Raw genomic sequence first — 1,153,433 nt, 5'->3', positions numbered from 1 at the left:
GTCACAGTAATTCCCAAGTTGTGGGTTGTAGTTTAAACATCTCCACTACCCATGGAGAGGCACACGCTAATACTTAGTTTTAGATCCCAAATCCCACTTTCAACCACACACTGGCCTAGGCAAACCATCAGGGAAGACAAGCAAAGGGATTCTATTCAAACCAAGACGCTGATGTCAGTTAGAGGAACTACCCCACCCTCAGGATACTGGAACACAACCTTGTGTGGTGGGGAGGTTTGAAGCCCCACTCCACGCAGATGAATGGGTGCTCAGGTGTTTCCCTTTATGGAGAATTCATCTAAATACTTCCTCAGGTCATCGGGGGGCACTCGCTACTATTTGGCCTCAAAGCCCAACCCCCAGGTTTCTCTCAGAGTCAGTCCTAGGGAAACACTCAGGGATTACAAGCTAAGGGATTCTATTAGAACCCAGCCGCTTCTGTCACCTGAAATTGCCAGCCCACACTCAGGATAGCAGAAAACTTCTTCATGTGTGTTCTGGTGGTGGGGATACAGAGTCCACGCTTTTTTCAAGGAGCACAGGTATTCCCATGTTGTGGGCTTTTGTTTAATAACCTCCAAATCCCATGGAGAAGCACTCGCTAATACTTGGCTTTAGAGCCCATCCCCCACCATCGCTTACTGCTAGGCCTAGGAAAACACTTAGGGAAGTCAAGCGAAGGGATTCTCTTACAACCCAGGTGCTGCAGTCTGTTGGAGGAACCTCCCACACTCAGAACCCCAGAACACTTCTTCCTGTGTGTGCTGGACGTGGGGAAACATAGCACACGCATTTTTCCGGGGTCACAGTAATTCCCAAGTTGTGGGTTGTAGTTTAAACATCTCCACTACCCATGGAGAGGCACACGCTAATACTTAGTTTTAGATCCCAAATCCCACTTTCAACCACACACTGGCCTAGGCAAACCATCCGGGAAGACAAGCAAAGGGATTCTATTCAAACCAAGACGTTGATGTCAGTTGGAGGAACTACCCCACCCTCAGGATACTGGAACCCAACCTTGTGTGGTGGGGAGATTTGAAGCCCCACTCCACGCAGATGAATGGGTGCTCAGGTGTTTCCCTTTATGGAGAATTCATCTAAATACTTCCTCAGTCCATCGGGGACACTCACTACTATTTGGCCTCAAAGCCCAACCCCAGGTTTCTCTCAGAGTCAGTCCTAGGGAAACACTCAGGAATTACAAGCTAAGGGATTCTATTAGAACCCAGCCGCTTCTGTCACCTGAAATTGCCAGCCCACACTCAGGATAGCAGAAAACTTCTTCATGTGTGTTCTGGTGGTGGGGATACAGAGTCCACGCTTTTTTCAAGGAGCACAGGTATTCCCATGTTGTGGGCTTTTGGTTAATAACCTCCAAATCCCATGGAGAAACACTCGCTAATACTTGGACTTAGAGCCCAACCCACCCTTTCCCCAGCACTCCGTATCAGGCAACCAAACAGGGTAGACAAGTTAAGCGATTATATAAGAACCAAGGCCCTGCTCTCAGTTGGAGGAGGCTGCCCACTCTCAGGATAACTGTGCAAGTGTTCGTGTGTGTGCTGGAGGTGTGGAAACAGACTCCACGGATCTTTATGGGGGCACAGGTGTTCCCAGGTTAGGGATGTAGTTTAAACACCTCCACAAACCATAGAGAGGTCATCGCCAATACTTGGTTTTGGAGCCCAAACCACACTTTCCCCCGCACTCCCGCCTAGGCTTTCCATCAGGGAAGACAAGCAAAGGGATTCAATTAGAACCCAGGCGCTGCTGTCAGTTGGAGGAACTTCCCTGCACTCAGAATTCCAGAACACATTCTTAGGTGTGGGAGAGATGTGCAGCCCCACTGCACCCAGATGAATGCAGGAAAAGGTGTTCCCTTTAGGGAGAAGTCCTCTAAGTACTTCCTCAATGGATCAGGGGGCACTCACTGCTACGTGGCCTCCAAGCCCAACCCCCAGCTTTCCCTCATGGCCTGGCCTAAAAGAACACTCAGGGAACCGAAGCTAAGGGATACTAATAGAATCCAGGTGCTGCTGTCAGTTTGAGGAACTTCCCCACACTCAGAATACAATAACACATCTTCGTGTGTGTGCTGGATGTAGGCAAACAGTCAAAGCATCTTTCAGGGGGCACATTTATTCCATGGTTGTGGGTTGTAGGTTAAAAACCCACATCCCATGGATAGGCTCTCGCTTATCCTTGGTTTAGAGCCCAACCCCCACTTTCCCCCACTCTCCAGCCTAGGCATGCCATCAGGGAAACAACCTAAGGGATTCTTTTAGAACCCAGGCGCTGCTGTCATTTGGAGGAGCCTCCCCACAATCAGGATACCTGAGCACGTCTCCGTGTGTGTGCTGGAGGTGGGGAAACAGATTCCACGCATTTTTATGGGGCACAGGTGTTCCAAGGTTGGGGAAGTAGTTTAAAACCCTCCACTACCCACAGAGATGCACTCGCTAATACTTGGCTTTAGAGCCCATCCCCCACCATCGCTAAGTGCTAGGCCTAGGAAAACACTTAGGGAAGTCAAGCGAAGGGATTCTATTACAACCCAGGTGCTGCTGTCTGTTGGAGGAACCTCCCCACACTCAGAACCCCAGAACACTTCTTCCTGTGTGTGCTGGACGTGGGGAAACATAGCACACGCATTTTTCCGGGGTCACAGTAATTCCCAAGTTGTGGGTTGTAGTTTAAACATCTCCACTACCCATGGAGAGGCACACGCTAATACTTAGTTTTAGATCCCAAATCCCACTTTCAACCACACACTGGCCTAGGCAAACCATCCGGGAAGACAAGCAAAGGGATTCTATTCAAACCAAGACGCTGATGTCAGTTAGAGGAACTACCCCACCCTCAGGATACTGGAACACAACCTTGTGTGGTGGGGAGGTTTGAAGCCCCACTCCACGCAGATGAATGGGTGCTCAGGTGTTTCCCTTTATGGAGAATTCATCTAAATACTTCCTCAGGTCATCGGGGGGCACTCGCTACTATTTGGCCTCAAAGCCCAACCCCCAGGTTTCTCTCAGAGTCAGTCCTAGGGAAACACTCAGGGATTACAAGCTAAGGGATTCTATTAGAACCCAGCCGCTTCTGTCACCTGAAATTGCCAGCCCACACTCAGGATAGCAGAAAACTTCTTCATGTGTGTTCTGGTGGTGGGGATACAGAGTCCACGCTTTTTTCAAGGAGCACAGGTATTCCCATGTTGTGGGCTTTTGTTTAATAACCTCCAAATCCCATGGAGAAGCACTCGCTAATACTTGGATTTAGAGCCCAACCCACCCTTTCCCCAGCACTCCGTATCAGGCAACCAAACAGGGTAGACAAGTTAAGAGATTTTATATGAACCAAGGCCCTGCTCTCAGTTGGAGGAGGCTGCCCACTCTCAGGATAACTGTGCAAGTGTTCGTGTGTGTGCTGGAGGTTTGGAAACAGACTCCACGGATCTTTATGGGGGCACAGGTGTTCCCAGGTTAGGGATGTAGTTTAAACACCTCCACAAACCATAGAGAGGTCATCGCAAATACTTGGTTTTGGAGCCCAAACCACACTTTCCCCCGCACTCCCGCCTAGGCTTTCCATCAGGGAAGACAAGCAAAGGGATTCAATTAGAACCTAGGCGCTGCTCTCAGTTGGAGGAACTTCCCTGCACTCAGAATTCCAGAAAACATTCTTAGGTGTGGGAGAGTTGTGCAGCCCCACTGCACCCAGATGAATGCAGGAAAAGGTGTTCCCTTTAGGGAGAAGTCCTCTAAGTACTTCCTCAATGGATCAGGGGGCACTCACTGCTACGTGGCCTCCAAGCCCAACCCCCAGCTTTCCCTCATGGCCTGGCCTAAAAGAACACTCAGGGAACAGAAGCTAAGGGATACTAATAGAATCCAGGTTCTGCTGTCAGTTTGAGGAACTTCCCCACACTCAGAATACAAGAACACATCTTCGTGTGTGTGCTGGATGTAGGGAAACAGTCAAAGCATCTTTCAGGGGGCACATTTATTCCATGGTTGTGGGTTGTAGGTTAAAAACCCACATCCCATGGATAGGCTCTCGCTTATACTTGGTTTAGAGCCCAACCCCCACTTTCCCCCACTCTCCAGCCTAGGCATGCCATCAGGGAAGACAAGCTAAGGGATTCTTTTAGAACCCAGGCGCTGCTGTCATTTGGAGGAGCCTCCCCACAATCAGGATACCTGAGCACGTCTCCGTGTGTGTGCTGGAGGTGGGGAAACAGATTCCACGCATTTTTATGGGGCACAGGTGTTCCAAGGTTGGGGAAGTAGTTTAAAACCCTCCACTACCCACAGAGATGCACTCGCTAATACTTGGCTTTAGAGCCCATCCCCCACCATCGCTTACTGCTAGGCCTAGGAAAACACTTAGGGAAGTCAAGCGAAGGGATTCTATTACAACCCAGGTGCTGCTGTCTGTTGGAGGAACCTCCCCACACTCACAACCCCAGAAGACTTCTTCCTGTGTGTGCTGGACGTGGGGAAACATAGCACACGCATTTTTCATGGGTCACAGTAATTCCCAAGTTTGGGTTGTAGTTTAAACATCTCCACTACCTAAGGAGAGGCACACGCTAATACTTAGTTTTAGATCCCAAATCCCACTTTCAACCACACACTGGCCTAGGCAAACCATCAGGGAAGACACGCAAAGGGATTCTATTCAAACCAAGACGCTGATGTCAGTTGGAGGAACTACCCCACCCTCAGGATACTGGAACCCAACATTGTGTGGTGGGGAGATTTGAAGCCCCACTCCACGCAGATGAATGGGTGCTCAGGTGTTTCCCTTTATGGAGAATTCATCTAAATAGTTCCTCACTCCATCGGGGACACTCGCTACTATTTGGCCTCAAAGCCCAACCCCCAGGTTTCTCTCAGAGTCAGTCCTAGGGAAACACTCAGGGATTACAAGCTAAGGGATTCTATTAGAACCCAGCCGCTTCTGTCACCTGAAATTGCCAGCCCACACTCAGGATAGCAGAAAACTTCTTCATGTGTGTTCTGGTGGTGGGGATACAGAGTCCACGCTTTTTTCAAGGAGCACAGGTATTCCCATGTTGTGGGCTTTTGGTTAATAACCTCCAAATCCCATGGAGAAGCACTCGCTAATACTTGGATTTAGAGCCCAACCCACCCTTTCCCCAGCACTCCGTATCAGGCAACCAAACAGGGTAGACAAGTTTAGAGATTTTATATGAACCAAGGCCCTGCTCTCAGTTGGAGGAGGCTGCCCACTCTCAGGAGAACTGTGCAAGTGTTCGTGTGTGTGCTGGAGGAGTGGAAACAGACTCCACGGATATTTATGGGGGCACAGGTGTTCCCAGGTTAGGGATGTAGTTTAAACACCTCCACAAACCATAGAGAGGTCATCGCAAATACTTGGTTTTGGAGCCCAAACCACACTTTCCCCCTCACTCCCGCCTAGGCTTTCCATCAGGGAAGACAAACAAAGGGATTCAATTAGAACCTAGGCGCTGCTGTCAGTTGGAGGAACTTCCCTGCACTCAGAATTCCAGAACACATTCTTAGGTGTGGGAGAGTTGTGCAGCCCCACTGCACCCAGATGAATGCAGGAAAAGGTGTTCCCTTTAGGGAGAAGTCCTCTAAGTACTTCCTCAATGGATCAGGGGGCACTCACTGCTACGTGGCCTCCAAGCCCAACCCCCAGCTTTCCCTCATGGCCTGGCCTAAAAGAACACTCAGGGAACAGAAGCTAAGGGATACTAATAGAATCCAGGTTCTGCTGTCAGTTTGAGGAACTTCCCCACACTCAGAATACAAGAACACATCTTCGTGTGTGTGCTGGATGTAGGGAAACAGTCAAAGCATCTTTCAGGGGGCACATTTATTCCATGGTTGTGGGTTGTAGGTTAAAAACCCACATCCCATGGATAGGCTCTCGCTTATACTTGGTTTAGAGCCCAACCCCCACTTTCCCCCACTCTCCAGCCTAGGCATGCCATCAGGGAAGACAAGCTAAGGGATTCTTTTAGAACCCAGGCGCTGCTGTCATTTGGAGGAGCCTCCCCACAATCAGGATACCTGAGCACGTCTCCGTGTGTGTGCTGGAGTTGGGGAAACAGATTCCACGCATCTTTATGGGGCACAGGTGTTCCAAGGTTGGGGAAGTAGTTTAAAACCCTCCACTACCCACAGAGATGCACTCGCTAATACTTGGCTTTAGAGCCCATCCCCCACCATCGCTTACTGCTAGGCCTAGGAAAACACTTAGGGAAGTCAAGCGAAGGGATTCTATTACAACCCAGGTGCTGCAGTCTGTTGGAGGAACCTCCCACACTCAGAACCCCAGAACACTTCTTCCTGTGTGTGCTGGACGTGGGGAAACATAGCACACGCATTTTTCCGGGGTCACAGTAATTCCCAAGTTGTGGGTTGTAGTTTAAACATCTCCACTACCCATGGAGAGGCACACGCTAATACTTAGTTTTAGATCCCAAATCCCACTTTCAACCACACACTGGCCTAGGCAAACCATCCGGGAAGACAAGCAAAGGGATTCTATTAAAACCAAGACGCTGATGTCAGTTGGAGGAACTACCCCACCCTCAGGATACTGGAACCCAACCTTGTGTGGTGGGGAGATTTGAAGCCCCACTCCACGCAGATGAATGGGTGCTCAGGTGTTTCCCTTTATGGAGAATTCATCTAAATACTTCCTCAGTCCATCGGGGACACTCGCTACTATTTGGCCTCAAAGCCCAACCCCAGGTTTCTCTCAGAGTCAGTCCTAGGGAAACACTCAGGAATTACAAGCTAAGGGATTCTATTAGAACCCAGCCGCTTCTGTCACCTGAAATTGCCAGCCCACACTCAGGATAGCAGAAAACTTCTTCATGTGTGTTCTGGTGGTGGGGATACAGAGTCCACGCTTTTTTCAAGGAGCACAGGTATTCCCATGTTGTGGGCTTTTGGTTAATAACCTCCAAATCCCATGGAGAAACACTCGCTAATACTTGGACTTAGAGCCCAACCCACCCTTTCCCCAGCACTCCGTATCAGGCAACCAAACAGGGTAGACAAGTTAAGCGATTATATAAGAACCAAGGCCCTGCTCTCAGTTGGAGGAGGCTGCCCACTCTCAGGATAACTGTGCAAGTGTTCGTGTGTGTGCTGGAGGTGTGGAAACAGACTCCACGGATCTTTATGGGGGCACAGGTGTTCCCAGGTTAGGGATGTAGTTTAAACACCTCCACAAACCATAGAGAGGTCATCGCCAATACTTGGTTTTGGAGCCCAAACCACACTTTCCCCCGCACTCCCGCCTAGGCTTTCCATCAGGGAAGACAAGCAAAGGGATTCAATTAGAACCCAGGCGCTGCTGTCAGTTGGAGGAACTTCCCTGCACTCAGAATTCCAGAACACATTCTTAGGTGTGGGAGAGATGTGCAGCCCCACTGCACCCAGATGAATGCAGGAAAAGGTGTTCCCTTTAGGGAGAAGTCCTCTAAGTACTTCCTCAATGGATCAGGGGGCACTCACTGCTACGTGGCCTCCAAGCCCAACCCCCAGCTTTCCCTCATGGCCTGGCCTAAAAGAACACTCAGGGAACAGAAGCTAAGGGATACTAATAGAATCCAGGTGCTGCTGTCAGTTTGAGGAACTTCCCCACACTCAGAATACAAGAACACATCTTCGTGTGTGTGCTGGATGTAGGGAAACAGTCAAAGCATCTTTCAGGGGGCACATTTATTCCATGGTTGTGGGTTGTAGGTTAAAAACCCACATCCCATGGATAGGCTCTCGCTTATCCTTGGTTTAGAGCCCAACCCCCACTTTCCCCCACTCTCCAGCCTAGGCATGCCATCAGGGAAACAACCTAAGGGATTCTTTTAGAACCCAGGCGCTGCTGTCATTTGGAGGAGCCTCCCCACAATCAGGATACCTGAGCACGTCTCCGTGTGTGTGCTGGAGGTGGGGAAACAGATTCCACGCATTTTTATGGGGCACAGGTGTTCCAAGGTTGGGGAAGTAGTTTAAAACCCTCCACTACCCACAGAGATGCACTCGCTAATACTTGGCTTTAGAGCCCATCCCCCACCATCGCTTACTGCTAGGCCTAGGAAAACACTTAGGGAAGTCAAGCGAAGGGATTCTATTACAACCCAGGTGCTGCTGTCTGTTGGAGGAACCTCCCCACACTCAGAACCCCAGAACACTTCTTCCTGTGTGTGCTGGACGTGGGGAAACATAGCACACGCATTTTTCAGGGGTCACAGTAATTCCCAAGTTGTGGGTTGTAGTTTAAACATCTCCACTACCCATGGAGAGGCACACGCTAATACTTAGTTTTAGATCCCAAATCCCACTTTCAACCACACACTGGCCTAGGCAAACCATCAGGGAAGACAAGCAAAGGGATTCTATTCAAACCAAGACGCTGATGTCAGTTGGAGGAACTACCCCACCCTCAGGATACTGGAACCCAACCTTGTGTGGTGGGGAGATTTGAAGCCCCACTCCACGCAGATGAATGGGTGCTCAGGTGTTTCCCTTTATGGAGAATTCATCTAAATACTTCCTCAGTCCATCGGGGACACTCGCTACTATTTGGCCTCAAAGCCCAACCCCAGGTTTCTCTCAGAGTCAGTCCTAGGGAAACACTCAGGAATTACAAGCTAAGGGATTCTATTAGAACCCAGCTGCTTCTGTCACCTGAAATTGCCAGCCCACACTCAGGATAGCAGAAAACTACTTCATGTGTGTTCTGGTGGTGGGGATACAGAGTCCACGCTTTTTTCAAGGAGCACAGGTATTCCCATGTTGTGGGCTTTTGGTTAATAACCTCCAAATCCCATGGAGAAGCACTCGCTAATACTTGGATTTAGAGCCCAACCCACCCTTTCCCCAGCACTCCGTATCAGGCAACCAAACAGGGTAGACAAGTTAAGCGATTTTATAAGAACCAAGGCCCTGCTCTCAGTTGCAGGAGGCTGCCCACTCTCAGGATAACTGTGCAAGTGTTCGTGTGTGTGCTGGAGGTGTGGAAACAGACTCCACGGATCTTTATGGGGGCACAGGTGTTCCCAGGTTAGGGATGTAGTTTAAACACCTCCACAAACCATAGAGAGGTCATCGCAAATACTTGGTTTTGGAGCCCAAACCACACTTTCCCCCGCACTCCCGCCTAGGCTTTCCATCAGGGAAGACAAGCAAAGGGATTCAATTAGAACCTAGGCGCTGCTGTCAGTTGGAGGAACTTCCCTGCACTCAGAATTCCAGAAAACATTCTTAGGTGTGGGAGAGTTGTGCAGCCCCACTGCACCCAGATGAATGCAGGAAAAGGTGTTCCCTTTAGGGAGAAGTCCTCTAAGTACTTCCTCAATGGATCAGGGGGCACTCACTGCTACGTGGCCTCCAAGCCCAACCCCCAGCTTTCCCTCATGGCCTGGCCTAAAAGAACACTCAGGGAACAGAAGCTAAGGGATACTAATAGAATCCAGGTTCTGCTGTCAGTTTGAGGAACTTCCCCACACTCAGAATACAAGAACACATCTTCGTGTGTGTGCTGGATGTAGGGAAACAGTCAAAGCATCTTTCAGGGGGCACATTTATTCCATGGTTGTGGGTTGTAGGTTAAAAACCCACATCCCATGGATAGGCTCTCGCTTATACTTGGTTTAGAGCCCAACCCCCACTTTCCCCCACTCTCCAGCCTAGGCATGCCATCAGGGAAGACAAGCTAAGGGATTCTTTTAGAACCCAGGCGCTGCTGTCATTTGGAGGAGCCTCCCCACAATCAGGATACCTGAGCACGTCTCCGTGTGTGTGCTGGAGTTGGGGAAACAGATTCCACGCATCTTTATGGGGCACAGGTGTTCCAAGGTTGGGGAAGTAGTTTAAAACCCTCCACTACCCACAGAGATGCACTCGCTAATACTTGGCTTTAGAGCCCATCCCCCACCATCGCTTACTGCTAGGCCTAGGAAAACACTTAGGGAAGTCAAGCGAAGGGATTCTATTACAACCCAGGTGCTGCAGTCTGTTGGAGGAACCTCCCACACTCAGAACCCCAGAACACTTCTTCCTGTGTGTGCTGGACGTGGGGAAACATAGCACACGCATTTTTCCGGGGTCACAGTAATTCCCAAGTTGTGGGTTGTAGTTTAAACATCTCCACTACCCATGGAGAGGCACACGCTAATACTTAGTTTTAGATCCCAAATCCCACTTTCAACCACACACTGGCCTAGGCAAACCATCCGGGAAGACAAGCAAAGGGATTCTATTAAAACCAAGACGCTGATGTCAGTTGGAGGAACTACCCCACCCTCAGGATACTGGAACCCAACCTTGTGTGGTGGGGAGATTTGAAGCCCCACTCCACGCAGATGAATGGGTGCTCAGGTGTTTCCCTTTATGGAGAATTCATCTAAATACTTCCTCAGTCCATCGGGGACACTCGCTACTATTTGGCCTCAAAGCCCAACCCCAGGTTTCTCTCAGAGTCAGTCCTAGGGAAACACTCAGGAATTACAAGCTAAGGGATTCTATTAGAACCCAGCCGCTTCTGTCACCTGAAATTGCCAGCCCACACTCAGGATAGCAGAAAACTTCTTCATGTGTGTTCTGGTGGTGGGGATACAGAGTCCACGCTTTTTTCAAGGAGCACAGGTATTCCCATGTTGTGGGCTTTTGGTTAATAACCTCCAAATCCCATGGAGAAACACTCGCTAATACTTGGACTTAGAGCCCAACCCACCCTTTCCCCAGCACTCCGTATCAGGCAACCAAACAGGGTAGACAAGTTAAGCGATTATATAAGAACCAAGGCCCTGCTCTCAGTTGGAGGAGGCTGCCCACTCTCAGGATAACTGTGCAAGTGTTCGTGTGTGTGCTGGAGGTGTGGAAACAGACTCCACGGATCTTTATGGGGGCACAGGTGTTCCCAGGTTAGGGATGTAGTTTAAACACCTCCACAAACCATAGAGAGGTCATCGCCAATACTTGGTTTTGGAGCCCAAACCACACTTTCCCCCGCACTCCCGCCTAGGCTTTCCATCAGGGAAGACAAGCAAAGGGATTCAATTAGAACCCAGGCGCTGCTGTCAGTTGGAGGAACTTCCCTGCACTCAGAATTCCAGAACACATTCTTAGGTGTGGGAGAGATGTGCAGCCCCACTGCACCCAGATGAATGCAGGAAAAGGTGTTCCCTTTAGGGAGAAGTCCTCTAAGTACTTCCTCAATGGATCAGGGGGCACTCACTGCTACGTGGCCTCCAAGCCCAACCCCCAGCTTTCCCTCATGGCCTGGCCTAAAAGAACACTCAGGGAACAGAAGCTAAGGGATACTAATAGAATCCAGGTGCTGCTGTCAGTTTGAGGAACTTCCCCACACTCAGAATACAAGAACACATCTTCGTGTGTGTGCTGGATGTAGGGAAACAGTCAAAGCATCTTTCAGGGGGCACATTTATTCCATGGTTGTGGGTTGTAGGTTAAAAACCCACATCCCATGGATAGGCTCTCGCTTATCCTTGGTTTAGAGCCCAACCCCCACTTTCCCCCACTCTCCAGCCTAGGCATGCCATCAGGGAAACAACCTAAGGGATTCTTTTAGAACCCAGGCGCTGCTGTCATTTGGAGGAGCCTCCCCACAATCAGGATACCTGAGCACGTCTCCGTGTGTGTGCTGGAGGTGGGGAAACAGATTCCACGCATTTTTATGGGGCACAGGTGTTCCAAGGTTGGGGAAGTAGTTTAAAACCCTCCACTACCCACAGAGATGCACTCGCTAATACTTGGCTTTAGAGCCCATCCCCCACCATCGCTTACTGCTAGGCCTAGGAAAACACTTAGGGAAGTCAAGCGAAGGGATTCTATTACAACCCAGGTGCTGCTGTCTGTTGGAGGAACCTCCCCACACTCAGAACCCCAGAACACTTCTTCCTGTGTGTGCTGGACGTGGGGAAACATAGCACACGCATTTTTCAGGGGTCACAGTAATTCCCAAGTTGTGGGTTGTAGTTTAAACATCTCCACTACCCATGGAGAGGCACACGCTAATACTTAGTTTTAGATCCCAAATCCCACTTTCAACCACACACTGGCCTAGGCAAACCATCAGGGAAGACAAGCAAAGGGATTCTATTCAAACCAAGACGCTGATGTCAGTTGGAGGAACTACCCCACCCTCAGGATACTGGAACCCAACCTTGTGTGGTGGGGAGATTTGAAGCCCCACTCCACGCAGATGAATGGGTGCTCAGGTGTTTCCCTTTATGGAGAATTCATCTAAATACTTCCTCAGTCCATCGGGGACACTCGCTACTATTTGGCCTCAAAGCCCAACCCCAGGTTTCTCTCAGAGTCAGTCCTAGGGAAACACTCAGGAATTACAAGCTAAGGGATTCTATTAGAACCCAGCTGCTTCTGTCACCTGAAATTGCCAGCCCACACTCAGGATAGCAGAAAACTACTTCATGTGTGTTCTGGTGGTGGGGATACAGAGTCCACGCTTTTTTCAAGGAGCACAGGTATTCCCATGTTGTGGGCTTTTGGTTAATAACCTCCAAATCCCATGGAGAAGCACTCGCTAATACTTGGATTTAGAGCCCAACCCACCCTTTCCCCAGCACTCCGTATCAGGCAACCAAACAGGGTAGACAAGTTAAGCGATTTTATAAGAACCAAGGCCCTGCTCTCAGTTGCAGGAGGCTGCCCACTCTCAGGATAACTGTGCAAGTGTTCGTGTGTGTGCTGGAGGTGTGGAAACAGACTCCACGGATCTTTATGGGGGCACAGGTGTTCCCAGGTTAGGGATGTAGTTTAAACACCTCCACAAACCATAGAGAGGTCATCGCAAATACTTGGTTTTGGAGCCCAAACCACACTTTCCCCCGCACTCCCGCCTAGGCTTTCCATCAGGGAAGACAAGCAAAGGGATTCAATTAGAACCTAGGCGCTGCTGTCAGTTGGAGGAACTTCCCTGCACTCAGAATTCCAGAAAACATTCTTAGGTGTGGGAGAGTTGTGCAGCCCCACTGCACCCAGATGAATGCAGGAAAAGGTGTTCCCTTTAGGGAGAAGTCCTCTAAGTACTTCCTCAATGGATCAGGGGGCACTCACTGCTACGTGGCCTCCAAGCCCAACCCCCAGCTTTCCCTCATGGCCTGGCCTAAAAGAACACTCAGGGAACAGAAGCTAAGGGATACTAATAGAATCCAGGTTCTGCTGTCAGTTTGAGGAACTTCCCCACACTCAGAATACAAGAACACATCTTCGTGTGTGTGCTGGATGTAGGGAAACAGTCAAAGCATCTTTCAGGGGGCACATTTATTCCATGGTTGTGGGTTGTAGGTTAAAAACCCACATCCCATGGATAGGCTCTCGCTTATACTTGGTTTAGAGCCCAACCCCCACTTTCCCCCACTCTCCAGCCTAGGCATGCCATCAGGGAAGACAAGCTAAGGGATTCTTTTAGAACCCAGGCGCTGCTGTCATTTGGAGGAGCCTCCCCACAATCAGGATACCTGAGCACGTCTCCGTGTGTGTGCTGGAGGTGGGGAAACAGATTCCACGCATCTTTATGGGGCACAGGTGTTCCAAGGTTGGGGAAGTAGTTTAAAACCCTCCACTACCCACAGAGATGCACTCGCTAATACTTGGCTTTAGAGCCCATCCCCCACCATCGCTTACTGCTAGGCCTAGGAAAACACTTAGGGAAGTCAAGCGAAGGGATTCTATTACAACCCAGGTGCTGCAGTCTGTTGGAGGAACCTCCCACACTCAGAACCCCAGAACACTTCTTCCTGTGTGTGCTGGATGTGGGGAAACATAGCACACGCATTTTTCAGTGGTCACAGTAATTCCCAAGTTGTGGGTTGTAGTTTAAACATCTCCACTACCCATGGAGAGGCACACGCTAATACTTAGTTTTAGATCCCAAATCCCACTTTCAACCACACACTGGCCTAGGCAAACCATCCGGGAAGACAAGCAAAGGGATTCTATTAAAACCAAGACGCTGATGTCAGTTGGAGGAACTACCCCACCCTCAGGATACTGGAACCCAACCTTGTGTGGTGGGGAGATTTGAAGCCCCACTCCACGCAGATGAATGGGTGCTCAGGTGTTTCCCTTTATGGAGAATTCATCTAAATACTTCCTCAGTCCATCGGGGACACTCGCTACTATTTGGCCTCAAAGCCCAACCCCAGGTTTCTCTCAGAGTCAGTCCTAGGGAAACACTCAGGAATTACAAGCTAAGGGATTCTATTAGAACCCAGCCGCTTCTGTCACCTGAAATTGCCAGCCCACACTCAGGATAGCAGAAACTTCTTCATGTGTGTTCTGGTGGTGGGGATACAGAGTCCACGCTTTTTTCAAGGAGCACAGGTATTCCCATGTTGTGGGCTTTTGGTTAATAACCTCCAAATCCCATGGAGAAACACTCGCTAATACTTGGACTTAGAGCCCAACCCACCCTTTCCCCAGCACTCCGTATCAGGCAACCAAACAGGGTAGACAAGTTAAGCGATTATATAAGAACCAAGGCCCTGCTCTCAGTTGGAGGAGGCTGCCCACTCTCTGGATAACTGTGCAAGTGTTCGTGTGTGTGCTGGAGGTGTGGAAACAGACTCCACGGATCTTTATGGGGGCACAGGTGTTCCCAGGTTAGGGATGTAGTTTAAACACCTCCACAAACCATAGAGAGGTCATCGCCAATACTTGGTTTTGGAGCCCAAACCACACTTTCCCCCGCACTCCCGCCTAGGCTTTCCATCAGGGAAGACAAGCAAAGGGATTCAATTAGAACCCAGGCGCTGCTGTCAGTTGGAGGAACTTCCCTGCACTCAGAATTCCAGAACACATTCTTAGGTGTGGGAGAGATGTGCAGCCCCACTGCACCCAGATGAATGCAGGAAAAGGTGTTCCCTTTAGGGACAAGTCCTCTAAGTACTTCCTCAATGGATCAGGGGGCACTCACTGCTACGTGGCCTCCAAGCCCAACCCCCAGCTTTCCCTCATGGCCTGGCCTAAAAGAACACTCAGGGAACGGAAGCTAAGGGATACTAATAGAATCCAGGTGCTGCTGTCAGTTTGAGGAACTTCCCCACACTCAGAATACAAGAACACATCTTCGTGTGTGTGCTGGATGTAGGGAAACAGTCAAAGCATCTTTCAGGGGGCACATTTATTCCATGGTTGTGGGTTGTAGGTTAAAAACCCACATCCCATGGATAGGCTCTCGCTTATACTTGGTTTAGAGCCCAACCCCCACTTTCCCCCACTCTCCAGCCTAGGCATGCCATCAGGGAAGACAAGCTAAGGGATTCTTTTAGAACCCAGGCGCTGCTGTCATTTGGAGGAGCCTCCCCACAATCAGGATACCTGAGCACGTCTCCGTGTGTGTGCTGGAGGTGGGGAAACAGATTCCACGCATCTTTATGGGGCACAGGTGTTCCAAGGTTGGGGAAGTAGTTTAAAACCCTCCACTACCCACAGAGATGCACTCGCTAATACTTGGCTTTAGAGCCCATCCCCCACCATCGCTTACTCCTAGGCCTAGGAAAACACTTAGGGAAGTCAAGCGAAGGGATTCTATTACAACCCAGGTGCTGCAGTCTGTTGGAGGAACCTCCCACACTTAGAACCCCAGAACACTTCTTCCTGTGTGTGCTGGACGTGGGGAAACATAGCACACGCATTTTTCAGGGGTCACAGTAATTCCCAAGTTGTGGGTTGTAGTTTAAACATCTCCACTACCCATGGAGAGGCACACGCTAATACTTAGTTTTAGATCCCAAATCCCACTTTCAACCACACACTGGCCTAGGCAAACCATCCGGGAAGACAAGCAAAGGGATTCTATTAAAACCAAGACGCTGATGTCAGTTGGAGGAACTACCCCACCCTCAGGATACTGGAACCCAACCTTGTGTGGTGGGGAGATTTGAAGCCCCACTCCACGCAGATGAATGGGTGCTCAGGTGTTTCCCTTTATGGAGAATTCATCTAAATACTTCCTCAGTCCATCGGGGACACTCGCTACTATTTGGCCTCAAAGCCCAACCCCAGGTTTCTCTCAGAGTCAGTCCTAGGGAAACACTCAGCAATTACAAGCTAAGGGATTCTATTAGAACCCAGCCGCTTCTGTCACCTGAAATTGCCAGCCCACACTCAGGATAGCAGAAACTTCTTCATGTGTGTTCTGGTGTTGGGGATACAGAGTCCACGCTTTTTTCAAGGAGCACAGGTATTCCCATGTTGTGGGCTTTTGGTTAATAACCTCCAAATCCCATGGAGAAACACTCGCTAATACTTGGACTTAGAGCCCAACCCACCCTTTCCCCAGCACTCCGTATCAGGCAACCAAACAGGGTAGACAAGTTAAGCGATTATATAAGAACCAAGGCCCTGCTCTCAGTTGGAGGAGGCTGCCCACTCTCAGGATAACTGTGCAAGTGTTCGTGTGTGTGCTGGAGGTGTGGAAACAGACTCCACGGATCTTTATGGGGGCACAGGTGTTCCCAGGTTAGGGATGTAGTTTAAACACCTCCACAAACCATAGAGAGGTCATCGCCAATACTTGGTTTTGGAGCCCAAACCACACTTTCCCCCGCACTCCCGCCTAGGCTTTCCATCAGGGAAGACAAGCAAAGGGATTCAATTAGAACCCAGGCGCTGCTGTCAGTTGGAGGAACTTCCCTGCACTCAGAATTCCAGAACACATTCTTAGGTGTGGGAGAGATGTGCAGCCCCACTGCACCCAGATGAATGCAGGAAAAGGTGTTCCCTTTAGGGACAAGTCCTCTAAGTACTTCCTCAATGGATCAGGGGGCACTCACTGCTACGTGGCCTCCAAGCCCAACCCCCAGCTTTCCCTCATGGCCTGGCCTAAAAGAACACTCAGGGAACGGAAGCTAAGGGATACTAATAGAATCCAGGTGCTGCTGTCAGTTTGAGGAACTTCCCCACACTCAGAATACAAGAACACATCTTCGTGTGTGTGCTGGATGTAGGGAAACAGTCAAAGCATCTTTCAGGGGGCACATTTATTCCATGGTTGTGGGTTGTAGGTTAAAAACCCACATCCCATGGATAGGCTCTCGCTTATACTTGGTTTAGAGCCCAACCCCCACTTTCCCCCACTCTCCAGCCTAGGCATGCCATCAGGGAAGACAAGCTAAGGGATTCTTTTAGAACCCAGGCGCTGCTGTCATTTGGAGGAGCCTCCCCACAATCAGGATACCTGAGCACGTCTCCGTGTGTGTGCTGGAGGTGGGGAAACAGATTCCACGCATCTTTATGGGGCACAGGTGTTCCAAGGTTGGGGAAGTAGTTTAAAACCCTCCACTACCCACAGAGATGCACTCGCTAATACTTGGCTTTAGAGCCCATCCCCCACCATCGCTTACTGCTAGGCCTAGGAAAACACTTAGGGAAGTCAAGCGAAGGGATTCTATTACAACCCAGGTGCTGCAGTCTGTTGGAGGAACCTCCCACACTCAGAACCCCAGAACACTTCTTCCTGTGTGTGCTGGACGTGGGGAAACATAGCACACGCATTTTTCAGGGGTCACAGTAATTCCCAAGTTGTAGGTTGTAGTTTAAACATCTCCACTACCCATGGAGAGGCACACGCTAATACTTAGTTTTAGATCCCAAATCCCACTTTCAACCACACACTGGCCTAGGCAAACCATCCGGGAAGACAAGCAAAGGGATTCTATTAAAACCAAGACGCTGATGTCAGTTGGAGGAACTACCCCACCCTCAGGATACTGGAACCCAACCTTGTGTGGTGGGGAGATTTGAAGCCCCACTCCACGCAGATGAATGGGTGCTCAGGTGTTTCCCTTTATGGAGAATTCATCTAAATACTTCCTCAGTCCATCGGGGACACTCGCTACTATTTGGCCTCAAAGCCCAACCCCCAGGTTTCTCTCAGAGTCAGTCCTAGGGAAACACTCAGGGATTACAAGCTAAGGGATTCTTTTAGAACCCAGCCGCTTCTGTCACCTGAAATTGCCAGCCCACACTCAGGATAGCAGAAAACTTCTTCATGTGTGTTCTGGTGGTGGGGATACAGAGTCCACGCTTTTTTCAAGGAGCACAGGTATTCCCATGTTGTGGGCTTTTGGTTAATAACCTCCAAATCCCATGGAGAAGCACTCGCTAATACTTGGATTTAGAGCCCAACCCACCCTTTCCCCAGCACTCCGTATCAGGCAACCAAACAGGGTAGACAAGTTAAGCGATTTTATAAGAACCAAGGCCCTGCTCTCAGTTGGAGGAGGCTGCCCACTCTCAGGATAACTGTGCAAGTGTTCGTGTGTGTGCTGGAGGTGTGGAAACAGACTCCACGGATCTTTATGGGGGCACAGGTGTTCCCAGGTTAGGGATGTAGTTTAAACACCTCCACAAACCATAGAGAGGTCATCGCCAATACTTGGTTTTGGAGCCCAAACCACACTTTCCCCCGCACTCCCGCCTAGGCTTTCCATCAGGGAAGACAAGCAAAGGGATTCAATTAGAACCCAGGCGCTGCTGTCAGTTGGAGGAACTTCCCTGCACTCAGAATTCCAGAACACATTCTTAGGTGTGGGAGAGATGTGCAGCCCCACTGCACCCAGATGAATGCAGGAAAAGGTGTTCCCTTTAGGGACAAGTCCTCTAAGTACTTCCTCAATGGATCAGGGGGCACTCACTGCTACGTGGCTTCCAAGCCCAACCCCCAGCTTTCCCTCATGGCCTGGCCTAAAAGAACACTCAGGGAACAGAAGCTAAGGGATACTAATAGAATCCAGGTGCTGCTGTCAGTTTGAGGAACTTCCCCACACTCAGAATACCAGAACACTTCTTCGTGTGTGTGCTGGATGTAGGGAAACAGTCAAAGCATCTTTCAGGGGGCACATTTATTCCATGGTTGTGGGTTGTAGGTTAAAAACCCACATCCCATGGATAGGCTCTCGCTTATACTTGGTTTAGAGCCCAACCCCCACTTTCCCCCACTCTCCAGCCTAGGCATGCCATCAGGGAAGACAAGCTAAGGGATTCTTTTAGAACCCAGGCGCTGCTGTCATTTGGAGGAGCCTCCCCACAATCAGGATACCTGAGCATGTCTCCGTGTGTGTGCTGGAGGTGGAGAAACAGATTCCACGCATCTTTATGGGGCACAGGTGTTCCAAAGTTGGGGAAGTAGTTTAAAACCCTCCACTACCCACAGAGATGCACTCGATAATACTTGGCTTTAGAGCCCATCCCCCACCATCGCTTACTGCTAGGCCTAGGAAAACACTTAGGGAAGTCAAGCGAAGGGATTCTATTACAACCCAGGTGCTGCAGTCTGTTGGAGGAAGCTCCCCACACTCAGAACCCCAGAACACTTCTTCCTGTGTGTGCTGGACGTGGGGAAACATAGCACACGCATTTTTCAGGGGTCACAGTAATTCCCAAGTTGTGGGTTGTAGTTTAAACATCTCCACTACCCATGGAGAGGCACACGCTAATACTTAGTTTTAGATCCCAAATCCCACTTTCAACCACACACTGGCCCAGGCAAACCATCAGGGAAGACAATCAAAGGGATTCTATTAAAACCAAGACGCTGATGTCAGTTGGAGGAACTACCCCACCCTCAGGATACTGGAACCCAACCTTGTGTGGTGGGGAGATTTGAAGCCCCACTCCACGCAGATGAATGGGTGCTCAGGTGTTTCCCTTTATGGAGAATTCATCTAAATACTTCCTCAGTCCATCGGGGACACTCGCTACTATTTGGCCTCAAAGCCCAACCCCCAGGTTTCTCTCAGAGTCAGTCCTAGGGAAACACTCAGGGATTACAAGCTAAGGGATTCTATTAGAACCCAGCCGCTTCTGTCACCTGAAATTGCCAGCCCACACTCAGGATAGCAGAAAACTTCTTCATGTGTGTTCTGGTGGTGGGGATACAGAGTCCACGCTTTTTTCAAGGAGCACAGGTATTCCCATGTTGTGGGCTTTTGGTTAATAACCTCCAAATCCCATGGAGAAGCACTCGCTAATACTTGGATTTAGAGCCCAACCCACCCTTTCCCCAGCACTCCGTATCAGGCAACCAAACAGGGTAGACAAGTTAAGCGATTTTATAAGAACCAAGGCCCTGCTCTCAGTTGGAGGAGGCTGCCCACTCTCAGGATAACTGTGCAAGTGTTCGTGTGTGTGCTGGAGGTGTGGAAACAGACTCCACGGATCTTTATGGGGGCACAGGTGTTCCCAGGTTAGGGATGTAGTTTAAACACCTCCACAAACCATAGAGAGGTCATCGCCAATACTTGGTTTTGGAGCCCAAACCACACTTTCCCCCGCACTCCCGCCTAGGCTTTCCATCAGGGAAGACAAGCAAAGGGATTCAATTAGAACCCAGGCGCTGCTGTCAGTTGGAGGAACTTCCCTGCACTCAGAATTCCAGAACACATTCTTAGGTGTGGGAGAGATGTGCAGCCCCACTGCACCCAGATGAATGCAGGAAAAGGTGTTCCCTTTAGGGACAAGTCCTCTAAGTACTTCCTCAATGGATCAGGGGGCACTCACTGCTACGTGGCTTCCAAGCCCAACCCCCAGCTTTCCCTCATGGCCTGGCCTAAAAGAACACTCAGGGAACAGAAGCTAAGGGATACTAATAGAATCCAGGTGCTGCTGTCAGTTTGAGGAACTTCCCCACACTCAGAATACCAGAACACTTCTTCGTGTGTGTGCTGGATGTAGGGAAACAGTCAAAGCATCTTTCAGGGGGCACATTTATTCCATGGTTGTGGGTTGTAGGTTAAAAACCCACATCCCATGGATAGGCTCTCGCTTATACTTGGTTTAGAGCCCAACCCCCACTTTCCCCCACTCTCCAGCCTAGGCATGCCATCAGGGAAGACAAGCTAAGGGATTCTTTTAGAACCCAGGCGCTGCTGTCATTTGGAGGAGCCTCCCCACAATCAGGATACCTGAGCATGTCTCCGTGTGTGTGCTGGAGGTGGGGAAACAGATTCCACGCATCTTTATGGGGCACAGGTGTTCCAAAGTTGGGGAAGTAGTTTAAAACCCTCCACTACCCACAGAGATGCACTCGATAATACTTGGCTTTAGAGCCCATCCCCCACCATCGCTTACTGCTAGGCCTAGGAAAACACTTAGGGAAGTCAAGCGAAGGGATTCTATTACAACCCAGGTGCTGCAGTCTGTTGGAGGAAGCTCCCCACACTCAGAACCCCAGAACACTTCTTCCTGTGTGTGCTGGACGTGGGGAAACATAGCACACGCATTTTTCAGGGGTCACAGTAATTCCCAAGTTGTGGGTTGTAGTTTAAACATCTCCACTACCCATGGAGAGGCACACGCTAATACTTAGTTTTAGATCCCAAATCCCACTTTCAACCACACACTGGCCCAGGCAAACCATCAGGGAAGACAAGCAAAGGGATTCTATTCAAACCAAGACGCTGATGTCAGTTGGAGGAACTACCCCACCCTCAGGATACTGGAACCCAACCTTGTGTGGTGGGGAGATTTGAAGCCCCACTCCACGCAGATGAATGGGTGCTCAGGTGTTTCCCTTTATGGAGAATTCATCTAAATACTTCCTCAGTCCATCGGGGACACTCGCTACTATTTGGCCTCAAAGCCCAACCCCCAGGTTTCTCTCAGAGTCAGTCCTAGGGAAACACTCAGGGATTACAAGCTAAGGGATTCTATTAGAACCCAGCCGCTTCTGTCACCTGAAATTGCCAGCCCACACTCAGGATAGCAGAAAACTTCTTCATGTGTGTTCTGGTGGTGGGGATACAGAGTCCACGCTTTTTTCAAGGAGCACAGGTATTCCCATGTTGTGGGCTTTTGGTTAATAACCTCCAAATCCCATGGAGAAGCACTCGCTAATACTTGGATTTAGAGCCCAACCCACCCTTTCCCCAGCACTCCGTATCAGGCAACCAAACAGGGTAGACAAGTTAAGCGATTTTATAAGAACCAAGGCCCTGCTCTCAGTTGGAGGAGGCTGCCCACTCTCAGGATAACTGTGCAAGTGTTCGTGTGTGTGCTGGAGGTGTGGAAACAGACTCCACGGATCTTTATGGGGGCACAGGTGTTCCCAGGTTAGGGATGTAGTTTAAACACCTCCACAAACCATAGAGAGGTCATCGCCAATACTTGGTTTTGGAGCCCAAACCACACATTCCCCCGCACTCCCGCCTAGGCTTTCCATCAGGGAAGACAAGCAAAGGGATTCAATTAGAACCCAGGCGCTGCTGTCAGTTGGAGGAACTTCCCTGCACTCAGAATTCCAGAACACATTCTTAGGTGTGGGAGAGATGTGCAGCCCCACTGCACCCAGATGAATGCAGGAAAAGGTGTTCCATTTAGGGACAAGTCCTCAAAGTACTTCCTCAATGGATCAGGGGGAACTCACTGCTACGTGGCCTCCAAGCCCAACCCCCAGCTTTCCCTCATGGCCTGGCCTAAAAGAACACTCAGGGAACAGAAGCTAAGGGATACTAATAGAATCCAGGTGCTGCTGTCAGTTTGAGGAACTTCCCCACACTCAGAATACCAGAACACTTCTTCGTGTGTGTGCTGGATGTAGGGAAACAGTCAAAGCATCTTTCAGGGGGCACATTTATTCCATGGTTGTGGGTTGTAGGTTAAAAACCCACATCCCATGGATAGGCTCTCGCTTATACTTGGTTTAGAGCCCAACCCCCACTTTCCCCCACTCTCCAGCCTAGGCATGCCATCAGGGAAGACAAGCTAAGGGATTCTTTTAGAACCCAGGCGCTGCTGTCATTTGGAGGAGCCTCCCCACAATCAGGATACCTGAGCACGTCTCCGTGTGTGTGCTGGAGGTGGGGAAACACATTCCACACATCTTTATGGGGCACAGGTGTTCCAAGGTTGGGGAAGTAGTTTAAAACCCTCCACTACCCACAGAGATGCACTCGCTAATACTTGGCTTTAGAGCCCATCCCCCACCATCGCTTACTGCTAGGCCTAGGAAAACACTTAGGGAAGTCAAGCGAAGGGATTCTATTACAACCCAGGTGCTGCTGTCTTTTGGAGGATCCTCCCCACACTCACAACCCCAGAACACTTCTTCCTGTGTGTGCTGGACGTGGGGAAACATAGCACACGCATTTTTCAGGGGTCACAGTAATTCCCAAGTTGTGGGTTGTAGTTTAAACATCTCCACTACCCATGGAGAGGCACACGCTAATACTTAGTTTTAGATCCCAAATCCCACTTTCAACCACACACTGGCCTAGGCAAACCATCAGGGAAGACAAGCAAAGGGATTCTATTCAAACCAAGACGCTGATGTCAGTTGGAGGAACTACCCCACCCTCAGGATACTGGAACCCAACCTTGTGTGGTGGGGAGATTTGAAGCCCCACTCCACGCAGATGAATGGGTGCTCAGGTGTTTCCCTTTATGGAGAATTCATCTAAATACTTCCTCAGTCCATCGGGGACACTCGCTACTATTTGGCCTCAAAGCCCAACCCCCAGGTTTCTCTCAGAGTCAGTCCTAGGGAAACACTCAGGGATTACAAGCTAAGGGATTCTATTAGAACCCAGCCGCTTCTGTCACCTGAAATTGCCAGCCCACACTCAGGATAGCAGAAAACTTCTTCATGTGTGTTCTGGTGGTGGGGATACAGAGTCCACGCTTTTTTCAAGTAGCACAGGTATTCCCATGTTGTGGGATTTGGTTAATAACCTCCAAATCCCATGGAGAAGCACTCGCTAATACTTGGATTTAGAGCCCAACCCACCCTTTCCCCAGCACTCCGTATCAGGCAACCAAACAGGGTAGACAAGTTAAGCGATTTTATAAGAACCAAGGCCCTGCTCTCAGTTGGAGGAGGCTGCCCACTCTCAGGATAACTGTGCAAGTGTTCGTGTGTGTGCTGGAGGTGTGGAAACAGACTCCACGGATCTTTATGGGGGCACAGGTGTTCCCAGGTTAGGGATGTAGTTTAAACTCCTCTACAAACCATAGAGAGGTCATCGCCAATACTTGGTTTTGGAGCCCAAACCACACTTTCCCCCGCACTCCCGCCTAGGCTTTCCATCAGGGAAGACAAGCAAAGGGATTCAATTAGAACCCAGGCGCTGCTGTCAGTTGGAGGAACTTCCCTGCACTCAGAATTCCAGAACACATTCTTAGGTGTGGGAGAGATGTGCAGCCCCAATGCACCCAGATGAATGCAGGAAAAGGTGTTCCCTTTAGGGACAAGTCCTCTAAGTACTTCCTCAATGGATCAGTGGGCACTCACTGCTACGTGGCCTCCAAGCCCAACCCCCAGCTTTCCCTCATGGCCTGGCCTAAAAGAACACTCAGGGAACAGAAGCTAAGGGATACTAATAGAATCCAGGTGCTGCTGTCAGTTTGAGGAACATCCCCACACTCAGAATACCAGAACACATCTTCGTGTGTGTGCTGGATGTAGGGAAACAGTCAAAGCATCTTTCAGGGGGCACATTTATTCCATGGTTGTGGGTTGTAGGTTAAAAACCCACATCCCATGGATAGGCTCTCGCTTATACTTGGTTTAGAGCCCAACCCCCACTTTCCCCCACTCTCCAGCCTAGGCATGCCATCAGGGAAGACAAGCTAAGGGATTCTTTTAGAACCCAGGCGCTGCTGTCATTTGGAGGAGCCTCCCCACAATCAGGATACCTGAGCACGTCTCCGTGTGTGTGCTGGAGGTGGGGAAACACATTCCACACATCTTTATGGGGCACAGGTGTTCCAAGGTTGCGGAAGTAGTTTAAAACCCTCCACTACCCACAGAGATGCACTCGCTAATACTTGGCTTTAGAGCCCATCCCCCACCATCGCTTACTGCTAGGCCTAGGAAAACACTTAGGGAAGTCAAGCGAAGGGATTCTATTACAACCCAGGTGCTGCTGTCTTTTGGAGGATCCTCCCCACACTCACAACCCCAGAACAATTCTTCCTGTGTGTGCTGGACGTGGGGAAACATAGCACACGCATTTTTCAGGGGTCACAGTAATTCCCAAGTTGTGGGTTGTAGTTTAAACATCTCCACTACCCATGGAGAGGCACACGCTAATACTTAGTTTTAGATCCCAAATCCCACTTTCAACCACACACTGGCCTAGGCAAACCATCAGGGAAGACAAGCAAAGGGATTCTATTCAAACCAAGACGCTGATGTCAGTTGGAGGAACTACCCCACCCTCAGGATACTGGAACCCAACCTTGTGTGGTGGGGAGATTTGAAGCCCCACTCCACGCAGATGAATGGGTGCTCAGGTGTTTCCCTTTATGGAGAATTCATCTAAATACTTCCTCAGTCCATCGGGGACACTCGCTACTATTTGGCCTCAAAGCCCAACCCCCAGGTTTCTCTCAGAGTCAGTCCTAGGGAAACACTCAGGGATTACAAGCTAAGGGATTCTATTAGAACCCAGCCGCTTCTGTCACCTGAAATTGCCAGCCCACACTCAGGATAGCAGAAAACTTCTTCATGTGTGTTCTGGTGGTGGGGATACAGAGTCCACGCTTTTTTCAAGGAGCACAGGTATTCCCATGTTGTGGGCTTTTGGTTAATAACCTCCAAATCCCATGGAGAAGCACTCGCTAATACTTGGATTTAGAGCCCAACCCACCCTTTCCCCAGCACTCCGTATCAGGCAACCAAACAGGGTAGACAAGTTAAGCGATTTTATAAGAACCAAGGCCCTGCTCTCAGTTGGAGGAGGCTGCCCACTCTCAGGAGAACTGTGCAAGTGTTCGTGTGTGTGCTGGAGGTGTGGAAACAGACTCCACGGATCTTTATGGGGGCACAGGTGTTCCCAGGTTAGGGATGTAGTTTAAACTCCTCTACAAACCATAGAGAGGTCATCGCAAATACTTGGTTTTGGAGCCCAAACCACACTTTCCCCCGCACTCCCGCCTAGGCTTTCCATCATGGAAGACAAGCAAAGGGATTCAATTAGAACCCAGGCGCTGCTGTCAGTTGGAGGAACTTCCCTGCACTCAGAATTCCAGAACACATTCTTAGGTGTGGGAGAGATGTGCAGCCCCACTGCACCCAGATGAATGCAGGAAAAGGTGTTCCCTTTAGGGACAAGTCCTCAAAGTACTTCCTCAATGGATCAGGGGGAACTCACTGCTACGTGGCCTCCAAGCCCAACCCCCAGCTTTCCCTCATGGCCTGGCCTAAAAGAACAATCAGGGAACAGAAGCTAAGGGATACTAATAGAATCCAGGTGCTGCTGTCAGTTTGAGGAACTTCCCCACACTCAGAATACCAGAAAACTTCTTCGTGTGTGTGCTGGATGTAGGGAAACAGTCAAAGCATCTTTCAGGGGGCACATTTATTCCATGGTTGTGGGTTGTAGGTTAAAAACCCACATCCCATGGATAGGCTCTCGCTTATACTTGGTTTAGAGCCCAACCCCCACTTTCCCCCACTCTCCAGCCTAGGCATGCCATCAGGGAAGACAAGCTAAGGGATTCTTTTAGAACCCAGGCGCTGCTGTCATTTGGAGGAGCCTCCCCACAATCAGGATACCTGAGCACGTCTCCGTGTGTGTGCTGGAGGTGGGGAAACACATTCCACACATCTTTATGGGGCACAGGTGTTCCAAGGTTGGGGAAGTAGTTTAAAACCCTCCACTACCCACAGAGATGCACTCGCTAATACTTGGCTTTAGAGCCCATCCCCCACCATCGCTTACTGCTAGGCCTAGGAACACACTTAGGGAAGTCAAGCGAAGGGATTCTATTACAACCCAGGTGCTGCTGTCTTTTGGAGGAACCTCCCCACACTCACAACCCCAGAACACTTCTTCCTGTGTGTGCTGGACGTGGGGAAACATAGCACACGCATTTTTCAGGGGTCACAGTAATTCCCAAGTTGTGGGTTGTAGTTTAAACATCTCCACTACCCATGGAGAGGCACACGCTAATACTTAGTTTTAGATCCCAAATCCCACTTTCAACCACACACTGGCCTAGGCAAACCATCAGGGAAGACAAGCAAAGGGATTCTATTCAAACCAAGACGCTGATGTCAGTTGGAGGAACTACCCCACCCTCAGGATACTGGAACCCAACCTTGTGTGGTGGGGAGATTTGAAGCCCCACTCCACGCAGATGAATGGGTGCTCAGGTGTTTCCCTTTATGGAGAATTCATCTAAATACTTCCTCAGTCCATCGGGGACACTCGCTACTATTTGGCCTCAAAGCCCAACCCCCAGGTTTCTCTCAGAGTCAGTCCTAGGGAAACACTCAGGGATTACAAGCTAAGGGATTCTATTAGAACCCAGCCGCTTCTGTCACCTGAAATTGCCAGCCCACACTCAGGATAGCAGAAAACTTCTTCATGTGTGTTCTGGTGGTGGGGATACAGAGTCCACGCTTTTTTCAAGGAGCACAGGTATTCCCATGTTGTGGGCTTTTGGTTAATAACCTCCAAATCCCATGGAGAAGCACTCGCTAATACTTGGATTTAGAGCCCAACCCACCCTTTCCCCAGCACTCCGTATCAGGCAACCAAACAGGGTAGACAAGTTAAGCGATTTTATAAGAACCAAGGCCCTGCTCTCAGTTGGAGGAGGCTGCCCACTCTCAGGATAACTGTGCAAGTGTTCGTGTGTGTGCTGGAGGTGTGGAAACAGACTCCACGGTTCTTTATGGGGGCACAGGTGTTCCCAGGTTAGGGATGTAGTTTAAACTCCTCTTCAAACCATAGAGAGGTCATCGCAAATACTTGGTTTTGGAGCCCAAACCACACTTTCCCCCGCACTCCCGCCTAGGCTTTCCATCAGGGAAGACAAGCAAAGGGATTCAATTAGAACCCAGGCGCTGCTGTCAGTTGGAGGAACTTCCCTGCACTCAGAATTCCAGAACACATTCTTAGGTGTGGGAGAGTTGTGCAGCCCCACTGCACCCAGATGAATGCAGGAAAAGGTGTTCCCTTTAGGGACAAGTCCTCTAAGTACTTCCTCAATGGATCAGGGGGCACTCACTGCTACGTGGCCTCCAAGCCCAACCCCCAGCTTTCCCTCATGGCCTGGCCTAAAAGAACACTCAGGGAACAGAAGCTAAGGGATACTAATAGAATCCAGGTGCTGCTGTCAGTTTGAGGAACATCCCCACACTCAGAATACCAGAACACATCTTCGTGTGTGTGCTGGATGTAGGGAAACAGTCAAAGCATCTTTCAGGGGGCACATTTATTCCATGGTTGTGGGTTGTAGGTTAAAAACCCACATCCCATGGATAGGCTCTCGCTTATCCTTGGTTTAGAGCCCAACCCCCACTTTCCCCCACTCTCCAGCCTAGGCATGCCATCAGGGAAGACAAGCTAAGGGATTCTTTTAGAACCCAGGCGCTGCTGTCATTTGGAGGAGCCTCCCCACAATCAGGATACCTGAGCACGTCTCCGTGTGTGTGCTGGAGGTGGGGAAACAGATTCCACGCATCTTTATGGGGCACAGGTGTTCCAAGGTTGGGGAAGTAGTTTAAAACCCTCCACTACCCACAGAGATGCACTCGCTAATACTTGGCTTTAGAGCCCATCCCCCACCATCGCTTACTGCTAGGCCTAGGAAAACACTTAGGGAAGTCAAGCGAAGGGATTCTATTACAACCCAGGTGCTGCTGTCTGTTGGAGGAACCTCCCCACACTCAGAACCCCAGAACACTTCTTCCTGTGTGTGCTGGACGTGGGGAAACATAGCACACGCATTTTTCAGGGGTCACAGTAATTCCCAAGTTGTGGGTTGTAGTTTAAACATCTCCACTACCCATGGAGAGGCACACGCTAATACTTAGTTTTAGATCCCAAATCCCACTTTCAACCACACACTGGCCTAGGCAAACCATCAGGGAAGACAAGCAAAGGGATTCTATTCAAACCAAGACGCTGATGTCAGTTGGAGGAACTACCCCACCCTCAGGATACTGGAACCCAACCTTGTGTGGTGGGGAGATTTGAAGCCCCACTCCACGCAGATGAATGGGTGCTCAGGTGTTTCCCTTTATGGAGAATTCATCTAAATACTTCCTCAGTCCATCGGGGACACTCGCTACTATTTGGCCTCAAAGCCCAACCCCCAGGTTTCTCTCAGAGTCAGTCCTAGGGAAACACTCAGGGATTACAAGCTAAGGGATTCTATTAGAACCCAGCCGCTTCTGTCACCTGAAATTGCCAGCCCACACTCAGGATAGCAGAAAACTTCTTCATGTGTGTTCTGGTGGTGGGGATACAGAGTCCACGCTTTTTTCAAGGAGCACAGGTATTCCCATGTTGTGGGCTTTTGGTTAATAACCTCCAAATCCCATGGAGAAGCACTCGCTAATACTTGGATTTAGAGCCCAACCCACTCTTTCCCCAGCACTCCGTATCAGGCAACCAAACAGGGTAGACAAGTTAAGCGATTTTATAAGAACCAAGGCCCTGCTCTCAGTTGGAGGAGGCTGCCCACTCTCAGGATAACTGTGCAAGTGTTCGTGTGTGTGCTGGAGGTGTGGAAACAGACTCCACGGATCTTTATGGGGGCACAGGTGTTCCCAGGTTAGGGATGTAGTTTAAAATCCTCTACAAACCATAGAGAGGTCATCGCAAATACTTGGTTTTGGGGCCCAAACCACACTTTCCCCCGCACTCCCGCCTAGGCTTTCCATTAGGGAAGACAAGCAAAGGGATTCAATTAGAACCCAGGCGCTGCTGTCAGTTGGAGGAACTTCCCTGCACTCAGAATTCCAGAACACATTCTTAGGTGTGGGAGAGTTGTGCAGCCCCACTGCACCCAGATGAATGCAGGAAAAGGTGTTCCCTTTAGGGACAAGTCCTCTAAGTACTTCCTCAATGGATCAGGGGGCACTCACTGCTACGTGGCCTCCAAGCCCAACCCCCAGCTTTCCCTCATGGCCTGGCCTAAAAGAACACTCAGGGAACAGAAGCTAAGGGATACTAATAGAATCCAGGTGCTGCTGTCAGTTTGAGGAACATCCCCACACTCAGAATACCAGAACACATCTTCGTGTGTGTGCTGGATGTAGGGAAACAGTCAAAGCATCTTTCAGGGGGCACATTTATTCCATGGTTGTGGGTTGTAGGTTAAAAACCCACATCCCATGGATAGGCTCTCGCTTATCCTTGGTTTAGAGCCCAACCCCCACTTTCCCCCACTCTCCAGCCTAGGCATGCCATCAGGGAAGACAAGCTAAGGGATTCTTTTAGAACCCAGGCGCTGCTGTCATTTGGAGGAGCCTCCCCACAATCAGGATACCTGAGCACGTCTCCGTGTGTGTGCTGGAGGTGGGGAAACAGATTCCACGCATCTTTATGGGGCACAGGTGTTCCAAGGTTGGGGAAGTAGTTTAAAACCCTCCACTACCCACAGAGATGCACTCGCTAATACTTGGCTTTAGAGCCCATCCCCCACCATCGCTTACTGCTAGGCCTAGGAAAACACTTAGGGAAGTCAAGCGAAGGGATTCTATTACAACCCAGGTGCTGCTGTCTGTTGGAGGAACCTCCCCACACTCAGAACCCCAGAACACTTCTTCCTGTGTGTGCTGGACGTGGGGAAACATAGCACACGCATTTTTCAGGGGTCACAGTAATTCCCAAGTTGTGGGTTGTAGTTTAAACATCTCCACTACCCATGGAGAGGCACACGCTAATACTTAGTTTTAGATCCCAAATCCCACTTTCAACCACACACTGGCCTAGGCAAACCATCAGGGAAGACAAGCAAAGGGATTCTATTCAAACCAAGACGCTGATGTCAGTTGGAGGAACTACCCCACCCTCAGGATACTGGAACCCAACCTTGTGTGGTGGGGAGATTTGAAGCCCCACTCCACGCAGATGAATGGGTGCTCAGGTGTTTCCCTTTATGGAGAATTCATCTAAATACTTCCTCAGTCCATCGGGGACACTCGCTACTATTTGGCCTCAAAGCCCAACCCCCAGGTTTCTCTCAGAGTCAGTCCTAGGGAAACACTCAGGGATTACAAGCTAAGGGATTCTATTAGAACCCAGCCGCTTCTGTCACCTGAAATTGCCAGCCCACACTCAGGATAGCAGAAAACTTCTTCATGTGTGTTCTGGTGGTGGGGATACAGAGTCCACGCTTTTTTCAAGGAGCACAGGTATTCCCATGTTGTGGGCTTTTGGTTAATAACCTCCAAATCCCATGGAGAAGCACTCGCTAATACTTGGATTTAGAGCCCAACCCACCCTTTCCCCAGCACTCCGTATCAGGCAACCAAACAGGGTAGACAAGTTAAGCGATTTTATAAGAACCAAGGCCCTGCTCTCAGTTGGAGGAGGCTGCCCACTCTCAGGATAACTGTGCAAGTGTTCGTGTGTGTGCTGGAGGTGTGGAAACAGACTCCACGGTTCTTTATGGGGGCACAGGTGTTCCCAGGTTAGGGATGTAGTTTAAACTCCTCTTCAAACCATAGAGAGGTCATCGCAAATACTTGGTTTTGGAGCCCAAACCACACTTTCCCCCGCACTCCCGCCTAGGCTTTCCATCAGGGAAGACAAGCAAAGGGATTCAATTAGAACCCAGGCGCTGCTGTCAGTTGGAGGAACTTCCCTGCACTCAGAATTCCAGAACACATTCTTAGGTGTGGGAGAGTTGTGCAGCCCCACTGCACCCAGATGAATGCAGGAAAAGGTGTTCCCTTTAGGGACAAGTCCTCTAAGTACTTCCTCAATGGATCAGGGGGCACTCACTGCTACGTGGCCTCCAAGCCCAACCCCCAGCTTTCCCTCATGGCCTGGCCTAAAAGAACACTCAGGGAACAGAAGCTAAGGGATACTAATAGAATCCAGGTGCTGCTGTCAGTTTGAGGAACATCCCCACACTCAGAATACCAGAACACATCTTCGTGTGTGTGCTGGATGTAGGGAAACAGTCAAAGCATCTTTCAGGGGGCACATTTATTCCATGGTTGTGGGTTGTAGGTTAAAAACCCACATCCCATGGATAGGCTCTCGCTTATCCTTGGTTTAGAGCCCAACCCCCACTTTCCCCCACTCTCCAGCCTAGGCATGCCATCAGGGAAGACAAGCTAAGGGATTCTTTTAGAACCCAGGCGCTGCTGTCATTTGGAGGAGCCTCCCCACAATCAGGATACCTGAGCACGTCTCCGTGTGTGTGCTGGAGGTGGGGAAACAGATTCCACGCATCTTTATGGGGCACAGGTGTTCCAAGGTTGGGGAAGTAGTTTAAAACCCTCCACTACCCACAGAGATGCACTCGCTAATACTTGGCTTTAGAGCCCATCCCCCACCATCGCTTACTGCTAGGCCTAGGAAAACACTTAGGGAAGTCAAGCGAAGGGATTCTATTACAACCCAGGTGCTGCTGTCTGTTGGAGGAACCTCCCCACACTCAGAACCCCAGAACACTTCTTCCTGTGTGTGCTGGACGTGGGGAAACATAGCACACGCATTTTTCAGGGGTCACAGTAATTCCCAAGTTGTGGGTTGTAGTTTAAACATCTCCACTACCCATGGAGAGGCACACGCTAATACTTAGTTTTAGATCCCAAATCCCACTTTCAACCACACACTGGCCTAGGCAAACCATCAGGGAAGACAAGCAAAGGGATTCTATTCAAACCAAGACGCTGATGTCAGTTGGAGGAACTACCCCACCCTCAGGATACTGGAACCCAACCTTGTGTGGTGGGGAGATTTGAAGCCCCACTCCACGCAGATGAATGGGTGCTCAGGTGTTTCCCTTTATGGAGAATTCATCTAAATACTTCCTCAGTCCATCGGGGACACTCGCTACTATTTGGCCTCAAAGCCCAACCCCCAGGTTTCTCTCAGAGTCAGTCCTAGGGAAACACTCAGGGATTACAAGCTAAGGGATTCTATTAGAACCCAGCCGCTTCTGTCACCTGAAATTGCCAGCCCACACTCAGGATAGCAGAAAACTTCTTCATGTGTGTTCTGGTGGTGGGGATACAGAGTCCACGCTTTTTTCAAGGAGCACAGGTATTCCCATGTTGTGGGCTTTTGGTTAATAACCTCCAAATCCCATGGAGAAGCACTCGCTAATACTTGGATTTAGAGCCCAACCCACCCTTTCCCCAGCACTCCGTATCAGGCAACCAAACAGGGTAGACAAGTTAAGCGATTTTATAAGAACCAAGGCCCTGCTCTCAGTTGGAGGAGGCTGCCCACTCTCAGGATAACTGTGCAAGTGTTCGTGTGTGTGCTGGAGGTGTGGAAACAGACTCCACGGATCTTTATGGGGGCACAGGTGTTCCCAGGTTAGGGATGTAGTTTAAAATCCTCTACAAACCATAGAGAGGTCATCGCAAATACTTGGTTTTGGGGCCCAAACCACACTTTCCCCCGCACTCCCGCCTAGGCTTTCCATTAGGGAAGACAAGCAAAGGGATTCAATTAGAACCCAGGCGCTGCTGTCAGTTGGAGGAACTTCCCTGCACTCAGAATTCCAGAACACATTCTTAGGTGTGGGAGAGTTGTGCAGCCCCACTGCACCCAGATGAATGCAGGAAAAGGTGTTCCCTTTAGGGACAAGTCCTCTAAGTACTTCCTCAATGGATCAGGGGGCACTCACTGCTACGTGGCCTCCAAGCCCAACCCCCAGCTTTCCCTCATGGCCTGGCCTAAAAGAACACTCAGGGAACAGAAGCTAAGGGATACTAATAGAATCCAGGTGCTGCTGTCAGTTTGAGGAACATCCCCACACTCAGAATACCAGAACACATCTTCGTGTGTGTGCTGGATGTAGGGAAACAGTCAAAGCATCTTTCAGGGGGCACATTTATTCCATGGTTGTGGGTTGTAGGTTAAAAACCCACATCCCATGGATAGGCTCTCGCTTATCCTTGGTTTAGAGCCCAACCCCCACTTTCCCCCACTCTCCAGCCTAGGCATGCCATCAGGGAAGACAAGCTAAGGGATTCTTTTAGAACCCAGGCGCTGCTGTCATTTGGAGGAGCCTCCCCACAATCAGGATACCTGAGCACGTCTCCGTGTGTGTGCTGGAGGTGGGGAAACAGATTCCACGCATCTTTATGGGGCACAGGTGTTCCAAGGTTGGGGAAGTAGTTTAAAACCCTCCACTACCCACAGAGATGCACTCGCTAATACTTGGCTTTAGAGCCCATCCCCCACCATCGCTTACTGCTAGGCCTAGGAAAACACTTAGGGAAGTCAAGCGAAGGGATTCTATTACAACCCAGGTGCTGCTGTCTGTTGGAGGAACCTCCCCACACTCAGAACCCCAGAACACTTCTTCCTGTGTGTGCTGGACGTGGGGAAACATAGCACACGCATTTTTCAGGGGTCACAGTAATTCCCAAGTTGTGGGTTGTAGTTTAAACATCTCCACTACCCATGGAGAGGCACACGCTAATACTTAGTTTTAGATCCCAAATCCCACTTTCAACCACACACTGGCCTAGGCAAACCATCAGGGAAGACAAGCAAAGGGATTCTATTCAAACCAAGACGCTGATGTCAGTTGGAGGAACTACCCCACCCTCAGGATACTGGAACCCAACCTTGTGTGGTGGGGAGATTTGAAGCCCCACTCCACGCAGATGAATGGGTGCTCAGGTGTTTCCCTTTATGGAGAATTCATCTAAATACTTCCTCAGTCCATCGGGGACACTCGCTACTATTTGGCCTCAAAGCCCAACCCCCAGGTTTCTCTCAGAGTCAGTCCTAGGGAAACACTCAGGGATTACAAGCTAAGGGATTCTATTAGAACCCAGCCGCTTCTGTCACCTGAAATTGCCAGCCCACACTCAGGATAGCAGAAAACTTCTTCATGTGTGTTCTGGTGGTGGGGATACAGAGTCCACGCTTTTTTCAAGGAGCACAGGTATTCCCATGTTGTGGGCTTTTGGTTAATAACCTCCAAATCCCATGGAGAAGCACTCGCTAATACTTGGATTTAGAGCCCAACCCACTCTTTCCCCAGCACTCCGTATCAGGCAACCAAACAGGGTAGACAAGTTAAGCGATTTTATAAGAACCAAGGCCCTGCTCTCAGTTGGAGGAGGCTGCCCACTCTTAGGATAACTGTGCAAGTGTTCGTGTGTGTGCTGGAGGTGTGGAAACAGACTCCACGGATCTTTATGGGGGCACAGGTGTTCCCAGGTTAGGGATGTAGTTTAAACACCTCCACAAACCATAGAGAGGTCATCGCCAATACTTGGTTTTGGAGCCCAAACCACACTTTCCCCCGCACTCCCGCCTAGGCTTTCCATCAGGGAAGACAAGCAAAGGGATTCAATTAGAACCCAGGCGCTGCTGTCAGTTGGAGGAACTTCCCTGCACTCAGAATTCCAGAACACATTCTTAGGTGTGGGAGAGATGTGCAGCCCCACTGCACCCAGATGAATGCAGGAAAAGGTGTTCCCTTTAGGGAGAAGTCCTCTAAGTACTTCCTCAATGGATCAGGGGGCACTCACTGCTACGTGGCCTCCAAGCCCAACCCCCAGCTTTCCCTCATGGCCTGGCCTAAAAGAACACTCAGAGAACAGAAGCTAAGGGATACTGATAGAATCCAGGTGCTGCTGTCAGTTTGAGGAACTTCCCCACACTCAGAATACCAGAACACTTCTTCGTGTGTGTGCTGGATGAAGGGAAACAGTCAAAGCATCTTTCAGGGGGCACATTTATTCCATGGTTGTGGGTTGTAGGTTAAAAACCCACATCCCATGGATAGGCTCTCGCTTATACTTGGTTTAGAGCCCAATCCCCACTTTCCCCCACTCTCCAGCCTAGGCATGCCATCAGGGAAGACAAGCTAAGGGATTCTTTTAGAACCCAGGCGCTGCTGTCATTTGGAGGAGCCTCCCCACAATCAGGATACCTGAGCACGTCTCCGTGTGTGTGCTGGAGGTGGGGAAACAGATTCCACGCATCTTTATGGGGCACAGGTGTTCCAAGGTTGGGGAAGTAGTTTAAAACCCTCCACTACCCACAGAGATGCACTCGCTAATACTTGGCTTTAGAGCCCATCCCCCAACATCGCTTACTGCTAGGCCTAGGAAAACACTTAGGGAAGTCAAGCGAAGGGATTCTATTACCACCCAGGTGCTGCAGTCTGTTGGAGGATCCTCCCCACACTCACAACCCCAGAACACTTCTTCCTGTGTGTGCTGGACGTGGGGAAACATAGCACACGCATTTTTTAGGGGTCACAGTAATTCCCAAGTTGTGGGTTGTAGTTTAAACATCTCCACTACCCATGGAGAGGCACACGCTAATACTTAGTTTTAGATCCCAAATCCCACTTTCAACCACACACTGGCCTAGGCAAACCATCAGGGAAGACAAGCAAAGGGATTCTATTCAAACCAAGACGCTGATGTCAGTTGGAGAAACTACCCCACCCTCAGGATACTGGAACCCAACCTTGTGTGGTGGGGAGATTTGAAGCCCCACTCCACGCAGATGAATGGGTGCTCAGGTGTTTCCCTTTATGGAGAATTCATCTAAATACTTCCTCAGTCCATCGGGGACACTCGCTACTATTTGGCCTCAAAGCCCAACCCCCAGGTTTCTCTCAGAGTCAGTCCTAGGGAAACACTCAGGGATTACAAGCTACGGGATTCTATTAGAACCCAGCCGCTTCTGTCACCTGAAATTGCCAGCCCACACTCAGGATAGCAGAAAACTTCTTCATGTGTGTTCTGGTGGTGGGGATACAGAGTCCACGCTTTTTTCAAGGAGCACAGGTATTCCCATGTTGTGGGCTTTTGGTTAATAACCTCCAAATCCCATGGAGAAGCACTCGCTAATACTTGGATTTAGAGCCCAACCCAGCCTTTCCCCAGCACTCCGTATCAGGCAACCAAACAGGGTAGACAAGTTAAGCGATTTTATAAGAACCAAGGCCCTGCTCTCAGTTGGAGGAGGCTGCCCACTCTCAGGATAACTGTGCAAGTGTTCGTGTGTGTGCTGGAGGTGTGGAAACAGACTCCACGGATCTTTATGGGGGCACAGGTGTTCCCAGGTTAGGGATGTAGTTTAAACACCTCCACAAACCATAGAGAGGTCATCGCCAATACTTGGTTTTGGAGCCCAAACCACACTTTCCCCCGCACTCCCGCCTAGGCTTTCCATCATGGAAGACAAGCAAAGGGATTCAATTAGAACCCAGGCGCTGCTGTCAGTTCGAGGAACTTCCCTGCACTCAGAATTCCAGAACACATTCTTAGGTGTGGGAGAGATGTGCAGCCCCACTGCACCCAGATGAATGCAGGAAAAGGTGTTCCCTTTAGGGAGAAGTCCTCTAAGTACTTCCTCAATGGATCAGGGGGCACTCACTGCTACGTGGCCTCCAAGCCCAACCCCCAGCTTTCCCTCATGGCCTGGCCTAAAAGAACACTCAGGGAACAGAAGCTAAGGGATACTAAAAGAATCCAGGTGCTGCTGTCAGTTTGAGGAACTTCCCCACACTCAGAATACCAGAACATTTCTTCGTGTGTGTGCTGGATGTAGGGAAACAGTCAAAGCATCTTTCAGGGGGCACATTTATTCCATGGTTGTGGGTTGTAGGTTAAAAACCCACATCCCATGGATAGGCTCTCGCTTATCCTTGGTTAAGAGCCCAACCCCCACTTTCCCCCACTCTCCAGCCTAGGCATGCCATCAGGGAAGACAAGCTAAGGGATTCTTTTAGAACCCAGGCGCTGCTGTCATTTGGAGGAGCCTCCCCACAATCAGGATACCTGAGCACGTCTCCGTGTGTGTGCTGGAGGTGGGGAAACAGATTCCACGCATCTTTATGGGGCACAGGTGTTCCAAGGTTGGGGAAGTAGTTTAAAACCCTCCACTACCCACAGAGATGCACTCGCTAATACTTGGCTTTAGAGCCCATCCCCCACCATCGCTTATTGCTAGGCCTAGGAAAACACTTAGGGAAGTCAAGCGAAGGGATTCTATTACAACCCAGGTGCTGCAGTCTGTTGGAGGAACCTCCCCACACTCACAACCCCAGAACAATTCTTCCTGTGTGTGCTGGACGTGGGGAAACATAGCACACGCATTTTTTAGGGGTCACAGTAATTCCCAAGTTGTGGGTTGTAGTTTAAACATCTCCACTACCCATGGAGAGGCACACGCTAATACTTAGTTTTAGATCCCAAATCCCACTTTCAACCACACACTGGCCTAGGCAAACCATCAGGGAAGACAAGCAAAGGGATTCTATTCAAACCAAGACGCTGATGTCAGTTGGAGGAACTACCCCACCCTCAGGATACTGGAACCCAACCTTGTGTGGTGGGGAGATTTGAAGCCCCACTCCACGCAGATGAATGGGTGCTCAGGTGTTTCCCTTTATGGAGAATTCATCTAAATACTTCCTCAGTCCATCGGGGACACTCGCTACTATTTGGCCTCAAAGCCCAACCCCCAGGTTTCTCTCAGAGTCAGTCCTAGGGAAACACTCAGGGATTACAAGCTAAGGGATTCTATTAGAACCCAGCCGCTTCTGTCACCTGAAATTGCCAGCCCACACTCAGGATAGCAGAAAACTTCTTCATGTGTGTTCTGGTGGTGGGGATACAGAGTCCACGCTTTTTTCAAGGAGCACAGGTATTCCCATGTTGTGGGCTTTTGGTTAATAACCTCCAAATCCCATGGAGAAGCACTCGCTAATACTTGGATTTAGAGCCCAACCCACCCTTTCCCCAGCACTCCGTATCAGGCAACCAAACAGGGTAGACAAGTTAAGCGATTTTATAAGAACCAAGGCCCTGCTCTCAGTTGGAGGAGGCTGCCCACTCTCAGGATAACTGTGCAAGTGTTCGTGTGTGTGCTGGAGGTGTGGAAACAGACTCCACGGATCTTTATGGGGGCACAGGTGTTCCCAGGTTAGGGATGTAGTTTAAACACCTCCACAAACCATAGAGAGGTCATCGCCAATACTTGGTTTTGGAGCCCAAACCACACTTTCCCCCGCACTCCCGCCTAGGCTTTCCATCAGGGAAGACAAGCAAAGGGATTCAATTAGAACCCAGGCGCTGCTGTCAGTTGGAGGAACTTCCCTGCACTCAGAATTCCAGAACACATTCTTAGGTGTGGGAGAGATGTGCAGCCCCACTGCACCCAGATGAATGCAGGAAAAGGTGTTCCCTTTAGGGAGAAGTCCTCTAAGTACTTCCTCAATGGATCAGGGGGCACTCACTGCTACGTGGCCTCCAAGCCCAACCCCCAGCTTTCCCTCATGGCCTGGCCTAAAAGAACACTCAGGGAACAGAAGCTAAAGGATACTAATAGAATCCAGGTGCTGCTGTCAGTTTGAGGAACTTCCCCACACTCAGAATACCAGAACACTTCTTCGTGTGTGTGCTGGATGTAGGGAAACAGTCAAAGCATCTTTCAGGGGGCACATTTATTCCATGGTTGTGGGTTGTTGGTTAAAAACCCACATCCCATGGATAGGCTCTCGCTTATACTTGGTTTAGAGCCCAACCCCCACTTTCCCCCACTCTCCAGCCTAGGCATGCCATCAGGGAAGACAAGCTAAGGGATTCTTTTAGAACCCAGGCGCTGCTGTCATTTGGAGGAGCCTCCCCACAATCAGGATACCTGAGCACGTGTCCGTGTGTGTGCTGGAGGTGGGGAAACAGATTCCACGCATCTTTATGGGGCACAGGTGTTCCAAGGTTGGGGAAGTAGTTTAAAACCCTCCACTACCCACAGAGATGCACTCGCTAATACTTGGCTTTAGAGCCCATCCCCCACCATCGCTTACTGCTAGGCCTAGGAAAACACTTAGGGAAGTCAAGCGAAGGGATTCTATTACAACCCAGGTGCTGCTGTCTGTTGGAGGAACCTCCCCACACTCACAACCCCAGAACACTTCTTCCTGTGTGTGCTGGACGTGGGGAAACATAGCACACGCATTTTTCAGGGGTCACAGTAATTCCCAAGTTGTGGGTGGTAGTTTAAACATCTCCACTACCCATGGAGAGGCACACGCTAATACTTAGTTTTAGATCCCAAATCCCACTTTCAACCACACACTGGCCTAGGCAAACCATCAGGGAAGACAAGCAAAGGGATTCTATTCAAACCAAGACGCTGATGTCAGTTGGAGGAACTACCCCACCCTCAGGATACTGGAACCCAACCTTGTGTGGTGGGGAGATTTGAAGCCCCACTCCACGCAGATGAATGGGTGCTCAGGTGTTTCCCTTTATGGAGAATTCATCTAAATACTTCCTCAGTCCATCGGGGACACTCGCTACTATTTGGCCTCAAAGCCCAACCCCCAGGTTTCTCTCAGAGTCAGTCCTAGGGAAACACTCAGGGATTACAAGCTAAGGGATTCTATTAGAACCCAGCCGCTTCTGTCACCTGAAATTGCCAGCCCACACTCAGGATAGCAGAAAACTTCTTCATGTGTGTTCTGGTGGTGGGGATACAGAGTCCACGCTTTTTTCAAGGAGCACAGGTATTCCCATGTTGTGGGCTTTTGGTTAATAACCTCCAAATCCCATGGAGAAGCACTCGCTAATACTTGGATTTAGAGCCCAACCCACCCTTTCCCCAGCACTCCGTATCAGGCAACCAAACAGGGTAGACAAGTTAAGCGATTTTATAAGAACCAAGGCCCTGCTCTCAGTTGGAGGAGGCTGCCCACTCTCAGGATAACTGTGCAAGTGTTCGTGTGTGTGCTGGAGGTGTGGAAACAGACTCCACGGATCTTTATGGGGGCACAGGTGTTCCCAGGTTAGGGATGTAGTTTAAACACCTCCACAAACCATAGAGAGGTCATCGCCAATACTTGGTTTTGGAGCCCAAACCACACTTTCCCCCGCACTCCCGCCTAGGCTTTCCATCAGGGAAGACAAGCAAAGGGATTCAATTAGAACCCAGGCGCTGCTGTCAGTTGGAGGAACTTCCCTGCACTCAGAATTCCAGAACACATTCTTAGGTGTGGGAGAGATGTGCAGCCCCACTGCACCCAGATGAATGCAGGAAAAGGTGTTCCCTTTAGGGAGAAGTCCTCTAAGTACTTCCTCAATGGATCAGGGGGCACTCACTGCTACGTGGCCTCCAAGCCCAACCCCCAGCTTTCCCTCATGGCCTGGCCTAAAAGAACACTCAGGGAACAGAAGCTAAAGGATACTAATAGAATCCAGGTGCTCCTGTCAGTTTGAGGAACTTCCCCACACTCAGAATACCAGAACACTTCTTCGTGTGTGTGCTGGATGTAGGGAAACAGTCAAAGCATCTTTCAGGGGGCACATTTATTCCATGGTTGTGGGTTGTTGGTTAAAAACCCACATCCCATGGATAGGCTCTCGCTTATCCTTGGTTAAGAGCCCAACCCCCACTTTCCCCCACTCTCCAGCCTAGGCATGCCATCAGGGAAGACAAGCTAAGGGATTCTTTTAGAACCCAGGCGCTGCTGTCATTTGGAGGAGCCTCCCCACAATCAGGATACCTGAGCACGTCTCCGTGTGTGTGCTGGAGGTGGGGAAACAGATTCCACGCATCTTTATGGGGCACAGGTGTTCCAAGGTTGGGGAAGTAGTTTAAAACCCTCCACTACCCACAGAGATGCACTCGCTAATACTTGGCTTTAGAGCCCATCCCCCACCATCGCTTACTGCTAGGCCTAGGAAAACACTTAGGGAAGTCAAGCGAAGGGATTCTATTACAACCCAGGTGCTGCTGTCTGTTGGAGGAACCTCCCCACACTCACAACCCCAGAACACTTCTTCCTGTGTGTGCTGGACGTGGGGAAACATAGCACACGCATTTTTCAGGGGTCACAGTAATTCCCAAGTTGTGGGTGGTAGTTTAAACATCTCCACTACCCATGGAGAGGCACACGCTAATACTTAGTTTTAGATCCCAAATCCCACTTTCAACCACACACTGGCCTAGGCAAACCATCAGGGAAGACAAGCAAAGGGATTCTATTCAAACCAAGACGCTGATGTCAGTTGGAGGAACTACCCCACCCTCAGGATACTGGAACCCAACCTTGTGTGGTGGGGAGATTTGAAGCCCCACTCCACGCAGATGAATGGGTGCTCAGGTGTTTCCCTTTATGGAGAATTCATCTAAATACTTCCTCAGTCCATCGGGGACACTCGCTACTATTTGGCCTCAAAGCCCAACCCCCAGGTTTCTCTCAGAGTCAGTCCTAGGGAAACACTCAGGGATTACAAGCTACGGGATTCTATTAGAACCCAGCCGCTTCTGTCACCTGAAATTGCCAGCCCACACTCAGGATAGCAGAAAACTTCTTCATGTGTGTTCTGGTGGTGGGGATACAGAGTCCACGCTTTTTTCAAGGAGCACAGGTATTCCCATGTTGTGGGCTTTTGGTTAATAACCTCCAAATCCCATGGAGAAGCACTCGCTAATACTTGGATTTAGAGCCCAACCCACCCTTTCCCCAGCACTCCGTATCAGGCAACCAAACAGGGTAGACAAGTTAAGCGATTTTATAAGAACCAAGGCCCTGCTCTCAGTTGGAGGAGGCTGCCCACTCTCAGGATAACTGTGCAAGTGTTCGTGTGTGTGCTGGAGGTGTGGAAACAGACTCCACGGATCTTTATGGGGGCACAGGTGTTCCCAGGTTAGGGATGTAGTTTAAACACCTCCACAAACCATAGAGAGGTCATCGCCAATACTTGGTTTTGGAGCCCAAACCACACTTTCCCCCGCACTCCCGCCTAGGCTTTCCATCAGGGAAGACAAGCAAAGGGATTCAATTAGAACCCAGGCGCTGCTGTCAGTTGGAGGAACTTCCCTGCACTCAGAATTCCAGAACACATTCTTAGGTGTGGGAGAGATGTGCAGCCCCACTGCACCCAGATGAATGCAGGAAAAGGTGTTCCCTTTAGGGAGAAGTCCTCTAAGTACTTCCTCAATGGATCAGGGGGCACTCACTGCTACGTGGCCTCCAAGCCCAACCCCCAGCTTTCCCTCATGGCCTGGCCTAAAAGAACACTCAGGGAACAGAAGCTAAGGGATACTAAAAGAATCCAGGTGCTGCTGTCAGTTTGAGGAACTTCCCCACACTCAGAATACCAGAACATTTCTTCGTGAGTGTGCTGGATGTAGGGAAAGAGTCAAAGCATCTTTCAGGGGGCACATTTATTCCATGGTTGTGGGTTGTAGGTTAAAAACCCACATCCCATGGATAGGCTCTCGCTTATCCTTGGTTAAGAGCCCAACCCCCACTTTCCCCCACTCTCCAGCCTAGGCATGCCATCAGGGAAGACAAGCTAAGGGATTCTTTTAGAACCCAGGCGCTGCTGTCATTTGGAGGAGCCTCCCCACAAACAGGATACCTGAGCACGTCTCCGTGTGTGTGCTGGAGGTGGGGAAACAGATTCCACGCATCTTTATGGGGCACAGGTGTTCCAAGGTTGGGGAAGTAGTTTAAAACCCTCCACTACCCACAGAGATGCACTCGCTAATACTTGGCTTTAGAGCCCATCCCCCACCATCGCTTATTGCTAGGCCTAGGAAAACACTTAGGGAAGTCAAGCGAAGGGATTCTATTACAATCCAGGTGCTGCAGTCTGTTGGAGGAACCTCCCCACACTCACAACCCCAGAACAATTCTTCCTGTGTGTGCTGGACGTGGGGAAACATAGCACACGCATTTTTTAGGGGTCACAGTAATTCCCAAGTTGTGGGTTGTAGTTTAAACATCTCCACTACCCATGGAGAGGCACACGCTAATACTTAGTTTTAGATCCCAAATCCCACTTTCAACCACACACTGGCCTAGGCAAACCATCAGGGAAGACAAGCAAAGGGATTCTATTCAAACCAAGACGCTGATGTCAGTTGGAGGAACTACCCCACCCTCAGGATACTGGAACCCAACCTTGTGTGGTGGGGAGATTTGAAGCCCCACTCCACGCAGATGAATGGGTGCTCAGGTGTTTCCCTTTATGGAGAATTCATCTAAATACTTCCTCAGTCCATCGGGGACACTCGCTACTATTTGGCCTCAAAGCCCAACCCCCAGGTTTCTCTCAGAGTCAGTCCTAGGGAAACACTCAGGGATTACAAGCTAAGGGATTCTATTAGAACCCAGCCGCTTCTGTCACCTGAAATTGCCAGCCCACACTCAGGATAGCAGAAAACTTCTTCATGTGTATTCTGGTGGTGGGGATACAGAGTCCACGCTTTTTTCAAGGAGCACAGGTATTCCCATGTTGTGGGCTTTTGGTTAATAACCTCCAAATCCCATGGAGAAGCACTCGCTAATACTTGGATTTAGAGCCCAACCCACCCTTTCCCCAGCACTCCGTATCAGGCAACCAAACAGGGTAGACAAGTTAAGCGATTTTATAAGAACCAAGGCCCTGCTCTCAGTTGGAGGAGGCTGCCCACTCTCAGGATAACTGTGCAAGTGTTCGTGTGTGTGCTGGAGGTGTGGAAACAGACTCCACGGATCTTTATGGGGGCACAGGTGTTCCCAGGTTAGGGATGTAGTTTAAACACCTCCACAAACCATAGAGAGTTCATCGCCAATACTTGGTTTTGGAGCCCAAACCACACTTTCCCCCGCACTCCCGCCTAGGCTTTCCATCAGGGAAGACAAGCAAAGGGATTCAATTAGAACCCAGGCGCTGCTGTCAGTTGGAGGAACTTCCCTGCACTCAGAATTCCAGAACACATTCTTAGGTGTGGGAGAGATGTGCAGCCCCACTGCACCCAGATGAATGCAGGAAAAGGTGTTCCCTTTAGGGAGAAGTCCTCTAAGTACTTCCTCAATGGATCAGGGGGCACTCACTGCTACGTGGCCTCCAAGCCCAACCCCCAGCTTTCCCTCATGGCCTGGCCTAAAAGAACACTCAGGGAACAGAAGCTAAAGGATACTAATAGAATCCAGGTGCTGCTGTCAGTTTGAGGAACTTCCCCACACTCAGAATACCAGAACACTTCTTCGTGTGCGTGCTGGATGTAGGGAAACAGTCAAAGCATCTTTCAGGGGGCACATTTATTCCATGGTTGTGGGTTGTTGGTTAAAAACCCACATCCCATGGATAGGCTCTCGCTTATACTTGGTTTAGAGCCCAACCCCCACTTTCCCCCACTCTCCAGCCTAGGCATGCCATCAGGGAAGACAAGCTAAGGGATTCTTTTAGAACCCAGGCGCTGCTGTCATTTGGAGGAGCCTCCCCACAATCAGGATACCTGAGCACGTCTCCGTGTGTGTGCTGGAGGTGGGGAAACAGATTCCACGCATCTTTATGGGGCACAGGTGTTCCAAGGTTGGGGAAGTAGTTTAAAACCCTCCACTACCCACAGAGATGCACTCGCTAATACTTGGCTTTAGAGCCCATCCCCCACCATCGCTTACTGCTAGGCCTAGGAAAACACTTAGGGAAGTCAAGCGAAGGGATTCTATTACAACCCAGGTGCTGCAGTCTGTTGGAGGAACCTCCCCACACTCACAACCCCAGAACACTTCTTCCTGTGTGTGCTGGACGTGGGGAAACATAGCACACGCATTTTTTAGGGGTCACAGTAATTCCCAAGTTGTGGGTGGTAGTTTAAACATCTCCACTACCCATGGAGGGGCACACGCTAATACTTAGTTTTAGATCCCAAATCCCACTTTCAACCACACACTGGCCTAGGCAAACCATCAGGGAAGACAAGCAAAGGGATTCTATTCAAACCAAGACGCTGATGTCAGTTGGAGGAACTACCCCACCCTCAGGATACTTTAACCCAACCTTGTGTGGTGGGGAGATTTGAAGCCCCACTCCACGCAGATGAATGGGTGCTCAGGTGTTTCCCTTTATGGAGAATTCATCTAAATACTTCCTCAGTCCATCGGGGACACTCGCTACTATTTGGCCTCAAAGCCCAACCCCCAGGTTTCTCTCAGAGTCAGTCCTAGGGAAACACTCAGGGATTACAAGCTAAGGGATTCTATTAGAACCCAGCCGCTTCTGTCACCTGAAATTGCCAGCCCACACTCAGGATAGCAGAAAACTTCTTCATGTGTGTTCTGGTGGTGGGGATACAGAGTCCACGCTTTTTTCAAGGAGCACAGGTATTCCCATGTTGTGGGCTTTTGGTTAATAACCTCCAAATCCCATGGAGAAGCACTCGCTAATACTTGGATTTAGAGCCCAACCCACCCTTTCCCCAGCACTCCGTATCAGGCAACCAAACAGGGTAGACAAGTTAAGCGATTTTATAAGAACCAAGGCCCTGCTCTCAGTTGGAGGAGGCTGCCCACTCTCAGGATAACTGTGCAAGTGTTCGTGTGTGTGCTGGAGGTGTGGAAACAGACTCCACGGATCTTTATGGGGGCACAGGTGTTCCCAGGTTAGGGATGTAGTTTAAACACCTCCACAAACCATAGAGAGGTCATCGCCAATACTTGGTTTTGGAGCCCAAACCACACTTTCCCCCGCACTCCCGCCTAGGCTTTCCATCAGGGAAGACAAGCAAAGGGATTCAATTAGAACCCAGGCGCTGCTGTCAGTTGGAGGAACTTCCCTGCACTCAGAATTCCAGAACACATTCTTAGCTGTGGGAGAGATGTGCAGCCCCACTGCACCCAGATGAATGCAGGAAAAGGTGTTCCCTTTAGGGAGAAGTCCTCTAAGTACTTCCTCAATGGATCAGGGGGCACTCACTGCTACGTGGCCTCCAAGCCCAACCCCCAGCTTTCCCTCATGGCCTGGCCTAAAAGAACACTCAGGGAACAGAAGCTAAGGGATACTAATAGAATCCAGGTGCTGCTGTCAGTTTGAGGAACTTCCCCACACTCAGAATACCAGATCACTTCTTCGTGTGTGTGCTGGATGTAGGGAAACAGTCAAAGCATCTTTCAGGGGGCACATTTATTCCATAGTTGTGGGTTGTTGGTTAAAAACCCACGTCCCATGGATAGGCTCTCGCTTATAATTGGTTTAGAGCCCAACCCCCACTTTCCCCCACTCTCCAGCCTAGGCATGCCATCAGGGAAGACAAGCTAAGGGATTCTTTTAGAACCCAGGCGCTGCTGTCATTTGGAGGAGCCTCCCCACAATCAGGATACCTGAGCACGTCTCCGTGTGTGTGCTGGAGGTGGGGAAACAGATTCTACGCATCTTTATGGGGCACAGGTGTTCCAAGGTTGGGGAAGTAGTTTAAAACCCTCCACTACCCACAGAGATGCACTCGCTAATACTTGGCTTTAGAGCCCATCCCCCACCATCGCTTACTGCTAGGCCTAGGAAAACACTTAGGGAAGTCAAGCGAAGGGATTCTATTACAACCCAGGTGCTGCTGTCTGTTGGAGGAACCTCCCCACACTCACAACCCCAGAACACTTCTTCCTGTGTGTGCTGGACGTGGGGAAACATAGCACACGCATTTTTCAGGGGTCACAGTAATTCCCAAGTTGTGGGTGGTAGTTTAAACATCTCCACTACCCATGGAGAGGCACACGCTAATACTTAGTTTTAGATCCCAAATCCCACTTTCAACCACACACTGGCCTAGGCAAACCATCAGGGAAGACAAGCAAAGGGATTCTATTCAAACCAAGACGCTGATGTCAGTTGGAGGAACTACCCCACCCTCAGGATACTGGAACCCAACCTTGTGTGGTGGGGAGATTTGAAGCCCCACTCCACGCAGATGAATGGGTGCTCAGGTGTTTCCCTTTATGGAGAATTCATCTAAATACTTCCTCAGTCCATCGGGGACACTCGCTACTATTTGGCCTCAAAGCCCAACCCCCAGGTTTCTCTCAGAGTCAGTCCTAGGGAAACACTCAGGGATTACAAGCTAAGGGATTCTATTAGAACCCAGCCGCTTCTGTCACCTGAAATTGCCAGCCCACACTCAGGATAGCAGAAAACTTCTTCATGTGTGTTCTGGTGGTGGGGATACAGAGTCCACGCTTTTTTCAAGGAGCACAGGTATTCCCATGTTGTGGGCTTTTGGTTAATAACCTCCAAATCCCATGGAGAAGCACTCGCTAATACTTGGATTTAGAGCCCAACCCACCCTTTCCCCAGCACTCCGTATCAGGCAACCAAACAGGGTAGACAAGTTAAGCGATTTTATAAGAACCAAGGCCCTGCTCTCAGTTGGAGGAGGCTGCCCACTCTCAGGATAACTGTGCAAGTGTTCGTGTGTGTGCTGGAGGTGTGGAAACAGACTCCACGGATCTTTATGGGGGCACAGGTGTTCCCAGGTTAGGGATGTAGTTTAAACACCTCCACAAACCATAGAGAGGTCATCGCCAATACTTGGTTTTGGAGCCCAAACCACACTTTCCCCCGCACTCCTGCCTAGGCTTTCCATCAGGGAAGACAAGCAAAGGGATTCAATTAGAACCCAGGCGCTGCTGTCAGTTGGAGGAACTTCCCTGCACTCAGAATTCCAGAACACATTCTTAGGTGTGGGAGAGATGTGCAGCCCCACTGCACCCAGATGAATGCAGGAAAAGGTGTTCCCTTTAGGGACAAGTCCTCTAAGTACTTCCTCAATGGATCAGGGGGCACTCACTGCTACGTGGCCTCCAAGCCCAACCCCCAGCTTTCCCTCATGGCCTGGCCTAAAAGAACACTCAGGGAACAGAAGCTAAGGGATACTAATAGAATCCAGGTGCTGCTGTCAGTTTGAGGAACTTCCCCAAACTCAGAATACCAGAACACTTCTTCGTGTGTGTGCTGGATGTAGGGAAACAGTCAAAGCATCTTTCAGGGGGCACATTTATTCCATGGTTGTGGGTTGTAGGTTAAAAACCCACATCCCATGGATAGGCTCTCGCTTATACTTGGTTTAGAGCCCAACCCCCACTTTCCCCCACTCTCCAGCCTAGGCATGCCATCAGGGAAGAGAAGCTAAGGGATTCTTTTAGAACCCAGGCGCTGCTGTCATTTGGAGGAGCCTCCCCACAATCAGGATACCTGAGCACGTCTCCGTGTGTGTGCTGGAGGTGGGGAAACAGATTCCACGCATCTTTATGGGGCACAGGTGTTCCAAGGTTGGGGAAGTAGTTTAAAACCCTCCACTACCCACAGAGATGCACTCGCTAATACTTGGCTTTAGAGCCCATCCCCCACCATCGCTTACTGCTAGGCCTAGGAAAACACTTAGGGAAGTCAAGCGAAGGGATTCTATTACAACCCAGGTGCTGCTGTCTGTTGGAGGAACCTCCCCACACTCAGAACCCCAGAACACTTCTTCCTGTGTGTGCTGGACGTGGGGAAACATAGCACACGCATTTTTTAGGGGTCACAGTAATTCCCAAGTTGTGGGTGGTAGTTTAAACATCTCCACTACCCATGGAGAGGCACACGCTAATACTTAGTTTTAGATCCCAAATCCCACTTTCAACCACACACTGGCCTAGGCAAACCATCAGGGAAGACAAGCAAAGGGATTCTATTCAAACCAAGACGCTGATGTCAGTTGGAGGAACTACCCCACCCTCAGGATACTGGAACCCAACCTTGTGTGGTGGGGAGATTTGAAGCCCCACTCCACGCAGATGAATGGGTGCTCAGGTGTTTCCCTTTATGGAGAATTCATCTAAATACTTCCTCAGTCCATCGGGGACACTCGCTACTATTTGGCCTCAAAGCCCAACCCCCAGGTTTCTCTCAGAGTCAGTCCTAGGGAAACACTCAGGGATTACAAGCTAAGGGATTCTATTAGAACCCAGCCGCTTCTGTCACCTGAAATTGCCAGCCCACACTCAGGATAGCAGAAAACTTCTTCATGTGTGTTCTGGTGGTGGGGATACAGAGTCCACGCTTTTTTCAAGGAGCACAGGTATTCCCATGTTGTGGGCTTTTGGTTAATAACCTCCAAATCCCATGGAGAAGCACTCGCTAATACTTGGATTTAGAGCCCAACCCACCCTTTCCCCAGCACTCCGTATCAGGCAACCAAACAGGGTAGACAAGTTAAGCGATTTTATAAGAACCAAGGCCCTGCTCTCAGTTGGAGGAGGCTGCCCACTCTCAGGATAACTGTGCAAGTGTTCGTGTGTGTGCTGGAGGTGTGGAAACAGACTCCACGGATCTTTATGAGGGCACAGGTGTTCCCAGGTTAGGGATGTAGTTTAAACACCTCCACAAACCATAGAGAGGTCATCGCCAATACTTGGTTTTGGAGCCCAAACCACACTTTCCCCCGCACTCCCGCCTAGGCTTTCCATCAGGGAAGACAAGCAAAGGGATTCAATTAGAACCCAGGCGCTGCTGTCAGTTGGAGGAACTTCCCTGCACTCAGAATTCCAGAACACATTCTTAGGTGTGGGAGAGATGTGCAGCCCCACTGCACCCAGATGAATGCAGGGAAAGGTGTTCCCTTTAGGGAGAAGTCCTCTAAGTACTTCCTCAATGGATCAGGGGTCACTCACTGCTACGTGGCCTCCAAGCCCAACCCCCAGCTTTCCCTCATGGCCTGGCCTAAAAGAACACTCAGGGAACAGAAGCTAAGGGATACTAATAGAATCCAGGTGCTGCTGTCAGTTTGAGGAACTTCCCCACACTCAGAATACCAGAACACTTCTTCGTGTGTGTGCTGGATGTAGGGAAACAGTCAAAGCATCTTTCAGGGGGCACATTTATTCCATGGTTGTGGGTTGTAGGTTAAAAACCCACATCCCATGGATAGGCTCTCGCTTATCCTTGGTTTAGAGCCCAACCCCCACTTTCCCCCACTCTCCAGCCTAGGCATGCCATCAGGGAAGACAAGCTAAGGGATTCTTTTAGAACCCAGGCGCTGCTGTCATTTGGAGGAGCCTCCCCACAATCAGGATACCTGAGCACGTCTCCGTGTGTGTGCTGGAGGTGGGGAAACAGATTCCACGCATCTTTATGGGGCACAGGTGTTCCAAGGTTGGGGAAGTAGTTTAAAACCCTCCACTACCCACAGAGATGCACTCGCTAATACTTGGCTTTAGAGCCCATCCCCCACCATCGCTTACTGCTAGGCCTAGGAAAACACTTAGGGAAGTCAAGCGAAGGGATTCTATTACAACCCAGGTGCTGCAGTCTGTTGGAGGAACCTCCCCACACTCACAACCCCAGAACACTTCTTCCTGTGTGTGCTGGATGTGGGGAAACATAGCACACGCATTTTTTAGGGGTCACAGTAATTCCCAAGTTGTGGGTGGTAGTTTAAACATCTCCACTACCCATGGAGAGGCACACGCTAATACTTAGTTTTAGATCCCAAATCCCACTTTCAACCACACACTGGCCTAGGCAAACCATCAGGGAAGACAAGCAAAGGGATTCTATTCAAACCAAGACGCTGATGTCAGTTGGAGGAACTACCCCACCCTCAGGATACTGGAACCCAACCTTGTGTGGTGGGGAGATTTGAAGCCCCACTCCACGCAGATGAATGGGTGCTCAGGTGTTTCCCTTTATGGAGAATTCATCTAAATACTTCCTCAGTCCATCGGGGACACTCGCTACTATTTGGCCTCAAAGCCCAACCCCCAGGTTTCTCTCAGAGTCAGTCCTAGGGAAACACTCAGGGATTACAAGCTAAGGGATTCTATTAGAACCCAGCCGCTTCTGTCACCTGAAATTGCCAGCCCACACTCAGGATAGCAGAAAACTTCTTCATGTGTGTTCTGGTGGTGGGGATACAGAGTCCACGCTTTTTTCAAGGAGCACAGGTATTCCCATGTTGTGGGCTTTTGGTTAATAACCTCCAAATCCCATGGAGAAGCACTCGCCAATACTTGGATTTAGAGCCCAACCCACCCTTTCCCCAGCACTCCGTATCAGGCAACCAAACAGGGTAGACAAGTTAAGCGATTTTATAAGAACCAAGGCCCTGCTCTCAGTTGGAGGAGGCTGCCCACTCTCAGGATAACTGTGCAAGTGTTCGTGTGTGTGCTGGAGGTGTGGAAACAGACTCCACGGATCTTTATGAGGGCACAGGTGTTCCCAGGTTAGGGATGTAGTTTAAACACCTCCACAAACCATAGAGAGGTCATCGCCAATACTTGGTTTTGGAGCCCAAACCACACTTTCCCCCGCACTCCCGCCTAGGCTTTCCATCAGGGAAGACAAGCAAAGGGATTCAATTAGAACCCAGGCGCTGCTGTCAGTTGGAGGAACTTCCCTGCACTCAGAATTCCAGAACACATTCTTAGGTGTGGGAGAGATGTGCAGCCCCACTGCACCCAGATGAATGCAGGAAAAGGTGTTCCCTTTAGGGACAAGTCCTCTAAGTACTTCCTCAATGGATCAGGGGGCACTCACTGCTACGTGGCCTCCAAGCCCAACCCCCAGCTTTCCCTCATGGCCTGGCCTAAAAGAACACTCAGGGAACAGAAGCTAAGGGATACTAATAGAATCCAGGTGCTGCTGTCAGTTTGAGGAACTTCCCCAAACTCAGAATACCAGAACACTTCTTCGTGTGTGTGCTGGATGTAGGGAAACAGTCAAAGCATCTTTCAGGGGGCACATTTATTCCATGGTTGTGGGTTGTAGGTTAAAAACCCACATCCCATGGATAGGCTCTCGCTTATCCTTGGTTTAGAGCCCAACCCCCACTTTCCCCCACTCTCCAGCCTAGGCATGCCATCAGGGAAGACAAGCTAAGGGATTCTTTTAGAACCCAGGCGCTGCTGTCATTTGGAGGAGCCTCCCCACAATCAGGATACCTGAGCACGTCTCCGTGTGTGTGCTGGAGGTGGGGAAACAGATTCCACGCATCTTTATGGGGCACAGGTGTTCCAAGGTTGGGGAAGTAGTTTAAAACCCTCCACTACCCACAGAGATGCACTCGCTAATACTTGGCTTTAGAGCCCATCCCCCACCATCGCTTACTGCTAGTCCTAGGAAAACACTTAGGGAAGTCAAGCGAAGGGATTCTATTACAACCCAGGTGCTGCTGTCTGTTGGAGGAACCTCCCCACACTCACAACCCCAGAACACTTCTTCCTGTGTGTGCTGGACGTGGGGAAACATAGCACACGCATTTTTCAGGGGTCACAGTAATTCCCAAGTTGTGGGTGGTAGTTTAAACATCTCCACTACCCATGGAGAGGCACACGCTAATACTTAGTTTTAGATCCCAAATCCCACTTTCAACCACACACTGGCCTAGGCAAACCATCAGGGAAGACAAGCAAAGGGATTCTATTCAAACCAAGACGCTGATGTCAGTTGGAGGAACTACCCCACCCTCAGGATACTGGAACCCAACCTTGTGTGGTGGGGAGATTTGAAGCCCCACTCCACGCAGATGAATGGGTGCTCAGGTGTTTCCCTTTATGGAGAATTCATCTAAATACTTCCTCAGTCCATCGGGGACACTCGCTACTATTTGGCCTCAAAGCCCAACCCCCAGGTTTCTCTCAGAGTCAGTCCTAGGGAAACACTCAGGGATTACAAGCTAAGGGATTCTATTAGAACCCAGCCGCTTCTGTCACCTGAAATTGCCAGCCCACACTCAGGATAGCAGAAAACTTCTTCATGTGTGTTCTGGTGGTGGGGATACAGAGTCCACGCTTTTTTCAAGGAGCACAGGTATTCCCATGTTGTGGGCTTTTGGTTAATAACCTCCAAATCCCATGGAGAAGCACTCGCTAATACTTGGATTTAGAGCCCAACCCACCCTTTCCCCAGCACTCCGTATCAGGCAACCAAACAGGGTAGACAAGTTAAGCGATTTTATAAGAACCAAGGCCCTGCTCTCAGTTGGAGGAGGCTGCCCACTCTCAGGATAACTGTGCAAGTGTTCGTGTGTGTGCTGGAGGTGTGGAAACAGACTCCACGGATCTTTATGGGGGCACAGGTGTTCCCAGGTTAGGGATGTAGTTTAAACACCTCCACAAACCATAGAGAGGTCATCGCCAATACTTGGTTTTGGGGCCCAAACCACACTTTCCCCCGCACTCCCGCCTAGCCTTTCCATTAGGGAAGACAAGCAAAGGGATTCAATTAGAACCCAGGCGCTGCTGTCAGTTGGAGGAACTTCCCTGCACTCAGAATTCCAGAACACATTCTTAGGTGTGGGAGAGATGTGCAGCCCCACTGCACCCAGATGAATGCAGGAAAAGGTGTTCCCTTTAGGGAGAAGTCCTCTAAGTACTTCCTCAATGGATCAGGGGGCACTCACTGCTACGTGGCCTCCAAGCCCAACCCCCAGCTTTCCCTCATGGCCTGGCCTAAAAGAACACTCAGGGAACAGAAGCTAAGGGATACTAATAGAATCCAGGTGCTGCTGTCAGTTTGAGGAACTTCCCCACACTCAGAATACCAGAACACATCTTCGTGTGTGTGCTGGATGTAGGGAAACAGTCAAAGCATCTTTCAGGGGGCACATTTATTCCATGGTTGTGGGTTGTAGGTTAAAAACCCACATCCCATGGATAGGCTCTCGCTTATACTTGGTTTAGAGCCCAACCCCCACTTTCCCCCACTCTCCAGCCTAGGCATGCCATCAGGGAAGACAAGCTAAGGGATTCTTTTAGAACCCAGGCGCTGCTGTCATTTGGAGGAGCCTCCCCACAATCAGGATACCTGAGCACGTCTCCGTGTGTGTGCTGGAGGTGGGGAAACAGATTCCACGCATCTTTATGGGGCACAGGTGTTCCAAGGTTGGGGAAGTAGTTTAAAACCCTCCACTACCCACAGAGATGCACTCGCTAATACTTGGCTTTAGAGCCCATCCCCCACCATCGCTTACTGCTAGGCCTAGGAAAACACTTAGGGAAGTCAAGCGAAGGGATTCTATTACAACCCAGGTGCTGCTGTCTGTTGGAGGAACCTCCCCACACTCACAACCCCAGAACACTTCTTCCTGTGTGTGCTGGACGTGGGGAAACATAGCACACGCATTTTTTAGGGGTCACAGTAATTCCCAAGTTGTGGGTGGTAGTTTAAACATCTCCAATACCCATGGAGAGGCACACGCTAATACTTAGTTTTAGATCCCAAATCCCACTTTCAACCACACACTGGCCTAGGCAAACCATCAGGGAAGACAAGCAAAGGGATTCTATTCAAACCAAGACGCTGATGTCAGTTGGAGGAACTACCCCACCCTCAGGATACTGGAACCCAACCTTGTGTGGTGGGGAGATTTGAAGCCCCACTCCACGCAGATGAATGGGTGCTCAGGTGTTTCCCTTTATGGAGAATTCATCTAAATACTTCCTCAGTCCATCGGGGACACTCGCTACTATTTGGCCTCAAAGCCCAACCCCCAGGTTTCTCTCAGAGTCAGTCCTAGGGAAACACTCAGGGATTACAAGCTAAGGGATTCTATTAGAACCCAGCCGCTTCTGTCACCTGAAATTGCCAGCCCACACTCAGGATAGCAGAAAACTTCTTCATGTGTGTTCTGGTGGTGGGGATACAGAGTCCACGCTTTTTTCAAGGAGCACAGGTATTCCCATGTTGTGGGCTTTTGGTTAATAACCTCCAAATCCCATGGAGAAGCACTCGCTAATACTTGGATTTAGAGCCCAACCCACCCTTTCCCCAGCACTCCGTATCAGGCAACCAAACAGGGTAGACAAGTTAAGCGATTTTATAAGAACCAAGGCCCTGCTCTCAGTTGGAGGAGGCTGCCCACTCTCAGGATAACTGTGCAAGTGTTCGTGTGTGTGCTGGAGGTGTGGAAACAGACTCCACGGATCTTTATGGGGGCACAGGTGTTCCCAGGTTAGGGATGTAGATTAAACTCCTCTACAAACCATAGAGAGGTCATCGCAAATACTTGGTTTTGGAGCCCAAACCACACTTTCCCCCGCACTCCCGCCTAGGCTTTCCATCAGGGAAGACAAGCAAAGGGATTCAATTAGAACCCAGGCGCTGCTGTCAGTTGGAGGAACTTCCCTGCACTCAGAATTCCAGAACACATTCTTAGGTGTGGGAGAGTTGTGCAGCCCCACTGCACCCAGATGAATGCAGGAAAAGGTGTTCCCTTTAGGGACAAGTCCTCTAAGTACTTCCTCAATGGATCAGGGGGCACTCACTGCTACGTGGCCTCCAAGCCCAACCCCCAGCTTTCCCTCATGGCCTGGCCTAAAAGAACACTCAGGGAACAGAAGCTAAGGGATACTAATAGAATCCAGGTGCTGCTGTCAGTTTGAGGAACATCCCCACACTCAGAATACCAGAACACATCTTCGTGTGTGTGCTGGATGTAGGGAAACAGTCAAAGCATCATTCAGGGGGCACATTTATTCCATGGTTGTGGGTTGTAGGTTAAAAACCCACATCCCATGGATAGGCTCTCGATTATACTTGGTTTAGAGCCCAACCCCCACTTTCCCCCACTCTCCAGCCTAGGCATGCCATCAGGGAAGACAAGCTAAGGGATTCTTTTAGAACCCAGGCGCTGCTGTCATTTGGAGGAGCCTCCCCACAATCAGGATACCTGAGCACGTCTCCGTGTGTGTGCTGGAGGTGGGGAAACAGATTCCATGCATCTTTATGGGGCACAGGTGTTCCAAGGTTGGGGAAGTAGTTTAAAACCCTCCACTACCCACAGAGATGCACTCGCTAATACTTGGCTTTAGAGCCCATCCCCCACCATCGCTTACTGCTAGGCCTAGGAAAACACTTAGGGAAGTCAAGCGAAGGGATTCTATTACAACCCAGGTGCTGCTGTCTGTTGGAGGAACCTCCCCACACTCACAACCCCAGAACACTTCTTCCTGTGTGTGCTGGACGTGGGGAAACCTAGCACACGCATTTTTAAGGGGTCACATTAATTCCCAAGTTGTGGGTTGTAGTTTAAACATCTCCACTACCCATGGAGAGGCACACGCTAATACTTAGTTTTAGATCCCAAATCCCACTTTCAACCACACACTGGCCTAGGCAAACCATCAGGGAAGACAAGCAAAGGGATTCTATTCAAACCAAGACGCTGATGTCAGTTGGAGGAACTACCCCACCCTCAGGATACTGGAACCCAACCTTGTGTGGTGGGGAGATTTGAAGCCCCACTCCACGCAGATGAATGGGTGCTCAGGTGTTTCCCTTTATGGAGAATTCATCTAAATACTTCCTCAGTCCATCGGGGACACTCGCTACTATTTGGCCTCAAAGCCCAACCCCCAGGTTTCTCTCAGAGTCAGTCCTAGGGAAACACTCAGGGATTACAAGCTAAGGGATTCTATTAGAACCCAGCCGCTTCTGTCACCTGAAATTGCCAGCCCACACTCAGGATAGCAGAAAACTTCTTCATGTGTGTTCTGGTGGTGGGGATACAGAGTCCACGCTTTTTTCAAGGAGCACAGGTATTCCCATGTTGTGGGCTTTTGGTTAATAACCTCCAAATCCCATGGAGAAGCACTCGCTAATACTTGGATTTAGAGCCCAACCCACCCTTTCCCCAGCACTCCGTATCAGGCAACCAAACAGGGTAGACAAGTTAAGCGATTTTATAAGAACCAAGGCCCTGCTCTCAGTTGGAGGAGGCTGCCCACTCTCAGGATAACTGTGCAAGTGTTCGTGTGTGTGCTGGAGTTGTGGAAACAGACTCCACGGATCTTTATGGGGGCACAGGTGTTCCCAGGTTAGGGATGTAGTTTAAACACCTCCACAAACCATAGAGAGGTCATCGCCAATACTTGGTTTTGGGGCCCAAACCACACTTTCCCCCGCACTCCCGCCTAGCCTTTCCATTAGGGAAGACAAGCAAATGGATTCAATTAGAACCCAGGCGCTGCTGTCAGTTGGAGGAACTTCCCTGCACTCAGAATTCCAGAACACATTCTTAGGTGTGGGAGAGATGTGCAGCCCCACTGCACCCAGATGAATGCAGGAAAAGGTGTTCCCTTTAGGGACAAGTCCTCTAAGTACTTCCTCAATGGATCAGGGGGCACTCACTGCTACGTGGCCTCCAAGCCCAACCCCCAGCTTTCCCTCATGGCCTGGCCTAAAAGAACACTCAGGGAACAGAAGCTAAGGGATACTAATAGAATCCAGGTGCTGCTGTCAGTTTGAGGAACATCCCCACACTCAGAATACCAGAACACATCTTCGTGTGTGTGCTGGATGTAGGGAAACAGTCAAAGCATCTTTCAGGGGGCACATTTATTCCATGGTTGTGGGTTGTAGGTTAAAAACCCACATCCCATGGATAGGCTCTCGCTTATACTTGGTTTAGAGCCCAACCCCCACTTTCCCCCACTCTCCAGCCTAGGCATGCCATCAGGGAAGACAAGCTAAGGGATTCTTTTAGAACCCAGGCGCTGCTGTCATTTGGAGGAGCCTCCCCACAATCAGGATACCTGAGCACGTCTCCGTGTGTGTGCTGGAGGTGGGGAAACAGATTCCACGCATCTTTATGGGGCACAGGTGTTCCAAGGTTGGGGAAGTAGTTTAAAACCCTCCACTACCCACAGAGATGCACTCGCTAATACTTGGCTTTAGAGCCCATCCCCCACCATCGCTTACTACTAGGCCTAGGAAAACACTTAGGGAAGTCAAGCGAAGGGATTCTATTACAACCCAGGTGCTGCTGTCTGTTGGAGGAACCTCCCCACACTCACAACCCCAGAACACTTCTTCCTGTGTGTGCTGGACGTGGGGAAACATAGCACACGCATTTTTCAGGGGTCACAGTAATTCCCAAGTTGTGGGTTGTAGTTTAAACATCTCCACTACCCATGGAGAGGCACACGCTAATACTTAGTTTTAGATCCCAAATCCCACTTTCAACCACACACTGGCCTAGGCAAACCATCAGGGAAGACAAGCAAAGGGATTCTATTCAAACCAAGACGCTGATGTCAGTTGGAGGAACTACCCCACCCTCAGGATACTGGAACCCAACCTTGTGTGGTGGGGAGATTTGAAGCCCCACTCCACGCAGATGAATGGGTGCTCAGGTGTTTCCCTTTATGGAGAATTCATCTAAATACTTCCTCAGTCCATCGGGGACACTCGCTACTATTTGGCCTCAAAGCCCAACCCCCAGGTTTCTCTCAGAGTCAGTCCTAGGGAAACACTCAGGGATTACAAGCTAAGGGATTCTATTAGAACCCAGCCGCTTCTGTCACCTGAAATTGCCAGCCCACACTCAGGATAGCAGAAAACTTCTTCATGTGTGTTCTGGTGGTGGGGATACAGAGTCCACGCTTTTTTCAAGGAGCACAGGTATTCCCATGTTGTGGGCTTTTGGTTAATAACCTCCAAATCCCATGGAGAAGCACTCGCTAATACTTGGATTTAGAGCCCAACCCACCCTTTCCCCAGCACTCCGTATCAGGCAACCAAACAGGGTAGACAAGTTAAGCGATTTTATAAGAACCAAGGCCCTGCTCTCAGTTGGAGGAGGCTGCCCACTCTCAGGATAACTGTGCAAGTGTTCGTGTGTGTGCTGGAGGTGTGGAAACAGACTCCACGGATCTTTATGGGGGCACAGGTGTTCCCAGGTTAGGGATGTAGATTAAACTCCTCTACAAACCATAGAGAGGTCATCGCAAATACTTGGTTTTGGAGCCCAAACCACACTTTCCCCCGCACTCCCGCCTAGGCTTTCCATCAGGGAAGACAAGCAAAGGGATTCAATTAGAACCCAGGCGCTGCTGTCAGTTGGAGGAACTTCCCTGCACTCAGAATTCCAGAACACATTCTTAGGTGTGGGAGAGTTGTGCAGCCCCACTGCACCCAGATGAATGCAGGAAAAGGTGTTCCCTTTAGGGACAAGTCCTCTAAGTACTTCCTCAATGGATCAGGGGGCACTCACTGCTACGTGGCCTCCAAGCCCAACCCCCAGCTTTCCCTCATGGCCTGGCCTAAAAGAACACTCAGGGAACAGAAGCTAAGGGATACTAATAGAATCCAGGTGCTGCTGTCAGTTTGAGGAACATCCCCACACTCAGAATACCAGAACACATCTTCGTGTGTGTGCTGGATGTAGGGAAACAGTCAAAGCATCTTTCAGGGGGCACATTTATTCCATGGTTGTGGGTTGTAGGTTAAAAACCCACATCCCATGGATAGGCTCTCGCTTATACTTGGTTTAGAGCCCAACCCCCACTTTCCCCCACTCTCCAGCCTAGGCATGCCATCAGGGAAGACAAGCTAAGGGATTCTTTTAGAACCCAGGCGCTGCTGTCATTTGGAGGAGCCTCCCCACAATCAGGATACCTGAGCACGTCTCCGTGTGTGTGCTGGAGGTGGGGAAACAGATTCCATGCATCTTTATGGGGCACAGGTGTTCCAAGGTTGGGGAAGTAGTTTAAAACCCTCCACTACCCACAGAGATGCACTCGCTAATACTTGGCTTTAGAGCCCATCCCCCACCATCGCTTACTGCTAGGCCTAGGAAAACACTTAGGGAAGTCAAGCGAAGGGATTCTATTACAACCCAGGTGCTGCTGTCTGTTGGAGGAACCTCCCCACACTCACAACCCCAGAACACTTCTTCCTGTGTGTGCTGGACGTGGGGAAACCTAGCACACGCATTTTTAAGGGGTCACATTAATTCCCAAGTTGTGGGTTGTAGTTTAAACATCTCCACTACCCATGGAGAGGCACACGCTAATACTTAGTTTTAGATCCCAAATCCCACTTTCAACCACACACTGGCCTAGGCAAACCATCAGGGAAGACAAGCAAAGGGATTCTATTCAAACCAAGACGCTGATGTCAGTTGGAGGAACTACCCCACCCTCAGGATACTGGAACCCAACCTTGTGTGGTGGGGAGATTTGAAGCCCCACTCCACGCAGATGAATGGGTGCTCAGGTGTTTCCCTTTATGGAGAATTCATCTAAATACTTCCTCAGTCCATCGGGGACACTCGCTACTATTTGGCCTCAAAGCCCAACCCCCAGGTTTCTCTCAGAGTCAGTCCTAGGGAAACACTCAGGGATTACAAGCTAAGGGATTCTATTAGAACCCAGCCGCTTCTGTCACCTGAAATTGCCAGCCCACACTCAGGATAGCAGAAAACTTCTTCATGTGTGTTCTGGTGGTGGGGATACAGAGTCCACGCTTTTTTCAAGGAGCACAGGTATTCCCATGTTGTGGGCTTTTGGTTAATAACCTCCAAATCCCATGGAGAAGCACTCGCTAATACTTGGATTTAGAGCCCAACCCACCCTTTCCCCAGCACTCCGTATCAGGCAACCAAACAGGGTAGACAAGTTAAGCGATTTTATAAGAACCAAGGCCCTGCTCTCAGTTGGAGGAGGCTGCCCACTCTCAGGATAACTGTGCAAGTGTTCGTGTGTGTGCTGGAGGTGTGGAAACAGACTCCACGGATCTTTATGGGGGCACAGGTGTTCCCAGGTTAGGGATGTAGTTTAAACACCTCCACAAACCATAGAGAGGTCATCGCCAATACTTGGTTTTGGGGCCCAAACCACACTTTCCCCCGCACTCCCGCCTAGCCTTTCCATTAGGGAAGACAAGCAAATGGATTCAATTAGAACCCAGGCGCTGCTGTCAGTTGGAGGAACTTCCCTGCACTCAGAATTCCAGAACACATTCTTAGGTGTGGGAGAGATGTGCAGCCCCACTGCACCCAGATGAATGCAGGAAAAGGTGTTCCCTTTAGGGACAAGTCCTCTAAGTACTTCCTCAATGGATCAGGGGGCACTCACTGCTACGTGGCCTCCAAGCCCAACCCCCAGCTTTCCCTCATGGCCTGGCCTAAAAGAACACTCAGGGAACAGAAGCTAAGGGATACTAATAGAATCCAGGTGCTGCTGTCAGTTTGAGGAACATCCCCACACTCAGAATACCAGAACACATCTTCGTGTGTGTGCTGGATGTAGGGAAACAGTCAAAGCATCTTTCAGGGGGCACATTTATTCCATGGTTGTGGGTTGTAGGTTAAAAACCCACATCCCATGGATAGGCTCTCGCTTATACTTGGTTTAGAGCCCAACCCCCACTTTCCCCCACTCTCCAGCCTAGGCATGCCATCAGGGAAGACAAGCTAAGGGATTCTTTTAGAACCCAGGCGCTGCTGTCATTTGGAGGAGCCTCCCCACAATCAGGATACCTGAGCACGTCTCCGTGTGTGTGCTGGAGGTGGGGAAACAGATTCCACGCATCTTTATGGGGCACAGGTGTTCCAAGGTTGGGGAAGTAGTTTAAAACCCTCCACTACCCACAGAGATGCACTCGCTAATACTTGGCTTTAGAGCCCATCCCCCACCATCGCTTACTGCTAGGCCTAGGAAAACACTTAGGGAAGTCAAGCGAAGGGATTCTATTACAACCCAGGTGCTGCTGTCTGTTGGAGGAACCTCCCCACACTCACAACCCCAGAACACTTCTTCCTGTGTGTGCTGGACGTGGGGAAACATAGCACACGCATTTTTCAGGGGTCACAGTAATTCCCAAGTTGTGGGTTGTAGTTTAAACATCTCCACTACCCATGGAGAGGCACACGCTAATACTTAGTTTTAGATCCCAAATCCCACTTTCAACCACACACTGGCCTAGGCAAACCATCAGGGAAGACAAGCAAAGGGATTCTATTCAAACCAAGACGCTGATGTCAGTTGGAGGAACTACCCCACCCTCAGGATACTGGAACCCAACCTTGTGTGGTGGGGAGATTTGAAGCCCCACTCCACGCAGATGAATGGGTGCTCAGGTGTTTCCCTTTATGGAGAATTCATCTAAATACTTCCTCAGTCCATCGGGGACACTCGCTACTATTTGGCCTCAAAGCCCAACCCCCAGGTTTCTCTCAGAGTCAGTCCTAGGGAAACACTCAGGGATTACAAGCTAAGGGATTCTATTAGAACCCAGCCGCTTCTGTCACCTGAAATTGCCAGCCCACACTCAGGATAGCAGAAAACTTCTTCATGTGTGTTCTGGTGGTGGGGATACAGAGTCCACGCTTTTTTCAAGGAGCACAGGTATTCCCATGTTGTGGGCTTTTGGTTAATAACCTCCAAATCCCATGGAGAAGCACTCGCTAATACTTGGATTTAGAGCCCAACCCACCCTTTCCCCAGCACTCCGTATCAGGCAACCAAACAGGGTAGACAAGTTAAGCGATTTTATAAGAACCAAGGCCCTGCTCTCAGTTGGAGGAGGCTGCCCACTCTCAGGATAACTGTGCAAGTGTTCGTGTGTGTGCTGGAGGTGTGGAAACAGACTCCACGGATCTTTATGGGGGCACAGGTGTTCCCAGGTTAGGGATGTAGTTTAAACTCCTCTACAAACCATAGAGAGGTCATCGCAAATACTTGGTTTTGGAGCCCAAACCACACTTTCCCCCGCACTCCCGCCTAGGCTTTCCATCAGGGAAGACAAGCAAAGGGATTCAATTAGAACCCAGGCGCTGCTGTCAGTTGGAGGAACTTCCCTGCACTCAGAATTCCAGAACACATTCTTAGGTGTGGGAGAGTTGTGCAGCCCCACTGCACCCAGATGAATGCAGGAAAAGGTGTTCCCTTTAGGGACAAGTCCTCTAAGTACTTCCTCAATGGATCAGGGGGCACTCACTGCTACGTGGCCTCCAAGCCCAACCCCCAGCTTTCCCTCATGGCCTGGCCTAAAAGAACACTCAGGGAACAGAAGCTAAGGGATACTAATAGAATCCAGGTGCTGCTGTCAGTTTGAGGAACATCCCCACACTCAGAATACCAGAACACATCTTCGTGTGTGTGCTGGATGTAGGGAAACAGTCAAAGCATCTTTCAGGGGGCACATTTATTCCATGGTTGTGGGTTGTAGGTTAAAAACCCACATCCCATGGATAGGCTCTCGCTTATCCTTGGTTTAGAGCCCAACCCCCACTTTCCCCCACTCTCCAGCCTAGGCATGCCATCAGGGAAGACAAGCTAAGGGATTCTTTTAGAACCCAGGCGCTGCTGTCATTTGGAGGAGCCTCCCCACAATCAGGATACCTGAGCACGTCTCCGTGTGTGTGCTGGAGGTGGGGAAACAGATTCCACGCATCTTTATGGGGCACAGGTGTTCCAAGGTTGGGGAAGTAGTTTAAAACCCTCCACTACCCACAGAGATGCACTCGCTAATACTTGGCTTTAGAGCCCATCCCCCACCATCGCTTACTGCTAGGCCTAGGAAAACACTTAGGGAAGTCAAGCGAAGGGATTCTATTACAACCCAGGTGCTGCTGTCTGTTGGAGGAACCTCCCCACACTCACAACCCCAGAACACTTCTTCCTGTGTGTGCTGGACGTGGGGAAACATAGCACACGCATTTTTCAGGGGTCACAGTAATTCCCAAGTTGTGGGTTGTAGTTTAAACATCTCCACTACCCATGGAGAGGCACACGCTAATACTTAGTTTTAGATCCCAAATCCCACTTTCAACCACACACTGGCCTAGGCAAACCATCAGGGAAGACAAGCAAAGGGATTCTATTCAAACCAAGATGCTGATGTCAGTTGGAGGAACTACCCCACCCTCAGGATACTGGAACCCAACCTTGTGTGGTGGGGAGATTTGAAGCCCCACTCCACGCAGATGAATGGGTGCTCAGGTGTTTCCCTTTATGGAGAATTCATCTAAATACTTCCTCAGTCCATCGGGGACACTCGCTACTATTTGGCCTCAAAGCCCAACCCCCAGGTTTCTCTCAGAGTCAGTCCTAGGGAAACACTCAGGGATTACAAGCTAAGGGATTCTATTAGAACCCAGCCGCTTCTGTCACCTGAAATTGCCAGCCCACACTCAGGATAGCAGAAAACTTCTTCATGTGTGTTCTGGTGGTGGGGATACAGAGTCCACGCTTTTTTCAAGGAGCACAGGTATTCCCATGTTGTGGGCTTTTGGTTAATAACCTCCAAATCCCATGGAGAAGCACTCGCTAATACTTGGATTTAGAGCCCAACCCACCCTTTCCCCAGCACTCCGTATCAGGCAACCAAACAGGGTAGACAAGTTAAGCGATTTTATAAGAACCAAGGCCCTGCTCTCAGTTGGAGGAGGCTGCCCACTCTCAGGATAACTGTGCAAGTGTTCGTGTGTGTGATGGAGGTGTGGAAACAGACTCCACGGATCTTTATGGGGGCACAGGTGTTCCCAGGTTAGGGATGTAGTTTAAACTCCTCTACAAACCATAGAGAGGTCATCGCAAATACTTGGTTTTGGAGCCCAAACCACACTTTCCACCGCACTCCCGCCTAGGCTTTCCATCAGGGAAGACAAGCAAAGGGATTCAATTAGAACCCAGGCGCTGCTGTCAGTTGGAGGAACTTCCCTGCACTCAGAATTCCAGAACACATTCTTAGGTGTGGGAGAGTTGTGCAGCCCCACTGCACCCAGATGAATGCAGGAAAAGGTGTTCCCTTTAGGGACAAGTCCTCTAAGTACTTCCTCAATGGATCAGGGGGCACTCACTGCTACGTGGCCTCCAAGCCCAACCCCCAGCTTTCCCTCATGGCCTGGCCTAAAAGAACACTCAGGGAACAGAAGCTAAGGGATACTAATAGAATCCAGGTGCTGCTGTCAGTTTGAGGAACATCCCCACACTCAGAATACCAGAACACATCTTCGTGTGTGTGCTGGATGTAGGGAAACAGTCAAAGCATCTTTCAGGGGGCACATTTATTCCATGGTTCTGGGTTGTAGGTTAAAAACCCACATCCCATGGATAGGCTCTCGCTTATCCTTGGTTTAGAGCCCAACCCCCACTTTCCCCCACTCTCCAGCCTAGGCATGCCATCAGGGAAGACAAGCTAAGGGGTTCTTTTAGAACCCAGGCGCTGCTGTCATTTGGAGGAGCCTCCCCACAATCAGGATACCTGAGCACGTCTCCGTGTGTGTGCTGGAGGTGGGGAAACAGATTCCACGCATCTTTATGGGGCACAGGTGTTCCAAGGTTGGGGAAGTAGTTTAAAACCCTCCACTACCCACAGAGATGCACTCGCTAATACTTGGCTTTAGAGCCCATCCCCCACCATCGCTTACTGCTAGGCCTAGGAAAACACTTAGGGAAGTCAAGCGAAGGGATTCTATTACAACCCAGGTGCTGCTGTCTGTTGGAGGAACCTCCCCACACTCACAACCCCAGAACACTTCTTCCTGTGTGTGCTGGACGTGGGGAAACATAGCACACGCATTTTTCAGGGGTCACAGTAATTCCCAAGTTGTGGGTTGTAGTTTAAACATCTCCACTACCCATGGAGAGGCACACGCTAATACTTAGTTTTAGATCCCAAATCCCACTTTCAAACACACACTGGCCTAGGCAAACCATCAGGGAAGACAAGCAAAGGGATTCTATTCAAACCAAGACGCTGATGTCAGTTGGAGGAACTACCCCACCCTCAGGATACTGGAACCCAACCTTGTGTGGTGGGGAGATTTGAAGCCCCACTCCACGCAGATGAATGGGTGCTCAGGTGTTTCCCTTTATGGAGAATTCATCTAAATACTTCCTCAGTCCATCGGGGACACTCGCTACTATTTGGCCTCAAAGCCCAACCCCCAGGTTTCTCTCAGAGTCAGTCCTAGGGAAACACTCAGGGATTACAAGCTAAGGGATTCTATTAGAACCCAGCCGCTTCTGTCACCTGAAATTGCCAGCCCACACTCAGGATAGCAGAAAACTTCTTCATGTGTGTTCTGGTGGTGGGGATACAGAGTCCACGCTTTTTTCAAGGAGCACAGGTATTCCCATGTTGTGGGCTTTTGGTTAATAACCTCCAAATCCCATGGAGAAGCACTCGCTAATACTTGGATTTAGAGCCCAACCCAGCCTTTCCCCAGCACTCCGTATCAGGCAACCAAACAGGGTAGACAAGTTAAGCGATTTTATAAGAACCAAGGCCCTGCTCTCAGTTGGAGGAGGCTGCCCACTCTCAGGATAACTGTGCAAGTGTTCGTGTGTGTGCTGGAGGTGTGGAAACAGACTCCACGGATCTTTATGGGGGCACAGGTGTTCCCAGGTTAGGGATGTAGTTTAAACACCTCCACAAACCATAGAGAGGTCATCGCCAATACTTGGTTTTGGGGCCCAAACCACACTTTCCCCCGCACTCCCGCCTAGGCTTTCCATTAGGGAAGACAAGCAAAGGGATTCAATTAGAACCCAGGCGCTGCTGTCAGTTGGAGGAACTTCCCTGCACTCAGAATTCCAGAACACATTCTTAGGTGTGGGAGAGATGTGCAGCCCCACTGCACCCAGATGAATGCAGGAAAAGGTGTTCCCTTTAGGGAGAAGTCCTCTAAGTACTTCCTCAATGGATCAAGGGGCACTCACTGCTACGTGGCCTCCAAGCCCAACCCCCAGCTTTCCCTCATGTCCTGGCCTAAAATAACACTTAGGGAACAGAAGCTAAGGGATACTAATAGAATCCAGGTGCTGCTGTCGGTTTGAGGAACTTCCCCACACTCAGAATACCAGAACACTTCTTCGTGTGTGTGCTGGATGTAGGGAAACAGTCAAAGCATCTTTCAGGGGGCACATTTATTCCATGGTTGTGGGTTGTAGGTTAAAAACCCACATCCCATGGATAGGCTCTCGCTTATCCTTGGTTTAGAGCCCAACCCCCACTTTCCCCCACTCTCCAGCCTAGGCATGCCATCAGGGAAGACAAGCTAAGGGATTCTTTTAGAACCCAGGCGCTGCTGTCATTTGGAGGAGCCTCCCCACAATCAGGATACCTGAGCACGTCTCCGTGTGAGTGCTGGAGGTGGGGAAACAGATTCCACGCATCTTTATGGGGCACAGGTGTTCCAAGGTTGGGGAAGTAGTTTAAAACCCTCCACTACCCACAGAGATGCACTCGCTAATACTTGGATTTAGAGCCCATCCCCCACCATCGCTTACTGCTAGGCCTAGGAAAACACTTAGGGAAGTCAAGTGAAGGGATTCTATTACAACCCAGGTGCTGCTGTCTGTTGGAGGAACCTCCCCACACTCACAACCCCAGAACACTTCTTCCTGTGTGTGCTGGACGTGGGGAAACATAGCACACGCATTTTTCAGGGGTCACAGTAATTCCCAAGTTGTGGGTTGTAGTTTAAACATCTCCACTACCCATGGAGAGGCACACGCTAATACTTAGTTTTAGATCCCAAATCCCACTTTCAACCACACACTGGCCTAGGCAAACCATCAGGGAAGACAAGCAAAGGGATTCTATTCAAACCAAGACGCTGATGTCAGTTGGAGGAACTACCCCACCCTCAGGATACTGGAACCCAACCTTGTGTGGTGGGGAGATTTGAAGCCCCACTCCACGCAGATGAATGGGTGCTCAGGTGTTTCCCTTTATGGAGAATTCATCTAAATACTTCCTCAGTCCATCGGGGACACTCGCTACTATTTGGCCTCAAAGCCCAACCCCCAGGTTTCTCTCAGAGTCAGTCCTAGGGAAACACTCAGGGATTACAAGCTAAGGGATTCTATTAGAACCCAGCCGCTTCTGTCACCTGAAATTGCCAGCCCACACTCAGGATAGCAGAAAACTTCTTCATGTGTGTTCTGGTGGTGGGGATACAGAGTCCACGCTTTTTTCAAGGAGCACAGGTATTCCCATGTTGTGGGCTTTTGGTTAATAACCTCCAAATCCCATGGAGAAGCACTCGCTAATACTTGGATTTAGAGCCCAACCCACCCTTTCCCCAGCACTCCGTATCAGGCAACCAAACAGGGTAGACAAGTTAAGCGATTTTATAAGAACCAAGGCCCTGCTCTCAGTTGGAGGAGGCTGCCCACTCTCAGGATAACTGTGCAAGTGTTCGTGTGTGTGCTGGAGGTGTGGAAACAGACTCCACGGATCTTTATGGGGGCACAGGTGTTCCCAGGTTAGGGATGTAGTTTAAACACCTCCACAAACCATAGAGAGGTCATCGCCAATACTTGGTTTTGGGGCCCAAACCACACTTTCCCCCGCACTCCCGCCTAGCCTTTCCATTAGGGAAGACAAGCAAATGGATTCAATTAGAACCCAGGCGCTGCTGTCAGTTGGAGGAACTTCCCTGCACTCAGAATTCCAGAACACATTCTTAGGTGTGGGAGAGATGTGCAGCCCCACTGCACCCAGATGAATGCAGGAAAAGGTGTTCCCTTTAGGGACAAGTCCTCTAAGTACTTCCTCAATGGATCAGGGGGCACTCACTGCTACGTGGCCTCCAAGCCCAACCCCCAGCTTTCCCTCATGGCCTGGCCTAAAAGAACACTCAGGGAACAGAAGCTAAGGGATACTAATAGAATCCAGGTGCTGCTGTCAGTTTGAGGAACATCCCCACACTCAGAATTCCAGAACACATCTTCGTGTGTGTGCTGGATGTAGGGAAACAGTCAAAGCATCTTTCAGGGGGCACATTTATTCCATGGTTGTGGGTTGTAGGTTAAAAACCCACATCCCATGGATAGGCTCTCGCTTATACTTGGTTTAGAGCCCAACCCCCACTTTCCCCCACTCTCCAGCCTAGGCATGCCATCAGGGAAGAGAAGCTAAGGGATTCTTTTAGAACCCAGGCGCTGCTGTCATTTGGAGGAGCCTCCCCACAATCAGGATACCTGAGCACGTCTCCGTGTGTGTGCTGGAGGTGGGGAAACAGATTCCACGCATCTTTATGGGGCACAGGTGTTCCAAGGTTGGGGAAGTAGTTTAAAACCCTCCACTACCCACAGAGATGCACTCGCTAATACTTGGCTTTAGAGCCCATCCCCCACCATCGCTTACTGCTAGGCCTAGGAAAACACTTAGGGAAGTCAAGCGAAGGGATTCTATTACAACCCAGGTGCTGCTGTCTGTTGGAGGAACCTCCCCACACTCACAACCCCAGAACACTTCTTCCTGTGTGTGCTGGACGTGGGGAAACATAGCACACGCATTTTTCAGGGGTCACAGTAATTCCCAAGTTGTGGGTTGTAGTTTAAACATCTCCACTACCCATGGAGAGGCACACGCTAATACTTAGTTTTAGATCCCAAATCCCACTTTCAACCACACACTGGCCTAGGCAAACCATCAGGGAAGACAAGCAAAGGGATTCTATTCAAACCAAGACGCTGATGTCAGTTGGAGGAACTACCCCACCCTCAGGATACTGGAACCCAACCTTGTGTGGTGGGGAGATTTGAAGCCCCACTCCACGCAGATGAATGGGTGCTCAGGTGTTTCCCTTTATGGAGAATTCATCTAAATACTTCCTCAGTCCATCGGGGACACTCGCTAGTATTTGGCTTCAAAGCCCAACCCCCAGGTTTCTCTCAGAGTCAGTCCTAGGGAAACACTCAGGGATTACAAGCTAAGGGATTCTATTAGAACCCAGCCGCTTCTGTCACCTGAAATTGCCAGCCCACACTCAGGATAGCAGAAAACTTCTTCATGTGTGTTCTGGTGGTGGGGATACAGAGTCCACGCTTTTTTCAAGGAGCACAGGTATTCCCATGTTGTGGGCTTTTGGTTAATAACCTCCAAATCCCATGGAGAAGCACTCGCTAATACTTGGATTTAGAGCCCAACCCACCCTTTCCCCAGCACTCCGTATCAGGCAACCAAACAGGGTAGACAAGTTAAGCGATTTTATAAGAACCAAGGCCCTGCTCTCAGTTGGAGGAGGCTGCCCACTCTCAGGATAACTGTGCAAGTGTTCGTGTGTGTGCTGGAGGTGTGGAAACAGACTCCACGGATCTTTATGGGGGCACAGGTGTTCCCAGGTTAGGGATGTAGTTTAAACTCCTCTACAAACCATAGAGAGGTCATCGCAAATACTTGGTTTTGGAGCCCAAACCACACTTTCCCCCGCACTCCCGCCTAGGCTTTCCATCAGGGAAGACAAGCAAAGGGATTCAATTAGAACCCAGGCGCTGCTGTCAGTTGGAGGAACTTCCCTGCACTCAGAATTCCAGAACACATTCTTAGGTGTGGGAGAGTTGTGCAGCCCCACTGCACCCAGATGAATGCAGGAAAAGGTGTTCCCTTTAGGGACAAGTCCTCTAAGTACTTCCTCAATGGATCAGGGGTCACTCACTGCTACGTGGCCTCCAAGCCCAACCCCCAGCTTTCCCTCATGGCCTGGCCTAAAAGAACACTCAGGGAACAGAAGCTAAGGGATACTAATAGAATCCAGGTGCTGCTGTCAGTTTGAGGAACATCCCCACACTCAGAATACCAGAACACATCTTCGTGTGTGTGCTGGATGTAGGGAAACAGTCAAAGCATCTTTCAGGGGGCCCATTTATTCCATGGTTGTGGGTTGTAGGTTAAAAACCCACATCCCATGGATAGGCTCTCGCTTATCCTTGGTTTAGAGCCCAACCCCCACTTTCCCCCACTCTCCAGCCTAGGCATGCCATCAGGGAAGACAAGCTAAGGGATTCTTTTAGAACCCAGGCGCTGCTGTCATTTGGAGGAGCCTCCCCACAATCAGGATACCTGAGCACGTCTCCGTGTGTGTGCTGGAGGTGGGGAAACAGATTCCACGCATCTTTATGGGGCACAGGTGTTCCAAGGTTGGGGAAGTAGTTTAAAACCCTCCACTACCCACAGAGATGCACTCGCTAATACTTGGCTTTAGAGCCCATCCCCCACCATCGCTTACTGCTAGGCCTAGGAAAACACTTAGGGAAGTCAAGCGAAGGGATTCTATTACAACCCAGGTGCTGCTGTCTGTTGGAGGAACCTCCCCACACTCACAACCCCAGAACACTTCTTCCTGTGTGTGCTGGACGTGGGGAAACATAGCACACGCATTTTTCAGGGGTCACAGTAATTCCCAAGTTGTGGGTTGTAGTTTAAACATCTCCACTACCCATGGAGAGGCACACGCTAATACTTAGTTTTAGATCCCAAATCCCACTTTCAACCACACACTGGCCTAGGCAAACCATCAGGGAAGACAAGCAAAGGGATTCTATTCAAATCAAGATGCTGATGTCAGTTGGAGGAACTACCCCACCCTCAGGATACTGGAACCCAACCTTGTGTGGTGGGGAGATTTGAAGCCCCACTCCACGCAGATGAATGGGTGCTCAGGTGTTTCCCTTTATGGAGAATTCATCTAAATACTTCCTCAGTCCATCGGGGACACTCGCTACTATTTGGCCTCAAAGCCCAACCCCCAGGTTTCTCTCAGAGTCAGTCCTAGGGAAACACTCAGGGATTACAAGCTAAGGGATTCTATTAGAACCCAGCCGCTTCTGTCACCTGAAATTGCCAGCCCACACTCAGGATAGCAGAAAACTTCTTCATGTGTGTTCTGGTGGTGGGGATACAGAGTCCACGCTTTTTTCAAGGAGCACAGGTATTCCCATGTTGTGGGCTTTTGGTTAATAACCTCCAAATCCCATGGAGAAGCACTCGCTAATACTTGGATTTAGAGCCCAACCCACCCTTTCCCCAGCACTCCGTATCAGGCAACCAAACAGGGTAGACAAGTTAAGCGATTTTATAAGAACCAAGGCCCTGCTCTCAGTTGGAGGAGGCTGCCCACTCTCAGGATAACTGTGCAAGTGTTCGTGTGTGTGCTGGAGGTGTGGAAACAGACTCCACGGATCTTTATGGGGGCACAGGTGTTCCCAGGTTAGGGATGTAGTTTAAACTCCTCTACAAACCATAGAGAGGTCATCGCAAATACTTGGTTTTGGAGCCCAAACCACACTTTCCCCCGCACTCCCGCCTAGGCTTTCCATCAGGGAAGACAAGCAAAGGGATTCAATTAGAACCCAGGCGCTGCTGTCAGTTGGAGGAACTTCCCTGCACTCAGAATTCCAGAACACATTCTTAGGTGTGGGAGAGTTGTGCAGCCCCACTGCACCCAGATGAATGCAGGAAAAGGTGTTCCCTTTAGGGACAAGTCCTCTAAGTACTTCCTCAATGGATCAGGGGGCACTCACTGCTACGTGGCCTCCAAGCCCAACCCCCAGCTTTCCCTCATGGCCTGGCCTAAAAGAACACTCAGGGAACAGAAGCTAAGGGATACTAATAGAATCCAGGTGCTGCTGTCAGTTTGAGGAACATCCCCACACTCAGAATACCAGAACACATCTTCGTGTGTGTGCTGGATGTAGGGAAACAGTCAAAGCATCTTTCAGGGGGCACATTTATTCCATGGTTGTGGGTTGTAGGTTAAAAACCCACATCCCATGGATAGGCTCTCGCTTATCCTTGGTTTAGAGCCCAACCCCCACTTTCCCCCACTCTCCAGCCTAGGCATGCCATCAGGGAAGACAAGCTAAGGGGTTCTTTTAGAACCCAGGCGCTGCTGTCATTTGGAGGAGCCTCCCCACAATCAGGATACCTGAGCACGTCTCCGTGTGTGTGCTGGAGGTGGGGAAACAGATTCCACGCATCTTTATGGGGCACAGGTGTTCCAAGGTTGGGGAAGTAGTTTAAAACCCTCCACTACCCACAGAGATGCACTCGCTAATACTTGGCTTTAGAGCCCATCCCCCACCATCGCTTACTGCTAGGCCTAGGAAAACACTTAGGGAAGTCAAGCGAAGGGATTCTATTACAACCCAGGTGCTGCTGTCTGTTGGAGGAACCTCCCCACACTCACAACCCCAGAACACTTCTTCCTGTGTGTGCTGGACGTGGGGAAACATAGCACACGCATTTTTCAGGGGTCACAGTAATTCCCAAGTTGTGGGTTGTAGTTTAAACATCTCCACTACCCATGGAGAGGCACACGCTAATACTTAGTTTTAGATCCCAAATCCCACTTTCAACCACACACTGGCCTAGGCAAACCATCAGGGAAGACAAGCAAAGGGATTCTATTCAAACCAAGATGCTGATGTCAGTTGGAGGAACTACCCCACCCTCAGGATACTGGAACCCAACCTTGTGTGGTGGGGAGATTTGAAGCCCCACTCCACGCAGATGAATGGGTGCTCAGGTGTTTCCCTTTATGGAGAATTCATCTAAATACTTCCTCAGTCCATCGGGGACACTCGCTACTATTTGGCCTCAAAGCCCAACCCCCAGGTTTCTCTCAGAGTCAGTCCTAGGGAAACACTCAGGGATTACAAGCTAAGGGATTCTATTAGAACCCAGCCGCTTCTGTCACCTGAAATTGCCAGCCCACACTCAGGATAGCAGAAAACTTCTTCATGTGTGTTCTGGTGGTGGGGATACAGAGTCCACGCTTTTTTCAAGGAGCACAGGTATTCCCATGTTGTGGGCTTTTGGTTAATAACCTCCAAATCCCATGGAGAAGCACTCGCTAATACTTGGATTTAGAGCCCAACCCACCCTTTCCCCAGCACTCCGTATCAGGCAACCAAACAGGGTAGACAAGTTAAGCGATTTTATAAGAACCAAGGCCCTGCTCTCAGTTGGAGGAGGCTGCCCACTCTCAGGATAACTGTGCAAGTGTTCGTGTGTGTGCTGGAGGTGTGGAAACAGACTCCACGGATCTTTATGGGGGCACAGGTGTTCCCAGGTTAGGGATGTAGTTTAAAATCCTCTACAAACCATAGAGAGGTCATCGCAAATACTTGGTTTTGGGGCCCAAACCACACTTTCCCCCGCACTCCCGCCTAGGCTTTCCATCAGGGAAGACAAGCAAAGGGATTCAATTAGAACCCAGGCGCTGCTGTCAGTTCGAGGAACTTCCCTGCACTCAGAATTCCAGAACACATTCTTAGGTGTGGGAGAGTTGTGCAGCCCCACTGCACCCAGATGAATGCAGGAAAAGGTGTTCCCTTTAGGGACAAGTCCTCTAAGTACTTCCTCAATGGATCAGGGGGCACTCACTGCTACGTGGCCTCCAAGCCCAACCCCCAGCTTTCCCTCATGGCCTGGCCTAAAAGAACACTCAGGGAACAGAAGCTAAGGGATACTAATAGAATCCAGTTGCTGCTGTCAGTTTGAGGAACATCCCCACACTCAGAATACCAGAACACATCTTCGTGTGTGTGCTGGATGTAGGGAAACAGTCAAAGCATCTTTCAGGGGGCACATTTATTCCATGGTTCTGGGTTGTAGGTTAAAAACCCACATCCCATGGATAGGCTCTCGCTTATCCTTGGTTTAGAGCCCAACCCCCACTTTCCCCCACTCTCCAGCCTAGGCATGCCATCAGGGAAGACAAGCTAAGGGGTTCTTTTAGAACCCAGGCGCTGCTGTCATTTGGAGGAGCCTCCCCACAATCAGGATACCTGAGCACGTCTCCGTGTGTGTGCTGGAGGTGGGGAAACAGATTCCACGCATCTTTATGGGGCACAGGTGTTCCAAGGTTGGGGAAGTAGTTTAAAACCCTCCACTACCCACAGAGATGCACTCGCTAATACTTGGCTTTAGAGCCCATCCCCCACCATCGCTTACTGCTAGGCCTAGGAAAACACTTAGGGAAGTCAAGCGAAGGGATTCTATTACAACCCAGGTGCTGCTGTCTGTTGGAGGAACCTCCCCACACTCACAACCCCAGAACACTTCTTCCTGTGTGTGCTGGACGTGGGGAAACATAGCACACGCATTTTTCAGGGGTCACAGTAATTCCCAAGTTGTGGGTTGTAGTTTAAACATCTCCACTACCCATGGAGAGGCACACGCTAATACTTAGTTTTAGATCCCAAATCCCACTTTCAACCACACACTGGCCTAGGCAAACCATCAGGGAAGACAAGCAAAGGGATTCTATTCAAACCAAGACGCTGATGTCAGTTGGAGGAACTACCCCACCCTCAGGATACTGGAACCCAACCTTGTGTGGTGGGGAGATTTGAAGCCCCACTCCACGCAGATGAATGGGTGCTCAGGTGTTTCCCTTTATGGAGAATTCATCTAAATACTTCCTCAGTCCATCGGGGACACTCGCTACTATTTGGCCTCAAAGCCCAACCCCCAGGTTTCTCTCAGAGTCAGTCCTAGGGAAACACTCAGGGATTACAAGCTAAGGGATTCTATTAGAACCCAGCCGCTTCTGTCACCTGAAATTGCCAGCCCACACTCAGGATAGCAGAAAACTTCTTCATGTGTGTTCTGGTGGTGGGGATACAGAGTCCACGCTTTTTTCAAGGAGCACAGGTATTCCCATGTTGTGGGCTTTTGGTTAATAACCTCCAAATCCCATGGAGAAGCACTCGCTAATACTTGGATTTAGAGCCCAACCCACCCTTTCCCCAGCACTCCGTATCAGGCAACCAAACAGGGTAGACAAGTTAAGCGATTTTATAAGAACCAAGGCCCTGCTCTCAGTTGGAGGAGGCTGCCCACTCTCAGGATAACTGTGCAAGTGTTCGTGTGTGTGCTGGAGGTGTGGAAACAGACTCCACGGATCTTTATGGGGGCACAGGTGTTCCCAGGTTAGGGATGTAGTTTAAACACCTCCACAAACCATAGAGAGGTCATCGCCAATACTTGGTTTTGGGGCCCAAACCACACTTTCCCCCGCACTCCCGCCTAGGCTTTCCATTAGGGAAGACAAGCAAAGGGATTCAATTAGAACCCAGGCGCTGCTGTCAGTTGGAGGAACTTCCCTGCACTCAGAATTCCAGAACACATTCTTAGGTGTGGGAGAGATGTGCAGCCCCACTGCACCCAGATGAATGCAGGAAAAGGTGTTCCCTTTAGGGAGAAGTCCTCTAAGTACTTCCTCAATGGATCAAGGGGCACTCACTGCTACGTGGCCTCCAAGCCCAACCCCCAGCTTTCCCTCATGTCCTGGCCTAAAATAACACTTAGGGAACAGAAGCTAAGGGATACTAATAGAATCCAGGTGCTGCTGTCGGTTTGAGGAACTTCCCCACACTCAGAATACCAGAACACTTCTTCGTGTGTGTGCTGGATGTAGGGAAACAGTCAAAGCATCTTTCAGGGGGCACATTTATTCCATGGTTGTGGGTTGTAGGTTAAAAACCCACATCCCATGGATAGGCTCTCGCTTATCCTTGGTTTAGAGCCCAACCCCCACTTTCCCCCACTCTCCAGCCTAGGCATGCCATCAGGGAAGACAAGCTAAGGGATTCTTTTAGAACCCAGGCGCTGCTGTCATTTGGAGGAGCCTCCCCACAATCAGGATACCTGAGCACGTCTCCGTGTGTGTGCTGGAGGTGGGGAAACAGATTCCACGCATCTTTATGGGGCACAGGTGTTCCAAGGTTGGGGAAGTAGTTTAAAACCCTCCACTACCCACAGAGATGCACTCGCTAATACTTGGATTTAGAGCCCATCCCCCACCATCGCTTACTGCTAGGCCTAGGAAAACACTTAGGGAAGTCAAGTGAAGGGATTCTATTACAACCCAGGTGCTGCTGTCTGTTGGAGGAACCTCCCCACACTCACAACCCCAGAACACTTCTTCCTCTGTGTGCTGGACGTGGGGAAACATAGCACACGCATTTTTCAGGGGTCACAGTAATTCCCAAGTTGTGGGTTGTAGTTTAAACATCTCCACTACCCATGGAGAGGCACACGCTAATACTTAGTTTTAGATCCCAAATCCCACTTTCAACCACACACTGGCCTAGGCAAACCATCAGGGAAGACAAGCAAAGGGATTCTATTCAAACCAAGACGCTGATGTCAGTTGGAGGAACTACCCCACCCTCAGGATACTGGAACCCAACCTTGTGTGGTGGGGAGATTTGAAGCCCCACTCCACGCAGATGAATGGGTGCTCAGGTGTTTCCCTTTATGGAGAATTCATCTAAATACTTCCTCAGTCCATCGGGGACACTCGCTACTATTTGGCCTCAAAGCCCAACCCCCAGGTTTCTCTCAGAGTCAGTCCTAGGGAAACACTCAGGGATTACAAGCTAAGGGATTCTATTAGAACCCAGCCGCTTCTGTCACCTGAAATTGCCAGCCCACACTCAGGATAGCAGAAAACTTCTTCATGTGTGTTCTGGTGGTGGGGATACAGAGTCCACGCTTTTTTCAAGGAGCACAGGTATTCCCATGTTGTGGGCTTTTGGTTAATAACCTCCAAATCCCATGGAGAAGCACTCGCTAATACTTGGATTTAGAGCCCAACCCACCCTTTCCCCAGCACTCCGTATCAGGCAACCAAACAGGGTAGACAAGTTAAGCGATTTTATAAGAACCAAGGCCCTGCTCTCAGTTGGAGGAAGCTGCCCACTCTCAGGATAACTGTGCAAGTGTTCGTGTGTGTGCTGGAGGTGTGGAAACAGACTCCACGGATCTTTATGGGGGCACAGGTGTTCCCAGGTTAGGGATGTAGTTTAAACTCCTCCACAAACCATAGAGAGGTCATCGCAAATACTTGGTTTTGGAGCCCAAACCACACTTTCCCCCGCACTCCCGCCTAGGCTTTCCATCAGGGAAGACAAGCAAAGGGATTCAATTAGAACCCAGGCGCTGCTGTCAGTTCGAGGAACTTCCCTGCACTCAGAATTCCAGAACACATTCTTAGGTGTGGGAGAGATGTGCAGCCCCACTGCACCCAGATGAATGCAGGAAAAGGTGTTCCCTTTAGGGACAAGTCCTCTAAGTACTTCCTCAATGGATCAGGGGGCACTCACTGCTACGTGGCCTCCAAGCCCAACCCCCAGCTTTCCCTCATGGCCTGGCCTAAAAGAACACTCAGGGAACAGAAGCTAAGGGATACTAATAGAATCTAGGTGCTGCTGTCAGTTTGAGGAACATCCCCACACTCAGAATACCAGAACACATCTTCGTGTGTGTGCTGGATGTAGGGAAACAGTCAAAGCATCTTTCAGGGGGCACATGTATTCCATGGTTCTGGGTTGTAGGTTAAAAACCCACATCCCATGGATAGGTTCTCGCTTATACTTGGTTTAGAGCCCAACCCCCACTTTCCCCCACTCTCCAGCCTAGGCATGCCATCAGGGAAGACAAGCTAAGGGATTCTTTTAGAACCCAGGCGCTGCTGTCATTTGGAGGAGCCTCCCCACAATCAGGATACCTGAGCACGTCTCCGTGTGTGTGCTGGAGGTGGGGAAACAGATTCCACGCATCTTTATGGGGCACAGGTGTTCCAAGGTTGGGGAAGTAGTTTAAAACCCTCCACTACCCACAGAGATGCACTCGCTAATACTTGGCTTTAGAGCCCATCCCCCACCATCGCTTACTGCTAGGCCTAGGAAAACACTTAGGGAAGGCAAGCGAAGGGATTCTATTACAACCCAGGTGCTGCTGTCTGTTGGAGGAACCTCCCCACACTCACAACCCCAGAACACTTCTTCCTGTGTGTGCTGGACGTGGGGAAACATAGCACACGCATTTTTCAGGGGTCACAGTAATTCCCAAGTTGTGGGTTGTAGTTTAAACATCTCCACTACCCATGGAGAGGCACACGCTAATACTTAGTTTTAGATCCCAAATCCCACTTTCAACCACACACTGGCCTAGGCAAACCATCAGGGAAGACAAGCAAAGGGATTCTATTCAAACCAAGATGCTGATGTCAGTTGGAGGAACTACCCCACCCTCAGGATACTGGAACCCAACCTTGTGTGGTGGGGAGATTTGAAGCCCCACTCCACGCAGATGAATGGGTGCTCAGGTGTTTCCCTTTATGGAGAATTCATCTAAATACTTCCTCAGTCCATCGGGGACACTCGCTACTATTTGGCTTCAAAGCCCAACCCCCAGGTTTCTCTCAGAGTCAGTCCTAGGGAAACACTCAGGGATTACAAGCTAAGGGATTCTATTAGAACCCAGCCGCTTCTGTCACCTGAAATTGCCAGCCCACACTCAGGATAGCAGAAAACTTCTTCATGTGTGTTCTGGTGGTGGGGATACAGAGTCCACGCTTTTTTCAAGGAGCACAGGTATTCCCATGTTGTGGGCTTTTGGTTAATAACCTCCAAATCCCATGGAGAAGCACTCGCTAATACTTGGATTTAGAGCCCAACCCACCCTTTCCCCAGCACTCCGTATCAGGCAACCAAACAGGGTAGACAAGTTAAGCGATTTTATAAGAACCAAGGCCCTGCTCTCAGTTGGAGGAGGCTGCCCACTCTCAGGATAACTGTGCAAGTGTTCGTGTGTGTGCTGGAGGTGTGGAAACAGACTCCACGGATCTTTATGGGGGCACAGGTGTTCCCAGGTTAGGGATGTAGTTTATACTCCTCTACAAACCATAGAGAGGTCATCGCAAATACTTGGTTTTGGAGCCCAAACCACACTTTCCCCCGCACTCCCGCCTAGGCTTTCCATCAGGGAAGACAAGCAAAGGGATTCAATTAGAACCCAGGCGCTGCTGTCAGTTGGAGGAACTTCCCTGCACTCAGAATTCCAGAACACATTCTTAGGTGTGGGAGAGATGTGCAGCCCCACTGCACCCAGATGAATGCAGGAAAAGGTGTTCCCTTTAGGGACAAGTCCTCTAAGTACTTCCTCAGTGGATCAGGGGGCACTCACTGCTACGTGGCCTCCAAGCCCAACCCCCAGCTTTCCCTCATGGCCTGGCCTAAAAGAACACTCAGGGAACAGAAGCTAAGGGATACTAATAGAATCCAGGTGCTGCTGTCAGTTTGAGGAACTTCCCCACACTCAGAATACCAGAACACTTCTTCGTGTGTGTGCTGGATGTAGGGAAACAGTCAAAGCATCTTTCAGGGGGCACATTTATTCCATGGTTGTGGGTTGTAGGTTAAAAACCCACATCCCATGGATAGGCTCTCGCTTATCCTTGGTTTAGAGCCCAACCCCCACTTTCCCCCACTCTCCAGCCTAGCCATGCCATCAGGGAAGACAAGCTAAGGGATTCTTTTAGAACCCAGGCGCTGCTGTCATTTGGAGGAGCCTCCCCACAATCAGGATACCTGAGCACGTCTCCGTGTGTGTGCTGGAGGTGGGGAAACAGATTCCACGCATCTTTATGGGGCACAGGTGTTCCAAGGTTGGGGAAGTAGTTTAAAACCCTCCACTACCCACAGAGATGCACTCGCTAATACTTGGCTTTAGAGCCCATCCCCCACCATCGCTTACTGCTAGGCCTAGGAAAACACTTAGGGAAGTCAAGCTAAGGGATTCTATTACAACCCAGGTGCTGCTGTCTGTTGGAGGAACCTCCCCACACTCAGAACCCCAGAACACTTCTTCCTGTGTGTGCTGGACGTGGGGAAACATAGCACACGCATTTTTCAGGGGTCACAGTAATTCCCAAGTTGTGGGTTGTAGTTTAAACATCTCCACTACCCATGGAGAGGCACACGCTAATACTTAGTTTTAGATCCCAAATCCCACTTTCAACCACACACTGGCCTAGGCAAACCATCAGGGAAGACAAGCAAAGGGATTCTATTCAAACCAAGACGCTGATGTCAGTTGGAGGAACTACCCCACCCTCAGGATACTGGAACCCAACCTTGTGTGGTGGGGAGATTTGAAGCCCCACTCCACGCAGATGAATGGGTGCTCAGGTGTTTCCCTTTATGGAGAATTCATCTAAATACTTCCTCAGTCCATCGGGGACACTCGCTACTATTTGGCCTCAAAGCCCAACCCCCAGGTTTCTCTCAGAGTCAGTCCTAGGGAAACACTCAGGGATTACAAGCTAAGGGATTCTATTAGAACCCAGCCGCTTCTGTCACCTGAAATTGCCAGCCCACACTCAGGATAGCAGAAAACTTCTTCATGTGTGTTCTGGTGGTGGGGATACAGAGTCCACGCTTTTTTCAAGGAGCACAGGTATTCCCATGTTGTGGGCTTTTGGTTAATAACCTCCAAATCCCATGGAGAAGCACTCGCTAATACTTGGATTTAGAGCCCAACCCACCCTTTCCCCAGCACTCCGTATCAGGCAACCAAACAGGGTAGACAAGTTAAGCGATTTTATAAGAACCAAGGCCCTGCTCTCAGTTGGAGGAAGCTGCCCACCCTCAGGATAACTGTGCAAGTGTTCGTGTGTGTGCTGGAGGTGTTTAAACAGACTCCACGGATCTTTATGGGGGCACAGGTGTTCCCAGGTTAGGGATGTTGTTTAAACTCCTCTACAAACCATAGAGAGGTCATCGCAAATACTTGGTTTTGGAGCCCAAACCACACTTTCCCCCGCACTCCCGCCTAGGCTTTCCATCAGGGAAGACAAGCAAAGGGATTCAATTAGAACCCAGGCGCTGCTGTCAGTTCGAGGAACTTCCCTGCACTCAGAATTCCAGAACACATTCTTAGGTGTGGGAGAGTTGTGCAGCCCCACTGCACCCAGATGAATGCAGGAAAAGGTGTTCCCTTTAGGGAGAAGTCCTCTAAGTACTTCCTCAATGGATCAGGGGGCACTCACTGCTACGTGGCCTCCAAGCCCAACCCCCAGCTTTCCCTCATGGCCTGGCCTAAAAGAACACTCAGGGAACAGAAGCTAAGGGATACTAATAGAATCCAGGTGCTGCTGTCAGTTTGAGGAACATCCCCACACTCAGAATACCAGAACACATCTTCGTGTGTGTGCTGGATGTAGGGAAACAGTCAAAGCATCTTTCAGGGGGCACATGTATTCCATGGTTCTGGGTTGTAGGTTAAAAACCCACATCCCATGGATAGGTTCTCGCTTATACTTGGTTTAGAGCCCAACCCCCACTTTCCCCCACTCTCCAGCCTAGGCATGCCATCAGGGAAGACAAGCTAAGGGATTCTTTTAGAACCCAGGCGCTGCTGTCATTTGGAGGAGCCTCCCCACAATCAGGATACCTGAGCACGTCTCCGTGTGTGTGCTGGAGGTGGGGAAACAGATTCCACGCATCTTTATGGGGCACAGGTGTTCCAAGGTTGGGGAAGTAGTTTAAAACCCTCCACTACCCACAGAGATGCACTCGCTAATACTTGGCTTTAGAGCCCATCCCCCACCATCACTTACTGCTAGGCCTAGGAAAACACTTAGGGAAGTCAAGCGAAGGGATTCTATTACAACCCAGGTGCTGCTGTCTGTTGGAGGAACCTCCCCACACTCAGAACCCCAGAACACTTCTTCCTGTGTGTGCTGGACGTGGGGAAACATAGCACACGCATTTTTCAGGGGTCACAGTAATTCCCAAGTTGTGGGTTGTAGTTTAAACATCTCCACTACCCATGGAGAGGCACACGCTAATACTTAGTTTTAGATCCCAAATCCCACTTTCAACCACACACTGGCCTAGGCAAACCATCAGGGAAGACAAGCAAAGGGATTCTATTCAAACCAAGACGCTGATGTCAGTTGGAGGAACTACCCCACCCTCAGGATACTGGAACCCAACCTTGTGTGGTGGGGAGATTTGAAGCCCCACTCCACGCAGATGAATGGGTGCTCAGGTGTTTCCCTTTATGGAGAATTCATCTAAATACTTCCTCAGTCCATCGGGGACACTCGCTAGTATTTGGCTTCAAAGCCCAACCCCCAGGTTTCTCTCAGAGTCAGTCCTAGGGAAACACTCAGGGATTACAAGCTAAGGGATTCTATTAGAACCCAGCCGCTTCTGTCACCTGAAATTGCCAGCCCACACTCAGGATAGCAGAAAACTTCTTCATGTGTGTTCTGGTGGTGGGGATACAGAGTCCACGCTTTTTTCAAGGAGCACAGGTATTCCCATGTTGTGGGCTTTTGGTTAATAACCTCCAAATCCCATGGAGAAGCACTCGCTAATACGTGGATTTAGAGCCCAACCCACCCTTTCCCCAGCACTCCGTATCAGGCAACCAAACAGGGTAGACAAGTTAAGCGATTTTATAAGAACCAAGGCCCTGCTCTCAGTTGGAGGAGGCTGCCCACTCTCAGGATAACTGTGCAAGTGTTCGTGTGTGTGCTGGAGGTGTGGAAACAGACTCCACGGATCTTTATGGGGGCACAGGTGTTCCCAGGTTAGGGATGTAGTTTATACTCCTCTACAAACCATAGAGAGGTCATCGCAAATACTTGGTTTTGGAGCCCAAACCACAATTTCCCCCGCACTCCCGCCTAGGCTTTCCATCAGGGAAGACAAGCAAAGGGATTCAATTAGAACCCAGGCGCTGCTGTCAGTTGGAGGAACTTCCCTGCACTCAGAATTCCAGAACACATTCTTAGGTGTGGGAGAGATGTGCAGCCCCACTGCACCCAGATGAATGCAGGAAAAGGTGTTCCCTTTAGGGAGAAGTCCTCTAAGTACTTCCTCAATGGATCAGGGGGCACTCACTGCTACGTGGCCTCCAAGCCCATCCCCCAGCTTTCCCTTATGGCCTGGTTTAAGAAAACACTCAGGGAACAGAAGCTAAGGGATACTAATAGAATCCAGGTGCTGCTGTCAGTTTGAGGATCTTCCCCACACTCAGAATACCAGAACACATCTTCGTGTGTGTGCTGGATGTAGGGAAACAGTCAAAGCTTCTTTCAGGGGGCACATTTATTCCATGGTTGTGGGTTGTAGGTTAAAAACCCACATCCCATGGATAGGCTCTCGCTTATACTTGGTTTAGAGCCCAACCCCCACATTCCCCCACTCTCCAGCCTAGGCATGCCATCAGGGAATACAAGCTAAGGGATTCTTTTAGAACCCAGGCGCTGCTGTCATTTGGAGGAGCCTCCCCACAATCAGGATACCTGAGCACGTCTCCGTGTGTGTGCTGCAGGTGGGGAAAAAGATTCCACGCAACTTTATGGGGCACAGGTGTTCCAAGGTTGGGGAAGTAGTTTAAAACCCTCCACTACCCACAGAGATGCACTCGCTAATACTTGGCTTTAGAGCCCATCCCCCACCATCGCTTACTGCTAGGCCTAGGGAAACACTTAGGGAAGTCAAGCGAAGGGATTCTATTACAACCCAGGTGCTGCTGTCTGTTGGAGGAACCTCCCCACACTCACAACCCCAGAACACTTCTTCCTGTGTGTGCTGGACGTGGGGAAACATAGCACACGCATTTTTCAGGGGTCACAGTAATTCCCAAGTTGTGGGTTGTAGTTTAAACATCTCCACTACCCATGGAGAGGCACACGCTAATACTTAGTTTTAGATCCCAAATCCCACTTTCAACCACACACTGGCCTAGGCAAACCATCAGGGAAGACAAGCAAAGGGATTCTATTCAAACCAAGACGCTGATGTCAGTTGGAGGAACTACCCCACCCTCAGGATACTGGAACCCAACCTTGTGTGGTGGGGAGATTTGAAGCCCCACTCCACGCAGATGAATGGGTGCTCAGGTGTTTCCCTTTATGGAGAATTCATCTAAATACTTCCTCAGTCCATCGGGGACACTCGCTACTATTTGGCCTCAAAGCCCAACCCCCAGGTTTCTCTCAGAGTCAGTCCTAGGGAAACACTCAGGGATTACAAGCTACGGGATTCTATTAGAACCCAGCCGCTTCTGTCACCTGAAATTGCCAGCCCACACTCAGGATAGCAGAAAACTTCTTCATGTGTGTTCTGGTGGTGGGGATACAGAGTCCACGCTTTTTTCAAGGAGCACAGGTATTCCCATGTTGTGGGCTTTTGGTTAATAACCTCCAAATCCCATGGAGAAGCACTCGCTAATACTTGGATTTAGAGCCCAACCCACCCTTTCCCCAGCACTCCGTATCAGGCAACCAAACAGGGTAGACAAGTTAAGCGATTTTATAAGAACCAAGGCCCTGCTCTCAGTTGGAGGAGGCTGCCCACTCTCAGGATAACTGTGCAAGTGTTCGTGTGTGTGCTGGAGGTGTGGAAACAGACTCCACGGATCTTTATGGGGGCACAGGTGTTCCCAGGTTAGGGATGTAGTTTAAACACCTCCACAAACCATAGAGAGGTCATCGCCAATACTTGGTTTTGGGGCCCAAACCACACTTTCCCCCGCACTCCCGCCTAGGCTTTCCATTAGGGAAGACAAGCAAAGGGATTCAATTAGAACCCAGGCGCTGCTGTCAGTTGGAGGAACTTCCCTGCACTCAGAATTCCAGAACACATTCTTAGGTGTGGGAGAGATGTGCAGCCCCACTGCACCCAGATGAATGCAGGAAAAGGTGTTCCCTTTAGGGAGAAGTCCTCTAAGTACTTCCTCAATGGATCAAGGGGCACTCACTGCTACGTGGCCTCCAAGCCCAACCCCCAGCTTTCCCTCATGTCCTGGCCTAAAATAACACTTAGGGAACAGAAGCTAAGGGATACTAATAGAATCCAGGTGCTGCTGTCGGTTTGAGGAACTTCCCCACACTCAGAATACCAGAACACTTCTTCGTGTGTGTGCTGGATGTAGGGAAACAGTCAAAGCATCTTTCAGGGGGCACATTTATTCCATGGTTGTGGGTTGTAGGTTAAAAACCCACATCCCATGGATAGGCTCTCGCTTATCCTTGGTTTAGAGCCCAACCCCCACTTTCCCCCACTCTCCAGCCTAGGCATGCCATCAGGGAAGACAAGCTAAGGGATTCTTTTAGAACCCAGGCGCTGCTGTCATTTGGAGGAGCCTCCCCACAATCAGGATACCTGAGCACGTCTCCGTGTGTGTGCTGGAGGTGGGGAAACAGATTCCACGCATCTTTATGGGGCACAGGTGTTCCAAGGTTGGGGAAGTAGTTTAAAACCCTCCACTACCCACAGAGATGCACTCGCTAATACTTGGATTTAGAGCCCATCCCCCACCATCGCTTACTGCTAGGCCTAGGAAAACACTTAGGGAAGTCAAGTGAAGGGATTCTATTACAACCCAGGTGCTGCTGTCTGTTGGAGGAACCTCCCCACACTCACAACCCCAGAACACTTCTTCCTCTGTGTGCTGGACGTGGGGAAACATAGCACACGCATTTTTCAGGGGTCACAGTAATTCCCAAGTTGTGGGTTGTAGTTTAAACATCTCCACTACCCATGGAGAGGCACACGCTAATACTTAGTTTTAGATCCCAAATCCCACTTTCAACCACACACTGGCCTAGGCAAACCATCAGGGAAGACAAGCAAAGGGATTCTATTCAAACCAAGACGCTGATGTCAGTTGGAGGAACTACCCCACCCTCAGGATACTGGAACCCAACCTTGTGTGGTGGGGAGATTTGAAGCCCCACTCCACGCAGATGAATGGGTGCTCAGGTGTTTCCCTTTATGGAGAATTCATCTAAATACTTCCTCAGTCCATCGGGGACACTCGCTACTATTTGGCCTCAAAGCCCAACCCCCAGGTTTCTCTCAGAGTCAGTCCTAGGGAAACACTCAGGGATTACAAGCTAAGGGATTCTATTAGAACCCAGCCGCTTCTGTCACCTGAAATTGCCAGCCCACACTCAGGATAGCAGAAAACTTCTTCATGTGTGTTCTGGTGGTGGGGATACAGAGTCCACGCTTTTTTCAAGGAGCACAGGTATTCCCATGTTGTGGGCTTTTGGTTAATAACCTCCAAATCCCATGGAGAAGCACTCGCTAATACTTGGATTTAGAGCCCAACCCACCCTTTCCCCAGCACTCCGTATCAGGCAACCAAACAGGGTAGACAAGTTAAGCGATTTTATAAGAACCAAGGCCCTGCTCTCAGTTGGAGGAAGCTGCCCACTCTCAGGATAACTGTGCAAGTGTTCGTGTGTGTGCTGGAGGTGTGGAAACAGACTCCACGGATCTTTATGGGGGCACAGGTGTTCCCAGGTTAGGGATGTAGTTTAAACTCCTCCACAAACCATAGAGAGGTCATCGCAAATACTTGGTTTTGGAGCCCAAACCACACTTTCCCCCGCACTCCCGCCTAGGCTTTCCATCAGGGAAGACAAGCAAAGGGATTCAATTAGAACCCAGGCGCTGCTGTCAGTTCGAGGAACTTCCCTGCACTCAGAATTCCAGAACACATTCTTAGGTGTGGGAGAGATGTGCAGCCCCACTGCACCCAGATGAATGCAGGAAAAGGTGTTCCCTTTAGGGACAAGTCCTCTAAGTACTTCCTCAATGGATCAGGGGGCACTCACTGCTACGTGGCCTCCAAGCCCAACCCCCAGCTTTCCCTCATGGCCTGGCCTAAAAGAACACTCAGGGAACAGAAGCTAAGGGATACTAATAGAATCTAGGTGCTGCTGTCAGTTTGAGGAACATCCCCACACTCAGAATACCAGAACACATCTTCGTGTGTGTGCTGGATGTAGGGAAACAGTCAAAGCATCTTTCAGGGGGCACATGTATTCCATGGTTCTGGGTTGTAGGTTAAAAACCCACATCCCATGGATAGGTTCTCGCTTATACTTGGTTTAGAGCCCAACCCCCACTTTCCCCCACTCTCCAGCCTAGGCATGCCATCAGGGAAGACAAGCTAAGGGATTCTTTTAGAACCCAGGCGCTGCTGTCATTTGGAGGAGCCTCCCCACAATCAGGATACCTGAGCACGTCTCCGTGTGTGTGCTGGAGGTGGGGAAACAGATTCCACGCATCTTTATGGGGCACAGGTGTTCCAAGGTTGGGGAAGTAGTTTAAAACCCTCCACTACCCACAGAGATGCACTCGCTAATACTTGGCTTTAGAGCCCATCCCCCACCATCGCTTACTGCTAGGCCTAGGAAAACACTTAGGGAAGGCAAGCGAAGGGATTCTATTACAACCCAGGTGCTGCTGTCTGTTGGAGGAACCTCCCCACACTCACAACCCCAGAACACTTCTTCCTGTGTGTGCTGGACGTGGGGAAACATAGCACACGCATTTTTCAGGGGTCACAGTAATTCCCAAGTTGTGGGTTGTAGTTTAAACATCTCCACTACCCATGGAGAGGCACACGCTAATACTTAGTTTTAGATCCCAAATCCCACTTTCAACCACACACTGGCCTAGGCAAACCATCAGGGAAGACAAGCAAAGGGATTCTATTCAAACCAAGATGCTGATGTCAGTTGGAGGAACTACCCCACCCTCAGGATACTGGAACCCAACCTTGTGTGGTGGGGAGATTTGAAGCCCCACTCCACGCAGATGAATGGGTGCTCAGGTGTTTCCCTTTATGGAGAATTCATCTAAATACTTCCTCAGTCCATCGGGGACACTCGCTACTATTTGGCTTCAAAGCCCAACCCCCAGGTTTCTCTCAGAGTCAGTCCTAGGGAAACACTCAGGGATTACAAGCTAAGGGATTCTATTAGAACCCAGCCGCTTCTGTCACCTGAAATTGCCAGCCCACACTCAGGATAGCAGAAAACTTCTTCATGTGTGTTCTGGTGGTGGGGATACAGAGTCCACGCTTTTTTCAAGGAGCACAGGTATTCCCATGTTGTGGGCTTTTGGTTAATAACCTCCAAATCCCATGGAGAAGCACTCGCTAATACTTGGATTTAGAGCCCAACCCACCCTTTCCCCAGCACTCCGTATCAGGCAACCAAACAGGGTAGACAAGTTAAGCGATTTTATAAGAACCAAGGCCCTGCTCTCAGTTGGAGGAGGCTGCCCACTCTCAGGATAACTGTGCAAGTGTTCGTGTGTGTGCTGGAGGTGTGGAAACAGACTCCACGGATCTTTATGGGGGCACAGGTGTTCCCAGGTTAGGGATGTAGTTTATACTCCTCTACAAACCATAGAGAGGTCATCGCAAATACTTGGTTTTGGAGCCCAAACCACACTTTCCCCCGCACTCCCGCCTAGGCTTTCCATCAGGGAAGACAAGCAAAGGGATTCAATTAGAACCCAGGCGCTGCTGTCAGTTCGAGGAACTTCCCTGCACTCAGAATTCCAGAACACATTCTTAGGTGTGGGAGAGTTGTGCAGCCCCACTGCACCCAGATGAATGCAGGAAAAGGTGTTCCCTTTAGGGAGAAGTCCTCTAAGTACTTCCTCAATGGATCAGGGGGCACTCACTGCTACGTGGCCTCCAAGCCCAACCCCCAGCTTTCCCTCATGGCCTGGCCTAAAAGAACACTCAGGGAACAGAAGCTAAGGGATACTAATAGAATCCAGGTGCTGCTGTCAGTTTGAGGAACTTCCCCACACTCAGAATACCAGAACACATCTTCGTGTGTGTGCTGGATGTAGGGAAACAGTCAAAGCATCTTTCAGGGGGCACATGTATTCCATGGTTCTGGGTTGTAGGTTAAAAACCCACATCCCATGGATAGGTTCTCGCTTATACTTGGTTTAGAGCCCAACCCCCACTTTCCCCCACTCTCCAGCCTAGGCATGCCATCAGGGAAGACAAGCTAAGGGATTCTTTTAGAACCCAGGCGCTGCTGTCATTTGGAGGAGCCTCCCCACAATCAGGATACCTGAGCACGTCTCCGTGTGTGTGCTGGAGGTGGGGAAACAGATTCCACGCATCTTTATGGGGCACAGGTGTTCCAAGGTTGGGGAAGTAGTTTAAAACCCTCCACTACCCACAGAGATGCACTCGCTAATACTTGGCTTTAGAGCCCATCCCCCACCATCACTTACTGCTAGGCCTAGGAAAACACTTAGGGAAGTCAAGCGAAGGGATTCTATTACAACCCAGGTGCTGCTGTCTGTTGGAGGAACCTCCCCACACTCAGAACCCCAGAACACTTCTTCCTGTGTGTGCTGGACGTGGGGAAACATAGCACACGCATTTTTCAGGGGTCACAGTAATTCCCAAGTTGTGGGTTGTAGTTTAAACATCTCCACTACCCATGGAGAGGCACACGCTAATACTTAGTTTTAGATCCCAAATCCCACTTTCAACCACACACTGGCCTAGGCAAACCATCAGGGAAGACAAGCAAAGGGATTCTATTCAAACCAAGACGCTGATGTCAGTTGGAGGAACTACCCCACCCTCAGGATACTGGAACCCAACCTTGTGTGGTGGGGAGATTTGAAGCCCCACTCCACGCAGATGAATGGGTGCTCAGGTGTTTCCCTTTATGGAGAATTCATCTAAATACTTCCTCAGTCCATCGGGGACACTCGCTAGTATTTGGCTTCAAAGCCCAACCCCCAGGTTTCTCTCAGAGTCAGTCCTAGGGAAACACTCAGGGATTACAAGCTAAGGGATTCTATTAGAACCCAGCCGCTTCTGTCACCTGAAATTGCCAGCCCACACTCAGGATAGCAGAAAACTTCTTCATGTGTGTTCTGGTGGTGGGGATACAGAGTCCACGCTTTTTTCAAGGAGCACAGGTATTCCCATGTTGTGGGCTTTTGGTTAATAACCTCCAAATCCCATGGAGAAGCACTCGCTAATACGTGGATTTAGAGCCCAACCCACCCTTTCCCCAGCACTCCGTATCAGGCAACCAAACAGGGTAGACAAGTTAAGCGATTTTATAAGAACCAAGGCCCTGCTCTCAGTTGGAGGAGGCTGCCCACTCTCAGGATAACTGTGCAAGTGTTCGTGTGTGTGCTGGAGGTGTGGAAACAGACTCCACGGATCTTTATGGGGGCACAGGTGTTCCCAGGTTAGGGATGTAGTTTATACTCCTCTACAAACCATAGAGAGGTCATCGCAAATACTTGGTTTTGGAGCCCAAACCACAATTTCCCCCGCACTCCCGCCTAGGCTTTCCATCAGGGAAGACAAGCAAAGGGATTCAATTAGAACCCAGGCGCTGCTGTCAGTTGGAGGAACTTCCCTGCACTCAGAATTCCAGAACACATTCTTAGGTGTGGGAGAGATGTGCAGCCCCACTGCACCCAGATGAATGCAGGAAAAGGTGTTCCCTTTAGGGAGAAGTCCTCTAAGTACTTCCTCAATGGATCAGGGGGCACTCACTGCTACGTGGCCTCCAAGCCCATCCCCCAGCTTTCCCTTATGGCCTGGTTTAAGAAAACACTCAGGGAACAGAAGCTAAGGGATACTAATAGAATCCAGGTGCTGCTGTCAGTTTGAGGATCTTCCCCACACTCAGAATACCAGAACACATCTTCGTGTGTGTGCTGGATGTAGGGAAACAGTCAAAGCTTCTTTCAGGGGGCACATTTATTCCATGGTTGTGGGTTGTAGGTTAAAAACCCACATCCCATGGATAGGCTCTCGCTTATACTTGGTTTAGAGCCCAACCCCCACATTCCCCCACTCTCCAGCCTAGGCATGCCATCAGGGAATACAAGCTAAGGGATTCTTTTAGAACCCAGGCGCTGCTGTCATTTGGAGGAGCCTCCCCACAATCAGGATACCTGAGCACGTCTCCGTGTGTGTGCTGCAGGTGGGGAAAAAGATTCCACGCAACTTTATGGGGCACAGGTGTTCCAAGGTTGGGGAAGTAGTTTAAAACCCTCCACTACCCACAGAGATGCACTCGCTAATACTTGGCTTTAGAGCCCATCCCCCACCATCGCTTACTGCTAGGCCTAGGGAAACACTTAGGGAAGTCAAGCGAAGGGATTCTATTACAACCCAGGTGCTGCTGTCTGTTGGAGGAACCTCCCCACACTCACAACCCCAGAACACTTCTTCCTGTGTGTGCTGGACGTGGGGAAACATAGCACACGCATTTTTCAGGGGTCACAGTAATTCCCAAGTTGTGGGTTGTAGTTTAAACATCTCCACTACCCATGGAGAGGCACACGCTAATACTTAGTTTTAGATCCCAAATCCCACTTTCAACCACACACTGGCCTAGGCAAACCATCAGGGAAGACAAGCAAAGGGATTCTATTCAAACCAAGACGCTGATGTCAGTTGGAGGAACTACCCCACCCTCAGGATACTGGAACCCAACCTTGTGTGGTGGGGAGATTTGAAGCCCCACTCCACGCAGATGAATGGGTGCTCAGGTGTTTCCCTTTATGGAGAATTCATCTAAATACTTCCTCAGTCCATCGGGGACACTCGCTACTATTTGGCCTCAAAGCCCAACCCCCAGGTTTCTCTCAGAGTCAGTCCTAGGGAAACACTCAGGGATTACAAGCTAAGGGATTCTATTAGAACCCAGCCGCTTCTGTCACCTGAAATTGCCAGCCCACACTCAGGATAGCAGAAAACTTCTTCATGTGTGTTCTGGTGGTGGGGATACAGAGTCCACGCTTTTTTCAAGGAGCACAGGTATTCCCATGTTGTGGGCTTTTGGTTAATAACCTCCAAATCCCATGGAGAAGCACTCGCTAATACTTGGATTTAGAGCCCAACCCACCCTTTCCCCAGCACTCCGTATCAGGCAACCAAACAGGGTAGACAAGTTAAGCGATTTTATAAGAACCAAGGCCCTGCTCTCAGTTGGAGGAGGCTGCCCACTCTCAGGATAACTGTGCAAGTGTTCGTGTGTGTGCTGGAGGTGTGGAAACAGACTCCACGGATCTTTATGGGGGCACAGGTGTTCCCAGGTTAGGGATGTAGTTTAAACACCTCCACAAACCATAGAGAGGTCATCGCCAATACTTGGTTTTGGAGCCCAAACCACACTTTCCCCCGCACTCCCGCCTAGGCTTTCCATCAGGGAAGACAAGCAAAGGGATTCAATTAGAACCCAGGCGCTGCTGTCAGTTGGAGGAACTTCCCTGCACTCAGAATTCCAGAACACATTCTTAGGTGTGGGAGAGATGTGCAGCCCCACTGCACCCAGATGAATGCAGGAAAAGGTGTTCCCTTTAGGGAGAAGTCCTCTAAGTACTTCCTCAATGGATCAGGGGGCACTCACTGCTACGTGGCCTCCAAGCCCAACCCCCAGCTTTCCCTCATGGCCTGGCCTAAAAGAACACTCAGGGAACAGAAGCTAAGGGATACTAATAGAATCCAGGTGCTGCTGTCAGTTTGAGGAACTTCCCCACACTCAGAATACCAGAACATTTCTTCGTGTGTGCGCTGGATGTAGGGAAACAGTCAAAGCATCTTTCAGGGGGCACATTTATTCCATGGTTGTGGGTTGTAGGTTAAAAACCCACATCCCATGGATAGGCTCTCGCTTATCCTTGGTTTAGAGCCCAACCCCCACTTTCCCCCACTCTCCAGCCTAGCCATGCCATCAGGGAAGACAAGCTAAGGGATTCTTTTAGAACCCAGGCGCTGCTGTCATTTGGAGGAGCCTCCCCACAATCAGGATACCTGAGCACGTCTCCGTGTGTGTGCTGGAGGTGGGGAAACAGATTCCACGCATCTTTATGGGGCACAGGTGTTCCAAGGTTGGGGAAGTAGTTTAAAACCCTCCACTACCCACAGAGATGCACTCGCTAATACTTGGCTTTAGAGCCCATCCCCCACCATCGCTTACTGCTAGGCCTAGGAAAACACTTAGGGAAGTCAAGCGAAGGGATTCTATTACAACCCAGGTGCTGCTGTCTTTTGGAGGAACCTCCCCACACTCACAACCCCAGAACACTTCTTCCTGTGTGTGCTGGACGTGGGGAAACATAGCACACGCAATTTTCAGGGGTCACAGTAATTCCCAAGTTGTGGGTTGTAGTTTAAACATCTCCAATACCCATGGAGAGGCACACGCTAATACTTAGTTTTAGATCCCAAATCCCACTTTCAACCACACACTGGCCTAGGCAAACCATCAGGGAAGACAAGCAAAGGGATTCTATTCAAACCAAGACGCTGATGTCAGTTGGAGGAACTACCCCACCCTCAGGATACTGGAACCCAACCTTGTGTGGTGGGGAGATTTGAAGCCCCACTCCACGCAGATGAATGGGTGCTCAGGTGTTTCCCTTTATGGAGAATTCATCTAAATACTTCCTCAGTCCATCGGGGACACTCGCTACTATTTGGCCTCAAAGCCCAACCCCCAAGTTTCTCTCAGAGTCAGTCCTAGGGAAACACTCAGGGATTACAAGCTAAGGGATTCTATTAGAACCCAGCTGCTTCTGTCAACTGAAATTGCCAGCCCACACTCAGGATAGCAGAAAACTTCTTCATGTGTGTTCTGGTAGTGGGGATACAGAGTCCACGCTTTTTTCAAGGAGCACAGGTATTCCCATGTTGTGGGCTTTTGGTTAATAACCTCCAAATCCCATGGAGAAGCACTCGCTAATACTGGGATTTAGAGCCCAACCCACTCTTTCCCCAGCACTCCGTATCAGGCAACCAAACAGGGTAGACAAGTTAAGCGATTTTATAAGAACCAAGGCCCTGCTCTCAGTTGGAGGAGGCTGCCCACTCTCAGGATAACTGTGCAAGTGTTCGTGTGTGTGCTGGAGGTGTGGAAACAGACTCCACGGATCTTTATGAGGGCACAGGTGTTCCCAGGTTAGGGATGTAGTTTAAACACCTCCACAAACCATAGAGAGGTCATCGCAAATACTTGGTTTTGGAGCCCAAACCACACTTTCCCCCGCACTCCCGCCTAGGCTTTCCATCAGGGAAGACAAGCAAAGGGATTCAATTAGAACCCAGGCGCTGCTGTCAGTTGGAGGAACTTCCCTGCACTCAGAATTCCAGAACACATTCTTAGGTGTGGGAGAGATGTGCAGCCCCACTGCACCCAGATGAATGCAGGAAAAGGTGTTCCCTTTAGGGACAAGTCCTCTAAGTACTTCCTCAATGGATCAGGGGGTACTCACTGCTACGTGGCCTCGAAGCCCAACCCCCAGCTTTCCCTCATGGCCTGGCCTAAGAGAACACTCGGGGAACAGAAGCTAAGGGATACTAATAGAATCCAGGTGCTGCTGTCAGTTTGAGGAACTTCCCCACACTCAGAATACCAGAACACATCTTCATGTGTGTGCTGGATGTAGGGAAACAGTCAAAGCATCTTTCAGGGGGCACATTTATTCCATGGTTGTGGGTTGTAGGTTAAAAACCCACATCCCATGGATAGGCTCTCGCTTATACTTGGTTTAGAGCCCAACCCCCACTTTCCCCCACTCTCCAGCCTAGACATGCCATCAGGGAAGACAAGCTAAGGGATTCTTTTAGAACCCAGGCGCTGCTGTCATTTGGAGGAGCCTCCCCACAATCAGGATACCTGAGCACGTCTCCGTGTGTGTGCTGGAGGTGGGGAAACAGATTCCACGCATATTTATGGGGCACAGGTGTTCCAAGGTTGGGGAAGTAGTTTAAAACCCTCCACTACCCACAGAGATGCACTCGCTAATACTTGGCTTTAGAGCCCATCCCCCACCATCGCTTACTGCTAGGCCTAGGAAAACACTTAGGGAAGTCAAGCGAAGGGATTCTATTACAACCCAGGTGCTGCTGTCTGTTGGAGGAACCTCCCCACACTCACAACCCCAGAACACTTCTTCCTGTGTGTGCTGGACGTGGGGAAACATAGCACACGCAATTATCAGGGGTCACAGTAATTCCCAAGTTGTGGGTTGTAGTTTAAACATCTCCAATACCCATGGAGAGGCACACGCTAATACTTAGTTTTAGATCCCAAATCCCACTTTCAACCACACACTGGCCTAGGCAAACCATCAGGGAAGACAAGCAAAGGGATTCTATTCAAACCAAGACGCTGATGTCAGTTGGAGGAACTACCCCACCCTCAGGATACTGGAACCCAACCTTGTGTGGTGGGGAGATTTGAAGCCCCACTCCACGCAGATGAATGGGTGCTCAGGTGTTTCCCTTTATGGAGAATTCATCTAAATACTTCCTCAGTCCATCGGGGACACTCGCTACTATTTGGCCTCAAAGCCCAACCCCCAGGTTTCTCTCAGAGTCAGTCCTAGGGAAACACTCAGGGATTACAAGCTAAGGGATTCTATTAGAACCCAGCTGCTTCTGTCAACTGAAATTGCCAGCCCACACCCAGGATAGCAGAAAACTTCTTCATGTGTGTTCTGGTAGTGGGGATACAGAGTCCACGCTTTTTTCAAGGAGCACAGGTATTCCCATGTTGTGGGCTTTTGGTTAATAACCTCCAAATCCCATGGAGAAGCACTCGCTAATACTTGGATTTAGAGCCCAACCCACTCTTTCCCCAGCACTCCGTATCAGGCAACCAAACAGGGTAGACAAGTTAAGCGATTTTATAAGAACCAAGGCCCTGCTCTCAGTTGGAGGAGGCTGCCCACTCTCAGGATAACTGTGCAAGTGTTCGTGTGTGTGCTGGAGGTGTGGAAACAGACTCCACGGATCTTTATGAGGGCACAGGTGTTCCCAGGTTAGGGATGTAGTTTAAACACCTCCACAAACCATAGAGAGGTCATCGCAAATACTTGGTTTTGGAGCCCAAACCACACTTTCCCCCGCACTCCCGCCTAGGCTTTCCATCAGGGAAGACAAGCAAAGGGATTCAATTAGAACCCAGGCGCTGCTGTCAGTTGGAGGAACTTCCCTGCACTCAGAATTCCAGAACATATTCTTAGGTGTGGGAGAGATGTGCAGCCCCACTGCACCCAGATGAATGCAGGAAAAGGTGTTCCCTTTAGGGAGAAGTCCTCTAAGTACTTCCTCAATGGATCAGGGGGTACTCACTGCTAAGTGGCCTCGAAGCCCAACCCCCAGCTTTCCCTCATGGCCTGGCCTAAGAGAACACTCGGGGAACAGAAGCTAAGGGATACTAATAGAATCCAGGTGCTGCTGTCAGTTTGAGGAACTTCCCCACACTCAGAATACCAGAACACATTTTCGTGTGTGTGCTGGATGTAGGGAAACAGTCAAAGCATCTTTCAGGGGGCACATTTATTCCATGGTTGTGGGTTGTAGGTTAAAAACCCACATCCCATGGATAGGCTCTCGCTTATACTTGGTTTAGAGCCCAACCCCCACTTTCCCCCACTCTCCAGCCTAGACATGCCATCAGGGAAGACAAGCTAAGGGATTCTTTTAGAACCCAGGCGCTGCTGTCATTTGGAGGAACCTCCCCACAATCAGGATACCTGAGCACGTCTCCGTGTGTGTGCTGGAGGTGGGGAAACAGATTCCACGCATATTTATGGGGCACAGGTGTTCCAAGGTCTGGAAATAGTTTAAAACCCTCCACTACCCACAGAGATGCACTCGCTAATACTTGGCTTTAGAGCCCATCCCCCACCATCGCTTACTGCTAGGCCTAGGAAAACACTTAGGGAAGGCAAGCGAAGGGATTCTATTACAACCCAGGTGCTGCTGTCTGTTGGAGGAACCTCCCCACACTCACAACCCCAGAACACTTCTTCCTGTGTGTGCTGGACGTGGGGAAACATAGCACACGCATTTTTCAGGGGTCACAGTAATTCCCAAGTTGTGGGTTGTAGTTTAAACATCTCCACTACCCATGGAGAGGCACACGCTAATACTTAGTTTTAGATCCCAAATCCCACTTTCAACCACACACTGGCCTAGGCAAACCATCAGGGAAGACAAGCAAAGGGATTCTATTCAAACCAAGACGCTGATGTCAGTTGGTGGAACTACCCCACCCTCAGGATACTGGAACCCAACCTTGTGTGGTGGGGAGATTTGAAGCCCCACTCCACGCAGATGAATGGGTGCTCAGGTGTTTCACTTTATGGAGAATTCATCTAAATACTTCCTCAGTCCATCAGGGACACTCGCTACTATTTGGCCTCAAAGCCCAACCCCCAGGTTTCTCTCAGAGTCAGTCCTAGGGAAACACTCAGGGATTACAAGCTAAGGGATTCTATTAGAACCCAGCCGCTTCTGTCACCTGAAATTGCCAGCCCACACTCAGGATAGCAGAAAACTTCTTCATGTGTGTTCTGGTGGTGGGGATACAGAGTCCACGCTTTTTTCAAGGAGCACAGGTATTCCCATGTTGTGGGCTTTTGGTTAATAACCTCCAAATCCCATGGAGAAGCACTCGCTAATACTTGGATTTAGAGCCCAACCCAACCTTTCCCCAGCACTCCGTATCAGGCAACCAAACAGGGTAGACAAGTTAAGCGATTTTATAAGAACCAAGGCCCTGCTCTCAGTTGGAGGAGGCTGCCCACTCTCAGGATAACTGTGCAAGTGTTCGTGTGTGTGCTGGAGGTGTGGAAACAGACTCCACGGATCTTTATGGGGGCACAGGTGTTCCCAGGTTAGGGATGTAGTTTAAACACCTCCACAAACCATAGAGAGGTCATCGCCAATACTTGGTTTTGGAGCCTAAACCACACTTTCCCCCGCACTCCCGCCTAGGCTTTCCATCAGGGAAGACAAGCAAAGGGATTCAATTAGAACCCAGGCGCTGCTGTCAGTTGGAGGAACTTCCCTGCACTCAGAATTCCAGAACACATTCTTAGGTGTGGGAGAGATGTGCAGCCCCACTGCACCCAGATGAATGCAGGAAAAGGTGTTCCCTTTAGGGAGAAGTCCTCTAAGTACTTCCTCAATGGATCAGGGGGCACTCACTGCTACGTGGCCTCCAAGCCCAACCCCCAGCTTTCCCTCATGGCCTGGCCTAAAAGAACACTCAGGGAACAGAAGCTAAGGGATACTAAAAGAATCCAGGTGCTGCTGTCAGTTTGAGGAACTTCCCCACACTCAGAATACCAGAACACTTCTTCGTGTGTGTGCTGGATGTAGGGAAACAGTCAAAGCATCTTTCAGGGGGCACATTTATTCCATGGTTGTGGGTTGTAGGTTAAAAACCCACATCCCATGGATAGGCTCTCGCTTATACTTGGTTTAGAGCCCAACCCCCACTTTCCCCCACTCTCCAGCCTAGGCATGCCATCAGGGAAGACAAGCTAAGGGATTCTTTTAGAACCCAGGCGCTGCTGTCATTTGGAGGAGCCTCCCCACAATCAGGATACCTGAGCACGTCTCCGTGTGTGTGCTGGAGGTGGGGAAACAGATTCCACGCATCTTTATGGGGCACAGGTGTTCCAAGGTTGGGGAAGTAGTTTAAAACCCTCCACTACCCACAGAGATGCACTCGCTAATACTTGGCTTTAGAGCCCATCCCCCACCATCGCTTACTGCTAGGCCTAGGAATACACTTAGGGAAGTCAAGCGAAGGGATTCTATTACAACCCAGGTGCTGCTGTCTGTTGGAGGAACCTCCCCACACTCACAACCCCAGAACACTTCTTCCTGTGTGTGCTGGACGTGGGGAAACATAGCACACGCATTTTTTAGGGGTCACAGTAATTCCCAAGTTGTGTGTTGTAGTTTAAACATCTCCACTACCCATGGAGAGGCACACGCTAATACTTAGTTTTAGATCCCAAATCCCACTTTCAACCACACACTGGCCTAGGCAAACCATCAGGGAAGACAAGCAAAGGGATTCTATTCAAACCAAGACGCTGATGTCAGTTGGAGGAACTACCCCACCCTCAGGATACTGGAACCCAACCTTGTGTGGTGGGGAGATTTGAAGCCCCACTCCACGCAGATGAATGGGTGCTCAGGTGTTTCCCTTTATGGAGAATTCATCTAAATACTTCCTCAGTCCATCGGGGACACTCGCTACTATTTGGCCTCAAAGCCCAACCCCCAGGTTTCTCTCAGAGTCAGTCCTAGGGAAACACTCAGGGATTACAAGCTAAGGGATTCTATTAGAACCCAGCCGCTTCTGTCACCTGAAATTGCCAGCCCACACTCAGGATAGCAGAAAACTTCTTCATGTGTGTTCTGGTGGTGGGGATACAGAGTCCACGCTTTTTTCAAGGAGCACAGGTATTCCCATGTTGTGGGCTTTTGGTTAATAACCTCCAAATCCCATGGAGAAGCACTCGCTAATACTTGGATTTAGAGCCCAACCCACCCTTTCCCCAGCACTCCGTATCAGGCAACCAAACAGGGTAGACAAGTTAAGCGATTTTATAAGAACCAAGGCCCTGCTCTCAGTTGGAGGAGGCTGCCCACTCTCAGGATAACTGTGCAAGTGTTCGTGTGTGTGCTGGAGGTGTGGAAACAGACTCCACGGATCTTTATGGGGGCACAGGTGTTCCCAGGTTAGGGATGTAGTTTAAACACCTCCACAAACCATAGAGAGGTCATCGCCAATACTTGGTTTTGGAGCCCAAACCACACTTTCCCCCGCACTCCCGCCTAGGCTTTCCATCAGGGAAGACAAGCAAAGGGATTCAATTAGAACCCAGGCGCTGCTGTCAGTTGGAGGAACTTCCCTGCACTCAGAATTCCAGAACACATTCTTAGGTGTGGGAGAGATGTGCAGCCCCACTGCACCCAGATGAATGCAGGAAAAGGTGTTCCCTTTAGGGACAAGTCCTCTAAGTACTTCCTCAATGGATCAGGGGGCACTCACTGCTACGTGGCCTCCAAGCCCAACCCCCAGCTTTCCCTCATGGCCTGGCCTAAAAGAACACTCAGGGAACAGAAGCTAAGGGATACTAATAGAATCCAGGTGCTGCTGTCAGTTTGAGGAACTTCCCCACACTCAGAATACCAGAACACTTCTTCGTGTGTGTGCTGGATGTAGGGAAACAGTCAAAGCATCTTTCAGGGGGCACATTTATTCCATGGTTGTGGGTTGTAGGTTAAAAACCCACATCCCATGGATAGGCTCTCGCTTATACTTGGTTTAGAGCCCAACCCCCACTTTCCCCCACTCTCCAGCCTAGGCATGCCATCAGGGAAGACAAGCTAAGGGATTCTTTTAGAACCCAGGCGCTGCTGTCATTTGGAGGAGCCTCCCCACAATCAGGATACCTGAGCACGTCTCCGTGTGTGTGCTGGAGGTGGGGAAACAGATTCCACGCATCTTTATGGGGCACAGGTGTTCCAAGGTTGGGGAAGTAGTTTAAAACCCTCCACTACCCACAGAGATGCACTCGCTAATACTTGGCTTTAGAGCCCATCCCCCACCATCGCTTAATGCTAGGCCTAGGAATACACTTAGGGAAGTCAAGCGAAGGGATTCTATTACAACCCAGGTGCTGCAGTCTGTTGGAGGAACCTCCCCACACTCACAACCCCAGAACACTTCTTCCTGTGTGTGCTGGACGTGGGGAAACATAGCACACGCATTTTTTAGGGGTCACAGTAATTCCCAAGTTGTGGGTGGTAGTTTAAACATCTCCACTACTCATGGAGAGGCACACGCTAATACTTAGTTTTAGATCCCAAATCCCACTTTCAACCACACACTGGCCTAGGCAAACCATCAGGGAAGACAAGCAAAGGGATTCTATTCAAACCAAGACGCTGATGTCAGTTGGAGGAACTACCCCACCCTCAGGATACTGGAACCCAACCTTGTGTGGTGGGGAGATTTGAAGCCCCACTCCACGCAGATGAATGGGTGCTCAGGTGTTTCCCTTTATGGAGAATTCATCTAAATACTTCCTCAGTCCATCGGGGACACTCGCTACTATTTGGCCTCAAAGCCCAACCCCCAGGTTTCTCTCAGAGTCAGTCCTAGGGAAACACTCAGGGATTACAAGCTAAGGGATTCTATTAGAACCCAGCCGCTTCTGTCACCTGAAATTGCCAGCCCACACTCAGGATAGCAGAAAACTTCTTCATGTGTGTTCTGGTGGTGGGGATACAGAGTCCACGCTTTTTTCAAGGAGCACAGGTATTCCCATGTTGTGGGCTTTTGGTTAATAACCTCCAAATCCCATGGAGAAGCACTCGCTAATACTTGGATTTAGAGCCCAACCCACCCTTTCCCCAGCACTCCGTATCAGGCAACCAAACAGGGTAGACAAGTTAAGCGATTTTATAAGAACCAAGGCCCTGCTCTCAGTTGGAGGAGGCTGCCCACTCTCAGGATAACTGTGCAAGTGTTCGTGTGTGTGCTGGAGGTGTGGAAACAGACTCCACGGATCTTTATGGGGGCACAGGTGTTCCCAGGTTAGGGATGTAGTTTAAACACCTCCACAAACCATAGAGAGGTCATCGCCAATACTTGGTTTTGGAGCCCAAACCACACTTTCCCCCGCACTCCCGCCTAGGCTTTCCATCAGGGAAGACAAGCAAAGGGATTCAATTAGAACCCAGGCGCTGCTGTCAGTTGGAGGAACTTCCCTGCACTCAGAATTCCAGAACACATTCTTAGGTGTGGGAGAGATGTGCAGCCCCACTGCACCCAGATGAATGCAGGAAAAGGTGTTCCCTTTAGGGAGAAGTCCTCTAAGTACTTCCTCAATGGATCAGGGGTCACTCACTGCTACGTGGCCTCCAAGCCCAACCCCCAGCTTTCCCTCATGGCCTGGCCTAAAAGAACACTCAGGGAACAGAAGCTAAGGGATACTAATAGAATCCAGGTGCTGCTGTCAGTTTGAGGAACTTCCCCACACTCAGAATACCAGAACACTTCTTCGTGTGTGTGCTGGATGTAGGGAAACAGTCAAAGCATCTTTCAGGGGGCACATTTATTCCATGGTTGTGGGTTGTAGGTTAAAAACCCACATCCCATGGATAGGCTCTCGCTTATACTTGGTTTAGAGCCCAACCCCCACTTTCCCCCACTCTCCAGCCTAGGCATGCCATCAGGGAAGACAAGCTAAGGGATTCTTTTAGAACCCAGGCGCTGCTGTCATTTGGAGGAGCCTCCCCACAATCAGGATACCTGAGCACGTCTCCGTGTGTGTGCTGGAGGTGGGGAAACAGATTCCACGCATCTTTATGGGGCACAGGTGTTCCAAGGTTGGGGAAGTAGTTTAAAACCCTCCACTACCCACAGAGATGCACTCGCTAATACTTGGCTTTAGAGCCCATCCCCCACCATCGCTTACTGCTAGGCCTAGGAATACACTTAGGGAAGTCAAGCGAAGGGATTCTATTACAACCCAGGTGCTGCAGTCTGTTGGAGGAACCTCCCCACACTCACAACCCCAGAACACTTCTTCCTGTGTGTGCTGGACGTGGGGAAACATAGCACACGCATTTTTTAGGGGTCACAGTAATTCCCAAGTTGTGGGTGGTAGTTTAAACATCTCCACTACCCATGGAGAGGCACACGCTAATACTTAGTTTTAGATCCCAAATCCCACTTTCAACCACACACTTGCCTAGGCAAACCATCAGGGAAGACAAGCAAAGGGATTCTATTCAAACCAAGACGCTGATGTCAGTTGGAGGAACTACCCCACCCTCAGGATACTGGAACCCAACCTTGTGTGGTGGGGAGATTTGAAGCCCCACTCCACGCAGATGAATGGGTGCTCAGGTGTTTCCCTTTATGGAGAATTCATCTAAATACTTCCTCAGTCCATCGGGGACACTCGCTACTATTTGGCCTCAAAGCCCAACCCCCAGGTTTCTCTCAGAGTCAGTCCTAGGGAAACACTCAGGGATTACAAGCTAAGGGATTCTATTAGAACCCAGCCGCTTCTGTCACCTGAAATTGCCAGCCCACACTCAGGATAGCAGAAAACTTCTTCATGTGTGTTCTGGTGGTGGGGATACAGAGTCCACGCTTTTTTCAAGGAGCACAGGTATTCCCATGTTGTGGGCTTTTGGTTAATAACCTCCAAATCCCATGGAGAAGCACTCGCTAATACTTGGATTTAGAGCCCAACCCACCCTTTCCCCAGCACTCCGTATCAGGCAACCAAACAGGGTAGACAAGTTAAGCGATTTTATAAGAACCAAGGCCCTGCTCTCAGTTGGAGGAGGCTGCCCATTCTCAGGATAACAGTGCAAGTGTTCGTGTGTGTGCTGGAGGTGTGGAAACAGACTCCACGGATCTTTATGGGGGCACAGGTGTTCCCAGGTTAGGGATGTAGTTTAAACACCTCCACAAACCATAGAGAGGTCATCGCCAATACTTGGTTTTGGAGCCCAAACCACACTTTCCCCCGCACTCCCGCCTAGGCTTTCCATCAGGGAAGACAAGCAAAGGGATTCAATTAGAACCCAGGCGCTGCTGTCAGTTGGAGGAACTTCCCTGCACTCAGAATTCCAGAACACATTCTTAGGTGTGGGAGAGATGTGCAGCCCCACTGCACCCAGATGAATGCAGGAAAAGGTGTTCCCTTTAGGGAGAATTCCTCTAAGTACTTCCTCAATGGATCAGGGGGCACTCACTGCTACGTGGCCTCCAAGCCCAACCCCCAGCTTTCCCTCATGGCCTGGCCTAAAAGAACACTCAGGGAACAGAAGCTAAGGGATACTAATAGAATCCAGGTGCTGCTGTCAGTTTGAGGAACTTCCCCACACTCAGAATACCAGAACACTTCTTCGTGTGTGTGCTGGATGTAGGGAAACAGTCAAAGCATCTTTCAGGGGGCACATTTATTCCATGGTTGTGGGTTGTTGGTTAAAAACCCACATCCCATGGATAGGCTCTCGCTTATACTTGGTTTAGAGCCCAACCCCCACTTTCCCCCACTCTCCAACCTAGGCATGCCATCAGGGAAGACAAGCTAAGGGATTCTTTTAGAACCCAGGCGCTGCTGTCATTTGGAGGAGCCTCCCCACAATCAGGATACCTGAGCACGTCTCCGTGTGTGTGCTGGAGGTGGGGAAACAGATTCCACGCATCTTTATGGGGCACAGGTGTTCCAAGGTTGGGGAAGTAGTTTAAAACCCTCCACTACCCACAGAGATGCACTCGCTAATACTTGGCTTTAGAGCCCATCCCCCACCATCGCTTACTGCTAGGCCTAGGAAAACACTTAGGGAAGTCAAGCGAAGGGATTCTATTACAACCCAGGTGCTGCTGTCTGTTGGAGGAACCTCCCCACACTCACAACCCCAGAACACTTCTTCCTGTGTGTGCTGGACGTGGGGAAACATAGCACATGCATTTTTCAGGGGTCACAGTAATTCCCAAGTTGTGGGTGGTAGTTTAAACATCTCCACTACCCATGGAGAGGCACACGCTAATACTTAGTTTTAGATCCCAAATCCCACTTTCAACCACACACTGGCCTAGGCAAACCATCAGGGAAGACAAGCAAAGGGATTCTATTGAAACCAAGACGCTGATGTCAGTTGGAGGAACTACCCCACCCTCAGGATACTGGAACCCAACCTTGTGTGGTGGGGAGATTTGAAGCCCCACTCCACGCAGATGAATGGGTGCTCAGGTGTTTCCCTTTATGGAGAATTCATCTAAATACTTCCTCAGTCCATCGGGGACACTCGCTACTATTTGGCCTCAAAGCCCAACCCCCAGGTTTCTCTCAGAGTCAGTCCTAGGGAAACACTCAGGGATTACAAGCTAAGGGATTCTATTAGAACCCAGCCGCTTCTGTCACCTGAAATTGCCAGCCCACACTCAGGATAGCAGAAAACTTCTTCATGTGTGTTCTGGTGGTGGGGATACAGAGTCCACGCTTTTTTCAAGGAGCACAGGTATTCCCATGTTGTGGGCTTTTGGTTAATAACCTCCAAATCCCATGGAGAAGCACTCGCTAATACTTGGATTTAGAGCCCAACCCACCCTTTCCCCAGCACTCCGTATCAGGCAACCAAACAGGGTAGACAAGTTAAGCGATTTTATAAGAACCAAGGCCCTGCTCTCAGTTGGAGGAGGCTGCCCACTCTCAGGAGAACTGTGCAAGTGTTCGTGTGTGTGCTGGAGGTGTGGAAACAGACTCCACGGATCTTTATGGGGGCACAGGTGTTCCCAGGTTAGGGATGTAGTTTAAACACCTCCACAAACCATAGAGAGGTCATCGCCAATACTTGGTTTTGGAGCCCAAACCACACTTTCCCCCGCACTCCCGCCTAGGCTTTCCATCAGGGAAGACAAGCAAAGGGATTCAATTAGAACCCAGGCGCTGCTGTCAGTTGGAGGAACTTCCCTGCACTCAGAATTCCAGAACACATTCTTAGGTGTGGGAGAGATGTGCAGCCCCACTGCACCCAGATGAATGCAGGAAAAGGTGTTCCCTTTAGGGAGAAGTCCTCTAAGTACTTCCTCAATTTAATCAGGGGTCACTCACTGCTACGTGGCCTCCAAGCCCAACCCCCAGCTTTCCCTCATGGCCTGGCCTAAAAGAACACTCAGGGAACAGAAGCTAAGGGATACTAATAGAATCCAGGTGCTGCTGTCAGTTTGAGGAACTTCCCCACACTCAGAATACAAGAACACTTCTTCGTGTGTGTGCTGGATGTAGGGAAACAGTCAAAGCATCTTTCAGGGGGCACATTTATTCCATGGTTGTGGGTTGTTGGTTAAAAACCCACATCCCATGGATAGGCTCTCGCTTATACTTGGTTTAGAGCCCAACCCCCACTTTCCCCCACTCTCCAACCTAGGCATGCCATCAGGGAAGACAAGCTAAGGGATTCTTTTAGAACCCAGGCGCTGCTGTCATTTGGAGGAGCCTCCCCACAATCAGGATACCTGAGCACGTCTCCGTGTGTGTGCTGGAGGTGGGGAAACAGATTCCACGCATCTTTATGGGGCACAGGTGTTCCAAGGTTGGGGAAGTAGTTTAAAACCCTCCACTACCCACAGAGATGCACTCGCTAATACTTGGCTTTAGAGCCCATCCCCCACCATCGCTTACTGCTAGGCCTAGGAAAACACTTAGGGAAGTCAAGCGAAGGGATTCTATTACAACCCAGGTGCTGCTGTCTGTTGGAGGAACCTCCCCACACTCACAACCCCAGAACACTTCTTCCTGTGTGTGCTGGACGTGGGGAAACATAGCACATGCATTTTTCAGGGGTCACAGTAATTCCCAAGTTGTGGGTTGTAGTTTAAACATCTCCACTACCCATGGAGAGGCACACGCTAATACTTAGTTTTAGATCCCAAATCCCACTTTCAACCACACACTGGCCTAGGCAAACCATCAGGGAAGACAAGCAAAGGGATTCTATTGAAACCAAGACGCTGATGTCAGTTGGAGGAACTACCCCACCCTCAGGATACTGGAACCCAACCTTGTGTGGTGGGGAGATTTGAAGCCCCACTCCACGCAGATGAATGGGTGCTCAGGTGTTTCCCTTTATGGAGAATTCATCTAAATACTTCCTCAGTCCATCGGGGACACTCGCTACTATTTGGCCTCAAAGCCCAACCCCCAGGTTTCTCTCAGAGTCAGTCCTAGGGAAACACTCAGGGATTACAAGCTAAGGGATTCTATTAGAACCCAGCCGCTTCTGTCACCTGAAATTGCCAGCCCACACTCAGGATAGCAGAAAACTTCTTCATGTGTGTTCTGGTGGTGGGGATACAGAGTCCACGCTTTTTTCAAGGAGCACAGGTATTCCCATGTTGTGGGCTTTTGGTTAATAACCTCCAAATCCCATGGAGAAGCACTCGCTAATACTTGGATTTAGAGCCCAACCCACCCTTTCCCCAGCACTCCGTATCAGGCAACCAAACAGGGTAGACAAGTTAAGCGATTTTATAAGAACCAAGGCCCTGCTCTCAGTTGGAGGAGGCTGCCCACTCTCAGGATAACTGTGCAAGTGTTCGTGTGTGTGCTGGAGGTGTGGAAACAGACTCCACGGATCTTTATGAGGGCACAGGTGTTCCCAGGTTAGGGATGTAGTTTAAACACCTCCACAAACCATAGAGAGGTCATCGCCAATACTTGGTTTTGGAGCCCAAACCACACTTTCCCCCGCACTCCCGCCTAGGCTTTCCATCAGGGAAGAAAAGCAAAGGGATTCAATTAGAACCCAGGCGCTGCTGTCAGTTGGAGGAACTTCCCTGCACTCAGAATTCCAGAACACATTCTTAGGTGTGGGAGAGATGTGCAGCCCCACTGCACCCAGATGAATGCAGGAAAAGGTGTTCCCTTTAGGGAGAAGTCCTCTAAGTACTTCCTCAATGGATCAGGGGGCACTCACTGCTACGTGGCCTCCAAGCCCAACCCCCAGCTTTCCCTCATGGCCTGGCCTAAAAGCACACTCAGGGAACAGAAGCTAAGGGATACTAATAGAATCCAGGTGCTGCTGTCAGTTTGAGGAACTTCCCCACACTCAGAATACCAGAACACTTCTTCGTGTGTGTGCTGGATGTAGGGAAACAGTCAAAGCATCTTTCAGGGGGCACATTTATTCCATGGTTGTGGGTTGTAGGTTAAAAACCCACATCCCATGGATAGGCTCTCGCTTATCCTTGGTTTAGAGCCCAACCCCCACTTTCCCCCACTCTCCAGCCTAGGCATGCCATCAGGGAAGACAAGCTAAGGGATTCTTTTAGAACCCAGGCGCTGCTGTCATTTGGAGGAGCCTCCCCACAATCAGGATACCTGAGCACGTCTCCGTGTGTGTGCTGCAGGTGGGGAAAGAGATTCCATGCATCTTTATGGGGCACAGGTGTTCCAAGGTTGGGGAAGTAGTTTAAAACCCTCCACTCCCCACAGAGATGCACTCGCTAATACTTGGCTTTAGAGCCCATCCCCCACCATCGCTTACTGCTAGTCCTAGGAAAACACATAGGGAAGTCAAGCGAAGGGATTCTATTACAACCCAGGTGCTGCTGTCTGTTGGAGGAACCTCCCCACACTCACAACCCCAGAACACTTCTTCCTGTGTGTGCTGGACGTGGGGAAACATAGCACACGCATTTTTCAGGGGTCACAGTAATTTCCAAGTTGTGGGTTGTAGTTTAAACATCTCCACTACCCATGGAGAGGCACACGCTAATACTTAGTTTTAGATCCAAATCCCACTTTCAACCACACACTGGCCTAGGCAAACCATCAGGGAAGACAAGCAAAGGGATTCTATTCAAACCAAGACGCTGATGTCAGTTGGAGGAACTACCCCACCCTCAGGATACTGGAACCCAACCTTGTGTGGTGGGGAGATTTGAAGCCCCACTCCACGCAGATGAACGGGTGCTCAGGTGTTTCCCTTTATGGAGAATTCATCTAAATACTTCCTCAGTCCATCGGGGACACTCGCTACTATTTGGCCTCAAAGCCCAACCCCCAGGTTTCTCTCAGAGTCAGTCCTAGGGAAACACTCAGGGATTACAAGCTAAGGGATTCTATTAGAACCCAGCCGCTTCTGTCACCTGAAATTGCCAGCCCACACTCAGGATAGCAGAAAACTTCTTCATGTGTGTTCTGGTGGTGGGGATACAGAGTCCACGCTTTTTTCAAGGAGCACAGGTATTCCCATGTTGTGGGCTTTTGGTTAATAACCTCCAAATCCCATGGAGAAGCACTCGCTAATACTTGGATTTAGAGCCCAACCCACCCTTTCCCCAGCACTCCGTATCAGGCAACCAAACAGGGTAGAGAAGTTAAGCGATTTTATAAGAACCAAGGCCCTGCTCTCAGTTGGAGGAGGCTGCCCACTCTCAGGATAACTGTGCAAGTGTTCGTGTGTGTGCTGGAGGTGTGGAAACAGACTCCACGGATCTTTATGGGGGCACAGGTGTTCCCAGGTTAGGGATGTAGTTTAAACACCTCCACAAACCATAGAGAGGTCATCGCAAATACTTGGTTTTGGAGCCCAAACCACACTTTCCCCCGCACTCCCGCCTAGGCTTTCCATCAGGGAAGACAAGCAAAGGGATTCAATTAGAACCCAGGCGCTGCTGTCAGTTGGAGGAACTTCCCTGCACTCAGAATTCCAGAACACATTCTTAGGTGTGGGAGAGATGTGCAGCCCCACTGCACCCAGATGAATGCAGGAAAAGGTGTTCCCTTTAGGGAGAAGTCCTCTAAGTACTTCCTCAATGGATCAGGGGGCACTCACTGCTACGTGCCTCCAAGCCCAACCCCCAGCTTTCCCTCATGGCCTGGCCTAAAAGAACACTCAGGGAACAGAAGCTAAGGGATACTAATAGAATCCAGGTGCTGCTGTCAGTTTGAGGAACTTCCCCACACTCAGAATACAAGAACACATCTTCGTGTGTGTGCTGGATGTAGGGAAACAGTCAAAGCATCTTTCAGGGGGCACATTTATTCCATGGTTGTGGGTTGTAGGTTAAAAACCCACATCCCATGGATAGGCTCTCGCTTATACTTGGTTTAGAGCCCAACCCCCACTTTCCCCCACTCTCCAGCCTAGGCATGCCATCAGGGAAGACAAGCTAAGGGATTCTTTTAGAACCCAGGCGCTGCTGTCATTTGGAGGAGCCTCCCCACAATCAGGATACCTGAGCACGTCTCCGTGTGTGTGCTGGAGGTGGGGAAACAGATTCCACGCATCTTTATGGGGCACAGGTGTTCCAAGGTTGGGGAAGTAGTTTAAAACCCTCCACTACCCACAGAGATGCACTCGCTAATACTTGGCTTTAGAGCTCATCCCCCACCATCGCTTACTGCTAGGCCTATGAATACACTTAGGGAAGTCAAGCGAAGGGATTCTATTACAACCCAGGTGCTGCTGTCTGTTGGAGGAACCTCCCCACACTCACAACCCCAGAACACTTCTTCCTGTGTGTGCTGGACGTGGGGAAACATAGCACACGCATTTTTCAGGGGTCACAGTAATTTCCGAGTTGTGGGTTGTAGTTTAAACATCTCCACTACCCATGGAGAGGCACACGCTAATACTTAGTTTTAGATCCAAATCCCACTTTCAACCACACACTGGCCTAGGCAAACCATCAGGGAAGACAAGCAAAGGGATTCTATTCAAACCAAGACGCTGATGTCAGTTGGAGGAACTACCCCACCCTCAGGATACTGGAACCCAACCTTGTGTGGTGGGGAGATTTGAAGCCCCATTCCACGCAGATGAATGGGTGCTCAGGTGTTTCCCTTTATGGAGAATTCATCTAAATACTTCCTCAGTCCATCGGGGACACTCGCTACTATTTGGCCTCAAAGCCCAACCCCCAGGTTTCTCTCAGAGTCAGTCCTAGGGAAACACTCAGGGATTACAAGCTAAGGGATTCTATTAGAACCCAGCCGCTTCTGTCACCTGAAATTGCCAGCCCACACTCAGGATAGCAGAAAACTTCTTCATGTGTGTTCTGGTGGTGGGGATACAGAGTCCACGCTTTTTTCAAGGAGCACAGGTATTCCCATGTTGTGGGCTTTTGGTTAATAACCTCCAAATCCCATGGAGAAGCACTCGCTAATACTTGGATTTAGAGCCCAACCCACCCTTTCCCCAGCACTCCGTATCAGGCAACCAAACAGGGTAGACAAGTTAAGCGATTTTATAAGAACCAAGGCCCTGCTCTCAGTTGGAGGAGGCTGCCCACTCTCAGGATAACTGTGCAAGTGTTCGTGTGTGTGCTGGAGGTGTGGAAACAGACTCCACGGATCTTTATGGGGGCACAGGTGTTCCCAGGTTAGGGATGTAGTTTAAACACCTCCACAAACCATAGAGAGGTCATCGCCAATACTTGGTTTTGGAGCCCAAACCACACTTTCCCCCGCACTCCCGCCTAGGCTTTCCATCAGGGAAGACAAGCAAAGGGATTCAATTAGAACCCAGGCGCTGCTGTCAGTTGGAGGAACTTCCCTGCACTCAGAATTCCAGAACACATTCTTAGGTGTGGGAGAGTTGTGCAGCCCCACTGCACCCAGATGAATGCAGGAAAAGGTGTTCCCTTTAGGGAGAAGTCCTCTAAGAACTTCCACAATGGATCAGGGGCACTCACTGCTACGTGGCCTCCAAGCCCAACCCCCAGCTTTCCCTCATGGCCTGGCCTAAAAGAACACTCAGGGAACAGAAGCTAAGGGATACTAATAGAATCCAGGTGCTGCTGTCAGTTTGAGGAACATCCCCACACTCAGAATACAAGAACACATCTTCGTGTGTGTGCTGGATGTAGGGAAACAGTCAAAGCATCTTTCAGGGGGCACATTTATTCCATGGTTGTGGGTTGTAGGTTAAAAACCCACATCCCATGGATAGGCTCTCGCTTATACTTGGTTTAGAGCCCAACCCCCACTTTCCCCCACTCTCCAGCCTAGGCATGCCATCAGGGAAGGCAAGCTAAGGGATTCTTTTAGAACCCAGGCGCTGCTGTCATTTGGAGGAGCCTCCCCACAATCAGGATACCTGAGCACGTCTCCGTGTGTGTGCTGGAGGTGGGGAAACAGATTCCACGCATCTTTATGGGGCACAGGTGTTCCAAGGTTGGGGAAGTAGATTAAAACCCTCCACTACCCACAGAGATGCACTCGCTAATACTTGGCTTTAGAGCCCATCCCCCACCATCGCTTACTGCTAGGCCTAGGAAAACACTTAGGGAAGTCAAGCTAAGGGATTCTATTACAACCAAGGTGCTGCTGTCTGTTGGAGGAACTTCCCACACTCACAACCCCAGAACACTTCTTCCTGTGTGTGCTGGACGTGGGGAAATATAGCACACGCATTTTTCAGGGGTCACAGTAATTCCCAAGTTGTGGGTTGTAGTTTAAACATCTCCACTACCCATGGAGAGGCACACGCTAATACTTAGTTTTAGATCCCAAATCCCACTTTCAACCACACACTGGCCTAGGCAAACCATCAGGGAAGACAAGCAAAGGGATTCTATTCAAACCAAGACGCTGATGTCAGTTGGAGGAACTACCCCACCCTCAGGATACTGGAACCCAACCTTGTGTGGTGGGGAGATTTGAAGCCCCACTCCACGCAGATGAATGGGTGCTCAGGTGTTTCCCTTTATGGAGAATTCATCTAAATACTTCCTCAGTCCATCGGGGACACTCGCTACTATTTGGCCTCAAAGCCCAACCCCCAGGTTTCTCTCAGAGTCAGTCCTAGGGAAACACTCAGGGATTACAAGCTAAGGGATTCTATTAGAACCCAGCCGCTTCTGTCACCTGAAATTGCCAGCCCACACTCAGGATAGCAGAAAACTTCTTCATGTGTGTTCTGGTGGTGGGGATACAGAGTCCACGCTTTTTTCAAGGAGCACAGGTATTCCCATGTTGTGGGCTTTTGGTTAATAACCTCCAAATCCCATGGAGAAGCACTCGCTAATACTTGGATTTAGAGCCCAACCCACCCTTTCCCCAGCACTCCGTATCAGGCAACCAAACAGGGTAGACAAGTTAAGCGATTTTATAAGAACCAAGGCCCTGCTCTCAGTTGGAGGAGGCTGCCCACTCTCAGGAGAACTGTGCAAGTGTTCGTGTGTGTGCTGGAGGTGTGGAAACAGACTCCACGGATCTTTATGGGGGCACAGGTGTTCCCAGGTTAGGGATGTAGTTTAAACACCTCCACAAAACATAGAGAGGGCATCGTAAATACTTGGTTTTGGAGCCCAAACCACACTTTCCCCCGCACTCCCGCCTAGGCTTTCCATCAGGGAAGACAAGCAAAGGGATTCAATTAGAACACAGGCGCTGCTGTCAGTTGGAGGAACTTCCCTGCACTCAGAATTCCAGAACACATTCTTAGGTGTGGGAGAGATGTGCAGCCCCACTGCACCCAGATGAATGCAGGAAAAGGTGTTCCCTTTAGGGACAAGTCCTCTAAGTACTTCCTCAATGGATCAGGGGGCACTCACTGCTACGTGGCCTCCAAGCCCAACCCCCAGCTTTCCCTCATGGCCTGGCCTAAAAGAACACTCAGGGAACAGAAGCTAAGGGATACTAATAGAATCCAGATGCTGCTGTCAGTTTGAGTAACTTCCCCACACTCAGAATACAAGAACACATCTTCGTGTGTGTGCTGGATGTAGGGAAACAGTCAAAGCATCTTTCAGGGGGCACATTTATTCCATGGTTGTGGGTTGTAGGTTAAAAACCCACATCCCATGGATAGGCTCTCGCTTATACTTGGTTTAGAGCCCAACCCCCACTTTCCCCCACTCTCCAGCTTAGGCATGCCATCAGGGAAGACAAGCTAAGGGATTCTTTTAGAACCCAGGCACTGCTGTCATTTGGAGGAGCCTCCCCACAATCAGGATACCTGAGCACGTCTCCGTGTGTATGCTGGAGGTGGGGAAACAGATTCCACGCATCTTTATGGGGCACAGGTGTTCCAAGGTTGGGGAAGTAGTTTAAAACCCTCCACTACCCACAGAGATGCACTCGCTAATACTTGGCTTTAGAGCCCATCCCCCACCATCGCTTACTGCTAGGCCTAGGAAAACACTTAGGGAAGGCAAGCGAAGGGATTCTATTACAACCCAGGTGCTGCTGTCTGTTGGAGGAACCTCCCCACACTCACAACCCCAGAACACTTCTTCCTGTGTGTGCTGGACGTGGGGAAACATAGCACATGCATTTTCCAGGGGTCACAGTAATTCCCAAGTTGTGGGTTGTAGTTTAAACATCTCCACTACCCATGGAGAGGCACACGCTAATACTTAGTTTTAGATCCCAAATCCCACTTTCAACCACACACTGGCCTAGGCAAACCATCAGGGAAGACAAGCAAAGGGATTCTATTCAAACCAAGACGCTGATGTCAGTTGGAGGAACTACCCCACCCTCAGGATACTGGAACCCAACCTTGTGTGGTGGGGAGATTTGAAGCCCCACTCCACGCAGATGAATGGGTGCTCAGGTGTTTCCCTTTGTGGAGAATTCATCTAAATACTTCCTCAGTCCATCGGGGACACTCGCTACTATTTGGCCTCAAAGCCCAACCCCCAGGTTTCTCTCAGAGTCAGTCCTAGGGAAACACTCAGGGATTACAAGCTAAGGGATTCTATTAGAACCCAGCCGCTTCTGTCACCTGAAATTGCCAGCCCACACTCAGGATAGCAGAAAACTTCTTCATGTGTGTTCTGGTGGTGGGGATACAGAGTCCACGCTTTTTTCAAGGAGCACAGGTATTCCCATGTTGTGGGCTTTTGGTTAATAACCTCCAAATCCCATGGAGAAGCACTCGCTAATACTTGGATTTAGAGCCCAACCCACCCTTTCCCCAGCACTCCGTATCAGGCAACCAAACAGGGTAGACAAGTTAAGCGATTTTATAAGAACCAAGGCCCTGCTCTCAGTTGGAGGAGGCTGCCCACTCTCAGGATAACTGTGCAAGTGTTCGTGTGTGTGCTGGAGGTGTGGAAACAGACTCCACGGATCTTTATGGGGGCACAGGTGTTCCCAGGTTAGGGATGTAGTTTAAACACCTCCAAAAACCACAGAGAGGTCATCGCAAATACTTGGTTTTGGAGCCCAAACCACACTTTCCCCCGCACTCACGCCTAGGCTTTCCATCAGGGAAGACAAGCAAAGGGATTCAATTAGAACCCAGGCGCTGCTGTCAGTTGGAGGAACTTCCCTGCACTCAGAATTCCAGAACACATTCTTAGGAGTGGGAGAGATGTGCAGCCCCACTGCACCCAGATGAATGCAGGAAAAGGTGTTCCCTTTAGGGACAAGTCCTCTAAGTACTTCCTCAATGGATCAGGGGGCACTCACTGCTACGTGGCCTCCAAGCCCAACCCCCAGCTTTCCCTCATGGCCTGGCCTAAAAGAACACTCAGGGAACAGAAGCTAAGGGATACTAATAGAATCCAGGTGCTGCTGTCAGTTTGAGGAACTTCCCCACACTCAGAATACCAGAACACTTCTTCGTGTGTGTGCTGGATGTAGGGAAACAGTCAAAGCATCTTTCAGGGGGCACATTTATTCCATGGTTGTGGGTTGTAGGTTAAAAACCCACATCCCATGGATAGGCTCTCGCTTATACTTGGTTTAGAGCCCAACCCCCACTTTCCCCCACTCTCCAGCCTAGGCATGCCATCAGGGAAGACACGCTAAGGGATTCTTTTAGAACCCAGGGGCTGCTGTCATTTGGAGGAGCCTCCCCACAATCAGGATACCTGAGCATGTCTCCGTGTGTGTGCTGGAGGTGGGGAAACAGATTCCACGCATCTTTATGGGGCACAGGTGTTCCAAGGTTGGGGAAGTAGTTTAAAACCCTCCACTACCCACAGAGATGCACTCGCTAATACTTGGCTTTAGAGCCCATCCCCCACCATCGCTTACTGCTAGGCCTAGGAAAACACTTAGGGAAGTCAAGCGAAGGGATTCTATTACAACCCAGGTGCTGCTGTCTGTTGGAGGAACCTCCCCACACTCACAACCCCAGAACACTTCTTCCTGTGTGTGCTGGACGTGGGGAAACATAGCACACGCATTTTTCAGGGGTCACAGTAATTTCCGAGTTGTGGGTTGTACTTTAAACATCTCCACTACCCATGGAGAGGCACACGCTAATACTTAGTTTTAGATCCAAATCCCACTTTCAACCACACACTGGCCTAGGCAAACCATCAGGGAAGACAAGCAAAGGGATTCTATTCAAACCAAGACGCTGATGTCAGTTGGAGGAACTACCCCACCCTCAGGATACTGGAACCCAACCTTGTGTGGTGGGGAGATTTGAAGCCCCATTCCACGCAGATGAATGGGTGCTCAGGTGTTTCCCTTTATGGAGAATTCATCTAAATACTTCCTCAGTCCATCGGGGACACTCGCTACTATTTGGCCTCAAAGCCCAACCCCCAGGTTTCTCTCAGAGTCAGTCCTAGGGAAACACTCAGGGATTACAAGCTAAGGGATTCTATTAGAACCCAGCCGCTTCTGTCACCTGAAATTGCCAGCCCACACTCAGGATAGCAGAAAACTTCTTCATGTGTGTTCTGGTGGTGGGGATACAGAGTCCACGCTTTTTTCAAGGAGCACAGGTATTCCCATGTTGTGGGCTTTTGGTTAATAACCTCCAAATCCCATGGAGAAGCACTCGCTAATACTTGGATTTAGAGCCCAACCCACCCTTTCCCCAGCACTCCGTATCAGGCAACCAAACAGGGTAGACAAGTTAAGCGATTTTATAAGAACCAAGGCCCTGCTCTCAGTTGGAGGAGGCTGCCCACTCTCAGGATAACTGTGCAAGTGTTCGTGTGTGTGCTGGAGGTGTGGAAACAGACTCCACGGATCTTTATGGGGGCACAGGTGTTCCCAGGTTAGGGATGTAGTTTAAACACCTCCACAAACCATAGAGAGGTCATCGCCAATACTTGGTTTTGGAGCCCAAACCACACTTTCCCCCGCACTCCCGCCTAGGCTTTCCATCAGGGAAGACAAGCAAAGGGATTCAATTAGAACCCAGGCGCTGCTGTCAGTTGGAGGAACTTCCCTGCACTCAGAATTCCAGAACACATTCTTAGGTGTGGGAGAGTTGTGCAGCCCCACTGCACCCAGATGAATGCAGGAAAAGGTGTTCCCTTTAGGGAGAAGTCCTCTAAGAACTTCCACAATGGATCAGGGGCACTCACTGCTACGTGGCCTCCAAGCCCAACCCCCAGCTTTCCCTCATGGCCTGGCCTAAAAGAACACTCAGGGAACAGAAGCTAAGGGATACTAATAGAATCCAGATGCTGCTGTCAGTTTGAGGAACATCCCCACACTCAGAATACAAGAACACATCTTCGTGTGTGTGCTGGATGTAGGGAAACAGTCAAAGCATCTTTCAGGGGGCACATTTATTCCATGGTTGTGGGTTGTAGGTTAAAAACCCACATCCCATGGATAGGCTCTCGCTTATACTTGGTTTAGAGCCCAACCCCCACTTTCCCCCACTCTCCAGCTTAGGCATGCCATCAGGGAAGACAAGCTAAGGGATTCTTTTAGAACCCAGGCGCTGCTGTCATTTGGAGGAGCCTCCCCACAATCAGGATACCTGAGCACGTCTCCGTGTGTATGCTGGAGGTGGGGAAACAGATTCCACGCATCTTTATGGGGCACAGGTGTTCCAAGGTTGGGGAAGTAGTTTAAAACCCTCCACTACCCACAGAGATGCACTCGCTAATACTTGGCTTTAGAGCCCATCCCCCACCATCGCTTACTGCTAGGCCTAGGAAAACACTTAGGGAAGGCAAGCGAAGGGATTCTATTACAACCCAGGTGCTGCTGTCTGTTGGAGGAACCTCCCCACACTCACAACCCCAGAACACTTCTTCCTGTGTGTGCTGGACGTGGGGAAACATAGCACATGCATTTTCCAGGGGTCACAGTAATTCCCAAGTTGTGGGTTGTAGTTTAAACATCTCCACTACCCATGGAGAGGCACACGCTAATACTTAGTTTTAGATCCCAAATCCCACTTTCAACCACACACTGGCCTAGGCAAACCATCAGGGAAGACAAGCAAAGGGATTCTATTCAAACCAAGACGCTGATGTCAGTTGGAGGAACTACCCCACCCTCAGGATACTGGAACCCAACCTTGTGTGGTGGGGAGATTTGAAGCCCCACTCCACGCAGATGAATGGGTGCTCAGGTGTTTCCCTTTGTGGAGAATTCATCTAAATACTTCCTCAGTCCATCGGGGACACTCGCTACTATTTGGCCTCAAAGCCCAACCCCCAGGTTTCTCTCAGAGTCAGTCCTAGGGAAACACTCAGGGATTACAAGCTAAGGGATTCTATTAGAACCCAGCCGCTTCTGTCACCTGAAATTGCCAGCCCACACTCAGGATAGCAGAAAACTTCTTCATGTGTGTTCTGGTGGTGGGGATACAGAGTCCACGCTTTTTTCAAGGAGCACAGGTATTCCCATGTTGTGGGCTTTTGGTTAATAACCTCCAAATCCCATGGAGAAGCACTCGCTAATACTTGGATTTAGAGCCCAACCCACCCTTTCCCCAGCACTCCGTATCAGGCAACCAAACAGGGTAGACAAGTTAAGCGATTTTATAAGAACCAAGGCCCTGCTCTCAGTTGGAGGAGGCTGCCCACTCTCAGGATAACTGTGCAAGTGTTCGTGTGTGTGCTGGAGGTGTGGAAACAGACTCCACGGATCTTTATGGGGGCACAGGTGTTCCCTCGTTAGGGATGTAGTTTAAACACCTCCAAAAACCACAGAGAGGTCATCGCAAATACTTGGTTTTGGAGCCCAAACCACACTTTCCCCCGCACTCACGCCTAGGCTTTCCATCAGGGAAGACAAGCAAAGGGATTCAATTAGAACCCAGGCGCTGCTGTCAGTTGGAGGAACTTCCCTGCACTCAGAATTCCAGAACACATTCTTAGGAGTGGGAGAGATGTGCAGCCCCACTGCACCCAGATGAATGCAGGAAAAGGTGTTCCCTTTAGGGACAAGTCCTCTAAGTACTTCCTCAATGGATCAGGGGGCACTCACTGCTACGTGGCCTCCAAGCCCAACCCCCAGCTTTCCCTCATGGCCTGGCCTAAAAGAACACTCAGGGAACAGAAGCTAAGGGATACTTATAGAATCCAGGTGCTGCTGTCAGTTTGAGGAACTTCCCCACACTCAGAATACCAGAACACTTCTTCGTGTGTGTGCTGGATGTAGGGAAACAGTCAAAGCATCTTTCAGGGGGCACATTTATTCCATGGTTGTGGGTTGTAGGTTAAAAACCCACATCCCATGGATAGGCTCTCGCTTATACTTGGTTTAGAGCCCAACCCCCACTTTCCCCCACTCTCCAGCCTAGGCATGCCATCAGGGAAGACAAGCTAAGGGATTCTTTTAGAACCCAGGGGCTGCTGTCATTTGGAGGAGCCTCCCCACAATCAGGATACCTGAGCATGTCTCCGTGTGTGTGCTGGAGGTGGGGAAACAGATTCCACGCATCTTTATGGGGCACAGGTGTTCCAAGGTTGGGGAAGTAGTTTAAAACCCTCCACTACCCACAGAGATGCACTCGCTAATACTTGGCTTTAGAGCCCATCCCCCACCATCGCTTACTGCTAGGCCTAGGAAAACACTTAGGGAAGTCAAGCGAAGGGATTCTATTACAACCCAGGTGCTGCTGTCTGTTGGAGGAACCTCCCCACACTCACAACCCCAGAACACTTCTTCCTGTGTGTGCTGGACGTGGGGAAACATAGCACACGCATTTTTCAGGGGTCACAGTAATTTCCGAGTTGTGGGTTGTACTTTAAACATCTCCACTACCCATGGAGAGGCACACGCTAATACTTAGTTTTAGATCCAAATCCCACTTTCAACCACACACTGGCCTAGGCAAACCATCAGGGAAGACAAGCAAAGGGATTCTATTCAAACCAAGACGCTGATGTCAGTTGGAGGAACTACCCCACCCTCAGGATACTGGAACCCAACCTTGTGTGGTGGGGAGATTTGAAGCCCCATTCCACGCAGATGAATGGGTGCTCAGGTGTTTCCCTTTATGGAGAATTCATCTAAATACTTCCTCAGTCCATCGGGGACACTCGCTACTATTTGGCCTCAAAGCCCAACCCCCAGGTTTCTCTCAGAGTCAGTCCTAGGGAAACACTCAGGGATTACAAGCTAAGGGATTCTATTAGAACCCAGCCGCTTCTGTCACCTGAAATTGCCAGCCCACACTCAGGATAGCAGAAAACTTCTTCATGTGTGTTCTGGTGGTGGGGATACAGAGTCCACGCTTTTTTCAAGGAGCACAGGTATTCCCATGTTGTGGGCTTTTGGTTAATAACCTCCAAATCCCATGGAGAAGCACTCGCTAATACTTGGATTTAGAGCCCAACCCACCCTTTCCCCAGCACTCCGTATCAGGCAACCAAACAGGGTAGACAAGTTAAGCGATTTTATAAGAACCAAGGCCCTGCTCTCAGTTGGAGGAGGCTGCCCACTCTCAGGATAACTGTGCAAGTGTTCGTGTGTGTGCTGGAGGTGTGGAAACAGACTCCACGGATCTTTATGGGGGCACAGGTGTTCCCAGGTTAGGGATGTAGTTTAAACACCTCCACAAACCATAGAGAGGTCATCGCCAATACTTGGTTTTGGAGCCCAAACCACAATTTCCCCCGCACTCCCGCCTAGGCTTTCCATCAGGGAAGACAAGCAAAGGGATTCAATTAGAACCCAGGCGCTGCTGTCAGTTGGAGGAACTTCCCTGCACTCAGAATTCCAGAACACATTCTTAGGTGTGGGAGAGTTGTGCAGCCCCACTGCACCCAGATGAATGCAGGAAAAGGTGTTCCCTTTAGGGAGAAGTCCTCTAAGAACTTCCACAATGGATCAGGGGCACTCACTGCAACGTGGCCTCCAAGCCCAACCCCCAGCTTTCCCTCATGGCCTGGCCTAAAAGAACACTCAGGGAACAGAAGCTAAGGGATACTAATAGAATCCAGATGCTGCTGTCAGTTTGAGGAACATCCCCACACTCAGAATACAAGAACACATCTTCGTGTGTGTGCTGGATGTAGGGAAACAGTCAAAGCATCTTTCAGGGGGCACATTTATTCCATGGTTGTGGGTTGTAGGTTAAAAACCCACATCCCATGGATAGGCTCTCGCTTATACTTGGTTTAGAGCCCAACCCCCACTTTCCCCCACTCTCCAGCCTAGGCATGCCATCAGGGAAGGCAAGCTAAGGGATTCTTTTAGAACCCAGGCGCTGCTGTCATTTGGAGGAGCCTCCCCACAATCAGGATACCTGAGCACGTCTCCGTGTGTGTGCTGGAGGTGGGGAAACAGATTCCACGCATCTTTATGGGGCACAGGTGTTCCAAGGTTGGGGAAGTAGTTTAAAACCCTCCACTACCCACAGAGATGCACTCGCTAATACTTGGCTTTAGAGCCCATCCCCCACCATCGCTTACTGCTAGGCCTAGGAAAACACTTAGGGAAGTCAAGCTAAGGGATTCTATTACAACCAAGGTGCTGCTGTCTGTTGGAGGAACTTCCCACACTCACAACCCCAGAACACTTCTTCCTGTGTGTGCTGGACGTGGGGAAATATAGCACACGCATTTTTCAGGGGTCACAGTAATTCCCAAGTTGTGGGTTGTAGTTTAAACATCTCCACTACCCATGGAGAGGCACACGCTAATACTTAGTTTTAGATCCCAAATCCCACTTTCAACCACACACTGGCCTAGGCAAACCATCAGGGAAGACAAGCAAAGGGATTCTATTCAAACCAAGACGCTGATGTCAGTTGGAGGAACTACCCCACCCTCAGGATACTGGAACCCAACCTTGTGTGGTGGGGAGATTTGAAGCCCCACTCCACGCAGATGAATGGGTGCTCAGGTGTTTCCCTTTATGGAGAATTCATCTAAATACTTCCTCAGTCCATCGGGGACACTCGCTACTATTTGGCCTCAAAGCCCAACCCCCAGGTTTCTCTCAGAGTCAGTCCTAGGGAAACACTCAGGGATTACAAGCTAAGGGATTCTATTAGAACCCAGCCGCTTCTGTCACCTGAAATTGCCAGCCCACACTCAGGATAGCAGAAAACTTCTTCATGTGTGTTCTGGTGGTGGGGATACAGAGTCCACGCTTTTTTCAAGGAGCACAGGTATTCCCATGTTGTGGGCTTTTGGTTAATAACCTCCAAATCCCATGGAGAAGCACTCGCTAATACTTGGATTTAGAGCCCAACCCACCCTTTCCCCAGCACTCCGTATCAGGCAACCAAACAGGGTAGACAAGTTAAGCGATTTTATAAGAACCAAGGCCCTGCTCTCAGTTGGAGGAGGCTGCCCACTCTCAGGATAACTGTGCAAGTGTTCGTGTGTGTGCTGGAGGTGTGGAAACAGACTCCACGGATCTTTATGGGGGCACAGGTGTTCCCAGGTTAGGGATGTAGTTTAAACACCTCCACAAACCATAGAGAGGGCATCGTAAATACTTGGTTTTGGAGCCCAAACCACACTTTCCCCCGCACTCCCGCCTAGGCTTTCCATCAGGGAAGACAAGCAATGGGATTCAATTAGAACACAGGCGCTGCTGTCAGTTGGAGGAACTTCCCTGCACTCAGAATTCCAGAACACATTCTTAGGTGTGGGAGAGTTGTGCAGCCCCACTGCACCCAGATGAATGCAGGAAAAGGTGTTCCCTTTAGGGAGAAGTCCTCTAAGAACTTCCACAATGGATCAGGGGCACTCACTGCTACGTGGCCTCCAAGCCCAACCCCCAGCTTTCCCTCATGGCCTGGCCTAAAAGAACACTCAGGGAACAGAAGCTAAGGGATACTAATAGAATCCAGATGCTGCTGTCAGTTTGAGTAACTTCCCCACACTCAGAATACAAGAACACATCTTCGTGTGTGTGCTGGATGTAGGGAAACAGTCAAAGCATCTTTCAGGGGGCACATTTATTCCATGGTTGTGGGTTGTAGGTTAAAAACCCACATCCCATGGATAGGCTCTCGCTTATACTTGGTTTAGAGCCCAACCCCCACTTTCCCCCACTCTCCAGCTTAGGCATGCCATCAGGGAAGACAAGCTAAGGGATTCTTTTAGAACCCAGGCGCTGCTGTCATTTGGAGGAGCCTCCCCACAATCAGGATACCTGAGCACGTCTCCGTGTGTATGCTGGAGGTGGGGAAACAGATTCCACGCATCTTTATGGGGCACAGGTGTTCCAAGGTTGGGGAAGTAGTTTAAAACCCTCCACTACCCACAGAGATGCACTCGCTAATACTTGGCTTTAGAGCCCATCCCCCACCATCGCTTACTGCTAGGCCTAGGAAAACACTTAGGGAAGGCAAGCGAAGGGATTCTATTACAACCCAGGTGCTGCTGTCTGTTGGAGGAACCTCCCCACACTCACAACCCCAGAACACTTCTTCCTGTGTGTGCTGGACGTGGGGAAATATAGCACACGCATTTTTCAGGGGTCACAGTAATTCCCAAGTTGTGGGTTGTAGTTTAAACATCTCCACTACCCATGGAGAGGCACACGCTAATACTTAGTTTTAGATCCCAAATCCCACTTTCAACCACACACTGGCCTAGGCAAACCATCAGGGAAGACAAGCAAAGGGATTCTATTCAAACCAAGACGCTGATGTCAGTTGGAGGAACTACCGCACCCTCAGGATACTGGAACCCAACCTTGTGTGGTGGGGAGATTTGAAGCCCCACTCCACGCAGATGAATGGGTGCTCAGGTGTTTCCCTTTATGGAGAATTCATCTAAATACTTCCTCAGTCCATCGGGGACACTCGCTACTATTTGGCCTCAAAGCCCAACCCCCAGGTTTCTCTCAGAGTCAGTCCTAGGGAAACACTCAGGGATTACAAGCTAAGGGATTCTATTAGAACCCAGCCGCTTCTGTCACCTGAAATTGCCAGCCCACACTCAGGATAGCAGAAAACTTCTTCATGTGTGTTCTGGTGGTGGGGATACAGAGTCCACGCTTTTTTCAAGGAGCACAGGTATTCCCATGTTGTGGGCTTTTGGTTAATAACCTCCAAATCCCATGGAGAAGCACTCGCTAATACTTGGATTTAGAGCCCAACCCACCCTTTCCCCAGCACTCCGTATCAGGCAACCAAACAGGGTAGACAAGTTAAGCGATTTTATAAGAACCAAGGCCCTGCTCTCAGTTGGAGGAGGCTGCCCACTCTCAGGAGAACTGTGCAAGTGTTCGTGTGTGTGCTGGAGGTGTGGAAACAGACTCCACGGATCTTTATGGGGGCACAGGTGTTCCCAGGTTAGGGATGTAGTTTAAACACCTCCACAAACCATAGAGAGGGCATCGTAAATACTTGGTTTTGGAGCCCAAACCACACTTTCCCCCGCACTCCCGCCTAGGCTTTCCATCAGGGAAGACAAGCAAAGGGATTCAATTAGAACACAGGCGCTGCTGTCAGTTGGAGGAACTTCCCTGCACTCAGAATTCCAGAACACATTCTTAGGTGTGGGAGAGATGTGCAGCCCCACTGCACCCAGATGAATGCAGGAAAAGGTGTTCCCTTTAGGGACAAGTCCTCTAAGTACTTCCTCAATGGATCAGGGGGCACTCACTGCTACGTGGCCTCCAAGCCCAACCCCCAGCTTTCCCTCATGGCCTGGCCTAAAAGAACACTCAGGGAACAGAAGCTAAGGGATACTAATAGAATCCAGATGCTGCTGTCAGTTTGAGTAACTTCCCCACACTCAGAATACAAGAACACATCTTCGTGTGTGTGCTGGATGTAGGGAAACAGTCAAAGCATCTTTCAGGGGGCACATTTATTCCATGGTTGTGGGTTGTAGGTTAAAAACCCACATCCCATGGATAGGCTCTCGCTTATACTTGGTTTAGAGCCCAACCCCCACTTTCCCCCACTCTCCAGCTTAGGCATGCCATCAGGGAAGACAAGCTAAGGGATTCTTTTAGAACCCAGGCGCTGCTGTCATTTGGAGGAGCCTCCCCACAATCAGGATACCTGAGCACGTCTCCGTGTGTATGCTGGAGGTGGGGAAACAGATTCCACGCATCTTTATGGGGCACAGGTGTTCCAAGGTTGGGGAAGTAGTTTAAAACCCTCCACTACCCACAGAGATGCACTCGCTAATACTTGGCTTTAGAGCCCATCCCCCACCATCGCTTACTGCTAGGCCTAGGAAAACACTTAGGGAAGGCAAGCGAAGGGATTCTATTACAACCCAGGTGCTGCTGTCTGTTGGAGGAACCTCCCCACACTCACAACCCCAGAACACTTCTTCCTGTGTGTGCTGGACGTGGGGAAACATAGCACATGCATTTTCCAGGGGTCACAGTAATTCCCAAGTTGTGGGTTGTAGTTTAAACATCTCCACTACCCATGGAGAGGCACACGCTAATACTTAGTTTTAGATCCCAAATCCCACTTTCAACCACACACTGGCCTAGGCAAACCATCAGGGAAGACAAGCAAAGGGATTCTATTCAAACCAAGACGCTGATGTCAGTTGGAGGAACTACCCCACCCTCAGGATACTGGAACCCAACCTTGTGTGGTGGGGAGATTTGAAGCCCCACTCCACGCAGATGAATGGGTGCTCAGGTGTTTCCCTTTGTGGAGAATTCATCTAAATACTTCCTCAGTCCATCGGGGACACTCGCTACTATTTGGCCTCAAAGCCCAACCCCCAGGTTTCTCTCAGAGTCAGTCCTAGGGAAACACTCAGGGATTACAAGCTAAGGGATTCTATTAGAACCCAGCCGCTTCTGTCACCTGAAATTGCCAGCCCACACTCAGGATAGCAGAAAACTTCTTCATGTGTGTTCTGGTGGTGGGGATACAGAGTCCACGCTTTTTTCAAGGAGCACAGGTATTCCCATGTTGTGGGCTTTTGGTTAATAACCTCCAAATCCCATGGAGAAGCACTCGCTAATACTTGGATTTAGAGCCCAACCCACCCTTTCCCCAGCACTCCGTATCAGGCAACCAAACAGGGTAGACAAGTTAAGCGATTTTATAAGAACCAAGGCCCTGCTCTCAGTTGGAGGAGGCTGCCCACTCTCAGGATAACTGTGCAAGTGTTCGTGTGTGTGCTGGAGGTGTGGAAACAGACTCCACGGATCTTTATGGGGGCACAGGTGTTCCCAGGTTAGGGATGTAGTTTAAACACCTCCAAAAACCACAGAGAGGTCATCGCAAATACTTGGTTTTGGAGCCCAAACCACACTTTCCCCCGCACTCCCGCCTAGGCTTTCCATCAGGGAAGACAAGCAAAGGGATTCAATTAGAACCCAGGCGCTGCTGTCAGTTGGAGGAACTTCCCTGCACTCAGAATTCCAGAACACATTCTTAGGAGTGGGAGAGATGTGCAGCCCCACTGCACCCAGATGAATGCAGGAAAAGGTGTTCCATTTAGGGACAAGTCCTCTAAGTACTTCCTCAATGGATCAGGGGGCACTCACTGCTACGTGGCCTCCAAGCCCAACCCCCAGCTTTCCCTCATGGCCTGGCCTAAAAGAACACTCAGGGAACAGAAGCTAAGGGATACTAATAGAATCCAGGTGCTGCTGTCAGTTTGAGGAACTTCCCCACACTCAGAATACAAGAACACATCTTCGTGTGTGTGCTGGATGTAGGGAAACAGTCAAAGCATCTTTCAGGGGGCACATTTATTCCATGGTTGTGGGCTGTAGGTTAAAAACCCACATCCCATGGATAGGCTCTCGCTTATACTTGGTTTAGAGCCCAACCCCGACTTTCCCCCACTCTCCAGCCTAGGCATGCCATCAGGGAAGACAAGCTAAGGGATTCTTTTAGAATCCAGGCGCTGCTGGCATTTGGAGGAGCCTCCCCACAATCAGGATACCTGAGCACGTCTCCGTGTGTGTGCTGGAGGTGGGGAAACAGATTCCACGCATCTTTATGGGGCACAGGTGTTCCAAGGTTGGGGAAGTAGTTTAAAACCCTCCACTACCCACAGAGATGCACTCGCTAATACTTGGCTTTAGAGCCCATCCCCCACCATCGCTTACTGCTAGGCCTAGGAAAGCACTTAGGGAAGGCAAGCGAAGGTATTCTATTACAACCCAGGTGCTGCTGTCTGTTGGAGGAACCTCCCCACACTCACAACCCCAGAACACTTCTTCCTGTGTGTGCTGGACGTGGGGAAACATAGCACACGCATTGTTTAGGGGTCACAGTAATTCGCAAGTTGTGGGTTGTAGTTTAAACATCTCCACTACCAATGGAGAGGCACACGCTAATACTTAGTTTTAGATCCCAAATCCCACTTTCAACCACACACTGGCCTAGGCAAACCATCAGGGAAGACAAGCAAAGGGATTCTATTCAAACCAAGACGCTGATGTCAGTTGGAGGAACTACCCCACCCTCAGGATACTGGAACTCAACCTTGTGTGGTGGGGAGATTTGAAGCCCCACTCCACGCAGATGAATGGGTGCTCAGGTGTTTCCCTTTATGGAGAATTCATCTAAATACTTCCTCAGTCCATCGGGGACACTCGCTACTATTTGGCCTCAAAGCCCAACCCCCAGGTTTCTCTCAGAGTCAGTCCTAGGGAAACACTCAGGGATTACAAGCTAAGGGATTCTATTAGAACCCAGCCGCTTCTGTCACCTGAAATTGCCAGCCCACACTCAGGATAGCAGAAAACTTCTTCATGTGTGTTCTGGTGGTGGGGATACAGAGTCCACGCTTTTTTCAAGGAGCACAGGTATTCCCATGTTGTGGGCTTTTGGTTAATAACCTCCAAATCCCATGGAGAAGCACTCGCTAATACTTGGATTTAGAGCCCAACCCACCCTTTCCCCAGCACTCCGTATCAGGCAACCAAACAGGGTAGACAAGTTAAGCGATTTTATAAGAACCAAGGCCCTGCTCTCAGTTGGAGGAGGCTGCCCACTCTCAGGATAACTGTGCAAGTGTTCGTGTGTGTGCTGGAGGTGTGGAAACAGACTCCACGGATCTTTATGGGGGCACAGGTGTTCCCAGGTTAGGGATGTAGTTTAAACACCTCCACAAACCATAGAGAGGTCATCGCAAATACTTGGTTTTGGAGCCCAAACCACACCTTCCCCCGCACTCCCGCCTAGGCTTTCCATCAGGGAAGACAAGCAAAGGGATTCAATTAGAACCCAGGCGCTGCTGTCAGTTGGAGGAACTTCCCTGCACTCAGAATTCCAGAACACATTCTTAGGTGTGGGAGAGATGTGCAGCCCCACTGCACCCAGATGAATGCAGGAAAAGGTGTTCCCTTTAGGGACAAGTCCTCTAAGTACTTCCTCAATGGATCAGGGGGCACTCACTGCTACGTGGCCTCCAAGCCCAACCCCCAGCTTTCCCTCATGGCCTGGCCTAAAAGAACACTCAGGGAACAGAAGCTAAGGGATACTAATAGAATCCAGGTGCTGCTGTCAGTTTGAGGAACTTCCCCACACTCAGAATACCAGAACACTTCTTCGTGTGTGTGCTGGATGTAGGGAAACAGTCAAAGCATCTTTCAGGGGGCACATTTATTCCATGGTTGTGGGTTGTAGGTTAAAAACCCACATCCCATGGATAGGCTCTCGCTTATACTTGGTTTAGAGCCCAACCCCCACTTTCCCCCACTCTCCAGCCTAGGCATGCCATCAGGGAAGACAAGCTAAGGGATTCTTTTAGAACCCAGGGGCTGCTGTCATTTGGAGGAGCCTCCCCACAATCAGGATACCTGAGCATGTCTCCGTGTGTGTGCTGGAGGTGGGGAAACAGATTCCACGCATCTTTATGGGGCACAGGTGTTCCAAGGTTGGGGAAGTAGTTTAAAACCCTCCACTACCCACAGAGATGCACTCGCTAATACTTGGCTTTAGAGCCCATCCCCCACCATCGCTTACTGCTAGGCCTAGGAAAACACTTAGGGAAGGCAAGCGAAGGGATTCTATTACAACCCAGGTGCTGCTGTCTGTTGGAGGAACCTCCCCACACTCACAACCCCAGAACACTTCTTCCTGTGTGTGCTGGACGTGGGGAAACATAGCACATGCATTTTCCAGGGGTCACAGTAATTCCCAAGTTGTGGGTTGTAGTTTAAACATCTCCACTACCCATGGAGAGGCACACGCTAATACTTAGTTTTAGATCCCAAATCCCACTTTCAACCACACACTGGCCTAGGCAAACCATCAGGGAAGACAAGCAAAGGGATTCTATTCAAACCAAGACGCTGATGTCAGTTGGAGGAACTACCCCACCCTCAGGATACTGGAACCCAACCTTGTGTGGTGGGGAGATTTGAAGCCCCACTCCACGCAGATGAATGGGTGCTCAGGTGTTTCCCTTTGTGGAGAATTCATCTAAATACTTCCTCAGTCCATCGGGGACACTCGCTACTATTTGGCCTCAAAGCCCAACCCCCAGGTTTCTCTCAGAGTCAGTCCTAGGGAAACACTCAGGGATTACAAGCTAAGGGATTCTATTAGAACCCAGCCGCTTCTGTCACCTGAAATTGCCAGCCCACACTCAGGATAGCAGAAAACTTCTTCATGTGTGTTCTGGTGGTGGGGATACAGAGTCCACGCTTTTTTCAAGGAGCACAGGTATTCCCATGTTGTGGGCTTTTGGTTAATAACCTCCAAATCCCATGGAGAAGCACTCGCTAATACTTGGATTTAGAGCCCAACCCACCCTTTCCCCAGCACTCCGTATCAGGCAACCAAACAGGGTAGACAAGTTAAGCGATTTTATAAGAACCAAGGCCCTGCTCTCAGTTGGAGGAGGCTGCCCACTCTCAGGATAACTGTGCAAGTGTTCGTGTGTGTGCTGGAGGTGTGGAAACAGACTCCACGGATCTTTATGGGGGCACAGGTGTTCCCAGGTTAGGGATGTAGTTTAAACACCTCCAAAAACCACAGAGAGGTCATCGCAAATACTTGGTTTTGGAGCCCAAACCACACTTTCCCCCGCACTCCCGCCTAGGCTTTCCATCAGGGAAGACAAGCAAAGGGATTCAATTAGAACCCAGGCGCTGCTGTCAGTTGGAGGAACTTCCCTGCACTCAGAATTCCAGAACACATTCTTAGGAGTGGGAGAGATGTGCAGCCCCACTGCACCCAGATGAATGCAGGAAAAGGTGTTCCATTTAGGGACAAGTCCTCTAAGTACTTCCTCAATGGATCAGGGGGCACTCACTGCTACGTGGCCTCCAAGCCCAACCCCCAGCTTTCCCTCATGGCCTGGCCTAAAAGAACACTCAGGGAACAGAAGCTAAGGGATACTAATAGAATCCAGGTGCTGCTGTCAGTTTGAGGAACTTCCCCACACTCAGAATACAAGAACACATCTTCGTGTGTGTGCTGGATGTAGGGAAACAGTCAAAGCATCTTTCAGGGGGCACATTTATTCCATGGTTGTGGGCTGTAGGTTAAAAACCCACATCCCATGGATAGGCTCTCGCTTATACTTGGTTTAGAGCCCAACCCCGACTTTCCCCCACTCTCCAGCCTAGGCATGCCATCAGGGAAGACAAGCTAAGGGATTCTTTTAGAATCCAGGCGCTGCTGGCATTTGGAGGAGCCTCCCCACAATCAGGATACCTGAGCACGTCTCCGTGTGTGTGCTGGAGGTGGGGAAACAGATTCCACGCATCTTTATGGGGCACAGGTGTTCCAAGGTTGGGGAAGTAGTTTAAAACCCTCCACTACCCACAGAGATGCACTCGCTAATACTTGGCTTTAGAGCCCATCCCCCACCATCGCTTACTGCTAGGCCTAGGAAAGCACTTAGGGAAGGCAAGCGAAGGTATTCTATTACAACCCAGGTGCTGCTGTCTGTTGGAGGAACCTCCCCACACTCACAACCCCAGAACACTTCTTCCTGTGTGTGCTGGACGTGGGGAAACATAGCACACGCATTTTTTAGGGGTCACAGTAATTCCCAAGTTGTGGGTTGTAGTTTAAACATCTCCACTACCAATGGAGAGGCACACGCTAATACTTAGTTTTAGATCCCAAATCCCACTTTCAACCACACACTGGCCTAGGCAAACCATCAGGGAAGACAAGCAAAGGGATTCTATTCAAACCAAGACGCTGATGTCAGTTGGAGGAACTACCCCACCCTCAGGATACTGGAACTCAACCTTGTGTGGTGGGGAGATTTGAAGCCCCACTCCACGCAGATGAATGGGTGCTCAGGTGTTTCCCTTTATGGAGAATTCATCTAAATACTTCCTCAGTCCATCGGGGACACTCGCTACTATTTGGCCTCAAAGCCCAACCCCCAGGTTTCTCTCAGAGTCAGTCCTAGGGAAACACTCAGGGATTACAAGCTAAGGGATTCTATTAGAACCCAGCCGCTTCTGTCACCTGAAATTGCCAGCCCACACTCAGGATAGCAGAAAACTTCTTCATGTGTGTTCTGGTGGTGGGGATACAGAGTCCACGCTTTTTTCAAGGAGCACAGGTATTCCCATGTTGTGGGCTTTTGGTTAATAACCTCCAAATCCCATGGAGAAGCACTCGCTAATACTTGGATTTAGAGCCCAACCCACCCTTTCCCCAGCACTCCGTATCAGGCAACCAAACAGGGTAGACAAGTTAAGCGATTTTATAAGAACCAAGGCCCTGCTCTCAGTTGGAGGAGGCTGCCCACTCTCAGGATAACTGTGCAAGTGTTCGTGTGTGTGCTGGAGGTGTGGAAACAGACTCCACGGATCTTTATGGGGGCACAGGTGTTCCCAGGTTAGGGATGTAGTTTAAACACCTCCACAAACCATAGAGAGGTCATCGCAAATACTTGGTTTTGGAGCCCAAACCACACCTTCCCCCGCACTCCCGCCTAGGCTTTCCATCAGGGAAGACAAGCAAAGGGATTCAATTAGAACCCAGGCGCTGCTGTCAGTTGGAGGAACTTCCCTGCACTCAGAATTCCAGAACACATTCTTAGGTGTGGGAGAGATGTGCAGCCCCACTGCACCCAGATGAATGCAGGAAAAGGTGTTCCCTTTAGGGACAAGTCCTCTAAGTACTTCCTCAATGGATCAGGGGGCACTCACTGCTACGTGGCCTCCAAGCCCAACCCCCAGCTTTCCCTCATGGCCTGGCCTAAAAGAACACTCAGGGAACAGAAGCTAAGGGATACTAATAGAATCCAGGTGCTGCTGTCAGTTTGAGGAACTTCCCCACACTCAGAATACCAGAACACTTCTTCGTGTGTGTGCTGGATGTAGGGAAACAGTCAAAGCATCTTTCAGGGGGCACATTTATTCCATGGTTGTGGGTTGTAGGTTAAAAACCCACATCCCATGGATAGGCTCTCGCTTATACTTGGTTTAGAGCCCAACCCCCACTTTCCCCCACTCTCCAGCCTAGGCATGCCATCAGGGAAGACAAGCTAAGGGATTCTTTTAGAACCCAGGGGCTGCTGTCATTTGGAGGAGCCTCCCCACAATCAGGATACCTGAGCATGTCTCCGTGTGTGTGCTGGAGGTGGGGAAACAGATTCCACGCATCTTTATGGGGCACAGGTGTTCCAAGGTTGGGGAAGTAGTTTAAAACCCTCCACTACCCACAGAGATGCACTCGCTAATACTTGGCTTTAGAGCCCATCCCCCACCATCGCTTACTGCTAGCCCTAGGAAAACACTTAGGGAAGTCAAGCGAAGGGATTCTATTACAACCCAGGTGCTGCTGTCTGTTGGAGGAACCTCCCCACACTCACAACCCCAGAACACTTCTTCCTGTGTGTGCTGGACGTGGGGAAACATAGCACACGCATTTTTCAGGGGTCACAGTAATTTCCGAGTTGTGGGTTGTAGTTTAAACATCTCCACTACCCATGGAGAGGCACACGCTAATACTTAGTTTTAGATCCAAATCCCACTTTCAACCACACACTGGCCTAGGCAAACCATCAGGGAAGACAAGCAAAGGGATTCTATTCAAACCAAGACGCTGATGTCAGTTGGAGGAACTACCCCACCCTCAGGATACTGGAACCCAACCTTGTGTGGTGGGGAGATTTGAAGCCCCATTCCACGCAGATGAATGGGTGCTCAGGTGTTTCCCTTTATGGAGAATTCATCTAAATACTTCCTCAGTCCATCGGGGACACTCGCTACTATTTGGCCTCAAAGCCCAACCCCCAGGTTTCTCTCAGAGTCAGTCCTAGGGAAACACTCAGGGATTACAAGCTAAGGGATTCTATTAGAACCCAGCCGCTTCTGTCACCTGAAATTGCCAGCCCACACTCAGGATAGCAGAAAACTTCTTCATGTGTGTTCTCGTGGTGGGGATACAGAGTCCACGCTTTTTTCAAGGAGCACAGGTATTCCCATGTTGTGGGCTTTTGGTTAATAACCTCCAAATCCCATGGAGAAGCACTCGCTAATACTTGGATTTAGAGCCCAACCCACCCTTTCCCCAGCACTCCGTATCAGGCAACCAAACAGGGTAGACAAGTTAAGCGATTTTATAAGAACCAAGGCCCTGCTCTCAGTTGGAGGAGGCTGCCCACTCTCAGGATAACTGTGCAAGTGTTCGTGTGTGTGCTGGAGGTGTGGAAACAGACTCCACGGATCTTTATGGGGGCACAGGTGTTCCCAGGTTAGGGATGTAGTTTAAACACCTCCACAAACCATAGAGAGGTCATCGCCAATACTTGGTTTTGGAGCCCAAACCACACTTTCCCCCGCACTCCCGCCTAGGCTTTCCATCAGGGAAGACAAGCAAAGGGATTCAATTAGAACCCAGGCGCTGCTGTCAGTTGGAGGAACTTCCCTGCACTCAGAATTCCAGAACACATTCTTAGGTGTGGGAGAGTTGTGCAGCCCCACTGCACCCAGATGAATGCAGGAAAAGGTGTTCCCTTTAGGGAGAAGTCCTCTAAGAACTTCCACAATGGATCAGGGGCACTCACTGCTACGTGGCCTCCAAGCCCAACCCCCAGCTTTCCCTCATGGCCTGGCCTAAAAGAACACTCAGGGAACAGAAGCTAAGGGATACTAATAGAATCCAGGTGCTGCTGTCAGTTTGAGGAACATCCCCACACTCAGAATACAAGAACACATCTTCGTGTGTGTGCTGGATGTAGGGAAACAGTCAAAGCATCTTTCAGGGGGCACATTTATTCCATGGTTGTGGGTTGTAGGTTAAAAACCCACATCCCATGGATAGGCTCTCGCTTATACTTGGTTTAGAGCCCAACCCCCACTTTCCCCCACTCTCCAGCCTAGGCATGCCATCAGGGAAGGCAAGCTAAGGGATTCTTTTAGAACCCAGGCGCTGCTGTCATTTGGAGGAGCCTCCCCACAATCAGGATACCTGAGCACGTCTCCGTGTGTGTGCTGGAGGTGGGGAAACAGATTCCACGCATCTTTATGGGGCACAGGTGTTCCAAGGTTGGGGAAGTAGATTAAAACCCTCCACTACCCACAGAGATGCACTCGCTAATACTTGGCTTTAGAGCCCATCCCCCACCATCGCTTACTGCTAGGCCTAGGAAAACACTTAGGGAAGTCAAGCTAAGGGATTCTATTACAACCAAGGTGCTGCTGTCTGTTGGAGGAACTTCCCACACTCACAACCCCAGAACACTTCTTCCTGTGTGTGCTGGACGTGGGGAAATATAGCACACGCATTTTTCAGGGGTCACAGTAATTCCCAAGTTGTGGGTTGTAGTTTAAACATCTCCACTACCCATGGAGAGGCACACGCTAATACTTAGTTTTAGATCCCAAATCCCACTTTCAACCACACACTGGCCTAGGCAAACCATCAGGGAAGACAAGCAAAGGGATTCTATTCAAACCAAGACGCTGATGTCAGTTGGAGGAACTACCCCACCCTCAGGATACTGGAACCCAACCTTGTGTGGTGGGGAGATTTGAAGCCCCACTCCACGCAGATGAATGGGTGCTCAGGTGTTTCCCTTTATGGAGAATTCATCTAAATACTTCCTCAGTCCATCGGGGACACTCGCTACTATTTGGCCTCAAAGCCCAACCCCCAGGTTTCTCTCAGAGTCAGTCCTAGGGAAACACTCAGGGATTACAAGCTAAGGGATTCTATTAGAACCCAGCCGCTTCTGTCACCTGAAATTGCCAGCCCACACTCAGGATAGCAGAAAACTTCTTCATGTGTGTTCTGGTGGTGGGGATACAGAGTCCACGCTTTTTTCAAGGAGCACAGGTATTCCCATGTTGTGGGCTTTTGGTTAATAACCTCCAAATCCCATGGAGAAGCACTCGCTAATACTTGGATTTAGAGCCCAACCCACCCTTTCCCCAGCACTCCGTATCAGGCAACCAAACAGGGTAGACAAGTTAAGCGATTTTATAAGAACCAAGGCCCTGCTCTCAGTTGGAGGAGGCTGCCCACTCTCAGGAGAACTGTGCAAGTGTTCGTGTGTGTGCTGGAGGTGTGGAAACAGACTCCACGGATCTTTATGGGGGCACAGGTGTTCCCAGGTTAGGGATGTAGTTTAAACACCTCCACAAAACATAGAGAGGGCATCGTAAATACTTGGTTTTGGAGCCCAAACCACACTTTCCCCCGCACTCCCGCCTAGGCTTTCCATCAGGGAAGACAAGCAAAGGGATTCAATTAGAACACAGGCGCTGCTGTCAGTTGGAGGAACTTCCCTGCACTCAGAATTCCAGAACACATTCTTAGGTGTGGGAGAGATGTGCAGCCCCACTGCACCCAGATGAATGCAGGAAAAGGTGTTCCCTTTAGGGACAAGTCCTCTAAGTACTTCCTCAATGGATCAGGGGGCACTCACTGCTACGTGGCCTCCAAGCCCAACCCCCAGCTTTCCCTCATGGCCTGGCCTAAAAGAACACTCAGGGAACAGAAGCTAAGGGATACTAATAGAATCCAGATGCTGCTGTCAGTTTGAGTAACTTCCCCACACTCAGAATACAAGAACACATCTTCGTGTGTGTGCTGGATGTAGGGAAACAGTCAAAGCATCTTTCAGGGGGCACATTTATTCCATGGTTGTGGGTTGTAGGTTAAAAACCCACATCCCATGGATAGGCTCTCGCTTATACTTGGTTTAGAGCCCAACCCCCACTTTCCCCCACTCTCCAGCTTAGGCATGCCATCAGGGAAGACAAGCTAAGGGATTCTTTTAGAACCCAGGCACTGCTGTCATTTGGAGGAGCCTCCCCACAATCAGGATACCTGAGCACGTCTCCGTGTGTATGCTGGAGGTGGGGAAACAGATTCCACGCATCTTTATGGGGCACAGGTGTTCCAAGGTTGGGGAAGTAGTTTAAAACCCTCCACTACCCACAGAGATGCACTCGCTAATACTTGGCTTTAGAGCCCATCCCCCACCATCGCTTACTGCTAGGCCTAGGAAAACACTTAGGGAAGGCAAGCGAAGGGATTCTATTACAACCCAGGTGCTGCTGTCTGTTGGAGGAACCTCCCCACACTCACAACCCCAGAACACTTCTTCCTGTGTGTGCTGGACGTGGGGAAACATAGCACATGCATTTTCCAGGGGTCACAGTAATTCCCAAGTTGTGGGTTGTAGTTTAAACATCTCCACTACCCATGGAGAGGCACACGCTAATACTTAGTTTTAGATCCCAAATCCCACTTTCAACCACACACTGGCCTAGGCAAACCATCAGGGAAGACAAGCAAAGGGATTCTATTCAAACCAAGACGCTGATGTCAGTTGGAGGAACTACCCCACCCTCAGGATACTGGAACCCAACCTTGTGTGGTGGGGAGATTTGAAGCCCCACTCCACGCAGATGAATGGGTGCTCAGGTGTTTCCCTTTGTGGAGAATTCATCTAAATACTTCCTCAGTCCATCGGGGACACTCGCTACTATTTGGCCTCAAAGCCCAACCCCCAGGTTTCTCTCAGAGTCAGTCCTAGGGAAACACTCAGGGATTACAAGCTAAGGGATTCTATTAGAACCCAGCCGCTTCTGTCACCTGAAATTGCCAGCCCACACTCAGGATAGCAGAAAACTTCTTCATGTGTGTTCTGGTGGTGGGGATACAGAGTCCACGCTTTTTTCAAGGAGCACAGGTATTCCCATGTTGTGGGCTTTTGGTTAATAACCTCCAAATCCCATGGAGAAGCACTCGCTAATACTTGGATTTAGAGCCCAACCCACCCTTTCCCCAGCACTCCGTATCAGGCAACCAAACAGGGTAGACAAGTTAAGCGATTTTATAAGAACCAAGGCCCTGCTCTCAGTTGGAGGAGGCTGCCCACTCTCAGGATAACTGTGCAAGTGTTCGTGTGTGTGCTGGAGGTGTGGAAACAGACTCCACGGATCTTTATGGGGGCACAGGTGTTCCCAGGTTAGGGATGTAGTTTAAACACCTCCAAAAACCACAGAGAGGTCATCGCAAATACTTGGTTTTGGAGCCCAAACCACACTTTCCCCCGCACTCCCGCCTAGGCTTTCCATCAGGGAAGACAAGCAAAGGGATTCAATTAGAACCCAGGCGCTGCTGTCAGTTGGAGGAACTTCCCTGCACTCAGAATTCCAGAACACATTCTTAGGAGTGGGAGAGATGTGCAGCCCCACTGCACCCAGATGAATGCAGGAAAAGGTGTTCCATTTAGGGACAAGTCCTCTAAGTACTTCCTCAATGGATCAGGGGGCACTCACTGCTACGTGGCCTCCAAGCCCAACCCCCAGCTTTCCCTCATGGCCTGGCCTAAAAGAACACTCAGGGAACAGAAGCTAAGGGATACTAATAGAATCCAGGTGCTGCTGTCAGTTTGAGGAACTTCCCCACACTCAGAATACAAGAACACATCTTCGTGTGTGTGCTGGATGTAGGGAAACAGTCAAAGCATCTTTCAGGGGGCACATTTATTCCATGGTTGTGGGCTGTAGGTTAAAAACCCACATCCCATGGATAGGCTCTCGCTTATACTTGGTTTAGAGCCCAACCCCGACTTTCCCCCACTCTCCAGCCTAGGCATGCCATCAGGGAAGACAAGCTAAGGGATTCTTTTAGAATCCAGGCGCTGCTGGCATTTGGAGGAGCCTCCCCACAATCAGGATACCTGAGCACGTCTCCGTGTGTGTGCTGGAGGTGGGGAAACAGATTCCACGCATCTTTATGGGGCACAGGTGTTCCAAGGTTGGGGAAGTAGTTTAAAACCCTCCACTACCCACAGAGATGCACTCGCTAATACTTGGCTTTAGAGCCCATCCCCCACCATCGCTTACTGCTAGGCCTAGGAAAGCACTTAGGGAAGGCAAGCGAAGGTATTCTATTACAACCCAGGTGCTGCTGTCTGTTGGAGGAACCTCCCCACACTCACAACCCCAGAACACTTCTTCCTGTGTGTGCTGGACGTGGGGAAACATAGCACACGCATTTTTTAGGGGTCACAGTAATTCCCAAGTTGTGGGTTGTAGTTTAAACATCTCCACTACCAATGGAGAGGCACACGCTAATACTTAGTTTTAGATCCCAAATCCCACTTTCAACCACACACTGGCCTAGGCAAACCATCAGGGAAGACAAGCAAAGGGATTCTATTCAAACCAAGACGCTGATGTCAGTTGGAGGAACTACCCCACCCTCAGGATACTGGAACTCAACCTTGTGTGGTGGGGAGATTTGAAGCCCCACTCCACGCAGATGAATGGGTGCTCAGGTGTTTCCCTTTATGGAGAATTCATCTAAATACTTCCTCAGTCCATCGGGGACACTCGCTACTATTTGGCCTCAAAGCCCAACCCCCAGGTTTCTCTCAGAGTCAGTCCTAGGGAAACACTCAGGGATTACAAGCTAAGGGATTCTATTAGAACCCAGCCGCTTCTGTCACCTGAAATTGCCAGCCCACACTCAGGATAGCAGAAAACTTCTTCATGTGTGTTCTGGTGGTGGGGATACAGAGTCCACGCTTTTTTCAAGGAGCACAGGTATTCCCATGTTGTGGGCTTTTGGTTAATAACCTCCAAATCCCATGGAGAAGCACTCGCTAATACTTGGATTTAGAGCCCAACCCACCCTTTCCCCAGCACTCCGTATCAGGCAACCAAACAGGGTAGACAAGTTAAGCGATTTTATAAGAACCAAGGCCCTGCTCTCAGTTGGAGGAGGCTGCCCACTCTCAGGATAACTGTGCAAGTGTTCGTGTGTGTGCTGGAGGTGTGGAAACAGACTCCACGGATCTTTATGGGGGCACAGGTGTTCCCAGGTTAGGGATGTAGTTTAAACACCTCCACAAACCATAGAGAGGTCATCGCAAATACTTGGTTTTGGAGCCCAAACCACACCTTCCCCCGCACTCCCGCCTAGGCTTTCCATCAGGGAAGACAAGCAAAGGGATTCAATTAGAACCCAGGCGCTGCTGTCAGTTGGAGGAACTTCCCTGCACTCAGAATTCCAGAACACATTCTTAGGTGTGGGAGAGATGTGCAGCCCCACTGCACCCAGATGAATGCAGGAAAAGGTGTTCCCTTTAGGGACAAGTCCTCTAAGTACTTCCTCAATGGATCAGGGGGCACTCACTGCTACGTGGCCTCCAAGCCCAACCCCCAGCTTTCCCTCATGGCCTGGCCTAAAAGAACACTCAGGGAACAGAAGCTAAGGGATACTAATAGAATCCAGGTGCTGCTGTCAGTTTGAGGAACTTCCCCACACTCAGAATACCAGAACACTTCTTCGTGTGTGTGCTGGATGTAGGGAAACAGTCAAAGCATCTTTCAGGGGGCACATTTATTCCATGGTTGTGGGTTGTAGGTTAAAAACCCACATCCCATGGATAGGCTCTCGCTTATACTTGGTTTAGAGCCCAACCCCCACTTTCCCCCACTCTCCAGCCTAGGCATGCCATCAGGGAAGACAAGCTAAGGGATTCTTTTAGAACCCAGGGGCTGCTGTCATTTGGAGGAGCCTCCCCACAATCAGGATACCTGAGCATGTCTCCGTGTGTGTGCTGGAGGTGGGGAAACAGATTCCACGCATCTTTATGGGGCACAGGTGTTCCAAGGTTGGGGAAGTAGTTTAAAACCCTCCACTACCCACAGAGATGCACTCGCTAATACTTGGCTTTAGAGCCCATCCCCCACCATCGCTTACTGCTAGCCCTAGGAAAACACTTAGGGAAGTCAAGCGAAGGGATTCTATTACAACCCAGGTGCTGCTGTCTGTTGGAGGAACCTCCCCACACTCACAACCCCAGAACACTTCTTCCTGTGTGTGCTGGACGTGGGGAAACATAGCACACGCATTTTTCAGGGGTCACAGTAATTTCCGAGTTGTGGGTTGTAGTTTAAACATCTCCACTACCCATGGAGAGGCACACGCTAATACTTAGTTTTAGATCCAAATCCCACTTTCAACCACACACTGGCCTAGGCAAACCATCAGGGAAGACAAGCAAAGGGATTCTATTCAAACCAAGACGCTGATGTCAGTTGGAGGAACTACCCCACCCTCAGGATACTGGAACCCAACCTTGTGTGGTGGGGAGATTTGAAGCCCCATTCCACGCAGATGAATGGGTGCTCAGGTGTTTCCCTTTATGGAGAATTCATCTAAATACTTCCTCAGTCCATCGGGGACACTCGCTACTATTTGGCCTCAAAGCCCAACCCCCAGGTTTCTCTCAGAGTCAGTCCTAGGGAAACACTCAGGGATTACAAGCTAAGGGATTCTATTAGAACCCAGCCGCTTCTGTCACCTGAAATTGCCAGCCCACACTCAGGATAGCAGAAAACTTCTTCATGTGTGTTCTCGTGGTGGGGATACAGAGTCCACGCTTTTTTCAAGGAGCACAGGTATTCCCATGTTGTGGGCTTTTGGTTAATAACCTCCAAATCCCATGGAGAAGCACTCGCTAATACTTGGATTTAGAGCCCAACCCACCCTTTCCCCAGCACTCCGTATCAGGCAACCAAACAGGGTAGACAAGTTAAGCGATTTTATAAGAACCAAGGCCCTGCTCTCAGTTGGAGGAGGCTGCCCACTCTCAGGATAACTGTGCAAGTGTTCGTGTGTGTGCTGGAGGTGTGGAAACAGACTCCACGGATCTTTATGGGGGCACAGGTGTTCCCAGGTTAGGGATGTAGTTTAAACACCTCCACAAACCATAGAGAGGTCATCGCCAATACTTGGTTTTGGAGCCCAAACCACACTTTCCCCCGCACTCCCGCCTAGGCTTTCCATCAGGGAAGACAAGCAAAGGGATTCAATTAGAACCCAGGCGCTGCTGTCAGTTGGAGGAACTTCCCTGCACTCAGAATTCCAGAACACATTCTTAGGTGTGGGAGAGTTGTGCAGCCCCACTGCACCCAGATGAATGCAGGAAAAGGTGTTCCCTTTAGGGAGAAGTCCTCTAAGAACTTCCACAATGGATCAGGGGCACTCACTGCTACGTGGCCTCCAAGCCCAACCCCCAGCTTTCCCTCATGGCCTGGCCTAAAAGAACACTCAGGGAACAGAAGCTAAGGGATACTAATAGAATCCAGGTGCTGCTGTCAGTTTGAGGAACATCCCCACACTCAGAATACAAGAACACATCTTCGTGTGTGTGCTGGATGTAGGGAAACAGTCAAAGCATCTTTCAGGGGGCACATTTATTCCATGGTTGTGGGTTGTAGGTTAAAAACCCACATCCCATGGATAGGCTCTCGCTTATACTTGGTTTAGAGCCCAACGCCCACTTTCCCCCACTCTCCAGCCTAGGCATGCCATCAGGGAAGGCAAGCTAAGGGATTCTTTTAGAACCCAGGCGCTGCTGTCATTTGGAGGAGCCTCCCCACAATCAGGATACCTGAGCACGTCTCCGTGTGTGTGCTGGAGGTGGGGAAACAGATTCCACGCATCTTTATGGGGCACAGGTGTTCCAAGGTTGGGGAAGTAGTTTAAAACCCTCCACTACCCACAGAGATGCACTCGCTAATACTTGGCTTTAGAGCCCATCCCCCACCATCGCTTACTGCTAGGCCTAGGAAAACACTTAGGGAAGTCAAGCTAAGGGATTCTATTACAACCAAGGTGCTGCTGTCTGTTGGAGGAACTTCCCACACTCACAACCCCAGAACACTTCTTCCTGTGTGTGCTGGACGTGGGGAAATATAGCACACGCATTTTTCAGGGGTCACAGTAATTCCCAAGTTGTGGGTTGTAGTTTAAACATCTCCACTACCCATGGAGAGGCACACGCTAATACTTAGTTTTAGATCCCAAATCCCACTTTCAACCACACACTGGCCTAGGCAAACCATCAGGGAAGACAAGCAAAGGGATTCTATTCAAACCAAGACGCTGATGTCAGTTGGAGGAACTACCCCACCCTCAGGATACTGGAACCCAACCTTGTGTGGTGGGGAGATTTGAAGCCCCACTCCACGCAGATGAATGGGTGCTCAGGTGTTTCCCTTTATGGAGAATTCATCTAAATACTTCCTCAGTCCATCGGGGACACTCGCTACTATTTGGCCTCAAAGCCCAACCCCCAGGTTTCTCTCAGAGTCAGTCCTAGGGAAACACTCAGGGATTACAAGCTAAGGGATTCTATTAGAACCCAGCCGCTTCTGTCACCTGAAATTGCCAGCCCACACTCAGGATAGCAGAAAACTTCTTCATGTGTGTTCTGGTGGTGGGGATACAGAGTCCACGCTTTTTTCAAGGAGCACAGGTATTCCCATGTTGTGGGCTTTTGGTTAATAACCTCCAAATCCCATGGAGAAGCACTCGCTAATACTTGGATTTAGAGCCCAACCCACCCTTTCCCCAGCACTCCGTATCAGGCAACCAAACAGGGTAGACAAGTTAAGCGATTTTATAAGAACCAAGGCCCTGCTCTCAGTTGGAGGAGGCTGCCCACTCTCAGGAGAACTGTGCAAGTGTTCGTGTGTGTGCTGGAGGTGTGGAAACAGACTCCACGGATCTTTATGGGGGCACAGGTGTTCCCAGGTTAGGGATGTAGTTTAAACACCTCCACAAACCATAGAGAGGGCATCGTAAATACTTGGTTTTGGAGCCCAAACCACACTTTCCCCCGCACTCCCGCCTAGGCTTTCCATCAGGGAAGACAAGCAAAGGGATTCAATTAGAACACAGGCGCTGCTGTCAGTTGGAGGAACTTCCCTGCACTCAGAATTCCAGAACACATTCTTAGGTGTGGGAGAGATGTGCAGCCCCACTGCACCCAGATGAATGCAGGAAAAGGTGTTCCCTTTAGGGACAAGTCCTCTAAGTACTTCCTCAATGGATCAGGGGGCACTCACTGCTACGTGGCCTCCAAGCCCAACCCCCAGCTTTCCCTCATGGCCTGGCCTAAAAGAACACTCAGGGAACAGAAGCTAAGGGATACTAATAGAATCCAGATGCTGCTGTCAGTTTGAGTAACTTCCCCACACTCAGAATACAAGAACACATCTTCGTGTGTGTGCTGGATGTAGGGAAACAGTCAAAGCATCTTTCAGGGGGCACATTTATTCCATGGTTGTGGGTTGTAGGTTAAAAACCCACATCCCATGGATAGGCTCTCGCTTATACTTGGTTTAGAGCCCAACCCCCACTTTCCCCCACTCTCCAGCTTAGGCATGCCATCAGGGAAGACAAGCTAAGGGATTCTTTTAGAACCCAGGCGCTGCTGTCATTTGGAGGAGCCTCCCCACAATCAGGATACCTGAGCACGTCTCCGTGTGTATGCTGGAGGTGGGGAAACAGATTCCACGCATCTTTATGGGGCACAGGTGTTCCAAGGTTGGGGAAGTAGTTTAAAACCCTCCACTACCCACAGAGATGCACTCGCTAATACTTGGCTTTAGAGCCCATCCCCCACCATCGCTTACTGCTAGGCCTAGGAAAACACTTAGGGAAGGCAAGCGAAGGGATTCTATTACAACCCAGGTGCTGCTGTCTGTTGGAGGAACCTCCCCACACTCACAACCCCAGAACACTTCTTCCTGTGTGTGCTGGACGTGGGGAAACATAGCACATGCATTTTCCAGGGGTCACAGTAATTCCCAAGTTGTGGGTTGTAGTTTAAACATCTCCACTACCCATGGAGAGGCACACGCTAATACTTAGTTTTAGATCCCAAATCCCACTTTCAACCACACACTGGCCTAGGCAAACCATCAGGGAAGACAAGCAAAGGGATTCTATTCAAACCAAGACGCTGATGTCAGTTGGAGGAACTACCCCACCCTCAGGATACTGGAACCCAACCTTGTGTGGTGGGGAGATTTGAAGCCCCACTCCACGCAGATGAATGGGTGCTCAGGTGTTTCCCTTTGTGGAGAATTCATCTAAATACTTCCTCAGTCCATCGGGGACACTCGCTACTATTTGGCCTCAAAGCCCAACCCCCAGGTTTCTCTCAGAGTCAGTCCTAGGGAAACACTCAGGGATTACAAGCTAAGGGATTCTATTAGAACCCAGCCGCTTCTGTCACCTGAAATTGCCAGCCCACACTCAGGATAGCAGAAAACTTCTTCATGTGTGTTCTGGTGGTGGGGATACAGAGTCCACGCTTTTTTCAAGGAGCACAGGTATTCCCATGTTGTGGGCTTTTGGTTAATAACCTCCAAATCCCATGGAGAAGCACTCGCTAATACTTGGATTTAGAGCCCAACCCACCCTTTCCCCAGCACTCCGTATCAGGCAACCAAACAGGGTAGACAAGTTAAGCGATTTTATAAGAACCAAGGCCCTGCTCTCAGTTGGAGGAGGCTGCCCACTCTCAGGATAACTGTGCAAGTGTTCGTGTGTGTGCTGGAGGTGTGGAAACAGACTCCACGGATCTTTATGGGGGCACAGGTGTTCCCAGGTTAGGGATGTAGTTTAAACACCTCCAAAAACCACAGAGAGGTCATCGCAAATACTTGGTTTTGGAGCCCAAACCACACTTTCCCCCGCACTCCCGCCTAGGCTTTCCATCAGGGAAGACAAGCAAAGGGATTCAATTAGAACCCAGGCGCTGCTGTCAGTTGGAGGAACTTCCCTGCACTCAGAATTCCAGAACACATTCTTAGGAGTGGGAGAGATGTGCAGCCCCACTGCACCCAGATGAATGCAGGAAAAGGTGTTCCATTTAGGGACAAGTCCTCTAAGTACTTCCTCAATGGATCAGGGGGCACTCACTGCTACGTGGCCTCCAAGCCCAACCCCCAGCTTTCCCTCATGGCCTGGCCTAAAAGAACACTCAGGGAACAGAAGCTAAGGGATACTAATAGAATCCAGGTGCTGCTGTCAGTTTGAGGAACTTCCCCACACTCAGAATACAAGAACACATCTTCGTGTGTGTGCTGGATGTAGGGAAACAGTCAAAGCATCTTTCAGGGGGCACATTTATTCCATGGTTGTGGGCTGTAGGTTAAAAACCCACATCCCATGGATAGGCTCTCGCTTATACTTGGTTTAGAGCCCAACCCCCACTTTCCCCCACTCTCCAGCCTAGGCATGCCATCAGGGAAGACAAGCTAAGGGATTCTTTTAGAACCCAGGGGCTGCTGTCATTTGGAGGAGCCTCCCCACAATCAGGATACCTGAGCATGTCTCCGTGTGTGTGCTGGAGGTGGGGAAACAGATTCCACGCATCTTTATGGGGCACAGGTGTTCCAAGGTTGGGGAAGTAGTTTAAAACCCTCCACTACCCACAGAGATGCACTCGCTAATACTTGGCTTTAGAGCCCATCCCCCACCATCGCTTACTGCTAGCCCTAGGAAAACACTTAGGGAAGTCAAGCGAAGGGATTCTATTACAACCCAGGTGCTGCTGTCTGTTGGAGGAACCTCCCCACACTCACAACCCCAGAACACTTCTTCCTGTGTGTGCTGGACGTGGGGAAACATAGCACACGCATTTTTCAGGGGTCACAGTAATTTCCGAGTTGTGGGTTGTAGTTTAAACATCTCCACTACCCATGGAGAGGCACACGCTAATACTTAGTTTTAGATCCAAATCCCACTTTCAACCACACACTGGCCTAGGCAAACCATCAGGGAAGACAAGCAAAGGGATTCTATTCAAACCAAGACGCTGATGTCAGTTGGAGGAACTACCCCACCCTCAGGATACTGGAACCCAACCTTGTGTGGTGGGGAGATTTGAAGCCCCATTCCACGCAGATGAATGGGTGCTCAGGTGTTTCCCTTTATGGAGAATTCATCTAAATACTTCCTCAGTCCATCGGGGACACTCGCTACTATTTGGCCTCAAAGCCCAACCCCCAGGTTTCTCTCAGAGTCAGTCCTAGGGAAACACTCAGGGATTACAAGCTAAGGGATTCTATTAGAACCCAGCCGCTTCTGTCACCTGAAATTGCCAGCCCACACTCAGGATAGCAGAAAACTTCTTCATGTGTGTTCTCGTGGTGGGGATACAGAGTCCACGCTTTTTTCAAGGAGCACAGGTATTCCCATGTTGTGGGCTTTTGGTTAATAACCTCCAAATCCCATGGAGAAGCACTCGCTAATACTTGGATTTAGAGCCCAACCCACCCTTTCCCCAGCACTCCGTATCAGGCAACCAAACAGGGTAGACAAGTTAAGCGATTTTATAAGAACCAAGGCCCTGCTCTCAGTTGGAGGAGGCTGCCCACTCTCAGGATAACTGTGCAAGTGTTCGTGTGTGTGCTGGAGGTGTGGAAACAGACTCCACGGATCTTTATGGGGGCACAGGTGTTCCCAGGTTAGGGATGTAGTTTAAACACCTCCACAAACCATAGAGAGGTCATCGCCAATACTTGGTTTTGGAGCCCAAACCACACTTTCCCCCGCACTCCCGCCTAGGCTTTCCATCAGGGAAGACAAGCAAAGGGATTCAATTAGAACCCAGGCGCTGCTGTCAGTTGGAGGAACTTCCCTGCACTCAGAATTCCAGAACACATTCTTAGGTGTGGGAGAGTTGTGCAGCCCCACTGCACCCAGATGAATGCAGGAAAAGGTGTTCCCTTTAGGGAGAAGTCCTCTAAGAACTTCCACAATGGATCAGGGGCACTCACTGCTACGTGGCCTCCAAGCCCAACCCCCAGCTTTCCCTCATGGCCTGGCCTAAAAGAACACTCAGGGAACAGAAGCTAAGGGATACTAATAGAATCCAGGTGCTGCTGTCAGTTTGAGGAACATCCCCACACTCAGAATACAAGAACACATCTTCGTGTGTGTGCTGGATGTAGGGAAACAGTCAAAGCATCTTTCAGGGGGCACATTTATTCCATGGTTGTGGGTTGTAGGTTAAAAACCCACATCCCATGGATAGGCTCTCGCTTATACTTGGTTTAGAGCCCAACCCCCACTTTCCCCCACTCTCCAGCCTAGGCATGCCATCAGGGAAGGCAAGCTAAGGGATTCTTTTAGAACCCAGGCGCTGCTGTCATTTGGAGGAGCCTCCCCACAATCAGGATACCTGAGCACGTCTCCGTGTGTGTGCTGGAGGTGGGGAAACAGATTCCACGCATCTTTATGGGGCACAGGTGTTCCAAGGTTGGGGAAGTAGTTTAAAACCCTCCACTACCCACAGAGATGCACTCGCTAATACTTGGCTTTAGAGCCCATCCCCCACCATCGCTTACTGCTAGGCCTAGGAAAACACTTAGGGAAGTCAAGCTAAGGGATTCTATTACAACCAAGGTGCTGCTGTCTGTTGGAGGAACTTCCCACACTCACAACCCCAGAACACTTCTTCCTGTGTGTGCTGGACGTGGGGAAATATAGCACACGCATTTTTCAGGGGTCACAGTAATTCCCAAGTTGTGGGTTGTAGTTTAAACATCTCCACTACCCATGGAGAGGCACACGCTAATACTTAGTTTTAGATCCCAAATCCCACTTTCAACCACACACTGGCCTAGGCAAACCATCAGGGAAGACAAGCAAAGGGATTCTATTCAAACCAAGACGCTGATGTCAGTTGGAGGAACTACCCCACCCTCAGGATACTGGAACCCAACCTTGTGTGGTGGGGAGATTTGAAGCCCCACTCCACGCAGATGAATGGGTGCTCAGGTGTTTCCCTTTATGGAGAATTCATCTAAATACTTCCTCAGTCCATCGGGGACACTCGCTACTATTTGGCCTCAAAGCCCAACCCCCAGGTTTCTCTCAGAGTCAGTCCTAGGGAAACACTCAGGGATTACAAGCTAAGGGATTCTATTAGAACCCAGCCGCTTCTGTCACCTGAAATTGCCAGCCCACACTCAGGATAGCAGAAAACTTCTTCATGTGTGTTCTGGTGGTGGGGATACAGAGTCCACGCTTTTTTCAAGGAGCACAGGTATTCCCATGTTGTGGGCTTTTGGTTAATAACCTCCAAATCCCATGGAGAAGCACTCGCTAATACTTGGATTTAGAGCCCAACCCACCCTTTCCCCAGCACTCCGTATCAGGCAACCAAACAGGGTAGACAAGTTAAGCGATTTTATAAGAACCAAGGCCCTGCTCTCAGTTGGAGGAGGCTGCCCACTCTCAGGAGAACTGTGCAAGTGTTCGTGTGTGTGCTGGAGGTGTGGAAACAGACTCCACGGATCTTTATGGGGGCACAGGTGTTCCCAGGTTAGGGATGTAGTTTAAACACCTCCACAAACCATAGAGAGGGCATCGTAAATACTTGGTTTTGGAGCCCAAACCACACTTTCCCCCGCACTCCCGCCTAGGCTTTCCATCAGGGAAGACAAGCAAAGGGATTCAATTAGAACACAGGCGCTGCTGTCAGTTGGAGGAACTTCCCTGCACTCAGAATTCCAGAACACATTCTTAGGTGTGGGAGAGATGTGCAGCCCCACTGCACCCAGATGAATGCAGGAAAAGGTGTTCCCTTTAGGGACAAGTCCTCTAAGTACTTCCTCAATGGATCAGGGGGCACTCACTGCTACGTGGCCTCCAAGCCCAACCCCCAGCTTTCCCTCATGGCCTGGCCTAAAAGAACACTCAGGGAACAGAAGCTAAGGGATACTAATAGAATCCAGATGCTGCTGTCAGTTTGAGTAACTTCCCCACACTCAGAATACAAGAACACATCTTCGTGTGTGTGCTGGATGTAGGGAAACAGTCAAAGCATCTTTCAGGGGGCACATTTATTCCATGGTTGTGGGTTGTAGGTTAAAAACCCACATCCCATGGATAGGCTCTCGCTTATACTTGGTTTAGAGCCCAACCCCCACTTTCCCCCACTCTCCAGCTTAGGCATGCCATCAGGGAAGACAAGCTAAGGGATTCTTTTAGAACCCAGGCGCTGCTGTCATTTGGAGGAGCCTCCCCACAATCAGGATACCTGAGCACGTCTCCGTGTGTATGCTGGAGGTGGGGAAACAGATTCCACGCATCTTTATGGGGCACAGGTGTTCCAAGGTTGGGGAAGTAGTTTAAAACCCTCCACTACCCACAGAGATGCACTCGCTAATACTTGGCTTTAGAGCCCATCCCCCACCATCGCTTACTGCTAGGCCTAGGAAAACACTTAGGGAAGGCAAGCGAAGGGATTCTATTACAACCCAGGTGCTGCTGTCTGTTGGAGGAACCTCCCCACACTCACAACCCCAGAACACTTCTTCCTGTGTGTGCTGGACGTGGGGAAACATAGCACATGCATTTTCCAGGGGTCACAGTAATTCCCAAGTTGTGGGTTGTAGTTTAAACATCTCCACTACCCATGGAGAGGCACACGCTAATACTTAGTTTTAGATCCCAAATCCCACTTTCAACCACACACTGGCCTAGGCAAACCATCAGGGAAGACAAGCAAAGGGATTCTATTCAAACCAAGACGCTGATGTCAGTTGGAGGAACTACCCCACCCTCAGGATACTGGAACCCAACCTTGTGTGGTGGGGAGATTTGAAGCCCCACTCCACGCAGATGAATGGGTGCTCAGGTGTTTCCCTTTGTGGAGAATTCATCTAAATACTTCCTCAGTCCATCGGGGACACTCGCTACTATTTGGCCTCAAAGCCCAACCCCCAGGTTTCTCTCAGAGTCAGTCCTAGGGAAACACTCAGGGATTACAAGCTAAGGGATTCTATTAGAACCCAGCCGCTTCTGTCACCTGAAATTGCCAGCCCACACTCAGGATAGCAGAAAACTTCTTCATGTGTGTTCTGGTGGTGGGGATACAGAGTCCACGCTTTTTTCAAGGAGCACAGGTATTCCCATGTTGTGGGCTTTTGGTTAATAACCTCCAAATCCCATGGAGAAGCACTCGCTAATACTTGGATTTAGAGCCCAACCCACCCTTTCCCCAGCACTCCGTATCAGGCAACCAAACAGGGTAGACAAGTTAAGCGATTTTATAAGAACCAAGGCCCTGCTCTCAGTTGGAGGAGGCTGCCCACTCTCAGGATAACTGTGCAAGTGTTCGTGTGTGTGCTGGAGGTGTGGAAACAGACTCCACGGATCTTTATGGGGGCACAGGTGTTCCCAGGTTAGGGATGTAGTTTAAACACCTCCAAAAACCACAGAGAGGTCATCGCAAATACTTGGTTTTGGAGCCCAAACCACACTTTCCCCCGCACTCCCGCCTAGGCTTTCCATCAGGGAAGACAAGCAAAGGGATTCAATTAGAACCCAGGCGCTGCTGTCAGTTGGAGGAACTTCCCTGCACTCAGAATTCCAGAACACATTCTTAGGAGTGGGAGAGATGTGCAGCCCCACTGCACCCAGATGAATGCAGGAAAAGGTGTTCCATTTAGGGACAAGTCCTCTAAGTACTTCCTCAATGGATCAGGGGGCACTCACTGCTACGTGGCCTCCAAGCCCAACCCCCAGCTTTCCCTCATGGCCTGGCCTAAAAGAACACTCAGGGAACAGAAGCTAAGGGATACTAATAGAATCCAGGTGCTGCTGTCAGTTTGAGGAACTTCCCCACACTCAGAATACAAGAACACATCTTCGTGTGTGTGCTGGATGTAGGGAAACAGTCAAAGCATCTTTCAGGGGGCACATTTATTCCATGGTTGTGGGCTGTAGGTTAAAAACCCACATCCCATGGATAGGCTCTCGCTTATACTTGGTTTAGAGCCCAACCCCCACTTTCCCCCACTCTCCAGCCTAGGCATGCCATCAGGGAAGACAAGCTAAGGGATTCTTTTAGAATCCAGGCGCTGCTGGCATTTGGAGGAGCCTCCCCACAATCAGGATACCTGAGCACGTCTCCGTGTGTGTGCTGGAGGTGGGGAAACAGATTCCACGCATCTTTATGGGGCACAGGTGTTCCAAGGTTGGGGAAGTAGTTTAAAACCCTCCACTACCCACAGAGATGCACTCGCTAATACTTGGCTTTAGAGCCCATCCCCCACCATCGCTTACTGCTAGGCCTAGGAAAGCACTTAGGGAAGGCAAGCGAAGGTATTCTATTACAACCCAGGTGCTGCTGTCTGTTGGAGGAACCTCCCCACACTCACAACCCCAGAACACTTCTTCCTGTGTGTGCTGGACGTGGGGAAACATAGCACACGCATTTTTTAGGGGTCACAGTAATTCCCAAGTTGTGGGTTGTAGTTTAAACATCTCCACTACCAATGGAGAGGCACACGCTAATACTTAGTTTTAGATCCCAAATCCCACTTTCAACCACACACTGGCCTAGGCAAACCATCAGGGAAGACAAGCAAAGGGATTCTATTCAAACCAAGACGCTGATGTCAGTTGGAGGAACTACCCCACCCTCAGGATACTGGAACTCAACCTTGTGTGGTGGGGAGATTTGAAGCCCCACTCCACGCAGATGAATGGGTGCTCAGGTGTTTCCCTTTATGGAGAATTCATCTAAATACTTCCTCAGTCCATCGGGGACACTCGCTACTATTTGGCCTCAAAGCCCAACCCCCAGGTTTCTCTCAGAGTCAGTCCTAGGGAAACACTCAGGGATTACAAGCTAAGGGATTCTATTAGAACCCAGCCGCTTCTGTCACCTGAAATTGCCAGCCCACACTCAGGATAGCAGAAAACTTCTTCATGTGTGTTCTGGTGGTGGGGATACAGAGTCCACGCTTTTTTCAAGGAGCACAGGTATTCCCATGTTGTGGGCTTTTGGTTAATAACCTCCAAATCCCATGGAGAAGCACTCGCTAATACTTGGATTTAGAGCCCAACCCACCCTTTCCCCAGCACTCCGTATCAGGCAACCAAACAGGGTAGACAAGTTAAGCGATTTTATAAGAACCAAGGCCCTGCTCTCAGTTGGAGGAGGCTGCCCACTCTCAGGATAACTGTGCAAGTGTTCGTGTGTGTGCTGGAGGTGTGGAAACAGACTCCACGGATCTTTATGGGGGCACAGGTGTTCCCAGGTTAGGGATGTAGTTTAAACACCTCCACAAACCATAGAGAGGTCATCGCAAATACTTGGTTTTGGAGCCCAAACCACACCTTCCCCCGCACTCCCGCCTAGGCTTTCCATCAGGGAAGACAAGCAAAGGGATTCAATTAGAACCCAGGCGCTGCTGTCAGTTGGAGGAACTTCCCTGCACTCAGAATTCCAGAACACATTCTTAGGTGTGGGAGAGATGTGCAGCCCCACTGCACCCAGATGAATGCAGGAAAAGGTGTTCCCTTTAGGGACAAGTCCTCTAAGTACTTCCTCAATGGATCAGGGGGCACTCACTGCTACGTGGCCTCCAAGCCCAACCCCCAGCTTTCCCTCATGGCCTGGCCTAAAAGAACACTCAGGGAACAGAAGCTAAGGGATACTAATAGAATCCAGGTGCTGCTGTCAGTTTGAGGAACTTCCCCACACTCAGAATACCAGAACACTTCTTCGTGTGTGTGCTGGATGTAGGGAAACAGTCAAAGCATCTTTCAGGGGGCACATTTATTCCATGGTTGTGGGTTGTAGGTTAAAAACCCACATCCCATGGATAGGCTCTCGCTTATACTTGGTTTAGAGCCCAACCCCCACTTTCCCCCACTCTCCAGCCTAGGCATGCCATCAGGGAAGACAAGCTAAGGGATTCTTTTAGAACCCAGGGGCTGCTGTCATTTGGAGGAGCCTCCCCACAATCAGGATACCTGAGCATGTCTCCGTGTGTGTGCTGGAGGTGGGGAAACAGATTCCACGCATCTTTATGGGGCACAGGTGTTCCAAGGTTGGGGAAGTAGTTTAAAACCCTCCACTACCCACAGAGATGCACTCGCTAATACTTGGCTTTAGAGCCCATCCCCCACCATCGCTTACTGCTAGCCCTAGGAAAACACTTAGGGAAGTCAAGCGAAGGGATTCTATTACAACCCAGGTGCTGCTGTCTGTTGGAGGAACCTCCCCACACTCACAACCCCAGAACACTTCTTCCTGTGTGTGCTGGACGTGGGGAAACATAGCACACGCATTTTTCAGGGGTCACAGTAATTTCCGAGTTGTGGGTTGTAGTTTAAACATCTCCACTACCCATGGAGAGGCACACGCTAATACTTAGTTTTAGATCCAAATCCCACTTTCAACCACACACTGGCCTAGGCAAACCATCAGGGAAGACAAGCAAAGGGATTGTATTCAAACCAAGACGCTGATGTCAGTTGGAGGAACTACCCCACCCTCAGGATACTGGAACCCAACCTTGTGTGGTGGGGAGATTTGAAGCCCCACTCCACGCAGATGAATGGGTGCTCAGGTGTTTCCCTTTATGGAGAATTCATCTAAATACTTCCTCAGTCCATCGGGGACACTCGCTACTATTTGGCCTCAAAGCCCAACCCCCAGGTTTCTCTCAGAGTCAGTCCTAGGGAAACACTCAGGGATTACAAGCTAAGGGATTCTATTAGAACCCAGCCGCTTCTGTCACCTGAAATTGCCAGCCCACACTCAGGATAGCAGAAAACTTCTTCATGTGTGTTCTGGTGGTGGGGATACAGAGTCCACGCTTTTTTCAAGGAGCACAGGTATTCCCATGTTGTGGGCTTTTGGTTAATAACCTCCAAATCCCATGGAGAAGCACTCGCTAATACTTGGATTTAGAGCCCAACCCACCCTTTCCCCAGCACTCCGTATCAGGCAACCAAACAGGGTAGACAAGTTAAGCGATTTTATAAGAACCAAGGCCCTGCTCTCAGTTGGAGGAGGCTGCCCACTCTCAGGATAACTGTGCAAGTGTTCGTGTGTGTGCTGGAGGTGTGGAAACAGACTCCACGAATCTTTATGGGGGCACAGGTGTTCCCAGGTTAGGGATGTAGTTTAAACACCTCCACAAACCATAGAGAGGTCATCGCCAATACTTGGTTTTGGAGCCCAAACCACACTTTCCCCCGCACTCATGCCTAGGCTTTCCATCAGGGAAGACAAGCAAAGGGATTCAATTAGAACCCAGGCGCTGCTGTCAGTTGGAGGAACTTCCCTGCACTCAGAATTCCAGAACACATTCTTAGGTGTGGGAGAGTTGTGCAGCCCCACTGCACCCAGATGAATGCAGGAAAAGGTGTTCCCTTTAGGGAGAAGTCCTCTAAGAACTTCCACAATGGATCAGGGGCACTCACTGCTACGTGGCCTCCAAGCCCAACCCCCAGCTTTCCCTCAATGCCTGGCCTAAAAGAACACTCAGGGAACAGAAGCTAAGGGATACTAATAGAATCCAGGTGCTGCTGTCAGTTTGAGGAACATCCCCACACTCAGAATACAAGAACACATCTTCGTGTGTGTGCTGGATGTAGGGAAACAGTCAAAGCATCTTTCAGGGGGCACATTTATTCCATGGTTGTGGGTTGTAGGTTAAAAACCCACATCCCATGGATAGGCTCTCGCTTATACTTGGTTTAGAGCCCAACCCCCACTTTCCCCCACTCTCCAGCCTAGGCATGCCATCAGGGAAGGCAAGCTAAGGGATTCTTTTAGAACCCAGGCGCTGCTGTCATTTGGAGGAGCCTCCCCACAATCAGGATACCTGAGCACGTCTCCGTGTGTGTGCTGGAGGTGGGGAAACAGATTCCACGCATCTTTATGGGGCACAGGTGTTCCAAGGTTGGGGAAGTAGTTTAAAACCCTCCACTACCCACAGAGATGCACTCGCTAATACTTGGCTTTAGAGCCCATCCCCCACCATCGCTTACTGCTAGGCCTAGGAAAACACTTAGGGAAGTCAAGCTAAGGGATTCTATTACAACCAAGGTGCTGCTGTCTGTTGGAGGAACTTCCCACACTCACAACCCCAGAACACTTCTTCCTGTGTGTGCTGGACGTGGGGAAATATAGCACACGCATTTTTCAGGGGTCACAGTAATTCCCAAGTTGTGGGTTGTAGTTTAAACATCTCCACTACCCATGGAGAGGCACACGCTAATACTTAGTTTTAGATCCCAAATCCCACTTTCAACCACACACTGGCCTAGGCAAACCATCAGGGAAGACAAGCAAAGGGATTCTATTCAAACCAAGACGCTGATGTCAGTTGGAGGAACTACCCCACCCTCAGGATACTGGAACCCAACCTTGTGTGGTGGGGAGATTTGAAGCCCCACTCCACGCAGATGAATGGGTGCTCAGGTGTTTCCCTTTATGGAGAATTCATCTAAATACTTCCTCAGTCCATCGGGGACACTCGCTACTATTTGGCCTCAAAGCCCAACCCCCAGGTTTCTCTCAGAGTCAGTCCTAGGGAAACACTCAGGGATTACAAGCTAAGGGATTCTATTAGAACCCAGCCGCTTCTGTCACCTGAAATTGCCAGCCCACACTCAGGATAGCAGAAAACTTCTTCATGTGTGTTCTGGTGGTGGGGATACAGAGTCCACGCTTTTTTCAAGGAGCACAGGTATTCCCATGTTGTGGGCTTTTGGTTAATAACCTCCAAATCCCATGGAGAAGCACTCGCTAATACTTGGATTTAGAGCCCAACCCACCCTTTCCCCAGCACTCCGTATCAGGCAACCAAACAGGGTAGACAAGTTAAGCGATTTTATAAGAACCAAGGCCCTGCTCTCAGTTGGAGGAGGCTGCCCACTCTCAGGAGAACTGTGCAAGTGTTCGTGTGTGTGCTGGAGGTGTGGAAACAGACTCCACGGATCTTTATGGGGGCACAGGTGTTCCCAGGTTAGGGATGTAGTTTAAACACCTCCACAAACCATAGAGAGGGCATCGTAAATACTTGGTTTTGGAGCCCAAACCACACTTTCCCCCGCACTCCCGCCTAGGCTTTCCATCAGGGAAGACAAGCAAAGGAATTCAATTAGAACCCAGGCGCTGCTGTCAGTTGGAGGAACTTCCCTGCACTCAGAATTCCAGAACACATTCTTAGGTGTGGGAGAGATGTGCAGCCCCACTGCACCCAGATGAATGCAGGAAAAGGTGTTCCCTTTAGGGACAAGTCCTCTAAGTACTTCCTCAATGGATCAGGGGGCACTCACTGCTACGTGGCCTCCAAGCCCAACCCCCAGCTTTCCCTCATGGCCTGGCCTAAAAGAACACTCAGGGAACAGAAGCTAAGGGATACTAATAGAATCCAGATGCTGCTGTCAGTTTGAGTAACTTCCCCACACTCAGAATACAAGAACACATCTTCGTGTGTGTGCTGGATGTAGGGAAACAGTCAAAGCATCTTTCAGGGGGCACATTTATTCCATGCTTGTGGGTTGTAGGTTAAAAACCCACATCCCATGGATAGGCTCTCGCTTATACTTGGTTTAGAGCCCAACCCCCACTTTCCCCCACTCTCCAGCTTAGGCATGCCATCAGGGAAGACAAGCTAAGGGATTCTTTTAGAACCCAGGCGCTGCTGTCATTTGGAGGAGCCTCCCCACAATCAGGATACCTGAGCACGTCTCCGTGTGTATGCTGGAGGTGGGGAAACAGATTCCACGCATCTTTATGGGGCACAGGTGTTCCAAGGTTGGGGAAGTAGTTTAAAACCCTCCACTACCCACAGAGATGCACTCGCTAATACTTGGCTTTAGAGCCCATCCCCCACCATCGCTTACTGCTAGGCCTAGGAAAACACTTAGGGAAGGCAAGCGAAGGGATTCTATTACAACCCAGGTGCTGCTGTCTGTTGGAGGAACCTCCCCACACTCACAACCCCAGAACACTTCTTCCTGTGTGTGCTGGACGTGGGGAAACATAGCACACGCATTTTTCAGGGGTCACAGTAATTCCCAAGTTGTGGGTTGTAGTTTAAACATCTCCACTACCCATGGAGAGGCACACGCTAATACTTAGTTTTAGATCCCAAATCCCACTTTCAACCACACACTGGCCTAGGCAAACCATCAGGGAAGACAAGCAAAGGGATTCTATTCAAACCAAGACGCTGATGTCAGTTGGAGGAACTACCCCACCCTCAGGATACTGGAACCCAACCTTGTGTGGTGGGGAGATTTGAAGCCCCACTCCACGCAGATGAATGGGTGCTCAGGTGTTTCCCTTTATGGAGAATTCATCTAAATACTTCCTCAGTCCATCGGGGACACTCGCTACTATTTGGCCTCAAAGCCCAACCCCCAGGTTTCTCTCAGAGTCAGTCCTAGGGAAACACTCAGGGATTACAAGCTAAGGGATTCTATTAGAACCCAGCCGCTTCTGTCACCTGAAATTGCCAGCCCACACTCAGGATAGCAGAAAACTTCTTCATGTGTGTTCTGGTGGTGGGGATACAGAGTCCACGCTTTTTTCAAGGAGCACAGGTATTCCCATGTTGTGGGCTTTTGGTTAATAACCTCCAAATCCCATGGAGAAGCACTCGCTAATACTTGGATTTAGAGCCCAACCCACCCTTTCCCCAGCACTCCGTATCAGGCAACCAAACAGGGTAGACAAGTTAAGCGATTTTATAAGAACCAAGGCCCTGCTCTCAGTTGGAGGAGGCTGCCCACTCTCAGGATAACTGTGCAAGTGTTCGTGTGTGTGCTGGAGGTGTGGAAACAGACTCCACGGATCTTTATGGGGGCACAGGTGTTCCCAGGTTAGGGATGTAGTTTAAACACCTCCACAAACCATAGAGAGGTCATCGCAAATACTTGGTTTTGGAGCCCAAACCACACTTTCCCCCGCACTCCCACCTAGGCTTTCCATCAGGGAAGACAAGCAAAGGGATTCAATTAGAACCCAGGCGCTGCTGTCAGTTGGAGGAACTTCCCTGCACTCAGAATTCCAGAACACATTCTTAGGTGTGGGAGAGATGTGCAGCCCCACTGCACCCAGATGAATGCAGGAAAAGGTGTTCCCTTTAGGGACAAGTCCTCTAAGTACTTCCTCAATGGATCAGGGGGCACTCACTGCTACGTGGCCTCCAAGCCCAACCCCCAGCTTTCCCTCATGGCCTGGCCTAAAAGAACACTCAGGGAACAGAAGCTAAGGGATACTAATAGAATCCAGGTGCTGCTGTCAGTTTGAGGAACTTCCCCACACTCAGAATACAAGAACACATCTTCGTGTGTGTGCTGGATGTAGGGAAACAGTCAAAGCATCTTTCAGGGGGCACATTTATTCCATGGTTGTGGGTTGTAGGTTAAAAACCCACATCCCATGGATAGGCTCTCGCTTATACTTGGTTTAGAGCCCAACCCCCACTTTCCCCCACTCTCCAGCCTAGGCATGCCATCAGGGAAGACAAGCTAAGGGATTCTTTTAGAACCCAGGCGCTGCTGTCATTTGGAGGAGCCTCCCCACAATCAGGATACCTGAGCACGTCTCCGTGTGTGTGCTGGAGGTGGGGAAACAGATTCCACGCATCTTTATGGGGCACAGGTGTTCCAAGGTTGGGGAAGTAGTTTAAAACCCTCCACTACCCACAGAGATGCACTCGCTAATACTTGGCTTTAGAGCCCATCCCCCACCATCGCTTACTGCTAGGCCTAGGAAAACACTTAGGGAAGTCAAGCGAAGGGATTCTATTACAACCCAGGTGCTGCTGTCTGTTGGAGGAACCTCCCCACACTCACAACCCCAGAACACTTCTTCCTGTGTGTGCTGGACGTGGGGAAACATAGCACACGCATTTTTCAGGGGTCACAGTAATTCCCAAGTTGTGGGTTGTAGTTTAAACATCTCCACTACCCATGGAGAGGCACACGCTAATACTTAGTTTTAGATCCCAAATCCCACTTTCAACCACACACTGGCCTAGGCAAACCATCAGGGAAGACAAGCAAAGGGATTCTATTGAAACCAAGACGCTGATGTCAGTTGGAGGAACTACCCCACCCTCAGGATACTGGAACCCAACCTTGTGTGGTGGGGAGATTTGAAGCCCCACTCCACGCAGATGAATGGGTGCTCAGGTGTTTCCCTTTATGGAGAATTCATCTAAATACTTCCTCAGTCCATCGGGGACACTCGCTACTATTTGGCCTCAAAGCCCAACCCCCAGGTTTCTCTCAGAGTCAGTCCTAGGGAAACACTCAGGGATTACAAGCTAAGGGATTCTATTAGAACCCAGCCGCTTCTGTCACCTGAAATTGCCAGCCCACACTCAGGAGAGCAGAAAACTTCTTCATGTGTGTTCTGGTGGTGGGGATACAGAGTCCACGCTTTTTTCAAGGAGCACAGGTATTCCCATGTTGTGGGCTTTTGGTTAATAACCTCCAAATCCCATGGAGAAGCACTCGCTAATACTTGGATTTAGAGCCCAACCCACCCTTTCCCCAGCACTCCGTATCAGGCAACCAAACAGGGTAGACAAGTTAAGCGATTTTATAAGAACCAAGGCCCTGCTCTCAGTTGGAGGAGGCTGCCCACTCTCAGGATAACTGTGCAAGTGTTCGTGTGTGTGCTGGAGGTGTGGAAACAGACTCCACGGATCTTTATGGGGGCACAGGTGTTCCCAGGTTAGGGATGTAGTTTAAACACCTCCACAAACCATAGAGAGGTCATCGCAAATACTTGGTTTTGGAGCCCAAACCACACTTTCCCCCGCACTCCCACCTAGGCTTTCCATCAGGGAAGACAAGCAAAGGGATTCAATTAGAACCCAGGCGCTGCTGTCAGTTGGAGGAACTTCCCTGCACTCAGAATTCCAGAACACATTCTTAGGTGTGGGAGAGATGTGCAGCCCCACTGCACCCAGATGAATGCAGGAAAAGGTGTTCCCTTTAGGGACAAGTCCTCTAAGTACTTCCTCAATGGATCAGGGGGCACTCACTGCTACGTGGCCTCCAAGCCCAACCCCCAGCTTTCCCTCATGGCCTGGCCTAAAAGAACACTCAGGGAACAGAAGCTAAGGGATACTAATAGAATCCAGGTGCTGCTGTCAGTTTGAGGAACTTCCCCACACTCAGAATACAAGAACACATCTTCGTGTGTGTGCTGGATGTAGGGAAACAGTCAAAGCATCTTTCAGGGGGCACATTTATTCCATGGTTGTGGGTTGTAGGTTAAAAACCCACATCCCATGGATAGGCTCTCGCTTATACTTGGTTTAGAGCCCAACCCCCACTTTCCCCCACTCTCCAGCCTAGGCATGCCATCAGGGAAGACAAGCTAAGGGATTCTTTTAGAACCCAGGCGCTGCTGTCATTTGGAGGAGCCTCCCCACAATCAGGATACCTGAGCACGTCTCCGTGTGTGTGCTGGAGGTGGGGAAACAGATTCCACGCATCTTTATGGGGCACAGGTGTTCCAAGGTTGGGGAAGTAGTTTAAAACCCTCCACTACCCACAGAGATGCACTCGCTAATACTTGGCTTTAGAGCCCATCCCCCACCATCGCTTACTGCTAGGCCTAGGAAAACACTTAGGGAAGTCAAGCGAAGGGATTCTATTACAACCCAGGTGCTGCTGTCTGTTGGAGGAACCTCCCCACACTCACAACCCCAGAACACTTCTTCCTGTGTGTGCTGGACGTGGGGAAACATAGCACACGCATTTTTCAGGGGTCACAGTAATTCCCAAGTTGTGGGTTGTAGTTTAAACATCTCCACTACCCATGGAGAGGCACACGCTAATACTTAGTTTTAGATCCCAAATCCCACTTTCAACCACACACTGGCCTAGGCAAACCATCAGGGAAGACAAGCAAAGGGATTCTATTCAAACCAAGACGCTGATGTCAGTTGGAGGAACTACCCCACCCTCAGGATACTGGAACCCAACCTTGTGTGGTGGGGAGATTTGAAGCCCCACTCCACGCAGATGAATGGGTGCTCAGGTGTTTCCCTTTATGGAGAATTCATCTAAATACTTCCTCAGTCCATCGGGGACACTCGCTACTATTTGGCCTCAAAGCCCAACCCCCAGGTTTCTCTCAGAGTCAGTCCTAGGGAAACACTCAGGGATTACAAGCTAAGGGATTCTATTAGAACCCAGCCGCTTCTGTCACCTGAAATTGCCAGCCCACACTCAGGATAGCAGAAAACTTCTTCATGTGTGTTCTGGTGGTGGGGATACAGAGTCCACGCTTTTTTCAAGGAGCACAGGTATTCCCATGTTGTGGGCTTTTGGTTAATAACCTCCAAATCCCATGGAGAAGCACTCGCTAATACTTGGATTTAGAGCCCAACCCACCCTTTCCCCAGCACTCCGTATCAGGCAACCAAACAGGGTAGACAAGTTAAGCGATTTTATAAGAACCAAGGCCCTGCTCTCAGTTGGAGGAGGCTGCCCACTCTCAGGATAACTGTGCAAGTGTTCGTGTGTGTGCTGGAGGTGTGGAAACAGACTCCACGGATCTTTATGGGGGCACAGGTGTTCCCAGGTTAGGGATGTAGTTTAAACACCTCCACAAACCATAGAGAGGGCATCGTAAATACTTGGTTTTGGAGCCCAAACCACACTTTCCCCCGCACTCCCGCCTAGGCTTTCCATCAGGGAAGACAAGCAAAGGGATTCAATTAGAACACAGGCGCTGCTGTCAGTTGGAGGAACTTCCCTGCACTCAGAATTCCAGAACACATTCTTAGGTGTGGGAGAGATGTGCAGCCCCACTGCACCCAGATGAATGCAGGAAAAGGTGTTCCCTTTAGGGACAAGTCCTCTAAGTACTTCCTCAATGGATCAGGGGGCACTCACTGCTACGTGGCCTCCAAGCCCAACCCCCAGCTTTCCCTCATGGCCTGGCCTAAAAGAACACTCAGGGAACAGAAGCTAAGGGATACTAATAGAATCCAGATGCTGCTGTCAGTTTGAGTAACTTCCCCACACTCAGAATACAAGAACACATCTTCGTGTGTGTGCTGGATGTAGGGAAACAGTCAAAGCATCTTTCAGGGGGCACATTTATTCCATGGTTGTGGGTTGTAGGTTAAAAACCCACATCCCATGGATAGGCTCTCGCTTATACTTGGTTTAGAGCCCAACCCCCACTTTCCCCCACTCTCCAGCTTAGGCATGCCATCAGGGAAGACAAGCTAAGGGATTCTTTTAGAACCCAGGCGCTGCTGTCATTTGGAGGAGCCTCCCCACAATCAGGATACCTGAGCACGTCTCCGTGTGTATGCTGGAGGTGGGGAAACAGATTCCACGCATCTTTATGGGGCACAGGTGTTCCAAGGTTGGGGAAGTAGTTTAAAACCCTCCACTACCCACAGAGATGCACTCGCTAATACTTGGCTTTAGAGCCCATCCCCCACCATCGCTTACTGCTAGGCCTAGGAAAACACTTAGGGAAGGCAAGCGAAGGGATTCTATTACAACCCAGGTGCTGCTGTCTGTTGGAGGAACCTCCCCACACTCACAACCCCAGAACACTTCTTCCTGTGTGTGCTGGACGTGGGGAAACATAGCACATGCATTTTCCAGGGGTCACAGTAATTCCCAAGTTGTGGGTTGTAGTTTAAACATCTCCACTACCCATGGAGAGGCACACGCTAATACTTAGTTTTAGATCCCAAATCCCACTTTCAACCACACACTGGCCTAGGCAAACCATCAGGGAAGACAAGCAAAGGGATTCTATTCAAACCAAGACGCTGATGTCAGTTGGAGGAACTACCCCACCCTCAGGATACTGGAACCCAACCTTGTGTGGTGGGGAGATTTGAAGCCCCACTCCACGCAGATGAATGGGTGCTCAGGTGTTTCCCTTTGTGGAGAATTCATCTAAATACTTCCTCAGTCCATCGGGGACACTCGCTACTATTTGGCCTCAAAGCCCAACCCCCAGGTTTCTCTCAGAGTCAGTCCTAGGGAAACACTCAGGGATTACAAGCTAAGGGATTCTATTAGAACCCAGCCGCTTCTGTCACCTGAAATTGCCAGCCCACACTCAGGATAGCAGAAAACTTCTTCATGTGTGTTCTGGTGGTGGGGATACAGAGTCCACGCTTTTTTCAAGGAGCACAGGTATTCCCATGTTGTGGGCTTTTGGTTAATAACCTCCAAATCCCATGGAGAAGCACTCGCTAATACTTGGATTTAGAGCCCAACCCACCCTTTCCCCAGCACTCCGTATCAGGCAACCAAACAGGGTAGACAAGTTAAGCGATTTTATAAGAACCAAGGCCCTGCTCTCAGTTGGAGGAGGCTGCCCACTCTCAGGATAACTGTGCAAGTGTTCGTGTGTGTGCTGGAGGTGTGGAAACAGACTCCACGGATCTTTATGGGGGCACAGGTGTTCCCAGGTTAGGGATGTAGTTTAAACACCTCCACAAACCATAGAGAGGTCATCGCAAATACTTGGTTTTGGAGCCCAAACCACACTTTCCCCCGCACTCCCACCTAGGCTTTCCATCAGGGAAGACAAGCAAAGGGATTCAATTAGAACCCAGGCGCTGCTGTCAGTTGGAGGAACTTCCCTGCACTCAGAATTCCAGAACACATTCTTAGGTGTGGGAGAGATGTGCAGCCCCACTGCACCCAGATGAATGCAGGAAAAGGTGTTCCCTTTAGGGACAAGTCCTCTAAGTACTTCCTCAATGGATCAGGGGGCACTCACTGCTACGTGGCCTCCAAGCCCAACCCCCAGCTTTCCCTCATGGCCTGGCCTAAAAGAACACTCAGGGAACAGAAGCTAAGGGATACTAATAGAATCCAGGTGCTGCTGTCAGTTTGAGGAACTTCCCCACACTCAGAATACAAGAACACATCTTCGTGTGTGTGCTGGATGTAGGGAAACAGTCAAAGCATCTTTCAGGGGGCACATTTATTCCATGGTTGTGGGTTGTAGGTTAAAAACCCACATCCCATGGATAGGCTCTCGCTTATACTTGGTTTAGAGCCCAACCCCCACTTTCCCCCACTCTCCAGCCTAGGCATGCCATCAGGGAAGACAAGCTAAGGGATTCTTTTAGAACCCAGGCGCTGCTGTCATTTGGAGGAGCCTCCCCACAATCAGGATACCTGAGCACGTCTCCGTGTGTGTGCTGGAGGTGGGGAAACAGATTCCACGCATCTTTATGGGGCACAGGTGTTCCAAGGTTGGGGAAGTAGTTTAAAACCCTCCACTACCCACAGAGATGCACTCGCTAATACTTGGCTTTAGAGCCCATCCCCCACCATCGCTTACTGCTAGGCCTAGGAAAACACTTAGGGAAGGCAAGCGAAGGGATTCTATTACAACCCAGGTGCTGCTGTCTGTTGGAGGAACCTCCCCACACTCACAACCCCAGAACACTTCTTCCTGTGTGTGCTGGACGTGGGGAAACATAGCACACGCATTTTTCAGGGGTCACAGTAATTCCCAAGTTGTGGGTTGTAGTTTAAACATCTCCACTACCCATGGAGAGGCACACGCTAATACTTAGTTTTAGATCCCAAATCCCACTTTCAACCACACACTGGCCTAGGCAAACAATCAGGGAAGACAAGCAAAGGGATTCTATTCAAACCAAGACGCTGATGTCAGTTGGAGGAACTACCCCACCCTCAGGATACTGGAACCCAACCTTGTGTGGTGGGGAGATTTGAAGCCCCACTCCACGCAGATGAATGGGTGCTCAGGTGTTTCCCTTTATGGAGAATTCATCTAAATACTTCCTCAGTCCATCGGGGACACTCGCTACTATTTGGCCTCAAAGCCCAACCCCCAGGTTTCTCTCAGAGTCAGTCCTAGGGAAACACTCAGGGATTACAAGCTAAGGGATTCTATTAGAACCCAGCCGCTTCTGTCACCTGAAATTGCCAGCCCACACTCAGGAGAGCAGAAAACTTCTTCATGTGTGTTCTGGTGGTGGGGATACAGAGTCCACGCTTTTTTCAAGGAGCACAGGTATTCCCATGTTGTGGGCTTTTGGTTAATAACCTCCAAATCCCATGGAGAAGCACTCGCTAATACTTGGATTTAGAGCCCAACCCACCCTTTCCCCAGCACTCCGTATCAGGCAACCAAACAGGGTAGACAAGTTAAGCGATTTTATAAGAACCAAGGCCCTGCTCTCAGTTGGAGGAGGCTGCCCACTCTCAGGATAACTGTGCAAGTGTTCGTGTGTGTGCTGGAGGTGTGGAAACAGACTCCACGGATCTTTATGGGGGCACAGGTGTTCCCAGGTTAGGGATGTAGTTTAAACACCTCCACAAACCATAGAGAGGTCATCGCAAATACTTGGTTTTGGAGCCCAAACCACAATTTCCCCCGCACTCCCGCCTAGGCTTTCCATCAGGGAAGACAAGCAAAGGGATTCAATTAGAACCCAGGCGCTGCTGTCAGTTGGAGGAACTTCCCTGCACTCAGAATTCCAGAACACATTCTTAGGATTGGGAGAGATGTGCAGCCCCACTGCACCGAGATGAATGCAGGAAAAGGTGTTCCCTTTACGGAGAAGTCCTCTAAGTACTTCCTCAATGGATCATGGGGCACTCACTGCTACGTGGCCTCCAAGCCCAACCCCCAGCTTTCCCTCATGGCCTGGCCTAAAAGAACACTCAGGGAACAGAAGCTAAGGGATACTAATAGAATCCAGGTGCTGCTGTCAGTTTGAGGAACTTCCCCACACTCAGAATACCAGAACACTTCTTCGTGTGTGTGCTGGATGTAGGGAAACAGTCAAAGCATCTTTCAGGGGGCACATTTATTCCATGGTTGTGGGTTGTAGGTTAAAAACCCACATCCCATGGATAGGCTCTCGCTTATACTTGGTTTAGAGCCCAACCCCGACTTTCCCCCACTCTCCAGCCTAGGCATGCCATCAGGGAAGACAAGCTAAGGGATTCTTTTAGAACCCAGGCGCTGCTGTCATTTGAAGGAGCCTCCCCACAATCAGGATACCTGAGCACGTCTCCGTGTGTGTGCTGGAGGTGGGGAAACAGATTCCACGCATCTTTATGGGGCACAGGTGTTCCAAGGTTGGGGAAGTAGTTTAAAACCCTCCACTACCCACAGAGATGCACTCGCTAATACTTGGCTTTAGAGCCCATCCCCCACCATCGCTTACTGCTAGGCCTAGGAAAACACTTAGGGAAGTCAAGCGAAGGGATTCTATTACAACCCAGGTGCTGCTGTCTGTTGGAGGAACCTCCCCACACTCACAACCCCAGAACACTTCTTCCTGTGTGTGCTGGACGTGGGGAAACATAGCACACGCATTTTTCAGGGGTCACAGTAATTCCCAAGTTGTGGGTTGTAGTTTAAACATCTCCACTACCCATGGAGAGGCACACGCTAATACTTAGTTTTAGATCCCAAATCCCACTTTCAACCACACACTGGCCTAGGCAAACCATCAGGGAAGACAAGCAAAGGGATTCTATTCAAACCAAGACGCTGATGTCAGTTGGAGGAACTACCCCACCCTCAGGATACTGGAACCCAACCTTGTGTGGTGGGGAGATTTGAAGCCCCACTCCACGCAGATGAATGGGTGCTCAGGTGTTTCCCTTTATGGAGAATTCATCTAAATACTTCCTCAGTCCATCGGGGACACTCGCTACTATTTGGCCTCAAAGCCCAACCCCCAGGTTTCTCTCAGAGTCAGTCCTAGGGAAACACTCAGGGATTACAAGCTAAGGGATTCTATTAGAACCCAGCCGCTTCTGTCACCTGAAATTGCCAGCCCACACTCAGGATAGCAGAAAACTTCTTCATGTGTGTTCTGGTGGTGGGGATACAGAGTCCACGCTTTTTTCAAGGAGCACAGGTATTCCCATGTTGTGGGCTTTTGGTTAATAACCTCCAAATCCCATGGAGAAGCACTCGCTAATACTTGGATTTAGAGCCCAACCCACCCTTTCCCCAGCACTCCGTATCAGGCAACCAAACAGGGTAGACAAGTTAAGCGATTTTATAAGAACCAAGGCCCTGCTCTCAGTTGGAGGAGGCTGCCCACTCTCAGGATAACTGTGCAAGTGTTCGTGTGTGTGCTGGAGGTGTGGAAACAGACTCCACGGATCTTTATGGGGGCACAGGTGTTCCCAGGTTAGGGATGTAGTTTAAACACCTCCACAAACCATAGAGAGGTCATCGCCAATACTTGGTTCTGGAGCCCAAACCACACTTTCCCCCGCACTCCCGCCTAGGCTTTCCATCAGGGAAGACAAGCAAAGGGATTCAATTAGAACCCAGGCGCTGCTGTCAGTTGGAGGAACTTCCCTGCACTCAGAATTCCAGAACACATTCTTAGGTGTGGGAGAGATGTGCAGCCCCACTGCACCCAGATGAATGCAGGAAAAGGTGTTCCCTTTAGGGACAAGTCCTCTAAGTACTTCCTCAATGGATCAGGGGGCACTCACTGCTACGTGGCCTCCAAGCCCAACCCCCAGCTTTCCCTCATGGCCTGGCCTAAAAGAACACTCAGGGAACAGAAGCTAAGGGATACTAATAGAATCCAGGTGCTGCTGTCAGTTTGAGTAACTTCCCCACACTTAGAATACAAGAACACATCTTCGTGTGTGTGCTGGATGTAGGGAAACAGTCAAAGCATCTTTCAGGGGGCACATTTATTCCATGGTTGTGGGTTGTAGGCTAAAAACCCACATCCCATGGATAGGCTCTCGCTTATACTTGGTTTAGAGCCCAACCCCCACTTTCCCCCACTCTCCAGCCTAGGCATGCCATCAGGGAAGACAAGCTAAGGGATTCTTTTAGAACCCAGGCGCTGCTGTCATTTGGAGGAGCCTCCCCACAATCAGGATACCTGAGCACGTCTCCGTGTGTGTGCTGGAGGTGGGGAAACAGATTCCACGCATCTTTATGGGGCACAGGTGTTCCAAGGTTGGGGAAGTAGTTTAAAACCCTCCACTACCCACAGAGATGCACTCGCTAATACTTGGCTTTAGAGCCCATCCCCCACCATCGCTTACTGCTAGGCCTAGGAAAACACTTAGGGAAGGCAAGCGAAGGGATTCTATTACAACCCAGGTGCTGCTGTCTGTTGGAGGAACCTCCCCACACTCACAACCCCAGAACACTTCTTCCTGTGTGTGCTGGACGTGGGGAAACATAGCACACGCATTTTTCAGGGGTCACAGTAATTCCCAAGTTGTGGGTTGTAGTTTAAACATCTCCACTACCCATGGAGAGGCACACGCTAATACTTAGTTTTAGATCCCAAATCCCACTTTCAACCACACACTGGCCTAGGCAAACCATCAGGGAAGACAAGCAAAGGGATTCTATTCAAACCAAGACGCTGATGTCAGTTGGAGGAACTACCCCACCCTCAGGATACTGGAACCCAACCTTGTGTGGTGGGGAGATTTGAAGCCCCACTCCACGCAGATGAATGGGTGCTCAGGTGTTTCCCTTTATGGAGAATTCATCTAAATACTTCCTCAGTCCATCGGGGACACTCGCTACTATTTGGCCTCAAAGCCCAACCCCCAGGTTTCTCTCAGAGTCAGTCCTAGGGAAACACTCAGGGATTACAAGCTAAGGGATTCTATTAGAACCCAGCCGCTTCTGTCACCTGAAATTGCCAGCCCACACTCAGGATAGCAGAAAACTTCTTCATGTGTGTTCTGGTGGTGGGGATACAGAGTCCACGCTTTTTTCAAGGAGCACAGGTATTCCCATGTTGTGGGCTTTTGGTTAATAACCTCCAAATCCCATGGAGAAGCACTCGCTAATACTTGGATTTAGAGCCCAACCCACCCTTTCCCCAGCACTCCGTATCAGGCAACCAAACAGGGTAGACAAGTTAAGCGATTTTATAAGAACCAAGGCCCTGCTCTCAGTTGGAGGAGGCTGCCCACTCTCAGGATAACTGTGCAAGTGTTCGTGTGTGTGCTGGAGGTGTGGAAACAGACTCCACGGATCTTTATGGGGGCACAGGTGTTCCCAGGTTAGGGATGTAGTTTAAACACCTCCACAAACCATAGAGAGGTCATCGCCAATACTTGGTTCTGGAGCCCAAACCACACTTTCACCCGCACTCCCGCCCAGGCTTTCCATCAGGGAAGACAAGCAAAGGGATTCAATTAGAACCCAGGCGCTGCTGTCAGTTGGAGGAACTTCCCTGCACTCAGAATTCCAGAACACATTCTTAGGTGTGGGAGAGATGTGCAGCCCCACTGCACCCAGATGAATGCAGGAAAAGGTGTTCCCTTTAGGGACAAGTCCTCTAAGTACTTCCTCAATGGATCAGGGGGCACTCACTGCTACGTGGCCTCCAAGCCCAACCCCCAGCTTTCCCTCATGGCCTGGCCTAAAAGAACACTCAGGGAACAGAAGCTAAGGGATACTAATAGAATCCAGGTGCTGCTGTCAGTTTGAGGAACATCCCCACACTCAGAATACCAGAACACTTCTTCGTGTGTGTGCTGGATGTAGGGAAACAGTCAAAGCATCTTTCAGGGGGCACATTTATTCCATGGTTGTGGGTTGTAGGTTAAAAACCCACATCCCATGGATAGGCTCTCGCTTATACTTGGTTTAGAGCCCAACCCCCACTTTCCCCCACTCTCCAGCCTAGGCATGCCATCAGGGAAGACAAGCTAAGGGATTCTTTTAGAACCCAGGCGCTGCTGTCATTTGGAGGAGCCTCCCCACAATCAGGATACCTGAGCACGTCTCCGTGTGTGTGCTGGAGGTGGGGAAACAGATTCCACGCATCTTTATGGGGCACAGGTGTTCCAAGGTTGGGGAAGTAGTTTAAAACCCTCCACTACCCACAGAGATGCACTCGCTAATACTTGGCTTTAGAGCCCATCCCCCACCATCGCTTACTGCTAGGCCTAGGAAAACACTTAGGGAAGTCAAGCGAAGGGATTCTATTACAACCCAGGTGCTGCTGTCTGTTGGAGGAACCTCCCCACACTCACAACCCCAGAACACTTCTTCCTGTGTGTGCTGGACGTGGGGAAACATAGCACACGCATTTTTCAGGGGTCACAGTAATTCCCAAGTTGTGGGTTGTAGTTTAAACATCTCCACTACCCATGGAGAGGCACACGCTAATACTTAGTTTTAGATCCCAAATCCCACTTTCAACCACACACTGGCCTAGGCAAACCATCAGGGAAGACAAGCAAAGGGATTCTATTCAAACCAAGACGCTGATGTCAGTTGGAGGAACTACCCCACCCTCAGGATACTGGAACCCAACCTTGTGTGGTGGGGAGATTTGAAGCCCCACTCCACGCAGATGAATGGGTGCTCAGGTGTTTCCCTTTATGGAGAATTCATCTAAATACTTCCTCAGTCCATCGGGGACACTCGCTACTATTTGGCCTCAAAGCCCAACCCCCAGGTTTCTCTCAGAGTCAGTCCTAGGGAAACACTCAGGGATTACAAGCTAAGGGATTCTATTAGAACCCAGCCGCTTCTGTCACCTGAAATTGCCAGCCCACACTCAGGAGAGCAGAAAACTTCTTCATGTGTGTTCTGGTGGTGGGGATACAGAGTCCACGCTTTTTTCAACGAGCACAGGTATTCCCATGTTGTGGGCTTTTGGTTAATAACCTCCAAATCCCATGGAGAAGCACTCGCTAATACTTGGATTTAGAGCCCAACCCACCCTTTCCCCAGCACTCCGTATCAGGCAACCAAACAGGGTAGACAAGTTAAGCGATTTTATAAGAACCAAGGCCCTGCTCTCAGTTGGAGGAGGCTGCCCACTCTCAGGATAACTGTGCAAGTGTTCGTGTGTGTGCTGGAGGTGTGGAAACAGACTCCACGGATCTTTATGGGGGCACAGGTGTTCCCAGGTTAGGGATGTAGTTTAAACACCTCCACAAACCATAGAGAGGTCATCGCAAATACTTGGTTTTGGAGCCCAAACCACACTTTCCCCCGCACTCCCGCCTAGGCTTTCCATCAGGGAAGACAAGCAAAGGGATTCAATTAGAACCCAGGCGCTGCTGTCAGTTGGAGGAACTTCCCTGCACTCAGAATTCCAGAACACATTCTTAGGAGTGGGAGAGATGTGCAGCCCCACTGCACCGAGATGAATGCAGGAAAAGGTGTTCCCTTTACGGAGAAGTCCTCTAAGTACTTCCTCAATGGATCATGGGGCACTCACTGCTACGTGGCCTCCAAGCCCAACCCCCAGCTTTCCCTCATGGCCTGGCCTAAAAGAACACTCAGGGAACAGAAGCTAGGGGATACTAATAGAATCCAGGTGCTGCTGTCAGTTTGAGGAACTTCCCCACACTCAGAATACCAGAACACTTCTTCGTGTGTGTGCTGGATGTAGGGAAACAGTCAAAGCATCTTTCAGGGGGCACATTTATTCCATGGTTGTGGGTTGTAGGTTAAAAACCCACATCCCATGGATAGGCTCTCGCTTATACTTGGTTTAGAGCCCAACCCCCACTTTCCCCCACTCTCCAGCCTAGGCATGCCATCAGGGAAGACAAGCTAAGGGATTCTTTTAGAACCCAGGCGCTGCTGTCATTTGGAGGAGCCTCCCCACAATCAGGATACCTGAGCACGTCTCCGTGTGTGTGCTGGAGGTGGGGAAACAGATTCCACGCATCTTTATGGGGCACAGGTGTTCCAAGGTTGGGGAAGTAGTTTAAAACCCTCCACTACCCACAGAGATGCACTCGCTAATACTTGGCTTTAGAGCCCATCCCCCACCATCGCTTACTGCTAGGCCTAGGAAAACACTTAGGGAAGTCAAGCGAAGGGATTCTATTACAACCCAGGTGCTGCTGTCTGTTGGAGGAACCTCCCCACACTCACAACCCCAGAACACTTCTTCCTGTGTGTGCTGGACGTGGGGAAACATAGCACACGCATTTTTCAGGGGTCACAGTAATTCCCAAGTTGTGGGTTGTAGTTTAAACATCTCCACTACCCATGGAGAGGCACACGCTAATACTTAGTTTTAGATCCCAAATCCCACTTTCAACCACACACTGGCCTAGGCAAACCATCAGGGAAGACAAGCAAAGGGATTCTATTCAAACCAAGACGCTGATGTCAGTTGGAGGAACTACCCCACCCTCAGGATACTGGAACCCAACCTTGTGTGGTGGGGAGATTTGAAGCCCCACTCCACGCAGATGAATGGGTGCTCAGGTGTTTCCCTTTATGGAGAATTCATCTAAATACTTCCTCAGTCCATCGGGGACACTCGCTACTATTTGGCCTCAAAGCCCAACCCCCAGGTTTCTCTCAGAGTCAGTCCTAGGGAAACACTCAGGGATTACAAGCTAAGGGATTCTATTAGAACCCAGCCGCTTCTGTCACCTGAAATTGCCAGCCCACACTCAGGATAGCAGAAAACTTCTTCATGTGTGTTCTGGTGGTGGGGATACAGAGTCCACGCTTTTTTCAAGGAGCACAGGTATTCCCATGTTGTGGGCTTTTGGTTAATAACCTCCAAATCCCATGGAGAAGCACTCGCTAATACTTGGATTTAGAGCCCAACCCACCCTTTCCCCAGCACTCCGTATCAGGCAACCAAACAGGGTAGACAAGTTAAGCGATTTTATAAGAACCAAGGCCCTGCTCTCAGTTGGAGGAGGCTGCCCACTCTCAGGATAACTGTGCAAGTGTTCGTGTGTGTGCTGGAGGTGTGGAAACAGACTCCACGGATCTTTATGGGGGCACAGGTGTTCCCAGGTTAGGGATGTAGTTTAAACACCTCCACAAACCATAGAGAGGTCATCGCCAATACTTGGTTCTGGAGCCCAAACCACACTTTCCCCCGCACTCCCGCCTAGGCTTTCCATCAGGGAAGACAAGCAAAGGGATTCAAATAGAACCCAGGCGCTGCTGTCAGTTGGAGGAACTTCCCTGCACTCAGAATTCCAGAACACATTCTTAGGTGTGGGAGAGATGTGCAGCCCCACTGCACCCAGATGAATGCAGGAAAAGGTGTTCCCTTTAGGGACAAGTCCTCTAAGTACTTCCTCAATGGATCAGGGGGCACTCACTGATACGTGGCCTCCAAGCCCAACCCCCAGCTTTCCCTCATGGCCTGGCCTAAAAGAACACTCAGGGAACAGAAGCTAAGGGATACTAATAGAATCCAGGTGGTGCTGTCAGTTTGAGGAACTTCCCCACACTCAGAATACCAGAACACTTCTTCGTGTGTGTGCTGGATGTAGGGAAACAGTCAAAGCATCTTTCAGGGGGCACATTTATTCCATGGTTGTGGGTTGTTGGTTAAAAACCCACATCCCATGGATAGGCTCTCGCTTATACTTGGTTTAGAGCCCAACCCCCACTTTCCCCCACTCTCCAGCCTAGGCATGCCATCAGGGAAGACAAGCTAAGGGATTCTTTTAGAACCCAGGCGCTGCTGTCATTTGGAGGAGCCTCCCCACAATCAGGATACCTGAGCACGTCTCCGTGTGTGTGCTGGAGGTGGGGAAACAGATTCCACGCATCTTTATGGGGCACAGGTGTTCCAAGGTTGGGGAAGTAGTTTAAAACCCTCCACTACCCACAGAGATGCACTCGCTAATACTTGGCTTTAGAGCCCATCCCCCACCATCGCTTACTGCTAGGCCTAGGAAAACACTTAGGGAAGGCAAGCGAAGGGATTCTATTACAACCCAGGTGCTGCTGTCTGTTGGAGGAACCTCCCCACACTCACAACCCCAGAACACTTCTTCCTGTGTGTGCTGGACGTGGGGAAACATAGCACACGCATTTTTCAGGGGTCACAGTAATTCCCAAGTTGTGGGTTGTAGTTTAAACATCTCCACTACCCATGGAGAGGCACACGCTAATACTTAGTTTTAGATCCCAAATCCCACTTTCAACCACACACTGGCCTAGGCAAACCATCAGGGAAGACAAGCAAAGGGATTCTATTCAAACCAAGACGCTGATGTCAGTTGGAGGAACTACCCCACCCTCAGGATACTGGAACCCAACCTTGTGTGGTGGGGAGATTTGAAGCCCCACTCCACGCAGATGAATGGGTGCTCAGGTGTTTCCCTTTATGGAGAATTCATCTAAATACTTCCTCAGTCCATCGGGGACACTCGCTACTATTTGGCCTCAAAGCCCAACCCCCAGGTTTCTCTCAGAGTCAGTCCTAGGGAAACACTCAGGGATTACAAGCTAAGGGATTCTATTAGAACCCAGCCGCTTCTGTCACCTGAAATTGCCAGCCCACACTCAGGATAGCAGAAAACTTCTTCATGTGTGTTCTGGTGGTGGGGATACAGAGTCCACGCTTTTTTCAAGGAGCACAGGTATTCCCATGTTGTGGGCTTTTGGTTAATAACCTCCAAATCCCATGGAGAAGCACTCGCTAATACTTGGATTTAGAGCCCAACCCACCCTTTCCCCAGCACTCCGTATCAGGCAACCAAACAGGGTAGACAAGTTAAGCGATTTTATAAGAACCAAGGCCCTGCTCTCAGTTGGAGGAGGCTGCCCACTCTCAGGATAACTGTGCAAGTGTTCGTGTGTGTGCTGGAGGTGTGGAAACAGACTCCACGGATCTTTATGGGGGCACAGGTGTTCCCAGGTTAGGGATGTAGTTTAAACACCTCCACAAACCATAGAGAGGTCATCGCCAATACTTGGTTCTGGAGCCCAAACCACACTTTCCCCCGCACTCCCGCCTAGGCTTTCCATCAGGGAAGACAAGCAAAGGGATTCAATTAGAACCCAGGCGCTGCTGTCAGTTGGAGGAACTTCCCTGCACTCAGAATTCCAGAACACATTCTTAGGTGTGGGAGAGATGTGCAGCCCCACTGCACCCAGATGAATGCAGGAAAAGGTGTTCCCTTTAGGGACAAGTCCTCTAAGTACTTCCTCAATGGATCAGGGGGCACTCACTGCTACGTGGCCTCCAAGCCCAACCCCCAGCTTTCCCTCATGGCCTGGCCTAAAAGAACACTCAGGGAACAGAAGCTAAGTGATACTAATAGAATCCAGGTGCTGCTGTCAGTTTGAGGAACTTCCCCACACTTAGAATACAAGAACACATCTTCGTGTGTGTGCTGGATGTAGGGAAACAGTCAAAGCATCTTTCAGGGGGCACATTTATTCCATGGTTGTGGGTTGTAGGTTAAAAACCCACATCCCATGGATAGGCTCTCGCTTATACTTGGTTTAGAGCCCAACCCCCACTTTCCCCCACTCTCCAGCCTAGGCATGCCATCAGGGAAGACAAGCTAAGGGATTCTTTTAGAACCCAGGCGCTGCTGTCATTTGGAGGAGCCTCCCCACAATCAGGATACCTGAGCACGTCTCCGTGTGTGTGCTGGAGGTGGGGAAACAGATTCCACGCATCTTTATGGGGCACAGGTGTTCCAAGGTTGGGGAAGTAGTTTAAAACCCTCCACTACCCACAGAGATGCACTCGCTAATACTTGGCTTTAGAGCCCATCCCCCACCATCGCTTACTGCTAGGCCTAGGAAAACACTTAGGGAAGTCAAGCGAAGGGATTCTATTACAACCCAGGTGCTGCTGTCGGTTGGAGGAACCTCCCCACACTCACAACCCCAGAACACTTCTTCCTGTGTGTGCTGGACGTGGGGAAACATAGCACACGCATTTTTCAGGGGTCACAGTTATTCCCAAGTTGTGGGTTGTAGTTTAAACATCTCCACTACCCATGGAGAGGCACACGCTAATACTTAGTTTTAGATCCCAAATCCCACTTTCAACCACACACTGGCCTAGGCAAACCATCAGGGAAGACAAGCAAAGGGATTCTATTCAAACCAAGACGCTGATGTCAGTTGGAGGAACTACCCCACCCTCAGGATACTGGAACCCAACCTTGTGTGGTGGGGAGATTTGAAGCCCCACTCCACGCAGATGAATGGGTGCTCAGGTGTTTCCCTTTATGGAGAATTCATCTAAATACTTCCTCAGTCCATCGGGGACACTCGCTACTATTTGGCCTCAAAGCCCAACCCCCAGGTTTCTCTCAGAGTCAGTCCTAGGGAAACACTCAGGGATTACAAGCTAAGGGATTCTATTAGAACCCAGCCGCTTCTGTCACCTGAAATTGCCAGCCCACACTCAGGATAGCAGAAAACTTCTTCATGTGTGTTCTGGTGGTGGGGATACAGAGTCCACGCTTTTTTCAAGGAGCACAGGTATTCCCATGTTGTGGGCTTTTGGTTAATAACCTCCAAATCCCATGGAGAAGCACTCGCTAATACTTGGATTTAGAGCCCAACCCACCCTTTCCCCAGCACTCCGTATCAGGCAACCAAACAGGGTAGACAAGTTAAGCGATTTTATAAGAACCAAGGCCCTGCTCTCAGTTGGAGGAGGCTGCCCACTCTCAGGATAACTGTGCAAGTGTTCGTGTGTGTGCTGGAGGTGTGGAAACAGACTCCACGGATCTTTATGGGGGCACAGGTGTTCCCAGGTTAGGGATGTAGTTTAAACACCTCCACAAACCATAGAGAGGTCATCGCCAATACTTGGTTCTGGAGCCCAAACCACACTTTCCCCCGCACTCCCGCCTAGGCTTTAAATCAGGGAAGACAAGCAAAGGGATTCAATTAGAACCCAGGCGCTGCTGTCAGTTGGAGGAACTTCCCTGCACTCAGAATTCCAGAACACATTCTTAGGTGTGGGAGAGATGTGCAGCCCCACTGCACCCAGATGAATGCAGGAAAAGGTGTTCCCTTTAGGGACAAGTCCTCTAAGTACTTCCTCAATGGATCAGGGGGCACTCACTGCTACGTGGCCTCCAAGCCCAACCCCCAGCTTTCCCTCATGGCCTGGCCTAAAAGAACACTCAGGGAACAGAAGCTAAGGGATACTAATAGAATCCAGGTGCTGCTGTCAGTTTGAGGAACTTCCCCACACTCAGAATACCAGAACACTTCTTCGTGTGTGTGCTGGATGTAGGGAAACAGTCAAAGCATCTTTCAGGGGGCACATTTATTCCATGGTTGTGGGTTGTAGGTTAAAAACCCACATCCCATGGATAGGCTCTCGCTTATACTTGGTTTAGAGCCCAACCCCCACTTTCCCCCACTCTCCAGCCTAGGCATGCCATCAGGGAAGACAAGCTAAGGGATTCTTTTAGAACCCAGGCGCTGCTGTCATTTGGAGGAGCCTCCCCACAATCAGGATACCTGAGCACGTCTCCGTGTGTGTGCTGGAGGTGGGGAAACAGATTCCACGCATCTTTATGGGGCACAGGTGTTCCAAGGTTGGGGAAGTAGTTTAAAACCCTCCACTACCCACAGAGATGCACTCGCTAATACTTGGCTTTAGAGCCCATCCCCCACCATCGCTTACTGCTAGGCCTAGGAAAACACTTAGGGAAGGCAAGCGAAGGGATTCTATTACAACCCAGGTGCTGCTGTCTGTTGGAGGAACCTCCCCACACTCACAACCCCAGAACACTTCTTCCTGTGTGTGCTGGACGTGGGGAAACATAGCACACGCATTTTTCAGGGGTCACAGTAATTCCCAAGTTGTGGGTTGTAGTTTAAACATCTCCACTACCCATGGAGAGGCACATGCTAATACTTAGTTTTAGATCCCAAATCCCACTTTCAACCACACACTGGCCTAGGCAAACCATCAGGGAAGACAAGCAAAGGGATTCTATTCAAACCAAGACGCTGATGTCAGTTGGAGGAACTACCCCACCCTCAGGATACTGGAACCCAACCTTGTGTGGTGGGGAGATTTGAAGCCCCACTCCACGCAGATGAATGGGTGCTCAGGTGTTTCCCTTTATGGAGAATTCATCTAAATACTTCCTCAGTCCATCGGGGACACTCGCTACTATTTGGCCTCAAAGCCCAACCCCCAGGTTTCTCTCAGAGTCAGTCCTAGGGAAACACCCAGGGATTACAAGCTAAGGGATTCTATTAGAACCCAGCCGCTTCTGTCACCTGAAATTGCCAGCCCACACTCAGGATAGCAGAAAACTTCTTCATGTGTGTTCTGGTGGTGGGGATACAGAGTCCACGCTTTTTTCAAGGAGCACAGGTATTCCCATGTTGTGGGCTTTTGGTTAATAACCTCCAAATCCCATGGAGAAGCACTCGCTAATACTTGGATTTAGAGCCCAACCCACCCTTTCCCCAGCACTCCGTATCAGGCAACCAAACAGGGTAGACAAGTTAAGCGATTTTATAAGAACCAAGGCCCTGCTCTCAGTTGGAGGAGGCTGCCCACTCTCAGGATAACTGTGCAAGTGTTCGTGTGTGTGCTGGAGGTGTGGAAACAGACTCCACGGATCTTTATGGGGGCACAGGTGTTCCCAGGTTAGGGATGTAGTTTAAACACCTCCACAAACCATAGAGAGGTCATCGCCAATACTTGGTTCTGGAGCCCAAACCACACTTTCCCCCGCACTCCCGCCTAGGCTTTCCATCAGGGAAGACAAGCAAAGGGATTCAATTAGAACCCAGGCGCTGCTGTCAGTTGGAGGAACTTCCCTGCACTCAGAATTCCAGAACACATTCTTAGGTGTGGGAGAGATGTGCAGCCCCACTGCACACAGATGAATGCAGGAAAAGGTGTTCCCTTTAGGGACAAGTCCTCTAAGTACTTCCTCAATGGATCAGGGGGCACTCACTGCTACGTGGCCTCCAAGCCCAACCCCCAGCTTTCCCTCATGGCCTGGCCTAAAAGAACACTCAGGGAACAGAAGCTAAGGGATACTAATAGAATCCAGGTGCTGCTGTCAGTTTGAGGAACTTCCCCACACTTAGAATACAAGAACACATCTTCGTGTGTGTGCTGGATGTAGGGAAACAGTCAAAGCATCTTTCAGGGGGCACATTTATTCCATGGTTGTGGGTTGTAGGTTAAAAACCCACATCCCATGGATAGGCTCTCGCTTATACTTGGTTTAGAGCCCAACCCCCACATTCCCCCACTCTCCAGCCTAGGCATGCCATCAGGGAAGACAAGCTAAGGGATTCTTTTAGAACCCAGGCGCTGCTGTCATTTGGAGGAGCCTCCCCACAATCAGGATACCTGAGCACGTCTCCGTGTGTGTGCTGGAGGTGGGGAAACAGATTCCACGCATCTTTATGGGGCACAGGTGTTCCAAGGTTGGGGAAGTAGTTTAAAACCCTCCACTACCCACAGAGATGCACTCGCTAATACTTGGCTTTAGAGCCCATCCCCCACCATCGCTTACTGCTAGGCCTAGGAAAACACTTAGGGAAGGCAAGCGAAGGGATTCTATTACAACCCAGGTGCTGCTGTCTGTTGGAGGAACCTCCCCACACTCACAACCCCAGAACACTTCTTCCTGTGTGTGCTGGACGTGGGGAAACATAGCACACGCATTTTTCAGGGGTCACAGTAATTCCCAAGTTGTGGGTTGTAGTTTAAACATCTCCACTACCCATGGAGAGGCACACGCTAATACTTAGTTTTAGATCCCAAATCCCACTTTCAACCACACACTGGCCTAGGCAAACCATCAGGGAAGACAAGCAAAGGGATTCTATTCAAACCAAGACGCTGATGTCAGTTGGAGGAACTACCCCACCCTCAGGATACTGGAACCCAACCTTGTGTGGTGGGGAGATTTGAAGCCCCACTCCACGCAGATGAATGGGTGCTCAGGTGTTTCCCTTTATGGAGAATTCATCTAAATACTTCCTCAGTCCATCGGGGACACTCGCTACTATTTGGCCTCAAAGCCCAACCCCCAGGTTTCTCTCAGAGTCAGTCCTAGGGAAACACTCAGGGATTACAAGCTAAGGGATTCTATTAGAACCCAGCCGCTTCTGTCACCTGAAATTGCCAGCCCACACTCAGGATAGCAGAAAACTTCTTCATGTGTGTTCTGGTGGTGGGGATACAGAGTCCACGCTTTTTTCAAGGAGCACAGGTATTCCCATGTTGTGGGCTTTTGGTTAATAACCTCCAAATCCCATGGAGAAGCACTCGCTAATACTTGGATTTAGAGCCCAACCCACCCTTTCCCCAGCACTCCGTATCAGGCAACCAAACAGGGTAGACAAGTTAAGCGATTTTATAAGAACCAAGGCCCTGCTCTCAGTTGGAGGAGGCTGCCCACTCTCAGGATAACTGTGCAAGTGTTCGTGTGTGTGCTGGAGGTGTGGAAACAGACTCCACGGATCTTTATGGGGGCACAGGTGTTCCCAGGTTAGGGATGTAGTTTAAACACCTCCACAAACCATAGAGAGGTCATCGCCAATACTTGGTTCTGGAGCCCAAACCACACTTTCCCCCGCACTCCCGCCTAGGCTTTCCATCAGGGAAGACAAGCAAAGGGATTCAATTAGAACCCAGGCGCTGCTGTCAGTTGGAGGAACTTCCCTGCACTCAGAATTCCAGAACACATTCTTAGGTGTGGGAGAGATGTGCAGCCCCACTGCACCCAGATGAATGCAGGAAAAGGTGTTCCCTTTAGGGACAAGTCCTCTAAGTACTTCCTCAATGGATCAGGGGGCACTCACTGCTACGTGGCCTCCAAGCCCAACCCCCAGCTTTCCCTCATGGCCTGGCCTAAAAGAACACTCAGGGAACAGAAGCTAAGGGATACTAATAGAATCCAGGTGCTGCTGTCAGTTTGAGGAACTTCCCCACACTTAGAATACAAGAACACATCTTCGTGTGTGTGCTGGATGTAGGGAAACAGTCAAAGCATCTTTCAGGGGGCACATTTATTCCATGGTTGTGGGTTGTAGGTTAAAAACCCACATCCCATGGATAGGCTCTCGCTTATACTTGGTTTAGAGCCCAACCCCCACTTTCCCCCACTCTCCAGCCTAGGCATGCCATCAGGGAAGACAAGCTAAGGGATTCTTTTAGAACCCAGGCGCTGCTGTCATTTGGAGGAGCCTCCCCACAATCAGGATACCTGAGCACGTCTCCGTGTGTGTGCTGGAGGTGGGGAAACAGATTCCACGCATCTTTATGGGGCACAGGTGTTCCAAGGTTGGGGAAGTAGTTTAAAACCCTCCACTACCCACAGAGATGCACTCGCTAATACTTGGCTTTAGAGCCCATCCCCCACCATCGCTTACTGCTAGGCCTAGGAAAACACTTAGGGAAGGCAAGCGAAGGGATTCTATTACAACCCAGGTGCTGCTGTCTGTTGGAGGAACCTCCCCACACTCACAACCCCAGAACACTTCTTCCTGTGTGTGCTGGACGTGGGGAAACATAGCACACGCATTTTTCAGGGGTCACAGTTATTCCCAAGTTGTGGGTTGTAGTTTAAACATCTCCACTACCCATGGAGAGGCACACGCTAATACTTAGTTTTAGATCCCAAATCCCACTTTCAACCACACACTGGCCTAGGCAAACCATCAGGGAAGACAAGCAAAGGGATTCTATTCAAACCAAGACGCTGATGTCAGTTGGAGGAACTACCCCACCCTCAGGATACTGGAACCCAACCTTGTGTGGTGGGGAGATTTGAAGCCCCACTCCACGCAGATGAATGGGTGCTCAGGTGTTTCCCTTTATGGAGAATTCATCTAAATACTTCCTCAGTCCATCGGGGACACTCGCTACTATTTGGCCTCAAAGCCCAACCCCCAGGTTTCTCTCAGAGTCAGTCCTAGGGAAACACTCAGGGATTACAAGCTAAGGGATTCTATTAGAACCCAGCCGCTTCTGTCACCTGAAATTGCCAGCCCACACTCAGGATAGCAGAAAACTTCTTCATGTGTGTTCTGGTGGTGGGGATACAGAGTCCACGCTTTTTTCAAGGAGCACAGGTATTCCCATGTTGTGGGCTTTTGGTTAATAACCTCCAAATCCCATGGAGAAGCACTCGCTAATACTTGGATTTAGAGCCCAACCCACACTTTCCCCAGCACTCCGTATCAGGCAACCAAACAGGGTAGACAAGTTAAGCGATTTTATAAGAACCAAGGCCCTGCTCTCAGTTGGAGGAGGCTGCCCACTCTCAGGATAACTGTGCAAGTGTTCGTGTGTGTGCTGGAGGTGTGGAAACAGACTCCACGGATCTTTATGGGGGCACAGGTGTTCCCAGGTTAGCGATGTAGTTTAAACACCTCCACAAACCATAGAGGGGTCATCGCCAATACTTGGTTTTGGAGCCCAAACCACACTTTCCCCCGCACTCCCGCCTAGGCTTTCCATCAGGGAAGACAAGCAAAGGGATTCAATTAGAACCCAGGCGCTGCTGTCAGTTGGAGGAACTTCCCTGCACTCAGAATTCCAGAACACATTCTTAGGTGTGGGAGAGATGTGCAGCCCCACTGCACCCAGATGAATGCAGGAAAAGGTGTTCCTTTTAGGGACAAGTCCTCTAAGTACTTCCTCAATGGATCAGGGGGCACTCACTGCTACGTGGCCTCCAAGCCCAACCCCCAGCTTTCCCTCATGGCCTGGCCTAAAAGAACACTCAGGGAACAGAAGCTAAGGGATACTAATAGAATCCAGGTGCTGCTGTCAGTTTGAGGAACTTCCCCACACTCAGAATACCAGAACACTTCTTCGTGTGTGTGCTGGATGTAGGGAAACAGTCAAAGCATCTTTCAGGGGGCACATTTATTCCATGGTTGTGGGTTGTAGGTTAAAAACCCACATCCCATGGATAGGCTCTCGCTTATACTTGGTTTAGAGCCCAACCCCCACTTTCCCCCACTCTCCAGCCTAGGCATGCCATCAGGGAAGACAAGCTAAGGGATTCTTTTAGAACCCAGGCGCTGCTGTCATTTGGAGGAGCCTCCCCACAATCAGGATACCTGAGCACGTCTCCGTGTGTGTGCTGGAGGTGGGGAAACAGATTCCACGCATCTTTATGGGGCACAGGTGTTCCAAGGTTGGGGAAGTAGTTTAAAACCCTCCACTACCCACAGAGATGCACTCGCTAATACTTGGCTTTAGAGCCCATCCCCCACCATCGCTTACTGCTAGGCCTAGGAATACACTTAGGGAAGTCAAGCGAAGGGATTCTATTACAACCCAGGTGCTGCTGTCTGTTGGAGGAACCTCCCCACACTCAGAACCCCAGAACACTTCTTCCTGTGTGTGCTGGACGTGGGGAAACATAGCACACGCATTTTTCAGGGGTCACAGTAATTCCCAAGTTGTGGGTTGTAGTTTAAACATCTCCACTACCCATGGAGAGGCACACGCTAATACTTAGTTTTAGATCCAAAATCCCACTTTCAACCACACACTGGCCTAGGCAAACCATCAGGGAAGACAAGCAAAGGGATTCTATTCAAACCAAGACGCTGATGTCAGTTGGAGGAACTACCCCACCCTCAGGATACTGGAACCCAACCTTGTGTGGTGGGGAGATTTGAAGCCCCACTCCACGCAGATGAATGGGTGCTCAGGTGTTTCCCTTTATGGAGAATTCATCTAAATACTTCCTCAGTCCATCGGGGACACTCGCTACTATTTGGCCTCAAAGCCCAACCCCCAGGTTTCTCTCAGAGTCAGTCCTAGGGAAACACTCAGGGATTACAAGCTAAGGGATTCTATTAGAACCCAGCCGCTTCTGTCACCTGAAATTGCCAGCCCACACTCAGGATAGCAGAAAACTTCTTCATGTGTGTTCTGGTGGTGGGGATACAGAGTCCACGCTTTTTTCAAGGAGCACAGGTATTCCCATGTTGTGGGCTTTTGGTTAATAACCTCCAAATCCCATGGAGAAGCACTCGCTAATACTTGGATTTAGAGCCCAACCCACCCTTTCCCCAGCACTCCGTATCAGGCAACCAAACAGGGTAGACAAGTTAAGCGATTTTATAAGAACCAAGGCCCTGCTCTCAGTTGGAGGAGGCTGCCCACTCTCAGGATAACTGTGCAAGTGTTCGTGTGTGTGCTGGAGGTGTGGAAACAGACTCCACGGATCTTTATGGGGGCACAGGTGTTCCCAGGTTAGGGATGTAGTTTAAACACCTCCACAAACCATAGAGAGGTCATCGCCAATACTTGGTTCTGGAGCCCAAACCACACTTTCCCCCGCACTCCCGCCTAGGCTTTCCATCAGGGAAGACAAGCAAAGGGATTCAATTAGAACCCAGGCGCTGCTGTCAGTTGGAGGAACTTCCCTGCACTCAGAATTCCAGAACACATTCTTAGGAGTGGGAGAGATGTGCAGCCCCACTGCACCCAGATGAATGCAGGAAAAGGTGTTCCCTTTACGGAGAAGTCCTCTAAGTACTTCCTCAATGGATCAGGGGGCACTCACTGCTACGTGGACTCCAAGCCCAACCCCCAGCTTTCCCTCATGGGCTGGCCTAAAAGAACACTCAGGGAACAGAAGCTAAGGGATACTAATAGAATCCAGGTGCTGCTGTCAGTTTGAGGAACTTCCCCACACTCAGAATACCAGAACACTTCTTCGTGTGTGTGCTGGATGTAGGGAAACAGTCAAAGCATCTTTCAGGGGGCACATTTATTCCATGGTTGTGGGTTGTAGGTTAAAAACCCACATCCCATGGATAGGCTCTCGCTTATACTTGGTTTAGAGCCCAACCCCCACTTTCCCCCACTCTCCAGCCTAGGCATGCCATCAGGGAAGTCAAGCTAAGGGATTCTTTTAGAACCCAGGCGCTGCTGTCATTTGGAGGAGCCTCCCCACAATCAGGATACCTGAGCACGTCTCCGTGTGTGTGCTGGAGGTGGGGAAACAGATTCCACGCATCTTTATGGGGCACAGGTGTTCCAAGGTTGGGGAAGTAGTTTAAAACCCTCCACTACCCACAGAGATGCACTCGCTAATACTTGGCTTTAGAGCCCATCCCCCACCATCGCTTACTGCTAGGCCTAGGAAAACACTTAGGGAAGGCAAGCGAAGGGATTCTATTACAACCCAGGTGCTGCTGTCTGTTGGAGGAACCTCCCCACACTCACAACCCCAGAACACTTCTTCCTGTGTGTGCTGGACGTGGGGTAACATAGCACACGCATTTTTCAGGGGTCACAGTTATTCCCAAGTTGTGGGTTGTAGTTTAAACATCTCCACTACCCATGGAGAGGCACACGCTAATACTTAGTTTTAGATCCCAAATCCCACTTTCAACCACACACTGGCCTAGGCAAACCATCAGGGAAGACAAGCAAAGGGATTCTATTCAAACCAAGACGCTGATGTCAGTTGGAGGAACTACCCCACCCTCAGGATACTGGAACCCAACCTTGTGTGGTGGGGAGATTTGAAGCCCCACTCCACGCAGATGAATGGGTGCTCAGGTGTTTCCCTTTATGGAGAATTCATCTAAATACTTCCTCAGTCCATCGGGGACACTCGCTACTATTTGGCCTCAAAGCCCAACCCCCAGGTTTCTCTCAGAGTCAGTCCTAGGGAAACACTCAGGGATTACAAGCTAAGGGATTCTATTAGAACCCAGCCGCTTCTGTCACCTGAAATTGCCAGCCCACACTCAGGATAGCAGAAAACTTCTTCATGTGTGTTCTGGTGGTGGGGATACAGAGTCCACGCTTTTTTCAAGGAGCACAGGTATTCCCATGTTGTGGGCTTTTGGTTAATAACCTCCAAATCCCATGGAGAAGCACTCGCTAATACTTGGATTTAGAGCCCAACCCACACTTTCCCCAGCACTCCGTATCAGGCAACCAAACAGGGTAGACAAGTTAAGCGATTTTATAAGAACCAAGGCCCTGCTCTCAGTTGGAGGAGGCTGCCCACTCTCAGGATAACTGTGCAAGTGTTCGTGTGTGTGCTGGAGGTGTGGAAACAGACTCCACGGATCTTTATGGGGGCACAGGTGTTCCCAGGTTAGGGATGTAGTTTAAACACCTCCACAAACCATAGAGAGGTCATCGCCAATACTTGGTTCTGGAGCCCAAACCACACTTTCCCCCGCACTCCCGCCTAGGCTTTCCATCAGGGAAGACAAGCAAAGGGATTCAATTAGAACCCAGGCGCTGCTGTCAGTTGGAGGAACTTCCCTGCACTCAGAATTCCAGAACACATTCTTAGGTGTGGGAGAGATGTGCAGCCCCACTGCACCCAGATGAATGCAGGAAAAGGTGTTCCCTTTAGGGACAAGTCCTCTAAGTACTTCCTCAATGGATCAGGGGGCACTCACTGCTACGTGGCCTCCAAGCCCAACCCCCAGCTTTCCCTCATGGGCTGGCCTAAAAGAACACTCAGGGAACAGAAGCTAAGGGATACTAATAGAATCCAGGTGCTGCTGTCAGTTTGAGGAACTTCCCCACACTCAGAATAACAGAACACTTCTTCGTGTGTGTGCTGGATGTAGGGAAACAGTCAAAGCATCTTTCAGGGGGCACATTTATTCCATGGTTGTGGGTTGTTGGTTAAAAACCCACATCCCATGGATAGGCTCTCGCTTATACTTGGTTTAGAGCCCAACCCCCACTTTCCCCCACTCTCCAGCCTAGGCATGCCATCAGGGAAGACAAGCTAAGGGATTCTTTTAGAACCCAGGCGCTGCTGTCATTTGGAGGAGCCTCCCCACAATCAGGATACCTGAGCACGTCTCCGTGTGTGTGCTGGAGGTGGGGAAACAGATTCCACGCATCTTTATGGGGCACAGGTGTTCCAAGGTTGGGGAAGTAGTTTAAAACCCTCCACTACCCACAGAGATGCACTCGCTAATACTTGGCTTTAGAGCCCATCCCCCACCATCGCTTACTGCTAGGCCTAGGAAAACACTTAGGGAAGTCAAGCGAAGGGATTCTATTACAACCCAGGTGCTGCTGTCTGTTGGAGGAACCTCCCCACACTCAGAACCCCAGAACACTTCTTCCTGTGTGTGCTGGACGTGGGGAAACATAGCACACGCATTTTTCAGGGGTCACAGTAATTCCCAAGTTGTGGGTTGTAGTTTAAACATCTCCACTACCCATGGAGAGGCACACGCTAATACTTAGTTTTAGATCCCAAATCCCACTTTCAACCACACACTGGCCTAGGCAAACCATCAGGGAAAACAAGCAAAGGGATTCTATTCAAACCAAGACGCTGATGTCAGTTGGAGGAACTACCCCACCCTCAGGATACTGGAACCCAACCTTGTGTGGTGGGGAGATTTGAAGCCCCACTCCACGCAGATGAATGGGTGCTCAGGTGTTTCCCTTTATGGAGAATTCATCTAAATACTTCCTCAGTCCATCGGGGACACTCGCTACTATTTGGCCTCAAAGCCCAACCCCCAGGTTTCTCTCAGAGTCAGTCCTAGGGAAACACTCAGGGATTACAAGCTAAGGGATTCTATTAGAACCCAGCCGCTTCTGTCACCTGAAATTGCCAGCCCACACTCAGGATAGCAGAAAACTTCTTCATGTGTGTTCTGGTGGTGGGGATACAGAGTCCACGCTTTTTTCAAGGAGCACAGGTATTCCCATGTTGTGGGCTTTTGGTTAATAACCTCCAAATCCCATGGAGAAGCACTCGCTAATACTTGGATTTAGAGCCCAACCCACACTTTCCCCAGCACTCCGTATCAGGCAACCAAACAGGGTAGACAAGTTAAGCGATTTTATAAGAACCAAGGCCCTGCTCTCAGTTGGAGGAGGCTGCCCACTCTCAGGATAACTGTGCAAGTGTTCGTGTGTGTGCTGGAGGTGTGGAAACAGACTCCACGGATTTTATGGGGGCACAGGTGTTCCCAGGTTAGGGATGTAGTTTAAACACCTCCACAAACCATAGAGAGGTCATCGCCAATACTTGGTTCTGGAGCCCAAACCACACTTTCCCCCGCACTCCCGCCTAGGCTTTCCATCAGGGAAGACAAGCAAAGGGATTCAATTAGAACCCAGGCGCTGCTGTCAGTTGGAGGAACTTCCCTGCACTCAGAATTCCAGAACACATTCTTAGGTGTGGGAGAGATGTGCAGCCCCACTGCACCCAGATGAATGCAGGAAAAGGTGTTCCCTTTAGGGAGAAGTCCTCTAAGTACTTCCTCAATGGATCAGGGGGCACTCACTGCTACGTGGCCTCCAAGCCCAACCCCCAGCTTTCCCTCATGGCCTGGCCTAAAAGAACACTCAGGGAACAGAAGCTAAGGGATACTAATAGAATCCAGGTGCTGCTGTCAGTTTGAGGAACTTCCCCACACTCAGAATACCAGAACACTTCTTCGTGTGTGTGCTGGATGTAGGGAAACAGTCAAAGCATCTTTCAGGGGGCACATTTATTCCATGGTTGTGGGTTGTTGGTTAAAAACCCACATCCCATGGATAGGCTCTCGCTTATACTTGGTTTAGAGCCCAACCCCCACTTTCCCCCACTCTCCAGCCTAGGCATGCCATCAGGGAAGACAAGCTAAGGGATTCTTTTAGAACCCAGGCGCTGCTGTCATTTGGAGGAGCCTCCCCACAATCAGGATACCTGAGCACGTCTCCGTGTGTGTGCTGGAGGTGGGGAAACAGATTCCACGCATCTTTATGGGGCACAGGTGTTCCAAGGTTGGGGAAGTAGTTTAAAACCCTCCACTACCCACAGAGATGCACTCGCTAATACTTGGCTTTAGAGCCCATCCCCCACCATCGCTTACTGCTAGGCCTAGGAAACACTTAGGAAAGTCAAGCGAAGGGATTCTATTACAACCCAGGTGCTGCTGTCTGTTGGAGGAACCTCCCCACACTCACAACCCCAGAACACTTCTTCCTGTGTGTGCTGGACGTGGGGAAACATAGCACACGCATTTTTCAGGGGTCACAGTTATTCCCAAGTTGTGGGTTGTAGTTTAAACATCTCCACTACCCATGGAGAGGCACACGCTAATACTTAGTTTTAGATCCCAAATCCCACTTTCAACCACACACTGGCCTAGGCAAACCATCAGGGAAGACAAGCAAAGGGATTCTATTCAAACCAAGACGCTGATGTCAGTTGGAGGAACTACCCCACCCTCAGGATACTGGAACCCAACCTTGTGTGGTGGGGAGATTTGAAGCCCCACTCCACGCAGATGAATGGGTGCTCAGGTGTTTCCCTTTATGGAGAATTCATCTAAATACTTCCTCAGTCCATCGGGGACACTCGCTACTATTTGGCCTCAAAGCCCAACCCCCAGGTTTCTCTCAGAGTCAGTCCTAGGGAAACACTCAGGGATTACAAGCTAAGGGATTCTATTAGAACCCAGCCGCTTCTGTCACCTGAAATTGCCAGCCCACACTCAGGAGAGCAGAAAACTTCTTCATGTGTGTTCTGGTGGTGGGGATACAGAGTCCACGCTTTTTTCAAGGAGCACAGGTATTCCCATGTTGTGGGCTTTTGGTTAATAACCTCCAAATCCCATGGAGAAGCACTCGCTAATACTTGGATTTAGAGCCCAACCCACCCTTTCCCCAGCACTCCGTATCAGGCAACCAAACAGGGTAGACAAGTTAAGCGATTTTATAAGAACCAAGGCCCTGCTCTCAGTTGGAGGAGGCTGCCCACTCTCAGGATAACTGTGCAAGTGTTCGTGTGTGTGCTGGAGGTGTGGAAACAGACTCCACGGATCTTTATGGGGGCACAGGTGTTCCCAGGTTAGGGATGTAGTTTAAACACCTCCACAAACCATAGAGAGGTCATCGCAAATACTTGGTTTTGGAGCCCAAACCACACTTTCCCCCGCACTCCCGCCTAGGCTTTCCATCAGGGAAGACAAGCAAAGGGATTCAATTAGAACCCAGGCGCTGCTGTCAGTTGGAGGAACTTCCCTGCACTCAGAATTCCAGAACACATTCTTAGGAGTGGGAGAGATGTGCAGCCCCACTGCACCAAGATGAATGCAGGAAAAGGTGTTCCCTTTAGGGACAAGTCCTCTAAGTACTTCCTCAATGGATCAGGGGGCACTCACTGCTACGTGGCCTCCAAGCCCAACCCCCAGCTTTCCCTCATGGCCTGGCCTAAAAGAACACTCAGGGAACAGAAGCTAAGGGATACTAATAGAATCCAGGTGCTGCTGTCAGTTTGAGGAACTTCCCCACACTCAGAATACCAGAACACTTCTTCGTGTGTGTGCTGGATGTAGGGAAACAGTCAAAGCATCTTTCAGGGGGCACATTTATTCCATGGTTGTGGGTTGTAGGTTAAAAACCCACATCCCATGGATAGGCTCTCGCTTATACTTGGTTTAGAGCCCAACCCCCACTTTCCCCCACTCTCCAGCCTAGGCATGCCATCAGGGAAGACAAGCTAAGGGATTCTTTTAGAACCCAGGCGCTGCTGTCATTTGGAGGAGCCTCCCCACAATCAGGATACCTGAGCACGTCTCCGTGTGTGTGCTGGAGGTGGGGAAACAGATTCCACGCATCTTTATGGGGCACAGGTGTTCCAAGGTTGGGGAAGTAGTTTAAAACCCTCCACTACCCACAGAGATGCACTCGCTAATACTTGGCTTTAGAGCCCATCCCCCACCATCGCTTACTGCTAGGCCTAGGAAAACACTTAGGGAAGTCAAGCGAAGGGATTCTATTACAACCCAGGTGCTGCTGTCTGTTGGAGGAACCTCCCCACACTCACAACCCCAGAACACTTCTTCCTGTGTGTGCTGGACGTGGGGAAACATAGCACACGCATTTTTCAGGGGTCACAGTTATTCCCAAGTTGTGGGTTGTAGTTTAAACATCTCCACTACCCATGGAGAGGCACACGCTAATACTTAGTTTTAGATCCCAAATCCCACTTTCAACCACACACTGGCCTAGGCAAACCATCAGGGAAGACAAGCAAAGGGATTCTATTCAAACCAAGACGCTGATGTCAGTTGGAGGAACTACCCCACCCTCAGGATACTGGAACCCAACCTTGTGTGGTGGGGAGATTTGAAGCCCCACTCCACGCAGATGAATGGGTGCTCAGGTGTTTCCCTTTATGGAGAATTCATCTAAATACTTCCTCAGTCCATCGGGGACACTCGCTACTATTTGGCCTCAAAGCCCAACCCCCAGGTTTCTCTCAGAGTCAGTCCTAGGGAAACACTCAGGGATTACAAGCTAAGGGATTCTATTAGAACCCAGCCGCTTCTGTCACCTGAAATTGCCAGCCCACACTCAGGATAGCAGAAAACTTCTTCATGTGTGTTCTGGTGGTGGGGATACAGAGTCCACGCTTTTTTCAAGGAGCACAGGTATTCCCATGTTGTGGGCTTTTGGTTAATAACCTCCAAATCCCATGGAGAAGCACTCGCTAATACTTGGATTTAGAGCCCAACCCACCCTTTCCCCAGCACTCCGTATCAGGCAACCAAACAGGGTAGACAAGTTAAGCGATTTTATAAGAACCAAGGCCCTGCTCTCAGTTGGAGGAGGCTGCCCACTCTCAGGATAACTGAGCAAGTGTTCGTGTGTGTGCTGGAGGTGTGGAAACAGACTCCACGGATCTTTATGGGGGCACAGGTGTTCCCAGGTTAGGGATGTAGTTTAAACACCTCCACAAACCATAGAGAGGTCATCGCAAATACTTGGTTTTGGAGCCCAAACCACACTTTCCCCCGCACTCCCGCCTAGGCTTTCCATCAGGGAAGACAAGCAAAGGGATTCAATTAGAACCCAGGCGCTGCTGTCAGTTGGAGGAACTTCCCTGCACTCAGAATTCCAGAACACATTCTTAGGAGTGGGAGAGATGTGCAGCCCCACTGCACCGAGATGAATGCAGGAAAAGGTGTTCCCTTTAGGGACAAGTCCTCTAAGTACTTCCTCAATGGATCAGGGGGCCCTCACTGCTACGTGGCCTCCAAGCCCAACCCCCAGCTTTCCCTCATGGCCTGGCCTAAAAGAACACTCAGGGAACAGAAGCTAAGGGATACTAATAGAATCCAGGTGCTGCTGTCAGTTTGAGGAACTTCCCCACACTCAGAATACCAGAACACTTCTTCGTGTGTGTGCTGGATGTAGGGAAACAGTCAAAGCATCTTTCAGGGGGCACATTTATTCCATGGTTGTGGGTTGTAGGTTAAAAACCCACATCCCATGGATAGGCTCTCGCTTATACTTGGTTTAGAGCCCAACCCCCACTTTCCCCCACTCTCCAGCCTAGGCATGCCATCAGGGAAGACAAGCTAATTGATTCTTTTAGAACCCAGGCGCTGCTGTCATTTGGAGGAGCCTCCCCACAATCAGGATACCTGAGCACGTCTCCGTGTGTGTGCTGGAGGTGGGGAAACAGATTCCACGCATCTTTATGGGGCACAGGTGTTCCAAGGTTGGGGAAGTAGTTTAAAACCCTCCACTACCCACAGAGATGCACTCGCTAATACTTGGCTTTAGAGCCCATCCCCCACCATCGCTTACTGCTAGGCCTAGGAAAACACTTAGGGAAGTCAAGCGAAGGGATTCTATTACAACCCAGGTGCTGCTGTCTGTTGGAGGAACCTCCCCACACTCACAACCCCAGAACACTTCTTCCTGTGTGTGCTGGACGTGGGGAAACATAGCACACGCATTTTTCAGGGGTCACAGTTATTCCCAAGTTGTGGGTTGTAGTTTAAACATCTCCACTACCCATGGAGAGGCACACGCTAATACTTAGTTTTAGATCCCAAATCCCACTTTCAACCACACACTGGCCTAGGCAAACCATCAGGGAAGACAAGCAAAGGGATTCTATTCAAACCAAGACGCTGATGTCAGTTGGAGGAACTACCCCACCCTCAGGATACTGGAACCCAACCTTGTGTGGTGGGGAGATTTGAAGCCCCACTCCACGCAGATGAATGGGTGCTCAGGTGTTTCCCTTTATGGAGAATTCATCTAAATACTTCCTCAGTCCATCGGGGACACTCGCTACTATTTGGCCTCAAAGCCCAACCCCCAGGTTTCTCTCAGAGTCAGTCCTAGGGAAACACTCAGGGATTACAAGCTAAGGGATTCTATTAGAACCCAGCCGCTTCTGTCACCTGAAATTGCCAGCCCACACTCAGGAGAGCAGAAAACTTCTTCATGTGTGTTCTGGTGGTGGGGATACAGAGTCCACGCTTTTTTCAAGGAGCACAGGTATTCCCATGTTGTGGGCTTTTGGTTAATAACCTCCAAATCCCATGGAGAAGCACTCGCTAATACTTGGATTTAGAGCCCAACCCACCCTTTCCCCAGCACTCCGTATCAGGCAACCAAACAGGGTAGACAAGTTAAGCGATTTTATAAGAACCAAGGCCCTGCTCTCAGTTGGAGGAGGCTGCCCACTCTCAGGATAACTGTGCAAGTGTTCGTGTGTGTGCTGGAGGTGTGGAAACAGACTCCACGGATCTTTATGAGGGCACAGGTGTTCCCAGGTTAGGGATGTAGTTTAAACACCTCCACAAACCATAGAGAGGTCATCGCCAATACTTGGTTTTGGAGCCCAAACCACACTTTCCCCCGCACTCCCGCCTAGGCTTTCCATCAGGGAAGAAAAGCAAAGGGATTCAATTAGAACCCAGGCGCTGCTGTCAGTTGGAGGAACTTCCCTGCACTCAGAATTCCAGAACACATTCTTAGGTGTGGGAGAGATGTGCAGCCCCACTGCACCCAGATGAATGCAGGAAAAGGTGTTCCCTTTAGGGACAAGTCCTCTAAGTACTTCCTCAATGGATCAGGGGGCACTCACTGCTACGTGGCCTCCAAGCCCAACCCCCAGCTTTCCCTCATGGCCTGGCCTAAAAGAACACTCAGGGAACAGAAGCTAAGGGATACTAATAGAATCCAGGTGCTGCTGTCAGTTTGAGGAACTTCCCCACACTTAGAATACAAGAACACATCTTCGTGTGTGTGCTGGATGTAGGGAAACAGTCAAAGCATCTTTCAGGGGGCACATTTATTCCATGGTTGTGGGTTGTAGGTTAAAAACCCACATCCCATGGATAGGCTCTCGCTTATACTTGGTTTAGAGCCCAACCCCCACTTTCCCCCACTCTCCAGCCTAGGCATGCCATCAGGGAAGACAAGCTAAGGGATTCTTTTAGAACCCAGGCGCTGCTGTCATTTGGAGGAGCCTCCCCACAATCAGGATACCTGAGCACGTCTCCGTGTGTGTGCTGGAGGTGGGGAAACAGATTCCACGCATCTTTATGGGGCACAGGTGTTCCAAGGTTGGGGAAGTAGTTTAAAACCCTCCACTACCCACAGAGATGCACTCGCTAATACTTGGCTTTAGAGCCCATCCCCCACCATCGCTTACTGCTAGGCCTAGGAAAACACTTAGGGAAGTCAAGCGAAGGGATTCTATTACAACCCAGGTGCTGCTGTCTGTTGGAGGAACCTCCCCACACTCACAACCCCAGAACACTTCTTCCTGTGTGTGCTGGACGTGGGGAAACATAGCACACGCATTTTTCAGGGGTCACAGTTATTCCCAAGTTGTGGGTTGTAGTTTAAACATCTCCACTACCCATGGAGAGGCACACGCTAATACTTAGTTTTAGATCCCAAATCCCACTTTCAACCACACACTGGCCTAGGCAAACCATCAGGGAAGACAAGCAAAGGGATTCTATTCAAACCAAGACGCTGATGTCAGTTGGAGGAACTACCCCACCCTCAGGATACTGGAACCCAACCTTGTGTGGTGGGGAGATTTGAAGCCCCACTCCACGCAGATGAATGGGTGCTCAGGTGTTTCCCTTTATGGAGAATTCATCTAAATACTTCCTCAGTCCATCGGGGACACTCGCTACTATTTGGCCTCAAAGCCCAACCCCCAGGTTTCTCTCAGAGTCAGTCCTAGGGAAACACTCAGGGATTACAAGCTAAGGGATTCTATTAGAACCCAGCCGCTTCTGTCACCTGAAATTGCCAGCCCACACTCAGGATAGCAGAAAACTTCTTCATGTGTGTTCTGGTGGTGGGGATACAGAGTCCACGCTTTTTTCAAGGAGCACAGGTATTCCCATGTTGTGGGCTTTTGGTTAATAACCTCCAAATCCCATGGAGAAGCACTCGCTAATACTTGGATTTAGAGCCCAACCCACCCTTTCCCCAGCACTCCGTATCAGGCAACCAAACAGGGTAGACAAGTTAAGCGATTTTATAAGAACCAAGGCCCTGCTCTCAGTTGGAGGAGGCTGCCCACTCTCAGGATAACTGTGCAAGTGTTCGTGTGTGTGCTGGAGGTGTGGAAACAGACTCCACGGATCTTTATGGGGGCACAGGTGTTCCCAGGTTAGGGATGTAGTTTAAACACCTCCACAAACCATAGAGAGGTCATCGCCAATACTTGGTTCTGGAGCCCAAACCACACTTTCCCCCGCACTCCCGCCTAGGCTTTCCATCAGGGAAGACAAGCAAAGGGATTCAATTAGTACCCAGGCGCTGCTGTCAGTTGGAGGAACTTCCCTGCACTCAGAATTCCAGAACACATTCTTAGGTGTGGGAGAGATGTGCAGCCCCACTGCACCCAGATGAATGCAGGAAAAGGTGTTCCCTTTAGGGACAAGTCCTCTGAGTACTTCCTCAATGGATCAGGGGGCACTCACTGCTACGTGGCCTCCAAGCCCAACCCCCAGCTTTCCCTCATGGCCTGGCCTAAAAGAACACTCAGGGAACAGAAGCTAAGGGATACTAATAGAATCCAGGTGCTGCTGTCAGTTTGAGGAACTTCCCCACACTCAGAATACCAGAACACTTCTTCGTGTGTGTGCTGGATGTAGGGAAACAGTCAAAGCATCTTTCAGGGGGCACATTTATTCCATGGTTGTGGGTTGTAGGTTAAAAACCCACATCCCATGGATAGGCTCTCGCTTATACTTGGTTTAGAGCCCAACCCCCACTTTCCCCCACTCTCCAGCCTAGGCATGCCATCAGGGAAGACAAGCTAAGGGATTCTTTTAGAACCCAGGCGCTGCTGTCATTTGGAGGAGCCTCCCCACAATCAGGATACCTGAGCACGTCTCCGTGTGTGTGCTGGAGGTGGGGAAACAGATTCCACGCATCTTTATGGGGCACAGGTGTTCCAAGGTTGGGGAAGTAGTTTAAAACCCTCCACTACCCACAGAGATGCACTCGCTAATACTTGGCTTTAGAGCCCATCCCCCACCATCGCTTACTGCTAGGCCTAGGAAAACACTTAGGGAAGTCAAGCGAAGGGATTCTATTACAACCCAGGTGCTGCTGTCTGTTGGAGGAACCTCCCCACACTCACAACCCCAGAACACTTCTTCCTGTGTGTGCTGGACGTGGGGAAACATAGCACACGCATTTTTCAGGGGTCACAGTAATTCCCAAGTTGTGGGTTGTAGTTTAAACATCTCCACTACCCATGGAGAGGCACACGCTAATACTTAGTTTTAGATCCCAAATCCCACTTTCAACCACACACTGGCCTAGGCAAACCATCAGGGAAGACAAGCAAACGGATTCTATTCAAACCAAGACGCTGATGTCAGTTGGAGGAACTACCCCACCCTCAGGATACTGGAACCCAACCTTGTGTGGTGGGGAGATTTGAAGCCCCACTCCACGCAGATGAATGGGTGCTCAGGTGTTTCCCTTTATGGAGAATTCATCTAAATACTTCCTCAGTCCATCGGGGACACTCGCTACTATTTGGCCTCAAAGCCCAACCCCCAGGTTTCTCTCAGAGTCAGTCCTAGGGAAACACTCAGGGATTACAAGCTAAGGGATTCTATTAGAACCCAGCCGCTTCTGTCACCTGAAATTGCCAGCCCACACTCAGGATAGCAGAAAACTTCTTCATGTGTGTTCTGGTGGTGGGGATACAGAGTCCACGCTTTTTTCAAGGAGCACAGGTATTCCCATGTTGTGGGCTTTTGGTTAATAACCTCCAAATCCCATGGAGAAGCACTCGCTAATACTTGGATTTAGAGCCCAACCCACCCTTTCCCCAGCACTCCGTATCAGGCAACCAAACAGGGTAGACAAGTTAAGCGATTTTATAAGAACCAAGGCCCTGCTCTCAGTTGGAGGAGGCTGCCCACTCTCAGGATAACTGTGCAAGTGTTCGTGTGTGTGCTGGAGGTGTGGAAACAGACTCCACGGATCTTTATGGGGGCACAGGTGTTCCCAGGTTAGGGATGTAGTTTAAACACCTCCACAAACCATAGAGAGGTCATCGCCAATACTTGGTTCTGGAGCCCAAACCACACTTTCCCCCGCACTCCCGCCTAGGCTTTCCATCAGGGAAGACAAGCAAAGGGATTCAATTAGAACCCAGGCGCTGCTGTCAGTTGGAGGAACTTCCCTGCACTCAGAATTCCAGAACACATTCTTAGGAGTGGGAGAGATGTGCAGCCCCACTGCACCGAGATGAATGCAGGAAAAGGTGTTCCCTTTACGGAGAAGTCCTCTAAGTACTTCCTCAATGGATCATGGGGCACTCACTGCTACGTGGCCTCCAAGCCCAACCCCCAGCTTTCCCTCATGGCCTGGCCTAAAAGAACACTCAGGGAACAGAAGCTAAGGGACACTAATAGAATCCAGGTGCTGCTGTCAGTTTGAGGAACTTCCCCACACTCAGAATACAAGAACACATCTTCGTGTGTGTGCTGGATGTAGGGAAACAGTCAAAGCATCTTTCAGGGGGCACATTTATTCCATGGTTGTGGGTTGTAGGTTAAAAACCCACATCCCATGGATAGGCTCTCGCTTATACTTGGTTTAGAGCCCAACCCCCACTTTCCCCCACTCTCCAGCCTAGGCATGCCATCAGGGAAGACAAGCTAAGGGATTCTTTTAGAACCCAGGCGCTGCTGTCATTTGGAGGAGCCTCCCCACAATCAGGATACCTGAGCACGTCTCCGTGTGTGTGCTGGAGGTGGGGAAACAGATTCCACGCATCTTTATGGGGCACAGGTGTTCCAAGGTTGGGGAAGTAGTTTAAAACCCTCCACTACCCACAGAGATGCACTCGCTAATACTTGGCTTTAGAGCCCATCCCCCACCATCGCTTACTGCTAGGCCTAGGAAAACACTTAGGGAAGGCAAGCGAAGGGATTCTATTACAACCCAGGTGCTGCTGTCTGTTGGAGGAACCTCCCCACACTCACAACCCCAGAACACTTCTTCCTGTGTGTGCTGGACGTGGGGAAACATAGCACACGCATTTTTCAGGGGTCACAGTAATTCCCAAGTTGTGGGTTGTAGTTTAAACATCTCCACTACCCATGGAGAGGCACACGCTAATACTTAGTTTTAGATCCCAAATCCCACTTTCAACCACACACTGGCCTAGGCAAACCATCAGGGAAGACAAGCAAAGGGATTCTATTCAAACCAAGACGCTGATGTCAGTTGGAGGAACTACCCCAACCTCAGGATACTGGAACCCAACCTTGTGTGGTGGGGAGATTTGAAGCCCCACTCCACGCAGATGAATGGGTGCTCAGGTGTTTCCCTTTATGGAGAATTCATCTAAATACTTCCTCAGTCCATCGGGGACACTCGCTACTATTTGGCCTCAAAGCCCAACCCCCAGGTTTCTCTCAGAGTCAGTCCTAGGGAAACACTCAGGGATTACAAGCTAAGGGATTCTATTAGAACCCAGCCGCTTCTGTCACCTGAAATTCCCAGCCCACACTCAGGAGAGCAGAAAACTTCTTCATGTGTGTTCTGGTGGTGGGGATACAGAGTCCACGCTTTTTTCAAGGAGCACAGGTATTCCCATGTTGTGGGCTTTTGGTTAATAACCTCCAAATCCCATGGAGAAGCACTCGCTAATACTTGGATTTAGAGCCCAACCCACCCTTTCCCCAGCACTCCGTATCAGGCAACCAAACAGGGTAGACAAGTTAAGCGATTTTATAAGAACCAAGGCCCTGCTCTCAGTTGGAGGAGGCTGCCCACTCTCAGGATAACTGTGCAAGTGTTCGTGTGTGTGCTGGAGGTGTGGAAACAGACTCCACGGATCTTTATGGGGGCACAGGTGTTCCCAGGTTAGGGATGTAGTTTAAACACCTCCACAAACCATAGAGAAGTCATCGCCAATACTTGGTTTTGGAGCCCAAACCACACTTTCCCCCGCACTCCCGCCTAGGCTTTCCATCAGGGAAGACAAGCAAAGGGATTCAATTAGAACCCAGGCGCTGCTGTCAGTTGGAGGAACTTCCCTGCACTCAGAATTCCAGAACACATTCTTAGGAGTGGGAGAGATGTGCAGCCCCACTGCACCGAGATGAATGCAGGAAAAGGTGTTCCCTTTACGGAGAAGTCCTCTAAGTACTTCCTCAATGGATCATGGGGCACTCACTGCTACGTGGCCTCCAAGCCCAACCCCCAGCTTTCCCTCATGGCCTGGCCTAAAAGAACACTCAGGGAACAGAAGCTAAGGGATACTAATAGAATCCAGGTGCTGCTGTCAGTTTGAGGAACTTCCCCACACTCAGAATACCAGAACACTTCTTCGTGTGTGTGCTGGATGTAGGGAAACAGTCAAAGCATCTTTCAGGGGGCACATTTATTCCATGGTTGTGGGTTGTAGGTTAAAAACCCACATCCCATGGATAGGCTCTCGCTTATACTTGGTTTAGAGCCCAACCCCCACTTTCCCCCACTCTCCAGCCTAGGCATGCCATCAGGGAAGACAAGCTAAGGGATTCTTTTAGAACCCAGGCGCTGCTGTCATTTGGAGGAGCCTCCCCACAATCAGGATACCTGAGCACGTCTCCGTGTGTGTGCTGGAGGTGGGGAAACAGATTCCACGCATCTTTATGGGGCACAGGTGTTCCAAGGTTGGGGAAGTAGTTTAAAACCCTCCACTACCCACAGAGATGCACTCGCTAATACTTGGCTTTAGAGCCCATCCCCCACCATCGCTTACTGCTAGGCCTAGGAAAACACTTAGGGAAGGCAAGCGAAGGGATTCTATTACAACCCAGGTGCTGCTGTCTGTTGGAGGAACCTCCCCACACTCACAACCCCAGAACACTTCTTCCTGTGTGTGCTGGACGTGGGGAAACATAGCACACGCATTTTTCAGGGGTCACAGTTATTCCCAAGTTGTGGGTTGTAGTTTAAACATCTCCACTACCCATGGAGAGGCACACGCTAATACTTAGTTTTAGATCCCAAATCCCACTTTCAACCACACACTGGCCTAGGCAAACCATCAGGGAAGACAAGCAAAGGGATTCTATTCAAACCAAGACGCTGATGTCAGTTGGAGGAACTACCCCACCCTCAGGATACTGGAACCCAACCTTGTGTGGTGGGGAGATTTGAAGCCCCACTCCACGCAGATGAATGGGTGCTCAGGTGTTTCCCTTTATGGAGAATTCATCTAAATACTTCCTCAGTCCATCGGGGACACTCGCTACTATTTGGCCTCAAAGCCCAACCCCCAGGTTTCTCTCAGAGTCAGTCCTAGGGAAACACTCAGGGATTACAAGCTAAGGGATTCTATTAGAACCCAGCCGCTTCTGTCACCTGAAATTGCCAGCCCACACTCAGGAGAGCAGAAAACTTCTTCATGTGTGTTCTGGTGGTGGGGATACAGAGTCCACGCTTTTTTCAAGGAGCACAGGTATTCCCATGTTGTGGGCTTTTGGTTAATAACCTCCAAATCCCATGGAGAAGCACTCGCTAATACTTGGATTTAGAGCCCAACCCACCCTTTCCCCAGCACTCCGTATCAGGCAACCAAACAGGGTAGACAAGTTAAGCGATTTTATAAGAACCAAGGCCCTGCTCTCAGTTGGAGGAGGCTGCCCACTCTCAGGATAACTGTGCAAGTGTTCGTGTGTGTGCTGGAGGTGTGGAAACAGACTCCACGGATCTTTATGGGGGCACAGGTGTTCCCAGGTTAGGGATGTAGTTTAAACACCTCCACAAACCATAGAGAGGTCATCGCCAATACTTGGTTTTGGAGCCCAAACCACACTTTCCCCCGCACTCCCGCCTAGGCTTTCCATCAGGGAAGACAAGCAAAGGGATTCAATTAGAACCCAGGCGCTGCTGTCAGTTGGAGGAACTTCCCTGCACTCAGAATTCCAGAACACATTCTTAGGTGTGGGAGAGATGTGCAGCCCCACTGCACCGAGATGAATGCAGGAAAAGGTGTTCCCTTTACGGAGAAGTCCTCTAAGTACTTCCTCAATGGATCATGGGGCACTCACTGCTACGTGGCCTCCAAGCCCAACCCCCAGCTTTCCCTCATGGCCTGGCCTAAAAGAACACTCAGGGAACAGAAGCTAAGGGATACTAATAGAATCCAGGTGCTGCTGTCAGTTTGAGGAACTTCCCCACACTCAGAATACCAGAACACTTCTTCGTGTGTGTGCTGGATGTAGGGAAACAGTCAAAGCATCTTTCAGGGGGCACATTTATTCCATGGTTGTGGGTTGTAGGTTAAAAACCCACATCCCATGGATAGGCTCTCGCTTATACTTGGTTTAGAGCCCAACCCCCACTTTCCCCCACTCTCCAGCCTAGGCATGCCATCAGGGAAGACAAGCTAAGGGATTCTTTTAGAACCCAGGCGCTGCTGTCATTTGGAGGAGCCTCCCCACAATCAGGATACCTGAGCACGTCTCCGTGTGTGTGCTGGAGGTGGGGAAACAGATTCCACGCATCTTTATGGGGCACAGGTGTTCCAAGGTTGGGGAAGTAGTTTAAAACCCTCCACTACCCACAGAGATGCACTCGCTAATACTTGGCTTTAGAGCCCATCCCCCACCATCGCTTACTGCTAGGCCTAGGAAAACACTTAGGGAAGGCAAGCGAAGGGATTCTATTACAACCCAGGTGCTGCTGTCTGTTGGAGGAACCTCCCCACACTCACAACCCCAGAACACTTATTCCTGTGTGTGCTGGACGTGGGGAAACATAGCACACGCATTTTTCAGGGGTCACAGTTATTCCCAAGTTGTGGGTTGTAGTTTAAACATCTCCACTACCAATGGAGAGGCACACGCTAATACTTAGTTTTAGATCCCAAATCCCACTTTCAACCACACACTGGCCTAGGCAAACCATCAGGGAAGACAAGCAAAGGGATTCTATTCAAACCAAGACGCTGATGTCAGTTGGAGGAACTACCCCACCCTCAGGATACTGGAACCCATCCTTGTGTGGTGGGGAGATTTGAAGCCCCACTCCACGCAGATAAATGGGTGCTCAGGTGTTTCCCTTTATGGAGAATTCATCTAAATACTTCCTCAGTCCATCGGGGACACTCGCTACTATTTGGCCTCAAAGCCCAACCCCCAGGTTTCTCTCAGAGTCAGTCCTAGGGAAACACTCAGGGATTACAAGCTAAGGGATTCTATTAGAACCCAGCCGCTTCTGTCACCTGAAATTGCCAGCCCACACTCAGGATAGCAGAAAACTTCTTCATGTGTGTTCTGGTGGTGGGGATACAGAGTCCACGCTTTTTTCAAGGAGCACAGGTATTCCCATGTTGTGGGCTTTTGGTTAATAACCTCCAAATCCCATGGAGAAGCACTCGCTAATACTTGGATTTAGAGCCCAACCCACCCTTTCCCCAGCACTCCGTATCAGGCAACCAAACAGGGTAGACAAGTTAAGCGATTTTATAAGAACCAAGGCCCTGCTCTCAGTTGGAGGAGGCTGCCCACTCTCAGGATAACTGTGCAAGTGTTCGTGTGTGTGCTGGAGGTGTGGAAACAGACTCCACGGATCTTTATGGGGGCACAGGTGTTCCCAGGTTAGGGATGTAGTTTAAACACCTCCACAAACCATAGAGAGGTCATCGCCAATACTTGGTTCTGGAGCCCAAACCACACTTTCCCCCGCACTCCCGCCTAGGCTTTAAATCAGGGAAGACAAGCAAAGGGATTCAATTAGAACCCAGGCGCTGCTGTCAGTTGGAGGAACTTCCCTGCACTCAGAATTCCAGAACACATTCTTAGGTGTGGGAGAGATGTGCAGCCCCACTGCACCCAGATGAATGCAGGAAAAGGTGTTCCCTTTAGGGAAAAGTCCTCTAAGTACTTCCTCAATGGATCAGGGGGCACTCACTGCTACGTGGCCTCCAAGCCCAACCCCCAGCTTTCCCTCATGGCCTGGCCTAAAAGAACACTCAGGGAACAGAAGCTAAGGGATACTAATAGAATCCAGGTGCTGCTGTCAGTTTGAGGAACTTCCCCACACTCAGAATACCAGAACACTTCTTCGTGTGTGTGCTGGATGTAGGGAAACAGTCAAAGCATCTTTCAGGGGGCACATTTATTCCATGGTTGTGGGTTGTTGGTTAAAAACCCACATCCCATGGATAGGCTCTCGCTTATACTTGGTTTAGAGCCCAACCCCCACTTTCCCCCACTCTCCAGCCTAGGCATGCCATCAGGGAAGACAAGCTAAGGGATTCTTTTAGAACCCAGGCGCTGCTGTCATTTGGAGGAGCCTCCCCACAATCAGGATACCTGAGCACGTCTCCGTGTGTGTGCTGGAGGTGGGGAAACAGATTCCACGCATCTTTATGGGGCACAGGTGTTCCAAGGTTGGGGAAGTAGTTTAAAACCCTCCACTACCCACAGAGATGCACTCGCTAATACTTGGCTTTAGAGCCCATCCCCCACCATCGCTTACTGCTAGGCCTAGGAAAACACTTAGGGAAGGCAAGCGAAGGGATTCTATTACAACCCAGGTGCTGCTGTCTGTTGGAGGAACCTCCCCACACTCACAACCCCAGAACACTTCTTCCTGTGTGTGCTGGACGTGGGGAAACATAGCACACGCATTTTTCAGGGGTCACAGTTATTCCCAAGTTGTGGGTTGTAGTTTAAACATCTCCACTACCCATGGAGAGGCACACGCTAATACTTAGTTTTAGATCCCAAATCCCACTTTCAACCACACACTGGCCTAGGCAAACCATCAGGGAAGACAAGCAAAGGGATTCTATTCAAACCAAGACGCTGATGTCAGTTGGAGGAACTACCCCACCCTCAGGATACTGGAACCCAACCTTGTGTGGTGGGGAGATTTGAAGCCCCACTCCACGCAGATGAATGGGTGCTCAGGTGTTTCCCTTTATGGAGAATTCATCTAAATACTTCCTCAGTCCATCGGGGACACTCGCTACTATTTGGCCTCAAAGCCCAACCCCCAGGTTTCTCTCAGAGTCAGTCCTAGGGAAACACTCAGGGATTACAAGCTAAGGGATTCTATTAGAACCCAGCCGCTTCTGTCACCTGAAATTGCCAGCCCACACTCAGGATAGCAGAAAACTTCTTCATGTGTGTTCTGGTGGTGGGGATACAGAGTCCACGCTTTTTTCAAGGAGCACAGGTATTCCCATGTTGTGGGCTTTTGGTTAATAACCTCCAAATCCCATGGAGAAGCACTCGCTAATACTTGGATTTAGAGCCCAACCCACCCTTTCCCCAGCACTCCGTATCAGGCAACCAAACAGGGTAGACAAGTTAAGCGATTTTATAAGAACCAAGGCCCTGCTCTCAGTTGGAGGAGGCTGCCCACTCTCAGGATAACTGTGCAAGTGTTCGTGTGTGTGCTGGAGGTGTGGAAACAGACTCCACGGATCTTTATGGGGGCACAGGTGTTCCCAGGTTAGGGATGTAGTTTAAACACCTCCACAAACCATAGAGAGGTCATCGCCAATACTTGGTTCTGGAGCCCAAACCACACTTTCCCCCGCACTCCCGCCTAGGCTTTAAATCAGGGAAGACAAGCAAAGGGATTCAATTAGAACCCAGGCGCTGCTGTCAGTTGGAGGAACTTCCCTGCACTCAGAATTCCAGAACACATTCTTAGGTGTGGGAGAGATGTGCAGCCCCACTGCACCCAGATGAATGCAGAAAAAGGTGTTCCGTTTAGGGAGAAGTCCTCTAAGTACTTCCTCAATGGATCAGGGGGCACTCACTGCTACGTGGCCTCCAAGCCCAACCCCCAGCTTTCCCTCATGGCCTGGCCTAAAAGAACACTCAGGGAACAGAAGCTAAGGGATACTAATAGAATCCAGGTGCTGCTGTCAGTTTGAGAAACTTCCCCACACTCAGAATACCAGAACACTTCTTCGTGTGTGTGCTGGATGTAGGGAAACAGTCAAAGCATCTTTCAGGGGGCACATTTATTCCATGGTTGTGGGTTGTAGGTTAAAAACCCACATCCCATGGATAGGCTCTCGCTTATACTTGGTTTAGAGCCCAACCCCCACTTTCCCCCACTCTCCAGCCTAGGCATGCCATCAGGGAAGACAAGCTAAGGGATTCTTTTAGAACCCAGGCGCTGCTGTCATTTGGAGGAGCCTCCCCACAATCAGGATACCTGAGCACGTCTCCGTGTGTGTGCTGGAGGTGGGGAAACAGATTCCACGCATCTTTATGGGGCACAGGTGTTCCAAGGTTGGGGAAGTAGTTTAAAACCCTCCACTACCCACAGAGATGCACTCGCTAATACTTGGCTTTAGAGCCCATCCCCCACCATCGCTTACTGCTAGGCCTAGGAAAACACTTAGGGAAGGCAAGCGAAGGGATTCTATTACAACCCAGGTGCTGCTGTCTGTTGGAGGAACCTCCCCACACTCACAACCCCAGAACACTTCTTCCTGTGTGTGCTGGACGTGGGGAAACATAGCACACGCATTTTTCAGGGGTCACAGTTATTCCCAAGTTGTGGGTTGTAGTTTAAACATCTCCACTACCCATGGAGAGGCACACGCTAATACTTAGTTTTAGATCCCAAATCCCACTTTCAACCACACACTGGCCTAGGCAAACCATCAGGGAAGACAAGCAAAGGGATTCTATTCAAACCAAGACGCTGATGTCAGTTGGAGGAACTACCCCACCCTCAGGATACTGGAACCCAACCTTGTGTGGTGGGGAGATTTGAAGCCCCACTCCACGCAGATGAATGGGTGCTCAGGTGTTTCCCTTTATGGAGAATTCATCTAAATACTTCCTCAGTCCATCGGGGACACTCGCTACTATTTGGCCTCAAAGCCCAACCCCCAGGTTTCTCTCAGAGTCAGTCCTAGGGAAACACTCAGGGATTACAAGCTAAGGGATTCTATTAGAACCCAGCCGCTTCTGTCACCTGAAATTGCCAGCCCACACTCAGGATAGCAGAAAACTTCTTCATGTGTGTTCTGGTGGTGGGGATACAGAGTCCACGCTTTTTTCAAGGAGCACAGGTATTCCCATGTTGTGGGCTTTTGGTTAATAACCTCCAAATCCCATGGAGAAGCACTCGCTAATACTTGGATTTAGAGCCCAACCCACCCTTTCCCCAGCACTCCGTATCAGGCAACCAAACAGGGTAGACAAGTTAAGCGATTTTATAAGAACCAAGGCCCTGCTCTCAGTTGGAGGAGGCTGCCCACTCTCAGGATAACTGTGCAAGTGTTCGTGTGTGTGCTGGAGGTGTGGAAACAGACTCCACGGATCTTTATGGGGGCACAGGTGTTCCCAGGTTAGGGATGTAGTTTAAACACCTCCACAAACCATAGAGAGGTCATCGCCAATACTTGGTTCTGGAGCCCAAACCACACTTTCCCCCGCACTCCCGCCTAGGCTTTAAATCAGGGAAGACAAGCAAAGGGATTCAATTAGAACCCAGGCGCTGCTGTCAGTTGGAGGAACTTCCCTGCACTCAGAATTCCAGAACACATTCTTAGGTGTGGGAGAGATGTGCAGCCCCACTGCACCCAGATGAATGCAGAAAAAGGTGTTCCGTTTAGGGAGAAGTCCTCTAAGTACTTCCTCAATGGATCAGGGGGCACTCACTGCTACGTGGCCTCCAAGCCCAACCCCCAGCTTTCCCTCATGGCCTGGCCTAAAAGAACACTCAGGGAACAGAAGCTAAGGGATACTAATAGAATCCAGGTGCTGCTGTCAGTTTGAGAAACTTCACCACACTCAGAATACCAGAACACTTCTTCGTGTGTGTGCTGGATGTAGGGAAACAGTCAAAGCATCTTTCAGGGGGCACATTTATTCCATGGTTGTGGGTTGTAGGTTAAAAACCCACATCCCATGGATAGGCTCTCGCTTATACTTGGTTTAGAGCCCAACCCCCACTTTCCCCCACTCTCCAGCCTAGGCATGCCATCAGGGAAGACAAGCTAAGGGATTCTTTTAGAACCCAGGCGCTGCTGTCATTTGGAGGAGCCTCCCCACAATCAGGATACCTGAGCACGTCTCCGTGTGTGTGCTGGAGGTGGGGAAACAGATTCCACGCATCTTTATGGGGCACAGGTGTTCCAAGGTTGGGGAAGTAGTTTAAAACCCTCCACTACCCACAGAGATGCACTCGCTAATACTTGGCTTTAGAGCCCATCCCCCACCATCGCTTACTGCTAGGCCTAGGAAAACACTTAGGGAAGTCAAGCGAAGGGATTCTATTACAACCCAGGTGCTGCTGTCTGTTGGAGGAACCTCCCCACACTCACAACCCCAGAACACTTCTTCCTGTGTGTGCTGGACGTGGGGAAACATAGCACACGCATTTTTCAGGGGTCACAGTAATTCCCAAGTTGTGGGTTGTAGTTTAAACATCTCCACTACCCATGGAGAGGCACACGCTAATACTTAGTTTTAGATCCCAAATCCCACTTTCAACCACACACTGGCCTAGGCAAACCATCAGGGAAGACAAGCAAAGGGATTCTATTCAAACCAAGACGCTGATGTCAGTTGGAGGAACTACCCCACCCTCAGGATACTGGAACCCAACCTTGTGTGGTGGGGAGATTTGAAGCCCCACTCCACGCAGATGAATGGGTGCTCAGGTGTTTCCCTTTATGGAGAATTCATCTAAATACTTCCTCAGTCCATCATTGACACTCGCTACTATTTGGCCTCAAAGCCCAACCCCCAGGTTTCTCTCAGAGTCAGTCCTAGGGAAACACTCAGGGATTACAAGCTAAGGGATTCTATTAGAACCCAGCCGCTTCTGTCACCTGAAATTGCCAGCCCACACTCAGGATAGCAGAAAACTTCTTCATGTGTGTTCTGGTGGTGGGGATACAGAGTCCACGCTTTTTTCAAGGAGCACAGGTATTCCCATGTTGTGGGCTTTTGGTTAATAACCTCCAAATCCCATGGAGAAGCACTCGCTAATACTTGGATTTAGAGCCCAACCCACCCTTTCCCCAGCACTCCGTATCAGGCAACCAAACAGTGTAGACAAGTTAAGCGATTTTATAAGAACCAAGGCCCTGCTCTCAGTTGGAGGAGGCTGCCCACTCTCAGGATAACTGTGCAAGTGTTCGTGTGTGTGCTGGAGGTGTGGAAACAGACTCCACGGATCTTTATGGGGGCACAGGTGTTCCCAGGTTAGGGATGTAGTTTAAACACCTCCACAAACCATAGAGAGGTCATCGCCAATACTTGGTTCTGGAGCCCAAACCACACTTTCCCCCGCACTCCCGCCTAGGCTTTCCATCAGGGAAGACAAGCAAAGGGATTCAATTAGAACCCAGGCGCTGCTGTCAGTTGGAGGAACTTCCCTGCACTCAGAATTCCAGAACACATTCTTAGGAGTGGGAGAGATGTGCAGCCCCACTGCACCGAGATGAATGCAGGAAAAGGTGTTCCCTTTACGGAGAAGTCCTCTAAGTACTTCCTCAATGGATCATGGGGCACTCACTGCTACGTGGCCTCCAAGCCCAACCCCCAGCTTTCCCTCATGGCCTGGCCTAAAAGAACACTCAGGGAACAGAAGCTAAGGGACACTAATAGAATCCAGGTGCTGCTGTCAGTTTGAGGAACTTCCCCACACTCAGAATACAAGAACACATCTTCGTGTGTGTGCTGGATGTAGGGAAACAGTCAAAGCATCTTTCAGGGGGCACATTTATTCCATGGTTGTGGGTTGTAGGTTAAAAACCCACATCCCATGGATAGGCTCTCGCTTATACTTGGTTTAGAGCCCAACCCCCACTTTCCCCCACTCTCCAGCCTAGGCATGCCATCAGGGAAGACAAGCTAAGGGATTCTTTTAGAACCCAGGCGCTGCTGTCATTTGGAGGAGCCTCCCCACAATCAGGATACCTGAGCACGTCTCCGTGTGTGTGCTGGAGGTGGGGAAACAGATTCCACGCATCTTTATGGGGCACAGGTGTTCCAAGGTTGGGGAAGTAGTTTAAAACCCTCCACTACCCACAGAGATGCACTCGCTAATACTTGGCTTTAGAGCCCATCCCCCACCATCGCTTACTGCTAGGCCTAGGAAAACACTTAGGGAAGGCAAGCGAAGGGATTCTATTACAACCCAGGTGCTGCTGTCTGTTGGAGGAACCTCCCCACACTCACAACCCCAGAACACTTCTTCCTGTGTGTGCTGGACGTGGGGAAACATAGCACACGCATTTTTCAGGGGTCACAGTAATTCCCAAGTTGTGGGTTGTAGTTTAAACATCTCCACTACCCATGGAGAGGCACACGCTAATACTTAGTTTTAGATCCCAAATCCCACTTTCAACCACACACTGGCCTAGGCAAACCATCAGGGAAGACAAGCAAAGGGATTCTATTCAAACCAAGACGCTGATGTCAGTTGGAGGAACTACCCCAACCTCAGGATACTGGAACCCAACCTTGTGTGGTGGGGAGATTTGAAGCCCCACTCCACGCAGATGAATGGGTGCTCAGGTGTTTCCCTTTATGGAGAATTCATCTAAATACTTCCTCAGTCCATCGGGGACACTCGCTACTATTTGGCCTCAAAGCCCAACCCCCAGGTTTCTCTCAGAGTCAGTCCTAGGGAAACACTCAGGGATTACAAGCTAAGGGATTCTATTAGAACCCAGCCGCTTCTGTCACCTGAAATTGCCAGCCCACACTCAGGAGAGCAGAAAACTTCTTCATGTGTGTTCTGGTGGTGGGGATACAGAGTCCACGCTTTTTTCAAGGAGCACAGGTATTCCCATGTTGTGGGCTTTTGGTTAATAACCTCCAAATCCCATGGAGAAGCACTCGCTAATACTTGGATTTAGAGCCCAACCCACCCTTTCCCCAGCACTCCGTATCAGGCAACCAAACAGGGTAGACAAGTTAAGCGATTTTATAAGAACCAAGGCCCTGCTCTCAGTTGGAGGAGGCTGCCCACTCTCAGGATAACTGTGCAAGTGTTCGTGTGTGTGCTGGAGGTGTGGAAACAGACTCCACGGATCTTTATGGGGGCACAGGTGTTCCCAGGTTAGGGATGTAGTTTAAACACCTCCACAAACCATAGAGAGGTCATCGCCAATACTTGGTTCTGGAGCCCAAACCACACTTTCCCCCGCACTCCCGCCTAGGCTTTAAATCAGGGAAGACAAGCAAAGGGATTCAATTAGAACCCAGGCGCTGCTGTCAGTTGGAGGAACTTCCCTGCACTCAGAATTCCAGAACACATTCTTAGGAGTGGGAGAGTTGTGCAGCCCCACTGCACCGAGATGAATGCAGGAAAAGGTGTTCCCTTTACGGAGAAGTCCTCTAAGTACTTCCTCAATGGATCATGGGGCACTCACTGCTACGTGGCCTCCAAGCCCATCCCCCAGCTTTCCCTCATGGCCTGGCCTAAAAGAACACTCAGGGAACAGAAGCTAAGGGATACTAATAGAATCCAGGTGCTGCTGTCAGTTTGAGGAACTTCCCCACACTCAGAATACCAGAACACTTCTTCGTGTGTGTGCTGGATGTAGGGAAACAGTCAAAGCATCTTTCAGGGGGCACATTTATTCCATGGTTGTGGGTTGTAGGTTAAAAACCCACATCCCATGGATAGGCTCTCGCTTATACTTGGTTTAGAGCCCAACCCCCACTTTCCCCCACTCTCCAGCCTAGGCATGCCATCAGGGAAGACAAGCTAAGGGATTCTTTTAGAACCCAGGCGCTGCTGTCATTTGGAGGAGCCTCCCCACAATCAGGATACCTGAGCACGTCTCCGTGTGTGTGCTGGAGGTGGGGAAACAGATTCCACGCATCTTTATGGGGCACAGGTGTTCCAAGGTTGGGGAAGTAGTTTAAAACCCTCCACTACCCACAGAGATGCACTCGCTAATACTTGGCTTTAGAGCCCATCCCCCACCATCGCTTACTGCTAGGCCTAGGAAAACACTTAGGGAAGGCAAGCGAAGGGATTCTATTACAACCCAGGTGCTGCTGTCTGTTGGAGGAACCTCCCCACACTCACAACCCCAGAACACTTCTTCCTGTGTGTGCTGGACGTGGGGAAACATAGCACACGCATTTTTCAGGGGTCACAGTTATTCCCAAGTTGTGGGTTGTAGTTTAAACATCTCCACTACCCATGGAGAGGCACACGCTAATACTTAGTTTTAGATCCCAAATCCCACTTTCAACCACACACTGGCCTAGGCAAACCATCAGGGAAGACAAGCAAAGGGATTCTATTCAAACCAAGACGCTGATGTCAGTTGGAGGAACTACCCCACCCTCAGGATACTGGAACCCATCCTTGTGTGGTGGGGAGATTTGAAGCCCCACTCCACGCAGATGAATGGGTGCTCAGGTGTTTCCCTTTATGGAGAATTCATCTAAATACTTCCTCAGTCCATCGGGGACACTCGCTACTATTTGGCCTCAAAGCCCAACCCCCAGGTTTCTCTCAGAGTCAGTCCTAGGGAAACACTCAGGGATTACAAGCTAAGGGATTCTATTAGAACCCAGCCGCTTCTGTCACCTGAAATTGCCAGCCCACACTCAGGATAGCAGAAAACTTCTTCATGTGTGTTCTGGTGGTGGGGATACAGAGTCCACGCTTTTTTCAAGGAGCACAGGTATTCCCATGTTGTGGGCTTTTGGTTAATAACCTCCAAATCCCATGGAGAAGCACTCGCTAATACTTGGATTTAGAGCCCAACCCACCCTTTCCCCAGCACTCCGTATCAGGCAACCAAACAGGGTAGACAAGTTAAGCGATTTTATAAGAACCAAGGCCCTGCTCTCAGTTGGAGGAGGCTGCCCACTCTCAGGATAACTGTGCAAGTGTTCGTGTGTGTGCTGGAGGTGTGGAAACAGACTCCACGGATCTTTATGGGGGCACAGGTGTTCCCAGGTTAGGGATGTAGTTTAAACACCTCCACAAACCATAGAGAGGTCATCGCCAATACTTGGTTCTGGAGCCCAAACCACACTTTCCCCCGCACTCCCGCCTAGGCTTTAAATCAGGGAAGACAAGCAAAGGGATTCAATTAGAACCCAGGCGCTGCTGTCAGTTGGAGGAACTTCCCTGCACTCAGAATTCCAGAACACATTCTTAGGAGTGGGAGAGATGTGCAGCCCCACTGCACCGAGATGAATGCAGGAAAAGGTGTTCCCTTTACGGAGAAGTCCTCTAAGTACTTCCTCAATGGATCAGGGGGCACTCACTGCTACGTGGCCTCCAAGCCCATCCCCCAGCTTTCCCTCATGGCCTGGCCTAAAAGAACACTCAGGGAACAGAAGCTAAGGGATACTAATAGAATCCAGGTGCTGCTGTCAGTTTGAGGAACTTCCCCACACTCAGAATACCAGAACACTTCTTCGTGTGTGTGCTGGATGTAGGGAAACAGTCAAAGCATCTTTCAGGGGGCACATTTATTCCATGGTTGTGGGTTGTAGGTTAAAAACCCACATCCCATGGATAGGCTCTCGCTTATACTTGGTTTAGAGCCCAACCCCCACTTTCCCCCACTCTCCAGCCTAGGCATGCCATCAGGGAAGACAAGCTAAGGGATTCTTTTAGAACCCAGGCGCTGCTGTCATTTGGAGGAGCCTCCCCACAATCAGGATACCTGAGCACGTCTCCGTGTGTGTGCTGGAGGTGGGGAAACAGATTCCACGCATCTTTATGGGGCACAGGTGTTCCAAGGTTGGGGAAGTAGTTTAAAACCCTCCACTACCCACAGAGATGCACTCGCTAATACTTGGCTTTAGAGCCCATCCCCCACCATCGCTTACTGCTAGGCCTAGGAAAACACTTAGGGAAGGCAAGCGAAGGGATTCTATTACAACCCAGGTGCTGCTGTCTGTTGGAGGAACCTCCCCACACTCACAACCCCAGAACACTTCTTCCTGTGTGTGCTGGACGTGGGGAAACATAGCACACGCATTTTTCAGGGGTCACAGTTATTCCCAAGTTGTGGGTTGTAGTTTAAACATCTCCACTACCCATGGAGAGGCACACGCTAATACTTAGTTTTAGATCCCAAATCCCACTTTCAACCACACACTGGCCTAGGCAAACCATCAGGGAAGACAAGCAAAGGGATTCTATTCAAACCAAGACGCTGATGTCAGTTGGAGGAACTACCCCACCCTCAGGATACTGGAACCCATCCTTGTGTGGTGGGGAGATTTGAAGCCCCACTCCACGCAGATGAATGGGTGCTCAGGTGTTTCCCTTTATGGAGAATTCATCTAAATACTTCCTCAGTCCATCGGGGACACACGCTACTATTTGGCCTCAAAGCCCAACCCCCAGGTTTCTCTCAGAGTCAGTCCTAGGGAAACACTCAGGGATTACAAGCTAAGGGATTCTATTAGAACCCAGCCGCTTCTGTCACCTGAAATTGCCAGCCCACACTCAGGATAGCAGAAAACTTCTTCATGTGTGTTCTGGTGGTGGGGATACAGAGTCCACGCTTTTTTCAAGGAGCACAGGTATTCCCATGTTGTGGGCTTTTGGTTAATAACCTCCAAATCCCATGGAGAAGCACTCGCTAATACTTGGATTTAGAGCCCAACCCACCCTTTCCCCAGCACTCCGTATCAGGCAACCAAACAGGGTAGACAAGTTAAGCGATTTTATAAGAACCAAGGCCCTGCTCTCAGTTGGAGGAGGCTGCCCACTCTCAGGATAACTGTGCAAGTGTTCGTGTGTGTGCTGGAGGTGTGGAAACAGACTCCACGGATCTTTATGGGGGCACAGGTGTTCCCAGGTTAGGGATGTAGTTTAAACACCTCCACAAACCATAGAGAGGTCATCGCCAATACTTGGTTCTGGAGCCCAAACCACACTTTCCCCCGCACTCCCGCCTAGGCTTTCCATCAGGGAAGACAAGCAAAGGGATTCAATTAGAACCCAGGCGCTGCTGTCAGTTGGAGGAACTTCCCTGCACTCAGAATTCCAGAACACATTCTTAGGAGTGGGAGAGATGTGCAGCCCCACTGCACCGAGATGAATGCAGGAAAAGGTGTTCCCTTTACGGAGAAGTCCTCTAAGTACTTCCTCAATGGATCATGGGGCACTCACTGCTACGTGGCCTCCAAGCCCAACCCCCAGCTTTCCCTCATGGCCTGGCCTAAAAGAACACTCAGGGAACAGAAGCTAAGGGATACTAATAGAATCCAGGTGCTGCTGTCAGTTTGAGGAACTTCCCCACACTCAGAATACCAGAACACTTCTTCGTGTGTGTGCTGGATGTAGGGAAACAGTCAAAGCATCTTTCAGGGGGCACATTTATTCCATGGTTGTGGGTTGTAGGTTAAAAACCCACATCCCATGGATAGGCTCTCGCTTATACTTGGTTTAGAGCCCAACCCCCACTTTCCCCCACTCTCCAGCCTAGGCATGCCATCAGGGAAGACAAGCTAAGGGATTCTTTTAGAACCCAGGCGCTGCTGTCATTTGGAGGAGCCTCCCCACAATCAGGATACCTGAGCACGTCTCCGTGTGTGTGCTGGAGGTGGGGAAACAGATTCCACGCATCTTTATGGGGCACAGGTGTTCCAAGGTTGGGGAAGTAGTTTAAAACCCTCCACTACCCACAGAGATGCACTCGCTAATACTTGGCTTTAGAGCCCATCCCCCACCATCGCTTACTGCTAGGCCTAGGAAAACACTTAGGGAAGGCAAGCGAAGGGATTCTATTACAACCCAGGTGCTGCTGTCGGTTGGAGGAACCTCCCCACACTCACAACCCCAGAACACTTCTTCCTGTGTGTGCTGGACGTGGGGAAACATAGCACACGCATTTTTCAGGGGTCACAGTAATTCCCAAGTTGTGGGTTGTAGTTTAAACATCTCCACTACCCATGGAGAGGCACACGCTAATACTTAGTTTTAGATCCCAAATCCCACTTTCAACCACACACTGGCCTAGGCAAACCATCAGGGAAGACAAGCAAAGGGATTCTATTCAAACCAAGACGCTGATGTCAGTTGGAGGAACTACCCCACCCTCAGGATACTGGAACCCAACCTTGTGTGGTGGGGAGATTTGAAGCCCCACTCCACGCAGATGAATGGGTGCTCAGGTGTTTCCCTTTATGGAGAATTCATCTAAATACTTCCTCAGTCCATCGGGGACACTCGCTACTATTTGGCCTCAAAGCCCAACCCCCAGGTTTCTCTCAGAGTCAGTCCTAGGGAAACACTCAGGGATTACAAGCTAAGGGATTCTATTAGAACCCAGCCGCTTCTGTCACCTGAAATTGCCAGCCCACACTCAGGATAGCAGAAAACTTCTTCATGTGTGTTCTGGTGGTGGGGATACAGAGTCCACGCTTTTTTCAAGGAGCACAGGTATTCCCATGTTGTGGGCTTTTGGTTAATAACCTCCAAATCCCATGGAGAAGCACTCGCTAATACTTGGATTTAGAGCCCAACCCACCCTTTCCCCAGCACTCCGTATCAGGCAACCAAACAGGGTAGACAAGTTAAGCGATTTTATAAGAACCAAGGCCCTGCTCTCAGTTGGAGGAGGCTGCCCACTCTCAGGATAACTGTGCAAGTGTTCGTGTGTGTGCTGGAGGTGTGGAAACAGACTCCACGGATCTTTATGGGGGCACAGGTGTTCCCAGGTTAGGGATGTAGTTTAAACACCTCCACAAACCATAGAGAGGTCATCGCCAATACTTGGTTCTGGAGCCCAAACCACACTTTCCCCCGCACTCCCGCCTAGGCTTTCCATCAGGGAAGACAAGCAAAGGGATTCAATTAGAACCCAGGCGCTGCTGTCAGTTGGAGGAACTTCCCTGCACTCAGAATTCCAGAACACATTCTTAGGAGTGGGAGAGATGTGCAGCCCCACTGCACCGAGATGAATGCAGGAAAAGGTGTTCCCTTTACGGAGAAGTCCTCTAAGTACTTCCTCAATGGATCATGGGGCACTCACTGCTACGTGGCCTCCAAGCCCAACCCCCAGCTTTCCCTCATGGCCTGGCCTAAAAGAACACTCAGGGAACAGAAGCTAAGGGATACTAATAGAATCCAGGTGCTGCTGTCAGTTTGAGGAACTTCCCCACACTCAGAATACCAGAACACTTCTTCGTGTGTGTGCTGGATGTAGGGAAACAGTCAAAGCATCTTTCAGGGGGCACATTTATTCCATGGTTGTGGGTTGTAGGTTAAAAACCCACATCCCATGGATAGGCTCTCGCTTATACTTGGTTTAGAGCCCAACCCCCACTTTCCCCCACTCTCCAGCCTAGGCATGCCATCAGGGAAGACAAGCTAAGGGATTCTTTTAGAACCCAGGCGCTGCTGTCATTTGGAGGAGCCTCCCCACAATCAGGATACCTGAGCACGTCTCCGTGTGTGTGCTGGAGGTGGGGAAACAGATTCCACGCATCTTTATGGGGCACAGGTGTTCCAAGGTTGGGGAAGTAGTTTAAAACCCTCCACTACCCACAGAGATGCACTCGCTAATACTTGGCTTTAGAGCCCATCCCCCACCATCGCTTACTGCTAGGCCTAGGAAAACACTTAGGGAAGGCAAGCGAAGGGATTCTATTACAACCCAGGTGCTGCTGTCGGTTGGAGGAACCTCCCCACACTCACAACCCCAGAACACTTCTTCCTGTGTGTGCTGGACGTGGGGAAACATAGCACACGCATTTTTCAGGGGTCACAGTAATTCCCAAGTTGTGGGTTGTAGTTTAAACATCTCCACTACCCATGGAGAGGCACACGCTAATACTTAGTTTTAGATCCCAAATCCCACTTTCAACCACACACTGGCCTAGGCAAACCATCAGGGAAGACAAGCAAAGGGATTCTATTCAAACCAAGACGCTGATGTCAGTTGGAGGAACTACCCCACCCTCAGGATACTGGAACCCAACCTTGTGTGGTGGGGAGATTTGAAGCCCCACTCCACGCAGATGAATGGGTGCTCAGGTGTTTCCCTTTATGGAGAATTCATCTAAATACTTCCTCAGTCCATCGGGGACACTCGCTACTATTTGGCCTCAAAGCCCAACCCCCAGGTTTCTCTCAGAGTCAGTCCTAGGGAAACACTCAGGGATTACAAGCTAAGGGATTCTATTAGAACCCAGCCGCTTCTGTCACCTGAAATTGCCAGCCCACACTCAGGATAGCAGAAAACTTCTTCATGTGTGTTCTGGTGGTGGGGATACAGAGTCCACGCTTTTTTCAAGGAGCACAGGTATTCCCATGTTGTGGGCTTTTGGTTAATAACCTCCAAATCCCATGGAGAAGCACTCGCTAATACTTGGATTTAGAGCCCAACCCACCCTTTCCCCAGCACTCCGTATCAGGCAACCAAACAGGGTAGACAAGTTAAGCGATTTTATAAGAACCAAGGCCCTGCTCTCAGTTGGAGGAGGCTGCCCACTCTCAGGATAACTGTGCAAGTGTTCGTGTGTGTGCTGGAGGTGTGGAAACAGACTCCACGGATCTTTATGGGGGCACAGGTGTTCCCAGGTTAGGGATGTAGTTTAAACACCTCCACAAACCATAGAGAGGTCATCGCCAATACTTGGTTCTGGAGCCCAAACCACACTTTCCCCCGCACTCCCGCCTAGGCTTTCCATCAGGGAAGACAAGCAAAGGGATTCAATTAGAACCCAGGCGCTGCTGTCAGTTGGAGGAACTTCCCTGCACTCAGAATTCCAGAACACATTCTTAGGAGTGGGAGAGATGTGCAGCCCCACTGCACCGAGATGAATGCAGGAAAAGGTGTTCCCTTTACGGAGAAGTCCTCTAAGTACTTCCTCAATGGATCATGGGGCACTCACTGCTACGTGGCCTCCAAGCCCAACCCCCAGCTTTCCCTCATGGCCTGGCCTAAAAGAACACTCAGGGAACAGAAGCTAAGGGATACTAATAGAATCCAGGTGCTGCTGTCAGTTTGAGGAACTTCCCCACACTCAGAATACCAGAACACTTCTTCGTGTGTGTGCTGGATGTAGGGAAACAGTCAAAGCATCTTTCAGGGGGCACATTTATTCCATGGTTGTGGGTTGTAGGTTAAAAACCCACATCCCATGGATAGGCTCTCGCTTATACTTGGTTTAGAGCCCAACCCCCACTTTCCCCCACTCTCCAGCCTAGGCATGCCATCAGGGAAGACAAGCTAAGGGATTCTTTTAGAACCCAGGCGCTGCTGTCATTTGGAGGAGCCTCCCCACAATCAGGATACCTGAGCACGTCTCCGTGTGTGTGCTGGAGGTGGGGAAACAGATTCCACGCATCTTTATGGGGCACAGGTGTTCCAAGGTTGGGGAAGTAGTTTAAAACCCTCCACTACCCACAGAGATGCACTCGCTAATACTTGGCTTTAGAGCCCATCCCCCACCATCGCTTACTGCTAGGCCTAGGAAAACACTTAGGGAAGGCAAGCGAAGGGATTCTATTACAACCCAGGTGCTGCTGTCGGTTGGAGGAACCTCCCCACACTCACAACCCCAGAACACTTCTTCCTGTGTGTGCTGGACGTGGGGAAACATAGCACACGCATTTTTCAGGGGTCACAGTAATTCCCAAGTTGTGGGTTGTAGTTTAAACATCTCCACTACCCATGGAGAGGCACACGCTAATACTTAGTTTTAGATCCCAAATCCCACTTTCAACCACACACTGGCCTAGGCAAACCATCAGGGAAGACAAGCAAAGGGATTCTATTCAAACCAAGACGCTGATGTCAGTTGGAGGAACTACCCCACCCTCAGGATACTGGAACCCAACCTTGTGTGGTGGGGAGATTTGAAGCCCCACTCCACGCAGATGAATGGGTGCTCAGGTGTTTCCCTTTATGGAGAATTCATCTAAATACTTCCTCAGTCCATCGGGGACACTCGCTACTATTTGGCCTCAAAGCCCAACCCCCAGGTTTCTCTCAGAGTCAGTCCTAGGGAAACACTCAGGGATTACAAGCTAAGGGATTCTATTAGAACCCAGCCGCTTCTGTCACCTGAAATTGCCAGCCCACACTCAGGATAGCAGAAAACTTCTTCATGTGTGTTCTGGTGGTGGGGATACAGAGTCCACGCTTTTTTCAAGGAGCACAGGTATTCCCATGTTGTGGGCTTTTGGTTAATAACCTCCAAATCCCATGGAGAAGCACTCGCTAATACTTGGATTTAGAGCCCAACCCACCCTTTCCCCAGCACTCCGTATCAGGCAACCAAACAGGGTAGACAAGTTAAGCGATTTTATAAGAACCAAGGCCCTGCTCTCAGTTGGAGGAGGCTGCCCACTCTCAGGATAACTGTGCAAGTGTTCGTGTGTGTGCTGGAGGTGTGGAAACAGACTCCACGGATCTTTATGGGGGCACAGGTGTTCCCAGGTTAGGGATGTAGTTTAAACACCTCCACAAACCATAGAGAGGTCATCGCCAATACTTGGTTCTGGAGCCCAAACCACACTTTCCCCCGCACTCCCGCCTAGGCTTTCCATCAGGGAAGACAAGCAAAGGGATTCAATTAGAACCCAGGCGCTGCTGTCAGTTGGAGGAACTTCCCTGCACTCAGAATTCCAGAACACATTCTTAGGAGTGGGAGAGATGTGCAGCCCCACTGCACCGAGATGAATGCAGGAAAAGGTGTTCCCTTTACGGAGAAGTCCTCTAAGTACTTCCTCAATGGATCATGGGGCACTCACTGCTACGTGGCCTCCAAGCCCAACCCCCAGCTTTCCCTCATGGCCTGGCCTAAAAGAACACTCAGGGAACAGAAGCTAAGGGATACTAATAGAATCCAGGTGCTGCTGTCAGTTTGAGGAACTTCCCCACACTCAGAATACCAGAACACTTCTTCGTGTGTGTGCTGGATGTAGGGAAACAGTCAAAGCATCTTTCAGGGGGCACATTTATTCCATGGTTGTGGGTTGTAGGTTAAAAACCCACATCCCATGGATAGGCTCTCGCTTATACTTGGTTTAGAGCCCAACCCCCACTTTCCCCCACTCTCCAGCCTAGGCATGCCATCAGGGAAGACAAGCTAAGGGATTCTTTTAGAACCCAGGCGCTGCTGTCATTTGGAGGAGCCTCCCCACAATCAGGATACCTGAGCACGTCTCCGTGTGTGTGCTGGAGGTGGGGAAACAGATTCCACGCATCTTTATGGGGCACAGGTGTTCCAAGGTTGGGGAAGTAGTTTAAAACCCTCCACTACCCACAGAGATGCACTCGCTAATACTTGGCTTTAGAGCCCATCCCCCACCATCGCTTACTGCTAGGCCTAGGAAAACACTTAGGGAAGGCAAGCGAAGGGATTCTATTACAACCCAGGTGCTGCTGTCGGTTGGAGGAACCTCCCCACACTCACAACCCCAGAACACTTCTTCCTGTGTGTGCTGGACGTGGGGAAACATAGCACACGCATTTTTCAGGGGTCACAGTAATTCCCAAGTTGTGGGTTGTAGTTTAAACATCTCCACTACCCATGGAGAGGCACACGCTAATACTTAGTTTTAGATCCCAAATCCCACTTTCAACCACACACTGGCCTAGGCAAACCATCAGGGAAGACAAGCAAAGGGATTCTATTCAAACCAAGACGCTGATGTCAGTTGGAGGAACTACCCCACCCTCAGGATACTGGAACCCAACCTTGTGTGGTGGGGAGATTTGAAGCCCCACTCCACGCAGATGAATGGGTGCTCAGGTGTTTCCCTTTATGGAGAATTCATCTAAATACTTCCTCAGTCCATCGGGGACACTCGCTACTATTTGGCCTCAAAGCCCAACCCCCAGGTTTCTCTCAGAGTCAGTCCTAGGGAAACACTCAGGGATTACAAGCTAAGGGATTCTATTAGAACCCAGCCGCTTCTGTCACCTGAAATTGCCAGCCCACACTCAGGATAGCAGAAAACTTCTTCATGTGTGTTCTGGTGGTGGGGATACAGAGTCCACGCTTTTTTCAAGGAGCACAGGTATTCCCATGTTGTGGGCTTTTGGTTAATAACCTCCAAATCCCATGGAGAAGCACTCGCTAATACTTGGATTTAGAGCCCAACCCACCCTTTCCCCAGCACTCCGTATCAGGCAACCAAACAGGGTAGACAAGTTAAGCGATTTTATAAGAACCAAGGCCCTGCTCTCAGTTGGAGGAGGCTGCCCACTCTCAGGATAACTGTGCAAGTGTTCGTGTGTGTGCTGGAGGTGTGGAAACAGACTCCACGGATCTTTATGGGGGCACAGGTGTTCCCAGGTTAGGGATGTAGTTTAAACACCTCCACAAACCATAGAGAGGTCATCGCCAATACTTGGTTCTGGAGCCCAAACCACACTTTCCCCCGCACTCCCGCCTAGGCTTTCCATCAGGGAAGACAAGCAAAGGGATTCAATTAGAACCCAGGCGCTGCTGTCAGTTGGAGGAACTTCCCTGCACTCAGAATTCCAGAACACATTCTTAGGAGTGGGAGAGATGTGCAGCCCCACTGCACCGAGATGAATGCAGGAAAAGGTGTTCCCTTTACGGAGAAGTCCTCTAAGTACTTCCTCAATGGATCATGGGGCACTCACTGCTACGTGGCCTCCAAGCCCAACCCCCAGCTTTCCCTCATGGCCTGGCCTAAAAGAACACTCAGGGAACAGAAGCTAAGGGACACTAATAGAATCCAGGTGCTGCTGTCAGTTTGAGGAACTTCCCCACACTCAGAATACAAGAACACATCTTCGTGTGTGTGCTGGATGTAGGGAAACAGTCAAAGCATCTTTCAGGGGGCACATTTATTCCATGGTTGTGGGTTGTAGGTTAAAAACCCACATCCCATGGATAGGCTCTCGCTTATACTTGGTTTAGAGCCCAACCCCCACTTTCCCCCACTCTCCAGCCTAGGCATGCCATCAGGGAAGACAAGCTAAGGGATTCTTTTAGAACCCAGGCGCTGCTGTCATTTGGAGGAGCCTCCCCACAATCAGGATACCTGAGCACGTCTCCGTGTGTGTGCTGGAGGTGGGGAAACAGATTCCACGCATCTTTATGGGGCACAGGTGTTCCAAGGTTGGGGAAGTAGTTTAAAACCCTCCACTACCCACAGAGATGCACTCGCTAATACTTGGCTTTAGAGCCCATCCCCCACCATCGCTTACTGCTAGGCCTAGGAAAACACTTAGGGAAGGCAAGCGAAGGGATTCTATTACAACCCAGGTGCTGCTGTCGGTTGGAGGAACCTCCCCACACTCACAACCCCAGAACACTTCTTCCTGTGTGTGCTGGACGTGGGGAAACATAGCACACGCATTTTTCAGGGGTCACAGTAATTCCCAAGTTGTGGGTTGTAGTTTAAACATCTCCACTACCCATGGAGAGGCACACGCTAATACTTAGTTTTAGATCCCAAATCCCACTTTCAACCACACACTGGCCTAGGCAAACCATCAGGGAAGACAAGCAAAGGGATTCTATTCAAACCAAGACGCTGATGTCAGTTGGAGGAACTACCCCACCCTCAGGATACTGGAACCCAACCTTGTGTGGTGGGGAGATTTGAAGCCCCACTCCACGCAGATGAATGGGTGCTCAGGTGTTTCCCTTTATGGAGAATTCATCTAAATACTTCCTCAGTCCATCGGGGACACTCGCTACTATTTGGCCTCAAAGCCCAACCCCCAGGTTTCTCTCAGAGTCAGTCCTAGGGAAACACTCAGGGATTACAAGCTAAGGGATTCTATTAGAACCCAGCCGCTTCTGTCACCTGAAATTGCCAGCCCACACTCAGGAGAGCAGAAAACTTCTTCATGTGTGTTCTGGTGGTGGGGATACAGAGTCCACGCTTTTTTCAAGGAGCACAGGTATTCCCATGTTGTGGGCTTTTGGTTAATAACCTCCAAATCCCATGGAGAAGCACTCGCTAATACTTGGATTTAGAGCCCAACCCACCCTTTCCCCAGCACTCCGTATCAGGCAACCAAACAGGGTAGACAAGTTAAGCGATTTTATAAGAACCAAGGCCCTGCTCTCAGTTGGAGGAGGCTGCCCACTCTCAGGATAACTGTGCAAGTGTTCGTGTGTGTGCTGGAGGTGTGGAAACAGACTCCACGGATCTTTATGGGGGCACAGGTGTTCCCAGGTTAGGGATGTAGTTTAAACACCTCCACAAACCATAGAGAGGTCATCGCCAATACTTGGTTCTGGAGCCCAAACCACACTTTCCCCCGCACTCCCGCCTAGGCTTTCCATCAGGGAAGACAAGCAAAGGGATTCAATTAGAACCCAGGCGCTGCTGTCAGTTGGAGGAACTTCCCTGCACTCAGAATTCCAGAACACATTCTTAGGAGTGGGAGAGATGTGCAGCCCCACTGCACCGAGATGAATGCAGGAAAAGGTGTTCCCTTTACGGAGAAGTCCTCTAAGTACTTCCTCAATGGATCATGGGGCACTCACTGCTACGTGGCCTCCAAGCCCAACCCCCAGCTTTCCCTCATGGCCTGGCCTAAAAGAACACTCAGGGAACAGAAGCTAAGGGATACTAATAGAATCCAGGTGCTGCTGTCAGTTTGAGGAACTTCCCCACACTCAGAATACCAGAACACTTCTTCGTGTGTGTGCTGGATGTAGGGAAACAGTCAAAGCATCTTTCAGGGGGCACATTTATTCCATGGTTGTGGGTTGTAGGTTAAAAACCCACATCCCATGGATAGGCTCTCGCTTATACTTGGTTTAGAGCCCAACCCCCACTTTCCCCCACTCTCCAGCCTAGGCATGCCATCAGGGAAGACAAGCTAAGGGATTCTTTTAGAACCCAGGCGCTGCTGTCATTTGGAGGAGCCTCCCCACAATCAGGATACCTGAGCACGTCTCCGTGTGTGTGCTGGAGGTGGGGAAACAGATTCCACGCATCTTTATGGGGCACAGGTGTTCCAAGGTTGGGGAAGTAGTTTAAAACCCTCCACTACCCACAGAGATGCACTCGCTAATACTTGGCTTTAGAGCCCATCCCCCACCATCGCTTACTGCTAGGCCTAGGAAAACACTTAGGGAAGGCAAGCGAAGGGATTCTATTACAACCCAGGTGCTGCTGTCGGTTGGAGGAACCTCCCCACACTCACAACCCCAGAACACTTCTTCCTGTGTGTGCTGGACGTGGGGAAACATAGCACACGCATTTTTCAGGGGTCACAGTAATTCCCAAGTTGTGGGTTGTAGTTTAAACATCTCCACTACCCATGGAGAGGCACACGCTAATACTTAGTTTTAGATCCCAAATCCCACTTTCAACCACACACTGGCCTAGGCAAACCATCAGGGAAGACAAGCAAAGGGATTCTATTCAAACCAAGACGCTGATGTCAGTTGGAGGAACTACCCCACCCTCAGGATACTGGAACCCAACCTTGTGTGGTGGGGAGATTTGAAGCCCCACTCCACGCAGATGAATGGGTGCTCAGGTGTTTCCCTTTATGGAGAATTCATCTAAATACTTCCTCAGTCCATCGGGGACACTCGCTACTATTTGGCCTCAAAGCCCAACCCCCAGGTTTCTCTCAGAGTCAGTCCTAGGGAAACACTCAGGGATTACAAGCTAAGGGATTCTATTAGAACCCAGCCGCTTCTGTCACCTGAAATTGCCAGCCCACACTCAGGAGAGCAGAAAACTTCTTCATGTGTGTTCTGGTGGTGGGGATACAGAGTCCACGCTTTTTTCAAGGAGCACAGGTATTCCCATGTTGTGGGCTTTTGGTTAATAACCTCCAAATCCCATGGAGAAGCACTCGCTAATACTTGGATTTAGAGCCCAACCCACCCTTTCCCCAGCACTCCGTATCAGGCAACCAAACAGGGTAGACAAGTTAAGCGATTTTATAAGAACCAAGGCCCTGCTCTCAGTTGGAGGAGGCTGCCCACTCTCAGGATAACTGTGCAAGTGTTCGTGTGTGTGCTGGAGGTGTGGAAACAGACTCCACGGATCTTTATGGGGGCACAGGTGTTCCCAGGTTAGGGATGTAGTTTAAACACCTCCACAAACCATAGAGAGGTCATCGCCAATACTTGGTTCTGGAGCCCAAACCACACTTTCCCCCGCACTCCCGCCTAGGCTTTCCATCAGGGAAGACAAGCAAAGGGATTCAATTAGAACCCAGGCGCTGCTGTCAGTTGGAGGAACTTCCCTGCACTCAGAATTCCAGAACACATTCTTAGGAGTGGGAGAGATGTGCAGCCCCACTGCACCGAGATGAATGCAGGAAAAGGTGTTCCCTTTACGGAGAAGTCCTCTAAGTACTTCCTCAATGGATCATGGGGCACTCACTGCTACGTGGCCTCCAAGCCCAACCCCCAGCTTTCCCTCATGGCCTGGCCTAAAAGAACACTCAGGGAACAGAAGCTAAGGGACACTAATAGAATCCAGGTGCTGCTGTCAGTTTGAGGAACTTCCCCACACTCAGAATACAAGAACACATCTTCGTGTGTGTGCTGGATGTAGGGAAACAGTCAAAGCATCTTTCAGGGGGCACATTTATTCCATGGTTGTGGGTTGTAGGTTAAAAACCCACATCCCATGGATAGGCTCTCGCTTATACTTGGTTTAGAGCCCAACCCCCACTTTCCCCCACTCTCCAGCCTAGGCATGCCATCAGGGAAGACAAGCTAAGGGATTCTTTTAGAACCCAGGCGCTGCTGTCATTTGGAGGAGCCTCCCCACAATCAGGATACCTGAGCACGTCTCCGTGTGTGTGCTGGAGGTGGGGAAACAGATTCCACGCATCTTTATGGGGCACAGGTGTTCCAAGGTTGGGGAAGTAGTTTAAAACCCTCCACTACCCACAGAGATGCACTCGCTAATACTTGGCTTTAGAGCCCATCCCCCACCATCGCTTACTGCTAGGCCTAGGAAAACACTTAGGGAAGGCAAGCGAAGGGATTCTATTACAACCCAGGTGCTGCTGTCTGTTGGAGGAACCTCCCCACACTCACAACCCCAGAACACTTCTTCCTGTGTGTGCTGGACGTGGGGAAACATAGCACACGCATTTTTCAGGGGTCACAGTAATTCCCAAGTTGTGGGTTGTAGTTTAAACATCTCCACTACCCATGGAGAGGCACACGCTAATACTTAGTTTTAGATCCCAAATCCCACTTTCAACCACACACTGGCCTAGGCAAACCATCAGGGAAGACAAGCAAAGGGATTCTATTCAAACCAAGACGCTGATGTCAGTTGGAGGAACTACCCCAACCTCAGGATACTGGAACCCAACCTTGTGTGGTGGGGAGATTTGAAGCCCCACTCCACGCAGATGAATGGGTGCTCAGGTGTTTCCCTTTATGGAGAATTCATCTAAATACTTCCTCAGTCCATCGGGGACACTCGCTACTATTTGGCCTCAAAGCCCAACCCCCAGGTTTCTCTCAGAGTCAGTCCTAGGGAAACACTCAGGGATTACAAGCTAAGGGATTCTATTAGAACCCAGCCGCTTCTGTCACCTGAAATTGCCAGCCCACACTCAGGAGAGCAGAAAACTTCTTCATGTGTGTTCTGGTGGTGGGGATACAGAGTCCACGCTTTTTTCAAGGAGCACAGGTATTCCCATGTTGTGGGCTTTTGGTTAATAACCTCCAAATCCCATGGAGAAGCACTCGCTAATACTTGGATTTAGAGCCCAACCCACCCTTTCCCCAGCACTCCGTATCAGGCAACCAAACAGGGTAGACAAGTTAAGCGATTTTATAAGAACCAAGGCCCTGCTCTCAGTTGGAGGAGGCTGCCCACTCTCAGGATAACTGTGCAAGTGTTCGTGTGTGTGCTGGAGGTGTGGAAACAGACTCCACGGATCTTTATGGGGGCACAGGTGTTCCCAGGTTAGGGATGTAGTTTAAACACCTCCACAAACCATAGAGAGGTCATCGCCAATACTTGGTTTTGGAGCCCAAACCACACTTTCCCCCGCACTCCCGCCTAGGCTTTCCATCAGGGAAGACAAGCAAAGGGATTCAATTAGAACCCAGGCGCTGCTGTCAGTTGGAGGAACTTCCCTGCACTCAGAATTCCAGAACACATTCTTAGGAGTGGGAGAGATGTGCAGCCCCACTGCACCGAGATGAATGCAGGAAAAGGTGTTCCCTTTACGGAGAAGTCCTCTAAGTACTTCCTCAATGGATCATGGGGCACTCACTGCTACGTGGCCTCCAAGCCCAACCCCCAGCTTTCCCTCATGGCCTGGCCTAAAAGAACACTCAGGGAACAGAAGCTAAGGGATACTAATAGAATCCAGGTGCTGCTGTCAGTTTGAGGAACTTCCCCACACTCAGAATACCAGAACACTTCTTCGTGTGTGTGCTGGATGTAGGGAAACAGTCAAAGCATCTTTCAGGGGGCACATTTATTCCATGGTTGTGGGTTGTAGGTTAAAAACCCACATCCCATGGATAGGCTCTCGCTTATACTTGGTTTAGAGCCCAACCCCCACTTTCCCCCACTCTCCAGCCTAGGCATGCCATCAGGGAAGACAAGCTAAGGGATTCTTTTAGAACCCAGGCGCTGCTGTCATTTGGAGGAGCCTCCCCACAATCAGGATACCTGAGCACGTCTCCGTGTGTGTGCTGGAGGTGGGGAAACAGATTCCACGCATCTTTATGGGGCACAGGTGTTCCAAGGTTGGGGAAGTAGTTTAAAACCCTCCACTACCCACAGAGATGCACTCGCTAATACTTGGCTTTAGAGCCCATCCCCCACCATCGCTTACTGCTAGGCCTAGGAAAACACTTAGGGAAGGCAAGCGAAGGGATTCTATTACAACCCAGGTGCTGCTGTCTGTTGGAGGAACCTCCCCACACTCACAACCCCAGAACACTTCTTCCTGTGTGTGCTGGACGTGGGGAAACATAGCACACGCATTTTTCAGGGGTCACAGTAATTCCCAAGTTGTGGGTTGTAGTTTAAACATCTCCACTACCCATGGAGAGGCACACGCTAATACTTAGTTTTAGATCCCAAATCCCACTTTCAACCACACACTGGCCTAGGCAAACCATCAGGGAAGACAAGCAAAGGGATTCTATTCAAACCAAGACGCTGATGTCAGTTGGAGGAACTACCCCACCCTCAGGATACTGGAACCCAACCTTGTGTGGTGGGGAGATTTGAAGCCCCACTCCACGCAGATGAATGGGTGCTCAGGTGTTTCCCTTTATGGAGAATTCATCTAAATACTTCCTCAGTCCATCGGGGACACTCGCTACTATTTGGCCTCAAAGCCCAACCCCCAGGTTTCTCTCAGAGTCAGTCCTAGGGAAACACTCAGGGATTACAAGCTAAGGGATTCTATTAGAACCCAGCCGCTTCTGTCACCTGAAATTGCCAGCCCACACTCAGGAGAGCAGAAAACTTCTTCATGTGTGTTCTGGTGGTGGGGATACAGAGTCCACGCTTTTTTCAAGGAGCACAGGTATTCCCATGTTGTGGGCTTTTGGTTAATAACCTCCAAATCCCATGGAGAAGCACTCGCTAATACTTGGATTTAGAGCCCAACCCACCCTTTCCCCAGCACTCCGTATCAGGCAACCAAACAGGGTAGACAAGTTAAGCGATTTTATAAGAACCAAGGCCCTGCTCTCAGTTGGAGGAGGCTGCCCACTCTCAGGATAACTGTGCAAGTGTTCGTGTGTGTGCTGGAGGTGTGGAAACAGACTCCACGGATCTTTATGGGGGCACAGGTGTTCCCAGGTTAGGGATGTAGTTTAAACACCTCCACAAACCATAGAGAGGTCATCGCCAATACTTGGTTCTGGAGCCCAAACCACACTTTCCCCCGCACTCCCGCCTAGGCTTTCCATCAGGGAAGACAAGCAAAGGGATTCAATTAGAACCCAGGCGCTGCTGTCAGTTGGAGGAACTTCCCTGCACTCAGAATTCCAGAACACATTCTTAGGAGTGGGAGAGATGTGCAGCCCCACTGCACCGAGATGAATGCAGGAAAAGGTGTTCCCTTTACGGAGAAGTCCTCTAAGTACTTCCTCAATGGATCATGGGGCACTCACTGCTACGTGGCCTCCAAGCCCAACCCCCAGCTTTCCCTCATGGCCTGGCCTAAAAGAACACTCAGGGAACAGAAGCTAAGGGACACTAATAGAATCCAGGTGCTGCTGTCAGTTTGAGGAAATTCCCCACACTCAGAATACAAGAACACATCTTCGTGTGTGTGCTGGATGTAGGGAAACAGTCAAAGCATCTTTCAGGGGGCACATTTATTCCATGGTTGTGGGTTGTAGGTTAAAAACCCACATCCCATGGATAGGCTCTCGCTTATACTTGGTTTAGAGCCCAACCCCCACTTTCCCCCACTCTCCAGCCTAGGCATGCCATCAGGGAAGACAAGCTAAGGGATTCTTTTAGAACCCAGGCGCTGCTGTCATTTGGAGGAGCCTCCCCACAATCAGGATACCTGAGCACGTCTCCGTGTGTGTGCTGGAGGTGGGGAAACAGATTCCACGCATCTTTATGGGGCACAGGTGTTCCAAGGTTGGGGAAGTAGTTTAAAACCCTCCACTACCCACAGAGATGCACTCGCTAATACTTGGCTTTAGAGCCCATCCCCCACCATCGCTTACTGCTAGGCCTAGGAAAACACTTAGGGAAGGCAAGCGAAGGGATTCTATTACAACCCAGGTGCTGCTGTCTGTTGGAGGAACCTCCCCACACTCACAACCCCAGAACACTTCTTCCTGTGTGTGCTGGACGTGGGGAAACATAGCACACGCATTTTTCAGGGGTCACAGTAATTCCCAAGTTGTGGGTTGTAGTTTAAACATCTCCACTACCCATGGAGAGGCACACGCTAATACTTAGTTTTAGATCCCAAATCCCACTTTCAACCACACACTGGCCTAGGCAAACCATCAGGGAAGACAAGCAAAGGGATTCTATTCAAACCAAGACGCTGATGTCAGTTGGAGGAACTACCCCACCCTCAGGATACTGGAACCCAACCTTGTGTGGTGGGGAGATTTGAAGCCCCACTCCACGCAGATGAATGGGTGCTCAGGTGTTTCCCTTTATGGAGAATTCATCTAAATACTTCCTCAGTCCATCGGGGACACTCGCTACTATTTGGCCTCAAAGCCCAACCCCCAGGTTTCTCTCAGAGTCAGTCCTAGGGAAACACTCAGGGATTACAAGCTAAGGGATTCTATTAGAACCCAGCCGCTTCTGTCACCTGAAATTGCCAGCCCACACTCAGGAGAGCAGAAAACTTCTTCATGTGTGTTCTGGTGGTGGGGATACAGAGTCCACGCTTTTTTCAAGGAGCACAGGTATTCCCATGTTGTGGGCTTTTGGTTAATAACCTCCAAATCCCATGGAGAAGCACTCGCTAATACTTGGATTTAGAGCCCAACCCACCCTTTCCCCAGCACTCCGTATCAGGCAACCAAACAGGGTAGACAAGTTAAGCGATTTTATAAGAACCAAGGCCCTGCTCTCAGTTGGAGGAGGCTGCCCACTCTCAGGATAACTGTGCAAGTGTTCGTGTGTGTGCTGGAGGTGTGGAAACAGACTCCACGGATCTTTATGGGGGCACAGGTGTTCCCAGGTTAGGGATGTAGTTTAAACACCTCCACAAACCATAGAGAGGTCATCGCCAATACTTGGTTTTGGAGCCCAAACCACACTTTCCCCCGCACTCCCGCCTAGGCTTTCCATCAGGGAAGACAAGCAAAGGGATTCAATTAGAACCCAGGCGCTGCTGTCAGTTGGAGGAACTTCCCTGCACTCAGAATTCCAGAACACATTCTTAGGAGTGGGAGAGATGTGCAGCCCCACTGCACCGAGATGAATGCAGGAAAAGGTGTTCCCTTTACGGAGAAGTCCTCTAAGTACTTCCTCAATGGATCATGGGGCACTCACTGCTACGTGGCCTCCAAGCCCAACCCCCAGCTTTCCCTCATGGCCTGGCCTAAAAGAACACTCAGGGAACAGAAGCTAAGGGATACTAATAGAATCCAGGTGCTGCTGTCAGTTTGAGGAACTTCCCCACACTCAGAATACCAGAACACTTCTTCGTGTGTGTGCTGGATGTAGGGAAACAGTCAAAGCATCTTTCAGGGGGCACATTTATTCCATGGTTGTGGGTTGTAGGTTAAAAACCCACATCCCATGGATAGGCTCTCGCTTATACTTGGTTTAGAGCCCAACCCCCACTTTCCCCCACTCTCCAGCCTAGGCATGCCATCAGGGAAGACAAGCTAAGGGATTCTTTTAGAACCCAGGCGCTGCTGTCATTTGGAGGAGCCTCCCCACAATCAGGATACCTGAGCACGTCTCCGTGTGTGTGCTGGAGGTGGGGAAACAGATTCCACGCATCTTTATGGGGCACAGGTGTTCCAAGGTTGGGGAAGTAGTTTAAAACCCTCCACTACCCACAGAGATGCACTCGCTAATACTTGGCTTTAGAGCCCATCCCCCACCATCGCTTACTGCTAGGCCTAGGAAAACACTTAGGGAAGGCAAGCGAAGGGATTCTATTACAACCCAGGTGCTGCTGTCGGTTGGAGGAACCTCCCCACACTCACAACCCCAGAACACTTCTTCCTGTGTGTGCTGGACGTGGGGAAACATAGCACACGCATTTTTCAGGGGTCACAGTAATTCCCAAGTTGTGGGTTGTAGTTTAAACATCTCCACTACCCATGGAGAGGCACACGCTAATACTTAGTTTTAGATCCCAAATCCCACTTTCAACCACACACTGGCCTAGGCAAACCATCAGGGAAGACAAGCAAAGGGATTCTATTCAAACCAAGACGCTGATGTCAGTTGGAGGAACTACCCCACCCTCAGGATACTGGAACCCAACCTTGTGTGGTGGGGAGATTTGAAGCCCCACTCCACGCAGATGAATGGGTGCTCAGGTGTTTCCCTTTATGGAGAATTCATCTAAATACTTCCTCAGTCCATCGGGGACACTCGCTACTATTTGGCCTCAAAGCCCAACCCCCAGGTTTCTCTCAGAGTCAGTCCTAGGGAAACACTCAGGGATTACAAGCTAAGGGATTCTATTAGAACCCAGCCGCTTCTGTCACCTGAAATTGCCAGCCCACACTCAGGAGAGCAGAAAACTTCTTCATGTGTGTTCTGGTGGTGGGGATACAGAGTCCACGCTTTTTTCAAGGAGCACAGGTATTCCCATGTTGTGGGCTTTTGGTTAATAACCTCCAAATCCCATGGAGAAGCACTCGCTAATACTTGGATTTAGAGCCCAACCCACCCTTTCCCCAGCACTCCGTATCAGGCAACCAAACAGGGTAGACAAGTTAAGCGATTTTATAAGAACCAAGGCCCTGCTCTCAGTTGGAGGAGGCTGCCCACTCTCAGGATAACTGTGCAAGTGTTCGTGTGTGTGCTGGAGGTGTGGAAACAGACTCCACGGATCTTTATGGGGGCACAGGTGTTCCCAGGTTAGGGATGTAGTTTAAACACCTCCACAAACCATAGAGAGGTCATCGCCAATACTTGGTTCTGGAGCCCAAACCACACTTTCCCCCGCACTCCCGCCTAGGCTTTCCATCAGGGAAGACAAGCAAAGGGATTCAATTAGAACCCAGGCGCTGCTGTCAGTTGGAGGAACTTCCCTGCACTCAGAATTCCAGAACACATTCTTAGGAGTGGGAGAGATGTGCAGCCCCACTGCACCGAGATGAATGCAGGAAAAGGTGTTCCCTTTACGGAGAAGTCCTCTAAGTACTTCCTCAATGGATCATGGGGCACTCACTGCTACGTGGCCTCCAAGCCCAACCCCCAGCTTTCCCTCATGGCCTGGCCTAAAAGAACACTCAGGGAACAGAAGCTAAGGGACACTAATAGAATCCAGGTGCTGCTGTCAGTTTGAGGAACTTCCCCACACTCAGAATACAAGAACACATCTTCGTGTGTGTGCTGGATGTAGGGAAACAGTCAAAGCATCTTTCAGGGGGCACATTTATTCCATGGTTGTGGGTTGTAGGTTAAAAACCCACATCCCATGGATAGGCTCTCGCTTATACTTGGTTTAGAGCCCAACCCCCACTTTCCCCCACTCTCCAGCCTAGGCATGCCATCAGGGAAGACAAGCTAAGGGATTCTTTTAGAACCCAGGCGCTGCTGTCATTTGGAGGAGCCTCCCCACAATCAGGATACCTGAGCACGTCTCCGTGTGTGTGCTGGAGGTGGGGAAACAGATTCCACGCATCTTTATGGGGCACAGGTGTTCCAAGGTTGGGGAAGTAGTTTAAAACCCTCCACTACCCACAGAGATGCACTCGCTAATACTTGGCTTTAGAGCCCATCCCCCACCATCGCTTACTGCTAGGCCTAGGAAAACACTTAGGGAAGGCAAGCGAAGGGATTCTATTACAACCCAGGTGCTGCTGTCTGTTGGAGGAACCTCCCCACACTCACAACCCCAGAACACTTCTTCCTGTGTGTGCTGGACGTGGGGAAACATAGCACACGCATTTTTCAGGGGTCACAGTAATTCCCAAGTTGTGGGTTGTAGTTTAAACATCTCCACTACCCATGGAGAGGCACACGCTAATACTTAGTTTTAGATCCCAAATCCCACTTTCAACCACACACTGGCCTAGGCAAACCATCAGGGAAGACAAGCAAAGGGATTCTATTCAAACCAAGACGCTGATGTCAGTTGGAGGAACTACCCCACCCTCAGGATACTGGAACCCAACCTTGTGTGGTGGGGAGATTTGAAGCCCCACTCCACGCAGATGAATGGGTGCTCAGGTGTTTCCCTTTATGGAGAATTCATCTAAATACTTCCTCAGTCCATCGGGGACACTCGCTACTATTTGGCCTCAAAGCCCAACCCCCAGGTTTCTCTCAGAGTCAGTCCTAGGGAAACACTCAGGGATTACAAGCTAAGGGATTCTATTAGAACCCAGCCGCTTCTGTCACCTGAAATTGCCAGCCCACACTCAGGAGAGCAGAAAACTTCTTCATGTGTGTTCTGGTGGTGGGGATACAGAGTCCACGCTTTTTTCAAGGAGCACAGGTATTCCCATGTTGTGGGCTTTTGGTTAATAACCTCCAAATCCCATGGAGAAGCACTCGCTAATACTTGGATTTAGAGCCCAACCCACCCTTTCCCCAGCACTCCGTATCAGGCAACCAAACAGGGTAGACAAGTTAAGCGATTTTATAAGAACCAAGGCCCTGCTCTCAGTTGGAGGAGGCTGCCCACTCTCAGGATAACTGTGCAAGTGTTCGTGTGTGTGCTGGAGGTGTGGAAACAGACTCCACGGATCTTTATGGGGGCACAGGTGTTCCCAGGTTAGGGATGTAGTTTAAACACCTCCACAAACCATAGAGAGGTCATCGCCAATACTTGGTTTTGGAGCCCAAACCACACTTTCCCCCGCACTCCCGCCTAGGCTTTCCATCAGGGAAGACAAGCAAAGGGATTCAATTAGAACCCAGGCGCTGCTGTCAGTTGGAGGAACTTCCCTGCACTCAGAATTCCAGAACACATTCTTAGGAGTGGGAGAGATGTGCAGCCCCACTGCACCGAGATGAATGCAGGAAAAGGTGTTCCCTTTACGGAGAAGTCCTCTAAGTACTTCCTCAATGGATCAGGGGGCACTCACTGCTACGTGGCCTCCAAGCCCAACCCCCAGCTTTCCCTCATGGCCTGGCCTAAAAGAACACTCAGGGAACAGAAGCTAAGGGATACTAATAGAATCCAGGTGCTGCTGTCAGTTTGAGGAACTTCCCCACACTCAGAATACCAGAACACTTCTTCGTGTGTGTGCTGGATGTAGGGAAACAGTCAAAGCATCTTTCAGGGGGCACATTTATTCCATGGTTGTGGGTTGTAGGTTAAAAACCCACATCCCATGGATAGGCTCTCGCTTATACTTGGTTTAGAGCCCAACCCCCACTTTCCCCCACTCTCGGGCCTAGGCATGCCATCAGGGAAGACAAGCTAAGGGATTCTTTTAGAACCCAGGCGCTGCTGTCATTTGGAGGAGCCTCCCCACAATCAGGATACCTGAGCACGTCTCCGTGTGTGTGCTGGAGGTGGGGAAACAGATTCCACGCATCTTTATGGGGCACAGGTGTTCCAAGGTTGGGGAAGTAGTTTAAAACCCTCCACTACCCACAGAGATGCACTCGCTAATACTTGGCTTTAGAGCCCATCCCCCACCATCGCTTACTGCTAGGCCTAGGAAAACACTTAGGGAAGGCAAGCGAAGGGATTCTATTACAACCCAGGTGCTGCTGTCTGTTGGAGGAACCTCCCCACACTCACAACCCCAGAACACTTCTTCCTGTGTGTGCTGGACGTGGGGAAACATAGCACACGCATTTTTCAGGGGTCACAGTTATTCCCAAGTTGTGGGTTGTAGTTTAAACATCTCCACTACCAATGGAGAGGCACACGCTAATACTTAGTTTTAGATCCCAAATCCCACTTTCAACCACACACTGGCCTAGGCAAACCATCAGGGAAGACAAGCAAAGGGATTCTATTCAAACCAAGACGCTGATGTCAGTTGGAGGAACTACCCCACCCTCAGGATACTGGAACCCATCCTTGTGTGGTGGGGAGATTTGAAGCCCCACTCCACGCAGATGAATGGGTGCTCAGGTGTTTCCCTTTATGGAGAATTCATCTAAATACTTCCTCAGTCCATCGGGGACACTCGCTACTATTTGGCCTCAAAGCCCAACCCCCAGGTTTCTCTCAGAGTCAGTCCTAGGGAAACACTCAGGGATTACAAGCTAAGGGATTCTATTAGAACCCAGCCGCTTCTGTCACCTGAAATTGCCAGCCCACACTCAGGATAGCAGAAAACTTCTTCATGTGTGTTCTGGTGGTGGGGATACAGAGTCCACGCTTTTTTCAAGGAGCACAGGTATTCCCATGTTGTGGGCTTTTGGTTAATAACCTCCAAATCCCATGGAGAAGCACTCGCTAATACTTGGATTTAGAGCCCAACCCACCCTTTCCCCAGCACTCCGTATCAGGCAACCAAACAGGGTAGACAAGTTAAGCGATTTTATAAGAACCAAGGCCCTGCTCTCAGTTGGAGGAGGCTGCCCACTCTCAGGATAACTGTGCAAGTGTTCGTGTGTGTGCTGGAGGTGTGGAAACAGACTCCACGGATCTTTATGGGGGCACAGGTGTTCCCAGGTTAGGGATGTAGTTTAAACACCTCCACAAACCATAGAGAGGTCATCGCCAATACTTGGTTCTGGAGCCCAAACCACACTTTCCCCCGCACTCCCGCCTAGGCTTTCCATCAGGGAAGACAAGCAAAGGGATTCAATTAGAACCCAGGCGCTGCTGTCAGTTGGAGGAACTTCCCTGCACTCAGAATTCCAGAACACATTCTTAGGTGTGGGAGAGATGTGCAGCCCCACTGCACCCAGATGAATGCAGGAAAAGGTGTTCCCTTTAGGGACAAGTCCTCTAAGTACTTCCTCAATGGATCAGGGGGCACTCACTGCTACGTGGCCTCCAAGCCCAACCCCCAGCTTTCCCTCATGGCCTGGCCTAAAAGAACACTCAGGGAACAGAAGCTAAGGGATACTAATAGAATCCAGGTGCTGCTGTCAGTTTGAGGAACTTCCCCACACTCAGAATACCAGAACACTTCTTCGTGTGTGTGCTGGATGTAGGGAAACAGTCAAAGCATCTTTCAGGGGGCACATTTATTCCATGGTTGTGGGTTGTTGGTTAAAAACCCACATCCCATGGATAGGCTCTCGCTTATACTTGGTTTAGAGCCCAACCCCCACTTTCCCCCACTCTCCAGCCTAGGCATGCCATCAGGGAAGACAAGCTAAGGGATTCTTTTAGAACCCAGGCGCTGCTGTCATTTGGAGGAGCCTCCCCACAATCAGGATACCTGAGCACGTCTCCGTGTGTGTGCTGGAGGTGGGGAAACAGATTCCACGCATCTTTATGGGGCACAGGTGTTCCAAGGTTGGGGAAGTAGTTTAAAACCCTCCACTACCCACAGAGATGCACTCGCTAATACTTGGCTTTAGAGCCCATCCCCCACCATCGCTTACTGCTAGGCCTAGGAAAACACTTAGGGAAGGCAAGCGAAGGGATTCTATTACAACCCAGGTGCTGCTGTCTGTTGGAGGAACCTCCCCACACTCACAACCCCAGAACACTTCTTCCTGTGTGTGCTGGACGTGGGGAAACATAGCACACGCATTTTTCAGGGGTCACAGTTATTCCCAAGTTGTGGGTTGTAGTTTAAACATCTCCACTACCCATGGAGAGGCACACGCTAATACTTAGTTTTAGATCCCAAATCCCACTTTCAACCACACACTGGCCTAGGCAAACCATCAGGGAAGACAAGCAAAGGGATTCTATTCAAACCAAGACGCTGATGTCAGTTGGAGGAACTACCCCACCCTCAGGATACTGGAACCCAACCTTGTGTGGTGGGGAGATTTGAAGCCCCACTCCACGCAGATGAATGGGTGCTCAGGTGTTTCCCTTTATGGAGAATTCATCTAAATACTTCCTCAGTCCATCGGGGACACTCGCTACTATTTGGCCTCAAAGCCCAACCCCCAGGTTTCTCTCAGAGTCAGTCCTAGGGAAACACTCAGGGATTACAAGCTAAGGGATTCTATTAGAACCCAGCCGCTTCTGTCACCTGAAATTGCCAGCCCACACTCAGGATAGCAGAAAACTTCTTCATGTGTGTTCTGGTGGTGGGGATACAGAGTCCACGCTTTTTTCAAGGAGCACAGGTATTCCCATGTTGTGGGCTTTTGGTTAATAACCTCCAAATCCCATGGAGAAGCACTCGCTAATACTTGGATTTAGAGCCCAACCCACCCTTTCCCCAGCACTCCGTATCAGGCAACCAAACAGGGTAGACAAGTTAAGCGATTTTATAAGAACCAAGGCCCTGCTCTCAGTTGGAGGAGGCTGCCCACTCTCAGGATAACTGTGCAAGTGTTCGTGTGTGTGCTGGAGGTGTGGAAACAGACTCCACGGATCTTTATGGGGGCACAGGTGTTCCCAGGTTAGGGATGTAGTTTAAACACCTCCACAAACCATAGAGAGGTCATCGCCAATACTTGGTTCTGGAGCCCAAACCACACTTTCCCCCGCACTCCCGCCTAGGCTTTCCATCAGGGAAGACAAGCAAAGGGATTCAATTAGAACCCAGGCGCTGCTGTCAGTTGGAGGAACTTCCCTGCACTCAGAATTCCAGAACACATTCTTAGGTGTGGGAGAGATGTGCAGCCCCACTGCACCCAGATGAATGCAGGAAAAGGTGTTCCCTTTAGGGACAAGTCCTCTAAGTACTTCCTCAATGGATCAGGGGGCACTCACTGCTACTGGCCTCCAAGCCCAACCCCCAGGTTTCCCTCATGGCCTGGCCTAAAAGAACACTCAGGGAACAGAAGCTAAGGGATACTAATAGAATCCAGGTGCTGCTGTCAGTTTGAGGAACTTCCCCACACTCAGAATACCAGAACACTTCTTCGTGTGTGTGCTGGATGTAGGGAAACAGTCAAAGCATCTTTCAGGGGGCACATTTATTCCATGGTTGTGGGTTGTTGGTTAAAAACCCACATCCCATGGATAGGCTCTCGCTTATACTTGGTTTAGAGCCCAACCCCCACTTTCCCCCACTCTCCAGCCTAGGCATGCCATCAGGGAAGACAAGCTAAGGGATTCTTTTAGAACCCAGGCGCTGCTGTCATTTGGAGGAGCCTCCCCACAATCAGGATACCTGAGCACGTCTCCGTGTGTGTGCTGGAGGTGGGGAAACAGATTCCACGCATCTTTATGGGGCACAGGTGTTCCAAGGTTGGGGAAGTAGTTTAAAACCCTCCACTACCCACAGAGATGCACTCGCTAATACTTGGCTTTAGAGCCCATCCCCCACCATCGCTTACTGCTAGGCCTAGGAAAACACTTAGGGAAGTCAAGCGAAGGGATTCTATTACAACCCAGGTGCTGCTGTCTGTTGGAGGAACCTCCCCACACTCACAACCCCAGAACACTTCTTCCTGTGTGTGCTGGACGTGGGGAAACATAGCACACGCATTTTTCAGGGGTCACAGTAATTCCCAAGTTGTGGGTTGTAGTTTAAACATCTCCACTACCCATGGAGAGGCACACGCTAATACTTAGTTTTAGATCCCAAATCCCACTTTCAACCACACACTGGCCTAGGCAAACCATCAGGGAAGACAAGCAAAGGGATTCTATTCAAACCAAGACGCTGATGTCAGTTGGAGGAACTACCCCACCCTCAGGATACTGGAACCCAACCTTGTGTGGTGGGGAGATTTGAAGCCCCACTCCACGCAGATGAATGGGTGCTCAGGTGTTTCCCTTTATGGAGAATTCATCTAAATACTTCCTCAGTCCATCATTGACACTCGCTACTATTTGGCCTCAAAGCCCAACCCCCAGGTTTCTCTCAGAGTCAGTCCTAGGGAAACACTCAGGGATTACAAGCTAAGGGATTCTATTAGAACCCAGCCGCTTCTGTCACCTGAAATTGCCAGCCCACACTCAGGATAGCAGAAAACTTCTTCATGTGTGTTCTGGTGGTGGGGATACAGAGTCCACGCTTTTTTCAAGGAGCACAGGTATTCCCATGTTGTGGGCTTTTGGTTAATAACCTCCAAATCCCATGGAGAAGCACTCGCTAATACTTGGATTTAGAGCCCAACCCACCCTTTCCCCAGCACTCCGTATCAGGCAACCAAACAGGGTAGACAAGTTAAGCGATTTTATAAGAACCAAGGCCCTGCTCTCAGTTGGAGGAGGCTGCCCACTCTCAGGATAACTGTGCAAGTGTTCGTGTGTGTGCTGGAGGTGTGGAAACAGACTCCACGGATCTTTATGGGGGCACAGGTGTTCCCAGGTTAGGGATGTAGTTTAAACACCTCCACAAACCATAGAGAGGTCATCGCCAATACTTGGTTCTGGAGCCCAAACCACACTTTCCCCCGCACTCCCGCCTAGGCTTTAAATCAGGGAAGACAAGCAAAGGGATTCAATTAGAACCCAGGCGCTGCTGTCAGTTGGAGGAACTTCCCTGCACTCAGAATTCCAGAACACATTCTTAGGTGTGGGAGAGATGTGCAGCCCCACTGCACCCAGATGAATGCAGGAAAAGGTGTTCCCTTTAGGGACAAGTCCTCTAAGTACTTCCTCAATGGATCAGGGGGCACTCACTGCTACGTGGCCTCCAAGCCCAACCCCCAGCTTTCCCTCATGGCCTGGCCTAAAAGAACACTCAGGGAACAGAAGCTAAGGGATACTAATAGAATCCAGGTGCTGCTGTCAGTTTGAGGAACTTCCCCACACTCAGAATACCAGAACACTTCTTCGTGTGTGTGCTGGATGTAGGGAAACAGTCAAAGCATCTTTCAGGGGGCACATTTATTCCATGGTTGTGGGTTGTAGGTTAAAAACCCACATCCCATGGATAGGCTCTCGCTTATACTTGGTTTAGAGCCCAACCCCCACTTTCCCCCACTCTCCAGCCTAGGCATGCCATCAGGGAAGACAAGCTAAGGGATTCTTTTAGAACCCAGGCGCTGCTGTCATTTGGAGGAGCCTCCCCACAATCAGGATACCTGAGCACGTCTCCGTGTGTGTGCTGGAGGTGGGGAAACAGATTCCACGCATCTTTATGGGGCACAGGTGTTCCAAGGTTGGGGAAGTAGTTTAAAACCCTCCACTACCCACAGAGATGCACTCGCTAATACTTGGCTTTAGAGCCCATCCCCCACCATCGCTTACTGCTAGGCCTAGGAAAACACTTAGGGAAGTCAAGCGAAGGGATTCTATTACAACCCAGGTGCTGCTGTCTGTTGGAGGAACCTCCCCACACTCACAACCCCAGAACACTTCTTCCTGTGTGTGCTGGACGTGGGGAAACATAGCACACGCATTTTTCAGGGGTCACAGTAATTCCCAAGTTGTGGGTTGTAGTTTAAACATCTCCACTACCCATGGAGAGGCACACGCTAATACTTAGTTTTAGATCCCAAATCCCACTTTCAACCACACACTGGCCTAGGCAAACCATCAGGGAAGACAAGCAAAGGGATTCTATTCAAACCAAGACGCTGATGTCAGTTGGAGGAACTACCCCACCCTCAGGATACTGGAACCCAACCTTGTGTGGTGGGGAGATTTGAAGCCCCACTCCACGCAGATGAATGGGTGCTCAGGTGTTTCCCTTTATGGAGAATTCATCTAAATACTTCCTCAGTCCATCATTGACACTCGCTACTATTTGGCCTCAAAGCCCAACCCCCAGGTTTCTCTCAGAGTCAGTCCTAGGGAAACACTCAGGGATTACAAGCTAAGGGATTCTATTAGAACCCAGCCGCTTCTGTCACCTGAAATTGCCAGCCCACACTCAGGATAGCAGAAAACTTTTTCATGTGTGTTCTGGTGGTGGGGATACAGAGTCCACGCTTTTTTCAAGGAGCACAGGTATTCCCATGTTGTGGGCTTTTGGTTAATAACCTCCAAATCCCATGGAGAAGCACTCGCTAATACTTGGATTTAGAGCCCAACCCACCCTTTCCCCAGCACTCCGTATCAGGCAACCAAACAGGGTAGACAAGTTAAGCGATTTTATAAGAACCAAGGCCCTGCTCTCAGTTGGAGGAGGCTGCCCACTCTCAGGATAACTGTGCAAGTGTTCGTGTGTGTGCTGGAGGTGTGGAAACAGACTCCACGGATCTTTATGGGGGCACAGGTGTTCCCAGGTTAGGGATGTAGTTTAAACACCTCCACAAACCATAGAGAGGTCATCGCCAATACTTGGTTCTGGAGCCCAAACCACACTTTCCCCCGCACTCCCGCCTAGGCTTTCCATCAGGGAAGACAAGCAAAGGGATTCAATTAGAACCCAGGCGCTGCTGTCAGTTGGAGGAACTTCCCTGCACTCAGAATTCCAGAACACATTCTTAGGAGTGGGAGAGATGTGCAGCCCTACTGCACCGAGATGAATGCCGGAAAAGGTGTTCCCTTTACGGAGAAGTCCTCTAAGTACTTCCTCAATGGATCATGGGGCACTCACTGCTACGTGGCCTCCAAGCCCAACCCCCAGCTTTCCCTCATGGCCTGGCCTAAAAGAACACTCAGGGAACAGAAGCTAAGGGATACTAATAGAATCCAGGTGCTGCTGTCAGTTTGAGGAACTTCCCCACACTCAGAATACCAGAACACTTCTTCGTGTGTGTGCTGGATGTAGGGAAACAGTCAAAGCATCTTTCAGGGGGCACATTTATTCCATGGTTGTGGGTTGTAGGTTAAAAACCCACATCCCATGGATAGGCTCTCGCTTATACTTGGTTTAGAGCCCAACCCCCACTTTCCCCCACTCTCCAGCCTAGGCATGCCATCAGGGAAGACAAGCTAAGGGATTCTTTTAGAACCCAGGCGCTGCTGTCATTTGGAGGAGCCTCCCCACAATCAGGATACCTGAGCACGTCTCCGTGTGTGTGCTGGAGGTGGGGAAACAGATTCCACGCATCTTTATGGGGCACAGGTGTTCCAAGGTTGGGGAAGTAGTTTAAAACCCTCCACTACCCACAGAGATGCACTCGCTAATACTTGGCTTTAGAGCCCATCCCCCACCATCGCTTACTGCTAGGCCTAGGAAAACACTTAGGGAAGGCAAGCGAAGGGATTCTATTACAACCCAGGTGCTGCTGTCTGTTGGAGGAACCTCCCCACACTCACAACCCCAGAACACTTCTTCCTGTGTGTGCTGGACGTGGGGAAACATAGCACACGCATTTTTCAGGGGTCACAGTTATTCCCAAGTTGTGGGTTGTAGTTTAAACATCTCCACTACCCATGGAGAGGCACACGCTAATACTTAGTTTTAGATCCCAAATCCCACTTTCAACCACACACTGGCCTAGGCAAACCATCAGGGAAGACAAGCAAAGGGATTCTATTCAAACCAAGACGCTGATGTCAGTTGGAGGAACTACCCCACCCTCAGGATACTGGAACCCAACCTTGTGTGGTGGGGAGATTTGAAGCCCCACTCCACGCAGATGAATGGGTGCTCAGGTGTTTCCCTTTATGGAGAATTCATCTAAATACTTCCTCAGTCCATCGGGGACACACGCTACTATTTGGCCTCAAAGCCCAACCCCCAGGTTTCTCTCAGAGTCAGTCCTAGGGAAACACTCAGGGATTACAAGCTAAGGGATTCTATTAGAACCCAGCCGCTTCTGTCACCTGAAATTGCCAGCCCACACTCAGGAGAGCAGAAAACTTCTTCATGTGTGTTCTGGTGGTGGGGATACAGAGTCCACGCTTTTTTCAAGGAGCACAGGTATTCCCATGTTGTGGGCTTTTGGTTAATAACCTCCAAATCCCATGGAGAAGCACTCGCTAATACTTGGATTTAGAGCCCAACCCACCCTTTCCCCAGCACTCCGTATCAGGCAACCAAACAGGGTAGACAAGTTAAGCGATTTTATAAGAACCAAGGCCCTGCTCTCAGTTGGAGGAGGCTGCCCACTCTCAGGATAACTGTGCAAGTGTTCGTGTGTGTGCTGGAGGTGTGGAAACAGACTCCACGGATCTTTATGGGGGCACAGGTGTTCCCAGGTTAGGGATGTAGTTTAAACACCTCCACAAACCATAGAGAGGTCATCGCCAATACTTGGTTCTGGAGCCCAAACCACACTTTCCCCCGCACTCCCGCCTAGGCTTTCCATCAGGGAAGACAAGCAAAGGGATTCAATTAGAACCCAGGCGCTGCTGTCAGTTGGAGGAACTTCCCTGCACTCAGAATTCCAGAACACATTCTTAGGAGTGGGAGAGATGTGCAGCCCCACTGCACCGAGATGAATGCAGGAAAAGGTGTTCCCTTTACAGAGAAGTCCTCTAAGTACTTCCTCAATGGATCATGGGGCACTCACTGCTACGTGGCCTCCAAGCCCAACCCCCAGCTTTCCCTCATGGCCTGGCCTAAAAGAACACTCAGGGAACAGAAGCTAAGGGATACTAATAGAATCCAGGTGCTGCTGTCAGTTTGAGGAACTTCCCCACAGTCAGAATACCAGAACACTTCTTCGTGTGTGTGCTGGATGTAGGGAAACAGTCAAAGCATCTTTCAGGGGGCACATTTATTCCATGGTTGTGGGTTGTAGGTTAAAAACCCACATCCCATGGATAGGCTCTCGCTTATACTTGGTTTAGAGCCCAACCCCCACTTTCCCCCACTCTCCAGCCTAGGCATGCCATCAGGGAAGACAAGCTAAGGGATTCTTTTAGAACCCAGGCGCTGCTGTCATTTGGAGGAGCCTCCCCACAATCAGGATACCTGAGCACGTCTCCGTGTGTGTGCTGGAGGTGGGGAAACAGATTCCACGCATCTTTATGGGGCACAGGTGTTCCAAGGTTGGGGAAGTAGTTTAAAACCCTCCACTACCCACAGAGATGCACTCGCTAATACTTGGCTTTAGAGCCCATCCCCCACCATCGCTTACTGCTAGGCCTAGGAAAACACTTAGGGAAGGCAAGCGAAGGGATTCTATTACAACCCAGGTGCTGCTGTCTGTTGGAGGAACCTCCCCACACTCACAACCCCAGAACACTTCTTCCTGTGTGTGCTGGACGTGGGGAAACATAGCACACGCATTTTTCAGGGGTCACAGTAATTCCCAAGTTGTGGGTTGTAGTTTAAACATCTCCACTACCCATGGAGAGGCACACGCTAATACTTAGTTTTAGATCCCAAATCCCACTTTCAACCACACACTGGCCTAGGCAAACCATCAGGGAAGACAAGCAAAGGGATTCTATTCAAACCAAGACGCTGATGTCAGTTGGAGGAACTACCCCACCCTCAGGATACTGGAACCCAACCTTGTGTGGTGGGGAGATTTGAAGCCCCACTCCACGCAGATGAATGGGTGCTCAGGTGTTTCCCTTTATGGAGAATTCATCTAAATACTTCCTCAGTCCATCGGGGACACTCGCTACTATTTGGCCTCAAAGCCCAACCCCCAGGTTTCTCTCAGAGTCAGTCCTAGGGAAACACTCAGGGATTACAAGCTAAGGGATTCTATTAGAACCCAGCCGCTTCTGTCACCTGAAATTGCCAGCCCACACTCAGGAGAGCAGAAAACTTCTTCATGTGTGTTCTGGTGGTGGGGATACAGAGTCCACGCTTTTTTCAAGGAGCACAGGTATTCCCATGTTGTGGGCTTTTGGTTAATAACCTCCAAATCCCATGGAGAAGCACTCGCTAATACTTGGATTTAGAGCCCAACCCACCCTTTCCCCAGCACTCCGTATCAGGCAACCAAACAGGGTAGACAAGTTAAGCGATTTTATAAGAACCAAGGCCCTGCTCTCAGTTGGAGGAGGCTGCCCACTCTCAGGATAACTGTGCAAGTGTTCGTGTGTGTGCTGGAGGTGTGGAAACAGACTCCACGGATCTTTATGGGGGCACAGGTGTTCCCAGGTTAGGGATGTAGTTTAAACACCTCCACAAACCATAGAGAGGTCATCGCCAATACTTGGTTCTGGAGCCCAAACCACACTTTCCCCCGCACTCCCGCCTAGGCTTTCCATCAGGGAAGACAAGCAAAGGGATTCAATTAGAACCCAGGCGCTGCTGTCAGTTGGAGGAACTTCCCTGCACTCAGAATTCCAGAACACATTCTTAGGTGTGGGAGAGATGTGCAGCCCCACTGCACCCAGATGAATGCAGGAAAAGGTGTTCCCTTTAGGGACAAGTCCTCTAAGTACTTCCTCAATGGATCAGGGGGCACTCACTGCTACGTGGCCTCCAAGCCCAACCCCCAGCTTTCCCTCATGGCCTGGCCTAAAAGAACACTCAGGGAACAGAAGCTAAGGGATACTAATAGAATCCAGGTGCTGCTGTCAGTTTGAGGAACTTCCCCACACTCAGAATACCAGAACACTTCTTCGTGTGTGTGCTGGATGTAGGGAAACAGTCAAAGCATCTTTCAGGGGGCACATTTATTCCATGGTTGTGGGTTGTAGGTTAAAAACCCACATCCCATGGATAGGCTCTCGCTTATACTTGGTTTAGAGCCCAACCCCCACTTTCCCCCACTCTCCAGCCTAGGCATGCCATCAGGGAAGACAAGCTAAGGGATTCTTTTAGAACCCAGGCGCTGCTGTCATTTGGAGGAGCCTCCCCACAATCAGGATACCTGAGCACGTCTCCGTGTGTGTGCTGGAGGTGGGGAAACAGATTCCACGCATCTTTATGGGGCACAGGTGTTCCAAGGTTGGGGAAGTAGTTTAAAACCCTCCACTACCCACAGAGATGCACTCGCTAATACTTGGCTTTAGAGCCCATCCCCCACCATCGCTTACTGCTAGGCCTAGGAAAACACTTACGGAAGTCAAGCGAAGGGATTCTATTACAACCCAGGTGCTGCTGTCGGTTGGAGGAACCTCCCCACACTCACAACCCCAGAACACTTCTTCCTGTGTGTGCTGGACGTGGGGAAACATAGCACACGCATTTTTCAGGGGTCACAGTAATTCCCAAGTTGTGGGTTGTAGTTTAAACATCTCCACTACCCATGGAGAGGCACACGCTAATACTTAGTTTTAGATCCCAAATCCCACTTTCAACCACACACTGGCCTAGGCAAACCATCAGGGAAGACAAGCAAAGGGATTCTATTCAAACCAAGACGCTGATGTCAGTTGGAGGAACTACCCCACCCTCAGGATACTGGAACCCAACCTTGTGTGGTGGGGAGATTTGAAGCCCCACTCCACGCAGATGAATGGGTGCTCAGGTGTTTCCCTTTATGGAGAATTCATCTAAATACTTCCTCAGTCCATCGGGGACACACGCTACTATTTGGCCTCAAAGCCCAACCCCCAGGTTTCTCTCAGAGTCAGTCCTAGGGAAACACTCAGGGATTACAAGCTAAGGGATTCTATTAGAACCCAGCCGCTTCTGTCACCTGAAATTGCCAGCCCACACTCAGGATAGCAGAAAACTTCTTCATGTGTGTTCTGGTGGTGGGGATACAGAGTCCACGCTTTTTTCAAGGAGCACAGGTATTCCCATGTTGTGGGCTTTTGGTTAATAACCTCCAAATCCCATGGAGAAGCACTCGCTAATACTTGGATTTAGAGCCCAACCCACCCTTTCCCCAGCACTCCGTATCAGGCAACCAAACAGGGTAGACAAGTTAAGCGATTTTATAAGAACCAAGGCCCTGCTCTCAGTTGGAGGAGGCTGCCCACTCTCAGGATAACTGTGCAAGTGTTCGTGTGTGTGCTGGAGGTGTGGAAACAGACTCCACGGATCTTTATGGGGGCACAGGTGTTCCCAGGTTAGGGATGTAGTTTAAACACCTCCACAAACCATAGAGAGGTCATCGCCAATACTTGGTTCTGGAGCCCAAACCACACTTTCCCCCGCACTCCCGCCTAGGCTTTCCATCAGGGAAGACAAGCAAAGGGATTCAATTAGAACCCAGGCGCTGCTGTCAGTTGGAGGAACTTCCCTGCACTCAGAATTCCAGAACACATTCTTAGGAGTGGGAGAGATGTGCAGCCCCACTGCACCGAGATGAATGCAGGAAAAGGTGTTCCCTTTACGGAGAAGTCCTCTAAGTACTTCCTCAATGGATCATGGGGCACTCACTGCTACGTGGCCTCCAAGCCCAACCCCCAGCTTTCCCTCATGGCCTGGCCTAAAAGAACACTCAGGGAACAGAAGCTAAGGGATACTAATAGAATCCAGGTGCTGCTGTCAGTTTGAGGAACTTCCCCACACTCAGAATACCAGAACACTTCTTCGTGTGTGTGCTGGATGTAGGGAAACAGTCAAAGCATCTTTCAGGGGGCACATTTATTCCATGGTTGTGGGTTGTAGGTTAAAAACCCACATCCCATGGATAGGCTCTCGCTTATACTTGGTTTAGAGCCCAACCCCCACTTTCCCCCACTCTCCAGCCTAGGCATGCCATCAGGGAAGACAAGCTAAGGGATTCTTTTAGAACCCAGGCGCTGCTGTCATTTGGAGGAGCCTCCCCACAATCAGGATACCTGAGCACGTCTCCGTGTGTGTGCTGGAGGTGGGGAAACAGATTCCACGCATCTTTATGGGGCACAGGTGTTCCAAGGTTGGGGAAGTAGTTTAAAACCCTCCACTACCCACAGAGATGCACTCGCTAATACTTGGCTTTAGAGCCCATCCCCCACCATCGCTTACTGCTAGGCCTAGGAAAACACTTAGGGAAGGCAAGCGAAGGGATTCTATTACAACCCAGGTGCTGCTGTCTGTTGGAGGAACCTCCCCACACTCACAACCCCAGAACACTTCTTCCTGTGTGTGCTGGACGTGGGGAAACATAGCACACGCATTTTTCAGGGGTCACAGTAATTCCCAAGTTGTGGGTTGTAGTTTAAACATCTCCACTACCCATGGAGAGGCACACGCTAATACTTAGTTTTAGATCCCAAATCCCACTTTCAACCACACACTGGCCTAGGCAAACCATCAGGGAAGACAAGCAAAGGATTCTATTCAAACCAAGACGCTGATGTCAGTTGGAGGAACTACCCCACCCTCAGGATACTGGAACCCAACCTTGTGTGGTGGGGAGATTTGAAGCCCCACTCCACGCAGATGAATGGGTGCTCAGGTGTTTCCCTTTATGGAGAATTCATCTAAATACTTCCTCAGTCCATCGGGGACACTCGCTACTATTTGGCCTCAAAGCCCAACCCCCAGGTTTCTCTCAGAGTCAGTCCTAGGGAAACACTCAGGGATTACAAGCTAAGGGATTCTATTAGAACCCAGCCGCTTCTGTCACCTGAAATTGCCAGCCCACACTCAGGATAGCAGAAAACTTCTTCATGTGTGTTCTGGTGGTGGGGATACAGAGTCCACGCTTTTTTCAAGGAGCACAGGTATTCCCATGTTGTGGGCTTTTGGTTAATAACCTCCAAATCCCATGGAGAAGCACTCGCTAATACTTGGATTTAGAGCCCAACCCACCCTTTCCCCAGCACTCCGTATCAGGCAACCAAACAGGGTAGACAAGTTAAGCGATTTTATAAGAACCAAGGCCCTGCTCTCAGTTGGAGGAGGCTGCCCACTCTCAGGATAACTGTGCAAGTGTTCGTGTGTGTGCTGGAGGTGTGGAAACAGACTCCACGGATCTTTATGGGGGCACAGGTGTTCCCAGGTTAGGGATGTAGTTTAAACACCTCCACAAACCATAGAGAGGTCATCGCAAATACTTGGTTTTGGAGCCCAAACCACACTTTCCCCCGCACTCCCGCCTAGGCTTTCCATCAGGGAAGACAAGCAAAGGGATTCAATTAGAACCCAGGCGCTGCTGTCAGTTGGAGGAACTTCCCTGCACTCAGAATTCCAGAACACATTCTTAGGAGTGGGAGAGATGTGCAGCCCCACTGCACCGAGATGAATGCAGGAAAAGTGTTCCCTTTACGGAGAAGTCCTCTAAGTACTTCCTCAATGGATCAGGGGGCACTCACTGCTACGTGGCCTCCAAGCCCAACCCCCAGCTTTCCCTCATGGCCTGGCCTAAAAGAACACTCAGGGAACAGAAGCTAAGGGATACTAATAGAATCCAGGTGCTGCTGTCAGTTTGAGGAACTTCCCCACACTCAGAATACCAGAACACTTCTTCGTGTGTGTGCTGGATGTAGGGAAACAGTCAAAGCATCTTTCAGGGGGCACATTTATTCCATGGTTGTGGGTTGTAGGTTAAAAACCCACATCCCATGGATAGGCTCTCGCTTATACTTGGTTTAGAGCCCAACCCCCACTTTCCCCCACTCTCCAGCCTAGGCATGCCATCAGGGAAGACAAGCTAAGGGATTCTTTTAGAACCCAGGCGCTGCTGTCATTTGGAGGAGCCTCCCCACAATCAGGATACCTGAGCACGTCTCCGTGTGTGTGCTGGAGGTGGGGAAACAGATTCCACGCATCTTTATGGGGCACAGGTGTTCCAAGGTTGGGGAAGTAGTTTAAAACCCTCCACTACCCACAGAGATGCACTCGCTAATACTTGGCTTTAGAGCCCATCCCCCACCATCGCTTACTGCTAGGCCTAGGAAAACACTTAGGGAAGGCAAGCGAAGGGATTCTATTACAACCCAGGTGCTGCTGTCTGTTGGAGGAACCTCCCCACACTCACAACCCCAGAACACTTCTTCCTGTGTGTGCTGGACGTGGGGAAACATAGCACACGCATTTTTCAGGGGTCACAGTTATTCCCAAGTTGTGGGTTGTAGTTTAAACATCTCCACTACCCATGGAGAGGCACACGCTAATACTTAGTTTTAGATCCCAAATCCCACTTTCAACCACACACTGGCCTAGGCAAACCATCAGGGAAGACAAGCAAAGGGATTCTATTCAAACCAAGACGCTGATGTCAGTTGGAGGAACTACCCCACCCTCAGGATACTGGAACCCAACCTTGTGTGGTGGGGAGATTTGAAGCCCCACTCCACGCAGATGAATGGGTGCTCAGGTGTTTCCCTTTATGGAGAATTCATCTAAATACTTCCTCAGTCCATCGGGGACACTCGCTACTATTTGGCCTCAAAGCCCAACCCCCAGGTTTCTCTCAGAGTCAGTCCTAGGGAAACACTCAGGGATTACAAGCTAAGGGATTCTATTAGAACCCAGCCGCTTCTGTCACCTGAAATTGCCAGCCCACACTCAGGATAGCAGAAAACTTCTTCATGTGTGTTCTGGTGGTGGGGATACAGAGTCCACGCTTTTTTCAAGGAGCACAGGTATTCCCATGTTGTGGGCTTTTGGTTAATAACCTCCAAATCCCATGGAGAAGCACTCGCTAATACTTGGATTTAGAGCCCAACCCACCCTTTCCCCAGCACTCCGTATCAGGCAACCAAACAGGGTAGACAAGTTAAGCGATTTTATAAGAACCAAGGCCCTGCTCTCAGTTGGAGGAGGCTGCCCACTCTCAGGATAACTGTGCAAGTGTTCGTGTGTGTGCTGGAGGTGTGGAAACAGACTCCACGGATCTTTATGGGGGCACAGGTGTTCCCAGGTTAGGGATGTAGTTTAAACACCTCCACAAACCATAGAGAGGTCATCGCCAATACTTGGTTCTGGAGCCCAAACCACACTTTCCCCCGCACTCCCGCCTAGGCTTTCCATCAGGGAAGACAAGCAAAGGGATTCAATTAGAACCCAGGCGCTGCTGTCAGTTGGAGGAACTTCCCTGCACTCAGAATTCCAGAACACATTCTTAGGTGTGGGAGAGATGTGCAGCCCCACTGCACCCAGATGAATGCAGGAAAAGGTGTTCCCTTTAGGGACAAGTCCTCTAAGTACTTCCTCAATGGATCAGGGGGCACTCACTGCTACGTGGCCTCCAAGCCCAACCCCCAGCTTTCCCTCATGGCCTGGCCTAAAAGAACACTCAGGGAACAGAAGCTAAGGGATACTAATAGAATCCAGGTGCTGCTGTCAGTTTGAGGAACTTCCCCACACTCAGAATACCAGAACACTTCTTCGTGTGTGTGCTGGATGTAGGGAAACAGTCAAAGCATATTTCAGGGGGCACATTTATTCCATGGTTGTGGGTTGTAGGTTAAAAACCCACATCCCATGGATAGGCTCTCGCTTATACTTGGTTTAGAGCCCAACCCCCACTTTCCCCCACTCTCCAGCCTAGGCATGCCATCAGGGAAGACAAGCTAAGGGATTCTTTTAGAACCCAGGCGCTGCTGTCATTTGGAGGAGCCTCCCCACAATCAGGATACCTGAGCACGTCTCCGTGTGTGTGCTGGAGGTGGGGAAACAGATTCCACGCATCTTTATGGGGCACAGGTGTTCCAAGGTTGGGGAAGTAGTTTAAAACCCTCCACTACCCACAGAGATGCACTCGCTAATACTTGGCTTTAGAGCCCATCCCCCACCATCGCTTACTGCTAGGCCTAGGAAAACACTTAGGGAAGTCAAGCGAAGGGATTCTATTACAACCCAGGTGCTGCTGTCGGTTGGAGGAACCTCCCCACACTCACAACCCCAGAACACTTCTTCCTGTGTGTGCTGGACGTGGGGAAACATAGCACACGCATTTTTCAGGGGTCACAGTAATTCCCAAGTTGTGGGTTGTAGTTTAAACATCTCCACTACCCATGGAGAGGCACACGCTAATACTTAGTTTTAGATCCCAAATCCCACTTTCAACCACACACTGGCCTAGGCAAACCATCAGGGAAGACAAGCAAAGGGATTCTATTCAAACCAAGACGCTGATGTCAGTTGGAGGAACTACCCCACCCTCAGGATACTGGAACCCAACCTTGTGTGGTGGGGAGATTTGAAGCCCCACTCCACGCAGATGAATGGGTGCTCAGGTGTTTCCCTTTATGGAGAATTCATCTAAATACTTCCTCAGTCCATCGGGGACACTCGCTACTATTTGGCCTCAAAGCCCAACCCCCAGGTTTCTCTCAGAGTCAGTCCTAGGGAAACACTCAGGGATTACAAGCTAAGGGATTCTATTAGAACCCAGCCGCTTCTGTCACCTGAAATTGCCAGCCCACACTCAGGATAGCAGAAAACTTCTTCATGTGTGTTCTGGTGGTGGGGATACAGAGTCCACGCTTTTTTCAAGGAGCACAGGTATTCCCATGTTGTGGGCTTTTGGTTAATAACCTCCAAATCCCATGGAGAAGCACTCGCTAATACTTGGATTTAGAGCCCAACCCACCCTTTCCCCAGCACTCCGTATCAGGCAACCAAACAGGGTAGACAAGTTAAGCGATTTTATAAGAACCAAGGCCCTGCTCTCAGTTGGAGGAGGCTGCCCACTCTCAGGATAACTGTGCAAGTGTTCGTGTGTGTGCTGGAGGTGTGGAAACAGACTCCACGGATCTTTATGGGGGCACAGGTGTTCCCAGGTTAGGGATGTAGTTTAAACACCTCCACAAACCATAGAGAGGTCATCGCCAATACTTGGTTCTGGAGCCCAAACCACACTTTCCCCCACACTCCGGCCTAGGCTTTCCATCAGGGAAGACAAGCAAAGGGATTCAATTAGAACCCAGGCGCTGCTGTCAGTTGGAGGAACTTCCCTGCACTCAGAATTCCAGAACACATTCTTAGGTGTGGGAGAGATGTGCAGCCCCACTGCACCCAGATGAATGCAGGAAAAGGTGTTCCCTTTAGGGAGTAGTCCTCTAAGTACTTCCTCAATGGATCAGGGGGCACTCACTGCTACGTGGCCTCCAAGCCCAACCCCCAGCTTTCCCTCATGGCCTGGCCTAAGAGAACACTCAGGGAACAGAAGCTAAGGGATACTAATAGAATCCAGGTGCTGCTGTCAGTTTGAGGAACTTCCCCACACTCAGAATACCAGAACACTTCTTCGTGTGTGTGCTGGATGTAGGGAAACAGTCAAAGCATATTTCAGGGGGCACATTTATTCCATGGTTGTGGGTTGTAGGTTAAAAACCCACATCCCATGGATAGGCTCTCGCTTATACTTGGTTTAGAGCCCAACCCCCACTTTCCCCCACTCTCCAGCCTAGGCATGCCATCAGGGAAGACAAGCTAAGGGATTCTTTTAGAACCCAGGCGCTGCTGTCATTTGGAGGAGCCTCCCCACAATCAGGATACCTGAGCACGTCTCCGTGTGTGTGCTGGAGGTGGGGAAACAGATTCCACGCATCTTTATGGGGCACAGGTTTTCCAAGGTTGGGGAAGTAGTTTAAAACCCTCCACTACCCACAGAGATGCACTCGCTAATACTTGGCTTTAGAGCCCATCCCCCACCATCGCTTACTGCTAGGCCTAGGAAAACACTTAGGGAAGTCAAGCGAAGGGATTCTATTACAACCCAGGTGCTGCTGTCTGTTGGAGGAACCTCCCCACACTCACAACCCCAGAACACTTCTTCCTGTGTGTGCTGGACGTGGGGAAACATAGCACACGCATTTTTCAGGGGTCACAGTAATTCCCAAGTTGTGGGTTGTAGTTTAAACATCTCCACTACCCATGGAGAGGCACACGCTAATACTTAGTTTTAGATCCCAAATCCCACTTTCAACCACACACTGGCCTAGGCAAACCATCAGGGAAGACAAGCAAAGGGATTCTATTCAAACCAAGACGCTGATGTCAGTTGGAGGAACTACCCCACCCTCAGGATACTGGAACCCAACCTTGTGTGGTGGGGAGATTTGAAGCCCCACTCCACGCAGATGAATGGGTGCTCAGGTGTTTCCCTTTATGGAGAATTCATCTAAATACTTCCTCAGTCCATCGGGGACACTCGCTACTATTTGGCCTCAAAGCCCAACCCCCAGGTTTCTCTCAGAGTCAGTCCTAGGGAAACACTCAGGGATTACAAGCTAAGGGATTCTATTAGAACCCAGCCGCTTCTGTCACCTGAAATTGCCAGCCCACACTCAGGATAGCAGAAAACTTCTTCATGTGTGTTCTGGTGGTGGGGATACAGAGTCCACGCTTTTTTCAAGGAGCACAGGTATTCCCATGTTGTGGGCTTTTGGTTAATAACCTCCAAATCCCATGGAGAAGCACTCGCTAATACTTGGATTTAGAGCCCAACCCACCCTTTCCCCAGCACTCCGTATCAGGCAACCAAACAGGGTAGACAAGTTAAGCGATTTTATAAGAACCAAGGCCCTGCTCTCAGTTGGAGGAGGCTGCCCACTCTCAGGATAACTGTGCAAGTGTTCGTGTGTGTGCTGGAGATGTGGAAACAGACTCCACGGATCTTTATGGGGGCACAGGTGTTCCCAGGTTAGGGATGTAGTTTAAACACCTCCACAAACCATAGAGAGGTCATCGCAAATACTTGGTTTTGGAGCCCAAACCACACTTTCCCCCGCACTCCCGCCTAGGCTTTCCATCAGGGAAGACAAGCAAAGGGATTCAATTAGAACCCAGGCGCTGCTGTCAGTTGGAGGAACTTCCCTGCACTCAGAATTCTAGAACACATTCTTAGGTGTGGGAGAGATGTGCAGCCCCACTGCACCCAGATGAATGCAGGAAAAGGTGTTCCCTTTAGGGAGAAGTCCTCTAAGTACTTCCTCAATGGATCAGGGGGCACTCACTGCTACGTGGCCTCCAAGCCCAACCCCCAGCTTTCCCTCATGGCCTGGCCTAAGAGAACACTCAGGGAACAGAAGCTAAGGGATACTAATTGAATCCAGGTGCTGCTGTCAGTTTGAGGAACTTCCCCACACTCAGAATACAAGAACACATCTTCCTGTGTGTGCTGGATGTAGGGAAACAGTCAAAGCATCTTTCAGGGGGCACATTTATTCCATGGTTGTGGGTTGTAGGTTAAAAACCCACATCCCATGGATAGGCTCTCGTTTATACTTGGTTTAGAGCCCAACCCCCGCTTTCCCCCACTCTAGAGCCTAGACATGCCATCAGGGAAGACAAGCTAAGGGATTCTTTTAGAACCCAGGCGCTGCTGTCATTTGGAGGAGCCTCCCCACAATCAGGATACCTGAGCACGTCTCCGTGTGTGTGCTGGAGGTGGGGAAACAGATTCCACGCATCTTTATGGGGCACAGGTTTTCCAAGGTTGGGGAAGTAGTTTAAAACCCTCCACTACCCACAGAGATGCACTCGCTAATACTTGGCTTTAGAGCCCATCCCCCACCATCGCTTAATACTAGGCCTAGGAAAACACTTAGGGAAGGCAAGCGAAGGGATTGTATTACAACCCAGGTGCTGCTGTCTGTTGGAGGAACCTCCCCACACTCACAACCCCAGAACACTTCTTCCTGTGTGTGCTGGACGTGGGGAAACATAGCACACGCATTTTTCAGGGGTCACAGTAATTCCCAAGTTGTGGGTTGTAGTTTAAACATCTCCACTACCCATGGAGAGGCACACGCTAATACTTAGTTTTAGATCCCAAATCCCACTTTCAACCACACACTGGCCTAGGCAAACCATCAGGGAAGACAAGCAAAGGGATTCTATTCAAACCAAGACGCTGATGTCAGTTGGAGGAACTACCCCACCCTCAGGATACTGGAACCCAACCTTGTGTGGTGGGGAGATTTGAAGCCCCACTCCATGCAGATGAATGGGTGCTCAGGTGTTTCCCTTTATGGAGAATTCATCTAAATACTTCCTCAGTCCATCGGGGACACTCGCTACTATTTGGCCTCAAAGCCCAACCCCCAGGTTTCTCTCAGAGTCAGTCCTAGGGAAACACTCAGGGATTACAAGCTAAGGGATTCTATTAGAACCCAGCCGCTTCTGTCACCTGAAATTGCCAGCCCACACTCAGGAGAGCAGAAAATTTCTTCATGTGTGTTCTGGTGGTGGGGATACAGAGTCCACGCTTTTTTCAAGGAGCACAGGTATTCCCATGTTGTGGGCTTTTGGTTAATAACCTCCAAATCCCATGGAGAAGCACTCGCTAATACTTGGATTTAGAGCCCAACCCACCCTTTCCCCAGCACTCCGTATCAGGCAACCAAACAGGGTAGACAAGTTAAGCGATTTTATAAGAACCAAGGCCCTGCTCTCAGTTGGAGGAGGCTGCCCACTCTCAGGATAACTGTGCAAGTGTTCGTGTGTGTGCTGGAGGTGTGGAAACAGACTCCACGGATCTTTATGGGGGCACAGGTGTTCCCAGGTTAGGGATGTAGTTTAAACACCTCCACAAACCATAGAGAGGTCATCGCAAATACTTGGTTTTGGAGCCCAAACCACACTTTCCCCCGCACTCCCGTCTAGGCTTTCCATCAGGGAAGACAAGCAAAGGAATTCAATTAGCACCCAGGTGCTGCTGTCAGTTGGAGGAACTTCCCTGCACTCAGAATTCCAGAACACATTCTTAGGTGTGGGAGAGATGTGCAGCCCCACTGCACCCAGATGAATGCAGAAAAAGGTGTTCCGTTTAGGGAGAAGTCCTCTAAGTACTTCCTCAATGGATCAGGGGGCACTCACTGCTACGTGGCCTCCAAGCCCAACCCCCAGCTTTCCCTCATGGCCTGGTCTAAGAGAACACTCAGGGAACAGAAGCTAAGGGATACGAATAGAATCCAGGTGCTGCTGTCAGTTTGAGGAACATCCCCACACTCAGAATACCAGAACACATCTTCGTGTGTGTGCTGGATGTAGGGAAACAGTCAAAGCATCTTTCAGGGGGCACATTTATTCCATGGTTGTGGGTTGTAGGTTAAAAACCCACATCCCATGGATAGGCTCTCGCTTATACTTGTTTTAGAGCCCAACCCCCACTTTCCCCCACTCTCCAGCCTAGGCATGCCATCAGGGAAGACAAGCTAAGGGATTCTTTTAGAACCCAGGCGCTGCTGTCATTTGGAGGAGCCTCCCCACAATCAGGATACCTGAGCACGTCTCCGTGTGTGTGCTGGAGGTGGGGAAACAGATTCCACGCATCTTTATGGGGCACAGGTGTTCCAAGGTTGGGGAAGTAGTTTAAAACCCTCCACTACCCACAGAGATGCACTCGCTAATACTTGGCTTTAGAGCCCATCCCCCACCATCGCTTACTGCTAGGCCTAGGAAAACACTTAGGGAAGTCAAGCGAAGGGATTCTATTACAACCCAGGTGCTGCTGTCTGTTGGAGGAACCTCCCCACACTCACAACCCCAGAACACTTCTTCCTGTGTGTGCTGGACGTGGGGAAACATAGCACACGCATTTTTCAGGGGTCACAGTAATTCCCAAGTTGTGGGTTGTAGTTTAAACATCTCCACTACCCATGGAGAGGCACACGCTAATACTTAGTTTTAGATCCCAAATCCCACTTTCAACCACACACTGGCCTAGGCAAAGCATCAGGGAAGACAAGCAAAGGGATTCTATTCAAACCAAGACGCTGATGTCAGTTGGAGGAACTACCCCACCCTCAGGATACTGGAACCCAACCTTGTGTGGTGGGGAGATTTGAAGCCCCACTCCACGCAGATGAATGGGTGCTCAGGTGTTTCCCTTTATGGAGAATTCATCTAAATACTTCCTCAGTCCATCGGGGACACTCGCTACTATTTGGCCTCAAAGCCCAACCCCCAGGTTTCTCTCAGAGTCAGTCCTAGGGAAACACTCAGGGATTACAAGCTAAGGGATTCTATTAGAACCCAGCCGCTTCTGTCACCTGAAATTGCCAGCCCACACTCAGGATAGCAGAAAACTTCTTCATGTGTGTTCTGGTGGTGGGGATGCAGAGTCCACGCTTTTTTCAAGGAGCACAGGTATTCCCATGTTGTGGGCTTTTGGTTAATAACCTCCAAATCCCATGGAGAAGCACTCGCTAATACTTGGATTTAGAGCCCAACCCACCCTTTCCCCAGCACTCCGTATCAGGCAACCAAACAGGGTAGACAAGTTAAGCGATTTTATAAGAACCAAGGCCCTGCTCTCAGTTGGAGGAGGCTGCCCACTCTCAGGATAACTGTGCAAGTGTTCGTGTGTGTGCTGGAGGTGTGGAAACAGACTCCACGGATCTTTATGGGGGCACAGGTGTTCCCAGGTTAGGGATGTAGTTTAAACACCTCCACAAACCATAGAGAGGTCATCGCAAATACTTGGTTTTGGAGCCCAAACCACACTTTCCCCCGCACTCCCGTCTAGGCTTTCCATCAGGGAAGACAAGCAAAGGAATTCAATTAGCACCCAGGTGCTGCTGTCAGTTGGAGGAACTTCCCTGCACTCAGAATTCCAGAACACATTCTTAGGTGTGGGAGAGATGTGCAGCCCCACTGCACCCAGATGAATGCAGAAAAAGGTGTTCCGTTTAGGGAGAAGTCCTCTAAGTACTTCCTCAATGGATCAGGGGGCACTCACTGCTACGTGGCCTCCAAGCCCAACCCCCAGCTTTCCCTCATGGCCTGGTCTAAGAGAACACTCAGGGAACAGAAGCTAAGGGATACGAATATAATCCAGGTGCTGCTGTCAGTTTGAGGAACATCCCCACACTCAGAATACAAGAACACATCTTCGTGTGTGTGCTGGATGTAGGGAAACAGTCAAAGCATCTTTCAGGGGGCACATTTATTCCATGGTTGTGGGTTGTAGGTTAAAAACCCACATCCCATTGATAGGCTCAGGCTTATACTTGTTTTAGAGCCCAACCCCCACTTTCCCCCACTCTCCAGCCTAGGCATGCCATCAGGGAATACAAGCTAAGGGATTCTTTTAGAACCAAGGCGCTGCTGTCATTTGGAGGAGCCTCCCCACAATCAGGATACCTGAGCACGTCTCCGTGTGTGTGCTGGAGGTGGGGAAACAGATTCCACGCATCTTTATGGGGCACAGGTGTTCCAAGGTTGGGGAAGTAGTTTAAAACCCTCCACTACCCACAGAGATGCACTCGCTAATACTTGGCTTTAGAGCCCATCCCCCACCATCGCTTACTGCTAGGCTTAGGAAAACACTTAGGGAAGTCAAGCGAAGGGATTCTATTACAACCCAGGTGCTGCTGTCTGTTGGAGGAACCTCCCCACACTCACAACCCCAGAACACTTCTTCCTGTGTGTGCTGGACGTGGGGAAACATAGCACACGCATTTTTCAGGGGTCACAGTAATTCCCAAGTTGTGGGTTGTAGTTTAAACATCTCCACTACCCATGGAGAGGCACACGCTAATACTTAGTTTTAGATCCCAAATCCCACTTTCAACCACACACTGGCCTAGGCAAAGCATCAGGGAAGACAAGCAAAGGGATTCTATTCAAACCAAGACGCTGATGTCAGTTGGAGGAACTACCCCACCCTCAAGATACTGGAACCCAACCTTGTGTGGTGGGGAGATTTGAAGCCCCACTCCACGCAGATGAATGGGTGCTCAGGTGTTTCCCTTTATGGAGAATTCATCTAAATACTTCCTCAGTCCATCGGGGACACTCGCTACTATTTGGCCTCAAAGCCCAACCCCCAGGTTTCTCTCAGAGTCAGTCCTAGGGAAACACTCAGGGATTACAAGCTAAGGGATTCTATTAGAACCCAGCCGCTTCTGTCACCTGAAATTGCCAGCCCACACTCAGGATAGCAGAAAACTTCTTCATGTGTGTTCTGGTGGTGGGGATGCAGAGTCCACGCTTTTTTCAAGGAGCACAGGTATTCCCATGTTGTGGGCTTTTGGTTAATAACCTCCAAATCCCATGGAGAAGCACTCGCTAATACTTGGATTTAGAGCCCAACCCACCCTTTCCCCAGCACTCCGTATCAGGCAACCAAACAGGGTAGACAAGTTAAGCGATTTTATAAGAACCAAGGCCCTGCTCTCAGTTGGAGGAGGCTGCCCACTCTCAGGATAACTGTGCAAGTGTTCGTGTGTGTGCTGGAGGTGTGGAAACAGACTCCACGGATCTTTATGGGGGCACAGGTGTTCCCAGGTTAGGGATGTAGTTTAAACACCTCCACAAACCATAGAGAGGTCATCGCAAATACTTGGTTTTGGAGCCCAAACCACACTTTCCCCCGCACTCCCGCCTAGGCTTTCCATCAGGGAAGACAAGCAAAGGAATTCAATTAGAACCCAGGTGCTGCTGTCAGTTGGAGGAACTTCCCTGCACTCAGAATTCCAGGACACATTCTTAGGTGTGGGAGAGATGTGCAGCCCCACTGCACCCAGATGAATGCAGAAAAAGGTGTTCCGTTTAGGGAGAAGTCCTCTAAGTACTTCCTCAATGGATCAGGGGGCACTCACTGCTACGTGGCCTCCAAGCCCAACCCCCAGCTTTCCCTCATGGCCTGGTCTAAGAGAACACTCAGGGAACAGAAGCTAAGGGATACGAATAGAATCCAGGTGCTGCTGTCAGTTTGAGGAACATCCCCACACTCAGAATACCAGAAAACATCTTCGTGTGTGTGCTGGATGTAGGGAAACAGTCAAAGCATCTTTCAGGGGGCACATTTATTCCATGGTTGTGGGTTGTAGGTTAAAAACCCACATCCCATGGATAGGCTCTCGCTTATACTTGTTTTAGAGCCCAACCCCCACTTTCCCCCACACTCCAGCCTAGGCATGCCATCAGGGAAGACAAGCTAAGGGATTCTTTTAGAACCCAGGCGCTGCTGTCATTTGGAGGAGACTCCCCACAATCAGGATACCTGAGCACATCTCCGTGTGTGTGCTGGAGGTGGGGAAACAGATTCCACGCATCTTTATGGGGCACAGGTGTTCCAAGTTTGGGGAAGTAGTTTAAAACCCTCCACTACCCACAGAGATGCACTCGCTAATACTTGGCTTTAGAGCCCATCCCCCACCATCGCTTAGTGCTAGGCCTAGGAAAACACTTAGGGAAGTCAAGCTAAGGGATTCTATTACAACCCAGGTGCTGCTGTCTGTTGGAGGAACCTCCCCACACTCACAACCCCAGAACACTTCTTCCTGTGTGTGCTGGACGTGGGGAAACATAGCACACGCATTTTTCAGGGGTCACAGTAATTCCCAAGTTGTGGGTTATAGTTTAAACATCTCCACTACCCATGGAGAGGCACACGCTAATACTTAGTTTTAGATCCCAAATCCCACTTTCAACCACACACTGGCCTAGGCAAACCATCAGGGAAGACAAGCAAAGGGATTCTATTCAAACCAAGACGCTGATGTCAGTTGGAGGAACTACCCCACCCTCAGGATACTGGAACCCAACCTTGTGTGGTGGGGAGATTTGAAGCCCCACTCCACGCAGATGAATGGGTGCTCAGGTGTTTCCCTTTATGGAGAATTCATCTAAATACTTCCTCAGTCCATCAGGGACACTCGCTACTATTTGGCCTCAAAGCCCAACCCCCAGGTTTCTCTCGGAGTCAGTCCTGGGGAAACACTCAGGGATTACAAGCTAAGGGATTCTATTAGAACCCAGCCGCTTCTGTCACCTGAAATTGCCAGCCCACACTCAGGATAGCAGAAAACTTCTTCATGTGTGTTCTGGTGGTGGGGATACAGAGTCCACGCTTTTTTCAAGGAGCACAGGTATTCCCATGTTGTGGGCTTTTGGTTAATAACCTCCAAATCCCATGGAGAAGCACTCGCTAATACTTGGATTTAGAGCCCAACCCACCCTTTCCCCAGCACTCCGTATCAGGCAACCAAACAGGGTAGACAAGTTAAGCGATTTTATAAGAACCAAGGCCCTGCTCTCAGTTGGAGGAGGCTGCCCACTCTCAGGATAACTGTGCAAGTGTTCGTGTGTGTGCTGGAGGTGTGGAAACAGACTCCACGGATCTTTATGGGGGCACAGGTGTTCCCAGGTTAGGGATGTAGTTTAAACACCTCCACAAACCATAGAGAGGTCATCGCAAATACTTGGTTTTGGAGCCCAAACCACACTTTCCCCCGCACTCCCGCCTAGGCTTTCCATCAGGGAAGACAAGCAAAGGAATTCAATTAGAACCCAGGCGCTGCTGTCAGTTGGAGGAACTTCCCTGCACTCAGAATTCCAGAACACATTCTTAGGTGTGGGAGAGGTGTGCAGCCCCACTGCACCCAGATGAATGGAGGAAAAGGTGTTCCGTTTAGGGAGAAGTCCTCTAAGTACTTCCTCAATGGATCAGGGGGCACTCACTGCTACGTGGCCTCCAAGCCCATCCCCCAGCTTTCCCTCATGTCCTGGTCTAAGAGAACACTCAGGGAACAGAAGCTAAGGGATACGAATAGAATCCAGGTGCTGCTGTCAGTTTGAGGAACATCCCCACACTCAGAATACCAGAACACATCTTCGTGTGTGTGCTGGATGTAGGGAAACAGTCAAAGCATCTTTCAGGGGGCACATTTATTCCATGGTTGTGGGTTGTAGGTTAAAAACCCACATCCCATGGATAGGCTCTCGCTTATACTTGGTTTAGAGCCCAACCCCCACTTTCCCCCACTCTCCAGCCTAGGCATGCCATCAGGGAAGACAAGCTAAGGGATTCTTTTAGAACCCAGGCGCTGCTGTCATTTGGAGGAGCCTCCCCACAATCAGGATACCTGAGCACGTCTCCGTGTGTGTGCTGGAGGTGGGGAAACAGATTCCACGCATCTTTATGGGGCACAGGTGTCCCAAGGTTGGGGAAGTAGTTTAAAACCCTCCACTACCCACAGAGATGCACTCGCTAATACTTGGCTTTAGAGCCCATCCCCCACCATCGCTTACTGCTAGGCCTAGGAAAACACTTAGGGAAGTCAAGCGAAGGGATTCTATTACAACCCAGGTGCTGCTGTCTGTTGGAGGAACCTCCCCACACTCACAACCCCAGAACACTTCTTCCTGTGTGTGCTGGACGTGGGGAAACATAGCACACGCATTTTTCAGGGGTCACAGTAATTCCCAAGTTGTGGGTTGTAGTTTAAACATCTCCACTACCCATGGAGAGGCACACGCTAATACTTAGTTTTAGATCCCAAATCCCACTTTCAACCACACACTGGCCTAGGCAAACCATCAGGGAAGACAAGCAAAGGGATTCTATACAAACCAAGACGCTGATGTCAGTTGGAGGAACTACCCCACCCTCAGGATACTGGAACCCAACCTTGTGTGGTGGGGAGATTTGAAGCCCCACTCCACGCAGATGAATGGGTGCTCAGGTGTTTCCCTTTATGGAGAATTCATCTAAATACTTCCTCAGTCCATCGGGGACACTCGCTACTATTTGGCCTCAAAGCCCAACCCCCAGGTTTCTCTCAGAGTCAGTCCTAGGGAAACACTCAGGGATTACAAGCTAAGGGATTCTATTAGAACCCAGCCGCTTCTGTCACCTGAAATTGCCAGCCCACACTCAGGATAGCAGAAAACTTCTTCATGTGTGTTCTGGTGGTGGGGATACAGAGTCCACGCTTTTTTCAAGGAGCACAGGTATTCCCATGTTGTGGGCTTTTGGTTAATAACCTCCAAATCCCATGGAGAAGCACTCACTAATACTTGGATTTAGAGCCCAACCCACCCTTTCCCCAGCACTCCGTATCAGGCAACCAAACAGGGTAGACAAGTTAAGCGATTTTATAAGAACCAAGGCCCTGCTCTCAGTTGGAGGAGGCTGCCCACTCTCAGGATAACTGTGCAAGTGTTCGTGTGTGTGCTGGAGGTGTGGAAACAGACTCCACGGATCTTTATGGGGGCACAGGTGTTCCCAGGTTAGGGATGTAGTTTAAACACCTCCACAAACCATAGAGAGGTCATCGCAAATACTTGTTTTTGGAGCCCAAACCACACTTTCCCCCGCACTCCCGTCTAGGCTTTCCATCAGGGAAGACAAGCAAAGAATTCAATTAGCACCCAGGTGCTGCTGTCAGTTGGAGGAACTTCCCTGCACTCAGAATTCCAGAACACATTCTTAGGTGTGGGAGAGATGTGCAGCCCCACTGCACCCAGATGAATGGAGGAAAAGGTGTTCCGTTTAGGGAGAAGTCCTCTAAGTACTTCCTCAATGGATCAGGGGGCACTCACTGCTACGTGGCCTCCAAGCCCAACCCCCAGCTTTCCCTCATGGCCTGGTCTAAGAGAACACTCAGGGAACAGAAGCTAAGGGATACGAATTGAATCCAGGTGCTGCTGTCAGTTTGAGGAACATCCCCACACTCAGAATACAAGAACACATCTTCGTGTGTGTGCTGGATGTAGGGAAACAGTCAAAGCATCTTTCAGGGGGCACATTTATTCCATGGTTGTGGGTTGTAGGTTAAAAACCCACATCCCATTGATAGGCTCTGGCTTATACTTGTTTTAGAGCCCAACCCCCACTTTCCCCCACTCTCCAGCCTAGGCATGCCATTAGGGAAGACAAGCTAAGGGATTCTTTTAGAACCAAGGCGCTGCTGTCATTTGGAGGAGCCTCCCCACAATCAGGATACCTGAGCACGTCTCCGTGTGTGTGCTGGAGGTGGTGAAACAGATTCCACGCATCTTTATGGGGCACAGGTGTTCCAAGGTTGGGGAAGTAGTTTAAAACCCTCCACTACCCACAGAGATGCACTCGCTAATACTTGGCTTTAGAGCCCATCCCCCACCATCGCTTAGTGCTAGGCCTAGTAAAACACTTAGGGAAGTCAAGCGAAGGGATTCTATTACAACCCAGGTGCTGCTGTCTGTTGGAGGAACCTCCCCACACTCACAACCCCAGAACACTTCTTCATGTGTGTGCTGGACGTGGGGAAACATAGCACACGCATTTTTCAGGGGTCACAGTAATTCCCAAGTTGTGGGTTGTAGTTTAAACATCTCCTCTACCCATGGAGAGGCACACGCTAATACTTAGTTTTAGATCCCAAATCCCACTTTCAACCACACACTGGCCTAGGCAAACCATCAGGGAAGACAAGCAAAGGGATTCTATTCAAACCAAGACGCTGATGTCAGTTGGAGGAACTACCCCACCCTCAGGATACTGGAACCCAACCTTGTGTGGTGGGGAGATTTGAAGCCCCACTCCACGCAGATGAATGGGTGCTCAGGTGTTTCCCTTTATGGAGAATTCATCTAAATACTTCCTCAGTCCATCATTGACACTCGCTACTATTTGGCCTCAAAGCCCAACCCCCAGGTTTCTCTCAGAGTCAGTCCTAGGGATACACTCAGGGATTACAAGCTAAGGGATTCTATTAGAACCCAGCCGCTTCTGTCACCTGAAATTGCCAGCCCACACTCAGGATAGCAGAAAACTTCTTCATGTGTGTTCTGGTGGTGGGGATACAGAGTCCACGCTTTTTTCAAGGAGCACAGGTATTCCCATGTTGTGGGCTTTTGGTTAATAACCTCCAAATCCCATGGAGAAGCACTCGCTAATACTTGGATTTAGAGCCCAACCCACCCTTTCCCCAGCACTCCGTATCAGGCAACCAAACAGGGTAGACAAGTTAAGCGATTTTATAAGAACCAAGGCCCTGCTCTCAGTTGGAGGAGGCTGCCCACTCTCAGGATAACTGTGCAAGTGTTCGTGTGTGTGCTGGAGGTGTGGAAACAGACTCCACGGATCCTTATGGGGGCACAGGTGTTCCCAGGTTAGGGATGTAGTTTAAACACCTCCACAAACCATAGAGAGGTCATCGCCAATACTTGGTTTTGGAGCCCAAACCACACTTTCCCCCGCACTCCCGCCTAGGCTTTCCATCAGGGAAGACAAGCAAAGGAATTCAATTAGAACCCAGGCGCTGCTGTCAGTTGGAGGAACTTCCCTGCACTCAGAATTCCAGAACACATTCTTAGGTGTGGGAGAGATGTGCAGCCCCACTGCACCCAGATGAATGCAGAAAAAGTGTTCCGTTTAGGGAGAAGTCCTCTAAGTACTTCCTCAATGGATCAGGGGCACTCACTGCTACGTGGTCTCCAAGCCCATCCCCCAGCTTTCCCTCATGGCCTGGTCTAAGAGAACACTCAGGGAACAGAAGCTAATGGATACGAATAGAATCCAGGTGCTGCTGTCAGTTTGAGGAACATCCCCACACTCAGAATACCAGAACACATCTCCGTGTGTGTGCTGGATGTAGGGAAACAGTCAAAGCATCTTTCAGGGGGCACATTTATTCCATGGTTGTGGGTTGTAGATTAAAAACCCACATCCCATGGATAGGCTCTCGCTTATACTTGGTTTAGAGCCCAACCCCCACTTTCCCCCACTCTCCAGCCTAGGCATGCCATCAGGGAAGACAAGCTAAGGGATTCTTTTAGAACCCAGGCGCTGCTGTCATTTGGAGGAGCCTCCCCACAATCAGGATACCTGAGCACGTCTCCGTGTGTGTGCTGGAGGTGGGGAAACAGATTCCACGCATCTTTATGGGGCACAGGTGTTCCAAGGTTGGGGAAGTAGTTTAAAACCCTCCACTACCCACAGAGATGCACTCGCTAATACTTGGCTTTAGAGCCCATCCCCCACCATCGCTTACTGCTAGGCCTAGGAAAACACTTAGGGAAGTCAAGCTAAGGGATTCTATTACAACCCAGGTGCTGCTGTCTGTTGGAGGAACCTCCCCACACTCACAACCCCAGAACACTTCTTCCTGTGTGTGCTGGACGTGGGGAAACATAGCACACGCATTTTTCAGGGGTCACAGTAATTCCCAAGTTGTGGGTTATAGTTTAAACATCTCCACTACCCATGGAGAGGCACACGCTAATACTTAGTTTTAGATCCCAAATCCCACTTTCAACCACACACTGGCCTAGGCAAACCATCAGGGAAGACAAGCAAAGGGATTCTATTCAAACCAAGAGGCTGATGTCAGTTGGAGGAACTACCCCACCATCAAGATACTGGAACACAACCTTGTGTGGTGGGGAGATTTGAAGCCCCACTCCACGCAGATGAATGGGTGCTCAGGTGTTTCCCTTTATGGAGAATTCATCTAAATACTTCCTCAGTCCATCATTGACACTCGCTACTATTTGGCCTCAAAGCCCAACCCCCAGGTTTCTCTCAGAGTCAGTCCTAGGGATACACTCAGGGATTACAAGCTAAGGGATTCTATTAGAACCCAGCCGCTTCTGTCACCTGAAATTGCCAGCCCACACTCAGGATAGCAGAAAACTTCTTCATGTGTGTTCTGGTGGTGGGGATACAGAGTCCACGCTTTTTTCAAGGAGCACAGGTATTCCCATGTTGTGGGCTTTTGGTTAATAACCTCCAAATCCCATGGAGAAGCACTCGCTAATACTTGGATTTAGAGCCCAACCCACCCTTTCCCCAGCACTCCGTATCAGGCAACCAAACAGGGTAGACAAGTTAAGCGATTTTATAAGAACCAAGGCCCTGCTCTCAGTTGGAGGAGGCTGCCCACTCTCAGGATAACTGTGCAAGTGTTCGTGTGTGTGCTGGAGGTGTGGAAACAGACTCCACGGATCTTTATGGGGGCACAGGTGTTCCCAGGTTAGGGATGTAGTTTAAACACCTCCACAAACCATAGAGAGGTCATCGCAAATACTTGGTTTTGGAGCCCAAACCACACTTTCCCCCGCACTCCCGCCTAGGCTTTCCATCAGGGAAGACAAGCAAAGGAATTCAATTAGAACCCAGGCGCTGCTGTCAGTTGGAGGAACTTCCCTGCACTCAGAATTCCAGAACACATTCTTAGGTGTGGGAGAGATGTGCAGCCCCACTGCACCCAGATGAATGCAGAAAAAGGTGTTCCGTTTAGGGAGAAGTCCTCTAAGTACTTCCTCAATGGATCAGGGGGCACTCACTGCTACGTGGCCTCCAAGCCCAACCCCCAGCTTTCCCTCCTGGCCTGGTCTAAGAGAACACTCAGGGAACAGAAGCTAAGGGATACTAATAGAATCCAGGTGCTGCTGTCAGTTTGAGGAACATCCCCACACTCTGAATACCAGAAAACATCTTCGTGTGTGTGCTGGATGTAGGGAAACAGTCAAAGCATCTTTCAGGGGGCACATTTATTCCATGGTTGTGGGTTGTAGGTTAAAAACCCACATCCCATTGATAGGCTCTAGCTTATACTTGTTTTAGAGCCCAACCCCCACTTTCCCCCACTCTCCAGCCTAGGCATGCCATCAGGGAAGACAAGCTAAGGGATTCTTTTAGAACCCAGGCGCTGCTGTCATTTGGAGGAGCCTCCCCACAATCAGGATACCTGAGCACGTCTCCGTGTGTGTGCTGGAGGTGGGGAAACAGATTCCACGCATCTTTATGGGGCACAGGTGTTCCAAGGTTGGGGAAGTAGTTTAAAACCCTCCACTACCCACAGAGATGCACTCGCTAATACTTGGCTTTAGAGCCCATCCCCCACCATCGCTTAGTGCTAGGCCTAGGAAAACACTTAGGGAAGTCAAGCGAAGGGATTCTATTACAACCCAGGTGCTGCTGTCTGTTGGAGGAACCTCCCCAAACTCACAACCCCAGAACACTTCTTCCTGTGTGTGCTGGACGTGGGGAAACATAGCACACGCATTTTTCAGGGGTCACAGTAATTCCCAAGTTGTGGGTTATAGTTTAAACATCTCCACTACCCATGGAGAGGCACACGCTAATACTTAGTTTTAGATCCCAAATCCCACTTTCAACCACACACTGGCCTAGGCAAAGCATCAGGGAAGACAAGCAAAGGGATTCTATTCAAACCAAGACGCTGATGTCAGTTGGAGGAACTACCCCACCCTCAGGATACTGGAACCCAACCTTGTGTGGTGGGGAGATTTGAAGCCCCACTCCACGCAGATGAATGGGTGCTCAGGTGTTTCCCTTTATGGAGAATTCATCTAAATACTTCCTCAGTCCATCATTGACACTCGCTACTATTTGGCCTCAAAGCCCAACCCCCAGGTTTCTCTCAGAGTCACTCCTAGGGATACACTCAGGGATTACAAGCTAAGGGATTCTATTAGAACCCAGCCGCTTCTGTCACCTGAAATTGCCAGCCCACACTCAGGATAGCAGAAAACTTCTTCATGTGTGTTCTGGTGGTGGGGATACAGAGTCCACGCTTTTTTCAAGGAGCACAGGTATTCCCATGTTGTGGGCTTTTGGTTAATAACCTCCAAATCCCATGGAGAAGCACTCGCTAATACTTGGATTTAGAGCCCAACCCACCCTTTCCCCAGCACTCCGTATCAGGCAACCAAACAGGGTAGACAAGTTAAGCGATTTTATAAGAACCAAGGCCCTGCTCTCAGTTGGAGGAGGCTGCCCACTCTCAGGATAACTGTGCAAGTGTTCGTGTGTGTGCTGGAGGTGTGGAAACAGACTCCACGGATCCTTATGGGGGCACAGGTGTTCCCAGGTTAGGGATGTAGTTTAAACACCTCCACAAACCATAGAGAGGTCATCGCCAATACTTGGTTTTGGAGCCCAAACCACACTTTCCCCCGCACTCCCGCCTAGGCTTTCCATCAGGGAAGACAAGCAAAGGAATTCAATTAGAACCCAGGCGCTGCTGTCAGTTGGAGGAACTTCCCTGCACTCAGAATTCCAGAACACATTCTTAGGTGTGGGAGAGATGTGCAGCCCCACTGCACCCAGATGAATGCAGAAAAAGTGTTCCGTTTAGGGAGAAGTCCTCTAAGTACTTCCTCAATGGATCAGGGGCACTCACTGCTACGTGGTCTCCAAGCCCATCCCCCAGCTTTCCCTCATGGCCTGGTCTAAGAGAACACTCAGGGAACAGAAGCTAATGGATACGAATAGAATCCAGGTGCTGCTGTCAGTTTGAGGAACATCCCCACACTCAGAATACCAGAACACATCTCCGTGTGTGTGCTGGATGTAGGGAAACAGTCAAAGCATCTTTCAGGGGGCACATTTATTCCATGGTTGTGGGTTGTAGATTAAAAACCCACATCCCATGGATAGGCTCTCGCTTATACTTGGTTTAGAGCCCAACCCCCACTTTCCCCCACTCTCCAGCCTAGGCATGCCATCAGGGAAGACAAGCTAAGGGATTCTTTTAGAACCCAGGCGCTGCTGTCATTTGGAGGAGCCTCCCCACAATCAGGATACCTGAGCACGTCTCCGTGTGTGTGCTGGAGGTGGGGAAACAGATTCCACGCATCTTTATGGGGCACAGGTGTTCCAAGGTTGGGGAAGTAGTTTAAAACCCTCCACTACCCACAGAGATGCACTCGCTAATACTTGGCTTTAGAGCCCATCCCCCACCATCGCTTACTGCTAGGCCTAGGAAAACACTTAGGGAAGTCAAGCTAAGGGATTCTATTACAACCCAGGTGCTGCTGTCTGTTGGAGGAACCTCCCCACACTCACAACCCCAGAACACTTCTTCCTGTGTGTGCTGGACGTGGGGAAACATAGCACACGCATTTTTCAGGGGTCACAGTAATTCCCAAGTTGTGGGTTATAGTTTAAACATCTCCACTACCCATGGAGAGGCACACGCTAATACTTAGTTTTAGATCCCAAATCCCACTTTCAACCACACACTGGCCTAGGCAAACCATCAGGGAAGACAAGCAAAGGGATTCTATTCAAACCAAGACGCTGATGTCAGTTGGAGGAACTACCCCACCCTCAAGATACTGGAACCCAACCTTGTGTGGTGGGGAGATTTGAAGCCCCACTCCACGCAGATGAATGGGTGCTCAGGTGTTTCCCTTTATGGAGAATTCATCTAAATACTTCCTCAGTCCATCATTGACACTCGCTACTATTTGGCCTCAAAGCCCAACCCCCAGGTTTCTCTCAGAGTCAGTCCTAGGGATACACTCAGGGATTACAAGCTAAGGGATTCTATTAGAACCCAGCCGCTTCTGTCACCTGAAATTGCCAGCCCACACTCAGGATAGCAGAAAACTTCTTCATGTGTGTTCTGGTGGTGGGGATACAGAGTCCACGCTTTTTTCAAGGAGCACAGGTATTCCCATGTTGTGGGCTTTTGGTTAATAACCTCCAAATCCCATGGAGAAGCACTCGCTAATACTTGGATTTAGAGCCCAACCCACCCTTTCCCCAGCACTCCGTATCAGGCAACCAAACAGGGTAGACAAGTTAAGCGATTTTATAAGAACCAAGGCCCTGCTCTCAGTTGGAGGAGGCTGCCCACTCTCAGGATAACTGTGCAAGTGTTCGTGTGTGTGCTGGAGGTGTGGAAACAGACTCCACGGATCTTTATGGGGGCACAGGTGTTCCCAGGTTAGGGATGTAGTTTAAACACCTCCACAAACCATAGAGAGGTCATCGCAAATACTTGGTTTTGGAGCCCAAACCACACTTTCCCCCGCACTCCCGCCTAGGCTTTCCATCAGGGAAGACAAGCAAAGGAATTCAATTAGAACCCAGGCGCTGCTGTCAGTTGGAGGAACTTCCCTGCACTCAGAATTCCAGAACACATTCTTAGGTGTGGGAGAGATGTGCAGCCCCACTGCACCCAGATGAATGCAGAAAAAGGTGTTCCGTTTAGGGAGAAGTCCTCTAAGTACTTCCTCAATGGATCAGGGGGCACTCACTGCTACGTGGCCTCCAAGCCCAACCCCCAGCTTTCCCTCCTGGCCTGGTCTAAGAGAACACTCAGGGAACAGAAGCTAAGGGATACTAATAGAATCCAGGTGCTGCTGTCAGTTTGAGGAACATCCCCACACTCTGAATACCAGAAAACATCTTCGTGTGTGTGCTGGATGTAGGGAAACAGTCAAAGCATCTTTCAGGGGGCACATTTATTCCATGGTTGTGGGTTGTAGGTTAAAAACCCACATCCCATTGATAGGCTCTAGCTTATACTTGTTTTAGAGCCCAACCCCCACTTTCCCCCACTCTCCAGCCTAGGCATGCCATCAGGGAAGACAAGCTAAGGGATTCTTTTAGAACCCAGGCGCTGCTGTCATTTGGAGGAGCCTCCCCACAATCAGGATACCTGAGCACGTCTCCGTGTGTGTGCTGGAGGTGGGGAAACAGATTCCACGCATCTTTATGGGGCACAGGTGTTCCAAGGTTGGGGAAGTAGTTTAAAACCCTCCACTACCCACAGAGATGCACTCGCTAATACTTGGCTTTAGAGCCCATCCCCCACCATCGCTTAGTGCTAGGCCTAGGAAAACACTTAGGGAAGTCAAGCGAAGGGATTCTATTACAACCCAGGTGCTGCTGTCTGTTGGAGGAACCTCCCCAAACTCACAACCCCAGAACACTTCTTCCTGTGTGTGCTGGACGTGGGGAAACATAGCACACGCATTTTTCAGGGGTCACAGTAATTCCCAAGTTGTGGGTTATAGTTTAAACATCTCCACTACCCATGGAGAGGCACACGCTAATACTTAGTTTTAGATCCCAAATCCCACTTTCAACCACACACTGGCCTAGGCAAAGCATCAGGGAAGACAAGCAAAGGGATTCTATTCAAACCAAGACGCTGATGTCAGTTGGAGGAACTACCCCACCCTCAGGATACTGGAACCCAACCTTGTGTGGTGGGGAGATTTGAAGCCCCACTCCACGCAGATGAATGGGTGCTCAGGTGTTTCCCTTTATGGAGAATTCATCTAAATACTTCCTCAGTCCATCGGGGACACTCGCTACTATTTGGCCTCAAAGCCCAACCCCCAGGTTTCTCTCAGAGTCAGTCCTAGGGAAACACTCAGGGATTACAAGCTAAGGGATTCTATTAGAACCCAGCCGCTTCTGTCACCTGAAATTGCCAGCCCACACTCAGGATAGCAGAAAACTTCTTCATGTGTGTTCTGGTGGTGGGGATACAGAGTCCACGCTTTTTTCAAGGAGCACAGGTATTCCCATGTTGTGGGCTTTTGGTTAATAACCTCCAAATCCCATGGAGAAGCACTCGCTAATACTTGGATTTAGAGCCCAACCCACCCTTTCCCCAGCACTCCGTATCAGGCAACCAAACAGGGTAGACAAGTTAAGCGATTTTATAAGAACCAAGGCCCTGCTCTCAGTTGGAGGAGGCTGCCCACTCTCAGGATAACTGTGCAAGTGTTCGTGTGTGTGCTGGAGGTGTGGAAACAGACTCCACGGATCTTTATGGGGGCACAGGTGTTCCCAGGTTAGGGATGTAGTTTAAACAACTCCACAAACCATAGAGAGGTCATCGCAAATACTTGGTTTTGGAGCCCAAACCACACTTTCCCCCGCACTCCCGCCTAGGCTTTCCATCAGGGAAGACAAGCAAAGGAATTCAATTAGAACCCAGGCGCTGCTGTCAGTTGGAGGAACTTCCCTGCACTCAGAATTCCAGAACACATTCTTAGGTGTGGGAGAGATGTGCAGCCCCACTGCACCCAGATGAATGCAGAAAAAGGTGTTCCGATTAGGGAGAAGTCCTCTAAGTACTTCCTCAATGGATCAGGGGGCACTCACTGCTACGTGGCCTCCAAGCCCAACCCCCAGCTTTCCCTCATGGCCTGGTCTAAGAGAACACTCAGGGAACAGAAGCTAATGGATACGAATAGAATCCAGGTGCTGCTGTCAGTTTGAGGAACATCCCCACACTCAGAATACCAGAACACATCTTCGTGTGTGTGCTGGATGTAGGGAATCAGTCAAAGCATCTTTCAGGGGGCACATTTATTCCATGGTTGTGGGTTGTAGGTTAAAAACCCACATCCCATGGATAGGCTCTCGCTTATACTTGGTTTAGAGCCCAACCCCCACTTTCCCCCACTCTCCAGCCTAGGCATGCCATCAGGGAAGACAAGCTAGGGGATTCTTTTAGAACCCAGGCGCTGCTGTCATTTGGAGGAGCCTCCCCACAATCAGGATACCTGAGCACGTCTCCGTGTGTGTGCTGGAGGTGGGGAAACAGATTCCACGCATCTTTATGGGGCACAGGTGTTCCAAGGTTGGGGAAGTAGTTTAAAACCCTCCACTACCCACAGAGATGCACTCGCTAATACTTGGCTTTAGAGCCCATCCCCCACCATCGCTTACTGCTAGGCCTAGGAAAACACTTAGGGAAGTCAAGCTAAGGGATTCTATTACAACCCAGGTGCTGCTGTCTGTTGGAGGAACCTCCCCACACTCACAACCCCAGAACACTTCTTCCTGTGTGTGCTGGACGTGGGGAAACATAGCACACGCATTTTTCAGGGGTCACAGTAATTCCCAAGTTGTGGGTTATAGTTTAAACATCTCCACTACCCATGGAGAGGCACACGCTAATACTTAGTTTTAGATCCCAAATCCCACTTTCAACCACACACTGGCCTAGGCAAACCATCAGGAAAGTCAAGCAAAGGGATTCTATTCAAACCAAGACGCTGATGTCAGTTGAAGGAACTACCCCACCCTCAGGATACTGGAACCCAACCTTGTGTGGTGGGGAGATTTGAAGCCCCACTCCACGCAGATGAATGGGTGCTCAGGTGTTTCCCTTTATGGAGAATTCATCTAAATACTTCCTCAGTCCATCGGGGACACTCGCTACTATTTGGCCTCAAAACCCAACCCCCAGGTTTCTCTCAGAGTCAGTCCTAGGGATACACTCAGGGATTACAAGCTAAGGGATTCTATTAGAACCCAGCCGCTTCTGTCACCTGAAATTGCCAGCCCACACTCAGGATAGCAGAAAACTTCTTCATGTGTGTTCTGGTGGTGGGGATACAGAGTCCACGCTTTTTTCAAGGAGCACAGGTATTCCCATGTTGTGGGCTTTTGGTTAATAACCTCCAAATCCCATGGAGAAGCACTCGCTAATACTTGGATTTAGAGCCCAACCCACCCTTTCCCCAGCACTCCGTATCAGGCAACCAAACAGGGTAGACAAGTTAAGCGATTTTATAAGAACCAAGGCCCTGCTCTCAGTTGGAGGAGGCTGCCCACTATCAGGATAACTGTGCAAGTGTTCGTGTGTGTGCTGGAGGTGTGGAAACAGACTCCACGGATCTTTATGGGGGCACAGGTGTTCCCAGGTTAGGGATGTAGTTTAAACACCTCCACAAACCATAGAGAGGTCATCGCAAATACTTGGTTTTGGAGCCCAAACCACACTTTCCCCCGCACTCCCGCCTAGGCTTTCCATCAGGGAAGACAAGCAAAGGAATTCAATTAGAACCCAGGCGCTGCTGTCAGTTGGAGGAACTTCCCTGCACTCAGAATTCCAGAACACATTCTTAGGTGTGGGAGAGGTGTGCAGCCCCACTGCACCCAGATGAATGGAGGAAAAGGTGTTCCGTTTAGGGAGAAGTCCTCTAAGTACTTCCTCAATGGATCAGGGGGCACTCACTGCTACGTGGCCTCCAAGCCCATCCCCCAGCTTTCCCTCATGGCCTGGTCTAAGAGAACACTCAGGGAACAGAAGCTAAGGGATACGAATAGAATCCAGGTGCTGCTGTCAGTTTGAGGAACATCCCCACACTCAGAATACCAGAACACATCTTCGTGTGTGTGCTGGATGTAGGGAAACAGTCAAAGCATCTTTCAGGGGGCACATTTATTCCATGGTTGTGGGTTGTAGGTTAAAAACCCACATCCCATGGATAGGCTCTCGCTTATACTTGGTTTAGAGCCCAACCCCCACTTTCCCCCACTCTCCAGCCTAGGCATGCCATCAGGGAAGACAAGCTAAGGGATTCTTTTAGAACCCAGGCGCTGCTGTCATTTGGAGGAGCCTCCCCACAATCAGGATACCTGAGCACGTCTCCGTGTGTGTGCTGGAGGTGGGGAAACAGATTCCACGCATCTTTATGGGGCACAGGTGTTCCAAGGTTGGGGAAGTAGTTTAAAACCCTCCACTACCCACAGAGATGCACTCGCTAATACTTGGCTTTAGAGCCCATCCCCCACCATCGCTTACTGCTAGGCCTAGGAAAACACTTAGGGAAGTCAAGCGAAGGGATTCTATTACAACCCAGGTGCTGCTGTCTGTTGGAGGAACCTCCCCACACTCACAACCCCAGAACACTTCTTCCTGTGTGTGCTGGTCGTGGGGAAACATAGCACACGCATTTTTCAGGGGTCACAGTAATTCCCAAGTTGTGGGTTGTAGTTTAAACATCTCCACTACCCATGGAGAGGCACACGCTAATACTTAGTTTTAGATCCCAAATCCCACTTTCAACCACACACTGGCCTAGGCAAACCATCAGGGGAGACAAGCAAAGGGATTCTATTCAAACCAAGACGCTGATGTCAGTTGGAGGAACTACCCCACCCTCAGGATACTGGAACCCAACCTTGTGTGGTGGGGAGATTTGAAGCCCCACTCCACGCAGATGAATGGGTGCTCAGGTGTTTCCCTTTATGGAGAATTCATCTAAATACTTCCTCAGTCCATCGGGGACACTCGCTACTATTTGGCCTCAAAGCCCAACCCCGAGGTTTCTCTCAGAGTCAGTCCTAGGGAAACACTCAGGGATTACAAGCTAAGGGATTCTATTAGAACCCAGCCGCTTCTGTCACCTGAAATTGCCAGCCCACACTCAGGATAGCAGAAAACTTCTTCATGTGTGTTCTGGTGGTGGGGATACAGAGTCCACGCTTTTTTCAAGGAGCACAGGTATTCCCATGTTGTGGGCTTTTGGTTAATAACCTCCAAATCCCATGGAGAAGCACTCGCTAATACTTGGATTTAGAGCCCAACCCACCCTTTCCCCAGCACTCCGTATCAGGCAACCAAACAGGGTAGACAAGTTAAGCGATTTTATAAGAACCAAGGCCCTGCTCTCAGTTGGAGGAGGCTGCCCACTCTCAGGATAACTGTGCAAGTGTTCGTGTGTGTGCTGGAGGTGTGGAAACAGACTCCACGGATCTTTATGGGGGCACAGGTGTTCCCAGGTTAGGGATGTAGTTTAAACACCTCCACAAACCATAGAGAGGTCATCGCAAATACTTGGTTTTGGAGCCCAAACCACACTTTCCCCCGCACTCCCGCCTAGGCTTTCCATCAGGGAAGACAAGCAAAGGAATTCAATTAGAACCCAGGCGCTGCTGTCAGTTGGAGGAACTTCCCTGCACTCAGAATTCCAGAACACATTCTTAGGTGTGGGAGAGGTGTGCAGCCCCACTGCACCCAGATGAATGGAGGAAAAGGTGTTCCGTTTAGGGAGAAGTCCTCTAAGTACTTCCTCAATGGATCAGGGGGCACTCACTGCTACGTGGCCTCCAAGCCCATCCCCCAGCTTTCCCTCATGGCCTGGTCTAAGAGAACACTCAGGGAACAGAAGCTAAGGGATACGAATAGAATCCAGGTGCTGCTGTCAGTTTGAGGAACATCCCCACACTCAGAATACCAGAACACATCTTCGTGTGTGTGCTGGATGTAGGGAAACAGTCAAAGCATCATTCAGGGGGCACATTTATTCCATGGTTGTGGGTTGTAGGTTAAAAACCCACATCCCATGGATAGGCTCTCGCTTATACTTGGTTTAGAGCCCAACCCCCACTTTCCCCCACTCTCCAGCCTAGGCATGCCATCAGGGAAGACAAGCTAAGGGATTCTTTTAGAACCCAGGCGCTGCTGTCATTTGGAGGAGCCTCCCCACAATCAGGATACCTGAGCACGTCTCCGTGTGTGTGCTGGAGGTGGGGAAACAGATTCCACGCATCTTTATGGGGCACAGGTGTTCCAAGCTTGGGAAGTAGTTTAATAACCTCCACTACCAACAGAGATGCACTCGCTAATACTTGGCTTTAGAGCCCATCCCCCACCATCGCTTACTGCTAGGCCTAGGAAAACACTTAGGGAAGTCAAGCGAAGGGATTCTATTACAACCCAGGTGCTGCTGTCTGTTGGAGGAACCTCCCCACACTCACAACCCCAGAACACTTCTTCCTGTGTGTGCTGGACGTGGGGAAACATAGCACACGCATTTTTCAGGGATCACAGTAATTCCCAAGTTGTGGGTTGTAGTTTAAACATCTCCACTACCCATGGAGAGGCACACGCTAATACTTAGTTTTAGATCCCAAATCCCACTTTCAACCACACACTGGCCTAGGCAAACCATCAGGGAAGACAAGCAAAGGGATTCTATTCAAACCAAGACGCTGATGTCAGTTGGAGGAACTACCCCACCCTCAGGATACTGGAACCCAACCTTGTGTGGTGGGGAGATTTGAAGCCCCACTCCACGCAGATGAATGGGTGCTCAGGTGTTTCCCTTTATGGAGAATTCATCTAAATACTTCCTCAGTCCATCATTGACACTCGCTACTATTTGGCCTCAAAGCCCAACCCCCAGGTTTCTCTCAGAGTCACTCCTAGGGATACACTCAGGGATTACAAGCTAAGGGATTCTATTAGAACCCAGCCGCTTCTGTCACCTGAAATTGCCAGCCCACACTCAGGATAGCAGAAAACTTCTTCATGTGTGTTCTGGTGGTGGGGATACAGAGTCCACGCTTTTTTCAAGGAGCACAGGTATTCCCATGTTGTGGGCTTTTGGTTAATAACCTCCAAATCCCATGGAGAAGCACTCGCTAATACTTGGATTTAGAGCCCAACCCACCCTTTCCCCAGCACTCCGTATCAGGCAACCAAACAGGGTAGACAAGTTAAGCGATTTTATAAGAACCAAGGCCCTGCTCTCAGTTGGAGGAGGCTGCCCACTCTCAGGATAACTGTGCAAGTGTTCGTGTGTGTGCTGGAGGTGTGGAAACAGACTCCACGGATCCTTATGGGGGCACAGGTGTTCCCAGGTTAGGGATGTAGTTTAAACACCTCCACAAACCATAGAGAGGTCATCGCCAATACTTGGTTTTGGAGCCCAAACCACACTTTCCCCCGCACTCCCGCCTAGGCTTTCCATCAGGGAAGACAAGCAAAGGAATTCAATTAGAACCCAGGCGCTGCTGTCAGTTGGAGGAACTTCCCTGCACTCAGAATTCCAGAACACATTCTTAGGTGTGGGAGAGATGTGCAGCCCCACTGCACCCAGATGAATGCAGAAAAAGTGTTCCGTTTAGGGAGAAGTCCTCTAAGTACTTCCTCAATGGATCAGGGGCACTCACTGCTACGTGGTCTCCAAGCCCATCCCCCAGCTTTCCCTCATGGCCTGGTCTAAGAGAACACTCAGGGAACAGAAGCTAATGGATACGAATAGAATCCAGGTGCTGCTGTCAGTTTGAGGAACATCCCCACACTCAGAATACCAGAACACATCTCCGTGTGTGTGCTGGATGTAGGGAAACAGTCAAAGCATCTTTCAGGGGGCACATTTATTCCATGGTTGTGGGTTGTAGATTAAAAACCCACATCCCATGGATAGGCTCTCGCTTATACTTGGTTTAGAGCCCAACCCCCACTTTCCCCCACTCTCCAGCCTAGGCATGCCATCAGGGAAGACAAGCTAAGGGATTCTTTTAGAACCCAGGCGCTGCTGTCATTTGGAGGAGCCTCCCCACAATCAGGATACCTGAGCACGTCTCCGTGTGTGTGCTGGAGGTGGGGAAACAGATTCCACGCATCTTTATGGGGCACAGGTGTTCCAAGGTTGGGGAAGTAGTTTAAAACCCTCCACTACCCACAGAGATGCACTCGCTAATACTTGGCTTTAGAGCCCATCCCCCACCATCGCTTACTGCTAGGCCTAGGAAAACACTTAGGGAAGTCAAGCTAAGGGATTCTATTACAACCCAGGTGCTGCTGTCTGTTGGAGGAACCTCCCCACACTCACAACCCCAGAACACTTCTTCCTGTGTGTGCTGGACGTGGGGAAACATAGCACACGCATTTTTCAGGGGTCACAGTAATTCCCAAGTTGTGGGTTATAGTTTAAACATCTCCACTACCCATGGAGAGGCACACGCTAATACTTAGTTTTAGATCCCAAATCCCACTTTCAACCACACACTGGCCTAGGCAAACCATCAGGGAAGACAAGCAAAGGGATTCTATTCAAACCAAGAGGCTGATGTCAGTTGGAGGAACTACCCCACCATCAAGATACTGGAACACAACCTTGTGTGGTGGGGAGATTTGAAGCCCCACTCCACGCAGATGAATGGGTGCTCAGGTGTTTCCCTTTATGGAGAATTCATCTAAATACTTCCTCAGTCCATCATTGACACTCGCTACTATTTGGCCTCAAAGCCCAACCCCCAGGTTTCTCTCAGAGTCAGTCCTAGGGATACACTCAGGGATTACAAGCTAAGGGATTCTATTAGAACCCAGCCGCTTCTGTCACCTGAAATTGCCAGCCCACACTCAGGATAGCAGAAAACTTCTTCATGTGTGTTCTGGTGGTGGGGATACAGAGTCCACGCTTTTTTCAAGGAGCACAGGTATTCCCATGTTGTGGGCTTTTGGTTAATAACCTCCAAATCCCATGGAGAAGCACTCGCTAATACTTGGATTTAGAGCCCAACCCACCCTTTCCCCAGCACTCCGTATCAGGCAACCAAACAGGGTAGACAAGTTAAGCGATTTTATAAGAACCAAGGCCCTGCTCTCAGTTGGAGGAGGCTGCCCACTCTCAGGATAACTGTGCAAGTGTTCGTGTGTGTGCTGGAGGTGTGGAAACAGACTCCACGGATCTTTATGGGGGCACAGGTGTTCCCAGGTTAGGGATGTAGTTTAAACACCTCCACAAACCATAGAGAGGTCATCGCAAATACTTGGTTTTGGAGCCCAAACCACACTTTCCCCCGCACTCCCGCCTAGGCTTTCCATCAGGGAAGACAAGCAAAGGAATTCAATTAGAACCCAGGCGCTGCTGTCAGTTGGAGGAACTTCCCTGCACTCAGAATTCCAGAACACATTCTTAGGTGTGGGAGAGATGTGCAGCCCCACTGCACCCAGATGAATGCAGAAAAAGGTGTTCCGTTTAGGGAGAAGTCCTCTAAGTACTTCCTCAATGGATCAGGGGGCACTCACTGCTACGTGGCCTCCAAGCCCAACCCCCAGCTTTCCCTCCTGGCCTGGTCTAAGAGAACACTCAGGGAACAGAAGCTAAGGGATACTAATAGAATCCAGGTGCTGCTGTCAGTTTGAGGAACATCCCCACACTCTGAATACCAGAAAACATCTTCGTGTGTGTGCTGGATGTAGGGAAACAGTCAAAGCATCTTTCAGGGGGCACATTTATTCCATGGTTGTGGGTTGTAGGTTAAAAACCCACATCCCATTGATAGGCTCTAGCTTATACTTGTTTTAGAGCCCAACCCCCACTTTCCCCCACTCTCCAGCCTAGGCATGCCATCAGGGAAGACAAGCTAAGGGATTCTTTTAGAACCCAGGCGCTGCTGTCATTTGGAGGAGCCTCCCCACAATCAGGATACCTGAGCACGTCTCCGTGTGTGTGCTGGAGGTGGGGAAACAGATTCCACGCATCTTTATGGGGCACAGGTGTTCCAAGGTTGGGGAAGTAGTTTAAAACCCTCCACTACCCACAGAGATGCACTCGCTAATACTTGGCTTTAGAGCCCATCCCCCACCATCGCTTAGTGCTAGGCCTAGGAAAACACTTAGGGAAGTCAAGCGAAGGGATTCTATTACAACCCAGGTGCTGCTGTCTGTTGGAGGAACCTCCCCAAACTCACAACCCCAGAACACTTCTTCCTGTGTGTGCTGGACGTGGGGAAACATAGCACACGCATTTTTCAGGGGTCACAGTAATTCCCAAGTTGTGGGTTATAGTTTAAACATCTCCACTACCCATGGAGAGGCACACGCTAATACTTAGTTTTAGATCCCAAATCCCACTTTCAACCACACACTGGCCTAGGCAAAGCATCAGGGAAGACAAGCAAAGGGATTCTATTCAAACCAAGACGCTGATGTCAGTTGGAGGAACTACCCCACCCTCAGGATACTGGAACCCAACCTTGTGTGGTGGGGAGATTTGAAGCCCCACTCCACGCAGATGAATGGGTGCTCAGGTGTTTCCCTTTATGGAGAATTCATCTAAATACTTCCTCAGTCCATCATTGACACTCGCTACTATTTGGCCTCAAAGCCCAACCCCCAGGTTTCTCTCAGAGTCAGTCCTAGGGATACACTCAGGGATTACAAGCTAAGGGATTCTATTAGAACCCAGCCGCTTCTGTCACCTGAAATTGCCAGCCCACACTCAGGATAGCAGAAAACTTCTTCATGTGTGTTCTGGTGGTGGGGATACAGAGTCCACGCTTTTTTCAAGGAGCACAGGTATTCCCATGTTGTGGGCTTTTGGTTAATAACCTCCAAATCCCATGGAGAAGCACTCGCTAATACTTGGATTTAGAGCCCAACCCACCCTTTCCCCAGCACTCCGTATCAGGCAACCAAACAGGGTAGACAAGTTAAGCGATTTTATAAGAACCAAGGCCCTGCTCTCAGTTGGAGGAGGCTGCCCACTCTCAGGATAACTGTGCAAGTGTTCGTGTGTGTGCTGGAGGTGTGGAAACAGACTCCACGGATCCTTATGGGGGCACAGGTGTTCCCAGGTTAGGGATGTAGTTTAAACACCTCCACAAACCATAGAGAGGTCATCGCCAATACTTGGTTTTGGAGCCCAAACCACACTTTCCCCCGCACTCCCGCCTAGGCTTTCCATCAGGGAAGACAAGCAAAGGAATTCAATTAGAACCCAGGCGCTGCTGTCAGTTGGAGGAACTTCCCTGCACTCAGAATTCCAGAACACATTCTTAGGTGTGGGAGAGATGTGCAGCCCCACTGCACCCAGATGAATGCAGAAAAAGTGTTCCGTTTAGGGAGAAGTCCTCTAAGTACTTCCTCAATGGATCAGGGGCACTCACTGCTACGTGGTCTCCAAGCCCATCCCCCAGCTTTCCCTCATGGCCTGGTCTAAGAGAACACTCAGGGAACAGAAGCTAATGGATACGAATAGAATCCAGGTGCTGCTGTCAGTTTGAGGAACATCCCCACACTCAGAATACCAGAACACATCTCCGTGTGTGTGCTGGATGTAGGGAAACAGTCAAAGCATCTTTCAGGGGGCACATTTATTCCATGGTTGTGGGTTGTAGATTAAAAACCCACATCCCATGGATAGGCTCTCGCTTATACTTGGTTTAGAGCCCAACCCCCACTTTCCCCCACTCTCCAGCCTAGGCATGCCATCAGGGAAGACAAGCTAAGGGATTCTTTTAGAACCCAGGCGCTGCTGTCATTTGGAGGAGCCTCCCCACAATCAGGATACCTGAGCACGTCTCCGTGTGTGTGCTGGAGGTGGGGAAACAGATTCCACGCATCTTTATGGGGCACAGGTGTTCCAAGGTTGGGGAAGTAGTTTAAAACCCTCCACTACCCACAGAGATGCACTCGCTAATACTTGTCTTTAGAGCCCATCCCCCACCATCGCTTACTGCTAGGCCTAGGAAAACACTTAGGGAAGTCAAGCTAAGGGATTCTATTACAACCCAGGTGCTGCTGTCTGTTGGAGGAACCTCCCCACACTCACAACCCCAGAACACTTCTTCCTGTGTGTGCTGGACGTGGGGAAACATAGCACACGCATTTTTCAGGGGTCACAGTAATTCCCAAGTTGTGGGTTATAGTTTAAACATCTCCACTACCCATGGAGAGGCACACGCTAATACTTAGTTTTAGATCCCAAATCCCACTTTCAACCACACACTGGCCTAGGCAAACCATCAGGGAAGACAAGCAAAGGGATTCTATTCAAACCAAGACGCTGATGTCAGTTGGAGGAACTACCCCACCCTCAAGATACTGGAACCCAACCTTGTGTGGTGGGGAGATTTGAAGCCCCACTCCACGCAGATGAATGGGTGCTCAGGTGTTTCCCTTTATGGAGAATTCATCTAAATACTTCCTCAGTCCATCATTGACACTCGCTACTATTTGGCCTCAAAGCCCAACCCCCAGGTTTCTCTCAGAGTCAGTCCTAGGGATACACTCAGGGATTACAAGCTAAGGGATTCTATTAGAACCCAGCCGCTTCTGTCACCTGAAATTGCCAGCCCACACTCAGGATAGCAGAAAACTTCTTCATGTGTGTTCTGGTGGTGGGGATACAGAGTCCACGCTTTTTTCAAGGAGCACAGGTATTCCCATGTTGTGGGCTTTTGGTTAATAACCTCCAAATCCCATGGAGAAGCACTCGCTAATACTTGGATTTAGAGCCCAACCCACCCTTTCCCCAGCACTCCGTATCAGGCAACCAAACAGGGTAGACAAGTTAAGCGATTTTATAAGAACCAAGGCCCTGCTCTCAGTTGGAGGAGGCTGCCCACTCTCAGGATAACTGTGCAAGTGTTCGTGTGTGTGCTGGAGGTGTGGAAACAGACTCCACGGATCTTTATGGGGGCACAGGTGTTCCCAGGTTAGGGATGTAGTTTAAACACCTCCACAAACCATAGAGAGGTCATCGCAAATACTTGGTTTTGGAGCCCAAACCACACTTTCCCCCGCACTCCCGCCTAGGCTTTCCATCAGGGAAGACAAGCAAAGGAATTCAATTAGAACCCAGGCGCTGCTGTCAGTTGGAGGAACTTCCCTGCACTCAGAATTCCAGAACACATTCTTAGGTGTGGGAGAGATGTGCAGCCCCACTGCACCCAGATGAATGCAGAAAAAGGTGTTCCGTTTAGGGAGAAGTCCTCTAAGTACTTCCTCAATGGATCAGGGGGCACTCACTGCTACGTGGCCTCCAAGCCCATCCCCCAGCTTTCCCTCCTGGCCTGGTCTAAGAGAACACTCAGGGAACAGAAGCTAAGGGATACTAATAGAATCCAGGTGCTGCTGTCAGTTTGAGGAACATCCCCACACTCTGAATACCAGAAAACATCTTCGTGTGTGTGCTGGATGTAGGGAAACAGTCAAAGCATCTTTCAGGGGGCACATTTATTCCATGGTTGTGGGTTGTAGGTTAAAAACCCACATCCCATTGATAGGCTCTAGCTTATACTTGTTTTAGAGCCCAACCCCCACTTTCCCCCACTCTCCAGCCTAGGCATGCCATCAGGGAAGACAAGCTAAGGGATTCTTTTAGAACCCAGGCGCTGCTGTCATTTGGAGGAGCCTCCCCACAATCAGGATACCTGAGCACGTCTCCGTGTGTGTGCTGGAGGTGGGGAAACAGATTCCACGCATCTTTATGGGGCACAGGTGTTCCAAGGTTGGGGAAGTAGTTTAAAACCCTCCACTACCCACAGAGATGCACTCGCTAATACTTGGCTTTAGAGCCCATCCCCCACCATCGCTTAGTGCTAGGCCTAGGAAAACACTTAGGGAAGTCAAGCGAAGGGATTCTATTACAACCCAGGTGCTGCTGTCTGTTGGAGGAACCTCCCCAAACTCACAACCCCAGAACACTTCTTCCTGTGTGTGCTGGACGTGGGGAAACATAGCACACGCATTTTTCAGGGGTCACAGTAATTCCCAAGTTGTGGGTTATAGTTTAAACATCTCCACTACCCATGGAGAGGCACACGCTAATACTTAGTTTTAGATCCCAAATCCCACTTTCAACCACACACTGGCCTAGGCAAAGCATCAGGGAAGACAAGCAAAGGGATTCTATTCAAACCAAGACGCTGATGTCAGTTGGAGGAACTACCCCACCCTCAGGATACTGGAACCCAACCTTGTGTGGTGGGGAGATTTGAAGCCCCACTCCACGCAGATGAATGGGTGCTCAGGTGTTTCCCTTTATGGAGAATTCATCTAAATACTTCCTCAGTCCATCGGGGACACTCGCTACTATTTGGCCTCAAAGCCCAACCCCCAGGTTTCTCTCAGAGTCAGTCCTAGGGAAACACTCAGGGATTACAAGCTAAGGGATTCTATTAGAACCCAGCCGCTTCTGTCACCTGAAATTGCCAGCCCACACTCAGGATAGCAGAAAACTTCTTCATGTGTGTTCTGGTGGTGGGGATACAGAGTCCACGCTTTTTTCAAGGAGCACAGGTATTCCCATGTTGTGGGCTTTTGGTTAATAACCTCCAAATCCCATGGAGAAGCACTCGCTAATACTTGGATTTAGAGCCCAACCCACCCTTTCCCCAGCACTCCGTATCAGGCAACCAAACAGGGTAGACAAGTTAAGCGATTTTATAAGAACCAAGGCCCTGCTCTCAGTTGGAGGAGGCTGCCCACTCTCAGGATAACTGTGCAAGTGTTCGTGTGTGTGCTGGAGGTGTGGAAACAGACTCCACGGATCTTTATGGGGGCACAGGTGTTCCCAGGTTAGGGATGTAGTTTAAACAACTCCACAAACCATAGAGAGGTCATCGCAAATACTTGGTTTTGGAGCCCAAACCACACTTTCCCCCGCACTCCCGCCTAGGCTTTCCATCAGGGAAGACAAGCAAAGGAATTCAATTAGAACCCAGGCGCTGCTGTCAGTTGGAGGAACTTCCCTGCACTCAGAATTCCAGAACACATTCTTAGGTGTGGGAGAGATGTGCAGCCCCACTGCACCCAGATGAATGCAGAAAAAGGTGTTCCGATTAGGGAGAAGTCCTCTAAGTACTTCCTCAATGGATCAGGGGGCACTCACTGCTACGTGGCCTCCAAGCCCAACCCCCAGCTTTCCCTCATGGCCTGGTCTAAGAGAACACTCAGGGAACAGAAGCTAATGGATACGAATAGAATCCAGGTGCTGCTGTCAGTTTGAGGAACATCCCCACACTCAGAATACCAGAACACATCTTCGTGTGTGTGCTGGATGTAGGGAATCAGTCAAAGCATCTTTCAGGGGGCACATTTATTCCATGGTTGTGGGTTGTAGGTTAAAAACCCACATCCCATGGATAGGCTCTCGCTTATACTTGGTTTAGAGCCCAACCCCCACTTTCCCCCACTCTCCAGCCTAGGCATGCCATCAGGGAAGACAAGCTAGGGGATTCTTTTAGAACCCAGGCGCTGCTGTCATTTGGAGGAGCCTCCCCACAATCAGGATACCTGAGCACGTCTCCGTGTGTGTGCTGGAGGTGGGGAAACAGATTCCACGCATCTTTATGGGGCACAGGTGTTCCAAGGTTGGGGAAGTAGTTTAAAACCCTCCACTACCCACAGAGATGCACTCGCTAATAGTTGGCTTTAGAGCCCATCCCCCACCATCGCTTACTGCTAGGCCTAGGAAAACACTTAGGGAAGTCAAGCTAAGGGATTCTATTACAACCCAGGTGCTGCTGTCTGTTGGAGGAACCTCCCCACACTCACAACCCCAGAACACTTCTTCCTGTGTGTGCTGGACGTGGGGAAACATAGCACACGCATTTTTCAGGGGTCACAGTAATTCCCAAGTTGTGGGTTATAGTTTAAACATCTCCACTACCCATGGAGAGGCACACGCTAATACTTAGTTTTAGATCCCAAATCCCACTTTCAACCACACACTGGCCTAGGCAAACCATCAGGAAAGTCAAGCAAAGGGATTCTATTCAAACCAAGACGCTGATGTCAGTTGAAGGAACTACCCCACCCTCAGGATACTGGAACCCAACCTTGTGTGGTGGGGAGATTTGAAGCCCCACTCCACGCAGATGAATGGGTGCTCAGGTGTTTCCCTTTATGGAGAATTCATCTAAATACTTCCTCAGTCCATCGGGGACACTCGCTACTATTTGGCCTCAAAACCCAACCCCCAGGTTTCTCTCAGAGTCAGTCCTAGGGATACACTCAGGGATTACAAGCTAAGGGATTCTATTAGAACCCAGCCGCTTCTGTCACCTGAAATTGCCAGCCCACACTCAGGATAGCAGAAAACTTCTTCATGTGTGTTCTGGTGGTGGGGATACAGAGTCCACGCTTTTTTCAAGGAGCACAGGTATTCCCATGTTGTGGGCTTTTGGTTAATAACCTCCAAATCCCATGGAGAAGCACTCGCTAATACTTGGATTTAGAGCCCAACCCACCCTTTCCCCAGCACTCCGTATCAGGCAACCAAACAGGGTAGACAAGTTAAGCGATTTTATAAGAACCAAGGCCCTGCTCTCAGTTGGAGGAGGCTGCCCACTCTCAGGATAACTGTGCAAGTGTTCGTGTGTGTGCTGGAGGTGTGGAAACAGACTCCACGGATCTTTATGGGGGCACAGGTGTTCCCAGGTTAGGGATGTAGTTTAAACACCTCCACAAACCATAGAGAGGTCATCGCAAATACTTGGTTTTGGAGCCCAAACCACACTTTCCCCCGCACTCCCGCCTAGGCTTTCCATCAGGGAAGACAAGCAAAGGAATTCAATTAGAACCCAGGCGCTGCTGTCAGTTGGAGGAACTTCCCTGCACTCAGAATTCCAGAACACATTCTTAGGTGTGGGAGAGGTGTGCAGCCCCACTGCACCCAGATGAATGGAGGAAAAGGTGTTCCGTTTAGGGAGAAGTCCTCTAAGTACTTCCTCAATGGATCAGGGGGCACTCACTGCTACGTGGCCTCCAAGCCCATCCCCCAGCTTTCCCTCATGGCCTGGTCTAAGAGAACACTCAGGGAACAGAAGCTAAGGGATACGAATAGAATCCAGGTGCTGCTGTCAGTTTGAGGAACATCCCCACACTCAGAATACCAGAACACATCTTCGTGTGTGTGCTGGATGTAGGGAAACAGTCAAAGCATCTTTCAGGGGGCACATTTATTCCATGGTTGTGGGTTGTAGGTTAAAAACCCACATCCCATGGATAGGCTCTCGCTTATACTTGGTTTAGAGCCCAACCCCCACTTTCCCCCACTCTCCAGCCTAGGCATGCCATCAGGGAAGACAAGCTAAGGGATTCTTTTAGAACCCAGGCGCTGCTGTCATTTGGAGGAGCCTCCCCACAATCAGGATACCTGAGCACGTCTCCGTGTGTGTGCTGGAGGTGGGGAAACAGATTCCACGCATCTTTATGGGGCACAGGTGTTCCAAGGTTGGGGAAGTAGTTTAAAACCCTCCACTACCCACAGAGATGCACTCGCTAATACTTGGCTTTAGAGCCCATCCCCCACCATCGCTTACTGCTAGGCCTAGGAAAACACTTAGGGAAGTCAAGCGAAGGGATTCTATTACAACCCAGGTGCTGCTGTCTGTTGGAGGAACCTCCCCACACTCACAACCCCAGAACACTTCTTCCTGTGTGTGCTGGTCGTGGGGAAACATAGCACACGCATTTTTCAGGGGTCACAGTAATTCCCAAGTTGTGGGTTGTAGTTTAAACATCTCCACTACCCATGGAGAGGCACACGCTAATACTTAGTTTTAGATCCCAAATCCCACTTTCAACCACACACTGGCCTAGGCAAACCATCAGGGGAGACAAGCAAAGGGATTCTATTCAAACCAAGACGCTGATGTCAGTTGGAGGAACTACCCCACCCTCAGGATACTGGAACCCAACCTTGTGTGGTGGGGAGATTTGAAGCCCCACTCCACGCAGATGAATGGGTGCTCAGGTGTTTCCCTTTATGGAGAATTCATCTAAATACTTCCTCAGTCCATCGGGGACACTCGCTACTATTTGGCCTCAAAGCCCAACCCCGAGGTTTCTCTCAGAGTCAGTCCTAGGGAAACACTCAGGGATTACAAGCTAAGGGATTCTATTAGAACCCAGCCGCTTCTGTCACCTGAAATTGCCAGCCCACACTCAGGATAGCAGAAAACTTCTTCATGTGTGTTCTGGTGGTGGGGATACAGAGTCCACGCTTTTTTCAAGGAGCACAGGTATTCCCATGTTGTGGGCTTTTGGTTAATAACCTCCAAATCCCATGGAGAAGCACTCGCTAATACTTGGATTTAGAGCCCAACCCACCCTTTCCCCAGCACTCCGTATCAGGCAACCAAACAGGGTAGACAAGTTAAGCGATTTTATAAGAACCAAGGCCCTGCTCTCAGTTGGAGGAGGCTGCCCACTCTCAGGATAACTGTGCAAGTGTTCGTGTGTGTGCTGGAGGTGTGGAAACAGACTCCACGGATCTTTATGGGGGCACAGGTGTTCCCAGGTTAGGGATGTAGTTTAAACACCTCCACAAACCATAGAGAGGTCATCGCAAATACTTGGTTTTGGAGCCCAAACCACACTTTCCCCCGCACTCCCGCCTAGGCTTTCCATCAGGGAAGACAAGCAAAGGAATTCAATTAGAACCCAGGCGCTGCTGTCAGTTGGAGGAACTTCCCTGCACTCAGAATTCCAGAACACATTCTTAGGTGTGGGAGAGGTGTGCAGCCCCACTGCACCCAGATGAATGCAGAAAAAGGTGTTCCGTTTAGGGAGAAGTCCTCTAAGTACTTCCTCAATGGATCAGGGGGCACTCACTGCTACGTGGCCTCCAAGCCCATCCCCCAGCTTTCCCTCATGGCCTGGTCTAAGAGAACACTCAGGGAACAGAAGCTAAGGGATACGAATAGAATCCAGGTGCTGCTGTCAGTTTGAGGAACATCCCCACACTCAGAATACCAGAACACATCTTCGTGTGTGTGCTGGATGTAGGGAAACAGTCAAAGCATCATTCAGGGGGCACATTTATTCCATGGTTGTGGGTTGTAGGTTAAAAACCCACATCCCATGGATAGGCTCTCGCTTATACTTGGTTTAGAGCCCAACCCCCACTTTCCCCCACTCTCCAGCCTAGGCATGCCATCAGGGAAGACAAGCTAAGGGATTCTTTTAGAACCCAGGCGCTGCTGTCATTTGGAGGAGCCTCCCCACAATCAGGATACCTGAGCACGTCTCCGTGTGTGTGCTGGAGGTGGGGAAACAGATTCCACGCATCTTTATGGGGCACAGGTGTTCCAAGGTTGGGGAAGTAGTTTAAAACCCTCCACTACCCACAGAGATGCACTCGCTAATACTTGGCTTTAGAGCCCATCCCCCACCATCGCTTACTGCTAGGCCTAGGAAAACACTTAGGGAAGTCAAGCGAAGGGATTCTATTACAACCCAGGTGCTGCTGTCTGTTGGAGGAACCTCCCCACACTCACAACCCCAGAACACTTCTTCCTGTGTGTGCTGGACGTGGGGAAACATAGCACATGCATTTTTCAGGGGTCACAGTAATTCCCAAGTTGTGGGTTATAGTTTAAACATCTCCACTACCCATGGAGAGGCACACGCTAATACTTAGTTTTAGATCCCAAATCCCACTTTCAACCACACACTGGCCTAGGCAAACCATCAGGGAAGACAAGCAAAGGGATTCTATTCAAACCAAGACGCTGATGTCAGTTGGAGGAACTACCCCACCCTCAGGATACTGGAACCCAACCTTGTGTGGTGGGGAGATTTGAAGCCCCACTCCACGCAGATGAATGGGTGCTCAGGTGTTTCCCTTTATGGAGAATTCATCTAAATACTTCCTCAGTCCATCGGGGACACTCGCTACTATTTGGCCTCAAAGCCCAACCCCCAGGTTTCTCTCAGAGTCAGTCCTAGGGAAACACTCAGGGATTACAAGCTAAGGGATTCTATTAGAACCCAGCCGCTTCTGTCACCTGAAATTGCCAGCCCACACTCAGGATAGCAGAAAACTTCTTCATGTGTGTTCTGGTGGTGGGGATACAGAGTCCACGCTGTTTTCAAGGATCACAGGTATTCCCATGTTGTGGGTTTTTGGTTAATAACCACCAAATCCCATGGAGAAGCACTCGCTAATACTTGGATTTAGAGCCCAACCCACCCTTTCCCCAGCACTCCGTATCAGGCAACCAAACAGGGTAGACAATTAAGCGATTTTATAAGAACCAAGGCCCTTCTCTCAGTTGGAGGAGGCTGCCCACTCTCAGGATAACTGTGCAAGTGTTCGTGTGTGTGCTGGAGGTGTGGAAACAGACTCCACGGATCTTTATGGGGGCACAGGTGTTCCCAGGTTAGGGATGTAGTTTAAACACCTCCACAAACCATAGAGAGGTCATCGCAAATACTTGGTTTTGGAGCCCAAACCACACTTTCCCCCGCACTCCCGCCTAGGCTTTCCATCAGGGAAGACAAGCAAAGGAATTCAATTAGAACCCAGGCGCTGCTGTCAGTTGGAGGAACTTCCGTGCACTCAGAATTCCAGAACACATTCTTAGGTGTGGGAGAGATGTGCAGCCCCACTGCACCCAGATGAATGCAGAAAAAGGTGTTCCGTTTAGGGAGAAGTCCTCTAAGTACTTCCTCAATGGATCAGGGGGCACTCACTGCTACGTGGCCTCCAAGCCCATCCCCCAGCTTTCCCTCATGGCCTGGTCTAAGAGAACACTCAGGGAACAGAAGCTAATGGATACGAATAGAATCCAGGTGCTGCTGTCAGTTTGAGGAACATCCCCACACTCAGAATACCAGAACACATCTTCGTGTGTGTGCTGGATGTAGGGAAACAGTCAAAGCATCTTTCAGGGGGCACATTTATTCCATGGTTGTGGGTTGTAGGTTAAAAACCCACATCCCATGGATAGGCTCTCGCTTATACTTGGTTTAGAGCCCAACCCCCACTTTCCCACACTCTCCAGCCTAGGCATGCCATCAGGGAAGACAAGCTAAGGGATTCTTTTAGAACCCAGGCGCTGCTGTCATTTGGAGGAGCCTCCCCACAATCAGGATACCTGAGCACGTCTCCGTGTGTGTGCTGGAGGTGGGGAAACAGATTCCACGCATCTTTATGGGGCACAGGTGTTCCAAGGTTGGGGAAGTAGTTTAAAACCCTCCACTACCCACAGAGATGCACTCGCTAATACTTGGCTTTAGAGCCCATCCCCCACCATCGCTTACTGCTAGGCCTAGGAAAACACTTAGGGAAGACAAGCTAAGGGATTCTATTACAACCCAGGTGCTGCTGTCTGTTGGAGGAACCTCCCCACACTCACAACCCCAGAACACTTCTTCCTGTGTGTGCTGGACGTGGGGAAACATAGCACACGCATTTTTCAGGGGTCACAGTAATTCCCAAGTTGTGGGTTGTAGTTTAAACATCTCCACTACCCATGGAGAGGCACACGCTAATACTTAGTTTTAGATCCCAAATCCCACTTTCAACCACACACTGGCCTAGGCAAACCATCAGGGAAGACAAGCAAAGGGATTCTATTCAAACCAAGACGCTAATGTCAGTTGGAGGAACTACCCCACCCTCAAGATACTGGAACCCAACCTTGTGTGGTGGGGAGATTTGAAGCCCCACTCCACGCAGATGAATGGGTGCTCAGGTGTTTCCCTTTATGGAGAATTCATCTAAATACTTCCTCAGTCCATCATTGACACTCGCTACTATTTGGCCTCAAAGCCCAACCCCCAGGTTTCTCTCAGAGTCAGTCCTAGGGATACACTCAGGGATTACAAGCTAAGGGATTCTATTAGAACCCAGCCGCTTCTGTCACCTGAAATTGCCAGCCCACACTCAGGATAGCAGAAAACTTCTTCATGTGTGTTCTGGTGGTGGGGATACAGAGTCCACGCTTTTTTCAAGGAGCACAGGTATTCCCATGTTGTGGGCTTTTGGTTAATAACCTCCAAATCCCATGGAGAAGCACTCGCTAATACTTGGATTTAGAGCCCAACCCACCCTTTCCCCAGCACTCCGTATCAGGCAACCAAACAGGGTAGACAAGTTAAGCGATTTTATAAGAACCAAGGCCCTGCTCTCAGTTGGAGGAGGCTGCCCACTCTCAGGATAACTGTGCAAGTGTTCGTGTGTGTGCTGGAGGTGTGGAAACAGACTCCACGGATCTTTATGGGGGCACAGGTGTTCCCAGGTTAGGGATGTAGTTTAAACACCTCCACAAACCATAGAGAGGTCATCGCAAATACTTGGTTTTGGAGCCCAAACCACACTTTCCCCCGCACTCCCGCCTAGGCTTTCCATCAGGGAAGACAAGCAAAGGAATTCAATTAGAACCCAGGCGCTGCTGTCAGTTGGAGGAACTTCCCTGCACTCAGAATTCCAGAACACATTCTTAGGTGTGGGAGAGGTGTGCAGCCCCACTGCACCCAGATGAATGGAGGAAAAGGTGTTCCGTTTAGGGAGAAGTCCACTAAGTACTTCCTCAATGGATCAGGGGGCACTCACTGCTACGTGGCCTCCAAGCCCATCCCCCAGCTTTCCCTCATGGCCTGGTCTAAGAGAACACTCAGGGAACAGAAGCTAAGGGATACTAATAGAATCCAGGTGCTGCTGTCAGTTTGAGGAACATCCCCACACTCAGAATACCAGAACACATCTTCGTGTGTGTGCTGGATGTAGGGAAACAGTCAAAGCATCTTTCAGGGGGCACATTTATTCCATGGTTGTGGGTTGTAGGTTAAAAACCCACATCCCATGGATAGGCTCTCGCTTATACTTGGTTTAGAGCCCAACCCCCACTTTCCCCCACTCTCCAGCCTAGGCATGCCATCAGGGAAGACAAGCTAAGGGATTCTTTTAGAACCCAGGCGCTGCTGTCATTTGGAGGAGCCTCCCCACAATCAGGATACCTGAGCACGTCTCCGTGTGTGTGCTGGAGGTGGGGAAACAGATTCCACGCATCTTTATGGGGCACAGGTGTTCCAAGGTTGGGGAAGTATTTTAATACCCTCCACTACCCACAGAGATGTACTCGCTAATACTTGGCTTTAGAGCCCATCCCCACAATCGCTTACTGCTAGGCCTAGGAAAACACTTAGGGAAGTCAAGCGAAGGGATTCTATTACAACCCAGGTGCTGCTGTCTGTTGGAGGAACCTCCCCACACTCACAACCCCAGAACACTTCTTCCTGTGTGTGCTGGACGTGGGGAAACATAGCACACGCATTTTTCAGGGGTCACAGTAATTCCCAAGTTGTGGGTTGTAGTTTAAACATCTCCACTACCCATGGAGAGGCACACGCTAATACTTAGTTTTAGATCCCAAATCCCACTTTCAACCACACACTGGCCTAGGCAAACCATCAGGGAAGACAAGCAAAGGGATTCTATTCAAACCAAGACGCTGATGTCAGTTGGAGGAACTACCCCACCCTCAGGATACTGGAACCCAACCTTGTGTGGTGGGGAGATTTGAAGCCCCACTCCACGCAGATGAATGGGTGCTCAGGTGTTTCCCTTTATGGAGAATTCATCTAAATACTTCCTCAGTCCATCGGGGACACTCGCTACTATTTGGCCTCAAAGCCCAACCCCCAGGTTTCTCTCAGAGTCAGTCCTAGGGAAACACTCAGGGATTACAAGCTAAGGGATTCTATTAGAACCCAGCCGCTTCTGTCACCTGAAATTGCCAGCCCACACTCAGGATAGCAGAAAACTTCTTCATGTGTGTTCTGGTGGTGGGGATACAGAGTCCACGCTTTTTTCAAGGAGCACAGGTATTCCCATGTTGTGGGCTTTTGGTTAATAACCTCCAAATCCCATGGAGAAGCACTCGCTAATACTTGGATTTAGAGCCCAACCCACCCTTTCCCCAGCACTCCGTATCAGGCAACCAAACAGGGTAGACAAGTTAAGCGATTTTATAAGAACCAAGGCCCTGCTCTCAGTTGGAGGAGGCTGCCCACTCTCAGGATAACTGTGCAAGTGTTCGTGTGTGTGCTGGAGGTGTGGAAACAGACTCCACGGATCTTTATGGGGGCACAGGTGTTCCCAGGTTAGGGATGTAGTTTAAACACCTCCACAAACCATAGAGAGGTCATCGCAAATACTTGGTTTTGGAGCCCAAACCACACTTTCCCCCGCACTCCCGCCTAGGCTTTCCATCAGGGAAGACAAGCAAAGGAATTCAATTAGAACCCAGGCGCTGCTGTCAGTTGGAGGAACTTCCCTGCACTCAGAATTCCAGAACACATTCTTAGGTGTGGGAGAGATGTGCAGCCCCACTGCACCCAGATGAATGGAGGAAAAGGTGTTCCGTTTAGGGAGAAGTCCTCTAAGTACTTCCTCAATGGATCAGGGGGCACTCACTGCTACGTGGCCTCCAAGCCCATCCCCCAGCTTTCCCTCATGGCCTGGTCTAAGAGAACACTCAGGGAACAGAAGCTAAGGGATACGAATAGAATCCAGGTGCTGCTGTCAGTTTGAGGAACATCCCCACACTCAGAATACCAGAACACATCTTCGTGTGTGTGCTGGATGTAGGGAAACAGTCAAAGCATCTTTCAGGGGGCACATTTATTCCATGGTTGTGGGTTGTAGGTTAAAAACCCACATCCCATGGATAGGCTCTCGCTTATACTTGGTTTAGAGCCCAACCCCCACTTTCCCCCACTCTCCAGCCTAGGCATGCCATCAGGGAAGACAAGCTAAGGGATTCTTTTAGAACCCAGGCGCTGCTGTCATTTGGAGGAGCCTCCCCATAATCAGGATACCTGAGCACGTCTCCGTGTGTGTGCTGGAGGTGGGGAAACAGATTCCACGCATCTTTATGGGGCACAGGTGTTCCAAGGTTGGGGAAGTAGTTTAATACCCTCCACTACCCACAGAGATGCACTCGCTAATACTTGGCTTTAGAGCCCATCCCCACCATCACTTACTGCTAGGCCTAGGAAAACACTTAGGGAAGTCAAGCGAAGGGATTCTATTACAACCCAGGTGCTGCTGTCTGTTGGAGGAACCTCCCCACACTCACAACCCCAGAACACTTCTTCCTGTGTGTGCTGGGCGTGGGGAAACATAGCACACGCATTTTTCAGGGGTCACAGTAATTCCCAAGTTGTGGGTTGTAGTTTAAACATCTCCACTACCCATGGAGAGGCACACGCTAATACTTAGTTTTAGATCCCAAATCCCACTTTCAACCACACACTGGCCTAGGCAAACCATCAGGGAAGACAAGCAAAGGGATTCTATTCAAACCAAGACGCTGATGTCAGTTGGAGGAACTACCCCACCCTCAGGATACTGGAACCCAACCTTGTGTGGTGGGGAGATTTGAAGCCCCACTCCACGCAGATGAATGGGTGCTCAGGTGTTTCCCTTTATGGAGAATTCATCTAAATACTTCCTCAGTCCATCATTGACACTCGCTACTATTTGGCCTCAAAGCCCAACCCCCAGGTTTCTCTCAGAGTCAGTCCTAGGGATACACTCAGGGATTACAAGCTAAGGGATTCTATTAGAACCCAGCCGCTTCTGTCACCTGAAATTGCCAGCCCACACTCAGGATAGCAGAAAACTTCTTCATGTGTGTTCTGGTGGTGGGGATACAGAGTCCACGCTTTTTTCAAGGATCACAGGTATTCCCATGTTGTGGGCTTTTGGTTAATAACCTCCAAATCCCATGGAGAAGCACTCGCCAATACTTGGATTTAGAGCCCAACCCACCCTTTCCCCAGCACTCCGTATCAGGCAACCAAACAGGGTAGACAAGTTAAGCGATTTTATAAGAACCAAGGCCCTGCTCTCAGTTGGAGGAGGCTGCCCACTCTCAGGATAACTGTGCAAGTGTTCGTGTGTGTGCTGGAGGTGTGGAAACAGACTCCACGGATCTTTATGGGGGCACAGGTGTTCCCAGGTTAGGGATGTAGTTTAAACACCTCCACAAACCATAGAGAGGTCATCGCAAATACTTGGTTTTGGAGCCCAAACCACACTTTCCCCCGCACTCCCGCCTAGGCTTTCCATCAGGGAAGACAAGCAAAGGAATTCAATTAGAACCCAGGCGCTGCTGTCAGTTGGAGGAACTTCCCTGCACTCAGAATTCCAGAACACATTCTTAGGTGTGGGAGAGGTGTGCAGCCCCACTGCACCCAGATGAATGGAGGAAAAGGTGTTCCGTTAAGGGAGAAGTCCACTAAGTACTTCCTCAATGGATCAGGGGGCACTCACTGCTACGTGGCCTCCAAGCCCATCCCCCAGCTTTCCCTCATGGCCTGGTCTAAGAGAACACTCAGGGAACAGAAGCTAAGGGATACGAATAGAATCCAGGTGCTGCTGTCAGTTTGAGGAACATCCCCACACTCAGAATACCAGAACACATCTTCGTGTGTGTGCTGGATGTAGGGAAACAGTCAAAGCATCTTTCAGGGGGCACATTTATTCCATGGTTGTGGGTTGTAGGTTAAAAACCCACATCCCATGGATAGGCTCTCGCTTATACTTGGTTTAGAGCCCAACCCCCACTTTCCCCCACTCTCCAGCCTAGGCATGCCATCAGGGAAGACAAGCTAAGGGATTCTTTTAGAACCCAGGCGCTGCTGTCATTTGGAGGAGCCTCCCCACAATCAGGATACCTGAGCACGTCTCCGTGTGTGTGCTGGAGGTGGGGAAACAGATTCCACGCATCTTTATGGGGCACAGGTGTTCCAAGGTTGGGGAAGTAGTTTAATACCCTCCACTACCCACAGAGATGCACTCGCTAATACTTGGCTTTAGAGCCCATCCCCACCATCGCTTACTGCTAGGCCTAGGAAAACACTTAGGGAAGTCAAGCGAAGGGATTCTATTACAACCCAGGTGCTGCTGTCTGTTGGAGGAACCTCCCCACACTCAGAACCCCAGAACACTTCTTCCTGTGTGTGCTGGACGTGGGGAAACATAGCACACGCATTTTTCAGGGGTCACAGTTATTCCCAAGTTGTGGGTTGTAGTTTAAACATCTCCACTACCCATGGAGAGGCACACGCTAATACTTAGTTTTAGATCCCAAATCCCACTTTCAACCACACACTGGCCTAGGCAAACCATCAGGGAAGACAAGCAAAGGGATTCTATTCAAACCAAGACGCTGATGTCAGTTGGAGGAACTACCCCACCCTCAGGATACTGGAACCCAACCTTGTGTGGTGGGGAGATTTGAAGCCCCACTCCACGCAGATGAATGGGTGCTCAGGTGTTTCCCTTTATGGAGAATTCATCTAAATACTTCCTCAGTCCATCGGGGACACTCGCTACTATTTGGCCTCAAAGCCCAACCCCCAGGTTTCTCTCAGAGTCAGTCCTAGGGAAACACTCAGGGATTACAAGCTAAGGGATTCTATTAGAACCCAGCCGCTTCTGTCACCTGAAATTGCCAGCCCACACTCAGGATAGCAGAAAACTTCTTCATGTGTGTTCTGGTGGTGGGGATACAGAGTCCACGCTTTTTTCAAGGAGCACAGGTATTCCCATGTTGTGGGCTTTTGGTTAATAACCTCCAAATCCCATGGAGAAGCACTCGCTAATACTTGGATTTAGAGCCCAACCCACCCTTTCCCCAGCACTCCGTATCAGGCAACCAAACAGGGTAGACAAGTTAAGCGATTTTATAAGAACCAAGGCCCTGCTCTCAGTTGGAGGAGGCTGCCCACTCTCAGGATAACTGTGCAAGTGTTCGTGTGTGTGCTGGAGGTGTGGAAACAGACTCCACGGATCTTTATGGGGGCACAGGTGTTCCCAGGTTAGGGATGTAGTTTAAACACCTCCACAAACCATAGAGAGGTCATCGCAAATACTTGGTTTTGGAGCCCAAACCACACTTTCCCCCGCACTCCCGCCTAGGCTTTCCATCAGGGAAGACAAGCAAAGGGATTCAATTAGAACCCAGGCGCTGCTGTCAGTTGGAGGAACTTCCCTGCACTCAGAATTCCAGAACACATTCTTAGGTGTGGGAGAGTTGTGCAGCCCCACTGCACCCAGATGAATGCAGAAAAAGGTGTTCCGTTTAGGGAGAAGTCCTCTAAGTACTTCCTCAATGGATCAGGGGGCACTCACTGCTACGTGGCCTCCAAGCCCATCCCCCAGCTTTCCCTCATGGCCTGGTCTAAGAGAACACTCAGGGAACAGAAGCTAAGGGATACGAATAGAATCCAGGTGCTGCTGTCAGTTTGAGGAACATCCCCACACTCAGAATACCAGAACACATCTTCGTGTGTGTGCTGGATGTAGGGAAACAGTCAAAGCATCTTTCAGGGGGCACATTTATTCCATGGTTGTGGGTTGTAGGTTAAAAACCCACATCCCATGGATAGGCTCTCGCTTATACTTGGTTTAGAGCCCAACCCCCACTTTCCCCCACTCTCCAGCCTAGGCATGCAATCAGGGAAGACAAGCTAAGGGATTCTTTTAGAACCCAGGCGCTGCTGTCATTTGGAGGAGCCTCCCCACAATCAGGATACCTGAGCACGTCTCCGTGTGTGTGCTGGAGGTGGGGAAACAGATTCCACGCATCTTTATGGGGCACAGGTGTTCCAAGGTTGGGGAAGTAGTTTAATACCCTCCACTACCCACAGAGATGCACTCGCTAATACTTGGCTTTAGAGCCCATCCCCCACCATCGCTTACTGCTAGGCCTAGGAAAACACTTAGGGAAGTCAAGCGAAGGGATTCTATTACAACCCAGGTGCTGCTGTCTGTTGGAGGAACCTCCCCACACTCAGAACCCCAGAACACTTCTTCCTGTGTGTGCTGGACGTGGGGAAACATAGCACACGCATTTTTCAGGGGTCACAGTAATTCCCAAGTTGTGGGTTGTAGTTTAAACATCTCCACTACCCATGGAGAGGCACACGCTAATACTTAGTTTTAGATCCCAAATCCCACTTTCAACCACACACTGGCCTAGGCAAACCATCAGGGAAGACAAGCAAAGGGATTCTATTCAAAGCAAGACGCTGATGTCAGTTGGAGGAACTACCCCACCCTCAGGATACTGGAACCCAACCTTGTGTGGTGGGGAGATTTGAAGCCCCACTCCACGCAGATGAATGGGTGCTCAGGTGTTTCCCTTTATGGAGAATTCATCTAAATACTTCATCAGTCCATCGGGGACACTCGCTACTATTTGGACTCAAAGCCCAACCCCCAGGTTTCTCTCAGAGTCAGTCCTAGGGAAACACTCAGGGATTACAAGCTAAGGGATTCTATTAGAACCCAGCCGCTTCTGTCACCTGAAATTGCCAGCCCACACTCAGGAGAGCAGAAAACTTCTTCATGTGTGTTCTGGTGGTGGGGATACAGAGTCCACGCTTTTTTCAAGGAGCACAGGTATTCCCATGTTGTGGGCTTTTGGTTAATAACCTCCAAATCCCATGGAGAAGCACTCGCCAATACTTGGATTTAGAGCCCAACCCACCCTTTCCCCAGCACTCCGTATCAGGCAACCAAACAGGGTAGACAAGTTAAGCGATTTTATAAGAACCAAGGCCCTGCTCTCAGTTGGAGGAGGCTGCCCACTCTCAGGATAACTGTGCAAGTGTTCGTGTGTGTGCTGGAGGTGTGGAAACAGACTCCACGGATCTTTATGGGGGCACAGGTGTTCCCAGGTTAGGGATGTAGTTTAAACACCTCCACAAACCATAGAGAGGTCATCGCAAATACTTGGTTTTGGAGCCCAAACCACACTTTCCCCCGCACTCCCGCCTAGTCATTCCATCAGGGAAGACAAGCAAAGGAATTCAATTAGAACCCAGGTGCTGCTGTCAGTTGGAGGAACTTCCCTGCACTCAGAATTCCAGAACACATTCTTAGGTGTGGGAGAGATGTGCAGCCCCACTGCACCCAGATGAATGCAGAAAAATGTGTTCCGTTTAGGGAGAAGTCCTCTAAGTACTTCCTCAATGGATCAGGTGGCACTCACTGCTACGTAGCCTCCAAGCCCAACCCCCAGCTTTCCCTCATGGCCTGGTCTAAGAGAACACTCAGGGAACAGAAGCTAAGGGATACTAATAGAATCCAGGTGCTGCTGTCAGTTTGAGGAACATCCCCACACTCAGAATACCAGAACACATCTTCGTGTGTGTGCTGGATGTAGGGAAACAGTCAAAGCATCTTTCAGGGGGCACATTTATTCCATGGTTGTGGGTTGTAGGTTAAAAACCCACATCCCATGGATAGGCTCTCGATTATACTTGGTTTAGAGCCCAACCCCCACTTTCCCCCACTCTTCAGCCTAGGCATGCCATCAGGGAAGACAAGCTAAGGGATTCTTTTAGAACCCAGGCGCTGCTGTCATTTGGAGGAGCCTCCCCACAATCAGGATACCTGAGCAGGTCTCCGTGTGTGTGCTGGAGGTGGGGAAACAGATTCCACGCATCTTCATGGGGCACAGGTGTTCCAAGGTTGGGGAAGTAGTTTAAAACCCTCCACTACCCACAGAGATGCACTCGCTAATACTTGGCTTTAGAGCCCATCCCCCACCATCGCTTACTGCTAGGCCTAGGAAAACACTTAGGGAAGTCAAGCTAAGGGATTCTATTACAACCCAGGTGCTGCTGTTTGTTGGAGGAACCTCCCCACACTCACAACCCCAGAACACTTCTTCCTGTGTGTGCTGGACGTGGGGAAACATAGCACACGCATTTTTCAGGGATCACAGTAATTCCCAAGTTGTGGGTTGTAGTTTAAACATCTCCACTACCCATGGAGAGGCACACGCTAATACTTAGTTTTAGATCCCAAATCCCACTTTCAACCACACACTGGCCTAGGCAAACCATCAGGGAAGACAAGCAAAGGGATTCTATTCAAACCAAGACGCTGATGTCAGTTGGAGGAACTACCCCACCCTCAGGATACTGGAACCCAACCTTGTGTGGTGGGGAGATTTGAAGCCCCACTCCACGCAGATGAATGGGTGCTCAGGTGTTTCCCTTTATGGAGAATTCATCTAAATACTTCCTCAGTCCATCGGGGACACTCGCTACTATTTGGCCTCAAAGCCCAACCCCCAGGTTTCTCTCAGAGTCAGTCCTAGGGAAACACTCAGGGATTACAAGCTAAGGGATTCTATTAGAACCCAGCCGCTTCTGTCACCTGAAATTGCCAGCCCACACTCAGGATAGCAGAAAACTTCTTCATGTGTGTTCTGGTGGTGGGGATACAGAGTCCACGCTTTTTTCAAGGAGCACAGGTATTCCCATGTTGTGGGCTTTTGGTTAATAACCTCCAAATCCCATGGAGAAGCACTCGCCAATACTTGGATTTAGAGCCCAACCCACCCTTTCCCCAGCACTCCGTATCAGGCAACAAAACAGGGTAGACAAGTTAAGCGATTTTATAAGAACCAAGGCCCTGCTCTCAGTTGGAGGAGGCTGCCCACTCTCAGGATAACTGTGCAAGTGTTCGTGTGTGTGCTGGAGGTGTGGAAACAGACTCCACGGATCTTTATGGGGGCACAGGTGTTCCCAGGTTAGGGATGTAGTTTAAACACCTCCACAAACCATAGAGAGGTCATCGCAAATACTTGGTTTTGGAGCCCAAACCACACTTTCCCCCGCACTCCCGCCTAGTCATTCCATCAGGGAAGACAAGCAAAGGAATTCAATTAGAACCCAGGTGCTGCTGTCAGTTGGAGGAACTTCCCTGCACTCAGAATTCCAGAACACATTCTTAGGTGTGGGAGAGATGTGCAGCCCCACTGCACCCAGATGAATGCAGAAAAATGTGTTCCGTTTAGGGAGAAGTCCTCTAAGTACTTCCTCAATGGATCAGGTGGCACTCACTGCTACGTAGCCTCCAAGCCCAACACCCAGCTTTCCCTCATGGCCTGGTCTAAGAGAACACTCAGGGAACAGAAGCTAAGGGATACTAATAGAATCCAGGTGCTGCTGTCAGTTTGAGGAACATCCCCACACTCAGAATACCAGAACACATCTTCGTGTGTGTGCTGGATGTAGGGAAACAGTCAAAGCATCTTTCAGGGGGCACATTTATTCCATGGTTGTGGGTTGTAGGTTAAAAACCCACATCCCATGGATAGGCTCTCGATTATACTTGGTTTAGAGCCCAACCCCCACTTTCCCCCACTCTTCAGCCTAGGCATGCCATCAGGGAAGACAAGCTAAGGGATTCTTTTAGAACCCAGGCGCTGCTGTCATTTGGAGGAGCCTCCCCACAATCAGGATACCTGAGCAGGTCTCCGTGTGTGTGCTGGAGGTGGGGAAACAGATTCCACGCATCTTCATGGGGCACAGGTGTTCCAAGGTTGGGGAAGTAGTTTAAAACCCTCCACTACCCACAGAGATGCACTCGCTAATACTTGGCTTTAGAGCCCATCCCCCACCATCGCTTACTGCTAGGCCTAGGAAAACACTTAGGGAAGTCAAGCTAAGGGATTCTATTACAACCCAGGTGCTGCTGTTTGTTGGAGGAACCTCCCCACACTCACAACCCCAGAACACTTCTTCCTGTGTGTGCTGGACGTGGGGAAACATAGCACACGCATTTTTCAGGGGTCACAGTAATTCCCAAGTTGTGGGTTGTAGTTTAAACATCTCCACTACCCATGGAGAGGCACACGCTAATACTTAGTTTTAGATCCCAAATCCCACTTTCAACCACACACTGGCCTAGGCAAACCATCAGGGAAGACAAGCAAAGGGATTCTATTCAAACCAAGACGCTGATGTCAGTTGGAGGAACTACCCCACCCTCAGGATACTGGAACCCAACCTTGTGTGGTGGGGAGATTTGAAGCCCCACTCCACGCAGATGAATGGGTGCTCAGGTGTTTCCCTTTATGGAGAATTCATCTAAATACTTCCTCAGTCCATCAGGGACACTCGCTACTATTTGGCCTCAAAGCCCAACCCCCAGGTTTCTCTCAGAGTCAGTCCTTGGGATACACTCAGGGATTACAAGCTAAGGGATTCTATTAGAACCCAGCCGCTTCTGTCACCTGAAATTGCCAGCCCACACTCAGGATAGCAGAAAACTTCTTCATGTGTGTTCTGGTGGTGGGGATACAGAGTCCACGCTTTTTTCAAGGAGCACAGGTATTCCCATGTTGTGGGCTTTTGGTTAATAACCTCCAAATCCCATGGAGAAGCACTCGCTAATACTTGGATTTAGAGCCCAACCCACCCTTTCCCCAGCACTCCGTATCAGGCAACCAAACAGGGTAGACAAGTTAAGCGATTTTATAAGAACCAAGGCCCTGCTCTCAGTTGGAGGAGGCTGCCCACTCTCAGGATAACTGTGCAAGTGTTCGTGTGTGTGCTGGAGGTGTGGAAACAGACTCCACGGATCTTTATGGGGGCACAGGTGTTCCCAGGTTAGGGATGTAGTTTAAACACCTCCACAAACCATAGAGAGGTCATCGCAAATACTTGGTTTTGGAGCCCAAACCACACTTTCCCCCGCACTCCCGCCTAGGCTTTCCATCAGGGAAGACAAGCAAAGGAATTCAATTAGAACCCAGGCGCTGCTGTCAGTTGGAGGAACTTCCCTGCACTCAGAATTCCAGAACACATTCTTAGGTGTGGGAGAGATGTGCAGCCCCACTGCACCCAGATGAATGGAGGAAAAGGTGTTCCGTTTAGGGAGAAGTCCTCTAAGTACTTCCTCAATGGATCAGGGGGCACTCACTGCTACGTGGCCTCCAAGCCCATCCCCCAGCTTTCCCTCATGGCCTGGTCTAAGAGAACACTCAGGGAACAGAAGCTAAGGGATACGAATAGAATCCAGGTGCTGCTGTCAGTTTGAGGAACATCCCCACACTCAGAATACCAGAACACATCTTTGTGTGTGTGCTGGATGTAGGGAAACAGTCAAAGCATCTTTCAGGGGGCACATTTATTCCATGGTTGTGGGTTGTAGGTTAAAAACCCACATCCCATGGATAGGCTCTCGCTTATACTTGGTTTAGAGCCCAACCCCCACTTTCCCCCACTCTCCAGCCTAGGCATGCCATCAGGGAAGACAAGCTAAGGGATTCTTTTAGAACCCAGGCGCTGCTGTCATTTGGAGGAGCCTCCCCACAATCAGGATACCTGAGCACGTCTCCGTGTGTGTGCTGGAGGTGGGGAAACAGATTCCACGCATCTTTATGGGGCACAGGTGTCCCAAGGTTGGGGAAGTAGTTTAAAACCCTCCACTACCCACAGAGATGCACTCGCTAATACTTGGCTTTAGAGCCCATCCCCCACCATCGCTTACTGCTAGGCCTAGGAAAACACTTAGGGAAGTCAAGCGAAGGGATTCTATTACAACCCAGGTGCTGCTGTCTGTTGGAGGAACCTCCCCACACTCACAACCCCAGAACACTTCTTCCTGTGTGTGCTGGACGTGGGGAAACATAGCACACGCATTTTTCAGGGGTCACAGTAATTCCCAAGTTGTGGGTTGTAGTTTAAACATCTCCACTACCCATGGAGAGGCACACGCTAATACTTAGTTTTAGATCCCAAATCCCACTTTCAAACACACACTGGCCTAGGCAAACCATCAGGGAAGACAAGCAAAGGGATTCTATTCAAACCAAGACGCTGATGTCAGTTGGAGGAACTACCCCACCCTCAGGATACTGGAACCCAACCTTGTGTGGTGGGGAGATTTGAAGCCCCACTCCACGCAGATGAATGGGTGCTCAGGTGTTTCCCTTTATGGAGAATTCATCTAAATACTTCCTCAGTCCATCGGGGACACTCGCTACTATTTGGCCTCAAAGCCCAACCCCCAGGTTTCTCTCAGAGTCAGTCCTAGGGAAACACTCAGGGATTACAAGCTAAGGGATTCTATTAGAACCCAGCCGCTTCTGTCACCTGAAATTGCCAGCCCACACTCAGGATAGCAGAAAACTTCTTCATGTGTGTCCTGGTGGTGGGGATACAGAGTCCACGCTTTTTTCAAGGAGCACAGGTATTCCCATGTTGTGGGCTTTTGGTTAATAACCTCCAAATCCCATGGAGAAGCACTCGCTAATACTTGGATTTAGAGCCCAACCCACCCTTTCCCCAGCACTCCGTATCAGGCAACCAAACAGGGTAGACAAGTTAAGCGATTTTATAAGAACCAAGGCCCTGCTCTCAGTTGGAGGAGGCTGCCCACTCTCAGGATAACTGTGCAAGTGTTCGTGTGTGTGCTGGAGGTGTGGAAACAGACTCCACGGATCTTTATGGGGGCACAGGTGTTCCCAGGTTAGGGATGTAGTTTAAACACCTCCACAAACCATAGAGAGGTCATCGCAAATACTTGGTTTTGGAGCCCAAACCACACTTTCCCCCGCACTCCCGCCTAGGCTTTCCATCAGGGAAGACAAGCAAAGGAATTCAATTAGAACCCAGGCGCTGCTGTCAGTTGGAGGAACTTCCCTGCACTCAGAATTCCAGGACACATTCTTAGGTGTGGGAGAGATGTGCAGCCCCACTGCACCCAGATGAATGCAGAAAAATGTGTTCCGTTTAGGGAGAAGTCCTCTAAGTACTTCCTCAATGGATCAGGGGGCACTCACTGCTACGTGGCCTCCAAGCCCAACCCCCAGCTTTCCCTCATGGCCTGGTCTAAGAGAACACTCAGGGAACAGAAGCTAAGGGATACGAATAGAATCCAGGTGCTGCTGTCAGTTTGAGGAACATCCCCACACTCAGAATACCAGAAAACATCTTCGTGTGTGTGCTGGATGTAGGGAAACAGTCAAAGCATCTTTCAGGGGGCACATTTATTCCATGGTTGTGGGTTGTAGGTTAAAAACCCACATCCCATGGATAGGCTCTCGCTTATACTTGTTTTAGAGCCCAACCCCCACTTTCCCCCACACTCCAGCCTAGGCATGCCATCAGGGAAGACAAGCTAAGGGATTCTTTTAGAACCCAGGCGCTGCTGTCATTTGGAGGAGACTCCCCACAATCAGGATACCTGAGCACATCTCCGTGTGTGTGCTGGAGGTGGGGAAACAGATTCCACGCATCTTTATGGGGCACAGGTGTTCCAAGTTTGGGGAAGTAGTTTAAAACCCTCCACTACCCACAGAGATGCACTCGCTAATACTTGGCTTTAGAGCCCATCCCCCACCATCGCTTAGTGCTAGGCCTAGGTAAACACTTAGGGAAGTCAAGCTAAGGGATTCTATTACAACCCAGGTGCTGCTGTCTGTTGGAGGAACCTCCCCACACTCACAACCCCAGAACACTTCTTCCTGTGTGTGCTGGACGTGGGGAAACATAGCACACGCATTTTTCAGGGGTCACAGTAATTCCCAAGTTGTGGGTTATAGTTTAAACATCTCCACTACCCATGGAGAGGCACACGCTAATACTTAGTTTTAGATCCCAAATCCCACTTTCAACCACACACTGGCCTAGGCAAACCATCAGGGAAGACAAGCAAAGGGATTCTATTCAAACCAAGACGCTGATGTCAGTTGGAGGAACTACCCCACCCTCAGGATACTGGAACCCAACCTTGTGTGGTGGGGAGATTTGAAGCCCCACTCCACGCAGATGAATGGGTGCTCAGGTGTTTCCCTTTATGGAGAATTCATCTAAATACTTCCTCAGTCCATCATTGACACTCGCTACTATTTGGCCTCAAAGCCCAACCCCCAGGTTTCTCTCGGAGTCAGTCCTAGGGATACACTCAGGGATTACAAGCTAAGGGATTCTATTAGAACCCAGCCGCTTCTGTCACCTGAAATTGCCAGCCCACACTCAGGATAGCAGAAAACTTCTTCATGTGTGTTCTGGTGGTGGGGATACAGAGTCCACGCTTTTTTCAAGGAGCACAGGTATTCCCATGTTGTGGGCTTTTGGTTAATAACCTCCAAATCCCATGGAGAAGCACTCGCAAATACTTGGATTTAGAGCCCAACCCAACCTTTCCCCAGCACTCCGTATCAGGCAACCAAACAGGGTAGACAAGTTAAGCGATTTTATAAGAACCAAGGCCCTGCTCTCAGTTGGAGGAGGCTGCCCACTCTCAGGATAACTGTGCAAGTGTTCGTGTGTGTGCTGGAGGTGTGGAAACAGACTCCACGGATCTTTATGGGGGCACAGGTGTTCCCAGGTTAGGGATGTAGTTTAAACACCTCCACAAACCATAGAGAGGTCATCGCAAATACTTGGTTTTGGAGCCCAAACCACACTTTCCCCCGCACTCCCGCCTAGGCTTTCCATCAGGGAAGACAAGCAAAGGAATTCAATTAGAACCCAGGCGCTGCTGTCAGTTGGAGGAACTTCCCTGCACTCAGAATTCCAGAACACATTCTTAGGTGTGGGAGAGGTGTGCAGCCCCACTGCACCCAGATGAATGGAGGAAAAGGTGTTCCGTTTAGGGAGAAGTCCTCTAAGTACTTCCTCAATGGATCAGGGGGCACTCACTGCTACGTGGCCTCCAAGCCCATCCCCCAGCTTTCCCTCATGGCCTGGTCTAAGAGAACACTCAGGGAACAGAAGCTAAAGGATACGAATAGAATCCAGGTGCTGCTGTCAGTTTGAGGAACATCCCCACACTCAGAATACCAGAACACATCTTCGTGTGTGTGCTGGATGTAGGGAAACAGTCAAAGCATCTTTCAGGGGGCACATTTATTCCATGGTTGTGGGTTGTAGGTTAAAAACCCACATCCCATGGATAGGCTCTCGCTTATACTTGGTTTAGAGCCCAACCCCCACTTTCCCCCACTCTCCAGCCTAGGCATGCCATCAGGGAAGACAAGCTAAGGGATTCTTTTAGAACCCAGGCGCTGCTGTCATTTGGAGGAGCCTCCCCACAATCAGGATACCTGAGCACGTCTCCGTGTGTGTGCTGGAGGTGGGGAAACAGATTCCACGCATCTTTATGGGGCACAGGTGTCCCAAGGTTGGGGAAGTAGTTTAAAACCCTCCACTACCCACAGAGATGCACTCGCTAATACTTGGCTTTAGAGCCCATCCCCCACCATCGCTTACTGCTAGGCCTAGGAAAACACTTAGGGAAGTCAAGCGAAGGGATTCTATTACAACCCAGGTGCTGCTGTCTGTTGGAGGAACCTCCCCACACTCACAACCCCAGAACACTTCTTCCTGTGTGTGCTGGACGTGGGGAAACATAGCACACGCATTTTTCAGGGGTCACAGTAATTCCCAAGTTGTGGGTTGTAGTTTAAACATCTCCACTACCCATGGAGAGGCACACGCTAATACTTAGTTTTAGATCCCAAATCCCACTTTCAACCACACACTGGCCTAGGCAAACCATCAGGGAAGACAAGCAAAGGGATTCTATTCAAACCAAGACGCTGATGTCAGTTGGAGGAACTACCCCACCCTCAGGATACTGGAACCCAACCTTGTGTGGTGGGGAGATTTGAAGCCCCACTCCACGCAGATGAATGGGTGCTCAGGTGTTTCCCTTTATGGAGAATTCATCTAAATACTTCCTCAGTCCATCGGGGACACTCGCTACTATTTGGCCTCAAAGCCCAACCCCCAGGTTTCTCTCAGAGTCAGTCCTAGGGAAACACTCAGGGATTACAAGCTAAGGGATTCTATTAGAACCCAGCCGCTTCTGTCACCTGAAATTGCCAGCCCACACTCAGGATAGCAGAAAACTTCTTCATGTGTGTTCTGGTGGTGGGGATACAGAGTCCACGCTTTTTTCAAGGAGCACAGGTATTCCCATGTTGTGGGCTTTTGGTTAATAACCTCCAAATCCCATGGAGAAGCAATCGCTAATACTTGGATTTAGAGCCCAACCCACCCTTTCCCCAGCACTCCGTATCAGGCAACCAAACAGGGTAGACAAGTTAAGCGATTTTATAAGAACCAAGGCCCTGCTCTCAGTTGGAGGAGGCTGCCCACTCTCAGGATAACTGTGCAAGTGTTCGTGTGTGTGCTGGAGGTGTGGAAACAGACTCCACGGATCTTTATGGGGGCACAGGTGTTCCCAGGTTAGGGATGTAGTTTAAACACCTCCACAAACCATAGAGAGGTCATCGCAAATACTTGGTTTTGGAGCCCAAACCACACTTTCCCCCGCACTCCCGTCTAGGCTTTCCATCAGGGAAGACAAGCAAAGGAATTCAATTAGCACCCAGGTGCTGCTGTCAGTTGGAGGAACTTCCCTGCACTCAGAATTCCAGAACACATTCTTAGGTGTGGGAGAGATGTGCAGCCCCACTGCACCCAGATGAATGCAGAAAAAGGTGTTCCGTTTAGGGAGAAGTCCTCTAAGTACTTCCTCAATGGATCAGGGGGCACTCACTGCTACGTGGCCTCCAAGCCCAACCCCCAGCTTTCCCTCATGGCCTGGCCTAAAGAATACTCAGGGAACAGAAGCTAAGGGATACTAACAGAATCCAGGTGCTGCTGTCAGTTTGAGGAACTTCCCCACACTCAGAATACCAGAACACTTCTTCGTGTGTGTGCTGGATGTAGGGAAACAGTCAAAGCATCTTTCAGGGGGCACATTTATTCCATGGTTGTGGGTTGTAGGTTAAAAACCCACATCCCATGGATAGGCTCTCGCTTATACTTGGTTTAGAGCCCAACCCCCACTTTACCCCACTCTCCAGCCTAGGCATGCCATCAGGGAAGACAAGCTAAGGGATTCTTTTAGAACCCAGGCGCTGCTGTCATTTGGAGGAGCCTCCCCACAATCAGGATACCTGAGCACGTCTCCGTGTGTGTGCTGGAGGTGGGGAAACAGATTCCACGCATCTTTATGGGGCACAGGTGTTCCAAGGTTGGGGAAGTAGTTTAAAACCCTCCACTACCCACAGAGATGCACTCGCTAATACTTGGCTTTAGAGCCCATCCCCCACCATCGCTTACTGCTAGGCCTAGGAAAACACTTAGGGAAGTCAAGCGAAGGGATTCTATTACAACCCAGGTGCTGCTGTCGGTTGGAGGAACCTCCCCACACTCACAACCCCAGAACACTTCTTCCTGTGTGTGCTGGACGTGGGGAAACATAGCACACGCATTTTTCAGGGGTCACAGTAATTCCCAAGTTGTGGGTTGTAGTTTAAACATCTCCACTACCCATGGAGAGGCACACGCTAATACTTAGTTTTAGATCCCAAATCCCACTTTCAACCACACACTGGCCTAGGCAAACCATCAGGGAAGACAAGCAAAGGGATTCTATTCAAACCAAGACGCTGATGTCAGTTGGAGGAACTACCCCACCCTCAGGATACTGGAACCCAACCTTGTGTGGTGGGGAGATTTGAAGCCCCACTCCACGCAGATGAATGGGTGCTCAGGTGTTTCCCTTTATGGAGAATTCATCTAAATACTTCCTCAGTCCATCGGGGACACACGCTACTATTTGGCCTCAAAGCCCAACCCCCAGGTTTCTCTCAGAGTCAGTCCTAGGGAAACACTCAGGGATTACAAGCTAAGGGATTCTATTAGAACCCAGCCGCTTCTGTCACCTGAAATTGCCAGCCCACACTCAGGATAGCAGAAAACTTCTTCATGTGTGTTCTGGTGGTGGGGATACAGAGTCCTCGCTTTTTTCAAGGAGCACAGGTATTCCCATGTTGTGGGCTTTTGGTTAATAACCTCCAAATCCCATGGAGAAGCACTCGCTAATACTTGGATTTAGAGCCCAACCCACCCTTTCCCCAGCACTCCGTATCAGGCAACCAAACAGGGTAGACAAGTTAAGCGATTTTATAAGAACCAAGGCCCTGCTCTCAGTTGGAGGAGGCTGCCCACTCTCAGGATAACTGTGCAAGTGTTCGTGTGTGTGCTGGAGGTGTGGAAACAGACTCCACGGATCTTTATGGGGGCACAGGTGTTCCCAGGTTAGGGATGTAGTTTAAACACCTCCACAAACCATAGAGAGGTCATCGCCAATACTTGGTTCTGGAGCCCAAACCACACTTTCCCCCGCACTCCCGCCTAGGCTTTCCATCAGGGAAGACAAGCAAAGGGATTCAATTAGAACCCAGGCGCTGCTGTCAGTTGGAGGAACTTCCCTGCACTCAGAATTCCAGAACACATTCTTAGGAGTGGGAGAGATGTGCAGCCCCACTGCACCGAGATGAATGCAGGAAAAGGTGTTCCCTTTACGGAGAAGTCCTCTAAGTACTTCCTCAATGGATCATGGGGCACTCACTGCTACGTGGCCTCCAAGCCCAACCCCCAGCTTTCCCTCATGGCCTGGCCTAAAAGAACACTCAGGGAACAGAAGCTAAGGGATACTAATAGAATCCAGGTGCTGCTGTCAGTTTGAGGAACTTCCCCACACTCAGAATACCAGAACACTTCTTCGTGTGTGTGCTGGATGTAGGGAAACAGTCAAAGCATCTTTCAGGGGGCACATTTATTCCATGGTTGTGGGTTGTAGGTTAAAAACCCACATCCCATGGATAGGCTCTCGCTTATACTTGGTTTAGAGCCCAACCCCCACTTTCCCCCACTCTCCAGCCTAGGCATGCCATCAGGGAAGACAAGCTAAGGGATTCTTTTAGAACCCAGGCGCTGCTGTCATTTGGAGGAGCCTCCCCACAATCAGGATACCTGAGCACGTCTCCGTGTGTGTGCTGGAGGTGGGGAAACAGATTCCACGCATCTTTATGGGGCACAGGTGTTCCAAGGTTGGGGAAGTAGTTTAAAACCCTCCACTACCCACAGAGATGCACTCGCTAATACTTGGCTTTAGAGCCCATCCCCCACCATCGCTTACTGCTAGGCCTAGGAAAACACTTAGGGAAGGCAAGCGAAGGGATTCTATTACAACCCAGGTGCTGCTGTCTGTTGGAGGAACCTCCCCACACTCACAACCCCAGAACACTTCTTCCTGTGTGTGCTGGACGTGGGGAAACATAGCACACGCATTTTTCAGGGGTCACAGTAATTCCCAAGTTGTGGGTTGTAGTTTAAACATCTCCACTACCCATGGAGAGGCACACGCTAATACTTAGTTTTAGATCCCAAATCCCACTTTCAACCACACACTGGCCTAGGCAAACCATCAGGGAAGACAAGCAAAGGATTCTATTCAAACCAAGACGCTGATGTCAGTTGGAGGAACTACCCCACCCTCAGGATACTGGAACCCAACCTTGTGTGGTGGGGAGATTTGAAGCCCCACTCCACGCAGATGAATGGGTGCTCAGGTGTTTCCCTTTATGGAGAATTCATCTAAATACTTCCTCAGTCCATCGGGGACACTCGCTACTATTTGGCCTCAAAGCCCAACCCCCAGGTTTCTCTCAGAGTCAGTCCTAGGGAAACACTCAGGGATTACAAGCTAAGGGATTCTATTAGAACCCAGCCGCTTCTGTCACCTGAAATTGCCAGCCCACACTCAGGAGAGCAGAAAACTTCTTCATGTGTGTTCTGGTGGTGGGGATACAGAGTCCACGCTTTTTTCAAGGAGCACAGGTATTCCCATGTTGTGGGCTTTTGGTTAATAACCTCCAAATCCCATGGAGAAGCACTCGCTAATACTTGGATTTAGAGCCCAACCCACCCTTTCCCCAGCACTCCGTATCAGGCAACCAAACAGGGTAGACAAGTTAAGCGATTTTATAAGAACCAAGGCCCTGCTCTCAGTTGGAGGAGGCTGCCCACTCTCAGGATAACTGTGCAAGTGTTCGTGTGTGTGCTGGAGGTGTGGAAACAGACTCCACGGATCTTTATGGGGGCACAGGTGTTCCCAGGTTAGGGATGTAGTTTAAACACCTCCACAAACCATAGAGAGGTCATCGCAAATACTTGGTTTTGGAGCCCAAACCACACTTTCCCCCGCACTCCCGCCTAGGCTTTCCATCAGGGAAGACAAGCAAAGGGATTCAATTAGAACCCAGGCGCTGCTGTCAGTTGGAGGAACTTCCCTGCACTCAGAATTCCAGAACACATTCTTAGGAGTGGGAGAGATGTGCAGCCCCACTGCACCGAGATGAATGCAGGAAAAGTGTTCCCTTTACGGAGAAGTCCTCTAAGTACTTCCTCAATGGATCAGGGGGCACTCACTGCTACGTGGCCTCCAAGCCCAACCCCCAGCTTTCCCTCATGGCCTGGCCTAAAAGAACACTCAGGGAACAGAAGCTAAGGGATACTAATAGAATCCAGGTGCTGCTGTCAGTTTGAGGAACTTCCCCACACTCAGAATACCAGAACACTTCTTCGTGTGTGTGCTGGATGTAGGGAAACAGTCAAAGCATCTTTCAGGGGGCACATTTATTCCATGGTTGTGGGTTGTAGGTTAAAAACCCACATCCCATGGATAGGCTCTCGCTTATACTTGGTTTAGAGCCCAACCCCCACTTTCCCCCACTCTCCAGCCTAGGCATGCCATCAGGGAAGACAAGCTAAGGGATTCTTTTAGAACCCAGGCGCTGCTGTCATTTGGAGGAGCCTCCCCACAATCAGGATACCTGAGCACGTCTCCGTGTGTGTGCTGGAGGTGGGGAAACAGATTCCACGCATCTTTATGGGGCACAGGTGTTCCAAGGTTGGGGAAGTAGTTTAAAACCCTCCACTACCCACAGAGATGCACTCGCTAATACTTGGCTTTAGAGCCCATCCCCCACCATCGCTTACTGCTAGGCCTAGGAAAACACTTAGGGAAGGCAAGCGAAGGGATTCTATTACAACCCAGGTGCTGCTGTCTGTTGGAGGAACCTCCCCACACTCACAACCCCAGAACACTTCTTCCTGTGTGTGCTGGACGTGGGGAAACATAGCACACGCATTTTTCAGGGGTCACAGTTATTCCCAAGTTGTGGGTTGTAGTTTAAACATCTCCACTACCCATGGAGAGGCACACGCTAATACTTAGTTTTAGATCCCAAATCCCACTTTCAACCACACACTGGCCTAGGCAAACCATCAGGGAAGACAAGCAAAGGGATTCTATTCAAACCAAGACGCTGATGTCAGTTGGAGGAACTACCCCACCCTCAGGATACTGGAACCCAACCTTGTGTGGTGGGGAGATTTGAAGCCCCACTCCACGCAGATGAATGGGTGCTCAGGTGTTTCCCTTTATGGAGAATTCATCTAAATACTTCCTCAGTCCATCGGGGACACTCGCTACTATTTGGCCTCAAAGCCCAACCCCCAGGTTTCTCTCAGAGTCAGTCCTAGGGAAACACTCAGGGATTACAAGCTAAGGGATTCTATTAGAACCCAGCCGCTTCTGTCACCTGAAATTGCCAGCCCACACTCAGGATAGCAGAAAACTTCTTCATGTGTGTTCTGGTGGTGGGGATACAGAGTCCACGCTTTTTTCAAGGAGCACAGGTATTCCCATGTTGTGGGCTTTTGGTTAATAACCTCCAAATCCCATGGAGAAGCACTCGCTAATACTTGGATTTAGAGCCCAACCCACCCTTTCCCCAGCACTCCGTATCAGGCAACCAAACAGGGTAGACAAGTTAAGCGATTTTATAAGAACCAAGGCCCTGCTCTCAGTTGGAGGAGGCTGCCCACTCTCAGGATAACTGTGCAAGTGTTCGTGTGTGTGCTGGAGGTGTGGAAACAGACTCCACGGATCTTTATGGGGGCACAGGTGTTCCCAGGTTAGGGATGTAGTTTAAACACCTCCACAAACCATAGAGAGGTCATCGCCAATACTTGGTTCTGGAGCCCAAACCACACTTTCCCCCGCACTCCCGCCTAGGCTTTCCATCAGGGAAGACAAGCAAAGGGATTCAATTAGAACCCAGGCGCTGCTGTCAGTTGGAGGAACTTCCCTGCACTCAGAATTCCAGAACACATTCTTAGGTGTGGGAGAGATGTGCAGCCCCACTGCACCCAGATGAATGCAGGAAAAGGTGTTCCCTTTAGGGACAAGTCCTCTAAGTACTTCCTCAATGGATCAGGGGGCACTCACTGCTACGTGGCCTCCAAGCCCAACCCCCAGCTTTCCCTCATGGCCTGGCCTAAAAGAACACTCAGGGAACAGAAGCTAAGGGATACTAATAGAATCCAGGTGCTGCTGTCAGTTTGAGGAACTTCCCCACACTCAGAATACCAGAACACTTCTTCGTGTGTGTGCTGGATGTAGGGAAACAGTCAAAGCATCTTTCAGGGGGCACATTTATTCCATGGTTGTGGGTTGTAGGTTAAAAACCCACATCCCATGGATAGGCTCTCGCTTATACTTGGTTTAGAGCCCAACCCCCACTTTCCCCCACTCTCCAGCCTAGGCATGCCATCAGGGAAGACAAGCTAAGGGATTCTTTTAGAACCCAGGCGCTGCTGTCATTTGGAGGAGCCTCCCCACAATCAGGATACCTGAGCACGTCTCCGTGTGTGTGCTGGAGGTGGGGAAACAGATTCCACGCATCTTTATGGGGCACAGGTGTTCCAAGGTTGGGGAAGTAGTTTAAAACCCTCCACTACCCACAGAGATGCACTCGCTAATACTTGGCTTTAGAGCCCATCCCCCACCATCGCTTACTGCTAGGCCTAGGAAAACACTTAGGGAAGGCAAGCGAAGGGATTCTATTACAACCCAGGTGCTGCTGTCTGTTGGAGGAACCTCCCCACACTCACAACCCCAGAACACTTCTTCCTGTGTGTGCTGGACGTGGGGAAACATAGCACACGCATTTTTCAGGGGTCACAGTAATTCCCAAGTTGTGGGTTGTAGTTTAAACATCTCCACTACCCATGGAGAGGCACACGCTAATACTTAGTTTTAGATCCCAAATCCCACTTTCAACCACACACTGGCCTAGGCAAACCATCAGGGAAGACAAGCAAAGGATTCTATTCAAACCAAGACGCTGATGTCAGTTGGAGGAACTACCCCACCCTCAGGATACTGGAACCCAACCTTGTGTGGTGGGGAGATTTGAAGCCCCACTCCACGCAGATGAATGGGTGCTCAGGTGTTTCCCTTTATGGAGAATTCATCTAAATACTTCCTCAGTCCATCGGGGACACTCGCTACTATTTGGCCTCAAAGCCCAACCCCCAGGTTTCTCTCAGAGTCAGTCCTAGGGAAACACTCAGGGATTACAAGCTAAGGGATTCTATTAGAACCCAGCCGCTTCTGTCACCTGAAATTGCCAGCCCACACTCAGGAGAGCAGAAAACTTCTTCATGTGTGTTCTGGTGGTGGGGATACAGAGTCCACGCTTTTTTCAAGGAGCACAGGTATTCCCATGTTGTGGGCTTTTGGTTAATAACCTCCAAATCCCATGGAGAAGCACTCGCTAATACTTGGATTTAGAGCCCAACCCACCCTTTCCCCAGCACTCCGTATCAGGCAACCAAACAGGGTAGACAAGTTAAGCGATTTTATAAGAACCAAGGCCCTGCTCTCAGTTGGAGGAGGCTGCCCACTCTCAGGATAACTGTGCAAGTGTTCGTGTGTGTGCTGGAGGTGTGGAAACAGACTCCACGGATCTTTATGGGGGCACAGGTGTTCCCAGGTTAGGGATGTAGTTTAAACACCTCCACAAACCATAGAGAGGTCATCGCAAATACTTGGTTTTGGAGCCCAAACCACACTTTCCCCCGCACTCCCGCCTAGGCTTTCCATCAGGGAAGACAAGCAAAGGGATTCAATTAGAACCCAGGCGCTGCTGTCAGTTGGAGGAACTTCCCTGCACTCAGAATTCCAGAACACATTCTTAGGAGTGGGAGAGATGTGCAGCCCCACTGCACCGAGATGAATGCAGGAAAAGTGTTCCCTTTACGGAGAAGTCCTCTAAGTACTTCCTCAATGGATCAGGGGGCACTCACTGCTACGTGGCCTCCAAGCCCAACCCCCAGCTTTCCCTCATGGCCTGGCCTAAAAGAACACTCAGGGAACAGAAGCTAAGGGATACTAATAGAATCCAGGTGCTGCTGTCAGTTTGAGGAACTTCCCCACACTCAGAATACCAGAACACTTCTTCGTGTGTGTGCTGGATGTAGGGAAACAGTCAAAGCATCTTTCAGGGGGCACATTTATTCCATGGTTGTGGGTTGTAGGTTAAAAACCCACATCCCATGGATAGGCTCTCGCTTATACTTGGTTTAGAGCCCAACCCCCACTTTCCCCCACTCTCCAGCCTAGGCATGCCATCAGGGAAGACAAGCTAAGGGATTCTTTTAGAACCCAGGCGCTGCTGTCATTTGGAGGAGCCTCCCCACAATCAGGATACCTGAGCACGTCTCCGTGTGTGTGCTGGAGGTGGGGAAACAGATTCCACGCATCTTTATGGGGCACAGGTGTTCCAAGGTTGGGGAAGTAGTTTAAAACCCTCCACTACCCACAGAGATGCACTCGCTAATACTTGGCTTTAGAGCCCATCCCCCACCATCGCTTACTGCTAGGCCTAGGAAAACACTTAGGGAAGGCAAGCGAAGGGATTCTATTACAACCCAGGTGCTGCTGTCTGTTGGAGGAACCTCCCCACACTCACAACCCCAGAACACTTCTTCCTGTGTGTGCTGGACGTGGGGAAACATAGCACACGCATTTTTCAGGGGTCACAGTTATTCCCAAGTTGTGGGTTGTAGTTTAAACATCTCCACTACCCATGGAGAGGCACACGCTAATACTTAGTTTTAGATCCCAAATCCCACTTTCAACCACACACTGGCCTAGGCAAACCATCAGGGAAGACAAGCAAAGGGATTCTATTCAAACCAAGACGCTGATGTCAGTTGGAGGAACTACCCCACCCTCAGGATACTGGAACCCAACCTTGTGTGGTGGGGAGATTTGAAGCCCCACTCCACGCAGATGAATGGGTGCTCAGGTGTTTCCCTTTATGGAGAATTCATCTAAATACTTCCTCAGTCCATCGGGGACACTCGCTACTATTTGGCCTCAAAGCCCAACCCCCAGGTTTCTCTCAGAGTCAGTCCTAGGGAAACACTCAGGGATTACAAGCTAAGGGATTCTATTAGAACCCAGCCGCTTCTGTCACCTGAAATTGCCAGCCCACACTCAGGATAGCAGAAAACTTCTTCATGTGTGTTCTGGTGGTGGGGATACAGAGTCCACGCTTTTTTCAAGGAGCACAGGTATTCCCATGTTGTGGGCTTTTGGTTAATAACCTCCAAATCCCATGGAGAAGCACTCGCTAATACTTGGATTTAGAGCCCAACCCACCCTTTCCCCAGCACTCCGTATCAGGCAACCAAACAGGGTAGACAAGTTAAGCGATTTTATAAGAACCAAGGCCCTGCTCTCAGTTGGAGGAGGCTGCCCACTCTCAGGATAACTGTGCAAGTGTTCGTGTGTGTGCTGGAGGTGTGGAAACAGACTCCACGGATCTTTATGGGGGCACAGGTGTTCCCAGGTTAGGGATGTAGTTTAAACACCTCCACAAACCATAGAGAGGTCATCGCCAATACTTGGTTCTGGAGCCCAAACCACACTTTCCCCCACACTCCGGCCTAGGCTTTCCATCAGGGAAGACAAGCAAAGGGATTCAATTAGAACCCAGGCGCTGCTGTCAGTTGGAGGAACTTCCCTGCACTCAGAATTCCAGAACACATTCTTAGGTGTGGGAGAGATGTGCAGCCCCACTGCACCCAGATGAATGCAGGAAAAGGTGTTCCCTTTAGGGAGTAGTCCTCTAAGTACTTCCTCAATGGATCAGGGGGCACTCACTGCTACGTGGCCTCCAAGCCCAACCCCCAGCTTTCCCTCATGGCCTGGCCTAAGAGAACACTCAGGGAACAGAAGCTAAGGGATACTAATAGAATCCAGGTGCTGCTGTCAGTTTGAGGAACTTCCCCACACTCAGAATACCAGAACACTTCTTCGTGTGTGTGCTGGATGTAGGGAAACAGTCAAAGCATATTTCAGGGGGCACATTTATTCCATGGTTGTGGGTTGTAGGTTAAAAACCCACATCCCATGGATAGGCTCTCGCTTATACTTGGTTTAGAGCCCAACCCCCACTTTCCCCCACTCTCCAGCCTAGGCATGCCATCAGGGAAGACAAGCTAAGGGATTCTTTTAGAACCCAGGCGCTGCTGTCATTTGGAGGAGCCTCCCCACAATCAGGATACCTGAGCACGTCTCCGTGTGTGTGCTGGAGGTGGGGAAACAGATTCCACGCATCTTTATGGGGCACAGGTTTTCCAAGGTTGGGGAAGTAGTTTAAAACCCTCCACTACCCACAGAGATGCACTCGCTAATACTTGGCTTTAGAGCCCATCCCCCACCATCGCTTACTGCTAGGCCTAGGAAAACACTTAGGGAAGTCAAGCGAAGGGATTCTATTACAACCCAGGTGCTGCTGTCTGTTGGAGGAACCTCCCCACACTCACAACCCCAGAACACTTCTTCCTGTGTGTGCTGGACGTGGGGAAACATAGCACACGCATTTTTCAGGGGTCACAGTAATTCCCAAGTTGTGGGTTGTAGTTTAAACATCTCCACTACCCATGGAGAGGCACACGCTAATACTTAGTTTTAGATCCCAAATCCCACTTTCAACCACACACTGGCCTAGGCAAACCATCAGGGAAGACAAGCAAAGGGATTCTATTCAAACCAAGACGCTGATGTCAGTTGGAGGAACTACCCCACCCTCAGGATACTGGAACCCAACCTTGTGTGGTGGGGAGATTTGAAGCCCCACTCCACGCAGATGAATGGGTGCTCAGGTGTTTCCCTTTATGGAGAATTCATCTAAATACTTCCTCAGTCCATCGGGGACACTCGCTACTATTTGGCCTCAAAGCCCAACCCCCAGGTTTCTCTCAGAGTCAGTCCTAGGGAAACACTCAGGGATTACAAGCTAAGGGATTCTATTAGAACCCAGCCGCTTCTGTCACCTGAAATTGCCAGCCCACACTCAGGATAGCAGAAAACTTCTTCATGTGTGTTCTGGTGGTGGGGATACAGAGTCCACGCTTTTTTCAAGGAGCACAGGTATTCCCATGTTGTGGGCTTTTGGTTAATAACCTCCAAATCCCATGGAGAAGCACTCGCTAATACTTGGATTTAGAGCCCAACCCACCCTTTCCCCAGCACTCCGTATCAGGCAACCAAACAGGGTAGACAAGTTAAGCGATTTTATAAGAACCAAGGCCCTGCTCTCAGTTGGAGGAGGCTGCCCACTCTCAGGATAACTGTGCAAGTGTTCGTGTGTGTGCTGGAGATGTGGAAACAGACTCCACGGATCTTTATGGGGGCACAGGTGTTCCCAGGTTAGGGATGTAGTTTAAACACCTCCACAAACCATAGAGAGGTCATCGCAAATACTTGGTTTTGGAGCCCAAACCACACTTTCCCCCGCACTCCCGCCTAGGCTTTCCATCAGGGAAGACAAGCAAAGGGATTCAATTAGAACCCAGGCGCTGCTGTCAGTTGGAGGAACTTCCCTGCACTCAGAATTCCAGAACACATTCTTAGGTGTGGGAGAGATGTGCAGCCCCACTGCACCCAGATGAATGCAGGAAAAGGTGTTCCCTTTAGGGAGAAGTCCTCTAAGTACTTCCTCAATGGATCAGGGGGCACTCACTGCTACGTGGCCTCCAAGCCCAACCCCCAGCTTTCCCTCATGGCCTGGCCTAAGAGAACACTCAGGGAACAGAAGCTAAGGGATACTAATTGAATCCAGGTGCTGCTGTCAGTTTGAGGAACTTCCCCACACTCAGAATACAAGAACACATCTTCCTGTGTGTGCTGGATGTAGGGAAACAGTCAAAGCATCTTTCAGGGGGCACATTTATTCCATGGTTGTGGGTTGTAGGTTAAAAACCCACATCCCATGGATAGGCTCTCGTTTATACTTGGTTTAGAGCCCAACCCCCGCTTTCCCCCACTCTCCAGCCTAGACATGCCATCAGGGAAGACAAGCTAAGGGATTCTTTTAGAACCCAGGCGCTGCTGTCATTTGGAGGAGCCTCCCCACAATCAGGATACCTGAGCACGTCTCCGTGTGTGTGCTGGAGGTGGGGAAACAGATTCCACGCATCTTTATGGGGCACAGGTTTTCCAAGGTTGGGGAAGTAGTTTAAAACCCTCCACTACCCACAGAGATGCACTCGCTAATACTTGGCTTTAGAGCCCATCCCCCACCATCGCTTAATACTAGGCCTAGGAAAACACTTAGGGAAGGCAAGCGAAGGGATTGTATTACAACCCAGGTGCTGCTGTCTGTTGGAGGAACCTCCCCACACTCACAACCCCAGAACACTTCTTCCTGTGTGTGCTGGACGTGGGGAAACATAGCACACGCATTTTTCAGGGGTCACAGTAATTCCCAAGTTGTGGGTTGTAGTTTAAACATCTCCACTACCCATGGAGAGGCACACGCTAATACTTAGTTTTAGATCCCAAATCCCACTTTCAACCACACACTGGCCTAGGCAAACCATCAGGGAAGACAAGCAAAGGGATTCTATTCAAACCAAGACGCTGATGTCAGTTGGAGGAACTACCCCACCCTCAGGATACTGGAACCCAACCTTGTGTGGTGGGGAGATTTGAAGCCCCACTCCACGCAGATGAATGGGTGCTCAGGTGTTTCCCTTTATGGAGAATTCATCTAAATACTTCCTCAGTCCATCGGGGACACTCGCTACTATTTGGCCTCAAAGCCCAACCCCCAGGTTTCTCTCAGAGTCAGTCCTAGGGAAACACTCAGGGATTACAAGCTAAGGGATTCTATTAGAACCCAGCCGCTTCTGTCACCTGAAATTGCCAGCCCACACTCAGGAGAGCAGAAAATTTCTTCATGTGTGTTCTGGTGGTGGGGATACAGAGTCCACGCTTTTTTCAAGGAGCACAGGTATTCCCATGTTGTGGGCTTTTGGTTAATAACCTCCAAATCCCATGGAGAAGCACTCGCTAATACTTGGATTTAGAGCCCAACCCACCCTTTCCCCAGCACTCCGTATCAGGCAACCAAACAGGGTAGACAAGTTAAGCGATTTTATAAGAACCAAGGCCCTGCTCTCAGTTGGAGGAGGCTGCCCACTCTCAGGATAACTGTGCAAGTGTTCGTGTGTGTGCTGGAGGTGTGGAAACAGACTCCACGGATCTTTATGGGGGCACAGGTGTTCCCAGGTTAGGGATGTAGTTTAAACACCTCCACAAACCATAGAGAGGTCATCGCAAATACTTGGTTTTGGAGCCCAAACCACACTTTCCCCCGCACTCCCGTCTAGGCTTTCCATCAGGGAAGACAAGCAAAGGAATTCAATTAGCACCCAGGTGCTGCTGTCAGTTGGAGGAACTTCCCTGCACTCAGAATTCCAGAACACATTCTTAGGTGTGGGAGAGATGTGCAGCCCCACTGCACCCAGATGAATGCAGAAAAAGGTGTTCCGTTTAGGGAGAAGTCCTCTAAGTACTTCCTCAATGGATCAGGGGGCACTCACTGCTACGTGGCCTCCAAGCCCAACCCCCAGCTTTCCCTCATGGCCTGGTCTAAGAGAACACTCAGGGAACAGAAGCTAAGGGATACGAATAGAATCCAGGTGCTGCTGTCAGTTTGAGGAACATCCCCACACTCAGAATACCAGAACACATCTTCGTGTGTGTGCTGGATGTAGGGAAACAGTCAAAGCATCTTTCAGGGGGCACATTTATTCCATGGTTGTGGGTTGTAGGTTAAAAACCCACATCCCATGGATAGGCTCTCGCTTATACTTGTTTTAGAGCCCAACCCCCACTTTCCCCCACTCTCCAGCCTAGGCATGCCATCAGGGAAGACAAGCTAAGGGATTCTTTTAGAACCCAGGCGCTGCTGTCATTTGGAGGAGCCTCCCCACAATCAGGATACCTGAGCACGTCTCCGTGTGTGTGCTGGAGGTGGGGAAACAGATTCCACGCATCTTTATGGGGCACAGGTGTTCCAAGGTTGGGGAAGTAGTTTAAAACCCTCCACTACCCACAGAGATGCACTCGCTAATACTTGGCTTTAGAGCCCATCCCCCACCATCGCTTACTGCTAGGCCTAGGAAAACACTTAGGGAAGTCAAGCGAAGGGATTCTATTACAACCCAGGTGCTGCTGTCTGTTGGAGGAACCTCCCCACACTCACAACCCCAGAACACTTCTTCCTGTGTGTGCTGGACGTGGGGAAACATAGCACACGCATTTTTCAGGGGTCACAGTAATTCCCAAGTTGTGGGTTGTAGTTTAAACATCTCCACTACCCATGGAGAGGCACACGCTAATACTTAGTTTTAGATCCCAAATCCCACTTTCAACCACACACTGGCCTAGGCAAAGCATCAGGGAAGACAAGCAAAGGGATTCTATTCAAACCAAGACGCTGATGTCAGTTGGAGGAACTACCCCACCCTCAGGATACTGGAACCCAACCTTGTGTGGTGGGGAGATTTGAAGCCCCACTCCACGCAGATGAATGGGTGCTCAGGTGTTTCCCTTTATGGAGAATTCATCTAAATACTTCCTCAGTCCATCGGGGACACTCGCTACTATTTGGCCTCAAAGCCCAACCCCCAGGTTTCTCTCAGAGTCAGTCCTAGGGAAACACTCAGGGATTACAAGCTAAGGGATTCTATTAGAACCCAGCCGCTTCTGTCACCTGAAATTGCCAGCCCACACTCAGGATAGCAGAAAACTTCTTCATGTGTGTTCTGGTGGTGGGGATGCAGAGTCCACGCTTTTTTCAAGGAGCACAGGTATTCCCATGTTGTGGGCTTTTGGTTAATAACCTCCAAATCCCATGGAGAAGCACTCGCTAATACTTGGATTTAGAGCCCAACCCACCCTTTCCCCAGCACTCCGTATCAGGCAACCAAACAGGGTAGACAAGTTAAGCGATTTTATAAGAACCAAGGCCCTGCTCTCAGTTGGAGGAGGCTGCCCACTCTCAGGATAACTGTGCAAGTGTTCGTGTGTGTGCTGGAGGTGTGGAAACAGACTCCACGGATCTTTATGGGGGCACAGGTGTTCCCAGGTTAGGGATGTAGTTTAAACACCTCCACAAACCATAGAGAGGTCATCGCAAATACTTGGTTTTGGAGCCCAAACCACACTTTCCCCCGCACTCCCGCCTAGGCTTTCCATCAGGGAAGACAAGCAAAGGAATTCAATTAGAACCCAGGTGCTGCTGTCAGTTGGAGGAACGTCCCTGCACTCAGAATTCCAGAACACATTCTTAGGTGTGGGAGAGATGTGCAGCCCCACTGCACCCAGATGAATGCAGAAAAAGGTGTTCCGTTTAGGGAGAAGTCCTCTAAGTACTTCCTCAATGGATCAGGGGGCACTCACTGCTACGTGGCCTCCAAGCCCAACCCCCAGCTTTCCCTCATGGCCTGGTCTAAGAGAACACTCAGGGAACAGAAGCTAAGGGATACGAATAGAATCCAGGTGCTGCTGTCAGTTTGAGGAACATCCCCACACTCAGAATACCAGAAAACATCTTCGTGTGTGTGCTGGATGTAGGGAAAGAGTCAAAGCATCTTTCAGGGGGCACATTTATTCCATGGTTGTGGGTTGTAGGTTAAAAACCCACATCCCATGGATAGGCTCTCGCTTATACTTGGTTTAGAGCCCAACCCCCACTTTCCCCCACTCTCCAGCCTAGGCATGCCATCAGGGAAGACAAGCTAAGGGATTCTTTTAGAACCAAGGCGCTGCTGTCATTTGGAGGAGCCTCCCCACAATCAGGATACCTGAGCACGTCTCCGTGTGTGTGCTGGAGGTGGGGAAACAGATTCCACGCATCTTTATGGGGCACAGGTGTTCCAAGGTTGGGGAAGTAGTTTAAAACCCTCCACTACCCACAGAGATGCACTCGCTAATACTTGGCTTTAGAGCCCATCCCCCACCATCGCTTAGTGCTAGGCCTAGGAAAACACTTAGGGAAGTCAAGCTAAGGGATTCTATTACAACCCAGGTGCTGCTGTCTGTTGGAGGAACCTCCCCACACTCACAACCCCAGAACACTTCTTCATGTGTGTGCTGGACGTGGGGAAACATAGCACACGCATTTTTCAGGGGTCACAGTAATTCCCAAGTTGTGGGTTGTAGTTTAAACATCTCCTCTACCCATGGAGAGGCACACGCTAATACTTAGTTTTAGATCCCAAATCCCACTTTCAACCACACACTGGCCTAGGCAAACCATCAGGGAAGACAAGCAAAGGGATTCTATTCAAACCAAGACGCTGATGTCAGTTGGAGGAACTACCCCACCCTCAGGATACTGGAACCCAACCTTGTGTGGTGGGGAGATTTGAAGCCCCACTCCACGCAGATGAATGGGTGCTCAGGTGTTTCCCTTTATGGAGAATTCATCTAAATACTTCCTCAGTCCATCGGGGACACTCGCTACTATTTGGCCTCAAAGCCCAACCCCCAGGTTTCTCTCAGAGTCAGTCCTAGGGAAACACTCAGGGATTACAAGCTAAGGGATTCTATTAGAACCCAGCCGCTTCTGTCACCTGAAATTGCCAGCCCACACTCAGGATAGCAGAAAACTTCTTCATGTGTGTTCTGGTGGTGGGGATACAGAGTCCACGCTTTTTTCAAGGAGCACAGGTATTCCCATGTTGTGGGCTTTTGGTTAATAACCTCCAAATCCCATGGAGAAGCACTCGCTAATACTTGGATTTAGAGCCCAACCCACCCTTTCCCCAGCACTCCGTATCAGGCAACCAAACAGGGTAGACAAGTTAAGCGATTTTATAAGAACCAAGGCCCTGCTCTCAGTTGGAGGAGGCTGCCCACTCTCAGGATAACTGTGCAAGTGTTCGTGTGTGTGCTGGAGGTGTGGAAACAGACTCCACGGATCTTTATGGGGGCACAGGTGTTCCCAGGTTAGGGATGTAGTTTAAACACCTCCACAAACCATAGAGAGGTCATCGCAAATACTTGGTTTTGGAGCCCAAACCACACTTTCCCCCGCACTCCCGCCTAGGCTTTCCATCAGGGAAGACAAGCAAAGGAATTCAATTAGAACCCAGGCGCTGCTGTCAGTTGGAGGAACTTCCCTGCACTCAGAATTCCAGAACACATTCTTAGGTGTGGGAGAGGTGTGCAGCCCCACTGCACCCAGATGAATGGAGGAAAAGGTGTTCCGTTTAGGGAGAAGTCCTCTAAGTACTTCCTCAATGGATCAGGGGGCACTCACTGCTACGTGGCCTCCAAGCCCATCCCCCAGCTTTCCCTCATGGCCTGGTCTAAGAGAACACTCAGGGAACAGAAGCTAAGGGATACGAATAGAATCCAGGTGCTGCTGTCAGTTTGAGGAACATCCCCACACTCAGAATACCAGAACACATCTTCGTGTGTGTGCTGGATGTAGGGAAACAGTCAAAGCATCTTTCAGGGGGCACATTTATACCATGGTTGTGGGTTGTAGGTTAAAAACCCACATCCCATGGATAGGCTCTCGCTTATACTTTGTTTAGAGCCCAACCCCCACTTTCCCCCACTCTCCAGCCTAGGCATGCCATCAGGGAAGACAAGCTAAGGGATTCTTTTAGAACCCAGGCGCTGCTGTCATTTGGAGGAGCCTCCCCACAATCAGGATACCTGAGCACGTCTCCGTGTGTGTGCTGGAGGTGGGGAAACAGATTCCACGCATCTTTATGGGGCACAGGTGTTCCAAGGTTGGGGAAGTAGTTTAAAACCCTCCACTACCCACAGAGATGCACTCGCTAATACTTGGCTTTAGAGCCCATCCCCCACCATCGCTTACTGCTAGGCCTAGGAAAACACTTAGGGAAGTCAAGCGAAGGGATTCTATTACAACCCAGGTGCTGCTGTCTGTTGGAGGAACCTCCCCACACTCACAACCCCAGAACACTTCTTCCTGTGTGTGCTGGACGTGGGGAAACATAGCACACGCATTTTTCAGGGGTCACAGTAATTCCCAAGTTGTGGGTTGTAGTTTAAACATCTCCACTACCCATGGAGAGGCACACGCTAATACTTAGTTTTAGATCCCAAATCCCACTTTCAACCACACACTGGCCTAGGCAAACCATCAGGGAAGACAAGCAAAGGGATTCTATTCAAACCAAGACGCTGATGTCAGTTGGAGGAACTACCCCACCCTCAAGATACTGGAACCCAACCTTGTGTGGTGGGGAGATTTGAAGCCCCACTCCACGCAGATGAATGGGTGCTCAGGTGTTTCCCTTTATGGAGAATTCATCTAAATACTTCCTCAGTCCATCGGGGACACTCGCTACTATTTGGCCTCAAAGCCCAACCCCCAGGTTTCTCTCAGAGTCAGTCCTAGGGAAACACTCAGGGATTACAAGCTAAGGGATTCTATTAGAACCCAGCCGCTTCTGTCACCTGAAATTGCCAGCCCACACTCAGGATAGCAGAAAACTTCTTCATGTGTGTTCTGGTGGTGGGGATGCAGAGTCCACGCTTTTTTCAAGGAGCACAGGTATTCCCATGTTGTGGGCTTTTGGTTAATAACCTCCAAATCCCATGGAGAAGCACTCGCTAATACTTGGATTTAGAGCCCAACCCACCCTTTCCCCAGCACTCCGTATCAGGCAACCAAACAGGGTAGACAAGTTAAGCGATTTTATAAGAACCAAGGCCCTGCTCTCAGTTGGAGGAGGCTGCCCACTCTCAGGATAACTGTGCAAGTGTTCGTGTGTGTGCTGGAGGTGTGGAAACAGACTCCACGGATCTTTATGGGGGCACAGGTGTTCCCAGGTTAGGGATGTAGTTTAAACACCTCCACAAACCATAGAGAGGTCATCGCAAATACTTGGTTTTGGAGCCCAAACCACACTTTCCCCCGCACTCCCGCCTAGGCTTTCCATCAGGGAAGACAAGCAAAGGAATTCAATTAGAACCCAGGTGCTGCTGTCAGTTGGAGGAACTTCCCTGCACTCAGAATTCCAGGACACATTCTTAGGTGTGGGAGAGCTGTGCAGCCCCACTGCACCCAGATGAATGCAGAAAAAGGTGTTCCGTTTAGGGAGAAGTCCTCTAAGTACTTCCTCAATGGATCAGGGGGCACTCACTGCTACGTGGCCTCCAAGCCCAACCCCCAGCTTTCCCTCATGGCCTGGTCTAAGAGAACACTCAGGGAACAGAAGCTAAGGGATACGAATAGAATCCAGGTGCTGCTGTCAGTTTGAGGAACATCCCCACACTCAGAATACCAGAAAACATCTTCGTGTGTGTGCTGGATGTAGGGAAACAGTCAAAGCATCTTTCAGGGGGCACATTTATTCCATGGTTGTGGGTTGTAGGTTAAAAACCCACATCCCATGGATAGGCTCTCGCTTATACTTGTTTTAGAGCCCAACCCCCACTTTCCCCCACACTCCAGCCTAGGCATGCCATCAGGGAAGACAAGCTAAGGGATTCTTTTAGAACCCAGGCGCTGCTGTCATTTGGAGGAGCCTCCCCACAATCAGGATACCTGAGCACATCTCCGTGTGTGTGCTGGAGGTGGGGAAACAGATTCCACGCATCTTTATGGGGCACAGGTGTTCCAAGTTTGGGGAAGTAGTTTAAAACCCTCCACTACCCACAGAGATGCACTCGCTAATACTTGGCTTTAGAGCCCATCCCCCACCATCGCTTAGTGCTAGGCCTAGGAAAACACTTAGGGAAGTCAAGCTAAGGGATTCTATTACAACCCAGGTGCTGCTGTCTGTTGGAGGAACCTCCCCACACTCATAACCCCAGAACACTTCTTCCTGTGTGTGCTGGACGTGGGGAAACATAGCACACGCATTTTTCAGGGGTCACAGTAATTCCCAAGTTGTGGGTTATAGTTTAAACATCTCCACTACCCATGGAGAGGCACACGCTAATACTTAGTTTTAGATCCCAAATCCCACTTTCAACCACACACTGGCCTAGGCAAACCATCAGGGAAGACAAGCAAAGGGATTCTATTCAAACCAAGACGCTGATGTCAGTTGGAGGAACTACCCCACCCTCAGGATACTGGAACCCAACCTTGTGTGGTGGGGAGATTTGAAGCCCCACTCCACGCAGATGAATGGGTGCTCAGGTGTTTCCCTTTATGGAGAATTCATCTAAATACTTCCTCAGTCCATCATTGACACTCGCTACTATTTGGCCTCAAAGCCCAACCCCCAGGTTTCTCTCGGAGTCAGTCCTGGGGAAACACTCAGGGATTACAAGCTAAGGGATTCTATTAGAACCCAGCCGCTTCTGTCACCTGAAATTGCCAGCCCACACTCAGGATAGCAGAAAACTTCTTCATGTGTGTTCTGGTGGTGGGGATACAGAGTCCACGCTTTTTTCAAGGAGCACAGGTATTCCCATGTTGTGGGCTTTTGGTTAATAACCTCCAAATCCCATGGAGAAGCACTCGCTAATACTTGGATTTAGAGCCCAACCCACCCTTTCCCCAGCACTCCGTATCAGGCAACCAAACAGGGTAGACAAGTTAAGCGATTTTATAAGAACCAAGGCCCTGCTCTCAGTTGGAGGAGGCTGCCCACTCTCAGGATAACTGTGCAAGTGTTCGTGTGTGTGCTGGAGGTGTGGAAACAGACTCCACGGATCTTTATGGGGGCACAGGTGTTCCCAGGTTAGGGATGTAGTTTAAACACCTCCACAAACCATAGAGAGGTCATCGCAAATACTTGGTTTTGGAGCCCAAACCACACTTTCCCCCGCACTCCCGCCTAGGCTTTCCATCAGGGAAGACAAGCAAAGGAATTCAATTAGAACCCAGGCGCTGCTGTCAGTTGGAGGAACTTCCCTGCACTCAGAATTCCAGAACACATTCTTAGGTGTGGGAGAGGTGTGCAGCCCCACTGCACCCAGATGAATGGAGGAAAAGGTGTTCCGTTTAGGGAGAAGTCCTCTAAGTACTTCCTCAATGGATCAGGGGGCACTCACTGCTACGTGGCCTCCAAGCCCATCCCCCAGCTTTCCCTCATGGCCTGGTCTAAGAGAACACTCAGGGAACAGAAGCTAAGGGATACGAATAGAATCCAGGTGCTGCTGTCAGTTTGAGGAACATCCCCACACTCAGAATACCAGAACACATCTTCGTGTGTGTGCTGGATGTAGGGAAACAGTCAAAGCATCTTTCAGGGGGCACATTTATTCCATGGTTGTGGGTTGTAGGTTAAAAACCCACATCCCATGGATAGGCTCTCGCTTATACTTGGTTTAGAGCCCAACCCCCACTTTCCCCCACTCTCCAGCCTAGGCATGCCATCAGGGAAGACAAGCTAAGGGATTCTTTTAGAACCCAGGCGCTGCTGTCATTTGGAGGAGCCTCCCCACAATCAGGATACCTGAGCACGTCTCCGTGTGTGTGCTGGAGGTGGGGAAACAGATTCCACGCATCTTTATGGGGCACAGGTGTCCCAAGGTTGGGGAAGTAGTTTAAAACCCTCCACTACCCACAGAGATGCACTCGCTAATACTTGGCTTTAGAGCCCATCCCCCACCATCGCTTACTGCTAGGCCTAGGAAAACACGTAGGGAAGTCAAGCGAAGGGATTCTATTACAACCCAGGTGCTGCTGTCTGTTGGAGGAACCTCCCCACACTCACAACCCCAGAACACTTCTTCCTGTGTGTGCTGGACGTGGGGAAACATAACACACGCATTTTTCAGGGGTCACAGTAATTCCCAAGTTGTGGGTTGTAGTTTAAACATCTCCACTACCCATGGAGAGGCACACGCTAATACTTAGTTTTAGATCCCAAATCCCACTTTCAACCACACACTGGCCTAGGCAAACCATCAGGGAAGACAAGCAAAGGGATTCTATACAAACCAAGATGCTGATGTCAGTTGGAGAAACTACCCCACCCTCAGGATACTGGAACCCAACCTTGTGTGGTGGGGAGATTTGAAGCCCCACTCCACGCAGATGAATGGGTGCTCAGGTGTTTCCCTTTATGGAGAATTCATCTAAATACTTCCTCAGTCCATCGGGGACACTCGCTACTATTTGGCCTCAAAGCCCAACCCCCAGGTTTCTCTCAGAGTCAGTCCTAGGGAAACACTCAGGGATTACAAGCTAAGGGATTCTATTAGAACCCAGCCGCTTCTGTCACCTGAAATTGCCAGCCCACACTCAGGATAGCAGAAAACTTCTTCATGTGTGTTCTGGTGGTGGGGATACAGAGTCCACGCTTTTTTCAAGGAGCACAGGTATTCCCATGTTGTGGGCTTTTGGTTAATAACCTCCAAATCCCATGGAGAAGCACTCACTAATACTTGGATTTAGAGCCCAACCCACCCTTTCCCCAGCACTCCGTATCAGGCAACCAAACAGGGTAGACAAGTTAAGCGATTTTATAAGAACCAAGGCCCTGCTCTCAGTTGGAGGAGGCTGCCCACTCTCAGGATAACTGTGCAAGTGTTCGTGTGTGTGCTGGAGGTGTGGAAACAGACTCCACGGATCTTTATGGGGGCACAGGTGTTCCCAGGTTAGGGATGTAGTTTAAACACCTCCACAAACCATAGAGAGGTCATCGCAAATACTTGTTTTTGGAGCCCAAACCACACTTTCCCCCGCACTCCCGTCTAGGCTTTCCATCAGGGAAGACAAGCAAAGAATTCAATTAGCACCCAGGTGCTGCTGTCAGTTGGAGGAACTTCCCTGCACTCAGAATTCCAGAACACATTCTTAGGTGTGGGAGAGATGTGCAGCCCCACTGCACCCAGATGAATGGAGGAAAAGGTGTTCCGTTTAGGGAGAAGTCCTCTAAGTACTTCCTCAATGGATCAGGGGGCACTCACTGCTACGTGGCCTCCAAGCCCAACCCCCAGCTTTCCCTCATGGCCTGGTCTAAGAGAACACTCAGGGAACAGAAGCTAAGGGATACGAATAGAATCCAGGTGCTGCTGTCAGTTTGAGGAACATCCCCACACTCAGAATACCAGAACACATCTTCGTGTGTGTGCTGGATGTAGGGAAACAGTCAAAGCATCTTTCAGGGGGCACATTTATTCCATGGTTGTGGGTTGTAGGTTAAAAACCCACATCCCATTGATAGGCTCTGGCTTATACTTGTTTTAGAGCCCAACCCCCACTTTCCCCCACTCTCCAGCCTAGGCATGCCATCAGGGAAGACAAGCTAAGGGATTCTTTTAGAACCAAGGCGCTGCTGTCATTTGGAGGAGCCTCCCCACAATCAGGATACCTGAGCACGTCTCCGTGTGTGTGCTGGAGGTGGGGAAACAGATTCCACGCATCTTTATGGGGCACAGGTGTTCCAAGGTTGGGGAAGTAGTTTAAAACCCTCCACTACCCACAGAGATGCACTCGCTAATACTTGGCTTTAGAGCCCATCCCCCACCATCGCTTAGTGCTAGGCCTAGGAAAACACTTAGGGAAGTCAAGCTAAGGGATTCTATTACAACCCAGGTGCTGCTGTCTGTTGGAGGAACCTCCCCACACTCACAACCCCAGAACACTTCTTCATGTGTGTGCTGGACGTGGGGAAACATAGCACACGCATTTTTCAGGGGTCACAGTAATTCCCAAGTTGTGGGTTGTAGTTTAAACATCTCCTCTACCCATGGAGAGGCACACGCTAATACTTAGTTTTAGATCCCAAATCCCACTTTCAACCACACACTGGCCTAGGCAAACCATCAGGGAAGACAAGCAAAGGGATTCTATTCAAACCAAGACGCTGATGTCAGTTGGAGGAACTACCCCACCCTCAGGATACTGGAACCCAACCTTGTGTGGTGGGGAGATTTGAAGCCCCACTCCACGCAGATGAATGGGTGCTCAGGTGTTTCCCTTTATGGAGAATTCATCTAAATACTTCCTCAGTCCATCATTGACACTCGCTACTATTTGGCCTCAAAGCCCAACCCCCAGGTTTCTCTCAGAGTCACTCCTAGGGATACACTCAGGGATTACAAGCTAAGGGATTCTATTAGAACCCAGCCGCTTCTGTCACCTGAAATTGCCAGCCCACACTCAGGATAGCAGAAAACTTCTTCATGTGTGTTCTGGTGGTGGGGATACAGAGTCCACGCTTTTTTCAAGGAGCACAGGTATTCCCATGTTGTGGGCTTTTGGTTAATAACCTCCAAATCCCATGGAGAAGCACTCGCTAATACTTGGATTTAGAGCCCAACCCACCCTTTCCCCAGCACTCCGTATCAGGCAACCAAACAGGGTAGACAAGTTAAGCGATTTTATAAGAACCAAGGCCCTGCTCTCAGTTGGAGGAGGCTGCCCACTCTCAGGATAACTGTGCAAGTGTTCGTGTGTGTGCTGGAGGTGTGGAAACAGACTCCACGGATCCTTATGGGGGCACAGGTGTTCCCAGGTTAGGGATGTAGTTTAAACACCTCCACAAACCATAGAGAGGTCATCGCCAATACTTGGTTTTGGAGCCCAAACCACACTTTCCCCCGCACTCCCGCCTAGGCTTTCCATCAGGGAAGACAAGCAAAGGAATTCAATTAGAACCCAGGCGCTGCTGTCAGTTGGAGGAACTTCCCTGCACTCAGAATTCCAGAACACATTCTTAGGTGTGGGAGAGATGTGCAGCCCCACTGCACCCAGATGAATGCAGAAAAAGGTGTTCCGTTTAGGGAGAAGTCCTCTAAGTACTTCCTCAATGGATCAGGGGCACTCACTGCTACGTGGTCTCCAAGCCCATCCCCCAGCTTTCCCTCATGGCCTGGTCTAAGAGAACACTCAGGGAACAGAAGCTAATGGATACGAATAGAATCCAGGTGCTGCTGTCAGTTTGAGGAACATCCCCACACTCAGAATACCAGAACACATCTCCGTGTGTGTGCTGGATGTAGGGAAACAGTCAAAGCATCTTTCAGGGGGCACATTTATTCCATGGTTGTGGGTTGTAGATTAAAAACCCACATCCCATGGATAGGCTCTCGCTTATACTTGGTTTAGAGCCCAACCCCCACTTTCCCCCACTCTCCAGCCTAGGCATGCCATCAGGGAAGACAAGCTAAGGGATTCTTTTAGAACCCAGGCGCTGCTGTCATTTGGAGGAGCCTCCCCACAATCAGGATACCTGAGCACGTCTCCGTGTGTGTGCTGGAGGTGGGGAAACAGATTCCACGCATCTTTATGGGGCACAGGTGTTCCAAGGTTGGGGAAGTAGTTTAAAACCCTCCACTACCCACAGAGATGCACTCGCTAATACTTGGCTTTAGAGCCCATCCCCCACCATCGCTTACTGCTAGGCCTAGGAAAACACTTAGGGAAGTCAAGCTAAGGGATTCTATTACAACCCAGGTGCTGCTGTCTGTTGGAGGAACCTCCCCACACTCACAACCCCAGAACACTTCTTCCTGTGTGTGCTGGACGTGGGGAAACATAGCACACGCATTTTTCAGGGGTCACAGTAATTCCCAAGTTGTGGGTTATAGTTTAAACATCTCCACTACCCATGGAGAGGCACACGCTAATACTTAGTTTTAGATCCCAAATCCCACTTTCAACCACACACTGGCCTAGGCAAACCATCAGGGAAGACAAGCAAAGGGATTCTATTCAAACCAAGACGCTGATGTCAGTTGGAGGAACTACCCCACCCTCAAGATACTGGAACACAACCTTGTGTGGTGGGGAGATTTGAAGCCCCACTCCACGCAGATGAATGGGTGCTCAGGTGTTTCCCTTTATGGAGAATTCATCTAAATACTTCCTCAGTCCATCATTGACACTCGCTACTATTTGGCCTCAAAGCCCAACCCCCAGGTTTCTCTCAGAGTCAGTCCTAGGGATACACTCAGGGATTACAAGCTAAGGGATTCTATTAGAACCCAGCCGCTTCTGTCACCTGAAATTGCCAGCCCACACTCAGGATAGCAGAAAACTTCTTCATGTGTGTTCTGGTGGTGGGGATACAGAGTCCACGCTTTTTTCAAGGAGCACAGGTATTCCCATGTTGTGGGCTTTTGGTTAATAACCTCCAAATCCCATGGAGAAGCACTCGCTAATACTTGGATTTAGAGCCCAACCCACCCTTTCCCCAGCACTCCGTATCAGGCAACCAAACAGGGTAGACAAGTTAAGCGATTTTATAAGAACCAAGGCCCTGCTCTCAGTTGGAGGAGGCTGCCCACTCTCAGGATAACTGTGCAAGTGTTCGTGTGTGTGCTGGAGGTGTGGAAACAGACTCCACGGATCTTTATGGGGGCACAGGTGTTCCCAGGTTAGGGATGTAGTTTAAACACCTCCACAAACCATAGAGAGGTCATCGCAAATACTTGGTTTTGGAGCCCAAACCACACTTTCCCCCGCACTCCCGCCTAGGCTTTCCATCAGGGAAGACAAGCAAAGGAATTCAATTAGAACCCAGGCGCTGCTGTCAGTTGGAGGAACTTCCCTGCACTCAGAATTCCAGAACACATTCTTAGGTGTGGGAGAGATGTGCAGCCCCACTGCACCCAGATGAATGCAGAAAAAGGTGTTCCGTTTAGGGAGAAGTCCTCTAAGTACTTCCTCAATGGATCAGGGGGCACTCACTGCTACGTGGCCTCCAAGCCCAACCCCCAGCTTTCCCTCCTGGCCTGGTCTAAGAGAACACTCAGGGAACAGAAGCTAAGGGATACTAATAGAATCCAGGTGCTGCTGTCAGTTTGAGGAACATCCCCACACTCTGAATACCAGAAAACATCTTCGTGTGTGTGCTGGATGTAGGGAAACAGTCAAAGCATCTTTCAGGGGGCACATTTATTCCATGGTTGTGGGTTGTAGCTTAAAAACCCACATCCCATTGATAGGCTCTAGCTTATACTTGTTTTAGAGCCCAACCCCCACTTTCCCCCACTCTCCAGCCTAGGCATGCCATCAGGGAAGACAAGCTAAGGGATTCTTTTAGAACCCAGGCGCTGCTGTCATTTGGAGGAGCCTCCCCACAATCAGGATACCTGAGCACGTCTCCGTGTGTGTGCTGGAGGTGGGGAAACAGATTCCACGCATCTTTATGGGGCACAGGTGTTCCAAGGTTGGGGAAGTAGTTTAAAACCCTCCACTACCCACAGAGATGCACTCGCTAATACTTGGCTTTAGAGCCCATCCCCCACCATCGCTTAGTGCTAGGCCTAGGAAAACACTTAGGGAAGTCAAGCGAAGGGATTCTATTACAACCCAGGTGCTGCTGTCTGTTGGAGGAACCTCCCCAAACTCACAACCCCAGAACACTTCTTCCTGTGTGTGCTGGACGTGGGGAAACATAGCACACGCATTTTTCAGGGGTCACAGTAATTCCCAAGTTGTGGGTTATAGTTTAAACATCTCCACTACCCATGGAGAGGCACACGCTAATACTTAGTTTTAGATCCCAAATCCCACTTTCAACCACACACTGGCCTAGGCAAAGCATCAGGGAAGACAAGCAAAGGGATTCTATTCAAACCAAGACGCTGATGTCAGTTGGAGGAACTACCCCACCCTCAGGATACTGGAACCCAACCTTGTGTGGTGGGGAGATTTGAAGCCCCACTCCACGCAGATGAATGGGTGCTCAGGTGTTTCCCTTTATGGAGAATTCATCTAAATACTTCCTCAGTCCATCATTGACACTCGCTACTATTTGGCCTCAAAGCCCAACCCCCAGGTTTCTCTCAGAGTCACTCCTAGGGATACACTCAGGGATTACAAGCTAAGGGATTCTATTAGAACCCAGCCGCTTCTGTCACCTGAAATTGCCAGCCCACACTCAGGATAGCAGAAAACTTCTTCATGTGTGTTCTGGTGGTGGGGATACAGAGTCCACGCTTTTTTCAAGGAGCACAGGTATTCCCATGTTGTGGGCTTTTGGTTAATAACCTCCAAATCCCATGGAGAAGCACTCGCTAATACTTGGATTTAGAGCCCAACCCACCCTTTCCCCAGCACTCCGTATCAGGCAACCAAACAGGGTAGACAAGTTAAGCGATTTTATAAGAACCAAGGCCCTGCTCTCAGTTGGAGGAGGCTGCCCACTCTCAGGATAACTGTGCAAGTGTTCGTGTGTGTGCTGGAGGTGTGGAAACAGACTCCACGGATCCTTATGGGGGCACAGGTGTTCCCAGGTTAGGGATGTAGTTTAAACACCTCCACAAACCATAGAGAGGTCATCGCCAATACTTGGTTTTGGAGCCCAAACCACACTTTCCCCCGCACTCCCGCCTAGGCTTTCCATCAGGGAAGACAAGCAAAGGAATTCAATTAGAACCCAGGCGCTGCTGTCAGTTGGAGGAACTTCCCTGCACTCAGAATTCCAGAACACATTCTTAGGTGTGGGAGAGATGTGCAGCCCCACTGCACCCAGATGAATGCAGAAAAAGTGTTCCGTTTAGGGAGAAGTCCTCTAAGTACTTCCTCAATGGATCAGGGGCACTCACTGCTACGTGGTCTCCAAGCCCATCCCCCAGCTTTCCCTCATGGCCTGGTCTAAGAGAACACTCAGGGAACAGAAGCTAATGGATACGAATAGAATCCAGGTGCTGCTGTCAGTTTGAGGAACATCCCCACACTCAGAATACCAGAACACATCTCCGTGTGTGTGCTGGATGTAGGGAAACAGTCAAAGCATCTTTCAGGGGGCACATTTATTCCATGGTTGTGGGTTGTAGATTAAAAACCCACATCCCATGGATAGGCTCTCGCTTATACTTGGTTTAGAGCCCAACCCCCACTTTCCCCCACTCTCCAGCCTAGGCATGCCATCAGGGAAGACAAGCTAAGGGATTCTTTTAGAACCCAGGCGCTGCTGTCATTTGGAGGAGCCTCCCCACAATCAGGATACCTGAGCACGTCTCCGTGTGTGTGCTGGAGGTGGGGAAACAGATTCCACGCATCTTTATGGGGCACAGGTGTTCCAAGGTTGGGGAAGTAGTTTAAAACCCTCCACTACCCACAGAGATGCACTCGCTAATACTTGTCTTTAGAGCCCATCCCCCACCATCGCTTACTGCTAGGCCTAGGAAAACACTTAGGGAAGTCAAGCTAAGGGATTCTATTACAACCCAGGTGCTGCTGTCTGTTGGAGGAACCTCCCCACACTCACAACCCCAGAACACTTCTTCCTGTGTGTGCTGGACGTGGGGAAACATAGCACACGCATTTTTCAGGGGTCACAGTAATTCCCAAGTTGTGGGTTATAGTTTAAACATCTCCACTACCCATGGAGAGGCACACGCTAATACTTAGTTTTAGATCCCAAATCCCACTTTCAACCACACACTGGCCTAGGCAAACCATCAGGGAAGACAAGCAAAGGGATTCTATTCAAACCAAGACGCTGATGTCAGTTGGAGGAACTACCCCACCCTCAAGATACTGGAACCCAACCTTGTGTGGTGGGGAGATTTGAAGCCCCACTCCACGCAGATGAATGGGTGCTCAGGTGTTTCCCTTTATGGAGAATTCATCTAAATACTTCCTCAGTCCATCATTGACACTCGCTACTATTTGGCCTCAAAGCCCAACCCCCAGGTTTCTCTCAGAGTCAGTCCTAGGGATACACTCAGGGATTACAAGCTAAGGGATTCTATTAGAACCCAGCCGCTTCTGTCACCTGAAATTGCCAGCCCACACTCAGGATAGCAGAAAACTTCTTCATGTGTGTTCTGGTGGTGGGGATACAGAGTCCACGCTTTTTTCAAGGAGCACAGGTATTCCCATGTTGTGGGCTTTTGGTTAATAACCTCCAAATCCCATGGAGAAGCACTCGCTAATACTTGGATTTAGAGCCCAACCCACCCTTTCCCCAGCACTCCGTATCAGGCAACCAAACAGGGTAGACAAGTTAAGCGATTTTATAAGAACCAAGGCCCTGCTCTCAGTTGGAGGAGGCTGCCCACTCTCAGGATAACTGTGCAAGTGTTCGTGTGTGTGCTGGAGGTGTGGAAACAGACTCCACGGATCTTTATGGGGGCACAGGTGTTCCCAGGTTAGGGATGTAGTTTAAACACCTCCACAAACCATAGAGAGGTCATCGCAAATACTTGGTTTTGGAGCCCAAACCACACTTTCCCCCGCACTCCCGCCTAGGCTTTCCATCAGGGAAGACAAGCAAAGGAATTCAATTAGAACCCAGGCGCTGCTGTCAGTTGGAGGAACTTCCCTGCACTCAGAATTCCAGAACACATTCTTAGGTGTGGGAGAGATGTGCAGCCCCACTGCACCCAGATGAATGCAGAAAAAGGTGTTCCGTTTAGGGAGAAGTCCTCTAAGTACTTCCTCAATGGATCAGGGGGCACTCACTGCTACGTGGCCTCCAAGCCCAACCCCCAGCTTTCCCTCCTGGCCTGGTCTAAGAGAACACTCAGGGAACAGAAGCTAAGGGATACTAATAGAATCCAGGTGCTGCTGTCAGTTTGAGGAACATCCCCACACTCTGAATACCAGAAAACATCTTCGTGTGTGTGCTGGATGTAGGGAAACAGTCAAAGCATCTTTCAGGGGGCACATTTATTCCATGGTTGTGGGTTGTAGGTTAAAAACCCACATCCCATTGATAGGCTCTAGCTTATACTTGTTTTAGAGCCCAACCCCCACTTTCCCCCACTCTCCAGCCTAGGCATGCCATCAGGGAAGACAAGCTAAGGGATTCTTTTAGAACCCAGGCGCTGCTGTCATTTGGAGGAGCCTCCCCACAATCAGGATACCTGAGCACGTCTCCGTGTGTGTGCTGGAGGTGGGGAAACAGATTCCACGCATCTTTATGGGGCACAGGTGTTCCAAGGTTGGGGAAGTAGTTTAAAACCCTCCACTACCCACAGAGATGCACTCGCTAATACTTGGCTTTAGAGCCCATCCCCCACCATCGCTTAGTGCTAGGCCTAGGAAAACACTTAGGGAAGTCAAGCTAAGGGATTCTATTACAACCCAGGTGCTGCTGTCTGTTGGAGGAACCTCCCCAAACTCACAACCCCAGAACACTTCTTCCTGTGTGTGCTGGACGTGGGGAAACATAGCACACGCATTTTTCAGGGGTCACAGTAATTCCCAAGTTGTGGGTTATAGTTTAAACATCTCCACTACCCATGGAGAGGCACACGCTAATACTTAGTTTTAGATCCCAAATCCCACTTTCAACCACACACTGGCCTAGGCAAAGCATCAGGGAAGACAAGCAAAGGGATTCTATTCAAACCAAGACGCTGATGTCAGTTGGAGGAACTACCCCACCCTCAGGATACTGGAACCCAACCTTGTGTGGTGGGGAGATTTGAAGCCCCACTCCACGCAGATGAATGGGTGCTCAGGTGTTTCCCTTTATGGAGAATTCATCTAAATACTTCCTCAGTCCATCGGGGACACTCGCTACTATTTGGCCTCAAAGCCCAACCCCCAGGTTTCTCTCAGAGTCAGTCCTAGGGAAACACTCAGGGATTACAAGCTAAGGGATTCTATTAGAACCCAGCCGCTTCTGTCACCTGAAATTGCCAGCCCACACTCAGGATAGCAGAAAACTTCTTCATGTGTGTTCTGGTGGTGGGGATACAGAGTCCACGCTTTTTTCAAGGAGCACAGGTATTCCCATGTTGTGGGCTTTTGGTTAATAACCTCCAAATCCCATGGAGAAGCACTCGCTAATACTTGGATTTAGAGCCCAACCCACCCTTTCCCCAGCACTCCGTATCAGGCAACCAAACAGGGTAGACAAGTTAAGCGATTTTATAAGAACCAAGGCCCTGCTCTCAGTTGGAGGAGGCTGCCCACTCTCAGGATAACTGTGCAAGTGTTCGTGTGTGTGCTGGAGGTGTGGAAACAGACTCCACGGATCCTTATGGGGGCACAGGTGTTCCCAGGTTAGGGATGTAGTTTAAACACCTCCACAAACCATAGAGAGGTCATCGCCAATACTTGGTTTTGGAGCCCAAACCACACTTTCCCCCGCACTCCCGCCTAGGCTTTCCATCAGGGAAGACAAGCAAAGGAATTCAATTAGAACCCAGGCGCTGCTGTCAGTTGGAGGAACTTCCCTGCACTCAGAATTCCAGAACACATTCTTAGGTGTGGGAGAGATGTGCAGCCCCACTGCACCCAGATGAATGCAGAAAAAGGTGTTCCAATTAGGGAGAAGTCCTCTAAGTACTTCCTCAATGGATCAGGGGGCACTCACTGCTACGTGGCCTCCAAGCCCAACCCCCAGCTTTCCCTCATGGCCTGGTCTAAGAGAACACTCAGGGAACAGAAGCTAATGGATACGAATAGAATCCAGGTGCTGCTGTCAGTTTGAGGAACATCCCCACACTCAGAATACCAGAACACATCTTCGTGTGTGTGCTGGATGTAGGGAATCAGTCAAAGCATCTTTCAGGGGGCACATTTATTCCATGGTTGTGGGTTGTAGATTAAAAACCCACATCCCATGGATAGGCTCTCGCTTATACTTGGTTTAGAGCCCAACCCCCACTTTCCCCCACTCTCCAGCCTAGGCATGCCATCAGGGAAGACAAGCTAAGGGATTCTTTTAGAACCCAGGCGCTGCTGTCATTTGGAGGAGCCTCCCCACAATCAGGATACCTGAGCACGTCTCCGTGTGTGTGCTGGAGGTGGGGAAACAGATTCCACGCATCTTTATGGGGCACAGGTGTTCCAAGGTTGGGGAAGTAGTTTAAAACCCTCCACTACCCACAGAGATGCACTCGCTAATACTTGTCTTTAGAGCCCATCCCCCACCATCGCTTACTGCTAGGCCTAGGAAAACACTTAGGGAAGTCAAGCTAAGGGATTCTATTACAACCCAGGTGCTGCTGTCTGTTGGAGGAACCTCCCCACACTCACAACCCCAGAACACTTCTTCCTGTGTGTGCTGGACGTGGGGAAACATAGCACACGCATTTTTCAGGGGTCACAGTAATTCCCAAGTTGTGGGTTATAGTTTAAACATCTCCACTACCCATGGAGAGGCACACGCTAATACTTAGTTTTAGATCCCAAATCCCACTTTCAACCACACACTGGCCTAGGCAAACCATCAGGGAAGACAAGCAAAGGGATTCTATTCAAACCAAGACGCTGATGTCAGTTGGAGGAACTACCCCACCCTCAAGATACTGGAACCCAACCTTGTGTGGTGGGGAGATTTGAAGCCCCACTCCACGCAGATGAATGGGTGCTCAGGTGTTTCCCTTTATGGAGAATTCATCTAAATACTTCCTCAGTCCATCATTGACACTCGCTACTATTTGGCCTCAAAGCCCAACCCCCAGGTTTCTCTCAGAGTCAGTCCTAGGGATACACTCAGGGATTACAAGCTAAGGGATTCTATTAGAACCCAGCCGCTTCTGTCACCTGAAATTGCCAGCCCACACTCAGGATAGCAGAAAACTTCTTCATGTGTGTTCTGGTGGTGGGGATACAGAGTCCACGCTTTTTTCAAGGAGCACAGGTATTCCCATGTTGTGGGCTTTTGGTTAATAACCTCCAAATCCCATGGAGAAGCACTCGCTAATACTTGGATTTAGAGCCCAACCCACCCTTTCCCCAGCACTCCGTATCAGGCAACCAAACAGGGTAGACAAGTTAAGCGATTTTATAAGAACCAAGGCCCTGCTCTCAGTTGGAGGAGGCTGCCCACTCTCAGGATAACTGTGCAAGTGTTCGTGTGTGTGCTGGAGGTGTGGAAACAGACTCCACGGATCTTTATGGGGGCACAGGTGTTCCCAGGTTAGGGATGTAGTTTAAACACCTCCACAAACCATAGAGAGGTCATCGCAAATACTTGGTTTTGGAGCCCAAACCACACTTTCCCCCGCACTCCCGCCTAGGCTTTCCATCAGGGAAGACAAGCAAAGGAATTCAATTAGAACCCAGGCGCTGCTGTCAGTTGGAGGAACTTCCCTGCACTCAGAATTCCAGAACACATTCTTAGGTGTGGGAGAGATGTGCAGCCCCACTGCACCCAGATGAATGCAGAAAAAGGTGTTCCGTTTAGGGAGAAGTCCTCTAAGTACTTCCTCAATGGATCAGGGGGCACTCACTGCTACGTGGCCTCCAAGCCCAACCCCCAGCTTTCCCTCCTGGCCTGGTCTAAGAGAACACTCAGGGAACAGAAGCTAAGGGATACTAATAGAATCCAGGTGCTGCTGTCAGTTTGAGGAACATCCCCACACTCTGAATACCAGAAAACATCTTCGTGTGTGTGCTGGATGTAGGGAAACAGTCAAAGCATCTTTCAGGGGGCACATTTATTCCATGGTTGTGGGTTGTAGGTTAAAAACCCACATCCCATTGATAGGCTCTAGCTTATACTTGTTTTAGAGCCCAACCCCCACTTTCCCCCACTCTCCAGCCTAGGCATGCCATCAGGGAAGACAAGCTAAGGGATTCTTTTAGAACCCAGGCGCTGCTGTCATTTGGAGGAGCCTCCCCACAATCAGGATACCTGAGCACGTCTCCGTGTGTGTGCTGGAGGTGGGGAAACAGATTCCACGCATCTTTATGGGGCACAGGTGTTCCAAGGTTGGGGAAGTAGTTTAAAACCCTCCACTACCCACAGAGATGCACTCGCTAATACTTGGCTTTAGAGCCCATCCCCCACCATCGCTTAGTGCTAGGCCTAGGAAAACACTTAGGGAAGTCAAGCTAAGGGATTCTATTACAACCCAGGTGCTGCTGTCTGTTGGAGGAACCTCCCCAAACTCACAACCCCAGAACACTTCTTCCTGTGTGTGCTGGACGTGGGGAAACATAGCACACGCATTTTTCAGGGGTCACAGTAATTCCCAAGTTGTGGGTTATAGTTTAAACATCTCCACTACCCATGGAGAGGCACACGCTAATACTTAGTTTTAGATCCCAAATCCCACTTTCAACCACACACTGGCCTAGGCAAAGCATCAGGGAAGACAAGCAAAGGGATTCTATTCAAACCAAGACGCTGATGTCAGTTGGAGGAACTACCCCACCCTCAGGATACTGGAACCCAACCTTGTGTGGTGGGGAGATTTGAAGCCCCACTCCACGCAGATGAATGGGTGCTCAGGTGTTTCCCTTTATGGAGAATTCATCTAAATACTTCCTCAGTCCATCGGGGACACTCGCTACTATTTGGCCTCAAAGCCCAACCCCCAGGTTTCTCTCAGAGTCAGTCCTAGGGAAACACTCAGGGATTACAAGCTAAGGGATTCTATTAGAACCCAGCCGCTTCTGTCACCTGAAATTGCCAGCCCACACTCAGGATAGCAGAAAACTTCTTCATGTGTGTTCTGGTGGTGGGGATACAGAGTCCACGCTTTTTTCAAGGAGCACAGGTATTCCCATGTTGTGGGCTTTTGGTTAATAACCTCCAAATCCCATGGAGAAGCACTCGCTAATACTTGGATTTAGAGCCCAACCCACCCTTTCCCCAGCACTCCGTATCAGGCAACCAAACAGGGTAGACAAGTTAAGCGATTTTATAAGAACCAAGGCCCTGCTCTCAGTTGGAGGAGGCTGCCCACTCTCAGGATAACTGTGCAAGTGTTCGTGTGTGTGCTGGAGGTGTGGAAACAGACTCCACGGATCCTTATGGGGGCACAGGTGTTCCCAGGTTAGGGATGTAGTTTAAACACCTCCACAAACCATAGAGAGGTCATCGCCAATACTTGGTTTTGGAGCCCAAACCACACTTTCCCCCGCACTCCCGCCTAGGCTTTCCATCAGGGAAGACAAGCAAAGGAATTCAATTAGAACCCAGGCGCTGCTGTCAGTTGGAGGAACTTCCCTGCACTCAGAATTCCAGAACACATTCTTAGGTGTGGGAGAGATGTGCAGCCCCACTGCACCCAGATGAATGCAGAAAAAGGTGTTCCGATTAGGGAGAAGTCCTCTAAGTACTTCCTCAATGGATCAGGGGGCACTCACTGCTACGTGGCCTCCAAGCCCAACCCCCAGCTTTCCCTCATGGCCTGGTCTAAGAGAACACTCAGGGAACAGAAGCTAATGGATACGAATAGAATCCAGGTGCTGCTGTCAGTTTGAGGAACATCCCCACACTCAGAATACCAGAACACATCTTCGTGTGTGTGCTGGATGTAGGGAATCAGTCAAAGCATCTTTCAGGGGGCACATTTATTCCATGGTTGTGGGTTGTAGGTTAAAAACCCACATCCCATGGATAGGCTCTCGCTTATACTTGGTTTAGAGCCCAACCCCCACTTTCCCCCACTCTCCAGCCTAGGCATGCCATCAGGGAAGACAAGCTAGGGGATTCTTTTAGAACCCAGGCGCTGCTGTCATTTGGAGGAGCCTCCCCACAATCAGGATACCTGAGCACGTCTCCGTGTGTGTGCTGGAGGTGGGGAAACAGATTCCACGCATCTTTATGGGGCACAGGTGTTCCAAGGTTGGGGAAGTAGTTTAAAACCCTCCACTACCCACAGAGATGCACTCGCTAATACTTGGCTTTAGAGCCCATCCCCCACCATCGCTTACTGCTAGGCCTAGGAAAACACTTAGGGAAGTCAAGCGAAGGGATTCTATTACAACCCAGGTGCTGCTGTCTGTTGGAGGAACCTCCCCACACTCACAACCCCAGAACACTTCTTCCTGTGTGTGCTGGACGTGGGGAAACATAGCACACGCATTTTTCAGGGGTCACAGTAATTCCCAAGTTGTGGGTTATAGTTTAAACATCTCCACTACCCATGGAGAGGCACACGCTAATACTTAGTTTTAGATCCCAAATCCCACTTTCAACCACACACTGGCCTAGGCAAACCATCAGGAAAGTCAAGCAAATGGATTCTATTCAAACCAAGACGCTGATGTCAGTTGAAGGAACTACCCCACCCTCAGGATACTGGAACCCAACCTTGTGTGGTGGGGAGATTTGAAGCCCCACTCCACGCAGATGAATGGGTGCTCAGGTGTTTCCCTTTATGGAGAATTCATCTAAATACTTCCTCAGTCCATCGGGGACACTCGCTACTATTTGGCCTCAAAACCCAACCCCCAGGTTTCTCTCAGAGTCAGTCCTAGGGATACACTCAGGGATTACAAGCTAAGGGATTCTATTAGAACCCAGCCGCTTCTGTCACCTGAAATTGCCAGCCCACACTCAGGATAGCAGAAAACTTCTTCATGTGTGTTCTGGTGGTGGGGATACAGAGTCCACGCTTTTTTCAAGGAGCACAGGTATTCCCATGTTGTGGGCTTTTGGTTAATAACCTCCAAATCCCATGGAGAAGCACTCGCTAATACTTGGATTTAGAGCCCAACCCACCCTTTCCCCAGCACTCCGTATCAGGCAACCAAACAGGGTAGACAAGTTAAGCGATTTTATAAGAACCAAGGCCCTGCTCTCAGTTGGAGGAGGCTGCCCACTCTCAGGATAACTGTGCAAGTGTTCGTGTGTGTGCTGGAGGTGTGGAAACAGACTCCACGGATCTTTATGGGGGCACAGGTGTTCCCAGGTTAGGGATGTAGTTTAAACACCTCCACAAACCATAGAGAGGTCATCGCAAATACTTGGTTTTGGAGCCCAAACCACACTTTCCCCCGCACTCCCGCCTAGGCTTTCCATCAGGGAAGACAAGCAAAGGAATTCAATTAGAACCCAGGCGCTGCTGTCAGTTGGAGGAACTTCCCTGCACTCAGAATTCCAGAACACATTCTTAGGTGTGGGAGAGGTGTGCAGCCCCACTGCACCCAGATGAATGGAGGAAAAGGTGTTCCGTTTAGGGAGAAGTCCTCTAAGTACTTCCTCAATGGATCAGGGGGCACTCACTGCTACGTGGCCTCCAAGCCCATCCCCCAGCTTTCCCTCATGGCCTGGTCTAAGAGAACACTCAGGGAACAGAAGCTAAGGGATACGAATAGAATCCAGGTGCTGCTGTCAGTTTGAGGAACATCCCCACACTCAGAATACCAGAACACATCTTCGTGTGTGTGCTGGATGTAGGGAAACAGTCAAAGCATCTTTCAGGGGGCACATTTATTCCATGGTTGTGGGTTGTAGGTTAAAAACCCACATCCCATGGATAGGCTCTCGCTTATACTTGGTTTAGAGCCCAACCCCCACTTTCCCCCACTCTCCAGCCTAGGCATGCCATCAGGGAAGACAAGCTAAGGGATTCTTTTAGAACCCAGGCGCTGCTGTCATTTGGAGGAGCCTCCCCACAATCAGGATACCTGAGCACGTCTCCGTGTGTGTGCTGGAGGTGGGGAAACAGATTCCACGCATCTTTATGGGGCACAGGTGTTCCAAGGTTGGGGAAGTAGTTTAAAACCCTCCACTACCCACAGAGATGCACTCGCTAATACTTGGCTTTAGAGCCCATCCCCCACCATCGCTTACTGCTAGGCCTAGGAAAACACTTAGGGAAGTCAAGCGAAGGGATTCTATTACAACCCAGGTGCTGCTGTCTGTTGGAGGAACCTCCCCACACTCACAACCCCAGAACACTTCTTCCTGTGTGTGCTGGTCGTGGGGAAACATAGCACACGCATTTTTCAGGGGTCACAGTAATTCCCAAGTTGTGGGTTGTAGTTTAAACATCTCCACTACCCATGGAGAGGCACACGCTAATACTTAGTTTTAGATCCCAAATCCCACTTTCAACCACACACTGGCCTAGGCAAACCATCAGGGGAGACAAGCAAAGGGATTCTATTCAAACCAAGACGCTGATGTCAGTTGGAGGAACTACCCCACCCTCAGGATACTGGAACCCAACCTTGTGTGGTGGGGAGATTTGAAGCCCCACTCCACGCAGATGAATGGGTGCTCAGGTGTTTCCCTTTATGGAGAATTCATCTAAATACTTCCTCAGTCCATCGGGGACACTCGCTACTATTTGGCCTCAAAGCCCAACCCCGAGGTTTCTCTCAGAGTCAGTCCTAGGGAAACACTCAGGGATTACAAGCTAAGGGATTCTATTAGAACCCAGCCGCTTCTGTCACCTGAAATTGCCAGCCCACACTCAGGATAGCAGAAAACTTCTTCATGTGTGTTCTGGTGGTGGGGATACAGAGTCCACGCTTTTTTCAAGGAGCACAGGTATTCCCATGTTGTGGGCTTTTGGTTAATAACCTCCAAATCCCATGGAGAAGCACTCGCTAATACTTGGATTTAGAGCCCAACCCACCCTTTCCCCAGCACTCCGTATCAGGCAACCAAACAGGGTAGACAAGTTAAGCGATTTTATAAGAACCAAGGCCCTGCTCTCAGTTGGAGGAGGCTGCCCACTCTCAGGATAACTGTGCAAGTGTTCGTGTGTGTGCTGGAGGTGTGGAAACAGACTCCACGGATCTTTATGGGGGCACAGGTGTTCCCAGGTTAGGGATGTAGTTTAAACACCTCCACAAACCATAGAGAGGTCATCGCAAATACTTGGTTTTGGAGCCCAAACCACACTTTCCCCCGCACTCCCGCCTAGGCTTTCCATCAGGGAAGACAAGCAAAGGAATTCAATTAGAACCCAGGCGCTGCTGTCAGTTGGAGGAACTTCCCTGCACTCAGAATTCCAGAACACATTCTTAGGTGTGGGAGAGGTGTGCAGCCCCACTGCACCCAGATGAATGCAGAAAAAGGTGTTCCGTTTAGGGAGAAGTCCTCTAAGTACTTCCTCAATGGATCAGGGGGCACTCACTGCTACGTGGCCTCCAAGCCCATCCCCCAGCTTTCCCTCATGGCCTGGTCTAAGAGAACACTCAGGGAACAGAAGCTAAGGGATACGAATAGAATCCAGGTGCTGCTGTCAGTTTGAGGAACATCCCCACACTCAGAATACCAGAACACATCTTCGTGTGTGTGCTGGATGTAGGGAAACAGTCAAAGCATCATTCAGGGGGCACATTTATTCCATGGTTATGGGTTGTAGGTTAAAAACCCACATCCCATGGATAGGCTCTCGCTTATACTTGGTTTAGAGCCCAACCCCCACTTTCCCCCACTCTCCAGCCTAGGCATGCCATCAGGGAAGACAAGCTAAGGGATTCTTTTAGAACCCAGGCGCTGCTGTCATTTGGAGGAGCCTCCCCACAATCAGGATACCTGAGCACGTCTCCGTGTGTGTGCTGGAGGTGGGGAAACAGATTCCACGCATCTTTATGGGGCACAGGTGTTCCAAGCTTGGGAAGTAGTTTAATAACCTCCACTACCAACAGAGATGCACTCGCTAATACTTGGCTTTAGAGCCCATCCCCCACCATCGCTTACTGCTAGGCCTAGGAAAACACTTAGGGAAGTCAAGCGAAGGGATTCTATTACAACCCAGGTGCTGCTGTCTGTTGGAGGAACCTCCCCACACTCACAACCCCAGAACACTTCTTCCTGTGTGTGCTGGACGTGGGGAAACATAGCACACGCATTTTTCAGGGATCACAGTAATTCCCAAGTTGTGGGTTGTAGTTTAAACATCTCCACTACCCATGGAGAGGCACACGCTAATACTTAGTTTTAGATCCCAAATCCCACTTTCAACCACACACTGGCCTAGGCAAACCATCAGGGAAGACAAGCAAAGGGATTCTATTCAAACCAAGACGCTGATGTCAGTTGGAGGAACTACCCCACCCTCAGGATACTGGAACCCAACCTTGTGTGGTGGGGAGATTTGAAGCCCCACTCCACGCAGATGAATGGGTGCTCAGGTGTTTCCCTTTATGGAGAATTCATCTAAATACTTCCTCAGTCCATCGGGGACACTCGCTACTATTTGGCCTCAAAGCCCAACCCCCAGGTTTCTCTCAGAGTCAGTCCTAGGGAAACACTCAGGGATTACAAGCTAAGGGATTCTATTAGAACCCAGCCGCTTCTGTCACCTGAAATTGCCAGCCCACACTCAGGATAGCAGAAAACTTCTTCATGTGTGTTCTGGTGGTGGGGATACAGAGTCCACGCTTTTTTCAAGGAGCACAGGTATTCCCATGTTGTGGGCTTTTGGTTAATAACCTCCAAATCCCATGGAGAAGCACTCGCTTATACTTGGATTTAGAGCCCAACCCACCCTTTCCCCAGCACTCCGTATCAGGCAACCAAACAGGGTAGACAAGTTAAGCGATTTTATAAGAACCAAGGCCCTGCTCTCAGTTGGAGGAGGCTGCCCACTCTCAGGATAACTGTGCAAGTGTTCGTGTGTGTGCTGGAGGTGTGGAAACAGACTCCACGGATCTTTATGGGGGCACAGGTGTTCCCAGGTTAGGGATGTAGTTTAAACACCTCCACAAACCATAGAGAGGTCATCGCAAATACTTGGTTTTGGAGCCCAAACCACACTTTCCCCCGCACTCCCGCCTAGGCTTTCCATCAGGGAAGACAAGCAAAGGGATTCAATTAGAACCCAGGCGCTGCTGTCAGTTGGAGGAACTTCCCTGCACTCAGAATTCCAGAACACATTCTTAGGTGTGGGAGAGATGTGCAGCCCCACTGCACCCAGATGAATGCAGAAAAAGGTGTTCCGTTTATGGAGAAGTCCTCTAAGTACTTCCTCAATGGATCAGGGGGCACTCACTGCTACGTAGCCTCCAAGCCCAACCCCCAGCTTTCCCTCATGGCCTGGTCTAAGAGAACACTCAGGGAACAGAAGCTAAGGGATACGAATAGTATCCAGGTGCTGCTGTCAGTTTGAGGAACATCCCCACACTCAGAATACCAGAACACATCTTCGTGTGTGTGCTGGATGTAGGGAAACAGTCAAAGCATCTTTCAGGGGGCACATTTATTCCATGGTTGTGGGTTGTAGGTTAAAAACCCACATCCCATGGATAGGCTCTCGCTTATATTTGGTTTAGAGCCCAACCCCCACTTTCCCCCACTCTCCAGCCTAGGCATGCCATCAGGGAAGACAAGCTAAGGGATTCTTTTAGAACCCAGGCGCTGCTGTCATTTGGAGGAGCCTCCCCACAATCAGGATACCTGAGCACGTCTCCGTGTGTGTGCTGGAGGTGGGGAAACAGATTCCACGCATCTTTATGGGGCACAGGTGTTCCAAGGTTGGGGAAGTAGTTTAAAACCCTCCACTACCCACAGAGATGCACTCGCTAATACTTGGCTTTAGAGCCCATCCCCCACCATCGCTTACTGCTAGGCCTAGGAAAACACTTAGGGAAGTCAAGCGAAGGGATTCTATTACAACCCAGGTGCTGCTGTCTGTTGGAGGAACCTCCCCACACTCACAACCCCAGAACACTTCTTCCTGTGTGTGCTGGACGTGGGGAAACATAGCACACGCATTTTTCAGGGGTCACAGTAATTCCCAAGTTGTGGGTTATAGTTTAAACATCTCCACTACCCATGGAGAGGCACACGCTAATACTTAGTTTTAGATCCCAAATCCCACTTTCAACCACACACTGGCCTAGGCAAACCATCAGGGAAGACAAGCAAAGGGATTCTATTCAAACCAAGACGCTGATGTCAGTTGGAGGAACTACCCCACCCTCAGGATACTGGAACCCAACCTTGTGTGGTGGGGAGATTTGAAGCCCCACTCCACGCAGATGAATGGGTGCTCAGGTGTTTCCCTTTATGGAGAATTCATCTAAATACTTCCTCAGTCCATCGGGGACACTCGCTACTATTTGGCCTCAAAGCCCAACCCCCAGGTTTCTCTCAGAGTCAGTCCTAGGGAAACACTCAGGGATTACAAGCTAAGGGATTCTATTAGAACCCAGCCGCTTCTGTCACCTGAAATTGCCAGCCCACACTCAGGATAGCAGAAAACTTCTTCATGTGTGTTCTGGTGGTGGGGATACAGAGTCCACGCTGTTTTCAAGGATCACAGGTATTCCCATGTTGTGGGTTTTTGGTTAATAACCACCAAATCCCATGGAGAAGCACTCGCTAATACTTGGATTTAGAGCCCAACCCACCCTTTCCCCAGCACTCCGTATCAGGCAACCAAACAGGGTAGACAATTAAGCGATTTTATAAGAACCAAGGCCCTTCTCTCAGTTGGAGGAGGCTGCCCACTCTCAGGATAACTGTGCAAGTGTTCGTGTGTGTGCTGGAGGTGTGGAAACAGACTCCACGGATCTTTATGGGGGCACAGGTGTTCCCAGGTTAGGGATGTAGTTTAAACACCTCCACAAACCATAGAGAGGTCATCGCAAATACTTGGTTTTGGAGCCCAAACCACACTTTCCCCCGCACTCCCGCCTAGGCTTTCCATCAGGGAAGACAAGCAAAGGAATTCAATTAGAACCCAGGCGCTGCTGTCAGTTGGAGGAACTTCCGTGCACTCAGAATTCCAGAACACATTCTTAGGTGTGGGAGAGATGTGCAGCCCCACTGCACCCAGATGAATGCAGAAAAAGGTGTTCCGTTTAGGGAGAAGTCCTCTAAGTACTTCCTCAATGGATCAGGGGGCACTCACTGCTACGTGGCCTCCAAGCCCATCCCCCAGCTTTCCCTCATGGCCTGGTCTAAGAGAACACTCAGGGAACAGAAGCTAATGGATACGAATAGAATCCAGGTGCTGCTGTCAGTTTGAGGAACATCCCCACACTCAGAATACCAGAACACATCTTCGTGTGTGTGCTGGATGTAGGGAAACAGTCAAAGCATCTTTCAGGGGGCACATTTATTCCATGGTTGTGGGTTGTAGGTTAAAAACCCACATCCCATGGATAGGCTCTCGCTTATACTTGGTTTAGAGCCCAACCCCCACTTTCCCACACTCTCCAGCCTAGGCATGCCATCAGGGAAGACAAGCTAAGGGATTCTTTTAGAACCCAGGCGCTGCTGTCATTTGGAGGAGCCTCCCCACAATCAGGATACCTGAGCACGTCTCCGTGTGTGTGCTGGAGGTGGGGAAACAGATTCCACGCATCTTTATGGGGCACAGGTGTTCCAAGGTTGGGGAAGTAGTTTAAAACCCTCCACTACCCACAGAGATGCACTCGCTAATACTTGGCTTTAGAGCCCATCCCCCACCATCGCTTACTGCTAGGCCTAGGAAAACACTTAGGGAAGTCAAGCGAAGGGATTCTATTACAACCCAGGTGCTGCTGTCTGTTGGAGGAACCTCCCCACACTCACAACCCCAGAACACTTCTTCCTGTGTGTGCTGGACGTGGGGAAACATAGCACACGCATTTTTCAGGGGTCACAGTAATTCCCAAGTTGTGGGTTATAGTTTAAACATCTCCACTACCCATGGAGAGGCACACGCTAATACTTAGTTTTAGATCCCAAATCCCACTTTCAACCACACACTGGCCTAGGCAAACCATCAGGGAAGACAAGCAAAGGGATTCTATTCAAACCAAGACGCTGATGTCAGTTGGAGGAACTACCCCACCCTCAGGATACTGGAACCCAACCTTGTGTGGTGGGGAGATTTGAAGCCCCACTCCACGCAGATGAATGGGTGCTCAGGTGTTTCCCTTTATGGAGAATTCATCTAAATACTTCCTCAGTCCATCGGGGACACTCGCTACTATTTGGCCTCAAAGCCCAACCCCCAGGTTTCTCTCAGAGTCAGTCCTAGGGAAACACTCAGGGATTACAAGCTAAGGGATTCTATTAGAACCCAGCCGCTTCTGTCACCTGAAATTGCCAGCCCACACTCAGGATAGCAGAAAACTTCTTCATGTGTGTTCTGGTGGTGGGGATACAGAGTCCACGCTGTTTTCAAGGATCACAGGTATTCCCATGTTGTGGGTTTTTGGTTAATAACCACCAAATCCCATGGAGAAGCACTCGCTAATACTTGGATTTAGAGCCCAACCCACCCTTTCCCCAGCACTCCGTATCAGGCAACCAAACAGGGTAGACAATTAAGCGATTTTATAAGAACCAAGGCCCTTCTCTCAGTTGGAGGAGGCTGCCCACTCTCAGGATAACTGTGCAAGTGTTCGTGTGTGTGCTGGAGGTGTGGAAACAGACTCCACGGATCTTTATGGGGGCACAGGTGTTCCCAGGTTAGGGATGTAGTTTAAACACCTCCACAAACCATAGAGAGGTCATCGCAAATACTTGGTTTTGGAGCCCAAACCACACTTTCCCCCGCACTCCCGCCTAGGCTTTCCATCAGGGAAGACAAGCAAAGGAATTCAATTAGAACCCAGGCGCTGCTGTCAGTTGGAGGAACTTCCGTGCACTCAGAATTCCAGAACACATTCTTAGGTGTGGGAGAGATGTGCAGCCCCACTGCACCCAGATGAATGCAGAAAAAGGTGTTCCGTTTAGGGAGAAGTCCTCTAAGTACTTCCTCAATGGATCAGGGGGCACTCACTGCTACGTGGCCTCCAAGCCCATCCCCCAGCTTTCCCTCATGGCCTGGTCTAAGAGAACACTCAGGGAACAGAAGCTAATGGATACGAATAGAATCCAGGTGCTGCTGTCAGTTTGAGGAACATCCCCACACTCAGAATACCAGAACACATCTTCGTGTGTGTGCTGGATGTAGGGAAACAGTCAAAGCATCTTTCAGGGGGCACATTTATTCCATGGTTGTGGGTTGTAGGTTAAAAACCCACATCCCATGGATAGGCTCTCGCTTATACTTGGTTTAGAGCCCAACCCCCACTTTCCCACACTCTCCAGCCTATTCATGCCATCAGGGAAGACAAGCTAAGGGATTCTTTTAGAACCCAGGCGCTGCTGTCATTTGGAGGAGCCTCCCCACAATCAGGATACCTGAGCACGTCTCCGTGTGTGTGCTGGAGGTGGGGAAACAGATTCCACGCATCTTTATGGGGCACAGGTGTTCCAAGGTTGGGGAAGTAGTTTAAAACCCTCCACTACCCACAGAGATGCACTCGCTAATACTTGGCTTTAGAGCCCATCCCCCACCATCGCTTACTGCTAGGCCTAGGAAAACACTTAGGGAAGACAAGCTAAGGGATTCTATTACAACCCAGGTGCTGCTGTCTGTTGGAGGAACCTCCCCACACTCACAACCCCAGAACACTTCTTCCTGTGTGTGCTGGACGTGGGGAAACATAGCACACGCATTTTTCAGGGGTCACAGTAATTCCCAAGTTGTGGGTTGTAGTTTAAACATCTCCACTACCCATGGAGAGGCACACGCTAATACTTAGTTTTAGATCCCAAATCCCACTTTCAACCACACACTGGCCTAGGCAAACCATCAGGGAAGACAAGCAAAGGGATTCTATTCAAACCAAGACGCTAATGTCAGTTGGAGGAACTACCCCACCCTCAAGATACTGGAACCCAACCTTGTGTGGTGGGGAGATTTGAAGCCCCACTCCACGCAGATGAATGGGTGCTCAGGTGTTTCCCTTTATGGAGAATTCATCTAAATACTTCCTCAGTCCATCATTGACACTCGCTACTATTTGGCCTCAAAGCCCAACCCCCAGGTTTCTCTCAGAGTCAGTCCTAGGGATACACTCAGGGATTACAAGCTAAGGGATTCTATTAGAACCCAGCCGCTTCTGTCACCTGAAATTGCCAGCCCACACTCAGGATAGCAGAAAACTTCTTCATGTGTGTTCTGGTGGTGGGGATACAGAGTCCACGCTTTTTTCAAGGAGCACAGGTATTCCCATGTTGTGGGCTTTTGGTTAATAACCTCCAAATCCCATGGAGAAGCACTCGCTAATACTTGGATTTAGAGCCCAACCCACCCTTTCCCCAGCACTCCGTATCAGGCAACCAAACAGGGTAGACAAGTTAAGCGATTTTATAAGAACCAAGGCCCTGCTCTCAGTTGGAGGAGGCTGCCCACTCTCAGGATAACTGTGCAAGTGTTCGTGTGTGTGCTGGAGGTGTGGAAACAGACTCCACGGATCTTTATGGGGGCACAGGTGTTCCCAGGTTAGGGATGTAGTTTAAACACCTCCACAAACCATAGAGAGGTCATCGCAAATACTTGGTTTTGGAGCCCAAACCACACTTTCCCCCGCACTCCCGCCTAGGCTTTCCATCAGGGAAGACAAGCAAAGGAATTCAATTAGAACCCAGGCGCTGCTGTCAGTTGGAGGAACTTCCCTGCACTCAGAATTCCAGAACACATTCTTAGGTGTGGGAGAGGTGTGCAGCCCCACTGCACCCAGATGAATGGAGGAAAAGGTGTTCCGTTTAGGGAGAAGTCCACTAAGTACTTCCTCAATGGATCAGGGGGCACTCACTGCTACGTGGCCTCCAAGCCCATCCCCCAGCTTTCCCTCATGGCCTGGTCTAAGAGAACACTCAGGGAACAGAAGCTAAGGGATACGAATAGAATCCAGGTGCTGCTGTCAGTTTGAGGAACATCCCCACACTCAGAATACCAGAACACATCTTCGTGTGTGTGCTGGATGTAGGGAAACAGTCAAAGCATCTTTCAGGGGGCACATTTATTCCATGGTTGTGGGTTGTAGGTTAAAAACCCACATCCCATGGATAGGCTCTCGCTTATACTTGGTTTAGAGCCCAACCCCCACTTTCCCCCACTCTCCAGCCTAGGCATGCCATCAGGGAAGACAAGCTAAGGGATTCTTTTAGAACCCAGGCGCTGCTGTCATTTGGAGGAGCCTCCCCACAATCAGGATACCTGAGCACGTCTCCGTGTGTGTGCTGGAGGTGGGGAAACAGATTCCACGCATCTTTATGGGGCACAGGTGTTCCAAGGTTGGGGAAGTAGTTTAATACCCTCCACTACCCACAGAGATGTACTCGCTAATACTTGGCTTTAGAGCCCATCCCCACAATCGCTTACTGCTAGGCCTAGGAAAACACTTAGGGAAGTCAAGCGAAGGGATTCTATTACAACCCAGGTGCTGCTGTCTGTTGGAGGAACCTCCCCACACTCACAACCCCAGAACACTTCTTCCTGTGTGTGCTGGACGTGGGGAAACATAGCACACGCATTTTTCAGGGGTCACAGTAATTCCCAAGTTGTGGGTTGTAGTTTAAACATCTCCACTACCCATGGAGAGGCACACGCTAATACTTAGTTTTAGATCCCAAATCCCACTTTCAACCACACACTGGCCTAGGCAAACCATCAGGGAAGACAAGCAAAGGGATTCTATTCAAACCAAGACGCTGATGTCAGTTGGAGGAACTACCCCACCCTCAGGATACTGGAACCCAACCTTCTGTGGTGGGGAGATTTGAAGCCCCACTCCACGCAGATGAATGGGTGCTCAGGTGTTTCCCTTTATGGAGAATTCATCTAAATACTTCCTCAGTCCATCGGGGACACTCGCTACTATTTGGCCTCAAAGCCCAACCCCCAGGTTTCTCTCAGAGTCAGTCCTAGGGAAACACTCAGGGATTACAAGCTAAGGGATTCTATTAGAACCCAGCCGCTTCTGTCACCTGAAATTGCCAGCCCACACTCAGGATAGCAGAAAACTTCTTCATGTGTGTTCTGGTGGTGGGGATACAGAGTCCACGCTTTTTTCAAGGAGCACAGGTATTCCCATGTTGTGGGCTTTTGGTTAATAACCTCCAAATCCCATGGAGAAGCACTCGCTAATACTTGGATTTAGAGCCCAACCCACCCTTTCCCCAGCACTCCGTATCAGGCAACCAAACAGGGTAGACAAGTTAAGCGATTTTATAAGAACCAAGGCCCTGCTCTCAGTTGGAGGAGGCTGCCCACTCTCAGGATAACTGTGCAAGTGTTCGTGTGTGTGCTGGAGGTGTGGAAACAGACTCCACGGATCTTTATGGGGGCACAGGTGTTCCCAGGTTAGGGATGTAGTTTAAACACCTCCACAAACCATAGAGAGGTCATCGCAAATACTTGGTTTTGGAGCCCAAACCACACTTTCCCCCGCACTCCCGCCTAGGCTTTCCATCAGGGAAGACAAGCAAAGGAATTCAATTAGAACCCAGGCGCTGCTGTCAGTTGGAGGAACTTCCCTGCACTCAGAATTCCAGAACACATTCTTAGGTGTGGGAGAGATGTGCAGCCCCACTGCACCCAGATGAATGGAGGAAAAGGTGTTCCGTTTAGGGAGAAGTCCTCTAAGTACTTCCTCAATGGATCAGGGGGCACTCACTGCTACGTGGCCTCCAAGCCCATCCCCCAGCTTTCCCTCATGGCCTGGTCTAAGAGAACACTCAGGGAACAGAAGCTAAGGGATACGAATAGAATCCAGGTGCTGCTGTCAGTTTGAGGAACATCCCCACACTCAGAATACCAGAACACATCTTCGTGTGTGTGCTGGATGTAGGGAAACAGTCAAAGCATCTTTCAGGGGGCACATTTATTCCATGGTTGTGGGTTGTAGGTTAAAAACCCACATCCCATGGATAGGCTCTCGCTTATACTTGGTTTAGAGCCCAACCCCCACTTTCCCCCACTCTCCAGCCTAGGCATGCCATCAGGGAAGACAAGCTAAGGGATTCTTTTAGAACCCAGGCGCTGCTGTCATTTGGAGGAGCCTCCCCACAATCAGGATACCTGAGCACGTCTCCGTGTGTGTGCTGGAGGTGGGGAAACAGATTCCACGCATCTTTATGGGGCACAGGTGTTCCAAGGTTGGGGAAGTAGTTTAATACCCTCCACTACCCACAGAGATGCACTCGCTAATACTTGGCTTTAGAGCCCATCCCCACCATCACTTACTGCTAGGCCTAGGAAAACACTTAGGGAAGTCAAGCGAAGGGATTCTATTACAACCCAGGTGCTGCTGTCTGTTGGAGGAACCTCCCCACACTCACAACCCCAGAACACTTCTTCCTGTGTGTGCTGGGCGTGGGGAAACATAGCACACGCATTTTTCAGGGGTCACAGTAATTCCCAAGTTGTGGGTTGTAGTTTAAACATCTCCACTACCCATGGAGAGGCACACGCTAATACTTAGTTTTAGATCCCAAATCCCACTTTCAACCACACACTGGCCTAGGCAAACCATCAGGGAAGACAAGCAAAGGGATTCTATTCAAACCAAGACGCTGATGTCAGTTGGAGGAACTACCCCACCCTCAGGATACTGGAACCCAACCTTGTGTGGTGGGGAGATTTGAAGCCCCACTCCACGCAGATGAATGGGTGCTCAGGTGTTTCCCTTTATGGAGAATTCATCTAAATACTTCCTCAGTCCATCGGGGACACTCGCTACTATTTGGCCTCAAAGCCCAACCCCCAGGTTTCTCTCAGAGTCAGTCCTAGGGAAACACTCAGGGATTACAAGCTAAGGGATTCTATTAGAACCCAGCCGCTTCTGTCACCTGAAATTGCCAGCCCACACTCAGGATAGCAGAAAACTTCTTCATGTGTGTTCTGGTGGTGGGGATACAGAGTCCACGCTTTTTTCAAGGAGCACAGGTATTCCCATGTTGTGGGCTTTTGGTTAATAACCTCCAAATCCCATGGAGAAGCACTCGCTAATACTTGGATTTAGAGCCCAACCCACCCTTTCCCCAGCACTCCGTATCAGGCAACCAAACAGGGTAGACAAGTTAAGCGATTTTATAAGAACCAAGGCCCTGCTCTCAGTTGGAGGAGGCTGCCCACTCTCAGGATAACTGTGCAAGTGTTCGTGTGTGTGCTGGAGATGTGGAAACAGACTCCACGGATCTTTATGGGGGCACAGGTGTTCCCAGGTTAGGGATGTAGTTTAAACACCTCCACAAACCATAGAGAGGTCATCGCAAATACTTGGTTTTGGAGCCCAAACCACACTTTCCCCCGCACTCCCGCCTAGGCTTTCCATCAGGGAAGACAAGCAAAGGGATTCAATTAGAACCCAGGCGCTGCTGTCAGTTGGAGGAACTTCCCTGCACTCAGAATTCCAGAACACATTCTTAGGTGTGGGAGAGATGTGCAGCCCCACTGCACCCAGATGAATGCAGGAAAAGGTGTTCCCTTTAGGGAGAAGTCCTCTAAGTACTTCCTCAATGGATCAGGGGGCACTCACTGCTACGTGGCCTCCAAGCCCAACCCCCAGCTTTCCCTCATGGCCTGGCCTAAGAGAACACTCAGGGAACAGAAGCTAAGGGATACTAATTGAATCCAGGTGCTGCTGTCAGTTTGAGGAACTTCCCCACACTCAGAATACAAGACCACATCTTCCTGTGTGTGCTGGATGTAGGGAAACAGTCAAAGCATCTTTCAGGGGGCACATTTATTCCATGGTTGTGGGTTGTAGGTTAAAAACCCACATCCCATGGATAGGCTCTCGTTTATACTTGGTTTAGAGCCCAACCCCCGCTTTCCCCCACTCTCCAGCCTAGACATGCCATCAGGGAAGACAAGCTAAGGGATTCTTTTAGAACCCAGGCGCTGCTGTCATTTGGAGGAGCCTCCCCACAATCAGGATACCTGAGCACGTCTCCGTGTGTGTGCTGGAGGTGGGGAAACAGATTCCACGCATCTTTATGGGGCACAGGTTTTCCAAGGTTGGGGAAGTAGTTTAAAACCCTCCACTACCCACAGAGATGCACTCGCTAATACTTGGCTTTAGAGCCCATCCCCCACCATCGCTTAATACTAGGCCTAGGAAAACACTTAGGGAAGGCAAGCGAAGGGATTGTATTACAACCCAGGTGCTGCTGTCTGTTGGAGGAACCTCCCCACACTCACAACCCCAGAACACTTCTTCCTGTGTGTGCTGGACGTGGGGAAACATAGCACACGCATTTTTCAGGGGTCACAGTAATTCCCAAGTTGTGGGTTGTAGTTTAAACATCTCCACTACCCATGGAGAGGCACACGCTAATACTTAGTTTTAGATCCCAAATCCCACTTTCAACCACACACTGGCCTAGGCAAACCATCAGGGAAGACAAGCAAAGGGATTCTATTCAAACCAAGACGCTGATGTCAGTTGGAGGAACTACCCCACCCTCAGGATACTGGAACCCAACCTTGTGTGGTGGGGAGATTTGAAGCCCCACTCCACGCAGATGAATGGGTGCTCAGGTGTTTCCCTTTATGGAGAATTCATCTAAATACTTCCTCAGTCCATCGGGGACACTCGCTACTATTTGGCCTCAAAGCCCAACCCCCAGGTTTCTCTCAGAGTCAGTCCTAGGGAAACACTCAGGGATTACAAGCTAAGGGATTCTATTAGAACCCAGCCGCTTCTGTCACCTGAAATTGCCAGCCCACACTCAGGAGAGCAGAAAATTTCTTCATGTGTGTTCTGGTGGTGGGGATACAGAGTCCACGCTTTTTTCAAGGAGCACAGGTATTCCCATGTTGTGGGCTTTTGGTTAATAACCTCCAAATCCCATGGAGAAGCACTCGCTAATACTTGGATTTAGAGCCCAACCCACCCTTTCCCCAGCACTCCGTATCAGGCAACCAAACAGGGTAGACAAGTTAAGCGATTTTATAAGAACCAAGGCCCTGCTCTCAGTTGGAGGAGGCTGCCCACTCTCAGGATAACTGTGCAAGTGTTCGTGTGTGTGCTGGAGGTGTGGAAACAGACTCCACGGATCTTTATGGGGGCACAGGTGTTCCCAGGTTAGGGATGTAGTTTAAACACCTCCACAAACCATAGAGAGGTCATCGCAAATACTTGGTTTTGGAGCCCAAACCACACTTTCCCCCGCACTCCCGTCTAGGCTTTCCATCAGGGAAGACAAGCAAAGGAATTCAATTAGCACCCAGGTGCTGCTGTCAGTTGGAGGAACTTCCCTGCACTCAGAATTCCAGAACACATTCTTAGGTGTGGGAGAGATGTGCAGCCCCACTGCACCCAGATGAATGCAGAAAAAGGTGTTCCGTTTAGGGAGAAGTCCTCTAAGTACTTCCTCAATGGATCAGGGGGCACTCACTGCTACGTGGCCTCCAAGCCCAACCCCCAGCTTTCCCTCATGGCCTGGTCTAAGAGAACACTCAGGGAACAGAAGCTAAGGGATACGAATAGAATCCAGGTGCTGCTGTCAGTTTGAGGAACATCCCCACACTCAGAATACCAGAACACATCTTCGTGTGTGTGCTGGATGTAGGGAAACAGTCAAAGCATCTTTCAGGGGGCACATTTATTCCATGGTTGTGGGTTGTAGGTTAAAAACCCACATCCCATGGATAGGCTCTCGCTTATACTTGTTTTAGAGCCCAACCCCCACTTTCCCCCACTCTCCAGCCTAGGCATGCCATCAGGGAAGACAAGCTAAGGGATTCTTTTAGAACCCAGGCGCTGCTGTCATTTGGAGGAGCCTCCCCACAATCAGGATACCTGAGCACGTCTCCGTGTGTGTGCTGGAGGTGGGGAAACAGATTCCACGCATCTTTATGGGGCACAGGTGTTCCAAGGTTGGGGAAGTAGTTTAAAACCCTCCACTACCCACAGAGATGCACTCGCTAATACTTGGCTTTAGAGCCCATCCCCCACCATCGCTTACTGCTAGGCCTAGGAAAACACTTAGGGAAGTCAAGCGAAGGGATTCTATTACAACCCAGGTGCTGCTGTCTGTTGGAGGAACCTCCCCACACTCACAACCCCAGAACACTTCTTCCTGTGTGTGCTGGACGTGGGGAAACATAGCACACGCATTTTTCAGGGGTCACAGTAATTCCCAAGTTGTGGGTTGTAGTTTAAACATCTCCACTACCCATGGAGAGGCACACGCTAATACTTAGTTTTAGATCCCAAATCCCACTTTCAACCACACACTGGCCTAGGCAAACCATCAGGGAAGACAAGCAAAGGGATTCTATTCAAACCAAGACGCTGATGTCAGTTGGAGGAACTACCCCACCCTCAGGATACTGGAACCCAACCTTGTGTGGTGGGGAGATTTGAAGCCCCACTCCACGCAGATGAATGGGTGCTCAGGTGTTTCCCTTTATGGAGAATTCATCTAAATACTTCCTCAGTCCATCGGGGACACTCGCTACTATTTGGCCTCAAAGCCCAACCCCCAGGTTTCTCTCAGAGTCAGTCCTAGGGAAACACTCAGGGATTACAAGCTAAGGGATTCTATTAGAACCCAGCCGCTTCTGTCACCTGAAATTGCCAGCCCACACTCAGGATAGCAGAAAACTTCTTCATGTGTGTTCTGGTGGTGGGGATGCAGAGTCCACGCTTTTTTCAAGGAGCACAGGTATTCCCATGTTGTGGGCTTTTGGTTAATAACCTCCAAATCCCATGGAGAAGCACTCGCTAATACTTGGATTTAGAGCCCAACCCACCCTTTCCCCAGCACTCCGTATCAGGCAACCAAACAGGGTAGACAAGTTAAGCGATTTTATAAGAACCAAGGCCCTGCTCTCAGTTGGAGGAGGCTGCCCACTCTCAGGATAACTGTGCAAGTGTTCGTGTGTGTGCTGGAGGTGTGGAAACAGACTCCACGGATCTTTATGGGGGCACAGGTGTTCCCAGGTTAGGGATGTAGTTTAAACACCTCCACAAACCATAGAGAGGTCATCGCAAATACTTGGTTTTGGAGCCCAAACCACACTTTCCCCCGCACTCCCGCCTAGGCTTTCCATCAGGGAAGACAAGCAAAGGAATTCAATTAGAACCCAGGTGCTGCTGTCAGTTGGAGGAACGTCCCTGCACTCAGAATTCCAGAACACATTCTTAGGTGTGGGAGAGATGTGCAGCCCCACTGCACCCAGATGAATGCAGAAAAAGGTGTTCCGTTTAGGGAGAAGTCCTCTAAGTACTTCCTCAATGGATCAGGGGGCACTCACTGCTACGTGGCCTCCAAGCCCAACCCCCAGCTTTCCCTCATGGCCTGGTCTAAGAGAACACTCAGGGAACAGAAGCTAAGGGATACGAATAGAATCCAGGTGCTGCTGTCAGTTTGAGGAACATCCCCACACTCAGAATACCAGAAAACATCTTCGTGTGTGTGCTGGATGTAGGGAAAGAGTCAAAGCATCTTTCAGGGGGCACATTTATTCCATGGTTGTGGGTTGTAGGTTAAAAACCCACATCCCATGGATAGGCTCTCGCTTATACTTGGTTTAGAGCCCAACCCCCACTTTCCCCCACTCTCCAGCCTAGGCATGCCATCAGGGAAGACAAGCTAAGGGATTCTTTTAGAACCCAGGCGCTGCTGTCATTTGGAGGAGCCTCCCCACAATCAGGATACCTGAGCACGTCTCCGTGTGTGTGCTGGAGGTGGGGAAACAGATTCCACGCATCTTTATGGGGTACAGGTGTCCCAAGGTTGGGGAAGTAGTTTAAAACCCTCCACTACCCACAGAGATGCACTCGCTAATACTTGGCTTTAGAGCCCATCCCCCACCATCGCTTACTGCTAGGCCTAGGAAAACACTTAGGGAAGTCAAGCGAAGGGATTCTATTACAACCCAGGTGCTGCTGTCTGTTGGAGGAACCTCCCCACACTCACAACCCCAGAACACTTCTTCCTGTGTGTGCTGGACGTGGGGAAACATAGCACACGCATTTTTCAGGGGTCACAGTAATTCCCAAGTTGTGGGTTGTAGTTTAAACATCTCCACTACCCATGGAGAGGCACACGCTAATACTTAGTTTTAGATCCCAAATCCCACTTTCAACCACACACTGGCCTAGGCAAACCATCAGGGAAGACAAGCAAAGGGATTCTATTCAAACCAAGACGCTGATGTCAGTTGGAGGAACTACCCCACCCTCAGGATACTGGAACCCAACCTTGTGTGGTGGGGAGATTTGAAGCCCCACTCCACGCAGATGAATGGGTGCTCAGGTGTTTCCCTTTATGGAGAATTCATCTAAATACTTCCTCAGTCCATCGGGGACACTCGCTACTATTTGGCCTCAAAGCCCAACCCCCAGGTTTCTCTCAGAGTCAGTCCTAGGGAAACACTCAGGGATTACAAGCTAAGGGATTCTATTAGAACCCAGCCGCTTCTGTCACCTGAAATTGCCAGCCCACACTCAGGATAGCAGAAAACTTCTTCATGTGTGTTCTGGTGGTGGGGATACAGAGTCCACGCTTTTTTCAAGGAGCACAGGTATTCCCATGTTGTGGGCTTTTGGTTAATAACCTCCAAATCCCATGGAGAAGCACTCACTAATACTTGGATTTAGAGCCCAACCCACCCTTTCCCCAGCACTCCGTATCAGGCAACCAAACAGGGTAGACAAGTTAAGCGATTTTATAAGAACCAAGGCCCTGCTCTCAGTTGGAGGAGGCTGCCCACTCTCAGGATAACTGTGCAACTGTTCGTGTGTGTGCTGGAGGTGTGGAAACAGACTCCACGGATCTTTATGGGGGCACAGGTGTTCCCAGGTTAGGGATGTAGTTTAAACACCTCCACAAACCATAGAGAGGTCATCGCAAATACTTGGTTTTGGAGCCCAAACCACACTTTCCCCCGCACTCCCGTCTAGGCTTTCCATCAGGGAAGACAAGCAAAGGAATTCAATTAGCACCCAGGTGCTGCTGTCAGTTGGAGGAACTTCCCTGCACTCAGAATTCCAGAACACATTCTTAGGTGTGGGAGAGATGTGCAGCCCCACTGCACCCAGATGAATGCAGAAAAAGGTGTTCCGTTTAGGGAGAAGTCCTCTAAGTACTTCCTCAATGGATCAGGGGGCACTCACTGCTACGTGGCCTCCAAGCCCAACCCCCAGCTTTCCCTCATGGCCTGGTCTAAGAGAACACTCAGGGAACAGAAGCTAAGGGATACGAATATAATCCAGGTGCTGCTGTCAGTTTGAGGAACATCCCCACACTCAGAATACAAGAACACATCTTCGTGTGTGTGCTGGATGTAGGGAAACAGTCAAAGCATCTTTCAGGGGGCACATTTATTACATGGTTGTGGGTTGTAGGTTAAAAACCCACATCCCATTGATAGGCTCAGGCTTATACTTGTTTTAGAGCCCAACCCCCACTTTCCCCCACTCTCCAGCATAGGCATGCCATCAGGGAATACAAGCTAAGGGATTCTTTTAGAACCAAGGCGCTGCTGTCATTTGGAGGAGCCTCCCCACAATCAGGATACCTGAGCACGTCTCCGTGTGTGTGCTGGAGGTGGGGAAACAGATTCCACGCATCTTTATGGGGCACAGGTGTTCCAAGGTTGGGGAAGTAGTTTAAAACCCTCCACTACCCACAGAGATGCACTCGCTAATACTTGGCTTTAGAGCCCATCCCCCACCATCGCTTAGTGCTAGGCCTAGGAAAACACTTAGGGAAGTCAAGCTAAGGGATTCTATTACAACCCAGGTGCTGCTGTCTGTTGGAGGAACCTCCCCACACTCACAACCCCAGAACACTTCTTCATGTGTGTGCTGGACGTGGGGAAACATAGCACACGCATTTTTCAGGGGTCACAGTAATTCCCAAGTTGTGGGTTGTAGTTTAAACATCTCCTCTACCCATGGAGAGGCACACGCTAATACTTAGTTTTAGATCCCAAATCCCACTTTCAACCACACACTGGCCTAGGCAAACCATCAGGGAAGACAAGCAAAGGGATTCTATTCAAACCAAGACGCTGATGTCAGTTGGAGGAACTACCCCACCCTCAAGATACTGGAACCCAACCTTGTGTGGTGGGGAGATTTGAAGCCCCACTCCACGCAGATGAATGGGTGCTCAGGTGTTTCCCTTTATGGAGAATTCATCTAAATACTTCCTCAGTCCATCGGGGACACTCGCTACTATTTGGCCTCAAAGCCCAACCCCCAGGTTTCTCTCAGAGTCAGTCCTAGGGAAACACTCAGGGATTACAAGCTAAGGGATTCTATTAGAACCCAGCCGCTTCTGTCACCTGAAATTGCCAGCCCACACTCAGGATAGCAGAAAACTTCTTCATGTGTGTTCTGGTGGTGGGGATGCAGAGTCCACGCTTTTTTCAAGGAGCACAGGTATTCCCATGTTGTGGGCTTTTGGTTAATAACCTCCAAATCCCATGGAGAAGCACTCGCTAATACTTGGATTTAGAGCCCAACCCACCCTTTCCCCAGCACTCCGTATCAGGCAACCAAACAGGGTAGACAAGTTAAGCGATTTTATAAGAACCAAGGCCCTGCTCTCAGTTGGAGGAGGCTGCCCACTCTCAGGATAACTGTGCAAGTGTTCGTGTGTGTGCTGGAGGTGTGGAAACAGACTCCACGGATCTTTATGGGGGCACAGGTGTTCCCAGGTTAGGGATGTAGTTTAAACACCTCCACAAACCATAGAGAGGTCATCGCAAATACTTGGTTTTGGAGCCCAAACCACACTTTCCCCCGCACTCCCGCCTAGGCTTTCCATCAGGGAAGACAAGCAAAGGAATTCAATTAGAACCCAGGTGCTGCTGTCAGTTGGAGGAACTTCCCTGCACTCAGAATTCCAGGACACATTCTTAGGTGTGGGAGAGATGTGCAGCCCCACTGCACCCAGATGAATGGAGGAAAAGGTGTTCCGTTTAGGGAGAAGTCCTCTAAGTACTTCCTCAATGGATCAGGGGGCACTCACTGCTACGTGGCCTCCAAGCCCAACCCCCAGCTTTCCCTCATGGCCTGGTCTAAGAGAACACTCAGGGAACAGAAGCTAAGGGATACGAATAGAATCCAGGTGCTGCTGTCAGTTTGAGGAACATCCCCACACTCAGAATACCAGAAAACATCTTCGTGTGTGTGCTGGATGTAGGGAAACAGTCAAAGCATCTTTCAGGGGGCACATTTATTCCATGGTTGTGGGTTGTAGGTTAAAAACCCACATCCCATGGATAGGCTCTCGCTTATACTTGTTTTAGAGCCCAACCCCCACTTTCCCCCACACTCCAGCCTAGGCATGCCATCAGGGAAGACAAGCTAAGGGATTCTTTTAGAACCCAGGCGCTGCTGTCATTTGGAGGAGCCTCCCCACAATCAGGATACCTGAGCACATCTCCGTGTGTGTGCTGGAGGTGGGGAAACAGATTCCACGCATCTTTATGGGGCACAGGTGTTCCAAGTTTGGGGAAGTAGTTTAAAACCCTCCACTACCCACAGAGATGCACTCGCTAATACTTGGCTTTAGAGCCCATCCCCCACCATCGCTTAGTGCTAGGCCTAGGAAAACACTTAGGGAAGTCAAGCTAAGGGATTCTATTACAACCCAGGTGCTGCTGTCTGTTGGAGGAACCTCCCCACACTCACAACCCCAGAACACTTCTTCCTGTGTGTGCTGGACGTGGGGAAACATAGCACACGCATTTTTCAGGGGTCACAGTAATTCCCAAGTTGTGGGTTATAGTTTAAACATCTCCACTACCCATGGAGAGGCACACGCTAATACTTAGTTTTAGATCCCAAATCCCACTTTCAACCACACACTGGCCTAGGCAAACCATCAGGGAAGACAAGCAAAGGGATTCTATTCAAACCAAGACGCTGATGTCAGTTGGAGGAACTACCCCACCCTCAGGATACTGGAACCCAACCTTGTGTGGTGGGGAGATTTGAAGCCCCACTCCACGCAGATGAATGGGTGCTCAGGTGTTTCCCTTTATGGAGAATTCATCTAAATACTTCCTCAGTCCATCATTGACACTCGCTACTATTTGGCCTCAAAGCCCAACCCCCAGGTTTCTCTCGGAGTCAGTCCTGGGGAAACACTCAGGGATTACAAGCTAAGGGATTCTATTAGAACCCAGCCGCTTCTGTCACCTGAAATTGCCAGCCCACACTCAGGATAGCAGAAAACTTCTTCATGTGTGTTCTGGTGGTGGGGATACAGAGTCCACGCTTTTTTCAAGGAGCACAGGTATTCCCATGTTGTGGGCTTTTGGTTAATAACCTCCAAATCCCATGGAGAAGCACTCGCTAATACTTGGATTTAGAGCCCAACCCACCCTTTCCCCAGCACTCCGTATCAGGCAACCAAACAGGGTAGACAAGTTAAGCGATTTTATAAGAACCAAGGCCCTGCTCTCAGTTGGAGGAGGCTGCCCACTCTCAGGATAACTGTGCAAGTGTTCGTGTGTGTGCTGGAGGTGTGGAAACAGACTCCACGGATCTTTATGGGGGCACAGGTGTTCCCAGGTTAGGGATGTAGTTTAAACACCTCCACAAACCATAGAGAGGTCATCGCAAATACTTGGTTTTGGAGCCCAAACCACACTTTCCCCCGCACTCCCGCCTAGGCTTTCCATCAGGGAAGACAAGCAAAGGAATTCAATTAGAACCCAGGCGCTGCTGTCAGTTGGAGGAACTTCCCTGCACTCAGAATTCCAGAACACATTCTTAGGTGTGGGAGAGGTGTGCAGCCCCACTGCACCCAGATGAATGGAGGAAAAGGTGTTCCGTTTAGGGAGAAGTCCTCTAAGTACTTCCTCAATGGATCAGGGGGCACTCACTGCTACGTGGCCTCCAAGCCCATCCCCCAGCTTTCCCTCATGGCCTGGTCTAAGAGAACACTCAGGGAACAGAAGCTAAGGGATACGAATAGAATCCAGGTGCTGCTGTCAGTTTGAGGAACATCCCCACACTCAGAATACCAGAACACATCTTCGTGTGTGTGCTGGATGTAGGGAAACAGTCAAAGCATCTTTCAGGGGGCACATTTATTCCATGGTTGTGGGTTGTAGGTTAAAAACCCACATCCCATGGATAGGCTCTCGCTTATACTTGGTTTAGAGCCCAACCCCCACTTTCCCCCACTCTCCAGCCTAGGCATGCCATCAGGGAAGACAAGCTAAGGGATTCTTTTAGAACCCAGGCGCTGCTGTCATTTGGAGGAGCCTCCCCACAATCAGGATACCTGAGCACGTCTCCGTGTGTGTGCTGGAGGTGGGGAAACAGATTCCACGCATCTTTATGGGGCACAGGTGTCCCAAGGTTGGGGAAGTAGTTTAAAACCCTCCACTACCCACAGAGATGCACTCGCTAATACTTGGCTTTAGAGCCCATCCCCCACCATCGCTTACTGCTAGGCCTAGGAAAACACTTAGGGAAGTCAAGCGAAGGGATTCTATTACAACCCAGGTGCTGCTGTCTGTTGGAGGAACCTCCCCACACTCACAACCCCAGAACACTTCTTCCTGTGTGTGCTGGACGTGGGGAAACATAGCACACGCATTTTTCAGGGGTCACAGTAATTCCCAAGTTGTGGGTTGTAGTTTAAACATCTCCACTACCCATGGAGAGGCACACGCTAATACTTAGTTTTAGATCCCAAATCCCACTTTCAACCACACACTGGCCTAGGCAAACCATCAGGGAAGACAAGCAAAGGGATTCTATACAAACCAAGACGCTGATGTCAGTTGGAGGAACTACCCCACCCTCAGGATACTGGAACCCAACCTTGTGTGGTGGGGAGATTTGAAGCCCCACTCCACGCAGATGAATGGGTGCTCAGGTGTTTCCCTTTATGGAGAATTCATCTAAATACTTCCTCAGTCCATCGAGGACACTCGCTACTATTTGGCCTCAAAGCCCAACCCCCAGGTTTCTCTCAGAGTCAGTCCTAGGGAAACACTCAGGGATTACAAGCTAAGGGATTCTATTAGAACCCAGCCGCTTCTGTCACCTGAAATTGCCAGCCCACACTCAGGATAGCAGAAAACTTCTTCATGTGTGTTCTGGTGGTGGGGATACAGAGTCCACGCTTTTTTCAAGGAGCACAGGTATTCCCATGTTGTGGGCTTTTGGTTAATAACCTCCAAATCCCATGGAGAAGCACTCACTAATACTTGGATTTAGAGCCCAACCCACCCTTTCCCCAGCACTCCGTATCAGGCAACCAAACAGGGTAGACAAGTTAAGCGATTTTATAAGAACCAAGGCCCTGCTCTCAGTTGGAGGAGGCTGCCCACTCTCAGGATAACTGTGCAAGTGTTCGTGTGTGTGCTGGAGGTGTGGAAACAGACTCCACGGATCTTTATGGGGGCACAGGTGTTCCCAGGTTAGGGATGTAGTTTAAACACCTCCACAAACCATAGAGAGGTCATCGCAAATACTTGTTTTTGGAGCCCAAACCACACTTTCCCCCGCACTCCCGTCTAGGCTTTCCATCAGGGAAGACAAGCAAAGAATTCAATTAGCACCCAGGTGCTGCTGTCAGTTGGAGGAACTTCCCTGCACTCAGAATTCCAGAACACATTCTTAGGTGTGGGAGAGATGTGCAGCCCCACTGCACCCAGATGAATGGAGGAAAAGGTGTTCCGTTTAGGGAGAAGTCCTCTAAGTACTTCCTCAATGGATCAGGGGGCACTCACTGCTACGTGGCCTCCAAGCCCAACCCCCAGCTTTCCCTCATGGCCTGGTCTAAGAGAACACTCAGGGAACAGAAGCTAAGGGATACGAATAGAATCCAGGTGCTGCTGTCAGTTTGAGGAACATCCCCACACTCAGAATACCAGAACACATCTTCGTGTGTGTGCTGGATGTAGGGAAACAGTCAAAGCATCTTTCAGGGGGCACATTTATTCCATGGTTGTGGGTTGTAGGTTAAAAACCCACATCCCATTGATAGGCTCTGGCTTATACTTGTTTTAGAGCCCAACCCCCACTTTCCCCCACTCTCCAGCCTAGGCATGCCATCAGGGAAGACAAGCTAAGGGATTCTTTTAGAACCAAGGCGCTGCTGTCATTTGGAGGAGCCTCCCCACAATCAGGATACCTGAGCACGTCTCCGTGTGTGTGCTGGAGGTGGGGAAACAGATTCCACGCATCTTTATGGGGCACAGGTGTTCCAAGGTTGGGGAAGTAGTTTAAAACCCTCCACTACCCACAGAGATGCACTCGCTAATACTTGGCTTTAGAGCCCATCCCCCACCATCGCTTAGTGCTAGGCCTAGGAAAACACTTAGGGAAGTCAAGCTAAGGGATTCTATTACAACCCAGGTGCTGCTGTCTGTTGGAGGAACCTCCCCACACTCACAACCCCAGAACACTTCTTCATGTGTGTGCTGGACGTGGGGAAACATAGCACACGCATTTTTCAGGGGTCACAGTAATTCCCAAGTTGTGGGTTGTAGTTTAAACATCTCCTCTACCCATGGAGAGGCACACGCTAATACTTAGTTTTAGATCCCAAATCCCACTTTCAACCACACACTGGCCTAGGCAAACCATCAGGGAAGACAAGCAAAGGGATTCTATTCAAACCAAGACGCTGATGTCAGTTGGAGGAACTACCCCACCCTCAGGATACTGGAACCCAACCTTGTGTGGTGGGGAGATTTGAAGCCCCACTCCACGCAGATGAATGGGTGCTCAGGTGTTTCCCTTTATGGAGAATTCATCTAAATACTTCCTCAGTCCATCATTGACACTCGCTACTATTTGGCCTCAAAGCCCAACCCCCAGGTTTCTCTCAGAGTCACTCCTAGGGATACACTCAGGGATTACAAGCTAAGGGATTCTATTAGAACCCAGCCGCTTCTGTCACCTGAAATTGCCAGCCCACACTCAGGATAGCAGAAAACTTCTTCATGTGTGTTCTGGTGGTGGGGATACAGAGTCCACGCTTTTTTCAAGGAGCACAGGTATTCCCATGTTGTGGGCTTTTGGTTAATAACCTCCAAATCCCATGGAGAAGCACTCGCTAATACTTGGATTTAGAGCCCAACCCACCCTTTCCCCAGCACTCCGTATCAGGCAACCAAACAGGGTAGACAAGTTAAGCGATTTTATAAGAACCAAGGCCCTGCTCTCAGTTGGAGGAGGCTGCCCACTCTCAGGATAACTGTGCAAGTGTTCGTGTGTGTGCTGGAGGTGTGGAAACAGACTCCACGGATCCTTATGGGGGCACAGGTGTTCCCAGGTTAGGGATGTAGTTTAAACACCTCCACAAACCATAGAGAGGTCATCGCCAATACTTGGTTTTGGAGCCCAAACCACACTTTCCCCCGCACTCCCGCCTAGGCTTTCCATCAGGGAAGACAAGCAAAGGAATTCAATTAGAACCCAGGCGCTGCTGTCAGTTGGAGGAACTTCCCTGCACTCAGAATTCCAGAACACATTCTTAGGTGTGGGAGAGATGTGCAGCCCCACTGCACCCAGATGAATGCAGAAAAAGTGTTCCGTTTAGGGAGAAGTCCTCTAAGTACTTCCTCAATGGATCAGGGGCACTCACTGCTACGTGGTCTCCAAGCCCATCCCCCAGCTTTCCCTCATGGCCTGGTCTAAGAGAACACTCAGGGAACAGAAGCTAATGGATACGAATAGAATCCAGGTGCTGCTGTCAGTTTGAGGAACATCCCCACACTCAGAATACCAGAACACATCTCCGTGTGTGTGCTGGATGTAGGGAAACAGTCAAAGCATCTTTCAGGGGGCACATTTATTCCATGGTTGTGGGTTGTAGATTAAAAACCCACATCCCATGGATAGGCTCTCGCTTATACTTGGTTTAGAGCCCAACCCCCACTTTCCCCCACTCTCCAGCCTAGGCATGCCATCAGGGAAGACAAGCTAAGGGATTCTTTTAGAACCCAGGCGCTGCTGTCATTTGGAGGAGCCTCCCCACAATCAGGATACCTGAGCACGTCTCCGTGTGTGTGCTGGAGGTGGGGAAACAGATTCCACGCATCTTTATGGGGCACAGGTGTTCCAAGGTTGGGGAAGTAGTTTAAAACCCTCCACTACCCACAGAGATGCACTCGCTAATACTTGGCTTTAGAGCCCATCCCCCACCATCGCTTACTGCTAGGCCTAGGAAAACACTTAGGGAAGTCAAGCTAAGGGATTCTATTACAACCCAGGTGCTGCTGTCTGTTGGAGGAACCTCCCCACACTCACAACCCCAGAACACTTCTTCCTGTGTGTGCTGGACGTGGGGAAACATAGCACACGCATTTTTCAGGGGTCACAGTAATTCCCAAGTTGTGGGTTATAGTTTAAACATCTCCACTACCCATGGAGAGGCACACGCTAATACTTAGTTTTAGATCCCAAATCCCACTTTCAACCACACACTGGCCTAGGCAAACCATCAGGGAAGACAAGCAAAGGGATTCTATTCAAACCAAGACGCTGATGTCAGTTGGAGGAACTACCCCTCCCTCAAGATACTGGAACACAACCTTGTGTGGTGGGGAGATTTGAAGCCCCACTCCACGCAGATGAATGGGTGCTCAGGTGTTTCCCTTTATGGAGAATTCATCTAAATACTTCCTCAGTCCATCATTGACACTCGCTACTATTTGGCCTCAAAGCCCAACCCCCAGGTTTCTCTCAGAGTCAGTCCTAGGGATACACTCAGGGATTACAAGCTAAGGGATTCTATTAGAACCCAGCCGCTTCTGTCACCTGAAATTGCCAGCCCACACTCAGGATAGCAGAAAACTTCTTCATGTGTGTTCTGGTGGTGGGGATACAGAGTCCACGCTTTTTTCAAGGAGCACAGGTATTCCCATGTTGTGGGCTTTTGGTTAATAACCTCCAAATCCCATGGAGAAGCACTCGCTAATACTTGGATTTAGAGCCCAACCCACCCTTTCCCCAGCACTCCGTATCAGGCAACCAAACAGGGTAGACAAGTTAAGCGATTTTATAAGAACCAAGGCCCTGCTCTCAGTTGGAGGAGGCTGCCCACTCTCAGGATAACTGTGCAAGTGTTCGTGTGTGTGCTGGAGGTGTGGAAACAGACTCCACGGATCTTTATGGGGGCACAGGTGTTCCCAGGTTAGGGATGTAGTTTAAACACCTCCACAAACCATAGAGAGGTCATCGCAAATACTTGGTTTTGGAGCCCAAACCACACTTTCCCCCGCACTCCCGCCTAGGCTTTCCATCAGGGAAGACAAGCAAAGGAATTCAATTAGAACCCAGGCGCTGCTGTCAGTTGGAGGAACTTCCCTGCACTCAGAATTCCAGAACACATTCTTAGGTGTGGGAGAGATGTGCAGCCCCACTGCACCCAGATGAATGCAGAAAAAGGTGTTCCGTATAGGGAGAAGTCCTCTAAGTACTTCCTCAATGGATCAGGGGGCACTCACTGCTACGTGGCCTCCAAGCCCAACCCCCAGCTTTCCCTCCTGGCCTGGTCTAAGAGAACACTCAGGGAACAGAAGCTAAGGGATACTAATAGAATCCAGGTGCTGCTGTCAGTTTGAGGAACATCCCCACACTCTGAATACCAGAAAACATCTTCGTGTGTGTGCTGGATGTAGGGAAACAGTCAAAGCATCTTTCAGGGGGCACATTTATTCCATGGTTGTGGGTTGTAGGTTAAAAACCCACATCCCATTGATAGGCTCTAGCTTATACTTGTTTTAGAGCCCAACCCCCACTTTCCCCCACTCTCCAGCCTAGGCATGCCATCAGGGAAGACAAGCTAAGGGATTCTTTTAGAACCCAGGCGCTGCTGTCATTTGGAGGAGCCTCCCCACAATCAGGATACCTGAGCACGTCTCCGTGTGTGTGCTGGAGGTGGGGAAACAGATTCCACGCATCTTTATGGGGCACAGGTGTTCCAAGGTTGGGGAAGTAGTTTAAAACCCTCCACTACCCACAGAGATGCACTCGCTAATACTTGGCTTTAGAGCCCATCCCCCACCATCGCTTAGTGCTAGGCCTAGGAAAACACTTAGGGAAGTCAAGCGAAGGGATTCTATTACAACCCAGGTGCTGCTGTCTGTTGGAGGAACCTCCCCAAACTCACAACCCCAGAACACTTCTTCCTGTGTGTGCTGGACGTGGGGAAACATAGCACACGCATTTTTCAGGGGTCACAGTAATTCCCAAGTTGTGGGTTATAGTTTAAACATCTCCACTACCCATGGAGAGGCACACGCTAATACTTAGTTTTAGATCCCAAATCCCACTTTCAACCACACACTGGCCTAGGCAAAGCATCAGGGAAGACAAGCAAAGGGATTCTATTCAAACCAAGACGCTGATGTCAGTTGGAGGAACTACCCCACCCTCAGGATACTGGAACCCAACCTTGTGTGGTGGGGAGATTTGAAACCCCACTCCACGCAGATGAATGGGTGCTCAGGTGTTTCCCTTTATGGAGAATTCATCTAAATACTTCCTCAGTCCATCATTGACACTCGCTACTATTTGGCCTCAAAGCCCAACCCCCAGGTTTCTCTCAGAGTCACTCCTAGGGATACACTCAGGGATTACAAGCTAAGGGATTCTATTAGAACCCAGCCGCTTCTGTCACCTGAAATTGCCAGCCCACACTCAGGATAGCAGAAAACTTCTTCATGTGTGTTCTGGTGGTGGGGATACAGAGTCCACGCTTTTTTCAAGGAGCACAGGTATTCCCATGTTGTGGGCTTTTGGTTAATAACCTCCAAATCCCATGGAGAAGCACTCGCTAATACTTGGATTTAGAGCCCAACCCACCCTTTCCCCAGCACTCCGTATCAGGCAACCAAACAGGGTAGACAAGTTAAGCGATTTTATAAGAACCAAGGCCCTGCTCTCAGTTGGAGGAGGCTGCCCACTCTCAGGATAACTGTGCAAGTGTTCGTGTGTGTGCTGGAGGTGTGGAAACAGACTCCACGGATCCTTATGGGGGCACAGGTGTTCCCAGGTTAGGGATGTAGTTTAAACACCTCCACAAACCATAGAGAGGTCATCGCCAATACTTGGTTTTGGAGCCCAAACCACACTTTCCCCCGCACTCCCGCCTAGGCTTTCCATCAGGGAAGACAAGCAAAGGAATTCAATTAGAACCCAGGCGCTGCTGTCAGTTGGAGGAACTTCCCTGCACTCAGAATTCCAGAACACATTCTTAGGTGTGGGAGAGATGTGCAGCCCCACTGCACCCAGATGAATGCAGAAAAAGTGTTCCGTTTAGGGAGAAGTCCTCTAAGTACTTCCTCAATGGATCAGGGGCACTCACTGCTACGTGGTCTCCAAGCCCATCCCCCAGCTTTCCCTCATGGCCTGGTCTAAGAGAACACTCAGGGAACAGAAGCTAATGGATACGAATAGAATCCAGGTGCTGCTGTCACTTTGAGGAACATCCCCACACTCAGAATACCAGAACACATCTCCGTGTGTGTGCTGGATGTAGGGAAACAGTCAAAGCATCTTTCAGGGGGCACATTTATTCCATGGTTGTGGGTTGTAGATTAAAAACCCACATCCCATGGATAGGCTCTCGCTTATACTTGGTTTAGAGCCCAACCCCCACTTTCCCCCACTCTCCAGCCTAGGCATGCCATCAGGGAAGACAAGCTAAGGGATTCTTTTAGAACCCAGGCGCTGCTGTCATTTGGAGGAGCCTCCCCACAATCAGGATACCTGAGCACGTCTCCGTGTGTGTGCTGGAGGTGGGGAAACAGATTCCACGCATCTTTATGGGGCACAGGTGTTCCAAGGTTGGGGAAGTAGTTTAAAACCCTCCACTACCCACAGAGATGCACTCGCTAATACTTGGCTTTAGAGCCCATCCCCCACCATCGCTTACTGCTAGGCCTAGGAAAACACTTAGGGAAGTCAAGCTAAGGGATTCTATTACAACCCAGGTGCTGCTGTCTGTTGGAGGAACCTCCCCACACTCACAACCCCAGAACACTTCTTCCTGTGTGTGCTGGACGTGGGGAAACATAGCACACGCATTTTTCAGGGGTCACAGTAATTCCCAAGTTGTGGGTTATAGTTTAAACATCTCCACTACCCATGGAGAGGCACACGCTAATACTTAGTTTTAGATCCCAAATCCCACTTTCAACCACACACTGGCCTAGGCAAACCATCAGGGAAGACAAGCAAAGGGATTCTATTCAAACCAAGACGCTGATGTCAGTTGGAGGAACTACCCCACCCTCAAGATACTGGAACCCAACCTTGTGTGGTGGGGAGATTTGAAGCCCCACTCCACGCAGATGAATGGGTGCTCAGGTGTTTCCCTTTATGGAGAATTCATCTAAATACTTCCTCAGTCCATCATTGACACTCGCTACTATTTGGCCTCAAAGCCCAACCCCCAGGTTTCTCTCAGAGTCAGTCCTAGGGATACACTCAGGGATTACAAGCTAAGGGATTCTATTAGAACCCAGCCGCTTCTGTCACCTGAAATTGCCAGCCCACACTCAGGATAGCAGAAAACTTCTTCATGTGTGTTCTGGTGGTGGGGATACAGAGTCCACGCTTTTTTCAAGGAGCACAGGTATTCCCATGTTGTGGGCTTTTGGTTAATAACCTCCAAATCCCATGGAGAAGCACTCGCTAATACTTGGATTTAGAGCCCAACCCACCCTTTCCCCAGCACTCCGTATCAGGCAACCAAACAGGGTAGACAAGTTAAGCGATTTTATAAGAACCAAGGCCCTGCTCTCAGTTGGAGGAGGCTGCCCACTCTCAGGATAACTGTGCAAGTGTTCGTGTGTGTGCTGGAGGTGTGGAAACAGACTCCACGGATCTTTATGGGGGCACAGGTGTTCCCAGGTTAGGGATGTAGTTTAAACACCTCCACAAACCATAGAGAGGTCATCGCAAATACTTGGTTTTGGAGCCCAAACCACACTTTCCCCCGCACTCCCGCCTAGGCTTTCCATCAGGGAAGACAAGCAAAGGAATTCAATTAGAACCCAGGCGCTGCTGTCAGTTGGAGGAACTTCCCTGCACTCAGAATTCCAGAACACATTCTTAGGTGTGGGAGAGATGTGCAGCCCCACTGCACCCAGATGAATGCAGAAAAAGGTGTTCCGTTTAGGGAGAAGTCCTCTAAGTACTTCCTCAATGGATCAGGGGGCACTCACTGCTACGTGGCCTCCAAGCCCAACCCCCAGCTTTCCCTCCTGGCCTGGTCTAAGAGAACACTCAGGGAACAGAAGCTAAGGGATACTAATAGAATCCAGGTGCTGCTGTCAGTTTGAGGAACATCCCCACACTCTGAATACCAGAAAACATCTTCGTGTGTGTGCTGGATGTAGGGAAACAGTCAAAGCATCTTTCAGGGGGCACATTTATTCCATGGTTGTGGGTTGTAGGTTAAAAACCCACATCCCATTGATAGGCTCTAGCTTATACTTGTTTTAGAGCCCAACCCCCACTTTCCCCCACTCTCCAGCCTAGGCATGCCATCAGGGAAGACAAGCTAAGGGATTCTTTTAGAACCCAGGCGCTGCTGTCATTTGGAGGAGCCTCCCCACAATCAGGATACCTGAGCACGTCTCCGTGTGTGTGCTGGAGGTGGGGAAACAGATTCCACGCATCTTTATGGGGCACAGGTGTTCCAAGGTTGGGGAAGTAGTTTAAAACCCTCCACTACCCACAGAGATGCACTCGCTAATACTTGGCTTTAGAGCCCATCCCCCACCATCGCTTAGTGCTAGGCCTAGGAAAACACTTAGGGAAGTCAAGCTAAGGGATTCTATTACAACCCAGGTGCTGCTGTCTGTTGGAGGAACCTCCCCAAACTCACAACCCCAGAACACTTCTTCCTGTGTGTGCTGGACGTGGGGAAACATAGCACACGCATTTTTCAGGGGTCACAGTAATTCCCAAGTTGTGGGTTATAGTTTAAACATCTCCACTACCCATGGAGAGGCACACGCTAATACTTAGTTTTAGATCCCAAATCCCACTTTCAACCACACACTGGCCTAGGCAAAGCATCAGGGAAGACAAGCAAAGGGATTCTATTCAAACCAAGACGCTGATGTCAGTTGGAGGAACTACCCCACCCTCAGGATACTGGAACCCAACCTTGTGTGGTGGGGAGATTTGAAGCCCCACTCCACGCAGATGAATGGGTGCTCAGGTGTTTCCCTTTATGGAGAATTCATCTAAATACTTCCTCAGTCCATCGGGGACACTCGCTACTATTTGGCCTCAAAGCCCAACCCCCAGGTTTCTCTCAGAGTCAGTCCTAGGGAAACACTCAGGGATTACAAGCTAAGGGATTCTATTAGAACCCAGCCGCTTCTGTCACCTGAAATTGCCAGCCCACACTCAGGATAGCAGAAAACTTCTTCATGTGTGTTCTGGTGGTGGGGATACAGAGTCCACGCTTTTTTCAAGGAGCACAGGTATTCCCATGTTGTGGGCTTTTGGTTAATAACCTCCAAATCCCATGGAGAAGCACTCGCTAATACTTGGATTTAGAGCCCAACCCACCCTTTCCCCAGCACTCCGTATCAGGCAACCAAACAGGGTAGACAAGTTAAGCGATTTTATAAGAACCAAGGCCCTGCTCTCAGTTGGAGGAGGCTGCCCACTCTCAGGATAACTGTGCAAGTGTTCGTGTGTGTGCTGGAGGTGTGGAAACAGACTCCACGGATCTTTATGGGGGCACAGGTGTTCCCAGGTTAGGGATGTAGTTTAAACAACTCCACAAACCATAGAGAGGTCATCGCAAATACTTGGTTTTGGAGCCCAAACCACACTTTCCCCCGCACTCCCGCCTAGGCTTTCCATCAGGGAAGACAAGCAAAGGAATTCAATTAGAACCCAGGCGCTGCTGTCAGTTGGAGGAACTTCCCTGCACTCAGAATTCCAGAACACATTCTTAGGTGTGGGAGAGATGTGCAGCCCCACTGCACCCAGATGAATGCAGAAAAAGGTGTTCCGATTAGGGAGAAGTCCTCTAAGTACTTCCTCAATGGATCAGGGGGCACTCACTGCTACGTGGCCTCCAAGCCCAACCCCCAGCTTTCCCTCATGGCCTGGTCTAAGAGAACACTCAGGGAACAGAAGCTAATGGATACGAATAGAATCCAGGTGCTGCTGTCAGTTTGAGGAACATCCCCACACTCAGAATACCAGAACACATCTTCGTGTGTGTGCTGGATGTAGGGAATCAGTCAAAGCATCTTTCAGGGGGCACATTTATTCCATGGTTGTGGGTTGTAGGTTAAAAACCCACATCCCATGGATAGGCTCTCGCTTATACTTGGTTTAGAGCCCAACCCCCACTTTCCCCCACTCTCCAGCCTCGGCATGCCATCAGGGAAGACAAGCTAGGGGATTCTTTTAGAACCCAGGCGCTGCTGTCATTTGGAGGAGCCTCCCCACAATCAGGATACCTGAGCACGTCTCCGTGTGTGTGCTGGAGGTGGGGAAACAGATTCCACGCATCTTTATGGGGCACAGGTGTTCCAAGGTTGGGGAAGTAGTTTAAAACCCTCCACTACCCACAGAGATGCACTCGCTAATACTTGGCTTTAGAGCCCATCCCCCACCATCGCTTACTGCTAGGCCTAGGAAAACACTTAGGGAAGTCAAGCGAAGGGATTCTATTACAACCCAGGTGCTGCTGTCTGTTGGAGGAACCTCCCCACACTCACAACCCCAGAACACTTCTTCCTGTGTGTGCTGGACGTGGGGAAACATAGCACACGCATTTTTCAGGGGTCACAGTAATTCCCAAGTTGTGGGTTATAGTTTAAACATCTCCACTACCCATGGAGAGGCACACGCTAATACTTAGTTTTAGATCCCAAATCCCACTTTCAACCACACACTGGCCTAGGCAAACCATCAGGAAAGTCAAGCAAAGGGATTCTATTCAAACCAAGACGCTGATGTCAGTTGAAGGAACTACCCCACCCTCAGGATACTGGAACCCAACCTTGTGTGGTGGGGAGATTTGAAGCCCCACTCCACGCAGATGAATGGGTGCTCAGGTGTTTCCCTTTATGGAGAATTCATCTAAATACTTCCTCAGTCCATCGGGGACACTCGCTACTATTTGGCCTCAAAACCCAACCCCCAGGTTTCTCTCAGAGTCAGTCCTAGGGATACACTCAGGGATTACAAGCTAAGGGATTCTATTAGAACCCAGCCGCTTCTGTCACCTGAAATTGCCAGCCCACACTCAGGATAGCAGAAAACTTCTTCATGTGTGTTCTGGTGGTGGGGATACAGAGTCCACGCTTTTTTCAAGGAGCACAGGTATTCCCATGTTGTGGGCTTTTGGTTAATAACCTCCAAATCCCATGGAGAAGCACTCGCTAATACTTGGATTTAGAGCCCAACCCACCCTTTCCCCAGCACTCCGTATCAGGCAACCAAACAGGGTAGACAAGTTAAGCGATTTTATAAGAACCAAGGCCCTGCTCTCAGTTGGAGGAGGCTGCCCACTCTCAGGATAACTGTGCAAGTGTTCGTGTGTGTGCTGGAGGTGTGGAAACAGACTCCACGGATCTTTATGGGGGCACAGGTGTTCCCAGGTTAGGGATGTAGTTTAAACACCTCCACAAACCATAGAGAGGTCATCGCCAATACTTGGTTTTGGAGCCCAAACCACACTTTCCCCCGCACTCCCGCCTAGGCTTTCCATCAGGGAAGACAAGCAAAGGAATTCAATTAGAACCCAGGCGCTGCTGTCAGTTGGAGGAACTTCCCTGCACTCAGAATTCCAGAACACATTCTTAGGTGTGGGAGAGGTGTGCAGCCCCACTGCACCCAGATGAATGGAGGAAAAGGTGTTCCGTTTAGGGAGAAGTCCTCTAAGTACTTCCTCAATGGATCAGGGGGCACTCACTGCTACGTGGCCTCCAAGCCCATCCCCCAGCTTTCCCTCATGGCCTGGTCTAAGAGAACACTCAGGGAACAGAAGCTAAGGGATACGAATAGAATCCAGGTGCTGCTGTCAGTTTGAGGAACATCCCCACACTCAGAATACCAGAACACATCTTCGTGTGTGTGCTGGATGTAGGGAAACAGTCAAAGCATCTTTCAGGGGGCACATTTATTCCATGGTTGTGGGTTGTAGGTTAAAAACCCACATCCCATGGATAGGCTCTCGCTTATACTTGGTTTAGAGCCCAACCCCCACTTTCCCCCACTCTCCAGCCTAGGCATGCCATCAGGGAAGACAAGCTAAGGGATTCTTTTAGAACCCAGGCGCTGCTGTCATTTGGAGGAGCCTCCCCACAATCAGGATACCTGAGCACGTCTCCGTGTGTGTGCTGGAGGTGGGGAAACAGATTCCACGCATCTTTATGGGGCACAGGTGTTCCAAGGTTGGGGAAGTAGTTTAAAACCCTCCACTACCCACAGAGATGCACTCGCTAATACTTGGCTTTAGAGCCCATCCCCCACCATCGCTTACTGCTAGGCCTAGGAAAACACTTAGGGAAGTCAAGCGAAGGGATTCTATTACAACCCAGGTGCTGCTGTCTGTTGGAGGAACCTCCCCACACTCACAACCCCAGAACACTTCTTCCTGTGTGTGCTGGTCGTGGGGAAACATAGCACACGCATTTTTCAGGGGTCACAGTAATTCCCAAGTTGTGGGTTGTAGTTTAAACATCTCCACTACCCATGGAGAGGCACACGCTAATACTTAGTTTTAGATCCCAAATCCCACTTTCAACCACACACTGGCCTAGGCAAACCATCAGGGGAGACAAGCAAAGGGATTCTATTCAAACCAAGACGCTGATGTCAGTTGGAGGAACTACCCCACCCTCAGGATACTGGAACCCAACCTTGTGTGGTGGGGAGATTTGAAGCCCCACTCCACGCAGATGAATGGGTGCTCAGGTGTTTCCCTTTATGGAGAATTCATCTAAATACTTCCTCAGTCCATCGGGGACACTCGCTACTATTTGGCCTCAAAGCCCAACCCCGAGGTTTCTCTCAGAGTCAGTCCTAGGGAAACACTCAGGGATTACAAGCTAAGGGATTCTATTAGAACCCAGCCGCTTCTGTCACCTGAAATTGCCAGCCCACACTCAGGATAGCAGAAAACTTCTTCATGTGTGTTCTGGTGGTGGGGATACAGAGTCCACGCTTTTTTCAAGGAGCACAGGTATTCCCATGTTGTGGGCTTTTGGTTAATAACCTCCAAATCCCATGGAGAAGCACTCGCTAATACTTGGATTTAGAGCCCAACCCACCCTATCCCCAGCACTCCGTATCAGGCAACCAAACAGGGTAGACAAGTTAAGCGATTTTATAAGAACCAAGGCCCTGCTCTCAGTTGGAGGAGGCTGCCCACTCTCAGGATAACTGTGCAAGTGTTCGTGTGTGTGCTGGAGGTGTGGAAACAGACTCCACGGATCTTTATGGGGGCACAGGTGTTCCCAGGTTAGGGATGTAGTTTAAACACCTCCACAAACCATAGAGAGGTCATCGCAAATACTTGGTTTTGGAGCCCAAACCACACTTTCCCCCGCACTCCCGCCTAGGCTTTCCATCAGGGAAGACAAGCAAAGGAATTCAATTAGAACCCAGGCGCTGCTGTCAGTTGGAGGAACTTCCCTGCACTCAGAATTCCAGAACACATTCTTAGGTGTGGGAGAGGTGTGCAGCCCCACTGCACCCAGATGAATGCAGAAAAAGGTGTTCCGTTTAGGGAGAAGTCCTCTAAGTACTTCCTCAATGGATCAGGGGGCACTCACTGCTACGTGGCCTCCAAGCCCATCCCCCAGCTTTCCCTCATGGCCTGGTCTAAGAGAACACTCAGGGAACAGAAGCTAAAGGATACGAATAGAATCCAGGTGCTGCTGTCAGTTTGAGGAACATCCCCACACTCAGAATACCAGAACACATCTTCGTGTGTGTGCTGGATGTAGGGAAACAGTCAAAGCATCATTCAGGGGGCACATTTATTCCATGGTTGTGGGTTGTAGGTTAAAAACCCACATCCCATGGATAGGCTCTCGCTTATACTTGGTTTAGAGCCCAACCCCCACTTTCCCCCACTCTCCAGCCTAGGCATGCCATCAGGGAAGACAAGCTAAGGGATTCTTTTAGAACCCAGGCGCTGCTGTCATTTGGAGGAGCCTCCCCACAATCAGGATACCTGAGCACGTCTCCGTGTGTGTGCTGGAGGTGGGGAAACAGATTCCACGCATCTTTATGGGGCACAGGTGTTCCAAGCTTGGGAAGTAGTTTAATAACCTCCACTACCAACAGAGATGCACTCGCTAATACTTGGCTTTAGAGCCCATCCCCCACCATCGCTTACTGCTAGGCCTAGGAAAACACTTAGGGAAGTCAAGCGAAGGGATTCTATTACAACCCAGGTGCTGCTGTCTGTTGGAGGAACCTCCCCACACTCACAACCCCAGAACACTTCTTCCTGTGTGTGCTGGACGTGGGGAAACATAGCACACGCATTTTTCAGGGATCACAGTAATTCCCAAGTTGTGGGTTGTAGTTTAAACATCTCCACTACCCATGGAGAGGCACACGCTAATACTTAGTTTTAGATCCCAAATCCCACTTTCAACCACACACTGGCCTAGGCAAACCATCAGGGAAGACAAGCAAAGGGATTCTATTCAAACCAAGACGCTGATGTCAGTTGGAGGAACTACCCCACCCTCAGGATACTGGAACCCAACCTTGTGTGGTGGGGAGATTTGAAGCCCCACTCCACGCAGATGAATGGGTGCTCAGGTGTTTCCCTTTATGGAGAATTCATCTAAATACTTCCTCAGTCCATCGGGGACACTCGCTACTATTTGGCCTCAAAGCCCAACCCCCAGGTTTCTCTCAGAGTCAGTCCTAGGGAAACACTCAGGGATTACAAGCTAAGGGATTCTATTAGAACCCAGCCGCTTCTGTCACCTGAAATTGCCAGCCCACACTCAGGATAGCAGAAAACTTCTTCATGTGTGTTCTGGTGGTGGGGATACAGAGTCCACGCTTTTTTCAAGGAGCACAGGTATTCCCATGTTGTGGGCTTTTGGTTAATAACCTCCAAATCCCATGGAGAAGCACTCGCTTATACTTGGATTTAGAGCCCAACCCACCCTTTCCCCAGCACTCCGTATCAGGCAACCAAACAGGGTAGACAAGTTAAGCGATTTTATAAGAACCAAGGCCCTGCTCTCAGTTGGAGGAGGCTGCCCACTCTCAGGATAACTGTGCAAGTGTTCGTGTGTGTGCTGGAGGTGTGGAAACAGACTCCACGGATCTTTATGGGGGCACAGGTGTTCCCAGGTTAGGGATGTAGTTTAAACACCTCCACAAACCATAGAGAGGTCATCGCAAATACTTGGTTTTGGAGCCCAAACCACACTTTCCCCCGCACTCCCGCCTAGGCTTTCCATCAGGGAAGACAAGCAAAGGGATTCAATTAGAACCCAGGCGCTGCTGTCAGTTGGAGGAACTTCCCTGCACTCAGAATTCCAGAACACATTCTTAGGTGTGGGAGAGATGTGCAGCCCCACTGCACCCAGATGAATGCAGAAAAAGGTGTTCCGTTTATGGAGAAGTCCTCTAAGTACTTCCTCAATGGATCAGGGGGCACTCACTGCTACGTAGCCTCCAAGCCCAACCCCCAGCTTTCCCTCATGGCCTGGTCTAAGAGAACACTCAGGGAACAGAAGCTAAGGGATACGAATAGTATCCAGGTGCTGCTGTCAGTTTGAGGAACATCCCCACACTCAGAATACCAGAACACATCTTCGTGTGTGTGCTGGATGTAGGGAAACAGTCAAAGCATCTTTCAGGGGGCACATTTATTCCATGGTTGTGGGTTGTAGGTTAAAAACCCACATCCCATGGATAGGCTCTCGCTTATATTTGGTTTAGAGCCCAACCCCCACTTTCCCCCACTCTCCAGCCTAGGCATGCCATCAGGGAAGACAAGCTAAGGGATTCTTTTAGAACCCAGGCGCTGCTGTCATTTGGAGGAGCCTCCCCACAATCAGGATACCTGAGCACGTCTCCGTGTGTGTGCTGGAGGTGGGGAAACAGATTCCACGCATCTTTATGGGGCACAGGTGTTCCAAGGTTGGGGAAGTAGTTTAAAACCCTCCACTACCCACAGAGATGCACTCGCTAATACTTGGCTTTAGAGCCCATCCCCCACCATCGCTTACTGCTAGGCCTAGGAAAACACTTAGGGAAGTCAAGCGAAGGGATTCTATTACAACCCAGGTGCTGCTGTCTGTTGGAGGAACCTCCCCACACTCACAACCCCAGAACACTTCTTCCTGTGTGTGCTGGACGTGGGGAAACATAGCACACGCATTTTTCAGGGGTCACAGTAATTCCCAAGTTGTGGGTTATAGTTTAAACATCTCCACTACCCATGGAGAGGCACACGCTAATACTTAGTTTTAGATCCCAAATCCCACTTTCAACCACACACTGGCCTAGGCAAACCATCAGGGAAGACAAGCAAAGGGATTCTATTCAAACCAAGACGCTGATGTCAGTTGGAGGAACTACCCCACCCTCAGGATACTGGAACCCAACCTTGTGTGGTGGGGAGATTTGAAGCCCCACTCCACGCAGATGAATGGGTGCTCAGGTGTTTCCCTTTATGGAGAATTCATCTAAATACTTCCTCAGTCCATCGGGGACACTCGCTACTATTTGGCCTCAAAGCCCAACCCCCAGGTTTCTCTCAGAGTCAGTCCTAGGGAAACACTCAGGGATTACAAGCTAAGGGATTCTATTAGAACCCAGCCGCTTCTGTCACCTGAAATTGCCAGCCCACACTCAGGATAGCAGAAAACTTCTTCATGTGTGTTCTGGTGGTGGGGATACAGAGTCCACGCTGTTTTCAAGGATCACAGGTATTCCCATGTTGTGGGTTTTTGGTTAATAACCACCAAATCCCATGGAGAAGCACTCGCTAATACTTGGATTTAGAGCCCAACCCACCCTTTCCCCAGCACTCCGTATCAGGCAACCAAACAGGGTAGACAATTAAGCGATTTTATAAGAACCAAGGCCCTTCTCTCAGTTGGAGGAGGCTGCCCACTCTCAGGATAACTGTGCAAGTGTTCGTGTGTGTGCTGGAGGTGTGGAAACAGACTCCACGGATCTTTATGGGGGCACAGGTGTTCCCAGGTTAGGGATGTAGTTTAAACACCTCCACAAACCATAGAGAGGTCATCGCAAATACTTGGTTTTGGAGCCCAAACCACACTTTCCCCCGCACTCCCGCCTAGGCTTTCCATCAGGGAAGACAAGCAAAGGAATTCAATTAGAACCCAGGCGCTGCTGTCAGTTGGAGGAACTTCCGTGCACTCAGAATTCCAGAACACATTCTTAGGTGTGGGAGAGATGTGCAGCCCCACTGCACCCAGATGAATGCAGAAAAAGGTGTTCCGTTTAAGGAGAAGTCCTCTAAGTACTTCCTCAATGGATCAGGGGGCACTCACTGCTACGTGGCCTCCAAGCCCATCCCCCAGCTTTCCCTCATGGCCTGGTCTAAGAGAACACTCAGGGAACAGAAGCTAATGGATACGAATAGAATCCAGGTGCTGCTGTCAGTTTGAGGAACATCCCCACACTCAGAATACCAGAACACATCTTCGTGTGTGTGCTGGATGTAGGGAAACAGTCAAAGCATCTTTCAGGGGGCACATTTATTCCATGGTTGTGGGTTGTAGGTTAAAAACCCACATCCCATGGATAGGCTCTCGCTTATACTTGGTTTAGAGCCCAACCCCCACTTTCCCACACTCTCCAGCCTAGGCATGCCATCAGGGAAGACAAGCTAAGGGATTCTTTTAGAACCCAGGCGCTGCTGTCATTTGGAGGAGCCTCCCCACAATCAGGATACCTGAGCACGTCTCCGTGTGTGTGCTGGAGGTGGGGAAACAGATTCCACGCATCTTTATGGGGCACAGGTGTTCCAAGGTTGGGGAAGTAGTTTAAAACCCTCCACTACCCACACAGATGCACTCGCTAATACTTGGCTTTAGAGCCCATCCCCCACCATCGCTTACTGCTAGGCCTAGGAAAACACTTAGGGAAGTCAAGCGAAGGGATTCTATTACAACCCAGGTGCTGCTCTCTGTTGGAGGAACCTCCCCACACTCACAACCCCAGAACACTTCTTCCTGTGTGTGCTGGACGTGGGGAAACATAGCACACGCATTTTTCAGGGGTCACAGTAATTCCCAAGTTGTGGGTTGTAGTTTAAACATCTCCACTACCCATGGAGAGGCACACGCTAATACTTAGTTTTAGATCCCAAATCCCACTTTCAACCACACACTGGCCTAGGCAAACCATCAGGGAAGACAAGCAAAGGGATTCTATTCAAACCAAGACGCTAATGTCAGTTGGAGGAACTACCCCACCCTCAAGATACTGGAACCCAACCTTGTGTGGTGGGGAGATTTGAAGCCCCACTCCACGCAGATGAATGGGTGCTCAGGTGTTTCCCTTTATGGAGAATTCATCTAAATACTTCCTCAGTCCATCATTGACACTCGCTACTATTTGGCCTCAAAGCCCAACCCCCAGGTTTCTCTCAGAGTCAGTCCTAGGGATACACTCAGGGATTACAAGCTAAGGGATTCTATTAGAACCCAGCCGCTTCTGTCACCTGAAATTGCCAGCCCACACTCAGGATAGCAGAAAACTTCTTCATGTGTGTTCTGGTGGTGGGGATACAGAGTCCACGCTTTTTTCAAGGAGCACAGGTATTCCCATGTTGTGGGCTTTTGGTTAATAACCTCCAAATCCCATGGAGAAGCACTCGCTAATACTTGGATTTAGAGCCCAACCCACCCTTTCCCCAGCACTCCGTATCAGGCAACCAAACAGGGTAGACAAGTTAAGCGATTTTATAAGAACCAAGGCCCTGCTCTCAGTTGGAGGAGGCTGCCCACTCTCAGGATAACTGTGCAAGTGTTCGTGTGTGTGCTGGAGGTGTGGAAACAGACTCCACGGATCTTTATGGGGGCACAGGTGTTCCCAGGTTAGGGATGTAGTTTAAACACCTCCACAAACCATAGAGAGGTCATCGCAAATACTTGGTTTTGGAGCCCAAACCACACTTTCCCCCGCACTCCCGCCTAGGCTTTCCATCAGGGAAGACAAGCAAAGGAATTCAATTAGAACCCAGGCGCTGCTGTCAGTTGGAGGAACTTCCCTGCACTCAGAATTCCAGAACACATTCTTAGGTGTGGGAGAGATGTGCAGCCCCACTGCACCCAGATGAATGGAGGAAAAGGTGTTCCGTTTAGGGAGAAGTCCACTAAGTACTTCCTCAATGGATCAGGGGGCACTCACTGCTACGTGGCCTCCAAGCCCATCCCCCAGCTTTCCCTCATGGCCTGGTCTAAGAGAACACTCAGGGAACAGAAGCTAAGGGATACGAATAGAATCCAGGTGCTGCTGTCAGTTTGAGGAACATCCCCACACTCAGAATACCAGAACACATCTTCGTGTGTGTGCTGGATGTAGGGAAACAGTCAAAGCATCTTTCAGGGGGCACATTTATTCCATGGTTGTGGGTTGTAGGTTAAAAACCCACATCCCATGGATAGGCTCTCGCTTATACTTGGTTTAGAGCCCAACCCCCACTTTCCCCCACTCTCCAGCCTAGGCATGCCATCAGGGAAGACAAGCTAAGGGATTCTTTTAGAACCCAGGCGCTGCTGTCATTTGGAGGAGCCTCCCCACAATCAGGATACCTGAGCACGTCTCCGTGTGTGTGCTGGAGGTGGGGAAACAGATTCCACGCATCTTTATGGGGCACAGGTGTTCCAAGGTTGGGGAAGTAGTTTAATACCCTCCACTACCCACAGAGATGTACTCGCTAATACTTGGCTTTAGAGCCCATCCCCACAATCGCTTACTGCTAGGCCTAGGAAAACACTTAGGGAAGTCAAGCGAAGGGATTCTATTACAACCCAGGTGCTGCTGTCTGTTGGAGGAACCTCCCCACACTCACAACCCCAGAACACTTCTTCCTGTGTGTGCTGGACGTGGGGAAACATAGCACACGCATTTTTCAGGGGTCACAGTAATTCCCAAGTTGTGGGTTGTAGTTTAAACATCTCCACTACCCATGGAGAGGCACACGCTAATACTTAGTTTTAGATCCCAAATCCCAATTTCAACCACACACTGGCCTAGGCAAACCATCAGGGAAGACAAGCAAAGGGATTCTATTCAAACCAAGACGCTGATGTCAGTTGGAGGAACTACCCCACCCTCAGGATACTGGAACCCAACCTTGTGTGGTGGGGAGATTTGAAGCCCCACTCCACGCAGATGAATGGGTGCTCAGGTGTTTCCCTTTATGGAGAATTCATCTAAATACTTCCTCAGTCCATCGGGGACACTCGCTACTATTTGGCCTCAAAGCCCAACCCCCAGGTTTCTCTCAGAGTCAGTCCTAGGGAAACACTCAGGGATTACAAGCTAAGGGATTCTATTAGAACCCAGCCGCTTCTGTCACCTGAAATTGCCAGCCCACACTCAGGATAGCAGAAAACTTCTTCATGTGTGTTCTGGTGGTGGGGATACAGAGTCCACGCTTTTTTCAAGGAGCACAGGTATTCCCATGTTGTGGGCTTTTGGTTAATAACCTCCAAATCCCATGGAGAAGCACTCGCTAATACTTGGATTTAGAGCCCAACCCACCCTTTCCCCAGCACTCCGTATCAGGCAACCAAACAGGGTAGACAAGTTAAGCGATTTTATAAGAACCAAGGCCCTGCTCTCAGTTGGAGGAGGCTGCCCACTCTCAGGATAACTGTGCAAGTGTTCGTGTGTGTGCTGGAGGTGTGGAAACAGACTCCACGGATCTTTATGGGGGCACAGGTGTTCCCAGGTTAGGGATGTAGTTTAAACACCTCCACAAACCATAGAGAGGTCATCGCAAATACTTGGTTTTGGAGCCCAAACCACACTTTCCCCCGCACTCCCGCCTAGGCTTTCCATCAGGGAAGACAAGCAAAGGAATTCAATTAGAACCCAGGCGCTGCTGTCAGTTGGAGGAACTTCCCTGCACTCAGAATTCCAGAACACATTCTTAGGTGTGGGAGAGATGTGCAGCCCCACTGCACCCAGATGAATGGAGGAAAAGGTGTTCCGTTTAGGGAGAAGTCCTCTAAGTACTTCCTCAATGGATCAGGGGGCACTCACTGCTACGTGGCCTCCAAGCCCATCCCCCAGCTTTCCCTCATGGCCTGGTCTAAGAGAACACTCAGGGAACAGAAGCTAAGGGATACGAATAGAATCCAGGTGCTGCTGTCAGTTTGAGGAACATCCCCACACTCAGAATACCAGAACACATCTTCGTGTGTGTGCTGGATGTAGGGAAACAGTCAAAGCATCTTTCAGGGGGCACATTTATTCCATGGTTGTGGGTTGTAGGTTAAAAACCCACATCCCATGGATAGGCTCTCGCTTATACTTGGTTTAGAGCCCAACCCCCACTTTCCCCCACTCTCCAGCCTAGGCATGCCATCAGGGAAGACAAGCTAAGGGATTCTTTTAGAACCCAGGCGCTGCTGTCATTTGGAGGAGCCTCCCCACAATCAGGATACCTGAGCACGTCTCCGTGTGTGTGCTGGAGGTGGGGAAACAGATTCCACGCATCTTTATGGGGCACAGGTGTTCCAAGGTTGGGGAAGTAGTTTAATACCCTCCACTACCCACAGAGATGCACTCGCTAATACTTGGCTTTAGAGCCCATCCCCACCATCACTTACTGCTAGGCCTAGGAAAACACTTAGGGAAGTCAAGCGAAGGGATTCTATTACAACCCAGGTGCTGCTGTCTGTTGGAGGAACCTCCCCACACTCACAACCCCAGAACACTTCTTCCTGTGTGTGCTGGGCGTGGGGAAACATAGCACACGCATTTTTCAGGGGTCACAGTAATTCCCAAGTTGTGGGTTGTAGTTTAAACATCTCCACTACCCATGGAGAGGCACACGCTAATACTTAGTTTTAGATCCCAAATCCCACTTTCAACCACACACTGGCCTAGGCAAACCATCAGGGAAGACAAGCAAAGGGATTCTATTCAAACCAAGACGCTGATGTCAGTTGGAGGAACTACCCCACCCTCAGGATACTGGAACCCAACCTTGTGTGGTGGGGAGATTTGAAGCCCCACTCCACGCAGATGAATGGGTGCTCAGGTGTTTCCCTTTATGGAGAATTCATCTAAATACTTCCTCAGTCCATCATTGACACTCGCTACTATTTGGCCTCAAAGCCCAACCCCCAGGTTTCTCTCAGAGTCAGTCCTAGGGATACACTCAGGGATTACAAGCTAAGGGATTCTATTAGAACCCAGCCGCTTCTGTCACCTGAAATTGCCAGCCCACACTCAGGATAGCAGAAAACTTCTTCATGTGTGTTCTGGTGGTGGGGATACAGAGTCCACGCTTTTTTCAAGGATCACAGGTATTCCCATGTTGTGGGCTTTTGGTTAATAACCTCCAAATCCCATGGAGAAGCACTCGCCAATACTTGGATTTAGAGCCCAACCCACCCTTTCCCCAGCACTCCGTATCAGGCAACCAAACAGGGTAGACAAGTTAAGCGATTTTATAAGAACCAAGGCCCTGCTCTCAGTTGGAGGAGGCTGCCCACTCTCAGGATAACTGTGCAAGTGTTCGTGTGTGTGCTGGAGGTGTGGAAACAGACTCCACGGATCTTTATGGGGGCACAGGTGTTCCCAGGTTAGGGATGTAGTTTAAACACCTCCACAAACCATAGAGAGGTCATCGCAAATACTTGGTTTTGGAGCCCAAACCACACTTTCCCCCGCACTCCCGCCTAGGCTTTCCATCAGGGAAGACAAGCAAAGGAATTCAATTAGAACCCAGGCGCTGCTGTCAGTTGGAGGAACTTCCCTGCACTCAGAATTCCAGAACACATTCTTAGGTGTGGGAGAGGTGTGCAGCCCCACTGCACCCAGATGAATGGAGGAAAAGGTGTTCCGTTAAGGGAGAAGTCCACTAAGTACTTCCTCAATGGATCAGGGGGCACTCACTGCTACGTGGCCTCCAAGCCCATCCCCCAGCTTTCCCTCATGGCCTGGTCTAAGAGAACACTCAGGGAACAGAAGCTAAGGGATACGAATAGAATCCAGGTGCTGCTGTCAGTTTGAGGAACATCCCCACACTCAGAATACCAGAACACATCTTCGTGTGTGTGCTGGATGTAGGGAAACAGTCAAAGCATCTTTCAGGGGGCACATTTATTCCATGGTTGTGGGTTGTAGGTTAAAAACCCACATCCCATGGATAGGCTCTCGCTTATACTTGGTTTAGAGCCCAACCCCCACTTTCCCCCACTCTCCAGCCTAGGCATGCCATCAGGGAAGACAAGCTAAGGGATTCTTTTAGAACCCAGGCGCTGCTGTCATTTGGAGGAGCCTCCCCACAATCAGGATACCTGAGCACGTCTCCGTGTGTGTGCTGGAGGTGGGGAAACAGATTCCACGCATCTTTATGGGGCACAGGTGTTCCAAGGTTGGGGAAGTAGTTTAATACCCTCCACTACCCACAGAGATGCACTCGCTAATACTTGGCTTTAGAGCCCATCCCCACCATCGCTTACTGCTAGGCCTAGGAAAACACTTAGGGAAGTCAAGCGAAGGGATTCTATTACAACCCAGGTGCTGCTGTCTGTTGGAGGAACCTCCCCACACTCAGAACCCCAGAACACTTCTTCCTGTGTGTGCTGGACGTGGGGAAACATAGCACACGCATTTTTCAGGGGTCACAGTTATTCCCAAGTTGTGGGTTGTAGTTTAAACATCTCCACTACCCATGGAGAGGCACACGCTAATACTTAGTTTTAGATCCCAAATCCCACTTTCAACCACACACTGGCCTAGGCAAACCATCAGGGAAGACAAGCAAAGGGATTCTATTCAAACCAAGACGCTGATGTCAGTTGGAGGAACTACCCCACCCTCAGGATACTGGAACCCAACCTTGTGTGGTGGGGAGATTTGAAGCCCCACTCCACGCAGATGAATGGGTGCTCAGGTGTTTCCCTTTATGGAGAATTCATCTAAATACTTCCTCAGTCCATCGGGGACACTCGCTACTATTTGGCCTCAAAGCCCAACCCCCAGGTTTCTCTCAGAGTCAGTCCTAGGGAAACACTCAGGGATTACAAGCTAAGGGATTCTATTAGAACCCAGCCGCTTCTGTCACCTGAAATTGCCAGCCCACACTCAGGATAGCAGAAAACTTCTTCATGTGTGTTCTGGTGGTGGGGATACAGAGTCCACGCTTTTTTCAAGGAGCACAGGTATTCCCATGTTGTGGGCTTTTGGTTAATAACCTCCAAATCCCATGGAGAAGCACTCGCTAATACTTGGATTTAGAGCCCAACCCACCCTTTCCCCAGCACTCCGTATCAGGCAACCAAACAGGGTAGACAAGTTAAGCGATTTTATAAGAACCAAGGCCCTGCTCTCAGTTGGAGGAGGCTGCCCACTCTCAGGATAACTGTGCAAGTGTTCGTGTGTGTGCTGGAGGTGTGGAAACAGACTCCACGGATCTTTATGGGGGCACAGGTGTTCCCAGGTTAGGGATGTAGTTTAAACACCTCCACAAACCATAGAGAGGTCATCGCAAATACTTGGTTTTGGAGCCCAAACCACACTTTGCCCCGCACTCCCGCCTAGGCTTTCCATCAGGGAAGACAAGCAAAGGGATTCAATTAGAACCCAGGCGCTGCTGTCAGTTGGAGGAACTTCCCTGCACTCAGAATTCCAGAACACATTCTTAGGTGTGGGAGAGATGTGCAGCCCCACTGCACCCAGATGAATGCAGAAAAAGGTGTTCCGTTTAGGGAGAAGTCCTCTAAGTACTTCCTCAATGGATCAGGGGGCACTCACTGCTACGTGGCCTCCAAGCCCATCCCCCAGCTTTCCCTCATGGCCTGGTCTAAGAGAACACTCAGGGAACAGAAGCTAAGGGATACGAATAGAATCCAGGTGCTGCTGTCAGTTTGAGGAACATCCCCACACTCAGAATACCAGAACACATCTTCGTGTGTGTGCTGGATGTAGGGAAACAGTCAAAGCATCTTTCAGGGGGCACATTTATTCCATGGTTGTGGGTTGTAGGTTAAAAACCCACATCCCATGGATAGGCTCTCGCTTATACTTGGTTTAGAGCCCAACCCCCACTTTCCCCCACTCTCCAGCCTAGGCATGCAATCAGGGAAGACAAGCAAAGGGATTCTTTTAGAACCCAGGCGCTGCTGTCATTTGGAGGAGCCTCCCCACAATCAGGATACCTGAGCACGTCTCCGTGTGTGTGCTGGAGGTGGGGAAACAGATTCCACGCATCTTTATGGGGCACAGGTGTTCCAAGGTTGGGGAAGTAGTTTAATACCCTCCACTACCCACAGAGATGCACTCGCTAATACTTGGCTTTAGAGCCCATCCCCCACCATCGCTTACTGCTAGGCCTAGGAAAACACTTAGGGAAGTCAAGCGAAGGGATTCTATTACAACCCAGGTGCTGCTGTCTGTTGGAGGAACCTCCCCACACTCAGAACCCCAGAACACTTCTTCCTGTGTGTGCTGGACGTGGGGAAACATATCACATGCATTTTTCAGGGGTCACAGTAATTCCCAAGTTGTGGGTTGTAGTTTAAACATCTCCACTACCCATGGAGAGGCACACGCTAATACTTAGTTTTAGATCTCAAATCCCACTTTCAACCACACACTGGCCTAGGCAAACCATCAGGGAAGACAAGCAAAGGGATCCTATTCAAAGCAAGACGCTGATGTCAGTTGGAGGAACTACCCCACCCTCAGGATACTGGAACCCAACCTTGTGTGGTGGGGAGATTTGAAGCCCCACTCCACGCAGATGAATGGGTGCTCAGGTGTTTCCCTTTATGGAGAATTCATCTAAATACTTCATCAGTCCATCGGGGACACTCGCTACTATTTGGCCTCAAAGCCCAACCCCCAGGTTTCTCTCAGAGTCAGTCCTAGGGAAACACTCAGGGATTACAAGCTAAGGGATTCTATTAGAACCCAGCCGCTTCTGTCACCTGAAATTGCCAGCCCACACTCAGGATAGCAGAAAACTTCTTCATGTGTGTTCTGGTGGTGGGGATACAGAGTCCACGCTTTTTTCAAGGAGCACAGGTATTCCCATGTTGTGGGCTTTTGGTTAATAACCTCCAAATCCCATGGAGAAGCACTCGCCAATACTTGGATTTAGAGCCCAACCCACCCTTTCCCCAGCACTCCGTATCAGGCAACCAAACAGGGTAGACAAGTTAAGCGATTTTATAAGAACCAAGGCCCTGCTCTCAGTTGGAGGAGGCTGCCCACTCTCAGGATAACTGTGCAAGTGTTCGTGTGTGTGCTGGAGGTGTGGAAACAGACTCCACGGATCTTTATGGGGGCACAGGTGTTCCCAGGTTAGGGATGTAGTTTAAACACCTCCACAAACCATAGAGAGGTCATCGCAAATACTTGGTTTTGGAGCCCAAACCACACTTTCCCCCGCACTCCCGCCTAGTCATTCCATCAGGGAAGACAAGCAAAGGAATTCAATTAGAACCCAGGTGCTGCTGTCAGTTGGAGGAACTTCCCTGCACTCAGAATTCCAGAACACATTCTTAGGTGTGGGAGAGATGTGCAGCCCCACTGCACCCAGATGAATGCAGAAAAATGTGTTCCGTTTAGGGAGAAGTCCTCTAAGTACTTCCTCAATGGATCAGGTGGCACTCACTGCTACGTAGCCTCCAAGCCCAACCCCCAGCTTTCCCTCATGGCCTGGTCTAAGAGAACACTCAGGGAACAGAAGCTAAGGGATACTAATAGAATCCAGGTGCTGCTGTCAGTTTGAGGAACATCCCCACACTCAGAATACCAGAACACATCTTCGTGTGTGTGCTGGATGTAGGGAAACAGTCAAAGCATCTTTCAGGGGGCACATTTATTCCATGGTTGTGGGTTGTAGGTTAAAAACCCACATCCCATGGATAGGCTCTCGATTATACTTGGTTTAGAGCCCAACCCCCACTTTCCCCCAATCTACAGCCTAGGCATGCCATCAGGGAAGACAAGCTAAGGGATTCTTTTAGAACCCAGGCGCTGCTGTCATTTGGAGGAGCCTCCCCACAATCAGGATACCTGAGCAGGTCTCCGTGTGTGTGCTGGAGGTGGGGAAACAGATTCCACGCATCTTCATGGGGCACAGGTGTTCCAAGGTTGGGGAAGTAGTTTAAAACCCTCCACTACCCACAGAGATGCACTCGCTAATACTTGGCTTTAGAGCCCATCCCCCACCATCGCTTACTGCTAGGCCTAGGAAAACACTTAGGGAAGTCAAGCTAAGGGATTCTATTACAACCCAGGTGCTGCTGTTTGTTGGAGGAACCTCCCCACACTCACAACCCCAGAACACTTCTTCCTGTGTGTGCTGGACGTGGGGAAACATAGCACACGCATTTTTCAGGGGTCACAGTAATTCCCAAGTTGTGGGTTGTAGTTTAAACATCTCCACTACCCATGGAGAGGCACACGCTAATACTTAGTTTTAGATCCCAAATCCCACTTTCAACCACACACTGGCCTAGGCAAACCATCAGGGAAGACAAGCAAAGGGATTCTATTCAAACCAAGACGCTGATGTCAGTTGGAGGAACTACCCCACCCTCAGGATACTGGAACCCAACCTTGTGTGGTGGGGAGATTTGAAGCCCCACTCCACGCAGATGAATGGGTGCTCAGGTGTTTCCCTTTATGGAGAATTCATCTAAATACTTCCTCAGTCCATCGGGGACACTCGCTACTATTTGGCCTCAAAGCCCAACCCCCAGGTTTCTCTCAGAGTCAGTCCTAGGGAAACACTCAGGGATTACAAGCTAAGGGATTCTATTAGAACCCAGCCGCTTCTGTCACCTGAAATTGCCAGCCCACACTCAGGATAGCAGAAAACTTCTTCATGTGTGTTCTGGTGGTGGGGATACAGAGTCCACGCTTTTTTCAAGGAGCACAGGTATTCCCATGTTGTGGGCTTTTGGTTAATAACCTCCAAATCCCATGGAGAAGCACTCGCCAATACTTGGATTTAGAGCCCAACCCACCCTTTCCCCAGCACTCCGTATCAGGCAACCAAACAGGGTAGACAAGTTAAGCGATTTTATAAGAACCAAGGCCCTGCTCTCAGTTGGAGGAGGCTGCCCACTCTCAGGATAACTGTGCAAGTGTTCGTGTGTGTGCTGGAGGTGTGGAAACAGACTCCACGGATCTTTATGGGGGCACAGGTGTTCCCAGGTTAGGGATGTAGTTTAAACACCTCCACAAACCATAGAGAGGTCATCGCAAATACTTGGTTTTGGAGCCCAAACCACACTTTCCCCCGCACTCCCGCCTAGGCTTTCCATCAGGGAAGACAAGCAAAGGAATTCAATTAGAACCCAGGCGCTGCTGTCAGTTGGAGGAACTTCCCTGCACTCAGAATTCCAGAACACATTCTTAGGTGTGGGAGAGATGTGCAGCCCCACTGCACCCAGATGAATGGAGGAAAAGGTGTTCCGTTTAGGGAGAAGTCCTCTAAGTACTTCCTCAATGGATCAGGGGGCACTCACTGCTACGTGGCCTCCAAGCCCATCCCCCAGCTTTCCCTCATGGCCTGGTCTAAGAGAACACTCAGGGAACAGAAGCTAAGGGATACGAATAGAATCCAGGTGCTGCTGTCAGTTTGAGGAACATCCGCACACTCAGAATACCAGAACACATCTTCGTGTGTGTGCTGGATGTAGGGAAACAGTCAAAGCATCTTTCAGGGGGCACATTTATTCCATGGTTGTGGGTTGTAGGTTAAAAACCCACATCCCATGGATAGGCTCTCGCTTATACTTGGTTTAGAGCCCAACCCCCACTTTCCCCCACTCTCCAGCCTAGGCATGCCATCAGGGAAGACAAGCTAAGGGATTCTTTTAGAACCCAGGCGCTGCTGTCATTTGGAGGAGCCTCCCCACAATCAGGATACCTGAGCACGTCTCCGTGTGTGTGCTGGAGGTGGGGAAACAGATTCCACGCATCTTTATGGGGCACAGGTGTCCCAAGGTTGGGGAAGTAGTTTAAAACCCTCCACTACCCACAGAGATGCACTCGCTAATACTTGGCTTTAGAGCCCATCCCCCACCATCGCTTACTGCTAGGCCTAGGAAAACACTTAGGGAAGTCAAGCGAAGGGATTCTATTACAACCCAGGTGCTGCTGTCTGTTGGAGGAACCTCCCCACACTCACAACCCCAGAACACTTCTTCCTGTGTGTGCTGGACGTGGGGAAACATAGCACACGCATTTTTCAGGGGTCACAGTAATTCCCAAGTTGTGGGTTGTAGTTTAAACATCTCCACTACCCATGGAGAGGCACACGCTAATACTTAGTTTTAGATCCCAAATCCCACTTTCAACCACACACTGGCCTAGGCAAACCATCAGGGAAGACAAGCAAAGGGATTCTATTCAAACCAAGACGCTGATGTCAGTTGGAGGAACTACCCCACCCTCAGGATACTGGAACCCAACCTTGTGTGGTGGGGAGATTTGAAGCCCCACTCCACGCAGATGAATGGGTGCTCAGGTGTTTCCCTTTATGGAGAATTCATCTAAATACTTCCTCAGTCCATCGGGGACACTCGCTACTATTTGGCCTCAAAGCCCAACCCCCAGGTTTCTCTCAGAGTCAGTCCTAGGGAAACACTCAGGGATTACAAGCTAAGGGATTCTATTAGAACCCAGCCGCTTCTGTCACCTGAAATTGCCAGCCCACACTCAGGATAGCAGAAAACTTCTTCATGTGTGTCCTGGTGGTGGGGATACAGAGTCCACGCTTTTTTCAAGGAGCACAGGTATTCCCATGTTGTGGGCTTTTGGTTAATAACCTCCAAATCCCATGGAGAAGCACTCGCTAATACTTGGATTTAGAGCCCAACCCACCCTTTCCCCAGCACTCCGTATCAGGCAACCAAACAGGGTAGACAAGTTAAGCGATTTTATAAGAACCAAGGCCCTGCTCTCAGTTGGAGGAGGCTGCCCACTCTCAGGATAACTGTGCAAGTGTTCGTGTGTGTGCTGGAGGTGTGGAAACAGACTCCACGGATCTTTATGGGGGCACAGGTGTTCCCAGGTTAGGGATGTAGTTTAAACACCTCCACAAACCATAGAGAGGTCATCGCAAATACTTGGTTTTGGAGCCCAAACCACACTTTCCCCCGCACTCCCGCCTAGGCTTTCCATCAGGGAAGACAATCAAAGGAATTCAATTAGAACCCAGGTGCTGCTGTCAGTTGGAGGAACTTCCCTGCACTCAGAATTCCAGGACACATTCTTAGGTGTGGGAGAGATGTGCAGCCCCACTGCACCCAGATGAATGCAGAAAAATGTGTTCCGTTTAGGGAGAAGTCCTCTAAGTACTTCCTCAATGGATCAGGGGGCACTCACTGCTACGTGGCCTCCAAGCCCAACCCCCAGCTTTCCCTCATGGCCTGGTCTAAGAGAACACTCAGGGAACAGAAGCTAAGGGATACGAATAGAATCCAGGTGCTGCTGTCAGTTTGAGGAACATCCCCACACTCAGAATACCAGAAAACATCTTCGTGTGTGTGCTGGATGTAGGGAAACAGTCAAAGCATCTTTCAGGGGGCACATTTATTCCATGGTTGTGGGTTGTAGGTTAAAAACCCACATCCCATGGATAGGCTCTCGCTTATACTTGTTTTAGAGCCCAACCCCCACTTTCCCCCACACTCCAGCCTAGGCATGCCATCAGGGAAGACAAGCTAAGGGATTCTTTTAGAACCCAGGCGCTGCTGTCATTTGGAGGAGACTCCCCACAATCAGGATACCTGAGCACATCTCCGTGTGTGTGCTGGAGGTGGGGAAACAGATTCCACGCATCTTTATGGGGCACAGGTGTTCCAAGTTTGGGGAAGTAGTTTAAAACCCTCCACTACCCACAGAGATGCACTCGCTAATACTTGGCTTTAGAGCCCATCCCCCACCATCGCTTAGTGCTAGGCCTAGGAAAACACTTAGGGAAGTCAAGCTAAGGGATTCTATTACAACCCAGGTGCTGCTGTCTGTTGGAGGAACCTCCCCACACTCACAACCCCAGAACACTTCTTCCTGTGTGTGCTGGACGTGGGGAAACATAGCACACGCATTTTTCAGGGGTCACAGTAATTCCCAAGTTGTGGGTTATAGTTTAAACATCTCCACTACCCATGGAGAGGCACACGCTAATACTTAGTTTTAGATCCCAAATCCCACTTTCAACCACACACTGGCCTAGGCAAACCATCAGGGAAGACAAGCAAAGGGATTCTATTCAAACCAAGACGCTGATGTCAGTTGGAGGAACTACCCCACCCTCAGGATACTGGAACCCAACCTTGTGTGGTGGGGAGATTTGAAGCCCCACTCCACGCAGATGAATGGGTGCTCAGGTGTTTCCCTTTATGGAGAATTCATCTAAATACTTCCTCAGTCCATCGGGGACACTCGCTACTATTTGGCCTCAAAGCCCAACCCCCAGGTTTCTCTCGGAGTCAGTCCTAGGGATACACTCAGGGATTACAAGCTAAGGGATTCTATTAGAACCCAGCCGCTTCTGTCACCTGAAATTGCCAGCCCACACTCAGGATAGCAGAAAACTTCTTCATGTGTGTTCTGGTGGTGGGGATACAGAGTCCACGCTTTTTTCAAGGAGCACAGGTATTCCCATGTTGTGGGCTTTTGGTTAATAACCTCCAAATCCCATGGAGAAGCACTCGCAAATACTTGGATTTAGAGCCCAACCCAACCTTTCCCCAGCACTCCGTATCAGGCAACCAAACAGGGTAGACAAGTTAAGCGATTTTATAAGAACCAAGGCCCTGCTCTCAGTTGGAGGAGGCTGCCCACTCTCAGGATAACTGTGCAAGTGTTCGTGTGTGTGCTGGAGGTGTGGAAACAGACTCCACGGATCTTTATGGGGGCACAGGTGTTCCCAGGTTAGGGATGTAGTTTAAACACCTCCACAAACCATAGAGAGGTCATCGCAAATACTTGGTTTTGGAGCCCAAACCACACTTTCCCCCGCACTCCCGCCTAGGCTTTCCATCAGGGAAGACAAGCAAAGGAATTCAATTAGAACCCAGGCGCTGCTGTCAGTTGGAGGAACTTCCCTGCACTCAGAATTCCAGAACACATTCTTAGGTGTGGGAGAGGTGTGCAGCCCCACTGCACCCAGATGAATGGAGGAAAAGGTGTTCCGTTTAGGGAGAAGTCCTCTAAGTACTTCCTCAATGGATCAGGGGGCACTCACTGCTACGTGGCCTCCAAGCCCATCCCCCAGCTTTCCCTCATGGCCTGGTCTAAGAGAACACTCAGGGAACAGAAGCTAAAGGATACGAATAGAATCCAGGTGCTGCTGTCAGTTTGAGGAACATCCCCACACTCAGAATACCAGAACACATCTTCGTGTGTGTGCTGGATGTAGGGAAACAGTCAAAGCATCTTTCAGGGGGCACATTTATTCCATGGTTGTGGGTTGTAGGTTAAAAACCCACATCCCATGGATAGGCTCTCGCTTATACTTGGTTTAGAGCCCAACCCCCACTTTCCCCCACTCTCCAGCCTAGGCATGCCATCAGGGAAGACAAGCTAAGGGATTCTTTTAGAACCCAGGCGCTGCTGTCATTTGGAGGAGCCTCCCCACAATCAGGATACCTGAGCACGTCTCCGTGTGTGTGCTGGAGGTGGGGAAACAGATTCCACGCATCTTTATGGGGCACAGGTGTCCCAAGGTTGGGGAAGTAGTTTAAAACCCTCCACTACCCACAGAGATGCACTCGCTAATACTTGGCTTTAGAGCCCATCCCCCACCATCGCTTACTGCTAGGCCTAGGAAAACACTTAGGGAAGTCAAGCGAAGGGATTCTATTACAACCCAGGTGCTGCTGTCTGTTGGAGGAACCTCCCCACACTCACAACCCCAGAACACTTCTTCCTGTGTGTGCTGGACGTGGGGAAACATAGCACACGCATTTTTCAGGGGTCACAGTAATTCCCAAGTTGTGGGTTGTAGTTTAAACATCTCCACTACCCATGGAGAGGCACACGCTAATACTTAGTTTTAGATCCCAAATCCCACTTTCAACCACACACTGGCCTAGGCAAACCATCAGGGAAGACAAGCAAAGGGATTCTATTCAAACCAAGACGCTGATGTCAGTTGGAGGAACTACCCCACCCTCAGGATACTGGAACCCAACCTTGTGTGGTGGGGAGATTTGAAGCCCCACTCCACGCAGATGAATGGGTGCTCAGGTGTTTCCCTTTATGGAGAATTCATCTAAATACTTCCTCAGTCCATCGGGGACACTCGCTACTATTTGGCCTCAAAGCCCAACCCCCAGGTTTCTCTCAGAGTCAGTCCTAGGGATACACTCAGGGATTACAAGCTAAGGGATTCTATTAGAACCCAGCCGCTTCTGTCACCTGAAATTGCCAGCCCACACTCAGGATAGCAGAAAACTTCTTCATGTGTGTTCTGGTGGTGGGGATACAGAGTCCACGCTTTTTTCAAGGAGCACAGGTATTCCCATGTTGTGGGCTTTTGGTTAATAACCTCCAAATCCCATGGAGAAGCAATCGCTAATACTTGGATTTAGAGCCCAACCCACCCTTTCCCCAGCACTCCGTATCAGGCAACCAAACAGGGTAGACAAGTTAAGCGATTTTATAAGAACCAAGGCCCTGCTCTCAGTTGGAGGAGGCTGCCCACTCTCAGGATAACTGTGCAAGTGTTCGTGTGTGTGCTGGAGGTGTGGAAACAGACTCCACGGATCTTTATGGGGGCACAGGTGTTCCCAGGTTAGGGATGTAGTTTAAACACCTCCACAAACCATAGAGAGGTCATCGCAAATACTTGGTTTTGGAGCCCAAACCACACTTTCCCCCGCACTCCCGTCTAGGCTTTCCATCAGGGAAGACAAGCAAAGGAATTCAATTAGCACCCAGGTGCTGCTGTCAGTTGGAGGAACTTCCCTGCACTCAGAATTCCAGAACACATTCTTAGGTGTGGGAGAGATGTGCAGCCCCACTGCACCCAGATGAATGCAGAAAAAGGTGTTCCGTTTAGGGAGAAGTCCTCTAAGTACTTCCTCAATGGATCAGGGGGCACTCACTGCTACGTGGCCTCCAAGCCCAACCCCCAGCTTTCCCTCATGGCCTGGTCTAAGAGAACACTCAGGGAACAGAAGCTAAGGGATACGAATAGAATCCAGGTGCTGCTGTCAGTTTGAGGAACATCCCCACACTCAGAATACCAGAACACATCTTCGTGTGTGTGCTGGATGTAGGGAAACAGTCAAAGCATCTTTCAGGGGGCACATTTATTCCATGGTTGTGGGTTGTAGGTTAAAAACCCACATCCCATGGATAGGCTCTCGCTTATACTTGTTTTAGAGCCCAACCCCCACTTTCCCCCACTCTCCAGCCTAGGCATGCCATCAGGGAAGACAAGCTAAGGGATTCTTTTAGAACCAAGGCGCTGCTGTCATTTGGAGGAGCCTCCCCACAATCAGGATACCTGAGCACGTCTCCGTGTGTGTGCTGGAGGTGGGGAAACAGATTCCACGCATCTTTATGGGGCACAGGTGTTCCAAGGTTGGGGAAGTAGTTTAAAACCCTCCACTACCCACAGAGATGCACTCGCTAATACTTGGCTTTAGAGCCCATCCCCCACCATCGCTTAGTGCTAGGCCTAGGAAAACACTTAGGGAAGTCAAGCTAAGGGATTCTATTACAACCCAGGTGCTGCTGTCTGTTGGAGGAACCTCCCCACACTCACAACCCCAGAACACTTCTTCATGTGTGTGCTGGACGTGGGGAAACATAGCACACGCATTTTTCAGGGGTCACAGTAATTCCCAAGTTGTGGGTTGCAGTTTAAACATCTCCTCTACCCATGGAGAGGCACACGCTAATACTTAGTTTTAGATCCCAAATCCCACTTTCAACCACACACTGGCCTAGGCAAACCATCAGGGAAGACAAGCAAAGGGATTCTATTCAAACCAAGACGCTGATGTCAGTTGGAGGAACTACCCCACCCTCAGGATACTGGAACCCAACCTTGTGTGGTGGGGAGATTTGAAGCCCCACTCCACGCAGATGAATGGGTGCTCAGGTGTTTCCCTTTATGGAGAATTCTTCTAAATACTTCCTCAGTCCATCATTGACACTCGCTACTATTTGGCCTCAAAGCCCAACCCCCAGGTTTCTCTCAGAGTCAGTCCTAGGGATACACTCAGGGATTACAAGCTAAGGGATTCTATTAGAACCCAGCCGCTTCTGTCACCTGAAATTGCCAGCCCACACTCAGGATAGCAGAAAACTTCTTCATGTGTGTTCTGGTGGTGGGGATACAGAGTCCACGCTTTTTTCAAGGAGCACAGGTATTCCCATGTTGTGGGCTTTTGGTTAATAACCTCCAAATCCCATGGAGAAGCACTCGCTAATACTTGGATTTAGAGCCCAACCCACCCTTTCCCCAGCACTCCGTATCAGGCAACCAAACAGGGTAGACAAGTTAAGCGATTTTATAAGAACCAAGGCCCTGCTCTCAGTTGGAGGAGGCTGCCCACTCTCAGGATAACTGTGCAAGTGTTCGTGTGTGTGCTGGAGGTGTGGAAACAGACTCCACGGATCTTTATGGGGGCACAGGTGTTCCCAGGTTAGGGATGTAGTTTAAACACCTCCACAAACCATAGAGAGGTCATCGCAAATACTTGGTTTTGGAGCCCAAACCACACTTTCCCCCGCACTCCCGCCTAGGCTTTCCATCAGGGAAGACAAGCAAAGGAATTCAATTAGAACCCAGGCGCTGCTGTCAGTTGGAGGAACTTCCCTGCACTCAGAATTCCAGAACACATTCTTAGGTGTGGGAGAGGTGTGCAGCCCCACTGCACCCAGATGAATGGAGGAAAAGGTGTTCCGTTTAGGGAGAAGTCCTCTAAGTACTTCCTCAATGGATCAGGGGGCACTCACTGCTACGTGGCCTCCAAGCCCATCCCCCAGCTTTCCCTCATGGCCTGGTCTAAGAGAACACTCAGGGAACAGAAGCTAAGGGATACGAATAGAATCCAGGTGCTGCTGTCAGTTTGAGGAACATCCCCACACTCAGAATACCAGAACACATCTTCGTGTGTGTGCTGGATGTAGGGAAACAGTCAAAGCATCTTTCAGGGGGCACATTTATTCCATGGTTGTGGGTTGTAGGTTAAAAACCCACATCCCATGGATAGGCTCTCGCTTATACTTTGTTTAGAGCCCAACCCCCACTTTCCCCCACTCTCCAGCCTAGGCATGCCATCAGGGAAGACAAGCTAAGGGATTCTTTTAGAACCCAGGCGCTGCTGTCATTTGGAGGAGCCTCCCCACAATCAGGATACCTGAGCACGTCTCCGTGTGTGTGCTGGAGGTGGGGAAACAGATTCCACGCATCTTTATGGGGCACAGGTGTTCCAAGGTTGGGGAAGTAGTTTAAAACCCTCCACTACCCACAGAGATGCACTCGCTAATACTTGGCTTTAGAGCCCATCCCCCACCATCGCTTACTGCTAGGCCTAGGAAAACACTTAGGGAAGTCAAGCGAAGGGATTCTATTACAACCCAGGTGCTGCTGTCTGTTGGAGGAACCTCCCCACACTCACAACCCCAGAACACTTCTTCCTGTGTGTGCTGGACGTGGGGAAACATAGCACACGCATTTTTCAGGGGTCACAGTAATTCCCAAGTTGTGGGTTATAGTTTAAACATCTCCACTACCCATGGAGAGGCACACGCTAATACTTAGTTTTAGATCCCAAATCCCACTTTCAACCACACACTGGCCTAGGCAAACCATCAGGGAAGACAAGCAAAGGGATTCTATTCAAACCAAGACGCTGATGTCAGTTGGAGGAACTACCCCACCCTCAAGATACTGGAACCCAACCTTGTGTGGTGGGGAGATTTGAAGCCCCACTCCACGCAGATGAATGGGTGCTCAGGTGTTTCCCTTTATGGAGAATTCATCTAAATACTTCCTCAGTCCATCATTGACACTCGCTACTATTTGGCCTCAAAGCCCAACCCCCAGGTTTCTCTCAGAGTCAGTCCTAGGGATACACTCAGGGATTACAAGCTAAGGGATTCTATTAGAACCCAGCCGCTTCTGTCACCTGAAATTGCCAGCCCACACTCAGGAGAGCAGAAAACTTCTTCATGTGTGTTCTGGTGGTGGGGATACAGAGTCCACGCTTTTTTCAAGGAGCACAGGTATTCCCATGTTGTGGGCTTTTGGTTAATAACCTCCAAATCCCATGGAGAAGCACTCGCTAATACTTGGATTTAGAGCCCAACCCACCCTTTCCCCAGCACTCCGTATCAGGCAACCAAACAGGGTAGACAAGTTAAGCGATTTTATAAGAACCAAGGCCCTGCTCTCAGTTGGAGGAGGCTGCCCACTCTCAGGATAACTGTGCAAGTGTTCGTGTGTGTGCTGGAGGTGTGGAAACAGACTCCACGGATCTTTATGGGGGCACAGGTGTTCCCAGGTTAGGGATGTAGTTTAAACACCTCCACAAACCATAGAGAGGTCATCGCAAATACTTGGTTTTGGAGCCCAAACCACACTTTCCCCCGCACTCCCGCCTAGGCTTTCCATCAGGGAAGACAAGCAAAGGAATTCAATTAGAACCCAGGCGCTGCTGTCAGTTGGAGGAACTTCCCTGCACTCAGAATTCCAGAACACATTCTTAGGTGTGGGAGAGATGTGCAGCCCCACTGCACCCAGATGAATGCAGAAAAAGGTGTTCCGTTTAGGGAGAAGTCCTCTAAGTACTTCCTCAATGGATCAGGGGGCACTCACTGCTACGTGGTCTCCAAGCCCATCCCCCAGCTTTCCCTCATGGCCTGGTCTAAGAGAACACTCAGGGAACAGAAGCTAATGGATACGAATAGAATCCAGGTGCTGCTGTCAGTTTGAGGAACATCCCCACACTCAGAATACCAGAACACATCTCCGTGTGTGTGCTGGATGTAGGGAAACAGTCAAAGCATCTTTCAGGGGGCACATTTATTCCATGGTTGTGGGTTGTAGATTAAAAACCCACATCCCATGGATAGGCTCTCGCTTATACTTGGTTTAGAGCCCAACCCCCACTTTCCCCCACTCTCCAGCCTAGGCATGCCATCAGGGAAGACAAGCTAAGGGATTCTTTTAGAACCCAGGCGCTGCTGTCATTTGGAGGAGCCTCCCCACAATCAGGATACCTGAGCACGTCTCCGTGTGTGTGCTGGAGGTGGGGAAACAGATTCCACGCATCTTTATGGGGCACAGGTGTTCCAAGGTTGGGGAAGTAGTTTAAAACCCTCCACTACCCACAGAGATGCACTCGCTAATACTTGTCTTTAGAGCCCATCCCCCACCATCGCTTACTGCTAGGCCTAGGAAAACACTTAGGGAAGTCAAGCTAAGGGATTCTATTACAACCCAGGTGCTGCTGTCTGTTGGAGGAACCTCCCCACACTCACAACCCCAGAACACTTCTTCCTGTGTGTGCTGGACGTGGGGAAACATAGCACACGCATTTTTCAGGGGTCACAGTAATTCCCAAGTTGTGGGTTATAGTTTAAACATCTCCACTACCCATGGAGAGGCACACGCTAATACTTAGTTTTAGATCCCAAATCCCACTTTCAACCACACACTGGCCTAGGCAAACCATCAGGGAAGACAAGCAAAGGGATTGTATTCAAACCAAGACGCTGATGTCAGTTGGAGGAACTACCCCACCCTCAAGATACTGGAACCCAACCTTGTGTGGTGGGGAGATTTGAAGCCCCACTCCACGCAGATGAATGGGTGCTCAGGTGTTTCCCTTTATGGAGAATTCATCTAAATACTTCCTCAGTCCATCATTGACACTCGCTACTATTTGGCCTCAAAGCCCAACCCCCAGGTTTCTCTCAGAGTCAGTCCTAGGGATACACTCAGGGATTACAAGCTAAGGGATTCTATTAGAACCCAGCCGCTTCTGTCACCTGAAATTGCCAGCCCACACTCAGGATAGCAGAAAACTTCTTCATGTGTGTTCTGGTGGTGGGGATACAGAGTCCACGCTTTTTTCAAGGAGCACAGGTATTCCCATGTTGTGGGCTTTTGGTTAATAACCTCCAAATCCCATGGAGAAGCACTCGCTAATACTTGGATTTAGAGCCCAACCCACCCTTTCCCCAGCACTCCGTATCAGGCAACCAAACAGGGTAGACAAGTTAAGCGATTTTATAAGAACCAAGGCCCTGCTCTCAGTTGGAGGAGGCTGCCCACTCTCAGGATAACTGTGCAAGTGTTCGTGTGTGTGCTGGAGGTGTGGAAACAGACTCCACGGATCTTTATGGGGGCACAGGTGTTCCCAGGTTAGGGATGTAGTTTAAACACCTCCACAAACCATAGAGAGGTCATCGCAAATACTTGGTTTTGGAGCCCAAACCACACTTTCCCCCGCACTCCCGCCTAGGCTTTCCATCAGGGAAGACAAGCAAAGGAATTCAATTAGAACCCAGGCGCTGCTGTCAGTTGGAGGAACTTCCCTGCACTCAGAATTCCAGAACACATTCTTAGGTGTGGGAGAGATGTGCAGCCCCACTGCACCCAGATGAATGCAGAAAAAGGTGTTCCGTTTAGGGAGAAGTCCTCTAAGTACTTCCTCAATGGATCAGGGGGCACTCACTGCTACGTGGCCTCCAAGCCCAACCCCCAGCTTTCCCTCCTGGCCTGGTCTAAGAGAACACTCAGGGAACAGAAGCTAAGGGATACTAATAGAATCCAGGTGCTGCTGTCAGTTTGAGGAACATCCCCACACTCTGAATACCAGAACACATCTTCGTGTGTGTGCTGGATGTAGGGAAACAGTCAAAGCATCTTTCAGGGGGCACATTTATTCCATGGTTGTGGGTTGTAGGTTAAAAACCCACATCCCATTGATAGGCTCTAGCTTATACTTGTTTTAGAGCCCAACCCCCACTTTCCCCCACTCTCCAGCCTAGGCATGCCATCAGGGAAGACAAGCTAAGGGATTCTTTTAGAACCCAGGCGCTGCTGTCATTTGGAGGAGCCTCCCCACAATCAGGATACCTGAGCACGTCTCCGTGTGTGTGCTGGAGGTGGGGAAACAGATTCCACGCATCTTTATGGGGCACAGGTGTTCCAAGGTTGGGGAAGTAGTTTAAAACCCTCCACTACCCACAGAGATGCACTCGCTAATACTTGGCTTTAGAGCCCATCCCCCACCATCGCTTACTGCTAGGCCTAGGAAAACACTTAGGGAAGTCAAGCGAAGGGATTCTATTACAACCCAGGTGCTGCTGTCTGTTGGAGGAACCTCCCCAAACTCACAACCCCAGAACACTTCTTCCTGTGTGTGCTGGACGTGGGGAAACATAGCACACGCATTTTTCAGGGGTCACAGTAATTCCCAAGTTGTGGGTTATAGTTTAAACATCTCCACTACCCATGGAGAGGCACACGCTAATACTTAGTTTTAGATCCCAAATCCCACTTTCAACCACACACTGGCCTAGGCAAACCATCAGGGAAGACAAGCAAAGGGATTCTATTCAAACCAAGACGCTGATGTCAGTTGGAGGAACTACCCCACCCTCAGGATACTGGAACCCAACTTTGTGTGGTGGGGAGATTTGAAGCCCCACTCCACGCAGATGAATGGGTGCTCAGGTGTTTCCCTTTATGGAGAATTCATCTAAATACTTCCTCAGTCCATCATTGACACTCGCTACTATTTGGCCTCAAAGCCCAACCCCCAGGTTTCTCTCAGAGTCAGTCCTAGGGAAACACTCAGGGATTACAAGCTAAGGGATTCTATTAGAACCCAGCCGCTTCTGTCACCTGAAATTGCCAGCCCACACTCAGGATAGCAGAAAACTTCTTCATGTGTGTTCTGGTGGTGGGGATACAGAGTCCACGCTTTTTTCAAGGAGCACAGGTATTCCCATGTTGTGGGCTTTTGGTTAATAACCTCCAAATCCCATGGAGAAGCACTCGCTAATACTTGGATTTAGAGCCCAACCCACCCTTTCCCCAGCACTCCGTATCAGGCAACCAAACAGGGTAGACAAGTTAAGCGATTTTATAAGAACCAAGGCCCTGCTCTCAGTTGGAGGAGGCTGCCCACTCTCAGGATAACTGTGCAAGTGTTCGTGTGTGTGCTGGAGGTGTGGAAACAGACTCCACGGATCTTTATGGGGGCACAGGTGTTCCCAGGTTAGGGATGTAGTTTAAACACCTCCACAAACCATAGAGAGGTCATCACCAATACTTGGTTTTGGAGCCCAAACCACACTTTCCCCCGCACTCCCGCCTAGGCTTTCCATCAGGGAAGACAAGCAAAGGAATTCAATTAGAACCCAGGCGCTGCTGTCAGTTGGAGGAACTTCCCTGCACTCAGAATTCCAGAACACATTCTTAGGTGTGGGAGAGATGTGCAGCCCCACTGCACCCAGATGAATGCAGAAAAAGGTGTTCCGATTAGGGAGAAGTCCTCTAAGTACTTCCTCAATGGATCAGGGCGCACTCACTGCTACGTGGCCTCCAAGCCCAACCCCCAGCTTTCCCTCATGGCCTGGTCTAAGAGAACACTCAGGGAACAGAAGCTAAGGGATACTAATAGAATCCAGGTGCTGCTGTCAGTTTGAGGAACATCCCCACACTCAGAATACCAGAACACATCTTCGTGTGTGTGCTGGATGTAGGGAAACAGTCAAAGCATCTTTCAGGGGGCACATTTATTCCATGGTTGTGGGTTGTAGGTTAAAAACCCACATCCCATTGATAGGCTCTCGCTTATACTTGTTTTAGAGCCCAACCACCACTTTCACCCACTCTCCAGCCTAGGCATGCCATCAGGGAAGGCAAGCTAAGGGATTCTTTTAGAACCCAGGCGCTGCTGTCATTTGGAGGAGCCTCCCCACAATCAGGATACCTGAGCACGTCTCCGTGTGTGTGCTGGAGGTGGGGAAACAGATTCCACGCATCTTTATGGGGCACAGGTGTTCCAAGGTTGGGGAAGTAGTTTAAAACCCTCCACTACCCACAGAGATGCACTCGCTAATACTTGGCTTTAGAGCCCATCCCCCACCATCGCTTAGTGCTAGGCCTAGGAAAACACTTAGGGAAGTCAAGCGAAGGGATTCTATTACAACCCAGGTGCTGCTGTCTGTTGGAGGAACCTCCCCACACTCACAACCCCAGAACACTTCTTCCTGTGTGTGCTGGACGTGGGGAAACATAGCACACGCATTTTTCAGGGGTCACAGTAATTCCCAAGTTGTGGGTTATAGTTTAAACATCTCCAATACCCATGGAGAGGCACACGCTAATACTTAGTTTTAGATCCCAAATCCCACTTTCAACCACACACTGGCCTAGGCAAACCATCAGGGAAGTCAAGCAAAGGGATTCTATTCAAACCAAGACGCTGATGTCAGTTGGAGGAACTACCCCACCCTCAGGATACTGGAACCCAACGTTGTGTGGTGGGGAGATTTGAAGCCCCACTCCACGCAGATGAATGGGTGCTCAGGTGTTTCCCTTTATGGAGAATTCATCTAAATACTTCCTCAGTCCATCATTGACACTCGCTACTATTTGGCCTCAAAGCCCAACCCCCAGGTATCTCTCAGAGTCAGTCCTAGGGATACACTCAGGGATTACAAGCTAAGGGATTCTATTAGAACCCAGCCGCTTCTGTCACCTGAAATTGCCAGCCCACACTCAGGATAGCAGAAAACTTCTTCATGTGTGTTCTGGTGGTGGGGATACAGAGTCCACGCTTTTTTCAAGGAGCACAGGTATTCCCATGTTGTGGGCTTTTGGTTAATAACCTCCAAATCCCATGGAGAAGCACTCGCTAATACTTGGATTTAGAGCCCAACCCACCCTTTCCCCAGCACTCCGTATCAGGCAACCAAACAGGGTAGACAAGTTAAGCGATTTTATAAGAACCAAGGCCCTGCTCTCAGTTGGAGGAGGCTGCCCACTCTCAGGATAACTGTGCAAGTGTTCGTGTGTGTGCTGGAGGTGTGGAAACAGACTCCACGGATCTTTATGGGGGCACAGGTGTTCCCAGGTTAGGGATGTAGTTTAAACACCTCCACAAACCATAGAGAGGTCATCGCAAATACTTGGTTTTGGAGCCCAAACCACACTTTCCCCCGCACTCCCGCCTAGGCTTTCCATCAGGGAAGACAAGCAAAGGAATTCAATTAGAACCCAGGCGCTGCTGTCAGTTGGAGGAACTTCCCTGCACTCAGAATTCCAGAACACATTCTTAGGTGTGGGAGAGGTGTGCAGCCCCACTGCACCCAGATGAATGGAGGAAAAGGTGTTCCGTTTAGGGAGAAGTCCTCTAAGTACTTCCTCAATGGATCAGGGGGCACTCACTGCTACGTGGCCTCCAAGACCATCCCCCAGCTTTCCCTCATGGCCTGGTCTAAGAGAACACTCAGGGAACAGAAGCTAATGGATACGAATAGAATCCAGGTGCTGCTGTCAGTTTGAGGAACATCCCCACACTCAGAATACCAGAACACATCTTCGTGTGTGTGCTGGATGTAGGGAAACAGTCAAAGCATCTTTCAGGGGGCACATTTATTCCATGGTTGTGGGTTGTAGGTTAAAAACCCACATCCCATGGATAGGCTCTCGCTTATACTTGGTTTAGAGCCCAACCCCCACTTTCCCCCACTCTCCAGCCTAGGCATGCCATCAGGGAAGACAAGCTAAGGGATTCTTTTAGAACCCAGGCGCTGCTGTCATTTGGAGGAGCCTCCCCACAATCAGGATACCTGAGCACGTCTCCGTGTGTGTGCTGGAGGTGGGGAAACAGATTCCACGCATCTTTATGGGGCACAGGTGTTCCAAGGTTGGGGAAGTAGTTTAAAACCCTCCACTACCCACAGAGATGCACTCGCTAATACTTGGCTTTAGAGCCCATCCCCCACCATCGCTTACTGCTAGGCCTAGGAAAACACTTAGGGAAGTCAAGCTAAGGGATTCTATTACAACCCAGGTGCTGCTGTCTGTTGGAGGAACCTCCCCACACTCACAACCCCAGAACACTTCTTCCTGTGTGTGCTGGACGTGGGGAAACATAGCACACGCATTTTTCAGGGGTCACAGTAATTCCCAAGTTGTGGGTTATAGTTTAAACATCTCCACTACCCATGGAGAGGCACACGCTAATACTTAGTTTTAGATCCCAAATCCCACTTTCAACCACACACTGGCCTAGGCAAACCATCAGGAAAGTCAAGCAAAGGGATTCTATTCAAACCAAGACGCTGATGTCAGTTGGAGGAACTACCCCACCCTCAGGATACTGGAACCCAACCTTGTGTGGTGGGGAGATTTGAAGCCCCACTCCACGCAGATGAATGGGTGCTCAGGTGTTTCCCTTTATGGAGAATTCATCTAAATACTTCCTCAGTCCATCGGGGACACTCGCTACTATTTGGCCTCAAAACCCAACCCCCAGGTATCTCTCAGAGTCAGTCCTAGGGATACACTCAGGGATTACAAGCTAAGGGATTCTATTAGAACCCAGCCGCTTCTGTCACCTGAAATTGCCAGCCCACACTCAGGATAGCAGAAAACTTCTTCATGTGTGTTCTGGTGGTGGGGATACAGAGTCCACGCTTTTTTCAAGGAGCACAGGTATTCCCATGTTGTGGGCTTTTGGTTAATAACCTCCAAATCCCATGGAGAAGCACTCGCTAATACTTGGATTTAGAGCCCAACCCACCCTTTCCCCAGCACTCCGTATCAGGCAACCAAACAGGGTAGACAAGTTAAGCGATTTTATAAGAACCAAGGCCCTGCTCTCAGTTGGAGGAGGCTGCCCACTCTCAGGATAACTGTGCAAGTGTTCGTGTGTGTGCTGGAGGTGTGGAAACAGACTCCACGGATCTTTATGGGGGCACAGGTGTTCCCAGGTTAGGGATGTAGTTTAAACACCTCCACAAACCATAGAGAGGTCATCGCAAATACTTGGTTTTGGAGCCCAAACCACACTTTCCCCCGCACTCCCGCCTAGGCTTTCCATCAGGGAAGACAAGCAAAGGAATTCAATTAGAACCCAGGCGCTGCTGTCAGTTGGAGGAACTTCCCTGCACTCAGAATTCCAGAACACATTCTTAGGTGTGGGAGAGGTGTGCAGCCCCACTGCACCCTGATGAATGGAGGAAAAGGTGTTCCGTTTAGGGAGAAGTCCTCTAAGTACTTCCTCAATGGATCAGGGGGCACTCACTGCTACGTGGCCTCCAAGCCCATCCCCCAGCTTTCCCTCATGGCCTGGTCTAAGAGAACACTCAGGGAACAGAAGCTAAGGGATACGAATAGAATCCAGGTGCTGCTGTCAGTTTGAGGAACATCCCCACACTCAGAATACCAGAACACATCTTCGTGTGTGTGCTGGATGTAGGGAAACAGTCAAAGCATCTTTCAGGGGGCACATTTATTCCATGGTTGTGGGTTGTAGGTTAAAAACCCACATCCCATGGATAGGCTCTCGCTTATACTTGGTTTAGAGACCAACCCCCACTTTCCCCCACTCTCCAGCCTAGGCATGCCATCAGGGAAGACAAGCTAAGGGATTCTTTTAGAACCCAGGCGCTGCTGTCATTTGGAGGAGCCTCCCCACAATCAGGATACCTGAGCACGTCTCCGTGTGTGTGCTGGAGGTGGGGAAACAGATTCCACGCATCTTTATGGGGCACAGGTGTTCCAAGCTTGGGAAGTAGTTTAATACCCTCCACTACCAACAGAGATGCACTCGCTAATACTTGGCTTTAGAGCCCATCCCCCACCATCGCTTACTGCTAGGCCTAGGAAAACACTTAGGGAAGTCAAGCGAAGGGATTCTATTACAACCCAGGTGCTGCTGTCTGTTGGAGGAACCTCCCCACACTCACAACCCCAGAACACTTCTTCCTGTGTGTGCTGGACGTGGGGAAACATAGCACACGCATTTTTCAGGGGTCACAGTAATTCCCAAGTTGTGGGTTGTAGTTTAAACATCTCCACTACCCATGGAGAGGCACACGCTAATACTTAGTTTTAGATCCCAAATCCCACTTTCAACCACACACTGGCCTAGGCAAACCATCAGGGAAGACAAGCAAAGGGATTCTATTCAAACCAAGACGCTGATGTCAGTTGGAGGAACTACCCCACCCTCAGGATACTGGAACCCAACCTTGTGTGGTGGGGAGATTTGAAGCCCCACTCCACGCAGATGAATGGGTGCTCAGGTGTTTCCCTTTATGGAGAATTCATCTAAATACTTCCTCAGTCCATCGGGGACACTCGCTACTATTTGGCCTCAAAGCCCAACCCCCAGGTATCTCTCAGAGTCAGTCCTAGGGATACACTCAGGGATTACAAGCTAAGGGATTCTATTAGAACCCAGCCGCTTCTGTCACCTGAAATTGCCAGCCCACACTCAGGATAGCAGAAAACTTCTTCATGTGTGTTCTGGTGGTGGGGATACAGAGTCCACGCTTTTTTCAAGGAGCACAGGTATTCCCATGTTGTGGGCTTTTGGTTAATAACCTCCAAATCCCATGGAGAAGCACTCGCTAATACTTGGATTTAGAGCCCAACCCACCCTTTCCCCAGCACTCCGTATCAGGCAACCAAACAGGGTAGACAAGTTAAGCGATTTTATAAGAACCAAGGCCCTGCTCTCAGTTGGAGGAGGCTGCCCACTCTCAGGATAACTGTGCAAGTGTTCGTGTGTGTGCTGGAGGTGTGGAAACAGACTCCACGGATCTTTATGGGGGCACAGGTGTTCCCAGGTTAGGGATGTAGTTTAAACACCTCCACAAACCATAGAGAGGTCATCGCAAATACTTGGTTTTGGAGCCCAAACCACACTTTCCCCCGCACTCCCGCCTAGGCTTTCCATCAGGGAAGACAAGCAAAGGAATTCAATTAGAACCCAGGCGCTGCTGTCAGTTGGAGGAACTTCCCTGCACTCAGAATTCCAGAACACATTCTTAGGTGTGGGAGAGGTGTGCAGCCCCACTGCACCCAGATGAATGGAGGAAAAGGTGTTCCGTTTAGGGAGAAGTCCTCTAAGTACTTCCTCAATGGATCAGGGGGCACTCACTGCTACGTGGCCTCCAAGACCATCCCCCAGCTTTCCCTCATGGCCTGGTCTAAGAGAACACTCAGGGAACAGAAGCTAAGGGATACGAATAGAATCCAGGTGCTGCTGTCAGTTTGAGGAACATCCCCACACTCAGAATACCAGAACACATCTTCGTGTGTGTGCTGGATGTAGGGAAACAGTCAAAGCATCTTTCAGGGGGCACATTTATTCCATGGTTGTGGGTTGTAGGTTAAAAACCCACATCCCATGGATAGGCTCTCGCTTATACTTGGTTTAGAGCCCAACCCCCACTTTCCCCCACTCTCCAGCCTAGGCATGCCATCAGGGAAGACAAGCTAAGGGATTCTTTTAGAACCCAGGCGCTGCTGTCATTTGGAGGAGCCTCCCCACAATCAGGATACCTGAGCACGTCTCCGTGTGTGTGCTGGAGGTGGGGAAACAGATTCCACGCATCTTTATGGGGCACAGGTGTTCCAAGGTTGGGGAAGTAGTTTAAAACCCTCCACTACCCACAGAGATGCACTCGCTAATACTTGGCTTTAGAGCCCATCCCCCACCATCGCTTACTGCTAGGCCTAGGAAAACACTTAGGGAAGTCAAGCTAAGGGATTCTATTACAACCCAGGTGCTGCTGTCTGTTGGAGGAACCTCCCCACACTCACAACCCCAGAACACTTCTTCCTGTGTGTGCTGGACGTGGGGAAACATAGCACACGCATTTTTCAGGGGTCACAGTAATTCCCAAGTTGTGGGTTATAGTTTAAACATCTCCACTACCCATGGAGAGGCACACGCTAATACTTAGTTTTAGATCCCAAATCCCACTTTCAACCACACACTGGCCTAGGCAAACCATCAGGAAAGTCAAGCAAAGGGATTCTATTCAAACCAAGACGCTGATGTCAGTTGGAGGAACTACCCCACCCTCAGGATACTGGAACCCAACCTTGTGTGGTGGGGAGATTTGAAGCCCCACTCCACGCAGATGAATGGGTGCTCAGGTGTTTCCCTTTATGGAGAATTCATCTAAATACTTCCTCAGTCCATCGGGGACACTCGCTACTATTTGGCCTCAAAACCCAACCCCCAGGTTTCTCTCAGAGTCAGTCCTAGGGATACACTCAGGGATTACAAGCTAAGGGATTCTATTAGAACCCAGCCGCTTCTGTCACCTGAAATTGCCAGCCCACACTCAGGATAGCAGAAAACTTCTTCATGTGTGTTCTGGTGGTGGGGATACAGAGTCCACGCTTTTTTCAAGGAGCACAGGTATTCCCATGTTGTGGGCTTTTGGTTAATAACCTCCAAATCCCATGGAGAAGCACTCGCTAATACTTGGATTTAGAGCCCAACCCACCCTTTCCCCAGCACTCCGTATCAGGCAACCAAACAGGGTAGACAAGTTAAGCGATTTTATAAGAACCAAGGCCCTGCTCTCAGTTGGAGGAGGCTGCCCACTCTCAGGATAACTGTGCAAGTGTTCGTGTGTGTGCTGGAGGTGTGGAAACAGACTCCACGGATCTTTATGGGGGCACAGGTGTTCCCAGGTTAGGGATGTAGTTTAAACACCTCCACAAACCATAGAGAGGTCATCGCAAATACTTGGTTTTGGAGCCCAAACCACACTTTCCCCCGCACTCCCGCCTAGGCTTTCCATCAGGGAAGACAAGCAAAGGAATTCAATTAGAACCCAGGCGCTGCTGTCAGTTGGAGGAACTTCCCTGCACTCAGAATTCCAGAACACATTCTTAGGTGTGGGAGAGGTGTGCAGCCCCACTGCACCCTGATGAATGGAGGAAAAGGTGTTCCGTTTAGGGAGAAGTCCTCTAAGTACTTCCTCAATGGATCAGGGGGCACTCACTGCTACGTGGCCTCCAAGCCCATCCCCCAGCTTTCCCTCATGGCCTGGTCTAAGAGAACACTCAGGGAACAGAAGCTAAGGGATACGAATAGAATCCAGGTGCTGCTGTCAGTTTGAGGAACATCCCCACACTCAGAATACCAGAACACATCTTCGTGTGTGTGCTGGATGTAGGGAAACAGTCAAAGCATCTTTCAGGGGGCACATTTATTCCATGGTTGTGGGTTGTAGGTTAAAAACCCACATCCCATGGATAGGCTCTCGCTTATACTTGGTTTAGAGCCCAACCCCCACTTTCCCCCACTCTCCAGCCTAGGCATGCCATCAGGGAAGACAAGCTAAGGGATTCTTTTAGAACCCAGGCGCTGCTGTCATTTGGAGGAGCCTCCCCACAATCAGGATACCTGAGCACGTCTCCGTGTGTGTGCTGGAGGTGGGGAAACAGATTCCACGCATCTTTATGGGGCACAGGTGTTCCAAGGTTGGGGAAGTAGTTTAAAACCCTCCACTACCCACAGAGATGCACTCGCTAATACTTGGCTTTAGAGCCCATCCCCCACCATCGCTTACTGCTAGGCCTAGGAAAACACTTAGGGAAGTCAAGCGAAGGGATTCTATTACAACCCAGGTGCTGCTGTCTGTTGGAGGAACCTCCCCACACTGACAACCCCAGAACACTTCTTCCTGTGTGTGCTGGACGTGGGGAAACATAGCACACGCATTTTTCAGGGGTCACAGTAATTCCCAAGTTGTGGGTTGTAGTTTAAACATCTCCACTACCCATGGAGAGGCACACGCTAATACTTAGTTTTAGATCCCAAATCCCACTTTCAACCACACACTGGCCTAGGCAAACCATCAGGGAAGACAAGCAAAGGGATTCTATTCAAACCAAGACGCTGATGTCAGTTGGAGGAACTACCCCACCCTCAGGATACTGGAACCCAACCTTGTGTGGTGGGGAGATTTGAAGCCCCACTCCACGCAGATGAATGGGTGCTCAGGTGTTTCCCTTTATGGAGAATTCATCTAAATACTTCCTCAGTCCATCGGGGACACTCGCTACTATTTGGCCTCAAAGCCCAACCCCCAGGTTTCTCTCAGAGTCAGTCCTAGGGAAACACTCAGGGATTACAAGCTAAGGGATTCTATTAGAACCCAGCCGCTTCTGTCACCTGAAATTGCCAGCAAACACTCAGGATAGCAGAAAACTTCTTCATGTGTGTTCTGGTGGTGGGGATACAGAGTCCACGCTTTTTTCAAGGAGCACAGGTATTCCCATGTTGTGGGCTTTTGGTTAATAACCTCCAAATCCCATGGAGAAGCAATCACTAATACTTGGATTTAGAGCCCAACCCACCCTTTCCCCAGCACTCCGTATCAGGCAACCAAACAGGGTAGACAAGTTAAGCGATTTTATAAGAACCAAGGCCCTGCTCTCAGTTGGAGGAGGCTGCCCACTCTCAGGATAACTGTGCAAGTGTTCGTGTGTGTGCTGGAGGTGTGGAAACAGACTCCACGGATCTTTATGGGGGCACAGGTGTTCCCAGGTTAGGGATGTAGTTTAAACACCTCCACAAACCATAGAGAGGTCATCGCAAATACTTGGTTTTGGAGCCCAAACCACACTTTCCCCCGCACTCCCGTCTAGGCTTTCCATCAGGGAAGACAAGCAAAGGAATTCAATTAGCACCCAGGTGCTGCTGTCAGTTGGAGGAACTTCCCTGCACTCAGAATTCCAGAACACATTCTTAGGTGTGGGAGAGATGTGCAGCCCCACTGCACCCAGATGAATGCAGAAAAAGGTGTTCCGTTTAGGGAGAAGTCCTCTAAGTACTTCCTCAATGGATCAGGGGGCACTCACTGCTACGTGGCCTCCAAGCCCAACCCCCAGCTTTCCCTCATGGCCTGGTCTAAGAGAACACTCAGGGAACAGAAGCTAAGGGATACGAATAGAATCCAGGTGCTGCTGTCAGTTTGAGGAACATCCCCACACTCAGAATACCAGAACACATCTTCGTGTGTGTGCTGGATGTAGGGAAACAGTCAAAGCATCTTTCAGGGGGCACATTTATTCCATGGTTGTGGGTTGTAGGTTAAAAACCCACATCCCATGGATAGGCTCTCGCTTATACTTGGTTTAGAGCCCAACCCCCACTTTCCCCCACTCTCCAGCCTAGGCATGCCATCAGGGAAGACAAGCTAAGGGATTCTTTTAGAACCCAGGCGCTGCTGTCATTTGGAGGAGCCTCCCCACAATCAGGATACCTGAGCACGTCTCCGTGTGTGTGCTGGAGGTGGGGAAACAGATTCCACGCATCTTTATGGGGCACAGGTGTTCCAAGGTTGGGGAAGTAGTTTAAAACCCTCCACTACCCACAGAGATGCACTCGCTAATACTTGGCTTTAGAGCCCATCCCCCACCATCGCTTAGTGCTAGGCCTAGGAAAACACTTAGGGAAGTCAAGCTAAGGGATTCTATTACAACCCAGGTGCTGCTGTCTGTTGGAGGAACCTCCCCACACTCACAACCCCAGAACACTTCTTCATGTGTGTGCTGGACGTGGGGAAACATAGCACACGCATTTTTCAGGGGTCACAGTAATTCCCAAGTTGTGGGTTGCAGTTTAAACATCTCCTCTACCCATGGAGAGGCACACGCTAATACTTAGTTTTAGATCCCAAATCCCACTTTCAACCACACACTGGCCTAGGCAAACCATCAGGGAAGACAAGCAAAGGGATTCTATTCAAACCAAGACGCTGATGTCAGTTGGAGGAACTACCCCACCCTCAGGATACTGGAACCCAACCTTGTGTGGTGGGGAGATTTGAAGCCCCACTCCACGCAGATGAATGGGTGCTCAGGTGTTTCCCTTTATGGAGAATTCTTCTAAATACTTCCTCAGTCCATCATTGACACTCGCTACTATTTGGCCTCAAAGCCCAACCCCCAGGTTTCTCTCAGAGTCAGTCCTAGGGATACACTCAGGGATTACAAGCTAAGGGATTCTATTAGAACCCAGCCGCTTCTGTCACCTGAAATTGCCAGCCCACACTCAGGATAGCAGAAAACTTCTTCATGTGTGTTCTGGTGGTGGGGATACAGAGTCCACGCTTTTTTCAAGGAGCACAGGTATTCCCATGTTGTGGGCTTTTGGTTAATAACCTCCAAATCCCATGGAGAAGCACTCGCTAATACTTGGATTTAGAGCCCAACCCACCCTTTCCCCAGCACTCCGTATCAGGCAACCAAACAGGGTAGACAAGTTAAGCGATTTTATAAGAACCAAGGCCCTGCTCTCAGTTGGAGGAGGCTGCCCACTCTCAGGATAACTGTGCAAGTGTTCGTGTGTGTGCTGGAGGTGTGGAAACAGACTCCACGGATCTTTATGGGGGCACAGGTGTTCCCAGGTTAGGGATGTAGTTTAAACACCTCCACAAACCATAGAGAGGTCATCGCAAATACTTGGTTTTGGAGCCCAAACCACACTTTCCCCCGCACTCCCGCCTAGGCTTTCCATCAGGGAAGACAAGCAAAGGAATTCAATTAGAACCCAGGCGCTGCTGTCAGTTGGAGGAACTTCCCTGCACTCAGAATTCCAGAACACATTCTTAGGTGTGGGAGAGGTGTGCAGCCCCACTGCACCCAGATGAATGGAGGAAAAGGTGTTCCGTTTAGGGAGAAGTCCTCTAAGTACTTCCTCAATGGATCAGGGGGCACTCACTGCTACGTGGCCTCCAAGCCCATCCCCCAGCTTTCCCTCATGGCCTGGTCTAAGAGAACACTCAGGGAACAGAAGCTAAGGGATACGAATAGAATCCAGGTGCTGCTGTCAGTTTGAGGAACATCCCCACACTCAGAATACCAGAACACATCTTCGTGTGTGTGCTGGATGTAGGGAAACAGTCAAAGCATCTTTCAGGGGGCACATTTATTCCATGGTTGTGGGTTGTAGGTTAAAAACCCACATCCCATGGATAGGCTCTCGCTTATACTTTGTTTAGAGCCCAACCCCCACTTTCCCCCACTCTCCAGCCTAGGCATGCCATCAGGGAAGACAAGCTAAGGGATTCTTTTAGAACCCAGGCGCTGCTGTCATTTGGAGGAGCCTCCCCACAATCAGGATACCTGAGCACGTCTCCGTGTGTGTGCTGGAGGTGGGGAAACAGATTCCACGCATCTTTATGGGGCACAGGTGTTCCAAGGTTGGGGAAGTAGTTTAAAACCCTCCACTACCCACAGAGATGCACTCGCTAATACTTGGCTTTAGAGCCCATCCCCCACCATCGCCTACTGCTAGGCCTAGGAAAACACTTAGGGAAGTCAAGCGAAGGGATTCTATTACAACCCAGGTGCTGCTGTCTGTTGGAGGAACCTCCCCACACTCACAACCCCAGAACACTTCTTCCTGTGTGTGCTGGACGTGGGGAAACATAGCACACGCATTTTTCAGGGGTCACAGTAATTCCCAAGTTGTGGGTTATAGTTTAAACATCTCCACTACCCATGGAGAGGCACACGCTAATACTAAGTTTTAGATCCCAAATCCCACTTTCAACCACACACTGGCCTAGGCAAACCATCAGGGAAGACAAGCAAAGGGATTCTATTCAAACCAAGACGCTGATGTCAGTTGGAGGAACTACCCCACCCTCAAGATACTGGAACCCAACCTTGTGTGGTGGGGAGATTTGAAGCCCCACTCCACGCAGATGAATGGGTGCTCAGGTGTTTCCCTTTATGGAGAATTCATCTAAATACTTCCTCAGTCCATCATTGACACTCGCTACTATTTGGCCTCAAAGCCCAACCCCCAGGTTTCTCTCAGAGTCAGTCCTAGGGATACACTCAGGGATTACAAGCTAAGGGATTCTATTAGAACCCAGCCGCTTCTGTCACCTGAAATTGCCAGCCCACACTCAGGAGAGCAGAAAACTTCTTCATGTGTGTTCTGGTGGTGGGGATACAGAGTCCACGCTTTTTTCAAGGAGCACAGGTATTCCCATGTTGTGGGCTTTTGGTTAATAACCTCCAAATCCCATGGAGAAGCACTCGCTAATACTTGGATTTAGAGCCCAACCCACCCTTTCCCCAGCACTCCGTATCAGGCAACCAAACAGGGTAGACAAGTTAAGCGATTTTATAAGAACCAAGGCCCTGCTCTCAGTTGGAGGAGGCTGCCCACTCTCAGGATAACTGTGCAAGTGTTCGTGTGTGTGCTGGAGGTGTGGAAACAGACTCCACGGATCTTTATGGGGGCACAGGTGTTCCCAGGTTAGGGATGTAGTTTAAACACCTCCACAAACCATAGAGAGGTCATCGCAAATACTTGGTTTTGGAGCCCAAACCACACTTTCCCCCGCACTCCCGCCTAGGCTTTCCATCAGGGAAGACAAGCAAAGGAATTCAATTAGAACCCAGGCGCTGCTGTCAGTTGGAGGAACTTCCCTGCACTCAGAATTCCAGAACACATTCTTAGGTGTGGGAGAGATGTGCAGCCCCACTGCACCCAGATGAATGCAGAAAAAGGTGTTCCGTTTAGGGAGAAGTCCTCTAAGTACTTCCTCAATGGATCAGGGGGCACTCACTGCTACGTGGTCTCCAAGCCCATCCCCCAGCTTTCCCTCATGGCCTGGTCTAAGAGAACACTCAGGGAACAGAAGCTAATGGATACGAATAGAATCCAGGTGCTGCTGTCAGTTTGAGGAACATCCCCACACTCAGAATACCAGAACACATCTCCGTGTGTGTGCTGGATGTAGGGAAACAGTCAAAGCATCTTTCAGGGGGCACATTTATTCCATGGTTGTGGGTTGTAGATTAAAAACCCACATCCCATGGATAGGCTCTCGCTTATACTTGGTTTAGAGCCCAACCCCCACTTTCCCCCACTCTCCAGCCTAGGCATGCCATCAGGGAAGACAAGCTAAGGGATTCTTTTAGAACCCAGGCGCTGCTGTCATTTGGAGGAGCCTCCCCACAATCAGGATACCTGAGCACGTCTCCGTGTGTGTGCTGGAGGTGGGGAAACAGATTCCACGCATCTTTATGGGGCACAGGTGTTCCAAGGTTGGGGAAGTAGTTTAAAACCCTCCACTACCCACAGAGATGCACTCGCTAATACTTGTCTTTAGAGCCCATCCCCCACCATCGCTTACTGCTAGGCCTAGGAAAACACTTAGGGAAGTCAAGCTAAGGGATTCTATTACAACCCAGGTGCTGCTGTCTGTTGGAGGAACCTCCCCACACTCACAACCCCAGAACACTTCTTCCTGTGTGTGCTGGACGTGGGGAAACATAGCACACGCATTTTTCAGGGGTCACAGTAATTCCCAAGTTGTGGGTTATAGTTTAAACATCTCCACTACCCATGGAGAGGCACACGCTAATACTTAGTTTTAGATCCCAAATCCCACTTTCAACCACACACTGGCCTAGGCAAACCATCAGGGAAGACAAGCAAAGGGATTCTATTCAAACCAAGACGCTGATGTCAGTTGGAGGAACTACCCCACCCTCAGGATACTGGAACCCAACTTTGTGTGGTGGGGAGATTTGAAGCCCCACTCCACGCAGATGAATGGGTGCTCAGGTGTTTCCCTTTATGGAGAATTCATCTAAATACTTCCTCAGTCCATCATTGACACTCGCTACTATTTGGCCTCAAAGCCCAACCCCCAGGTTTCTCTCAGAGTCAGTCCTAGGGAAACACTCAGGGATTACAAGCTAAGGGATTCTATTAGAACCCAGCCGCTTCTGTCACCTGAAATTGCCAGCCCACACTCAGGATAGCAGAAAACTTCTTCATGTGTGTTCTGGTGGTGGGGATACAGAGTCCACGCTTTTTTCAAGGAGCACAGGTATTCCCATGTTGTGGGCTTTTGGTTAATAACCTCCAAATCCCATGGAGAAGCACTCGCTAATACTTGGATTTAGAGCCCAACCCACCCTTTCCCCAGCACTCCGTATCAGGCAACCAAACAGGGTAGACAAGTTAAGCGATTTTATAAGAACCAAGGCCCTGCTCTCAGTTGGAGGAGGCTGCCCACTCTCAGGATAACTGTGCAAGTGTTCGTGTGTGTGCTGGAGGTGTGGAAACAGACTCCACGGATCTTTATGGGGGCACAGGTGTTCCCAGGTTAGGGATGTAGTTTAAACACCTCCACAAACCATAGAGAGGTCATCACCAATACTTGGTTTTGGAGCCCAAACCACACTTTCCCCCGCACTCCCGCCTAGGCTTTCCATCAGGGAAGACAAGCAAAGGAATTCAATTAGAACCCAGGCGCTGCTGTCAGTTGGAGGAACTTCCCTGCACTCAGAATTCCAGAACACATTCTTAGGTGTGGGAGAGATGTGCAGCCCCACTGCACCCAGATGAATGCAGAAAAAGGTGTTCCGATTAGGGAGAAGTCCTCTAAGTACTTCCTCAATGGATCAGGGCGCACTCACTGCTACGTGGCCTCCAAGCCCAACCCCCAGCTTTCCCTCATGGCCTGGTCTAAGAGAACACTCAGGGAACAGAAGCTAAGGGATACTAATAGAATCCAGGTGCTGCTGTCAGTTTGAGGAACATCCCCACACTCAGAATACCAGAACACATCTTCGTGTGTGTGCTGGATGTAGGGAAACAGTCAAAGCATCTTTCAGGGGGCACATTTATTCCATGGTTGTGGGTTGTAGGTTAAAAACCCACATCCCATTGATAGGCTCTCGCTTATACTTGTTTTAGAGCCCAACCACCACTTTCCCCCACTCTCCAGCCTAGGCATGCCATCAGGGAAGGCAAGCTAAGGGATTCTTTTAGAACCCAGGCGCTGCTGTCATTTGGAGGAGCCTCCCCACAATCAGGATACCTGAGCACGTCTCCGTGTGTGTGCTGGAGGTGGGGAAACAGATTCCACGCATCTTTATGGGGCACAGGTGTTCCAAGGTTGGGGAAGTAGTTTAAAACCCTCCACTACCCACAGAGATGCACTCGCTAATACTTGGCTTTAGAGCCCATCCCCCACCATCGCTTAGTGCTAGGCCTAGGAAAACACTTAGGGAAGTCAAGCGAAGGGATTCTATTACAACCCAGGTGCTGCTGTCTGTTGGAGGAACCTCCCCACACTCACAACCCCAGAACACTTCTTCCTGTGTGTGCTGGACGTGGGGAAACATAGCACACGCATTTTTCAGGGGTCACAGTAATTCCCAAGTTGTGGGTTATAGTTTAAACATCTCCACTACCCATGGAGAGGCACACGCTAATACTTAGTTTTAGATCCCAAATCCCACTTTCAACCACACACTGGCCTAGGCAAACCATCAGGGAAGTCAAGCAAAGGGATTCTATTCAAACCAAGACGCTGATGTCAGTTGGAGGAACTACCCCACCCTCAGGATACTGGAACCCAACGTTGTGTGGTGGGGAGATTTGAAGCCCCACTCCACGCAGATGAATGGGTGCTCAGGTGTTTCCCTTTATGGAGAATTCATCTAAATACTTCCTCAGTCCATCATTGACACTCGCTACTATTTGGCCTCAAAGCCCAACCCCCAGGTATCTCTCAGAGTCAGTCCTAGGGATACACTCAGGGATTACAAGCTAAGGGATTCTATTAGAACCCAGCCGCTTCTGTCACCTGAAATTGCCAGCCCACACTCAGGATAGCAGAAAACTTCTTCATGTGTGTTCTGGTGGTGGGGATACAGAGTCCACGCTTTTTTCAAGGAGCACAGGTATTCCCATGTTGTGGGCTTTTGGTTAATAACCTCCAAATCCCATGGAGAAGCACTCGCTAATACTTGGATTTAGAGCCCAACCCACCCTTTCCCCAGCACTCCGTATCAGGCAACCAAACAGGGTAGACAAGTTAAGCGATTTTATAAGAACCAAGGCCCTGCTCTCAGTTGGAGGAGGCTGCCCACTCTCAGGATAACTGTGCAAGTGTTCGTGTGTGTGCTGGAGGTGTGGAAACAGACTCCACGGATCTTTATGGGGGCACAGGTGTTCCCAGGTTAGGGATGTAGTTTAAACACCTCCACAAACCATAGAGAGGTCATCGCCAATACTTGGTTTTGGAGCCCAAACCACACTTTCCCCCGCACTCCCGCCTAGGCTTTCCATCAGGGAAGACAAGCAAAGGAATTCAATTAGAAGCCAGGCGCTGCTGTCAGTTGGAGGAACTTCCCTGCACTCAGAATTCCAGAACACATTCTTAGGTGTGGGAGAGGTGTGCAGCCCCACTGCACCCAGATGAATGGAGGAAAAGGTGTTCCGTTTAGGGAGAAGTCCTCTAAGTACTTCCTCAATGGATCAGGGGGCACTCACTGCTACGTGGCCTCCAAGCCCATCCCCCAGCTTTCCCTCATGGCCTGGTCTAAGAGAACACTCAGGGAACAGAAGCTAATGGATACGAATAGAATCCAGGTGCTGCTGTCAGTTTGAGGAACATCCCCACACTCAGAATACCAGAACACATCTTCGTGTGTGTGCTGGATGTAGGGAAACAGTCAAAGCATCTTTCAGGGGGCATATTTATTCCATGGTTGTGGGTTGTAGGTTAAAAACCCACATCCCATGGATAGGCTCTCGCTTATACTTGGTTTAGAGCCCAACCCCCACTTTCCCCCACTCTCCAGCCTAGGCATGCCATCAGGGAAGACAAGCTAAGGGATTCTTTTAGAACCCAGGCGCTGCTGTCATTTGGAGGAGCCTCCCCACAATCAGGATACCTGAGCACGTCTCCGTGTGTGTGCTGGAGGTGGGGAAACAGATTCCACGCATCTTTATGGGGCACAGGTGTTCCAAGGTTGGGGAAGTAGTTTAAAACCCTCCACTACCCACAGAGATGCACTCGCTAATACTTGGCTTTAGAGCCCATCCCCCACCATCGCTTAGTGCTAGGCCTAGGAAAACACTTAGGGAAGTCAAGCTAAGGGATTCTATTACAACCCAGGTGCTGCTGTCTGTTGGAGGAACCTCCCCACACTCACAACCCCAGAACACTTCTTCCTGTGTGTGCTGGACGTGGGGAAACATAGCACACGCATTTTTCAGGGGTCACAGTAATTCCCAAGTTGTGGGTTATAGTTTAAACATCTCCACTACCCATGGAGAGGCACACGCTAATACTTAGTTTTAGATCCCAAATCCCACTTTCAACCACACACTGGCCTAGGCAAACCATCAGGAAAGTCAAGCAAAGGGATTCTATTCAAACCAAGACGCTGATGTCAGTTGGAGGAACTACCCCACCCTCAGGATACTGGAACCCAACCTTGTGTGGTGGGGAGATTTGAAGCCCCACTCCACGCAGATGAATGGGTGCTCAGGTGTTTCCCTTTATGGAGAATTCATCTAAATACTTCCTCAGTCCATCGGGGACACTCGCTACTATTTGGCCTCAAAACCCAACCCCCAGGTTTCTCTCAGAGTCAGTCCTAGGGATACACTCAGGGATTACAAGCTAAGGGATTCTATTAGAACCCAGCCGCTTCTGTCACCTGAAATTGCCAGCCCACACTCAGGATAGCAGAAAACTTCTTCATGTGTGTTCTGGTGGTGGGGATACAGAGTCCACGCTTTTTTCAAGGAGCACAGGTATTCCCATGTTGTGGGCTTTTGGTTAATAACCTCCAAATCCCATGGAGAAGCACTCGCTAATACTTGGATTTAGAGCCCAACCCACCCTTTCCCCAGCACTCCGTATCAGGCAACCAAACAGGGTAGACAAGTTAAGCGATTTTATAAGAACCAAGGCCCTGCTCTCAGTTGGAGGAGGCTGCCCACTCTCAGGATAACTGTGCAAGTGTTCGTGTGTGTGCTGGAGGTGTGGAAACAGACTCCACGGATCTTTATGGGGGCACAGGTGTTCCCAGGTTAGGGATGTAGTTTAAACACCTCCACAAACCATAGAGAGGTCATCGCAAATACTTGGTTTTGGAGCCCAAACCACACTTTCCCCCGCACTCCCGCCTAGGCTTTCCATCAGGGAAGACAAGCAAAGGAATTCAATTAGAACCCAGGCGCTGCTGTCAGTTGGAGGAACTTCCCTGCACTCAGAATTCCAGAACACATTCTTAGGTGTGGGAGAGATGTGCAGCCCCACTGCACCCAGATGAATGGAGGAAAAGGTGTTCCGTTTAGGGAGAAGTCCTCTAAGTACTTCCTCAATGGATCAGGGGGCACTCACTGCTACGTGGCCTCCAAGCCCATCCCCCAGCTTTCCCTCATGGCCTGGTCTAAGAGAACACTCAGGGAACAGAAGCTAAGGGATACGAATAGAATCCAGGTGCTGCTGTCAGTTTGAGGAACATCCCCACACTCAGAATACCAGAACACATCTTCGTGTGTGTGCTGGATGTAGGGAAACAGTCAAAGCATCTTTCAGGGGGCACATTTATTCCATGGTTGTGGGTTGTAGGTTAAAAACCCACATCCCATGGATAGGCTCTCGCTTATACTTGGTTTAGAGCCCAACCCCCACTTTCCCCCACTCTCCAGCCTAGGCATGCCATCAGGGAAGACAAGCTAAGGGATTCTTTTAGAACCCAGGCGCTGCTGTCATTTGGAGGAGCCTCCCCACAATCAGGATACCTGAGCACGTCTCCGTGTGTGTGCTGGAGGTGGGGAAACAGATTCCACGCATCTTTATGGGGCACAGGTGTTCCAAGCTTGGGAAGTAGTTTAATACCCTCCACTACCAACAGAGATGCACTCGCTAATACTTGGCTTTAGAGCCCATCCCCCACCATCGCTTACTGCTAGGCCTAGGAAAACACTTAGGGAAGTCAAGCGAAGGGATTCTATTACAACCCAGGTGCTGCTGTCTGTTGGAGGAACCTCCCCACACTCACAACCCCAGAACACTTCTTCCTGTGTGTGCTGGACGTGGGGAAACATAGCACACGCATTTTTCAGGGGTCACAGTAATTCCCAAGTTGTGGGTTGTAGTTTAAACATCTCCACTACCCATGGAGAGGCACACGCTAATACTTAGTTTTAGATCCCAAATCCCACTTTCAACCACACACTGGCCTAGGCAAACCATCAGGGAAGACAAGCAAAGGGATTCTATTCAAACCAAGACGCTGATGTCAGTTGGAGGAACTACCCCACCCTCAGGATACTGGAACCCAACCTTGTGTGGTGGGGAGATTTGAAGCCCCACTCCACGCAGATGAATGGGTGCTCAGGTGTTTCCCTTTATGGAGAATTCATCTAAATACTTCCTCAGTCCATCGGGGACACTCGCTACTATTTGGCCTCAAAGCCCAACCCCCAGGTTTCTCTCAGAGTCAGTCCTAGGGAAACACTCAGGGATTACAAGCTAAGGGATTCTATTAGAACCCAGCCGCTTCTGTCACCTGAAATTGCCAGCCCACACTCAGGATAGCAGAAAACTTCTTCATGTGTGTTCTGGTGGTGGGGATACAGAGTCCACGCTTTTTTCAAGGAGCACAGGTATTCCCATGTTGTGGGCTTTTGGTTAATAACCTCCAAATCCCATGGAGAAGCACTCGCTTATACTTGGATTTAGAGCCCAACCCACCCTTTCCCCAGCACTCCGTATCAGGCAACCAAACAGGGTAGACAAGTTAAGCGATTTTATAAGAACCAAGGCCCTGCTCTCAGTTGGAGGAGGCTGCCCACTCTCAGGATAACTGTGCAAGTGTTCGTGTGTGTGCTGGAGGTGTGGAAACAGACTCCACGGATCTTTATGGGGGCACAGGTGTTCCCAGGTTAGGGATGTAGTTTAAACACCTCCACAAACCATAGAGAGGTCATCGCAAATACTTGGTTTTGGAGCCCAAACCACACTTTCCCCCGCACTCCCGCCTAGGCTTTCCATCAGGGAAGACAAGCAAAGGGATTCAATTAGAACCCAGGCGCTGCTGTCAGTTGGAGGAACTTCCCTGCACTCAGAATTCCAGAACACATTCTTAGGTGTGGGAGAGATGTGCAGCCCCACTGCACCCAGATGAATGCAGAAAAAGGTGTTCCGTTTATGGAGAAGTCCTCTAAGTACTTCCTCAATGGATCAGGGGGCACTCACTGCTACGTAGCCTCCAAGCCCAACCCCCAGCTTTCCCTCATGGCCTGGTCTAAGAGAACACTCAGGGAACAGAAGCTAAGGGATACGAATAGTATCCAGGTGCTGCTGTCAGTTTGAGGAACATCCCCACACTCAGAATACCAGAACACATCTTCGTGTGTGTGCTGGATGTAGGGAAACAGTCAAAGCATCTTTCAGGGGGCACATTTATTCCATGGTTGTGGGTTGTAGGTTAAAAACCCACATCCCATGGATAGGCTCTCGCTTATACTTGGTTTAGAGCCCAACCCCCACTTTCCCCCACTCTCCAGCCTAGGCATGCCATCAGGGAAGACAAGCTAAGGGATTCTTTTAGAACCCAGGCGCTGCTGTCATTTGGAGGAGCCTCCCCACAATCAGGATACCTGAGCACGTCTCCGTGTGTGTGCTGGAGGTGGGGAAACAGATTCCACGCATCTTTATGGGGCACAGGTGTTCCAAGGTTGGGGAAGTAGTTTAAAACCCTCCACTACCCACAGAGATGCACTCGCTAATACTTGGCTTTAGAGCCCATCCCCCACCATCGCTTACTGCTAGGCCTAGGAAAACACTTAGGGAAGTCAAGCGAAGGGATTCTATTACAACCCAGGTGCTGCTGTCTGTTGGAGGAACCTCCCCACACTCACAACCCCAGAACACTTCTTCCTGTGTGTGCTGGACGTGGGGAAACATAGCACACGCATTTTTCAGGGGTCACAGTAATTCCCAAGTTGTGGGTTATAGTTTAAACATCTCCACTACCCATGGAGAGGCACACGCTAATACTTAGTTTTAGATCCCAAATCCCACTTTCAACCACACACTGGCCTAGGCAAACCATCAGGGAAGACAAGCAAAGGGATTCTATTCAAACCAAGACGCTGATGTCAGTTGGAGGAACTACCCCACCCTCAGGATACTGGAACCCAACCTTGTGTGGTGGGGAGATTTGAAGCCCCACTCCACGCAGATGAATGGGTGCTCAGGTGTTTCCCTTTATGGAGAATTCATCTAAATACTTCCTCAGTCCATCGGGGACACTCGCTACTATTTGGCCTCAAAGCCCAACCCCCAGGTTTCTCTCAGAGTCAGTCCTAGGGAAACACTCAGGGATTACAAGCTAAGGGATTCTATTAGAACCCAGCCGCTTCTGTCACCTGAAATTGCCAGCCCACACTCAGGATAGCAGAAAACTTCTTCATGTGTGTTCTGGTGGTGGGGATACAGAGTCCACGCTGTTTTCAAGGATCACAGGTATTCCCATGTTGTGGGTTTTTGGTTAATAACCACCAAATCCCATGGAGAAGCACTCGCTAATACTTGGATTTAGAGCCCAACCCACCCTTTCCCCAGCACTCCGTATCAGGCAACCAAACAGGGTAGACAAGTTAAGCGATTTTATAAGAACCAAGGCCCTTCTCTCAGTTGGAGGAGGCTGCCCACTCTCAGGATAACTGTGCAAGTGTTCGTGTGTGTGCTGGAGGTGTGGAAACAGACTCCACGGATCTTTATGGGGGCACAGGTGTTCCCAGGTTAGGGATGTAGTTTAAACACCTCCACAAACCATAGAGAGGTCATCGCAAATACTTGGTTTTGGAGCCCAAACCACACTTTCCCCCGCACTCCCGCCTAGGCTTTCCATCAGGGAAGACAAGCAAAGGAATTCAATTAGAACCCAGGCGCTGCTGTCAGTTGGAGGAACTTCCCTGCACTCAGAATTCCAGAACACATTCTTAGGTGTGGGAGAGATGTGCAGCCCCACTGCACCCAGATGAATGCAGAAAAAGGTGTTCCGTTTAGGGAGAAGTCCTCTAAGTACTTCCTCAATGGATCAGGGGGCACTCACTGCTACGTGGCCTCCAAGCCCATCCCCCAGCTTTCCCTCATGGCCTGGTCTAAGAGAACACTCAGGGAACAGAAGCTAATGGATACGAATAGAATCCAGGTGCTGCTGTCAGTTTGAGGAACATCCCCACACTCAGAATACCAGAACACATCTTCGTGTGTGTGCTGGATGTAGGGAAACAGTCAAAGCATCTTTCAGGGGGCACATTTATTCCATGGTTGTGGGTTGTAGGTTAAAAACCCACATCCCATGGATAGGCTATCGCTTATACTTGGTTTAGAGCCCATCCCCCACTTTCCCCCACTCTCCAGCCTAGGCATGCCATCAGGGAAGACAAGCTAAGGGATTCTTTTAGAACCCAGGCGCTGCTGTCATTTGGAGGAGCCTCCCCACAATCAGGATACCTGAGCACGTCTCCGTGTGTGTGCTGGAGGTGGGGAAACAGATTCCACGCATCTTTATGGGGCACAGGTGTTCCAAGGTTGGGGAAGTAGTTTAAAACCCTCCACTACCCACAGAGATGCACTCGCTAATACTTGGCTTTAGAGCCCATCCCCCACCATCGCTTACTGCTAGGCCTAGGAAAACACTTAGGGAAGTCAAGCGAAGGGATTCTATTACAACCCAGGTGCTGCTGTCTGTTGGAGGAACCTCCCCACACTCACAACCCCAGAACACTTCTTCCTGTGTGTGCTGGACGTGGGGAAACATAGCACACGCATTTTTCAGGGGTCACAGTAATTCCCAAGTTGTGGGTTATAGTTTAAACATCTCCACTACCCATGGAGAGGCACACGCTAATACTTAGTTTTAGATCCCAAATCCCACTTTCAACCACACACTGGCCTAGGCAAACCATCAGGGAAGACAAGCAAAGGGATTCTATTCAAACCAAGACGCTGATGTCAGTTGGAGGAACTACCCCACCCTCAAGATACTGGAACCCAACCTTGTGTGGTGGGGAGATTTGAAGCCCCACTCCACGCAGATGAATGGGTGCTCAGGTGTTTCCCTTTATGGAGAATTCATCTAAATACTTCCTCAGTCCATCATTGACACTCGCTACTATTTGGCCTCAAAGCCCAACCCCCAGGTTTCTCTCAGAGTCAGTCCTAGGGATACACTCAGTGATTACAAGCTAAGGGATTCTATTAGAACCCAGCCGCTTCTGTCACCTGAAATTGCCAGCCCACACTCAGGATAGCAGAAAACTTCTTCATGTGTGTTCTGGTGGTGGGGATACAGAGTCCACGCTTTTTTCAAGGAGCACAGGTATTCCCATGTTGTGGGCTTTTGGTTAATAACCTCCAAATCCCATGGAGAAGCACTCGCTAATACTTGGATTTAGAGCCCAACCCACCCTTTCCCCAGCACTCCGTATCAGGCAACCAAACAGGGTAGACAAGTTAAGCGATTTTATAAGAACCAAGGCCCTGCTCTCAGTTGGAGGAGGCTGCCCACTCTCAGGATAACTGTGCAAGTGTTCGTGTGTGTGCTGGAGGTGTGGAAACAGACTCCACGGATCTTTATGGGGGCACAGGTGTTCCCAGGTTAGGGATGTAGTTTAAACACCTCCACAAACCATAGAGAGGTCATCGCAAATACTTGGTTTTGGAGCCCAAACCACACTTTCCCCCGCACTCCCGCCTAGGCTTTCCATCAGGGAAGACAAGCAAAGGAATTCAATTAGAACCCAGGCGCTGCTGTCAGTTGGAGGAACTTCCCTGCACTCAGAATTCCAGAACACATTCTTAGGTGTGGGAGAGGTGTGCAGCCCCACTGCACCCAGATGAATGGAGGAAAAGGTGTTCCGTTTAGGGAGAAGTCCACTAAGTACTTCCTCAATGGATCAGGGGGCACTCACTGCTACGTGGCCTCCAAGCCCATCCCCCAGCTTTCCCTCATGGCCTGGTCTAAGAGAACACTCAGGGAACAGAAGCTAAGGGATACGAATAGAATCCAGGTGCTGCTGTCAGTTTGAGGAACATCCCCACACTCAGAATACCAGAACACATCTTCGTGTGTGTGCTGGATGTAGGGAAACAGTCAAAGCATCTTTCAGGGGGCACATTTATTCCATGGTTGTGGGTTGTAGGTTAAAAACCCACATCCCATGGATAGGCTCTCGCTTATACTTGGTTTAGAGCCCAACCCCCACTTTCCCCCACTCTCCAGCCTAGGCATGCCATCAGGGAAGACAAGCTAAGGGATTCTTTTAGAACCCAGGCGCTGCTGTCATTTGGAGGAGCCTCCCCACAATCAGGATACCTGAGCACGTCTCCGTGTGTGTGCTGGAGGTGGGGAAACAGATTCCACGCATCTTTATGGGGCACAGGTGTTCCAAGGTTGGGGAAGTAGTTTAATACCCTCCACTACCCACAGAGATGCACTCGCTAATACTTGGCTTTAGAGCCCATCCCCACCATCGCTTACTGCTAGGCCTAGGAAAACACTTAGGGAAGTCAAGCGAAGGGATTCTATTACAACCCAGGTGCTGCTGTCTGTTGGAGGAACCTCCCCACACTCACAACCCCAGAACACTTCTTCCTGTGTGTGCTGGACGTGGGGAAACATAGCACACGCATTTTTCAGGGGTCACAGTAATTCCCAAGTTGTGGGTTGTAGTTTAAACATCTCCACTACCCATGGAGAGGCACACGCTAATACTTAGTTTTAGATCCCAAATCCCACTTTCAACCACACACTGGCCTAGGCAAACCATCAGGGAAGACAAGCAAAGGGATTCTATTCAAACCAAGACGCTGATGTCAGTTGGAGGAACTACCCCACCCTCAGGATACTGGAACCCAACCTTGTGTGGTGGGGAGATTTGAAGCCCCACTCCACGCAGATGAATGGGTGCTCAGGTGTTTCCCTTTATGGAGAATTCATCTAAATACTTCCTCAGTCCATCGGGGACACTCGCTACTATTTGGCCTCAAAGCCCAACCCCCAGGTTTCTCTCAGAGTCAGTCCTAGGGAAACACTCAGGGATTACAAGCTAAGGGATTCTATTAGAACCCAGCCGCTTCTGTCACCTGAAATTGCCAGCCCACACTCAGGATAGCAGAAAACTTCTTCATGTGTGTTCTGGTGGTGGGGATACAGAGTCCACGCTTTTTTCAAGGAGCACAGGTATTCCCATGTTGTGGGCTTTTGGTTAATAACCTCCAAATCCCATGGAGAAGCACTCGCTAATACTTGGATTTAGAGCCCAACCCACCCTTTCCCCAGCACTCCGTATCAGGCAACCAAACAGGGTAGACAAGTTAAGCGATTTTATAAGAACCAAGGCCCTGCTCTCAGATGGAGGAGGCTGCCCACTCTCAGGATAACTGTGCAAGTGTTCGTGTGTGTGCTGGAGGTGTGGAAACAGACTCCACGGATCTTTATGGGGGCACAGGTGTTCCCAGGTTAGGGATGTAGTTTAAACACCTCCACAAACCATAGAGAGGTCATCGCAAATACTTGGTTTTGGAGCCCAAACCACACTTTCCCCCGCACTCCCGCCTAGGCTTTCCATCAGGGAAGACAAGCAAAGGGATTCAATTAGAACCCAGGCGCTGCTGTCAGTTGGAGGAACTTCCCTGCACTCAGAATTCCAGAACACATTCTTAGGTGTGGGAGAGATGTGCAGCCCCACTGCACCCAGATGAATGGAGGAAAAGGTGTTCCGTTTAGGGAGAAGTCCTCTAAGTACTTCCTCAATGGATCAGGGGGCACTCACTGCTACGTGGCCTCCAAGCCCATCCCCCAGCTTTCCCTCATGGCCTGGTCTAAGAGAACACTCAGGGAACAGAAGCTAAGGGATACGAATAGAATCCAGGTGCTGCTGTCAGTTTGAGGAACATCCCCACACTCAGAATACCAGAACACATCTTCGTGTGTGTGCTGGATGTAGGGAAACAATCAAAGCATCTTTCAGGGGGCACATTTATTCCATGGTTGTGGGTTGTAGGTTAAAAACCCACATCCCATGGATAGGCTCTCGCTTATACTTGGTTTAGAGCCCAACCCCCACTTTCCCCCACTCTCCAGCCTAGGCATGCCATCAGGGAAGACAAGCTAAGGGATTCTTTTAGAACCCAGGCGCTGCTGTCATTTGGAGGAGCCTCCCCACAATCAGGATACCTGAGCACGTCTCCGTGTGTGTGCTGGAGGTGGGGAAACAGATTCCACGCATCTTTATGGGGCACAGGTGTTCCAAGGTTGGGGAAGTAGTTTAAAACCCTCCACTACCCACAGAGATGCACTCGCTAATACTTGGCTTTAGAGCCCATCCCCACCATCGCTTAGTGCTAGGCCTAGGAAAACACTTAGGGAAGTCAAGCGAAGGGATTCTATTACAACCCAGGTGCTGCTGTCTGTTGGAGGAACCTCCCCACACTCACAACCCCAGAACACTTCTTCCTGTGTGTGCTGGGCGTGGGGAAACATAGCACACGCATTTTTCAGGGGTCACAGTAATTCCCAAGTTGTGGGTTGTAGTTTAAACATCTCCACTACCCATGGAGAGGCACACGCTAGTACTTAGTTTTAGATCCCAAATCCCACTTTCAACCACACACTGGCCTAGGCAAACCATCAGGGAAGACAAGCAAAGGGATTCTATTCAAACCAAGACGCTGATGTCAGTTGGAGGAACTACCCCACCCTCAGGATACTGGAACCCAACCTTGTGTGGTGGGGAGATTTGAAGCCCCACTCCACGCAGATGAATGGGTGCTCAGGTGTTTCCCTTTATGGAGAATTCATCTAAATACTTCCTCAGTCCATCATTGACACTCGCTACTATTTGGCCTCAAAGCCCAACCCCCAGGTTTCTCTCAGAGTCAGTCCTAGGGATACACTCAGGGATTACAAGCTAAGGGATTCTATTAGAACCCAGCCGCTTCTGTCACCTGAAATTGCCAGCCCACACTCAGGATAGCAGAAAACTTCTTCATGTGTGTTCTGGTGGTGGGGATACAGAGTCCACGCTTTTTTCAAGGAGCACAGGTATTCCCATGTTGTGGGCTTTTGGTTAATAACCTCCAAATCCCATGGAGAAGCACTCGCTAATACTTGGATTTAGAGCCCAACCCACCCTTTCCCCAGCACTCCGTATCAGGCAACCAAACAGGGTAGACAAGTTAAGCGATTTTATAAGAACCAAGGCCCTGCTCTCAGTTGGAGGAGGCTGCCCACTCTCAGGATAACTGTGCAAGTGTTCGTGTGTGTGCTGGAGGTGTGGAAACAGACTCCACGGATCTTTATGGGGGCACAGGTGTTCCCAGGTTAGGGATGTAGTTTAAACACCTCCACAAACCATAGAGAGGTCATCGCAAATACTTGGTTTTGGAGCCCAAACCACACTTTCCCCCGCACTCCCGCCTAGGCTTTCCATCAGGGAAGACAAGCAAAGGAATTCAATTAGAACCCAGGCGCTGCTGTCAGTTGGAGGAACTTCCCTGCACTCAGAATTCCAGAACACATTCTTAGGTGTGGGAGAGGTGTGCAGCCCCACTGCACCCAGATGAATGGAGGAAAAGGTGTTCCGTTTAGGGAGAAGTCCACTAAGTACTTCCTCAATGGATCAGGGGGCACTCACTGCTACGTGGCCTCCAAGCCCATCCCCCAGCTTTCCCTCATGGCCTGGTCTAAGAGAACACTCAGGGAACAGAAGCTAAGGGATACGAATAGAATCCAGGTGCTGCTGTCAGTTTGAGGAACATCCCCACACTCAGAATACCAGAACACATCTTCGTGTGTGTGCTGGATGTAGGGAAACAGTCAAAGCATCTTTCAGGGGGCACATTTATTCCATGGTTGTGGGTTGTAGGTTAAAAACCCACATCCCATGGATAGGCTCTCGCTTATACTTGGTTTAGAGCCCAACCCCCACTTTCCCCCACTCTCCAGCCTAGGCATGCCATCAGGGAAGACAAGCTAAGGGATTCTTTTAGAACCCAGGCGCTGCTGTCATTTGGAGGAGCCTCCCCACAATCAGGATACCTGAGCACGTCTCCGTGTGTGTGCTGGAGGTGGGGAAACAGATTCCACGCATCTTTATGGGGCACAGGTGTTCCAAGGTTGGGGAAGTAGTTTAATACCCTCCACTACCCACAGAGATGCACTCGCTAATACTTGGCTTTAGAGCCCATCCCCACCATCGCTTACTGCTAGGCCTAGGAAAACACTTAGGGAAGTCAAGCGAAGGGATTCTATTACAACCCAGGTGCTGCTGTCTGTTGGAGGAACCTCCCCACACTCAGAACCCCAGAACACTTCTTCCTGTGTGTGCTGGACGTGGGGAAACATAGCACATGCATTTTTCAGGGGTCACAGTAATTCCCAAGTTGTGGGTTGTAGTTTAAACATCTCCACTACCCATGGAGAGGCACACGCTAATACTTAGTTTTAGATCCCAAATCCCACTTTCAACCACACACTGGCCTAGGCAAACCATCAGGGAAGACAAGCAAAGGGATTCTATTCAAACCAAGACGCTGATGTCAGTTGGAGGAACTACCCCACCCTCAGGATACTGGAACCCAACCTTGTGTGGTGGGGAGATTTGAAGCCCCACTCCACGCAGATGAATGGGTGCTCAGGTGTTTCCCTTTATGGAGAATTCATCTAAATACTTCCTCAGTCCATCGGGGACACTCGCTACTATTTGGCCTCAAAGCCCAACCCCCAGGTTTCTCTCAGAGTCAGTCCTAGGGAAACACTCAGGGATTACAAGCTAAGGGATTCTATTAGAACCCAGCCGCTTCTGTCACCTGAAATTGCCAGCCCACACTCAGGATAGCAGAAAACTTCTTCATGTGTGTTCTGGTGGTGGGGATACAGAGTCCACGCTTTTTTCAAGGAGCACAGGTATTCCCATGTTGTGGGCTTTTGGTTAATAACCTCCAAATCCCATGGAGAAGCACTCGCTAATACTTGGATTTAGAGCCCAACCCACCCTTTCCCCAGCACTCCGTATCAGGCAACCAAACAGGGTAGACAAGTTAAGCGATTTTATAAGAACCAAGGCCCTGCTCTCAGTTGGAGGAGGCTGCCCACTCTCAGGATAACTGTGCAAGTATTCGTGTGTGTGCTGGAGGTGTGGAAACAGACTCCACGGATCTTTATGGGGGCACAGGTGTTCCCAGGTTAGGGATGTAGTTTAAACACCTCCACAAACCATAGAGAGGTCATCGCAAATACTTGGTTTTGGAGCCCAAACCACACTTTCCCCCGCACTCCCGCCTAGGCTTTCCATCAGGGAAGACAAGCAAAGGAATTCAATTAGAACCCAGGCGCTGCTGTCAGTTGGAGGAACTTCCCTGCACTCAGAATTCCAGAACACATTCTTAGGTGTGGGAGAGGTGTGCAGCCCCACTGCACCCAGATGAATGCAGAAAAAGGTGTTCCGTTTAGGGAGAAGACCTCTAAGTACTTCCTCAATGGATCAGGGGGCACTCACTGCTACGTGGCCTCCAAGCCCATCCCCCAGCTTTCCCTCATGGCCTGGTCTAAGAGAACACTCAGGGAACAGAAGCTAAGGGATACGAATAGAATCCAGGTGCTGCTGTCAGTTTGAGGAACATCCCCACACTCAGAATACCAGAACACATCTTCGTGTGTGTGCTTGATGTAGGGAAACAGTCAAAGCATCATTCAGGGGGCACATTTATTCCATGGTTGTGGGTTGTAGGTTAAAAACCCACATCCCATGGATAGGCTCTCGCTTATACTTGGTTTAGAGCCCAACCCCCACTTTCCCCCACTCTCCAGCCTAGGCATGCCATCAGGGAAGACAAGCTAAGGGATTCTTTTAGAACCCAGGCGCTGCTGTCATTTGGAGGAGCCTCCCCACAATCAGGATACCTGAGCAGGTCTCCGTGTGTGTGCTGGAGGTGGGGAAACAGATTCCACGCATCTTTATGGGGCACAGGTGTTCCAAGGTTGGGGAAGTAGTTTAAAACCCTCCACTACCCACAGAGATGCACTCGCTAATACTTGGCTTTAGAGCCCATCCCCCACCATCGCTTACTGCTAGGCCTAGGAAAACACTTAGGGAAGTCAAGCTAAGGGATTCTATTACAACCCAGGTGCTGCTGTTTGTTGGAGGAACCTCCCCACACTCAGAACCCCAGAACATTTCTTCCTGTGTGTGCTGGACGTGGGGAAACAGAGCACACGCATTTTTCAGGGGTCACAGTAATTCCCAAGTTGTGGGTTGTAGTTTAAACATCTCCACTACCCATGGAGAGGCACACGCTAATACTTAGTTTTAGATCCCAAATCCCACTTTCAACCACACACTGGCCTAGGCAAACCATCAGGGAAGACAAGCAAAGGGATTCTATTCAAACCAAGACGCTGATGTCAGTTGGAGGAACTACCCCACCCTCAGGATACTGGAACCCAACCTTGTGTGGTGGGGAGATTTGAAGCCCCACTCCACGCAGATGAACGGGTGCTCAGTTGTTTCCCTTTATGGAGAATTCATCTAAATACTTCCTCAGTCCATCAGGGACACTCGCTACTATTTGGCCTCAAAGCCCAACCCCCAGGTTTCTCTCAGAGTCAGTCCTTGGGATACACTCAGGGATTACAAGCTAAGGGATTCTATTAGAACCCAGCCGCTTCTGTCACCTGAAATCGCCAGCCCACACTCAGGATAGCAGAAAACTTCTTCATGTGTGTTCTGGTGGTGGGGATACAGAGTCCACGCTTTTTTCAAGGAGCACAGGTATTCCCATGTTGTGGGGTTTTGGTTAATAACCTCCAAATCCCATGGAGAAGCACTCGCTAATACTTGGATTTAGAGCCCAACCCAGCCTTTCCCCAGCACTCCGTATCAGGCAACCAAACAGGGTAGACAAGTTAAGCGATTTTATAAGAACCAAGGCCCTGCTCTCAGTTGGAGGAGGCTGCCCACTCTCAGGATAACTGTGCAAGTGTTCGTGTGTGTGCTGGAGGTGTGGAAACAGACTCCACGGATCTTTATGGGGGCACAGGTGTTCCCAGGTTAGGGATGTAGTTTAAACACCTCCACAAACCATACAGAGGTCATCGCAAATACTTGGTTTTGGAGCCCAAACCACACATTCCCCGCACTCCCGCCTAGGCTTTCCATCAGGGAAGACAAGCAAAGGGATTCAATTAGAACCCAGGCGCTGCTGTCAGTTGGAGGAACTTCCCTGCACTCAGAATTCCAGAACACATTCTTAGGTGTGGGAGAGATGTGCAGCCCCACTGCACCCAGATGAATGCAGAAAAAGGTGTTCCGTTTAGGGAGAAGTCCTCTAAGTACTTCCTCAATGGATCAGGGGGCACTCACTGCTACGTGACCTCCAAGCACATCCCCCAGCTTTCCCTCATGGCCTGGTCTAAGAGAACACTCAGGGAACAGAAGCTAAGGGATACGAATAGAATCCAGGTGCTGCTGTCAGTTTGAGGAACATCCCCACACTCAGAATACCAGAACACATCTTCGTGTGTGTGCTGGATGTAGGGAAACAGTCAAAGCATCTTTCAGGGGGCACATTTATTCCATGGTTGTGGGTTGTAGGTTAAAAACCCACATCCCATTGATAGGCTCTCGCTTATACTTGGTTTAGAGCCCAACCCCCACTTTCCCCCACTCTCCAGCCTAGGCATGCAATCAGGGAAGACAAGCTAAGGGATTCTTTTAGAACCCAGGCGCTGCTGTCATTTGGAGGAGCCTCCCCACAATCAGGATACCTGAGCACGTCTCCGTGTGTGTGCTGGAGGTGGGGAAACAGATTCCACGCATCTTTATGGGGCACAGGTGTTCCAAGGTTGGGGAAGTAGTTTAATACCCTCCACTACCCACAGAGATGCACTCGCTAATACTTGGCTTTAGAGCCCATCCCCCACCATCGCTTACTGCTAGGCCTAGGAAAACACTTAGGGAAGTCAAGCGAAGGGATTCTATTACAACCCAGGTGCTGCTGTCTGTTGGAGGAACCTCCCCACACTCAGAACCCCAGAACACTTCTTCCTGTGTGTGCTGGACGTGGGGAAACATAGCACACGCATTTTTCAGGGGTCACAGTAATTCCCAAGTTGTGGGTTGTAGTTTAAACATCTCCACTACCCATGGAGAGGCACACGCTAATACTTAGTTTTAGATCCCAAATCCCACTTTCAACCACACACTGGCCTAGGCAAACCATCAGGGAAGACAAGCAAAGGGATTCTATTCAAACCAAGACGCTGATGTCAGTTGGAGGAACTACCCCACCCTCAGGATACTGGAACCCAACCTTGTGTGGTGGGGAGATTTGAAGCCCCACTCCACGCAGATGAATGGGTGCTCAGGTGTTTCCCTTTATGGAGAATTCATCTAAATACTTCCTCAGTCCATCGGGGACACTCGCTACTATTTGGCCTCAAAGCCCAACCCCCAGGTTTCTCTCAGAGTCAGTCCTAGGGAAACACTCAGGGATTACAAGCTAAGGGATTCTATTAGAACCCAGCCGCTTCTGTCACCTGAAATTGCCAGCCCACACTCAGGATAGCAGAAAACTTCTTCATGTGTGTTCTGGTGGTGGGGATACAGAGTCCACGCTTTTTTCAAGGAGCACAGGTATTCCCATGTTGTGGGCTTTTGGTTAATAACCTCCAAATCCCATGGAGAAGCACTCGCCAATACTTGGATTTAGAGCCCAACCCACCCTTTCCCCAGCACTCCGTATCAGGCAACCAAACAGGGTAGACAAGTTAAGCGATTTTATAAGAACCAAGGCCCTGCTCTCAGTTGGAGGAGGCTGCCCACTCTCAGGATAACTGTGCAAGTGTTCGTGTGTGTGCTGGAGGTGTGGAAACAGACTCCACGGATCTTTATGGGGGCACAGGTGTTCCCAGGTTAGGGATGTAGTTTAAACACCTCCACAAACCATAGAGAGGTCATCGCAAATACTTGGTTTTGGAGCCCAAACCACACTTTCCCCCGCACTCCCGCCTAGGCTTTCCATCAGGGAAGACAAGCAAAGGGATTCAATTAGAACCCAGGCGCTGCTGTCAGTTGGAGGAACTTCCCTGCACTCAGAATTCCAGAACACATTCTTAGGTGTGGGAGAGATGTGCAGCCCCACTGCACCCAGATGAATGGAGGAAAAGGTGTTCCGTTTAGGGAGAAGTCCTCTAAGTACTTCCTCAATGGATCAGGGGGCACTCACTGCTACGTGGCCTCCAAGCCCATCCCCCAGCTTTCCCTCATGGCCTGGTCTAAGAGAACACTCAGGGAACAGAAGCTAAGGGATACGAATAGAATCCAGGTGCTGCTGTCAGTTTGAGGAACATCCCCACACTCAGAATACCAGAACACATCTTCGTGTGTGTGCTGGATGTAGGGAAACAATCAAAGCATCTTTCAGGGGGCACATTTATTCCATGGTTGTGGGTTGTAGGTTAAAAACCCACATCCCATGGATAGGCTCTCGCTTATACTTGGTTTAGAGCCCAACCCCCACTTTCCCCCACTCTCCAGCCTAGGCATGCCATCAGGGAAGACAAGCTAAGGGATTCTTTTAGAACCCAGGCGCTGCTGTCATTTGGAGGAGCCTCCCCACAATCAGGATACCTGAGCACGTCTCCGTGTGTGTGCTGGAGGTGGGGAAACAGATTCCACGCATCTTTATGGGGCACAGGTGTTCCAAGGTTGGGGAAGTAGTTTAAAACCCTCCACTACCCACAGAGATGCACTCGCTAATACTTGGCTTTAGAGCCCATCCCCACCATCGCTTAGTGCTAGGCCTAGGAAAACACTTAGGGAAGTCAAGCGAAGGGATTCTATTACAACCCAGGTGCTGCTGTCTGTTGGAGGAACCTCCCCACACTCACAACCCCAGAACACTACTTCCTGTGTGTGCTGGGCGTGGGGAAACATAGCACACGCATTTTTCAGGGGTCACAGTAATTCCCAAGTTGTGGGTTGTAGTTTAAACATCTCCACTACCCATGGAGAGGCACACGCTAGTACTTAGTTTTAGATCCCAAATCCCACTTTCAACCACACACTGGCCTAGGCAAACCATCAGGGAAGACAAGCAAAGGGATTCTATTCAAACCAAGACGCTGATGTCAGTTGGAGGAACTACCCCACCCTCAGGATACTGGAACCCAACCTTGTGTGGTGGGGAGATTTGAAGCCCCACTCCACGCAGATGAATGGGTGCTCAGGTGTTTCCCTTTATGGAGAATTCATCTAAATACTTCCTCAGTCCATCATTGACACTCGCTACTATTTGGCCTCAAAGCCCAACCCCCAGGTTTCTCTCAGAGTCAGTCCTAGGGATACACTCAGGGATTACAAGCTAAGGGATTCTATTAGAACCCAGCCGCTTCTGTCACCTGAAATTGCCAGCCCACACTCAGGATAGCAGAAAACTTCTTCATGTGTGTTCTGGTGGTGGGGATACAGAGTCCACGCTTTTTTCAAGGAGCACAGGTATTCCCATGTTGTGGGCTTTTGGTTAATAACCTCCAAATCCCATGGAGAAGCACTCGCTAATACTTGGATTTAGAGCCCAACCCACCCTTTCCCCAGCACTCCGTATCAGGCAACCAAACAGGGTAGACAAGTTAAGCGATTTTATAAGAACCAAGGCCCTGCTCTCAGTTGGAGGAGGCTGCCCACTCTCAGGATAACTGTGCAAGTGTTCGTGTGTGTGCTGGAGGTGTGGAAACAGACTCCACGGATCTTTATGGGGGCACAGGTGTTCCCAGGTTAGGGATGTAGTTTAAACACCTCCACAAACCATAGAGAGGTCATCGCAAATACTTGGTTTTGGAGCCCAAACCACACTTTCCCCCGCACTCCCGCCTAGGCTTTCCATCAGGGAAGACAAGCAAAGGAATTCAATTAGAACCCAGGCGCTGCTGTCAGTTGGAGGAACTTCCCTGCACTCAGAATTCCAGAACACATTCTTAGGTGTGGGAGAGTTGTGCAGCCCCACTGCACCCAGATGAATGGAGGAAAAGGTGTTCCGTTTAGGGAGAAGTCCACTAAGTACTTCCTCAATGGATCAGGGGGCACTCACTGCTACGTGGCCTCCAAGCCCATCCCCCAGCTTTCCCTCATGGCCTGGTCTAAGAGAACACTCAGGGAACAGAAGCTAAGGGATACGAATAGAATCCAGGTGCTGCTGTCAGTTTGAGGAACATCCCCACACTCAGAATACCAGAACACATCTTCGTGTGTGTGCTGGATGTAGGGAAACAGTCAAAGCATCTTTCAGGGGGCACATTTATTCCATGGTTGTGGGTTGTAGGTTAAAAACCCACATCCCATGGATAGGCTCTCGCTTATACTTGGTTTAGAGCCCAACCCCCACTTTCCCCCACTCTCCAGCCTAGGCATGCCATCAGGGAAGACAAGCTAAGGGATTCTTTTAGAACCCAGGCGCTGCTGTCATTTGGAGGAGCCTCCCCACAATCAGGATACCTGAGCACGTCTCCGTGTGTGTGCTGGAGGTGGGGAAACAGATTCCACGCATCTTTATGGGGCACAGGTGTTCCAAGGTTGGGGAAGTAGTTTAATACCCTCCACTACCCACAGAGATGCACTCGCTAATACTTGGCTTTAGAGCCCATCCCCACCATCGCTTACTGCTAGGCCTAGGAAAACACTTAGGGAAGTCAAGCGAAGGGATTCTATTACAACCCAGGTGCTGCTGTCTGTTGGAGGAACCTCCCCACACTCAGAACCCCAGAAAACTTCTTCCTGTGTGTGCTGGACGTGGGGAAACATAGCACATGCATTTTTCAGGGGTCACAGTAATTCCCAAGTTGTGGGTTGTAGTTTAAACATCTCCACTACCCATGGAGAGGCACACGCTAATACTTAGTTTTAGATCCCAAATCCCACTTTCAACCACACACTGGCCTAGGCAAACCATCAGGGAAGACAAGCAAAGGGATTCTATTCAAACCAAGACGCTGATGTCAGTTGGAGGAACTACCCCACCCTCAGGATACTGGAACCCAACCTTGTGTGGTGGGGAGATTTGAAGCCCCACTCCACGCAGATGAATGGGTGCTCAGGTGTTTCCCTTTATGGAGAATTCATCTAAATACTTCCTCAGTCCATCGGGGACACTCGCTACTATTTGGCCTCAAAGCCCAACCCCCAGGTTTCTCTCAGAGTCAGTCCTAGGGAAACACTCAGGGATTACAAGCTAAGGGATTCTATTAGAACCCAGCCGCTTCTGTCACCTGAAATTGCCAGCCCACACTCAGGATAGCAGAAAACTTCTTCATGTGTGTTCTGGTGGTGGGGATACAGAGTCCACGCTTTTTTCAAGGAGCACAGGTATTCCCATGTTGTGGGCTTTTGGTTAATAACCTCCAAATCCCATGGAGAAGCACTCGCTAATACTTGGATTTAGAGCCCAACCCACCCTTTCCCCAGCACTCCGTATCAGGCAACCAAACAGGGTAGACAAGTTAAGCGATTTTATAAGAACCAAGGCCCTGCTCTCAGTTGGAGGAGGCTGCCCACTCTCAGGATAACTGTGCAAGTATTCGTGTGTGTGCTGGAGGTGTGGAAACAGACTCCACGGATCTTTATGGGGGCACAGGTGTTCCCAGGTTAGGGATGTAGTTTAAACACCTCCACAAACCATAGAGAGGTCATCGCAAATACTTGGTTTTGGAGCCCAAACCACACTTTCCCCCGCACTCCCGCCTAGGCTTTCCATCAGGGAAGACAAGCAAAGGAATTCAATTAGAACCCAGGCGCTGCTGTCAGTTGGAGGAACTTCCCTGCACTCAGAATTCCAGAACACATTCTTAGGTGTGGGAGAGGTGTGCAGCCCCACTGCACCCAGATGAATGGAGGAAAAGGTGTTCCGTTTAGGGAGAAGACCTCTAAGTACTTCCTCAATGGATCAGGGGGCACTCACTGCTACGTGGCCTCCAAGCCCATCCCCCAGCTTTCCCTCATGGCCTGGTCTAAGAGAACACTCAGGGAACAGAAGCTAAGGGATACGAATAGAATCCAGGTGCTGCTGTCAGTTTGAGGAACATCCCCACACTCAGAATACCAGAACACATCTTCGTGTGTGTGCTTGATGTAGGGAAACAGTCAAAGCATCATTCAGGGGGCACATTTATTCCATGGTTGTGGGTTGTAGGTTAAAAACCCACATCCCATGGATAGGCTCTCGCTTATACTTGGTTTAGAGCCCAACCCCCACTTTCCCCCACTCTCCAGCCTAGGCATGCCATCAGGGAAGACAAGCTAAGGGATTCTTTTAGAACCCAGGCGCTGCTGTCATTTGGAGGAGCCTCCCCACAATCAGGATACCTGAGCAGGTCTCCGTGTGTGTGCTGGAGGTGGGGAAACAGATTCCACGCATCTTTATGGGGCACAGGTGTTCCAAGGTTGGGGAAGTAGTTTAAAACCCTCCACTACCCACAGAGATGCACTCGCTAATACTTGGCTTTAGAGCCCATCCCCCACCATCGCTTACTGCTAGGCCTAGGAAAACACTTAGGGAAGTCAAGCTAAGGGATTCTATTACAACCCAGGTGCTGCTGTTTGTTGGAGGAACCTCCCCACACTCAGAACCCCAGAACACTTCTTCCTGTGTGTGCTGGACGTGGGGAAACATAGCACACGCATTTTTCAGGGGTCACAGTAATTCCCAAGTTGTGGGTTGTAGTTTAAACATCTCCACTACCCATGGAGAGGCACACGCTAATACTTAGTTTTAGATCCCAAATCCCACTTTCAACCACACACTGGCCTAGGCAAACCATCAGGGAAGACAAGCAAAGGGATTCTATTCAAACCAAGACGCTGATGTCAGTTGGAGGAACTACCCCACCCTCAGGATACTGGAACCGAACCTTGTGTGGTGGGGAGATTTGAAGCCCCACTCCACGCAGATGAACGGGTGCTCAGTTGTTTCCCTTTATGGAGAATTCATCTAAATACTTCCTCAGTCCATCAGGGACACTCGCTACTATTTGGCCTCAAAGCCCAACCCCCAGGTTTCTCTCAGAGTCAGTCCTTGGGATACACTCAGGGATTACAAGCTAAGGGATTCTATTAGAACCCAGCCGCTTCTGTCACCTGAAATCGCCAGCCCACACTCAGGATAGCAGAAAACTTCTTCATGTGTGTTCTGGTGGTGGGGATACAGAGTCCACGCTTTTTTCAAGGAGCACAGGTATTCCCATGTTGTGGGGTTTTGGTTAATAACCTCCAAATCCCATGGAGAAGCACTCGCTAATACTTGGATTTAGAGCCCAACCCACCCTTTCCCCAGCACTCCGTATCAGGCAACCAAACAGGGTAGACAAGTTAAGCGATTTTATAAGAACCAAGGCCCTGCTCTCAGTTGGAGGAGGCTGCCCACTCTCAGGATAACTGTGCAAGTGTTCGTGTGTGTGCTGGAGGTGTGGAAACAGACTCCACGGATCTTTATGGGGGCACAGGTGTTCCCAGGTTAGGGATGTAGTTTAAACACCTCCACAAACCATACAGAGGTCATCGCAAATACTTGGTTTTGGAGCCCAAACCACACATTCCCCGCACTCCCGCCTAGGCTTTCCATCAGGGAAGACAAGCAAAGGGATTCAATTAGAACCCAGGCGCTGCTGTCAGTTGGAGGAACTTCCCTGCACTCAGAATTCCAGAACACATTCTTAGGTGTGGGAGAGATGTGCAGCCCCACTGCACCCAGATGAATGGAGGAAAAGGTGTTCCGTTTAGGGAGAAGTCCTCTAAGTACTTCCTCAATGGATCAGGGGGCACTCACTGCTACGTGGCCTCCAAGCCCATCCCCCAGCTTTCCCTCATGGCCTGGTCTAAGAGAACACTCAGGGAACAGAAGCTAAGGGATACGAATAGAATCCAGGTGCTGCTGTCAGTTTGAGGAACATCCCCACACTCAGAATACCAGAACACATCTTCGTGTGTGTGCTGGATGTAGGGAAACAATCAAAGCATCTTTCAGGGGGCACATTTATTCCATGGTTGTGGGTTGTAGGTTAAAAACCCACATCCCATGGATAGGCTCTCGCTTATACTTGGTTTAGAGCCCAACCCCCACTTTCCCCCACTCTCCAGCCTAGGCATGCCATCAGGGAAGACAAGCTAAGGGATTCTTTTAGAACCCAGGCGCTGCTGTCATTTGGAGGAGCCTCCCCACAATCAGGATACCTGAGCACGTCTCCGTGTGTGTGCTGGAGGTGGGGAAACAGATTCCACGCATCTTTATGGGGCACAGGTGTTCCAAGGTTGGGGAAGTAGTTTAAAACCCTCCACTACCCACAGAGATGCACTCGCTAATACTTGGCTTTAGAGCCCATCCCCACCATCGCTTAGTGCTAGGCCTAGGAAAACACTTAGGGAAGTCAAGCGAAGGGATTCTATTACAACCCAGGTGCTGCTGTCTGTTGGAGGAACCTCCCCACACTCACAACCCCAGAACACTACTTCCTGTGTGTGCTGGGCGTGGGGAAACATAGCACACGCATTTTTCAGGGGTCACAGTAATTCCCAAGTTGTGGGTTGTAGTTTAAACATCTCCACTACCCATGGAGAGGCACACGCTAGTACTTAGTTTTAGATCCCAAATCCCACTTTCAACCACACACTGGCCTAGGCAAACCATCAGGGAAGACAAGCAAAGGGATTCTATTCAAACCAAGACGCTGATGTCAGTTGGAGGAACTACCCCACCCTCAGGATACTGGAACCCAACCTTGTGTGGTGGGGAGATTTGAAGCCCCACTCCACGCAGATGAATGGGTGCTCAGGTGTTTCCCTTTATGGAGAATTCATCTAAATACTTCCTCAGTCCATCATTGACACTCGCTACTATTTGGCCTCAAAGCCCAACCCCCAGGTTTCTCTCAGAGTCAGTCCTAGGGATACACTCAGGGATTACAAGCTAAGGGATTCTATTAGAACCCAGCCGCTTCTGTCACCTGAAATTGCCAGCCCACACTCAGGATAGCAGAAAACTTCTTCATGTGTGTTCTGGTGGTGGGGATACAGAGTCCACGCTTTTTTCAAGGAGCACAGGTATTCCCATGTTGTGGGCTTTTGGTTAATAACCTCCAAATCCCATGGAGAAGCACTCGCTAATACTTGGATTTAGAGCCCAACCCACCCTTTCCCCAGCACTCCGTATCAGGCAACCAAACAGGGTAGACAAGTTAAGCGATTTTATAAGAACCAAGGCCCTGCTCTCAGTTGGAGGAGGCTGCCCACTCTCAGGATAACTGTGCAAGTGTTCGTGTGTGTGCTGGAGGTGTGGAAACAGACTCCACGGATCTTTATGGGGGCACAGGTGTTCCCAGGTTAGGGATGTAGTTTAAACACCTCCACAAACCATAGAGAGGTCATCGCAAATACTTGGTTTTGGAGCCCAAACCACACTTTCCCCCGCACTCCCGCCTAGGCTTTCCATCAGGGAAGACAAGCAAAGGAATTCAATTAGAACCCAGGCGCTGCTGTCAGTTGGAGGAACTTCCCTGCACTCAGAATTCCAGAACACATTCTTAGGTGTGGGAGAGGTGTGCAGCCCCACTGCACCCAGATGAATGGAGGAAAAGGTGTTCCGTTTAGGGAGAAGTCCACTAAGTACTTCCTCAATGGATCAGGGGGCACTCACTGCTACGTGGCCTCCAAGCCCATCCCCCAGCTTTCCCTCATGGCCTGGTCTAAGAGAACACTCAGGGAACAGAAGCTAAGGGATACGAATAGAATCCAGGTGCTGCTGTCAGTTTGAGGAACATCCCCACACTCAGAATACCAGAACACATCTTCGTGTGTGTGCTGGATGTAGGGAAACAGTCAAAGCATCTTTCAGGGGGCACATTTATTCCATGGTTGTGGGTTGTAGGTTAAAAACCCACATCCCATGGATAGGCTCTCGCTTATACTTGGTTTAGAGCCCAACCCCCACTTTCCCCCACTCTCCAGCCTAGGCATGCCATCAGGGAAGACAAGCTAAGGGATTCTTTTAGAACCCAGGCGCTGCTGTCATTTGGAGGAGCCTCCCCACAATCAGGATACCTGAGCACGTCTCCGTGTGTGTGCTGGAGGTGGGGAAACAGATTCCACGCATCTTTATGGGGCACAGGTGTTCCAAGGTTGGGGAAGTAGTTTAATACCCTCCACTACCCACAGAGATGCACTCGCTAATACTTGGCTTTAGAGCCCATCCCCACCATCGCTTACTGCTAGGCCTAGGAAAACACTTAGGGAAGTCAAGCGAAGGGATTCTATTACAACCCAGGTGCTGCTGTCTGTTGGAGGAACCTCCCCACACTCAGAACCCCAGAAAACTTCTTCCTGTGTGTGCTGGACGTGGGGAAACATAGCACATGCATTTTTCAGGGGTCACAGTAATTCCCAAGTTGTGGGTTGTAGTTTAAACATCTCCACTACCCATGGAGAGGCACACGCTAATACTTAGTTTTAGATCCCAAATCCCACTTTCAACCACACACTGGCCTAGGCAAACCATCAGGGAAGACAAGCAAAGGGATTCTATTCAAACCAAGACGCTGATGTCAGTTGGAGGAACTACCCCACCCTCAGGATACTGGAACCCAACCTTGTGTGGTGGGGAGATTTGAAGCCCCACTCCACGCAGATGAATGGGTGCTCAGGTGTTTCCCTTTATGGAGAATTCATCTAAATACTTCCTCAGTCCATCGGGGACACTCGCTACTATTTGGCCTCAAAGCCCAACCCCCAGGTTTCTCTCAGAGTCAGTCCTAGGGAAACACTCAGGGATTACAAGCTAAGGGATTCTATTAGAACCCAGCCGCTTCTGTCACCTGAAATTGCCAGCCCACACTCAGGATAGCAGAAAACTTCTTCATGTGTGTTCTGGTGGTGGGGATACAGAGTCCACGCTTTTTTCAAGGAGCACAGGTATTCCCATGTTGTGGGCTTTTGGTTAATAACCTCCAAATCCCATGGAGAAGCACTCGCTAATACTTGGATTTAGAGCCCAACCCACCCTTTCCCCAGCACTCCGTATCAGGCAACCAAACAGGGTAGACAAGTTAAGCGATTTTATAAGAACCAAGGCCCTGCTCTCAGTTGGAGGAGGCTGCCCACTCTCAGGATAACTGTGCAAGTATTCGTGTGTGTGCTGGAGGTGTGGAAACAGACTCCACGGATCTTTATGGGGGCACAGGTGTTCCCAGGTTAGGGATGTAGTTTAAACACCTCCACAAACCATAGAGAGGTCATCGCAAATACTTGGTTTTGGAGCCCAAACCACACTTTCCCCCGCACTCCCGCCTAGGCTTTCCATCAGGGAAGACAAGCAAAGGAATTCAATTAGAACCCAGGCGCTGCTGTCAGTTGGAGGAACTTCCCTGCACTCAGAATTCCAGAACACATTCTTAGGTGTGGGAGAGGTGTGCAGCCCCACTGCACCCAGATGAATGGAGGAAAAGGTGTTCCGTTTAGGGAGAAGACCTCTAAGTACTTCCTCAATGGATCAGGGGGCACTCACTGCTACGTGGCCTCCAAGCCCATCCCCCAGCTTTCCCTCATGGCCTGGTCTAAGAGAACACTCAGGGAACAGAAGCTAAGGGATACGAATAGAATCCAGGTGCTGCTGTCAGTTTGAGGAACATCCCCACACTCAGAATACCAGAACACATCTTCGTGTGTGTGCTTGATGTAGGGAAACAGTCAAAGCATCATTCAGGGGGCACATTTATTCCATGGTTGTGGGTTGTAGGTTAAAAACCCACATCCCATGGATAGGCTCTCGCTTATACTTGGTTTAGAGCCCAACCCCCACTTTCCCCCACTCTCCAGCCTAGGCATGCCATCAGGGAAGACAAGCTAAGGGATTCTTTTAGAACCCAGGCGCTGCTGTCATTTGGAGGAGCCTCCCCACAATCAGGATACCTGAGCAGGTCTCCGTGTGTGTGCTGGAGGTGGGGAAACAGATTCCACGCATCTTTATGGGGCACAGGTGTTCCAAGGTTGGGGAAGTAGTTTAAAACCCTCCACTACCCACAGAGATGCACTCGCTAATACTTGGCTTTAGAGCCCATCCCCCACCATCGCTTACTGCTAGGCCTAGGAAAACACTTAGGGAAGTCAAGCTAAGGGATTCTATTACAACCCAGGTGCTGCTGTTTGTTGGAGGAACCTCCCCACACTCAGAACCCCAGAACACTTCTTCCTGTGTGTGCTGGACGTGGGGAAACATAGCACACGCATTTTTCAGGGGTCACAGTAATTCCCAAGTTGTGGGTTGTAGTTTAAACATCTCCACTACCCATGGAGAGGCACACGCTAATACTTAGTTTTAGATCCCAAATCCCACTTTCAACCACACACTGGCCTAGGCAAACCATCAGGGAAGACAAGCAAAGGGATTCTATTCAAACCAAGACGCTGATGTCAGTTGGAGGAACTACCCCACCCTCAGGATACTGGAACCGAACCTTGTGTGGTGGGGAGATTTGAAGCCCCACTCCACGCAGATGAACGGGTGCTCAGTTGTTTCCCTTTATGGAGAATTCATCTAAATACTTCCTCAGTCCATCAGGGACACTCGCTACTATTTGGCCTCAAAGCCCAACCCCCAGGTTTCTCTCAGAGTCAGTCCTTGGGATACACTCAGGGATTACAAGCTAAGGGATTCTATTAGAACCCAGCCGCTTCTGTCACCTGAAATCGCCAGCCCACACTCAGGATAGCAGAAAACTTCTTCATGTGTGTTCTGGTGGTGGGGATACAGAGTCCACGCTTTTTTCAAGGAGCACAGGTATTCCCATGTTGTGGGGTTTTGGTTAATAACCTCCAAATCCCATGGAGAAGCACTCGCTAATACTTGGATTTAGAGCCCAACCCACCCTTTCCCCAGCACTCCGTATCAGGCAACCAAACAGGGTAGACAAGTTAAGCGATTTTATAAGAACCAAGGCCCTGCTCTCAGTTGGAGGAGGCTGCCCACTCTCAGGATAACTGTGCAAGTGTTCGTGTGTGTGCTGGAGGTGTGGAAACAGACTCCACGGATCTTTATGGGGGCACAGGTGTTCCCAGGTTAGGGATGTAGTTTAAACACCTCCACAAACCATACAGAGGTCATCGCAAATACTTGGTTTTGGAGCCCAAACCACACATTCCCCGCACTCCCGCCTAGGCTTTCCATCAGGGAAGACAAGCAAAGGGATTCAATTAGAACCCAGGCGCTGCTGTCAGTTGGAGGAACTTCCCTGCACTCAGAATTCCAGAACACATTCTTAGGTGTGGGAGAGATGTGCAGCCCCACTGCACCCAGATGAATGCAGAAAAAGGTGTTCCGTTTAGGGAGAAGTCCTCTAAGTACTTCCTCAATGGATCAGGGGGCACTCACTGCTACGTGACCTCCAAGCCCATCCCCCAGCTTTCCCTCATGGCCTGGTCTAAGAGAACACTCAGGGAACAGAAGCTAAGGGATACGAATAGAATCCAGGTGCTGCTGTCAGTTTGAGGAACATCCCCACACTCAGAATACCAGAACACATCTTCGTGTGTGTGCTGGATGTAGGGAAACAGTCAAAGCATCTTTCAGGGGGCACATTTATTCCATGGTTGTGGGTTGTAGGTTAAAAACCCACATCCCATTGATAGGCTCTCGCTTATACTTGGTTTAGAGCCCAACCCCCACTTTCCCCCACTCTCCAGCCTAGGCATGCAATCAGGGAAGACAAGCTAAGGGATTCTTTTAGAACCCAGGCGCTGCTGTCATTTGGAGGAGCCTCCCCACAATCAGGATACCTGAGCACGTCTCCGTGTGTGTGCTGGAGGTGGGGAAACAGATTCCACGCATCTTTATGGGGCACAGGTGTTCCAAGGTTGGGGAAGTAGTTTAATACCCTCCACTACCCACAGAGATGCACTCGCTAATACTTGGCTTTAGAGCCCATCCCCCACCATCGCTTACTGCTAGGCCTAGGAAAACACTTAGGGAAGTCAAGCGAAGGGATTCTATTACAACCCAGGTGCTGCTGTCTGTTGGAGGAACCTCCCCACACTCAGAACCCCAGAACACTTCTTCCTGTGTGTGCTGGACGTGGGGAAACATAGCACACGCATTTTTCAGGGGTCACAGTAATTCCCAAGTTGTGGGTTGTAGTTTAAACATCTCCACTACCCATGGAGAGGCACACGCTAATACTTAGTTTTAGATCCCAAATCCCACTTTCAACCACACACTGGCCTAGGCAAACCATCAGGGAAGACAAGCAAAGGGATTCTATTCAAACCAAGACGCTGATGTCAGTTGGAGGAACTACCCCACCCTCAGGATACTGGAACCCAACCTTGTGTGGTGGGGAGATTTGAAGCCCCACTCCACGCAGATGAATGGGTGCTCAGGTGTTTCCCTTTATGGAGAATTCATCTAAATACTTCCTCAGTCCATCAGGGACACTCGCTACTATTTGGCCTCAAAGCCCAACCCCCAGGTTTCTCTCAGAGTCAGTCCTTGGGATACACTCAGGGATTACAAGCTAAGGGATTCTATTAGAACCCAGCCGCTTCTGTCACCTGAAATTGCCAGCCCACACTCAGGATAGCAGAAAACTTCTTCATGTGTGTTCTGGTGGTGGGGATACAGAGTCCACGCTTTTTTCAAGGAGCACAGGTATTCCCATGTTGTGGGCTTTTGGTTAATAACCTCCAAATCCCATGGAGAAGCACTCGCTAATACTTGGATTTAGAGCCCAACCCACCCTTTCCCCAGCACTCCGTATCAGGCAACCAAACAGGGTAGACAAGTTAAGCGATTTTATAAGAACCAAGGCCCTGCTCTCAGTTGGAGGAGGCTGCCCACTCTCAGGATAACTGTGCAAGTGTTCGTGTGTGTGCTGGAGGTGTGGAAACAGACTCCACGGATCTTTATGGGGGCACAGGTGTTCCCAGGTTAGGGATGTAGTTTAAACACCTCCACAAACCATAGAGAGGTCATCGCAAATACTTGGTTTTGGAGCCCAAACCACACTTTCCCCCGCACTCCCGCCTAGGCTTTCCATCAGGGAAGACAAGCAAAGGAATTCAATTAGAACCCAGGCGCTGCTGTCAGTTGGAGGAACTTCCCTGCACTCAGAATTCCAGAACACATTCTTAGGTGTGGGAGAGATGTGCAGCCCCACTGCACCCTGATGAATGCAGAAAAAGGTGTTCCGTTTAGGGAGAAGTCCTCTAAGTACTTCCTCAATGGATCAGGGGGCACTCACTGCTACGTGGCCTCCAAGCCCATCCCCCAGCTTTCCCTCATGGCCTGGTCTAAGAGAACACTCAAGGAACAGAAGCTAAGGGATACGAATAGAATCCAGGTGCTGCTGTCAGTTTGAGGAACATCCCCACACTCAGAATACCAGAACACATCTTCGTGTGTGTGCTGGATGTAGGGAAACAGTCAAAGCATCTTTCAGGGGGCACATTTATTCCATGGTTGTGGGTTGTAGGTTAAAAATCCACATCCCATGGATAGGCTCTCGATTATACTTGGTTTAGAGCCCAACCCCCACTTTCCCCTACGCTTCAGCCTAGGCATGCCATCAGGGAAGACAAGCTAAGGGATTCTTTTAGAACCCAGGCGCTGCTGTCATTTGGAGGAGCCTCCCCACAATCAGGATACCTGAGCAGGTCTCCGTGTGTGTGCTGGAGGTGGGGAAACAGATTCCAGGCATCTTCATGGGGCACAGGTGTTCCAAGGTTGGGGAAGTAGTTTAAAACCCTCCACTACCCACAGAGATGCACTCGCTAATACTTGGCTTTAGAGCCCATCCCCCACCATCGCTTACTGCTAGGCCTAGGAAAACACTTAGGGAAGTCAAGCTAAGGGATTCTATTACAACCCAGGTGCTGCTGTTTGTTGGAGGAACCTCCCCACACTCACAACCCCAGAACACTTCTTCCTGTGTGTGCTGGACGTGGGGAAACATAGCACACGCATTTTTCAGGTGTCACAGTAATTCCCAATTTGTGGGTTGTAGTTTAAACATCTCCACTACCCATGGAGAGGCACACGCTAATACTTAGTTTTAGATCCCAAATCCCACTTTCAACCACACACTGGCCTAGGCAAACCATCAGGGAAGACAAGCAAAGGGATTCTATTAAAACCAAGACGCTGATGTCAGTTGGAGGAACTACCCCACCCTCAGGATACTGGAACCCAACCTTGTGTGGTGGGGAGATTTGAAGCCCCACTCCACGCAGATGAATGGGTGCTCAGGTGTTTCCCTTTATGGAGAATTCATCTAAATACTTCCTCAGTCCATCAGGGACACTCGCTACTATTTGGCCTCAAAGCCCAACCCCCAGGTTTCTCTCAGAGTCAGTCCTTGGGATACACTCAGGGATTACAAGCTAAGGGATTCTATTAGAACCCAGCCGCTTCTGTCACCTGAAATTGCCAGCCCACACTCAGGATAGCAGAAAACTTCTTCATGTGTGTTCTGGTGGTGGGGATACAGAGTCCACGCTTTTTTCAAGGAGCACAGGTATTCCCATGTTGTGGGCTTTTGGTTAATAACCTCCAAATCCCATGGAGAAGCACTCGCTAATACTTGGATTTAGAGCCCAACCCACCCTTTCCCCAGCACTCCGTATCAGGCAACCAAACAGGGTAGACAAGTTAAGCGATTTTATAAGAACCAAGGCCCTGCTCTCAGTTGGAGGAGGCTGCCCACTCTCAGGATAACTGTGCAAGTGTTCGTGTGTGTGCTGGAGGTGTGGAAACAGACTCCACGGATCTTTATGGGGGCACAGGTGTTCCCAGGTTAGGGATGTAGTTTAAACACCTCCACAAACCATAGAGAGGTCATCGCAAATACTTGGTTTTGGAGCCCAAACCACACTTTCCCCCGCACTCCCGCCTAGGCTTTCCATCAGGGAAGACAAGCAAAGGAATTCAATTAGAACCCAGGCGCTGCTGTCAGTTGGAGGAACTTCCCTGCACTCAGAATTCCAGAACACATTCTTAGGTGTGGGAGAGATGTGCAGCCCCACTGCACCCTGATGAATGCAGAAAAAGGTGTTCCGTTTAGGGAGAAGTCCTCTAAGTACTTCCTCAATGGATCAGGGGGCACTCACTGCTACGTGGCCTCCAAGCCCATCCCCCAGCTTTCCCTCATGGCCTGGTCTAAGAGAACACTCAAGGAACAGAAGCTAAGGGATACGAATAGAATCCAGGTGCTGCTGTCAGTTTGAGGAACATCCCCACACTCAGAATACCAGAACACATCTTCCTGTGTGTGCTGGATGTAGGGAAACAGTCAAAGCATCTTTCAGGGGGCACATTTATTCCATGGTTGTGGGTTGTAGTTTAAAAACAAACATCCCATGTATAGGCTCTCGCTTATACTTGGTTTAGAGCCCAACCCCCACTTTCCCACACTCTCCAGCCTAGGCATGCCATCAGGGAAGACAAGCTAAGGGATTCTTTTAGAACCCAGGCGCTGCTGTCATTTGGAGGAGCCTCCCCACAATCAGGATACCTGAGCACGTCTCCGTGTGTGTGCTGGTGGTAGGGAAACAGATTCCACGCATCTTTATGGGGCACAGGTGTTCCAAGGTTGGGGAAGTAGTTTAAAACCCTCCACTACCCACAGAGATGCACTCGCTAATACTTGGCTTTAGAGCCCATCCCCCACCATCGCTTACTGCTAGGCCTAGGAAAACACTTAGGGAAGTCAAGCGAAGGGATTCTATTACAACCCAGGTGCTGCTGTCTGTTGGAGGAACCTCCCCACACTCACAACCCCAGAACACTTCTTCCTGTGTGTGCTGGACGTGGGGAAACATAGCACAGGCATTTTTCAGGGGTCACAGTAATTCCCAAGTTGTGGGTTGTAGTTTAAACATCTCCACTACCCATGGAGAGGCACACGCTAATACTTAGTTTTAGATCCCAAATCCCACTTTCAACCACACACTGGCCTAGGCAAACCATCAGGGAAGACAAGCAAAGGGATTCTATTCAAACCAAGATGCTGATGTCAGTTGGAGGAACTACCCCACCCTCAGGATACTGGAACCCAACCTTGTGTGGTGGGGAGATTTGAAGCCCCACTCCACGCAGATGAATGGGTGCTCAGGTGTTTCCCTTTATGGAGAATTCATCTAAATACTTCCTCAGTCCATCGGTGACACTCGCTACTATTTGGCCTCAAAGCCCAACCCCCAGGTTTCTCTCAGAGTCAGTCCTAGGGAAACACTCAGGGATTACAAGCTAAGGGATTCTATTAGAACCCAGCCGCTTCTGTCACCTGAAATTGCCAGCCCACACTCAGGATAGCAGAAAACTTCTTCATGTGTGTTCTGGTGGTGGGGATACAGAGTCCACGCTTTTTTCAAGGAGCACAGGTATTCCCATGTTGTGGGCTTTTGGTTAATAACCTCCAAATCCCATGGAGAAGCACTCGCTAATACTTGGATTTAGAGCCCAACCCACCCTTTCCCCAGCACTCCGTATCAGGCAACCAAACAGGGTAGACAAGTTAAGCGATTTTATAAGAACCAAGGCCCTGCTCTCAGTTGGAGGAGGCTGCCCACTCTCAGGATAACTGTGCAAGTGTTCGTGTGTGTGCTGGAGGTGTGGAAACAGACTCCACGGATCTTTATGGGGGCACAGGTGTTCCCAGGTTAGGGATGTAGTTTAAACACCTCCACAAACCATAGAGAGGTAATCGCCAATACTTGGTTTTGGAGCATAAAACCACACTTTCCCCCGCACTCCCGCCTAGGCTTTCCATCAGGGAAGACAAGCAAAGGAATTCAATTAGAACCCAGGCGCTGCTGTCAGTTGGAGGAACTTCCCTGCACTCAGAATTCCAGAACACATTCTTAGGTGTGGGAGAGATGTGCAGCCCCACTGCACCCAGATGAATGCAGAAAAAGGTGTTCCGTTTAGGGAGAAGTCCTCTAATTACTTCCTCAATGGATCAGGGGGCACCCACTGCTACGTGGCCTCCAAGCGCATCCCCCAGCTTTCCCTCATGGCCTGGTCTAAGAGAACACTCAGGGAACAGAAGCTAAGGGATACGAATAGAATCCAGGTGCTGCTGTCAGTTTGAGGAACATCCCCACACTCAGAATACCAGAACACATCTTCGTGTGTGTGCTGGATGTAGGGAAACAGTCAAAGCATCTTTCAGGGGGCACATTTATTCCATGGTTGTGGGTTGTAGGTTAAAAACCCACATCCCATGGATAGGCTCTCGCTTATACTTGGTTTAGAGCCCAACCCCCACTTTCCCCCACTCTCCAGCCTAGGCATGCCATCAGGGAAGACAAGCTAAGGGATTCTTTTAGAACCCAGGCGCTGCTGTCATTTGGAGGAGCCTCCCCACAATCAGGATACCTGAGCACGTCTCCGTGTGTGTGCTGGACGTGGGGAAACATAGCACACGCATTTTTCAGGGGTCACAGTAATTCCCAAGTTGTGGGTTGTAGTTTAAACATCTCCACTACCCATGGAGAGGCACACGCTAATACTTAGTTTTAGATCCCAAATCCCACTTTCAACCACACACTGGCCTAGGCAAACCATCAGGGAAGACAAGCAAAGGGATTCTATTCAAACCAAGACGCTGATGTCAGTTGGAGGAACTACCCCACCCTCAGGATACTGGAACCCAACCTTGTGTGGTGGGGAGATTTGAAGCCCCACTCCACGCAGATGAATGGGTGCTCAGGTGTTTCCCTTTATGGAGAATTCATCTAAATACTTCCTCAGTCCATCGGGGACACTCGCTACTATTTGGCCTCAAAGCCCAACCCCCAGGTTTCTCTCAGAGTCAGTCCTAGGGAAACACTCAGGGATTACAAGCTAAGGGATTCTATTAGAACCCAGCCGCTTCTGTCACCTGAAATTGCCAGCCCACACTCAGGATAGCAGAAAACTTCTTCATGTGTGTTCTGGTGGTGGGGATACAGAGTCCACGCTTTTTTCAAGGAGCACAGGTATTCCCATGTTGTGGGCTTTTGGTTAATAACCTCCAAATCCCATGGAGAAGCACTCGCTAATACTTGGATTTAGAGCCCAACCCACCCTTTCCCCAGCACTCCGTATCAGGCAACCAAACAGGGTAGACAAGTTAAGCGATTTTATAAGAACCAAGGCCCTGCTCTCAGTTGGAGGAGGCTGCCCACTCTCAGGATAACTGTGCAAGTGTTCGTGTGTGTGCTGGAGGTGTGGAAACAGACTCCACGGATCTTTATGGGGGCACAGGTGTTCCCAGGTTAGGGATGTAGTTTAAACACCTCCACAAACCATAGAGAGGTAATCGCCAATACTTGGTTTTGGAGCATAAAACCACACTTTCCCCCGCACTCCCGCCTAGGCTTTCCATCAGGGAAGACAAGCAAAGGAATTCAATTAGAACCCAGGCGCTGCTGTCAGTTGGAGGAACTTCCCTGCACTCAGAATTCCAGAACACATTCTTAGGTGTGGGAGAGATGTGCAGCCCCACTGCACCCAGATGAATGCAGAAAAAGGTGTTCCGTTTAGGGAGAAGTCCTCTAATTACTTCCTCAATGGATCAGGGGGCACCCACTGCTACGTGGCCTCCAAGCGCATCCCCCAGCTTTCCCTCATGGCCTGGTCTAAGAGAACACTCAGGGAACAGAAGCTAAGGGATACGAATAGAATCCAGGTGCTGCTGTCAGTTTGAGGAACATCCCCACACTCAGAATACCAGAACACATCTTCGTGTGTGTGCTGGATGTAGGGAAACAGTCAAAGCATCTTTCAGGGGGCACATTTATTCCATGGTTGTGGGTTGTAGGTTAAAAACCCACATCCCATGGATAGGCTCTCGCTTATACTTGGTTTAGAGCCCAACCCCCACTTTCCCCCACTCTCCAGCCTAGGCATGCCATCAGGGAAGACAAGCTAAGGGATTCTTTTAGAACCCAGGCGCTGCTGTCATTTGGAGGAGCCTCCCCACAATCAGGATACCTGAGCACGTCTCCGTGTGTGTGCTGGACGTGGGGAAACATAGCACACGCATTTTTCAGGGGTCACAGTAATTCCCAAGTTGTGGGTTGTAGTTTAAACATCTCCACTACCCATGGAGAGGCACACGCTAATACTTAGTTTTAGATCCCAAATCCCACTTTCAACCACACACTGGCCTAGGCAAACCATCAGGGAAGACAAGCAAAGGGATTCTATTCAAACCAAGACGCTGATGTCAGTTGGAGGAACTACCCCACCCTCAGGATACTGGAACCCAACCTTGTGTGGTGGGGAGATTTGAAGCCCCACTCCACGCAGATGAATGGGTGCTCAGGTGTTTCCCTTTATGGAGAATTCATCTAAATACTTCCTCAGTCCATCGGGGACACTCGCTACTATTTGGCCTCAAAGCCCAACCCCCAGGTTTCTCTCAGAGTCAGTCCTAGGGAAACACTCAGGGATTACAAGCTAAGGGATTCTATTAGAACCCAGCCGCTTCTGTCACCTGAAATTGCCAGCCCACACTCAGGATAGCAGAAAACTTCTTCATGTGTGTTCTGGTGGTGGGGATACAGAGTCCACGCTTTTTTCAAGGAGCACAGGTATTCCCATGTTGTGGGCTTTTGGTTAATAACCTCCAAATCCCATGGAGAAGCACTCGCTAATACTTGGATTTAGAGCCCAACCCACCCTTTCCCCAGCACTCCGTATCAGGCAACCAAACAGGGTAGACAAGTTAAGCGATTTTATAAGAACCAAGGCCCTGCTCTCAGTTGGAGGAGGCTGCCCACTCTCAGGATAACTGTGCAAGTGTTCGTGTGTGTGCTGGAGGTGTGGAAACAGACTCCACGGATCTTTATGGGGGCACAGGTGTTCCCAGGTTAGGGATGTAGTTTAAACACCTCCACAAACCATAGAGAGGTCATCGCCAATACTTGGTTTTGGAGCCCAAACCACACTTTCCCCCGCACTCCCGCCTAGGCTTTCCATCAGGGAAGACAAGCAAAGGGATTCAATTAGAACCCAGGCGATGCTGTCAGTTGGAGGAACTTCCCTGCACTCAGAATTCCAGAACACATTCTTAGGTGTGGGAGAGTTGTGCAGCCCCACTGCACCCAGATGAATGCAGGAAAAGGTGTTCCCTTTAGGGACAAGTCCTCTAAGTACTTCCTCAATGGATCAGGGGGCACTCACTGCTACGTGGCCTCCAAGCCCAACCCCCAGCTTTCCCTCATGGCCTGGTCTAAGAGAACACTCAGGGAACAGAAGCTAAGGGATACTAATAGAATTCAGGTGCTGCTGTCAGTTTGAGGAACTTCCCCACACTCAGAATACAAGAACACATCTTCGTGTGTGTGCTGGATGTAGGGAAAGAGTCAAAGCATCTTTCAGGGGGCACATTTATTCCATGGTTGTGGGTTGTAGGTTAAAAACCCACATCCCATGGATAGGCTCTCGCTTATACTTGGTTTAGAGCCCAACCCCCACTTTCCCCCACTCTCCAGCCTAGGCATGCCATCAGGGAAGACAAGCTAAGGGATTCTTTTACAACCCAGGCGCTGCTGTCATTTGGAGGAGCCTCCCCACAATCAGGATACCTGAGCACATCTCCGTGTGTGTGCTGGAGGTGGGGAAACAGATTCCACGCATCTTTATGGGGCACAGGTGTTCCAAGGTTGGGGAAGTAGTTTAAAACCCTCCACTACCCACAGAGATGCACTCGCTAATACTTGGCTTTAGAGCCCATCCCCCACCATCGCTTACTGCTAGGCCTAGGAAAACACTTAGGGAAGTCAAGCTAAGGGATTCTATTACAACCCAGGTGCTGCTGTCTGTTGGAGGAACCTCCCCACACTCAGAACCCCAGAACACTTCTTCCTGTGTGTGCTGGACGTGGGGAAACATAGCACACGCATTTTTCAGGGGTCACAGTAATTCCCAAGTTGTGGGTTGTAGTTTAAACATCTCCACTACCCATGGAGAGGCACACGCTAATACTTAGTTTTAGATCCCAAATCCCACTTTCAACCACACACTGGCCTAGGCAAACCATCAGGGAAGACAAGCAAAGGGATTCTATTCAAACCAAGACGCTGATGTCAGTTGGAGGAACTACCCCACCCTCAGGATACTGGAACCCAACCTTGTGTGGTAGGGAGATTTGAAGCCCCACTCCACGCAGATGAATGGGTGCTCAGGTGTTTCCCTTTATGGAGAATTCATCTAAATACTTCCTCAGTCCATCGGGGACACTCGCTACTATTTGGCCTCAAAGCCCAACCCCCAGGTTTCTCTCAGAGTCAGTCCTAGGGAAACACTCAGGGATTACAAGCTAAGGGATTCTATTAGAACCCAGCCGCTTCTGTCACCTGAAATTGCCAGCCCACACTCAGGAGAGCAGAAAACTTCTTCATGTGTGTTCTGGTGGTGGGGATACAGAGTCCACGCTTTTTTCAAGGAGCACAGGTATTCCCATGTTGTGGGCTTTTGGTTAATAACCTCCAAATCCCATGGAGAAGCACTCGCTAATACTTGGATTTAGAGCCCAACCCAGCCTTTCCCCAGCACTCCGTATCAGGCAACCAAACAGGGTAGACAAGTTAAGCGATTTTATAAGAACCAAGGCCCTGCTCTCAGTTGGAGGAGGCTGCCCACTCTCAGGATAACTGTGCAAGTGTTCGTGTGTGTGCTGGAGGTGTGGAAACAGACTCCACGGATCTTTATGGGGGCACAGGTGTTCCCAGGTTAGGGATGTAGTTTAAACACCTCCACAAACCATTGAGAGGTCATCGGAAATACTTGGTTTTGTAGCCCAAACCACACTTTCCCCCGCACTCCCGCCTAGGCTTTCCATCAGGGAAGACAAGCAAAGGAATTCAATTAGAACCCAGGCGCTGCTGTCAGTTGGAGGAACTTCCCTGCACTCAGAATTCCAGAACACATTCTTAGGTGTGGGAGAGATGTGCAGCCCCACTGCACCCAGATGAATGCAGAAAAAGGTGTTCCGTTTAGGGAGAAGTCCTCTAAGTACTTCCTCAATGGATCAGGGGGCACTCACTGCTACGTGGCCACCAAGCGCATCCCCCAGCTTTCCCTCATGGCCTGGTCTAAGAGAACACTCAGGGAACAGAAGCTAAGGGATACGAATAGAATCCAGGTGCTGCTGTCAGTTTGAGGAACATCCCCACACTCAGAATACCAGAACACATCTTCGTGTGTGTGCTGGATGTAGGGAAACAGTCAAAGCATCTTTCAGGGGGCACATTTATTCCATGGTTGTGGGTTGTAGGTTAAAAACCCACATCCCATGGATAGGCTCTCGCTTATACTTGGTTTAGAGCCCAACCCCCACTTTCCCCCACTCTCCAGCCTAGGCATGCCATCAGGGAAGACAAGCTAAGGGATTCTTTTAGAACCCAGGCGCTGCTGTCATTTGGAGGAGCCTCCCCACAATCAGGATACCTGAGCACGTCTCCGTGTGTTTGCTGGAGGTGGGGAAACAGATTCCACGCATCTTTATGGGGCACAGGTGTTCCAAGGTTGGGGAAGTAGTTTAAAACCCTCCACTACCCACAGAGATGCACTCGCTAATACTTGGCTTTAGAGCCCATCCCCCACCATCGCTTACTGCTAGGCCTAGGAAAACACTTAGGGAAGTCAAGCGAAGGGATTCTATTACAACCCAGGTGCTGCTGTCTGTTGGAGGAACCTCCCCACACTCACAACCCCAGAACACTTCTTCCTGTGTGTGCTGGACGTGGGGAAACATAGCACACGCATTTTTCAGGGGTCACAGTAATTCCCAAGTTGTGGGTTGTAGTTTAAACATCTCCACTACCCATGGAGAGGCACACGCTAATACTTAGTTTTAGATCCCAAATCCCACTTTCAACCACACACTGGCCTAGGCAAACCATCAGGGAAGACAAGCTAAGGGATTCTATTAGAACCCAGCTGCTTCTGTCACCTGAAATTGCCAGCCCACACTCAGGATAGCAGAAAACTTCTTCATGTGTGTTCTGGTGGTGGGGATACAGAGTCCACGCTTTTTTCAAGGATCACAGGTATTCCCATGTTGTGGGGTTTTGGTTAATAACCTCCAAATCCCATGGAGAAGCACTCGCTAATACTTGGATTTAGAGCCCAACCCACCCTTTCCCCAGCACTCCGTATCAGGCAACCAAACAGGGTAGACAAGTTAAGCGATTTTATAAGAACCAAGGCCCTGCTCTCAGTTGGAGGAGGCTGCCCACTCTCAGGATAACTGTGCAAGTGTTCGTGTGTGTGCTGGAGGTGTGGAAACAGACTCCACGGATCTTTATGGGGGCACAGGTGTTCCCAGGTTAGGGATGTAGTTTAAACACCTCCACAAACCATAGAGAGGTCATCGCCAATACTTGGTTTTGGAGCCCAAACCACACTTTCCCCCGCACTTCCACCTAGGCTTTCCATCAGGGAAGACAAGCAAAGGAATTCAATTAGAACCCAGGCGCTGCTGTCAGTTGGAGGAACTTCCCTGCACTCAGAATTCCAGAACACATTCTTAGGTGTGGGAGATGTGTGCAGCCCCAATGCACCCAGATGAATGCAGAAAAAGGTGTTCCGTTTAGGGAGAAGTCCTCTAAGTACTTCCTCAATGGATCAGGGGGCACTCACTGCTACGTGGCCTCCAAGCCCAACCCCCAGCTTTCCCTCATGGCCTGGTCTAAGAGAACACTCAGGGAACAGAAGCTAAGGGATACGAATAGAATCCAGGTGCTGCTGTCAGTTTGAGGAACATCCCCACACTCAGAATACCAGAACACATCTTCGTGTGTGTGCTGGATGTAGGGAAACAGTCAAAGCATCATTCAGGGGGCACATTTATTCCATGGTTGTGGGTTGTAGTTTAAAAACCCACATCCCATGGATAGGCTCTCGCTTATACTTGGTTTAGAGCCCAACCCCCACTTTCCCCCACTCTCCAGCCTAGGCATGCCATCAGGGAAGACAAGCTAAGGGATTCTTTTAGAACCCAGGCGCTGCTGTCATTTGGAGGAGCCTCCCCACAATCAGGATACCTGAGCACGTCTCCGTGTGTGTGCTGGAGGTGGGGAAACAGATTCCACGCATCTTTATGGGGCACAGGTGTTCCAAGGTTGGGGAAGTAGTTTAAAACCCTCCACTACCCACAGAGATGCACTCGCTAATACTTGGCTTTAGAGCCCATCCCCCACCATCGCTTACTGCTAGGCCTAGGAAAACACTTAGGGAAGTCAAGGGAAGGGATTCTATTACAACCCAGGTGCTGCTGTCTGTTGGAGGAACCTCCCCACACTCACAACCCCAGAACACTTCTTCCTGTGTGTGCTGGACGTGGGGAAACATAGCACACGCATTTTTCAGGGGTCACAGTAATTCCCAAGTTGTGGGTTGTAGTTTAAACATCTCCACTACCCATGGAGAGGCACACGCTAATACTTAGTTTTAGATCCCAAATCCCACTTTCAACCACACACTGGCCTAGGCAAACCATCAGGGAAGACAAGCAAAGGGATTCTATTCAAACCAAGACGCTGATGTCAGTTGGAGGAACTACCCCACCCTCAGGATACTGGAACCCAACCTTGTGTGGTGGGGAGATTTGAAGCCCCACTCCACGCAGATGAATGGGTGCTCAGGTGTTTCCCTTTATGGAGAATTCATCTAAATACTTCCTCAGTCCATCGGGGACACTCGCTACTATTTGGCCTCAAAGCCCAACCCCCAGGTTTCTCTCAGAGTCAGTCCTAGGGAAACACTCAGGGATTACAAGCTAAGGGATTCTATTAGAACCCAGCCGCTTCTGTCACCTGAAATTGCCAGCCCACACTCAGGATAGCAGAAAACTTCTTCATGTGTGTTCTGGTGGTGGGGATACAGAGTCCACGCTTTTTTCAAGGATCACAGGTATTCCCATGTTGTGGGGTTTTGGTTAATAACCTCCAAATCCCATGGAGAAGCACTCGCTAATACTTGGATTTAGAGCCCAACCCACCCTTTCCCCAGCACTCCGTATCAGGCAACCAAACAGGGTAGACAAGTTAAGCGATTTTATAAGAACCAAGGCCCTGCTCTCAGTTGGAGGAGGCTGCCCACTCTCAGGATAACTGTGCAAGTGTTCGTGTGTGTGCTGGAGGTGTGGAAACAGACTCCACGGATCTTTATGGGGGCACAGGTGTTCCCAGGTTAGGGATGTAGTTTAAACACCTCCACAAACCATAGAGAGGTCATCGCAAATACTTGGTTTTGGAGCCCAAACCACACTTTCCCCCGCACTCCCACCTAGGCTTTCCATCAGGGAAGACAAGCAAAGGAATTCAATTAGAACCCAGGCGCTGCTGTCAGTTGGAGGAACTTCCCTGCACTCAGAATTCCAGAACACATTCTTAGGTGTGGGAGAGATGTGCAGCCCCACTGCACCCAGATGAATGCAGAAAAAGGTGTTCCGTTTAGGGAGAAGTCCTCTAAGTACTTCCTCAATGGATCAGGGGGCACTCACTGCTACGTGGCCTCCAAGCCCAACCCCCAGCTTTCCCTCATGGCCTGGTCTAAGAGAACACTCAGGGAACAGAAGCTAAGGGATACGAATAGAATCCAGGTGCTGCTGTCAGTTTGAGGAACATCCCCACACTCAGAATACCAGAACACATCTTCGTGTGTGTGCTGGATGTAGGGAAACAGTCAAAGCATCATTCAGGGGGCACATTTATTCCATGGTTGTGGGTTGTAGGTTAAAAACCCACATCCCATGGATAGGCTCTCGCTTATACTTGGTTTAGAGCCCAACCCCCACTTTCCCCCACTCTCCAGCCTAGGCATGCCATCAGGGAAGACAAGCTAAGGGATTCTTTTAGAACCCAGGCGCTGCTGTCATCTGGAGGAGCCTCCCCACAATCAGGATACCTGAGCACGTCTCCGTGTGTGTGCTGGAGGTGGGGAAACAGATTCCACGCATCTTTATGGGGCACAGGTGTTCCAAGGTTGGGGAAGTAGTTTAATACCCTCCACTACCCACAGAGATGCACTCGCTAATACTTGGCTTTAGAGCCCATCCCCCACCATCGCTTACTGCTAGGCCTAGGAAAACACTTAGGGAAGTCAAGCGAAGGGATTCTATTACAACCCAGGTGCTGCTGTCTGTTGGAGGAACCTCCCCACACTCACAACCCCAGAACACTTCTTCCTGTGTGTGCTGGACGTGGGGAAACATAGCACACGCATTTTTCAGGGGTCACAGTAATTCCCAAGTTGTGGGTTGTAGTTTAAACATCTCCACTACCCATGGAGAGGCACACGCTAATACTTAGTTTTAGATCCCAAATCCCACTTTCAACCACACACTGGCCTAGGCAAACCATCAGGGAAGACAAGCTAAGGGATTCTATTAGAACCCAGCCGCTTCTGTCACCTGAAATTGCCAGCCCACACTCAGGATAGCAGAAAACTTCTTCATGTGTGTTCTGGTGGTGGGGATACAGAGTCCACGCTTTTTTCAAGGAGCACAGGTATTCCCATGTTGTGGGCTTTTGGTTAATAACCTCCAAATCCCATGGAGAAGCACTCGCTAATACTTGGATTTAGAGCCCAACCCACCCTTTCCCCAGCACTCCGTATCAGGCAACCAAACAGGGTAGACAAGTTAAGCGATTTTATAAGAACCAAGGCCCTGCTCTCAGTTGGAGGAGGCTGCCCACTCTCAGGATAACTGTGCAAGTGTTCGTGTGTGTGCTGGAGGTGTGGAAACAGACTCCACGGATCTTTATGGGGGCACAGGTGTTCCCAGGTTAGGGATGTAGTTTAAACACCTCCACAAACCATAGAGAGGTCATCGCAAATACTTGGTTTTGGAGCCCAAACCACACTTTCCCCCGCACTCCCACCTAGGCTTTCCATCAGGGAAGACAAGCAAAGGAATTCAATTAGAACCCAGGCGCTGCTGTCAGTTGGAGGAACTTCCCTGCACTCAGAATTCCAGAACACATTCTTAGGTGTGGGAGAGATGTGCAGCCCCACTGCACCCAGATGAATGCAGAAAAAGGTGTTCCGTTTAGGGAGAAGTCCTCTAAGTACTTCCTGAATGGATCAGGGGGCACTCACTGCTACGTGGCCTCCAAGCCCAACCCCCAGCTTTCCCTCATGGCCTGGTCTAAGAGAACACTCAGGGAACAGAAGCAAAGGGATACGAATAGAATCCAGGTGCTGCTGTCAGTTTGAGGAACATCCCCACACTCAGAATACCAGAACACATCTTCGTGTGTGTGCTGGATGTAGGGAAACAGTCAAAGCATCTTTCAGGGGGCACATTTATTCCATGGTTGTGGGTTGTAGGTTAAAAACCCACATCCCATGGATAGGCTCTCGCTTATACTTGGTTTAGAGCCCAACCCCCACTTTCCCCCACTCTCCAGCCTAGGCATGCCATCAGGGAAGACAAGCTAAGGGATTCTTTTAGAACCCAGGCGCTGCTGTCATTTGGAGGAGCCTCCCCACAATCAGGATACCTGAGCACGTCTCCGTGTGTGTGCTGGAGGTGGGGAAACAGATTCCACGCATCTTTATGGGGCACAGGTGTTCCAAGGTTGGGGAAGTAGTTTAAAACCCTCCACTACCCACAGAGATGCACTTGCTAATACTTGGCTTTAGAGCCCATCCCCCACCATCGCTTACTGCTAGGCCTAGGAAAACACTTAGGGAAGTCAAGGGAAGGGATTCTATTACAACCCAGGTGCTGCTGTCTGTTGGAGGAACCTCCCCACACTCACAACCCCAGAACACTTCTTCCTGTGTGTGCTGGACGTGGGGAAACATAGCACACGCATTTTTCAGGGGTCACAGTAATTCCCAAGTTGTGGGTTGTAGTTTAAACATCTCCACTACCCATGGAGAGGCACACGCTAATACTTAGTTTTAGATCCCAAATCCCACTTTCAACCACACACTGGCCTAGGCAAACCATCAGGGAAGACAAGCAAAGGGATTCTATTCAAACCAAGACGCTGATGTCAGTTGGAGGAACTTCCCCACCCTCAGGATACTGGAACCCAACCTTGTGTGGTGGGGAGATTTGAAGCCCCACTCCACGCAGATGAATGGGTGCTCAGGTGTTTCCCTTTATGGAGAATTCATCTAAATACTTCCTCAGTCCATCGGGGACACTCGCTACTATTTGGCCTCAAAGCCCAACCCCCAGGTTTCTCTCAGAGTCAGTCCTAGGGAAACACTCAGGGATTACAAGCTAAGGGATTCTATTAGAACCCAGCCGCTTCTGTCACCTGAAATTGCCAGCCCACACTCAGGATAGCAGAAAACTTCTTCATGTGTGTTCTGGTGGTGGGGATACAGAGTCCACGCTTTTTTCAAGGATCACAGGTATTCCCATGTTGTGGGCTTTTGGTTAATAACCTCCAAATCCCATGGAGAAGCACTCGCTAATACTTGGATTTAGAGCCCAACCCACCCTTTCCCCAGCACTCCGTATCAGGCAACCAAACAGGGTAGACAAGTTAAGCGATTTTATAAGAACCAAGGCCCTGCTCTCAGTTGGAGGAGGCTGCCCACTCTCAGGATAACTGTGCAAGTGTTCGTGTGTGTGCTGGAGGTGTGGAAACAGACTCCACGGATCTTTATGGGGGCACAGGTGTTCCCAGGTTAGGGATGTAGTTTAAACACCTCCACAAACCATAGAGAGGTCATCGCAAATAATTGGTTTTGGAGCCCAAACCACACTTTCCCCCGCACTCCCACCTAGGCTTTCCATCAGGGAAGACAAGCAAAGGAATTCAATTAGAACCCAGGCGCTGCTGTCAGTTGGAGGAACTTCCCTGCACTCAGAATTCCAGAACACATTCTTAGGTGTGGGAGAGATGTGCAGCCCCACTGCACCCAGATGAATGCAGAAAAAGGTGTTCCGTTTAGGGAGAAGTCCTCTAAGTACTTCCTCAATGGATCAGGGGGCACTCACTGCTACGTGGCCTCCAAGCCCAACCCCCAGCTTTCCCTCATGGCCTGGTCTAAGAGAACACTCAGGGAACAGAAGCTAAGGGATACGAATAGAATCCAGGTGCTGCTGTCAGTTTGAGGAACATCCCCACACTCAGAATACCAGAAAACATCTTCGTGTGTGTGCTGGATGTAGGGAAACAGTCAAAGCATCTTTCAGGGGGCACATTTATTCCATGGTTGTGGGTTGTAGGTTAAAAACCCACATCCCATGGATAGGCTCTCGCTTATACTTGGTTTAGAGCCCAACCCCCACTTTCCCCCACTCTCCAGCCTAGGCATGCCATCAGGGAAGACAAGCTAAGGGATTCTTTTAGAACCCAGGCGCTGCTGTCATTTGGAGGAGCCTCCCCACAATCAGGATACCTGAGCACGTCTCCGTGTGTGTGCTGGAGGTGGGGAAACAGATTCCACGCATCTTTATTGGGCACAGGTGTTCCAAGGTTGGGGAAGTAGTTTAAAACCCTCCACTACCCACAGAGATGCACTCCCTAATACTTGGCTTTAGAGCCCATCCCCCACCATCGCTTACTGCTAGTCCTAGGAATACACTTAGGGAAGTCAAGCTAAGGGATTCTATTACAACCCAGGTGCTGCTGTCTGTTGGAGGAACCTCCCCACACTCACAACCCCAGAACACTTCTTCCTGTGTGTGCTGGACGTGGGGAAACATAGCACACGCATTTTTCAGGGGTCACAGTAATTCCCAAGTTGTGGGTTGTAGTTTAAACATCTCCACTACCCATGGAGAGGCACACGCTAATACTTAGTTTTAGATCCCAAATCCCACTTTCAACCACACACTGGCCTAGGCAAACCATCAGGGAAGACAATCCAAGGAATTCTATTAAAACCAGGACGCTGATGTCAGTTGAAGGAACTACCCCACCCTCAGGATACTGGAACCCAACCTTGTGTGGTGGGGAGATTTGAAGCCCCACTCCACGCAGATGAATGGGTGCTCAGGTGTTTCCCTTTATGGAGAATTCATCTAAATACTTCCTCAGTCCATCGGGGACACTCGCTACTATTTGGCCTCAAAGCCCAACCCCCAGGTTTCTCTCAGAGTCAGTCCTAGGGAAACACTCAGGGATTACAAGCTAAGGGATTCTATTAGAACCCAGCCGCTTCTGTCACCTGAAATTGCCAGCCCACACTCAGGATAGCAGAAAACTTCTTCATGTGTGTTCTGGTGGTGGGGATACAGAGTCCACGCTTTTTTCAAGGAGCACAGGTATTCCCATGTTGTGGGCTTTTGGTTAATAACCTCCAATCCCATGGAGAAGCACTCGCTAATACTTGGATTTAGAGCCCAACCCACCCTTTCCCCAGCACTCCGTATCAGGCAACCAAACAGGGTAGACAAGTTAAGCGATTTTATAAGAACCAAGGCCCTGCTCTCAGTTGGAGGAGGCTGCCCACTCTCAGGATAACTGTGCAAGTGTTCGTGTGTGTGCTGGAGGTGTGGAAACAGACTCCACGGATCTTTATGGGGGCACAGGTGTTCCCAGGTTAGGGATGTAGTTTAAACACCTCCACAAACCATAGAGAGGTCATCGCAAATACTTGGTTTTGGAGCCCAAACCACACTTTCCCCCGCACTCCCGCCTAGGCTTTCCATCAGGGAAGACAAGCAAAGGAATTCAATTAGAACCCAGGCGCTGCTGTCAGTTGGAGGAACTTCCCTGCACTCAGAATTCCAGAACACATTCTTAGGTGTGGGAGAGTTGTGCAGCCTCACTGCCCCCAGATGAAAGGAGGAAAAGGAGTTCCGTTTAGGGAGAAGTCCTCTAAATACTTCCTCAATGGATCAGGGGGCACTCACTGCTACGTGGCCTCCAAGCCCAACCCCCAGCTTTCCCTCATGACCTGGTCTAAGAGAACACTCAGGGAACAGAAGCTAAGGGATACTAATAGAATCCAGGTGCTGCTGTCAGTTTGAGGAACTTCCCCACACTCAGAATACCAGAACACATCTTCGTGTGTGTGCTGGATGTAGGGAAACAGTCAAAGCATCTTTCAGGGGGCACATTTATTCCATGGTTGTGGGTTGTAGGTTAAAAACCCACATCCCATGGATAGGCTCTCGCTTATACTTGGTTTAGAGCCCAACCCCCACTTTCCCCCACACTCCTGCCTAGGCATGCCATCAGGGAAGACAAGCTAAGGGATTCTTTTAGAACCCAGGCGCTGCTGTCGTTTGGAGGAGCCTCCCCACAATCAGGATACCTGAGCACGTCTCCGTGTGTGTGCTGGAGGTGGGGAAACAGATTCCACGCACCTTTATGGGGCACAGGTGTTCCAAGGTTGGGGAAGTAGTTTAAAACCCTCCACTACCCACAGAGATGCACTCGCTAATACTTGGCTTTAGAGCCCATCCCCCACCATCGCTTAGTGCTAGGCCTAGGAAAACACTTAGGGAAGTCAAGCTAAGGGATTCTATTACAACCCAGGTGCTGCTGTCTGTTGGAGGAACCTCCCCACACTCACAACCCCAGAACACTTCTTCCTGTGTGTGCTGGACGTGGGGAAACATAGCACACGCATTTTTCAGGGGTCACAGTAATTCCCAAGTTGTGCGTTGTAGTTTAAACATCTCCACTACCCATGGAGAGGCACACGCTAATACTTAGTTTTAGATCCCAAATCCCACTTTCAACCACACACTGGCCTAGGCAAACCATCAGGGAAGACAAGCCAAGGGATTCTATTCAAACCAAGACGCTGATGTCAGTTGGAGGAACTACCCCACCCTCAGGATACTGGAACCCAACCTTGTGTGGTGGGGAGATTTGAAGCACCACTCCATGCAGATGAATGGGTGCTCAGGTGTTTCCCTTTATGGAGAATTCATCTAAATACTTCCTCAGTCCATCGGGGACACTCGCTACTATTTGGCCTCAAAGCCCAACCCCCAGGTTTCTCTCAGAGTCAGTCCTAGGGAAACACTCAGGGATTACAAGCTAAGGGATTCTATTAGAACCCAGCCGCTTCTGTCACCTGAAATTGCCAGCCCACACTCAGGATAGCAGAAAACTTCTTCATGTGTGTTCTGGTGGTGGGGATACAGAGTCCACGCTTTTTTCAAGGAGCACAGGTATTCCCATGTTGTGGGCTTTTGGTTAATAACCTCCAAATCCCATGGAGAAGCACTCGCTAATACTTGGATTTAGAGCCCAACCCACCCTTTCCCCAGCACTCCGTATCAGGCAACCAAACAGGGTAGACAAGTTAAGCGATTTTATAAGAACCAAGGCCCTGCTCTCAGTTGGAGGAGGCTGCCCACTCTCAGGATAACTGTGCAAGTGTTCGTGTGTGTGCTGGAGGTGTGGAAACAGACTCCACGGAACTTTATGGGGGCACAGGTTTTCCAAGGATAGGGATGTAGTTCAAACACCTCCACAAACCATAGAGAGGTCATCGCAAATACTGGGTTTTGGAGCCCAAACCACACTATTCCCTGCACTCCCGTCTAGAATTTCCGTCAGGGAAGACAAGCAAAGGAATTCACTTACAACCCAGGCGCTGCTCTCAGTTGGAGGATCTTCCCTGCACTCAGGATTCCAGAACACATTCTTAGGTGTGGGAGAGATGTGCAGCCCCACTGCACCCAGATGAATGGAGGAAAAGGTGTTCCCTTTAGGGAGAAGTCCTCTAAGTACTTCCTCAATGGATCAGGGGGCACTCACTGCTACGTGGCCTCCAAGCCCAACCCCCAGCTTTCCCTCATGGCCTGGTCTAAGAGAACACTCAGTGAACAGAAGCTAAGGGATAATAATAGAATCCAGGTGCTGCTGTCAGTTTGAGGAACTTCCCCACACTCAGAATACCAGAACACATCTTCGTGTGTGTGCTGGATGTAGGGAAACAGTCAAAGCATCTTTCAGGGGGCACATTTATTCCATGGTTGTGGGTTGTAAGTTAAAAACCCACATCCCATGGATAGGCTCTCGTTTATACTTGGTTTAGAGCCCAACCCCCACTTTCCCACACTCTCCAGCCTAGGCATGCCATCAGGGAAGACAATCTAAGGGATTCTTTTAGAACCCAGGCGCTGCTGTCATTTGGAGGAGCCTCCCCACAATCAGGATACCTGAGCACGTCTCCGTGTGTGTGCTGGAGGTGGGGAAACAGATTCCACGCATCTTTATGGGGCACAGGTGTTCCAAGGTTGGGGAAGTAGTTTAAAACCCTCCACTACCCACAGAGATGCACTCGCTAATACTTGGCTTTAGAGCCCATCCCCCACCATCGCTTACTGCTAGGCCTAGGAAAACACTTAGGGAAGTCAAGCTAAGGGATTTTATTACAACCCAGGTGCTGCTGTCTGTTGGAGGAACCTCCCCACACTCCGAACCCCAGAACACTTCTTCCTGTGTGTGCTGGACGTGGGCAAACATAGCACACGCATTTTTCAGGGGTCACAGTAATTCCCAAGTTGTGGGTTGTAGTTTAAACATCTCCACTACCCATGGAGAGGCACACGCTAATACTTAGTTTTAGATCCCAAATCCCACTTTCAACCACACACTGGCCTAGGCAAACCATCAGGGAAGACAAGCAAAGGGATTCTATTCAAAGCAAGACGCTGATGTCAGTTGGAGGAACTACCCCACCCTCAGGATACTGGAACCCAACCTTGTGTGGTGGGGAGATTTGAAGCCCCACTCCACGCAGATGAATGGGTGCTCAGGTGTTTCCCTTTATGGAGAATTCATCTAAATACTTCCTCAGTCCATCGGGGACACTCGCTACTATTTGGCCTCAAAGCCCAACCCCCAGGTTTCTCTCAGAGTCAGTCCTAGGGAAACACTCAGGGATTACAAGCTAAGGGATTCTATTAGAACCCAGCCGCTTCTGTCACCTGAAATTGCCAGCCCACACTCAGGATAGCAGAAAACTTCTTCATGTGTGTTCTGGTGGTGGGGATACAGAGACCACGCTTTTTTCAAGGAGCACAGGTATTCCCATGTTGTGGGCTTTTGGTTAATAACCTCCAAATCCCATGGAGAAGCACTCGCTAATACTTGGATTTAGAGCCCAACCCACCCTTTCCCCAGCACTCCGTATCAGGCAACCAAACAGGGTAGACAAGTTAAGCGATTTTATAAGAACCAAGGCCCTGCTCTCAGTTGGAGGAGGCTGCCCACTCTCAGGATAACTGTGCAAGTGTTCGTGTGTGTGCTGGAGGTGTGGAAACAGACTCCACGGAACTTTATGGGGGCACAGGTGTTCCCAGGTTAGGGATGTAGTTTAAACACCTCCACAACCATAGAGAGGTCATCGCAAATACTTGGTTTTGGAGCCCAAACCACACTATTCCCTGCACTCCCGCCTAGAATTTCCGTCAGGGAAGACAAGCAAAGGAATTCAATTAGAACCCAGGCGCTGCTGTCAGTTGGAGGAACTTCCCTGCACTCAGGATTCCAGAACACATTCTTAGGTGTGGGAGAGATGTGCAGCCCCACTGCACCCAGATGAATGGAGGAAAAGGTGTTCCGTTTAGGGAGAAGTCCTCTAAGTACTTCCTCAATGGATCAGGGGGCACTCACTGCTACGTGGCCTCCAAGCCCAACCCCCAGCTTTCCCTCATGTCCTGGTCTAAGAGAACACTCAGTGAACAGAAGCTAAGGGATAATAAGAGAATCCAGGTGCTGCTGTCAGTTTGAGGAACTTCCCCACACTCAGAATACCAGAACACATCTTCGTGTGTGTGCTGGATGTAGGGAAACAGTCAAAGCATCTTTCAGGGGGCACATTTATTCCATGGTTGTGGGTTGTAGGTTAAAAACCCACATCCCATGGATAGGCTCTCGCTTATACTTGGTTTAGAGCCCAACCCCCACTTTCCCCCACTCTCCTGCCTAGGCATGCCATCAGGGAAGACAAGCTAAGGGATTCTTTTAGAACCCAGGCGCTGCTGTCATGTGGAGGAGCCTCCCCACAATCAGGATACCTGAGCACGTCTCCGTGTGTGTGCTGGAGGTGGGGAAACAGATTCCACGCATCTTTATGGGGCACAGGTGTTCCAAGGTTTGGGAAGTAGTTTAAAACCCTCCACTACCCACAGAGATACACTCGCTAATACTTGGCTTTAGAGCCCATCCCCCACCATCGCTTACTGCTAGGCCTAGGAATACATTAAGGGAAGTCAAGCTAAGGGATTCTATTACAACCCAGGTGCTGCTGTCTGTTGGAGGAACCTCCCCACACTCCGAACCCCAGAACACTTCTTCCTGTGTGTGCTGGACGTGGGGAAACATAGCACACGCATTTTTCAGGGGTCACAGTAATTCCCAAGTTGTGGGTTGTAGTTTAAACATCTCCACTACCCATGGAGAGGCACACGCTAATACTTAGTTTTAGATCCCAAATCCCACATTCAACCACACACTGGCCTAGGCAAACCATCAGGGAAGACAAGCAAATGGATTCTATTCAACCCAAGATGCTGATGTCAGTTGGAGGAACTACCCCACCCTCAGGATACTGGAACCCAACCTTGTGTGGTGGGGAGATTTGAAGCCCCACTCCACGCAGATGAATGGGTGCTCAGGTGTTTCCCTTTATGGAGAATTCATCTAAATACTTCCTCAGTCCATCAGGGACACTCGCTACTATTTGGCCTCAAAGCGAACCCCCAGGTTTCTCTCAGAGTCAGTCCTAGGGAAACACTCAGGGATTACAAGCTAAGGGATTCTATTAGAACCCAGCCGCTTCTGTCACCTGAAATTGCCAGACCACACTCAGGATAGAAGAAAACTTCTTCATGTGTGTTCTGGTGGTGGGGATACAGAATCCACGCTTTTTTCAAGGAGCACAGGTATTCCCATGTTGTGGGCTTTTGGTTAATAACCTCCAAATCCCATGGAGAAGCACTCGCTAATACTTGGATTTAGAGCCCAACCCACCCTTTCCCCAGCACTCCGTATCAGGCAACCAAACAGGGTAGACAAGTTAAGCGATTTTATAAGAACCAAGGCCCTGCTCTCAGTTGGAGGAGGCTGCCCACTCTCAGGATAACTGTGCAAGTGTTCGTGTGTGTGCTGGAGGTGTGGAAACAGACTCCACGGATCTTTATGGGGGCACAGGTGTTCCCAGGTTAGGGATGTAGTTTAAACACCTCCACAAACCATAGAGAGGTCATCGCAAATACTTGGTTTTGGAGCCCAAACCACACTATTCCCTGCACTCCCGCCTAGAATTTCCGTCAGGGAAGACAAGCAAAGGAATTCAATTAGAACCCAGGCGCTGCTGTCAGTTGGAGGAACTTCCCTGCACTCAGGATTCCAGAACACATTCTTAGGTGTGGGAGAGATGTGCAGCCACACTGCACCCAGATGAATGGAGGAAAAGGTGTTCCGTTTAGGGAGAAGTCCTCTAAGTACTTCCTCAATGGATCAGGGGGCACTCACTGCTACGTGGCCTCCAAGCCCAACCCCCAGCTTTCCCTCATGGCCTGGTCTAAGAGAACACTCAGTGAACAGAAGCTAAGGGATAATAAGAGAATCCAGGTGCTGCTGTCAGTTTGAGGAACTTCCCCACACTCAGAATACCAGAACACATCTTCGTGTGTGTGCTGGATGTAGGGAAACAGTCAAAGCATCTTTCAGGGGGCACATTTATTCCATGGTTGTGGGTTGTAGGTTAAAAACCCACATCCCATGGATAGGCTCTCGCTTATACTTGGTTTAGAGCCCAACCCCCACTTTCCCCCACTCTCCAGCCTAGGCATGCCATCAGGGAAGACAAGCTAAGGGATTCTTTTAGAACCCAGGCGCTGCTGTCATTTGGAGGAGCCTCCCCACAATCAGGATACCTGAGCACGTCTCCGTGTGTGTGCTGGAGGTGGGGAAACAGATTCCACGCATCTTTATGGGGCACAGGTGTTCCAAGGTTGGGGAAGTAGTTTAAAACCCTCCACTACCCACAGAGATACACTCGCTAATACTTGGCTTTAGAGCCCATCCCCCACCATCGCTTACTGCTAGGCCTAGGAATACATTAAGGGAAGTCAAGCTAAGGGATTCTATTACAACCCAGGTGCTGCTGTCTGTTGGAGGAACCTCCCCACACTCCGAACCCCAGAACACTTCTTCCTGTGTGTGCTGGACGTGGGGAAACATAGCACACGCATTTTTCAGGGGTCACAGTAATTCCCAAGTTGTGGGTTGTAGTTTAAACATCTCCACTACCCATGGAGAGGCACACGCTAATACTTAGTTTTAGATCCCAAATCCCACATTCAACCACACACTGGCCTAGGCAAACCATCAGGGAAGACAAGCAAATGGTTTCTATTCAACCCAAGATGCTGATGTCAGTTGGAGGAACTACCCCACCCTCAGGATACTGGAACCCAACCTTGTGTGGTGGGGAGATTTGAAGCCCCACTCCACGCAGATGAATGGGTGCTCAGGTGTTTCCCTTTATGGAGAATTCATCTAAATACTTCCTCAGTCCATCAGGGACACTCGCTACTATTTGCCCTCAAAGCGAACCCCCAGGTTTCTCTCAGAGTCAGTCCTAGGGAAACACTCAGGGATTACAAGCTAAGGGATTCTATTAGAACCCAGCCGCTTCTGTCACCTGAAATTGCCAGCCCACACTCTGGATAGAAGAAAACTTCTTCATGTGTGTTCTGGTGGTGGGGATACAGAATCCACGCTTTTTTCAAGGAGCACAGGTATTCCCATGTTGTGGGCTTTTGGTTAATAACCTCCAAATCCCATGGAGAAGCACTCGCTAATACTTGGATTTAGAGCCCAACCCACCCTTTCCCCAGCACTCCGTATCAGGCAACCAAACAGGGTAGACAAGTTAAGCGATTTTATAAGAACCAAGGCCCTGCTCTCAGTTGGAGGAGGCTGCCCACTCTCAGGATAACTGTGCAAGTGTTCGTGTGTGTGCTGGAGGTGTGGAAACAGACTCCACGGATCTTTATGGGGGCACAGGTGTTCCCAGGTTAGGGATGTAGTTTAAACACCTCCACAAACCATAGAGAGGTCATCGCCAATACTTGGTTTTGGAGCCCAAACCACACTATTCCCTGCACTCCCGCCTAGAATTTCCGTCAGGGAAGACAAGCAAAGGAATTCAATTAGAACCCAGGCGCTGCTGTCAGTTGGAGGAACTTCCCTGCACTCAGGATTCCAGAACACATTCTTAGGTGTGGGAGAGATGTGCAGCCCCACTGCACCCAGATGAATGGAGGAAAAGGTGTTCCGTTTAGGGAGAAGTCCTCTAAGTACTTCCTCAATGGATCAGGGGGCACTCACTGCTACGTGGCCTCCAAGCCCAACCCCCAGCTTTCCCTCATGGCCTGGTCTAAGAGAACACTCAGTGAACAGAAGCTAAGGGATAATAAGAGAATCCAGGTGCTGCTGTCAGTTTGAGGAACTTCCCCACACTCAGAATACCAGAACACATCTTCGTGTGTCTGCTGGATGTAGGGAAACAGTCAAAGCATCTTTCAGGGGGCACATTTATTCCATGGTTGTGGGTTGTAAGTTAAAAACCCACATCCCATGGATAGGCTCTCGCTTATACTTGGTTTAGAGCCCAACCCCCACTTTCCCCCACTCTCCAGCCTAGGCATGCCATCAGGGAAGACAAGCTAAGGGATTCTTTTAGAACCCAGGCGCTGCTGTCATTTGGAGGAGCCTCCCCACAATCAGGATACCTGAGCACGTCTCCGTGTGTGTGCTGGAGGTGGGGAAACAGATTCCACGCATCTTTATGGGGCACAGGTGTTCCAAGGTTGGGGAAGTAGTTTAAAACCCTCCACTACCCACAGAGATGCACTCGCTAATACTTGGCTTTAGAGCCCATCCCCCACCATCGCTTACTGCTAGGCCTAGGAAAACACTTAGGGAAGTCAAGCTAAGGGATTCTATTACAACCCAGGTGCTGCTGTCTTTTGGAGGAACCTCCCCACTCTCCGAACCCCAGAACATTTCTTCCTGTGTGTGCTGGACGTGGGGAAACAGAGCACACGCATTTTTCAGGGGTCACAGTAATTCCCAAGTTGTGGGTTGTAGTTTAAACATCTCCACTACCCATGGAGAGGCACACGCTAATACTTAGTTTTAGATCCCAAATCCCACTTTCAACCACACACTGGCCTAGGCAAACCATCAGGGAAGACAAGCAAATGGATTCTATTCAAACCAAGACGCTGATGTCAGTTGGAGCAACTACCCCACCCTCAGGATACTGGAACCCAACCTTGTGTGGTGGGGAGATTTGAAGCCCCACTCCACGCAGATGAATGGGTGCTCAGGTGTTTCCCTTTATGGAGAATTCATCTAAATACTTCCTCAGTCCATCAGGGACACTCGCTACTATTTGGCCTCAAAGCCCAACCCCCAGGTTTCTCTCAGAGTCAGTCCTAGGGAAACACTCAGGGATTACAAGCTAAGGGATTCTATTAGAACCCAGCCGCTTCTGTCACCTGAAATTGCCAGCCCACACTCAGGATAGCAGAAAACTTCTTCATGTGTGTTCTGGTGGTGGGGATACAGAGTCCACGCTTTTTTTAAGGAGCACAGGTATTCCCATGTTGTGGGCTTTTGGTTAATAACCTCCAAATCCCATGGAGAAGCACTCGCTAATACTTGGATTTAGAGCCCAACCCACCCTTTCCCCAGCACTCCGTATCAGGCAACCAAACAGGGTAGACAAGTTAAGCGATTTTATAAGAACCAAGGCCCTGCTCTCAGTTGGAGGAGGCTGCCCACTCTCAGGATAACTGTGCAAGTGTTCGTGTGTGTGCTGGAGGTGTGGAAACAGACTCCACGGATCTTTATGGGGGCACAGGTGTTCCCAGGTTAGGGATGTAGTTTAAACACCTCCACAAACCATAGAGAGGTCATCGCCAATACTTGGTTTTGGAGCCCAAACCACACTTTCCCCCGCACTCCCGCCTAGGCTTTCCATCAGGGAAGACAAGCAAAGGGATTCAATTAGAACCCAGGCGCTGCTGTCAGTTGGAGGAACTTCCCTGCACTCAGAATTCCAGAACACATTCTTAGGTGTGGGAGAGATGTGCAGCCCCACTGCACCCAGATGAATGCAGAAAAAGGTGTTCCGTTTAGGGAGAAGTCCTCTAAGTACTTCCTCAATGGATCAGGGGGCACTCACTGCTACGTGGCCTCCAAGCCCATCCCCCAGCTTTCCCTCATGGCCTGGTCTAAGAGAACACTCAGGGAACAGAAGCTAAGGGATACGAATAGAATCCAGGTGCTGCTGTCAGTTTGAGGAACATCCCCACACTCAGAATACCAGAACACATCTTCGTGTGTGTGCTGGATGTAGGGAAACAGTCAAAGCATCTTTCAGGGGGCACATTTATTCCATGGTTGTGGGTTGTAGGTTAAAAACCCACATCCCATGGATAGGCTCTCGCTTATACTTGGTTTAGAGCCCAACCCCCACTTTCCCCCACTCTCCAGCCTAGGCATGCCATCAGGGAAGACAAGCTAAGGGATTCTTTTAGAACCCAGGCGCTGCTGTCATTTGGAGGAGCCTCCCCACAATCAGGATACCTGAGCACATCTCCGTGTGTGTGCTGGAGGTGGGGAAACAGATTCCACGCATCTTTATGGGGCACAGGTGTTCCAAGGTTGGGGAAGTAGTTTAAAACCCTCCACTACCCACAGAGATGCACTCGCTAATACTTGTCTTTAGAGACCATCCCCCACCATCGCTTACTGCTAGGCCTAGGAAAACACTTAGGGAAGTCAAGCTAAGGGATTCTATTACAACCCAGGTGCTGCTGTCTGTTGGAGGAACCTCCCCACACTCAGAACCCCAGAACACATCTTCCTGTGTGTGCTGGACGTGGGGAAACATAGCACACGCATTTTTCAGGGGTCACAGTAATTCCCAAGTTGTGGGTTGTAGTTTAAACATCTCCACTACCCATGGAGAGGCACACGCTAATACTTAGTTTTAGATCCCAAATCCCACTTTCAACCACACACTGGCCTAGGCAAACCATCAGGGAAGACAAGCAAAGGGATTCTATTCAAACCAAGACGCTGATGTCAGTTGGAGGAACTACCCCACCCTCAGGATACTGGAACCCAACCTTGTGTGGTGGGGAGATTTGAAGCCCCACTCCACGCAGATGAATGGGTGCTCAGGTGTTTCCCTTTATGGAGAATTCATCTAAATACTTCCTCAGTCCATCGGGGACACTCGCTACTATTTGGCCTCAAAGCCCAACCCCCAGGTTTCTCTCAGAGTCAGTCCTAGGGAAACACTCAGGGATTACAAGCTAAGGGATTCTATTAGAACCCAGCCGCTTCTGTCACCTGAAATTGCCAGCCCACACTCAGGATAGCAGAAAACTTCTTCATGTGTGTTCTGGTGGTGGGGATACAGAGTCCACGCTTTTTTCAAGGAGCACAGGTATTCCCATGTTGTGGGCTTTTGGTTAATAACCTCCAAATCCCATGGAGAAGCACTCGCTAATACTTGGATTTAGAGCCCAACCCACCCTTTCCCCAGCACTCCGTATCAGGCAACCAAACAGGGTAGACAAGTTAAGCGATTATATAAGAACCAAGGCCCTGCTCTCAGTTGGAGGAGGCTGCCCACTCTCAGGATAACTGTGCAAGTGTTCGTGTGTGTGCTGGAGGTGTGGAAACAGACCCCACAGATCTTAATGGGGGCACAGGTGTTCCCAGGTTAGGGATGTAGTTTAAACACCTCCACAAACCATAGAGAGGTCATCGCATATACTTGGTTTTGGAGCCCAAACCACACTTTCCCCCGCACTCCCGCCTAGGCTTTCCATCAGGGAAGACAAGCAAAGGAATTCAATTAGAACCCAGGCGCTGCTGTCAGTTGGAGGAACTTCCCTGCACTCAGAATTCCAGAACACATTCTTAGGTGTGGGAGAGTTGTGCAGCCCCACTGCACCCAGATGAATGCAGGAAAAGGTGTTCCCTTTAGGGACAAGTCCTCTAAGTACTTCCTCAATGGATCAGGGGGCACTCACTGCTACGTGGCCTCCAAGCCCAACCCCCAGCTTTCCCTCATGGCCTGGCCTAAAAGAACACTCAGGGAACAGAAGCTAAGGGATACTAATAGAATCCAGGTGCTGCTGTCAGTTTGAGGAACTTCCCCTCACTCAGAATAACAGAACACATCTTCGTGTGTGTGCTGGATGTAGGGAAACAGTCAAAGCATCTTTCAGGGGGCACATTTATTCCATGGTTGTGGGTTGTAGGTTAAAAACCCACATCCCATGGATAGGCTCTCGCTTATACTTGGTTTAGAGCCCAACCCCCACTTTCCCCCACTCTCCAGCCTAGGCATGCCATCAGGGAAGACAAGCTAAGGGATTCTTTTAGAACCCAGGCGCTGCTGTCATTTGGAGGAGCCTCCCCACAATCAGGATACCTGAGCACGTCTCCGTGTGTGTGCTGGAGGTGGGGAAACAGATTCCACGCATCTTTATGGGGCACAGGTGTTCCAAGGTTGGGGAAGTAGTTTAAAACCCTCCACTACCCACAGAGATGCACTCGCTAATACTTGGCTTTAGAGCCCATCCCCCACCATCGCTTACTGCTAGGCCTAGGAAAACACTTAGGGAAGTCAAGCGAAGGGATTCTATTACAACCCAGGTGCTGCTGTCTGTTGGAGGAACCTCCCCACTCTCCGAACCACAGAACACTTCTTCCTGTGTGTGCTGGACGTGGGGAAACATAGCACACGCATTTTTCAGGGGTCACAGTAATTCCCAAGTTGTGGGTTGTAGTTTAAACATCTCCACTACCCATGGAGAGGCACACGCTAATACTTAGTTTTAGATCCCAAATCCCACATTCAACCACACAGTGGCCTAGGCAAACAATCAGGGAAGACAAGCAAAGGGATTCTATTCAAACCAAGACGCTGATGTCAGTTGGAGGAACTACCCCACCCTCAGGATACTGGAACCCAACCTTGTGTGGTGGGGAGATTTGAAGCCCCACTCCACGCAGATGAATGGGTGCTCAGGTGTTTCCCTTTATGGAGAATTCATCTAAATACTTCCTCAGTCCATCAGGGACACTCGCTACTATTTGGCCTCAAAGCCCAACCCCCAGGTTTCTCTCAGAGTCAGTCCTAGGGAAACACTCAGGGATTACAAGCTAAGGGATTCTATTAGAACCCAGCCGCTTCTGTCACCTGAAATTGCCAGCCCACACTCAGGATAGCAGAAAACTTCTTCATGTGTGTTCTGGTGGTGGGGATACAGTGTCCACGCTTTTTTCAAGGAGCACAGGTATTCCCATGTTGTGGGCTTTTGGTTAATAACCTCCAAATCCCATGGAGAAGCACTCGCTAATACTTGGATTTAGAGCCCAACCCACCCTTTCCCCAGCACTCCGTATCAGGCAACCAAACAGGGTAGACAAGTTAAGCGATTTTATAAGAACCAAGGCCCTGCTCTCAGTTGGAGGAGGCTGCCCACTCTCAGGATAACTGTGCAAGTGTTCGTGTGTGTGCTGGAGGTGTGGAAACAGACTCCACGGATCTTTATGGGGGCACAGGTGTTCCCAGGTTAGGGATGTAGTTTAAACACCTCCACAAACCATAGAGAGGTCATCGCCAATACTTGGTTTTGGAGCCCAAACCACACTTTCCCCCGCACTCCCGCCTAGGCTTTCCATCAGGGAAGACAAGCAAAGGGATTCAATTAGAACCCAGGCGCTGCTGTCAGTTGGAGGAACTTCCCTGCACTCAGAATTCCAGAACACATTCTTAGGTGTGGGAGAGTTGTGCAGCCCCACTGCACCCAGATGAATGCAGGAAAAGGTGTTCCCTTTAGGGACAATTCCTCTAAGTAATTCCTCAATGGATCAGGGGGCACTCACTGCTACGTGGCCTCCAAGCCCAACCCCCAGCTTTCCCTCATGGCCTGGCCTAAAAGAACACTCAGGGAACAGAAGCTAAGGGATACTAATAGAATCCAGGTGCTGCTGTCAGTTTGAGGAACTTCCCCACACTCAGAATACAAGAACACATCTTCGTGTGTGTGCTGGATGTAGGGAAACAGTCAAAGCATCTTTCAGGGGGCACATTTATTCCATGGTTGTGGGTTGTAGGTTAAAAACCCACATCCCATGGATAGGCTCTCGCTTATACTTGGTTTAGAGCCCAACCCCCACTTTCCCCCACTCTCCAGCCTAGGCATGCCATCAGGGAAGCAAGCTAAGGGATTCTTTTAGAACCCAGGCGCTGCTGTCATTTGGAGGAGCCTCCCCACAATCAGGATACCTGAGCACATCTCCGTGTGTGTGCTGGAGGTGGGGAAACAGATTCCACGCATCTTTATGGGGCACAGGTGTTCCAAGGTTGGGGAAGTAGTTTAAAACCCTCCACTACCCACAGAGATGCACTCGCTAATACTTGGCTTTAGAGCCCATCCCCCACCATCGCTTACTGCTAGGCCTAGGAAAACACTTAGGGAAGTCAAGCTAAGGGATTCTATTACAACCCAGGTGCTGCTGTCTGTTGGAGGAACCTCCCCACACTCACAACCCCAGAACACTTCTTCCTGTGTGTGCTGGACGTGGGGAAACATAGCACACGCATTTTTCAGGGGTCACAGTAATTCCCAAGTTGTGGGTTGTAGTTTAAACATCTCCACTACCCATGGAGAGGCACACGCTAATACTTAGTTTTAGATCCCAAATCCCACTTTCAACCACACACTGGCCTAGGCAAACCATCAGGGAAGACAAGCAAAGGGATTCTATTCAAACCAAGACGCTGATGTCAGTTGGAGGAACTACCCCACCCTCAGGATACTGGAACCCAACCTTGTGTGGTGGGGAGATTTGAAGCCCCACTCCACGCAGATGAATGGGTGCTCAGGTGTTTCCCTTTATGGAGAATTCATCTAAATACTTCCTCAGTCCATCGGGGACACTCGCTACTATTTGGCCTCAAAGCCCAACCCCCAGGTTTCTCTCAGAGTCAGTCCTAGGGAAACACTCAGGGATTACAAGCTAAGGGATTCTATTAGAACCCAGCCGCTTCTGTCACCTGAAATTGCCAGCCCACACTCAGAATAGAAGAAAACTTCTTCATGTGTGTTCTGGTGGTGGGGATACAGAGTCCACGCTTTTTTCAAGGAGCACAGGTATTCCCATGTTGTGGGCTTTTGGTTAATAACCTCCAAATCCCATGGAGAAGCACTCGCTAATACTTGGATTTAGAGCCCAACCCACCCTTTCCCCAGCACTCCGTATCAGGCAACCAAACAGGGTAGACAAGTTAAGCGATTTTATAAGAACCAAGGCCCTGCTCTCAGTTGGAGGAGGCTGCCCACTCTCAGGATAACTGTGCAAGTGTTCGTGTGTGTGCTGGAGGTGTGGAAACAGACTCCACGGAACTTTATGGGGGCACAGGTGTTCCCAGGTTAGGGATGTAGTTTAAACACCTCCACAAACCATAGAGAGGTCATCGCCAATACTTGGTTTTGGAGCCCAAACCACACTATTCCCTGCACTCCCACCTAGAATTTCCGTCAGGGAAGACAAGCAAAGGAATTCAATTAGAACCCAGGCGCTGCTGTCAGTTGGAGGAACTTCCCTGCACTCAGGATTCCAGAACACATTCTTAGGTGTGGGAGAGATGTGCAGCCCCACTGCACCCAGATGAATGGAGGAAAAGGTGTTCCGTTTAGGGAGAAGTCCTCTAAGTACTTCCTCAATGGATCAGGGGGCACTCACTGCTACGTGGCCTCCAAGCCCAACCCCCAGCTTTCCCTCATGGCCTGGTCTAAGAGAACACTCAGTGAACAGAAGCTAAGGGATAATAAGAGAATCCAGGTGCTGCTGTCAGTTTGAGGAACTTCCCCACACTCAGAATACCAGAACACATCTTCGTGTGTGTGCTGGATGTAGGGAAACAGTCAAAGCATCTTTCAGGGGGCACATTTATTCCATGGTTGTGGGTTGTAAGTTAAAAACCCACATCCCATGGATAGGCTCTCGCTTATACTTGGTTTAGAGCCCAACCCCCACTTTCCCCCACTCTCCAGCCTAGGCATGCCATCAGGGAAGACAAGCTAAGGGATTCTTTTAGAACCCAGGCGCTGCTGTCATTTGGAGGAGCCTCCCCACAATCAGGATACCTGAGCACGTCTCCGTGTGTGTGCTGGAGGTGGGTAAACAGATTCCACGCATCTTTATGGGGCACAGGTGTTCCAAGGATGGGGAAGTAGTTTAAAACCCTCCACTACCCACAGAGATGCACTCGCTAATACTTGGCTTTAGAGCCCATCCCCCACCATCGTTTACTACTAGGCCTAGGAAAACAATTAGGGAAGTCATGCTAAGGGATTCTATTACAACCCAGGTGCTGCTGTCTGTTGGAGGAACCTCCCCACACTCAGAACCCCAGAACACTTCTTCCTGTGTGTGCTGTTCGTGGGGAAACAGAGCACACGCATTTTTCAGGGGTCACAGTAATTCCCAAGTTGTGGGTTGTAGTTTAAACATCTCCACTACCCATGGAGAGGCACACGCTAATACTTAGTTTTAGATCCCAAATCCCACTTTCAACCACACACTGGCCTAGGCAAACCATCAGGGAAGACAAGCAAAGGGATTCTATTCAAAGCAAGACGCTGATGTCAGTTGGAGGAACTACCCCACCCTCAGGATACTGGAACCCAACCTTGTGTGGTGGGGAGATTTGAAGCCCCACTCCACGCAGATGAATGGGTGCTCAGGTGTTTCCCTTTATGGAGAATTCATCTAAATACTTCCTCAGTCCATCGGGGACACTCGCTACTATTTGGCCTCAAAGCCCAACCCCCAGGTTTCTCTCAGAGTCAGTCCTAGGGAAACACTCAGGGATTACAAGCTAAGGGATTCTATTAGAACCCAGCCGCTTCTGTCACCTGAAATTGCCAGCCCACACTCAGAATAGAAGAAAACTTCTTCATGTGTGTTCTGGTGGTGGGGATACAGAGACCACGCTTTTTTCAAGGAGCACAGGTATTCCCATGTTGTGGGCTTTTGGTTAATAACCTCCAAATCCCATGGAGAAGCACTCACTAATACTTGGATTTAGAGCCCAACCCACCCTTTCCCCAGCACTCCGTATCAGGCAACCAAACAGGGTAGACAAGTTAAGCGATTTTATAAGAACCAAGGCCCTGCTCTCAGTTGGAGGAGGCTGCCCACTCTCAGGATAACTGTGCAAGTGTTCGTGTGTGTGCTGGAGGTGTGGAAACAGACTCCACGGATCTTTATGGGGGCACAGGTGTTCCCAGGTTAGGGATGTAGTTTAAAAACCTCCACAAACCATAGAGAGGTCATCGGAAATACTTGGTTTTGGAGCCCAAACCACACTTTCCCCCGCACTCCCGCCTAGGCTTTCCATCAGGGAAGACAAGCAAAGGAATTCAATTAGAACCCAGGCGCTGCTGTCAGTTGGAGGAACTTCCCTGCACTCAGAATTCCAGAACACATTCTTAGGTGTGGGAGAGTTGTGCAGCCCCACTGCACCCAGATGAATGCAGGAAAACGTGTTCCCTTTAGGGACAAGTCCTCTAAGTACTTCCTCAATGGATCAGGGGGCACTCACTGCTACGTGGCCTCCAAGCCCAACCCCCAGCTTTCCCTCATGGCCTGGCCTAAAAAACACTCAAGGAACAGAAGCTAAGGGATACTAATAGAATCCAGGTGCTGCTGTCAGTTTGAGGAACTTCCCCACACTCAGAATACAAGAACACATCTTCGTGTGTGTGCTGGATGTAGGGAAACAGTCAAAGCATCTTTCAGGGGGCACATTTATTCCATGGTTGTGGGTTGTAGTTTAAAAACCCACATCCCATGGATAGGCTCTCGCTTATACTTGGTTTAGAGCCCAACCCCCACTTTCCCCCACTCTCCAGCCTAGGCATGCCATCAGGGAAGACAAGCTAAGGGATTCTTTTAGAACCCAGGCGCTGCTGTCATTTGGAGGAGCCTCCCCACAATCAGGATACCTGAGCACATCTCCGTGTGTGTGCTGGAGGTGGGGAAACAGATTCCACGCATCTTTATGGGGCACAGGTGTTCCAAGGTTGGGGAAGTAGTTTAAAACCCTCCACTACCCACAGATATGCACTCGCTAATACCTGTCTTTAGAGCCCATCCCCCACCATCGCTTACTGCTAGGCCTAGGAAAACACTTAGGGAAGTCAAGCTAAGGGATTCTATTACAACCCAGGTGCTGCTGTCTGTTGGAGGAACCTCCCCACTCTCCGAACCCCAGAACACTTCTTCCTGTGTGTGCTGGCCGTGGGGAAACATAGCACACGCATTTTTCAGGGGTCACAGTAATTCCCAAGTTGTGGGTTGTAGTTTAAACATCTCCACTACCCATGGAGAGGCACACACTAATACTTAGTTTTAGATCCCAAATCCCACTTTCAACCACACACTGGCCTAGGCAAACCATCAGGGAAGACAAGCAAAGGGATTCTATTCAAACCAAGACGCTGATGTCAGTTGGAGGAACTACCCCACCCTCAGGATACTGGAACCCAACCTTGTGTGGTGGGGAGATTTGAAGCCCCACTCCACGCAGATGAATGGGTGCTCAGGTGTTTCCCTTTATGGAGAATTCATCTAAATACTTCCTCAGTCCATCGGGGACACTCGCTACTATTTGGCCTCAAAGCCCAACCCCCAGGTTTCTCTCAGAGTCAGTCCTAGGGAAACACTCAGGGATTACAAGCTAAGGGATTCTATTAGAACCCAGCCGCTTCTGTCACCTGAAATTGTCAGCCCACACTCAGAATAGAAGAAAACTTCTTCATGTGTGTTCTGGTGGTGGGGATACAGAGTCCACGCTTTTTTCAAGGAGCACAGGTATTCCCATGTTGTGGGCTTTTGGTTAATAACCTCCAAATCCCATGGAGAAGCACTCGCTAATACTTGGATTTAGAGCCCAACCCACCCTTTCCCCAGCACTCCGTATCAGGCAACCAAACAGGGTAGACAAGTTAAGCGATTTTATAAGAACCAAGGCCCTGCTCTCAGTTGGAGGAGGCTGCCCACTCTCAGGATAACTGTGCAAGTGTTCGTGTGTGTGCTGGAGGTGTGGAAACAGACTCCACGGATCTTTATGGGGGCACAGGTGTTCCCAGGTTAGGGATGTAGTTTAAACACCTCCACAAACCATAGAGAGGTCAACGCAAATACTTGGTTTTGGAGCCCAAACCACACTATTCCCTGCACTCCCGCCTAGAAATTCCGTCAAGGAAGACAAGCAAAGGAATTCAATTAGAACCCAGGCGCTGCTGTCAGTTGGAGGAACTTCCCTGCACTCAGGATTCCAGAACACATTCTAAGGTGTGGGAGAGATGTGCAGCCCCACTGCACCCAGATGAATGGAGGAAAAGGTGTTCCGTTTAGGGAGAAGTCCTCTAAGTACTTCCTAAATGGATCAGGGGGCACTCACTGCTACGTGGCCTCCAAGCCCAACCCCCAGCTTTCCCTCATGGCCTGGTCTAAGAGAACATTCAGTGAACAGAAGCTAAGGGATAATAAGAGAATCCAGGTGCTGCTGTCAGTTTGAGGAACTTCCCCACACTCAGAATACCAGAACACATTTTCGTGTGTGTGCTGGATGTAGGGAAACAGTCAAAGCATCTTTCAGGGGGCACATTTATTCCATGGTTGTGGGTTGTAGGTTAAAAACCCACATCCCATGGATAGGCTCTCGCTTATACTTGGTTTAGAGCCCAACCCCCTCTTTCCCCCACTCTCCAGCCTAGGCATGCCATCAGGGAAGACAAGCTAAGGGATTCTTTTAGAACCCAGGCGCTGCTGTCATTTGGAGGAGCCTCCCCACAATCAGGATACCTGAGCACGACTCCGTGTGTGTGCTGGAGGTGGGGAAACAGATTCCACGCATCTTTATGGGGCACAGGTGTTCCAAGGTTGGGGAAGTAGTTTAAAACCCTCCACTACCCACAGAGATGCACTCGCTAATACTTGGCTTTAGAGCCCATCCCCCACCATCGCTTACTGCTAGGCCTAGGAAAACAATTAGGGAAGTCATGCTAAGGGATTCTATTACAACCCAGGTGCTGCTGTCTGTTGGAGGAACCTCCCCACACTCAGAACCCCAGAACACTTCTTCCTGTGTGTGCTGGTCGTGGGGAAACATAGCACACGCATTTTTCAGGGGTGACAGTAATTCCCAAGTTGTGGGTTGTAGTTTAAACATCTCAACTACCCGTGGAGAGGCACACGCTAATACTTAGTTTTAGATCCCAAATCCCACTTTCAACCACACACTGGCCTAGGCAAACCATCAGGGAAGACAAGCAAAGGGATTCTATTCAAACCAAGACGCTGATGTCAGTTGGAGGAACTACCCCACCCTCAGGATACTGGAACCCAACCTTGTGTGGTGGGGAGATTTGAAGCCCCACTCCACGCAGATGAATGGGTGCTCAGGTGTTTCCCTTTATGGAGAATTCATCTAAATACTTCCTCAGTCCATCGGGGACACTCGCTACTATTTGGCCTCAAAGCCCAACCCCCAGGTTTCTCTCAGAGTCAGTCCTAGGGAAACACTCAGGGATTACAAGCTAAGGGATTCTATTAGAACCCAGCCGCTTCTGTCACCTGAAATTGCCAGCCCACACTCAGGATAGCAGAAAACTTCTTCATGTGTGTCCTGGTGGTGGGGATACAGAGTCCACGCTTTTTTCAAGGAGCACAGGTATTCCCATGTTGTGGGCTTTTGGTTAATAACCTCCAAATCCCATGGAGAAGCACTCGCTAATACTTGGATTTAGAGCCCAACCCACCCTTTCCCCAGCACTCCGTATCAGGCAACCAAACAGGGTAGACAAGTTAAGCGATTTTATAAGAACCAAGGCCCTGCTCTCAGTTGGAGGAGGCTGCCCACTCTCAGGATAACTGTGCAAGTGTTCGTGTGTGTGCTGGAGGTGTGGAAACAGACTCCACGGATCTTTATGGGGGCACAGGTGTTCCCAGGTTAGGGATGTAGTTTAAACACCTCCACAAACCATAGAGAGGTCAACGCAAATACTTGGTTTTGGAGCCCAAACCACACTATTCCCTGCACTCCCGCCTAGAAATTCCGTCAAGGAAGACAAGCAAAGGAATTCAATTAGAACCCAGGCGCTGCTGTCAGTTGGAGGAACTTCCCTGCACTCAGGATTCCAGAACACATTCTAAGGTGTGGGAGAGATGTGCAGCCCCACTGCACCCAGATGAATGGAGGAAAAGGTGTTCCGTTTAGGGAGAAGTCCTCTAAGTACTTCCTAAATGGATCAGGGGGCACTCACTGCTACGTGGCCTCCAAGCCCAACCCCCAGCTTTCCCTCATGGCCTGGTCTAAGAGAACATTCAGTGAACAGAAGCTAAGGGATAATAAGAGAATCCAGGTGCTGCTGTCAGTTTGAGGAACTTCCCCACACTCAGAATACCAGAACACATTTTCGTGTGTGTGCTGGATGTAGGGAAACAGTCAAAGCATCTTTCAGGGGGCACATTTATTCCATGGTTGTGGGTTGTAGGTTAAAAACCCACATCCCATGGATAGGCTCTCGCTTATACTTGGTTTAGAGCCCAACCCCCTCTTTCCCCCACTCTCCAGCCTAGGCATGCCATCAGGGAAGACAAGCTAAGGGATTCTTTTAGAACCCAGGCGCTGCTGTCATTTGGAGGAGCCTCCCCACAATCAGGATACCTGAGCACGACTCCGTGTGTGTGCTGGAGGTGGGGAAACAGATTCCACGCATCTTTATGGGGCACAGGTGTTCCAAGGTTGGGGAAGTAGTTTAAAACCCTCCACTACCCACAGAGATGCACTCGCTAATACTTGGCTTTAGAGCCCATCCCCCACCATCGCTTACTGCTAGGCCTAGGAAAACAATTAGGGAAGTCATGCTGAGGGATTCTATTACAACCCAGGTGCTGCTGTCTGTTGGAGGAACCTCCCCACACTCAGAACCCCAGAACACTTCTTCCTGTGTGTGCTGGTCGTGGGGAAACATAGCACACGCATTTTTCAGGGGTGACAGTAATTCCCAAGTTGTGGGTTGTAGTTTAAACATCTCCACTACCCGTGGAGAGGCACACGCTAATACTTAGTTTTAGATCCCAAATCCCACTTTCAACCACACACTGGCCTAGGCAAACCATCAGGGAAGACAAGCAAAGGGATTCTATTCAAACCAAGACGCTGATGTCAGTTGGAGGAACTACCCCACCCTCAGGATACTGGAACCCAACCTTGTGTGGTGGGGAGATTTGAAGCCCCACTCCACGCAGATGAATGGGTGCTCAGGTGTTTCCCTTTATGGAGAATTCATCTAAATACTTCCTTAGTCCATCGGGGACACTCGCTACTATTTGGCCTCAAAGCCCAACCCCCAGGTTTCTCTCAGAGTCAGTCCTAGGGAAACACTCAGGGATTACAAGCTAAGGGATTCTATTAGAACCCAGCCGCTTCTGTCACCTGAAATTGCCAGCCCACACTCAGGATAGCAGAAAACTTCTTCATGTGTGTTCTGGTGGTGGGGATACAGAGTCCACGCTTTTTTCAAGGAGCACAGGTATTCCCATGTTGTGGGCTTTTGGTTAATAACCTCCAAATCCCATGGAGAAGCACTCGCTAATACTTGGATTTAGAGCCCAACCCACCCTTTCCCCAGCACTCCGTATCAGGCAACCAAACAGGGTAGACAAGTTAAGCGATTTTATAAGAACCAAGGCCCTGCTCTCAGTTGGAGGAGGCTGCCCACTCTCAGGATAACTGTGCAAGTGTTCGTGTGTGTGCTGGAGGTGTGGAAACAGACTCCACGGATCTTTATGGGGGCACAGGTGTTCCCAGGTTAGGGATGTAGTTTAAACACCTCCACAAACCATAGAGAGGTCATCGCAAATACTTGGTTTTGGAGCCCAAACCACACTTTCCCCGCACTCCCGCCTAGGCTTTCCATCAGGGAAGACAAGCAAAGGGATTCAATTAGAACCCAGGCGCTGCTGTCAGTTGGAGGAACTTCCCTGCACTCAGAATTCCAGAACACATTCTTAGGTCTGGGAGAGTTGTGCAGCCCCACTGCACCCAGATGAATGCAGGAAAAGGTGTTCCCTTTAGGGAGAAGTCCTCTAAGTACTTCCTCAATGGATCAGGGGGCACTCACTGCTACGTGGCCTCCAAGCCCAACCCCCAGCTTTCCCTCATGGCCTGGCCTAAAAGAACACTCAGGGAACAGAAGCTAAGGGATACTAATAGAATCCAGGTGCTGCTGTCAGTTTGAGGAACTTCCCCACACTCAGAATACAAGAAAACATCTTCGTGTGTGTGCTGGATGTAGGGAAACAGTCAAAGCATCTTTCAGGGGGCACATTTATTCCATGGTTGTGGGTTGTAGGTTAAAAACCCACATCCCATGGATAGGCTCTCGCTTATACTTGGTTTAGAGCCCAACCCCCACTTTCCCCCACTCTCCAGCCTAGGCATGCCATCAGGGAAGACAAGCTAAGGGATTCTTTTAGAACCCAGGCGCTGCTGTCATTTGGAGGAGCCTCCCCACAATCAGGATACCTGAGCACGTCTCCGTGTGTGTGCTGGAGGTGGGGAAACAGATTCCACGCATCTTTATGGGGCACAGGTGTTCCAAGGTTGGGGAAGTAGTTTAAAACCCTCCACAACCCACAGAGATGCACTCGCTAATACTTGGCTTTAGAGCCCATCCCCCACCATCGCTTACTGCTAGGCCTAGGAAAACACTTAGGGAAGTCAAGCTAAGGGATTCTATTACAACCCAGGTGCTGCTGTCTGTTGGAGGAACCTCCCCACACTCAGAACCCCAGAACACTTCTTCCTGTGTATGCTGGACGTGGGGAAACATAGCAGACGCATTTTTCAGGGGTCACAGTAATTCCCAAGTTGTGGGTTGTAGTTTAAACATCTCCACTACCCATGGAGTGGCACACGCTAATACTTAGTTTTAGATCCCAAATCCCACTTTCAACCACACACTGGCCTAGGCAAACCATCAGGGAAGACAAGCAAAGGGATTCTATTCAAAGCAAGACGCTGATGTCAGTTGGAGGAACTACCCCACCCTCAGGATACTGGAACCCAACCTTGTGTGGTGGGGAGATTTGAAGCCCCACTCCACGCAGATGAATGGGTGCTCAGGTGTTTCCCTTTATGGAGAATTCATCTAAATACTTCCTCAGTCCATCGGGGACACTCGCTACTATTTGGCCTCAAAGCCCAACCCCCAGGTTTCTCTCAGAGTCAGTCCTAGGGAAACACTCAGGGATTACAAGCTAAGGGATTCTATTAGAACCCAGCCGCTTCTGTCACCTGAAATTGCCAGCCCACACTCAGGATAGCAGAAAACTTCTTCATGTGTGTTCTGGTGGTGGGGATACAGAGTCCACGCTTTTTTCAAGGAGCACAGGTATTCCCATGTTGTGGGCTTTTGGTTAATAACCTCCAAATCCCATGGAGAAGCACTCGCTAATACTTGGATTTAGAGCCCAACCCACCCTTTCCCCAGCACTCCGTATCAGGCAACCAAACAGGGTAGACAAGTTAAGCGATTTTATAAGAACCAAGGCCCTGCTCTCAGTTGGAGGAGGCTGCCCACTCTCAGGATAACTGTGCAAGTGTTCGTGTGTGTGCTGGAGGTGTGGAAACAGACTCCACGGATCTTTATGGGGGCACAGGTGTTCCCAGGTTAGGGATGTAGTTTAAACACCTCCACAAACCATAGAGAGGTCATCGCCAATACTTGGTTTTGGAGCCCAAACCACACTTTCCCCCGCACTCCCGCCTAGGCTTTCCATCAGGGAAGACAAGCAAAGGGATTCAATTAGAACCCAGGCGCTGCTGTCAGTTGGAGGAACTTCCCTGCACTCAGAATTCCAGAACACATTCTTAGGTGTGGGAGAGTTGTGCAGCCCCACTGCACCCAGATGAATGCAGGAAAAGGTGTTCCCTTTAGGGAGAAGTCCTCTAAGTACTTCCTCAATGGATCAGGGGGCACTCACTGCTACGTGGCCTCCAAACCCAACCCCCAGCTTTCCCTCATGGCCTGGCCTAAAAGAACACTCAGGGAACAGAAGCTAAGGGATACTAATAGAATCCAGGTGCTGCTGTCAGTTTGAGGAACTTCCCCACACTCAGAATAACAGAACACATCTACGTGTGTGTGCTGGATGTAGGGAAACAGTCAAAGCATCTTTCAGGGGGCACATTTATTCCATGGTTGTGGGTTGTAGGTTAAAAACCCACATCCCATGGATAGGCTCTCGCTTATACTTGGTTTAGAGCCCAACCCCCACTTTCCCCCACTCTCCAGCCTAGGCATGCCATCAGGGAAGACAAGCTAAGGGATTCTTTTAGAACCCAGGCGCTGCTGTCATTTGGAGGAGCCTCCCCACAATCAGGATACCTGAGCACGTCTCCGTGTGTGTGCTGGAGGTGGGGAAACAGATTCCACGCATCTTTATGGGGCACAGGTGTTCCAAGGTTGGGGAAGTAGTTTAAAACCCTCCACTACCCACAGAGATGCACTCGCTAATACTTGGCTTTAGAGCCCATCCCCCACCATCGCTTACTGCTAGGCCTAGGAAAACACTTAGGGAAGTCAAGCTAAGGGATTCTATTACAACCCAGGTGCTGCTGTCTGTTGGAGGAACCTCCCCACACTCAGAACCCCAGAACACTTCTTCCTGTGTGTGCTGGACGTGGGGAAACATAGCACACGCATTTTTCAGGGGTCACAGTAATTCCCAAGTTGTGGGTTGTAGTTTAAACATCTCCACTACCCATGGAGAGGCACACGCTAATACTTAGTTTTAGATCCCAAATCCCACTTTCAACCACACACTGGCCTAGGCAAACCATCAGGGAAGACAAGCAAAGGGATTCTATTCAAACCAAGACACTGATGTCAGTTGGAGGAACTACCCCACCCTCAGGATACTGGAACCCAACCTTGTGTGGTGGGGAGATTTGAAGCCCCACTCCACGCAGATGAATGGGTGCTCAGGTGTTTCCCTTTATGGAGAATTCATCTAAATACTTCCTCAGTCCATCGGGGACACTCGCTACTATTTGGCCTCAAAGCCCAACCCCCAGGTTTCTCTCAGAGTCAGTCCTAGGGAAACACTCAGGGATTACAAGCTAAGGGATTCTATTAGAACCCAGCCGCTTCTGTCACCTGAAATTGCCAGCCCACACTCAGGATAGCAGAAAACTTCTTCATGTGTGTTCTGGTGGTGGGGATACAGAGTCCACGCTTTTTTCAAGGAGCACAGGTATTCCCATGTTGTGGGCTTTTGGTTAATAACCTCCAAATCCCATGGAGAAGCACTCGCTAATACTTGGATTTAGAGCCCAACCCACCCTTTCCCCAGCACTCCGTATCAGGCAACCAAACAGGGTAGACAAGTTAAGCGATTTTATAAGAACCAAGGCCCTGCTCTCAGTTGGAGGAGGCTGCCCACTCTCAGGATAACTGTGCAAGTGTTCGTGTGTGTGCTGGAGGTGTGGAAACAGACTCCACGGATCTTTATGGGGGCACAGGTGTTCCCAGGTTAGGGATGTAGTTTAAACACCTCCACAAACCATAGAGAGGTCATCGCCAATACTTGGTTTTGGAGCCCAAACCACACTTTCCCCCGCACTCCCGCCTAGGCTTTCCATCAGGGAAGACAAGCAAAGGGATTCAATTAGAACCCAGGCGCTGCTGTCAGTTGGAGGAACTTCCCTGCACTCAGAATTCCAGAACACATTCTTAGGTGTGGGAGAGTTGTGCAGCCCCACTGCAAAAGATGAATGCAGGAAAAAAGTGTTCCCTTTAGGGACAAGTCCTCTAAGTACTTCCTCAATGGATCAGGGGGCACTCACTGCTACGTGGCCTCCAAGCCCAACCCCCAGCTTTCCCTCATGGCCTGGCCTAAAAGAACACTCAGGGAACAGAAGCTAAGGGATACTAATAGAATCCAGGTGCTGCTGTCAGTTTGAGGAACTTCCCCACACTCAGAATACAAGAAAACATCTTCGTGTGTGTGCTGGATGTAGGGAAACAGTCAAAGCATCTTTCAGGGGGCACATTTATTCCATGGTTGTGGGTTGTAGGTTAAAAACCCACATCCCATGGATAGGCTCTCGCTTATACTTGGTTTAGAGCCCAACCCCCACTTTCCCCCACTCTCCAGCCTAGGCATGCCATCAGGGAAGACAAGCTAAGGGATTCTTTTAGAACCCAGGCGCTGCTGTCATTTGGAGGAGCCTCCCCACAATCAGGATACCTGAGCACGTCTCCGTGTGTGTGCTGGAGGTGGGGAAACAGATTCCACGCATCTTTATGGGGCACAGGTGTTCCAAGGTTGGGGAAGTAGTTTAAAACCCTCCACTAACCACAGAGATGCACTCGCTAATACTTGGCTTTAGAGCCCATCCCCCACCATCGCTTACTGCTAGGCCTAGGAAAACACTTAGGGAAGTCAAGCTAAGGGATTCTATTACAACCCAGGTGCTGCTGTCTGTTGGAGGAACCTCCCCACACTCAGAACCCCAGAACACTTCTTCCTGGGTGTGCTGGACGTGGGGAAACATAGCACATGCATTTTTCAGGGGTCACAGTAATTCCCAAGTTGTGGGTTGTAGTTTAAACATCTCCACTACCCATGGAGAGGCACACGCTAATACTTAGTTTTAGATCCCAAATCCCACTTTCAAACACACACTGGCCTTGGCAAACCATCAGGGAAGACAAGCAAAGGGATTCTATTCAAACCAAGACGCTGATGTCAGTTGGAGGAACTACCCCACCCTCAGGATACTGGAACCCAACCTTGTGTGGTGGGGAGATTTGAAGCCCCACTCCACGCAGATGAATGGGTGCTCAGGTGTTTCCCTTTATGGAGAATTCATCTAAATACTTCCTCAGTCCATCAGGGACACTCGCTACTATTTGGCCTCAAAGCCCAACCCCCAGGTTTCTCTCAGAGTCAGTCCTAGGGAAACACTCAGGGATTACAAGCTAAGGGATTCTATTAGAACCCAGCCGCTTCTGTCACCTGAAATTGCCAGCCCACACTCAGGATAGCAGAAAACTTCTTCATGTGTGTTCTGGTGGTGGGGATACAGAGTCCACGCTTTTTTCAAGGAGCACAGGTATTCCCATGTTGTGGGCTTTTGGTTAATAACCTCCAAATCCCATGGAGAAGCACTCACTAATACTTGGATTTAGAGCCCAACCCACCCTTTCCCCAGCACTCCGTATCAGGCAACCAAACAGGGTAGACAAGTTAAGCGATTTTTTAAGAACCAAGGCCCTGCTCTCAGTTGGAGGAGGCTGCCCACTCTCAGGATAACTGTGCAAGTGTTCGTGTGTGTGCTGGAGGTGTGGAAACAGACTCCACGGATCTTTATGGGGGCACAGGTGTTCCCAGGTTAGGGATGTAGTTTAAACACCTCCACAAACCATAGAGAGGTCATCGCCAATACTTGGTTTTGGAGCCCAAACCACACTTTCCCCCGCACTCCCGCCTAGGCTTTCCATCAGGGAAGACAAGCAAAGGGATTCAATTAGAACCCAGGCGCTGCTGTCAGTTGGAGGAACTTCCCTGCACTCAGAATTCCAGAACACATTCTTAGGTGTGGGAGAGTTGTGCAGCCCCACTGCACCCAGATGAATGCAGGAAAAGTTGTTCCCTTTAGGGACAATTCCTCTAAGTAATTCCTCAATGGATCAGGGGGCACTCACTGCTACGTGGCCTCCAAGCCCAACCCCCAGCTTTCCCTCATGGCCTGGCCTAAAAGAACACTCAGGGAACAGAAGCTAAGGGATACTAATAGAATCCAGGTGCTGCTGTCAGTTTGAGGAACTTCCCCACACTCAGAATACAAGAAAACATCTTCGTGTGTGTGCTGGATGTAGGGAAACAGTCAAAGCATCTTTCAGGGGGCACATTTATTCCATGGTTGTGGGTTGTAGGTTAAAAACCCACATCCCATGGATAGGCTCTCGCTTATACTTGGTTTAGAGCCCAACCCCCACTTTCCCCCACTCTCCAGCCTAGGCATGCCATCAGGGAAGACAAGCTAAGGGATTCTTTTAGAACCCAGGCGCTGCTGTCATTTGGAGGAGCCTCCCCACAATCAGGATACCTGAGGACGTCTCCGTCTGTGTGCTGGAGGTGGGGAAACAGATTCCACGCATCTTTATGGGGCACAGGTGTTCCAAGGTTGGGGAATTAGTTTAAAACACTCCACTACCCACAGAGATGCACTCGCTAATACTTGGCTTTAGAGCCCATCCCCCACCATCGCTTACTGCTAGGCCTAGGAAAACACTTAGGGAAGTCAAGCTAAGGGATTCTATTACAACCCAGGTGCTGTTGTCTGTTGGAGGAACCTCCCCACACTCAGCACCCCAGAACACTTCTTCCTGTGTGTGCTGGACGTGGGGAAACATAGCACACGCATTTTTCAGGGGTCACAGTAATTCCCAAGTTGTGGGTTGTAGTTTAAACATCTCCACTACCCATGGAGAGGCACACGCTAATACTTAGTTTTAGATCCCAAATCCCACTTTCAACCACACACTGGCCTAGGCAAACCATCAGGGAAGACAAGCAAAGGGATTCTATTCAAAGCAAGACGCTGATGTCAGTTGGAGGAACTACCCCACCCTCAGGATACTGGAACCCAACCTTGTGTGGTGGGGAGATTTGAAGCCCCACTCCACGCAGATGAATGGGTGCTCAGGTGTTTCCCTTTATGGAGAATTCATCTAAATACTTCCTCAGTCCATCGGGGACACTCGCTACTATTTGGCCTCAAAGCCCAACCCCCAGGTTTCTCTCAGAGTCAGTCCTAGGGAAACACTCAGGGATTACAAGCTAAGGGATTCTATTAGAACCCAGCCGCTTCTGTCACCTGAAATTGCCAGCCCACACTCAGGATAGCAGAAAACTTCTTCATGTGTGTTCTGGTGGTGGGGATACAGAGTCCACGCTTTTTTCAAGGAGCACAGGTATTCCCATGTTGTGGGCTTTTGGTTAATAACCTCCAAATCCCATGGAGAAGCACTCGCTAATACTTGGATTTAGAGCCCAACCCACCCTTTCCCCAGCACTCCGTATCAGGCAACCAAACAGGGTAGACAAGTTAAGCGATTTTATAAGAACCAAGGCCCTGCTCTCAGTTGGAGGAGGCTGCCCACTCTCAGGATAACTGTGCAAGTGTTCGTGTGTGTGCTGGAGGTGTGGAAACAGACTCCACGGATCTTTATGGGGGCACAGGTGTTCCCAGGTTAGGGATGTAGTTTAAACACCTCCACAAACCATAGAGAGGTCATCGCCAATACTTGGTTTTGGAGCCCAAACCACACTTTCCCCCGCACTCCCGCCTAGGCTTTCCATCAGGGAAGACAAGCAAAGGGATTCAATTAGAACCCAGGCGCTGCTGTCAGTTGGAGGAACTTCCCTGCACTCAGAATTCCAGAACACATTCTTAGGTGTGGGAGAGTTGTGCAGCCCCACTGCACCCAGATGAATGCAGGAAAAGGTGTTCCCTTTAGGGAGAAGTCCTCTAAGTACTTCCTCAATGGATCAGGGGGCACTCACTGCTACGTGGCCTCCAAACCCAACCCCCAGCTTTCCCTCATGGCCTGGCCTAAAAGAACACTCAGGGAACAGAAGCTAAGGGATACTAATAGAATCCAGGTGCTGCTGTCAGTTTGAGGAACTTCCCCACACTCAGAATAACAGAACACATCTACGTGTGTGTGCTGGATGTAGGGAAACAGTCAAAGCATCTTTCAGGGGGCACATTTATTCCATGGTTGTGGGTTGTAGGTTAAAAACCCACATCCCATGGATAGGCTCTCGCTTATACTTGGTTTAGAGCCCAACCCCCACTTTCCCCCACTCTCCAGCCTAGGCATGCCATCAGGGAAGACAAGCTAAGGGATTCTTTTAGAACCCAGGCGCTGCTGTCATTTGGAGGAGCCTCCCCACAATCAGGATACCTGAGCACGTCTCCGTGTGTGTGCTGGAGGTGGGGAAACAGATTCCACGCATCTTTATGGGGCACAGGTGTTCCAAGGTTGGGGAAGTAGTTTAAAACCCTCCACTACCCACAGAGATGCACTCGCTAATACTTGGCTTTAGAGCCCATCCCCCACCATCGCTTACTGCTAGGCCTAGGAAAACACTTAGGGAAGTCAAGCTAAGGGATTCTATTACAACCCAGGTGCTGCTGTCTGTTGGAGGAACCTCCCCACACTCAGAACCCCAGAACACTTCTTCCTGTGTGTGCTGGACGTGGGGAAACATAGCACACGCATTTTTCAGGGGTCACAGTAATTCCCAAGTTGTGGGTTGTAGTTTAAACATCTCCACTACCCATGGAGAGGCACACGCTAATACTTAGTTTTAGATCCCAAATCCCACTTTCAACCACACACTGGCCTAGGCAAACCATCAGGGAAGACAAGCAAAGGGATTCTATTCAAACCAAGACACTGATGTCAGTTGGAGGAACTACCCCACCCTCAGGATACTGGAACCCAACCTTGTGTGGTGGGGAGATTTGAAGCCCCACTCCACGCAGATGAATGGGTGCTCAGGTGTTTCCCTTTATGGAGAATTCATCTAAATACTTCCTCAGTCCATCAGGGACACTCGCTACTATTTGGCCTCAAAGCCCAACCCCCAGGTTTCTCTCAGAGTCAGTCCTAGGGAAACACTCAGGGATTACAAGCTAAGGGATTCTATTAGAACCCAGCCGCTTCTGTCACCTGAAATTGCCAGCCCACACTCAGAATAGAAGAAAATTTCTTCATGTGTGTTCTGGTGGTGGGGATACAGAGACCACGCTTTTTTCAAGGAGCACAGGTATTCCCATGTTGTGGGCTTTTGGTTAATAACCTCCAAATCCCATGGAGAAGCACTCGCTAATACTTGGATTTAGAGCCCAACCCACCCTTTCCCCAGCACTCCGTATCAGGCAACCAAACAGGGTAGACAAGTTAAGCGATTTTATAAGAACCAAGGCCCTGCTCTCAGTTGGAGGAGGCTGCCCACTCTCAGGATAACTGTGCAAGTGTTCGTGTGTGTGCTGGAGGTGTGGAAACAGACTCCACGGATCTTTATGGGGGCACAGGTGTTCCCAGGTTAGGGATGTAGTTTAAAAACCTCCACAAACCATAGAGAGGTCATCGGAAATACTTGGTTTTGGAGCCCAAACCACACTTTCCCCCGCACTCCCGCCTAGGCTTTCCATCAGGGAAGACAAGCAAAGGAATTCAATTAGAACCCAGGCGCTGCTGTCAGTTGGAGGAACTTCCCTGCACTCAGAATTCCAGAACACATTCTTAGGTGTGGGAGAGTTGTGCAGCCCCACTGCACCCAGATGAATGCAGGAAAACGTGTTCCCTTTAGGGACAAGTCCTCTAAGTACTTCCTCAATGGATCAGGGGGCACTCACTGCTACGTGGCCTCCAAGCCCAACCCCCAGCTTTCCCTCATGGCCTGGCCTAAAAGAACACTCAGGGAACAGAAGCTAAGGGATACTAATAGAATCCAGGTGCTGCTGTCAGTTTGAGGAACTTCCCCACACTCAGAATACAAGAACACATCTTCGTGTGTGTGCTGGATGTAGGGAAACAGTCAAAGCATCTTTCAGGGGGCACATTTATTCCATGGTTGTGGGTTGTAGTTTAAAAACCCACATCCCATGGATAGGCTCTCGCTTATACTTGGTTTAGAGCCCAACCCCCACTTTCCCCCACTCTCCAGCCTAGGCATGCCATCAGGGAAGACAAGCTAAGGGATTCTTTTAGAACCCAGGCGCTGCTGTCATTTGGAGGAGCCTCCCCACAATCAGGATACCTGAGCACATCTCCGTGTGTGTGCTGGAGGTGGGGAAACAGATTCCACGCATCTTTATGGGGCACAGGTGTTCCAAGGTTGGGGAAGTAGTTTAAAACCCTCCACTACCCACAGATATGCACTCGCTAATACCTGTCTTTAGAGCCCATCCCCCACCATCGCTTACTGCTAGGCCTAGGAATACACTTAGGGAAGTCAAGCTAAGGGATTCTATTACAACCCAGGTGCTGCTGTCTGTTGGAGGAACCTCCCCACTCTCCGAACCCCAGAACACTTCTTCCTGTGTGTGCTGGATGTGGGGAAACATAGCACACGCATTTTTCAGGGGTCACAGTAATTCCCAAGTTGTGGGTTGTAGTTTAAACATCTCCACTACCCATGGAGAGGCACACGCTAATACTTAGTTTTAGATCCCAAATCCCACTTTCAACCACACACTGGCCTAGGCAAACCATCAGGGAAGACAAGCAAAGGGATTCTATTCAAACCAAGATGCTGATGTCAGTTGGAGGAACTACCCCACCCTCAGGATACTGGAACCCAACCTTGTGTGGTGGGGAGATTTGAAGCCCCACTCCACGCAGATGAATGGGTGCTCAGGTGTTTCCCTTTATGGAGAATTCATCTAAATACTTCCTCAGTCCATCAGGGACACTCGCTACTATTTGGCCTCAAAGCCCAACCCCCAGGTTTCTCTCAGAGTCAGTCCTAGGGAAACACTCAGGGATTACAAGCTAAGGGATTCTATTAGAACCCAGCCGCTTCTGTCACCTGAAATTGCCAGCCCACACTCAGGATAGCAGAAAACTTCTTCATGTGTGTTCTGGTGGTGGGGATACAGAGTCCACGCTTTTTTCAAGGAGCACAGGTATTCCCATGTTGTGGGCTTTTGGTTAATAACCTCCAAATCCCATGGAGAAGCACTCGCTAATACTTGGATTTAGAGCCCAACCCACCCTTTCCCCAGCACTCCGTATCAGGCAACCAAACAGGGTAGACAAGTTAAGCGATTTTATAAGAACCAAGGCCCTGCTCTCAGTTGGAGGAGGCTGCCCACTCTCAGGATAACTGTGCAAGTGTTCGTGTGTGTGCTGGAGGTGTGGGAACAGACTCCACGGATCTTTATGGGGGCACAGGTGTTCCCAGGTTAGGGATGTAGTTTAAACACCTCCACAAACCATAGAGAGGTCATCGCCAATACTTGGTTTTGGAGCCCAAACCACACTTTCCCCCGCACTCCCGCCTAGGCTTTCCATCAGGGAAGACAAGCAAAGGGATTCAATTAGAACCCAGGCGCTGCTGTCAGTTGGAGGAACTTCCCTGCACTCAGAATTCCAGAACACATTCTTAGGTGTGGGAGAGTTGTGCAGCCCCACTGCACCCAGATGAATGCAGGAAATGTTGTTCCCTTTAGGGACAATTCCTCTAAGTAATTCCTCAATGGATCAGGGGGCACTCACTGCTACGTGGCCTCCAAGCCCAACCCCCAGCTTTCCCTCATGGCCTGGCCTAAAAGAACACTCAGGGAACAGAAGCTAAGGGATACTAATAGAATCCAGGTGCTGCTGTCAGTTTGAGGAACTTCCCCACACTCAGAATACAAGAACACATCTTCGTGTGTGTGCTGGATGTAGGGAAACAGTCAAAGCATCTTTCAGGGGGCACATTTATTCCATGGTTGTGGGTTGTAGTTTAAAAACCCACATCCCATGGATAGGCTCTCGCTTATACTTGGTTTAGAGCCCAACCCCCACTTTCCCACACTCTCCAGCCTAGCCATGCCATCAGGGAAGACAAGCTAAGGGATTCTTTTAGAACCCAGGCGCTGCTGTCATTTGGAGGAGCCTCCCCACAATCAGGATACCTGAGCACGTCTCCGTGTGTGTGCTGGAGGTGGGGAAACAGATTCCACGCATCTTTATGGGGCACAGGTGTTCCAAGGTTGGGGAATTAGTTTAAAACACTCCACTACCCACAGAGATGCACTCGCTAATACTTGGCTTTAGAGCCCATCCCCCACCATCGCTTACTGCTAGGCCTAGGAAAACACTTAGGGAAGTCAAGCTAAGAGATTCTATTACAACCCAGGTGCTGCTGTCTGTTGGAGGAACCTCCCCACTCTCCGAACCCCAGAACACTTCTTCCTGTGTGTGCTGGACGTGGGGAAACATAGCACACGCATTTTTCAGGGGTCACAGTAATTCCCAAGTTGTGGGTTGTAGTTTAAACATCTCCACTACCCATGGAGAGGCACACGCTAATACTTAGTTTTAGATCCCAAATCCCACATTCAACCACACACTGGCCTAGGCAAACAATCAGGGAAGACAAGCAAAGGGATTCTATTCAAAGCAAGACGCTGATGTCAGTTGGAGGAACTACCCCACCCTCAGGATACTGGAACCCAACCTTGTGTGGTGGGGAGATTTGAAGCCCCACTCCACGCAGATGAATGGGTGCTCAGGTGTTTCCCTTTATGGAGAATTCATCTAAATACTTCCTCATTCCATCAGGGACACTCGCTACTATTTGGCCTCAAAGCCCAACCCCCAGGTTTGTCTCAGAGTCAGTCCTAGGGAAACACTCAGGGATTACAAGCTAAGGGATTCTATTAGAACCCAGCCGCTTCTGTCACCTGAAATTGCCAGCCCACACTCAGGATAGCAGAAAACTTCTTCATGTGTGTTCTGGTGGTGGGGATACAGAGTCCACGCTTTTTTCAAGGAGCACAGGTATTCCCATGTTGTGGGCTTTTGGTTAATAACCTCCAAATCCCATGGAGAAGCACTCGCTAATACTTGGATTTAGAGCCCAACCCACCCTTTCCCCAGCACTCCGTATCAGGCAACCAAACAGGGTAGACAAGTTAAGCGATTTTATAAGAACCAAGGCCCTGCTCTCAGTTGGAGGAGGCTGCCCACTCTCAGGATAACTGTGCAAGTGTTCGTGTGTGTGCTGCAGGTGTGGAAACAGACTCCACGGATCTTTATGGGGGCACAGGTGTTCCCAGGTTAGGGATGTAGTTTAAAAACCTCCACAAACCATAGAGAGGTCATCGGAAATACTTGGTTTTGGAGCCCAAACCACACTTTCCCCCGCACTCCCGCCTAGGCTTTCCATCAGGGAAGACAAGCAAAGGAAATCAATTAGAACCCAGGCGCTGCTGTCAGTTGGAGGAACTTCCCTGCACTCAGAATTCCAGAACACATTCTTAGGTGTGGGAGAGTTGTGCAGCCCCACTGCACCCAGATGAATGCAGGAAAACGTGTTCCCTTTAGGGACAAGTCCTCTAAGTACTTCCTCAATGGATCAGGGGGCACTCACTGCTACGTGGCCTCCAAGCCCAACCCCCAGCTTTCCCTCATGGCCTGGCCTAAAAAACACTCAGGGAACAGAAGCTAAGGGATACTAATAGAATCCAGGTGCTGCTGTCAGTTTGAGGAACTTCCCCACACTCAGAATACAAGAACACATCTTCGTGTGTGTGCTGGATGTAGGGAAACAGTCAAAGCATCTTTCAGGGGGCACATTTATTCCATGGTTGTGGGTTGTAGTTTAAAAACCCACATCCCATGGATAGGCTCTCGCTTATACTTGGTTTAGAGCCCAACCCCCACTTTCCCCCACTCTCCAGCCTAGGCATGCCATCAGGGAAGACAAGCTAAGGGATTCTTTTAGAACCCAGGCGCTGCTGTCATTTGGAGGAGCCTCCCCACAATCAGGATACCTGAGCACATCTCCGTGTGTGTGCTGGAGGTGGGGAAACAGATTCCACGCATCTTTATGGGGCACAGGTGTTCCAAGGTTGGGGAAGTAGTTTAAAACCCTCCACTACCCACAGATATGCACTCGCTAATACCTGTCTTTAGAGCCCATCCCCCACCATCGCTTACTGCTAGGCCTAGGAAAACACTTAGGGAAGTCAAGCTAAGGGATTCTATTACAACCCAGGTGCTGCTGTCTGTTGGAGGAACCTCCCCACTCTCCGAACCCCAGAACACTTCTTCCTGTGTGTGCTGGACGTGGGGAAACATAGCACACGCATTTTTCAGGGGTCACAGTAATTCCCAAGTTGTGGGTTGTAGTTTAAACATCTCCACTACCCATGGAGAGGCACACGCTAATACTTAGTTTTAGATCCCAAATCCCACTTTCAACCACACACTGGCCTAGGCAAACCATCAGGGAAGACAAGCAAAGGGATTCTATTCAAACCAAGACGCTGATGTCAGTTGGAGGAACTACCCCACCCTCAGGATACTGGAACCCAACCTTGTGTGGTGGGGAGATTTGAAGCCCCACTCCACGCAGATGAATGGGTGCTCAGGTGTTTCCCTTTATGGAGAATTCATCTAAATACTTCCTCAGTCCATCGGGGACACTCGCTACTATTTGGCCTCAAAGCCCAACCCCCAGGTTTCTCTCAGAGTCAGTCCTAGGGAAACACTCAGGGATTACAAGCTAAGGGATTCTATTAGAACCCAGCCGCTTCTGTCACCTGAAATTGTCAGCCCACACTCAGAATAGAAGAAAACTTCTTCATGTGTGTTCTGGTGGTGGGGATACAGAGTCCACGATTTTTTCAAGGGGCACAGGTATTCCCATGTTGTGGGCTTTTGGTTAATAACCTCCAAATCCCATGGAGAAGCACTCGCTAATACTTGGATTTAGAGCCCAACCCACCCTTTCCCCAGCACTCCGTATCAGGCAACCAAACAGGGTAGACAAGTTAAGCGATTTTATAAGAACCAAGGCCCTGCTCTCAGTTGGAGGAGGCTGCCCACTCTCAGGATAACTGTGCAAGTGTTTGTGTGTGTGCTGGAGGTGTGGAAACAGACTCCACGGATCTTTATGGGGGCACAGGTGTTCCCAGGTTAGGGATGTAGTTAAAACACCTCCACAAACCATAGAGAGGTCAACGCAAATACTTGGTTTTGGAGCCCAAACCACACTATTCCCTGCACTCCCGCCTAGAAATTCCGTCAAGGAAGACAAGCAAAGGAATTCAATTAGAACCCAGGCGCTGCTGTCAGTTGGAGGAACTTCCCTGCACTCAGGATTCCAGAACACATTCTAAGGTGTTGGAGAGATGTGCAGCCCCACTGCACCCAGATGAATGGAGGAAAAGGTGTTCCGTTTAGGGAGAAGTCCTCTAAGTACTTCCTCAATGGATCAGGGGGCACTCACTGCTACGTGGCCTCCAAGCCCAACCCCCAGCTTTCCCTCATGGCCTGGTCTAAGAGAAAACTCAGTGAACAGAAGCTAAGGGATAATAAGAGAATCCAGGTGCTGCTGTCAGTTTGAGGAACTTCCCCACACTCAGAATACCAGAACACATTTTCTTGTGTGTGCTGGATGTAGGGAAACAGTCAAAGCATCTTTCAGGGGGCACATTTATTCCATGGTTGTGGGTTGTAGGTTAAAAACCCACATCCCATGGATAGGCTCTCGCTTATACTTGGTTTAGAGCCCAACCCCCACTTTCGCCCACTCTCCAGCCTAGGCATGCCATCAGGGAAGACAAGCTAAGGGATTCTTTTAGAACCCAGGCGCTGCTGTCATTTGGAGGAGCCTCCCCACAATCAGGATACCTGAGCACGTCTCCGTGTGTGTGCTGGAGGTGGGGAAACAGATTCCACGCATCTTTATGGGGCACAGGTGTTCCAAGGTTGGGGAAGTAGTTTAAAACCCTCCACTACCCACAGAGATGCACTCGCTAATACTTGGCTTTAGAGCCCATCCCCCACCATCGCTTACTGCTAGGCCTAGGAAAACACTTAGGGAAGTCAAGCTAAGGGATTCTATTACAACCCAGGTGCTGCTGTCTGTTGGAGGAACCTCCCCACTCTCCGAACCCCAGAACACTTCTTCCTGTGTGTGCTGGACGTGGGGAAACATAGCACACGCATTTTTCAGGGGTCACAGTAATTCCCAAGTTGTGGGTTGTAGTTTAAACATCTCCACTACCCATGGAGAGGCACACGCTAATACTTAGTTTTAGATCCCAAATCCCACATTCAACCACACACTGGCCTAGGCAAACAATCAGGAAAGACAAGCAAAGGGATTCTATTCAAAGCAAGACGCTGATGTCAGTTGGAGGAACTACCCCACCCTTAGGATACTGGAACCCAACCTTGTGTGGTGGGGAGATTTGAAGCCCCACTCCACGCAGATGAATGGGTGCTCAGGTGTTTCCCTTTATGGAGAATTCACCTAAATACTTCCTCATTCCATCAGGGACACTCGTTACTATTTGGCCTCAAAGCCCAACCCCCAGGTTTGTCTCAGAGTCAGTCCTAGGGAAACACTCAGGGATTACAAGCTAAGGGATTCTATTAGAACCCAGCCGCTTCTGTCACCTGAAATTGCCAGCCCACACTCAGGATAGCAGAAAACTTCTTCATGTGTGTTCTGGTGGTGGGGATACAGAGTCCACGCTTTTTTCAAGGAGCACAGGTATTCCCATGTTGTGGGCTTTTGGTTAATAACCTCCAAATCCCATGGAGAAGCACTCGCTAATACTTGGATTTAGAGCCCAACCCACCCTTTCCCCAGCACTCCGTATCAGGCAACCAAACAGGGTAGACAAGTTAAGCGATTTTATAAGAACCAAGGCCCTGCTCTCAGTTGGAGGAGGCTGCCCACTCTCAGGATAACTGTGCAAGTGTTCGTGTGTGTGCTGCAGGTGTGGAAACAGACTCCACGGATCTTTATGGGGGCACAGGTGTTCCCAGGTTAGGGATGTAGTTTAAAAACCTCCACAAACCATAGAGAGGTCATCGGAAATACTTGGTTCTGGAGCCCAAACCACACTTTCCCCCGCACTCCCGCCTAGGCTTTCCATCAGGGAAGACAAGCAAAGGAATTCAATTAGAACCCAGGCGCTGCTGTCAGTTGGAGGAACTTCCCTGCACTCAGAATTCCAGAACACATTCTTAGGTGTGGGAGAGTTGTGCAGCCCCACTGCACCCAGATGAATGCAGGAAAACGTGTTCCCTTTAGGGACAAGTCCTCTAAGTACTTCCTCAATGGATCAGGGGGCACTCACTGCTACGTGGCCTCCAAGCCCAACCCCCAGCTTTCCCTCATGGCCTGGCCTAAAAAACACTCAGGGAACAGAAGCTAAGGGATACTAATAGAATCCAGGTGCTGCTGTCAGTTTGAGGAACTTCCCCACACTCAGAATACAAGAACACATCTTCGTGTGTGTGCTGGATGTAGGGAAACAGTCAAAGCATCTTTCAGGGGGCACATTTATTCCATGGTTGTGGGTTGTAGTTTAAAAACCCACATCCCATGGATAGGCTCTCGCTTATACTTGGTTTAGAGCCCAACCCCCACTTTCCCCCACTCTCCAGCCTAGGCATGCCATCAGGGAAGACAAGCTAAGGGATTCTTTTAGAACCCAGGCGCTGCTGTCATTTGGAGGAGCCTCCCCACAATCAGGATACCTGAGCACATCTCCGTGTGTGTGCTGGAGGTGGGGAAACAGATTCCACGCATCTTTATGGGGCACAGGTGTTCCAAGGTTGGGGAAGTAGTTTAAAACCCTCCACTACCCACAGATATGCACTCGCTAATACCTGTCTTTAGAGCCCATCCCCCACCATCGCTTACTGCTAGGCCTAGGAAAACACTTAGGGAAGTCAAGCTAAGGGATTCTATTACAACCCAGGTGCTGTTGTCTGTTGGAGGAACCTCCCCACACTCAGAACCCCAGAACACTTCTTCCTGTGTGTGCTGGACGTGGGGAAACATAGCACACGCATTTTTCAGGGGTCACAGTAATTCCCAAGTTGTGGGTTGTAGTTTAAACATCTCCACTACCCATGGAGAGGCACACGCTAATACTTAGTTTTAGATCCCAAATCCCACTTTCAACCACACACTGGCCTAGGCAAACCATCAGGGAAGACAAGCAAAGGGATTCTATTCAAAGCAAGACGCTGATGTCAGTTGGAGGAACTACCCCACCCTCAGGATACTGGAACCCAACCTTGTGTGGTGGGGAGATTTGAAGCCCCACTCCACGCAGATGAATGGGTGCTCAGGTGTTTCCCTTTATGGAGAATTCATCTAAATACTTCCTCAGTCCATCGGGGACACTCGCTACTATTTGGCCTCAAAGCCCAACCCCCAGGTTTCTCTCAGAGTCAGTCCTAGGGAAACACTCAGGGATTACAAGCTAAGGGATTCTATTAGAACCCAGCCGCTTCTGTCACCTGAAATTGCCAGCCCACACTCAGGATAGCAGAAAACTTCTTCATGTGTGTTCTGGTGGTGGGGATACAGAGACCACGCTTTTTTCAAGGAGCACAGGTATTCCCATGTTGTGGGCTTTTGGTTAATAACCTCCAAATCCCATGGAGAAGCACTCGCTAATACTTGGATTTAGAGCCCAACCCACCCTTTCCCCAGCACTCCGTATCAGGCAACCAAACAGGGTAGACAAGTTAAGCGATTTTATAAGAACCAAGGCCCTGCTCTCAGTTGGAGGAGGCTGCCCACTCTCAGGATAACTGTGCAAGTGTTCGTGTGTGTGCTGCAGGTGTGGAAACAGACTCCACGGATCTTTATGGGGGCACAGGTGTTCCCAGGTTAGGGATGTAGTTTAAAAACCTCCACAAACCATAGAGAGGTCATCGGAAATACTTGGTTTTGGAGCCCAAACCACACTTTCCCCCGCACTCCCGCCTAGGCTTTCCATCAGGGAAGACAAGCAAAGGAATTCAATTAGAACCCAGGCGCTGCTGTCAGTTGGAGGAACTTCCCTGCACTCAGAATTCCAGAACACATTCTTAGGTGTGGGAGAGTTGTGCAGCCCCACTGCACCCAGATGAATGCAGGAAAACGTGTTCCCTTTAGGGACAAGTCCTCTAAGTACTTCCTCAATGGATCAGGGGGCACTCACTGCTACGTGGCCTCCAAGCCCAACCCCCAGCTTTCCCTCATGGCCTGGCCTAAAAAACACTCAGGGAACAGAAGCTAAGGGATACTAATAGAATCCAGGTGCTGCTGTCAGTTTGAGGAACTTCCCCACACTCAGAATACAAGAACACATCTTCGTGTGTGTGCTGGATGTAGGGAAACAGTCAAAGCATCTTTCAGGGGGCACATTTATTCCATGGTTGTGGGTTGTAGGTTAAAAACCCACATCCCATGGATAGGCTCTCGCTTATACTTGGTTTAGAGCCCAACCCCCACTTTCCCCCACTCTCCAGCCTAGGCATGCCATCAGGGAAGACAAGCTAAGGGATTCTTTTAGAACCCAGGCGCTGCTGTCATTTGGAGGAGCCTCCCCACAATCAGGATACCTGAGCACGTCTCCGTGTGTGTGCTGGAGGTGGGGAAACAGATTCCACGCATCTTTATGGGGCACAGGTGTTCCAAGGATGGGGAAGTAGTTTAAAACCCTCCACTACCCACAGAGATGCACTCGCTAATACTTGGCTTTAGAGCCCATCCCCCACCATCGCTTACTGCTAGGCCTAGGAAAACAATTAGGGAAGTCATGCTAAGGGATTCTATTACAACCCAGGTGCTGCTGTCTGTTGGAGGAACCTCCCCACACTCAGAACCCCAGAACACTTCTTCCTGTGTGTGCTGGTCGTGGGGAAACATAGCACACGCATTTTTCAGGGGTCACAGTAATTCCCAAGTTGTGGGTTGTAGTTTAAACATCTCCACTACCCATGGAGAGGCACACGCTAATACTTAGTTTTAGATCCCAAATCCCACTTTCAACCACACACTGGCCTAGGCAAACCATCAGGGAAGACAAGCAAAGGGATTCTATTCAAAGCAAGACGCTGATGTCAGTTGGAGGAACTACCCCACCCTCAGGATACTGGAACCCAACCTTGTGTGGTGGGGAGATTTGAAGCCCCACTCCACGCAGATGAATGGGTGCTCAGGTGTTTCCCTTTATGGAGAATTCATCTAAATACTTCCTCAGTCCATCGGGGACACTCGCTACTATTTGGCCTCAAAGCCCAACCCCCAGGTTTCTCTCAGAGTCAGTCCTAGGGAAACACTCAGGGATTACAAGCTAAGGGATTCTATTAGAACCCAGCCGCTTCTGTCACCTGAAATTGCCAGCCCACACTCAGGATAGCAGAAAACTTCTTCATGTGTGTTCTGGTGGTGGGGATACAGAGTCCACGCTTTTTTCAAGGAGCACAGGTATTCCCATGTTGTGGGCTTTTGGTTAATAACCTCCAAATCCCATGGAGAAGCACTCGCTAATACTTGGATTTAGAGCCCAACCCACCCTTTCCCCAGCACTCCGTATCAGGCAACCAAACAGGGTAGACAAGTTAAGCGATTTTATAAGAACCAAGGCCCTGCTCTCAGTTGGAGGAGGCTGCCCACTCTCAGGATAACTGTGCAAGTGTTCGTGTGTGTGCTGGAGGTGTGGAAACAGACTCCACGGATCTTTATGGGGGCACAGGTGTTCCCAGGTTAGGGATGTAGTTTAAACACCTCCACAAACCATAGAGAGGTCATCGCAAATACTTGGTTTTGGAGCCCAAACCACACTTTCCCCGCACTCCCGCCTAGGCTTTCCATCAGGGAAGACAAGCAAAGGGATTCAATTAGAACCCAGGCGCTGCTGTCAGTTGGAGGAACTTCCCTGCACTCAGAATTCCAGAACACATTCTTAGGTCTGGGAGAGTTGTGCAGCCCCACTGCACCCAGATGAATGCAGGAAAAGGTGTTCCCTTTAGGGACAAGTCCTCTAAGTACTTCCTCAATGGATCAGGGGGCACTCACTGCTACGTGTCCTCCAAGCCCAACCCCCAGCTTTCCCTCATGGCCTGGCCTAAAAGAACACTCAGGGAACAGAAGCTAAGGGATACTAATAGAATCCAGGTGCTGCTGTCAGTTTGAGGAACTTCCCCACACTCAGAATACAAGAAAACATCTTCGTGTGTGTGCTGGATGTAGGGAAACAGTCAAAGCATCTTTCAGGGGGCACATTTATTCCATGGTTGTGGGTTGTAGGTTAAAAACCCACATCCCATGGATAGGCTCTCGCTTATACTTGGTTTAGAGCCCAACCCCCACTTTCCCCCACTCTCCAGCCTAGGCATGCCATCAGGGAAGACAAGCTAAGGGATTCTTTTAGAACCCAGGCGCTGCTGTCATTTGGAGGAGCCTCCCCACAATCAGGATACCTGAGCACGTCTCCGTGTGTGTGCTGGAGGTGGGGAAACAGATTCCACGCATCTTTATGGGGCACAGGTGTTCCAAGGTTGGGGAAGTAGTTTAAAACCCTCCACAACCCACAGAGATGCACTCGCTAATACTTGGCTTTAGAGCCCATCCCCCACCATCGCTTACTGCTAGGCCTAGGAAAACACTTAGGGAAGTCAAGCTAAGGGATTCTATTACAACCCAGGTGCTGCTGTCTGTTGGAGGAACCTCCCCACACTCAGAACCCCAGAACACTTCTTCCTGTGTGTGCTGGACGTGGGGAAACATAGCAGACGCATTTTTCAGGGGTGACAGTAATTCCCAAGTTGTGGGTTGTAGTTTAAACTTCTCCACTACCCATGGAATGGCACACGCTAATACTTAGTTTTAGATCCCAAATCCCACTTTCAACCACACACTGGCCTAGGCAAACCATCAGGGAAGACAAGCAAAGGGACTCTATTCAAACCAAGACGCTGATGTCAGTTGGAGGAACTACCCCACCCTCAGGATACTGGAACCCAACCTTGTGTGGTGGGGAGATTTGAAGCCCCACTCCACGCAGATGAATGGGTGCTCAGGTGTTTCCCTTTATGGAGAATTCATCTAAATACTTCCTCAGTCCATCGGGGACACTCGCTCCTATTTGGCCTCAAAGCCCAACCCCCAGGTTTCTCTCAGAGTCAGTCCTAGGGAAACACTCAGGGATTACAAGCTAAGGGATTCTATTAGAACCCAGCCGCTTCTGTCACCTGAAATTGCCAGCCCACACTCAGGATAGCAGAAAACTTCTTCATGTGTGTTCTGGTGGTGGGGATACAGAGTCCACGCTTTTTTCAAGGAGCACAGGTATTCCCATGTTGTGGGCTTTTGGTTAATAACCTCCAAATCCCATGGAGAAGCACTCGCTAATACTTGGATTTAGAGCCCAACCCACCCTTTCCCCAGCACTCCGTATCAGGCAACCAAACAGGGTAGACAAGATAAGCGATTTTATAAGAACCAAGGCCCTGCTCTCAGTTGGAGGAGGCTGCCCACTCTCAGGATAACTGTGCAAGTGTTCGTGTGTGTGCTGGAGGTGTGGAAACAGACTCCACGGATCTTTATGGGGGCACAGGTGTTCCCAGGTTAGGGATGTAGTTTAAACACCTCCACAAACCATAGAGAGGTCATCGCCAATACTTGGTTTTGGAGCCCAAACCACACTTTCCCCCGCACTCCCGCCTAGGCTTTCCATCAGGGAAGACAAGCAAAGGGATTCAATTAGAACCCAGGCGCTGCTGTCAGTTGGAGGAACTTCCCTGCACTCAGAATTCCAGAACACATTCTTAGGTGTGGGAGAGTTGTGCAGCCCCACTGCACCCAGATGAATGCAGGAAAAGGTGTTCCCTTTAGGGACAAGTCCTCTAAGTACTTCCTCAATGGATCAGGGGGCACTCACAGCTACGTGGCCTCCAAGCCCAACCCCCAGCTTTCCCTCATGGCCTGGCCTAAAAGAACACTCAGGGAACAGAAGCTAAGGGATACTAATAGAATCCAGGTGCTGCTGTCAGTTTGAGGAACTTCCCCACACTCAGAACAACAGAACACATTTTCGTGTGTGTGCTGGATGTAGGGAAACAGTCAAAGCATCTTTCAGGGGGCACATTTATTCCATGGTTGTGGGTTGTAGGTTAAAAACCCACATCCCATGGATAGGCTCTCGCTTATACTTGGTTTAGAGCCCAACCCCCACTTTCCCACACTCTCCAGCCTAGGCATGCCATCAGGGAAGACAAGCTAAGGGATTCTTTTAGAACCCAGGCGCTGCTGTCATTTGGAGGAGCCTCCCCACAATCAGGATACCTGAGCACGTCTCCGTGTGTGTGCTGGAGGTGGGGAAACAGATTCCACGCATCTTTATGGGGCACAGGTGTTCCAAGGTTGGGGAAGTAGTTTAAAACCCTCCACAACCCACAGAGATGCACTCGCTAATACTTGGCTTTTTGAGCCCATGCCCCACCATCGCTTACTGCTAGGCCTAGGAAAACACTTAGGGAAGTCAAGCTAAGGGATTCTATTACAACCCAGGTGCTGCTGTCTGTTGGAGGAACCTCCCCACACTCAGAACCCCAGAACACTTCTTCCTGTGTGTGCTGGACGTGGGGAAACATAGCACACGCATTTTTCAGGGGTCACAGTAATTCCCAAGTTGTGGGTTGTAGTTTAAACTTCTCCACTACCCATGGAATGGCACACGCTAATACTTAGTTTTAGATCCCAAATCCCACTTTCAACCACACACTGGCCTAGGCAAACCATCAGGGAAGACAAGCAAAGGGATTCTATTCAAACCAAGACGCTGATGTCAGTTGGAGGAACTACCCCACCCTCAGGATACTGGAACCCAACCTTGTGTGGTGGGGACATTTGAAGCCCCACTCCACGCAGATGAATGGGTGCTCAGGTGTTTCCCTTTATGGAGAATTCATCTAAATACTTCCTCAGTCCATCGGGGACACTCGCTACTATTTGGCCTCAAAGCCCAACCCCCAGGTTTCTCTCAGAGTCAGTCCTAGGGAAACACTCAGGGATTACAAGCTAAGGGATTCTATTAGAACCCAGCCGCTTCTGTCACCTGAAATTGCCAGCCCACACTCAGGATAGCAGAAAACTTCTTCATGTGTGTTCTGGTGGTGGGGATACAGAGTCCACGCTTTTTTCAAGGAGCACAGGTATTCCCATGTTGTGGGCTTTTGGTTAATAACCTCCAAATCCCATGGAGAAGCACTCGCTAATACTTGGATTTAGAGCCCAACCCACCCTTTCCCCAGCACTCCGTATCAGGCAACCAAACAGGGTAGACAAGTTAAGCGATTTTATAAGAACCAAGGCCCTGCTCTCAGTTGGAGGAGGCTGCCCACTCTCAGGATAACTGTGCAAGTGTTCGTGTGTGTGCTGGAGGTGTGGAAACAGACTCCACGGATCTTTATGGGGGCACAGGTGTTCCCAGGTTAGGGATGTAGTTTAAACACCTCCACAAACCATAGAGAGGTCATCGCAAATACTTGGTTTTGGAGCCCAAACCACACTTTCCCCCGCACTCCCGCCTAGGCTTTCCATCAGGGAAGACAAGCAAAGGGATTCAATTAGAACCCAGGCGCTGCTGTCAGTTGGAGGAACTTCCCTGCACTCAGAATTCCAGAACACATTCTTAGGTGTGGGAGAGTTGTGCAGCCCCACTGCACCCAGATGAATGCAGGAAAAGGTGTTCCCTTTAGGGACAAGTCCTCTAAGTACTTCCTCAATGGATCAGGGGGCACTCACAGCTACGTGGCCTCCAAGCCCAACCCCCAGCTTTCCCTCATGGCCTGGCCTAAAAGAACACTCAGGGAACAGAAGCTAAGGGATACTAATAGAATCCAGGTGCTGCTGTCAGTTTGAGGAACTTCCCCACACTCAGAACAACAGAACACATTTTCGTGTGTGTGCTGGATGTAGGGAAACAGTCAAAGCATCTTTCAGGGGGCACATTTATTCCATGGTTGTGGGTTGTAGGTTAAAAACCCACATCCCATGGATAGGCTCTCGCTTATACTTGGTTTAGAGCCCAACCCCCACTTTCCCACACTCTCCAGCCTAGGCATGCCATCAGGGAAGACAAGCTAAGGGATTCTTTTAGAACCCAGGCGCTGCTGTCATTTGGAGGAGCCTCCCCACAATCAGGATACCTGAGCACGTCTCCGTGTGTGTGCTGGAGGTGGGGAAACAGATTCCACGCATCTTTATGGGGCACAGGTGTTCCAAGGTTGGGGAAGTAGTTTAAAACCCTCCACAACCCACAGAGATGCACTCGCTAATACTTGGCTTTTTGAGCCCATCCCCCACCATCGCTTACTGCTAGGCCTAGGAAAACACTTAGGGAAGTCAAGCTAAGGGATTCTATTACAACCCAGGTGCTGCTGTCTGTTGGAGGAACCTCCCCACACTCAGAACCCCAGAACACTTCTTCCTGTGTGTGCTGGACGTGGGGAAACATAGCACACGCATTTTTCAGGGGTCACAGTAATTCCCAAGTTGTGGGTTGTAGTTTAAACTTCTCCACTACCCATGGAATGGCACACGCTAATACTTAGTTTTAGATCCCAAATCCCACTTTCAACCACACACTGGCCTAGGCAAACCATCAGGGAAGACAAGCAAAGGGATTCTATTCAAACCAAGACGCTGATGTCAGTTGGAGGAACTACCCCACCCTCAGGATACTGGAACCCAACCTTGTGTGGTGGGGACATTTGAAGCCCCACTCCACGCAGATGAATGGGTGCTCAGGTGTTTCCCTTTATGGAGAATTCATCTAAATACTTCCTCAGTCCATCGGGGACACTCGCTACTATTTGGCCTCAAAGCCCAACCCCCAGGTTTCTCTCAGAGTCAGTCCTAGGGAAACACTCAGGGATTACAAGCTAAGGGATTCTATTAGAACCCAGCCGCTTCTGTCACCTGAAATTGCCAGCCCACACTCAGGATAGCAGAAAACTTCTTCATGTGTGTTCTGGTGGTGGGGATACAGAGTCCACGCTTTTTTCAAGGAGCACAGGTATTCCCATGTTGTGGGCTTTTGGTTAATAACCTCCAAATCCCATGGAGAAGCACTCGCTAATACTTGGATTTAGAGCCCAACCCACCCTTTCCCCAGCACTCCGTATCAGGCAACCAAACAGGGTAGACAAGTTAAGCGATTTTATAAGAACCAAGGCCCTGCTCTCAGTTGGAGGAGGCTGCCCACTCTCAGGATAACTGTGCAAGTGTTCGTGTGTGTGCTGGAGGTGTGGAAACAGACTCCACGGATCTTTATGGGGGCACAGGTGTTCCCAGGTTAGGGATGTAGTTTAAACACCTCCACAAACCATAGAGAGGTCATCGCAAATACTTGGTTTTGGAGCCCAAACCACACTTTCCCCGCACTCCCGCCTAGGCTTTCCATCAGGGAAGACAAGCAAAGGGATTCAATTAGAACCCAGGCGCTGCTGTCAGTTGGAGGAACTTCCCTGCACTCAGAATTCCAGAACACATTCTTAGGTCTGGGAGAGTTGTGCAGCCCCACTGCACCCAGATGAATGCAGGAAAAGGTGTTCCCTTTAGGGACAAGTCCTCTAAGTACTTCCTCAATGGATCAGGGGGCACTCACTGCTACGTGTCCTCCAAGCCCAACCCCCAGCTTTCCCTCATGGCCTGGCCTAAAAGAACACTCAGGGAACAGAAGCTAAGGGATACTAATAGAATCCAGGTGCTGCTGTCAGTTTGAGGAACTTCCCCACACTCAGAATACAAGAAAACATCTTCGTGTGTGTGCTGGATGTAGGGAAACAGTCAAAGCATCTTTCAGGGGGCACATTTATTCCATGGTTGTGGGTTGTAGGTTAAAAACCCACATCCCATGGATAGGCTCTCGCTTATACTTGGTTTAGAGCCCAACCCCCACTTTCCCCCACTCTCCAGCCTAGGCATGCCATCAGGGAAGACAAGCTAAGGGATTCTTTTAGAACCCAGGCGCTGCTGTCATTTGGAGGAGCCTCCCCACAATCAGGATACCTGAGCACGTCTCCGTGTGTGTGCTGGAGGTGGGGAAACAGATTCCACGCATCTTTATGGGGCACAGGTGTTCCAAGGTTGGGGAAGTAGTTTAAAACCCTCCACAACCCACAGAGATGCACTCGCTAATACTTGGCTTTAGAGCCCATCCCCCACCATCGCTTACTGCTAGGCCTAGGAAAACACTTAGGGAAGTCAAGCTAAGGGATTCTATTACAACCCAGGTGCTGCTGTCTGTTGGAGGAACCTCCCCACACTCAGAACCCCAGAACACTTCTTCCTGTGTGTGCTGGACGTGGGGAAACATAGCAGACGCATTTTTCAGGGGTGACAGTAATTCCCAAGTTGTGGGTTGTAGTTTAAACTTCTCCACTACCCATGGAATGGCACACGCTAATACTTAGTTTTAGATCCCAAATCCCACTTTCAACCACACACTGGCCTAGGCAAACCATCAGGGAAGACAAGCAAAGGGACTCTATTCAAACCAAGACGCTGATGTCAGTTGGAGGAACTACCCCACCCTCAGGATACTGGAACCCAACCTTGTGTGGTGGGGAGATTTGAAGCCCCACTCCACGCAGATGAATGGGTGCTCAGGTGTTTCCCTTTATGGAGAATTCATCTAAATACTTCCTCAGTCCATCGGGGACACTCGCTCCTATTTGGCCTCAAAGCCCAACCCCCAGGTTTCTCTCAGAGTCAGTCCTAGGGAAACACTCAGGGATTACAAGCTAAGGGATTCTATTAGAACCCAGCCGCTTCTGTCACCTGAAATTGCCAGCCCACACTCAGGATAGCAGAAAACTTCTTCATGTGTGTTCTGGTGGTGGGGATACAGAGTCCACGCTTTTTTCAAGGAGCACAGGTATTCCCATGTTGTGGGCTTTTGGTTAATAACCTCCAAATCCCATGGAGAAGCACTCGCTAATACTTGGATTTAGAGCCCAACCCACCCTTTCCCCAGCACTCCGTATCAGGCAACCAAACAGGGTAGACAAGATAAGCGATTTTATAAGAACCAAGGCCCTGCTCTCAGTTGGAGGAGGCTGCCCACTCTCAGGATAACTGTGCAAGTGTTCGTGTGTGTGCTGGAGGTGTGGAAACAGACTCCACGGATCTTTATGGGGGCACAGGTGTTCCCAGGTTAGGGATGTAGTTTAAACACCTCCACAAACCATAGAGAGGTCATCGCCAATACTTGGTTTTGGAGCCCAAACCACACTTTCCCCCGCACTCCCGCCTAGGCTTTCCATCAGGGAAGACAAGCAAAGGGATTCAATTAGAACCCAGGCGCTGCTGTCAGTTGGAGGAACTTCCCTGCACTCAGAATTCCAGAACACATTCTTAGGTGTGGGAGAGTTGTGCAGCCCCACTGCACCCAGATGAATGCAGGAAAAGGTGTTCCCTTTAGGGACAAGTCCTCTAAGTACTTCCTCAATGGATCAGGGGGCACTCACAGCTACGTGGCCTCCAAGCCCAACCCCCAGCTTTCCCTCATGGCCTGGCCTAAAAGAACACTCAGGGAACAGAAGCTAAGGGATACTAATAGAATCCAGGTGCTGCTGTCAGTTTGAGGAACTTCCCCACACTCAGAACAACAGAACACATTTTCGTGTGTGTGCTGGATGTAGGGAAACAGTCAAAGCATCTTTCAGGGGGCACATTTATTCCATGGTTGTGGGTTGTAGGTTAAAAACCCACATCCCATGGATAGGCTCTCGCTTATACTTGGTTTAGAGCCCAACCCCCACTTTCCCACACTCTCCAGCCTAGGCATGCCATCAGGGAAGACAAGCTAAGGGATTCTTTTAGAACCCAGGCGCTGCTGTCATTTGGAGGAGCCTCCCCACAATCAGGATACCTGAGCACGTCTCCGTGTGTGTGCTGGAGGTGGGGAAACAGATTCCACGCATCTTTATGGGGCACAGGTGTTCCAAGGTTGGGGAAGTAGTTTAAAACCCTCCACAACCCACAGAGATGCACTCGCTAATACTTGGCTTTTTGAGCCCATGCCCCACCATCGCTTACTGCTAGGCCTAGGAAAACACTTAGGGAAGTCAAGCTAAGGGATTCTATTACAACCCAGGTGCTGCTGTCTGTTGGAGGAACCTCCCCACACTCAGAACCCCAGAACACTTCTTCCTGTGTGTGCTGGACGTGGGGAAACATAGCACACGCATTTTTCAGGGGTCACAGTAATTCCCAAGTTGTGGGTTGTAGTTTAAACTTCTCCACTACCCATGGAATGGCACACGCTAATACTTAGTTTTAGATCCCAAATCCCACTTTCAACCACACACTGGCCTAGGCAAACCATCAGGGAAGACAAGCAAAGGGATTCTATTCAAACCAAGACGCTGATGTCAGTTGGAGGAACTACCCCACCCTCAGGATACTGGAACCCAACCTTGTGTGGTGGGGACATTTGAAGCCCCACTCCACGCAGATGAATGGGTGCTCAGGTGTTTCCCTTTATGGAGAATTCATCTAAATACTTCCTCAGTCCATCGGGGACACTCGCTACTATTTGGCCTCAAAGCCCAACCCCCAGGTTTCTCTCAGAGTCAGTCCTAGGGAAACACTCAGGGATTACAAGCTAAGGGATTCTATTAGAACCCAGCCGCTTCTGTCACCTGAAATTGCCAGCCCACACTCAGGATAGCAGAAAACTTCTTCATGTGTGTTCTGGTGGTGGGGATACAGAGTCCACGCTTTTTTCAAGGAGCACAGGTATTCCCATGTTGTGGGCTTTTGGTTAATAACCTCCAAATCCCATGGAGAAGCACTCGCTAATACTTGGATTTAGAGCCCAACCCACCCTTTCCCCAGCACTCCGTATCAGGCAACCAAACAGGGTAGACAAGTTAAGCGATTTTATAAGAACCAAGGCCCTGCTCTCAGTTGGAGGAGGCTGCCCACTCTCAGGGTAACTGTGCAAGTGTTCGTGTGTGTGCTGGAGGTGTGGAAACAGACTCCACGGATCTTTATGGGGGCACAGGTGTTCCCAGGTTAGGGATGTAGTTTAAACACCTCCACAAACCATAGAGAGGTCATCGCAAATACTTGGTTTTGGAGCCCAAACCACACTTTCCCCCGCACTCCCGCCTAGGCTTTCCATCAGGGAAGAAAAGCAAAGGGATTCAATTAGAACCCAGGCGCTGCTGTCAGTTGGAGGAACTTCCCTGCACTCAGAATTCCAGAACACATTCTTAGGTGTGGGAGAGTTGTGCAGCCCCACTGCACCCAGATGAATGCAGGAAAAGGTGTTCCCTTTAGGGACAAGTCCTCTAAGTACTTCCTCAATGGATCAGGGGGCACTCACTGCTACGTGGCCTCCAAGCCCAACCCCCAGCTTTCCCTCATGGCCTGGCCTAAAAGAACACTCAGGGAACAGAAGCTAAGGGATACTAATAGAATCCAGGTGCTGCTGTCAGTTTGAGGAACTTCCCCACACTCAGAATAACAGAACACATCTTCGTGTGTGTGCTGGATGTAGGGAAACAGTCAAAGCATCTTTCAGGGGGCACATTTATTCCATGGTTGTGGGTTGTAGGTTAAAAACCCACATCCCATGGATAGGCTCTCGCTTATACTTGGTTTAGAGCCCAACCCCCACTTTCCCCCACTCTCCAGCCTAGGCATGCCATCAGGGAAGACAAGCTAAGGGATTCTTTTAGAACCCAGGCGCTGCTGTCATTTGGAGGAGCCTCCCCACAATCAGGATACCTGAGCACGTCTCCGTGTGTGTGCTGGAGGTGGGGAAACAGATTCCACGCATCTTTATGGGGCACAGGTGTTCCAAGGTTGGGGAAGTAGTTTAAAACCCTCCACAACCCACAGAGATGCACTCGCTAATACTTGGCTTTAGAGCCCATCCCCCACCATCGCTTACTGCTAGGCCTAGGAAAACACTTAGGGAAGTCAAGCGAAGGGATTCTATTACAACCCAGGTGCTGCTGTCTGTTGGAGGAACCTCCCCACACTCAGAACCCCAGAACACTTCTTCCTGTGTGTGCTGGACGTGGGGAAATATAGCAGACGCATTTTTCAGGGGTCACAGTAATTCCCAAGTTGTGGGTTGTAGTTTAAACTTCTCCACTACCCATGGAGTGGCACACGCTAATACTTAGTTTTAGATCCCAAATCCCACTTTCAACCACACACTGGCCTAGGCAAACCATCAGGGAAGACAAGCAAAGGGATTCTATTCAAACCAAGACGCTGATGTCAGTTGGAGGAACTACCCCACCCTCAGGATACTGGAACCCAACCTTGTGTGGTGGGGAGATTTGAAGCCCCACTCCACGCAGATGAATGGGTGCTCAGGTGTTTCCCTTTATGGAGAATTCATCTAAATACTTCCTCAGTCCATCGGGGACACTCGCTACTATTTGGCCTCAAAGCCCAACCCCCAGGTTTCTCTCAGAGTCAGTCCTAGGGAAACACTCAGGGATTACAAGCTAAGGGATTCTATTAGAACCCAGCCGCTTCTGTCACCTGAAATTGCCAGCCCACACTCAGGATAGCAGAAAACTTCTTCATGTGTGTTCTGGTGGTGGGGATACAGAGTCCACGCTTTTTTCAAGGAGCACAGGTATTCCCATGTTGTGGGCTTTTGGTTAATAACCTCCAAATCCCATGGAGAAGCACTCGCTAATACTTGGATTTAGAGCCCAACCCACCCTTTCCCCAGCACTCCGTATCAGGCAACCAAACAGGGTAGACAAGTTAAGCGATTTTATAAGAACCAAGGCCCTGCTCTCAGTTGGAGGAGGCTGCCCACTCTCAGGATAACTGTGCAAGTGTTCGTGTGTGTGCTGGAGGTGTGGAAACAGACTCCACGGATCTTTATGGGGGCACAGGTGTTCCCAGGTTAGGGATGTAGTTTAAACACCTCCACAAACCATAGAGAGGTCATCGCAAATACTTGGTTTTGGAGAACAAACCACACTTTCCCCCGCACTCCCGCCTAGGCTTTCCATCAGGGAAGACAAGCAAAGGGATTCAATTAGAACCCAGGCGCTGCTGTCAGTTGGAGGAACTTCCCTGCACTCAGAATTCCAGAACACATTCTTAGGTGTGGGAGAGTTGTGCAGCCCCACTGCACCCAGATGAATGCAGGAAAAGGGGTTCCCTTTAGGGACAAGTCCTCTAAGTACTTCCTCAATGGATCAGGGGGCACTCACTGCTACGTGGCCTCCAAGCCCAACCCCCAGCTTTCCCTCATGGCCTGGCCTAAAAGAACACTAAGGGAACAGAAGCTAAGGGATACTAATAGAATCCAGGTCCTGCTGTCAGTTTGAGGAACTTCCCCACACTCAGAATAACAGAACACATCTTCGTGTGTGTGCTGGATGTAGGGAAACAGTCAAAGCATCTTTCAGGGGGCACATTTATTCCATGGTTGTGGGTTGTAGGTTAAAAACCCACATCCCATGGATAGGCTCTCGCTTATACTTGGTTTAGAGCCCAACCCCCACTTTCCCCCACTCTCCAGCCTAGGCATGCCATCAGGGAAGACAAGCTAAGGGATTCTTTTAGAACCCAGGCGCTGCTGTCATTTGGAGGAGCCTCCCCACAATCAGGATACCTGAGCACGTCTCCGTGTGTGTGCTGGAGGTGGGGAAACAGATTCCACGCATCTTTATGGGGCACAGGTGTTCCAAGGTTGGGGAAGTAGTTTAAAACCCTCCACAACCCACAGAGATGCACTCGCTAATACTTGGCTTTTTGAGCCCATCCCCCACCATCGCTTACTGCTAGGCCTAGGAAAACACTTAGGGAAGTCAAGCTAAGGGATTCTATTACAACCCAGGTGCTGCTGTCTGTTGGAGGAACCTCCCCACACTCAGAACCCCAGAACACTTCTTCCTGTGTGTGCTGGACGTGGGGAAACATAGCACACGCATTTTTCAGGGGTCACAGTAATTCCCAAGTTGTGGGTTGTAGTTTAAACTTCTCCACTACCCATGGAATGGCACACGCTAATACTTAGTTTTAGATCCCAAATCCCACTTTCAACCACACACTGGCCTAGGCAAACCATCAGGGAAGACAAGCAAAGGGATTCTATTCAAACCAAGACGCTGATTTCAGTTGGAGGAACTACCCCACCCTCAGGATACTGGAACCCAACCTTGTGTGGTGGGGAGATTTGAAGCCCCACTCCACGCAGATGAATGGGTGCTCAGGTGTTTCCCTTTATGGAGAATTCATCTAAATACTTCCTCAGTCCATCGGGGACACTCGCTACTATTTGGCCTCAAAGCCCAACCCCCAGGTTTCTCTCAGAGTCAGTCCTAGGGAAACACTCAGGGATTACAAGCTAAGGGATTCTTTTAGAACCCAGCCACTTCTGTCACCTGAAATTGCCAGCCCACACTCAGGATAGCAGAAAACTTCTTCATGTGTGTTCTGGTGGTGGGGATACAGAGTCCACGCTTTTTTCAAGGAGCACAGGTATTCCCATGTTGTGGGCTTTTGGTTAATAACCTCCAAATCCCATGGAGAAGCACTCGCTAATACTTGGATTTAGAGCCCAACCCACCCTTTCCCCAGCACTCCGTATCAGGCAACCAAACAGGGTAGACAAGTTAAGCGATTTTATAAGAACCAAGGCCCTGCTCTCAGTTGGAGGAGGCTGCCCACTCTCAGGATAACTGTGCAAGTGTTCGTGTGTGTGCTGGAGGTGTGGAAACAGACTCCACGGATCTTTATTGGGGCACAGGTGTTCCCAGGTTAGGGATGTAGTTTAAACACCTCCACAAACCATAGAGAGGTCATCGCAAATACTTGGTTTTGGAGCCCAAACCACACTTTCCCCCGCACTCCCGCCTAGGCTTTCCATCAGGGAAGACAAGCAAAGGGATTCAATTAGAACCCAGGCGCTGCTGTCAGTTGGAGGAACTTCCCTGCACTCAGAATTCCAGAACACATTCTTAGGTGTGGGAGAGTTGTGCAGCCCCACTGCACCCAGATGAATGCAGGAAAAGGTGTTCCCTTTATGGACAAGTCCTCTAAGTAATTCCTCAATGGATCAGGGGGCACTCACTGCTACGTGGCCTCCAAGCCCAACCCCCAGCTTTCCCTCATGGCCTGGCCTAAAAGAACACTCAGGGAACAGAAGCTAAGGGATACTAATAGAATCCAGGTGCTGCTGTCAGTTTGAGGAACTTCCCCACACTCAGAATAACAGAACACATCTTCGTGTGTGTGCTGGATGTAGGGTAACAGTCAAAGCATCTTTCAGGGGGCACATTTATTCCATGGTTGTGGGTTGTAGGTTAAAAACCCACATCCCATGGATAGGCTCTCGCTTATACTTGGTTTAGAGCCCAACCCCCACTTTCCCCCACTCTCCAGCCTAGGCATGCCATCAGGGAAGACAAGCTAAGGGATTCTTTTAGAACCCAGGCGCTGCTGTCATTTGGAGGAGCCTCCCCACAATCAGGATACCTGAGCACGTCTCCGTGTGTGTGCTGGAGGTGGGGAAACAGATTCCACGCATCTTTATGGGGCACAGGTTTTCCAAGGTTGGGGAAGTAGTTTAAAACCCTCCACAACCCACAGAGATGCACTCGCTAATACTTGGCTTTAGAGCCCATCCCCCACCATCGCTTACTGCTAGGCCTAGGAAAACACTTAGGGAAGTCAAGCTAAGGGATTCTATTACAACCCAGGTGCTGCTGTCTGTTGGAGGAACCTCCCCACACTCAGAACCCCAGAACACTTCTTCCTGTGTGTGCTGGACGTGGGGAAACATAGCACACGCATTTTTCAGGGGTCACAGTAATTCCCAAGTTGTGGGTTGTAGTTTAAACTTCTCCACTACCCATGGAATGGCACACGCTAATACTTAGTTTTAGATCCCAAATCCCACTTTCAACCACACACTGGCCTAGGCAAACCATCAGGGAAGACAAGCAAAGGGACTCTATTCAAACCAAGACGCTGATGTCAGTTGGAGGAACTACCCCACCCTCAGGATACTGGAACCCAACCTTGTGTGGTGGGGAGATTTGAAGCCCCACTCCACGCAGATGAATGGGTGCTCAGGTGTTTCCCTTTATGGAGAATTCATCTAAATACTTCCTCAGTCCATCGGGGACACTCGCTACTATTTGGCCTCAAAGCCCAACCCCCAGGTTTCTCTCAGAGTCAGTCCTAGGGAAACACTCAGGGATTACAAGCTAAGGGATTCTATTAGAACCCAGCCGCTTCTGTCACCTGAAATTGCCAGCCCACACTCAGGATAGCAGAAAACTTCTTCATGTGTGTTCTGGTGGTGGGGATACAGAGTCCACGCTTTTTTCAAGGAGCACAGGTATTCCCATGTTGTGGGCTTTTGGTTAATAACCTCCAAATCCCATGGAGAAGCACTCGCTAATACTTGGATTTAGAGCCCAACCCACCCTTTCCCCAGCACTCCGTATCAGGCAACCAAACAGGGTAGACAAGTTAAGCGATTTTATAAGAACCAAGGCCCTGCTCTCAGTTGGAGGAGGCTGCCCACTCTCAGGATAACTGTGCAAGTGTTCGTGTGTGTGCTGGAGGTGTGGAAACAGACTCCACGGATCTTTATGGGGGCACAGGTGTTCCCAGGTTAGGGATGTAGTTTAAACACCTCCACAAACCATAGAGAAGTCATCGCAAATACTTGGTTTTGGAGCCCAAACCACACTTTCCCCCGCACTCCCGCCAAGGCTTTCCATCAGGGAAGACAAGCAAAGGGATTCAATTAGAACCCAGGCGCTGCTGTCAGTTGGAGGAACTTCCCTGCACTCAGAATTCCAGAACACATTCTTAGGTGTGGGAGAGTTGTGCAGCCCCACTGCACCCAGATGAATGCAGGAAAAGGTGTTCCCTTTAGGGACAAGTCCTCTAAGTACTTCCTCAATGGATCAGGGGGCACTCACTGCTACGTGGCCTCCAAGCCCAACCCCCAGCTTTCCCTCATGGCCTGGCCTAAAAGAACACTCAGGGAACAGAAGCTAAGGGATACTAATAGAATCCAGGTGCTGCTGTCAGTTTGAGGAACTTCCCCACACTCAGAATAACAGAACACATCTTCGTGTGTGTGCTGGATGTAGGGAAAGAGTCAAAGCATCTTTCAGGGGGCACATTTATTCCATGGTTGTGGGTTGTAGGTTAAAAACCCACATCCCATGGATAGGCTCTCGCTTATACTTGGTTTAGAGCCCAACCCCCACTTTCCCCCACTCTCCAGCCTAGGCATGCCATCAGGGAAGACAAGCTAAGGGATTCTTTTAGAACCCAGGCGCTGCTGTCATTTGGAGGAGCCTCCCCACAATCAGGATACCTGAGCACGTCTCGGTGTGTGTGCTGGAGGAGGGGAAACAGATTCCACGCATCTTTATGGGGCACAGGTGTTCCAAGGTTGGGGAAGTAGTTTAAAACCCTCCACAACCCACAGAGATGCACTCGCTAATACTTGGCTTTAGAGCCCATCCCCCACCATCGCTTACTGCTAGGCCTAGGAAAACACTTAGGGAAGTCAAGCGAAGGGATTCTATTACAACCCAGGTGCTGCTGTCTGTTGGAGGAACCTCCCCACACTCAGAACCCCAGAACACTTCTTCCTGTGTGTGCTGGATGTGGGGAAACATAGCAGACGCATTTTTCAGGGGTCACAGTAATTCCCAAGTTGTGGGTTGTAGTTTAAACATCTCCACTACCCATGGAGTGGCACACGCTAATACTTAGTTTTAGATCCCAAATCCCACTTTCAACCACACACTGGCCTAGGCAAACCATCAGGGAAGACAAGCAAAGGGATTCTATTCAAACCAAGACGCTGATGTCAGTTGGAGGAACTACCCCACCCTCAGGATACTGGAACCCAACCTTGTGTGGTGGGGACATTTGAAGCCCCACTCCACGCAGATGAATGGGTGCTCAGGTGTTTCCCTTTATGGAGAATTCATCTAAATACTTCCTCAGTCCATCGGGGACACTCGCTCCTATTTGGCCTCAAAGCCCAACCCCCAGGTTTCTCTCAGAGTCAGTCCTAGGGAAACACTCAGGGATTACAAGCTAAGGGATTCTATTAGAACCCAGCCGCTTCTGTCATCTGAAATTGCCAGCCCACACTCAGGATAGCAGAAAACTTCTTCATGTGTGTTCTGGTGGTGGGGATACAGAGTCCACGCTTTTTTCAAGGAGCACAGGTATTCCCATGTTGTGGGCTTTTGGTTAATAACCTCCAAATCCCATGGAGAAGCACTCGCTAATACTTGGATTTAGAGCCCAACCCACCCTTTCCCCAGCACTCCGTATCAGGCAACCAAACAGGGTAGACAAGTTAAGCGATTTTATAAGAACCAAGGCCCTGCTCTCAGTTGGAGGAGGCTGCCCACTCTCAGGATAACTGTGCAAGTGTTCGTGTGTGTGCTGGAGGTGTGGAAACAGACTCCACGGATCTTTATGGGGGCACAGGTGTTCCCAGGTTAGGGATGTAGTTTAAACACCTCCACAAACCATAGAGAGGTCATCGCCAATACTTGGTTTTGGAGCCCAAACCACACTTTCCCCCGCACTCCCGCTTAGGCTTTCCATCAGGGAAGACAAGCAAAGGGATTCAATTAGAACCCAGGCGCTGCTGTCAGTTGGAGGAACTTCCCTGCACTCAGAATTCCAGAACACATTCTTAGGTGTGGGAGAGTTGTGCAGCCCCACTGCACCCAGATGAATGCAGGAAAAGGTGTTCCCTTTATGGACAAGTCCTCTAAGTACTTCCTCAATGGATCAGGGGGCACTCACAGCTACGTGGCCTCCAAGCCCAACCCCCAGCTTTCCCTCATGGCCTGGCCTAAAAGAACACTCAGGGAACAGAAGCTAAGGGATACTAATAGAATCCAGGTGCTGCTGTCAGTTTGAGGAACTTCCCCACACTCAGAACAACAGAACACATCTTCGTGTGTGTGCTGGATGTAGGGAAACAGTCAAAGCATCTTTCAGGGGGCACATTTATTCCATGGTTGTGGGTTGTAGGTTAAAAACCCACATCCCATGGATAGGCTCTCGCTTATACTTGGTTTAGAGCCCAACCCCCACTTTCCCCCACTCTCCAGCCTAGGCATGCCATCAGGGAAGACAAGCTAAGGGATTCTTTTAGAACCCAGGCGCTGCTGTCATTTGGAGGAGCCTCCCCACAATCAGGATACCTGAGCACGTCTCCGTGTGTGTGCTGGAGGTGGGGAAACAGATTCCACGCATCTTTATGGGGCACAGGTGTTCCAAGGTTGGGGAAGTAGTTTAAAACCCTCCACAACCCACAGAGATGCACTCGCTAATACTTGGCTTTTTGAGCCCATCCCCCACCATCGCTTACTGCTAGGCCTAGGAAAACACTTAGGGAAGTCAAGCTAAGGGATTCTATTACAACCCAGGTGCTGCTGTCTGTTGGAGGAACCTCCCCACACTCAGAACCCCAGAACACTTCTTCCTGTGTGTGCTGGACGTGGGGAAACATAGCACACGCATTTTTCAGGGGTCACAGTAATTCCCAAGTTGTGGGTTGTAGTTTAAACTTCTCCACTACCCATGGAATGGCACACGCTAATACTTAGTTTTAGATCCCAAATCCCACTTTCAACCACACACTGGCCTAGGCAAACCATCAGGGAAGAAAAGCAAAGGGATTCTATTCAAACCAAGACGCTGATGTCAGTTGGAGGAAATACCCCACCCTCAGGATACTGGAACCCAACCTTGTGTGGTGGGGACATTTGAAGCCCCACTCCACGCAGATGAATGGGTGCTCAGGTGTTTCCCTTTATGGAGAATTCATCTAAATACTTCCTCAGTCCATCGGGGACACTCGCTACTATTTGGCCTCAAAGCCCAACCCCCAGGTTTCTCTCAGAGTCAGTCCTAGGGAAACACTCAGGGATTACAAGCTAAGGGATTCTATTAGAACCCAGCCGCTTCTGTCACCTGAAATTGCCAGCCCACACTCAGGATAGCAGAAAACTTCTTCATGTGTGTTCTGGTGGTGGGGATACAGAGTCCACGCTTTTTTCAAGGAGCACAGGTATTCCCATGTTGTGGGCTTTTGGTTAATAACCTCCAAATCCCATGGAGAAGCACTCGCTAATACTTGGATTTAGAGCCCAACCCACCCTTTCCCCAGCACTCCGTATCAGGCAACCAAACAGGGTAGACAAGTTAAGCGATTTTATAAGAACCAAGGCCCTGCTCTCAGTTGGAGGAGGCTGCCCACTCTCAGGATAACTGTGCAAGTGTTCGTGTGTGTGCTGGAGGTGTGGAAACAGACTCCACGGATCTTTATGGGGGCACAGGTGTTCCCAGGTTAGGGATGTAGTTTAAACACCTCCACAAACCATAGAGAGGTCATCGCAAATACTTGGTTTTGGAGCCCAAACCACACTATCCCCCGCACTCCCGCCAAGGCTTTCCATCAGGGAAGACAAGCAAAGGGATTCAATTAGAACCCAGGCGCTGCTGTCAGTTGGAGGAACTTCCCTGCACTCAGAGTTCCAGAACACATTCTTAGGTGTGGGAGAGTTGTGCAGCCCCACTGCACCCAGATGAATGCAGGAAAAGGTGTTCCCTTTAGGGACAAGTCCTCTAAGTACTTCCTCAATGGATCAGGGGGCACTCACTGCTACGTGGCCTCCAAGCCCAACCCCCAGCTTTCCCTCATGGCCTGGCCTAAAAGAACACTCAGGGAACAGAAGCTAAGGGATACTAATAGAATCCAGGTGCTGCTGTCAGTTTGAGGAACTTCCCCACACTCAGAATACAAGAACACATCTTCGTGTGTGTGCTGGATGTAGGGAAACAGTCAAAGCATCTTTCAGGGGGCACATTTATTCCATGGTTGTGGGTTGTAGGTTAAAAACCCACATCCCATGGATAGGCTCTCGCTTATACTTGGTTTAGAGCCCAACCCCCACTTTCCCCCACTCTCCAGCCTAGGCATGCCATCAGGGAAGACAAGCTAAGGGATTCTTTTAGAACCCAGGCGCTGCTGTCATTTGGAGGAGCCTCCCCACAATCAGGATACCTGAGCACGTCTCCGTGTGTGTGCTGGAGGTGGGGAAACAGATTCCACGCATCTTTATGGGGCACAGGTGTTCCAAGGTTGGGGAAGTTGTTTAAAACCCTCCACAACCCACAGAGATGCACTCGCTAATACTTGGCTTTAGAGCCCATCCCCCACCATCGCTTACTGCTAGGCCTAGGAAAACACTTAGCGAAGTCAAGCTAAGGGATTCTATTACAACCCAGGTGCTGCTGTCTGTTGGAGGAACCTCCCCACACTCAGAACCCCAGAACACTTCTTCCTGTGTGTGCTGGACATGGGGAAACATAGCAGACGCATTTTTCAGGGGTCACAGTAATTCCCAAGTTGTGGGTTGTAGTTTAAACTTCTCCACTACCCATGGAGTGGCACACGCTAATACTTAGTTTTAGATCCCAAATCCCACTTTCAACCACACACTGGCCTAGGCAAACCATCAGGGAAGACAAGCAAAGGGATTCTATTCAAACCAAGACGCTGATGTCAGTTGGAGGAACTACCCCACCCTCAGGATACTGGAACCCAACCTTGTGTGGTGGGGAGATTTGAAGCCCCACTCCACGCAGATGAATGGGTGCTCAGGTGTTTCCCTTTATGGAGAATTCATCTAAATACTTCCTCAGTCCATCGGGGACACTCGCTACTATTTGGCCTCAAAGCCCAACCCCCAGGTTTCTCTCAGAGTCAGTCCTAGGGAAACACTCAGGGATTACAAGCTAAGGGATTCTATTAGAACCCAGCCGCTTCTGTCACCTGAAATTGCCAGCCCACACTCAGGATAGCAGAAAACTTCTTCATGTGTGTTCTGGTGGTGGGGATACAGAGTCCACGCTTTTTTCAAGGAGCACAGGTATTCCCATGTTGTGGGCTTTTGGTTAATAACCTCCAAATCCCATGGAGAAGCACTCGCTAATACTTGGATTTAGAGCCCAACCCACCCTTTCCCCAGCACTCCGTATCAGGCAACCAAACAGGGTAGACAAGTTAAGTGATTTTATAAGAACCAAGGCCCTGCTCTCAGTTGGAGGAGGCTGCCCACTCTCAGGATAACTGTGCAAGTGTTCGTGTGTGTGCTGGAGGTGTGGAAACAGACTCCACGGATCTTTATGGGGGCACAGGTGTTCCCAGGTTAGGGATGTAGTTTAAACACCTCCACAAACCATAGAGAGGTCATCGCAAATACTTGGTTTTGGAGCCCAAACCACACTTTCCCCCGCACTCCCGCCTAGGCTTTCCATCAGGGAAGACAAGCAAAGGGATTCAATTAGAACCCAGGCGCTGCTGTCAGTTGGAGGAACTTCCCTGCACTCAGAATTCCAGAACACATTCTTAGGTGTGGGAGAGTTGTGCAGCCCCACTGCACCCAGATGAATGCAGGAAAAGGTGTTCCCTTTAGGGACAAGCCCTCTAAGTACTTCCTCAATGGATCAGGGGGCACTCACTGCTACGTGGCCTCCAAGCCCAACCCCCAGCTTTCCCTCATGGCCTGGCCTAAAAGAACACTCAGGGAACAGAAGCTAAGGGATACTAATAGAATCCAGGTGCTGCTGTCAGTTTGAGGAAATTCCCCACACTCAGAATAACAGAACACATCTTCGTGTGTGTGCTGGATGTAGGGAAACAGTCAAAGCATCTTTCAGGGGGCACATTTATTCCATGGTTGTGGGTTGTAGGTTAAAAACCCACATCCCATGGATAGGCTCTCGCTTATACTTGGTTTAGAGCCCAACCCCCACTTTCCCCCACTCTCCAGCCTAGGCATGCCATCAGGGAAACAAGCTAAGGGATTCTTTTAGAACCCAGGCGCTGCTGTCATTTGGAGGAGCCTCCCCACAATCAGGATACCTGAGCACGTCTCCGTGTGTGTGCTGGAGGTGGGGAAACAGATTCCACGCATCTTTATGGGGCACAGGTGTTCCAAGGTTGGGGAAGTAGTTTAAAACCCTCCACAACCCACAGAGATGCACTCGCTAATACTTGGCTTTAGAGCCCATCCCCCACCATCGCTTACTGCTAGGCCTAGGAAAACACTTAGGGAAGTCAAGCTAAGGGATTCTATTACAACCCAGGTGCTGCTGTCTGTTGGAGGAACCTCCCCACACTCAGAACCCCAGAACACTTCTTCCTGTGTGTGCTGGACGTGGGGAAACATAGCACACGCATTTTTCAGGGGTCACAGTAATTCCCAAGTTGTGGGTTGTAGTTTAAACTTCTCCACTACCCATGGAGTGGCACACGCTAATACTTAGTTTTAGATCCCAAATCCCACTTTCAACCACACACTGGCCTAGGCAAACCATCAGGGAAGACAAGCAAAGGGATTCTATTCAAACCAAGACGCTGATGTCAGTTGGAGGAACTACCCCACCCTCAGGATACTGGAACCCAACCTTGTGTGGTGGGGAGATTTGAAGCCCCACTCCACGCAGATGAATGGGTGCTCAGGTGTTTCCCTTTATGGAGAATTCATCTAAATACTTCCTCAGTCCATCGGGGACACTCGCTACTATTTGGCCTCAAAGCCCAACCCCCAGGTTTCTCTCAGAGTCAGTCCTAGGGAAACACTCAGGGATTACAAGCTAAGGGATTCTATTAGAACCCAGCCGCTTCTGTCACCTGAAATTGCCAGCCCACACTCAGGATAGCAGAAAACTTCTTCATGTGTGTTCTGGTGGTGGGGATACAGAGTCCACGCTTTTTTCAAGGAGCACAGGTATTCCCATGTTGTGGGCTTTTGGTTAATAACCTCCAAATCCCATGGAGAAGCACTCGCTAATACTTGGATTTAGAGCCCAACCCACCCTTTCCCCAGCACTCCGTATCAGGCAACCAAACAGGGTAGACAAGTTAAGCGATTTTATAAGAACCAAGGCCCTGCTCTCAGTTGGAGGAGGCTGCCCACTCTCAGGATAACTGTGCAAGTGTTCGTGTGTGTGCTGGAGGTGTGGAAACAGACTCCACGGATCTTTATGGGGGCACAGGTGTTCCCAGGTTAGGGATGTAGTTTAAACACCTCCACAAACCATAGAGAGGTCATCGCAAATACTTGGTTTTGGAGAACAAACCACACTTTCCCCCGCACTCCCGCCTAGGCTTTCCATCAGGGAAGACAAGCAAAGGGATTCAATTAGAACCCAGGCGCTGCTGTCAGTTGGAGGAACTTCCCTGCACTCAGAATTCCAGAACACATTCTTAGGTGTGGGAGAGTTGTGCAGCCCCACTGCACCCAGATGAATGCAGGAAAAGGGGTTCCCTTTAGGGACAAGTCCTCTAAGTACTTCCTCAATGGATCAGGGGGCACTCACTGCTACGTGGCCTCCAAGCCCAACCCCCAGCTTTCCCTCATGGCCTGGCCTAAAAGAACACTAAGGGAACAGAAGCTAAGGGATACTAATAGAATCCAGGTCCTGCTGTCAGTTTGAGGAACTTCCCCACACTCAGAATAACAGAACACATCTTCGTGTGTGTGCTGGATGTAGGGAAACAGTCAAAGCATCTTTCAGGGGGCACATTTATTCCATGGTTGTGGGTTGTAGGTTAAAAACCCACATCCCATGGATAGGCTCTCGCTTATACTTGGTTTAGAGCCCAACCCCCACTTTCCCCCACTCTCCAGCCTAGGCATGCCATCAGGGAAGACAAGCTAAGGGATTCTTTTAGAACCCAGGCGCTGCTGTCATTTGGAGGAGCCTCCCCACAATCAGGATACCTGAGCACGTCTCCGTGTGTGTGCTGGAGGTGGGGAAACAGATTCCACGCATCTTTATGGGGCACAGGTTTTCCAAGGTTGGGGAAGTAGTTTAAAACCCTCCACAACCCACAGAGATGCACTCGCTAATACTTGGCTTTAGAGCCCATCCCCCACCATCGCTTACTGCTAGGCCTAGGAAAACACTTAGGGAAGTCAAGCTAAGGGATTCTATTACAACCCAGGTGCTGCTGTCTGTTGGAGGAACCTCCCCACACTCAGAACCCCAGAACACTTCTTCCTGTGTGTGCTGGACGTGGGGAAACATAGCACACGCATTTTTCAGGGGTGACAGTAATTCCCAAGTTGTGGGTTGTAGTTTAAACTTCTCCACTACCCATGGAATGGCACACGCTAATACTTAGTTTTAGATCCCAAATCCCACTTTCAACCACACACTGGCCTAGGCAAACCATCAGGGAAGACAAGCAAAGGGACTCTATTCAAACCAAGACGCTGATGTCAGTTGGAGGAACTACCCCACCCTCAGGATACTGGAACCCAACCTTGTGTGGTGGGGAGATTTGAAGCCCCACTCCACGCAGATGAATGGGTGCTCAGGTGTTTCCCTTTATGGAGAATTCATCTAAATACTTCCTCAGTCCATCGGGGACACTCGCTCCTATTTGGCCTCAAAGCCCAACCCCCAGGTTTCTCTCAGAGTCAGTCCTAGGGAAACACTCAGGGATTACAAGCTAAGGGATTCTATTAGAACCCAGCCGCTTCTGTCACCTGAAATTGCCAGCCCACACTCAGGATAGCAGAAAACTTCTTCATGTGTGTTCTGGTGGTGGGGATACAGAGTCCACGCTTTTTTCAAGGAGCACAGGTATTCCCATGTTGTGGGCTTTTGGTTAATAACCTCCAAATCCCATGGAGAAGCACTCGCTAATACTTGGATTTAGAGCCCAACCCACCCTTTCCCCAGCACTCCGTATCAGGCAACCAAACAGGGTAGACAAGTTAAGCGATTTTATAAGAACCAAGGCCCTGCTCTCAGTTGGAGGAGGCTGCCCACTCTCAGGATAACTGTGCAAGTGTTCGTGTGTGTGCTGGAGGTGTGGAAACAGACTCCACGGATCTTTATGGGGGCACAGGTGTTCCCAGGTTAGGGATGTAGTTTAAACACCTCCACAAACCATAGAGAGGTCATCGCAAATACTTGGTTTTGGAGAACAAACCACACTTTCCCCCGCACTCCCGCCTAGGCTTTCCATCAGGGAAGACAAGCAAAGGGATTCAATTAGAACCCAGGCGCTGCTGTCAGTTGGAGGAACTTCCCTGCACTCAGAATTCCAGAACACATTCTTAGGTGTGGGAGAGTTGTGCAGCCCCACTGCACCCAGATGAATGCAGGAAAAGGGGTTCCCTTTAGGGACAAGTCCTCTAAGTACTTCCTCAATGGATCAGGGGGCACTCACTGCTACGTGGCCTCCAAGCCCAACCCCCAGCTTTCCCTCATGGCCTGGCCTAAAAGAACACTAAGGGAACAGAAGCTAAGGGATACTAATAGAATCCAGGTCCTGCTGTCAGTTTGAGGAACTTCCCCACACTCAGAATAACAGAACACATCTTCGTGTGTGTGCTGGATGTAGGGAAACAGTCAAAGCATCTTTCAGGGGGCACATTTATTCCATGGTTGTGGGTTGTAGGTTAAAAACCCACATCCCATGGATAGGCTCTCGCTTATACTTGGTTTAGAGCCCAACCCCCACTTTCCCCCACTCTCCAGCCTAGGCATGCCATCAGGGAAGACAAGCTAAGGGATTCTTTTAGAACCCAGGCGCTGCTGTCATTTGGAGGAGCCTCCCCACAATCAGGATACCTGAGCACGTCTCCGTGTGTGTGCTGGAGGTGGGGAAACAGATTCCACGCATCTTTATGGGGCACAGGTTTTCCAAGGTTGGGGAAGTAGTTTAAAACCCTCCACAACCCACAGAGATGCACTCGCTAATACTTGGCTTTAGAGCCCATCCCCCACCATCGCTTACTGCTAGGCCTAGGAAAACACTTAGGGAAGTCAAGCTAAGGGATTCTATTACAACCCAGGTGCTGCTGTCTGTTGGAGGAACCTCCCCACACTCAGAACCCCAGAACACTTCTTCCTGTGTGTGCTGGACGTGGGGAAACATAGCACACGCATTTTTCAGGGGTGACAGTAATTCCCAAGTTGTGGGTTGTAGTTTAAACTTCTCCACTACCCATGGAATGGCACACGCTAATACTTAGTTTTAGATCCCAAATCCCACTTTCAACCACACACTGGCCTAGGCAAACCATCAGGGAAGACAAGCAAAGGGACTCTATTCAAACCAAGACGCTGATGTCAGTTGGAGGAACTACCCCACCCTCAGGATACTGGAACCCAACCTTGTGTGGTGGGGAGATTTGAAGCCCCACTCCACGCAGATGAATGGGTGCTCAGGTGTTTCCCTTTATGGAGAATTCATCTAAATACTTCCTCAGTCCATCGGGGACACTCGCTCCTATTTGGCCTCAAAGCCCAACCCCCAGGTTTCTCTCAGAGTCAGTCCTAGGGAAACACTCAGGGATTACAAGCTAAGGGATTCTATTAGAACCCAGCCGCTTCTGTCACCTGAAATTGCCAGCCCACACTCAGGATAGCAGAAAACTTCTTCATGTGTGTTCTGGTGGTGGGGATACAGAGTCCACGCTTTTTTCAAGGAGCACAGGTATTCCCATGTTGTGGGCTTTTGGTTAATAACCTCCAAATCCCATGGAGAAGCACTCGCTAATACTTGGATTTAGAGCCCAACCCACCCTTTCCCCAGCACTCCGTATCAGGCAACCAAACAGGGTAGACAAGTTAAGCGATTTTATAAGAACCAAGGCCCTGCTCTCAGTTGGAGGAGGCTGCCCACTCTCAGGATAACTGTGCAAGTGTTCGTGTGTGTGCTGGAGGTGTGGAAACAGACTCCACGGATCTTTATGGGGGCACAGGTGTTCCCAGGTTAGGGATGTAGTTTAAACACCTCCACAAACCATAGAGAAGTCATCGCAAATACTTGGTTTTGGAGCCCAAACCACACTTTCCCCCGCACTCCCGCCAAGGCTTTCCATCAGGGAAGACAAGCAAAGGGATTCAATTAGAACCCAGGCGCTGCTGTCAGTTGGAGGAACTTCCCTGCACTCAGAATTCCAGAACACATTCTTAGGTGTGGGAGAGTTGTGCAGCCCCACTGCACCCAGATGAATGCAGGAAAAGGTGTTCCCTTTATGGACAAGTCCTCTAAGTACTTCCTCAATGGATCAGGGGGCACTCACAGCTACGTGGCCTCCAAGCCCAACCCCCAGCTTTCCCTCATGGCCTGGCCTAAAAGAACACTCAGGGAACAGAAGCTAAGGGATACTAATAGAATCCAGGTGCTGCTGTCAGTTTGAGGAACTTCCCCACACTCAGAACAACAGAACACATCTTCGTGTGTGTGCTGGATGTAGGGAAACAGTCAAAGCATCTTTCAGGGGGCACATTTATTCCATGGTTGTGGGTTGTAGGTTAAAAACCCACATCCCATGGATAGGCTCTCGCTTATACTTGGTTTAGAGCCCAACCCCCACTTTCCCCCACTCTCCAGCCTAGGCATGCCATCAGGGAAACAAGCTAAGGGATTCTTTTAGAACCCAGGCGCTGCTGTCATTTGGAGGAGCCTCCCCACAATCAGGATACCTGAGCACGTCTCCGTGTGTGTGCTGGAGGTGGGGAAACAGATTCCACGCATCTTTATGGGGCACAGGTGTTCCAAGGTTGGGGAAGTAGTTTAAAACCCTCCACAACCCACAGAGATGCACTCGCTAATACTTGGCTTTAGAGCCCATCCCCCACCATCGCTTACTGCTAGGCCTAGGAAAACACTTAGGGAAGTCAAGCTAAGGGATTCTATTACAACCCAGGTGCTGCTGTCTGTTGGAGGAACCTCCCCACACTCAGAACCCCAGAACACTTCTTCCTGTGTGTGCTGGACGTGGGGAAACATAGCACACGCATTTTTCAGGGGTCACAGTAATTCCCAAGTTGTGGGTTGTAGTTTAAACTTCTCCACTACCCATGGAGTGGCACACGCTAATACTTAGTTTTAGATCCCAAATCCCACTTTCAACCACACACTGGCCTAGGCAAACCATCAGGGAAGACAAGCAAAGGGATTCTATTCAAACCAAGACGCTGATGTCAGTTGGAGGAACTACCCCACCCTCAGGATACTGGAACCCAACCTTGTGTGGTGGGGACATTTGAAGCCCCACTCCACGCAGATGAATGGGTGCTCAGGTGTTTCCCTTTATGGAGAATTCATCTAAATACTTCCTCAGTCCATCGGGGACACTCGCTACTATTTGGCCTCAAAGCCCAACCCCCAGGTTTCTCTCAGAGTCAGTCCTAGGGAAACACTCAGGGATTACAAGCTAAGGGATTCTATTAGAACCCAGCCGCTTCTGTCACCTGAAATTGCCAGCCCACACTCAGGATAGCAGAAAACTTCTTCATGTGTGTTCTGGTGGTGGGGATACAGAGTCCACGCTTTTTTCAAGGAGCACAGGTATTCCCATGTTGTGGGCTTTTGGTTAATAACCTCCAAATCCCATGGAGAAGCACTCGCTAATACTTGGATTTAGAGCCCAACCCACCCTTTCCCCAGCACTCCGTATCAGGCAACCAAACAGGGTAGACAAGTTAAGCGATTTTATAAGAACCAAGGCCCTGCTCTCAGTTGGAGGAGGCTGCCCACTCTCAGGATAACTGTGCAAGTGTTCGTGTGTGTGCTGGAGGTGTGGAAACAGACTCCACGGATCTTTATGGGGGCACAGGTGTTCCCAGGTTAGGGATGTAGTTTAAACACCTCCACAAACCATAGAGAGGTCATCGCAAATACTTGGTTTTGGAGAACAAACCACACTTTCCCCCGCACTCCCGCCTAGGCTTTCCATCAGGGAAGACAAGCAAAGGGATTCAATTAGAACCCAGGCGCTGCTGTCAGTTGGAGGAACTTCCCTGCACTCAGAATTCCAGAACACATTCTTAGGTGTGGGAGAGTTGTGCAGCCCCACTGCACCCAGATGAATGCAGGAAAAGGGGTTCCCTTTAGGGACAAGTCCTCTAAGTACTTCCTCAATGGATCAGGGGGCACTCACTGCTACGTGGCCTCCAAGCCCAACCCCCAGCTTTCCCTCATGGCCTGGCCTAAAAGAACACTAAGGGAACAGAAGCTAAGGGATACTAATAGAATCCAGGTCCTGCTGTCAGTTTGAGGAACTTCCCCACACTCAGAATAACAGAACACATCTTCGTGTGTGTGCTGGATGTAGGGAAACAGTCAAAGCATCTTTCAGGGGGCACATTTATTCCATGGTTGTGGGTTGTAGGTTAAAAACCCACATCCCATGGATAGGCTCTCGCTTATACTTGGTTTAGAGCCCAACCCCCACTTTCCCCCACTCTCCAGCCTAGGCATGCCATCAGGGAAGACAAGCTAAGGGATTCTTTTAGAACCCAGGCGCTGCTGTCATTTGGAGGAGCCTCCCCACAATCAGGATACCTGAGCACGTCTCCGTGTGTGTGCTGGAGGTGGGGAAACAGATTCCACGCATCTTTATGGGGCACAGGTTTTCCAAGGTTGGGGAAGTAGTTTAAAACCCTCCACAACCCACAGAGATGCACTCGCTAATACTTGGCTTTAGAGCCCATCCCCCACCATCGCTTACTGCTAGGCCTAGGAAAACACTTAGGGAAGTCAAGCTAAGGGATTCTATTACAACCCAGGTGCTGCTGTCTGTTGGAGGAACCTCCCCACACTCAGAACCCCAGAACACTTCTTCCTGTGTGTGCTGGACGTGGGGAAACATAGCACACGCATTTTTCAGGGGTGACAGTAATTCCCAAGTTGTGGGTTGTAGTTTAAACTTCTCCACTACCCATGGAATGGCACACGCTAATACTTAGTTTTAGATCCCAAATCCCACTTTCAACCACACACTGGCCTAGGCAAACCATCAGGGAAGACAAGCAAAGGGACTCTATTCAAACCAAGACGCTGATGTCAGTTGGAGGAACTACCCCACCCTCAGGATACTGGAACCCAACCTTGTGTGGTGGGGAGATTTGAAGCCCCACTCCACGCAGATGAATGGGTGCTCAGGTGTTTCCCTTTATGGAGAATTCATCTAAATACTTCCTCAGTCCATCGGGGACACTCGCTCCTATTTGGCCTCAAAGCCCAACCCCCAGGTTTCTCTCAGAGTCAGTCCTAGGGAAACACTCAGGGATTACAAGCTAAGGGATTCTATTAGAACCCAGCCGCTTCTGTCACCTGAAATTGCCAGCCCACACTCAGGATAGCAGAAAACTTCTTCATGTGTGTTCTGGTGGTGGGGATACAGAGTCCACGCTTTTTTCAAGGAGCACAGGTATTCCCATGTTGTGGGCTTTTGGTTAATAACCTCCAAATCCCATGGAGAAGCACTCGCTAATACTTGGATTTAGAGCCCAACCCACCCTTTCCCCAGCACTCCGTATCAGGCAACCAAACAGGGTAGACAAGTTAAGCGATTTTATAAGAACCAAGGCCCTGCTCTCAGTTGGAGGAGGCTGCCCACTCTCAGGATAACTGTGCAAGTGTTCGTGTGTGTGCTGGAGGTGTGGAAACAGACTCCACGGATCTTTATGGGGGCACAGGTGTTCCCAGGTTAGGGATGTAGTTTAAACACCTCCACAAACCATAGAGAAGTCATCGCAAATACTTGGTTTTGGAGCCCAAACCACACTTTCCCCCGCACTCCCGCCAAGGCTTTCCATCAGGGAAGACAAGCAAAGGGATTCAATTAGAACCCAGGCGCTGCTGTCAGTTGGAGGAACTTCCCTGCACTCAGAATTCCAGAACACATTCTTAGGTGTGGGAGAGTTGTGCAGCCCCACTGCACCCAGATGAATGCAGGAAAAGGTGTTCCCTTTATGGACAAGTCCTCTAAGTACTTCCTCAATGGATCAGGGGGCACTCACAGCTACGTGGCCTCCAAGCCCAACCCCCAGCTTTCCCTCATGGCCTGGCCTAAAAGAACACTCAGGGAACAGAAGCTAAGGGATACTAATAGAATCCAGGTGCTGCTGTCAGTTTGAGGAACTTCCCCACACTCAGAACAACAGAACACATCTTCGTGTGTGTGCTGGATGTAGGGAAACAGTCAAAGCATCTTTCAGGGGGCACATTTATTCCATGGTTGTGGGTTGTAGGTTAAAAACCCACATCCCATGGATAGGCTCTCGCTTATACTTGGTTTAGAGCCCAACCCCCACTTTCCCCCACTCTCCAGCCTAGGCATGCCATCAGGGAAGACAAGCTAAGGGATTCTTTTAGAACCCAGGCGCTGCTGTCATTTGGAGGAGCCTCCCCACAATCAGGATACCTGAGCACGTCTCCGTGTGTGTGCTGGAGGTGGGGAAACAGATTCCACGCATCTTTATGGGGCACAGGTGTTCCAAGGTTGGGGAAGTAGTTTAAAACCCTCCACAACCCACAGAGATGCACTCGCTAATACTTGGCTTTTTGAGCCCATCCCCCACCATCGCTTACTGCTAGGCCTAGGAAAACACTTAGGGAAGTCAAGCTAAGGGATTCTATTACAACCCAGGTGCTGCTGTCTGTTGGAGGAACCTCCCCACACTCAGAACCCCAGAACACTTCTTCCTGTGTGTGCTGGACGTGGGGAAACATAGCACACGCATTTTTCAGGGGTCACAGTAATTCCCAAGTTGTGGGTTGTAGTTTAAACTTCTCCACTACCCATGGAATGGCACACGCTAATACTTAGTTTTAGATCCCAAATCCCACTTTCAACCACACACTGGCCTAGGCAAACCATCAGGGAAGAAAAGCAAAGGGATTCTATTCAAACCAAGACGCTGATGTCAGTTGGAGGAACTACCCCACCCTCAGGATACTGGAACCCAACCTTGTGTGGTGGGGACATTTGAAGCCCCACTCCACGCAGATGAATGGGTGCTCAGGTGTTTCCCTTTATGGAGAATTCATCTAAATACTTCCTCAGTCCATCGGGGACACTCGCTACTATTTGGCCTCAAAGCCCAACCCCCAGGTTTCTCTCAGAGTCAGTCCTAGGGAAACACTCAGGGATTACAAGCTAAGGGATTCTATTAGAACCCAGCCGCTTCTGTCACCTGAAATTGCCAGCCCACACTCAGGATAGCAGAAAACTTCTTCATGTGTGTTCTGGTGGTGGGGATACAGAGTCCACGCTTTTTTCAAGGAGCACAGGTATTCCCATGTTGTGGGCTTTTGGTTAATAACCTCCAAATCCCATGGAGAAGCACTCGCTAATACTTGGATTTAGAGCCCAACCCACCCTTTCCCCAGCACTCCGTATCAGGCAACCAAACAGGGTAGACAAGTTAAGCGATTTTATAAGAACCAAGGCCCTGCTCTCAGTTGGAGGAGGCTGCCCACTCTCAGGATAACTGTGCAAGTGTTCGTGTGTGTGCTGGAGGTGTGGAAACAGACTCCACGGATCTTTATGGGGGCACAGGTGTTCCCAGGTTAGGGATGTAGTTTAAACACCTCCACAAACCATAGAGAGGTCATCGCAAATACTTGGTTTTGGAGCCCAAACCACACTATCCCCCGCACTCCCGCCAAGGCTTTCCATCAGGGAAGACAAGCAAAGGGATTCAATTAGAACCCAGGCGCTGCTGTCAGTTGGAGGAACTTCCCTGCACTCAGAGTTCCAGAACACATTCTTAGGTGTGGGAGAGTTGTGCAGCCCCACTGCACCCAGATGAATGCAGGAAAAGGTGTTCCCTTTAGGGACAAGTCCTCTAAGTACTTCCTCAATGGATCAGGGGGCACTCACTGCTACGTGGCCTCCAAGCCCAACCCCCAGCTTTCCCTCATGGCCTGGCCTAAAAGAACACTCAGGGAACAGAAGCTAAGGGATACTAATAGAATCCAGGTGCTGCTGTCAGTTTGAGGAACTTCCCCACACTCAGAATACAAGAACACATCTTCGTGTGTGTGCTGGATGTAGGGAAACAGTCAAAGCATCTTTCAGGGGGCACATTTATTCCATGGTTGTGGGTTGTAGGTTAAAAACCCACATCCCATGGATAGGCTCTCGCTTATACTTGGTTTAGAGCCCAACCCCCACTTTCCCCCACTCTCCAGCCTAGGCATGCCATCAGGGAAGACAAGCTAAGGGATTCTTTTAGAACCCAGGCGCTGCTGTCATTTGGAGGAGCCTCCCCACAATCAGGATACCTGAGCACGTCTCCGTGTGTGTGCTGGAGGTGGGGAAACAGATTCCACGCATCTTTATGGGGCACAGGTGTTCCAAGGTTGGGGAAGTAGTTTAAAACCCTCCACAACCCACAGAGATGCACTCGCTAATACTTGGCTTTAGAGCCCATCCCCCACCATCGCTTACTGCTAGGCCTAGGAAAACATTTAGGGAAGTCAAGCTAAGGGATTCTATTACAACCCAGGTGCTGCTGTCTGTTGGAGGAACCTCCCCACACTCAGAACCCCAGAACACTTCTTCCTGTGTGTGCTGGACATGGGGAAACATAGCAGACGCATTTTTCAGGGGTCACAGTAATTCCCAAGTTGTGGGTTGTAGTTTAAACTTCTCCACTACCCATGGAGTGGCACACGCTAATACTTAGTTTTAGATCCCAAATCCCACTTTCAACCACACACTGGCCTAGGCAAACCATCAGGGAAGACAAGCAAAGGGATTCTATTCAAACCAAGACGCTGATGTCAGTTGGAGGAACTACCCCACCCTCAGGATACTGGAACCCAACCTTGTGTGGTGGGGAGATTTGAAGCCCCACTCCACGCAGATGAATGGGTGCTCAGGTGTTTCCCTTTATGGAGAATTCATCTAAATACTTCCTCAGTCCATCGGGGACACTCGCTACTATTTGGCCTCAAAGCCCAACCCCCAGGTTTCTCTCAGAGTCAGTCCTAGGGAAACACTCAGGGATTACAAGCTAAGGGATTCTATTAGAACCCAGCCGCTTCTGTCACCTGAAATTGCCAGCCCACACTCAGGATAGCAGAAAACTTCTTCATGTGTGTTCTGGTGGTGGGGATACAGAGTCCACGCTTTTTTCAAGGAGCACAGGTATTCCCATGTTGTGGGCTTTTGGTTAATAACCTCCAAATCCCATGGAGAAGCACTCGCTAATACTTGGATTTAGAGCCCAACCCACCCTTTCCCCAGCACTCCGTATCAGGCAACCAAACAGGGTAGACAAGTTAAGTGATTTTATAAGAACCAAGGCCCTGCTCTCAGTTGGAGGAGGCTGCCCACTCTCAGGATAACTGTGCAAGTGTTCGTGTGTGTGCTGGAGGTGTGGAAACAGACTCCACGGATCTTTATGGGGGCACAGGTGTTCCCAGGTTAGGGATGTAGTTTAAACACCTCCACAAACCATAGAGAGGTCATCGCAAATACTTGGTTTTGGAGCCCAAACCACACTTTCCCCCGCACTCCCGCCTAGGCTTTCCATCAGGGAAGACAAGCAAAGGGATTCAATTAGAACCCAGGCGCTGCTGTCAGTTGGAGGAACTTCCCTGCACTCAGAATTCCAGAACACATTCTTAGGTGTGGGAGAGTTGTGCAGCCCCACTGCACCCAGATGAATGCAGGAAAAGGTGTTCCCTTTAGGGACAAGTCCTCTAAGTACTTCCTCAATGGATCAGGGGGCACTCACTGCTACGTGGCCTCCAAGCCCAACCCCCAGCTTTCCCTCATGGCCTGGCCTAAAAGAACACTCAGGGAACAGAAGCTAAGGGATACTAATAGAATCCAGGTGCTGCTGTCAGTTTGAGGAAATTCCCCACACTCAGAATAACAGAACACATCTTCGTGTGTGTGCTGGATGTAGGGAAACAGTCAAAGCATCTTTCAGGGGGCACATTTATTCCATGGTTGTGGGTTGTAGGTTAAAAACCCACATCCCATGGATAGGCTCTCGCTTATACTTGGTTTAGAGCCCAACCCCCACTTTCCCCCACTCTCCAGCCTAGGCATGCCATCAGGGAAACAAGCTAAGGGATTCTTTTAGAACCCAGGCGCTGCTGTCATTTGGAGGAGCCTCCCCACAATCAGGATACCTGAGCACGTCTCCGTGTGTGTGCTGGAGGTGGGGAAACAGATTCCACGCATCTTTATGGGGCACAGGTGTTCCAAGGTTGGGGAAGTAGTTTAAAACCCTCCACAACCCACAGAGATGCACTCGCTAATACTTGGCTTTAGAGCCCATCCCCCACCATCGCTTACTGCTAGGCCTAGGAAAACACTTAGGGAAGTCAAGCTAAGGGATTCTATTACAACCCAGGTGCTGCTGTCTGTTGGAGGAACCTCCCCACACTCAGAACCCCAGAACACTTCTTCCTGTGTGTGCTGGACGTGGGGAAACATAGCACACGCATTTTTCAGGGGTCACAGTAATTCCCAAGTTGTGGGTTGTAGTTTAAACTTCTCCACTACCCATGGAGTGGCACACGCTAATACTTAGTTTTAGATCCCAAATCCCACTTTCAACCACACACTGGCCTAGGCAAACCATCAGGGAAGACAAGCAAAGGGATTCTATTCAAACCAAGACGCTGATGTCAGTTGGAGGAACTACCCCACCCTCAGGATACTGGAACCCAACCTTGTGTGGTGGGGAGATTTGAAGCCCCACTCCACGCAGATGAATGGGTGCTCAGGTGTTTCCCTTTATGGAGAATTCATCTAAATACTTCCTCAGTCCATCGGGGCCACTCGCTACTATTTGGCCTCAAAGCCCAACCCCCAGGTTTCTCTCAGAGTCAGTCCTAGGGAAACACTCAGGGATTACAAGCTAAGGGATTCTATTAGAACCCAGCCGCTTCTGTCACCTGAAATTGCCAGCCCACACTCAGGATAGCAGAAAACTTCTTCATGTGTGTTCTGGTGGTGGGGATACAGAGTCCACGCTTTTTTCAAGGAGCACAGGTATTCCCATGTTGTGGGCTTTTGGTTAATAACCTCCAAATCCCATGGAGAAGCACTCGCTAATACTTGGATTTAGAGCCCAACCCACCCTTTCCCCAGCACTCCGTATCAGGCAACCAAACAGGGTAGACAAGTTAAGCGATTTTATAAGAACCAAGGCCCTGCTCTCAGTTGGAGGAGGCTGCCCACTCTCAGGATAACTGTGCAAGGGTTCGTGTGTGTGCTGGAGGTGTGGAAACAGACTCCACGGATCTTTATGGGGGCACAGGTGTTCCCAGGTTAGGGATGTAGTTTAAACACCTCCACAAACCATAGAGAGGTCATCGCAAATACTTGGTTTTGGAGCCCAAACCACACTTTCCCCCGCACTCCCGCCTAGGCTTTCCATCAGGGAAGACAAGCAAAGGGATTCAATTAGAACCCAGGCGCTGCTGTCAGTTGGAGGAACTTCCCTGCACTCAGAATTCCAGAACACATTCTTAGGTGTGGGAGAGTTGTGCAGCCCCAATGCACCCAGATGAATGCAGGAAAAGGTGTTCCCTTTAGGGACAAGTCCTCTAAGTACTTCCTCAATGGATCAGGGGGCACTCACTGCTACGTGGCCTCCAAGCCCAACCCCCAGCTTTCCCTCATGGCCTGGCCTAAAAGAACACTCAGGGAACAGAAGCTAAGGGATACTAATAGAATCCAGGTGCTGCTGTCAGTTTGAGGAAATTCCCCACACTCAGAATACCAGAACACATCTTCGTGTGTGTGCTGGATGTAGGGAAACAGTCAAAGCATCTTTCAGGGGGCACATTTATTCCATGGTTGTGGGTTGTAGGTTAAAAACCCACATCCCATGGATAGGCTCTCGCTTATACTTGGTTTAGAGCCCAACCCCCACTTTCCCCCACTCTCCAGCCTAGGCATGCCATCAGGGAAGACAAGCTAAGGGATTCTTTTAGAACCCAGGCGCTGCTGTCATTTGGAGGAGCCTCCCCACAATCAGGATACCTGAGCACGTCTCCGTGTGTGTGCTGGAGGTGGGGAAACAGATTCCACGTATCTTTATGGGGCACAGGTGTTCCAAGGTTGGGGAAGTAGTTTAAAACCCTCCACAACCCACAGAGATGCACTCGCTAATACTTGACTTTTTGAGCCCATCCCCCACCATCGCTTACTGCTAGGCCTAGGAAAACACTTAGGGAAGTCAAGCTAAGGGATTCTATTACAACCCAGGTGCTGCTGTCTGTTGGAGGAACCTCCCCACACTCAGAACCCCAGAACACTTCTTCCTGTGTGTGCTGGACGTGGGGAAACATAGCAGACGCATTTTTCAGGGGTCACAGTAATTCCCAAGTTGTGGGTTGTAGTTTAAACTTCTCCACTACCCATGGAATGGCACACGCTAATACTTAGTTTTAGATCCCAAATCCCACTTTCAACCACACACTGGCCTAGGCAAACCATCAGGGAAGACAAGCAAAGGGATTCTATTCAAACCAAGACGCTGATGTCAGTTGGAGGAACTACCCCACCCTCAGGATACTGGAACCCAACCTTGTGTGGTGGGGAGATTTGAAGCCCCACTCCACGCAGATGAATGGGTGCTCATGTGTTTCCCTTTATGGAGAATTCATGTAAATACTTCCTCAGTCCACCGGGGACACTCGCTACTATTTGGCCTCAAAGGCCAACCCCCAGGTTTCTCTCAGAGTCAGTCCTAGGGAAACACTCAGGGATTACAAGCTAAGGGATTCTATTAGAACCCAGCCGCTTCTGTCACCTGAAATTGCCAGCCCACACTCAGGATAGCAGAAAACTTCTTCATGTGTGTTCTGGTGGTGGGGATACAGAGTCCACGCTTTTTTCAAGGAGCCCAGGTATTCCCATGTTGTGGGCTTTTGGTTAATAACCTCCAAATCCCATGGAGAAGCACTCGCTAATACTTGGATTTAGAGCCCAACCCACCCTTTCCCCAGCACGCCGTATCAGGCAACCAAACAGGGTAGACAAGTTAAGCGATTTTATAAGAACCAAGGCCCTGCTCTCAGTTGGAGGAGGCTGCCCACTCTCAGGATAACTGTGCAAGTGTTCGTGTGTGTGCTGGAGGTGTGGAAACAGACTCCACGGATCTTTATGGGGGCACAGGTGTTCCCAGGTTAGGGATGTAGTTTAAACACCTCCACAAACCATAGAGAGGTCATCGCCAATACTTGGTTTTGGAGCCCAAACCACACTTTCCCCCGCACTCCCGCCTAGGCTTTCCATCAGGGAAGACAAGCAAAGGGATTCAATTAGAACCCAGGCGCTGCTGTCAGTTGGAGGAACTTCCCTGCACTCAGAATTCCAGAACACATTCTTAGGTGTGGGAGAGTTGTGCAGCCCCACTGCACCCAGATGAATGCAGGAAAAGGTGTTCCCTTTAGGGACAAGTCCTCTAAGTACTTCCTCAATGGATCAGGGGGCACTCACTGCTACGTGGCCTCCAAGCCCAACCCCCAGCTTTCCCTCATGGCCTGGCCTAAAAGAACACTCAGGGAACAGAAGCTAAGGGATACTAATAGAATCCAGGTGCTGCTGTCAGTTTGAGGAACTTCCCCACACTCAGAATACAAGAACACATCTTCGTGTGTGTGCTGGATGTAGGGAAACAGTCAAAGCATCTTTCAGGGGGCACATTTATTCCATGGTTGTGGGTTGTAGGTTAAAAACCCACATCCCATGGATAGGCTCTCGCTTATACTTGGTTTAGAGCCCAACCCCCACTTTCCCCCACTCTCCAGCCTAGGCATGCCATCAGGGAAGACAAGCTAAGGGATTCTTTTAGAACCCAGGCGCTGCTGTCATTTGGAGGAGCCTCCCCACAATCAGGATACCTGAGCACGTCTCCGTGTGTGTGCTGGAGGTGGGGAAACAGATTCCACGCATCTTTATGGGGCACAGGTGTTCCAAGGTTGGGGAAGTAGTTTAAAACCCTCCACTACCCACAGAGATGCACTCGCTAATACTTGGCTTTAGAGCCCATCCCCCACCATCGCTTACTGCTAGGCCTAGGAAAACACTTAGGGAAGTCATGCTAAGGGATTCTATTACAACCCAGGTGCTGCTGTCTGTTGGAGGAACCTCCCCACACTCAGAACCCCAGAACACTTCTTCCTGTGTGTGCTGGTCGTGGGGAAACATAGCACACGCATTTTTCAGGGGTCACAGTAATTCCCAAGTTGTGGGTTGTAGTTTAAACTTCTCCACTACCCATGGAGTGGCACACGCTAATACTTAGTTTTAGATCCCAAATCCCACTTTCAACCACACACTGGCCTAGGCAAACCATCAGGGAAGACAAGCAAAGGGATTCTATTCAAACCAAGACGCTGATGTCAGTTGGAGGAACTACCCCACCCTCAGGATACTGGAAACCAACCTTGTGTGGTGGGGAGATTTGAAGCCCCACTCCACGCAGATGAATGGGTGCTCAGGTGTTTCCCTTTATGGAGAATTCATCTAAATACTTCCTCAGTCCATCAGGGACACTCGCTACTATTTGGCCTCAAAGCCCAACCCCCAGGTTTCTCTCAGAGTCAGTCCTAGGGAAACACTCAGGGATTACAAGCTAAGGGATTCTATTAGAACCCAGCCGCTTCTGTCACCTGAAATTGCCAGCCCACACTCAGGATAGCAGAAAACTTCTTCATGTGTGTTCTGGTGGTGGGGATACAGAGTCCACGCTTTTTTCAAGGAGCACAGGTATTCCCATGTTGTGGGCTTTTGGTTAATAACCTCCAAATCCCATGGAGAAGCACTCGCTAATACTTGGATTTAGAGCCCAACCCACCCTTTCCCCAGCACTCCGTATCAGGCAACCAAACAGGGTAGACAAGTTAAGCGATTTTATAAGAACCAAGGCCCTGCTCTCAGTTGGAGGAGGCTGCCCACTCTCAGGATAACTGTGCAAGTGTTCGTGTGTGTGCTGGAGGTGTGGAAACAGACTCCACGGATCTTTATGGGGGCACAGGTGTTCCCAGGTTAGGGATGTAGTTTAAACACCTCCACAAACCATAGAGAGGTCATCGCCAATACTTGGTTTTGGAGCCCAAACCACACTTTCCCCCGCACTCCCGCCTAGGCTTTCCATCAGGGAAGACAAGCAAAGGGATTCAATTAGAACCCAGGCGCTGCTGTCAGTTGGAGGAACTTCCCTGCACTCAGAATTCCAGAACACATTCTTAGGTGTGGGAGAGTTGTGCAGCCCCACTGCACCCAGATGAATGCAGGATAAGGTGTTCCCTTTAGGGACAAGTCCTCTAAGTACTTCCTCAATGGATCAGGGGGCACTCACTGCTACGTGGCCTCCAAGCCCAACCCCCAGCTTTCCCTCATGGCCTGGCCTAAAAGAACACTCAGGGAACAGAAGCTAAGGGATACTAATAGAATCCAGGTGCTGCTGTCAGTTTGAGGAACTTCCCCACACTCAGAATAACAGAACACATCTTCGTGTGTGTGCTGGATGTAGGGAAACAGTCAAAGCATCTTTCAGGGGGCACATTTATTCCATGGTTGTGGGTTGTAGGTTAAAAACCCACATCCCATGGATAGGCTCTCGCTTATACTTGGTTTAGAGCCCAACCCCCACTTTCCCCCACTCTCCAGCGTAGGCATGCCATCAGGGAAGACAAGCTAAGGGATTCTTTTAGAACCCAGGCGCTGCTGTCATTTGGAGGAGCCTCCCCACAATCAGGATACCTGAGCACGTCTCCGTGTGTGTGCTGGAGGTGGGGAAACAGATTCCACGCATCTTTATGGGGCACAGGTGTTCCAAGGTTGGGGAAGTAGTTTAAAACCCTCCACTACCCACAGAGATGCACTCGCTAATACTTGGCTTTAGAGCCCATCCCCCACCATCGCTTACTGCTAGGCCTAGGAAAACACTTAGGGAAGTCATGCTAAGGGATTCTATTACAACCCAGGTGCTGCTGTCTGTTGGAGGAACCTCCCCACACTCAGAACCCCAGAACACTTCTTCCTGTGTGTGCTGGTCGTGGGGAAACATAGCACACGCATTTTTCAGGGGTCACAGTAATTCCCAAGTTGTGGGTTGTAGTTTAAACATCTCCACTACCCATGGAGAGGCACACGCTAATACTTAGTTTTAGATCCCAAATCCCACTTTCAACCACACACTGGCCTAGGCAAACCATCAGGGAAGACAAGCAAAGGGATTCTATTCAAACCAAGACGCTGATGTCAGTTGGAGGAACCACCCCACCCTCAGGATACTGGAACCCAACCTTGTGTGGTGGGGAGATTTGAAGCCCCACTCCACGCAGATGAATGGGTGCTCAGGTGTTTCCCTTTATGGAGAATTCATCTAAATACTTCCTCAGTCCATCGGGGACACTCGCTACTATTTGGCCTCAAAGCCCAACCCCCAGGTTTCTCTCAGAGTCAGTCCTAGGGAAACACTCAGGGATTACAAGCTAAGGGATTCTATTAGAACCCAGCCGCTTCTGTCACCTGAAATTGCCAGCCCACACTCAGGATAGCAGAAAACTTATTCATGTGTGTTCTGGTGGTGGGGATACAGAGTCCACGCTTTTTTCAAGGAGCACAGGTATTCCCATGTTGTGGGCTTTTGGTTAATAACCTCCAAATCCCATGGAGAAGCACTCGCTAATACTTGGATTTAGAGCCCAACCCACCCTTTCCCCAGCACTCCGTATCAGGCAACCAAACAGGGTAGACAAGTTAAGCGATTTTATAAGAACCAAGGCCCTGCTCTCAGTTGGAGGAGGCTGCCCACTCTCAGGATAACTGTGCAAGTGTTCGTGTGTGTGCTGGAGGTGTGGAAACAGACTCCACAGATCTTTATGGGGGCACAGGTGTTCCCAGGTTAGGGATGTAGTTTAAACACCTCCACAAACCATAGAGAGGTCATCGCCAATACTTGGTTTTGGAGCCCAAACCACACTTTCCCCCGCACTCCCGCCTAGGCTTTCCATCAGGGAAGACAAGCAAAGGGATTCAATTAGAACCCAGGCGCTGCTGTCAGTTGGAGGAACTTCCCTGCACTCAGAATTCCAGAACACATTCTTAGGTGTGGGAGAGTTGTGCAGCCCCAATGCACCCAGATGAATGCAGGAAAAGGTGTTCCCTTTAGGGACAAGTCCTCTAAGTACTTCCTCAATGGATCAGGGGGCACTCACTGCTACGTGGCCTCCAAGCCCAACCCCCAGCTTTCACTCATGGCCTGGCCTAAAAGAACACTCAGGGAACAGAAGCTAAGGGATACTAATAGAATCCAGGTGCTGCTGTCAGTTTGAGGAACTTCCCCACACTCAGAATACAAGAACACATCTTCGTGTGTGTGCTGGATGTAGGGAAACAGTCAAAGCATCTTTCAGGGGGCACATTTATTCCATGGTTGTGGGTTGTAGGTTAAAAACCCACATCCCATGGATAGGCTCTCGCTTATACTTGGTTTAGAGCCCAACCCCCACTTTCCCCCACTCTCCAGCCTAGGCATGCCATCAGGGAAGACAAGCTAAGGGATTCTTTTAGAACCCAGGCGCTGCTGTCATTTGGAGGAGCCTCCCCACAATCAGGATACCTGAGCACGTCTCCGTGTGTGTGCTGGAGGTGGGGAAACAGATTCCACGCATCTTTATGGGGCACAGGTGTTCCAAGGTTGGGGAAGTAGTTTAAAACCCTCCACTACCCACAGAGATGCACTCGCTAATACTTGGCTTTAGAGCCCATCCCCCACCATCGCTTACTGCTAGGCCTAGGAAAACACTTAGGGAAGTCAAGCTAAGGGATTCTATTACAACCCAGGTGCTGCTGTCTGTTGGAGGAACCTCCCCACACTCAGAACCCCAGAACACTTCTTCCTGTGTGTGCTGGACGTGGGGAAACATAGCAGACGCATTTTTCAGGGGTCACAGTAATTCCCAAGTTGTGGGTTGTAGTTTAAACTTCTCCACTACCCATGGAATGGCACACGCTAATACTTAGTTTTAGATCCCAAATCCCACTTTCAACCACACACTGGCCTAGGCAAACCATCAGGGAAGACAAGCAAAGGGATTCTATTCAAACCAAGACGCTGATGTCAGTTGGAGGAACTACCCCACCCTCAGGATACTGGAACCCAACCTTGTGTGGTGGGGAGATTTGAAGCCCCACTCCACGCAGATGAATGGGTGCTCAGGTGTTTCCCTTTATGGAGAATTCATCTAAATACTTCCTCAGTCCACCGGGGACACTCGCTACTATTTGGCCTCAAAGGCCAACCCCCAGGTTTCTCTCAGAGTCAGTCCTAGGGAAACACTCAGGGATTACAAGCTAAGGGATTCTATTAGAACCCAGCCGCTTCTGTCACCTGAAATTGCCAGCCCACACTCAGGATAGCAGAAAACTTCTTCATGTGTGTTCTGGTGGTGGGGATACAGAGTCCACGCTTTTTTCAAGGAGCACAGGTATTCCCATGTTGTGGGCTTTTGGTTAATAACCTCCAAATCCCATGGAGAAGCACTCGCTAATACTTGGATTTAGAGCCCAACCCACCCTTTCCCCAGCACTCCGTATCAGGCAACCAAACAGGGTAGACAAGTTAAGCGATTTTATAAGAACCAAGGCCCTGCTCTCAGTTGGAGGAGGCTGCCCACTCTCAGGATAACTGTGCAAGTGTTCGTGTGTGTGCTGGAGGTGTGGAAACAGACTCCACAGATCTTTATGGGGGCACAGGTGTTCCCAGGTTAGGGATGTAATTTAAACACCTCCACAAACCATAGAGAGGTCATCGCCAATACTTGGTTTTGGAGCCCAAACCACACTTTCCCCCGCACTCCCGCCTAGGCTTTCCATCAGGGAAGACAAGCAAAGGGATTCAATTAGAACCCAGGCGCTGCTGTCAGTTGGAGGAACTTCCCTGCACTCAGAATTCCAGAACACATTCTTAGGTGTGGGAGAGTTGTGCAGCCCCAATGCACCCAGATGAATGCAGGAAAAGGTGTTCCCTTTAGGGACAAGTCCTCTAAGTACTTCCTCAATGGATCAGGGGGCACTCACTGCTACGTGGCCTCCAAGCCCAACCCCCAGCTTTCCCTCATGGCCTGGCCTAAAAGAACACTCAGGGAACAGAAGCTAAGGGATACTAATAGAATCCAGGTGCTGCTGTCAGTTTGAGGAACTTCCCCACACTCAGAATACAAGAACACATCTTCGTGTGTGTGCTGGATGTAGGGAAACAGTCAAAGCATCTTTCAGGGGGCACATTTATTCCATGGTTGTGGGTTGTAGGTTAAAAACCCACATCCCATGGATAGGCTCTCGCTTATACTTGGTTTAGAGCCCAACCCCCACTTTCCCCCACTCTCCAGCCTAGGCATGCCATCAGGGAAGACAAGCTAAGGGATTCTTTTAGAACCCAGGCGCTGCTGTCATTTGGAGGAGCCTCCCCACAATCAGGATACCTGAGCACGTCTCCGTGTGTGTGCTGGAGGTGGGGAAACAGATTCCACGCATCTTTATGGGGCACAGGTGTTCCAAGGTTGGGGAAGTAGTTTAAAACCCTCCACTACCCACAGAGATGCACTCGCTAATACTTGGCTTTAGAGCCCATCCCCCACCATCGCTTACTGCTAGGCCTAGGAAAACACTTAGGGAAGTCAAGCTAAGGGATTCTATTACAACCCAGGTGCTGCTGTCTGTTGGAGGAACCTCCCCACACTCAGAACCCCAGAACACTTCTTCCTGTGTGTGCTGGACGTGGGGAAACATAGCAGACGCATTTTTCAGGGGTCACAGTAATTCCCAAGTTGTGGGTTGTAGTTTAAACTTCTCCACTACCCATGGAATGGCACACACTAATACTTAGTTTTAGATCCCAAATCCCACTTTCAACCACACACTGGCCTAGGCAAACCATCAGGGAAGACAAGCAAAGGGATTCTATTCAAACCAAGACCCTGATGTCAGTTGGAGGAACTACCCCACCCTCAGGATACTGGAACCCAACCTTGTGTGGTGGGGAGATTTGAAGCCCCACTCCACGCAGATGAATGGGTGCTCAGGTGTTTCCCTTTATGGAGAATTCATCTAAATACTTCCTCAGTCCATCGGGGACACTCGCTACTATTTGGCCTCAAAGGCCAACCCCCAGGTTTCTCTCAGAGTCAGTCCTAGGGAAACACTCAGGGATTACAAGCTAAGGGATTCTATTAGAACCCAGCCGCTTCTGTCACCTGAAATTGCCAGCCCACACTCAGGATAGCAGAAAACTTCTTCATGTGTGTTCTGGTGGTGGGGATACAGAGTCCACGCTTTTTTCAAGGAGCACAGGTATTCCCATGTTGTGGGCTTTTGGTTAATAACCTCCAAATCCCATGGAGAAGCACTCGCTAATACTTGGATTTAGAGCCCAACCCACCCTTTCCCCAGCACTCCGTATCAGGCAACCAAACAGGGTAGACAAGTTAAGCGATTTTATAAGAACCAAGGCCCTGCTCTCAGTTGGAGGAGGCTGCCCACTCTCAGGATAACTGTGCAAGTGTTCGTGTGTGTGCTGGAGGTGTGGAAACAGACTCCACAGATCTTTATGGGGGCACAGGTGTTCCCAGGTTAGGGATGTAGTTTAAACACCTCCACAAACCATAGAGAGGTCATCGCAAATACTTGGTTTTGGAGCCCAAACCACACTTTCCCCCGCACTCCCGCCTAGGCTTTCCATCAGGGAAGACAAGCAAAGGGATTCAATTAGAACCCAGGCGCTGCTGTCAGTTGGAGGAACTTCCCTGCACTCAGAATTCCAGAACACATTCTTAGGTGTGGGAGAGTTGTGCAGCCCCAATGCACCCAGATGAATGCAGGAAAAGGTGTTCCCTTTAGGGACAAGTCCTCTAAGTACTTCCTCAATGGATCAGGGGGCACTCACTGCTACGTGGCCTCCAAGCCCAACCCCCAGCTTTCACTCATGGCCTGGCCTAAAAGAACACTCAGGGAACAGAAGCTAAGGGATACTAATAGAATCCAGGTGCTGCTGTCAGTTTGAGGAACTTCCCCACACTCAGAATACAAGAACACATCTTCGTGTGTGTGCTGGATGTAGGGAAACAGTCAAAGCATCTTTCAGGGGGCACATTTATTCCATGGTTGTGGGTTGTAGGTTAAAAACCCACATCCCATGGATAGGCTCTCGCTTATACTTGGTTTAGAGCCCAACCCCCACTTTCCCCCACTCTCCAGCCTAGGCATGCCATCAGGGAAGACAAGCTAAGGGATTCTTTTAGAACCCAGGCGCTGCTGTCATTTGGAGGAGCCTCCCCACAATCAGGATACCTGAGCACGTCTCCGTGTGTGTGCTGGAGGTGGGGAAACAGATTCCACGCATCTTTATGGGGCACAGGTGTTCCAAGGTTGGGGAAGTAGTTTAAAACCCTCCACTACCCACAGAGATGCACTCGCTAATACTTGGCTTTAGAGCCCATCCCCCACCATCGCTTACTGCTAGGCCTAGGAAAACACTTAGGGAAGTCAAGCTAAGGGATTCTATTACAACCCAGGTGCTGCTGTCTGTTGGAGGAACCTCCCCACACTCAGAACCCCAGAACACTTCTTCCTGTGTGTGCTGGACGTGGGGAAACATAGCACACGCATTTTTCAGGGGTCACAGTAATTCCCAAGTTGTGGGTTGTAGTTTAAACTTCTCCACTACCCATGGAATGGCACACGCTAATACTTAGTTTTAGATCCCAAATCCCACTTTCAACCACACACTGGCCTAGGCAAACCATCAGGGAAGACAAGCAAAGGGATTCTATTCAAACCAAGACGCTGATGTCAGTTGGAGGAACTACCCCACCCTCAGGATACTGGAACCCAACCTTGTGTGGTGGGGAGATTTGAAGCCCCACTCCACGCAGATGAATGGGTGCTCAGGTGTTTCCCTTTATGGAGAATTCATCTAAATACTTCCTCAGTCCACCGGGGACACTCGCTACTATTTGGCCTCAAAGGCCAACCCCCAGGTTTCTCTCAGAGTCAGTCCTAGGGAAACACTCAGGGATTACAAGCTAAGGGATTCTATTAGAACCCAGCCGCTTCTGTCACCTGAAATTGCCAGCCCACACTCAGGATAGCAGAAAACTTCTTCATGTGTGTTCTGGTGGTGGGGATACAGAGTCCACGCTTTTTTCAAGGAGCACAGGTATTCCCATGTTGTGGGCTTTTGGTTAATAACCTCCAAATCCCATGGAGAAGCACTCGCTAATACTTGGATTTAGAGCCCAACCCACCCTTTCCCCAGCACTCCGTATCAGGCAACCAAACAGGGTAGACAAGTTAAGCGATTTTATAAGAACCAAGGCCCTGCTCTCAGTTGGAGGAGGCTGCCCACTCTCAGGATAACTGTGCAAGTGTTCGTGTGTGTGCTGGAGGTGTGGAAACAGACTCCACAGATCTTTATGGGGGCACAGGTGTTCCCAGGTTAGGGATGTAGTTTAAACACCTCCACAAACCATAGAGAGGTCATCGCAAATACTTGGTTTTGGAGCCCAAACCACACTTTCCCCCGCACTCCCGCCTAGGCTTTCCATCAGGGAAGACAAGCAAAGGGATTCAATTAGAACCCAGGCGCTGCTGTCAGTTGGAGGAACTTCCCTGCACTCAGAATTCCAGAACACATTCTTAGGTGTGGGAGAGTTGTGCAGCCCCAATGCACCCAGATGAATGCAGGTAAAGGTGTTCCCTTTAGGGACAAGTCCTCTAAGTACTTCCTCAATGGATCAGGGGGCACTCACTGCTACGTGGCCTCCAAGCCCAACCCCCAGCTTTCACTCATGGCCTGGCCTAAAAGAACACTCAGGGAACAGAAGCTAAGGGATACTAATAGAATCCAGGTGCTGCTGTCAGTTTGAGGAACTTCCCCACACTCAGAATACAAGAACACATCTTCGTGTGTGTGCTGGATGTAGGGAAACAGTCAAAGCATCTTTCAGGGGGCACATTTATTCCATGGTTGTGGGTTGTAGGTTAAAAACCCACATCCCATGGATAGGCTCTCGCTTATACTTGGTTTAGAGCCCAACCCCCACTTTCCCCCACTCTCCAGCCTAGGCATGCCATCAGGGAAGACAAGCTAAGGGATTCTTTTAGAACCCAGGCGCTGCTGTCATTTGGAGGAGCCTCCCCACAATCAGGATACCTGAGCACGTCTCCGTGTGTGTGCTGGAGGTGGGGAAACAGATTCCACGCATCTTTATGGGGCACAGGTGTTCCAAGGTTGGGGAAGTAGTTTAAAACCCTCCACTACCCACAGAGATGCACTCGCTAATACTTGGCTTTAGAGCCCATCCCCCACCATCGCTTACTGCTAGGCCTAGGAAAACACTTAGGGAAGTCAAGCTAAGGGATTCTATTACAACCCAGGTGCTGCTGTCTGTTGGAGGAACCTCCCCACACTCAGAACCCCAGAACACTTCTTCCTGTGTGTGCTGGACGTGGGGAAACATAGCAGACGCATTTTTCAGGGGTCACAGTAATTCCCAAGTTGTGGGTTGTAGTTTAAACTTCTCCACTACCCATGGAATGGCACACGCTAATACTTAGTTTTAGATCCCAAATCCCACTTTCAACCACACACTGGCCTAGGCAAACCATCAGGGAAGACAAGCAAAGGGATTCTATTCAAACCAAGACGCTGATGTCAGTTGGAGGAACTACCCCACCCTCAGGATACTGGAACCCAACCTTGTGTGGTGGGGAGATTTGAAGCCCCACTCCACGCAGATGAATGGGTGCTCAGGTGTTTCCCTTTATGGAGAATTCATCTAAATACTTCCTCAGTCCACCGGGGACACTTGCTACTATTTGGCCTCAAAGGCCAACCCCCAGGTTTCTCTCAGAGTCAGTCCTAGGGAAACACTCAGGGATTACAAGCTAAGGGATTCTATTAGAACCCAGCCGCTTCTGTCACCTGAAATTGCCAGCCCACACTCAGGATAGCAGAAAACTTCTTCATGTGTGTTCTGGTGGTGGGGATACAGAGTCCACGCTTTTTTCAAGGAGCACAGGTATTCCCATGTTGTGGGCTTTTGGTTAATAACCTCCAAATCCCATGGAGAAGCACTCGCTAATACTTGGATTTAGAGCCCAACCCACCCTTTCCCCAGCACTCCGTATCAGGCAACCAAACAGGGTAGACAAGTTAAGCGATTTTATAAGAACCAAGGCCCTGCTCTCAGTTGGAGGAGGCTGCCCACTCTCAGGATAACTGTGCAAGTGTTCGTGTGTGTGCTGGAGGTGTGGAAACAGACTCCACAGATCTTTATGGGGGCACAGGTGTTCCCAGGTTAGGGATGTAGTTTAAACACCTCCACAAACCATAGAGAGGTCATCGCAAATACTTGGTTTTGGAGCCCAAACCACACTTTCCCCCGCACTCCCGCCTAGGCTTTCCATCAGGGAAGACAAGCAAAGGGATTCAATTAGAACCCAGGCGCTGCTGTCAGTTGGAGGAACTTCCCTGCACTCAGAATTCCAGAACACATTCTTAGGTGTGGGAGAGTTGTGCAGCCCCAATGCACCCAGATGAATGCAGGAAAAGGTGTTCCCTTTAGGGACAAGTCCTCTAAGTACTTCCTCAATGGATCAGGGGGCACTCACTGCTACGTGGCCTCCAAGCCCAACCCCCAGCTTTCACTCATGGCCTGGCCTAAAAGAACACTCAGGGAACAGAAGCTAAGGGATACTAATAGAATCCAGGTGCTGCTGTCAGTTTGAGGAACTTCCCCACACTCAGAATACAAGAACACATCTTCGTGTGTGTGCTGGATGTAGGGAAACAGTCAAAGCATCTTTCAGGGGGCACATTTATTCCATGGTTGTGGGTTGTAGGTTAAAAACCCACATCCCATGGATAGGCTCTCGCTTATACTTGGTTTAGAGCCCAACCCCCACTTTCCCCCACTCTCCAGCCTAGGCATGCCATCAGGGAAGACAAGCTAAGGGATTCTTTTAGAACCCAGGCGCTGCTGTCATTTGGAGGAGCCTCCCCACAATCAGGATACCTGAGCACGTCTCCGTGTGTGTGCTGGAGGTGGGGAAACAGATTCCACGCATCTTTATGGGGCACAGGTGTTCCAAGGTTGGGGAAGTAGTTTAAAACCCTCCACTACCCACAGAGATGCACTCGCTAATACTTGGCTTTAGAGCCCATCCCCCACCATCGCTTACTGCTAGGCCTAGGAAAACACTTAGGGAAGTCAAGCTAAGGGATTCTATTACAACCCAGGTGCTGCTGTCTGTTGGAGGAACCTCCCCACACTCAGAACCCCAGAACACTTCTTCCTGTGTGTGCTGGACGTGGGGAAACATAGCACACGCATTTTTCAGGGGTCACAGTAATTCCCAAGTTGTGGGTTGTAGTTTAAACTTCTCCACTACCCATGGAATGGCACACGCTAATACTTAGTTTTAGATCCCAAATCCCACTTTCAACCACACACTGGCCTAGGCAAACCATCAGGGAAGACAAGCAAAGGGATTCTATTCAAACCAAGACGCTGATGTCAGTTGGAGGAACTACCCCACCCTCAGGATACTGGAACCCAACCTTGTGTGGTGGGGAGATTTGAAGCCCCACTCCACGCAGATGAATGGGTGCTCAGGTGTTTCCCTTTATGGAGAATTCATCTAAATACTTCCTCAGTCCACCGGGGACACTCGCTACTATTTGGCCTCAAAGGCCAACCCCCAGGTTTCTCTCAGAGTCAGTCCTAGGGAAACACTCAGGGATTACAAGCTAAGGGATTCTATTAGAACCCAGCCGCTTCTGTCACCTGAAATTGCCAGCCCACACTCAGGATAGCAGAAAACTTCTTCATGTGTGTTCTGGTGGTGGGGATACAGAGTCCACGCTTTTTTCAAGGAGCACAGGTATTCCCATGTTGTGGGCTTTTGGTTAATAACCTCCAAATCCCATGGAGAAGCACTCGCTAATACTTGGATTTAGAGCCCAACCCACCCTTTCCCCAGCACTCCGTATCAGGCAACCAAACAGGGTAGACAAGTTAAGCGATTTTATAAGAACCAAGGCCCTGCTCTCAGTTGGAGGAGGCTGCCCACTCTCAGGATAACTGTGCAAGTGTTCGTGTGTGTGCTGGAGGTGTGGAAACAGACTCCACAGATCTTTATGGGGGCACAGGTGTTCCCAGGTTAGGGATGTAGTTTAAACACCTCCACAAACCATAGAGAGGTCATCGCAAATACTTGGTTTTGGAGCCCAAACCACACTTTCCCCCGCACTCCCGCCTAGGCTTTCCATCAGGGAAGACAAGCAAAGGGATTCAATTAGAACCCAGGCGCTGCTGTCAGTTGGAGGAACTTCCCTGCACTCAGAATTCCAGAACACATTCTTAGGTGTGGGAGAGTTGTGCAGCCCCAATGCACCCAGATGAATGCAGGTAAAGGTGTTCCCTTTAGGGACAAGTCCTCTAAGTACTTCCTCAATGGATCAGGGGGCACTCACTGCTACGTGGCCTCCAAGCCCAACCCCCAGCTTTCACTCATGGCCTGGCCTAAAAGAACACTCAGGGAACAGAAGCTAAGGGATACTAATAGAATCCAGGTGCTGCTGTCAGTTTGAGGAACTTCCCCACACTCAGAATACAAGAACACATCTTCGTGTGTGTGCTGGATGTAGGGAAACAGTCAAAGCATCTTTCAGGGGGCACATTTATTCCATGGTTGTGGGTTGTAGGTTAAAAACCCACATCCCATGGATAGGCTCTCGCTTATACTTGGTTTAGAGCCCAACCCCCACTTTCCCCCACTCTCCAGCCTAGGCATGCCATCAGGGAAGACAAGCTAAGGGATTCTTTTAGAACCCAGGCGCTGCTGTCATTTGGAGGAGCCTCCCCACAATCAGGATACCTGAGCACGTCTCCGTGTGTGTGCTGGAGGTGGGGAAACAGATTCCACGCATCTTTATGGGGCACAGGTGTTCCAAGGTTGGGGAAGTAGTTTAAAACCCTCCACTACCCACAGAGATGCACTCGCTAATACTTGGCTTTAGAGCCCATCCCCCACCATCGCTTACTGCTAGGCCTAGGAAAACACTTAGGGAAGTCAAGCTAAGGGATTCTATTACAACCCAGGTGCTGCTGTCTGTTGGAGGAACCTCCCCACACTCAGAACCCCAGAACACTTCTTCCTGTGTGTGCTGGACGTGGGGAAACATAGCAGACGCATTTTTCAGGGGTCACAGTAATTCCCAAGTTGTGGGTTGTAGTTTAAACTTCTCCACTACCCATGGAATGGCACACGCTAATACTTAGTTTTAGATCCCAAATCCCACTTTCAACCACACACTGGCCTAGGCAAACCATCAGGGAAGACAAGCAAAGGGATTCTATTCAAACCAAGACGCTGATGTCAGTTGGAGGAACTACCCCACCCTCAGGATACTGGAACCCAACCTTGTGTGGTGGGGAGATTTGAAGCCCCACTCCACGCAGATGAATGGGTGCTCAGGTGTTTCCCTTTATGGAGAATTCATCTAAATACTTCCTCAGTCCACCGGGGACACTTGCTACTATTTGGCCTCAAAGGCCAACCCCCAGGTTTCTCTCAGAGTCAGTCCTAGGGAAACACTCAGGGATTACAAGCTAAGGGATTCTATTAGAACCCAGCCGCTTCTGTCACCTGAAATTGCCAGCCCACACTCAGGATAGCAGAAAACTTCTTCATGTGTGTTCTGGTGGTGGGGATACAGAGTCCACGCTTTTTTCAAGGAGCACAGGTATTCCCATGTTGTGGGCTTTTGGTTAATAACCTCCAAATCCCATGGAGAAGCACTCGCTAATACTTGGATTTAGAGCCCAACCCACCCTTTCCCCAGCACTCCGTATCAGGCAACCAAACAGGGTAGACAAGTTAAGCGATTTTATAAGAACCAAGGCCCTGCTCTCAGTTGGAGGAGGCTGCCCACTCTCAGGATAACTGTGCAAGTGTTCGTGTGTGTGCTGGAGGTGTGGAAACAGACTCCACGGATCTTTATGGGGGCACAGGTGTTCCCAGGTTAGGGATGTAGTTTAAACACCTCCACAAACCATAGAGAGGTCATCGCCAATACTTGGTTTTGGAGCCCAAACCACACTTTCCCCCGCACTCCCGCCTAGGCTTTCCATCAGGGAAGACAAGCAAAGGGATTCAATTAGAACCCAGGCGCTGCTGTCAGTTGGAGGAACTTCCCTGCACTCAGAATTCCAGAACACATTCTTAGGTGTGGGAGAGTTGTGCAGCCCCACTGCACCCAGATGAATGCAGGAAAAGGTGTTCCCTTTAGGGACAAGTCCTCTAAGTACTTCCTCAATGGATCAGGGGGCACTCACTGCTACGTGGCCTCCAAGCCCAACCCCCAGCTTTCCCTCATGGCCTGGCCTAAAAGAACACTCAGGGAACAGAAGCTAAGGGATACTAATAGAATCCAGGTGCTGCTGTCAGTTTGAGGAACTTCCCCACACTCAGAATACAAGAACACATCTTCGTGTGTGTGCTGGATGTAGGGAAACAGTCAAAGCATCTTTCAGGGGGCACATTTATTCCATGGTTGTGGGTTGTAGGTTAAAAACCCACATCCCATGGATAGGCTCTCGCTTATACTTGGTTTAGAGCCCAACCCCCACTTTCCCCCACTCTCCAGCCTAGGCATGCCATCAGGGAAGACAAGCTAAGGGATTCTTTTAGAACCCAGGCGCTGCTGTCATTTGGAGGAGCCTCCCCACAATCAGGATACCTGAGCACGTCTCCGTGTGTGTGCTGGAGGTGGGGAAACAGATTCCACGCATCTTTATGGGGCACAGGTGTTCCAAGGTTGGGGAAGTAGTTTAAAACCCTCCACTACCCACAGAGATGCACTCGCTAATACTTGGCTTTAGAGCCCATCCCCCACCATCGCTTACTGCTAGGCCTAGGAAAACACTTAGGGAAGTCATGTTAAGGGATTCTATTACAACCCAGGTGCTGCTGTCTGTTGGAGGAACCTCCCCACACTCAGAACCCCAGAACACTTCTTCCTGTGTGTGCTGGTCGTGGGGAAACATAGCACACGCATTTTTCAGGGGTCACAGTAATTCCCAAGTTGTGGGTTGTAGTTTAAACATCTCCACTACCCATGGAGAGGCACACGCTAATACTTAGTTTTAGATCCCAAATCCCACTTTCAACCACACACTGGCCTAGGCAAACCATCAGGGAAGACAAGCAAAAGGATTCTATTCAAACCAAGACGCTGATGTCAGTTGGAGGAACTACCCCACCCTCAGGATACTGGAACCCAACCTTGTGTGGTGGGGAGATTTGAAGCCCCACTCCACGCAGATGAATGGGTGCTCAGGTGTTTCCCTTTATGGAGAATTCATCTAAATACTTCCTCAGTCCATCAGGGACACTCGCTACTATTTGGCCTCAAAGCCCAACCCCCAGGTTTCTCTCAGAGTCAGTCCTAGGGAAACACTCAGTGATTACAAGCTAAGGGATTCTATTAGAACCCAGCCGCTTCTGTCACCTGAAATTGCCAGCCCACACTCAGGATAGCAGAAAACTTCTTCATGTGTGTTCTGGTGGTGGGGATACAGAGTCCACGCTTTTTTCAAGGAGCACAGGTATTCCCATGTTGTGGGCTTTTGGTTAATAACCTCCAAATCCCATGGAGAAGCACTCGCTAATACTTGGATTTAGAGCCCAACCCACCCTTTCCCCAGCACTCCGTATCAGGCAACCAAACAGGGTAGACAAGTTAAGCGATTTTATAAGAACCAAGGCCCTGCTCTCAGTTGGAGGAGGCTGCCCACTCTCAGGATAACTGTGCAAGTGTTCGTGTGTGTGCTGGAGGTGTGGAAACAGACTCCACGGATCTTTATGGGGGCACAGGTGTTCCCAGGTTAGGGATGTAGTTTAAACACCTCCACAAACCATAGAGAGGTCATCGCAAATACTTGGTTTTGGAGCCCAAACCACAATTTCCCCCGCACTCCCGCCTAGGCTTTCCATCAGGGAAGACAAGCAAAGGGATTGAATTAGAACCCAGGCGCTGCTGTCAGTTGGAGGAACTTCCCTGCACTCAGAATTCCAGAACACATTCTTAGGTGTGGGAGAGTTGTGCAGCCCCACTGCACCCAGATGAATGCAGGATAAGGTGTTCCCTTTAGGGACAAGTCCTCTAAGTACTTCCTCAATGGATCAGGGGGCACTCACTGCTACGTGGCCTCCAAGCCCAACCCCCAGCTTTCCCTCATGGCCTGGCCTAAAAGAACACTCAGGGAACAGAAGCTAAGGGATACTAATAGAATCCAGGTGCTGCTGTCAGTTTGAGGAACTTCCCCACACTCAGAATACAAGAACACATCTTCGTGTGTGTGCTGGATGTAGGGAAACAGTCAAAGCATCTTTCAGGGGGCACATTTATTCCATGGTTGTGGGTTGTAGGTTAAAAACCCACATCCCATGGATAGGCTCTCGCTTATACTTGGTTTAGAGCCCAACCCCCACTTTTCCCAACTCTCCAGCCTAGGCATGCCATCAGGGAAGACAAGCTAAGGGATTCTTTTAGAACCCAGGCGCTGCTGTCATTTGGAGGAGCCTCCCCACAATCAGGATACCTGAGCACGTCTCCGTGTGTGTGCTGGAGGTGGGGAAACAGATTCCACGCATCTTTATGGGGCACAGGTGTTCCAAGGTTGGGGAAGTAGTTTAAAACCCTCCACTACCCACAGAGATGCACTCGCTAATACTTGGCTTTAGAGCCCATCCCCCACCATCGCTTACTGCTAGGCCTAGGAAAACACTTAGGGAAGTCATGCTAAGGGATTCTATTACAACCCAGGTGCTGCTGTCTGTTGGAGGAACCTCCCCACACTCAGAACCCCAGAACACTTCTTCCTGTGTGTGCTGGACGTGGGGAAACATAGCACACGCATTTTTCAGGTGTCACAGTAATTCCCAAGTTGTGGGTTGTAGTTTAAACATCTCCACTACCCATGGAGAGGCACACGCTAATACTTAGTTTTAGATCCCAAATCCCACTTTCAACCACACACTGGCCTAGGCAAACCATCAGGGAAGACAAGCAAAGGGATTCTATTCAAACCAAGACGCTGATGTCAGTTGGAGGAAATACCCCACCCTCAGGATACTGGAACCCAACCTTGTGTGGTGGGGAGATTTGAAGCCCCACTCCACGCAGATGAATGGGTGCTCAGGTGTTTCCCTTTATGGAGAATTCATCTAAATACTTCCTCAGTCCATCGGGGACACTCGCTACTATTTGGCCTCAAAGCCCAACCCCCAGGTTTCTCTCAGAGTCAGTCCTAGGGAAACACTCAGGGATTACAAGCTAAGGGATTCTATTAGAACCCAGCCGCTTCTGTCACCTGAAATTGCCAGCCCACACTCAGGATAGCAGAAAACTTCTTCATGTGTGTTCTGGTGGTGGGGATACAGAGTCCACGCTTTTTTCAAGGAGCACAGGTATTCCCATGTTGTGGGCTTTTGGTTAATAACCTCCAAATCCCATGGAGAAGCACTCGCTAATACTTGGATTTAGAGCCCAACCCACCCTTTCCCCAGTACTCCGTATCAGGCAACCAAACAGGGTAGACAAGTTAAGCGATTTTATAAGAACCAAGGCCCTGCTCTCAGTTGGAGGAGGCTGCCCACTCTCAGGATAACTGTGCAAGTGTTCGTGTGTGTGCTGGAGGTGTGGAAACAGACTCCACGGATCTTTATGGGGGCACAGGTGTTCCCAGGTTAGGGATGGAGTTTAAACACCTCCACAAACCATAGAGAGGTCATCGCCAATACTTGGTTTTGGAGCCCAAACCACACTTTCCCCCGCACTCCCGCCTAGGCTTTCCATCAGGGAAGACAAGCAAAGGGATTCAATTAGAACCCAGGCGCTGCTGTCAGTTGGAGGAACTTCCCTGCACTCAGAATTCCAGAACACATTCTTAGGTGTGGGAGAGTTGTGCAGCCCCAATGCACCCAGATGAATGCAGGAAAAGGTGTTCCCTTTAGGGACAAGTCCTCTAAGTACTTCCTCAATGGATCAGGGGGCACTCACTGCTACGTGGCCTCCAAGCCCAACCCCCAGCTTTCCCTCATGGCCTGGCCTAAAAGAACACTCAGGGAACAGAAGCTAAGGGATACTAATAGAATCCAGGTGCTGCTGTCAGTTTGAGGAACTTCCCCACACTCAGAATACAAGAACACATCTTCGTGTGTGTGCTGGATGTAGGGAAACAGTCAAAGCATCTTTCAGGGGGCACATTTATTCCATGGTTGTGGGTTGTAGGTTAAAAACCCACATCCCATGGATAGGCTCTCGCTTATACTTGGTTTAGAGCCCAACCCCCACTTTCCCCCACTCTCCAGCCTAGGCATGCCATCAGGGAAGACAAGCTAAGGGATTCTTTTAGAACCCAGGCGCTGCTGTCATTTGGAGGAGCCTCCCCACAATCAGGATACCTGAGCACGTCTCCGTGTGTGTGCTGGAGGTGGGGAAACAGATTCCACGCATCTTTATGGGGCACAGGTGTTCCAAGGTTGGGGAAGTAGTTTAAAACCCTCCACTACCCACAGAGATGCACTCGCTAATACTTGGCTTTAGAGCCCATCCCCCACCATCGCTTACTGCTAGGCCTAGGAAAACTCTTAGGGAAGTCATGCTAAGGGATTCTATTACAACCCAGGTGCTGCTGTCTGTTGGAGGAACCTCCCCACACTCAGAACCCCAGAACACTTCTTCCTGTGTGTGCTGGACGTGGGGAAACATAGCACACGCATTTTTCAGGGGTCACAGTAATTCCCAAGTTGTGGGTTGTAGTTTAAACATCTCCACTACCCATGGAGAGGCACACGCTAATACTTAGTTTTAGATCCCAAATCCCACTTTCAACCACACACTGGCCTAGGCAAACCATCAGGGAAGACAAGCAAAGGGATTCTATTCAAACCAAGACGCTGATGTCAGTTGGAGGAACTACCCCACCCTCAGGATACTGGAACCCAACCTTGTGTGGTGGGGAGATTTGAAGCCCCACTCCACGCAGATGAATGGGTGCTCAGGTGTTTCCCTTTATGGAGAATTCATCTAAATACTTCCTCAGTCCATCAGGGACACTCGCTACTATTTGGCCTCAAAGCCCAACCCCCAGGTTTCTCTCAGAGTCAGTCCTAGGGAAACACTCAGGGATTACAAGCTAAGGGATTCTATTAGAACCCAGCCGCTTCTGTCACCTGAAATTGCCAGCCCACACTCAGGATAGCAGAAAACTTCTTCATGTGTGTTCTGGTGGTGGGGATACAGAGTCCACGCTTTTTTCAAGGAGCACAGGTATTCCCATGTTGTGGGCTTTTGGTTAATAACCTCCAAATCCCATGGAGAAGCACTCGCTAATACTTGGATTTAGAGCCCAACCCACCCTTTCCCCAGTACTCCGTATCAGGCAACCAAACGGGGTAGACAAGTTAAGCGATTTTATAAGAACCAAGGCCCTGCTCTCAGTTGGAGGAGGCTGCCCACTCTCAGGATAACTGTGCAAGTGTTCGTGTGTGTGCTGGAGGTGTGGAAACAGACTCCACGGATCTTTATGGGGGCACAGGTGTTCCCAGGTTAGGGATGTAGTTTAAACACCTCCACAAACCATAGAGAGGTCATCGCCAATACTTGGTTTTGGAGCCCAAACCACACTTTCCCCCGCACTCCCGCCTAGGCTTTCCATCAGGGAAGACAAGCAAAGGGATTGAATTAGAACCCAGGCGCTGCTGTCAGTTGGAGGAACTTCCCTGCACTCAGAATTCCAGAACACATTCTTAGGTGTGGGAGAGTTGTGCAGCCCCACTGCACCCAGATGAATGCAGGATAAGGTGTTCCCTTTAGGGACAAGTCCTCTAAGTACTTCCTCAATGGATCAGGGGGCACTCACTGCTACGTGGCCTCCAAGCCCAACCCCCAGCTTTCCCTCATGGCCTGGCCTAAAAGAACACTCAGGGAACAGAAGCTAAGGGATACTAATAGAATCCAGGTGCTGCTGTCAGTTTGAGGAACTTCCCCACACTCAGAATACAAGAACACATCTTCGTGTGTGTGCTGGATGTAGGGAAACAGTCAAAGCATCTTTCAGGGGGCACATTTATTCCATGGTTGTGGGTTGTAGGTTAAAAACCCACATCCCATGGATAGGCTCTCGCTTATACTTGGTTTAGAGCCCAACCCCCACTTTTCCCAACTCTCCAGCCTAGGCATGCCATCAGGGAAGACAAGCTAAGGGATTCTTTTAGAACCCAGGCGCTGCTGTCATTTGGAGGAGCCTCCCCACAATCAGGATACCTGAGCACGTCTCCGTGTGTGTGCTGGAGGTGGGGAAACAGATTCCACGCATCTTTATGGGGCACAGGTGTTCCAAGGTTGGGGAAGTAGTTTAAAACCCTCCACTACCCACAGAGATGCACTCGCTAATACTTGGCTTTAGAGCCCATCCCCCACCATCGCTTACTGCTAGGCCTAGGAAAACACTTAGGGAAGTCATGCTAAGGGATTCTATTACAACCCAGGTGCTGCTGTCTGTTGGAGGAACCTCCCCACACTCAGAACCCCAGAACACTTCTTCCTGTGTGTGCTGGACGTGGGGAAACATAGCACACGCATTTTTCAGGGGTCACAGTAATTCCCAAGTTGTGGGTTGTAGTTTAAACATCTCCACTACCCATGGAGAGGCACACGCTAATACTTAGTTTTAGATCCCAAATCCCACTTTCAACCACACACTGGCCTAGGCAAACCATCAGGGAAGACAAGCAAAGGGATTCTATTCAAACCAAGACGCTGATGTCAGTTGGAGGAACTACCCCACCCTCAGGATACTGGAACCCAACCTTGTGTGGTGGGGAGATTTGAAGCCCCACTCCACGCAGATGAATGGGTGCTCAGGTGTTTCCCTTTATGGAGAATTCATCTAAATACTTCCTCAGTCCATCGGGGACACTCGCTACTATTTGGCCTCAAAGCCCAACCCCCAGGTTTCTCTCAGAGTCAGTCCTAGGGAAACACTCAGGGATTACAAGCTAAGGGATTCTATTAGAACCCAGCCGCTTCTGTCACCTGAAATTGCCAGCCCACACTCAGGATAGCAGAAAACTTCTTCATGTGTGTTCTGGTGGTGGGGATACAGAGTCCACGCTTTTTTCAAGGAGCACAGGTATTCCCATGTTGTGGGCTTTTGGTTAATAACCTCCAAATCCCATGGAGAAGCACTCGCTAATACTTGGATTTAGAGCCCAACCCACCCTTTCCCCAGCACTCCGTATCAGGCAACCAAACAGGGTAGACAAGTTAAGCGATTTTATAAGAACCAAGGCCCTGCTCTCAGTTGGAGGAGGCTGCCCACTCTCAGGATAACTGTGCAAGTGTTCGTGTGTGTGCTGGAGGTGTGGAAACAGACTCCACAGATCTTTATGGGGGCACAGGTGTTCCCAGGTTAGGGATGTAGTTTAAACACCTCCACAAACCATAGAGAGGTCATCGCCAATACTTGGTTTTGGAGCCCAAACCACACTTTCCCCCGCACTCCCGCCTAGGCTTTCCATCAGGGAAGACAAGCAAAGGGATTCAATTAGAACCCAGGCGCTGCTGTCAGTTGGAGGAACTTCCCTGCACTCAGAATTCCAGAACACATTCTTAGGTGTGGGAGAGTTGTGCAGCCCCAATGCACCCAGATGAATGCAGGAAAAGGTGTTCCCTTTAGGGACAAGTCCTCTAAGTACTTCCTCAATGGATCAGGGGGCACTCACTGCTACGTGGCCTCCAAGCCCAACCCCCAGCTTTCCCTCATGGCCTGGCCTAAAAGAACACTCAGGGAACAGAAGCTAAGGGATACTAATAGAATCCAGGTGCTGCTGTCAGTTTGAGGAACTTCCCCACACTCAGAATACAAGAACACATCTTCGTGTGTGTGCTGGATGTAGGGAAACAGTCAAAGCATCTTTCAGGGGGCACATTTATTCCATGGTTGTGGGTTGTAGGTTAAAAACCCACATCCCATGGATAGGCTCTCGCTTATACTTGGTTTAGAGCCCAACCCCCACTTTCCCCCACTCTCCAGCCTAGGCATGCCATCAGGGAAGACAAGCTAAGGGATTCTTTTAGAACCCAGGCGCTGCTGTCATTTGGAGGAGCCTCCCCACAATCAGGATACCTGAGCACGTCTCCGTGTGTGTGCTGGAGGTGGGGAAACAGATTCCACGCATCTTTATGGGGCACAGGTGTTCCAAGGTTGGGGAAGTAGTTTAAAACCCTCCACTACCCACAGAGATGCACTCGCTAATACTTGGCTTTAGAGCCCATCCCCCACCATCGCTTACTGCTAGGCCTAGGAAAACACTTAGGGAAGTCATGCTAAGGGATTCTATTACAACCCAGGTGCTGCTGTCTGTTGGAGGAACCTCCCCACACTCAGAACCCCAGAACACTTCTTCCTGTGTGTGCTGGACGTGGGGAAACATAGCACACGCATTTCTCAGGAGTCACAGTAATTCCCAAGTTGTGGGTTGTAGTTTAAACATCTCCACTACCCATGGAGAGGCACACGCTAATACTTAGTTTTAGATCCCAAATCCCACTTTCAACCACACACTGGCCTAGGTAAACCATCAGGGAAGACAAGCAAAGGGATTCTATTCAAACCAAGACGCTGATGTCAGTTGGAGGAACTACCCCACCCTCAGGATACTGGAACCCAACCTTGTGTGGTGGGGAGATTTGAAGCCCCACTCCACGCAGATCAATGGGTGCTCAGGTGTTTCCCTTTATGGAGAATTCATCTAAATACTTCCTCAGTCCATCAGGGACACTCGCTACTATTTGGCCTCAAAGCCCAACCCCCAGGTTTCTCTCAGAGTCAGTCCTAGGGAAACACTCAGGGATTACAAGCTAAGGGATTCTATTAGAACCCAGCCGCTTCTGTCACCTGAAATTGCCAGCCCACACTCAGGATAGCAGAAAACTTCTTCATGTGTGTTCTGGTGGTGGGGATACAGAGTCCACGCTTTTTTCAAGGAGCACAGGTATTCCCATGTTGTGGGCTTTTGGTTAATAACCTCCAAATCCCATGGAGAAGCACTCGCTAATACTTGGATTTAGAGCCCAACCCACCCTTTCCCCAGTACTCCGTATCAGGCAACCAAACAGGGTAGACAAGTTAAGCGATTTTATAAGAACCAAGGCCCTGCTCTCAGTTGGAGGATGCTGCCCACTCTCAGGATAACTGTGCAAGTGTTCGTGTGTGTGCTGGAGGTGTGGAAACAGACTCCACAGATCTTTATGGGGGCACAGGTGTTCCCAGGTTAGGGATGTAGTTTAAACACCTCCACAAACCATAGAGAGGTCATCGCCAATACTTGGTTTTGGAGCCCAAACCACACTTTCCCCCGCACTCCCGCCTAGGCTTTCCATCAGGGAAGACAAGCAAAGGGATTCAATTAGAACCCAGGCGCTGCTGTCAGTTGGAGGAACTTCCCTGCACTCAGAATTCCAGAACACATTCTTAGGTGTGGGAGAGTTGTGCAGCCCCAATGCACCCAGATGAATGCAGGAAAAGGTGTTCCCTTTAGGGACAAGTCCTCTAAGTACTTCCTCAATGGATCAGGGGGCACTCACTGCTACGTGGCCTCCAAGCCCAACCCCCAGCTTTCCCTCATGGCCTGGCCTAAAAGAACACTCAGGGAACAGAAGCTAAGGGATACTAATAGAATCCAGGTGCTGCTGTCAGTTTGAGGAACTTCCCCACACTCAGAATACAAGAACACATCTTCGTGTGTGTGCTGGATGTAGGGAAACAGTCAAAGCATCTTTCAGGGGGCACATTTATTCCATGGTTGTGGGTTGTAGGTTAAAAACCCACATCCCATGGATAGGCTCTCGCTTATACTTGGTTTAGAGCCCAACCCCCACTTTCCCCCACTCTCCAGCCTAGGCATGCCATCAGGGAAGACAAGCTAAGGGATTCTTTTAGAACCCAGGCGCTGCTGTCATTTGGAGGAGCCTCCCCACAATCAGGATACCTGAGCACGTCTCCGTGTGTGTGCTGGAGGTGGGGAAACAGATTCCACGCATCTTTATGGGGCACAGGTGTTCCAAGGTTGGGGAAGTAGTTTAAAACCCTCCACTACCCACAGAGATGCACTCGCTAATACTTGGCTTTAGAGCCCATCCCCCACCATCGCTTACTGCTAGGCCTAGGAAAACACTTAGGGAAGTCATGCTAAGGGATTCTATTACAACCCAGGTGCTGCTGTCTGTTGGAGGAACCTCCCCACACTCAGAACCCCAGAACACTTCTTCCTGTGTGTGCTGGACGTGGGGAAACATAGCACACGCATTTTTCAGGGGTCACAGTAATTCCCAAGTTGTGGGTTGTAGTTTAAACATCTCCACTACCCATGGAGAGGCACACGCTAATACTTAGTTTTAGATCCCAAATCCCACTTTCAACCACACACTGGCCTAGGCAAACCATCAGGGAAGACAAGCAAAGGGATTCTATTCAAACCAAGACGCTGATGTCAGTTGGAGGAACTACCCCACCCTCAGGATACTGGAACCCAACCTTGTGTGGTGGGGAGATTTGAAGCCCCACTCCACGCAGATGAATGGGTGCTCAGGTGTTTCCCTTTATGGAGAATTCATCTAAATACTTCCTCAGTCCATCAGGGACACTCGCTACTATTTGGCCTCAAAGCCCAACCCCCAGGTTTCTCTCAGAGTCAGTCCTAGGGAAACACTCAGGGATTACAAGCTAAGGGATTCTATTAGAACCCAGCCGCTTCTGTCACCTGAAATTGCCAGCCCACACTCAGGATAGCAGAAAACTTCTTCATGTGTGTTCTGGTGGTGGGGATACAGAGTCCACGCTTTTTTCAAGGAGCACAGGTATTCCCATGTTGTGGGCTTTTGGTTAATAACCTCCAAATCCCATGGAGAAGCACTCGCTAATACTTGGATTTAGAGCCCAACCCACCCTTTCCCCAGCACTCCGTATCAGGCAACCAAACAGGGTAGACAAGTTAAGCGATTTTATAAGAACCAAGGCCCTGCTCTCAGTTGGAGGAGGCTGCCCACTCTCAGGATAACTGTGCAAGTGTTCGTGTGTGTGCTGGAGGTGTGGAAACAGACTCCACGGATCTTTATGGGGGCACAGGTGTTCCCAGGTTAGGGATGTAGTTTAAACACCTCCACAAACCATAGAGAGGTCATCGCCAATACTTGGTTTTGGAGCCCAAACCACACTTTCCCCCGCACTCCCGCCTAGGCTTTCCATCAGGGAAGACAAGCAAAGGGATTCAATTAGAACCCAGGCGCTGCTGTCAGTTGGAGGAACTTCCCTGCACTCAGAATTCCAGAACACATTCTTAGGTGTGGGAGAGTTGTGCAGCCCCACTGCACCCAGATGAATGCAGGATAAGGTGTTCCCTTTAGGGACAAGTCCTCTAAGTACTTCCTCAATGGATCAGGGGGCACTCACTGCTACGTGGCCTCCAAGCCCAACCCCCAGCTTTCCCTCATGGCCTGGCCTAAAAGAACACTCAGGGAACAGAAGCTAAGGGATACTAATAGAATCCAGGTGCTGCTGTCAGTTTGAGGAACTTCCCCACACTCAGAATACAAGAACACATCTTCGTGTGTGTGCTGGATGTAGGGAAACAGTCAAAGCATCTTTCAGGGGGCACATTTATTCCATGGTTGTGGGTTGTAGGTTAAAAACCCACATCCCATGGATAGGCTCTCGCTTATACTTGGTTTAGAGCCCAACCCCCACTTTCCCCCACTCTCCAGCCTAGGCATGCCATCAGGGAAGACAAGCTAAGGGATTCTTTTAGAACCCAGGCGCTGCTGTCATTTGGAGGAGCCTCCCCACAATCAGGATACCTGAGCACGTCTCCGTGTGTGTGCTGGAGGTGGGGAAACAGATTCCACGCATCTTTATGGGGCACAGGTGTTCCAAGGTTGGGGAAGTAGTTTAAAACCCTCCACTACCCACAGAGATGCACTCGCTAATACTTGGCTTTAGAGCCCATCCCCCACCATCGCTTACTGCTAGGCCTAGGAAAACACTTAGGGAAGTCATGCTAAGGGATTCTATTACAACCCAGGTGCTGCTGTCTGTTGGAGGAACCTCCCCACACTCAGAACCCCAGAACACTTCTTCCTGTGTGTGCTGGTCGTGGGGAAACATAGCACACGCATTTTTCAGGGGTCACAGTAATTCCCAAGTTGTGGGTTGTAGTTTAAACATCTCCACTACCCATGGAGAGGCACACGCTAATACTTAGTTTTAGATCCCAAATCCCACTTTCAACCACACACTGGCCTAGGCAAACCATCAGGGAAGACAAGCAAAGGGATTCTATTCAAACCAAGACGCTGATGTCAGTTGGAGGAACTACCCCACCCTCAGGATACTGGAACCCAACCTTGTGTGGTGGGGAGATTTGAAGCCCCACTCCACGCAGATGAATGGGTGCTCAGGTGTTTCCCTTTATGGAGAATTCATCTAAATACTTCCTCAGTCCATCAGGGACACTCGCTACTATTTGGCCTCAAAGCCCAACCCCCAGGTTTCTCTCAGAGTCAGTCCTAGGGAAACACTCAGGGATTACAAGCTAAGGGATTCTATTAGAACCCAGCCGCTTCTGTCACCTGAAATTGCCAGCCCACACTCAGGATAGCAGAAAACTTCTTCATGTGTGTTCTGGTGGTGGGGATACAGAGTCCACGCTTTTTTCAAGGAGCACAGGTATTCCCATGTTGTGGGCTTTTGGTTAATAACCTCCAAATCCCATGGAGAAGCACTCGCTAATACTTGGATTTAGAGCCCAACCCACCCTTTCCCCAGCACTCCGTATCAGGCAACCAAACAGGGTAGACAAGTTAAGCGATTTTATAAGAACCAAGGCCCTGCTCTCAGTTGGAGGAGGCTGCCCACTCTCAGGATAACTGTGCAAGTGTTCGTGTGTGTGCTGGAGGTGTGGAAACAGACTCCACGGATCTTTATGGGGGCACAGGTGTTCCCAGGTTAGGGATGTAGTTTAAACACCTCCACAAACCATAGAGAGGTCATCGCCAATACTTGGTTTTGGAGCCCAAACCACACTTTCCCCCGCACTCCCGCCTAGGCTTTCCATCAGGGAAGACAAGCAAAGGGATTCAATTAGAACCCAGGCGCTGCTGTCAGTTGGAGGAACTTCCCTGCACTCAGAATTCCAGAACACATTCTTAGGTGTGGGAGAGTTGTGCAGCCCCACTGCACCCAGATGAATGCAGGATAAGGTGTTCCATTTAGGGACAAGTCCTCTAAGTACTTCCTCAATGGATCAGGGGGCACTCACTGCTACGTGGCCTCCAAGCCCAACCCCCAGCTTTCCCTCATGGCCTGGCCTAAAAGAACACTCAGGGAACAGAAGCTAAGGGATACTAATAGAATCCAGGTGCTGCTGTCAGTTTGAGGAACTTCCCCACACTCAGAATACAAGAAAACATCTTCGTGTGTGTGCTGGATGTAGGGAAACAGTCAAAGCATCTTTCAGGGGGCACATTTATTCCATGGTTGTGGGTTGTAGGTTAAAAACCCACATCCCATGGATAGGCTCTCGCTTATACTTGGTTTAGAGCCCAACCCCCACTTTCCCCCACTCTCCAGCCTAGGCATGCCATCAGGGAAGACAAGCTAAGGGATTCTTTTAGAACCCAGGCGCTGCTGTCATTTGGAGGAGCCTCCCCACAATCAGGATACCTGAGCACGTCTCCGTGTGTGTGCTGGAGGTGGGGAAACAGATTCCACGCATCTTTATGGGGCACAGGTGTTCCAAGGTTGGGGAAGTAGTTTAAAACCCTCCACTACCCACAGAGATGCACTCGCTAATACTTGGCTTTAGAGCCCATCCCCCACCATCGCTTACTGCTAGGCCTAGGAAAACACTTAGGGAAGTCATGCTAAGGGATTCTATTACAACCCAGGTGCTGCTGTCTGTTGGAGGAACCTCCCCACACTCAGAACCCCAGAACACTTCTTCCTGTGTGTGCTGGTCGTGGGGAAACATAGCACACGCATTTTTCAGGGGTCACAGTAATTCCCAAGTTGTGGGTTGTAGTTTAAACATCTCCACTACCCATGGAGAGGCACACGCTAATACTTAGTTTTAGATCCCAAATCCCACTTTCAACCACACACTGGCCTAGGCAAACCATCAGGGAAGACAAGCAAAGGGATTCTATTCAAACCAAGACGCTGATGTCAGTTGGAGGAACTACCCCACCCTCAGGATACTGGAACCCAACCTTGTGTGGTGGGGAGATTTGAAGCCCCACTCCACGCAGATGAATGGGTGCTCAGGTGTTTCCCTTTATGGAGAATTCATCTAAATACTTCCTCAGTCCATCAGGGACACTCGCTACTATTTGGCCTCAAAGCCCAACCCCCAGGTTTCTCTCAGAGTCAGTCCTAGGGAAACACTCAGGGATTACAAGCTAAGGGATTCTATTAGAACCCAGCCGCTTCTGTCACCTGAAATTGCCAGCCCACACTCAGGATAGCAGAAAACTTCTTCATGTGTGTTCTGGTGGTGGGGATACAGAGTCCACGCTTATTTCAAGGAGCACAGGTATTCCCATGTTGTGGGCTTTTGGTTAATAACCTCCAAATCCCATGGAGAAGCACTCGCTAATACTTGGATTTAGAGCCCAACCCACCCTTTCCCCAGCACTCCGTATCAGGCAACCAAACAGGGTAGACAAGTTAAGCGATTTTATAAGAACCAAGGCCCTGCTTTCAGTTGGAGGAGGCTGCCCACTCTCAGGATAACTGTGCAAGTGTTCGTGTGTGTGCTGGAGGTGTGGAAACAGACTCCACGGATCTTTATGGGGGCACAGGTGTTCCCAGGTTAGGAATGTAGTTTAAACACCTCCACAAACCATAGAGAGGTCATCGCAAATACTTGGTTTTGGAGCCCAAACCACACTTTCCCCCGCACTCCCGCCTAGGCTTTCCATCAGGGAAGACAAGCAAAGGGATTCAATTAGAACCCAGGCGCTGCTGTCAGTTGGAGGAACTTCCCTGCACTCAGAATTCCAGAACACATTCTTAGGTGTCGGAGAGTTGTGCAGCCCCACTGCACCCAGATGAATGCAGGATAAGGTGTTCCCTTTAGGGACAAGTCCTCTAAGTACTTCCTCAATGGATCAGGGGGCACTCACTGCTACGTGGCCTCCAAGACCAACCCCCAGCTTTCCCTCTTAGCCTGGCCTAAAAGAACACTCAGGGAACAGAAGCTAAGGGATACTAATAGAATCCCGGTGCTGCTGTCAGTTTGAGGAACTTCCCAACACTCAGAATACAAGAACACATCTTCGTGTGTGTGCTGGATGTAGGGAAACAGTCAAAGCATCTTTCAGGGGGCACATTTATTCCATGGTTGTGGTTTGTAGGTTAAAAACCCACATCCCATGGATAGGCTCTCGCTTATACTTGGTTTAGAGCCCAACCCCCACTTTTCCCAACTCTCCAGCCTAGGCATGCCATCAGGGAAGGCAAGCTAAGGGATTCTTTTAGAACCCAGGCGCTGCTGTCATTTGGAGGAGCCTCCCCACAATCAGGATACCTGAGCACGTCTCCGTGTGTGTGCTGGAGGTGGGGAAACAGATTCCACGCATCTTTATGGGGCACAGGTGTTCCAAGGTTGGGGAAGTAGTTTAAAACCCTCCACTACCCACAGAGATGCACTCGCTAATACTTGGCTTTAGAGCCCATCCCCCACCATCGCTTACTGCTAGGCCTAGGAAAACACTTAGGGAAGTCATGCTAAGGGATTCTATTACAACCCAGGTGCTGCTGTCTGTTGGAGGAACCTCCCCACACTCAGAACCCCAGAACACTTCTTCCTGTGTGTGCTGGACGTGGGGAAACATAGCACACGCATTTTTCAGGGGTCACAGTAAATCCCAAGTTGTGGGTTGTAGTTTAAACATCTCCACTACCCATGGAGAGGCACACGCTAATACTTAGTTTTAGATCCCAAATCCCACTTTCAACCACACACTGGCCTAGGCAAACCATCAGGGAAGACAAGCAAAGGGATTCTATTCAAACCAAGACGCTGATGTCAGTTGGAGGAACTACCCCACCCTCAGGATACTGGAACCCAACCTTGTGTGGTGGGGAGATTTGAAGCCCCACTCCACGCAGATGAATGGGTGCTCAGGTGTTTCCCTTTATGGAGAATTCATCTAAATACTTCCTCAGTCCATCAGGGACACTCGCTACTATTTGGCCTCAAAGCCCAACCCCCAGGTTTCTCTCAGAGTCAGTCCTAGGGAAACACTCAGGGATTACAAGCTAAGGGATTCTATTAGAACCCAGCCGCTTCTGTCACCTGAAATTGCCAGCCCACACTCAGGATAGCAGAAAACTTCTTCATGTGTGTTCTGGTGGTGGGGATACAGAGTCCACGCTTTTTTCAAGGAGCACAGGTATTCCCATGTTGTGGGCTTTTGGTTAATAACCTCCAAATCCCATGGAGAAGCACTCGCTAATACTTGGATTTAGAGCCCAACCCACCCTTTCCCCAGCACTCCGTATCAGGCAACCAAACAGGGTAGACAAGTTAAGCGATTTTATAAGAACCAAGGCCCTGCTCTCAGTTGGAGGAGGCTGCCCACTCTCAGGATAACTGTGCAAGTGTTCGTGTGTGTGCTGGAGGTGTGGAAACAGACTCCACAGATCTTTATGGGGGCACAGGTGTTCCCAGGTTAGGGATGTAGTTTAAACACCTCCACAAACCATAGAGAGGTCATCGCCAATACTTGGTTTTGGAGCCCAAACCACACTTTCCCCCGCACTCCCGCCTAGGCTTTCCATCAGGGAAGACAAGCAAAGGGATTCAATTAGAACCCAGGCGCTGCTGTCAGTTGGAGGAACTTCCCTGCACTCAGAATTCCAGAACACATTCTTAGGTGTGGGAGAGTTGTGCAGCCCCAATGCACCGAGATGAATGCAGGAAAAGGTGTTCCCTTTAGGGACAAGTCCTCTAAGTACTTCCTCAATGGATCAGGGGGCACTCACTGCTACGTGGCCTCCAAGCCCAACCCCCAGCTTTCCCTCATGGCCTGGCCTAAAAGAACACTCAGGGAACAGAAGCTAAGGGATACTAATAGAATCCAGGTGCTGCTGTCAGTTTGAGGAACTTCCCCACACTCAGAATACCAGAACACATCTTCGTGTGTGTGCTGGATGTAGGGAAACAGTCAAAGCATCTTTCAGGGGGCACATTTATTCCATGGTTGTGGGTTGTAGGTTAAAAACCCACATCCCATGGATAGGCTCTCGCTTATACTTGGTTTAGAGCCCAACCCCCACTTTCCCCCACTCTCCAGCCTAGGCATGCCATCAGGGAAGACAAGCTAAGGGATTCTTTTAGAACCCAGGCGCTGCTGTCATTTGGAGGAGCCTCCCCACAATCAGGATACCTGAGCACGTCTCCGTGTGTGTGCTGGAGGTGGGGAAACAGATTCCACGCATCTTTATGGGGCACAGGTGTTCCAAGGTTGGGGAAGTAGTTTAAAACCCTCCACTACCCACAGAGATGCACTCGCTAATACTTGGCTTTAGAGCCCATCCCCCACCATCGCTTACTGCTAGGCCTAGGAAAACACTTAGGGAAGTCATGCTAAGGGATTCTATTACAACCCAGGTGCTGCTGTCTTTTGGAGGAACCTCCCCACACTCAGAACCCCAGAACACTTCTTCCTGTGTGTGCTGGTCGTGGGGAAACATAGCACACGCATTTTTCAGGGGTCACAGTAATTCCCAAGTTGTGGGTTGTAGTTTAAACATCTCCACTACCCATGGAGAGGCACACGCTAATACTTAGTTTTAGATCCCAAATCCCACTTTCAACCACACACTGGCCTAGGCAAACCATCAGGGAAGACAAGCAAAGGGATTCTATTCAAACCAAGACGCTGATGTCAGTTGGAGGAACTACCCCACCCTCAGGATACTGGAACCCAACCTTGTGTGGTGGGGAGATTTGAAGCCCCACTCCACGCAGATGAATGGGTGCTCAGGTGTTTCCCTTTATGGAGAATTCATCTAAATACTTCCTCAGTCCATCGGGGACACTCGCTACTATTTGGCCTCAAAGCCCAACCCCCAGGTTTCTCTCAGAGTCAGTCCTAGGGAAACACTCAGGGATTACAAGCTAAGGGATTCTATTAGAACCCAGCCGCTTCTGTCACCTGAAATTGCCAGCCCACACTCAGGATAGCAGAAAACTTCTTCATGTGTGTTCTGGTGGTGGGGATACAGAGTCCACGCTTTTTTCAAGGAGCACAGGTATTCCCATGTTGTGGGCTTTTGGTTAATAACCTCCAAATCCCATGGAGAAGCACTCGCTAATACTTGGATTTAGAGCCCAACCCACCCTTTCCCCAGCACTCCGTATCAGGCAACCAAACAGGGTAGACAAGTTAAGCGATTTTATAAGAACCAAGGCCCTGCTCTCAGTTGGAGGAGGCTGCCCACTCTCAGGATAACTGTGCAAGTGTTCGTGTGTGTGCTGGAGGTGTGGAAACAGACTCCACAGATCTTTATGGGGGCACAGGTGTTCCCAGGTTAGGGATGTAGTTTAAACACCTCCACAAACCATAGAGAGGTCATCGCCAATACTTGGTTTTGGAGCCCAAACCACACTTTCCCCCGCACTCCCGCCTAGGCTTTCCATCAGGGAAGACAAGCAAAGGGATTCAATTAGAACCCAGGCGCTGCTGTCAGTTGGAGGAACTTCCCTGCACTCAGAATTCCAGAACACATTCTTAGGTGTGGGAGAGTTGTGCAGCCCCAATGCACCGAGATGAATGCAGGAAAAGGTGTTCCCTTTAGGGACAAGTCCTCTAAGTACTTCCTCAATGGATCAGGGGGCACTCACTGCTACGTGGCCTCCAAGCCCAACCCCCAGCTTTCCCTCATGGCCTGGCCTAAAAGAACACTCAGGGAACAGAAGCTAAGGGATACTAATAGAATCCAGGTGCTGCTGTCAGTTTGAGGAACTTCCCCACACTCAGAATACCAGAACACATCTTCGTGTGTGTGCTGGATGTAGGGAAACAGTCAAAGCATCTTTCAGGGGGCACATTTATTCCATGGTTGTGGGTTGTAGGTTAAAAACCCACATCCCATGGATAGGCTCTCGCTTATACTTGGTTTAGAGCCCAACCCCCACTTTCCCCCACTCTCCAGCCTAGGCATGCCATCAGGGAAGACAAGCTAAGGGATTCTTTTAGAACCCAGGCGCTGCTGTCATTTGGAGGAGCCTCCCCACAATCAGGATACCTGAGCACGTCTCCGTGTGTGTGCTGGAGGTGGGGAAACAGATTCCACGCATCTTTATGGGGCACAGGTGTTCCAAGGTTGGGGAAGTAGTTTAAAACCCTCCACTACCCACAGAGATGCACTCGCTAATACTTGGCTTTAGAGCCCATCCCCCACCATCGCTTACTGCTAGGCCTAGGAAAACACTTAGGGAAGTCATGCTAAGGGATTCTATTACAACCCAGGTGCTGCTGTCTTTTGGAGGAACCTCCCCACACTCAGAACCCCAGAACACTTCTTCCTGTGTGTGCTGGTCGTGGGGAAACATAGCACACGCATTTTTCAGGGGTCACAGTAATTCCCAAGTTGTGGGTTGTAGTTTAAACATCTCCACTACCCATGGAGAGGCACACGCTAATACTTAGTTTTAGATCCCAAATCCCACTTTCAACCACACACTGGCCTAGGCAAACCATCAGGGAAGACAAGCAAAGGGATTCTATTCAAACCAAGACGCTGATGTCAGTTGGAGGAACTACCCCACCCTCAGGATACTGGAACCCAACCTTGTGTGGTGGGGAGATTTGAAGCCCCACTCCACGCAGATGAATGGGTGCTCAGGTGTTTCCCTTTATGGAGAATTCATCTAAATACTTCCTCAGTCCATCGGGGACACTCGCTACTATTTGGCCTCAAAGCCCAACCCCCAGGTTTCTCTCAGAGTCAGTCCTAGGGAAACACTCAGGGATTACAAGCTAAGGGATTCTATTAGAACCCAGCCGCTTCTGTCACCTGAAATTGCCAGCCCACACTCAGGATAGCAGAAAACTTCTTCATGTGTGTTCTGGTGGTGGGGATACAGAGTCCACGCTTTTTTCAAGGAGCACAGGTATTCCCATGTTGTGGGCTTTTGGTTAATAACCTCCAAATCCCATGGAGAAGCACTCGCTAATACTTGGATTTAGAGCCCAACCCACCCTTTCCCCAGCACTCCGTATCAGGCAACCAAACAGGGTAGACAAGTTAAGCGATTTTATAAGAACCAAGGCCCTGCTCTCAGTTGGAGGAGGCTGCCCACTCTCAGGATAACTGTGCAAGTGTTCGTGTGTGTGCTGGAGGTGTGGAAACAGACTCCACAGATCTTTATGGGGGCACAGGTGTTCCCAGGTTAGGGATGTAGTTTAAACACCTCCACAATCCTTAGAGAGGTCATCGCCAATACTTGGTTTTGGAGCCCAAACCACACTTTCCCCCGCACTCCCGCCTAGGCTTTCCATCAGGGAAGACAAGCAAAGGGATTCAATTAGAACCCAGGCGCTGCTGTCAGTTGGAGGAACTTCCCTGCACTCAGAATTCCAGAACACATTCTTAGGTGTGGGAGAGTTGTGCAGCCCCAATGCACCCAGATGAATGCAGGAAAAGGTGTTCCCTTTAGGGACAAGTCCTCTAAGTACTTCCTCAATGGATCAGGGGGCACTCACTGCTACGTGGCCTCCAAGCCCAACCCCCAGCTTTCCCTCATGGCCTGGCCTAAAAGAACACTCAGGGAACAGAAGCTAAGGGATACTAATAGAATCCAGGTGCTGCTGTCAGTTTGAGGAACTTCCCCAGACTCAGAATACAAGAACACATCTTCGTGTGTGTGCTGGATGTAGGGAAACAGTCAAAGCATCTTTCAGGGGCACATTTATTCCATGGTTGTGGGTTGTAGGTTAAAAACCCACATCCCATGGATAGGCTCTCGCTTATACTTGGTTTAGAGCCCAACCCCCACTTTCCCCCACTCTCCAGCCTAGGCATGCCATCAGGGAAGACAAGCTAAGGGATTCTTTTAGAACCCAGGCGCTGCTGTCATTTGGAGGAGCCTCCCCACAATCAGGATACCTGAGCACGTCTCCGTGTGTGTGCTGGAGGTGGGGAAACAGATTCCACGCATCTTTATGGGGCACAGGTGTTCCAAGGTTGGGGAAGTAGTTTAAAACCCTCCACTACCCACAGAGATGCACTCGCTAATACTTGGCTTTAGAGCCCATCCCCCACCATCGCTTACTGCTAGGCCTAGGAAAACACTTAGGGAAGTCAAGCGAAGGGATTCTATTACAACCCAGGTGCTGCTGTCTGTTGGAGGAACCTCCCCACACTCACAACCCCAGAAAACTTCTTCCTGTGTGTGCTGGACGTGGGGAAACATAGCACACGCATTTTTCAGGGGTCACAGTAATTCCCAAGTTGTGGGTTGTAGTTTAAACATCTCCACTACCCATGGAGAGGCACACGCTAATACTTAGTTTTAGATCCCATATCCCACATTCAACCACACACTGGCCTAGGCAAACCATCAGGGAAGACAAGCAAAGGGATTCTATTCAAACCAAGACGCTGATGTCAGTTGGAGGAACTACCCCACCCTCAGGATACTGGAACCCAACCTTGTGTGGTGGGGAGATTTGAAGCCCCACTCCACGCAGATGAATGGGTGCTCAGGTGTTTCCCTTTATGGAAAATTCATCTAAATACTTCCTCAGTCCATCAGGGACACTCGCTACTATTTGGCCTCAAAGCCCAACCCCCAGGTTTCTCTCAGAGTCAGTCCTAGTGAAACACTCAGGGATTACAAGCTAAGGGATTCTATTAGAACCCAGCCGCTTCTGTCACCTGAAATTGCCAGCCCACACTCAGGATAGCAGAAAACTTCTTCATGTGTGTCCTGGTGGTGGGGATACAGAGTCCACGCTTTTTTCAAGGAGCACAGGTATTCCCATGTTGTGGGCTTTTGGTTAATAACCTCCAAATCCCATGGAGAAGCACTCGCTAATACTTGGATTTAGAGCCCAACCCACCCTTTCCCCAGCACTCCGTATCAGGCAACCAAACAGGGTAGACAAGTTAAGCGATTTTATAAGAACCAAGGCCCTGCTCTCAGTTGGAGGAGGCTGCCCACTCTCAGGATAACTGTGCAAGTGTTCGTGTGTGTGCTGGAGGTGTGGAAACAGACTCCACGGATCTTTATGGGGGCACAGGTGTTCCCAGGTTAGGGATGTAGTTTAAACACCTCCACAAACCATAGAGAGGTCATCGCCAATACTTGGTTTTGGAGCCCAAACCACACTTTCCCCCGCACTCCCGCCTAGGCTTTCCATCAGGGAAGACAAGCAAAGGGATTCAATTAGAACCCAGGCGCTGCTGTCAGTTGGAGGAACTTCCCTGCACTCAGAATTCCAGAACACATTCTTAGGTGTGGGAGAGTTGTGCAGCCCCACTGCACCCAGATGAATGCAGGAAAAGGTGTTCCCTTTAGGGACAAGTCCTCTAAGTACTTCCTCAATGGATCAGGGGGCACTCACTGCTACGTGGCCTCCAAGCCCAACCCCCAGCTTTCCCTCATGGCCTGGCCTAAAAGAACACTCAGGGAACAGAAGCTAAGGGATACTAATAGAATCCAGGTGCTGCTGTCAGTTTGAGGAACTTCCCCACACTCAGAATACAAGAACACATCTTCGTGTGTGTGCTGGATGTAGGGAAACAGTCAAAGCATCTTTCAGGGGGCACATTTATTCCATGTTTGTGGGTTGTAGGTTAAAAACCCACATCCCATGGATAGGCTCTCGCTTATACTTGGTTTAGAGCCCAACCGCCACTTTCCCCCACTCTCCAGCCTAGGCATGCCATCAGGGAAGACAAGCTAAGGGATTCTTTTAGAACCCAGGCGCTGCTGTCATTTGGAGGAGCCTCCCCACAATCAGGATACCTGAGCACGTCTCCGTGTGTGTGCTGGAGGTGGGGAAACAGATTCCACGCATCTTTATGGGGCAGAGGTGTTCCAAGGTTGGGGAAGTAGTTTAAAACCCTCCACTACCCACAGAGATGCACTCGCTAATACTTGGCTTTAGAGCCCATCCCGCACCATCGCTTACTGCTAGGCCTAGGAAAACACTTAGGGAAGTCATGCTAAGGGATTCTATTACAACCCAGGTGCTGCTGTCTTTTGGAGGAACCTCCCCACACTCAGAACCCCAGAACACTTCTTCCTGTGTGTGCTGGTCGTGGGGAAACATAGCACACGCATTTTTCAGGGGTCACAGTAATTCCCAAGTTGTGGGTTGTAGTTTAAACATCTCCACTACCCATGGAGAGGCACACGCTAATACTTAGTTTTAGATCCCAAATCCCACTTTCAACCACACACTGGCCTAGGCAAACCATCAGGGAAGACAAGCAAAGGGATTCTATTCAAACCAAGACGCTGATGTCAGTTGGAGGAACTACCCCACCCTCAGGATACTGGAACCCAACCTTGTGTGGTGGGGAGATTTGAAGCCCCACTCCACGCAGATGAATGGGTGCTCAGGTGTTTCCCTTTATGGAGAATTCATCTAAATACTTCCTCAGTCCATCGGGGACACTCGCTACTATTTGGCCTCAAAGCCCAACCCCCAGGTTTCTCTCAGAGTCAGTCCTAGGGAAACACTCAGGGATTACAAGCTAAGGGATTCTATTAGAACCCAGCCGCTTCTGTCACCTGAAATTGCCAGCCCACACTCAGGATAGCAGAAAACTTCTTCATGTGTGTTCTGGTGGTGGGGATACAGAGTCCACGCTTTTTTCAAGGAGCACAGGTATTCCCATGTTGTGGGCTTTTGGTTAATAACCTCCAAATCCCATGGAGAAGCACTCGCTAATACTTGGATTTAGAGCCCAACCCAGCCTTTCCCCAGCACTCCGTATCAGGCAACCAAACAGGGTAGACAAGTTAAGCGATTTTATAAGAACCAAGGCCCTGCTCTCAGTTGGAGGAGGCTGCCCACTCTCAGGATAACTGTGCAAGTGTTCGTGTGTGTGCTGGAGGTGTGGAAACAGACTCCACGGATCTTTATGGGGGCACAGGTGTTCCCAGGTTAGGGATGTAGTTTAAACACCTCCACAAACCATAGAGAGGTCATCGCAAATACTTGGTTTTGGAGCCCAAACCACACTGTTCCCTGCACTCCCGCCGAGGCTTTCGGTCAGGGAAGACAAGCAAAGGAATTCAATTAGAACCCAGGCGCTGCTGTCAGTTGGAGGAACTTCCCTGCACTCAGGATTCCAGAACACATTCTTAGGTGTGGGAGAGATGTGCAGCCCCACTGCACCCAGATGAATGCAGGAAAAGGTGTTCCATTTAGGGAGAAGTCCTCTAAGTACTTCCTCAATGGATCAGGGGGTACTCACTGCTACGTGGCCTCCAAGCCCAACCCCCAGCTTTCCCTCATGGCCTGGCCTAAAAGAACACTCAGGGAAAAGAAGCTAAGGGATACTAATAGAATCCAGGTGCTGCTGTCAGTTTGAGGAACATCCCCACACTCAGAATACAAGAACACATCTTCGTGTGTGTGCTGGATTTAGGGAAACAGTCAAAGCATCTTTCAGGGGGCACATTTATTCCATGGTTGTGGGTTGTAGGTTAAAAACCCACATCCCATGGATAGGCTCTCGCTTATACTTGGTTTAGAGCCCAACCCCCACTTTCCCCCACTCTCCAGCCAAGGCATGCCATCAGGGAAGACAAGCTAAGGGATTCTTTTAGAACCCAGGCGCTGCTGTCATTTGGAGGAGCCTCCCCACAATCAGGATACCTGAGCACGTCTCCGTGTGTGTGCTGGAGGTGGGGAAACAGATTCCACGCATCTTTATGGGGCACAGGTGTTCCAAGGTTGGGGAAGTAGTTTAAAACCCTCCACTACCCACAGAGATGCACTCGCTAATACTTGGCTTTAGAGCCCATCCCCCACCATCGCTTACTGCTAGGCCTAGGAAAACACTTAGGGAAGTCAAGCTAAGGGATTCTATTACAACCCAGGTGCTGCTGTCTGTTGGAGGAACCTCCCCACACTCAGAACCCCAGAACACTTCTTCCTGTGTGTGCTGGACGTGGGGAAACATAGCACACGCATTTTTCAGGGGTCACAGTAATTCCCAAGTTGTGGGTTGTAGTTTAAACATCTCCACTACCCATGGAGAGGCACAGGCTAATACTTAGTTTTAGATCCCAAATCCCACTTTCAACCACACACTGGCCTAGGCAAACCATCAGGGAAGACAAGCAAAGGGATTCTATTCAAACCAAGACGCTGATGTCAGTTGGAGGAACTACCCCACCCTCAGGATACTGGAACCCAACCTTGTGTGGTGGGGAGATTTGAAGCCCCACTCCACGCAGATGAATGGGTGCTCAGGTGTTTCCCTTTATGGAGAATTCATCTAAATACTTCCTCAGTCCATCGGGGACACTCGCTACTATTTGGCCTCAAAGCCCAACCCCCAGGTTTCTCTCAGAGTCAGTCCTAGGGAAACACTCAGGGATTACAAGCTAAGGGATTCTATTAGAACCCAGCCGCTTCTGTCACCTGAAATTGCCAGCCCACACTCAGGATAGCAGAAAACTTCTTCATGTGTGTTCTGGTGGTGGGGATACAGAGTCCACGCTTTTTTCAAGGAGCACAGGTATTCCCATGTTGTGGGCTTTTGGTTAATAACCTCCAAATCCCATGGAGAAGCACTCGCTAATACTTGGATTTAGAGCCCAACCCACCCTTTCCCCAGCACTCCGTATCAGGCAACCAAACAGGGTAGACAAGTTAAGCGATTTTATAAGAACCAAGGCCCTGCTCTCAGTTGGAGGAGGCTGCCCACTCTCAGGATAACTGTGCAAGTGTTCGTGTGTGTGCTGGAGGTGTGGAAAAAGACTCCACGGATCTTTATGGGGGCACCGGTGTTCCCAGGTTAGGGATGGAGTTTAAACACCTCCACAAACCATAGAGAGGTCATCGCAAATACTTGGTTTTGGAGCCCAAACCACACTTTCCCCCGCACTCCCGCCTAGGCTTTCCATCAGGGAAGACAAGCAAAGGGATTCAATTAGAACCCAGGCGCTGCTGTCAGTTGGAGGAACTTCCCTGCACTCAGAATTCCAGAACACATTCTTAGGTGTGGGAGAGGTGTGCAGCCCCACTGCACCCAGATGAATGGAGGAAAAGGTGTTCCCTTTAGGGACAAGTCCTCTAAGTACTTCCTCAATGGATCAGGGGGCACTCACTGCTACGTGGCCTCCAAGCCCAACCCCCAGCTTTCCCTCATGGCCTGGCCTAAAAGAACACTCAGGGAACAGAAGCTAATGGATACCAATAGAATCCAGGTGCTGCTGTCAGTTTGAGGAACTTCCCCACACTCAGAATACAAGAACACATGTACTTGTGAGTGCTGGATGTAGGGAAACAGTCAAAGCATCTTTCAGGGGGCACATTTATTTCATGGTTGTGGGTTGTAGGTTAAAAACCCACATCCCAGGGATAGGCTCTCGCTTATACTTGGTTTAGAGCCCAACCCCCACTTTCCCCCACTCTCCAGCCTAGGCATGCCATCAGGGAAGACAAGCTAAGGGATTCTTTTAGAACCCAGGCGCTGCTGTCATTTGGAGGAGCCTCCCCACAATCAGGATACCTGAGCACGTCTCCGTGTGTGTGCTGGAGGTGGGGAAACAGATTCCACGCATCTTTATGGGGCACAGGTGTTCCAAGGTTGGGGAAGTAGTTTAAAACCCTCCACTACCCACAGAGATGCACTCGCTAATACTTGGCTTTAGAGCCCATCCCCCACCATCGCTTACTGCTAGGCCTAGGAAAACACTTAGGGAAGTCAAGCGAAGGGATTCTATTACAACCCAGGTGCTGCTGTCTGTTGGAGGAACCTCCCCACACTCAGAACCCCAGAACACTTCTTCCTGTGTGTGCTGGACGTGGGGAAACATAGCACACGCATTTTTCAGGGGTCACAGTAATTCCCAAGTTGTGGGTTGTAGTTTAAACATCTCCACTACCCATGGAGAGGCACACGCTAATACTTAGTTTTAGATCCCAAATCCCACTTTCAACCACACACTGGCCTAGGCAAACCATCAGGGAAGACAAGCAAAGGGATTCTATTCAAACCAAGACGCTGATGTCAGTTGGAGGAACTACCCCACCCTCAGGATACTGGAACCCAACCTTGTGTGGTGGGGAGATTTGAAGCCCCACTCCACGCAGATGAATGGGTGCTCAGGTGTTTCCCTTTATGGAGAATTCATCTAAATACTTCCTCAGTCCATCGGGGACACTCGCTACTATTTGGCCTCAAAGCCCAACCCCCAGGTTTCTCTCAGAGTCAGTCCTAGGGAAACACTCAGGGATTACAAGCTAAGGGATTCTATTAGAACCCAGCCGCTTCTGTCACCTGAAATTGCCAGCCCACACTCAGGATAGCAGAAAACTTCTTCATGTGTGTTCTGGTGGTGGGGATACAGAGTCCACGCTTTTTTCAAGGAGCACAGGTATTCCCATGTTGTGGGCTTTTGGTTAATAACCTCCAAATCCCATGGAGAAGCACTCGCTAATACTTGGATTTAGAGCCCAACCCAGCCTTTCCCCAGCACTCCGTATCAGGCAACCAAACAGGGTAGACAAGTTAAGCGATTTTATAAGAACCAAGGCCCTGCTCTCAGTTGGAGGAGGCTGCCCACTCTCAGGATAACTGTGCAAGTGTTCGTGTGTGTGCTGGAGGTGTGGAAACAGACTCCACGGATCTTTATGGGGGCACAGGTGTTCCCAGGTTAGGGATGTAGTTTAAACACCTCCACAAACCATAGAGAGGTCATCGCAAATACTTGGTTTTGGAGCCCAAACCACACTGTTCCCTGCACTCCCGCCGAGGCTTTCGGTCAGGGAAGACAAGCAAAGGAATTCAATTAGAACCCAGGCGCTGCTGTCAGTTGGAGGAACTTCCCTGCACTCAGGATTCCAGAACACATTCTTAGGTGTGGGAGAGATGTGCAGCCCCACTGCACCCAGATGAATGCAGGAAAAGGTGTTCCATTTAGGGAGAAGTCCTCTAAGTACTTCCTCAATGGATCAGGGGGCACTCACTGCTACGTGGCCTCCAAGCCCAACCCCCAGCTTTCCCTCATGGCCTGGCCTAAAAGAACACTCAGGGAAAAGAAGCTAAGGGATACTAATAGAATCCAGGTGCTGCTGTCAGTTTGAGGAACATCCCCACACTCAGAATACAAGAACACATCTTCGTGTGTGTGCTGGATTTAGGGAAACAGTCAAAGCATCTTTCAGGGGGCACATTTATTCCATGGTTGTGGGTTGTAGGTTAAAAACCCACATCCCATGGATAGGCTCTCGCTTATACTTGGTTTAGAGCCCAACCCCCACTTTCCCCCACTCTCCAGCCAAGGCATGCCATCAGGGAAGACAAGCTAAGGGATTCTTTTAGAACCCAGGCGCTGCTGTCATTTGGAGGAGCCTCCCCACAATCAGGATACCTGAGCACGTCTCCGTGTGTGTGCTGGAGGTGGGGAAACAGATTCCACGCATCTTTATGGGGCACAGGTGTTCCAAGGTTGGGGAAGTAGTTTAAAACCCTCCACTACCCACAGAGATGCACTCGCTAATACTTGGCTTTAGAGCCCATCCCCCACCATCGCTTACTGCTAGGCCTAGGAAAACACTTAGGGAAGTCAAGCTAAGGGATTCTATTACAACCCAGGTGCTGCTGTCTGTTGGAGGAACCTCCCCACACTCACAACCCCAGAACACTTCTTCCTGTGTGTGCTGGACGTGGGGAAACATAGCACACGCATTTTTCAGGGGTCACAGTAATTCCCAAGTTGTGGGTTGTAGTTTAAACATCTCCACTACCCATGGAGAGGCACACGCTAATACTTAGTTTTAGATCCCAAATCCCACTTTCAACCACACACTGGCCTAGGCAAAGCATCAGGGAAGACAAGCAAAGGGATTCTATTCAAACCAAGATGCTGATGTCAGTTGTAGGAAATACCCCACCCTCAGGATACTGGAACCCAACCTTGTGTGGTGGGGAGATTTGAAGCCCCACTCCACGCAGATGAATGGGTGCTCAGGTGTTTCCCTTTATGGAGAATTCATCTAAATACTTCCTCAGTCCATCGGGGACACTCGCTACTATTTGGCCTCAAAGCCCAACCCCCAGGTTTCTCTCAGAGTCAGTCCTAGGGAAACACTCAGGGATTACAAGCTAAGGGATTCTATTAGAACCCAGCCGCTTCTGTCACCTGAAATTGCCAGCCCACACTCAGGATAGCAGAAAACTTCTTCATGTGTGTTCTGGTGGTGGGGATACAGAGTCCACGCTTTTTTCAAGGAGCACAGGTATTCCCATGTTGTGGGCTTTTGGTTAATAACCTCCAAATCCCATGGAGAAGCACTCGCTAATACTTGGATTTAGAGCCCAACCCACCCTTTCCCCAGCACTCCGTATCAGGCAACTAAACAGGGTAGACAAGTTAAGCGATTTTATAAGAACCAAGGCCCTGCTCTCAGTTGGAGGAGGCTGCCCACTCTCAGGATAACTGTGCAAGTGTTCGTGTGTGTGCTGGAGGTGTGGAAACAGACTCCACGGATCTTTATGGGTCCACAGGTGTTCCCAGGTTAGGGATGTAGTTTGAACACCTCCACAAACCATAGAGAGGTCATCGCAAATACTTGGTTTTGGAGCCCAAACCACACTTTCCCCCGCACTCCCGCCTAGGCTTTCCATCAGGGAAGACAAGCAAAGGGATTCAATTAGAACCCAGGCGCTGCTGTCAGTTGGAGGAACTTCCGTGCACTCAGAATTCCAGAACACATTCTTAGGTGTGGGAGAGATGTGCAGCCCCACTGCACCCAGATGAATGCAGGAAAATGTATTCCGTTTAGGGAGAAGTCCTCTAAGTACTTCCTCAATGAATCAGGGGGCACTCACTGCTACGTGGCCTCCAAGCCCAACCCCCAGCTTTCCCTCATGGCCTGGCCTAAAAGAACACTCAGGGAACAGAAGCTAAGGGATACTAATAGAATCCAGGTGCTGCTGTCAGTTTGAGGAACATCCCCACACTCAGAATACAAGAACACATCTTCGTGTGTGTGCTGGATGTAGGGAAACAGTCAAAGCATCTTTCAGGGGGCACATTTATTCCATGGTTGTGGGTTGTATGTTAAAAACCCACATCCCATGGATAGGCTCTCGCTTATACTTGGTTTAGAGCCCAACCCCCACTTTCCCCCACTCTCCAGCCTAGGCATGCCATCAGGGAAGTCAAGCTAAGGGATTCTTTTAGAACCCAGGCGCTGCTGTCATTTGGAGGAGCCTCCCCACAATCAGGATACCTGAGCACGTCTCCGTGTGTGTGCTGGAGGTGGGGAAACAGATTCCACGCATCTTTATGGGGCACAGGTGTTCCAAGGTTGGGGAAGTAGTTTAAAACCCTCCACTACCCACAGAGATGCACTCGCTAATACTTGGCTTTAGAGCCCATCCCCCACCATCGCTTACTGCTAGGCCTAGGAAAACACTTAGGGAAGTCAAGCTAAGGGATTCTATTACAACCCAGGTGCTGCTGTCTGTTGGAGGAACCTCCCCACTCTCAGAACCCCAGAACACTTCTTCCTGTGTGTGCTGGACGTGGGGAAACATAGCACACGCATTTTTCAGGGGTCACAGTAATTCCCAAGTTGTGGGTTGTAGTTTAAACATCTCCACTACCCATGGAGAGGCACACGCTAATACTTAGTTTTAGATCCCAAATCCCACTTTCAACCACACACTGGCCTAGGCAAACCATCAGGGAAGACAAGCAAAGGGATTCTATTCAAACCAAGACGCTGATGTCAGTTGGAGGAACTACCCCACCCTCAGGATACTGGAACCCAACCTTGTGTGGTGGGGAGATTTGAAGCCCCACTCCACGCAGATGAATGGGTGCTCAGGTGTTTCCCTTTATGGAGAATTCATCTAAATACTTCCTCAGTCCATCGGGGACACTCGCTACTATTTGGCCTCAAAGCCCAACCCCCAGGTTTCTCTCAGAGTCAGTCCTAGGGAAACACTCAGGGATTACAAGCTAAGGGATTCTATTAGAACCCAGCCGATTCTGTCACCTGAAATTGCCAGCCCACACTCAGGATAGCAGAAAACTTCTTCATGTGTGTTCTGGTGGTGGGGATACAGAGTCCACGCTTTTTTCAAGGAGCACAGGTATTCCCATGTTGTGGGCTTTTGGTTAATAACCTCCAAATCCCATGGAGAAGCACTCGCTAATACTTGGATTTAGAGCCCAACCCAGCCTTTCCCCAGCACTCCGTATCAGGCAACCAAACAGGGTAGACAAGTTAAGCGATTTTATAAGAACCAAGGCCCTGCTCTCAGTTGGAGGAGGCTGCCCACTCTCAGGATAACTGTGCAAGTGTTCGTGTGTGTGCTGGAGGTGTGGAAACAGACTCCACGGATCTTTATGGGGGCACAGGTGTTCCCAGGTTAGGGATGTAGTTTAAACACCTCCACAAACCATAGAGAGGTCATCGCAAATACTTGGTTTTGGAGCCCAAACCACACTTTCCCCCGCACTCCCGCCTAGGCTTTCCATCAGGGAAGACAAGCAAAGGGATTCAATTAGAACCCAGGCGCTGCTGTCAGTTGGAGGAACTTCCCTGCACTCAGAATTCCAGAACACATTCTTAGGTGTGGGAGAGATGTGCAGCCCCACTGCACCCAGATGAATGCAGGAAAAGGTGTTCCCTTTAGGGAGAAGTCCTCTAAGTACTTCCTCAATGAATCAGGGGGCACTCACTGCTACGTGGCCTCCAAGCCCAACCCCCAGCTTTCCCTCATGGCCTGGCCTAAAAGAACACTCAGGGAACAGAAGCTAAGGGATACTAATAGAATCCAGGTGCTGCTGTCAGTTTGAGGAACATCCCCACACTCAGAATACAAGAACACATCTTCGTGTGTGTGCTGGATGTAGGGAAACAGTCAAAGCATCTTTCAGGGGGCACATTTATTCCATGGTTGTGGGTTGTAGGTTAAAAACCCACATCCCATGGATAGGCTCTCGCTTATACTTGGTTTAGAGCCCAACCCCCACTTTCCCCCACTCTCCAGCCTAGGCATGCCATCAGGGAAGACAAGCTAAGGGATTCTTTTAGAACCCAGGCGCTGCTGTCATTTGGAGGAGCCTCCCCACAATCAGGATACCTGAGCACGTCTCCGTGTGTGTGCTGGAGGTGGGGAAACAGATTCCACGCATCTTTATGGGGCACAGGTGTTCCAAGGTTGGGGAAGTAGTTTAAAACCCTCCACTACCCACAGAGATGCACTCGCTAATACTTGGCTTTAGAGCCCATCCCCCACCATCGCTTACTGCTAGGCCTAGGAAAACACTTAGGGAAGTCAAGCTAAGGGATTCTATTACAACCCAGGTGCTGCTGTCTGTTGGAGGAACCTCCCCACACTCAGAACCCCAGAACACTTCTTCCTGTGTGTGCTGGACGTGGGGAAACATAGCACACGCATTTTTCAGGGGTCACAGTAATTCCCAAGTTGTGGGTTGTAGTTTAAACATCTCCACTACCCATGGAGAGGCACAGGCTAATACTTAGTTTTAGATCCCAAATCCCACTTTCAACCACACACTGGCCTAGGCAAACCATCAGGGAAGACAAGCAAAGGGATTCTATTCAAACCAAGACGCTGATGTCAGTTGGAGGAACTACCCCACCCTCAGGATACTGGAACCCAACCTTGTGTGGTGGGGAGATTTGAAGCCCCACTCCACGCAGATGAATGGGTGCTCAGGTGTTTCCCTTTATGGAGAATTCATCTAAATACTTCCTCAGTCCATCGGGGACACTCGCTACTATTTGGCCTCAAAGCCCAACCCCCAGGTTTCTCTCAGAGTCAGTCCTAGGGAAACACTCAGGGATTACAAGCTAAGGGATTCTATTAGAACCCAGCCGCTTCTGTCACCTGAAATTGCCAGCCCACACTCAGGATAGCAGAAAACTTCTTCATGTGTGTTCTGGTGGTGGGGATACAGAGTCCACGCTTTTTTCAAGGAGCACAGGTATTCCCATGTTGTGGGCTTTTGGTTAATAACCTCCAAATCCCATGGAGAAGCACTCGCTAATACTTGGATTTAGAGCCCAACCCACCCTTTCCCCAGCACTCCGTATCAGGCAACCAAACAGGGTAGACAAGTTAAGCGATTTTATAAGAACCAAGGCCCTGCTCTCAGTTGGAGGAGGCTGCCCACTCTCAGGATAACTGTGCAAGTGTTCGTGTGTGTGCTGGAGGTGTGGAAACAGACTCCACGGATCTTTATGGGGGCACAGGTGTTCCCAGGTTAGGGATGTAGTTTAAACACCTCCACAAACCATAGAGAGGTCATCGCAAATACTTGGTTTTGGAGCCCAAACCACACTTTCCCCCGCACTCCCGCCTAGGCTTTCCATCAGGGAAGACAAGCAAAGGGATTCAATTAGAACCCAGGCGCTGCTGTCAGTTGGAGGAACTTCCCTGCACTCAGAATTCCAGAACACATTCTTAGGTGTGGGAGAGATGTGCAGCCCCACTGCACCCAGATGAATGAAGGAAAAGCTGTTCCATTTAGGGAGAAGTCCTCTAAGTACTTCCTCAATGAATCAGGGGGCACTCACTGCTACGTGGCCTCCAAGACCAACCCCCAGCTTTCCCTCATGGCCTGGCCTAAAAGAACACTCAGGGAACAGAAGCTAAGGGATACTAATAGAATCCAGGTGCTGCTGTCAGTTTGAGGAACTTCCCCACACTCAGAATACCAGAACATATTTCGTGTGTGTGCTGGATGAAGGGAAACAGCCAAAGCATCTTTCAGGGGGCACATTTATTCCATGGTTGTGGGTTGTATGTTAAAAACCCACATCCCATGGATAGGCTATCGCTTATACTTGGTTTAGAGCCCAACCCCCACTTTCCCCCACTCTCCAGCCTAGGCATGCCATCAGGGAAGACAAGCTAAGGGATTCTTTTAGAACCCAGGCGCTGCTGTCATTTGGAGGAGCCTCCCCACAATCAGGATACCTGAGCACGTCTCCGTGTGTGTGCTGGAGGTGGGGAAACAGATTCCACGCATCTTTATGGGGCACAGGTGTTCCAAGGTTGGGGAAGTAGTTTAAAACCCTCCACTACCCACAGAGATGCACTCGCTAATACTTGGCTTTAGAGCCCATCCCCCACCATCGCTTACTGCTAGGCCTAGGAAAACACTTAGGGAAGTCAAGCTAAGGGATTCTATTACAACCCAGGTGCTGCTGTCTGTTGGAGGAACCTCCCCACACTCACAACCCCAGAACACTTCTTCCTGTGTGTGCTGGACGTGGGGAAACATAGCACACGCATTTTTCAGGGGTCACAGTAATTCCCAAGTTGTGGGTTGTAGTTTAAACATCTCCACTACCCATGGAGAGGCACACGCTAATACTTAGTTTTAGATCCCAAATCCCACTTTCAACCACACACTGGCCTAGGCAAACCATCAGGGAAGACAAGCAAAGGGATTCTATTCAAACCAAGACGCTGATGTCAGTTGGAGGAACTACCCCACCCTCAGGATACTGGAACCCAACCTTGTGTGGTGGGGAGATTTGAAGCCCCACTCCACGCAGATGAATGGGTGCTCAGGTGTTTCCCTTTATGGAGAATTCATCTAAATACTTCCTCAGTCCATCGGGGACACTCGCTACTATTTGGCCTCAAAGCCCAACCCCCAGGTTTCTCTCAGAGTCAGCCCTAGCGAAACACTCAGGGATTACAAGCTAAGGGATTCTATTAGAACCCAGCCGCTTCTGTCACCTGAAATTGCCAGCCCACACTCAGGATAGCAGAAAACTTCTTCATGTGTGTTCTGGTGGTGGGGATACAGAGTCCACGCTTTTTTCAAGGAGCACAGGTATTCCCATGTTGTGGGCTTTTGGTTAATAACCTCCAAATCCCATGGAGAAGCACTCGCTAATACTTGGATTTAGAGCCCAACCCACCCTTTCCCCAGCACTCCGTATCAGGCAACCAAACAGGGTAGACAAGTTAAGCGATTTTATAAGAACCAAGGCCCTGCTCTCAGTTGGAGGAGGCTGCCCACTCTCAGGAAAACTGTGCAAGTGTTCGTGTGTGTGCTGCAGGTGTGGAAACAGACTCCACGGATCTTTATGGGGGCACAGGTGTTCCCAGGTTAGGGATGTAGTTTAAACACCTCCACAAACCATAGAGAGGTCATCGCAAATACTTGGTTTTGGAGCCCAAACCACACTTTCCCCCGCACTCCCGCCTAGGCTTTCCATCAGGGAAGACAAGCAAAGGGATTCAATTAGAACCCAGGCACTGCTGTCAGTTGGAGGAACTTCCCTGCACTCAGAATTCCAGAACACATTCTTAGGTGTGGGAGAGATGTGCAGCCCCACTGCACCCAGATGAATGAAGGAAAAGCTGTTCCCTTTAGGGAGAAGTCCTCTAAGTATTTCCTCAATGAATCAGGGGGCACTCACTGCTACGTGGCCTCCAAGCCCAACCCCCAGCTTTCCCTCATGGCCTGGCCTAAAAGAACACTCAGGGAACAGAAGCTAAGGGATACTAATAGAATCCAGGTGCTGCTGTCAGTTTGAGGAACTTCCCCACACTCAGAATACCAGAACAAATCTTCGTGTGTGTGCTGGATGTAGGGAAACAGCCAAAGCATCTTTCAGGGGGCACATTTATTCCATGGTTGTGGGTTGTAGGTTAAAAACCCACATCCCATGGATAGGCTATCGCTTATACTTGGTTTAGAGCCCAACCCCCACTTTCCCCCACTCTCCAGCCTAGGCATGCCATCAGGGAAGACAAGCTAAGGGATTCTTTTAGAACCCAGGCGCTGCTGTCATTTGGAGGAGCCTCCCCACAATCAGGATACCTGAGCACGTCTCCGTGTGTGTGCTGGAGGTGGGGAAACAGATTCCACGCATCTTTATGGGGCACAGGTGTTCCAAGGTTGGGGAAGTAGTTTAAAACCCTCCACTACCCACAGAGATGCACTCGCTAATACTTGGCTTTAGAGCCCATCCCCCACCATCGCTTACTGCTAGGCCTAGGAAAACACTTAGGGAAGTCAAGCTAAGGGATTCTATTACAACCCAGGTGCTGCTGTCTGTTGGAGGAACCTCCCCACACTCAGAACCCCAGAACACTTCTTCCTGTGTGTGCTGGACGTGGGGAAACATAGCACACGCATTTTCCAGGGGTCACAGTAATTCCCAAGTTGTGGGTTGTAGTTTAAACATCTCCACTACCCATGGAGAGGCACACGCTAATACTTAGTTTTAGATCCCAAATCCCACTTTCAACCACACACTGGCCTAGGCAAACCATCAGGGAAGACAAGCAAAGGGATTCTATTCAAACCAAGACGCTGATGTCAGTTGGAGGAACTACCCCACCCTCAGGATACTGGAACCCAACCTTGTGTGGTGGGGAGATTTGAAGCCCCACTCCACGCAGATGAATGGGTGCTCAGGTGTTTCCCTTTATGGAGAATTCATCTAAATACTTCCTCAGTCCATCGGGGACACTCGCTACTATTTGGCCTCAAAGCCCAACCCCCAGGTTTCTCTCAGAGTCAGCCCTAGCGAAACACTCAGGGATTACAAGCTAAGGGATTCTATTAGAACCCAGCCGCTTCTGTCACCTGAAATTGCCAGCCCACACTCAGGATAGCAGAAAACTTCTTCATGTGTGTTCTGGTGGTGGGGATACAGAGTCCACGCTTTTTTCAAGGAGCACAGGTATTCCCATGTTGTGGGCTTTTGGTTAATAACCTCCAAATCCCATGGAGAAGCACTCGCTAATACTTGGATTTAGAGCCCAACCCACCCTTTCCCCAGCACTCCGTATCAGGCAACCAAACAGGGTAGACAAGTTAAGCGATTTTATAAGAACCAAGGCCCTGCTCTCAGTTGGAGGAGGCTGCCCACTCTCAGGAAAACTGTGCAAGTGTTCGTGTGTGTGCTGCAGGTGTGGAAACAGACTCCACGGATCTTTATGGGGGCACAGGTGTTCCCAGGTTAGGGATGTAGTTTAAACACCTCCACAAACCATAGAGAGGTCATCGCAAATACTTGGTTTTGGAGCCCAAACCACACTTTCCCCCGCACTCCCGCCTAGGCTTTCCATCAGGGAAGACAAGCAAAGGGATTCAATTAGAACCCAGGCACTGCTGTCAGTTGGAGGAACTTCCCTGCACTCAGAATTCCAGAACACATTCTTAGGTGTGGGAGAGATGTGCAGCCCCACTGCACCCAGATGAATGAAGGAAAAGCTGTTCCCTTTAGGGAGAAGTCCTCTAAGTATTTCCTCAATGAATCAGGGGGCACTCACTGCTACGTGGCCTCCAAGCCCAACCCCCAGCTTTCCCTCATGGCCTGGCCTAAAAGAACACTCAGGGAACAGAAGCTAAGGGATACTAATAGAATCCAGGTGCTGCTGTCAGTTTGAGGAACTTCCCCACACTCAGAATACCAGAACAAATCTTCGTGTGTGTGCTGGATGTAGGGAAACAGCCAAAGCATCTTTCAGGGGGCACATTTATTCCATGGTTGTGGGTTGTAGGTTAAAAACCCACATCCCATGGATAGGCTATCGCTTATACTTGGTTTAGAGCCCAACCCCCACTTTCCCCCACTCTCCAGCCTAGGCATGCCATCAGGGAAGACAAGCTAAGGGATTCTTTTAGAACCCAGGCGCTGCTGTCATTTGGAGGAGCCTCCCCACAATCAGGATACCTGAGCACGTCTCCGTGTGTGTGCTGGAGGTGGGGAAACAGATTCCACGCATCTTTATGGGGCACAGGTGTTCCAAGGTTGGGGAAGTAGTTTAAAACCCTCCACTACCCACAGAGATGCACTCGCTAATACTTGGCTTTAGAGCCCATCCCCCACCATCGCTTACTGCTAGGCCTAGGAAAACACTTAGGGAAGTCAAGCTAAGGGATTCTATTACAACCCAGGTGCTGCTGTCTGTTGGAGGAACCTCCCCACACTCAGAACCCCAGAACACTTCTTCCTGTGTGTGCTGGACGTGGGGAAACATAGCACACGCATTTTCCAGGGGTCACAGTAATTCCCAAGTTGTGGGTTGTAGTTTAAACATCTCCACTACCCATGGAGAGGCACACGCTAATACTTAGTTTTAGATCCCAAATCCCACTTTCAACCACACACTGGCCTAGGCAAACCATCAGGGAAGACAAGCAAAGGGATTCTATTCAAACCAAGACGCTGATGTCAGTTGGAGGAACTACCCCACCCTCAGGATACTGGAACCCAACCTTGTGTGGTGGGGAGATTTGAAGCCCCACTCCACGCAGATGAATGGGTGCTCAGGTGTTTCCCTTTATGGAGAATTCATCTAAATACTTCCTCAGTCCATCGGGGACACTCGCTACTATTTGGCCTCAAAGCCCAACCCCCAGGTTTCTCTCAGAGTCAGCCCTAGCGAAACACTCAGGGATTACAAGCTAAGGGATTCTATTAGAACCCAGCCGCTTCTGTCACCTGAAATTGCCAGCCCACACTCAGGATAGCAGAAAACTTCTTCATGTGTGTTCTGGTGGTGGGGATACAGAGTCCACGCTTTTTTCAAGGAGCACAGGTATTCCCATGTTGTGGGCTTTTGGTTAATAACCTCCAAATCCCATGGAGAAGCACTCGCTAATACTTGGATTTAGAGCCCAACCCACCCTTTCCCCAGCACTCCGTATCAGGCAACCAAACAGGGTAGACAAGTTAAGCGATTTTATAAGAACCAAGGCCCTGCTCTCAGTTGGAGGAGGCTGCCCACTCTCAGGATAACTGTGCAAGTGTTCGTGTGTGTGCTGCAGGTGTGGAAAGAGACTCCACGGATCTTTATGGGGGCACAGGTGTTCCCAGGTTAGGGATGTAGTTTAAACACCTCCACAAACCATAGAGAGGTCATCGCAAATACTTGGTTTTGGAGCCCAAACCACACTTTCCCCCACACTCCCGCCTAGGCTTTCCATCAGGGAAGACAAGCAAAGGGATTCAATTAGAACCCAGGCGCTGCTGTCAGTTGGAGGAACTTCCCTGCACTCAGAATTCCAGAACACATTCTTAGGTGTGGGAGAGATGTGCAGCCCCACTGCACCCAGATGAATGCAGGGAAAGCTGTTCCCTTTAGGGAGAAGTCCTCTAAGTACTTCCTCAATGAATCAGGGGGCACTCACTGCTACGTGGCCTCCAAGCCCAACCCCCAGCTTTCCCTCATGGCCTGGCCTAAAAGAACACTCAGGGAACAGAAGCTAAGGGATACTAATAGAATCCAGGTGCTGCTGTCAGTTTGAGGAACTTCCCCACACTCAGAATACCAGAACACATCTTCGTGTGTGTGCTGGATGTAAGGAAATAGCCAAAGCATCTTTCAGGGGGCACATTTATTCCATGGTTGTGGGTTGTAGGTTAAAAACCCACATCCCATGGATAGGCTCTCGCTTATACTTGGTTTAGAGCCCAACACCCACATTTCCCCACTCTCCAGCCTAGGCATGCCATCAGGGAAGAATAGCGAAGGGATTCTTTAGAACCCAGGCGCTGCTGTCATTTGGAGGAGCCTCCCCACAATCAGGATACCTGAGCACGTCTCCGTGTGTGTGCTGGAGGTGGAGAAACAGATTCCACGCATCTTTATGGGGCACAGGTGTTCCAAGGTTGGGGAAGTAGTTTAAAACCCTCCACTACCCACAGAGATGCACTCGCTAATACTTGGCTTTAGAGCCCATCCCCCACCATCGCTTACTGCTAGGCCTAGGAAACCATTTAGGGAAGTCAAGCTAAAGGATTCTATTAAAACCCAGGTGCTGCTGTCTGTTGGAGGAACCTCCCCACACTCAGAACCCCAGAACACTTCTTCATGTGTGTGCTGGACGTGGGGAAACATAGCACACGCATTTTTCAGGGGTCACAGTAATTCCCAAGTTGTGGGTTGTAGTTTAAACATCTCCACTACCCATGGAGAGGCACACGCTAATACTTAGTTTTAGATCCCAAATCCCACTTTCAACCACACACTGGCCTAGGCAAACCATCAGGGAAGATAAGGAAAGGGATTCTATTAAAACCAAGATGCTGATGTCAGTTGGAGGAACTACCCCACCCTCAGGATACTGGAACCCAACCTTGTGTGGTGGGGAGATTTGAAGCCCCACTCCACGCAGATGAATGGGTGCTCAGGTGTTTCCCTTTATGGAGAATTCATCTAAATACTTCCTCAGTCCATCGGGGACACTCGCTACTATTTGGCCTCAAAGCCCAACCCCAAGGTTTCTCTCAGAGTCAGTCCTAGGGAAACACTCAGGGATTACAAGCTAAGGGATTCTATTAGAACCCAGCCGCTTCTGTCACCTGAAATTGCCAGCCCACACTCAGGATAGCAGAAAACTTCTTCATGTGTGTTCTGGTGGTGGGGATACAGAGTCCACGCTTCTTTCAAGGAGCACAGGTATTCCCATGTTGTGGGCTTTTGGTTAATAACCTCCAAATCCCATGGAGAAGCACTCGCTAATACTTGGATTTAGAGCCCAACCCACCCTTTCCCCAGCACTCCGTATCAGGCAACCAAACAGGGTAGACAAGTTAAGCGATTTTATAAGAACCAAGGCCCTGCTCTCAGTTGGAGGAGGCTGCCCACTCTCAGGATAACTGTGCAAGTGTTCGTGTGTGTGCTGGAGGTGTGGAAACAGACTCCACGGATCTTTATGGGGGCACAGGTGTTCCCAGGTTAGGGATGTAGTTTAAACACCTCCACAAACCATAGAGAGGTCATCGCAAATGCTTGGTTTTGGAGCCTAAACCACACTTTCCCCCGCACTCCCGCCTAGGCTTTCCATCAGGGAAGACAAGCAAAGGGATTCAATTAGAACCCAGGCGCTGCTGTCAGTTGGAGGAACTTCCCTGCACTCAGAATTCCAGAACACATTCTTAGGTGTGGGAGAGATGTGCAGCCCCACTGCACCCTGATGAATGCAGGAAAAGGGGTTCCCTTTAGGGAGAAGTCCTCTAAGTACTTCCTCAATGGATCAGGGGGCACTCACTGCTACGTGGCCTCCAAGCCCAATCCCCAGCTTTCCCTCATGGCCTGGCCTAAAATAACACTCAGGGAACAGAAGCTAAGGGATACTAATAGAATCCAGGTGCTGCTGTCAGTTTGAGGAACATCCCCACACTCAGAATACCTGAATAAATCTTCGTGTGTGTGCTGGATGTAGGGAAACTGTCAAAGCATCTATCAGGGGGCACATTTATTCCATGGTTGTGGGTTGTAGGTTAAAAACCCACATCCCATGGATAGGCTCTCGCTTATACTTGGTTTAGAGCCCAACACCCACATTCCCCCACTCTCCAGCCTAGGCATGCCATCAGGGAAGACAAGCTAAGGGATTCTTTAGAACCCAGGCGCTGCTGTCATTTGGAGGAGCCTCCCCACAATCAGGATACCTGAGCACGTCTCCGTGTGTGTGCTGGAGGTGGAGAAACAGATTCCACGCATCTTTATGGGGCACAGGTGTTCCAAGGTTGGGGAAGTAGTTTAAAACCCTCCACTACCCACAGAGATGCACCCGCTAATACTTGGCTTTAGAGCCCATCCCCCACCATCGCTTACTGCTAGGCCTAGGAAAACATTTAGGGAAGTCAAGCTAAGGGATTCTATTAAAACCCAGGTGCTGCTGTCTGTTGGAGGAACCTCCCCACACTCAGAACCCCAGAACACTTCTTCATGTGTGTGCTGGACGTGGGGAAACATAACACACGCATTTTTCAGGGGTCACAGTAATTCCCACGTTGTGGGTTGTAGTTTAAACATCTCCACTACCCATGGAGAGGCACACGCTAATACTTAGTTTTAGATCCCAAATCCCACTTTCAACCACACACTGGCTTAGGCAAACCATCAGGGAAGATAAGGAAAGGGATTCTATTAAAACCAAGATGCTGATGTCAGTTGGAGGAACTACCCCACCCTCAGGATACTGGAACCCAACCTTGTGTGGTGGGGAGATTTGAAGCCCCACTCCACGCAGATGAATGGGTGCTCAGGTGTTTCCCTTTATGGAGAATTCATCTAAATACTTCCTCAGTCCATCGGGGACACTCGCTACTATTTGGCCTCAAAGCCCAACCCCCAGGTTTCTCTCAGAGTCAGTCCTAGGGAAACACTCAGGGATTACAAGCTAAGGGATTCTATTAGAACCCAGCCGCTTCTGTCACCTGAAATTGCCAGCCCACACTCAGGATAGCAGAAAACTTCTTCATGTGTGTTCTGGTGGTGGGGATACAGAGTCCACGCGTTTTTCAAGGAGCACAGGTATTCCCATGTTGTGGGCTTTTGGTTAATAACCTCCAAATCCCATGGAGAAGCACTCGCTAATACTTGGATTTAGAGCCCAACCCACCCTTTCCCCAGCACTCCGTATCAGGCAACCAAACAGGGTAGACAAGTTAAGCGATTTTATAAGAACCAAGGCCCTGCTCTCAGTTGGAGGAGGCTGCCCACTCTCAGGATAACTGTGCAAGTGTTCGTGTGTGTGCTGGAGGTGTGGAAACAGACTCCACGGATCTTTATGGGGGCACAGGTGTTCCCAGGTTAGGGATGTAGTTTAAACACCTCCGCAAACCATAGAGAGGTCATCGCAAATACTTGGTTTTGGAGCCCAAACCACACTTTCCCCCGCACTCCCGCCTAGGCTTTCCATCAGGGAAGACAAGCAAAGGGATTCAATTAGAACCCAGGCGCTGCTGTCAGTTGGAGGAACTTCCCTGCACTCAGAATTCCAGAACACATTCTTAGGTGTGGGAGAGATGTGCAGCCCCACTGCACCCAGATGAATGAAGGAAAAGCTGTTCCCTTTAGGGAGAAGTCCTCTAAGTACTTCCTCAATGAATCAGGGGGCACTCACTGCTACGTGGCCTCCAAGCCCAACCCCCAGCTTTCCCTCATGGCCTGGCCTAAAAGAACACTCAGGGAACAGAAGCTAAGGGATACTAATAGAATCCAGGTGCTGCTGTCAGTTTGAGGAACTTCCCCACACTGAGAATACCAGAACACATCTTCGTGTGTGTGCTGGATGTAGGGAAACAGCCAAAGCATCTTTCAGGGGGCACATTTATTCCATGGTTGTGGGTTGTAGGTTAAAAACCCACATCCCATGGATAGGCTATCGCTTATACTTGGTTTAGAGCCCAACCCCCACTTTCCCCCACTCTCCAGCCTAGGCATGCCATCAGGGAAGACAAGCTAAGGGATTCTTTTAGAACCCAGGCGCTGCTGTCATTTGGAGGAGCCTCCCCACAATCAGGATACCTGAGCACGTCTCCGTGTGTGTGCTGGAGGTGGGGAAACAGATTCCACGCATCTTTATGGGGCACAGGTGTTCCAAGGTTGGGGAAGTAGTTTAAAACCCTCCACTACCCACAGAGATGCACTCGCTAATACTTGGCTTTAGAGCCCATCCCCCACCATCGCTTACTGCTAGGCCTAGGAAAACACTTAGGGAAGTCAAGCTAAGGGATTCTATTACAACCCAGGTGCTGCTGTCTGTTGGAGGAACCTCCCCACACTCAGAACCCCAGAACACTTCTTCCTGTGTGTGCTGGACGTGGGGAAACATAGCACACGCATTTTTCAGGGGTCACAGTAATTCCCAAGTTGTGGGTTGTAGTTTAAACATCTCCACTACCCATGGAGAGGCACACGCTAATACTTAGTTTTAGATCCCAAATCCCACTTTCAACCACACACTGGCCTAGGCAAACCATCAGGGAAGACAAGCAAAGGGATTCTATTCAAACCAAGACGCTGATGTCAGTTGGAGGAACTACCCCACCCTCAGGATACTGGAACCCAACCTTGTGTGGTGGGGAGATTTGAAGCCCCACTCCACGCAGATGAATGGGTGCTCAGGTGTTTCCCTTTATGGAGAATTCATCTAAATACTTCCTCAGTCCATCGGGGACACTCGCTACTATTTGGCCTCAAAGCCCAACCCCCAGGTTTCTCTCAGAGTCAGTCCTAGGGAAACACTCAGGGATTACAAGCTAAGGGATTCTATTAGAACCCAGCCGCTTCTGTCACCTGAAATTGCCAGCCCACACTCAGGATAGCAGAAAACTTCTTCATGTGTGTTCTGGTGGTGGGGATACAGAGTCCACGCTTCTTTCAAGGAGCACAGGTATTCCCATGTTGTGGGCTTTTGGTTAATAACCTCCAAATCCCATGGAGAAGCACTCGCTAATACTTGGATTTAGAGCCCAACCCACCCTTTCCCCAGCACTCCGTATCAGGCAACCAAACAGGGTAGACAAGTTAAGCGATTTTATAAGAACCAAGGCCCTGCTCTCAGTTGGAGGAGGCTGCCCACTCTCAGGATAACTGTGCAAGTGTTCGTGTGTGTGCTGGAGGTGTGGAAACAGACTCCACGGATCTTTATGGGGGCACAGGTGTTCCCAGGTTAGGGATGTAGTTTAAACACCTCCACAAACCATAGAGAGGTCATCGCAAATACTTGGTTTTGGAGCCCAAACCACACTTTCCCCCGCACTCCCGCCTAGGCTTTCCATCAGGGAAGACAAGCAAAGGGATTCAATTAGAACCCAGGCGCTGCTGTCAGTTGGAGGAACTTCCCTGCACTCAGAAATCCAGAACACATTCTTAGGTGTGGGAGAGATGTGCAGCCCCACTGCACCCAGATGAATGAAGGAAAAGCTGTTCCCTTTAGGGAGAAGTCCTCTAAGCACTTCCTCAATGAATCAGGGGGCACTCACTGCTACGTGGCCTCCAAGCCCAACCCCCAGCTTTCCCTCATGGCCTGGCCTAAAAGAACACTCAGGGAACAGAAGCTAAGGGATACTAATAGAATCCAGGTGCTGCTGTCAGTTTGAGGAACTTCCCCACACTCAGAATACCAGAACACATCTTCGTGTGTGTGCTGGATGTAGGGAAACAGCCAAAGCATCTTTCAGGGGGCACATTTATTCCATGGTTGTGGGTTGTAGGTTAAAAACCCACATCCCATGGATAGGCTATCGCTTATACTTGGTTTAGAGCCCAACCCCCACTTTCCCCCACTCTCCAGCCTAGGCATGCCATCAGGGAAGACAAGCTAAGGGATTATTTTAGAACCCAGGCGCTGCTGTCATTTGGAGGAGCCTCCCCACAAACAGGATACCTGAGCACGTCTCCGTGTGTGTGCTGGAGTTGGGGAAACAGATTCCACGCATCTTTATGGGGCACAGGTGTTCCAAGGTTGGGGAAGTAGTTTAAAACCCTCCACTACCCACAGAGATGCACTCGCTAATACTTGGCTTTAGAGCCCATCCCCCACCATCGCTTACTGCTAGGCCTAGGAAAACACTTAGGGAAGTCAAGCTAAGGGATTCTATTACAACCCAGGTGCTGCTGTCTGTTGGAGGAACCTCCCCACACTCAGAACCCCAGAACACTTCTTCCTGTGTGTGCTGGACGTGGGGAAACATAGCACACGCATTTTTCAGGGGTCACAGTAATTCCCAAGTTGTGGGTTGTAGTTTAAACATCTCCACTACCCATGGAGAGGCACACGCTAATACTTAGTTTTAGATCCCAAATCCCACTTTCAACCACACACTGGCCTAGGCAAACCATCAGGGAAGACAAGCAAAGGGATTCTATTCAAACCAAGACGCTGATGTCAGTTGGAGGAACTACCCCACCCTCAGGATACTGGAACCCAACCTTGTGTGGTGGGGAGATTTGAAGCCCCACTCCACGCAGATGAATGGGTGCTCAGGTGTTTCCCTTTATGGAGAATTCATCTAAATACTTCCTCAGTCCATCGGGGACACTCGCTACTATTTGGCCTCAAAGCCCAACCCCCAGGTTTCTCTCAGAGTCAGTCCTAGGGAAACACTCAGGGATTACAAGCTAAGGGATTCTATTAGAACCCAGCCGCTTCTGTCACCTGAAATTGCCAGCCCACACTCAGGATAGCAGAAAACTTCTTCATGTGTGTTCTGGTGGTGGGGATACAGAGTCCACGCTTCTTTCAAGGAGCACAGGTATTCCCATGTTGTGGGCTTTTGGTTAATAACCTCCAAATCCCATGGAGAAGCACTCGCTAATACTTGGATTTAGAGCCCAACCCACCCTTTCCCCAGCACTCCGTATCAGGCAACCAAACAGGGTAGACAAGTTAAGCGATTTTATAAGAACCAAGGCCCTGCTCTCAGTTGGAGGAGGCTGCCCACTCTCAGGATAACTGTGCAAGTGTTCGTGTGTGTGCTGGAGGTGTGGAAACAGACTCCACGGATCTTTATGGGGGCACAGGTGTTCCCAGGTTAGGGATGTAGTTTAAACACCTCCACAAACCATAGAGAGGTCATCGCCAATACTTGGTTTTGGAGCCCAAACCACACTTTCCCCCGCACTCCCGCCTAGGCTTTCCATCAGGGAAGACAAGCAAAGGGATTCAATTAGAACCCAGGCGCTGCTGTCAGTTGGAGGAACTTCCCTGCACTCAGAATTCCAGAACACATTCTTAGGTGTGGGAGAGATGTGCAGCCCCACTGCACCCAGATGAATGAAGGAAAAGCTGTTCCCTTTAGGGAGAAGTCCTCTAAGTACTTCCTCAATGAATCAGGGGGCACTCACTGCTACGTGGCCTCCAAGCCCAACCCCCAGCTTTCCCTCATGGCCTGGCCTAAAAGAACACTCAGGGAACAGAAGCTAAGGGATACTAATAGAATCCAGGTGCTGCTGTCAGTTTGAGGAACTTCCCCACACTCAGAATACCAGAACACATCTTCGTGTGTGTGCTGGATGTAGGGAAACAGCCAAAGCATCTTTCAGGGGGCACATTTATTCCATGGTTGTGGGTTGTAGGTTAAAAACCCACATCCCATGGATAGGCTATCGCTTATACTTGGTTTAGAGCCCAACCCCCACTTTCCCCCACTCTCCAGCCTAGGCATGCCATCAGGGAAGACAAGCTAAGGGATTCTTTTAGAACCCAGGCGCTGCTGTCATTTGGAGGAGCCTCCCCACAAACAGGATACCTGAGCACGTCTCCGTGTGTGTGCTGGAGGTGGGGAAACAGATTCCACGCATCTTTATGGGGCACAGGTGTTCCAAGGTTGGGGAAGTAGTTTAAAACCCTCCACTACCCACAGAGATGCACTCGCTAATACTTGGCTTTAGAGCCCATCCCCCACCATCGCTTACTGCTAGGCCTAGGAAAACACTTAGGGAAGTCAAGCTAAGGGATTCTATTACAACCCAGGTGCTGCTGTCTGTTGGAGGAACCTCCCCACACTCAGAACCCCAGAACACTTCTTCCTGTGTGTGCTGGACGTGGGGAAACATAGCACACGCATTTTTCAGGGGTCACAGTAATTCCCAAGTTGTGGGTTGTAGTTTAAACATCTCCACTACCCATGGAGAGGCACACGCTAATACTTAGTTTTAGATCCCAAATCCCACTTTCAACCACACACTGGCCTAGGCAAACCATCAGGGAAGACAAGCAAAGGGATTCTATTCAAACCAAGACGCTGATGTCAGTTGGAGGAACTACCCCACCCTCAGGATACTGGAACCCAACCTTGTGTGGTGGGGAGATTTGAAGCCCCACTCCACGCAGATGAATGGGTGCTCAGGTGTTTCCCTTTATGGAGAATTCATCTAAATACTTCCTCAGTCCATCGGGGACACTCGCTACTATTTGGCCTCAAAGCCCAACCCCCAGGATTCTCTCAGAGTCAGCCCTAGCGAAACACTCAGGGATTACAAGCTAAGGGATTCTATTAGAACCCAGCCGCTTCTGTCACCTGAAATTGCCAGCCCACACTCAGGATAGCAGAAAACTTCTTCATGTGTGTTCTGGTGGTGGGGATACAGAGTCCACGCTTTTTTCAAGGAGCACAGGTATTCCCATGTTTTGGGCTTTTGGTTAATAACCTCCAAATCCCATGGAGAAGCACTCGCTAATACTTGGATTTAGAGCCCAACCCACCCTTTCCCCAGCACTCCGTATCAGGCAACCAAACAGGGTAGACAAGTTAAGCGATTTTATAAGAACCAAGGCCCTGCTCTCAGTTGGAGGAGGCTGCCCACTCTCAGGATAACTGTGCAAGTGTTCGTGTGTGTGCTGGAGGTGTGGAAACAGACTCCACGGATCTTTATGGGGGCACAGGTGTTCCCAGGTTAGGGATGTAGTTTAAACACCTCCACAAACCATAGAGAGGTCATCGCAAATACTTGGTTTTGGAGCCCAAACCACACTTTCCCCCGCACTCCCGCCTAGGCTTTCCATCAGGGAAGACAAGCAAAGGGATTCAATTAGAACCCAGGCGCTGCTGTCAGTTGGAGGAACTTCCCTGCACTCAGAATTCCAGAACACATTCTTAGGTGTGGGAGAGATGTGCAGCCCCACTGCACCCAGATGAATGCAGGAAAAGCTGTTCCCTTTAGGGAGAAGTCTTCTAAGTAGTTCCTCAATGGATCAGGGGGCACTCACTGCTACGTGGCCTCCAAGCCCAACCCCCAGCTTTCCCTCATGGCCTGGCCTAAAAGAACACTCAGGGAACAGAAGCTAAGGGATACAAATAGAATCCAGGTGCTGCTGTCAGTAAGGAACATCCCCACACTCAGAATACAAGAACACATCTTCGTGTGTGTGCTGGATGTAGGGAAACAGTCAAAGCATCTTTCAGGGGGCACATTTATTCCATGGTTGTGGGTTGTAGGTTAAAAACCCACATCCCATGGATAGGCTCTCGCTTATACATGGTTTAGAGCCCAACCCCCACTTTCCCCCACTCTCCAGCCTAGGCATGCCATCAGGGAAGACAAGCTAAGGGATTCTTTTAGAACCCAGGCGCTGCTGACATTTGGAGGAGCCTCCCCACAATCAGGATACCTGAGCACGTCTCCGTGTGTGTGCTGGAGGTGGGGAAACAGATTCCACGCATCTTTATGGGGCACAGGTGTTCCAAGGTTGGGGAAGTAGTTTAAAACCCTCCACTACCCACAGAGATGCACTCACTATTACTTGGATTTAGAGCCCATCCCCCACCATCGCTTACTGCTAGGCCTAGGAATACACTTAGGGAAGTCAAGCTAAGGGATTCTATTACAACCCAGCTGCTGCTGTCTGTTGGAGGAATCTCCCCACACTCAGAAACCCAGAACACTTCTTCCTGTGTGTGCTGGACGTGGGGAAATATAGCACACGCGTTTTTCAGGGGTCACAGTAATTCCCAATTTGTTGGTTGTAGTTTAAACATCTCCACTACCCATGGAGAGGCACACGCTAATACTTAGTTTTAGATCCCAAATCCCACTTTCAACCACACACTGGCCTAGGCAAACCATCAGGGAAGACAAGCAACGTGTTTCTATTCAAACCAAGACGCTGATGTCAGTTGGAGGAACTACCCCACCCTCAGGATACTGGAACCCAACCTTGTGTGGTGGGGAGATTTGAAGCCCCACACCACGCAGATGAATGGGTGCTCAGTTGTTTCCCTTTATGGAGAATTCATCTAAATACTTCCTCAGTTCATCGGGGACACTCACTACTATTTGGCCTCAAAGCCCAACCCCCAGGTTTCTCTCAGAGTCAGTCCTAGGGAAACACTCAGGGATTACAAGCTAAGGGATTCTATTAGAACCCAGCCGCTTCTGTCAACTGAAATTACCAGCCCACACTCAGGATAGCAGAAAACTTCTTCATGTGTGTTCTGGTGGTGGGGATACAGAGTCCACGCTTTTTTCAAGGAGCACAGGTATTCCCATGTTGTGGGCTTTTGGTTAATAACCTCCAAATCCCATGGAGAAGCACTCGCTAATACTTGGATTTAGAGCCCAACCCACCCTTTCCCCAGCACTCCGTATCAGGCAACCAAACAGGGTAGACAAGTTAAGCGATTTTATAAGAACCAAGGCCCTGCTCTCAGTTGGAGGAGGCTGCCCACTCTCAGGATAACTGTGCAAGTGTTCGTGTGTGTGCTGGAGGTGTGGAAACAGACTCCACGGATCTTTATGCGGGCACAGGTGTTCCCAGGTTAGGGATGTAGTTTAAACACCTCCACAAACCATAGAGAGGTCATCGCAAATACTTGGTTTTGGAGCCCAAACCACACTTTCCCCCGCACTCCCGCCTAGGCTTTCCATCAGGGAAGACAAGCAAAGGGATTCAATTAGAACCCAGGCGCTGCTGTCAGTTGGAGGAACTTCCCTGCACTCAGAATTCCAGAACACATTCTTAGGTGTGGGAGAGATGTGCAGCCCCACTGCACCCAGATGAATGCAGGAAAAGCTGTTCCCTTTGGGGAGAAGTCCTCTAAGTACTTCCTCAATGAATCAGGGGGCACTCACTGCTACGTGGCCTCCAAGCCCAACCCCCAGCTTTCCCTCATGGCCTGGCCTAAAAGAACACTCAGGGAACAGAAGCTAAGGGATACTAATAGAATCCAGGTGCTGCTGTCAGTTTGAGGAACTTCCCCACACTCAGAATACCAGAACACATCTTCGTGTGTGTGCTGGATGTAGGGAAACAGCCAAAGCATCTTTCAGGGGGCACATTTATTCCATGGTTGTGGGTTGTAGGTTAAAAACCCACATCCCATGGATAGGCTCTCGCTTATACTTGGTTTAGAGCCCAACCCCCACTTTCCCCCACCCTCCAGCCTAGCCATGCCATCAGGGAAGACAAGCTAAGGGATTCTTTTAGAACCCAGGCGCTGCTGTCATTTGGAGGAGCCTCCCCACAATCAGGATACCTGAGCACGTCTCCGTGTGTGTGCTGGAGGTGGGGAAACAGATTCCACGCATCTTTATGGGGCACAGGTGTTCCAAGGTTGGGGAAGTAGTTTAAAACCCTCCACTACCCACAGAGATGCACTCGCTAATACTTGGCTTTAGAGCCCATCCCCCACCATCGCTTACTGCTAGGCCTAGGAAAACATTTAGGGAAGTCAAGCTAAGGGATTCTATTAAAACCCAGGTGCTGCTGTCTGTTGGAGGAACCTCCCCACACTCAGAACCCCAGAACACTTCTTCCTGTGTGTGCTGGACGTGGGGAAACATAGCACACGCATTTTTCAGGGGTCACAGTAATTCACAAGTTGTGGGTTGTAGTTTAAACATCTCCACTACCCATGGAGAGGCACACGCTAATACTTAGTTTTAGATCCCAAATCCCACTTTCAACCACACACTGGCCTAGGCAAACCATCAGGGAAGATAAGGAAAGGGATTCTATTAAAACCAAGTTGCTGATGTCAGTTGGAGGAACTACCCCACCCTCAGGATACTGGAACCCAACCTTGTGTGGTGGGGAGATTTGAAGCCCCACTCCACGCAGATGAATGGGTGCTCAGGTGTTTCCCTTTACGGAGAATTCATCTAAATACTTCCTCAGTCCATCGGGGACACTCGCTCCTATTTGGCCTCAAAGCCCAACCCCCAGGTTTCTCTCAGAGTCAGTCCTAGGGAAACACTCAGGGATTACAAGCTAAGGGATTCTATTAGAACCCAGCCGCTTCTGTCACCTGAAATTGCCAGCCCACACTCAGGATAGCAGAAAACTTCTTCAAGTGTGTTCTGGTGGTGGGGATACAGAGTCCACGCTTTTTTCAAGGAGCACAGGTATTCCCATGTTGTGGGCTTTTGGTTAATAACCTCCAAATCCCATGGAGAAGCACTCGCTAATACTTGGATTTAGAGCCCAACCCACCCTTTCCCCAGCACTCCGTATCAGGCAACCAAACAGGGTAGACAAGTTAAGCGATTTTATAAGAACCAAGGCCCTGCTCTCAGTTGGAGGAGGCTGCCCACTCTCAGGATAACTGTGCAAGTGTTCGTGTGTGTGCTGGAGGTGTGGAAACAGACTCCACGGATCTTTATGGGGGCACAGGTGTTCCCAGGTTAGGGATGTAGTTTAAACAGCTCCACAAACCATAGAGAGGTCATCGCAAATACTTGGATTTGGAGCCCAAACCACACTTTCCCCCGCACTCCCGCCTAGGCTTTCCATCAGGGAAGACAAGCAAAGGAATTCAATTAGAACCCAGGCGCTGCTGTCAGTTGGAGGAACTTCCCTGCACTCAGAATTCCAGAACACATTCTTAGGTGTGGGAGAAATGTGCAGCCCCACTGCAACCAGATGATTGGAGGAAAAGGTGTTCCGTTTAGGGAGAAGTCCTCTAAGTACTTCCTCAATGGATCAGGGGGCACTCACTGCTACGTGGCCTCCAAGCCCAACCCCCAGCTTTCCCTCATGGCCTGGTCTAAGAGAACACTCAGGGAACAGAAGCTAAGGAATACTAATGGAATCCAGGTGCTGCTGTCAGTTTGAGGAACTTCCCCACACTCAGAATACCAGAACACATCTTCGTGTGTGTGCTGGATGTAGGGAAACAGTCAAAGCATCTTTCAGGGGGCACATTTATTCCATGGTTGTGGGTTGTAGGTTAAAAACCCACATCCCATGGATAGGCTCTCGCTTATACTTGGTTTAGAGCCCAACACCCACATTCCCCCACTCTCCAGCCTAGGCATGCCATCAGGGAAGACAAGCTAAGGGATTCTTTAGAACTCAGGCGCTGCTGTCATTTGGAGGAGCCTCCCCACAATCAGGATACCTGAGCACGTCTCCGTGTGTGTGCTGTAGGTGGAGAAACAGATTCCACGCATCTTTATGGGGCACAGGTGTTCCAAGGTTGGGGAAGTAGTTTAAAACCCTCCACTACCCACAGAGATGCACTCGCTAATACTTGGCTTTAGAGCCCATCCCCCACCATCGCTTACTGCTAGGCCTAGGAAAACATTTAGGGAAGTCAAGCTAAGGGATTCTATTAAAACCCAGGTGCTGCTGTCTGTTGGAAGAACCTCCCCACTCTCAGAACCCCAGAACACTTCTTCCTGTGTGTGCTGGACGTGGGGAAACAAAGCACACGCATTTTTCAGGGGTCACAGTAATTCCCAAGTTGTGGGTTGTAGTTTAAACATCTCCACTACCCATGGAGAGGCACACGCTAATACTTAGTTTTAGATCCCAAATCCCACTTTCAACCACACACTGGCCTAGGCAAACCATCAGGGAAGACAAGCAAAGGGATTCTATTCAAACCAAGACGCTGATGTCAGTTGGAGGAACTACCCCACCCTCAGGATACTGGAACCCAACCTTGTGTGGTGGGGAGATTTGAAGCCCCACTCCACGCAGATGAATGGGTGCTCAGGTGTTTCCCTTTATGGAGAATTCATCTAAATACTTCCTCAGTCCATCGGGGACACTCGCTACTATTTGGCCTCAAAGCCCAACCCCCAGGTTTCTCTCAGAGTCAGTCCTAGGGAAACACTCAGGGATTACAAGCTAAGGGATTCTATTAGAACCCAGCCGCTTCTGTCACCTGAAATTGCCAGCCCACACTCAGGATAGCAGAAAACTTCTTCATGTGTGTTCTGGTGGTGGGGATACAGAGTCCACGCTTTTTTCAAGCAGCACAGGTATTCCCATGTTGTGGGCTTTTGGTTAATAACCTCCAAATCCTATGGAGAAGCACTCGCTAATACTTGGATTTAGAGCCCAACCCACCCTTTCCCCAGCACTCCGTATCAGGCAACCAAACAGGGTAGACAAGTTAAGCGATTTTATAAGAACCAAGGCCCTGCTCTCAGTTGGAGGAGGCTGCCCACTCTCAGGATAACTGTGCAAGTGTTCGTGTGTGTGCTGGAGGTGTGGAAACAGACTCCACGGATCTTTATGGGGGCACAGGTGTTCCCAGGTTAGGGATGTAGTTTAAACAGCTCCACAAACCATAGAGAGGTCATCGCAAATACTTGGATTTGGAGCCCAAACCACACTTTCCCCCACACTCCCGCCTAGGCTTTCCATCAGGGAAGACAAGCAAAGGAATTCAATTAGAACCCAGGCGCTGCTGTCAGTTGGAGGAACTTCCCTGCACTCAGAATTCCAGAACACATTCTTAGGTGTGGGAGAAATGTGCAGCCCCACTGCAACCAGATGAATGGAGGAAAAGGTGTTCCGTTTAGGGAGAAGTCCTCTAAGTACTTCCTCAATGGATCAGGGGGCACTCACTGCTACGTGGCCTCCAAGCCCAACCCCCAGCTTTCCCTCATGGCCTGGTCTAAGAGAACACTCAGGGAACAGAAGCTAAGGGATACTAATGGAATCCAGGTGCTGCTGTCAGTTTGAGGAACTTCCCCACACTCAGAATACCAGAACACATCTTCGTGTGTGTGCTGGATGTAGGGAAACAGTCAAAGCATCTTTCAGGGGGCACATTTATTCCATGGTTGTGGGTTGTAGGTTAAAAACCCACATCCCATGGATAGGCTCTCGCTTATACTTGGTTTAGAGCCCAACACCCACATTCCCCCACTCTCCAGCCTAGGCATGCCATCAGGGAAGACAAGCTAAGGGATTCTTTAGAACTCAGGCGCTGCTGTCATTTGGAGGAGCCTCCCCACAATCAGGATACCTGAGCACGTCTCCGTGTGTGTGCTGGAGGTGGAGAAACAGATTCCACGCATCTTTATGGGGCACAGGTGTTCCAAGGTTGGGGAAGTAGTTTAAAACCCTCCACTACCCACAGAGATGCACTCGCTAATACTTGGCTTTAGAGCCCATCCCCCACCATCGCTTACTGCTAGGCCTAGGAAAACATTTAGGGAAGTCAAGCTAAGGGATTCTATTAAAACCCAGGTGCTGCTGTCTGTTGGAAGAACCTCCCCACTCTCAGAACCCCAGAACACTTCTTCCTGTGTGTGCTGGACGTGGGGAAACAAAGCACACGCATTTTTCAGGGGTCACAGTAATTCCCAAGTTGTGGGTTGTAGTTTAAACATCTCCACTACCCATGGAGAGGCACACGCTAATACTTAGTTTTAGATCCCAAATCCCACTTTCAACCACACACTGGCCTAGGCAAACCATCAGGGAAGACAAGCAAAGGGATTCTATTCAAACCAAGACGCTGATGTCAGTTGGAGGAACTACCCCACCCTCAGGATACTGGAACCCAACCTTGTGTGGTGGGGAGATTTGAAGCCCCACTCCACGCAGATGAATGGGTGCTCAGGTGTTTCCCTTTATGGAGAATTCATCTAAATACTTCCTCAGTCCATCGGGGACACTCGCTACTATTTGGCCTCAAAGCCCAACCCCCAGGTTTCTCTCAGAGTCAGTCCTAGGGAAACACTCAGGGATTACAAGCTAAGGGATTCTATTAGAACCCAGCCGCTTCTGTCACCTGAAATTGCCAGCCCACACTCAGGATAGCAGAAAACTTCTTCATGTGTGTTCTGGTGGTGGGGATACAGAGTCCACGCTTTTTTCAAGCAGCACAGGTATTCCCATGTTGTGGGCTTTTGGTTAATAACCTCCAAATCCTATGGAGAAGCACTCGCTAATACTTGGATTTAGAGCCCAACCCACCCTTTCCCCAGCACTCCGTATCAGGCAACCAAACAGGGTAGACAAGTTAAGCGATTTTATAAGAACCAAGGCCCTGCTCTCAGTTGGAGGAGGCTGCCCACTCTCAGGATAACTGTGCAAGTGTTCGTGTGTGTGCTGGAGGTGTGGAAACAGACTCCACGGATCTTTATGGGGGCACAGGTGTTCCCAGGTTAGGGATGTAGTTTAAACAGCTCCACAAACCATAGAGAGGTCATCGCAAATACTTGGATTTGGAGCCCAAACCACACTTTCCCCCACACTCCCGCCTAGGCTTTCCATCAGGGAAGACAAGCAAAGGAATTCAATTAGAACCCAGGCGCTGCTGTCAGTTGGAGGAACTTCCCTGCACTCAGAATTCCAGAACACATTCTTAGGTGTGGGAGAAATGTGCAGCCCCACTGCAACCAGATGAATGGAGGAAAAGGTGTTCCGTTTAGGGAGAAGTCCTCTAAGTACTTCCTCAATGGATCAGGGGGCACTCACTGCTACGTGGCCTCCAAGCCCAACCCCCAGCTTTCCCTCATGGCCTGGTCTAAGAGAACACTCAGGGAACAGAAGCTAAGGGATACTAATGGAATCCAGGTGCTGCTGTCAGTTTGAGGAACTTCCCCACACTCAGAATACCAGAACACATCTTCGTGTGTGTGCTGGATGTAGGGAAACAGTCAAAGCATCTTTCAGGGGGCACATTTATTCCATGGTTGTGGGTTGTAGGTTAAAAACCCACATCCCATGGATAGGCTCTCGCTTATACTTGGTTTAGAGCCCAACACCCACATTCCCCCACTCTCCAGCCTAGGCATGCCATCAGGGAAGACAAGCTAAGGGATTCTTTAGAACTCAGGCGCTGCTGTCATTTGGAGGAGCCTCCCCACAATCAGGATACCTGAGCACGTCTCCGTGTGTGTGCTGGAGGTGGGGAAACAGATTCCACGCATCTTTATGGGGCACAGGTGTTCCAAGGTTGGGGAAGTAGTTTAAAACCCTCCACTACCCACAGAGATGCACTCGCTAATACTTGGCTTTAGAGCCCATCCCCCACCATCGCTTACTGCTAGGCCTAGGAAAACATTTAGGGAAGTCAAGCTAAGGGATTCTATTAAAACCCAGGTGCTGCTGTCTGTTGGAAGAACCTCCCCACACTCAGAACCCCAGAACACTTCTTCCTGTGTGTGCTGGTCGTGGGGAAACATAGCACACGCATTTTTCAGGGGTCACAGTAATTCCCAAGTTGTGGGTTGTAGTTTAAACATCTCCACTACCCATGGAGAGGCACACGCTAATACTTAGATTTAGATCCCAAATCCCACTTTCAACCACACACTGGCCTAGGCAAACCATCAGGGAAGATAAGGAAAGGGATTCTATTAAAACCAAGATGCTGATGTCAATTGGAGGAACTACCCCACCCTCAGGATACTGGAACCCAACCTTGTGTGGTGGGGAGATTTGAAGCCCCACTCCACGCAGATGAATGGGTGCTCAGGTGTTTCCCTTTATGGAGAATTCATCTAAATACTTCCTCAGTCCATCGGGGACACTCGCTACTATTTGGCCTCAAAGCCCAACCCCCAGGTTTCTCTCAGAGTCAGTCCTAGGGAAACACTCAGGGATTACAAGCTAAGGGATTCTATTAGAACCCAGCCGCTTCTGTCACCTGAAATTGCCAGCCCACACTCAGGATAGCAGAAAACTTCTTCAAGTGTGTTCTGGTGGTGGGGATACAGAGTCCACGCTTTTTTCAAGGAGCACAGGTATTCCCATGTTGTGGGCTTTTGGTTAATAACCTCCAAATCCCATGGAGAAGCACTCGCTAATACTTGGATTTAGAGCCCAACCCACCCTTTCCCCAGCACTCCGTATCAGGCAACCAAACAGGGTAGACAAGTTAAGCGATTTTATAAGAACCAAGGCCCTGCTCTCAGTTGGAGGAGGCTGCCCACTCTCAGGATAACTGTGCAAGTGTTCGTGTGTGTGCTGGAGGTGTGGAAACAGACTCCACGGATCTTTATGGGGGCACAGGTGTTCCCAGGTTAGGGATGTAGTTTAAACAGCTCCACAAACCATAGAGAGGTCATCGCAAATACTTGGATTTGGAGCCCAAACCACACTTTCCCCCACACTCCCGCCTAGTCTTTCCATCAGGGAAGACAAGCAAAGGAATTCAATTAGAACCCAGGCGCTGCTGTCAGTTGGAGGAACTTCCCTGCACTCAGAATTCCAGAACACATTCTTAGGTGTGGGAGAAATGTGCAGCCCCACTGCAACCAGATGAATGGAGGAAAAGGTGTTCCGTTTAGGGAGAAGTCCTCTAAGTACTTCCTCAATGGATCAGGGGGCACTCACTGCTACGTGGCCTCCAAGCCCAACCCCCAGCTTTCCCTCATGGCCTGTTCTAAGAGAACACTCAGGGAACAGAAGCTAAGGGATACTAATGGAATCCAGGTGCTGCTGTCAGTTTGAGGAACTTCCCCACACTCAGAATACCAGAACACATCTTCGTGTGTGTGCTGGATATAGGGAAACAGTCAAAGCATCTTTCAGGGGGCACATTTATTCCATGGTTGTGGGTTGTAGGTTAAAAACCCACATCCCATGGATAGGCTCTCGCTTATACTTGGTTTAGAGCCCAACCCCCACTTTCCCCCACTCTCCAGCCTAGGCATGCCATCAGGGAAGACAAGCTAAGGGATTCTTTTAGAACCCAGGCGCTGCTGTCATTTGGAGGAGCCTCCCCACAATCAGGATACCTGAGCACGTCTCCGTGTGTGTGCTGGAGGTGGGGAAACAGATTCCACGCATCTTTATGGGGCACAGGTGTTCCAAGGTTGGGGAAGGAGTTTAAAACCCTCCACTACCCACAGAGATGCACTCGCTAATACTTGGGTTTAGAGCCCATCCCCCACCATCGCTTACTGCTAGGCCTAGGAAAACACTTAGGGAAGTCAAGCGAAGGGATTCTATTACAACCCAGGTGCTGCTGTCTGTTGGAGGAACCTCCCCACATTCAGAACCTCAGAACACTTCTTCCTGTGTGTGCTGGACGTGGGGAAACATAGCACACGCATTTTTCAGGGGTCACAGTAATTCCCAAGTTGTGGGTTGTAGTTTAAACATCTCCACTACCCATGGAGAGGCACACGCTAATACTTAGTTTTAGATCCCAAATCCCACTTTCAACCACACACTGGCCTAGGCAAACCATCAGGGAAGATAAGGAAAGGGATTCTATTAAAACCAAGAAGCTGATGTCAGTTGGAGGAACTACCCGACCCTCAGGATACTGGAACCCAACCTTGTGTGGTGGGGAGATTTGAAGCCCCACTCCACGCAGATGAATGGGTGCTCAGGTGTTTCCCTTTATGGAGAATTCATCTAAATACTTCCTCAGTCCATCGGGGACACTCGCTACTATTTGGCCTCAAAGCCCAACCCCCAGGTTTCTCTCAGAGTCAGTCCTAGGGAAACACTCAGGGATTACAAGCTAAGGGATTCTATTAGAACCCAGCCGCTTCTGTCACCTGAAATTGCCAGCCCACACTCAGGATAGCAGAAAACTTCTTCATGTGTGTTCTGGTGGTGGGGATACAGAGTCCACGCTTTTTTCAAGCAGCACAGGTATTCCCATGTTGTGGGCTTTTGGTTAATAACCTCCAAATCCTATGGAGAAGCACTCGCTAATACTTGGATTTAGAGCCCAACCCACCCTTTCCCCAGCACTCCGTATCAGGCAACCAAACAGGGTAGACAAGTTAAGCGATTTTATAAGAACCAAGGCCCTGCTCTCAGTTGGAGGAGGCTGCCCACTCTCAGGATAACTGTGCAAGTGTTCGTGTGTGTGCTGGAGGTGTGGAAACAGACTCCACGGATCTTTATGGGGGCACAGGTGTTCCCAGGTTAGGGATGTAGTTTAAACAGCTCCACAAACCATAGAGAGGTCATCGCAAATACTTGGATTTGGAGCCCAAACCACACTTTCCCCCACACTCCCGCCTAGGCTTTCCATCAGGGAAGACAAGCAAAGGAATTCAATTAGAACCCAGGCGCTGCTGTCAGTTGGAGGAACTTCCCTGCACTCAGAATTCCAGAACACATTCTTAGGTGTGGGAGAAATGTGCAGCCCCACTGCAACCAGATGAATGGAGGAAAAGGTGTTCCGTTTAGGGAGAAGTCCTCTAAGTACTTCCTCAATGGATCAGGGGGCACTCACTGCTACGTGGCCTCCAAGCCCAACCCCCAGCTTTCCCTCATGGCCTGGTCTAAGAGAACACTCAGGGAACAGAAGCTAAGGGATACTAATGGAATCCAGGTGCTGCTGTCAGTTTGAGGAACTTCCCCACACTCAGAATACCAGAACACATCTTCGTGTGTGTGCTGGATGTAGGGAAACAGTCAAAGCATCTTTCAGGGGGCACATTTATTCCATGGTTGTGGGTTGTAGGTTAAAAACCCACATCCCATGGATAGGCTCTCGCTTATACTTGGTTTAGAGCCCAACACCCACATTCCCCCACTCTCCAGCCTAGGCATGCCATCAGGGAAGACAAGCTAAGGGATTCTTTAGAACTCAGGCGCTGCTGTCATTTGGAGGAGCCTCCCCACAATCAGGATACCTGAGCACGTCTCCGTGTGTGTGCTGGAGGTGGAGAAACAGATTCCACGCATCTTTATGGGGCACAGGTGTTCCAAGGTTGGGGAAGTAGTTTAAAACCCTCCACTACCCACAGAGATGCACTCGCTAATACTTGGCTTTAGAGCCCATCCCCCACCATCGCTTACTGCTAGGCCTAGGAAAACATTTAGGGAAGTCAAGCTAAGGGATTCTATTAAAACCCAGGTGCTGCTGTCTGTTGGAAGAACCTCCCCACTCTCAGAACCCCAGAACACTTCTTCCTGTGTGTGCTGGACGTGGGGAAACAAAGCACACGCATTTTTCAGGGGTCACAGTAATTCCCAAGTTGTGGGTTGTAGTTTAAACATCTCCACTACCCATGGAGAGGCACACGCTAATACTTAGTTTTAGATCCCAAATCCCACTTTCAACCACACACTGGCCTAGGCAAACCATCAGGGAAGACAAGCAAAGGGATTCTATTCAAACCAAGACGCTGATGTCAGTTGGAGGAACTACCCCACCCTCAGGATACTGGAACCCAACCTTGTGTGGTGGGGAGATTTGAAGCCCCACTCCACGCAGATGAATGGGTGCTCAGGTGTTTCCCTTTATGGAGAATTCATCTAAATACTTCCTCAGTCCATCGGGGACACTCGCTACTATTTGGCCTCAAAGCCCAACCCCCAGGTTTCTCTCAGAGTCAGTCCTAGGGAAACACTCAGGGATTACAAGCTAAGGGATTCTATTAGAACCCAGCCGCTTCTGTCACCTGAAATTGCCAGCCCACACTCAGGATAGCAGAAAACTTCTTCATGTGTGTTCTGGTGGTGGGGATACAGAGTCCACGCTTTTTTCAAGCAGCACAGGTATTCCCATGTTGTGGGCTTTTGGTTAATAACCTCCAAATCCTATGGAGAAGCACTCGCTAATACTTGGATTTAGAGCCCAACCCACCCTTTCCCCAGCACTCCGTATCAGGCAACCAAACAGGGTAGACAAGTTAAGCGATTTTATAAGAACCAAGGCCCTGCTCTCAGTTGGAGGAGGCTGCCCACTCTCAGGATAACTGTGCAAGTGTTCGTGTGTGTGCTGGAGGTGTGGAAACAGACTCCACGGATCTTTATGGGGGCACAGGTGTTCCCAGGTTAGGGATGTAGTTTAAACAGCTCCACAAACCATAGAGAGGTCATCGCAAATACTTGGATTTGGAGCCCAAACCACACTTTCCCCCACACTCCCGCCTAGGCTTTCCATCAGGGAAGACAAGCAAAGGAATTCAATTAGAACCCAGGCGCTGCTGTCAGTTGGAGGAACTTCCCTGCACTCAGAATTCCAGAACACATTCTTAGGTGTGGGAGAAATGTGCAGCCCCACTGCAACCAGATGAATGGAGGAAAAGGTGTTCCGTTTAGGGAGAAGTCCTCTAAGTACTTCCTCAATGGATCAGGGGGCACTCACTGCTACGTGGCCTCCAAGCCCAACCCCCAGCTTTCCCTCATGGCCTGGTCTAAGAGAACACTCAGGGAACAGAAGCTAAGGGATACTAATGGAATCCAGGTGCTGCTGTCAGTTTGAGGAACTTCCCCACACTCAGAATACCAGAACACATCTTCGTGTGTGTGCTGGATATAGGGAAACAGTCAAAGCATCTTTCAGGGGGCACATTTATTCCATGGTTGTGGGTTGTAGGTTAAAAACCCACATCCCATGGATAGGCTCTCGCTTATACTTGGTTTAGAGCCCAACCCCCACTTTCCCCCACTCTCCAGCCTAGGCATGCCATCAGGGAAGACAAGCTAAGGGATTCTTTTAGAACCCAGGCGCTGCTGTCATTTGGAGGAGCCTCCCCACAATCAGGATACCTGAGCACGTCTCCGTGTGTGTGCTGGAGGTGGGGAAACAGATTCCACGCATCTTTATGGGGCACAGGTGTTCCAAGGTTGGGGAAGGAGTTTAAAACCCTCCACTACCCACAGAGATGCACTCGCTAATACTTGGGTTTAGAGCCCATCCCCCACCATCGCTTACTGCTAGGCCTAGGAAAACACTTAGGGAAGTCAAGCGAAGGGATTCTATTACAACCCAGGTGCTGCTGTCTGTTGGAGGAACCTCCCCACATTCAGAACCTCAGAACACTTCTTCCTGTGTGTGCTGGACGTGGGGAAACATAGCACACGCATTTTTCAGGGGTCACAGTAATTCCCAAGTTGTGGGTTGTAGTTTAAACATCTCCACTACCCATGGAGAGGCACACGCTAATACTTAGTTTTAGATCCCAAATCCCACTTTCAACCACACACTGGCCTAGGCAAACCATCAGGGAAGATAAGGAAAGGGATTCTATTAAAACCAAGAAGCTGATGTCAGTTGGAGGAACTACCCGACCCTCAGGATACTGGAACCCAACCTTGTGTGGTGGGGAGATTTGAAGCCCCACTCCACGCAGATGAATGGGTGCTCAGGTGTTTCCCTTTATGGAGAATTCATCTAAATACTTCCTCAGTCCATCGGGGACACTCGCTACTATTTGGCCTCAAAGCCCAACCCCCAGGTTTCTCTCAGAGTCAGTCCTAGGGAAACACTCAGGGATTACAAGCTAAGGGATTCTATTAGAACCCAGCCGCTTCTGTCACCTGAAATTGCCAGCCCACACTCAGGATAGCAGAAAACTTCTTCAAGTGTGTTCTGGTGGTGGGGATACAGAGTCCACGCTTTTTTCAAGGAGCACAGGTATTCCCATGTTGTGGGCTTTTGGTTAATAACCTCCAAATCCCATGGAGAAGCACTCGCTAATACTTGGATTTAGAGCCCAACCCACCCTTTCCCCAGCACTCCGTATCAGGCAACCAAACAGGGTAGACAAGTTAAGCGATTTTATAAGAACCAAGGCCCTGCTCTCAGTTGGAGGAGGCTGCCCACTCTCAGGATAACTGTGCAAGTGTTCGTGTGTGTGCTGGAGGTGTGGAAACAGACTCCACGGATCTTTATGGGGGCACAGGTGTTCCCAGGTTAGGGATGTAGTTTAAACAGCTCCACAAACCATAGAGAGGTCATCGCAAATACTTGGATTTGGAGCCCAAACCACACTTTCCCCCACACTCCCGCCTAGTCTTTCCATCAGGGAAGACAAGCAAAGGAATTCAATTAGAACCCAGGCGCTGCTGTCAGTTGGAGGAACTTCCCTGCACTCAGAATTCCAGAACACATTCTTAGGTGTGGGAGAAATGTGCAGCCCCACTGCAACCAGATGAATGGAGGAAAAGGTGTTCCGTTTAGGGAGAAGTCCTCTAAGTACTTCCTCAATGGATCAGGGGGCACTCACTGCTACGTGGCCTCCAAGCCCAACCCCCAGCTTTCCCTCATGGCCTGGTCTAAGAGAACACTCAGGGAACAGAAGCTAAGGGATACTAATGGAATCCAGGTGCTGCTGTCAGTTTGAGGAACTTCCCCACACTCAGAATACCAGAACACATCTTCGTGTGTGTGCTGGATATAGGGAAACAGTCAAAGCATCTTTCAGGGGGCACATTTATTCCATGGTTGTGGGTTGTAGGTTAAAAACCCACATCCCATGGATAGGCTCTCGCTTATACTTGGTTTAGAGCCCAACCCCCACTTTCCCCCACTCTCCATCCTAGGCATGCCATCAGGGAAGACAAGCTAAGGGATTCTTTTAGAACCCAGGCGCTGCTGTCATTTGGAGGAGCCTCCCCACAATCAGGATACCTGAGCACGTCTCCGTGTGTGTGCTGGAGGTGGGGAAACAGATTCCACGCATCTTTATGGGGCACAGGTGTTCCAAGGTTGGGGAAGGAGTTTAAAACCCTCCACTACCCACAGAGATGCACTCGCTAATACTTGGGTTTAGAGCCCATCCCCCACCATCGCTTACTGCTAGGCCTAGGAAAACACTTAGGGAAGTCAAGCTAAGGGATTCTATTACAACCCAGGTGCTGCTGTCTGTTGGAGGAACCTCCCCACATTCAGAACCTCAGAACACTTCTTCCTGTGTGTGCTGGACGTGGGGAAACATAGCACACGCATTTTTCAGGGGTCACAGTAATTCCCAAGTTGTGGGTTGTAGTTTAAACATCTCCACTACCCATGGAGAGGCACACGCTAATACTTAGTTTTAGATCCCAAATCCCACTTTCAACCACACACTGGCCTAGGCAAACCATCAGGGAAGATAAGGAAAGGGATTCTATTAAAACCAAGAAGCTGATGTCAGTTGGAGGAACTACCCGACCCTCAGGATACTGGAACCCAACCTTGTGTGGTGGGGAGATTTGAAGCCCCACTCCACGCAGATGAATGGGTGCTCAGGTGTTTCCCTTTATGGAGAATTCATCTAAATACTTCCTCAGTCCATCGGGGACACTCGCTACTATTTGGCCTCAAAGCCCAACCCCCAGGTTTCTCTCAGAGTCAGTCCTAGGGAAACACTCAGGGATTACAAGCTAAGGGATTCTATTAGAACCCAGCCGCTTCTGTCACCTGAAATTGCCAGCCCACACTCAGGATAGCAGAAAACTTCTTCAAGTGTGTTCTGGTGGTGGGGATACAGAGTCCACGCTTTTTTCAAGGAGCACAGGTATTCCCATGTTGTGGGCTTTTGGTTAATAACCTCCAAATCCCATGGAGAAGCACTCGCTAATACTTGGATTTAGAGCCCAACCCACCCTTTCCCCAGCACTCCGTATCAGGCAACCAAACAGGGTAGACAAGTTAAGCGATTTTATAAGAACCAAGGCCCTGCTCTCAGTTGGAGGAGGCTGCCCACTCTCAGGATAACTGTGCAAGTGTTCGTGTGTGTGCTGGAGGTGTGGAAACAGACTCCACGGATCTTTATGGGGGCACAGGTGTTCCCAGGTTAGGGATGTAGTTTAAACACCTCCAAAAACCATAGAGAGGTCATCGCAAATACTTGGATTTGGAGCCCAAACCACACGTTCCCCCGCACTCCCGCCTAGGCTTTCCATCAGGGAAGACAAGCAAAGGAATTCAATTAGAACCCAGGCGCTGCTGTCAGTTGGAGGAACTTCCCTGCACTCAGAATTCCAGAACACATTCTTAGGTGTGGGAGAAATGTGCAGCCCCACTGCAACCAGATGAATGGAGGAAAAGGTGTTCCGTTTAGGGAGAAGTCCTCTAAGTACTTCCTCAATGGATCAGGGGGCACTCACTGCTACGTGGCCTCCAAGCCCAACCCCCAGCTTTCCCTCATGGCCTGGTCTAAGAGAACACTCAGGGAACAGAAGCTAAGGGATACTAATGGAATCCAGGTGCTGCTGTCAGTTTGAGGAACTTCCCCACACTCAGAATACCAGAACACATCTTCGTGTGTGTGCTGGATGTAGGGAAACAGTCAAAGCATTTTTCAGGAGGCACATTTATTCCATGGTTGTGGGTTGTAGGTTAAAAACCCACATCCCATGGATAGGCTCTCGCTTATACTTGGTTTAGAGCCCAACCCCCACTTTCCCCCACTCTCCAGCCTAGGCATGCCAACAGGGAAGACAAGCTAAGGGATTCTTTTAGAACCCAGGCGCTGCTGTCATTTGGAGGAGCCTCCCCACAATCAGGATACCTGAGCACGTCTCCGTGTGTGTGCTGGAGGTGGGGAAACAGATTCCACGCATCTTTATGGGGCACAGGTGTTCCAAGGTTGGGGAAGTACTTTAAAACCCTCCACTACCCACAGAGATGCACTCGCTTATACTTGGCTTTAGAGCCCATCCCCCACCATCGCTTACTGCTAGGCCTAGGAAACACTTAGGGAAGTCAAGCTAAGGGATTCTATTACAACCCAGGTGCTGCTGTCTGTTGGAGGAACCTCCCCACTCTCAGAACCCCAGAACACTTCTTCCTGTGTGTGCTGGACGTGGGGAAACATAGCACACGCATTTTTCAGGGGTCACAGTAATTCCCAAGTTGTGGGTTGTAGTTTAAACATCTCCACTACCCATGGAGAGGCACACGCTAATACTTAGTTTTAGATCCCAAATCCCACTTTCAACCACACACTGGCCTAGGCAAACCATCAGGGAAGACAAGCAAAGGGATTCTATTCAAACCAAGATGCTGATGTCAGTTGGAGGAACTACCCCACCCTCAGGATACTGGAACCCAACCTTGTGTGGTGGGGAGATTTGAAGCCCCACTCCACGCAGATGAATGGGTGCTCAGGTGTTTCCCTTTATGGAGAATTCATCTAAATACTTCCTCAGTCCATCGGGGACACTCGCTACTATTTGGCCTCAAAGCCCAACCCCCAGGTTTCTCTCAGAGTCAGTCCTAGGGAAACACTCAGGGATTACAAGCTAAGGGATTCTATTAGAAACCAGCCGCTTCTGTCACCTGAAATTGCCAGCCCACACTCAGGATAGCAGAAAACTTCTTCATGTGTGTTCTGGTGGTGGGGATACAGAGTCCACGCTTTTTTCAAGGAGCACAGGTATTCCCATGTTGTGGGCTTTTGGTTAATAACCTCCAAATCCCATGGAGAAGCACTCGCTAATACTTGGATTTAGAGCCCAACCCACCCTTTCCCCAGCACTCCGTATCAGGCAACCAAACAGGGTAGACAAGTTAAGCGATTTTATAAGAACCAAGGCCCTGCTCTCAGTTGGAGGAGGCTGCCCACTCTCAGGATAACTGTGCAAGTGTTCGTGTGTGTGCTGGAGGTGTGGAAACAGACTCCACGGATCTTTATGGGGGCACAGGTGTTCCCAGGTTAGGGATGTAGTTTAAACACCTCCACAAACCATAGAGAGGTCATCGCAAATACTTGGATTTGGAGCCCAAACCACACTTTCCCCCGCACTCCCGCCTAGGCTTTCCATCAGGGAAGACAAGCAAAGGGATTCAATTAGAACCCAGGCGCTGCTGTCAGTTGGAGGAACTTCCCTGCACTCAGAATTCCAGAACACATTCTTAGGTGTGGGAGAAATGTGCAGCCCCACTGCAACCAGATGAATGGAGGAAAAGGTGTTCCGTTTAGGGAGAAGTCCTCTAAGTACTTCCTCAATGGATCAGGGGGCACTCACTGCTACGTGGCCTCCAAGCCCAACCCCCAGCTTTCCCTCATGGCCTGGTCTAAGAGAACACTCAGGGAACAGAAGCTAAGGGATACTAATGGAATCCAGGTGCTGCTGTCAGTTTGAGGAACTTCCCCACACTCAGAATACCAGAACACATCTTCGTGTGTGTGCTGGATGTAGGGAAACAGTCAAAGCATCTTTCAGGGGGCACATTTATTCCATGGTTGTGGGTTGTAGGTTAAAAACCCACATCCCATGGATAGGCTCTCGCTTATACTTGGTTTAGAGCCCTACCCCCACTTTCCCCCACTCTCCAGCCTAGGCATGCCATCAGGGAAGACAAGCTAAGGGATTCTTTTAGAACCCAGGCGCTGCTGTCATTTGGAGGAGCCTCCCCACAATCAGGATACCTGAGCACGTCTCCGTGTGTGTGCTGGAGGTGGGGAAACAGATTCCACGCATCTTTATGGGGCACAGGTGTTCCAAGGTTGGGGAAGTAGTTTAAAACCCTCCACTACCCACAGAGATGCACTCGCTAATACTTGGCTTTAGAGCCCATCCCCCACCATCGCTTACTGCTAGGCCTAGGAAAACACTTAGGGAAGTCAAGCTAAGGGATTCTATTACAACCCAGGTGCTGCTGTCTGTTGGAGGAACCTCCCCACACTCAGAACCTCAGAACACTTCTTTCTGTGTGTGCTGGACGTGGGGAAACATAGCACACGCATTTTTCAGGGGTCACAGTAATTCCCAAGTTGTGGGTTGTAGTTTAAACATCTCCACTACCCATGGAGAGGCACACGCTAATACTTAGTTTTAGATCCCAAATCCCACTTTCAACCACACACTGGCCTAGGCAAACCATCAGGGAAGATAAGGAAAGGGATTCTATTAAAACCAAGAAGCTGATGTCAGTTGGAGGACCAACCCGACCCTCAGGATACTGGAACCCAACCTTGTGTGGTGGGGAGATTTGAAGCCCCACTCCACGCAGATGAATGGGTGCTCAGGTGTTTCCCTTTATGGAGAATTCATCTAAATACTTCCTCAGTCCATCGGGGACACTCGCTACTATTTGGCCTCAAAGCCCAACCCCCAGGTTTCTCTCAGAGTCAGTCCTAGGGAAACACTCAGGGATTACAAGCTAAGGGATTCTATTAGAACCCAGCCGCTTCTGTCACCTGAAATTGCCAGCCCACACTCAGGATAGCAGAAAACTTCTTCATGTGTGTTCTGGTGGTGGGGATACAGAGTCCACGCTTTTTTCAAGGAGCACAGGTATTCCCATGTTGTGGGCTTTTGGTTAATAACCTCCAAATCCCATGGAGAAGCACTCGCTAATACTTGGATTTAGAGCCCAACCCACCCTTTCCCCAGCACTCCGTATCAGGCAACCAAACAGGGTAGACAAGTTAAGCGATTTTATAAGAACCAAGGCCCTGCTCTCAGTTGGAGGAGGCTGCCCACTCTCAGGATAACTGTGCAAGTGTTCCTGTGTGTGCTGGAGGTGTGGAAACAGACTCCACGGATCTTTATGGGGGCACAGGTGTTCCCAGGTTAGGGATGTAGTTTAAACACCTCCACAAACCATAGAGAGGTCATCGCAAATACTTGGTTTTGGAGCCCAAACCACACTTTCCCCCGCACTCCCGCCTAGGCTTTCCATCAGGGAAGACAAGCAAAGGAATTCAATTAGAACCCAGGCGCTGCTGTCAGTTGGAGGAACTTCCCTGCACTCAGAATTCCAGAACACATTCTTAGGTGTGGGAGAGATGTGCAGCCCCACTGCAACCAGATGAATGGAGGAAAAGGTGTTCCGTTTAGGGAGAAGTCCTCTAAGTACTTCCTCAAAGGATCAGGGGGCACTCACTGCTACGTGGCCTCCAAGCCCAACCCCCAGCTTTCCCTCATGGCCTGGTCTAAGAGAACACTCAGGGAACAGAAGCTAAGGGATACTAATGGAATCCAGGTGCTGCTGTCAGTTTGAGGAACTTCCCCACACTCAGAATACCAGAACACATCTTCGTGTGTGTGCTGGATGTAGGGAAACAGTCAAAGCATCTTTCAGGGGGCACATTTATTCCATGGTTGTGGGTTGTAGGTTAAAAACCCACATCCCATGGATAGGCTCTCGCTTATACTTGGTTTAGAGCCCAACACCCACTTTCCCCCACTCTCCAGCCTAGGCATGCCATCAGGGAAGACAAGCTAAGGGATTCTTTTAGAACCCAGGCGCTGCTGTCATTTGGAGGAGCCTCCCCACAATCAGGATACCTGAGCACGTCTCCGTGTGTGTGCTGGAGGTGGGGAAACAGATTCCACGCATCTTTATGGGGCACAGGTGTTCCAAGGTTGGGGAAGTAGTTTAAAACCCTCCACTACCCGCAGAGATGCACTCGCTAATACTTGGCTTTAGAGCCCATCCCCCTCTATCGCTTACTGCTAGGCCTAGGAAAACACTTAGGGAAGTCAAGCTAAGGGATTCTATTACAACCCAGGTGCTGCTGTCTGCTGGAGGAACCTCCCCACACTCAGAACCCCAGAACACTTCGTCCTGTGTGTGCTGGTCGTGGGGAAACATAGCACACGCATTTTTCAGGGGTCACAGTAATTCCCAAGTTGTGGGTTGTAGTTTAAACATCTCCACTACCCATGGATAGGCACACGCTAATACTTAGTTTTAGATCCCAAATCCCACTTTCAACCACACACTGGCCTAGGCAAACCATCAGGGAAGATAAGGAAAGGGATTCTATTAAACCAAGAAGCTGATGTCAGTTGGAAGACCAACCCGACCCTCAGGATACTGGAACCCAACCTTGTGTGGTGGGGAGATTTGAAGCCCCACTCCACGCAGATGAATGGGTGCTCAGGTGTTTCCCTTTATGGAGAATTCATCTAAATACTTCCTCAGTCCATCGGGGACACTCGCTACTATTTGGCCTCAAAGCCCAACCCCCAGGTTTCTCTCAGAGTCAGTCCTAGGGAAACACTCAGGGATTACAAGCTAAGGGATTCTATTAGAACCCAGCCGCTTCTGTCACCTGAAATTGCCAGCCCACACTCAGGATAGCAGAAAACTTCTTCATGTGTGTTCTGGTGGTGGGGATACAGAGTCCACGCTTTTTTCAAGGAGCACAGGTATTCCCATGTTGTGGGCTTTTGGTTAATAACCTCCAAATCCCATGGAGAAGCACTCGCTAATACTTGGATTTAGAGCCCAACCCACCCTTTCCCCAGCACTCCGTATCAGGCAACCAAACAGGGTAGACAAGTTAAGCGATTTTATAAGAACCAAGGCCCTGCTCTCAGTTGGAGGAGGCTGCCCACTCTCAGGATAACTGTGCAAGTGTTCGTGTGTGTGCTGGAGGTGTGGAAACAGACTCCACGGATCTTTATGGGGGCACAGGTGTTCCCAGGTTAGGGATGTAGTTTAAACACCTCCACAAACCATAGAGAGGTCATCGCAAATACTTGGTTTTGGAGCCCAAACCACACTTTCTCCCGCACTCCCGCCTAGGCTTTCCATCAGGGAAGACAAGCAAAGGAATTCAATTAGAACCCAGGCGCTGCTGTCAGTTGGAGGAACTTCCCTGCACTCAGAATTCCAGAACACATTCTAAGGTGTGGGTGAAATGTGCGGCCCCACTGCAACCAGATGAATGGAGGAAAAGGTGTTCCGTTTAGGGAGAAGTCCTCTAAGTATTTCCTCAATGGATCAGGGGGCACTCACTGCTACGTGGCCTCCAAGCCCAACCCCCAGCTTTCCCTCATGGCCTGGTCTAAGAGAACACTCAGGGAACAGAAGCTAAGGGATACTAATGGAATCCAGGTGCTGCTGTCAGTTTGAGGAACTTCCCCACACTCAGAATACCAGAACACATCTTCGTGTGTGTGCTGGATGTAGGGAAACAGTCAAAGCATCTTTCAGGGGGCACATTTATTCCATGGTTGTGGGTTGTAGGTTAAAAACCCACATCCCATGGATAGGCTCTCGCTTATACTTGGTTTAGAGCCCAACCCCCACTTTCCCCCACTCTCCAGCCTAGGCATGCCATCAGGGAAGACAAGCTAAGGGATTCTTTTAGAACCCAGGCGCTGCTGTCATTTGGAGGAGGCTCCCCACAATCAGGATACCTGAGCACGTCTCCGTGTGTGTGCTGGAGGTGGGGAAACAGATTCAACGCATCTTTATGGGGCACAGGTGTTCCAAGGTTGGGGAAGTAGTTTAAAACCCTCCACTACCCACAGGGATGCACTCGCTAATACTTGGCTTTAGAGCCCATCCCCCTCTATCGCTTACTGCTAGGCCTAGGAAAACACTTAGAGAAGTCAAGCTAAGGGATTCTATTACAACCCAGGTGCTGCTGTCTGTTGGAGGAACCTCCCCACACTCAGAACCCCAGAACACTTCTTCCTGTGTGTGCTGGACGTGGGGAAACATATCACACGCATTTTTCAGGGGTCACAGTAATTCCCAAGTTGTGGGTTGTAGTTTAAACATCTCCACTACCCATGGAGAGGCACACGCTAATACTTAGTTTTAGATCCCAAATCCCACTTTCAACCACACACTGGCCTAGGCAAACCATCAGGGAAGATAAGGAAAGCGATTCTATTAAAACCAAGATGCTGATGTCAGTTGGACGAACTACCCCACCCTCAGGATACTGGAACACAACCTTGTGTGGTGGGGAGATTTGAAGCCCCACTCCACGCAGATGAATGGGTGCTCAGGTGTTTCCCTTTATGGAGAATTCATCTAAATACTTCCTCAGTCCATCGGGGACACTCGCTACTATTTGGCCTCAAAGCCCAACCCCCAGGTTTCTCTCAGAGTCAGTCCTAGGGAAACACTCAGGGATTACAAGCTAAGGGATTCTATTAGAACCCAGCCGCTTCTGTCACTTGAAATTGCCAGCCCACACTCAGGATAGCAGAAAACTTCTTCATGTGTGTTCTGGTGGTGGGGATACAGAGTCCACGCTTTTTTCAAGGAGCACAGGTATTCCCATGTTGTGGGCTTTTGGTTAATAACCTCCAAATCCCATGGAGAAGCACTCGCTAATACTTGGATTTAGAGCCCAACCCACCCTTTCCCCAGCACTCCGTATCAGGCAACCAAACAGGGTAGACAAGTTAAGCGATTTTATAAGAACCAAGGCCCTGCTCTCAGTTGGAGGAGGCTGCCCACTCTCAGGATAACTGTGCAAGTGTTCGTGTGTGTGCTGGAGGTGTGGAAACAGACTCCACGGATCTTTATGGGGGCACAGGTGTTCCCAGGTTAGGGATGTAGTTTAAACACCTCCACAAACCATAGAGAGGTCATCGCAAATACTTGGTTTTGGAGCCCAAACCACACTTTCCCCCGCACTCCCGCCTAGGCTTTCCATCAGGGAAGACAAGCAAAGGGATTCAATTAGAACCCAGGCGCTGCTGTCAGTTGGAGGAACTTCCCTGCACTCAGAATTCCAGAACACATTCTTAGGTGTGGGAGAGATGTGCAGCCCCACTGCACCCAGATGAATGGAGGAAAAGGTGTTCCGTTTAGGGAGAAGTCCTCCAAGTACTTCCTCAATGGATCAGGGGGCACTAACTGCTACGTGGCCTCCAAGCCCAACCCCCAGCTTTCCCTCATGGCCTGGTCTAAGAGAACACTCAGGGAACAGAAGCTAAGGGATACTAATGGAATCCAGGTGCTGCTGTCAGTTTGAGGAACTTCCCCACACTCAGAATACCAGAACACATCTTCGTGTGTGTGCTGGATGTAGGGAAACAGTCAAAGCATCTTTCAGGGGGCACATTTATTCCATGGTTGTGGGTTGTAGGTTAAAAACCCACATCCCATGGATAGGCTCTCGCTTATACTTGGTTTAGAGCCCAACCCCCACTTTCCCCCACTCTCCAGCCTAGGCATGCCATCAGGGAAGACAAGCTAAGGGATTCTTTTAGAACCCAGGCGCTGCTGTCATTTGGAGGAGCCTCCCCACAATCAGGATACCTGAGCACGTCTCCGTGTGTGTGCTGGAGGTGGGGAAACAGATTCCACGCATCTTTATGGGGCACAGGTGTTCCAAGGTTGGGGAAGTAGCTTAAAACCCTCCACTACCCACAGAGATGCACTCGCTAATACTTGGCTTTAGAGCCCATCCCCCACTATCGCTTACTGCTAGGCCTAGGAAAACACTTAGGGAAGTCAAGCTAAGGGATTCTATTACAACCCAGGTGCTGCTGTCTGTTGGAGGAACCTCCCCACACTCAGAACCCCAGAACACTTCGTCCTGTGTGTGCTGGTCATGGGGAAACATAGCACACGCATTTTTCAGGGGTCACAGTAATTCCCAAGTTGTGGGTTGTAGTTTAAACATCTCCACTACCCATGGAGAGGCACACGCTAATACTTAGTTTTAGATCCCAAATCCCACTTTCAACCACACACTGGCCTAGGCAAACCATCAGGGAAGATAAGGAAAGGGATTCTATTAAAACCAAGAAGCTGATGTCAGTTGGAGGAACTACCCGACCCTCAGGATACTGGAACCCAACCTTGTGTGGTGGGGAGATTTGAATCCCCACTCCACGCAGATGAATGGGTGCTCAGGTGTTTCCCTTTATGGAGAATTCATCTAAATACTTCCTCAGTCCATCAGGGACACTCGCTACTATTTGGCCTCAAAGCCCAACCCCCAGGTTTCTCTCAGAGTCAGTCCTAGGGAAACACTCAGGGATTACAAGCTAAGGGATTCTATTAGAACCCAGCCGCTTCTGTCACCTGAAATTGCCAGCCCACACTCAGGATAGCAGAAAACTTCTTCATGTGTGTTCTGGTGGTGGGGATACAGAGTCCACGCTTTTTTCAAGGAGCACAGGTATTCCCATGTTGTGGGCTTTTGGTTAATAACCTCCAAATCCCATGGAGAAGCACTCGCTAATACTTGGATTTAGAGCCCAACCCACCCTTTCCCCAGCACTCCGTATCAGGCAACCAAACAGGGTAGACAAGTTAAGCGATTTTATAAGAACCAAGGCCCTGCTCTCAGTTGGAGGAGGCTGCCCACTCTCAGGATAACTGTGCAAGTGTTCGTGTGTGTGCTGGAGGTGTGGAAACAGACTCCACGGATCTTTATGGGGGCACAGGTGTTCCCAGGTTAGGGATGTAGTTTAAACACCTCCACAAACCATAGAGAGGTCATCGCAAATACTTGGTTTTGGAGCCCAAACCACACTTTCCCCCGCACTCCCGCCTAGGCTTTCCATCAGGGAAGACAAGCAAAGGGATTCAATTAGAACCCAGGCGCTGCTGTCAGTTGGAGGAACTTCCCTGCACTCAGAATTCCAGAACACATTCTTAGGTGTGGGAGAGATGTGCAGCCCCACTGCACCCAGATGAATGCAGGAAAAGGTGTTCCCTTTAGGGAGAAGTCCTCTAAGTACTTCCTCAATGGATCAGGGGGCACTCACTGCTACGTGGCCTCCAAGCCCAACCCCCAGCTTTCCCTCATAGCCTGGTCTAAGAGAACACTCAGGGAACAGAAGCTAAGGGATACTAATAGAATCTAGGTGCTGCTGTCAGTTTGAGGAACTTCCCCACACTCAGAATACCAGAACAAATCTTCGTGTGTGTGCTGGATGTAGGGAAACAGTCAAAGCATCTTTCAGGGGGCACATTTATACCATGGTTGTGGGTTGTAGTTTAAAAACCCACATCCCATGGATAGGCTCTCGCTTATACTTGGTTTAGAGCCCAACACCCACTTTCCCCCACTCTCCAGCCTAGGCATGCCATCAGGGAAGACAAGCTAAGGGATTCTTTAGAACCCAGGCGCTGCTGTCATTTGGAGGAGCCTCCCCACAATCAGGATACCTGAGCTCGTCTCCGTGTGTGTGCTGGAGGTGGTGAAACAGATTCCACGCATCTTTATGGGGCACAGGTGTTCCATGGTTGGGGAAGTAGTTTAAAACCCTCCACTACCCACAGAGATGCACTCGCTAATACTTGGCTTTAGAGCCCATCCCCCACCATCGCTTACTGCTAGGCCTAGGAAAACACTTAGGGAAGTCAAGCTAAGGGATTCTATTACAACCCAGGTGCTGCTGTCTGTTGGAGGAACCTCCCCACACTCAGAACCCCAGAACACTTCTTCCTGTGTGTGCTGGACGTGGGGAAACATAGCACACGCATTTTTCAGGGGTCACAGTAATTCCCAAGTTGTGGGTTGTAGTTTAAACATCTCCACTACCCATGGAGAGGCACACGCTAATACTTAGTTTTAGATCCCAAATCCCACTTTCAACCACACACTGGCCTAGGCAAACCATCAGGGAAGATAAGGAAAGGGATTCTATTAAAACCAAGATGCTGATGTCAGTTGGAGGAACTACCCCACCCTCAGGATACTGGTACCCAACCTTGTGTGGTGGGGAGATTTGAAGCCCCACTCCACGCAGATGAATGGGTGCTCAGGTGTTTCCCTTTATGGAGAATTCATCTAAATACTTCCTCAGTCCATCGGGGACACTCGCTACTATTTGGCCTCAAAGCCCAACCCCCAGGTTTCTCTCAGAATCAGTCCTAGGGAAACACTCAGCGATTACAAGCTAAGGGATTCTATTAGAACCCAGCCGCTTCTGTCACCTGAAATTGCCAGCCCACACTCAGGATAGCAGAAAACTTCTTCAAGTGTGTTCTGGTGGTGGGGATACAGAGTCCACGCTTTTTTCAAGGAGCACAGGTATTCCCATGTTGTGGGCTTTTGGTTAATAACCTCCAAATCCCATGGAGAAGCACTCGCTAATACTTGGATTTAGAGCCCAACCCACCCTTTCCCCAGCACTCCGTATCAGGCAACCAAACAGGGTAGACAAGTTAAGCGATTTTATAAGAACCAAGGCCCTGCTCTCAGTTGGAGGAGGCTGCCCACTCTCAGGATAACTGTGCAAGTGTTCGTGTGTGTGCTGGAGGTGTGGAAACAGACTCCACGGATCTTTATGGGGGCACAGGTGTTCCCAGGTTAGGGATGTAGTTTAAACACCTCCACAAACCATAGAGAGGTCATCGCAAATACTTGGTTTTGGAGCCCAAACCACACTTTCCCCCGCACTCCCGCCTAGGCTTTCCATCAGGGAAGACAAGCAAAGGGATTCAATTAGAACCCAGGCGCTGCTGTCAGTTGGAGGAACTTCCCTGCACGCAGAATTCCAGAACACATTCTTAGGTGTGGGAGAGTTGTGCAGCCCCACTGCACCCAGATGAATGCAGGAAAAGGTGTTCCCTTTAGGGAGAAGTCCTCTAAGTACTTCCTCAATGAATCAGGGGGCACTCACTGCTACGTGGCCTCCAAGCCCAACGCCCAGCTTTCCCTCATGGCCTGGCCTAAAAGAACACTCAGGGAACAGAAGCTAAGGGATACTAATAGAATCCAGGTGCTGCTGTCAGTTTGAGGAACATCCCCACACTCAGAATACAAGAACACATCTTCGTGTGTGTGCTGGATGTAGGGAAACAGTCAAAGCATCTTTCAGGGGGCACATTTATTCCATGGTTGTGGGTTGTAGGTTAAAAACCCACATCCCATGGATAGGCTTTCGCTTATACTTGGTTTAGAGACCAACCCCCACTTTCCCCCACTCTCCAGCCTAGGCATGCCATCAGGGAAGACAAGCTAAGGGATTCTTTTAGAACCCAGGCGCTGCTGTCATTTGGAGGAGCCTCCCCACAATCAGGATACCTGAGCACGTCTCCGTGTGTGTGCTGGAGGTGGGGAAACAGATTCCACGCATCTTTATGGGGCACAGGTGTTCCAAGGTTGGGGAAGTAGTTTAAAACCCTCCACTACCCACAGAGATGCACTCGCTAATACTTGGCTTTAGAGCCCATCCCCCACCATCGCTTACTGCTAGGCCTAGGAAAACACTTAGGGAAGTCAAGCTAAGGGATTCTATTACAACCCAGGTGCTGCTGTCTGTTGGAGGAACCTCCCCACTCTCAGAACCCAGAACACTTCTTCCTGTGTATGCTGGACGTGGGGAAACATAGCACACGCATTTTTCAGGGGTCACAGTAATTCCCAAGTTGTGGGTTGTAGTTTAAACATCTCCACTACCCATGGAGAGGCACACGCTAATACTTAGTTTTAGATCCCAAATCCCACTTTCAACCACACACTGGCCTAGGCAAACCATCAGGGAAGACAAGCAAAGGGATTCTATTCAATCCAAGATGCTGATGTCAGTTGGAGGAACTACCCCACCCTCAGGATACTGGAACCCAACCTTGTGTGGTGGGGAGATTTGAAGCCCCACTCCACGCAGATGAATGGGTGCTCAGGTGTTTCCCTTTATGGAGAATTCATCTAAATACTTCCTCAGTCCATCGGGGACACTCGCTACTATTTGGCCTCAAAGCCCAACCCCCAGGTTTCTCTCAGAATCAGTCCTAGGGAAACACTCAGCGATTACAAGCTAAGGGATTCTATTAGAACCCAGCCGCTTCTGTCACCTGAAATTGCCAGCCCACACTCAGGATAGCAGAAAACTTCTTCAAGTGTGTTCTGGTGGTGGGGATACAGAGTCCACGCTTTTTTCAAGGAGCACAGGTATTCCCATGTTGTGGGCTTTTGGTTAATAACCTCCAAATCCCATGGAGAAGCACTCGCTAATACTTGGATTTAGAGCCCAACCCACCCTTTCCCCAGCACTCCGTATCAGGCAACCAAACAGGGTAGACAAGTTAAGCGATTTTATAAGAACCAAGGCCCTGCTCTCAGTTGGAGGAGGCTGCCCACTCTCAGGATAACTGTGCAAGTGTTCGTGTGTGTGCTGGAGGTGTGGAAACAGACTCCACGGATCTTTATGGGGGCACAGGTGTTCCCAGGTTAGGGATGTAGTTTAAACACCTCCACAAACCATAGAGAGGTCATCGCAAATACTTGGTTTTGGAGCCCAAACCACACTTTCCCCCGCACTCCCGCCTAGGCTTTCCATCAGGGAAGACAAGCAAAGGGATTCAATTAGAACCCAGGCGCTGCTGTCAGTTGGAGGAACTTCCCTGCACGCAGAATTCCAGAACACATTCTTAGGTGTGGGAGAGTTGTGCAGCCCCACTGCACCCAGATGAATGCAGGAAAAGGTGTTCCCTTTAGGGAGAAGTCCTCTAAGTACTTCCTCAATGAATCAGGGGGCACTCACTGCTACGTGGCCTCCAAGCCCAACGCCCAGCTTTCCCTCATGGCCTGGCCTAAAAGAACACTCAGGGAACAGAAGCTAAGGGATACTAATAGAATCCAGGTGCTGCTGTCAGTTTGAGGAACATCCCCACACTCAGAATACAAGAACACATCTTCGTGTGTGTGCTGGATGTAGGGAAACAGTCAAAGCATCTTTCAGGGGGCACATTTATTCCATGGTTGTGGGTTGTAGGTTAAAAACCCACATCCCATGGATAGGCTTTCGCTTATACTTGGTTTAGAGCCCAACCCCCACTTTCCCCCACTCTCCAGCCTAGGCATGCCATCAGGGAAGACAAGCTAAGGGATTCTTTTAGAACCCAGGCGCTGCTGTCATTTGGAGGAGCCTCCCCACAATCAGGATACCTGAGCACGTCTCCGTGTGTGTGCTGGAGGTGGGGAAACAGATTCCACGCATCTTTATGGGGCACAGGTGTTCCAAGGTTGGGGAAGTAGTTTAAAACCCTCCACTACCCACAGAGATGCACTCGCTAATACTTGGCTTTAGAGCCCATCCCCCACCATCGCTTACTGCTAGGCCTAGGAAAACACTTAGGGAAGTCAAGCTAAGGGATTCTATTACAACCCAGGTGCTGCTGTCTGTTGGAGGAACCTCCCCACTCTCAGAACCCCAGAACACTTCTTCCTGTGTATGCTGGACGTGGGGAAACATAGCACAAGCATTTTTCAGGGGTCACAGTAATTCCCAAGTTGTGGGTTGTAGTTTAAACATCTCCACTACCCATGGAGAGGCACACGCTAATACTTAGTTTTAGATCCCAAATCCCACTTTCAACCACACACTGGCCTAGGCAAACCATTAGGGAAGATAAGGAAAGGGATTCTATTCAAACCAACATGCTGATGTCAGTTGGAGGAACTACCCCACCCTCAGGATACTGGAACCCAACCTTGTGTGGTGGGGAGATTTGAAGCCCCACTCCACGCAGATGAATGGGTGCTCAGGTGTTTCCCTTTATGGAGAATTCATCTAAATACTTCCTCAGTCCATCGGGGACACTCGCTACTATTTGGCCTCAAAGCCCAACCCCCAGGTTTCTCTCAGAGTCAGTCCTAGGGAAACACTCAGGGATTACAAGCTAAGGGATTCTATTAGAACCCAGCCGCTTCTGTCACCTGAAATTGCCAGCCCACACTCAGGATAGCAGAAAACTTCTTCATGTGTGTTCTGGTGGTGGGGATACAGAGTCCACGCTTTTTTCAAGGAGCACAGGTATTCCCATGTTGTGGGCTTTTGGTTAATAACCTCCAAATCCCATGGAGAAGCACTCGCTAATACTTGGATTTAGAGCCCAACCCACCCTTTCCCCAGCACTCCGTATCAGGCAACCAAACAGGGTAGACAAGTTAAGCGATTTTATAAGAACCAAGGCCCTGCTCTCAGTTGGAGGAGGCTGCCCACTCTCAGGATAACTGTGCAAGTGTTCGTGTGTGTGCTGGAGGTGTGGAAACAGACTCCACGGATCTTTATGGGGGCACAGGTGTTCCCAGGTTAGGGATGTAGTTTAAACACCTCCACAAACCATAGAGAGGTCATCGCAAATACTTGGTTTTGGAGCCCAAACCACACTTTCCCCCGCACTCCCGCCTAGGCTTTCCATCAGGGAAGACAAGCAAAGGGATTCAATTAGAACCCAGGCGCTGCTGTCACTTGGAGGAACTTCCCTGCACTCAGAATTCCAGAACACATTCTTAGGTGTGGGAGAGATGTGCAGCCCCACTGCACCCAGATGAATGCAGGAAAAGGTGTTCCCTTTAGGGAGAAGTCCTCTAAGTAATTCCTCAATGAATCAGGGGGCACTCACTGCTACGTGGCCTCCAAGCCCAACCCCCAGCTTTTCCTCATGGCCTGGCCTAAAAGAACACTCAGGGAACAGAAGCTAAGGGATACTAATAGAATCCAGGTGCTGCTGTCAGTTTGAGGAACATCCCCACACTCAGAATACCAGAAAACATCTTCGTGTGTGTGCTGGATGTAGGGAAACAGTCAAAGCATCTTTCAGGGGGCACATTTATTCCATGGTTGTGGGTTGTAGGTTAAAAACCCACATCCCATGGATAGGCTCTCGCTTATACTTGGTTTAGAGCCCAACCCCCACTTTCCCCCACTCTCCAGCCTAGGCATGCCATCAGGGAAGACAAGCTAAGGGATTCTTTTAGAACCCAGGCGCTGCTGTCATTTGGAGGAGCCTCCCCACAATCAGGATACCTGAGCACGTCTCCGTGTGTGTGCTGGAGGTGGGGAAACAGATTCCACGCATCTTTATGGGGCACAGGTGTTCCAAGGTTGGGGAAGTAGTTTAAAACCCTCCACTACCCACAGAGATGCACTCGCTAATACTTGGCTTTAGAGCCCATCCCCCATCATCGCTTACTGCTAGGCCTAGGAATACACTTTGGGAAGTCAAGCTAAGGGATTCTATTAAAACCCAGGTGCTGCTGTCTGTTGGAGGAACCTCCCCACACTCAGAACCCCAGAACAATTCTTCCTGTGTGTGCTGGACGTGGGGAAACATAGCACACGCATTTTTCAGGGGTCACAGTAATTCCCAAGTTGTGGGTTGTAGTTTAAACATCTCCACTACCCATGGAGAGGCACACGCTAATACTTAGTTTTAGATCCCAAATCCCACTTTCAACCACACACTGGCCTAGGCAAACCATCAGGGAAGACAAGCAAAGGGATTCTATTCAATCCAAGATGCTGATGTCAGTTGGAGGAACTACCCCACCCTCAGGATACTGGAACCCAACCTTGTGTGGTGGGGAGATTTGAAGCCCCACTCCACGCAGATGAATGGGTGCTCAGGTGTTTCCCTTTATGGAGAATTCATCTAAATACTTCCTCAGTCCATCGGGGACACTCGCTACTATTTGGCCTCAAAGCCCAACCCCCAGGTTTCTCTCAGAATCAGTCCTAGGGAAACACTCAGCGATTACAAGCTAAGGGATTCTATTAGAACCCAGCCGCTTCTGTCACCTGAAATTGCCAGCCCACACTCAGGATAGCAGAAAACTTCTTCAAGTGTGTTCTGGTGGTGGGGATACAGAGTCCACGCTTTTTTCAAGGAGCACAGGTATTCCCATGTTGTGGGCTTTTGGTTAATAACCTCCAAATCCCATGGAGAAGCACTCGCTAATACTTGGATTTAGAGCCCAACCCACCCTTTCCCCAGCACTCCGTATCAGGCAACCAAACAGGGTAGACAAGTTAAGCGATTTTATAAGAACCAAGGCCCTGCTCTCAGTTGGAGGAGGCTGCCCACTCTCAGGATAACTGTGCAAGTGTTCGTGTGTGTGCTGGAGGTGTGGAAACAGACTCCACGGATCTTTATGGGGGCACAGGTGTTCCCAGGTTAGGGATGTAGTTTAAACACCTCCACAAACCATAGAGAGGTCATCGCAAATACTTGGTTTTGGAGCCCAAACCACACTTTCCCCCGCACTCCCGCCTAGGCTTTCCATCAGGGAAGACAAGCAAAGGGATTCAATTAGAACCCAGGCGCTGCTGTCAGTTGGAGGAACTTCCCTGCACGCAGAATTCCAGAACACATTCTTAGGTGTGGGAGAGTTGTGCAGCCCCACTGCACCCAGATGAATGCAGGAAAAGGTGTTCCCTTTAGGGAGAAGTCCTCTAAGTACTTCCTCAATGAATCAGGGGGCACTCACTGCTACGTGGCCTCCAAGCCCAACGCCCAGCTTTCCCTCATGGCCTGGTCTAAGAGAACACTCAGGGAACAGAAGCTAAGGGATACTAATAGAATCCAGGTGCTGCTGTCAGTTTGAGGAACATCCCCACACTCAGAATACAAGAACACATCTTCGTGTGTGTGCTGGATGTAGGGAAACAGTCAAAGCATCTTTCAGGGGGCACATTTATTCCATGGTTGTGGGTAGTAGGTTAAAAACCCACATCCCATGGATAGGCTCTCGCTTATACTTGGTTTAGAGCCCAACCCCCACTTTCCCCCACTCTCCAGCCTAGGCATGCCATCAGGGAAGACAAGCTAAGGGATTCTTTTAGAACCCAGGCGCTGCTGTCATTTGGAGGAGCCTCCCCACAATCAGGATACCTGAGCACGTCTCCGTGTGTGTGCTGGAGGTGGGGAAACAGATTCCACGCATCTTTATGGGGCACAGGTGTTCCAAGGTTGGGGAAGTAGTTTAAAACCCTCCACTACCCACAGAGATGCACTCGCTAATACTTGGCGTTAGAGCCCATCCCCCACCATCGCTTACTGCTAGGCCTAGGAAAACACTTAGGGAAGTCAAGCTAAGGGATTCTATTACAACCCAGGTGCTGCTGTCTGTTGGAGGAACCTCCCCACTCTCAGAACCCAGAACACTTCTTCCTGTGTATGCTGGACGTGGGGAAACATAGCACACGCATTTTTCAGGGGTCACAGTAATTCCCAAGTTGTGGGTTGTAGTTTAAACATCTCCACTACCCATGGAGAGGCACACGCTAATACTTAGTTTTAGATCCCAAATCCCACTTTCAACCACACACTGGCCTAGGCAAACCATTAGGGAAGACAAGCAAAGGGATTCTATTCAATCCAAGATGCTGATGTCAGTTGGAGGAACTACCCCACCCTCAGGATACTGGAACCCAACCTTGTGTGGTGGGGAGATTTGAAGCCCCACTCCACGCAGATGAATGGGTGCTCAGGTGTTTCCCTTTATGGAGAATTCATCTTAATACTTCCTCAGTCCATCGGGGACACTCGCTACTATTTGGCCTCAAAGCCCAACCCCCAGGTTTCTCTCAGAATCAGTCCTAGGGAAACACTCAGGGATTACAAGCTAAGGGATTCTATTAGAACCCAGCCGCTTCTGTCACCTGAAATTGCCAGCCCACACTCAGGATAGCAGAAAACTTCTTCATGTGTGTTCTGGTGGTGGGGATACAGAGTCCACGCTTTTTTCAAGGAGCACAGGTATTCCCATGTTGTGGGCTTTTGGTTAATAACCTCCAAATCCCATGGAGAAGCACTCGCTAATACTTGGATTTAGAGCCCAACCCACCCTTTCCCCAGCACTCCGTATCAGGCAACCAAACAGGGTAGACAAGTTAAGCGATTTTATAAGAACCAAGGCCCTGCTCTCAGTTGGAGGAGGCTGCCCACTCTCAGGATAACTGTGCAAGTGTTCGTGTGTGTGCTGGAGGTGTGGAAACAGACTCCACGGATCTTTATGGGGGCACAGGTGTTCCCAGGTTAGGGATGTAGTTTAAACACCTCCACAAACCATAGAGAGGTCATCGCAAATACTTGGTTTTGGAGCCCAAACCACACTTTCCCCCGCACTCCCGCCTAGGCTTTCCATCAGGGAAGACAAGCAAAGGGATTCAATTAGAACCCAGGCGCTGCTGTCAGTTGGAGGAACTTCCCTGCACTCAGAATTCCAGAACACATTCTTAGGTGTGGGAGAGATGTGCAGCCCCACTGCAACCAGATGAATGGAGGAAAAGGTGTTCCGTTTAGGGAGAAGTCCTCTAAGTACTTCCTCAATGGATCAGGGGGCACTCACTGCTACGTGGCCTCCAAGCCCAACCCCCAGCTTTCCCTCATGGCCTGGTCTAAGAGAACACTCAGGGAACAGAAGCTAAGGGATACTAATGGAATCCAGGTGCTGCTGTCAGTTTGAGGAACTTCCCCACACTCAGAATACCAGAAAACATCTTCGTGTGTGTGCTGGATGTAGGGAAACAGTCAAAGCATATTTCAGGGGGCACATTTATTCCATGGTTGTGGGTTGTAGGTTAAAAACCCACATCCCATGGATAGGCTCTCGCTTATACTTGGTTTAGAGCCCAACCCCCACTTTCCCCCACTCTCCAGCCTAGGCATGCCATCAGGGAAGACAAGCTAAGGGATTCTTTTAGAACCCAGGCGCTGCTGTCATTTGGAGGAGCCTCCCCACAATCAGGATACCTGAGCACGTCTCCGTGTGTGTGCTGGAGGTGGGGAAACAGATTCCACGCATCTTTATGGGGCACAGGTGTTCCAAGGTTGGGGAAGTAGTTTAAAACCCTCCACTACCCACAGAGATGCACTCGCTAATACTTGGCTTTAGAGCCCATCCCCCATCATCGCTTACTGCTAGGCCTAGGAATACACTTTGGGAAGTCAAGCTAAGGGATTCTATTAAAACCCAGGTGCTGCTGTCTGTTGGAGGAACCTCCCCACACTCAGAACCCCAGAACAGTTCTTCCTGTGTGTGCTGGACGTGGGGAAACATAGCACACGCATTTTTCAGGGGTCACAGTAATTCCCAAGTTGTGGGTTGTAGTTTAAACATCTCCACTACCCATGGAGAGGCACACGCTAATACTTAGTTTTAGATCCCAAATCCCACTTTCAACCACACACTGGCCTAGGCAAACCATCAGGGAAGACAAGCAAAGGGATTCTATTCAATCCAAGATGCTGATGTCAGTTGGAGGAACTACCCCACCCTCAGGATACTGGAACCCAACCTTGTGTGGTGGGGAGATTTGAAGCCCCACTCCACGCAGATGAATGGGTGCTCAGGTGTTTCCCTTTATGGAGAATTCATCTAAATACTTCCTCAGTCCATCGGGGACACTCGCTACTATTTGGCCTCAAAGCCCAACCCCCAGGTTTCTCTCAGAATCAGTCCTAGGGAAACACTCAGGGATTACAAGCTAAGGGATTCTATTAGAACCCAGCCGCTTCTGTCACCTGAAATTGCCAGCCCACACTCAGGATAGCAGAAAACTTCTTCATGTGTGTTCTGGTGGTGGGGATACAGAGTCCACGCTTTTTTCAAGGAGCACAGGTATTCCCATGTTGTGGGCTTTTGGTTAATAACCTCCAAATCCCATGGAGAAGCACTCGCTAATACTTGGATTTAGAGCCCAACCCACCCTTTCCCCAGCACTCCGTATCAGGCAACCAAACAGGGTAGACAAGTTAAGCGATTTTATAAGAACCAAGGCCCTGCTCTCAGTTGGAGGAGGCTGCCCACTCTCAGGATAACTGTGCAAGTGTTCGTGTGTGTGCTGGAGGTGTGGAAACAGACTCCACGGATCTTTATGGGGGCACAGGTGTTCCCAGGTTAGGGATGTAGTTTAAACACCTCCACAAACCATAGAGAGGTCATCGCAAATACTTGGTTTTGGAGCCCAAACCACACTTTCCCCCGCACTCCCGCCTAGGCTTTCCATCAGGGAAGACAAGCAAAGGGATTCAATTAGAACCCAGGCGCTGCTGTCAGTTGGAGGAACTTCCCTGCACGCAGAATTCCAGAACACATTCTTAGGTGTGGGAGAGATGTGCAGCCCCACTGCACCCAGATGAATGCAGGAAAAGGTGTTCCCTTTAGGGAGAAGTCCTCTAAGTACTTCCTCAGTGAATCAGGGGGCACTCACTGCTACGTGGCCTCCAAGCCCAACCCCCAGCTTTCCTTCATGGCCTGGCCTAAAAGATCACTCAGGGAACAGAAGCTAAGGGATACTAATAGAATCCAGGTGCTGCTGTCAGTTTGAGGAACATCCCCACACTCAGAATACAAGAACACATCATCGTGTGTGTGCTGGATGTAGGGAAACAGTCAAAGCATCTTTCAGGGGGCACATTTATTCCATGGTTGTGGGTTGTAGGTTAAAATCCCACATCCCATGGATAGGCTCTCGCTTATACTTGGTTTAGAGCCCAACCCCCACTTTCCCCCACTCTCCAGCCAAGGCATGCCATCAGGGAAGACAAGCTAAGGGATTCTTTTAGAACCCAGGCGCTGCTGTCATTTGGAGGAGCCTCCCCACAATCAGGATACCTGAGCACGTCTCCGTGTGTGTGCTGGAGGTGGGGAAACAGATTCCACGCATCTTTATGGGGCACAGGTGTTCCAAGTTTGGGGAAGTAGTTTAAAACCCTCCACTACCCACAGAGATGCACTCACTAATACTTGGCGTTAGAGCCCATCCCCCACCATCGCTTACTGCTAGGCCTAGGAAAACACTTAGGGAAGTCAAGCTAAGGGATTCTATTACAACCCAGGTGCTGCTGTCTGTTGGAGGAACCTCCCCACTCTCAGAACCCCAGAACACTTCTTCCTGTGTGTGCTGGACGTGGGGAAACATAGCACACGCATTTTTCAGGGGTCACAGTAATTCCCAAGTTGTGGGTTGTAGTTTAAACATCTCCACTACCCATGGAGAGGCACACGCTAATACTTAGTTTTAGATCCCAAATCCCACTTTCAACCACACACTGGCCTAGGCAAACCATCAGGGAAGACAAGCAAAGGGATTCCATTCGAACCAAGACGCTGATGTCAGTTGGAGGAACTACCCCACCCTCAGGATCCTGGAACCCAACCTTGTGTGGTGGGGAGATTTGAAGCCCCACTCCACGCAGATGAATGGGTGCTCAGGTGTTTCCCTTTATGGAGAATTCATCTAAATACTTCCTCAGTCCATCGGGGACACTCGCTACTATTTGGCCTCAAAGCCCAACCCCCAGGTTTCTCTCAGAGTCAGTCCTAGGGAAACACTCAGGGATTACAAGCTAAGGGATTCTATTAGAACCCAGCCGCTTCTGTCACCTGAAATTGCCAGCCCACACTCAGGATAGCAGAAAACTTCTTCATGTGTGTTCTGGTGGTGGGGATACAGAGTCCACGCTTTTTTCAAGGAGCACAGGTATTCCCATGTTGTGGGCTTTTGGTTAATAACCTCCAAATCCCATGGAGAAGCACTCGCTAATACTTGGATTTAGAGCCCAACCCACCCTTTCCCCAGCACTCCGTATCAGGCAACCAAACAGGGTAGACAAGTTAAGCGATTTTATAAGAACCAAGGCCCTGCTCTCAGTTGGAGGAGGCTGCCCACTCTCAGGATAACTGTGCAAGTGTTCGTGTGTGTGCTGGAGGTGTGGAAACAGACTCCACGGATCTTTATGGGGGCACAGGTGTTCCCAGGTTAGGGATGTAGTTTAAACACCTCCACAAACCATAGAGAGGTCATCGCCAATACTTGGTTTTGGAGCCCAAACCACACTTTCCCCCGCACTCCCGCCTAGGCTTTCCATCAGGGAAGACAAGCAAAGGGATTCAATTAGAACCCAGGCGCTGCTGTCAGTTGGAGGAACTTCCCTGCACTCAGAATTCCAGAACACATTCTTAGGTGTGGGAGAGATGTGCAGCCCCACTGCACCCAGATGAATGCAGGAAAAGGTGTTCCCTTTAGGGAGAAGTCCTCTAAGTACTTCCTCAATGAATCAGGGGCACTCACTGCTACGTGGCCTCCAAGCCCAACCCCCAGCTTTCCCTCATGGCCTGGCCTAAAAGAACACTCAGGGAACAGAAGCTAAGGGATACTAATAGAATCCAGGTGCTGCTGTCAGTTTGAGGAACATCCCCACACTCAGAATACAAGAACACATCTTCGTGTGTGTGCTGGATGTAGGGAAACAGTCAAAGCATCTTTCAGGGGGCACATTTATTCCATGGTTGTGGGTTGTAGGTTAAAAACCCACATCCCATGGATAGGCTCTCGCTTATACTTGGTTTAGAGCCCAACCCCCACTTTCCCCCACTCTCCAGCCTAGGCATGCCATCAGGGAAGACAAGCTAAGGGATCCTTTTAGAACCCAGGCGCTGCTGTCATTTGGAGGAGCCTCCCCACAATCAGGATACCTGAGGACGTCTCCGTGTGTGTGCTGGAGGTGGGGAAACAGATTCCACGCAACTTTATGGGGCACAGGTGTTCCAAGGTTGGGGAAGTAGTTTAAAACCCTCCACTACCCACAGAGATGCACTCGCTAATACTTGGCTTTAGAGCCCATCCCCCACCATCGCTTACTGCTAGGCCTAGGAAAACACTTAGGGAAGTCAAGCTAAGGGATTCTATTACAACCCAGGTGCTGCTGTCTGTTGGAGGAACCTCCCCACTCTCAGAACCCCAGAACACTTCTTCCTGTGTGTGCTGGACGTGGGGAAACATAGCACACGCATTTTTCAGGGGTCACAGTAATTCCCAAGTTGTGGGTTGTAGTTTAAACATCTCCACTACCCATGGAGAGGCACACGCTAATACTTAGTTTTAGATCCCAAATCCCACTTTCAACCACACACTGGCCTAGGCAAACCATCAGTGAAGACAAGCAAAGGGATTCCATTCGAACCAAGACGCTGATGTCAGTTGGAGGAACTACCCCACCCTCAGGATCCTGGAACCCAACCTTGTGTGGTGGGGAGATTTGAAGCCCCACTCCACGCAGATGAATGGGTGCTCAGGTGTTTCCCTTTATGGAGAATTCATCTAAATACTTCCTCAGTCCATCGGGGACACTCGCTACTATTTGGCCTCAAAGCCCAACCCCCAGGTTTCTCTCAGAGTCAGTCCTAGGGAAACACTCAGGGATTACAAGCTAAGGGATTCTATTAGAACCCAGCCGCTTCTGTCACCTGAAATTGCCAGCCCACACTCAGGATAGCAGAAAACTTCTTCATGTGTGTTCTGGTGGTGGGGATACAGAGTCCACGCTTTTTTCAAGGAGCACAGGTATTCCCATGTTGTGGGCTTTTGGTTAATAACCTCCAAATCCCATGGAGAAGCACTCGCTAATACTTGGATTTAGAGCCCAACCCACCCTTTCCCCAGCACTCCGTATCAGGCAACCAAACAGGGTAGACAAGTTAAGCGATTTTATAAGAACCAAGGCCCTGCTCTCAGTTGGAGGAGGCTGCCCACTCTCAGGATAACTGTGCAAGTGTTCGTGTGTGTGCTGGAGGTGTGGAAACAGACTCCACGGATCTTTATGGGGGCACAGGTGTTCCCAGGTTAGGGATGTAGTTTAAACACCTCCACAAACCATAGAGAGGTCATCGCCAATACTTGGTTTTGGAGCCCAAACCACACTTTCCCCCGCACTCCCGCCTAGGCTTTCCATCAGGGAAGACAAGCAAAGGGATTCAATTAGAACCCAGGCGCTGCTGTCAGTTGGAGGAACTTCCCTGCACTCAGAATTCCAGAACACATTCTTAGGTGTGGGAGAGATGTGCAGCCCCACTGCACCCAGATGAATGCAGGAAAAGGTGTTCCCTTTAGGGAGAAGTCCTCTAAGTACTTCCTCAATGAATCAGGGGCACTCACTGCTACGTGGCCTCCAAGCCCAACCCCCAGCTTTCCCTCATGGCCTGGCCTAAAAGAACACTCAGGGAACAGAAGCTAAGGGATACTAATAGAATCCAGGTGCTGCTGTCAGTTTGAGGAACATCCCCACACTCAGAATACAAGAACACATCTTCGTGTGTGTGCTGGATGTAGGGAAACAGTCAAAGCATCTTTCAGGGGGCACATTTATTCCATGGTTGTGGGTTGTAGGTTAAAAACCCACATCCCATGGATAGGCTCTCGCTTATACTTGGTTTAGAGCCCAACCCCCACTTTCCCCCACTCTCCAGCCTAGGCATGCCATCAGGGAAGACAAGCTAAGGGATCCTTTTAGAACCCAGGCGCTGCTGTCATTTGGAGGAGCCTCCCCACAATCAGGATACCTGAGCACGTCTCCGTGTGTGTGCTGGAGGAGGGGAAACAGATTCCACGCATCTTTATGGGGCACAGGTGTTCCAAGTTTGGGGAAGTAGTTTAAAACCCTCCACTACCCACAGAGATGCACTCACTAATACTTGGCGTTAGAGCCCATCCCCCACCATCGCTTACTGCTAGGCCTAGGAAAACACTTAGGGAAGTCAAGCTAAGGGATTCTATTACAACCCAGGTGCTGCTGTCTGTTGGAGGAACCTCCCCACTCTCAGAACCCCAGAACACTTCTTCCTGTGTGTGCTGGACGTGGGGAAACATAGCACACGCATTTTTCAGGGGTCACAGTAATTCCCAAGTTGTGGGTTGTAGTTTAAACATCTCCACTACCCATGGAGAGGCACACGCTAATACTTAGTTTTAGATCCCAAATCCCACTTTCAACCACACACTGGCCTAGGCAAACCATCAGTGAAGACAAGCAAAGGGATTCCATTCGAACCAAGACGCTGATGTCAGTTGGAGGAACTACCCCACCCTCAGGATACTGGAACCCAACCTTGTGTGGTGGGGAGATTTGAAGCCCCACTCCACGCAGATGAATGGGTGCTCAGGTGTTTCCCTTTATGGAGAATTCATCTAAATACTTCCTCAGTCCATCGGGGACACTCGCTACTATTTGGCCTCAAAGCCCAACCCCCAGGTTTCTCTCAGAGTCAGTCCTAGGGAAACACTCAGGGATTACAAGCTAAGGGATTCTATTAGAACCCAGCCGCTTCTGTCACCTGAAATTGCCAGCCCACACTCAGGATAGCAGAAAACTTCTTCATGTGTGTTCTGGTGGTGGGGATACAGAGTCCACGCTTTTTTCAAGGAGCACAGGTATTCCCATGTTGTGGGCTTTTGGTTAATAACCTCCAAATCCCATGGAGAAGCACTCGCTAATACTTGGATTTAGAGCCCAACCCACCCTTTCCCCAGCACTCCGTATCAGGCAACCAAACAGGGTAGACAAGTTAAGCGATTTTATAAGAACCAAGGCCCTGCTCTCAGTTGGAGGAGGCTGCCCACTCTCAGGATAACTGTGCAAGTGTTCGTGTGTGTGCTGGAGGTGTGGAAACAGACTCCACGGATCTTTATGGGGGCACAGGTGTTCCCAGGTTAGGGATGTAGTTTAAACACCTCCACAAACCATAGAGAGGTCATCGCAAATACTTGGTTTTGGAGCCCAAACCACACTTTCCCCCGCACTCCCGCCTAGGCTTTCCATCAGGGAAGACAAGCAAAGGGATTCAATTAGAACCCAGGCGCTGCTGTCAGTTGGAGGAACTTCCCTGCACGCAGAATTCCAGAACACATTCTTAGGTGTGGGAGAGATGTGCAGCCCCACTGCACCCAGATGAATGCAGGAAAAGGTGTTCCCTTTAGGGAGAAGTCCTCTAAGTACTTCCTCAATGAATCAGGGGGCACTCACTGCTACGTGGCCTCCAAGCCCAACCCCCAGCTTTCCTTCATGGCCTGGCCTAAAAGAACACTCAGGGAACAGAAGCTAAGGGATACTAATAGAATCCAGGTGCTGCTGTCAGTTTGAGGAACATCCCCACACTCAGAATACAAGAACACATCATCGTGTGTGTGCTGGATGTAGGGAAACAGTCAAAGCATCTTTCAGGGGGCACATTTATTCCATGGTTGTGGGTTGTAGGTTAAAATCCCACATCCCATGGATAGGCTCTCGCTTATACTTGGTTTAGAGCCCAACCCCCACTTTCCCCCACTCTCCAGCCAAGGCATGCCATCAGGGAAGACAAGCTAAGGGATTCTTTTAGAACCCAGGCGCTGCTGTCATTTGGAGGAGCCTCCCCACAATCAGGATACCTGAGCACGTCTCCGTGTGTGTGCTGGAGGTGGGGAAACAGATTCCACGCATCTTTATGGGGCACAGGTGTTCCAAGTTTGGGGAAGTAGTTTAAAACCCTCCACTACCCACAGAGATGCACTCACTAATACTTGGCGTTAGAGCCCATCCCCCACCATCGCTTACTGCTAGGCCTAGGAAAACACTTAGGGAAGTCAAGCTAAGGGATTCTATTACAACCCAGGTGCTGCTGTCTGTTGGAGGAACCTCCCCACTCTCAGAACCCCAGAACACTTCTTCCTGTGTGTGCTGGACGTGGGGAAACATAGCACACGCATTTTTCAGGGGTCACAGTAATTCCCAAGTTGTGGGTTGTAGTTTAAACATCTCCACTACCCATGGAGAGGCACACGCTAATACTTAGTTTTAGATCCCAAATCCCACTTTCAACCACACACTGGCCTAGGCAAACCATCAGTGAAGACAAGCAAAGGGATTCCATTCGAACCAAGACGCTGATGTCAGTTGGAGGAACTACCCCACCCTCAGGATACTGGAACCCAACCTTGTGTGGTGGGGAGATTTGAAGCCCCACTCCACGCAGATGAATGGGTGCTCAGGTGTTTCCCTTTATGGAGAATTCATCTAAATACTTCCTCAGTCCATCGGGGACACTCGCTACTATTTGGCCTCAAAGCCCAACCCCCAGGTTTCTCTCAGAGTCAGTCCTAGGGAAACACTCAGGGATTACAAGCTAAGGGATTCTATTAGAACCCAGCCGCTTCTGTCACCTGAAATTGCCAGCCCACACTCAGGATAGCAGAAAACTTCTTCATGTGTGTTCTGGTGGTGGGGATACAGAGTCCACGCTTTTTTCAAGGAGCACAGGTATTCCCATGTTGTGGGCTTTTGGTTAATAACCTCCAAATCCCATGGAGAAGCACTCGCTAATACTTGGATTTAGAGCCCAACCCACCCTTTCCCCAGCACTCCGTATCAGGCAACCAAACAGGGTAGACAAGTTAAGCGATTTTATAAGAACCAAGGCCCTGCTCTCAGTTGGAGGAGGCTGCCCACTCTCAGGATAACTGTGCAAGTGTTCGTGTGTGTGCTGGAGGTGTGGAAACAGACTCCACGGATCTTTATGGGGGCACAGGTGTTCCCAGGTTAGGGATGTAGTTTAAACACCTCCACAAACCATAGAGAGGTCATCGCAAATACTTGGTTTTGGAGCCCAAACCACACTTTCCCCCGCACTCCCGCCTAGGCTTTCCATCAGGGAAGACAAGCAAAGGGATTCAATTAGAACCCAGGCGCTGCTGTCAGTTGGAGGAACTTCCCTGCACTCAGAATTCCAGAACACATTCTTAGGTGTGGGAGAGATGTGCAGCCCCACTGCACCCAGATGAATGCAGGAAAAGGTGTTCCCTTTAGGGAGAAGTCCTCTAAGTACTTCCTCAATGAATCAGGGGCACTCACTGCTACGTGGCCTCCAAGCCCAACCCCCAGCTTTCCCTCATGGCCTGGCCTAAAAGAACACTCAGGGAACAGAAGCTAAGGGATACTAATAGAATCCAGGTGCTGCTGTCAGTTTGAGGAACATCCCCACACTCAGAATACAAGAACACATCTTCGTGTGTGTGCTGGATGTAGGGAAACAGTCAAAGCATCTTTCAGGGGGCACATTTATTCCATGGTTGTGGGTTGTAGGTTAAAAACCCACATCCCATGGATAGGCTCTCGCTTATACTTGGTTTAGAGCCCAACCCCCACTTTCCCCCACTCTCCAGCCTAGGCATGCCATCAGGGAAGACAAGCTAAGGGATCCTTTTAGAACCCAGGCGCTGCTGTCATTTGGAGGAGCCTCCCCACAATCAGGATACCTGAGGACGTCTCCGTGTGTGTGCTGGAGGTGGGGAAACAGATTCCACGCAACTTTATGGGGCACAGGTGTTCCAAGGTTGGGGAAGTAGTTTAAAACCCTCCACTACCCACAGAGATGCACTCGCTAATACTTGGCTTTAGAGCCCATCCCCCACCATCGCTTACTGCTAGGCCTAGGAAAACACTTAGGGAAGTCAAGCTAAGGGATTCTATTACAACCCAGGTGCTGCTGTCTGTTGGAGGAACCTCCCCACTCTCAGAACCCCAGAACACTTCTTCCTGTGTGTGCTGGACGTGGGGAAACATAGCACACGCATTTTTCAGGGGTCACAGTAATTCCCAAGTTGTGGGTTGTAGTTTAAACATCTCCACTACCCATGGAGAGGCACACGCTAATACTTAGTTTTAGATCCCAAATCCCACTTTCAACCACACACTGGCCTAGGCAAACCATCAGTGAAGACAAGCAAAGGGATTCCATTCGAACCAAGACGCTGATGTCAGTTGGAGGAACTACCCCACCCTCAGGATACTGGAACCCAACCTTGTGTGGTGGGGAGATTTGAAGCCCCACTCCACGCAGATGAATGGGTGCTCAGGTGTTTCCCTTTATGGAGAATTCATCTAAATACTTCCTCAGTCCATCGGGGACACTCGCTACTATTTGGCCTCAAAGCCCAACCCCCAGGTTTCTCTCAGAGTCAGCCCTAGGGAAACACTCAGGGATTACAAGCTAAGGGATTCTATTAGAACCCAGCCGCTTCTGTCACCTGAAATTGCCAGCCCACACTCAGGATAGCAGAAAACTTCTTCATGTGTGTTCTGGTGGTGGGGATACAGAGTCCACGCTTTTTTCAAGGAGCACAGGTATTCCCATGTTGTGGGCTTTTGGTTAATAACCTCCAAATCCCATGGAGAAGCACTCGCTAATACTTGGATTTAGAGCCCAACCCACCCTTTCCCCAGCACTCCGTATCAGGCAACCAAACAGGGTAGACAAGTTAAGCGATTTTATAAGAACCAAGGCCCTGCTCTCAGTTGGAGGAGGCTGCCCACTCTCAGGATAACTGTGCAAGTGTTCGTGTGTGTGCTGGAGGTGTGGAAACAGACTCCACGGATCTTTATGGGGGCACAGGTGTTCCCAGGTTAGGGATGTAGTTTAAACACCTCCACAAACCATAGAGAGGTCATCGCAAATACTTGGTTTTGGAGCCCAAACCACACTTTCCCCCGCACTCCCGCCTAGGCTTTCCATCAGGGAAGACAAGCAAAGGGATTCAATTAGAACCCAGGCGCTGCTGTCAGTTGGAGGAACTTCCCTGCACTCAGAATTCCAGAACACATTCTTAGGTGTGGGAGAGATGTGCAGCCCCACTGCACCCAGATGAATGCAGGAAAAGGTGTTCCCTTTAGGGAGAAGTCCTCTAAGTACTTCCTCAATGAATCAGGGGCACTCACTGCTACGTGGCCTCCAAGCCCAACCCCCAGCTTTCCCTCATGGCCTGGCCTAAAAGAACACTCAGGGAACAGAAGCTAAGGGATACTAATAGAATCCAGGTGCTGCTGTCAGTTTGAGGAACATCCCCACACTCAGAATACAAGAACACATCTTCGTGTGTGTGCTGGATGTAGGGAAACAGTCAAAGCATCTTTCAGGGGGCACATTTATCCCATGGTTGTGGGTTGTAGGTTAAAAACCCACATCCCATGGATAGGCTCTCGCTTATACTTGGTTTAGAGCCCAACCCCCACTTTCCCCCACTCTCCAGCCTAGGCATGCCATCAGGGAAGACAAGCTAAGGGATCCTTTTAGAACCCAGGCGCTGCTGTCATTTGGAGGAGCCTCCCCACAATCAGGATACCTGAGGACGTCTCCGTGTGTGTGCTGGAGGTGGGGAAACAGATTCCACGCAACTTTATGGGGCACAGGTGTTCCAAGGTTGGGGAAGTAGTTTAAAACCCTCCACTACCCACAGAGATGCACTCGCTAATACTTGGCTTTAGAGCCCATCCCCCACCATCGCTTACTGCTAGGCCTAGGAAAACACTTAGGGAAGTCAAGCTAAGGGATTCTATTACAACCCAGGTGCTGCTGTCTGTTGGAGGAACCTCCCCATACTCACAACCCCAGAACAGTTCTTCCTGTGTGTGCTGGACGTGGGGAAACATAGCACACGCATTTTTCAGGGGTCACAGTAATTCCCAAGTTGTGGGTTGTAGTTTAAACATCTCCACTACCCATGGAGAGGCACACACTAATACTTAGATTTAGATCCCAAATCCCACTTTCAACCACACACTGGCCTAGGCAAACCATCAGGGAAGACAAGCAAAGGGATTCTATTCAAACCAAGACGCTGATGTCAGTTGGAGGAACTACCCCACCCTCAGGATACTGGAACCCAACCTTGTGTGGTGGGGAGATTTGAAGCCCCACTCCACGCAGATGAATGGGTGCTCAGGTGTTTCCCTTTATGGAGAATTCATCTAAATACTTCCTCAGTCCATCGGGGACACTCGCTACTATTTGGCCTCAAAGCCCAACCCCCAGGTTTCTCTCAGAGTCAGTCCTAGGGAAACACTCAGGGATTACAAGCTAAGGGATTCTATTAGAACCCAGCCGCTTCTGTCACCTGAAATTGCCAGCCCACACTCAGGATAGCAGAAAACTTCTTCATGTGTGTTCTGGTGGTGGGGATACAGAGTCCACGCTTTTTTCAAGGAGCACAGGTATTCCCATGTTGTGGGCTTTTGGTTAATAACCTCCAAATCCCATGGAGAAGCACTCGCTAATACTTGGATTTAGAGCCCAACCCACCCTTTCCCCAGCACTCCGTATCAGGCAACCAAACAGGGTAGACAAGTTAAGCGATTTTATAAGAACCAAGGCCCTGCTCTCAGTTGGAGGAGGCTGCCCACTCTCAGGATAACTGTGCAAGTGTTCGTGTGTGTGCTGGAGGTGTGGAAACAGACTCCACGGATCTTTATGGGGGCACAGGTGTTCCCAGGTTAGGGATGTAGTTTAAACACCTCCACAAACCATAGAGAGGTCATCGCAAATACTTGGTTTTGGAGCCCAAACCACACTTTCCCCCGCACTCCCGCCTAGGCTTTCCATCAGGGAAGACAAGCAAAGGGATTCAATTAGAACCCAGGCGCTGCTGTCAGTTGGAGGAACTTCCCTGCACTCAGAATTCCAGAACACATTCTTAGGTGTGGGAGAGATGTGCAGCCCCACTGCACCCAGATGAATGCAGGAAAAGGTGTTCCCTTTAGGGAGAAGTCCTCTAAGTACTTCCTCAATGAATCAGGGGCACTCACTGCTACGTGGCCTCCAAGCCCAACCCCCAGCTTTCCCTCATGGCCTGGCCTAAAAGAACACTCAGGGAACAGAAGCTAAGGGATACTAATAGAATCCAGGTGCTGCTGTCAGTTTGAGGAACATCCCCACACTCAGAATACAAGAACACATCTTCGTGTGTGTGCTGGATGTAGGGAAACAGTCAAAGCATCTTTCAGGGGGCACATTTATTCCATGGTTGTGGGTTGTAGGTTAAAAACCCACATCCCATGGATAGGCTCTCGCTTATACTTGGTTTAGAGCCCAACCCCCACTTTCCCCCACTCTCCAGCCTAGGCATGCCATCAGGGAAGACAAGCTAAGGGATCCTTTTAGAACCCAGGCGCTGCTGTCATTTGGAGGAGCCTCCCCACAATCAGGATACCTGAGGACGTCTCCGTGTGTGTGCTGGAGGTGGGGAAACAGATTCCACGCAACTTTATGGGGCACAGGTGTTCCAAGGTTGGGGAAGTAGTTTAAAACCCTCCACTACCCACAGAGATGCACTCGCTAATACTTGGCTTTAGAGCCCATCCCCCACCATCGCTTACTGCTAGGCCTAGGAAAACACTTAGGGAAGTCAAGCTAAGGGATTCTATTACAACCCAGGTGCTGCTGTCTGTTGGAGGAACCTCCCCACTCTCAGAACCCCAGAACACTTCTTCCTGTGTGTGCTGGACGTGGGGAAACATAGCACACGCATTTTTCAGGGGTCACAGTAATTCCCAAGTTGTGGGTTGTAGTTTAAACATCTCCACTACCCATGGAGAGGCACACGCTAATACTTAGTTTTAGATCCCAAATCCCACTTTCAACCACACACTGGCCTAGGCAAACCATCAGTGAAGACAAGCAAAGGGATTCCATTCGAACCAAGACGCTGATGTCAGTTGGAGGAACTACCCCACCCTCAGGATACTGGAACCCAACCTTGTGTGGTGGGGAGATTTGAAGCCCCACTCCACGCAGATGAATGGGTGCTCAGGTGTTTCCCTTTATGGAGAATTCATCTAAATACTTCCTCAGTCCATCGGGGACACTCGCTACTATTTGGCCTCAAAGCCCAACCCCCAGGTTTCTCTCAGAGTCAGTCCTAGGGAAACACTCAGGGATTACAAGCTAAGGGATTCTATTAGAACCCAGCCGCTTCTGTCACCTGAAATTGCCAGCCCACACTCAGGATAGCAGAAAACTTCTTCATGTGTGTTCTGGTGGTGGGGATACAGAGTCCACGCTTTTTTCAAGGAGCACAGGTATTCCCATGTTGTGGGCTTTTGGTTAATAACCTCCAAATCCCATGGAGAAGCACTCGCTAATACTTGGATTTAGAGCCCAACCCACCCTTTCCCCAGCACTCCGTATCAGGCAACCAAACAGGGTAGACAAGTTAAGCGATTTTATAAGAACCAAGGCCCTGCTCTCAGTTGGAGGAGGCTGCCCACTCTCAGGATAACTGTGCAAGTGTTCGTGTGTGTGCTGGAGGTGTGGAAACAGACTCCACGGATCTTTATGGGGGCACAGGTGTTCCCAGGTTAGGGATGTAGTTTAAACACCTCCACAAACCATAGAGAGGTCATCGCAAATACTTGGTTTTGGAGCCCAAACCACACTTTCCCCCGCACTCCCGCCTAGGCTTTCCATCAGGGAAGACAAGCAAAGGGATTCAATTAGAACCCAGGCGCTGCTGTCAGTTGGAGGAACTTCCCTGCACGCAGAATTCCAGAACACATTCTTAGGTGTGGGAGAGATGTGCAGCCCCACTGCACCCAGATGAATGCAGGAAAAGGTGTTCCCTTTAGGGAGAAGTCCTCTAAGTACTTCCTCAGTGAATCAGGGGGCACTCACTGCTACGTGGCCTCCAAGCCCAACCCCCAGCTTTCCTTCATGGCCTGGCCTAAAAGATCACTCAGGGAACAGAAGCTAAGGGATACTAATAGAATCCAGGTGCTGCTGTCAGTTTGAGGAACATCCCCACACTCAGAATACAAGAACACATCATCGTGTGTGTGCTGGATGTAGGGAAACAGTCAAAGCATCTTTCAGGGGGCACATTTATTCCATGGTTGTGGGTTGTAGGTTAAAATCCCACATCCCATGGATAGGCTCTCGCTTATACTTGGTTTAGAGCCCAACCCCCACTTTCCCCCACTCTCCAGCCAAGGCATGCCATCAGGGAAGACAAGCTAAGGGATTCTTTTAGAACCCAGGCGCTGCTGTCATTTGGAGGAGCCTCCCCACAATCAGGATACCTGAGCACGTCTCCGTGTGTGTGCTGGAGGTGGGGAAACAGATTCCACGCATCTTTATGCGGCACAGGTGTTCCAAGTTTGGGGAAGTAGTTTAAAACCCTCCACTACCCACAGAGATGCACTCACTAATACTTGGCGTTAGAGCCCATCCCCCACCATCGCTTACTGCTAGGCCTAGGAAAACACTTAGGGAAGTCAAGCTAAGGGATTCTATTACAACCCAGGTGCTGCTGTCTGTTGGAGGAACCTCCCCACTCTCAGAACCCCAGAACACTTCTTCCTGTGTGTGCTGGACGTGGGGAAACATAGCACACGCATTTTTCAGGGGTCACAGTAATTCCCAAGTTGTGGGTTGTAGTTTAAACATCTCCACTACCCATGGAGAGGCACACGCTAATACTTAGTTTTAGATCCCAAATCCCACTTTCAACCACACACTGGCCTAGGCAAACCATCAGTGAAGACAAGCAAAGGGATTCCATTCGAACCAAGACGCTGATGTCAGTTGGAGGAACTACCCCACCCTCAGGATCCTGGAACCCAACCTTGTGTGGTGGGGAGATTTGAAGCCCCACTCCACGCAGATGAATGGGTGCTCAGGTGTTTCCCTTTATGGAGAATTCATCTAAATACTTCCTCAGTCCATCGGGGACACTCGCTACTATTTGGCCTCAAAGCCCAACCCCCAGGTTTCTCTCAGAGTCAGTCCTAGGGAAACACTCAGGGATTACAAGCTAAGGGATTCTATTAGAACCCAGCCGCTTCTGTCACCTGAAATTGCCAGCCCACACTCAGGATAGCAGAAAACTTCTTCATGTGTGTTCTGGTGGTGGGGATACAGAGTCCACGCTTTTTTCAAGGAGCACAGGTATTCCCATGTTGTGGGCTTTTGGTTAATAACCTCCAAATCCCATGGAGAAGCACTCGCTAATACTTGGATTTAGAGCCCAACCCACCCTTTCCCCAGCACTCCGTATCAGGCAACCAAACAGGGTAGACAAGTTAAGCGATTTTATAAGAACCAAGGCCCTGCTCTCAGTTGGAGGAGGCTGCCCACTCTCAGGATAACTGTGCAAGTGTTCGTGTGTGTGCTGGAGGTGTGGAAACAGACTCCACGGATCTTTATGGGGGCACAGGTGTTCCCAGGTTAGGGATGTAGTTTAAACACCTCCACAAACCATAGAGAGGTCATCGCAAATACTTGGTTTTGGAGCCCAAACCACACTTTCCCCCGCACTCCCGCCTAGGCTTTCCATCAGGGAAGACAAGCAAAGGGATTCAATTAGAACCCAGGCGCTGCTGTCAGTTGGAGGAACTTCCCTGCACTCAGAATTCCAGAACACATTCTTAGGTGTGGGAGAGTTGTGCAGCCCCACTGCACCCAGATGAATGCAGGAAAAGGTGTTCCCTTTAGGGAGAAGTCCTCTAAGTACTTCCTCAATGAATCAGGGGCACTCACTGCTACGTGGCCTCCAAGCCCAACCCCCAGCTTTCCCTCATGGCCTGGCCTAAAAGAACACTCAGGGAACAGAAGCTAAGGGATACTAATAGAATCCAGGTGCTGCTGTCAGTTTGAGGAACATCCCCACACTCAGAATACAAGAACACATCTTCGTGTGTGTGCTGGATGTAGGGAAACAGTCAAAGCATCTTTCAGGGGGCACATTTATTCCATGGTTGTGGGTTGTAGGTTAAAAACCCACATCCCATGGATAGGCTCTCGCTTATACTTGGTTTAGAGCCCAACCCCCACTTTCCCCCACTCTCCAGCCTAGGCATGCCATCAGGGAAGACAAGCTAAGGGATCCTTTTAGAACCCAGGCGCTGCTGTCATTTGGAGGAGCCTCCCCACAATCAGGATACCTGAGGACGTCTCCGTGTGTGTGCTGGAGGTGGGGAAACAGATTCCACGCAACTTTATGGGGCACAGGTGTTCCAAGGTTGGGGAAGTAGTTTAAAACCCTCCACTACCCACAGAGATGCACTCGCTAATACTTGGCTTTAGAGCCCATCCCCCACCATCGCTTACTGCTAGGCCTAGGAAAACACTTAGGGAAGTCAAGCTAAGGGATTCTATTACAACCCAGGTGCTGCTGTCTGTTGGAGGAACCTCCCCACTCTCAGAACCCCAGAACACTTCTTCCTGTGTGTGCTGGACGTGGGGAAACATAGCACACGCATTTTTCAGGGGTCACAGTAATTCCCAAGTTGTGGGTTGTAGTTTAAACATCTCCACTACCCATGGAGAGGCACACGCTAATACTTAGTTTTAGATCCCAAATCCCACTTTCAACCACACACTGGCCTAGGCAAACCATCAGTGAAGACAAGCAAAGGGATTCCATTCGAACCAAGACGCTGATGTCAGTTGGAGGAACTACCCCACCCTCAGGATACTGGAACCCAACCTTGTGTGGTGGGGAGATTTGAAGCCCCACTCCACGCAGATGAATGGGTGCTCAGGTGTTTCCCTTTATGGAGAATTCATCTAAATACTTCCTCAGTCCATCGGGGACACTCGCTACTATTTGGCCTCAAAGCCCAACCCCCAGGTTTCTCTCAGAGTCAGTCCTAGGGAAACACTCAGGGATTACAAGCTAACGGATTCTATTAGAACCCAGCCGCTTCTGTCACCTGAAATTGCCAGCCCACACTCAGGATAGCAGAAAACTTCTTCATGTGTGTTCTGGTGGTGGGGATACAGAGTCCACGCTTTTTTCAAGGAGCACAGGTATTCCCATGTTGTGGGCTTTTGGTTAATAACCTCCAAATCCCATGGAGAAGCACTCGCTAATACTTGGATTTAGAGCCCAACCCACCCTTTCACCAGCACTCCGTATCAGGCAACCAAACAGGGTAGACAAGTTAAGCGATTTTATAAGAACCAAGGCCCTGCTCTCAGTTGGAGGAGGCTGCCCACTCTCAGGATAACTGTGCAAGTGTTCGTGTGTGTGCTGGAGGTGTGGAAACAGACTCCACGGATCTTTATGGGGGCACAGGTGTTCCCAGGTTAGGGATGTAGTTTAAACACCTCCACAAACCATAGAGAGGTCATCGCCAATACTTGGTTTTGGAGCCCAAACCACACTTTCCCCCGCACTCCCGCCTAGGCTTTCCATCAGGGAAGACAAGCAAAGGGATTCAATTAGAACCCAGGCGCTGCTGTCAGTTGGAGGAACTTCCCTGCACTCAGAATTCCAGAACACATTCTTAGGTGTGGGAGAGATGTGCAGCCCCACTGCACCCAGATGAATGCAGGAAAAGGTGTTCCCTTTAGGGAGAAGTCCTCTAAGTACTTCCTCAATGAATCAGGGGCACTCACTGCTACGTGGCCTCCAAGCCCAACCCCCAGCTTTCCCTCATGGCCTGGCCTAAAAGAACACTCAGGGAACAGAAGCTAAGGGATACTAATAGAATCCAGGTGCTGCTGTCAGTTTGAGGAACATCCCCACACTCAGAATACAAGAACACATCTTCGTGTGTGTGCTGGATGTAGGGAAACAGTCAAAGCATCTTTCAGGGGGCACATTTATTCCATGGTTGTGGGTTGTAGGTTAAAAACCCACATCCCATGGATAGGCTCTCGCTTATACTTGGTTTAGAGCCCAACCCCCACTTTCCCCCACTCTCCAGCCTAGGCATGCCATCAGGGAAGACAAGCTAAGGGATCCTTTTAGAACCCAGGCGCTGCTGTCATTTGGAGGAGCCTCCCCACAATCAGGATACCTGAGCACGTCTCCGTGTGTGTGCTGGAGGAGGGGAAACAGATTCCACGCATCTTTATGGGGCACAGGTGTTCCAAGTTTGGGGAAGTAGTTTAAAACCCTCCACTACCCACAGAGATGCACTCACTAATACTTGGCGTTAGAGCCCATCCCCCACCATCGCTTACTGCTAGGCCTAGGAAAACACTTAGGGAAGTCAAGCTAAGGGATTCTATTACAACCCAGGTGCTGCTGTCTGTTGGAGGAACCTCCCCACTCTCAGAACCCCAGAACACTTCTTCCTGTGTGTGCTGGACGTGGGGAAACATAGCACACGCATTTTTCAGGGGTCACAGTAATTCCCAAGTTGTGGGTTGTAGTTTAAACATCTCCACTACCCATGGAGAGGCACACGCTAATACTTAGTTTTAGATCCCAAATCCCACTTTCAACCACACACTGGCCTAGGCAAACCATCAGTGAAGACAAGCAAAGGGATTCCATTCGAACCAAGACGCTGATGTCAGTTGGAGGAACTACCCCACCCTCAGGATACTGGAACCCAACCTTGTGTGGTGGGGAGATTTGAAGCCCCACTCCACGCAGATGAATGGGTGCTCAGGTGTTTCCCTTTATGGAGAATTCATCTAAATACTTCCTCAGTCCATCGGGGACACTCGCTACTATTTGGCCTCAAAGCCCAACCCCCAGGTTTCTCTCAGAGTCAGTCCTAGGGAAACACTCAGGGATTACAAGCTAAGGGATTCTATTAGAACCCAGCCGCTTCTGTCACCTGAAATTGCCAGCCCACACTCAGGATAGCAGAAAACTTCTTCATGTGTGTTCTGGTGGTGGGGATACAGAGTCCACGCTTTTTTCAAGGAGCACAGGTATTCCCATGTTGTGGGCTTTTGGTTAATAACCTCCAAATCCCATGGAGAAGCACTCGCTAATACTTGGATTTAGAGCCCAACCCACCCTTTCCCCAGCACTCCGTATCAGGCAACCAAACAGGGTAGACAAGTTAAGCGATTTTATAAGAACCAAGGCCCTGCTCTCAGTTGGAGGAGGCTGCCCACTCTCAGGATAACTGTGCAAGTGTTCGTGTGTGTGCTGGAGGTGTGGAAACAGACTCCACGGATCTTTATGGGGGCACAGGTGTTCCCAGGTTAGGGATGTAGTTTAAACACCTCCACAAACCATAGAGAGGTCATCGCAAATACTTGGTTTTGGAGCCCAAACCACACTTTCCCCCGCACTCCCGCCTAGGCTTTCCATCAGGGAAGACAAGCAAAGGGATTCAATTAGAACCCAGGCGCTGCTGTCAGTTGGAGGAACTTCCCTGCACGCAGAATTCCAGAACACATTCTTAGGTGTGGGAGAGTTGTGCAGCCCCACTGCACCCAGATGAATGCAGGAAAAGGTGTTCCCTTTAGGGAGAAGTCCTCTAAGTACTTCCTCAATGAATCAGGGGCACTCACTGCTACGTGGCCTCCAAGCCCAACCCCCAGCTTTCCTTCATGGCCTGGCCTAAAAGAACACTCAGGGAACAGAAGCTAAGGGATACTAATAGAATCCAGGTGCTGCTGTCAGTTTGAGGAACATCCCCACACTCAGAATACAAGAACACATCATCGTGTGTGTGCTGGATGTAGGGAAACAGTCAAAGCATCTTTCAGGGGGCACATTTATTCCATGGTTGTGGGTTGTAGGTTAAAATCCCACATCCCATGGATAGGCTCTCGCTTATACTTGGTTTAGAGCCCAACCCCCACTTTCCCCCACTCTCCAGCCAAGGCATGCCATCAGGGAAGACAAGCTAAGGGATTCTTTTAGAACCCAGGCGCTGCTGTCATTTGGAGGAGCCTCCCCACAATCAGGATACCTGAGCACGTCTCCGTGTGTGTGCTGGAGGTGGGGAAACAGATTCCACGCATCTTTATGGGGCACAGGTGTTCCAAGTTTGGGGAAGTAGTTTAAAACCCTCCACTACCCACAGAGATGCACTCACTAATACTTGGCGTTAGAGCCCATCCCCCACCATCGCTTACTGCTAGGCCTAGGAAAACACTTAGGGAAGTCAAGCTAAGGGATTCTATTACAACCCAGGTGCTGCTGTCTGTTGGAGGAACCTCCCCACTCTCAGAACCCCAGAACACTTCTTCCTGTGTGTGCTGGACGTGGGGAAACATAGCACACGCATTTTTCAGGGGTCACAGTAATTCCCAAGTTGTGGGTTGTAGTTTAAACATCTCCACTACCCATGGAGAGGCACACGCTAATACTTAGTTTTAGATCCCAAATCCCACTTTCAACCACACACTGGCCTAGGCAAACCATCAGTGAAGACAAGCAAAGGGATTCCATTCGAACCAAGACGCTGATGTCAGTTGGAGGAACTACCCCACCCTCAGGATACTGGAACCCAACCTTGTGTGGTGGGGAGATTTGAAGCCCCACTCCACGCAGATGAATGGGTGCTCAGGTGTTTCCCTTTATGGAGAATTCATCTAAATACTTCCTCAGTCCATCGGGGACACTCGCTACTATTTGGCCTCAAAGCCCAACCCCCAGGTTTCTCTCAGAGTCAGTCCTAGGGAAACACTCAGGGATTACAAGCTAAGGGATTCTATTAGAACCCAGCCGCTTCTGTCACCTGAAATTGCCAGCCCACACTCAGGATAGCAGAAAACTTCTTCATGTGTGTTCTGGTGGTGGGGATACAGAGTCCACGCTTTTTTCAAGGAGCACAGGTATTCCCATGTTGTGGGCTTTTGGTTAATAACCTCCAAATCCCATGGAGAAGCACTCGCTAATACTTGGATTTAGAGCCCAACCCACCCTTTCCCCAGCACTCCGTATCAGGCAACCAAACAGGGTAGACAAGTTAAGCGATTTTATAAGAACCAAGGCCCTGCTCTCAGTTGGAGGAGGCTGCCCACTCTCAGGATAACTGTGCAAGTGTTCGTGTGTGTGTTGGAGGTGTGGAAACAGACTCCACGGATCTTTATGGGGGCACAGGTGTTCCCAGGTTAGGGATGTAGTTTAAACACCTCCACAAACCATAGAGAGGTCATCGCAAATACTTGGTTTTGGAGCCCAAACCACACTTTCCCCCGCACTCCCGCCTAGGCTTTCCATCAGGGAAGACAAGCAAAGGGATTCAATTAGAACCCAGGCGCTGCTGTCAGTTGGAGGAACTTCCCTGCACTCAGAATTCCAGAACACATTCTTAGGTGTGGGAGAGATGTGCAGCCCCACTGCACCCAGATGAATGCAGGAAAAGGTGTTCCCTTTAGGGAGAAGTCCTCTAAGTACTTCCTCAATGAATCAGGGGCACTCACTGCTACGTGGCCTCCAAGCCCAACCCCCAGCTTTCCCTCATGGCCTGGCCTAAAAGAACACTCAGGGAACAGAAGCTAAGGGATACTAATAGAATCCAGGTGCTGCTGTCAGTTTGAGGAACATCCCCACACTCAGAATACAAGAACACATCTTCGTGTGTGTGCTGGATGTAGGGAAACAGTCAAAGCATCTTTCAGGGGGCACATTTATTCCATGGTTGTGGGTTGTAGGTTAAAAACCCACATCCCATGGATAGGCTCTCGCTTATACTTGGTTTAGAGCCCAACCCCCACTTTCCCCCACTCTCCAGCCTAGGCATGCCATCAGGGAAGACAAGCTAAGGGATCCTTTTAGAACCCAGGCGCTGCTGTCATTTGGAGGAGCCTCCCCACAATCAGGATACCTGAGGACGTCTCCGTGTGTGTGCTGGAGGTGGGGAAACAGATTCCACGCAACTTTATGGGGCACAGGTGTTCCAAGGTTGGGGAAGTAGTTTAAAACCCTCCACTACCCACAGAGATGCACTCGCTAATACTTGGCTTTAGAGCCCATCCCCCACCATCGCTTACTGCTAGGCCTAGGAAAACACTTAGGGAAGTCAAGCTAAGGGATTCTATTACAACCCAGGTGCTGCTGTCTGTTGGAGGAACCTCCCCACTCTCAGAACCCCAGAACACTTCTTCCTGTGTGTGCTGGACGTGGGGAAACATAGCACACGCATTTTTCAGGGGTCACAGTAATTCCCAAGTTGTGGGTTGTAGTTTAAACATCTCCACTACCCATGGAGAGGCACACGCTAATACTTAGTTTTAGATCCCAAATCCCACTTTCAACCACACACTGGCCTAGGCAAACCATCAGTGAAGACAAGCAAAGGGATTCCATTCGAACCAAGACGCTGATGTCAGTTGGAGGAACTACCCCACCCTCAGGATACTGGAACCCAACCTTGTGTGGTGGGGAGATTTGAAGCCCCACTCCACGCAGATGAATGGGTGCTCAGGTGTTTCCCTTTATGGAGAATTCATCTAAATACTTCCTCAGTCCATCGGGGACACTCGCTACTATTTGGCCTCAAAGCCCAACCCCCAGGTTTCTCTCAGAGTCAGTCCTAGGGAAACACTCAGGGATTACAAGCTAAGGGATTCTATTAGAACCCAGCCGCTTCTGTCACCTGAAATTGCCAGCCCACACTCAGGATAGCAGAAAACTTCTTCATGTGTGTTCTGGTGGTGGGGATACAGAGTCCACGCTTTTTTCAAGGAGCACAGGTATTCCCATGTTGTGGGCTTTTGGTTAATAACCTCCAAATCCCATGGAGAAGCACTCGCTAATACTTGGATTTAGAGCCCAACCCACCCTTTCCCCAGCACTCCGTATCAGGCAACCAAACAGGGTAGACAAGTTAAGCGATTTTATAAGAACCAAGGCCCTGCTCTCAGTTGGAGGAGGCTGCCCACTCTCAGGATAACTGTGCAAGTGTTCGTGTGTGTGCTGGAGGTGTGGAAACAGACTCCACGGATCTTTATGGGGGCACAGGTGTTCCCAGGTTAGGGATGTAGTTTAAACACCTCCACAAACCATAGAGAGGTCATCGCAAATACTTGGTTTTGGAGCCCAAACCACACTTTCCCCCGCACTCCCGCCTAGGCTTTCCATCAGGGAAGACAAGCAAAGGGATTCAATTAGAACCCAGGCGCTGCTGTCAGTTGGAGGAACTTCCCTGCACTCAGAATTCCAGAACACATTCTTAGGTGTGGGAGAGATGTGCAGCCCCACTGCACCCAGATGAATGCAGGAAAAGGTGTTCCCTTTAGGGAGAAGTCCTCTAAGTACTTCCTCAATGAATCAGGGGCACTCACTGCTACGTGGCCTCCAAGCCCAACCCCCAGCTTTCCCTCATGGCCTGGCCTAAAAGAACACTCAGGGAACAGAAGCTAAGGGATACTAATAGAATCCAGGTGCTGCTGTCAGTTTGAGGAACATCCCCACACTCAGAATACAAGAACACATCTTCGTGTGTGTGCTGGATGTAGGGAAACAGTCAAAGCATCTTTCAGGGGGCACATTTATCCCATGGTTGTGGGTTGTAGGTTAAAAACCCACATCCCATGGATAGGCTCTCGCTTATACTTGGTTTAGAGCCCAACCCCCACTTTCCCCCACTCTCCAGCCTAGGCATGCCATCAGGGAAGACAAGCTAAGGGATCCTTTTAGAACCCAGGCGCTGCTGTCATTTGGAGGAGCCTCCCCACAATCAGGATACCTGAGGACGTCTCCGTGTGTGTGCTGGAGGTGGGGAAACAGATTCCACGCAACTTTATGGGGCACAGGTGTTCCAAGGTTGGGGAAGTAGTTTAAAACCCTCCACTACCCACAGAGATGCACTCGCTAATACTTGGCTTTAGAGCCCATCCCCCACCATCGCTTACTGCTAGGCCTAGGAAAACACTTAGGGAAGTCAAGCTAAGGGATTCTATTACAACCCAGGTGCTGCTGTCTGTTGGAGGAACCTCCCCACTCTCAGAACCCCAGAACACTTCTTCCTGTGTGTGCTGGACGTGGGGAAACATAGCACACGCATTTTTCAGGGGTCACAGTAATTCCCAAGTTGTGGGTTGTAGTTTAAACATCTCCACTACCCATGGAGAGGCACACGCTAATACTTAGTTTTAGATCCCAAATCCCACTTTCAACCACACACTGGCCTAGGCAAACCATCAGTGAAGACAAGCAAAGGGATTCCATTCGAACCAAGACGCTGATGTCAGTTGGAGGAACTACCCCACCCTCAGGATACTGGAACACAACCTTGTGTGGTGGGGAGATTTGAAGCCCCACTCCACGCAGATGAATGGGTGCTCAGGTGTTTCCCTTTATGGAGAATTCATCTAAATACTTCCTCAGTCCATCGGGGACACTCGCTACTATTTGGCCTCAAAGCCCAACCCCCAGGTTTCTCTCAGAGTCAGTCCTAGGGAAACACTCAGGGATTACAAGCTAAGGGATTCTATTAGAACCCAGCCGCTTCTGTCACCTGAAATTGCCAGCCCACACTCAGGATAGCAGAAAACTTCTTCATGTGTGTTCTGGTGGTGGGGATACAGAGTCCACGCTTTTTTCAAGGAGCACAGGTATTCCCATGTTGTGGGCTTTTGGTTAATAACCTCCAAATCCCATGGAGAAGCACTCGCTAATACTTGGATTTAGAGCCCAACCCACCCTTTCCCCAGCACTCCGTATCAGGCAACCAAACAGGGTAGACAAGTTAAGCGATTTTATAAGAACCAAGGCCCTGCTCTCAGTTGGAGGAGGCTGCCCACTCTCAGGATAACTGTGCAAGTGTTCGTGTGTGTGCTGGAGGTGTGGAAACAGACTCCACGGATCTTTATGGGGGCACAGGTGTTCCCAGGTTAGGGATGTAGTTTAAACACCTCCACAAACCATAGAGAGGTCATCGCAAATACTTGGTTTTGGAGCCCAAACCACACTTTCCCCCGCACTCCCGCCTAGGCTTTCCATCAGGGAAGACAAGCAAAGGGATTCAATTAGAACCCAGGCGCTGCTGTCAGTTGGAGGAACTTCCCTGCACTCAGAATTCCAGAACACATTCTTAGGTGTGGGAGAGATGTGCAGCCCCACTGCACCCAGATGAATGCAGGAAAAGGTGTTCCCTTTAGGGAGAAGTCCTCTAAGTACTTCCTCAATGAATCAGGGGCACTCACTGCTACGTGGCCTCCAAGCCCAACCCCCAGCTTTCCCTCATGGCCTGGCCTAAAAGAACACTCAGGGAACAGAAGCTAAGGGATACTAATAGAATCCAGGTGCTGCTGTCAGTTTGAGGAACATCCCCACACTCAGAATACAAGAACACATCTTCGTGTGTGTGCTGGATGTAGGGAAACAGTCAAAGCATCTTTCAGGGGGCACATTTATCCCATGGTTGTGGGTTGTAGGTTAAAAACCCACATCCCATGGATAGGCTCTCGCTTATACTTGGTTTAGAGCCCAACCCCCACTTTCCCCCACTCTCCAGCCTAGGCATGCCATCAGGGAAGACAAGCTAAGGGATCCTTTTAGAACCCAGGCGCTGCTGTCATTTGGAGGAGCCTCCCCACAATCAGGATACCTGAGGACGTCTCCGTGTGTGTGCTGGAGGTGGGGAAACAGATTCCACGCAACTTTATGGGGCACAGGTGTTCCAAGGTTGGGGAAGTAGTTTAAAACCCTCCACTACCCACAGAGATGCACTCGCTAATACTTGGCTTTAGAGCCCATCCCCCACCATCGCTTACTGCTAGGCCTAGGAAAACACTTAGGGAAGTCAAGCTAAGGGATTCTATTACAACCCAGGTGCTGCTGTCTGTTGGAGGAACCTCCCCATACTCACAACCCCAGAACAGTTCTTCCTGTGTGTGCTGGACGTGGGGAAACATAGCACACGCATTTTTCAGGGGTCACAGTAATTCCCAAGTTGTGGGTTGTAGTTTAAACATCTCCACTACCCATGGAGAGGCACACACTAATACTTAGATTTAGATCCCAAATCCCACTTTCAACCACACACTGGCCTAGGCAAACCATCAGGGAAGACAAGCAAAGGGATTCTATTCAAACCAAGACGCTGATGTCAGTTGGAGGAACTACCCCACCCTCAGGATACTGGAACCCAACCTTGTGTGGTGGGGAGATTTGAAGCCCCACTCCACGCAGATGAATGGGTGCTCAGGTGTTTCCCTTTATGGAGAATTCATCTAAATACTTCCTCAGTCCATCGGGGACACTCGCTACTATTTGGCCTCAAAGCCCAACCCCCAGGTTTCTCTCAGAGTCAGTCCTAGGGAAACACTCAGGGATTACAAGCTAAGGGATTCTATTAGAACCCAGCCGCTTCTGTCACCTGAAATTGCCAGCCCACACTCAGGATAGCAGAAAACTTCTTCATGTGTGTTCTGGTGGTGGGGATACAGAGTCCACGCTTTTTTCAAGGAGCACAGGTATTCCCATGTTGTGGGCTTTTGGTTAATAACCTCCAAATCCCATGGAGAAGCACTCGCTAATACTTGGATTTAGAGCCCAACCCACCCTTTCCCCAGCACTCCGTATCAGGCAACCAAACAGGGTAGACAAGTTAAGCGATTTTATAAGAACCAAGGCCCTGCTCTCAGTTGGAGGAGGCTGCCCACTCTCAGGATAACTGTGCAAGTGTTCGTGTGTGTGCTGGAGGTGTGGAAACAGACTCCACAGATCTTTATGGGGGCACAGGTGTTCCCAGGTTAGGGATGTAGTTTAAACACCTCCACAAACCATAGAGAGGTCATCGCAAATACTTGGTTTTGGAGCCCAAACCACACTTTCCCCCGCACTCCCGCCTAGGCTTTCCATCAGGGAAGACAAGCAAAGGGATTCAATTAGAACCCAGGCGCTGCTGTCAGTTGGAGGAACTTCCCTGCACTCAGAATTCCAGAACACATTCTTAGGTGTGGGAGAGATGTGCAGCCCCACTGCACCCAGATGAATGCAGGAAAAGGTGTTCCCTTTAGGGAGAAGTCCTCTAAGTACTTCCTCAATGAATCAGGGGCACTCACTGCTACGTGGCCTCCAAGCCCAACCCCCAGCTTTCCCTCATGGCCTGGCCTAAAAGAACACTCAGGGAACAGAAGCTAAGGGATACTAATAGAATCCAGGTGCTGCTGTCAGTTTGAGGAACATCCCCACACTCAGAATACAAGAACACATCTTCGTGTGTGTGCTGGATGTAGGGAAACAGTCAAAGCATCTTTCAGGGGGCACATTTATTCCATGGTTGTGGGTTGTAGGTTAAAAACCCACATCCCATGGATAGGCTCTCGCTTATACTTGGTTTAGAGCCCAACCCCCACTTTCCCCCACTCTCCAGCCTAGGCATGCCATCAGGGAAGACAAGCTAAGGGATCCTTTTAGAACCCAGGCGCTGCTGTCATTTGGAGGAGCCTCCCCACAATCAGGATACCTGAGGACGTCTCCGTGTGTGTGCTGGAGGTGGGGAAACAGATTCCACGCAACTTTATGGGGCACAGGTGTTCCAAGGTTGGGGAAGTAGTTTAAAACCCTCCACTACCCACAGAGATGCACTCGCTAATACTTGGCTTTAGAGCCCATCCCCCACCATCGCTTACTGCTAGGCCTAGGAAAACACTTAGGGAAGTCAAGCTAAGGGATTCTATTACAACCCAGGTGCTGCTGTCTGTTGGAGGAACCTCCCCACTCTCAGAACCCCAGAACACTTCTTCCTGTGTGTGCTGGACGTGGGGAAACATAGCACACGCATTTTTCAGGGGTCACAGTAATTCCCAAGTTGTGGGTTGTAGTTTAAACATCTCCACTACCCATGGAGAGGCACACGCTAATACTTAGTTTTAGATCCCAAATCCCACTTTCAACCACACACTGGCCTAGGCAAACCATCAGTGAAGACAAGCAAAGGGATTCCATTCGAACCAAGACGCTGATGTCAGTTGGAGGAACTACCCCACCCTCAGGATACTGGAACCCAACCTTGTGTGGTGGGGAGATTTGAAGCCCCACTCCACGCAGATGAATGGGTGCTCAGGTGTTTCCCTTTATGGAGAATTCATCTAAATACTTCCTCAGTCCATCGGGGACACTCGCTACTATTTGGCCTCAAAGCCCAACCCCCAGGTTTCTCTCAGAGTCAGTCCTAGGGAAACACTCAGGGATTACAAGCTAAGGGATTCTATTAGAACCCAGCCGCTTCTGTCACCTGAAATTGCCAGCCCACACTCAGGATAGCAGAAAACTTCTTCATGTGTGTTCTGGTGGTGGGGATACAGAGTCCACGCTTTTTTCAAGGAGCACAGGTATTCCCATGTTGTGGGCTTTTGGTTAATAACCTCCAAATCCCATGGAGAAGCACTCGCTAATACTTGGATTTAGAGCCCAACCCACCCTTTCCCCAGCACTCCGTATCAGGCAACCAAACAGGGTAGACAAGTTAAGCGATTTTATAAGAACCAAGGCCCTGCTCTCAGTTGGAGGAGGCTGCCCACTCTCAGGATAACTGTGCAAGTGTTCGTGTGTGTGCTGGAGGTGTGGAAACAGACTCCACGGATCTTTATGGGGGCACAGGTGTTCCCAGGTTAGGGATGTAGTTTAAACACCTCCACAAACCATAGAGAGGTCATCGCAAATACTTGGTTTTGGAGCCCAAACCACACTTTCCCCCGCACTCCCGCCTAGGCTTTCCATCAGGGAAGACAAGCAAAGGGATTCAATTAGAACCCAGGCGCTGCTGTCAGTTGGAGGAACTTCCCTGCACTCAGAATTCCAGAACACATTCTTAGGTGTGGGAGAGATGTGCAGCCCCACTGCACCCAGATGAATGCAGGAAAAGGTGTTCCCTTTAGGGAGAAGTCCTCTAAGTACTTCCTCAATGAATCAGGGGCACTCACTGCTACGTGGCCTCCAAGCCCAACCCCCAGCTTTCCCTCATGGCCTGGCCTAAAAGAACACTCAGGGAACAGAAGCTAAGGGATACTAATAGAATCCAGGTGCTGCTGTCAGTTTGAGGAACATCCCCACACTCAGAATACAAGAACACATCTTCGTGTGTGTGCTGGATGTAGGGAAACAGTCAAAGCATCTTTCAGGGGGCACATTTATTCCATGGTTGTGGGTTGTAGGTTAAAAACCCACATCCCATGGATAGGCTCTCGCTTATACTTGGTTTAGAGCCCAACCCCCACTTTCCCCCACTCTCCAGCCTAGGCATGCCATCAGGGAAGACAAGCTAAGGGATTCTTTTAGAACCCAGGCGCTGCTGTCATTTGGAGGAGCCTCCCCACAATCAGGATACCTGAGCACGTCTCCGTGTGTGTGCTGGAGGTGGGGAAACAGATTCCACGCATCTTTATGGGGCACAGGTGTTCCAAGTTTGGGGAAGTAGTTTAAAACCCTCCACTACCCACAGAGATGCACTCACTAATACTTGGCGTTAGAGCCCATCCCCCACCATCGCTTACTGCTAGGCCTAGGAAAACACTTAGGGAAGTCAAGCTAAGGGATTCTATTACAACCCAGGTGCTGCTGTCTGTTGGAGGAACCTCCCCACTCTCAGAACCCCAGAACACTTCTTCCTGTGTGTGCTGGACGTGGGGAAACATAGCACACGCATTTTTCAGGGGTCACAGTAATTCCCAAGTTGTGGGTTGTAGTTTAAACATCTCCACTACCCATGGAGAGGCACACGCTAATACTTAGTTTTAGATCCCAAATCCCACTTTCAACCACACACTGGCCTAGGCAAACCATCAGTGAAGACAAGCAAAGGGATTCCATTCGAACCAAGACGCTGATGTCAGTTGGAGGAACTACCCCACCCTCAGGATACTGGAACCCAACCTTGTGTGGTGGGGAGATTTGAAGCCCCACTCCACGCAGATGAATGGGTGCTCAGGTGTTTCCCTTTATGGAGAATTCATCTAAATACTTCCTCAGTCCATCGGGGACACTCGCTACTATTTGGCCTCAAAGCCCAACCCCCAGGTTTCTCTCAGAGTCAGTCCTAGGGAAACACTCAGGGATTACAAGCTAAGGGATTCTATTAGAACCCAGCCGCTTCTGTCACCTGAAATTGCCAGCCCACACTCAGGATAGCAGAAAACTTCTTCATGTGTGTTCTGGTGGTGGGGATACAGAGTCCACGCTTTTTTCAAGGAGCACAGGTATTCCCATGTTGTGGGCTTTTGGTTAATAACCTCCAAATCCCATGGAGAAGCACTCGCTAATACTTGGATTTAGAGCCCAACCCACCCTTTCCCCAGCACTCCGTATCAGGCAACCAAACAGGGTAGACAAGTTAAGCGATTTTATAAGAACCAAGGCCCTGCTCTCAGTTGGAGGAGGCTGCCCACTCTCAGGATAACTGTGCAAGTGTTCGTGTGTGTGCTGGAGGTGTGGAAACAGACTCCACGGATCTTTATGGGGGCACAGGTGTTCCCAGGTTAGGGATGTAGTTTAAACACCTCCACAAACCATAGAGAGGTCATCGCAAATACTTGGTTTTGGAGCCCAAACCACACTTTCCCCCGCACTCCCGCCTAGGCTTTCCATCAGGGAAGACAAGCAAAGGGATTCAATTAGAACCCAGGCGCTGCTGTCAGTTGGAGGAACTTCCCTGCACTCAGAATTCCAGAACACATTCTTAGGTGTGGGAGAGATGTGCAGCCCCACTGCACCCAGATGAATGCAGGAAAAGGTGTTCCCTTTAGGGAGAAGTCCTCTAAGTACTTCCTCAATGAATCAGGGGCACTCACTGCTACGTGGCCTCCAAGCCCAACCCCCAGCTTTCCCTCATGGCCTGGCCTAAAAGAACACTCAGGGAACAGAAGCTAAGGGATACTAATAGAATCCAGGTGCTGCTGTCAGTTTGAGGAACATCCCCACACTCAGAATACAAGAACACATCTTCGTGTGTGTGCTGGATGTAGGGAAACAGTCAAAGCATCTTTCAGGGGGCACATTTATTCCATGGTTGTGGGTTGTAGGTTAAAAACCCACATCCCATGGATAGGCTCTCGCTTATACTTGGTTTAGAGCCCAACCCCCACTTTCCCCCACTCTCCAGCCTAGGCATGCCATCAGGGAAGACAAGCTAAGGGATCCTTTTAGAACCCAGGCGCTGCTGTCATTTGGAGGAGCCTCCCCACAATCAGGATACCTGAGGACGTCTCCGTGTGTGTGCTGGAGGTGGGGAAACAGATTCCACGCAACTTTATGGGGCACAGGTGTTCCAAGGTTGGGGAAGTAGTTTAAAACCCTCCACTACCCACAGAGATGCACTCGCTAATACTTGGCTTTAGAGCCCATCCCCCACCATCGCTTACTGCTAGGCCTAGGAAAACACTTAGGGAAGTCAAGCTAAGGGATTCTATTACAACCCAGGTGCTGCTGTCTGTTGGAGGAACCTCCCCACTCTCAGAACCCCAGAACACTTCTTCCTGTGTGTGCTGGACGTGGGGAAACATAGCACACGCATTTTTCAGGGGTCACAGTAATTCCCAAGTTGTGGGTTGTAGTTTAAACATCTCCACTACCCATGGAGAGGCACACGCTAATACTTAGTTTTAGATCCCAAATCCCACTTTCAACCACACACTGGCCTAGGCAAACCATCAGTGAAGACAAGCAAAGGGATTCCATTCGAACCAAGACGCTGATGTCAGTTGGAGGAACTACCCCACCCTCAGGATACTGGAACCCAACCTTGTGTGGTGGGGAGATTTGAAGCCCCACTCCACGCAGATGAATGGGTGCTCAGGTGTTTCCCTTTATGGAGAATTCATCTAAATACTTCCTCAGTCCATCGGGGACACTCGCTACTATTTGGCCTCAAAGCCCAACCCCCAGGTTTCTCTCAGAGTCAGTCCTAGGGAAACACTCAGGGATTACAAGCTAAGGGATTCTATTAGAACCCAGCCGCTTCTGTCACCTGAAATTGCCAGCCCACACTCAGGATAGCAGAAAACTTCTTCATGTGTGTTCTGGTGGTGGGGATACAGAGTCCACGCTTTTTTCAAGGAGCACAGGTATTCCCATGTTGTGGGCTTTTGGTTAATAACCTCCAAATCCCATGGAGAAGCACTCGCTAATACTTGGATTTAGAGCCCAACCCACCCTTTCCCCAGCACTCCGTATCAGGCAACCAAACAGGGTAGACAAGTTAAGCGATTTTATAAGAACCAAGGCCCTGCTCTCAGTTGGAGGAGGCTGCCCACTCTCAGGATAACTGTGCAAGTGTTCGTGTGTGTGCTGGAGGTGTGGAAACAGACTCCACGGATCTTTATGGGGGCACAGGTGTTCCCAGGTTAGGGATGTAGTTTAAACACCTCCACAAACCATAGAGAGGTCATCGCAAATACTTGGTTTTGGAGAACAAACCACACTTTCCCCCGCACTCCCGCCTAGGCTTTCCATCAGGGAAGACAAGCAAAGGGATTCAATTAGAACCCAGGCGCTGCTGTCAGTTGGAGGAACTTCCCTGCACTCAGAATTCCAGAACACATTCTTAGGTGTGGGAGAGATGTGCAGCCCCACTGCACCCAGATGAATGCAGGAAAAGGTGTTCCCTTTAGGGAGAAGTCCTCTAAGTACTTCCTCAATGAATCAGGGGCACTCACTGCTACGTGGCCTCCAAGCCCAACCCCCAGCTTTCCCTCATGGCCTGGCCTAAAAGAACACTCAGGGAACAGAAGCTAAGGGATACTAATAGAATCCAGGTGCTGCTGTCAGTTTGAGGAACATCCCCACACTCAGAATACAAGAACACATCTTCGTGTGTGTGCTGGATGTAGGGAAACAGTCAAAGCATCTTTCAGGGGGCACATTTATTCCATGGTTGTGGGTTGTAGGTTAAAAACCCACATCCCATGGATAGGCTCTCGCTTATACTTGGTTTAGAGCCCAACCCCCACTTTCCCCCACTCTCCAGCCTAGGCATGCCATCAGGGAAGACAAGCTAAGGGATCCTTTTAGAACCCAGGCGCTGCTGTCATTTGGAGGAGCCTCCCCACAATCAGGATACCTGAGGACGTCTCCGTGTGTGTGCTGGAGGTGGGGAAACAGATTCCACGCAACTTTATGGGGCACAGGTGTTCCAAGGTTGGGGAAGTAGTTTAAAACCCTCCACTACCCACAGAGATGCACTCGCTAATACTTGGCTTTAGAGCCCATCCCCCACCATCGCTTACTGCTAGGCCTAGGAAAACACTTAGGGAAGTCAAGCTAAGGGATTCTATTACAACCCAGGTGCTGCTGTCTGTTGGAGGAACCTCCCCATACTCACAACCCCAGAACACTTCTTCCTGTGTGTGCTGGACGTGGGGAAACATAGCACACGCATTTTTCAGGGGTCACAGTAATTCCCAAGTTGTGGGTTGTAGTTTAAACATCTCCACTACCCATGGAGAGGCACACACTAATACTTAGATTTAGATCCCAAATCCCACTTTCAACCACACACTGGCCTAGGCAAACCATCAGGGAAGACAAGCAAAGGGATTCTATTCAAACCAAGACGCTGATGTCAGTTGGAGGAACTACCCCACCCTCAGGATACTGGAACCCAACCTTGTGTGGTGGGGAGATTTGAAGCCCCACTCCACGCAGATGAATGGGTGCTCAGGTGTTTCCCTTTATGGAGAATTCATCTAAATACTTCCTCAGTCCATCGGGGACACTCGCTACTATTTGGCCTCAAAGCCCAACCCCCAGGTTTCTCTCAGAGTCAGTCCTAGGGAAACACTCACGGATTACAAGCTAAGGGATTCTATTAGAACCCAGCCGCTTCTGTCACCTGAAATTGCCAGCCCACACTCAGGATAGCAGAAAACTTCTTCATGTGTGTTCTGGTGGTGGGGATACAGAGTCCACGCTTTTTTCAAGGAGCACAGGTATTCCCATGTTGTGGGCTTTTGGTTAATAACCTCCAAATCCCATGGAGAAGCACTCGCTAATACTTGGATTTAGAGCCCAACCCACCCTTTCACCAGCACTCCGTATCAGGCAACCAAACAGGGTAGACAAGTTAAGCGATTTTATAAAAACCAGGGCCTTGCTCTCAGTTGGAGGAGGCTGCCCACTTTCAGGATAACTGTGCAAGTGTTCGTGTGTGTGCTGCAGGTGTTGAAACAGACTCCACGGATAATTATGGGGGCACAGGGGTTCCCAGGTTAGGGATGTAGTTTAAACACATCCACAAACCATAGAGAGGTCATCGCAAATACTTGGTTTTGGAGCCCAAACCACACTTTCCCCCGCACTCCCGCCTAGGCTTTCCATCAGGGAAGACAAGCAAACGTATTCAATTAGAACCCAGGCGCTGCTGTCAGTTGGAGGAACTTCCCTGCACTCAGAATTCCAGAACACATTCTTAGGTGTGGGAGAGATGTGCAGCCCCACTGCACCCTGATGAATGCAGGAAAAGGTGTTCCGTTTAGGGAGAAGTCCTCTAAGTACTTCCTCAATGGATCAGGGGGCACTCACTGCTACGTGGCCTCCAAGCCCAACCCCCAGCTTTCCCTCATGGCCTGGTCTAAGAGAACACTCAGGGAACAGAAGCTAAGGGATACTAATGGAATCCAGGTGCTGCTGTCAGTTTGAGGAACTTCCCCACACTCAGAATACCAGAAAACATCTTCGTGTGTGTGCTGGATGTAGGGAAACAGTCAAAGCATCTTTCAGGGGGCACATTTATTCCATGGTTGTGGGTTGTAGGTTAAAAACCCACATCCCATGGATAGGCTCTCGCTTATACTTGGTTTAGAGCCCAACCCCCACTTTCCCCCACTCTCCAGCCTAGGCATGCCATCAGGGAAGACAAGCTAAGGGATTCTTTTAGAACCCAGGCGCTGCTGTCATTTGGAGGAGCCTCCCCACAATCAGGATACCTGAGCACGTCTCCGTGTGTGTGCTGGAGGTGGGGAAACAGATTCCACGCATCTTTATGGGGCACAGGTGTTCCAAGGTTGGGGAAGTAGTTTAAAACCCTCCACTACCCACAGAGATGCACTCGCTAATACTTGGCTTTAGAGCCCATCCCCCACCATCGCTTACTGCTAGGCCTAGGAAAACACTTAGGGAAGTCAAGCTAAGGGATTCTATTACAACCCAGGTGCTGCTGTCTGTTGGAGGAACCTCCCCATACTCACAACCCCAGAACACTTCTTCCTGTGTGTGCTGGACGTGGGGAAACATAGCACACGCATTTTTCAGGGGTCACAGTAATTCCCAAGTTGTGGGTTGTAGTTTAAACATCTCCACTACCCATGGAGAGGCACACACTAATACTTAGATTTAGATCCCAAATCCCACTTTCAACCACACACTGGCCTAGGCAAACCATCAGGGAAGACAAGCAAAGGGATTCTATTCAAACCAAGACGCTGATGTCAGTTGGAGGAACTACCCCACCCTCAGGATACTGGAACCCAACCTTGTGTGGTGGGGAGATTTGAAGCCCCACTCCACGCAGATGAATGGGTGCTCAGGTGTTTCCCTTTATGGAGAATTCATCTAAATACTTCCTCAGTCCATCGGGGACACTCGCTACTATTTGGCCTCAAAGCCCAACCCCCAGGTTTCTCTCAGAGTCAGTCCTAGGGAAACACTCACGGATTACAATCTAAGGGATTCTATTAGAACCCAGCCGCTTCTGTCACCTGAAATTGCCAGCCCACACTCAGGATAGCAGAAAACTTCTTCATGTGTGTTCTGGTGGTGGGGATACAGAGTCCACGCTTTTTTCAAGGAGCACAGGTATTCCCATGTTGTGGGCTTTTGGTTAATAACCTCCAAATCCCATGGAGAAGCACTCGCTAATACTTGGATTTAGAGCCCAACCCACCCTTTCACCAGCACTCCATATCAGGCAACCAAACAGGGTAGACAAGTTAAGCGATTTTATAAAAACCAGGGCCTTGCTCTCAGTTGGAGGAGGCTGCCCACTTTCAGGATAACTGTGCAAGTGTTCGTGTGTGTGCTGTAGGTGTTGAAACAGACTCCACGGATAATTATGGGGGCACAGGGGTTCCCAGGTTAGGGATGTAGTTTAAACACATCCACAAACCATAGAGAGGTCATCGCAAATACTTGGTTTTGGAGCCCAAACCACACTTTCCCCCGCACTCCCGCCTAGGCTTTCCATCAGGGAAGACAAGCAAAGGTATTCAATTAGAACCCAGGCGCTGCTGTCAGTTGGAGGAACTTCCCTGCACTCAGAATTCCAGAACACATTCTTAGGTGTGGGAGAGATGTGCAGCCCCACTGCACCCAGATGAATGCAGGAAAAGGTGTTCCGTTTAGGGAGAAGTCCTCTAAGTACTTCCTCAATGGATCAGGGGGCACTCACTGCTACGTGGCCTCCAAGCCCAACCCCCAGCTTTCCCTCATGGCCTGGTCTAAGAGAACACTCAGGGAACAGAAGCTAAGGGATACTAATGGAATCCAGGTGCTGCTGTCAGTTTGAGGAACTTCCCCACACTCAGAATACCAGAAAACATCTTCGTGTGTGTGCTGGATGTAGGGAAACAGTCAAAGCATCTTTCAGGGGGCACATTTATTCCATGGTTGTGGGTTGTAGGTTAAAAACCCACATCCCATGGATAGGCTCTCGCTTATACTTGGTTTAGAGCCCAACCCCCACTTTCCCCCACTCTCCAGCCTAGGCATGCCATCAGGGAAGACAAGCTAAGGGATTCTTTTAGAACCCAGGCGCTGCTGTCATTTGGAGGAGCCTCCCCACAATCAGGATACCTGAGCACGTCTCCGTGTGTGTGCTGGAGGTGGGGAAACAGATTCCACGCATCTTTATGGGGCACAGGTGTTCCAAGGTTGGGGAAGTAGTTTAAAACCCTCCACTACCCACAGAGATGCACTCGCTAATACTTGGCTTTAGAGCCCATCTCCCATCATCGCTTACTGCTAGGCCTAGGAATACACTTTGGGAAGTCAAGCTAAGGGATTCTATTAAAACCCAGGTGCTGCTGTCTGTTGGAGGAACCTCCCCACACTCAGAACCCCAGAACAATTCTTCCTGTGTGTGCTGGACGTGGGGAAACATAGCACACGCATTTTTCAGGGGTCACAGTAATTCCCAAGTTGTGGGTTGTAGTTTAAACATCTCCACTACCCATGGAGAGGCACACGCTAATACTTAGTTTTAGATCCCAAATCCCACTTTCAACCACACACTGGCCTAGGCAAACCATCAGGGAAGACAAGCAAAGGGATTCTATTCAATCCAAGATGCTGATGTCAGTTGGAGGAACTACCCCACCCTCAGGATACTGGAACCCAACCTTGTGTGGTGGGGAGATTTGAAGCCCCACTCCACGCAGATGAATGGGTGCTCAGGTGTTTCCCTTTATGGAGAATTCATCTAAATACTTCCTCAGTCCATCGGGGACACTCGCTACTATTTGGCCTCAAAGCCCAACCCCCAGGTTTCTCTCAGAATCAGTCCTAGGGAAACACTCAGGGATTACAAGCTAAGGGATTCTATTAGAACCCAGCCGCTTCTGTCACCTGAAATTGCCAGCCCACACTCAGGATAGCAGAAAACTTCTTCATGTGTGTTCTGGTGGTGGGGATACAGAGTCCACGCTTTTTTCAAGGAGCACAGGTATTCCCATGTTGTGGGCTTTTGGTTAATAACCTCCAAATCCCATGGAGAAGCACTCGCTAATACTTGGATTTAGAGCCCAACCCACCCTTTCCCCAGCACTCCGTATCAGGCAACCAAACAGGGTAGACAAGTTAAGCGATTTTATAAGAACCAAGGCCCTGCTCTCAGTTGGAGGAGGCTGCCCACTCTCAGGATAACTGTGCAAGTGTTCGTGTGTGTGCTGGAGGTGTGGAAACAGACTCCACGGATCTTTATGGGGGCACAGGTGTTCCCAGGTTAGGGATGTAGTTTAAACACCTCCACAAACCATAGAGAGGTCATCGCAAATACTTGGTTTTGGAGCCCAAACCACACTTTCCCCCGCACTCCCGCCTAGGCTTTCCATCAGGGAAGACAAGCAAAGGGATTCAATTAGAACCCAGGCGCTGCTGTCAGTTGGAGGAACTTCCCTGCACGCAGAATTCCAGAACACATTCTTAGGTGTGGGAGAGATGTGCAGCCCCACTGCACCCAGATGAATGCAGGAAAAGGTGTTCCCTTTAGGGAGAAGTCCTCTAAGTACTTCCTCAATGAATCAGGGGGCACTCACTGCTACGTGGCCTCCAAGCCCAACCCCCAGCTTTCCTTCATGGCCTGGCCTAAAAGAACACTCAGGGAACAGAAGCTAAGGGATACTAATAGAATCCAGGTGCTGCTGTCAGTTTGAGGAACATCCCCACACTCAGAATAGAAGAACACATCTTCGTGTGTGTGCTGGATGTAGGGAAACAGTCAAAGCATCTTTCAGGGGGCACATTTATTCCATGGTTGTGGGTTGTAGGTTAAAAACCCACATCCCATGGATAGGCTCTCGCTTATACTTGGTTTAGAGCCCAACCCCCACTTTCCCCCACTCTCCAGCCAAGGCATGCCATCAGGGAAGACAAGCTAAGGGATTCTTTTAGAACCCAGGCGCTGCTGTCATTTGGAGGAGCCTCCCCACAATCAGGATACCTGAGCACGTCTCCGTGTGTGTGCTGGAGGAGGGGAAACAGATTCCACGCATCTTTATGGGGCACAGGTGTTCCAAGTTTGGGGAAGTAGTTTAAAACCCTCCACTACCCACAGAGATGCACTCACTAATACTTGGCGTTAGAGCCCATCCCCCACCATCGCTTACTGCTAGGCCTAGGAAAACACTTAGGGAAGTCAAGCTAAGGGATTCTATTACAACCCAGGTGCTGCTGTCTGTTGGAGGAACCTCCCCACTCTCAGAACCCCAGAACACTTCTTCCTGTGTGTGCTGGACGTGGGGAAACATAGCACACGCATTTTTCAGGGGTCACAGTAATTCCCAAGTTGTGGGTTGTAGTTTAAACATCTCCACTACCCATGGAGAGGCACACGCTAATACTTAGTTTTAGATCCCAAATCCCACTTTCAACCACACACTGGCCTAGGCAAACCATCAGTGAAGACAAGCAAAGGGATTCCATTCGAACCAAGACGCTGATGTCAGTTGGAGGAACTACCCCACCCTCAGGATACTGGAACCCAACCTTGTGTGGTGGGGAGATTTGAAGCCCCACTCCACGCAGATGAATGGGTGCTCAGGTGTTTCCCTTTATGGAGAATTCATCTAAATACTTCCTCAGTCCATCGGGGACACTCGCTACTATTTGGCCTCAAAGCCCAACCCCCAGGTTTCTCTCAGAGTCAGTCCTAGGGAAACACTCACGGATTACAAGCTAAGGGATTCTATTAGAACCCAGCCGCTTCTGTCACCTGAAATTGCCAGCCCACACTCAGGATAGCAGAAAACTTCTTCATGTGTGTTCTGGTGGTGGGGATACAGAGTCCACGCTTTTTTCAAGGAGCACAGGTATTCCCATGTTGTGGGCTTTTGGTTAATAACCTCCAAATCCCATGGAGAAGCACTCGCTAATACTTGGATTTAGAGCCCAACCCACCCTTTCACCAGCACTCCGTATCAGGCAACCAAACAGGGTAGACAAGTTAAGCGATTTTATAAAAACCAGGGCCTTGCTCTCAGTTGGAGGAGGCTGCCCACTTTCAGGATAACTGTGCAAGTGTTCGTGTGTGTGCTGCAGGTGTTGAAACAGACTCCACGGATAATTATGGGGGCACAGGGGTTCCCAGGTTAGGGATGTAGTTTAAACACATCCACAAACCATAGAGAGGTCATCGCAAATACTTGGTTTTGGAGCCCAAACCACACTTTCCCCCGCACTCCCGCCTAGGCTTTCCATCAGGGAAGACAAGCAAACGTATTCAATTAGAACCCAGGCGCTGCTGTCAGTTGGAGGAACTTCCCTGCACTCAGAATTCCAGAACACATTCTTAGGTGTGGGAGAGATGTGCAGCCCCACTGCACCCTGATGAATGCAGGAAAAGGTGTTCCGTTTAGGGAGAAGTCCTCTAAGTACTTCCTCAATGGATCAGGGGGCACTCACTGCTACGTGGCCTCCAAGCCCAACCCCCAGCTTTCCCTCATGGCCTGGTCTAAGAGAACACTCAGGGAACAGAAGCTAAGGGATACTAATGGAATCCAGGTGCTGCTGTCAGTTTGAGGAACTTCCCCACACTCAGAATACCAGAAAACATCTTCGTGTGTGTGCTGGATGTAGGGAAACAGTCAAAGCATCTTTCAGGGGGCACATTTATTCCATGGTTGTGGGTTGTAGGTTAAAAACCCACATCCCATGGATAGGCTCTCGCTTATACTTGGTTTAGAGCCCAACCCCCACTTTCCCCCACTCTCCAGCCTAGGCATGCCATCAGGGAAGACAAGCTAAGGGATTCTTTTAGAACCCAGGCGCTGCTGTCATTTGGAGGAGCCTCCCCACAATCAGGATACCTGAGCACGTCTCCGTGTGTGTGCTGGAGGTGGGGAAACAGATTCCACGCATCTTTATGGGGCACAGGTGTTCCAAGGTTGGGGAAGTAGTTTAAAACCCTCCACTACCCACAGAGATGCACTCGCTAATACTTGGCTTTAGAGCCCATCTCCCATCATCGCTTACTGCTAGGCCTAGGAATACACTTTGGGAAGTCAAGCTAAGGGATTCTATTAAAACCCAGGTGCTGCTGTCTGTTGGAGGAACCTCCCCACACTCAGAACCCCAGAACAATTCTTCCTGTGTGTGCTGGACGTGGGGAAACATAGCACACGCATTTTTCAGGGGTCACAGTAATTCCCAAGTTGTGGGTTGTAGTTTAAACATCTCCACTACCCATGGAGAGGCACACGCTAATACTTAGTTTTAGATCCCAAATCCCACTTTCAACCACACACTGGCCTAGGCAAACCATCAGGGAAGACAAGCAAAGTGATTCTATTCAATCCAAGATGCTGATGTCAGTTGGAGGAACTACCCCACCCTCAGGATACTGGAACCCAACCTTGTGTGGTGGGGAGATTTGAAGCCCCACTCCACGCAGATGAATGGGTGCTCAGGTGTTTCCCTTTATGGAGAATTCATCTAAATACTTCCTCAGTCCATCGGGGACACTCGCTACTATTTGGCCTCAAAGCCCAACCCCCAGGTTTCTCTCAGAATCAGTCCTAGGGAAACACTCAGGGATTACAAGCTAAGGGATTCTATTAGAACCCAGCCGCTTCTGTCACCTGAAATTGCCAGCCCACACTCAGGATAGCAGAAAACTTCTTCATGTGTGTTCTGGTGGTGGGGATACAGAGTCCACGCTTTTTTCAAGGAGCACAGGTATTCCCATGTTGTGGGCTTTTGGTTAATAACCTCCAAATCCCATGGAGAAGCACTCGCTAATACTTGGATTTAGAGCCCAACCCACCCTTTCCCCAGCACTCCGTATCAGGCAACCAAACAGGGTAGACAAGTTAAGCGATTTTATAAGAACCAAGGCCCTGCTCTCAGTTGGAGGAGGCTGCCCACTCTCAGGATAACTGTGCAAGTGTTCGTGTGTGTGCTGGAGGTGTGGAAACAGACTCCACGGATCTTTATGGGGGCACAGGTGTTCCCAGGTTAGGGATGTAGTTTAAACACCTCCACAAACCATAGAGAGGTCATCGCAAATACTTGGTTTTGGAGCCCAAACCACACTTTCCCCCGCACTCCCGCCTAGGCTTTCCATCAGGGAAGACAAGCAAAGGGATTCAATTAGAACCCAGGCGCTGCTGTCAGTTGGAGGAACTTCCCTGCACTCAGAATTCCAGAACACATTCTTAGGTGTGGGAGAGATGTGCAGCCCCACTGCACCCAGATGAATGCAGGAAAAGGTGTTCCCTTTAGGGAGAAGTCCTCTAAGTACTTCCTCAATGAATCAGGGGGCACTCACTGCTACGTGGCCTCCAAGCCCAACCCCCAGCTTTCCTTCATGGCCTGGCCTAAAAGAACACTCAGGGAACAGAAGCTAAGGGATACTAATAGAATCCAGGTGCTGCTGTCAGTTTGAGAAACATCCCCACACTCAGAATACAAGAACACATCTTCGTGTGTGTGCTGGATGTAGGGAAACAGTCAAAGCATCTTTCAGGGGGCACATTTATTCCATGGTTGTGGGTTGTAGGTTAAAAACCCACATCCCATGGATAGGCTCTCGCTTATACTTGGTTTAGAGCCCAACCCCCACTTTCCCCCACTCTCCAGCCAAGGCATGCCATCAGGGAAGACAAGCTAAGGGATTCTTTTAGAACCCAGGCGCTGCTGTCATTTGGAGGAGCCTCCCCACAATCAGGATACCTGAGCACGTCTCCGTGTGTGTGCTGGAGGAGGGGAAACAGATTCCACGCATCTTTATGGGGCACAGGTGTTCCAAGTTTGGGGAAGTAGTTTAAAACCCTCCACTACCCACAGAGATGCACTCACTAATACTTGGCGTTAGAGCCCATCCCCCACCATCGCTTACTGCTAGGCCTAGGAAAACACTTAGGGAAGTCAAGCTAAGGGATTCTATTACAACCCAGGTGCTGCTGTCTGTTGGAGGAACCTCCCCACTCTCAGAACCCCAGAACACTTCTTCCTGTGTGTGCTGGACGTGGGGAAACATAGCACACGCATTTTTCAGGGGTCACAGTAATTCCCAAGTTGTGGGTTGTAGTTTAAACATCTCCACTACCCATGGAGAGGCACACGCTAATACTTAGTTTTAGATCCCAAATCCCACTTTCAACCACACACTGGCCTAGGCAAACCATCAGTGAAGACAAGCAAAGGGATTCCATTCGAACCAAGACGCTGATGTCAGTTGGAGGAACTACCCCACCCTCAGGATACTGGAACCCAACCTTGTGTGGTGGGGAGATTTGAAGCCCCACTCCACGCAGATGAATGGGTGCTCAGGTGTTTCCCTTTATGGAGAATTCATCTAAATACTTCCTCAGTCCATCGGGGACACTCGCTACTATTTGGCCTCAAAGCCCAACCCCCAGGTTTCTCTCAGAGTCAGTCCTAGGGAAACACTCAGGGATTACAAGCTAAGGGATTCTATTAGAACCCAGCCGCTTCTGTCACCTGAAATTGCCAGCCCACACTCAGGATAGCAGAAAACTTCTTCATGTGTGTTCTGGTGGTGGGGATACAGAGTCCACGCTTTTTTCAAGGAGCACAGGTATTCCCATGTTGTGGGCTTTTGTTTAATAACCTCCAAATCCCATGGAGAAGCACTCGCTAATACTTGGATTTAGAGCCCAACCCACCCTTTCCCCAGCACTCCGTATCAGGCAACCAAACAGGGTAGACAAGTTAAGCGATTTTATAAGAACCAAGGCCCTGCTCTCAGTTGGAGGAGGCTGCCCACTCTCAGGATAACTGTGCAAGTGTTCGTGTGTGTGCTGGAGGTGTGGAAACAGACTCCACGGATCTTTATGGGGGCACAGGTGTTCCCAGGTTAGGGATGTAGTTTAAACACCTCCACAAACCATAGAGAGGTCATCGCAAATACTTGGTTTTGGAGCCCAAACCACACTTTCCCCCGCACTCCCGCCTAGGCTTTCCATCAGGGAAGACAAGCAAAGGGATTCAATTAGAACCCAGGCGCTGCTGTCAGTTGGAGGAACTTCCCTGCACTCAGAATTCCAGAACACATTCTTAGGTGTGGGAGAGATGTGCAGCCCCACTGCACCCAGATGAATGCAGGAAAAGGTGTTCCCTTTAGGGAGAAGTCCTCTAAGTACTTCCTCAATGAATCAGGGGCACTCACTGCTACGTGGCCTCCAAGCCCAACCCCCAGCTTTCCCTCATGGCCTGGCCTAAAAGAACACTCAGGGAACAGAAGCTAAGGGATACTAATAGAATCCAGGTGCTGCTGTCAGTTTGAGGAACATCCCCACACTCAGAATACAAGAACACATCTTCGTGTGTGTGCTGGATGTAGGGAAACAGTCAAAGCATCTTTCAGGGGGCACATTTATTCCATGGTTGTGGGTTGTAGGTTAAAAACCCACATCCCATGGATAGGCTCTCGCTTATACTTGGTTTAGAGCCCAACCCCCACTTTCCCCCACTCTCCAGCCTAGGCATGCCATCAGGGAAGACAAGCTAAGGGATCCTTTTAGAACCCAGGCGCTGCTGTCATTTGGAGGAGCCTCCCCACAATCAGGATACCTGAGGACGTCTCCGTGTGTGTGCTGGAGGTGGGGAAACAGATTCCACGCAACTTTATGGGGCACAGGTGTTCCAAGGTTGGGGAAGTAGTTTAAAACCCTCCACTACCCACAGAGATGCACTCGCTAATACTTGGCTTTAGAGCCCATCCCCCACCATCGCTTACTGCTAGGCCTAGGAAAACACTTAGGGAAGTCAAGCTAAGGGATTCTATTACAACCCAGGTGCTGCTGTCTGTTGGAGGAACCTCCCCATACTCACAACCCCAGAACACTTCTTCCTGTGTGTGCTGGACGTGGGGAAACATAGCACACGCATTTTTCAGGGGTCACAGTAATTCCCAAGTTGTGGGTTGTAGTTTAAACATCTCCATTACCCATGGAGAGGCACACACTAATACTTAGATTTAGATCCCAAATCCCACTTTCAACCACACACTGGCCGAGGCAAACCATCAGGGAAGACAAGCAAAGGGATTCTATTCAAACCAAGACGCTGATGTCAGTTGGAGGAACTACCCCACCCTCAGGATACTGGAACCCAACCTTGTGTGGTGGGGAGATTTGAAGCCCCACTCCACGCAGATGAATGGGTGCTCAGGTGTTTCCCTTTATGGAGAATTCATCTAAATACTTCCTCAGTCCATCGGGGACACTCGCTACTATTTGGCCTCAAAGCCCAACCCCCAGGTTTCTCTCAGAGTCAGTCCTAGGGAAACACTCACGGATTACAAGCTAAGGGATTCTATTAGAACCCAGCCGCTTCTGTCACCTGAAATTGCCAGCCCACACTCAGGATAGCAGAAAACTTCTTCATGTGTGTTCTGGTGGTGGGGATACAGAGTCCACGCTTTTTTCAAGGAGCACAGGTATTCCCATGTTGTGGGCTTTTGGTTAATAACCTCCAAATCCCATGGAGAAGCACTCGCTAATACTTGGATTTAGAGCCCAACCCACCCTTTCACCAGCACTCCGTATCAGGCAACCAAACAGGGTAGACAAGTTAAGCGATTTTATAAAAACCAAGGCCCTGCTCTCAGTTGGAGGAGGCTGCCCACTTTCAGGATAACTGTGCAAGTGTTCGTGTGTGTGCTGCAGGTGTTGAAACAGACTCCACGGATCATTATGGGGGCACAGGGGTTCCCAGGTTAGGGATGTAGTTTAAACACCTCCACAAACCATAGAGAGGTCATCGCAAATACTTGGTTTTGGAGCCCAAACCACACTTTCCCCCGCACTCCCGCCTAGGCTTTCCATCAGGGAAGACAAGCAAAGGGATTCAATTAGAACCCAGGCGCTGCTGTCAGTTGGAGGAACTTCCCTGCACTCAGAATTCCAGAACACATTCTTAGGTGTGGGAGAGTTGTGCAGCCCCACTGCACCCTGATGAATGCAGGAAAAGGTGTTCCCTTTAGGGAGAAGTCCTCTAAGTACTTCCTCAATGAATCAGGGGGCACTCACTGCTACGTGGCCTCCAAGCCCAACCCCCAGCTTTCCCTCATAGCCTGGTCTAAGAGAACACTCAGGGAACAGAAGCTAAGGGATACTTAAAGAATCCAGGTGCTGCTGTCAGTTTGAGGAACTTCCCCACACTCAGAATACCAGAACAAATCTTCGTGTGTGTGCTGGATGTAGGGAAACAGTCAAAGCATCTTTCAGGGGGCACATTTATTCCATGGTTGTGGGTTGTAGTTTAAAAACCCACATCCCATGGATAGGCTTTCGCTTATACTTGGTTTAGAGCCCAACACCCACATTCCCCCAATCTCCAGCCTAGGCATGCCATCAGGGAAGACAAGCTAAGGAATTCTTTAGAACCCAGGTGCTGCTGTCATTTGGAGAAGCCTCCCCACAACCAGGATACCTGAGCACGTCTCCGTGTGTGTGCTGGAGGTGGAGAAACAGATTCCACGCATCTTTATGGGGCACAGGTGTTCCAAGGTTGGGGAAGTAGTTTAAAACCCTCCACTACCCACAGAGATGCACTCGCTAATACTTGGCTTTAGAGCCCATCCCCCACCATCGCTTACTGCTAGGCCTAGGAAAACACTTAGGGAAGTCAAGCTAAGGGATTCTATTAAAACCCAGGTGCTGCTGTCTGTTGGAGGAACCTCCCCACACTCACAACCCCAGAACACTTCTTCCTGTGTGTGCTGGACGTGGGGAAACATAGCACACGCATTTTTCAGGGGTCACAGTAATTCCCAAGTTGTGGGTTGTAGTTTAAACATCTGCACTACCCATGGAGAGGCACACGCTAATACTTAGTTTTAGATCCCAAATCCGACTTTCAACCACACACTGACCTAGGCAAACCATCAGGGAAGATAAGGAAAGGGATTCTATTTAAACCAAGATGCTGATGTCAGTTGGAGGAACTACCCCACCCTCAGGATACTGGAACCCAACCTTGTGTGGTGGGGAGATTTGAAGCCCCACTCCACGCAGATGAATGGGTGCTCAGGTGTTTCCCTTTATGGAGAATTCATCTAAATACTTCCTCAGTCCATCGGGGACACTCGCTACTATTTGGCCTCAAAGCCCAACCCCCAGGTTTCTCTCAGAGTCAGTCCTAGGGAAACACTCAGGGATTACAAGCTAAGGGATTCTATTAGAACCCAGCCGCTTCTGTCACCTGAAATTGCCAGCCCACACTCAGGATAGCAGAAAACTTCTTCATGTGTGTTCTGGTGGTGGGGATACAGAGTCCACGCTTTTTTCAAGGAGCACAGGTATTCCCATGTTGTGGGCTTTTGGTTAATAACCTCCAAATCCCATGGAGAAGCACTCGCTAATACTTGGATTTAGAGCCCAACCCACACTTTCCCCAGCACTCCGTATCAGGCAACCAAACAGGGTAGACAAGTTAAGCGATTTTATAAGAACCAAGGCCCTGCTCTCAGTTGGAGGAGGCTGCCCACTCTCAGGATAACTGTGCAAGTGTTCGTGTGCGTGCTGGAGGTGTGGAAACAGACTCCACGGATCTTTATGGGGGCACAGGTGTTCCCAGGTTAGGGATGTAGTTTAAACACCTCCACAAACCATAGAGAGGTCATCGCAAATACTTGGTTTTGGAGCCCAAAAAGCACTTTCCCCCGCACTCCCGCCTAGGCTTTCCATCAGGGAAGACAAGCAAAGGGATTCAATTAGAACCCAGGCGCTGCTGTCACTTGGAGGAACTTCCCTGCACTCAGAATTCCAGAACACATTCTTAGGTGTGGGAGAGATGTGCAGCCCCACTGCACCCAGATGAATGCAGGAAAAGGTGTTCCCTTTAGGGAGAAGTCCTCTAAGTAATTCCTCAATGAATCAGGGGGCACTCACTGCTACGTGGCCTCCAAGCCCAACCCCCAGCTTTCCCTCATGGCCTTGCCTAAAAGAACACTCAGGGAACAGAAGCTAAGGGATACTAATAGAATCCAGGTGCTGCTGTCAGATTGAGGAACATCCCCACACTCAGAATACAGGAACACATCTTCGTGTGTGTGCTGGATGTAGGGAAACAGTCAAAGCATCTTTCAGGGGGCACATTTATTCCATGGTTGTGGGTTGTAGGTTAAAAACCCACATCCCATGGATAGGTTCTCGCTTATACTTGGTTTAGAGCCCAACCCCCACTTTCCCCCACTCTCCAGCCTAGGCATGCCATCAGGGAAGACAAGCTAAGGGATCCTTTTAGAACCCAGGCGCTGCTGTCATTTGGAGGAGCCTCCCCACAATCAGGATACCTGAGCACGTCTCCGTGTGTGTGCTGGAGGTGGGGAAACAGATTCCACGCATCTTTATGGGGCACAGGTGTTCCAAGGTTGGGGAAGTAGTTTAAAACCCTCCACTACCCACAGAGATGCACTCATTAATACTTGGCTTTAGAGCCCACCCCCCACCATCGCTTACTGCTAGGCCTAAGAAAACACTTAGGGAAGTCAAGCTAAGGGATTCTATTACAACCCAGGTGCTGCTGTCTGTTGGAGGAACCTCCCCACACTCACAACCCCAGAACACTTCTTCCTGTGTGTGCTGGACGTGGGGAAACATAGCACACGCATTTTTCAGGGGTCACAGTAATTCCCAAGTTGTGGGTTGTAGTTTAAACTTCTCCACTACCCATGGAGAGGCACACGCTAATACTTAGTTTTAGATCCCAAATCCCACTTTCAACCACACACTGGCCGAGGCAAACCATCAGGGAAGACAAGCAAAGGGATTCTATTCAAACCAAGACGCTGATGTCAGTTGGAGGAACTACCCCACCCTCAGGATACTGGAACCCAACCTTGTGTGGTGGGGAGATTTGAAGCCCCACTCCACGCAGATGAATGGGTGCTCAGGTGTTTCCCTTTATGGAGAATTCATCTAAATACTTCCTCAGTCCATCGGGGACACTCGCTACTATTTGGCCTCAAAGCCCAACCCCCAGGTTTCTCTCAGAGTCAGCCCTAGGGAAACACTCAGGGATTACAAGCTAAGGGATTCTATTAGAACCCAGCCGCTTCTGTCACCTGAAATTGCCAGCCCACACTCAGGATAGCAGAAAACTTCTTCATGTGTGTTCTGGTGGTGGGGATACAGAGTCCACGCTTTTTTCAAGGAGCACAGGTATTCCCATGTTGTGGGCTTTTGGTTAATAACCTCCAAATCCCATGGAGAAGCACTCGCTAATACTTGGATTTAGAGCCCAACCCACCCTTTCCCCAGCACTCCGTATCAGGCAACCAAACAGGGTAGACAAGTTAAGCGATTTTATAAGAACCAAGGCCCTGCTCTCAGTTGGAGGAGGCTGCCCACTCTCAGGATAACTGTGCAAGTGTTCGTGTGTGTGCTGGAGGTGTGGAAACAGACTCCACGGATCTTTATGGGGGCACAGGTGTTCCCAGGTTAGGGATGTAGTTTAAACACCTCCACAAACCATAGAGAGGTCATCGCAAATACTTGGTTTTGGAGCCCAAACCACACTTTCCCCCGCACTCCCGCCTAGGCTTTCCATCAGGGAAGACAAGCAAAGGGATTCAATTAGAACCCAGGTGCTGCTGTCACTTGGAGGAACTTCCCTGCACTCAGAATTCCAGAACACATTCTTAGGTGTGGGAGAGATGTGCAGCCCCACTGCACCCAGATGAATGCAGGAAAAGGTGTTCCCTTGAGGGAGAAGTCCTCTAAGTACTTCCTCAATGAATCAGGGGGCACTCACTGCTACGTGGCCTCCAAGCCCAACCCCCAGCTTTCCCTCATGGCCTGGCCTAAAAGAACACTCAGGGAACAGAAGCTAAGGGATACTAATAGAATCCAGGTGCTGCTGTCAGTTTGAGGAATATCCCCACACTCAGAATACAAGAACACATCTTCGTGTGTGTGCTGGATGTAGGGAAACAGTCAAAGCATCTTTCAGGGGGCACATTTATTCCATGGTTGTGGGTTGTAGGTTAAAAACCCACATCCCATGGATAGGCTCTGGCTTATACTTGGTTTAGAGCCCAACCCCCACTTTCCCCCACTCTCCAGCCTAGGCATGCCATCAGGGAAGACAAGCTAAGGGATTCTTTTAGAACCCAGGCGCTGCTGTCATTTGGAGGAGCCTCCGCACAATCAGGATACCTGAGCACGTCTCCGTGTGTGTGCTGGAGGTGGGGAAACAGATTCCACGCATCTTTATGGGGCACAGGTGTTCCAAGTCTGGGGAAGTAGTTTAAAACCCTCCACTACCCACAGAGATACACTCGCTAATACTTGGCTTTAGAGCCCATCCCCCACCATCGCTTACTGCTAGGCCTAGGAAAACACTTAGGGAAGTCAAGCTAAGGGATTGTATTACAACCGAGGTGCTGCTGTCTGTTGGAGGAACCTCCCCACACTCAGAACCCTAGAACACTTCTTCCTGTGTGTGCTGGACGTGGGGAAACATAGCACACGCATTTTTCAGGGGTCACAGTAATTCCCAAGTTGTGGGTTGTAGTTTAAACATCTCCACTACCCATGGAGAGGCACACGCTAATACTTAGTTTTAGATCCCAAATCCCACTTTCAACCACACACTGGACTAGGCAAACCATCAGGGAAGACAAGCAAATGGATTATATTCAAACCAAGATGCTGATGTCAGTTGGAGGAACTACCCCACCCTCAGGATAATGGAACCCAACCTTGTGTGGTGGGGAGATTTGAAGCCCCACTCCACGAAGATGAATGGGTGCTCAGGTGTTTCCCTTTATGGAGAATTCATCTAAATACTTCCTCAGTCCATCAGGGACACTCGCTACTATTTGGCCTCAAAGCCCAACCCCCAGGTTTCTCTCAGAGTCAGCCCTAGGGAAACACTCAGGGATTACAAGCTAAGGGATTCTATTAGAACCCAGCCGCTTCTGTCACCTGAAATTGCCAGCCCACACTCAGGATAGCAGAAAACTTCTTCATGTGTGTTCTGGTGGTGGGGATACAGAGTCCACGCTTTTTTCAAGGAGCACAGGTATTCCCATGTTGTGGGCTTTTGGTTAATAACCTCCAAATCCCATGGAGAAGCACTCGCTAATACTTGGATTTAGAGCCCAACCCACCCTTTCACCAGCACTCCGTATCAGGCAACCAAACAGGGTAGACAAGTTAAGCGATTTTATAAAAACCAAGGCCCTGCTCTCAGTTGGAGGAGGCTGCCCACTTTCAGGATAACTGTGCAAGTGTTCGTGTGTGTGCTGCAGGTGTTGAAACAGACTCCACGGATCATTATGGGGGCACAGGGGTTCCCAGGTTAGGGATGTAGTTTAAACACCTCCACAAACCATAGAGAGGTCATCGCAAATACTTGGTTTTGGAGCCCAAACCACACTTTCCCCCGCACTCCCGCCTAGGCTTTCCATCAGGGAAGACAAGCAAAGGGATTCAATTAGAACCCAGGCGCTGCTGTCAGTTGGAGGAACTTCCCTGCACTCAGAATTCCAGAACACATTCTTAGGTGTGGGAGAGTTGTGCAGCCCCACTGCACCCTGATGAATGCAGGAAAAGGTGTTCCCTTTAGGGAGAAGTCCTCTAAGTACTTCCTCAATGAATCAGGGGGCACTCACTGCTACGTGGCCTCCAAGCCCAACCCCCAGCTTTCCCTCATAGCCTGGTCTAAGAGAACACTCAGGGAACAGAAGCTAAGGGATACTTAAAGAATCCAGGTGCTGCTGTCAGTTTGAGGAACTTCCCCACACTCAGAATACCAGAACAAATCTTCGTGTGTGTGCTGGATGTAGGGAAACAGTCAAAGCATCTTTCAGGGGGCACATTTATTCCATGGTTGTGGGTTGTAGTTTAAAAACCCACATCCCATGGATAGGCTTTCGCTTATACTTGGTTTAGAGCCCAACACCCACATTCCCCCAATCTCCAGCCTAGGCATGCCATCAGGGAAGACAAGCTAAGGAATTCTTTAGAACCCAGGTGCTGCTGTCATTTGGAGAAGCCTCCCCACAACCAGGATACCTGAGCACGTCTCCGTGTGTGTGCTGGAGGTGGAGAAACAGATTCCACGCATCTTTATGGGGCACAGGTGTTCCAAGGTTGGGGAAGTAGTTTAAAACCCTCCACTACCCACAGAGATGCACTCGCTAATACTTGGCTTTAGAGCCCATCCCCCACCATCGCTTACTGCTAGGCCTAGGAAAACACTTAGGGAAGTCAAGCTAAGGGATTCTATTAAAACCCAGGTGCTGCTGTCTGTTGGAGGAACCTCCCCACACTCACAACCCCAGAACACTTCTTCCTGTGTGTGCTGGACGTGGGGAAACATAGCACACGCATTTTTCAGGGGTCACAGTAATTCCCAAGTTGTGGGTTGTAGTTTAAACATCTGCACTACCCATGGAGAGGCACACGCTAATACTTAGTTTTAGATCCCAAATCCGACTTTCAACCACACACTGACCTAGGCAAACCATCAGGGAAGATAAGGAAAGGGATTCTATTTAAACCAAGATGCTGATGTCAGTTGGAGGAACTACCCCACCCTCAGGATACTGGAACCCAACCTTGTGTGGTGGGGAGATTTGAAGCCCCACTCCACGCAGATGAATGGGTGCTCAGGTGTTTCCCTTTATGGAGAATTCATCTAAATACTTCCTCAGTCCATCGGGGACACTCGCTACTATTTGGCCTCAAAGCCCAACCCCCAGGTTTCTCTCAGAGTCAGTCCTAGGGAAACACTCAGGGATTACAAGCTAAGGGATTCTATTAGAACCCAGCCGCTTCTGTCACCTGAAATTGCCAGCCCACACTCAGGATAGCAGAAAACTTCTTCATGTGTGTTCTGGTGGTGGGGATACAGAGTCCACGCTTTTTTCAAGGAGCACAGGTATTCCCATGTTGTGGGCTTTTGGTTAATAACCTCCAAATCCCATGGAGAAGCACTCGCTAATACTTGGATTTAGAGCCCAACCCACACTTTCCCCAGCACTCCGTATCAGGCAACCAAACAGGGTAGACAAGTTAAGCGATTTTATAAGAACCAAGGCCCTGCTCTCAGTTGGAGGAGGCTGCCCACTCTCAGGATAACTGTGCAAGTGTTCGTGTGCGTGCTGGAGGTGTGGAAACAGACTCCACGGATCTTTATGGGGGCACAGGTGTTCCCAGGTTAGGGATGTAGTTTAAACACCTCCACAAACCATAGAGAGGTCATCGCAAATACTTGGTTTTGGAGCCCAAAAAGCACTTTCCCCCGCACTCCCGCCTAGGCTTTCCATCAGGGAAGACAAGCAAAGGGATTCAATTAGAACCCAGGCGCTGCTGTCACTTGGAGGAACTTCCCTGCACTCAGAATTCCAGAACACATTCTTAGGTGTGGGAGAGATGTGCAGCCCCACTGCACCCAGATGAATGCAGGAAAAGGTGTTCCCTTTAGGGAGAAGTCCTCTAAGTAATTCCTCAATGAATCAGGGGGCACTCACTGCTACGTGGCCTCCAAGCCCAACCCCCAGCTTTCCCTCATGGCCTTGCCTAAAAGAACACTCAGGGAACAGAAGCTAAGGGATACTAATAGAATCCAGGTGCTGCTGTCAGATTGAGGAACATCCCCACACTCAGAATACAGGAACACATCTTCGTGTGTGTGCTGGATGTAGGGAAACAGTCAAAGCATCTTTCAGGGGGCACATTTATTCCATGGTTGTGGGTTGTAGGTTAAAAACCCACATCCCATGGATAGGTTCTCGCTTATACTTGGTTTAGAGCCCAACCCCCACTTTCCCCCACTCTCCAGCCTAGGCATGCCATCAGGGAAGACAAGCTAAGGGATCCTTTTAGAACCCAGGCGCTGCTGTCATTTGGAGGAGCCTCCCCACAATCAGGATACCTGAGCACGTCTCCGTGTGTGTGCTGGAGGTGGGGAAACAGATTCCACGCATCTTTATGGGGCACAGGTGTTCCAAGGTTGGGGAAGTAGTTTAAAACCCTCCACTACCCACAGAGATGCACTCATTAATACTTGGCTTTAGAGCCCACCCCCCACCATCGCTTACTGCTAGGCCTAAGAAAACACTTAGGGAAGTCAAGCTAAGGGATTCTATTACAACCCAGGTGCTGCTGTCTGTTGGAGGAACCTCCCCACACTCACAACCCCAGAACACTTCTTCCTGTGTGTGCTGGACGTGGGGAAACATAGCACACGCATTTTTCAGGGGTCACAGTAATTCCCAAGTTGTGGGTTGTAGTTTAAACTTCTCCACTACCCATGGAGAGGCACACGCTAATACTTAGTTTTAGATCCCAAATCCCACTTTCAACCACACACTGGCCGAGGCAAACCATCAGGGAAGACAAGCAAAGGGATTCTATTCAAACCAAGACGCTGATGTCAGTTGGAGGAACTACCCCACCCTCAGGATACTGGAACCCAACCTTGTGTGGTGGGGAGATTTGAAGCCCCACTCCACGCAGATGAATGGGTGCTCAGGTGTTTCCCTTTATGGAGAATTCATCTAAATACTTCCTCAGTCCATCGGGGACACTCGCTACTATTTGGCCTCAAAGCCCAACCCCCAGGTTTCTCTCAGAGTCAGCCCTAGGGAAACACTCAGGGATTACAAGCTAAGGGATTCTATTAGAACCCAGCCGCTTCTGTCACCTGAAATTGCCAGCCCACACTCAGGATAGCAGAAAACTTCTTCATGTGTGTTCTGGTGGTGGGGATACAGAGTCCACGCTTTTTTCAAGGAGCACAGGTATTCCCATGTTGTGGGCTTTTGGTTAATAACCTCCAAATCCCATGGAGAAGCACTCGCTAATACTTGGATTTAGAGCCCAACCCACCCTTTCCCCAGCACTCCGTATCAGGCAACCAAACAGGGTAGACAAGTTAAGCGATTTTATAAGAACCAAGGCCCTGCTCTCAGTTGGAGGAGGCTGCCCACTCTCAGGATAACTGTGCAAGTGTTCGTGTGTGTGCTGGAGGTGTGGAAACAGACTCCACGGATCTTTATGGGGGCACAGGTGTTCCCAGGTTAGGGATGTAGTTTAAACACCTCCACAAACCATAGAGAGGTCATCGCAAATACTTGGTTTTGGAGCCCAAACCACACTTTCCCCCGCACTCCCGCCTAGGCTTTCCATCAGGGAAGACAAGCAAAGGGATTCAATTAGAACCCAGGTGCTGCTGTCACTTGGAGGAACTTCCCTGCACTCAGAATTCCAGAACACATTCTTAGGTGTGGGAGAGATGTGCAGCCCCACTGCACCCAGATGAATGCAGGAAAAGGTGTTCCCTTGAGGGAGAAGTCCTCTAAGTACTTCCTCAATGAATCAGGGGGCACTCACTGCTACGTGGCCTCCAAGCCCAACCCCCAGCTTTCCCTCATGGCCTGGCCTAAAAGAACACTCAGGGAACAGAAGCTAAGGGATACTAATAGAATCCAGGTGCTGCTGTCAGTTTGAGGAATATCCCCACACTCAGAATACAAGAACACATCTTCGTGTGTGTGCTGGATGTAGGGAAACAGTCAAAGCATCTTTCAGGGGGCACATTTATTCCATGGTTGTGGGTTGTAGGTTAAAAACCCACATCCCATGGATAGGCTCTGGCTTATACTTGGTTTAGAGCCCAACCCCCACTTTCCCCCACTCTCCAGCCTAGGCATGCCATCAGGGAAGACAAGCTAAGGGATTCTTTTAGAACCCAGGCGCTGCTGTCATTTGGAGGAGCCTCCGCACAATCAGGATACCTGAGCACGTCTCCGTGTGTGTGCTGGAGGTGGGGAAACAGATTCCACGCATCTTTATGGGGCACAGGTGTTCCAAGTCTGGGGAAGTAGTTTAAAACCCTCCACTACCCACAGAGATACACTCGCTAATACTTGGCTTTAGAGCCCATCCCCCACCATCGCTTACTGCTAGGCCTAGGAAAACACTTAGGGAAGTCAAGCTAAGGGATTGTATTACAACCGAGGTGCTGCTGTCTGTTGGAGGAACCTCCCCACACTCAGAACCCTAGAACACTTCTTCCTGTGTGTGCTGGACGTGGGGAAACATAGCACACGCATTTTTCAGGGGTCACAGTAATTCCCAAGTTGTGGGTTGTAGTTTAAACATCTCCACTACCCATGGAGAGGCACACGCTAATACTTAGTTTTAGATCCCAAATCCCACTTTCAACCACACACTGGACTAGGCAAACCATCAGGGAAGACAAGCAAATGGATTATATTCAAACCAAGATGCTGATGTCAGTTGGAGGAACTACCCCACCCTCAGGATAATGGAACCCAACCTTGTGTGGTGGGGAGATTTGAAGCCCCACTCCACGAAGATGAATGGGTGCTCAGGTGTTTCCCTTTATGGAGAATTCATCTAAATACTTCCTCAGTCCATCAGGGACACTCGCTACTATTTGGCCTCAAAGCCCAACCCCCAGGTTTCTCTCAGAGTCAGCCCTAGGGAAACACTCAGGGATTACAAGCTAAGGGATTCTATTAGAACCCAGCCGCTTCTGTCACCTGAAATTGCCAGCCCACACTCAGGATAGCAGAAAACTTCTTCATGTGTGTTCTGGTGGTGGGGATACAGAGTCCACGCTTTTTTCAAGGAGCACAGGTATTCCCATGTTGTGGGCTTTTGGTTAATAACCTCCAAATCCCATGGAGAAGCACTCGCTAATACTTGGATTTAGAGCCCAACCCACCCTTTCCCCAGCACTCCGTATCAGGCAACCAAACAGGGTAGACAAGTTAAGCGATTTTATAAGAACCAAGGCCCTGCTCTCAGTTGGAGGAGGCTGCCCACTCTCAGGATAACTGTGCAAGTGTTCGTGTGTGTGCTGGAGGTGTGGAAACAGACTCCACGGATCTTTATGGGGGCACAGGTGTTCCCAGGTTAGGGATGTAGTTTAAACACCTCCACAAACCATAGAGAGGTCATCGCCAATACTTGGTTTTGGAGCCCAAACCACACTTTCCCCCGCACTCCCGCCTAGGCTTTCCATCAGGGAAGACAAGCAAAGGGATTCAATTAGAACCCAGGCGCTGCTGTCAGTTGGAGGAACTTCCCTGCACTCAGAATTCCAGAACACATTCTTAGGTGTGGGAGAGTTGTGCAGCCCCACTGCACCCAGATGAATGCAGGAAAAGGTGTTCCCTTTAGGGACAAGTCCTCTAAGTACTTCCTCAATGGATCAGGGGGCACTCACTGCTACGTGGCCTCCAAGCCCAACCCCCAGCTTTCCCTCATGGCCTGGCCTAAAAGAACACTCAGGGAACAGAAGCTAAGGGATACTAATAGAATCCAGGTGCTGCTGTCAGTTTGAGGAACTTCCCCACACTCAGAATACAAGAACACATCTTCGTGTGTGTGCTGGATGTAGGGAAACAGTCAAAGCATCTTTCAGGGGGCACATTTATTCCATGGTTGTGGGTTGTAGGTTAAAAACCCACATCCCATGGATAGGCTCTCGCTTATACTTGGTTTAGAGCCCAACCCCCACTTTCCCCCACTCTCCAGCCTAGGCATGCCATCAGGGAAGACAAGCTAAGGGATTCTTTTAGAACCCAGGCGCTGCTGTCATTTGGAGGAGCCTCCCCACAATCAGGATACCTGAGCACGTCTCCGTGTGTGTGCTGGAGGTGGGGAAACAGATTCCACGCATCTTTATGGGGCACAGGTGTTCCAAGGTTGGGGAAGTAGTTTAAAACCCTCCACTACCCACAGAGATGCACTCGCTAATACTTGGCTTTAGAGCCCATCCCCCACCATCGCTTACTGCTAGGCCTAGGAAAACACTTAGGGAAGTCATGCTAAGGGATTCTATTACAACCCAGGTGCTGCTGTCTGTTGGAGGAACCTCCCCACACTCAGAACCCCAGAACACTTCTTCCTGTGTGTGCTGGTCGTGGGGAAACATAGCACACGCATTTTTCAGGGGTCACAGTAATTCCCAAGTTGTGGGTTGTAGTTTAAACATCTCCACTACCCATGGAGAGGCACACGCTAATACTTAGTTTTAGATCCCAAATCCCACTTTCAACCACACACTGGCCTAGGCAAACCATCAGGGAAGACAAGCAAAGGGATTCTATTCAAACCAAGACGCTGATGTCAGTTGGAGGAACTACCCCACCCTCAGGATACTGGAACCCAACCTTGTGTGGTGGGGAGATTTGAAGCCCCACTCCACGCAGATGAATGGGTGCTCAGGTGTTTCCCTTTATGGAGAATTCATCTAAATACTTCCTCAGTCCATCAGGGACACTCGCTACTATTTGGCCTCAAAGCCCAACCCCCAGGTTTCTCTCAGAGTCAGTCCTAGGGAAACACTCAGGGATTACAAGCTAAGGGATTCTATTAGAACCCAGCCGCTTCTGTCACCTGAAATTGCCAGCCCACACTCAGGATAGCAGAAAACTTCTTCATGTGTGTTCTGGTGGTGGGGATACAGAGTCCACGCTTTTTTCAAGGAGCACAGGTATTCCCATGTTGTGGGCTTTTGGTTAATAACCTCCAAATCCCATGGAGAAGCACTCGCTAATACTTGGATTTAGAGCCCAACCCACCCTTTCCCCAGCACTCCGTATCAGGCAACCAAACAGGGTAGACAAGTTAAGCGATTTTATAAGAACCAAGGCCCTGCTCTCAGTTGGAGGAGGCTGCCCACTCTCAGGATAACTGTGCAAGTGTTCGTGTGTGTGCTGGAGGTGTGGAAACAGACTCCACGGATCTTTATGGGGGCACAGGTGTTCCCAGGTTAGGGATGTAGTTTAAACACCTCCACAAACCATAGAGAGGTCATCGCCAATACTTGGTTTTGGAGCCCAAACCACACTTTCCCCCGCACTCCCGCCTAGGCTTTCCATCAGGGAAGACAAGCAAAGGGATTCAATTAGAACCCAGGCGCTGCTGTCAGTTGGAGGAACTTCCCTGCACTCAGAATTCCAGAACACATTCTTAGGTGTGGGAGAGTTGTGCAGCCCCACTGCACCCAGATGAATGCAGGATAAGGTGTTCCCTTTAGGGACAAGTCCTCTAAGTACTTCCTCAATGGATCAGGGGGCACTCACTGCTACGTGGCCTCCAAGACCAACCCCCAGCTTTCCCTCATGGCCTGGCCTAAAAGAACACTCAGGGAACAGAAGCTAAGGGATACTAATAGAATCCAGGTGCTGCTGTCAGTTTGAGGAACTTCCCCACACTCAGAATACAAGAACACATCTTCGTGTGTGTGCTGGATGTAGGGAAACAGTCAAAGCATCTTTCAGGGGGCACATTTATTCCATGGTTGTGGGTTGTAGGTTAAAAACCCACATCCCATGGATAGGCTCTCGCTTATACTTGGTTTAGAGCCCAACCCCCACTTTCCCCCACTCTCCAGCCTAGGCATGCCATCAGGGAAGACAAGCTAAGGGATTCTTTTAGAACCCAGGCGCTGCTGTCATTTGGAGGAGCCTCCCCACAATCAGGATACCTGAGCACGTCTCCGTGTGTGTGCTGGAGGTGGGGAAACAGATTCCACGCATCTTTATGGGGCACAGGTGTTCCAAGGTTGGGGAAGTAGTTTAAAACCCTCCACTACCCACAGAGATGCACTCGCTAATACTTGGCTTTAGAGCCCATCCCCCACCATCGCTTACTGCTAGGCCTAGGAAAACACTTAGGGAAGTCATGCTAAGGGATTCTATTACAACCCAGGTGCTGCTGTCTGTTGGAGGAACCTCCCCACACTCAGAACCCCAGAACACTTCTTCCTGTGTGTGCTGGACGTGGGGAAACATAGCACACGCATTTTTCAGGGGTCACAGTAATTCCCAAGTTGTGGGTTGTAGTTTAAACATCTCCACTACCCATGGAGAGGCACACGCTAATACTTAGTTTTAGATCCCAAATCCCACTTTCAACCACACACTGGCCTAGGCAAACCATCAGGGAAGACAAGCAAAGGGATTCTATTCAAACCAAGACGCTGATGTCAGTTGGAGGAAATACCCCACCCTCAGGATACTGGAACCCAACCTTGTGTGGTGGGGAGATTTGAAGCCCCACTCCACGCAGATGAATGGGTGCTCAGGTGTTTCCCTTTATGGAGAATTCATCTAAATACTTCCTCAATCCATCAGGGACACTCGCTACTATTTGGCCTCAAAGCCCAACCCCCAGGTTTCTCTCAGAGTCAGTCCTAGGGAAACACTCAGGGATTACAAGCTAAGGGATTCTATTAGAACCCAGCCGCTTCTGTCACCTGAAATTGCCAGCCCACACTCAGGATAGCAGAAAACTTCTTCATGTGTGTTCTGGTGGTGGGGATACAGAGTCCACGCTTTTTTCAAGGAGCACAGGTATTCCCATGTTGTGGGCTTTTGGTTAATAACCTCCAAATCCCATGGAGAAGCACTCGCTAATACTTGGATTTAGAGCCCAACCCACCCTTTCCCCAGCACTCCGTATCAGGCAACCAAACAGGGTAGACAAGTTAAGCGATTTTATAAGAACCAAGGCCCTGCTCTCAGTTGGAGGAGGCTGCCCACTCTCAGGATAACTGTGCAAGTGTTCGTGTGTGTGCTGGAGGTGTGGAAACAGACTCCACGGATCTTTATGGGGGCACAGGTGTTCCCAGGTTAGGGATGTAGTTTAAACACCTCCACAAACCATAGAGAGGTCATCGCCAATACTTGGTTTTGGAGCCCAAACCACACTTTCCCCCGCACTCCCGCCTAGGCTTTCCATCAGGGAAGACAAGCAAAGGGATTCAATTAGAACCCAGGCGCTGCTGTCAGTTGGAGGAACTTCCCTGCACTCAGAATTCCAGAACACATTCTTAGGTGTGGGAGAGTTGTGCAGCCCCACTGCACCCAGATGAATGCAGGATAAGGTGTTCCCTTTAGGGACAAGTCCTCTAAGTACTTCCTCAATGGATCAGGGGGCACTCACTGCTACGTGGCCTCCAAGCCCAACCCCCAGCTTTCCCTCATGGCCTGGCCTAAAAGAACACTCAGGGAACAGAAGCTAAGGGATACTAATAGAATCCAGGTGCTGCTGTCAGTTTGAGGAACTTCCCCACACTCAGAATACAAGAACACATCTTCGTGTGTGTGCTGGATGTAGGGAAACAGTCAAAGCATCTTTCAGGGGGCACATTTATTCCATGGTTGTGGGTTGTAGGTTAAAAACCCACATCCCATGGATAGGCTCTCGCTTATACTTGGTTTAGAGCCCAACCCCCACTTTCCCCCACTCTCCAGCCTAGGCATGCCATCAGGGAAGACAAGCTAAGGGATTCTTTTAGAACCCAGGCGCTGCTGTCATTTGGAGGAGCCTCCCCACAATCAGGATACCTGAGCACGTCTCCGTGTGTGTGCTGGAGGTGGGGAAACAGATTCCACGCATCTTTATGGGGCACAGGTGTTCCAAGGTTGGGGAAGTAGTTTAAAACCCTCCACTACCCACAGAGATGCACTCGCTAATACTTGGCTTTAGAGCCCATCCCCCACCATCGCTTACTGCTAGGCCTAGGAAAACACTTAGGGAAGTCATGCTAAGGGATTCTATTACAACCCAGGTGCTGCTGTCTGTTGGAGGAACCTCCCCACACTCAGAACCCCAGAACACTTCTTCCTGTGTGTGCTGGACGTGGGGAAACATAGCACACGCATTTTTCAGGGGTCACAGTAATTCCCAAGTTGTGGGTTGTAGTTTAAACATCTCCACTACCCATGGAGAGGCACACGCTAATACTTAGTTTTAGATCCCAAATCCCACTTTCAACCACACACTGGCCTAGGCAAACCATCAGGGAAGACAAGCAAAGGGATTCTATTCAAACCAAGACGCTGATGTCAGTTGGAGGAAATACCCCACCCTCAGGATACTGGAACCCAACCTTGTGTGGTGGGGAGATTTGAAGCCCCACTCCACGCAGATGAATGGGTGCTCAGGTGTTTCCCTTTATGGAGAATTCATCTAAATACTTCCTCAATCCATCAGGGACACTCGCTACTATTTGGCCTCAAAGCCCAACCCCCAGGTTTCTCTCAGAGTCAGTCCTAGGGAAACACTCAGGGATTACAAGCTAAGGGATTCTATTAGAACCCAGCCGCTTCTGTCACCTGAAATTGCCAGCCCACACTCAGGATAGCAGAAAACTTCTTCATGTGTGTTCTGGTGGTGGGGATACAGAGTCCACGCTTTTTTCAAGGAGCACAGGTATTCCCATGTTGTGGGCTTTTGGTTAATAACCTCCAAATCCCATGGAGAAGCACTCGCTAATACTTGGATTTAGAGCCCAACCCACCCTTTCCCCAGCACTCCGTATCAGGCAACCAAACAGGGTAGACAAGTTAAGCGATTTTATAAGAACCAAGGCCCTGCTCTCAGTTGGAGGAGGCTGCCCACTCTCAGGATAACTGTGCAAGTGTTCGTGTGTGTGCTGGAGGTGTGGAAACAGACTCCACGGATCTTTATGGGGGCACAGGTGTTCCCAGGTTAGGGATGTAGTTTAAAAACCTCCACAAACCATAGAGAGGTCATCGCCAATACTTGGTTTTGGAGCCCAAACCACACTTTCCCCCGCACTCCCGCCTAGGCTTTCCATCAGGGAAGACAAGCAAAGGGATTCAATTAGAACCCAGGCGCTGCTGTCAGTTGGAGGAACTTCCCTGCACTCAGAATTCCAGAACACATTCTTAGGTGTGGGAGAGTTGTGCAGCCCCACTGCACCCAGATGAATGCAGGATAAGGTGTTCCCTTTAGGGACAAGTCCTCTAAGTACTTCCTCAATGGATCAGGGGGCACTCACTGCTACGTGGCCTCCAAGCCCAACCCCCAGCTTTCCCTCATGGCCTGGCCTAAAAGAACACTCAGGGAACAGAAGCTAAGGGATACTAATAGAATCCAGGTGCTGCTGTCAGTTTGAGGAACTTCCCCACACTCAGAATACAAGAACACATCTTCGTGTGTGTGCTGGATGTAGGGAAACAGTCAAAGCATCTTTCAGGGGGCACATTTATTCCATGGTTGTGGGTTGTAGGTTAAAAACCCACATCCCATGGATAGGCTCTCGCTTATACTTGGTTTAGAGCCCAACCCCCACTTTCCCCCACTCTCCAGCCTAGGCATGCCATCAGGGAAGACAAGCTAAGGGATTCTTTTAGAACCCAGGCGCTGCTGTCATTTGGAGGAGCCTCCCCACAATCAGGATACCTGAGCACGTCTCCGTGTGTGTGCTGGAGGTGGGGAAACAGATTCCACGCATCTTTATGGGGCACAGGTGTTCCAAGGTTGGGGAAGTAGTTTAAAACCCTCCACTACCCACAGAGATGCACTCGCTAATACTTGGCTTTAGAGCCCATCCCCCACCATCGCTTACTGCTAGGCCTAGGAAAACACTTAGGGAAGTCATGCTAAGGGATTCTATTACAACCCAGGTGCTGCTGTCTGTTGGAGGAACCTCCCCACACTCAGAACCCCAGAACACTTCTTCCTGTGTGTGCTGGACGTGGGGAAACATAGCACACGCATTTTTCAGGGGTCACAGTAATTCCCAAGTTGTGGGTTGTAGTTTAAACATCTCCACTACCCATGGAGAGGCACACGCTAATACTTAGTTTTAGATCCCAAATCCCACTTTCAACCACACACTGGCCTAGGCAAACCATCAGGGAAGACAAGCAAAGAGATTCTATTCAAACCAAGACGCTGATGTCAGTTGGAGGAAATACCCCACCCTCAGGATACTGGAACCCAACCTTGTGTGGTGGGGAGATTTGAAGCCCCACTCCACGCAGATGAATGGGTGCTCAGGTGTTTCCCTTTATGGAGAATTCATCTAAATACTTCCTCAGTCCATCAGGGACACTCGCTACTATTTGGCCTCAAAGCCCAACCCCCAGGTTTCTCTCAGAGTCAGTCCTAGGGAAACACTCAGGGATTACAAGCTAAGGGATTCTATTAGAACCCAGCCGCTTCTGTCACCTGAAATTGCCAGCCCACACTCAGGATAGCAGAAAACTTCTTCATGTGTGTTCTGGTGGTGGGGATACAGAGTCCACGCTTTTTTCAAGGAGCACAGGTATTCCCATGTTGTGGGCTTTTGGTTAATAACCTCCAAATCCCATGGAGAAGCACTCGCTAATACTTGGATTTAGAGCCCAACCCACCCTTTCCCCAGTACTCCGTATCAGGCAACCAAACAGGGTAGACAAGTTAAGCGATTTTATAAGAACCAAGGCCCTGCTCTCAGTTGGAGGAGGCTGCCCACTCTCAGGATAACTGTGCAAGTGTTCGTGTGTGTGCTGGAGGTGTGGAAACAGACTCCACGGATCTTTATGGGGGCACAGGTGTTCCCAGGTTAGGGATGTAGTTTAAACACCTCCACAAACCATAGAGAGGTCATCGCCAATACTTGGTTTTGGAGCCCAAACCACACTTTCCCCCGCACTCCCGCCTAGGCTTTCCATCAGGGAAGACAAGCAAAGGGATTCAATTAGAACCCAGGCGCTGCTGTCAGTTGGAGGAACTTCCCTGCACTCAGAATTCCAGAACACATTCTTAGGTGTGGGAGAGTTGTGCAGCCCCAATGCACCCAGATGAATGCAGGAAAAGGTGTTCCCTTTAGGGACAAGTCCTCTAAGTACTTCCTCAATGGATCAGGGGGCACTCACTGCTACGTGGCCTCCAAGCCCAACCCCCAGCTTTCCCTCATGGCCTGGCCTAAAAGAACACTCAGGGAACAGAAGCTAAGGGATACTAATAGAATCCAGGTGCTGCTGTCAGTTTGAGGAACTTCCCCACACTCAGAATACAAGAACACATCTTCGTGTGTGTGCTGGATGTAGGGAAACAGTCAAAGCATCTTTCAGGGGGCACATTTATTCCATGGTTGTGGGTTGTAGGTTAAAAACCCACATCCCATGGATAGGCTCTCGCTTATACTTGGTTTAGAGCCCAACCCCCACTTTCCCCCACTCTCCAGCCTAGGCATGCCATCAGGGAAGACAAGCTAAGGGATTCTTTTAGAACCCAGGCGCTGCTGTCATTTGGAGGAGCCTCCCCACAATCAGGATACCTGAGCACGTCTCCGTGTGTGTGCTGGAGGTGGGGAAACAGATTCCACGCATCTTTATGGGGCACAGGTGTTCCAAGGTTGGGGAAGTAGTTTAAAACCCTCCACTACCCACAGAGATGCACTCGCTAATACTTGGCTTTAGAGCCCATCCCCCACCATCGCTTACTGCTAGGCCTAGGAAAACACTTAGGGAAGTCATGCTAAGGGATTCTATTACAACCCAGGTGCTGCTGTCTGTTGGAGGAACCTCCCCACACTCAGAACCCCAGAACACTTCTTCCTGTGTGTGCTGGTCGTGGGGAAACATAGCACACGCATTTTTCAGGGGTCACAGTAATTCCCAAGTTGTGGGTTGTAGTTTAAACATCTCCACTACCCATGGAGAGGCACACGCTAATACTTAGTTTTAGATCCCAAATCCCACTTTCAACCACACACTGGCCTAGGCAAACCATCAGGGAAGACAAGCAAAGGGATTCTATTCAAACCAAGATGCTGATGTCAGTTGGAGGAACCACCCCACCCTCAGGATACTGGAACCCAACCTTGTGTGGTGGGGAGATTTGAAGCCCCACTCCACGCAGATGAATGGGTGCTCAGGTGTTTCCCTTTATGGAGAATTCATCTAAATACTTCCTCAGTCCATCGGGGACACTCGCTACTATTTGGCCTCAAAGCCCAACCCCCAGGTTTCTCTCAGAGTCAGTCCTAGGGAAACACTCAGGGATTACAAGCTAAGGGATTCTATTAGAACCCAGCCGCTTCTGTCACCTGAAATTGCCAGCCCACACTCAGGATAGCAGAAAACTTCTTCATGTGTGTTCTGGTGGTGGGGATACAGAGTCCACGCTTTTTTCAAGGAGCACAGGTATTCCCATGTTGTGGGCTTTTGGTTAATAACCTCCAAATCCCATGGAGAAGCACTCGCTAATACTTGGATTTAGAGCCCAACCCACCCTTTCCCCAGCACTCCGTATCAGGCAACCAAACAGGGTAGACAAGTTAAGCGATTTTATAAGAACCAAGGCCCTGCTCTCAGTTGGAGGAGGCTGCCCACGCTCAGGATAACTGTGCAAGTGTTCGTGTGTGTGCTGGAGGTGTGGAAACAGACTCCACAGATCTTTATGGGGGCACAGGTGTTCCCAGGTTAGGGATGTAGTTTAAACACCTCCACAAACCATAGAGAGGTCATCGCCAATACTTGGTTTTGGAGCCCAAACCACACTTTCCCCCGCACTCCCGCCTAGGCTTTCCATCAGGGAAGACAAGCAAAGGGATTCAATTAGAACCCAGGCGCTGCTGTCAGTTGGAGGAACTTCCCTGCACTCAGAATTCCAGAACACATTCTTAGGTGTGGGAGAGTTGTGCAGCCCCAATGCACCCAGATGAATGCAGGAAAAGGTGTTCCCTTTAGGGACAAGTCCTCTAAGTACTTCCTCAATGGATCAGGGGGCACTCACTGCTACGTGGCCTCCAAGCCCAACCCCCAGCTTTCCCTCATGGCCTGGCCTAAAAGAACACTCAGGGAACAGAAGCTAAGGGATACTAATAGAATCCAGGTGCTGCTGTCAGTTTGAGGAACTTCCCCACACTCAGAATACAAGAACACATCTTCGTGTGTATGCTGGATGTAGGGAAACAGTCAAAGCATCTTTCAGGGGGCACATTTATTCCATGGTTGTGGGTTGTAGGTTACAAACCCACATCCCATGGATAGGCTCTCGCTTATACTTGGTTTAGAGCCCAACCCCCACTTTCCCCCACTCTCCAGCCTAGGCATGCCATCAGGGAAGACAAGCTAAGGGATTCTTTTAGAACCCAGGCGCTGCTGTCATTTGGAGGAGCCTCCCCACAATCAGGATACCTGAGCACGTCTCCGTGTGTGTGCTGGAGGTGGGGAAACAGATTCCACGCATCTTTATGGGGCACAGGTGTTCCAAGGTTGGGGAAGTAGTTTAAAACCCTCCACTACCCACAGAGATGCACTCGCTAATACTTGGCTTTAGAGCCCATCCCCCACCATCGCTTACTGCTAGGCCTAGGAAAACACTTAGGGAAGTCATGCTAAGGGATTCTATTACAACCCAGGTGCTGCTGTCTGTTGGAGGAACCTCCCCACACTCAGAACCCCAGAACACTTCTTCCTGTGTGTGCTGGACGTGGGGAAACATAGCACACGCATTTTTCAGGGGTCACAGTAATTCCCAAGTTGTGGGTTGTAGTTTAAACATCTCCACTACCCATGGAGAGGCACACGCTAATACTTAGTTTTAGATCCCAAATCCCACTTTCAACCACACACTGGCCTAGGCAAACCATCAGGGAAGACAAGCAAAGGGATTCTATTCAAACCAAGACGCTGATGTCAGTTGGAGGAACCACCCCACCCTCAGGATACTGGAACCCATCCTTGTGTGGTGGGGAGATTTGAAGCCCCACTCCACGCAGATGAATGGGTGCTCAGGTGTTTCCCTTTATGGAGAATTCATCTAAATACTTCCTCAGTCCATCAGGGACACTCGCTACTATTTGGCCTCAAAGCCCAACCCCCAGGTTTCTCTCAGAGTCAGTCCTAGGGAAACACTCAGGGATTACAAGCTAAGGGATTCTATTAGAACCCAGCCGCTTCTGTCACCTGAAATTGCCAGCCCACACTCAGGATAGCAGAAAACTTCTTCATGTGTGTTCTGGTGGTGGGGATACAGAGTCCACGCTTTTTTCAAGGAGCACAGGTATTCCCATGTTGTGGGCTTTTGGTTAATAACCTCCAAATCCCATGGAGAAGCACTCGCTAATACTTGGATTTAGAGCCCAACCCACCCTTTCCCCAGCACTCCGTATCAGGCAACCAAACAGGGTAGACAAGTTAAGCGATTTTATAAGAACCAAGGCCCTGCTCTCAGTTGGAGGAGGCTGCCCACTCTCAGGATAACTGTGCAAGTGTTCGTGTGTGTGCTGGAGGTGTGGAAACAGACTCCACGGATCTTTATGGGGGCACAGGTGTTCCCAGGTTAGGGATGTAGTTTAAACACCTCCACAAACCATAGAGAGGTCATCGCCAATACTTGGTTTTGGAGCCCAAACCACACTTTCCCCCGCACTCCCGCCTAGGCTTTCCATCAGGGAAGACAAGCAAAGGGATTCAATTAGAACCCAGGCGCTGCTGTCAGTTGGAGGAACTTCCCTGCACTCAGAATTCCAGAACACATTCTTAGGTGTGGGAGAGTTGTGCAGCCCCACTGCACCCAGATGAATGCAGGATAAGGTGTTTCCTTTAGGGACAAGTCCTCTAAGTACTTCCTCAATGGATCAGGGGGCACTCACTGCTACGTGGCCTCCAAGCCCAACCCCCAGCTTTCCCTCATGGCCTGGCCTAAAAGAACACTCAGGGAACAGAAGCTAAGGGATACTAATAGAATCCAGGTGCTGCTGTCAGTTTGAGGAACTTCCCCACACTCAGAATACAAGAAAACATCTTCGTGTGTGTGCTGGATGTAGGGAAACAGTCAAAGCATCTTTCAGGGGGCACATTTATTCCATGGTTGTGGGTTGTAGGTTAAAAACCCACATCCCATGGATAGGCTCTCGCTTATACTTGGTTTAGAGCCCAACCCCCACTTTCCCCCACTCTCCAGCCTAGGCATGCCATCAGGGAAGACAAGCTAAGGGATTCTTTTAGAACCCAGGCGCTGCTGTCATTTGGAGGAGCCTCCCCACAATCAGGATACCTGAGCACGTCTCCGTGTGTGTGCTGGAGGTGGGGAAACAGATTCCACGCATCTTTATGGGGCACAGGTGTTCCAAGGTTGGGGAAGTAGTTTAAAACCCTCCACTACCCACAGAGATGCACTCGCTAATACTTGGCTTTAGAGCCCATCCCCCACCATCGCTTACTGCTAGGCCTAGGAAAACACTTAGGGAAGTCATGCTAAGGGATTCTATTACAACCCAGGTGCTGCTGTCTGTTGGAGGAACCTCCCCACACTCAGAACCCCAGAACACTTCTTCCTGTGTGTGCTGGTCGTGGGGAAACATAGCACACGCATTTTTCAGGGGTCACAGTAATTCCCAAGTTGTGGGTTGTAGTTTAAACATCTCCACTACCCATGGAGAGGCACACGCTAATACTTAGTTTTAGATCCCAAATCCCACTTTCAACCACACACTGGCCTAGGCAAACCATCAGGGAAGACAAGCAAAGGGATTCTATTCAAACCAAGACGCTGATGTCAGTTGGAGGAACTACCCCACCCTCAGGATACTGGAACCCAACCTTGTGTGGTGGGGAGATTTGAAGCCCCACTCCACGCAGATGAATGGGTGCTCAGGTGTTTCCCTTTATGGAGAATTCATCTAAAAACTTCCTCAGTCCATCAGGGACACTCGCTACTATTTGGCCTCAAAGCCCAACCCCCAGGTTTCTCTCAGAGTCAGTCCTAGGGAAACACTCAGGGATTACAAGCTAAGGGATTCTATTAGAACCCAGCCGCTTCTGTCACCTGAAATTGCCAGCCCACACTCAGGATAGCAGAAAACTTCTTCATGTGTGTTCTGGTGGTGGGGATACAGAGTCCACGCTTATTTCAAGGAGCACAGGTATTCCCATGTTGTGGGCTTTTGGTTAATAACCTCCAAATCCCATGGAGAAGCACTCGCTAATACTTGGATTTAGAGCCCAACCCACCCTTTCCCCAGCACTCCGTATCAGGCAACCAAACAGGGTAGACAAGTTAAGCGATTTTATAAGAACCAAGGCCCTGCTTTTAGTTGGAGGAGGCTGCCCACTCTCAGGATAACTGTGCAAGTGTTCGTGTGTGTGCTGGAGGTGTGGAAACAGACTCCACGGATCTTTATGGGGGCACAGGTGTTCCCAGGTTAGGAATGTAGTTTAAACACCTCCACAAACCATAGAGAGGTCATCGCAAATACTTGGTTTTGGAGCCCAAACCACACTTTCCCCCGCACTCCCGCCTAGGCTTTCCATCAGGGAAGACAAGCAAAGGGATTCAATTAGAACCCAGGCGCTGCTGTCAGTTGGAGGAACTTCCCTGCACTCAGAATTCCAGAACACATTCTTAGGTGTCGGAGAGTTGTGCAGCCCCACTGCACCCAGATGAATGCAGGATAAGGTGTTCCCTTTAGGGACAAGTCCTCTAAGTACTTCCTCAATGGATCAGGGGGCACTCACTGCTACGTGGCCTCCAAGACCAACCCCCAGCTTTCCCTCATGGCCTGGCCTAAAAGAACACTCAGGGAACAGAAGCTAAGGGATACTAATAGAATCCAGGTGCTGCTGTCAGTTTGAGGAACTTCCCAACACTCAGAATACAAGAACACATCTTCGTGTGTGTGCTGGATGTAGGGAAACAGTCAAAGCATCTTTCAGGGGGCACATTTATTCCATGGTTGTGGTTTGTAGGTTAAAAACCCACATCCCATGGATAGGCTCTCGCTTATACTTGGTTTAGAGCCCAACCCCCACTTTTCCCAACTCTCCAGCCTAGGCATGCCATCAGGGAAGACAAGCTAAGGGATTCTTTTAGAACCCAGGCGCTGCTGTCATTTGGAGGAGCCTCCCCACAATCAGGATACCTGAGCACGTCTCCGTGTGTGTGCTGGAGGTGGGGAAACAGATTCCACGCATCTTTATGGGGCACAGGTGTTCCAAGGTTGGGGAAGTAGTTTAAAACCCTCCACTACCCACAGAGATGCACTCGCTAATACTTGGCTTTAGAGCCCATCCCCCACCATCGCTTACTGCTAGGCCTAGGAAAACACTTAGGGAAGTCATGCTAAGGGATTCTATTACAACCCAGGTGCTGCTGTCTGTTGGAGGAACCTCCCCACACTCAGAACCCCAGAACACTTCTTCCTGTGTGTGCTGGTCGTGGGGAAACATAGCACACGCATTTTTCAGGGGTCACAGTAATTCCCAAGTTGTGGGTTGTAGTTTAAACATCTCCACTACCCATGGAGAGGCACACGCTAATACTTAGTTTTAGATCCCAAATCCCACTTTCAACCACACACTGGCCTAGGCAAACCATCAGGGAAGACAAGCAAAGGGATTCTATTCAAACTAAGACGCTGATGTCAGTTGGAGGAACTACCCCACCCTCAGGATACTGGAACCCAACCTTGTGTGGTGGGGAGATTTGAAGCCCCACTCCACGCAGATGAATGGGTGCTCAGGTGTTTCCCTTTATGGAGAATTCATCTAAATACTTCCTCAGTCCATCAGGGACACTCGCTACTATTTGGCCTCAAAGCCCAACCCCCAGGTTTCTCTCAGAGTCAGTCCTAGGGAAACACTCAGGGATTACAAGCTAAGGGATTCTATTAGAACCCAGCCGCTTCTGTCACCTGAAATTGCCAGCCCACACTCAGGATAGCAGAAAACTTCTTCATGTGTGTTCTGGTGGTGGGGATACAGAGTCCACGCTTTTTTCAAGGAGCACAGGTATTCCCATGTTGTGGGCTTTTGGTTAATAACCTCCAAATCCCATGGAGAAGCACTCGCTAATACTTGGATTTAGAGCCCAACCCACCCTTTCCCCAGCACTCCGTATCAGGCAACCAAACAGGGTAGACAAGTTAAGCGATTTTATAAGAACCAAGGCCCTGCTCTCAGTTGGAGGAGGCTGCCCACTCTCAGGATAACTGTGCAAGTGTTCGTGTGTGTGCTGGAGGTGTGGAAACAGACTCCACAGATCTTTATGGGGGCACAGGTGTTCCGAGGTTAGGGATGTAGTTTAAACACCTCCACAAACCATACAGAGGTCATCGCCAATACTTAGTTTTGGAGCCCAAACCACACTTTCCCCCGCACTCCCGCCTAGGCTTTCCATCAGGGAAGACAAGCAAAGGGATTCAATTAGAACCCAGGCGCTGCTGTCAGTTGGAGGAACTTCCCTGCACTCAGAATTCCAGAACACATTCTTAGGTGTGGGAGAGTTGTGCAGCCCCAATGCACCCAGATGAATGCAGGAAAAGGTGTTCCCTTTAGGGACAAGTCCTCTAAGTACTTCCTCAATGGATCAGGGGGCACTCACTGCTACGTGGACTCCAAGCCCAACCCCCAGCTTTCCCTCATGGCCTGGCCTAAAAGAACACTCAGGGAACAGAAGCTAAGGGATACTAATAGAATCCAGGTGCTGCTGTCAGTTTGAGGAACTTCCCCACACTCAGAATACCAGAACACATCTTCGTGTGTGTGCTGGATGTAGGGAAACAGTCAAAGCATCTTTCAGGGGGCACATTTATTCCATGGTTGTGGGTTGTAGGTTAAAAACCCACATCCCATGGATAGGCTCTCGCTTATACTTGGTTTAGAGCCCAACCCCCACTTTCCCCCACTCTCCAGCCTAGGCATGCCATCAGGGAAGACAAGCTAAGGGATTCTTTTAGAACCCAGGCGCTGCTGTCATTTGGAGGAGCCTCCCCACAATCAGGATACCTGAGCACGTCTCCGTGTGTGTGCTGGAGGTGGGGAAACAGATTCCACGCATCTTTATGGGGCACAAGTGTTCCAAGGTTGGGGAAGTAGTTTAAAACCCTCCACTACCCACAGAGATGCACTCGCTAATACTTGGCTTTAGAGCCCATCCCCCACCATCGCTTACTGCTAGGCCTAGGAAAACACTTAGGGAAGTCATGCTAAGGGATTCTATTACAACCCAGGTGCTGCTGTCTTTTGGAGGAACCTCCCCACACTCAGAACCCCAGAACACTTCTTCCTGTGTGTGCTGGTCGTGGGGAAACATAGCACACGCATTTTTCAGGGGTCACAGTAATTCCCAAGTTGTGGGTTGTAGTTTAAACATCTCCACTACCCATGGAGAGGCACACGCTAATACTTAGTTTTAGATCCCAAATCCCACTTTCAACCACACACTGGCCTAGGCAAACCATCAGGGAAGACAAGCAAAGGGATTCTATTCAAACCAAGACGCTGATGTCAGTTGGAGGAACTACCCCACCCTCAGGATACTGGAACCCAACCTTGTGTGGTGGGGAGATTTGAAGCCCCATTCCACGCAGATGAATGGGTGCTCAGGTGTTTCCCTTTATGGAGAATTCATCTAAATACTTCCTCAGTCCATCGGGGACACTCGCTACTATTTGGCCTCAAAGCCCAACCCCCAGGTTTCTCTCAGAGTCAGTCCTAGGGAAACACTCAGGGATTACAAGCTAAGGGATTCTATTAGAACCCAGCCGCTTCTGTCACCTGAAATTGCCAGCCCACACTCAGGAGAGCAGAAAACTTCTTCATGTGTGTTCTGGTGGTGGGGATACAGAGTCCACGCTTTTTTCAAGGAGCACAGGTATTCCCATGTTGTGGGCTTTTGGTTAATAACCTCCAAATCCCATGGAGAAGCACTCGCTAATACTTGGATTTAGAGCCCAACCCACCCTTTCCCCAGCACTCCGTATCAGGCAACCAAACAGGGTAGACAAGTTAAGCGATTTTATAAGAACCAAGGCCCTGCTCTCAGTTGGAGGAGGCTGCCCACTCTCAGGATAACTGTGCAAGTGTTCGTGTGTGTGCTGGAGGTGTGGAAACAGACTCCACAGATCTTTATGGGGGCACAGGTGTTCCCAGGTTAGGGATGTAGTTTAAACACCTCCACAAACCTTAGAGAGGTCATCGCCAATACTTGGTTTTGGAGCCCAAACCACACTTTCCCCCGCACTCCCGCCTAGGCTTTCCATCAGGGAAGACAAGCAAAGGGATTCAATTAGAACCCAGGCGCTGCTGTCAGTTGGAGGAACTTCCCTTCACTCAGAATTCCAGAACACATTCTTAGGTGTGGGAGAGTTGTGCAGCCCCAATGCACCCAGATGAATGCAGGAAAAGGTGTTCCCTTTAGGGACAAGTCCTCTAAGTACTTCCTCAATGGATCAGGGGGCACTCACTGCTACGTGGCCTCCAAGCCCAACCCCCAGCTTTCCCTCATGGCCTGGCCTAAAAGAACACTCAGGGAACAGAAGCTAAGGGATACTAATAGAATCCAGGTGCTGCTGTCAGTTTGAGGAACTTCCCCACACTCAGAATACAAGAACACATCTTCGTGTGTGTGCTGGATGTAGGGAAACAGTCAAAGCATCTTTCAGGGGGCACATTTATTCCATGGTTGTGGGTTGTAGGTTAAAAACCCACATCCCATGGATAGGCTCTCGCTTATACTTGGTTTAGAGCCCAACCCCCACTTTCCCCCACTCTCCAGCCTAGGCATGCCATCAGGGAAGACAAGCTAAGGGATTCTTTTAGAACCCAGGCGCTGCTGTCATTTGGAGGAGCCTCCCCACAATCAGGATACCTGAGCACGTCTCCGTGTGTGTGCTGGAGGTGGGGAAACAGATTCCACGCATCTTTATGGGGCACAGGTGTTCCAAGGTTGGGGAAGTAGTTTAAAACCCTCCACTACCCACAGAGATGCACTCGCTAATACTTGGCTTTAGAGCCCATCCCCCACCATCGCTTACTGCTAGGCCTAGGAAAACACTTAGGGAAGTCAAGCGAAGGGATTCTATTACAACCCAGGTGCTGCTGTCTGTTGGAGGAACCTCCCCACACTCACAACCCCAGAAAACTTCTTCCTGTGTGTGCTGGACGTGGGGAAACATAGCACACGCATTTTTCAGGGGTCACAGTAATTCCCAAGTTGTGGGTTGTAGTTTAAACATCTCCACTACCCATGGAGAGGCACACGCTAATACTTAGTTTTAGATCCCATATCCCACATTCAACCACACACTGGCCTAGGCAAACCATCAGGGAAGACAAGCAATGGGATTCTATTCAAACCAAGACGCTGATGTCAGTTGGAGGAACTACCCCACCCTCAGGATACTGGAACCCAACCTTGTGTGGTGGGGAGATTTGAGGCCCCACTCCACGCAGATGAATGGGTGCTCAGGTGTTTCCCTTTATGGAGAATTCATCTAAATACTTCCTCAGTCCATCAGGGACACTCGCTACTATTTGGCCTCAAAGCCCAACCCCCAGGTTTCTCTCAGAGTCAGTCCTAGGGAAACACTCAGGGATTACAAGCTAAGGGATTCTATTAGAACCCAGCCGCTTCTGTCACCTGAAATTGCCAGCCCACACTCAGGATAGCAGAAAACTTCTTCATGTGTGTCCTGGTGGTGGGGATACAGAGTCCACGCTTTTTTCAAGGAGCACAGGTATTCCCATGTTGTGGGCTTTTGGTTAATAACCTCCAAATCCCATGGAGAAGCACTCGCTAATACTTGGATTTAGAGCCCAACCCACCCTTTCCCCAGCACTCCGTATCAGGCAACCAAACAGGGTAGACAAGTTAAGCGATTTTATAAGAACCAAGGCCCTGCTCTCAGTTGGAGGAGGCTGCCCACTCTCAGGATAACTGTGCAAGTGTTCGTGTGTGTGCTGGAGGTGTGGAAACAGACTCCACGGATCTTTATGGGGGCACAGGTGTTCCCAGGTTAGGGATGTAGTTTAAACACCTCCACAAACCATAGAGAGGTCATCGCCAATACTTGGTTTTGGAGCCCAAACCACACTTTCCCCCGCACTCCCGCCTAGGCTTTCCATCAGGGAAGACAAGCAAAGGGATTCAATTAGAACCCAGGCGCTGCTGTCAGTTGGAGGAACTTCCCTGCACTCAGAATTCCAGAACACATTCTTAGGTGTGGGAGAGTTGTGCAGCCCCACTGCACCCAGATGAATGCAGGAAAAGGTGTTCCCTTTAGGGACAAGTCCTCTAAGTACTTCCTCAATGGATCAGGGGGCACTCACTGCTACGTGGCCTCCAAGCCCAACCCCCAGCTTTCCCTCATGGCCTGGCCTAAAAGAACACTCAGGGAACAGAAGCTAATGGATACCAATAGAATCCAGGTGCTGCTGTCAGTTTGAGGAACTTCCCCACACTCAGAATACAAGAACACATGTACTTGTGTGTGCTGGATGTAGGGAAACAGTCAAAGCATCTTTCAGGGGGCACATTTATTCCATGGTTGTGGGTTGTAGGTTAAAAACCCACATCCCAGGGATAGGCTCTCGCTTATACTTGGTTTAGAGCCCAACCCCCACTTTCCCCCACTCTCCAGCCTAGGCATGCCATCAGGGAAGACAAGCTAAGGGATTCTTTTAGAACCCAGGCGCTGCTGTCATTTGGAGGAGCCTCCCCACAATCAGGATACCTGAGCACGTCTCCGTGTGTGTGCTGGAGGTGGGGAAACAGATTCCACGCATCTTTATGGGGCACAGGTGTTCCAAGGTTGGGGAAGTAGTTTAAAACCCTCCACTACCCACAGAGATGCACTCGCTAATACTTGGCTTTAGAGCCCATCCCCCACCATCGCTTACTGCTAGGCCTAGGAAAACACTTAGGGAAGTCATGCTAAGGGATTCTATTACAACCCAGGTGCTGCTGTCTGTTGGAGGAACCTCCCCACACTCAGAACCCCAGAACACTTCTTCCTGTGTGTGCTGGTCGTGGGGAAACATAGCACACGCATTTTTCAGGGGTCACAGTAATTCCCAAGTTGTGGGTTGTAGTTTAAACATCTCCACTACCCATGGAGAGGCACACGCTAATACTTAGTTTTAGATCCCAAATCCCACTTTCAACCACACACTGGCCTAGGCAAACCATCAGGGAAGACAAGCAAAGGGATTCTATTCAAACCAAGACGCTGATGTCAGTTGGAGGAACTACCCCACCCTCAGGATACTGGAACCCAACCTTGTGTGGTGGGGAGATTTGAAGCCCCACTCCACGCAGATGAATGGGTGCTCAGGTGTTTCCCTTTATGGAGAATTCATCTAAATACTTCCTCAGTCCATCAGGGACACTCGCTACTATTTGGCCTCAAAGCCCAACCCCCAGGTTTCTCTCAGAGTCAGTCCTAGGGAAACACTCAGGGATTACAAGCTAAGGGATTCTATTAGAACCCAGCCGCTTCTGTCACCTGAAATTGCCAGCCCACACTCAGGAGAGCAGAAAACTTCTTCATGTGTGTTCTGGTGGTGGGGATACAGAGTCCACGCTTTTTTCAAGGAGCACAGGTATTCCCATGTTGTGGGCTTTTGGTTAATAACCTCCAAATCCCATGGAGAAGCACTCGCTAATACTTGGATTTAGAGCCCAACCCACCCTTTCCCCAGCACTCCGTATCAGGCAACCAAACAGGGTAGACAAGTTAAGCGATTTTATAAGAACCAAGGCCCTGCTCTCAGTTGGAGGAGGCTGCCCACTCTCAGGATAACTGTGCAAGTGTTCGTGTGTGTGCTGGAGGTGTGGAAACAGACTCCACGGATCTTTATGGGGGCACAGGTGTTCCCAGGTTAGGGATGTAGTTTAAACACCTCCACAAACCATAGAGAGGTCATCGCAAATACTTGGTTTTGGAGCCCAAACCACACATTCCCCCGCACTCCCGCCTAGGCTTTCCATCAGGGAAGACAAGCAAAGGGATTCAATTAGAACCCAGGCGCTGCTGTCAGTTGGAGGAACTTCCCTGCACTCAGAATTCCAGAACACATTCTTAGGTGTGGGAGAGTTGTGCAGCCCCACTGCACCCAGATGAATGCAGGATAAGGTGTTCCCTTTAGGGACAAGTCCTCTAAGTACTTCCTCAATGGATCAGGGGGCACTCACTGCTACGTGGCCTCCAAGCCCAACCCCCAGCTTTCCCTCATGGCCTGGCCTAAAAGAACACTCAGGGAACAGAAGCTAAGGGATACTAATAGAATCCAGGTGCTGCTGTCAGTTTGAGGAACTTCCCCACACTCAGAATACAAGAACACATCTTCGTGTGTGTGCTGGATGTAGGGAAACAGTCAAAGCATCTTTCAGGGGGCACATTTATTCCATGGTTGTGGGTTGAAGGTTAAAAACCCACATCCCATGGATAGGCTCTCGCTTATACTTGGTTTAGAGCCCAACCCCCACTTTCCCCCACTCTCCAGCCTAGGCATGCCATCAGGGAAGACAAGCTAAGGGATTCTTTTAGAACCCAGGCGCTGCTGTCATTTGGAGGAGCCTCCCCACAATCAGGATACCTGAGCTCGTCTCCGTGTGTGTGCTGGAGGTGGGGAAACAGATTCCACGCATCTTTATGGGGCACAGGTGTTCCAAGGTTGGGGAAGTAGTTTAAAACCCTCCACTACCCACAGAGATGCACTCGCTAATACTTGGCTTTAGAGCCCATCCCCCACCATCGCTTACTGCTAGGCCTAGGAAAACACTTAGGGAAGTCAAGCGAAGGGATTCTATTACAACCCAGGTGCTGCTGTCTGTTGGAGGAACCTCCCCACACTCAGAACCCCAGAACACTTCTTCCTGTGTGTGCTGGTCGTGGGGAAACATAGCACACGCATTTTTCAGGGGTCACAGTAATTCCCAAGTTGTGGGTTGTAGTTTAAACATCTCCACTACCCATGGAGAGGCACACGCTAATACTTAGTTTTAGATCCCAAATCCCACTTTCAACCACACACTGGCCTAGGCAAACCATCAGGGAAGACAAGCAAAGGGATTCTATTCAAACCAAGACGCTGATGTCAGTTGGAGGAACTACCCCACCCTCAGGATACTGGAACCCAACCTTGTGTGGTGGGGAGATTTGAAGCCCCACTCCACGCAGATGAATGGGTGCTCAGGTGTTTCCCTTTATGGAGAATTCATCTAAATACTTCCTCAGTCCATCAGGGACACTCGCTACTATTTGGCCTCAAAGCCCAACCCCCAGGTTTCTCTCAGAGTCAGTCCTAGGGAAACACTCAGGGATTACAAGCTAAGGGATTCTATTATAACCCAGCCGCTTCTGTCACCTGAAATTGCCAGCCCACACTCAGGAGAGCAGAAAACTTCTTCATGTGTGTTCTGGTGGTGGGGATACAGAGTCCACGCTTTTTTCAAGGAGCACAGGTATTCCCATGTTGTGGGCTTTTGGTTAATAACCTCCAAATCCCATGGAGAAGCACTCGCTAATACTTGGATTTAGAGCCCAACCCACCCTTTCCCCAGCACTCCGTATCAGGCAACCAAACAGGGTAGACAAGTTAAGCGATTTTATAAGAACCAAGGCCCTGCTCTCAGTTGGAGGAGGCTGCCCACTCTCAGGATAACTGTGCAAGTGTTCGTGTGTGTGCTGGAGGTGTGGAAACAGACTCCACAGATCTTTATGGGGGCACAGGTGTTCCCAGGTTAGGGATGTAGTTTAAACACCTCCACAAACCTTAGAGAGGTCATCGCCAATACTTGGTTTTGGAGCCCAAACCACACTTTCCCCCGCACTCCCGCCTAGGCTTTCCATCAGGGAAGACAAGCAAAGGGATTCAATTAGAACCCAGGCGCTGCTGTCAGTTGGAGGAACTTCCCTGCACTCAGAATTCCAGAACACATTCTTAGGTGTGGGAGAGTTGTGCAGCCCCAATGCACCCAGATGAATGCAGGAAAAGGTGTTCCCTTTAGGGACAAGTCCTCTAAGTACTTCCTCAATGGATCAGGGGGCACTCACTGCTACGTGGCCTCCAAGCCCAACCCCCAGCTTTCCCTCATGGCCTGGCCTAAAAGAACACTCAGGGAACAGAAGCTAAGGGATACTAATAGAATCCAGGTGCTGCTGTCAGTTTGAGGAACTTCCCCAGACTCAGAATACAAGAACACATCTTCGTGTGTGTGCTGGATGTAAGGAAACAGTCAAAGCATCTTTCAGGGGGCACATTTATTCCATGGTTGTGGGTTGTAGGTTAAAAACCCACATCCCATGGATAGGCTCTCGCTTATACTTGGTTTAGAGCCCAACCCCCACTTTCCCCCACTCTCCAGCCTAGGCATGCCATCAGGGAAGACAAGCTAAGGGATTCTTTTAGAACCCAGGCGCTGCTGTCATTTGGAGGAGCCTCCCCACAATCAGGATACCTGAGCACGTCTCCGTGTGTGTGCTGGAGGTGGGGAAACAGATTCCACGCATCTTTATGGGGCACAGGTGTTCCAAGGTTGGGGAAGTAGTTTAAAACCCTCCACTACCCACAGAGATGCACTCGCTAATACTTGGCTTTAGAGCCCATCCCCCACCATCGCTTACTGCTAGGCCTAGGAAAACACTTAGGGAAGTCATGCTAAGGGATTCTATTACAACCCAGGTGCTGCTGTCTGTTGGAGGAACCTCCCCACACTCAGAACCCCAGAACACTTCTTCCTGTGTGTGCTGGTCGTGGGGAAACATAGCACACGCATTTTTCAGGGGTCACAGTAATTCCCAAGTTGTGGGTTGTAGTTTAAACATCTCCACTACCCATGGAGAGGCACACGCTAATACTTAGTTTTAGATCCCAAATCCCACTTTCAACCACACACTGGCCTAGGCAAACCATCAGGGAAGACAAGCAAAGGGATTCTATTCAAACCAAGACGCTGATGTCAGTTGGAGGAACTACCCCACCCTCAGGATACTGGAACCCAACCTTGTGTGGTGGGGAGATTTGAAGCCCCACTCCACGCAGATGAATGGGTGCTCAGGTGTTTCCCTTTATGGAGAATTCATCTAAATACTTCCTCAGTCCATCAGGGACACTCGCTACTATTTGGCCTCAAAGCCCAACCCCCAGGTTTCTCTCAGAGTCAGTCCTAGGGAAACACTCAGGGATTACAAGCTAAGGGATTCTATTAGAACCCAGCCGCTTCTGTCACCTGAAATTGCCAGCCCACACTCAGGATAGCAGAAAACTTCTTCATGTGTGTTCTGGTGGTGGGGATACAGAGTCCACGCTTTTTTCAAGGAGCACAGGTATTCCCATGTTGTGGGCTTTTGGTTAATAACCTCCAAATCCCATGGAGAAGCACTCGCTAATACTTGGATTTAGAGCCCAACCCACCCTTTCCCCAGCACTCCGTATCAGGCAACCAAACAGGGTAGACAAGTTAAGCGATTTTATAAGAACCAAGGCCCTGCTCTCAGTTGGAGGAGGCTGCCCACTCTCAGGATAACTGTGCAAGTGTTCGTGTGTGTGCTGGAGGTGTGGAAACAGACTCCACGGATCTTTATGGGGGCACAGGTGTTCCCAGGTTAGGGATGTAGTTTAAACACCTCCACAAACCATAGAGAGGTCATCGCCAATACTTGGTTTTGGAGCCCAAACCACACTTTCCCCCGCACTCCCGCCTAGGCTTTCCATCAGGGAAGACAAGCAAAGGGATTCAATTAGAACCCAGGCGCTGCTGTCAGTTGGAGGAACTTCCCTGCACTCAGAATTCCAGAACACATTCTTAGGTGTGGGAGAGTTGTGCAGCCCCACTGCACCCAGATGAATGCAGGATAAGGTGTTCCCTTTAGGGACAAGTCCTCTAAGTACTTCCTCAATGGATCAGGGGGCACTCACTGCTACGTGGCCTCCAAGCCCAACCCCCAGCTTTCCCTCATGGCCTGGCCTAAAAGAACACTCAGGGAACAGAAGCTAAGGGATACTAATAGAATCCAGGTGCTGCTGTCAGTTTGAGGAACTTCCCCACACTCAGAATACAAGAACACAACTTCGTGTGTGTGCTGGATGTAGGGAAACAGTCAAAGCATCTTTCAGGGGGCACATTTATTCCATGGTTGTGGGTTGAAGGTTAAAAACCCACATCCCATGGATAGGCTCTCGCTTATACTTGGTTTAGAGCCCAACCCCCACTTTCCCCCACTCTCCAGCCTAGGCATGCCATCAGGGAAGACAAGCTAAGGGATTCTTTTAGAACCCAGTCGCTGCTGTCATTTGGAGGAGCCTCCCCACAATCAGGATACCTGAGCTCGTCTCCGTGTGTGTGCTGGAGGTGGGGAAACAGATTCCACGCATCTTTATGGGGCACAGGTGTTCCAAGGTTGGGGAAGTAGTTTAAAACCCTCCACTACCCACAGAGATGCACTCGCTAATACTTGGCTTTAGAGCCCATCCCCCACCATCGCTTACTGCTAGGCCTAGGAAAACACTTAGGGAAGTCATGCTAAGTGATTCTATTACAACCCAGGTGCTGCTGTCTGTTGGAGGAACCTCCCCACACTCAGAACCCCAGAACACTTCTTCCTGTGTGTGCTGGTCGTGGGGAAACATAGCACACGCATTTTTCAGGGGTCACAGTAATTCCCAAGTTGTGGGTTGTAGTATAAACATCTCCACTACCCATGGAGAGGCACACGCTAATACTTAGTTTTAGATCCCTAATCCCACTTTCAACCACACACTGGCCTAGGCAAACCATCAGGGAAGACAAGCAAAGGGATTCTATTCAAACCAAGACGCTGATGTCAGTTGGAGGAACTACCCACCCTCAGGATACTGGAACCCAACCTTGTGTGGTGGGGAGATTTGAAGCCCCACTCCACGCAGATGAATGGGTGCTCAGGTGTTTCCCTTTATGGTGAATTCATCTAAATACTTCCTCAGTCCATCAGGGACACTCGCTACTATTTGGCCTCAAAGCCCAACCCCCAGGTTTCTCTCAGAGTCAGTCCTAGGGAAACACTCAGGGATTACAAGCTAAGGGATTCTATTAGAACCCAGCCGCTTCTGTCACCTGAAATTGCCAGCCCACACTCAGGATAGCAGAAAACTTCTTCATGTGTGTTCTGGTGGTGGGGATACAGAGTCCACGCTTTTTTCAAGGAGCACAGGTATTCCCATGTTGTGGGCTTTTGGTTAATAACCTCCAAATCCCATGGAGAAGCACTCGCTAATACTTGGATTTAGAGCCCAACCCACCCTTTCCGCAGCACTCCGTATCAGGCAACCAAACAGGGTAGACAAGTTAAGCGATTTTATAAGAACCAAGGCCCTGCTCTCAGTTGGAGGAGGCTGCCCACTCTCAGGATAACTGTGCAAGTGTTCGTGTGTGTGCTGGAGGTGTGGAAACAGACTCCACAGATCTTTATGGGGGCACAGGTGTTCCCAGGTTAGGGATGTAGTTTAAACACCTCCACAAACCATAGAGAGGTCATCGCCAATACTTGGTTTTGGAGCCCAAACCACACTTTCCCCCGCACTCCCGCCTAGGCTTTCCATCAGGGAAGACAAGCAAAGGGATTCAATTAGAACCCAGGCGCTGCTGTCAGTTGGAGGAACTTCCCTGCACTCAGAATTCCAGAACACATTCTTAGGTGTGGGAGAGATGTGCAGCCCCACTGCACCCAGATGAATGGAGGAAAAGGTGTTCCCTTTAGGGACAAGTCCTCTAAGTACTTCCTCAATGGATCAGGGGGCACTCACTGCTACGTGGCCTCCAAGCCCAACCCCCAGCTTTCCCTCATGGCCTGGCCTAAAAGAACACTCAGGGAACAGAAGCTAATGGATACCAATAGAATCCAGGTGCTGCTGTCAGTTTGAGGAACTTCCCCACACTCAGAATACAAGAACACATGTACTTGTGTGTGCTGGATGTAGGGAAACAGTCAAAGCATCTTTCAGGGGGCACATTTATTCCATGGTTGTGGGTTGTAGGTTAAAAACCCACATCCCAGGGATAGGCTCTCTCTTATACTTGGTTTAGAGCCCAACCCCCACTTTCCCCCACTCTCCAGCCTAGGCATGCCATCAGGGAAGACAAGCTAAGGGATTCTTTTAGAACCCAGGCGCTGCTGTCATTTGGAGGAGCCTCCCCACAATCAGGATACCTGAGCACGTCTCCGTGTGTGTGCTGGAGGTGGGGAAACAGATTCCACGCATCTTTATGGGGCACAGGTGTTCCAAGGTTGGGGAAGTAGTTTAAAACCCTCCACTACCCACAGAGATGCACTCGCTAATACTTGGCTTTAGAGCCCATCCCCCACCATCGCTTACTGCTAGGCCTAGGAAAACACTTAGGGAAGTCAAGCGAAGGGATTCTATTACAACCCAGGTGCTGCTGTCTGTTGGAGGAACCTCCCCACACTCAGAACCCCAGAACACTTCTTCCTGTGTGTGCTGGACGTGGGGAAACATAGCACACGCATTTTTCAGGGGTCACAGTAATTCCCAAGTTGTGGGTTGTAGTTTAAACATCTCCACTACCCATGGAGAGGCACACGCTAATACTTAGTTTTAGATCCCAAATCCCACTTTCAACCACACACTGGCCTAGGCAAACCATCAGGGAAGACAAGCAAAGGGATTCTATTCAAACCAAGACGCTGATGTCAGTTGGAGGAACTACCCCACCCTCAGGATACTGGAACCCAACCTTGTGTGGTGGGGAGATTTGAAGCCCCACTCCACGCAGATGAATGGGTGCTCAGGTGTTTCCCTTTATGGAGAATTCATCTAAATACTTCCTCAGTCCATCGGGGACACTCGCTACTATTTGGCCTCAAAGCCCAACCCCCAGGTTTCTCTCAGAGTCAGTCCTAGGGAAACACTCAGGGATTACAAGCTAAGGGATTCTATTAGAACCCAGCCGCTTCTGTCACCTGAAATTGCCAGCCCACACTCAGGATAGCAGAAAACTTCTTCATGTGTGTTCTGGTGGTGGGGATACAGAGTCCACGCTTTTTTCAAGGAGCACAGGTATTCCCATGTTGTGGGCTTTTGGTTAATAACCTCCAAATCCCATGGAGAAGCACTCGCTAATACTTGGATTTAGAGCCCAACCCAGCCTTTCCCCAGCACTCCGTATCAGGCAACCAAACAGGGTAGACAAGTTAAGCGATTTTATAAGAACCAAGGCCCTGCTCTCAGTTGGAGGAGGCTGCCCACTCTCAGGATAACTGTGCAAGTGTTCGTGTGTGTGCTGGAGGTGTGGAAACAGACTCCACGGATCTTTATGGGGGCACAGGTGTTCCCAGGTTAGGGATGTAGTTTAAACACCTCCACAAACCATAGAGAGGTCATCGCAAATACTTGGTTTTGGAGCCCAAACCACACTGGTCCCTGCACTCCCGCCTAGGCTTTCGGTCAGGGAAGACAAGCAAAGGAATTCAATTAGATCCCAGGCGCTGCTGTCAGTTGGAGGAACTTCCCTGCACTCAGGATTCCAGAACACATTCTTAGGTGTGGGAGAGATGTGCAGCCCCACTGCACCCAGATGAATGCAGGAAAAGGTGTTCCATTTAGGGAGAAGTCCTCTAAGTACTTCCTCAATGGATCAGGGGGCACTAACTGCTACGTGGCCTCCAAGCCCAACCCCCAGCTTTCCCTCATGGCCTGGCCTAAAAGAACACTCAGGGAAAAGAAGCTAAGGGATACTAATAGAATCCAGGTGCTGCTGTCAGTTTGAGGAACATCCCCACACTCAGAATACAAGAACACATCTTCGTGTGTGTGCTGGATTTAGGGAAACAGTCAAAGCATCTTTCAGGGGGCACATTTATTCCATGGTTGTGGGTTGTAGGTTAAAAACCCACATCCCATGGATAGGCTCTCGCTTATACTTGGTTTAGAGCCCAACCCCCACTTTCCCCCACTCTCCAGCCAAGGCATGCCATCAGGGAAGACAAGCTAAGGGATTCTTTTAGAACCCAGGCGCTGCTGTCATTTGGAGGAGCCTCCCCACAATCAGGATACCTGAGCACGTCTCCGTGTGTGTGCTGGAGGTGGGGAAACAGATTCCACGCATCTTTATGGGGCACAGGTGTTCCAAGTTTGGGGAAGTAGTTTAAAACCCTCCACTACCCACAGAGATGCACTCGCTAATACTTGGCTTTAGAGCCCATCCCCCACCATCGCTTACTGCTAGGCCTAGGAAAACACTTAGGGAAGTCAAGCTAAGGGATTCTATTACAACCCAGGTGCTGCTGTCTGTTGGAGGAACCTCCCCACACTCACAACCCCAGAACACTTCTTCCTGTGTGTGCTGGACGTGGGGAAACATAGCACACGCATTTTTCAGGGGTCACAGTAATTCCCAAGTTGTGGGTTGTAGTTTAAACATCTCCACTACCCATGGAGAGGCACACGCTAATACTTAGTTTTAGATCCGAAATCCCACTTTCAACCACACACTGGCCTAGGCAAAGCATCAGGGAAGACAAGCAAAGGGATTCTATTCAAACCAAGATGCTGATGTCAGTTGTAGGAAATACCCCACCCTCAGGATACTGGAACCCAACCTTGTGTGGTGGGGAGATTTGAAGCCCCACTCCACGCAGATGAATGGGTGCTCAGGTGTTTCCCTTTATGGAGAATTCATCTAAATACTTCCTCAGTCCATCGGGGACACTCGCTACTATTTGGCCTCAAAGCCCAACCCCCAGGTTTCTCTCAGAGTCAGTCCTAGGGAAACACTCAGGGATTACAAGCTAAGGGATTCTATTAGAACCCAGCCGCTTCTGTCACCTGAAATTGCCAGCCCACACTCAGGATAGCAGAAAACTTCTTCATGTGTGTTCTGGTGGTGGGGATACAGAGTCCACGCTTTTTTCAAGGAGCACAGGTATTCCCATGTTGTGGGCTTTTGGTTAATAACCTCCAAATCCCATGGAGAAGCACTCGCTAATACTTGGATTTAGAGCCCAACCCACCCTTTCCCCAGCACTCCGTATCAGGCAACCAAACAGGGTAGACAAGTTAAGCGATTTTATAAGAACCAAGGCCCTGCTCTCAGTTGGAGGAGGCTGCCCACTCTCAGGATAACTGTGCAAGTGTTCGTGTGTGTGCTGGAGGTGTGGAAACAGACTCCACGGATCTTTATGGGGGCACAGGTGTTCCCAGGTTAGGGATGTAGTTTGAACACCTCCACAAACCATAGAGAGGTCATCGCAAATACTTGGTTTTGGAGCCCAAACCACACTTTCCCCCGCACTCCCGCCTAGGCTTTCCATCAGGGAAGACAAGCAAAGGGATTCAATTAGAACCCAGGCGCTGCTGTCAGTTGGAGGAACTTCCGTGCACTCAGAATTCCAGAACACATTCTTAGGTGTGGGAGAGTTGTGCAGCCCCACTGCACCCAGATGAATGCAGGAAAAGGTGTTCCCTGTAGGGAGAAGTCCTCTAAGTACTTCCTCAATGAATCAGGGGGCACTCGCTGCTACGTGGCCTCCAAGCCCAACCCCCAGCTTTCCCTCATGGCCTGGCCTAAAAGAACACTCAGGGAACAGAAGCTAAGGGATACTAATAGAATCCAGGTGCTGCTGTCAGTTTGAGGAACTTCCCCACACTCAGAATACAAGAACACATCTTCGTGTGTGTGCTGGATGTAGGGAAACAGTCAAAGCATCTTTCAGGGGGCACATTTATTCCATGGTTGTGGATTGTATGTTAAAAACCCACATCCCATGGATAGGCTCTCGCTTATACTTGGTTTAGAGCCCAACCCCCACTTTCCCCCACTCTTCAGCCTAGGCATGCCATCAGGGAAGTCAAGCTAAGGGATTCTTTTAGAACCCAGGCGCTGCTGTCATTTGGAGGAGCCTCCCCACAATCAGGATACCTGAGCACGTCTCCGTGTGTGTGCTGGAGGTGGGGAAACAGATTCCACGCATCTTTATGGGGCACAGGTGTTCCAAGGTTGGGGAAGTAGTTTAAAACCCTCCACTACCCACAGAGATGCACTCGCTAATACTTGGCTTTAGAGCCCATCCCCCACCATCGCTTACTGCTAGGCCTAGGAAAACACTTAGGGAAGTCAAGCTAAGGGATTCTATTACAACCCAGGTGCTGCTGTCTGTTGGAGGAACCTCCCCACTCTCAGAACCCCAGAACACTTCTTCCTGTGTGTGCTGGACGTGGGGAAACAGAGCACACGCATTTTTCAGGGGTCACAGTAATTCCCAAGTTGTGGGTTGTAGTTTAAACATCTCCACTACCCATGGAGAGGCACACGCTAATACTTAGTTTTAGATCCCAAATCCCACTTTCAACCACACACTGGCCTAGGCAAACCATCAGGGAAGACAAGCAAAGGGATTCTATTCAAACCAAGACGCTGATGTCAGTTGGAGGAACTACCCCACCCTCAGGATACTGGAACCCAACCTTGTGTGGTGGGGAGATTTGAAGCCCCACTCCACGCAGATGAATGGGTGCTCAGGTGTTTCCCTTTATGGAGAATTCATCTAAATACTTCCTCAGTCCATCGGGGACACTCGCTACTATTTGGCCTCAAAGCCCAACCCCCAGGTTTCTCTCAGAGTCAGTCCTAGGGAAACACTCAGGGATTACAAGCTAAGGGATTCTATTAGAACCCAGCCGCTTCTGTCACCTGAAATTGCCAGCCCACACTCAGGATAGCAGAAAACTTCTTCATGTGTGTTCTGGTGGTGGGGATACAGAGTCCACGCTTTTTTCAAGGAGCACAGGTATTCCCATGTTGTGGGCTTTTGGTTAATAACCTCCAAATCCCATGGAGAAGCACTCGCTAATACTTGGATTTAGAGCCCAACCCACCCTTTCCCCAGCACTCCGTATCAGGCAACCAAACAGGGTAGACAAGTTAAGCGATTTTATAAGAACCAAGGCCCTGCTCTCAGTTGGAGGAGGCTGCCCACTCTCAGGATAACTGTGCAAGTGTTCGTGTGTGTGCTGGAGGTGTGGAAACAGACTCCACGGATATTTATGGGGGCACAGGTGTTCCCAGGTTAGGGATGTAGTTTAAACACCTCCACAAACCATAGAGAGGTCATCGCAAATACTTGGTTTTGGAGCCCAAACCACACATTCCCCCGCACTCCCGCCTAGGCTTTCCATCAGGGAAGACAAGCAAAGGGATTCAATTAGAACCCAGGCGCTGCTGTCAGTTGGAGGAACTTCCCTGCACTCAGAATTCCAGAACACATTCTTAGGTGTGGGAGAGATGTGCAGCCCCACTGCACCCAGATGAATGCAGGAAAAGGTGTTCCGTTTAGGGAGAAGTCCTCTAAGTACTTCCTCAATGAATCAGGGGGCACTCACTGCTACGTGGCCTCCAAGCCCAACCCCCAGCTTTCCCTCATGGCCTGGCCTAAAAGAACACTCAGGGAACAGAAGCTAAGGGATACTAATAGAATCCAGGTGCTGCTGTCAGTTTGAGGAAAATCCCCACACTCAGAATACAAGAACACATCTTCGTGTGTGTGCTGGATGTAGGGAAACAGTCAAAGCATCTTTCAGGGGGCACATTTATTCCATGGTTGTGGGTTGTAGGTTAAAAACCCACATCCCATGGATAGGCTCTCGCTTATACTTGGTTTAGAGCCCAACCCCTACTTTCCCCCACTCTCCAGCCTAGGCATGCCATCAGGGAAGACAAGCTAAGGGATTCTTTTAGAACCCAGGCGCTGCTGTCATTTGGAGGAGCCTCCCCACAATCAGGATACCTGAGCACGTCTCCGTGTGTGTGCTGGAGGTGGGGAAACAGATTCCACGCATCTTTATGGGGCACAGGTGTTCCAAGGTTGGGGAAGTAGTTTAAAACCCTCCACTACCCACAGAGATGCACTCACTAATACTTGGCTTTAGAGCCCATCCCCCACCATCGCTTACTGCTAGGCCTAGGAAAACACTTAGGGAAGTCAAGCTAAGGGATTCTATTACAACCCAGGTGCTGCTGCCTGTTGGAGGAACCTCCCCACTCTCAGAACCCCAGAACACTTCTTCCTGTGTGTGCTGGACGTGGGGAAACATAGCACACGCGTTTTTCAGGGGTCACAGTAATTCCCAAGTTGAGGGTTGTAGTTTAAACATCTCCACTACCCATGGAGAGGCACACGCTAATACTTAGTTTTAGATCCCAAATCCCACTTTCAACCACACACTGGCCTAGGCAAACCATCAGGGAAGACAAGCAAAGGGATTCTATTCAAACCAGACGCTGATGTCAGTTGGAGGAACTACCCCACCCTCAGGATACTGGAACCCAACCTTGTGTGTTGGGGAGATTTGTAGCCCCACTCCACGCAGATGAATGGGTGCTCAGGTGTTTCCCTTTATGGAGAATTCATCTAAATACTTCCTCAGTCCATCGGGGACACTCACTACTATTTGGCCTCAAAGCCCAACCCCCAGGTTTCTCTCAGAGTCAGTCCTAGGGAAACACTCAGGGATTACAAGCTAAGGGATTCTATTAGAACCCAGCCGCTTCTGTCACCTGAAATTGCCAGCCCACACTCAGGATAGCAGAAAACTTCTTCATGTGTGTTCTGGTGGTGGGGATAGAGAGTCCACGCTTTTTTCAAGGAGCACAGGTATTCCCATGTTGTGGGCTTTTGGTTAATAACCTCCAAATCCCATGGAGAAGCACTCGCTAATACTTGGATTTAGAGCCCAACCCACCCTTTCCCCAGCACTCCGTATCAGGCAACCAAACAGGGTAGACAAGTTAAGCGATTTTATAAGAACCAAGGCCCTGCTCTCAGTTGGAGGAGGCTGCCCACTCTCAGGATAACTGTGCAAGTGTTCGTGTGTGTGCTGGAGGTGTGGAAACAGACTCCACGGATCTTTATGGGGGCACAGGTGTTCCCAGGTTAGGGATGTAGATTAAACACCTCCACAAACCATAGAGAGGTCATCGCAAATACTTGGTTTTGGAGCCCAAACCACACTTTCCCCCGCACTCCCGCCTAGGCTTTCCATCAGGGAAGACAAGCAAAGGGATTCAATTAGAACCCAGGCACTGCTGTCAGTTGGAGGAACTTCCCTGCACTCAGAATTCCAGAACACATTCTTAGGTGTGGGAGAGATGTGCAGCCCCACTGCACCCAGATGAATGAAGGAAAAGCTGTTCCCTTTAGGGAGAAGTCCTCTAAGTACTTCCTCAATGAATCAGGGGGCACTCACTGCTACGTGGCCTCCAAGCCCAACCCCCAGCTTTCCCTCATGGCCTGGCCTAAAAGAACACTCAGGGAACAGAAGCTAAGGGATACTAATAGAATCCAGGTGCTGCTGTCAGTTTGAGGAACTTCCCCACACTCAGAATACCAGAACACATCTTCGTGTGTGTGCTGGATGTAGGGAAACAGCCAAAGCATCTTTCAGGGGGCACATTTATTCCATGGTTGTGGGTTGTAGGTTAAAAACCCACATCCCATGGATAGGCTATCGCTTATACTTGGTTTAGAGCCCAACCCCCACTTTCCCCCACTCTCCAGCCTAGGCATGCCATCAGGGAAGACAAGCTAAGGGATTCTTTTAGAACCCAGGCGCTGCTGTCATTTGGAGGAGCCTCCCCACAATCAGGATACCTGAGCACGTCTCCGTGTGTGTGCTGGAGGTGGGGAAACAGATTCCACGCATCTTTATGGGGCACAGGTGTTCCAAGGTTGGGGAAGTAGTTTAAAACCCTCCACTACCCACAGAGATGCACTCACTAATACTTGGCTTTAGAGCCCATCCCCCACCATCGCTTACTCCTAGGCCTAGGAAAACACTTAGGGAAGTCAAGCTAAGGGATTCTATTACAACCCAGGTGCTGCTGTCTGTTGGAGGAACCTCCCCACACTCAGAACCCCAGAACACTTCTTCCTGTGTGTGCTGGACGTGGGGAAACATAGCACACGCATTTTTCAGGGGTCACAGTAATTCCCAAGTTGTGGGTTGTAGTTTAAACATCTCCACTACCCATGGAGAGGCACAGGCTAATACTTAGTTTTAGATCCCAAATCCCACTTTCAACCACACACTTGCCTAGACAAACCATCAGGGAAGACAAGCAAAGGGATTCTATTCAAACCAAGACGCTGATGTCAGTTGGAGGAACTACCCCACCCTCAGGATACTGGAACCCAACCTTGTGTGTTGGGGAGATTTGTAGCCCCACTCCACGCAGATGAATGGGTGCTCAGGTGTTTCCCTTTATGGAGAATTCATCTAAATACTTCCTCAGTCCATCGGGGACACTCGCTACTATTTGGCCTCAAAGCCCAACCCCCAGGTTTCTCTCAGAGTCAGTCCTAGGGAAACACTCAGGGATTACAAGCTAAGGGATTCTATTAGAACCCAGCCGCTTCTGTCACCTGAAATTGCCAGCCCACACTCAGGATAGCAGAAAACTTCTTCATGTGTGTTCTGGTGGTGGGGATAGAGAGTCCACGCTTTTTTCAAGGAGCACAGGTATTCCCATGTTGTGGGCTTTTGGTTAATAACCTCCAAATCCCATGGAGAAGCACTCGCTAATACTTGGATTTAGAGCCCAACCCACCCTTTCCCCAGCACTCCGTATCAGGCAACCAAACAGGGTAGACAAGTTAAGCGATTTTATAAGAACCAAGGCCCTGCTCTCAGTTGGAGGAGGCTGCCCACTCTCAGGATAACTGTGCAAGTGTTCGTGTGTGTGCTGGAGGTGTGGAAACAGACTCCACGGATCTTTATGGGGGCACAGGTGTTCCCAGGTTAGGGATGTAGATTAAACACCTCCACAAACCATAGAGAGGTCATCGCAAATACTTGGTTTTGGAGCCCAAACCACACTTTCCCCCGCACTCCCGCCTAGGCTTTCCATCAGGGAAGACAAGCAAAGGGATTCAATTAGAACCCAGGCACTGCTGTCAGTTGGAGGAACTTCCCTGCACTCAGAATTCCAGAACACATTCTTAGGTGTGGGAGAGATGTGCAGCCCCACTGCACCCAGATGAATGAAGGAAAAGCTGTTCCCTTTAGGGAGAAGTCCTCTAAGTACTTCCTCAATGAATCAGGGGGCACTCACTGCTACGTGGCCTCCAAGCCCAACCCCCAGCTTTCCCTCATGGCCTGGCCTAAAAGAACACTCAGGGAACAGAAGCTAAGGGATACTAATAGAATCCAGGTGCTGCTGTCAGTTTGAGGAACTTCCCCACACTCAGAATACCAGAACACATCTTCGTGTGTGTGCTGGATGTAGGGAAACAGCCAAAGCATCATTCAGGGGGCACATTTATTCCATGGTTGTGGGTTGTAGGTTAAAAACCCACATCCCATGGATAGGCTATCGCTTATACTTGGTTTAGAGCCCAACCCCCACTTTCCCCCACTCTCCAGCCTAGGCATGCCATCAGGGAAGACAAGCTAAGGGATTCTTTTAGAACCCAGGCGCTGCTGTCATTTGGAGGAGCCTCCCCACAATCAGGATACCTGAGCACGTCTCCGTGTGTGTGCTGGAGGTGGGGAAACAGATTCCACGCATCTTTATGGGGCACAGGTGTTCCAAGGTTGGGGAAGTAGTTTAAAACCCTCCACTACCCACAGAGATGCACTCACTAATACTTGGCTTTAGAGCCCATCCCCCACCATCGCTTACTCCTAGGCCTAGGAAAACACTTAGGGAAGTCAAGCTAAGGGATTCTATTACAACCCAGGTGCTGCTGTCTGTTGGAGGAACCTCCCCACACTCAGAACCCCAGAACACTTCTTCCTGTGTGTGCTGGACGTGGGGAAACATAGCACACGCATTTTTCAGGGGTCACAGTAATTCCCAAGTTGTGGGTTGTAGTTTAAACATCTCCACTACCCATGGAGAGGCACAGGCTAATACTTAGTTTTAGATCCCAAATCCCACTTTCAACCACACACTTGCCTAGACAAACCATCAGGGAAGACAAGCAAAGGGATTCTATTCAAACCAAGACGCTGATGTCAGTTGGAGGAACTACCCCACCCTCAGGATACTGGAACCCAACCTTGTGTGGTGGGGAGATTTGAAGCCCCACTCCACGCAGATGAATGGGTGCTCAGGTGTTTCCCTTTATGGAGAATTCATCTAAATACTTCCTCAGTCCATCGGGGACACTCGCTACTATTTGGCCTCAAAGCCCAACCCCCAGGTTTCTCTCAGAGTCAGTCCTAGGGAAACACTCAGGGATTACAAGCTAAGGGATTCTATTAGAACCCAGCCGCTTCTGTCACCTGAAATTGCCAGCCCACACTCAGGATAGCAGAAAACTTCTTCATGTGTGTTCTGGTGGTGGGGATACAGAGTCCACGCTTTTTTCAAGGAGCACAGGTATTCCCATGTTGTGGGCTTTTGGTTAATAACCTCCAAATCCCATGGAGAAGCACTCGCTAATACTTGGATTTAGAGCCCAACCCACCCTTTCCCCAGCACTCCGTATCAGGCAACCAAACAGGGTAGACAAGTTAAGCGATTTTATAAGAACCAAGGCCCTGCTCTCAGTTGGAGGAGGCTGCCCACTCTCAGGATAACTGTGCAAGTGTTCGTGTGTGTGCTGGAGGTGTGGAAACAGACTCCACGGATCTTTATGGGGGCACAGGTGTTCCCAGGTTAGGGATGTAGTTTAAACACCTCCACAAACCATAGAGAGGTCATCGCAAATACTTGGTTTTGGAGCCCAAACCACACTTTCCCCCGCACTCCCGCCTAGGCTTTCCATCAGGGAAGACAAGCAAAGGGATTCAATTAGAACCCAGGCGCTGCTGTCAGTTGGAGGAACTTCCCTGCACTCAGAATTCCAGAACACATTCTTAGGTGTGGGAGAGATGTGCAGCCCCACTGCACCCAGATGAATGAAGGAAAAGCTGTTCCATTTAGGGAGAAGTCCTCTAAGTACTTCCTCAATGATTCAGGGGGCACTCACTGCTACGTGGCCTCCAAGCCCAACCCCCAGCTTTCCCTCATGGCCTGGCCTAAAAGAACACTCAGGGAACAGAAGCTAAGGGATACTAATAGAATCCAGGTGCTGCTGTCAGTTTGAGGAACTTCCCCACACTCAGAATACCAGAACACATTTCGTGTGTGTGCTGGATGAAGGGAAACAGCCAAAGCATCTTTCAGGGGGCACATTTATTCCATGGTTGTGGGTTGTATGTTAAAAACCCACATCCCATGGATAGGCTATCGCTTATACTTGGTTTAGAGCCCAACCCCCACTTTCCCCCACTCTCCAGCCTAGGCATGCCATCAGGGAAGACAAGCTAAGGGATTCTTTTAGAACCCAGGCGCTGCTGTCATATGGAGGAGCCTCCCCACAATCAGGATACCTGAGCACGTCTCCGTGTGTGTGCTGGAGGTGGGGAAACAGATTCCACGCATCTTTATGGGGCACAGGTGTTCCAAGGTTGGGGAAGTAGTTTAAAACCCTCCACTACCCACAGAGATGCACTCGCTAATACTTGGCTTTAGAGCCCATCCCCCACCATCGCTTACTGCTAGGCCTAGGAAAACACTTAGGGAAGTCAAGCTAAGGGATTCTATTACAACCCAGGTGCTGCTGTCTGTTGGAGGAACCTCCCCACACTCAGAACCCCAGAACACTTCTTCCTGTGTGTGCTGGACGTGGGGAAACATAGCACACGCATTTTTCAGGGGTCACAGTAATTCCCAAGTTGTGGGTTGTAGTTTAAACATCTCCACTACCCATGGAGAGGCACACGCTAATACTTAGTTTTAGATCCCAAATCCCACTTTCAACCACACACTGGCCTAGGCAAACCATCAGGGAAGACAAGCAAAGGGATTCTATTCAAACCAAGACGCTGATGTCAGTTGGAGGAACTACCCCACCCTCAGGATACTGGAACCCAACCTTGTGTGGTGGGGAGATTTGAAGCCCCACTCCACGCAGATGAATGGGTGCTCAGGTGTTTCCCTTTATGGAGAATTCATCTAAATACTTCCTCAGTCCATCGGGGACACTCGCTACTATTTGGCCTCAAAGCCCAACCCCCAGGTTTCTCTCAGAGTCAGCCCTAGCGAAACACTCAGGGATTACAAGCTAAGGGATTCTATTAGAACCCAGCCGCTTCTGTCACCTGAAATTGCCAGCCCACACTCAGGATAGCAGAAAACTTCTTCATGTGTGTTCTGGTGGTGGGGATACAGAGTCCACGCTTTTTTCAAGGAGCACAGGTATTCCCATGTTGTGGGCTTTTGGTTAATAACCTCCAAATCCCATGGAGAAGCACTCGCTAATACTTGGATTTAGAGCCCAACCCACCCTTTCCCCAGCACTCCGTATCAGGCAACCAAACAGGGTAGACAAGTTAAGCGATTTTATAAGAACCAAGGCCCTGCTCTCAGTTGGAGGAGGCTGCCCACTCTCAGGATAACTGTGCAAGTGTTCTTGTGTGTGCTGCAGGTGTGGAAACAGACTCCACGGATCTTTATGGGGGCACAGGTGTTCCCAGGTTAGGGATGTAGTTTAAACACCTCCACAAACCATAGAGAGGTCATCGCAAATACTTGGTTTTGGAGCCCAAACCACACTTTCCCCCGCACTCCCGCCTAGGCTTTCCATCAGGGAAGACAAGCAAAGGGATTCAATTAGAACCCAGGCACTGCTGTCAGTTGGAGGAACTTCCCTGCACTCAGAATTCCAGAACACATTCTTAGGTGTGGGAGAGATGTGCAGCCCCACTGCACCCAGATGAATGAAGGAAAAGCTGTTCCCTTTAGGGAGAAGTCCTCTAAGTACTTCCTCAATGAATCAGGGGGCACTCACTGCTACGTGGCCTCCAAGCCCAACCCCCAGCTTTCCCTCATGGCCTGGCCTAAAAGAACACTCAGGGAACAGAAGCTAAGGGATACTAATAGAATCCAGGTGCTGCTGTCAGTTTGAGGAACTTCCCCACACTCAGAATACCAGAACACATCTTCGTGTGTGTGCTGGATGTAGGGAAACAGCCAAAGCATCTTTCAGGGGGCACATTTATTCCATGGTTGTGGGTTGTAGGTTAAAAACCCACATCCCATGGATAGGCTATCGCTTATACTTGGTTTAGAGCCCAACCCCCACTTTCCCCCACTCTCCAGCCTAGGCATGCCATCAGGGAAGACAAGCTAAGGGATTCTTTTAGAACCCAGGCGCTGCTGTCATTTGGAGGAGCCTCCCCACAATCAGGATACCTGAGCACGTCTCCGTGTGTGTGCTGGAGGTGGGGAAACAGATTCCACGCATCTTTATGGGGCACAGGTGTTCCAAGGTTGGGGAAGTAGTTTAAAACCCTCCACTACCCACAGAGATGCACTCGCTAATACTTGGCTTTAGAGCCCATCCCCCACCATCGCTTACTGCTAGGCCTAGGAAAACACTTAGGGAAGTCAAGCTAAGGGATTCTATTACAACCCAGGTGCTGCTGTCTGTTGGAGGAAACTCCCCACACTCAGAACCCCAGAACACTTCTTCCTGTGTGTGCTGGACGTGGGGAAACATAGCACACGCATTTTTCAGGGGTCACAGTAATTCCCAAGTTGTGGGTTGTAGTTTAAACATCTCCACTACCCATGGAGAGGCACACGCTAATACTTAGTTTTAGATCCCAAATCCCACTTTCAACCACACACTGGCCTAGGCAAACCATCAGGGAAGACAAGCAAAGGGATTCTATTCAAACCAAGACGCTGATGTCAGTTGGAGGAACTACCCCACCCTCAGGATACTGGAACCCAACCTTGTGTGGTGGGGAGATTTGAAGCCCCACTCCACGCAGATGAATGGGTGCTCAGGTGTTTCCCTTTATGGAGAATTCATCTAAATACTTCCTCAGTCCATCGGGGACACTCGCTACTATTTGGCCTCAAAGCCCAACCCCCAGGTTTCTCTCAGAGTCAGCCCTAGCGAAACACTCAGGGATTACAAGCTAAGGGATTCTATTAGAACCCAGCCGCTTCTGTCACCTGAAATTGCCAGCCCACACTCAGGATAGCAGAAAACTTCTTCATGTGTGTTCTGGTGGTGGGGATACAGAGTCCACGCTTTTTTCAAGGAGCACAGGTATTCCCATGTTGTGGGCTTTTGGTTAATAACCTCCAAATCCCATGGAGAAGCACTCGCTAATACTTGGATTTAGAGCCCAACCCACCCTTTCCCCAGCACTCCGTATCAGGCAACCAAACAGGGTAGACAAGTTAAGCGATTTTATAAGAACCAAGGCCCTGCTCTCAGTTGGAGGAGGCTGCCCACTCTCAGGATAACTGTGCAAGTGTTCGTGTGTGTGCTGCAGGTGTGGAAACAGACTCCACGGATCTTTATGGGGGCACAGGTGTTCCCAGGTTAGGGATGTAGTTTAAACACCTCCACAAACCATAGAGAGGTCATCGCAAATACTTGGTTTTGGAGCCCAAACCACACTTTCCCCCGCACTCCCGCCTAGGCTTTCCATCAGGGAAGACAAGCAAAGGGATTCAATTAGAACCCAGGCGCTGCTGTCAGTTGGAGGAACTTCCCTGCACTCAGAATTCCAGAACACATTCTTAGGTGTGGGAGAGATGTGCAGCCCCACTGCACCCAGATGAATGAAGGAAAAGCTGTTCCATTTAGGGAGAAGTCCTCTAAGTACTTCCTCAATGATTCAGGGGGCACTCACTGCTACGTGGCCTCCAAGCCCAACCCCCAGCTTTCCCTCATGGCCTGGCCTAAAAGAACACTCAGGGAACAGAAGCTAAGGGATACTAATAGAATCCAGGTGCTGCTGTCAGTTTGAGGAACTTCCCCACACTCAGAATACCAGAACACATTTCGTGTGTGTGCTGGATGAAGGGAAACAGCCAAAGCATCTTTCAGGGGGCACATTTATTCCATGGTTGTGGGTTGTATGTTAAAAACCCACATCCCATGGATAGGCTATCGCTTATACTTGGTTTAGAGCCCAACCCCCACTTTCCCCCACTCTCCAGCCTAGGCATGCCATCAGGGAAGACAAGCTAAGGGATTCTTTTAGAACCCAGGCGCTGCTGTCATTTGGAGGAGCCTCCCCACAATCAGGATACCTGAGCACGTCTCCGTGTGTGTGCTGGAGGTGGGGAAACAGATTCCACGCATCTTTATGGGGCACAGGTGTTCCAAGGTTGGGGAAGTAGTTTAAAACCCTCCACTACCCACAGAGATGCACTCGCTAATACTTGGCTTTAGAGCCCATCCCCCACCATCGCTTACTGCTAGGCCTAGGAAAACACTTAGGGAAGTCAAGCTAAGGGATTCTATTACAACCCAGGTGCTGCTGTCTGTTGGAGGAACCTCCCCACACTCAGAACCCCAGAACACTTCTTCCTGTGTGTGCTGGACGTGGGGAAACATAGCACACGCATTTTTCAGGGGTCACAGTAATTCCCAAGTTGTGGGTTGTAGTTTAAACATCTCCACTACCCATGGAGAGGCACACGCTAATACTTAGTTTTAGATCCCAAATCCCACTTTCAACCACACACTGGCCTAGGCAAACCATCAGGGAAGACAAGCAAAGGGATTCTATTCAAACCAAGACGCTGATGTCAGTTGGAGGAACTACCCCACCCTCAGGATACTGGAACCCAACCTTGTGTGGTGGGGAGATTTGAAGCCCCACTCCACGCAGATGAATGGGTGCTCAGGTGTTTCCCTTTATGGAGAATTCATCTAAATACTTCCTCAGTCCATCGGGGACACTCGCTACTATTTGGCCTCAAAGCCCAACCCCCAGGTTTCTCTCAGAGTCAGCCCTAGCGAAACACTCAGGGATTACAAGCTAAGGGATTCTATTAGAACCCAGCCGCTTCTGTCACCTGAAATTGCCAGCCCACACTCAGGATAGCAGAAAACTTCTTCATGTGTGTTCTGGTGGTGGGGATACAGAGTCCACGCTTTTTTCAAGGAGCACAGGTATTCCCATGTTGTGGGCTTTTGGTTAATAACCTCCAAATCCCATGGAGAAGCACTCGCTAATACTTGGATTTAGAGCCCAACCCACCCTTTCCCCAGCACTCCGTATCAGGCAACCAAACAGGGTAGACAAGTTAAGCGATTTTATAAGAACCAAGGCCCTGCTCTCAGTTGGAGGAGGCTGCCCACTCTCAGGATAACTGTGCAAGTGTTCTTGTGTGTGCTGCAGGTGTGGAAACAGACTCCACGGATCTTTATGGGGGCACAGGTGTTCCCAGGTTAGGGATGTAGTTTAAACACCTCCACAAACCATAGAGAGGTCATCGCAAATACTTGGTTTTGGAGCCCAAACCACACTTTCCCCCGCACTCCCGCCTAGGCTTTCCATCAGGGAAGACAAGCAAAGGGATTCAATTAGAACCCAGGCACTGCTGTCAGTTGGAGGAACTTCCCTGCACTCAGAATTCCAGAACACATTCTTAGGTGTGGGAGAGATGTGCAGCCCCACTGCACCCAGATGAATGAAGGAAAAGCTGTTCCCTTTAGGGAGAAGTCCTCTAAGTACTTCCTCAATGAATCAGGGGGCACTCACTGCTACGTGGCCTCCAAGCCCAACCCCCAGCTTTCCCTCATGGCCTGGCCTAAAAGAACACTCAGGGAACAGAAGCTAAGGGATACTAATAGAATCCAGGTGCTGCTGTCAGTTTGAGGAACTTCCCCACACTCAGAATACCAGAACACATCTTCGTGTGTGTGCTGGATGTAGGGAAACAGCCAAAGCATCTTTCAGGGGGCACATTTATTCCATGGTTGTGGGTTGTAGGTTAAAAACCCACATCCCATGGATAGGCTATCGCTTATACTTGGTTTAGAGCCCAACCCCCACTTTCCCCCACTCTCCAGCCTAGGCATGCCATCAGGGAAGACAAGCTAAGGGATTCTTTTAGAACCCAGGCGCTGCTGTCATTTGGAGGAGCCTCCCCACAATCAGGATACCTGAGCACGTCTCCGTGTGTGTGCTGGAGGTGGGGAAACAGATTCCACGCATCTTTATGGGGCACAGGTGTTCCAAGGTTGGGGAAGTAGTTTAAAACCCTCCACTACCCACAGAGATGCACTCGCTAATACTTGGCTTTAGAGCCCATCCCCCACCATCGCTTACTGCTAGGCCTAGGAAAACACTTAGGGAAGTCAAGCTAAGGGATTCTATTACAACCCAGGTGCTGCTGTCTGTTGGAGGAAACTCCCCACACTCAGAACCCCAGAACACTTCTTCCTGTGTGTGCTGGACGTGGGGAAACATAGCACACGCATTTTTCAGGGGTCACAGTAATTCCCAAGTTGTGGGTTGTAGTTTAAACATCTCCACTACCCATGGAGAGGCACACGCTAATACTTAGTTTTAGATCCCAAATCCCACTTTCAACCACACACTGGCCTAGGCAAACCATCAGGGAAGACAAGCAAAGGGATTCTATTCAAACCAAGACGCTGATGTCAGTTGGAGGAACTACCCCACCCTCAGGATACTGGAACCCAACCTTGTGTGGTGGGGAGATTTGAAGCCCCACTCCACGCAGATGAATGGGTGCTCAGGTGTTTCCCTTTATGGAGAATTCATCTAAATACTTCCTCAGTCCATCGGGGACACTCGCTACTATTTGGCCTCAAAGCCCAACCCCCAGGTTTCTCTCAGAGTCAGCCCTAGCGAAACACTCAGGGATTACAAGCTAAGGGATTCTATTAGAACCCAGCCGCTTCTGTCACCTGAAATTGCCAGCCCACACTCAGGATAGCAGAAAACTTCTTCATGTGTGTTCTGGTGGTGGGGATACAGAGTCCACGCTTTTTTCAAGGAGCACAGGTATTCCCATGTTGTGGGCTTTTGGTTAATAACCTCCAAATCCCATGGAGAAGCACTCGCTAATACTTGGATTTAGAGCCCAACCCACCCTTTCCCCAGCACTCCGTATCAGGCAACCAAACAGGGTAGACAAGTTAAGCGATTTTATAAGAACCAAGGCCCTGCTCTCAGTTGGAGGAGGCTGCCCACTCTCAGGATAACTGTGCAAGTGTTCGTGTGTGTGCTGCAGGTGTGGAAACAGACTCCACGGATCTTTATGGGGGCACAGGTGTTCCCAGGTTAGGGATGTAGTTTAAACACCTCCACAAACCATAGAGAGGTCATCGCAAATACTTGGTTTTGGAGCCCAAACCACACTTTCCCCCGCACTCCCGCCTAGGCATTCCATCAGGGAAGACAAGCAAAGGGATTCAATTAGAACCCAGGCGCTGCTGTCAGTTGGAGGAACTTCCCTGCACTCAGAATTCCAGAACACATTCTTAGGTGTGGGAGAGATGTGCAGCCCCACTGCACCCAGATGAATGCAGGAAAAGGTGTTCCCTTTAGGGAGAAGTCTTCTAAGTACTTCCTCAATGAATCAGGGGGCACTCACTGCTACGTGGCCTCCAAGCCCAACCCCCAGCTTTCCCTCATGGCCTGGCCTAAAAGAACACTCAGGGAACAGAAGCTAAGGGATACTAATAGAATCCAGGTGCTGCTGTCAGTTTGAGGAACATCCCCACACTCAGAATACAAGAACACATCTTCGTGTGTGTGCTGGATGTAGGGAAACAGTCAAAGCATCTTTCAGGGGGCACATTTATTCCATGGTTGTGGGTTGTAGGTTAAAAACCCACATCCCATGGATAGGATCTCGCTTATACATGGTTTAGAGCCCAACCCCCACTTTCCCCCACTCTCCAGCCTAGGCATGCCATCAGGGAAGACAAGCTAATGGATTCTTTTAGAACCCAGGCGCTGCTGACATTTGGAGGAGCCTCCCCACAATCAGGATACCTGAGCACGTCTCCGTGTGTGTGCTGGAGGTGGGGAAACAGATTCCACGCATCTTTATGGGGCACAGGTGTTCCAAGGTTGGGGAAGTAGTTTAAAACCCTCCACTACCCACAGAGATGCACTCGCTAATACTTGGCTTTAGAGCCCATCCCCCACCATCGCTTACTGCTAGGCCTAGGAAAACACTTAGGGAAGTCAAGCGAAGGGATTCTATTACAACCCAGGTGCTGCTGTCTGTTGGAGGAACCTCCCCACACTCAGAACCCCAGAACACTTCTTCCTGTGTGTGCTGGACGTGGGGAAACATAGCACACGCATTTTCCAGGGGTCACAGTAATTCCCAAGTTGTGGGTTGTAGTTTAAACATCTCCACTAGCCATGGAGAGGCACACGCTAATACTTAGTTTTAGATCCCAAATCCCACTTTCAACCACACACTGGCCTAGGCAAACCATCAGGGAAGACAAGCAAAGGGATTCTATTCAAACCAAGACGCTGATGTCAGTTGGAGGAACTACCCCACCCTCAGGATACTGGAACCCAACCTTGTGTGGTGGGGAGATTTGAAGCCCCACTCCACGCAGATGAATGGGTGCTCAGGTGTTTCCCTTTATGGAGAATTCATCTAAATACTTCCTCAGTCCATCGGGGACACTCGCTACTATTTGGCCTCAAAGCCCAACCCCCAGGTTTCTCTCAGAGTCAGCGCTAGCGAAACACTCAGGGATTACAAGCTAAGGGATTCTATTAGAACCCAGCCGCTTCTGTCACCTGAAATTGCCAGCCCACACTCAGGATAGCAGAAAACTTCTTCATGTGTGTTCTGGTGGTGGGGATACAGAGTCCACGCGTTTTTCAAGGAGCACAGGTATTCCCATGTTGTGGGCTTTTGGTTAATAACCTCCAAATCCCATGGAGAAGCACTCGCTAATACTTGGATTTAGAGCCCAACCCACCCTTTCCCCAGCACTCCGTATCAGGCAACCAAACAGGGTAGACAAGTTAAGCGATTTTATAAGAACCAAGGCCCTGCTCTCAGTTGGAGGAGGCTGCCCACTCTCAGGATAACTGTGCAAGTGTTCGTGTGTGTGCTGGAGGTGTGGAAACAGACTCCACGGATCTTTATGGGGGCACAGGTGTTCCCAGGTTAGGGATGTAGTTTAAACACCTCCACAAACCATAGAGAGGTCATCGCAAATACTTGGTTTTGGAGCCCAAACCACACTTTCCCCCGCACTCCCGCCTAGGCATTCCATCAGGGAAGACAAGCAAAGGGATTCAATTAGAACCCAGGCGCTGCTGTCAGTTGGAGGAACTTCCCTGCACTCAGAATTCCAGAACACATTCTTAGGTGTGGGAGAGATGTGCAGCCCCACTGCACCCAGATGAATGAAGGAAAAGCTGTTCCCTTTAGGGAGAAGTCCTCTAAGTACTTCCTCAATGAATCAGGGGGCACTCACTGCTACGTGGCCTCCAAGCCCAACCCCCAGCTTTCCCTCATGGCCTGGCCTAAAAGAACACTCAGGGAACAGAAGCTAAGGGATACTAATAGAATCCAGGTGCTGCTGTCAGTTTGAGGAACTTCCCCACACTGAGAATACCAGAACACATCTTCGTGTGTGTGCTGGATGTAGGGAAACAGCCAAAGCATCTTTCAGGGGGCACATTTATTCCATGGTTGTTTGTTGTAGGTTAAAAACCCACATCCCATGGATAGGCTATCGCTTATACTTGGTTTAGAGCCCAACCCCCACTTTCCCCCACTCTCCAGCCTAGGCATGCCATCAGGGAAGACAAGCTAAGGGATTCTTTTAGAACCCAGGCGCTGCTGTCATTTGGAGGAGCCTCCCCACAATCAGGATACCTGAGCACGTCTCCGTGTGTGTGCTGGAGGTGGGGAAACAGATTCCACGCATCTTTATGGGGCACAGGTGTTCCAAGGTTGGGGAAGTAGTTTAAAACCCTCCACTACCCACAGAGATGCACTCGCTAATACTTGGCTTTAGAGCCCATCCCCCACCATCGCTTAATGCTAGGCCTAGGAAAACACTTAGGGAAGTCAAGCTAAGGGATTCTATTACAACCCAGGTGCTGCTGTCTGTTGGAGGAACCTCCCCACACTCAGAACCCCAGAACACTTCTTCCTGTGTGTGCTGGACGTGGGGAAACATAGCACACGCATTTTTCAGGGGTCACAGTAATTCCCAAGTTGTGGGTTGTAGTTTAAACATCTCCACTACCCATGGAGAGGCACACGCTAATACTTAGTTTTAGATCCCAAATCCCACTTTCAACCACACACTGGCCTAGGCAAACCATCAGGGAAGACAAGCTAAGGGATTCTATTCAAACCAAGACGCTGATGTCAGTTGGAGGAACTACCCCACCCTCAGGATACTGGAACCCAACCTTGTGTGGTGGGGAGATTTGAAGCCCCACTACACGCAGATGAATGGGTGCTCAGGTGTTTCCCTTTATGGAGAATTCATCTAAATACTTCCTCAGTCCATCGGGGACACTCGCTACTATTTGGCCTCAAAGCCCAACCCCCAGGTTTCTCTCAGAGTCAGTCCTAGGGAAACACTCAGGGATTACAAGCTAAGGGATTCTATTAGAACCCAGCCGCTTCTGTCACCTGAAATTGCCAGCCCACACTCAGGATAGCAGAAAACTTCTTCATGTGTGTTCTGGTGGTGGGGATACAGAGTCCACGCGTTTTTCAAGGAGCACAGGTATTCCCATGTTGTGGGCTTTTGGTTAATAACCTCCAAATCCCATGGAGAAGCACTCGCTAATACTTGGATTTAGAGCCCAACCCACCCTTTCCCCAGCACTCCGTATCAGGCAACCAAACAGGGTAGACAAGTTAAGCGATTTTATAAGAACCAAGGCCCTGCTCTCAGTTGGAGGAGGCTGCCCACTCTCAGGATAACTGTGCAAGTGTTCGTGTGTGTGCTGGAGGTGTGGAAACAGACTCCACGGATCTTTATGGGGGCACAGGTGTTCCCAGGTTAGGGATGTAGTTTAAACACCTCCACAAACCATAGAGAGGTCATCGCAAATACTTGGTTTTGGAGCCCAAACCACACTTTCCCCCACACTCCCGCCTAGGCTTTCCATCAGGGAAGACAAGCAAAGGGATTCAATTAGAACCCAGGCGCTGCTGTCAGTTGGAGGAACTTCACTGCACTCAGAATTCCAGAACACATTCTTAGGTGTGGGAGAGATGTGCAGCCCCACTGCACCCAGATGAATGAAGGAAAAGCTGTTCCCTTTAGGGAGAAGTCCTCTAAGTACTTCCTCAATGAATCAGGGGGCACTCACTGCTACGTGGCCTCCAAGCCCAACCCCCAGCTTTCCCTCATGGCCTGGCCTAAAAGAACACTCAGGGAACAGAAGCTAAGGGATACTAATAGAATCCAGGTGCTGCTGTCAGTTTGAGGAACTTCCCCACACTGAGAATACCAGAACACATCTTCGTGTGTGTGCTGGATGTAGGGAAACAGCCAAAGCAACTTTCAGGGGGCACATTTATTCCATGGTTGTGGGTTGTAGGTTAAAAACCCACATCCCATGGATAGGCTATCGCTTATACTTGGTTTAGAGCCCAACCCCCACTTTCCCCCACTCTCCAGCCTAGGCATGCCATCAGGGAAGACAAGCTAAGGGATTCTTTTAGAACCCAGGCGCTGCTGTCATTTGGAGGAGCCTCCCCACAATCAGGATACCTGAGCACGTCTCCGTGTGTGTGCTGGAGGTGGGGAAACAGATTCCACGCATCTTTATGGGACACAGGTGTTCCAAGGTTGGGGAAGTAGTTTAAAACCCTCCACTACCCACAGAGATGCACTCGCTAATACTTGGCTTTAGAGCCCATCCCCCACCATCGCTTACTGCTAGGCCTAGGAAAACACTTAGGGAAGTCAAGCTAAGGGATTCTATTACAACCCAGGTGCTGCTGTCTGTTGGAGGAACCTCCCCACACTCAGAACCCCAGAACACTTCTTCCTGTGTGTGCTGGACGTGGGGAAACATAGCACACGCATTTTTCAGGGGTCACAGTAATTCCCAAGTTGTGGGTTGTAGTTTAAACATCTCCACTACCCATGGAGAGGCACACGCTAATACTTAGTTTTAGATCCCAAATCCCACTTTCAACCACACACTGGCCTAGGCAAACCATCAGGGAAGACAAGCAAAGGGATTCTATTCAAACCAAGACGCTGATGTCAGTTGGAGGAACTACCCCACCCTCAGGATACTGGAACCCAACCTTGTGTGGTGGGGAGATTTGAAGCCCCACTCCACGCAGATGAATGGGTGCTCAGGTGTTTCCCTTTATGGAGAATTCATCTAAATACTTCCTCAGTCCATCGGGGACACTCGCTACTATTTGGCCTCAAAGCCCAACCCCCAGGTTTCTCTCAGAGTCAGCCCTAGCGAAACACTCAGGGATTACAAGCTAAGGGATTCTATTAGAACCCAGCCGCTTCTGTCACCTGAAATTGCCAGCCCACACTCAGGATAGCAGAAAACTTCTTCATGTGTGTTCTGGTGGTGGGGATACAGAGTCCACGCTTTTTTCAAGGAGCACAGGTATTCCCATGTTGTGGGCTTTTGGTTAATAACCTCCAAATCCCATGGAGAAGCACTCGCTAATACTTGGATTTAGAGCCCAACCCACCCTTTCCCCAGCACTCCGTATCAGGCAACCAAACAGGGTAGACAAGTTAAGCGATTTTATAAGAACCAAGGCCCTGCTCTCAGTTGGAGGAGGCTGCCCACTCTCAGGATAACTGTGCAAGTGTTCGTGTGTGTGCTGGAGGTGTGGAAACAGACTCCACGGATCTTTATGGGGGCACAGGTGTTCCCAGGTTAGGGATGTAGTTTAAACACCTCCACAAACCATAGAGAGGTCATCGCAAATACTTGGTTTTGGAGCCCAAACCACACTTTCCCCCGCACTCCCGCCTAGGCTTTCCATCAGGGAAGACAAGCAAAGGGATTCAATTAGAACCCAGGCGCTGCTGTCAGTTGGAGGAACTTCCCTGCACTCAGAATTCCAGAACACATTCTTAGGTGTGGGAGAGATGTGCAGCCCCACTGCACCCAGATGAATGCAGGAAAAGCTGTTCCCTTTAGGGAGAAGTCTTCTAAGTAGTTCCTCAATGGATCAGGGGGCACTCACTGCTACGTGGCCTCCAAGCCCAACCCCCAGCTTTCCCTCATGGCCTGGCCTAAAAGAACACTCAGGGAACAGAAGCTAAGGGATACAAATAGAATCCAGGTGCTGCTGTCAGTAAGGAACATCCCCACACTCAGAATACAAGAACACATCTTCGTGTGTGTGCTGGATGTAGGGAAACAGTCAAAGCATCTTTCAGGGGGCACATTTATTCCATGGATGTGGGTTGTATGTTAAAAACCCACATCCCATGGATAGGCTCTCGCTTATACATGGTTTAGAGCCCAACCCCCACTTTCCCCCACTCTCCAGCCTAGGCATGCCATCAGGGAAGACAAGCTAAGGGATTCTTTTAGAACCCAGGCGCTGCTGACATTTGGAGGAGCCTCCCCACAATCAGGATACCTGAGCACGTCACCGTGTGTGTGCTGGAGGTGGGGAAACAGATTCCACGCATCTTTATGGGGCACAGGTGTTCCAAGGTTGGGGAAGTAGTTTAAAACCCTCCACTACCCACAGAGATGCACTCACTAATACTTGGATTTAGAGCCCATCCCCCACCATCGCTTACTGCTAGGCCTAGGAAAACACTTAGGGAAGTCAAGCTAAGGGATTCTATTACAACCCAGCTGCTGCTGTCTGTTGGAGGAATCTCCCCACACTCAGAAACCCAGAACACTTCTTCCTGTGTGTGCTGGTCGTGGGGAAATATAGCACACGCGTTTTTCAGGGGTCACAGTAATTCCCAATTTGTTGGTTGTAGTTTAAACATCTCCACTACCCATGGAGAGGCACACGCTAATACTTAGTTTTAGATCCCAAATCCCACTTTCAACCACACACTGGCCTAGGCAAACCATCAGGGAAGACAAGCAAAGGGTTTCTATTCAAACCAAGACGCTGATGTCAGTTGGAGGAACTACCCCACCCTCAGGATACTGGAACCCAACCTTGTGTGGTGGGGAGATTTGAAGCCCCACACCACGCAGATGAATGGGTGCTCAGTTGTTTCCCTTTATGGAGAATTCATCTAAATACTTCCTCAGTCCATCGGGGACACTCGCTACTATTTGGCCTCAAAGCCCAACCCCCAGGTTTCTCTCAGAATCAGTCCTAGGGAAACACTCAGGGATTACAAGCTAAGGGATTCTATTAGAACCCAGCCGCTTCTGTCACCTGAAATTGCCAGCCCACACTCAGGATAGCAGAAAACTTCTTCATGTGTGTTCTGGTGGTGGGGATACAGAGTCCACGCTTTTTTCAAGGAGCACAGGTATTCCCATGTTGTGGGCTTTTGGTTAATAACCTCCAAATCCCATGGAGAAGCACTCGCTAATACTTGGATTTAGAGCCCAACCCACCCTTTCCCCAGCACTCCGTATCAGGCAACCAAACAGGGTAGACAAGTTAAGCGATTTTATAAGAACCAAGGCCCTGCTCTCAGTTGGAGGAGGCTGCCCACTCTCAGGATAACTGTGCAAGTGTTCGTGTGTGTGCTGGAGGTGTGGAAACAGACTCCACGGATCTTTATGGGGGCACAGGTGTTCCCAGGTTAGGGATGTAGTTTAAACACCTCCACAAACCATAGAGAGGTCATCGCAAATACTTGGTTTTGGAGCCCAAACCACACTTTCCCCCGCACTCCCGCCTAGGCTTTCCATCAGGGAAGACAAGCAAAGGGATTCAATTAGAACCCAGGCGCTGCTGTCAGTTGGAGGAACTTCCCTGCACTCAGAATTCCAGAACACATTCTTAGGTGTGGGAGAAATGTGCAGCCCCACTGCAACCAGATGAATGGAGGAAAAGGTGTTCCGTTTAGGGAGAAGTCCTCTAAGTACTTCCTCAATGGATCAGGGGGCACTCACTGCTACGTGGCCTCCAAGCCCAACCCCCAGCTTTCCCTCATGGCCTGGTCTAAGAGAACACTCAGGGAACAGAAGCTAAGGGATAGTAATGGAATCCAGGTGCTGCTGTCAGTTTGAGGAACTTCCCCACACTCAGAATACCAGAACACATCTTCGTGTGTGTGCTGGATGTAGGGAAACAGTCAAAGCATCTTTCAGGGGGCACATTTATTCCATGGTTGTGGGTTGTAGGTTAAAAACCCACATCCCATGGATAGGCTCTCGCTTATACTTGGTTTAGAGCCCAACACCCACATTCCCCCACTCTCCAGCCTAGGCATGCCATCAGGGAAGACAAGCTAAGGGATTCTTTAGAACTCAGGCGCTGCTGTCATTTGGAGGAGCCTCCCCACAATCAGGATACCTGAGCACGTCTCCGTGTGTGTGCTGTAGGTGGAGAAACAGATTCCACGCATCTTTATGGGGCACAGGTGTTCCAAGGTTGGGGAAGTAGTTTAAAACCCTCCACTACCCACAGAGATGCACTCGCTAATACTTGGCTTTAGAGCCCATCCCCGACCATCGCTTACTGCTAGGCCTAGGAAAACATTTAGGGAAGTCAAGCTAAGGGATTCTATTAAAACCCAGGTGCTGCTGTCTGTTGGAAGAACCTCCCCACTCTCAGAACCCCAGAACACTTCTTCCTGTGTGTGCTGGACGTGGGGAAACAAAGCACACGCATTTTTCAGGGGTCACAGTAATTCCCAAGTTGTGGGTTGTAGTTTAAACATCTCCACTACCCATGGAGAGGCACACGCTAATACTTAGATTTAGATCCCAAATCCCACTTTCAACCACACACTGGCCTAGGCAAACCATCAGGGAAGATAAGGAAAGGGATTCTATTAAAACCAAGATGCTGATGTCAATTGGAGGAACTACCCCACCCTCAGGATACTGGAACCCAACCTTGTGTGGTGGGGAGATTTGAAGCCCCACTCCACGCAGATGAATGGGTGCTCAGGTGTTTCCCTTTATGGAGAATTCATCTAAATACTTCCTCAGTCCATCGGGGACACTCGCTACTATTTGGCCTCAAAGCCCAACCCCCAGGTTTCTCTCAGAGTCAGTCCTAGGGAAACACTCAGGGATTACAAACTAAGGGATTCTATTAGAACCCAGCCGCTTCTGTCACCTGAAATTGCCAGCCCACACTCAGGATAGCAGAAAACTTCTTCAAGTGTGTTCTGGTGGTGGGGATACAGAGTCCACGCTTTTTTCAAGGAGCACAGGTATTCCCATGTTGTGGGCTTTTGGTTAATAACCTCCAAATCCCATGGAGAAGCACTCGCTAATACTTGGATTTAGAGCCCAACCCACCCTTTCCCCAGCACTCCGTATCAGGCAACCAAACAGGGTAGACAAGTTAAGCGATTTTATAAGAACCAAGGCCCTGCTCTCAGTTGGAGGAGGCTGCCCACTCTCAGGATAACTGTGCAAGTGTTCGTGTGTGTGCTGGAGGTGTGGAAACAGACTCCACGGATCTTTATGGGGGCACAGGTGTTCCCAGGTTAGGGATGTAGTTTAAACAGCTCCACAAACCAGAGAGAGGTCATCGCAAATACTTGGATTTGGAGCCCAAACCACACTTTCCCCCGCACTCCCGCCTAGTCTTTCCATCAGGGAAGACAAGCAAAGGAATTCAATTAGAACCCAGGCGCTGCTGTCAGTTGGAGGAACTTCCCTGCACTCAGAATTCCAGAACACATTCTTAGGTGTGGGAGAAATGTGCAGCCCCACTGCAACCAGATGAATGGAGGAAAAGGTGTTCCGTTTAGGGAGAAGTCCTCTAAGTACTTCCTCAATGGATCAGGGGGCACTCACTGCTACGTGGCCTCCAAGCCCAACCCCCAGCTTTCCCTCATGGCCTGGTCTAAGAGAACACTCAGGGAACAGAAGCTAAGGGATACTAATGGAATCCAGGTGCTGCTGTCAGTTTGAGGAACTTCCCCACACTCAGAATACCAGAACACATCTTCGTGTGTGTGCTGGATATAGGGAAAGAGTCAAAGCATCTTTCAGGGGGCACATTTATTCCATGGTTGTGGGTTGTAGGTTAAAAACCCACATCCCATGGATAGGCTCTCGCTTATACTTGGTTTAGAGCCCAACCCCCACTTTCCCCCACTCTCCAGCCTAGGCATGCCATCAGGGAAGACAAGCTAAGGGATTCTTTTAGAACCCAGGCGCTGCTGTCATTTGGAGGAGCCTCCCCACAATCAGGATACCTGAGCACGTCTCCGTGTGTGTGCTGGAGGTGGGGAAACAGATTCCACGCATCTTTATGGGGCACAGGTGTTCCAAGGTTGGGGAAGTAGTTTAAAACCCTCCACTACCCACAGAGATGCACTCGCTAATACTTGGCTTTAGAGCCCATCCCCCACCATCGCTTACTGCTAGGCCTAGGAAAACACTTAGGGAAGTCAAGCTAAGGGATTCTATTACAACCCAGGTGCTGCTGTCTGTTGGAGGAACCTCCCCACATTCAGAACCTCAGAACACTTCTTCCTGTGTGTGCTGGACGTGGGGAAACATAGCACACGCATTTTTCAGGGGTCACAGTAATTCCCAAGTTGTGGGTTGTAGTTTAAACATCTCCACTAACCATGGAGAGGCACACGCTAATACTTAGTTTTAGATCCCAAATCCCACTTTCAACCACACACTGGCCTAGGCAAACCATCAGGGAAGATAAGGAAAGGGATTCTATTAAAACCAAGAAGCTGATGTCAGTTGGAGGAACTACCCGACCCTCAGGATACTGGAACCCAACCTTGTGTGGTGGGGAGATTTGAAGCCCCACTCCACGCAGATGAATGGGTGCTCAGGTGTTTCCCTTTATGGAGAATTCATCTAAATACTTCCTCAGTCCATCGGGGACACTCGCTACTATTTGGCCTCAAAGCCCAACCCCCAGGTTTCTCTCAGAGTCAGTCCTAGGGAAACACTCAGGGATTACAAGCTAAGGGATTCTATTAGAACCCAGCCGCTTCTGTCACCTGAAATTGCCAGCCCACACTCAGGATAGCAGAAAACTTCTTCAAGTGTGTTCTGGTGGTGGGGATACAGAGTCCACGCTTTTTTCAAGGAGCACAGGTATTCCCATGTTGTGGGCTTTTGGTTAATAACCTCCAAATCCCATGGAGAAGCACTCGCTAATACTTGGATTTAGAGCCCAACCCACCCTTTCCCCAGCACTCCGTATCAGGCAACCAAACAGGGTAGACAAGTTAAGCGATTTTATAAGAACCAAGGCCCTGCTCTCAGTTGGAGGAGGCTGCCCACTCTCAGGATAACTGTGCAAGTGTTCGTGTGTGTGCTGGAGGTGTGGAAACAGACTCCACGGATCTTTATGGGGGCACAGGTGTTCCCAGGTTAGGGATGTAGTTTAAACACCTCCAAAACCATAGAGAGGTCATCGCAAATACTTGGATTTGGAGCCCAAACCACACTTTCCCCCGCACTCCCGCCTAGGCTTTCCATCAGGGAAGACAAGCAAAGGAATTCAATTAGAACCCAGGCGCTGCTGTCAGTTGGAGGAACTTCCCTGCACTCAGAATTCCAGAACACATTCTTAGGTGTGGGAGAAATGTGCAGCCCCACTGCAACCAGATGAATGGAGGAAAAGGTGTTCCGTTTAGGGAGAAGTCCTCTAAGTACTTCCTCAATGGATCAGGGGGCACTCACTGCTACGTGGCCTCCAAGCCCAACCCCCAGCTTTCCCTCATGGCCTGGTCTAAGAGAACACTCAGGGAACAGAAGCTAAGGGATACTAATGGAATCCAGGTGCTGCTGTCAGTTTGAGGAACTTCCCCACACTCAGAATACCAGAACACATCTTCGTGTGTGTGCTGGATGTAGGGAAACAGTCAAAGCATTTTTCAGGAGGCACATTTATTCCATGGTTGTGGGTTGTAGGTTAAAAACCCACATCCCATGGATAGGCTCTCGCTTATACTTGGTTTAGAGCCCAACCCCCACTTTCCCCCACTCTCCAGCCTAGGCATGCCATCAGGGAAGACAAGCTAAGGGATTCTTTTAGAACCCAGGCGCTGCTGTCATTTGGAGGAGCCTCCCCACAATCAGGATACCTGAGCACGTCTCCGTGTGTGTGCTGGAGGTGGGGAAACAGATTCCACGCATCTTTATGGGGCACAGGTGTTCCAAGGTTGGGGAAGTAGTTTAAAACCCTCCACTACCCACAGAGATGCACTCGCTAATACTTGGCTTTAGAGCCCATCCCCCACCATCGCTTACTGCTAGGCCTAGGAAAACACTTAGGGAAGTCAAGCTAAGGGATTCTATTACAACCCAGGTGCTGCTGTCTGTTGGAGGAACCTCCCCACACTCAGAACCTCAGAAAACTTCTTCCTGTGTGTGCTGGACGTGGGGAAACATAGCACACGCATTTTTCAGGGGTCACAGTAATTCCCAAGTTGTGGGTTGTAGTTTAAACATCTCCACTACCCATGGAGAGGCACACGCTAATACTTAGTTTTAGATCCCAAATCCCACTTTCAACCACACACTGGCCTAGGCAAACCATCAGGGAAGATAAGGAAAGGGATTCTATTAAAACCAAGAAGCTGATGTCAGTTGGAGGAACTACCCGAAGCTCAGGATACTGGAACCCAACCTTGTGTGGTGGGGAGATTTGAAGCCCCACTCCACGCAGATGAATGGGTGCTCAGGTGTTTCCCTTTATGGAGAATTCATCTAAATACTTCCTCAGTCCATCGGGGACACTCGCTACTATTTGGCCTCAAAGCCCAACCCCCAGGTATCTCTCAGAGTCAGTTTTAGGGAAACACTCAGGGATTACAAGCTAAGGGATTCTATTAGAACCCAGCCGATTCTGTCACCTGAAATTGCCAACCCACACTCCGGATAGCAGAAAATTTCTTCATGTGTGTTCTGGTGGTGGGGATACAGAGTCCACGCTTTTTTCAAGGAGCACAGGTATTCCCATGTTGTGGGCTTTTAGTTAATAACCTCCAAATCCCATGGAGAAGCACTCGCTAATACTTGGATTTAGAGCCCAACCCACCCTTTCCCCAGCACTCCGTATCAGGCAACCAAACAGGGTAGACAAGTTAAGCGATTTTATAAGAACCAAGGCCCTGCTCTCAGTTGGAGGAGGCAGCCCACTCTCAGGATAACTGTGCAAGTGTTCGTGTGTGTGCTGGAGGTGTGGAAACAGACTCCACGGATCTTTATGGGGGCACAGGTGTTCCCAGGTTAGGGATGTAGTTTAAACACCTCCACAAACCATAGAGAGGTCATCGCCAATACTTGGATTTGGAGCCCAAACCACACTTTCCCCCGCACTCCCGCCTAGGCTTTCCATCAGGGAAGACAAGCAAAGGAATTCAATTAGAACCCAGGCGCTGCTGTCAGTTGGAGGAACTTCCCTGCACTCAGAATTCCAGAACACATTCTTAGGTGTGGGAGAAATGTGCAGCCCCACTGCAACCAGATGAATGGAGGAAAAGGTGTTCCGTTTAGGGAGAAGTCCTCTAAGTACTTCCTCAATGGATCAGGGGGCACTCACTGCTACGTGGCCTCCAAGCCCAACCCCCAGCTTTCCCTCATGGCCTGGTCTAAGGGAACACTCAGGGAACAGAAGCTAAGGGATACTATTGGAATCCAGGTGCTGCTGTCAGTTTGAGGAACTTCCCCACACTCAGAATACCAGAACACATCTTCGTGTGTGTGCTGGATGTAGGGAAACAGTCAAAGCATCTTTCAGGGGGCACATTTATTCCATGGTTGTGGGTTGAAGGTTAAAAACCCACATCCCATGGATAGGCTCTCGCTTATACTTGGTTTAGAGCCCAACCCCCACTTTCCCCAACTCTCCAGCCTAGGCATGCCATCAGGGAAGACAAGCTAAGGGATTCTTTTAGAACCCAGGCGCTGCTGTCATTTGGAGGAGCCTCCCCACAATCAGGATACCTGAGCACGTCTCCGTGTGTGTGCTGGAGGTGGGGAAACAGATTCTACGCATCTTTATGGGGCACAGGTGTTCCAAGGTTGGGGAAGTAGTTTAAAACCCTCCACTACCCACAGAGATGCACTCGCTAATACTTGGCTTTAGAGCCCATCCCCCACCATCGCTTACTGCTAGGCCTAGGAAAACACTTAGGGAAGTCAAGCTAAGGGATTCTATTACAACCCAGGTGCTGCTGTCTGTTGGAGGAACCTCCCCACACTCAGAACCTCAGAACACTTCTTCCTGTGTGTGCTGGACGTGGGGAAACATAGCACACGCATTTTTCAGGGGTCACAGTAATTCCCAAGTTGTGGGTTGTAGTTTAAACATCTCCACTACCCATGGAGAGGCACACGCTAATACTTAGTTTTAGATCCCAAATCCCACTTTCAACCACACACTGGCCTAGGCAAACCATCAGGGAAGATAAGGAAAGGGATTCTATTTAAACCAAGAAGCTGATGTCAGTTGGAGGAACTACCCGACCCTCAGGATACTGGAACCCAACCTTGTGTGGTGGGGAGATTTGAAGCCCCACTCCACGCAGATGAATGGGTGCTCAGGTGTTTCCCTTTATGGAGAATTCATCTAAATACTTCCTCAGTCCATCGGGGACACTCGCTACTATTTGGCCTCAAAGCCCAACCCCCAGGTTTCTCTCAGAGTCAGTCCTAGGGAAACACTCAGGGATTACAAGCTAAGGGATTCTATTAGAACCCAGCCGCTTCTGTCACCTGAAATTGCCAGCCCACACTCAGGATAGCAGAAAACTTCTTCATGTGTGTTCTGGTGGTGGGGATACAGAGTCCACGCTTTTTTCAAGGAGCACAGGTATTCCCATGTTGTGGGCTTTTGGTTAATAACCTCCAAATCCCATGGAGAAGCACTCGCTAATACTTGGATTTAGAGCCCAACCCACCCTTTCCCCAGCACTCCGTATCAGGCAACCAAACAGGGTAGACAAGTTAAGCGATTTTATAAGAACCAAGGCCCTGCTCTCAGTTGGAGGAGGCTGCCCACTCTCAGGATAACTGTGCAAGTGTTCGTGTGTGTGCTGGAGGTGTGGAAACAGACTCCACGGATCTTTATGGGGGCACAGGTGTTCCCAGGTGAGGGATGTAGTTTAAACACCTCCACAAACCATAGAGAGGTCATCGCAAATACTTGGTTTTGGAGCCCAAACCACACTTTCCCCCGCACTCCAGCCTAGGCTTTCCATCAGGGAAGACAAGCAAAGGAATTCAATTAGAACCCAGGCGCTGCTGTCAGTTGGAGGAACTTCCCTGCACTCAGAATTCCAGAACACATTCTTAGGTTTGGGAGAGATGTGCAGCCCCACTGCACCCAGATTAATGGAGGAAAAGGTGTTCCCATTAGGGACAAGTCCTCTAAGTACTTCCTCAATGGATCAGGGGGCACTCACTGCTACGTGGCCTCCAAGCCCAACCCCAAGCTTTCCCTCATGGCCTGGTCTAAGAGAACACTCAGGGAACAGAAGCTAAGGGATACTAATGGAATCCAGGTGCTGCTGTCAGTTTGAGGAACTTCCCCACACTCAGAATACCAGAACACATCTTCGTGTGTGTGCTGGATGTAGGGAAACAGTCAAAGCATCTTTCAGGGGGCACATTTATTCCATGGTTGTGGGTTGTAGGTTAAAAACCCACATCCCATGGATAGGCTCTCGCTTATACTTGGTTTAGAGCCCAACCCCCACTTTCCCCCACTCTCCAGCCTAGGCATGCCATCAGGGAAGACAAGCTAAGGGATTCTTTTAGAACCCAGGCGCTGCTGTCATTTGGAGGAGCCTCCCCACAATCAGGATACCTGAGCACGTCTCCGTGTGTGTGCTGGAGGTGGGGAAACAGATTCCACGCATCTTTATGGGGCACAGGTGTTCCAAGGTTGGGGAAGTAGTTTAAAACCCTCCACTACCCACAGAGATGCACTCGCTAATACTTGGCTTTAGAGCCCATCCCCCTCTATCGCTTACTGCTAGGCCTAGGAAAACACTTAGGGAAGTCAAGCTAAGGGATTTTATTACAACCCAGGTGCTGCTGTCTGTTGGAGGAACCTCCCCACACTCAGAACCCCAGAACACTTCGTCCTGTGTGTGCTGGTCGTGGGGAAACAGAGCACACGCATTTTTCAGGGGTCACAGTAATTCCCAAGTTGTGGGTTGTAGTTTAAACATCTCCACTACCCATGGAGAGGCACACGCTAATACTTAGTTTTAGATCCCAAATCCCACTTTCAACCACACACTGGCCTAGGCAAACCATCAGGGAAGATAAGGAAAGGGATTCTATTAAAACCAAGAAGCTGATGTCAGTTGGAGGACCAACCCGACCCTCAGGATACTGGAACCCAACCTTGTGTGGTGGGGAGATTTGAAGCCCCACTCCACGCAGATGAATGGGTGCTCAGGTGTTTCCCTTTATGGAGAATTCATCTAAATACTTCCTCAGTCCATCGGGGACACTCGCTACTATTTGGCCTCAAAGCCCAACCCCCAGGTTTCTCTCAGAGTCAGTCCTAGGGAAACACTCAGGGATTACAAGCTAAGGGATTCTATTAGAACCCAGCCGCTTCTGTCACCTGAAATTGCCAGCCCACACTCAGGATAGCAGAAAACTTCTTCATGTGTGTTCTGGTGGTGGGGATACAGAGTCCACGCTTTTTTCAAGGAGCACAGGTATTCCCATGTTGTGGGCTTTTGGTTAATAACCTCCAAATCCCATGGAGAAGCACTCGCTAATACTTGGATTTAGAGCCCAACCCACCCTTTCCCCAGCACTCCGTATCAGGCAACCAAACAGGGTAGACAAGTTAAGCGATTTTATAAGAACCAAGGCCCTGCTCTCAGTTGGAGGAGGCTGCCCACTCTCAGGATAACTGTGCAAGTGTTCGTGTGTGTGCTGGAGGTGTGGAAACAGACTCCACGGATCTTTATGGGGGCACAGGTGTTCCCAGGTTAGGGATGTAGTTTAAACACCTCCACAAACCATAGAGAGGTCATCGCAAATACTTGGTTTTGGAGCCCAAACCACACTTTCCCCCGCACTCCCGCCTAGGCTTTCCATCAGGGAAGACAAGCAAAGGAATTCAATTAGAACCCAGGCGCTGCTGTCAGTTGGAGGAACTTCCCTGCACTCAGAATTCCAGAACACATTCTTAGGTGTGGGAGAGATGTGCAGCCCCACTGCAACCAGATGAATGGAGGAAAAGGTGTTCCGTTTAGGGAGAAGTCCTCTAAGTACTTCCTCAATGGATCAGGGGGCACTCACTGCTACGTGGCCTCCAAGCCCAACCCCCAGCTTTCCCTCATGGCCTGGTCTAAGAGAACACTCAGGGAACAGAAGCTAAGGGATACTAATGGAATCCAGGTGCTGCTGTCAGTTTGAGGAACTTCCCCACACTCAGAATACCAGAACACATCTTCGTGTGTGTGCTGGATGTAGGGAAACAGTCAAAGCATCTTTCAGGGGGCACATTTATTCCATGGTTGTGGGTTGTAGGTTAAAAACCCACATCCCATGGATAGGCTCTCGCTTATACTTGGTTTAGAGCCCAACCCCCACTTTCCCCCACTCTCCAGCCTAGGCATGCCATCAGGGAAGACAAGCTAAGGGATCCTTTTAGAACCCAGGCGCTGCTGTCATTTGGAGGAGCCTCCCCACAATCAGGATACCTGAGGACGTCTCCGTGTGTGTGCTGGAGGTGGGGAAACAGATTCCACGCAACTTTATGGGGCACAGGTGTTCCAAGGTTGGGGAAGTAGTTTAAAACCCTCCACTACCCACAGAGATGCACTCGCTAATACTTGGCTTTAGAGCCCATCCCCCACCATCGCTTACTGCTAGGCCTAGGAAAACACTTAGGGAAGTCAAGCTAAGGGATTCTATTACAACCCAGGTGCTGCTGTCTGTTGGAGGAACCTCCCCACTCTCAGAACCCCAGAACACTTCTTCCTGTGTGTGCTGGACGTGGGGAAACATAGCACACGCATTTTTCAGGGGTCACAGTAATTCCCAAGTTGTGGGTTGTAGTTTAAACATCTCCACTACCCATGGAGAGGCACACGCTAATACTTAGTTTTAGATCCCAAATCCCACTTTCAACCACACACTGGCCTAGGCAAACCATCAGTGAAGACAAGCAAAGGGATTCCATTCGAACCAAGACGCTGATGTCAGTTGGAGGAACTACCCCACCCTCAGGATACTGGAACCCAACCTTGTGTGGTGGGGAGATTTGAAGCCCCACTCCACGCAGATGAATGGGTGCTCAGGTGTTTCCCTTTATGGAGAATTCATCTAAATACTTCCTCAGTCCATCGGGGACACTCGCTACTATTTGGCCTCAAAGCCCAACCCCCAGGTTTCTCTCAGAGTCAGTCCTAGGGAAACACTCAGGGATTACAAGCTAAGGGATTCTATTAGAACCCAGCCGCTTCTGTCACCTGAAATTGCCAGCCCACACTCAGGATAGCAGAAAACTTCTTCATGTGTGTTCTGGTGGTGGGGATACAGAGTCCACGCTTTTTTCAAGGAGCACAGGTATTCCCATGTTGTGGGCTTTTGGTTAATAACCTCCAAATCCCATGGAGAAGCACTCCCTAATACTTGGATTTAGAGCCCAACCCACCCTTTCCCCAGCACTCCGTATCAGGCAACCAAACAGGGTAGACAAGTTAAGCGATTTTATAAGAACCAAGGCCCTGCTCTCAGATGGAGGAGGCTGCCCACTCTCAGGATAACTGTGCAAGTGTTCGTGTGTGTGCTGGAGGTGTGGAAACAGACTCCACGGATCTTTATGGGGGCACAGGTGTTCCCAGGTTAGGGATGTAGTTTAAACACCTCCACAAACCATAGAGAGGTCATCGCAAATACTTGGTTTTGGAGCCCAAACCACACTTTCCCCCGCACTCCCGCCTAGGCTTTCCATCAGGGAAGACAAGCAAAGGAATTCAATTAGAACCCAGGCGCTGCTGTCAGTTGGAGGAACTTCCCTGCACTCAGAATTCCAGAACACATTCTTAGGTGTGGGAGAGATGTGCAGCCCCACTGCAACCAGATGAATGGAGGAAAAGGTGTTCCGTTTAGGGAGAAGTCCTCTAAGTATTTCCTCAATGGATCAGGGGGCACTCACTGCTACGTGGCCTCCAAGCCCAACCCCCAGCTTTCCCTCATGGCCTGGTCTAAGAGAACACTCAGGGAACAGAAGCTAAGGGATACTAATGGAATCCAGGTGCTGCTGTCAGTTTGAGGAACTTCCCCACACTCAGAATACCAGAACACATTTTCGTGTGTGTGCTGGATGTAGGGAAACAGTCAAAGCATCTTTCAGGGGGCACATTTATTCCATGGTTGTGGGTAGTAGGTTAAAAACCCACATCCCATGGATAGGCTCTCGCTTATACTTGGTTTAGAGCCCAACCCCCACTTTCCCCCACTCTCCAGCCTAGGCATGCCATCAGGGAAGACAAGCTAAGGGATTCTTTTAGAACCCAGGCGCTGCTGTCATTTGGAGGAGCCTCCCCACAATCAGGATACCTGAGCACGTCTCCGTGTGTGTGCTGGAGGTGGGGAAACAGATTCCACGCATCTTTATGGGGCACAGGTGTTCCAAGGTTGGGGAAGTAGTTTAAAACCCTCCACTACCCACAGAGATGCACTCGCTAATACTTGGCTTTAGAGCCCATCCCCCACCATCGCTTACTGCTAGGCCTAGGAAAACACTTAGGGAAGTCAAGCTAAGGGATTCTATTACAACCCAGGTGCTGCTGTCTGTTGGAGGAACCTCCCCACACTCAGAACCCCAGAACACTTCTTCCTGTGTGTGCTGGTCGTGGGGAAACATAGCACACGCATTTTTCAGGGGTCACAGTAATTCCCAAGTTGTGGGTTGTAGTTTAAACATCTCCACTACCCATGGAGAGGCACACGCTAATACTTAGTTTTAGATCCCAAATCCCACTTTCAACCACACACTGGCCTAGGCAAACCATCAGGGAAGATAAGGAAAGGGATTCTATTAAAACCAAGAAGCTGATGTCAGTTGGAGGAACTACCCGACCCTCAGGATACTGGAACCCAACCTTGTGTGGTGGGGAGATTTGATGCCCCACTCCACGCAGATGAATGGGTGCTCAGGTGTTTCCCTTTATGGAGAATTCCTCTAAATACTTCCTCAGTCCATCGGGGACACTCGCTACTATTTGGCCTCAAAGCCCAACCCCCAGGTTTCTCTCAGAGTCAGTCCTAGGGAAACACTCAGGGATTACAAGCTAAGGGATTCTATTAGAACCCAGCCGCTTCTGTCACCTGAAATTGCCAGCCCACACTCAGGATAGCAGAAAACTTCTTCATGTGTGTTCTGGTGGTGGGGATACAGAGTCCACGCTTTTTTCAAGGAGCACAGGTATTCCCATGTTGTGGGCTTTTGGTTAATAACCTCCAAATCCCATGGAGAAGCACTCGCTAATACTTGGATTTAGAGCCCAACCCACCCTTTCCCCAGCACTCCGTATCAGGCAACCAAACAGGGTAGACAAGTTAAGCGATTTTATAAGAACCAAGGCCCTGCTCTCAGATGGAGGAGGCTGCCCACTCTCAGGATAACTGTGCAAGTGTTCGTGTGTGTGCTGGAGGTGTGGAAACAGACTCCACGGATCTTTATGGGGGCACAGGTGTTCCCAGGTTAGGGATGTAGTTTAAACACCTCCACAAACCATAGAGAGGTCATCGCAAATACTTGGTTTTGGAGCCCAAACCACACTTTCCCCCGCACTCCCGCCTAGGCTTTCCATCAGGGAAGACAAGCAAAGGAATTCAATTAGAACCCAGGCGCTGCTGTCAGTTGGAGGAACTTCCCTGCACTCAGAATTCCAGAACACATTCTTAGGTGTGGGAGAGATGTGCAGCCCCACTGCAACCAGATGAATGGAGGAAAAGGTGTTCCGTTTAGGGAGAAGTCCTCTAAGTATTTCCTCAATGGATCAGGGGGCACTCACTGCTACGTGGCCTCCAAGCCCAACCCCCAGCTTTCCCTCATGGCCTGGTCTAAGAGAACACTCAGGGAACAGAAGCTAAGGGATACTAATGGAATCCAGGTGCTGCTGTCAGTTTGAGGAACTTCCCCACACTCAGAATACCAGAACACATTTTCGTGTGTGTGCTGGATGTAGGGAAACAGTCAAAGCATCTTTCAGGGGGCACATTTATTCCATGGTTGTGGGTAGTAGGTTAAAAACCCACATCCCATGGATAGGCTCTCGCTTATACTTGGTTTAGAGCCCAACCCCCACTTTCCCCCACTCTCCAGCCTAGGCATGCCATCAGGGAAGACAAGCTAAGGGATTCTTTTAGAACCCAGGCGCTGCTGTCATTTGGAGGAGCCTCCCCACAATCAGGATACCTGAGCACGTCTCCGTGTGTGTGCTGGAGGTGGGGAAACAGATTCCACGCATCTTTATGGGGCACAGGTGTTCCAAGGTTGGGGAAGTAGTTTAAAACCCTCCACTACCCACAGAGATGCACTCGCTAATACTTGGCTTTAGAGCCCATCCCCCACCATCGCTTACTGCTAGGCCTAGGAAAACACTTAGGGAAGTCAAGCTAAGGGATTCTATTACAACCCAGGTGCTGCTGTCTGTTGGAGGAACCTCCCCACACTCAGAACCCCAGAACACTTCTTCCTGTGTGTGCTGGTCGTGGGGAAACATAGCACACGCATTTTTCAGGGGTCACAGTAATTCCCAAGTTGTGGGTTGTAGTTTAAACATCTCCACTACCCATGGAGAGGCACACGCTAATACTTAGTTTTAGATCCCAAATCCCACTTTCAACCACACACTGGCCTAGGCAAACCATCAGGGAAGATAAGGAAAGGGATTCTATTAAAACCAAGAAGCTGATGTCAGTTGGAGGAACTACCCGACCCTCAGGATACTGGAACCCAACCTTGTGTGGTGGGGAGATTTGATGCCCCACTCCACGCAGATGAATGGGTGCTCAGGTGTTTCCCTTTATGGAGAATTCCTCTAAATACTTCCTCAGTCCATCGGGGACACTCGCTACTATTTGGCCTCAAAGCCCAACCCCCAGGTTTCTCTCAGAGTCAGTCCTAGGGAAACACTCAGGGATTACAAGCTAAGGGATTCTATTAGAAACCAGCCGCTTCTGTCACCTGAAATTGCCAGCCCACACTCAGGATAGCAGAAAACTTCTTCATGTGTGTTCTGGTGGTGGGGATACAGAGTCCACGCTTTTTTCAAGGAGCACAGGTATTCCCATGTTGTGGGCTTTTGGTTAATAACCTCCAAATCCCATGGAGAAGCACTCGCTAATACTTGGATTTAGAGCCCAACCCACCCTTTCCCCAGCACTCCGTATCAGGCAACCAAACAGGGTAGACAAGTTAAGCGATTTTATAAGAACCAAGGCCCTGCTCTCAGTTGGAGGAGGCTGCCCACTCTCAGGATAACTGTGCAAGTGTTCGTGTGTGTGCTGGAGGTGTGGAAACAGACTCCACGGATCTTTATGGGGGCACAGGTGTTCCCAGGTTAGGGATGTAGTTTAAACACCTCCACAAACCATAGAGAGGTCATCGCAAATACTTGGTTTTGGAGCCCAAACCACACTTTCCCCCGCACTCCCGCCTAGGCTTTCCATCAGGGAAGACAAGCAAAGGAATTCAATTAGAACCCAGGCGCTGCTGTCAGTTGGAGGAACTTCCCTGCACTCAGAATTCCAGAACACATTCTTAGGTGTGGGAGAGATGTGCAGCCCCACTGCACCCAGATGAATGGAGGAAAAGGTGTTCCGTTTAGGGAGAAGTCCTCTAAGTACTTCCTCAATGGATCAGGGGGCACTCACTGCTACGTGGCCTCCAAGCCCAACCCCCAGCTTTCCCTCATGGCCTGGTCTAAGAGAACACTCAGGGAACAGAAGCTAAGGGATACTAATGGAATCCAGGTGCTGCTGTCAGTTTGAGGAACTTCCCCACACTCAGAATACCAGAACACATCTTCGTGTGTGTGCTGGATGTAGGGAAACAGTCAAAGCATCTTTCAGGGGGCACATTTATTCCATGGTTGTGGGTTGTAGGTTAAAAACCCACATCCCATGGATAGGCTCTCGCTTATACTTGGTTTAGAGCCCAACCCCCACTTTCCCCCACTCTCCAGCCTAGGCATGCCATCAGGGAAGACAAGCTAAGGGATTCTTTTAGAACCCAGGCGCTGCTGTCATTTGGAGGAGCCTCCCCACAATCAGGATACCTGAGCACGTCTCCGTGTGTGTGCTGGAGGTGGGGAAACAGATTCCACGCATCTTTATGGGGCACAGGTGTTCCAAGGTTGGGGAAGTAGTTTAAAACCCTCCACTACCCACAGAGATGCACTCGCTAATACTTGGCTTTAGAGCCCATCCCCCTCTATCGCTTACTGCTAGGCCTAGGAAAACACTTAGGGAAGTCAAGCTAAGGGATTTTATTACAACCCAGGTGCTGCTGTCTGTTGGAGGAACCTCCCCACACTCAGAACCCCAGAACACTTCGTCCTGTGTGTGCTGGTCGTGGGGAAACAGAGCACACGCATTTTTCAGGGGTCACAGTAATTCCCAAGTTGTGGGTTGTAGTTTAAACATCTCCACTACCCATGGAGAGGCACACGCTAATACTTAGTTTTAGATCCCAAATCCCACTTTCAACCACACACTGGCCTAGGCAAACCATCAGGGAAGATAAGGAAAGGGATTCTATTAAAACCAAGAAGCTGATGTCAGTTGGAGGACCAACCCGACCCTCAGGATACTGGAACCCAACCTTGTGTGGTGGGGAGATTTGAAGCCCCACTCCACGCAGATGAATGGGTGCTCAGGTGTTTCCCTTTATGGAGAATTCATCTAAATACTTCCTCAGTCCATCGGGGACACTCGCTACTATTTGGCCTCAAAGCCCAACCCCCAGGTTTCTCTCAGAGTCAGTCCTAGGGAAACACTCAGGGATTACAAGCTAAGGGATTCTATTAGAACCCAGCCGCTTCTGTCACCTGAAATTGCCAGCCCACACTCAGGATAGCAGAAAACTTCTTCATGTGTGTTCTGGTGGTGGGGATACAGAGTCCACGCTTTTTTCAAGGAGCACAGGTATTCCCATGTTGTGGGCTTTTGGTTAATAACCTCCAAATCCCATGGAGAAGCACTCGCTAATACTTGGATTTAGAGCCCAACCCACCCTTTCCCCAGCACTCCGTATCAGGCAACCAAACAGGGTAGACAAGTTAAGCGATTTTATAAGAACCAAGGCCCTGCTCTCAGTTGGAGGAGGCTGCCCACTCTCAGGATAACTGTGCAAGTGTTCGTGTGTGTGCTGGAGGTGTGGAAACAGACTCCACGGATCTTTATGGGGGCACAGGTGTTCCCAGGTTAGGGATGTAGTTTAAACACCTCCACAAACCATAGAGAGGTCATCGCAAATACTTGGTTTCGGAGCCCAAACCACACTTTCCCCCGCACTCCCGCCTAGGCTTTCCATCAGGGAAGACAAGCAAAGGAATTCAATTAGAACCCAGGCGCTGCTGTCAGTTGGAGGAACTTCCCTGCACTCAGAATTCCAGAACACATTCTTAGGTGTGGGAGAGATGTGCAGCCCCACTGCAACCAGATGAATGGAGGAAAAGGTGTTCCGTTTAGGGAGAAGTCCTCTAAGTACTTCCTCAATGGATCAGGGGGCACTCACTGCTACGTGGCCTCCAAGCCCAACCCCCAGCTTTCCCTCATGGCCTGGTCTAAGAGAACACTCAGGGAACAGAAGCTAAGGGATACTAATGGAATCCAGGTGCTGCTGTCAGTTTGAGGAACTTCCCCACACTCAGAATACCAGAACACATCTTCGTGTGTGTGCTGGATGTAGGGAAACAGTCAAAGCATCTTTCAGGGGGCACATTTATTCCATGGTTGTGGGTTGTAGGTTAAAAACCCACATCCCATGGATAGGCTCTCGCTTATACTTGGTTTAGAGCCCAACCCCCACTTTCCCCCACTCTCCAGCCTAGGCATGCCATCAGGGAAGACAAGCTAAGGGATCCTTTTAGAACCCAGGCGCTGCTGTCATTTGGAGGAGCCTCCCCACAATCAGGATACCTGAGGACGTCTCCGTGTGTGTGCTGGAGGTGGGGAAACAGATTCCACGCAACTTTATGGGGCACAGGTGTTCCAAGGTTGGGGAAGTAGTTTAAAACCCTCCACTACCCACAGAGATGCACTCGCTAATACTTGGCTTTAGAGCCCATCCCCCACCATCGCTTACTGCTAGGCCTAGGAAAACACTTAGGGAAGTCAAGCTAAGGGATTCTATTACAACCCAGGTGCTGCTGTCTGTTGGAGGAACCTCCCCACTCTCAGAACCCCAGAACACTTCTTCCTGTGTGTGCTGGACGTGGGGAAACATAGCACACGCATTTTTCAGGGGTCACAGTAATTCCCAAGTTGTGGGTTGTAGTTTAAACATCTCCACTACCCATGGAGAGGCACACGCTAATACTTAGTTTTAGATCCCAAATCCCACTTTCAACCACACACTGGCCTAGGCAAACCATCAGTGAAGACAAGCAAAGGGATTCCATTCGAACCAAGACGCTGATGTCAGTTGGAGGAACTACCCCACCCTCAGGATACTGGAACCCAACCTTGTGTGGTGGGGAGATTTGAAGCCCCACTCCACGCAGATGAATGGGTGCTCAGGTGTTTCCCTTTATGGAGAATTCATCTAAATACTTCCTCAGTCCATCGGGGACACTCGCTACTATTTGGCCTCAAAGCCCAACCCCCAGGTTTCTCTCAGAGTCAGTCCTAGGGAAACACTCAGGGATTACAAGCTAAGGGATTCTATTAGAACCCAGCCGCTTCTGTCACCTGAAATTGCCAGCCCACACTCAGGATAGCAGAAAACTTCTTCATGTGTGTTCTGGTGGTGGGGATACAGAGTCCACGCTTTTTTCAAGGAGCACAGGTATTCCCATGTTGTGGGCTTTTGGTTAATAACCTCCAAATCCCATGGAGAAGCACTCGCTAATACTTGGATTTAGAGCCCAACCCACCCTTTCCCCAGCACTCCGTATCAGGCAACCAAACAGGGTAGACAAGTTAAGCGATTTTATAAGAACCAAGGCCCTGCTCTCAGTTGGAGGAGGCTGCCCACTCTCAGGATAACTGTGCAAGTGTTCGTGTGTGTGCTGCAGGTGTGGAAACAGACTCCACGGATCTTTATGGGGGCACAGGTGTTCCCAGGTTAGGGATGTAGTTTAAACACCTCCACAAACCATAGAGAGGTCATCGCAAATACTTGGTTTTGGAGCCCAAACCACACTTTCCCCCGCACTCCCGCCTAGGCTTTCCATCAGGGAAGACAAGCAAAGGAATTCAATTAGAACCCAGGCGCTGCTGTCAGTTGGAGGAACTTCCCTGCACTCAGAATTCCAGAACACATTCTTAGGTGTGGGAGAGATGTGCAGCCCCACTGCAACCAGATGAATGGAGGAAAAGGTGTTCCGTTTAGGGAGAAGTCCTCTAAGTATTTCCTCAATGGATCAGGGGGCACTCACTGCTACGTGGCCTCCAAGCCCAACCCCCAGCTTTCCCTCATGGCCTGGTCTAAGAGAACACTCAGGGAACAGAAGCTAAGGGATACTAATGGAATCCAGGTGCTGCTGTCAGTTTGAGGAACTTCCCCACACTCAGAATACCAGAACACATCTTCGTGTGTGTGCTGGATGTAGGGAAACAGTCAAAGCATCTTTCAGGGGGCACATTTATTCCATGGTTGTGGGTAGTAGGTTAAAAACCCACATCCCATGGATAGGCTCTCGCTTATACTTGGTTTAGAGCCCAACCCCCACTTTCCCCCACTCTCCAGCCTAGGCATGCCATCAGGGAAGACAAGCTAAGGGATTCTTTTAGAACCCAGGCGCTGCTGTCATTTGGAGGAGCCTCCCCACAATCAGGATACCTGAGCACGTCTCCGTGTGTGTGCTGGAGGTGGGGAAACAGATTCCACGCATCTTTATGGGGCACAGGTGTTCCAAGGTTGGGGAAGTAGTTTAAAACCCTCCACTACCCACAGAGATGCACTCGCTAATACTTGGCTTTAGAGCCCATCCCCCACCATCGCTTACTGCTAGGCCTAGGAAAACACTTAGGGAAGTCAAGCTAAGGGATTCTATTACAACCCAGGTGCTGCTGTCTGTTGGAGGAACCTCCCCACACTCAGAACCCCAGAACACTTCTTCCTGTGTGTGCTGGTCGTGGGGAAACATAGCACACGCATTTTTCAGGGGTCACAGTAATTCCCAAGTTGTGGGTTGTAGTTTAAACATCTCCACTACCCATGGAGAGGCACACGCTAATACTTAGTTTTAGATCCCAAATCCCACTTTCAACCACACACTGGCCTAGGCAAACCATCAGGGAAGATAAGGAAAGGGATTCTATTAAAACCAAGAAGCTGATGTCAGTTGGAGGAACTACCCGACCCTCAGGATACTGGAACCCAACCTTGTGTGGTGGGGAGATTTGATGCCCCACTCCACGCAGATGAATGGGTGCTCAGGTGTTTCCCTTTATGGAGAATTCCTCTAAATACTTCCTCAGTCCATCGGGGACACTCGCTACTATTTGGCCTCAAAGCCCAACCCCCAGGTTTCTCTCAGAGTCAGTCCTAGGGAAACACTCAGGGATTACAAGCTAAGGGATTCTATTAGAAACCAGCCGCTTCTGTCACCTGAAATTGCCAGCCCACACTCAGGATAGCAGAAAACTTCTTCATGTGTGTTCTGGTGGTGGGGATACAGAGTCCACGCTTTTTTCAAGGAGCACAGGTATTCCCATGTTGTGGGCTTTTGGTTAATAACCTCCAAATCCCATGGAGAAGCACTCGCTAATACTTGGATTTAGAGCCCAACCCACCCTTTCCCCAGCACTCCGTATCAGGCAACCAAACAGGGTAGACAAGTTAAGCGATTTTATAAGAACCAAGGCCCTGCTCTCAGTTGGAGGAGGCTGCCCACTCTCAGGATAACTGTGCAAGTGTTCGTGTGTGTGCTGGAGGTGTGGAAACAGACTCCACGGATCTTTATGGGGGCACAGGTGTTCCCAGGTTAGGGATGTAGTTTAAACACCTCCACAAACCATAGAGAGGTCATCGCAAATACTTGGTTTTGGAGCCCAAACCACACTTTCCCCCGCACTCCCGCCTAGGCTTTCCATCAGGGAAGACAAGCAAAGGAATTCAATTAGAACCCAGGCGCTGCTGTCAGTTGGAGGAACTTCCCTGCACTCAGAATTCCAGAACACATTCTTAGGTGTGGGAGAGATGTGCAGCCCCACTGCACCCAGATGAATGGAGGAAAAGGTGTTCCGTTTAGGGAGAAGTCCTCTAAGTACTTCCTCAATGGATCAGGGGGCACTAACTGCTACGTGGCCTCCAAGCCCAACCCCCAGCTTTCCCTCATGGCCTGGTCTAAGAGAACACTCAGGGAACAGAAGCTAAGGGATACTAATGGAATCCAGGTGCTGCTGTCAGTTTGAGGAACTTCCCCACACTCAGAATACCAGAACACATCTTCGTGTGTGTGCTGGATGTAGGGAAACAGTCAAAGCATCTTTCAGGGGGCACATTTATTCCATGGTTGTGGGTTGTAGGTTAAAAACCCACATCCCATGGATAGGCTCTCGCTTATACTTGGTTTAGAGCCCAACCCCCACTTTCCCCCACTCTCCAGCCTAGGCATGCCATCAGGGAAGACAAGCTAAGGGATTCTTTTAGAACCCAGGCGCTGCTGTCATTTGGAGGAGCCTCCCCACAATCAGGATACCTGAGCACGTCTCCGTGTGTGTGCTGGAGGTGGGGAAACAGATTCCACGCATCTTTATGGGGCACAGGTGTTCCAAGGTTGGGGAAGTAGCTTAAAACCCTCCACTACCCACAGAGATGCACTCGCTAATACTTGGCTTTAGAACCCATCCCTCACTATCGCTTACTGCTAGGCCTAGGAAAACACTTAGGGAAGTCAAGCTAAGGGATTCTATTACAACCCAGGTGCTGCTGTCTGTTGGAGGAACCTCCCCACACTCAGAACCCCAGAAAACTTCGTCCTGTGTGTGCTGGTCATGGGGAAACATAGCACACGCATTTTTCAGGGGTCACAGTAATTCCCAAGTTGTGGGTTGTAGTTTAAACATCTCCACTACCCATGGAGAGGCACAAGCTAATACTTAGTTTTAGATCCCAAATCCCACTTTCAACCACACACTGGCCTAGGCAAACCATCAGGGAAGATAAGGAAAGGGATTCTATTAAAACCAAGAAGCTGATGTCAGTTGGAGGAACTACCCGACACTCAGGATACTGGAACCCAACCTTGTGTGGTGGGGAGATTTGAATCCCCACTCCACGCAGATGAATGGGTGCTCAGGTGTTTCCCTTTATGGAGAATTCATCTAAATACTTCCTCAGTCCATCAGGGACACTCACTACTATTTGGCCTCAAAGCCCAACCCCCAGGTTTCTCTCAGAGTCAGTCCTAGGGAAACACTCAGGGATTACAAGCTAAGGGATTCTATTAGAACCCAGCCGCTTCTGTCACCTGAAATTGCCAGCCCACACTCAGGATAGCAGAAAACTTCTTCATGTGTGTTCTGGTGGTGGGGATACAGAGTCCACGCTTTTTTCAAGGAGCACAGGTATTCCCATGTTGTGGGCTTTTGGTTAATAACCTCCAAATCCCATGGAGAAGCACTCGCTAATACTTGGATTTAGAGCCCAACCCACCCTTACCCCAGCACTCCGTATCAGGCAACCAAACAGGGTAGACAAGTTAAGCGATTTTATAAGAACCAAGGCCCTGCTCTCAGTTGGAGGAGGCTGCCCACTCTCAGGATAACTGTGCAAGTGTTCGTGTGTGTGCTGGAGGTGTGGAAACAGACTCCACGGATCTTTATGGGGGCACAGGTATTCCCAGGTTAGGGATGTAGTTTAAACACCTCCACAAACCATAGAGAGGTCATCGCAAATACTTGGTTTTGGAGCCCAAACCACACTTTCCCCCGCACTCCCGCCTAGGCTTTCCATCAGGGAAGACAAGCAAAGGAATTCAATTAGAACCCAGGCGCTGCTGTCAGTTGGAGGAACTTCCCTGCACTCAGAATTCCAGAACACATTCTTAGGTGTGGGAGAGATGTGCAGCCCCACTGCACCCAGATTAATGGAGGAAAAGGTGTTCCCATTAGGGACAAGTCCTCTAAGTACTTCCTCAATGGATCAGGGGGCACTCACTGCTACGTGGCCTCCAAGCCCAACCCCCAGCTTTCCCTCATAGCCTGGTCTAAGAGAACACTCAGGGAACAGAAGCTAAGGGATACTAATGGAATCCAGGTGCTGCTGTCAGTTTGAGGAACTTCCCCACACTCAGAATACCAGAACAAATCTTCGTGTGTATGCTGGATGTAGGGAAACAGTCAAAGCATCTTTCAGGGGGCACATTTATTCCATGGTTGTGGGTTGTAGTTTAAAAACCCACATCCCATGGATAGGCTCTCGCTTATACTTGGTTTAGAGCCCAACACCCACATTCCCCCACTCTCCAGCCTAGGCATGCCATCAGGGAAGACAAGCTAAGGGATTCTTTAGAACCCAGGCGCTGCTGTCATTTGGAGGAGCCTCCCCACAATCAGGATACCTGAGCACGTCTCCGTGTGTGTGCTGGAAGTGGAGAAACAGATTCCACGCATCTTTATGGGGCACAGGTGTTCCAAGGTTGGGGAAGTAGTTTAAAACCCTCCACTACCCACAGAGATGCACTCGCTAATACTTGGCTTTAGAGCCCATCCCCCACCATCGCTTACTGCTAGGCCTAGGAAAACACTTAGGGAAGTCAAGCTAAGGGATTCTATTAAAACCCAGGTGCTGCTGTGTGTTGGAGGAACCTCCCCACACTCAGAACCCCAGAACACTTCTTCCTGTGTGTGCTGGACGTGGGGAAACATAGCACACGCATTTTTCAGGGGTCACAGTAATTCCCAAGTTGTGGGTTGTAGTTTAAACATCTCCACTACCCATGGAGAGGCACACGCTAATACTTAGTTTTAGATCCCAAATCCCACTTTCAACCACACACTGGCCTAGGCAAACCATCAGGGAAGACAAGCAAAGGGATTCCATTCGAACCAAGACGCTGATGTCAGTTGGAGGAACTACCCCACCCTCAGGATACTGGAACCCAACCTTGTGTGGTGGGGAGATTTGAAGCCCCACTCCACGCAGATGAATGGGTGCTCAGGTGTTTCCCTTTATGGAGAATTCATCTAAATACTTCCTCAGTCCATCGGGGACACTCGCTACTATTTGGCCTCAAAGCCCAACCCCCAGGTTTCTCTCAGAGTCAGTCCTAGGGAAACACTCAGGGATTACAAGCTAAGGGATTCTATTAGAACCCAGCCGCTTCTGTCACCTGAAATTGCCAGCCCACACTCAGGATAGCAGAAAACTTCTTCATGTGTGTTCTGGTGGTGGGGATACAGAGTCCACGCTTTTTTCAAGGAGCACAGGTATTCCCATGTTGTGGGCTTTTGGTTAATAACCTCCAAATCCCATGGAGAAGCACTCGCTAATACTTGGATTTAGAGCCCAACCCACCCTTTCCCCAGCACTCCGTATCAGGCAACCAAACAGGGTAGACAAGTTAAGCGATTTTATAAGAACCAAGGCCCTGCTCTCAGTTGGAGGAGGCTGCCCACTCTCAGGATAACTGTGCAAGTGTTCGTGTGTGTGCTGGAGGTGTGGAAACAGACTCCACGGATCTTTATGGGGGCACAGGTGTTCCCAGGTTAGGGATGTAGTTTAAACACCTCCACAAACCATAGAGAGGTCATCGCAAATACTTGGTTTTGGAGCCCAAACCACACTTTCCCCGCACTCCCGCCTAGGCTTTCCATCAGGGAAGACAAGCAAAGGGATTCAATTAGAACCCAGGCGCTGCTGTCAGTTGGAGGAACTTCCCTGCACTCAGAATTCCAGAACACATTCTTAGGTGTGGGAGAGATGTGCAGCCCCACTGCAACCAGATGAATGGAGGAAAAGGTGTTCCGTTTAGGGAGAAGTCCTCTAAGTACTTCGTCAATGGATCAGGGGGCACTCACTGCTACGTGGCCTCCAAGCCCAACCCCCAGCTTTCCCTCATGGCCTGGTCTAAGAGAACACTCAGGGAACAGAAGCTAAGGGATACTAATGGAATCCAGGTGCTGCTGTCAGTTTGAGGAACATCCCCACACTCAGAATACCAGAACACATCTTCGTGTGTGTGCTGGATGTAGGGAAACAGTCAAAGCATCTTTCAGGGGGCACATTTATTCCATGGTTGTGGGTAGTAGGTTAAAAACCCACATCCCATGGATAGGCACTCGCTTATACTTGGTTTAGAGCCCAACCCCCACTTTCCCCCACTCTCCAGCCTAGGCATGCCATCAGGGAAGACAAGCTAAGGGATTCTTTTAGAACCCAGGCGCTGCTGTCATTTGGAGGAGCCTCCCCACAATCAGGATACCTGAGCACGTCTCCGTGTGTGTGCTGGAGGTGGAGAAACAGATTCCACGCATCTTTATGGGGCACAGGTGTTTCAAGGTTGGGGAAGTAGTTTAAAACCCTCCACTACCCACAGAGATGCACTCGCTAATACTTGGCTTTAGAGCCCATCCCCCACCATCGCTTACTGCTAGGCCTAGGAAAACACTTAGGGAAGTCAAGCTAAGGGATTCTATTACAACCCAGGTGCTGCTGTCTGTTGGAGGAACCTCCCCACACTCAGAACCCCAGAACACTTCTTCCTGTGTGTGCTGGACGTGGGGAAACATATCACACGCATTTTTCAGGGGTCACAGTAATTCCCAAGTTGTGGGTTGTAGTTTAAACATCTCCACTACCCATGGAGAGGCACACGCTAATACTTAGTTTTAGATCCCAAATCCCACTTTCAACCACACACTGGCCTAGGCAAAACATCAGGGAAGATAAGGAAAGCGATTCAATTAAAACCAAGATGCTGATGTCAGTTGGAGGAACTACCCCACCCTCAGGATACTGGAACCCAACCTTGTGTGGTGGGGAGATTTGAAGCCCCACTCCACGCAGATGAATGGGTGCTCAGGTGTTTCCCTTTATGGAGAATTCATCTAAATACTTCCTCAGTCCATCGGGGACACTCGCTACTATTTGGCCTCAAAGCCCAACCCCCAGGTTTCTCTCAGAGTCAGTCCTAGGGAAACACTCAGGGATTACAAGCTAAGGGATTCTATTAGAACCCAGCCGCTTCTGTCACCTGAAATTGCCAGCCCACACTCAGGATAGCAGAAAACTTCTTCATGTGTGTTCTGGTGGTGGGGATACAGAGTCCACGCTTTTTTCAAGGAGCACAGGTATTCCCATGTTGTGGGCTTTTGGTTAATAACCTCCAAATCCCATGGAGAAGCACTCGCTAATACTTGGATTTAGAGCCCAACCCACCCTTTCCCCAGCACTCCGTATCAGGCAACCAAACAGGGTAGACAAGTTAAGCGATTTTATAAGAACCAAGGCCCTGCTCTCAGTTGGAGGAGGCTGCCCACTCTCAGGATAACTGTGCAAGTGTTCGTGTGTGTGCTGGAGGTGTGGAAACAGACTCCACGGATCTTTATGGGGGCACAGGTGTTCCCAGGTTAGGGATGTAGTTTAAACACCTCCACAAACCATAGAGAGGTCATCGCAAATACTTGGTTTTGGAGCCCAAACCACACTTTCCCCGCACTCCCGCCTAGGCTTTCCATCAGGGAAGACAAGCAAAGGGATTCAATTAGAACCCAGGCGCTGCTGTCAGTTGGAGGAACTTCCCTGCACTCAGAATTCCAGAACACATTCTTAGGTGTGGGAGAGATGTGCAGCCCCACTGCAACCAGATGAATGCAGGAAAAGGTGTTCCGTTTAGGGAGAAGTCCTCTAAGTACTTCCTCAATGGATCAGGGGGCACTCACTGCTACGTGGCCTCCAAGCCCAACCCCCAGCTTTCCCTCATGGCCTGGTCTAAGAGAACACTCAGGGAACAGAAGCTAAGGGATACTAATGGAATCCAGGTGCTGCTGTCAGTTTGAGGAACATCCCCACACTCAGAATACCAGAACACATCTTCGTGTGTGTGCTGGATGTAGGGAAACAGTCAAAGCATCTTTCAGGGGGCACATTTATTCCATGGTTGTGGGTAGTAGGTTAAAAACCCACATCCCATGGATAGGCACTCGCTTATACTTGGTTTAGAGCCCAACCCCCACTTTCCCCCACTCTCCAGCCTAGGCATGCCATCAGGGAAGACAAGCTAAGGGATTCTTTTAGAACCCAGGCGCTGCTGTCATTTGGAGGAGCCTCCCCACAATCAGGATACCTGAGCACGTCTCCGTGTGTGTGCTGGAGGTGGGGAAACAGATTCAACGCATCTTTATGGGGCACAGGTGTTTCAAGGTTGGGGAAGTAGTTTAAAACCCTCCACTACCCACAGAGATGCACTCGCTAATACTTGGCTTTAGAGCCCATCCCCCACCATCGCTTACTGCTAGGCCTAGGAAAACACTTAGGGAAGTCAAGCTAAGGGATTCTATTACAACCCAGGTGCTGCTGTCTGTTGGAGGAACCTCCCCACACTCAGAACCCCAGAACACTTCTTCCTGTGTGTGCTGGACGTGGGGAAACATATCACACGCATTTTTCAGGGGTCACAGTAATTCCCAAGTTGTGGGTTGTAGTTTAAACATCTCCACTACCCATGGAGAGGCACACGCTAATACTTAGTTTTAGATCCCAAATCCCACTTTCAACCACACACTGGCCTAGGCAAACCATCAGGGAAGATAAGGAAAGCGATTCTATTAAAACCAAGATGCTGATGTCAGTTGGACGAACTACCCCACCCTCAGGATACTGGAACCCAACCTTGTGTGGTGGGGAGATTTGAAGCCCCACTCCACGCAGCTGAATGGGTGCTCAGGTGTTTCCCTTTATGGAGAATTCATCTAAATACTTCCTCAGTCCATCGGGGACACTCGCTACTATTTGGCCTCAAAGCCCAACCCCCAGGTTTCTCTCAGAGTCAGTCCTAGGGAAACACTCAGGGATTACAAGCTAAGGGATTCTATTAGAACCCAGCCGCTTCTGTCACCTGAAATTGCCAGCCCACACTCAGGATAGCAGAAAACTTCTTCATGTGTGTTCTGGTGGTGGGGATACAGAGTCCACGCTTTTTTCAAGGAGCACAGGTATTCCCATGTTGTGGGCTTTTGGTTAATAACCTCCAAATCCCATGGAGAAGCACTCGCTAATACTTGGATTTAGAGCCCAACCCACCCTTTCCCCAGCACTCCGTATCAGGCAACAAAACAGGGTAGACAAGTTAAGCGATTTTATAAGAACCAAGGCCCTGCTCTCAGTTGGAGGAGGCTGCCCACTCTCAGGATAACTGTGCAAGTGTTCGTGTGTGTGCTGGAGGTGTGGAAACAGACTCCACGGATCTTTATGGGGGCACAGGTGTTCCCAGGTTAGGGATGTAGTTTAAACACCTCCACAAACCATAGAGAGGTCATCGCAAATACTTGGTTTTGGAGCCCAAACCACACTTTCCCCCGCACTCCCGCCTAGGCTTTCCATCAGGGAAGACAAGCAAAGGAATTCAATTAGAACCCAGGCGCTGCTGTCAGTTGGAGGAACTTCCCTGCACTCAGAATTCCAGAACACATTCTTAGGTGTGGGAGAGATGTGCAGCCCCACTGCAACCAGATGAATGGAGGAAAAGGTGTTCCGTTTAGGGAGAAGTCCTCTAAGTATTTCCTCAATGGATCAGGGGGCACTCACTGCTACGTGGCCTCCAAGCCCAACCCCCAGCTTTCCCTCATGGCCTGGTCTAAGAGAACACTCAGGGAACAGAAGCTAAGGGATACTAATGGAATCCAGGTGCTGCTGTCAGTTTGAGGAACTTCCCCACACTCAGAATACCAGAACACATCTTCGTGTGTGTGCTGGATGTAGGGAAACAGTCAAAGCATCTTTCAGGGGGCACATTTATTCCATGGTTGTGGGTAGTAGGTTAAAAACCCACATCCCATGGATAGGCTCTCGCTTATACTTGGTTTAGAGCCCAACCCCCACTTTCCCCCACTCTCCAGCCTAGGCATGCCATCAGGGAAGACAAGCTAAGGGATTCTTTTAGAACCCAGGCGCTGCTGTCATTTGGAGGAGCCTCCCCACAATCAGGATACCTGAGCACGTCTCCGTGTGTGTGCTGGAGGTGGGGAAACAGATTCCACGCATCTTTATGGGGCACAGGTGTTCCAAGGTTGGGGAAGTAGTTTAAAACCCTCCACTACCCACAGAGATGCACTCGCTAATACTTGGCTTTAGAGCCCATCCCCCACCATCGCTTACTGCTAGACCTAGGAAAACACTTAGGGAAGTCAAGCTAAGGGATTCTATTACAACCCAGGTGCTGCTGTCTGTTGGAGGAACCTCCCCACACTCAGAACCCCAGAACACTTCTTCCTGTGTGTGCTGGTCGTGGGGAAACATAGCACACGCATTTTTCAGGGGTCACAGTAATTCCCAAGTTGTGGGTTGTAGTTTAAACATCTCCACTACCCATGGAGAGGCACACGCTAATACTTAGTTTTAGATCCCAAATCCCACTTTCAACCACACACTGGCCTAGGCAAACCATCAGGGAAGATAAGGAAAGGGATTCTATTAAAACCAAGAAGCTGATGTCAGTTGGAGGAACTACCCGACCCTCAGGATACTGGAACCCAACCTTGTGTGGTGGGGAGATTTGATGCCCCACTCCACGCAGATGAATGGGTGCTCAGGTGTTTCCCTTTATGGAGAATTCCTCTAAATACTTCCTCAGTCCATCGGGGACACTCGCTACTATTTGGCCTCAAAGCCCAACCCCCAGGTTTCTCTCAGAGTCAGTCCTAGGGAAACACTCAGGGATTACAAGCTAAGGGATTCTATTAGAACCCAGCCGCTTCTGTCACCTGAAATTGCCAGCCCACACTCAGGATAGCAGAAAACTTCTTCATGTGTGTTCTGGTGGTGGGGATACAGAGTCCACGCTTTTTTCAAGGAGCACAGGTATTCCCATGTTGTGGGCTTTTGGTTAATAACCTCCAAATCCCATGGAGAAGCACTCGCTAATACTTGGATTTAGAGCCCAACCCACCCTTTCCCCAGCACTCCGTATCAGGCAACCAAACAGGGTAGACAAGTTAAGCGATTTTATAAGAACCAAGGCCCTGCTCTCAGTTGGAGGAGGCTGCCCACTCTCAGGATAACTGTGCAAGTGTTCGTGTGTGTGCTGGAGGTGTGGAAACAGACTCCACGGATCTTTATGGGGGCACAGGTGTTCCCAGGTTAGGGATGTAGTTTAAACACCTCCACAAACCATAGAGAGGTCATCGCAAATACTTGGTTTTGGAGCCCAAACCACACTTTCCCCCGCACTCCCGCCTAGGCTTTCCATCAGGGAAGACAAGCAAAGGAATTCAATTAGAACCCAGGCGCTGCTGTCAGTTGGAGGAACTTCCCTGCACTCAGAATTCCAGAACACATTCTTAGGTGTGGGAGAGATGTGCAGCCCCACTGCACCCAGATGAATGGAGGAAAAGGTGTTCCGTTTAGGGAGAAGTCCTCTAAGTACTTCCTCAATGGATCAGGGGGCACTCACTGCTACGTGGCCTCCAAGCCCAACCCCCAGCTTTCCCTCATGGCCTGGTCTAAGAGAACACTCAGGAAACAGAAGCTAAGGGATACTAATGGAATCCAGGTGCTGCTGTCAGTTTGAGGAACTTCCCCACACTCAGAATACCAGAACACATCTTCGTGTGTGTGCTGGATGTAGGGAAACAGTCAAAGCATCTTTCAGGGGGCACATTTATTCCATGGTTGTGGGTTGTAGGTTAAAAACCCACATCCCATGGATAGGCTCTCGCTTATACTTGGTTTAGAGCCCAACCCCCACTTTCCCCCACTCTCCAGCCTAGGCATGCCATCAGGGAAGACAAGCTAAGGGATTCTTTTAGAACCCAGGCGCTGCTGTCATTTGGAGGAGCCTCCCCACAATCAGGATACCTGAGCACGTCTCCGTGTGTGTGCTGGAGGTGGGGAAACAGATTCCACGCATCTTTATGGGGCACAGGTGTTCCAAGGTTGGGGAAGTAGCTTAAAACCCTCCACTACCCACAGAGATGCACTCGCTAATACTTGGCTTTAGAGCCCATCCCCCACTATCGCTTACTGCTAGGCCTAGGAAAACACTTAGGGAAGTCAAGCTAAGGGATTCTATTACAACCCAGGTGCTGCTGTCTGTTGGAGGAACCTCCCCACACTCAGAACCCCAGAAAACTTCGTCCTGTGTGTGCTGGTCATGGGGAAACATAGCACACGCATTTTTCAGGGGTCACAGTAATTCCCAAGTTGTGGGTTGTAGTTTAAACATCTCCACTACCCATGGAGAGGCACACGCTAATACTTAGTTTTAGATCCCAAATCCCACTTTCAACCACACACTGGCCTAGGCAAACCATCAGGGAAGACAAGCAAAGGGATTCTATTAAAACCAAGAAGCTGATGTCAGTTGGAGGAACTACCCGACCCTCAGGATACTGGAACCCAACCTTGTGTGGTGGGGAGATTTGAAGCCCCACTCCACGCAGATGAATGGGTGCTCAGGTGTTTCCCTTTATGGAGAATTCATCTAAATACTTCCTCAGTCCATCGGGGACACTCGCTACTATTTGGCCTCAAAGCCCAACCCCCAGGTTTCTCTCAGAGTCAGTCCTAGGGAAACACTCAGGGATTACAAGCTAAGGGATTCTATTAGAACCCAGCCGCTTCTGTCACCTGAAATTGCCAGCCCACACTCAGGATAGCAGAAAACTTCTTCATGTGTGTTCTGGTGGTGGGGATACAGAGTCCACGCTTTTTTCAAGGAGCACAGGTATTCCCATGTTGTGGGCTTTTGGTTAATAACCTCCAAATCCCATGGAGAAGCACTCGCTAATACTTGGATTTAGAGCCCAACCCACCCTTTCCCCAGCACTCCGTATCAGGCAACCAAACAGGGTAGACAAGTTAAGCGATTTTATAAGAACCAAGGCCCTGCTCTCAGTTGGAGGAGGCTGCCCACTCTCAGGATAACTGTGCAAGTGTTCGTGTGTGTGCTGGAGGTGTGGAAACAGACTCCACGGATCTTTATGGGGGCACAGGTGTTCCCAGGTTAGGGATGTAGTTTAAACACCTCCACAAACCATAGAGAGGTCATCGCAAATACTTGGTTTTGGAGCCCAAACCACACTTTCCCCGCACTCCCGCCTAGGCTTTCCATCAGGGAAGACAAGCAAAGGGATTCAATTAGAACCCAGGCGCTGCTGTCAGTTGGAGGAACTTCCCTGCACTCAGAATTCCAGAACACATTCTTAGGTGTGGGAGAGATGTGCAGCCCCACTGCAACCAGATGAATGGAGGAAAAGGTGTTCCGTTTAGGGAGAAGTCCTCTAAGTACTTCGTCAATGGATCAGGGGGCACTCACTGCTACGTGGCCTCCAAGCCCAACCCCCAGCTTTCCCTCATGGCCTGGTCTAAGAGAACACTCAGGGAACAGAAGCTAAGGGATACTAATGGAATCCAGGTGCTGCTGTCAGTTTGAGGAACATCCCCACACTCAGAATACCAGAACACATCTTCGTGTGTGTGCTGGATGTAGGGAAACAGTCAAAGCATCTTTCAGGGGGCACATTTATTCCATGGTTGTGGGTAGTAGGTTAAAAACCCACATCCCATGGATAGGCACTCGCTTATACTTGGTTTAGAGCCCAACCCCCACTTTCCCCCACTCTCCAGCCTAGGCATGCCATCAGGGAAGACAAGCTAAGGGATTCTTTTAGAACCCAGGCGCTGCTGTCATTTGGAGGAGCCTCCCCACAATCAGGATACCTGAGCACGTCTCCGTGTGTGTGCTGGAGGTGGAGAAACAGATTCCACGCATCTTTATGGGGCACAGGTGTTTCAAGGTTGGGGAAGTAGTTTAAAACCCTCCACTACCCACAGAGATGCACTCGCTAATACTTGGCTTTAGAGCCCATCCCCCACCATCGCTTACTGCTAGGCCTAGGAAAACACTTAGGGAAGTCAAGCTAAGGGATTCTATTACAACCCAGGTGCTGCTGTCTGTTGGAGGAACCTCCCCACACTCAGAACCCCAGAACACTTCTTCCTGTGTGTGCTGGACGTGGGGAAACATATCACACGCATTTTTCAGGGGTCACAGTAATTCCCAAGTTGTGGGTTGTAGTTTAAACATCTCCACTACCCATGGAGAGGCACACGCTAATACTTAGTTTTAGATCCCAAATCCCACTTTCAACCACACACTGGCCTAGGCAAACCATCAGGGAAGATAAGGAAAGCGATTCAATTAAAACCAAGATGCTGATGTCAGTTGGAGGAACTACCCCACCCTCAGGATACTGGAACCCAACCTTGTGTGGTGGGGAGATTTGAAGCCCCACTCCACGCAGATGAATGGGTGCTCAGGTGTTTCCCTTTATGGAGAATTCATCTAAATACTTCCTCAGTCCATCGGGGACACTCGCTACTATTTGGCCTCAAAGCCCAACCCCCAGGTTTCTCTCAGAGTCAGTCCTAGGGAAACACTCAGGGATTACAAGCTAAGGGATTCTATTAGAACCCAGCCGCTTCTGTCACCTGAAATTGCCAGCCCACACTCAGGATAGCAGAAAACTTCTTCATGTGTGTTCTGGTGGTGGGGATACAGAGTCCACGCTTTTTTCAAGGAGCACAGGTATTCCCATGTTGTGGGCTTTTGGTTAATAACCTCCAAATCCCATGGAGAAGCACTCGCTAATACTTGGATTTAGAGCCCAACCCACCCTTTCCCCAGCACTCCGTATCAGGCAACCAAACAGGGTAGACAAGTTAAGCGATTTTATAAGAACCAAGGCCCTGCTCTCAGTTGGAGGAGGCTGCCCACTCTCAGGATAACTGTGCAAGTGTTCGTGTGTGTGCTGGAGGTGTGGAAACAGACTCCACGGATCTTTATGGGGGCACAGGTGTTCCCAGGTTAGGGATGTAGTTTAAACACCTCCACAAACCATAGAGAGGTCATCGCAAATACTTGGTTTTGGAGCCCAAACCACACTTTCCCCGCACTCCCGCCTAGGCTTTCCATCAGGGAAGACAAGCAAAGGGATTCAATTAGAACCCAGGCGCTGCTGTCAGTTGGAGGAACTTCCCTGCACTCAGAATTCCAGAACACATTCTTAGGTGTGGGAGAGATGTGCAGCCCCACTGCAACCAGATGAATGGAGGAAAAGGTGTTCCGTTTAGGGAGAAGTCCTCTAAGTACTTCCTCAATGGATCAGGGGGCACTCACTGCTACGTGGCCTCCAAGCCCAACCCCCAGCTTTCCCTCATGGCCTGGTCTAAGAGAACACTCAGGGAACAGAAGCTAAGGGATACTAATGGAATCCAGGTGCTGCTGTCAGTTTGAGGAACATCCCCACACTCAGAATACCAGAACACATCTTCGTGTGTGTGCTGGATGTAGGGAAACAGTCAAAGCATCTTTCAGGGGGCACATTTATTCCATGGTTGTGGGTAGTAGGTTAAAAACCCACATCCCATGGATAGGCACTCGCTTATACTTGGTTTAGAGCCCAACCCCCACTTTCCCCCACTCTCCAGCCTAGACATGCCATCAGGGAAGACAAGCTAAGGGATTCTTTTAGAACCCAGGCGCTGCTGTCATTTGGAGGAGCCTCCCCACAATCAGGATACCTGAGCACGTCTCCGTGTGTGTGCTGGAGGTGGGGAAACAGATTCCACGCATCTTTATGGGGCACAGGTGTTTCAAGGTTGGGGAAGTAGTTTAAAACCCTCCACTACCCACAGAGATGCACTCGCTAATACTTGGCTTTAGAGCCCATCCCCCACCATCGCTTACTGCTAGGCCTAGGAAAACACTTAGGGAAGTCAAGCTAAGGGATTCTATTACAACCCAGGTGCTGCTGTCTGTTGGAGGAACCTCCCCACACTCAGAACCCCAGAACACTTCTTCCTGTGTGTGCTGGACGTGGGGAAACATATCACACGCATTTTTCAGGGGTCACAGTAATTCCCAAGTTGTGGGTTGTAGTTTAAACATCTCCACTACCCATGGAGAGGCACACGCTAATACTTAGTTTTAGATCCCAAATCCCACTTTCAACCACACACTGGCCTAGGCAAACCATCAGGGAAGATAAGGAAAGCGATTCTATTAAAACCAAGATGCTGATGTCAGTTGGACGAACTACCCCACCCTCAGGATACTGGAACCCAACCTTGTGTGGTGGGGAGATTTGAAGCCCCACTCCACGCAGATGAATGGGTGCTCAGGTGTTTCCCTTTATGGAGAATTCATCTAAATACTTCCTCAGTCCATCGGGGACACTCGCTACTATTTGGCCTCAAAGCCCAACCCCCAGGTTTCTCTCAGAGTCAGTCCTAGGGAAACACTCAGGGATTACAAGCTAAGGGATTCTATTAGAACCCAGCCGCTTCTGTCACCTGAAATTGCCAGCCCACACTCAGGATAGCAGAAAACTTCTTCATGTGTGTTCTGGTGGTGGGGATACAGAGTCCACGCTTTTTTCAAGGAGCACAGGTATTCCCATGTTGTGGGCTTTTGGTTAATAACCTCCAAATCCCATGGAGAAGCACTCGCTAATACTTGGATTTAGAGCCCAACCCACCCTTTCCCCAGCACTCCGTATCAGGCAACCAAACAGGGTAGACAAGTTAAGCGATTTTATAAGAACCAAGGCCCTGCTCTCAGTTGGAGGAGGCTGCCCACTCTCAGGATAACTGTGCAAGTGTTCGTGTGTGTGCTGGAGGTGTGGAAACAGACTCCACGGATCTTTATGGGGGCACAGGTGTTCCCAGGTTAGGGATGTAGTTTAAACACCTCCACAAACCATAGAGAGGTCATCGCAAATACTTGGTTTTGGAGCCCAAACCACACTTTCCCCCGCACTCCCGCCTAGGCTTTCCATCAGGGAAGACAAGCAAAGGGATTCAATTAGAACCCAGGCGCTGCTGTCAGTTGGAGGAACTTCCCTGCACTCAGAATTCCAGAACACATTCTTAGGTGTGGGAGAGATGTGCAGCCCCACTGCACCCAGATGAATGCAGGAAAAGCTGTTCCCTTTAGGGAGAAGTCCTCTAAGTACTTCCTCAATGGATCAGGGGGCACTCACTGCTACGTGGCCTCCAAGCCCAACCCCCAGCTTTCCCTCATGGCCTGGTCTAAGTGAACACTCAGGGAACAGAAGCTAAGGGATACTAATGGAATCCAGGTGCTGCTGTCAGTTTGAGGAACATCCCCACACTCAGAATACAAGAACACATCTTCGTGTGTGTGCTGGATGTAGGGAAACAGTCAAAGCATCTTTCAGGGGGCACATTTATTCCATGGTTGTGGGTTGTAGGTTAAAAACCCACATCCCATGGATAGGCTCTCGCTTATACTTGGTTTAGAGCCCAACCCCCACTTTCCCCCACTCTCCAGCCTAGGCATGCCATCAGGGAAGACAAGCTAAGGGATTCTTTTAGAACCCAGGCGCTGCTGTCATTTGGAGGAGCCTCCCCACAATCAGGATACCTGAGCACGTCTCCGTGTGTGTGCTGGAGGTGGGGAAACAGATTCCACGCATCTTTATGGGGCACAGGTGTTCCAAGGTTGGGGAAGTAGCTTAAAACCCTCCACTACCCACAGAGATGCACTCGCTAATACTTGGCTTTAGAGCCCATCCCCCACTATCGCTTACTGCTAGGCCTAGGAAAACACTTAGGGAAGTCAAGCTAAGGGATTCTATTACAACCCAGGTGCTGCTGTCTGTTGGAGGAACCTCCCCACACTCAGAACCCCAGAACACTTCGTCCTGTGTGTGCTGGTCATGGGGAAACATAGCACACGCATTTTTCAGGGGTCACAGTAATTCCCAAGTTGTGGGTTGTAGTTTAAACATCTCCACTACCCATGGAGAGGCACACGCTAATACTTAGTTTTAGATCCCAAATCCCACTTTCAACCACACACTGGCCTAGGCAAACCATCAGGGAAGATAAGGAAAGGGATTCTATTAAAACCAAGAAGCTGATGTCAGTTGGAGGAACTACCCGACCCTCAGGATACTGGAAACCAACCTTGTGTGGTGGGGAGATTTGAATCCCCACTCCACGCAGATGAATGGGTGCTCAGGTGTTTCCCTTTATGGAGAATTCATCTAAATACTTCCTCAGTCCATCGGGGACACTCGCTACTATTTGGCCTCAAAGCCCAACCCCCAGGTTTCTCTCAGAGTCAGTCCTAGGGAAACACTCAGGGATTACAAGCTAAGGGATTCTATTAGAACCCAGCCGCTTCTGTCACCTGAAATTGCCAGCCCACACTCAGGATAGCAGAAAACTTCTTCATGTGTGTTCTGGTGGTGGGGATACAGAGTCCACGCTTTTTTCAAGGAGCACAGGTATTCCCATGTTGTGGGCTTTTGGTTAATAACCTCCAAATCCCATGGAGAAGCACTCGCTAATACTTGGATTTAGAGCCCAACCCACCCTTTCCCCAGCACTCCGTATCAGGCAACCAAACAGGGTAGACAAGTTAAGCGATTTTATAAGAACCAAGGCCCTGCTCTCAGTTGGAGGAGGCTGCCCACTCTCAGGATAACTGTGCAAGTGTTCGTGTGTGTGCTGGAGGTGTGGAAACAGACTCCACGGATCTTTATGGGGGCACAGGTGTTCCCAGGTTAGGGATGTAGTTTAAACACCTCCACAAACCATAGAGAGGTCATCGCAAATACTTGGTTTTGGAGCCCAAACCACACTTTCCCCCGCACTCCCGCCTAGGCTTTCCATCAGGGAAGACAAGCAAAGGAATTCAATTAGAACCCAGGCGCTGCTGTCAGTTGGAGGAACTTCCCTGCACTCAGAATTCCAGAACACATTCTTAGGTGTGGGAGAGATGTGCAGCCCCACTGCACCCAGATTAATGGAGGAAAAGGTGTTCCCATTAGGGACAAGTCCTCTAAGTACTTCCTCAATGGATCAGGGGGCACTCACTGCTACGTGGCCTCCAAGCCCAACCCCCAGCTTTCCCTCATGGCCTGGTCTAAGAGAACACTCAGGGAACAGAAGCTAAGGGATACTAATGGAATCCAGGTGCTGTTGTCAGTTTGAGGAACTTCCCCACACTCAGAATACCAGAACACATCTTCGTGTGTGTGCTGGATGTAGGGAAACAGTCAAAGCATCTTTCAGGGGGCACATTTATTCCATTGTTGTGGGTTGTAGGTTAAAAACCCACATCCCATGGATAGGCTCTCGCTTATACTTGGTTTAGAGCCCAAGCCCCACTTTCCCCCACTCTCCAGCCTAGGCATGCCATCAGGGAAGACAAGCTAAGGGATTCTTTTAGAACCCAGGCGCTGCTGTCATTTGGAGGAGCCTCCCACAATCAGGATACCTGAGCAGGTCTCCGTGTGTGTGCTGGAGGTGGGGAAACAGATTCCACGCATCTTTATGGGGCACAGGTGTTCCAAGGTTGGGGAAGTAGTTTAAAACCCTCCACTACCCACAGAGATGCACTCGCTAATACTTGGCTTTAGAGCCCATCCCCCACCATCGCTTACTGCTAGGCCTAGGAAAACACTTAGGGAAGTCAAGCTAAAGGATTCTATTACAACCCAGGTGCTGCTGTCTGTTGGAGGAACCTCCCCACTCTCAGAACCCCAGAACACTTCTTCCTGTGTCTGCTGGACGTGGGGAAACATAGCACACGCATTTTTCAGGGGTCACAGTAATTCCCAAGTTGTGGGTTGTAGTTTAAACATCTCCACTACCCATGGAGAGGCACACGCTAATACTTAGTTTTAGATCCCAAATCCCACTTTCAACCACACACTGGCCTAGGCAAACCATCAGGGAAGATAAGCAAAGGGATTCTATTCAAACCAAGATGCTGATGTCAGTTGGAGGAACTACCCCACCCTCAGGATACTGGAACCCAACCTTGTGTTGTGGGGAGATTTGAAGCCCCACTCCACGCAGATGAATGGGTGCTCAGGTGTTTTCCTTTATGGAGAATTCATCTAAATACTTCCTCAGTCCATCGGGGACACTCGCTACTATTTGGCCTCAAAGCCCAACCCCCAGGTTTCTCTCAGAGTCAGTCCTAGGGAAACACTCAGGGATTACAAGCTAAGGGATTCTATTAGAACCCAGCCGCTTCTGTCACCTGAAATTGCCAGCCCACACTCAGGATAGCAGAAAACTTCTTCATGTGTGTTCTGGTGGTGGGGATACAGAGTCCACGCTTTTTTCAAGGAGCACAGGTATTCCCATGTTGTGGGCTTTTGGTTAATAACCTCCAAATCCCATGGAGAAGCACTCGCTAATACTTGGATTTAGAGCCCAACCCACCCTTTCCCCAGCACTCCGTATCAGGCAACCAAACAGGGTAGACAAGTTAAGCGATTTTATAAGAACCAAGGCCCTGCTCTCAGTTGGAGGAGGCTGCCCACTCTCAGGATAACTGTGCAAGTGTTCGTGTGTGTGCTGGAGGTGTGGAAACAGACTCCACGGATCTTTATGGGGGCACAGGTGTTCCCAGGTTAGGGATGTAGTTTAAACACCTCCACAAACCATAGAGAGGTCATCGCAAATACTTGGTTTTGGAGCCCAAACCACACTTTCCCCCGCACACCCGCCTAGGCTTTCCATCAGGGAAGACAAGCAAAGGGATTCAATTAGAACCCAGGCGCTGCTGTCAGTTGGAGGAACTTCCCTGCACTCAGAATTCCAGAACACATTCTTAGGTGTGGGAGAGATGTGCAGCCCCACTGCACCCAGATGAATGCAGGAAAAGCTGTTCCCTTTTGGGAGAAGTCCTCTAAGTACTTCCTCAATGGATCAGGGGGCACTCACTGCTACGTGGCCTCCAAGCCCAACCCCCAGCTTTCCCTCATGGCCTGGTCTAAGAGAACACTCAGGGAACAGAAGCTAAGGGATACTAATGGAATCCAGGTGCTGCTGTCAGTTTGAGGAACATCCCCACACTCAGAATACAAGAACACATCTTCGTGTGTGTGCTGGATGTAGGGAAACAGTCAAAGCATCTTTCAGGGGGCACATTTATTCCATGGTTGTGGGTTGTAGGTTAAAAACCCACATCCCATGGATAGGCTCTCGCTTATACTTGGTTTAGAGCCCAACCCCCACTTTCCCCCACTCTCCAGCCTAGGCATGCCATTAGGGAAGACAAGCTAAGGGATTCTTTTAGAACCCAGGCGCTGCTGTCATTTGGAGGAGCCTCCCCACAATCAGGATACCTGAGCACGTCTCCGTGTGTGTGTTGGAGGTGGGGAAACAGATTCCACGCATCTTTATGGGGCACAGGTGTTCCAAGGTTGGGGAAGTAGCTTAAAACCCTCCACTACCCACAGAGATGCACTCGCTAATACTTGGCTTTAGAGCCCATCCCCCACTATCGCTTACTGCTAGGCCTAGGAAAACACTTAGGGAAGTCAAGCTAAGGGATTCTATTACAACCCAGGTGCTGCTGTCTGTTGGAGGAACCTCCCCACACTCAGAACCCCAGAACACTTCGTCCTGTGTGTGCTGGTCATGGGGAAACATAGCACACGCATTTTTCAGGGGTCACAGTAATTCCCAAGTTGTGGGTTGTAGTTTAAACATCTCCACTACCCATGGAGAGGCACACGCTAATACTTAGTTTTAGATCCCAAATCCCACTTTCAACCACACACTGGCCTAGGCAAACCATCAGGGAAGATAAGGAAAGGGATTCTATTAAAACCAAGAAGCTGATGTCAGTTGGAGGAACTACCCGACCCTCAGGATACTGGAAACCAACCTTGTGTGGTGGGGAGATTTGAATCCCCACTCCACGCAGATGAATGGGTGCTCAGGTGTTTCCCTTTATGGAGAATTCATCTAAATACTTCCTCAGTCCATCAGGGACACTCGCTACTATTTGGCCTCAAAGCCCAACCCCCAGGTTTCTCTCAGAGTCAGTCCTAGGGAAACACTCAGGGATTACAAGCTAAGGGATTCTATTAGAACCCAGCCGCTTCTGTCACCTGAAATTGCCAGCCCACACTCAGGATAGCAGAAAGCTTCTTCATGTGTGTTCTGGTGGTGGGGATACAGAGTCCACGCTTTTTTCAAGGAGCACAGGTATTCCCATGTTGTGGGCTTTTGGTTAATAACCTCCAAATCCCATGGAGAAGCACTCGCTAATACTTGGATTTAGAGCCCAACCCACCCTTTCCCCAGCACTCCGTATCAGGCAACCAAACAGGGTAGACAAGTTAAGCGATTTTATAAGAACCAAGGCCCTGCTCTCAGTTGGAGGAGGCTGCCCACTCTCAGGATAACTGTGCAAGTGTTCGTGTGTGTGCTGGAGGTGTGGAAACAGACTCCACGGATCTTTATGGGGGCACAGGTGTTCCCAGGTTAGGGATGTAGTTTAAACACCTCCACAAACCATAGAGAGGTCATCGCAAATACTTGGTTTTGGAGCCCAAACCACACTTTCCCCCGCACTCCCGCCTAGGCTTTCCATCAGGGAAGACAAGCAAAGGAATTCAATTAGAACCCAGGCGCTGCTGTCAGTTGGAGGAACTTCCCTGCACTCAGAATTCCAGAACACATTCTTAGGTGTGGGAGAGATGTGCAGCCCCACTGCACCCAGATTAATGGAGGAAAAGGTGTTCCCATTAGGGACAAGTCCTCTAAGTACTTCCTCAATGGATCAGGGGACACTCACTGCTACGTGGCCTCCAAGCCCAACCCCCAGCTTTCCCTCATGGCCTGGTCTAAGAGAACACTCAGGGAACAGAAGCTAAGGGATACTAATGGAATCCAGGTGCTGTTGTCAGTTTGAGGAACTTCCCCACACTCAGAATACCAGAACACATCTTCGTGTGTGTGCTGGATGTAGGGAAACAGTCAAAGCATCTTTCAGGGGGCACATTTATTCCATTGTTGTGGGTTGTAGGTTAAAAACCCACATCCCATGGATAGGCTCTCGCTTATACTTGGTTTAGAGCCCAACCCCCACTTTCCCCCACTCTCCAGCCTAGGCATGCCATCAGGGAAGACAAGCTAAGGGATTCTTTTAGAACCCAGGCGCTGCTGTCATTTGGAGGAGCCTCCCCACAATCAGGATACCTGAGCACGTCTCCGTGTGTGTGCTGGAGGTGGGGAAACAGATTCCACGCATCTTTATGGGGCACAGGTGTTCCAAGGTTGGGGAAGTAGTTTAAAACCCTCCACTACCCACAGAGATGCACTCGCTAATACTTGGCTTTAGAGCCCATCCCCCACCATCGCTTACTGCTAGGCCTAGGAAAACACTTAGGGAAGTCAAGCTAAAGGATTCTATTACAACCCAGGTGCTGCTGTCTGTTGGAGGAACCTCCCCACTCTCAGAACCCCAGAACACTTCTTCCTGTGTGTGCTGGACGTGGGGAAACATAGCACACGCATTTTTCAGGGGTCACAGTAATTCCCAAGTTGTGGGTTGTAGTTTAAACATCTCCACTACCCATGGAGAGGCACACGCTAATACTTAGTTTTAGATCCCAAATCCCACTTTCAACCACACACTGGCCTAGGCAAACCATCAGGGAAGATAAGCAAAGGGATTCTATTCAAACCAAGATGCTGATGTCAGTTGGAGGAACTACCCCACCCTCAGGATACTGGTACCCAACCTTGTGTGGTGGGGAGATTTGAAGCCCCACTCCACGCAGATGAATGGGTGCTCAGGTGTTTTCCTTTATGGAGAATTCATCTAAATACTTCCTCAGTCCATCGGGGACACTCGCTACTATTTGGCCTCAAAGCCCAACCCCCAGGTTTCTCTCAGAATCAGTCCTAGGGAAACACTCAGGGATTACAAGCTAAGGGATTCTATTAGAACCCAGCCGCTTCTGTCACCTGAAATTGCCAGCCCACACTCAGGATAGCAGAAAACTTCTTCAAGTGTGTTCTGGTGGTGGGGATACAGAGTCCACGCTTTTTTCAAGGAGCACAGGTATTCCCATGTTGTGGGCTTTTGGTTAATAACCTCCAAATCCCATGGAGAAGCACTCGCTAATACTTGGATTTAGAGCCCAACCCACCCTTTCCCCAGCACTCCGTATCAGGCAACCAAACAGGGTAGACAAGTTAAGCGATTTTATAAGAACCAAGGCCCTGCTCTCAGTTGGAGGAGGCTGCCCACTCTCAGGATAACTGTGCAAGTGTTCGTGTGTGTGCTGGAGGTGTGGAAACAGACTCCACGGATCTTTATGGGGGCACAGGTGTTCCCAGGTTAGGGATGTAGTTTAAACACCTCCACAAACCATAGAGAGGTCATCGCAAATACTTGGTTTTGGAGCCCAAACCACACTTTCCCCCGCACTCCCGCCTAGGCTTTCCATCAGGGAAGACAAGCAAAGGGATTCAATTAGAACCCAGGCGCTGCTGTCAGTTGGAGGAACTTCCCTGCACGCAGAATTCCAGAACACATTCTTAGGTGTGGGAGAGTTGTGCAGCCCCACTGCACCCAGATGAATGCAGGAAAAGGTGTTCCCTTTAGGGAGAAGTCCTCTAAGTACTTCCTCAATGGATCAGGGGGCACTCACTGCTACGTGGCCTCCAAGCCCAACGCCCAGCTTTCCCTCATGGCCTGGCCTAAAAGAACACTCAGGGAACAGAAGCTAAGGGATACTAATAGAATCCAGGTGCTGCTGTCAGTTTGAGGAACATCCCCACACTCAGAATACAAGAACACATCTTCGTGTGTGTGCTGGATGTAGGGAAACAGTCAAAGCATCTTTCAGGGGGCACATTTATTCCATGGTTGTGGGTTGTAGGTTAAAAACCCACATCCCATGGATAGGCTTTCGCTTATACTTGGTTTAGAGCCCAACCCCCACTTTCCCCCACTCTCCAGCCTAGGCATGCCATCAGGGAAGACAAGCTAAGGGATTCTCTTAGAACCCAGGCGCTGCTGTCATTTGGAGGAGCCTCCCCACAATCAGGATACCTGAGCACGTCTCCGTGTGTGTGCTGGAGGTGGGGAAACAGATTCCACGCATCTTTATGGGGCACAGGTGTTCCAAGGTTGGGGAAGTAGTTTAAAACCCTCCACTACCCACAGAGATGCACTCGCTAATACTTGGCTTTAGAACCCATCCCCCACCATCGCTTACTGCTAGGCCTAGGAAAACACTTAGGGAAGTCAAGCTAAGGGATTCTATTACAACCCAGGTGCTGCTGTCTGTTGGAGGAACCTCCCCACTCTCAGAACCCCAGAACACTTCTTCCTGTGTATGCTGGACGTGGGGAAACATAGCACACGCATTTTTCAGGGGTCACAGTAATTCCCAAGTTGTGGGTTGTAGTTTAAACATCTCCACTACCCATGGAGAGGCACACGCTAATACTTAGTTTTAGATCCCAAATCCCACTTTCAACCACACACTGGCCTAGGCAAACCATCAGGGAAGATAAGGAAAGGGATTCTATTCAAACCAACATGCTGATGTCAGTTGGAGGAACTACCCCACCCTCAGGATACTGGAACCCAACCTTGTGTGGTGGGGAGATTTGAAGCCCCACTCCACGCAGATGAATGGGTGCTCAGGTGTTTCCCTTTATGGAGAATTCATCTAAATACTTCCTCAGTCCATCGGGGACACTCGCTACTATTTGGCCTCAAAGCCCAACCCCCAGGTTTCTCTCAGAGTCAGTCCTAGGGAAACACTCAGGGATTACAAGCTAAGGGATTCTATTCGAACCCAGCCGCTTCTGTCACCTGAAATTGCCAGCCCACACTCAGGATAGCAGAAAACTTCTTCATGTGTGTTCTGGTGGTGGGGATACAGAGTCCACGCTTTTTTCAAGGAGCACAGGTATTCCCATGTTGTGGGCTTTTGGTTAATAACCTCCAAATCCCATGGAGAAGCACTCGCTAATACTTGGATTTAGAGCCCAACCCACCCTTTCCCCAGCACTCCGTATCAGGCAACCAAACAGGGTAGACAAGTTAAGCGATTTTATAAGAACCAAGGCCCTGCTCTCAGTTGGAGGAGGCTGCCCACTCTCAGGATAACTGTGCAAGTGTTCGTGTGTGTGCTGGAGGTGTGGAAACAGACTCCACGGATCTTTATGGGGGCACAGGTGTTCCCAGGTTAGGGATGTAGTTTAAACACCTCCACAAACCATAGAGAGGTCATCGCAAATACTTGGTTTTGGAGCCCAAACCACACTTTCCCCCGCACTCCCGCCTAGGCTTTCCATCACGGAAGACAAGCAAAGGGATTCAATTAGAACCCAGGCGCTGCTGTCACTTGGAGGAACTTCCCTGCACTCAGAATTCCAGAACACATTCTTAGGTGTGGGAGAGATGTGCAGCCCCACTGCACCCAGATGAATGCAGGAAAAGGTGTTCCCTTTAGGGAGAAGTCCTCTAAGTAATTCCTCAATGGATCAGGGGGCACTCACTACTACGTGGCCTCCAAGCCCAACCCCCAGCTTTTCCTCATGGCCTGGCCTAAAAGAACACTCAGGGAACAGAAGCTAAGGGATACTAATAGAATCCAGGTGCTGCTGTCAGTTTGAGGAACATCCCCACACTCAGAATTCCAGAAAACATCTTCGTGTGTGTGCTGGATGTAGGGAAACAGTCAAAGCATCTTTCAGGGGGCACATTTATTCCATGGTTGTGGGTTGTAGGTTAAAAACCCACATCCCATGGATAGGCTCTCGCTTATAATTGGTTTAGAGCCCAACCCCCACTTTCCCCCACTCTCCAGCCTAGGCATGCCATCAGGGAAGACAAGCTAAGGGATTCTTTTAGAACCCAGGCGCTGCTGTCATTTGGAGGAGCCTCCCCACAATCAGGATACCTGAGCTCGTCTCCGTGTGTGTGCTGGAGGTGGAGAAACAGATTCCACGCATCTTTATGGGGCACAGGTGTTCCATGGTTGGGGAAGTAGTTTAAAACCCTCCACTACCCACAGAGATGCACTCGCTAATACTTGGCTTTAGAGCCCATCCCCCACCATCGCTTACTGCTAGGCCTAGGAAAACACTTAGGGAAGTCAAGCGAAGGGATTCTATTACAACCCAGGTGCTGCTGTCTGTTGGAGGAACCTCCCCACACTCAGAACCCCAGAACACTTCTTCCTGTGTGTGCTGGACGTGGGGAAACATAGCACACGCATTTTTCAGGGGTCACAGTAATTCCCAAGTTGTGGGTTTTAGTTTAAACATCTCCACTACCCATGGAGAGGCACACGCTAATACTTAGTTTTAGATCCCAAATCCCACTTTCAACCACACACTGGCCTAGGCAAACCATCAGGGAAGATAAGCAAAGGGATTCTATTCAAACCAAGATGCTGATGTCAGTTGGAGGAACTACCCCACCCTCAGGATACTGGTACCCAACCTTGTGTGGTGGGGAGATTTGAAGCCCCACTCCACGCAGATGAATGGGTGCTCAGGTGTTTCCCTTTATGGAGAATTCATCTAAATACTTCCTCAGTCCATCGGGGACACTCGCTACTATTTGGCCTCAAAGCCCAACCCCCAGGTTTCTCTCAGAATCAGTCCTAGGGAAACACTCAGGGATTACAAGCTAAGGGATTCTATTAGAACCCAGCCGCTTCTGTCACCTGAAATTGCCAGCCCACACTCAGGATAGCAGAAAACTTCTTCAAGTGTGTTCTGGTGGTGGGGATACAGAGTCCACGCTTTTTTCAAGGAGCACAGGTATTCCCATGTTGTGGGCTTTTGGTTAATAACCTCCAAATCCCATGGAGAAGCACTCGCTAATACTTGGATTTAGAGCCCAACCCACCCTTTCCCCAGCACTCCGTATCAGGCAACCAAACAGGGTAGACAAGTTAAGCGATTTTATAAGAACCAAGGCCCTGCTCTCAGTTGGAGGAGGCTGCCCACTCTCAGGATAACTGTGCAAGTGTTCGTGTGTGTGCTGGAGGTGTGGAAACAGACTCCACGGATCTTTATGGGGGCACAGGTGTTCCCAGGTTAGGGATGTAGTTTAAACACCTCCACAAACCATAGAGAGGTCATCGCAAATACTTGGTTTTGGAGCCCAAACCACACTTTCCCCCGCACTCCCGCCTAGGCTTTCCATCAGGGAAGACAAGCAAAGGGATTCAATTAGAACCCAGGCGCTGCTGTCAGTTGGAGGAACTTCCCTGCACGCAGAATTCCAGAACACATTCTTAGGTGTGGGAGAGTTGTGCAGCCCCACTGCACCCAGATGAATGCAGGAAAAGGTGTTCCGTTTAGGGAGAAGTCCTCTAAGTACTTCCTCAATGAATCAGGGGGCACTCACTGCTACGTGGCCTCCAAGCCCAACGCCCAGCTTTCCCTCATGGCCTGGCCTAAAAGAACACTCAGGGAACAGAAGCTAAGGGATACTAATAGAATCCAGGTGCTGCTGTCAGTTTGAGGAACATCCCCACACTCAGAATACAAGAACACATCTTCGTGTGTGTGCTGGATGTAGGGAAACAGTCAAAGCATCTTTCAGGGGGCACATTTATTCCATGGTTGTGGGTTGTAGGTTAAAAACCCACATCCCATGGATAGGCTTTCGCTTATACTTGGTTTAGAGCCCAACCCCCACTTTCCCCCACTCTCCAGCCTAGGCATGCCATCAGGGAAGACAAGCTAAGGGATTCTTTTAGAACCCAGGCGCTGCTGTCATTTGGAGGAGCCTCCCCACAATCAGGATACCTGAGCACGTCTCCGTGTGTGTGCTGGAGGTGGGGAAACAGATTCCACGCATCTTTATGGGGCACAGGTGTTCCAAGGTTGGGGAAGTAGTTTAAAACCCTCCACTACCCACAGAGATGCACTCGCTAATACTTGGCTTTAGAGCCCATCCCCCACCATCGCTTACTGCTAGGCCTAGGAAAACACTTAGGGAAGTCAAGCTAAGGGATTCTATTACAACCCAGGTGCTGCTGTCTGTTGGAGGAACCTCCCCACTCTCAGAACCCCAGAACACTTCTTCCTGTGTATGCTGGACGTGGGGAAACATAGCACACGCATTTTTCAGGGGTCACAGTAATTCCCAAGTTGTGGGTTGTAGTTTAAACATCTCCACTACCCATGGAGAGGCACACGCTAATACTTAGTTTTAGATCCCAAATCCCACTTTCAACCACACACTGGCCTAGGCAAACCATCAGGGAAGATAAGGAAAGGGATTCTATTCAAACCAACATGCTGATGTCAGTTGGAGGAACTACCCCACCCTCAGGATACTGGAACCCAACCTTGTGTGGTGGGGAGATTTGAAGCCCCACTCCACGCAGATGAATGGGTGCTCAGGTGTTTCCCTTTATGGAGAATTCATCTAAATACTTCCTCAGTCCATCGGGGACACTCGCTACTATTTGGCCTCAAAGCCCAACCCCCAGGTTTCTCTCAGAGTCAGTCCTAGGGAAACACTCAGGGATTACAAGCTAAGGGATTCTATTAGAACCCAGCCGCTTCTGTCACCTGAAATTGCCAGCCCACACTCAGGATAGCAGAAAACTTCTTCATGTGTGTTCTGGTGGTGGGGATACAGAGTCCACGCTTTTTTCAAGGAGCACAGGTATTCCCATGTTGTGGGCTTTTGGTTAATAACCTCCAAATCCCATGGAGAAGCACTCGCTAATACTTGGATTTAGAGCCCAACCCACCCTTTCCCCAGCACTCCGTATCAGGCAACCAAACAGGGTAGACAAGTTAAGCGATTTTATAAGAACCAAGGCCCTGCTCTCAGTTGGAGGAGGCTGCCCACTCTCAGGATAACTGTGCAAGTGTTCGTGTGTGTGCTGGAGGTGTGGAAACAGACTCCACGGATCTTTATGGGGGCACAGGTGTTCCCAGGTTAGGGATGTAGTTTAAACACCTCCACAAACCATAGAGAGGTCATCGCAAATACTTGGTTTTGGAGCCCAAACCACACTTTCCCCCGCACTCCCGCCTAGGCTTTCCATCAGGGAAGACAAGCAAAGGGATTCAATTAGAACCCAGGCGCTGCTGTCACTTGGAGGAACTTCCCTGCACTCAGAATTCCAGAACACATTCTTAGGTGTGGGAGAGATGTGCAGCCCCACTGCACCCAGATGAATGCAGGAAAAGGTGTTCCCTTTAGGGAGAAGTCCTCTAAGTAATTCCTCAATGAATCAGGGGGCACTCACTGCTACGTGGCCTCCAAGCCCAACCCCCAGCTTTTCGTCATGGCCTGGCCTAAAAGAACACTCAGGGAACAGAAGCTAAGGGATACTAATAGAATCCAGGTGCTGCTGTCAGTTTGAGGAACATCCCCACACTCAGAATACCAGAAAACATCTTCGTGTGTGTGCTGGATGTAGGGAAACAGTCAAAGCATCTTTCAGGGGGCACATTTATTCCATGGTTGTGGGTTGTAGGTTAAAAACCCACATCCCATGGATAGGCTCTCGCTTATACTTGGTTTAGAGCCCAACCCCCACTTTCCCCCACTCTCCAGCCTAGGCATGCCATCAGGGAAGACAAGCTAAGGGATTCTTTTAGAACCCAGGCGCTGCTGTCATTTGGAGGAGCCTCCCCACAATCAGGATACCTGAGCACGTCTCCGTGTGTGTGCTGGAGGTGGGGAAACAGATTCCACGCATCTTTATGGGGCACAGGTGTTCCAAGGTTGGGGAAGTAGTTTAAAACCCTCCACTACCCACAGAGATGCACTCGCTAATACTTGGCTTTAGAGCCCATCCCCCATCATCGCTTACTGCTAGGCCTAGGAATACACTTTGGGAAGTCAAGCTAAGGGATTCTATTAAAACCCAGGTGCTGCTGTCTGTTGGAGGAACCTCCCCACACTCAGAACCCCAGAACAATTCTTCCTGTGTGTGCTGGACGTGGGGAAACATAGCACACGCATTTTTCAGGGGTCACAGTAATTCCCAAGTTGTGGGTTGTAGTTTAAACATCTCCACTACCCATGGAGAGGCACACGCTAATACTTAGTTTTAGATCCCAAATCCCACTTTCAACCACACACTGGCCTAGGCAAACCATCAGGGAAGACAAGCAAAGGGATTCTATTCAATCCAAGATGCTGATGTCAGTTGGAGGAACTACCCCACCCTCAGGATACTGGAACCCAACCTTGTGTGGTGGGGAGATTTGAAGCCCCACTCCACGCAGATGAATGGGTGCTCAGGTGTTTCCCTTTATGGAGAATTCATCTAAATACTTCCTCAGTCCATCGGGGACACTCGCTACTATTTGGCCTCAAAGCCCAACCCCCAGGTTTCTCTCAGAATCAGTCCTAGGGAAACACTCAGCGATTACAAGCTAAGGGATTCTATTAGAACCCAGCCGCTTCTGTCACCTGAAATTGCCAGCCCACACTCAGGATAGCAGAAAACTTCTTCAAGTGTGTTCTGGTGGTGGGGATACAGAGTCCACGCTTTTTTCAAGGAGCACAGGTATTCCCATGTTGTGGGCTTTTGGTTAATAACCTCCAAATCCCATGGAGAAGCACTCGCTAATACTTGGATTTAGAGCCCAACCCACCCTTTCCCCAGCACTCCGTATCAGGCAACCAAACAGGGTAGACAAGTTAAGCGATTTTATAAGAACCAAGGCCCTGCTCTCAGTTGGAGGAGGCTGCCCACTCTCAGGATAACTGTGCAAGTGTTCGTGTGTGTGCTGGAGGTGTGGAAACAGACTCCACGGATCTTTATGGGGGCACAGGTGTTCCCAGGTTAGGGATGGAGTTTAAACACCTCCACAAACCATAGAGAGGTCATCGCAAATACTTGGTTTTGGAGCCCAAACCACACTTTCCCCCGCACTCCCGCCTAGGCTTTCCATCAGGGAAGACAAGCAAAGGGATTCAATTAGAACCCAGGCGCTGCTGTCAGTTGGAGGAACTTCCCTGCACGCAGAATTCCAGAACACATTCTTAGGTGTGGGAGAGTTGTGCAGCCCCACTGCACCCAGATGAATGCAGGAAAAGGTGTTCCCTTTAGGGAGAAGTCCTCTAAGTACTTCCTCAATGGATCAGGGGGCACTCACTGCTACGTGGCCTCCAAGCCCAACGCCCAGCTTTCCCTCATGGCCTGGCCTAAAAGAACACTCAGGGAACAGAAGCTAAGGGATACTAATAGAATCCAGGTGCTGCTGTCAGTTTGAGGAACATCCCCACACTCAGAATACAAGAACACATCTTCGTGTGTGTGCTGGATGTAGGGAAACAGTCAAAGCATCTTTCAGGGGGCACATTTATTCCATGGTTGTGGGTTGTAGGTTAAAAACCCACATCCCATGGATAGGCTTTCGCTTATACTTGGTTTAGAGCCCAACCCCCACTTTCCCCCACTCTCCAGCCTAGGCATGCCATCAGGGAAGACAAGCTAAGGGATTCTTTTAGAACCCAGGCGCTGCTGTCATTTGGAGGAGCCTCCCCACAATCAGGATACCTGAGCACGTCTCCGTGTGTGTGCTGGAGGTGGGGAAACAGATTCCACGCATCTTTATGGGGCACAGGTGTTCCAAGGTTGGGGAAGTAGTTTAAAACCCTCCACTAGCCACAGAGATGCACTCGCTAATACTTGGCGTTAGAGCCCATCCCCCACCATCGCTTACTGCTAGGCGTAGGAAAACACTTAGGGAAGTCAAGCTAAGGGATTCTATTACAACCCAGGTGCTGCTGTCTGTTGGAGGAACCTCCCCACACTCAGAACCCAGAACACTTCTTCCTGTGTATGCTGGACGTGGGGAAACATAGCACACGCATTTTTCAGGGGTCACAGTAATTCCCAAGTTGTGGGTTGTAGTTTAAACATCTCCACTACCCATGGAGAGGCACACGCTAATACTTAGTTTTAGATCCCAAATCCCACTTTCAACCACACACTGGCCTAGGCAAACCATCAGGGAAGATAAGCAAAGGGATTCTATTCAAACCAAGATGCTGATGTCAGTTGGAGGAACTACCCCACCCTCAGGATACTGGAACCCAACCTTGTGTGGTGGGGAGATTTGAAGCCCCACTCCACGCAGATGAATGGGTGCTCAGGTGTTTCCCTTTATGGAGAATTCATCTAAATACTTCCTCAGTCCATCGGGGACACTCGCTACTATTTGGCCTCAAAGCCCAACCCCCAGGTTTCTCTCAGAGTCAGTCCTAGGGAAACACTCAGGGATTACAAGCTAAGGGATTCTATTAGAACCCAGCCGCTTCTGTCACCTGAAATTGCCAGCCCACACTCAGGATAGCAGAAAACTTCTTCATGTGTGTTCTGGTGGTGGGGATACAGAGTCCACGCTTTTTTCAAGGAGCACAGGTATTCCCATGTTGTGGGCTTTTGGTTAATAACCTCCAAATCCCATGGAGAAGCACTCGCTAATACTTGGATTTAGAGCCCAACCCACCCTTTCCCCAGCACTCCGTATCAGGCAACCAAACAGGGTAGACAAGTTAAGCGATTTTATAAGAACCAAGGCCCTGCTCTCAGTTGGAGGAGGCTGCCCACTCTCAGGATAACTGTGCAAGTGTTCGTGTGTGTGCTGGAGGTGTGGAAACAGACTCCACGGATCTTTATGGGGGCACAGGTGTTCCCAGGTTAGGGATGTAGTTTAAACACCTCCACAAACCATAGAGAGGTCATCGCAAATACTTGGTTTTGGAGCCCAAACCACACTTTCCCCCGCACTCCCGCCTAGGCTTTCCATCAGGGAAGACAAGCAAAGGGATTCAATTAGAACCCAGGCGCTGCTGTCAGTTGGAGGAACTTCCCTGCACTCAGAATTCCAGAACACATTCTTAGGTGTGGGAGAGATGTGTAGCCCCACTGCAACCAGATGAATGGAGGAAAAGGTGTTCCGTTTAGGGAGAAGTCCTCTAAGTACTTCCTCAATGGATCAGGGGGCACTCACTGCTACGTGGCCTCCAAGCCCAACCCCCAGCTTTCCCTCATGGCCTGGTCTAAGAGAACACTCAGGGAACAGAAGCTAAGGGATACTAATAGAATCCAGGTGCTGCTGTCAGTTTGAGGAACTTCCCCACACTCAGAATACCAGAAAACATCTTCGTGTGTGTGCTGGATGTAGGGAAACAGTCAAAGCATCTTTCAGGGGGCACATTTATTCCATGGTTGTGGGTTGTAGGTTAAAAACCCACATCCCATGGATAGGCTCTCGCTTATACTTGGTTTAGAGCCCAACCCCCACTTTCCCCCACTCTCCAGCCTAGGCATGCCATCAGGGAAGACAAGCTAAGGGATTCTTTTAGAACCCAGGCGCTGCTGTCATTTGGAGGAGCCTCCCCACAATCAGGATACCTGAGCACGTCTCCGTGTGTGTGCTGGAGGAGGGGAAACAGATTCCACGCATCTTTATGGGGCACAGGTGTTCCAAGGTTGGGGAAGTAGTTTAAAACCCTCCACTACCCACAGAGATGCACTCGCTAATACTTGGCTTTAGAGCCCATCCCCCATCATCGCTTACTGCTAGGCCTAGGAATACACTTTGGGAAGTCAAGCTAAGGGATTCTATTAAAACCCAGGTGCTGCTGTCTGTTGGAGGAACCTCCCCACACTCAGAACCCCAGAACAATTCTTCCTGTGTGTGCTGGACGTGGGGAAACATAGCACACGCATTTTTCAGGGGTCACAGTAATTCCCAAGTTGTGGGTTGTAGTTTAAACATCTCCACTACCCATGGAGAGGCACACGCTAATACTTAGTTTTAGATCCCAAATCCCACTTTCAACCACACACTGGCCTAGGCAAACCATCAGGGAAGACAAGCAAAGGGATTCTATTCAATCCAAGATGCTGATGTCAGTTGGAGGAACTACCCCACCCTCAGGATACTGGAACCCAACCTTGTGTGGTGGGGAGATTTGAAGCCCCACTCCACGCAGATGAATGGGTGCTCAGGTGTTTCCCTTTATGGAGAATTCATCTAAATACTTCCTCAGTCCATCGGGGACACTCGCTACTATTTGGCCTCAAAGCCCAACCCCCAGGTTTCTCTCAGAATCAGTCCTAGGGAAACACTCAGGGATTACAAGCTAAGGGATTCTATTAGAACCCAGCCGCTTCTGTCACCTGAAATTGCCAGCCCACACTCAGGATAGCAGAAAACTTCTTCATGTGTGTTCTGGTGGTGGGGATACAGAGTCCACGCTTTTTTCGAGGAGCACAGGTATTCCCATGTTGTGGGCTTTTGGTTAATAACCTCCAAATCCCATGGAGAAGCACTCGCTAATACTTGGATTTAGAGCCCAACCCACCCTTTCCCCAGCACTCCGTATCAGGCAACCAAACAGGGTAGACAAGTTAAGCGATTTTATAAGAACCAAGGCCCTGCTCTCAGTTGGAGGAGGCTGCCCACTCTCAGGATAACTGTGCAAGTGTTCGTGTGTGTGCTGGAGGTGTGGAAACAGACTCCACGGATCTTTATGGGGGCACAGGTGTTCCCAGGTTAGGGATGTAGTTTAAACACCTCCACAAACCATAGAGAGGTCATCGCAAATACTTGGTTTTGGAGCCCAAACCACACTTTCCCCCGCACTCCCGCCTAGGCTTTCCATCAGGGAAGACAAGCAAAGGGATTCAATTAGAACCCAGGCACTGCTGTCAGTTGGAGGAACTTCCCTGCACTCAGAATTCCAGAACACATTCTTAGGTGTGGGAGAGATGTGCAGCCCCACTGCAACCAGATGAATGGAGGAAAAGGTGTTCCGTTTAGGGAGAAGTCCTCTAAGTACTTCCTCAATGGATCAGGGGGCACTCACTGCTACGTGGCCTCCAAGCCCAACCCCCAGCTTTCCCTCATGGCCTGGTCTAAGAGAACACTCAGGGAACAGAAGCTAAGGGATACTAATGGAATCCAGGTGCTGCTGTCAGTTTGAGGAACTTCCCCACACTCAGAATACCAGAAAACATCTTCGTGTGTGTGCTGGATGTAGGGAAACAGTCAAAGCATAATTCAGGGGGCACATTTATTCCATGGTTGTGGGTTGTAGGTTAAAAACCCACATCCCATGGATAGGCTCTCGCTTATACTTGGTTTAGAGCCCAACCCCCACTTTCCCCCACTCTCCAGCCTAGGCATGCCATCAGGGAAGACAAGCTAAGGGATTCTTTTAGAACCCAGGCGCTGCTGTCATTTGGAGGAGCCTCCCCACAATCAGGATACCTGAGCACGTCTCCGTGTGTGTGCTGGAGGTGGGGAAACAGATTCCACGCATCTTTATGGGGCACAGGTGTTCCAAGGTTGGGGAAGTAGTTTAAAACCCTCCACTACCCACAGAGATGCACTCGCTAATACTTGGCTTTAGAGCCCATCCCCCATCATCGCTTACTGCTAGGCCTAGGAATACACTTTGGGAAGTCAAGCTAAGGGATTCTATTAAAACCCAGGTGCTGCTGTCTGTTGGAGGAACCTCCCCACACTCAGAACCCCAGAACAATTCTTCCTGTGTGTGCTGGACGTGGGGAAACATAGCACACGCATTTTTCAGGGGTCACAGTAATTCCCAAGTTGTGGGTTGTAGTTTAAACATCTCCACTACCCATGGAGAGGCACACGCTAATACTTAGTTTTAGATCCCAAATCCCACTTTCAACCACACACTGGCCTAGGCAAACCATTAGGGAAGACAAGCAAAGGGATTCTATTCAATCCAAGATGCTGATGTCAGTTGGAGGAACTACCCCACCCTCAGGATACTGGAACCCAACCTTGTGTGGTGGGGAGATTTGAAGCCCCACTCCACGCAGATGAATGGGTGCTCAGGTGTTTCCCTTTATGGAGAATTCATCTAAATACTTCCTCAGTCCATCGGGGACACTCGCTACTATTTGGCCTCAAAGCCCAACCCCCAGGTTTCTCTCAGAATCAGTCCTAGGGAAACACTCAGGGATTACAAGCTAAGGGATTCTATTAGAACCCAGCCGCTTCTGTCACCTGAAATTGCCAGCCCACACTCAGGATAGCAGAAAACTTCTTCATGTGTGTTCTGGTGGTGGGGATACAGAGTCCACGCTTTTTTCAAGGAGCACAGGTATTCCCATGTTGTGGGCTTTTGGTTAATAACCTCCAAATCCCATGGAGAAGCACTCGCTAATACTTGGATTTAGAGCCCAACCCACCCTTTCCCCAGCACTCCGTATCAGGCAACCAAACAGGGTAGACAAGTTAAGCGATTTTATAAGAACCAAGGCCCTGCTCTCAGTTGGAGGAGGCTGCCCACTCTCAGGATAACTGTGCAAGTGTTCGTGTGTGTGCTGGAGGTGTGGAAACAGACTCCACGGATCTTTATGGGGGCACAGGTGTTCCCAGGTTAGGGATGTAGTTTAAACACCTCCACAAACCATAGAGAGGTCATCGCAAATACTTGGTTTTGGAGCCCAAACCACACTTTCCCCCGCACTCCCGCCTAGGCTTTCCATCAGGGAAGACAAGCAAAGGGATTCAATTAGAACCCAGGCGCTGCTGTCAGTTGGAGGAACTTCCCTGCACTCAGAATTCCAGAACACATTCTTAGGTGTGGGAGAGATGTGCAGCCCCACTGCAACCAGATGAATGGAGGAAAAGGTGTTCCGTTTAGGGAGAAGTCCTCTAAGTACTTCCTCAATGGATCAGGGGGCACTCACTGCTACGTGGCCTCCAAGCCCAACCCCCAGCTTTCCCTCATGGCCTGGTCTAAGAGAACACTCAGGGAACAGAAGCTAAGGGATACTAATGGAATCCAGGTGCTGCTGTCAGTTTGAGGAACTTCCCCACACTCAGAATACCAGAAAACATCTTCGTGTGTGTGCTGGATGTAGGGAAACAGTCAAAGCATATTTCAGGGGGCACATTTATTCCATGGTTGTGGGTTGTAGGTTAAAAACCCACATCCCATGGATAGGCTCTCGCTTATACTTGGTTTAGAGCCCAACCCCCACTTTCCCCCACTCTCCAGCCTAGGCATGCCATCAGGGAAGACAAGCTAAGGGATTCTTTTAGAACCCAGGCGCTGCTGTCATTTGGAGGAGCCTCCCCACAATCAGGATACCTGAGCACGTCTCCGTGTGTGTGCTGGAGGTGGGGAAACAGATTCCACGCATCTTTATGGGGCACAGGTGTTCCAAGGTTGGGGAAGTAGTTTAAAACCCTCCACTACCCACAGAGATGCACTCGCTAATACTTGGCTTTAGAGCCCATCCCCCATCATCGCTTACTGCTAGGCCTAGGAATACACTTTGGGAAGTCAAGCTAAGGGATTCTATTAAAACCCAGGTGCTGCTGTCTGTTGGAGGAACCTCCCCACACTCAGAACCCCAGAACAATTCTTCCTGTGTGTGCTGGACGTGGGGAAACATAGCACACGCATTTTTCAGGGGTCACAGTAATTCCCAAGTTGTGGGTTGTAGTTTAAACATCTCCACTACCCATGGAGAGGCACACGCTAATACTTAGTTTTAGATCCCAAATCCCACTTTCAACCACACACTGGCCTAGGCAAACCATCAGGGAAGACAAGCAAAGGGATTCTATTCAATCCAAGATGCTGATGTCAGTTGGAGGAACTACCCCACCCTCAGGATACTGGAACCCAACCTTGTGTGGTGGGGAGATTTGAAGCCCCACTCCACGCAGATGAATGGGTGCTCAGGTGTTTCCCTTTATGGAGAATTCATCTAAATACTTCCTCAGTCCATCGGGGACACTCGCTACTATTTGGCCTCAAAGCCCAACCCCCAGGTTTCTCTCAGAGTCAGTCCTAGGGAAACACTCAGGGATTACAAGCTAAGGGATTCTATTAGAACCCAGCCGCTTCTGTCACCTGAAATTGCCAGCCCACACTCAGGATAGCAGAAAACTTCTTCATGTGTGTTCTGGTGGTGGGGATACAGAGTCCACGCTTTTTTCAAGGAGCACAGGTATTCCCATGTTGTGGGCTTTTGGTTAATAACCTCCAAATCCCATGGAGAAGCACTCGCTAATACTTGGATTTAGAGCCCAACCCACCCTTTCCCCAGCACTCCGTATCAGGCAACCAAACAGGGTAGACAAGTTAAGCGATTTTATAAGAACCAAGGCCCTGCTCTCAGTTGGAGGAGGCTGCCCACTCTCAGGATAACTGTGCAAGTGTTCGTGTGTGTGCTGGAGGTGTGGAAACAGACTCCACGGATCTTTATGGGGGCACAGGTGTTCCCAGGTTAGGGATGTAGTTTAAACACCTCCACAAACCATAGAGAGGTCATCGCAAATACTTGGTTTTGGAGCCCAAACCACACTTTCCCCCGCACTCCCGCCTAGGCTTTCCATCAGGGAAGACAAGCAAAGGGATTCAATTAGAACCCAGGCGCTGCTGTCAGTTGGAGGAACTTCCCTGCACGCAGAATTCCAGAACACATTCTTAGGTGTGGGAGAGATGTGCAGCCCCACTGCACCCAGATGAATGCAGGAAAAGGTGTTCCCTTTAGGGAGAAGTCCTCTAAGTACTTCCTCAGTGAATCAGGGGGCACTCACTGCTACGTGGCCTCCAAGCCCAACCCCCAGCTTTCCTTCATGGCCTGGCCTAAAAGATCACTCAGGGAACAGAAGCTAAGGGATACTAATAGAATCCAGGTGCTGCTGTCAGTTTGAGGAACATCCCCACACTCAGAATACAAGAACACATCTTCGTGTGTGTGCTGGATGTAGGGAAACAGTCAAAGCATCTTTCAGGGGGCACATTTATTCCATGGTTGTGGGTTGTAGGTTAAAATCCCACATCCCATGGATAGGCTCTCGCTTATACTTGGTTTAGAGCCCAACCCCCACTTTCCCCCACTCTCCAGCCAAGGCATGCCATCAGGGAAGACAAGCTAAGGGATTCTTTTAGAACCCAGGCGCTGCTGTCATTTGGAGGAGCCTCCCCACAATCAGGATACCTGAGCACGTCTCCGTGTGTGTGCTGGAGGTGGGGAAACAGATTCCACGCATCTTTATGGGGCACAGGTGTTCCAAGTTTGGGGAAGTAGTTTAAAACCCTCCACTACCCACAGAGATGCACTCACTAATACTTGGCGTTAGAGCCCATCCCCCACCATCGCTTACTGCTAGGCCTAGGAAAACACTTAGGGAAGTCAAGCTAAGGGATTCTATTACAACCCAGGTGCTGCTGTCTGTTGGAGGAACCTCCCCACTCTCAGAACCCCAGAACACTTCTTCCTGTGTGTGCTGGACGTGGGGAAACATAGCACACGCATTTTTCAGGGGTCACAGTAATTCCCAAGTTGTGGGTTGTAGTTTAAACATCTCCACTACCCATGGAGAGGCACACGCTAATACTTAGTTTTAGATCCCAAATCCCACTTTCAACCACACACTGGCCTTGGCAAACCATCAGTGAAGACAAGCAAAGGGATTCCATTCGAACCAAGACGCTGATGTCAGTTGGAGGAACTACCCCACCCTCAGGATCCTGGAACCCAACCTTGTGTGGTGGGGAGATTTGAAGCCCCACTCCACGCAGATGAATGGGTGCTCAGGTGTTTCCCTTTATGGAGAATTCATCTAAATACTTCCTCAGTCCATCGGGGACACTCGCTACTATTTGGCCTCAAAGCCCAACCCCCAGGTTTCTCTCAGAGTCAGTCCTAGGGAAACACTCAGGGATTACAAGCTAAGGGATTCTATTAGAACCCAGCCGCTTCTGTCACCTGAAATTGCCAGCCCACACTCAGGATAGCAGAAAACTTCTTCATGTGTGTTCTGGTGGTGGGGATACAGAGTCCACGCTTTTTTCAAGGAGCACAGGTATTCCCATGTTGTGGGCTTTTGGTTAATAACCTAAAAATCCCATGGAGAAGCACTCGCTAATACTTGGATTTAGAGCCCAACCCACCCTTTCCCCAGCACTCCGTATCAGGCAACCAAACAGGGTAGACAAGTTAAGCGATTTTATAAGAACCAAGGCCCTGCTCTCAGTTGGAGGAGGCTGCCCACTCTCAGGATAACTGTGCAAGTGTTCGTGTGTGTGCTGGAGGTGTGGAAACAGACTCCACGGATCTTTATGGGGGCACAGGTGTTCCCAGGTTAGGGATGTAGTTTAAACACCTCCACAAACCATAGAGAGGTCATCGCAAATACTTGGTTTTGGAGCCCAAACCACACTTTCCCCCGCACTCCCGCCTAGGCTTTCCATCAGGGAAGACAAGCAAAGGGATTCAATTAGAACCCAGGCGCTGCTGTCAGTTGGAGGAACTTCCCTGCACTCAGAATTCCAGAACACATTCTTAGGTGTGGGAGAGATGTGCAGCCCCACTGCACCCAGATGAATGCAGGAAAAGGTGTTCCCTTTAGGGAGAAGTCCTCTAAGTACTTCCTCAATGAATCAGGGGCACTCACTGCTACGTGGCCTCCAAGCCCAACCCCCAGCTTTCCCTCATGGCCTGGCCTAAAAGAACACTCAGGGAACAGAAGCTAAGGGATACTAATAGAATCCAGGTGCTGCTGTCAGTTTGAGGAACATCCCCACACTCAGAATACAAGAACACATCTTCGTGTGTGTGCTGGATGTAGGGAAACAGTCAAAGCATCTTTCAGGGGGCACATTTATTCCATGGTTGTGGGTTGTAGGTTAAAAACCCACATCCCATGGATAGGCTCTCGCTTATACTTGGTTTAGAGCCCAACCCCCACTTTCCCCCACTCTCCAGCCTAGGCATGCCATCAGGGAAGACAAGCTAAGGGATCCTTTTAGAACCCAGGCGCTGCTGTCATTTGGAGGAGCCTCCCCACAATCAGGATACCTGAGGACGTCTCCGTGTGTGTGCTGGAGGTGGGGAAACAGATTCCACGCAACTTTATGGGGCACAGGTGTTCCAAGGTTGGGGAAGTAGTTTAAAACCCTCCACTACCCACAGAGATGCACTCGCTAATACTTGGCTTTAGAGCCCATCCCCCACCATCGCTTACTGCTAGGCCTAGGAAAACACTTAGGGAAGTCAAGCTAAGGGATTCTATTACAACCCAGGTGCTGCTGTCTGTTGGAGGAACCTCCCCACTCTCAGAACCCCAGAACACTTCTTCCTGTGTGTGCTGGACGTGGGGAAACATAGCACACGCATTTTTCAGGGGTCACAGTAATTCCCAAGTTGTGGGTTGTAGTTTAAACATCTCCACTACCCATGGAGAGGCACACGCTAATACTTAGTTTTAGATCCCAAATCCCACTTTCAACCACACACTGGCCTAGGCAAACCATCAGTGAAGACAAGCAAAGGGATTCCATTCGAACCAAGACGCTGATGTCAGTTGGAGGAACTACCCCACCCTCAGGATACTGGAACCCAACCTTGTGTGGTGGGGAGATTTGAAGCCCCACTCCACGCAGATGAATGGGTGCTCAGGTGTTTCCCTTTATGGAGAATTCATCTAAATACTTCCTCAGTCCATCGGGGACACTCGCTACTATTTGGCCTCAAAGCCCAACCCCCAGGTTTCTCTCAGAGTCAGTCCTAGGGAAACACTCAGGGATTACAAGCTAAGGGATTCTATTAGAACCCAGCCGCTTCTGTCACCTGAAATTGCCAGCCCACACTCAGGATAGCAGAAAACTTCTTCATGTGTGTTCTGGTGGTGGGGATACAGAGTCCACGCTTTTTTCAAGGAGCACAGGTATTCCCATGTTGTGGGCTTTTGGTTAATAACCTCCAAATCCCATGGAGAAGCACTCGCTAATACTTGGATTTAGAGCCCAACCCACCCTTTCCCCAGCACTCCGTATCAGGCAACCAAACAGGGTAGACAAGTTAAGCGATTTTATAAGAACCAAGGCCCTGCTCTCAGTTGGAGGAGGCTGCCCACTCTCAGGATAACTGTGCAAGTGTTCGTGTGTGTGCTGGAGGTGTGGAAACAGACTCCACGGATCTTTATGGGGGCACAGGTGTTCCCAGGTTAGGGATGTAGTTTAAACACCTCCACAAACCATAGAGAGGTCATCGCAAATACTTGGTTTTGGAGCCCAAACCACACTTTCCCCCGCACTCCCGCCTAGGCTTTCCATCAGGGAAGACAAGCAAAGGGATTCAATTAGAACCCAGGCGCTGCTGTCAGTTGGAGGAACTTCCCTGCACTCAGAATTCCAGAACACATTCTTAGGTGTGGGAGAGATGTGCAGCCCCACTGCACCCAGATGAATGCAGGAAAAGGTGTTCCCTTTAGGGAGAAGTCCTCTAAGTACTTCCTCAATGAATCAGGGGCACTCACTGCTACGTGGCCTCCAAGCCCAACCCCCAGCTTTCCCTCATGGCCTGGCCTAAAAGAACACTCAGGGAACAGAAGCTAAGGGATACTAATAGAATCCAGGTGCTGCTGTCAGTTTGAGGAACATCCCCACCCTCAGAATACAAGAACACATCTTCGTGTGTGTGCTGGATGTAGGGAAACAGTCAAAGCATCTTTCAGGGGGCACATTTATTCCATGGTTGTGGGTTGTAGGTTAAAAACCCACATCCCATGGATAGGCTCTCGCTTATACTTGGTTTAGAGCCCAACCCCCACTTTCCCCCACTCTCCAGCCTAGGCATGCCATCAGGGAAGACAAGCTAAGGGATCCTTTTAGAACCAAGGCGCTGCTGTCATTTGGAGGAGCCTCCCCACAATCAGGATACCTGAGGACGTCTCCGTGTGTGTGCTGGAGGTGGGGAAACAGATTCCACGCAACTTTATGGGGCACAGGTGTTCCAAGGTTGGGGAAGTAGTTTAAAACCCTCCACTACCCACAGAGATGCACTCGCTAATACTTGGCTTTAGAGCCCATCCCCCACCATCGCTTACTGCTAGGCCTAGGAAAACACTTAGGGAAGTCAAGCTAAGGGATTCTATTACAACCCAGGTGCTGCTGTCTGTTGGAGGAACCTCCCCACTCTCAGAACCCCAGAACACTTCTTCCTGTGTGTGCTGGACGTGGGGAAACATAGCACACGCATTTTTCAGGGGTCACAGTAATTCCCAAGTTGTGGGTTGTAGTTTAAACATCTCCACTACCCATGGAGAGGCACACGCTAATACTTAGTTTTAGATCCCAAATCCCACTTTCAACCACACACTGGCCTAGGCAAATCATCAGTGAAGACAAGCAAAGGGATTCCATTCGAACCAAGACGCTGATGTCAGTTGGAGGAACTACCCCACCCTCAGGATACTGGAACCCAACCTTGTGTGGTGGGGAGATTTGAAGCCCCACTCCACGCAGATGAATGGGTGCTCAGGTGTTTCCCTTTATGGAGAATTCATCTAAATACTTCCTCAGTCCATCGGGGACACTCGCTACTATTTGGCCTCAAAGCCCAACCCCCAGGTTTCTCTCAGAGTCAGTCCTAGGGAAACACTCAGGGATTACAAGCTAAGGGATTCTATTAGAACCCAGCCGCTTCTGTCACCTGAAATTGCCAGCCCACACTCAGGATAGCAGAAAACTTCTTCATGTGTGTTCTGGTGGTGGGGATACAGAGTCCACGCTTTTTTCAAGGAGCACAGGTATTCCCATGTTGTGGGCTTTTGGTTAATAACCTCCAAATCCCATGGAGAAGCACTCGCTAATACTTGGATTTAGAGCCCAACCCACCCTTTCCCCAGCACTCCGTATCAGGCAACCAAACAGGGTAGACAAGTTAAGCGATTTTATAAGAACCAAGGCCCTGCTCTCAGTTGGAGGAGGCTGCCCACTCTCAGGATAACTGTGCAAGTGTTCGTGTGTGTGCTGGAGGTGTGGAAACAGACTCCACGGATCTTTATGGGGGCACAGGTGTTCCCAGGTTAGGGATGTAGTTTAAACACCTCCACAAACCATAGAGAGGTCATCGCAAATACTTGGTTTTGGAGCCCAAACCACACTTTCCCCCGCACTCCCGCCTAGGCTTTCCATCAGGGAAGACAAGCAAAGGGATTCAATTAGAACCCAGGCGCTGCTGTCAGTTGGAGGAACTTCCCTGCACTCAGAATTCCAGAACACATTCTTAGGTGTGGGAGAGATGTGCAGCCCCACTGCACCCAGATGAATGCAGGAAAAGGTGTTCCCTTTAGGGAGAAGTCCTCTAAGTACTTCCTCAATGAATCAGGGGCACTCACTGCTACGTGGCCTCCAAGCCCAACCCCCAGCTTTCCCTCATGGCCTGGCCTAAAAGAACACTCAGGGAACAGAAGCTAAGGGATACTAATAGAATCCAGGTGCTGCTGTCAGTTTGAGGAACATCCCCACACTCAGAATACAAGAACACATCTTCGTGTGTGTGCTGGATGTAGGGAAACAGTCAAAGCATCTTTCAGGGGGCACATTTATTCCATGGTTGTGGGTTGTAGGTTAAAAACCCACATCCCATGGATAGGCTCTCGCTTATACTTGGTTTAGAGCCCAACCCCCACTTTCCCCCACTCTCCAGCCTAGGCATGCCATCAGGGAAGACAAGCTAAGGGATCCTTTTAGAACCCAGGCGCTGCTGTCATTTGGAGGAGCCTCCCCACAATCAGGATACCTGAGGACGTCTCCGTGTGTGTGCTGGAGGTGGGGAAACAGATTCCACGCAACTTTATGGGGCACAGGTGTTCCAAGGTTGGGGAAGTAGTTTAAAACCCTCCACTACCCACAGAGATGCACTCGCTAATACTTGGCTTTAGAGCCCATCCCCCACCATCGCTTACTGCTAGGCCTAGGAAAACACTTAGGGAAGTCAAGCTAAGGGATTCTATTACAACCCAGGTGCTGCTGTCTGTTGGAGGAACCTCCCCACTCTCAGAACCCCAGAACACTTCTTCCTGTGTGTGCTGGACGTGGGGAAACATAGCACACGCATTTTTCAGGGGTCACAGTAATTCCCAAGTTGTGGGTTGTAGTTTAAACATCTCCACTACCCATGGAGAGGCACACGCTAATACTTAGTTTTAGATCCCAAATCCCACTTTCAACCACACACTGGCCTAGGCAAACCATCAGTGAAGACAAGCAAAGGGATTCCATTCGAACCAAGACGCTGATGTCAGTTGGAGGAACTACCCCACCCTCAGGATACTGGAACCCAACCTTGTGTGGTGGGGAGATTTGAAGCCCCACTCCACGCAGATGAATGGGTGCTCAGGTGTTTCCCTTTATGGAGAATTCATCTAAATACTTCCTCAGTCCATCGGGGACACTCGCTACTATTTGGCCTCAAAGCCCAACCCCCAGGTTTCTCTCAGAGTCAGTCCTAGGGAAACACTCAGGGATTACAAGCTAAGGGATTCTATTAGAACCCAGCCGCTTCTGTCACCTGAAATTGCCAGCCCACACTCAGGATAGCAGAAAACTTCTTCATGTGTGTTCTGGTGGTGGGGATACAGAGTCCACGCTTTTTTCAAGGAGCACAGGTATTCCCATGTTGTGGGCTTTTGGTTAATAACCTCCAAATCCCATGGAGAAGCACTCGCTAATACTTGGATTTAGAGCCCAACCCACCCTTTCCCCAGCACTCCGTATCAGGCAACCAAACAGGGTAGACAAGTTAATCGATTTTATAAGAACCAAGGCCCTGCTCTCAGTTGGAGGAGGCTGCCCACTCTCAGGATAACTGTGCAAGTGTTCGTGTGTGTGCTGGAGGTGTGGAAACAGACTCCACGGATCTTTATGGGGGCACAGGTGTTCCCAGGTTAGGGATGTAGTTTAAACACCTCCACAAACCATAGAGAGGTCATCGCAAATACTTGGTTTTGGAGCCCAAACCACACTTTCCCCCGCACTCCCGCCTAGGCTTTCCATCAGGGAAGACAAGCAAAGGGATTCAATTAGAACCCAGGCGCTGCTGTCAGTTGGAGGAACTTCCCTGCACTCAGAATTCCAGAACACATTCTTAGGTGTGGGAGAGATGTGCAGCCCCACTGCACCCAGATGAATGCAGGAAAAGGTGTTCCCTTTAGGGAGAAGTCCTCTAAGTACTTCCTCAATGAATCAGGGGCACTCACTGCTACGTGGCCTCCAAGCCCAACCCCCAGCTTTCCCTCATGGCCTGGCCTAAAAGAACACTCAGGGAACAGAAGCTAAGGGATACTAATAGAATCCAGGTGCTGCTGTCAGTTTGAGGAACATCCCCACACTCAGAATACAAGAACACATCTTCGTGTGTGTGCTGGATGTAGGGAAACAGTCAAAGCATCTTTCAGGGGGCACATTTATTCCATGGTTGTGGGTTGTAGGTTAAAAACCCACATCCCATGGATAGGCTCTCGCTTATACTTGGTTTAGAGCCCAACCCCCACTTTCCCCCACTCTCCAGCCTAGGCATGCCATCAGGGAAGACAAGCTAAGGGATCCTTTTAGAACCCAGGCGCTGCTGTCATTTGGAGGAGCCTCCCCACAATCAGGATACCTGAGGACGTCTCCGTGTGTGTGCTGGAGGTGGGGAAACAGATTCCACGCAACTTTATGGGGCACAGGTGTTCCAAGGTTGGGGAAGTAGTTTAAAACCCTCCACTACCCACAGAGATGCACTCGCTAATACTTGGCTTTAGAGCCCATCCCCCACCATCGCTTACTGCTAGGCCTAGGAAAACACTTAGGGAAGTCAAGCTAAGGGATTCTATTACAACCCAGGTGCTGCTGTCTGTTGGAGGAACCTCCCCACACTCACAACCCCAGAACACTTCTTCCTGTGTGTGCTGGACGTGGGGAAACATAGCACACGCATTTTTCAGGGGTCACAGTAATTCCCAAGTTGTGGGTTGTAGTTTAAACATCTCCACTACCCATGGAGAGGCACACACTAATACTTAGATTTAGATCCCAAATCCCACTTTCAACCACACACTGGCCTAGGCAAACCATCAGGGAAGACAAGCAAAGGGATTCTATTCAAACCAAGACGCTGATGTCAGTTGGAGGAACTACCCCACCCTCAGGATACTGGAACCCAACCTTGTGTGGTGGGGAGATTTGAAGCCCCACTCCACGCAGATGAATGGGTGCTAAGGTGTTTCCCTTTATGGAGAATTCATCTAAATACTTCCTCAGTCCATCGGGGACACTCGCTACTATTTGGCCTCAAAGCCCAACCCCCAGGTTTCTCTCAAAGTCAGTTCTAGGGAAACACTCAGGGATTACAAGCTAAGGGATTCTATTAGAACCCAGCCGCTTCTGTCACCTGAAATTGCCAGCCCACACTCAGGATAGCAGAAAACTTCTTCATGTGTGTTCTGGTGGTGGGGATACAGAGTCCACGCTTTTTTCAAGGAGCACAGGTATTCCCATGTTGTGGGCTTTTGGTTAATAACCTCCAAATCCCATGGAGAAGCACTCGCTAATACTTGGATTTAGAGCCCACCCCACCCTTTCACCAGCACTCCGTATCAGGCAACCAAACAGGGTAGACAAGTTAAGCGATTTTATAAAAACCAAGGCCTAGCTCTCAGTTGGAGGAGGCTGCCCACTTTCAGGATAAATGTGCAAGTGTTCGTGTGTGTGCTGCAGGTGTTGAAACAGACTCCACGGATCATTAAGGGGGCACAGGGGTTCCCAGGTTAGGGATGTAGTTTAAACACATCCACAAACCATAGAGAGGTCATCGCAAATACTTGGTTTTGGAGCCCAAACCACACTTTCCCCCGCACTCCCGCCTAGGCTTTCCATCAGGGAAGACAAGCAAAGGTATTCAATTAGAACCCAGGCGCTGCTGTCAGTTGGAGGAACTTCCCTGCACTCAGAATTCCAGAACACATTCTTAGGTGTGGGAGAGATGTGCAGCCCCACTGCACCCTGATGAATGCAGGAAAAGGTGTTCCGTTTAGGGAGAAGTCCTCTAAGTACTTCCTCAATGGATCAGGGGGCACTCACTGCTACGTGGCCTCCAAGCCCAACCCCCAGCTTTCCCTCATGGCCTGGTCTAAGAGAACACTCAGGGAACAGAAGCTAAGGGATACTAATGGAATCCAGGTGCTGCTGTCAGTTTGAGGAACTTCCCCACACTCAGAATACCAGAAAACATCTTCGTGTGTGTGCTGGATGTAGGGAAACAGTCAAAGCATCTTTCAGGGGGCACATTTATTCCATGGTTGTGGGTTGTAGGTTAAAAACCCACATCCCATGGATAGGCTCTCGCTTATACTTGGTTTAGAGCCCAACCCCCACTTTCCCCCACTCTCCAGCCTAGGCATGCCATCAGGGAAGACAAGCTAAGGGATTCTTTTAGAACCCAGGCGCTGTTGTCATTTGGAGGAGCCTCCCCACAATCAGGATACCTGAGCACGTCTCCGTGTGTGTGCTGGAGGAGGGGAAACAGATTCCACGCATCTTTATGGGGCACAGGTGTTCCAAGTTTGGGGAAGTAGTTTAAAACCCTCCACTACCCACAGAGATGCACTCACTAATACTTGGCGTTAGAGCCCATCCCCCACCATCGCTTACTGCTAGGCCTAGGAAAACACTTAGGGAAGTCAAGCTAAGGGATTCTATTACAACCCAGGTGCTGCTGTCTGTTGGAGGAACCTCCCCACTCTCAGAACCCCAGAACACTTCTTCCTGTGTGTGCTGGACGTGGGGAAACATAGCACACGCATTTTTCAGGGGTCACAGTAATTCCCAAGTTGTGGGTTTTAGTTTAAACATCTCCACTACCCATGGAGAGGCACACGCTAATACTTAGTTTTAGATCCCAAATCCCACTTTCAACCACACACTGGCCTAGGCAAACCATCAGTGAAGACAAGCAAAGGGATTCCATTCGAACCAAGACGCTGATGTCAGTTGGAGGAACTACCCCACCCTCAGGATACTGGAACCCAACCTTGTGTGGTGGGGAGATTTGAAGCCCCACTCCACGCAGATGAATGGGTGCTCAGGTGTTTCCCTTTATGGAGAATTCATCTAAATACTTCCTCAGTCCATCGGGGACACTCGCTACTATTTGGCCTCAAAGCCCAACCCCCAGGTTTCTCTCAGAGTCAGTCCTAGGGAAACACTCAGGGATTACAAGCTAAGGGATTCTATTAGAACCCAGCCGCTTCTGTCACCTGAAATTGCCAGCCCACACTCAGGATAGCAGAAAACTTCTTCATGTGTGTTCTGGTGGTGGGGATACAGAGTCCACGCTTTTTTCAAGGAGCACAGGTATTCCCATGTTGTGGGCTTTTGGTTAATAACCTCCAAATCCCATGGAGAAGCACTCGCTAATACTTGGATTTAGAGCCCAACCCACCCTTTCCCCAGCACTCCGTATCAGGCAACCAAACAGGGTAGACAAGTTAAGCGATTTTATAAGAACCAAGGCCCTGCTCTCAGTTGGAGGAGGCTGCCCACTCTCAGGATAACTGTGCAAGTGTTCGTGTGTGTGCTGGAGGTGTGGAAACAGACTCCACGGATCTTTATGGGGGCACAGGTGTTCCCAGGTTAGGGATGTAGTTTAAACACCTCCACAAACCATAGAGAGGTCATCGCAAATACTTGGTTTTGGAGCCCAAACCACACTTTCCCCCGCACTCCCGCCTAGGCTTTCCATCAGGGAAGACAAGCAAAGGGATTCAATTAGAACCCAGGCGCTGCTGTCAGTTGGAGGAACTTCCCTGCACGCAGAATTCCAGAACACATTCTTAGGTGTGGGAGAGATGTGCAGCCCCACTGCACCCAGATGAATGCAGGAAAAGGTGTTCCCTTTAGGGAGAAGTCCTCTAAGTACTTCCTCAATGAATCAGGGGCACTCACTGCTACGTGGCCTCCAAGCCCAACCCCCAGCTTTCCCTCATGGCCTGGCCTAAAAGAACACTCAGGGAACAGAAGCTAAGGGATACTAATAGAATCCAGGTGCTGCTGTCAGTTTGAGGAACATCCCCACACTCAGAATACAAGAACACATCTTCGTGTGTGTGCTGGAGGTAGGGAAACAGTCAAAGCATCTTTCAGGGGGCACATTTATTCCATGGTTGTGGGTTGTAGGTTAAAAACCCACATCCCATGGATAGGCTCTCGCTTATACTTGGTTTAGAGCCCAACCCCCACTTTCCCCCACTCTCCAGCCTAGGCATGCCATCAGGGAAGACAAGCTAAGGGATTCTTTTAGAACCCAGGCGCTGCTGTCATTTGGATGAGCCTCCCCACAATCAGGATACCTGAGCACGTCTCCGTGTGTGTGCTGGAGGTGGGGAAACAGATTCCACGCATCTTTATGGGGCACAGGTGTTCCAAGGTTGGGGAAGTAGTTTAAAACCCTCCACTACCCACAGAGATGCACTCGCTAATACTTGGCTTTAGAGCCCATCTCCCATCATCGCTTACTGCTAGGCCTAGGAATACACTTTGGGAAGTCAAGCTAAGGGATTCTATTAAAACCCAGGTGCTGCTGTCTGTTGGAGGAACCTCCCCACACTCAGAACCCCAGAACAATTCTTCCTGTGTGTGCTGGACGTGGGGAAACATAGCACACGCATTTTTCAGGGGTCACAGTAATTCCCAAGTTGTGGGTTGTAGTTTAAACATCTCCACTACCCATGGAGAGGCACACGCTAATACTTAGTTTTAGATCCCAAATCCCACTTTCAACCACACACTGGCCTAGGCAAACCATCAGGGAAGACAAGCAAAGGGATTCTATTCAATCCAAGATGCTGATGTCAGTTGGAGGAACTACCCCACCCTCAGGATACTGGAACCCAACCTTGTGTGGTGGGGAGATTTGAAGCCCCACTCCACGCAGATGAATGGGTGCTCAGGTGTTTCCCTTTATGGCGAATTCATCTAAATACTTCCTCAGTCCATCGGGGACACTCGCTACTATTTGGCCTCAAAGCCCAACCCCCAGGTTTCTCTCAGAATCAGTCCTAGGGAAACACTCAGGGATTACAAGCTAAGGGATTCTATTAGAACCCAGCCGCTTCTGTCACCTGAAATTGCCAGCCCACACTCAGGATAGCAGAAAACTTCTTCATGTGTGTTCTGGTGGTGGGGATACAGAGTCCACGCTTTTTTCAAGGAGCACAGGTATTCCCATGTTGTGGGCTTTTGGTTAATAACCTCCAAATCCCATGGAGAAGCACTCGCTAATACTTGGATTTAGAGCCCAACCCACCCTTTCCCCAGCACTCCGTATCAGGCAACCAAACAGGGTAGACAAGTTAATCGATTTTATAAGAACCAAGGCCCTGCTCTCAGTTGGAGGAGGCTGCCCACTCTCAGGATAACTGTGCAAGTGTTCGTGTGTGTGCTGGAGGTGTGGAAACAGACTCCACGGATCTTTATGGGGGCACAGGTGTTCCCAGGTTAGGGATGTAGTTTAAACACCTCCACAAACCATAGAGAGGTCATCGCAAATACTTGGTTTTGGAGCCCAAACCACACTTTCCCCCGCACTCCCGCCTAGGCTTTCCATCAGGGAAGACAAGCAAAGGGATTCAATTAGAACCCAGGCGCTGCTGTCAGTTGGAGGAACTTCCCTGCACGCAGAATTCCAGAACACATTCTTAGGTGTGGGAGAGATGTGCAGCCCCACTGCACCCAGATGAATGCAGGAAAAGGTGTTCCCTTTAGGGAGAAGTCCTCTAAGTACTTCCTCAATGAATCAGGGGGCACTCACTGCTACGTGGCCTCCAAGCCCAACCCCCAGCTTTCCCTCATGGCCTGGCCTAAAAGAACACTCAGGGAACAGAAGCTAAGGGATACTAATAGAATCCAGGTGCTGCTGTCAGTTTGAGGAACATCCCCACACTCAGAATACAAGAACACATCTTCGTGTGTGTGCTGGATGTAGGGAAACAGTCAAAGCATCTTTCAGGGGGCACATTTATTCCATGGTTGTGGGTTGTAGGTTAAAAACCCACATCCCATGTATAGGCTCTCGCTTATACTTGGTTTAGAGCCCAACCCCCACTTTCCCCCACTCTCCAGCCAAGGCATGCCATCAGGGAAGACAAGCTAAGGGATTCTTTTAGAACCCAGGCGCTGCTGTCATTTGGAGGAGCCTCCCCACAATCAGGATACCTGAGCACGTCTCCGTGTGTGTGCTGGAGGAGGGGAAACAGATTCCACGCATCTTTATGGGGCACAGGTGTTCCAAGTTTGGGGAAGTAGTTTAAAACCCTCCACTACCCACAGAGATGCACTCACTAATACTTGGCGTTAGAGCCCATCCCCCACCATCGCTTACTGCTAGGCCTAGGAAAACACTTAGGGAAGTCAAGCTAAGGGATTCTATTACAACCCAGGTGCTGCTGTCTGTTGGAGGAACCTCCCCACTCTCAGAACCCCAGAACACTTCTTCCTGTGTGTGCTGGACGTGGGGAAACATAGCACACGCATTTTTCAGGGGTCACAGTAATTCCCAAGTTGTGGGTTGTAGTTTAAACATCTCCACTACCCATGGAGAGGCACACGCTAATACTTAGTTTTAGATCCCAAATCCCACTTTCAACCACACACTGGCCTAGGCAAACCATCAGTGAAGACAAGCAAAGGGATTCCATTCGAACCAAGACGCTGATGTCAGTTGGAGGAACTACCCCACCCTCAGGATACTGGAACCCAACCTTGTGTGGTGGGGAGATTTGAAGCCCCACTCCACGCAGATGAATGGGTGCTCAGGTGTTTCCCTTTATGGAGAATTCATCTAAATACTTCCTCAGTCCATCGGGGACACTCGCTACTATTTGGCCTCAAAGCCCAACCCCCAGGTTTCTCTCAGAGTCAGTCCTAGGGAAACACTCAGGGATTACAAGCTAAGGGATTCTATTAGAACCCAGCCGCTTCTGTCACCTGAAATTGCCAGCCCACACTCAGGATAGCAGAAAACTTCTTCATGTGTGTTCTGGTGGTGGGGATACAGAGTCCACGCTTTTTTCAAGGAGCACAGGTATTCCCATGTTGTGGGCTTTTGGTTAATAACCTCCAAATCCCATGGAGAAGCACTCGCTAATACTTGGATTTAGAGCCCAACCCACCCTTTCCCCAGCACTCCGTATCAGGCAACCAAACAGGGTAGACAAGTTAAGCGATTTTATAAGAACCAAGGCCCTGCTCTCAGTTGGAGGAGGCTGCCCACTCTCAGGATAACTGTGCAAGTGTTCGTGTGTGTGCTGGAGGTGTGGAAACAGACTCCACGGATCTTTATGGGGGCACAGGTGTTCCCAGGTTAGGGATGTAGTTTAAACACCTCCACAAACCATAGAGAGGTCATCGCAAATACTTGGTTTTGGAGCCCAAACCACACTTTCCCCCGCACTCCCGCCTAGGCTTTCCATCAGGGAAGACAAGCAAAGGGATTCAATTAGAACCCAGGCGCTGCTGTCAGTTGGAGGAACTTCCCTGCACTCAGAATTCCAGAACACATTCTTAGGTGTGGGAGAGATGTGCAGCCCCACTGCACCCAGATGAATGCAGGAAAAGGTGTTCCCTTTAGGGAGAAGTCCTCTAAGTACTTCCTCAATGAATCAGGGGCACTCACTGCTACGTGGCCTCCAAGCCCAACCCCCAGCTTTCCCTCATGGCCTGGCCTAAAAGAACACTCAGGGAACAGAAGCTAAGGGACACTAATGGAATCCAGGTGCTGCTGTCAGTTTGAGGAAGTTCCCCACACTCAGAATACCAGAAAACATCTTCGTGTGTGTGCTGGATGTAGGGAAACAGTCAAAGCATCTTTCAGGGGGCACATTTATTCCATGGTTGTGGGTTGTAGGTTAAAAACCCACATCCCATGGATAGGCTCTCGCTTATACTTGGTTTAGAGCCCAACCCCCACTTTCCCCCACTCTCCAGCCTAGGCATGCCATCAGGGAAGACAAGCTAAGGGATTCTTTTAGAACCCAGGCGCTGCTGTCATTTGGAGGAGCCTCCCCACAATCAGGATACCTGAGCACGTCTCCGTGTGTGTGCTGGAGGAGGGGAAACAGATTCCACGCATCTTTATGGGGCACAGGTGTTCCAAGGTTGGGGAAGTAGTTTAAAACCCTCCACTACCCACAGAGATGCACTCGCTAATACTTGGCTTTAGAGCCCATCTCCCATCATCGCTTACTGCTAGGCCTAGGAATACACTTTGGGAAGTCAAGCTAAGGGATTCTATTAAAACCCAGGTGCTGCTGTCTGTTGGAGGAACCTCCCCACACTCAGAACCCCAGAACACTTCTTCCTGTGTGTGCTGGACGTGGGGAAACATAGCACACGCATTTTTCAGGGGTCACAGTAATTCCCAAGTTGTGGGTTGTAGTTTAAACATCTCCACTACCCATGGAGAGGCACACGCTAATACTTAGTTTTAGATCCCAAATCCCACTTTCAACCACACACTGGCCTAGGCAAACCATCAGGGAAGACAAGCAAAGGGATTCTATTCAATCCAAGATGCTGATGTCAGTTGGAGTAACTACCCCACCCTCAGGATACTGGAACCCAACCTTGTGTGGTGGGGAGATTTGAAGCCCCACTCCACGCAGATGAATGGGTGCTCAGGTGTTTCCCTTTATGGAGAATTCATCTAAATACTTCCTCAGTCCATCGGGGACACTCGCTACTATTTGGCCTCAAAGCCCAACCCCCAGGTTTCTCTCAGAATCAGTCCTAGGGAAACACTCAGGGATTACAAGCTAAGGGATTCTATTAGAACCCAGCCGCTTCTGTCACCTGAAATTGCCAGCCCACACTCAGGATAGCAGAAAACTTCTTCATGTGTGTTCTGGTGGTGGGGATACAGAGTCCACGCTTTTTTCAAGGAGCACAGGTATTCCCATGTTGTGGGCTTTTGGTTAATAACCTCCAAATCCCATGGAGAAGCACTCGCTAATACTTGGATTTAGAGCCCAACCCACCCTTTCCCCAGCACTCCGTATCAGGCAACCAAACAGGGTAGACAAGTTAAGCGATTTTATAAGAACCAAGGCCCTGCTCTCAGTTGGAGGAGGCTGCCCACTCTCAGGATAACTGTGCAAGTGTTCGTGTGTGTGCTGGAGGTGTGGAAACAGACTCCACGGATCTTTATGGGGGCACAGGTGTTCCCAGGTTAGGGATGTAGTTTAAACACCTCCACAAACCATAGAGAGGTCATCGCAAATACTTGGTTTTGGAGCCCAAACCACACTTTCCCCCGCACTCCCGCCTAGGCTTTCCATCAGGGAAGACAAGCAAAGGGATTCAATTAGAACCCAGGCGCTGCTGTCAGTTGGAGGAACTTCCCTGCACGCAGAATTCCAGAACACATTCTTAGGTGTGGGAGAGATGTGCAGCCCCACTGCACCCAGATGAATGCAGGAAAAGGTGTTCCCTTTAGGGAGAAGTCCTCTAAGTACTTCCTCAATGAATCAGGGGGCACTCACTGCTACGTGGCCTCCAAGCCCAACCCCCAGCTTTCCTTCATGGCCTGGCCTAAAAGAACACTCAGGGAACAGAAGCTAAGGGATACTAATAGAATCCAGGTGCTGCTGTCAGTTTGAGGAACATCCCCACACTCAGAATACAAGAACACATCTTCGTGTGTGTGCTCGATGTAGGGAAACAGTCAAAGCATCTTTCAGGGGGCACATTTATTCCATGGTTGTGGGTTGTAGGTTAAAAACCCACATCCCATGGATAGGCTCTCGCTTATACTTGGTTTAGAGCCCAACCCCCACTTTCCCCCACTCTTCAGCCAAGGCATGCCATCAGGGAAGACAAGCTAAGGGATTCTTTTAGAACCCAGGCGCTGCTGTCATTTGGAGGAGCCTCCCCACAATCAGGATACCTGAGCACGTCTCCGTGTGTGTGCTGGAGGAGGGGAAACAGATTCCACGCATCTTTATGGGGCACAGGTGTTCCAAGTTTGGGGAAGTAGTTTAAAACCCTCCACTACCCACAGAGATGCACTCACTAATACTTGGCGTTAGAGCCCATCCCCCACCATCGCTTACTGCTAGGCCTAGGAAAACACTTAGGGAAGTCAAGCTAAGGGATTCTATTACAACCCAGGTGCTGCTGTCTGTTGGAGGAACCTCCCCACTCTCAGAACCCCAGAACACTTCTTCCTGTGTGTGCTGGACGTGGGGAAACATAGCACACGCATTTTTCAGGGGTCACAGTAATTCCCAAGTTGTGGGTTGTAGTTTAAACATCTCCACTACCCATGGAGAGGCACACGCTAATACTTAGTTTTAGATCCCAAATCCCACTTTCAACCACACACTGGCCTAGGCAAACCATCAGGGAAGACAAGCAAAGGGATTCAATTAGAACCCAGGCGCTGCTGTCAGTTGGAGGAACTTCCCTGCACGCAGAATTCCAGAACACATTCTTAGGTGTGGGAGAGATGTGCAGCCCCACTGCACCCAGATGAATGCAGGAAAATGTGTTCCCTTTAGGGAGAAGTCCTCTAAGTACTTCCTCAATGAATCAGGGGGCACTCACTGCTACGTGGCCTCCAAGCCCAACCCCCAGCTTTCCCTCATGGCCTGGCCTAAAAGAACACTCAGGGAACAGAAGCTAAGGGATACTAATAGAATCCAGGTGCTGCTGTCAGTTTGAGGAACATCCCCACACTCAGAATACAAGAACACATCTTCGTGTGTGTGCTGGATGTAGGGAAACAGTCAAAGCATCTTTCAGGGGGCACATTTATTCCATGGTTGTGGGTTGTAGGTTAAAAACCCACATCCCATGGATAGGCTCTCGCTTATACTTGGTTTAGAGCCCAACCCCCACTTTCCCCCACTCTCCAGCCAAGGCATGCCATCAGGGAAGACAAGCTAAGGGATTCTTTTAGAACCCAGGCGCTGCTGTCATTTGGAGGAGCCTCCCCACAATCAGGATACCTGAGCACGTCTCCGTGTGTGTGCTGGAGGAGGGGAAACAGATTCCACGCATCTTTATGGGGCACAGGTGTTCCAAGTTTGGGGAAGTAGTTTAAAACCCTCCACTACCCACAGAGATGCACTCACTAATACTTGGCGTTAGAGCCCATCCCCCACCATCGCTTACTGCTAGGCCTAGGAAAACACTTAGGGAAGTCAAGCTAAGGGATTCTATTACAACCCAGGTGCTGCTGTCTGTTGGAGGAACCTCCCCACTCTCAGAACCCCAGAACACTTCTTCCTGTGTGTGCTGGACGTGGGGAAACATAGCACACGCATTTTTCAGGGGTCACAGTAATTCCCAAGTTGTGGGTTGTAGTTTAAACATCTCCACTACCCATGGAGAGGCACACGCTAATACTTAGTTTTAGATCCCAAATCCCACTTTCAACCACACACTGGCCTAGGCAAACCATCAGTGAAGACAAGCAAAGGGATTCCATTCGAACCAAGACGCTGATGTCAGTTGGAGGAACTACCCCACCCTCAGGATACTGGAACCCAACCTTGTGTGGTGGGGAGATTTGAAGCCCCACTCCACGCAGATGAATGGGTGCTCAGGTGTTTCCCTTTATGGAGAATTCATCTAAATACTTCCTCAGTCCATCGGGGACACTCGCTACTATTTGGCCTCAAAGCCCAACCCCCAGGTTTCTCTCAGAGTCAGTCCTAGGGAAACACTCAGGGATTACAAGCTAAGGGATTCTATTAGAACCCAGCCGCTTCTGTCACCTGAAATTGCCAGCCCACACTCAGGATAGCAGAAAACTTCTTCATGTGTGTTCTGGTGGTGGGGATACAGAGTCCACGCTTTTTTCAAGGAGCACAGGTATTCCCATGTTGTGGGCTTTTGGTTAATAACCTCCAAATCCCATGGAGAAGCACTCGCTAATACTTGGATTTAGAGCCCAACCCACCCTTTCCCCAGCACTCCGTATCAGGCAACCAAACAGGGTAGACAAGTTAAGCGATTTTATAAGAACCAAGGCCCTGCTCTCAGTTGGAGGAGGCTGCCCACTCTCAGGATAACTGTGCAAGTGTTCGTGTGTGTGCTGGAGGTGTGGAAACAGACTCCACGGATCTTTATGGGGGCACAGGTGTTCCCAGGTTAGGGATGTAGTTTAAACACCTCCACAAACCATAGAGAGGTCATCGCAAATACTTGGTTTTGGAGCCCAAACCACACTTTCCCCCGCACTCCCGCCTAGGCTTTCCATCAGGGAAGACAAGCAAAGGGATTCAATTAGAACCCAGGCGCTGCTGTCAGTTGGAGGAACTTCCCTGCACGCAGAATTCCAGAACACATTCTTAGGTGTGGGAGAGATGTGCAGCCCCACTGCACCCAGATGAATGCAGGAAAAGGTGTTCCCTTTAGGGAGAAGTCCTCTAAGTACTTCCTCAATGAATCAGGGGCACTCACTGCTACGTGGCCTCCAAGCCCAACCCCCAGCTTTCCCTCATGGCCTGGCCTAAAAGAACACTCAGGGAACAGAAGCTAAGGGATACTAATAGAATCCAGGTGCTGCTGTCAGTTTGAGGAACATCCCCACACTCAGAATACAAGAACACATCTTCGTGTGTGTGCTGGATGTAGGGAAACAGTCAAAGCATCTTTCAGGGGCACATTTATTCCATGGTTGTGGGTTGTAGGTTAAAAACCCACATCCCATGGATAGGCTCTCGCTTATACTTGGTTTAGAGCCCAACCCCCACTTTCCCCCACTCTCCAGCCTAGGCATGCCATCAGGGAAGACAAGCTAAGGGATCCTTTTAGAACCCAGGCGCTGCTGTCATTTGGAGGAGCCTCCCCACAATCAGGATACCTGAGGACGTCTCCGTGTGTGTGCTGGAGGTGGGGAAACAGATTCCACGCAACTTTATGGGGCACAGGTGTTCCAAGGTTGGGGAAGTAGTTTAAAACCCTCCACTACCCACAGAGATGCACTCGCTAATACTTGGCTTTAGAGCCCATCCCCCACCATCGCTTACTGCTAGGCCTAGGAAAACACTTAGGGAAGTCAAGCTAAGGGATTCTATTACAACCCAGGTGCTGCTGTCTGTTGGAGGAACCTCCCCACTCTCAGAAACCCAGAACACTTCTTCCTGTGTGTGCTGGACGTGGGGAAACATAGCACACGCATTTTTCAGGGGTCACAGTAATTCCCAAGTTGTGGGTTGTAGTTTAAACATCTCCACTACCCATGGAGAGGCACACGCTAATACTTAGTTTTAGATCCCAAATCCCACTTTCAACCACACACTGGCCTAGGCAAACCATCAGTGAAGACAAGCAAAGGGATTCCATTCGAACCAAGACGCTGATGTCAGTTGGAGGAACTACCCCACCCTCAGGATACTGGAACCCAACCTTGTGTGGTGGGGAGATTTGAAGCCCCACTCCACGCAGATGAATGGGTGCTCAGGTGTTTCCCTTTATGGAGAATTCATCTAAATACTTCCTCAGTCCATCGGGGACACTCGCTACTATTTGGCCTCAAAGCCCAACCCCCAGGTTTCTCTCAGAGTCAGTCCTAGGGAAACACTCAGGGATTACAAGCTAAGGGATTCTATTAGAACCCAGCCGCTTCTGTCACCTGAAATTGCCAGCCCACACTCAGGATAGCAGAAAACTTCTTCATGTGTGTTCTGGTGGTGGGGATACAGAGTCCACGCTTTTTTCAAGGAGCACAGGTATTCCCATGTTGTGGGCTTTTGGTTAATAACCTCCAAATCCCATGGAGAAGCACTCGCTAATACTTGGATTTAGAGCCCAACCCACCCTTTCCCCAGCACTCCGTATCAGGCAACCAAACAGGGTAGACAAGTTAAGCGATTTTATAAGAACCAAGGCCCTGCTCTCAGTTGGAGGAGGCTGCCCACTCTCAGGATAACTGTGCAAGTGTTCGTGTGTGTGCTGGAGGTGTGGAAACAGACTCCACGGATCTTTATGGGGGCACAGGTGTTCCCAGGTTAGGGATGTAGTTTAAACACCTCCACAAACCATAGAGAGGTCATCGCAAATACTTGGTTTTGGAGCCCAAACCACACTTTCCCCCGCACTCCCGCCTAGGCTTTCCATCAGGGAAGACAAGCAAAGGGATTCAATTAGAACCCAGGCGCTGCTGTCAGTTGGAGGAACTTCCCTGCACTCAGAATTCCAGAACACATTCTTAGGTGTGGGAGAGATGTGCAGCCCCACTGCACCCAGATGAATGCAGGAAAAGGTGTTCCCTTGAGGGAGAAGTCCTCTAAGTACTTCCTCAATGAATCAGGGGGCACTCACTGCTACGTGGCCTCCAAGCCCAACCCCCAGCTTTCCCTCATGGCCTGGCCTAAAAGAACACTCAGGGAACAGAAGCTAAGGGATACTAATAGAATCCAGGTGCTGCTGTCAGTTTGAGGAACATCCCCACACTCAGAATACAAGAACACATCTTCGTGTGTGTGCTGGATGTAGGGAAACAGTCAAAGCATCTTTCAGGGGGCACATTTATTCCATGGTTGTGGGTTGTAGGTTAAAAACCCACATCCCATGGATAGGCTCTCGCTTATACTTGGTTTAGAGCCCAACCCCCACTTTCCCCCACTCTCCAGCCTAGGCATGCCATCAGGGAAGACAAGCTAAGGGATCCTTTTAGAACCCAGGCGCTGCTGTCATTTGGAGGAGCCTCCCCACAATCAGGATACCTGAGGACGTCTCTGTGTGTGTGCTGGAGGTGGGGAAACAGATTCCACGCAACTTTATGGGGCACAGGTGTTCCAAGGTTGGGGAAGTAGTTTAAAACCCTCCACTACCCACAGAGATGCACTCGCTAATACTTGGCTTTAGAGCCCATCCCCCACCATCGCTTACTGCTAGGCCTAGGAAAACACTTAGGGAAGTCAAGCTAAGGGATTCTATTACAACTCAGGTGCTGCTGTCTGTTGGAGGAACCTCCCCATACTCACAACCCCAGAACACTTCTTCCTGTGTGTGCTGGACGTGGGGAAACATAGCACACGCATTTTTCAGGGGTCACAGTAATTCCCAAGTTGTGGGTTGTAGTTTAAACATCTCCACTACCCATGGAGAGGCACACACTAATACTTAGATTTAGATCCCAAATCCCACTTTCAACCACACACTGGCCTAGGCAAACCATCAGGGAAGATAAGCAAAGGGATTCTATTCAAACCAAGACGCTGATGTCAGTTGGAGGAACTACCTAACCCTCAGGATACTGGAACCCAACCTTGTGTGGTGGGGAGATTTGAAGCCCCACTCCACGCAGATGAATGGGTGCTCAGGTGTTTCCCTTTATGGAGAATTCATCTAAATACTTCCTCAGTCCATCGGGGACACTCGCTACTATTTGGCCTCAAAGCCCAACCCCCAGGTTTCTCTCAGAGTCAGTCCTAGGGAAACACTCACGGATTACAAGCTAAGGGATTCTATTAGAACCCAGCCGCTTCTGTCACCTGAAATTGCCAGCCCACACTCAGGATAGCAGAAAACTTCTTCATGTGTGTTCTGGTGGTGGGGATACAGAGTCCACGCGTTTTTCAAGGAGCACAGGTATTCCCATGTTGTGGGCTTTTGGTTAATAACCTCCAAATCCCATGGAGAAGCACTCGCTAATACTTGGATTTAGAGCCCAACCCACCCTTTCACCAGCACTCCGTATCAGGCAACCAAACAGGGTAGACAAGTTAAGCGATTTTATAAAAACCAAGGCCCTGCTCTCAGTTGGAGGAGGCTGCCCACTTTCAGGATAACTGTGCAAGTGTTCGTGTGTGTGCTGCAGGTGTTGAAACAGACTCCACGGATCATTATGGGGGCACAGGGGTTCCCAGGTTAGGGATGTAGTTTAAACACATCCACAAACCATAGAGAGGTCATCGCAAATACTTGGTTTTGGAGCCCAAACCACACTTTCCCCCGCACTCCCGCCTAGGCTTTCCATCAGGGAAGACAAGCAAAGGGATTCAATTAGAACCCAGGCGCTGCTGTCAGTTGGAGGAACTTCCCTGCACTCAGAATTCCAGAACACATTCTTAGGTGTGGGAGAGATGTGCAGCCCCACTGCACCCTGATGAATGCAGGAAAAGTTGTTCCCTTTAGGGAGAAGTCCTCTAAGTACTTCCTCAATGAATCAGGGGGCACTCACTGCTACGTGGCCTCCAAGCCCAACCCCCAGCTTTCCCTCATAGCCTGGTCTAAGAGAACACTCAGGGAACAGAAGCTAAGGGATACTTAAAGAATCCAGGTGCTGCTGTCAGTTTGAGGAACTTCCCCACACTCAGAATACCAGAACAAATCTTCGTGTGTGTGCTGGATGTAGGGAAACAGTCAAAGCATCTTTCAGGGGGCACATTTATACCATGGTTGTGGGTTGTAGTTTAAAAACCCACATCCCATGGATAGGCTTTCGCTTATACTTGGTTTAGAGCCCAACACCCACATTCCCCCACTCTCCAGCCTAGGCATGCCATCAGGGAAGACAAGCTAAGGAATTCTTTAGAACCCAGGTTCTGCTGTCATTTGGAGAAGCCTCCCCACAACCAGGATACCTGAGCACGTCTCCGTGTGTGTGCTGGAGGTGGAGAAACAGATTCCACGCATCTTTATGGGGCACAGGTGTTCCAAGGTTGGGGAAGTAGTTTAAAACCCTCCACTACCCACAGAGATGCACTCGCTAATACTTGGCTTTAGAGCCCATCCCCCACCATCGCTTACTGCTAGGCCTAGGAAAACACTTAGGGAAGTCAAGCTAAGGGATTCTATTAAAACCCAGGTGCTGCTGTCTGTTGGAGGAACCTCCCCACACTCACAACCCCAGAACACTTCTTCCTGTGTGTGCTGGACGTGGGGAAACATAGCACACGCATTTTTCAGGGGTCACAGTAATTCCCAAGTTGTGGGTTGTAGTTTAAACATCTGCACTACCCATGGAGAGGCACACGCTAATACTTAGTTTTAGATCCCAAATCCCACTTTCAACCACACACTGACCTAGGCAAACCATCAGGGAAGATAAGGAAAGGGATTCTATTTAAACCAAGATGCTGATGTCAGTTGGAGGAACTACCCCACCCTCAGGATACTGGAACCCAACCTTGTGTGGTGGGGAGATTTGAAGCCCCACTCCACGCAGATGAATGGGTGCTCAGGTGTTTCCCTTTATGGAGAATTCATCTAAATACTTCCTCAGTCCATCGGGGACACTCGCTACTATTTGGCCTCAAAGCCCAACCCCCAGGTTTCTCTCAGAGTCAGTCCTAGGGAAACACTCAGGGATTACAAGCTAAGGGATTCTATTAGAACCCAGCCGCTTCTGTCACCTGAAATTGCCAGCCCACACTCAGGATAGCAGAAAACTTCTTCATGTGTGTTCTGGTGGTGGGGATACAGAGTCCACGCTTTTTTCAAGGAGCACAGGTATTCCCATGTTGTGGGCTTTTGGTTAATAACCTCCAAATCCCATGGAGAAGCACTCGCTAATACTTGGATTTAGAGCCCAACCCACACTTTCCCCAGCACTCCGTATCAGGCAACCAAACAGGGTAGACAAGTTAAGCGATTTTATAAGAACCAAGGCCCTGCTCTCAGTTGGAGGAGGCTGCCCACTCTCAGGATAACTGTGCAAGTGTTCGTGTGCGTGCTGGAGGTGTGGAAACAGACTCCACGGATCTTTATGGGGGCACAGGTGTTCCCAGGTTAGGGATGTAGTTTAAACACCTCCACAAACCATAGAGAGGTCATCGCAAATACTTGGTTTTGGAGCCCAAAAAGCACTTTCCCCCGCACTCCCGCCTAGGCTTTCCATCAGGGAAGACAAGCAAAGGGATTCAATTAGAACCCAGGCGCTGCTGTCACTTGGAGGAACTTCCCTGCACTCAGAATTCCAGAACACATTCTTAGGTGTGGGAGAGATGTGCAGCCCCACTGCACCCAGATGAATGCAGGAAAAGGTGTTCCGTTTAGGGAGAAGTCCTCTAAGTACTTCCTCAATGAATCAGGGGGCACTCACTGCTACGTGGCCTCCAAGCCCAACCCCCAGCTTTCCCTCATGGCCTTGCCTAAAAGAACACTCAGGGAACAGAAGCTAAGGGATACTAATAGAATCCAGGTGCTGCTGTCAGATTGAGGAACATCCCCACACTCAGAATACAGGAACACATCTTCGTGTGTGTGCTGGATGTAGGGAAACAGTCAAAGCATCTTTCAGGGGGCACATTTATTCCATGGTTGTGGGTTGTAGGTTAAAAACCCACATCCCATGGATAGGCTCTCGCTTATACTTGGTTTAGAGCCCAACCCCCACTTTCCCCCACTCTCCAGCCTAGGCATGCCATCAGGGAAGACAAGCTAAGGGATTCTTTTAGAACCCAGGCGCTGCTGTCATTTGGAGGAGCCTCCCCACAATCAGGATACCTGAGCACGTCTCCGTGTGTGTGCTGGAGGTGGGGAAACAGATTCCACGCATCTTTATTGGGCACAGGTGTTCCAAGGTTGGGGAAGTAGTTTAAAACCCTCCACTACCCACAGAGATGCACTCACTAATACTTGGCTTTAGAGCCCACCCCCCACCATCGCTTACTGCTAGGCCTAAGAAAACACTTAGGGAAGTCAAGCTAAGGGATTCTATTACAACCCAGGTGCTGCTGTCTGTTGGAGGAACCTCCCCACACTCACAACCCCAGAACACTTCTTCCTGTGTGTGCTGGACGTGGGGAAACATAGCACACACATTTTTCAGGGGTCACAGTAATTCCCAAGTTGTGGGTTGTAGTTTAAACATCTCCACTACCCATGGAGAGGCACACGCTAATACTTAGTTTTAGATCCCAAATCCCACTTTCAACCACACACTGGCCTAGGCAAACCATCAGGGAAGACAAGCAAAGGGATTCTATTCAAACCAAGACGCTGATGTCAGTTGGAGGAACTACCCCACCCTCAGGATACTGGAACCCAACCTTGTGTGGTGGGGAGATTTGAAGCCCCACTCCACGCAGATGAATGGGTGCTCAGGTGTTTCCCTTTATGGAGAATTCATCTAAATACTTCCTCAGTCCATCGGGGACACTCGCTACTATTTGGCCTCAAAGCCCAACCCCCAGGTTTCTCTCAGAGTCAGTCCTAGGGAAACACTCAGGGATTACAAGCTAAGGGATTCTATTAGAACCCAGCCGCTTCTGTCACCTGAAATTGCCAGCCCACACTCAGGATAGCAGAAAACTTCTTCATGTGTGTTCTGGTGGTGGGGATACAGAGTCCACGCTTTTTTCAAGGAGCACAGGTATTCCCATGTTGTGGGCTTTTGGTTAATAACCTCCAAATCCCATGGAGAAGCACTCGCTAATACTTGGATTTAGAGCCCAACCCACACTTTCCCCAGCACTCCGTATCAGGCAACCAAACAGGGTAGACAAGTTAAGCGATTTTATAAGAACCAAGGCCCTGCTCTCAGTTGGAGGAGGCTGCCCACTCTCAGGATAACTGTGCAAGTGTTCGTGTGCGTGCTGGAGGTGTGGAAACAGACTCCACGGATCTTTATGGGGGCACAGGTGTTCCCAGGTTAGGGATGTAGTTTAAACACCTCCACAAACCATAGAGAGGTCATCGCAAATACTTGGTTTTGGAGCCCAAAAAGCACTTTCCCCCGCACTCCCGCCTAGGCTTTCCATCAGGGAAGACAAGCAAAGGGATTCAATTAGAACCCAGGCGCTGCTGTCACTTGGAGGAACTTCCCTGCACTCAGAATTCCAGAACACATTCTTAGGTGTGGGAGAGATGTGCAGCTCCACTGCACCCAGATGAATGCAGGAAAAGGTGTTCCGTTTAGGGAGAAGTCCTCTAAGTACTTCCTCAATGAATCAGGGGGCACTCACTGCTACGTGGCCTCCAAGCCCAACCCCCAGCTTTCCCTCATGGCCTTGCCTAAAAGAACACTCAGGGAACAGAAGCTAAGGGATACTAATAGAATCCAGGTGCTGCTGTCAGATTGAGGAACATCCCCACACTCAGAATACAGGAACACATCTTCGTGTGTGTGCTGGATGTAGGGAAACAGTCAAAGCATCTTTCAGGGGGCACATTTATTCCATGGTTGTGGGTTGTAGGTTAAAAACCCACATCCCATGGATAGGCTCTCGCTTATACTTGGTTTAGAGCCCAACCCCCACTTTCCCCCACTCTCCAGCCTAGGCATGCCATCAGGGAAGACAAGCTAAGGGATTCTTTTAGAACCCAGGCGCTGCTGTCATTTGGAGGAGCCTCCCCACAATCAGGATACCTGAGCACGTCTCCGTGTGTGTGCTGGAGGTGGGGAAACAGATTCCACGCATCTTTATTGGGCACAGGTGTTCCAAGGTTGGGGAAGTAGTTTAAAACCCTCCACTACCCACAGAGATGCACTCACTAATACTTGGCTTTAGAGCCCACCCCCCACCATCGCTTAATGCTAGGCCTAAGAAAACACTTAGGGAAGTCAAGCTAAGGGATTCTATTACAACCCAGGTGCTGCTGTCTGTTGGAGGAACCTCCCCACACTCACAACCCCAGAACACTTCTTCCTGTGTGTGCTGGACGTGGGGAAACATAGCACACGCATTTTTCAGGGGTCACAGTAATTCCCAAGTTGTGGGTTGTAGTTTAAACATCTCCACTACCCATGGAGAGGCACACGCTAATACTTAGTTTTAGATCCCAAATCCCACTTTCAACCACACACTGGCCTAGGCAAACCATCAGGGAAGACAAGCAAAGGGATTCTATTCAAACCAAGACGCTGATGTCAGTTGGAGGAACTACCCCACCCTCAGGATACTGGAACCCAACCTTGTGTGGTGGGGAGATTTGAAGCCCCACTCCACGCAGATGAATGGGTGCTCAGGTGTTTCCCTTTATGGAGAATTCATCTAAATACTTCCTCAGTCCATCGGGGACACTCGCTACTATTTGGCCTCAAAGCCCAACCCCCAGGTTTCTCTCAGAGTCAGTCCTAGGGAAACACTCAGGGATTACAAGCTAAGGGATTCTATTAGAACCCAGCCGCTTCTGTCACCTGAAATTGCCAGCCCACACTCAGGATAGCAGAAAACTTCTTCATGTGTGTTCTGGTGGTGGGGATACAGAGTCCACGCTTTTTTCAAGGAGCACAGGTATTCCCATGTTGTGGGCTTTTGGTTAATAACCTCCAAATCCCATGGAGAAGCACTCGCTAATACTTGGATTTAGAGCCCAACCCACCCTTTCCCCAGCACTCCGTATCAGGCAACCAAACAGGGTAGACAAGTTAAGCGATTTTATAAGAACCAAGGCCCTGCTCTCAGTTGGAGGAGGCTGCCCACTCTCAGGATAACTGTGCAAGTGTTCGTGTGTGTGCTGGAGGTGTGGAAACAGACTCCACGGATCTTTATGGGGGCACAGGTGTTCCCAGGTTAGGGATGTAGTTTAAACACCTCCACAAACCATAGAGAGGTCATCGCAAATACTTGGTTTTGGAGCCCAAACCACACTTTCCCCCGCACTCCCGCCTAGGCTTTCCATCACGGAAGACAAGCAAAGGGATTCAATTAGAACCCAGGTGCTGCTGTCACTTGGAGGAACTTCCCTGCACTCAGAATTCCAGAACACATTCTTAGGTGTGGGAGAGATGTGCAGCCCCACTGCACCCAGATGAATGCAGGAAAAGGTGTTCCCTTGAGGGAGAAGTCCTCTAAGTACTTCCTCAATGAATCAGGGGGCACTCACTGCTACGTGGCCTCCAAGCCCAACCCCCAGCTTTCCCTCATGGCCTGGCCTAAAAGAACACTCAGGGAACAGAAGCTAAGGGATACTAATAGAATCCAGGTGCTGCTGTCAGTTTGAGGAACATCCCCACACTCAGAATACAAGAACACATCTTCGTGTGTGTGCTGGATGTAGGGAAACAGTCAAAGCATCTTTCAGGGGGCACATTTATTCCATGGTTGTGGGTTGTAGGTTAAAAACCCACATCCCATGGATAGGCTCTGGCTTATACTTGGTTTAGAGCCCAACCCCCACTTTCCCCCACTCTCCAGCCTAGGCATGCCATCAGGGAAGACAAGCTAAGGGATTCTTTTAGAACGCAGGCGCTGCTGTCATTTGGAGGAGCCTCCCCACAATCAGGATACCTGAGCACGTCTCCGTGTGTGTGCTGGAGGTGGGGAAGCAGATTCCACGCATTTTTATGGGGCACAGGTGTTCCAAGGTTGGGGAAGTAGTTTAAAACCCTCCACTACCCACAGAGATGCACTCACTAATACTTGGCTTTAGAGCCCATCCCCCACCATCGCTTACTGCTAGGCCTAGGAAAACACTTAGGGAAGTCAAGCTAAGGGATTCTATTACAACCCAGTTGCTGCTGTCTGTTGGAGGAACCTCCCCACACTCAGAACCCCAGAAAACTTCTTCCTGTGTGTGCTGGACGTGGGGAAACATAGCACACGCATTTTTCAGGGGTCACAGTAATTCCCAATTTGTGGGTTGTAGTTTAAACATCTCCACTACCCATGGAGAGGCACACGCTAATACTTAGTTTTAGATCCCAAATCCCACTTTCAACCACACACTGGCTTAGGCAAACCATCAGGGAAGACAAGCAAAGGGATTCTATTCAAACCAAGACGCTGATGTCAGTTGGAGGAACTACCCCACCCTCAGGATACTGGAACCCAACCTTGTGTGGTGGGGAGATTTGAAGCCCCACTCCACGCAGATGAATGGGTGCTCAGGTGTTTCCCTTTATGGAGAATTCATCTAAATACTTCCTCAGTCCATCGGGGACACTCGCTACTATTTGGCCTCAAAGCCCAACCCCCAGGTTTCTCTCAGAGTCAGTCCTAGGGAAACACTCAGGGATTACAAGCTAAGGGATTCTATTAGAACCCAGCCGCTTCTGTCACCTGAAATTGCCAGCCCACACTCAGGATAGCAGAAAACTTCTTCATGTGTGTTCTGGTGGTGGGGATACAGAGTCCACGCTTTTTTCAAGGAGCACAGGTATTCCCATGTTGTGGGCTTTTGGTTAATAACCTCCAAATCCCATGGAGAAGCACTCGCTAATACTTGGATTTAGAGCCCAACCCACCCTTTCACCAGCACTCCGTATCAGGCAACCAAACAGGGTAGACAAGTTAAGCGATTTTATAAAAACCAAGGCACTGCTCTCAGTTGGAGGAGGCTGCCCACTCTCAGGATAACTGTGCAAGTGTTCGTGTGTGTGCTGCAGGTGTTGAAACAGACTCCACGGATCATTATGGGGGCACAGGGGTTCCCAGGTTAGGGATGTAGTTTAAACACCTCCACAAACCATAGAGAGGTCATCGCAAATACTTGGTTTTGGAGCCCAAACCACACTTTCCCCCGCACTCCCGCCTAGGCTTTCCATCAGGGAAGACAAGCAAAGGGATTCAATTAGAACCCAGGCGCTGCTGTCAGTTGGAGGAAGTTCCCTGCACTCAGAATTCCAGAACACATTCTTAGGTGTGGGAGAGATGTGCAGCCCCACTGCACACAGATGAATGGAGGAAAAGGTGTTCCCATTAGGGACAAGTCCTCTAAGTACTTCCTCAATTGATCAGGGGGCACTCACTGCTACGTGGCCTCCAAGCCCAACCCCCAGCTTTCCCTCATAGCCTGGTCTAAGGGAACACTCCGGGAACAGAAGCTAAGGAATACTAATAGAATCCAGGTGCTGCTGTCAGTTTGAGGAACTTCCCCACACTCAGAATACCAGAACAAATCTTCGTGTGTGTGCTGGATGTAGGGAAACAGTCAAAGCATCTTTCAGGGGGCACATTTATACCATGGTTGTGGGTTGTAGTTTAAAAACCCACATCCCATGGATAGGCTCTCGCTTATACTTGGTTTAGAGCCCAACACCCACATTCCCCCACTCTCCAGCCTAGGCATGCCATCAGGGAAAGCAAGCTAAGGGATTCTTTAGAATCCAGGTGCTGCTGTCATTTGGAGAAGCCTCCCCACAACCAGGATACCTGAGCACGTCTCCGTGTGTGTGCTGGAGGTGGAGAAACAGATTCCACGCATCTTTATGCGGCAGAGGTGTTCCAAGGTTGGGGAAGTAGTTTAAAACCCTCCAATACCCACAGAGATGCACTCGCTAATACTTGGCTTTAGAGCCCATCCCCCACCATCGCTTACTGCTAGGCCTAGGAAAACACTTAGGGAAGTCAAGCTAAGGGATTCTATTACAACCCAGGTGCTGCTGTCTGTTGGAGGAACCTCCCCACACTCACAACCCCAGAACACTTCTTCCTGTGTGTGCTGGATGTGGGGAAACATACCACACGCATTTTTCAGGGGTCACAGTAATTCCCAAGTTGTGGGTTGTAGTTTAAACATCTCCACTACCCATGGAGAGGCACACGCTTATACTTAGTTTTAGATCCCAAATCCCACTTTCAACCACACACTGGCCTAGGCAAACCATCAGGGAAGATAAGGAAAGGGATTCTATTAAAACCAAGATGCTGATGTCAGTTGGAGGAACTACCCCACCCTCAGGATACTGGAACCCAACCTTGTGTGGTGGGGAGATTTGAAGCCCCACTCCACGCAGATGAATGGGTGCTCAGGTGTTTCCCTTTATGGAGAATTCATCTAAATACTTCCTCAGTCCATCGGGGACACTCGCTACTATTTGGCCTCAAAGCCCAACCCCCAGGTTTCTCTCAGAGTCAGTCCTAGGGAAACACTCAGGGATTACAAGCTAAGGGATTCTATTAGAACCCAGCCGCTTCTGTCACCTGAAATTGCCAGCCCACACTCAGGATAGCAGAAAACTTCTTCATGTGTGTTCTGGTGGTGGGGATACAGAGTCCACGCTTTTTTCAAGGAGCACAGGTATTCCCATGTTGTGGGCTTTTGGTTAATAACCTCCAAATCCCATGGAGAAGCACTCGCTAATACTTGGATTTAGAGCCCAACCCACCCTTTCCCCAGCACTCCGTATCAGGCAACCAAACAGGGTAGACAAGTTAAGCGATTTTATAAGAACCAAGGCCCTGCTCTCAGTTGGAGGAGGCTGCCCACTCTCAGGATAACTGTGCAAGTGTTCGTGTGTGTGCTGGAGGTGTGGAAACAGACTCCACGGATCTTTATGGGGGCACAGGTGTTCCCAGGTTAGGGATGTAGTTTAAACACCTCCACAAACCATAGAGAGGTCATCGCAAATACTTGGTTTTGGAGCCCAAACCACACTTTCCCCCGCACTCCCGCCTAGGCTTTCCATCAGGGAAGACAAGCAAAGGAATTCAATTAGAACCCAGGCGCTGCTGTCAGTTGGAGGAACTTCCCTGCACTCAGAATTCCAGAACACATTCTTAGGTGTGGGAGAGATGTGCAGCCCCACTGCACCCAGATGAATGCAGGAAAAGGTGTTCCGTTTAGGGAGAAGTCCTCTAAGTACTTCCTCAATGGATCAGGGGGCACTCACTGCTACGTGGCCTCCAAGCCCAACCCCCAGCTTTCCCTCATGGCCTGGTCTAAGAGAACACTCAGGGAACAGAAGCTAAGGGATACTAATAGAATCCAGGTGCTGCTGTCAGTTTGAGGAACTTCCCCACACTCAGAATACCAGAACAAATCTTCGTGTGTGTGCTGGATGTAGGGAAACAGTCAAAGCATCTTTCAGGGGGCACATTAATTCCATGGTTATGGGTTGTAGGTTAAACACCAACATCCCATGGATAGGCTCTCGCTTATACTTGGTTTAGAGCCCAACCCCCACATTCCCCCACTCTCCAGCCTAGCCATGCCATCAGGGAAGACAAGCTAAGGGATTCTTTTAGAATGCAGGCGCTGCTGTCATTTGGAGGAGCCTCCCCACAATCAGGATACCTGAGCACGTCTCCGTGTGTGTGCTGGAGGTGGGGAAACAGATTCAACGCATCTTTATGGGGCACAGGTGTTCCAAGGTTGGGGAAGTAGTTTAAAACCCTCCACTACCCACAGAGATGCACTCGCTAATACTTGGCTTTAGAGCCCATCCCCCACCATCGCTTACTGCTAAGCCTAGGAAAACACTTAGGGAAGTCAAGCTAAGGGATTCTATTACAACCCAGGTGCTGCTGTCTGTTGGAGGAACCTCCCCACACTCACAACCCCAGAACACTTCTTCCTGTGTGTGCTGGACGTGGGGAAACAAAGCACACGCATTTTTCAGGGGTCACAGTAATTCCCAAGTTGTGGGTTGTAGTTTAAACATCTCCACTACCCATGGAGAGGCACACGCTAATACTTAGTTTTAGATCCCAAATCCCACTTTCAACCACACACTGGCCTAGGCAAACCATCAGGGAAGACAAGCAAAGGGATTCTATTCAAACCAAGACGCTGATGTCAGGTGGAGGAACTACCCCACCCTCAGGATACTGGAACCCAACCTTGTGTGGTGGGGAGATTTGAAGCCCCACTCCACGCAGATGAATGGGTGCTCAGGTGTTTCCCTTTATGGAGAATTCATCTAAATACTTCCTCAGTCCATCGGGGACACTCGCTACTATTTGGCCTCAAAGCCCAACCCCCAGGTTTCTCTCAAAGTCAGTCCTAGGGAAACACTCAGGGATTACAAGCTAAGGGATTCTATTAGAACCCAGCCGCTTCTGTCACCTGAAATTGCCAGCCCACACTCAGGATAGCAGAAAACTTCTTCATGTGTGTTCTGGTGGTGGGGATACAGAGTCCACGCTTTTTTCAAGGAGCACAGGTATTCCCATGTTGTGGGCTTTTGGTTAATAACCTCCAAATCCCATGGAGAAGCACTCGCTAATACTTGGATTTAGAGCCCAACCCACCCTTTCCCCAGCACTCCGTATCAGGCAACCAAACAGGGTAGACAAGTTAAGCGATTTTATAAGAACCAAGGCCCTGCTCTCAGTTGGAGGAGGCTCCCCACTCTCAGGATAACTGTGCAAGTGTTCGTGTGTGTGCTGGAGGTGTGGAAACAGACTCCACGGATCTTTATGGGGGCACAGGTGTTCCCAGGTTAGGGATGTAGTTTAAACACCTCCACAAACCATAGAGAGGTCATCGCAAATACTTGGTTTTGGAGCCCAAACCACACTTTCCACCGCACTCCCGCCTAGGCTTTCCATCAGGGAAGACAAGCAAAGGGATTCAATTAGAACCCAGGCGCTGCTGTCAGTTGGAGGAACTTCCCTGCACTCAGAATTCCAGAACACATTCTTAGGTGTGGGAGAGATGTGCAGCCCCACTGCACCCAGATGAATGCAGGAAAAGGTGTTCCCTGTAGGGAGAAGTCCTCTAAGTACTTCCTCAATGAATCAGGGGGCACTCACTGCTACGTGGCCTCCAAGCCCAACCCCCAGCTTTCCCTCATGGCCTGGCCTAAAAGAACACTCAGGGAACAGAAGCTAAGGGATACTAATAGAATCCAGGTGCTGCTGTCAGTTTGAGGAACATCCCCACACTCAGAATTCAAGAACACATCTTCGTGTGTGTGCTGGATGTAGGGAAACAGTCAAAGCATCTTTCAGGGGGCACATTTATTCCATGGTTGTGGGTTGTAGGTTAAAAACCCACATCCCATGGATAGGCTCTCGCTTATACTTGGTTTAGAGCCCAACCCCCACTTTCCCCCACTCTCCAGCCTAGGCATGCCATCAGGGAAGACAAGCTAAGGGATTCTTTTAGAACCCAGGCGCTGCTGTCATTTGGAGGAGCCTCCGCACAATCAGGATACCTGAGCACGTCTCCGTGTGTGTGCTGGAGGTGTGGAAACAGATTCCACGCATCTTTATGGGGCACAGGTGTTCCAAGTCTGGGGAAGTAGTTTAAAACCCTCCACTACCCACAGAGATACACTCGCTAATACTTGGCTTTAGAGCCCATCCCCCACCATCGCTTACTGCTAGGCCTAGGAAAACACTTAGGGAAGTCAAGCTAAGGGATTGTATTACAACCGAGGTGCTGCTGTCTGTTGGAGGAACCTCCCCACACTCAGAACCCTAGAACACTTCTTCCTGTGTGTGCTGGACGTGGGGAAACATAGCACACGCATTTTTCAGGGGTCACAGTAATTCCCAAGTTGTGGGTTGTAGTTTAAACATCTCCACTACCCATGGAGAGGCACACGCTAATACTTAGTTTTAGATCCCAAATCCCACTTTCAACCACACAATGGCCTAGGCAAACCATCAGGGAAGGCAAGCAAAGGGATTCTATTCAAACCAAGATGCTGATGTCAGTTGGAGGAACTACCCCACCCTCAGGATACTGGAACCCAACCTTGTGTGGTGGGGAGATTTGAAGCCCCACTCCACGCAGATGAATGGGTGCTCAGGTGTTTCCCTTTATGGAGAATTCATCTAAATACTTCCTCAGTCCATCGGGGACACTCGCTACTATTTGGCCTCAAAGCCCAACCCCCAGGTTTCTCTCAGAGTCAGTCCTAGGGAAACACTCAGGGATTACAAGCTAAGGGATTCTATTAGAACCCAGCCGCTTCTGTCACCTGAAATTGCCAGCCCACACTCAGGATAGCAGAAAACTTCTTCATGTGTGTTCTGGTGGTGGGGATACAGAGTCCACGCTTTTTTCAAGGAGCACAGGTATTCCCATGTTGTGGGCTTTTGGTTAATAACCTCCAAATCCCATGGAGAAGCACTCGCTAATACTTGGATTTAGAGCCCAACCCACCCTTTCCCCAGCACTCCGTATCAGGCAACCAAACAGGGTAGACAAGTTAAGCGATTTTATAAGAACCAAGGCCCTGCTCTCAGTTGGAGGAGGCTGCCCACTCTCAGGATAACTGTGCAAGTGTTCGTGTGTGTGCTGGAGGTGTGGAAACAGACTCCACGGATCTTTATGGGGGCACAGGTGTTCCCAGGTTAGGGATGTAGTTTAAACACCTCCACAAACCATAGAGAGGTCATCGCAAATACTTGGTTTTGGAGCCCAAACCACACTTTCCCCCGCACTCCCGCCTAGGCTTTCCATCAGGGAAGACAAGCAAAGGGATTCAATTAGAACCCAGGCGCTGCTGTCACTTGGAGGAACTTCCCTGCACTCAGAATTCCAGAACACATTCTTAGGTGTGGGAGAGATGTGCAGCCCCACTGCACCCAGATGAATGCAGGAAAAGGTGTTCCCTTTAGGGAGAAGTCCTCTAAGTAATTCCTCAATGAATCAGGGGGCACTCACTGCTACGTGGCCTCCAAGCCCAACCCCCAGCTTTTCCTCATGGCCTGGCCTAAAAGAACACTCAGGGAACAGAAGCTAAGGGATACTAATAGAATCCAGGTGCTGCTGTCAGTTTGAGGAACATCCCCACACTCAGAATACAAGAACACATCTTCGTGTGTGTGCTGGATGTAGGGAAACAGACAAAGCATCTTTCAGGGGGCACATTTATTCCATGGTTGTGGGTTGTAGGTTAAAAACCCACATCCCATGGATAGGCTCTCGCTTATACTTGGTTTAGAGCCCAACCCCCACTTTCCCCCACTCTCCAGCCTAGGCATGCCATCAGGGAAGACAAGCTAAGGGATTCTTTTAGAACCCAGGCGCTGCTGTCATTTGGAGGAGCCTCCCCACAATCAGGATACCTGAGCACGTCTCCGTGTGTGTGCTGGAGGTGGGGAAACAGATTCCACGCATCTTTATGGGGCACAGGTGTTCCAAGGTTGGGGAAGTAGTTTAAAACCCTCCACTATCCACAGAGATGCACTCACTAATACTTGGCTTTAGAGCCCATCCCCCACCATCGCTTACTGCTAGGCCTAGGAAAACACTTAGGGAAGTCAAGCTAAGGGATTCTATTACAACCCAGGTGCTGCTGTCTGTTGGAGGAACCTCCCCACACTCACAACCCCAGAACACTTCTTCCTGTGTGTGCTGGACGTGGGGAAACATAGCACACGCATTTTTCAGGGGTCACAGTAATTCCCAAGTTGTGGGTTGTAGTTTAAACATCTGCACTACCCATGGAGAGGCACACGCTAATACTTAGTTTTAGATCCCAAATCCCACTTTCAACCACACACTGACCTAGGCAAACCATCAGGGAAGATACGGAAAGGGATTCTATTTAAACCAAGATGCTGATGTCAGTTGGAGGAACTACCCCACCCTCAGGATACTGGAACCCAACCTTGTGTGGTGGGGAGATTTGAAGCCCCACTCCACGCAGGTGAATGGGTGCTCAGGTGTTTCCCTTTATGGAGAATTCATCTAAATACTTCCTCAGTCCATCGGGGACACTCGCTACTATTTGGCCTCAAAGCCCAACCCCCAGGTTTCTCTCAGAGTCAGTCCTAGGGAAACACTCAGGGATTACAAGCTAAGGGATTCTATTAGAACCCAGCCGCTTCTGTCACCTGAAATTGCCAGCCCACACTCAGGATAGCAGAAAACTTCTTCATGTGTGTTCTGGTGGTGGGGATACAGAGTCCACGCTTTTTTCAAGGAGCACAGGTATTCCCATGTTGTGGGCTTTTGGTTAATAACCTCCAAATCCCATGGAGAAGCACTCGCTAATACTTGGATTTAGAGCCCAACCCACCCTTTCCCCAGCACTCCGTATCAGGCAACCAAACAGGGTAGACAAGTTAAGCGATTTTATAAGAACCAAGGCCCTGCTCTCAGTTGGAGGAGGCTGCCCACTCTCAGGGTAACTGTGCAAGTGTTCGTGTGCGTGCTGGAGGTGTGGAAACAGACTCCACGGATCTTTATGGGGGCACAGGTGTTCCCAGGTTAGGGATGTAGTTTAAACACCTCCACAAACCATAGAGAGGTCATCGCAAATACTTGGTTTTGGAGCCCAAAAAGCAATTTCCCCCGCACTCCCGCCTAGGCTTTCCATCAGGGAAGACAAGCAAAGGGATTCAATTAGAACCCAGGCGCTGCTGTCACTTGGAGGATCTTCCCTGCACTCAGAATTCCAGAACAAATTCTTAGGTGTGGGAGAGATGTGCAGCCCCACTGCACCCAGATGAATGCAGGAAAAGGTGTTCCGTTTAGGGAGAAGTCCTCTAAGTACTTCCTCAATGAATCAGGGGGCACTCACTGCTACGTGGCCTCCAAGCCCAACCCCCAGCTTTCCCTCATGGCCTTGCCTAAAAGAACACTCAGGGAACAGAAGCTAAGGGTTACTAATAGAATCCAGGTGCTGCTGTCAGTTTGAGGAACATCCCCACACTCAGAATACAGGAACACATCTTCGTGTGTGTGCTGGATGTAGGGAAACAGTCAAAGCATCTTTCAGGGGGCACATTTATTCCATGGTTGTGGGTTGTAGGTTAAAAACCCACATCCCATGGATAGGCTCTCGCTTATACTTGGTTTAGAGCCCAACCCCCACTTTCCCCCAATCTCCAGGCTAGGCATGCCATCAGGGAAGACAAGCTAAGGGATTCTTTTAGAACCCAGGCGCTGCTGTCATTTGGAGGAGCCTCCCCACAATCAGGATACCTGAGCACGTCTCCGTGTGTGTGCTGGAGGTGGGGAAACAGATTCCACGCATCTTTATGGGGCACAGGTGTTCCAAGGTTGGGGAAGTAGTTTAAAACCCTCCACTACCCACAGAGATGCACTCACTAATACTTGGCTTTAGAGCCCACCCCCCACCATCGCTTACTGCTAGGCCTAAGAAAACACTTAGGGAAGTCAAGCTAAGGGATTCTATTACAACCCAGGTGCTGCTGTCTGTTGGAGGAACCTCCCCACACTCACAACCCCAGAACACTTCTTCCTGTGTGTGCTGGGCGTGGGGAAACATAGCACACGCATTTTTCAGGGGTCACAGTAATTCCCAAGTTGTGGGTTGTAGTTTAAACATCTCCACTACCCATGGAGAGGCACACGCTAATACTTAGTTTTAGATCCCAAATCCCACTTTCAACCACACACTGGCCTAGGCAAACCATCAGGGAAGACAAGCAAAGGGATTCTATTCAAACCAAGACGCTGATGTCAGTTGGAGGAACTACCCCACCCTCAGGATACTGGAACCCAACCTTGTGTGGTGGGGAGATTTGAAGCCCCACTCCACGCAGATGAATGGGTGCTCAGGTGTTTCCCTTTATGGAGAATTCATCTAAATACTTCCTCAGTCCATCGGGGACACTCGCTACTATTTGGCCTCAAAGCCCAACCCCCAGGTTTCTCTCAGAGTCAGTCCTAGGGAAACACTCAGGGATTACAAGCTAAGGGATTCTATTAGAACCCAGCCGCTTCTGTCACCTGAAATTGCCAGCCCACACTCAGGATAGCAGAAAACTTCTTCATGTGTGTTCTGGTGGTGGGGATACAGAGTCCACGCTTTTTTCAAGGAGCACAGGTATTCCCATGTTGTGGGCTTTTGGTTAATAACCTCCAAATCCCATGGAGAAGCACTCGCTAATACTTGGATTTAGAGCCCAACCCACCCTTTCCCCAGCACTCCGTATCAGGCAACCAAACAGGGTAGACAAGTTAAGCGATTTTATAAGAACCAAGGCCCTGCTCTCAGTTGGAGGAGGCTGCCCACTCTCAGGATAACTGTGCAAGTGTTCGTGCGTGTGCTGGAGGTGTGGAAACAGACTCCACGGATCTTTATGGGGGCACAGGTGTTCCCAGGTTAGGGATGTAGTTTAAACACCTCCACAAACCATAGAGAGGTCATCGCAAATACTTGGTTTTGGAGCCCAAACCACACTTTCCCCCGCACTCCCGCCTAGGCTTTCCATCAGGGAAGACAAGCAAAGGGATTCAATTAGAACCCAGGCGCTGCTGTCAGTTGGAGGAACTTCCCTGCACTCAGAATTCCAGAACACATTCTTAGGTGTGGGAGAGATGTGCAGCCCCACTGCACCCAGATGAATGCAGGAAAAGGTGTTCCCTTGAGGGAGAAGTCCTCTAAGTACTTCCTCAATGAATCAGGGGGCACTCACTGCTACGTGGCCTCCAAGCCCAACCCCCAGCTTTCCCTCATGGCCTGGCCTAAAAGAACACTCAGGGAACAGAAGCTAAGGGATACTAATAGAATCCAGGTGCTGCTGTCAGTTTGAGGAACATCCCCACACTCAGAATACAAGAACACATCTTCGTGTGTGTGCTGGATGTAGGGAAACAGTCAAAGCATCTTTCAGGGGGCACATTTATTCCATGGTTGTGGGTTGTAGGTTAAAAACCCACATCCCATGGATAGGCTCTGGCTTATACTTGGTTTAGAGCCCAACCCCCACTTTCCCCCACTCTCCAGCCTAGGCATGCCATCAGGGAAGACAAGCTAAGGGATTCTTTTAGAACGCAGGCGCTGCTGTCATTTGGAGGAGCCTCCCCACAATCAGGATACCTGAGCACGTCTCCGTGTGTGTGCTGGAGGTGGGGAAGCAGATTCCACGCATTTTTATGGGGCACAGGTGTTCCAAGGTTGGGGAAGTAGTTTAAAACCCTCCACTACCCACAGAGATGCACTCACTAATACTTGGCTTTAGAGCCCATCCCCCACCATCGCTTACTGCTAGGCCTAGGAAAACACTTAGGGAAGTCAAGCTAAGGGATTCTATTACAACCCAGTTGCTGCTGTCTGTTGGAGGAACCTCCCCACACTCAGAACCCCAGAAAACTTCTTCCTGTGTGTGCTGGACGTGGGGAAACATAGCACACGCATTTTTCAGGGGTCACAGTAATTCCCAAGTTGTGGGTTGTAGTTTAAACATCTCCACTACCCATGGAGAGGCACACGCTAATACTTAGTTTTAGATCCCAAATCCCACTTTCAACCACACACTGGCTTAGGCAAACCATCAGGGAAGACAAGCAAAGGGATTCTATTCAAACCAAGACGCTGATGTCAGTTGGAGGAACTACCCCACCCTCAGGATACTGGAACCCAACCTTGTGTGGTGGGGAGATTTGAAGCCCCACTCCACGCAGATGAATGGGTGCTCAGGTGTTTCCCTTTATGGAGAATTCATCTAAATACTTCCTCAGTCCATCGGGGACACTCGCTTCTATTTGGCCTCAAAGCCCAACCCCCAGGTTTCTCTCAGAGTCAGTCCTAGGGAAACACTCAGGGATTACAAGCTAAGGGATTCTATTAGAACCCAGCCGCTTCTGTCACCTGAAATTGCCAGCCCACACTCAGGATAGCAGAAAACTTCTTCATGTGTGTTCTGGTGGTGGGGATACAGAGTCCACGCTTTTTTCAAGGAGCACAGGTATTCCCATGTTGTGGGCTTTTGGTTAATAACCTCCAAATCCCATGGAGAAGCACTCGCTAATACTTGGATTTAGAGCCCAACCCACCCTTTCACCAGCACTCCGTATCAGGCAACCAAACAGGGTAGACAAGTTAAGCGATTTTATAAAAACCAAGGCACTGCTCTCAGTTGGAGGAGGCTCCCCACTCTCAGGATAACTGTGCAAGTGTTCGTGTGTGTGCTGCAGGTGTTGAAACAGACTCCACGGATCATTATGGGGGCACAGGGGTTCCCAGGTTAGGGATGTAGTTTAAACACCTCCACAAACCATAGAGAGGTCATCGCAAATACTTGGTTTTGGAGCCCAAACCACACTTTCCCCCGCACTCCCGCCTAGGCTTTCCATCAGGGAAGACAAGCAAAGGGATTCAATTAGAACCCAGGCGCTGCTGTCAGTTGGAGGAAGTTCCCTGCACTCAGAATTCCAGAACACATTCTTAGGTGTGGGAGAGATGTGCAGCCCCACTGCACACAGATGAATGGAGGAAAAGGTGTTCCCATTAGGGACAAGTCCTCTAAGTACTTCCTCAATTGATCAGGGGGCACTCACTGCTACGTGGCCTCCAAGCCCAACCCCCAGCTTTCCCTCATAGCCTGGTCTAAGAGAACACTCCGGGAACAGAAGCTAAGGAATACTAATAGAATCCAGGTGCTGCTGTCAGTTTGAGGAACTTCCCCACACTCAGAATACCAGAACAAATCTTCGTGTGTGTGCTGGATGTAGGGAAACAGTCAAAGCATCTTTCAGGGGGCACATTTATACCATGGTTGTGGGTTGTAGTTTAAAAACCCACATCCCATGGATAGGCTCTCGCTTATACTTGGTTTAGAGCCCAACACCCACATTCCCCCACTCTCCAGCCTAGGCATGCCATCAGGGAAAGCAAGCTAAGGGATTCTTTAGAATCCAGGTGCTGCTGTCATTTGAAGAAGCCTCCCCACAACCAGGATACCTGAGCACGTCTCCGTGTGTGTGCTGGAGGTGGAGAAACAGATTCCACGCATCTTTATGCGGCAGAGGTGTTCCAAGGTTGGGGAAGTAGTTTAAAACCCTCCACTACCCACAGAGATGCACTCGCTAATACTTGGCTTTAGAGCCCATCCCCCACCATCGCTTACTGCTAGGCCTAGGAAAACACTTAGGGAAGTCAAGCTAAGGGATTCTATTACAACCCAGGTGCTGCTGTCTGTTGGAGGAACCTCCCCACACTCACAACCCCAGAACACTTCTTCCTGTGTGTGCTGGATGTGGGGAAACATACCACACGCATTTTTCAGGGGTCACAGTAATTCCCAAGTTGTGGGTTGTAGTTTAAACATCTCCACTACCCATGGAGAGGCACACGCTTATACTTAGTTTTAGATCCCAAATCCCACTTTCAACCACACACTGGCCTAGGCAAACCATCAGGGAAGATAAGGAAATGGATTCTATTAAAACCAAGATGCTGATGTCAGTTGGAGGAACTACCCCACCCTCAGGATACTGGAACCCAACCTTGTGTGGTGGGGAGATTTGAAGCCCCACTCCACGCAGATGAATGGGTGCTCAGGTGTTTCCCTTTATGGAGAATTCATCTAAATACTTCCTCAGTCCATCGGGGACACTCGCTACTATTTGGCCTCAAAGCCCAACCCCCAGGTTTCTCTCAGAGTCAGTCCTAGGGAAACACTCAGGGATTACAAGCTAAGGGATTCTATTAGAACCCAGCCGCTTCTGTCACCTGAAATTGCCAGCCCACACTCAGGATAGCAGAAAACTTCTTCATGTGTGTTCTGGTGGTGGGGATACAGAGTCCACGCTTTTTTCAAGGAGCACAGGTATTCCCATGTTGTGGGCTTTTGGTTAATAACCTCCAAATCCCATGGAGAAGCACTCGCTAATACTTGGATTTAGAGCCCAACCCACCCTTTCCCCAGCACTCCGTATCAGGCAACCAAACAGGGTAGACAAGTTAAGCGATTTTATAAGAACCAAGGCCCTGCTCTCAGTTGGAGGAGGCTGCCCACTCTCAGGATAACTGTGCAAGTGTTCGTGTGTGTGCTGGAGGTGTGGAAACAGACTCCACGGATCTTTATGGGGGCACAGGTGTTCCCAGGTTAGGGATGTAGTTTAAACACCTCCACAAACCATAGAGAGGTCATCGCAAATACTTGGTTTTGGAGCCCAAACCACACTTTCCCCCGCACTCCCGCCTAGGCTTTCCATCAGGGAAGACAAGCAAAGGGATTCAATTAGAACCCAGGCGCTGCTGTCAGTTGGAGGAACTTCCCTGCACTCAGAATTCCAGAACACATTCTTAGGTGTGGGAGAGATGTGCAGCCCCACTGCACCCAGATGAATGTAGGAAAAGGTGTTCCGTTTAGGGAGAAGTCCTCTAAGTACTTCCTCAATGGATCAGGGGGCACTCACTGCTACGTGGCCTCCAAGCCCAACCCCCAGCTTTCCCTCATGGCCTGGTCTAAGAGAACACTCAGGGAACAGAAGCTAAGGGATACTAATAGAATCCAGGTGCTGCTGTCAGTTTGAGGAACTTCCCCACACTCAGAATACCAGAACAAATCTTCGTGTGTGTGCTGGATGTAGGGAAACAGTCAAAGCATCTTTCAGGGGGCACATTAATTCCATGGTTATGGGTTGTAGGTTAAACACCAACATCCCATGGATAGGCTCTCGCTTATACTTGGTTTAGAGCCCAACCCCCACATTCCCCCACTCTCCAGCCTAGCCATGCCATCAGGGAAGACAAGCTAAGGGATTCTTTTAGAACGCAGGCGCTGCTGTCATTTGGAGGAGCCTCCCCACAATCAGGATACCTGAGCACGTCTCCGTGTGTGTGCTGGAGGTGGGGAAACAGATTCAACGCATCTTTATGGGGCACAGGTGTTCCAAGGTTGGGGAAGTAGTTTAAAACCCTCCACTACCCACAGAGATGCACTCGCTAATACTTGGCTTTAGAGCCCATCCCCAACCATCGCTTACTGCTAAGCCTAGGAAAACACTTAGGGAAGTCAAGCTAAGGGATTCTATTACAACCCAGGTGCTGCTGTCTGTTGGAGGAACCTCCCCACACTCACAACCCCAGAACACTTCTTCCTGTGTGTGCTGGACGTGGGGAAACATAGCACACGCATTTTTCAGGGGTCACAGTAATTCCCAAGTTGTGGGTTGTAGTTTAAACATCTCCACTACCCATGGAGAGGCACACGCTTATACTTAGTTTTAGATCCCAAATCCCACTTTCAACCACACACTGGCCTAGGCAAACCATCAGGGAAGATAAGGAAATGGATTCTATTAAAACCAAGATGCTGATGTCAGTTGGAGGAACTACCCCACCCTCAGGATACTGGAACCCAACCTTGTGTGGTGGGGAGATTTGAAGCCCCACTCCACGCAGATGAATGGGTGCTCAGGTGTTTCCCTTTATGGAGAATTCATCTAAATACTTCCTCAGTCCATCGGGGACACTCGCTACTATTTGGCCTCAAAGCCCAACCCCCAGGTTTCTCTCAGAGTCAGTCCTAGGGAAACACTCAGGGATTACAAGCTAAGGGATTCTATTAGAACCCAGCCGCTTCTGTCACCTGAAATTGCCAGCCCACACTCAGGATAGCAGAAAACTTCTTCATGTGTGTTCTGGTGGTGGGGATACAGAGTCCACGCTTTTTTCAAGGAGCACAGGTATTCCCATGTTGTGGGCTTTTGGTTAATAACCTCCAAATCCCATGGAGAAGCACTCGCTAATACTTGGATTTAGAGCCCAACCCACCCTTTCCCCAGCACTCCGTATCAGGCAACCAAACAGGGTAGACAAGTTAAGCGATTTTATAAGAACCAAGGCCCTGCTCTCAGTTGGAGGAGGCTGCCCACTCTCAGGATAACTGTGCAAGTGTTCGTGTGTGTGCTGGAGGTGTGGAAACAGACTCCACGGATCTTTATGGGGGCACAGGTGTTCCCAGGTTAGGGATGTAGTTTAAACACCTCCACAAACCATAGAGAGGTCATCGCAAATACTTGGTTTTGGAGCCCAAACCACACTTTCCCCCGCACTCCCGCCTAGGCTTTCCATCAGGGAAGACAAGCAAAGGGATTCAATTAGAACCCAGGCGCTGCTGTCAGTTGGAGGAACTTCCCTGCACTCAGAATTCCAGAACACATTCTTAGGTGTGGGAGAGATGTGCAGCCCCACTGCACCCAGATGAATGCAGGAAAAGGTGTTCCGTTTAGGGAGAAGTCCTCTAAGTACTTCCTCAATGGATCAGGGGGCACTCACTGCTACGTGGCCTCCAAGCCCAACCCCCAGCTTTCCCTCATGGCCTGGTCTAAGAGAACACTCAGGGAACAGAAGCTAAGGGATACTAATAGAATCCAGGTGCTGCTGTCAGTTTGAGGAACATCCCCACACTCAGAATTCAAGAACACATCTTCGTGTGTGTGCTGGATGTAGGGAAACAGTCAAAGCATCTTTCAGGGGGCACATTTATTCCATGGTTGTGGGTTGTAGGTTAAAAACCCACATCCCATGGATAGGCTCTCGCTTATACTTGGTTTAGAGCCCAACCCCCACTTTCCCCCACTCTCCAGCCTAGGCATGCCATCAGGGAAGACAAGCTAAGGGATTCTTTTAGAACCCAGGCGCTGCTGTCATTTGGAGGAGCCTCCCCACAATCAGGATACCTGAGCACGTCTCCGTGTGTGTGCTGGAGGTGGGGAAACAGATTCAACGCATCTTTATGGGGCACAGGTGTTCCAAGGTTGGGGAAGTAGTTTAAAACCCTCCACTACCCACAGAGATGCACTCGCTAATACTTGGCTTTAGAGCCCATCCCCAACCATCGCTTACTGCTAAGCCTAGGAAAACACTTAGGGAAGTCAAGCTAAGGGATTCTATTACAACCCAGGTGCTGCTGTCTGTTGGAGGAACCTCCCCACACTCACAACCCCAGAACACTTCTTCCTGTGTGTGCTGGACGTGGGGAAACATAGCACACGCATTTTTCAGGGGTCACAGTAATTCCCAAGTTGTGGGTTGTAGTTTAAACATCTCCACTACCCATGGAGAGGCACACGCTTATACTTAGTTTTAGATCCCAAATCCCACTTTCAACCACACACTGGCCTAGGCAAACCATCAGGGAAGATAAGGAAATGGATTCTATTAAAACCAAGATGCTGATGTCAGTTGGAGGAACTACCCCACCCTCAGGATACTGGAACCCAACCTTGTGTGGTGGGGAGATTTGAAGCCCCACTCCACGCAGATGAATGGGTGCTCAGGTGTTTCCCTTTATGGAGAATTCATCTAAATACTTCCTCAGTCCATCGGGGACACTCGCTACTATTTGGCCTCAAAGCCCAACCCCCAGGTTTCTCTCAGAGTCAGTCCTAGGGAAACACTCAGGGATTACAAGCTAAGGGATTCTATTAGAACCCAGCCGCTTCTGTCACCTGAAATTGCCAGCCCACACTCAGGATAGCAGAAAACTTCTTCATGTGTGTTCTGGTGGTGGGGATACAGAGTCCACGCTTTTTTCAAGGAGCACAGGTATTCCCATGTTGTGGGCTTTTGGTTAATAACCTCCAAATCCCATGGAGAAGCACTCGCTAATACTTGGATTTAGAGCCCAACCCACCCTTTCCCCAGCACTCCGTATCAGGCAACCAAACAGGGTAGACAAGTTAAGCGATTTTATAAGAACCAAGGCCCTGCTCTCAGTTGGAGGAGGCTGCCCACTCTCAGGATAACTGTGCAAGTGTTCGTGTGTGTGCTGGAGGTGTGGAAACAGACTCCACGGATCTTTATGGGGGCACAGGTGTTCCCAGGTTAGGGATGTAGTTTAAACACCTCCACAAACCATAGAGAGGTCATCGCAAATACTTGGTTTTGGAGCCCAAACCACACTTTCCCCCGCACTCCCGCCTAGGCTTTCCATCAGGGAAGACAAGCAAAGGGATTCAATTAGAACCCAGGCGCTGCTGTCAGTTGGAGGAACTTCCCTGCACTCAGAATTCCAGAACACATTCTTAGGTGTGGGAGAGATGTGCAGCCCCACTGCACCCAGATGAATGCAGGAAAAGGTGTTCCGTTTAGGGAGAAGTCCTCTAAGTACTTCCTCAATGGATCAGGGGGCACTCACTGCTACGTGGCCTCCAAGCCCAACCCCCAGCTTTCCCTCATGGCCTGGTCTAAGAGAACACTCAGGGAACAGAAGCTAAGGGATACTAATAGAATCCAGGTGCTGCTGTCAGTTTGAGGAACATCCCCACACTCAGAATTCAAGAACACATCTTCGTGTGTGTGCTGGATGTAGGGAAACAGTCAAAGCATCTTTCAGGGGGCACATTTATTCCATGGTTGTGGGTTGTAGGTTAAAAACCCACATCCCATGGATAGGCTCTCGCTTATACTTGGTTTAGAGCCCAACCCCCACTTTCCCCCACTCTCCAGCCTAGGCATGCCATCAGGGAAGACAAGCTAAGGGATTCTTTTAGAACCCAGGCGCTGCTGTCATTTGGAGGAGCCTCCGCACAATCAGGATACCTGAGCACGTCTCCGTGTGTGTGCTGGAGGTGGGGAAACAGATTCCACGCATCTTTATGGGGCACAGGTGTTCCAAGTCTGGGGAAGTAGTTTAAAACCCTCCACTACCCACAGAGATACACTCGCTAATACTTGGCTTTAGAGCCCATCCCCCACCATCGCTTACTGCTAGGCCTAGGAAAACACTTAGGGAAGTCAAGCTAAGGGATTGTATTACAACCGAGGTGCTGCTGTCTGTTGGAGGAACCTCCCCACACTCAGAACCCTGGAACACTTCTTCCTGTGTGTGCTGGACGTGGGGAAACATAGCACACGCATTTTTCAGGGGTCACAGTAATTCCCAAGTTGTGGGTTGTAGTTTAAACATCTCCACTACCCATGGAGAGGCACACGCTAATACTTAGTTTTAGATCCCAAATCCCACTTTCAACCACACACTGGCCTAGGCAAACCATCAGGGAAGACAAGCAAAGGGATTCTATTCAAACCAAGACGCTGATGTCAGGTGGAGGAACTACCCCACCCTCAGGATACTGGAACCCAACCTTGTGTGGTGGGGAGATTTGAAGCCCCACTCCACGCAGATGAATGGGTGCTCAGGTGTTTCCCTTTATGGAGAATTCATCTAAATACTTCCTCAGTCCATCGGGGACACTCGCTACTATTTGGCCTCAAAGCCCAACCCCCAGGTTTCTCTCAAAGTCAGTCCTAGGGAAACACTCAGGGATTACAAGCTAAGGGATTCTATTAGAACCCAGCCGCTTCTGTCACCTGAAATTGCCAGCCCACACTCAGGATAGCAGAAAACTTCTTCATGTGTGTTCTGGTGGTGGGGATACAGAGTCCACGCTTTTTTCAAGGAGCACAGGTATTCCCATGTTGTGGGCTTTTGGTTAATAACCTCCAAATCCCATGGAGAAGCACTCGCTAATACTTGGATTTAGAGCCCAACCCACCCTTTCCCCAGCACTCCGTATCAGGCAACCAAACAGGGTAGACAAGTTAAGCGATTTTATAAGAACCAAGGCCCTGCTCTCAGTTGGAGGAGGCTCCCCACTCTCAGGATAACTGTGCAAGTGTTCGTGTGTGTGCTGGAGGTGTGGAAACAGACTCCACGGATCTTTATGGGGGCACAGGTGTTCCCAGGTTAGGGATGTAGTTTAAACACCTCCACAAACCATAGAGAGGTCATCGCAAATACTTGGTTTTGGAGCCCAAACCACACTTTCCCCCGCACTCCCGCCTAGGCTTTCCATCAGGGAAGACAAGCAAAGGGATTCAATTAGAACCCAGGCGCTGCTGTCAGTTGGAGGAACTTCCCTGCACTCAGAATTCCAGAACACATTCTTAGGTGTGGGAGAGATGTGCAGCCCCACTGCACCCAGATGAATGCAGGAAAAGGTGTTCCCTGTAGGGAGAAGTCCTCTAAGTACTTCCTCAATGAATCAGGGGGCACTCACTGCTACGTGGCCTCCAAGCCCAACCCCCAGCTTTCCCTCATGGCCTGGCCTAAAAGAACACTCAGGGAACAGAAGCTAAGGGATACTAATAGAATCCAGGTGCTGCTGTCAGTTTGAGGAACATCCCCACACTCAGAATTCAAGAACACATCTTCGTGTGTGTGCTGGATGTAGGGAAACAGTCAAAGCATCTTTCAGGGGGCACATTTATTCCATGGTTGTGGGTTGTAGGTTAAAAACCCACATCCCATGGATAGGCTCTCGCTTATACTTGGTTTAGAGCCCAACCCCCACTTTCCCCCACTCTCCAGCCTAGGCATGCCATCAGGGAAGACAAGCTAAGGGATTCTTTTAGAACCCAGGCGCTGCTGTCATTTGGAGGAGCCTCCGCACAATCAGGATACCTGAGCACGTCTCCGTGTGTGTGCTGGAGGTGGGGAAACAGATTCCACGCATCTTTATGGGGCACAGGTGTTCCAAGTCTGGGGAAGTAGTTTAAAACCCTCCACTACCCACAGAGATACACTCGCTAATACTTGGCTTTAGAGCCCATCCCCCACCATCGCTTACTGCTAGGCCTAGGAAAACACTTAGGGAAGTCAAGCTAAGGGATTGTATTACAACCGAGGTGCTGCTGTCTGTTGGAGGAACCTCCCCACACTCAGAACCCTGGAACACTTCTTCCTGTGTGTGCTGGACGTGGGGAAACATAGCACACGCATTTTTCAGGGGTCACAGTAATTCCCAAGTTGTGGGTTGTAGTTTAAACATCTCCACTACCCATGGAGAGGCACACGCTAATACTTAGTTTTAGATCCCAAATCCCACTTTCAACCACACACTGGACTAGGCAAACCATCAGGGAAGACAAGCAAATGGATTATATTAAAACCAAGATGCTGATGTCAGTTGGAGGAACTACCCCAACCTCAGGATACTGGAACCCAACCTTGTGTGGTGGGGAGATTTGAAGCCCCACTCCACGAAGATGAATGGGTGCTCAGGTGTTTCCCTTTATGGAGAATTCATCTAAATACTTCCTCAGTCCATCAGGGACACTCGCTACTATTTGGCCTCAAAGCCCAACCCCCAGGTTTCTCTGAGTCAGCCCTAGGGAAACACTCAGGGATTACAAGCTAAGGGATTCTATTAGAACCCAGCTGCTTCTGTCACCTGAAATTGCCAGCCCACACTCAGGATAGCAGAAAACTTCTTCATGTGTGTTCTGTTGGTGGGGATACAGAGTCCACGCTTTTTTCAAGGAGCACAGGTATTCCCATGTTGTGGGCTTTTGGTTAATAACCTCCAAATCCCATGGAGAAGCACTCGCTAATACTTGGATTTAGAGCCCAACCCACCCTTTCCCCAGCACTCCGTATCAGGCAACCAAACAGGGTAGACAAGTTAAGCGATTTTATAAGAACCAAGGCCCTGCTCTCAGTTGGAGGAGGCTGCCCACTCTCAGGATAACTGTGCAAGTGTTCGTGTGTGTGCTGGAGGTGTGGAAACAGACTCCACGGATCTTTATGGGGGCACAGGTGTTCCCAGGTTAGGGATGTAGTTTAAACACCTCCACAAACCATAGAGAGGTCATCGCAAATACTTGGTTTTGGAGCCCAAACCACACTTTCCCCCGCACTCCCGCCTAGGCTTTCCATCAGGGAAGACAAGCAAAGGGATTCAATTAGAACCCAGGCGCTGCTGTCAGTTGGAGGAACTTCCCTGCACTCAGAATTCCAGAACACATTCTTAGGTGTGGGAGAGATGTGCAGCTCCACTGCACCCAGATGAATGCAGGAAAAGGTGTTCCCTTTAGGGAGAAGTCCTCTAAGTAATTCCTCAATGTATCAGGGGGCACTCACTGCTACGTGGCCTCCAAGCCCAACCCCCAGCTTTCCCTCATAGCCTGGTCTAAGAGAACACTCAGGGAACAGAAGCTAAGGGATACTAATAGAATCCAGGTGCTGCTGTCATTTTGAGGAACTTCCCCACACTCAGAATACAAGAACAAACCTTCGTGTGTGTGCTGGATGTAGGGAAACAGTCAAAGCATCTTTCAGGGGGCACATTTATTCCATGGTTATGGGTTGTACGTTAAAAACCCACATCCCATGGATAGGCTCTCGCTTATACTTGGTTTAGAGCCCAACACCCATATTCCCCCACTCTCCAGCCTAGGCATGCCATCAGGGAAGACAAGCTAAGGGATTCTTTAGAACCCAGGCGCTGCTGTCATTTGGAGGAGCCTCCCACAATCAGGATACCTGAGCACGTCTCCGTGTGTGTGCTGGAGGTGGGGAAACAGATTCCACGCATCTTTATGGGGCACAGGTGTTCCAAGGTTGGGGAAGTAGTTTAAAACCCTCCACTACCCACAGAGATGCACTCACTAATACTTGGCTTTAGAGCCCATCCCCCACCATCGCTTACTGCTAGGCCTAGGAAAACACTTAGGGAAGTCAAGCTAAGGGATTCTATTACAACCCAGGTGCTGCTGTCTGTTGGAGGAACCTCCCCACACTCACAACTCCAGAACACTTCTTCCTGTGTGTGCTGGACGTGGGGAAACATAGCACACGCATTTTTCAGGGGTCACAGTAATTCCCAAGTTGTGGGTTGTAGTTTAAACATCTGCACTACCCATGGAGAGGCACACGCTAATACTTAGTTTTAGATCCCAAATCCCACTTTCAACCACACACTGACCTAGGCAAACCATCAGGGAAGATACGGAAAGGGATTCTATTTAAACCAAGATGCTGATGTCAGTTGGAGGAACTACCCCACCCTCAGGATACTGGAACCCAACCTTGTGTGGTGGGGAGATTTGAAGCCCCACTCCACGCAGGTGAATGGGTGCTCAGGTGTTTCCCTTTATGGAGAATTCATCTAAATACTTCCTCAGTCCATCGGGGACACTCGCTACTATTTGGCCTCAAAGCCCAACCCCCAGGTTTCTCTCAGAGTCAGTCCTAGGGAAACACTCAGGGATTACAAGCTAAGGGATTCTATTAGAACCCAGCCGCTTCTGTCACCTGAAATTGCCAGCCCACACTCAGGATAGCAGAAAACTTCTTCATGTGTGTTCTGGTGGTGGGGATACAGAGTCCACGCTTTTTTCAAGGAGCACAGGTATTCCCATGTTGTGGGCTTTTGGTTAATAACCTCCAAATCCCATGGAGAAGCACTCGCTAATACTTGGATTTAGAGCCCAACCCACCCTTTCCCCAGCACTCCGTATCAGGCAACCAAACAGGGTAGACAAGTTAAGCGATTTTATAAGAACCAAGGCCCTGCTCTCAGTTGGAGGAGGCTGCCCACTCTCAGGGTAACTGTGCAAGTGTTCGTGTGCGTGCTGGAGGTGTGGAAACAGACTCCACGGATCTTTATGGGGGCACAGGTGTTCCCAGGTTAGGGATGTAGTTTAAACACCTCCACAAACCATAGAGAGGTCATCGCAAATACTTGGTTTTGGAGCCCAAAAAGCAATTTCCCCCGCACTCCCGCCTAGGCTTTCCATCAGGGAAGACAAGCAAAGGGATTCAATTAGAACCCAGGCGCTGCTGTCACTTGGAGGATCTTCCCTGCACTCAGAATTCCAGAACACATTCTTAGGTGTGGGAGAGATGTGCAGCCCCACTGCACCCAGATGAATGCAGGAAAAGGTGTTCCGTTTAGGGAGAAGTCCTCTAAGTACTTCCTCAATGAATCAGGGGGCACTCACTGCTACGTGGCCTCCAAGCCCAACCCCCAGCTTTCCCTCATGTCCTTGCCTAAAAGAACACTCAGGGAACAGAAGCTAAGGGTTACTAATAGAATCCAGGTGCTGCTGTCAGTTTGAGGAACATCCCCACACTCAGAATACAGGAACACATCTTCGTGTGTGTGCTGGATATAGGGAAACAGTCAAAGCATCTTTCAGGTTGCACATTTATTCCATGGTTGTGGGTTGTAGGTTAAAAACCCACATCCCATGGATAGGCTCTCGCTTATACTTGGTTTAGAGCCCAACCCCCACTTTCCCCCAATCTCCAGGCTAGGCATGCCATCAGGGAAGACAAGCTAAGGGATTCTTTTAGAACCCAGGCGCTGCTGTCATTTGGAGGAGCCTCCCCACAATCAGGATACCTGAGCACGTCTCCGTGTGTGTGCTGGAGGTGGGGAAACAGATTCCACGCATCTTTATGGGGCACAGGTGTTCCAAGGTTGGGGAAGTAGTTTAAAACCCTCCACTACCCACAGAGATGCACTCACTAATACTTGGCTTTAGAGCCCACCCCCCACCATCGCTTACTGCTAGGCCTAAGAAAACACTTAGGGAAGTCAAGCTAAGGGATTCTATTACAACCCAGGTGCTGCTGTCTGTTGGAGGAACCTCCCCACACTCACAACCCCAGAACACTTCTTCCTGTGTGTGCTGGACGTGGGGAAACATAGCACACGCATTTTTCAGGGGTCACAGTAATTCCCAAGTTGTGGGTTGTAGTTTAAACATCTCCACTAGCCATGGAGAGGCACACGCTAATACTTAGTTTTAGATCCCAAATCCCACTTTCAACCACACACTGGCCTAGGCAAACCATCAGGGAAGACAAGCAAAGGGATTCTATTCAAACCAAGACGCTGATGTCAGTTGGAGGAACTACCCCACCCTCAGGATACTGGAACCCAACCTTGTGTGGTGGGGAGATTTGAAGCCCCACTCCACGCAGATGAATGGGTGCTCAGGTGTTTCCCTTTATGGAGAATTCATCTAAATACTTCCTCAGTCCATCGGGGACACTCGCTACTATTTGGCCTCAAAGCCCAACCCCCAGGTTTCTCTCAGAGTCAGTCCTAGGGAAACACTCAGGGATTACAAGCTAAGGGATTCTATTAGAACCCAGCCGCTTCTGTCACCTGAAATTGCCAGCCCACACTCAGGATAGCAGAAAACTTCTTCATGTGTGTTCTGGTGGTGGGGATACAGAGTCCACGCTTTTTTCAAGGAGCACAGGTATTCCCATGTTGTGGGCTTTTGGTTAATAACCTCCAAATCCCATGGAGAAGCACTCGCTAATACTTGGATTTAGAGCCCAACCCACCCTTTCACCAGCACTCCGTATCAGGCAACCAAACAGGGTAGACAAGTTAAGCGATTTTATAAATACCAAGGCACTGCTCTCAGTTGGAGGAGGCTGCCCACTCTCAGGATAACTGTGCAAGTGTTCGTGTGTGTGCTGCAGGTGTTGAAACAGACTCCACGGATCATTATGGGGGCACAGGGGTTCCCAGGTTAGGGATGTAGTTTAAACACCTCCACAAACCATAGAGAGGTCATCGCAAATACTTGGTTTTGGAGCCCAAACCACACTTTCCCCCGCACTCCCGCCTAGGCTTTCCATCAGGGAAGACAAGCAAAGGGATTCAATTAGAACCCAGGCGCTGCTGTCAGTTGGAGGATCTTCCCTGCACTCAGAATTCCAGAACACATTCTTAGGTGTGGGAGAGATGTGCAGCCCCACTGCACCCTGATGAATGCAGGAAAAGGTGTTCCCTTTAGGGAGAAGTCCTCTAAGTACTTCCTCAATGGATCAGGGGGCACTCACTGCTACGTGGCCTCCAAGACCAACCCCCAGCTTTCCCTCATGGCCTGGCCTAAAAGAACACTCAGGGAACAGAAGCTAAGGGATACTAATAGAATCCAGGTGCTGCTGTCAGTTTGAGGAACTTCCCCACACTCAGAATACCAGAATATATCTTCGTGTGTGTGCTGGATGTAGGGAAACTGTCAAAGCATCTATCAGGGGGCACATTTATTCCATGGTTGTGGGTTGTAGTTTAAAAACCCACATCCCATTGATAGGCTCTCGCTTATACTTGGTTTAGGGCCCAACCCCCACTTTCCCCCACTCTCCAGCCTAGCCATGCCATCAGGGAAGACAAGCTAAGGGATTCTTTTAGAACCCAGGCGCTGCTGTCATTTGGAGGAGCCTCCCCACAATCAGGATACCTGAGCACGTCTCCGTGTGTGTGCTGGAGGTGGGGAAACAGATTCCACGCATCTTTATGGGGCACAGGTGTTCCAAGGTTGGGGAAGTAGTTTAAAACCCTCCACTACCCACAGAGATGCACTCGCTAATACTTGGCTTTAGAGCCCATCCCCCACCATCGCTTACTGCTAGGCCTAGGAAAACACTTAGGGAAGTCAAGCTAAGGGATTCTATTACAACCCAGGTGCTGCTGTCTGTTGGAGGAACCTCCCCACTCTCAGAACCCCAGAACACTTCTTCCTGTGTGTGCTGGACGTGGGGAAACATAGCACACGCATTTTTCAGGGGTCACAGTAATTCCCAAGTTGTGGGTTGTAGTTTAAACATCTCCACTACCCATGGAGAGGCACACGCTAATACTTAGTTTTAAATCCCAAATCCCACTTTCAACCACACATTGGCCTAGGCAAACCATCAGGGAAGACAAGCAAAGGGATTCTATTCAAACCAAGATGCTGATGTCAGTTGGAGGAACTACCCCACCCTCAGGATACTGGAACCCAACCTTGTGTCTTGGGGAGATTTGAAGCCCCACTTCACGCAGATGAATGGGTGCTCAGGTGTTTCCCTTTATGGAGAATTCATCTAAATACTTCCTCAGTCCATCGGGGACACTCGCTACTATTTGGCCTCAAAGCCCAACCCCCAGGTTTCTCTCAGAGTCAGTCCTAGGGAAACACTCAGGGATTACAAGCTAAGGGATTCTATTAGAACCCAGCCGCTTCTGTCACCTGAAATTGCCAGCCCACACTCAGGATAGCAGAAAACTTCTTCATGTGTGTTCTGGTGGTGGGGATACAGAGTCCACGCTTTTTTCAAGGAGCACAGGTATTCCCATGTTGTGGGCTTTTGGTTAATAACCTCCAAATCCCATGGAGAAGCACTCGCTAATACTTGGATTTAGAGCCCAACCCACCCTTTCCCCAGCACTCCGTATCAGGCAACCAAACAGGGTAGACAAGTTAAGCGATTTTATAAGAACCAAGGCCCTGCTCTCAGTTGGAGGAGGCTGCCCACTCTCAGGATAACTGTGCAAGTGTTCGTGTGTGTGCTGGAGGTGTGGAAACAGACTCCACGGATCTTTATGGGGGCACAGGTGTTCCCAGGTTAGGGATGTAGTTTAAACACCTCCACAAACCATAGAGAGGTCATCGCAAATACTTGGTTTTGGAGCCCAAACCACACTTTCCCCCGCACTCCCGCCTAGGCTTTCCATCAGGGAAGACAAGCAAAGGGATTCAATTAGAACCCAGGCGCTGCTGTCAGTTGGAGGAAGTTCCCTGCACTCAGAATTCCAGAACACATTCTTAGGTGTGGGAGAGATGTGCAGCCCCACTGCACACAGATGAATGGAGGAAAAGGTGTTCCCATTAGGGACAAGTCCTCTAAGTACTTCCTCAATTGATCAGGGGGCACTCACTGCTACGTGGCCTCCAAGCCCAACCCCCAGCTTTCCCTCATAGCCTGGTCTAAGAGAACACTCCGGGAACAGAAACTAAGGAATACTAATAGAATCCAGGTGCTGCTGTCAGTTTGAGGAACTTCCCCACACTCAGAATACCAGAACAAATCTTCGTGTGTGTGCTGGATGTAGGGAAACAGTCAAAGCATCTTTCAGGGGGCACATTTATACCATGGTTGTGGGTTGTAGTTTAAAAACCCACATCCCATGGATAGGCTCTCGCTTATACTTGGTTTAGAGCCCAACACCCACATTCCCCCACTCTCCAGCCTAGGCATGCCATCAGGGAAAGCAAGCTAAGGGATTCTTTAGAATCCAGGTGCTGCTGTCATTTGGAGAAGCCTCCCCACAACCAGGATACCTGAGCACGTCTCCGTGTGTGTGCTGGAGGTGGAGAAACAGATTCCACGCATCTTTATGCGGCAGAGGTGTTCCAAGGTTGGGGAAGTAGTTTAAAACCCTCCACTACCCACAGAGATGCACTCGCTAATACTTGGCTTTAGAGCCCATCCCCCACCATCGCTTACTGCTAGGCCTAGGAAAACACTTAGGGAAGTCAAGCTAAGGGATTCTATTACAACCCAGGTGCTGCTGTCTGTTGGAGGAACCTCCCCACACTCACAACCCCAGAACACTTCTTCCTGTGTGTGCTGGATGTGGGGAAACATACCACACGCATTTTTCAGGGGTCACAGTAATTCCCAAGTTGTGGGTTGTAGTTTAAACATCTCCACTACCCATGGAGAGGCACACGCTTATACTTAGTTTTAGATCCCAAATCCCACTTTCAACCACACACTGGCCTAGGCAAACCATCAGGGAAGATAAGGAAAGGGATTCTATTAAAACCAAGATGCTGATGTCAGTTGGAGGAACTACCCCACCCTCAGGATACTGGAACCCAACCTTGTGTGGTGGGGAGATTTGAAGCCCCACTCCACGCAGATGAATGGGTGCTCAGGTGTTTCCCTTTATGGAGAATTCATCTAAATACTTCCTCAGTCCATCGGGGACACTCGCTACTATTTGGCCTCAAAGCCCAACCCCCAGGTTTCTCTCAGAGTCAGCCCTAGGGAAACACTCAGGGATTACAAGCTAAGGGATTCTATTAGAACCCAGCCGCTTCTGTCACCTGAAATTGCCAGCCCACACTCAGGATAGCAGAAAACTTCTTCATGTGTGTTCTGGTGGTGGGGATACAGAGTCCACGCTTTTTTCAAGGAGCACAGGTATTCCCATGTTGTGGGCTTTTGGTTAATAACCTCCAAATCCCATGGAGAAGCACTCGCTAATACTTGGATTTAGAGCCCAACCCACCCTTTCCCCAGCACTCCGTATCAGGCAACCAAACAGGGTAGACAAGTTAAGCGATTTTATAAGAACCAAGGCCCTGCTCTCAGTTGGAGGAGGCTGCCCACTCTCAGGATAACTGTGCAAGTGTTCGTGTGTGTGCTGGAGGTGTGGAAACAGACTCCACGGATCTTTATGGGGGCACAGGTGTTCCCAGGTTAGGGATGTAGTTTAAACACCTCCACAAACCATAGAGAGGTCATCGCAAATACTTGGTTTTGGAGCCCAAACCACACTTTCCCCCGCACTCCCGCCTAGGCTTTCCATCAGGGAAGACAAGCAAAGGAATTCAATTAGAACCCAGGCGCTGCTGTCAGTTGGAGGAACTTCCCTGCACTCAGAATTCCAGAACACATTCTTAGGTGTGGGAGAGATGTGCAGCCCCACTGCACCCAGATGAATGGAGGAAAAGTTGTTCCGTTTAGGGAGAAGTCCTCTAAGTACTTCCTCAATGGATCAGGGGGCACTCACTGCTACGTGGCCTCCAAGCCCAACCCCCAGCTTTCCCTCATGGCCTGGCCTAAAAGAACACTCAGGGAACAGAAGCTAAGGGATACTAATAGAATCCAGGTGCTGCTGTCAGTTTGAGGAACTTCCCCACACTCAGAATACCAGAACAAATCTTCGTGTGTGTGCTGGATGTAGGGAAACAGTCAAAGCATCTTTCAGGGGGCACATTAATTCCATGGTTATGGGTTGTAGGTTAAACACCAACATCCCATGGATAGGCTCTCGCTTATACTTGGTTTAGAGCCCAACCCCCACATTCCCCCACTCTCCAGCCTAGCCATGCCATCAGGGAAGACAAGCTAAGGGATTCTTTTAGAACGCAGGCGCTGCTGTCATTTGGAGGAGCCTCCCCACAATCAGGATACCTGAGCACGTCTCCGTGTGTGTGCTGGAGGTGGGGAAACAGATTCAACGCATCTTTATGGGGCACAGGTGTTCCAAGGTTGGGGAAGTAGTTTAAAACCCTCCACTACCCACAGAGATGCACTCGCTAATACTTGGCTTTAGAGCCCATCCCCCACCATCGCTTACTGCTAAGCCTAGGAAAACACTTAGGGAAGTCAAGCTAAGGGATTCTACTACAACCCAGGTGCTGCTGTCTGTTGGAGGAACCTCCCCACACTCACAACCCCAGAACACTTCTTCCTGTGTGTGCTGGACGTGGGGAAACATAGCACACGCATTTTTCAGGGGTCACAGTAATTCCCAAGTTGTGGGTTGTAGTTTAAACATCTCCACTACCCATGGAGAGGCACACGCTAATACTTAGTTTTAGATCCCAAATCCCACTTTCAACCACACACTGGCCTAGGCAAACCATCAGGGAAGACAAGCAAAGGGATTCTATTCAAACCAAGACGCTGATGTCAGGTGGAGGAACTACCCCACCCTCAGGATACTGGAACCCAACCTTGTGTGGTGGGGAGATTTGAAGCCCCACTCCACGCAGATGAATGGGTGCTCAGGTGTTTCCCTTTATGGAGAATTCATCTAAATACTTCCTCAGTCCATCGGGGACACTCGCTACTATTTGGCCTCAAAGCCCAACCCCCAGGTTTCTCTCAAAGTCAGTCCTAGGGAAACACTCAGGGATTACAAGCTAAGGGATTCTATTAGAACCCAGCCGCTTCTGTCACCTGAAATTGCCAGCCCACACTCAGGATAGCAGAAAACTTCTTCATGTGTGTTCTGGTGGTGGGGATACAGAGTCCACGCTTTTTTCAAGGAGCACAGGTATTCCCATGTTGTGGGCTTTTGGTTAATAACCTCCAAATCCCATGGAGAAGCACTCGCTAATACTTGGATTTAGAGCCCAACCCACCCTTTCCCCAGCACTCCGTATCAGGCAACCAAACAGGGTAGACAAGTTAAGCGATTTTATAAGAACCAAGGCCCTGCTCTCAGTTGGAGGAGGCTCCCCACTCTCAGGATAACTGTGCAAGTGTTCGTGTGTGTGCTGGAGGTGTGGAAACAGACTCCACGGATCTTTATGGGGGCACAGGTGTTCCCAGGTTAGGGATGTAGTTTAAACACCTCCACAAACCATAGAGAGGTCATCGCAAATACTTGGTTTTGGAGCCCAAACCACACTTTCCCCCGCACTCCCGCCTAGGCTTTCCATCAGGGAAGACAAGCAAAGGGATTCAATTAGAACCCAGGCGCTGCTGTCACTTGGAGGAACTTCCCTGCACTCAGAATTCCAGAACACATTCTTAGGTGTGGGAGAGATGTGCAGCCCCACTGCACCCAGATGAATGCAGGAAAAGGTGTTCCCTGTAGGGAGAAGTCCTCTAAGTACTTCCTCAATGAATCAGGGGGCACTCACTGCTACGTGGCCTCCAAGCCCAACCCCCAGCTTTCCCTCATGGCCTGGCCTAAAAGAACACTCAGGGAACAGAAGCTAAGGGATACTAATAGAATCCAGGTGCTGCTGTCAGTTTGAGGAACATCCCCACACTCAGAATTCAAGAACACATCTTCGTGTGTGTGCTGGATGTAGGGAAACAGTCAAAGCATCTTTCAGGGGGCACATTTATTCCATGGTTGTGGGTTGTAGGTTAAAAACCCACATCCCATGGATAGGCTCTCGCTTATACTTGGTTTAGAGCCCAACCCCCACTTTCCCCCACTCTCCAGCCTAGGCATGCCATCAGGGAAGACAAGCTAAGGGATTCTTTTAGAACCCAGGCGCTGCTGTCATTTGGAGGAGCCTCCGCACAATCAGGATACCTGAGCACGTCTCCGTGTGTGTGCTGGAGGTGGGGAAACAGATTCCACGCATCTTTATGGGGCACAGGTGTTCCAAGTCTGGGGAAGTAGTTTAAAACCCTCCACTACCCACAGAGATACACTCGCTAATACTTGGCTTTAGAGCCCATCCCCCACCATCGCTTACTGCTAGGCCTAGGAAAACACTTAGGGAAGTCAAGCTAAGGGATTGTATTACAACCGAGGTGCTGCTGTCTGTTGGAGGAACCTCCCCACACTCAGAACCCTAGAACACTTCTTCCTGTGTGTGCTGGACGTGGGGAAACATAGCACACGCATTTTTCAGGGGTCACAGTAATTCCCAAGTTGTGGGTTGTAGTTTAAACATCTCCACTACCCATGGAGAGGCACACGCTAATACTTAGTTTTAGATCCCAAATCCCACTTTCAACCACACACTGGCCTAGGCAAACCATCAGGGAAGACAAGCAAATGGATTATATTCAAACCAAGATGCTGATGTCAGTTGGAGGAACTACCCCACCCTCAGGATACTGGAACCCAACCTTGTGTGGTGGGGAGATTTGAAGCCCCACTCCACGAAGATGAATGGGTGCTCAGGTGTTTCCCTTTATGGAGAATTCATCTAAATACTTCCTCAGTCCATCAGGGACACTCGCTACTATTTGGCCTCAAAGCCCAACCCCCAGGTTTCTCTCAGAGTCAGCCCTAGGGAAACACTCAGGGATTACAAGCTAAGGGATTCTATTAGAACCCAGCTGCTTCTGTCACCTGAAATTGCCAGCCCACACTCAGGATAGCAGAAAACTTCTTCATGTGTGTTCTGGTGGTGGGGATACAGAGTCCACGCTTTTTTCAAGGAGCACAGGTATTCCCATGTTGTGGGCTTTTGGTTAATAACCTCCAAATCCCATGGAGAAGCACTCGCTAATACTTGGATTTAGAGCCCAACCCACCCTTTCCCCAGCACTCCGTATCAGGCAACCAAACAGGGTAGACAAGTTAAGCGATTTTATAAGAACCAAGGCCCTGCTCTCAGTTGGAGGAGGCTGCCCACTCTCAGGATAACTGTGCAAGTGTTCGTGTGTGTGCTGGAGGTGTGCAAACAGACTCCACGGATCTTTATGGGGGCACAGGTGTTCCCAGGTTAGGGATGTAGTTTAAACACCTCCACAAACCATAGAGAGGTCATCGCAAATACTTGGTTTTGGAGCCCAAACCACACTTTCCCCCGCACTCCCGCCTAGGCTTTCCATCAGGGAAGACAAGCAAAGGGATTCAATTAGAACCCAGGCGCTGCTGTCAGTTGGAGGAAGTTCCCTGCACTCAGAATTCCAGAACACATTCTTAGGTGTGGGAGAGATGTGCAGCCCCACTGCACACAGATGAATGGAGGAAAAGGTGTTCCCATTAGGGACAAGTCCTCTAAGTACTTCCTCAATTGATCAGGGGGCACTCACTGCTACGTGGCCTCCAAGCCCAACCCCCAGCTTTCCCTCATAGCCTGGTCTAAGAGAACACTCCGGGAACAGAAGCTAAGGAATACTAATAGAATCCAGGTGCTGCTGTCAGTTTGAGGAACTTCCCCACACTCAGAATACCAGAACAAATCTTCGTGTGTGTGCTGGATGTAGGGAAACAGTCAAAGCATCTTTCAGGGGGCACATTTATACCATGGTTGTGGGTTGTAGTTTAAAAACCCACATCCCATGGATAGGCTCTCGCTTATACTTGGTTTAGAGCCCAACACCCACATTCCCCCACTCTCCAGCCTAGGCATGCCATCAGGGAAAGCAAGCTAAGGGATTCTTTAGAATCCAGGTGCTGCTGTCATTTGGAGAAGCCTCCCCACAACCAGGATACCTGAGCACGTCTCCGTGTGTGTGCTGGAGGTGGAGAAACAGATTCCACGCATCTTTATGCGGCAGAGGTGTTCCAAGGTTGGGGAAGTAGTTTAAAACCCTCCACTACCCACAGAGATGCACTCGCTAATACTTGGCTTTAGAGCCCATCCCCCACCATCGCTTACTGCTAGGCCTAGGAAAACACTTAGGGAAGTCAAGCTAAGGGATTCTATTACAACCCAGGTGCTGCTGTCTGTTGGAGGAACCTCCCCACTCTCAGAACCCCAGAACACTTCTTCCTGTGTGTGCTGGATGTGGGGAAACATACCACACGCATTTTTCAGGGGTCACAGTAATTCCCAAGTTGTGGGTTGTAGTTTAAACATCTGCACTACCCATGGAGAGGCACACGCTTATACTTAGTTTTAGATCCCAAATCCCACTTTCAACCACACACTGGCCTAGGCAAACCATCAGGGAAGATAAGGAAAGGGATTCTATTAAAACCAAGATGCTGATGTCAGTTGGAGGAACTACCCCACCCTCAGGATACTGGAACCCAACCTTGTGTGGTGGGGAGATTTGAAGCCCCACTCCACGCAGATGAATGGGTGCTCAGGTGTTTCCCTTTATGGAGAATTCATCTAAATACTTCCTCAGTCCATCGGGGACACTCGCTACTATTTGGCCTCAAAGCCCAACCCCCAGGTTTCTCTCAGAGTCAGCCCTAGGGAAACACTCAGGGATTACAAGCTAAGGGATTCTATTAGAACCCAGCCGCTTCTGTCACCTGAAATTGGCAGCCCACACTCAGGATAGCAGAAAACTTCTTCATGTGTGTTCTGGTGGTGGGGATACAGAGTCCACGCTTTTTTCAAGGAGCACAGGTATTCCCATGTTGTGGGCTTTTGGTTAATAACCTCCAAATCCCATGGAGAAGCACTCGCTAATACTTGGATTTAGAGCCCAACCCACCCTTTCCCCAGCACTCCGTATCAGGCAACCAAACAGGGTAGACAAGTTAAGCGATTTTATAAGAACCAAGGCCCTGCTCTCAGTTGGAGGAGGCTGCCCACTCTCAGGATAACTGTGCAAGTGTTCGTGTGTGTGCTGGAGGTGTGGAAACAGACTCCACGGATCTTTATGGGGGCACAGGTGTTCCCAGGTTAGGGATGTAGTTTAAACACCTCCACAAACCATAGAGAGGTCATCGCAAATACTTGGTTTTGGAGCCCAAACCACACTTTCCCCCGCACTCCCGCCTAGGCTTTCCATCAGGGAAGACAAGCAAAGGAATTCAATTAGAACCCAGGCGCTGCTGTCAGTTGGAGGAACTTCCCTGCACTCAGAATTCCAGAACACATTCTTAGGTGTGGGAGAGATGTGCAGCCCCACTGCACCCAGATGAATGGAGGAAAAGTTGTTCCATTTAGGGAGAAGTCCTCTAAGTACTTCCTCAATGGATCAGGGGGCACTCACTGCTACGTGGCCTCCAAGCCCAACCCCCAGCTTTCCCTCATGGCCTGGCCTAAAAGAACACTCAGGGAACAGAAGCTAAGGGATACTAATAGAATCCAGGTGCTGCTGTCAGTTTGAGGAACTTCCCCACACTCAGAATACCAGAACAAGTCTTCGTGTGTGTGCTGGATGTAGGGAAACAGTCAAAGCATCTTTCAGGGGGCACATTTATTCCATGGTTGTGGGTTGTAGGTTAAAAACCCACATCCCATGGATAGGCTCTCGCTTATACTTGGTTTAGAGCCCAACCCCCACTTTCCCCCACTCTCCAGCCTAGGCATGCCATCAGGGAAGACAAGCTAAGGGATTCTTTTAGAACCCAGGCGCTGCTGTCATTTGGAGGAGCCTCCGCACAATCAGGATACCTGAGCACGTCTCCGTGTGTGTGCTGGAGGTGGGGAAACAGATTCCACGCATCTTTATGGGGCACAGGTGTTCCAAGTCTGGGGAAGTAGTTTAAAACCCTCCACTACCCACAGAGATACACTCGCTAATACTTGGCTTTAGAGCCCATCCCCCACCATCGCTTACTGCTAGGCCTAGGAAAACACTTAGGGAAGTCAAGCTAAGGGATTGTATTACAACCGAGGTGCTGCTGTCTGTTGGAGGAACCTCCCCACACTCAGAACCCTAGAACACTTCTTCCTGTGTGTGCTGGACGTGGGGAAACATAGCACACGCATTTTTCAGGGGTCACAGTAATTCCCAAGTTGTGGGTTGTAGTTTAAACATCTCCACTACCCATGGAGAGGCACACGCTAATACTTAGTTTTAGATCCCAAATCCCACTTTCAACCACACACTGGACTAGGCAAACCATCAGGGAAGACAAGCAAATGGACTATATTCAAACCAAGATGCTGATGTCAGTTGGAGGAACTACCCCACCCTCAGGATACTGGAACCCAACCTTGTGTGGTGGGGAGATTTGAAGCCCCACTCCACGCAGATGAATGGGTGCTCAGGTGTTTCCCTTTATGGAGAATTCATCTAAATACTTCCTCAGTCCATCGGGGACACTCGCTACTATTTGGCCTCAAAGCCCAACCCCCAGGTTTCTCTCAGAGTCAGCCCTAGGGAAACACTCAGGGATTACAAGCTAAGGGATTCTATTAGAACCCAGCTGCTTCTGTCACCTGAAATTGCCAGCCCACACTCAGGATAGCAGAAAACTTCTTCATGTGTGTTCTGTTGGTGGGGATACAGAGTCCACGCTTTTTTCAAGGAGCACAGGTATTCCCATGTTGTGGGCTTTTGGTTAATAACCTCCAAATCCCATGGAGAAGCACTCGCTAATACTTGGATTTAGAGCCCAACCCACCCTTTCCCCAGCACTCCGTATCAGGCAACCAAACAGGGTAGACAAGTTAAGCGATTTTATAAGAACCAAGGCCCTGCTCTCAGTTGGAGGAGGCTGCCCACTCTCAGGATAACTGTGCAAGTGTTCGTGTGTGTGCTGGAGGTGTGGAAACAGACTCCACGGATCTTTATGGGGGCACAGGTGTTCCCAGGTTAGGGATGTAGTTTAAACACCTCCACAAACCATAGAGAGGTCATCGCAAATACTTGGTTTTGGAGCCCAAACCACACTTTCCCCCGCACTCCCGCCTAGGCTTTCCATCAGGGAAGACAAGCAAAGGGATTCAATTAGAACCCAGGCGCTGCTGTCACTTGGAGGAACTTCCCTGCACTCAGAATTCCAGAACACATTCTTAGGTGTGGGAGAGATGTGCAGCCCCACTGCACCCAGATGAATGCAGGAAAAGGTGTTCCCTTTAGGGAGAAGTCCTCTAAGTAATTCCTCAATGAATCAGGGGGCACTCACTGCTACGTGGCCTCCAAGCCCAACCCCCAGCTTTTCCTCATGGCCTGGCCTAAAAGAACACTCAGGGAACAGAAGCTAAGGGATACTAATAGAATCCAGGTGCTGCTGTCAGTTTGAGGAACATCCCCACACTCAGAATACAAGAACACATCTTCGTGTGTGTGCTGGATGTAGGGAAACAGACAAAGCATCTTTCAGGGGGCACATTTATTCCATGGTTGTGGGTTGTAGGTTAAAAACCCACATGCCATGGATAGGCTCTCGCTTATACTTGGTTTAGAGCCCAACCCCCACTTTCCCCCACTCTCCAGCCTAGGCATGCCATCAGGGAAGACAAGCTAAGGGATTCTTTTAGAACCCAGGCGCTGCTGTCATTTGGAGGAGCCTCCCCACAATCAGGATACCTGAGCACGTCTCCGTGTGTGTGCTGGAGGTGGGGAAACAGATTCCACGCATCTTTATGGGGCACAGGTGTTCCAAGGTTGGGGAAGTAGTTTAAAACCCTCCACTACCCACAGAGATGCACTCACTAATACTTGGCTTTAGAGCCCATCCCCCACCATCGCTTACTGCTAGGCCTAGGAAAACACTTAGGGAAGTCAAGCTAAGGGATTCTATTACAACCCAGGTGCTGCTGTCTGTTGGAGGAACCTCCCCACACTCACAACCCCAGAACACTTCTTCCTGTGTGTGCTGGACGTGGGGAAACATAGCACACGCATTTTTCAGGGGTCACAGTAATTCCCAAGTTGTGGGTTGTAGTTTAAACATCTCCACTACCCATGGAGAGGCACACGCTAATACTTAGTTTTAGATCCCAAATCCCACTTTCAACCACACACTGGCCTAGGCAAACCATCAGGGAAGACAAGCAAAGGGATTCTATTCAAACCAAGACGCTGATGTCAGTTGGAGGAACTACCCCACCCTCAGGATACTGGAACCCAACCTTGTGTGGTGGGGAGATTTGAAGCCCCACTCCACGCAGATGAATGGGTGCTCAGGTGTTTCCCTTTATGGAGAATTCATCTAAATACTTCCTCAGTCCATCGGGGACACTCGCTACTATTTGGCCTCAAAGCCCAACCCCCAGGTTTCTCTCAGAGTCAGTCCTAGGGAAACACTCAGGGATTACAAGCTAAGGGATTCTATTAGAACCCAGCCGCTTCTGTCACCTGAAATTGCCAGCCCACACTCAGGATAGCAGAAAACTTCTTCATGTGTGTTCTGGTGGTGGGGATACAGAGTCCACGCTTTTTTCAAGGAGCACAGGTATTCCCATGTTGTGGGCTTTTGGTTAATAACCTCCAAATCCCATGGAGAAGCACTCGCTAATACTTGGATTTAGAGCCCAACCCACCCTTTCCCCAGCACTCCGTATCAGGCAACCAAACAGGGTAGACAAGTTAAGCGATTTTATAAGAACCAAGGCCCTGCTCTCAGTTGGAGGAGGCTGCCCACTCTCAGGATAACTGTGCAAGTGTTCGTGTGTGTGCTGGAGGTGTGGAAACAGACTCCACGGATCTTTATGGGGGCACAGGTGTTCCCAGGTTAGGGATGTAGTTTAAACACCTCCACAAACCATAGAGAGGTCATCGCAAATACTTGGTTTTGGAGCCCAAACCACACTTTCCCCCGCACTCCCGCCTAGGCTTTCCATCAGGGAAGACAAGCAAAGGGATTCAATTAGAACCCAGGCGCTGCTGTCACTTGGAGGAACTTCCCTGCACTCAGAATTCCAGAACACATTCTTAGGTGTGGGAGAGATGTGCAGCCCCACTGCACCCAGATGAATGCAGGAAAAGGTGTTCCCTTTAGGGAGAAGTCCTCTAAGTAATTCCTCAATGAATCAGGGGGCACTCACTGCTACGTGGCCTCCAAGCCCAACCCCCAGCTTTTCCTCATGGCCTGGCCTAAAAGAACACTCAGGGAACAGAAGCTAAGGGATACTAATAGAATCCAGGTGCTGCTGTCAGTTTGAGGAACATCCCCACACTCAGAATACAAGAACACATCTTCGTGTGTGTGCTGGATGTAGGGAAACAGACAAAGCATCTTTCAGGGGGCACATTTATTCCATGGTTGTGGGTTGTAGGTTAAAAACCCACATCCCATGGATAGGCTCTCGCTTATACTTGGTTTAGAGCCCAACCCCCACTTTCCCCCACTCTCCAGCCTAGGCATGCCATCAGGGAAGACAAGCTAAGGGATTCTTTTAGAACCCAGGCGCTGCTGTCATTTGGAGGAGCCTCCCCACAATCAGGATACCTGAGCACGTCTCCGTGTGTGTGCTGGAGGTGGGGAAACAGATTCCACGCATCTTTATGGGGCACAGGTGTTCCAAGGTTGGGGAAGTAGTTTAAAACCCTCCACTACCCACAGAGATGCACTCACTAATACTTGGCTTTAGAGCCCATCCCCCACCATCGCTTACTGCTAGGCCTAGGAAAACACTTAGGGAAGTCAAGCTAAGGGATTCTATTACAACCCAGGTGCTGCTGTCTGTTGGAGGAACCTCCCCACACTCACAACCCCAGAACACTTCTTCCTGTGTGTGCTGGACGTGGGGAAACATAGCACACGCATTTTTCAGGGGTCACAGTAATTCCCAAGTTGTGGGTTGTAGTTTAAACATCTCCACTACCCATGGAGAGGCACACGCTAATACTTAGTTTTAGATCCCAAATCCCACTTTCAACCACACACTGGCCTAGGCAAACCATCAGGGAAGACAAGCAAAGGGATTCTATTCAAACCAAGACGCTGATGTCAGGTGGAGGAACTACCCCACCCTCAGGATACTGGAACCCAACCTTGTGTGGTGGGGAGATTTGAAGCCCCACTCCACGCAGATGAATGGGTGCTCAGGTGTTTCCCTTTATGGAGAATTCATCTAAATACTTCCTCAGTCCATCGGGGACACTCGCTACTATTTGGCCTCAAAGCCCAACCCCCAGGTTTCTCTCAGAGTCAGTCCTAGGGAAACACTCAGGGATTACAAGCTAAGGGATTCTATTAGAACCCAGCCGCTTCTGTCACCTGAAATTGCCAGCCCACACTCAGGATAGCAGAAAACTTCTTCATGTGTGTTCTGGTGGTGGGGATACAGAGTCCACGCTTTTTTCAAGGAGCACAGGTATTCCCATGTTGTGGGCTTTTGGTTAATAACCTCCAAATCCCATGGAGAAGCACTCGCTAATACTTGGATTTAGAGCCCAACCCACCCTTTCCCCAGCACTCCGTATCAGGCAACCAAACAGGGTAGACAAGTTAAGCGATTTTATAAGAACCAAGGCCCTGCTCTCAGTTGGAGGAGGCTGCCCACTCTCAGGATAACTGTGCAAGTGTTCGTGTGTGTGCTGGAGGTGTGGAAACAGACTCCACGGATCTTTATGGGGGCACAGGTGTTCCCAGGTTAGGGATGTAGTTTAAACACCTCCACAAACCATAGAGAGGTCATCGCAAATACTTGGTTTTGGAGCCCAAACCACACTTTCCCCCGCACTCCGGCCTAGGCTTTCCATCAGGGAAGACAAGCAAAGGGATTCAATTAGAACCCAGGCGCTGCTGTCAGTTGGAGGAACTTCCCTGCACTCAGAATTCCAGAACACATTCTTAATTGTGGGAGAGATGTGCAGCCCCACTGCACCCAGATGAATGCAGGAAAAGGTGTTCCCTTTAGGGAGAAGTCCTCTAAGTATTTCCTCAATGGATCAGGGGGCACTCACTGCTACGTGGCCTCCAAGCCCAACCCCCAGCTTTCCCTCATGGCCTGGTCTAAGAGAACACTCAGGGAACAGAAGCTAAGGGATACTAATAGAATCCAGGTGCTGCTGTCAGTTTGAGGAACTTCCCCACACTCAGAATACAAGAACAAACCTTCGTGTGTGTGCTGGATGTAGGGAAACAGTCAAAGCATCTTTCAGGGGGCACATTTATTCCATGGTTGTGGGTTGTAGGTTAAAAACCCACATCCCATGGATAGGCTCTCGCTTATACTTGGTTTAGAGCCCAACACCCATATTCCCTCACTCTCCAGCCGAGGCATGCCATCAGGGAAGACAAGCTAAGGGATTCTTTAGAACCCAGGCGCTGCTGTCATTTGGAGGAGCCTCCCACAATCAGGATACCTGAGCACGTCTCCGTGTGTGTGCTGGAGGTGGGGAAACAGATTCCACGCATCTTTATGGGGCACAGGTGTTCCAAGGTTGGGGAAGTAGTTTAAAACCCTCCACTACCCACAGAGATGCACTCGCTAATACTTGGCTTTAGAGCCCATCCCTCATCATCGCTTACTGCTAGGCCTAGGAATACACTTTGGGAAGTCAAGCTAAGGGATTCTATTAAAACCCAGGTGCTGCTGTCTGTTGGAGGAACCTCCCCACACTCAGAACCCCAGAACAATTCTTCCTGTGTGTGCTGGACGTGGGGAAACATAGCACACGCATTTTTCAGGGGTCACAGTAATTCCCAAGTTGTGGGTTGTAGTTTAAACATCTCCACTAGCCATGGAGAGGCACACGCTAATACTTAGTTTTAGATCCCAAATCCCACTTTCAACCACACACTGGCCTAGGCAAACCATCAGGGAAGACAAGCAAAGGGATTCTATTCAAACCAAGACGCTGATGTCAGTTGGAGGAACTACCCCACCCTCAGGATACTGGAACCCAACCTTGTGTGGTGGGGAGATTTGAAGCCCCACTCCACGCAGATGAATGGGTGCTCAGGTGTTTCCCTTTATGGAGAATTCATCTAAATACTTCCTCAGTCCATCGGGGACACTCGCTACTATTTGGCCTCAAAGCCCAACCCCCAGGTTTCTCTCAGAGTCAGCCCTAGGGAAACACTCAGGGATTACAAGCTAAGGGATTCTATTAGAACCCAGCCGCTTCTGTCACCTGAAATTGCCAGCCCACACTCAGGATAGCAGAAAACTTCTTCATGTGTGTTCTGGTGGTGGGGATACAGAGTCCACGCTTTTTTCAAGGAGCACAGGTATTCCCATGTTGTGGGCTTTTGGTTAATAACCTCCAAATCCCATGGAGAAGCACTCGCTAATACTTGGATTTAGAGCCCAACCCACCCTTTCCCCAGCACTCCGTATCAGGCAACCAAACAGGGTAGACAAGTTAAGCGATTTTATAAGAACCAAGGCCCTGCTCTCAGTTGGAGGAGGCTGCCCACTCTCAGGATAACTGTGCAAGTGTTCGTGTGTGTGCTGGAGGTGTGGAAACAGACTCCACGGATCTTTATGGGGGCACAGGTGTTCCCAGGTTAGGGATGTAGTTTAAACACGTCCACAAACCATAGAGAGGTCATCGCAAATACTTGGTTTTGGAGCCCAAACCACACTTTCCCCCGCACTCCCGCCTAGGCTTTCCATCAGGGAAGACAAGCAAAGGGATTCAATTAGAACCCAGGCGCTGCTGTCACTTGGAGGAACATCCCTGCACTCAGAATTCCAGAACACATTCTTAGGTGTGGGAGAGATGTGCAGCCCCACTGCACCCAGATGAATGCAGGAAAAGGTGTTCCCTTTAGGGAGAAGTCTTCTAAGTAATTCCTCAATGAATCAGGGGGCACTCACTGCTACGTGGCCTCCAAGCCCAACCCCCAGCTTTTCCTCATGGCCTGGCCTAAAAGAACACTCAGGGAACAGAAGCTAAGGGATACTAATAGAATCCAGGTGCTGCTGTCAGTTTGAGGAACATCCCCACACTCAGAATACAAGAACACATCTTCGTGTGTGTGCTGGATGTAGGGAAACAGTCAAAGCATCTTTCAGGGGGCACATTTATTCCATGGTTGTGGGTTGTAGGTTAAAAACCCACATCCCATGGCTAGGCTCTTGCTTATACTTGGTTTAGAGCCCAACCCCCACTTTCCCCCACTCTCCAGCCTAGGCATGCCATCAGGGAAGTCAAGCTAAGGGATTGTTTTAGAACCCAGGCGCTGCTGTCATTTTGAGGAGCCTCCCCACAATCAGGATACCTGAGCACGTCTCCGTGTGTGTGATGGAGGTGGGGAAACAGATTCCACGCATCTTTATGGGGCACAGGTGTTCCAAGGTTGGGGAAGTAGTTTAAAACCCTCCACTACCCACAGAGATGCACTCACTAATACTTGGCTTTAGAGCCCATCCCCCACCATCGCTTACTGCTAGGCCTAGGAAAACACTTAGGGAAGTCAAGCTAAGGGATTCTATTACAACCCAGGTGCTGCTGTCTGTTGGAGGAACCTCCCCACACTCAGAACCCCAGAACACTTCTTCCTGTGTGTGCTGGACGTGGGGAAACATAGCACACGCATTTTTCAGGGGTCACAGTAATTCCCAAGTTGTGGGTTGTAGTTTAAACATCTCCACTAGCCATGGAGAGGCACACGCTTATACTTAGTTTTAGATCCCAAATCCCACTTTCAACCACACACTGGCCTAGGCAAACCATCAGGGAAGACAAGCAAAGGGATTCTATTCAAACCAAGACGCTGATGTCAGTTGGAGGAACTACCCCACCCTCAGGATACTGGAACCCAACCTTGTGTGGTGGGGAGATTTGAAGCCCCACTCCACGCAGATGAATGGGTGCTCAGGTGTTTCCCTTTATGGAGAATTCATCTAAATACTTCCTCAGTCCATCGGGGACACTCGCTACTATTTGGCCTCAAAGCCCAACCCCCAGGTTTCTCTCAGAGTCAGTCCTAGGGAAACACTCAGGGATTACAAGCTAAGGGATTCTATTAGAACCCAGCCGCTTCTGTCACCTGAAATTGCCAGCCCACACTCAGGATAGCAGAAAACTTCTTCATGTGTGTTCTGGTGGTGGGGATACAGAGTCCACGCTTTTTTCAAGGAGCACAGGTATTCCCATGTTGTGGGCTTTTGGTTAATAACCTCCAAATCCCATGGAGAAGCACTCGCTAATACTTGGATTTAGAGCCCAACCCACCCTTTCCCCAGCACTCCGTATCAGGCAACCAAACAGGGTAGACAAGTTAAGCGATTTTATAAGAACCAAGGCCCTGCTCTCAGTTGGAGGAGGCTGCCCACTCTCAGGATAACTGTGCAAGTGTTCGTGTGTGTGCTGGAGGTGTGGAAACAGACTCCACGGATCTTTATGGGGGCACAGGTGTTCCCAGGTTAGGGATGTAGTTTAAACACCTCCACAAACCATAGAGAGGTCATCGCAAATACTTGGTTTTGGAGCCCAAACCACACTTTCCCCCGCACTCCCGCCTAGGCTTTCCATCAGGGAAGACAAGCAAAGGGATTCAATTAGAACCCAGGCGCTGCTGTCAGTTGGAGGAAGTTCCCTGCACTCAGAATTCCAGAACACATTCTTAGGTGTGGGAGAGATGTGCAGCCCCACTGCACACAGATGAATGGAGGAAAAGGTGTTCCCATTAGGGACAAGTCCTCTAAGTACTTCCTCAATTGATCAGGGGGCACTCACTGCTACGTGGCCTCCAAGCCCAACCCCCAGCTTTCCCTCATAGCCTGGTCTAAGAGAACACTCCGGGAACAGAAACTAAGGAATACTAATAGAATCCAGGTGCTGCTGTCAGTTTGAGGAACTTCCCCACACTCAGAATACCAGAACAAATCTTCGTGTGTGTGCTGGATGTAGGGAAACAGTCAAAGCATCTTTCAGGGGGCACATTTATACCATGGTTGTGGGTTGTAGTTTAAAAACCCACATCCCATGGATAGGCTCTCGCTTATACTTGGTTTAGAGCCCAACACCCACATTCCCCCACTCTCCAGCCTAGGCATGCCATCAGGGAAAGCAAGCTAAGGGATTCTTTAGAATCCAGGTGCTGCTGTCATTTGGAGAAGCCTCCCCACAACCAGGATACCTGAGCACGTCTCCGTGTGTGTGCTGGAGGTGGAGAAACAGATTCCACGCATCTTTATGTGGCAGAGGTGTTCCAAGGTTGGGGAAGTAGTTTAAAACCCTCCACTACCCACAGAGATGCACTCGCTAATACTTGGCTTTAGAGCCCATCCCCCACCATCGCTTACTGCTAGGCCTAGGAAAACACTTAGGGAAGTCAAGCTAAGGGATTCTATTACAACCCAGGTGCTGCTGTCTGTTGGAGGAACCTCCCCACACTCACAACCCCAGAACACTTCTTCCTGTGTGTGCTGGATGTGGGGAAACATACCACACGCATTTTTCAGGGGTCACAGTAATTCCCAAGTTGTGGGTTGTAGTTTAAACATCTCCACTACCCATGGAGAGGCACACGCTTATACTTAGTTTTAGATCCCAAATCCCACTTTCAACCACACACTGGCCTAGGCAAACCATCAGGGAAGATAAGGAAAGGGATTCTATTAAAACCAAGATGCTGATGTCAGTTGGAGGAACTACCCCACCCTCAGGATACTGGAACCCAACCTTGTGTGGTGGGGAGATTTGAAGCCCCACTCCACGCAGATGAATGGGTGCTCAGGTGTTTCCCTTTATGGAGAATTCATCTAAATACTTCCTCAGTCCATCGGGGACACTCGCTACTATTTGGCCTCAAAGCCCAACCCCCAGGTTTCTCTCAGAGTCAGCCCTAGGGAAACACTCAGGGATTACAAGCTAAGGGATTCTATTAGAACCCAGCCGCTTCTGTCACCTGAAATTGCCAGCCCACACTCAGGATAGCAGAAAACTTCTTCATGTGTGTTCTGGTGGTGGGGATACAGAGTCCACGCTTTTTTCAAGGAGCACAGGTATTCCCATGTTGTGGGCTTTTGGTTAATAACCTCCAAATCCCATGGAGAAGCACTCGCTAATACTTGGATTTAGAGCCCAACCCACCCTTTCCCCAGCACTCCGTATCAGGCAACCAAACAGGGTAGACAAGTTAAGCGATTTTATAAGAACCAAGGCCCTGCTCTCAGTTGGAGGAGGCTGCCCACTCTCAGGATAACTGTGCAAGTGTTCGTGTGTGTGCTGGAGGTGTGCAAACAGACTCCACGGATCTTTATGGGGGCACAGGTGTTCCCAGGTTAGGGATGTAGTTTAAACACCTCCACAAACCATAGAGAGGTCATCGCAAATACTTGGTTTTGGAGCCCAAACCACACTTTCCCCCGCACTCCCGCCTAGGCTTTCCATCAGGGAAGACAAGCAAAGGAATTCAATTAGAACCCAGGCGCTGCTGTCAGTTGGAGGAACTTCCCTGCACTCAGAATTCCAGAACACATTCTTAGGTGTGGGAGAGATGTGCAGCCCCACTGCACCCAGATGAATGGAGGAAAAGTTGTTCCGTTTAGGGAGAAGTCCTCTAAGTACTTCCTCAATGGATCAGGGGGCACTCACTGCTACGTGGCCTCCAAGCCCAACCCCCAGCTTTCCCTCATGGCCTGGCCTAAAAGAACACTCAGGGAACAGAAGCTAAGGGATACTAATAGAATCCAGGTGCTGCTGTCAGTTTGAGGAACTTCCCCACACTCAGAATACCAGAACAAATCTTCGTGTGTGTGCTGGATGTAGGGAAACAGTCAAAGCATCTTTCAGGGGGCACATTAATTCCATGGTTATGGGTTGTAGGTTAAACACCAACATCCCATGGATAGGCTCTCGCTTATACTTGGTTTAGAGCCCAACCCCCACATTCCCCCACTCTCCAGCCTAGCCATGCCATCAGGGAAGACAAGCTAAGGGATTCTTTTAGAACCCAGGCGCTGCTGTCATTTGGAGGAGCCTCCCCACAATCAGGATACCTGAGCACGTCTCCGTGTGTGTGCTGGAGGTGGGGAAACAGATTCAACGCATCTTTATGGGGCACAGGTGTTCCAAGGTTGGGGAAGTAGTTTAAAACCCTCCACTACCCACAGAGATGCACTCGCTAATACTTGGCTTTAGAGCCCATCCCCCACCATCGCTTACTGCTAAGCCTAGGAAAACACTTAGGGAAGTCAAGCTAAGGGATTCTACTACAACCCAGGTGCTGCTGTCTGTTGGAGGAACCTCCCCACACTCACAACCCCAGAACACTTCTTCCTGTGTGTGCTGGACGTGGGGAAACATAGCACACGCATTTTTCAGGGTTCACAGTAATTCCCAAGTTGTGGGTTGTAGTTTAAACATCTCCACTACCCATGGAGAGGCACACGCTAATACTTAGTTTTAGATCCCAAATCCCACTTTCAACCACACACTGGCCTAGGCAAACCATCAGGGAAGACAAGCAAAGGGATTCTATTCAAACCAAGACGCTGATGTCAGGTGGAGGAACTACCCCACCCTCAGGATACTGGAACCCAACCTTGTGTGGTGGGGAGATTTGAAGCCCCACTCCACGCAGATGAATGGGTGCTCAGGTGTTTCCCTTTATGGAGAATTCATCTAAATACTTCCTCAGTCCATCGGGGACACTCGCTACTATTTGGCCTCAAAGCCCAACCCCCAGGTTTCTCTCAAAGTCAGTCCTAGGGAAACACTCAGGGATTACAAGCTAAGGGATTCTATTAGAACCCAGCCGCTTCTGTCACCTGAAATTGCCAGCCCACACTCAGGATAGCAGAAAACTTCTTCATGTGTGTTCTGGTGGTGGGGATACAGAGTCCACGCTTTTTTCAAGGAGCACAGGTATTCCCATGTTGTGGGCTTTTGGTTAATAACCTCCAAATCCCATGGAGAAGCACTCGCTAATACTTGGATTTAGAGCCCAACCCACCCTTTCCCCAGCACTCCGTATCAGGCAACCAAACAGGGTAGACAAGTTAAGCGATTTTATAAGAACCAAGGCCCTGCTCTCAGTTGGAGGAGGCTCCCCACTCTCAGGATAACTGTGCAAGTGTTCGTGTGTGTGCTGGAGGTGTGGAAACAGACTCCACGGATCTTTATGGGGGCACAGGTGTTCCCAGGTTAGGGATGTAGTTTAAACACCTCCACAAACCATAGAGAGGTCATCGCAAATACTTGGTTTTGGAGCCCAAACCACACTTTCCCCCGCACTCCCGCCTAGGCTTTCCATCAGGGAAGACAAGCAAAGGGATTCAATTAGAACCCAGGCGCTGCTGTCAGTTGGAGGAAGTTCCCTGCACTCAGAATTCCAGAACACATTCTTAGGTGTGGGAGAGATGTGCAGCCCCACTGCCCCCAGATGAATGCAGGAAAAGGTGTTCCCTGTAGGGAGAAGTCCTCTAAGTACTTCCTCAATGAATCAGGGGGCACTCACTGCTACGTGGCCTCCAAGCCCAACCCCCAGCTTTCCCTCATGGCCTGGCCTAAAAGAACACTCAGGGAACAGAAGCTAAGGGATACTAATAGAATCCAGGTGCTGCTGTCAGTTTGAGGAACATCCCCACACTCAGAATTCAAGAACACATCTTCGTGTGTGTGCTGGATGTAGGGAAACAGTCAAAGCATCTTTCAGGGGGCACATTTATTCCATGGTTGTGGGTTGTAGGTTAAAAACCCACATCCCATGGATAGGCTCTCGCTTATACTTGGTTTAGAGCCCAACCCCCACTTTCCCCCACTCTCCAGCCTAGGCATGCCATCAGGGAAGACAAGCTAAGGGATTCTTTTAGAACCCAGGCGCTGCTGTCATTTGGAGGAGCCTCCGCACAATCAGGATACCTGAGCACGTCTCCGTGTGTGTGCTGGAGGTGGGGAAACAGATTCCACGCATCTTTATGGGGCACAGGTGTTCCAAGTCTGGGGAAGTAGTTTAAAACCCTCCACTACCCACAGAGATACACTCGCTAATACTTGGCTTTAGAGCCCATCCCCCACCATCGCTTACTGCTAGGCCTAGGAAAACACTTAGGGAAGTCAAGCTAAGGGATTGTATTACAACCGAGGTGCTGCTGTCGGTTGGAGGAACCTCCCCACACTCAGAACCCTAGAACACTTCTTCCTGTGTGTGCTGGACGTGGGGAAACATAGCACACGCATTTTTCAGGGGTCACAGTAATTCCCAAGTTGTGGGTTGTAGTTTAAACATCTCCACTACCCATGGAGAGGCACACGCTAATACTTAGTTTTAGATCCCAAATCCCACTTTCAACCACACACTGGCCTAGGCAAACCATCAGGGAAGACAAGCAAATGGATTATATTCAAACCAAGATGCTGATGTCAGTTGGAGGAACTACCCCACCCTCAGGATACTGGAACCCAACCTTGTGTGGTGGGGAGATTTGAAGCCCCACTCCACGAAGATGAATGGGTGCTCAGGTGTTTCCCTTTATGGAGAATTCATCTAAATACTTCCTCAGTCCATCAGGGACACTCGCTACTATTTGGCCTCAAAGCCCAACCCCCAGGTTTCTCTCAGAGTCAGCCCTAGGGAAACACTCAGGGATTACAAGCTAAGGGATTCTATTAGAACCCAGCTGCTTCTGTCACCTGAAATTGCCAGCCCACACTCAGGATAGCAGAAAACTTCTTCATGTGTGTTCTGGTGGTGGGGATACAGAGTCCACGCTTTTTTCAAGGAGCACAGGTATTCCCATGTTGTGGGCTTTTGGTTAATAACCTCCAAATCCCATGGAGAAGCACTCGCTAATACTTGGATTTAGAGCCCAACCCACCCTTTCCCCAGCACTCCGTATCAGGCAACCAAACAGGGTAGACAAGTTAAGCGATTTTATAAGAACCAAGGCCCTGCTCTCAGTTGGAGGAGGCTGCCCACTCTCAGGATAACTGTGCAAGTGTTCGTGTGTGTGCTGGAGGTGTGCAAACAGACTCCACGGATCTTTATGGGGGCACAGGTGTTCCCAGGTTAGGGATGTAGTTTAAACACCTCCACAAACCATAGAGAGGTCATCGCAAATACTTGGTTTTGGAGCCCAAACCACACTTTCCCCCGCACTCCCGCCTAGGCTTTCCATCAGGGAAGACAAGCAAAGGGATTCAATTAGAACCCAGGCGCTGCTGTCAGTTGGAGGAAGTTCCCTGCACTCAGAATTCCAGAACACATTCTTAGGTGTGGGAGAGATGTGCAGCCCCACTGCACACAGATGAATGGAGGAAAAGGTGTTCCCATTAGGGACAAGTCCTCTAAGTACTTCCTCAATTGATCAGGGGGCACTCACTGCTACGTGGCCTCCAAGCCCAACCCCCAGCTTTCCCTCATAGCCTGGTCTAAGAGAACACTCCGGGAACAGAAACTAAGGAATACTAATAGAATCCAGGTGCTGCTGTCAGTTTGAGGAACTTCCCCACACTCAGAATACCAGAACAAATCTTCGTGTGTGTGCTGGATGTAGGGAAACAGTCAAAGCATCTTTCAGGGGGCACATTTATACCATGGTTGTGGGTTGTAGTTTAAAAACCCACATCCCATGGATAGGCTCTCGCTTATACTTGGTTTAGAGCCCAACACCCACATTCCCCCACTCTCCAGCCTAGGCATGCCATCAGGGAAAGCAAGCTAAGGGATTCTTTAGAATCCAGGTGCTGCTGTCATTTGGAGAAGCCTCCCCACAACCAGGATACCTGAGCACGTCTCCGTGTGTGTGCTGGAGGTGGAGAAACAGATTCCACGCATCTTTATGCGGCAGAGGTGTTCCAAGGTTGGGGAAGTAGTTTAAAACCCTCCACTACCCACAGAGATGCACTCGCTAATACTTGGCTTTAGAGCCCATCCCCCACCATCGCTTACTGCTAGGCCTAGGAAAACACTTAGGGAAGTCAAGCTAAGGGATTCTATTACAACCCAGGTGCTGCTGTCTGTTGGAGGAACCTCCCCACTCTCAGAACCCCAGAACACTTCTTCCTGTGTGTGCTGGATGTGGGGAAACATACCACACGCATTTTTCAGGGGTCACAGTAATTCCCAAGTTGTGGGTTGTAGTTTAAACATCTGCATTACCCATGGAGAGGCACACGCTTATACTTAGTTTTAGATCCCAAATCCCACTTTCAACCACACACTGGCCTAGGCAAACCATCAGGGAAGATAAGGAAAGGGATTCTATTAAAACCAAGATGCTGATGTCAGTTGGAGGAACTACCCCACCCTCAGGATACTGGAACCCAACCTTGTGTGGTGGGGAGATTTGAAGCCCCACTCCACGCAGATGAATGGGTGCTCAGGTGTTTCCCTTTATGGAGAATTCATCTAAATACTTCCTCAGTCCATCGGGGACACTCGCTACTATTTGGCCTCAAAGCCCAACCCCCAGGTTTCTCTCAGAGTCAGCCCTAGGGAAACACTCAGGGATTACAAGCTAAGGGATTCTATTAGAACCCAGCCGCTTCTGTCACCTGAAATTGGCAGCCCACACTCAGGATAGCAGAAAACTTCTTCATGTGTGTTCTGGTGGTGGGGATACAGAGTCCACGCTTTTTTCAAGGAGCACAGGTATTCCCATGTTGTGGGCTTTTGGTTAATAACCTCCAAATCCCATGGAGAAGCACTCGCTAATACTTGGATTTAGAGCCCAACCCACCCTTTCCCCAGCACTCCGTATCAGGCAACCAAACAGGGTAGACAAGTTAAGCGATTTTATAAGAACCAAGGCCCTGCTCTCAGTTGGAGGAGGCTGCCCACTCTCAGGATAACTGTGCAAGTGTTCGTGTGTGTGCTGGAGGTGTGGAAACAGACTCCACGGATCTTTATGGGGGCACAGGTGTTCCCAGGTTAGGGATGTAGTTTAAACACCTCCACAAACCATAGAGAGGTCATCGCAAATACTTGGTTTTGGAGCCCAAACCACACTTTCCCCCGCACTCCCGCCTAGGCTTTCCATCAGGGAAGACAAGCAAAGGAATTCAATTAGAACCCAGGCGCTGCTGTCAGTTGGAGGAACTTCCCTGCACTCAGAATTCCAGAACACATTCTTAGGTGTGGGAGAGATGTGCAGCCCCACTGCACCCAGATGAATGGAGGAAAAGTTGTTCCGTTTAGGGAGAAGTCCTCTAAGTACTTCCTCAATGGATCAGGGGGCACTCACTGCTACGTGGCCTCCAAGCCCAACCCCCAGCTTTCCCTCATGGCCTGGCCTAAAAGAACACTCAGGGAACAGAAGCTAAGGGATACTAATAGAATCCAGGTGCTGCTGTCAGTTTGAGGAACTTCCCCACACTCAGAATACCAGAACAAATCTTCGTGTGTGTGCTGGATGTAGGGAAACAGTCAAAGCATCTTTCAGGGGGCACATTTATTCCATGGTTGTGGGTTGTAGGTTAAAAACCCACATCCCATGGATAGGCTCTCGCTTATACTTGGTTTAGAGCCCAACCCCCACTTTCCCCCACTCTCCAGCCTAGGCATGCCATCAGGGAAGACAAGCTAAGGGATTCTTTTAGAACCCAGGCGCTGCTGTCATTTGGAGGAGCCTCCGCACAATCAGGATACCTGAGCACGACTCCGTGTGTGTGCTGGAGGTGGGGAAACAGATTCCACGCATCTTTATGGGGCACAGGTGTTCCAAGTCTGGGGAAGTAGTTTAAAACCCTCCACTACCCACAGAGATACACTCGCTAATACTTGGCTTTAGAGCCCATCCCCCACCATCGCTTACTGCTAGGCCTAGGAAAACACTTAGGGAAGTCAAGCTAAGGGATTGTATTACAACCGAGGTGCTGCTGTCTGTTGGAGGAACCTCCCCACACTCAGAACCCTAGAACACTTCTTCCTGTGTGTGCTGGACGTGGGGAAACATAGCACACGCATTTTTCAGGGGTCACAGTAATTCCCAAGTTGTGGGTTGTAGTTTAAACATCTCCACTACCCATGGAGAGGCACACGCTAATACTTAGTTTTAGATCCCAAATCCCACTTTCAACCACACACTGGACTAGGCAAACCATCAGGGAAGACAAGCAAATGGACTATATTCAAACCAAGATGCTGATGTCAGTTGGAGGAACTACCCCACCCTCAGGATACTGGAACCCAACCTTGTGTGGTGGGGAGATTTGAAGCCCCACTCCACGCAGATGAATGGGTGCTCAGGTGTTTCCCTTTATGGAGAATTCATCTAAATACTTCCTCAGTCCATCGGGGACACTCGCTACTATTTGGCCTCAAAGCCCAACCCCCAGGTTTCTCTCAGAGTCAGCCCTAGGGAAACACTCAGGGATTACAAGCTAAGGGATTCTATTAGAACCCAGCTGCTTCTGTCACCTGAAATTGCCAGCCCACACTCAGGATAGCAGAAAACTTCTTCATGTGTGTTCTGGTGGTGGGGATACAGAGTCCACGCTTTTTTCAAGGAGCACAGGTATTCCCATGTTGTGGGCTTTTGGTTAATAACCTCCAAATCCCATGGAGAAGCACTCGCTAATACTTGGATTTAGAGCCCAACCCACCCTTTCCCCAGCACTCCGTATCAGGCAACCAAACAGGGTAGACAAGTTAAGCGATTTTATAAGAACCAAGGCCCTGCTCTCAGTTGGAGGAGGCTGCCCACTCTCAGGATAACTGTGCAAGTGTTCGTGTGTGTGCTGGAGGTGTGGAAACAGACTCCACGGATCTTTATGGGGGCACAGGTGTTCCCAGGTTAGGGATGTAGTTTAAACACCTCCACAAACCATAGAGAGGTCATCGCAAATACTTGGTTTTGGAGCCCAAACCACACTTTCCCCCGCACTCCCGCCTAGGCTTTCCATCAGGGAAGACAAGCAAAGGGATTCAATTAGAACCCAGGCGCTGCTGTCACTTGGAGGAACTTCCCTGCACTCAGAATTCCAGAACACATTCTTAGGTGTGGGAGAGATGTGCAGCCCCACTGCACCCAGATGAATGCAGGAAAAGGTGTTCCCTTTAGGGAGAAGTCCTCTAAGTAATTCCTCAATGAATCAGGGGGCACTCACTGCTACGTGGCCTCCAAGCCCAACCCCCAGCTTTTCCTCATGGCCTGGCCTAAAAGAACACTCAGGGAACAGAAGCTAAGGGATACTAATAGAATCCAGGTGCTGCTGTCAGTTTGAGGAACATCCCCACACTCAGAATACAAGAACACATCTTCGTGTGTGTGCTGGATGTAGGGAAACAGACAAAGCATCTTTCAGGGGGCACATTTATTCCATGGTTGTGGGTTGTAGGTTAAAAACCCACATCCCATGGATAGGCTCTCGCTTATACTTGGTTTAGAGCCCAACCCCCACTTTCCCCCACTCTCCAGCCTAGGCATGCCATCAGGGAAGACAAGCTAAGGGATTCTTTTAGAACCCAGGCGCTGCTGTCATTTGGAGGAGCCTCCCCACAATCAGGATACCTGAGCACGTCTCCGTGTGTGTGCTGGAGGTGGGGAAACAGATTCCACGCATCTTTATGGGGCACAGGTGTTCCAAGGTTGGGGAAGTAGTTTAAAACCCTCCACTACCCACAGAGATGCACTCACTAATACTTGGCTTTAGAGCCCATCCCCCACCATCGCTTACTGCTAGGCCTAGGAAAACACTTAGGGAAGTCAAGCTAAGGGATTCTATTACAACCCAGGTGCTGCTGTCTGTTGGAGGAACCTCCCCACACTCACAACCCCAGAACACTTCTTCCTGTGTGTGCTGGACGTGGGGAAACATAGCACACGCATTTTTCAGGGGTCACAGTAATTCTCAAGTTGTGGGTTGTAGTTTAAACATCTCCACTACCCATGGAGAGGCACACGCTAATACTTAGTTTTAGATCCCAAATCCCACTTTCAACCACACACTGGCCTAGGCAAACCATCAGGGAAGACAAGCAATGGGATTCTATTCAAACCAAGACGCTGATGTCAGTTGGAGGAACTACCCCACCCTCAGGATACTGGAACCCAACCTTGTGTGGTGGGGAGATTTGAAGCCCCACTCCACGCAGATGAATGGGTGCTCAGGTGTTTCCCTTTATGGAGAATTCATCTAAATACTTCCTCAGTCCATCGGGGACACTCGCTACTATTTGGCCTCAAAGCCCAACCCCCAGGTTTCTCTCAGAGTCAGTCCTAGGGAAACACTCAGGGATTACAAGCTAAGGGATTCTATTAGAACCCAGCCGCTTCTGTCACCTGAAATTGCCAGCCCACACTCAGGATAGCAGAAAACTTCTTCATGTGTGTTCTGGTGGTGGGGATACAGAGTCCACGCTTTTTTCAAGGAGCACAGGTATTCCCATGTTGTGGGCTTTTGGTTAATAACCTCCAAATCCCATGGAGAAGCACTCGCTAATACTTGGATTTAGAGCCCAACCCACCCTTTCCCCAGCACTCCGTATCAGGCAACCAAACAGGGTAGACAAGTTAAGCGATTTTATAAGAACCAAGGCCCTGCTCTCAGTTGGAGGAGGCTGCCCACTCTCAGGATAACTGTGCAAGTGTTCGTGTGTGTGCTGGAGGTGTGGAAACAGACTCCACGGATCTTTATGGGGGCACAGGTGTTCCCAGGTTAGGGATGTAGTTTAAACACCTCCACAAACCATAGAGAGGTCATCGCAAATACTTGGTTTTGGAGCCCAAACCACACTTTCCCCCGCACTCCCGCCTAGGCTTTCCATCAGGGAAGACAAGCAAAGGGATTCAATTAGAACCCAGGCGCTGCTGTCACTTGGAGGAACTTCCCTGCACTCAGAATTCCAGAACACATTCTTAGGTGTGGGAGAGATGTGCAGCCCCACTGCACCCAGATGAATGCAGGAAAAGGTGTTCCCTTTAGGGAGAAGTCCTCTAAGTAATTCCTCAATGAATCAGGGGGCACTCACTGCTACGTGGCCTCCAAGCCCAACCCCCAGCTTTTCCTCATGGCCTGGCCTAAAAGAACACTCAGGGAACAGAAGCTAAGGGATACTAATAGAATCCAGGTGCTGCTGTCAGTTTGAGGAACATCCCCACACTCAGAATACAAGAACACATCTTCGTGTGTGTGCTGGATGTAGGGAAACAGACAAAGCATCTTTCAGGGGGCACATTTATTCCATGGTTGTGGGTTGTAGGTTAAAAACCCACATCCCATGGATAGGCTCTCGCTTATACTTGGTTTAGAGCCCAACCCCCACTTTCCCCCACTCTCCAGCCTAGGCATGCCATCAGGGAAGACAAGCTAAGGGATTCTTTTAGAACCCAGGCGCTGCTGTCATTTGGAGGAGCCTCCCCACAATCAGGATACCTGAGCACGTCTCCGTGTGTGTGCTGGAGGTGGGGAAACAGATTCCACGCATCTTTATGGGGCACAGGTGTTCCAAGGTTGGGGAAGTAGTTTAAAACCCTCCACTACCCACAGAGATGCACTCACTAATACTTGGCTTTAGAGCCCATCCCCCACCATCGCTTACTGCTAGGCCTAGGAAAACACTTAGGGAAGTCAAGCTAAGGGATTCTATTACAACCCAGGTGCTGCTGTCTGTTGGAGGAACCTCCCCACACTCACAACCCCAGAACACTTCTTCCTGTGTGTGCTGGACGTGGGGAAACATAGCACACGCATTTTTCAGGGGTCACAGTAATTCCCAAGTTGTGGGTTGTAGTTTAAACATCTCCACTACCCATGGAGAGGCACACGCTAATACTTAGTTTTAGATCCCAAATCCCACTTTCAACCACACACTGGCCTAGGCAAACCATCAGGGAAGACAAGCAAAGGGATTCTATTCAAACCAAGACGCTGATGTCAGTTGGAGGAACTACCCCACCCTCAGGATACTGGAACCCAACCTTGTGTGGTGGGGAGATTTGAAGCCCCACTCCACGCAGATGAATGGGTGCTCAGGTGTTTCCCTTTATGGAGAATTCATCTAAATACTTCCTCAGTCCATCGGGGACACTCGCTACTATTTGGCCTCAAAGCCCAACCCCCAGGTTTCTCTCAGAGTCAGTCCTAGGGAAACACTCAGGGATTACAAGCTAAGGGATTCTATTAGAACCCAGCCGCTTCTGTCACCTGAAATTGCCAGCCCACACTCAGGATAGCAGAAAACTTCTTCATGTGTGTTCTGGTGGTGGGGATACAGAGTCCACGCTTTTTTCAAGGAGCACAGGTATTCCCATGTTGTGGGCTTTTGGTTAATAACCTCCAAATCCCATGGAGAAGCACTCGCTAATACTTGGATTTAGAGCCCAACCCACCCTTTCCCCAGCACTCCGTATCAGGCAACCAAACAGGGTAGACAAGTTAAGCGATTTTATAAGAACCAAGGCCCTGCTCTCAGTTGGAGGAGGCTGCCCACTCTCAGGATAACTGTGCAAGTGTTCGTGTGTGTGCTGGAGGTGTGGAAACAGACTCCACGGATCTTTATGGGGGCACAGGTGTTCCCAGGTTAGGGATGTAGTTTAAACACCTCCACAAACCATAGAGAGGTCATCGCAAATACTTGGTTTTGGAGCCCAAACCACACTTTCCCCCGCACTCCCGCCTAGGCTTTCCATCAGGGAAGACAAGCAAAGGGATTCAATTAGAACCCAGGCGCTGCTGTCAGTTGGAGGAACTTCCCTGCACTCAGAATTCCAGAACACATTCTTAATTGTGGGAGAGATGTGCAGCCCCACTGCACCCAGATGAATGCAGGAAAAGGTGTTCCCTTTAGGGAGAAGTCCTCTAAGTATTTCCTCAATGGATCAGGGGGCACTCACTGCTACGTGGCCTCCAAGCCCAACCCCCAGCTTTCCCTCATGGCCTGGTCTAAGAGAACACTCAGGGAACAGAAGCTAAGGGATACTAATAGAATCCAGGTGCTGCTGTCAGTTTGAGGAACTTCCCCACACTCAGAATACAAGAACAAACCTTCGTGTGTGTGCTGGATGTAGGGAAACAGTCAAAGCATCTTTCAGGGGGCACATTTATTCCATGGTTGTGGGTTGTAGGTTAAAAACCCACATCCCATGGATAGGCTCTCGCTTATACTTGGTTTAGAGCCCAACACCCATATTCCCTCACTCTCCAGCCGAGGCATGCCATCAGGGAAGACAAGCTAAAGGATTCTTTAGAACCCAGGCGCTGCTGTCATTTGGAGGAGCCTCCCACAATCAGGATACCTGAGCACGTCTCCGTGTGTGTGCTGGAGGTGGGGAAACAGATTCCACGCATCTTTATGGGGCACAGGTGTTCCAAGGTTGGGGAAGTAGTTTAAAACCCTCCACTACCCACAGAGATGCACTCGCTAATACTTGGCTTTAGAGCCCACCCCCATCATCGCTTACTGCTAGGCCTAGGAATACACTTTGGGAAGTCAAGCTAAGGGATTCTATTAAAACCCAGGTGCTGCTGTCTGTTGGAGGAACCTCCCCACACTCAGAACCCCAGAACAATTCTTCCTGTGTGTGCTGGACGTGGGGAAACATAGCACACGCATTTTTCAGGGGTCACAGTAATTCCCAAGTTGTGGGTTGTAGTTTAAACATCTCCACTACCCATGGAGAGGCACACGCTAATACTTAGTTTTAGATCCCAAATCCCACTTTCAACCACACACTGGCCTAGGCAAACCATCAGGGAAGACAAGCAAAGGGATTCTATTCAAACCAAGACGCTGATGTCAGTTGGAGGAACTACCCCACCCTCAGGATACTGGAACCCAACCTTGTGTGGTGGGGAGATTTGAAGCCCCACTCCACGCAGATGAATGGGTGCTCAGGTGTTTCCCTTTATGGAGAATTCATCTAAATACTTCCTCAGTCCATCGGGGACACTCGCTACTATTTGGCCTCAAAGCCCAACCCCCAGGTTTCTCTCAGAGTCAGCCCTAGGGAAACACTCAGGGATTACAAGCTAAGGGATTCTATTAGAACCCAGCCGCTTCTGTCACCTGAAATTGCCAGCCCACACTCAGGATAGCAGAAAACTTCTTCATGTGTGTTCTGGTGGTGGGGATACAGAGTCCACGCTTTTTTCAAGGAGCACAGGTATTCCCATGTTGTGGGCTTTTGGTTAATAACCTCCAAATCCCATGGAGAAGCACTCGCTAATACTTGGATTTAGAGCCCAACCCACCCTTTCCCCAGCACTCCGTATCAGGCAACCAAACAGGGTAGACAAGTTAAGCGATTTTATAAGAACCAAGGCCCTGCTCTCAGTTGGAGGAGGCTGCCCACTCTCAGGATAACTGTGCAAGTGTTCGTGTGTGTGCTGGAGGTGTGGAAACAGACTCCACGGATCTTTATGGGGGCACAGGTGTTCCCAGGTTAGGGATGTAGTTTAAACACCTCCACAAACCATAGAGAGGTCATCGCAAATACTTGGTTTTGGAGCCCAAACCACACTTTCCCCCGCACTCCCGCCTAGGCTTTCCATCAGGGAAGACAAGCAAAGGGATTCAATTAGAACCCAGGCGCTGCTGTCACTTGGAGGAACATCCCTGCACTCAGAATTCCAGAACACATTCTTAGGTGTGGGAGAGATGTGCAGCCCCACTGCACCCAGATGAATGCAGGAAAAGGTGTTCCCTTTAGGGAGAAGTCCTCTAAGTAATTCCTCAATGAATCAGGGGGCACTCACTGCTACGTGGCCTCCAAGCCCAACCCCCAGCTTTTCCTCATGGCCTGGCCTAAAAGAACACTCAGGGAACAGAAGCTAAGGGATACTAATAGAATCCAGGTGCTGCTGTCAGTTTGAGGAACATCCCCACACTCAGAATACAAGAACACATCTTCGTGTGTGTGCTGGATGTAGGGAAACAGTCAAAGCATCTTTCAGGGGGCACATTTATTCCATGGTTGTGGGTTGTAGGTTAAAAACCCACATCCCATGGCTAGGCTCTTGCTTATACTTGGTTTAGAGCCCAACCCCCACTTTCCCCCACTCTCCAGCCTAGGCATGCCATCAGGGAAGTCAAGCTAAGGGATTCTTTTAGAACCCAGGCGCTGCTGTCATTTTGAGGAGCCTCCCCACAATCAGGATACCTGAGCACGTCTCCGTGTGTGTGATGGAGGTGGGGAAACAGATTCCACGCATCTTTATGGGGCACAGGTGTTCCAAGGTTGGGGAAGTAGTTTAAAACCCTCCACTACCCACAGAGATGCACTCACTAATACTTGGCTTTAGAGCCCATCCCCCACCATCGCTTACTGCTAGGCCTAGGAAAACACTTAGGGAAGTCAAGCTAAGGGATTCTATTACAACCCAGGTGCTGCTGTCTGTTGGAGGAACCTCCCCACACTCAGAACCCCAGAACACTTCTTCCTGTGTGTGCTGGACGTGGGGAAACATAGCACACGCATTTTTCAGGGGTCACAGTAATTCCCAAGTTGTGGGTTGTAGTTTAAACATCTCCACTAGCCATGGAGAGGCACACGCTTATACTTAGTTTTAGATCCCAAATCCCACTTTCAACCACACACTGGCCTAGGCAAACCATCAGGGAAGACAAGCAAAGGGATTCTATTCAAACCAAGACGCTGATGTCAGTTGGAGGAACTACCCCACCCTCAGGATACTGGAACCCAACCTTGTGTGGTGGGGAGATTTGAAGCCCCACTCCACGCAGATGAATGGGTGCTCAGGTGTTTCCCTTTATGGAGAATTCATCTAAATACTTCCTCAGTCCATCGGGGACACTCGCTACTATTTGGCCTCAAAGCCCAACCCCCAGGTTTCTCTCAGAGTCAGTCCTAGGGAAACACTCAGGGATTACAAGCTAAGGGATTCTATTAGAACCCAGCCGCTTCTGTCACCTGAAATTGCCAGCCCACACTCAGGATAGCAGAAAACTTCTTCATGTGTGTTCTGGTGGTGGGGATACAGAGTCCACGCTTTTTTCAAGGAGCACAGGTATTCCCATGTTGTGGGCTTTTGGTTAATAACCTCCAAATCCCATGGAGAAGCACTCGCTAATACTTGGATTTAGAGCCCAACCCACCCTTTCCCCAGCACTCCGTATCAGGCAACCAAACAGGGTAGACAAGTTAAGCGATTTTATAAGAACCAAGGCCCTGCTCTCAGTTGGAGGAGGCTGCCCACTCTCAGGATAACTGTGCAAGTGTTCGTGTGTGTGCTGGAGGTGTGGAAACAGACTCCACGGATCTTTATGGGGGCACAGGTGTTCCCAGGTTAGGGATGTAGTTTAAACACCTCCACAAACCATAGAGAGGTCATCGCAAATACTTGGTTTTGGAGCCCAAACCACACTTTCCCCCGCACTCCGGCCTAGGCTTTCCATCAGGGAAGACAAGCAAAGGGATTCAATTAGAACCCAGGCGCTGCTGTCAGTTGGAGGAACTTCCCTGCACTCAGAATTCCAGAACACATTCTTAATTGTGGGAGAGATGTGCAGCCCCACTGCACCCAGATGAATGCAGGAAAAGGTGTTCCCTTTAGGGAGAAGTCCTCTAAGTATTTCCTCAATGGATCAGGGGGCACTCACTGCTACGTGGCCTCCAAGCCCAACCCCCAGCTTTCCCTCATGGCCTGGTCTAAGAGAACACTCAGGGAACAGAAGCTAAGGGATACTAATAGAATCCAGGTGCTGCTGTCAGTTTGAGGAACTTCCCCACACTCAGAATACAAGAACAAACCTTCGTGTGTGTGCTGGATGTAGGGAAACAGTCAAAGCATCTTTCAGGGGGCACATTTATTCCATGGTTGTGGGTTGTAGGTTAAAAACCCACATCCCATGGATAGGCTCTCGCTTATACTTGGTTTAGAGCCCAACACCCATATTCCCTCACTCTCCAGCCGAGGCATGCCATCAGGGAAGACAAGCTAAGGGATTCTTTAGAACCCAGGCGCTGCTGTCATTTGGAGGAGCCTCCCACAATCAGGATACCTGAGCACGTCTCCGTGTGTGTGCTGGAGGTGGGGAAACAGATTCCACGCATCTTTATGGGGCACAGGTGTTCCAAGGTTGGGGAAGTAGTTTAAAACCCTCCACTACCCACAGAGATGCACTCACTAATACTTGGCTTTAGAGCCCATCCCCCAACATCGCTTACTGCTAGGCCTAGGAAAACACTTAGGGAAGTCAAGCTAAGGGATTCTATTACAACCCAGGTGCTGCTGTCTGTTGGAGGAACCTCCCCACACTCAGAACCCCAGAACACTTCTTCCTGTGTGTGCTGGACGTGGGGAAACATAGCACACGCATTTTTCAGGGGTCACAGTAATTCCCAAGTTGTGGGTTGTAGTTTAAACATCTCCACTACCCATGGAGAGGCACACGCTAATACTTAGTTTTAGATCCCAAATCCCACTTTCAACCACACACTGGCCTAGGCAAAGCCTCAGGGAAGACAAGCAAATGGATTCTATTAAAACCAAGATGCTGATGTCAGTTGGAGGAACTACCCCACCCTCAGGATACTGGAACCCAACCTTGTGTGGTGGGGAGATTTGAAGCCCCACTCCACGCAGATGAATGGGTACTCAGGTGTTTCCCTTTATGGAGAATTCATCTAAATACTTCCTCAGTCCATCGGGGACACTCGCTACTATTTGGCCTCAAAGCCCAACCCCCAGGTTTCTCTCAGAGTCAGCCCTAGGGAAACACTCAGGGATTAAAAGCTAAGGGATTCTATTAGAACCCAGTCGCTTCTGTCACCTGAAATTGCCAGCCCACACTCAGGATAGCAGAAAACTTCTTCATGTGTGTTCTGGTGGTGGGGATACAGAGTCCACGCTTTTTTCAAGGAGCACAGGTATTCCCATGTTGTGGGCTTTTGGTTAATAACCTCCAAATCCCATGGAGAAGCACTCGCTAATACTTGGATTTAGAGCCCAACCCACCCTTTCCCCAGCACTCCGTATCAGGCAACCAAACAGGGTAGACAAGTTAAGCGATTTTATAAGAACCAAGGCCCTGCTCTCAGTTGGAGGAGGCTGCCCACTCTCAGGATAACTGTGCAAGTGTTCGTGTGTGTGCTGGAGGTGTGGAAACAGACTCCACGGATCTTTATGGGGGCACAGGTGTTCCCAGGTTAGGGATGTAGTTTAAACACCTCCACAAACCATAGAGAGGTCATCGCAAATACTTGGTTTTGGAGCCCAAACCACACTTTCCCCCGCACTCCCGCCTAGGCTTTCCATCAGGGAAGACAAGCAAAGGGATTCAATTAGAACCCAGGCGCTGCTGTCACTTGGAGGAACTTCCCTGCACTCAGAATTCCAGAACACATTCTTAGGTGTGGGAGAGATGTGCAGCCCCACTGCACCCAGATGAATGCAGGAAAAGGTGTTCCCTTTAAGGAGAAGTCCTCTAAGTAATTCCTCAATGAATCAGGGGGCACTCACTGCTACGTGGCCTCCAAGCCCAACCCCCAGCTTTTCCTCATGGCCTGGCCTAAAATAACACTCAGGGAACAGAAGCTAAGGGATACTAATAGAATCCAGGTGCTGCTGTCAGTTTGAGGAACTTCCCCACACTCAGAATACAAGAACACATCTTCGTGTGTGTGCTGGATGTAGGGAAACAGTCAAAGCATCTTTCAGGGGGCACATTTATTCCATGGTTGTGGGTTGTAGGTTAAAAACCCACATCACATGGATAGGCTCTCGCTTATACTTGGTTTAGAGCCCAACCCCCACTTTCCCCCACTCTCCAGCCTAGGCATGCCATCAGGGAAGGCAAGCTAAGGGATTGTTTTGGAACCCAGGCGCTGCTGTCATTTGGAGGAGCCTCCCAACAATCAGGATACCTGAGCACGTCTCCGTGTGTGTGCTGGAGGTGGGGAAACAGATTCCACGCATCTTTATGGGGCACAGGTGTTCCAAGGTTGGGGAAGTAGTTTAAAACCCTCCACTACCCACAGAGATGCACTCACTAATACTTGGCTTTAGAGCCCATCCCCCACCATCGCTTACTGCTAGGCCTAGGAAAACACTTAGGGAAGTCAAGCTAAGGGATTCTATTACAACCCAGGTGCTGCTGTCTGTTGGATGAACCTCCCCACTCTCAGAACCCCAGAACACTTCTTCCTGTGTGTGCTGGACGTGGGGAAACATAGCACACGCATTTTTCAGGGGTCACAGTAATTCCCAAGTTGTGGGTTGTAGTTTAAACATCTCCACTACCCATGGAGAGGCACACGCTAATACTTAGTTTTAGATCCCAAATCCCACTTTCAACCACACACTGGCCTAGGCAAACCATCAGGGAAGACAAGCAAAGGGATTCTATTCAAACCAAGACGCTGATGTCAGTTGGAGGAACTACCCCACCCTCAGGATACTGGAACACAACCTTGTGTGGTGGGGAGATTTGAAGCCCCACTCCACGCAGATGAATGGGTGCTCAGGTGTTTCCCTTTATGGAGAATTCATCTAAATACTTCCTCAGTCCATCGGGGACACTCGCTACTATTTGGCCTCAAAGCCCAACCCCCAGGTATCTCTCAGAGTCAGTCCTAGGGAAACACTCAGGGATTACAAGCTAAGGGATTCTATTAGAACCCAGCCGCTTCTGTCACCTGAAATTGCCAGCCCACACTCAGGATAGCAGAAAACTTCTTCATGTGTGTTCTGGTGGTGGGGATACAGAGTCCACGCTTTTTTCAAGGAGCACAGGTATTCCCATGTTGTGGGCTTTTGGTTAATAACCTCCAAATCCCATGGAGAAGCACTCGCTAATACTTGGATTTAGAGCCCAACCCACCCTTTCCCCAGCACTCCGTATCAGGCAACCAAACAGGGTAGACAAGTTAAGCGATTTTATAATAACCAAGGCCCTGCTCTCAGTTGGAGGAGGCTGCCCACTCTCAGGATAACTGTGCAAGTGTTCGTGTGTGTGCTGGAGGTGTGGAAACAGACTCCACGGATCTTTATGGGGGCACAGGTGTTCCCAGGTTAGGGATGTAGTTTAAACACCTCCACAAACCATAGAGAGGTCATCGCAAATACTTGGTTTTGGAGCCCAAACCACACTTTCCCCCGCACTCCGGCCTTGGCTTTCCATCAGGGAAGACAAGCAAAGGGATTCAATTAGAACCCAGGCGATGCTGTCAGTTGGAGGAACTTCCCTGCACTCAGAATTCCAGAACACATTCTTAGGTGTGGGAGAGATGTGCAGCCCCACTGCCCCCAGATGAATGCAGGAAAAGGTGTTCCCTTGAGGGAGAAGTCCTCTAAGTACTTCCTCAATGGATCAGGGGGCACTCACTGCTACGTGGCCTCCAAGCCCAACCCCCAGCTTTCCCTCATGGCCTGGCTTAAGAACACTCAGGGAACAGAAGTTAAGGGATACTAATAGAATCCAGGTGCTGCTGTCAGTTTGAGGAACATCCCCACACTCAGAATACAAGAAAACATCTTCGTGTGTGTGCTGGATGTAGGGAAACAGTCAAAGCATCTTTCAGGGGGCACATTTATTCCATGGTTGTGGGTTGTAGGTTAAAAACCCACATCCCATGGATAGGCTCTCGCTTATACTTGGTTTAGAGCCCAACCCCCACTTTCCCCCACTCTCCAGCCTAGGCATGCCATCAGGGAAGACAAGCTAAGGGATTCTTTTAGAACCCAGGCGCTGCTGTCATTTGGAGGAGCCTCCCCACAATCAGGATACCTGAGCACGTCTCCGTGTGTGTGCTGGAGGTGGGGAAACAGATTCCACGCATCTTTATGGGGCACAGGTGTTCCAAGGTTGGGGAAGTAGTTTAAAAACCTCCACTACCCACAGAGATGCACTCGCTAATACATGGCTTTAGAGACCATCCCCACCATCGCTTACTGCTAGGCCTTGGAAAACACTTAGGGAAGTCAAGCTAAGGGATTCTATTACAACCCAGGTGCTGCTGTCTGTTGGAGGAACCTCCCCACTCTCAGAACCCCAGAACACTTCTTCCTGTGTGTGCTGGACGTGGGGAAACATAGCACACGCATTTTTCAGGGGTCACAGTAATTCCCAAGTTGTGGGTTGTAGTTTAAACATCTCCACTACCCATGGAGAGGCACACGCTAATACTTAGATTTAGATCCCAAATCCCACTTTCAACCACACACTGGCCTAGGCAAACCATCAGGGAAGACAAGCAAAGGGATTCTATTCAAACCAAGACACTGATGTCAGTTGGAGGAACTACCCCACCCTCAGGATACTGGAACCCAACCTTGTGTGGTGGGGAGATTTGAAGCCCCACTCCACGCAGATGAATGGGTGCTCAGGTGTTTCCCTTTATGGAGAATTCATCTAAATACTTCCTCAGTCCATCGGGGACACTCGCTACTATTTGGCCTCAAAGCCCAACCCCCAGGTTTCTCTCAGAGTCAGTCCTAGGGAAACACTCAGGGATTACAAGCTAAGGGATTCTATTAGAACCCAGCCGCTTCTGTCACCTGAAATTGCCAGCCCACACTCAGGATAGCAGAAAACTTCTTCATGTGTGTTCTGGTGGTGGGGATACAGAGTCCACGCTTTTTTCAAGGAGCACAGGTATTCCCATGTTGTGGGCTTTTGGTTAATAACCTCCAAATCCCATGGAGAAGCACTCGCTAATACTTGGATTTAGAGCCCAACCCACCCTTTCCCCAGCACTCCGTATCAGGCAACCAAACAGGGTAGACAAGTCAAGCGATTTTATAAGAACCAAGGCCCTGCTCTCAGTTGGAGGAGGCTGCCCACTCTCAGGATAACTGTGCAAGTGTTCGTGTGTGTGCTGGAGGTGTGGAAACAGACTCCACGGATCTTTATGGGGGCACAGGTGTTCCCAGGTTAGGGATGTAGTTTAAACACCTCCACAAACCATAGAGAGGTCATCGCCAATACTTGGTTTTGGAGCCCAAACCACACTTTCCCCCGCACTCCCGCCTAGGCTTTCCATCAGGGAAGACAAGCAAAGGGATTCAATTAGAACCCAGGCGCTGCTGTCAGTTGGAGGAACTTCCCTGCACTCAGAATTCCAGAACACATTCTTAGGTGTGGGAGAGATGTGCAGCCCCACTGCACCCAGATGAATGCAGGAAAAGGTGTTCCCTTTAGGGAGAAGTCCTCTAAGTACTTCCTCAATGAATCAGGGGGCACTCACTGCTACGTGGCCTCCAAGCCCAACCCCCAGCTTTCCCTCATGGCCTGGCCTAAAAGAACACTCAGGGAACAGAAGCTAAGGGATACTAATAGAATCCAGGTGCTGCTGTCAGTTTGAGGAACATCCCCACACTCAGAATACAAGAACACATATTCGTGTGTGTGCTGGATGTAGGGAAACAGTCAAAGCATCTTTCAGGGGGCACATTTATTCCATGGTTGTGGGTTGTAGGTTGAAAACCCACATCCCATGGATAGGCTCTCGCTTATACTTGGTTTAGAGCCCAACCCCCACTTTCCCCCACTCTCCAGCCTAGGCATGCCATCAGGGAAGACAAGCTAAGGGATTCTTTTAGAACCCAGGCGCTGCTGTCATTTGGAGGAGCCTCCCCACAATCAGGATACCTGAGCACGTCTCCGTGTGTGTGCTGGAGGTGGGGAAACAGATTCCACGCATCTTTATGGGGCACAGGTGTTCCAAGGTTGGGGAAGTAGTTTAAAACCCTCCACTACCCACAGAGATGCACTCGCTAATACTTGGCTTTAGAGCCCATCCCCCACCATCGCTTACTGCTAGGCCTAGGAAAACACTTAGGGAAGTCAAGCTAAGGGATTCTATTACAACCCAGGTGCTGCTGTCTGTTGGAGGAACCTCCCCACTCTCAGAACCCCAGAACACTTCTTCCTGTGTGTGCTGGACGTGGGGAAACATAGCACACGCATTTTTCAGGGGTCACAGTAATTCCCAAGTTGTGGGTTGTAGTTTAAACATCTCCACTACCCATGGAGAGGCACACGCTAATACTTAGTTTTAGATCCCAAATCCCACTTTCAACCACACACTGGCCTAGGCAAACCATCAGGGAAGACAAGCAAAGGGATTCTATTCAAACCAAGACGCTGATGTCAGTTGGAGGAACTACCCCACCCTCAGGATACTGGAACCCAACCTTGTGTGGTGGGGAGATTTGAAGCCCCACTCCACGCAGATGAATGGGTGCTCAGGTGTTTCCCTTTATGGAGAATTCATCTAAATACTTCCTCAGTCCATCGGGGACACTCGCTACTATTTGGCCTCAAAGCCCAACCCCCAGGTTTCTCTCAGAGTCAGTCCTAGGGAAACACTCAGGGATTACAAGCTAAGGGATTCTATTAGAACCCAGCCGCTTCTGTCACCTGAAATTGCCAGCCCACACTCAGGATAGCAGAAAACTTCTTCATGTGTGTTCTGGTGGTGGGGATACAGAGTCCACGCTTTTTTCAAGGAGCACAGGTATTCCCATGTTGTGGGCTTTTGGTTAATAACCTCCAAATCCCATGGAGAAGCACTCGCTAATACTTGGATTTAGAGCCCAACCCACCCTTTCCCCAGCACTCCGTATCAGGCAACCAAACAGGGTAGACAAGTTAAGCGATTTTATAAGAACCAAGGCCCTGCTCTCAGTTGGAGGAGGCTGCCCACTCTCAGGATAACTGTGCAAGTGTTCGTGTGTGTGCTGGAGGTGTGGAAACAGACTCCACGGATCTTTATGGGGGCACAGGTGTTCCCAGGTTAGGGATGTAGTTTAAACACCTCCACAAACCATAGAGAGGTCATCGCAAATACTTGGTTTTGGAGCCCAAACCACACTTTCCCCCGCACTCCGGCCTAGGCTTTCCATCAGGGAAGACAAGCAAAGGGATTCAATTAGAACCCAGGCGCTGCTGTCAGTTGGAGGAACTTCCCTGCACTCAGAATTCCAGAACACATTCTTAATTGTGGGAGAGATGTGCAGCCCCACTGCACCCAGATGAATGCAGGAAAAGGTGTTCCCTTTAGGGAGAAGTCCTCTAAGTATTTCCTCAATGGATCAGGGGGCACTCACTGCTACGTGGCCTCCAAGCCCAACCCCCAGCTTTCCCTCATGGCCTGGTCTAAGAGAACACTCAGGGAACAGAAGCTAAGGGATACTAATAGAATCCAGGTGCTGCTGTCAGTTTGAGGAACTTCCCCACACTCAGAATACAAGAACAAACCTTCGTGTGTGTGCTGGATGTAGGGAAACAGTCAAAGCATCTTTCAGGGGGCACATTTATTCCATGGTTGTGGGTTGTAGGTTAAAAACCCACATCCCATGGATAGGCTCTCGCTTATACTTGGTTTAGAGCCCAACACCCATATTCCCTCACTCTCCAGCCGAGGCATGCCATCAGGGAAGACAAGCTAAGGGATTCTTTAGAACCCAGGCGCTGCTGTCATTTGGAGGAGCCTCCCACAATCAGGATACCTGAGCACGTCTCCGTGTGTGTGCTGGAGGTGGGGAAACAGATTCCACGCATCTTTATGGGGCACAGGTGTTCCAAGGTTGGGGAAGTAGTTTAAAACCCTCCACTACCCACAGAGATGCACTCACTAATACTTGGCTTTAGAGCCCATCCCCCAACATCGCTTACTGCTAGGCCTAGGAAAACACTTAGGGAAGTCAAGCTAAGGGATTCTATTACAACCCAGGTGCTGCTGTCTGTTGGAGGAACCTCCCCACACTCAGAACCCCAGAACACTTCTTCCTGTGTGTGCTGGACGTGGGGAAACATAGCACACGCATTTTTCAGGGGTCACAGTAATTCCCAAGTTGTGGGTTGTAGTTTAAACATCTCCACTACCCATGGAGAGGCACACGCTAATACTTAGTTTTAGATCCCAAATCCCACTTTCAACCACACACTGGCCTAGGCAAAGCCTCAGGGAAGACAAGCAAATGGATTCTATTAAAACCAAGATGCTGATGTCAGTTGGAGGAACTACCCCACCCTCAGGATACTGGAACCCAACCTTGTGTGGTGGGGAGATTTGAAGCCCCACTCCACGCAGATGAATGGGTACTCAGGTGTTTCCCTTTATGGAGAATTCATCTAAATACTTCCTCAGTCCATCGGGGACACTCGCTACTATTTGGCCTCAAAGCCCAACCCCCAGGTTTCTCTCAGAGTCAGCCCTAGGGAAACACTCAGGGATTAAAAGCTAAGGGATTCTATTAGAACCCAGTCGCTTCTGTCACCTGAAATTGCCAGCCCACACTCAGGATAGCAGAAAACTTCTTCATGTGTGTTCTGGTGGTGGGGATACAGAGTCCACGCTTTTTTCAAGGAGCACAGGTATTCCCATGTTGTGGGCTTTTGGTTAATAACCTCCAAATCCCATGGAGAAGCACTCGCTAATACTTGGATTTAGAGCCCAACCCACCCTTTCCCCAGCACTCCGTATCAGGCAACCAAACAGGGTAGACAAGTTAAGCGATTTTATAAGAACCAAGGCCCTGCTCTCAGTTGGAGGAGGCTGCCCACTCTCAGGATAACTGTGCAAGTGTTCGTGTGTGTGCTGGAGGTGTGGAAACAGACTCCACGGATCTTTATGGGGGCACAGGTGTTCCCAGGTTAGGGATGTAGTTTAAACACCTCCACAAACCATAGAGAGGTCATCGCAAATACTTGGTTTTGGAGCCCAAACCACACTTTCCCCCGCACTCCCGCCTAGGCTTTCCATCAGGGAAGACAAGCAAAGGGATTCAATTAGAACCCAGGCGCTGCTGTCACTTGGAGGAACTTCCCTGCACTCAGAATTCCAGAACACATTCTTAGGTGTGGGAGAGATGTGCAGCCCCACTGCACCCAGATGAATGCAGGAAAAGGTGTTCCCTTTAAGGAGAAGTCCTCTAAGTAATTCCTCAATGAATCAGGGGGCACTCACTGCTACGTGGCCTCCAAGCCCAACCCCCAGCTTTTCCTCATGGCCTGGCCTAAAATAACACTCAGGGAACAGAAGCTAAGGGATACTAATAGAATCCAGGTGCTGCTGTCAGTTTGAGGAACTTCCCCACACTCAGAATACAAGAACACATCTTCGTGTGTGTGCTGGATGTAGGGAAACAGTCAAAGCATCTTTCAGGGGGCACATTTATTCCATGGTTGTGGGTTGTAGGTTAAAAACCCACATCACATGGATAGGCTCTCGCTTATACTTGGTTTAGAGCCCAACCCCCACTTTCCCCCACTCTCCAGCCTAGGCATGCCATCAGGGAAGGCAAGCTAAGGGATTGTTTTGGAACCCAGGCGCTGCTGTCATTTGGAGGAGCCTCCCAACAATCAGGATACCTGAGCACGTCTCCGTGTGTGTGCTGGAGGTGGGGAAACAGATTCCACGCATCTTTATGGGGCACAGGTGTTCCAAGGTTGGGGAAGTAGTTTAAAACCCTCCACTACCCACAGAGATGCACTCACTAATACTTGGCTTTAGAGCCCATCCCCCACCATCGCTTACTGCTAGGCCTAGGAAAACACTTAGGGAAGTCAAGCTAAGGGATTCTATTACAACCCAGGTGCTGCTGTCTGTTGGATGAACCTCCCCACTCTCAGAACCCCAGAACACTTCTTCCTGTGTGTGCTGGACGTGGGGAAACATAGCACACGCATTTTTCAGGGGTCACAGTAATTCCCAAGTTGTGGGTTGTAGTTTAAACATCTCCACTACCCATGGAGAGGCACACGCTAATACTTAGTTTTAGATCCCAAATCCCACTTTCAACCACACACTGGCCTAGGCAAACCATCAGGGAAGACAAGCAAAGGGATTCTATTCAAACCAAGACGCTGATGTCAGTTGGAGGAACTACCCCACCCTCAGGATACTGGAACACAACCTTGTGTGGTGGGGAGATTTGAAGCCCCACTCCACGCAGATGAATGGGTGCTCAGGTGTTTCCCTTTATGGAGAATTCATCTAAATACTTCCTCAGTCCATCGGGGACACTCGCTACTATTTGGCCTCAAAGCCCAACCCCCAGGTATCTCTCAGAGTCAGTCCTAGGGAAACACTCAGGGATTACAAGCTAAGGGATTCTATTAGAACCCAGCCGCTTCTGTCACCTGAAATTGCCAGCCCACACTCAGGATAGCAGAAAACTTCTTCATGTGTGTTCTGGTGGTGGGGATACAGAGTCCACGCTTTTTTCAAGGAGCACAGGTATTCCCATGTTGTGGGCTTTTGGTTAATAACCTCCAAATCCCATGGAGAAGCACTCGCTAATACTTGGATTTAGAGCCCAACCCACCCTTTCCCCAGCACTCCGTATCAGGCAACCAAACAGGGTAGACAAGTTAAGCGATTTTATAATAACCAAGGCCCTGCTCTCAGTTGGAGGAGGCTGCCCACTCTCAGGATAACTGTGCAAGTGTTCGTGTGTGTGCTGGAGGTGTGGAAACAGACTCCACGGATCTTTATGGGGGCACAGGTGTTCCCAGGTTAGGGATGTAGTTTAAACACCTCCACAAACCATAGAGAGGTCATCGCAAATACTTGGTTTTGGAGCCCAAACCACACTTTCCCCCGCACTCCGGCCTTGGCTTTCCATCAGGGAAGACAAGCAAAGGGATTCAATTAGAACCCAGGCGATGCTGTCAGTTGGAGGAACTTCCCTGCACTCAGAATTCCAGAACACATTCTTAGGTGTGGGAGAGATGTGCAGCCCCACTGCCCCCAGATGAATGCAGGAAAAGGTGTTCCCTTGAGGGAGAAGTCCTCTAAGTACTTCCTCAATGGATCAGGGGGCACTCACTGCTACGTGGCCTCCAAGCCCAACCCCCAGCTTTCCCTCATGGCCTGGCTTAAGAACACTCAGGGAACAGAAGTTAAGGGATACTAATAGAATCCAGGTGCTGCTGTCAGTTTGAGGAACATCCCCACACTCAGAATACAAGAAAACATCTTCGTGTGTGTGCTGGATGTAGGGAAACAGTCAAAGCATCTTTCAGGGGGCACATTTATTCCATGGTTGTGGGTTGTAGGTTAAAAACCCACATCCCATGGATAGGCTCTCGCTTATACTTGGTTTAGAGCCCAACCCCCACTTTCCCCCACTCTCCAGCCTAGGCATGCCATCAGGGAAGACAAGCTAAGGGATTCTTTTAGAACCCAGGCGCTGCTGTCATTTGGAGGAGCCTCCCCACAATCAGGATACCTGAGCACGTCTCCGTGTGTGTGCTGGAGGTGGGGAAACAGATTCCACGCATCTTTATGGGGCACAGGTGTTCCAAGGTTGGGGAAGTAGTTTAAAAACCTCCACTACCCACAGAGATGCACTCGCTAATACATGGCTTTAGAGACCATCCCCACCATCGCTTACTGCTAGGCCTTGGAAAACACTTAGGGAAGTCAAGCTAAGGGATTCTATTACAACCCAGGTGCTGCTGTCTGTTGGAGGAACCTCCCCACTCTCAGAACCCCAGAACACTTCTTCCTGTGTGTGCTGGACGTGGGGAAACATAGCACACGCATTTTTCAGGGGTCACAGTAATTCCCAAGTTGTGGGTTGTAGTTTAAACATCTCCACTACCCATGGAGAGGCACACGCTAATACTTAGATTTAGATCCCAAATCCCACTTTCAACCACACACTGGCCTAGGCAAACCATCAGGGAAGACAAGCAAAGGGATTCTATTCAAACCAAGACACTGATGTCAGTTGGAGGAACTACCCCACCCTCAGGATACTGGAACCCAACCTTGTGTGGTGGGGAGATTTGAAGCCCCACTCCACGCAGATGAATGGGTGCTCAGGTGTTTCCCTTTATGGAGAATTCATCTAAATACTTCCTCAGTCCATCGGGGACACTCGCTACTATTTGGCCTCAAAGCCCAACCCCCAGGTTTCTCTCAGAGTCAGTCCTAGGGAAACACTCATGGATTACAAGCTAAGGGATTCTATTAGAACCCAGCCGCTTCTGTCACCTGAAATTGCCAGCCCACACTCAGGATAGCAGAAAACTTCTTCATGTGTGTTCTGGTGGTGGGGATACAGAGTCCACGCTTTTTTCAAGGAGCACAGGTATTCCCATGTTGTGGGCTTTTGGTTAATAACCTCCAAATCCCATGGAGAAGCACTCGCTAATACTTGGATTTAGAGCCCAACCCACCCTTTCCCCAGCACTCCGTATCAGGCAACCAAACAGGGTAGACAAGTCAAGCGATTTTATAAGAACCAAGGCCCTGCTCTCAGTTGGAGGAGGCTGCCCACTCTCAGGATAACTGTGCAAGTGTTCGTGTGTGTGCTGGAGGTGTGGAAACAGACTCCACGGATCTTTATGGGGGCACAGGTGTTCCCAGGTTAGGGATGTAGTTTAAACACCTCCACAAACCATAGAGAGGTCATCGCCAATACTTGGTTTTGGAGCCCAAACCACACTTTCCCCCGCACTCCCGCCTAGGCTTTCCATCAGGGAAGACAAGCAAAGGGATTCAATTAGAACCCAGGCGCTGCTGTCAGTTGGAGGAACTTCCCTGCACTCAGAATTCCAGAACACATTCTTAGGTGTGGGAGAGATGTGCAGCCCCACTGCACCCAGATGAATGCAGGAAAAGGTGTTCCCTTTAGGGAGAAGTCCTCTAAGTACTTCCTCAATGAATCAGGGGGCACTCACTGCTACGTGGCCTCCAAGCCCAACCCCCAGCTTTCCCTCATGGCCTGGCCTAAAAGAACACTCAGGGAACAGAAGCTAAGGGATACTAATAGAATCCAGGTGCTGCTGTCAGTTTGAGGAACATCCCCACACTCAGAATACAAGAACACATATTCGTGTGTGTGCTGGATGTAGGGAAACAGTCAAAGCATCTTTCAGGGGGCACATTTATTCCATGGTTGTGGGTTGTAGGTTGAAAACCCACATCCCATGGATAGGCTCTCGCTTATACTTGGTTTAGAGCCCAACCCCCACTTTCCCCCACTCTCCAGCCTAGGCATGCCATCAGGGAAGACAAGCTAAGGGATTCTTTTAGAACCCAGGCGCTGCTGTCATTTGGAGGAGCCTCCCCACAATCAGGATACCTGAGCACGTCTCCGTGTGTGTGCTGGAGGTGGGGAAACAGATTCCACGCATCTTTATGGGGCACAGGTGTTCCAAGGTTGGGGAAGTAGTTTAAAACCCTCCACTACCCACAGAGATGCACTCGCTAATACTTGGCTTTAGAGCCCATCCCCCACCATCGCTTACTGCTAGGCCTAGGAAAACACTTAGGGAAGTCAAGCTAAGGGATTCTATTAAAACCCAGGTGCTGCTGTCTGTTGGAGGAACCTCCCCACTCTCAGAACCCCAGAACACTTCTTCCTGTGTGTGCTGGACGTGGGGAAACATAGCACACGCATTTTTCAGGGGTCACAGTAATTCCCAAGTTGTGGGTTGTAGTTTAAACATCTCCACTACCCATGGAGAGGCACACGCTAATACTTAGTTTTAGATCCCAAATCCCACTTTCAACCACACACTGGCCTAGGCAAACCATCAGGGAAGACAAGCAAAGGGATTCTATTCAAACCAAGACGCTGATGTCAGGTGGAGGAACTACCCCACCCTCAGGATACTGGAACCCAACCTTGTGTGGTGGGGAGATTTGAAGCCCCACTCCACGCAGATGAATGGGTGCTCAGGTGTTTCCCTTTATGGAGAATTCATCTAAATACTTCCTCAGTCCATCGGGGACACTCGCTACTATTTGGCCTCAAAGCCCAACCCCCAGGTTTCTCTCAGAGTCAGTCCTAGGGAAACACTCAGGGATTACAAGCTAAGGGATTCTATTAGAACCCAGCCGCTTCTGTCACCTGAAATTGCCAGCCCACACTCAGGATAGCAGAAAACTTCTTCATGTGTGTTCTGGTGGTGGGGATACAGAGTCCACGCTTTTTTCAAGGAGCACAGGTATTCCCATGTTGTGGGCTTTTGGTTAATAACCTCCAAATCCCATGGAGAAGCACTCGCTAATACTTGGATTTAGAGCCCAACCCACCCTTTCCCCAGCACTCCGTATCAGGCAACCAAACAGGGTAGACAATTTAAGCGATTTTATAAGTACCATGTCCCTGCTCTCAGTTGGAGGAGGCTGCCCACTCTCAGGATAACTGTGCAAGTGTTCGTGTGTGTGCTGGAGGTGTGGAAACAGACTCCACGGATCTTTATGGGGGCACAGGTGTTCCCAGGTTAGGGATGTAGTTTAAACACCTCCACAAACCATAGAGAGGTCATCGCAAATACTTGGTTTTGGAGCCCAAACCACACTTTCCCCCGCACTCCGGCCTAGGCTTTCCATCAGGGAAGACAAGCAAAGGGATTCAATTAGAACCCAGGCGCTGCTGTCAGTTGGAGGAACTTCCCTGCACTCAGAATTCCAGAACACATTCTTAATTGTGGGAGAGATGTGCAGCCCCACTGCACCCAGATGAATGCAGGAAAAGGTGTTCCCTTTAGGGAGAAGTCCTCTAAGTATTTCCTCAATGGATCAGGGGGCACTCACTGCTACGTGGCCTCCAAGCCCAACCCCCAGCTTTCCCTCATGGCCTGGTCTAAGAGAACACTCAGGGAACAGAAGCTAAGGGATACTAATAGAATCCAGGTGCTGCTGTCAGTTTGAGGAACTTCCCCACACTCAGAATACAAGAACAAACCTTCGTGTGTGTGCTGGATGTAGGGAAACAGTCAAAGCATCTTTCAGGGGGCACATTTATTCCATGGTTGTGGGTTGTAGGTTAAAAACCCACATCCCATGGATAGGCTCTCGCTTATACTTGGTTTAGAGCCCAACACCCATATTCCCTCACTCTCCAGCCGAGGCATGCCATCAGGGAAGACAAGCTAAGGGATTCTTTAGAACCCAGGCGCTGCTGTCATTTGGAGGAGCCTCCCACAATCAGGATACCTGAGCACGTCTCCGTGTGTGTGCTGGAGGTGGGGAAACAGATTCCACGCATCTTTATGGGGCACAGGTGTTCCAAGGTTGGGGAAGTAGTTTAAAACCCTCCACTACCCACAGAGATGCACTCACTAATACTTGGCTTTAGAGCCCATCCCCCAACATCGCTTACTGCTAGGCCTAGGAAAACACTTAGGGAAGTCAAGCTAAGGGATTCTATTACAACCCAGGTGCTGCTGTCTGTTGGAGGAACCTCCCCACACTCAGAACCCCAGAACACTTCTTCCTGTGTGTGCTGGACGTGGGGAAACATAGCACACGCATTTTTCAGGGGTCACAGTAATTCCCAAGTTGTGGGTTGTAGTTTAAACATCTCCACTACCCATGGAGAGGCACACGCTAATACTTAGTTTTAGATCCCAAATCCCACTTTCAACCACACACTGGCCTAGGCAAAGCCTCAGGGAAGACAAGCAAATGGATTCTATTAAAACCAAGATGCTGATGTCAGTTGGAGGAACTACCCCACCCTCAGGATACTGGAACCCAACCTTGTGTGGTGGGGAGATTTGAAGCCCCACTCCACGCAGATGAATGGGTACTCAGGTGTTTCCCTTTATGGAGAATTCATCTAAATACTTCCTCAGTCCATCGGGGACACTCGCTACTATTTGGCCTCAAAGCCCAACCCCCAGGTTTCTCTCAGAGTCAGCCCTAGGGAAACACTCAGGGATTAAAAGCTAAGGGATTCTATTAGAACCCAGTCGCTTCTGTCACCTGAAATTGCCAGCCCACACTCAGGATAGCAGAAAACTTCTTCATGTGTGTTCTGGTGGTGGGGATACAGAGTCCACGCTTTTTTCAAGGAGCACAGGTATTCCCATGTTGTGGGCTTTTGGTTAATAACCTCCAAATCCCATGGAGAAGCACTCGCTAATACTTGGATTTAGAGCCCAACCCACCCTTTCCCCAGCACTCCGTATCAGGCAACCAAACAGGGTAGACAAGTTAAGCGATTTTATAAGAACCAAGGCCCTGCTCTCAGTTGGAGGAGGCTGCCCACTCTCAGGATAACTGTGCAAGTGTTCGTGTGTGTGCTGGAGGTGTGGAAACAGACTCCACGGATCTTTATGGGGGCACAGGTGTTCCCAGGTTAGGGATGTAGTTTAAACACCTCCACAAACCATAGAGAGGTCATCGCAAATACTTGGTTTTGGAGCCCAAACCACACTTTCCCCCGCACTCCCGCCTAGGCTTTCCATCAGGGAAGACAAGCAAAGGGATTCAATTAGAACCCAGGCGCTGCTGTCACTTGGAGGAACTTCCCTGCACTCAGAATTCCAGAACACATTCTTAGGTGTGGGAGAGATGTGCAGCCCCACTGCACCCAGATGAATGCAGGAAAAGGTGTTCCCTTTAAGGAGAAGTCCTCTAAGTAATTCCTCAATGAATCAGGGGGCACTCACTGCTACGTGGCCTCCAAGCCCAACCCCCAGCTTTTCCTCATGGCCTGGCCTAAAATAACACTCAGGGAACAGAAGCTAAGGGATACTAATAGAATCCAGGTGCTGCTGTCAGTTTGAGGAACTTCCCCACACTCAGAATACAAGAACACATCTTCGTGTGTGTGCTGGATGTAGGGAAACAGTCAAAGCATCTTTCAGGGGGCACATTTATTCCATGGTTGTGGGTTGTAGGTTAAAAACCCACATCACATGGATAGGCTCTCGCTTATACTTGGTTTAGAGCCCAACCCCCACTTTCCCCCACTCTCCAGCCTAGGCATGCCATCAGGGAAGGCAAGCTAAGGGATTGTTTTGGAACCCAGGCGCTGCTGTCATTTGGAGGAGCCTCCCAACAATCAGGATACCTGAGCACGTCTCCGTGTGTGTGCTGGAGGTGGGGAAACAGATTCCACGCATCTTTATGGGGCACAGGTGTTCCAAGGTTGGGGAAGTAGTTTAAAACCCTCCACTACCCACAGAGATGCACTCACTAATACTTGGCTTTAGAGCCCATCCCCCACCATCGCTTACTGCTAGGCCTAGGAAAACACTTAGGGAAGTCAAGCTAAGGGATTCTATTACAACCCAGGTGCTGCTGTCTGTTGGATGAACCTCCCCACTCTCAGAACCCCAGAACACTTCTTCCTGTGTGTGCTGGACGTGGGGAAACATAGCACACGCATTTTTCAGGGGTCACAGTAATTCCCAAGTTGTGGGTTGTAGTTTAAACATCTCCACTACCCATGGAGAGGCACACGCTAATACTTAGTTTTAGATCCCAAATCCCACTTTCAACCACACACTGGCCTAGGCAAACCATCAGGGAAGACAAGCAAAGGGATTCTATTCAAACCAAGACGCTGATGTCAGTTGGAGGAACTACCCCACCCTCAGGATACTGGAACACAACCTTGTGTGGTGGGGAGATTTGAAGCCCCACTCCACGCAGATGAATGGGTGCTCAGGTGTTTCCCTTTATGGAGAATTCATCTAAATACTTCCTCAGTCCATCGGGGACACTCGCTACTATTTGGCCTCAAAGCCCAACCCCCAGGTATCTCTCAGAGTCAGTCCTAGGGAAACACTCAGGGATTACAAGCTAAGGGATTCTATTAGAACCCAGCCGCTTCTGTCACCTGAAATTGCCAGCCCACACTCAGGATAGCAGAAAACTTCTTCATGTGTGTTCTGGTGGTGGGGATACAGAGTCCACGCTTTTTTCAAGGAGCACAGGTATTCCCATGTTGTGGGCTTTTGGTTAATAACCTCCAAATCCCATGGAGAAGCACTCGCTAATACTTGGATTTAGAGCCCAACCCACCCTTTCCCCAGCACTCCGTATCAGGCAACCAAACAGGGTAGACAAGTTAAGCGATTTTATAATAACCAAGGCCCTGCTCTCAGTTGGAGGAGGCTGCCCACTCTCAGGATAACTGTGCAAGTGTTCGTGTGTGTGCTGGAGGTGTGGAAACAGACTCCACGGATCTTTATGGGGGCACAGGTGTTCCCAGGTTAGGGATGTAGTTTAAACACCTCCACAAACCATAGAGAGGTCATCGCAAATACTTGGTTTTGGAGCCCAAACCACACTTTCCCCCGCACTCCGGCCTTGGCTTTCCATCAGGGAAGACAAGCAAAGGGATTCAATTAGAACCCAGGCGATGCTGTCAGTTGGAGGAACTTCCCTGCACTCAGAATTCCAGAACACATTCTTAGGTGTGGGAGAGATGTGCAGCCCCACTGCCCCCAGATGAATGCAGGAAAAGGTGTTCCCTTGAGGGAGAAGTCCTCTAAGTACTTCCTCAATGGATCAGGGGGCACTCACTGCTACGTGGCCTCCAAGCCCAACCCCCAGCTTTCCCTCATGGCCTGGCTTAAGAACACTCAGGGAACAGAAGTTAAGGGATACTAATAGAATCCAGGTGCTGCTGTCAGTTTGAGGAACATCCCCACACTCAGAATACAAGAAAACATCTTCGTGTGTGTGCTGGATGTAGGGAAACAGTCAAAGCATCTTTCAGGGGGCACATTTATTCCATGGTTGTGGGTTGTAGGTTAAAAACCCACATCCCATGGATAGGCTCTCGCTTATACTTGGTTTAGAGCCCAACCCCCACTTTCCCCCACTCTCCAGCCTAGGCATGCCATCAGGGAAGACAAGCTAAGGGATTCTTTTAGAACCCAGGCGCTGCTGTCATTTGGAGGAGCCTCCCCACAATCAGGATACCTGAGCACGTCTCCGTGTGTGTGCTGGAGGTGGGGAAACAGATTCCACGCATCTTTATGGGGCACAGGTGTTCCAAGGTTGGGGAAGTAGTTTAAAAACCTCCACTACCCACAGAGATGCACTCGCTAATACATGGCTTTAGAGACCATCCCCACCATCGCTTACTGCTAGGCCTTGGAAAACACTTAGGGAAGTCAAGCTAAGGGATTCTATTACAACCCAGGTGCTGCTGTCTGTTGGAGGAACCTCCCCACTCTCAGAACCCCAGAACACTTCTTCCTGTGTGTGCTGGACGTGGGGAAACATAGCACACGCATTTTTCAGGGGTCACAGTAATTCCCAAGTTGTGGGTTGTAGTTTAAACATCTCCACTACCCATGGAGAGGCACACGCTAATACTTAGATTTAGATCCCAAATCCCACTTTCAACCACACACTGGCCTAGGCAAACCATCAGGGAAGACAAGCAAAGGGATTCTATTCAAACCAAGACACTGATGTCAGTTGGAGGAACTACCCCACCCTCAGGATACTGGAACCCAACCTTGTGTGGTGGGGAGATTTGAAGCCCCACTCCACGCAGATGAATGGGTGCTCAGGTGTTTCCCTTTATGGAGAATTCATCTAAATACTTCCTCAGTCCATCGGGGACACTCGCTACTATTTGGCCTCAAAGCCCAACCCCCAGGTTTCTCTCAGAGTCAGTCCTAGGGAAACACTCAGGGATTACAAGCTAAGGGATTCTATTAGAACCCAGCCGCTTCTGTCACCTGAAATTGCCAGCCCACACTCAGGATAGCAGAAAACTTCTTCATGTGTGTTCTGGTGGTGGGGATACAGAGTCCACGCTTTTTTCAAGGAGCACAGGTATTCCCATGTTGTGGGCTTTTGGTTAATAACCTCCAAATCCCATGGAGAAGCACTCGCTAATACTTGGATTTAGAGCCCAACCCACCCTTTCCCCAGCACTCCGTATCAGGCAACCAAACAGGGTAGACAAGTCAAGCGATTTTATAAGAACCAAGGCCCTGCTCTCAGTTGGAGGAGGCTGCCCACTCTCAGGATAACTGTGCAAGTGTTCGTGTGTGTGCTGGAGGTGTGGAAACAGACTCCACGGATCTTTATGGGGGCACAGGTGTTCCCAGGTTAGGGATGTAGTTTAAACACCTCCACAAACCATAGAGAGGTCATCGCCAATACTTGGTTTTGGAGCCCAAACCACACTTTCCCCCGCACTCCCGCCTAGGCTTTCCATCAGGGAAGACAAGCAAAGGGATTCAATTAGAACCCAGGCGCTGCTGTCAGTTGGAGGAACTTCCCTGCACTCAGAATTCCAGAACACATTCTTAGGTGTGGGAGAGATGTGCAGCCCCACTGCACCCAGATGAATGCAGGAAAAGGTGTTCCCTTTAGGGAGAAGTCCTCTAAGTACTTCCTCAATGAATCAGGGGGCACTCACTGCTACGTGGCCTCCAAGCCCAACCCCCAGCTTTCCCTCATGGCCTGGCCTAAAAGAACACTCAGGGAACAGAAGCTAAGGGATACTAATAGAATCCAGGTGCTGCTGTCAGTTTGAGGAACATCCCCACACTCAGAATACAAGAACACATATTCGTGTGTGTGCTGGATGTAGGGAAACAGTCAAAGCATCTTTCAGGGGGCACATTTATTCCATGGTTGTGGGTTGTAGGTTGAAAACCCACATCCCATGGATAGGCTCTCGCTTATACTTGGTTTAGAGCCCAACCCCCACTTTCCCCCACTCTCCAGCCTAGGCATGCCATCAGGGAAGACAAGCTAAGGGATTCTTTTAGAACCCAGGCGCTGCTGTCATTTGGAGGAGCCTCCCCACAATCAGGATACCTGAGCACGTCTCCGTGTGTGTGCTGGAGGTGGGGAAACAGATTCCACGCATCTTTATGGGGCACAGGTGTTCCAAGGTTGGGGAAGTAGTTTAAAACCCTCCACTACCCACAGAGATGCACTCGCTAATACTTGGCTTTAGAGCCCATCCCCCACCATCGCTTACTGCTAGGCCTAGGAAAACACTTAGGGAAGTCAAGCTAAGGGATTCTATTAAAACCCAGGTGCTGCTGTCTGTTGGAGGAACCTCCCCACTCTCAGAACCCCAGAACACTTCTTCCTGTGTGTGCTGGACGTGGGGAAACATAGCACACGCATTTTTCAGGGGTCACAGTAATTCCCAAGTTGTGGGTTGTAGTTTAAACATCTCCACTACCCATGGAGAGGCACACGCTAATACTTAGTTTTAGATCCCAAATCCCACTTTCAACCACACACTGGCCTAGGCAAACCATCAGGGAAGACAAGCAAAGGGATTCTATTCAAACCAAGACGCTGATGTCAGGTGGAGGAACTACCCCACCCTCAGGATACTGGAACCCAACCTTGTGTGGTGGGGAGATTTGAAGCCCCACTCCACGCAGATGAATGGATGCTCAGGTGTTTCCCTTTATGGAGAATTCATCTAAATACTTCCTCAGTCCATCGGGGACACTCGCTACTATTTGGCCTCAAAGCCCAACCCCCAGGTTTCTCTCAGAGTCAGTCCTAGGGAAACACTCAGGGATTACAAGCTAAGGGATTCTATTAGAACCCAGCCGCTTCTGTCACCTGAAATTGCCAGCCCACACTCAGGATAGCAGAAAACTTCTTCATGTGTGTTCTGGTGGTGGGGATACAGAGTCCACGCTTTTTTCAAGGAGCACAGGTATTCCCATGTTGTGGGCTTTTGGTTAATAACCTCCAAATCCCATGGAGAAGCACTCGCTAATACTTGGATTTAGAGCCCAACCCACCCTTTCCCCAGCACTCCGTATCAGGCAACCAAACAGGGTAGACAATTTAAGCGATTTTATAAGTACCATGTCCCTGCTCTCAGTTGGAGGAGGCTGCCCACTCTCAGGATAACTGTGCAAGTGTTTGTGTGTGTGCTGGAGGTGTGGAAACAGACTCCACGGATCTTTATGGGGGCACAGGTGTTCCCAGGTTAGGGATGTAGTTTAAACACCTCCACAAACCATAGAGAGGTCATCGCCAATACTGGGTTTTGGAGCCCAAACCACACTTTCCCCCACACTCCCGCCTAGGCTTTCCATCAGGGAAGACAAGCAAAGGGAGTCAATTAGAACCCAGGCGCTGCTGTCAGTTGGAGGAACTTCCCTGCACTCAGAATTCCAAAACACATTCTTAGGTGTGGGATAGTTGTGCAGCCCCACTGCACCCAGATGAATGCAGGAAAAGGTGTTCCGTTTAGGGAGAAGTCCTCTAAGTAATTCCTCAATGGATCAGGGGGCACTCACTGCTACGTGGCCTCCAAGCCCAACCCCCAGCTTTCCCTCATGGCCTGGTCTAAGAGAACACGCAGGGAACAGAAGCTAAGGGATACTAATAGAATCCAGGTGCTGCTGTCAGTTTGAGGAACTTCCCCACACTCAGAATACAGGAACACATCTTCGTGTGTGTGCTGGATGTAGGGAAACAGTCAAAGCATCTTTCAGGGGGCACATTTATTCCATGGTTGTGGGTTGTAGGTTAAAAACCCACATCCCATGGATAGGCTCTCGCTTATACTTGGTTTAAAGCCCAACCCCCACTTTCCCCCACTCTCCAGCCTAGGCATGCCATCAAGGAAGGGAAGCTCAGGGATTATTTTAGAACCTAGGCGCTGCTGTCATTTGGAGGAGCCTCCCCACAATCAGGATACCTGAGCACGTCTCCGTGTGTGTGCTGGAGGTGGGGAAACAGATTCCACGCATCTTTATGGGGCACAGGTGTTCCAAGCTTGGGGAAGTAGTTTAAAACCCTCCACTACCCACAGAGATGCACTCGCTAATACTTGGCTTTAGAGCCCATCCCCCGCCATCGCTTACTGCTAGGCCTAGGAAAACACTTAGGGAAGTCAAGCTAAGGGATTCTATTACAACCCAGGTGCTGCTGTCTGTTGGAGGAACCTCCCCACTCTCAGAACCCCAGAACACTCCTTCCTGTGTGTGCTGGACGTGGGGAAACATAGCACACGCATTTTTCAGGGGTCACAGTAATTCCCAAGTTGTGGGTTGTACTTTAAACATCTCCACTACCCATGGAGAGGCACACGCTAATACTTAGTTTTAGATCCCAAATCCCACTTTCAACCACACACTGGCCTAGGCAAACCATCAGGGAAGACAAGCAAAGGGATTCTATTCAAACCAAGACGCTGATGTCAGTTGGAGGAACTACCCCACCCTCAGGATACTGGAACCCAACCTTGTGTGGTGGGGAGATTTGAAGCCCCACTCCACGCAGATGAATGGGTGCTCAGGTGTTTCCCTTTATGGAGAATTCATCTAAATACTTCCTCAGTCCATCGGGGACACTCGCTACTATTTGGCCTCAAAGCCCAACCCCCAGGTTTCTCTCAGAGTCAGTCCTAGGGAAACACTCAGGGATTACAAGCTAAGGGATTCTATTAGAACCCAGTCGCTTCTGTCACCTGAAATTGCCAGCCCACACTCAGGATAGCAGAAAACTTCTTCATGTGTGTTCTGGTGGTGGGGATACAGAGTCCACGCTTTTTTCAAGGAGCACAGGTATTCCCATGTTGTGGGCTTTTGGTTAATAACCTCCAAATCCCATGGAGAAGCACTCGCTAATACTTGGATTTAGAGCCCAACCCACCCTTTCCCCAGCACTCCGTATCAGGCAACCAAACAGGGTAGACAAGTTAAGCGATTTTATAAGAACCAAGGCCCTGCTCTCAGTTGGAGGAGGCTGCCCACTCTCAGGATTACTGTGCAAGTGTTCGTGTGTGTGCTGGAGGTGTGGAAACAGACTCCACGGATCTTTATGGGGGCACAGGTGTTCCCAGGTTAGGGATGTAGTTTAAACACCTCCACAAACCATAGAGAGGTCATCGCAAATACTTGGTTTTGGAGCCCAAACCACACTTTCCCCCGCACTCCCGCCTAGGCTTTCCATCAGGGAAGACAAGCAAAGGGATTCAATTAGAACCCAGGCGCTGCTGTCAGTTGGAGGAAGTTCCCTGCACTCAGAATTCCAGAACACATTCTTAGGTGTGGGAGAGATGTGCAGCCCCACTGCCCCCAGATGAATGCAGGAAAAGGTGTTCCCTTTAGGGAGAAGTCCTCTAAGTACTTCCTCAATGAATTAGGGGGCACTCACTGCTACGTGGCCTCCAAGCCCAACCCCCAGCTTTCCCTCATGGCCTGGCCTAAAAGAACACTCAGGGAACAGAAGCTAAGGGATACTAATAGAATCCAGGTGCTGCTGTCAGTTTGAGGAACATCCCCACACTCAGAATACAAGAACACATCTTCGTGTGTGTGCTGGATGTAGGGAAACAGTCAAAGCATCTTTCAGGGGGCACATTTATTCCATGGTTGTGGGTTGTAGGTTAAAAACCCACATCCCATGGATAGGCTCTCGCTTATACTTGGTTTAGAGCCCAACCCCCACTTTCCCCCACTCTCCAGCCTAGGCATGCCATCAGGGAAGACAAGCTAAGGGATTCTTTTAGAACCCAGGCGCTGCTGTCATTTGGAGGAGCCTCCCCACAATCAGGATACCTGAGCACGTCTCCGTGTGTGTGCTGGAGGTGGGGAAACAGATTCCATGCATCTTTATGGGGCACAGGTGTTCCAAGGTTGGGGAAGTAGTTTAAAACCCTCCACTACCCACAGAGGTGCACTCGCTAATACTTGGCTTTAGAGACCATCCCCACCATCGCTTACTGCTAGGCCTAGGAAAACACTTAGGGAAGTCAAGCTAAGGGATTCTATTACAACCCAGGTGCTGCTGTCTGTTGGAGGAACCTCCCCACACTCAGAACCCCAGAACACTCCTTCCTGTGTGTGCTGGACGTGGGGAAACATAGCACACGCATTTTTCAGGGGTCACAGTAATTCCCAAGTTGTGGGTTGTACTTTAAACATCTCCACTACCCATGGAGAGGCACACGCTAATACTTAGTTTTAGATCCCAAATCCCACTTTCAACCACACACTGGCCTAGGCAAACCATCAGGGAAGATAAGCAAAGGGATTCTATTCAAACCAAGATGCTGATGTCAGTTGGAGGAACTACCCCACCCTCAGGATACTGGAACCCAACCTTGTGTGGTGGGGAGATTTGAAGCCCCACTCCACGCAGATGAATGGGTGCTCAGGTGTTTCCCTTTATGGAGAATTCATCTAAATACTTCCTCAGTCCATCGGGGACACTCGCTACTATTTGGCCTCAAAGCCCAACCCCCAGGTTTCTCTCAGAGTCAGTCCTAGGGAAACACTCAGGGATTACAAGCTAAGGGATTCTATTAGAACCCAGCCGCTTCTGTCACCTGAAATTGCCAGCCCACACTCAGGATAGCAGAAAACTTCTTCATGTGTGTTCTGGTGGTGGGGATACAGAGTCCACGCTTTTTTCAAGGAGCACAGGTATTCCCATGTTGTGGGCTTTTGGTTAATAACCTCCAAATCCCATGGAGAAGCACTCGCTAATACTTGGATTTAGAGCCCAACCCACCCTTTCCCCAGCACTCCGTATCAGGCAACCAAACAGGGTAGACAAGTTAAGCGATTTTATAAGAACCAAGGCCCTGCTCTCAGTTGGAGGAGGCTGCCCACTCTCAGGATAACTGTGCAAGTGTTCGTGTGTGTGCTGGAGGTGTGGAAACAGACTCCACGGATCTTTATGGGGGCACAGGTGTTCCCAGGTTAGGGATGTAGTTTAAACACCTCCACAAACCATAGAGAGGTCATCGCAAATACTTGGTTTTGGAGCCCAAACCACACTTTCCCCCGCACTCCCGCTTAGGCTTTCCATCAGGGAAGACAAGCAAAGGGATTCAATTAGAACCCAGGCGCTGCTGTCACTTGGAGGAACTTCCCTGCACTCAGAATTCCAGAACACATTCTTAGGTGTGGGAGAGATGTGCAGCCCCACTGCACCCAGATGAATGCAGGAAAAGGTGTTTCCTTTAGGGAGAAGTCCTCTAAGTACTTCCTCAATGAATCAGGGGGCACTCACTGCTACGTGGCCTCCAAGCCCAACCCCCAGCTTTCCCTCATGGCCTGGCCTAAAAGAACACTCAGGGAACAGAAGCTAAGGGATACTAATAGAATCCAGGTGCTGCTGTCAGTTTGAGGAACATCCCCACACTCAGAATTCAAGAACACATCTTCGTGTGTGTGCTGGATGTAGGGAAACAGTAAAAGCATCTTTCAGGGGGCACATTTATTCCATGGTTGTGGGTTGTAGGTTGAAAACCCACATCCAATGGATAGGCTCTCGCTTATACTTGGTTTAGAGCCCAACCCCCACTTTCCCCCACTCTCCAGCCTAGGCATGCCATCAGGGAAGACAAGCTAAGGGATTCTTTTAGAACCCAGGCGCTGCTGTCATTTGGAGGAGCCTCTCCACAATCAGGATACCTGAGCACGTCTCCGTGTGTGTGCCTGAGGTGGGGAAACAGATTCCACGCATCTTTATGGGGCACAGGTGTTCCAAGGTTGGGGAAGTAGTTTAAAACCCTCCACTACCCACAGAGATGCACTCGCTAATACTTGGCTTTAGAGAACATCCCCACCATCGCTTACTGCTAGGCCTAGGAAATCACTTAGGGAAGTCAAGCTAAGGGATTCTATTACAACCCAGGTGCTGCTGTCTGTTGGAGGAACCTCCCCACTCTCAGAACCCCAGAACACTTCTTCCTGTGTGTGCTGGACGTGGGGAAACATAGCACACGCATTTTTCAGGGGTCACAGTAATTCCCAAGTTGTGGGTTGTAGTTTAAACATCTCCACTACCCATGGAGAGGCACACGCTAATACTAAGTTTTAGATCCCAAATCCCACTTTCAACCACACACTGGCCTAGGCAAACCATCAGGGAAGACAAGCAAAGGGATTCTATTCAAACCAAGACGCTGATGTCAGTTGGAGGAACTACCCCACCCTCAGGATACTGGAACCCAACCTTGTGTGGTGGGGAGATTTGAAGCCCCACTCCACGCAGATGAATGGGTGCTCAGGTGTTTCCCTTTATGGAGAATTCATCTAAATACTTCCTCAGTCCATCGGGGACACTCGCTACTATTTGGCCTCAAAGCCCAACCCCCAGGTTTCTCTCAGAGTCAGTCCTAGGGAAACACTCAGGGATTACAAGCTAAGGGATTCTATTAGAACCCAGCCGCTTCTGTCACCTGAAATTGCCAGCCCACACTCAGGATAGCAGAAAACTTCTTCATGTGTGTTCTGGTGGTGGGGATACAGAGTCCACGCTTTTTTCAAGGAGCACAGGTATTCCCATGTTGTGGGCTTTTGGTTAATAACCTCCAAATCCCATGGAGAAGCACTCGCTAATACTTGGATTTAGAGCCCAACCCACCCTTTCCCCAGCACTCCGTATCAGGCAACCAAACAGGGTAGACAAGTTAAGCGATTTTATAAGAACCAAGGCCCTGCTCTCAGTTGGAGGAGGCTGCCCACTCTCAGGATAACTGTGCAAGTGTTCGTGTGTGTGCTGGAGGTGTGGAAACAGACTCCACGGATCTTTATGGGGGCACAGGTGTTCCCAGGTTAGGGATGTAGTTTAAACACCTCCACAAACCATAGAGAGGTCATCGCAAATACTTGGTTTTGGAGCCCAAACCACACTTTCCCCCGCACTCCCGCCTAGGCTTTCCATCAGGGAAGACAAGCAAAGGGATTCAATTAGAACCCAGGCGCTGCTGTCAGTTGGAGGAACTTCCCTGCACTCAGAATTCCAGAACACATTCTTAGGTGTGGGAGAGATGTGCAGCCCCACTGCACCCTGATGAATGCAGGAAAAGGTGTTCCCTTTAGGGAGAAGTCCTCTAAGTACTTCCTCAATGGATCAGGGGGCACTCACTGCTACGTGGCCTCCAAGCCCAACCCCCAGCTTTCCCTCATGGCCTGGCCTAAAAGAACACTCAGGGAACAGAAGCTAAGGGATACTAATAGAATCCAGGTGCTGCTGTCAGTTTGAGGAACTTCCCCACACTCAGAATACCAGAATACATCTTTGTGTGTGTGCTGGATGTAGGGAAACAGTCAAAGCATCTATCAGGGGGCACATTTATTCCATGGTTGTGGGTTGTAGGTTAAAAACCCACATCCCATGGATAGGCTCTCGCTTATACTTGGTTTAGAGCCCAACCCCCACTTTCCCCCACTCTCCAGCCTAGGCATGCCATCAGGGAAGACAAGCTAAGGGATTCTTTAGAACCCAGGCGCTGCTGTCATTTGGAGGAGCCTCCCCACAATCAGGATACCTGAGCACATCTCCGTGTGTGTGCTGGAGGTGGGGAAACAGATTCCACGCATCTTTATGGGGCACAGGTGTTCCAAGGTTGGGGAAGTAGTTTAAAACCCTCCACTACCCACAGAGATGCACTCGCTAATACTTGGCTTTAGAGCCCATCCCCCACCATCGCTTACTGCTAGGCCTAGGAAAACACTTAGGGAAGTCAAGCTAAGGGATTCTATTACAACCCAGGTGCTGCTGTCTGTTGGAGGAACCTCCCCACTCTCAGAACCCCAGAACACTTCTTCCTGTGTGTGCTGGACGTGGGGAAACAAAGCACACGCATTTTTCATGGGTCACAGTAATTCCCAAGTTGTGGGTTGTAGTTTAAACATCTAAACTACCCATGGAGAGGCACACGCTAATACTTAGTTTTAGATCCCAAATCCCACTTTCAACCACACACTGGCCTAGGCAATCCATCAGGGAAGACAAGCAAAGGGATTCTATTCAAACCAAGACGCTGATGTCAGTTGGAGGAACTACCCCACCCTCAGGATACTGGAACCCAACCTTGTGTGGTGGGGAGATTTGAAGCCCCACTCCACGCAGATGAATGGGTGCTCAGGTGTTTCCCTTTATGGAGAATTCATCTAAATACTTCCTCAGACCATCGGGGACACTCGCTACTATTTGGCCTCAAAGCCCAACCCCCAGGTTTCTCTCAGAGTCAGTCCTAGGGAAACACTCAGGGATTACAAGCTAAGGGATTCTATTAGAACCCAGCCGCTTCTGTCACCTGAAATTGCCAGCCCACACTCAGGATAGCAGAAAACTTCTTCATGTGTGTTCTGGTGGTGGGGATACAGAGTCCACGCTTTTTTCAAGGAGCACAGGTATTCCCATGTTGTGGGCTTTTGGTTAATAACCTCCAAATCCCATGGAGAAGCACTCGCTAATACTTGGATTTAGAGCCCAACCCACCCTTTCCCCAGCACTCCGTATCAGGCAACCAAACAGGGTAGACAAGTTAAGCGATTTTATAAGAACCAAGGCCCTGCTCTCAGTTGGAGGAGGCTGCCCACTCTCAGGATAACTGTGCAAGTGTTCGTGTGTGTGCTGGAGGTGTGGAAACAGACTCCACGGATCTTTATGGGGGCACAGGTGTTCCCAGGTTAGGGATGTAGTTTAAACACCTCCACAAACCATAGAGAGGTCATCGCAAATACTTGGTTTTGGAGCCCAAACCACACTTTCCCCCGCACTCCCGCCTAGGCTTTCCATCAGGGAAGACAAGCAAAGGGATTCAATTAGAACCCAGGCGCTGCTGTCAGTTGGAGGAACTTCCCTGCACTCAGAATTCCAGAACACATTCTTAGGTGTGGGAGAGTTGTGCAGCCCCACTGCACCCAGATGAATGCAGGAAAAGGTGTTCCCTTTAGGGAGAAGTCCTCTAAGTACTTCCTCAATGAATCAGGGGGCACTCACTGCTACGTGGCCTCCAATCCCAACCCCCAGCTTTCCCTCATGGCCTGGCCTAAAAGAACACACAGGGAACAGAAGCTAAGGGATACTAATAGAATCCAGGTGCTGCTGTCAGTTTGAGGAACATCCCCACACTCAGAATACAAGAACACATCTTCGTGTGTGTGCTGGATGTAGGGAAACAGTCAAAGCATCTTTCAGGGGGCACATTTATTCCATGGTTGTGGGTTGTAGGTTAAAAACCCACATCCCATGGATAGGCTCTCGCTTATACTTGGTTTAGAGCCCAACCCCCACTTTCCCCCTCTCTCCAGCCTAGGCATGCCATCAGGGAAGACAAGCTAAGGGATTCTTTTAGAACCCAGGCGCTGCTGTCATTTGGAGGAGCCTCCCCATAATCAGGATACCTGAGCACGTCTCCGTGTGTGTGCTGGAGGTGGGGAAACAGATTCCACGCATCTTTATGGGGCACAGGTGTTCCAAGGTTGGGGAAGTAGTTTAAAACCCTCCACTACCCACAGAGATGCACTCGCTAATACTTGGCTTTAGAGCCCATCCCCCACCATCGCTTACTGCTAGGCCTAGGAAAACACTTAGGGAAGTCAAGCTAAGGGATTCTATTACAACCCAGGTGCTGCTGTCTGTTGGAGGAACCTCCCCACTCTCAGAGCCCCAGAACACTTCTTCCTGTGTGTGCTGGACGTGGGGAAACATAGCACACGCATTTTTCAGGGGTCACAGTAATTCCCAAGTTGTGGGTTGTAGTTTAAACATCTCCACTACCCATGGAGAGGCACACGCTAATACTTAGTTTTAGATCCCAAATCCCACTTTCAACCACACACTGGCCTAGGGAAACCATCAGGGAAGACAAGCAAAGGGATTCTATTCAAACCAAGACGCTGATGTCAGTTGGAGGAACTACCCCACCCTCAGGATACTGGAACCCAACCTTGTGTGGTGGGGAGATTTGAAGCCCCACTCCACGCAGATGAATGGGTGCTCAGGTGTTTCCCTTTATGGAGAATTCATCTAAATACTTCCTCAGTCCATCGGGGACACTCGCTACTATTTGGCCTCAAAGCCCAACCCCCAGGTTTCTCTCAGAGTCAGTCCTAGGGAAACACTCAGGGATTACAAGCTAAGGGATTCTATTAGAACCCAGCCGCTTCTGTCACCTGAAATTGCCAGCCCAAACTCAGGATAGCAGAAAACTTCTTCATGTGTGTTCTGGTGGTGGGGATACAGAGTCCACGCTTTTTTCAAGGAGCACAGGTATTCCCATGTTGTGGGCTTTTGGTTAATAACCTCCAAATCCCATGGAGAAGCACTCGCTAATACTTGGATTTAGAGCCCAACCCACCCTTTCCCCAGCACTCCGTATCAGGCAACCAAACAGGGTAGACAAGTTAAGCGATTTTATAAGAACCAAGGCCCTGCTCTCAGTTGGAGGAGGCTGCCCACTCTCAGGATAACTGTGCAAGTGTTCGTGTGTGTGCTGGAGGTGTGGAAACAGACTCCACGGATCTTTATGGGGGCACAGGTGTTCCCAGGTTAGGGATGTAGTTTAAACACCTCCACAAACCATAGAGAGGTCATCGCAAATACTTGGTTTTGGAGCCCAAACCACACTTTCCCCCGCACTCCCGCCTAGGCTTTCCATCAGGGAAGACAAGCAAAGGGATTCAATTAGAACCCAGGCGCTGCTGTCAGTTGGAGGAACTTCCCTGCACTCAGAATTCCAGAACACATTCTTAGGTGTGGGAGAGATGTGCAGCCCCACTGCACCCAGATGAATGCAGGAAAAGGTGTTCCCTTTAGGGAGAAGTCCTCTAAGTACTTCCTCAATGAATCAGGGGTCACTCACTGCTACGTGGCCTCCAAGCCCAACCCCCAACTTTCCCTCATGGCCTGGCCTAAAAGAACACTCAGGGAACAGAAGCTAAGCGATACTAATAGAATCCAGGTGCTGCTGTCAGTTTGAGGAACATCCCCACACTCAGAATACAAGAACACATCTTCGTGTGTGTGCTGGATGTAGGGAAACAGTCAAAGCATCTTTCAGGGGGCACATTTATTCCATGGTTGTGGGTTGTAGGTTAAAAACCCACATCCCATGGATAGGCTCTCGCTTATACTTGGTTTAGAGCCCAACCCCCACTTTCCCCCACTCTCCAGCCTAGGCATGCCATCAGGGAAGACAAGCTAAGGGATTCTTTTAGAACCCAGGCGCTGCTGTCATTTGGAGGAGCCTCCCCACAATCAGGATACCTGAGCACGTCTCCGTGTGTGTGCTGGAGGTGGGGAAACAGATTCCACGCATCTTTATGGGGCACAGGTTTTCCAAGGTTGGGGAAGTAGTTTAAAACCCTCCACTACCCACAGAGATGCACTCGCTAATACTTGGCTTTAGAGCCCATCCCCCACCATCGCTTACTGCTAGGCCCAGGAAAACACTTAGGGAAGTCAAGCTAAGGGATTCTATTACAACCCAGGTGCTGCTGTCTGTTGGAGGAACCTTCCCACACTCAGAACCCCAGGACACTTCTTCCTGTGTGTGCTGGACGTGGGGAAACATAGCACACGCATTTTTCAGGGGTCACAGTAATTCCCAAGTTGTGGGTTGTAGTTTAAACATCTCCACTACCCATGGAGAGGCACACGCTAATATTTAGTTTTAGATCCCAAATCCCACTTTCAACCACACACTGGCCTAGTCAAACCATCAGGGAAGATAAGGAAAGGGATTCTATTAAAACCAAGATTCTGATGTCAGTTGGGGGAACTACCCCACCCTCAGGATACTGGAACCCAACCTTGTGTGGTGGGGAGATTTGAAGCCCCACTCCACGCAGATGAATGGGTGCTCAGGTGTTTCCCTTTATGGAGAATTCATCTAAATACTTCCTCAGTCCATCGGGGACACTCGCTACTATTTGGCCTCAAAGCCCAACCCCCAGGTTTCTCTCAGAGTCAGTCCTAGGGAAACACTCAGGGATTACAAGCTAAGGGATTCTATTAGAACCCAGCCGCTTCTGTCACCTGAAATTGCCAGCCCACACTCAGGATAGCAGAAAACTTCTTCCTGTGTGTTCTGGTGGTGGGAATACAGAGTCCACGCTTTTTTCAAGGAGCACAGGTATTCCCATGTTGTGGTCTTTTGGTTAATAACCTCCAAATCCCATGGAGAAGCACTCGCTAATACTTGGATTTAGAGCCCAACCCACCCTTTCCCCAGCACTCCGTATCAGGCAACCAAACAGGGTAGACAAGTTAAGCGATTTTATAAGAACCAAGGCCCTGCTCTCAGTTGGAGGAGGCTGCCCACTCTCAGGATAACTGTGCAAGTGTTCGTGTGTGTGCTGGAGGTGTGGAAACAGACTCCACGGATCTTTATGGGGGCACAGGTGTTCCCAGGTTAGGGATGTAGTTTAAACACCTCCACAAACCATAGAGAGGTCATCGCAAATACTTGGTTTTGGAGCCCAAACCACACTTTCCCCCGCACTCCCGCCTAGGCTTTCCATCAGGGAAGACAAGCAAAGGGATTCAATTAGAACCCAGGCGCTGCTGTCAGTTGGAGGAACTTCCCTGCACTCAGAATTCCAGAACACATTCTTAGGTGTGGGAGAGATGTGCAGCCCCACTGCCCCCAGATGAATGCAGGAAAAGGTGTTCCCTTTAGGGAGAAGTCCTCTAAGTACTTCCTCAATGGATCAGGGGGCACTCACTGCTACGTGGCCTCCAAGCCCAACCCCCAGCTTTCCCTCATGGCCTGGCCTAAAAGAACACTCAGGGAACAGAAGCAAAGGGATACTAATAGAATCCAGGTTCTGCTGTCAGTTTGAGGAACATCCCTACACTCAGAAAACAAGATCACATCTTCGTGTGTGTGCTGGATGTAGGGAAACAGTCAAAGCATCTTTCAGGGGGCACATTTATTCCATGGTTGTGGGTTGTAGGTTAAAAACCCACATCCCATGGATAGGCTCTCGCTTATACTTGGTTTAGAGCCCAACCCCCACTTTCCCCCACTCTCCAGCCTTGGCAAGCCATCAGGGAAGACAAGCTAAGGGATTCTTTTAGAACCCAGGCGCTGCTGTCATTTGGAGGAGCCTCCCCACAATCAGGATACCTGAGCACGTCTCCGTGTGTGTGCTGGAGGTGGGGAAACAGATTCCACGCATCATTATGGGGCACAGGAGTTCCAAGGTTGGGGAAGTAGTTTAAAACCCTCCACTACCCACAGAGATGCACTCGCTAATACTTGGCTTTAGAGCCCATCCCACACCATCGCTTACTGCTAGGCCTAGGAAAACACTTAGGGAAGTCAAGCTAAGGGATTCTATTACAACCCAGGTGCTGCTGTCTGTTGGAGGTACCTCCCCACACTCACAACCAAAGAACACTTCTTCCTGTGTGTGCTGGACGTGGGGAAACATAGCACACGCATTTTTCAGGGGTCACAGTAATTCCCAAGTTGTGGGTTGTAGTTTAAACATCTCCACTACCCATGGAGAGGCACACGCTAATACTTAGTTTTAGATCCCAAATCCCACTTTCAACCACACACTGGCCTAGGCAAACCATCAGGGAAGACAAGCAAAGGGATTCTATTCAAACCAAGACGCTGATGTCAGTTGGAGGAACTACCCCACCCTCAGGATACTGGAACCCAACCTTGTGTGGTGGGGAGATTTGAAGCCCCACTCCACGCAGATGAATGGGTGCTCAGGTGTTTCCCTTTATGGAGAATTCATCTAAATACTTCCTCAGTCCATCGGGGACACTCGCTACTATTTGGCCTCAAAGCCCAACCCCCAGGTTTCTCTCAGAGTCAGTCCTAGGGAAACACTCAGGGATTACAAGCTAAGGGATTCTATTAGAACCCAGCCGCTTCTGTCACCTGAAATTGCCAGCCCACACTCAGGATAGCAGAAAATTTCTTCATGTGTGTTCTGGTGGTGGGGATACAGAGTCCACGCTTTTTTCAAGGAGCACAGGTATTCCCATGTAGTGGGCTTTTGGTTAATAACCTCCAAATCCCATGGAGAAGCACTCGCTAATACTTGGATTTAGAGCCCAACCCACCCTTTCCCCAGCACTCCGTATCAGGCAACCAAACAGGGTAGACAAGTTAAGCGATTTTATAAGAAACAAGGCCCTGCTATCAGTTGGAGGAGGCTCCCCACTCTCAGGATAACTGTGCAAGTGTTCGTGTGTGTGCTGGAGGTGTGGAAACAGACTCCACGGATCTTTATGGGGGCACAGGTGTTCCCAGGTTAGGGATGTAGTTTAAACACCTCCACAAACCATAGAGAGGTCATCGCAAATACTTGGTTTTGGAGCCCAAACCACACTTTCCCCCGCACTCCCGCCTAGGCTTTCCATCAGGGAAGACAAGCAAAGGGATTCAATTAGAACCCAGGCGCTGCTGTCACTTGGAGGAACTTCCCTGCACTCAGAATTCCAGAACACATTCTTAGGTGTGGGAGAGTTGTGCAGCCCCACTGCACCCAGATGAATATAGGAAAAGGTGTTCCCTTTAGGGAGAAGTCCTCTAAGTACTTCCTCAATGGATCAGGGGGCACTCACTGCTACGTGGCCTCCAAGCCCAACCCCCAGCTTTCCCTCATGGCCTGGCCTAAAAGAACACTCAGGGAACAGAAGCTAAGGGATACTAATAGAATCCAGGTGCTGCTGTCAGTTTGAGGAACTTCCCCACATTCAGAATACAAGAACACATCTTCGTGTGTGTGCTGGATGTAGGGAAACAGTCAAAGCATCTTTCAGGGGGCACATTTATTCCATGGTTGTGGGTTGTAGGTTAAAAACCCACATCCCATGGATAGGCTCTCGCTTATACTTGGTTTAGAGCCCAACCCCCACTTTCCCCCTCTCTCCAGCCTAGCCATGCCATCAGGGAAGACAAGCTAAGGGATTCATTTAGAACGCAGGCGCTGCTGTCATTTGGAGGAGCCTCCCCACAATCAGGATACCTGAGCACGTCTCCGTGTGTGTGCTGGAGGTGGGGAAACAGATTCCACGCATCTTTATGGGGCACAGGTTTTCCAAGGTTGGGGAAGTAGTTTAAAACCCTCCACTACCCACAGAGATGCACTCGCTAATACTTGGCTTTAGAGCCCATCCCCCACCATCGCTTACTGCTAGGCCTAGGAAAACACTTAGGGAAGTCAAGCTAAGGGATTCTATTACAACCCAGGTGCTGCTGTCTGTTGGAGGAACCTCCCCACACTCAGAACCCCAGAACACTTCTTCCTGTGTGTGCTGGACATGGGGAAACATAGCACACGCATTTTTCAGGGGTCACAGTAATTCCCAAGTTGTGGGTTGTAGTTTAAACATCTCCACTACCCATGGAGAGGCACACGCTAATACTTAGTTTTAGATCCCAAATCCCACTTTCAACCACACAATGCCCTAGGCAAACCATCAGGGAAGACAAGCAAAGGGATTCTATTCAAACCAAGACGCTGATGTCAGTTGGAGGAACTACCCCACCCTCAGGATACTGGAACCCAACCTTGTGTGGTGGGGAGATTTGAAGCCCCACTCCACGCAGATGAATGGGTGCTCAGGTGTTTCCCTTTATGGAGAATTCATCTAAATACTTCCTCAGTCCATCGGGGACACTCGCTACTATTTGGCCTCAAAGCCCAACCCCCAGGTTTCTCTCAGAGTCAGTCCTAGGGAAACACTCAGGGATTACAAGCTAAGGGATTCTATTAGAACCCAGCCGCTTCTGTCACCTGAAATTGCCAGCCCACACTCAGGATAGCAGAAAACTTCTTCATGTGTGTTCTGGTGGTGGGGATACAGAGTCCACGCTTTTTTCAAGGAGCACAGCTATTCCCATGTTGTGGGCTTTTGGTTAATAACCTCCAAATCCCATGGAGAAGCACTCGCTAATACTTGGATTTAGAGCCCAACCCACCCTTTCCCCAGCACTCCGTATCAGGCAACCAAACAGGGTAGACAAGTTAAGCGATTTTATAAGAACCAAGGCCCTGCTCTCAGTTGGAGGAGGCTGCCCACTCTCAGGATAACTGTGCAAGTGTTCGTGTGTGTGCTGGAGGTGTGGAAACAGACTCCACGGATCTTTATGGGGGCACAGGTGTTCCCAGGTTAGGGATGTAGTTTAAACACCTCCACAAACCATAGAGAGGTCATCGCAAATACTTGGTTTTGGAGCCCAAACCACACTTTCCCCCGCACTCCCGCCTAGGCTTTCCATCAGGGAAGACAAGCAAAGGGATTCAATTAGAACCCAGGCGCTGCTGTCAGTTGGAGGAACTTCCCTGCACTCAGAATTCCAGAACACATTCTTAGGTGTGGGAGAGATGTGCACCCCACTGCACCCAGATGAATGCTGGAAAAGGTGTTCCCTTTAGGGAGAAGTCCTCTAAGTACTTCCTCAATGGATCAGGGGGCACTCACTGCTACGTGGCCTCCAAGCCCAACCCCCAGCTTTCCCTCATGGCCTGGCCTAAAAGAACACTCAGGGAACAGAAGCTAAGGGATACTAATAGAATCCAGGTGCTGCTGTCAGTTTGAGGAACTTCCCCACACCCAGAATACCAGAACACATCTTCGTGTGTGTGCTGGATGTAGGGAAAGAGTCAAAGCATCTTTCAGGGGGCACATTTATTCCATGGTTGTGGGTTGTAGGTTAAAAACCCACATCCCATGGATAGGCTCTCGCTTATACTTGGTTTAGAGCCCAACCCCCACTTTCCCCCACTCTCCAGCCTAGGCATGCATTCAGGGAAGACAAGCTAAGGGATTCTTTTAGAACCCAGGCGCTGCTGTCATTTGGAGGAGCCTCCCCACAATCAGGATACTTGAGCACGTCTCCTTGTGTGTGCTGGAGGTGGGGAAACAGATTCCACGCATCTTTATGGGGCACAGGTGTTCCAAGGTTGGGGAAGTAGTTTAAAACCCTCCACTACCCACAGAGATTCACTCGCTAATACTTGGCTTTAGAGCCCATCCCCCACCATCGCTTACTGCTAGGCCTAGGAAAACACTTAGGGAAGTCAAGCTAAGGGATTCTATTACAACCCAGGTGCTGCTGTCTGTTGGAGGAACCTCCCCACACTCAGAACCCCAGAACACTTCTTCCTGTGTGTGCTGGACGTGGGGAAACATAGCACACGCATTTTTCAGGGGTCACAGTAATTCCCAAGTTGTGGGTTGTAGTTTAAACATCTCCACTACCCATGGAGAGGCACACGCTAATACTTAGTTTTAGATCCCAAATCCCACTTTCAACCACACAATGGCCTAGGCAAACCATCAGGGAAGACAAGCAACTGGATTCTATTAAAACCAAGATGCTGATGTCAGTTGGAGGAACTACCCCACCCTCAGGATACTGGAACCCAACCTTGTGTGGTGGGGAGATTTGAAGCCCCACTCCACGCAGATGAATGGGTGCTCAGGTGTTTCCCTTTATGGAGAATTCATCTAAATACTTCCTCAGTCCATCGGGGACACTCGCTACTATTTGGCCTCAAAGCCCAACCCCCAGGTTTCTCTCAGAGTCAGTCCTAGGGAAACACTCAGGGATTACAAGCTAAGGGATTCTATTAGAACCCAGCCGCTTCTGTCACCTGAAATTGCCAGCCCACACTCAGGATAGCAGAAAACTTCTTCATGTGTGTTCTGGTGGTGGGGATACAGAGTCCACGCTTTTTTCAAGGAGCACAGGTATTCCCATGTTGTGGGCTTTTGGTTAATAACCTCCAAATCCCATGGAGAAGCACTCGCTAATACTTGGATTTAGAGCCCAACCCACCCTTTCCCCAGCACTCCGTATCAGGCAACCAAACAGGGTAGACAAGTTAAGCGATTTTATAAGAACCAAGGCCCTGCTCTCAGTTGGAGGAGGCTGCCCACTCTCAGGATAACTGTGCAAGTGTTCGTGTGTGTGCTGGAGGTGTGGAAACAGACTCCACGGATCTTTATGGGGGCACAGGTGTTCCCAGGTTAGGGATGTAGTTTAAACACCTCCACAAACCATAGAGAGGTCATCGCAAATACTTGCTTTTGGAGCCCAAACCACACTTTCCCCCGCACTCCCGCCTAGGCTTTCCATCAGGGAAGACAAGCAAAGGGATTCAATTAGAACCCAGGCGCTGCTGTCAGTTGGAGGAACTTCCCTGCACTCAGAATTCCAGAACACATTCTTAGGTGTGGGAGAGTTGTGCAGCCCCACTGCCCCCAGATGAATGCAGGAAAAGGTGTTCCCTTTAGGGAGAAGTCCTCTAAGTACTTCCTCAATGGATCAGGGGGCACTCACTGCTACGTGGCCTCCAAGCCCAACCCCCAGCTTTCCCTCATGGCCTGGTCTAAGAGAACACTCATGGAATAGAAGCTAAGGGATACTAATAGAATCCAGGTGCTGCTGTCAGTTTGAGGAACTTCCCCACACTCAGAATACAAGAACACATCTTCGTGTGTGTGCTGGATGTAGGGAAACAGTCAAAGCATCTTTCAGGGGGCACATTTATTCCATGGTTGTGGGTTGTAGGTTAAAAACCCACATCCCATGGATAGGCTCTCGCTTATACTTGGTTTAGAGCCCAACCCCCACTTTCCCCCTCTCTCCAGCCTAGCCATGCCATCAGGGAAGACAAGCTAAGGGATTCTTTTAGAACCCAGGCGCTGCTGTCATTTGGAGGAGCCTCCCCACAATCAGGATACCTGAGCACGTCTCCGTGTGTCTGCTGGAGGTGTGGAAACAGATTCCACGCATCTTTATGGGGCACAGGTGTTCCAAGGTTGGGGAAGTAGTTTAAAACCCTCCACTACCCACAGAGATGCACTCGCTAATACTTGACTTTAGAGCCCATCCCCCACCATCGCTTACTGCTAGGCCTAGGAAAACACTTAGGGAAGTCAAGCTAAGGGATTCTATTACAACCCAGGTGCTGCTGTCTGTTGGAGGAACCTCCCCACACTCACAACCCCAGAACACTTCTTCCTGTGTGTGCTGGATGTGGGGAAACATAGCACACGCATTTTTCAGGGGTCACAGTAATTCCCATGTTGTGGGTTGTAGTTTAAACATCTCCACTACCCATGGAGAGGCACACGCTAATACTTAGTTTTAGATCCCAAATCCCACTTTCAACCACACAATGGCCTAGGCAAACCATCAGGGAAGACAAGCAAAGGGATTCTATTCAAACCAAGATGCTGATGTCAGTTGGAGGAACTACCCCACCCTCAGGATACTGGAACCCAACCTTGTGTGGTGGGGAGATTTGAAGCCCCACTCCACGCAGATGAATGGGTGCTCAGGTGTTTCCCTTTATGGAGAATTCATCTAAATACTTCCTCAGTCCATCGGGGACACTCGCTACTATTTGGCCTCAAAGCCCAACCCCCAGGTTTCTCTCAGAGTCAGTCCTAGGGAAACACTCAGGGATTACAAGCTAAGGGATTCTATTAGAACCCAGCCGCTTCTGTCACCTGAAATTGCCAGCCCACACTCAGGATAGCAGAAAACTTCTTCATGTGTGTTCTGGTGGTGGGGATACAGAGTCCACGCTTTTTTCAAGGAGCACAGGTATTCCCATGTTGTGGGCTTTTGGTTAATAACCTCCAAATCCCATGGAGAAGCACTCGCTAATACTTGGATTTAGAGCCCAACCCACCCTTTCCCCAGCACTCCGTATCAGGCAACCAAACAGGGTAGACAAGTTAAGCGATTTTATAAGAACCAAGGCCCTGCTCTCAGTTGGAGGAGGCTGCCCACTCTCAGGATAACTGTGCAAGTGTTCGTGTGTGTGCTGGAGGTGTGGAAACAGACTCCACGGATCTTTATGGGGGCACAGGTGTTCCCAGGTTAGGGATGTAGTTTAAACACCTCCACAAACCATAGAGAGGTCATCGCAAATACTTGCTTTTGGAGCCCAAACCACACTTTCCCCCGCACTCCCGCCTAGGCTTTCCATCAGGGAAGACAAGCAAAGGGATTCAATTAGAACCCAGGCGTTGCTGTCAGTTGGAGGAACTTCCCTGCACTCAGAATTCCAGAACACATTCTTAGGTGTGGGAGAGTTGTGCAGCCCCACTGCACCCAGATGAATGCAGGAAAAGGTGTTCCCTTTAGGGAGAAGTCCTCTAAGTACTTCCTCAATGGATCAGGGGGCACTCACTGCTACGTGGCCTCCAAGCCCAACCCCCAGCTTTCCCTCATGGCCTGGTCTAAGAGAAAACTCATGGAACAGAAGCTAAGGGATACTAATAGAATCCAGGTGCTGCTGTCAGTTTGAGGAACTTCCCCACACTCAGAATACAAGAACACATCTTCGTGTGTGTGCTGGATGTAGGGAAACAGTCAAAGCGTCTTTCAGGGGGCACATTTATTCCATGGTTGTGGGTTGTAGGTTAAAAACCCACATCCCATGGATAGGCTCTCGCTTATACTTGGTTTAGAGCCCAACCCCCACTTTCCCCCTCTCTCCAGCCTAGCCATGCCATCAGGGAAGACAAGCTAAGGGATTCTTTTAGAACCCAGGCGCTGCTGTCATTTGGAGGAGCCTCCCCACAATCAGGATACCTGAGCACGTCTCCGTGTGTGTGCTGGAGGTGGGGAAACAGATTCCACGCATCTTTATGGGGCACAGGTGTTCCAAGGTTGGGGAAGTAGTTTAAAACCCTCCACTACCCACAGAGATGCACTCGCTAATACTTGACTTTAGAGCCCATCCCCCACCATCGCTTACTGCTAGGCCTAGGAAAACACTTAGGGAAGTCAAGCTAAGGGATTCTATTACAACCCAGGTGCTGCTGTCTGTTGGAGGAACCTCCCCACACTCAGAACCCCAGAACACTTCTTCCTGTGTGTGCTGGACGTGGGGAAACATAGCACACGCATTTTTCAGGGGTCACAGTAATTCCCAAGTTGTGGGTTGTAGTTTAAACATCTCCACTACCCATGGAGAGGCACACGCTAATACTTAGTTTTAGATCCCAAATCCCACTTTCAACCACACAATGCCCTAGGCAAACCATCAGGGAAGACAAGCAAAGGGATTCTATTCAAACCAAGACGCTGATGTCAGTTGGAGGAACTACCCCACCCTCAGGATACTGGAACCCAACCTTGTGTGGTGGGGAAATTTGAAGCCCCACTCCACGCAGATGAATGGGTGCTCAGGTGTTTCCCTTTATGGAGAATTCATCTAAATACTTCCTCAGTCCATCGGGGACACTCGCTACTATTTGGCCTCAAAGCCCAACCCCCAGGTTTCTCTCAGAGTCAGTCCTAGGGAAACACTCAGGGATTACAAGCTAAGGGATTCTATTAGAACCCAGCCGCTTCTGTCACCTGAAATTGCCAGCCCACACTCAGGATAGCAGAAAACTTCTTCATGTGTGTTCTGGTGGTGGGGATACAGAGTCCACGCTTTTTTCAAGGAGCACAGGTATTCCCATGTTGTGGGCTTTTGGTTAATAACCTCCAAATCCCATGGAGAAGCACTCGCTAATACTTGGATTTAGAGCCCAACCCACCCTTTCCCCAGCACTCCGTATCAGGCAACCAAACAGGGTAGACAAGTTAAGCGATTTTATAAGAACCAAGGCCCTGCTCTCAGTTGGAGGAGGCTGCCCACTCTCAGGATAACTGTGCAAGTGTTCGTGTGTGTGCTGGAGGTGTGGAAACAGACTCCACGGATCTTTATGGGGGCACAGGTGTTCCCAGGTTAGGGATGTAGTTTAAACACCTCCACAAACCATAGAGAGGTCATCGCCAATACTTGGTTTTGGAGCCCAAACCACACTTTCCCCCGCACTCCCGCCTAGGCTTTCCATCAGGGAAGACAAGCAAAGGGATTCAATTAGAACCCAGGCGCTGCTGTCATTTGGAGGAACTTCCCTGCACTCAGAATTTCAGAACACATTCTTAGGTGTGGGAGAGATGTGCAGCCCCACTGCCCCCAGATGAATGCAGGAAAAGGTGTTCCCTTTAGGGAGAAGTCCTCTAAGTACTTCCTCAATGAATCAGGGGGCACTCACTGCTACGTGGCCTCCAAGCCCAAACCCCAGCTTTCCCTCATGGCCTGGCCTAAAAGAACACTCAGGGAACAGAAGCTAAGGGATACTAATAGAATCCAGGTGCTGCTGTCAGTTTGAGGAACATCCCCACACTCAGAATACAAGAACACATCTTCGTGTGTGTGCTGGATGTAGGGAAACAGTCAAAGCATCTTTCAGGGGGCACATTTATTCCATGGTTGTGGGTTGTAGGTTAAAAACCCACATCCCATGGATAGGCTCTCGCTTATACTTGGTTTAGAGCCCAACCCCCACTTTCCCCCACTCTCCAGCCTAGGCATGCCATCAGGGAAGACAAGCTAAGGGATTCTTTTAGAACGCAGGCGCTGCTGTCATTTGGAGGAGCCTCCCCACAATCAGGATACCTGAGCACGTCTCCGTGTGTGTGCTGGAGGTGGGGAAACAGATTCCACGCATCTTTATGGGGCACAGGTGTTCCAAGGTTGGGGAAGTAGTTTAAAACCCTCCACTACCCACAGAGATGCACTCGCTAATACTTGGCTTTAGAGCCCATCCCCCACCATCGCTTACTGCTAGGCCTAGGAAAACACTTAGGGAAGTCAAGCTAAGGGATTCTATTACAACCCAGGTGCTGCTGTCTGTTGGAGGAACCTCCCCACTCTCAGAACCCCAGAACACTTCTTCCTGTGTGTGCTGGACGTGGGGAAACATAGCACACGCATTTTTCAGGGGTCACAGTAATTCCCAAGTTGTGGGTTGTAGTTTAAACATCTCCACTACCCATGGAGAGGCACACGCTAATACTTAGTTTTAGATCCCAAATCCCACTTTCAACCACACACTGGCCTAGGCAAACCATCAGGGAAGACAAGCAAAGGGATTCTATTCAAACCAAGACGCTGATGTCAGTTGGAGGAACTACCCCACCCTCAGGATACTGGAACCCAACCTTGTGTGGTGGGGAGATTTGAAGCCCCACTCCACGCAGATGAATGGGTGCTCAGGTGTTTCCCTTTATGGAGAATTCATCTAAATACTTCCTCAGTCCATCGGGGACACTCGCTACTATTTGGCCTCAAAGCCCAACCCCCAGGTTTCTCTCAGAGTCAGTCCTAGGGAAACACTCAGGGATTACAAGCTAAGGGATTCTATTAGAACCCAGCCGCTTCTGTCACCTGAAATTGCCAGCCCACACTCAGGATAGCAGAAAACTTCTTCATGTGTGTTCTGGTGGTGGGGATACAGAGTCCACGCTTTTTTCAAGGAGCACAGGTATTCCCATGTTGTGGGCTTTTGGTTAATAACCTCCAAATCCCATGGAGAAGCACTCGCTAATACTTGGATTTAGAGCCCAACCCACCCTTTCCCCAGCACTCCGTATCAGGCAACCAAACAGGGTAGACAAGTTAAGCGATTTTATAAGAACCAAGGCCCTGCTCTCAGTTGGAGGAGGCTGCCCACTCTCAGGATAACTGTGCAAGTGTTCGTGTGTGTGCTGGAGGTGTGGAAACAGACTCCACGGATCTTTATGGGGGCACAGGTGTTCCCAGGTTAGGGATGTAGTTTAAACACCTCCACAAACCATAGAGAGGTCATCGCCAATACTTGGTTTTGGAGCCCAAACCACACTTTCCCCCGCACTCCCGCCTAGGCTTTCCATCAGGGAAGACAAGCAAAGGGATTCAATTAGAACCCAGGCGCTGCTGTCATTTGGAGGAACTTCCCTGCACTCAGAATTTCAGAACACATTCTTAGGTGTGGGAGAGATGTGCAGCCCCACTGCCCCCAGATGAATGCAGGAAAAGGTGTTCCCTTTAGGGAGAAGTCCTCTAAGTACTTCCTCAATGAATCAGGGGGCACTCACTGCTACGTGTCCTCCAAGCCCAACCCCCAGCTTTCCCTCATGGCCTGGCCTAAAAGAACACTCAGGGAACAGAAGCTAAGGGATACTAATAGAATCCAGGTGCTGCTGTCAGTTTGAGGAACATCCCCACACTCAGAATACAAGAACACATCTACGTGTGTGTGCTGGATGTAGGGAAACAGTCAAAGCATCTTTCAGGGGGCACATTTATTCCATGGTTGTGGGTTGTAGGTTAAAAACCCACATCCCATGGATAGGCTCTCGCTTATACTTGGTTTAGAGCCCAACCCCCACTTTCCCCCACTCTCCAGCCTAGGCATGCCATCAGGGAAGACAAGCTAAGGGATTCTTTTAGAACCCAGGCGCTGCTGTCATTTGGAGGAGCCTCCCCACAATCAGGATACCTGAGCACGTCTCCGTGTGTGTGCTGGAGGTGGGGAAACAGATTCCACGCATCTTTATGGGGCACAGGTGTTCCAAGGTTGGGGAAGTAGTTTAAAACCCTCCACTACCCACAGAGTTGCACTCGCTAATACTTGGCTTTAGAGCCCATCCCCCACCATCGCTTACTGCTAGGCCTAGGAAAACACTTAGGGAAGTCAAGCTAAGGGATTCTATTACAACCCAGGTGCTGCTGTCTGTTGGAGGAACCTCCCCACACTCAGAACCCCAGAACACTTCTTCCTGTGTGTGCTGGACGTGGGGAAACATAGCACACGCATTTTTCAGGGGTCACAGTAATTCCCAAGTTGTGGGTTGTAGTTTAAACATCTCCACTACCCATGGAGAGGCACACGCTAATACTTAGTTTTAGATCCCAAATCCCACTTTCAACCACACACTGGCCTAGGCAAACCATCAGGGAAGACAAGCAAAGGGATTCTATTCAAACCAAGACGCTGATGTCAGTTGGAGGAACTACCCCACCCTCAGGATACTGGAACCCAACCTTGTGTGGTGGGGAGATTTGAAGCCCCACTCCACGCAGATGAATGGGTGCTCAGGTGTTTCCCTTTATGGAGAATTCATCTAAATACTTCCTCAGTCCATCGGGGACACTCGCTACTATTTGGCCTCAAAGCCCAACCCCCAGGTTTCTCTCAGAGTCAGTCCTAGGGAAACACTCAGGGATTACAAGCTAAGGGATTCTATTAGAACCCAGCCGCTTCTGTCACCTGAAATTGCCAGCCCACACTCAGGATAGCAGAAAACTTCTTCATGTGTGTTCTGGTGGTGGGGATACAGAGTCCACGCTTTTTTCAAGGAGCACAGGTATTCCCATGTTGTGGGCTTTTGGTTAATAACCTCCAAATCCCATGGAGAAGCACTCGCTAATACTTGGATTTAGAGCCCAACCCACCCTTTCCCCAGCACTCCGTATCAGGCAACCAAACAGGGTAGACAAGTTAAGCGATTTTATAAGAACCAAGGCCCTGCTCTCAGTTGGAGGAGGCTGCCCACTCTCAGGATAACTGTGCAAGTGTTCGTGTGTGTGCTGGAGGTGTGGAAACAGACTCCACGGATCTTTATGGGGGCACAGGTGTTCCCAGGTTAGGGATGTAGTTTAAACACCTCCACAAACCATAGAGAGGTCATCGCAAATACTTGGTTTTGGAGCCCAAACCACACTTTCCCCCGCACTCCCGCCTAGGCTTTCCATCAGGGAAGACAAGCAAAGGGATTCAATTAGAACCCAGGCGCTGCTGTCAGTTGGAGGAACTTCCCTGCACTCAGAATTCCAGAACACATTCTTAGGTGTGGGAGAGATGTGCAGCCCCACTGCACCCAGATGAATGCAGGAAAAGGTGTTCCCTTTAGGGAGAAGTCCTCTAAGTACTTCCTCAATGAATCAGGGGTCACTCACTGCTACGTGGCCTCCAAGCCCAACCCCCAACTTTCCCTCATGGCCTGGCCTAAAAGAACACTCAGGGAACAGAAGCTAAGGGATACTAATAGAATCCAGGTGCTGCTGTCAGTTTGAGGAACATCCCCACACTCAGAATACAAGAACACATCTTCGTGTGTGTGCTGGATGTAGGGAAACAGTCAAAGCATCTTTCAGGGGGCACATTTATTCCATGGTTGTGGGTTGTAGGTTAAAAACCCACATCCCATGGATAGGCTCTCGCTTATACTTGGTTTAGAGCCCAACCCCCACTTTCCCCCACTCTCCAGCCTAGGCATGCCATCAGGGAAGACAAGCTAAGGGATTCTTTTAGAACCCAGGCGCTGCTGTCATTTGGAGGAGCCTCCCCACAATCAGGATACTTGAGCACGTCTCCGTGTGTGTGCTGGAGGTGGGGAAACAGATTCCACGCATCTTTATGGGGCACAGGTTTTCCAAGGTTGGGGAAGTAGTTTAAAACCCTCCACTACCCACAGAGATGCACTCGCTAATACTTGGCTTTAGAGCCCATCCCCCACCATCGCTTACTGCTAGGCCTAGGAAAACACTTAGGGAAGTCAAGCTAAGGGATTCTATTACAACCCAGGTGCTGCTGTCTGTTGGAGGAACCTCCCCACACTCAGAACCCCAGAACACTTCTTCCTGTGTGTGCTGGACATGGGGAAACATAGCACACGCATTTTTCAGGGGTCACAGTAATTCCCAAGTTGTGGGTTGTAGTTTAAACATCTCCACTACCCATGGAGAGGCACACGCTAATACTTAGTTTTAGATCCCAAATCCCACTTTCAACCACACAATGCCCTAGGCAAACCATCAGGGAAGACAAGCAAAGGGATTCTATTCAAACCAAGACGCTGATGTCAGTTGGAGGAACTACCCCACCCTCAGGATACTGGAACCCAACCTTGTGTGGTGGGGAGATTTGAAGCCCCACTCCACGCAGATGAATGGGTGCTCAGGTGTTTCCCTTTATGGAGAATTCATCTAAATACTTCCTCAGTCCATCGGGGACACTCGCTACTATTTGGCCTCAAAGCCCAACCCCCAGGTTTCTCTCAGAGTCAGTCCTAGGGAAACACTCAGGGATTACAAGCTAAGGGATTCTATTAGAACCCAGCCGCTTCTGTCACCTGAAATTGCCAGCCCACACTCAGGATAGCAGAAAACTTCTTCATGTGTGTTCTGGTGGTGGGGATACAGAGTCCACGCTTTTTTCAAGGAGCACAGCTATTCCCATGTTGTGGGCTTTTGGTTAATAACCTCCAAATCCCATGGAGAAGCACTCGCTAATACTTGGATTTAGAGCCCAACCCACCCTTTCCCCAGCACTCCGTATCAGGCAACCAAACAGGGTAGACAAGTTAAGCGATTTTATAAGAACCAAGGCCCTGCTCTCAGTTGGAGGAGGCTGCCCACTCTCAGGATAACTGTGCAAGTGTTCGTGTGTGTGCTGGAGGTGTGGAAACAGACTCCACGGATCTTTATGGGGGCACAGGTGTTCCCAGGTTAGGGATGTAGTTTAAACACCTCCACAAACCATAGAGAGGTCATCGCAAATACTTGGTTTTGGAGCCCAAACCACACTTTCCCCCGCACTCCCGCCTAGGCTTTCCATCAGGGAAGACAAGCAAAGGGATTCAATTAGAACCCAGGCGCTGCTGTCAGTTGGAGGAACTTCCCTGCACTCAGAATTCCAGAACACATTCTTAGGTGTGGGAGAGATGTGCACCCCACTGCACCCAGATGAATGCTGGAAAAGGTGTTCCCTTTAGGGAGAAGTCCTCTAAGTACTTCCTCAATGGATCAGGGGGCACTCACTGCTACGTGGCCTCCAAGCCCAACCCCCAGCTTTCCCTCATGGCCTGGCCTAAAAGAACACTCAGGGAACAGAAGCTAAGGGATACTAATAGAATCCAGGTGCTGCTGTCAGTTTGAGGAACTTCCCCACACCCAGAATACCAGAACACATCTTCGTGTGTGTGCTGGATGTAGGGAAAGAGTCAAAGCATCTTTCAGGGGGCACATTTATTCCATGGTTGTGGGTTGTAGGTTAAAAACCCACATCCCATGGATAGGCTCTCGCTTATACTTGGTTTAGAGCCCAACCCCCACTTTCCCCCACTCTCCAGCCTAGGCATGCATTCAGGGAAGACAAGCTAAGGGATTCTTTTAGAACCCAGGCGCTGCTGTCATTTGGAGGAGCCTCCCCACAATCAGGATACCTGAGCACGTCTCCGTGTGTGTGCTGGAGGTGTGGAAACAGATTCCACGCATCTTTATGGGGCACAGGTGTTCCAAGGTTGGGGAAGTAGTTTAAAACCCTCCACTACCCACAGAGATGCACTCGCTAATACTTGGCTTTAGAGCCCATCCCCCACCATCGCTTACTGCTAGGCCTAGGAAAACACTTAGGGAAGTCAAGCTAAGGGATTCTATTACAACCCAGGTGCTGCTGTCTGTTGGAGGAACCTCCCCACACTCACAACCCCAGAACACTTCTTCCTGTGTGTGCTGGATGTGGGGAAACATAGCACACGCATTTTTCAGGGGTCACAGTAATTCCCAAGTTGTGGGTTGTAGTTTAAACATCTCCACTACCCATGGAGAGGCACACGCTAATACTTAGTTTTAGATCCCAAATCCCACTTTCAACCACACAATGGCCTAGGCAAACCATCAGGGAAGACAAGCAAAGGGATTCTATTCAAACCAAGATGCTGATGTCAGTTGGAGGAACTACCCCACCCTCAGGATACTGGAACCCATCCTTGTGTGGTGGGGAGATTTGAAGCCCCACTCCACGCAGATGAATGGGTGCTCAGGTGTTTCCCTTTATGGAGAATTCATCTAAATACTTCCTCAGTCCATCGGGGACACTCGCTACTATTTGGCCTCAAAGCCCAACCCCCAGGTTTCTCTCAGAGTCAGTCCTAGGGAAACACTCAGGGATTACAAGCTAAGGGATTCTATTAGAACCCAGCCGCTTCTGTCACCTGAAATTGCCAGCCCACACTCAGGATAGCAGAAAACTTCTTCATGTGTGTTCTGGTGGTGGGGATACAGAGTCCACGCTTTTTTCAAGGAGCACAGGTATTCCCATGTTGTGGGCTTTTGGTTAATAACCTCCAAATCCCATGGAGAAGCACTCGCTAATACTTGGATTTAGAGCCCAACCCACCCTTTCCCCAGCACTCCGTATCAGGCAACCAAACAGGGTAGACAAGTTAAGCGATTTTATAAGAACCAAGGCCCTGCTCTCAGTTGGAGGAGGCTGCCCACTCTCAGGATAACTGTGCAAGTGTTCGTGTGTGTGCTGGAGGTGTGGAAACAGACTCCACGGATCTTTATGGGGGCACAGGTGTTCCCAGGTTAGGGATGTAGTTTAAACACCTCCACAAACCATAGAGAGGTCATCGCAAATACTTGCTTTTGGAGCCCAAACCACACTTTCCCCCGCACTCCCGCCTAGGCTTTCCATCAGGGAAGACAAGCAAAGGGATTCAATTAGAACCCAGGCGCTGCTGTCAGTTGGAGGAACTTCCCTGCACTCAGAATTCCAGAACACATTCTTAGGTGTGGGAGAGTTGTGCAGCCCCACTGCACCCAGATGAATGCAGGAAAAGGTGTTCCCTTTAGGGAGAAGTCCTCTAAGTACTTCCTCAATGAATCAGGGGGCACTCACTGCTACGTGGCCTCCAAGCCCAACCCCCAGCTTTCCCTCATGGCCTGGCCTAAAAGAACACTCAGGGAACAGAAGCTAAGGGATACTAATAGAATCCAGGTGCTGCTGTCAGTTTGAGGAACATCCCCACACTCAGAATACAAGAACACATCTTCGTGTGTGTGCTGGATGTAGGGAAACAGTCAAAGCATCTTTCAGGGGGCACATTTATTCCATGGTTGTGGGTTGTAGGTTAAAAACCCACATCCCATGGATAGGCTCTCGCTTATACTTGGTTTAGAGCCCAACCCCCACTTTCCCCCACTCTCCAGCCTAGGCATGCCATCAGGGAAGACAAGCTAAGGGATTCTTTTAGAACGCAGGCGCTGCTGTCATTTGGAGGAGCCTCCCCACAATCAGGATACCTGAGCACGTCTCCGTGTGTGTGCTGGAGGTGGGGAAACAGATTCCACGCATCTTTATGGGGCACAGGTGTTCCAAGGTTGGGGAAGTAGTTTAAAACCCTCCACTACCCACAGAGATGCACTCGCTAATACTTGGCTTTAGAGCCCATCCCCCACCATCGCTTACTGCTAGGCCTAGGAAAACACTTAGGGAAGTCAAGCTAAGGGATTCTATTACAACCCAGGTGCTGCTGTCTGTTGGAGGAACCTCCCCACTCTCAGAACCCCAGAACACTTCTTCCTGTGTGTGCTGGACGTGGGGAAACATAGCACACGCATTTTTCAGGGGTCACAGTAATTCCCAAGTTGTGGGTTGTAGTTTAAACATCTCCACTACCCATGGAGAGGCACACGCTAATACTTAGTTTTAGATCCCAAATCCCACTTTCAACCACACACTGGCCTAGGCAAACCATCAGGGAAGACAAGCAAAGGGATTCTATTCAAACCAAGACGCTGATGTCAGTTGGAGGAACTACCCCACCCTCAGGATACTGGAACCCAACCTTGTGTGGTGGGGAGATTTGAAGCCCCACTCCACGCAGATGAATGGGTGCTCAGGTGTTTCCCTTTATGGAGAATTCATCTAAATACTTCCTCAGTCCATCGGGGACACTCGCTACTATTTGGCCTCAAAGCCCAACCCCCAGGTTTCTCTCAGAGTCAGTCCTAGGGAAACACTCAGGGATTACAAGCTAAGGGATTCTATTAGAACCCAGCCGCTTCTGTCACCTGAAATTGCCAGCCCACACTCAGGATAGCAGAAAACTTCTTCATGTGTGTTCTGGTGGTGGGGATACAGAGTCCACGCTTTTTTCAAGGAGCACAGGTATTCCCATGTTGTGGGCTTTTGGTTAATAACCTCCAAATCCCATGGAGAAGCACTCGCTAATACTTGGATTTAGAGCCCAACCCACCCTTTCCCCAGCACTCCGTATCAGGCAACCAAACAGGGTAGACAATTTAAGCGATTTTATAAGAACCAAGGCCCTGCTCTCAGTTGGAGGAGGCTGCCCACTCTCAGGATAACTGTGCAAGTGTTCGTGTGTGTGCTGGAGGTGTGGAAACAGACTCCACGGATCTTTATGGGGGCACAGGTGTTCCCAGGTTAGGGATGTAGTTTAAACACCTCCACAAACCATAGAGAGGTCATCGCCAATACTTGGTTTTGGAGCCCAAACCACACTTTCCCCCGCACTCCCGCCTAGGCTTTCCATCAGGGAAGACAAGCAAAGGGATTCAATTAGAACCCAGGCGCTGCTGTCATTTGGAGGAACTTCACTGCACTCAGAATTTCAGAACACATTCTTAGGTGTGGGAGAGATGTGCAGCCCCACTGCCCCCAGATGAATGCAGGAAAAGGTGTTCCCTTTAGGGAGAAGTCCTCTAAGTACTTCCTCAATGAATCAGGGGGCACTCACTGCTACGTGGCCTCCAAGCCCAACCCCCAGCTTTCCCTCATGGCCTGGCCTAAAAGAACACTCAGGGAACAGAAGCTAAGGGATACTAATAGAATCCAGGTGCTGCTGTCAGTTTGAGGAACATCCCCACACTCAGAATACAAGAACACATCTACGTGTGTGTGCTGGATGTAGGGAAACAGTCAAAGCATCTTTCAGGGGGCACATTTATTCCATGGTTGTGGGTTGTAGGTTAAAAACCCACATCCCATGGATAGGCTCTCGCTTATACTTGGTTTAGAGCCCAACCCCCACTTTCCCCCACTCTCCAGCCTAGGCATGCCATCAGGGAAGACAAGCTAAGGGATTCTTTTAGAACCCAGGCGCTGCTGTCATTTGGAGGAGCCTCCCCACAATCAGGATACCTGAGCACGTCTCCGTGTGTGTGCTGGAGGTGGGGAAACAGATTCCACGCATCTTTATGGGGCACAGGTGTTCCAAGGTTGGGGAAGTAGTTTAAAACCCTCCACTACCCACAGAGATGCACTCGCTAATACTTGGCTTTAGAGCCCATCCCCCACCATCGCTTACTGCTAGGCCTAGGAAAACACTTAGGGAAGTCAAGCTAAGGGATTCTATTACAACCCAGGTGCTGCTGTCTGTTGGAGGAACCTCCCCACACTCAGAACCCCAGAACACTTCTTCCTGTGTGTGCTGGACGTGGGGAAACATAGCACACGCATTTTTCAGGGGTCACAGTAATTCCCAAGTTGTGGGTTGTAGTTTAAACATCTCCACTACCCATGGAGAGGCACACGCTAATACTTAGTTTTAGATCCCAAATCCCACTTTCAACCACACACTGGCCTAGGCAAACCATCAGGGAAGACAAGCAAAGGGATTCTATTCAAACCAAGACGCTGATGTCAGTTGGAGGAACTACCCCACCCTCAGGATACTGGAACCCAACCTTGTGTGGTGGGGAGATTTGAAGCCCCACTCCACGCAGATGAATGGGTGCTCAGGTGTTTCCCTTTATGGAGAATTCATCTAAATACTTCCTCAGTCCATCGGGGACACTCGCTACTATTTGGCCTCAAAGCCCAACCCCCAGGTTTCTCTCAGAGTCAGTCCTAGGGAAACACTCAGGGATTACAAGCTAAGGGATTCTATTAGAACCCAGCCGCTTCTGTCACCTGAAATTGCCAGCCCACACTCAGGATAGCAGAAAACTTCTTCATGTGTGTTCTGGTGGTGGGGATACAGAGTCCACGCTTTTTTCAAGGAGCACAGGTATTCCCATGTTGTGGGCTTTTGGTTAATAACCTCCAAATCCCATGGAGAAGCACTCGCTAATACTTGGATTTAGAGCCCAACCCACCCTTTCCCCAGCACTCCGTATCAGGCAACCAAACAGGGTAGACAAGTTAAGCGATTTTATAAGAACCAAGGCCCTGCTCTCAGTTGGAGGAGGCTGCCCACTCTCAGGATAACTGTGCAAGTGTTCGTGTGTGTGCTGGAGGTGTGGAAACAGACTCCACGGATCTTTATGGGGGCACAGGTGTTCCCAGGTTAGGGATGTAGTTTAAACACCTCCACAAACCATAGAGAGGTCATCGCCAATACTTGGTTTTGGAGCCCAAACCACACTTTCCCCCGCACTCCCGCCTAGGCTTTCCATCAGGGAAGACAAGCAAAGGGATTCAATTAGAACCCAGGCGCTGCTGTCAGTTGGAGGAACTTCCCTGCACTCAGAATTCCAGAACACATTCTTAGGTGTGGGAGAGATGTGCAGCCCCACTGCACCCAGATGAATGCAGGAAAAGGTGTTCCCTTTAGGGAGAAGTCCTCTAAGTTCTTCCTCAATGAATCAGGGGGCACTCACTGCTACGTGGCCTACAAGCCCAACCCCCAGCTTTCCCTCATGGCCTGGCCTAAAAGAACACTCAGGGAACAGAAGCTAAGGGATACTAATAGAATCCAGGTGCTGCTGTCAGTTTGAGGAACTTCCCCACACTCAGAATACAAGAACACATCTTCGTGTGTGTGCTGTATGTAGGGAAACAGTCAAAGCATCTTTCAGGGGGCACATTTATTCCATGGTTGTGGGTTGTAGGTTAAAAACCCACATCCCATGGATAGGCTCTCGCTTATACTTGGTTTAGAGCCCAACCCCCACTTTCCCCCACTCTCCAGCCTAGGCATGCCATCAGGGAAGACAAGCTAAGGGATAATTTTAGAACCCAGGCGCTGCTGTCATTTGGAGGAGCCTCCCCACAATCAGGATACCTGAGCACGTCTCCGTGTGTGTGCTGGAGGTGGGGAAACAGATTCCACGCATCTTTATGGGGCACAGGTGTTCCAAGGTTGGGGAAGTAGTTTAAAACCCTCCACTACCCACAGAGATGCACTCGCTAATACTTGGCTTTAGAGCCCATCCCCCACCATCGCTTACTGCTAGGCCTAGGAAAACACTTAGGGAAGTCAAGCTAAGGGATTCTATTACAACCCAGGTGCTGCTGTCTGTTGGAGGAACCTCCCCACTCTCAGAACCCCAGAACACTTCTTCCTGTGTGTGCTGGACGTGGGGAAACATAGCACACGCATTTTTCAGGGGTCACAGTAATTCCCAAGTTGTGGGTTGTAGTTTAAACATCTCCACTACCCATGGAGAGGCACACGCTAATACTTAGTTTTAGATCCCAAATCCCACTTTCAACCACACACTGGCCTAGGCAAACCATCAGGGAAGACAAGCAAAGGGATTCTATTCAAACCAAGACGCTGATGTCAGTTGGAGGAACTACCCCACCCTCAGGATACTGGAACCCAACCTTGTGTGGTGGGGAGATTTGAAGCCCCACTCCACGCAGATGAATGGGTGCTCAGGTGTTTCCCTTTATGGAGAATTCATCTAAATACTTCCTCAGTCCATCGGGGACACTCGCTACTATTTGGCCTCAAAGCCCAACCCCCAGGTTTCTCTCAGAGTCAGTCCTAGGGAAACACTCAGGGATTACAAGCTAAGGGATTCTATTAGAACCCAGCCGCTTCTGTCACCTGAAATTGCCAGCCCACACTCAGGATAGCAGAAAACTTCTTCATGTGTGTTCTGGTGGTGGGGATACAGAGTCCACGCTTTTTTCAAGGAGCACAGGTATTCCCATGTTGTGGGCTTTTGGTTAATAACCTCCAAATCCCATGGAGAAGCACTCGCTAATACTTGGATTTAGAGCCCAACCCACCCTTTCCCCAGCACTCCGTATCAGGCAACCAAACAGGGTAGACAAGTTAAGCGATTTTATAAGAACCAAGGCCCTGCTCTCAGTTGGAGGAGGCTGCCCACTCTCAGGATAACTGTGCAAGTGTTCGTGTGTGTGCTGGAGGTGTGGAAACAGACTCCACGGATCTTTATGGGGGCACAGGTGTTCCCAGGTTAGGGATGTAGTTTAAACACCTCCACAAACCATAGAGAGGTCATCGCAAATACTTGGTTTTGGAGCCCAAACCACACTTTCCCCCGCACTCCCGCCTAGGCTTTCCATCAGGGAAGACAAGCAAAGGGATTCAATTAGAACCCAGGCGCTGCTGTCAGTTGGAGGAAGTTCCCTGCACTCAGAATTCCAGAACACATTCTTAGGTGTGGGAGAGATGTGCAGCCCCACTGCACACAGATGAATGGAGGAAAAGGTGTTCCCATTAGGGACAAGTCCTCTAAGTACTTCCTCAATTGATCAGGGGGCACTCACTGCTACGTGGCCTCCAAGCCCAACCCCCAGCTTTCCCTCATAGCCTGGTCTAAGAGAACACTCCGGGAACAGAAGCTAAGGAATACTAATAGAATCCAGGTGCTGCTGTCAGTTTGAGGAACTTCCCCACACTCAGAATACCAGAACAAATCTTCGTGTGTGTGCTGGATGTAGGGAAACAGTCAAAGCATCTTTCAGGGGGCACATTTATACCATGGTTGTGGGTTGTAGTTTAAAAACCCACATCCCATGGATAGGCTCTCGCTTATACTTGGTTTAGAGCCCAACACCCACATTCCCCCACTCTCCAGCCTAGGCATGCCATCAGGGAAAGCAAGCTAAGGGATTCTTTAGAATCCAGGTGCTGCTGTCATTTGGAGAAGCCTCCCCACAACCAGGATACCTGAGCACGTCTCCGTGTGTGTGCTGGAGGTGGGGAAACAGATTCCACGCATCTTTATGGGGCACAGGTGTTCCAAGTCTGGGGAAGTAGTTTAAAACCCTCCACTACCCACAGAGATACACTCGCTAATACTTGGCTTTAGAGCCCATCCCCCACCATCGCTTACTGCTAGGCCTAGGAAAACACTTAGGGAAGTCAAGCTAAGGGATTGTATTACAACCGAGGTGCTGCTGTCTGTTGGAAGAACCTCCCCACACTCAGAACCCTAGAACACTTCTTCCTGTGTGTGCTGGACGTGGGGAAACATAGCACACGCATTTTTCAGGGGTCACAGTAATTCCCAAGTTGTGGGTTGTAGTTTAAACATCTCCACTACCCATGGAGAGGCACACGCTAATACTTAGATTTAGATCCCAAATCCCACTTTCAACCACACACTGGACTAGGCAAACCATCAGGGAAGACAAGCAAATGGATTATATTCAAACCAAGATGCTGATGTCAGTTGGAGGAACTACCCCACCCTCAGGATACTGGAACCCAACCTTGTGTGGTGGGGAGATTTGAAGCCCCACTCCACGAAGATGAATGGGTGCTCAGGTGTTTCCCTTTATGGAGAATTCATCTAAATACTTCCTCAGTCCATCGGGGACACTCGCTACTATTTGGCCTCAAAGCCCAACCCCCAGGTTTCTCTCAGAGTCAGCCCTAGGGAAACACTCAGGGATTACAAGCTAAGGGATTCTATTAGAACCCAGCTGCTTCTGTCACCTGAAATTGCCAGCCCACACTCAGGATAGCAGAAAACTTCTTCATGTGTGTTCTGTTGGTGGGGATACAGAGTCCACGCTTTTTTCAAGGAGCACAGGTATTCCCATGTTGTGGGCTTTTGGTTTATAACCTCCAAATCCCATGGAGAAGCACTCGCTAATACTTGGATTTAGAGCCCAACCCACCCTTTCCCCAGCACTCCGTATCAGGCAACCAAACAGGGTAGACAAGTTAAGCGATTTTATAAGAACCAAGGCCCTGCTCTCAGTTGGAGGAGGCTGCCCACTCTCAGGATAACTGTGCAAGTGTTCGTGTGTGTGCTGGAGGTGTGGAAACAGACTCCACGGATCTTTAAGGGGGCACAGGTGTTCCCAGGTTAGGGATGTAGTTTAAACACCTCCACAAACCATAGAGAGGTCATCGCAAATACTTGGTTTTGGAGCCCAAACCACACTTTCCCCCGCACTCCCGCCTAGGCTTTCCATCAGGGAAGACAAGCAAAGGGATTCAATTAGAACCCAGGCGCTGCTGTCAGTTGGAGGAACTTCCCTGCACTCAGAATTCCAGAACACATTCTTAGGTGTGGGAGAGATGTGCAGCCCCACTGCACCCAGATGAATGCAGGAAAAGGTGTTCCCTTTAGGGAGAAGTCCTCTAAGTAATTCCTCAATGTATCAGGGGGCACTCACTGCTACGTGGCCTCCAAGCCCAACCCCCAGCTTTCCCTCATAGCCTGGTCTAAGAGAACACTCAGGGAACAGAAGCTAAGGGATACTAATAGAATCCAGGTGCTGCTGTCATTTTGAGGAACTTCCCCACACTCAGAATACAAGAACACATCTTCGTGTGTGTGCTGGATGTAGGGAAACAGTCAAAGCATCTTTCAGGGGGCACATTTATTCCATGGTTTTGGGTTGTACGTTAAAAACCCACATCCCATGGATAGGCTCTCGCTTATACTTGGTTTAGAGCCCAACACCCATATTCCCCCACTCTCCAGCCTAGGCATGCCATCAGGGAAGACAAGCTAAGGGATTCTTTAGAACCCAGGCGCTGCTGTCATTTGGAGGAGCCTCCCACAATCAGGATACCTGAGCACGTCTCCGTGTGTGTGCTGGAGGTGGGGAAACAGATTCCACGCATCTTTATGGGGCACAGGTGTTCCAAGGTTGGGGAAGTAGTTTAAAACCCTCCACTACCCACAGAGATGCACTCACTAATACTTGGCTTTAGAGCCCATCCCCCACCATCGCTTACTGCTAGGCCTAGGAAAACACTTAGGGAAGTCAAGCTAAGGGATTCTATTACAACCCAGGTGCTGCTGTCTGTTGGAGGAACCTACCGACACTCAGAACCCCAGAACACTTCTTCCTGTGTGTGCTGGACGTCGGGAAACATAGCACACGCATTTTTCAGGGGTCACAGTAATTCAAAAGTTGTGGGTTGTAGTTTAAACATCTCCACTACCCATGGAGAGGCACACGCTAATACTTAGTTTTAGATCCCAAATCCCACTTTCAACCACACACTGGCCTAGGCAAACCATCAGGGAAGACAAGCAAAGGGATTCTATTAAAACCAAGATGCTGATGTCAGTTGGAGGAACTACCCCACCCTCAGGATACTGGAACCCAGCCTTGTGTGGTGGGGAGATTTGAAGCCCCACTCCACGCAGATGAATGGGTGCTCAGGTGTTTCCCTTTATGGAGAATTCATCTAAATACTTCCTCAGTCCATCGGGGACACTCGCTACTATTTGGCCTCAAAGCCCAACCCCCAGGTTTCTCTCAGAGTCAGTCCTAGGGAAACACTCAGGGATTACAAGCTAAGGGATTCTATTAGAACCCAGCCGCTTCTGTCACCTGAAATTGCCAGCCCACACTCAGGATAGCAGAAAACTTCTTCATGTGTGTTCTGGTGGTGGGGATACAGAGTCCACGCTTTTTTCAAGGAGCACAGGTATTCCCATGTTGTGGGCTTTTGGTTAATAACCTCCAAATCCCATGGAGAAGCACTCGCTAATACTTGGATTTAGAGCCCAACCCACCCTTTCCCCAGCACTCCGTATCAGGCAACCAAACAGGGTAGACAAGTTAAGCGATTTTATAAGAACCAAGGCCCTGCTCTCAGTTGGAGGAGGCTGCCCACTCTCAGGATAACTGTGCAAGTGTTCGTGTGTGTGCTGGAGGTGTGGAAACAGACTCCACGGATCTTTATGGGGGCACAGGTGTTCCCAGGTTAGGGATGTAGTTTAAACACCTCCACAAACCATAGAGAGGTCATCGCAAATACTTGGTTTTGGAGCCCAAACCACACTTTCCCCCGCACTCCCGCCTAGGCTTTCCATCAGGGAAGACAAGCAAAGGGATTCAATTAGAACCCAGGCGCTGCTGTCACTTGGAGGAACTTCCCTGCACTCAGAATTCCAGAACACATTCTTAGGTGTGGGAGAGATGTGCAGCCCCACTGCACCCAGATGAATGCAGGAAAAGGTGTTCCCTTTAGGGAGAAGTCCTCTAAGTAATTCCTCAATGAATCAGGGGGCACTCACTGCTACGTGGCCTCCAAGCCCAACCCCCAGCTTTTCCTCATGGCCTGGCCTAAAAGAACACTCAGGGAACAGAAGCTAAGGGATACTAATAGAATCCAGGTGCTGCTGTCAGTTTGAGGAACATCCCCACACTCAGAATACAAGAACACATCTTCGTGTGTGTGCTGGATGTAGGGAAACAGACAAAGCATCTTTCAGGGGGCACATTTATTCCATGGTTGTGGGTTGTAGGTTAAAAACCCACATCCCATGGATAGGCTCTCGCTTATACTTGGTTTAGAGCCCAACCCCCACTTTCCCCCACTCTCCAGCCTAGGCATGCCATCAGGGAAGACAAGCTAAGGGATTCTTTTAGAACCCAGGCGCTGCTGTCATTTGGAGGAGCCTCCCCACAATCAGGATACCTGAGCACGTCTCCGTGTGTGTGCTGGAGGTGGGGAAACAGATTCCACGCATCTTTATGGGGCACAGGTGTTCCAAGGTTGGGGAAGTAGTTTAAAACCCTCCACTACCCACAGAGATGCACTCACTAATACTTGGCTTTAGAGCCCATCCCCCACCATCGCTTACTGCTAGGCCTAGGAAAACACTTAGGGAAGTCAAGCTAAGGGATTCTATTACAACCCAGGTGCTGCTGTCTGTTGGAGGAACCTCCCCACACTCACAACCCCAGAACACTTCTTCCTGTGTGTGCTGGACGTGGGGAAACATAGCACACGCATTTTTCAGGGGTCACAGTAATTCCCAAGTTGTGGGTTGTAGTTTAAACATCTCCACTACCCATGGAGAGGCACACGCTAATACTTAGTTTTAGATCCCAAATCCCACTTTCAACCACACACTGGCCTAGGCAAACCATCAGGGAAGACAAGCAAAGGGATTCTATTCAAACCAAGATGCTGATGTCAGTTGGAGGAACTACCCCACCCTCAGGATACTGGAACCCAACCTTGTGTGGTGGGGAGATTTGAAGCCCCACTCCACGCAGATGAATGGGTGCTCAGGTGTTTCCCTTTATGGAGAATTCATCTAAATACTTCCTCAGTCCATCGGGGACACTCGCTACTATTTGGCCTCAAAGCCCAACCCCCAGGTTTCTCTCAGAGTCAGTCCTAGGGAAACACTCAGGGATTACAAGCTAAGGGATTCTATTAGAACCCAGCCGCTTCTGTCACCTGAAATTGCCAGCCCACACTCAGGATAGCAGAAAACTTCTTCATGTGTGTTCTGGTGGTGGGGATACAGAGTCCACGCTTTTTTCAAGGAGCACAGGTATTCCCATGTTGTGGGCTTTTGGTTAATAACCTCCAAATCCCATGGAGAAGCACTCGCTAATACTTGGATTTAGAGCCCAACCCACCCTTTCCCCAGCACTCCGTATCAGGCAACCAAACAGGGTAGACAAGTTAAGCGATTTTATAAGAACCAAGGCCCTGCTCTCAGTTGGAGGAGGCTGCCCACTCTCAGGATAACTGTGCAAGTGTTCGTGTGTGTGCTGGAGGTGTGGAAACAGACTCCACGGATCTTTATGGGGGCACAGGTGTTCCCAGGTTAGGGATGTAGTTTAAACACCTCCACAAACCATAGAGAGGTCATCGCAAATACTTGGTTTTGGAGCCCAAACCACACTTTCCCCCGCACTCCCGACTAGGCTTTCCATCAGGGAAGACAAGCAAAGGGATTCAATTAGAACCCAGGCGCTGCTGTCAGTTGGAGGAACTTCCCTGCACTCAGAATTCCAGAACACATTCTTAGGTGTGGGAGAGATGTGCAGCCCCACTGCACCCAGATGAATGCAGGAAAAGGTGTTCCCTGTAGGGAGAAGTCCTCTAAGTACTTCCTCAATGAATCAGGGGGCACTCACTGCTACGTGGCCTCCAAGCCCAACCCCCAGCTTTCCCTCATGGCCTGGCCTAAAAGAACACTCAGGGAACAGAAGCTAAGGGATACTAATAGAATCCAGGTGCTGCTGTCAGTTTGAGGAACATCCCCACACTCAGAATTCAAGAACACATCTTCGTGTGTGTGCTGGATGTAGGGAAACAGTCAAAGCATCTTTCAGGGGGCACATTTATTCCATGGTTGTGGGTTGTAGGTTAAAAACCCACATCCCATGGATAGGCTCTCGCTTATACTTGGTTTAGAGCCCAACCCCCACTTTCCCCCACTCTCCAGCCTAGGCATGCCATCAGGGAAGACAAGCTAAGGGATTCTTTTAGAACCCAGGGGCTGCTGTCATTTGGAGGAGCCTCCGCACAATCAGGATACCTGAGCACGTCTCCGTGTGTGTGCTGGAGGTGGGGAAACAGATTCCACGCATCTTTATGGGGCACAGGTGTTCCAAGTCTGGGGAAGTAGTTTAAAACCCTCCACTACCCACAGAGATACACTCGCTAATACTTGGCTTTAGAGCCCATCCCCCACCATCGCTTACTGCTAGGCCTAGGAAAACACTTAGGGAAGTCAAGCTAAGGGATTGTATTACAACCGAGGTGCTGCTGTCTGTTGGAGGAACCTCCCCACACTCAGAACCCTAGAACACTTCTTCCTGTGTGTGCTGGACGTGGGGAAACATAGCACACGCATTTTTCAGGGGTCACAGTAATTCCCAAGTTGTGGGTTGTAGTTTAAACATCTCCACTACCCATGGAGAGGCACACGCTAATACTTAGATTTAGATCCCAAATCCCACTTTCAACCACACACTGGACTAGGCAAACCATCAGGGAAGACAAGCAAATGGATTATATTCAAACCAAGATGCTGATGTCAGTTGGAGGAACTACCCCACCCTCAGGATACTGGAACCCAACCTTGTGTGGTGGGGAGATTTGAAGCCCCACTCCACGAAGATGAATGGGTGCTCAGGTGTTTCCCTTTATGGAGAATTCATCTAAATACTTCCTCAGTCCATCAGGGACACTCGCTACTATTTGGCCTCAAAGCCCAACCCCCAGGTTTCTCTCAGAGTCAGCCCTAGGGAAACACTCAGGGATTACAAGCTAAGGGATTCTATTAGAACCCAGCTGCTTCTGTCACCTGAAATTGCCAGCCCACACTCAGGATAGCAGAAAACTTCTTCATGTGTGTTCTGTTGGTGGGGATACAGAGTCCACGCTTTTTTCAAGGAGCACAGGTATTCCCATGTTGTGGGCTTTTGGTTTATAACCTCCAAATCCCATGGAGAAGCACTCGCTAATACTTGGATTTAGAGCCCAACCCACCCTTTCCCCAGCACTCCGTATCAGGCAACCAAACAGGGTAGACAAGTTAAGCGATTTTATAAGAACCAAGGCCCTGCTCTCAGTTGGAGGAGGCTGCCCACTCTCAGGATAACTGTGCAAGTGTTCGTGTGTGTGCTGGAGGTGTGGAAACAGACTCCACGGATCTTTATGGGGGCACAGGTGTTCCCAGGTTAGGGATGTAGTTTAAACACCTCCACAAACCATAGAGAGGTCATCGCAAATACTTGGTTTTGGAGCCCAAACCACACTTTCCCCCGCACTCCCGCCTAGGCTTTCCATCAGGGAAGACAAGCAAAGGGATTCAATTAGAACCCAGGCGCTGCTGTCAGTTGGAGGAACTTCCCTGCACTCAGAATTCCAGAACACATTCTTAGGTGTGGGAGAGATGTTCAGCTCCACTGCACCCAGATGAATGCAGGAAAAGGTGTTCCCTTTAGGGAGAAGTCCTCTAAGTAATTCCTCAATGTATCAGGGGGCACTCACTGCTACGTGGCCTCCAAGCCCAACCCCCAGCTTTCCCTCATAGCCTGGTCTAAGAGAACACTCAGGGAACAGAAGCTAAGGGATACTAATAGAATCCAGGTGCTGCTGTCATTTTGAGGAACTTCCCCACACTCAGAATACAAGAACAAACCTTCGTGTGTGTGCTGGATGTAGGGAAACAGTCAAAGCATCTTTCAGGGGGCACATTTATTCCATGGTTGTGGGTTGTACGTTAAAAACCCACATCCCATGGATAGGCTCTCGCTTATACTTGGTTTAGAGCCCAACACCCATATTCCCCCACTCTCCAGCCTAGGCATGCCATCAGGGAAGACAAGCTAAGGGATTCTTTAGAACCCAGGCGCTGCTGTCATTTGGAGGAGCCTCCCACAATCAGGATACCTGAGCACGTCTCCGTGTGTGTGCTGGAGGTGGGGAAACAGATTCCACGCATCTTTATGGGGCACAGGTGTTCCAAGGTTGGGGAAGTAGTTTAAAACCCTCCACTACCCACAGAGATGCACTCACTAATACTTGGCTTTAGAGCCCATCCCCCACCATCGCTTACTGCTAGGCCTAGGAAAACACTTAGGGAAGTCAAGCTAAGGGATTCTATTACAACCCAGGTGCTGCTGTCTGTTGGAGGAACCTACCGACACTCAGAACCCCAGAACACTTCTTCCTGTGTGTGCTGGACGTGGGGAAACATAGCACACGCATTTTTCAGGGGTCACAGTAATTCAAAAGTTGTGGGTTGTAGTTTAAACATCTCCACTACCCATGGAGAGGCACACGCTAATACTTAGTTTTAGATCCCAAATCCCACTTTCAACCACACACTGGCCTAGGCAAACCATCAGGGAAGACAAGCAAAGGGATTCTATTAAAACCAAGATGCTGATGTCAGTTGGAGGAACTACCCCACCCTCAGGATACTGGAACCCAGCCTTGTGTGGTGGGGAGATTTGAAGCCCCACTCCACGCAGATGAATGGGTGCTCAGGTGTTTCCCTTTATGGAGAATTCATCTAAATACTTCCTCAGTCCATCGGGGACACTCGCTACTATTTGGCCTCAAAGCCCAACCCCCAGGTTTCTCTCAGAGTCAGTCCTAGGGAAACACTCAGGGATTACAAGCTAAGGGATTCTATTAGAACCCAGCCGCTTCTGTCACCTGAAATTGCCAGCCCACACTCAGGATAGCAGAAAACTTCTTCATGTGTGTTCTGGTGGTGGGGATACAGAGTCCACGCTTTTTTCAAGGAGCACAGGTATTCCCATGTTGTGGGCTTTTGGTTAATAACCTCCAAATCCCATGGAGAAGCACTCGCTAATACTTGGATTTAGAGCCCAACCCACCCTTTCCCCAGCACTCCGTATCAGGCAACCAAACAGGGTAGACAACTTAAGCGATTTTATAAGAACCAAGGCCCTGCTCTCAGTTGGAGGAGGCTGCCCACTCTCAGGATAACTGTGCAAGTGTTCGTGTGTGTGCTGGAGGTGTGGAAACAGACTCCACGGATCTTTATGGGGGCACAGGTGTTCCCAGGTTAGGGATGTAGTTTAAACACCTCCACAAACCATAGAGAGGTCATCGCAAATACTTGGTTTTGGAGCCCAAACCACACTTTCCCCCGCACTCCCGCCTAGGCTTTCCATCAGGGAAGACAAGCAAAGGGATTCAATTAGAACCCAGGCGCTGCTGTCACTTGGAGGAACTTCCCTGCACTCAGAATTCCAGAACACATTCTTAGGTGTGGGAGAGATGTGCAGCCCCACTGCACCCAGATGATTGTAGGAAAAGGTGTTCCCTTTAGGGAGAAGTCCTCTAAGTAATTCCTCAATGAATCAGGGGGCACTCACTGCTACGTGGCCTCCAAGCCCAACCCCCAGCTTTCCCTCATGGCCTGGCCTAAAAGAACACTCAGGGAACAGAAGCTAAGGGATACTAATAGAATCCAGGTGCTGCTGTCAGTTTGAGGAACATCCCCACACTCAGAATACAAGAACACATCTTCGTGTGTGTGCTGGATGTAGGGAAACAGACAAAGCATCTTTCAGGGGGCACATTTATTCCATGGTTGTGGGTTGTAGGTTAAAAACCCACATCCCATGGATAGGCTCTCGCTTATACTTGGTTTAGAGCCCAACCCCCACTTTCCCCCACTCTCCAGCCTAGGCATGCCATCAGGGAAGACAAGCTAAGGGATTCTTTTAGAACCCAGGCGCTGCTGTCATTTGGAGGAGCCTCCCCACAATCAGGATACCTGAGCACGTCTCCGTGTGTGTGCTGGAGGTGGGGAAACAGATTCCACGCATCTTTATGGGGCACAGGTGTTCCAAGGTTGGGGAAGTAGTTTAAAACCCTCCACTACCCACAGAGATGCACTCACTAATACTTGGCTTTAGAGCCCATCCCCCACCATCGCTTACTGCTAGGCCTAGGAAAACACTTAGGGAAGTCAAGCTAAGGGATTCTATTACAACCCAGGTGCTGCTGTCTGTTGGAGGAACCTCCCCACACTCACAACCCCAGAACACTTCTTCCTGTGTGTGCTGGACGTGGGGAAACATAGCACACGCATTTTTCAGGGGTCACAGTAATTCCCAAGTTGTGGGTTGTAGTTTAAACATCTCCACTACCCATGGAGAGGCACACGCTAATACTTAGTTTTAGATCCCAAATCCCACTTTCAACCACACACTGGCCTAGGCAAACCATCAGGGAAGACAAGCAAAGGGATTCTATTCAAACCAAGACGCTGATGTCAGTTGGAGGAACTACCCCACCCTCAGGATACTGGAACCCAACCTTGTGTGGTGGGGAGATTTGAAGCCCCACTCCACGCAGATGAATGGGTGCTCAGGTGTTTCCCTTTATGGAGAATTCATCTAAATACTTCCTCAGTCCATCGGGGACACTCGCTACTATTTGGCCTCAAAGCCCAACCCCCAGGTTTCTCTCAGAGTCAGTCCTAGGGAAACACTCAGGGATTACAAGCTAAGGGATTCTATTAGAACCCAGCCGCTTCTGTCACCTGAAATTGCCAGCCCACACTCAGGATAGCAGAAAACTTCTTCATGTGTGTTCTGGTGGTGGGGATACAGAGTCCACGCTTTTTTCAAGGAGCACAGGTATTCCCATGTTGTGGGCTTTTGGTTAATAACCTCCAAATCCCATGGAGAAGCACTCGCTAATACTTGGATTTAGAGCCCAACCCACCCTTTCCCCAGCACTCCGTATCAGGCAACCAAACAGGGTAGACAACTTAAGCGATTTTATAAGAACCAAGGCCCTGCTCTCAGTTGGAGGAGGCTGCCCACTCTCAGGATAACTGTGCAAGTGTTCGTGTGTGTGCTGGAGGTGTGGAAACAGACTCCACGGATCTTTATGGGGGCACAGGTGTTCCCAGGTTAGGGATGTAGTTTAAACACCTCCACAAACCATAGAGAGGTCATCGCAAATACTTGGTTTTGGAGCCCAAACCACACTTTCCCCCGCACTCCCGCCTAGGCTTTCCATCAGGGAAGACAAGCAAAGGGATTCAATTAGAACCCAGGCGCTGCTGTCACTTGGAGGAACTTCCCTGCACTCAGAATTCCAGAACACATTCTTAGGTGTGGGAGAGATGTGCAGCCCCACTGCACCCAGATGATTGTAGGAAAAGGTGTTCCCTTTAGGGAGAAGTCCTCTAAGTAATTCCTCAATGAATCAGGGGGCACTCACTGCTACGTGGCCTCCAAGCCCAACCCCCAGCTTTCCCTCATGGCCTGGCCTAAAAGAACACTCAGGGAACAGAAGCTAAGGGATACTAATAGAATCCAGGTGCTGCTGTCAGTTTGAGGAACATCCCCACACTCAGAATACAAGAACACATCTTCGTGTGTGTGCTGGATGTAGGGAAACAGACAAAGCATCTTTCAGGGGGCACATTTATTCCATGGTTGTGGGTTGTAGGTTAAAAACCCACATCCCATGGATAGGCTCTCGCTTATACTTGGTTTAGAGCCCAACCCCCACTTTCCCCCACTCTCCAGCCTAGGCATGCCATCAGGGAAGACAAGCTAAGGGATTCTTTTAGAACCCAGGCGCTGCTGTCATTTGGAGGAGCCTCCCCACAATCAGGATACCTGAGCACGTCTCCGTGTGTGTGCTGGAGGTGGGGAAACAGATTCCACGCATCTTTATGGGGCACAGGTGTTCCAAGGTTGGGGAAGTAGTTTAAAACCCTCCACTACCCACAGAGATGCACTCACTAATACTTGGCTTTAGAGCCCATCCCCCACCATCGCTTACTGCTAGGCCTAGGAAAACACTTAGGGAAGTCAAGCTAAGGGATTCTATTACAACCCAGGTGCTGCTGTCTGTTGGAGGAACCTCCCCACACTCACAACCCCAGAACACTTCTTCCTGTGTGTGCTGGACGTGGGGAAACATAGCACACGCATTTTTCAGGGGTCACAGTAATTCCCAAGTTGTGGGTTGTAGTTTAAACATCTCCACTACCCATGGAGAGGCACACGCTAATACTTAGTTTTAGATCCCAAATCCCACTTTCAACCACACACTGGCCTAGGCAAACCATCAGGGAAGACAAGCAAAGGGATTCTATTCAAACCAAGACGCTGATGTCAGTTGGAGGAACTACCCCACCCTCAGGATACTGGAACCCAACCTTGTGTGGTGGGGAGATTTGAAGCCCCACTCCACGCAGATGAATGGGTGCTCAGGTGTTTCCCTTTATGGAGAATTCATCTAAATACTTCCTCAGTCCATCGGGGACACTCGCTACTATTTGGCCTCAAAGCCCAACCCCCAGGTTTCTCTCAGAGTCAGTCCTAGGGAAACACTCAGGGATTACAAGCTAAGGGATTCTATTAGAACCCAGCCGCTTCTGTCACCTGAAATTGCCAGCCCACACTCAGGATAGCAGAAAACTTCTTCATGTGTGTTCTGGTGGTGGGGATACAGAGTCCACGCTTTTTTCAAGGAGCACAGGTATTCCCATGTTGTGGGCTTTTGGTTAATAACCTCCAAATCCCATGGAGAAGCACTCGCTAATACTTGGATTTAGAGCCCAACCCACCCTTTCCCCAGCACTCCGTATCAGGCAACCAAACAGGGTAGACAAGTTAAGCGATTTTATAAGAACCAAGGCCCTGCTCTCAGTTGGAGGAGGCTGCCCACTCTCAGGATAACTGTGCAAGTGTTCGTGTGTGTGCTGGAGGTGTGGAAACAGACTCCACGGATCTTTATGGGGGCACAGGTGTTCCCAGGTTAGGGATGTAGTTTAAACACCTCCACAAACCATAGAGAGGTCATCGCAAATACTTGGTTTTGGAGCCCAAACCACACTTTCCCCCGCACTCCCGCCTAGGCTTTCCATCAGGGAAGACAAGCAAAGGGATTCAATTAGAACCCAGGCGCTGCTGTCAGTTGGAGGAACTTCCCTGCACTCAGAATTCCAGAACACATTCTTAGGTGTGGGAGAGATGTGCAGCCCCACTGCCCCCAGATGAATGCAGGAAAAGGTGTTCCCTTTAGGGAGAAATACTCTAAGTACTTCCTCAATGGATCAGGGGGCACTCACTGCTACGTGGCCTCCAAGCCCAACCCCCAGCTTTCCCTCATGGCCTGGCCTAAAGAACACTCAGGGAACAGAAGTTAAGGGATACTAATAGAATCCAGGTGCTGCTGTCAGTTTGAGGAACATCCCCACACTCAGAATACAAGAACACATCTTCGTGTGTGTGCTGGATGTAGGGAAACAGTCAAAGCATCTTTCAGGGGGCACATTTATTCCATGGTTGTGGGTTGTAGGTTAAAAACCCACATCCCATGGATAGGCTCTCGCTTATACTTGGTTTAGAGCCCAACACCCACTTTCCCCCACTCTCCAGCCTAGGCATGCCATCAGGGAAGACAAGCTAAGGGATTCTTTTAGAACCCAGGCGCTGCTGTCATTTGGAGGAGCCTCCCCACAATCAGAATACCTGAGCACGTCTCCGTGTGTGTGCTGGAGGTGGGGAAACAGATTCCACGCATCTTTATGGGGCACAGGTGTTCCAAGGTTGGGGAAGTAGTTTAAAACCCTCCACTACCCACAGAGATGCACTCACTAATACTTGGCTTTAGAGCCCATCCCCCACCATCGCTTACTGCTAGGCCTAGGAAAACACTTAGGGAAGTCAAGCTAAGGGATTCTATTACAACCCAGGTGCTGCTGTCTGTTGGAGGAACCTCCCCACTCTCAGAACCCCAGAACACTTCTTCCTGTGTGTGCTGGACGTGGGGAAACATAGCACACGCATTTTTCAGGGGTCACAGTAATTCCCAAGTTGTGGGTTGTAGTTTAAACATCTCCACTACCCATGGAGAGGCACACGCTAATACTTAGATTTAGATCCCAAATCCCACTTTCAACCACACACTGGCCTAGGCAAACCATCAGGGAAGACAAGCAAAGGGATTCTATTCAAACCAAGACGCTGATGTCAGTTGGAGGAACTACCCCACCCTCAGGATACTGGAACCCAACCTTGTGTGGTGGGGAGATTTGAAGCCCCACTCCACGCAGATGAATGGGTGCTCAGGTGTTTCCCTTTATGGAGAATTCATCTAAATACTTCCTCAGTCCATCGGGGACACTCGCTACTATTTGGCCTCAAAGCCCAACCCCCAGGTTTCTCTCAGAGTCAGTCCTAGGGAAACACTCAGGGATTACAAGCTAAGGGATTCTATTAGAACCCAGCCGCTTCTGTCACCTGAAATTGCCAGCCCACACTCAGGATAGCAGAAAACTTCTTCATGTGTGTTCTGGTGGTGGGGATACAGAGTCCACGCTTTTTTCAAGGAGCACAGGTATTCCCATGTTGTGGGCTTTTGGTTAATAACCTCCAAATCCCATGGAGAAGCACTCGCTAATACTTGGATTTAGAGCCCAACCCACCCTTTCCCCAGCACTCCGTATCAGGCAACCAAACAGGGTAGACAATTTAAGCGATTTTATAAGAACCAAGGCCCTGCTCTCAGTTGGAGGAGGCTGCCCACTCTCAGGATAACTGTGCAAGTGTTCGTGTGTGTGCTGGAGGTGTGGAAACAGACTCCACGGATCTTTATGGGGGCACAGGTGTTCCCAGGTTAGGGATGTAGTTTAAACACCTCCACAAACCATAGAGAGGTCATCGCAAATACTTGGTTTTGGAGCCCAAACCACACTTTCCCCCGCACTCCGGCCTAGGCTTTCCATCAGGGAAGACAAGCAAAGGGATTCAATTAGAACCCAGGCGCTGCTGTCAGTTGGAGGAACTTCCCTGCACTCAGAATTCCAGAACACATTCTTAGGTGTGGGAGAGATTTGCAGCCCCACTGCACCCAGATGAATGCAGGAAAAGGTGTTCCCTTTAGGGAGAAGTCCTCTAAGTATTTCCTCAATGGATCAGGGGGCACTCACTGCTACGTGGCCTCCAAGCCCAACCCCCAGCTTTCCCTCATGGCCTGGTCTAAGAGAACACTCAGGGAACAGAAGCTAAGGGATACTAATAGAATCCAGGTGCTGCTGTCAGTTTGAGGAACTTCCCCACACTCAGAATACAAGAACAAACCTTCGTGTGTGTGCTGGATGTAGGGAAACAGTCAAAGCATCTTTCAGGGGGCACATTTATTCCATGGTTGTGGGTTGTAGGTTAAAAACCCACATCCCATGGATAGGCTCTCGCTTATACTTGGTTTAGAGCCCAACACCCATATTCCCTCACTCTCCAGCCGAGGCATGCCGTCAGGGAAGACAAGCTAAGGGATTCTTTAGAACCCAGGCGCTGCTGTCATTTGGAGGAGCCTCCCACAATCAGGATACCTGAGCACGTCTCCGTGTGTGTGCTGGAGGTGGGGAAACAGATTCCACGCATCTTTATGGGGCACAGGTGTTCCAAGTTTGGGGAAGTAGTTTAAAACCCTCCAATACCCACAGAGATGCACTCACTAATACTTGGCTTTAGAGCCCATCCCCCAACATCGCTTACTGCTAGGCCTAGGAAAACACTTAGGGAAGTCAAGCTAAGGGATTCTATTACAACCCAGGTGCTGCTGTCTGTTGGAGGAACCTCCCCACTCTCAGAACCCCAGAACACTTCTTCCTGTGTGTGCTGGACGTGGGGAAACATAGCACACGCATTTTTCAGGGGTCACAGTAATTCCCAAGTTGTGGGTTGTAGTTTAAACATCTCCACTACCCATGGAGAGGCACACGCTAATACTTAGTTTTAGATCCCAAATCCCACTTTCAACCACACAATGCCCTAGGCAAACCATCAGGGAAGACAAGCAAAGGGATTCTATTCAAACCAAGACGCTGATGTCAGTTGGAGGAACTACCCCACCCTCAGGATACTGGAACCCAACCTTGTGTGGTGGGGAGATTTGAAGCCCCACTCCACGCAGATGAATGGGTGCTCAGGTGTTTCCCTTTATGGAGAATTCATCTAAATACTTCCTCAGTCCATCGGGGACACTCGCTACTATTTGGCCTCAAAGCCCAACCCCCAGGTTTCTCTCAGAGTCAGCCCTTGGGAAACACTCAGGGATTACAAGCTAAGGGATTCTATTAGAACCCAGCCGCTTCTGTCACCTGAAATTGCCAGCCCACACTCAGGATAGCAGAAAACTTCTTCATGTGTGTTCTGGTGGTGGGGATACAGAGTCCACGCTTTTTTCAAGGAGCACAGGTATTCCCATGTTGTGGGCTTTTGGTTAATAACCTCCAAATCCCATGGAGAAGCACTCGCTAATACTTGGATTTAGAGCCCAACCCACCCTTTCCCCAGCACTCCGTATCAGGCAACCAAACAGGGTAGACAAGTTAAGCGATTTTATAAGAACCAAGGCCCTGCTCTCAGTTGGAGGAGGCTGCCCACTCTCAGGATAACTGTGCAAGTGTTCGTGTGTGTGCTGGAGGTGTGGAAACAGACTCCACGGATCTTTATGGGGGCACAGGTGTTCCCAGGTTAGGGATGTAGTTTAAACACCTCCACAAACCATAGAGAGGTCATCGCAAATACTTGGTTTTGGAGCCCAAACCACACTTTCCCCCGCACTCCCGCCTAGGCTTTCCATCAGGGAAGACAACCAAAGGGATTCAATTAGAACCCAGGCGCTGCTGTCACTTGGAGGAACTTCCCTGCACTCAGAATTCCAGAACACATTCTTAGGTGTGGGAGAGATGTGCAGCCCCACTGCACCCAGATGAATGCAGGAAAAGGTGTTCCCTTTAGGGAGAAGTCCTCTAAGTAATTCCTCAATGAATCAGGGGGCACTCACTGCTACGTGGCCTCCAAGCCCAACCCCCAGCTTTTCCTCATGGCCTGGCCTAAAAGAACACTCAGGGAACAGAAGCTAAGGGATACTAATAGAATCCAGGTGCTGCTGTCAGTTTGAGGAACATCCCCACACTCAGAATACAAGAACACATCTTCGTGTGTGTGCTGGATGTAGGGAAACAGTCAAAGCATCTTTCAGGGGGCACATTTATTCCATGGTTGTGGGTTGTAGGTTAAAAACCCACATCCCATGGCTAGGCTCTTGCTTATACTTGGTTTAGAGCCCAACCCCCACTTTCCCCCACTCTCCAGCCTAGGCATGCCATCAGGGAAGTCAAGCTAAGGGATTGTTTTAGAACCCAGGCGCTGCTGTCATTTTGAGGAGCCTCCCCACAATCAGGATACCTGAGCACGTCTCCGTGTGTGTGATGGAGGTGGGGAAACAGATTCCACGCATATTTATGGGGCACAGGTGTTCCAAGGTTGGGGAAGTAGTTTAAAACCCTCCACTACCCACAGAGATGCACTCACTAATACTTGGCTTTAGAGCCCATCCCCCACCATCGCTTACTGCTAGGCCTAGGAAAACACTTAGGGAAGTCAAGCTAAGGGATTCTATTACAACCCAGGTGCTGCTGTCTGTTGGAGGAACCTCCCCACACTCAGAACCCCAGAACACTTCTTCCTGTGTGTGCTGGACGTGGGGAAACATAGCACACGCATTTTTCAGGGGTCACAGTAATTCCCAAGTTGTGGGTTGTAGTTTAAACATCTCCACTAGCCATGGAGAGGCACACGCTAATACTTAGTTTTAGATCCCAAATCCCACTTTCAACCACACACTGGCCTAGGCAAACCATCAGGGAAGACAAGCAAAGGGATTCTATTCAAACCAAGACGCTGATGTCAGTTGGAGGAACTACCCCACCCTCAGGATACTGGAACCCAACCTTGTGTGGTGGGGAGATTTGAAGCCCCACTCCACGCAGATGAATGGGTGCTCAGGTGTTTCCCTTTATGGAGAATTCATCTAAATACTTCCTCAGTCCATCGGGGACACTCGCTACTATTTGGCCTCAAAGCCCAACCCCCAGGTTTCTCTCAGAGTCAGCCCTTGGGAAACACTCAGGGATTACAAGCTAAGGGATTCTATTAGAACCCAGCCGCTTCTGTCACCTGAAATTGCCAGCCCACACTCAGGATAGCAGAAAACTTCTTCATGTGTGTTCTGGTGGTGGGGATACAGAGTCCACGCTTTTTTCAAGGAGCACAGGTATTCCCATGTTGTGGGCTTTTGGTTAATAACCTCCAAATCCCATGGAGAAGCACTCGCTAATACTTGGATTTAGAGCCCAACCCACCCTTTCCCCAGCACTCCGTATCAGGCAACCAAACAGGGTAGACAAGTTAAGCGATTTTATAAGAACCAAGGCCCTGCTCTCAGTTGGAGGAGGCTGCCCACTCTCAGGATAACTGTGCAAGTGTTCGTGTGTGTGCTGGAGGTGTGGAAACAGACTCCACGGATCTTTATGGGGGCACAGGTGTTCCCAGGTTAGGGATGTAGTTTAAACACCTCCACAAACCATAGAGAGGTCATCGCAAATACTTGGTTTTGGAGCCCAAACCACACTTTCCCCCGCACTCCCGCCTAGGCTTTCCATCAGGGAAGACAAGCAAAGGGATTCAATTAGAACCCAGGCGCTGCTGTCAGTTGGAGGAACTTCCCTGCACTCAGAATTCCAGAACACATTCTTAGGTGTGGGAGAGATGTGCAGCCCCACTGCCCCCAGATGAATGCAGGAAAAGGTGTTCCCTTTAGGGAGAAGTACTCTAAGTACTTCCTCAATGGATCAGGGGGCACTCACTGCTACGTGGCCTCCAAGCCCAACCCCCAGCTTTCCCTCATGTCCTGGCCTAAAGAACACTCAGGGAACAGAAGTTAAGGGATACTAATAGAATCCAGGTGCTGCTGTCAGTTTGAGGAACATCCCCACACTCAGAATACAAGAACACATCTTCGTGTGTGTGCTGGATGTAGGGAAACAGTCAAAGCATCTTTCAGGGGGCACATTTATTCCATGGTTGTGGGTTGTAGGTTAAAAACCCACATCCCATGGATAGGCTCTCGCTTATACTTGGTTTAGAGCCCAACACCCACTTTCCCCCACTCTCCAGCCTAGGCATGCCATCAGGGAAGACAAGCTAAGGGATTCTTTTAGAACCCAGGCGCTGCTGTCATTTGGAGGAGCCTCCCCACAATCAGAATACCTGAGCACGTCTCCGTGTGTGTGCTGGAGGTGGGGAAACAGATTCCACGCATCTTTATGGGGCACAGGTGTTCCAAGGTTGGGGAAGTAGTTTAAAACCCTCCACTACCCACAGAGATGCACTCACTAATACTTGGCTTTAGAGCCCATCCCCCACCATCGCTTACTGCTAGGCCTAGGAAAACACTTAGGGAAGTCAAGCTAAGGGATTCTATTACAACCCAGGTGCTGCTGTCTGTTGGAGGAACCTCCCCACTCTCAGAACCCCAGAACACTTCTTCCTGTGTGTGCTGGACGTGGGGAAACATAGCACACGCATTTTTCAGGGGTCACAGTAATTCCCAAGTTGTGGGTTGTAGTTTAAACATCTCCACTACCCATGGAGAGGCACACGCTAATACTTAGTTTTAGATCCCAAATCCCACTTTCAACCACACACTGGCCTAGGCAAACCATCAGGGAAGACAAGCAAAGGGATTCTATTCAAACCAAGACGCTGATGTCAGTTGGAGGAACTACCCCACCCTCAGGATACTGGAACCCAACCTTGTGTGGTGGGGAGATTTGAAGCCCCACTCCACGCAGATGAATGGGTGCTCAGGTGTTTCCCTTTATGGAGAATTCATCTAAATACTTCCTCAGTCCATCGGGGACACTCGCTACTATTTGGCCTCAAAGCCCAACCCCCAGGTTTCTCTCAGAGTCAGTCCTAGGGAAACACTCAGGGATTACAAGCTAAGGGATTCTATTAGAACCCAGCCGCTTCTGTCACCTGAAATTGCCAGCCCACACTCAGGATAGCAGAAAACTTCTTCATGTGTGTTCTGGTGGTGGGGATACAGAGTCCACGCTTTTTTCAAGGAGCACAGGTATTCCCATGTTGTGGGCTTTTGGTTAATAACCTCCAAATCCCATGGAGAAGCACTCGCTAATACTTGGATTTAGAGCCCAACCCACCCTTTCCCCAGCACTCCATATCAGGCAACCAAACAGGGTAGACAAGTTAAGCGATTTTATAAGAACCAAGGCCCTGCTCTCAGTTGGAGGAGGCTGCCCACTCTCAGGATAACTGTGCAAGTGTTCGTGTGTGTGCTGGAGGTGTGGAAACAGACTCCACGGATCTTTATGGGGGCACAGGTGTTCCCAGGTTAGGGATGTAGTTTAAACACCTCCACAAACCATAGAGAGGTCATCGCAAATACTTGGTTTTGGAGCCCAAACCACACTTTCCCCCGCACTCCGGCCTAGGCTTTCCATCAGGGAAGACAAGCAAAGGGATTCAATTAGAACCCAGGCGCTGCTGTCAGTTGGAGGAACTTCCCTGCACTCAGAATTCCAGAACACATTCTTAGGTGTGGGAGAGATGTGCAGCCCCACTGCACCCAGATGAATGCAGGAAAAGGTGTTCCCTTTAGGGAGAAGTCCTCTAAGTATTTCCTCAATGGATCAGGGGGCACTCACTGCTACGTGGCCTCCAAGCCCAACCCCCAGCTTTCCCTCATGGCCTGGTCTAAGAGAACACTCAGGGAACAGAAGCTAAGGGATACTAATAGAATCCAGGTGCTGCTGTCAGTTTGAGGAACTTCCCCACACTCAGAATACAAGAACAAACCTTCGTGTGTGTGCTGGATGTAGGGAAACAGTCAAAGCATCTTTCAGGGGGCACATTTATTCCATGGTTGTGGGTTGTAGGTTAAAAACCCACATCCCATGGCTAGGCTCTTGCTTATACTTGGTTTAGAGCCCAACCCCCACTTTCCCCCACTCTCCAGCCTAGGCATGCCATCAGGGAAGTCAAGCTAAGGGATTGTTTTAGAACCCAGGCGCTGCTGTCATTTTGAGGAGCCTCCCCACAATCAGGATACCTGAGCACGTCTCCGTGTGTGTGATGGAGGTGGGGAAACAGATTCCACGCATCTTTATGGGGCACAGGTGTTCCAAGGTTGGGGAAGTAGTTTAAAACCCTCCACTACCCACAGAGATGCACTCACTAATACTTGGCTTTAGAGCCCATCCCCCACCATCGCTTACTGCTAGGCCTAGGAAAACACTTAGGGAAGTCAAGCTAAGGGATTCTATTACAACCCAGGTGCTGCTGTCTGTTGGAGGAACCTCCCCACACTCAGAACCCCAGAACACTTCTTCCTGTGTGTGCTGGACGTGGGGAAACATAGCACACGCATTTTTCAGGGGTCACAGTAATTCCCAAGTTGTGGGTTGTAGTTTAAACATCTCCACTAGCCATGGAGAGGCACACGCTAATACTTAGTTTTAGATCCCAAATCCCACTTTCAACCACACACTGGCCTAGGCAAACCATCAGGGAAGACAAGCAAAGGGATTCTATTCAAACCAAGACGCTGATGTCAGTTGGAGGAACTACCCCACCCTCAGGATACTGGAACCCAACCTTGTGTGGTGGGGAGATTTGAAGCCCCACTCCACGCAGATGAATGGGTGCTCAGGTGTTTCCCTTTATGGAGAATTCATCTAAATACTTCCTCAGTCCATCGGGGACACTCGCTACTATTTGGCCTCAAAGCCCAACCCCCAGGTTTCTCTCAGAGTCAGTCCTAGGGAAACACTCAGGGATTACAAGCTAAGGGATTCTATTAGAACCCAGCCGCTTCTGTCACCTGAAATTGCCAGCCCACACTCAGGATAGCAGAAAACTTCTTCATGTGTGTTCTGGTGGTGGGGATACAGAGTCCACGCTTTTTTCAAGGAGCACAGGTATTCCCATGTTGTGGGCTTTTGGTTAATAACCTCCAAATCCCATGGAGAAGCACTCGCTAATACTTGGATTTAGAGCCCAACCCACCCTTTCCCCAGCACTCCGTATCAGGCAACCAAACAGGGTAGACAAGTTAAGCAATTTTATAAGAACCAAGGCCCTGCTCTCAGTTGGAGGAGGCTGCCCACTCTCAGGATAACTGTGCAAGTGTTCGTGTGTGTGCTGGAGGTGTGGAAACAGACTCCACGGATCTTTATGGGGGCACAGGTTTTCCCAGGTTAGGGATGTAGTTTAAACACCTCCACAAACCATAGAGAGGTCATCGCAAATACTTGGTTTTGGAGCTCAAACCACACTTTCCCCCGCACTCCCGCCTAGGCTTTCCATCAGGGAAGACAAGCAAAGGGATTCAATTAGAACCCAGGCGCTGCTGTCAGTTGGAGGAACTTCCCTGCACTCAGAATTCCAGAACACATTCTTAGGTGTGGGAGAGATGTGCAGCCCCACTGCACCCAGATGAATGCAGGAAAAGGTGTTCCCTTTAGGGAGAAGTCCTCTAAGTACTTCCTCAATGAATCAGGGGTCACTCACTGCTACGTGGCCTCCAAGCCCAACCCCCAGCTTTCCCTCATGGCCTGGCCTAAAAGAACACTCAGGGAACAGAAGCTAAGGGATACTAATAGAATCCAGGTGCTGCTGTCATTTTGAGGAACATCCCCACACTCAGAATACAAGAACACATCTTCGTGTGTGTGCTGGATGTAGGGAAACAGTCAAAGCATCTTTCAGGGGGCACATTTATTCCATGGTTGTGGGTTGTAAGTTAAAAACCCACATCCCATGGATAGGCTCTCGCTTATACTTGGTTTAGAGCCCAACCCCCACTTTCCCCCACTCTCCAGCCTAGGCATGCCATCAGGGAAGACAAGCTAAGGGATTCTTTTAGAACCCAGGCGCTGCTGTCATTTGGAGGAGCCTCCCCACAATAAGGATACCTGAGCACGTCTCCGTGTGTGTGCTGGAGGTGGGGAAACAGATTCCACGCATCTTTATGGGGCACAGGTGTTCCAAGGTTGGGGAAGTAGTTTAAAACCCTCCACTACCCACAGAGATGCACTCGCTAATACTTGGCTTTAGAGCCCATCCCCCACCATCGCTTACTGGTAGGCCTAGGAATACACTTAGGGAAGTCAAGCTAAGGGATTCTATTACAACCCAGGTGCTGCTGTCTGTTGGAGGAACCTCCCCACTCTCAGAACCCCAGAACACTCCTTCCTGTGTGTGCTGGACGTGGGGAAACATAGCACACGCATTTTTCAGGGGTCACAGTAATTCCCAAGTTGTGGGTTGTACTTTAAACATCTCCACTAGCCATGGAGAGGCACACGCTAATACTTAGTTTTAGATCCCAAATCCCACTTTCAACCACACACTGGCCTAGGCAAAGCATCAGGGAAGACAAGCAAATGGATTCTATTAAAACCAAGATGCTGATGTCAGTTGGAGGAACTACCCCACCCTCAGGATACTGGAACCCAACCTTGTGTGGTGGGGAGATTTGAAGCCCCACTCCACGCAGATGAATGGGTGCTCAGGTGTTTCCCTTTATGGAGAATTCATCTAAATACTTCCTCAGTCCATCGGGGACACTCGCTACTATTTGGCCTCAAAGCCCAACCCCCAGGTTTCTCTCAGAGTCAGTCCTAGGGAAACACTCAGGGATTACAAGCTAAGGGATTCTATTAGAACCCAGCCGCTTCTGTCACCTGAAATTGCCAGCCCACACTCAGGATAGCAGAAAACTTCTTCATGTGTGTTCTGGTGGTGGGGATACAGAGTCCACGCTTTTTTCAAGGAGCACAGGTATTCCCATGTTGTGGGCTTTTGGTTAATAACCTCCAAATCCCATGGAGAAGCACTCGCTAATACTTGGATTTAGAGCCCAACCCACCCTTTCCCCAGCACTCCGTATCAGGCAACCAAACAGGGTAGACAAGTTAAGCGATTTTATAAGAACCAAGGCCCTGCTCTCAGTTGGAGGAGGCTGCCCACTCTCAGGATAACTGTGCAAGTGTTCGTGTGTGTGCTGGAGGTGTGGAAACAGACTCCACGGATCTTTATGGGGGCACAGGTGTTCCCAGGTTAGGGATGTAGTTTAAACACCTCCACAAACCATAGAGAGGTCATCGCAAATACTTGGTTTTGGAGCCCAAACCACACTTTCCCCCGCACTCCCGCTTAGGCTTTCCATCAGGGAAGACAAGCAAAGGGATTCAATTAGAACCCAGGCGCTGCTGTCACTTGGAGGAACTTCCCTGCACTCAGAATTCCAGAACACATTCTTAGGTGTGGGAGAGATGTGCAGCCCCACTGCACCCAGATGAATGCAGGAAAAGGTGTTTCCTTTAGGGAGAAGTCCTCTAAGTACTTCCTCAATGAATCAGGGGGCACTCACTGCTACGTGGCCTCCAAGCCCAACCCCCAGCTTTCCCTCATGGCCTGGCCTAAAAGAACACTCAGGGAACAGAAGCTAAGGGATACTAATAGAATCCAGGTGCTGCTGTCAGTTTGAGGAACATCCCCACACTCAGAATACAAGAACAAATCTTCGTGTGTGTGCTGGATGTAGGGAAACAGTCAAAGCATCTTTCAGGGGGCACATTTATTCCATGGTTGTGGGTTGTAGGTTGAAAACCCACATCCAATGGATAGGCTCTCGCTTATACTTGGTTTAGAGCCCAACCCCCACTTTCCCCCACTCTCCAGCCTAGGCATGCCATCAGGGAAGACAAGCTAAGGAATTCTTTTAGAACCCAGGCGCTGCTGTCATTTGGAGGAGCCTCTCCACAATCAGGATACCTGAGCACGTCTCCGTGTGTGTGCTGGAGGTGGGGAAACAGATTCCACGCATCTTTATGGGGCACAGGTGTTCCAAGGTTGGGGAAGTAGTTTAAAACCCTCCACTACCCACAGAGATGCACTCGCTAATACTTGGCTTTAGAGCCCATCCCCCACCATCGCTTACTGGTAGGCCTTGGAAAACACTTAGGGAAGTCAAGCTAAGGGATTCTATTACAACCCAGGTGCTGCTGTCTGTTGGAGGAACCTCCCCACTCTCAGAACCCCAGAACACTCCTTCCTGTGTGTGCTGGACGTGGGGAAACATAGCACACGCATTTTTCAGGGGTCACAGTAATTCCCAAGTTGTGGGTTGTACTTTAAACATCTCCACTACCCATGGAGAGGCACACGCTAATACTTAGTTTTAGATCCCAAATCCCACTTTCAACCACACACTGGCCTAGGCAAACCATCAGGGAAGACAAGCAAAGGGATTCTATTCAAACCAAGACGCTGATGTCAGTTGGAGGAACTACCCCACCCTCAGGATACTGGAACCCAACCTTGTGTGGTGGGGAGATTTGAAGCCCCACTCCACGCAGATGAATGGGTGCTCAGGTGTTTCCCTTTATGGAGAATTCATCTAAATACTTCCTCAGTCCATCGGGGACACTCGCTACTATTTGGCCTCAAAGCCCAACCCCCAGGTTTCTCTCAGAGTCAGTCCTAGGGAAACACTCAGGGATTACAAGCTAAGGGATTCTATTAGAACCCAGTCGCTTCTGTCACCTGAAATTGCCAGCCCACACTCAGGATAGCAGAAAACTTCTTCATGTGTGTTCTGGTGGTGGGGATACAGAGTCCACGCTTTTTTCAAGGAGCACAGGTATTCCCATGTTGTGGGCTTTTGGTTAATAACCTCCAAATCCCATGGAGAAGCACTCGCTAATACTTGGATTTAGAGCCCAACCCACCCTTTCCCCAGCACTCCGTATCAGGCAACCAAACAGGGTAGACAAGTTAAGCGATTTTATAAGAACCAAGGCCCTGCTCTCAGTTGGAGGAGGCTGCCCACTCTCAGGATAACTGTGCAAGTGTTCGTGTGTGTGCTGGAGGTGTGGAAACAGACTCCACGGATCTTTATGGGGGCACAGGTGTTCCCAGGTTAGGGATGTAGTTTAAACACCTCCACAAACCATAGAGAGGTCATCGCAAATACTTGCTTTTGGAGCCCAAACCACACTTTCCCCCGCACTCCCGCCTAGGCTTTCCATCAGGGAAGACAAGCAAAGGGATTCAATTAGAACCCAGGCGCTGCTGTCAGTTGGAGGAACTTCCCTGCACTCAGAATTCCAGAACACATTCTTAGGTGTGGGAGAGATGTGCAGCCCCACTGCCCCCAGATGAATGCAGGAAAAGGTGTTCCCTTTAGGGAGAAGTCCTCTAAGTACTTCCTCAATGAATCAGGGGGCACTCACTGCTACGTGGCCTCCAAGCCCAACCCCCAGCTTTCCCTCATGGCCTGGCCTTAAGAACACTCAGGGAACAGTAGTTAAGGGATACTAATAGAATCCAGGTGCTGCTGTCAGTTTGAGGAACATCCCCACACTCAGAATACCAGAACACATCTTCGTGTGTGTGCTGGATGTAGGGAAACAGTCAAAGCATCTTTCAGGGGGCACATTTATTCCATGGTTGTGGGTTGTAGGTTAAAAACCCACATCCCATGGATAGGCTCTCGCTTATACTTGGTTTAGAGCCCAACCCCCACTTTCCCCCACTCTCCAGCCTAGGCATGCCATCAGGGAAGACAAGCTAAGGGATTCTTTTAGAACCCAGGCGCTGCTGTCATTTGGAGGAGCCTCCCCACAATAAGGATACCTGAGCACGTCTCCGTGTGTGTGCTGGAGGTGGGGAAACAGATTCCACGCATCTTTATGGGGCACAGGTGTTCCAAGGTTGGGGAAGTAGTTTAAAACCCTCCACTACCCACAGAGATGCACTCGCTAATACTTGGCTTTAGAGCCCATCCCCCACCATCGCTTACTGCTAGGCCTAGGAAAACACTTAGGGAAGTCAAGCTAAGGGATTCTATTACAACCCAGGTGCTGCTGTCTGTTGGAGGAACCTCCCCACTCTCAGAACCCCAGAACACTCCTTCCTGTGTGTGCTGGACGTGGGGAAAAATAGCACACGCATTTTTCAGGGGTCACAGTAATTCCCAAGTTGTGGGTTGTACTTTAAACATCTCCACTAGCCATGGAGAGGCACACGCTAATACTTAGTTTTAGATCCCAAATCCCACTTTCAACCACACACTGGCCTAGGCAAACCATCAGGGAAGACAAGTAAAGGGATTCTATTCAAACCAAGACGCTGATGTCAGTTGGAGGAACTACCCCACCCTCAGGATCCTGGAACCCAACCTTGTGTGGTGGGGAGATTTGAAGCCCCACTCCACGCAGATGAATGGGTGCTCAGGTGTTTCCCTTTAGGGAGAATTCATCTAAATACTTCCTCAGTCCATCGGGGACACTCGCTACTATTTGGCCTCAAAGCCCAACCCCCAGGTTTCTCTCAGAGTCAGTCCTAGGGAAACACTCAGGGATTACAAGCTAAGGGATTCTATTAGAACCCAGCCGCTTCTGTCACCTGAAATTGCCAGCCCACACTCAGGATAGCAGAAAACTTCTTCATGTGTGTTCTGGTGGTGGGGATACAGAGTCCACGCTTTTTTCAAGGAGCACAGGTATTCCCATGTTGTGGGCTTTTGGTTAATAACCTCCAAATCCCATGGAGAAGCACTCGCTAATACTTGGATTTAGAGCCCAACCCACCCTTTCCCCAGCACTCCGTATCAGGCAACCAAACAGGGTAGACAAGTTAAGCGATTTTATAAGAACCAAGGCCCTGCTCTCAGTTGGAGGAGGCTGCCCACTCTCAGGATAACTGTGCAAGTGTTCGTGTGTGTGCTGGAGGTGTGGAAACAGACTCCACGGATCTTTATGGGGGCACAGGTGTTCCCAGGTTAGGGATGTAGTTTAAACACCTCCACAAACCATAGAGAGGTCATCGCAAATACTTGGTTTTGGAGCCCAAACCACACTTTCCCCCGCACTCCCGCCTAGGCTTTCCATCAGGGAAGACAAGCAAAGGGATTCAATTAGAACCCAGGCGCTGCTGTCAGTTGGAGGAACTTCCCTGCACTCAGAATTCCAGAACACATTCTTAGGTGTGGGAGAGTTGTGCAGCCCCACTGCCCCCAGATGAATGCAGGAAAAGGTGTTCCCTTTAGGGAGAAGTCCTCTAAGTACTTCCTCAATGAATCAGGGGGCACTCACTGCTACGTGGCCTCCAAGCCCAACCCCCAGCTTTCCCTCATGGCCTGGCCTAAAGAACACTCAGGGAACAGAAGTTAAGGGATACTAATAGAATCCAGGTGCTGCTGTCAGTTTGAGGAACATCCCCACACTCAGAATACCAGAACACATCTTCGTGTGTGTGCTGGATGTAAGGAAACAGTCAAAGCATCTTTCAGGGGGCACATTTATTCCATGGTTGTGGGTTGTAGGTTGAAAACCCACATCCCATGGATAGGCTCTCGCTTATACTTGGTTTAGAGCCCAACCCCCACTTTCCCCCACTCTCCAGCCTAGGCATGACATCAGGGAAGGCAAGCTAAGGGATACTTTTAGAACCCAGGAGCTGCTGTCATTTGGAGGAGCCTCCCCACAATCAGGATACCTGAGCACGTCTCCGTGTGTGTGCTGGAGGTGGGGAAACAGATTCCACGCATCTTTATGGGGCACAGGTGTTCCAAGGTTGGGGAAGTAGTTTAAAACCCTCCACTACCCACAGAGATGCACTCGCTAATACTTGGCTTTAGAGCCCATCCCCCACCATCGCTTACTGCTAGGCCTAGGAAAACACTTAGGGAAGTCAAGCTAAGGGATTCTATTACAACCCAGGTGCTGCTGTCTGTTGGAGGAACCTCCCCACACTCAGAACCCCAGAACACTTCTTCCTGTGTGTGCTGGACGTGGGGAAACATAGCACATGCATTTTTCAGGGGTCACAGTAATTCCCAAGTTGTGGGTTGTAGTTTAAACATCTCCACTACCCATGGAGAGGCACACGCTAATACTTAGTTTTAGATCCCAAATCCCACTTTCAACCACACACTGGCCTAGTCAAACCATCAGGGAAGATAAGGAAAGGGATTCTATTAAAACCAAGATTCTGATGTCAGTTGGGGGAACTACCCCACCCTCAGGATACTGGAACCCAACCTTGTGTGGTGGGGAGATTTGAAGCCCCACTCCACGCAGATGAATGGGTGCTCAGGTGTTTCCCTTTATGGAGAATTCATCTAAATACTTCCTCAGTCCATCGGGGACACTCGCTACTATTTGGCCTCAAAGCCCAACCCCCAGGTTTCTCTCAGAGTCAGTCCTAGGGAAACACTCAGGGATTACAAGCTAAGGGATTCTATTAGAACCCAGCCGCTTCTGTCACCTGAAATTGCCAGCCCACACTCAGGATAGCAGAAAACTTCTTCCTGTGTGTTCTGGTGGTGGGGATACAGAGTCCACGCTTTTTTCAAGGAGCACAGGTATTCCCATGTTGTGGGCTTTTGGTTAATAACCTCCAAATCCCATGGAGAAGCACTCGCTAATACTTGGATTTAGAGCCCAACCCACCCTTTCCCCAGCACTCCGTATCAGGCAACCAAACAGGGTAGACAAGTTAAGGGATTTTATAAGAACCAAGGCCCTGCTCTCAGTTGGAGGAGGCTGCCCACTCTCAGGATAACTGTGCAAGTGTTCGTGTGTGTGCTGGAGGTGTGGAAACAGACTCCACGGATCTTTATGGGGGCACAGGTGTTCCCAGGTTAGGGATGTAGTTTAAACACCTCCACAAACCATAGAGAGGTCATCGCAAATACTTGGTTTTGGAGCCCAAACCACACTTTCCCCCGCACTCCCGCCTAGGCTTTCCATCAGGGAAGACAAGCAAAGGGATTCAATTAGAACCCAGGCGCTGCTGTCAGTTGGAGGAACTTCCCTGCACTCAGAATTCCAGAACACATTCTTAGGTGTGGGAGAGATGTGCAGCCCCACTGCACCCAGATGAATGGAGGAAATGTTGTTCCGCTTAGGGAGAAGTCCTCTAAGTACTTCCTCAATGGATCAGGGGGCACTCACTGCTACGTGGCCTCCAAGCCCAACCCCCAGCTTTCCCTCATGGCCTGGTCTAAGAGAACACTCAGTGAACAGAAGCTAAGGGATACTAATCGAATCCAGGTGCTGCTGTCAGTTTGAGGAACTTCCCCACACTCAGAATACAAGAACACATCTTCGTGTGTGTGCTGGATGTAGGGAAACAGTCAAAGCATCTTTCAGGGGGCACATTTATTCCATGGTACTGGGTTGTAGGTTAAAAACCCACATCCCATGGATAGGCTCTCGCTTATACTTGGTTTAGAGCCCAACACCCACATTCCCCCACTCTCCAGACTAGGCATGCCATCAGGGAAGGCAAGCTAAGAGATTCTTTAGAACCCAGGCGCTGCTGTCATTTGGAGGAGCCTCCCCACAATCAGGATACCTGAGCACGTCTCCGTGTGTGTGCTGGAGGTGGAGAAACAGATTCCACGCATCTTTATGGGGCACAGGTGTTCCAAGGTTGGGGAAGTAGTTTAAAACCCTCCACTACCCACAGAGATGCACTCGCTAATACTTGGCTTTAGAGCCCATCCCCCACCATCGCTTACTGCTAGGCCTAGGAAAACACTTAGGGAAGTCAAGCTAAGGGATTCTATTACAACCCAGGTGCTGCTGTCTGTTGGAGGAACCTCCCCACTCTCAGAACCCCAGAACACTTCTTCCTGTGTGTGCTGGACGTGGGGAAACAAAGCACACGCATTTTTCAGGGGTCACAGTAATTCCCAAGTTGTGGGTTGTAGTTTAAACATCTCCACTACCCATGGAGAGGCACACGCTAATACTTAGTTTTAGATCCCAAATCCCACTTTCAACCACACACTGGCCTAGGCAAACCATCAGGGAAGACAAGCAAAGGGATTCTATTCAAACCAAGACGCTGATGTCAGTTGGAGGAACTACCCCACCCTCAGGATACTGGAACCCAACCTTGTGTGGTGGGGAGATTTGAAGCCCCACTCCACGCAGATGAATGGGTGCTCAGGTGTTTCCCTTTATGGAGAATTCATCTAAATACTTCCTCAGTCCATCGGGGACACTCGCTACTATTTGGCCTCAAAGCCCAACCCCCAGGTTTCTCTCAGAGTCAGTCCTAGGGAAACACTCAGGGATTACAAGCTAAGGGATTCTATTAGAACCCAGCCGCTTCTGTCACCTGAAATTGCCAGCCCACACTCAGGATAGCAGAAAACTTCTTCATGTGTGTTCTGGTGGTGGGGATACAGAGTCCACGCTTTTTTCAAGGAGCACAGGTATTCCCATGTTGTGGGCTTTTGGTTAATAACCTCCAAATCCCATGGAGAAGCACTCGCTAATACTTGGATTTAGAGCCCAACCCACCCTTTCCCCAGCACTCCGTATCAGGCAACCAAACAGGGTAGACAAGTTAAGCGATTTTATAAGAACCAAGGCCCTGCTCTCAGTTGGAGGAGGCTGCCCACTCTCAGGATAACTGTGCAAGTGTTCGTGTGTGTGCTGGAGGTGTGGAAACAGACTCCACGGATCTTTATGGGGGCACAGGTGTTCCCAGGTTAGGGATGTAGTTTAAACACCTCCACAAACCATAGAGAGGTCATCGCAAATACTTGGTTTTGGAGCCCAAACCACACTTTCCCCCGCACTCCCGCCTAGGCTTTCCATCAGGGAAGACAAGCAAAGGGATTCAATTAGAACCCAGGCGCTGCTGTCAGTTGGAGGAACTTCCCTGCACTCAGAATTCCAGAACACATTCTTAGGTGTGGGAGAGATGTGCAGCCCCACTGCCCTCAGATGAATGCAGGAAAAGGTGTTCCCTTTAGGGAGAAGTCCTCTAAGTACTTCCTCAATGAATCAGGGGGCACTCACTGCTACGTGGCCTCCAAGCCCAACCCCCAGCTTTCCCTCATGGCCTGGCCTAAAAGAACACTCAGGGAACAGAAGCTAAGGGATACTAATAGAATCCAGGTGCTGCTGTCAGTTTGAGGAACTTCCCCACACTCAGAATACCAGAACACATTTCGTGTGTGTGCTGGATGTAGGGAAACAGACAAAGCATCTTTCAGGGGGCACATTTATTCCATGGTAGTGGGTTGTAGGTTAAAAACCCACATCCCATGGATAGGCTCTCGCTTATATTTGGTTTAGAGCCCAACATCCACATTCCCCCATTCTCCAGCCTAGGCATGCCATCAGGGAAGACAAGCTAAGAGATTCTTTAGAACCCAGGCACTGCTATCATTTGGAGGAGCCTCCCCACAATCAGGATACCTGAGCACGTCTCCGTGTGTGTGCTGGAGGTGGAGAAACAGATTCCACGCATCTTTATGGGGCACAGGTGTTCCAAGGATCGGGAAGTAGTTTAAAACCCTCCACTACCCACAGAGATGCACTCGCTAATACTTGGCTTTAGAGCCCATCCCCCACCATCGCTTACTGCTAGGCCTAGGAAAACACTTAGGGAAGTCAAGCTAAGGGATTCTATTACAACCCAGGTGCTGCTGTCTGTTGGAGGAACCTCCCCACACTCAGAACCCCAGAACACTTCTTCCTGTGTGTGCTGGACGTGGGGAAACATAGCACACGCATTTTTCAGGGGTCACAGTAATTCCCAAGTTGTGGGTTGTAGTTTAAACATCTCCACTACTCATGGAGTGGCACACGCTAATACAAAGTTTTAGAACCCAAATCCCACTTTCAACCACACACTGGCCTAGGCAAACCATCAGGGAAGATAAGGAAAGGGATTCTATTAAAACCAAGATGGTTATATCAGTTGGAGGAACTACCCCACCCTCAGGATACTGGAACCCAACCTTGTGTGTTGGGGAGATTTGAAGCCCCACTCCACGCAGATGAATGGGTGCTCAGGTGTTTCCCTTTATGGAGAATTCATCTAAATACTTCCTCAGTCCATCGGGGACACTCGCTACTATTTGGCCTCAAAGCCCAACCCCCAGGTTTCTCTCAGAGTCAGTCCTAGGGAAACACTCAGGGATTACAAGCTAAGGGATTCTATTAGAACCCAGCCGCTTCTGTCACCTGAAATTGCCAGCCCACACTCAGGATAGCAGAAAACTTCTTGAAGTGTGTTCTGGTGGTGGGGATACAGAGTCCACGCTTTTTTCAAGGAGCACAGGTATTCCCATGTTGTGGGCTTTTGGTTAATAACCTCCAAATCCCATGGAGAAGCACTCGCTAATACTTGGATTTAGAGCCCAACCCACCCTTTCCCCAGCACTCCGTATCAGGCAACCAAACAGGGTAGACAAGTTAAGCGATTTTATAAGAACCAAGGCCCTGCTCTCAGTTGGAGGAGGCTGCCCACTCTCAGGATAACTGTGCAAGTGTTCGTGTGTGTGCTGGAGGTGTGGAAACAGACTCCACGGATCTTTATGGGGGCACAGGTGTTCCCAGGTTAGGGATGTAGTTTAAACACCTCCACAAACCATAGAGAGGTCATCGCAAATACTTGGTTTTGGAGCCCAAACCACACTTTCCCCCGCACTCCCGCCTAGGCTTTCCATCAGGGAAGACAAGCAAAGGGATTCAATTAGAACCCAGGCGCTGCTGTCAGTTGGAGGAACTTCCCTGCACTCAGAATTCCAGAACACATTCTTAGGTGTGGGAGAGATGTGCAGCCCCACTGCCCCCAGATGAATGCAGGAAAAGGTGTTCCCTTTAGGGAGAAGTCCTCTAAGTACTTCCTCAATGGATCAGGGGGCACTCACTGCTACGTGGCCTCCAAGCCCAACCCCCAGCTTTCCCTCATGGCCTGGCCTAAAAGAACACTCAGGGAACAGAAGCTAAGGGATACTAATAGAATCCAGTTGCTGCTGTCAGTTTGAGGAACTTCCCCACACTCAGAATACCAGAACACATCTTCGTGTGTGTGCTGGATGTAGGGAAACAGACAAAGCATTTTTCAGGGGGCACATTAATTCCATGGTTATGGGTTGTAGGTTAAAAACTCACATCCCATGGATAGGCTCTCGCTTATACTTGGTTTAGAGCCCACCCCCACATTCCCCACTCTCCAGCCTAGCCATGCCATCAGGGAAGACAAGCTAAGGGATTCTTTTAGAACCCAGGCGCTGCTGTCATTTGGAGGAGCCTCCCCACAATCAGGATACCTGAGCACGTCTCCGTGTGTGTGCTGGAGGTGGGGAAACAGATTCCACGCATCATTATGGGGCACAGGTGTTCCAAGGTTGGGGAAGTAGTTTAAAACCCTCCACTACCCACAGAGATGCACTCGCTAATACTTGGCTTTAGAGCCCATCCCCCACCATCGCTTACTGCTAGGCCTAGGAAAACACTTAGGGAAGTCAAGCTAAGGGATTCTATTACAACCCAGGTGCTGCTGTCTGTTGGAGGTACCTCCCCACACTCACAACCAAAGAACACTTCTTCCTGTGTGTGCTGGACGTGGGGAAACATAGCACACGCATTTTTCAGGGGTCACAGTAATTCCCAAGTTGTGGGTTGTAGTTTAAACATCTCCACTACCCATGGAGAGGCACACGCTAATACTTAGTTTTAGATCCCAAATCCCACTTTCAACCACACACTGGCCTAGGCAAACCATCAGGGAAGACAAGCAAATGGATTCTATTCAAACCAAGACGCTGATGTCAGTTGGAGGAACTACCCCACCCTCAGGATACTGGAACCCAACCTTGTGTGGTGGGGAGATTTGAAGCCCCACTCCACGCAGATGAATGGGTGCTCAGGTGTTTCCCTTTATGGAGAATTCATCTAAATACTTCCTCAGTCCATCGGGGACACTCGCTACTATTTGGCCTCAAAGCCCAACCCCCAGGTTTCTCTCAGAGTCAGTCCTAGGGAAACACTCAGGGATTACAAGCTAAGGGATTCTATTAGAACCCAGCCGCTTCTGTCACCTGAAATTGCCAGCCCACACTCAGGATAGCAGAAAATTTCTTCATGTGTGTTCTGGTGGTGGGGATACAGAGTCCACGCTTTTTTCAAGGAGCACAGGTATTCCCATGTAGTGGGCTTTTGGTTAATAACCTCCAAATCCCATGGAGAAGCACTCGCTAATACTTGGATTTAGAGCCCAACCCACCCTTTCCCCAGCACTCCGTATCAGGCAACCAAACAGGGTAGACAAGTTAAGCGATTTTATAAGAACCAAGGCCCTGCTCTCAGTTGGAGGAGGCTGCCCACTCTCAGGATAACTGTGCAAGTGTTCGTGTGTGTGCTGGAGGTGTGGAAACAGACTCCACGGATCTTTATGGGGGCACAGGTGTTCCCAGGTTAGGGATGTAGTTTAAACACCTCCACAAACCATAGAGAGGTCATCGCAAATACTTGGTTTTGGAGCCCAAACCACACTTTCCCCCGCACTCCCGCCTAGGCTTTCCATCAGGGAAGACAAGCAAAGGGATTCAATTAGAACCCAGGCGCTGCTGTCAGTTGGAGGAACTTCCCTGCACTCAGAATTCCAGAACACATTCTTAGGTGTGGGAGAGATGTGCACCCCACTGCACCCAGATGAATGCAGGAAAAGGTGTTCCCTTTAGGGAGAAGTCCTCTAAGTACTTCCTCAATGGATCAGGGGGCACTCACTGCTACGTGGCCTCCAAGCCCAACCCCCAGCTTTCCCTCATGGCCTGGCCTAAAAGAACACTCAGGGAACAGAAGCTAAGGGATACTAATAGAATCCAGGTGCTGCTGTCAGTTTGAGGAACTTCCCCACACCCAGAATACCAGAACACATCTTCGTGTGTGTGCTGGATGTAGGGAAAGAGTCAAAGCATCTTTCAGGGGGCACATTTATTCCATGGTTGTGGGTTGTAGGTTAAAAACCCACATCCCATGGATAGGCTCTCGCTTATACTTGGTTTAGAGCCCAACCCCCACTTTCCCCCACTCTCCAGCCTAGGCATGCATTCAGGGAAGACAAGCTAAGGGATTCTTTTAGAACCCAGGCGCTGCTGTAATTTGGAGGAGCCTCCCCACAATCAGGATACCTGAGCACGTCTCCGTGTGTGTGCTGGAGGTGGGGAAACAGATTCCACGCATCTTTATGGGGCACAGGTGTTCCAAGGTTGGGGAAGTAGTTTAAAACCCTCCACTACCCACAGAGATTCACTCGCTAATACTTGGCTTTAGAGCCCATCCCCCACCATCGCTTACTGCTAGGCCTAGGAAAACACTTAGGGAAGTCAAGCTAAGGGATTCTATTACAACCCAGGTGCTGCTGTCTGTTGGAGGAACCTCCCCACACTCAGAACCCCAGAACACTTCTTCCTGTGTGTGCTGGACGTGGGGAAACATAGCACACGCATTTTTCAGGGGTCACAGTAATTCCCAAGTTGTGGGTTGTAGTTTAAACATCTCCACTACCCATGGAGAGGCACACGCTAATACTTAGTTTTAGATCCCAAATCCCACTTTCAACCACACAATGGCCTAGGCAAACCATCAGGGAAGACAAGCAACTGGATTCTATTAAAACCAAGATGCTGATGTCAGTTGGAGGAACTACCCCACCCTCAGGGTACTGGAACCCAACCTTGTGTGGTGGGGAGATTTGAAGCCCCACTCCACGCAGATGAATGGGTGCTCAGGTGTTTCCCTTTATGGAGAATTCATCTAAATACTTCCTCAGTCCATCGGGGACACTCGCTACTATTTGGCCTCAAAGCCCAACCCCCAGGTTTCTCTCAGAGTCAGTCCTAGGGAAACACTCAGGGATTACAAGCTAAGGGATTCTATTAGAACCCAGCCGCTTCTGTCACCTGAAATTGCCAGCCCACACTCAGGATAGCAGAAAACTTCTTCATGTGTGTTCTGGTGGTGGGGATACAGAGTCCACGCTTTTTTCAAGGAGCACAGGTATTCCCATGTTGTGGGCTTTTGGTTAATAACCTCCAAATCCCATGGAGAAGCACTCGCTAATACTTGGATTTAGAGCCCAACCCACCCTTTCCCCAGCACTCCGTATCAGGCAACCAAACAGGGTAGACAAGTTAAGCGATTTTATAAGAACCAAGGCCCTGCTCTCAGTTGGAGGAGGCTGCCCACTCTCAGGATAACTGTGCAAGTGTTCGTGTGTGTGCTGGAGGTGTGGAAACAGACTCCACGGATCTTTATGGGGGCACAGGTGTTCCCAGGTTAGGGATGTAGTTTAAACACCTCCACAAACCATAGAGAGGTCATCGCAAATACTTGGTTTTGGAGCCCAAACCACACTTTCCCCCGCACTCCCGCCTAGGCTTTCCATCAGGGAAGACAAGCAAAGGGATTCAATTAGAACCCAGGCGCTGCTGTCAGTTGGAGGAACTTCCCTGCACTCAGAATTCCAGAACACATTCTTAGGAGTGGGAGAGTTGTGCAGCCCCACTGCACCCAGATGAATGCAGGAAAAGGTGTTCCCTTTAGGGAGAAGTCCTCTAAGTACTTCCTCAATGGATCAGGGGGCACTCACTGCTACGTGGCCTCCAAGCCCAACCCCCAGCTTTCCCTCATGGCCTGGTCTAAGAGAACACTCATGGAACAGAAGCTAAGGGATACTAATAGAATCCAGGTGCTGCTGTCAGTTTGAGGAACTTCCCCACACTCAGAATACAAGAACACATCTTCGTGTGTGTGCTGGATGTAGGGAAACAGTCAAAGCATCTTTCAGGGGGCACATTTATTCCATGGTTGTGGGTTGTAGGTTAAAAACCCACATCCCATGGATAGGCTCTCGCTTATACTTGGTTTAGAGCCCAACCCCCACTTTCCCCCTCTCTCCAGCCTAGCCATGCCATCAGGGAAGACAAGCTAAGGGATTCTTTTAGAATCCAGGCGCTGCTGTCATTTGGAGGAGCCTCCCCACAATCAGGATACCTGAGCACGTCTCCGTGTGTGTGCTGGAGGTGTGGAAACAGATTCCACGCATCTTTATGGGGCACAGGTGTTCCAAGGTTGGGGAAGTAGTTTAAAACCCTCCACTACCCACAGAGATGCACTCGCTAATACTTGGCTTTAGAGCCCATCCCCCACCATCGCTTACTGCTAGGCCTAGGAAAACACTTAGGGAAGTCAAGCTAAGGGATTCTATTACAACCCAGGTGCTGCTGTATGTTGGAGGAACCTCCCCACACTCACAACCCCAGAACACTTCTTCCTGTGTGTGCTGGATGTGGGGAAACATAGCACACGCATTTTTCAGGGGTCACAGTAATTCCCAAGTTGTGGGTTGTAGTTTAAACATCTCCACTACCCATGGAGAGGCACACGCTAATACTTAGTTTTAGATCCCAAATCCCACTTTCAACCACACAATGGCCTAGGCAAACCATCAGGGAAGACAAGCAAAGGGATTCTATTCAAACCAAGATGCTGATGTCAGTTGGAGGAACTACCCCACCCTCAGGATACTGGAACCCAACCTTGTGTGGTGGGGAGATTTGAAGCCCCACTCCACGCAGATGAATGGGTGCTCAGGTGTTTCCCTTTATGGAGAATTCATCTAAATACTTCCTCAGTCCATCGGGGACACTCGCTACTATTTGGCCTCAAAGCCCAACCCCCAGGTTTCTCTCAGAGTCAGTCCTAGGGAAACACTCAGGGATTACAAGCTAAGGGATTCTATTAGAACCCAGCCGCTTCTGTCACCTGAAATTGCCAGCCCACACTCAGGATAGCAGAAAACTTCTTCATGTGTGTTCTGGTGGTGGGGATACAGAGTCCACGCTTTTTTCAAGGAGCACAGGTATTCCCATGTTGTGGGCTTTTGGTTAATAACCTCCAAATCCCATGGAGAAGCACTCGCTAATACTTGGATTTAGAGCCCAACCCACCCTTTCCCCAGCACTCCGTATCAGGCAACCAAACAGGGTAGACAAGTTAAGCGATTTTATAAGAACCAAGGCCCTGCTCTCAGTTGGAGGAGGCTGCCCACTCTCAGGATAACTGTGCAAGTGTTCGTGTGTGTGCTGGAGGTGTGGAAACAGACTCCACGGATCTTTATGGGGGCACAGGTGTTCCCAGGTTAGGGATGTAGTTTAAACACCTCCACAAACCATAGAGAGGTCATCGCAAATACTTGCTTTTGGAGCCCAAACCACACTTTCCCCCGCACTCCCGCCTAGGCTTTCCATCAGGGAAGACAAGCAAAGGGATTCAATTAGAACCCAGGCGCTGCTGTCAGTTGGAGGAACTTCCCTGCACTCAGAATTCCAGAACACATTCTTAGGTGTGGGAGAGTTGTGCAGCCCCACTGCACCCAGATGAATGCAGGAAAAGGTGTTCCCTTTAGGGAGAAGTCCTCTAAGTACTTCCTCAATGGATCAGGGGGCACTCACTGCTACGTGGCCTCCAAGCCCAACCCCCAGCTTTCCCTCATGGCCTGGTCTAAGAGAACACTCATGGAACAGAAGCTAAGGGATACTAATAGAATCCAGGTGCTGCTGTCAGTTTGAGGAACTTCCCCACACTCAGAATACAAGAACACATCTTCGTGTGTGTGCTGGATGTAGGGAAAAAGTCAAAGCATCTTTCAGGGGGCACATTTATTCCATGGTTGTGGGTTGTAGGTTAAAAACCCACATCCCATGGATAGGCTCTCGCTTATACTTGGTTTAGAGCCCAACCCCCACTTTCCCCCTCTCTCCAGCCTAGCCATGCCATCAGGGAAGACAAGCTAAGGGATTCTTTTAGAACCCAGGCGCTGCTGTCATTTGGAGGAGCCTCCCCACAATCAGGATACCTGAGCACGTCTCCGTGTGTGTGCTGGAGGTGGGGAAACAGATTCCACGCATCTTTATGGGGCACAGGTGTTCCAAGGTTGGGGAAGTAGTTTAAAACCCTCCACTACCCACAGAGATGCACTCGCTAATACTTGACTTTAGAGCCCATCCCCCACCATCGCTTACTGCTAGGCCTAGGAAAACACTTAGGGAAGTCAAGCTAAGGGATTCTATTACAACCCAGGTGCTGCTGTCTGTTGGAGGAACCTCCCCACACTCAGAACCCCAGAACACTTCTTCCTGTGTGTGCTGGACGTGGGGAAACATAGCACACGCATTTTTCAGGGGTCACAGTAATTCCCAAGTTGTGGGTTGTAGTTTAAACATCTCCACTACCCATGGAGAGGCACACGCTAATACTTAGTTTTAGATCCCAAATCCCACTTTCAACCACACAATGCCCTAGGCAAACCATCAGGGAAGACAAGCAAAGGGATTCTATTCAAACCAAGACGCTGATGTCAGTTGGAGGAACTACCCCACCCTCAGGATACTGGAACCCAACCTTGTGTGGTGGGGAGATTTGAAGCCCCACTCCACGAAGATGAATGGGTGCTCAGGTGTTTCCCTTTATGGAGAATTCATCTAAATACTTCCTCAGTCCATCGGGGACACTCGCTACTATTTGGCCTCAAAGCCCAACCCCCAGGTTTCTCTCAGAGTCAGTCCTAGGGAAACACTCAGGGATTACAAGCTAAGGGATTCTATTAGAACCCAGCCGCTTCTGTCACCTGAAATTGCCAGCCCACACTCAGGATAGCAGAAAACTTCTTCATGTGTGTTCTGGTGGTGGATATACAGAGTCCACGCTTTTTTCAAGGAGCACAGGTATTCCCATGTTGTGGGCTTTTGGTTAATAACCTCCAAATCCCATGGGGAAGCACTCGCTAATACTTGGATTTAGAGCCCAACCCACCCTTTCCCCAGCACTCCGTATCAGGCAACCAAACAGGGTAGACAAGTTAAGCGATTTTATAAGAACCAAGGCCCTGCTCTCAGTTGGAGGAGGCTGCCCACTCTCAGGATAACTGTGCAAGTGTTCGTGTGTGTGCTGGAGGTGTGGAAACAGACTCCACGGATCTTTATGGGGGCACAGGTGTTCCCAGGTTAGGGATGTAGTTTAAACACCTCCACAAACCATAGAGAGGTCATCGCAAATACTTGCTTTTGGAGCCCAAACCACACTTTCCCCCGCACTCCCGCCTAGGCTTTCCATCAGGGAAGACAAGCAAAGGGATTCAATTAGAACCCAGGCGCTGCTGTCAGTTGGAGGAACGTCCCTGCACTCAGAATTCCAGAACACATTCTTAGGTGTGGGAGAGATGTGCAGCCCCACTGCACCCAGATGAATGCAGGAAAAGGTGTTCCCTTTAGGGAGAAGTCCTCTAAGTACTTCCTCAATGGATCAGGGGGCACTCACTGCTACGTGGCCTCCAAGCCCAACCCCCAGCTTTCCCTCATGGCCTGGCCTAAAAGAACACTCAGGGAACAGAAGCTAAGGGATACTAATAGAATCCAGGTGCTGCTGTCAGTTTGAGGAACTTCCCCACACTCAGAATACCAGAACACATCTTCGTGTGTGTGCTGGATGTAGGGAAACAGTCAAAGCATCTTTCAGGGGGCACATTTATTCCATGGTTGTGGGTTGTAGGTTAAAAACCCACATCCCATGGATAGGCTCTCGCTTATACTTGGTTTAGAGCCCAACCCCCACTTTCCCCCACTCTCCAGCCTAGGCATGCCATCAGGGAAGACAAGCTAAGGGATTCTTTTAGAACGCAGGCGCTGCTGTCATTTGGAGGAGCCTCCCCACAATCAGGATACCTGAGCACGTCTCCGTGTGTGTGCTGGAGGTGGGGAAACAGATTCCACGCATCTTTATGGGGCACAGGTGTTCCAAGGTTGGGGAAGTAGTTTAAAACCCTCCACTACCCACAGAGATGCACTCGCTAATACTTGGCTTTAGAGCCCATCCCCCACCATCGCTTACTGCTAGGCCTAGGAAAACACTTAGGGAAGTCAAGCGAAGGGATTCTATTACAACCCAGGTGCTGCTGTCTGTTGGAGGAACCTCCCCACACTCAGAACCCCAGAACACTTCTTCCTGTGTGTGCTGGACGTGGGGAAACATAGCACACGCATTTTTCAGGGGTCACAGTAATTCCCAAGTTGTGGGTTGTAGTTTAAACATCTCCACTACCCATGGAGAGGCACACGCTAATACTAAGTTTTAGATCCCAAATCCCACTTTCAACCACACACTGGCCTAGGCAAACCATCAGGGAAGACAAGCAAAGGGATTCTATTCAAACCAAGACGCTGATGTCAGTTGGAGGAACTACCCCACCCTCAGGATACTGGAACCCAACCTTGTGTGGTGGGGAGATTTGAAGCCCCACTCCACGCAGATGAATGGGTGCTCAGGTGTTTCCCTTTATGGAGAATTCATCTAAATACTTCCTCAGTCCATCGGGGACACTCGCTACTATTTGGCCTCAAAGCCCAACCCCCAGGTTTCTCTCAGAGTCAGTCCTAGGGAAACACTCAGGGATTACAAGCTAAGGGATTCTATTAGAACCCAGCCGCTTCTGTCACCTGAAATTGCCAGCCCACACTCAGGATAGCAGAAAACTTCTTCATGTGTGTTCTGGTGGTGGGGATACAGAGTCCACGCTTTTTTCAAGGAGCACAGGTATTCCCATGTTGTGGGCTTTTGGTTAATAACCTCCAAATCCCATGGAGAAGCACTCGCTAATACTTGGATTTAGAGCCCAACCCACCCTTTCCCCAGCACTCCGTATCAGGCAACCAAACAGGGTAGACAAGTTAAGGGATTTTATAAGAACCAAGGCCCTGCTCTCAGTTGGAGGAGGCTGCCCACTCTCAGGATAACTGTGCAAGTGTTCGTGTGTGTGCTGGAGGTGTGGAAACAGACTCCACGGATCTTTATGGGGGCACAGGTGTTCCCAGGTTAGGGATGTAGTTTAAACACCTCCACAAACCATAGAGAGGTCATCGCCAATACTTGGTTTTGGAGCCCAAACCACACTTTCCCCCGCACTCCCGCCTAGGCTTTCCATCAGGGAAGACAAGCAAAGGGATTCAATTAGAACCCAGGCGCTGCTGTCATTTGGAGGAACTTCCCTGCACTCAGAATTTCAGAACACATTCTTAGGTGTGGGAGAGATGTGCAGCCCCACTGCCCCCAGATGAATGCAGGAAAAGGTGTTCCCTTTAGGGAGAAGTCCTCTAAGTACTTCCTCAATGAATCAGGGGGCACTCACTGCTACGTGGCCTCCAAGCCCAACCCCCAGCTTTCCCTCATGGCCTGGCCTAAAAGAACACTCAGGGAACAGAAGCTAAGGGATACTAATAGAATCCAGGTGCTGCTGTCAGTTTGAGGAACATCCCCACACTCAGAATACAAGAACACATCTTCGTGTGTGTGCTGGATGTAGGGAAACAGTCAAAGCATCTTTCAGGGGCACATTTATTCCATGGTTGTGGGTTGTAGGTTAAAAACCCACATCCCATGGATAGGCTCTCGCTTATACTTGGTTTAGAGCCCAACCCCCACTTTCCCCCACTCTCCAGCCTAGGCATGCCATCAGGGAAGACAAGCTAAGGGATTCTTTTAGAACGCAGGCGCTGCTGTCATTTGGAGGAGCCTCCCCACAATCAGGATACCTGAGCACGTCTCCGTGTGTGTGCTGGAGGTGGGGAAACAGATTCCACGCATCTTTATGGGGCACAGGTGTTCCAAGGTTGGGGAAGTAGTTTAAAACCCTCCACTACCCACAGAGATGCACTCGCTAATACTTGGCTTTAGAGCCCATCCCCCACCATCGCTTACTGCTAGGCCTAGGAAAACACTTAGGGAAGTCAAGCTAAGGGATTCTATTACAACCCAGGTGCTGCTGTCTGTTGGAGGAACCTCCCCACTCTCAGAACCCCAGAACACTTCTTCCTGTGTGTGCTGGACGTGGGGAAACATAGCACACGCATTTTTCAGGGGTCACAGTAATTCCCAAGTTGTGGGTTGTAGTTTAAACATCTCCACTACCCATGGAGAGGCACACGCTAATACTTAGTTTTAGATCCCAAATCCCACTTTCAACCACACACTGGCCTAGGCAAACCATCAGGGAAGACAAGCAAAGGGATTCTATTCAAACCAAGACGCTGATGTCAGTTGGAGGAACTACCCCACCCTCAGGATACTGGAACCCAACCTTGTGTGGTGGGGAGATTTGAAGCCCCACTCCACGCAGATGAATGGGTGCTCAGGTGTTTCCCTTTATGGAGAATTCATCTAAATACTTCCTCAGTCCATCGGGGACACTCGCTACTATTTGGCCTCAAAGCCCAACCCCCAGGTTTCTCTCAGAGTCAGTCCTAGGGAAACACTCAGGGATTACAAGCTAAGGGATTCTATTAGAACCCAGCCGCTTCTGTCACCTGAAATTGCCAGCCCACACTCAGGATAGCAGAAAACTTCTTCATGTGTGTTCTGGTGGTGGGGATACAGAGTCCACGCTTTTTTCAAGGAGCACAGGTATTCCCATGTTGTGGGCTTTTGGTTAATAACCTCCAAATCCCATGGAGAAGCACTCGCTAATACTTGGATTTAGAGCCCAACCCACCCTTTCCCCAGCACTCCGTATCAGGCAACCAAACAGGGTAGACAAGTTAAGCGATTTTATAAGAACCAAGGCCCTGCTCTCAGTTGGAGGAGGCTGCCCACTCTCAGGATAACTGTGCAAGTGTTCGTGTGTGTGCTGGAGGTGTGGAAACAGACTCCACGGATCTTTATGGGGGCACAGGTGTTCCCAGGTTAGGGATGTAGTTTAAACACCTCCACAAACCATAGAGAGGTCATCGCAAATACTTGGTTTTGGAGCCCAAACCACACTTTCCCCCGCACTCCCGCCTAGGCTTTCCATCAGGGAAGACAAGCAAAGGGATTCAATTAGAACCCAGGCGCTGCTGTCAGTTGGAGGAACTTCCCTGCACTCAGAATTCCAGAACACATTCTTAGGAGTGGGAGAGTTGTGCAGCCCCACTGCACCCAGATGAATGCAGGAAAAGGTGTTCCCTTTAGGGAGAAGTCCTCTAAGTACTTCCTCAATGGATCAGGGGGCACTCACTGCTACGTGGCCTCCAAGCCCAACCCCCAGCTTTCCCTCATGGCCTGGTCTAAGAGAACACTCATGGAACAGAAGCTAAGGGATACTAATAGAATCCAGGTGCTGCTGTCAGTTTGAGGAACTTCCCCACACTCAGAATACAAGAACACATCTTCGTGTGTGTGCTGGATGTAGGGAAACAGTCAAAGCATCTTTCAGGGGGCACATTTATTCCATGGTTGTGGGTTGTAGGTTAAAAACCCACATCCCATGGATAGGCTCTCGCTTATACTTGGTTTAGAGCCCAACCCCCACTTTCCCCCTCTCTCCAGCCTAGCCATGCCATCAGGGAAGACAAGCTAAGGGATTCTTTTAGAATCCAGGCGCTGCTGTCATTTGGAGGAGCCTCCCCACAATCAGGATACCTGAGCACGTCTCCGTGTGTGTGCTGGAGGTGTGGAAACAGATTCCACGCATCTTTATGGGGCACAGGTGTTCCAAGGTTGGGGAAGTAGTTTAAAACCCTCCACTACCCACAGAGATGCACTCGCTAATACTTGGCTTTAGAGCCCATCCCCCACCATCGCTTACTGCTAGGCCTAGGAAAACACTTAGGGAAGTCAAGCTAAGGGATTCTATTACAACCCAGGTGCTGCTGTATGTTGGAGGAACCTCCCCACACTCACAACCCCAGAACACTTCTTCCTGTGTGTGCTGGATGTGGGGAAACATAGCACACGCATTTTTCAGGGGTCACAGTAATTCCCAAGTTGTGGGTTGTAGTTTAAACATCTCCACTACCCATGGAGAGGCACACGCTAATACTTAGTTTTAGATCCCAAATCCCACTTTCAACCACACAATGGCCTAGGCAAACCATCAGGGAAGACAAGCAAAGGGATTCTATTCAAACCAAGATGCTGATGTCAGTTGGAGGAACTACCCCACCCTCAGGATACTGGAACCCAACCTTGTGTGGTGGGGAGATTTGAAGCCCCACTCCACGCAGATGAATGGGTGCTCAGGTGTTTCCCTTTATGGAGAATTCATCTAAATACTTCCTCAGTCCATCGGGGACACTCGCTACTATTTGGCCTCAAAGCCCAACCCCCAGGTTTCTCTCAGAGTCAGTCCTAGGGAAACACTCAGGGATTACAAGCTAAGGGATTCTATTAGAACCCAGCCGCTTCTGTCACCTGAAATTGCCAGCCCACACTCAGGATAGCAGAAAACTTCTTCATGTGTGTTCTGGTGGTGGGGATACAGAGTCCACGCTTTTTTCAAGGAGCACAGGTATTCCCATGTTGTGGGCTTTTGGTTAATAACCTCCAAATCCCATGGAGAAGCACTCGCTAATACTTGGATTTAGAGCCCAACCCACCCTTTCCCCAGCACTCCGTATCAGGCAACCAAACAGGGTAGACAAGTTAAGCGATTTTATAAGAACCAAGGCCCTGCTCTCAGTTGGAGGAGGCTGCCCACTCTCAGGATAACTGTGCAAGTGTTCGTGTGTGTGCTGGAGGTGTGGAAACAGACTCCACGGATCTTTATGGGGGCACAGGTGTTCCCAGGTTAGGGATGTAGTTTAAACACCTCCACAAACCATAGAGAGGTCATCGCAAATACTTGCTTTTGGAGCCCAAACCACACTTTCCCCCGCACTCCCGCCTAGGCTTTCCATCAGGGAAGACAAGCAAAGGGATTCAATTAGAACCCAGGCGCTGCTGTCAGTTGGAGGAACTTCCCTGCACTCAGAATTCCAGAACACATTCTTAGGTGTGGGAGAGTTGTGCAGCCCCACTGCACCCAGATGAATGCAGGAAAAGGTGTTCCCTTTAGGGAGAAGTCCTCTAAGTACTTCCTCAATGGATCAGGGGGCACTCACTGCTACGTGGCCTCCAAGCCCAACCCCCAGCTTTCCCTCATGGCCTGGTCTAAGAGAACACTCATGGAACAGAAGCTAAGGGATACTAATAGAATCCAGGTGCTGCTGTCAGTTTGAGGAACTTCCCCACACTCAGAATACAAGAACACATCTTCGTGTGTGTGCTGGATGTAGGGAAAAAGTCAAAGCATCTTTCAGGGGGCACATTTATTCCATGGTTGTGGGTTGTAGGTTAAAAACCCACATCCCATGGATAGGCTCTCGCTTATACTTGGTTTAGAGCCCAACCCCCACTTTCCCCCTCTCTCCAGCCTAGCCATGCCATCAGGGAAGACAAGCTAAGGGATTCTTTTAGAACCCAGGCGCTGCTGTCATTTGGAGGAGCCTCCCCACAATCAGGATACCTGAGCACGTCTCCGTGTGTGTGCTGGAGGTGGGGAAACAGATTCCACGCATCTTTATGGGGCACAGGTGTTCCAAGGTTGGGGAAGTAGTTTAAAACCCTCCACTACCCACAGAGATGCACTCGCTAATACTTGACTTTAGAGCCCATCCCCCACCATCGCTTACTGCTAGGCCTAGGAAAACACTTAGGGAAGTCAAGCTAAGGGATTCTATTACAACCCAGGTGCTGCTGTCTGTTGGAGGAACCTCCCCACACTCAGAACCCCAGAACACTTCTTCCTGTGTGTGCTGGACGTGGGGAAACATAGCACACGCATTTTTCAGGGGTCACAGTAATTCCCAAGTTGTGGGTTGTAGTTTAAACATCTCCACTACCCATGGAGAGGCACACGCTAATACTTAGTTTTAGATCCCAAATCCCACTTTCAACCACACACTGGCCTAGGCAAACCATCAGGGAAGACAAGCAAAGGGATTCTATTCAAACCAAGACGCTGATGTCAGTTGGAGGAACTACCCCACCCTCAGGATACTGGAACCCAACCTTGTGTGGTGGGGAGATTTGAAGCCCCACTCCACGAAGATGAATGGGTGCTCAGGTGTTTCCCTTTATGGAGAATTCATCTAAATACTTCCTCAGTCCATCGGGGACACTCGCTACTATTTGGCCTCAAAGCCCAACCCCCAGGTTTCTCTCAGAGTCAGTCCTAGGGAAACACTCAGGGATTACAAGCTAAGGGATTCTATTAGAACCCAGCCGCTTCTGTCACCTGAAATTGCCAGCCCACACTCAGGATAGCAGAAAACTTCTTCATGTGTGTTCTGGTGGTGGATATACAGAGTCCACGCTTTTTTCAAGGAGCACAGGTATTCCCATGTTGTGGGCTTTTGGTTAATAACCTCCAAATCCCATGGGGAAGCACTCGCTAATACTTGGATTTAGAGCCCAACCCACCCTTTCCCCAGCACTCCGTATCAGGCAACCAAACAGGGTAGACAAGTTAAGCGATTTTATAAGAACCAAGGCCCTGCTCTCAGTTGGAGGAGGCTGCCCACTCTCAGGATAACTGTGCAAGTGTTCGTGTGTGTGCTGGAGGTGTGGAAACAGACTCCACGGATCTTTATGGGGGCACAGGTGTTCCCAGGTTAGGGATGTAGTTTAAACACCTCCACAAACCATAGAGAGGTCATCGCAAATACTTGCTTTTGGAGCCCAAACCACACTTTCCCCCGCACTCCCGCCTAGGCTTTCCATCAGGGAAGACAAGCAAAGGGATTCAATTAGAACCCAGGCGCTGCTGTCAGTTGGAGGAACGTCCCTGCACTCAGAATTCCAGAACACATTCTTAGGTGTGGGAGAGATGTGCAGCCCCACTGCACCCAGATGAATGCAGGAAAAGGTGTTCCCTTTAGGGAGAAGTCCTCTAAGTACTTCCTCAATGGATCAGGGGGCACTCACTGCTACGTGGCCTCCAAGCCCAACCCCCAGCTTTCCCTCATGGCCTGGCCTAAAAGAACACTCAGGGAACAGAAGCTAAGGGATACTAATAGAATCCAGGTGCTGCTGTCAGTTTGAGGAACTTCCCCACACTCAGAATACCAGAACACATCTTCGTGTGTGTGCTGGATGTAGGGAAACAGTCAAAGCATCTTTCAGGGGGCACATTTATTCCATGGTTGTGGGTTGTAGGTTAAAAACCCACATCCCATGGATAGGCTCTCGCTTATACTTGGTTTAGAGCCCAACCCCCACTTTCCCCCACTCTCCAGCCTAGGCATGCCATCAGGGAAGACAAGCTAAGGGATTCTTTTAGAACGCAGGCGCTGCTGTCATTTGGAGGAGCCTCCCCACAATCAGGATACCTGAGCACGTCTCCGTGTGTGTGCTGGAGGTGGGGAAACAGATTCCACGCATCTTTATGGGGCACAGGTGTTCCAAGGTTGGGGAAGTAGTTTAAAACCCTCCACTACCCACAGAGATGCACTCGCTAATACTTGGCTTTAGAGCCCATCCCCCACCATCGCTTACTGCTAGGCCTAGGAAAACACTTAGGGAAGTCAAGCGAAGGGATTCTATTACAACCCAGGTGCTGCTGTCTGTTGGAGGAACCTCCCCACACTCAGAACCCCAGAACACTTCTTCCTGTGTGTGCTGGACGTGGGGAAACATAGCACACGCATTTTTCAGGGGTCACAGTAATTCCCAAGTTGTGGGTTGTAGTTTAAACATCTCCACTACCCATGGAGAGGCACACGCTAATACTAAGTTTTAGATCCCAAATCCCACTTTCAACCACACACTGGCCTAGGCAAACCATCAGGGAAGACAAGCAAAGGGATTCTATTCAAACCAAGACGCTGATGTCAGTTGGAGGAACTACCCCACCCTCAGGATACTGGAACCCAACCTTGTGTGGTGGGGAGATTTGAAGCCCCACTCCACGCAGATGAATGGGTGCTCAGGTGTTTCCCTTTATGGAGAATTCATCTAAATACTTCCTCAGTCCATCGGGGACACTCGCTACTATTTGGCCTCAAAGCCCAACCCCCAGGTTTCTCTCAGAGTCAGTCCTAGGGAAACACTCAGGGATTACAAGCTAAGGGATTCTATTAGAACCCAGCCGCTTCTGTCACCTGAAATTGCCAGCCCACACTCAGGATAGCAGAAAACTTCTTCATGTGTGTTCTGGTGGTGGGGATACAGAGTCCACGCTTTTTTCAAGGAGCACAGGTATTCCCATGTTGTGGGCTTTTGGTTAATAACCTCCAAATCCCATGGAGAAGCACTCGCTAATACTTGGATTTAGAGCCCAACCCACCCTTTCCCCAGCACTCCGTATCAGGCAACCAAACAGGGTAGACAAGTTAAGGGATTTTATAAGAACCAAGGCCCTGCTCTCAGTTGGAGGAGGCTGCCCACTCTCAGGATAACTGTGCAAGTGTTCGTGTGTGTGCTGGAGGTGTGGAAACAGACTCCACGGATCTTTATGGGGGCACAGGTGTTCCCAGGTTAGGGATGTAGTTTAAACACCTCCACAAACCATAGAGAGGTCATCGCCAATACTTGGTTTTGGAGCCCAAACCACACTTTCCCCCGCACTCCCGCCTAGGCTTTCCATCAGGGAAGACAAGCAAAGGGATTCAATTAGAACCCAGGCGCTGCTGTCATTTGGAGGAACTTCCCTGCACTCAGAATTTCAGAACACATTCTTAGGTGTGGGAGAGATGTGCAGCCCCACTGCCCCCAGATGAATGCAGGAAAAGGTGTTCCCTTTAGGGAGAAGTCCTCTAAGTACTTCCTCAATGAATCAGGGGGCACTCACTGCTACGTGGCCTCCAAGCCCAACCCCCAGCTTTCCCTCATGGCCTGGCCTAAAAGAACACTCAGGGAACAGAAGCTAAGGGATACTAATAGAATCCAGGTGCTGCTGTCAGTTTGAGGAACATCCCCACACTCAGAATACAAGAACACATCTTCGTGTGTGTGCTGGATGTAGGGAAACAGTCAAAGCATCTTTCAGGGGCACATTTATTCCATGGTTGTGGGTTGTAGGTTAAAAACCCACATCCCATGGATAGGCTCTCGCTTATACTTGGTTTAGAGCCCAACCCCCACTTTCCCCCACTCTCCAGCCTAGGCATGCCATCAGGGAAGACAAGCTAAGGGATTCTTTTAGAACGCAGGCGCTGCTGTCATTTGGAGGAGCCTCCCCACAATCAGGATACCTGAGCACGTCTCCGTGTGTGTGCTGGAGGTGGGGAAACAGATTCCACGCATCTTTATGGGGCACAGGTGTTCCAAGGTTGGGGAAGTAGTTTAAAACCCTCCACTACCCACAGAGATGCACTCGCTAATACTTGGCTTTAGAGCCCATCCCCCACCATCGCTTACTGCTAGGCCTAGGAAAACACTTAGGGAAGTCAAGCTAAGGGATTCTATTACAACCCAGGTGCTGCTGTCTGTTGGAGGAACCTCCCCACTCTCAGAACCCCAGAACACTTCTTCCTGTGTGTGCTGGACGTGGGGAAACATAGCACACGCATTTTTCAGGGGTCACAGTAATTCCCAAGTTGTGGGTTGTAGTTTAAACATCTCCACTACCCATGGAGAGGCACACGCTAATACTTAGTTTTAGATCCCAAATCCCACTTTCAACCACACACTGGCCTAGGCAAACCATCAGGGAAGACAAGCAAAGGGATTCTATTCAAACCAAGACGCTGATGTCAGTTGGAGGAACTACCCCACCCTCAGGATACTGGAACCCAACCTTGTGTGGTGGGGAGATTTGAAGCCCCACTCCACGCAGATGAATGGGTGCTCAGGTGTTTCCCTTTATGGAGAATTCATCTAAATACTTCCTCAGTCCATCGGGGACACTCGCTACTATTTGGCCTCAAAGCCCAACCCCCAGGTTTCTCTCAGAGTCAGTCCTAGGGAAACACTCAGGGATTACAAGCTAAGGGATTCTATTAGAACCCAGCCGCTTCTGTCACCTGAAATTGCCAGCCCACACTCAGGATAGCAGAAAACTTCTTCATGTGTGTTCTGGTGGTGGGGATACAGAGTCCACGCTTTTTTCAAGGAGCACAGGTATTCCCATGTTGTGGGCTTTTGGTTAATAACCTCCAAATCCCATGGAGAAGCACTCGCTAATACTTGGATTTAGAGCCCAACCCACCCTTTCCCCAGCACTCCGTATCAGGCAACCAAACAGGGTAGACAAGTTAAGCGATTTTATAAGAACCAAGGCCCTGCTCTCAGTTGGAGGAGGCTGCCCACTCTCAGGATAACTGTGCAAGTGTTCGTGTGTGTGCTGGAGGTGTGGAAACAGACTCCACGGATCTTTATGGGGGCACAGGTGTTCCCAGGTTAGGGATGTAGTTTAAACACCTCCACAAACCATAGAGAGGTCATCGCAAATACTTGGTTTTGGAGCCCAAACCACACTTTCCCCCGCACTCCCGCCTAGGCTTTCCATCAGGGAAGACAAGCAAAGGGATTCAATTAGAACCCAGGCGCTGCTGTCAGTTGGAGGAACTTCCCTGCACTCAGAATTCCAGAACACATTCTTAGGTGTGGGAGAGATGTGCAGCCCCACTGCCCCCAGATGAATGCAGGAAAAGGTGTTCCCTTTAGGGAGAAGTCCTCTAAGTACTTCCTCAATGAATCAGGGGGCACTCACTGCTACGTGGCCTCCAAGCCCAACCCCCAGCTTTCCCTCATGGCCTGGCCTAAAAGAACACTCAGGGAACAGAAGCTAAGGGATACTAATAGAATCCAGGTGCTGCTGTCAGTTTGAGGAACTTCCCCACACTCAGAATACCAGAACACATCTTCGTGTGTGTGCTGGATGTAGGGAAACAGACAAAGCATCTTTCAGGGGGCACATTTATTCCATGGTAGTGGGTTGTAGGTTAAAAACCCACATCCCATGGATAGGCTCTCGCTTATATTTGGTTTAGAGCCCAACATCCACATTCCCCCATTCTCCAGCCTAGGCATGCCATCAGGGAAGACAAGCTAAGAGATTCTTTAGAACCCAGGCACTGCTATCATTTGGAGGAGCCTCCCCACAATCAGGATACCTGAGCACGTCTCCGTGTGTGTGCTGGAGGTGGAGAAACAGATTCCACGCATCTTTATGGGGCACAGGTGTTCCAAGGATCGGGAAGTAGTTTAAAACCCTCCACTACCCACAGAGATGCACTCGCTAATACTTGGCTTTAGAGCCCATCCCCCACCATCGCTTACTGCTAGGCCTAGGAAAACACTTAGGGAAGTCAAGCTAAGGGATTCTATTACAACCCAGGTGCTGCTGTCTGTTGGAGGAACCTCCCCACACTCAGAACCCCAGAACACTTCTTCCTGTGTGTGCTGGACGTGGGGAAACATAGCACACGCATTTTTCAGGGGTCACAGTAATTCCCAAGTTGTGGGTTGTAGTTTAAACATCTCCACTACTCATGGAGTGGCACACGCTAATACAAAGTTTTAGAACCCAAATCCCACTTTCAACCACACACTGGCCTAGGCAAACCATCAGGGAAGATAAGGAAAGGGATTCTATTAAAACCAAGATGGTTATATAAGTTGGAGGAACTACCCCACCCTCAGGATACTGGAACCCAACCTTGTGTGGTGGGGAGATTTGAAGCCCCACTCCACGCAGATGAATGGGTGCTCAGGTGTTTCCCTTTATGGAGAATTCATCTAAATACTTCCTCAGTCCATCGGGGACACTCGCTACTATTTGGCCTCAAAGCCCAACCCCCAGGTTTCTCTCAGAGTCAGTCCTAGGGAAACACTCAGGGATTACAAGCTAAGGGATTCTATTAGAACCCAGCCGCTTCTGTCACCTGAAATTGCCAGCCCACACTCAGGATAGCAGAAAACTTCTTGAAGTGTGTTCTGGTGGTGGGGATACAGAGTCCACGCTTTTTTCAAGGAGCACAGGTATTCCCATGTTGTGGGCTTTTGGTTAATAACCTCCAAATCCCATGGAGAAGCACTCGCTAATACTTGGATTTAGAGCCCAACCCACCCTTTCCCCAGCACTCCGTATCAGGCAACCAAACAGGGTAGACAAGTTAAGCGATTTTATAAGAACCAAGGCCCTGCTCTCAGTTGGAGGAGGCTGCCCACTCTCAGGATAACTGTGCAAGTGTTCGTGTGTGTGCTGGAGGTGTGGAAACAGACTCCACGGATCTTTATGGGGGCACAGGTGTTCCCAGGTTAGGGATGTAGTTTAAACACCTCCACAAACCATAGAGAGGTCATCGCAAATACTTGGTTTTGGAGCCCAAACCACACTTTCCCCCGCACTCCCGCCTAGGCTTTCCATCAGGGAAGGCAAGCAAAGGGATTCAATTAGAACCCAGGCGCTGCTGTCAGTTGGAGGAACTTCCCTGCACTCAGAATTCCAGAACACATTCTTAGGTGTGGGAGAGATGTGCAGCCCCACTGCCCCCAGATGAATGCATTAAAAGGTGTTCCCTTTAGGGAGAAGTCCTCTAAGTACTTCCTCAATGAATCAGGGGGCACTCACTGCTACGTGGCCTCCAAGCCCAACCCCCAGCTTTCCCTCATGGCCTGGCCTAAAAGAACACTCAGGGAACAGAAGCTAAGGGATACTAATAGAATCCAGTTGCTGCTGTCAGTTTGAGGAACTTCCCCACACTCAGAATACCAGAACACATCTTCGTGTGTGTGCTGGATGTAGGGAAACAGACAAAGCATCTTTCAGGGGGCACATTAATTCCATGGTTATGGGTTGTAGGTTAAAAACTCACATCCCATGGATAGGCTCTCGCTTATACTTGGTTTAGAGCCCACCCCCACATTCCCCACTCTCCAGCCTAGCCATGCCATCAGGGAAGACAAGCTAAGGGATTCTTTTAGAACCCAGGCGCTGCTGTCATTTGGAGGAGCCTCCCCACAATCAGGATACCTGAGCACGTCTCCGTGTGTGTGCTGGAGGTGGGGAAACAGATTCCACGCATCATTATGGGGCACAGGTGTTCCAAGGTTGGGGAAGTAGTTTAAAACCCTCCACTACCCACAGAGATGCACTCGCTAATACTTGGCTTTAGAGCCCATCCCCCACCATCGCTTACTGCTAGGCCTAGGAAAACACTTAGGGAAGTCAAGCTAAGGGATTCTATTACAACCCAGGTGCTGCTGTCTGTTGGAGGTACCTCCCCACACTCACAACCAAAGAACACTTCTTCCTGTGTGTGCTGGACGTGGGGAAACATAGCACACGCATTTTTCAGGGGTCACAGTAATTCCCAAGTTGTGGGTTGTAGTTTAAACATCTCCACTACCCATGGAGAGGCACACGCTAATACTTAGTTTTAGATCCCAAATCCCACTTTCAACCACACACTGGCCTAGGCAAACCATCAGGGAAGACAAGCAAAGGGATTCTATTCAAACCAAGACGCTGATGTCAGTTGGAGGAACTACCCCACCCTCAGGATACTGGAACCCAACCTTGTGTGGTGGGGAGATTTGAAGCCCCACTCCACGCAGATGAATGGGTGCTCAGGTGTTTCCCTTTATGGAGAATTCATCTAAATACTTCCTCAGTCCATCGGGGACACTCGCTACTATTTGGCCTCAAAGCCCAACCCCCAGGTTTCTCTCAGAGTCAGTCCTAGGGAAACACTCAGGGATTACAAGCTAAGGGATTCTATTAGAACCCAGCCGCTTCTGTCACCTGAAATTGCCAGCCCACACTCAGGATAGCAGAAAATTTCTTCATGTGTGTTCTGGTGGTGGGGATACAGAGTCCACGCTTTTTTCAAGGAGCACAGGTATTCCCATGTAGTGGGCTTTTGGTTAATAACCTCCAAATCCCATGGAGAAGCACTCGCTAATACTTGGATTTAGAGCCCAACCCACCCTTTCCCCAGCACTCCGTATCAGGCAACCAAACAGGGTAGACAAGTTAAGCGATTTTATAAGAACCAAGGCCCTGCTCTCAGTTGGAGGAGGCTGCCCACTCTCAGGATAACTGTGCAAGTGTTCGTGTGTGTGCTGGAGGTGTGGAAACAGACTCCACGGATCTTTATGGGGGCACAGGTGTTCCCAGGTTAGGGATGTAGTTTAAACACCTCCACAAACCATAGAGAGGTCATCGCAAATACTTGGTTTTGGAGCCCAAACCACACTTTCCCCCGCACTCCCGCCTAGGCTTTCCATCAGGGAAGACAAGCAAAGGGATTCAATTAGAACCCAGGCGCTGCTGTCAGTTGGAGGAACTTCCCTGCACTCAGAATTCCAGAACACATTCTTAGGTGTGGGAGAGATGTGCACCCCACTGCACCCAGATGAATGCAGGAAAAGGTGTTCCCTTTAGGGAGAAGTCCTCTAAGTACTTCCTCAATGGATCAGGGGGCACTCACTGCTACGTGGCCTCCAAGCCCAACCCCCAGCTTTCCCTCATGGCCTGGCCTAAAAGAACACTCAGGGAACAGAAGCTAAGGGATACTAATAGAATCCAGGTGCTGCTGTCAGTTTGAGGAACTTCCCCACACCCAGAATACCAGAACACATCTTCGTGTGTGTGCTGGATGTAGGGAAAGAGTCAAAGCATCTTTCAGGGGGCACATTTATTCCATGGTTGTGGGTTGTAGGTTAAAAACCCACATCCCATGGATAGGCTCTCGCTTATACTTGGTTTAGAGCCCAACCCCCACTTTCCCCCACTCTCCAGCCTAGGCATGCATTCAGGGAAGACAAGCTAAGGGATTCTTTTAGAACCCAGGCGCTGCTGTAATTTGGAGGAGCCTCCCCACAATCAGGATACCTGAGCACGTCTCCGTGTGTGTGCTGGAGGTGGGGAAACAGATTCCACGCATCTTTATGGGGCACAGGTGTTCCAAGGTTGGGGAAGTAGTTTAAAACCCTCCACTACCCACAGAGATGCACTCGCTAATACTTGGCTTTAGAGCCCATCCCCCACCATCGCTTACTGCTAGGCCTAGGAAAACACTTAGGGAAGTCAAGCTAAGGGATTCTATTACAACCCAGGTGCTGCTGTCTGTTGGAGGAACCTCCCCACACTCAGAACCCCAGAACACTTCTTCCTGTGTGTGCTGGACGTGGGGAAACATAGCACACGCATTTTTCAGGGGTCACAGTAATTCCCAAGTTGTGGGTTGTAGTTTAAACATCTCCACTACCCATGGAGAGGCACACGCTAATACTTAGTTTTAGATCCCAAATCCCACTTTCAACCACACAATGGCCTAGGCAAACCATCAGGGAAGACAAGCAACTGGATTCTATTAAAACCAAGATGCTGATGTCAGTTGGAGGAACTACCCCACCCTCAGGGTACTGGAACCCAACCTTGTGTGGTGGGGAGATTTGAAGCCCCACTCCACGCAGATGAATGGGTGCTCAGGTGTTTCCCTTTATGGAGAATTCATCTAAATACTTCCTCAGTCCATCGGGGACACTCGCTACTATTTGGCCTCAAAGCCCAACCCCCAGGTTTCTCTCAGAGTCAGTCCTAGGGAAACACTCAGGGATTACAAGCTAAGGGATTCTATTAGAACCCAGCCGCTTCTGTCACCTGAAATTGCCAGCCCACACTCAGGATAGCAGAAAACTTCTTCATGTGTGTTCTGGTGGTGGGGATACAGAGTCCACGCTTTTTTCAAGGAGCACAGGTATTCCCATGTTGTGGGCTTTTGGTTAATAACCTCCAAATCCCATGGAGAAGCACTCGCTAATACTTGGATTTAGAGCCCAACCCACCCTTTCCCCAGCACTCCGTATCAGGCAACCAAACAGGGTAGACAAGTTAAGCGATTTTATAAGAACCAAGGCCCTGCTCTCAGTTGGAGGAGGCTGCCCACTCTCAGGATAACTGTGCAAGTGTTCGTGTGTGTGCTGGAGGTGTGGAAACAGACTCCACGGATCTTTATGGGGGCACAGGTGTTCCCAGGTTAGGGATGTAGTTTAAACACCTCCACAAACCATAGAGAGGTCATCGCAAATACTTGGTTTTGGAGCCCAAACCACACTTTCCCCCGCACTCCCGCCTAGGCTTTCCATCAGGGAAGACAAGCAAAGGGATTCAATTAGAACCCAGGCGCTGCTGTCAGTTGGAGGAACTTCCCTGCACTCAGAATTCCAGAACACATTCTTAGGAGTGGGAGAGTTGTGCAGCCCCACTGCACCCAGATGAATGCAGGAAAAGGTGTTCCCTTTAGGGAGAAGTCGTCTAAGTACTTCCTCAATGGATCAGGGGGCACTCACTGCTACGTGGCCTCCAAGCCCAACCCCCAGCTTTCCCTCATGGCCTGGTCTAAGAGAACACTCATGGAACAGAAGCTAAGGGATACTAATAGAATCCAGGTGCTGCTGTCAGTTTGAGGAACTTCCCCACACTCAGAATACAAGAACACATCTTCGTGTGTGTGCTGGATGTAGGGAAACAGTCAAAGCATCTTTCAGGGGGCACATTTATTCCATGGTTGTGGGTTGTAGGTTAAAAACCCACATCCCATGGATAGGCTCTCGCTTATACTTGGTTTAGAGCCCAACCCCCACTTTCCCCCTCTCTCCAGCCTAGCCATGCCATCAGGGAAGACAAGCTAAGGGATTCTTTTAGAATCCAGGCGCTGCTGTCATTTGGAGGAGCCTCCCCACAATCAGGATACCTGAGCACGTCTCCGTGTGTGTGCTGGAGGTGTGGAAACAGATTCCACGCATCTTTATGGGGCACAGGTGTTCCAAGGTTGGGGAAGTAGTTTAAAACCCTCCACTACCCACAGAGATGCACTCGCTAATACTTGGCTTTAGAGCCCATCCCCCACCATCGCTTACTGCTAGGCCTAGGAAAACACTTAGGGAAGTCAAGCTAAGGGATTCTATTACAACCCAGGTGCTGCTGTATGTTGGAGGAACCTCCCCACACTCACAACCCCAGAACACTTCTTCCTGTGTGTGCTGGATGTGGGGAAACATAGCACACGCATTTTTCAGGGGTCACAGTAATTCCCAAGTTGTGGGTTGTAGTTTAAACATCTCCACTACCCATGGAGAGGCACACGCTAATACTTAGTTTTAGATCCCAAATCCCACTTTCAACCACACAATGGCCTAGGCAAACCATCAGGGAAGACAAGCAAAGGGATTCTATTCAAACCAAGATGCTGATGTCAGTTGGAGGAACTACCCCACCCTCAGGATACTGGAACCCAACCTTGTGTGGTGGGGAGATTTGAAGCCCCACTCCACGCAGATGAATGGGTGCTCAGGTGTTTCCCTTTATGGAGAATTCATCTAAATACTTCCTCAGTCCATCGGGGACACTCGCTACTATTTGGCCTCAAAGCCCAACCCCCAGGTTTCTCTCAGAGTCAGTCCTAGGGAAACACTCAGGGATTACAAGCTAAGGGATTCTATTAGAACCCAGCCGCTTCTGTCACCTGAAATTGCCAGCCCACACTCAGGATAGCAGAAAACTTCTTCATGTGTGTTCTGGTGGTGGGGATACAGAGTCCACGCTTTTTTCAAGGAGCACAGGTATTCCCATGTTGTGGGCTTTTGGTTAATAACCTCCAAATCCCATGGAGAAGCACTCGCTAATACTTGGATTTAGAGCCCAACCCACCCTTTCCCCAGCACTCCGTATCAGGCAACCAAACAGGGTAGACAAGTTAAGCGATTTTATAAGAACCAAGGCCCTGCTCTCAGTTGGAGGAGGCTGCCCACTCTCAGGATAACTGTGCAAGTGTTCGTGTGTGTGCTGGAGGTGTGGAAACAGACTCCACGGATCTTTATGGGGGCACAGGTGTTCCCAGGTTAGGGATGTAGTTTAAACACCTCCACAAACCATAGAGAGGTCATCGCAAATACTTGCTTTTGGAGCCCAAACCACACTTTCCCCCGCACTCCCGCCTAGGCTTTCCATCAGGGAAGACAAGCAAAGGGATTCAATTAGAACCCAGGCGCTGCTGTCAGTTGGAGGAACTTCCCTGCACTCAGAATTCCAGAACACATTCTTAGGTGTGGGAGAGTTGTGCAGCCCCACTGCACCCAGATGAATGCAGGAAAAGGTGTTCCCTTTAGGGAGAAGCCCTCTAAGTACTTCCTCAATGGATCAGGGGGCACTCACTGCTACGTGGCCTCCAAGCCCAACCCCCAGCTTTCCCTCATGGCCTGGTCTAAGAGAACACTCATGGAACAGAAGCTAAGGGATACTAATAGAATCCAGGTGCTGCTGTCAGTTTGAGGAACTTCCCCACACTCAGAATACAAGAACACATCTTCGTGTGTGTGCTGGATGTAGGGAAACAGTCAAAGCATCTTTCAGGGGGCACATTTATTCCATGGTTGTGGGTTGTAGGTTAAAAACCCACATCCCATGGATAGGCTCTCGCTTATACTTGGTTTAGAGCCCAACCCCCACTTTCCCCCTCTCTCCAGCCTAGCCATGCCATCAGGGAAGACAAGCTAAGGGATTCTTTTAGAACCCAGGCGCTGCTGTCATTTGGAGGAGCCTCCCCACAATCAGGATACCTGAGCACGTCTCCGTGTGTGTGCTGGAGGTGGGGAAACAGATTCCACGCATCTTTATGGGGCACAGGTGTTCCAAGGTTGGGGAAGTAGTTTAAAACCCTCCACTACCCACAGAGATGCACTCGCTAATACTTGACTTTAGAGCCCATCCCCCACCATCGCTTACTGCTAGGCCTAGGAAAACACTTAGGGAAGTCAAGCTAAGGGATTCTATTACAACCCAGGTGCTGCTGTCTGTTGGAGGAACCTCCCCACACTCAGAACCCCAGAACACTTCTTCCTGTGTGTGCTGGACGTGGGGAAACATAGCACACGCATTTTTCAGGGGTCACAGTAATTCCCAAGTTGTGGGTTGTAGTTTAAACATCTCCACTACCCATGGAGAGGCACACGCTAATACTTAGTTTTAGATCCCAAATCCCACTTTCAACCACACAATGCCCTAGGCAAACCATCAGGGAAGACAAGCAAAGGGATTCTATTCAAACCAAGACGCTGATGTCAGTTGGAGGAACTACCCCACCCTCAGGATACTGGAACCCAACCTTGTGTGGTGGGGAGATTTGAAGCCCCACTCCACGCAGATGAATGGGTGCTCAGGTGTTTCCCTTTATGGAGAATTCATCTAAATACTTCCTCAGTCCATCGGGGACACTCGCTACTATTTGGCCTCAAAGCCCAACCCCCAGGTTTCTCTCAGAGTCAGTCCTAGGGAAACACTCAGGGATTACAAGCTAAGGGATTCTATTAGAACCCAGCCGCTTCTGTCACCTGAAATTGCCAGCCCACACTCAGGATAGCAGAAAACTTCTTCATGTGTGTTCTGGTGGTGGATATACAGAGTCCACGCTTTTTTCAAGGAGCACAGGTATTCCCATGTTGTGGGCTTTTGGTTAATAACCTCCAAATCCCATGGGGAAGCACTCGCTAATACTTGGATTTAGAGCCCAACCCACCCTTTCCCCAGCACTCCGTATCAGGCAACCAAACAGGGTAGACAAGTTAAGCGATTTTATAAGAACCAAGGCCCTGCTCTCAGTTGGAGGAGGCTGCCCACTCTCAGGATAACTGTGCAAGTGTTCGTGTGTGTGCTGGAGGTGTGGAAACAGACTCCACGGATCTTTATGGGGGCACAGGTGTTCCCAGGTTAGGGATGTAGTTTAAACACCTCCACAAACCATAGAGAGGTCATCGCAAATACTTGCTTTTGGAGCCCAAACCACACTTTCCCCCGCACTCCCGCCTAGGCTTTCCATCAGGGAAGACAAGCAAAGGGATTCAATTAGAACCCAGGCGCTGCTGTCAGTTGGAGGAACGTCCCTGCACTCAGAATTCCAGAACACATTCTTAGGTGTGGGAGAGATGTGCAGCCCCACTGCACCCAGATGAATGCAGGAAAAGGTGTTCCCTTTAGGGAGAAGTCCTCTAAGTACTTCCTCAATGGATCAGGGGGCACTCACTGCTACGTGGCCTCCAAGCCCAACCCCCAGCTTTCCCTCATGGCCTGGCCTAAAAGAACACTCAGGGAACAGAAGCTAAGGGATACTAATAGAATCCAGGTGCTGCTGTCAGTTTGAGGAACTTCCCCACACTCAGAATACCAGAACACATCTTCGTGTGTGTGCTGGATGTAGGGAAACAGTCAAAGCATCTTTCAGGGGGCACATTTATTCCATGGTTGTGGGTTGTAGGTTAAAAACCCACATCCCATGGATAGGCTCTCGCTTATACTTGGTTTAGAGCCCAACCCCCACTTTCCCCCACTCTCCAGCCTAGGCATGCCATCAGGGAAGACAAGCTAAGGGATTCTTTTAGAACGCAGGCGCTGCTGTCATTTGGAGGAGCCTCCCCACAATCAGGATACCTGAGCACGTCTCCGTGTGTGTGCTGGAGGTGGGGAAACAGATTCCACGCATCTTTATGGGGCACAGGTGTTCCAAGGTTGGGGAAGTAGTTTAAAACCCTCCACTACCCACAGAGATGCACTCGCTAATACTTGGCTTTAGAGCCCATCCCCCACCATCGCTTACTGCTAGGCCTAGGAAAACACTTAGGGAAGTCAAGCGAAGGGATTCTATTACAACCCAGGTGCTGCTGTCTGTTGGAGGAACCTCCCCACACTCAGAACCCCAGAACACTTCTTCCTGTGTGTGCTGGACGTGGGGAAACATAGCACACGCATTTTTCAGGGGTCACAGTAATTCCCAAGTTGTGGGTTGTAGTTTAAACATCTCCACTACCCATGGAGAGGCACACGCTAATACTAAGTTTTAGATCCCAAATCCCACTTTCAACCACACACTGGCCTAGGCAAACCATCAGGGAAGACAAGCAAAGGGATTCTATTCAAACCAAGACGCTGATGTCAGTTGGAGGAACTACCCCACCCTCAGGATACTGGAACCCAACCTTGTGTGGTGGGGAGATTTGAAGCCCCACTCCACGCAGATGAATGGGTGCTCAGGTGTTTCCCTTTATGGAGAATTCATCTAAATACTTCCTCAGTCCATCGGGGACACTCGCTACTATTTGGCCTCAAAGCCCAACCCCCAGGTTTCTCTCAGAGTCAGTCCTAGGGAAACACTCAGGGATTACAAGCTAAGGGATTCTATTAGAACCCAGCCGCTTCTGTCACCTGAAATTGCCAGCCCACACTCAGGATAGCAGAAAACTTCTTCATGTGTGTTCTGGTGGTGGGGATACAGAGTCCACGCTTTTTTCAAGGAGCACAGGTATTCCCATGTTGTGGGCTTTTGGTTAATAACCTCCAAATCCCATGGAGAAGCACTCGCTAATACTTGGATTTAGAGCCCAACCCACCCTTTCCCCAGCACTCCGTATCAGGCAACCAAACAGGGTAGACAAGTTAAGCGATTTTATAAGAACCAAGGCCCTGCTCTCAGTTGGAGGAGGCTGCCCACTCTCAGGATAACTGTGCAAGTGTTCGTGTGTGTGCTGGAGGTGTGGAAACAGACTCCACGGATCTTTATGGGGGCACAGGTGTTCCCAGGTTAGGGATGTAGTTTAAACACCTCCACAAACCATAGAGAGGTCATCGCCAATACTTGGTTTTGGAGCCCAAACCACACTTTCCCCCGCACTCCCGCCTAGGCTTTCCATCAGGGAAGACAAGCAAAGGGATTCAATTAGAACCCAGGCGCTGCTGTCATTTGGAGGAACTTCCCTGCACTCAGAATTTCAGAACACATTCTTAGGTGTGGGAGAGATGTGCAGCCCCACTGCCCCCAGATGAATGCAGGAAAAGGTGTTCCCTTTAGGGAGAAGTCCTCTAAGTACTTCCTCAATGAATCAGGGGGCACTCACTGCTACGTGGCCTCCAAGCCCAACCCCCAGCTTTCCCTCATGGCCTGGCCTAAAAGAACACTCAGGGAACAGAAGCTAAGGGATACTAATAGAATCCAGGTGCTGCTGTCAGTTTGAGGAACATCCCCACACTCAGAATACAAGAACACATCTTCGTGTGTGTGCTGGATGTAGGGAAACAGTCAAAGCATCTTTCAGGGGCACATTTATTCCATGGTTGTGGGTTGTAGGTTAAAAACCCACATCCCATGTATAGGCTCTCGCTTATACTTGGTTTAGAGCCCAACCCCCACTTTCCCCCACTCTCCAGCCTAGGCATGCCATCAGGGAAGACAAGCTAAGGGATTCTTTTAGATCGCAGGCGCTGCTGTCATTTGGAGGAGCCTCCCCACAATCAGGATACCTGAGCACGTCTCCGTGTGTGTGCTGGAGGTGGGGAAACAGATTCCACGCATCTTTATGGGGCACAGGTGTTCCAAGGTTGGGGAAGTAGTTTAAAACCCTCCACTACCCACAGAGATGCACTCGCTAATACTTGGCTTTAGAGCCCATCCCCCACCATCGCTTACTGCTAGGCCTAGGAAAACACTTAGGGAAGTCAAGCTAAGGGATTCTATTACAACCCAGGTGCTGCTGTCTGTTGGAGGAACCTCCCCACTCTCAGAACCCCAGAACACTTCTTCCTGTGTGTGCTGGACGTGGGGAAACATAGCACACGCATTTTTCAGGGGTCACAGTAATTCCCAAGTTGTGGGTTGTAGTTTAAACATCTCCACTACCCATGGAGAGGCACACGCTAATACTTAGTTTTAGATCCCAAATCCCACTTTCAACCACACACTGGCCTAGGCAAACCATCAGGGAAGACAAGCAAAGGGATTCTATTCAAACCAAGACGCTGATGTCAGTTGGAGGAACTACCCCACCCTCAGGATACTGGAACCCAACCTTGTGTGGTGGGGAGATTTGAAGCCCCACTCCACGCAGATGAATGGGTGCTCAGGTGTTTCCCTTTATGGAGAATTCATCTAAATACTTCCTCAGTCCATCGGGGACACTCGCTACTATTTGGCCTCAAAGCCCAACCCCCAGGTTTCTCTCAGAGTCAGTCCTAGGGAAACACTCAGGGATTACAAGCTAAGGGATTCTATTAGAACCCAGCCGCTTCTGTCACCTGAAATTGCCAGCCCACACTCAGGATAGCAGAAAACTTCTTCATGTGTGTTCTGGTGGTGGGGATACAGAGTCCACGCTTTTTTCAAGGAGCACAGGTATTCCCATGTTGTGGGCTTTTGGTTAATAACCTCCAAATCCCATGGAGAAGCACTCGCTAATACTTGGATTTAGAGCCCAACCCACCCTTTCCCCAGCACTCCGTATCAGGCAACCAAACAGGGTAGACAAGTTAAGCGATTTTATAAGAACCAAGGCCCTGCTCTCAGTTGGAGGAGGCTGCCCACTCTCAGGATAACTGTGCAAGTGTTCGTGTGTGTGCTGGAGGTGTGGAAACAGACTCCACGGATCTTTATGGGGGCACAGGTGTTCCCAGGTTAGGGATGTAGTTTAAACACCTCCACAAACCATAGAGAGGTCATCGCAAATACTTGGTTTTGGAGCCCAAACCACACTTTCCCCCGCACTCCCGCCTAGGCTTTCCATCAGGGAAGACAAGCAAAGGGATTCAATTAGAACCCAGGCGCTGCTGTCAGTTGGAGGAACTTCCCTGCACTCAGAATTCCAGAACACATTCTTAGGTGTGGGAGAGATGTGCAGCCCCACTGCACCCAGATGAATGCAGGAAAAGGTGTTCCCTTTAGGGAGAAGTCCTCTAAGTACTTCCTCAATGAATCAGGGGGCACTCACTGCTACGTGGCCTCCAAGCCCAACCCCCAGCTTTCCCTCATGGCCTGGCCTAAAAGAACACTCAGGGAACAGAAGCTAAGGGATACTAATAGAATCCAGGTGCTGCTGTCAGTTTGAGGAACATCCCCACACTCAGAATACAAGAACACATCTTCGTGTGTGTGCTGGATGTAGGGAAACAGTCAAAGCATCTTTCAGGGGGCACATTTATTCCATGGTTGTGGGTTGTAGGTTAAAAACCCACATCCCATGGATAGGCTCTCGCTTATACTTGGTTTAGAGCCCAACCCCCACTTTCCCCCACTCTCCAGCCTAGGCATGCCATCAGGGAAGACAAGCTAAGGGATTCTTTTAGAACCCAGGCGCTGCTGTCATTTGGAGGAGCCTCCCCACAATCAGGATACCTGAGCACGTCTCCGTGTGTGTGCTGGAGGTGGGGAAACAGATTCCACGCATCTTTATGGGGCACAGGTGTTCCAAGGTTGGGGAAGTAGTTTAAAACCCTCCACTACCCACAGAGATGCACTCGCTAATACTTGGCTTTAGAGCCCATCCCCCACCATCGCTTACTGCTAGGCCTAGGAAAACACTTAGGGAAGTCAAGCTAAGGGATTCTATTACAACCCAGGTGCTGCTGTCTGTTGGAGGAACCTCCCCACTCTCAGAACCCCAGAACACTTCTTCCTGTGTGTGCTGGACGTGGGGAAACATAGCACACGCATTTTTCAGGGGTCACAGTAATTCCCAAGTTGTGGGTTGTAGTTTAAACATCTCCACTACCCATGGAGAGGCACACGCTAATACTAAGTTTTAGATCCCAAATCCCACTTTCAACCACACACTGGCCTAGGCAAACCATCAGGGAAGACAAGCAAAGGGATTCTATTCAAACCAAGACGCTGATGTCAGTTGGAGGAACTACCCCACCCTCAGGATACTGGAACCCAACCTTGTGTGGTGGGGAGATTTGAAGCCCCACTCCACGCAGATGAATGGGTGCTCAGGTGTTTCCCTTTATGGAGAATTCATCTAAATACTTCCTCAGTCCATCGGGGACACTCGCTACTATTTGGCCTCAAAGCCCAACCCCCAGGTTTCTCTCAGAGTCAGTCCTAGGGAAACACTCAGGGATTACAAGCTAAGGGATTCTATTAGAACCCAGCCGCTTCTGTCACCTGAAATTGCCAGCCCACACTCAGGATAGCAGAAAACTTCTTCATGTGTGTTCTGGTGGTGGGGATACAGAGTCCACGCTTTTTTCAAGGAGCACAGGTATTCCCATGTTGTGGGCTTTTGGTTAATAACCTCCAAATCCCATGGAGAAGCACTCGCTAATACTTGGATTTAGAGCCCAACCCACCCTTTCCCCAGCACTCCGTATCAGGCAACCAAACAGGGTAGACAAGTTAAGCGATTTTATAAGAACCAAGGCCCTGCTCTCAGTTGGAGGAGGCTGCCCACTCTCAGGATAACTGTGCAAGTGTTCGTGTGTGTGCTGGAGGTGTGGAAACAGACTCCACGGATCTTTATGGGGGCACAGGTGTTCCCAGGTTAGGGATGTAGTTTAAACACCTCCACAAACCATAGAGAGGTCATCGCCAATACTTGGTTTTGGAGCCCAAACCACACTTTCCCCCGCACTCCCGCCTAGGCTTTCCATCAGGGAAGACAAGCAAAGGGATTCAATTAGAACCCAGGCGCTGCTGTCATTTGGAGGAACTTCCCTGCACTCAGAATTTCAGAACACATTCTTAGGTGTGGGAGAGATGTGCAGCCCCACTGCACCCAGATGAATGCAGGAAAAGGTGTTCCCTTTAGGGAGAAGTCCTCTAAGTACTTCCTCAATGAATCAGGGGGCACTCACTGCTACGTGGCCTCCAAGCCCAACCCCCAGCTTTCCCTCATGGCCTGGCCTAAAAGAACACTCAGGGAACAGAAGCTAAGGGATACTAATAGAATCCAGGTGCTGCTGTCAGTTTGAGGAACATCCCCACACTCAGAATACAAGAACACATCTTCGTGTGTGTGCTGGATGTAGGGAAACAGTCAAAGCATCTTTCAGGGGGCACATTTATTCCATGGTTGTGGGTTGTAGGTTAAAAACCCACATCCCATGGATAGGCTCTCGCTTATACTTGGTTTAGAGCCCAACCCCCACTTTCCCCCACTCTCCAGCCTAGGCATGCCATCAGGGAAGACAAGCTAAGGGATTCTTTTAGAACCCAGGCGCTGCTGTCATTTGGAGGAGCCTCCCCACAATCAGGATACCTGAGCACGTCTCCGTGTGTGTGCTGGAGGTGGGGAAACAGATTCCACGCATCTTTATGGGGCACAGGTGTTCCAAGGTTGGGGAAGTAGTTTAAAACCCTCCACTACCCACAGAGATGCACTCGCTAATACTTGGCTTTAGAGCCCATCCCCCACCATCGCTTACTGCTAGGCCTAGGAAAACACTTAGGGAAGTCAAGCGAAGGGATTCTATTACAACCCAGGTGCTGCTGTCTGTTGGAGGAACCTCCCCACTCTCAGAACCCCAGAACACTTCTTCCTGTGTGTGCTGGACGTGGGGAAACATAGCACACGCATTTTTCAGGGGTCACAGTAATTCCCAAGTTGTGGGTTGTAGTTTAAACATCTCCACTACCCATGGAGAGGCACACGCTAATACTTAGTTTTAGATCCCAAATCCCACTTTCAACCACACACTGGCCTAGGCAAACCATCAGGGAAGACAAGCAAAGGGATTCTATTCAAACCAAGACGCTGATGTCAGTTGGAGGAACTACCCCACCCTCAGGATACTGGAACCCAACCTTGTGTGGTGGGGAGATTTGAAGCCCCACTCCACGCAGATGAATGGGTGCTCAGGTGTTTCCCTTTATGGAGAATTCATCTAAATACTTCCTCAGTCCATCGGGGACACTCGCTACTATTTGGCCTCAAAGCCCAACCCCCAGGTTTCTCTCAGAGTCAGTCCTAGGGAAACACTCAGGGATTACAAGCTAAGGGATTCTATTAGAACCCAGCCGCTTCTGTCACCTGAAATTGCCAGCCCACACTCAGGATAGCAGAAAACTTCTTCATGTGTGTTCTGGTGGTGGGGATACAGAGTCCACGCTTTTTTCAAGGAGCACAGGTATTCCCATGTTGTGGGCTTTTGGTTAATAACCTCCAAATCCCATGGAGAAGCACTCGCTAATACTTGGATTTAGAGCCCAACCCACCCTTTCCCCAGCACTCCGTATCAGGCAACCAAACAGGGTAGACAAGTTAAGCGATTTTATAAGAACCAAGGCCCTGCTCTCAGTTGGAGGAGGCTGCCCACTCTCAGGATAACTGTGCAAGTGTTCGTGTGTGTGCTGGAGGTGTGGAAACAGACTCCACGGATCTTTATGGGGGCACAGGTGTTCCCAGGTTAGGGATGTAGTTTAAACACCTCCACAAACCATAGAGAGGTCATCGCAAATACTTGGTTTTGGAGCCCAAACCACACTTTCCCCCGCACTCCCGCCTAGGCTTTCCATCAGGGAAGACAAGCAAAGGGATTCAATTAGAACCCAGGCGCTGCTGTCAGTTGGAGGAACTTCCCTGCACTCAGAATTCCAGAACACATTCTTAGGTGTGGGAGAGATGTGCAGCCCCACTGCACCCAGATGAATGCAGGAAAAGGTGTTCCCTTTAGGGAGAAGTCCTCTAAGTTCTTCCTCAATGAATCAGGGGGCACTCACTGCTACGTGGCCTCCAAGCCCAACCCCCAGCTTTCCCTCATGGCCTGGCCTAAAAGAACACTCAGGGAACAGAAGCTAAGGGATACTAATAGAATCCAGGTGCTGCTGTCAGTTTGAGGAACATCCCCACACTCAGAATACAAGAACACATCTTCGTGTGTGTGCTGGATGTAGGGAAACAGTCAAAGCATCTTTCAGGGGGCACATTTATTCCATGGTTGTGGGTTGTAGGTTAAAAACCCACATCCCATGGATAGGCTCTCGCTTATACTTGGTTTAGAGCCCAACCCCCACTTTCCCCCACTCTCCAGCCTAGGCATGCCATCAGGGAAGACAAGCTAAGGGATTCTTTTAGAACCCAGGCGCTGCTGTCATTTGGAGGAGCCTCCCCACAATCAGGATACCTGAGCACGTCTCCGTGTGTGTGCTGGAGGTGGGGAAACAGATTCCACGCATCTTTATGGGGCACAGGTGTTCCAAGGTTGGGGAAGTAGTTTAAAACCCTCCACTACCCACAGAGATGCACTCGCTAATACTTGGCTTTAGAGCCCATCCCCCACCATCGCTTACTGCTAGGCCTAGGAAAACACTTAGGGAAGTCAAGCTAAGGGATTCTATTACAACCCAGGTGCTGCTGTCTGTTGGAGGAACCTCCCCACTCTCAGAACCCCAGAACACTTCTTCCTGTGTGTGCTGGACGTGGGGAAACATAGCACACGCATTTTTCAGGGGTCACAGTAATTCCCAAGTTGTGGGTTGTAGTTTAAACATCTCCACTACCCATGGAGAGGCACACGCTAATACTTAGTTTTAGATCCCAAATCCCACTTTCAACCACACACTGGCCTAGGCAAACCATCAGGGAAGACAAGCAAAGGGATTCTATTCAAACCAAGACGCTGATGTCAGTTGGAGGAACTACCCCACCCTCAGGATACTGGAACCCAACCTTGTGTGGTGGGGAGATTTGAAGCCCCACTCCACGCAGATGAATGGGTGCTCAGGTGTTTCCCTTTATGGAGAATTCATCTAAATACTTCCTCAGTCCATCGGGGACACTCGCTACTATTTGGCCTCAAAGCCCAACCCCCAGGTTTCTCTCAGAGTCAGTCCTAGGGAAACACTCAGGGATTACAAGCTAAGGGATTCTATTAGAACCCAGCCGCTTCTGTCACCTGAAATTGCCAGCCCACACTCAGGATAGCAGAAAACTTCTTCATGTGTGTTCTGGTGGTGGGGATACAGAGTCCACGCTTTTTTCAAGGAGCACAGGTATTCCCATGTTGTGGGCTTTTGGTTAATAACCTCCAAATCCCATGGAGAAGCACTCGCTAATACTTGGATTTAGAGCCCAACCCACCCTTTCCCCAGCACTCCGTATCAGGCAACCAAACAGGGTAGACAAGTTAAGCGATTTTATAAGAACCAAGGCCCTGCTCTCAGTTGGAGGAGGCTGCCCACTCTCAGGATAACTGTGCAAGTGTTCGTGTGTGTGCTGGAGGTGTGGAAACAGACTCCACGGATCTTTATGGGGGCACAGGTGTTCCCAGGTTAGGGATGTAGTTTAAACACCTCCACAAACCATAGAGAGGTCATCGCAAATACTTGGTTTTGGAGCCCAAACCACACTTTCCCCCGCACTCCCGCCTAGGCTTTCCATCAGGGAAGACAAGCAAAGGGATTCAATTAGAACCCAGGTGCTGCTGTCAGTTGGAGGAACTTCCCTGCACTCAGAATTCCAGAACACATTCTTAGGTGTGGGAGAGATGTGCAGCCCCACTGCACCCAGATGAATGCAGGAAAAGGTGTTCCCTTTAGGGAGAAGTCCTCTAAGTACTTCCTCAATGAATCAGGGGGCACTCACTGCTACGTGGCCTCCAAGCCCAACCCCCAGCTTTCCCTCATGGCCTGGCCTAAAAGAACACTCAGGGAACAGAAGCTAAGGGATACTAATAGAATCCAGGTGCTGCTGTCAGTTTGAGGAACATCCCCACACTCAGAATACAAGAACACATCTTCGTGTGTGTGCTGGATGTAGGGAAACAGTCAAAGCATCTTTCAGGGGCACATTTATTCCATGGTTGTGGGTTGTAGGTTAAAAACCCACATCCCATGGATAGGCTCTCGCTTATACTTGGTTTAGAGCCCAACCCCCACTTTCCCCCACTCTCCAGCCTAGGCATGCCATCAGGGAAGACAAGCTAAGGGATTCTTTTAGAACGCAGGCGCTGCTGTCATTTGGAGGAGCCTCCCCACAATCAGGATACCTGAGCACGTCTCCGTGTGTGTGCTGGAGGTGGGGAAACAGATTCCACGCATCTTTATGGGGCACAGGTGTTCCAAGGTTGGGGAAGTAGTTTAAAACCCTCCACTACCCACAGAGATGCACTCGCTAATACTTGGCTTTAGAGCCCATCCCCCACCATCGCTTACTGCTAGGCCTAGGAAAACACTTAGGGAAGTCAAGCTAAGGGATTCTATTACAACCCAGGTGCTGCTGTCTGTTGGAGGAACCTCCCCACTCTCAGAACCCCAGAACACTTCTTCCTGTGTGTGCTGGACGTGGGGAAACATAGCACACGCATTTTTCAGGGGTCACAGTAATTCCCAAGTTGTGGGTTGTAGTTTAAACATCTCCACTACCCATGGAGAGGCACACGCTAATACTTAGTTTTAGATCCCAAATCCCACTTTCAACCACACACTGGCCTAGGCAAACCATCAGGGAAGACAAGCAAAGGGATTCTATTCAAACCAAGACGCTGATGTCAGTTGGAGGAACTACCCCACCCTCAGGATACTGGAACCCAACCTTGTGTGGTGGGGAGATTTGAAGCCCCACTCCACGCAGATGAATGGGTGCTCAGGTGTTTCCCTTTATGGAGAATTCATCTAAATACTTCCTCAGTCCATCGGGGACACTCGCTACTATTTGGCCTCAAAGCCCAACCCCCAGGTTTCTCTCAGAGTCAGTCCTAGGGAAACACTCAGGGATTACAAGCTAAGGGATTCTATTAGAACCCAGCCGCTTCTGTCACCTGAAATTGCCAGCCCACACTCAGGATAGCAGAAAACTTCTTCATGTGTGTTCTGGTGGTGGGGATACAGAGTCCACGCTTTTTTCAAGGAGCACAGGTATTCCCATGTTGTGGGCTTTTGGTTAATAACCTCCAAATCCCATGGAGAAGCACTCGCTAATACTTGGATTTAGAGCCCAACCCACCCTTTCCCCAGCACTCCGTATCAGGCAACCAAACAGGGTAGACAAGTTAAGCGATTTTATAAGAACCAAGGCCCTGCTCTCAGTTGGAGGAGGCTGCCCACTCTCAGGATAACTGTGCAAGTGTTCGTGTGTGTGCTGGAGGTGTGGAAACAGACTCCACGGATCTTTATGGGGGCACAGGTGTTCCCAGGTTAGGGATGTAGTTTAAACACCTCCACAAACCATAGAGAGGTCATCGCAAATACTTGGTTTTGGAGCCCAAACCACACTTTCCCCCGCACTCCCGCCTAGGCTTTCCATCAGGGAAGACAAGCAAAGGGATTCAATTAGAACCCAGGCGCTGCTGTCAGTTGGAGGAACTTCCCTGCACTCAGAATTCCAGAACACATTCTTAGGTGTGGGAGAGATGTGCAGCCCCACTGCCCCCAGATGAATGCAGGAAAAGGTGTTCCCTTTAGGGAGAAGTCCTCTAAGTACTTCCTCAATGAATCAGGGGGCACTCACTGCTACGTGGCCTCCAAGCCCAACCCCCAGCTTTCCCTCATGGCCTGGCCTAAAAGAACACTCAGGGAACAGAAGCTAAGGGATACTAATAGAATCCAGGTGCTGCTGTCAGTTTGAGGAACATCCCCACACTCAGAATACAAGAACACATCTTCGTGTGTGTGCTGGATGTAGGGAAACAGTCAAAGCATCTTTCAGGGGGCACATTTATTCCATGGTTGTGGGTTGTAGGTTAAAAACCCACATCCCATGGATAGGCTCTCGCTTATACTTGGTTTAGAGCCCAACCCCCACTTTCCCCCACTCTCCAGCCAAGGCATGCCATCAGGGAAGACAAGCTAAGGGATTCTTTTAGAATGCAGGCGCTGCTGTCATTTGGAGGAGCCTCCCCACAATCAGGATACCTGAGCACGTCTCCGTGTGTGTGCTGGAGGTGGGGAAACAGATTCCACGCATCTTTATGGGGCACAGGTGTTCCAAGGTTGGGGAAGTAGTTTAAAACCCTCCACTACCCACAGAGATGCACTCGCTAATACTTGGCTTTAGAGCCCATCCCCCACCATCGCTTACTGCTAGGCCTAGGAAAACACTTAGGGAAGTCAAGCTAAGGGATTCTATTACAACCCAGGTGCTGCTGTCTGTTGGAGGAACCTCCCCACTCTCAGAACCCCAGAACACTTCTTCCTGTGTGTGCTGGACGTGGGGAAACATAGCACACGCATTTTTCAGGGGTCACAGTAATTCCCAAGTTGTGGGTTGTAGTTTAAACATCTCCACTACCCATGGAGAGGCACACGCTAATACTTAGTTTTAGATCCCAAATCCCACTTTCAACCACACACTGGCCTAGGCAAACCATCAGGGAAGACAAGCAAAGGGATTCTATTCAAACCAAGACGCTGATGTCAGTTGGAGGAACTACCCCACCCTCAGGATACTGGAACCCAACCTTGTGTGGTGGGGAGATTTGAAGCCCCACTCCACGCAGATGAATGGGTGCTCAGGTGTTTCCCTTTATGGAGAATTCATCTAAATACTTCCTCAGTCCATCGGGGACACTCGCTACTATTTGGCCTCAAAGCCCAACCCCCAGGTTTCTCTCAGAGTCAGTCCTAGGGAAACACTCAGGGATTACAAGCTAAGGGATTCTATTAGAACCCAGCCGCTTCTGTCACCTGAAATTGCCAGCCCACACTCAGGATAGCAGAAAACTTCTTCATGTGTGTTCTGGTGGTGGGGATACAGAGTCCACGCTTTTTTCAAGGAGCACAGGTATTCCCATGTTGTGGGCTTTTGGTTAATAACCTCCAAATCCCATGGAGAAGCACTCGCTAATACTTGGATTTAGAGCCCAACCCACCCTTTCCCCAGCACTCCGTATCAGGCAACCAAACAGGGTAGACAATTTAAGCGATTTTATAAGAACCAAGGCCCTGCTCTCAGTTGGAGGAGGCTGCCCACTCTCAGGATAACTGTGCAAGTGTTCGTGTGTGTGCTGGAGGTGTGGAAACAGACTCCACGGATCTTTATGGGGGCACAGGTGTTCCCAGGTTAGGGATGTAGTTTAAACACCTCCACAAACCATAGAGAGGTCATCGCAAATACTTGGTTTTGGAGCCCAAACCACACTTTCCCCCGCACTCCCGCCTAGGCTTTCCATCAGGGAAGACAAGCAAAGGGATTCAATTAGAACCCAGGCGCTGCTGTCAGTTGGAGGAACTTCCCTGCACTCAGAATTCCAGAACACATTCTTAGGTGTGGGAGAGATGTGCAGCCCCACTGCCCCCAGATGAATGCAGGAAAAGGTGTTCCCTTTAGGGAGAAGTCCTCTAAGTACTTCCTCAATGAATCAGGGGGCACTCACTGCTACGTGGCCTCCAAGCCCAACCCCCAGCTTTCCCTCATGGCCTGGCCTAAAAGAACACTCAGGGAACAGAAGCTAAGGGATACTAATAGAATCCAGGTGCTGCTGTCAGTTTGAGGAACATCCCCACACTCAGAATACAAGAACACATCTTCGTGTGTGTGCTGGATGTAGGGAAACAGTCAAAGCATCTTTCAGGGGGCACATTTATTCCATGGTTGTGGGTTGTAGGTTAAAAACCCACATCCCATGGATAGGCTCTCGCTTATACTTGGTTTAGAGCCCAACCCCCACTTTCCCCCACTCTCCAGCCTAGGCATGCCATCAGGGAAGACAAGCTAAGGGATTCTTTTAGAACCCAGGCGCTGCTGTCATTTGGAGGAGCCTCCCCACAATCAGGATACCTGAGCACGTCTCCGTGTGTGTGCTGGAGGTGGGGAAACAGATTCCACGCATCTTTATGGGGCACAGGTGTTCCAAGGTTGGGGAAGTAGTTTAAAACCCTCCACTACCCACAGAGATGCACTCGCTAATACTTGGCTTTAGAGCCCATCCCCCACCATCGCTTACTGCTAGGCCTAGGAAAACACTTAGGGAAGTCAAGCTAAGGGATTCTATTACAACCCAGGTGCTGCTGTCTGTTGGAGGAACCTCCCCACTCTCAGAACCCCAGAACACTTCTTCCTGTGTGTGCTGGACGTGGGGAAACATAGCACACGCATTTTTCAGGGGTCACAGTAATTCCCAAGTTGTGGGTTGTAGTTTAAACATCTCCACTACCCATGGAGAGGCACACGCTAATACTTAGTTTTAGATCCCAAATCCCACTTTCAACCACACACTGGCCTAGGCAAACCATCAGGGAAGACAAGCAAAGGGATTCTATTCAAACCAAGACGCTGATGTCAGTTGGAGGAACTACCCCACCCTCAGGATACTGGAACCCAACCTTGTGTGGTGGGGAGATTTGAAGCCCCACTCCACGCAGATGAATGGGTGCTCAGGTGTTTCCCTTTATGGAGAATTCATCTAAATACTTCCTCAGTCCATCGGGGACACTCGCTACTATTTGGCCTCAAAGCCCAACCCCCAGGTTTCTCTCAGAGTCAGTCCTAGGGAAACACTCAGGGATTACAAGCTAAGGGATTCTATTAGAACCCAGCCGCTTCTGTCACCTGAAATTGCCAGCCCACACTCAGGATAGCAGAAAACTTCTTCATGTGTGTTCTGGTGGTGGGGATACAGAGTCCACGCTTTTTTCAAGGAGCACAGGTATTCCCATGTTGTGGGCTTTTGGTTAATAACCTCCAAATCCCATGGAGAAGCACTCGCTAATACTTGGATTTAGAGCCCAACCCACCCTTTCCCCAGCACTCCGTATCAGGCAACCAAACAGGGTAGACAAGTTAAGCGATTTTATAAGAACCAAGTCCCTGCTCTCAGTTGGAGGAGGCTGCCCACTCTCAGGATAACTGTGCAAGTGTTCGTGTGTGTGCTGGAGGTGTGGAAACAGACTCCACGGATCTTTATGGGGGCACAGGTGTTCCCAGGTTAGGGATGTAGTTTAAACACCTCCACAAACCATAGAGAGGTCATCGCAAATACTTGGTTTTGGAGCCCAAACCACACTTTCCCCCGCACTCCCGCCTAGGCTTTCCATCAGGGAAGACAAGCAAAGGGATTCAATTAGAACCCAGGCACTGCTGTCATTTGGAGGAACTTCCCTGCACTCAGAATTCCAGAACACATTCTTAGGTGTGGGAGAGATGTGCAGCCCCACTGCACCCAGATGAATGCAGGAAAAGGTGTTCCCTTTAGGGAGAAGTCCTCTAAGTACTTCCTCAATGAATCAGGGGGCACTCACTGCTACGTGGCCTCCAAGCCCAACCCCCAGCTTTCCCTCATGGCCTGGCCTAAAAGAACACTCAGGGAACAGAAGCTAAGGGATACTAATAGAATCCAGGTGCTGCTGTCAGTTTGAGGAACATCCCCACACTCAGAATACAAGAACACATCTTCGTGTGTGTGCTGGATGTAGGGAAACAGTCAAAGCATCTTTCAGGGGGCACATTTATTCCATGGTTGTGGGTTGTAGGTTAAAAACCCACATCCCATGGATAGGCTCTCGCTTATACTTGGTTTAGAGCCCAACCCCCACTTTCCCCCACTCTCCAGCCTAGGCATGCCATCAGGGAAGACAAGCTAAGGGATTCTTTTAGAACGCAGGCGCTGCTGTCATTTGGAGGAGCCTCCCCACAATCAGGATACCTGAGCACGTCTCCGTGTGTGTGCTGGAGGTGGGGAAACAGATTCCACGCATCTTTATGGGGCACAGGTGTTCCAAGGTTGGGGAAGTAGTTTAAAACCCTCCACTACCCACAGAGATGCACTCGCTAATACTTGGCTTTAGAGCCCATCCCCCACCATCGCTTACTGCTAGGCCTAGGAAAACACTTAGGGAAGTCAAGCTAAGGGATTCTATTACAACCCAGGTGCTGCTGTCTGTTGGAGGAACCTCCCCACTCTCAGAACCCCAGAACACTTCTTCCTGTGTGTGCTGGACGTGGGGAAACATAGCACACGCATTTTTCAGGGGTCACAGTAATTCCCAAGTTGTGGGTTGTAGTTTAAACATCTCCACTACCCATGGAGAGGCACACGCTAATACTTAGTTTTAGATCCCAAATCCCACTTTCAACCACACACTGGCCTAGGCAAACCATCAGGGAAGACAAGCAAAGGGATTCTATTCAAACCAAGACGCTGATGTCAGTTGGAGGAACTACCCCACCCTCAGGATACTGGAACCCAACCTTGTGTGGTGGGGAGATTTGAAGCCCCATTCCACGCAGATGAATGGGTGCTCAGGTGTTTCCCTTTATGGAGAATTCATCTAAATACTTCCTCAGTCCATCGGGGACACTCGCTACTATTTGGCCTCAAAGCCCAACCCCCAGGTTTCTCTCAGAGTCAGTCCTAGGGAAACACTCAGGGATTACAAGCTAAGGGATTCTATTAGAACCCAGCCGCTTCTGTCACCTGAAATTGCCAGCCCACACTAAGGATAGCAGAAAACTTCTTCATGTGTGTTCTGGTGGTGGGGATACAGAGTCCACGCTTTTTTCAAGGAGCACAGGTATTCCCATGTTGTGGGCTTTTGGTTAATAACCTCCAAATCCCATGGAGAAGCACTCGCTAATACTTGGATTTAGAGCCCAACCCACCCTTTCCCCAGCACTCCATATAAGGCAACCAAACAGGGTAGACAAGTTAAGCGATTTTATAAGAACCAAGGCCCTGCTCTCAGTTGGAGGAGGCTGCCCACTCTCAGGATAACTGTGCAAGTGTTCGTGTGTGTGCTGGAGGTGTGGAAACAGACTCCACGGATCTTTATGGGGGCACAGGTGTTCCCAGGTTAGGGATGTAGTTTAAACACCTCCACAAACCATAGAGAGGTCATCGCAAATACTTGGTTTTGGAGCCCAAACCACACTTTCCCCTGCACTCCCGCCTAGGCTTTCCATCAGGGAAGACAAGCAAAGGGATTCAATTAGAACCCAGGCGCTGCTGTCAGTTGGAGGAACTTCCCTGCACTCAGAATTCCAGAACACATTCTTAGGTGTGGGAGAGATGTGCAGCCCCACTGCACCCAGATGAATGCAGGAAAAGGTGTTCCCTTTAGGGAGAAGTCCTCTAAGTACTTCCTCAATGAATCAGGGGGCACTCACTGCTACGTGGCCTCCAAGCCCAACCCCCAGCTTTCCCTCATGGCCTGGCCTAAAAGAACACTCAGGGAACAGAAGCTAAGGGATACTAATAGAATCCAGGTGCTGCTGTCAGTTTGAGGAACATCCCCACACTCAGAATACAAGAACACATCTTCGTGTGTGTGCTGGATGTAGGGAAACAGTCAAAGCATCTTTCAGGGGGCACATTTATTCCATGGTTGTGGGTTGTAGGTTAAAAACCCACATCCCATGGATAGGCTCTCGCTTATACTTGGTTTAGAGCCCAACCCCCACTTTCCCCCACTCTCCAGCCTAGGCATGCCATCAGGGAAGACAAGCTAAGGGATTCTTTTAGAACGCAGGCGCTGCTGTCATTTGGAGGAGCCTCCCCACAATCAGGATACCTGAGCACGTCTCCGTGTGTGTGCTGGAGGTGGGGAAACAGATTCCACGCATCTTTATGGGGCACAGGTGTTCCAAGGTTGGGGAAGTAGTTTAAAACCCTCCACTACCCACAGAGATGCACTCGCTAATACTTGGCTTTAGAGCCCATCCCCCACCATCGCTTACTGCTAGGCCTAGGAAAACACTTAGGGAAGTCAAGCTAAGGGATTCTATTACAACCCAGGTGCTGCTGTCTGTTGGAGGAACCTCCCCACTCTCAGAACCCCAGAACACTTCTTCCTGTGTGTGCTGGACGTGGGGAAACATAGCACACGCATTTTTCAGGGGTCACAGTAATTCCCAAGTTGTGGGTTGTAGTTTAAACATCTCCACTACCCATGGAGAGGCACACGCTAATACTTAGTTTTAGATCCCAAATCCCACTTTCAACCACACACTGGCCTAGGCAAACCATCAGGGAAGACAAGCAAAGGGATTCTATTCAAACCAAGACGCTGATGTCAGTTGGAGGAACTACCCCACCCTCAGGATACTGGAACCCAACCTTGTGTGGTGGGGAGATTTGAAGCCCCATTCCACGCAGATGAATGGGTGCTCAGGTGTTTCCCTTTATGGAGAATTCATCTAAATACTTCCTCAGTCCATCGGGGACACTCGCTACTATTTGGCCTCAAAGCCCAACCCCCAGGTTTCTCTCAGAGTCAGTCCTAGGGAAACACTCAGGGATTACAAGCTAAGGGATTCTATTAGAACCCAGCCGCTTCTGTCACCTGAAATTGCCAGCCCACACTCAGGATAGCAGAAAACTTCTTCATGTGTGTTCTGGTGGTGGGGATACAGAGTCCACGCTTTTTTCAAGGAGCACAGGTATTCCCATGTTGTGGGCTTTTGGTTAATAACCTCCAAATCCCATGGAGAAGCACTCGCTAATACTTGGATTTAGAGCCCAACCCACCCTTTCCCCAGCACTCCGTATCAGGCAACCAAACAGGGTAGACAAGTTAAGCGATTTTATAAGAACCAAGGCCCTGCTCTCAGTTGGAGGAGGCTGCCCACTCTCAGGATAACTGTGCAAGTGTTCGTGTGTGTGCTGGAGGTGTGGAAACAGACTCCACGGATCTTTATGGGGGCACAGGTGTTCCCAGGTTAGGGATGTAGTTTAAACACCTCCACAAACCATAGAGAGGTCATCGCAAATACTTGGTTTTGGAGCCCAAACCACACTTTCCCCCGCACTCCCGCCTAGGCTTTCCATCAGGGAAGACAAGCAAAGGGATTCAATTAGAACCCAGGCGCTGCTGTCAGTTGGAGGAACTTCCCTGCACTCAGAATTCCAGAACACATTCTTAGGTGTGGGAGAGATGTGCAGCCCCACTGCACCCAGATGAATGCAGGAAAAGGTGTTCCCTTTAGGGAGAAGTCCTCTAAGTACTTCCTCAATGAATCAGGGGGCACTCACTGCTACGTGGCCTCCAAGCCCAACCCCCAGCTTTCCCTCATGGCCTGGCCTAAAAGAACACTCAGGGAACAGAAGCTAAGGGATACTAATAGAATCCAGGTGCTGCTGTCAGTTTGAGGAACATCCCCACACTCAGAATACAAGAACACATCTTCGTGTGTGTGCTGGATGTAGGGAAACAGTCAAAGCATCTTTCAGGGGGCACATTTATTCCATGGTTGTGGGTTGTAGGTTAAAAACCCACATCCCATGGATAGGCTCTCGCTTATACTTGGTTTAGAGCCCAACCCCCACTTTCCCCCACTCTCCAGCCTAGGCATGCCATCAGGGAAGACAAGCTAAGGGATTCTTTTAGAACCCAGGCGCTGCTGTCATTTGGAGGAGCCTCCCCACAATCAGGATACCTGAGCACGTCTCCGTGTGTGTGCTGGAGGTGGGGAAACAGATTCCACGCATCTTTATGGGGCACAGGTGTTCCAAGGTTGGGGAAGTAGTTTAAAACCCTCCACTACCCACAGAGATGCACTCGCTAATACTTGGCTTTAGAGCCCATCCCCCACCATCGCTTACTGCTAGGCCTAGGAAAACACTTAGGGAAGTCAAGCTAAGGGATTCTATTACAACCCAGGTGCTGCTGTCTGTTGGAGGAACCTCCCCACTCTCAGAACCCCAGAACACTTCTTCCTGTGTGTGCTGGACGTGGGGAAACATAGCACACGCATTTTTCAGGGGTCACAGTAATTCCCAAGTTGTGGGTTGTAGTTTAAACATCTCCACTACCCATGGAGAGGCACACGCTAATACTTAGTTTTAGATCCCAAATCCCACTTTCAACCACACACTGGCCTAGGCAAACCATCAGGGAAGACAAGCAAAGGGATTCTATTCAAACCAAGACGCTGATGTCAGTTGGAGGAACTACCCCACCCTCAGGATACTGGAACCCAACCTTGTGTGGTGGGGAGATTTGAAGCCCCACTCCACGCAGATGAATGGGTGCTCAGGTGTTTCCCTTTATGGAGAATTCATCTAAATACTTCCTCAGTCCATCGGGGACACTCGCTACTATTTGGCCTCAAAGCCCAACCCCCAGGTTTCTCTCAGAGTCAGTCCTAGGGAAACACTCAGGGATTACAAGCTAAGGGATTCTATTAGAACCCAGCCGCTTCTGTCACCTGAAATTGCCAGCCCACACTCAGGATAGCAGAAAACTTCTTCATGTGTGTTCTGGTGGTGGGGATACAGAGTCCACGCTTTTTTCAAGGAGCACAGGTATTCCCATGTTGTGGGCTTTTGGTTAATAACCTCCAAATCCCATGGAGAAGCACTCGCTAATACTTGGATTTAGAGCCCAACCCACCCTTTCCCCAGCACTCCGTATCAGGCAACCAAACAGGGTAGACAAGTTAAGCGATTTTATAAGAACCAAGGCCCTGCTCTCAGTTGGAGGAGGCTGCCCACTCTCAGGATAACTGTGCAAGTGTTCGTGTGTGTGCTGGAGGTGTGGAAACAGACTCCACGGATCTTTATGGGGGCACAGGTGTTCCCAGGTTAGGGATGTAGTTTAAACACCTCCACAAACCATAGAGAGGTCATCGCAAATACTTGGTTTTGGAGCCCAAACCACACTTTCCCCCGCACTCCCGCCTAGGCTTTCCATCAGGGAAGACAAGCAAAGGGATTCAATTAGAACCCAGGCGCTGCTGTCAGTTGGAGGAACTTCCCTGCACTCAGAATTCCAGAACACATTCTTAGGTGTGGGAGAGATGTGCAGCCCCACTGCACCCAGATGAATGCAGGAAAAGGTGTTCCCTTTAGGGAGAAGTCCTCTAAGTACTTCCTCAATGAATCAGGGGGCACTCACTGCTACGTGGCCTCCAAGCCCAACCCCCAGCTTTCCCTCATGGCCTGGCCTAAAAGAACACTCAGGGAACAGAAGCTAAGGGATACTAATAGAATCCAGGTGCTGCTGTCAGTTTGAGGAACATCCCCACACTCAGAATACAAGAACACATCTTCGTGTGTGTGCTGGATGTAGGGAAACAGTCAAAGCATCTTTCAGGGGGCACATTTATTCCATGGTTGTGGGTTGTAGGTTAAAAACCCACATCCCATGGATAGGCTCTCGCTTATACTTGGTTTAGAGCCCAACCCCCACTTTCCCCCACTCTCCAGCCTAGGCATGCCATCAGGGAAGACAAGCTAAGGGATTCTTTTAGAACGCAGGCGCTGCTGTCATTTGGAGGAGCCTCCCCACAATCAGGATACCTGAGCACGTCTCCGTGTGTGTGCTGGAGGTGGGGAAACAGATTCCACGCATCTTTATGGGGCACAGGTGTTCCAAGGTTGGGGAAGTAGTTTAAAACCCTCCACTACCCACAGAGATGCACTCGCTAATACTTGGCTTTAGAGCCCATCCCCCACCATCGCTTACTGCTAGGCCTAGGAAAACACTTAGGGAAGTCAAGCTAAGGGATTCTATTACAACCCAGGTGCTGCTGTCTGTTGGAGGAACCTCCCCACTCTCAGAACCCCAGAACACTTCTTCCTGTGTGTGCTGGACGTGGGGAAACATAGCACACGCATTTTTCAGGGGTCACAGTAATTCCCAAGTTGTGGGTTGTAGTTTAAACATCTCCACTACCCATGGAGAGGCACACGCTAATACTTAGTTTTAGATCCCAAATCCCACTTTCAACCACACACTGGCCTAGGCAAACCATCAGGGAAGACAAGCAAAGGGATTCTATTCAAACCAAGACGCTGATGTCAGTTGGAGGAACTACCCCACCCTCAGGATACTGGAACCCAACCTTGTGTGGTGGGGAGATTTGAAGCCCCACTCCACGCAGATGAATGGGTGCTCAGGTGTTTCCCTTTATGGAGAATTCATCTAAATACTTCCTCAGTCCATCGGGGACACTCGCTACTATTTGGCCTCAAAGCCCAACCCCCAGGTTTCTCTCAGAGTCAGTCCTAGGGAAACACTCAGGGATTACAAGCTAAGGGATTCTATTAGAACCCAGCCGCTTCTGTCACCTGAAATTGCCAGCCCACACTCAGGATAGCAGAAAACTTCTTCATGTGTGTTCTGGTGGTGGGGATACAGAGTCCACGCTTTTTTCAAGGAGCACAGGTATTCCCATGTTGTGGGCTTTTGGTTAATAACCTCCAAATCCCATGGAGAAGCACTCGCTAATACTTGGATTTAGAGCCCAACCCACCCTTTCCCCAGCACTCCGTATCAGGCAACCAAACAGGGTAGACAAGTTAAGCGATTTTATAAGAACCAAGGCCCTGCTCTCAGTTGGAGGAGGCTGCCCACTCTCAGGATAACTGTGCAAGTGTTCGTGTGTGTGCTGGAGGTGTGGAAACAGACTCCACGGATCTTTATGGGGGCACAGGTGTTCCCAGGTTAGGGATGTAGTTTAAACACCTCCACAAACCATAGAGAGGTCATCGCAAATACTTGGTTTTGGAGCCCAAACCACACTTTCCCCCGCACTCCCGCCTAGGCTTTCCATCAGGGAAGACAAGCAAAGGGATTCAATTAGAACCCAGGCGCTGCTGTCAGTTGGAGGAACTTCCCTGCACTCAGAATTCCAGAACACATTCTTAGGTGTGGGAGAGATGTGCAGCCCCACTGCACCCAGATGAATGCAGGAAAAGGTGTTCCCTTTAGGGAGAAGTCCTCTAAGTACTTCCTCAATGAATCAGGGGGCACTCACTGCTACGTGGCCTCCAAGCCCAACCCCCAGCTTTCCCTCATGGCCTGGCCTAAAAGAACACTCAGGGAACAGAAGCTAAGGGATACTAATAGAATCCAGGTGCTGCTGTCAGTTTGAGGAACATCCCCACACTCAGAATACAAGAACACATCTTCGTGTGTGTGCTGGATGTAGGGAAACAGTCAAAGCATCTTTCAGGGGGCACATTTATTCCATGGTTGTGGGTTGTAGGTTAAAAACCCACATCCCATGGATAGGCTCTCGCTTATACTTGGTTTAGAGCCCAACCCCCACTTTCCCCCACTCTCCAGCCTAGGCATGCCATCAGGGAAGACAAGCTAAGGGATTCTTTTAGAACGCAGGCGCTGCTGTCATTTGGAGGAGCCTCCCCACAATCAGGATACCTGAGCACGTCTCCGTGTGTGTGCTGGAGGTGGGGAAACAGATTCCACGCATCTTTATGGGGCACAGGTGTTCCAAGGTTGGGGAAGTAGTTTAAAACCCTCCACTACCCACAGAGATGCACTCGCTAATACTTGGCTTTAGAGCCCATCCCCCACCATCGCTTACTGCTAGGCCTAGGAAAACACTTAGGGAAGTCAAGCTAAGGGATTCTATTACAACCCAGGTGCTGCTGTCTGTTGGAGGAACCTCCCCACTCTCAGAACCCCAGAACACTTCTTCCTGTGTGTGCTGGACGTGGGGAAACATAGCACACGCATTTTTCAGGGGTCACAGTAATTCCCAAGTTGTGGGTTGTAGTTTAAACATCTCCACTACCCATGGAGAGGCACACGCTAATACTTAGTTTTAGATCCCAAATCCCACTTTCAACCACACACTGGCCTAGGCAAACCATCAGGGAAGACAAGCAAAGGGATTCTATTCAAACCAAGACGCTGATGTCAGTTGGAGGAACTACCCCACCCTCAGGATACTGGAACCCAACCTTGTGTGGTGGGGAGATTTGAAGCCCCACTCCACGCAGATGAATGGGTGCTCAGGTGTTTCCCTTTATGGAGAATTCATCTAAATACTTCCTCAGTCCATCGGGGACACTCGCTACTATTTGGCCTCAAAGCCCAACCCCCAGGTTTCTCTCAGAGTCAGTCCTAGGGAAACACTCAGGGATTACAAGCTAAGGGATTCTATTAGAACCCAGCCGCTTCTGTCACCTGAAATTGCCAGCCCACACTCAGGATAGCAGAAAACTTCTTCATGTGTGTTCTGGTGGTGGGGATACAGAGTCCACGCTTTTTTCAAGGAGCACAGGTATTCCCATGTTGTGGGCTTTTGGTTAATAACCTCCAAATCCCATGGAGAAGCACTCGCTAATACTTGGATTTAGAGCCCAACCCACCCTTTCCCCAGCACTCCGTATCAGGCAACCAAACAGGGTAGACAAGTTAAGCGATTTTATAAGAACCAAGGCCCTGCTCTCAGTTGGAGGAGGCTGCCCACTCTCAGGATAACTGTGCAAGTGTTCGTGTGTGTGCTGGAGGTGTGGAAACAGACTCCACGGATCTTTATGGGGGCACAGGTGTTCCCAGGTTAGGGATGTAGTTTAAACACCTCCACAAACCATAGAGAGGTCATCGCAAATACTTGGTTTTGGAGCCCAAACCACACTTTCCCCCGCACTCCCGCCTAGGCTTTCCATCAGGGAAGACAAGCAAAGGGATTCAATTAGAACCCAGGCGCTGCTGTCAGTTGGAGGAACTTCCCTGCACTCAGAATTCCAGAACACATTCTTAGGTGTGGGAGAGATGTGCAGCCCCACTGCACCCAGATGAATGCAGGAAAAGGTGTTCCCTTTAGGGAGAAGTCCTCTAAGTACTTCCTCAATGAATCAGGGGGCACTCACTGCTACGTGGCCTCCAAGCCCAACCCCCAGCTTTCCCTCATGGCCTGGCCTAAAAGAACACTCAGGGAACAGAAGCTAAGGGATACTAATAGAATCCAGTTGCTGCTGTCAGTTTGAGGAACATCCCCACACTCAGAATACAAGAACACATCTTCGTGTGTGTGCTGGATGTAGGGAAACAGTCAAAGCATCTTTCAGGGGGCACATTTATTCCATGGTTGTGGGTTGTAGGTTAAAAACCCACATCCCATGGATAGGCTCTCGCTTATACTTGGTTTAGAGCCCAACCCCCACTTTCCCCCACTCTCCAGCCTAGGCATGCCATCAGGGAAGACAAGCTAAGGGATTCTTTTAGAACGCAGGCGCTGCTGTCATTTGGAGGAGCCTCCCCACAATCAGGATACCTGAGCACGTCTCCGTGTGTGTGCTGGAGGTGGGGAAACAGATTCCACGCATCTTTATGGGGCACAGGTGTTCCAAGGTTGGGGAAGTAGTTTAAAACCCTCCACTACCCACAGAGATGCACTCGCTAATACTTGGCTTTAGAGCCCATCCCCCACCATCGCTTACTGCTAGGCCTAGGAAAACACTTAGGGAAGTCAAGCTAAGGGATTCTATTACAACCCAGGTGCTGCTGTCTGTTGGAGGAACCTCCCCACTCTCAGAACCCCAGAACACTTCTTCCTGTGTGTGCTGGACGTGGGGAAACATAGCACACGCATTTTTCAGGGGTCACAGTAATTCCCAAGTTGTGGGTTGTAGTTTAAACATCTCCACTACCCATGGAGAGGCACACGCTAATACTTAGTTTTAGATCCCAAATCCCACTTTCAACCACACACTGGCCTAGGCAAACCATCAGGGAAGACAAGCAAAGGGATTCTATTCAAACCAAGACGCTGATGTCAGTTGGAGGAACTACCCCACCCTCAGGATACTGGAACCCAACCTTGTGTGGTGGGGAGATTTGAAGCCCCACTCCACGCAGATGAATGGGTGCTCAGGTGTTTCCCTTTATGGAGAATTCATCTAAATACTTCCTCAGTCCATCGGGGACACTCGCTACTATTTGGCCTCAAAGCCCAACCCCCAGGTTTCTCTCAGAGTCAGTCCTAGGGAAACACTCAGGGATTACAAGCTAAGGGATTCTATTAGAACCCAGCCGCTTCTGTCACCTGAAATTGCCAGCCCACACTCAGGATAGCAGAAAACTTCTTCATGTGTGTTCTGGTGGTGGGGATACAGAGTCCACGCTTTTTTCAAGGAGCACAGGTATTCCCATGTTGTGGGCTTTTGGTTAATAACCTCCAAATCCCATGGAGAAGCACTCGCTAATACTTGGATTTAGAGCCCAACCCACCCTTTCCCCAGCACTCCATATAAGGCAACCAAACAGGGTAGACAAGTTAAGCGATTTTATAAGAACCAAGGCCCTGCTCTCAGTTGGAGGAGGCTGCCCACTCTCAGGATAACTGTGCAAGTGTTCGTGTGTGTGCTGGAGGTGTGGAAACAGACTCCACGGATCTTTATGGGGGCACAGGTGTTCCCAGGTTAGGGATGTAGTTTAAACACCTCCACAAACCATAGAGAGGTCATCGCAAATACTTGGTTTTGGAGCCCAAACCACACTTTCCCCTGCACTCCCGCCTAGGCTTTCCATCAGGGAAGACAAGCAAAGGGATTCAATTAGAACCCAGGCGCTGCTGTCAGTTGGAGGAACTTCCCTGCACTCAGAATTCCAGAACACATTCTTAGGTGTGGGAGAGATGTGCAGCCCCACTGCACCCAGATGAATGCAGGAAAAGGTGTTCCCTTTAGGGAGAAGTCCTCTAAGTACTTCCTCAATGAATCAGGGGGCACTCACTGCTACGTGGCCTCCAAGCCCAACCCCCAGCTTTCCCTCATGGCCTGGCCTAAAAGAACACTCAGGGAACAGAAGCTAAGGGATACTAATAGAATCCAGGTGCTGCTGTCAGTTTGAGGAACATCCCCACACTCAGAATACAAGAACACATCTTCGTGTGTGTGCTGGATGTAGGGAAACAGTCAAAGCATCTTTCAGGGGGCACATTTATTCCATGGTTGTGGGTTGTAGGTTAAAAACCCACATCCCATGGATAGGCTCTCGCTTATACTTGGTTTAGAGCCCAACCCCCACTTTCCCCCACTCTCCAGCCTAGGCATGCCATCAGGGAAGACAAGCTAAGGGATTCTTTTAGAACCCAGGCGCTGCTGTCATTTGGAGGAGCCTCCCCACAATCAGGATACCTGAGCACGTCTCCGTGTGTGTGCTGGAGGTGGGGAAACAGATTCCACGCATCTTTATGGGGCACAGGTGTTCCAAGGTTGGGGAAGTAGTTTAAAACCCTCCACTACCCACAGAGATGCACTCGCTAATACTTGGCTTTAGAGCCCATCCCCCACCATCGCTTACTGCTAGGCCTAGGAAAACACTTAGGGAAGTCAAGCTAAGGGATTCTATTACAACCCAGGTGCTGCTGTCTGTTGGAGGAACCTCCCCACTCTCAGAACCCCAGAACACTTATTCCTGTGTGTGCTGGACGTGGGGAAACATAGCACACGCATTTTTCAGGGGTCACAGTAATTCCCAAGTTGTGGGTTGTAGTTTAAACATCTCCACTACCCATGGAGAGGCACACGCTAATACTTAGTTTTAGATCCCAAATCCCACTTTCAACCACACACTGGCCTAGGCAAACCATCAGGGAAGACAAGCAAAGGGATTCTATTCAAACCAAGACGCTGATGTCAGTTGGAGGAACTACCCCACCCTCAGGATACTGGAACCCAACCTTGTGTGGTGGGGAGATTTGAAGCCCCACTCCACGCAGATGAATGGGTGCTCAGGTGTTTCCCTTTATGGAGAATTCATCTAAATACTTCCTCAGTCCATCGGGGACACTCGCTACTATTTGGCCTCAAAGCCCAACCCCCAGGTTTCTCTCAGAGTCAGTCCTAGGGAAACACTCAGGGATTACAAGCTAAGGGATTCTATTAGAACCCAGCCGCTTCTGTCACCTGAAATTGCCAGCCCACACTCAGGATAGCAGAAAACTTCTTCATGTGTGTTCTGGTGGTGGGGATACAGAGTCCACGCTTTTTTCAAGGAGCACAGGTATTCCCATGTTGTGGGCTTTTGGTTAATAACCTCCAAATCCCATGGAGAAGCACTCGCTAATACTTGGATTTAGAGCCCAACCCACCCTTTCCCCAGCACTCCGTATCAGGCAACCAAACAGGGTAGACAAGTTAAGCGATTTTATAAGAACCAAGGCCCTGCTCTCAGTTGGAGGAGGCTGCCCACTCTCAGGATAACTGTGCAAGTGTTCGTGCTTGTGCTGGAGGTGTGGAAACAGACTCCACGGATCTTTATGGGGGCACAGGTGTTCCCAGGTTAGGGATGTAGTTTAAACACCTCCACAAACCATAGAGAGGTCATCGCAAATACTTGGTTTTGGAGCCCAAACCACACTTTCCCCCGCACTCCCGCCTAGGCTTTCCATCAGGGAAGACAAGCAAAGGGATTCAATTAGAACCCAGGCGCTGCTGTCAGTTGGAGGAACTTCCCTGCACTCAGAATTCCAGAACACATTCTTAGGTGTGGGAGAGATGTGCAGCCCCACTGCACCCAGATGAATGCAGGAAAAGGTGTTCCCTTTAGGGAGAAGTCCTCTAAGTACTTCCTCAATGAATCAGGGGGCACTCACTGCTACGTGGCCTCCAAGCCCAACCCCCAGCTTTCCCTCATGGCCTGGCCTAAAAGAACACTCAGGGAACAGAAGCTAAGGGATACTAATAGAATCCAGGTGCTGCTGTCAGTTTGAGGAACATCCCCACACTCAGAATACAAGAACACATCTTCGTGTGTGTGCTGGATGTAGGGAAACAGTCAAAGCATCTTTCAGGGGGCACATTTATTCCATGGTTGTGGGTTGTAGGTTAAAAACCCACATCCCATGGATAGGCTCTCGCTTATACTTGGTTTAGAGCCCAACCCCCACTTTCCCCCACTCTCCAGCCTAGGCATGCCATCAGGGAAGACAAGCTAAGGGATTCTTTTAGAACGCAGGCGCTGCTGTCATTTGGAGGAGCCTCCCCACAATCAGGATACCTGAGCACGTCTCCGTGTGTGTGCTGGAGGTGGGGAAACAGATTCCACGCATCTTTATGGGGCACAGGTGTTCCAAGGTTGGGGAAGTAGTTTAAAACCCTCCACTACCCACAGAGATGCACTCGCTAATACTTGGCTTTAGAGCCCATCCCCCACCATCGCTTACTGCTAGGCCTAGGAAAACACTTAGGGAAGTCAAGCTAAGGGATTCTATTACAACCCAGGTGCTGCTGTCTGTTGGAGGAACCTCCCCACTCTCAGAACCCCAGAACACTTCTTCCTGTGTGTGCTGGACGTGGGGAAACATAGCACACGCATTTTTCAGGGGTCACAGTAATTCCCAAGTTGTGGGTTGTAGTTTAAACATCTCCACTACCCATGGAGAGGCACACGCTAATACTTAGTTTTAGATCCCAAATCCCACTTTCAACCACACACTGGCCTAGGCAAACCATCAGGGAAGACAAGCAAAGGGATTCTATTCAAACCAAGACGCTGATGTCAGTTGGAGGAACTACCCCACCCTCAGGATACTGGAACCCAACCTTGTGTGGTGGGGAGATTTGAAGCCCCACTCCACGCAGATGAATGGGTGCTCAGGTGTTTCCCTTTATGGAGAATTCATCTAAATACTTCCTCAGTCCATCGGGGACACTCGCTACTATTTGGCCTCAAAGCCCAACCCCCAGGTTTCTCTCAGAGTCAGTCCTAGGGAAACACTCAGGGATTACAAGCTAAGGGATTCTATTAGAACCCAGCCGCTTCTGTCACCTGAAATTGCCAGCCCACACTCAGGATAGCAGAAAACTTCTTCATGTGTGTTCTGGTGGTGGGGATACAGAGTCCACGCTTTTTTCAAGGAGCACAGGTATTCCCATGTTGTGGGCTTTTGGTTAATAACCTCCAAATCCCATGGAGAAGCACTCGCTAATACTTGGATTTAGAGCCCAACCCACCCTTTCCCCAGCACTCCGTATCAGGCAACCAAACAGGGTAGACAAGTTAAGCGATTTTATAAGAACCAAGGCCCTGCTCTCAGTTGGAGGAGGCTGCCCACTCTCAGGATAACTGTGCAAGTGTTCGTGTGTGTGCTGGAGGTGTGGAAACAGACTCCACGGATCTTTATGGGGGCACAGGTGTTCCCAGGTTAGGGATGTAGTTTAAACACCTCCACAAACCATAGAGAGGTCATCGCAAATACTTGGTTTTGGAGCCCAAACCACACTTTCCCCTGCACTCCCGCCTAGGCTTTCCATCAGGGAAGACAAGCAAAGGGATTCAATTAGAACCCAGGCGCTGCTGTCAGTTGGAGGAACTTCCCTGCACTCAGAATTCCAGAACACATTCTTAGGTGTGGGAGAGATGTGCAGCCCCACTGCACCCAGATGAATGCAGGAAAAGGTGTTCCCTTTAGGGAGAAGTCCTCTAAGTACTTCCTCAATGAATCAGGGGGCACTCACTGCTACGTGGCCTCCAAGCCCAACCCCCAGCTTTCCCTCATGGCCTGGCCTAAAAGAACACTCAGGGAACAGAAGCTAAGGGATACTAATAGAATCCAGGTGCTGCTGTCAGTTTGAGGAACATCCCCACACTCAGAATACAAGAACACATCTTCGTGTGTGTGCTGGATGTAGGGAAACAGTCAAAGCATCTTTCAGGGGGCACATTTATTCCATGGTTGTGGGTTGTAGGTTAAAAACCCACATCCCATGGATAGGCTCTCGCTTATACTTGGTTTAGAGCCCAACCCCCACTTTCCCCCACTCTCCAGCCTAGGCATGCCATCAGGGAAGACAAGCTAAGGGATTCTTTTAGAACCCAGGCGCTGCTGTCATTTGGAGGAGCCTCCCCACAATCAGGATACCTGAGCACGTCTCCGTGTGTGTGCTGGAGGTGGGGAAACAGATTCCACGCATCTTTATGGGGCACAGGTGTTCCAAGGTTGGGGAAGTAGTTTAAAACCCTCCACTACCCACAGAGATGCACTCGCTAATACTTGGCTTTAGAGCCCATCCCCCACCATCGCTTACTGCTAGGCCTAGGAAAACACTTAGGGAAGTCAAGCTAAGGGATTCTATTACAACCCAGGTGCTGCTGTCTGTTGGAGGAACCTCCCCACTCTCAGAACCCCAGAACACTTCTTCCTGTGTGTGCTGGACGTGGGGAAACATAGCACACGCATTTTTCAGGGGTCACAGTAATTCCCAAGTTGTGGGTTGTAGTTTAAACATCTCCACTACCCATGGAGAGGCACACGCTAATACTTAGTTTTAGATCCCAAATCCCACTTTCAACCACACACTGGCCTAGGCAAACCATCAGGGAAGACAAGCAAAGGGATTCTATTCAAACCAAGACGCTGATGTCAGTTGGAGGAACTACCCCACCCTCAGGATACTGGAACCCAACCTTGTGTGGTGGGGAGATTTGAAGCCCCACTCCACGCAGATGAATGGGTGCTCAGGTGTTTCCCTTTATGGAGAATTCATCTAAATACTTCCTCAGTCCATCGGGGACACTCGCTACTATTTGGCCTCAAAGCCCAACCCCCAGGTTTCTCTCAGAGTCAGTCCTAGGGAAACACTCAGGGATTACAAGCTAAGGGATTCTATTAGAACCCAGCCGCTTCTGTCACCTGAAATTGCCAGCCCACACTCAGGATAGCAGAAAACTTCTTCATGTGTGTTCTGGTGGTGGGGATACAGAGTCCACGCTTTTTTCAAGGAGCACAGGTATTCCCATGTTGTGGGCTTTTGGTTAATAACCTCCAAATCCCATGGAGAAGCACTCGCTAATACTTGGATTTAGAGCCCAACCCACCCTTTCCCCAGCACTCCGTATCAGGCAACCAAACAGGGTAGACAAGTTAAGCGATTTTATAAGAACCAAGGCCCTGCTCTCAGTTGGAGGAGGCTGCCCACTCTCAGGATAACTGTGCAAGTGTTCGTGTGTGTGCTGGAGGTGTGGAAACAGACTCCACGGATCTTTATGGGGGCACAGGTGTTCCCAGGTTAGGGATGTAGTTTAAACACCTCCACAAACCATAGAGAGGTCATCGCAAATACTTGGTTTTGGAGCCCAAACCACACTTTCCCCCGCACTCCCGCCTAGGCTTTCCATCAGGGAAGACAAGCAAAGGGATTCAATTAGAACCCAGGCGCTGCTGTCAGTTGGAGGAACTTCCCTGCACTCAGAATTCCAGAACACATTCTTAGGTGTGGGAGAGATGTGCAGCCCCACTGCACCCAGATGAATGCAGGAAAAGGTGTTCCCTTTAGGGAGAAGTCCTCTAAGTACTTCCTCAATGAATCAGGGGGCACTCACTGCTATGTGGCCTCCAAGCCCAACCCCCAGCTTTCCCTCATGGCCTGGCCTAAAAGAACACTCAGGGAACAGAAGCTAAGGGATACTAATAGAATCCAGGTGCTGCTGTCAGTTTGAGGAACATCCCCACACTCAGAATACAAGAACACATCTTCGTGTGTGTGCTGGATGTAGGGAAACAGTCAAAGCATCTTTCAGGGGGCACATTTATTCCATGGTTGTGGGTTGTAGGTTAAAAACCCACATCCCATGGATAGGCTCTCGCTTATACTTGGTTTAGAGCCCAACCCCCACTTTCCCCCACTCTCCAGCCTAGGCATGCCATCAGGGAAGACAAGCTAAGGGATTCTTTTAGAACGCAGGCGCTGCTGTCATTTGGAGGAGCCTCCCCACAATCAGGATACCTGAGCACGTCTCCGTGTGTGTGCTGGAGGTGGGGAAACAGATTCCACGCATCTTTATGGGGCACAGGTGTTCCAAGGTTGGGGAAGTAGTTTAAAACCCTCCACTACCCACAGAGATGCACTCGCTAATACTTGGCTTTAGAGCCCATCCCCCACCATCGCTTACTGCTAGGCCTAGGAAAACACTTAGGGAAGTCAAGCTAAGGGATTCTATTACAACCCAGGTGCTGCTGTCTGTTGGAGGAACCTCCCCACTCTCAGAACCCCAGAACACTTCTTCCTGTGTGTGCTGGACGTGGGGAAACATAGCACACGCATTTTTCAGGGGTCACAGTAATTCCCAAGTTGTGGGTTGTAGTTTAAACATCTCCACTACCCATGGAGAGGCACACGCTAATACTTAGTTTTAGATCCCAAATCCCACTTTCAACCACACACTGGCCTAGGCAAACCATCAGGGAAGACAAGCAAAGGGATTCTATTCAAACCAAGACGCTGATGTCAGTTGGAGGAACTACCCCACCCTCAGGATACTGGAACCCAACCTTGTGTGGTGGGGAGATTTGAAGCCCCACTCCACGCAGATGAATGGGTGCTCAGGTGTTTCCCTTTATGGAGAATTCATCTAAATACTTCCTCAGTCCATCGGGGACACTCGCTACTATTTGGCCTCAAAGCCCAACCCCCAGGTTTCTCTCAGAGTCAGTCCTAGGGAAACACTCAGGGATTACAAGCTAAGGGATTCTATTAGAACCCAGCCGCTTCTGTCACCTGAAATTGCCAGCCCACACTCAGGATAGCAGAAAACTTCTTCATGTGTGTTCTGGTGGTGGGGATACAGAGTCCACGCTTTTTTCAAGGAGCACAGGTATTCCCATGTTGTGGGCTTTTGGTTAATAACCTCCAAATCCCATGGAGAAGCACTCGCTAATACTTGGATTTAGAGCCCAACCCACCCTTTCCCCAGCACTCCGTATCAGGCAACCAAACAGGGTAGACAAGTTAAGCGATTTTATAAGAACCAAGGCCCTGCTCTCAGTTGGAGGAGGCTGCCCACTCTCAGGATAACTGTGCAAGTGTTCGTGTGTGTGCTGGAGGTGTGGAAACAGACTCCACGGATCTTTATGGGGGCACAGGTGTTCCCAGGTTAGGGATGTAGTTTAAACACCTCCACAAACCATAGAGAGGTCATCACAAATACTTGGTTTTGGAGCCCAAACCACACTTTCCCCCGCACTCCCGCCTAGGCTTTCCATCAGGGAAGACAAGCAAAGGGATTCAATTAGAACCCAGGCACTGCTGTCATTTGGAGGAACTTCCCTGCACTCAGAATTCCAGAACACATTCTTAGGTGTGGGAGAGATGTGCAGCCCCACTGCACCCAGATGAATGCAGGAAAAGGTGTTCCCTTTAGGGAGAAGTCCTCTAAGTACTTCCTCAATGAATCAGGGGGCACTCACTGCTACGTGGCCTCCAAGCCCAACCCCCAGCTTTCCCTCATGGCCTGGCCTAAAAGAACACTCAGGGAACAGAAGCTAAGGGATACTAATAGAATCCAGGTGCTGCTGTCAGTTTGAGGAACATCCCCACACTCAGAATACAAGAACACATCTTCGTGTGTGTGCTGGATGTAGGGAAACAGTCAAAGCATCTTTCAGGGGGCACATTTATTCCATGGTTGTGGGTTGTAGGTTAAAAACCCACATCCCATGGATAGGCTCTCGCTTATACTTGGTTTAGAGCCCAACCCCCACTTTCCCCCACTCTCCAGCCTAGGCATGCCATCAGGGAAGACAAGCTAAGGGATTCTTTTAGAACGCAGGCGCTGCTGTCATTTGGAGGAGCCTCCCCACAATCAGGATACCTGAGCACGTCTCCGTGTGTGTGCTGGAGGTGGGGAAACAGATTCCACGCATCTTTATGGGGCACAGGTGTTCCAAGGTTGGGGAAGTAGTTTAAAACCCTCCACTACCCACAGAGATGCACTCGCTAATACTTGGCTTTAGAGCCCATCCCCCACCATCGCTTACTGCTAGGCCTAGGAAAACACTTAGGGAAGTCAAGCTAAGGGATTCTATTACAACCCAGGTGCTGCTGTCTGTTGGAGGAACCTCCCCACTCTCAGAACCCCAGAACACTTCTTCCTGTGTGTGCTGGACGTGGGGAAACATAGCACACGCATTTTTCAGGGGTCACAGTAATTCCCAAGTTGTGGGTTGTAGTTTAAACATCTCCACTACCCATGGAGAGGCACACGCTAATACTTAGTTTTAGATCCCAAATCCCACTTTCAACCACACACTGGCCTAGGCAAACCATCAGGGAAGACAAGCAAAGGGATTCTATTCAAACCAAGACGCTGATGTCAGTTGGAGGAACTACCCCACCCTCAGGATACTGGAACCCAACCTTGTGTGGTGGGGAGATTTGAAGCCCCACTCCACGCAGATGAATGGGTGCTCAGGTGTTTCCCTTTATGGAGAATTCATCTAAATACTTCCTCAGTCCATCGGGGACACTCGCTACTATTTGGCCTCAAAGCCCAACCCCCAGGTTTCTCTCAGAGTCAGTCCTAGGGAAACACTCAGGGATTACAAGCTAAGGGATTCTATTAGAACCCAGCCGCTTCTGTCACCTGAAATTGCCAGCCCACACTCAGGATAGCAGAAAACTTCTTCATGTGTGTTCTGGTGGTGGGGATACAGAGTCCACGCTTTTTTCAAGGAGCACAGGTATTCCCATGTTGTGGGCTTTTGGTTAATAACCTCCAAATCCCATGGAGAAGCACTCGCTAATACTTGGATTTAGAGCCCAACCCACCCTTTCCCCAGCACTCCGTATCAGGCAACCAAACAGGGTAGACAAGTTAAGCGATTTTATAAGAACCAAGGCCCTGCTCTCAGTTGGAGGAGGCTGCCCACTCTCAGGATAACTGTGCAAGTGTTCGTGCTTGTGCTGGAGGTGTGGAAACAGACTCCACGGATCTTTATGGGGGCACAGGTGTTCCCAGGTTAGGGATGTAGTTTAAACACCTCCACAAACCATAGAGAGGTCATCGCAAATACTTGGTTTTGGAGCCCAAACCACACTTTCCCCCGCACTCCCGCCTAGGCTTTCCATCAGGGAAGACAAGCAAAGGGATTCAATTAGAACCCAGGCGCTGCTGTCAGTTGGAGGAACTTCCCTGCACTCAGAATTCCAGAACACATTCTTAGGTGTGGGAGAGATGTGCAGCCCCACTGCACCCAGATGAATGCAGGAAAAGGTGTTCCCTTTAGGGAGAAGTCCTCTAAGTACTTCCTCAATGAATCAGGGGGCACTCACTGCTACGTGGCCTCCAAGCCCAACCCCCAGCTTTCCCTCATGGCCTGGCCTAAAAGAACACTCAGGGAACAGAAGCTAAGGGATACTAATAGAATCCAGGTGCTGCTGTCAGTTTGAGGAACATCCCCACACTCAGAATACAAGAACACATCTTCGTGTGTGTGCTGGATGTAGGGAAACAGTCAAAGCATCTTTCAGGGGGCACATTTATTCCATGGTTGTGGGTTGTAGGTTAAAAACCCACATCCCATGGATAGGCTCTCGCTTATACTTGGTTTAGAGCCCAACCCCCACTTTCCCCCACTCTCCAGCCTAGGCATGCCATCAGGGAAGACAAGCTAAGGGATTCTTTTAGAACGCAGGCGCTGCTGTCATTTGGAGGAGCCTCCCCACAATCAGGATACCTGAGCACGTCTCCGTGTGTGTGCTGGAGGTGGGGAAACAGATTCCACGCATCTTTATGGGGCACAGGTGTTCCAAGGTTGGGGAAGTAGTTTAAAACCCTCCACTACCCACAGAGATGCACTCGCTAATACTTGGCTTTAGAGCCCATCCCCCACCATCGCTTACTGCTAGGCCTAGGAAAACACTTAGGGAAGTCAAGCTAAGGGATTCTATTACAACCCAGGTGCTGCTGTCTGTTGGAGGAACCTCCCCACTCTCAGAACCCCAGAACACTTCTTCCTGTGTGTGCTGGACGTGGGGAAACATAGCACACGCATTTTTCAGGGGTCACAGTAATTCCCAAGTTGTGGGTTGTAGTTTAAACATCTCCACTACCCATGGAGAGGCACACGCTAATACTTAGTTTTAGATCCCAAATCCCACTTTCAACCACACACTGGCCTAGGCAAACCATCAGGGAAGACAAGCAAAGGGATTCTATTCAAACCAAGACGCTGATGTCAGTTGGAGGAACTACCCCACCCTCAGGATACTGGAACCCAACCTTGTGTGGTGGGGAGATTTGAAGCCCCACTCCACGCAGATGAATGGGTGCTCAGGTGTTTCCCTTTATGGAGAATTCATCTAAATACTTCCTCAGTCCATCGGGGACACTCGCTACTATTTGGCCTCAAAGCCCAACCCCCAGGTTTCTCTCAGAGTCAGTCCTAGGGAAACACTCAGGGATTACAAGCTAAGGGATTCTATTAGAACCCAGCCGCTTCTGTCACCTGAAATTGCCAGCCCACACTCAGGATAGCAGAAAACTTCTTCATGTGTGTTCTGGTGGTGGGGATACAGAGTCCACGCTTTTTTCAAGGAGCACAGGTATTCCCATGTTGTGGGCTTTTGGTTAATAACCTCCAAATCCCATGGAGAAGCACTCGCTAATACTTGGATTTAGAGCCCAACCCACCCTTTCCCCAGCACTCCGTATCAGGCAACCAAACAGGGTAGACAAGTTAAGCGATTTTATAAGAACCAAGTCCCTGCTCTCAGTTGGAGGAGGCTGCCCACTCTCAGGATAACTGTGCAAGTGTTCGTGTGTGTGCTGGAGGTGTGGAAACAGACTCCACGGATCTTTATGGGGGCACAGGTGTTCCCAGGTTAGGGATGTAGTTTAAACACCTCCACAAACCATAGAGAGGTCATCGCAAATACTTGGTTTTGGAGCCCAAACCACACTTTCCCCCGCACTCCCGCCTAGGCTTTCCATCAGGGAAGACAAGCAAAGGGATTCAATTAGAACCCAGGCACTGCTGTCATTTGGAGGAACTTCCCTGCACTCAGAATTCCAGAACACATTCTTAGGTGTGGGAGAGATGTGCAGCCCCACTGCACCCAGATGAATGCAGGAAAAGGTGTTCCCTTTAGGGAGAAGTCCTCTAAGTACTTCCTCAATGAATCAGGGGGCACTCACTGCTACGTGGCCTCCAAGCCCAACCCCCAGCTTTCCCTCATGGCCTGGCCTAAAAGAACACTCAGGGAACAGAAGCTAAGGGATACTAATAGAATCCAGGTGCTGCTGTCAGTTTGAGGAACATCCCCACACTCAGAATACAAGAACACATCTTCGTGTGTGTGCTGGATGTAGGGAAACAGTCAAAGCATCTTTCAGGGGGCACATTTATTCCATGGTTGTGGGTTGTAGGTTAAAAACCCACATCCCATGGATAGGCTCTCGCTTATACTTGGTTTAGAGCCCAACCCCCACTTTCCCCCACTCTCCAGCCTAGGCATGCCATCAGGGAAGACAAGCTAAGGGATTCTTTTAGAACGCAGGCGCTGCTGTCATTTGGAGGAGCCTCCCCACAATCAGGATACCTGAGCACGTCTCCGTGTGTGTGCTGGAGGTGGGGAAACAGATTCCACGCATCTTTATGGGGCACAGGTGTTCCAAGGTTGGGGAAGTAGTTTAAAACCCTCCACTACCCACAGAGATGCACTCGCTAATACTTGGCTTTAGAGCCCATCCCCCACCATCGCTTACTGCTAGGCCTAGGAAAACACTTAGGGAAGTCAAGCTAAGGGATTCTATTACAACCCAGGTGCTGCTGTCTGTTGGAGGAACCTCCCCACTCTCAGAACCCCAGAACACTTCTTCCTGTGTGTGCTGGACGTGGGGAAACATAGCACACGCATTTTTCAGGGGTCACAGTAATTCCCAAGTTGTGGGTTGTAGTTTAAACATCTCCACTACCCATGGAGAGGCACACGCTAATACTTAGTTTTAGATCCCAAATCCCACTTTCAACCACACACTGGCCTAGGCAAACCATCAGGGAAGACAAGCAAAGGGATTCTATTCAAACCAAGACGCTGATGTCAGTTGGAGGAACTACCCCACCCTCAGGATACTGGAACCCAACCTTGTGTGGTGGGGAGATTTGAAGCCCCATTCCACGCAGATGAATGGGTGCTCAGGTGTTTCCCTTTATGGAGAATTCATCTAAATACTTCCTCAGTCCATCGGGGACACTCGCTACTATTTGGCCTCAAAGCCCAACCCCCAGGTTTCTCTCAGAGTCAGTCCTAGGGAAACACTCAGGGATTACAAGCTAAGGGATTCTATTAGAACCCAGCCGCTTCTGTCACCTGAAATTGCCAGCCCACACTCAGGATAGCAGAAAACTTCTTCATGTGTGTTCTGGTGGTGGGGATACAGAGTCCACGCTTTTTTCAAGGAGCACAGGTATTCCCATGTTGTGGGCTTTTGGTTAATAACCTCCAAATCCCATGGAGAAGCACTCGCTAATACTTGGATTTAGAGCCCAACCCACCCTTTCCCCAGCACTCCATATAAGGCAACCAAACAGGGTAGACAAGTTAAGCGATTTTATAAGAACCAAGGCCCTGCTCTCAGTTGGAGGAGGCTGCCCACTCTCAGGATAACTGTGCAAGTGTTCGTGTGTGTGCTGGAGGTGTGGAAACAGACTCCACGGATCTTTATGGGGGCACAGGTGTTCCCAGGTTAGGGATGTAGTTTAAACACCTCCACAAACCATAGAGAGGTCATCGCAAATACTTGGTTTTGGAGCCCAAACCACACTTTCCCCCGCACTCCCGCCTAGGCTTTCCATCACGGAAGACAAGCAAAGGGATTCAATTAGAACCCAGGCGCTGCTGTCAGTTGGAGGAACTTCCCTGCACTCAGAATTCCAGAACACATTCTTAGGTGTGGGAGAGATGTGCAGCCCCACTGCCCCCAGATGAATGCAGGAAAAGGTGTTCCCTTTAGGGAGAAGTCCTCTAAGTACTTCCTCAATGAATCAGGGGGCACTCACTGCTACGTGGCCTCCAAGCCCAACCCCCAGCTTTCCCTCATGGCCTGGCCTAAAAGAACACTCAGGGAACAGAAGCTAAGGGATACTAATAGAATCCAGGTGCTGCTGTCAGTTTGAGGAACATCCCCACACTCAGAATACAAGAACACATCTTCGTGTGTGTGCTGGATGTAGGGAAACAGTCAAAGCATCTTTCAGGGGGCACATTTATTCCATGGTTGTGGGTTGTAGGTTAAAAACCCACATCCCATGGATAGGCTCTCGCTTATACTTGGTTTAGAGCCCAACCCCCACTTTCCCCCACTCTCCAGCCTAGGCATGCCATCAGGGAAGACAAGCTAAGGGATTCTTTTAGAACCCAGGCGCTGCTGTCATTTGGAGGAGCCTCCCCACAATCAGGATACCTGAGCACGTCTCCGTGTGTGTGCTGGAGGTGGGGAAACAGATTCCACGCATCTTTATGGGGCACAGGTGTTCCAAGGTTGGGGAAGTAGTTTAAAACCCTCCACTACCCACAGAGATGCACTCGCTAATACTTGGCTTTAGAGCCCATCCCCCACCATCGCTTACTGCTAGGCCTAGGAAAACACTTAGGGAAGTCAAGCTAAGGGATTCTATTACAACCCAGGTGCTGCTGTCTGTTGGAGGAACCTCCCCACTCTCAGAACCCCAGAACACTTATTCCTGTGTGTGCTGGACGTGGGGAAACATAGCACACGCATTTTTCAGGGGTCACAGTAATTCCCAAGTTGTGGGTTGTAGTTTAAACATCTCCACTACCCATGGAGAGGCACACGCTAATACTTAGTTTTAGATCCCAAATCCCACTTTCAACCACACACTGGCCTAGGCAAACCATCAGGGAAGACAAGCAAAGGGATTCTATTCAAACCAAGACGCTGATGTCAGTTGGAGGAACTACCCCACCCTCAGGATACTGGAACCCAACCTTGTGTGGTGGGGAGATTTGAAGCCCCACTCCACGCAGATGAATGGGTGCTCAGGTGTTTCCCTTTATGGAGAATTCATCTAAATACTTCCTCAGTCCATCGGGGACACTCGCTACTATTTGGCCTCAAAGCCCAACCCCCAGGTTTCTCTCAGAGTCAGTCCTAGGGAAACACTCAGGGATTACAAGCTAAGGGATTCTATTAGAACCCAGCCGCTTCTGTCACCTGAAATTGCCAGCCCACACTCAGGATAGCAGAAAACTTCTTCATGTGTGTTCTGGTGGTGGGGATACAGAGTCCACGCTTTTTTCAAGGAGCACAGGTATTCCCATGTTGTGGGCTTTTGGTTAATAACCTCCAAATCCCATGGAGAAGCACTCGCTAATACTTGGATTTAGAGCCCAACCCACCCTTTCCCCAGCACTCCGTATCAGGCAACCAAACAGGGTAGACAAGTTAAGCGATTTTATAAGAACCAAGGCCCTGCTCTCAGTTGGAGGAGGCTGCCCACTCTCAGGATAACTGTGCAAGTGTTCGTGCTTGTGCTGGAGGTGTGGAAACAGACTCCACGGATCTTTATGGGGGCACAGGTGTTCCCAGGTTAGGGATGTAGTTTAAACACCTCCACAAACCATAGAGAGGTCATCGCAAATACTTGGTTTTGGAGCCCAAACCACACTTTCCCCCGCACTCCCGCCTAGGCTTTCCATCAGGGAAGACAAGCAAAGGGATTCAATTAGAACCCAGGCGCTGCTGTCAGTTGGAGGAACTTCCCTGCACTCAGAATTCCAGAACACATTCTTAGGTGTGGGAGAGATGTGCAGCCCCACTGCACCCAGATGAATGCAGGAAAAGGTGTTCCCTTTAGGGAGAAGTCCTCTAAGTACTTCCTCAATGAATCAGGGGGCACTCACTGCTACGTGGCCTCCAAGCCCAACCCCCAGCTTTCCCTCATGGCCTGGCCTAAAAGAACACTCAGGGAACAGAAGCTAAGGGATACTAATAGAATCCAGGTGCTGCTGTCAGTTTGAGGAACATCCCCACACTCAGAATACAAGAACACATCTTCGTGTGTGTGCTGGATGTAGGGAAACAGTCAAAGCATCTTTCAGGGGGCACATTTATTCCATGGTTGTGGGTTGTAGGTTAAAAACCCACATCCCATGGATAGGCTCTCGCTTATACTTGGTTTAGAGCCCAACCCCCACTTTCCCCCACTCTCCAGCCTAGGCATGCCATCAGGGAAGACAAGCTAAGGGATTCTTTTAGAACGCAGGCGCTGCTGTCATTTGGAGGAGCCTCCCCACAATCAGGATACCTGAGCACGTCTCCGTGTGTGTGCTGGAGGTGGGGAAACAGATTCCACGCATCTTTATGGGGCACAGGTGTTCCAAGGTTGGGGAAGTAGTTTAAAACCCTCCACTACCCACAGAGATGCACTCGCTAATACTTGGCTTTAGAGCCCATCCCCCACCATCGCTTACTGCTAGGCCTAGGAAAACACTTAGGGAAGTCAAGCTAAGGGATTCTATTACAACCCAGGTGCTGCTGTCTGTTGGAGGAACCTCCCCACTCTCAGAACCCCAGAACACTTCTTCCTGTGTGTGCTGGACGTGGGGAAACATAGCACACGCATTTTTCAGGGGTCACAGTAATTCCCAAGTTGTGGGTTGTAGTTTAAACATCTCCACTACCCATGGAGAGGCACACGCTAATACTTAGTTTTAGATCCCAAATCCCACTTTCAACCACACACTGGCCTAGGCAAACCATCAGGGAAGACAAGCAAAGGGATTCTATTCAAACCAAGACGCTGATGTCAGTTGGAGGAACTACCCCACCCTCAGGATACTGGAACCCAACCTTGTGTGGTGGGGAGATTTGAAGCCCCACTCCACGCAGATGAATGGGTGCTCAGGTGTTTCCCTTTATGGAGAATTCATCTAAATACTTCCTCAGTCCATCGGGGACACTCGCTACTATTTGGCCTCAAAGCCCAACCCCCAGGTTTCTCTCAGAGTCAGTCCTAGGGAAACACTCAGGGATTACAAGCTAAGGGATTCTATTAGAACCCAGCCGCTTCTGTCACCTGAAATTGCCAGCCCACACTCAGGATAGCAGAAAACTTCTTCATGTGTGTTCTGGTGGTGGGGATACAGAGTCCACGCTTTTTTCAAGGAGCACAGGTATTCCCATGTTGTGGGCTTTTGGTTAATAACCTCCAAATCCCATGGAGAAGCACTCGCTAATACTTGGATTTAGAGCCCAACCCACCCTTTCCCCAGCACTCCGTATCAGGCAACCAAACAGGGTAGACAAGTTAAGCGATTTTATAAGAACCAAGTCCCTGCTCTCAGTTGGAGGAGGCTGCCCACTCTCAGGATAACTGTGCAAGTGTTCGTGTGTGTGCTGGAGGTGTGGAAACAGACTCCACGGATCTTTATGGGGGCACAGGTGTTCCCAGGTTAGGGATGTAGTTTAAACACCTCCACAAACCATAGAGAGGTCATCGCAAATACTTGGTTTTGGAGCCCAAACCACACTTTCCCCCGCACTCCCGCCTAGGCTTTCCATCAGGGAAGACAAGCAAAGGGATTCAATTAGAACCCAGGCACTGCTGTCATTTGGAGGAACTTCCCTGCACTCAGAATTCCAGAACACATTCTTAGGTGTGGGAGAGATGTGCAGCCCCACTGCACCCAGATGAATGCAGGAAAAGGTGTTCCCTTTAGGGAGAAGTCCTCTAAGTACTTCCTCAATGAATCAGGGGGCACTCACTGCTACGTGGCCTCCAAGCCCAACCCCCAGCTTTCCCTCATGGCCTGGCCTAAAAGAACACTCAGGGAACAGAAGCTAAGGGATACTAATAGAATCCAGGTGCTGCTGTCAGTTTGAGGAACATCCCCACACTCAGAATACAAGAACACATCTTCGTGTGTGTGCTGGATGTAGGGAAACAGTCAAAGCATCTTTCAGGGGGCACATTTATTCCATGGTTGTGGGTTGTAGGTTAAAAACCCACATCCCATGGATAGGCTCTCGCTTATACTTGGTTTAGAGCCCAACCCCCACTTTCCCCCACTCTCCAGCCTAGGCATGCCATCAGGGAAGACAAGCTAAGGGATTCTTTTAGAACCCAGGCGCTGCTGTCATTTGGAGGAGCCTCCCCACAATCAGGATACCTGAGCACGTCTCCGTGTGTGTGCTGGAGGTGGGGAAACAGATTCCACGCATCTTTATGGGGCACAGGTGTTCCAAGGTTGGGGAAGTAGTTTAAAACCCTCCACTACCCACAGAGATGCACTCGCTAATACTTGGCTTTAGAGCCCATCCCCCACCATCGCTTACTGCTAGGCCTAGGAAAACACTTAGGGAAGTCAAGCTAAGGGATTCTATTACAACCCAGGTGCTGCTGTCTGTTGGAGGAACCTCCCCACTCTCAGAACCCCAGAACACTTCTTCCTGTGTGTGCTGGACGTGGGGAAACATAGCACACGCATTTTTCAGGGGTCACAGTAATTCCCAAGTTGTGGGTTGTAGTTTAAACATCTCCACTACCCATGGAGAGGCACACGCTAATACTTAGTTTTAGATCCCAAATCCCACTTTCAACCACACACTGGCCTAGGCAAACCATCAGGGAAGACAAGCAAAGGGATTCTATTCAAACCAAGACGCTGATGTCAGTTGGAGGAACTACCCCACCCTCAGGATACTGGAACCCAACCTTGTGTGGTGGGGAGATTTGAAGCCCCATTCCACGCAGATGAATGGGTGCTCAGGTGTTTCCCTTTATGGAGAATTCATCTAAATACTTCCTCAGTCCATCGGGGACACTCGCTACTATTTGGCCTCAAAGCCCAACCCCCAGGTTTCTCTCAGAGTCAGTCCTAGGGAAACACTCAGGGATTACAAGCTAAGGGATTCTATTAGAACCCAGCCGCTTCTGTCACCTGAAATTGCCAGCCCACACTCAGGATAGCAGAAAACTTCTTCATGTGTGTTCTGGTGGTGGGGATACAGAGTCCACGCTTTTTTCAAGGAGCACAGGTATTCCCATGTTGTGGGCTTTTGGTTAATAACCTCCAAATCCCATGGAGAAGCACTCGCTAATACTTGGATTTAGAGCCCAACCCACCCTTTCCCCAGCACTCCATATAAGGCAACCAAACAGGGTAGACAAGTTAAGCGATTTTATAAGAACCAAGGCCCTGCTCTCAGTTGGAGGAGGCTGCCCACTCTCAGGATAACTGTGCAAGTGTTCGTGTGTGTGCTGGAGGTGTGGAAACAGACTCCACGGATCTTTATGGGGGCACAGGTGTTCCCAGGTTAGGGATGTAGTTTAAACACCTCCACAAACCATAGAGAGGTCATCGCAAATACTTGGTTTTGGAGCCCAAACCACACTTTCCCCCGCACTCCCGCCTAGGCTTTCCATCACGGAAGACAAGCAAAGGGATTCAATTAGAACCCAGGCGCTGCTGTCAGTTGGAGGAACTTCCCTGCACTCAGAATTCCAGAACACATTCTTAGGTGTGGGAGAGATGTGCAGCCCCACTGCCCCCAGATGAATGCAGGAAAAGGTGTTCCCTTTAGGGAGAAGTCCTCTAAGTACTTCCTCAATGAATCAGGGGGCACTCACTGCTACGTGGCCTCCAAGCCCAACCCCCAGCTTTCCCTCATGGCCTGGCCTAAAAGAACACTCAGGGAACAGAAGCTAAGGGATACTAATAGAATCCAGGTGCTGCTGTCAGTTTGAGGAACATCCCCACACTCAGAATACAAGAACACATCTTCGTGTGTGTGCTGGATGTAGGGAAACAGTCAAAGCATCTTTCAGGGGGCACATTTATTCCATGGTTGTGGGTTGTAGGTTAAAAACCCACATCCCATGGATAGGCTCTCGCTTATACTTGGTTTAGAGCCCAACCCCCACTTTCCCCCACTCTCCAGCCTAGGCATGCCATCAGGGAAGACAAGCTAAGGGATTCTTTTAGAACCCAGGCGCTGCTGTCATTTGGAGGAGCCTCCCCACAATCAGGATACCTGAGCACGTCTCCGTGTGTGTGCTGGAGGTGGGGAAACAGATTCCACGCATCTTTATGGGGCACAGGTGTTCCAAGGTTGGGGAAGTAGTTTAAAACCCTCCACTACCCACAGAGATGCACTCGCTAATACTTGGCTTTAGAGCCCATCCCCCACCATCGCTTACTGCTAGGCCTAGGAAAACACTTAGGGAAGTCAAGCTAAGGGATTCTATTACAACCCAGGTGCTGCTGTCTGTTGGAGGAACCTCCCCACTCTCAGAACCCCAGAACACTTCTTCCTGTGTGTGCTGGACATGGGGAAACATAGCACACGCATTTTTCAGGGGTCACAGTAATTCCCAAGTTGTGGGTTGTAGTTTAAACATCTCCACTACCCATGGAGAGGCACACGCTAATACTTAGTTTTAGATCCCAAATCCCACTTTCAACCACACACTGGCCTAGGCAAACCATCAGGGAAGACAAGCAAAGGGATTCTATTCAAACCAAGACGCTGATGTCAGTTGGAGGAACTACCCCACCCTCAGGATACTGGAACCCAACCTTGTGTGGTGGGGAGATTTGAAGCCCCATTCCACGCAGATGAATGGGTGCTCAGGTGTTTCCCTTTATGGAGAATTCATCTAAATACTTCCTCAGTCCATCGGGGACACTCGCTACTATTTGGCCTCAAAGCCCAACCCCCAGGTTTCTCTCAGAGTCAGTCCTAGGGAAACACTCAGGGATTACAAGCTAAGGGATTCTATTAGAACCCAGCCGCTTCTGTCACCTGAAATTGCCAGCCCACACTCAGGATAGCAGAAAACTTCTTCATGTTTGTTCTGGTGGTGGGGATACAGAGTCCACGCTTTTTTCAAGGAGCACAGGTATTCCCATGTTGTGGGCTTTTGGTTAATAACCTCCAAATCCCATGGAGAAGCACTCGCTAATACTTGGATTTAGAGCCCAACCCACCCTTTCCCCAGCACTCCATATCAGGCAACCAAACAGGGTAGACAAGTTAAGCGATTTTATAAGAACCAAGGCCCTGCTCTCAGTTGGAGGAGGCTGCCCACTTTCAGGATAACTGTGCAAGTGTTCGTGTGTGTGCTGGAGGTGTGGAAACAGACTCCACGGATCTTTATGGGGGCACAGGTGTTCCCAGGTTAGGGATGTAGTTTAAACACCTCCACAAACCATAGAGAGGTCATCGCAAATACTTGGTTTTGGAGCCCAAACCACACTTTCCCCTGCACTCCCGCCTAGGCTTTCCATCAGGGAAGACAAGCAAAGGGATTCAATTAGAACCCAGGCGCTGCTGTCAGTTGGAGGAACTTCCCTGCACTCAGAATTCCAGAACACATTCTTAGGTGTGGGAGAGATGTGCAGCCCCACTGCCCCCAGATGAATGCAGGAAAAGGTGTTCCCTTTAGGGAGAAGTCCTCTAAGTACTTCCTCAATGAATCAGGGGGCACTCACTGCTACGTGGCCTCCAAGCCCAACCCCCAGCTTTCCCTCATGGCCTGGCCTAAAAGAACACTCAGGGAACAGAAGCTAAGGGATACTAAAAGAATCCAGGTGCTGCTGTCAGTTTGAGGAACATCCCCACACTCAGAATACAAGAACACATCTTCGTGTGTGTGCTGGATGTAGGGAAACAGTCAAAGCATCTTTCAGGGGGCACATTTATTCCATGGTTGTGGGTTGTAGGTTAAAAACCCACATCCCATGGATAGGCTCTCGCTTATACTTGGTTTAGAGCCCAACCCCCACTTTCCCCCACTCTCCAGCCTAGGCATGCCATCAGGGAAGACAAGCTAAGGGATTCTTTTAGAACGCAGGCGCTGCTGTCATTTGGAGGAGCCTCCCCACAATCAGGATACCTGAGCACGTCTCCGTGTGTGTGCTGGAGGTGGGGAAACAGATTCCACGCATCTTTATGGGGCACAGGTGTTCCAAGGTTGGGGAAGTAGTTTAAAACCCTCCACTACCCACAGAGATGCACTCGCTAATACTTGGCTTTAGAGCCCATCCCCCACCATCGCTTACTGCTAGGCCTAGGAAAACACTTAGGGAAGTCAAGCTAAGGTATTCTATTACAACCCAGGTGCTGCTGTCTGTTGAAGGAACCTCCCCACTCTCAGAACCCCAGAACACTTCTTCCTGTGTGTGCTGGACGTGGGGAAACATAGCACACGCATTTTTCAGGGGTCACAGTAATTCCCAAGTTGTGGGTTGTAGTTTAAACATCTCCACTACCCATGGAGAGGCACACGCTAATACTTAGTTTTAGATCCCAAATCCCAATTTCAACCACACACTGGCCTAGGCAAACCATCAGGGAAGACAAGCAAAGGGATTCTATTCAAACCAAGACGCTGATGTCAGTTGGAGGAACTACCCCACCCTCAGGATACTGGAACCCAACCTTGTGTGGTGGGGAGATTTGAAGCCCCATTCCACGCAGATGAATGGGTGCTCAGGTGTTTCCCTTTATGGAGAATTCATCTAAATACTTCCTCAGTCCATCGGGGACACTCGCTACTATTTGGCCTCAAAGCCCAACCCCCAGGTTTCTCTCAGAGTCAGTCCTAGGGAAACACTCAGGGATTACAAGCTAAGGGATTCTATTAGAACCCAGCCGCTTCTGTCACCTGAAATTGCCAGCCCACACTCAGGATAGCAGAAAACTTCTTCATGTGTGTTCTCGTGGTGGGGATACAGAGTCCACGCTTTTTTCAAGGAGCACAGGTATTCCCATGTTGTGGGCTTTTGGTTAATAACCTCCAAATCCCATGGAGAAGCACTCGCTAATACTTGGATTTAGAGCCCAACCCACCCTTTCCCCAGCACTCCATATCAGGCAACCAAACAGGGTAGACAAGTTAAGCGATTTTATAAGAACCAAGGCCCTGCTCTCAGTTGGAGGAGGCTGCCCACTCTCAGGATAACTGTGCAAGTGTTCGTGTGTGTGCTGGAGGTGTGGAAACAGACTCCACGGATCTTTATGGGGGCACAGGTGTTCCCAGGTTAGGGATGTAGTTTAAACACCTCCACAAACCATAGAGAGGTCATCGCAAATACTTGGTTTTGGAGCCCAAACCACACTTTCCCCCGCACTCCCGCCTAGGCTTTCCATCACGGAAGACAAGCAAAGGGATTCAATTAGAACCCAGGCGCTGCTGTCAGTTGGAGGAACTTCCCTGCACTCAGAATTCCAGAACACATTCTTAGGTGTGGGAGAGATGTGCAGCCCCACTGCCCCCAGATGAATGCAGGAAAAGGTGTTCCCTTTAGGGAGAAGTCCTCTAAGTACTTCCTCAATGAATCAGGCGGCACTCACTGCTACGTGGCCTCCAAGCCCAACCCCCAGCTTTCCCTCATGGCCTGGCCTAAAAGAACACTCAGGGAACAGAAGCTAAGGGATACTAACAGAATCCAGGTGCTGCTGTCAGTTTGAGGAACATCCCCACACTCAGAATACAAGAACACATCTTCGTGTGTGTGCTGGATGTAGGGAAACAGTCAAAGCATCTTTCAGGGGGCACATTTATTCCATGGTTGTGGGTTGTAGGTTAAAAACCCACATCCCATGGATAGGCTCTCGCTTATACTTGGTTTAGAGCCCAACCCCCACTTTCCCCCACTCTCCAGCCTAGGCATGCCATCAGGGAAGACAAGCTAAGGGATTCTTTTAGAACCCAGGCGCTGCTGTCATTTGGGGGAGCCTCCCCACAATCAGGATACCTGAGCACGTCTCCGTGTGTGTGCTGGAGGTGGGGAAACAGATTCCACGCATCTTTATGGGGCACAGGTGTTCCAAGGTTGGGGAAGTAGTTTAAAACCCTCCACTACCCACAGAGATGCACTCGCTAATACTTGGCTTTAGAGCCCATCCCCCACCATCGCTTACTGCTAGGCCTAGGAAAACACTTAGGGAAGTCAAGCTGAGGGATTCTATTACAACCCAGGTGCTGCTGTCTGTTGGAGGAACCTCCCCACTCTCAGAACCCCAGAACACTTCTTCCTGTGTGTGCTGGACGTGGGGAAACATAGCACACGCATTTTTCAGGGGTCACAGTAATTCCCAAGTTGTGGGTTGTAGTTTAAACATCTCCACTACCCATGGAGAGGCACACGCTAATACTTAGTTTTAGATCCCAAATCCCACTTTCAACCACACACTGGCCTAGGCAAACCATCAGGGAAGACAAGCAAAGGGATTCTATTCAAACCAAGACGCTGATGTCAGTTGGAGGAACTACCCCACCCTCAGGATACTGGAACCCAACCTTGTGTGGTGGGGAGATTTGAAGCCCCACTCCACGCAGATGAATGGGTGCTCAGGTGTTTCCCTTTATGGAGAATTCATCTAAATACTTCCTCAGTCCATCGGGGACACTCGCTACTATTTGGCCTCAAAGCCCAACCCCCAGGTTTCTCTCAGAGTCAGTCCTAGGGAAACACTCAGGGATTACAAGCTAAGGGATTCTATTAGAACCCAGCCGCTTCTGTCACCTGAAATTGCCAGCCCACACTCAGGATAGCAGAAAACTTCTTCATGTGTGTTCTGGTGGTGGGGATACAGAGTCCACGCTTTTTTCAAGGAGCACAGGTATTCCCATGTTGTGGGCTTTTGGTTAATAACCTCCAAATCCCATGGAGAAGCACTCGCTAATACTTGGATTTAGAGCCCAACCCACCCTTTCCCCAGCACTCCGTATCAGGGAACCAAACAGGGTAGACAAGTTAAGCGATTTTATAAGAACCAAGGCCCTGCTCTCAGTTGGAGGAGGCTGCCCACTCTCAGGATAACTGTGCAAGTGTTCGTGTGTGTGCTGGAGGTGTGGAAACAGACTCCACGGATCTTTATGGGGGCACAGGTGTTCCCAGGTTAGGGATGTAGTTTAAACACCTCCACAAACCATAGAGAGGTCATCGCAAATACTTGGTTTTGGAGCCCAAACCACACTTTCCCCTGTACTCCCGCCTAGGCTTTCCATCAGGGAAGACAAGCAAAGGGATTCAATTAGAACCCAGGCGCTGCTCTCAGTTGGAGGAACTTCCCTGCACTCAGAATTCCAGAACACATTCTTAGGTGTGGGAGAGATGTGCAGCCCCACTGCCCCCAGATGAATGCAGGAAAAGGTGTTCCCTTTAGGGAGAAGTCCTCTAAGTACTTCCTCAATGGATCAGGGGGCACTCACTGCTACGTGGCCTCCAAGCCCAACCCCCAGCTTTCCCTCATGGCCTGGCCTAAAAGAACACTCAGGGAACAGAAGCTAAGGGATACTAATAGAATCCAGGTGCTGCTGTCAGTTTGAGGAACATCCCCACACTCAGAATACAAGAACACATCTTCGTGTGTGTGCTGGATGTAGGGAAACAGTCAAAGCATCTTTCAGGGGGCACATTTATTCCATGGTTGTGGGTTGTAGGTTAAAAACCCGCATCCCATGGATAGGCTCTCGCTTATACTTGGTTTAGAGCCCAACCCCCACTTTCCCCCACTCTCCAGCCTAGGCATGCCATCAGGGAAGACAAGCTAAGGGATTCTTTTAGAACCCAGGCGCTGCTGTCATTTGGAGGAGCCTCCCCACAATCAGGATACCTGAGCAGGTCTCCGTGTGTGTGCTGGAGGTGGGGAAACAGATTCCACGCATCTTTATGGGGCACAGGTCTTCCAAGGTTGGGGAAGTAGTTTAAAACCCTCCACTACCCACAGAGATGCACTCGCTAATACTTGGCTTTAGAGCCCATCCCCCACCATCGCTTACTGCTAGGCCTAGGAAAACACTTAGGGAAGTCAAGCTAAGGGATTCTATTACAACCCAGGTGCTGCTGTCTGTTGGAGGAACCTCCCCACTCTCAGAACCCCAGAACACTTCTTCCTGTGTGTGCTGGACGTGGGGAAACATAGCACACGCATTTTTCAGGGGTCACAGTAATTCCCAAGTTGTGGGTTGTAGTTTAAACATCTCCACTACCCATGGAGAGGCACACGCTAATACTTAGTTTTAGATCCCAAATCCCACTTTCAACCACACACTGGCCTAGGCAAACCATCAGGGAAGACAAGCAAAGGGATTCTATTCAAACCAAGACGCTGATGTCAGTTGGAGGAACTACCCCACCCTCAGGATACTGGAACCCAACCTTGTGTGGTGGGGAGATTTGAAGCCCCATTCCACGCAGATGAATGGGTGCTCAGGTGTTTCCCTTTATGGAGAATTCATCTAAATACTTCCTCAGTCCATCGGGGACACTCGCTACTATTTGGCCTCAAAGCCCAACCCCCAGGTTTCTCTCAGAGTCAGTCCTAGGGAAACACTCAGGGATTACAAGCTAAGGGATTCTATTAGAACCCAGCCGCTTCTGTCACCTGAAATTGCCAGCCCACACTCAGGATAGCAGAAAACTTCTTCATGTTTGTTCTGGTGGTGGGGATACAGAGTCCACGCTTTTTTCAAGGAGCACAGGTATTCCCATGTTGTGGGCTTTTGGTTAATAACCTCCAAATCCCATGGAGAAGCACTCGCTAATACTTGGATTTAGAGCCCAACCCACCCTTTCCCCAGCACTCCATATCAGGCAACCAAACAGGGTAGACAAGTTAAGCGATTTTATAAGAACCAAGGCCCTGCTCTCAGTTGGAGGAGGCTGCCCACTCTCAGGATAACTGTGCAAGTGTTCGTGTGTGTGCTGGAGGTGTGGAAACAGACTCCACGGATCTTTATGGGGGCACAGGTGTTCCCAGGTTAGGGATGTAGTTTAAACACCTCCACAAACCATAGAGAGGTCATCGCAAATACTTGGTTTTGGAGCCCAAACCACACTTTCCCCTGCACTCCCGCCTAGGCTTTCCATCAGGGAAGACAAGCAAAGGGATTCAATTAGAACCCAGGCGCTGCTGTCAGTTGGAGGAACTTCCCTGCACTCAGAATTCCAGAACACATTCTTAGGTGTGGGAGAGATGTGCAGCCCCACTGCCCCCAGATGAATGCAGGAAAAGGTGTTCCCTTTAGGGAGAAGTCCTCTAAGTACTTCCTCAATGAATCAGGGGGCACTCACTGCTACGTGGCCTCCAAGCCCAACCCCCAGCTTTCCCTCATGGCCTGGCCTAAAAGAACACTCAGGGAACAGAAGCTAAGGGATACTAATAGAATCCAGGTGCTGCTGTCAGTTTGAGGAACATCCCCACACTCAGAATACAAGAACACATCTTCGTGTGTGTGCTGGATGTAGGGAAACAGTCAAAGCATCTTTCAGGGGGCACATTTATTCCATGGTTGTGGGTTGTAGGTTAAAAACCCACATCCCATGGATAGGCTCTCGCTTATACTTGGTTTAGAGCCCAACCCCCACTTTCCCCCACTCTCCAGCCTAGGCATGCCATCAGGGAAGACAAGCTAAGGGATTCTTTTAGAACGCAGGCGCTGCTGTCATTTGGAGGAGCCTCCCCACAATCAGGATACCTGAGCACGTCTCCGTGTGTGTGCTGGAGGTGGGGAAACAGATTCCACGCATCTTTAAGGGGCACAGGTGTTCCAAGGTTGGGGAAGTAGTTTAAAACCCTCCACTACCCACAGAGATGCACTCGCTAATACTTGGCTTTAGAGCCCATCCCCCACCATCGCTTACTGCTAGGCCTAGGAAAACACTTAGGGAAGTCAAGCTAAGGTATTCTATTACAACCCAGGTGCTGCTGTCTGTTGAAGGAACCTCCCCACACTCAGAACCCCAGAACACTTCTTCCTGTGTGTGCTGGACGTGGGGAAACATAGCACACGCATTTTTCAGGGGTCACAGTAATTCCCAAGTTGTGGGTTGTAGTTTAAACATCTCCACTACCCATGGAGAGGCACACGCTAATACTTAGTTTTAGATCCCAAATCCCACTTTCAACCACACACTGGCCTAGGCAAACCATCAGGGAAGACAAGCAAAGGGATTCTATTCAAACCAAGACGCTGATGTCAGTTGGAGGAACTACCCCACCCTCAGGATACTGGAACCCAACCTTGTGTGGTGGGGAGATTTGAAGCCCCATTCCACGCAGATGAATGGGTGCTCAGGTGTTTCCCTTTATGGAGAATTCATCTAAATACTTCCTCAGTCCATCGGGGACACTCGCTACTATTTGGCCTCAAAGCCCAACCCCCAGGTTTCTCTCAGAGTCAGTCCTAGGGAAACACTCAGGGATTACAAGCTAAGGGATTCTATTAGAACCCAGCCGCTTCTGTCACCTGAAATTGCCAGCCCACACTCAGGATAGCAGAAAACTTCTTCATGTGTGTTCTGGTGGTGGGGATACAGAGTCCACGCTTTTTTCAAGGAGCACAGGTATTCCCATGTTGTGGGCTTTTGGTTAATAACCTCCAAATCCCATGGAGAAGCACTCGCTAATACTTGGATTTAGAGCCCAACCCACCCTTTCCCCAGCACTCCGTATCAGGCAACCAAACAGGGTAGACAAGTTAAGCGATTTTATAAGAACCAAGGCCCTGCTCTCAGTTGGAGGAGGCTGCCCACTCTCAGGATAACTGTGCAAGTGTTCGTGTGTGTGCTGGAGGTGTGGAAACAGACTCCACGGATCTTTATGGGGGCACAGGTGTTCCCAGGTTAGGGATGTAGTTTAAACACCTCCACAAACCATAGAGAGGTCATCGCAAATACTTGGTTTTGGAGCCCAAACCACACTTTCCCCCGCACTCCCGCCTAGGCTTTCCATCAGGGAAGACAAGCAAAGGGATTCAATTAGAACCCAGGCGCTGCTGTCAGTTGGAGGAACTTCCCTGCACTCAGAATTCCAGAACACATTCTTAGGTGTGGGAGAGATGTGCAGCCCCACTGCCCCCAGATGAATGCAGGAAAAGGTGTTCCCTTTAGGGAGAAGTCCTCTAAGTACTTCCTCAATGAATCAGGGGGCACTCACTGCTACGTGGCCTCCAAGCCCAACCCCCAGCTTTCCCTCATGGCCTGGCCTAAAAGAACACTCAGGGAACAGAAGCTAAGGGATACTAACAGAATCCAGGTGCTGCTGTAAGTTTGAGGAACATCCCCACACTCAGAATACAAGAACACATCTTCGTGTGTGTGCTGGATGTAGGGAAACAGTCAAAGCATCTTTCAGGGGGCACATTTATTCCATGGTTGTGGGTTGTAGGTTAAAAACCCACATCCCATGGATAGGCTCTCGCTTATACTTGGTTTAGAGCCCAACCCCCACTTTCCCCCACTCTCCAGCCTAGGCATGCCATCAGGGAAGACAAGCTAAGGGATTCTTTTAGAACGCAGGCGCTGCTGTCATTTGGAGGAGCCTCCCCACAATCAGGATACCTGAGCACGTCTCCGTGTGTGTGCTGGAGGTGGGGAAACAGATTCCACGCATCTTTATGGGGCACAGGTGTTCCAAGGTTGGGGAAGTAGTTTAAAACCCTCCACTACCCACAGAGATGCACTCGCTAATACTTGGCTTTAGAGCCCATCCCCCACCATCGCTTACTGCTAGGCCTAGGAAAACACTTAGGGAAGTCAAGCTAAGGGATTCTATTACAACCCAGGTGCTGCTGTCTGTTGGAGGAACCTCCCCACTCTCAGAACCCCAGAACACTTCTTCCTGTGTGTGCTGGACGTGGGGAAACATAGCACACGCATTTTTCAGGGGTCACAGTAATTCCCAAGTTGTGGGTTGTAGTTTAAACATCTCCACTACCCATGGAGAGGCACACGCTAATACTTAGTTTTAGATCCCAAATCCCACTTTCAACCACACACTGGCCTAGGCAAACCATCAGGGAAGACAAGCAAAGGGATTCTATTCAAACCAAGACGCTGATGTCAGTTGGAGGAACTACCCCACCCTCAGGATACTGGAACCCAACCTTGTGTGGTGGGGAGATTTGAAGCCCCACTCCACGCAGATGAATGGGTGCTCAGGTGTTTCCCTTTATGGAGAATTCATCTAAATACTTCCTCAGTCCAGCGGGGACACTCGCTACTATTTGGCCTCAAAGCCCAACCCCCAGGTTTCTCTCAGAGTCAGTCCTAGGGAAACACTCAGGGATTACAAGCTAAGGGATTCTATTAGAACCCAGCCGCTTCTGTCACCTGAAATTGCCAGCCCACACTCAGGATAGCAGAAAACTTCTTCATGTGTGTTCTGGTGGTGGGGATACAGAGTCCACGCTTTTTTCAAGGAGCACAGGTATTCCCATGTTGTGGGCTTTTGGTTAATAACCTCCAAATCCCATGGAGAAGCACTCGCTAATACTTGGATTTAGAGCCCAACCCACCCTTTCCCCAGCACTCCGTATCAGGCAACCAAACAGGGTAGACAAGTTAAGCGATTTTATAAGAACCAAGGCCCTGCTCTCAGTTGGAGGAGGCTGCCCACTCTCAGGATAACTGTGCAAGTGTTCGTGTGTGTGCTGGAGGTGTGGAAACAGACTCCACGGATCTTTATGGGGGCACAGGTGTTCCCAGGTTAGGGATGTAGTTTAAACACCTCCACAAACCATAGAGAGGTCATCGCAAATACTTGGTTTTGGAGCCCAAACCACACTTTCCCCTGCACTCCCGCCTAGGCTTTCCATCAGGGAAGACAAGCAAAGGGATTCAATTAGAACCCAGGCGCTGCTGTCAGTTGGAGGAACTTCCCTGCACTCAGAATTCCAGAACACATTCTTAGGTGTGGGAGAGATGTGCAGCCCCACTGCCCCCAGATGAATGCAGGAAAAGGTGTTCCCTTTAGGGAGAAGTCCTCTAAGTACTTCCTCAATGGATCAGGGGGCACTCACTGCTACGTGGCCTCCAAGCCCAACCCCCAGCTTTCCCTCATGGCCTGGCCTAAAAGAACACTCAGGGAACAGAAGCTAAGGGATACTAATAGAATCCAGGTGCTGCTGTCAGTTTGAGGAACATCCCCACACTCAGAATACAAGAACACATCTTCGTGTGTGTGCTGGATGTAGGGAAACAGTCAAAGCATCTTTCAGGGGGCACATTTATTCCATGGTTGTGGGTTGTAGGTTAAAAACCCACATCCCATGGATAGGCTCTCGCTTATACTTGGTTTAGAGCCCAACCCCCACTTTCCCCCACTCTCCAGCCTAGGCATGCCATCAGGGAAGACAAGCTAAGGGATTCTTTTAGAACGCAGGCGCTGCTGTCATTTGGAGGAGCCTCCCCACAATCAGGATACCTGAGCACGTCTCCGTGTGTGTGCTGGAGGTGGGGAAACAGATTCCACGCATCTTTATGGGGCACAGGTGTTCCAAGGTTGGGGAAGTAGTTTAAAACCCTCCACTACCCACAGAGATGCACTCGCTAATACTTGGCTTTAGAGCCCATCCCCCACCATCGCTTACTGCTAGGCCTAGGAAAACACTTAGGGAAGTCAAGCTAAGGGATTCTATTACAACCCAGGTGCTGCTGTCTGTTGGAGGAACCTCCCCACTCTCAGAACCCCAGAACACTTCTTCCTGTGTGTGCTGGACGTGGGGAAACATAGCACACGCATTTTTCAGGGGTCACAGTAATTCCCAAGTTGTGGGTTGTAGTTTAAACATCTCCACTACCCATGGAGAGGCACACGCTAATACTTAGTTTTAGATCCCAAATCCCACTTTCAACCACACACTGGCCTAGGCAAACCATCAGGGAAGACAAGCAAAGGGATTCTATTCAAACCAAGACGCTGATGTCAGTTGGAGGAACTACCCCACCCTCAGGATACTGGAACCCAACCTTGTGTGGTGGGGAGATTTGAAGCCCCATTCCACGCAGATGAATGGGTGCTCAGGTGTTTCCCTTTATGGAGAATTCATCTAAATACTTCCTCAGTCCATCGGGGACACTCGCTACTATTTGGCCTCAAAGCCCAACCCCCAGGTTTCTCTCAGAGTCAGTCCTAGGGAAACACTCAGGGATTACAAGCTAAGGGATTCTATTAGAACCCAGCCGCTTCTGTCACCTGAAATTGCCAGCCCACACTCAGGATAGCAGAAAACTTCTTCATGTGTGTTCTGGTGGTGGGGATACAGAGTCCACGCTTTTTTCAAGGAGCACAGGTATTCCCATGTTGTGGGCTTTTGGTTAATAACCTCCAAATCCCATGGAGAAGCACTCGCTAATACTTGGATTTAGAGCCCAACCCACCCTTTCCCCAGCACTCCATATCAGGCAACCAAACAGGGTAGACAAGTTAAGCGATTTTATAAGAACCAAGGCCCTGCTCTCAGTTGGAGGAGGCTGCCCACTCTCAGGATAACTGTGCAAGTGTTCGTGTGTGTGCTGGAGGTGTGGAAACAGACTCCACGGATCTTTATGGGGGCACAGGTGTTCCCAGGTTAGGGATGTAGTTTAAACACCTCCACAAACCATAGAGAGGTCATCGCAAATACTTGGTTTTGGAGCCCAAACCACACTTTCCCCTGCACTCCCGCCTAGGCTTTCCATCAGGGAAGACAAGCAAAGGGATTCAATTAGAACCCAGGCGCTGCTGTCAGTTGGAGGAACTTCCCTGCACTCAGAATTCCAGAACACATTCTTAGGTGTGGGAGAGATGTGCAGCCCCACTGCCCCCAGATGAATGCAGGAAAAGGTGTTCCCTTTAGGGAGAAGTCCTCTAAGTACTTCCTCAATGAATCAGGGGGCACTCACTGCTACGTGGCCTCCAAGCCCAACCCCCAGCTTTCCCTCATGGCCTGGCCTAAAAGAACACTCAGGGAACAGAAGCTAAGGGATACTAATAGAATCCAGGTGCTGCTGTCAGTTTGAGGAACATCCCCACACTCAGAATACAAGAACACATCTTCGTGTGTGTGCTGGATGTAGGGAAACAGTCAAAGCATCTTTCAGGGGGCACATTTATTCCATGGTTGTGGGTTGTAGGTTAAAAACCCACATCCCATGGATAGGCTCTCGCTTATACTTGGTTTAGAGCCCAACCCCCACTTTCCCCCACTCTCCAGCCTAGGCATGCCATCAGGGAAGACAAGCTAAGGGATTCTTTTAGAACCCAGGCGCTGCTGTCATTTGGAGGAGCCTCCCCACAATCAGGATACCTGAGCACGTCTCCGTGTGTGTGCTGGAGGTGGGGAAACAGATTCCACGCATCTTTATGGGGCACAGGTGTTCCAAGGTTGGGGAAGTAGTTTAAAACCCTCCACTACCCACAGAGATGCACTCGCTAATACTTGGCTTTAGAGCCCATCCCCCACCATCGCTTACTGCTAGGCCTAGGAAAACACTTAGGGAAGTCAAGCTAAGGGATTCTATTACAACCCAGGTGCTGCTGTCTGTTGGAGGAACCTCCCCACTCTCAGAACCCCAGAACACTTCTTCCTGTGTGTGCTGGACGTGGGGAAACATAGCACACGCATTTTTCAGGGGTCACAGTAATTCCCAAGTTGTGGGTTGTAGTTTAAACATCTCCACTACCCATGGAGAGGCACACGCTAATACTTAGTTTTAGATCCCAAATCCCACTTTCAACCACACACTGGCCTAGGCAAACCATCAGGGAAGACAAGCAAAGGGATTCTATTCAAACCAAGACGCTGATGTCAGTTGGAGGAACTACCCCACCCTCAGGATACTGGAACCCAACCTTGTGTGGTGGGGAGATTTGAAGCCCCACTCCACGCAGATGAATGGGTGCTCAGGTGTTTCCCTTTATGGAGAATTCATCTAAATACTTCCTCAGTCCATCGGGGACACTCGCTACTATTTGGCCTCAAAGCCCAACCCCCAGGTTTCTCTCAGAGTCAGTCCTAGGGAAACACTCAGGGATTACAAGCTAAGGGATTCTATTAGAACCCAGCCGCTTCTGTCACCTGAAATTGCCAGCCCACACTCAGGATAGCAGAAAACTTCTTCATGTGTGTTCTGGTGGTGGGGATACAGAGTCCACGCTTTTTTCAAGGAGCACAGGTATTCCCATGTTGTGGGCTTTTGGTTAATAACCTCCAAATCCCATGGAGAAGCACTCGCTAATACTTGGATTTAGAGCCCAACCCACCCTTTCCCCAGCACTCCGTATCAGGCAACCAAACAGGGTAGACAAGTTAAGCGATTTTATAAGAACCAAGGCCCTGCTCTCAGTTGGAGGAGGCTGCCCACTCTCAGGATAACTGTGCAAGTGTTCGTGTGTGTGCTGGAGGTGTGGAAACAGACTCCACGGATCTTTATGGGGGCACAGGTGTTCCCAGGTTAGGGATGTAGTTTAAACACCTCCACAAACCATAGAGAGGTCATCGCAAATACTTGGTTTTGGAGCCCAAACCACACTTTCCCCCGCACTCCCGCCTAGGCTTTCCATCAGGGAAGACAAGCAAAGGGATTCAATTAGAACCCAGGCGCTGCTGTCAGTTGGAGGAACTTCCCTGCACTCAGAATTCCAGAACACATTCTTAGGTGTGGGAGAGATGTGCAGCCCCACTGCCCCCAGATGAATGCAGGAAAAGGTGTTCCCTTTAGGGAGAAGTCCTCTAAGTACTTCCTCAATGAATCAGGGGGCACTCACTGCTACGTGGCCTCCAAGCCCAACCCCCAGCTTTCCCTCATGGCCTGGCCTAAAAGAACACTCAGGGAACAGAAGCTAAGGGATACTAATAGAATCCAGGTGCTGCTGTCAGTTTGAGGAACATCCCCACACTCAGAATACAAGAACACATCTTCGTGTGTGTGCTGGATGTAGGGAAACAGTCAAAGCATCTTTCAGGGGGCACATTTATTCCATGGTTGTGGGTTGTAGGTTAAAAACCCACATCCCATGGATAGGCTCTCGCTTATACTTGGTTTAGAGCCCAACCCCCACTTTCCCCCACTCTCCAGCCTAGGCATGCCATCAGGGAAGACAAGCTAAGGGATTCTTTTAGAATGCAGGCGCTGCTGTCATTTGGAGGAGCCTCCCCACAATCAGGATACCTGAGCACGTCTCCGTGTGTGTGCTGGAGGTGGGGAAACAGATTCCACGCATCTTTATGGGGCACAGGTGTTCCAAGGTTGGGGAAGTAGTTTAAAACCCTCCACTACCCACAGAGATGCACTCGCTAATACTTGGCTTTAGAGCCCATCCCCCACCATCGCTTACTGCTAGGCCTAGGAAAACACTTAGGGAAGTCAAGCTAAGGGATTCTATTACAACCCAGGTGCTGCTGTCTGTTGGAGGAACCTCCCCACTCTCAGAACCCCAGAACACTTCTTCCTGTGTGTGCTGGACGTGGGGAAACATAGCACACGCATTTTTCAGGGGTCACAGTAATTCCCAAGTTGTGGGTTGTAGTTTAAACATCTCCACTAGCCATGGAGAGGCACACGCTAATACTTAGTTTTAGATCCCAAATCCCACTTTCAACCACACACTGGCCTAGGCAAACCATCAGGGAAGACAAGCAAAGGGATTCTATTCAAACCAAGACGCTGATGTCAGTTGGAGGAACTACCCCACCCTCAGGATACTGGAACCCAACCTTGTGTGGTGGGGAGATTTGAAGCCCCATTCCACGCAGATGAATGGGTGCTCAGGTGTTTCCCTTTATGGAGAATTCATCTAAATACTTCCTCAGTCCATCGGGGACACTCGCTACTATTTGGCCTCAAAGCCCAACCCCCAGGTTTCTCTCAGAGTCAGTCCTAGGGAAACACTCAGGGATTACAAGCTAAGGGATTCTATTAGAACCCAGCCGCTTCTGTCACCTGAAATTGCCAGCCCACACTCAGGATAGCAGAAAACTTCTTCATGTGTGTTCTGGTGGTGGGGATACAGAGTCCACGCTTTTTTCAAGGAGCACAGGTATTCCCATGTTGTGGGCTTTTGGTTAATAACCTCCAAATCCCATGGAGAAGCACTCGCTAATACTTGGATTTAGAGCCCAACCCACCCTTTCCCCAGCACTCCATATTAGGCAACCAAACAGGGTAGACAAGTTAAGCGATTTTATAAGAACCAAGGCCCTGCTCTCAGTTGGAGGAGGCTGCCCACTCTCAGGATAACTGTGCAAGTGTTCGTGTGTGTGCTGGAGGTGTGGAAACAGACTCCACGGATCTTTATGGGGGCACAGGTGTTCCCAGGTTAGGGATGTAGTTTAAACACCTCCACAAACCATAGAGAGGTCATCGCCAATACTTGGTTTTGGAGCCCAAACCACACTTTCCCCTGCACTCCCGCCTAGGCTTTCCATCAGGGAAGACAAGCAAAGGGATTCAATTAGAACCCAGGCGCTGCTGTCAGTTGGAGGAACTTCCCTGCACTCAGAATTCCAGAACACATTCTTAGGTGTGGGAGAGATGTGCAGCCCCACTGCCCCCAGATGAATGCAGGAAAAGGTGTTCCCTTTAGGGAGAAGTCCTCTAAGTACTTCCTCAATGAATCGGGGGGCACTCACTGCTACGTGGCCTCCAAGCCCAACCCCCAGCTTTCCCTCATGGCCTGGCCTAAAAGAACACTCAGGGAACAGAAGCTAAGGGATACTAATAGAATCCAGGTGCTGCTGTCAGTTTGAGGAACATCCCCACACTCAGAATACAAGAACACATCTTCGTGTGTGTGCTGGATGTAGGGAAACAGTCAAAGCATCTTTCAGGGGGCACATTTATTCCATGGTTGTGGGTTGTAGGTTAAAAACCCACATCCCATGGATAGGCTCTCGCTTATACTTGGTTTAGAGCCCAACCCCCACTTTCCCCCACTCTCCAGCCTAGGCATGCCATCAGGGAAGACAAGCTAAGGGATTCTTTTAGAACCCAGGCGCTGCTGTCATTTGGAGGAGCCTCCCCACAATCAGGATACCTGAGCACGTCTCCGTGTGTGTGCTGGAGGTGGGGAAACAGATTCCACGCATCTTTATGGGGCACAGGTGTTCCAAGGTTGGGGAAGTAGTTTAAAACCCTCCACTACCCACAGAGATGCACTCGCTAATACTTGGCTTTAGAGCCCATCCCCCACCATCGCTTACTGCTAGGCCTAGGAAAACACTTAGGGAAGTCAAGCTAAGGGATTCTATTACAACCCAGGTGCTGCTGTCTGTTGGAGGAACCTCCCCACTCTCAGAACCCCAGAACACTTCTTCCTGTGTGTGCTGGACGTGGGGAAACATAGCACACGCATTTTTCAGGGGTCACAGTAATTCCCAAGTTGTGGGTTGTAGTTTAAACATCTCCACTACCCATGGAGAGGCACACGCTAATACTTAGTTTTAGATCCCAAATCCCACTTTCAACCACACACTGGCCTAGGCAAACCATCAGGGAAGACAAGCAAAGGGATTCTATTCAAACCAAGACGCTGATGTCAGTTGGAGGAACTACCCCACCCTCAGGATACTGGAACCCAACCTTGTGTGGTGGGGAGATTTGAAGCCCCACTCCACGCAGATGAATGGGTGCTCAGGTGTTTCCCTTTATGGAGAATTCATCTAAATACTTCCTCAGTCCATCGGGGACACTCGCTACTATTTGGCCTCAAAGCCCAACCCCCAGGTTTCTCTCAGAGTCAGTCCTAGGGAAACACTCAGGGATTACAAGCTAAGGGATTCTATTAGAACCCAGCCGCTTCTGTCACCTGAAATTGCCAGCCCACACTCAGGATAGCAGAAAACTTCTTCATGTGTGTTCTGGTGGTGGGGATACAGAGTCCACGCTTTTTTCAAGGAGCACAGGTATTCCCATGTTGTGGGCTTTTGGTTAATAACCTCCAAATCCCATGGAGAAGCACTCGCTAATACTTGGATTTAGAGCCCAACCCACCCTTTCCCCAGCACTCCGTATCAGGCAACCAAACAGGGTAGACAAGTTAAGCGATTTTATAAGAACCAAGGCCCTGCTCTCAGTTGGAGGAGGCTGCCCACTCTCAGGATAACTGTGCAAGTGTTCGTGTGTGTGCTGGAGGTGTGGAAACAGACTCCACGGATCTTTATGGGGGCACAGGTGTTCCCAGGTTAGGGATGTAGTTTAAACACCTCCACAAACCATAGAGAGGTCATCGCAAATACTTGCTTTTGGAGCCCAAACCACACTTTCCCCCGCACTCCCGCCTAGGCTTTCCATCAGGGAAGACAAGCAAAGGGATTCAATTAGAACACAGGCGCTGCTGTCAGTTGGAGGAACTTCCCTGCACTCAGAATTCCAGAACACATTCTTAGGTGTGGGAGAGATGTGCAGCCCCACTGCCCCCAGATGAATGCAGGAAAAGGTGTTCCCTTTAGGGAGAAGTCCTCTAAGTACTTCCTCAATGGATCAGGGGGCACTCACTGCTACGTGGCCTCCAAGCCCAACCCCCAGCTTTCCCTCATGGCCTGGCCTAAAAGAACACTCAGGGAACAGAAGCTAAGGGATACTAATAGAATCCAGGTGCTGCTGTCAGTTTGAGGAACATCCCCACACTCAGAATACAAGAACACATCTTCGTGTGTGTGCTGGATGGAGGGAAACAGTCAAAGCATCTTTCAGGGGGCACATTTATTCCATGGTTGTGGGTTGTAGGTTAAAAACCCACATCCCATGGATAGGCTCTCGCTTATACTTGGTTTAGAGCCCAACACCCACATTCCCCCACTCTCCAGCCTAGGCATGCCATCAGGGAAGACAAGCTAAGGGATTCTTTTAGAACCCAGGCGCTGCTGTCATTTGGAGGAGCCTCCCCACAATCAGGATACCTGAGCACGTCTCCGTGTGTGTGCTGGAGGTGGGGAAACAGATTCCACGCATCTTTATGGGGCACAGGTGTTCCAAGGTTGGGGAAGTAGTTTAAAACCCTCCACTACCCACAGAGATGCACTCGCTAATACTTGGCTTTAGAGCCCATCCCCCACCATCGCTTACTGCTAGGCCTAGGAAAACACTTAGGGAAGTCAAGCTAAGGGATTCTATTACAACCCAGGTGCTGCTGTCTGTTGGAGGAACCTCCCCACTCTCAGAACCCCAGAACACTTCTTCCTGTGTGTGCTGGACGTGGGGAAACATAGCACACGCATTTTTCAGGGGTCACAGTAATTCCCAAGTTGTGGGTTGTAGTTTAAACATCTCCACTACCCATGGAGAGGCACACGCTAATACTTAGTTTTAGATCCCAAATCCCACTTTCAACCACACACTGGCCTAGGCAAACCATCAGGGAAGACAAGCAAAGGGATTCTATTCAAACCAAGACGCTGATGTCAGTTGGAGGAACTACCCCACCCTCAGGATACTGGAACCCAACCTTGTGTGGTGGGGAGATTTGAAGCCCCACTCCACGCAGATGAATGGGTGCTCAGGTGTTTCCCTTTATGGAGAATTCATCTAAATACTTCCTCAGTCCATCGGGGACACTCGCTACTATTTGGCCTCAATGCCCAACCCCCAGGTTTCTCTCAGAGTCAGTCCTAGGGAAACACTCAGGGATTACAAGCTAAGGGATTCTATTAGAACCCAGCCGCTTCTGTCACCTGAAATTGCCAGCCCACACTCAGGATAGCAGAAAACTTCTTCATGTGTGTTCTGGTGGTGGGGATACAGAGTCCACGCTTTTTTCAAGGAGCACAGGTATTCCCATGTTGTGGGCTTTTGGTTAATAACCTCCAAATCCCATGGAGAAGCACTCGCTAATACTTGGATTTAGAGCCCAACCCACCCTTTCCCCAGCACTCCGTATCAGGCAACCAAACAGGGTAGACAAGTTAAGCGATTTTATAAGAACCAAGGCCCTGCTCTCAGTTGGAGGAGGCTGCCCACTCTCAGGATAACTGTGCAAGTGATCGTGTGTGTGCTGGAGGTGTGGAAACAGACTCCACGGATCTTTATAGGGGCACAGGTGTTCCCAGGTTAGGGATGTAGTTTAAACACCTCCACAAACCATAGAGAGGTCATCGCAAATACTTGCTTTTGGAGCCCAAACCACACTTTCCCCCGCACTCCCGCCTAGGCTTTCCATCAGGGAAGACAAGCAAAGGGATTCAATTAGAACCCAGGCGCTGCTGTCAGTTGGAGGAACTTCCCTGCACTCAGAATTCCAGAACACATTCTTAGGTGTGGGAGAGATGTGCAGCCCCACTGCACCCAGATGAATGCAGGAAAAGGTGTTCCCTTTAGGGAGAAGTTCTCTAAGTACTTCCTCAATGGATCAGGGGGCACTCACTGCTACGTGGCCTCCAAGCCCAACCCCCAGCTTTCCCTCATGGCCTGGCCTAAAAGAACACTCAGGGAACAGAAGCTAAGGGATACTAATAGAATCCAGGTGCTGCTGTCAGTTTGAGGAACTTCCCCACACTCAGAATACAAGAACACATCTTCGTGTGTGTGCTGGATGTAGGGAAACAGTCAAAGCATCTTTCAGGGGGCACATTTATTCCATGGTTGTGGGTTGTAGGTTAAAAACCCACATCCCATGGATAGGCTCTCGCTTATACTTGGTTTAGAGCCCAACCCCCACTTTCCCCCACTCTCCAGCCTAGGCATGCCATCAGGGAAGACAAGCTAAGGGATTCTTTTAGAACCCAGGCGCTGCTGTCATTTGGAGGAGCCTCTCCACAATCAGGATACCTGAGCACGTCTCCTTGTGTGTGCTGGAGGTGGGGAAACAGATTCCACGCATCTTTATGGGGCACAGGTGTTCCAAGGTTGGGGAAGTAGTTTAAAACCCTCCACTACCCACAGAGATGCACTCGCTAATACTTGGCTTTAGAGCCCATCCCCCACCATCGCTTACTGCTAGGCCTAGGAATACACTTAGGGAAGTCAAGCTAAGGGATTCTATTACAACCCAGGTGCTGCTGTCTGTTGGAGGAACCTCCCCACACTCAGAACCCCAGAACACTTCTTCCTGTGTGTGCTGGACGTGGGGAAACATAGCACACGCATTTTTCAGGGGTCACAGTAATTCCCAAGTTGTGGGTTGTAGTTTAAACATCTCCACTACCCATGGAGAGGCACACGCTAATACTTAGTTTTAGATCCCAAATCCCACTTTCAACCACACACTGGCCTAGGCAAACCATCAGGGAAGACAAGCAAAGGGATTCTATTCAAACCAAGACGCTGATGTCAGTTGGAGGAACTACCCCACCCTCAGGATACTGGAACCCAACCTTGTGTGGTGGGGAGATTTGAAGCCCCACTCCACGCAGATGAATGGGTGCTCAGGTGTTTCCCTTTATGGAGAATTCATCTAAATACTTCCTCAGTCCATCGGGGACACTCGCTACTATTTGGCCTCAAAGCCCAACCCCCAGGTTTCTCTCAGAGTCAGTCCTAGGGAAACACTCAGGGATTACAAGCTAAGGGATTCTATTCGAACCCAGCCGCTTCTGTCACCTGAAATTGCCAGCCCACACTCAGGATAGCAGAAAACTTCTTCATGTGTGTTCTGGTGGTGGGGATACAGAGTCCACGCTTTTTTCAAGGAGCACAGGTATTCCCATGTTGTGGGCTTTTGGTTAATAACCTCCAAATCCCATGGAGAAGCACTCGCTAATACTTGGATTTAGAGCCCAACCCACCCTTTCCCCAGCACTCCGTATCAGGCAACCAAACAGGGTAGACAAGTTAAGCGATTTTATAAGAACCAAGGCCCTGCTCTCAGTTGGAGGAGGCTGCCCACTCTCAGGATAACTGTGCAAGTGTTCGTGTGTGTGCTGGAGGTGTGGAAACAGACTCCACGGATCTTTATGGGGGCACAGGTGTTCCCAGGTTAGGGATGTAGTTTAAACACCTCCACAAACCATAGAGAGGTCATCGCAAATACTTGGTTTTGGAGCCCAAACCACACTTTCCCCCGCACTCCCGCCTAGGCTTTCCATCAGGGAAGACAAGCAAAGGGATTCAATTAGAACCCAGGCGCTGCTGTCAGTTGGAGGAACTTCCCTGCACTCAGAATTCCAGAACACATTCTTAGGTGTGGGAGAGATGTGCAGCCCCACTGCAACCAGATGAATGGAGGAAAATGTGTTCCGTTTAGGGAGAAGTCCTCTAAGTACTTCCTCAATGGATCAGGGGGCACTCACTGCTACGTGGCCTCCAAGCCCAACCCCCAGCTTTCCCTCATGGCCTGGTCTAAGAGAACACTCAGGGAACAGAAGCTAAGGGATACTAATAGAATCCAGGTGCTGCTGTCAGTTTGAGGAACTTCCCCACACTCAATACCGGAACAAATTTTCGTGTGTGTGCTGGATTTAGGGAAACAGTCAAAGCATCTTTCAGGGGGCACATTTATTCCATGGTTGTGGGTTGTAGGTTAAAAACCCACATCCCATGGATAGGTTCTCGCTTATACTTGGTTTAGAGCCCAACACCCACATTCCCCCAATCTCCAGCCTAGGCATGCCATCAGGGAAGACAAGCTAAGGGTTTCTTTAGAACCCAGGTGCTGCTGTCATTTGGAGGAGCCTCCTCACAATCAGGATACCTGAGCACGTCTCCGTGTGTGTGCTGGAGGTGTGGAAACAGATTCCACGCATCTTTATGGGGCACAGGTGTTCCAAGGTTGGGGAAGTAGTTTAAAACCCTCCACTACCCACAGAGATGCACTCGCTAATACTTGGCTTTAGAGCCCATCCCCCACCATCGCTTACTGCTAGGCCTAGGAAAACACTTAGGGAAGTCAAGCTAAGGGATTCTATTACAACCCAGGTGCTGCTGTCTGTTGGAGGAACCTCCCCACTCTCAGAACCCCAGAACACTTCTTCCTGTGTGTGCTGGACGTGGGGAAACATAGCACACGCATTTTTCAGGGGTCACAGTAATTCCCAAGTTGTGGGTTGTAGTTTAAACATCTCCACTACCCATGGAGAGGCACACGCTAATACTTAGTTTTAGATCCCAAATCCCACTTTCAACCACACACTGGCCTAGGCAAACCATCAGGGAAGACAAGCAAAGGGATTCTATTCAAACCAAGACGCTGATGTCAGTTGGAGGAACTACCCCACCCTCAGGATACTGGAACCCAACCTTGTGTGGTGGGGAGATTTGAAGCCCCACTCCACGCAGATGAATGGGTGCTCAGGTGTTTCCCTTTATGGAGAATTCATCTAAATACTTCCTCAGTCCATCGGGGACACTCGCTACTATTTGGCCTCAAAGCCCAACCCCCAGGTTTCTCTCAGAGTCAGTCCTAGGGAAACACTCAGGGATTACAAGCTAAGGGATTCTATTCGAACCCAGCCGCTTCTGTCACCTGAAATTGCCAGCCCACACTCAGGATAGCAGAAAACTTCTTCATGTGTGTTCTGGTGGTGGGGATACAGAGTCCACGCTTTTTTCAAGGAGCACAGGTATTCCCATGTTGTGGGCTTTTGGTTAATAACCTCCAAATCCCATGGAGAAGCACTCGCTAATACTTGGATTTAGAGCCCAACCCACCCTTTCCCCAGCACTCCGTATCAGGCAACCAAACAGGGTAGACAAGTTAAGCGATTTTATAAGAACCAAGGCCCTGCTCTCAGTTGGAGGAGGCTGCCCACTCTCAGGATAACTGTGCAAGTGTTCGTGTGTGTGCTGGAGGTGTGGAAACAGACTCCACGGATCTTTATGGGGGCACAGGTGTTCCCAGGTTAGGGATGTAGTTTAAACACCTCCACAAACCATAGAGAGGTCATCGCAAATACTTGGTTTTGGAGCCCAAACCACACTTTCCCCCGCACTCCCGCCTAGGCTTTCCATCAGGGAAGACAAGCAAAGGGATTCAATTAGAACCCAGGCGCTGCTGTCAGTTGGAGGAACTTCCCTGCACTCAGAATTCCAGAACACATTCTTAGGTGTGGGAGAGATGTGCAGCCCCACTGCACCCAGATGAATGCAGGAAAAGGTGTTCCCTTTAGGGAGAAGTCCTCTAAGTACTTCCTCAATGAATCAGGGGGCACTCACTGCTACGTGGCCTCCAAGCCCAACCCCCAGCTTTCCCTCATGGCCTGGCCTAAAAGAACACTCAGGGAACAGAAGCTAAGGGATACTAATAGAATCCAGGTGCTGCTGTCAGTTTGAGGAACATCCCCACACTCAGAATACCAGAACACATCTTCGTGTGTGTGCTGGATGTAGGGAAACAGTCAAAGCATCTTTCAGGGGGCACATTTATTCCATGGTTGTGGGTTGTAGGTTAAAAACCCACATCCCATGGATAGGCTCTAGCTTATACTTGGTTTAGAGCCCAAACCCCACTTTCCCCCACTCTCCAGCCTAGGCATGCCATCAGGGAAGACAAGCTAAGGGATTCTTTTAGAACCCAGGCGCTGCTGTCATTTGGAGGAGCCTCCCCACAATCAGGATACCTGAGCACGTCTCCGTGTGTGTGCTGGAGGTGGGGAAACAGATTCCACGCATCTTGATGGGGCACAGGTGTTCCAAGGTTGGGGAAGTAGTTTAAAACCCTCCACTACCCACAGAGATGCACTCGCTAATACTTGGCTTTAGAGCCCATCCCCCACCATCGCTTACTGCTAGGCCTAGGAAAACACTTAGGGAAGTCAAGCTAAGGGATTCTATTACAACCCAGGTGCTGCTGTCTGTTGGAGGAACCTCCCCACTCTCAGAACCCCAGAACACTTCTTCCTGTGTGTGCTGGACGTGGGGAAACATAGCACACGCATTTTTCAGGGGTCACAGTAATTCCCAAGTTGTGGGTTGTAGTTTAAACATCTCCACTACCCATGGAGAGGCACACGCTAATACTTAGTTTTAGATCCCAAATCCCACTTTCAACCACACACTGGCCTAGGCAAACCATCAGGGAAGACAAGCAAAGGGATTCTATTCAAACCAAGACGCTGATGTCAGTTGGAGGAACTACCCCACCCTCAGGATACTGGAACCCAACCTTGTGTGGTGGGGAGATTTGAAGCCCCACTCCACGCAGATGAATGGGTGCTCAGGTGTTTCCCTTTATGGAGAATTCATCTAAATACTTCCTCAGTCCATCGGGGACACTCGCTACTATTTGGCCTCAAAGCCCAACCCCCAGGTTTCTCTCAGAGTCAGTCCTAGGGAAACACTCAGGGATTACAAGCTAAGGGATTCTATTCGAACCCAGCCGCTTCTGTCACCTGAAATTGCCAGCCCACACTCAGGATAGCAGAAAACTTCTTCATGTGTGTTCTGGTGGTGGGGATACAGAGTCCACGCTTTTTTCAAGGAGCACAGGTATTCCCATGTTGTGGGCTTTTGGTTAATAACCTCCAAATCCCATGGAGAAGCACTCGCTAATACTTGGATTTAGAGCCCAACCCACCCTTTCCCCAGCACTCCGTATCAGGCAACCAAACAGGGTAGACAAGTTAAGCGATTTTATAAGAACCAAGGCCCTGCTCTCAGTTGGAGGAGGCTGCCCACTCTCAGGATAACTGTGCAAGTGTTCGTGTGTGTGCTGGAGGTGTGGAAACAGACTCCACGGATCTTTATGGGGGCACAGGTGTTCCCAGGTTAGGGATGTAGTTTAAACACCTCCACAAACCATAGAGAGGTCATCGCAAATACTTGGTTTTGGAGCCCAAACCACACTTTCCCCCGCACTCCCGCCTAGGCTTTCCATCAGGGAAGACAAGCAAAGGGATTCAATTAGAACCCAGGCGCTGCTGTCAGTTGGAGGAACTTCCCTGCACTCAGAATTCCAGAACACATTCTTAGGTGTGGGAGAGATGTGCAGCCCCACTGCACCCAGATGAATGCAGGAAAAGGTGTTCCCTTTAGGGAGAAGTCCTCTAAGTACTTCCTCAATGAATCAGGGGGCACTCACTGCTACGTGGCCTCCAAGCCCAACCCCCAGCTTTCCCTCATGGCCTGGCCTAAAAGAACACTCAGGGAACAGAAGCTAAGGGATACTAATAGAATCCAGGTGCTGCTGTCAGTTTGAGGAACATCCCCACACTCAGAATACAAGAACACATCTTCGTGTGTGTGCTGGATGTAGGGAAACAGTCAAAGCATCTTTCAGGGGGCACATTTATTCCATGGTTGTGGGTTGTAGGTTAAAAACCCACATCCCATGGATAGGCTCTCGCTTATACTTGGTTTAGAGCCCAACCCCCACTTTCCCCCACTCTCCAGCCTAGGCATGCCATCAGGGAAGACAAGCTAAGGGATTCTTTTAGAACCCAGGCGCTGCTGTCATTTGGAGGAGCCTCCCCACAATCAGGATACCTGAGCACGTCTCCGTGTGTGTGCTGGAGGTGGGGAAACAGATTCCACGCATCTTTATGGGGCACAGGTGTTCCAAGGTTGGGGAAGTAGTTTAAAACCCTCCACTACCCACAGAGATGCACTCGCTTATACTTGGCTTTAGAGCCCATCCCCCACCATCGCTTACTGCTAGGCCTAGGAAAACACTTAGGGAAGTCAAGCTAAGGGATTCTATTACAACCCAGGTGCTGCTGTCTGTTGGAGGAACCTCCCCACTCTCAGAACCCCAGAACACTTCTTCCTGTGTGTGCTGGACGTGGGGAAACATAGCACACGCATTTTTCAGGGGTCACAGTAATTCCCAAGTTGTGGGTTGTAGTTTAAACATCTCCACTACCCATGGAGAGGCACACGCTAATACTTAGTTTTAGATCCCAAATCCCACTTTCAACCACACACTGGCCTAGGCAAACCATCAGGGAAGACAAGCAAAGGGATTCTATTCAAACCAAGACGCTGATGTCAGTTGGAGGAACTACCCCACCCTCAGGATACTGGAACCCAACCTTGTGTGGTGGGGAGATTTGAAGCCCCACTCCACGCAGATGAATGGGTGCTCAGGTGTTTCCCTTTATGGAGAATTCATCTAAATACTTCCTCAGTCCATCGGGGACACTCGCTACTATTTGGCCTCAAAGCCCAACCCCCAGGTTTCTCTCAGAGTCAGTCCTAGGGAAACACTCAGGGATTACAAGCTAAGGGATTCTATTAGAACCCAGCCGCTTCTGTCACCTGAAATTGCCAGCCCACACTCAGGATAGCAGAAAACTTCTTCATGTGTGTTCTGGTGGTGGGGATACAGAGTCCACGCTTTTTTCAAGGAGCACAGGTATTCCCATGTTGTGGGCTTTTGGTTAATAACCTCCAAATCCCATGGAGAAGCACTCGCTAATACTTGGATTTAGAGCCCAACCCACCCTTTCCCCAGCACTCCGTATCAGGCAACCAAACAGGGTAGACAAGTTAAGCGATTTTATAAGAACCAAGGCCCTGCTCTCAGTTGGAGGAGGCTGCCCACTCTCAGGATAACTGTGCAAGTGTTCGTGTGTGTGCTGGAGGTGTGGAAACAGACTCCACGGATCTTTATGGGGGCACAGGTGTTCCCAGGTTAGGGATGTAGTTTAAACACCTCCACAAACCATAGAGAGGTCATCGCAAATACTTGCTTTTGGAGCCCAAACCACACTTTCCCCCGCACTCCCGCCTAGGCTTTCCATCAGGGAAGACAAGCAAAGGGATTCAATTAGAACCCAGGCGCTGCTGTCAGTTGGAGGAACTTCCCTGCACTCAGAATTCCAGAACACATTCTTAGGTGTGGGAGAGATGTGCAGCCCCACTGCCCCCAGATGAATGCAGGAAAAGGTGTTCCCTTTAGGGAGAAGTCCTCTAAGTACTTCCTCAATGGATCAGGGGGCACTCACTGCTACGTGGCCTCCAAGCCCAACCCCCAGCTTTCCCTCATGGCCTGGCCTAAAAGAACACTCAGGGAACAGAAGCTAAGGGATACTAATAGAATCCAGGTGCTGCTGTCAGTTTGAGGAACATCCCCACACTCAGAATACAAGAACACATCTTCGTGTGTGTGCTGGATGTAGGGAAACAGTCAAAGCATCTTTCAGGGGGCACATTTATTCCATGGTTGTGGGTTGTAGGTTAAAAACCCACATCCCATGGATAGGCTCTCGCTTATACTTGGTTTAGAGCCCAACCCCCACTTTCCCCCACTCTCCAGCCTAGGCATGCCATCAGGGAAGACAAGCTAAGGGATTCTTTTAGAACGCAGGCGCTGCTGTCATTTGGAGGAGCCTCCCCACAATCAGGATACCTGAGCACGTCTCCGTGTGTGTGCTGGAGGTGGGGAAACAGATTCCACGCATCTTTATGGGGCACAGGTGTTCCAAGGTTGGGGAAGTAGTTTAAAACCCTCCACTACCCACAGAGATGCACTCGCTAATACTTGGCTTTAGAGCCCATCCCCCACCATCGCTTACTGCTAGGCCTAGGAAAACACTTAGGGAAGTCAAGCTAAGGGATTCTATTACAACCCAGGTGCTGCTGTCTGTTGGAGGAACCTCCCCACTCTCAGAACCCCAGAACACTTCTTCCTGTGTGTGCTGGACGTGGGGAAACATAGCACACGCATTTTTCAGGGGTCACAGTAATTCCCAAGTTGTGGGTTGTAGTTTAAACATCTCCACTACCCATGGAGAGGCACACGCTAATACTTAGTTTTAGATCCCAAATCCCACTTTCAACCACACACTGGCCTAGGCAAACCATCAGGGAAGACAAGCAAAGGGATTCTATTCAAACCAAGACGCTGATGTCAGTTGGAGGAACTACCCCACCCTCAGGATACTGGAACCCAACCTTGTGTGGTGGGGAGATTTGAAGCCCCATTCCACGCAGATGAATGGGTGCTCAGGTGTTTCCCTTTATGGAGAATTCATCTAAATACTTCCTCAGTCCATCGGGGACACTCGCTACTATTTGGCCTCAAAGCCCAACCCCCAGGTTTCTCTCAGAGTCAGTCCTAGGGAAACACTCAGGGATTACAAGCTAAGGGATTCTATTAGAACCCAGCCGCTTCTGTCACCTGAAATTGCCAGCCCACACTCAGGATAGCAGAAAACTTCTTCATGTGTGTTCTGGTGGTGGGGATACAGAGTCCACGCTTTTTTCAAGGAGCACAGGTATTCCCATGTTGTGGGCTTTTGGTTAATAACCTCCAAATCCCATGGAGAAGCACTCGCTAATACTTGGATTTAGAGCCCAACCCACCCTTTCCCCAGCACTCCATATCAGGCAACCAAACAGGGTAGACAAGTTAAGCGATTTTATAAGAACCAAGGCCCTGCTCTCAGTTGGAGGAGGCTGCCCACTCTCAGGATAACTGTGCAAGTGTTCGTGTGTGTGCTGGAGGTGTGGAAACAGACTCCACGGATCTTTATGGGGGCACAGGTGTTCCCAGGTTAGGGATGTAGTTTAAACACCTCCACAAACCATAGAGAGGTCATCGCAAATACTTGGTTTTGGAGCCCAAACCACACTTTCCCCTGCACTCCCGCCTAGGCTTTCCATCAGGGAAGACAAGCAAAGGGATTCAATTAGAACCCAGGCGCTGCTGTCAGTTGGAGGAACTTCCCTGCACTCAGAATTCCAGAACACATTCTTAGGTGTGGGAGAGATGTGCAGCCCCACTGCCCCCAGATGAATGCAGGAAAAGGTGTTCCCTTTAGGGAGAAGTCCTCTAAGTACTTCCTCAATGAATCAGGGGGCACTCACTGCTACGTGGCCTCCAAGCCCAACCCCCAGCTTTCCCTCATGGCCTGGCCTAAAAGAACACTCAGGGAACAGAAGCTAAGGGATACTAATAGAATCCAGGTGCTGCTGTCAGTTTGAGGAACATCCCCACACTCAGAATACAAGAACACATCTTCGTGTGTGTGCTGGATGTAGGGAAACAGTCAAAGCATCTTTCAGGGGGCACATTTATTCCATGGTTGTGGGTTGTAGGTTAAAAACCCACATCCCATGGATAGGCTCTCGCTTATACTTGGTTTAGAGCCCAACCCCCACTTTCCCCCACTCTCCAGCCTAGGCATGCCATCAGGGAAGACAAGCTAAGGGATTCTTTTAGAACCCAGGCGCTGCTGTCATTTGGAGGAGCCTCCCCACAATCAGGATACCTGAGCACGTCTCCGTGTGTGTGCTGGAGGTGGGGAAACAGATTCCACGCATCTTTATGGGGCACAGGTGTTCCAAGGTTGGGGAAGTAGTTTAAAACCCTCCACTACCCACAGAGATGCACTCGCTAATACTTGGCTTTAGAGCCCATCCCCCACCATCGCTTACTGCTAGGCCTAGGAAAACACTTAGGGAAGTCAAGCTAAGGGATTCTATTACAACCCAGGTGCTGCTGTCTGTTGGAGGAACCTCCCCACTCTCAGAACCCCAGAACACTTCTTCCTGTGTGTGCTGGACGTGGGGAAACATAGCACACGCATTTTTCAGGGGTCACAGTAATTCCCAAGTTGTGGGTTGTAGTTTAAACATCTCCACTACCCATGGAGAGGCACACGCTAATACTTAGTTTTAGATCCCAAATCCCACTTTCAACCACACACTGGCCTAGGCAAACCATCAGGGAAGACAAGCAAAGGGATTCTATTCAAACCAAGACGCTGATGTCAGTTGGAGGAACTACCCCACCCTCAGGATACTGGAACCCAACCTTGTGTGGTGGGGAGATTTGAAGCCCCACTCCACGCAGATGAATGGGTGCTCAGGTGTTTCCCTTTATGGAGAATTCATCTAAATACTTCCTCAGTCCATCGGGGACACTCGCTACTATTTGGCCTCAAAGCCCAACCCCCAGGTTTCTCTCAGAGTCAGTCCTAGGGAAACACTCAGGGATTACAAGCTAAGGGATTCTATTAGAACCCAGCCGCTTCTGTCACCTGAAATTGCCAGCCCACACTCAGGATAGCAGAAAACTTCTTCATGTGTGTTCTGGTGGTGGGGATACAGAGTCCACGCTTTTTTCAAGGAGCACAGGTATTCCCATGTTGTGGGCTTTTGGTTAATAACCTCCAAATCCCATGGAGAAGCACTCGCTAATACTTGGATTTAGAGCCCAACCCACCCTTTCCCCAGCACTCCGTATCAGGCAACCAAACAGGGTAGACAAGTTAAGCGATTTTATAAGAACCAAGGCCCTGCTCTCAGTTGGAGGAGGCTGCCCACTCTCAGGATAACTGTGCAAGTGTTCGTGTGTGTGCTGGAGGTGTGGAAACAGACTCCACGGATCTTTATGGGGGCACAGGTGTTCCCAGGTTAGGGATGTAGTTTAAACACCTCCACAAACCATAGAGAGGTCATCGCAAATACTTGGTTTTGGAGCCCAAACCACACTTTCCCCCGCACTCCCGCCTAGGCTTTCCATCAGGGAAGACAAGCAAAGGGATTCAATTAGAACCCAGGCGCTGCTGTCAGTTGGAGGAACTTCCCTGCACTCAGAATTCCAGAACACATTCTTAGGTGTGGGAGAGATGTGCAGCCCCACTGCCCCCAGATGAATGCAGGAAAAGGTGTTCCCTTTAGGGAGAAGTCCTCTAAGTACTTCCTCAATGAATCAGGGGGCACTCACTGCTACGTGGCCTCCAAGCCCAACCCCCAGCTTTCCCTCATGGCCTGGCCTAAAAGAACACTCAGGGAACAGAAGCTAAGGGATACTAATAGAATCCAGGTGCTGCTGTCAGTTTGAGGAACATCCCCACACTCAGAATACAAGAACACATCTTCGTGTGTGTGCTGGATGTAGGGAAACAGTCAAAGCATCTTTCAGGGGGCACATTTATTCCATGGTTGTGGGTTGTAGGTTAAAAACCCACATCCCATGGATAGGCTCTCGCTTATACTTGGTTTAGAGCCCAACCCCCACTTTCCCCCACTCTCCAGCCTAGGCATGCCATCAGGGAAGACAAGCTAAGGGATTCTTTTAGAATGCAGGCGCTGCTGTCATTTGGAGGAGCCTCCCCACAATCAGGATACCTGAGCACGTCTCCGTGTGTGTGCTGGAGGTGGGGAAACAGATTCCACGCATCTTTATGGGGCACAGGTGTTCCAAGGTTGGGGAAGTAGTTTAAAACCCTCCACTACCCACAGAGATGCACTCGCTAATACTTGGCTTTAGAGCCCATCCCCCACCATCGCTTACTGCTAGGCCTAGGAAAACACTTAGGGAAGTCAAGCTAAGGGATTCTATTACAACCCAGGTGCTGCTGTCTGTTGGAGGAACCTCCCCACTCTCAGAACCCCAGAACACTTCTTCCTGTGTGTGCTGGACGTGGGGAAACATAGCACACGCATTTTTCAGGGGTCACAGTAATTCCCAAGTTGTGGGTTGTAGTTTAAACATCTCCACTAGCCATGGAGAGGCACACGCTAATACTTAGTTTTAGATCCCAAATCCCACTTTCAACCACACACTGGCCTAGGCAAACCATCAGGGAAGACAAGCAAAGGGATTCTATTCAAACCAAGACGCTGATGTCAGTTGGAGGAACTACCCCACCCTCAGGATACTGGAACCCAACCTTGTGTGGTGGGGAGATTTGAAGCCCCATTCCACGCAGATGAATGGGTGCTCAGGTGTTTCCCTTTATGGAGAATTCATCTAAATACTTCCTCAGTCCATCGGGGACACTCGCTACTATTTGGCCTCAAAGCCCAACCCCCAGGTTTCTCTCAGAGTCAGTCCTAGGGAAACACTCAGGGATTACAAGCTAAGGGATTCTATTAGAACCCAGCCGCTTCTGTCACCTGAAATTGCCAGCCCACACTCAGGATAGCAGAAAACTTCTTCATGTGTGTTCTGGTGGTGGGGATACAGAGTCCACGCTTTTTTCAAGGAGCACAGGTATTCCCATGTTGTGGGCTTTTGGTTAATAACCTCCAAATCCCATGGAGAAGCACTCGCTAATACTTGGATTTAGAGCCCAACCCACCCTTTCCCCAGCACTCCATATTAGGCAACCAAACAGGGTAGACAAGTTAAGCGATTTTATAAGAACCAAGGCCCTGCTCTCAGTTGGAGGAGGCTGCCCACTCTCAGGATAACTGTGCAAGTGTTCGTGTGTGTGCTGGAGGTGTGGAAACAGACTCCACGGATCTTTATGGGGGCACAGGTGTTCCCAGGTTAGGGATGTAGTTTAAACACCTCCACAAACCATAGAGAGGTCATCGCCAATACTTGGTTTTGGAGCCCAAACCACACTTTCCCCTGCACTCCCGCCTAGGCTTTCCATCAGGGAAGACAAGCAAAGGGATTCAATTAGAACCCAGGCGCTGCTGTCAGTTGGAGGAACTTCCCTGCACTCAGAATTCCAGAACACATTCTTAGGTGTGGGAGAGATGTGCAGCCCCACTGCCCCCAGATGAATGCAGGAAAAGGTGTTCCCTTTAGGGAGAAGTCCTCTAAGTACTTCCTCAATGAATCGGGGGGCACTCACTGCTACGTGGCCTCCAAGCCCAACCCCCAGCTTTCCCTCATGGCCTGGCCTAAAAGAACAGTCAGGGAACAGAAGCTAAGGTATACTAATAGAATCCAGGTGCTGCTGTCAGTTTGAGGAACATCCCCACACTCAGAATACAAGAACACATCTTCGTGTGTGTGCTGGATGTAGGGAAACAGTCAAAGCATCTTTCAGGGGGCACATTTATTCCATGGTTGTGGGTTGTAGGTTAAAAACCCACATCCCATGGATAGGCTCTCGCTTATACTTGGTTTAGAGCCCAACCCCCACTTTCCCCCACTCTCCAGCCTAGGCATGCCATCAGGGAAGACAAGCTAAGGGATTCTTTTAGAACCCAGGCGCTGCTGTCATTTGGAGGAGCCTCCCCACAATCAGGATACCTGAGCACGTCTCCGTGTGTGTGCTGGAGGTGGGGAAACAGATTCCACGCATCTTTATGGGGCACAGGTGTTCCAAGGTTGGGGAAGTAGTTTAAAACCCTCCACTACCCACAGAGATGCACTCGCTAATACTTGGCTTTAGAGCCCATCCCCCACCATCGCTTACTGCTAGGCCTAGGAAAACACTTAGGGAAGTCAAGCTAAGGGATTCTATTACAACCCAGGTGCTGCTGTCTGTTGGAGGAACCTCCCCACTCTCAGAACCCCAGAACACTTCTTCCTGTGTGTGCTGGACGTGGGGAAACATAGCACACGCATTTTTCAGGGGTCACAGTAATTCCCAAGTTGTGGGTTGTAGTTTAAACATCTCCACTACCCATGGAGAGGCACACGCTAATACTTAGTTTTAGATCCCAAATCCCACTTTCAACCACACACTGGCCTAGGCAAACCATCAGGGAAGACAAGCAAAGGGATTCTATTCAAACCAAGACGCTGATGTCAGTTGGAGGAACTACCCCACCCTCAGGATACTGGAACCCAACCTTGTGTGGTGGGGAGATTTGAAGCCCCACTCCACGCAGATGAATGGGTGCTCAGGTGTTTCCCTTTATGGAGAATTCATCTAAATACTTCCTCAGTCCATCGGGGACACTCGCTACTATTTGGCCTCAAAGCCCAACCCCCAGGTTTCTCTCAGAGTCAGTCCTAGGGAAACACTCAGGGATTACAAGCTAAGGGATTCTATTAGAACCCAGCCGCTTCTGTCACCTGAAATTGCCAGCCCACACTCAGGATAGCAGAAAACTTCTTCATGTGTGTTCTGGTGGTGGGGATACAGAGTCCACGCTTTTTTCAAGGAGCACAGGTATTCCCATGTTGTGGGCTTTTGGTTAATAACCTCCAAATCCCATGGAGAAGCACTCGCTAATACTTGGATTTAGAGCCCAACCCACCCTTTCCCCAGCACTCCGTATCAGGCAACCAAACAGGGTAGACAAGTTAAGCGATTTTATAAGAACCAAGGCCCTGCTCTCAGTTGGAGGAGGCTGCCCACTCTCAGGATAACTGTGCAAGTGTTCGTGTGTGTGCTGGAGGTGTGGAAACAGACTCCACGGATCTTTATGGGGGCACAGGTGTTCCCAGGTTAGGGATGTAGTTTAAACACCTCCACAAACCATAGAGAGGTCATCGCAAATACTTGCTTTTGGAGCCCAAACCACACTTTCCCCCGCACTCCCGCCTAGGCTTTCCATCAGGGAAGACAAGCAAAGGGATTCAATTAGAACCCAGGCGCTGCTGTCAGTTGGAGGAACTTCCCTGCACTCAGAATTCCAGAACACATTCTTAGGTGTGGGAGAGATGTGCAGCCCCACTGCCCCCAGATGAATGCAGGAAAAGGTGTTCCCTTTAGGGAGAAGTCCTCTAAGTACTTCCTCAATGGATCAGGGGGCACTCACTGCTACGTGGCCTCCAAGCCCAACCCCCAGCTTTCCCTCATGGCCTGGCCTAAAAGAACACTCAGGGAACAGAAGCTAAGGGATACTAATAGAATCCAGGTGCTGCTGTCAGTTTGAGGAACATCCCCACACTCAGAATACAAGAACACATCTTCGTGTGTGTGCTGGATGGAGGGAAACAGTCAAAGCATCTTTCAGGGGGCACATTTATTCCATGGTTGTGGGTTGTAGGTTAAAAACCCACATCCCATGGATAGGCTCTCGCTTATACTTGGTTTAGAGCCCAACACCCACATTCCCCCACTCTCCAGCCTAGGCATGCCATCAGGGAAGACAAGCTAAGGGATTCTTTTAGAACCCAGGCGCTGCTGTCATTTGGAGGAGCCTCCCCACAATCAGGATACCTGAGCACGTCTCCGTGTGTGTGCTGGAGGTGGGGAAACAGATTCCACGCATCTTTATGGGGCACAGGTGTTCCAAGGTTGGGGAAGTAGTTTAAAACCCTCCACTACCCACAGAGATGCACTCGCTAATACTTGGCTTTAGAGCCCATCCCCCACCATCGCTTACTGCTAGGCCTAGGAAAACACTTAGGGAAGTCAAGCTAAGGGATTCTATTACAACCCAGGTGCTGCTGTCTGTTGGAGGAACCTCCCCACTCTCAGAACCCCAGAACACTTCTTCCTGTGTGTGCTGGACGTGGGGAAACATAGCACACGCATTTTTCAGGGGTCACAGTAATTCCCAAGTTGTGGGTTGTAGTTTAAACATCTCCACTACCCATGGAGAGGCACACGCTAATACTTAGTTTTAGATCCCAAATCCCACTTTCAACCACACACTGGCCTAGGCAAACCATCAGGGAAGACAAGCAAAGGGATTCTATTCAAACCAAGACGCTGATGTCAGTTGGAGGAACTACCCCACCCTCAGGATACTGGAACCCAACCTTGTGTGGTGGGGAGATTTGAAGCCCCACTCCACGCAGATGAATGGGTGCTCAGGTGTTTCCCTTTATGGAGAATTCATCTAAATACTTCCTCAGTCCATCGGGGACACTCGCTACTATTTGGCCTCAATGCCCAACCCCCAGGTTTCTCTCAGAGTCAGTCCTAGGGAAACACTCAGGGATTACAAGCTAAGGGATTCTATTAGAACCCAGCCGCTTCTGTCACCTGAAATTGCCAGCCCACACTCAGGATAGCAGAAAACTTCTTCATGTGTGTTCTGGTGGTGGGGATACAGAGTCCACGCTTTTTTCAAGGAGCACAGGTATTCCCATGTTGTGGGCTTTTGGTTAATAACCTCCAAATCCCATGGAGAAGCACTCGCTAATACTTGGATTTAGAGCCCAACCCACCCTTTCCCCAGCACTCCGTATCAGGCAACCAAACAGGGTAGACAAGTTAAGCGATTTTATAAGAACCAAGGCCCTGCTCTCAGTTGGAGGAGGCTGCCCACTCTCAGGATAACTGTGCAAGTGATCGTGTGTGTGCTGGAGGTGTGGAAACAGACTCCACGGATCTTTATAGGGGCACAGGTGTTCCCAGGTTAGGGATGTAGTTTAAACACCTCCACAAACCATAGAGAGGTCATCGCAAATACTTGCTTTTGGAGCCCAAACCACACTTTCCCCCGCACTCCCGCCTAGGCTTTCCATCAGGGAAGACAAGCAAAGGGATTCAATTAGAACCCAGGCGCTGCTGTCAGTTGGAGGAACTTCCCTGCACTCAGAATTCCAGAACACATTCTTAGGTGTGGGAGAGATGTGCAGCCCCACTGCACCCAGATGAATGCAGGAAAAGGTGTTCCCTTTAGGGAGAAGTTCTCTAAGTACTTCCTCAATGGATCAGGGGGCACTCACTGCTACGTGGCCTCCAAGCCCAACCCCCAGCTTTCCCTCATGGCCTGGCCTAAAAGAACACTCAGGGAACAGAAGCTAAGGGATACTAATAGAATCCAGGTGCTGCTGTCAGTTTGAGGAACTTCCCCACACTCAGAATACAAGAACACATCTTCGTGTGTGTGCTGGATGTAGGGAAACAGTCAAAGCATCTTTCAGGGGGCACATTTATTCCATGGTTGTGGGTTGTAGGTTAAAAACCCACATCCCATGGATAGGCTCTCGCTTATACTTGGTTTAGAGCCCAACCCCCACTTTCCCCCACTCTCCAGCCTAGGCATGCCATCAGGGAAGACAAGCTAAGGGATTCTTTTAGAACCCAGGCGCTGCTGTCATTTGGAGGAGCCTCTCCACAATCAGGATACCTGAGCACGTCTCCTTGTGTGTGCTGGAGGTGGGGAAACAGATTCCACGCATCTTTATGGGGCACAGGTGTTCCAAGGTTGGGGAAGTAGTTTAAAACCCTCCACTACCCACAGAGATGCACTCGCTAATACTTGGCTTTAGAGCCCATCCCCCACCATCGCTTACTGCTAGGCCTAGGAATACACTTAGGGAAGTCAAGCTAAGGGATTCTATTACAACCCAGGTGCTGCTGTCTGTTGGAGGAACCTCCCCACACTCAGAACCCCAGAACACTTCTTCCTGTGTGTGCTGGACGTGGGGAAACATAGCACACGCATTTTTCAGGGGTCACAGTAATTCCCAAGTTGTGGGTTGTAGTTTAAACATCTCCACTACCCATGGAGAGGCACACGCTAATACTTAGTTTTAGATCCCAAATCCCACTTTCAACCACACACTGGCCTAGGCAAACCATCAGGGAAGACAAGCAAAGGGATTCTATTCAAACCAAGACGCTGATGTCAGTTGGAGGAACTACCCCACCCTCAGGATACTGGAACCCAACCTTGTGTGGTGGGGAGATTTGAAGCCCCACTCCACGCAGATGAATGGGTGCTCAGGTGTTTCCCTTTATGGAGAATTCATCTAAATACTTCCTCAGTCCATCGGGGACACTCGCTACTATTTGGCCTCAAAGCCCAACCCCCAGGTTTCTCTCAGAGTCAGTCCTAGGGAAACACTCAGGGATTACAAGCTAAGGGATTCTATTCGAACCCAGCCGCTTCTGTCACCTGAAATTGCCAGCCCACACTCAGGATAGCAGAAAACTTCTTCATGTGTGTTCTGGTGGTGGGGATACAGAGTCCACGCTTTTTTCAAGGAGCACAGGTATTCCCATGTTGTGGGCTTTTGGTTAATAACCTCCAAATCCCATGGAGAAGCACTCGCTAATACTTGGATTTAGAGCCCAACCCACCCTTTCCCCAGCACTCCGTATCAGGCAACCAAACAGGGTAGACAAGTTAAGCGATTTTATAAGAACCAAGGCCCTGCTCTCAGTTGGAGGAGGCTGCCCACTCTCAGGATAACTGTGCAAGTGTTCGTGTGTGTGCTGGAGGTGTGGAAACAGACTCCACGGATCTTTATGGGGGCACAGGTGTTCCCAGGTTAGGGATGTAGTTTAAACACCTCCACAAACCATAGAGAGGTCATCGCAAATACTTGGTTTTGGAGCCCAAACCACACTTTCCCCCGCACTCCCGCCTAGGCTTTCCATCAGGGAAGACAAGCAAAGGGATTCAATTAGAACCCAGGCGCTGCTGTCAGTTGGAGGAACTTCCCTGCACTCAGAATTCCAGAACACATTCTTAGGTGTGGGAGAGATGTGCAGCCCCACTGCAACCAGATGAATGGAGGAAAATGTGTTCCGTTTAGGGAGAAGTCCTCTAAGTACTTCCTCAATGGATCAGGGGGCACTCACTGCTACGTGGCCTCCAAGCCCAACCCCCAGCTTTCCCTCATGGCCTGGTCTAAGAGAACACTCAGGGAACAGAAGCTAAGGGATACTAATAGAATCCAGGTGCTGCTGTCAGTTTGAGGAACTTCCCCACACTCAATATACCGGAACAAATTTTCGTGTGTGTGCTGGATTTAGGGAAACAGTCAAAGCATCTTTCAGGGGGCACATTTATTCCATGGTTGTGGGTTGTAGGTTAAAAACCCACATCCCATGGATAGGTTCTCGCTTATACTTGGTTTAGAGCCCAACACCCACATTCCCCCAATCTCCAGCCTAGGCATGCCATCAGGGAAGACAAGCTAAGGGTTTCTTTAGAACCCAGGTGCTGCTGTCATTTGGAGGAGCCTCCTCACAATCAGGATACCTGAGCACGTCTCCGTGTGTGTGCTGGAGGTGTGGAAACAGATTCCACGCATCTTTATGGGGCACAGGTGTTCCAAGGTTGGGGAAGTAGTTTAAAACCCTCCACTACCCACAGAGATGCACTCGCTAATACTTGGCTTTAGAGCCCATCCCCCACCATCGCTTACTGCTAGGCCTAGGAAAACACTTAGGGAAGTCAAGCTAAGGGATTCTATTACAACCCAGGTGCTGCTGTCTGTTGGAGGAACCTCCCCACTCTCAGAACCCCAGAACACTTCTTCCTGTGTGTGCTGGACGTGGGGAAACATAGCACACGCATTTTTCAGGGGTCACAGTAATTCCCAAGTTGTGGGTTGTAGTTTAAACATCTCCACTACCCATGGAGAGGCACACGCTAATACTTAGTTTTAGATCCCAAATCCCACTTTCAACCACACACTGGCCTAGGCAAACCATCAGGGAAGACAAGCAAAGGGATTCTATTCAAACCAAGACGCTGATGTCAGTTGGAGGAACTACCCCACCCTCAGGATACTGGAACCCAACCTTGTGTGGTGGGGAGATTTGAAGCCCCACTCCACGCAGATGAATGGGTGCTCAGGTGTTTCCCTTTATGGAGAATTCATCTAAATACTTCCTCAGTCCATCGGGGACACTCGCTACTATTTGGCCTCAAAGCCCAACCCCCAGGTTTCTCTCAGAGTCAGTCCTAGGGAAACACTCAGGGATTACAAGCTAAGGGATTCTATTCGAACCCAGCCGCTTCTGTCACCTGAAATTGCCAGCCCACACTCAGGATAGCAGAAAACTTCTTCATGTGTGTTCTGGTGGTGGGGATACAGAGTCCACGCTTTTTTCAAGGAGCACAGGTATTCCCATGTTGTGGGCTTTTGGTTAATAACCTCCAAATCCCATGGAGAAGCACTCGCTAATACTTGGATTTAGAGCCCAACCCACCCTTTCCCCAGCACTCCGTATCAGGCAACCAAACAGGGTAGACAAGTTAAGCGATTTTATAAGAACCAAGGCCCTGCTCTCAGTTGGAGGAGGCTGCCCACTCTCAGGATAACTGTGCAAGTGTTCGTGTGTGTGCTGGAGGTGTGGAAACAGACTCCACGGATCTTTATGGGGGCACAGGTGTTCCCAGGTTAGGGATGTAGTTTAAACACCTCCACAAACCATAGAGAGGTCATCGCAAATACTTGCTTTTGGAGCCCAAACCACACTTTCCCCCGCACTCCCGCCTAGGCTTTCCATCAGGGAAGACAAGCAAAGGGATTCAATTAGAACCCAGGCGCTGCTGTCAGTTGGAGGAACTTCCCTGCACTCAGAATTCCAGAACACATTCTTAGGTGTGGGAGAGATGTGCAGCCCCACTGCACCCAGATGAATGCAGGAAAAGGTGTTCCCTTTAGGGAGAAGTCCTCTAAGTACTTCCTCAATGAATCAGGGGGCACTCACTGCTACGTGGCCTCCAAGCCCAACCCCCAGCTTTCCCTCATGGCCTGGCCTAAAAGAACACTCAGGGAACAGAAGCTAAGGGATACTAATAGAATCCAGGTGCTGCTGTCAGTTTGAGGAACATCCCCACACTCAGAATACCAGAACACATCTTCGTGTGTGTGCTGGATGTAGGGAAACAGTCAAAGCATCTTTCAGGGGGCACATTTATTCCATGGTTGTGGGTTGTAGGTTAAAAACCCACATCCCATGGATAGGCTCTAGCTTATACTTGGTTTAGAGCCCAAACCCCACTTTCCCCCACTCTCCAGCCTAGGCATGCCATCAGGGAAGACAAGCTAAGGGATTCTTTTAGAACCCAGGCGCTGCTGTCATTTGGAGGAGCCTCCCCACAATCAGGATACCTGAGCACGTCTCCGTGTGTGTGCTGGAGGTGGGGAAACAGATTCCACGCATCTTGATGGGGCACAGGTGTTCCAAGGTTGGGGAAGTAGTTTAAAACCCTCCACTACCCACAGAGATGCACTCGCTAATACTTGGCTTTAGAGCCCATCCCCCACCATCGCTTACTGCTAGGCCTAGGAAAACACTTAGGGAAGTCAAGCTAAGGGATTCTATTACAACCCAGGTGCTGCTGTCTGTTGGAGGAACCTCCCCACTCTCAGAACCCCAGAACACTTCTTCCTGTGTGTGCTGGACGTGGGGAAACATAGCACACGCATTTTTCAGGGGTCACAGTAATTCCCAAGTTGTGGGTTGTAGTTTAAACATCTCCACTACCCATGGAGAGGCACACGCTAATACTTAGTTTTAGATCCCAAATCCCACTTTCAACCACACACTGGCCTAGGCAAACCATCAGGGAAGACAAGCAAAGGGATTCTATTCAAACCAAGACGCTGATGTCAGTTGGAGGAACTACCCCACCCTCAGGATACTGGAACCCAACCTTGTGTGGTGGGGAGATTTGAAGCCCCACTCCACGCAGATGAATGGGTGCTCAGGTGTTTCCCTTTATGGAGAATTCATCTAAATACTTCCTCAGTCCATCGGGGACACTCGCTACTATTTGGCCTCAAAGCCCAACCCCCAGGTTTCTCTCAGAGTCAGTCCTAGGGAAACACTCAGGGATTACAAGCTAAGGGATTCTATTCGAACCCAGCCGCTTCTGTCACCTGAAATTGCCAGCCCACACTCAGGATAGCAGAAAACTTCTTCATGTGTGTTCTGGTGGTGGGGATACAGAGTCCACGCTTTTTTCAAGGAGCACAGGTATTCCCATGTTGTGGGCTTTTGGTTAATAACCTCCAAATCCCATGGAGAAGCACTCGCTAATACTTGGATTTAGAGCCCAACCCACCCTTTCCCCAGCACTCCGTATCAGGCAACCAAACAGGGTAGACAAGTTAAGTGATTTTATAAGAACCAAGGCCCTGCTCTCAGTTGGAGGAGGCTGCCCACTCTCAGGATAACTGTGCAAGTGTTCGTGTGTGTGCTGGAGGTGTGGAAACAGACTCCACGGATCTTTATGGGGGCACAGGTGTTCCCAGGTTAGGGATGTAGTTTAAACACCTCCACAAACCATAGAGAGGTCATCGCAAATACTTGCTTTTGGAGCCCAAACCACACTTTCCCCCGCACTCCCGCCTAGGCTTTCCATCAGGGAAGACAAGCAAAGGGATTCAATTAGAACCCAGGCGCTGCTGTCAGTTGGAGGAACTTCCCTGCACTCAGAATTCCAGAACACATTCTTAGGTGTGGGAGAGATGTGCAGCCCCACTGCCCCCAGATGAATGCAGGAAAAGGTGTTCCCTTTAGGGAGAAGTCCTCTAAGTACTTCCTCAATGAATCAGGGGGCACTCACTGCTACGTGGCCTCCAAGCCCAACCCCCAGCTTTCCCTCATGGCCTGGCCTAAAAGAACACTCAGGGAACAGAAGCTAAGGGATACTAATAGAATCCAGGTGCTGCTGTCAGTTTGAGGAACATCCCCACACTCAGAATACCAGAACACATCTTCGTGTGTGTGCTGGATGTAGGGAAACAGTCAAAGCATCTTTCAGGGGGCACATTTATTCCATGGTTGTGGGTTGTAGGTTAAAAACCCACATCCCATGGATAGGCTCTAGCTTATACTTGGTTTAGAGCCCAAACCCCACTTTCCCCCACTCTCCAGCCTAGGCATGCCATCAGGGAAGACAAGCTAAGGGATTCTTTTAGAACCCAGGCGCTGCTGTCATTTGGAGGAGCCTCCCCACAATCAGGATACCTGAGCACGTCTCCGTGTGTGTGCTGGAGGTGGGGAAACAGATTCCACGCATCTTGATGGGGCACAGGTGTTCCAAGGTTGGGGAAGTAGTTTAAAACCCTCCACTACCCACAGAGATGCACTCGCTAATACTTGGCTTTAGAGCCCATCCCCCACCATCGCTTACTGCTAGGCCTAGGAAAACACTTAGGGAAGTCAAGCTAAGGGATTCTATTACAACCCAGGTGCTGCTGTCTGTTGGAGGAACCTCCCCACTCTCAGAACCCCAGAACACTTCTTCCTGTGTGTGCTGGACGTGGGGAAACATAGCACACGCATTTTTCAGGGGTCACAGTAATTCCCAAGTTGTGGGTTGTAGTTTAAACATCTCCACTACCCATGGAGAGGCACACGCTAATACTTAGTTTTAGATCCCAAATCCCACTTTCAACCACACACTGGCCTAGGCAAACCATCAGGGAAGACAAGCAAAGGGATTCTATTCAAACCAAGACGCTGATGTCAGTTGGAGGAACTACCCCACCCTCAGGATACTGGAACCCAACCTTGTGTGGTGGGGAGATTTGAAGCCCCACTCCACGCAGATGAATGGGTGCTCAGGTGTTTCCCTTTATGGAGAATTCATCTAAATACTTCCTCAGTCCATCGGGGACACTCGCTACTATTTGGCCTCAAAGCCCAACCCCCAGGTTTCTCTCAGAGTCAGTCCTAGGGAAACACTCAGGGATTACAAGCTAAGGGATTCTATTCGAACCCAGCCGCTTCTGTCACCTGAAATTGCCAGCCCACACTCAGGATAGCAGAAAACTTCTTCATGTGTGTTCTGGTGGTGGGGATACAGAGTCCACGCTTTTTTCAAGGAGCACAGGTATTCCCATGTTGTGGGCTTTTGGTTAATAACCTCCAAATCCCATGGAGAAGCACTCGCTAATACTTGGATTTAGAGCCCAACCCACCCTTTCCCCAGCACTCCGTATCAGGCAACCAAACAGGGTAGACAAGTTAAGCGATTTTATAAGAACCAAGGCCCTGCTCTCAGTTGGAGGAGGCTGCCCACTCTCAGGATAACTGTGCAAGTGTTCGTGTGTGTGCTGGAGGTGTGGAAACAGACTCCACGGATCTTTATGGGGGCACAGGTGTTCCCAGGTTAGGGATGTAGTTTAAACACCTCCACAAACCATAGAGAGGTCATCGCAAATACTTGGTTTTGGAGCCCAAACCACACTTTCCCCCGCACTCCCGCCTAGGCTTTCCATCAGGGAAGACAAGCAAAGGGATTCAATTAGAACCCAGGCGCTGCTGTCAGTTGGAGGAACTTCCCTGCACTCAGAATTCCAGAACACATTCTTAGGTGTGGGAGAGATGTGCAGCCCCACTGCACCCAGATGAATGCAGGAAAAGGTGTTCCCTTTAGGGAGAAGTCCTCTAAGTACTTCCTCAATGAATCAGGGGGCACTCACTGCTACGTGGCCTCCAAGCCCAACCCCCAGCTTTCCCTCATGGCCTGGCCTAAAAGAACACTCAGGGAACAGAAGCTAAGGGATACTAATAGAATCCAGGTGCTGCTGTCAGTTTGAGGAACATCCCCACACTCAGAATACAAGAACACATCTTCGTGTGTGTGCTGGATGTAGGGAAACAGTCAAAGCATCTTTCAGGGGGCACATTTATTCCATGGTTGTGGGTTGTAGGTTAAAAACCCACATCCCATGGATAGGCTCTCGCTTATACTTGGTTTAGAGCCCAACCCCCACTTTCCCCCACTCTCCAGCCTAGGCATGCCATCAGGGAAGACAAGCTAAGGGATTCTTTTAGAACCCAGGCGCTGCTGTCATTTGGAGGAGCCTCCCCACAATCAGGATACCTGAGCACGTCTCCGTGTGTGTGCTGGAGGTGGGGAAACAGATTCCACGCATCTTTATGGGGCACAGGTGTTCCAAGGTTGGGGAAGTAGTTTAAAACCCTCCACTACCCACAGAGATGCACTCGCTTATACTTGGCTTTAGAGCCCATCCCCCACCATCGCTTACTGCTAGGCCTAGGAAAACACTTAGGGAAGTCAAGCTAAGGGATTCTATTACAACCCAGGTGCTGCTGTCTGTTGGAGGAACCTCCCCACTCTCAGAACCCCAGAACACTTCTTCCTGTGTGTGCTGGACGTGGGGAAACATAGCACACGCATTTTTCAGGGGTCACAGTAATTCCCAAGTTGTGGGTTGTAGTTTAAACATCTCCACTACCCATGGAGAGGCACACGCTAATACTTAGTTTTAGATCCCAAATCCCACTTTCAACCACACACTGGCCTAGGCAAACCATCAGGGAAGACAAGCAAAGGGATTCTATTCAAACCAAGACGCTGATGTCAGTTGGAGGAACTACCCCACCCTCAGGATACTGGAACCCAACCTTGTGTGGTGGGGAGATTTGAAGCCCCACTCCACGCAGATGAATGGGTGCTCAGGTGTTTCCCTTTATGGAGAATTCATCTAAATACTTCCTCAGTCCATCGGGGACACTCGCTACTATTTGGCCTCAAAGCCCAACCCCCAGGTTTCTCTCAGAGTCAGTCCTAGGGAAACACTCAGGGATTACAAGCTAAGGGATTCTATTAGAACCCAGCCGCTTCTGTCACCTGAAATTGCCAGCCCACACTCAGGATAGCAGAAAACTTCTTCATGTGTGTTCTGGTGGTGGGGATACAGAGTCCACGCTTTTTTCAAGGAGCACAGGTATTCCCATGTTGTGGGCTTTTGGTTAATAACCTCCAAATCCCATGGAGAAGCACTCGCTAATACTTGGATTTAGAGCCCAACCCACCCTTTCCCCAGCACTCCGTATCAGGCAACCAAACAGGGTAGACAAGTTAAGCGATTTTATAAGAACCAAGGCCCTGCTCTCAGTTGGAGGAGGCTGCCCACTCTCAGGATAACTGTGCAAGTGTTCGTGTGTGTGCTGGAGGTGTGGAAACAGACTCCACGGATCTTTATGGGGGCACAGGTGTTCCCAGGTTAGGGATGTAGTTTAAACACCTCCACAAACCATAGAGAGGTCATCGCAAATACTTGCTTTTGGAGCCCAAACCACACTTTCCCCCGCACTCCCGCCTAGGCTTTCCATCAGGGAAGACAAGCAAAGGGATTCAATTAGAACCCAGGCGCTGCTGTCAGTTGGAGGAACTTCCCTGCACTCAGAATTCCAGAACACATTCTTAGGTGTGGGAGAGATGTGCAGCCCCACTGCACCCAGATGAATGCAGGAAAAGGTGTTCCCTTTAGGGAGAAGTCCTCTAAGTACTTCCTCAATGAATCAGGGGGCACTCACTGCTACGTGGCCTCCAAGCCCAACCCCCAGCTTTCCCTCATGGCCTGGCCTAAAAGAACACTCAGGGAACAGAAGCTAAGGGATACTAATAGAATCCAGGTGCTGCTGTCAGTTTGAGGAACATCCCCACACTCAGAATACCAGAACACATCTTCGTGTGTGTGCTGGATGTAGGGAAACAGTCAAAGCATCTTTCAGGGGGCACATTTATTCCATGGTTGTGGGTTGTAGGTTAAAAACCCACATCCCATGGATAGGCTCTCGCTTATACTTGGTTTAGAGCCCAAACCCCACTTTCCCCCACTCTCCAGCCTAGGCATGCCATCAGGGAAGACAAGCTAAGGGATTCTTTTAGAACCCAGGCGCTGCTGTCATTTGGAGGAGCCTCCCCACAATCAGGATACCTGAGCACGTCTCCGTGTGTGTGCTGGAGGTGGGGAAACAGATTCCACGCATCTTGATGGGGCACAGGTGTTCCAAGGTTGGGGAAGTAGTTTAAAACCCTCCACTACCCACAGAGATGCACTCGCTAATACTTGGCTTTAGAGCCCATCCCCCACCATCGCTTACTGCTAGGCCTAGGAAAACACTTAGGGAAGTCAAGCTAAGGGATTCTATTACAACCCAGGTGCTGCTGTCTGTTGGAGGAACCTCCCCACTCTCAGAACCCCAGAACACTTCTTCCTGTGTGTGCTGGACGTGGGGAAACATAGCACACGCATTTTTCAGGGGTCACAGTAATTCCCAAGTTGTGGGTTGTAGTTTAAACATCTCCACTACCCATGGAGAGGCACACGCTAATACTTAGTTTTAGATCCCAAATCCCACTTTCAACCACACACTGGCCTAGGCAAACCATCAGGGAAGACAAGCAAAGGGATTCTATTCAAACCAAGACGCTGATGTCAGTTGGAGGAACTACCCCACCCTCAGGATACTGGAACCCAACCTTGTGTGGTGGGGAGATTTGAAGCCCCACTCCACGCAGATGAATGGGTGCTCAGGTGTTTCCCTTTATGGAGAATTCATCTAAATACTTCCTCAGTCCATCGGGGACACTCGCTACTATTTGGCCTCAAAGCCCAACCCCCAGGTTTCTCTCAGAGTCAGTCCTAGGGAAACACTCAGGGATTACAAGCTAAGGGATTCTATTCGAACCCAGCCGCTTCTGTCACCTGAAATTGCCAGCCCACACTCAGGATAGCAGAAAACTTCTTCATGTGTGTTCTGGTGGTGGGGATACAGAGTCCACGCTTTTTTCAAGGAGCACAGGTATTCCCATGTTGTGGGCTTTTGGTTAATAACCTCCAAATCCCATGGAGAAGCACTCGCTAATACTTGGATTTAGAGCCCAACCCACCCTTTCCCCAGCACTCCGTATCAGGCAACCAAACAGGGTAGACAAGTTAAGCGATTTTATAAGAACCAAGGCCCTGCTCTCAGTTGGAGGAGGCTGCCCACTCTCAGGATAACTGTGCAAGTGTTCGTGTGTGTGCTGGAGGTGTGGAAACAGACTCCACGGATCTTTATGGGGGCACAGGTGTTCCCAGGTTAGGGATGTAGTTTAAACACCTCCACAAACCATAGAGAGGTCATCGCAAATACTTGGTTTTGGAGCCCAAACCACACTTTCCCCCGCACTCCCGCCTAGGCTTTCCATCAGGGAAGACAAGCAAAGGGATTCAATTAGAACCCAGGCGCTGCTGTCAGTTGGAGGAACTTCCCTGCACTCAGAATTCCAGAACACATTCTTAGGTGTGGGAGAGATGTGCAGCCCCACTGCACCCAGATGAATGCAGGAAAAGGTGTTCCCTTTAGGGAGAAGTCCTCTAAGTACTTCCTCAATGAATCAGGGGGCACTCACTGCTACGTGGCCTCCAAGCCCAACCCCCAGCTTTCCCTCATGGCCTGGCCTAAAAGAACACTCAGGGAACAGAAGCTAAGGGATACTAATAGAATCCAGGTGCTGCTGTCAGTTTGAGGAACATCCCCACACTCAGAATACAAGAACACATCTTCGTGTGTGTCCTGGATGTAGGGAAACAGTCAAAGCATCTTTCAGGGGGCACATTTATTCCATGGTTGTGGGTTGTAGGTTAAAAACCCACATCCCATGGATAGGCTCTCGCTTATACTTGGTTTAGAGCCCAACCCCCACTTTCCCCCACTCTCCAGCCTAGGCATGCCATCAGGGAAGACAAGCTAAGGGATTCTTTTAGAACCCAGGCGCTGCTGTCATTTGGAGGAGCCTCCCCACAATCAGGATACCTGAGCACGTCTCCGTGTGTGTGCTGGAGGTGGGGAAACAGATTCCACGCATCTTTATGGGGCACAGGTGTTCCAAGGTTGGGGAAGTAGTTTAAAACCCTCCACTACCCACAGAGATGCACTCGCTAATACTTGGCTTTAGAGCCCATCCCCCACCATCGCTTACTGCTAGGCCTAGGAAAACACTTAGGGAAGTCAAGCTAAGGGATTCTATTACAACCCAGGTGCTGCTGTCTGTTGGAGGAACCTCCCCACTCTCAGAACCCCAGAACACTTCTTCCTGTGTGTGCTGGACGTGGGGAAACATAGCACACGCATTTTTCAGGGGTCACAGTAATTCCCAAGTTGTGGGTTGTAGTTTAAACATCTCCACTACCCATGGAGAGGCACACGCTAATACTTAGTTTTAGATCCCAAATCCCACTTTCAACCACACACTGGCCTAGGCAAACCATCAGGGAAGACAAGCAAAGGGATTCTATTCAAACCAAGACGCTGATGTCAGTTGGAGGAACTACCCCACCCTCAGGATACTGGAACCCAACCTTGTGTGGTGGGGAGATTTGAAGCCCCACTCCACGCAGATGAATGGGTGCTCAGGTGTTTCCCTTTATGGAGAATTCATCTAAATACTTCCTCAGTCCATCGGGGACACTCGCTACTATTTGGCCTCAAAGCCCAACCCCCAGGTTTCTCTCAGAGTCAGTCCTAGGGAAACACTCAGGGATTACAAGCTAAGGGATTCTATTAGAACCCAGCCGCTTCTGTCACCTGAAATTGCCAGCCCACACTCAGGATAGCAGAAAACTTCTTCATGTGTGTTCTGGTGGTGGGGATACAGAGTCCACGCTTTTTTCAAGGAGCACAGGTATTCCCATGTTGTGGGCTTTTGGTTAATAACCTCCAAATCCCATGGAGAAGCACTCGCTAATACTTGGATTTAGAGCCCAACCCACCCTTTCCCCAGCACTCCGTATCAGGCAACCAAACAGGGTAGACAAGTTAAGCGATTTTATAAGAACCAAGGCCCTGCTCTCAGTTGGAGGAGGCTGCCCACTCTCAGGATAACTGTGCAAGTGTTCGTGTGTGTGCTGGAGGTGTGGAAACAGACTCCACGGATCTTTATGGGGGCACAGGTGTTCCCAGGTTAGGGATGTAGTTTAAACACCTCCACAAACCATAGAGAGGTCATCGCAAATACTTGGTTTTGGAGCCCAAACCACACTTTCCCCCGCACTCCCGCCTAGGCTTTCCATCAGGGAAGACAAGCAAAGGGATTCAATTAGAACCCAGGCGCTGCTGTCAGTTGGAGGAACTTCCCTGCACTCAGAATTCCAGAACACATTCTTAGGTGTGGGAGAGATGTGCAGCCCCACTGCACACAGATGAATGCATTAAAAGGTGTTCCCTTTAGGGAGAAGTCCTCTAAGTACTTCCTCAATGGATCAGGGGGCACTCACTGCTACGTGGCCTCCAAGCCCATCCCCCAGCTTTCCCTCATGGCCTGGTCTAAGAGAACACTAAGGGAACAGAAGCTAAGGGATACTAATAGAATCCAGGTGCTGCTGTCAGTTTGAGGAACTTCCCCACACTCAAAATACCAGAACAAATCTTCGTGTGTGTGCTGGATTTAGGGAAACACTCAAAGCATCTTTCAGGGGGCACATTTATTCCATGGTTGTGGGTTGTAGGTTAAAAACCCACATCCCATGGATAGGTTCTCGCTTATACTTGGTTTAGAGCCCAACACCCACATTCCCCCACTCTCCAGCCAAGGCATGCCATCAGGGAAGACAAGCTAAGGGTTTCTTTAGAACCCAGGTGCTGCTGTCATTTGGAGGAGCCTTCCCACAATCAGGATACCTGAGCACGTCTCCGTGTGTGTGCTGGAGGTGGGGAAACAGATTCCACGCATCTTTATGGGGCACAGGTGTTCCAAGGTTGGGGAAGTAGTTTAAAACCCTCCACTACCCACAGAGATGCACTCTATAATACTAGGCTTTAGAGCCCATCCCCCACCATCGCTTACTGCTAGGCATAGGAAAACACTAAGGGAAGTCAAGCTAAGGGATTCTATTAAAACCCAGGTGCTGCTGTCTGTTGGAGGAACCTCCCCACTCTCAGAACCCCAGAACACTTCTTCCTGTGTGTGCTGGACGTGGGGAAACAAAGCACATGCATTTTTCAGGGGTCAGAGTAATTCCCAAGTTGTGGGTTGTAGTTTAAACATCTCCACTACCCATGGAGAGGCACACGCTAATACTTAGTCTTAGATCCCAAATCCCACTTTCAACCACACACTGGCCTAGGCAAACCATCAGGGAAGACAAGCAAAGGGATTCTATTCAAACCAAGACGCTGATGTCAGTTGGAGGAACTACCCCACCCTCAGGATACTGGAACCCAACCTTGTGTGGTGGGGAGATTTGAAGCCCCACTCCACGCAGATGAATGGGTGCTCAGGTGTTTCCCTTTATGGAGAATTCATCTAAATACTTCCTCAGTCCATCGGGGACACTCGCTACTATTTGGCCTCAATGCCCAACCCCCAGGTTTCTCTCAGAGTCAGTCCTAGGGAAACACTCAGGGATTACAAGCTAAGGGATTCTATTAGAACCCAGCCGCTTCTGTCACCTGAAATTGCCAGCCCACACTCAGGATAGCAGAAAACTTCTTCATGTGTGTTCTGGTGGTGGGGATACAGAGTCCACGCTTTTTTCAAGGAGCACAGGTATTCCCATGTTGTGGGCTTTTGGTTAATAACCTCCAAATCCCATGGAGAAGCACTCGCTAATACTTGGATTTAGAGCCCAACCCACCCTTTCCCCAGCACTCCGTATCAGGCAACCAAACAGGGTAGACAAGTTAAGCGATTTTATAAGAACCAAGGCCCTGCTCTCAGTTGGAGGAGGCTGCCCACTCTCAGGATAACTGTGCAAGTGTTCGTGTGTGTGCTGGAGGTGTGGAAACAGACTCCACGGATCTTTATGGGGGCACAGGTGTTCCCAGGTTAGGGATGTAGTTTAAACACCTCCACAAACCATAGAGAGGTCATCGCAAATACTTGGTTTTGGAGCCCAAACCACACTTTCCCCCGCACTCCCGCCTAGGCTTTCCATCAGGGAAGACAAGCAAAGGGATTCAATTAGAACCCAGGCGCTGCTGTCAGTTGGAGGAACTTCCCTGCACTCAGAATTCCAGAACACATTCTTAGGTGTGGGAGAGATGTGCAGCCCCACTGCCCCCAGATGAATGCAGGAAAAGGTGTTCCCTTTAGGGAGAAGTCCTCTAAGTACTTCCTCAATGAATCAGGGGGCACTCACTGCTACGTGGCCTCCAAGCCCAACCCCCAGCTTTCCCTCATGGCCTGGCCTAAAAGAACACTCAGGGAACAGAAGCTAAGGGATACTAATAGAATCCAGGTGCTGCTGTCAGTTTGAGGAACATCCCCACACTCAGAATACAAGAACACATTTTCGTGTGTGTGCTGGATGTAGGGAAACAGTCAAAGCATCTTTCAGGGGGCACATTTATTCCATGGTTGTGGGTTGTAGGTTAAAAACCCACATCCCATGGATAGGCTCTCGCTTATACTTGGTTTAGAGCCCAACCCCCACTTTCCCCCACTCTCCAGCCTAGGCATGCCATCAGGGAAGACAAGCTAAGGGATTCTTTTAGAACCCAGGCGCTGCTGTCATTTGGAGGAGCCTCCCCACAATCAGGATACCTGAGCACGTCTCCGTGTGTGTGCTGGAGGTGGGGAAACAGATTCCACGCATCTTTATGGGGCACAGGTGTTCCAAGGTTGGGGAAGTAGTTTAAAACCCTCCACTACCCACAGAGATGCACTCGCTAATACTTGGCTTTAGAGCCCATCCCCCACCATCGCTTACTGCTAGGCCTAGGAAAACACATAGGGAAGTCAAGCTAACGGATTCTATTACAACCCAGGTGCTGCTGTCTGTTGGAGGAACCTCCCTACTCTCAGAATCCCAGAACAATTCTTCCTGTGTGTGCTGGACGTGGGGAAACAAAGCACACGCATTTTTCAGGGGTCACAGTAATTCCCAAGTTGTGGGTTGTAGTTTAAACATCTCCACTACCCATGGAGAGGCACACGCTAATACTTAGTTTTAGATCCCAAATCCCACTTTCAACCACACACTGGCCTAGGCAAACCATCAGGGAAGACAAGCAAAGGGATTCTATTCAAACCAAGACGCTGATGTCAGTTGGAGGAACTACCCCACCCTCAGGATACTGGAACCCAACCTTGTGTGGTGGGGAGATTTGAAGCCCCACTCCACGCAGATGAATGGGTGCTCAGGTGTTTCCCTTTATGGAGAATTCATCTAAATACTTCCTCAGTCCATCGGGGACACTCGCTACTATTTGGCCTCAAAGCCCAACCCCCAGGTTTCTCTCAGAGTCAGTCCTAGGGAAACACTCAGGGATTACAAGCTAAGGGATTCTATTCGAACCCAGCCGCTTCTGTCACCTGAAATTGCCAGCCCACACTCAGGATAGCAGAAAACTTCTTCATGTGTGTTCTGGTGGTGGGGATACAGAGTCCACGCTTTTTTCAAGGAGCACAGGTATTCCCATGTTGTGGGCTTTTGGTTAATAACCTCCAAATCCCATGGAGAAGCACTCGCTAATACTTGGATTTAGAGCCCAACCCACCCTTTCCCCAGCACTCCGTATCAGGCAACCAAACAGGGTAGACAAGTTAAGCGATTTTATAAGAACCAAGGCCCTGCTCTCAGTTGGAGGAGGCTGCCCACTCTCAGGATAACTGTGCAAGTGTTCGTGTGTGTGCTGGAGGTGTGGAAACAGACTCCACGGATCTTTATGGGGGCACAGGTGTTCCCAGGTTAGGGATGTAGTTTAAACACCTCCACAAACCATAGAGAGGTCATCGCAAATACTTGGTTTTGGAGCCCAAACCACACTTTCCCCCGCACTCCCGCCTAGGCTTTCCATCAGGGAAGACAAGCAAAGGGATTCAATTAGAACCCAGGCGCTGCTGTCAGTTGGAGGAACTTCCCTGCACTCAGAATTCCAGAACAAATTCTTAGGTGTGGGAGAGATGTGCAGCCCCACTGCACCCAGATGAATGCAGGAAAAGGTGTCCCCTTTAGGGAGAAGTCCTCTAAGTACTTCCTCAATGAATCAGGGGGCACTCAATGCTACGTGGCCTCCAAGCCCAACCCCCAGCTTTCCCTCATGGCCTGGCCTAAAAGAACACTCAGGGAACAGAAGCTAAGGGATACTAATAGAATCCAAGTGCTGCTGTCAGTTTGAGGAACATCCCCACACTCAGAATACAAGAACACATCTTCGTGTGTGTGCTGGATGTAGGGAAACAGTCAAAGCATCTTTCAGGGGGCACATTTATTCCATGGTTGTGGGTTGTAGGTTAAAAACCCACATCCCATGGATAGGCTCTCGCTTATACTTGGTTTAGAGCCCAACCCCCACTTTCCCCCACTCTCCAGCCTAGGCATGCCATCAGGGAAGACAAGCTAAGGGATTCTTTTAGAACCCAGGCGCTGCTGTCATTTGGAGGAGCCTCCCCACAATCAGGATACCTGAGCACGTCTCCGTGTGTGTGCTGGAGGTGGGGAAACAGATTCCACGCATCTTTATGGGGCACAGGTGTTCCAAGGTTGGGGAAGTAGTTTAAAACCCTCCACTACCCACAGAGATGCACTCGCTAATACTTGGCTTTAGAGCCCATCCCCCACCATCGCTTACTGCTAGGCCTAGGAAATCACTTAGGGAAGTCAAGCTAAGGGATTCTATTACAACCCAGGTGCTGCTGTCTGTTGGAGGAACCTCCCCACACTCAGAACCCCAGAACACTTCTTCCTGTGTGTGCTGGACGTGGGGAAACATAGCACACGCATTTTTCAGGGGTCACAGTAATTCCCAAGTTGTGGGTTGTAGTTTAAACATCTCCACTACCCATGGAGAGGCACACGCTAATACTTAGTTTTAGATCCCAAATCCCACTTTCAACCACACACTGGCCTAGGCAATCCATCAGGGAAGACAAGCAAAGGGATTCTATTCAAACCAAGACGCTGATGTCAGTTGGAGGAACTACCCCACCCTCAGGATACTGGAACCCAACCTTGTGTGGTGGGGAGATTTGAAGCCCCACTCCACGCAGATGAATGGGTGCTCAGGTGTTTCCCTTTATGGAGAATTCATCTAAATACTTCCTCAGTCCATCGGGGACACTCGCTACTATTTGGCCTCAAAGCCCAACCCCCAGGTTTCTCTCAGAGTCAGTCCTAGGGAAACACTCAGGGATTACAAGCTAAGGGATTCTATTAGAACCCAGCCGCTTCTGTCACCTGAAATTGCCAGCCCACACTCAGGATAGCAGAAAACTTCTTCATGTGTGTTCTGGTGGTGGGGATACAGAGTCCACGCTTTTTTCAAGGAGCACAGGTATTCCCATGTTGTGGGCTTTTGGTTAATAACCTCCAAATCCCATGGAGAAGCACTCGCTAATACTTGGATTTAGAGCCCAACCCACCCTTTCCCCAGCACTCCGTATCAGGCAACCAAACAGGGTAGACAAGTTAAGCGATTTTATAAGAACCAAGGCCCTGCTCTCAGTTGGAGGAGGCTGCCCACTCTCAGGATAACTGTGCAAGTGTTCGTGTGTGTGCTGGAGGTGTGGAAACAGACTCCACGGATCTTTATGGGGGCACAGGTGTTCCCAGGTTAGGGATGTAGTTTAAACACCTCCACAAACCATAGAGAGGTCATCGCAAATACTTGGTTTTGGAGCCCAAACCACACTTTCCCCCGCACTCCCGCCTAGGCTTTCCATCAGGGAAGACAAGCAAAGGGATTCAATTAGAACCCAGGCGCTGCTGTCAGTTGGAGGAACTTCCCTGCACTCAGAATTCCAGAACACATTCTTAGGTGTGGGAGAGATGTGCAGCCCCACTGCCCCCAGATGAATGCAGGAAAAGGTGTTCCCTTTAGGGAGAAGTCCTCTAAGTACTTCCTCAATGAATCAGGGGGCACTCACTGCTACGTGGCCTCCAAGCCCAACCCCCAGCTTTCCCTCATGGCCTGGCCTAAAAGAACACTCAGGGAACAGAAGCTAAGGGATACTAATAGAATCCAGGTGCTGCTGTCAGTTTGAGGAACATCCCCACACTCAGAATACAAGAACACATTTTCGTGTGTGTGCTGGATGTAGGGAAACAGTCAAAGCATCTTTCAGGGGGCACATTTATTCCATGGTTGTGGGTTGTAGGTTAAAAACCCACATCCCATGGATAGGCTCTCGCTTATACTTGGTTTAGAGCCCAACCCCCACTTTCCCCCACTCTCCAGCCTAGGCATGCCATCAGGGAAGACAAGCTAAGGGATTCTTTTAGAACCCAGGCGCTGCTGTCATTTGGAGGAGCCTCCCCACAATCAGGATACCTGAGCACGTCTCCGTGTGTGTGCTGGAGGTGGGGAAACAGATTCCACGCATCTTTATGGGGCACAGGTGTTCCAAGGTTGGGGAAGTAGTTTAAAACCCTCCACTACCCACAGAGATGCACTCGCTAATACTTGGCTTTAGAGCCCATCCCCCACCATCGCTTACTGCTAGGCCTAGGAAAACACATAGGGAAGTCAAGCTAACGGATTCTATTACAACCCAGGTGCTGCTGTCTGTTGGAGGAACCTCCCTACTCTCAGAATCCCAGAACAATTCTTCCTGTGTGTGCTGGACGTGGGGAAACAAAGCACACGCATTTTTCAGGGGTCACAGTAATTCCCAAGTTGTGGGTTGTAGTTTAAACATCTCCACTACCCATGGAGAGGCACACGCTAATACTTAGTTTTAGATCCCAAATCCCACTTTCAACCACACACTGGCCTAGGCAAACCATCAGGGAAGACAAGCAAAGGGATTCTATTCAAACCAAGACGCTGATGTCAGTTGGAGGAACTACCCCACCCTCAGGATACTGGAACCCAACCTTGTGTGGTGGGGAGATTTGAAGCCCCACTCCACGCAGATGAATGGGTGCTCAGGTGTTTCCCTTTATGGAGAATTCATCTAAATACTTCCTCAGTCCATCGGGGACACTCGCTACTATTTGGCCTCAAAGCCCAACCCCCAGGTTTCTCTCAGAGTCAGTCCTAGGGAAACACTCAGGGATTACAAGCTAAGGGATTCTATTCGAACCCAGCCGCTTCTGTCACCTGAAATTGCCAGCCCACACTCAGGATAGCAGAAAACTTCTTCATGTGTGTTCTGGTGGTGGGGATACAGAGTCCACGCTTTTTTCAAGGAGCACAGGTATTCCCATGTTGTGGGCTTTTGGTTAATAACCTCCAAATCCCATGGAGAAGCATTCGCTAATACTTGGATTTAGAGCCCAACCCACCCTTTCCCCAGCACTCCGTATCAGGCAACCAAACAGGGTAGACAAGTTAAGCGATTTTATAAGAACCAAGGCCCTGCTCTCAGTTGGAGGAGGCTGCCCACTCTCAGGATAACTGTGCAAGTGTTCGTGTGTGTGCTGGAGGTGTGGAAACAGACTCCACGGATCTTTATGGGGGCACAGGTGTTCCCAGGTTAGGGATGTAGTTTAAACACCTCCACAAACCATAGAGAGGTCATCGCAAATACTTGGTTTTGGAGCCCAAACCACACTTTCCCCCGCACTCCCGCCTAGGCTTTCCATCAGGGAAGACAAGCAAAGGGATTCAATTAGAACCCAGGCGCTGCTGTCAGTTGGAGGAACTTCCCTGCACTCAGAATTCCAGAACAAATTCTTAGGTGTGGGAGAGATGTGCAGCCCCACTGCACCCAGATGAATGCAGGAAAAGGTGTCCCCTTTAGGGAGAAGTCCTCTAAGTACTTCCTCAATGAATCAGGGGGCACTCAATGCTACGTGGCCTCCAAGCCCAACCCCCAGCTTTCCCTCATGGCCTGGCCTAAAAGAACACTCAGGGAACAGAAGCTAAGGGATACTAATAGAATCCAAGTGCTGCTGTCAGTTTGAGGAACATCCCCACACTCAGAATACAAGAACACATCTTCGTGTGTGTGCTGGATGTAGGGAAACAGTCAAAGCATCTTTCAGGGGGCACATTTATTCCATGGTTGTGGGTTGTAGGTTAAAAACCCACATCCCATGGATAGGCTCTCGCTTATACTTGGTTTAGAGCCCAACCCCCACTTTCCCCCACTCTCCAGCCTAGGCATGCCATCAGGGAAGACAAGCTAAGGGATTCTTTTAGAACCCAGGCGCTGCTGTCATTTGGAGGAGCCTCCCCACAATCAGGATACCTGAGCACGTCTCCGTGTGTGTGCTGGAGGTGGGGAAACAGATTCCACGCATCTTTATGGGGCACAGGTGTTCCAAGGTTGGGGAAGTAGTTTAAAACCCTCCACTACCCACAGAGATGCACTCGCTAATACTTGGCTTTAGAGCCCATCCCCCACCATCGCTTACTGCTAGGCCTAGGAAATCACTTAGGGAAGTCAAGCTAAGGGATTCTATTACAACCCAGGTGCTGCTGTCTGTTGGAGGAACCTCCCCACACTCAGAACCCCAGAACACTTCTTCCTGTGTGTGCTGGACGTGGGGAAACATAGCACACGCATTTTTCAGGGGTCACAGTAATTCCCAAGTTGTGGGTTGTAGTTTAAACATCTCCACTACCCATGGAGAGGCACACGCTAATACTTAGTTTTAGATCCCAAATCCCACTTTCAACCACACACTGGCCTAGGCAATCCATCAGGGAAGACAAGCAAAGGGATTCTATTCAAACCAAGACGCTGATGTCAGTTGGAGGAACTACCCCACCCTCAGGATACTGGAACCCAACCTTGTGTGGTGGGGAGATTTGAAGCCCCACTCCACGCAGATGAATGGGTGCTCAGGTGTTTCCCTTTATGGAGAATTCATCTAAATACTTCCTCAGTCCATCGGGGACACTCGCTACTATTTGGCCTCAAAGCCCAACCCCCAGGTTTCTCTCAGAGTCAGTCCTAGGGAAACACTCAGGGATTACAAGCTAAGGGATTCTATTAGAACCCAGCCGCTTCTGTCACCTGAAATTGCCAGCCCACACTCAGGATAGCAGAAAACTTCTTCATGTGTGTTCTGGTGGTGGGGATACAGAGTCCACGCTTTTTTCAAGGAGCACAGGTATTCCCATGTTGTGGGCTTTTGGTTAATAACCTCCAAATCCCATGGAGAAGCACTCGCTAATACTTGGATTTAGAGCCCAACCCACCCTTTCCCCAGCACTCCATATCAGGCAACCAAACATGGTAGACAAGTTAAGCGATTTTATAAGAACCAAGGCCCTGCTCTCAGTTGGAGGAGGCTGCCCACTCTCAGGATAACTGTGCAAGTGTTCGTGTGTGTGCTGGAGGTGTGGAAACAGACTCCACGGATCTTTATGGGGGCACAGGTGTTCCCAGGTTAGGGATGTAGTTTAAACACCTCCACAAACCATAGAGAGGTCATCGCAAATACTTGGTTTTGGAGCCCAAACCACACTTTCCCCTGCACTCCCGCCTAGGCTTTCCATCAGGGAAGACAAGCAAAGGGATTCAATTAGAACCCAGGCGCTGCTGTCAGTTGGAGGAACTTCCCTGCACTCAGAATTCCAGAACACATTCTTAGGTGTGGGAGAGATGTGCAGCCCCACTGCACCCAGATAAATGCAGGAAAAGCTGTTCCCTTTAGGGAGAAGTCCTCTAAGTACTTCCTCAATGAATCAGGGGGCACTCAATGCTACGTGGCCTCCAAGCCCAACCCCCAGCTTTCCCTCATGGCCTGGCCTAAAAGAACACTCAGGGAACAGAAGCTAAGGGATACTAATAGAATCCAGGTGCTGCTGTCAGTTTGAGGAACATCCCCACACTCAGAATACAAGAACACATCTTCGTGTGTGTGCTGGATGTAGGGAAACAGTCAAAGCATCTTTCAGGGGGCACATTTATTCCATGGTTGTGGGTTGTAGGTTAAAAACCCACATCCCATGGATAGGCTCTCGCTTATACTTGGTTTAGAGCCCAACCCCCACTTTCCCCCACTCTCCAGCCTAGGCATGCCATCAGGGAAGACAAGCTAAGGGATTCTTTTAGAACCCAGGCGCTGCTGTCATTTGGAGGAGCCTCCCCACAATCAGGATACCTGAGCACGTCTCCGTGTGTGTGCTGGAGGTGGGGAAACAGATTCCACGCATCTTTATGGGGCACAGGTGTTCCAAGGTTGGGGAAGTAGTTTAAAACCCTCCACTACCCACAGAGATGCACTCGCTAATACTTGGCTTTAGAGCCCATCCCCCACCATCGTTTACTGCTAGGCCTAGGAAAACACTTAGGGAAGTCAAGCTAAGGGATTCTATTACAACCCAGGTGCTGCTGTCTGTTGGAGGAACCTCCCCACTCTCAGAACCCCAGAACACTTCTTCCTGTGTGTGCTGGACGTGGGGAAACATAGCACACGCATTTTTCAGGGGTCACAGTAATTCCCAAGTTGTGGGTTGTAGTTTAAACATCTCCACTACCCATGGAGAGGCACACGCTAATACTTAGTTTTAGATCCCAAATCCCACTTTCAACCACACACTGGCCTAGGCAAACCATCAGGGAAGACAAGCAAAGGGATTCTATTCAAACCAAGACGCTGATGTCAGTTGGAGGAACTACCCCACCCTCAGGATACTGGAACCCAACCTTGTGTGGTGGGGAGATTTGAAGCCCCATTCCACGCAGATGAATGGGTGCTCAGGTGTTTCCCTTTATGGAGAATTCATCTAAATACTTCCTCAGTCCATCGGGGACACTCGCTACTATTTGGCCTCAAAGCCCAACCCCCAGGTTTCTCTCAGAGTCAGTCCTAGGGAAACACTCAGGGATTACAAGCTTAGGGATTCTATTAGAACCCAGCCGCTTTTGTCACCTGAAATTGCCAGCCCACACTCAGGATAGCAGAAAACTTCTTCATGTGTGTTCTGGTGGTGGGGATACAGAGTCCACGCTTTTTTCAAGGAGCACAGGTATTCCCATGTTGTGGGCTTTTGGTTAATAACCTCCAAATCCCATGGAGAAGCACTCGCTAATACTTGGATTTAGAGCCCAACCCACCCTTTCCCCAGCACTCCATATCAGGCAACCAAACAGGGTAGACAAGTTAAGCGATTTTATAAGAACCAAGGCCCTGCTCTCAGTTGGAGGAGGCTGCCCACTCTCAGGATAACTGTGCAAGTGTTCGTGTGTGTGCTGGAGGTGTGGAAACAGACTCCACGGATCTTTATGGGGGCACAGGTGTTCCCAGGTTAGGGATGTAGTTTAAACACCTCCACAAACCATAGAGAGGTCATCGCAAATACTTGGTTTTGGAGCCCAAACCACACTTTCCCCTGCACTCCCGCCTAGGCTTTCCATCAGGGAAGACAAGCAAAGGGATTCAATTAGAACCCAGGCGCTGCTGTCAGTTGGAGGAACTTCCCTGCACTCAGAATTCCAGAACACATTCTTAGGTGTGGGAGAGATGTGCAGCCCCACTGCACCCAGATAAATGCAGGAAAAGCTGTTCCCTTTAGGGAGAAGTCCTCTAAGTACTTCCTCAATGAATCAGGGGGCACTCAATGCTACGTGGCCTCCAAGCCCAACCCCCAGCTTTCCCTCATGGCCTGGCCTAAAAGAACACTCAGGGAACAGAAGCTAAGGGATAGTAATAGAATCCAGGTGCTGCTGTCAGTTTGAGGAACATCCCCACACTCAGAATACAAGAACACATCTTCGTGTGTGTGCTGGATGTAGGGAAACAGTCAAAGCATCTTTCAGGGGGCACATTTATTCCATGGTTGTGGGTTGTAGGTTAAAAACCCACATCCCATGGATAGGCTCTCGCTTATACTTGGTTTAGAGCCCAACCCCCACTTTCCCCCACTCTCCAGCCTAGGCATGCCATCACGGAAGACAAGCTAAGGGATTCTTTTAGAACCCAGGCGCTGCTGTCATTTGGAGGAGCCTCCCCACAATCAGGATACCTGAGCACGTCTCCGTGTGTGTGCTGGAGGTGGGGAAACAGATTCCACGCATCTTTATGGGGCACAGGTGTTCCAAGGTTGGGGAAGTAGTTTAAAACCCTCCACTACCCACAGAGATGCACTCGCTAATACTTGGCTTTAGAGCCCATCCCCCACCATCGCTTACTGCTAGGCCTAGGAAAACACTTAGGGAAGTCAAGCTAAGGGATTCTATTACAACCCAGGTGCTGCTGTCTGTTGGAGGAACCTCCCCACTCTCAGAACCCCAGAACACTTCTTCCTGTGTGTGCTGGACGTGGGGAAACAAAGCACACGCATTTTTCAGGGGTCACAGTAATTCCCAAGTTGTGGGTTGTAGTTTAAACATCTCCACTACCCATGGAGAGGCACACGCTAATACTTAGTTTTAGATCCCAAATCCCACTTTCAACCACACACTGGCCTAGGCAAACCATCAGGGAAGACAAGCAAAGGGATTCTATTCAAACCAAGACGCTGATGTCAGTTGGAGGAACTACCCCACCCTCAGGATACTGGAACCCAACCTTGTGTGGTGGGGAGATTTGAAGCCCCATTCCACGCAGATGAATGGGTGCTCAGGTGTTTCCCTTTATGGAGAATTCATCTAAATACTTCCTCAGTCCATCGGGGACACTCGCTACTATTTGGCCTCAAAGCCCAACCCCCAGGTTTCTCTCAGAGTCAGTCCTAGGGAAACACTCAGGGATTACAAGCTTAGGGATTCTATTAGAACCCAGCCGCTTTTGTCACCTGAAATTGCCAGCCCACACTCAGGATAGCAGAAAACTTCTTCATGTGTGTTCTGGTGGTGGGGATACAGAGTCCACGCTTTTTTCAAGGAGCACAGGTATTCCCATGTTGTGGGCTTTTGGTTAATAACCTCCAAATCCCATGGAGAAGCACTCGCTAATACTTGGATTTAGAGCCCAACCCACCCTTTCCCCAGCACTCCGTATCAGGCAACCAAACAGGGTAGACAAGTTAAGCGATTTTATAAGAACCAAGGCCCTGCTCTCAGTTGGAGGAGGCTGCCCACTCTCAGGATAACTGTGCAAGTGTTCGTGTGTGTGCTGGAGGTGTGGAAACAGACTCCACGGATCTTTATGGGGGCACAGGTGTTCCCAGGTTAGGGATGTAGTTTAAACACCTCCACAAACCATAGAGAGGTCATCGCAAATACTTGGTTTTGGAGCCCAAACCACACTTTCCCCCGCACTCCCGCCTAGGCTTTCCATCAGGGAAGACAAGCAAAGGGATTCAATTAGAACCCAGGCGCTGCTGTCAGTTGGAGGAACTTCCCTGCACTCAGAATTCCAGAACACATTCTTAGGTGTGGGAGAGATGTGCAGCCCCACTGCACCCAGATGAATGCAGGAAAAGGTGTTCCCTTTAGGGAGAAGTCCTCTAAGTACTTCCTCAATGAATCAGGGGGCACTCACTGCTACGTGGCCTCCAAGCCCAACCCCCAGCTTTCCCTCATGGCCTGGCCTAAAAGAACACTCAGGGAACAGAAGCTAAGGGATACTAATAGAATCCAGGTGCTGCTGTCAGTTTGAGGAACATCCCCACACTCAGAATACAAGAACACATCTTCGTGTGTGTGCTGGATGTAGGGAAACAGTCAAAGCATCTTTCAGGGGGCACATTTATTCCATGGTTGTGGGTTGTAGGTTAAAAACCCACATCCCATGGATAGGCTCTCGCTTATACTTGGTTTAGAGCCCAACCCCCACTTTCCCCCACTCTCCAGCCTAGGCATGCCATCAGGGAAGACAAGCTAAGGGATTCTTTTAGAACCCAGGCGCTGCTGTCATTTGGAGGAGCCTCCCCACAATCAGGATACCTGAGCACGTCTCCGTGTGTGTGCTGGAGGTGGGGAAACAGATTCCACGCATCTTTATGGGGCACAGGTGTTCCAAGGTTGGGGAAGTAGTTTAAAACCCTCCACTACCCACAGAGATGCACTCGCTAATACTTGGCTTTAGAGCCCATCCCCCACCATCGCTTACTGCTAGGCCTAGGAAAACACTTAGGGAAGTCAAGCTAAGGGATTCTATTACAACCCAGGTGCTGCTGTCTGTTGGAGGAACCTCCCCACTCTCAGAACCCCAGAACACTTCTTCCTGTGTGTGCTGGACGTGGGGAAACATAGCACACGCATTTTTCAGGGGTCACAGTAATTCCCAAGTTGTGGGTTGTAGTTTAAACATCTCCACTACCCATGGAGAGGCACACGCTAATACTTAGTTTTAGATCCCAAATCCCACTTTCAACCACACACTGGCCTAGGCAAACCATCAGGGAAGACAAGCAAAGGGATTCTATTCAAACCAAGACGCTGATGTCAGTTGGAGGAACTACCCCACCCTCAGGATACTGGAACCCAACCTTGTGTGGTGGGGAGATTTGAAGCCCCACTCCACGCAGATGAATGGGTGCTCAGGTGTTTCCCTTTATGGAGAATTCATCTAAATACTTCCTCAGTCCATCGGGGACACTCGCTACTATTTGGCCTCAAAGCCCAACCCCCAGGTTTCTCTCAGAGTCAGTCCTAGGGAAACACTCAGGGATTACAAGCTAAGGGATTCTATTAGAACCCAGCCGCTTCTGTCACCTGAAATTGCCAGCCCACACTCAGGATAGCAGAAAACTTCTTCATGTGTGTTCTGGTGGTGGGGATACAGAGTCCACGATTTTTTCAAGGAGCACAGGTATTCTCATGTTGTGGGCTTTTGGTTAATAACCTCCAAATCCCATGGAGAAGCACTCGCTAATACTTGGATTTAGAGCCCAACCCACCCTTTCCCCAGCACTCCGTATCAGGCAACCAAACAGGGTAGACAAGTTAAGCGATTTTATAAGAACCAAGGCCCTGCTCTCAGTTGGAGGAGGCTGCCCACTCTCAGGATAACTGTGCAAGTGTTCGTGTGTGTGCTGGAGGTGTGGAAACAGACTCCACGGATCTTTATGGGGGCACAGGTGTTCCCAGGTTAGGGATGTAGTTTAAACACCTCCACAAACCATAGAGAGGTCATCGCAAATACTTGGTTTTGGAGCCCAAACCACACTTTCCCCTGCACTCCCGCCTAGGCTTTCCATCAGGGAAGACAAGCAAAGGGATTCAATTAGAACCCAGGCGCTGCTGTCAGTTGGAGGAACTTCCCTGCACTCAGAATTCCAGAACACATTCTTAGGTGTGGGAGAGATGTGCAGCCCCACTGCCCCCAGATGAATGCAGGAAAAGGTGTTCCCTTTAGGGAGAAGTCCTCTAAGTACTTCCTCAATGAATCAGGGGGCACTCACTGCTACGTGGCCTCCAAGCCCAACCCCCAGCTTTCCCTCATGGCCTGGCCTAAAAGAACACTCAGGGAACAGAAGCTAAGGGATACTAATAGAATCCAGGTGCTGCTGTCAGTTTGAGGAACATCCCCACACTCAGAATACAAGAACACATCTTCGTGTGTGTGCTGGATGTAGGGAAACAGTCAAAGCATCTTTCAGGGGGCACATTTATTCCATGGTTGTGGGTTGTAGGTTAAAAACCCACATCCCATGGATAGGCTCTCGCTTATACTTGGTTTAGAGCCCAACCCCCACTTTCCCCCACTCTCCAGCCTAGGCATGCCATCAGGGAAGACAAGCTAAGGGATTCTTTTAGAACGCAGGCGCTGCTGTCATTTGGAGGAGCCTCCCCACAATCAGGATACCTGAGCACGTCTCCGTGTGTGTGCTGGAAGTGGGGAAACAGATTCCACGCATCTTTATGGGGCACAGGTGTTCCAAGGTTGGGGAAGTAGTTTAAAACCCTCCACTACCCACAGAGATGCACTCGCTAATACTTGGCTTTAGAGCCCATCCCCCACCATCGCTTACTGCTAGGCCTAGGAAAACACTTAGGGAAGTCAAGCTAAGGGATTCTATTACAACCCAGGTGCTGCTGTCTGTTGGAGGAACCTCCCCACTCTCAGAACCCCAGAACACTTCTTCCTGTGTGTGCTGGACGTGGGGAAACAAAGCACACGCATTTTTCAGGGGTCACAGTAATTCCCAAGTTGTGGGTTGTAGTTTAAACATCTCCACTACCCATGGAGAGGCACACGCTAATACTTAGTTTTAGATCCCAAATCCCACTTTCAACCACACACTGGCCTAGGCAAACCATCAGGGAAGACAAGCAAAGGGATTCTATTCAAACCAAGACGCTGATGTCAGTTGGAGGAACTACCCCACCCTCAGGATACTGGAACCCAACCTTGTGTGGTGGGGAGATTTGAAGCCCCACTCCACGCAGATGAATGGGTGCTCAGGTGTTTCCCTTTATGGAGAATTCATCTAAATACTTCCTCAGTCCATCGGGGACACTCGCTACTATTTGGCCTCAAAGCCCAACCCCCAGGTTTCTCTCAGAGTCAGTCCTAGGGAAACACTCAGGGATTACAAGCTAAGGGATTCTATTAGAACCCAGCCGCTTCTGTCACCTGAAATTGCCAGCCCACACTCAGGATAGCAGAAAACTTCTTCATGTGTGTTCTGGTGGTGGGGATACAGAGTCCACGCTTTTTTCAAGGAGCACAGGTATTCCCATGTTGTGGGGTTTTGGTTAATAACCTCCAAATCCCATGGAGAAGCACTCGCTAATACTTGGATTTAGAGCCCAACCCACCCTTTCCCCAGCACTCCGTATCAGGCAACCAAACAGGGTAGACAAGTTAAGCGATTTTATAAGAACCAAGGCCCTGCTCTCAGTTGGAGGAGGCTGCCCACTCTCAGGATAACTGTGCAAGTGTTCGTGTGTGTGCTGGAGGTGTGGAAACAGACTCCACGGATCTTTATGGGGGCACAGGTGTTCCCAGGTTAGGGATGTAGTTTAAACACCTCCACAAACCATAGAGAGGTCATCGCAAATACTTGGTTTTGGAGCCCAAACCACACTTTCCCCCGCACTCCCGCCTAGGCTTTCCATCAGGGAAGACAAGCAAAGGGATTCAATTAGAACCCAGGCGCTGCTGTCAGTTGGAGGAACTTCCCTGCACTCAGAATTCCAGAACACATTCTTAGGTGTGGGAGAGATGTGCAGCCCCACTGCACCCAGATGAATGCAGGAAAAGGTGTTCCCTTTAGGGAGAAGTCCTCTAAGTACTTCCTCAATGAATCAGGGGGCACTCACTGCTACGTGGCCTCCAAGCCCAACCCCCAGCTTTCCCTCATGGCCTGGCCTAAAAGAACACACAGGGAACAGAAGCTAAGGGATACTAATAGAATCCAGGTGCTGCTGTCAGTTTGAGGAACATCCCCACACTCAGAATACAAGAACACATCTTCGTGTGTGTGCTGGATGTAGGGAAACAGTCAAAGCATCTTTCAGGGGGCACATTTATTCCATGGTTGTGGGTTGTAGGTTAAAAACCCACATCCCATGGATAGGCTCTCGCTTATACTTGGTTTAGAGCCCAACCCCCACTTTCCCCCACTCTCCAGCCTAGGCATGCCATCAGGGAAGACAAGCTAAGGGATTCTTTTAGAACCCAGGCGCTGCTGTCATTTGGAGGAGCCTCCCCATAATCAGGATACCTGAGCACGTCTCCGTGTGTGTGCTGGAGGTGGGGAAACAGATTCCACGCATCTTTATGGGGCACAGGTGTTCCAAGGTTGGGGAAGTAGTTTAAAACCCTCCACTACCCACAGAGATGCACTCGCTAATACTTGGCTTTAGAGCCCATCCCCCACCATCGCTTACTGCTAGGCCTAGGAAAACACTTAGGGAAGTCAAGCTAAGGGATTCTATTACAACCCAGGTGCTGCTGTCTGTTGGAGGAACCTCCCCACTCTCAGAGCCCCAGAACACTTCTTCCTGTGTGTGCTGGACGTGGGGAAACATAGCACACGCATTTTTCAGGGGTCACAGTAATTCCCAAGTTGTGGGTTGTAGTTTAAACATCTCCACTACCCATGGAGAGGCACACGCTAATACTTAGTTTTAGATCCCAAATCCCACTTTCAACCACACACTGGCCTAGGCAAACCATCAGGGAAGACAAGCAAAGGGATTCTATTCAAACCAAGACGCTGATGTCAGTTGGAGGAACTACCCCACCCTCAGGATACTGGAACCCAACCTTGTGTGGTGGGGAGATTTGAAGCCCCACTCCACGCAGATGAATGGGTGCTCAGGTGTTTCCCTTTATGGAGAATTCATCTAAATACTTCCTCAGTCCATCGGGGACACTCGCTACTATTTGGCCTCAAAGCCCAACCCCCAGGTTTCTCTCAGAGTCAGTCCTAGGGAAACACTCAGGGATTACAAGCTAAGGGATTCTATTAGAACCCAGCCGCTTCTGTCACCTGAAATTGCCAGCCCACACTCAGGATAGCAGAAAACTTCTTCATGTGTGTTCTGGTGGTGGGGATACAGAGTCCACGCTTTTTTCAAGGAGCACAGGTATTCCCATGTTGTGGGCTTTTGGTTAATAACCTCCAAATCCCATGGAGAAGCACTCGCTAATACTTGGATTTAGAGCCCAACCCACCCTTTCCCCAGCACTCCGTATCAGGCAACCAAACAGGGTAGACAAGTTAAGCGATTTTATAAGAACCAAGGCCCTGCTCTCAGTTGGAGGAGGCTGCCCACTCTCAGGATAACTGTGCAAGTGTTCGTGTGTGTGCTGGAGGTGTGGAAACAGACTCCACGGATCTTTATGGGGGCACAGGTGTTCCCAGGTTAGGGATGTAGTTTAAACACCTCCACAAACCATAGAGAGGTCATCGCAAATACTTGGTTTTGGAGCCCAAACCACACTTTCCCCCGCACTCCCGCCTAGGCTTTCCATCAGGGAAGACAAGCAAAGGGATTCAATTAGAACCCAGGCGCTGCTGTCAGTTGGAGGAACTTCCCTGCACTCAGAATTCCAGAAAACATTCTTAGGTGTGGGAGAGATGTGCAGCCCCACTGCACCCAGATGAATGCAGGAAAAGGTGTTCCCTTTAGGGAGAAGTCCTCTAAGTACTTCCTCAATGAATCAGGGGGCACTCACTGCTACGTGGCCTCCAAGCCCAACCCCTAGCTTTCCCTCATGGCCTGGCCTAAAAGAACACACAGGGAACAGAAGCTAAGGGATACTAATAGAATCCAGGTGCTGCTGTCAGTTTGAGGAACATCCCCACACTCAGAATACAAGAACACATCTTCGTGTGTGTGCTGGATGTAGGGAAACAGTCAAAGCATCTTTCAGGGGGCACATTTATTCCATGGTTGTGGGTTGTAGGTTAAAAACCCACATCCCATGGATAGGCTCTCGCTTATACTTGGTTTAGAGCCCAACCCCCACTTTCCCCCACTCTCCAGCCTAGGCATGCCATCAGGGAAGACAAGCTAAGGGATTCTTTTAGAACCCAGGCGCTGCTGTCATTTGGAGGAGCCTCCCCATAATCAGGATACCTGAGCACGTCTCCGTGTGTGTGCTGGAGGTGGGGAAACAGATTCCACGCATCTTTATGGGGCACAGGTGTTCCAAGGTTGGGGAAGTAGTTTAAAACCCTCCACTACCCACAGAGATGCACTCGCTAATACTTGGCTTTAGAGCCCATCCCCCACCATCGCTTACTGCTAGGCCTAGGAAAACACTTAGGGAAGTCAAGCTAAGGGATTCTATTACAACCCAGGTGCTGCTGTCTGTTGGAGGAACCTCCCCACTCTCAGAGCCCCAGAACACTTCTTCCTGTGTGTGCTGGACGTGGGGAAACATAGCACACGCATTTTTCAGGGGTCACAGTAATTCCCAAGTTGTGGGTTGTAGTTTAAACATCTCCACTACCCATGGAGAGGCACACGCTAATACTTAGTTTTAGATCCCAAATCCCACTTTCAACCACACACTGGCCTAGGCAAACCATCAGGGAAGACAAGCAAAGGGATTCTATTCAAACCAAGACGCTGATGTCAGTTGGAGGAACTACCCCACCCTCAGGATACTGGAACCCAACCTTGTGTGGTGGGGAGATTTGAAGCCCCACTCCACGCAGATGAATGGGTGCTCAGGTGTTTCCCTTTATGGAGAATTCATCTAAATACTTCCTCAGTCCATCGGGGACACTCGCTACTATTTGGCCTCAAAGCCCAACCCCCAGGTTTCTCTCAGAGTCAGTCCTAGGGAAACACTCAGGGATTACAAGCTAAGGGATTCTATTAGAACCCAGCCGCTTCTGTCACCTGAAATTGCCAGCCCACACTCAGGATAGCAGAAAACTTCTTCATGTGTGTTCTGGTGGTGGGGATACAGAGTCCACGCTTTTTTCAAGGAGCACAGGTATTCCCATGTTGTGGGCTTTTGGTTAATAACCTCCAAATCCCATGGAGAAGCACTCGCTAATACTTGGATTTAGAGCCCAACCCACCCTTTCCCCAGCACTCCGTATCAGGCAACCAAACAGGGTAGACAAGTTAAGCGATTTTATAAGAACCAAGGCCCTGCTCTCAGTTGGAGGAGGCTGCCCACTCTCAGGATAACTGTGCAAGTGTTCGTGTGTGTGCTGGAGGTGTGGAAACAGACTCCACGGATCTTTATGGGGGCACAGGTGTTCCCAGGTTAGGGATGTAGTTTAAACACCTCCACAAACCATAGAGAGGTCATCGCAAATACTTGGTTTTGGAGCCCAAACCACACTTTCCCCCGCACTCCCGCCTAGGCTTTCCATCAGGGAAGACAAGCAAAGGGATTCAATTAGAACCCAGGCGCTGCTGTCAGTTGGAGGAACTTCCCTGCACTCAGAATTCCAGAACACATTCTTAGGTGTGGGAGAGATGTGCAGCCCCACTGCACCCAGATAAATGCAGGAAAAGCTGTTCCCTTTAGGGAGAAGTCCTCTAAGTACTTCCTCAATGAATCAGGGGGCACTCACTGCTACGTGGCCTCCAAGCCCAACCCCCAGCTTTCCCTCATGGCCTGGCCTAAAAGAACACTCAGGGAACAGAAGCTAAGGGATACTAATAGAATCCAGGTGCTGCTGTCAGTTTGAGGAACATCCCCACACTCAGAATACAAGAACACATCTTCGTGTGTGTGCTGGATGTAGGGAAACAGTCAAAGCATCTTTCAGGGGGCACATTTATTCCATGGTTGTGGGTTGTAGGTTAAAAACCCACATCCCATGGATAGGCTCTCGCTTATACTTGGTTTAGAGCCCAACCCCCACTTTCCCCCACTCTCCAGCCTAGGCATGCCATCAGGGAAGACAAGCTAAGGGATTCTTTTAGAACGCAGGCGCTGCTGTCGTTTGGAGGAGCCTCCCCACAATCAGGATACCTGAGCACGTCTCCGTGTGTGTGCTGGAGGTGGGGAAACAGATTCCACGCATCTTTATGGGGCACAGGTGTTCCAAGGTTGGGGAAGTAGTTTAAAACCCTCCACTACCCACAGAGATGCACTCGCTAATACTTGGCTTTAGAGCCCATCCCCCACCATCGCTTACTGCTAGGCCTAGGAAAACACTTAGGGAAGTCAAGCTAAGGGATTCTATTACAACCCAGGTGCTGCTGTCTTTTGGCGGAACCTCCCCACTCTCAGAGCCCCAGAACACTTCTTCCTGTGTGTGCTGGACGTGGGGAAACATAGCACACGCATTTTTCAGGGGTCACAGTAATTCCCAAGTTGTGGGTTGTAGTTTAAACATCTCCACTACCCATGGAGAGGCACACGCTAATACTTAGTTTTAGATCCCAAATCCCACTTTCAACCACACACTGGCCTAGGCAAACCATCAGGGAAGACAAGCAAAGGGATTCTATTCAAACCAAGACGCTGATGTCAGTTGGAGGAACTACCCCACCCTCAGGATACTGGAACCCAACCTTGTGTGGTGGGGAGATTTGAAGCCCCACTCCACGCAGATGAATGGGTGCTCAGGTGTTTCCCTTTATGGAGAATTCATCTAAATACTTCCTCAGTCCATCGGGGACACTCGCTACTATTTGGCCTCAAAGCCCAACCCCCAGGTTTCTCTCAGAGTCAGTCCTAGGGAAACACTCAGGGATTACAAGCTAAGGGATTCTATTAGAACCCAGCCGCTTCTGTCACCTGAAATTGCCAGCCCACACTCAGGATAGCAGAAAACTTCTTCATGTGTGTTCTGGTGGTGGGGATACAGAGTCCACGCTTTTTTCAAGGAGCACAGGTATTCTCATGTTGTGGGCTTTTGGTTAATAACCTCCAAATCCCATGGAGAAGCACTCGCTAATACTTGGATTTAGAGCCCAACCCACCCTTTCCCCAGCACTCCGTATCAGGCAACCAAACAGGGTAGACAAGTTAAGCGATTTTATAAGAACCAAGGCCCTGCTCTCAGTTGGAGGAGGCTGCCCACTCTCAGGATAACTGTGCAAGTGTTCATGTGTGTGCTGGAGGTGTGGAAACAGACTCCACGGATCTTTATGGGGGCACAGGTGTTCCCAGGTTAGGGATGTAGTTTAAACACCTCCACAAACCATAGAGAGGTCATCGCAAATACTTGGTTTTGGAGCCCAAACCACACTTTCCCCTGCACTCCCGCCTAGGCTTTCCATCAGGGAAGACAAGCAAAGGGATTCAATTAGAACCCAGGCGCTGCTGTCAGTTGGAGGAACTTCCCTGCACTCAGAATTCCAGAACACATTCTTAGGTGTGGGAGAGATGTGCAGCCCCACTGCCCCCAGATGAATGCAGGAAAAGGTGTTCCCTTTAGGGAGAAGTCCTCTAAGTACTTCCTCAATGAATCAGGGGGCACTCACTGCTACGTGGCCTCCAAGCCCAACCCCCAGCTTTCCCTCATGGCCTGGCCTAAAAGAACACTCAGGGAACAGAAGCTAAGGGATACTAATAGAATCCAGGTGCTGCTGTCAGTTTGAGGAACATCCCCACACTCAGAATACAAGAACACATCTTCGTGTGTGTGCTGGATGTAGGGAAACAGTCAAAGCATCTTTCAGGGGGCACATTTATTCCATGGTTGTGGGTTGTAGGTTAAAAACCCACATCCCATGGATAGGCTCTCGCTTATACTTGGTTTAGAGCCCAACCCCCACTTTCCCCACTCTCCAGCCTAGGCATGCCATCAGGGAAGACAAGCTAAGGGATTCTTTTAGAACGCAGGCGCTGCTGTCATTTGGAGGAGCCTCCCCACAATCAGGATACCTGAGCACGTCTCCGTGTGTGTGCTGGAGGTGGGGAAACAGATTCCACGCATCTTTATGGGGCACAGGTGTTCCAAGGTTGGGGAAGTAGTTTAAAACCCTCCACTACCCACAGAGATGCACTCGCTAATACTTGGCTTTAGAGCCCATCCCCCACCATCGCTTACTGCTAGGCCTAGGAAAACACTTAGGGAAGTCAAGCTAAGGGATTCTATTACAACCCAGGTGCTGCTGTCTGTTGGAGGAACCTCCCCACTCTCAGAACCCCAGAACACTTCTTCCTGTGTGTGCTGGACGTGGGGAAACAAAGCACACGCATTTTTCAGGGGTCACAGTAATTCCCAAGTTGTGGGTTGTAGTTTAAACATCTCCACTACCCATGGAGAGGCACACGCTAATACTTAGTTTTAGATCCCAAATCCCACTTTCAACCACACACTGGCCTAGGCAAACCATCAGGGAAGACAAGCAAAGGGATTCTATTCAAACCAAGACGCTGATGTCAGTTGGAGGAACTACCCCACCCTCAGGATACTGGAACCCAACCTTGTGTGGTGGGGAGATTTGAAGCCCCACTCCACGCAGATGAATGGGTGCTCAGGTGTTTCCCTTTATGGAGAATTCATCTAAATACTTCCTCAGTCCATCGGGGACACTCGCTACTATTTGGCCTCAAAGCCCAACCCCCAGGTTTCTCTCAGAGTCAGTCCTAGGGAAACACTCAGGGATTACAAGCTAAGGGATTCTATTAGAACCCAGCCGCTTCTGTCACCTGAAATTGCCAGCCCACACTCAGGATAGCAGAAAACTTCTTCATGTGTGTTCTGGTGGTGGGGATACAGAGTCCACGCTTTTTTCAAGGAGCACAGGTATTCCCATGTTGTGGGCTTTTGGTTAATAACCTCCAAATCCCATGGAGAAGCACTCGCTAATACTTGGATTTAGAGCCCAACCCACCCTTTCCCCAGCACTCCGTATCAGGCAACCAAACAGGGTAGACAAGTTAAGCGATTTTATAAGAACCAAGGCCCTGCTCTCAGTTGGAGGAGGCTGCCCACTCTCAGGATAACTGTGCAAGTGTTCGTGTGTGTGCTGGAGGTGTGGAAACAGACTCCACGGATCTTTATGGGGGCACAGGTGTTCCCAGGTTAGGGATGTAGTTTAAACACCTCCACAAACCATAGAGAGGTCATCGCAAATACTTGGTTTTGGAGCCCAAACCACACTTTCCCCCGCACTCCCGCCTAGGCTTTCCATCAGGGAAGACAAGCAAAGGGATTCAATTAGAACCCAGGCGCTGCTGTCAGTTGGAGGAACTTCCCTGCACTCAGAATTCCAGAACACATTCTTAGGTGTGGGAGAGATGTGCAGCCCCACTGCACCCAGATGAATGCAGGAAAAGGTGTTCCCTTTAGGGAGAAGTCCTCTAAGTACTTCCTCAATGAATCAGGGGGCACTCACTGCTACGTGGCCTCCAAGCCCAACCCCCAGCTTTCCCTCATGGCCTGGCCTAAAAGAACACACAGGGAACAGAAGCAAAGTGATACTAATAGAATCCAGGTGCTGCTGTCAGTTTGAGGAACATCCCCACACTCAGAATACAAGAACACATCTTCGTGTGTGTGCTGGATGTAGGGAAACAGTCAAAGCATCTTTCAGGGGGCACATTTATTCCATGGTTGTGGGTTGTAGGTTAAAAACCCACATCCCATGGATAGGCTCTCGCTTATACTTGGTTTAGAGCCCAACCCCCACTTTCCCCCACTCTCCAGCCTAGGCATGCCATCAGGGAAGACAAGCTAAGGGATTCTTTTAGAACCCAGGCGCTGCTGTCATTTGGAGGAGCCTCCCCATAATCAGGATACCTGAGCACGTCTCCGTGTGTGTGCTGGAGGTGGGGAAACAGATTCCACGCATCTTTATGGGGCACAGGTGTTCCAAGGTTGGGGAAGTAGTTTAAAACCCTCCACTACCCACAGAGATGCACTCGCTAATACTTGGCTTTAGAGCCCATCCCCCACCATCGCTTACTGCTAGGCCTAGGAAAACACTTAGGGAAGTCAAGCTAAGGGATTCTATTACAACCCAGGTGCTGCTGTCTGTTGGAGGAACCTCCCCACTCTCAGAACCCCAGAACACTTCTTCCTGTGTGTGCTGGACGTGGGGAAACATAGCACACGCATTTTTCAGGGGTCACAGTAATTCCCAAGTTGTGGGTTGTAGTTTAAACATCTCCACTACCCATGGAGAGGCACACGCTAATACTTAGTTTTAGATCCCAAATCCCACTTTCAACCACACACTGGCCTAGGCAAACCATCAGGGAAGACAAGCAAAGGGATTCTATTCAAACCAAGACGCTGATGTCAGTTGGAGGAACTACCCCACCCTCAGGATACTGGAACCCAACCTTGTGTGGTGGGGAGATTTGAAGCCCCACTCCACGCAGATGAATGGGTGCTCAGGTGTTTCCCTTTATGGAGAATTCATCTAAATACTTCCTCAGTCCATCGGGGACACTCGCTACTATTTGGCCTCAAAGCCCAACCCCCAGGTTTCTCTCAGAGTCAGTCCTAGGGAAACACTCAGGGATTACAAGCTAAGGGATTCTATTAGAACCCAGCCGCTTCTGTCACCTGAAATTGCCAGCCCACACTCAGGATAGCAGAAAACTTCTTCATGTGTGTTCTGGTGGTGGGGATACAGAGTCCACGCTTTTTTCAAGGAGCACAGGTATTCCCATGTTGTGGGCTTTTGGTTAATAACCTCCAAATCCCATGGAGAAGCACTCGCTAATACTTGGATTTAGAGCCCAACCCACCCTTTCCCCAGCACTCCGTATCAGGCAACCAAACAGGGTAGACAAGTTAAGCGATTTTATAAGAACCAAGGCCCTGCTCTCAGTTGGAGGAGGCTGCCCACTCTCAGGATAACTGTGCAAGTGTTCGTGTGTGTGCTGGAGGTGTGGAAACAGACTCCACGGATCTTTATGGGGGCACAGGTGTTCCCAGGTTAGGGATGTAGTTTAAACACCTCCACAAACCATAGAGAGGTCATCGCAAATACTTGGTTTTGGAGCCCAAACCACACTTTCCCC

The sequence above is a fragment of the Vicugna pacos genome, chromosome 18 (genome assembly GCF_048564905.1).
Source record: "Vicugna pacos chromosome 18, VicPac4, whole genome shotgun sequence".
Classification (NCBI taxonomy): domain Eukaryota; kingdom Metazoa; phylum Chordata; class Mammalia; order Artiodactyla; family Camelidae; genus Vicugna; species Vicugna pacos.
The sequence above is the reverse complement of the archived record's forward strand: the minus strand, read 5'-3'. Positions refer to the sequence as shown.